Here is a 1121686-nt window from a genome sequence, read left to right as displayed (position 1 = left end):
CTGATGGCCCTGCTGCTAGTCTCGGGGACAAAGCGACAGATTTCCTGTAGAAAAACTTCCCTCTCGCGTCTCCCTGGCCCCGCGGCGACCGAAGAGTTGGGGTTCTGCTTTCTTCTGGGATTTACGTGTTTCTTGAAACAGCTCCCTACGCGACCCTTTTCTCTTAAACTTTGACAGGAACTTTCCTTTGTCCCTACCAATCCTCAGTGAGTTCTTTACAGGGGTCCGAGACAGGTTGTAGATATGATACGGCTTATCGGCTTTACCCCGATCCTAGCAGAGTTAGGACTGTCGCTGATGTGATTGGCCAGCACCTGCCTAACAATGAAGGTTTAGTTATGCTACAAGTAAGACGCCTCTAAAAAAATGTAAAACAGGCTTTACGTTTTACCTGCTATCTCCACAGGTTTACTGGTTTCTTAATACAATATGCTTGTATATCAAGGTGAGCAAATTTCAGCAAATGTCGTAAATAGTCCCAACTTAAATGGAATTGAACTCTAGAAGTCAATGTGCATAGAAGTCCCTGAGACTGACGCCATTCTAGATCTACCACTAGATGGTTTGCGATGTACGGAATTAAAGGCAGTCACTTCTACCTGAATTGTGATGAAAGTAGTTTACCTGAACATGCTGGGAAAGTGTGCTACCCTGTTTTATATTAGAAACCAGTTTCCAAATAAATTGAAAAGTACATTTTCAGATTTGACATTAAAAACACCTCCATGTCATTCTTACAAGAGGTACAAAAGCTTTTTAGAAAACTAAAGCCAGGAGTTTCTTCCCTTTTACCAGAATCGTTTCCCTCCATTTAACAGTACTATTGTGCTAAATGAAATTTACTTAATACATTACTCTTATATTCTCAAAACAATAAGGGCATTACAAACCTTGTATTATCTCTATTGTGTCAAGGAAACAAAACAGTTCGTTTAAGCAGTCATGCAAAAAATTCAAGAAAAACTGATTTTGCTCAATTCAACTAATTGAAGCAAAGTAGTTTTTCTTTTTGTTTTAATCTGCATTTTGTACATCATTTCCACATTGCTAAACCAGCAAAATTCTGACCTCTGCAATACAATAAAATGTGTTACTGATATTGACAGATTATGCCACGAATAGAAAATTAGCGTGGAAATCCTACCTGGACTGAGGTATCAAAGGAAACCAAGAGATACTAGAGACAACAAGGAACCTGGAAAAAGATAGTGTTCCAACCTGTAAATAAGAAAACAGAGAAGGAGGCTCATGAATATTTAAGATACCAGCTAGTGAATTAAAACTGCAATGTAGTTGTCTGGCTTGAGTGTTCAGTTTTATTCATACATCTTTTTACTAGAAGCAAGTCATTTCACTTATTTTAAAGGTAGTAAATTAAGTGTTGACACTTGAGGTTTGAACCAATCATAAAGATGCCTTTAACATTCAGAAGTTTGTCTACAGACTTAAGAGGAAACCAAAAGTATTAGCTCTTCCAATGGCTTCCTAATTTTCTCAGCCAGAGTCTTTTCTGCAACCTAAAAATTCAATGCTAGCTGGCCTCACAAGTCCTACCTCACCTCCACCCCTCTGACCTCATTTCTGCTATGCACTTTGTTCCAGCTACACAGACCTGCTCCCTGCTTCTATAACACCAAAGCATCTCCTTGCCCTGAGGCCCTTGCACTGTGTATAGTTTCTATCTGGAAAGATCTTTCCACCAAATACCTGCATGGCTAGATCTTCCACTTCTGTCCAATCTTTGCTTAAAAGTCATCTTTTTTCAAAGAAGCCTACCCTAATCATCTCATTTAAAGTATTGCCCCTTCCCCAGAATCCTCCCTTCCTTGCTTCTGTTTTTTTCATAGTGCTTACCTTCTAACACCGTCATTTTCTGTTTTTATTTTCTATTGCCTTCCCTCCACTAGAAAGTTAGCTCCACAAGATCGGGGATTTTTTTTTTCATTTTGTTGAATGTTTCCTTAGTACCTAAAATACTCGAATAGTAGATGGCACAGAGTAGATGCTCAATAAATATTTCTTAAGTGAATAAATGAATGGATGAATGATTGCCTAAAAGACACCAAAAGGAAAAGACCTAATTAAAACTGTTTAAAAAACAAAATCCTTGGTGTTGAAAGATTAAATTATTTAAATATTGGCCATTGTGTGTTCTCTTCCAATTAATAGGAACATCACTTCTGCCACTAGAATGTTAAAAGTGTGTGACAGGCTGGGCGCAGTGGCTCACGCCTGTAATCCCAGCACTTTGGGAGGCCAAGGCGGGCGGATCACGAAGGTCAGGAGATCGAGACCATCCTGGCTAAGACGGTGAAACCCCCTCTCTACTACAAATACAAAAAATTAGCTGGGCGTGGTGGCGGGCGCCTGTAGTCCCAGCTACTCGGGAGGCTGAGGCAGGAGAATGGCATAAACCCGGGAGGCGGAGCTTGCAGTGAGCCGAGATCGCGCCACTGCACTCCAGCCTGGGCGAGAGCGAGACTCCGTCTCAAAAAAAACAAAAACAAAAAAGTGTGTGACAATTGTTACTTCCACTAGAATGCTACAGAAAACTTTATGACAAAATTGTGAGCTATGCCTTTTCCTTCACCTTTTTTCTCTTCTATTTTTTTTAATTTTTGTAGAGATGTGTTCTATGTTGCCAGACTAGTCTCTGGACTCCTGGCCTCAAGGATCCTCAGGCTTTGACCTCTGAAAGTGCTGGGATTGCAGGCATGAGCCACCACACCTGACCTCCTTCACTTTCTTAAATACATCTTGGGCATGAGTCAAAGTTAATTTGCTGGTAAGGGAAGCAACAAAGCGATTAAGGTATACTATATAAGAGTTATGGAAATTAAGGAGTTATATAGTTGGAAAAGAGAATGCTTATAGACACAACTGGCTTTAAAAAAAAAAAAAAAAAAGCACCTAATTTGATACAGATTCAATGTCTTAAAACCATCCTATTCCTATCAGTTGTTACAGAGGAAACGTGGGACAGGGTGATCTGAAATGCCTGGTTCTTTGGCTATCAGAAATTAAAACAAAGCAAGCTATCTTAAGAAGCACGTGATGAGGATGCATCTGTGACTATTACTGCAAAAGGTTTGATTCCTCAACAGCCGTGTCCAGTCTGTCTGATTAACACAGGAAAGCATGACAAAAAGAGGTAAGAGGCAAAAATCGAGTGTAAGATGTTTTTAAACAGGCCACTGCCAGTGATTTCTAAACCTACAAGCAAATATTCGGAATATCCAAGTTGCCTGTTTTTTAATTTTGAAACAAAAACAATTTCTTCTACATATTCAGGTTGTCACCAATTGGCTCTAATTGCTTTTTGAGAAACAGGAAAAGTATGCCTTTGACCTCCTAGGCAAATTGCATCTAGCAAGCAGTTATCTCATTTAATCTTTTGATGCCTTAAAGCATTCTATTAACTCCAGTTTCTTCATAATGCAATATTATCAGTGTCATCTACCATCTCTACTGAACATTAAATACTATATACTCATTAACAAGGACTGGTGTCAAAGCCTGCAAATTGGTATTGAAATAATGCATTGACAACAGAGAAGACATCCTAAGAACAGGTAAGAGTTGGATATCCTCATTCTTTTTACAGCTTTAATAGGGCAGTAGTAAGCAGAAATCTCAGAGCATTTAAGAGTACTCTGAAGTCTAGCCCAGCATGTGCTTTTCTCTTGCATGATACTTTTTGAGGCAATTTTGAGCCAACTCAAGACAGAAAGACAGAAGCAGAAATAATATGAGGCTTTACTAACAAATACAGCCATAACAAAATAATAATGTACACAAATGTCTTCAATATTAGCTCTGCAATGCAAAGATCTAAATAGAAAGAACTGCATTATAAATTTGTAAAAGTCTACAAAATAATTAAGAGGTATTACTACATCAGTGACACCTCAGTCAATCATTTTGAAAACAAAAATTTAGAGCACTTTTCAAACATTTAATTCTTAATTATGGATACTGTTTTTCAGTATCTATTATGGGCCAGGCACTGGTGGTAGACATTTTGCATGTATTATATTTAACATTTGAAAAAGATCATTACAGTAGATCTTACTACCCTTAGACGCCACTAGAGGTTTAGTAATTTAGTATTTCCTTTTAACATACTCCCATCAATGTGGTATGGTTTTTCGTTTGGTTAGTTTTGTTTTTAAGCACATGCTTACTTTCTAGTACTATAAGATGCCCTGGGGTCATCATGCCCCAGGTCTAGAATCAGCCATATGTTTCAGAAATCTTGGTGTCTTTTGTTGGAGAATGGTGTCAGAAACCAAAATCTAGGCTCAAGAAGTGCTATTTGCTGCTTGGGTGTCATTTCTTTTAAGACCTGGTAGCTGACAGAGCAAGGAATTAACTACTTGTATACTAACCCTTGTATATATACCTGTGTATAAATATTTCAGCATGTAATCATTTGTATTTATATTAAGCTAAACATGAATTCATACTGGTATCCAACTCTAATCCATTATCAGATGGATCATTCTAGTCTCTTCCCCTTGCTTATCTGTATGTAATTTCTACTTCGACAGTGAGAAACCTGACACCTAACGTCTACCATCCATTTACTTAATTGTTCAGTTTCAAAATACATATATAGCAATTTCAGAATTGTTAACCCATACCCCCATGGGAAACAAATTTATCAACTAGAGTACATTGCCTATGTGCAGTTCCTTCAGTATAGACCAATTCCTTATAGACCAATCATTCCTAAAGTCACTTAGTTCAGCACCTTTTCTCCCAACCCTTTCATTGAGATTGTTTCATACATTTGTGATACATTTAAATTCTCTTGTCAAAGTCAGCATTCTTTCCTGAGATTTGCCTACCTCCTAAATGATTTGATTTTTAATTTGCATACATTTTCACTCTTTGTGCTGCAAAGTTCTACAAGTTCTGACAAATGCATTATGTCATGTCTCCACCATTGTAGTATCATACAGAATAGTTTCATAGCCCTAAAACATAAAGGAAAAGAGAAGTACATAACGAAATTGCTTTTATATGTTTATCTGTAGACCCAAACAACTGATCATTGTATTGAATAAACTTCACTTGAATCAGAGATATTTATATTGATAAATAATATATAATCGATTTCTCTATAATACCTAGTTACCTAATACTTGTTAAAGTCTTACCATATACTAGTAGCTGTTCTAGGTGCTTCACAGCAATCCTATAAGATAGGAACTGTTATTATTTCCATTTTACAAATGAGTAAACTGAGGCTCAGAGAGTTAAAATTTTTTGCTGAAGTTTACACAGCTAGTAGAAGAGCCAATATTTAAAGAAAAAATGATACATTTATACATAACTGTATATATGTGTAAGCTTATCTATATGTACATATATATGTTATGTGAAGTTGTATGATACAAAATTGTATACTGTATCAAGTATATTAATTGAGCTAACTTTAAGAACTAAAAATTTTCAACCATCTTTGTCCTTCATTTTTTATGTGAATCGTAAATGTTGTGGTGGGTCCTTGAACTCCTGTTTTTGCCTTTAGCCAAAGGAGGAAATGAGGAAAGGAATCAGTACTCATAGATGAAGCTTAATACCTGCCTATATTTAAGGCTTACCTCAGCTAGTTTCATTTTTACAGAAGAAGGGTGAAATCAAAGGCTTTCATTATATTGCTTCCTGTTTTACTATTTTAACAACTAAGGTAAAATAATAAAATTATTCTAAGAATTACTGTTGTTTTTAAATGATAATATGTTAATTTGCACAGTTAATTTGGCATACCTTCACCCTTGCATATATGGTGATGTTTTTGTTTTGAATGAAAATTTTAAATTGAAAACTATTTATAATAAATGTACATACAATTAGATGGAAGAGATGTTACACACATGCCCCACAATATTGGCTGTGGAATAAAAAGAATAAAAGTCTGGAAAGATTTGCACTGTGGCCTTGCCTTTGCTATTAAATGAAATTAAACCTTGGAAATGAAAGATCACCATTTGTTGAGCTTCAGTTTCCTTTTCTGTAAAGTAATGACATTGAAACATATAATTAGAGTAACATGAATATACTGTCTACATTAATATGGTGGGTTGTTATTGTAATCATTGGACAATGCCTTGTGGCTCAAGATCAAATGCTTCGTAAGGTTTCTTTTTGTGTTAAAACTGTTATACTTAGTGAAAGTAAGTTGCAGTTCATTTTCTTATCACTTTCCTTCAACAAATATATGCATCATCACCTTTTTACAAAAACCTTGCTACCAAGCAGTGGCACAGACTGCTGTGAACTATTTTGCGTATGGTAATGAACTCCTCAAATTACCACCTTTCTATTTAAAATGAGACACCTCCTACCTTATAATGGCCATATGTGCAAATGAACAGAAAAATCAGCAAAAATATCAAGAAAAGTTCTGGTGTATAAAAACAAATCAAATTATCAAATAAAAGGCATATAAAATCAGGCTATTTATTCTTGAAATCTATGGAATGTTCACCTAATCTGGATGGATAAGATTTGTATTCTGTCTTGTTCACTAAATCAGCAAAATGCTGAGGGCTTCACATTTTATTTTTAAAAATAGATGTCCTTTTCGAGTTTTCCTGTTGCTGGGGAAGTGTTCTTGCTGTTGCTAACAGAGAGCTAAATGTTCTGCTTTGAATGGGATGTGTTTGTTTTTATTGGTAGGAGTGGCAGAAGGATGAATGAAGGAATCCATGTTTTTAGCTGTGTTTCTTTAAGTGAGATGTCTGCCTTCTGGGTAGAGGTACCCTATTGGCTATTTACCAGATAATCCGTCTATAGAATCATAGAATATGCTCATTAGTTTACATATTATTTTATTCATTAAATCTTAAATGGGCTAACTATTGAAATTTAGAGATCATAAGGTTTTGGAATTCATATCAGGAACATCAATTATCGCTCAACATCTAGTGGTTAGAAGGTGCACAGAAGATATTTAAACCCTTTACATTTTTGCCTAATGTAATTTAGCCTCAATAAAAAGGGAAGAAAAATAGATGAGAGCTGGCTTTTTCTTTAAATCTTTTGATCATATAATTAAAATACAAGCCATTTTTTTCTTAATCTTTATATATTACTCTTTGCTCTATTTACCACAGGAAACTGATGGGAGAAATATCACAGACAAAATATTACAAAATATTACTTTGGTATATACTGTGCTTAAAACTGCATGGAAAAACAGTAGTTCTTCTGGCTATCCCAACCTTACATAGGAATTACAGAATTACTTTTTAATGTAATTTATTGCCCTAAAATTAAGTTCTATATTATTATGATTTTAATTGTGTTGTAGTACTATATAAAAGATTGTTGATTTCATAAACAAGAGCTTTTACCTTGTGTCTGTTCTGAGTAATTCATTGAACTTTATGGTTATGCCAAAAAATGTGATAATGCTGAAACTCTACACTGTGAAAATATAATTGAGTTTCTAAATTTCATGTTTGTCTTTAGGGTAAAGTTGTTACCCTAAAGTCATTGGTTTATGGGGAGGAGGCAATATTTTATAATAGCTCTCTAAATCTATCTGTAGCATGACGATGCTATGTGTTCACCTCATCATTTCATTTTCCTCATTGACATTGAAAGAGATTACATGCTCTACCTATCTGGTTAGGGTGGTCTAACTATCTTAAATCAAAGGAGTGTAGCAATCCTCCCCTCTATCCATCTTCCAAGGTGACCTTGGATGCTACAGATTGAGATAATAGAAACTCAAACTGGAAGGAACTACACAGGAGAACCCATCTACTAGATCAGGAAAAAAATACCTTTGGACTTTGCATGAGTGACAAATTCTTTTATTATCATGGGTGGTGGTTACAGCAGCTGGCAATATATGCCCTGAATAAAATACCCTCTAACTCTACTTTCTGAGAATAGAAAGTTTCTAACCTAAGGAATGTTTGCCCTCTTTTTCCCCCCACCCCTCAGGATCAGGGGACTGTTTTAATTAAGGGATATTACTTAAGTAGATCTCCAATTGATATACAATCCTCGAAGGACTATGGCCTTAATAAATCATGTCGTAGGTGTTATAGATTAGACTACATACACACACACACACAGAGATTAAGATTTCTGGGTCAAAAGGGTGACCTCAAAACCCTGCTCTGGCCGGGCGTGGTGGCTCACACCTGTAATCCCAGCACTTTGGGAGGCCGAGGTAGGTAGATCACTTCAGGTCAGGAGTTCAAGACCAGCCTGACCAACATGGTGAAACCCTGTCTCTACTAAAAAAAAATAGAAAATTAGCTGGGCGTGGTGGCACACACTTGTAATCCCAGCTACTTGTGAGGCTGAGGCAGGAGAATTGCTTGAATCCGAGAGGCAGAGGTTACAGTGAGCCAAGGTCACGCCATTGCATTCCAGCCTGGACAACAAGAGCAAAACTCCGTCTAAAAAAGAAAAAAAAAAATACCCTACTCCAACCAGGTTACACAGAAAAGAAAACCAAGGAAGCGATGAATAGCAATAAGGATGAATAAGAGAGTTACGGACCAGAAACAGGGAACATCCTGAGAAACTCTCCAGAGAGTTCCAATAGCTAATATAATCCAAGGATGTGGTAAAACTGGAAACTAAGAGAGTAGTTGGAGAGGATTCCGATTTTGAAAGATGTTCTATTGTGGGCCAAATAGTATCAAACAACATTGCATGCTGCACAGAAATCTTTCATGAAAAGAAGAGTCAATCCGTGCAGCAAACTTCATTGTTATCTTATTTTCAGAAATTGCTACTAGTGCACATCTTTGTGTTCAGTAATGTCCTGTCGGTAGCTTAAAACCAGCTATAGTGGGAGAATGTACACAACAGAAATAGCCAAATGACAAATTAAGGCTTGAATTATTGCTTTGCTGGTTTTTTAGAGTTAAGACCAAGAGAAAATGTTAATAATGAATAGTAGGCCAGACGTGGTGGCTCACGCCTGTAATCACAGCACTTTGGGAGGCTAAGGCAGGAGGATTGCTTGAGGCCAGGAGTTTGAGACCAGCCTGGGCAACATAGTGAGATCCTGTTTCTACAAAAATAAAATAGAAAATAGCCAGGCATGGTGACACATGTGTGGAGGAGGCACCTACTTGGGAGGCTGAGGCAGGCGGATCACCTGAGTCCAGGAGTTCAAGGTTGCAGTGAGCCATGATCATGCCACTGCACCCCAGCCTGGGCTACAAAGTGAAACCCTGTCTCAAAAAAAGAAAACACACACATAAAGGTGTCGTGACTAGCTGTACATGATGTATAGCACAAACAAAGAACTATCTTTCAAGTATAGGCACAGCCTTTTTGTGTATATGTAGTTTGTTTTATTGCAATTTGCAGATATTTTGGTTTTTACAAATTGAATGTTTGTGGCAACCCTGCATCAAGCAAGTTTGTCAGCACCATTTTTCCAACATGTGCTCACTTCATGTTTCATTTTCACATTTTGGTAATTCTCACATTTCAAACTTTTTCATTATTATTATATCTGTTATGATGGTCTGTGATCAGTGATTTTTTATGTCAATATTGTAATTTTGGAGGGGCAATATGTACCATATCCATATAAGACTGCAAATTTAATCAATAATGTTGTGTTCTGACTGTTCCACTGACTGGTCTTTCTCACTCTCTCTTCCTTTCTTCAGACCACTTTATCCGCTGAGACACAAGACTATTGAAATTAGACCAACTAATAACACTATAATGGCCTCTAAATATTCAAGTGAAATGAAGAGTCAGATGTCTCTTTCAATCAAAAGCTAGAAATGATTAAGCTTAGTGAGGAATGCATGTCAAAAGCCAAGATAGGCTGAAAGCTAGGCCTCTAGCACCAACAGTTAGCCCAGTTGTGGATACAAAGAAAAGGTCTTGAAGGAAATTGAAAGTGCTACTGCATTGAACACATAAAAGATATGAAAGTGGAACTGCCATATTACTAATATGGAGAAAGTTTGAGTGGTCTGGATAGATCAACCCAGCTACAACATTCTCTTAAGCCAAAGCCTAATGCATAGTAAGGCCCTAACTCTCTTCAATTCTATCAAGGTTGAGAGAAGTAAAGAAACTGCAGAAGAAAGGCTTGAAGCTAGCAGAGGTTGGTTCAGGGGGTTTAAAGAAAGAAGCTATCTCTATAACATGAAAGTACAAGGTGAAGCAACAAGGGCTGATGTAGAAGCTGCAGCAAGTTATCCAGAAGATCTAGCCAAGATCATTGATGAAAGTGGCTATCTTAAACAATATATTTGCAATGTAGATGAAACAGCTTTCTATTGGCAGAAGATGTCATCCAGGATATTTACAGCTAGATAAGAGAAGACAATGCCTGGCTTCAGAGCTTCAAAGGACAGGCTGACTCTCTCATTAGAGGCTAATGCAACTGGTGAGTTTAAGTTGAAACCCATGCTCATTTGTCATTCTGAAAATCCCAAGGCCCTTAAGAATTATACTAAATCTACTCTGCCTGTGCTCTAGAAATGGAACAACAAATCCTGGGTAACAGCACATCTGTTTACAACATAGTTTACTGAATATTTTAAGCCCACAGTGGAGACCTACTGCTCAGAAAGAGGGATTCCTTTGAAAATATTACTGCTTATTAACAATGGACCTGATCACCCAAGAGCTCTGATGGAGATGTCTGGGAGAGAAATGTTGTTTTCATGCCTGCTAACCCAACATCTGTTCTGCAGCCCATGAATCAAGGAGTTGTTTCAACTTTCAAGTCTTAGTGTTTAAGAAATGCATTTCATAACGCTGTAGCTGCCATAGATTAGTGATTTCTCTCATGGATCTGAGCAAAGTAAATTGAAAATTTTTGGAAAGGTTTCACCCTGCTAGGTGTCATTAAAAATATTTGTGATTCATGGGAGGAGGCCAAACTATCAATATTTATGTAGGAGTTTGGAAGAACTGGATTCCAACGCTCATAAATGACTTACAGAAGTTCAAGACTCCAGCGGAAGAAGTTATTTTAAATGTGGAAGACATAGCAAGAGAACTAGAATTAGAAATATAGTCTGGAGATGCGACTGAATTGCTGCAATCTCATCATCAAACTTGAGTGGATGAGGAATGGCTTCTTATGGATGACCAAAGAAATGCCTTCTTGAGATGGAATGTACTCCTAGTGGAGATGCTGTGAACATTGTTGAAATCACAACAAACGATTTAGAATATTACATAATATTATTATTAATATAATAATATATTATTAGTTGATAAAGCAGCAGCCGAGTTGGAGAGGATTCCAATTTTGAAAGATGTTCTATTGTGGGCCAAATAGTATCAAACAACATTGCATGCTGCACAGAAATCTTTCATGAAAAGAAGAGTCAATCAGTGCAGCAAACTTCATTGTTATCTTATTTTCAGAAATTGCTACAGCTACCCCAACCTTCAGCAACTGCTAGCCTGATCAGTCAGCAGCCATCAACCTTGAGGCAAGACCCTCCACCAGCAAAAAGATTACCACTGGCTGAAGGCTCAGATGATTGTTAGCAATTTTTAGCAGCAAAATACTTTTAAATTAAATTATGTGTATTTTTTAGATATAATGCTATTGCACACTTAATAGATTACAGTTTTATATAAACATAACTTCTATATGCACTAGAAAGCCAAAAAATTTTTGTGACTTGCTTTATTGAGATATTTGCTCTATTGCTGTGGTCTGGAACTGAACCCACAATATCTCCAAGGTATACCTGTATTCAAAAACTTAATTATCCAATTTAGCGAAGAATTTGCTCACATGAAGTTGTTCATTGACAAATGAATGAAGTTCTGACATTTACTTGCTAACAAAAAAGAAAATATCAGCCAACACTCATGTTTATGGAACACTTTTTATTAATTGCAACCATAATTTAGGGAGGATACAGGAATTCAGCAAAAGTCAGAAAAAGCATTAGAAGAGGTTTAATTGGCTATGTGAAAATCATAACATGAATATTATATCATTTTTAATAATTGTGTGCCATTTATTCTTCATGTTAGTAAGGTATATTTCAAAAATATATACATGTGTGTATTTTCTTTCCTAGAGAGCAAATTTATCAGCACAGCACTGACACTCTTTTACCCCTTTCACACTGCCTTAGTTTATCCATTAATTGCCAGCTCATTTCCTTCTTTGACATTCTCACATTTGTTTGGCTGAAACTTGAAATAGTTGTCAGAAAAAAGTTGAGAAAGGTAATTTCTCACCATTATCTCTGTTGTCTTAGATACTTGATACGGGAAGCTGTGGATATTGGTTATAGTATTTAAGGTATTCCATTCTCTTTCTTCTAGTTACAAACTTCGCCTCTCTTGCCTTCCTGCCACAGAAGAGACTATGGAACTCAGACTTGATTAATTTGAGCAACAGTGATTAGTGGATTATCAAGTGTCCTAATGAAACAGAGAATTTGTCTCTGGGTTTGATACATAGATTCTCAGGGGAACTTCTTCGTAGGGTGGTTAAGCTGGATCTTCTGGCAGGTTAAGTTCTCCACCATGTGAAGAAGGTATCTCTGCAGCAGGAGAAAATGAGATTACTGTGCCAAGAGAGGTAATTCCCACAGTAGTGAACAGCAGATAGAGTACATCCTGGTAATGCTGACTCTCCAGACCCAGTTCTTGTGGGCATTACTTCTTGCAGCCATTGAGTTATTCTACTATTTTCCCAGCTATATGGGCAATATATTGATATTTGCCTTAAGATCATTTGAGTTGACTTTCTCTTATTTGCAACAATAGTGTCCTGACTCATAAAAATCCCTGTGTATTTAGTGGGCAGGCTTCATTGAGTTTGCAAACTTCCTGAAATTCTATGCAAGATTTGTGTGTTTCTGTTTAGGTGCATTTTTACCCTCTGGGAATAGGGTTCCTGGCTTTCCTCAGATTTGAAAAAAGAATATATGCCCACAAAAGCTGACTAAAGTTAACGTGAGTCAAAATAAGCTAAATACATAGCTTTGTATGTCAGAATTTGTTCAGTATGTATCACACAAATCAAGTGGTGGTTACATTCACCTGAGCATGAATTTGAGTCTTTCTTTGATGTTTTTGACCTAGATTTCAAAGCTTCCTAGGAGTTTTAAGTCCCAAAGGCACTTAATTTTCATTTGATTTCTTCCTTGTTACTTTCTTCACATAGTAACCTATTTGTATATGTGTGATATTGTTAGCATATTTCTCAGGAGAGACTAAAATGGAAGGCACTTGTTATTCACTTGATTTATGAAATTTCAAGAAGGATGAACAGTGAATATGGAGTCAGTATCTGTATTTTATCAAAACTTCAAAAAATGACTTTTATCTATCTTTAGAAATAACTTTCAAGGAAATGACATCAGGCATTAAACTCAAATTTGGTAACTATTTCTCAGATGTTTTAAGATTACTTTTACAAAGACTTCTGGGTTAAGAGGACAATGAAATTAAGTTATAGGGTGGGAAGAACCTTTGTTGGGGGCAAATTAAAACTAGACTTATTGTGAATGAGAAAACAGTAAAATATAAGAAACCTATCTTTTTCTCTTGTGATATTAGCTATCAAGTGGAAAATAATTGCATTTGGTAAAAGCAAAATAAAGTGTTCCCAATACTATGCATCCAATACCTTTACTTCAGAAACAGCTAAAGCAATTTCAGAGGATGATTTTTGTCTAAGAAAGTAATTTATTGCTTGAATAAGCATGACACAGAAGGCTGTGCAGGTTCTGCTCGCCTAACTGAAGCAATATTTTGTCAGCCTCTGTGAGAGTTTTGATTGATTGTATCTATGGCACTAAAAAGAAATTATTTAAATCTTTAAAATGTAATGCACACAATAAAGTAATATAGTGAGTTCTTTGAAAATAAATCTTAATTGAAAATTAAAATGCAGTATATTTAACTTTATAAAAAATAAAAACACTTTCTCACCGGAGCCAATAGACAACATTATAAATATCCTGTCAAAGTTGAAGTAAATACACAATGTTTAAGGCTTACAGAAGAATACAAACAGACTAAAATATCAGATTAATGGATAAGTCTAGTAATGAGAATTTAAGAGCTAAAGCTATGAAATTAGCTGGCCTTTTTTTTTTTTTTTTTTTTTTTTTAGACGGAGTTTCACTCTTGTTGCCCAGGCTGGAGCACAATGGCATGATCTCGGCTCACCACAGCCTCCACCTGCTGGATTCAAGCGATTCTCCTGCCTCAGCCTTCCGAGTAGCTGGGACCACAGGCATACACCACAATGCCCAGCTAATTTTGTATTTTTAGTAGAGACAGGGTTTCACCATGTTGTTCAGGCTGGTCTCGAACTCCCTACCTCAGGTGATCCACCCACCTTGGCCTCTCAAAGTGCTGGGATTACAGGCGTAAGCCACCACGCCTGGCCAACTGGACCATTTTAAGAAGAATTTTACTACATTTAAATTTGTGCACTTAGTTGAAATTTAGTGTTGCTTCTCTAAATCATACAAACCATTAAGTTGTTAGTTGAGAATGATTAATACACAGAAAGAAATTCTATCCTTAGTTCTAAGTCTGCAGTAGTTTATACCTATTTAATGGGTAGTTGGGCTAGTCTGACCTTTAAGGCTAGCTCATATTCTTGGAATCTACATCTTCATGAATACCTCTTATGCTATTGGCAATAATATTAATTCAAACATATGCACAGATAGGTTGATATATAAGCTTGACACAGAAAGCTATTAAGTCGTGTTCACTGAACTGAAACAATATTTTACCATCCTTTACATGAGTGTGTGTATGTGTGTGGGTGTGTCTAAAAGAAAGGTTTGGGTACAAGATTAATGAATTGACCCCTGGATGTTCCTGATGACAGAACTCAGATTTTCATGAGAATTCATTACAATAGAACTGCAAATTAACATGGTTTTAGGTGTTGTGTTCAGCTCCGAGAAGAAAAAGTTAGATGCAAAGAAATCTGGTTTGAGACAAGAAATATGTGACTTATTATTCTTTATTATCTACTTACTGAAATTCTTTATTACCTCCATAAGATACCTTACCCTGATGTCAAAAGTAGTAACTGATCCCGAACTAAACCATGCTGTGACACAGTTTGGCACTATTTAAGTTGTTATTTTATGTGACATGCAGATAGAGTTTTAAAACACAAAATAAATAACCAACAGACCCATGTGGCAATTCCTCATTCCTCACACCAAAGACTTTATAGATACTAAGGAGTATATAAAACACCACACTCTCACCCATGGATAATACTCATACCGAGTTAGAAGGTTTTCACCCTTATACTGCCAGAAAGGAAATTGCAAACAGATGATATACACAGTTCATTGATATGCTTAATACACTTACTCCATGAAGTGTAGAAAAACTGCCAAAAAAAGAAATTATGAACAGCATTCCAAATGCTTAGGAAGTTAATGTTACATTTTAGAAAAGTAATGACCGAAAACCATTTTCTACTTCATACATGCTACTTAGATATCTGCACAAGCTTTCCCCTCACAGATAAAAAACTGAAAGTAAATGTAAAACACCAATAAACCTGGCCACTAATATTGCCACTTCAAGAACATGGACAATAATGTGACATCTTTCATAGCTGACAGGATTTCTGCCAGAGGCTTGATAGATTGTCCTCTACCGAGTTACTTCTACCTATTTCTCAATTACAAGCTTATGTTCCTGCAAAATACTAACCTAGCCAAATAAATAACCGTTGTTTCTGAAAAGAACATCTGCCCTGTGTCCCTTCTTCTATTCTATTTTAATAAATCAGGGTCAGCACATGACCAAAAAAAAAAAAAAAATCTGAAATCTTCTCTACTAGTCTCTCCGGAAATACAGCATCTAAAATTAATCCTAAGCGTCTACTTTTGTGCTTTCTCTCCTCATACCTTATAATGACACCTCTACCTTTTCTGATTCACAGGTAACTCCTAAACTAAAGGTACATCAGACCCAACAGGCAGAAAAAGAGCCTGCAAGGCAAGAGAATGAGACCCAAATGCTGCACCAGTGTAAGCTGAAGTACAAAGGAGGCCAAAAGTTTACCCTACTATGTTTGATTTTTAAAATTCTATAGCCCATTTTAGGTTAAAAATCCTATCACCTCTTTTTTCAAAATGTCTACCCCCATCCCAAACATGAGGACCACTTTTTCTACCCTCTTCCAAATGTGAAACCTGCTGAGAAATTAAAAAGAACAGAAGTCAATAGGCACTGAGGAAAAAGATGGGTCTCAGAGTAGGTTTGCGTTAGGTACAAAACATTTAAAGTATTAGTATAAGTCCTTTAACAAAAGTAAGATAATTCTTTTACTTTCAGAATTTTTATTTGCATAACTTTGTTTAATAGACAACTGATTGAACTTTGATTATAAAATAATTATGAAAACCCCAAAATGAATGTGACTGCTTGCCGTAATTGATGCAGTTACAGTTTGAAAGTAACACATGTCGCAAAGAGAGGACACAGCAGAAAATTTAGAATCATAATTTTTAGGCAGTAACTGTTGATGAATGCCAATTTTGAATTATTTTAAAAACCAGAGACTAATAAATAGTTTTATAGGACACAGTTTTATAAAACTTAAAAGTAAATTTTTTTGTGAACTCTCTAGAGAATAAGTTTTGGCAAATATGCTAGTGATGAAACACTTTCTATTCTGTAATAATTATATTGTATGCAATCATTATTTTGTATGTCTTTACTACATCGAGCTTCTCAAAGAGCCTATCTTTGTATCTCCAGATCCTATACAAAATGTAACTAAATAAATGTTTGCACAGTTGATTATTTTACTTATTTATACCTTATATTGTTATAGAATACATTCTTGAGAGTTTACATTAGAATCAGTTCTGAAGCTTTTTAGAAAACAAATTCTCGGACCCCACTCTGCAAATAGGGCTAGATATGTTTTAAAAGCTGTACAAATTGATATACATGCTATGACATGATGGATATATAGAGACATGATGGAAACATGCCTGCCAAAGTCAGGAACAAGGTAAGGATACCTATCAGCTCCACTACTACTAAACTTAGACCAAAGCTATTAGCTGGTGAAATCATACAAGGGAAAATAAGCAGCATTGTAAGAATTTGAAAAGAAAGAACCCAGTGCAGTAGTGCATACCTGGCAACTGAAGTCCTAGCTACTTGGGAGGCTGAGGTGGGAGGAGGGCTTGAGCCCAGGAGTTTGAGGCCAGGCTGAAAAACACAGGAAGATCCTATTTCTTAAAAACTAAAACTAAAAATAAAAAAATTAGAAAACAGAGTAAAACTGTATGTAATGACATATGATACATTGGTATACCGAAAACACAGAAGATAATCAATGCTAAGACTAACACAAGTAAGAAAAAACATTTAATAAGGTAGCAGATATTTAAAATATATAATTAAAGAAGCAAATGTTTAAAATAAGGGCAGAAAGAAATATTTAGAAATAAATCAACAAAAACTGTGCAAAACCTATGTAAGAAAAACCTTAAAATACTCAAATTCAGAAAGTAGGCCTGAAGTAATGGAAATACATCCTTTCTCTTTGGGAAAGAAAACTCGATATTATAAAGATGTAAATTCCCTTTAATTTAATATATAAATTAAATGTGATCCCAATAAAGATACTCTGAAGTTGTTGTTGTTATTTGATGAAGATAGATTAATGCTAAGATTCATGTGGAGAAGTAAACATGCAAGAATACATAGGGAAACTCCAAATAAAGAAAAGCTAGGCCAGGCCAGGCGCAGTGGCTCACGACTATAATCCTAGCACTTTGGGAGGCCAAGGTGGGCAGATTGCCTGAGCTCAGGAGTTTGAGACCAGCCTGGGCAACACGGTGAAACCCCATCTCTACTAAAACACAAAAAATTAGCCTGCTGTGGTGGCATGCGCCTGTAGTCCCAGATACTTGGGAGGCTGAGGCAAGAGAATTGCTTGAACCCAGGAGGTAGAGGTTGCAGTGAGCCAAGATCATGCCACTGCGCTCCAGCCTCGGTGACAGAATGAGACTCCATCACCAAAAAAAGAAGAAGAAGAAGAAATAAAAGCTGGCCGGGCACAGTGGCTCACACCTGTAATCCTAACACTCTGGGAGACTGAAGTGGGCAGATCACCTGAGGTCGGGAGTTCAAGACCAGCCTAGCCGACATGGCAAAACCCCATCTCTACTAAAAAAATACAAAAATTAGCTGGGCTTGGTGGCACACTCCTGTAATCCGAGCTACTCAGTAGGCTGAGGCTGGAGAATCACTTGAACCTGGGAGGTGAAGGTTGTAGTGAGCTGAAATCGTGTCATTGCACTCCAGCCTGGGTGACAGAGCAAGACTCAGTCTCAAAAAAAAAAAAAAAACTAATGAGTGAAAAGTAGACTTACATGACATAAAACATACTTTAAAGCCTCTATAATTAAAAAAGTAGAGTGTGGATGCAAGAATAGAGAGACCAATAAAAAAGAATACCAGGTCCAGAAATAGATCCAAGCACATAAGAAAGTTAGTAAATGATAGATGTGGAAGTTTGTATCACGGAGGGGAAATGATAGTCTTTAACAAAAATCGTATTCACATATTAGAATTTTGGAGCCAGGTGCAGTGGCTCATGCCCCAGGACTTTGGGAGGCTGAGACAGGAAGATCACTTGAGGCCATGAGTTCAAGACCAGCCTGGGCAAAATAGTGAGGTCTCATCTATACAAAACATTAAAAAAATTAGCTGGACCTGGTGGCATGTGCCTGTGGTCCCAGCTACTGGGGAGGCTGAAATGAGAGGATTACTTGGGCCTTTGGAAGTTGAGACTATAGTGAATGGTGATCATGCCCCTGCACTCCATCCAGCCTGGGCATCAGAGCAACACTCTGTCTCAGACCAAAAAAAAAAAAAAAGAATTTTGGAAAAAGACAAAATTAGGTCCATACTTCATCTATTCAAAAGAGAATTCTCCAAACACATCAGGTATCCAAATGTAAAATATTAAATCATATAATTACTAGAAGAGAACATGAATGAGTTCATTTAAGACATGAATGTCAGTGCTGCTACGTACATGATCCCATATCAGACACTGTATATAGGTGATCTCAACGAAAAGTTGCTCAAAACTCAGTGAGGAAGATACATTGTCATCATACCCACTCTGTCGATGGAGAAAGCTGATGCGGATAAGCTACAAGATAGAAGGCCACATATTTCCCTGGGTGGTCTCTCTCACCCTGATCATGTAAATTAACAGCTTATATTCATAGATGTATTCAGAGCCTAAAGAAGATTTTAAGAAACAAGGTATCATACCCATTACAGGCAGCCTTGCAGCCTTCTGCAAATTCCTCATGCAGCAGAACCTGCAGTGTAATGACAACAGTTAAGTCCAGGCCATTTTGGGAAAAGCAAGGGAAGATACTGCTGAAAGGTCGCAGGCTCCTTATAGACGCTCTCAAGGCTGGAGCTGTGCCAAAAGTTTTCTTCTCTAGCCATCTATAATACATAAAGAAGCTGCTCATCGATAAGCCGAAGGGTGTCAGCCTCATTAAGATGAAATTCGAGGACATGAGGGATTGGTCCAACCTAGTAATGCCACAAAAATAATGGGGATTTTTGCCAAACCTGACCATGTTAACATGACATATCCAAAGACTCAGCTTTAGCACTCACTGCCTTTGTTATTGATTTGTGACAATCTCTGTGACCCTGGGAATCTGGGGACAATTCTGAGATCTCCAGCTGGGGCGGGCTGCAGCAAAGTGTTAGTCATTTTGAAATGTGTGGATGCCTAGGAGCCCAAAGTGCTACGGGTGGTTATGGGTGTACTTTTCCTGGTGCCCATTATCAGTAGTCTGAAAACAAAAACAGTGGCAAATTACCTGCCCCCTGACACCCAGGTCTGTTTGGCTGACAACCGAAGCCTTTATGCTGAGGCTCAGATGTCTAATAAAGACAGTGACTATGGCTGGGTGTGTGATTGGCGATTCCTGAAGTTTCACAAGTACGAAGAAAAGGAAGGTCTAGAAACTGGAGCCAGTAAAGGTTTGCTACCTGTTATTGAGGTTCAGAGTTATGGCTTTGACTGGACAGAGGCACCAGCAGCTGCAGTGGTTGGCAGCGAGACCTACGGCATGAACCTGGATTCTCTGTAGTTGGCCGAGAGCCCTGGGGGCAACAGGCTGCTGATCCCTGTTGCACCTGGTGTGGACAGCCTCAACTCAGCCATGGCTGCATGCATCCCGCTTTTTGAAGGGAAAAGACAACTGTGGGTGAGGGCGGAACACTTGAGCAGGGACAGGAGTTACCACTGAGAGGGGACACAGAAGTTCTGCTGAGGACATCTCCAGCTCCCCCTATCCCAGCACATCGTTAAGAGGCTGACAGAATCGGAAACTGTGGCTTCTCAGTTGGTGACTGTGGCCTCCATGTTCAGGAAGCAAGAGGTAGGCATGATACCATCATATGGTTGTAGGAAAAATCAGAATTTTCACAAATTTCTGCTATTCCTCAGAAATAACAGGTCAAAATCCTTCCTGAGAACCCCCATCTCTTCACTGATTTTGAGGTTATATCTTATTTTTTTTCCCTTAGTGACAATGCAAATAGGGGATCCACATGGCTCTATATGTGTGTTTTAAAAATTGTCCACTGAGAAGCATTTTGTGCCCAGAAAGCTCCTGAAAGCATCATCTTGGGCAGGGAGGAATTTGCTGACCAGCTGGTGGGTGTTTTACAATCATCAAGCACTGGTTATAGGTCATGGCAAAGTCATTCACATGTGATCATTGGTCAGTGGTAAATAAAATAAACTATAAAGTGTAGAACCAGCAGATTACATTGAAAAGTTCTATCTGTGTGGTTAAAAATAAATAAATAAAATAAAACATGAACGTAGAGAAATCCTTTCTAACTATGACTCAAAATCTAGAAGCATTAAGAGAAAATATTTTACTTTGCAGCTCTTATTGTCAAAGGGATTTTTATCTAATGGAAGCTGAGCGTTTCCTCACCAGAGCAAGAAAAATCAGCCAGAGGCATCTGGGATGAACCTTGCAGCTACAGGACCAGTACCCAGACCATCTGTGAGATTTGGGCAAAACTGTGTCCATCAAGTGCAGCTTACCTCTACCCCTCTCAGTGCTGCCCACCTCATTGAACTAGGATTATGCCTTTTCTTCCCTACTAGTACTCCACCAAAATTAGAGTCTCTAGTCTGTTTCTCCAATACCCAGAGGCCCTGCATAGAATTTACTACCATTTTCCCACCAAAGGCCACATCCTATTCTAGAATTCTCCATACTATTAGTTGTTAACTAAGGACCTGCTTTAAAATAATAACCCAGAACAAGAATGCCATCAAATTGACTTCTTCTGGTACTTTTGCTTCCTTATACATATTTATACTCCGATATGACATGGACCCCTTGCATTACCTGTCATCTCTAATAATTACTGCACAATTGGTTCTTCTGAAATAACGACTCCTGTTAGGAGCAAGAGCAGGACTTCTTTCAACTTTGCATTTTGGACTACTAGCTTGGTTTCCTCAGTGTTTTACTTGCAGTGAAGTCACTCTTCTCAATGATGCTTTTCCCATGCAATCCTGCCTTGCCTTTCCTGTGTCCAGTCCCCATGGCTAGAATTAACTAGCTTTCTTTAATAACCAAATTGCCTTTCATTATGCTGTGGCAGACATCAGAGCGCTCACCTACATCAGTTCTTTCTTTCTGGAAACGTGATGCATTAAACTTCCCTGCCCACCTTTTAGTTAGGTGACATTGTCTTAGGTCAAGTTTCCCAGATCCAATCTGTAAGACAAGAATGTATATGCAAATGATATATTAAGGAAATATTCTCAAGGAAGACTGTAAGGATGTGATAGAAGCAAGACAGAGAATGAAATAAAGCCAAGAAAGGCAGAAGTCCCACACAGGGTAAGCTTTAGGAAGATCCCACAGGAGAATTTTGGAGGGCAAGCAATTTCTCAGGGTTGTCCCAACCTGAAGCAAGGGAGCTGAGCTAATATTCCTGTACAAAACAGCCTGTAATCAATAGCCACAGCCAGGTGCTATGGCTCACACCTATAATCCCAGCACTTTGGGAGGCTGAGGCAGTCAAATCTCTTGAGCCTAAAAGTTCGAGACCAGCTTGGGCAACATAGTGAGAGCCCATCTCTATAAAAAATTAGCTAAGCATAATGGTGCTCACCTGTAGTCCCAACTCCTTGGGAGGCTGAAATGGGAGGCTGAAATCGCTTGAGCCTGGGAGGTCGAAGCTGCAGTGAGCTGTGAACACACCACTGCACTCAGCCTGGGTGACAGAGTGAGACCTAGTCTCAAAAAAAAAAAAAAAAAATTCAGCAGCCACTTGAAAGTATGCACCAGGCATTTCTGACTCTTGGTGCAAAGGGGCTCCAGTAACCCAAATGGAAGCCATTGAAGAAAAGTCACAGGTGCTGGCCATTGAATACATGCCAATCAGGGATTTAAGCCAAGGACAGACATTGTCTGTTTCAGGTTTCAAGTGAGTAGCTCTCTGGCCAATGATTTCTGAATGGAAATTATTGATCACAGTGAATTTCATTTTCAGTGTGCACTCCTCCAGCATTTTTTTCTCCTTCCTTGTCAATCTAGGAGTCCACCTGCTTTAGAAAATGCAGCATCATAAGGTGGTAGAATCTGGTCAGATTGCATCTTTGAGTTAAGCAGGCAGAGCCTTCTTCTGACCTATGTTAGACATTTCTATTAAGTGAGAAATAAACTTAGTATGTGTTTGTTATTATAGCACATCCTCTCCTATCCTGACTAATATATATCTCATATATGCATTTTTCATTCAAAAATATTTGCTGAGCAAATATCATGTGCTAGATATTATGCTAGAGAATATAAAGACAAAAAAGAAATGTTCCTTTTCCTCAGAAAGTCCCTTATCATAATAGAGTCTAGTTAGTGCCATGATGGAGATAAGCGGTGGGACCCAGAATGCCATGTGAGCAATGAGTAGAAGACTCTAAATGAGACAGCAAGGCAGGCAAGGCTCCTTACAGGTTCCATATGAGTCATATTATAAAGCATGAGTTAAAATTAGCTAGAAAAATAAGGGAGCTGGGAAAGGAAGGTCAATAGAAGCAGCCAGAACATGAGATGCAAAGTTCTGATTTGTGAAGGACAAGATACACTGATGACTCACTAATCTATAACAACGTACAAAGTAGTATTTTGATCTTTTTTTTGTTGTAGCTTGGCCTGTCAGATTGAACCACAGACTAGTTAATTGACAGGAAGTAATTTCAAATGATGGGCTACTTCATAACCTAAGGCAAATTATTATTTTACTTCTCTGTGTCCTGTTTACCTATTCTGAAAGATGAAAGTACTGACCTGCTTCATGGAGATGTTGTTTAATTACTATTCAAAGTTGCTTGGAAAATATCAAGCCCTTCTCAAACAAAGTACTAGTACAATTTCCTTGGGAGCTGTGCTAACAGATGACAATGTAGATTTAAATCTTTAGACTGGAATAAATCTCAAGAAAAAAATAATTATTGATTCCATTCCACTAGTATTAGAGAACTTTCTACTTACATGTCTTTAATTATCTCAGGCTAAAAAAAAAAAAAATGGTAAAGGTATGATTATTCCATGACAAGAATAGGAAAATTTTTAAAGTTACCATCACTGGGCCGGAAATGGGCTCATGCCTGCTATGCTAGCACTTTGGGAGGTCAAGGTGGGCAGATTGCTTAAGCTCAGGAATTCGAGACCAACCTGTATCAGGGAAAACCCCACCCCCGATATTGATCATGGGTTCTTTTCTATTTCCCTAAGCATCTCAGTTGGTTTGAGAAATAAAGGGAAAGAGTACAAGAGAGAGAAATTTTAAAGCTGGGTGTCCAGAGGAGACATCACACGTCAGCAGGTTCCGTGATGCTCCCTGAGCCGTAAAACCAGCAAGTTTTTATTAGTGATTTTCAAAAGGGGAGGGAGTGCACGAATAGGGTGTGGGTCACAGAGATCACATGCTTCACAAGGTAATAAAATATCACAAAGCAAATGGAGGCAGGGCGAGATCACAGGACCACAGGATGGGGCGAAATCAAAATTGCTAATGAAGTTTCGGGCACGCATTGTCATTGATAACATCATATCAAGAGACAGAGTTTAAGAGCAGACAACCTGTCTGACCAAAATTTATTAGGTGGGAATTTCCTCATCCCAATAAGCCTGGGAGCGCTACAGGAGACCAGGGCTTATTTCATCCCTTCAGCTTCGACTGTAAGAGGCGGCCATCCCCACAGGGGCCATTCATAGGCCTACCCTCAGGGGCACATTCTCTTTCTCAGGGATGTTCCTTGCTGAGAAAAATAATTCAGTGATATTTCTCCTATTTGCCTTTGAAAGAAGAGAAATATGGCTCTGTTCCATCCGGCTCACTGGCAGTAAGTTTAAGGTTACCTCCCTGGTTCCCTGAACATCACTGTTATCCTGTTCTTTTTTCAAGGTGCCCAGATTTCATATTGTTCAAACACACATGCTCTACAAACAATTTGTGCAGTTAACGCAACCATCACAGGGTCCTGAGGCGACATTCATCCTCCTCAGTTTACAAAGATGACGGGATTAAGAGATTAAAGTAAAGACAGACATAGGAAATCACAAGGGTATTGATTGGGGAAGTGATAAATGTCCATGAAATCTTCACAATTTATGTTCTTCTGCCACGGCTTCAGCTGGTCCCTCCATTTGGGGTCCCTGACTTCCCACAACAAACCTAAACAAGCAAAACCCCATTTCAACAAAAAATTAAAAAAAATTAGCTGAGTATGGTGGCACGTGCCTTTAGTCCAGGCTACTTGGGGGACTGAGGTGGGAGGATCGCTTGAGCCCAGGAGGTCAAGGCTGCAGTGAGCCGAGATCCTGTCACTGAACTCCAGCCCAGGTGACAAAGTGAGACCCTGTCTCAAGAAAGAGAAAAAAATTACCATCACTGGAAGGGGCTTCCAGGGAACAAGTACTCAGATGACCCATTTTACCCTTTTAAATTTAAATGCAGATGATGATGATAACTAACATCTAATTAGCAAATAGTATGTTCTAGAACTGTTCTATGTGTTTTTCCATGTATAATCTTTGGAAATTATCTAGGCAACCTTATCCCTAGATAGTAAAAAACCTAGACAGGTTTATTACTATCTCTGTCTCACAGATAAGGAAATGCAGGCGCAGAGAGTTTAGCAATGTGCCCAGGGCCACTCATTAACCCTGATGGCTCATGGGTCTAGTGGTATTCCTGAGTACTCGTGTGGCTCTGAGAAACTCTGTTTCTCTGTATTTTTTTAAAACATCCACAATTTTCCTTTAGGGCTCATGGGAAGAACAGTACCTTTAAGGTATTTCTATACTCGTGGTAAAATTTCTGCTTATATGACCAGATTAATAAAAACAATTATCTTAGAAGGCAAACTATATAGAAAATTCATCTGAATTCAGCTTTTCCCTGACCACTTTTATTGACAGTGCTCAGTCGACCCATCTGTTTCCCAATTTAGCTTCCCTCAAGATTGTGGGAAATTTCTGATTTTTCTCAGGAACAATTGTGGATATGTCTTTTTTGTGCACCACTATTTCTGAAACTTCTGCCCACATTTAATGCCACTTCCTTATTAGGAATTATAATTATTAATGCCACTGTCTTACTATTGTCTCTAATTTGTCTCTAGAATTGAGACAAAACTAGAAACCCTGCCATAGTTTCGTTTTACTGACCAGACCAGTCCCCCCTTTCTTCTTTGCCCATGCTGAGATATGAAATTGAGCAATAATACACATGAAAGTAATCCCCCATATTTTCTGTTTTCTAAACACCAATAATATGCACCTTCCCTTAGCATATTCTTAGTGTTCTCAAATGTATTGATGTATGGAAATCATCTATGATTTACATACTGATCAAACAATATTAGCATTGCTTAATGTTTCCCTTCAAAGACTTTTTTTCTGAGGCCCCCATTCAGACTACAGCATTAAAGAAAAGCTAATGTCAATCAAAATTCATGTGAATTATAACTAGCAGTGTGTGAGCAGTATAATCGATTAGATCAATCTGAAAATATGCAATTATGAAAGCAGAACTGTGTCTGCTTCTCTAGTGGACATATCTATTTTTATTTGCATGGAATACTAGACATTTAATAATTAAATGTAGATCCACTTATAGAATAGTAATGCAAACAATAGCTAATATTTATTAACCACTTACTATGTGCCCAGCACTGTGCTAAGCATTCAGTTTGCATGATTATCATCTAATACCTCCCAAACTCTATGACCCATATCATACATACATATATATATATATATATATATATATATATATATACACACACACACTTCATATGCTAGTTGATATGCTGATTGATAGATGGCGGAACGTATTCCCATTATATAGACCAAACATGTTTCATTGATATGGTTTTATGAGGGCTATGACGATTTATCTAGTCACCCTACATTATTAACATGCAGTTTTTGCACTTATCGTCTATTTCATATAGAAAATATCTTTTGTTATCTAAGGGTTAAATCATTTATTCCAGTGAGTTCTATCAGGAAAACTAGCCTGACATTTAGCAGTCTTTATCAAGAGTCAAAATTTACCAGAATGAACCATAAGGAGAGATTAGAGGAGGAAAGGATTGGGCCTGGGCCTTAGGATCTTTATCAGTTCAAATAGCAGCCAACCAAAAGACAGTATTAGGTTGGAAGAGGCATAATTGGGAGTACGAAAGAAGGAAAAAGAAAAAAAGAGACACAGCTTTGGATGAGAATCATAATATTGGCTAAAGGCAGATATCATTTCCATTTCACACAAGGGGAAATTAAGAGATCAATAATCACATAAAGTTACACAGGTGGTAAAGCCTGGAATCAAATTCCAGAAGAAGCCTGATTCCAAATTCTTCATTTTTTTTAAAATTATTATTACATAGGAGTGCTGCCTGGATCCACTGTGTTTTTGCATTGCAAAAGTCTAAGGTAAGTTGACTTTCTAAACCCTTCTTTAATCAACCTAAATCTAGGTTTTCTCATGTCTTTTGAGATTCATGGCTAGCGTCGGGTAGAAATAGGAAGAAAAGCTAAAGCAGTATAGCCTAGTGACGAAATCTACGGACTCTGGAGTCTAAACTTTTTGAGTTTCAAATTCCAGCTTTGTCACTTACTGACTGTTCTTTCTGACAAGTTACTTGAACTCCTGCATAGCTTTCCTTATGTGCAAAATGAGCACAATAATAATACTAATCTCATGGAATTTTTTAAAGGAAAAAGTAATAAAAACTGCAAAGCATGTAGAAGAATCCTTTTCACACAGGGAGTGTTCAAGTCACGTTGTAAGATATTTCAACATAAATGGTAAGACACTGTTAGCATTGGGCATGGAGATGAAAACCAAGAAGGCAATGAGGATAGAAATCCTCTAAAATAGACAAGAATGGCTTCATCAAAGTGACAGAAGAAACAGAAGAGATGCAGAGGTATGTGTTGGCAAGCTGACTGAGCAAACAAGATGTAAGTGTTAAATAATGAGAAGGAAAAGAATGTGGTTTAACAATGTAGAAATTTCTAGGGACTAGGGAGGAAGCTTGCTTTGCCTCCATTTTGGCTGTTTACAGAAGCAGTGGAAGGCAAGAGCTTCACAGAGGAAGTTGTAAGAGATGCAAAGATATGGGAAGAGTTTAGAGGAGATGGAACGAAGCTATAGAAACAGACAGGATTAAACACAGGTTTGCCCTCAGGGGACTGGGCCATGGGAGTCACAAAAATATAATGGAAAGGAATGTTGAAAGAGAATTTAATGGGAGGAAATGAGGATAATAAACTGGCCCTGGGAAAGTGGGTGTGGAGGATAAGAATGAGGAAGTATTAGAGGAGAAAGAAGTAGGAAATTATATTTGGCAGAAAAGAGTTAACAACCTATTTTCCATGCTCTGACAGGCTTAAACATAAACCAGGTAAGTAGCCAGGGTTAAGAATTAGAGTAGTTGGCCAGGTGTGGTGGTTCACAATTGTAATCTCAGCACTTTGGGAGGCCGAGGCTGGAGGATCACTTGAAGTCAGGAGTTCGAGATCAGCCTGGCCAGCATGGTGAAACCCTGCCTCTACTAAAAATACAAAAATTAGCCAGGCATGGTGGCAGGCATCTGTAATTCTAGCTACTTAGGAGGCTGAGGCAGGAGAATCACTTGAACTCAGGAGACGAAGGTTGCAGTGAGCCGAGATTGAGCCACTGCACTCCAGCCTGGGTGACAAGAGCGAAACGCTGTCTCAAAACTAACTAAATGAATAAAATAAATTAGAGTAGTCAGGTGGCAGACAAAATAGAATTTTTCAGAGGACACATTAGCGTTGGCTGTCTTCTAAATCTTCATGTCATAGACACCATCTGCTTGACCCAGAAAAGCTCAACTCTACCATGACATACACACACAGACTTGATCCATGTCTATGCATGAGTAGTTAGATGCAGAAATCCTTTTTCTACTTGCAACTAGGTGCGAATTTGGGGTAAGAATGGCTGTTCTCAATTTTTGCAACTGTCTGGGTTCTTTTATAGCTACTCCATTAATTTTAGGGGTTCTGACAAGAGAATGGTTTTAGAGTAATCTAGTTAAGGAGGTGAAATACTAGCTTTCTAGATCTCACGAAAATTAACTGTTTTATTTTATTAATTTTTTTTAATTTTTTTTTTTTTGAGATGGAGTTTTGCTTGTTGCTCAGGCTAGAGTGCAATGGTGCAATCTCGGCTCACTGCAACCTCTGCCTCCTGGGTTCAAGCAATTCTCCTGCCTCAGCCTCCTGAGTAGCTGGGATGACAGGCATGCGCCACCATGCCTGGCTAATTTTGTATTTTTAGTAGAAACGTGGTTTCTCCATCTTGGTCAGACTGGTCTCAAACTCCCAACCTCAGGTGAACCACGAATCTCGGCCTCCCAAAGTGCTGGGATTACAGGCATGAGCCACCACACCTGGCAATTAACTGTTTTTAAATTTGAATAGTTCACATAGTCAACTGTTTTGACAGTGATCCTACTGAGTGGTAGAAGCCTCTGACCCACAGTGTAGATGTAAGTGAAACAGGAAGACAAATAGATTATGATTGAAAGAGTTGGGCCGAATACAATATAATATAATATAAACTTTTTTTTTTTTTTTGAGACGGAGTCTTGCTCTGTTGCCCAGCCCGGAGTGCAGTATCATGATCTCGGTTCACTGGAATTTCTGCCTCCTAGGTTCAAGCAATTCTCCTGCCTCAGCCTTCCAAATAGGCTGGGACTACAGTGGCACACCACCACGCCCAGCTAATTTTTGAATTTTTAGTAGAGACAGGGTTTCACCATGTTGGCCAAGCTGGTCTTAAACTCCTGACCTCAAGTGATCTACCCGCCTCGGCCTCCCAAAGTGCTGGGATTACTGGCATAAGCCACCATGCCCAGGCTGAATATATTTTTGTTCAAGGAATTTAGAACATAAGACATTCTAAATAATTTAGCCTTTTGTCTGTGAATAATTTGCATATGTTAATATATTATATATACTTTTTCAAAGACTATTTTAAAAAATATAGCTAACAGGTAATAACATATATAACATCTTTTACTTCCAGTAGTCTTGCACTTTTCTCATTCAATAAAACCCTTTTTTTTCTTTGTTGCAGAACTTCCAAATTTATAGAGACATGGGTTCTACAAATAAAGGATTAAATGGACTCTATAGTGAAGGTCTTTGGTGTACATGTTTAATATGTGAGACATTTAAAAATCTTGGACTGATAAAGTCATTTTTATATTAGATATTGAACTGAATTTAAATCTCAACTCTAGGTGGCAGTTTACACCATCACTTACTTTAGTTCTTTTAACAAGCAGTAGATTCATTCACAGTTTTTCCATGAATGCATAATTTTGTGTAAAAATTAGTCCCTGGCTCTCAGTATCTGTTAAAAATAGATTTGATTTTAGGAATAAAATCATGGCTTGAGATGCAGGTTTTCCATGTATCTTGTCATTCTTGGTTTCATTAAGCCGACAGAATAAAGCAAAAGAAAATAGATAAAAATGGATGTTTTAACCGAATTTTTTGGAGAAATATAATATTTTAAAATCATAGCAATAGTTTTACATCAAGATTGTGTTTCTATCATACAGAATAGATCTTAGTATGAATAATTTTTCCATGAATACCCTGATTTTCGGAACTATCAAGGATATTTGAGACTCCGGGTTTTCTGAGATTGTTTAAGCATATTGATTTAATTGAAGGAAAAACTGGCCTATAGAAAAGGAAAATGACTCATAGCTGTGTTTCTTTGCATCTTATTGATGAAAATAGCCAAAGTTGGAGTTTAATTGGGTTGTCAAGGACCAAAATACTCAAGCTGCCCAATTAAAAACAATATATCGGCGGGGTGTGGTGGCTCACGCCTGTAATCCCAGCACTTTGGGAGGCCGAGATGTGCGGATCACCTGAGGTCAGGAGTTCGAGACTGGCCTGACCAACATGGAGAAACCTCATCTCTACCGAAAATACAAAATTAGCTGGGCGTGGTGGCACATGCCTGTAATCCCAGCTACGCAGGAGCCTGAAGCAGGAGAGGGTTCGGTGAGCCGAGATCGTGCCATTGCACACCAGCATGGGCAACAAAAGCAGAACTCCGTCTCAAAAAAAAAAAAAAAAAAAAAAAAAGAAGCACGTATCAGGCTAGGCGTGGTGGCTCATGCCTGTAATCCCAGCACTCTGGGAGACCGAGGAGGGTGGATCACTTGAGGTCAGGAGTTCGAGACCAGCCTGGCCAACATGGCGAAACCTGTCTCTACTAAAAATACAAAAAGTAGCCAGGTGTGGTGACGGGCATCTCAAAAACAAACAAACAAACAAAAACTCCCCCACCACATACCCCAATAGTCCTGCATGAGGCACTTTGTCCTGATTTATATTTGCAAAAGCCCCAATGATAGGATACACAGAACAACTCCTGGGCACTTATCACATAAAAAACTTGCTACACTTCACAGTTCTTTCATTGTTTCAGTTCTAGCAGGAGAAAAATGCATAAAGGATTTAAATTTTGTCCTCAAATTAGATTTTCTTTAAAATGGGGGTAATAACAGTGTGTTGTGAGCATGAAATAAGATTATGTTTGTATACAATGACTGGCACCTGGCATTCTGCATATTAGTTATTCTTATTTTACTATTCTTATTTTGATTAACAAGAAATGTTAACTATAATCTCAGAGAGACTGGCCAATGTGGTAAACTCATGAGAAGATTTTATTTAGGGAGTTGCAAGCCTTTGGCTCCCCTGGGCCTATCCCTGTCTCCATACTCGCCTATGTGTAAAAGGAACATAGGAAAAAGCCATATGGCATGGGCGTAGGGGGTGAGGATATTAGTCACTGGAGTGTGAAAATTAACAATTTCCAAAATGTGTCTAATTGTTTATAAAAATGAATACAAAATTATATTTGGCAAAACTTGGAATCGTTTCTGCATTTCTCCTTGATATATATGTGTGCGTTATGTGTATGTATATATATATGTGCATATATAATATAAATGCATATATATTTATAATATGTGTGGATGGAGAGAGAGGTATACATTTTAATGTCATCACCATCTGCACTCTCAATTTATTGAATGATATTCTTCAGGATTTATGTAGAAATCAAAGGTACCAACCCTATTAATAGAATGTAATCTCTCATTTCACTCAAGTTCCATTTCTAAATTATTCACATAAATATGTCTAAATAAAAACATCCTTGGCCTGGCATGGTGGCTCACGCCTATAATCCCAGCACTTTGGGAGGCCGAGGCGGGTGGATCACCTGAGGTTGGGAGTTCAAGACCAGCCTGACCAACATGGAGAAACCCCATCTCTACTAAAAATACAAAAGTAGCCAGGCATGGTGGCACCTGTCTGTAATCCCAGCTACTTGGGAGGCTGAGGCAGGAGAACTGCTTGAATCCAGGAGACGGAGGTTGCGGTCAGCCGAGATCGTGCCATTGCACTCCAGCCTGGGCAACAAGAGTGAAACTCCATCTCAAAAAAAAAAAAAAAAAAAAATCCTCTATCTTACAACAGAATTGATCCCCTATGGCAGAGTTCCCTAACTGGCATGCCACATAGGAATAAGTAATAGCTATATTAACGTGTTCATCCTTGAAGGCCTTGGGGCTCCCAGGTGGGGCCATAGCAATTGTGCATGGGGCCAGTTGCCCTCAACAGTTAAAAGCCTCATCTATTTAACCCAATGGGCTATAAAAATAATATTACTTCTATGCATAGTCTCATGTGAAAAAAGTTGGAGAGAACTATTCTAGCATCACCAGGTATTCTCATTATCAAGGTCTGAATATATTCCCCCATTGCCTGTCGAGCAAAGGCCAAACTTCTTATGGTGCTATTCAAGTCCCTACACCACCTGGCTCCAGGCTGCCCTTCCAGGTCATTTGTCATCAATATCCTTGCACATCCCACATAGGGATGCAGTGTTTCCACCTCATTTCCAAATGCCCAAATCCTACATGGTTCAAAGGCAACTGTCTCTACAGTCTTGATTCCACCAATCAGAATGAATCTCCTCCTTTTCTAGAGCATTTGTCACTCTGTATGGCTATTCTCATGTTCTACAATAATTTAAATCTTGGTGTTAACTAGGATTAAGCTCAGCTACACGTAACTGAAAATTATCAAATTCTGCAAAATAATAATAGCTTAAACACATATATTCTTTACTCTTTCACATACTGAAGTCCAGAAGGAGGCAGCCGAAAGCTGTTTCACTGCTCCATGGTGTCACCAACTTAGGTTCTTCTGTCTTGTTGCCCTGCCCTCCTTGGCACATGGCTTCAACCTCAAGGTCTAAAATGGTTGCTCAGGCTGGGGTCATTGTATCCACAATCTAACCAGGATGAAAGAGGAAGAGAGGAAGAAGAGCATCACCTCTGCACTTTAAGGACACATTCTGAAAGTTGTATATACCACTTCCAAGTATATTACATTAGCCAGGATTGAATCACATGTCCATATCTAGCAACCAAGACAGCTGAAAAATGCAGCCTTTATTCCATGTGGCCATATGCTGAGTTTAACAATATAGGGATTATATTAATAGGGCATAAAGAGAGGATGATATGGTACAACTATTGATCTCTGTTCCATTTACCTACAAGAAGTATAAACTTTTTGATCTATATTTGATTAACTTTATAATATAAATCAATACATTTGATCTATATTTGATTTAACTTTATAATCCTAGAATCAGGAACAGTGTCATATATATTAATATTGAATGAACGAATACATGGATAAGAGTAAGGCATGGGGATACTAGTCCTCTGCACTTTTATTGACCCTGTCAATTCGAGTGACATTGAATATTGAGCTTCAATACATCTGGCATTGATTTTATTTTCTCTTTATTTTTTATTTGATTTTATTTTTGAGGCAGGGTCTTGCTCTGTTGCCCAGGCTGAACTGCATTGTCACAATCATGGCTTACTGCAGTCTCAGCTTCCTGGGCTCAAGCAATCCTCTCACCTCAGCTTCTTGAGTAGCTGGAACAGACATGTGTCACAACACTTCGATTTTTTTTTTTTTTTGTAGAGACAGGGTCTCATTATTTTGCCCAGGCTGGTCTCCATCTCCTGAGCTTGGGCAATCCTCCTGACTCAGCCTCCCAAGGTGCTGGGATTGCAGGTGTGAGCCATTGCACCTGGCTTTGATTTTATTTTATTACGCTCATATGCCTACAGGACATTGAGAACAAAAATGATATTTAAATGTAGGGAAGTAAGGCCGGGCGTGGTGTCTCGTGCCTGTAATCCTAACACTTTGGGAAGCCTAGGTGAGCGTATCACCTGAGGTCAGGAGTTGAAGACCAGCCTGGCCAACATGGCAAAACCCTGTCTCTACTAAAAACACAAAAATTAGCTGGGCATAGTGGTGCATGCCTGTAATTCCAGTTACTCAGGAGGGTGAGACATGAGAATCGCTTGAACCTGGGGTGGAGGTGGAGGAAAGTTGCAGTGAGCTGAAATCGTGCCACTGCACTCCAGACTGGGCAACAGAGTAAGACTCTGTCTCAAAAATAAAAATAAACATAAAAAAATATAGGGAAGTGAGATGAAAGTTATTACTCCAAATATTTTGGAAATCATGTGTGTTATACTTGTGTTAACATCAAATTTAAATGCCATTATTGGCAAGCTTACTGCTATTGCTCCACTCCAAATATCTGTATGATTCAGATTTATCTTTATACTTTCTATTTTTTGTTTTTTTGAGACGGAGTCTTGCTCTGTTGCCCAGGCTGGAGTGCAGTGGCACAATCTCAGCTCTCTGCAACCTCCGCCTTTCAGATTGAAGGAATTCTCCTGCCTCAGCCTCCCAAGTGGCTGGGATTACAGGTGCCCGCCACCATGCCCGGCTAATTTTTTGTATTTTTAGTACAGACGGAGTTTAACCATCTTGGCCATGCTGGTCTTGAACTCCTGACCTCATGATCCACCCGCTTCAGCCTCCCAAAGTGCTAGAATTACAGGCGTGAGCCACTGTGCCTGGCCAGTGGTCCAGATTTAAACTTCACAAATCTGACCCCTGCTGATTATCGGAAGCGTTGGGATTGCCCACTGTAATTTAAAAGAAGAAATGAGGATTACTGTTTTTCTTGTTCCTTTCTCTCTGGGTCAGTGACAGATTGTGTCATCTTGTCACTGCAAGCTACTTGGATTTGAAGAAGCTTTCTAAAATACACTCCTCCACTACCATCCCCAATAATGAAAAATGTTGGCTTTGGAGGAGTTAGGTCATATCCCCTTGGGTACCCCCACACATTGTAATTTACAATTTGAGTTCCCTAGCTCCATCTTAGATTGTGGTATGGGAGGAAGACTTCAATTTCACTTTCTAGTTCTCTTTCTGTTGGTCACTAGAGCTTAGGCCTCTAGGGCTTCCTATCATGTTTCGTGTCTGCATGAAGGTTTAAAGCATTTCCCTAACAACCCACAGATACACTGTTGGGAAGCAAAGGCCTTCCATTTAGGCAAGAACAGGAAGAAGAGAGGAGTGGGAACTAAATACTACGGGAATTTAAAAATAAAATAAATTGCATCTCTCTCTCTTACATTCTCTCTATAACGGCTAAAATCTCCTAATTTTGTTTGACTTCCTTTTATGTGCCTAACACCATAGAGCAGGCTTTATCATTAAAACTCAGATTTGATCAGGTTTTGATGAAGCTCAGAAGCTTAATCTTCTATACACTGACAGGAAGATTTAAAGTTGAATCCACCCACCCATTCAACAATTGCCTATTGAGTGAGGATAATATGACTAACATCAATACTTAAAATGAACACAAAGATGAATCCCATGTCAGGTTGGCTCTCAGGAAGATGACAAGCTAACCACACAAAATAAATATCACACAAGAGGTATAGATTAGCATTATTCAAAATAGCAGTAGATTAAAGAAGATATTTCTTTTCCATTTTAAGAAATGTAGAGGTGGGAAACCATGGTGACAGGGTTACTCTGCCATGTCTAGCCCTGTCTAGTTTTCATTTCCAAGGCTCCTTCATGGTTTCATGCTGTTTTGGGAGTTCCAGCCTTCAGAATGAGCAGGAAAGAAGAACAGCAACAGGGCGCGGTGGCTCACACCTGTAATCCCAACACTTTGGGAGACTGAGGCAGGCAGATTATGAGGTCAGAAAATCGAGACCATCCTGGCTAACACAGTGAAACCCCATCTCTACTAAAAAATACAAAAAAAAAAAAAAAAAAATTAGCCAGGCATGGTGGCCAGCACCTGTAGTCCCAGCTACTTGGGAAGCTGAGGCAGGACAATGGTGTGAACCTGGGAGGCGGAGGTTGCAGTGAGCCGAGATTGCTCCACTGCACTCCAGCCTGGGCAACAGAGCAAAACTCTGTCTCAAAAAAAAAAAAAAAAAAAAAAGAAAAAGAAAGAAGAAGAAGAAGGGCAAGAATGGCATATTAGATTCCTAGGGGTGCTATAAGGAAGTGGCACAAACTTGGTGGCTTAATACAACAAAAACTTATTCTTTTATAGTTTTGGAGGCCACAAATGTGAAACAAGGTGTGAGCAATCAATCAAGGCACGAACAGGGCCGTGTTTCCACCCCAGGCTCTACTGGAGAATCCTTCCTTGCCTCTTCTACCTTCTAATGGCTCCAGGTATTCCTTCACTTGAGGCTGCATAACTCCAGTCTCTGCCCTGTCTTCACGTTGCTGTCTCTGCTGCGTGTCGCCGTGTTTCAAATGTTCCTCTACCTTTCTCTTGTCATTGTATTAAGAGCTGCCCTTCCTATATTGAGGATGATTATCTCGGGATCCTTCACTTCATCACACATGCAAAGACTCTTTTTTCATTTCCACTTGGACGTATCTTTCAAGAAGCCGCAGTTGAACCCACTGTACCCTCTCACTTTTGATAGAAACTATTTAGTTTCCATACCTAACTACATGGGCAGTGGAGAAATGTAGTATTTACTCAGTGGACACGTACTCAATTAAACACCAGACATTCCATTAATAATTATAAGTAAAAGTGACATTGTTTTACTAAAAAGTTACTTAGAAAATGTGACAGATTATTATAACACTCTGCTCATTTGGAATGATGCCCAATTCTAATGTTAGATTTGTATGCTTTGTAAAAATAAAAAGTAGTAACCTCATATAAAACAGAAACTGTAAAAGCCCTACTGGGGGCTGGGCACGGTGGCTCATGCCTGTAATCTCAGCACTTTGGGAGGCCGAGGTGAGCGGATCACGAGGTCAGGAGTTTGAGACTAGCCTGGCCAACATGGTGAAATCCCGTCTCTACTAAAAATACAAAAGTTAGCCAGGCAGGTGGTGCGTGCCTGTAATCCCAGCTACTAGGGGGACTGAGGCAGGAGGATTACTTGAACCCGGGAGGCAGGGGTTGCAGTGAGCCGAGATCTCCCCACTGCACTCCAGTCTGGATGACAGAGCAAGACTTTGTCTAAAAACAAAACAAAACAAACAAACAAACAAAACCCTAACAAACTCCATACTTGCCATATTTTCCTGAGGTGTTCATAGGTTTGGTAAGTTAATTTATAAGTTTCTTCAGCTCCTCTTACTGTTGCTTCTCTATGCCTTAACTTTAGCTCTAAGGAACTCTGAAAATCTCATACTTTTTAAAATTAATTTTTTTGAGATGGGGTCTTGCTTTGTTGCCCAGGCTAGAGTGTAGTGGTGTGGTCATAGCTCACTGCAGCCTCAAACTCCTGGGTTCAAGCAATCCTCCTGCCTCAGCCTCCTGAGTAGCTGGAACTACATGTATGTGACACCACATCTGGCTAATTAAAAAAAAAAAAAAAAAGACACTTTTTTTTTTTCTTTTGTAGAGATAAGATTTCATGATATTTCCCAGATTCCCAGACTGGTCTCAAACTCCTGGCCTCAAGTGATCCTCTTTCCTCAGCTTCCTGAAGTGCTGGAATTGGAGGCATAAACCACTGCATCTGGCCTCAGACTTTTTTTTTTAATCAAGAAAGAAATCAGTGGGGCGCAGTGGCTTATGCCTGTAACCCCAGCACTTTGGGAGGCCGAGACAGGCAGATCACCTGAGGTCGGGAATTCAAGACCTGTCTGACCAACATGGAGAAACCCTGTCTTTACTAAAAATACAAAATTAGCCAGGGGTGGTGGCTGGCACCTGTAATCCCAGCTACTCAGGAGGCTGAGGCAGGAGAATCGCTTGAACCTGGGAGGTGGAGGATGCAGTGAGCCAAGATCGCACCATTGCACTCCAGCCTGGGCAACAGAAGCAAAACTCTGTCTCAGAAAAAAAAAAAAAAAGAAAAAGAAAAAGAAAGAAATCAGTACACATTTGAGAAGAAAAATCTGTTAAGCTCACAGAGATATAATATAGGGGCAGTCAAGTGTTTCTTTTTGAAAAGAGGCAATTGATTAGTCAGTCTAGTCAAATGGAACCATTTCTATAGAGTTGAGAAAACTGAAGAAATAAAGCCTCAGGCTTAAAATAAACTACACTACATGAAGAGACATTTCTAGGACTCAGAAAGTAGAGAGCAGCCTGATACGCAAAGTTTTGGGTGGTGGAATCTTGGTTTATAAAGCTGTGAAGAGTAAAGTCAAGAAACAGGCATACCTCAGCAATATTGTAGGTTCGATTCCAGACCAGCACAATGAAGCAAATGTTAACAATGACACAAGTCCACCAATTTTTTTATTTCCCAGTGTATATAGAAGTTATGGTTAGGCCAGGTGTGGTGGCTTCTACCTGTAATCCCAGCATTTTGGGGGGTCGGAGTGGGAGAACTGCTTGAGGCCAGGAGTTTAAGACCAGCCTGGGCAACATGGCAAGACCCCATCTCTACAAACATTGTTTAAAAATTATCTGGGCATGGTGGCACTCACCTGTGTTCCTAGCTACTCCAGAGGCTGAGGCAGGAGGTTCGCTTGAGCCCAGGAGGTTGAGGCTGCAGTGAGTCTTGTTTGAGCCATCATACTCCAGCCTGAAATGACAGAACAAGACTCAGTCTCAAGGAAAAGAAGAAAAAAGAAGTTATGTTTACACTATACTCACTATACTGTAGTCTATTGTGTGGAATGGCCTTATGTCTTAAAAAATGTACATATGCTAATTTTAAAATACCTTATTGAGGGTAGGCACGGTGGCTCACATCTGTAATCTCAGCACTTTGGGAGGCCGAGGCAGGCAGATCACGAGGTCAGGAGATGGAGACCATCCTGGCTAACACAGTGAAACCCCGTCTCTACTGAAACTACAAAAAATTAGCTGGGCGTGGTGGCGGGCACCTGTAGTCCCAGCTACTCAGGAGGCTGAGGCAGGAGAATGGCATGAACCCGGGAGGCGGAGCTTGCAGTGAGCAGAGATCGTGCCACTGCACTCCAGCCTGGGCGACAGAGAGAGACTCCATCTCAAAAAAAATGGAGACAATCGTCTTCAACCCTGCTACTGCTTTATCAACTAAGTTTAGGTTATATTCTAAATTCTTGGTTGTAATTACAACAATGTTCACAGCATCTTCACCAGGAGTAAGTTTATCTTAAGAATCCACTTACTTTGCTCAGACATAAGAAGCAACTCCTCATCCATTCAACTTTGATCGTGAGATTGCCACATCTTTAGGCTTCACCTGTAATTCTAGTTGTCTTGCTGTTTCCACCACATCTGCAGTTATTTTCTCCACTAAAGTCTTGAACCCCTCATAGTCATCAATATGGGTTGAAATCAGCTTCTTCCAAACTTCTATTAATGTTGATATTTTGATTTCCTCCCATGAATCACAAATATTTTAAGAAACACTAGACAAGTATCTAGAATAGCATCTAGAATAGTCAATCCTTTCCAAAAGGTTTTCAATTTATTTTGCTCAGATCCATCAGAGGAATCACTATCTACGGCAGCTATAAACTTATGAAATATATTACTTAAAGAATAAGACTTGAAAGTAAAAATTGCTTCTTGATTCATGAGCTACAGAATGAATGTTGCATTCACAGCCAAGAAAAACAACATTAATTTTCCCGTACATCTCCATCAGAGCTCTTTGGTGACCCGGTCCATTGTCTATGAGCAGTAAAAGGAATCCTTTTTTCTGAGCAATAGATCTCAACAGAGGACTTAACATTTTCAGTAAACCATGATTCAAACAGATGTGTTGTTATCCAAGATTTGCTGTTCCAATTCCAGTGCATAGACAGAATAGATTTAGCATCTTAAGGGCCCTAGGATTTTGAAAATGGTAAATGAGCATTGGCTTCAACTTAAAGTCACCAGCTGCATTGGCCCCTAACAAGAGTCAGTCTGCCCTTTGAAGCTGGCAGATATAGACTTCTCCTCTCTAGCTATGAATATCCTAGATGCCATATTCTTCTAATAGAAGGCTGTTTCATCTACATTGAAAATCTGTTGTTTAGTGTAGTCAACTTCATCAGTGATCTCAGCTAGATCTTCTGGATAACTTGCTGCGGCTTCTATATCATCACTTGTGGCTTCATCTTGCTTTTTTTTTTTTTTTTTTTTTTTGAGATGGAGGCTCACTCTGTTGTCCAGGCTGGAGTGCAGTGGCACTATCTTGGCTCAGTGCCACCTCTGCTTCCTGGGTTCAAGCAATCCTCCTGCCTCAGCCTCCCAAATAGCTGGGATAACAGGTATGTGCCACCACACCCGGCTCATTTTTGTATTTTCAGTAGAGACAGGATTTCACCATGTTGGCCAGGTTGGTCTAAAACTCCTGACCTCAGGTGATCCACCCGCCTTAGCCTCCCAAAGTGCTGGGATTACAGACGTGAGCCACTATGCCTGACTTATCTTGCACTTATATGTTCTGGAGATAGCTTCTCTCTTTCAACCTCCTAAACCAACTTCTGCTAGCTTCAAACTTTTATTCTGCAGTTTCTTCCCCTCTCTCAGCCTTCATGGCATTGAAGCGTTAGGACCTTGCTCTGGATTAGGCTTTGGTTTAAGGGAATGTTGTATCTGGTTTGATCTTCTATCCAGACCACTCATACTTTCTCCTTATCAGCCAAAGGCTGTTTTGTTCTCTTATGGTTTCATGTGTTCACTGAAGTAGCACTTTTAACTTTCTTCTAGAACTTTTCCTTTGCATTCATAACTTGGCTAGCTATTTGGTGCAAGAAGACTAGCTTTTGGCCTATCTCAGTTTTCAACATGTTCTCCTTACTAAGTTTAATCATTTATAGTTTTTGATTGAAAAGTGAGAGATGTGTGACTCTTCCTTTCACTTGGCCTAATTGCAATGATGTTGTGTCCCAGGGAATAGGAAGATACAAGGAGAGGGAGAGAGCCAGAGGAAAAACCAATCAGTGGAGCAGTCAGTACACATACAACATTATTGATTAAATTGACCATGTTATATAGGCACAGTATGTGTTGCCCCAAAATAACTACAATAATAACACAAATGATTACTGATCACAGACCACCATAATAGATATAATAGTAATGAAAATGTTGAAATATTTTAAGAATTATCAAAACGTGACACAGACATGAAATGAGTACATGCTTTTGGAAAAATGGCACCAATAATCTTGTTCAACTTGGGGTTGACACAACCTTCAATTTGTAAAAAATGCAGCATCTTCAAAGTGCAACAAAGTGGAACACAATAAGATGACGTATGTTTGTGTCAACGAAGATCTAAGCTTTCACAAGAAACTATCCTAAACCTATTGACTAAACACATTGCCCTTGTAATCTCAGGAATTTCTCTATTGTCAAATTTTCAGATAAATTTGAGTCTTCTCACAAAGTTTATTTGAGGGTTTTGTTTTGTTTTGTGAGCCAATAATACATTTAAGGCAGGATATCAATTCAAAATTGTTTTGGCTAATCTAAAATTTTTCTTCACATAGCCCTCTTTACTTGTCTAGTGTTTCTTTTTATCAGTTTCCTGAGGTTCTTCTTCTTCTTCTTCTTGGTATCCAAAAGCAGAATGATGACTCATCTTAAAGAAGAATTTTTCATTTGCTAGATGTTACTCAGATAAAACTAACAATCTCATATGAGGAAGTGATAGGAGAAATAGAAATCTCTTTCTCAAGGTAAACAAAACAAAATTCTAAAAAAGAATTCCTTGGTTGTCAAAGTTGCCAATCAAGTTCAGATTCCTACACCCATTTTACTGTTCTTGACTTTAAACTGCCCATCAGAACAGACTCTGAGATATGAAGGGGTAGTCAATGCTTTCCTTCTTGTCCAAAGGATCCAATCAAAGCTGTTAGCAGTCAAAAAGACAGTAACTCCAAGCTATAAAACTCTAACCCACGAGTATATTATGTGCTTAGTTTTGTCCAGATTTAATACCATTTAGCAAATCCAGGTGCAGTTTATAAGCGAAGTTTTGTAAGGAATTTTCCATTGAGCAGTCAGTGTTGCATACGAGCAAATTCCTGATTTTTAAAAGCCCATTTAACTTTCAGTATTACTAAACTTTAATACTGCAATATTAGTCAGGCTTATGGGAGCTGCAAAAAAGGAAGTCTAGTTTTCTCTTGTTTCCTTGGAAACAGGCAAAATTTTGAAATAAAAAAAATTCTGGATGCCCTTTTAGTAGTATCCTTTTTTGTTTTTTCACTGTCGCTTCCTAGACCACCCAGATAAACAGCTTCAGTATCTTCTTACTGCCCTAAGTATCCTTTGTAGGACTCTTTTGGGCCCATCCTGCTCTCCAAGGTATTCTCTGTTCCCAATAGTCCCATCTCTCCTCCCTGAGTCTAACTCGATTTTCAGCCCCACAGCCTTCCCTTGGGTATTATGAGGAATGCAATCTGATTGAATTAGTTCAAATTCTGTATCAGTGAGAAATAGTTTCTTCAGTTTCAAGTTGTTTACATTATTAAAGGAGAATGCTTCTTACCTAATCAGGATAGTCAACTGGAAGAATTTCATTCAGGACAACAAAATGAAATGAAATAAATAGTTTCTACTATAAAATGAAGGAGTTAAACTGGATGACTTTTCAGATTCCCTTTACCCCTGATGTTCTTTAACTTTATAACATAATAAGGGTTGTAAAAGGGAAGGATATCTCTGGCCACAGAGTGTCAGGTTCTGGTTCTCAATTTCTGCAGCCTTTTACCTCCCACACCTGGACTACCCAGGCTCAGCTCAACTGTCGTCCTTAGGACCAATCTGGACTTTAGGCTGGAATCACGTAAGAAGCTCTAAAACAATACAAGTGTAATGTGAGTCACATATGTAATTTTAAGTTTTCTCATAGACACATTTTAGATAGTAACAAGAAGTAGGTGCTGGGCACAGTGGCTCACACCTGTAACCCCAGCACTTTGGGAGGCCAAGGTGGACCTCCCTCTTTCCAACCCCTCTTATAAAAAAGTAACAAGTAAATTTTATTTTATTTTAAAATTTTATTTTATTTTATTTTATTTTATTTTATTTTATTTTATTTTAAGACAAGGTCTCACTCTGTCTTCCAGGCTGGAATGCAGTGATGCAATCTTGGCTTACTGCCTCTGCCTCTCAGGACCAAGCGATCCTCCCACCTCACCCTCCTGAGTAGCGGGGACTACAGGTGCCCGCCACCATGCCCGGCTAATTTTTGTATTTTTAGTAGAGACGGGGTTTCACCATGGTGGCCAGGCTGGTCTTGAACTCCTGACCTCAAATAATCTGCCAGCCTCAGTCTCCCAAAGTGCTGGGATTACAGGCATGAGCTTTGTAATCCCAGTATTGGGATTACATTGAAGTATCACTGCGCCTGGCCTAGAGTAAATTTTCTTCCACTGTGAATAAACTTCATAAATTTTCCCCTAGCACTGCTTTGTGCCAAACTGTGTTCTTTCTCTTATGAGCTGCATCTCAGGTACTACTCTCACCATCTACACACTAACCCAAGCTAGGAGCATCGGGGATGCCTTTCACTTCTGTGTTCCCTGTCTCCAATTGGTTATCATGTTTTTCAAAAAAATATTATTTTACCAAATTTCTCCATGTTATGACACACACCCTGCACTTATCTCTCTGCACTTAACTTTCCAGAATACATTGAAATAGCACACACTTGCTTAAAACTTCTGCTGGCTCCCATTTGCTTACAAACTTAAGCACAAATTCCTAAGCATGACACATAGCAATAAAATTAGCAATGTATACTGCTGCCAGGACTGAGTTAAGAACCTTCCATGTTTCAGCCTATCCTCAATCTTTCTTTTCAGCCTCACTTTATTATGCTTTTGTCTCAAGCCTTCTGTCTAGTCCTCCTGAACATGTACTGTGCATTCAGGTAATTTTCCCATATTGCTATTGGCCATGTTGCAGTTCCCATGTTTATGTTTTAATGGAGTAGTCATTCTAAAGTTCTGTGATTCTATGTTTTTCCTCTATGGATCCTTAGGACTTTGTGCTGAATTATATTACTAGCACTTACTGGATGATTAATTATTTATGTCCGTCTACCCAGTTAGAATGTGAGTAGAAATTTCTTCTCCTTTCTGTGTTCTCCTCCCTGGTACATGCTAGGTGCTCAATAAATGTTAGATATAGTTATTGTATAAGATGACCATAGCTTAATGTATGTGGAACTGTGGAGATTCTTTTATCTTTACCCATTTCAAGAGTTAATCATTGGTATGTATTCTGAGAGCATTTAATTCTTTAAAAAAAATGAAGATTTCAGTCCCAGGTTTCATTTTTCCTTCTTTTCTTTTTGTCACAGACATCAAACATCTTTACCCAATCAGTCAGTGCTATTTATTGTCTCAGAGAAAAGTAAAGCGAGGTGGAATAAAGAACTAATACTGGCTTCTAAAATTTTATGGTAAAAACCAATAATATGTCAAAGCATACTGATTTACAAGAATCAAACAATTTGAAGGAGAAAATTATTTTAGGTCTCCAAAAGCCAGAACTTAGAGAACCAAACAAAGATTATACCAGAAGCTTTCAAATCTTTTTTGACAGTAACTCCCAGAAATAAATATTTTACACCTTCATTCAGTGTAAAACACACAGACACACACACACCCATACACACAAAGTATTACAAAACAATACATACCTTTATTACATGACAGTCATATTTTCTATTCTGCTTGATTTTATTTAATTTTAACAAAACATTATTTTATAAACTATTAATGAGTCGTGATTCATTGTGTGAAAAAACATCTGGTTTATCCTACAAACCATAAAATAGGAAGAATTTATTGTTAAATGTCAGGGCATCTTTGTCACCACAGTGAAAAGAGATAAAATGTCAACTAGCTGTTGAAGACGACGACGAAAGGGACATGGCTGAGATTTTCATTCTGCCTTAGCTAGAAAACCCAAATAGGTTGAGGAGGAATTAAAGAAAAACATCTAAGAAGAACACAGGCCCCTTAGAGAGGCTTGGCGGAAACCCTGGCGCTGACAGAACTTTCGTGATGACAGCTGATGGGAGTGTCTGGGATACAAGGCCTGAAAGCACACTTGTACAGGCCCATACATTCCAGCACAGAAAGGAACACAGCTGAGTGTCCTTGAGTTCTCAAGCGGTATATAGAAGAACTGACAGGCCTGGGGGACTAGAAACGGCCTGACGCTAGGAGAGAAAACCTCTAAATGCATCGGATCAGGCACCACAGATAGCAGCAGCAGATGCCAGCTCATGAAACCCCAAGGCCAAGCAGGGGCAGCTAAGGCACAGCAAATGCCAAGTTAAGATACCAGGTGGGATAAGACACATCTAAATGGAGCACAGCCCTTGGACCAGATATTCCCTATTCTCAGCCTCAACACATAAATATACCATGGTGATCATAAATCCCCCGGGAACTTACTTCACTTTAGGGGAGAGAAGAGAAGACCAAAGATGGGGAAGAAGAAGAGAAGGAAAGTGGTACTTTAAAAAACGCTACCTGCCCGAAAGACGTGAAATTTTAAAGAAGAGTTAAAGATATTGAAAAGGCAGGAATATGAGATTTCCACCATCATTTCTGCACATTTGAGCAATAACTGTCAATTTTAAACCTACTAAACACAGCTGCCAAAGTAATACATTATCCAATGGCCAGCGTCTTCCATCATAGCAGAGGTTCTCTGAATGATACACATAATGGTGAAAATTTTGACATTCTTTCTGTTTACCTTAACAGAACGTAGCCAGAGGGAGGCGATGCCACAGCAGCCACTGATGGTGATCTCTTGAGGTAGCTGGGGCACTACAGCAGCCAGGCCAAGGCAGGGAAGAGCGGGAAGACCGTAAGTGGGGATGATGTAAATCCAGAACGAGCCTGGGCTACAGAGCGAGATCTGAAATGGAGAGTTTGACCAGCCCCTTGGGGGCAAAACAGTGACTAGAATAATTTTCCAGGAAAAAACACTTGCTGAACCTCTTATGGCATGAGAATTGTGCAATGGGCACACACTAGGATCCAATGCTAGGTGACCAAGGAGGAAGACCCTGAATCACTGTGGAAGCCAGCTAAATAGGAGACAGGCAGTGTACAGGAGTTAGTTAGCTAGTTTGGTCAAGAGTATCTGTGAAGTTGAATTCATGATATGAGTTTTACTGGTACCATTTTTCTTTTTTTTGAGATACAACCTTGTTCTGTCACCTAGGCTGGAATGCAGCGGCACAATCTGGGCTCACTGCAACCTCTGCCTCACGGGTTCAAGCCATCCTCCTGCCTCAGCCTCCAGAGTAGTTGAGACTATAGGCGTGAACCACCATGCCCGATCACTGATAACATTTTGAACTCTGAACTTGTCCTACCTGCTTTCAAAGGCACATTGCCTCCTTACGGACAGAGCCCTCATGGAACTCTGATGAGTCACTACTTTCCATTCTCACAAACCACTTTCTTTTTTTTCTTTTCTTTTCTTTTCTTTTCTTTTTTTTTTTTTTTTTTTTTGAGACAGAGTTTTGATTGTCACCCAGGCTGGAGTGCAGTGGCACAATGTCGGCTCACTGCAAGCTCCGCCTCCCAGGTTCCCGCCATTCTCCTGCCTCAGCCTCCAGAGTAGCTGGGACTACAGGCGCCCGCCACCATGTCCAGCTAATTTTTTATATTTTTAGTAGGGACGGGGTTTCACCGTGTTAGCCAGGATGGTCTCGATCTCCTGACCTCGTGATCCACCCGCCTCGGCCTCCCAATCACAAACCACTTTCTCCCTCCAATTCTTAGATTGCTCCATCTAGCTTCCTCTTTGCCCCACTTCAATTTGAAGGATACTTGCATTTTTCCTAACATCTTCACTTTTATTCAACATCTGCCCACTAAACTTGCCTCTCTATAGACAATGTACCTTACGGTAGCTGACAAATCTGCCCTCATTAGCACTCTTAAAGGTTCTTTGGCCATCCCTGCCTCAACTTGGTATCAGTTGAGGAATTTGTCCTTTTTTTTTTTCTGTTATATCCAGGTTACAAAGCACATCTGTAGACTATCGGGTAACTGTATAGAATAGGACCATTTCATGTACAGGCTACCCAATCTCAACTGGCACTTTAATATTATATGAATTTTTTGAGACAGAGTCTTGCTCTGTTGCTCAGGCTGGAGTACAGTGGCATGATGTCAGCTCACTGCAACCTCCACCTCCCAAGTTCAAGTGATTCTCCCGCTTTAGCCTCTTGAGTAGCTGGGACTACAGGTGCCTGCCACCACACTCGGCTAATTTTTGTATTTTATTTTATTTTATTTTATTTTTTTTGAGACGGAGTCTTGCTTTGTTGCCCAGGCTGGAGTGCAGTGGTGAGATCTTGGCTCACTGCAAGCTCCGCCTCCCACGTTCATGCCATTCTCCTGCCTCAGCCTCCTGAGTAGCTGGGACTACAGGCGCCCGCCACCATGACCGGCTAATTTTTTGTATTTTTAGTAGAGACGGGGTTTCACCGTGTTGGTCAGGATGGTCTCACTCTCCTGACCTCGTGATCCACCTGCCTGGGCCTCCCAAAGTGCTGGGATTACAGGCATGAGCCACCATGCCTGGCCTAATTTTTGTATTTTTATTAGAGATAAGGCTTTTCGCCATGTTGGCCAGGCTGGTCTTGAATTCCTGACCTCAGGTAATCTGCCTGCCTCGGCCTCCCAAAGTGACGGGATTACAGGTGTAAGCCACCATGCTTGGCCTGAAATTCTTTTAAAACATGGCACATGTTGATATACATTCTCCCAAAAGCTCTAGTAACCTGCCAGTCCTCTTATTTGTATTAATATAAATAATAGATCATATTTATTGAACACTCCTTGTGATAGGTGTTTTATAAGCACTATCTCATTTAATCCTCACAACAACTCTATGACAGATACTATTCTTCTCCTTTTTTTCACATTTACCAGTTTATTATGGGGGATATTACAAAGGTTACAGATGAAAAGGTGCATAGGATGAGATACGGGGAAAGAGATCGAGAGCTTCCATTCTCTACCTGGGCTCGCCACCCTCCGGGAACCTCCATGTGTTCAGCTATCCGGAAGCTCGCTGACGCTGGTTTTCTTGGGTTGTTATGGATCCTTCATGATATTAGCATTCCTTCCCCCCAGGTACAGGGCAAGACTCTCTCTGGAATGACAGTTTTATGCCCCATAATCAGAAAAGTGGGGAAGAGTAGAGTCCCACCTTGGGGCAGGTGAAAGGAGGGCAGGAGAAAGAGATTCTGTTTCCTGAGGCTGCCCTGAGACTTAACATACCCAACATTACAGCAAAAGACTGGAATAGGGGCTATGAGAGTTATGAGCCAGAAACCATGGATGAAAGCATAGATAGATAGATAGATAGATAGATAGATAGATAGATAGATAGATAGAAAGACAGACAGATAGATAGATAGACAGATAATCTTTTATATATCTACATATATAAACAGATCATAACACCACAGGCCACCCCCCTGGTTTTCGAACACAGATCCATTACATCAACAGAATATTCACAGTAATGAATAATTAGTCCAGGCCATCATATTGTAAGAATGTCCCCCAGGGTGAGGCCATTTATGTTTGTTGGCTTTCTTTCAATCTTGTCAGGTTCCGAAAGCAGAAGTGGCCCTGGCAAATATATAGCTTCACCTTTTCAGGCATCTGGAATAACTGAACTAAGAGACAATGTTATCTCTTGCTCTGAGACTCTTTCAAGTTATTAAGGTAATATTGGATTTCCCTCCATTTATAACCCATTTTTTCATTTATTTATCCTCAGCCATTATTAGTACTCCTTTTTCCCATTTGTCATTTATTTTTTACCCAAACTTTTCCACCTTAGGAAGGGATATTAGGTTTGGCTGCTATGCTGGTCCACATTGCTGGTGGCAATACTAGTCTAACAAGTGCCTCTCTCTCAGTCCATTCCCGCCCACAGAGGGTAGGGTTACATGGGTTCTGAACTCGTGAGCCACTTTTACTACCAGGCAATATAGCTGTATTCACTTTTAGCCCCAATTTGCCAGATGGGGCGAAGTCACAATCCACTCCCATCAGGCCTATAGGAATTCTGACATAAAGTTTTAAAACATAGTTACAGTTTCTTAGTTACAGAAATCATTCCTGCTTCAGCAGTTATGTTGCAGCCCTGGTCCTAGGGCCCCTGCATCATGCAGGGGAGGAAAAAAATTTTTTTTAGATGACTTGGGGAAGAAATAAAAAAAATTATAGTTGTTAGCCAGCATACTCCTCCCTTGGCAAGAACCACATATTCATGCCAGCAACAGATACTACTATTAACCTCAAACTACAGGAGAAGGAATTTAGGGATAGAGACATTAAGTCATTTGCTGCAGGTCATAGTCCAGAAAAAATGCATTTTAACCACTCGGCAGCTTTGCATTCTTCTCAACAGGCATTTCTACATTTTCCCTGCTCTCTCCTGAAGCTCTCCAGGACTCCTGCCCTCCAATTCTTTCCAGCAAGTGCAGGACTTTCCACAGCAATGCAGGAGGAGAGACTGACTGGAGCAACTGTTTACACCGTCCCCTTCCCCCACATGTATCAGCGTCTTTCCCCCAATATATATGTGAGAATTGTCAAGTCCAGATCCTCCTTTCTTCTTGTAGGTCTTGCATTCATTCTTTCCCTTAAGTTTAACTTCTCCCTACTAATGCTTTTTTTTTTTTTTTTTGTGACAGTCTCCCTCTATTGCTGACTCAGCCTGTAGTGAAGTGGCGCCCTCTCTCGGCTCACTGCAACCTCCGACTCCCGGGTTCAAACCATTCCCCTACCTCAGCCTCCCGAGTAGCTGGGCTTACAGGCGCACCACCACACCCGGCTAATTTTTGTATTTTCAGTAGAGACGGAGCTTCACCATGTTGGCCAGGCTGATCTTGAACTCCTGACCTCAGGTGATCTGCCTGCCTCGGCATCCCAAAATGTTGGGATTATGGGCATGAGCCACCATGCCCAACCTGTACTAGCTCTTCCTTTACAGAAAATGAACATGGTCAAACCTTTCTCATCCTAAAAAAATTAAAAAAAAAAAATCATTAAGTTGTCCAGTCCTTCTAGCTACTTCCATTTTTTCATGTTGATAGTCAAGCTTCATGGGAGTAGTCTGCACCACTGGTGTCAATCCTCGAGATTAAGAGACCTAGGAGGACACAGGCCACAACTGTCTTGTTTACTGTTCCACCCACCTACACTTCATGCTAAGCACAGTTCCTACCCTAATAAGCATCTGTTAAAGTTTTGTCAAATTAGTGAAAAGATGCAGAGATCCTTGGGAAAAATAAATAAGATTTCTATTGCCAGTAAGTTTTTGAAAGCTGTGGTAGCCCTGCTTCTTCTAAACCCAAACTCATTATTCCCCTCTTCATGCTTACCTCTCCTCTGTATTAGCTTCTTCTCCTTCATCATGTATATGCAACAAGTCATCAGGTGAAACTATTACATCAAACAAGCAAGCATATAATATAAAAATAAACACATTTATATTTGTCTCCCACTCTCCTTTGAAATATTTCCTCCGGGACTAGTTTCCATTTTATGTCTCGATGACATCTAGGGCAAGACCCATGATTTTCTAGTCACTTTTAGTGATCAGCTGTATCACAGCCCTGAAGGCTCGGTCTCCCAGGGACTCATCTAAAGTCTTCATTCAGAAAAAGTGTCTTTCTCCTTATGGGAGATGTTTTAAACCAATCGTTTGTGTATTATACATATGTACATACACACATGTACATATATATACACACATATATTCATATATATGCACATATACAAATGCACGTGATACATATATTTAAATTAAACATGAATATAATGTAAATCATACATGTTTAATGTACACATATACAAATATATTTTACTATATGTAATATACAAGATATATAGAGTCCACATGACATTCTGGGTTTCTTGTTATTTGCCTGATTGCCTTATACTGAACCTTGTTTCTCTCTCTTGGTCCAGACCTTTTGGATTCATGCCTTTTAATGTTAATTTCTCCACAAGACTGTTTTTCATTTGTCTCCTTTTGCTCCATGCATCCAAGTCTGTCAACCAGTTCCAATCTGCGGGCCCAGATCATCTTTGAAGGAGAGGGTGTAATTTCTACTCACTTGGGAGTGCTTTAAGGAAAGACATCATATTCATTTATCCTCCAAAATGGAACTTTCTTCCTGGCGTCCTAATGCTGTTCCTATCTTACACATGTGCTTTAGGACCCAGCAGAATACAGAATCCTAAATTGTCAAGCCACATATTTTGAGTCTGAAGTGATAGACATGCGAAATATTAGGTTGAACTCAGATAATCAAAACTCAAGTTATATACCCCATCGTCTCTGCAATGGGAATGCCATGAATTCACTACCGAAATTTGCAATAATCAAATTGAGAGTTTCAATATTAGAATTTTAGGTAGTTTTTCCCACCCGTTCCCATAACACCCACTGATGGGCTTTCTTATTACTCCTTGTGCATGCCCGCCCCCATCTATTCTACCCCCTGTCACTCACTATTTGGCATGAGTAACTCGGCCTCTGTTTGTGCCTAGGTTCATAATGTGGCAGCTGTTTTCATTACCATCTCATTATTTCACTGAGGGGGAGATGTTTCCATGGTGATGCTGAACTGCATAAGTAGAGATTTTACTACACTGAGCTTTTATCTTCTCAGTGTATTAGTTAGAGGGAACTGAGCTAGAACCTTTCCAATAGGAAAAAGGTTTGTAAATCTCCCTTCTGTTTCCTGTATCTGTCTGTGCTTTTTTTCAATGAAGGTATGTTGTAATTATGAATTTTTAACAGATGGGAGTTGATAAAGAAAACCAATAGTTGTTTCTCTGTATTTTAATTAAATTGTCCTTTTAACATATCCATAGAAGCTTCCAGAATAGCATTACATAGGACAATTGACTAGCACAATTAATTTTTTCAAAATAGCCCCACCAGGAAAAGAGAATTTGGAGTCTTGGGAAAAATTCGGGATGGGAACTGGCCCAATTACTAATGTAATTATTGCTTAAGCTTTGATTGCTTCCAAAGTTGTCATTGCCTGGGGGAAACAAAGGTCACAACAGCATTGAAATGATTATATAATACTTTTTCCACATGTGAATGAGTGATACTTGGTTTCATTAATTGCTTTGTGCTTAATACTACATTGCAGGAGAACTTTTAATAAAGTTTAATACCTTCCCCTTTGCAGTAAGCCTTCAATAATTTGATATTCACTGAAAGTAAATCTGCCCATGACAGCAAATTCTTTTCCATCGTTTGCTTTTGGACTTTTAGCCAAATCAAACCATATTTGTTGAACACTGAAGTTCTTAAGCACTTATATTCTTATTTAATAAATGAAGTACAAAGACAATCAAAACGTTTAAAGTAAACAGCATTGATAGTAACAGAATTAGTAAAGGCACCATTAAACAAATGCACCAATAGGATAAATACACTGGATCAAACCAATTATGGCATGGAATTCAGTTAAACGTAGATTTATCTATGACCTGATCCAATGGACTTTGATAATCAAAATAATACTAATTTCACATAGTTATTGATATGTTAATGTTATTGCTATAGAGATTTTGGCAAATTTTCAACAAATGTAAGGCAACATGTGGTATATCAGAATTCAATGTAATGGAATGTTTTTTTGTTTTCTTCTTCTTTTTTTTTTTTTTAAGTAGAAACGAGGGCTCACTATGTTGCCTAGGCTGATCTCAGACTCCTGAGCTCAAATGATCCTCCTGCCTCGGCCTCCCAAAGTGCTGGGATTACAGGTGTGAGCCACCAGGCCCAGCCACAGAACACTTCTTGAGGAACTATTATGTGTGTTAGACATAGTGGTAGTTTTTTTTTCCCAATATTTCTTCGTTTATTTCTTGCAGCAGCATAAAGTGAATATTACTATTTCCACTTAAATAATGATGAAGCCAACATTTAAGATGTACAAGTACTAGTCATACATCAAGCACCCAGTCAGTACTAGAAGTATTAGAAGTGGGATTCAAATTCTGGTGTTTGTTTCCAACATCTCACTGGAAGGAATTATGAAATTATGTCTATTAGTCTCTAAAGTAGGAAAGTTTTTCTTATGGGGAACTTTCTGAACAATTATAGGGTGAATGCCTGATGGAAAAACATACAGTAGATAGCAAAATCAAGTAGAAAAACTTTTTAGAAAAAATTATATATATTAATAAATAATATTCAGCAATATCTTAGACAAGTAAATCATATATTAAAATGAACAATTGGTTTTTAGTACATGAAAATTGGTTTGGTGGTTAAAGTTTGAGTACAGTTTTCCCTCTCCATGAGTCCTCATTTAAAATCAAAGGGCATTAGAATTGTTCATTCCTGTTTATTCTAAATTGTTTCTATTTCAAGTAAAGTCCCACTTCTTGGAGAGTAACATCTATCTCTACATACAATGTAAGTCAAATATTCTCTTACCTCAGTGTTCAGATATAATCCATAGAATACCATAACTTGTACACTTGAAGTAATTGTAGAGTCAAGATATGATGATCTTGCCTAACTCACCCACTTGGCATTCAAAGTTCTATTTCATTACCTGCTGAGCCAGATTCAGTAAAATTTAGTCTTTGCTTATTAGAATGTTTTTATTTACATTTCCTGTAACTCTATGTTTTCTAGCTTTTAAATTAAAGAGAAATTTTGGAATCAATGGTTAAGATGAAGAAAAAGAAATTTATTGACATAGGGTTATCAGGCTATTCTCTGGTCAGTATATTTCCAAAATATGCAAGATGAAGCCAACACAACCGAAGTGTTCAGTCAAGTGTTTGTGGAATTGAGTTCTTAAGAAACTGTAATTATAGACAAAGCAGAGCTCCATTTGACTGCTAGCCAAGTATCACCTGGTACTATTTTTATACAGTCTATTATTATCAAGAAATGTCTTCACAGACAGTGAAAGTATAATGACCTTTCAGGCCGCTAAATGTGACTAAGAGCTCAATGTCAAAACAGATTGCTATGCCTCACCACATAGCTAGAATGAAAATTAATCAAAATGTTATGTGTGCAGATGGAAATGCTTAAACCAGTTTTACATACCAATTACTGTTCAGTTCCAAAAACCTATAACTTGTTCAAGATTTAATACACACTGAACAGCCTCAGAACTCCTTGAAGCATAATAATTCAAACTTAATGTAGAATGTAAGTTGACTACTGTTTCTGTGTTCTTAATTTCTATATTTTTCAGTTAAGATAAGTTATAATTCAGAGCCACACAGGAGATGCCTTTATAAAATATGTTTTCTGCTGACTGGCCTTTTTACAAAGACTTACGCAGCATATTTTTAGTGATGTAGTACCGTTGCTATTACAGGACCTGATTCTGCACTCCTTGTTCAGAATAAAAGACAGTTGAATTTAGGATCAAGAAGCAAGATTTTATTTCAGTATTTGTCATGGCTAAACCTTGAAAATTACAATCAATGAATTAAGTTCTTCAGGGCATTGTTTTTTTCCTTTCAGTGCTGTTGTTTTTGTTTAGTAAAGCTATTGATGTCCAGATCAAAGAATACATGTTACTATTTTTATTTCAAATAATCTTTTCTTACTGTGTAAATAATATGTGCTTGGGATGTGAAAATTAGAAAAAAGATAAACTAAAATGAAAACAAAAAATCACTCATAATTCTACCAGAGATAATCATTGTTAACATTTTAGTATTTATATTATAATCTAATTAATGTATTTTAAATAACTGACATAATAAGCTAATATTAACAATAATTTTAAAATATCAACATCTTCTAGATTTTTTAAGTTGCAATGTATCATACCATAACTGTCATTTAGTAAGTAATATATTTTGAATATTTTTCCATGCCTTCAGTAAGTAATGGCCATGAAACTATTAAATGCCAAATATAAAGTGTTCCATTTAATGAATCTTCAGCTTTTTTTGTTTTATTACTCCCTAAAATGTTTTGAAAAATTTAGGTGCCCCATTGCTAATTTTAAGTCAACTTTTAAATTTTTTATCATGGGCTTAATAGTTTCGAAGTGCACCATTTCCACAATATTAAAATATTAACATCTTAAATTAAAACTGCTAAAATGCTCTTAAATATAGCTAATGGAAACCAGTATCATAGTGATTTGATGCTGATGATCATGTGTTTGAGAAATACATCAAGATCTTTTTGTTAGAAAGAACTGTATGCATTGTTCCTTTTCCTCCTTATATTATATTTCTATACACCTACTCCATTGATTTTTATTCCAATGTAATGTTTTTATGTTTAAAAGTATTCATTTTTTGGAAGTTTTTTTGTTATATCTTTATGCCTCTTTGAAACAAAACTATACACATAAAATGCATTTGAAAATTCATATACTGTGGGTAACCATAGAGCTCTAAGTACTAAATTTTCTTTTGAGCCGGGCATGGAGGTGCACACCTGTAGTCCCAGCTACTCAGAGGGCTGGGGCAGGAGGATCCCTTGAGCCAAGGAGTTTGAGGCTGCAGTGAACTACAATCACACCACTGCACTCCAGGCTGGGTAATAGGATGAGACTCAGTCTTTAAAAAAATTTTTTTATTTTGGATTGAGTTATGATTACATTTAATATTGAATAATTGATGAAATAATTCTAAACATATTATGCTTTTATAAATTATTATTAAACATTTAACAGTAAGATTTTATCAGAAATGCATGTCTTCACATGATGGATGTAAGTCTTTTTTCAATAGAGCATATATCGATGAATAAATCTACCTTATTTCTAAAATGAGACAAGTTTTAGTGGAAATTAACAAAATGGTCACTAGTAAGTGTACAGCTTTTATGAGGTTTCTCCATGATCGTTTCTAAATGCATTATTTTCAGAAGAATCTATAACACATTCCCTTTAAAGTAGTCCAAATTGAATAATAATGCGATAGGAATAACAAAATAAACAGAGAAGTAGTTGACATGTGATGAACAGGAGACTCACCAAAGTGAAATACGAATTTTCAGTACAAGCAATATTTTGGCAAATATTAGTGCAAATGTTTTCTTGTGAGCCTGAGTATATGTTAAAAAGACAACCCACTAACTTACCTCCACTGTTGTTCTTTTCCCTCAAACTTAAAGCCCTTACTGGAAGTAAAATGGAAGTTTTTGTTACAAAGCAAATGAGCTTGCTGCCTGATACACATATGAGCCAATACTATGAGGCACATGCTTTTGAGAAAAAAAAAAAAAGGCTTTATAGCAAAACTGATTAGCAAGCACACAAGAGCAGACTCAAATTTGTTTCCCCAGTTTGGAGTCTGGGGCAAATTTACGGGCTCAGAGGGCAAGGAAAAGGATTTAGGAATGTTGGTTTCACACGGACTGATTGGAGGACTTTATATTTGACCATTTATGGAAACATACATTGAGGTGGATTTTAGCCCTGGATCTTCTAGGCCAATTGACCCCTTGCTTCTGATAAACTTCTGGTGTTCAGGTTCCTGTCATGTCCTGGTCTTGGTTCCAAGGGGAGGATTCACTGTTTCCAGATATTGTTAGAGCTCAAAGCTTTTTCTGTTGCACACGCTGGGACAGCATGACTTGCAGTTTGGGGCTCTGTTCTACCTAAAAGTTAACTCAATATTTCGTTATTAACAGAGTAGACTCAGTTTGGGCTTGTCCCAAAATTACTACCTCATTCCTCCTTTAAGTCATTTTGAAAACAGTAACGGAGACCCAAATGGTGTTTTGATTAAATGAGACCCAAATCATGTCTTGATTAAATGAAGCTTCACAGGCACCAAAATTTTGAATTGCCCTTTGTTTGGCACTCCACTGTCTTTATACATTCTGAGGAAATGTAATGGTTGTAAGGCTCAGGATGGGTAAGTGGCATGCCTTTATTTGGTAAAGTGGACAAGGGTATTAGGGAAAGAGGAGGTGGAAAAAGGAAAAAGACATGATACTTTGACCATAGTACACTGTAAGATGCATCAGTTTTAGGGAAAAAAGGTCATTGAAAAATAAAGATCTGGAAATTGATTTTCTTAAAAGTGTCATTACTTGTTTGTGTTCCATAAGGAGCACCTTCAGGTATCCCCAAAGATACCGAACATCGGGTTGGACATCATTGGTGTATTAATCACAGTGAGATCCCCCCATCGCTACAAAAATACTGTAAAAAAATTAGCCAGTTGTGGTGGTGCATACCTGTAACCCCAGCTACTGGGGAGGCTGAGGTCGGAGGATCACTTGAGCTCAGGAATTCAACGCTATCGTAAGCTATGATTGCACCACTGTACTCTAACCTAGGCAATAGAGTGAGACCCTATATCAAAAAAACAAAAATAGGCCAGACCTGGTGGCTCATGGCTGTAATCCCAGCACTTTGGGAAGCCAAAGTGGTAGGATAGCCTGAGTCCAGGAGTTCAAGACCAGCCTGGGAAACACAGGAAGACCTTGTCTCTACAAAAAAAAAAAAAAAAAAAAAAATTGAAAATAGTAAAACATTTGCCTAAATACATTGACTTAAGTGATTAATAGTAAATCATATTTGTTTTTAAGAAAGCCGCTCAGGGGAAATTCCAACATCCTAGATTTACTTATATATTTATCTAAATTAAAAAAAAAATCCATGATAAGTTTATGGCTGATAGAGACTAGCTCAGTTTCCTGGGCATATATGGAAACCCGTGAGGCCCAGAGAGGGAAATGATTCTTCCCATGGCACCTGAATACTTAGTAGTAACGGAGTACTGAAGATTGGAAGCCAAAGCCTTTTTTTTTTTTTTTTTAATCTTAAACGAATCATAGAAAAATTCTTTTTCATTTATTTTTTAAAGCTTAGCCTAAATATAGTTTCAAACAGGAATTTAAAAATTGCCAACTGCCTCTTGCTAGGAAATTAATCTAAATTCCACAGAACCTGAATTTTAGTGTCATCACCATTTCCATTTATTCTTCATGGCTTTTTTTTTTTTTTTTTTTTTTTTTTTTTTTTTTTTTACCGAGTCTCGCTCTGTCGCCCAGGCTGGAGTGCAGTGGCGCGATCTCGGCTCATTGCAAGCTCCACCTCCCGCGTTCACGCCTTTCTCCTGACCACAGGCACCCGCCACCAGGCCCGGCTAATTTTTGCGTGTGTTTTTAGTAGAGGCGGGGTTTTACCGTGTTAGCCAGGATGGTCTCAATCTCCTGACCTTGTGATCCGCTCGCCTCAGCCTCCCAAAATGCTGGGATTACAGGCGTGAGCCACCGCATCCGGCCTCTTCACGTCTTTTTAGCAATGTCTGTTTCCTTGGTTTCTGCCTTCGTAACTTGCATTCTCTGTATTTGGAGTCTTTAACTTCCGCACTCCTCAAAACTGGACCGAGACTTTCCCTGTCATGCGTAGCGCTTGTCTTGACAATTCTGTTTGGCGTTCTACTTGGCTTCAAGGAGACTGGGCCCAGGTAGGTCTTCTGAATCAGGGAAGCCCTGAAGACCCTCCACAAGTGTTGCGGAGCTTCATTTACACCACATTTTACTAATGCTTTCTGTTTCTTCATTACTTTTATTTTTTCATGACCGTTTCTGTGCCTCATGACCTTTCTTTGTACATCACTTCAGCTTCAGTCTTACTGCCTGATTCCTTCAATATTTACAATTGCAATTTAATTAGTGCAAAATTCTGATTGACCCAGCTTATTTCTGCCTGGTTAGGGATTTTGATGCCAAACTACACTGAGCCTGTAGATCAGAAGCTCACTCTTGATACAATCAGATTTGGTGAAGGTGGGGCATGTTGCTGGAGGCTTGGGGCTGTCCCTTCATAAAGGTTGCAAGTAGAACAAAATTTCTATAGAACACAGCCATATCCTGAATAATATTGTTTTGCATTTTGATTTTTAAAAAGAAAATACAATATATTGTGAACATTCTTTCATGATAATATTTTTCTATATTGTTTTAATGCAATAGTTCCCAAATGATATTGCACATTGTACTTGGGGAGCTTAAAAAAATAACAATGTCTCATCCCCAGAAATTATAATTTATTTGTGTGGGCCGGGCGCGGTGGCTCAAGCCTGTAATCCCAGCACTTTGGGAGGCCGAGGCGGGTGGATCACGAGGTCAGGAGATCGAGACCATCCTGGCTAACATGGTGAAACCCCGTCTCTACTAAAAATACAAAAAACTAGCCGGGCGTGGTGGCGGGCGCCTGTAGTCCCAGCTACTCGGCGGCTGAGGCAGGAGAATGGCGTGAACCCGGGAGGTGGAGCTTGCAGTGAGCCAAGATGGGGCCACTGCACTCCAGCCTGGGCCACACAGCGAGACTCCGTCTCAAAAAAAAAAAAAAAAAAAAGAAAAGAAATTATAATTTATTTGTGTGGAATGTGACCTGGTCTTTAGAATTTTTAAAAGATCCCCAGGTGATTCTAAATTGCAGACAACTTCGGAAACGCCACATTAATGGCAGTGGAGTGTTACTGAATAGGAGCCGTATAACTTATTTAATGAATATTTTCTCAATGGATGTATTTTAAGGTGGTTGTTAAGTTTTCACTATTTTTAACTACACTACCAAGAACATTCCTCTTTTTTTGAGACAGAGTCTCACTCTGTTGTCCAGGCTGGAGTGCAATCGGCTCACTGCAACCTACGCTTCCTAGGTCAAAGCAATTCTCCTGCCTTAGCCTCCTAAGTAGCTGGGACTACAGGCGTGCACCACCACACCTGGCTCATTTTTGTATTTTCAGTAGAGACAGGATTTCACCATGTTGGCCAGGCTGGTCTTGAACTGCTGACCTCAGGCAATCCTCCTGCCTTGGCCTCCCAAAGTGCTGGAATTACAGGCATGAGCCACCACACCCAGTACGAACATTCTTTTAGAAAAAATTTTTAGCACAATTATGGTTACTTAGAACAAATTTCTACTACTGAAATTATTGAATTAAAAAGTATGACTATTCCAAATTGCCCTCAAAAAAGGTTCAATTTACACTTTTGCAAATTATTTAAGGATGTTTTCCCCATTCCAAGCTAATATTGAGTATTTATTAATTTTTTTCTATTTGATAAGTAAAAAATAGTATGTTTTATTTTATTTTTTGCATTACTAGGAAGATTGAATTCCACCCCCTCCTCAGTTTATTTTGCCCTTTTATTTTTTCTTCTGTAAATTATTTATATTTGGGTTTTCTTTGGTTCATTTTTCTCTTAGGTGATCATCTTTTGCAGATTTCTTTATATCTTTTTACATACTAACACTATAGATTCTTTGTCATATATGTCATACATATTTCTAGCTTGTTTTTTGCCTTCATTATTACTTGCCATTTTTTAGACAGTAAAATCATTTAATGTTTCTTATTATTTCAATTTCTTGGTGTCTGTGTCTCCACTTAGGAAAAAAAAAACTTTCATTACTATTTTTACCACCTCTCAAAAGTAGCCTTTGTAAGACTAAAATTGCTTGTTATTTTTTAAAAAGTATAGAAAATTGACTATTGTGGTATGATCTTTATCACAAATAAATGAGACCTAGACCAACATAACTAGTTTGTATTATTGAACTATTAGTTGCATCCAAGTCTTACTAGAAGCATACACTAAAAAACATAAAAGACATGAAAAAGTTTAATCTCACCAAAAGTGTTTCCTTATTACAACACCCCTGAAATTGAGACACTGGAATTTTCCTGGGTATACAGTAAATATACAATAGGGAAACAATGGCAGAATGAAGCCAGACAATGTTCAACTGAAGACCATCTTGCTTTTTTTATTTCATAAGCAAATTCCCCAATATAAAGTTTAAAAAGAAGTTGGTTCCCATAGTGGTACCCTGGCCTTTGTATTTGTCTGTAATGTAATCTGTAGATATAGTTCTCAAGTCCTGTGGAAAGTTAGCATTAAATTACTGGTTAATGTTACTCTCGAAGAATTGTGTTCATTACAGCATGTCTTTGAACCAACTCAAATATCCTTATAGTTGTCCTTCAGTTTATGATGCTGAACGTATGGTGCTTTAGTCGTATAAGAAAATAGCAAAGATTAGATTGCCTTGTAGTCTCATTTAGACAGTTAATTTTATCTTTGTTTTCTCAAGTCACATTTCATTGTGTTTCTCGATGGTGCAAAACTAATTGGCTCTTATCACAGTTACATTACCTTCAAAGGCAGATAAAATTAATGCAAAGTAAAAGATCACTACAATCAGAGATATCTGGTTAAAAGGGAGGCAGGCTTGCATAAAGTGGCTGCAGAATCCACAGAAGACTCTGGCAGAATAATAAATCATGACTTTCTCCAGGTTATCATCTTATGCTCTTGTTCATTATTTTGTATCGTTTGTTTTAACCTTGGATTGTCCCTACTACATCTGCTCTGCTGTGATTAATTCTGCTGATGGAAATAAACTGTGGAAGGGCAATGCTGTACTGCATGACTAATTAGCTACCAAATTATGTCCATAAATTAACATTTTGTTTTTATTCATTTAAATAAGTCAAAGTTGTCAAAGCTTATTTTGTGTAGATCACTTTAATATCAATTTAAATTTGTAACCTGGTTCAGTTTACTTACTTTTTGGTCAACTAATTCTTAAAATGATTTCGTATGTTAACTTTTCTAAAATGATCGTAGTTCGGTTATTGTCTCTGCACAAGAGGAAGAAAGTTTTTCTCAGTTAAGCTGTATATCTCATCAGACTCTCTGCCATAGCCTACCTTTTCCTCAGCTCCCACTTGTCCCCAATCCTGGCCACAGCTCCTCGTCCTTCTTCTATTGGTAATATGGAAAGGATTACTATTGTAAAAAACTAAATCGTTCTCACAAGAATCTTCTAGGGCCTCTACCAAGAGGAAAGACGTTTATAGATACTGAAGAAAGGGACCAAGCTACTTTTTATTTTTAAATATCTCCACCTAAAAAAGTAGTTAGGACTAAGCAGGCTCTCAGTAAACTTTAAAAGTCCACTCAAAAATGCTATATGAAAGAATAATACTAGATATAAAACAGATTATTTCAGATCCAGAAACAATGATGAGAAGTGTTTCTATATATCCTGTGGCATTGCATTGCTTGCTAACACAGACATTTGAAGAATGCGACTCAGTCTTTCTGGAAAACTGTTTCATTGATTTTATTTTAATAAAAGCATTTGGTCCTTTTTCAATAACAAGGCACTGCCTGCCACCGTAGGAAGCTGAATAACATGAGAGATGTCACAAGCCCTCAAGTTAATTTCAGGAAGTTCTCCTAGTGGCTGTCCTTGCCTTTTATGTAGAGTGGTGGGGGAGACGGCTCACACTCGTTCACTAGACCCAGTTGTGCAAAGTTCTTCCCAATTTCTTGTTCAGTGAGGGTACACTGGTAGCTTGAATTTGGCAATGGAAATATTTATTCCGCAGAAATTTTCTAAAGTACAAATTAGGACTTTTATTTTCCGGAGAGTTGGTTGTTAAACATTTACCAGCACCACTCCACTGTTTAGATGTGAGGTAAATGGTGCTAGGTATGGCTGTCTCTCTCTTTTTTTTTTTTTTTTTGAGATGGAGTCTCACTTTGTCACCAGGCTGGAGTGCAGTGGTGCCATCTCAGCTCATTACAACCTCTGCCTCCCAGGTTCAAGTGGTTCTCCTGCCTCAGCCTCCCGAGTAGCTGGGACTACAGATGCATGCCACCGGGCCCAGCTAATTTTTGTGTTTTTAGTAGAGACGGGCTTTCACCATGTTGGCCAGGATGGTCTCTAGTGACCTCGTGATCCACCTGCCTCAGTGTCCCAAAGTGCTAGGATTACAGGCATGAGCCACGGCTCCCGGCCAGGCATGGCTCTCTTATGATGCCTTTCCAATTTAACTCTTAACTAGTTCATAGTAGAAGAATCTTTACATTTATGTTTTCTCTTTCTCCCTCTCTTTACCCCTCTCTCTCTCTCTCTAAGAACATAGTTCATCATCTCTCACCTTTCCTTAGTCCTCAGCCCTGTTTGAAATTAACATCCTAGAAATTCATGTTTGAAATAAATGCCCCTGAAAATCTCTGAGTGAAACAATCTGGAGACAGTTATTCCCAGGCTTTTAACTCAGCTGAGTCAAGTACCATCTCCCAGTTACCACTCTAGACAGGTTTCCACAATGATAACATGTTTCTGCTATATATGGGGAGCACCACCTTATGTCTTCCTTGATACTTGGATAGTTTTGACAGAGGAAAGCACTGCATCATTGAATTATGGTACCATACATAAAGGAATCATTCCTCAGCTTAGTGGTTGTTTTTTTTTTATGTGATCTCACTTTTTCTTTTATTTTTACATTTTTTATTATACTTTAAGTTCTGGGTTACATGTACAGAATGTGCAGTTTTGTTACATAGGTATATGTGTGCCATGGTGGTTTGCTGCACCCATCAACTCATTACCTACATTAGGTATTTCTCCTAATGTTATCCCTCTCCCAACCCCCAACCCCACGACAGGCTCCAGTGTGTGATGTTCCCCTCCCTGTGTCCATGTGTTCTCATTGTTCAACTCCCACTTATGAGTGAGAACATGCCATGTTTGGTTTTCTGATCTTGTGATAGTTTGCTGAGAATGATGGTTTCCAGCTTCGTCCAGGTCCCTGCAAAGGACATGAACTCATCCTTTTTAATGGCTGCATAGTATTCCATGGTGTATATGTGCCACATTTTCTTAATCCTTCATATCATCGATGGACATTTGGGTTGGTTCCAAGTCTTTGCTATTGTGAATAGTGCCACAACAAACATATGTGTGCATGTGTCTTTATCATAGAATGATTTATAATCCTTTGGGTATATACCCAGTAATGGGATTGCTGAGTCAAATGGTATTTCTAGTTCTAGATCCTTGAGGAATCTCCACACTATCTTCCACAATGGTTGAACGAATTTACACTCCCACCAACTATTTTTCCACAACCTCTCCAGCATCTGTTGTTTCCTGACTTTTTAATGATTGCCGTTCTAACTGGCATGAGATGGTAGCTCATTGTGGTTTTGATTTGCATTTCTCTAATGACCAGTGTTGATGATCATTTTTCCTATGTCTATTGGCTGCATAAATATCTTCTTTTGAGAAGGGTCTGTTCATATCCTTTGCCCAGTTTTTGATGTTTTTTTTTTCTTGTAAATTTGTTTAAGTTCTTTGTCGATTCTGGATATTAGCTCTTTGTCAGATGAATAGATTGCAAAAATTTTCTCCCATTCTGTAGGCTGCCTGTTCACTTTGATGATAGTTTCTTTTGCTGTGCAGAAGTTCTTTAGCTTAATTAGATCACATTTGCCAATTCTGGCTTTTGTTGACATTGCTTTTGGTGTTTTAGAAATGAAGTTTTTGCCCATGCCTATGTCCTCAATGGTATTGCCCAGGTTTTCTCCTAGGACTTTTATGGTCCTAGGTCTTATATTTAAGTCTTTGATCCATCTTGAGTTGATTTTTGTATAAGGTGTAAGGAAGGGGTACAGTTTCAGTTTTCTGCAAATGGTTAGCCAGTTTTCTCAACACCATTTATTAAATAGGGAATCTTTTCCCCATTTCTTGTTTTTGTCAGGTTTGTCAAAGATCAGATGGTTTTAGATGTGTGGTGTTATTTCTGAGCCCTCCATTCTGTTCCATTGGTCTATATATGTGTTTTGGTACCAGAACCATATTGTTTTGGTACCAGTACCATGCTGTTTTGGTTACTGTAGCCTTGTAGTATAGTTTGAAAGCATGATGCCTCCAGCTTTGTTCTTCTTGCCTAGGATTGTCTTGGCTATGTGAGCTCTTTTCTGGTTCCATATGAAGTTTAAAGTAGTTTTCTACCAATTCTGTGACAAAAATCAATGGTAGCTTGATGGGGATAGCATTGAATCTATAAATTTCTTTGGGCAGTATGGCCATTTTCACGATACTGATTCTTCCTATCCATAAGCATGGAATGTTTTTCCATTTGTTTGTGTCCTCTCTTATTTCCTTGAGCAGTGGTTTGTAGTTCTCCTTGAAAAGATCCTTCACATCCCTTGTAAGTTGTATTCCTGGGTATTTCATTCTCTTAGTAGCAATTGTGAATGGGAGTTCACTCATGATTTGGCTCTCTGTTTGTCTATTATTGGTGCATAGGAATGTTTGTGATTTTTGCACATTGATTTTGTATCCTGAGACTTTGCTGAAGTTGCTTATCAGCTTAAGGAGATTTTGGGCTGTGATGATGGAGTTTTCTAAATATACAATCATGTCATCTGCAAACAGAGACAATTTGACTTCCTCTCTTCCTATTTGAATACACTTTATTGCTTTCTCTTGCCTGATTGCACTGGGTAGAACTTCTAATACTATGTTGAATAAGAGTGGTAAGAGAGGGAATCTTTATCTTGTGCCGGTTTTCAAAGGGAATGCTTCCAGTTTTTGTCCATTCGGTATGATATTGGCTGTGGGTTTGTCATAAATAGCTCTTATTATTTTGAGATACGTTCCATCGATACCTACCTTGTTGAGCTTTTTTAGCATAAGGGGTGTCGAATTTTATCAAAGGTCTTTTCTGCATCTATTGAGGGGTGTTGAATTTTATCGAAGGTCTTTTCTGCATCTATTGAGATAATCATGTGGTTTTTGTCTTTGGTTCTGTTTATGTGATGGATTACATTTATTAATTTGCATATGTTGAACTAGCCTTGAATCCCAGGTATGAAGCCAACTTGATCATGGTGGATAAGCTTTTTGATGTGCTGCTGGATTCGGTTTGCCAGTATTTTATTGAGGATTTTCGCATCAATGTTCATCAGGGATATTGGCCTGAAATTCCCTTTATTTGTTGTGTCTCTGACAGGTTTTGGTATGAGGATGATGCTGGCCTCATAAAATGAATTAGGGAGGATTCCCTCTTTTTCTATTACTTGGAATAGTTTCAGAAGGAATGGTACCAGTTCCTGTTTGTACCTCTGGTAGAATTCCGCTGTGAATCTGTCTGGTCCTGGACTTTTTTTGGTTGGTAGGCTATTAATTATGGCCTCAATTTCAGAACTTGTTATTAGCTTATTCAGGGATTTGACTTCTTCCTGGCTTAGACCTGGGATGGTGTATGTGTCCAGAAATTTATCCCTTTCTTCTAGATTTTCTAGTTTATTTGTGTAGAGGTGTTTATAGTATTCTGTGATGGTAGTTTGTATTTCTGTGGGATCAGTGGTGATATCCCCTATATCATTTTTTATTTCATCTATTTGATTCTTCTCTCTTTTCTTCTTTATTAGTCTGGTTAATGGTCTATTTATTTTGTTGATTTTTTCAAAAAACCAGCTCCTGGATTCATTGATTTTTTTGAGGGTTTTTTCATGTCTCTATCTCCTACAGTTCTGCTCTGATCTTAGTTATTTCATGTCTTCTGTTAGCTTTTGAATTTGTTTGCTGTTGCTTCTCTAGTTCTTTTAATTTTGATGTTAGGGTGTCAATTTTAGATCTTTCCTCCTTTCTCTTGTGGGCATTTAGTGCTATAAATTTCCCTCTAAACACTGCTTTAAACATGTCCCAGAGATTCTGGTACATTGTGTCTTCATTCTCATTGGTTTCAAAGAACATAGTATTTCTGCCATCATTTCATTATTTACCCAGTAGTCACTGAGGAGCAGGTTGTTCAGTTGCCATGTAGTTGTGTGATTTTGAGTGAGTTTCTTAATTCCGTGTTCTAATCTGATTGCACTGTGGTCTGAGAGACTGTTATGATTTCCGTTCTTTTGCATTTGCTGAGGAGTCTTTTATTTCCAATTATGTGGTCAATTTTAGAATAAGTGCGATGAGGTGCTGAAAAGAATGAATATTCTGTTGATTTGGGCTGGAGAGTTCTGTAGATGTCTATTAGGTCTACTTGGTCCAGAGCTGAGTCCAGGTCCTGAATATTCTTGTTAATTTTCCGTCTTATTTATCTGTCTAATATTGACAGTGGGGTGTTAAAGTCTCCCATTGTTATTGTGTGGGAGTCTAAGTCTCTTTGTAGGTCTCTAAGAACTTGCTTTATGAATCTGGGTGCTCCTATATTGGGTGCATTTACATTTAGGATAGTTAGTGCTTCTTGCTGCATTGATCCCTTTACCATTATGTAATGGCCTTCTTTGTCTCTTTTGATCTTTGTTGGTTTAAAGTCAAGTCTGTTTTACCAGAGATTAGTATTGCAACTCCTGCTTTTTTTTTTTTTTTTTTTTTTGCTTTCCATTTGCTTGGTAAATATTCCTCTATCCCTTTATTTTGAGCCTATGTGTGTCTTTGCATGAGAGATGGGTTTCCTGAATACAGCACACTGAGCCTTGACTCTTTATCCAATTTGCCAGTCTGTGTCTTTTAACTGAGGCATTTAGGCCATTTACATTTAAGGTTAATATTGTTATGTGTGAATTTGATCCTGTCTTTATGATGCTAGCTGGTTGTTTTGCCCATTAGTTAATGCAGTTTCTTCATAGTGTTTATATGCTTCACAATTTGGTATGTTTTTGCAGTGGCTGGTACTGGCTCTTCCTTTCCATGTTTAGTGCTTCCATTAGGAGCTCTTGTAAGGCAGGTCTGGTGGTAACAAAATCCTTCAGCATTTGCCTGTCTGTAAAGGATTTTATTTCTCCTTTGTTTATGAAGCTTAGTTTGGCTGGATATGAAATTCTGGGTTGAAACTTCTTTTCTTTGAGAACGTTGAATATTGGCCACCACTCTCTTCTGGCTTGTAGGGTTTCTGCAGAGAGATCTGCTGTTAGTCTGATGGGCTTCCCTTTGTTGATAATCTAACCTTTCTCTTTGGTTGCCCTTAACATTTTTTTCTTCATTTCAACCTTGGTGAATCTGACGATTACGTGTCTTGGGGTTGCTCTTCTCAAGGAATATCTTTGTGATGTTCTCTGTGTTCCCTGAATTTGAATGTTGGCCTGTCTTGCTAGGTTGGGGCAGTTCTCCTGGATAATATCCTGAAGAGTGTGTTTTCCAACTTGGTTCCATTCTACTCATCACTTTTAGGTACACCAATCAAATGTAGATTTGGTCTTTTGACATAGTCCCATATTTCTTGGAGGCTTTGTTTGTTCCTTTTTATTCTTTTTTCTCTAATCTTGTCTTCTCTCTTTATTTCATTAAGTTGATCTTCAATCACTGATCTTTCTTCCACTTGATTGATTTGGCTATTGATACTTGTATATTCTTCAGGAAGTTCTCACGCTGTGTTTTTCAGCTCCATCAAATCATTTATGTTCTTCTCTACATTGGTTATTCTAGTTAGCAATTCAACTATCCTTTTTTCAAGGTTCTTAGCTTCCTTGCATTGGGTTAGAACACATTCCTTTAGCTCGGAGGAGTTTGTTATTACCCACCTTCTGAAGCCTACTTCTGTCAGTTTGTCAAACTCATTCTCCATCCAGTTTTGTTCCCTTGCTAATGACGAGATGTGATCCTTTGGAGGAGGAGAGACGTTCTGGTTTTTGGAATTTTCAGGCTTTTTGTCTGGTTTTTCCCCATCTGTGTGGATTTCTCTATCTTTGGTCTTTGATGTTGGTGACCTTTGGATGGGGTCTTTGAGTAGATGTGCTAATCCTTTCTGTTTGTTTTTTTCCTTCTAACAGTCAAGCCTCTGTGCTGCCAGTCTGCTAGTTTGCTGGAGGTCCACTCCCAACCCTGTTTGCCTGGATATTGCTAGTGGAGAATGCAGAGCAGCAAAGATTGCTGCCTATTCTTTCCTCTGGAAGCTTTGACCCAGAGGGGCACCGGCCAGATGCCAGCCAGAGCTCTCCTGTATGAGGTGTCTGTCGGCCCCTACTGGGAGTTGTCTTCCAGTCAGTATACATCGGGGTCAGGGACCCACTTGGGAGGCAGTCTGACCCTTAGCAGATCTTGAACTCTGTGCAGGGAGGTCTGGTGCTCTTTTCAGAGCCACCAGGCAGGGATGTTTAAGTCTGCTATAAGCCCCTGACTGGGGCTGCTGCCTTTTTTACAGAGATGCCCTGTCTAGAGAGGAGAAATTTGGCAGTCTGGCCTTGGCAGCTGTGCTGAGCTGCAGTAGGCTCCACCCAGTTCAAACTTCCCGGTGGCTTTGTTTACACTGTAACAAAGTAAAACCACCTACTCAAGCCTCAGCAATGGCAGATGCCCCTACCCCCACCAAGCTCTAATGTCCCAGGTGGATCTCAGACTGGTGCTGTGCTGGCAGTGAGAATTTCAAGCCAGTGGATCTTAGTTTCCTGGGCCCCATAGCGGTGGGACCTGCCCAGCCAGACCACTTGGCTCCCTTGCTTCAGGACCCCTTTTAGGGGGAGTGAATGGTTCTGTCTTGCTGGCGTTCCAGGTGCCACTGGGGTATGGAAAAAAAAGAACTCCTCCAGCTAGTTCAGTGTATGCCCAATTGGCCACCCAGTTTTGTGCTTGAAACCCAGGGCCCTGAGGGGTAGGCACTGGAGTGGATCTCCTAGTTTGTGGGTTGCAAAGATGGTGGGAAAAGTGCAGTATCTGTGCCAGAGTTCCTCGGGCTCAGACCCTCACAGCTTCCCTTGGGTAGGGGAGAAAATTCCCCTACTCCTTGTGCTTCCTGGTTGAGGCAACGCCTGGCCCTGCTTCGGCTACCCCTCCGTGGGCTGCACCTATTGTCCAACCAGTCCCAGTGAGATGAATTGGGTACCTCAGTTGGAAATGCAGAAATCACCCACCTTCTGTGTTGATCTTGCTGGGAGCTGCAGACTGGAGCTGTTCCTATTTGGCCATCTTGAATCCACTTCTCGACCAATGTGCTTTCAATGCAAAGAAAAGATTTGCCTATAGGGCACTTTTAAAACTAACTCTACTTATGATATCAGTCTATTTTATACCTCCTATCACTGTCCTAAGCACTGTAAGAAATAAAAAGGTAGAGCAAATGATCATTTGTTACAGAATCCTTCCAATCCTCCTGTGAATGGCAGGACTAAGAAAACATATGAAGCAATTAGGAAAAAATTAAGTACTAAACTTAAAAATATATATCTATATACTGGGTCAATGTACCAAAGAGCTGGAGGGGCCAGGAAAGACTTTATGTTGGGATTCCTACTGGAGCTTGCCTTTGAGCAATGAGTAGGACTGGAACATGCAGTGAAGAGGAAGGAGGGCAGTTTATGTGGAATCAACAGCACGAGAAAAAGACTTGGCCTGTGAGCTAATCATATCTGACTCTTTGTAATTCTTGGGAAATTTGATTGAATGGACCATGGTTTTACAGGACCAACAGGTTCTTATGCCCACTGTACAGTAATAAACCAATACACTGAGACAGACAGGTTTGCAGCAGAGAAAGAGTTTAATAATCACAGGGTGGCTGAGTGAGAAGATGGGAGGAGACCCTCAAATCCATCTCCCGAAGGAGTTCGGAGCTGGAGTTTTTAAGGGAATCATGGATGGCAAGGGGTTAGAAAATTGGGATTATTGATTGGCCAGGGTAAGGGGGATAAAATCATCAGGATGTGAAAACTGCATTCTTTGGTGAGTCAGCTCCTCGTGGGGTCCTTCAGCTGACGTCAGTAGTTTCACTGGTATGTAGGACTTGAAAGGATGTCTCAAAGGGAAAACTTGACTTTTCATAATGTTCAAGTTGTTATCTACAGAGCAGTTAAGGGAACTATAATCCAGAGTCTATGTGATTCTAGGACAGCAGGCATCACTCAACTATGAGGAAGCAGGTCAGAAGGCAAGCTGACCTAATGATTAATGCTGAATGTGGTGCAAGCTCAGTTTATTTAGTTTCTCCTCTTCCCTTCCTCCCTGATTAATTTTATAAAGTTTATAAGGATCGTTTCACTGCAAAGTTTTTTTTTTTTTTAGATGGAGTTTCACTCTTATTGCCCAGGTTGGCATAAAATGGCACGATCTTGGCTCACTGCAACCTCTGCCTCCCGGATTCACGCAATCTCCTGCCTCAGCCTCCTGAGTAGCATAGCACCTGCCACCATGCCCAGCTAATTTTTTGTATTTTTGGTAGAGATGGGGTTTCACCATGTTGGCCAGGCTGATCGCGAACTCCTGATCTCAGGTGATCCACTCGCCTTGGCCTCCCAAAGTGCTGGGATTACAGGCATAAGCCACCACACCTGGCCTCACTGGGAGATTCTTAACAGCCAAACAGAAGAATTTTTCAAATGCAGTAGACAATAGAAAACTAATATTGGACTTTTGAACATTAGAATGACGAGATTAAAAGGATGCCTTTCAAGGTTACGATCAGCATTTTGTAGGAGAAAGTGTGTAGATAAGTATTAGTGGCAAGGGGATAGGTAGAATTGACTTAGGTCAGCCTTGTTAGCAGGCACGTGGGGACCTCAGCAGGGAGCTGGTCAAGGCCAAAACTGGGTGGAGAGCTACTCACAGTGGCAAAGATTAGGGTGTGGGAAGTGAGAGGGTGGCCCCAGTGAGATCAGATGGCAGCTCCAAAAACAGAGCACCCAAAAGACACAGCAAGCTTGGGCAGGATACCAGCAACAGCCAGCATCAGAAGAATGGATGTGACGGGTAGAACACAATTATAGGAAATCTAGGTAATAATGCAAGAGAGTTGAACAGATGTGATAATGCAGGAGGTGCAAGAGAAACCAGCTTCTCCTCAGGAAAGGACATAGACACTAGGACTAGCAAGCTTCTAGGGTCTTCACATCACCTGCACCTCAGGGTAGGGCCGCAGTCTAAATGGGTACAAGGGCACAGAGCTGATAGAATATAGAGAAGAAGGCAAATCAAAGGAAAAAGCTAGTCTAATGGCTAACATAAGAGAGAGGATCAGAAGGTGACAACCCAAGGAATGCCCAGACACCCAAGGCTGGGTCCTCATATGGCAGACCTTGGGCTTAGCCATGTTAGTGGTAAAGGAGAAACAGAGGGCATATGGAACCACCACTGTTGGTAACTGTTCCATTGCTGTGATTAATTTAAAATCTGCACCAGGTTGCAAATTCAAAGGTTTTGATCCTGCTTTTGTTAGGATTGGTTGAGAAGCTAGCAAGTTTCTTTCAGAATAGCCAAGGAAGGGGAGGTGAGAGACAGAAAATAGGGGTTGACCCTTGAAGCTGATGCAATACTGCAGGTAGCAAGAACCTATAACTTAACTTTTTGATATTTTAGCCTACTGATGCATGTTTTGAAGAAGTACTTATGCTTAAGGAGTACAGGAAAGACAAAACTTGGGAAAACTTGAGATGTGTACACATTCAACTTCTGTATAATTTTGAATAACTGTCATGTTTAGGAATGGATTTTCTTATTCATTTAGATTTCTGATTACTTGACTTATTTAGAAAACATTTTTGAGCATAGGTTTTTCCTACACCTGTTTTTCTTGGGATAGCTTAAATTTCCTGCCTTATCATTAATATAAATCAATATTTCTTCAATAATTGAAGACTGCACATTACTCACAGTCCTTACTCTTTATTGAAGAAATAGAAAGTTTAGTTTTAGACAATACTTTATTAACTCCAGGACAAACGTGTTTGTAAATGAGGCCCCAATTTCAGCTTCTCTCACCTGTTGTAAGAATTCAGTACATCGCACTGATGATGTTGAGGGTCCCATTTAACTCGAAGGGACTTTGATTCCATGGTTTCCTTACAAGTCTAGGGCACACGCCTATATACATTAAAAAGGTTACTCAAAGATTTTGCTTGTTTGAATATATATTAATTATTAAACTTTGCATAAATAGCATTTTAGGGTGTTTATTAAAATTTCCCAAATGTGGTTATCCAAATTCTGTAACCAAACAGAGGAACACACAAAGAGTCTTATAAGTGAGTCAGCTAATGGAGGGAGAGTTCTGTTTCAAGTAAATAAAGGAGAAAATCTAGGCTTTTTTTCATGTCCACGTAATGTGACCAAAACCGTTCTAGCTGTTTCACACATAAACGTTTATATTAAATTACAGCAGTTGCATGAGGTATTTTGTCTCTTTTGTGGAAATGAAGAATCAAAGGTTCAAAGACATGTATTAATTGGTTACTACTATAGCTGATAATACAACTAATATTATAATATTATACAACTAATGCACCATAATACAGTTGTACAGTAATATAGCTGGCACAGCCAGAATTTACCTTAAACTCTAATTCTAAAGCTCATTTTTTGTTCACTGTCCCTTTCAGAAATATGGCTGCATATATAAGCTTTTATAAAAGAAATAGTCAAAATCCATTTTTTCCAGATACTGCAGTTGTGAAGTTTATATCAGTATATATTGCTGAGCCAATAAAATAAGTTTAACCCCATAGATTAACCCAAACTTTTAAAAATATAATAATTTGGTATTTCCCCAGATAAAAATCAGCTGAGAAGTTGCCCTGGTCTACAGATAACCTTATGAGAAGGATGGCATTTAAGTTTTGCCTTCTATGCCAGTTCTTATCAATTGATAGTGGCTGCCTGGATACCTGCATGGAGAAAGAATCTGGGGTCATGTCTCAAGTCAGCAGGAAGGAATTCTAGGATCCATGAGAGATGGAGGCCATGGTTACAGTAGGGGAAAGTAGCAGCTCAAGTACTGGCCAGAGCTGCCACAGGTATTAGTAAAGTAGTATGTGTTTTGGAATGTTAGTGCTCAAAACTGTCCTCTGCACTCAAAATTATCTCGATTAGTCTTGGTTTTGAGGCTTAGTGTTTCCTAAGCTTGCCTGATCATAAGAATCATTGAAGATAATCATTTAAAAATATTGTTTCCCAAACCTCTTATCTGAAGATTCAGGATGTCAAGAGTGGGAAGCCAGGAATTTGATAACTTGGCAAGTTTGGGAATGTATGAGTTGCCAGTATTTTCGGAAAGCCCCTGTGAAGGACAAAATTCTTATTAATGAGTAATATTTTAAGATGTAATTTTCCTAATAGAGACTTGAGTACTAATAAGCAAGGAGCAAACAAAAGATCAATTTGAGGTTGTGTGCAGTGGTGCACTCCCAAAATCCCAGTGCTTTGGGAGGCTGAGGCAGGAGGATTACTGAAGCCCAGGAGTTCAAAACCAGTCTGGGCAACATAGTGATACCCCATCTATCTACAAAAGAAAATAACTTAAAAATTAGCCAGGCATGGTAATAGTCCTGTGGTCCCAGCTATTCGAGAGGTTGAGGTGGGAGGATTGCTTGAGTCCAGGAATTTGGGGCTGCAGTAAGCTCTGACCTACACCAATGCATGCCAACCTGGGCAATAGAGTGAGACCCTGTCTTGAAAAAAATTAAAATAAAAAAGGTCAATTCGATGGTGACTGACTGGAGATAGAGAAGTTCAGAGCGTGTGATAGCTTACCTACCTTATCTGAATCTGCCCCAGCTTGCTGACTTAATCTCATTCTGCTGTGCCTCTTGCTCACTCTACTCCAGCCACACTGGTCTTCTTCCTGTTGCTGTAATTCATGCATGTTCCCACCTCAAAGCCTTTGCTCATGCTGTTCTTCCTGCATCTTCTGCTATGCTTGGAGACCTTCACAGGCCTAGTTTTTCTAATCCTTCCTTAACTGGTAGGTTATTAAGTGGAAAAGCCAAATGGTAAGTATACTAGTCTGTTCTCATGCTGCTAATAAAGACATACCCAAGAGTGGGTAATTTATAAAGGAAAGAGGTTTAATTGACTCACAGTTCTGCATGACTGGGGAGGCCTCACAATCATGGTGGAAAGTGAGTGAGGAGAAAAGTCCCATCTTACATGGCAGCAGGCAAGAAAACTTATGCAGAGGAACTCCCATTTATAAAACCATCAGATCTCATGAGACTTATTCACTACCACAATAACAGTATGGGGGAACCACCCCCGTGATTCAATTATCTCCACCTGGCCCCACCCTTGACACATGGAGATTATTACAATTCAAGGTGAGATTTGGGTGAGGACACAGCCAAAACATATCAGTAAGCAAGGAGGAAGAAGAAAAGCACAATTTTCAGTCTGTGAAACAGGCACTACTCATTGCCTGTTCCACAACCAGAGACTCTTTAATGTTGCAAAAGGGAGGCTCCCTTCCCATGCCGTAAGCAGCGAGTTATGCCAGTCATTACTTAGCATTTGCAATGAAATCAAGAAGAAAAAAATTAACAGTTTTCCTAGAAAAGAAAGAAAGAGAATGATGCATATAAAAACAGAAGAAGAAAGTCACTAGTTGCATAATAATTAATCAGGATAAAATGTGTTATTTAAAACCATTCAATCACTGCCTTATCTTTTCTCATTCTTACAGGGTACCCATAAGTATAATCATCTGACTGTATCTTTGAAATAGAATTAGGATTTGGGGAGCATCTTAATAAACACTAACTGAAGCCACTCTGAAGAAAACATCATTAATCATGTCATAGATAAGAGATTCTGTCAGCATCACATTTAGAAATTTATATCCAGACTAAATTCCCGTAAACAACTCTTGTGTGCATTAGGGATTGGAAAAAATGAAGGCTTCTTGGTTTACTATAACACTAAAAAAATATTGTTTAGGCCTAATTTCTCAAAATGGAACCCACCCAGGTACATGTGGTTTCCCAATTGCAGAATCTTTCCAGTACAGTTCAGTTTGCACCACGCTGCTGAATTCTCTTTAGAAAGTACTGTTTTTGCCCAGTGCTCTGGCTCATGCCTGTAATCCCAGCACTTTGGGGAGGCCAAGGGGGGCACACTGCTTGAGGCCAGGAGTTTGAGACCAGCCTGGGCAACATGGTAAAACACCGTCTCTACTAAAAATACAAAAAATTAGCCAGGTGTGGTGGCACACACCTGTAATTCCAGCTACTCCAGAGGCTGAGGCACGAGAATTGCTTGAACAGGAGAGGCAGAGGTTTCAGTGAGCCAAGATTGGGCCAATGCATTCCAGGCTGGGCAACAGAGCAAAACTCCGTCTCAAAAAATAAAATAAAATAAAATAAAATAATATGAACTAAAAAAAGAGAAAGAAAATACTGTTTTCACTCCATCAGCCATCTACTGAAAATCCACTTAAAAAGTTACAAGGGCTCCTCATTGCTCTTTTAAATAAATGAAAAAAATCCTTAGGCTGGTATTTAAGATGCCTACTTAGTTATTCCTAGGTTTACCTATCATTAAGTAAGGTTTATACCAATTTTTAAAAATCAACCAAAGCACAATAGCTATTTAGTACTCGATTAGTCTGTTTAGATGCTATTCCTGCCTTCTGCTGAGATAGTTGACTAGATCTATGAGTCACACACTTAATTTCTTCAGCAAAAGGTTATCTAGCCACACCGTTGGCCTTCTATTCAGAGCATGATTTTCTAACAATGAATTTCCTAATTTTTATGTTCTTTGCCATCTGGATAGGCTAAGAAACTCGACAAATCATCAAGTTCTGGTTCCTGTTTACTTTATTCCTTCCATATTTATCACTTTCATCTCCCCTTTTACTATAAGTAGCAAGGAGGAACCAGGCTGCATCTTCAACACTTAGCTTGGAAATCTCAGCGAAATATCCAAGTTCATCACTTAGAAGTTCTGCCTTCCATCCAACAGTAGAATACAATTCAGTCATGTTTTCTGCCACTTTATAACAACGACCGTCTTTCCTTCAATTTCAAATAACATACCCCTCATTTTCTTTTGAGGCCTCACTGGAGGCATATTTAATGTTGATATTCCTACCAACAATCTGCTTGCAAGGACACATATATTCTCTAAGATGAGAGAAGCATCGCTTCCTTCTGAGCCCTCACCAGAATCTCTTTTAACAACTCTGTTTCTACCAACAGTCTTTTAGAAGCAATTTAGACTTTTTCTTTCATATACCTCAGCATTCACTCAGCCTCTACCATTACCCAATTCCAAGGCCACTTCCACAGTCCTACATATCTGTTATAACAGGACTCCACTTCCTGCTACCAGAATCTGTATTAGTTTCCTGGGGGGTGGGGGAGCAGTAACAAATTACTTATAAACTAGGGGCTTAAAACAACAGAAATTTATTCTCTGGAGGCCAAAAGTCCGAAGTCAAGGTGTCAGCAGTGTTGGTTCCTTATGGAGACACTGAGGGAGAATCTGTTTCTTGTGTATTTCCTAGCTTCTGGTAGCTGCTAGCAGTCCTTGGCAATTCTTGGCTTGTAGACATGTCACTCTAATCTCTGCCTCCATCATCAATGACTTTCTCTTTTGTGCCTCTGTCTCTCCAGCCTCCTTTTGCCTATTCATTCCTGTAATGGTATTTAAGGCCCAACCGAAATCCAGCATGATCTCACCTGAAAATCCTAAACTTATTTACATCTGTAAAGACCTTTTATCCAAATAAGGTCACATTCACAGGTTCTGGGGGTTGTGATTTGGATATATCCTTTTGGGGGCCACTATTCAGCCTACTATCCCTTTTGCTCCCCAAATTTCATGTCTGTCCACAAATAAAACATGTTCACCCCATCTCAACATCTCCAAAAGTCTCAGCCCCTGATAACATCAACACTAAGTCCAAAATCTCACCTAAACATCATCAGCTCAAAAGCCTCAGATCTTGTCATCTAAATCATATATGGGTGAGACTATGGGTATAAATTATCCTGGGGCAGCAATTCCTCTCTATCTCTGGATCATGAACATGGAAAACAAGTTATCTACTTCCAAAATACAATAGTGGGACAGGCATTGCATATCCTTATGCATGAATTGGGTTTACAATATATATCCTTATACATTCCTATTCAAAAAGAGAGAAATTGGAAAGAATAAAAAGGTTGTCAGTCCCAACACTGAAATCTAGTAGGACAAATTTAAGTAAGTTTCAATACCTAAGACTAATTCTCTGTGGCTTGATGCTTGCTATAGACAAAAGGTTTTCGTCTCCCCAAAATTCATATATTGAAATCCTAACCCCTAATATGATGGTATTAGGAGGTGGAACCTTTGGTGAGTGATTAGGTCGTTAGGGTGGAGACCCCATGAACGGGATTAATGCCCTTATAAAAGAGACCCCCAAGAGTTCCCTAACCCCTCTGTCATGTGAGGATACAGTGAAAAGACAGCTGTCCATGAACCTGTAAGTGGGCCCTCACCAGACACAGAATTTTCTAGCACCTTGCTCTTGTACTTTTCATCCTTCAGAGCTGTCAGAAGTAAATTTCCGCTGTTTGTAAGCCACCCAGTGTATGGTAGTTTATCACAGCAACCTGAGTGGACTAAGATGATGCTTCACTTGCTGGGGCCACAGCTCTAGCCTCTGAGTCTGCAGCAATAGCTCCATTAGCCTCTAGGCCTATGGCGGCAGCTCAGTTTGCTTCTGGGCTGTCCTCAGCAGCCCCAACTGGCCCCTGCGCCACTCTGCCCTTAGAGTCATTCATCCTCTCTCAAAGGGTAGCACACATTTATAGCTGAGTATCTCTATCAGTCTGTTTCTGGCTGTAGAATCCTAGAAGTCATGTTTCAATCATATCTTTTATGAGTTCTGAGTTTTGTATCCTTCTTAAAAAGGGCTCTTGGACAGATGTGGCAGCTCACACCTGTAATCCCAGAACTTTGGGAGGTTGAGTCGGGAGGATTTCTTGAATCCAGCAGTTCCAACTTCCCTGGCCAACATGGTGAAACCCCATCTCTACTAAAAATACAAAAATTAACCAAGTGTGGTGGCATGCACCTGTAATCCCAGCTACTTAGGACGATTGCTTGATCCCAGAGGAGCTGGAGGATGCAGTGAGCTGAGATCGCTAGCCACTGCACTCCAGCCTAGGTGACAGAGGGATACCCTGTTTCAAAACATAAATAAACAAATAAGGCCTTTTTAACTATAACAGTATATGTGATTCCACATTTTCTCTTGCTTTACAATTCTGTTTTTTATAACCTTTCCTCTGGAATTTATTCTTGTGCATCATTTAAGGATGAGATAAAGCTCTGGTTTCCCAATCAGTAGCTAGTTATCTGGCCATATTGATTGATCAATGATTTATTTATCTATAATATGCCAGTTTTATCATATATATGAATATTTGATGTAATGCCTTTTTATTATTTATTTATTTATTTATTTATTTATTTTAAAGAGATGAGGTCTTCCTATGTTGCCCAGGCTGGTCTCTTAACTTCTGGGTTCAAGCGATTCTCTCATCTCAGCATTTTAGCCTCTGGAGTAGCTGGGACTACAGGCATATGCTACCATTCCTGAGTTGATTTAATGACATCTTAACAGAATCCCCCCTCCCTCTCTCTCTCTCTCTAAATATGGTTCTGAGCTCTCAGCCAATGGGAATTGGTGTGTAGTGTGACGAACTGTATAAAACAGTTTTCAGGCAATAAGCATAAGAACACTATAGCTTCAGCTAGGAGGTCCACTGCTTAGCTACCATAGGGTGAATATATTCTGCAGCATGTGTTATTTACTATTCAGTGGCCTGTCTTTTGTTTATTTTGTATTCTGTAGAGAAGTTTGTCCCAAATGACTGTGTGTGTGAAAATAATAATGTTGAATATGCTTCACATAAGCAAGAAAATAGTGTTGCAATGGGTCTTAAAAGTAGAGGCCGCAGAGAGGCTTTTGAAGAGGCACTTCCCAGGATACAGTCAAGGAAGCAGAAGGTTAAGATCGTGCAGAAACTAGATATTGGTAAGTGCTAACTGACATTAAAAAGGCCATCCTAAGCATCACTGTGATCTGGATTGACCAACAATTGTATGAAGATAGCTAGGAAAAAACTATGGCAGGAGTCTAATCCCCACTTCGGAGAATCTGAGTAGACCGCAGAAGTGGTTGCCAAGGCAGGATATCAGGAAAACATCTCTATAGGGACTTTGCGATAGCAATTCTCTGATAGAGTTGATTCAGTTATGTACCTCTTTCCAGTAACACAGTCCCTCCACTAAATAGGGCATGTGTGTACTAAATTCCTGTAAGTATACCTGAGTCTGTTTCAGGAATATACATTCTGCAATATTAATTTATGTGTCCATTCCTGCATCAATACCACATTTTAATCACTGTAGCTTTGAAATGTTTTAATGTATTGTAATGCAAAAAAGATCTTGAATATTTTTGCTTATTTACTTTTCCAGATGAACTTTAAGAAAAGCTTGTGTCAAGTTCTCTTTTCTTAAAAATCCCTTTGGCCAGGTGCCTCACACCTACAATCTCAGCACTTTGGGAGGCTGTGAAGGGCAGATCACTTGAGGTCAGGAGTTCAAGATCAGCCTGGCCAACATGGTGAAATCCCTTTTCTACTTAAAAAAAAAAAAAAAATACAAAAATTAGCAGAGTGTCGTAGCAGACACCTATAATCCTAGCTACTGGGGAGGCTGAGGCAGGCGAACCGCTTGAACCCGGGAGGCAGAGGTACAGTGAGCCAAGATGGGGCCACTACCCTCCAGCCTCGGTGACAGAGGGAGATTCTGACAAAAAGAAAAAAAAAATCCCTTTAAGATTTTGATTGGGTTCACACTGACTTGATAGGAAACTATCATGTTTGCAATATTGTTCTTCCTATCCAAGTTCATAATGTATTTATTCAGGTATTTTCTATATCCTTTAGCAACTTTTTTTCATACAAATCCTACAGTTTTAGGATTTGTTACTGGTCATGTTGTAGATTTTATTGTTTCAGGTTGTGGAAACATTTCTTTCGATTATGTTTTAAAATTATATTTTACTGGTATTTAGGAAAGATGTCATTTTATCTTACATACTTTCACTTTACTGACCTCTCTTATGAATTCTGAGTTTTTCTTTTGATTGTTGGAATTTTTGTTGGCAATCATGACATCTTCAAATAATGAAAGTCTTTCCTTCTGGTAATGATACCACTTTTTTTCCTTGCCTTGTTCCCATTGGTTTAGAAATTTAATGATAATGTTTTCAATGTTTCATCATTAAGTATGCCCTTAATTACGTCTATGCCAGGTTTTCTCTAGCAGGTCAAGCAAGCTTTGTTCTATTCCTATTTTACTGAGAGTTTTATTTTTTAATAATATTGTTAAGATGATAGTAGTAAAGTTGCTGTGCTATATATGGTCTACATACATTTCTTTAAAAAATTTATTAAGACTTTTTATGAACTATTATATATTTTTTCTTTTTAAAAAATCTTTAAAACCTGTGAAACCTATTATATTTGCTTCATGCATGCTTGAATTGTAAATTATGTTTAATTTCTATATTAAGTTGTGATAATGAAGTCATTTAAACTCTATAATACCTTTTCTTGATAATTTATGAGAGTTTTGTCAAAATTTCCTTCTTTGATTATGATTGTACATTATGCATTTCTTCTTATATTCTCACTGTTTTGCTTTTCTTTTTATATTTCCATGTTGAGTTGTTAGGTGGATAAAGATTCATGATGATTATAACTTATTGGTGGGTTTAATCAGCAAAGCACGTTCCACTTTTGTTTTGACTAAAACTATGATTGCTCATTTCTTTTTGTTACCATTTACTTGGTATATTTTTCTCTATCTCTTTATACCAAACTTTTTAGATGTGTGTCCTATAAATAGCATATTATTAGGTATTTTAGCTACCCAATCTAAAAATGTATCTTTTATAAAATTAACCTATTGATTTTTGTGATAATATATATTTGGCACTTTATCCTTGCTATGTTTTCTTTCTTATTTCCTATCTTCAGCTTGATTTGTGGAGTTTTGCTTATTCTCCCCCAAACTCCCACTCCACCTTTTTTTTCTTTCTAGGAGTCTGGAAGCTATTTATCCTATTCCTTTATTCTCTGGCTTGCTCCTTGCCCTTGAATTTTAGAAAATACGTTGTTTAAACTCAGGTTTTTCTATAATGTGAATGATTGTTGTTGATAACCTCCATCCAAAACTAGACAAGATCCTGAATATATTTACACTAAGCCTAACTCCTCCCAGCCTCCCATATTTTGTGGGTATCATCTGGTATTTTACAGATTTTTTAAAAAATTACTTCATAATGTGGCCCAATTTTTATGAGTTTTACCTTAATAACGGCCTTAATCCTTATAGTAACTTCATAAAAATGATTTTTCTATCAGTTTCACTTCTTTTTTTTGCTTACCACCATCTCTTTTACTCTCTGTGTTCTTCTTGGCTGTGTATGTTTTTTATTTTCAGTATCTCCAAGAAGTACTTTCAGGAAACATTAATGGTAGTATTTTCTGAGTTCCTTAATATTGTCTTCATATGTCAATGATAGTTTGGCTAAGCACAGAAATTTAGGTTAAAAATAATATTCCTTTAGAACTGCAAGGAAATTATTCCATTTTGCTTACTGCCCAAGAGTTCAAATGAAAAATTTAAAGCAATCTGAACATTGTTTCTTTAAAACTTTCTTGTTTTTTACTCTTTGGAAATTCTTAGTGATTTTCTTTTTCTTGGAGATCAGAAATTTCACATGATAAATCTAGGTGTGGTGCTCTGCACCACTCCTCTCCACCCTGCACACATATGCAGATATTTTGTTGGTTTTCCCTAAAAAGGACAATAACAACACTTTAAAAATATAAATCTGAGGTCATTTGAGGGGCCAACAAAATACAAGGAAGGGAGATAATAATTAAATGTTTAAATTTAACAAAAGGCACTACAATGTCACCTAACATCTACTACCATGGTGGTAACAGACTAAGGAAGATTAAGTTACAGCAAAAATAACTAATATAAATATTAGCGATTATATAGCAAAAAGTGGGTTTGCTTTCCAGAAGACTATGGTACCCTGACCATTTGGGTCCAGTAGGATATTTAGCAAGGAAAAGGTCAAGATGGGTGGAGGTAAAGCTAAATCAAAAGCAACAGGTATAACTGAGAATCCAAGATAGATACTCTCCAAATAGATGGTGACAGATCTATCTTCCTCCTCTCAAGAAGCATTTGCTGTCCTTTGTTGCTTCCTCTCAAGATCCCAGTGGCTGCTCAAGCTGAAAGTTACCTATTCCTGCCTTTCAGGGGGTTCAGCAACCAGAACTAATTTTGTGGTTGCTCAGGGCTCTTGCTGCAACTGAGCATAGAACTTGGAGAATTTGTGACACAAAGTGGGGGTTGGGGCCAAGGGGTAGATTGGGTGGCTTTATTGCTAGTTGTTCTGAAAAAAGAAAACTCTGAAGCATTCACACGTAAGTTTTCCAATCACTTTCAAATACCTCTACAAAACACCGTCAAAAGCCTGAAATCTTGCAGCAGAAGGGCTATAGTTAAAGCTGCGGGGCTCACAAAATCATCAAAGAAGCCAGATGAGACAACCCAGCCAGGAAATCATAGTGATTATTCTTAACCTGTTTTTCCCTAATTTAAGGTAAACTCTTATATACCTGATGTGGGATGTAGAAAGTTACACTGGAGCAAGCTGACTCTTCTGCTGAACTTTTAATCAAACCTAAGAAAAAATAAAGGCAAGGTTTATTTTTATTAATCTTATTTTATTTTAAAATAGCATAACCTAGAAGTTATTCTGTTATAAAGGAACATGGCTGAACAGGTAGGAAACAGATTCCCCATTATGAGTTCTCCTTATGGCTTCTGCAAGGATCATGGAGATGTCAATTACTTGTATTTTGGAGCAATGCTTCATCTTATCCTCTTGAGGTATGGTATTGGTGACTACCACTGCTTCAAAGCATGCAGTGTTGATGCGAGAAATGGCTGGGCCAGAAAAGATTCCATGAGTCAAGATAGCATAAACTCTGGTGGCTCCAGCTGAGAGAAGTTTGTCAGCCGCGAGGCAGATTGTACCACAAGTGTCTGCCATGTCATCTACAAGGATAGCCACACGATCATTCACATCTCCCACTAGCACCATGCAGTCCACTTCATTGGCCTTCTTCCGTTCTTTATGAATCAAAGCAAAGTCCACTTTCAACTGGTCTGCAATGGAGGTCACTCTCTTAGCTCCACCAGCATCTGGCGAGACAATAGTGCAGTTCTTCCACTCAGAGATATTCTCCCTTATCCACTTCAGGACAGTTGGCTCTGCATACAGGTTGTCTACTGGGATATCAAAAAAGCCCTGAATTTGAGAAGCATGTAGGTCCATGGTGATGATATGATCCGCACCTGCTATAGACAGCATATTTGCAACAAGCTTGGCAGAGATTGGGGCCCGGCTCTTATCCTTCTTATCCTGTCGGGCATAAGGGAAGCATGGGATGACTGCAGTAACTCGGCTAGCTGAAGCAATCTTGCAGGCATTAATCATGATCAAAAGCTCCATTAGACTGTCGTTGATTTCGCCACAACCACTCTGAACGATGTAGACATCCTCTCCACGCACACTCTCATCAATTTCCACGCAGGTCTCCTGGTTGCTGAATTTCTTAGTCACCACCTTGCCTAGCTCCAGGCCCAGGCGGTCGGCTATTTTCTGGGATAAGTCCTGGTGGGAGCTGCCGCTGAAGATTTTGATATTCGGCATCCTGGCCAACTACCAGAGGCACTCTGTCGAGCGATCCAGCTGCCGCTGAGACTGGAACGGAAGTGAAGCACAGACTCTAACGGCTTCCGGTTGTTACTCAACCGTTAGAGTCCCTTCCCCCTTGCGGCGCGTGGTCCCAAATTGACCCTGGGTCTTTTGAAAAAATTCCTGCTCGCCACCTCCCACTTCACACTTTTGCTTGCCATCTCCCACTTCACACTTTTAAACTAAATAATCAAGAATTTACACTGTAAGGAATTTTTTTCTATTAGCACCAGTATTACTTTCCTAGGGCTATTTAAACAAATTTGAATGCATAAAAACATAAAACTTCTACAAAGCAAAACCCAAGTTTAAAAGGAAAATTACCTACTAAAGTATATGCAAAGGATTATTTTAGAAAGAATTTCCCCAATGAAGTGAGAAAAAGACAATAAAATAGAAAGTTGAAAAATGGCATAAATAGGCAATCACAGTAAAAAAATAAATGGTTAAGAAACGTGAAACAATTGAGGTAATCAAGAAAACGCTATTTTCACACATCAAGTAGTCAAAATGTTAAGATGGATAAGGTCTTCTATTTGGATGGAATGTATAAATATGTAGGTTTTGCATGGCTAATTTTGCACATAAGCTTTGACTCATCATGTATACTTCTAGGAATCTATTTCAGAGAAATTTTCACAAGCACCCCAAATATATATGGCTACATAGTAGTGTTGCTGTATTCATTCATTCAATAAATATTTTGTGAACACCTCCTATATATCAGGTATTATACTACTTCTACGGTACAAAAATGGTGCATGACAAACAGTAATTGCCCTAGAATTGTTTATAAAAGGAAAATCTGGAAACCAACAAATGTTCATCAATAGGTAAATTACCAAATAATTAATGGTGTATACATATGCAACCATCAAACAGATTAAGTGTAATCATGTGGAAATATCTCCTAGGTATTTTTCTAAAGGTACAAAGTCAGTCACAAAAATATGCATAGTATTATGTTTATGTATTTAAGATTATGTGATACTGAAAGCATCCAAGTAGCATGGAAGTCCTCTTTATAATAATTACATTTGGAGAGGGGAGTAGGTCGTGAGAGCTGAGAATGAAGGAGGACTGTTATATTTTACTGTTGTCAGTGTGGCATTTGAACATTTATTACTTTTATAATAAAAAAGATGAACAAAATATATTTGGTAATTAAATGTTTGTTAGCAAATTTTAAGCATACAGCTTCCATGGTGTATTGGGGCTGGAGATAGTGAGGAAGGAGGTAGAAAGGACCATAGATGCCAATATTTTCATAAAAATAATGGAGGCATCAGATACAGATCAACCATTTATATCTTGCTAATTGTGTGCCTGACATTTGGATACCAGGACGTTTTCATTTAGCCTAAACCAAATCATCATTTTTTTCATATTGTAAAATAACCAAATAATTTAATAGATTTTTCTCGCCACACTTCTAGGCTTCCTTAATGTATTGGGTTCATGAAAAGGATAAGCTCAGAAATGGGATAAGAAATGAGGTAGGCAACAAAGATGGGTAAGATTCAACAATGTCTGTGAAAAACATTACTTAGCTATAAAAAGGTAGTTTTATATATTGAATGAGGTGTCACTATAAACTCAAATAAACAGCTATGTTTTAAATATTACACCAAAATGATTTGCTGCTGTTCCAATCACCTCTCTCCTGACATCAACATGCTTGTTTCCCTAGTTCAGTCTCTTCCTGGTTGACAGTGTATGCCAGCCCATTTCTGTCTATAACCCTTCATTTGTGTTCTTTTTATCAAAAACATAAAAAAATCAACAGACCTACCTATACCACATAATTCTCACCCTTAGCCAGACTACATAAAGTGATTTCTAAAGAAAATCCCGTGGCTTAATTTAGAAGCACTAAAAAGTATTTGTAGTTTCAATTTATTTTTCTCTTACTATTCTCAGTGTGCCACACATTTTTCAGTTTTTTTAAGAAAACAAAACAGATTCTAAACAGGTTTAATATTACCTAAATAGGATTAAATGCTAATGTAAACATTTAAAACCCATACATGGTTGCATTTTCCTTGAGGTGTTAAGGAGGAGCAATTTTTGTCTTGCTGCTATTTTTGTTTCAAGCTCTAGCTGTTGCTATATGTTATAGTTCCAGAAATTTGTCTACAGTCATAAAATGTTAAGGATAGATATGGCCTTAGAGACTACCTAATCTGATATTACAATTCACAGACAGGGAACTAAGGCTCAGAGAAATGAAGCAACCTGCCTGGGATCTATCAGCTAAATAGAGGCAGAGTGTGGATTAAAATGTGGGATTCCTGAATTTCCAAGTAGGGCGGTATCAACTATAAACTTTTAAGCCTTTTCTTTGAGATTTATCAGAACAAAGGAAAAATTTAAAAGTACTACAAAATATTTGCATAATTTTTTTCTTTTTTACCAAGCAACTGCAATAAAGAACAAAATCCCAGACATGAGACTGGAAAGTTTTTTGCTTAAAAACAAAACAAAACAAAACAAAAAAACAACCTTTTCCCAGAAAGAAATGAACCATTAGTAGTATCAGGGAAGTAGCTTTGTTATTCTGACATTTCTGTTACCTACCTGGTCTCTTGCAAGGGGATTTAGCGTCTGTTTACTTTGGTCTCTGTAGGTTGAGAGAGGCATCTGTTTTATCATTGACTGCTTTTCACAAGTTACAGGTAGGAATGATGCCTATTGAATAGCACCTTCTATTAAGGACATTGTTTCTTAAATTACTCTGGAAACAAAAATTGTGATATAGAGACAATGCCTTATCTTTCTCCTTCCCAAGGCAAGCATATTTAAATATCATCTTTATGGATCTGTGAGAATTATTGTATTTTGAAGGTCTTTTGAGTCAATACCCAGAATATATATGTATATATATATTACCTTGGTAATAGTTTCTTGCTTTACTGATTATTCTTTTACCCTTCACAATTCCAACATAAATAATTCAAAGAGAGCTCTGATGCAGCTTGATCGGCTAGAGAAAAAAGAAACTCAGTCAGTCCTTTCAGAAAGTGAAGAAAAATGGATGTTGTATTTTAAATGAAATAAATGCTTTCACTAAACATATTTGCAGTTGACATAATGCTAGATGTTTAGGTGGCAATTATAGTTTTTTGATAAACTGTCATATCTTGTCACAACACATGTTACAAACAAGGACAGATTTAGATGTCCTTTATGACAGTTTTGTGTAGGTTGAGAATGTTTGGCAGTTAATTTCAAACGAGGAACATATTTTTCTTTCCAGCAGTTATCTGCTTGTTTATTAAGCAGAGTTTCTTTGTGCCTTTAATCTTAACTCATTTGACTCACAGTTCCAGATCATTATTGTAACATTACTTTACCTCATTTATTTTATTCATAATAATCATCCACAATACTTTGAGGAAACAATTTCCTACAAAGCTTCACATTGATATAAATGCTTTAAGGTTTGTTTTGTGATTGTTTATGATTAAAGTTGACTACTCTGAGTGTTTACTGAGCTTTTGGTTGGAAATCTGTCATTTATACAATAAGTGTGTAGATAGCAACTAAATAAAGCTGAGTGAAACAAATAGAATAGGAGAAATTTTTGTGATTCAGAAATGTGGCTTTAATTCTGAGTGTTATGTTAGACTCATGAGGGTATTTTTGAAATGCACTTTGGAATTTAAAAAACTTCTTGGTGAACTTAAAAATCTTAGTGTGAAATAATGATCTTGGAATGACAACAAGGTTACATGAGCTGAATATGTCATAGTAAAAGACAGACAAAGGAATACATAGAGAGGTTCCATAACTAGCAAATTGCAAATAAAAAAAAAATCTTTTCAATATTTCTGTGAGATATTTTAAAGTATTTCAAAGCAATTTTTGATAATGAATATTTGGTTTTTCACATGCAATGTCAGTCTCATGAAATCAATAAAAAGATATGTTAATTTTATTTTGACAGAATCCAAGCTTCATTTATACTATTTAAACCTCTTTAAAAAGACAGTTCTTTCCTCCTCAAAAGTGACCATTTATTTAATTCTAACAATAAACATTGAGACCAGTTGTGCACTCACCTAAGTGAAAATTGTGTACCATTTGTTTTGGAATGGTTCTGCAATTCTCAAACTTCAGAGCATCAGGATCATTGGGAGGATTTGTTAGAACACAGATTTTCAAGCTCCATCCCCAGAGTTTCTCATCAGTAGGCCTGTGGTGAAGGCCCACAGTTTGTGTTTCTAACAAGACACTAGACAAGACTGATGCTGTTGTTCTGGTGAACACACGTTTGAGAATCTATTTCATTTTATCCAAATTTATTGGCTAGATGCTTTCCATAAGATTCTCCTATTATATTTTTCGTATCTGCAACCTCTTTAGTACAATTCCCTTTGTCATTTCTGGTATTAGATTTGTGTAATTATTCTCTTTCTTTTTGATCAATTTCACCAGCAGTCTATTAATTGTATCAGTCCCTTCCAAAAAACCTAATATTTGAAATGGTTGATGTATCATACTTCATCAGCTACTTGTTTTTCACCTTATTGACTTCAAGATTATTTACTATTTACTTTCATTTTATCTTTGAGTTTATTTTGCTGTCCCTTTTCTAATTCGAGATGTGTGCTTAGCTTACTATTTACCACTAGTAAAGTATACATTTTTCCTCTAAGTACTATTTTACCTGAAGTTTTATGTGTAGTATTTTTGTTATTGTTCAGATAAAGCCAGTGTCCAATTTGGGTGGCAATTTTTTCATTTCAGGGGTTGTTTTACGGTTTATTTATTCATTTACAAATATATGGGACATTTCTAGATATTTCATTGTTTTGGGTTTCTTGCTTAATCACACTATAGCCAAAAGACATATTCTCTGTGATTTTAGTCCTTTGAAATTTGCTGCAACTTTTCTTATGGTTCTCCATGGTCACTTTTCATAAATATTTTGTGTGTGCTGAAGAATAAATGTACTCTTGAGTGGTTAGGTGCTATATACATACTCATTCATTAGATCTGAGATCTGATTTGTTTGTAGTAGTATTTACATCTTCTATAGATTTCTTGAACTTTTTATCTGCTTTATCAAATACTGAAAGAAATAGGTTTCCACAGTGACTGTTGGTGTATATCTATTTCTCCTTACATAGCCCTCTCTTTCTTATTTCTCTTTATATTTTGAGGCTTAGTAGTTACCTGAAATTTAATTTGTCATAATTTTTTGATGAACTGTGATATTTTAAAGTAACACTATTTTTTTTCTAGTACGGTTTTTGCCTTAAATTCTATTTCGTCTGGTGGTTATTTTATTATATTAGCTACCTTTTTAGATGCATTTGGTGTATTTTCCTATTTTTTAGTTTCAATTTCACTGCATGTTTATGTATTAAACTATAAATGGGATGAGGTTAGGTTTTATTGTATCTCCTAATCAAAGTTATAAGTTAATGAATACCTTTCCCCTCCTCTCAGAAAATGCAAAGACCTTCATGTCATTTAACTTCACTTACTCCCTCCTGACATAAACAGTAGCAGCCAGCTATCATCATTTTGTCTCTTTTCTTTCTTTTACTTCCACATTCACATTATTATTATTTTATATAATCAGTGTCCCTTTAGATACATGTACCTATGTTTTACTGTCTTTGGTCCTCTTTTATTGTCATATCTCTGGGCTCTTATTTGGTATGACTTTTCTTCTGCTTAAAGTATATCGTTACAAATTTTTGAGGTGCTACTGGCGAAAAACTCCATTTTTTCCTTTTTTTCTGATAACATCATTCCACTCTCATTCCTTTTATTTTATTTTATGTCAGTTTTTGGGGAACAGGTGGTTTTTGGTTACATGGACACATTCTTTAGTGGTGATTTCTGAGATTTTGGTACACTGGTCACCTGAGCAGTGTACACTGAATCCAATGTGTAGTCCTTTTATCCCTCATGCCCCCTTCCACTCTTCCCCCAACTCCCCAAAATCCATGACAGCATTCTTATGCCTTTGTGTCCTCATAGTTTAGCTCCCACTTATAAGTGAGAACATAGGGTATTTGTTTTTTCATTCCTGGTTACTTCACATAGAACAATCATTTCCAACTCCACCCAGGTTGCTGTGAGTGCCATTATTTCATTCCTTTTCATGACTGAGTAGTACTCCATGGTCTACACACACACACACACACACACACACACACGCGCCACATTTTCTTTACCCACCTATTGCTTGATGGCCATTTAGGCTGGTTCCATATTGTTGCAATTGCAAATTATGCTGCCATTAACATGTGTGTGCAAGTGTCTTTTTCATATGACTTCTTTAACTCTGGGTAGATACCCAGTAGTGGGATTGCTGAACCAAATGGTAGTTTTACTTTTGGTTCTTTAAGGAGTCTCCATACTGTTTTCCATGGTAGTTATACTAGTTTACATTCCTATCAGCAGTGTAAAAGCATTCTCTTTTCACCACATCTATGCCAACATCTATTATTTTTGGATTTTGAAATTATGACCATTCTTGCAGGAGGAAGGTTGTATCTCATTGTGGTTTTAATTTGCATTTCCCTGATAATTAGTAATGTTAATAATTTTTTCATATGTTTGTTAGTTATTTGTATATCTTCTTTTGAGAATTGTTTATCCATGTCCTTAGCCCACTATTTGACGGGATTAGTTGTTTTCTTCTTGCAGATTTGTTTGAGTTCCTTGTAGATTCTGGATATTAGTTCTTTGTCGGATGCATAGTTTGCAGATATTTTCTCTATGGAATGTCTGTTTACTCTGCTGATTGTTTGTTTTGCTGTGCAGATGCTTTTTTAGTTTAATTAGGTCCCATTTATTTATTTTGTTTTTGTTTTTGTTGCATTTGCTTTTGTCTTCTTAGTCATGAACTCTTTTGCTGAAGCCAATGTCTAGAAGAGTTTTGCTGATGCTATCTTCTAGAATTTGTACGGCTCCAGGTCTTAGATTTAAGTCTTTGCTCCATCTTGAGTTGATGTTTGCATAAGGTAGGTGACAGACGAGGATCCGGTTTCATTCTTCTATGTATGGCTCACCAATTATCCCAGGACCATTTGTTGAATAGGGTGTCCTTTCTCCACTCTATGTTTTTGTAGGCTTTGTCAAAGATCAGTTGGCTGTTACCAAACTATACCCTGTAATATAGTTTGAAGTTGGGTAATTTAATGCCTCCAAATTTATCCTTTTTGCTTTTGTCATGTGGGCTCTTTTTTGGTTCCATATGAATTTTAGGATTGTTTTTTTCTAGTTCTGTGAAGAATGATGATGGTATTTTGATGGGAATTGCATTGAATCTGTAGATTGCTTTTGAAGTATGGTTATTTTTACAATATTGATTCTGCTCATCCATGAGCATGGGATGTGTTTCCATTTGTTTGTTTGTCTGTGATTTCTTTCAGCAATGTTTCATAGTTTTCCTTGTAGAGATCTTTTACCTCCTTGATTAGGTATATTCCTAAGTATCTTTATTTTTTTATTTTTTTGCAGCTAGTGTAAAAGGGGTTGAGTTCTTGATTTGAATCTCAGCTTGGTTATTGTTGGTATATAGCAGTGCTACTGATTTGTGTACATTAATTTTGTATCCTAAAACTTTACTGAATTCATTTATCAGATCTAGGAGCTTTTTGGATGAGTCTTGGTGATTTTCTAGGTATACAATCAAAGCGGCAAACAGCCACAGTTTGACTTCCTCTTCACTGATTTGGATGCCCTTTATTTCTTTCTCTTGTCTGATTGCTCTGGCTAGGACTTCAAGTACCATGTTAAATAGAAGTGGTGAAAGTGGGCATCCTTGTCTTGTTCCAGTTCTCAGAGAAAATGCTTTCAACTTTTCCCCTTTTAGTATAATAGATGACTTTTATTACCTTGAGGTATGTCCCATCGATGCCAATTTTGCTAAAGGTTTTAATCATAAAGGGATGCTGGATTTTGACAGATGCTTTTTCTGTGTCTATTGAGATGATCATTTGCTTTTTGTTTTTAATTCTGTTTATGTGATGTACCACATTTGTTGACTTGTATATGTTAAACCATCCCTGCATCCCTGATATGAAACCACTTGATCATGGACTACTATCTTGTTGATATACTGTTGGATTCAGACAGCTAGTATTTTGTTGAGGAGTTTTATGTTCATCAGGGATATTGGCCTATAGTTTTCTTTTTTGTTTTGTTATGTAACAAAATATGTTTATTCCGTATCTTTAAATTGGAGCATTTAGGCTCACTGCAACCTCTGCTTCCTGAGTTCAAGTGATTCTCCTGCCTCAGCCTCCCGAGTAGCTGGGACTACAGGGGTGTGCCACCATGCCTGGGTAATTTTTGTAGTTTTAGTAGAGATGGGATTTCACCATGTTGGGTATGCTGGTCTGGAACTCCTGACCTCAGGTGATCCGCCCACCTTGGCCTTCCAAAGTGCTGGGATTACAGGAGTGAGCCACCACGGCCAGCCTGAAACTATTTTTAAAATACTTAATATAAGAGCTGTTCTATAAGATGTGTCTGGTAATTCCAATATCTGAAAATTTTGGAGTCTGTATCTGCTATTTATTTTGTTTGGCTCATGATGACTTTTTTCCTTTTGTGCTTGTTTATGTTTAACTATGTACTTACTATGTACTTTCATGAAAATAGAATTTATTTCTACTAAAATTCTTTGAAGTCTAAAATTAAAGTTTCTTTTTTCTAGAGATAATTTGTTTCTGACTCCTGCCTGGAGAAGCTACTAATCTGGGACTATCTTAAGTCAAGTACAGTGCTATAGTTTCCCCAGATTATCTTGGTGATATAACCCCAGATGGCAGAACTATGCAAGAGTGGCCTAAAGTCACAATTTCTTAGGTATCTTCTCTCTCACACCCCCTCACATCATTTTCATCTGCTGGCTGCTGTGCTCACAAGTCATTCCTCTCTGCTATGGACTGTGGCGACAGGCTTCCTTCTGATTCACCATTACTCTGAAGATAGAGCGCTCTCAGGTCCCAATTTAATGAGTGGAAGGTCTTCTATTAGACTTCTCGTCTTGGGCAGGCCCCGAGCCTTAACTTCTATTTCCCTTGGCTAATGAAGTCTTTAAAAAAGAAGCCTGAGATGATTATATCTAGTCTTAGCTCTTCTATCAATAATTTAGGGCGAGCCTGTGCTCACATCCCCTCTCTGAGGGCGGAATGGTGAGAGCCACAAGCCACAATGGCCACTGGCAGAGAACACCTGTGCCCTGAGGAGAAGCCATCTTAGGAAGATCAGTGGCAGCAAAGGTTGTGCCATGGTGGCGGATGAAGAGGTTGGAGTGGACAAATTTGTGGGATACTGTATTAAATAGAAGAAACTAGTAGTCTGAGAAATTGTCAGAACTAGTAGGACACTTTGAAATGAGGTAAGTTTTAGAATTAGTGTAAGTTTGTGTCATAATTTTATTTACAATTCCAACTTGGTTTTCCCATGTCTGATAGGACCTTGGAAATCAGGTCTACATTTGTGTTTATAATATACTCCAGGTCAGTGCAAATGAGGCAGGAGAATAGGGTCTGGAGTCAGGAAACCTAAGGCCCTTTCATGGTAACTGGATATCAGGGGCTTCTCCCTTTTCAACCCCTCACTTTTCTGTGTGGCTGTTGCAAGATGAAACTACCACTGATTGGTCCCTTCCTGCAATCAATCAGACTGGTTATGGGCCTACTCTTCCTGTCCCACGACCAATCAGACTGGTCTCAGGCCACTACTTCATTTGCATAAAGTGAACCAGTGGAAAACCTCTAAAGGGTATTTAAAGCCCCAAAACTTCTGTAAACAAGGCTTTTGAGACACTTGCTTGAGCTCGCTCTTACACTATGGAGTGTACTTTTGTTTAAAATAAATCTCTGCTTTTGCTGTATTGCTTTGTGTGTTTTGTCCAATTCTTTGTTCAAAACATCAAGAAGCTGGACAACTACCCTTAACTGGTAACACTAACAGACACTAAATATGTATAATAAACATATATTCTACATACTACCTTCTAGTAATTCATCTTTAAAATGTTCCTTGTAATTGTTGTTGACTTTAGCAGTTTACTTCACCAACAGTCAATTTTTGTATAAATACATTCTGTTTCATATCCTTGTATGATAATTTGCTTCTTATCAATTCAATTCATGAGCTCTCATTTCAAACAAACTACAATGAAGAACAAGAAACAGCTTATTAGTGTCAATCTGTTTTATTCCTTTTGTAGACATAGGAAAAAGAAGTTTTGCCAGTGGTTAAGCTAATACTCTATTTCTTAAAAATTACTTATTTTTAAAGCAATATTTCATTGTCACTAACTTTAGTTCTTTTATCTGTTTGGGGTGCAGAAAAATGGTGTTTAATGATCTTTCCAAGTACGAGTAGAGCAAAATAGTTCATTTCTTATGTCCTTTAAGTTTAATCTAACTGGAGAGGGGCAGTTTGGTGTTGTGGATATGCACACAGACTCTGGTGCTAGGTACCTGGGTTTGAATCCTGGCTCATTAACCTAAGATCTGGGTGACTTTGGGCAAATTACTTAACACATCTTTGCCAAATTTTCCTCATCTGCAAAATGAATAGAATAATAGTGCTAGCCTGTTAGGGTTGTTAGAATGAAATAAATAAATCAAATGTAAAGGATTAGAAACTTTATACATTATATGTGTACCACATATACTTTATACATATAAGCTAATTTGTATACAGGATACAGATAGGTGTTGAAATTTTTTGAAAACTGATAGTGGAGTCCTGGTCTACATGGGCACCCACTCCAGGTTCTTTTTTACTTGCCATTTATCTTCCTCCTAAAGGGGCAAGAACAGTGAGGTAAAACAGGTAAATTATCATCATGTCCATTTCTCTCCAGGGAGTGAGAGTGAGCTGTGATGAGAGGGGAACACGCTGAAGGTAGCTCTGTTCCAAAGAGTTCATGGTTCCTTCTGTTTCCTCAAAGCAGGTGAGTCTTCACCCAAAAACTCCCCAGTCAGCTGAGATTTGGGAAGGCACTGCTTAATTTGAAGTACAAAGTGAGGATAGAACATTCAGACTAATCAATAGGGTGGGAATCTGCAAAATCGAAAGCAGGACGGTGTAGCCTAAAGAATGGCAACAAAATGACCACGAGTGGTGTGGTGTGAGACCGAAAGGAGCCTTTTTATGTCGTGCCTGGGGAGAGTTTTCAGGTGAGAGTGAAGCCTGGGTCTATAGGTGGAGCAGGTTTTTATTTCCTTTCTCCATGGATTGAGGTGTGTTTACTTTGACATCTTAATGCATCCTTCTAATAACAGGCTCTCTCCACATGCAGGGATAGAGTGAGTTCCTTTTAAAAAAAGTTTAGTCATAAGGCCATGTGAAAAATTTCTGGTTAACCAAAAGAGGACAGTTTCTTGCTTTCCTCAGTTTATCTTACAGGGATTAAGCATATTTTAAACTACAGATCAAAACATTCTTTTAGTGTTTTAATGTTTACTCTTTTTTTTTTTTTTTTTTTTTTTGAGATGGAATCTCGCTCTATTACCCAGGCTGGAGTGCAGTGGCCTGATCTTGGCTCACTGCAAGCTCCGCCTCCCAGGTTCATGCCATTCTTTTGCCTCAACCTCCCAAGTAGCTGGGACTACAGGTGCCAGCCACCACACCCGGCTAATTTTTTGTATTTTTAGTAGAGACCAGATTTCACCGTAGCCAGGATGGTCTCAATCTCCTGACGTCGTGATCCGCCTGCCTCGGCTTCCCAAAGTGCTGGGAGTACAGGCATGAACCACCACATCCGGCCAATGCTTACTTCTTATAACTCTATCTTAAGTCTCCATTTTTAGTATATTTTATAGCAATAAATGGTGACTGGGAAACATACTCTTCCTCTGCTGAGATTCTATGATAGCAGACTATTCCTCACAGCAAGACATCGCTGGAACATTCTGAATAAGAAAATATATGCCTTATTTATAAATATCTCTGGGGAAGGAAATTCCATAGACCCTTTTGATGATTTTCTATTTTTAAAAATATAACTCATTTGGGAAATTCTCTTATATCTTGCTTAAGTCTCTCTGCTGAAGTTTAATCTCATTCCTGCTCATTCATTCCTCAGTAAAGATGGAGAGCAGCTGATATCATCCTCTTTATATACTTGAGAACCCTCATTTAAAAACCCCTTTGCTGAATAATCTCATTTTGTCAAGGTCTTCATTACTGGTCCCATTGTTAAATCCTTTGATCATTTTAACTGGCCTCCACATCTCTCTTAAATATCTGAATCTAAACAATTGAGCTCCTGTGGGTCTGACCAGTGTAGTATTACACTGGATGTGTCACTCCACATTCCTAATGCTTAATTACTATTTATACATTCCAGTATCACACATGCTTTTTTAGAACAGTAAAAGCATTTCAATGGAGGCGATACATTATCTCCTAGCATTTATTTGTGTCGTAGGTAAACTAAGGCCATTTGAAAACAAACACCCTCCCTTACACACACACACACACACACACACACACACACACACACACACAGTGTATCTTTATGGTAAATTTTTTCTAATTAAACAAGTTCTTAACAGTTGTTAAAAAACAGTATTATGTTCCAGAGTGATTTGGGGTTAATTACTACTATTACACGTTGAAGGAGAAAAAACAAGTTGTAAAAAGGATGAAAATGATGGATTTTTAATAATTTGTTGAATAATGTTCATTTTAAAAAGCCAGTCTGAAATAAATAAATGGCTCTTGAGTTGATTTGTTAGATTTCATCAGTGAGCTACTTTTCATCTTTTCATTTGAAATGTGGCTTGTATGCAGTGTTTGTGTTTGGAGTCTGCATCTATCATTATTATAGTTAAATAAAATTGGGATAATTATGGTATGAAACTGAGACCAAAATTGACAAAGTAATTCAATGAAATCTAAGATTCCCTTGATTATTGTATTAGCCTCTCAGATAATTTCTGGAATTCATGATTCACTCAAAAGTGTACATGGCACAGATTTTCTTATCTTAGTTGAATGTTTTCATGATAGGTTTATGACGTTGCTTCATTGAATGATAGAATTTTACTTGCTTCTTTCACTTGTGGCTTTGTGTCTTTAAAGAGCTTCTTCTGCCACTTTAAAAAAACATTGCAATCAGAGAAGATTGATATTAAATCTTTCTTTCCATCTTTACTCTCTTTTTTTGCTGATGAAATCTTTGTTTTACTTTTCACTGGAGGTTTAGATTGTGGCCAACCACTTATAGCATACTAATAGTTTATTTATGATTCAAAACAAAATAAGACCAGACATTAGCGAAACCTAACACTTGAAAAGTTTCATATGTTTGGATGTGCTCAGATTATTATTTGTTCCTATAACTAAGTTACAAATCCCTGAGATGTAACTTATGTGCAAACACTGTATGGGATTTCATGAATATTTAGTATTTTGTTTCTATTTCTAAGTCTGTGAAGTTTCATAAATCAGCACTGTTTTTGCTTGGTTGCTACATAGCTGTGATTTTTATGCTGTCTCTTCTGTACTATAAGGACTGAGTTTCACCCAATTCTCATACAAAATTAATTCCTAGTAGGTAAAAGATAAACTATGTTGGTCTAGTGTTAAGGGTTATGATTTAAGTAAAACGGGAGGGAAACTACAAATCTAAAGTTCTCTTTTAGGCCAGGCATGGTGACTCCTGCCTATAATCTCAGTACTTTGGGAGGTTCAGATGGGAGAATCGCTTGAGCCCAGGAATTTGAGACCATCCTGGGCAACATAGTGAGACCTTGTCTCAACAAAATTTAAAATAAAACGAAGTTCTCTTTTAACTTCAAATCCTATATGTTGTTTATAGGCTAGTAAATAGTGAGATATTATTTGAAGCGATTTCCAGTTTCATGATCTGTAACACAAAATATTGGCTGGGCACAGTGGCTCACACTTGTAATCCCAATACTTTGGGAGGCCGAGGCGGTCAGATCTCTTGAACCCAGGAGTTCAAGACCAGCCTGGACAACATGGTGAAACTCCATCTCTACTAAAAATACAAAAATTAGCTGGGTGTGGTGGCCTGTACCTGTAGTCCCAACTACTTCGGAGACTGAGGTGGAAGGATTGCTTGAGTCCAGGAGGTCAAGGGTACAGTGAACTATGATCACATCACTGCACTCCAGCCTGGGTGGCAGAACAAGACCTTGTATTAAAAAAAACAAAAATAAAACCAAAATCTTACTACATATCTCCTGTCTGAAAACTCCATTGGCAATGTGTCCTCAGATTTCATAACTGAAAACATAGGCCCTCAGCCATTTTATTGGGGTGTTATCTTTTCTAAACCGGTGATTGCCAGTGTGGCCAATCATCAATGTTTTGAAAATATTTATTTCCATTCCCAACCCTAGGAATTTTTTTTTACTCAGTAGCCCTAGACCAGTGACTCTCAAAATTGGCTGTACATTAAAACCACCTGAGGAGCTTAAAAAAACCCTGATGTCTCAGCCCTGACCCCAGAGATTCTGAGGTATATGGTTCTGGGTCACCCTAACCCTAAGAGCTTTTCAGGTTAATGTCCAGCCATGTTTGAGAACTATTGCTGATGTAGTTTGGCCATGTCCCCACCAAAACCTCATCTTGAATTGTAATTCCCACGCGTTGAGGAAGGGAAGTGAATTGAATATGGGGATGGCTTCCCCCATGCTGTTCTCGTGATAGTGAATGAATTCTCGTGAGATCTCATGGTTTTATAAATGGTAGTTTATCCTGCACACTCTCATACACACACTCTATATCTCTCTGTCTCCCACTTTCCACCATGTAAGATGTGCCTGCTTCCCCTTCTGCCATGATTTTAAGTTTCCTGAGGCCTCCTCAGCCATGCAGAACTGTGAGTTAGACCTCTTTTCTTTACAAATTACCCAATCTCAAGCAGTTCTTTTTAACTGTGTGAATACAGTCTAATATAAATACTCTAAAGTATATAATATTCAGAGTTTCCTGTAGTGAATATTGGTTTGGTTTACAATTTGACAATTTCATTACCATCTTCAAATATTTCTCTGTTTTTTAACTTATAAAATGACACTGATGAACCCTGGGAAAAGCAGAGGCTGACACCTCCAAGCAAGTTCTGGCATAAGGAAATGTCTGAGCCTGTTTACCTCAGCAGGATAAATACATGACTTGTTTGAGAAGTACTACAGAAGCTTCTTCCCACCAGATGGTGAGCCTAAAGGCAGGGAGATTAGCAATGGTTGATTTTGCTGTGCCCAGGACAACCAGGAGGTCTATTTTAGCTTGAGTTGGCTCTTCAACCTCTGGTAAAATAGTTAATTTACTGAGTGCTTACTATAGACCAGACACCTAAAATCCCACTGCCATTTTACAGGAAAGGAACTGGCAAGCACAGAGTGGTTAGGTAATTTTCCCAGGGTCACATAGCTAGTGCGCAGTAAAGGCAGGATTTGAACTCTGTCTGACTCCAGGGGCCTCATGGCTGCCTATGATGCCATTTTGACTGGCTACCTAGACTATAATATGGTATAATATATATAAATGACGGATGTGGAAGCAGATTGAAGTTTGATCTCATATAAGCAATGCAAACATGTAAAACTTGCTTGACTTCTCTCAGCTTCAATGATCCAGTCTGTAAAATGGGGTTAACAATAGTACTTGCCTCATAGGGTTACTAAGAGGCTGTTAAATAAGGGATTATCTTGGTGTCTGGATTATAAAAAGTACTCAGGAAATAACTTTGTTTTTATGTCAGTGAAATTCATGCATCTGAAAACATAGAAGTTTTGATTTTGGAGGTTGTTGTCATTCTTCTGGTGGGAAGGATAGATAGTAAGTAGCTCCAGGCAGTACATATAGATCAGTTAAGGCCTATTTTAGTCCTGAAATTCTCTAATTTTTATAAATTGTACCATTCATTCAAATACTTTATCTTTACATGGCAAAATTCCTCTATTCCCATCCTGATGGTTAATCATTTAATTTGTGAAATAAATCTTTTTTGCTAATTTACATAAGAAAAGCAAAGCTTTATTATAAAATATACTACTACACTGCAGGTACTACGCTGAAGATTTTTAAAGAATTAAGATGGTAACTCACTTAGAAGTTCCCCATGCCATGGCGCCACATAAAATTACTGAAATGGGAGTCAGAATATTTGGTTTCTAATCTCCATGCCTTCCTTCTTTAAGTACTGGGTAATTTCAGGCGTGTCACCCACCCTCTTATGTCTTTGGTTGTCTTATATGTAAAATTTAGAAGCTATATTATGTGATAGCAACGATTTCTTCTCACTCTAATATTGTGTGATTCTGGATATTACAAAATAGCAACAAGGATATATTTATATATGTAAACTGTGCATATACTGGGAACTGCAGTTCTCACCCACCAGTCTATCTTTTTAGTTCCAACAATTTCTTCCTTATTATGGGCTCATCTGTCAAAATGAAGTAGGATTCTGTGATTTCTAACTTTTTATGATTCTATTAATCTTTCAGTTTTTGTTAACAGCCATTTGCCAAAATGCAACAGTGCCCAGGCCTAGAGATCCCTTGGCTACTCCCTAACATCTCCTGGAAATTCATTTATCTTCTATCATCTAGTTTTTTATTACCTGAGTGTAGTGTTTCTCAAATATTGATTTCTGAATATACATTTGATTATACAAATCATGGAAATGTTTTCAAAATTCACCAAAAAAGTTGAATTAATGGATAGAAGATTTCTCCCATAAAATATTTTTAAAACCCCTGACACCAGACACCATTTGTTTGCGTTAGAATAAGATATGATAGTGTGTTCCATGTAGTGCAAAATTGTTTGTATTATAATTTCATACAAAATATATCTGCCTAAGCACCTGTATTCTCTAGAAAACAGAACCAGAGGCAAGGCTTACATGGTAATGTTTTATTGAAATGTTCAATCACACAGGAGCTAAAGTGACAGAAAAGAAAATTGAGGCAGAAAAAGATGGGAAGCAAATGCAAGGTGGTGCTTTACCATTCTGACCACAGCTTTTAACAATCCTAGAAGAGACATGGCTACTCTTTGGCAGGTGCAGCTACCCAGCCTTGTATGAAGTCTTCAGATGAGTTGCATAAAAAATTAACCCTGGAACAGTCCATCGAACAGAAAAAAACCCAAGGGACTTTATCTACTGACTCTCCCACTGGTCAAAATGCACTCTACAGGAGTGATGCAAGTCAGTTTCAGAAGACGGAACTTGCAGAAGGAGAAATCAAGCAGGCTCTCACAGACTCAGTCACAATGATGTTTAAGGTACAGGAAACAGGTGAGGCCAAGGGAATATATGAGACAGTGTATACCATCGTATTTATCTGACACAATGTCTGTGTTCCATGGTGTGTCACAAAGACCCCAGGATTTCCAGGTGGTATACCTTTCTACAAATTCTAGACCCTATAGTGCACGAAGCAGCAGCTGCAGGATGACAAGTTTATCGGTAAGTGCTATTTCTCTAGCCACAACAAACTCTAGAACAGTGATTCTCAAATGTGAACATGGAGGGGAATCATCTGGGAGAATTCTATTAAAAATGCAAATTTTGATTCAGTAATATGGGGGCAATTCAAAGTGTTGTCTACAACCAGCAGCCTCAGCATCACTTGAGAGCTTATTAGAAATGCAGTAGCAGGCTGGCCGCAGTGGCTCACTCCTGAAATCCCAGCACTTTGGGAGGCCAAGGCAGGTGGATCACTTGAGTTCAGGAGTTTGAGACCAGTCTGGCCAACATGGTGAAACCCCATTTCTACTAAAAATTTAAAAATTAGCTGGGCGTGGTGGCGGGCACCAGTAATCCCAGCTACTAGAGAGGCAGAGGTGGGAGAATCGCTTGAACCCGGGGGGTGGAGGTTACAATGAGCCGAGAATGTGCCAAAAAGAAATGTAGCAGCTTATGAGAAATGCCTCTCCCCTGAATTACTGAAATAGAATCTTTGTTTTAAAAAGGTCCCCAGACAATTTGTACACTCTTAAGGTTTGAGAAGCACTTATCTGGTCTAATAGAGAGCTTCTCAAACTAACTGTGGTGCAAAGACAGTTCTTTTTAAAACTACCAATCCATTGAAATTGTATTACCAATACAAAAAAATGAATTACTAGAAAAAGAATGTTTTTAAGAAGGCATAAAAATGCAAATGCAAATTTTTTATCACTTGATGCAAAAGACATAAAATTATTCTGTCAAACTGCTCTAAAATTCTTTGTCTCTAAATTTTTATTCTCAGTGAGCATCTATAATTGTCATAGTGAAGAGTTCATAGAACTGTACTGGTCTGTGAACAAGACTGAGTAGCATTGGTCTTGAAGGGCAAGTTTTGACTTTATCGTTTTTGTAAGTTTGAAATTCTTTAGCAAAAATAAGTATATTACAACACTTACAATGCAGCAATATTCTAGTACATCCTCTTCATTTGCAGAAAATGTTTTTCTTTATAATGTAATATAAGAATGAAATGTAAACTGTTTCTTTTGAACTTTATTCCCTTTGCTTCCCCCTCCCTTCATCTCTTCTCTCAACTTGGAGTATATCTTTAAATTGCAAGGCCTGGGTTGCTTCAGATAACTCCTACTTTCAGTGACTAGATCTTTCAGGTTCTTTCCATGGTTGAAATGTAAGTAGATATTAAGCCTCACCTGCATTTAACCTTAGTGGGAGTGAGTTGTTCGGATCCTTTCCTGAAAACAGCTTTTAATGAAAGGGAGAAGAGGAAAACCTGGGGGGAGGGAGTGATTCAGCTGTGGAGAGGGGCTACCATAAAAGGGGGCCATGTCTGTCTGGGCTACATGCCTGGTAATAGAGCACCAAAGATTTACTTGTGATTTTAATGTTAGAATTATTGTCCAAGTGGAAAACAACCCAAACGTTTGATGATGAAGGAAAGGTAAAGTGACTGCATTGTGAAAATATATGAGGCTTTAAGGTATTTTTCAATTTTATTTACTGTAAGAAAAAATAGAAATTACTATTTATCAAAATAGTAGTTTTACTGGAAACTTCAGATAGCAAATTAGTATATATTGGGTATACATAGTTTTACATATATATACACACACATATATATGTATATAGTTATATATTTATAGATGTATATTTATAGGCATACATATATATAAAACTATCTTTCAAAGATATATCTTTGAAAGATAGTTGCTAGGCAAGTAGATTTTCCAGTCCCCATTGAAGGATTCATTTCATAATCAGTTTAAGTCTATATTTTTGAAACTGAAAACCTTACTCATCTGGCAGAGAAACGGATCATAACTACTGAGATAAAATACAAAGGTCTTTCAGAGCACCCAGCTCTTACTTTCAGACTTTCTCTTTCATGGGCTTTCCCTATACTTTTAAAAAAACCTTGTTTATCTGCCTTGGGATTTTCTGCATTAACTCACAATCAGGTTAGCTATTAGAATGCAATATTTACTTTTATAAGATCAAAGTACAAACTGTATGAGGACCCATGAGAGATCTTCTTCTCTTGACAATGTATTAGGAATACTGTGCTTCCCCTAAGCAGTCACTCACTCATTCACTTTTTAACTTTTTCTTAGCACTGTAACTTTTGAATTTTATACCCTTTGCTTCTCCCTCCCTTTATCTCTTCCCTCAACTTGGAGTATATGTTTAAATTGCTAAGCCCAGCCGGCTTCAGATAACTCCTACATTCAGTGACTATATCCTTCAGAATCTTTCCATGGTTGAAATGTAAGCAGATATTAAGCCTCGCCTGCAAAAATTGGACTATGAAGACTCATTAAAGACGTGGATAATTTATTTCATCCTCTTGGGACTCACTTTCTCATTTCAAAGGTGGAGATAAAAATTTTACCCACTTTATAGGGCCATTCTGTAAAATAAGTGAGTTAATATATCTTAAGTGTTTAGAATAGTACTTGGAACATAATAATTAAAAATGTAAACCTTTATTTTTTTAAATCATGGAATTGGTGATTCTTGTAAGTATTCAAGTTTTCCATTTTGTTTTCTCTCCTAGGAACATTAGGATCATGTTTGCTTCTTCAAGTAGCTGTTCACTATTCTTTTCCTCCTTATTCCCAGTTTTTCATCAGTTTATTTATTTATTTAGAGACAGGGTCTTGCTTCGTTGTCCAAGCTAGAGTGCAATGGTGTGACCATGGCTCACTGTAGCCTTTACCTCCCAAGCTCAAGGGATCTTCCTACCTCAGCCTCCCGAGTAGCTAGGACTATAGTCACATGCCACCACTCCTGGCTGATTTTTACATTTTTGTAGAGACAGAGTCTTGCCATGTTGCCAGGACTGATCTCAGACTCCTAGGCTCAAGCAATCCGCCTGCCTTGGTCTCCTGAAGTACTGGGATTACAGGCGTGAGCCACTGCGCCCAGTCCATCAGTTCATTCTTTATCCTGTTACTTTGCATGCACATCTGCTGGCTGCCTCAAATCTTTTTTTAGAATAAAGTGGTGTATCAATCAATCTATCCATCTCTTAACAATGGGATTATGATCAGTTTTATGGGATCTGGAAAAAAAATTGGACTATGAATTCACCTATGGACACGAATTGTCTCAAGGATATTTCGAAACTGGTGGACTTCAGTCTGGTTTCCTGAACTAATCACTTGAAAGAGAGATTGGATTACTATATATATTATGACTGGGGCCAATCCTCAAAATTACATTGCTGGTACACGAGGGGCATGGCAGGATAGATGATGGAGAGTCAATATCAATTACAGTACAATATTCTAAATAGGAAACTATCTTACTCATCTTTGTATTCCCAGTAGCTAGCACAGTTTCTGGCATATAACAATACTCAGTAAATGGCTAGTGAGTGAACAAATCATTTTTGCCTGGGTGCCACATTTCCATTTGGCAACTTCACCAAACAAAGGAACCTGTTATAACTATAGAATTCCTGTAAATGAAACTTTCATTTTTCCGGAAATAAGACATTCCTATCAAGTCAAACTCCAGAAGCTTTTTATGATTTATTCTCTGAGTAATTCACTTTACTCTGTATGCTAACATTATCAGATCACCTGAAGGTTCCTGAAGCCAACATGCTTCTTCGCTCATATGTGTCTTTGAAAATGCTGATACCTCTATCCAGTAATATTTATTCCTTAAATCTGGACCTAGGTCTCTGCCTCTCCATGGGGAGATTTGTTTGCTTCTGACTCCATTAGGCATAGCCAGGCATACCAACGTTTATGACCCCACCATGCCCAGTATTTATTCTCTCTACATTGTTTTTTTCATAAGTTGATGAGCAGGCAATACGTGAAGGAGAAAGAGCACAGGTTTTGCAATCAGACAAAACTGGGTTAGGTCCTTGCTTGACCACGTTTTAGATGTGTAACCAAGCCCCGTTACTTAACTTTGCCAAGAGTCAGGTTACTTGTTTTGAAATGAGGATAGTAAAGTCTATCTCATGTAGGTGTTATGAAGATTAAATTGGGTAGCATATGCAAAGGTCAAGCACATAATTGGTACCAAATAAATAAATAATAGAGTAGGAGCTCAATAACTAAAATGTAGTTAGCGTTATTTGAAGGGTTTTGAAAAAGTGAAGATCCTGTAACAGATTTATGGTGTAGGTTAAAAAATCAATATGAATTATGACATTAGAGTTTTTAGAATTACATGTATTTATAGATTTATAGGTTATAGATGTGAAAAAAATGAAAACCATGTTTTTAACTTCTTCCTAAATAGCACATAGCATAGAAGTATGTGTTAATAGATAGTTGACGATGATTTTGATGAAGGATCGGCAAGTGATTTGGTCCCTTTCTTTACATTTCCTTAAGTATTTATCTTGGAGTCATATTTAAGAGTGATTAGCATGGTATTAGAGCAATAGTGCTCCAAAACCTCACCATAAGCACTAGTTTCCAGATGAGGCTATTCTTGAAAGACTTAATTTAAGCTTTTCCACTTAGCATTTAATGTGACTTATTTTGTACAATGACAAAGCTGCAGGTGTTAACAAAATCTAAGAGTTTAAAAATGTGCCTGTGGTATATTTAAAGTGACCAAAATAACTTTTTTTTAAGATTCAAAAATAAACTGTTGACATAAATCACAAAAATACCACTGCTTAAGAAATAAAATTTGTAGCATTTCATCGTTTTCACTCAGAATTAAAGGTCCTCCATACTCTAGCCCCAGTTTACCTTCCAGACACCTCTACTGCCCACCCACTCCCAGAACCTCTACACGGCAGTTTTATGATGAATTTTTTCTGCCTCTGCCTTTAATTTCTTCTTCGCCTCTGACATATTTTAGTGTACAGACATGCCTTTTTACACGTTTTTATTCTAGCTAAAGCTGAAGCTCAGGACCTAGCAGGTGGGCAATGGTCAGGGTACATTGGATTAATGGTGGGTGACTCAAAGAGAGGGCCACACGGGGCAGATATGGAGAAACCAGACACAGCCCATCCTTCGTGAAATGGGCTGAAGGCCTCCTGGAAAGGGCAGTTGTAAGAGTTGTTGGAGTCACTGGCTGGTCTCTCCAGATTGGCAATAAAACCTATGTCCAAAGCTCCCTGGCAGTATGCCTGATGGAGAAGGAGCATGTCCTGAGTGGCACAGAGCTGAGCTTCACAAACTTGCCCCAGAAACAGTGGCTGAAGGTCAGAGGGAAGGACAGTTTTGAGTGAATCATGAAGCCTAATACTTAGCAGACCCTTCAGCCCAGCTCTTCTCTCCCCAATTCCTTTCTTCCTCAGTATTTGTGGCTGAGCCCCAGGAAGAGGTCTCCTAAGACAGAAGCTAGTCCGGGCATGGTGGCTCATGCCTGTAATCCCGGTACTTTGGGAGGCCGAAGCGGGCAGATCACTTGAGGCTAGGAGTTCAAGACTAGACTGACCAACACGGCAAAACCCCATCTCTACTAAAGGTACAAAAATTAGCTGGGCGTGGTGGCGCATGCCTGTAGTCCCTGCTACTTGGGAGGCTGAGGCAGGAGAATCACTTGAACTGGGAGGCAGAAATCGTAGTCTCAAAAAAAAAAAAAAAAAAAGACAGAAGCTAAAGCGACACACAACTGAGTGCCACTGAGCAAGTGATGGGCAAGGAGTCCTTTTAGTCAGCAATGCTGAGATGAATCTTGGAACCTTTAAAAGGGGCAACACAGTTGTTGGAAAGCTGATTAGGAAGAATAGGATGCTTTAAAAAGAATTCCTGGCATCCCTGTTTTGCTGATTCCTCACACTTCCAAACTACAGGTTGAATGTCCCTTATCCAAAAGCTTGGGACTGGAAGTGTCCCAGATTTGGAATTGTTTTGGATTTTTGAATATTTGAAATACATAATGAGATATCTGGGGATGAGACCAAAGTCTAAACAGGAAATTTATTTATATTTCATACACACATTCTACACACAGGCTGAAGGTAATTTTATACAATATTTTAAATAGTTTTGTGCATGAAATAAAGTTTTGTCTGCATTTAAACTTTGTTCTATCACATGAGGTCAGGTGCAGGATTTTCCTCTTGTGGTTTCATGTCGGTGTTCAAAACTTTTTGGGTTTTGGAGCATTTCAGATTGTTAGGTTAGTGATGCTAATCTGCATTTTTTTTTTTTTTTTTTTTTTTCAGACAGAGTTTCGCTCTTGTTGCCCAGGCTGGAGTGCAATGGAACAATCTTGGCCCACCGCAACCTCTGCCTCCCGAGTTCAAGCGGTTCTCCTGCCTCCTGAGTAGCTGGGATTACATGTATGTGCCACCACATCTAGCTAATTTTGTATTTTTAGTAGAGATGGGGTTTTTCCATGTTGGTCAGGCTGTTCTCAAACTCCCGACCTCAGGTGATCCGCCTGCCTCGGCCTCCCAAAGTTCTGGGATTACAGGCATGAGCCACTGCACCCGGCCTAATGTGCAATTATCTGTACTAAACATAAATAAATATCTAAAATCTCGGCTTTTTCTTATAGAAACAAGGGAACAGTATTTAGAGTGCTTTGTAACTCCTTAGAAGAAATTATTTCTCTGTAGTCTCCCTCAGATGGAAGTAACTAAATGAGACATACTCTGGGAAGGGGGAGACACCTCACTAATTGAGAAAGCATTTCTGTTCTTCGTATGGATTTAGGGTAGACTATCCCCTAATTAACATCTGTTTTGGGAAAGATAATATGGCTAAATGCAAGTCCATTATTTGAAGGATATGCCAGGCATGGTGGCACACTCCTGTAATCCCAGCATTTTGGTAGGCTAAGGCAGGCAGATCGCTTGAGCCCAGGAGTTAGAGACCAACTTGAGCAACATGGTGAAACCCCATCTCTAGAAAAAATACAAAAACATTAGCCTGGTGTGGTGGCACACGCCTGTGGTCCCAGCTATTCGGGAGGCTGAGGCACAAGAATCACTTGAACCTGGGAGGCAGAGGTTGCAATGAGCTGAGATCACGCCACTGCACTTCAGCCTGGGCTACAGAGTGAGACTGTCTCAAAAAATGAAAGGCTATGGCACCACGTTTCGTTTTACCTTGATGGGTCTGTGGAGAAGGAAATACAGTCAGGAACCTGGTGATTACAACAATTATAACAACTATTCTTTTTACATTGAATCACTCATTCCCCTCTTACTTCCTGAAGGAAATATGAAAGGTTCAGCATTAATTTAAAAAATACTGAGTTGGCCGGGCACAGTGGCTCACGCCTGTAATCCTAGCATTTTGGGAGGCCGAGGCGGGCAGATCACGAGGTCAGGAGATCGAGACCATCCTGGCTAACACGGTGAAACCCCGTCTCTACTAAACAAAATGCAAACAATTAGCTGGGCATGGGGATGGGCGCCTGTAGTCCTAACTGCTCTGGAGGCTGAGGCAGGAGAATGGTGTGAACCCGGGAGGCAGAGCTTGCAGTAAGCTGAGATCATGCCAGTGCACTCCAGCCTGGGCAACAGAGCGAGACTCCGTCTCAAAAAACAAAACAAAACAAAACTGAGTCATCAATGAGAAGGTCAGAGACTGAGAAACCAACTTTTGGTAAGTGTATGTCCTTCACCTACAGCACTCTCCTGGCCAACTCCCTGCAGGACCAGGCTTATGATAGATAGGATGGCCATTACAAAACACAAAGATACTATTATTATTGTTATTATTTTGCATATCTGGGTTGTAAGTTTTTTTTTATATGTAAACCTGAATTTTTTATTTACCTTTATCCTGTGCTGTTTACTTCACTTAAGACTTTTTTAATTTATTTTTTATTATTATTATACTTTAAGTTCTAGGGTACATGTGCATAACGTGCAGGTTTGTTACATATGTATACTTGTGCCATGTTGGTGTGCTGCACCCATCAACTCGTCAGCACCCATCAACTTGTCATTTACATCAGGTATAACTCCCAATGCAATCCCTTCCCCCTCCCCACTCCCCCCTCCCCATGATAGGCCCCGGTGTGTGATATTCCCCTTCCCGAGTCCAGGTGATCTCATTGTTCAGTTCCCACCTATGAGTGAGAACATGCGGTGTTTGGTTTTCTGTTCTTGTGATAGTTTGCTAAGAATGATGGTTTCCAGCTGCATCCATGTCCCTACAAAGGACACAAACTCATCCTTTTTTATGGCTGCATAGTATTCCATGGTGTATATGTGCCACATTTTCTTAATCCAGTCTTTCACTGATGGACATTTGGGTTGATTCCAAGTCTCTGCTATTGTGAATAGTGCTGCAATAAACATACATGTGCATGTGTCTTTATAGCAGCATGATTTAAAATCCTTTGGGTATATACCCAGTAATGGGATGGCTGGGTCATATGGTACTTCTAGTTCTAGATCTTTGAGGAATGGCCATACTGTTTTCCATAATGGTTGAACTAGTTTACAATCCCACCAACAGTGTAAAAGTGTTCCTATTTCTCCACATCCTCTCCAGCACCTGTTGTTTCCTGACTTTTTAATGATTGCCATTCTAACTGGTGTGAGATGGTATCTCATTGGGGTTTTCATTTGCATTTCTCTGATGGCCAGTGATGATGAGCATTTTTTCATGTGTCTGTTGGCTGTATGAATGTCTTCTTTTGAGAAATGTCTGTTCATATCCTTTGCCCACTTTTTGATGGGGTTGTTTGTTTTTTTCTTGTAAATTTGTTTGAGTTCTTTGTAGGTGATGGATATTAGCTCTTTGTCAGATGAGTAGATTGCAAAAATTTTCTCCCATTCTGTAGGTTGCCTGTTCACTCTGATGGTAGTTTCTTTTGCTGTGCAGAAGCTCTTTAGTTTAATGAGATCCCATTTGTCAATTTTGGCTTTTACTGCCATTGCTTTTGGTGTTTTAGACATGAAGTCTTTGCCCATGCCTATGTCCTGAATGGTACTACCTAGGTTTTCCTCTAGGGTTTTTATGGTATTAGGTCTAACATTTAAGTCTCTAATCCATCTTGAATTAATTTTCGTATAAGGAGTAAGGAAAGGATCCAGTTTCAGCTTTCTACTTATGGCTAGCCAATTTTCCCAGCACCATTTATTAAATAGGGAATCCTTTCCCCATTTCTTGTTTCTCTCAGGTTTGTCAAAGATCAGATGGCTGTAGATGTGTGGTATTATTTCTGAGGACTCTGTTCTGTTCCATTGGTCTATATCTCTGTTTTGGTACCAGTACCATGCTGTTTTGGTTACTGTAGCCTTCTAGTATAGTTTGAAGTCAGGTAGCGTGATGCCTCCAGCTTTGTTCTTTTGACTTAGGATTGTCTTGGAGATGCGGGCTCTTTTTTGGTTCCATATGAACTTTAAAGCAGTTTTTTCCAATTCTGTGAAGAAACTCATTGGTAGCTTGATGGGGATGGCATTGAATCTATAAATAACCTTGGGCAGTATGGCCATTTTCACGATATTGATTCTTCCTATCCATGAGCATGGTATGTTCTTCCATTTGTTTGTGTCCTCTTTTATTTCACTGAGCAGTGGTTTGTAGTTCTCCTTGAAGAGGTCCTTTACATCCCTTGTAAGTTGGATTCCTAGGTATTTTATTCTCTTTGAAGCAATTGTGAATGGAAGTTCATTCATGATTTGGCCCTCTGTTTGTCTGTTACTGGTGTATAAGAATGCTTGTGATTTTTGCACATTAATTTTGTATCCTGAGACTTTGCTGAAGTTGCTTATCAGCTTAAGGAGATTTTGGGCTGAGACAATGGGGTTTTCTAAATACACAATCATGTCATCTGCAAACAGGGACAATTTGACTTCTTCTTTTCCTAACTGAATACCCTTGATTTCTTTCTCTTGCCTGATTGCCCTAGCCAGAACTTCCAACACTGTGTTGAATAGGAGTGGTGAGAGAGGGCATCCCTGTCTTGTGCCAGTTTTCACAGGAAATTTTTCCAGTTTTTGCCCATTCAGTATGATATTGGCTGTGGGTTTGTCATAAATAGCTCTTATTATTTTGAGGTACGTTCCATCAATACCGAATTTATTGAGCGTTTTTAGCATGAAGGGCTGTTGAATTTTGTCAAAAGCCTTTTCTGCATCTATTGAGATAATCATGTGGTTCTTGTCTTTGGTTCTGTTTATATGCTGGCTTATGTTTATTGATTTGTGAATGTTGAACCAGCCTTGCATCCCAGGGATGAAGCCCACTTGATCATGGTGGATAAGCTTTTTGATGTGTTGCTGAATCCGGTTTGCCAGTATTTTATTGAGGATTTTTGCATCGATGTTCATCAGGGATATTGGTCTAAAATTCTCTTTTTTTGTTGTGTCTCTGCCAGGCTTTGGTATCAGGATGATGTTGGCCTCATAAAATGAGTTAGGGAGGATTCCCTCTTTTTCTATTGATTGGAATAGTTTCAGAAGGAATGGTACCAGCTCCTCCTTGTAACTCTGGTAGAATTCAGCTGTGAATCCATCTGGTCCTGGACTTTTTTGGTTGGTAGGCTATTAATTATTGCCTCAATTTCAGAGCCTGCTATTGGTCTATTCAGGGATTCAACTTCTTCCTGGTTTAGTCTTGGAAGAGTGTAAGTGTCCAGGAAATTATCCATTTCTTCTAGATTTTCCAGTTTATTTGTGTGGAGGTGTTTATAGTATTCTCTGATGGTAGTTTGTATTTCTGTGGAGTCGGTGGTGATATCCCCTTTATCATTTTTTATTGCGTCTATTTGATTCTTCTCTCTTTTCTTCTGTATTAGTCTTGCTAGCGGTCTGTCAATTTTGTTGATCTTTTCAAAAAACCAACTCCTGGGTTAATTGATTTTTTGGAGGGTTTTTTGTGTCTCTATCTCCTTCAGTTCTGCTCTGATCTTAGTTATTTCTTGCCTTCTGCTAGCTTTCGAATGTGTTTGCTCTTGCTTCTCTAGTTCTTTTAATTGTGATGTTAGAGTGTCAATTTTAGATCTTTCCTGCTTTCTCTTTTGGGCATTTAGTGCTATAAATTTCCCTCTACACACTGCTTTAAATGTGTCCCAGAGATTCTGGTATGTTGTATCTTTGTTCTCATTGGTTTCAAAGAACATCTTTATTTCTACCTTCATTTCGTTATGTACCCAGTAGTCATTCAGGAGCAGGTTGTTCAGTTTCCATGTAGTTGAGCAGTTTTGATTGAGTTTCTTAGTCCTGAGTTCTAGTTTGATTGCACTGTGGTCTGAGAGACCGTTTGTTATAATTTCTGTTCTTGTACATTTGCTGAGGAGTGCTTTACTTCCAATTATGTGGTCAATTTTGGAATAAGTGCGATGTGGTGCTGAAAAGAATGTATATTCTGTTGATTTGGGGTGGAGAGTTCTATAGATGTCTATTAGGTCTGCTTGCTGCAGAGATGAGTTCAATTCCTGGATATCCTTGTTAACTTTCTGTCTCGTTGATCTGTCTAATGTTGACAGTGGAGTGTTGAAGTCTCCCATTATTATTGTATGGGAGTCTAAGTCTCTTTGTAAGTCTCTAAGGACTTGCTTTATGAATCTGGGTGCTCCTGTATTGGGTGCATATATATTTAGGATAGTTAGCTCTTCCTATTGAATTGATCCCTTTACCATTATGTAATGGCCTTCTTTGTCTCTTTTGATCTTTGATGGTTTAAAGTCTATCAGAGACTAGTATTGCAACCCCTGCTTTTTTTGTTCTCCATTTGCTTGGTAGATCTTCCTCCATCCCTTTATTTTGAGCCTATGGATGTCTCTGCATGTGAGATGGGTATCCTGAATACAGCAGACTGATGGGTCTTGACTCTTTATCCAGTCTGCCAGTCTGTGTCTTTTAATTGGAGCATTTAGTCCATTTACATTTAAGGTTAATATTGTTATGTGTGAACTTGATCCTGCCATTATGATATTAACTGGTTATTTTGCTCGTTAGTTGATGCAGTTTCTTCCTAGCCTCGATGGTCTTTACATTTTGGCATGTTTTTGCAATGGCTGGTACCAGTTGTTCCTTTCCATGTTTAGTGCTTCCTTCAGGGTCTCTTGTAAGGCAGGCCTGGTGGTGACAAAATCTCTAAGCATTTGCTTATCTGTAAAGGATTTTATTTCTCCTTCACTTATGAAACTTAGTTTGGCTGAATATGAAATTCTGGGTTTAAAATTCTTTTCTTTAAGAATGTTGAATATTGGCCCCCACTCTCTTCTGGCTTGTAGAGTTTCTGCCAAGAGATCTGCTGTTAGTCTGATGGGCTTCCCTTTGTGGGTAACCCGACCTTTCTCTCTGGCTGCCCTTAAGATTTTTTCCTTCATTTAAACTTTGGTGAATCTGGCAATTATGTGTCTTGGAGTTGCTCTTCTCGAGGAGTATCTTTGTGGTGTTCTCTGTATTTCCTGGATTTGAATGTTGGCCTGCCCTACTAGGTTGGGGAAGTTTTCCTGGATGATATCCTGAAGAGTGTTTTCCAACTTCGTTCCATTTTCCCCCTCACTTTCAGGCACCCCAATCAGACGTAGATTTGGTCTTTTTACATAATCCCATACTTCTTGCAGGCTTTGTTCATTTCTTTTTCTTCTTTTTTCTTTTGGTTTCTCTTCTCGCTTCATTTCATTCATTTGATCCTTAATCGCTGATACTCTTTCTTCCAGTTGATTGAGTCACTTACTGAAGCTTGTGCATTTGTCACGTATTTCTCGTGTCATGGTTTTCATCTCTTTCATTTCGTTTATGACCTTCTCTGCATTAATTACTCTAGCCATCAATTCTTCTACTTTTTTTTCAAGATTTTTAGTTTCTTTGCGCTGGGTACGTAATTCCTCCTTTAGCTCTGAGAAGTTTGACGGACTGAAGCCTTCTTCTCTCATCTTGTCAAAGTCATTCTCCGTCCAGCTTTGATCCATTGCTGGCGATGGGCTGCGCTCCTTTGCCGGGGGAGATGCGCTCTTATTTTTTTGAATTTCCAGCTTTTCTGCCCTGCTTTTCCCCCATCTTTGTGGTTTTATCTGCCTCTGGTCTTTGATGATGGTGACGTACTGATGGGGTTTTGGTGTAGGTGTCCTTCCTGTTTGATAGTTTTCCTTCTAACAGTCAGGACCCTCAGCTGTAGGTCTGTTGGAGATTGTTTGAGGTCCACTCCAGACCCTGTTTGCCTGGGTATCAGCAGCAGAGGCTGCAGAAGATAGAATATTGCTGAACAGCGAGTGTACCTGTCTGATTCTTGCTTTGGAGGCTTCCTCTCAGGGGTGTACTCCACTCTGTGAGGTGTGGGGTGTCAGACTGCCCCTAGTGGGGGATGTCTCCTAGTTAGGCTACTCAGGGGTCAGGGACCCACTTGAGCAGGCAGTCTGTCCCTTCTCACATCTCAACCTCCATGTTGGGAGATCCACTGCTCTCTTCAAAGCTGTCAGACAGAGTCGTTTGCGTCTGCAGAGGTTTCTGCTGCTTTTGTTGTTGTTTAGCTGTGCCCTGTCCCCAGAGGTGGAGTCTACAGAGACAGGCAGGTTTCCTTGAGCTGCTGTGAGCTCCACCCAGTTCGAGCTTCCCAGCGGCTTTGTTTACCTACTTAAGCCTCAGCAATGGCGGGCACCCCTCCCCCAGCCTCACTGCTGCCTTGCGGTTAGATCACAGACTGCTGTGCTAGCAATGAGGGAGGCTCCGTGGGCGTGGGACCCTCCCGGCCAGGTGTGGGATATAATATCCTGGAGTGCCCGTTTGCTTAAAGCGCAGTATTGGGGTGGGAGTTACCCGATTTTCCAGGTGTGTGTGTCTCAGTTCCCCTGGCTAGGAAAAGGGATTCCCTTCCCCCTTGTGCTTCCCAGGTGAGGTGATGCCTCGCCCTGCTTCAGCTCTCGCTGGTCGGGCTGCCAGCAGCTGACCAGCACCGATTGTCCAGCACTCCCTAGTGAGATGAACCCAGTACCTCAGTTGAAAATGCAGAAATCACCGGTCTTCTGTGTCGCTTGTGCTGGGAGTTGGAGACTGGAGCTGTTCCTATTCGGCCATCTTGCTCCGCCCCCAAGATGTTAATTTTTAACTCACTTCAATGTAAATGATGACTACATGAAATACTTTCCTCATCTTAATCAAATATTGCTCAATATAAGTCCTACGCATGTTTACATTCCCTGAACTCTCATCGCCCCAGTTTACTAAACTTTAAGTCATAGCAGCAACCCTTTTTTTAACCTCTGAATTTAAAGCATTGTTATTTATATTTTATGCCTATCATTTGACAGTGGCTCAAGGATATATTATGCAACTGGTTAGATTTTCACCAGAGGCTTAGTCACCTTAGCCTCTGATTAGTTTGTTTTTGATAGGGTCAACCATGCAGCAGCCCAGAACCTAGAAATTTGGGAGCTCTAGTCTATGCTACAGTTTTCAAGATCATTTTCAAAAACAAATAAATGAACACTTGGCAGAAAGTACCTGTCACAAACAACATATGACACACTGAATCACACGGTTGTGTAATATACATACCCGAGCACGTTCTAGTAGAATTTTTCAACAATGACCATTAGTTCCTAGTACTTTCTGTGAAGTTTTATGTTTGTCTATTTCTTATTTTTAAATTAATAAGCATTCGTTGTTAAAATTTTAAAAAGTATAAAAAAGTATAAATAAGTAGGAAAAGTCATTGAAAATCCCACCACTCATTTTGGCATATTTCCTCAATTTTTAAAACACATTTGAAACTTTACTATACACGGAGTCTCAGTTCTAGCTCTTGCATTTAATATTATAACATAAGGACTTTTCCTAGCCATTTAAAACACCTAGCAAGCATAACTTAAAACCAAAATGAATATTTCTTTTTTTCCTAGTCTCATCATATGAATAATTCATGCTAGTTATAGAAATTCCAAATAATACATAAGTGCATATAGCAACAGTAATCCACCACACAGAAATAACAGCAGTTAAATTTAGTGTATATCCTTCCAAATTTTTGACCATGCTTTTAAACACAAACTTGTATGTGTATATACAGATAAATATATATGTAAACATGCAACACTGGGATCACACTTTGTATAGAGTTTGGCAACCTACATTTTATACTTAATACATTTTGGATATGTTACTATCTATCGTCTTCAAATTTATGTATTATTTACCCCTTTTAACAGCTGCATAGTGCAATATCTTAAAAAAAGAATCTTAATAATTACATACAATTGTATTACAAGCTTGTTCAACTTGGCCCAGGATGGCTTTGAATGCGGCCCAACTCAAATTCGTAAACTTTCTTAAACCATTATGAGATTTTTTTCTTTTGCAATTTTTTAGAGCTCATCGGCTATCATTAGTGTTAGTGTATTTTATGTGTGGCTCAAGACAATTCTTCTTCTTCTACTGTGGCCCAGGGAAGACAAAAGATGGGACACTCCTGTTGTATTGAATGGATGTGCGACAGTGTCCTTAACCTCCCTGCCTGTCTGCTCCCACTCCCTGTTAATGGAGATGGAGGCTGAGTTTGTTTCTTAACTTTAAAAACTAAAGAGTGATGCTAAACTGAAAGCAATGTTGCAGTGGACATCTTTACCCCTAAGTAACTGTCCACGTATAAAATTATTTCCTTAAGATAGAGTCCCACTGTTAGAATTATTAATTAAGACATGAAAAAGCTTAAGACTCTTGATCAATCTTATAAATGTTTTTAAAAAGGGTATCTGGATCTAAGTTGTTTTACTGGACAATGAAACAAGAATTTCTGCCCAGAGGGTTAATATTTTGAATGATATTCAAATTTTTGTGAAAAAGAATTTAAAGATTTTCTTCATTTGCCTTCTGTAAGGAAGCTTTTTTATTCTTTATTTTTTTCTTTCTTTCTTTTTTTTTTTTTTTTTTTTGAGACAGAGTCTCACTCTGTCACCCATGCTGGAGTGCGGTAGTATGATCTCAGCTCACTGCAACTTCCGCCTCCCGGGTTCAAGTGATTCTCCTGCCTCAGCCTCCCAAGTAGCTGGGACTATAGGCATGTGCCACCATGCCTGGCTAATTTTTTGTATTTTTAGTAGAGACGGGGTTTCACCGTGTTAGCCAGGATGGTCTTGATCTCCTGATCTCTTGATCAGCCAGCCTCGGCCTCCCAAAGTGCTGGGATTACAGTTGTGAGCCACTGTGCCTGGCCAGAAGCTTTTAATTGGTGATCTTTAATTCTTTAATCTTTTAGAAGGTTCTGTGTACCAATTAAAGAATATACCACATTGCAAAAAATACGGTTTTAATTTTAAAATTACTTTGCTATTTGTTATTTTATGTTAAATGCTTCTATCTACCTCCCTGTTGCTTTCTAATACACTATATCCTAAGTCTTTTAAAATTCAAATTTGCATTCCTGTCATTTTCATTGAATACATTGGATGTGCTTTTATATCATTTAATATAAATTTAAGAAAGACTGGTGAAGATGGCTGGTACATGTGTGAAATTTGCTTGTGGATAGAGTTGAGGGTGGTTTCTATCCCTATCTTTCATCCTTTATCAGGCTTTTTGGGAAAGTTGATGGCACTAAACATATGGGTAGTATACCCAGAAGTATGAAATTAGTCTTCAGGAACTGCATTACCTGCTTTCATTCTGTAACAATTCCTAATGTTAGATGAAGTTTTACTTAGGAACATGCTCAACTCTGAAGTCTCTCACAAATTTCTATGAAATGCGTGTGCTCAGAGTTAAATTTTCACAAGAACTTTGCTCAAGAAATTACTTTTTACCTCAGTTCAATGTTAATTTGCTCTCCTTGTAAGCAAACAGAATGTAGCAATACTATTTCTATCCTAAGAACATATGCACGTTGTTCCATTAGTAGTAATATTTTCATCAGAACATTGTTTAACAGTAGCAAGTGATAACATTTGTAGGCAGTAATCAGAGACTTGACAGCTTTCCTCACCACTAACATTCTTCCATCTAGGAGACAAGAGATGCAAATGAAATAGAATATTTCAGAAAATGATTATTAGCTGATGCTAACTCAAATGCCAAGTCGAAGTTGAATTACTTGTTTAAAAAAAGACAAAGCGATCTTCTGACATTGCTGTTTCCTAGCGGCTTCATTTTATAGGTGATAGTCATAACAGAGCAGGGAATGAAGTAGGATTATGCAAATTTTCTCATCTCGCACAGAGAAAATAAGAGTTATCATGTGTGAATTTCTTCAATTTCCTAATATGCACCTAAAATTTACCAGCATCCATTCCATCTTCTTTTTTCATCTGTGAGAAGAAAAAAGTCCCTCTTCTTCTATCCAAAGCGAAACCCTCCCTTCTCTTCTGGCAGTCAGTGCATTAGTCAGATCTCCTTTGTCTTCTGCTCTTGACAGCCCAACTACTAAAAACCTTTGAAAGATGCAACTTCTGTTCCTTCTCCTTTTCTTTTCTAAATTTAAATAGAATTGAGACAGGGTCTTACTGTGTTGACCAGGCTAGTCTTGAACTCCTGGCCTCAGGTGATCCTCCTGCCTCAGCCTCACAAAGTGTTGGGATTACAAACACGAGCCACCACACCTTGCCTATTTTTTTTAAAGCTAATTTTTACTTTTCTGTCCAACTATACATGCCTTTCTCAACAGAGTTGCAAGAGAGAACTAAGCCCTATAGAGAGTGATGTGAATGACTATTTTTTTTTTCAAATCTCTCATGGATGGTACCCTTCATCATACACAGGAAAAAGGTTAATTCATAACATACAATGTGTGCGTTAAGGCATTAAGGGAAAATAGAAAAGTCAAGGTATTAATTTCCTACCTCCTATCTTCACTGCCTTATTAAAGGTGCAGTTATCTTCTGTTAGCTTCTCCAGACCCACATTCCACCCTCCTCCATCCACTTCTGTGCCTTGCAAGGATGCACTGTACAGACTACATCTATGGGTTTCCTTCACCTATTGCTTTCAGTAGGATTCAGCCCATAGGCATCTCATCAGGAGTTACGGGACAGCAAGTTTGGCTATTTATTAATATTTCTCTGGATCTCTCCTTGGGACATCATCTTGGGTTGCATATGTTCCTCAATTAAAAGCTACAGCTTCTCTCGTGGTGGCCCTTTCCTCTATAGGACTCTCTTGCTGGATTCCAGTGACTGCATCCTTACCTTGAGGTTATTTAGGCCTCAACATGATGACAGCTCCATTATTACTAATCTGGGGGAACTGCACTATTCTACTTTTGTAAGTCATGTAAAATTCGTGCTTTGTAGTATAAAGTTCTATTGGATTTGACAAACGCATAAAGTCATGTATCCATCACCACAATTATGACACAAAACTGTTCTATCATACCCCCAAATTCCCTCATGCTGTCTCTTTGTAGTCAAGCCTTCACCTTCCTCCAGCGTCTGACAATCACTGATAGGTTTTCTGATCCTAGAGTTTTACATTTCAAATCATACAAATGGAAGCATGCACTATGTAGACTTTGGGGTCTGACTTTGTTTACTTAGCAAAAGGTACTTCAGATTCATTTGTGTTGTTATGTGAATCAGCAGTTCTTTCTTCTTTATTGCTGAGTAACATTCCATTATATGGAGATGTCAGAGTATGTTTATTAATTCATTTGTTTAAGGACATTTGGGTTGTATCCAATTTGGGGTGATTATAAGCTGCCAAAAACAGTTAAGAGCTGCTATAAACATTTGTGTACAAATTTTTGTGTGAGTAAAAGTATTCATTTCTCTTGAATGAATACCTAGGATTTTTTAAAATTAATTTTTAACTCAAGATGGATTAAAGATTTAAATATAAAACACAAAACTATAAAAACCCTAGAAGAAAATCTAGGCAATACCATTTAGGACATAGGGATGGGAAAATATTTCATGACAAAAAGGTCAAAAGCAATTGCAATGAAAACAAAAATTGACAAATGGTGTCTACATAAACTAAAGAGCTTCTGCACAGCAGAAGAAACTATCATCAGAATAAACAGACAACCTACAGAATAGGAGAAAATTTTTGCAATCTATCCATCTCACAAAGCTCTAATGGATAGAATCTACAAGGAACTTGAACACATTTACAAGAAAAAAACAAACAACTCCATTAAAAAGTGGGCAAAGGATATGAACAGACACTTCTCAAAAGAAGACATACATGTAGCCAACAATCATATGAAAAAAAAGCTCAACATCACTAATCATTAGAGAAATGCAAATCAAGACAATAATGAGATATATCACACCAGTCAGAATGGTTGTTATTAAAAAGGCAAGAAACAACAGATACTATCAAGGCTGTAGAGAAATAGGAACACTTTTAGACTGTTGGTGGCAATGTAAATTAGTTCTACTATTGTGGAAGACAGTGTGGAGATTCCTCAAAGACCTAGAACCAGAAATACCATTTGATCCAGCAATCCCATTACTGGATATATACCAAAAGAATATAAATCATTCTATTATAAAGATACATGCATGTGTATGTTCATCACAGCACTATTCACAATAGCAAAGACATGGAATCAACCCAAATGCCCATCAATGATAGACCGGATAAAGAAAATGTGGTACATATATATAATGGAATACTATGAAGCCATAAAAAGGAATGAGATCATGTCCTTTTCAGGACATGGATGGAACTGGAAGCTGTTACTCTCAGCAAACTAATACAGGAACAGAAAACCAAACACTACATGTTGTCACTTATTAGTGGGAGCTGAACAATGAGAACACATGGACACAGGGAGGGAAAAAAACACACATTGGGGCCTGTCACAGATGGGGCCAGGGGGAGGGAGAGCATAAGGGAAAAATAGCTAATGCATGCAGGGCTTAATACCTAGGTGATGGGTTGATAGGTGCAGCATGGCACAAGTTTACCTATGTAATAAACCTGCCCACCCTGCACATGTATCAGGAATGTAAAATAAAATGTTTTTAAAAATTAATTTTATAATGTTCACTGATTTTATACAATTTTCTGAGTCCTGTGTAGAAGACAGTTGCAGCCTGGACAAGTGTGTTCCTGATCATTGTCAATGAATTGGCCAAGATGAGGAGGAGATTAGCATAACTGGGAGATTAGCATAGCTAAGGAGTTGAAGGCTAAGACAGACTGGTTCATGCACCAAGAATGAAGTAGGTAGAACAAAATAAGCAGTCAGCAGCTAAGAAGCAGCAAGGGAATGGAGGAAAGGGTGGATAGTGAGGTGTAAAGCAGGCAAAATTGGAGCTTCACGCATCCTACCTGCTGTCTCCTACTTTCAGCTTTGAAAACAGGTCCCAAACCCACATAGCCCCAGAGTGAACACTCAATAACCTGAGGATTAGCTCCTTTCTCAGCCTTGAACTGATTACCCATAACTCACCACACTTTGGCTGGGTCATTTTAAACCCTCCTTGTATCATCAGCTGCTATTTTGCTCTGCTCTTCTAGGGTGGGTCTATCTCTATGTTCGGTTTCCGGGGCAACAACTGACTGTTCCCTTCTTTGTGTTACCACTTGACTGAGTGTGCATACACTTCTTCCAGCTCAGATTGGGTCCATCCTGCTTCCATGAGCCTTGGTGACATTGTTGGCTTGACTGGAGGGCAGGTGTGTAACAGGGCAGTTACCTTTACTAAATACATGAAGAAACTAAACACTGAGATGTTGAGTGAGTTACATATACACATCACATTCATAATAACAATGGCAGTAAACATTGGCACTAACATTTATAGAGCATTTACTTTGTACCAGGCATAGTACCAAGAGCTTTCCAGGCCAACAATCATCTAATCTTTGTAAAAACCTACAAAGTATTTACAACTCTTATGCCCCCATTTTACAGATGAAGAAATTAAGGCAGGGAGATTATGACACGCTTATTGAACTAGTAAGGGGAGGAAGCAGAATATGAACCCAAGGATGGAGGTCTAGAGCTCTCAAACACCTATACTATGCTGTTGACCAAAAATGTTAAGTAGAAGATTTAGGAGTAAAACTTCTGACTCCTGGTCTATTGGTTTTCTCGGATAATAAGTTCTATGTGCCATGTCCAAATCAATATATTCACTGGGGATACAAAATATGCAAATTGCATGGTCTTCATCTTGGGGAAATTTATAATACTACCAATAAGTACACAAAATATTTTTATTTGGAGGATGACTTATATAAGACAGGACCAGTTCACAGATGGCTTTGATTGTACGACTGCATAGTCTACAGTTGTAACATAGTTGGTTTCAGTTACCTCACATATAATGATAAAGCATATATGGTCATTGACTCTAAATTTATGATTTTCTTTTTCTCTTCTTCTCTCCCTCTTTCCTTTTCTTCTTCTTTCCTTTCCTTTTCCTTCCTTCCTCCCTCCCTCCCTCCCTCCTTCCCTCCCTCCCTCCCTCTCTCTTTCTCTTTTTCTTTCTTTTTCTCTTTCTTCCTTCCTTCCCTTCCCTTCCTTCCTTCCTTTCTTTTTCTTTTCTTTTTCTTTCTTTCTTTCTCTCTCTCATTCTTTCTTTCCTTTTTTCTTTCTTTCTTCTGTCTTTCTCTCTTTCTTTCTTCTCTCTCTCCTTCTTTCTTTCTTTCCTCTTTCTTTCTCTTTCTTTTTCTCTTTCTTTCTCTCTCCTTCTTTCTTTTCTCTCTCTTTCTTTCTTCTTTCCTTCTCTTTCCTTCTTCCTTCCTTCTTTCTTTCTTTCTTTTTGCCATTCTCCCCCTACCTACAGAGTACTTGTATGTATTTCTATATAACTTGTTAGTTATAAGAATGTTTTAAAATTTGTTACAAGTATTTTAAAAAGCGTTCTAATTTATATTTAACATTAAAAAGCTCCAACTAAATTTTTAATGTCTGGATATGATATTTGAAAATAATGACAGTTTTTCCTCTTTTAAAGAAGATACCATAGCTGAGTCTGAAGGAAAAGTTGGCTTAGATGTATTTTACTGACTTGCTTTTAGTAAATAGATCAAAATTATTTCCAAATAGCATAACAGTGAGCTATGTTTAAGTGAGTGTTCTTAAATGCTTAAAGGCAGTTGAAAATAGTGGTCTAAAGTAGTTGAAAGAGTTTTCATAAAATTTTGTGAAAATGTTCATCTACTCAACAAAGACTTTCTTGGCCGGGTGCAGTGGCTCACACCTGTAATCCTAGCACTTTGGGAGGCAAAGGCTGGTGGATTACCTGAGGTCAGGAGTTCAAGAACAGCCTAGCTAACATGGCGAAACCATTTCTCTACTTAAAAAAAAAAAAATCAACTGGGTGTGGTGGTGGGCATCTATAATCCCAGCTACTCAGGAGGCTGAGGCAGGAGAATTGCTTGAACCCAGAGGGTGGAGGTTGCAGCGAGCTGAGATTACGCCACTTCACTCCAGCCTGGGTGAAAGAGCGAAACTCTGTCTAAAAAGGAAAAAACAAAACAAAACAAAACAACATGACACTAACAAAAAATAAAAACAAAGACTTTCTTTAGAGAAAGGATAAACATTAGTCTGACCTTCTTAATCACAAATTCAGCTTTAGTGGAGTGTGAATTCATGAGATATTGTTGTCTTTCCAATGTTCCTCATTCCAACTGGAAAAACTAAAAAGATTAAGGAAGGCATTGTCTAGTTCAGAGGAGGGATAGTATTAGGAGAAATACCTAATGTAGATGACGGGTTGATGGGTGCAGCAAATCACCATGCATTACACCAGTATACCTCTGTAATGAACCATAACATTCTGCACATGTATCCCAGAACTTAAAGTATACAAAAATAAATTTTAAAAAATGCATCACAGTATCTTGTATCAGCAGTGGACAGTCACTAAGTGTTCCTGATTGATGGGGATGAAAGGACAGATGGGTCCCAGGAGCATATTTACCAATGCAGACAGTCCCTTCTGGGTGATGAAATCACAGAACATGGAAGCCACTTGCACAAAAGAAGAGATAGAAAAACAAAGATTTGGTTTGTAACATCATATATTTTTTCTAGTCATTTTAGAATTTCCATTTTTAGATGAATTTCTTACTGTGTGAATTTATGAAAGGCAAATTGTAACTTCCAGTGTTTTTCTTTCAAGCCATCCACTTATTTTTCCACTCTACCTTCCCCAGATGATTGCATTTTGTTAGAAATGTTATATGCAACTCTGTGTTTTACACAAGGAATGAACTGAAAGAGAGGGTTTGGGATTTGGGGTTTTGTATCATAAGCATCTCTTGTATTGCCTCCTGCATATACTCACAGTAAAATTATGCTCAGCAGGTAATCTGCCTCGTAACAGCAAACCTGAGCAGACTGGATTTAAAAAAAAAATACTACAAAGTGAAATCGCCAAATGAAACTCTCCAATTTGTAGAGCATCAATGAAAAGATACGTAGATTGAGACATGATAAAATTCTCAAAAGAAAAATCAAGATGAAGGCCCTAACATTCTCAAACATTCATAGTGTAAAATTAATTTGTTAAATTCATTCATTAAGTCAATTTTATTGCATGCCTACTATGTGCCAAGCATACTTCTAGGCACTTAGGGATACAACACTGAACAGGATAAAAGTCTCTGTCCTTGTTGAGTTTGCCTTTAGTGGGAATGGAGTGAAGACATATACTATTCCAATAAACAAGTAAAAAATGCAGTACATTGGTGGAGATTGGTACCATAAAAATAAGCAGGGAAGGGAATAAGGAGTGACAGAATGGGGGGTGTTGGTTTGTAAATTTAAATATGTGACTTGTGAGTTTTAAAAGGGATGTGTTTGCATATATTTGGGAGAAGGGAATTCCTGCAAAAGCAGCAGCAGGTACAAATGGTCTGGGCAGTGCTGTGTCTGGCACGTTCAAGGGACAGTCAGACCCATGGAAAATGAAAGATAGCTATAAGACATGAGTGCAGAGAAGTCAGTGGGGCAATAGATCATCTAGGGATTTTGTAGGCCATTGCTAAGTCTTTGGCTTTTATTTGTGTTGGCTTCTGTGTTGAGAATAAGCTGCGGAGTAAGAGTGGAAGCAGAGAGACCGGTTAAGAGGATGTTGCAACGATCCAGGTGAGAGGTAATGACGGTTAGAGAGTGAATGGTGGAGGTGGAGAGATGTGGTCGGATTCTGGATATTTTGTGAAGGTAAAGCTAATAAGATTTGCTAATGGATTGGATATCACTTGTGAGAGAAAGAGAGCAGTCAAATATGAATCCAAATTTCTGGCATGAGTATATGGAAGTTTAGAGTTATTATTAACTGAGGGAAATAATTGTTAAGTGGAACTTTATTGCAGATGGAAAATTAGATGCCTGGTTTGGGCATCTCAGCAGACTTGTCTGGTAGTAGACACAGAACGTAGAATGGAGGGAGAGATCTAGGCTAGGATATACATTTGGAAGTCATCCACATATATATGGTATTGAAAGTGATAAGATTGGTGTACTCGCCAGATCAAATTCTCAGTTCTAATACAGTTGTATTTTCTCATGGTGATGGTGCAAATAGGTTGATTTTTAGGTGTTTTGACATACTTGAAGTTGGTCTAATGATAATGTAAAACACAGGCATTTTCTCTATTTTCAGCTTCCAGTTTTACCATCACCTTGGCTATAAACACATTTGTTGCCAAGTGCAGCTGGTGACTAGTGAGCAGTCTAAGCCCTCTAACCTCAAGGCCACTAGAAGACAGTACTCACACTTGTTGCAGCTCAAAATAAAACAAAATGAAGCAGAGCAGAAAATATTCAACTCCATAATGTATTGGTGAATAATGAAGAATGTATTGCAGATTTTGTGGTTTGACAGATGAGAAAGTTGACATTGCATACTACATAGATAAAATGTAATAAAAATTTCCTTCTTTGTTCTTCTCCTTCAAAGTTCCTCTCCGGCCACCAGCCGTCACCTTCATTCTCTTCCCCAGATCCCCTACTATCTCAAAGGAACTTCCTTACCACCCAGATGATTCATTTCTAGTTTCAGGTTTGCTTACCCTCCACCCTTCACAAAACAAAACCTTTCCCTATATTTAACCAAATCAACTTTTCTCACAAAGCAGTTTAGCAACTTCTACTCTAATTCATTTGTCTTTTAAGTAGCCAATCATCCATGCCAATACATTTATCATCCAAGTGTCTTCCAAAGAAAACAGGTCTCTTTAAAAGAGTATGTGTGCGTATGTGTGTGTAAGAGAGGGAAAAAGAGAAAGAGAAAGAGAAAGAGGGAGAGAGACAGAGACTGGGTATTGAAGAGGGGACTTTCCAAATCAATACACATTTTTTTTCTCAAGTCTGGATAAAGACTACAACATTGGACAAAAATGTATTATTTTTATTTGGTCATAATTTGCATAGAGAGGAATATAAAATGCCAAGAAAATTTTGGTATTTTCACAATCTTTATACTCATTTTTATCATTCAGTTTCTTATTCATGTTAATATAATTATTTTCAAACTTTCTTCCCCTGCTATATAAATCTGTATCATTTGATAACTGAATATAATACATATTTTTTAAATTTTCACACTTTTCCATACACCAGTATTCTCCACTTTCATGAATGCTGTACTGTGCTGTCCAAATCTTCCATTCAGAACTGAGGGTCTTCTTCTCTCAGCTGGTGGGAAGAAATGTCATCTATGGAAGGGAGCCCTTTTGTCCAAATTCATTCCCCCTTCTATGGCCAGCCTGCATCCAATTGGTTGAACTAAGGATAAAAGTGGCTCAGCTACCTCACCCCAACTCGGGACATCTGGAGGGGCTGTCCCAGCTTCAGAGCTCCCCATGGGGTCAGCTGAGGCCTTGTTGTGACTGCACCAAAACTCATCTTCTCTCTGCCTCAATCCTGCTGCCTTCTGCTTTCCCCAGGTGTTGGCCCCTAGAGCTCTGCTTGATAAGCTTTCTGCACATCAATCTCCATCTCAGAGTGCTTTCTGGGGAAACAAATAGCAGCACATTCTAATTATCATTTTCTCCTAGAATATTCGAAAATATTTGAGATAGAGAAAGTTTTTCTCACGTTTTTGAGCTCCGGAGGACTCAGCTCTTCTCAGTCTCTTTGCTGCTGGTGGTTTCTGGGAACTCTGCAATACTGCCTTTTCCCAGCAGGAGGCTCCCTAGAGCCCTCTATGGTAGGCAGGCATCATTCCCTTTCTGTCATAAGCCTTTATTCCCCTACAATATTACCCACACCAAGCTACAAGGATATATCAGACTTACTGAAGCATTGCAGGCAACAGAACTTATTGCAACCAAATGTGATTGAACACATAGTGTAAAGGGCAGAAGCACAAAATGGTAAACCTCTCAATGGGGGACCCTCACAAACACAGCCTGGGTCTTTATTAGTATGTCATTTGTTTGTGTGTATGTTTTATTTTGTTTGAGACAGAGTCTCACTCTGTCACCTGGCATGATCAGTGTCAGTGGCGTGATCTTGGCTCACTGCAGTCTCGACATCCCCTGGCTCAAGCTATCCTCCCACCCCAGACTCCCGAGTAGCTGGGACTACAGGTACATGCCACCCACCTGGCTAATTTTTGTGTTTTGTATTTTGTGTTTTTTTTTTTTTTTTTTTTTTTGTAAAGATGAGTTTCACCATGTTGTCCTGGCTGGTCTCAAACTCCCGGGCAGTCAGCCTACCTTAGTCTCACAAAGTGCTGAGATTACAGGTGTAAGCCACCATGCCCAGCCTTTATTATGTTCTTTATTTTCAAATTCTGCCTTACCTCTTAAGCATCTCATTTTTCATACATCCAGAATATACCTTTTCCTTCTCTTTTGAGAGAATCCTATCCTCAAACTACAAGATTTCTAGGATTGTACTCATTCCATGCCAGGGCATATTAATCAAATTCCTAAAATCTGGGCATCAGCTGGACAGTGCCAAGTGGGGTCTGACACTTCAAGTCAGTTCACCATGTAGTCTAGTTACCAACATAATGTGCAGAAATGTTTCCTCACTTTCCCTAGCCATTCAGTGATCCACTATTAGGTCATCTCCTAAGGGCAAATGAAAATTCTCAGAGCCAGTATACCTAACTCAGCACTGTCTGATACCATAGCTACTAGCTACATGTGGCTGCTGAGAACTTGAAATGTGAAACATTGTCCAGGGTTTCCTTCCATTATTTCAACTCTTGCCCCTTTGCAATTCCACTTTTACAGGTACCCGTTACTTCTGACTCATGAGTTGTGGGTTGACTAAATTCTGGTTTTAGCTTTCTCTTGGCTTCTAAGTCAGTTACATTCATCGATTTTGTTTTCCAGCCTCTAAAATTGTGGTGTTCTCATCTTCTTTCTCACTCTTTATATTTTCATGGATTTATGCTTTTAAAAACCTTCACTGTCATTTTAATGGGGTTTTAGGGGAAGCTAAGATAAGTACATGTTCAATCCACTATATTTAATTCAAAGTTTTAAATAGAGTACCCTCAAACAGTTAAACTTTTCCATTATAGATACTAAGTTTATAATAAAATCGAAGAAAAATCATAATGATGAAATATAGGAATTAATCTTCAAAAGTATATTCTGTTGTAGCTTAATATTTTGGCTACTATTGAGGTTAAATCAATTTGAAATAGGAGAAAAGAGGATTTGCTATAATTCCATATGAAATATATTAAAATAGCATTTCAATATAAGGATTTGTGAAGATAGCCTATCAGTTGTCCTATAATTTGCTAGTCCTTTCTGGGGAAATAGCTGCTTCATCCCTTTAAAACTTCTAAGTGAGAAAAACAAGCAGAAAAGAATATTTTCCCAGTAAGCTTTCCCAGAAAACATAATTTATGTCTCCTGTGCCCTATATTTTTTACTTCAGTCTTTGTGAGGCTATAAAGTAACATATTTTTAAAATTATGGATGCATTTCATATTTAAAGATGACAAAATATGCCTTTCTTACTAGTCAGCCAAAGAGTTAGGGAAAGTAGCACTTCATTTCTGAGTATTAAATGGACAAGTCTGAACAAACCCCGGGGCAGTGGAGAGAAGAGGATGCATATTTAAGAAACATATTACCAATCTAAAATGATATTTACAGCACTTAAATATCCAATTATTATGAAGTAGGTAATACCCTGTAAAATATAGCTGCTGAAATATGTTTTTCAAGGGTTTTCAACTGACACTAGAACATTCTCGCTCAAGAACAAAAGATCAAAATCTCTTTTAAAAGAGTAGGAAGATGCTATTGATGGTACTGGGGATTTATAATACTTTGGATTTATCTACAGAAAGTCAGTTTCTTTAAAGCATAAAAATAAATGCATCCATAAGAGGTAAAATACAGACATCACCTTAAAAATACAAATCAATGCCAAGGTTGGAGGTATAATATGGAAATACAGTCCCAAACTGGCAGAATTAATTTAAACTTTTCCTTACTGCATTAGGAGATTAGTCCCCATTCATTGAATTATCTGAATTTTGCTGATTACTTTTGAAATCATTAAAGGTCACTGTTGTTTATGATTTTGATCTGTATCTTTTTTCCCAACAAGCTCACTTATTTTTGTTGTTTAGTAGATTTGATATGAACCACCATGTTAATAAAATAACCTTATGTGCACATTTTTTCCCCTTTATATGTAGTGGTTATCCTCAAATCTGAAATTTCCTGTTTTTCTAATTCTTCTAATGCCTAATTATGGTCTCAGATAATCTATTCTAAAATTGCCTGGTTGGAACACTCTCTTTTGAAGACTGATAATTCTTGATTCTTCAACCTAGCCCCTAATAACACACTATAATGGAAAGCATGCTTTTCTGCGACAAGTACTTCAAAAACAAATTCCTTTTTGGTCCACAATTTATCTATTTTAACTGAAGGATTCATCTCCTTGCAATGCTCTACTTGTCATATTGATACTACTATTATTGTATTAGATATATGCATTGAAGATATACATGTTCATAATTACGTTGAAACACACACACACACACACACACACACACAGTGATTCTTCCTTCATCAGTGAGACTAAAGCTTGGATAAATACAAGCATGTCCTAGATACCTTTAATCCAGTTAGGTGGGAAAATCCAGCATTCTTGGGAAACCTTGGAATTTTAAGCTTTAGGGAACTGCCTGATGTGCCTTAAAACAGGTATCCAATCTTATTCTGGTGATGATGATAGAGCAACATGGTAGCCTCAGTCAGAATATTTTGTGGTTGACTGACTTAAAGACTTATTCTTATTGCAGGTGGTTTTAGCCTATATAATTGTCCAGGCAGAAAAACAGATAGCACAATCAAAGGTGTAAAAAGGGCTTCAGTGACAACTTACAGAGGTATAGGCAAGGTTTAAAAAAGTCAACAAGTAATAAAGTACCTAGGAACCAGGTACTTCTGGTATTCTTGCAGCAATAGCAGCAAGTCCTTAGTATCCCTAGGTCTGAAAAGTTGAGAAGTGAGGGCAATTTAACAAATCCTGTAAGAGCCATAGCTCTGGAAACCTCAAGCTGAAGAGGCATGCAGTCACTACCAAGTTATAGCCCAGCAGACAGAGCTGGGAGTGGCGGTGCTAAATAATATGTACCTCTCTTTCTGACCCTCACACTGGCCAAACCCAACCAGGTGCCCAAAGGCAAGGAAGCCAGGTGATGCAGTCTGCAGAGGTCAGCCATCTGGGCTGACTGAGAAGAGAATGAATGAAATAATTCTCTTTAAACTGCAAAATGTGACCCAATTACCATGAAACTGAAACTACATTGAAATTAAACTGAAAATGTGACCCGTTTACTGATTATTGATTACACAAAGCCACGAATGATGAAGAGCTGAGCATAAATGAACAGTTAAGGTTGGAATCCAAAATGAATTGACACATTTAATAATGTGCTCAGTCAATATTGTGTTCATTTCTTTATCCATTCAGATAACTACTTGTCTATTGAAGGTAAGTGGTTTACTATAGAATGTGATTTATATTCAAAGTCTAACTTAATTTTTAATTTTTAAAAATCTTTCTCCTTTGTTAGTATATCAGAGGGCCAGGATTAGAACCAAGGAATAATAGGACTGCAAGAAATATGCAGCATTTTATTTAATAAGTTTATGTGATAACTGAGTTCTAATTGCATACCTGAACAATTTTATGTTGAATAGCTTGAGAAAGAAGCAGCAGCAGCAGCATCTGGGCCTGTTAGGACAAATGAGAAAGAGGACTGGGTTGATTTGGGTGAGCAGGAAAAGAGTGGACTCAACCAGCTGGAAATGCTGGTAGCAGCTCACATATTAGTTTGTCCACACTTGTCCCTAGAAACAATTCTATAGCTACAGCAGTAAGCTCATCCTGCTTAAGGTGACCAAAGTAACGGAAATGTATTTGCACTAGAATATAATCAATATCATACTGTTTTTATTTTGATGGATGTGAGTGAAAATGGGGGAAAAGTAAAGTTTTGGGTTTGGAAAATAAACTAATTGATTAATCCCATGTATCTTTCATGTAATTGTATCAGATTGGGCTTAATTCTATATACTCCTGCCTACTTCTCTTAGCTCATTCTGGAGTGAACAAAGGAAGGAATTGCCTAAGCACCAGTGTGAAAGCCAAACCATAGAGTCTGACAGACCTGGAGTCTAATCTTGGTTCACAACTTACCAGTTCCGTGAACTTATGCAAGTTACTTAATCCCTCTAAGCCTCAGTTACCTCATGGTTGATTATTGTACATTTCTCACAAGGTTATTATTTGGGTTGATTGAGATAATGTAAATAGAGAGAAACATATGATACCTATGAACTCTCATTAAATGTTAGCTGTGGTGATGATGATGATCACAACACCAATGGTCATGTCTGGGATGGTTCTGATTGTTATTTTCACTGGGAGCAATATCTACTAAATTTTAGGTTTGATAAAATGGCATTATTTGAGAATATCACAAGTATGTATTATAAATAAAACTATTACTAAATTAACATTTAAGATAACATGTTAATATAGACACCTATAAGTAAAGAAACATTCAGTATGCGTTTAGTTTTGACCACAAATTCCTCCTAACCAGGGATCCCTGAAAAGCCCGGGACCCACATCTTAGTTAATTTTTTCAGTCCTCTTGGTCTTAGCCTTTGGTCTTTTTCAATAAATATCTGTCAAATGGTATCCTTATTGGCCTTCTTGGCCTCATTTCCTTGGAATGCCTCTTTCTGTGCTATAATGGATGTTGCAAGGTATAATCAAGTTTACTGAATATGTGTATTACCAAGACTTGCTGACTTAGTGCTCAAGTCTTATGAGCTTCCTTTGTTTTGCTCATATTTCTGAATATTGCAGCTTTTGCCTTCTGCATTCAATAAACTGTGCAGTAGAACCTTGTGTTGCTACTTCAGTATAATTTGTTAGGAGCTGGGCCCCAACGTCAGACTGTCTGTGTCTGAATTGGGCTTCATTATTCATTCATTAGCTGTGAGATTTAACTAGTTAACTTTATTCTGACTTAATTTCCTCTTCTTTAATGGTGACAATTATCAGTACCCAAATTGTAGGGTTGTAAAAATTAAATGAGATCATCTATGTGCTAGCATCTAGTCTACTGCCTTGTATATAGGAAATCCTTAATAAATATTACAATATGTTCAATACTACTTGAACTTCCTCTCAATGAGACGATTATACCTCTTTCCACTGAAGTTAGGCATGGCCAAATGATTTGCTTTTGCTAATGAAATATGAGCAGAGCAGATGTATGTAACTCTCATGTGGAAGCCTTTAGAGCCAGTGCACCCATCCACCATAGCTTTGTTTCCTCCATTATGAGAATGCCCTTTCAGGATAGCTATGTTCTATGTGCCTAGGCCCTGGAATAGAGACATTGTAGAAGAGACTGATAGCCGACCTGCCAAGAACCAATTTCATGAGCATAAAATAAACCTTTAAAGTGTGTGTGTGTGGCGGGGGGTGTTTGTAATTTTGCATAACTTTTAAAAAGCAAATACATTCCTCATGCCATCAGAATTCATTGTCAGACTATTACTCGTTCACTGTCTATCTGTAGATCTTTGTTTATGTTTACTTTTTAATGACAGAAATATCTGTAAAGACATGTTTTTACTTTCATAGTAAATTTGCCTACTTGGCCAGTAAAAGACTTCTGAGCAAGGTTGCAGTGAGCCGAGATTGTGCCACTGCACTCCAGCCTGGCGACAGAGTGAGACTCCATCTCAAAACAAAACAAAACAAAACAAAAAAAACCCCAAAAAACCTCTCAGCAATGCCACCATTAAGTCAAGTCCATGGTACCCTCTGCTCTATTCCACCATTGTCTTATTTCTTGATACTCTGTTCAGAGTGACATGGTAATTGTGTGAATTTAGCTCTACAGTCTTAGTATTTTATCTTTTAAAAATTGTCTGCCAACTGAGACCATTTAAAACCTGTTTATTGGAGTTCTTTAGCTTAGAGTAAATAAAGCTTATATATTTTAAACAAATCTACATTACAATGAACTATTTTTTAAAAGACAATGACATGATTTTAATTTACTTAATGCTTTCTTTTTTTTATTTTTTATTTTTTATTTTTTTTGAGATGGAGTTTCGCTCTTGTCGCCCAGGCTGGAGTGCAATGGTGCGATCTCGGCTCATTGCAACCTCTGCCTCCCAGGTTCAAGCAGTTCTCTTGCCTCAGCCACCCAAGTAGCTGGGATTACAGGCATGTGCCACCACGCCCAGCTAATTTTTTTGTATTTTCAGTACAGATGAGGTTTAACCATGTTGGCCAGGCTGGTTTCAAACTCCCAACCTCAGGTGATCTGTCCGACTTGGCCTCCCAAAATGCTGGGATTATAGGCGTGAGCCACCATGCCTGGCCTACTTAATGCCTTCTAAATGTTCTTGAATTACATGAAAATAAAAATTGGGAATATGTAAATAACTAGTAGAGCTTGTTACATAATAAAATCTAGAAATTAAAATTTTAAAAATAAACTCTAAGAAAAAATTCTGTTTTCCGATGATATTTAACAGAACATAAAGATTTTAATGATCAAAATTATAGTAAAACAAACATTTTTAAAATTGCTCTCAAAATTAATCTTTTTTTTCTAAACTTGAATTTTCTTGAAACTATTTTGTGGATGTATCCTATCTTCTCAGACAGCTCCAAGGAGGTACAGATGAGACTGTACTCCTTAATAGGCAGTTACAATTATCCTTAGTAAAGGAAGATTCGTTCCAGTATTCTTAATGTTCAGACATAGTAACTCCAAAGTTAACAGCAGAAGGTTTAGAATGGGGGCAGCAGAAAAAGAGGGTTATAATGTAAAACTGTCTTTTCATATTAATCAAAACCATACCAATATATTGAGACATCTTTGCTATGTATATGGAATTTTGGCTCAGTAGATGGAAATAAGCTAGAGCATCGGAGGCATACTTTTCTTTCTTTCTCTCTCTTTAAAACTGTTTTTAAAAAGTACTTACACAGAAAAGGCATAATGGACAGGGGTTACACTGGGAGGAGGATGCTAACACAGAAGCCATGTGATAAATCAGAGTGGGCTCTTGGTTCTGGAATAACTAATTCTGGACTGTTGTCTTGGGCAAGTCAGTTAGAGTTTGTGGATCTCAGCTTCCTCATTTGTAAAACCTAGATGGGTTAGATATGGTCACTAAAATCAGGCAGATGAATTTCTGAAACTATGAAATTCTGTAACAAAGCACATTCTTCAAAAATCCTTGGATAACAAAATTTTCCTATTACAGTCAATACAATATTTTTTAGGAAACCTAACTTTAAGGACCATGGGAGATATTATAAGTTGATTCACTCATCCATTCTAACTATCTTTCCTTTATCTTTCTTTAGTATGGGGGTTGGAAAAATACATAATAAATTATATATTTATTATGTATAATAATAATAATAATTAAGAAACAGAATTCTCTTTTCCAGTCTTCCTTGCAGACAGCATTGATGATGTGTCATAGTTGTGGCCAGTGAGAACTAGATAGAACTATGTTGAACTTCTGGGAAAGCCCTTGTTTTCCTGATACATGTACTATCCCTTTTATATTTTCCTCTTGTCTTTTCTTACCGTCTAGAAATTAGTTTGATGGCTGAATCTGTAATTGCCATTTAATGAAGAAAAGGCCACAAAATTTACTAACCTTGGCCTTCTATCCTTGAGCCACAAATCAATATCAAGAGCTTCCTGTCTTTAGACTTCTTACGTTAAAATTAAATAAATAAAACTGAATTTGCTTAAGCCACCATTTAAATATTTCATAACTTAGCAAACCCTAACTATTAAAAGGAATAAAAATGGATCCCTTCAAAAACGCATCCTAAATTTTGTATATATATATATTTTTTCATATGAGATATAAGGTTTTCCAGCTGGTTGAACATCCCAACTTCAAAAGGCAACATGAACTTATATTTTACATTATAAGGTAATATTATATTAGAGCTGAAATATAACCTAATGATTAGTTCATATCCACTGAAAATAGCCCATAAGTAGTACTTATTTGCTCACATTCTTCCTCTAATTTAATTGGTATAAAACTTATTTATGTGATTTTCTGATAAGGGCTTTAGTTTACCTACTAATATTACATGTATAAATGTAGGCATATACATATAAATATATATCTAGATTTTAAAATGTTTTCTTGCAATGTAAGCTGATTATAGATTTGAGGTACATGGATCACCTTAACATAAAGATTTTATAATAATAAATATGAAAAGGAATATTTTAAATTCACCCTGAAAGCATACATGTATATGCAAAGGCTCTTGTTTGTTTCATAATTCAAAAACTTTGTTGAGGACCTGCTAACATGCACATGATAATGGTGCTTCATATTTGTACATGACTAATTGCAGTTCACAGTATTTCATAAATGAACATTGGGTTGTGATTAAACTTTACCATGACCCACACATTTTTGCATAGGAAAGGAATTATTAAAAATAGAGGCAGCGTATTCATTCAGTTCCCATTCAAAATTTAGCAGGGGAAAGAAATCCTTAATGGGTCACATTACAACTTCTATGACTGCACAGACCTCTCCTTTCAATGGGGAATTCCTGAACAGATGATGAGCAGTACAATATCCACTGTTGCAGATCTAGAAGTTGACAAAATTAATTGAGAAAAATAGTTACTTATACCTCAAGAAAAAGTATTACCAGCAACCATAAGAAAACTTATTTTCAAGATGAAATGACTTCTAGAAAAAATGATCTCAGTAAAAACTGGAACTTTTATGAAGAAGACTAATAACTTGCTCAAATAGTTTTTGGATAATAAAATGAAAGCCACATGATGGGAAAATGCTAAGATGGGTACACTGACACTGGCCTTGCAGGCTGGGTAGTGATAGGTTTGGCTGTGTCCCCACCCAAATCTCATCTTGAATTGTAATAACCTCCACATGTCAAGGGTGGGACCAGGTGGTGATAATTGAATCATGGAGGCAGCTTCCCCCATACTGTTTTCATAGTAGTAAATAAGTCTCATGAGATCTGATTTTTTTTTTCTGTCACCAAGCTGGAGTGTAGTGGTGATCTTGGCTCACTGCAACCTCCAACTCCCGGGTTCAAGCAATTCTCCTGCCTCAGCCTCCTGAGTAGCTGGGATTACAGGTGTGTGCCACCACGCCCAGCTAATTTCTGTACTTTTAGTAGAGATGGGGTTTCACCATGTTGGCCAGGATAGTCTTGATCTCCTGACCTCATGATCCGCCCACCTTGGCCTTCCAAAGTGCTGGGATTATAGGCGTGAGCCACCGCGCCCAGCCTGATGGTTTTATAAGGGTTTCTCCCTTCACTTGGTTCTCATTCTCTCTTGCCTGCTGCCATGTAAGATGTCCCTTGCTTTTCTGCCATGATTTTGAGGCCTCCCAAGCCATGTGGAACTGTGGGTCAATTAAACCTCTTTCCTTTATAAATTATCCAGTCTTGGGTATGTCTTTATTGGCAGTGTGAGGCAGACTAATACAGGTAGTTTCCAGGTTAAGGGGACTCTGCCTGAGGCTGAATATATCCTCCTGCCTTACAGTTATAGATGCACCCGCTGACTCAGTTTTATTTTATTTTATTTTTTATTATTATACTTTAAGTTCTAGTGTACATGTGCACAGCGTGCAGGTTTGTTACATATATATACATGTGCCATGTTGGTGTGCTGCACTCATTAACTGGTCATTTACATTAGGTATATCTCCTAATGCTATCCCTCCCTACTACCACCTCCCCACAATAGGCCCCGGTGTGTGATGTTCCCCTTCCTGTGTCCAAGTGATCTCATTGTTCAATTTCCATCTATGAGTGAGAACATGTGGTGTTTGGTTTTCTGTTCTTGCGATAGTTTGCTGAGAATGATGGTTTCCAGCTTCATCCATGTCCCTACAAAGGACACGAACTCATCCTTTTTTATGGCTGCATAGTATTCCATGGTGTATATGTGCCACATTTTCTTAATCCAGTCTGTCACTGATGGACATTTGGGTTGACTCCAAGTCTTTGCTATTGTGACTACTGCTGCAATAAACATACGTGTGCCTGTGTCTTTATAGCAGCATGATTTAAAATCCTTTGGGTATATACCCAGTAATGGGATGGCTGGGTCAAATGGTATTTCTAGTTCTAGATCTTTGAGGAATCGCCACACTGTTTTCCACAATGGTTGAACTAGTTTGCAGTCCCACCAACAGTGTAAAAGTGTTCCTATTTCTGCACATCCTCTCCAGCACCTGTTATTTCCTGATTTTTTAAATGATTGCCATTCTAACTGGTGTGAGATGGTATCTCATTGTGGTTTTGATTTGCATTTCTCTGATGGCGCGTGATGATGAGTATTTTTTCATGTGTCTGTTGGCTGTATGAATGTCTTCTTTTGAGAAGTGTCTGTTCATATCCTTTGCCCACTTTTTGATGGGGTTGTTTGTTTTTCTCTTTTAAATTTGTTTGAGTTATTTGTAGGTGATGGATATTAGCTCTCTGTCAGATGAGTAGATTGCAAAAATTTTCTCCCATTCTGTAGGTTGCCTGTTCACTCTCCTGACTCAGTTTTAAATCTCACTACATAACTCAAACTTCAGGTTCACCTTTCCAAAAACCCTATTTCTGGGAGGTGAGATATACAGATTCTGTGTACTTGCTCCAGTGTGGGAGTGCTGCCCTTTATTCTTAGGACTCTTACAGCTCTTTGTTTTCATGCTTTCATATGTGGTAGTATTGACGGAAAGAGCCAGGTTTGGTGGGGCCTGAAGCTTATACACATCTGGGGTCCTTTTAAGTAAAATAATATTAAATTATGAATACAGTCTTAGAAGGTACCTGTGCAAATGAAGTTTCCTGAAGCCTAAGCTTCATTAGCGTCATGGTAAAATCCACCTCTGATTGTATATTATTCTAATTAAATTTATTATTCTAATTAAATTTATTTGTTTATTACTTCTAAGTATTACACCTTTACTTTTTCATGTAAATGAAAAGTAAGTGATGTCATCCTAAAATTAATATTCAGAAAAATGATTACAGTTTCTGCCGCAGTGTTCTGCACACAGTGGGAGTTCAATTAATGTTATTGATAGTATTGTAACAAAAGATGAGGCTTGTTCCTTTATAAAGAACAATGTTTCTTTTTAAATATAATGGGGAAAACATTTTAAAACATACTTGTATCATAACCAAATACAAACAGTCCTAAAAGGCTGCATTCCAAAGGTGATCGCTGATAAGAATTGAATCAAGCACAGCATTTGGTGGTCTCATTTTACTAACTTAGGATTTTGCAATCAGACTAGATAGGCTAAGTAATGCTGTAATAGCAACAAACACCCAAATCTCAGTGGTTTACTTCGGGATCACATTTACATCCTCAGTGATTTGGAAAAGGTTCTGCTCATGTGGGCTTCATTCTTGGAAAAGGGAGCAATTTCCTTCATATGGAAAACTGCTGATTTACTGTCTGAGGACAAAGAGAAATGGAAAAACCAAGGGAAGGCTGTATGGGAAGTATGACCCCTTAGGCAGTGCCACAAATATTTCAAATAATAGTAAAATGTACACAGTTCTTCTCCCTCTAAAGAAAACTGGAAAACATCTACCATCACCATCACCACAAATACCTCATTTATCTTCCCCTCCATGCCTAACATTTTTTAAAAAAGGAAATTGAGCATGAGGCTTTTTTCCTGCTTAAATGCAGAGAATAGCATCACCTTTCTTTTTAAATTATTCTATTTTAATTGACAAATACATATTGTGTACACTTATTGTGTACAAAATGATGTTTTGAAATATGGATACATTCTGGAATAGCTAGATTGAGCTCATTAACATATGCATTACCTTACTTATTTTTTTTTAGGTGAGAGCATTTAAAATCTACTCTCATTAAGTTTCAAGAATATAATACATTGTTATTAACTACAGTTACTATGTTGTACAATAGATGTCTTGAATTTATTCCTCCTGTCTAACAGAAATTTTATATCCTATGAGCAACATCTCCTTAACCTCTACCCCAGCCTTGTTCCTGGTAACCACCATTCTGCTCTCTGCTTCTATGAGTTCAACTTTTTTCAATTCCACATATAAGTGAGATTGTGCTGTATTTGTGTTTCTGTGCCTGGCTTATTTCACTTAACATTATGCCCTTCAGTTTCATCCACATTGTTGAAAAGGACAGGATTTCCTTTTAATTAAAGTTGAAGAGTATTCCATTGGCTATATATACCACATTTATCCATTCATCTGTCAATGGTCACCTAGCTTGATCCCATATTTTGGTTACTGTGAATAATGCTGCATTACACATGGGATCGCAGATATCTCTTCAACATATGGATTTCATTTCCTTTGGATATGTGCTCAGTAGTGGGATTACTGGATGATATGATAATTCTATTTTTAGGTTTTTGAGAAATTTCCATACTATTTTCCAAAACGGCTGTACTAATTTCTATCCCACCAACAGTGTACCAAGGCTCCCTCCACATCCTAACACTTCCTATATTTCATCTTTTTGACAATAGCCATTCCAAGAGGTATGCAGTAATATCTCATTGCGGATTTAATTTGTATTTCCCTAAAGATTAGAGATGTTGAGCATTTTTTCATATAACTATTGGTCATTTGTATGTTTTTCTTTGAGAAATGTCTGTTCAGATCCATTGTCTATTTTAAAAATTGTGTTGTTTTCTTGCTATTAAACTGTTTGCGTTTCTGATATATGTTGGATATTACCCCCTTATCAGATGTATGGTTTGCAATATTATCTCCCAATCTTTGCATTGTCTTTTCACTTTGTTGATTGTCTTCTTGACCGTGCAGAAGGTTTTTAGTTTGATTTAATCCCATTTTGTTTACTTTTGCTTTAGCTGCCTGTGACTTGGGGGTCCTAGGCAATAAATCATTACCCAGACCAATGTTGTGGAGCTTTTCCTCTATTTTTTTTCCTAGTAGTTTTGCAGGTTCAAGTTTTATGTTTAAGTCTTTAATCCACTATTAGTTGATTTTTGCATATAGTGTAAGATAAGCGTCCAGTTTTGTTCTTTTGCATGTGGACATCCAGCTTTCCCAACACCACTGACTGAAGAGACTATCTTTTCTTTATTGTATGTTCTTGGCACCTTTGATGAAAGTCAATTGACTGTAAATACTTGGCTTTATTTCTAGGCTTTCTAACCTATTACACTGGTTGATGTGTCTATTTTTGTGTAGGTATATGCTGTTTTGATTATAATAGCTTAATAATAGATTTTGAAATCAGAGAGTGTGATGCCTTCAACTTTGTTCTTTTCGTTCAAGATTGCTTTGGGTATTTGGGGGATTTTGTGGTTCCATATGAATTTTAGTTATTGCTATTTTATGAAAAATAACATTAGAATTTTGACAGAGATTACATTGAATCTGTAGATTACATTAAGTAGTGTGGACACTTTAACAATATTAATTCTTCAAATCCATGAACATACAGTGTCTTTCCATTTATTTGTATCTTCTTCAGTTTCTTTCATCAATGTTTTATAGCTTTCAGTATACATGTCTTTCATTTCCTTGGTTAAATTTATTCCTATGTATTTTGTTTTTTGTAGCCATTGTAAATGATATTGTTTGCTTGATTTTTTTTCTCTTAGATAGTTCACTGTTAGCATACAGAAATGCTACTGACTTTCGTATGTTGACTGTCTCCAGCAACTTTCCTGAATTCGTTTATTAGTTCAAAGAATTTTTTAGTGGCAATCTTAGGGTTTTCAATATATATGATCATGTCATCTGAAAACAGAGAACATTTAACTCCCTTGTTTCCAATTTAGATGCCTTCTATTTCTTTCTCTTCCTTAATTGCTCTTCTAGTACTATGTTGACTAGAATTGGCAAGAGTGGGCATCCTCCTCTTGTTTCTGATCTTAGGAAAAATGCTTTGAATACTTTTCACCATTGAGTATGACGTTAGTTATGGATTTGTCATGTATGGCCTTTATGGTGTTGGGGTATATTCCTTCTATGCCTAATTTGGTGAGAGGTTTTTTTTTTTTTTTAATCATGAAGATATGTTGAATATTGTAAAATGCTTTTTCTCATCCATTGAGATGTTTATATGGTTTTTGTCCTTCATTCTGTTAATGTGGTGCTTCATATTTATAGATTTGCATATGTTGAACTATCGTTGCATTCCAGGGATAAATCTCACTTGATCATGATGAACAATGCTTTTAACTTGCTTTTGAATTCGATTTGCTAGTATTTTGTTCAGGACTTTTGAGTTTATGCTCATTATGGATATGGCCTATAATTTTCTTCTATTGTAGTGTTCTTTTCTGGTTTTGGTAACAGAGTAATGCTGGCTTCATAAAATGAATTTGGAAGTATTCCTTTTTCTTCAATTTTTTGGAAGCATTTGTAGTTCTTATTTAAATGCATGGTAGAATTTAGCAGTGACATCCTCCAGTCCTGGGCTTTTCTTTAATGGGAGACTTTTTATTATTAATTAAGTCTTCTTACTTGTTATTCACCTATTCAAATTTTCTGTTTCTTCAGGATTCAGTCTTGGTAGGTTGTATGTGTCTTGAAATTTATTCATTTCTTCTAGGTAATCCAATTTGTTGGTGTATAATTACTCACAGTGGTCTCTTACGATCTTTTGTATTTCTATAGTATCAGTCGTAATGTCTTCTGGTTTTATTTGTTTGAGTCTTCTGTCTTTTTTCTTAGTCTAAATGTCAGTTATGATTATCTTTTAAAAAAAATCAACTCTTTTGTTCATTGATCTTCCTTGTTTTTCTAATCTCTATTTCATTTATTTATGCTCTTACTTTTATTATTTCTTTCATTATACTAACTGTGGGCTTAGTTTGTTCTTTTTCCCTCTACCTCCTTGATTTGTTGTTTGAGATCTTTCTTACCTTTTGATGTAGGCATTTATTGCTATAAAATTCCCTTTTAGAAACGCTTTTGCTACAGCCCATAAGTTTGGGCATGTTGTGTATCTATTTTTGTTTGTCTCAAGATATTTTTAAACTTCTCTTTAAATTTTTTATTTGACCCATTGGTTGTTAAGGAGCATGTTGTTGAATTTTCATGTATTTGTGAATTTTCTAAAATTCTTCCTGGTTATTGATTTCTGGTTTAATTCCATTGTGGTTAGAAAAGATACTTGGTATGATTTCAATTTTAAATTTGTTAAGATTTGTTTAGGGGTCTATACTGTATGATCTATTCTTGTCTAGGCCACTAAACAAGTTTCATGTGCACTTAAGAAGAATATGCATTCTCCTGGTGTTAGATGGCATATTCTGTAATGTCTATTAGGCCTATTTGATCTAAAGTGTAGTTTGAATCCAACATATTCTTCTTGCTTTTCTGCCTGGATAATCTGTCCATTGCTGAAAGTGGTATTTTTATATTACAGCTTATCTCTTCCTTCAAAACTATTAAAATTTGCTTTACATATCTAGGTGCTTTGATGTTGTGTGCATATATATTTATAATTGTTATATACTGTTGATGAATTAACCCCTTTATCATTATATAATGACCTTCTTTGTTTATTTTATCTGATATAAGCATAGCTACCTCTGGTATCGTATTAATAAAGACATCCTGAGGCTTGGTAATTTATAAAGGAAAGAGGTTTAATTGATTCACAGTTCAGCAGGACTGGGGAGCCCTCAGGAAACTTACAATCATGGCAGAAGGGGAAGCAAACATGTCCTTCTTCACATGGTGGCAGCAAGAAGTGCCAAGCAAAAGGGGAAAAAGCCCCTTATAAAACTATCAGACCTCGTGAGAACTCACCCACTATCATGAGAACAACAGCATGGGAGTAGCCACCCCCAAGATTCAATTACTTCCCACCAGGCCCCTGCCAGGACACGTGGGGATTATGGTAACTACATTCAAAGTGAGATTTGGGTGGGGACACAGCCAAACCATATCAGCTATCTTTTGGTTTCAAGTTGCATGGAATTTGTTTTTTTCATCCTTTCATTTTAATCTGTGTGTATCCTTAAAGGTGAAAGGGGTCTCTTCTAGCCAGTGTGTAGTTGGGCCTATTTGTTAATACACTTTCTGTCTTTTGATTGGATAATTAATCCATTTACATTCAAGGTAATTATTGATAGGTATGGACTCATTATTGTCATTTTGTTATTTTTTTCTTTGGTTGTTTTGTGGATCCTTTGTTCCTTTGTTCCTCTCTTACTGTCTTCCTTTGTGATTAGGTGATTTTGTTTAGTGGTATGCTTTGTTCTTTACTTTTTATCTTTAATGTATCTACTGTAGGTTTTTGCTTTGTGGTTACCACAAGGCTTATATAAAATATAACAGGCTACTTTAAGATGATAATTATTTAATTTTTATTGCATAGAAAAACTCAATACTTTTATTTTACCCATTTTATGTTAAAAAACTTTTCACTCTGAGTAAAGAATGTTGATATTTTATGTTTTGATGTTTGAATCTACATCTTTTTATATTGTGCATATCTTAGCAAATTATTGTAGCTATTGTTATTTTTAATAGTGTTGTATTTTAACCTTTATACTAAATATAAATGATCTGCACACCACTATTACAGGATTAGAATATTCTGAATTTGACCCTGTGCTTACTTTTACCAGTGAATTTTATACTTTCATACATATTTTTCTTACTAATTAGAGTCCTTTTCTTCAGCTTGAAGAAATCTCTTTAGCATTTCTTGTAAGGCAGTTCTGGTGGTATAAACTCTGGGAAGCCTTTATTTCTCCTTCATTTCTAAAGAATAACTTTGCTGAATATCAGTAGTCTTAATTGGCAGGATTTCTATTTTTTTTTTCTTCAGCATCATGAATACATAATCCCACTTTCTCCTGGCTTATAAGGTTTCTGCTGAGAAATACACTGCTAGCCTTTTTAAAACTCCTCTATGTGTGATATGCTTATTCTCTTGCTGCTTTCAGGATCCTCCCTTTGTCTTTATTTTTTGACAGTTTGATTTTAATGTGTCTTGGTGTAGTCCCATTTGGATCGAATCTGATTGGAGACTTTTGACCTTCCCATACAGTGATATTTATATCTTTCACTAGATTATATCTTTCACCAAAACCTTGCCTTTACTAGAAATACAAAAATTAGCTGGGCATGGTGGCAGGTACCTGTAATCCCAGCTACTTGGGAGGCTGAGGCATATCTAGGTGCTTTGATGTTGTGTGCATATATATTTATAATTGTTATATACTGTTGATGAATTAACCCCTTTATCATTACATAATGACCTTCTTTGTTTATTTTATCTGATATAAGCATAGCTACCTCTGATATCGTATTAATAAAGACATCCTGAGGCTGGGTAATTTATAAAGGAAAGAGGTTTAATTGATTCACAGTTCAGCAGGACTGGGGAGCAGAGGACCAGGAGGCAGAGGTTGCAGTGAGCTGAGATCGCGCCACTGCACTCCAACCTGGATGACAGAGTGAGATTTCCTCTCAAAAGAAAAAAATAATAGTAATTTTTCTGGCCCTTTATCTCTTTTCTCTCCCTCTCGAAATGGTATAATTCAAATATTTTCTCTTTTGATGCTTTCCCATAAATCATGTAAGCTTTCTTTATTCCTTTAATTTTTTTTTCTGTTTTCTCCTCTTATTTACATATTCTCCTCTTATATATTTTCAAATAACCTGTCTTCCAGTTCACAGATTCTTTTTCTTCATCAATTTTACTGTTGATGCTCTCTATTGTATTTTTTATATCATTCACTACATTTTTCAGCTCTAGGATTTGATTTTTAAAGATAATTTTGATCTCTATTAAATTTCTCATTTCATCATTTATCATTGAATTATTTCTCCATATTTCCTTCAAGTTTACTAAGTTTCCGTAAAACAGTTATTTTGAATTCTTTGTAAATCATTTCATAGATCTCAATTTCTTTAGGATTAGTTAGCACTTTATTTTCCTTGTTTGGTGGTGTCATGTTTCCCTGATTTTTCTTGAACCTTATTGGTATGTGTTGGTGTCTGTTAATTTGAATAAACAGGGACTTATTACAATCTTTGCAGACACACTTTATCTGGAAAACCTTTTACCAGTCAGTCTGTCTAGAGATTCTGGGCATGCTATCTGGTGTGGTTCACAGGTAGAGTTACTGCTGGATTTCCCAGGGAGCCTGCCCTGGTGCCCAGGTCTACGGGGTTGTACCTGGGGTCTGCATCCACTGGGGTGGACATGTTGATTGAGTCCATGGGAGTATGCCTACAGCCTGTGTCCATGGGATCCTGCCCAAATCCTGGGTCTATAGGGGCTGACCTAGTTCTGCTGTGTGCTTTGAGCTTCAATCTACAGGGGATGGGCAGGCACTAAGATGGGGCTGGAAACTGGCCTGCACTGGGGTTGCCCTGGAGGCTGAGTCTGCAGGGGCAGGCCTAGGTCCTGGGTCCACCATGGCCAGTCTGGAGCCTGGGTCGGCAGGGTTGGTTCTGCAGTCTCGGTCCATGAGGTCTGGCCTGACATTGGGGTCTACTGGGGTGAGTTTGGACTCTGGGTCTACTGGATCCTGCATCTCTGGGTTATAGCCTGGAAGCAAGGATCATGGGTGTTGGCTTGGTACTTGAAGCCATGAAAGCTAGCCTGGAGCTTGGGGTCTATCAGGATAGGCCTAGACCCAAGGTCTGTTGAAGCAGGCCTGAACTGTGGGTTCACTGGCATATAGGGCCACAGCAGGTGGCCTGGGGGGTGTATTTTTGTGCATGTATAGTTGTTCAGATCGATGTTTCTGCAGGAGTACAAGCATTAGAAAGTCTTATTCACCATTTTGCTGACATCCAGATCCTATAAACTTTCTTAAGGGGAAAAATTATGTTTAATCCTATTCTTACACTTCACATGTATTAAGAACCTACTATGCTGAGGGCTCTGTGCTGATCTTTGGAAATAAAAAGTGAATGACTAAGAATTCCAAATAAATTATGTAGATACTCTGCCCTAAAAGAAGAGGCCATATCTCTACTCCTTAAGTGTGGGCTGCACATAGTGACTTCCTCTCAGAGAATATAGTATGTAAAGGGGAAAAAGAGAGTAAATTTACAGTGGAGAAACCTAACAAACATTACCTCAGCCAGGCGATTAAGATTATCATCAACAGTGACAAATCATGTTGCCTAGTATGTACCCTTGATATAATGTAATGAAAACAAAACTTTATAATCTTCCTTTCCAAAATCCATAACTTTATTTTTACCATGAGAAAAACATTAGACAAATTACTACAGAGGGGTATCCTACAATATATCTGACTGGAATTCCTCAAAACCGTCAAGGTCATAAAAAACAAGGAAAGTCTGAGGAAGTGCCATAGCCAGAAGCCTAAAAAGACATGATCACTAAATATATTGTGGTCTCCTAGATGGGATCCTTAAACACAAAAAGCACATTAGTAAAAGCTAAAAAAAAAAAACTCTGATAAACTATGGACCTCAGTTAATAATTTACCAATACCAGTTCAGTAATTGTAGAAAATGTATCATACTAAAGAAAGATGACAATAGCAGGAGAAATTGTGTGTGTGTGTGTGTGTATTGTTCTCTATACAGTTGACCATTGAATAACACAGGTTGGAACTACATGGATACACTTATATGCACATTTTCTTTCACCTTGACCACCCTTGAGACACAAGATGAACCTTTCCTCTTCCTCTTCCTCCTCAGCCTATTCAGCAGGAAGATGAAGAGGATGAAGACATTTATGATGATTCACTTCCACTTAATGAATAATAAATATGTTTTCCTTATGATTTTCATAATAAACTTTTCTTTTCTCTACTTTATTGTTTGACTACAGTATATAATACATATAGCATACAAAATGTGTGTTAATTGTTAATGTTTTGAGAAGGCTTCTGGTCAGCAGTAGGCTATTAGTAGTTTTTAAAGAGTTAAAAGTTATATGTGGATTTTCAACTTTGCAGGGGGTCTGCTCTCCTAATCACTGTGTTACTCAAGGCTTAGTGTACTATCTTCTGAATTCCTCTGTAAATCTGAAACTGAAGGAAAAATAGTCTATTAAAAAACTACAAAAAAGTGAATGAGTAATCTTTGTCCTCTTACAGCTCAGCTGACAAGAGACTAAAACCAGGAAAAAATTATAATATAGTGTCATATATGCAACAATATAGGTTTGAACAGAGAACTTGCCAACCCAACCAAAACTTTTAAGATAAATTATCTTTTCAAGTCAGTCATAATTTAAAATATTTGAGTCTCTAGTAGCACCCAGCATGTATCTTACTCAAACTCAGCATTCAAATATCTAGCAGAATGATGACGAGGACTGCTCCCATTTGTGAAATGACCTGCACATGGGATACTTAAATAATTAGACTTAAGTGAAGGTTAACTATGCATGGTATCACCACCCTAAAAGGTGAAAGTAAGTTTCAATTCAAATTTTGCCATATACATCTTTATTACACAAAATCTGTTTTAGATGCCCAGTGAAATCCCAGGGACATTTCCTTTTATGTGCTTCAACCACACTTTACATGAAAGGTTTCTTGAGAGACAACAGAGAGAGTTCCTTTAGAGTCAATTGTAGGCAAACAGAATCATTAAAAAAAAAAAAATCAGCCTAGGCACTATACTCTGCCCTAAAAGAAGAGGCCATAGCTCTAATTCTTAAGTGTGGGCTGCACATAATGACTTCCTCTCAGAGAATATAGTATGTAAAGGGGAAAAAAAGAGTAAATTTACAGTGGAGAAACCTGATCAACATTACCTCAGCCAGGTGAGCCAGATGAGTAAGGCCTCATCTCTAAAAAAGTTAGTCCCAGATACTACTTGGGAGGCTAGAGGATCACTTGAGCCCAGGTCAAGGCTGTAGTGAGCCCTGATGGTGCAGCTGCACTCCAGCCTGGGTGACAGAGCAAGACCCTATCTCAAAATACAAAACAAAACAAAACAAAAAATCCCCACAAAAACCAAAAACCAAAAAAACCCCCAAAACCTCCAAAAACTTAAAGGCTGGACACTTCACCATTTCTTCATTTTGAAAGGTAAAGGGTGAAAGGTCATGAAATAGTTATATCTGGCATATATACAAATCAGAAATATCTCTACTTGAGTCAATACCATCAATTTCATCCATGAAATGAGAACCCATTACTAAGATTCATCATGCTAATGAACAGAATCCTCAGTGTGGACAGAAAGTTAAGCAGAAGCTCTAGCACCAACAGTCTTTGGAGTACGACCTTTATTATTTTTTATTTTTAAATTTTTATTTAAAGCTAGCCGACCACTCCTGCAGTGTGAATTCTTGATCAGGGCAAAGGGAGGGATAAATCTAGCAGTCATACACTTTTATCCTCCTAAGAAGGCTTAACTATTTTAAAAGTACAGATACCATACCACTCCTTTTCTCGAGTTATCTTGCTATTATGAAATTGGTAGTCTGGCTTTATTCCTGAGGTTTTTGTTTGTTTGTTTGTTTGAAATGGGGGTTTCACTTTGTTGCCCAGGGTGGTTTCGAACTCCTGGGCTCGAGCAATCCTCCAGCCTCGGCTTCCCAAAGTACTGGGGTTATATTATAGGCTTGAGCTACTGGACCTAGGCCCTAATCCTAAATTTTAATCTGAACTCTGCCACTGTGAGACCTTGGGCAAATCACACTACTCCCATGGATCCCAGTTCTCTCCTCTGAAAATGAGGGCACTGGGTTAGGTCTTTCTTGCTCTTTCCATCCATGTAATTCATCTATGAGCTAGCTGTGTTTTAGCTGACGTAGAGGAAAACCATAAATATAAAAGCAGAGACACCAGCTTTAATTCGTTTGACGGTCAAATTACATACACCATAAATATTAGCCTCATTGAGTGATCAACTGTTAGCTTTAGCCAAGTATGTTTAGGATTACACTTAAAAAATATTTTAGTGTTGTACGCTTCATAAAGGAATCCACAACTACTAGTGATGCTAGTATAGACTTCAGTTATAGCAGAAAAAAAATCCCCAAGGTAAGAATACTAACCACTGAAGGAGATCACCTCGTTAATTCTTGACCCTTCTAACTCTGCTTGCCTTCTTTCAGGGTTGGTTTCAGAGCGAATGGTCCTCTCTGTTCAGCCTTAAAACACGGCAAACCTAAGTCATGTTTCCAACAGCAGTCACCATATTCCCTCACGTTTCCCATTTGAAAAACCCCAAATGTAGCATTTTTTTTTCTCTTAAAATTCCCTTGAATGATTCTTTAAGCTCCAGGCATCTGTGGGGATGTTCCAGGTACCGCCCCACAATGCTACCTCCTCTTCTTAAAAAGAAGTCGCTCAGCTGGGGCGGGATGGCGCTGCGCGGCGCGCACCTGAGCGGCCGGGGCTCCCTGAGTCACGGAGGGCGCGACAGCGGCCGGGCTTCTCCCCAGCACCGTTCTCTGTCACGGCCGCCGCCTGACCAACACCCCGCTCCTCGCGTAGGCATGTCTCGCTTCAGAAACCCCAAGTCGCCTTACGCTCCCTGGTCCTTCCCCTGCGGGGGAAAAAAACGCTAGTGCAGCCCGGAGCTCTCTTCCGCTCCACCCTGCGCTGCCCTTGCTGCCCTCCTGCCTCCCGCGCGTCCTTCCCCGCGCGTCGGCCGCGCGCCCAGGTGTTCCCGCGCCTGTAATCCCCTCCGGCCCGCGCCTCCCGGCCCGCCCTGTGGGTCTCCAGCGCCTGGGCCCGCGCTCTCGCCGCGGGTCCTTCCTCCTTTCCCCACCCAGCCCCGCCCAACCCCCGCCGCGCTGGGGCTCCCGGCCGAGCCTCTCCTCCCACCTCCGTCCCCCACTTCCCTCCCCAAGAAGTGCTATTTTTAGCAAATCCTCCGCGCGCCGCCACCCGCTCAGCTCGCAGCTCGCAGCCGCCCGCTGCCGCCCTCCTGAGCTCCCCCCGCGCGGCGGCGGCGGCGGCGCGTCCCGCACATCGCGCAGCGCGCACCAAGCCGGCCGCGCCGCGCCCGCCGCTCTCTCCGCGGTCTCCTCCTCTAGTGCCCGCCGCGGCCGGTAAATCTCGGCTGGAGGAGCAGCGGCGGTCCCCGAGTCAACTTTCATTCCCCTTTTGCTTCTGCCTCACCATTCTCTTCTCCTCCTCGAAAGATGGCTGTTTGGAGAAGGGGGAGAAGTTAGGAGGTCGCCGGCGCGGAGCGAAGGAGGGCGCGACAGCCTCAGCAGGGGCGGGCGGAGGTGAGTGGCACCACGGCCGAGTCCCCGGCTGGTGCTCGAGGAAAGCCCTGGGAATTGGGGGCCACCGGTCCTCAGGATGCGCCGCGGTATTCCCTGCTCGGGTTCCGCAGGTTAACAGCATCTCAGTCCGGACTCTGATGCCACTTGCCTCGCATCTCGCAGCCCGGAGACCGGTGGGTTTAACGGAACCTTTGTCAGAAGTTGGGTGCTAGGTTATCTTTGTGTACAGACCCTGACATTTGGCAAACCGAGGGGAGCGGCCGGTGGCGTGATTCTCTCCCGCCCCCAAACACACCCAGTTTATGTTGGAGCCGAGCTATGAATGAAAAGTTTGTACTGGCAACGTGTTGCTTGAGGGGAGCAACGCTTATTGGGGGGTACCTTTGATGTTTCCTGGGGGACTTCAGTTTTAAGTCAATACATCAGAATCCTGGGTTTTAAGAAAAGTTCAAGAGGCTGGAGGATGGGAGATAAAGCAGTTCCTTGGCTAGTGGAAGGAGAGTGATGAATCGTAAGCTTATTAAGGTTAACTGGCTAATTAGATGCCATACGAGGGTGTCACAGCGGGGACTAAAAGGAGCAGAGGACGGGGGCGTTCCCTGAGCGCCTAGCAGGCTGCGTTTGTTTGGCTTTGAAGCCGTCACCCACTTGTCCGCAGTGAGAGGTGCTGGTGTCAGGCCTGTGTGTCTGTGATGTGACAGAGCGGGACCCAGCTCTCTCCAGATCCGAGGCGCGGTTGTCAGGAGAGGTGGCCTGCGATAGAGAGCTGAGGATGTAGTTCCCGTGATGTGGACTTGGAGAATTCTCTAGTAAGTCTCCTATGCTCCAATTTCAGGAAGATCTGTCAATTGTTTTTTTCTTCCAGGGAGGTGTGTGTAATCTCCTAAAAGGAACTTTCAGCTTTAAGTAACTGTAGCATTTTGAAATCATGTGAGAAATGAGATATCTACATATATTCATTATTACATGTATGTGGGGAGTGTATGTGTGTGTAAAATATGGGAAAGGGGTAAGAAAGGCTTAAAAAGTTTAACTTCTACCCGAAAGGAAAGCGAAGAGTTAATTCTTTTCTCCCCAAATGGTATAACAATGCATATACAACTAAATACTCTTGCTGTGCTGAGATTTCTCATAAGGAGTAAGATTTAGCAATTACAAGTATTCAGAGCGCTGTCATGTTTTCAAATCTTGCAGGCACTATTGAAATCTGGAAAAGGGGAGTACATACATAGAGAACCCATATTAAAGGAAAAAAAATTTAAAATCTTCCAAAAGAAAACCTTTTGACATTTGAAAAGGCCTGGATGTTATTTTCCGATGCTCCAGAAATCTTTCTAATCCTGTAATTAACAACAGCACAGAATAAGTTGCATTTAATAAATTAGAAATCATGTTTAAAGGATATCTTTTGAACTTCTCTTTGGTACTTTTGATATTTATTATGGAAATTATTGTGATTGAAAATTTGTTGTTTAATATATTTGCCTTTTACCACAGATAATTAGTCCTCCTTATCCTTTTAAACCACTGTTCCAGTTTGGACTAATTTAATTCCCCAAACATCAAATTACTGATGTTCCTTCTGGAAACCATTTATATTTAAAATGGCTAATAAGAATATTGTATTTCCGAAACAACGTAATTTAGTCAGTTGTAAAACTTGCTTCTAATTTGTTCTCATCCATTTCGTTTGAATGGGGCACATTTGAAGAAGAGCAGCGTTTTCTTAGAATATGCCATTTTCTGTGTGGGAAAAAGCTAGTGTTTTCATATACGTTTTAGCTATTAAACAGAGGCATGTAAGGTGGGAATCCTGTCTGGCCTTTCATAAACTGCCAGCCAGAGGGAGAGAGATGCTTTCTTAGCTCTGCTCGTGAATTGATTATCTTTACTACAGAATGGACATGATTAGATGCACATAAGGTTGTGCAGAAGGAAGTTAAGAGTTTTAAATTAAATACCAGTTTATGGGTAGGAGACAGAATTTTTTTTTTTTTTTTAACCTTGATCTTCCTGTTTCTTTCCTTCTGCAGTTCAGCCTGTTGGACTGGTCTTTATTGGAGAGTCAGACCAGCACTCTGAGTAGAGAGTGTTTAGCACACTAAACTGCCATCTTCTGTAAAAATAATGATGGCTCTTTTGCAATTAAAAGATAATTTTATACATGGTTATAGATTTTTGTGATTGGTGACCAAATTAACTATAACCGTTATTATAGTAGAAAGAGTTTTATGAAGTTATTGCCACTATATATAAATAATTATATATTTAAGATATGGATGAACTCTATTTGAGGTTTAGGAGTTTTGAATGTTAAGGCCAGCTGACCAGATAAAAACCTATTTAATTAACTAATTTGAACGACACCAGAATTCAGATTTTTATTAATATCTACATCTAGGTTTATGTAGCTTTCCTTTCTTTTTATTAGAATTACTTCTTTTTTGAATTTGTTTAAATATTACAACATATTACATTATAATTTGTACACGCTCAGTGGGGAAGGTGCAGGTTATTCTTAAATAGAGATGTGGAGAATTAGCTAACAAGGAGAGTCATTTGAGAAACATATGGACATCATAAAATCCTTCTGTATGTAGCATCTGTACCTTCTCATTAGTGAAATATTGTAGTTATGGACATTTTTTGTTATTACATCCAAATGTGGCTTTTTATTTTTGCTTCATTGGTTTTTTTTGTTTTAAAATGTAATTTGTATTACTGTTTAAGTTGGTGGGGGCTTTTACTGCTTGAAGCCTTTTGCTTTCAATAGTTATCATACTTAATTTTTACTGCATGCATCTGCAGATATATACAATTGTTTCCCAGTTTGTTATTATAATTCTTACACTTTTTGGTGATTCCTCAAAACATTTGAGAGATAGGTAGGATGACATATAGTTCTCATTTTAGGAAGGAGGCAGCAGGTACACTGATATACCCAACATTACACAATAGTGAATCAGTGTGAAGCTAAGTGTAACATCTATATTTCCTGTATTTTAATGATGAAAGCAAGCTGCTCCTGTATCTTATGATAACTTCATAAATTTATGTATTTCCAGATTTTTAAAGTGGTCATCTTTATATATGTGCAGATCAGATTTTAAATCAGTCAATATAATCATAAGGGGATGGATCATACTGTTGGCCTGTTGATGGGAGAGAACCATGACTCTAATAGCTACTGCTGAAATAAACAAACAAGCGCACACACCTCTGTAGAATATTTGTTCTTGCAGTCAATCCATAGTCCACATATTTCTCTGCCCCTGCTGGCCTCACCCTATCAACTACCTACTGCCACTCTACTGATCAAAGCAGCCCTTGAAGTTTATCAGCACAGTTGTCAAGCTTGAGGATCATTAGCCTCACTAGCAAGAAAAGTCAGAACCTGATTTTTGGGAAGAGAGAGTATTGATGGGGACAGTAATGGAGTGTCCACTCCAGAGGCAGCCAGTAATGGTCAGAGATCATATTCTGGGTGTCGGGATGTCCATTTCTCTCATCAGCTCTGTGTCTTTGGCCGAACTTACAGATATCAAAGTGAACAGAAGGTTTATGGAATTATCTAGTCATTTCTGTCCATGTAGACCTCATATCCGAGTAAATCAGACTTTTTTAAAAAAGAAAATGGACAGAAACTTGTTGTTTTTCTACATCTCACCAAATCTCCTCTCCTTCAAACCCCACTAGAATTTTTTTTAGGATAATTGCCCACATGATTTGTAACAGCCAAAGTGATAGACTTCTGATATTGCATTATTACAATTAACAGTGGAATATATTATCTAGCTTGCAGAAGGAAGCATTGTAATTCTGTAGAAAATGGTAATATGTAATCTCATGCAAGTATTTTTGAATAAGCAGACAGTACCAAGAGCTCTCTATTAAGCTAATATATTTATTTTTACTCTTCCTTTCCCTAAATGTACGGTTTATAGGAGCTCATCCAAATCATTAAGTATCAACTACTGAAAAAAAGTTCATATGTGGTTTCCTGTTTACTACGATGAATTTTGTTTAGAGCTTCAAAGAGAGGAAAACTACTATCTATTGTTTGCTGCACCAGAGAGAGTATAATGTGTTGCTGGTGAGCATGAGGAGCGCTGAGGTTGCTGGAAATGGTACTTTCTTCACATCTCTGCAGAACCTGTGATAAGAAGGAGATGGGTGTGGACTGGTTTAGTTCTAGTACAACAGTGATGAGTGGAATTTGAAGTGGAACTGAAAGAAGGGTAAGATTTGGATAGTCTGTGTGTCACTCAAGGTATTCAGTAGCAAGTCATGGAAACTAACTTTAGTTAATATAAACATTAAATAAATTTATAAGAGGATATTAACCTTGTTTTCTCTTGCTGTGTAACACATTTCCACAAATTTAGCTGCTTAACACAACACCCCTTTATCATATCAGTTTCATTGCTCAGAAGTCCACACATAGCTTAACTAGGTCCTCTGGCCAGAGATCTCCTGTGTTGGCTAGGGCTGCAATCTCAACAGAAGATCAATGGGAAAAGATCCACTTTCAAGCTTTTTTCTCTTTGGCAGAATTTATCTCATCATGGCTTTAGAACTGAGGCTTCCATTTTCTTGCTGGCTGTCAGCCAGAGGCTACCCTTAACTCTTAGAGGCTGCTGTTATTCTTTGCCATGTGGCCCTCTCATAGGCACTGTTACAACATGGCAGCTTACTTTTTTTAAAGCTGGCAAGGAAATCTCTCTTGCTCCAGTCTGATAAGAAAGAGTCTTATATACTATAATATAATAGTGAGAGAGTGACATAAGACTATACAAGGGCATGACTCCTTGGAGGTCAGCTTAGGATGTGTCCACCACATTGACTAGCTCATAGAATCTCTGGTATGGGGTGGGCACAGTGGCTCATGCCGGTAATCCCAGCACTTTGGCAGGCCAAGGTGGATGAATCGTTTGAGTCCAGGAGTTCAAGATCAGCCTGGACAACATGGCGCAACCCTGTCACTACAAAAAAAAAAAAAAAAAAAAACACAGAAAAAATTACCTGGCCATGATGGTGTGTGCCTGAAGTCCCAGCTAGTTGGAAGGCTGAGGTGGGAGGATCACGAGTCTGGGAATTTGAGGCTGTAGTGAGCCATGATTGTGCCACCATGCTCCAGCCTGGGCAGTACAGAAAAACCCTATTTTTTTTTTTTAAAAGAACCTCTGGTATAGTCCGCAGACTTGACTTTGAAGCCACTCAAGTAGAAACAAGGCTCCAAATCCCTCTGCAGAATTTGTCCTGTGAGGTAGTGCTGCTGTCGCTGTTGGCATATAGCTTCTACAGTGGAATGTGGGCTCCATATCATAAAAGAGAGGATTCTCCACATATAATAATGGGGTCCCATTGTCCCTTGCGAAAAAGAATGACAGGTGTCCACTGCTGAGGGAAAGAAGAAAAAATGATTGCTTAATGAAATGTTTGAGTTTTTGGCCAGGATAGGCATGATAACCTTCTAGAGATGGGATTGAATTGGAAAGTGGCTGAAGTCATGTGACTCCTTGGAAGAGAAAACTCTTCCGGAATTTAGGAGAATAATGGTAATGAGGGTTCATTTATGAGTGGTGGTGATAAGAAAGGAGTAGAAAACCTTTGAAAGATGAATCACTACACATACATTAGTCTGGGTATTGACTTAATTAGTCCCTAAATATATGCCATGCATGAAAGACTTTTAAGAGACTGATTCCACTAATCCTTGCAGGGAACCAGCCCTGTGACTTGGAGGCCTGCAGTGTGGTCTACCCTCATTTTATAGAAAGGAGCAGAGCTAAAGGACCATTGTACTATATTTGTGGCCCAGTGACTATGGGGTGCTATGTAGGGGGTTGGGGGACTATTGAACATACCCTGTGCTCTAAGCACTTTGCCAGACATATTTTAACTATTTTGTATCTCAAACTCTGGCAGTTTAGTTTATATTTCCCTAGTTCTGCCTCCCTTCTCCCCTGGCAGGTGTGTGGAGACTTTGAAAGGCTAAATACTTTGCCAAGGGTTGTTCAGCTAGGGGTGGCATTAGGTTTTGAATCCAGGTCTGATTCCAGAGCCTAAAGTCTTGTAGTACACATCCCATACTCAAAAGCAGTAAGTGAAGTTTCCAGGGAGAAAGCCTGTTACTCACATTGAAGTGGATGTCAGTGCTACAATTGCTGTTGGGTTCCATCATTCACCTTGAGAGAACTGGATACTGCAAGATGAGGGTTAAAGAGAGGAGTGAGAGAGTGCGCTGTACCATGCCTTCTTTTATTTTCTCAGCAGGAAGTACATATTATAGGTCTCTCTCAGATCTAAAAGTAAGAATAGGGAGTAGAGGCTATGCATTTTTATTTCTACTTATCATTTTGGTTAAAATCAAAAGCACTGTGTCTCCTTTCTTTCCTATATGTAGATTTCTACTATTAAATCAAGTAACATTATGAATTCTCATTGCCTCTTTGGCCACAGGGTTCTTTCTATAGCTTTTTCAGTAGATGCCACTGTTTTGATCTTGAAAAGTCTATTGAGACATTCTTCCTTTGTTCTTCTATTACTCAGTCCCTCTTTCTACTCTGTGGTGCCTCTGAAATCTATTCATAGATATTCTACTTTTTTCTTCTGTTTTATGTACTTAAATATCTTCTTTAAATGGATCTGGTTCCATTGATCAGAATCATTGGCCCAGATCCCCTTGCTGCTCCACTGTACCCAGGAAGTCTTATCTATTTTCTGTTACTTTTACTGAGTTTTACTCTACGTCCCAGCACAGTATGAGGAAGCCGTTAAGATTTCTCTGGGTATCTGAACCAAAATGTAAACATTTAAAACTGAATACCTCAAGAAAGTGGTGTGACTGGATTGTGTTAGATCAGGTGCATACCTATGGACTACTCCACTGTGGCCAGGCAAAGGGAGTTTTATTATTGCTCCATCTGGGTTCAGGTGTCCACCCTTCTAGAATATTACTGTTCTCAAAGAGGGAAATTGTGAGCCAGCCCTTGCTTGACTGGGGTCAACAGTACTAATCTATTCTAGAGCACACTGTAGCTCAGGAAATCTCTAAATAAACTTAATTTCTTCATATAGGTTTTAGATTTCCTGAGCTAGATTAGGCCAGATTTGACTTTAAAAGCCCAAACTTCTTAGCATGACACCAGTTCTTTCACAGCCTGGACCCAGCCTATCTTTATTACATTGACTGATTGATTGATTGATTGGTGCAGGGTTTTGCTCTGCTCCCAAGGCTGGTGTGATCATAGCTCAGTATAACCTTGAGCTCCTAGGCTCAAGTGATCCTTCTGGCTTAGCCTCCCAAGTAGCTAGGACTACAGGCTCATGCCAGCATACCTGGCTAATTTTTATTTATTGTTTATTTTATTTTATTTTATTTTTAATTTATTATTATTATACTTTAAGTTGTAGGGTACATGTGCATAACGTGCAGGTTTGTTACATATGTATACTTGTGCATGTTGGTGTGCTGCACCCATCAACTCGTCATTTACATCAGGTATAACTCCCAATGCAATCCCTCCCCCCTCCCCCCTCCCCATGATAGGCCCCGGTGTGTGATGTTCCCCTTCCTGAGTCCAAGTGATCTCATTGTTCAGTTCCCACCTGTGAGTGAGAACATGCGGTGTTTGGTTTTCTGTTCTTGTGATAGTTTGCTAAGAATGATGGTTTCCAGCTGCATCCATGTCCACTATGCAGCCATAAAAAAGGATGAGTTTGTGTCCTTTGTAGGGATATTTATTGTTTATTTTTAAACACTTTTTTTTTTGTAGAAGGGGTCTTGCTGTATTGCCCAGAGTGGTCTTGTACTCCTGGCCTCAAACTATCCTCCTGCTTAGGCCTCCCAAAGCACTAGGATTACAAATGTGAGCCACCGTGCCAGGCCCTTACATTTTTAACTGTTGCCACTCCCTGCCTTTCATCCAGTAAATCATTAAGGATTTAAATCCTAAACTTGGAGCTAGCAAGTGGCTTTGATTTTAGATAAAAAGGAGTAGCCAGCCTGAGAGAGTAAATCAACGTGTAAAGAAAAGTCAAGATGAGAGAGAGGGAAAAGAGAGAGAGAGAGAAATAAGGACATTTCAGTTTTTCATTCCCTGCATCCAGTCATTCTTAGGTCTGGTTCTATAGCTGATTTTTCCAAGGGTATGTTATGTGAGCAATAAATTATCCATAAATTGAATTTCTGTGTCTTGCAATAGAAAGAGAACTATGTAGCACAGGTTTCTATGAGTGATCATCTCATAGCCAAAATCAGACTTTCATTCTGCTGGGGTTCTGTTGGGGATTAGGAAGCTGTGCTTCTCTGCCCTACTTTTTCACTGGGCCCAATGTATGTCCCACCTCTTCTGTGATGCTTCCTCTGATTACTGCAGCATACGGAGATCTCATTCCTCTCTGAATTCCTACAGTAGTTTAGGGTTATGGCTGTGTTTTTGCAGGCTTACAAATGAAATTCTAGTATTAATTGAGAAAATCCATAATAAAAAGGCTACTGTATTAAGAAAGTCTTTTAAAGGAATTTGCATTTTTATTATTCCAAACAGCATCCTTATATTTTTGAATTATAGTAATATAGTTAATACACAGGATGATTTACATGTGTATTTATGGTCTCTGCAATTACCCTGTGGCTTGCTAGAGGTTCATAGTCTCCCACCACTTAGATGGAAAAGAGGGCAGAGAAGGTTTGGCTTCCTAATGGGCACCTTCTCCAAATAAAATACCACAGGAAGAATGGGCTGGTTTTGACTAAGACTACAGGTGTGTACAGTGTGAATGTGTTTATTTTTTATTAAACATTCTACTTAAGTAAATAGGAACATAAAATATAAATGCTTTTGCTTATAGATTTCATAAATTATAGAACCAAACCCAACAAACAAATGTTGAATATAAACAACAGAATTGATGAAATTAAAAGAAACAATAATGAACTCCGTGACAAATGATGCTGTATTGTTGAAACTACATTGCCAGTATCTAGTTTAAGAGTATAAAGATACAGTCTCAGATTCTGTTCTTATTTAATCTATTTCTATGTTTTATATCAATATAGATACAGAAATTGTCCTTTTATAAGTAGATTAAAACCAAACAAACAATATTAACTTTGAGGCTTTGTGTATGGCTCAGGGTAATCAGACTTTACACATGATCAAAATTCCTCAAATAATCCCCAAAGTCAGTTGTAATGAGACATCACCTGAGACCTCTGTAACATCTTTTTGTTCTCTTGAATATGTGATTAGTATTGTGGAGCCATCAAATTCTAAATCAAATGTGTAAACTGTATTCCAAGATTTCTGGAATGGAGAACAGATTGTGTAGAAGCTACACAGAGATAGGATGCATGCATTATCTTCACACTCATGATGATTGTAACCACTATAGTACAGGTACTTTTGTCTGCCTGTGCTACCATGTGTTCCGTAAAGACTCACTTCATCCTTACCTTTTCTCTAAACAGACTTTATTTGTTTAGCAAACTTTCTATTCTTTGATCTCCACTTAGTATATGCATGATTGAAAACACCAAGTGCAAACAACCTGATGAAAATTTGGTGGCAGTAGTTTTTAAACGTTTATTCAGAAACTGATTAGAATACAATATATATATTTAGATGATCATCCAAATGAAATCCCAAAATGGAAAAAAAATATTTCACATCAAGCTCATTGACCTCAGTTTGAAATACACAGTTGCAAATGTTAATTGGCCACTTAAAACATTTTACATCTTGCTGTGTGTTGTGTGTCATTAATGAAATTGTAAGCTCCTTGAGGTGAGACTCTATGCTTACTGTTTTGTTTTCTTCCATAGCACTGTGTGCATTTCTTAGAGTTGATGCCCAACAAGTGGTTGCTGATTGACTGATTATTAATATATTGTTATTACCTATTGCTCTGTGAGGTCCTCAAAGGCAGGGACTATTTTGTTTTAATCTGTGGTCTCTAAATGCCTAGCACAGCAACTCTCACATGAGAAATGCCTAATGAATGTTCTGAATGAAAGAATGGATGACTTGTTGGCTTTGTGTGTGTGTGTGTGTGTGTGTGTGTGTATGTGTATGTGTATTCTTTTAGATCTAATCTCTCATGTACAGGGCACTTCTAACAGTTGTATAGATCAGTGCTGTCCAATAAGATTTTCTGTGATGATGGAAATATTCTGTTTATGCTCTCCAATATCATAGCCACTAGGCACACGTGGTCTTTGAAATTTAGCAAATGTGGCCAATGGCCTGAATTGAGTTTTATTTAATTTTAATGAGTACATAGTCATACATGGCTAGTGGGCAGCACAGGCCCAAATGATAAAATGTACTTTCTCAAACTTACTTGCTCTCATATCTAACATTATTATATTTTTTGGTTATAATTGGATGTTGTTATTTAATTTTGTTGTATTGGATGGATGAAGTGAATTCATCACTATAAAAATAGGGCAGTATAGTCCACCAAATTGATTTCATTCTTTCCTAAATGACCAGCAACATTGGATGTCATCTGTTCACTTGCCTCACTATTTGGTATTTCATCATTTCCTTATTGGGCTAGAAGCCTGACACCACTTTTGCCTTTTTTTAAAATGACCCAGGTTGTCTTGCATTTGCTTGTCTTTCTGTTTTAATCCTTTTTTCCCCTAATAAACCATTTTAACTTGGATTATCTACATCATTATTGTAATTTTTAGAGACAAGGTCTTGCTCTGTCACCCAGGCTAGAATGCAGTGGTGTGATCATAGCTCACTGCGGCCTTGAACTCCTGGGCTCAGCTGAACCTCCTGCCTTAGCCTCCCAAGAACCTGGGACTACAGGCATATACCACCACACCTGGCTAGTTTTTTATTAGAATTTTTTTTTAATTTTTATTTTTAGAGATGGAATCTTGCTTTGTTGACCAGGCTGGTCTTGAACTTCTGGCCTCAAGTGATCCTCTGGAGTAACTGAGATTATAGGAGTACACCACTGCACCCAGCCTGTATTATTATCATTGTTAATACTACCATCATCATTTTCATTTCTGGTGTTTATGCTTTGCTAGCCCATATTTGATGTTATGTACTAATGTCTACTGATAGTCTAAACACACTTCAAATTTATTACAATCTGAAAAATGTCTGAATATTCTTTTTCTCCAATTGTTTTCTTTGCTTATCTTGCCCTTTTACACTTTCTGGTCCAGAAGAATGAAGTAGCATCATAGGCATTACAACATTAGAATTCAATCCTTACATAAGATGTAATCCCATCATGACAAGTTTCACGGCTGTTGCCAAATCCATGAAATTGATAAAACAGGACTGTCATTTAGAAGGACAGGAATTGCTTCCTGCAAGTGGCTGAGATCTTTTATGCAATTTGTAGTTCTGCTAGAGCAAGACTTCGATTAGAACTTATTGTACACATATTGAACCTCAGTATTGGGTATATTCAATTCTCCTTGGATTCTTATAATAGTACTGAATCTAGTAGTATGTCATGGTTATAGAGGCTATCTATGCAAATAAGTTGAAATCCGCTCTGCTGACTAGCAGAAATACTTTAGAATTTTCCACTCATTTTCTGTTTACTGCTAGAGATTTAATAGTTGTCTTATGTGGCAGAATTTGAATGCACAGACTTCAGCATGGAAGCTTGCCTTTTGTTCATTTTTTTAGTCTAGCTTAGTAGTTCCCAAACTTGAGTGCGCATCAGCATTTCTGTTCAGGGTGATACACACAAAAGACTGTCAACTATACTTTATGGATAAGTTAACCTCTTTTCAAGGCACTTTTGTCTACACTAGATTTTCATCTTGGAACCTACCTTTCCCTCACTACCCCAAAGATGCATCTCTTCTTTATTTCTTCTATTTCTACTTTCAGTCCAGCACACAGCTGCTTATTGAGTGAACTTGTAGATGTGTTCTTGAATAGATTTCACACAATAGGAGACAAATTCAGTAGCAATATATAGAATTTTGAACTTGTGAATCCCCAGTTGAGCTTTTATCTTCTTATTGCTTTCCTATGCGTCTTGATGGTGAGAAGCTAGTACTGCTTTGTTATCTTCTTTCCCAAGGTTTCCCCATAAACATTCTCCTAAAAAGCCCTTGGCCGGGCGCGGTGGCTCAAGCCTGTAATCCCAGCACTTTGGGAGGCCGAGACGGGCGGATCACGAGGTTAGGAGATCGAGACCATCCTGGCTAACACGGTGACACCCCGTCTGTACTAAAAAATACAAAAAACTAGCCGGGCGAGGTGGCGGGCGCCTGTAGTCCCAGCTACTTGGGAGGCTGAGGCAGGAGAATGGCGTAAACTCGGGAGGCGGAGCTTGCAGTGAGCTGAGATCCGGCCACTGCACTCCAGCCTGGGCGACAGAGTGAGACTCCGTCTCAAAAAAAAAAAAAAAAAAAAAAGCCCTAATGATGTAAATGATACATTATGTTCATTCTTGACAGGTTGGGGAAATGAGGAAGGGAACTTTCTTTTGTGACTTGTGCTGTAGATATATTTGTAAATCTCCTATTTATCTATTTGACCCAGTTTTTAAAAGTTACCTACATTAAAATAAATATTAAATATATTTAGTATTATAATGAAACAATATTTTGCTTTTATTTATAAAGTTCGTCAGGCTGGGTGTGGTGGCTCTCACCTGTAATTCCAGCACTTTGGGAGGCCAAGGCAGGTGTATCACCTGAGGTTGAGAGTTCGAGACCAACTTGGCCAACATGGTGAAACCCCGTTTCTACTAAAAATTAAAAAAAAAAAAATTAGCTGGGCGTGGTGGTGGGCACCTGTAATCCTAGCTACTTGGGAGGCTGAGGCAGGAGAATCATTTGGACCCTGGAAGTGGAGGTTGCAGTGAAATGAGATCGCATCACTGTACTCCAGCCTGAGTGACAGAGTGAGACTCTGTCTCAAAAAAAATAAAGAAAAAAATAAAGTTCATCAAAGGCCTTTGCCTAAACTTATGAGATAACTTATTTACTAACCAGAACACCCTTTTGGAGTTACTTACTACTTTTCTCTGTGAGAACAAACACCGTATATTCACCTTAACTTACGTTGTCAAAAGTATAATGCTAAGACTACTCAAGCCAAATGGGAAAATGTAGGTCAAATGGAATTTGTATTTTGGAATAATGGCAAAAGTTTTAATTTCTCTAGAATAGCAGATCTGAAATATTCTTGTGTGTTATAATTTTCAAGTAACTACTGGAAACTCATTAAAATATATTTTATACCCTATTCTATTTTTCTTACATATGTTATAAAGCCCTTACTATGTTGATATTTTATTAAAACAGTAATCATTTAATGATATTTATGTAAAACAGATATCTTTTGTATTTACTCGAGTAGTTACCATTTCAGTGCTCTTCATTCCTTTGTCTATATCTAGATTTTCCTCTGATATCCTCTTCCTTCTGCCTGAAGGACTTCCTTTAAACGTTCTTTGTGGCATAGATCTGCTGGTGATGAGTCCTTTCAGCTTGCTTTTGTATTTCTGAAAATGTCTTCATTTCACCTTATTTTTGTTGGGTATAGAATTCTAGGTCAGTTTTTTTTCTTTTAATACTTTAAAGATGTTGCTTCACTGTTTTCTTATTCACATTGTTTTTTATGAGAAACATGCGGTCCCTTTTCTTTTGTTCTCCTTTATAGATAACAAATCCTATAACATATTCTGTTTATCCCTAACTTTGGACAATTTGATTTTGATGTATCTTGGTATAGCTTTCTTCATGTTTCTTGTGCTTTGGGTTCATTGAGCTTCTTGGAGCTGAGGGTTAATAGTTTCCATCAAATTTGAAAAAAAAGTTAGTCATTATTTATTCAGAATTTTTTAGGAGTCCCTCCTCTTTTTTCTCTTATTCAGGAACTCCAGTTGCATGTATATTAGGAACACTGATCCTCTGATTATTTATTTTTATTCTTTCTTCTCCATATGTTACATTTTGAGTAGTTTCTATTGCTGTGTCTTCAAGTTCACTATCAAGTAATCATATTTAGTGTGTTCTCCATCTCGCACGTTGTAGTTTTCATCTCTTGAAGTTCAATTGGGTGTTTCAAAATTTTCCATGTCCCTATTTAACTTTCTAAACATATGGAATAGATTCATAAAAACCATTTTAATGACCTTGTTTGCAAATTCTAATGTCTTTTTTAGTTCTTGGTCAATTTTGTTTGATCGACTTTTTATCCTTACTATGGGTTATATTTTCCTACATCTTTGCATGCCTAGTAATTTTTGATGGATACCAGACATTGTGAATTGTAGGGTGCTGGATATTTTTATATTCCTATAAATCTTCTTGAGAATTTTTTTTCTGGGATGCAATTAGTTACTTGGAAACAGCTTGATCCTTTCAGGTCTTGTTTTTAAGATTAGTTTCTGAGTACTCTACCCAACACCCCATGAATTATGAAGTTTTCCAGTCTGGCTGGTAGGAACAGGCACAATTCCCAGACTTGTGTGAGTGCTGGGTACTGTTCCCATTAACACTTTCAGGTGGTTCTTTTCCTAACTTTGGGTTGTTTTCTCACATCTGTGTCCTGATCATTACACTGCTGAATATTCAAGTGGGGAGCTCATTTGTAGACCTCTGTATTTTAGCTTTCTTCCCTCCAGTACTCTGGCCTGTGACATCTAGCTGCTCTGATCTCCTTAGTTCCTCCAATCCATTTCCTCAATTCAGGGATTATGCTAGGCTTTGCCTGGATTTTCCTTTCCTGGGCAACGATCTGGAAGCTGGAATAGTCATAGAGCTCAGGTCATCAGTTTCCCATTTCTTAGATTTCATCACATATGTTTTCCATTTCTCAAGGATTATTGCCTTGTGTCCGGTGTCTTGAAAACTATTGCTTCATATTTTGTACAGAACTTTCATTTTTTTAGTCAGGAGGATAATTCCAGTCCCTCTTACTCAGTCTTCCTTGGAAGTGGTTCCCCCATTCCTTTTCTCTTCCATGTAAAACCTTGTTTATCAGTATAATTTTGAACACTACTTAAGTATTTAATGCTCAATTTAATGTAGTTTGTTTTGATATTCTATGTCTTTCTTTTCAGCAGTTTCCAAATTTCTTTAATTAACATTTTATATTGTAAGCATATTTTTAAAAGCCCGTTTTGCACAGTTATATTCTATATTATGCTTGATGATTTTATCACTGTCCTAGCCATTCAAAACCATTCTTAAGGCAAGCTAGTCATAAAATAAGGAGTTAAATTTGTTGAACATAATAATTTACATACTTTTAAGTGGATAAAAGATGCTACTATGGGAAAGTACCATGTTTTTAAAGAAGGATAGAAGCCAAGTGGCTTTGAAATAATGCACTCTTGAATCTAGTAAATGTGAATGATCATAAAACAGCTCATAAATTACTATATTTTAAATTGGATCACTTCTTATGGATTGCTCCTCTTTTATATTTATTTAGGAGTTTCTGTAGTTCATGGATAGGCCTTGAGATTGTTCATATGTCAAGCAATAGTGAACTATGTGCTGGTGAATTATTTTATTTTTAATCCTCTCTCATATTTGAATGATAAAATATACTACTGTGAACTAATATGAGAATAAAGTGTCAAAATTCAGGAGCACATCTTGCTATAGTGAATACATCTTGTTACTTCAAGAGTTTTCTGGCAGTAAGGGCACAATTGACTGTGATAATTTAAAAGAATCCTTGAGGTGGTATAGTTCCATATGCTGTAGGAATATGTCAATGATTTTTTAATTTTGCAATTTGAGTTTTTAATGTAGTCTTTTGAAAGCTAGTTGTTAAGCATGGCAAGGAGACTAGAGTTACTTTAGAATTCTTAGGAAAATAATTTTGTAAGAACAAATTAAAATTAACTTTTTCTTCAGCACTGTCATAAATATCAGCACCGTGAAGCCAGAATTGTGGCAGTGTTACATGGCTGTGTTTCCAATATTTAAGAATAAAGGTTAGGCCAGATTTATATTCTCTTACAAAATTGAACCAAAATATAAATAATTTATAGAATTTTAAGAATAGAATCTTGAAAAAGCCAATACTACTCTGTGAGGGAGACTGTTAGTTGTCTCCTAGTCTCCCTTTTCCCCACTGTTCTCAGACGTAAAGCCCCTAAGTTTTAGCTGGGGACAAATCCCTGCAGGACAGAGATAACATTTCTTAGCCTTCCTTGCAGCTAGGAATTATAAACCATGTGACAAAGTTCTGACCACAGGATATAAACAGCATGATTATGTGCAACTTCCAAGTAGGCCATTAAAGGAAAGGGGTGTGCTGTCTCCTTTCCCTTCTCATTTGCTGGAATGTGGGAATGATTGTTGACTATCTTAGACCTTGCTAAGGAGGCCAGCACTCTAAGAACGGCAGAGCAACAAGATTTTTAAAGAAGGCATAGGACAGTGTATTAATCTGTTCTCACACTGCTAATAAAGACATACCTGAGACTGGGTAATTTATAAAGGAAAGAGGTTTAATGGACTCACAGCTCCACATTGCTGGGGAGGCCTCACAATCATGGTGGAAGGCAAAGGAGAAGCAAAAGCACGTCTTACATAGTGGCAGGCAAGAGAGCTTGTGCAGGGGAACTCCCATTTATAAAACCATCAGATCTCGTGAGACTTATTCACTACCACAAGGACAGTATGGGGGAAACCACCCCCATGATTCAGTTGTCTCCACCTGGGTCCACCCTTAACACATGGAGATTATTACAATTCAGGGTGAGATTTGGGTAGGGACATAGCCAAACCATATCAGACCGTGATAGTGACATTTTTACTTTATTTTATTTTATATTCAGGGGGTACGTATGCAGGTTTGTTACAAGGGTATATTGCGTGATGCTGAGGTTTGGGCTTCTATTGATCCCATCACTCAAATAGTGAACATAGTACCCAATAGGAGATTTTTCAGCTCTTTGCGCTCCCTCTCTAGCTCCTCCGTTTTGGAGTCCCCAGTGCCTATTGTTCACAGATGATGACTTTTGTAGTGGAGTTGCCATAACAGCTTGGAGTCTTGTCTAAGCCACTGTTATTTTCAGTCTCTGTCACATACAGCCAAAGCTATATGCAGTAAGTCCTCACTTGTCGTTTTATGGATAGGTTCTTGGAATCTGCGACCTTAAGTGAAATGACGTATAAGGAAACCACTGTTACCACAGGCTAATTGATATAAACAAGAGTTAAGCTCCTATGGCATATTTCTGGTCCCAAAAATATCACCAACTTCTCCATAAAGACCCAAACATTTCTAATATAAAACATTGGAATAAATGTGAGCTGTACATACATTTAAGAAAGATTCCTAAAAACAAATACGAAAATTGTTTACTCACTTACTTCAATTCAGGGTGTTGGGTGGCCAGAGCCCATCCCAGCAGTTCAGGGCACCAGTTGGGAACCAGCCCCGGACAGGATGCCATCTCATCTCAGGGAACACTCACACCCACCCATACTCAGACCAAGACTGTGTACACATGCCAATTCACCTAACGTGCACAGCTTTGGGATGTGGGAGGAAACCGGAGTACCCAGAGAAAACGCATGCAGACCAGGGGAGTGTGTGCAAACTCTATGCACACAGTGGCCTGGGCTAGGAAGTGATTTTTTCTTTTATCAACTTTATAATGAAACAAATGAAATGACATTATTTGAGAACCTGCTGTACGTTGTTCCCATAATTGTATTTTTTGTTGTTGTTGTTTATAAGACACATTAAGAGTTTCTTTTTGTAACCATAAGCTTGAAAGGACCAAGTGATCATACATCATAGAGATCTAAACTTTTTCAAAGGCCTTCATTTTTTTAAAAACTGGACTAGTTCAATATCTATCAGCTGAGGTGAGGAGGACAATATAATTAAACTTATCTGGCTCTTTTCTGAGAAATTTAAAAAAAGATTTGAGGCACCTAAATCCTTATGCTGACTTTTGAAAAAAACAAGGGTTGGAAAAAGAGAGAATGCTAAGTTATTCAGCTTTCTACTTTGCCCCCAGACACCAAATATTTTTTCAATTTTCAATTCCCAGTGTGAAAAGACTCCCTATGCCATTTCACACTGTTCACTACTTCCCCTTTTAGAAATGATCATCCCAGAGCTTCTGGGATATCGCACTCTCCAGTTTCCTCCTCTGCCTCTGCTCTCTCCTTGTCTCCTTCTTGGGACCCTATTTAATTCACTCCCTCAATGTAGGCATAGTCTGATTCTTGGCTCACTTTTCCCTTTACTCTGTGTAAGGGAGATCACAAACTGGCAGCTTATAGACATGTTTTGTTGATTCCACACAGAATTCAAAGAAATATTGAATTAATTGACAGTGTTTAAAAATCAGGACATCCAACGTGAAGGTACAGATTTTGGCTTTTCGTGAATAAGGAGACAATCTCGCTGTACTGCACAGACATTCCCTGTAGCATTAGGTGATTGGAGCTGAGCTACAGCTGCCTCCTTTAGAGAGGTGCGTTTTTTCTTTTTTGTTATAGTCCCCCCCACTCCCCATTGCTTACATCTTGTGTTTTATTTATTTTCATTACTTGCCTGATATTTTAGACGTTTTAGTGGAGACGATACTCACCTTCCTATGTAATTTAAATTTTGAATTAATCTTTTCCAAAGACTATTTCCTTTTCATGCCCCTTTCTGTTCAATTCCATTTCCTCCTTCAGAGCATTTCTACTACTCTCTTAATCAGACAGTCATGTTGTCTTACCTGGCTTCCTTGCAATAGAATTCTAACCAACATTATTTCTGGAATAGCCTTTCTAAAATTAAATTTTAATATTTTTCTATCTAGCCTCAAAACTTTGATTAGCTCATCTGCTTTCTAGATGATTTCAAACTCTGGCATTGGTATGAATGCAAAATGGGCATAGCCACTTCAGATAACAATTTTGGTAGTACCTCAAAAAGCTGATCAGAGAGTTACTATATTACCTAGGTATACACCCAAAAGAATTGAAAACATATTTCCGGACAAAAATGTATATATGATTATTTATGTCCATTTATAATAGCCAGAAAGTGGAGACAACCCAAGTGTTTACCGCCTGATGAATAGATAAACAAAATGTTGTGTAGTCGCACAATGGAATATTACTAGGTCATGAAAAAGGAACGAAGCAGTGATTTATGCTACACCTAGGTGAACCTTGAAAACACTATGCTAAGTGAAATAAACCAGACTTACAAGGTCACATACTATATTATTCCATTTATAGGAAATATCCAGAGACTGAAGGTAGGGCAGTGGTTGCCCAAGGCAAAAGGAAGGGGGAATGAGATGCAACTGCTAAAGGATATAGGGTTTCTTTCTGTGACAATGAAAATTTTCTGGAATTAGATGGGGCTGATGGCTGTATACCTCTGGAATATAATAAAAATCACTGAATTGTATAGATTAAAAGGGTAAATTTTTAGGTATGTGAATGATACCCGAGAAAAAGTCAGGGAACGTGATGAAAAACAAAACAAAAACCAAAAGCTCCTTAGAACTCAAGATCCTTCATGATCTGACCTTTGCTGGTTTTTCCAGTCTCATTTCTGGGTACTTTGTCTTTCCATATCCATTGCCTGTCTGCTTCTCTTTCCGTTGCTCTAGTATACTAATCTACACACTTCCAAGAGTTCCATGCTGTCTGTCAGTCTTATTATCCGTGCATACATTTCTTTTTTTTTTTTTTTTTTTTTTTGAGATAGAGTCTTACTCTGTCTCCCAGGCTGCAGTGCAGTGGTGTGATCTCAGCTCGCTGCAACCTCCGCCTCCCAGGTTCAAGTGATTTTCCTGCCTCAGCCTTCCGAGTAGCTGAGATTACAGGCGCACTCCACCACACCTGGCTGATTTTTTATATTTTTGGTAAAGATGAGGTTTCACCATGTTAGCCAGGCTGGTCTTGAACTCCTAACTTCAAGTGATCCGCCTGCTTCAGCCTCCCAATGTGCTGGGATTACAGGTGTGAGCCACCATAGCTGGCCCTGTGTACACATTTCTACCAGAAAAGTCCTGTCCACTCTCTTCTCCTCACATTCATCTCTTAAATTCCTGATTTTCTTTTGAGTTCATATTTCACCTCTCCTGGAATGCCTTCTTATATACCAGTGCTAGATTACTTAATAGGGGAATTAGGTAGACTCTTCAGGGCAGACAGCAGTACCCTATGAATGAAAATATATTAACTTTGATGAGTTTATCCCACCTTGGCAATCAGAAAAATCTTGAAAGAAGCTCTTTTGAGTGTACATGTAAATGTTATGTTTCATAGTTTTTAAACTTTAAATAAAATATGGTGGACTGGGTATGCAACCATGATACTTTAGAACAAGCATCATGTCACAATATTAATCTGGCATTGCTGCCCCCTCTCTCCTGCCCTGTGTAGATTAGGAGCAAACCTAGGGTGTTTGTGCCTCCCAAATACCCTGGGTATCCCTTGCTACCCTAAATGGTAACTATCTGTTTCTTTTTCTGTCTCTCCATCTAGACTGGGAACTGCTTAGTGATAGCTCCTGTATCTTGCATTAAAAAACATCTTTACAACTAAATTCCAGTAATTCTCCATAGAAAGTGGTAAGTTTTGAACAAATGATTAGACATCCTTTGTGATCAAATGTAGGCATGTGAGAGAGACTATTAGCATTTGCCCTGCAGAAGATCAGAGATCTGAGGACATTTTAAGAAATGCATAATTAGGTGGCTTCATTGAAATACAACTTGATCTCTTTCTTGCTCTCTCTCTCTCTCTCTCTCACACACACACACACACACAGACAGACACCTCCCACCTCCTTTAAAAAGCTATTTCAAAAACAGTAGAAGCAAAAAAGTGAGATTTAAAACTTTTTCTCAACCTATGCACCTGAGGAAGGTGTTAGATTTAAGACCTAAAGTGGGTTTTAAATTGACACTTCCCCTAACATATTTTTAAAGTGTTTTCTGTACTTTTTAAAACAGCTTTTCTTTTTCATGTCAGCAAATTCATGAGTTAACATTCATGTACTAACATTAACTCCTATTTTGGACTTGCTCATTATGCAGTGGTAAATAGTGGATGGTTAATGTTTTCTCTTTCAAAAATGTGATTATACTTAGTTATTTATAAGTAATTCTCCCCTTTTTTACCTTTCATTTTTAAAACTAGAAATTCTTGTTTCGACCCTATAGTGTCTTATTTGGGTTCTACGAATCAGACTCTTGGACAAAGATTTGAGTGCAGGTAGTTTACTAAGGAGGCATTCAGTAAATGGTTTGTATTAAGCAAGTTACTGACTTGAGCAACTGACATTTTAATTCTTCCAGGGGAACTATAAAAAAATATGCCTTAGAATTAGCTACATGAGAAGCAAGGGAGTTGGGTATGATATACTAGAACCCGTTAGTCCTTAGTTGAGGGCTCTTCTAGGGGGTGTTAATCCCCAGCACTTCCAACTGCAGTGCAGGTCCAGAGAAACCTTCAGGTAAAAAAATAAAAGGGTTGACAGTTGGAAGTCTGTGGGCACAGATTCAAGTAGCAATGACCAGGGAGTCTGGGCGAGTACCAACAGCATTCACTGTATATGGAGATGGGCACCATCGTGGGAGGAGTGCTCAAGTGTGAAAAAGCCCAGAATTTAAATTAGCCTTTCTCAAGCATTTACTCAGTCCTCAGGTAAGTACCTACTGTGTGTAAAGGCTGTGCTAGGTAATGGGATGTATGAATTCGATTGTAGAGGCAATTAGCTGTTTTAAAGCTCAGTTTCTTCATTTCAAATGAGAACTTATTTTCTTTCTTTCAAAATGGAGAATCAAATGAGATAGTATTCCTGAACATACTTTAAAATATTGAGAGCATTTTACACTCATCTCCCTCCCCTGCTTTTTTTTTTTTGAGACAGAGTCTCACTTTTGCCCAGGCTGGAGTGCAGTATCGCGATTTTGACTCACTGTAACCTCTGCCTCCTGCCTCCTGGATTCAAGCAATTCTCCTGCCTCAGCCTCCTGAGTGGCTGGGATTACAGGTGTGTGCCACCAAACCCAGCTAATTTTTATATTTTTAGTAGAGACAGAGTTTCACCATGTTGGTCACGCTAGTCTCAAACCCCTGACCTCATGATCCGCCCTCGGCCTCCCAAAGTGTTGGATTCCAGGTGTGAGCCACTGTGCCAGGCCCTTTGTCTCTTATCAGGAATATGTTAGCCAGTCAAAAGCTTGTTTTCTTCTTTGACCATGTGAATTTGGCCTCTCTGTGAAGCATGTGTAAGACAGTAAGTTTAAAAGTTTCATGAAAGGAATAAGGTACCATGGGGATGGTTATTTTTAGCCAGTTGGCATTGAAGACTTCCTGGGGAAAGTGGATAAAATGGACCTTAAAGTAATGGATAAGAATTATTCTTGTGGAAACAGGGAATTTCTGAAGGAACAGTGTATTCCAGGAGAGCTTGAGCAAAGCCTTAGAGGCAGTGCAACTGAGAACCACTCACTGCCCAGGTTAAGCATTTTTTCCCCCTTAACTACAAATTGAGGATACTAGTACTACCTGCACTATAAGATTGTTGTAAGAATATCTTGTAAGGATAAATGAGCTGTGTTATGTAAGGTAGGTAGGATAGGGTAAATTCTAACTTCATCTGTAACTTTTGGTGTCACTGTAGTTTCTGATTATAAGTTATCCAGTCCCAAAGAAAGTAGTGTTTCCTAAAGTATATGGGATGTAAACCTCACAACATCTGCAAGAAAAAAGGATTATGACATTAAAAGAATTTGAGAACTCCTGTGTACCATACATAGATGGATTTCATAGAGAGGCACATTAAGATAGTAACAGTGCTGAGAAGTGCGGCAATAAATGCACTTTTTAAAAAATACTTTGTTTAACGCAGTATATTAAATTTCTTTAATCTCTGGTTTCTTTTCTGCCCTTAATGTAATACTTATTCAAATTGGATATTCTTTGTAAAATGTAAATTTGAAGAGCTTCATGTGGTGGACCAAGCAGGTTACCAGTACTTATATGTCCATATTAATGTTGTCAGTTTATCTTAAGGAGTTGTAAATGGCTTGAAATAATAAGAAACTTTGCTCAAAATACTTTTTGCGATTCTCCCTCTAGGCGTGCTTCTGAGCAGTTTCTTATTCACTGCCCCCACCCACATCAATCATTGTATGGTGCTTTATATATTTCATTCCTCATTTTCTACACAGAATTGTATTGCTCACCCCATGATTCCTCCCAGGCCTCAGATCTGCTTAGAATGATGTTTTTTTGGCCTCACTTGAGATAATTTAAAGAACATTCCCCAGACAATTCTGAACATTGACTTCCAAAAATACTTGGAGTAATGCCATCATCATTAAACTAAGTGGATAACTTTCAAGGTGAGTGGTTTTAAAAGGGACAGCAGCTTCTTGGACGTGCACTTTCTCTGCAGAACAAATGGTTTGTCTTTTTATAGTCATAGAAGGAGCTCTGAATTCCTACTATGTGCTTGTCCTTTTGGTAGATGTAGTCTATTTTGGGCAGAAGTTCATAGTCTACTGGGGAAAAAATAAATGTTCAAAAGTAACCACTGTAGAAAAGGATAGATGTAGTCATAGAAGCTTCAGAGTGTTATCAAAGTACAGAGGAGGGGTCTTTCATAGGGGTCAAGAAAAGCGGCAGGGATACTTATGATGAACCTTGAATACCGCGAGAACAATAGAGATATTCCAGGCAGAAAGAAGTAAATGTGCAGAGGCCCAGAGATGTGACAAAGGACAAGGAACTCCATGTGAGTGCAAATGGAGTGTAGACTCCACATGGGAATGTGGATGGTGAGTAAGGCTGGGAAGCCAGATGGAGTCTTGACCATAAAGGGCTGTGTAAGTGCTGGGGTAAAGAGTTTGGAATTGAGCCTCTAGATGGTAGAGCACGCCTGATAGATTATTAGATAGACATGGCCATAGTCACAATTTTAAACAATTTGGTAAGTGGCAACTATACAGTTGAGTTGGAGTGAGGAAAGACAGGGGCCAGGAGCTCAGGAGGCTATTACAGTGGTCCAGCCAACAGGGAGTCTAAACTAAGGTAGTAATTGTGATGATGGGGAAGACAAAATGGATATGATAGATATTTAAAAGATGAGGAAGGGAGATGATAAGGGGAATCTGGGATTCTTCCACATGGGGAAGAGTTTGGATGTTGGTATCATTCAGTGTGATTAGAATTCAGGAGAGAAACACATTTTAGGGGACACTTGCTGAGTCGTATTCTGTACTTCTTGTGTTTGAATTGCTTATGGGTTGTTCATTTGTATTTTCATCAGTTCCTAGAGTAAGTACTCTGTGCCAAACAATGTGTTTGACTCTGAGGATGTGGCAAGAAAAGAGTCAGAATGTTCCATGTGCCTGTGAAGCTTACAGCTTAGTGGGAGAGACAGACATAAATAATTACCCAACTAATTACTTCATTAGTAAGTATAGAAGAAGGGGACCTAACTCATAAGGCAGTCTGCAGTCCATTCTGGAACTTAGCAAAATAGTTTGGTCTGCAAAGTGACAGATATTTGGGGATGATTGGTGAGTAGTTGCTAACTGAAGTCATTAGTGAGATTGCCCAGACTAGGTTTGCAAAACGGGCAGAAAAGGAGGCTGAGGTTAGAATGTGAACATCTAAGGAGAAAGTTAGATAAAGTCCTAAAATGAAGCTGGAAAAGAGTGGCAGAGTACCACTGCCCCTCGGTATCTGTGGTGGATTGGTTCCAGCGACCCTCTTGGATACCAGTATCAGTGGATGCCCAAGTCCCTTGGGTAAAAGGGCATAGTGTTTGCATATAATCCATGATGTTTACTTTAAATCATCTCTATATTACTAATAATACCTAATTCAGTATAAATGCTATGTAAGTAGTTGGTATACTGTATTGTTTTTGAACTTGTATTTTTGTATTGTTATTATTTTTAAAAAATATTTTGCATCTGCAGTTGAATTTGGGAATGTGGAACCCATAGATACGGAGGGCCAATTGTAATTTAAAGGTGTATGGAAAGGGTTGTCAAGAGGTCACATAAAGTAAATGTAAGAGGTGCCATGAGCTTTGAAACTGCAGTTCCATGCTGGCTGTTACAAGAGCAGGTGCAGTAGAGTGGCGTATGTACAAGCTATATTTCTTCCCAGTGGTGTGCTGGATCTAGCTTATGCTGCCTTGAGCGAGCTGGATTGTTAAATTTTCAGGAATTATGCAAGCTGGTTGTTAAAATAGCCATTAGTGAAAATTAAAGTGTGTACACTTACAATTAAATTATATTAGGATAAATGTAATAAAAATATTAAAACTCATCCTCCCTAACTATTTTACAACATTTTCCTATTATCTATGCTCTTAAGGTTATTTATGTTATTATTTTCCTGAAAGGGTGGATGTACTATACAATGGTGTACTACTGCACATTTCTTTTCAAGTCTATGTTTATTGACTTCCTGTTGGCATATCAAAATTACCAAAAGTGAGGGTATTTACATCGTGGAAGTTGGCAAATAAATGCCACAGAGATTTTGTTTTGTTGATTTTCTAGACCTGAGAAAGTGATAGAGAAGTTGTTGAGAATGCAGAATACACTTAAACTTGTGTTGGTATACAATGATTACATTGTGAATGGCACAAAAAAATTGAGGAAATAGTCTTTCGGTACTTGTGAACTGTTACCCAATTCAATAAAGAAGTTGCTCTCAATATTGATGAGTAAGAGAAGTTCCGATATACACAGTCATTGTTTCACTTTCTTCTTACTTATTAATGCAGAAGAAAATATTATTTGTGTCAGAACATACCAGGTTTGGTAAGTATTAATGAAAGCATTTTGTAAGAAACAGTTGGCTATATGGAATTTTCAGTAAAGGATATTATATGTTTTATTATTACTTGTCAATTGTATGCTATATCTCCTTTGTATTAGTACAATTTATAATGAACATATGTGTATATATACATAGATACACTTTTATTCTGATGAGAACCAGTTGTTAACATTTATCAGCACACAGTGGCTATACATATGGGATGTGAAGAAGCAGGTCACGTGTACTTTTTTGAAAAGTATGGCAGAGAAGGGATGTTCCATAGGTACTAGGTTGGTAGGTAGTCAGAAGATGTTTACAGGTTTGGGAGAGTATTTGTTTGTTTATGTTTTTCCTTGAGTGGAAAGTGAGCAGCCAGTAGAGAGGGAGAGATTGATGGTACAGGCGAAGGTGGAAGTAAATGTTGAAAGAAGGTGATAAAGAAATAGGAAGAAATAAGATATAGACTATTGTGGGAAAATTAACCTTGAACACAGGAAGGACCCCTATTCCTGTAAGGATGAGGAAATGATAAACACAAGATGTGATAAATTAAGTACATGTACATTTAAATCATTTACATCAGTGAATTGTAATTTAAGTAATAAGAAGGATGAGCTCAGGAAAAGAAACTCAGAAAGATATCAGTCAATTTACAAATAAAGTATAGATTAAGAGGTGAATACTATGATTGACCATGGCAAGTTTTCATGCTGATTTGATCTCTGAAGTGTTATGCTGTATTTTTAGTCTGTTTTTCTAGGCTGAAATATTTGAATAAAAAATGAGAGACAATTTAAAGGTGCCTCATTGCATTTAAATGCCAACGATTATTTCTTTTACTTAGCTTTGCAACGTAATGCTACATTTCCATGGACACGGATTGAGTTTCTGCGAGATGATCAGAAATGGGATATAATTTGAGGTTGACTAAACTGCATTCATTGCATGCATGGATAGTTTGAACACAAGGTAAAATGTTACCCAGACTGCTGAAGAAAACAAGTCTTATTTTGGAACATGACTTTCTTCAACATTATAATTTATGACTTTTTTCACTTGGATTCTTGCTTTTAACACACTCTTATTTATATATGTATGCTTCAATTAAAGAAATGCATAACATTTTGCTTACACTGTCTTAGTGCTATTAGTTTTCCTATATTAAAATTTACAGCCCTTAATTCTCTCAGTTGAAATATAATAAGATACAGAGCTTTTTAAAATATTTGCATGGTAGTTTGACATTTCAAATCTTTTCAGATCTGTTTTCTGAAATATTTATTAATTATCCTAAATATCCATAGATATTTGTATTGATGATGCTAAATATGGCTGTTGATATTGAATATACATGTGTAATCTGCCCTTAGTGCGCCATTGTAGCTATCACTTTGAGCCTAACACTGTAGTTACATTCCCCCTCACCTTGCAGTCTAACAGCGCCTCATACATCTGGCTGAGGACCTCAAGACTTTGGAAAAATAACTCTGCATATATGTTTTTAGAGTTAGAACACTGTTGTAGCCAAGTGTTCTACACTACTGACAGCTGTAGTCAGACAGCTGGTCCTTGTATTTGTTGATTAATTCATAGTTGCAAGATGATACGGCTGGTTTAAATACCATGTTCAAGGTAGAAAAAGAGGGAAGAATCAGCACAGCAGTAGCCATGTGTGTGTCTGGTTTAATCAAGAAAGCAAACGCTTTAGACTTCTTTAGCAGAATTCTTCTTAGACTTCATTGACCACCCCTGGCTACAAGAGAGTTTGGAAATGTGAATATTTAACTTTCCCACATCTATATTGGGAGACAGCAAAGGAGAAGTTGGTAGAGAATTAGTAGGGTTTGCCAAAGGGGATGATCTCAAGTCCTTTCTAGCTCCAACCTTTGCATTCTTACTATCAGCTGAATGCCATTTCACCTGGAAGGCTGCCTTTTTATTCCTTACCTGCAGGTCTGGGAGAAACTTTGTTGACCTCCAACTAGACTTTATTTTTAATTAATAAGTGAAGACCTGACACAATTCCTTCTTGAGGAGAGGATCCATTCTTCAATGTCAATCTAGATAGAGCAGTCCAGGAAGTAACCCCAGACTTGAAAGGGAACCAATATTAATGACATCTCATTCTCAAGCATAGCTGCTGGGAAGGCTTCTGTAAAAAAGATAAGCAAAGAGGAAAGTAATCTGAGAATCTTCCTGGTAATACTTTTTATATCTGAATGATTTAAACAAGTATAGCTGCATATATTGCTGAGTTGTTTTCCGTTTTGTGTGGGACTATGTATTCAGACTTCTTGTTTGAAATATGTTAGCCTCTTCACAGCTAAAAAATATTAGAAACGAGTGAAATTTGAGGCAACCATTTGTTCATACACTCGCAGGGAGCATAGAGTATAGATCAGAAGTATATATTTCTAAAAAATCCATGTGGCCGGGCACGGTGGCTCACGCCTGTAATCCCAGCACTTTGGGAGGCCGAGGTGGGAGGATCACAAGGTCAGGAGATCGAGACCATCAAGACCATCCTGGCTAACATGGTGAAACCCCGTCTCTACTAAAAATACAAAAAATTAGCCGGGTGTGGTGGCGGGTGCCTGTAGTCCCAGCTACTCAGGAGGCTGAGGCAGGAGAATGGCGTGAACCCGGGAGGCGGAGCTTGCAGTGAGCCAAGATCGCGCCACTGCACTCCAGCCTGGGTGACAGAGCGAGACTGTGTCTCAAAAAAAAAAAAAAAAAAAAAAAAAAATCCATATATGGATCAATCTTGCACTATTCACATTTGCAAAAATATAAGACTTCTGACCTTCTAGGCAAATAATAGTTGTTTTAGATTTGTGAGAATATTTTTAGATGACAAAAAAAATTGGTTGCACAAGTGCATGAGAAGCCAATTATGTTATTTGCGAATTTACATTCCACCATGAAGATACAATGAGATATATGTTTTTCTGAAAATGTAGTAGATTCCAGTGTTAGGTTAAGTGATTTACATTTTATATTATTTTATATCCTTGAGGGAGTTACTATTATTTTCTCCTTTTGAGAAATTTGATGTTCAAATCGGTTATGTTATTTGACCAATGTTTCAGTGCCAGTAACTCATGGCAGCTGTACTATGAAACCAGGCAGTTTGCCATACCTGCCAGCTGTGGACCTGTGCTCCCAGTAATAATAACAATTAGGCATTATGCCAAAGATTTTATAGTCACTTAATCTATTATTCATTAAAATCCTAGAAGCTGGTACTACTATCATCATCCCTGTTTTAAAGCTGAGAATAGTATTAGAGAGATTCAGTAGCTGTCTCAATTTCTTGCAATTTCCAGGGTTAACCTGTGGCTTCAAACTCAGGTCATCTGACACCATGTGGACCCTAACCACTTCACTACATTGATACTTAGTTACACATTGATTGTATCTCTATAGTTTTCTCTAAAATGTAGTGTTTATTTCTACAGAGAAAAATTCATCCACGTTTTGAAATTCAAGAAAAGCCTTCTCATGTTTCTCAATGGTTTCATACTGAGATAATTTTCCTGTGTTAGATCAAATTTGGTAGCAATTTTCCTGGTGTACATTAATGAAAATTTGATATGCATTGCTTTGTTTCTTGCATATATAACCATCATTTAGATTAGTTCATTTTTTAGGTGATTGAATTTTTGAGAATAAAAATTTAATTTATATTAGAAAAATTCCAGAATGAGAAATTGGATACAAATTCCAGCAATTATGAAAATTATGCCCGATTGGAAAAGTTACATTTTATGTTACTTGCTAAAATTTTTTGAAAAGGATAAAGTGATCAATTTATCTGTCAACTATCACTGTGATTAAAGGATATTAATCAAAAGTACTGTGTATTCCCTTATACTGTGAATTATGATTGAGAAAAATGTGTTTGCTATTCAGTATTTAAAAATAACCTACCTCTTTATAGAAACAGCTATATGAAATTACAGTTCATTCTAGATCAATAGTGCTTTGGTTTGGTTCACATATGTATCAAATAAAATAATAAAAATTTGTTACATGAAAAAAAAATCAACTTTATTATTCTAGGCCCATTTCATAGCCTAACTCCCCTTCACCAAACTCAGTGCTGTATTTTATAGTGATTGACTCAGAGGAGAAAGATCTGTGACTTCTATCTTGCTGCATGACCTTGGGGAAAATTGGCTTAAATGTATGAAAGGATATTTCAGGCACTGACTCAGACTAAATAAATGTGCTAAATTTGATACAGTGAGTGGGAAATTTTTCTCACCACATGGAACCACTAATGAGCTTGGGAAGTAAACATAGTTAAGTAGGCATAGTTGCCTTTTTGTTACAATCATTCTGAATTGGTCCATTAGCATGAGTAACATTTCAATGAACTTCGCATTTGTAGCTTTAGGATTGACCAAACCAAACCACAACATTATAAACTATTTCCAGGTGAGAGGGTTGTAGTGGGTTGAATTCGTTTTTCCCCAAGAGGTCTGTTTAAATCCAAACCCCTGGTACCAGTGAATGGGACCTTATTTGGAAAAAGGGTCTTTGCAGATGTAACAAAGTTAAGATGAGATCATACTGCAGTAGGGTGGCCTATCAAGCCAATGTGACCGGTGTCCTTATAAAAAGAAGAGAAGGTCAGGAGATCGAGACCATCCTGGCTAACATGGTGAAACCCCGTCTCAAAAAAAAAAAAAATTAGCCAGGCGTGGTGGCAGGCGCCTGTAGTCCCAGTTACTCAGGAGGGAGACAGGAGAATGGTGTGAACCTGGGAGCCTGGGAGGCGGAGCTTGCAGTGAGCCGAGATCACGCCACTGCACTCCAGCCTGGGCGACAGAGCAAGACTCTGTTTCAAAAAAAAAAAAAAAAAAAAAGTGATAGAGAGACTGAGACACCCACGGGGAATACCATGTGACATCAGAGATGGAGACTGGGATGATGCAGCATTGAACTGATGCATTGGGATGATGCACTCATTGAAGAATGCTAAGGATTGCCAGCCACCAGCAGAAGCTAGGAACAGGAAAGGAAGGACTCTATTCAGAGTCTGAGAGGGAGTACGGACCTGCTGACACCTTGATTTCAGACTTCTGGCCTTGAGAACTGTGAGAAAATAAATATCTGTGGTTTTAAGCTGCCCAATCTGTGGTACTTTGTTACAGCAGCCCTAGGAAAGGAATTCAGAAGTTGAGAATGAAGAGACAATGGAGAGAATGAAGAGTCAGCAGCAGTGGTAGTGCTCCCTGGATTGACTCTTTCTCCTGTAGTTCCATGTCTTTCCTCTTCTCTTATGTTATTGTCATACACATCAGACAACTGTGCTGTTTTTTTCCCCCTTCATCACTTACAGATCTCTCTGAGTCTCATTTGCCTTGTCAGTGTGATGAGGATCTTAAACTTTCCTGCGTAATAGTGATGACCAACATTTATGGGAGTTTAACCCCATGGTAGAGCCAGGGCTCAGGGTTAACATGTGTTATTTCATTTATTCCTCACCAGAATCCATGAGGATTATGTTGCTATTATCCCTACTTCACAAGTGAGCCAGGTAATCACATTTCTCTATGACCTCTTGCTTTCTCTTGCCTTGTTCCTTCAGAGACTTGAACATGAGAGTCAGAACTGGAATATTGTCAGTCCTTATAGTTCCTTGATGGGAAATATAGCTGATCCCTAACTTTACTTAATCTGGGTAGACTGGGGGTGAAGGCCATTGGAAAGGGATGTTACATCAACATGGTGCATTCTTTTTGGCCATGTTACAGTTTCTTCATGTATAGAACACAGAAATTTTTTATAAAGATTCTTTCTTCATTATATTTCCCCCATTTCATTGGGGAAAATAATTTTAATATAATTCCCTTATTTTCTAGCTTGCTTGACAATTTCACTGTCAGAGCTACTTATGATATAACAGAGGAACTTAATGATATAGCTGCTATTACTGACATTCACTTTGTGCTCAGAACAGCATTATGTACAGCAGACTATCAGATGGATGATATTATTACTCCACACCTGACAGTCCAGGGCTTAAGAAAGTAACATGGTCCAAATTACTAGCCTTCAAATCCTTGTCTATTTTGTATCCAGAGCCTATTTTTGTATATTCCTTTTTAGGGAAAGCCATTACTACAGTGACATGGACTAATTTATCAGATTAATGATCAACTTGGAAGCTGGACATCTGGGCTTTAAGAGGATATTGGCCAAGACAGGGTAGTGTGGGAAATTGGAAAACACTTGAAAAGTGGCATGCTGAATGCAGGTAGCTTAGATTTAAGGATGGGGCACAGCATGAGGACCCCAGGTTTGTCAGTATGGGGATATCAGAGATGAACCTGGCTTCTTTCAGAATATTTTATCTAAAGCTCTTCTAGAGTTAGACTAATTTCCTTAATTACCATAATTAGGGCCAAGCAAAAATTGAATGTTTCCTGCTTCACTTTTTGGTTGCTTATTTTCTCTGAGTCAAGAACATGATAACAAACTTTACACTCTATTTCTAACATGGACCTTTTAGTAAATGGTAGGTTACTATAACAGAAAAGTTGCTGTATCTGAAATCAAAGTGCACAAGTCCATTCCATGCTCCATGCTATTTCCTTGCAAGTCAGAGATACTGTCACATGCCTATAACACCAAACAGTCTTAGAAAATACAGCCAAGCAGTAGTGTTGGAATAGGTCTTAGAGGCAAAACTGATCTGACCAAGCAATGTATGTTGGTTAAGTGAAATATGAAAGACAGTCTGTTCTATCTGAGCCGAGGACATTTGCCATAGAAAATGTTTGTTATGGCACAGAAGAGAGACCGAAGCTACCAGTTTCTTACCACCCAAACTTGAATTTGTCTCCTGTCTTCTAAACTCTAGAGAACTGTCGGTCTTCTGAAGAACTGTTCAGTGTAGTGAAGGAAACAGGAAGAGAGATTGAGGAGCTTAGCCAGTTGATCAGAAGGATTTAATGGGAAAACACACTTGGACAGTGAATAGACACTGGAAAATCTGACTGTCTAATTTGGATTTTCCCAATATACCTGTCATGGTGAAGTGAAATATCTGTTGGACTGAAAGTAAGTGTGTCAGTTATTTTGGTCACAGCTCTGCTACAAATTGACATTATGACTGGGAAGTAGTTCTTTGTGGCCATAACTTTCTCCATGTGTCAAAGTTGTAGGATTTTATATCCCTTTAACTTCTCTCAAAATTTTTTTCTACTTAAAAAGCCATAGGTGTCATACTGAGAATTCATTTCATCAAGTATTGATCAATCGTTGGGGTGTTTGCCATGATCTTGTCATGCTTTTCATCTTTGCCACCAAAGAATATTTTTAGGAGTAATGTATGGGAAGTTTGAAATGTGAATTATATCACAGTTGTATCTGGAAATCAATGTCTAATAGATAATGAAGATAGTGACTACTGTCTAGTAAACATTTGCTATTGGGTAGAAAAGTCATCAGATTCTCCACAGGAGAAGATTTTGCTCCCTTGGGACATTTGGCAATGTCTGGAGACATCACAACAGAAGGGAGGAGTGCTACTGGCATCTAGTGGGCAGAGGCCAGGGATGCCGCTAAATATCTTACATTGCACAGGACAGCCCCCCACAACAAAGAATTATGTGGTCCACAAGGCCAGTAGTAGTAAGGCTGAGAAATCCTGCTTACAGCTTGTTTAATAAATATGCATGCTGATCTCAGAGGATGTTATGCTTATCTTGTAGCTGAGGTTCAAAAGGGTTAAGTAAATTCTTCAATGTCAAACCATTCATTAGAGACGGAGCCAGCATTCCATTCCAGTCTGTAAAGCCAATTGAGGGATGGCCCCCAAACACAAACCTTTTCTATTTTGCTGCTTTGGAAAGTTTCCTTCATCCTCGTTTCTTCATTTTTAAGATAAGAAGATCTGTCCTTTACCAGAAGTTTGTAGTAGTATATTTGAGTGGGGGTAGGCAGGGGGGAGAAAAGACAGGGGGTTTGGAGATTTTCAAAAAGTTGAGGTATTATGCTTAAATGTAATATTTTTGGCAAAAATCTGTAGTCATAAGCAGTGTGGGTGAAATACAAAATGTATATTTAGACTTTAGTGTTTCTCATACATATGCATTGTTTTTAGATTAAGAATGAGAGCTTTTAGTTTTTGCTTCTCTTTGTATCTTTCAAAAGCAATTTGATTTGCTCTTCTCTTGGGCATGATGGTGATTTGTAGAGCTTGCTGGTTGTTGAGAAATCGAAGACTCTTCGTGGGTTCTTAAGGATGAGAGTTTACTTCCATACTGGCAGTAAGGTAGATTTTGGGTTTTGAACTTAAAGCATAACAGAAGACATAGAGATGAGAGAATGGCCAAATTGCATTTTAGAGAAGGAAGTGTGGAGAACCCCATGAGAAAACTGTGTTTTACTTACATCTCTGGTCACTGATAAATTTCAATTTTGGGACAAATCCTGACAGATAAGTGAGGTTATTGGAATGTAAGAGGTAGGAAAAAGTTAATTTAAATTATTTTATTTGAAAACTTACATTTTATGAGTGGGAAGTGTGGTTTAGGGTAATTGGCAAGACTCCCTCCTCTAGAATATTAAATTTTTGCCAAAACTGCCTTTTGAATAGAGTATTTTGGGACTTGCACATTGAAAAATATAGGCAGTTGCCTTGAGTAGGGCTATACTTGCCCGTCGAGTTTTACACTTCCACAGGGAGTCGGGTTTTATTCTGGAGACTTGTGGCAGCAGCTTTAGCTGCTCTGTGTGATAATCAGCACACAGAGCAAAGGCACCTCAGTAATTTACTGGGTGTTCATTCTGTCAGTTGGTAAATTTAATAAAGAGAGAAAGGACAGGACATGTAGCTCATACAGCCAAGGTAAGGTGAGCACCGTAAGAATATGCAAAAAAATAAAAATAAAAATAAAAATCATTGAAACTATCTATAAAGGAGTTGAAAACAGCTTTTAATCAACATTCAATAATTGAACCTTTTAAGGGAGCAGTACACAGAGATGCGCTCAGTGTGGCAGTCAAGTTATAACCAAAAGAATGAATTCCAGCTTTTGAAAGCACCAGGAACACTGAGGCCTAACCCTTACCGTCTTACACTAACTACAGTCTTACTGTTCTATAATAACTGCATTCTTTTTACAGGCATTACTAATGATTGCAATTTGTTTTTAAGTTAAAAAAGGTTATTGTATTATTGAGAGTAGGATTAGACACTCTGAAACTCTTAGCAGTTTGCAAAGAAGAGATGAAGAGATCTTGAGGAAAAGATGAACTTTCTGTGTCAGAGCCAACCTTGATTTGAATCAGAATTGTCATTTTGGGTTTCTTTTCCAACCTTTTATGAAATGAAGGCATTCTTGTATTTCTTTAACTTGCCAGTTCCCCAGAAACCAACTTTAAGATCCATGGTATCAGCAGAAATTAAATACAAGTAACAGTAATTATAGTATTGAAAAGCCCCCATAGCACTCAATCATAATATTTTATTTAAGGTCGGGAGAGCTAAGTTAATTCATTTTCACAAGCAGTTGAAAGATTGTGATGGAATTGATTTTTTTAAGAGACCATATGCATATTTACCAGTTGAATAAACTCTGGTTGTCAGTTATGTGTGTAGGTTGGTGAGAATTTGGATATGTTATATGAGGGCAGTATTCTTGTAAGGGGAAAAGACGATGGAAAGTAATGGAACTGACAGTGAGTGCTTTTACTGGGTTTCAGACACAGCACTGGGAAATACTTTGGCATGTAATTGTCACAATGTCTCTGGGACCTAGATGGTATTATTTTCATTTTATAGCTGAAGAAAAAAGCCAAAATAACTAGAAAGTATTTTTCCTACTATATCCTTATCTGAGTCAAGAAATGGAGATTTTTTTGATGTGTGTGTTTAGTGGGGGCAACTTTTAGCTGTTGGTTGACTTGAACACAGAATTCTAAGGATTTGGATCTATCATTATTTTTAATTTTTGTTGTCGTTGTTGTTGCTGTTTTTGAGATGGAGTCTTGCTCTGTCACCCAGGCTGGAGTGCGACAGTGTGATCTCAGCTCACTGAAACCTCCACCTCCCAGGTTCAAGCGATTCCCCTGCCTCAGCCTCCTGAGTAGCTGGGATTACAGGTGTGTGCCACCACACCCAGCTAATTTTTATATCTTTAGTTGAGATGGGGTTTCACCATGTTGGTCAGTCTGGTCCTGAACTCCTGGCCTCAAGTGATCTTCCTGCCTCAGCCTACCAAAGTTCTGGGATTACAGGCATGAGCCACAGTGCCCAGCCTGGATCTATCATTAAATACAAAGGTTTCTGCTGGTTAGCGTTTTTTTTTTTTTTTTTTTTTTTTTTTTATTTTTATTTGAGGGCAAAGTATTCATATACTTATTCAAATTGCTGCTTTAAATATTTCCCAATGTCCCTAAAGAGACATTGGTTACAGTGACAGGTTTTGGCACAATGGGTGGTTATTTCCTAATAAATAGCCCAATACCTATTTAATTTGTAAAGTAATTCCTTCCTCCAACAGAAAATTACTTTAACATGGAAGCTGGTAGGCTATCTTAGTTCTAATTTTGCATTGCAAGTTGGTGCTGCAAGAGGTCACAACCCCCTTTTATTCAGAGCTATTTTATCTAAAATGGTAAAGGAACATTTATCAGTTTAAAAGCCAGAACTCCAAATGTGATTTTTTCAGCTGATAACTCAGTTTAATGCCTAAGTATTTTAATTATAAATAAATATGTAACCCCCCGATTTAAAACAGGTTGCATTCAAAAGTTCATTTGGAACAGAGTCGTATGAAGTTTGAAACATTTTTCCATAGAAACAATGTTAGGTTTCCAGGCCAACCCACAAAAGCCTATTTAAACCATATCGTACAATTTCTGCTCTAAAATCATCACGGGGCCCACACAACATATATAATAATATTTCTATTGGGAAAATGCATTTGGAGTTTAGCTTGGAATAGACTAGAGTTTCACTGGAGTAGAACTGGGCAAAATTTTAAAGTCCTTCTGCCATTTTGGCAATGAGAATCAGCAGTTTTTCCCTAAGATGTATCTTTGGTTCCCATGACCTGGAGTGAAGCAGGATGAAGGCTAGGGCAGGGAACAGGGTGTCTTCCAAGGGTGAATTCATGATTCAGCATGCTTTTGGCTGCAAGCAAGAGACTATTGAACTTGAATACTAGAGTTAATTCTCTCACATAGTAAGTCTAAAACAGACAGTTTAAACTGTGGTTAATTTAACATCTCATTGAAGTCAGGGTTCTAGAAACCTTTATAACCTTATAGTTGGAAGATGTCCACTAAACATGTAAGAATCTTGTGTATACATAACAGCCTCCTAAAGGAGAAGGAATGGGGGGTGCTTTCTTAATCTTACTAAATAGGAAGCTATTTCCCAGAAGCCCCGCCTCCAGCAGGTTTCCTTTACGTACCATTGGCCAGAACCCTGACTCACAGCCTGGCCACCAAGAATCAGATTGTTAGAAGTGGCTTAGAGTCTAAGTTCTAGTCAAATTATAGTTCACCTTCGGGGGATAAGCAGGTGACCACCTTCTCATCACTTTGCCAAGCTCATTTGGAGATCTGTAGACAAAGAAGGTGGAATATCTGTTGGGTGAATGTTATCTATGTCTTTCATGGTCTGCCTTCATAGAGCAATGGCCTAGGGCAAGGGCAAGGTCAGAAAATCAGAGTTTTTATTTTAGCTTTCCAAGTAGCTGTGTGATCCTGAAAAAGTCATGTGCTTTTCTTCTGCAGACTCCAGTTTCTATAAAATAAGGAGGTAGGATAGATTTGTTTATTCCTCAGTTTATTCATTCAACAAATGTTTATGGAGCACTTACTTTGTTATAAGCAGTATTTTACACACGGAGGTTACAATAGTGAACCTTTCAAAGTTCTTCCCAGATATCTTATGTTTTTATGTGATTCCATGTGAGAAGCTGTGGTCTTGGTAAAGCTATGGGCATTGGGGTAGGGATGGTATGCACCCATGAGGCCTTCTAATACTGTCAACTCTAGGGGGAGTTTTTGGACTTCATGGGTTCATTTCACTTTGTTTATTTATTTAAGAATCCAAGAGTGATCTGGTTCCTTCCATTTGTCTTGCCCCCAGCTGCTGTTACTGACAGGGTTTCTGCTTTCCGTAATGCCCATTCTAGAGCAACACATAACCTCACTGCATTTTTCTTACACTTCTGCCTCTGATCCCAAATGGAACAGATGACTGATATTTTCTCAGTTTTTCTTTTGTTTCTTTTCTTTTTTTTTTTTTTTAAATATTGTTAGCAACAGAGGAAATAGATGGCAGTGGTCGTTGGGGGAAGCTTCTCTGCCCTTCACACTTATTCCTCCTAGCACTGTAGAGAAAGACAAAAGAACATTAAAGCAGAAAGAGTATGTTCTTGAGTCTGTAATACTGAGGTATTATCTTCTTATATTTTTGATAAATAGCCAGATTTGATGAGGAGAGAGAAGGGTATGTTGGAGGAAGTTGACTGGTGGCTGAGAACAACTGCAGGAGTCCTGGGGAATGAGGGTACCCTTCCGTCTTTTACCGTTTGTCTCAGCCATATCAATTGCTGCCACCTGGGACACTGCCTAGGACAGGCTGCAGTGCAGGTGAAGATCAAGGACTGGAGAGGGGAAGGGGCTGTGAAAGCAACATCAAAGGTTTGGGAGCTATGAGGGGAGATGGCAAAGAGATACTCTGTTGAGAGACTGAGTTTCTAGGATTTTCCTGAATATCTGTTTTCCAAGGGAATGTATATATACACAGACACACATATATATGTGTGGGGACTGGCTTATGATAGATATGATTTGCTTCTTAAGTGATGATAAAATAAATTCTGAAGTACTCTGGTGATTTTAATGACAATGCTTTGGAAACCTTTTGGGACACATAGACAGGGATTACAATCTGTGTTATCTACTTATCTATCTCAGGGATCGGCATACCATTCATATTTACTATCAGCAAGATAGTAAATATTTTAGGCTTTGTGGGCCATATGGTCTGTGTTACAAGTACTCTGCCCTTGTAGCAGAAAAGCAGCCATGCACAATAGCTAAGCAAGTTGGCCGTGTTCCATTAACACTTTCGCTATGGACAACTTCCTTGTGTTTCCTTCAGTTTCATATAATTTTCATGTGTCATAAAATATTTTTCTGTTGAGTTTTTAAAAAACTATTTAAAAATGTGAAAACACTCTTACTTTGTGAGTGGTGCCAAAACAGGCCTGCAGACTGTAGTTTGTCAACCCTGAGTCTATCTGGCTATTATTTGTTTATTTGTTGGTTTATCTACCTGTATGTTTTTCTTCTTCCTTCTTTCATCTAGGAGCAGAAATCTGGTTCCATTAAATTTTGTACAAGAAATTCTTTCCTATTTATATAGTCAACTACTCTAAACACTTACAAAGGGGATAGAGAATAACTGATTTATTGAATTTCTAGTATTGATTCACTTGTGTCCTATGGTTGAACTTGTACAAGCTTTATGTATTATTATTATTTTAAAATACTACATTTATCATTCTTACAACCAATTTAGAATAATTACTTTGTAAAAGATCCTTGAGGAAGTACATTACATCTAATAAAAAATTACCTTGGATCTTGTTAAGACTTGAAAACCCCAGGTGAATGATAGCGTTGGGTCAGTTTTTACATTCTGAATAGGGCACTTGTTTTTTCTGAGTCAGACAGGCAAGACTTGGATAGCTGTATATTACTGTTTATGAGCCTTATCCTTTCCTGCAAATCAAGTGTTTATTCCACTCCTGAACTTAATTAGCAGCTAAGAGCTTTGTGCTTTGTATTTTAAGGAGCATGTGATTTGTTCATTAGTTCAAAAGCAGATTAATTATTATATCTTTAGTCACCATCTGTAAACACATCTATATTGGTGAGCTCTCTCCTGCTGAGTTACCTTGAAATGCCCTGTGGTGTTTTATTAGCTTCAATTCTGTGTTTATTACAGTTGGCTGGAGATTTTTCAATTTAGTTTATTGGCCACAGAAAGTCCAATCCTTCTGTGGAAACTACCAGTTTCTGAGAGTGAGGGGTTTACTAGTGCTGGCTATCAATTTGCTCTAAACATTTTCCCCAAATCAAACTGTATTTATGTTTGGATTAAAGATAGTAGTAGTTTGATTATAAGCTAAGGTTTTAAGCACCATATGTATTGTCTGCATTCAAGGAAGAGCAATTGGGATTAAAATTAGTAATCTGCATGACAAACTATCTTTCTAATCCAAGTTAGCTCCAGACAAAACTGTGAAGTACGTGAGCACAAGAGGATAAATGAATAATTACTGATGCATGGGCATTTTAATATTATGTAATTTTGGTTTTGCAGTGATGCTGTTAGGTTCCAAGTGACTCTTAGAGAATTTAAAGAATTTGCATAAGATCACTGAAAGAGCTGTGATATGAATCAATGTTAGTGTGACTTGTGAGTTTGTGCTTCTCTTCACCAGTGTCTAGATTGTCAGAAAAAAATATAGGGCACCTAGTAATATTTGAATTTTTATGTTATCAACAAATACTTTTTTAGCATAAATATGTCCCAAATATTGCTGTCCTAAATATTGTGTGGGCCATACATATATTACCAAATTATTCATTGCTTATCTGAAGTTTATATTTAAGTGGGTGTCACATTTTATTATTACTTGTGAAATTTGGAAACCTTAGTAGGGTCCCTTCCTCCTCTTTCCTTCTCTAGGCATTAAGTCTCTCCAGGAATCCCTTACCTGTTTCCCTACTCCCTCTGTGCTTCTGCCTTTGGCTTATTAAGCCCGTTCTTTGCTTCTTTAGTTTGAGGTTTACCTGCTCACGTAAACTTCAACAGTAACTGAGGACCTTATTCTCTGGTTTTCAAAGTGTCTAGTGACTATTCTAATAAAGTAATAGGATTAGCCTGTTTATCAGAGCCAATGTCTTCAGTGATTATATTTTTCAAGTTATGTATTTACTTAACACAGTCATGCTTTCATACAGGGTAACTCCGGAGGCCAAAATTTTTGGACCCTGTGCAAAGAAAATGAAGAGTTTTAAGACCATTCTTTTAGTTATTCTGATAGGGTATTTTTCCCACAGAACTTGTTGGTGGCTTTATGTTTTTAATTTTATCTAAAATTTGATTATTATGATTATTCAGATTTTTTTTTTGCTTTTGATTCTTGTATACTAAACAACTTTTGAAGACAATTTTGGTGCATTTTAAAACATAAACTTTATAAAATACTTTTAAAAGAATTAGTAGATGATTGAGGGCTCTAACAATTCTTAAAATATATTTTCACTTAGTAAAAGGCAACACTTTTACAATACATTTTTTATTTCTTGAGTAACAAGAATACAGAGGGAAAAGTTATGGTTCTCAGTATCCAACCATTTAGCTATATACCAACATAGTAGCAGACCAGACGCTTCTCAGTGAAGCTAATCCAAGCCAGCACCTTATGTTCTCTGCCCAAACTCTGGGAAACTTGTATCTTTACCAAAAAATCTCAGAGACTGGCCTGGAAACCACTGGGTAAATGAGGAGGATTGTTTTATTATCTAGTTACCTTAAGAACTTTAACTGGAGCCTCAAACTCTTTTTCAGACCACTAAGCAGAAAGCGTGTGGTGTTAGCCATAATGTGGCTGCAATAAGAATGATAGCGTTGGGTCAGCTAACAGCACACTATGGATGACTGTGGCTCCTTTCATCTCTCTGAATCTTGGCTTTGTTGTCTGTAAAATCAAGCAGCGGTGGGATTGAATGATAGCTGAGGTCTTTATTAGTTTGTTACTGGCTTCAACAGAGTTGGGAAGCCTCAAACCACATGAACCTTTCTCAGAACTGCTTCTCAGGACACCTTAGGGTATTTGAGTGTTGACAAGAACCATCTCAACTATGTGCAGATCCCTTGGAATAGAAACAGTGGCTCTGGAAAGGCTGTTCCCCAAGGTCTCTGCAGTCAGCCATGCACTTAGATTTGACTACAGACAAAACAGATGTATTCAAAACATTGAATGGCATGTTTTACCTAAATGGTAGGGGTTAGGAAAGATAGCTTCTTATTGGGTCTTTGTGCCATGTCTCTTTATTCCTTATGACTAGTACAGCTGAATCCTGATTCTCTTTCCTTTTCCTTGTCTTCCTTTCTTCTCTTTCTTTTTTTCTCCCTCCCTCTCTCATTGCTCTTTTTTTTTTTCCTTTTCTTCCTTCCTTGCCACTCTAACAGGCTGAGAACAGGACTTTTAGGAATTATTTTTCCAGAAATGATATAGTTACATTGCCTTATCTGGATTTCCAGAGCTCATTTATCCTCATGTGCTTTTTAGCAAGAAAGAAAACGTAACATAAGCCCCCAATCCTTTCAAATACGTTAAAGAGAACAATGCTGTAATCGAAGCAAGGAGGCTGGGATTTGACTCCCTGTCTTCCTCTTACCTACTATTTGTATGGCTATTGATGAAGTCACTGAATACATTTCATTATATCTAAAATGTGAGTATAATCCTTATTGAACTCTTAGGATTTCATTAACACTGAAATTCTATTGGAAAACTGTTTTTAAACTGGTATACTATGGAAATTATTTTTTCATGTGCCTAGGTAGGTTTGTTTTCTTTCTTCTGTCTGTAATTCCAGAGTGGTTATAATGTGTCTTTCTCTCATGCTACACTAAATTCATTGGGGGACCTTGTTTTATTCACCTTTTGAGTTTTAATAAGCCTATAGAACTTGTAAAATGAGTCAGCATTTAGTAGGGTCTTATGTGTACTAATGTGTCTGAAGGCATGTACACATAAATTTAACTAATTTTTATTTGACTTATGATTCTGTCCAGTTTTTAAACAATATTAAAACCTGAGGAAAGCAGAATATTTAACTTTGTTATTATAGTTGATTAAATACTTTACTATCTTTTTGCATATTCAGTTATCGGTAGCTTGTGCAGTCTTGTAAGACATTGGTTGTGGTACTCATTCATTCTTAATCCATTCATCTATCCAACCAATAGTTACTTTCCCCATTAACTGTCCACTGATTTGTGGTAGGCACAAAACAGATATAAACTCTGACATCATGAAGCTTATAGTCAATGGAGGAGAAGGCAATGAAATAAGTAAACACAAATGAAAATGTAATGGCAAAGTGATACAAGTGTTAAGGAGAGCATCCGGTTTCAAGTGAATGAGAATAACGGTGTCACCCACTCTAGAATGGATATATTTAAATTCTTTGAGGAAGTGGCATTTAAGCTAAGAGAGATCTGCTCTTGAGGATGATTAGTTCTTGGCTAGACAAAACCAAACCAAACCAAAACAACACAATGGATGAAGAGTGGATCAGACATATTACATGGTATATACAGATGGAGTATCCCTTATCCAAAATTCTTGGAACCAAAATCCTTTGAATATTTTCAGAATACATACTAGTTGAGCAGCCCTAATTTGAAATCCAGAATCCACAATCCAGAATGCTCCAATGAGCATTTCCTTTGAGCATCATGTTGATGCTCAAAACGTTTCAGATTTTGGAGCATTTTGGATTTCAGATTTTCATCAGTAGTGCTCAACCTGTATAAAGACCCTGAGGTAGGAAAGAGCCATGTGGACTCAAAGAGTTGGAAGGTAAGCATGAGGAGTAGTGGCGTGAGGGACAGCGATGCTGTTCATAGTGCCCAATTCCCCGAATGTTTTATTCCCTTACTAAATTACTCCGTTGTAGTTGCTTTTTTTGGTGTTTCATTTTTCAACATCCTCATATGCCTCCTTTCTTGGTAACAGCTTTATTGAGATATAATTTACATATCATACAGTTCAACCATTTAAAGCATACAATTCAGTGGTCGTTAGTACATTCACAGAGTTGTGCACCCATCACTGCAATCAATTTTAGAACAACTTCATCACTATTCTCTGTAGCTGTCACCCCTGAATCCCTCCATCCCTGATGCCCTAGGAAACCACTAATGTACTTTTTCCCCATTTATCTATTTTGGATATTTCATATACATGGAATTATATAATTTGTGATCTTTTGTGTCATGCCTCTTTTAACAATTTTCTGTTGTTGCATGTTCATCTGCTTCCCATCTTTGCTCCCAAATTACTGCAATTACAGACTTTTTCTTGCTTTCAGTGTGCTGCCTTGTTCCAGTGATGTTTCCCTACACTATTAACAATGCCCAAACTTGGAAGAGTTTCCATATTGCTAAATGAAGTCATAAAATTTATATTAATGAAAAGTTATCTTTCTAGTTTCTTCTTATCCAGCATTTAGAAATCTTTACAAATCACCAGTTGGTCATTTTTCTGTTACTCAAATTTGTGCTCTTTTACCTAAAAGAATTAGGAATCCAAATGAGATTTTGTACTATAATAGACAAATTGCACAAAGCTTCCATCCACTTCTAAATAAAAGGAAAACTTGGACAGCATACATTTTGACATTTTAGATGGTATGTGTAAAGAATACATACTTACCCAAATCTATTCCAGTGATTTTTTTAAAAGGTGAACTCTCTGCTTTGAAAATAGAACAGTGATATTTCAGTCCCCAATATTTATTAGTATGAACCTAACAAATATTGATTGATTGATAACTAATAGCAAAATTTGGTTGCTGGGTAGATATCTGCAGTCTGCTGAAAATCAAAATGTTATGGTTAAAGAACTAGTTTAGTAGCACTAATCAGAATTCCTTGGTTTCTTGGGAAATTAGGAGGTTGCTTCTTTCCTACCAAAGAAAATGAATTAAGAAGTATTAATAATCTTCATTTGTTTTTGGCTAGACAACTTGTTGGAAGCAGTAGGGGGTAAAGTATATACATACTATTAAACTGTCTTCTGAAATAAATTGTAGAGGGCATTTTTTGAAGGCAGAAAAGGAAGAGTCGGTGTGTTTCCTGAGCCAAAGCTTTGGTCATTGTCACTACTCCCTTCCTTTTAAGCAAAGAACAGAAACTCTGATGTTATGAACAAGAGAGAAGGGTGAAGGTGAGGCGGTGAGAGCCTCAGTGCTGGCAAAGGGCTGTAGACCCACACCCCCTCATGGAGAGCAGGTCTAGTCAGGCAGTCGTGTTCACACATCTTTGGTCTTTGCACTCTGAGCAATATAAAATTTAAGAATTATTGTTGGAATGATAGATAATTGGGAGTCAAAATTTAAGACACCTTCTTCCCCAATATGTTTTAGGCAAAGAAGAGGTTGACGCCAAGTATTTAAGAGCTATTTTAGCTAATGGCAACAGATAGATTATGGAGAATCACTGCTTGTTCTGTGGGCCAGGTGGTAATTACAGACTTACAGATATAAGAGTTGAATGTGTTCCATTCTCTAACACCTTCACACGCCTCTTTTTGAAATTCTCTATTGCATGTTCATTTACTTCCCTCCTTTTGCTCCCAAGTCACAGCAATTAAGGGCTTTTTCTTGCCTTCATTGTGTCAGTGTGTCCCAGTGATGTTAGTTCTCTTTTCTTCAGACAATTAGTAGCTTCCAAAATCCATGATGATCTCCAAATTACTAACTACATAAATCAAATGGAACTACATTCAAGGTGTTTAGAAACTCTCATAAGATTGTAATAATATGAAGAATAATAGGTAAAATATTTTGTCATATCTGAATATATTCAAAAGTTGTGATTGAAGTTTTTTGTTTTATTTTTGCTTTTGTTTGTTTGTTTTTAAGAGACAGGGCCTTTGTCTCACTCTGTTGCCCAGGTTAAAGTGCAGCGGGTGATCATAGCTTATTGCAGCCTCGAACTTCTGGGCGCAAGCGATCTTCCTGCCTCAGCCTTCTGAGTAGCTGAAACCATAGGCATATACTACCACACGTGGCTTTGATTGAAGTTTTTAGCCTCCTTTTTGTGGGACCCCAAAACATTCCTTTCTGCATTAAGTGGAATAAATTAATAATTTTCAAAAAAGACAGCATGTTCCTTCAAGTAAGTTTATTCAGAAAATGACCTAAATCATTAAAAGACCTTAACTGAGTTCTTTGGACCTGTGAGGCCTTAGTTTTATTATCAGTAAAATAAAGAGTTTGGCCTAGATTGGCTTTTAGTAAGGTGATTGGTGCAAGACCTCTTCAAGTGATATTGTTTCTTTATATCAGAATCCCAATGTGCCCTGCTCCCCCTTCCCTAAATAAAGTAACTTTATATTTTATTTGATTTTACTTTTGTATAACACCCTAAGGTTAACAGTCTTTTAAAATAACTCTCGGAATTAAATCAACTGGCTATGAACTTTGGGCCCTGGCCTAACGGAGTCCTCTGGTCTTTAATGTAGCTGAAACTGCTCACCATGGAAACAGCTGATAGCAGTGGTCTGTTTGTCAAGGAAAGCAAATCTTGATTCAGACTTCTCCCCACCCTCAGCTCACCATCCTTAGCTTCTGTCACAAATTGCATTGGAAAATACATTGGAAAAACACAAAAACACAGAAATATGAACTCTGGCTCAAAACAGAACAAATTCCACAAAAATTGCCCATGGCATATCAGTAAAATACAGGATTAATCACAAAAAATAATTATAGTCTTTGGACATATCGGAATCTCATAATATATTTAGAGCTGTTCATTCCTCTTATCACCCTCTTAAGAAAAAAAAATCCACTGAGCATTTAGTTAAGCAGTGGTGATATTCTAGATGACATGTGAGAAGACTTGTCAAATATCCATGACTTGAAACTAAAAACAGCATGACTTCTTGTCATTTTAGGGAGACTTAGGAGCTAAGTCTGGTAGCTTTGGCATCAGCCTATTTTTAGCAGTGTGTGATGTCTGTTTTTCCTGGTTATTATCCCTGGGCTCAATTTTGCAATTATAGGATGCACATGTTATTCAGCAGATATGAACGTTTTCACTTAGTAAACTGTATATGTGAACACCTTTTTAAATGGCTTAATGGGCTCGAGTTTTGTTGGTTGTTTTGCATTTAAAATGACACTTGAGACAGATAACCAAAAGCATAAAATGGAAAAGTGATTATTGTAGAAAAATGGGAAAGCAACATGTTTCTGTAAATGCTTTCGTGTCGCTTGCTCAGAGAAACACCATTTGACTATTGGAAGTTGCTATGGTAAGCACGCAACATTTCCATGGCGTTACATTTTACTTTCTTATTTGCTTGCTTGCAGTTATTCTTTAAAAATATATCTATATCCATATATCTGTGTGTGCATACACACGCACGCTTGCGCGCGCACACACACACCTCTAGCCTTTCATCCATCTTTTTTTTTTTTTTTTTTTTTTTTTTTTTTTTAAATGTGTCTGAGCACCGCTTCTTAGGCAGGGTCAACACAGTAAAACTCAGCTTTGATTATAATGTTCACCTTCCTGGAATTGGTCCATTACAACCATTGTGTGAATAACCTTGTGGAAGTTTCCTGTAAATGTGCTGGCTCCTTGGCACCATAGTGTTCACAGCGTTCATGCTGTGGGACTGCTTTAAAGTTCAACTCTCCTTAGCAAGAGCCTTGGTATTTCAGAGACTAAATTATCTTGGGGCTGAGTAATGCCAAGTAGACCTGCTTTATTCCTAATTCTACTGGATAGCATATTATTTTTTATTAATGTCTGGTATATATTAATTAAATATTATTAAAGGACTGCTAGGGAAAGAAATGAGCTGTTGGGTGACCATATAAATTCCTCTATAAGTCTGATAGATCAAGACCAATGGAGTTAGTGCTTAATTTCCACCATTAGCTGTACTTATACCTGTCATTATCAAAATTCATGGATTGAATATACATAGTTTAGCAGTTCTCATGCATGACTCTATTTGAAGCAGTAGAAACTGCATATGAATTTTTAAAGGCAGAAATTAGTTACAAGGACTGCATAAAAGGAAAAAAGAAGAGGATCAGTTGTAAGTTATGAACATAGTGAACGACATTATTGCTCATTCTTAAGCACTAGGTGTGATTCTGAATCAGCTTTCTGCTTCTAGTTCTCACCCTCATCTCCATGCCCATTCTTACCCTCACCCAAATAATATTTGACTGATACCAGAAATATTCTTCTCTCTCTATTTGCTACTTTAGGAATTTCAGAGGGAATTCTTTTCATCCAGGAAAAAGAAAATCAGGCCAGTTTTGAGGAACTAAAAATAAAGCTATGCAAAATTGTTTTCAAAGTGGAATTCATTGGCATTTGTTTTTATGCATGACAATCCCTTAGAATGTAGCATTGAATCAAACTATGATTCTGACTTCAATGATTTTTGTAGTCAGTTTACGAATATTGGCTATAGATTTTCTTATATGTAGTTTGTATCTAAACAGATCTAATTTAAATCCCTGAAGCATAATAGCAATAGTAGTAATGGTAGTGATACAGTGAGTTCATCAAATGTGACAGACTGTGATAAATTATTTTACATCTGTTTTCTCCTTAAATTCTCACCACTGCCTTTTCAAGTGGATAGTATTCACCCCATTTAAAATGTAATGAGGTAGGAAATGTCTTACCATTTTGACAAAAATACAAAATCCTCTTAGGAAGATAATTGTGTTTGTTTGCAAAAATTTCTTTGTAAGGGTTCTGGGGAGACCATGAGTCCTGATCTATTAATACTTATGTGCCTCCCTCTCTCTCTCTCCTTGCAAGGACATATTCTGCTGGTGCCAAGACATCAGAGTGAGATCTGGATCACAAATGGTGTAAGAAGGGTTTAGAACTCCTGGTTTTAGGAGATGGAGGGAGTGTGGAATAGAGATGAGAGGGAGAGAAAGAAATGGAGCCAAATAGCAAGATGGTGGAAAGCTTTAGTGAGAGAGACAGAGAGGTGTGTGTGTGTGTGTGTGTGTGTGTGCGCGCACGCGCGCATGCACATGCACATTTCGTTATTTGGGTTTTGGCTCAAGCGGATACAGTGCTGGAGAGAGCCCAAGAAGCAGAGCGGGACAGGCTGCAACCTTTCTAGGAACAGCAAAAGAGGTGCAATTACTTTGGACATGCACCAGCCAAAAAATTAGGGGCTCAAGTCTATTTCATTAAGAATCTAGGTTGGCAGGGAAATGCCCAGGGACATCGCTCACATCACAGTTTAAGAAATTGAGAAAAAATGCTCTCCCGAAGTCATTCAATTAATCAGGGGCAAGGATGGAATGCAAAGCCAAGTCTCTCAGTTCAGAATACTGGATTCTCTTTATTATACCTTCCTGGCACTCTAGAATAATAATTCTAGCATGAGACATGGTAGAATCTCTACAAATAAATGTTATGATTATGTTTATGCTTACTAGCAGTTCTAGTAATCTTCCATTTGTTAACTTGGTAATCAGGTAATCAGATGTGTTAAAATTTTCTTTTAAATGATTCACTTTAGACAGTGGAAAGTATGCTTAAGAATATTAAATATTTAAGTTTATTGGGTATCATCATCATATCATTATAATCTGGACTTTTTTTTTTTTTTTTTTTTTAATTGAGACAGGCTCTTGCTCTGTCACCCAGGCTGCAGTGCAGTGGCACAGTCTTGGCTCACTGCAGCCTTGACCTCCCGGGCTCAAGCCATCCTCCTGCCTCAGCCTTTCAAGTAGCTGGTACTACAGGCGTGTGTCACCATGCCTGGCTAATTTTTATTATTTTTTGTAGAGATGGAGTTTTGTCATGTTGCCCAGGTTGGTCTGGAATTCCTGAGCTCGAGCAATCCTCCTGCCTTGGCCTCCCAAAGTGCTGGGATTACAGGTGTGAGCCACTGTGCCTGGCCCTGTACTTCTTACGACACTTTATTTTATCCCGTGGCACCAAGTAATTATGATGCTTTACTTATAATCTATACACACTATGTTTGCTATTCCTTTTTTTCCCTGAGAGTCAGGGAAAAGTAAAGTGGCAAGTTTTGCAAACTGTTTTGTAACATGTTGGACTGTGTGAGACATGTCTAGTAGGCTGAATAATAGCACCCCATAAAATATCCACCTTCTAATCCTTGGAATCTGTGAATGTTACCTCATATGGCAAAAAAGGATTTTGCAAATATGGTTAAGGCAGGGAGATAACTCTGATTATTCTGTGTTGTCCAGGTGGGCCCTAAATGCAGTCACATGTATCTTATAAAGAGGGAGACAGAGTATTTAATACATACAGAAGGGAAGAAGCCAATGTAGTCATGAAAGCAAAGACTGGAGTGATACAGCCTCCGGAAGTTAGAAGCTTCAAGGAATGAATTATCTCCTAGAGCCTCTGGGGGAGAATAGCCCCGCCAATACCTTGATTTTGGCCCAGGAAAACTGCTGTGGGACTTCTGTCCTCCAGAACTGTGAGAGCATACATTCTTTTGTTCTGTGGCACAACGTTTGTGGTCATTTGTTATGGCAGCCACAAGAAACGAATACAACACTATGGAGAAGTGTAAGCCCATAAGCAACCTCAGTCCATGACGAAAGCCATGGCTAGATGTAAGTGTTTTCCCCCAAAGCCAGGGTACTCATTACTCAAGTAAAATTCATATCTTCTCAAAATGAAATCTGCAAACATCCCGGGGCCCTTCTACCTGGGAAAGGAGCCTCTGATGGGAAAACAGTGACAGCATATTAGTCTACTGCTTGGGGAATTTTTGGCAACAGGGATATGGCCTCCATCCCATGGGAGACAGAACTGGCAAAAGAAGAAATTGTGGATATTGTTGTATTTTTTAAAGATGGAAAGTCTGCATAAAAGTTATTTTACAGGGTTTTCTTTTTGAACCCACCAAAATAAGAAAAAAAATACTGTCTTCCACAGAACTTTAAAAAAGTCACTCTTAGACTAGATCCAGATTTTATCCCATCTCTTATTATTTTACTTCAAATAAGCAAAATTAGGAAACTATCAATACTTTATATTATATACAAAAAATTGTTATACATTATGCGTAGGCTATTGATTAGTGAATATTTTCTTTTATTCAGCTGTGCAATTACTATATCCATCTAATTATGATAACAGATTTTTAAAATAAGTTATTGGTTGGTATGCAATATTTGAAAGAATACAATTAACCTTTTCCTTCCATTATCAAGGATTTTAACTTACATGCCTATGTCATTGAACATACATATATATAGAATACATATGTACACTGAATATATGTGTATATATTTTGTGTATTTATATATTGTGTGTATATATTCGCATATATGTGAATATATGTGTATATATTTTGTTTTTTATTTAAAGTTCTTTAGTAATAAATATCACCTTAAAAACAAAACAATTTCTCTGACGCAGCCTTTAATTTGGAGGTCACTCATATTTTTAATGGGAAACTAAACTTTAATTTTTTTTTTTAAAGAGAGTGTCTACAATGGAATTTGACTTCTAATGCCTTCATAAAGCTAAAATGCTCAGTGAGCAGCATTTTTATTTAGGATAAACTAGCCTCTATGAAAACAAGCATCTTCAGCTGGTGCGAAGTTGTGTGCCCTGATTAGCAAGCAAACCACACTAGACTTCAAGCATTTTAAAATTGAACTGAGGGCCCTGCTGAAGCACAGCTTCTATTGTTCTGTAATGAGTATTTTGCAGAGTCCTTTCAAAAGTAAACTGTATTGTTCCCTTGCTAGTTTCAGTACATCTGAGTGAGGTGATTATGTTCCTTAAAAAGCACTTTCAGGACCGCAGAAAAATTATCTACTGTAAAAAACATTTTTTTCCCTTTATCTGGTGATACATTTTAAAACCTTGAACATTTCATGAGCATCCTGGCAAGAGGTTTAAAATTATCTGAAAATCCTGCCTTTGATTCAAGGTGTAGAGGGTCTAAAAACCCATCAGAGCCTATAGGCAGGGCTCTGCTGCCTGAGCTGCTGCTTGAGCAGGAAATTTTGCATAGTAAATACTTTAAAACTTTGGTATTCAGAGAGCAATATTAAATCTAGGTGAGGACTAACATCTCTGAATAGAGCAAAATTTCATGATGCCAGGGTACTTGTATAGATATTGACAGCCTAGTTTTTCAAATAAAATTTTAAACTGCTGGGGCACTTGGAGCCCATTTGTATTTTTCTGATGCAATGTCCATGGGGCTCTCAGAATAGTGGGGGCACGGGTGGAATTGGAGCTCTTTTTTCTTTAACCTCTTTTCCTTTCCACATGTCTGTTATTCTTAGTAACTTGTATCATTTCCATATTACCAAGTTGAAACAGCCACAATCTTGGTCCTGCTGTCAATAAATTTATTGAATTATTTATTCATTTTATTTATTTATTTATTTCAATAAATAATGTCTTAGAGCAGGACTAAGACTGTGGCTTTATAGATTTGAAATATTTTAGGGTAAGCAGAGTTTGGAAAAAGGAGGCAAATATTGGATAGAATCTAGAATACTCTATCAGTTTATTGAATCATAATTTCCCTACATAAATCCTTGGGTTCTTAATTTAACAAATTGACCCTAGTCCTTTATTGTATCAGGACTTTTTTCCTAAATACTAATTGAGTGACAAGTTCTATTTGAAGAATTCCAGCACTTCACCCCTCTCTGTGTAGATCAGTTATTTTTCTGTCTCCTAGAGAGTATGGAGCAAGGCTACAAAGAGCCTGTACCCCTAAGGGTCTCCTGCATTTTCCCATGTCCCTAAGCATATTTTAGGCAATATAGAAAGGAATAGACATGTCTTAATTTGGCCCAAATAAATAACTTGATTTGGCCCAATGAAACTACCCTTAAAATACATTGTGTTTCCAAAACAGTTGATAAGAGGAGAGTGATCCCCTAGGGAGCCCCTCACTTCTCCTGCTCATCCTTCTGTCCCCCCAGTGGCCATTTTCATTCTTATCCCTGAGATTCTTCTCCCTATTGAAAAAATACGAGTTTGAAGTTGAAATATACTGTATTCTTATGCAGTGCCATGACGTCTTCTGGAGACGTCTGTTCTGTTGTTACTGCGATGAAGTGAACGGCACCACATGGAACTTTGTTGTGCCTCCTTCACCATGCGAGGGAATTAGAGTTTTGTTAATTCCCTAGTTGTTTCTCTGCTTTCATCAGAGGGACAACTGGTCAGAGAGTTTTGTCCTTTCTGGGACCAGCTCATCTTAGGCCATTCTAATGACTTTGCAGCTCACCCTTGGGCCCAGGCCTTTCATCTCTAGTGGCCCATAGGCTGTAGACATTTACTTCCCTTGAAGTGAAGCTCCACCAACCATCCTTCTAGAGGATGTGTCAGTTCAAGAGAATTCAGCTTCACGTTCACAACTTCTGACTCCTCCTCTCCCTGCTCCCAAGTGTGTGGAGTAAACCCATAGCAGCCACCATTATATGATGCTGAGGAAGCCTCCTCCCTTATAACCTTCCATTATAACAGCTGCATCCACAGAAACCCTGGACTTAGTTGTGAGATATATTCAGTCCCTCCAGGGCAGGAGATGTCCTTCAGTTCCATCCTTGGATCCCTAGTTTTGAATCACTTTTGATTTATAGTAACCTGGGTGAGATGCTTCCAGAACTCCATCCCCCTGCTGCTTCGTCACCCAAATGTGACCCTAGGGCAAAGATCCCCCCCCAGCTTTTGTAAACGGGTCTATCTGGTGCACCTAGGCCTATTGTCGAATTAATAAATCTCTATAATGGCATACTTGCATTTTGTAGCAATTGCTGATGGTAATTCTTTCCAAAACCTGGAAGAACATTCTTCAAAGAAATCAGGAAATTAAGTTATATTATGTGTTAATTATTACCACACAACTGACGACATTAAGACATTTTTTAAAAAGCTCCATGTGTATGATGCTTTTGGTTAGTCTGATTGTGAAAATGGTTTATAATAACATAATTTAATAAACTGTTTTGTTTATTAATAAACTGTTCTGTTTATTATAATATAATAAACAGAAACAGAAGTTCTGTTTATTGACAAGGTGATGGTAGAAGCTGTTTTTATATTACCATGTCATACTTTTAAGTATGTAAATAAGATGAATTGCTGCTATGATCAAGTAAAAATTAAAAGCAATGTAATAAATTCATAGAGAATGAGTGTCTCTTGGGAGGCCAAGGTGGGCAGAACACAAGGTCAGAAGTTCGAGACCAGCCTGACCAGCATGGTGAAACGCCGTATCTACTAAAAATACAAAAATTAGCCAGGCGTGGTCGCGGACACTTGTAATCCCAGCTACTCAGGAGGTTGAGGCAGGAGAATTGCTTGAACCCAGGAGGCAGGAGACAGAGGCTGCAGTGAGCCAAGATCGCACTGTTGCACTCTAGCCTGGGTGACAGAGTGAGACTCTGTTTCAAAAGAAAAAAAAGAGAAGTGTCTCTTTTCATTTTACCTATTAATTTGGTGCAGAGTATGGCTGTGCATGTTATATTCCTACTGTAGGCATTATACAAAACTCCTGTGCCATGTGGCAGATAATCTCATTAGAAGAAGAAAAAAAGCCTAAATCGATATGGATCACCTGGTAGTGTCACAGTCTTCTCTATTGCTGGATCTATTTATGCAAAAAAAAAAAAATAAAATCTTCATACCCTTATGTCTGTATGTCATACCTGGTTTTGATTTTAATGACTTTCAGACTGAAGAGTCTAAAAGGAAGGAAATAAATGACAAAAGCAGTGTTACTGAAAAATTCTGGAAATAAAAACATTTTCTGATTATGAATAATACATGTTTATTTTAGAAAATTTGGAAATAAAAAATGGATAAAGAAGATAAAGTCACCTTAAGTACCAACTCTTAAGAGGGATCAATTAACACTTTGAGATATTTTCTTCCCACAGTTCATGGAAAGTGAAGGCTTCTGAACTGCTTGTTGTTCCTCATTCTTAGTTCCTGATTTCTGTAACTGGGACCTTCTTCTGGTCCACCGAATCAGAAACCTTCGGGGGCATCTTGGACTTCCCCTTTTACTCACCCTGTCATCTTTTGGCCCTGTGGGTCCTACCTCTGTGGATTTCCCTACCCATTCCCTCTGGTTCAACGCCACTCCTATTCTGATTCAGTCTCCCTTTCTGTCTTATTTGGAATTCTGCTGCAGCTTTCCGCCTGGTCTTCTTGCCCCTAGTCATGCCCTCCTCTAATACGCACCATTCTGAGACCATCATATCTTTTTTTCTCTAAAAATTAACTCAATGATGTTGCACTCTTGTTTAAGCCTCTGAAAGCCTCCCTGCTCTCCTTTTCGTGATCTGCCCTGATAACTTTTCTCTTTCCATCTCTTCCTCAGCCTCACTGTCTGCCTTTTCTCTTTCCATCTCCTCTCCAGCCATCATCTCAGTCACTGCGCTAGCAGTTTCTGGATCGTCCTCTTTTTTGCTTGCACAGTCACACATGCTGTTCCTTGTACCTTTTCTTCTAACCACCTTGAAGTTTCAAACTCTCTGAGGTCTGAGGAATGAAGTAGAAAGACCTTGTGGTACTGTATGTTTATTGTAAAAATGTATTTTGAATGACATCTTTCTGTTCCTCCTGTAGAACTCAGCTTGTCATCACCAACTCTGGGAACACTCCCTAGCCACAAAGACTAAGTTTCACTTGCTTTGTGTTTCCACAATTTATGGACAACATTTAGGCTTTAGGTCAGTAAGCAATCCTGAATATTTATTCAGGTGACATCCCTGAGAAGCAATATTTTAGGTTGATTTTATTTGAACAGTCAACAATTGGTATGGACTATATGTCATATGTCAAGCACTGATCTCTGATTCCTGTGAATTAGACAGACATAATCTTTACTTTCATGGAGCTTGTAGTCTGGTATAGTCTGATGTAGACAGGCACTTAATAAGAAGCAATGAATAAGCAAAATAATCTCACACGGAGATAATTTGAAGTAATACATACAGGGTGATGTAATGGCATTGGGTGCAGTTATATGGTTTCAAGTTGACTGAGCTGATAAGGGCTATGTTGTAGTACCTACCAGTATATTATCCAGACATATGTCAATCATATTACTAAGTTAACAGCATTTAGTAGTGGGAACTGTGCATTTTTGTTGGGCTAATGGTTTTAGGGTTAAAACCTTATTTTAATGAATAGAGGATATTTAAGATTGGAAAGAAACATGATAGCATTCAAATAATTAAATGACTATATATTAATACTATAACAAAGAGATTCTGGAACACTCGAAGACTGATTGGAGCAAACAACAAAAAAATAGAAGTTACAGAGGGGTATATTTTAACTTAATATAGAGAACATCTTTTAAATATTTGTGGTTTTCTCATCAATAGATTTTTTTCTCATATGGTTTTCTCATCAGTCGTTGATAGGAGTTATATTCAGATGCTGGTAATCTGTCAGAGGTGAGTGAGGAAGTTCCTCTAAAGGAGAGCAAAGTAGCCTAGATAGTTTCAGAGATCTCTGTTGTGTTACGTTGAGGAAGCTCAACCTTGGAGAAATAGAAGTATCCCGAGAGGAGATAATTTGAATCGGAACAGAAAGACCCCACAAAAGAGGTCAATAGAACAAGAAATGATATTTCTCTGGAAAAAGGGCACATAGCAAATATGTAAGACTGTTGATTCACCAGAAAAAGAATCTTCATGCTGATTGGTTGGGAAAAAAAGGAAACAGGAAGAATAAAAAGAGATCAAGAAAGGGAAACATCTTATTGAAGAAGAGGGACCTTATCAGGTAATTCCAGAATGCTGAATGCTGTCATGCTATGAATAAATGTGGCATCAATTAAAGGGATAAGAGCTTCGATTATAAGTTAATGTCTGGCTGAGCTATTTCTTACATCACTGTTTCTTAGGTAGTAGTTTTTAGTCCATTTGTACCTTGAATAGTATTCTATAAATGAATCTAGAATAATATGTTTACCTTCCATTTTAGGTATGATATGGCAACTCTTCATTTTCAATACTCATAGTCGTTGATTGAGACATAAATTTATTTGGACTCAGGCGTGGCTTGGTCAGGAAAACAACAAAGGGAAAAGTATTTCTTCAGAGCTGCTATGTTTATGCTTTTATGTTGTGGTTGGCATTTTGGCAGCACAGGTATTAAGTTGTGTACCACCCAGAACTACATATAATTAGTTTACTCAGGCTTAAAAGAAAGAGACCTTGGCTTTTTGAGAGATTGAATAAGCTTTAGTTCAACAACAATGGGCTGCAGAAACAATGCTTTTAACTTTTTATTCATGTTACATATTTAAGTTACACATTATTTTCAGATTCTTCTTGTGTTTATTTTTTCCTTCTAGCAAAAACAATTTGGTTCCAGTAATTAGGTTATTAATGCTTCCTAGAGAACAAGTTTAAGTTTTCCAGTTTAGGAGGAAAAGCATTCAAATCAGAAAACCCCCTCATTTTTAACATTTTTCCCAAGAAGCAGAACAGTCATTTCTTAATCTTCTCATAATGCCCTGGGGGCATTAGACAGACATTGTCTCTTAAAAAAGAGAAAAATAGGAATTGCATCATGTTTGATAGAAGTATAAGTAACAAGGGAAAAATATTAAACCACAAAAAGTGGATTTATGTTTTTTCTGCAATATTTGTGTATTTTAGTAAATAGGTTTATTGATCCTCATTGGTGGAGGGTTGACAAGGATATGTAGAATGTTATTTTTTCTACTTAACAACTTACAGCTTGTTTAAACTCTTTTTTTCTAAATGAATCATCTCCTTTTTTTTTGTCCGAAAGGTGACAGTACATTTATTATGGTCCATTTTGTAAATGCCCGCTTGCAAATAGACATCTTCATACCTGGGTGTGCCTCTTTGGAGACATGCAGAAGAAACCCTCTCAATGTGAATTACTTCTTGACTTTGCAGACTTAAGATGAAATTGCTTAAAATAAAAGGAAAAATAAAAATACACTGCTTGTTTTAGTGTACATCTGGAAGGTTACAAAAATTGGATTAAATATTGATGTTTGCTTTTAGGTATTTTTGTCTTTTAATTGGCAAGTTAATAGGGATACTTCCTTGGGTGAGATCATTTTCTGTGAACTTGGGAAGAATCAGTTTGCCTGTTCGCCAGTGGACACATGGAAAATACATCATTGGAACATATGTTGTTTATTTTTTTATTATGAAATATTTTAGTAATCCAGAAAAATACGAATAATAAATTTAATAAATACTCATCTACTCATTATATCTTTATGTTTTGTCTTATTTACCTGAGGACTTTTTTTTTTTAAGAAATAAAGCATTTAAAATGTAGTTGAAGTGCTCTTTGTAAAATTTCACTCACTCCCCAGAGTGAGCCATTATCCTGAGTTGAATGTGGTGTTTACCATTCCCATTTATTCTTTTAAATATAAAATATTTATCCATAAATATTATGATGCGATTTCATATATTCTTGAACTTTATACATATGGTGTATTATATAAATCATTTTTTATTTTATTATCTCAATGTACTGTAAGTATTGAGGTGTATCCATTTTGATATATATAGCTCTAGGCCCATTATATTAATTGCTGTGTATTATTCTAATATACAAACTGCTACAGTTTTCACATATTCATTGTCCTGTTGATGGACATCTAGACTGTTTCCAGAATTTCTGTTCTACATTGTCTGGCTGTTAATATTTTTGTGGTTTTTCTCAAGAAGATCTGGGGGAATTTCTCTAGGAGTGGAATTGTTGGGTCACTAATTAGTTTCCTATTGCTACTGAAACAAATTACCCTGAATGTGCTGACTTGAAACAGCAGAAATGTATTAACTTCGAGTTCTGTAGATGAGAAATCTGACATGGTTCACACTGGGCTAAACTCACGGTATCCGCAGGGCTGTGTTTCTTCTTGAACTGGTAGGGAAGAATCCATTTGCTTTCCTTTTTTGGCTTCTAGAGAGTGCTCACATTCCTTGGATCATGGTCTCTCTCCTGCATCTTCAGCAGGACTGAAGAACCAGCACTGCTGCATCAACTATCATTCCATAGTCACATTTCCACTTCTGCCTGATTCTATTCTGCCTCTCCCTTCCACTTTATTTATTTATTTATTTATTTGAGATAGAGTCTCGCTTTTGTCACTTAGGCTGCAGTGCAATGGTGCAATCTTGGCTAACTGCAACCTCTGCCTTCCGGGTTTATGCGATTCTCCCACCTCAGCCTCCTGAGCAGCAGCTGGGATTATAGGCACTCGCCACCATGCCCAGCTAATTTTTTTGTATTTTTAGTAGAGACGGGATTTCACCATGATGGCCAGGCTGGTCTCGCACTCCTGACCTCAGGTGATCCTCCCGCCTTGACCTCCTAAAGTGCTGGGATTATAGGCATGAACCACCACATCTTGCCTATCCCTTCTACTTTTAAGAATCCTTGTGAATACATTGGGCCATTCTGAATACACTGGGCCATTCTGAATAATCCAGGATAATCTTATGATTTTAGGTCATTTTATTAGCAACCTAAATTCTGCCTGCAACCTTAATTCCCTTTGGCATATGAGGTAATATAATCAAAGGTTCTTGGGATATGGTCATGGATATCTTTGGAGGGGGATAGTATTGTGCCTACACAGATCATAGGGTATTATGCATTGTCCACTTGACAGGATAGTTTTAAATTACTATTTTAAATGATGTGTGCGTTTATACTGTCTCTGAAAGTGTATGAAAATTTTAACTGTTCCATATCCTTGCCAACATGAAGATTATAAGACTTTAAGATGTTACCCACTTGGATGGTTGTGTTTTGGTATCTCATTGAGCATCTTTCCATATAATTATTAGCTGCTGAAAATGTCTTTTTTGTTTATTGCCTGTTTCTGTCCTTTTCTTATTTCTAAATTGTTCTTTGTTTTTCTTTCTTATTTATAGGTAAGAAAAAAGAAAAGAAAACATAATTAGTAGTTAATTATAATATTTAACAACATATTATTATAATAATTAGTAAGTTTTTCTTTCTTTATTTTTGTTTAGAGTCGGGATCTCACCCTGTCACTCAGGTTGGAGTGCAGTGGTGTGATCATAACGCACTGCAGTCTTGGCCTCCTGGGCTTAAGTGATCTACCCACCTCTGCCTCCTGAGTAACTGGGACTACAGGCACGTACCACCGTGCATGGCTAAGGTTTTACATTTTTTTGAATTTGTAGAAATGAAGTCTTGCTATTTTTGCCCAGGCTGATCTTGAACTCCTGGTCTCAAGTGATCCTCCTGCCCCAGCCTCCCCAAATTCTGGGATTACACATGTAATCTAAAGTGCTCAGCCATAATTCCATTACTAATTCTTGTAGGTTATTTGCATTTCAATATTTTTCCCAGTGTGATTTGTCTTTGCACTTTATTAGGGTTTTTTTTTTTTGGTGCACAAAGATTTTAATTTCAAAGTTGATAAGTTCTGCTATTTCCTACTTGAAGATATCCCTCTTCATTTTTAAATAAAGAGCAACATTATACATTGAAATAATTTTCTTTGCATCTAGATATATATATGTTTCTATCTATTTTGTTTTGAGATGTAGCAACAAAAAGGTCTGATTTATTAGGTTGGCCCAGTTTTATATAGGCTGCCATTGAGAACTGTGTAATTTAAAGATTGATGGGTTTATAAAATGTTATTGCTAGCAAGAACTTCAGAGATGATCTGGTCTGAAACTAATGCCCAGAGAGACAGGGAATGGTGATTCTAGAAGTACTTGTATTGACAAAGTGAATTGCATACACACTGCAATATTATCTTCGTTGGCTAAGGGACTCTGCCTTACCTTGAAAAGCATGATTATAAAAATAATAACTGGACATCAATTTTGCTGAGAATCACCTCTTATCTCTGGGGTGCATATTTTCTTTTGTAAAGCTTTTGTCACAAACATACCTCTACTGTGGGCCAGGTCCCAAAAGGACCTTACTTTAGCAAAGTCCCACAACTTTTCTGTATGGATATTCATCTGTTATCACTACCTGTTCCAACACTGTTCCTCCTCCAACTCACTAAACAGGTTTTATTTTCTCAATATCACTCAATTCTCAGACTCTTGAAGATCAGAGATAAAATTAAGTGCATCTTTGATGCCCAAAATAAGTGTGTCAAGATTTTTTCACTATTTTTTTCTTAAGGAAGTATTGCAGAGGAACTTAAGAGTGAGTGACAGTTGACAAAAAGAAATGGTTGCCTGGCAACTGGCAATTTAAATAACTAGGAGCTGATATGATTTACCAGCCTGATAAACAGCAAGGACTTTAATACAATCTAAAGGGCTGCTACAGATGTTGGATTGAGCTATTTATATATGTTGATCTGTCTCAGTCTGTTTTAATACATGCATATATATATGCTTTTTTTTTTTTTTTTTTTTTTTTTTTTTTTTTTGCAGAACTGGAATATAAAAGCAAAGGCTGTATCTCTTCCCCTATATGACATTAATAGAAATTGCCTTCAATAAAATGAATTGTTTTGGTCCCCTTATTTTTAATACAGATTTTCAGTTTCAAAGGTGGCTTTCTCACTCAGGGGGAATAGATGTCCTGTGGATTGAGTGCCAAGTTTGTTTTGAGTTCTAACACTGTATATATATAGTCAGTAATTGTTACCTTGTTTTTTCAGGTTTTATCATTTGAAACTTTGCTCCATTTGTTGAGATGGAGTTGCAGATACTTTTGATTCTTCACAGGAATAATGAGGTTTAATAGGATTGGCTCTGAGTGAGTTAGCTTAATCAACTAGCCTGTTTTACTAATGGGATCATTAAGAGGCTTTATCCTCTCATGGGCCAGTTAGCTTCCTGGAGCAGGTGAATGTCTTTGCAGCCTCCTTGATCCTCACTAGACATCTTTCACATGGTTCTTCGAAGAGATGATAGAAAAGCTACAGCCTATATTGTACTGTAATCATAGTATAATAATCCAGAGTTCCCTCTTCTGGCAGGAGGTCAGTACTATCATTTTGTATATAAATAACTGATGGCATATTTGTGAAGCTGTCTGTATAAAACTCCACCATTTCCTTGGGAATGGAATGTGCTACATACAACAAACTATCATCATGTTACTAGCATAAAGCTTGAGATAATTTTGAGGATAATTTTGACAGTGGAAATGTTTTATGATATGAGGAATACAAAAATAGATCATTTAATTCACAGAATAGTTGAGGGACACAGCAAGGTAATTTTTAAATTTTTTCTTGCAACTGTATACAATTCATTGAGCATAGCAGCTATGACTTGGACAACTTCTGGGAAAGGAGGACATTTTTACCACCCATGCATGTTTGAATAAATTTCAGTCTCCCAAAGCTGTGCACCAGCTCTTTCATGTACCTTCCCTTCTACCTCTAATCACAGTGAGAACTCTCTTCTCCTAATTCCTGTAGCACTTGTGCTGTCCCATTTTTTTTTTTTTTTAAAGAAAATAGCTTGTATTGTAAGCTATTCGTAGGGCAGTTTGTAACACAGAGGCCCTGAATGTCATAATGTCTCACATATATTGAGCACTATGCTAAGTGTTTTAAATATATTATCACTCATCCCTAGTGACCCTGCAAGTAGCTATTAGAGCCAGCAACTTACCAGTAAGGAAACTGAAGGTCAGAATGGTAAATACTTTGCCTGTGAAAATACAGCAATTGGAATTTGCATTAAGGTTAGCCAGACTACAAAGTCAGGGTACTTTTCCTTGTGCTTCTCTCTCTATATGTCTGTTATTTTGTTTCTTAATTGTTCATATGCATATGTTGTTTCTCTTGTGCTTCTCATACTTTAGCTCAGTTAAGAATCACCATGGAAACTTGTTTAAAATGCTGTTTCTGGGCCCTTGTCCTAAAGATTCTGATTCAGAAGGTCTCAGGTAAGTCCTGAGTGTCTGCATCTGCATTTTCAGAGGGGTTCTTGAACTGTACTCTAAAAAATCACTGGTATGAAATCTGGGAGGCAGGAGCTATCTGAACCACTCTCCCAGCTCTGAACATTCCTAGCAAGCACTCAATAAGTACATGGTACATTCAAGCAGAGCTAAAACTTGCTCCTGTGCACAATATAGTCCACGAGGTTCTATAGCATGAACTTGGGTTGTTCTTAACTTGAATATAAAGTTTGTATAAGTTAGAAAAGTCAATACTAATTGATAGGGTGAAGTTCAAAGAGCACAATATCTGATATGAGTCATTTTTTACAAATTGATGTATTCTGGAAATTTAGGTGTATCCTAAATTAGATGTACTGGTGTGTTTTCACAAGGAAGTTTCTGTAGACAAAGGAACAGCATTTGCTAGAAAAGAACCAGAGAGGGACAGAATTGAAGTAAGTTGTAGGTATAAAGTAGATTTCTTTGGAAGGGGAGGAGGAGATGGAGATAAAGATGGGAGATGAGCTTGGTTCAGCTCATTAGTGAAGGTAAGTTATTTGGAAAGGGCCCAAATAACCAATGGCCTAATCAGTTGCAAGGGATTCTGGAGAAACCTAGTGGAAAGGAGGGTCACAAATGTGTTAGCGGTGAAAAGAATTGGACCAAACGCACAGACAAAGCAAGGAAAGAATAAAGCGACAAAAGCAGAGATTTACTGAAAATGAAAGTACACTCCACGAGGTGGGAGTGGCCTGAGCATAGGGGCTCAAGAGCCTGGTTATGGAATCTTCTGGGGTTCAAATACCCTCTAGAGTTTTCCCATTTGTTACTTGATGTACAACCTATGTAAATGCAGTAGTAGCTCACGACCAGTGTGATTGGTTGCAGAAAGCGACCAATCAGAGGCTGAAGTGAAGTTATAACGTTCTATACAAATGAAGACTTGGCCCTCTATCAGCCTGATTGGTTGCGGGAATAGTCCAATCAGAGGTACTTTCAGTTTCTCATCTGCCATGCAGAAAAAGGTGGAGTTACTTGGGCATGGAAAGTTGGGGTTTTCCTTTTGATTTAGTTCTAGGAAGTCAGCGCAAATCGGCTTTAGGGTCCCTGCCTCTAGAACCTATTCTCCTGCCAAGGATGGAGGGATGAGGAGTAAACAGAATCAGTGTCAATATGGGTCTTGGCTGGGGAGGGTACCATGTACCTCACATCTTTGAGCAATGGCCCTGGTGACTTAAGACTCATACTGGTTTCCTTCTTCATCGTGTGGATATTTTCTGTTATCACTTCTTCACCTGAGGGGCACATCTGCTTGTGCCTCGAGATGTGTCTTGGCTGGCTTAAAATTGTATGGACTGCCAGCAACAGATAGAGGGAGTGAGTAAAATGATCAGTGATATCCTTCCCAAAACAGAGGGACCTTAGGGTCTATTGAAATTCCCAAGCCAATCTGTTAAAACATATTCAAGTTCTTTATAGAAAGATCTATACAATATCAGGGGAATAGACTTCATGCTTCCCTTCAAATTTCTACAGAATGATACTTGTTTCTAAGTTACAGTTTTTTTTTTCTATTCGAATGTTTTTCTTTCTATTAGCACCCAAGTGATTTTTTTGTATAACTAACGTGAGTGAAAGATTAAAGTAAACGTGGTATATTCCCAAGCAAAGGATAGCACAGTGTATTTCCTTAGAGTGCACATTTGCCTTCTAAAAGAAAGAAAAAGAATGAAAAAAAAAGCTTTAGTAATTAGATCCCTGTTGTAACCCTAGTGGAGTGAGAAAGATTAATAGTTGTGCTGCAGGACTCTGTTCCACAGTGAGAGGCACCGTGTGTCACTGTTTTCTCTTGGGATGAAATTTGGCCTGAAGTAAAATAAAATTTCTATAATGATAGTAACAGCCAATGTTTTTGAGCACCTTCACCTTACCAATGATTACTTTACATTTATTTCCTTCAAGCCTCACAATGACCTCGTAAGTTAAATAATTCATGTTTAAGCAACTAGGCTCAGAGAGGTTAATTGACTTCCAGACCACCCAGCTAGTGAAACATTTTACAAGAGCACTTTGCTCGACGTGGGGATTATCAGATCTTCCAGAGTTGAGTTGCAGCGTTAAAGAAATATGATTAAAGAAATCACAGAATTTTAAAAAATGTGCACAATATTGAAGCTTGAAAAGGAGAATCATATCGCTGTAAATTACAATGATGGCTAAAGGTCTTTTGTATTTGGCTAGCTGATCATAACCCATGCCTCCACACAGGTGAGGCAGTAGACCAGGGAGACGGGCTCTTTTCAACATGCTTGGTCGGCAGTTTTCTGCAGGGAAGGTTATAGCGTGTGAGTTACAAAGCCCTCCTGCTGCACAGGTATCAGAGGTTGTCTGTTACAAGTTCCTTCACTTCGACTATTACTTCCTTTTCACAATTCTATTTTAGACTTCTGTCCAGTGTGTATTTACAGGTAGACAAAGCTTTTTTTTTTTTTTTCTCTTTCTTTTTTTTTTTTTAAACAACCCCTTTGCCATGACTGAAAAGAAGCCTGTATATCCTGCAGTTTCTGGGCATTGTGAGTCTCCTTTTAAACTCAAATTGGTGATAATGGTGACTGTGACTTCCTATTGTCCAAGGAGGGGAGTTGCAGATAGGGCCTTCAAAGATGGTCCAATAAAAATCAGTGGAGTAAGACTTTTTGATAAAATGATCTTTATGATGTAGAGGCATTTGGAATATGGGTTGGGTACTGGATACCCTGGGGCTAAGCCCAGTGTTTTAAAAATCAAGGCTTACTACGAAAAGGTCTATTTTTATTAGTGCAGGTACTGTAGTTGGCAAGATTTGTTCTTATGAAATGCAATATCCAGCAGACCATTCCTGATTATGTTATGTATTTTTAGATGTTACCATTGAGTTATATTTATAGTATAGACTACTGAATCTTATCTTAAATATGCAAAATATATGCATAACTAACCTCCCAAGCTGCGTTCCCTGCTCTATATTACACCCAACAATGTAGCCTGTTCTTAAATGGTTCTCCTAAAAGTCTTAGAATGGAGCTTATTATTTGCTTTTAAAATGTAGGCACAGAGACTCTATGTGAGATGTGTGGCCTTCTGGGTGACATGTTCTGCTCCTAGGTATGCTCTGAGGGTGAATTCAGCAAACCTTTGGCAGTGCAGGTGGGGAGTGAAACCAATAGTCTTGCATAGATCACTCCCCAGAGTCCAGAATGAGCCAAAAGTAGTTGATATGCCAGTCTTTGCCAGCACATTTGGTGAATCGGAGCAGCAGGTGTCTGTGATGGTATTAGGGAAGGTTAAATCACCAACTTCATTGCTGGTGTGGCTCTTGCTTGTGCTCATCAGTTTCCCAGTCCCTAGAACCCCTAGAGTCCTAGACACTTATCATTCTCTTCCTCAGGACAACATACATATTGTCGGGAGCACCGTGAGCACAGTCCTGCTACTGTTACTTAAAGTTGAAGGGAAACAAGTATCCTTACATCTCTGCATCCCATGTTCCCTTGTCTTCATGAATAAGTGATTTGATTGTTTTGAGGCCAACTTAAGTTTGTAGAGCATGTCTGATAAAAAGATGGATGTCCTTGGGGAAAAAAAGCTGATGCTAATAAGGTGAGAGAGAAACGGAATCCTTTCAATGAGCTAAGAAATTACTTTAATTGAAAAGCCTAGGAAGTGACCCTATCTTGGTCAACATAATTCATGGGCAAAGTTTGGGGATGTCTGGTGTCTTCCCAACCCATGCAGGCACCCATCCCATCTAGGTTTGCTCTTTCTAGATGGTGGCCTAAACTCAAGAATATTTTTCTTTCTTTCTCTGTTCCAAATCCAAGGACTGTGTACTAGTCTTTCAGGAATCTATACTAACAAAGTGGATAAGTGATTCTGCCTCAAAGTTGCATAACTACAGAATCATTGGTTTAGTTCTTACTGCCTGCTCACTTATTCATCAGGAACTTATTGTGTACTTGCCATGTACCAGGTTCTCTGCTAGGTGTGGGGGTTACAAAGATGAATGTAGTTTAGTCCCTGAACTGAAGAACATAGCCTCATCATGGATGAAAGTACTCCACTAACATAAAGAGGCATTATTATTGTCTAACATATGTGATGTTATTATGGGTATGATACAAGGTACAATGGAAACATAGATAAGAAAGCTGATCTTTTACTTGGAGTGGTTGGCTAAGAATTCTCATTTCGATATGGCCTTAAAGAGTTCAAGGTACAGCTGGGTGCGGTGGCTCACACCTGTAATCCCAGCACTTTGCGAGACTGAGGCAGGATGATGGGGATAAATTGTTTCTACAAAAAAAAGTGAAAATGTTAGGTGGGCATGGTGGCACACGCCTGTAGTCCCAGCTACTCAGGAGGCTAAGGTGGGAGGATCACTTGAGCCCAGAGGTTGAAGCTGCAATGAGCTGTGATCACGTGAGACAAAGTGAGACCCTACCTCAAAAACCAACCAACCAAAAAGACTCCAAGAATTCAAGGTGGGAGGTGCAGGTAATAGTATCCTTTGCAGAGACACAAAAGCATGGAATGCGAATGATACTGTGTAGGAATAGTCAGGACTCATAGTCAGCCGATGTGTTTTAGTAAAGCTCCACCAGTGCTCATACAGGTGTTCATTCTGAGTAGCCTGTCCCTCGGTAGTAGCTAATTATGTTGAACATCACTCTAGGAGTAATCACAGATTGCCTGAAACCGTAGGGGTCATACATGAGGAAAAGAAGGAAGGAGGAAAAGTGGGATGAAAGGAGACCAGTTATGAAGGCACTTGAATACCAACTAAGGAGCTGTGTGTCACCAAATTGTAGTTACTGACTCATTCATTTATTTATACATTCCCTGGAGGCAGGGATACCAGATAGAAGACTAGATTAAGAATCCAATCAAGAACAAACAATTAATTGAGCCAAAGCAGTATTAATTGAAATGGAAAGGAGGATTCAGATAAGAAAGATATTTTTAAGAGGTCAGTGTTCTCATTCTGGTGACTGTCTATGGTAAAAGCAAGAAACAGATAAATGAAATAGAATTTAAGGTTTCCATGTTGGGTAACAGTGTGTCTTGTATGTGTTCAGTAAGGGTTGTTGAATTGAACACAATGTTAAGAGCAGTTTTCTAATGCTTTTCTCTAAAGTTAAAATTACAGTAGAATTTCAGGTTCTAAGGCATGAGAGAGAGAGACTGAGGATCTGATGAATCTCTTGGTGTTCAACGTGTTGGCACAGTAAGCTTTTCCCACCAATAAATGATCTATATAGTGATTGTGATAAACTGAGTTTTTGAAGCATACTCTATAGAGGAACCATGGTTAATGGCTCAATTTGAGAAGAGAAGGACCTGTAGATAAGTGTGAATGGCTGTGTAGACTGAACTGTATATTTTGGATTGCCCTAGCCATAAGGAAGATATATCAGATTTAAATAGACAAGATTTTTGTTACCTACGTAGACTACAAAAGTGGTCTCCTTTTTTAGTAGCACACTATCCAAAATAATACTAGTTACCCAAAAGTGGGGAAAAAAGACAACTGTAATAAGAAGCTCAGAGTATAGTTAAAAACCAAAATGGTTATTGTGATATTCAGGAAACATGAAGTCTAAGTCAAATTTGAAAGCTTGTGTTGTGAGATGATTTGTAGACTTTTATGGCAACTTTTGGATTCGTTGTATCATGTTTTGTGACTGAGTTTGATCTATTCAATGGCTTGATAGGTCCTTTAGTAAAGAAGACCTGCATCTCAATGAGCCATTACTGAAGTTGTAATGACTAGATAGGCAAGGTCTTGATGTTCAAACAGCTCTGCCCAAGTGGCCTGTAATTCCTTGCAAAGCTACGAAGAAAGCACTGGGCTAAGAGTTACAGGATCAGCCCTCCATTTGCCAGCCACATATCTGTAAACAAATTCCTGAACCTCTTTACACCTCAGACGCCTTGTTGGTAAAATGGAAATAACAACAGCTGATTCAGTGTACCCCAAAGGGCTGTTGTGAAGATCAGAAGAGATACTCCATGTGTAATTTCTTTGTGTCATGTAAAGCTCTTCTGACTTGTGATGCTATTACTGTTGAGCAGGTGGAATGGTTAAAGGACCCATGGAAGACTACCACGTATGATGTTAAGGACAGTAATAGGCTGGGATAGTGAAATGTGGTAGTGCCCTCTTTTTTTCTGGCTGCATGGGTAAGCTGAGACTGCAAGATGTCACTGTCTTGAGTTGTTGCCCTGTGCTACAGCCGAGGATATTACAGTAGTAATGTTCTTTCAGGGAGCTGACAAAATTGTAGTCAGAGATGATCTTTTTGAAGCAAAGGATTCTTAGTCTTTTATTGTGGATTGATGTAGTCAAGAACCAAAATAACTATTCCTGGATCTTAAGAGACAAAGGATTCATAGCAGCAGTTGTTTTGGCTGCACTTGTGTTTATTTCCTTCAATGTGCACCTATATGGATATGTTTTTTACAGCATGGAGAAACTCGTGTTAAAATTCATTGAAACTATTAATTGAAAACAGATATATTTCTATTATATGTTTTGATAATCTGTACTTACAAACAATTTGTATTATTTTTCTATTCTTTTTTTGTTATCTACCCACCTGAAGGCCAGTTTCCTATTATTTCTAGTTCAGACTTATCATAAGAATGACTAATATATGACGGGAACTTCTAAACAGTCTATTACTCTGCAGCCCATTTGGATAAAGAAGTGTGGGAAGATTTGAGAATAAATTCCCCATTCTCATTGACAGATGTTGGCCATTGACCCTTCTTTCTTTTCCAGGCAACTTAAAGTGGTCTTAATTTATATAAAATTATATATCAATTTTGTCCCTAAAAGGTGTGGATCAGGCTGCTAATCTGATTTTGTGGCTATGAGGAGAGGGAAGCATATATAGCCTATGATGCATCCATACATGTGATGTGCACATATGTACAGCAGATCCATATCCCTGAAACATTTTAGGAGAACTCCTTAAATCACCATATTCTACTTGTGCAGCTGTGGCAGTAATGATAACTTTGATTTAATGTGGATTATTGGAAATGGAAATGCAGTAAATGGAAACTAGTGAATATCAATATAGAAATGCCTATTAATTTTCATTAAAATAGTATTCAGATAACATTTTCATAAATGTTAGAGCAATGTATCATAAGGAGGCAGTTATTAAAAAAACTGAAGGCAAGGGGAGTTGTTTTACTTTCAAAAACACTTGATATTTGTAAGTCAAATTTGTATTTCCATCCCAGATTTACTTTGCAACTTAGGTTTGGAGCTATGAAATCAAAACCCAACTATTACATACCCAGCCACAAATCAGCATGTCATGGAGAGTTGTTACGTGTTTTTTTTGTGGAAATAAGTGGTAGACATTAACTGCTGTTGAACTGTTAGAAATTATTGGCTAAATTTGAGTTATACTGGCAAATACACAAGTATCAATTGTACAAAGTGACATGAAAGATGAAAAACATTTTTTTAAGAATCACACTAACTATGCCCTTGATGGAAGGTACTTTTCAGAGCTGCTTCACTTACATTCTCTAAAGCTTTCCTGTTGCTTTCTATTTGTTATTCTTAATTTAAAATCAAATTGTGCAACTGAGAATCAATAATGTATCAAGAGCATTTATAAAATGTTTCAGAGCACAATGTAAAAAAATAAGAATGACAAAATCTTGAAGTTCACACTTGTTAATTTAAGATAGTCTGTAAATTCAAATTCAAGTAAATTTAACTTTTATTTTATTTACTTTTAATTATGAAGCAGATAGCATCTCAGTTTCCTCACCTATTAGGTCCAGGGTGAGAGGAGAGAGTTACAAGTTATCTATTAGTGTGGTTCTTATGAAAGTAATATCAAATATGGTGACATGTCTAAAAGTACTTTGTAACTATGAAGAACAATGTGAGTGATGTTTATATTTATGTTTATTATCATTATTATTATTATTCTTTTTGAGACAGAGTTTTGCTTTTGTTGCCCAGGCTGGAGTGGAGTGGCACTATCTTGGCCCACTGCAACGTCCACCTCCCAGGTTCAAGTGGTTCTCCTGCTTCAGCCTCCTGAGTAGCTGGGATTACAGGTGTCCACCCCCAGGCCTGGCTAATTTTTTGTGTTTTTAGTAGAGACGGAGTTTCACCATCTTGGCCAGGCTGGTCTCAAACTCCTGACCTCAACTGATCCACCCGCCTCGGCCTCCCAAAGGGTGATGTTATTATTGTAGTAAACATCACATTGAATAATTTTTATCTAAAACTAATATCAGAATGTCCATTTCTTGATATAAAAATAAAAAAATTTGCCCTTCATTTTTATCTTTCTTTAGAGATGTTGCTTTCTCAATAACATAGAAATCAAGATTCTTCAGATGATGTTAATAAAACAGCACATCAATATAATTTTTGAAGGATATTTATAAAAATGTACATTTTAATTGTTATTAAATCTTAATACTTATTGAGCATCAAGGATGTTATGAGAAGTAGCCTGTTAGATCTAATGACACTACTTAGCTGTTTGAATAACTAAATAGCACATTTCTATTTAGAGACCATATGAAGTATTATAGGTATTCTTGGTGATGTTATAAAGTTCTTCAAAGAAAATATGTATTTATATCTGGCTTTATACATTTGGGCAAAAATAGCAATAACACTTTCAAAATAGTGATGGAAAAACGAGTCACAATAAATATGTTGGATTCTGAAGATAAAGGAGTATATAATTCTCAGAGTTACAGCATCTGTCTATAAAAATAGTGCAATTGGGATATACTATTTTAGTAAGAAACTCATTAAGTGTAATTTTAAAAGCTGCTGCTTTTTTCTTAAGTTTGACATTCCAGTAAACTCTTAGGAAAATGTCCTTCCAGTTGCTTTTCCCTTAAGTGTCTAGAAGTGGAAGTACATTCAAATTAAAAGCAGAAAGTCCCTTAAATTCCTTTTGAAAAGTCCATCCAGTTAGTTTGACTCCTAGAAAGACTATGGTTGCTATTACTTTGGGCTGGAACAAGATTGCAAAAGACTTTAAGAAGAAGTGGAAATTATCATGGGAGTTTTCTGTCACTCTTATAGTTTATGGCCTTTTTGGGTTTTTTTTAGTCCATTAAACATTTCTTTTTGCCAAGAGGTCCTTTCTGTAAGAGGAAGTCTTTGATAACGATAGTTTAAAATGCTATGTAATGAGATACTTATATCCAAGAATCCAAAAAAGGTTTTTAATTTCTCTAATAATAATAGCAAGCAAATTATAGTGAACAGTAAATAGTAAGCTAATTATAATTATGTGAATTGCTTTCTCCCTCACAGATTCCTTCTACACCTATTATTTTATTTCTATGTTCTCAATATTCTTGTTCTATAAGGGAGACTGCTAAATTTGCTCTTTTTTAGATGAAGACTTAGAGACCTGGAAGGTTGATATGACTGCCTCAGAGACACATGGTCGCACTGTGGCTAAGTCGACACTCAAGGCCAGTTCTCTGTGTTTCTTTTTCAGTGTGACTTGACATAGCTTGTATCTTAAACGTTGCATTTTTCTTATGTTCTAGGTTTCTCCTCTGCCAGTCTCTCTTGGACCATCGTCAGCAGTTGAACGACAAAGACTGTGAATCTGTATTCTAGTCTTAGCAGTCCCTCCGATTCTCATGATGAGCTCACCTGCACAGCCTGGTCAGTCTGGTTGCTTCTTACACTGTTAATAGACTTTAATGAAAGATGTTGCTTTATGTTGTTTCAAACTGAGTAATTTAATTTATGAAGGAACTTTTTTTTTGAACAAAGATTGCTTAATGTAACAAATTTTGAATTTTGCATTTGATAGCTAATTCTCTATTGCTTCACCCAGTTTGCTTCCTGGACAACTGATTTGATTTGCATTTTAGTCTGAGCATGGGACTTTAATTCTTCTGCTTCCAAGGTAACATTCAGATTGAACTTTATGAAGTTATGAATATGAAATATTATGTAGGAATCCATTTTGCACCCGTAATCTTTCTGACCTAACATGTGTCTGTATGCTTTTAAATTATACTGTGGGGCTTTGGGAGTCAGCTTGTGGGTTGACTCCACCTCCATCTCTTTGACACACAGGAAGGATATTTTTCCTCCCCACCCTTCTTTGCTGCCACTCCTGTTTCCTATATACATATTTAATTATAATCTCAGCACCTGCTTCCTCCTGTTCCAGAGTGATGTGTGCTGCTCATGTAGTGCTGTGATCAGCACAGCCAACACCCATTCCTCCAGGAACAGGCTGTCATTTTTGGAACAAACACAATCCAAGTTTTAGGAATGATGAAGTAGGGTCAGATACCACATACTAGTAACAGACAAGTTTTACAAGAATTTTCTGCTTGGATACTTATAGGAACATTTCTTTCTTTATAGATTCTTTAGCATATTCATATTCTTGGGTTATTCAACTCTCTAAATTGAAGCTTATGTACTGTCATATTCGGGGCATATAAGGGAGAAAACTTTTGCCAAGATTTTCATTCCCTGGATTGCCACACCCACGTTAGCTGTTTGGGAATTCTACTGTTTCATCAGCCTTTCCCCATATCCCCAACAGGCTGCCAACCTGTATGCTGAATTTGGAACTTGATTCTACATGGTGTACTCAAGAAATCCCTGAGTCTTTAGTCACAACCATGTTTGATAATTGGCTTGTCACTTGGTTAAGCAGATGACAGTTACTTATGCCCGTTATCTCTGAGTCTTTATTGCCTAGTGATTCTCAAACTTTAGCATACATTGACATCACTTGGAGAGTTTGTTAAAGCAAGCCCTATTCTCATAGTTTTTGATTTTGTAAGTCTGGAGTGGGGCCCAGAAATTGTGATTTTTACAGGCTCCGCTGGCAATGCTGTTGCTGCTTGGGGACCACACTTTGGGAATCACTGGTTTAGCTTCTTCTGCCTGTTTCTCATCCCATCCTCCACCATCCTCTACAGACAACCTTGTTGAAGTGTGTTCTGTGAGCTGCGTTGCTTATTACAATTGTAGTCTAGTACTATTATTCTTACTATTGGAATGAACTTAAAATAACATTTACCTTATATAGGTGTATATTGCATTTTAAATATTACGTATATTTATTTGTACAAAAATTCAGTGTTTCCAAATTGGAGTGTTTAAAAGAGGCATTAATTTAGAACCACTATGGTCAATTTTTTTTTCTTGTGATAATATTTGGCAGTGGATGTTGGTATACCCTGCTCCCCAAGAATATTGATTTTATAAAATGAAAATCTTACTTGAAGCTGCTATTTTGATGAGGAAATTCTTGCCAGTCATGATGATTGTTCATTTATGAGGAGAGAAAAGGTAATGGATAAATAAGACATTGAGTGAAACTTACTTGACTTTAGGGTCACTAAAATTTCCTTGTGTACCTTTTTCTTATAAATAATTCTGCTGTGTTGACAATAACGTTATACAGAGGTCTCCATCAACTCTGTTTGGGAAGTTTTTATGAATGAAATCTGAAGTTGAGGAAAGTGATAGTAAATGTGGCAGGTGGGTAGGAGTTTCTCTATTTATTGCAAGTAAATAACTATGATCAGAGACCTGAAATGCACTTTGCATAGATAAAGGAAAATGTTCCTGCCACAAACATAAAAAAAAAATTCTTCTCCTGTTATTAGCCTGCATCTTATGGTGCCATATATATTCCACTGGTGAGAAATAACCTGATTGTTTGATTTAGAAAAAAATATGTTTTTCTTACATCTTTTTTCCCACTATCTAAAAAGAGAATTAAATTGGTCTTATGCAATCACCATCCATTTATTTTGCTTTTGTTCCACAAATGGCTCTAAGGAGTTATTGTGCACCAGAAAGGAAAATAGACTCACTTCAGTAGTTCCAGAAATTCTTTAATAGTCCATGTTTCAGACTGAGTATGTTTGTCTTCAAAATTGGTTCTGGTATAGTTTGAATTCTTATTTTTCCCATGCGTTAACATCATTCTTAGAAAAGTTCTCCATCCATATTCAAATGTGATTGATATGAAGTACAAGATGCCACCGTCTTAATCATGTATTCAGTCAAACAATAAGTGCTGATTTTTGTGTATAAAATTTACTAGTTTTTATTTTAATTTTGCTGCCCAGTTATGTTCAAAGTTAGAGCATTGGGTATTGCTTTTGGGCACTGAGGATCCTGAATGGAGGAAAGACTATCTGGATAAGTGTGGCAGCTAGCTGCTGCAGTTGAGCTCTTCATTCAAAACTTATTAAGCATCTTACTTGTGCCAGCCAGTGTGTTACCCAATAGGGACACAATGAGCACTAAAACATAGTTTCTACTCTTATGGACAGCACCCTTTCGTGGGAGAGACAGAAATATTAATAGCTTTGGTCCATTCAGTGTCGTATTTTAATAAATTTAGGACCAGAAATTTATTTCCTTTGTACAGCAGTATGGATACTATTTCTAGTAATGTAATTTTTTATCAGAATTGCCAAATCTCAGAAAGAAGGACTTTAGGACTCATCTAGCATTTTCCAAACGTGTCAGATAGTAAAAATCTCCTGAGACTTGTTAAAAATACAGATTTCCAGACTCCTCCCTGGAAGAGTATCGTGTGGTAACCTGGGGGAAGGACACTGGATTGTAGAATGTATCTTGCTCTTTACTATGACTTGGCAAAGTGTAGAAATGCTGTTAGTCCATTCAACAGCACTAGTGTTTCATATTTGGAGACCATAAATACAAAAAAAATACATCATTAAGTCCTGTCTCAAGTAAGTGTCTCTCTTGTGAGCAAAACTATGATAATTTAGTTTTTTTGTTCTCTGATGATAGATAAATAAAAAGCTAACACTGGCTAGGTGCAGTAGCTCATTCCTGTAATCCCAGCAGTTTGAGAGGCCTAGGTGGGAAGATTGCTTGAGCCCAGGAGTTTGAGACTAGCCTGGGCAACATGGTGAGACCATATCTCTACAAAAAAGTTTTGAAAAAATTGCTTGGCATGGTGGTGCATGCCTGTAGTCCCAGCTACTTAGGAGACTGAGGTGGGAGGATTGCTTGAGCCCAGGAGGTCAAGGCTGCAGTGAGTGAGCCATGATGATGCCACTGCACTGCAATCTAGCCTGGACCACAGAGCAAGACCCTGTCTCCAAAAAAAAAAAAAAAAAAAAAGGAAAGAAAACTACCACTGTGGAAATCTAGAGAAGGCAATAATTTGAGGGGAACATTCTAGTGGCTTTGCTTCTATATAAGCCATCTCATTTTTATGGGGAGATGGATGGACCAAAGAAATTTTTATGGAGTGCCTTGATTTTCCTCAAAAGAAGTTTAAGCGTATTTTAACCCAGAGCAGATTTTTAGTCTGATCTCAAGATTATAGATAACCTGATTTCAGCCTGAACATTTTAAAATAAATTGGGCTACATCCACCCTAACATGATTCCAGGATGATTTTTAAATTTGATGGAATCTAATTTTTGTAATTAATTTTGATGAAAATGCATCCAAAGGCATTTTCCAAGCATAGAACACAATGTGCCTGTTGCCCTTAGAATTGTGCAGTGTTCTGGCCTTGTGGGCTTCTAGGTAAGTTTGGAAGGCAGAGTGGCCAGAGATGTGTTGCAAAGTCCTATAACATTAGTTTTCAAAGCCCCGTGTATAAAGCTAGCTCATCTCTTTTCACCATTGTGGGACTACTTAAAACAACTACTCTACTCATATGGAGTGAGAGGACCAAGCTGTTTATAGAAGTGAAAGGTTTATAGCAGGATCTCATATTCTGTTCATTTCCTCATATTCTGTTCATTTTCTCATATTCTATTCATTTTCTTATTGGCAAGTCTTGGGCAAAAATTAGGTAAGAGATTTATCTTCATGCCTCTGTTTTGCTAAACAGCTGAATTCCTCTATAGAAATGTAGAGTAGATGTAACTAATGATCAAAAAGTTCTTTGAAATATAAATTGTTATGGAAATGCTAAGTAGTATAAACAATTTGGGGGCACGCATTAATAAAAGCTTCTCTGCAAGCATTTTTAAAGAGGACTAATAAAAGCTTCATGGTTCAATTAATACAGCACAACATCGGGTTTTTTAGAAGCATATGGGACCCAGAAGGCCTGCCCCTGTTTTTAAAATTTACGAACTCTTTAATGATTCACCACTTTTACTGCAGCGCATTACCCACTGTGGTGCTATTTAGTCATTAAGTAGGAAACTAAAACCAGGACAAAGCTACAAACAAATATCATAATGTCCAAGTGGGTATTTTTCTTCAGTTTGTTCATAGTGTGTTACCATAAAAAATGAATGTTAAGTGAAATAGAGTCTTAGGGCAAATCAAATAGGTTATGGCTTCCCTAGATGAGTATGATCACTTAGCTTTTTAATGAAATACAGGTCAAATCCCATGACAAGTAGCTCTATATAACTGAAATATTTTCAGGCCACTGGCCAATTATCTATTTCAAGTAATATTCAAGAAAAATATTCCAGGATAATAAAGCAAATTAGTTTTTTGATGTTTGTTGTAGCAGAAGTTAATCACAGGGTATGGTGTTAACAGGAAACACTGTATGTTAAAGTTATTAACTATTGTTTTGGAATTTTTTTTTTTTTTTACTACTTTAACTTCACAATTAAGTGATTCATTCTTTCGCTATTTGTAAGTCAAAACTTCTCAATCTGATATTCAAGTTTGAAACAAACCAAGTAAAGCATTTTATTCATTCTCTAGTTTTTGAAGGACAGTGCTTTAATAAGTGAGGCATAAGCCTTTTCTGAAAATGTTCAGTATAAATTTGTTTTGCACATTTATTTGTTCTTACATTTGCTTTTCACAATTAATTTTGGTGGATAATTTAACATATAATTTTCATTATTGTAACACTACAAACAACCTCCATAATATAGGCTAAACAGAAAACAAGGTTATTTCTCATTCATATAAAGACTAAAAGGGTTTTCCTGAGTAGCGAGCTGCTCTTTTTCTAATAGCTACCCTTTGCCTCAGACAGCTTCTAACTGGTTTGTGCTTCTTCAGTTCATGTATTCTAAGGTCAGTGTGCGTCTCCACATCAAGCTGATGGGAGGGAAATGGAAGAAGTGCATTGAGTGTGGGAAGTTTCCAAAGGTACATCACTTTTGTTCACACTTCGTTGAGTGGAATTTAGCCACATGGCCATACTTAACCACAAAGGAGGCTGGGAAATGTAGTCTAGCAGTACTCCAGGAAGAGGAGGAGACAGGTTTGGTGAACAGCTGGGCTCTCTCTACATTTGTCTTAAAATTTTATACCTAGGACTGCAAATATGGTATTGCTTACCAAGAGGTGGAGTATTTTATAATGCGCTTTTGATTTAACCAGTCATTAAGAAGTTAAGTAAGTTTCCTTTAAAGAGATTGAAACAAATAAAAATCAGGGCAGATCAGCTTACCTACATTTTCTAAGAGTTGCCTAAGCCTTTCTTTATGAATCATGCGGAATAATGCCCAGTGTAGCTGTTACAAAATTCAAGTTCCTGTTAGTGGGAACTCTGCAGAAAATGGGAGTAAAATGTATGCTGAATATTATATTTCCTTAATTAGCATTTAAAAATAATGTCAATTTATCTGAAATTATAATTGCACATATGCTGAAGAAAAAGTACTTTAAACTTGATACTTACAATTCTTACATTTGTTCTTTATTGCATTTTGGGGTCATGTTTTTCAACACCTCTGTTGTTTTAAGTATTATGATGAAAATCTAGTTCAAATATACAGCGGCTGATAAATACTTGTTTTACACTGATCTTTTCATGAACACAGTTAGGAAACAATGCTAGACTATATATTTTCTTCAGCCCTATAAGCAAAATCTTGCTACCTCTGCAAATACACATGTACAGCCCTTTGTTTATAGCATCATATGAAACCTTTATAGAAGATTTTTTTTCTGTATAGATTGGAGTTTATTCTTAAGAGTACAAAAACTCTGTGTGTGTGTGTGTATACATGTGTGGTGCACGTGTGCTTGTGTTGCAGTACTATATTAACTGTAGGGGAATACAAAGGTATGTGGAGCCATGTAACCTGTACTTTTACACTAAATATCCCCCAAAGGCTTTACTTTCTGTGGTTTTCTGCATATTTCTTAATTTTTGTCATATTTTGAGAATGTCAACGTATAGCAGTTTTCTCCACTTATAATTTATTGCCTCTAACTTGTTGTAGGGTTAGAAAGCTAAGAACTATGTTAAATAAAATTGTTAAAAGATCACAAGTTTGAGAGGTGCAAAAGTCTTGTGTGTGTGTGTGTTGTGTGTGTGTGTGTGTGTTTTAAATGGAGTTTTGTTCTTGTTGCCCAGGCTGCAGTGCAATGGCGTGATCTCGGCTCACTGCAACCTCCGCCTCCTGGGTTCAAGCAATTCTTCTGCCTCAGCCTCCCAAGTAGCTGGGATTACAGGCATGAGGCACCATGCCTGGCTCATTTTTTTTATTTAGTAGGGACGGGGTTTCACCATGTTGCTCAGGCTGGTTTTGAACTCCTGACCTCAGGTGATCCACCTGCCTCTGCCTCCCAAAGTGCTGGAATTACAGGTATGTGCCACTGCACGCAGCCTGCAAAAGTATTTTTTATGAACCAAATAGATATACTTGTTTTTCTTACAAACTGTAATTGCATTTTAATTGTCTCCTTATCCACTGCACCCCCCTTATTTTCTTGGTTCTTCTGTCTTTATTCTGTAGATTTACAGAATTTTGAGTTTCCAGTGGGTGAGGCATGGTTATGAATTTTACCATACGTTTCCTTGCAGTTATGATCCATAAGTTTTTCTTTTTTCTTTTTTTTAAAAATTATACTTTAAGTTCTAGGGTACATGTATACAATGTGCAGGTTTGTTAACACAGGTATACATGTGCCATGTTGGTTTGCTGTACCCATTAACTCATCATTTACATTAAGTATTTCTCCTAATGCTATTCCTCCCTCTGTCCCCAACCCAATGACAGGCCCCAGTGTGTGATGTTCCCCGCCCTGTGTCCAAGTGTTCTCATTGATCAGTTCCCACCTAGGAGTGAGAACATGTGGTGTCTGGTTTTCTGTCCTTGTGATAGTTTGCTCAGAATGATGATTTCCAGCTTCATCCATGTCCCTGCAAAGGAACTCATCTTTTTAAATGGCTCATAGTATTCCATGGTGTGTATGTGACACATTTTCTTTATCCAGTCTATCATTGATGGACATTTAGGTTGGTTCCAAGTCTTTGCTATTGTGAATAGTGTCGCAATAAACATACGTGTGCATGTGTCTTTATAGTAGCATGATTTATAATCCTTTGGGTATATATCCAGTAATGGGATTGCTAGGTCAAATGGTATTTCTAGTTCTAGATCCCTGAGGAATTGCCACACTGTCTTCCACAATGGTTGAACTAGTTTACACTCCCACCAACAGTGTAAAAGCGTTCCTATTTCTCCACATCCTCTCCAGCATCTGTTGTTTCCTGATTTTTTAATATCACCATTCTAAAGGGTGTGAGATGGTATCTCACTGTGGTTTTGATTTGCATTTCTCTGATGACCAGTGATGATGAGCATTTTTTCATGTGTCTCTTGGCTGCATCAGTGTCTTCTTTTGAGAAGTGGCTGTTCATTTACTTTGCCCACTTTTTGATGGGATTGGTTTTCTCTTGTAAATTTGTTTAAGTTCTTTGTAGATTCTGGATATTAGCCCTTTGTCAGATGGGTAGATTGCAAACATTTTCTCCCATTCTGTAGGTTGCCTGTTCACTCTGATGATAGTTTCCTTTGCTGTGCAGAAGCTCTTTAGTTTAATTAGATCCCATTTGTCTATTTTGGCTTTTGTTGCCATTGCTTTTGGTGTTTTGTTTTAGTCATGAAGTCCTTGCTCATGCCTATGTCCTGAATGGTATTGCCTAGGTTTTCATCTATGGTTTTAGGTCTATCATTTAAGTCTTTAATTCATCTGAGTTAATTTTTGTATAAGGTGTAAGGAAGGGATCCAGTTTTCAGCTGTCTACATATGGCAAACCAGTTTTCCCAGCACCATTTATTAAATAGGGAATCCTTTCCCTATTGCTTATTTTTGTCAGATTTGTCAAAGATCAGATGGTTGTAGATGTGTGGTGTTATTTCTGAGGCCTCTATTCTGTTCCATTGGTCTATATATCTGTTTTGGTACCAGTACCATGCTGTTTTGGTTACTGTAGCCTTGTAGTATAGTTTGAAGTCAGGTAGCATGATGCCTCCAGCTTTGTTCTTTTTGCTTAGGATTGTCTTGGCAATGTGGGCTCTTTTTTGTTTCCATATAAACTTTAAAGTAGTTTCTTCCAATTCTGTGAAGAAAGTAATTGGTAGCTTGATGGGGATGGCATTAAATATATAAATTACCTTGGGCAGTATGGCCATTTTCACAGTATTGATTCTTCCTATCCATGAGCATGGAAGATTCTTTAATTTGTTTGTGTCCTCTTTTATTTCATTGAGCAGTGGTTTGTAGTTCTCCTTGAAGAGGTCCTTCACATCCATTGTAAGTTGTATTCCTAGGTGTTTTATTCTCTTAGTAGCAATTGTGAATGGGAGTTCACTGATGATTTGGCTTTCTGTTTGTCTGTTATTGGTGTCTAGGAATGCTTGTGATTTTTGCACATTGATTTTGTATCCTGAGACTTTGCTGAAGTTGCTTGTCAGCTTAAGGAGATTTTGGGCTGAGACAACAGTGTTTTCTAAATATACAATCATGTCATCTGCAAACAGGGACAATTTGACTTCCTCTTTTCCTAATTGAATACCCTTTATTTCTTTGTCTTGCCTGATTGCCCTGGCCAACTTCCAACACTATGTTGAATAGGAGCGGTGAAAGAGGGCATCCCTGTCTTGTGCCAGTCTTCAAAGGGAATGCTTCCAGTTTTTGCCCATTCAGTATGATATTGGCTGTGGCTTTGTCATAAATGGCTCTTACTATTTTGAGATACGTTCCATCAATACCTAGTTTATTGAGAGTTTTTGGCATAAAGTGCTGTTGAATTTTGTCGAAGGCCTTTTCTGCATCTATTGAGATAACCATGTGATTTTTGTCATTGGTTCTGTTCATATGATGGATTATGTTTATTGATTTGTGTATGTTGAACCAGCCTTGCATTCCAGGGATGAAGCCAACTTGTTCATTGTGGATAAGTTTTTTTGACGTGCTGCTGGATTCGGTTTGCCAGTATTTTATTGAGGATTTTTGCATCGATGTTTATCAGGGATATTGGTCTAAAATTCTCTTTTTTTGTTGTGTCTTTGCCAGGTTTTGGTATTAGGATGATGCTTGCTTCATAAAATGAGTTAGGGAGGTTTTCCTCTTTTTCTGTTGATTGAAATAGTTTCAGAGGGAATGGTACCAGTTTCTCTTTGTACCTCTGGTAGAATTTGGCTGTGAGTCCATCTGGTCCTGGACTCTTTTTGGTTGTTAGGCTATTATTCCCTCAATTTTAGAGCCTGTTATTGGTCTATTCAGAGACTCAGCTTCTTCCTGGTTTAGTCTTGGGAGGGTGTATGTGTCTAGGAATTTATCCATTTCTTCTAGATTTTCTAGTTTATTTGCATAGAGGTGTTTATAGTATTCTCTCATGGTAGTTCTGTGGGATTGATGGTGATATCCCTTTAATCACTTTTTTATTGTGTCTATTTGATTCTTCTTTCTTTTCTTCTTTATTCCTTATTAGTCTTGCTGGCGGTCTACCAATTTTGTTGATCTTTTCAAAAAACCAGCTCCTGGATTCACTGGTTTTTTTGAAGAGTTTTTTATGTCTCTATCTCCTTCAGTTCTGCTCTGATCTTAGTTTTTTCTTGCCTTCTGCTAGCTTTTGAATTTATTTGCTCTTGCTTCTCTAGTTCATTTAATTGTGATATTAGGGTCTCAATTTTAGATCTTTCCTCCTTTCTCTTGTGAGCATTTAGTGCTACAAATTTCCCTCTACACACTGCTTTAAGTGTGTCCCAGAGATTCTGGTACGTTGTGTCTTCATTCTCATTGGTTTCAAAGAACATCTTTATTTCTGCCTTCATTTCGTTATTTACCCAGTAGTCATTCAGGAGCAGGTTGTTCAGTGTCCATGTAGTTGAGCGGTTTTGATTGAGTTTCTTAATCCTGAATTCTAGTTCGATTGCACTGTGGTTTGAGAGACAGTTGTCGTGATTTCTGTTCTTTTACATTTGCTGAGGAGTGCTTTACTTCCAAGTATGTGGTCAGTTTTGGAATAAGTGTGATGTGGTGCTGAGAAGAATGTATATTCTTTTGATTTGGGGTGGAGAGTCCTGTAGCTGTCTATTAGATCTGCTTGGTGCAGAGCTGAGTTCAAGTCCTGGATATCCTTGTTAACTTTGTTAATTTGGATGTTTTTTCACGGTTTTTAGCTTCCTTGCAATGGGTTTGAACATCCTCCTTTAGCTCAGAGAAGTTTGTTATTACCGATCTTCTGAAGCCTGCTTCTGTCAGCTCGTTAAAGTCATTCTCCATCCAGCTTTGTTCTATTGCTGGCAAGGAGCTGCAGTCCTCTGGAGGAGAAGAGGCACTCTGGTTTTTAGAATTTTCAGCTTTCCTGCTCTGGTTTCTCCCCATCTTTGTGGTTTTATCTACCTTTGGTCTTTGATGTTGGTGACCTACAGATGGGGTTTTGGTGTGGATGTCCTTTCTGTTGATGTTGATGCTATTCCTTTCTGTTTGTTAGTTTTCCTTCTAACAGTCAGGAACCTCAGCTGCAGGTCTGTTGGAGATTGCTGGAGATCCTCTCCAGACCCTGTTTGCCTGGGTATCACCAGCGGAGGCTGCAGAACAGCAAATATTGCAGAACAGCAAATATTGCTGCCTGATCCTTCCTCTGGGAACTTCATCCCAGAGGGGCACCCACCTGTATGAGGTGTCAATTGGCTCCTGTTGGGAGGTGTCTCCCAGTTAGGCTACATGGGGGTCAGGGGCCCACTTGAGGAGGCAGTCTGTCTGGTCTCCAAGCTCAAACACCATTTTGGGAGAACTACTGTCTTCAGAGGTGTCAGAAAGGTATGTTTAAGTCTGCAGAAGTTTCTGCTGCCTTTTGTTCAGCTATGCCCTGCTCCCAGAGGTGGGGTCTACAGAGGCAGCAGGCCTTTCTGAACTGTGGTGGGCCCCACCCAGTTCAAGCTTCCTGGCCACTTTGTTTACCTACTCAAGCCTCAGCAGTGGCAGACATCCCTCCCTGCTGCCAGGCTGCTGCCTTGCAGGTCAATCTCAGACTGCTGCACTATCAGTGAGCAAGGCTCCGTGGGCATGTGACCCACCAAGCCAGGCATGGGATATAATCATCTGGTGTGCCGTTTGCTAAGACTGTTGCAAAAGCACAGTATTTGGTGGTTGGGGGAGCGGGTGTCCCGTTTTTCCAGGTACCATCTGTCACGGCTTCCCTTGGCTAGGAAAAGGAAATCCCCTGACCCCTTGCACTTTGTGAAGTGATGCCCTGCCTTGCTTCAGCTCACCCTCTGTGGGCTGCACCCACTGTCCAATCAGTCCCTGTGAGATGAACCAGGTACCTCAGTTGGAAATGCAGAAATCACCAGTCTTCTGCGTCGATCACGCTGGGAGCTGCAGCTTGGAGCTGTTCTTATTCAGCCATCTTGGAATGGACAGATCCATAAGTTTTATAATGCATGCCTGTGTGTTGATTTGTGTTGCTTTGGAGTTGCTTTAACATCCAAATGAAAGATTCATGACCATATTATCGGTGAGCTTTTAAAAAATCTTGTATTGATTTATAGGAAATTGATAAGCTTTGAGGTAGTCTGTAAAATTATTTTTAACTCCCCCCCCTTTTTTTTACAATAACTTCCTGGCACTTGATTATGTAAGTCTCTTGCTGCTTATGATAGATGGTTGCTCCTCACATATGATTGCATATTTAACCTTTTCTCCCAGGCTCTTAATGTCCAAGAAAATGTTCTCTTCATACCAGTACTGTAGTTCCACTGGAAAGTGCTGTGGGTGAGCTGGGGATTTTTCCTTTGGTGTTGGAATTTGCCCTACTAATTCTGCCTCCTTTGGAATTCTGTGAGTTCTGTGAGAGGGCAGATAATCATAGTGGTGTATGACCAAGCACTCACCTTTTATCTTTAACTCTCAAAAGAAATTGTTCTTCAGAAAGAAATGTCGAAATGACAAATTATTAATGAGAAAAACTAGTCATGAGTTTTGGACTCTCTAGGAATGTAAACATGTTTAATAAAAGCTGGCAACACCTTCTTGGTCTGCTGTTACTGGAAAGGCTGCTTGATTTTTTTCCCTGTGTTTTTCTGGTCTTGAGATTTCCAGTGCTTTCTGAAGATCCAGGACTGCTGTACAAATGGGAAAAGCCAGACTGTTATCTTGAACCTCTCTTTTTGAAATCTCTATCTGATAAGAAAGGAATATTGCAAGTCATTATAGTTACTTGTTTGGTTTGTCACTGGAATTCCAAATATTTGCCTGGTGGTTCATGGACATGTAAATTTTGGGATACGTTACTATCGTTTCGGGTATACGTTCTGTAAAATAAGTTATTAACCCAGTGATTGTGAACTAGATCTTCCAAAAGTTCTATCTCCTGTCATTGTATGTTGTATTAAAAATTATTATAATTAGAGATATTTTTTAAACTCTTAGAAAATAAAAGTATATAGCTATGAAAATTCTGTTTGGGTAATTTTAAAAAAAATTTATTTTAGGTTCAGTGGTACATGTGCAGGTTTGTTATATAGGTAAACTGTGTGTCATGGGGGTTTGGTGTACTGATTATTTCATCATGTTTGGGTAACTTTTATGTTTTTTTAATGTATTTTTATCCTTGTGTCTACATTACTGTGCTTCCTTTTTTATTAAAGAAGAGTTGGATGTATCTTACTTTGGCTTTATGTTTAAAGTGAAACAGCAAATTGAAAGACAGGTTTTAACAGGTCATGGTGTATCAATGATAGAACCTAGAAATTAGCAGAAAAATGCAGGAAACCAATTATAGAAAGCGGAAAAGTAATACATAACATAACTGGTGTTAGGTAATGTACACTATCGAGTCTTTGATTTTCAATAAAGTATGTCAAAGTAGAGTTCATTTTCCCTTCTGTTGGGAGAACTGATAATCCGCCTACCCATCTGCCTTCCTACATTTCTTAGTTTTCTTTCTTTCTTTTTCTTTTATTCTGCCTAACTCCAGAAAAGATTTGGGGTCAATATAAGTAAGTTTTGGAAAATGAAATACATGAGGAAGAAGGGAAATGAAGGGAAATTGGGTACACCCTGTTAGTACCTACATTTAAATTCTGTGAGGTTGCTTGAAGACGGATGGATCTGTGTGTGAGCTTCCTGAGAGCAAGTCTGTTGTCTATGGTGTGATTAATCTTTTTTCAGCCTAACTCATATAGTCACTGCCCTGCATAGGAAATGTCAGTGGCTCTCTATCACATCTACTTAAGGTATACAAGGACCCGTACCTTTTTCAGGCTTATCTTAATTTTCTCCTCAATGAACCTCACTCCGTTCAACACGTAGAGCTGCTTGCCTTCCCCAGGTCCAATTTTCCTGCTTGGAGGCCTTTGAATGAGCCTTCCTCACCACTGGGAGTGCCCTGTTTACTTACCTTCAACACCCAGCTCCTACTTCATTCTTCTGTGAGGCCTTCCTGGGTGACGCTGACATTTGTTACCTCTCTCAATTCTGGAACTACTGACATTTGTCACCTCTCTCAATTCTGGAACTTATCTCTTAGTACTGGGGTTGTCTTCTCTAATAGGCTGCCCTTTTTGAGGGCAAGGAACATCTAAGTACCTTTTTTGGGGGTATATAGAGTGAAGCAGTTGGCAGCTGTATTTCTGGTTGCTCTCTTAGTTAAATAATATACTGCCTAGCACACAAAAGGAGCCAAATAAATGAAGAATAAAGGGCACTTTGTGAGGAGGCTGATTATAGTGGTGCTGGGGGTGTGGAATTGGGGAGGAGGGAAGTAGTTGAATATACCTGAGCAAAACCAAACTGCTTCATATGTGTCATTAATCATGTCCCTTTTTTTTTGCTTACTCATTTGTTGACTTTTGGTTCTTTACACCTCTAGTGATATCCTCTGAATTTTTTCTTTTCTTTTCTCTTTTCTCCTTTTCCTTTCCTTTCCTTTCTCTTTCCCTTTTCCTTTTTACCTTTTTCCTTTTCCTTTTCCTTTCCTTTCCCATTTCTGATGGAGTCTCACTCTGTCACCCAGGCTGGAGTGCAGTGGCACCATCTTGGCTCACTGCAACCTCCACCTCCCTAATCCAAGCAATTCGCCTGCCTGAGCCTCCTGAGTAGCTGGGATTACAGGCACACGCCACCACGCTGGCTAATTTTTTTTTTGTATTTTTAGTAGAGACAGGGTTTCACTATGTTGGTTAGACTGGTCTGGAACTTCTGACCTCAGGCAATCCGCACGCCTTGGGCTCCCAAAGTGCTGGGATTACAGGCGTGAGCACTGCCCCCGGTCCCTCTCTTTCTAAGGTGGCTTGTCTATTCATTGAACAACAAACATTGCAATAGGGTAGTCGTTGTTTGCAAGACTTGTGGTTTCATATTGAGTTCTCTAAATGTGGGGAAGTCACTAAGTTTGGCTCTCCTTCAGCTAGCACAGTGGTGGAAGCAGACCTAACACTCTTTTTTCTTTTAGTAACTTGAACTTCTCCCTGTTTCAATGCTTATAAACCACCTCTCTCCCCAAAACAAATGTGTACTGTAGTTAAGAATAGTGGAAAGAGTAAAAGGATTTTTAATTGTGGTTAAGCAGGAAATTGTTTTAAGTTAGTTTAGAATTCATTGATCCAACATTCTTTATACTTTTAAAAATTGATACAGTTTTGCATACTGTATAATTAGCAGTAACTTTTTAATATACTACGTTTCTGAGGACGTTCAGTAAAATACATAGAAAGGAAAATGGCCGGCCTAAAATTTGTGACTTTTCATTCTGTATACATTTTCAATTCCTCTTATTTAAAGTGATGGACTAATAAATATTTTAATGTAAATGGTTCAAGTCTTTATAAAGATTAAATTAGGATCTTAAACTTTCTGTGTGTCTCCATTAAAGATGTGTTTTTGGCTTCATTATTTGACAGTGTTGTGGTATGGCATTTGATGGAGAACAGGATCTCTTACTTTGGAATATATCTGGTCAAATGGAGCTCCTTTCATATTTGCCCAGGAAGCTCATTTTTCTAAAGATTATGGAAAGAACAGATGTGGAGCAGACAAGCACTGATGTCTTTCATTCAGAGCTCTCTGAGGAACTGCCTTGGGTAGGCTTTTGTTTGTCACACACATAACAAGTATGTCTTTACCCTGAATGATGCAATAGTCTAGCCTCCTGTGGGGTATCGTCCACTGACAATGACACCATAACGCATTAGTTGATTGCAAACTCTGAATCCATAGGGACTTGCACCAGTCCAAATGAGTGACTAGTTCTTAAACTACAAGGTAAAACTGAGGTCCTAGGGGAGGAGGGACGTGTTAAGGTTTGACTGTTTATTTTGCTTATTATAACTGAAGGATCATTAAGGAAATGTTTATATCCTGTTGGGGTTCTATGTTCTTAACCACTATATGAGGATGAAGACGCTTTGGTCTTTTTGCTTCTGCCTCCCTTATATTTCTTTCCATTCACTACCCTCCCTCTCCTAAGGAAAAATGGTGTTCACATTCATTGGGTCTAAATAAACCCATATGTCTTTGCTTTGAATATTTTATTACCTTATCTGTTTATCTATTAATGAGAAATTACACAAATGCATATTTGAAGTTATTAGTAAAAGCCCAAGGACTTAAACACAGCTCTGGAAACACCTGTCATCTATCTTTTATTTAGTAAATCTCCCTTTGTCCCAGATTCCTCATTTGGAAAATATGTCATGAATTGGTTATGTTGGTATCATAAAAGGTAATTGTAAAAGAGATAGTAAAGTATCACATATTCATTTAGAATGATCACTCATAAATTCGTGCTTTTTTTCTCTCAATCATGACCTGTAACTATCCTTTTTTGAATGTCACAAAAATCTCATGTCTATAAGGCTTTCCACACTCATGAGATTGAGGCCTAAAGCCATTATCTCCCAGCTCTGTCACAATTTCCAGATTTGTCTCTGTCTGTAGGTTTGCTCACTTTTGAACACGTAGAATTATGCCATCCTTTTCAAATTACATGTCAGCTCCCTACTTTATCCCACCCCCAGTAGTGAGCGCATTAGTTGCCTTGCTTCATCTTTTGGTGTGTTTCTACACGGTTTGTCATGCCAGCATTTCTTCTGAGCAGCCCTCCCAACCACACACACACACACACACACACGCACTCTTAACCTATGGACATTTGCTGTTGTAAATTCATTGCATATGGTGCAATGAAAATATTTGCTCTGTGTATCTTTCTGGACCTTGTACTAGCAACCTTGTCTTGTCATTTTTGTCAAGTGATTTTCTTAGTTGTTTTTTTTTTTTTTTTTTCCCAAATCAGCCATGTCACTGATAAGATTGATGAGTATGAGAGATTGATCATTTTACGGTTTCCCTCCTGTGGCCATACAAGAGGTTGTATTTGGTACAATACAAAGAGTGTCAGAACTCAATGGGCTGTATAACATGTGGCAGGTAGCAAAGTAAATTGGAAAGAATAAGAATACCAGAAGGAGCCAAGAAATACCTATTAGAAACCCCCATCTGCCCTAACTAACTTTGGGCCTCTGAGAACAAGTTACTTTATCTCTCTGGGTGTCAGTTTTCTATCTTGTATTAGTTTCCTGTGGCTGCTGTAACAAATTGCCACACACTTCGTGGCCTAAAACAAAGGAAATGTATTTTTTCACAGTTCCAGAAGCCAGAAGTCCAAAATCAGTTTCACTGGGCTTAAATGAAGGTATCAGTAGGACCTTGCTCCCACAAAGACTCCAGGGGACAATCTGTTTCTTTTCTATTCTAGCATCTGGTGGCTGCTGGCATTCTTTGGTTTGTGACTGTATCACTCCAGTCTTTGCCTTTGGGGTCACGTTGCCTTCTTTTGCATGTGTATCATATCTCCTCCTCCTCCACTCTTATATGCATATGTGTGATTGTATTTTGGGACCACCTGGATAATCTGAGATAATCTCCCCATCTAAGAACCTTTAAGCACATCTGCGAAGTCCTTTTTTGCCCTAAGAGGTAACATTCACAAGTTCTAGGGATAAGGATGTGGGTATCTTTTGAGAGGTCATTATTCAGCTACTACACATCTGAAATAATTTCTGAAGTCATGCTGGCTTGGCTTGTAATTGCTATTCATTTCATTCATTTGTTCATTCACCAAACTTTTATTTCATGCCTAGTATGTGCCAGACACTGTTCTAGGCATTAGGAATAACCCACTGATCATGCCTTTAGTAAATGCATTATATTGTGGTGAGATTACTGTACAGAATAAATGCTAAAATAAAGGTAAAAGGGACAATTTAGACTATTGGATTAATTCTTTGTATGTCTCCTTTTGCACAGTTCTAGAGCACAAGCCACCACCATGCCTTAGTACTTGTAAATCATTTCAGTAACTGTAAGGATTATGTGTAGCCTGTGGACCAGAAAGTATTTTACAGAGGGCAAAACACGTATTAGCTTAAATTCAATTCAGATGAATATATTGAGTACAAAAAACAGTTTAGGCCTCTACCACAATTATACAATTTTTATGAACCCTGGCTGCACATCAGCATCAATAGCAGCCCTTTACAAACTACTCATACCTGTCCCCCGACCCCACCTTGTGCTTGGTTCTGGGTGGAGCCCAGGGGTCCTTTAAAAAAAATCTTATTAGTGGATTCTTAGATGCTGAGAGCATTGAACAGAGAGAACCTGTGGTCTAAAGAATAGGAAAACCAAATACAAGGGTACTGGTACAAATGCAAGTCAAAATGCTGTAAGTTTTATTAGGATATATAGAAACAAAATAATTTGGATACTCAGAGGAAAATGAGATCACATCTGGCTCAAGGGAAATTTGAATACAGAAGCATTTGAAATGTCCTTAATTGATGTGTAAAATTTCAACAGGCATTGATTGGGGGAGGGTGGAGGAAAGGGAATCCACAGAGGTCTGGAGTAGGGGAAAAGGTGTGTGTCACGGCCGGCAGCAGGGCCCAGGAGCCAGGATCTAGGCACCAATTCTCTCTCCTTTTGCTGAGACTTTCTGGCCTGGAAACTTGAAGAGCTTGAGAATTCTAAATTTAAATCTGGTCTTCTAGGTCATTGTGAAGGTATATTTTTTCAAGGCACCTGTATTTTATTTGACAGGTGATAGGTTGATTTATACTTTTAAAAAATTTAGAAACATGATTTCTGGGCTTCCGTTTGTACTCGTGCTCTATGTCCTACAAGTATTAGGAGCAGGCTTCTGTGGGGGAAATAAAAAGGGAGAGCAATGTTTTAAAGTGTTTCAAAAGAATAGCCAATATGTGATGACTGACTGGAAAACAGACAAACACAGTGGGAGGTAACAAAGGTAATTTAGAAGTTCAAGAATGACAGTAGAGTTAGTGGGAGTGAGAGATATTGATGGAAAAGATAGCTAGCGTTTGTTCAATATTTCTCACAAGCCAGAGGCTTTCACTGCGTTTTCTTTATGTCAGTGAATTATTTTCATGAGCCTTGGGGTAGGTACTATTCTTACCCCTTTTACGGTCAGGGAAATTGAGACTTTGAGAGGTTAGTTATCTTGCTCTGTCAAGGTCTCACAGTAAATCTAGCACTTGGATCCAGGTGCCTTAATTCTAGAGTTTGTGTTGTTAACCACAGTTCTGCTAGTTGTCAGGAGACTGGCTTGAGACTAAGGTTGATGAAGAGTAGTTGAATTCAAAGATAGGAATTTAAGAATCATAAGAAGAGAGGTCACAGTCAAAAACTCATGTAGTATCAAATCAGCAAGCATCACCTTATCAATTAAAAGATGGAAGAAAGAGAGGAGAGTAGAGGGACAAGACTAAATGTCACTGAAGCTTTCAGGGCAGTATCTTATACCTGTTTATGGCTGCCAGTCACTTAACATGTGGTTCATTTTTTAAAAAAAAAGTCCTTGAATATTTAAGTAAGCAAAGGAACCAATCCCTCAATCCTGAGTTTTTCTACCTGTGCTTCAGATTCTACATACATACTAATTACGATGGCTAGAAGGAGACAAATCTAAAGAATTTCCTCAACTTTTGCTGCCTGTTTTTGTGACCCTGAGTCAGTTTCAAATCGTTGGGGACCTTCCTTCCTTAGATTCCATTTTTTTCACCTTATTCCATCTTTTCCCCCACAGAAGATGGCTGCTTTTGGAAAGTTTTCCTAGCATGAGAAGATTGGCAGAAAAGTTCACTATTTTTATCATTTTAAACAGTTTTTTTTTTAGTTTAATTTTTAAATTTTTCTGTAGAGATGGGGGTCTTGCTATGTTGCCTAGGCTGATCTCAAAATCTTGGCCTCAAGAGATCCTCCTGCTTTGGCCTCCCAAAGTGTTATAATTACAGGCATGGGCCATCACACCTGGCCATTTTAAACAGTGTGTAAACTAAGATATTAAAGTGACAACACATAAATGGTAAAGTGTCCTGGGCTGCTGAGTGTCTTTCTCCTATCCTCCACTTCGAGTGCCCTAAAACTTTTTTCACTCTGCCATTCGCACAATGAGTATGCATAAAAAGTCACTATTAAATAATCCAGGAAAATAAAACTATTGCCTTTAAAATAAATAAATTATAAATTTTTTTTGTTACCTGTCATTGCAGGTTGAGTATTCCTTATCTGATATGCTTGGGACCAGAAGTGTTTTAGAGTTTGTATTTGGATTTTGGAATATTTGCATATAAATAATGAGCTATCGGCCAGGCGCAGTGGCTTATGCCTATAATCCTAGCACTTTGGGAGGCTGAGGCAGGCGCATCACCTGAGGTTGGACATTCGAGACTCGCCTGACAAACATGGAGAAACCCCATCTCTACTAAAAATACAAAATTAGCTGGATGTGGCGGCACATGCCTGTAATCCCAGCTACTCAGGAGACTGAGGCAGGAGAATTGCTTGAATCTGGGAGGCTGAGGTTGCAGTGAGTCAAGATCACTCCATTGCACTTCAGCATGGGCAACAAGAGTGAAACTCCATCTCAAATAAATAAATAAATAAATAGCGAGCTCTCTTGGGGATGAGACCCAAGTCTAAACATGAAATTAATTTTTTTGTTTGTTTGTTTCTCATGATGCCTTTATTCGGTCTTTTGTTTAGACAAATGAATCTCTTCTCTATTGATGAATAAAGATTTTTGCTTTTTATAATATTTTCATTATTTACATTAAATATTTATATGTAACACTTAATTTAACATTGGCTAAATAAATGACTATTATTTAATAGTGACCTGTGATCCTATTTTAGTCAAGTGTTTTAAACCTTTAACATATTTGACTGGCTTCCCTAAATCAAATTTCAAATTCAAAATTAAATATTTTTTCACCTAAAACTAACCTTGGGATTCTACAAAGGACGACTGCAGCATCAAAAAAGTGATTATCGGGCTTTTTAATATACTATCTTACATGGAAATCATTGTCATATAAGAAGTTATGTAAAATTTTCTCTGAGTTACATTTTAATGGATATATTATTAATATATATTCCCAAATTACATGAGATTCCTTAAATTCTGATATGTTGTGGTATATGTTATCAGTCATAATTACGGTTCTTATGTTAAATTATTACAGGCTACAAAAATGACCAGACCTTCTTGTAAATTTCATCTTTAACCATGACCATATTAAGTCTTGTCCACAGTTAATGGCTTAATTATCATACATTTTTCCTGAAAGCTGTTTACAAGGAAATGGACTTATAAGTGTGGTGTCTTCAAGGAAGTTTATAAAAAGGAATAAAATAACCCTGAAAATCACTCTTGCATAAAAGTTTCTGATGATTTTAGGACCATATCATTTGGAAAGGGTAAAAGTTTCCAGAACTCTATTGAAGACACTAACAGTTTACAAAGTGCTAACTCAAGCAGAACAAGAAATAATTGAATGCCAATAAAACACTCTCAGATTTTCATGCTGATAAATCAGCCAGTTTGGAAATTATTTATATTATGTAATTTGAATGAACTTCATTGTCCAAGTCAAATTACCTATGATAAACCATCTAATAAACAGTGGTATGGACTAGAATTGGAGAAACAAAATTGATATTCAGGAGGATATACCAAGCATAGACTCATGAAGAGCCTGGACAGCTGCCTAGTCCTTCCTGAGTCCTTAAAACAGTCATTATTGAAAGCTATATACCACATGAAACCTCATGAAAAAGATAAAATGATTCAAATAGAAAAAAGATATATATATATATACACACACACACATACATACACACACACACACACACACGTACTGGTGTGGTGACTGTTCTAAATTGCTAAAATGGTCTATCACCAATTAAACATGAAATTAATTTATGTTTCATACCTACCATATGCAAATAGCCTGAAGGTAATTTTATTCAATATTTTAAATAATTTTGTAAATGAAACAAAATTTGTATACCTGAGGTCAGGTGAGGAATTTCCACATGCGGCATCATGTTGGTGTTCAAAAAGTTTCAGATTTTGGAACATTTTGGATTTCAGATTTTCAAAATAGGGGTGTTTCACAATCAGAATCCAGCATATTCATTTGAAAGGTGTAGGATATTGAATAACAGCTATATAGTTGTGTCAGATATTTTAACGTTATAGTACTGTATTTTTTTTGTGCTATTGTATCAGTCACGTTTTTATTAAGATTTATAATTTATACCTAATCTCTTAAAAATACTGCAGAGCTTACCTTAGTCTGTATCCTGCATGTGCTGTTTTTTTTTTTTTTCTAGTACTGTAATTGAGTTGCTATGTAAAATGTGGTCTGCCTACGTAATTCTTCCCACCCAACTTTATTAGGAACATTAGAAGAATAGCAATATCACAAAAGTGTTTGATTAGAATCATGGGAAATCAAACTAATTTGCACTAAAGGTCAAGACTGGCTTTCAAAGCAAGTGATTTTTATGGTTAGAAGTAAAACAACTTTATTTACAGACAGCAATCAGGGCAAAAAAAGGCCATTTGTTATTTGAAAGACATCAGGAAAGCCATTGATTCTCGATTTGGACTATACATTAAAATAACCTGGAGAACTAAAAATGAAAACAAAAAATCTGAACCAGGACCACCGCCTCAATGATATTGACTTAATTTGACTTTTATGAGGTTTAGGCATGAGTATTCATTAAACCTCCAAGGTAATTATAATGTGCAACTAAAGTTGAGAACCGCTATTAAAGCAAGCATCAGGAAAGCACAAAGGACAGGATAAAGTAAATATAAAATCCTTATCATTTAGGAGATGACATATCCTTTCTAAAAGAGGAAATATTGTCTAATTAGTTATGAAAACTAAACTTTTAGTTCTATTTTGAAAAGGGACAAATTAATCTCATTTAAATATTGTTACAAGCATAGGTAAGAGTACATAAATCTATACTTTTTAAAAAGCCCTTTTTTTCCCCTTTGTATTTAAACTCACTTATCTTCTTATATTCAAGATTATTAAATCTCAGCTATGGGCCTTGTTTTCCACTACCTCCACATTGTTCCAATTTATGAGTTGAAACTGTACATTAATTCCCAAATGAATGATTTAAAATCAATGGAATAAATGGGGCACTTGCAATCAATGAAAAAATGCAGTGATTATCTCGGGCGTTTTTTTCTCCATAAGGAAAGCATGATTAGTCTTGCAAAATGGTATTTTGTCACTTTGTGCAAGTATCTTGATCATTCTGGGCCTGTGTTGCTTTTTCTGTAAAACTGGGATATCACATATTGCTGAATTGCAGTGACCATTTATTGAGTGTTCATTGTATTTCAGGTTCTAAGTGTATTAAGTTCTTTATATGTGATATCTCATTTCATCAGAGTGAAAACACTATGGAGTAAGGACTCTTTTCTAAAATCCTTTTCTGAAGATGGAAAACCAAGCCTTAGAGACTTGCCTAGCTGGGTTAACATGTCTAAAGTTATGTTTCTTATTATCAGCTGGGCCAGGATCTGAATTTAGGCAGTCCAACACCATAGCCAGTGGTAACAAGGTAGTGCTAACCCTCTGTCAAGACAAATTTTTCTTTTTAGCTGACTGGTTAAGACTAGTTGTACCTTCTTTACAGGGACATTTTCCAGAAAGACAGTCTTGATATTTCCCAACTGAACGACAGATTTTTCTGTTGAAGCTAACAAGGAACAGGTGCACTGCTGGCGTTGGCATCCGCCGCTGGCACCGGCCTTGTGGTAGGATGGTGCTCTCTGGTGCTGGTTGGGTTTTAAGGAGGAGCATTACACTAAAAAGTTCCCAAAGTCCATAAGACTCTGCCCCACTCTTCACTTCCAAATCTTGGAGAAAACTTCGGGTGGGGGGAAAACAGAAGAGAGCTTGTTTGGATTAACGTGAATTGGCTTGAGGAATGTCAGGAGTGGGAAGCCAGGCAAATTTGTGGTCAGAAGACTTTAATTAAATTCCTGGCTCTGCTCTTCATGCCCTGAAAGTCACTCAACTTTTCTGAATCTCAGTTTTCTCATCTTTAAAATAGAAATGGTGATGTGGTAATTGAATTCCATACTTCAAAGGACAGATGATCAAATAAGATAATGTACTGTAAAAACTCTAAATAAAGCATAAGAAGGTTTTGAAAACTGTTAATGTTAACAAAAGCAGATTTTTATTTTCTAATTGGAAGACTTTATCTTTTTAACATGCATCATAAAAGTAAAACAATGTTTACTCTACAAAACTACTTGAACTAGAATGCCCTTCTGGTATACTTGGACTGACTTTTACTTACCCCAAGTGTTCAAAATCCCTATGCATTTAAGCAACTTCCAGGTGTACCAGTTACTGCCTAATGGGCAAATTCCATGATCTTTTCTCAGTCTTCATAGAATGATAGCGGTAGTAACTTATTATTCAGTAAATATACATTGAGTACCTACCATGTCCCTGAAATGGGTTTAGGTCATTGGAAATACAAGTCAGTGAAAATAAAGGCAGGCAAAAACAAAATTGCCTATTAAGTACCTAATGTGGACAAAGTGTTACATATAATCTCATTGAATCTTCACAGCAATCCTGTGACATAGGTTTTACTGGCATTACTTATAAATGAGGATACTGAGGGTCAGAGACTTCAAGAGGCATGTCTGGCACATCCTAGCAAGGAGAAAAGTAGAACTGGGATTAAAATCCTATTCTATCTTCTTTTCTAAAAAGTGGCTTTTCTTGTGACCGTTTATTTGTTACTTCATTAACTCATACTTCACTCAGTCTAGTCCTTTGACTTTCTTCTTTCTATGAACATCACAGATATTTTCTTAGCCACCTGTGGTTAAAACTATGGCACCATCTTTAAAACTCTTACTCTATTCCCCTCCACATCATATCTGTTTCAATGTTAATGAACTTTATCTTCCATTTTTGTTGCCAACCTTTAGCACTTATTACTTCTTGCTACTACTCTTGTACTAGACTTACAACTTGTCTACTTTCCCTCTCCCCTCCATTCAGCCTAATCCATACAGTGTTGCCTAGTGAATCTTACTAAAGTACAAATCTAGTTATGTCACTTCTCGAAAATCTTCCATGGCTTGCCATGGCCTACAGAAATTGTCAGTAATCACAAGGCATTCCTACTGTCAAGGGTATAGGGCAAACCATATTTTCAGCCTTCTTTTCAGTGTGCTTCTTCCTGTGCACAAAATTCATGTTTCCCAGGCTTGTCTGTTAAGAATCACCTGGGGCTTAAGTAATTTGTAGATTCAATGGTATTCCCATCAAAATACCATTAACATTCTTCACAGAGATAGAAAAACCTATTTTAAATTTCATATGGAATTAAAGAAGACCCTGTATAGCCAAGACAATCCTAAGCAAAAATAACAAAGCTGGAAGCATCATGCTACTTGAATTCAAACTATACTACAAGGCTACAGTAACCAAAACAGCATGGTACTGATACCAAAACAGATATATAGACCAATGGAGCAGAACAGAGTCCTCAGAAATAGCACACACATCTACAATCATCTGATCTTTGGTAAACCTGACAAAAACAAGCAATGGAGAAAGGATTTCCCGTTTAATAAATGGTGTTGGGAAAACTGGCTAGCCATATGCAGAAAATTGAAACTGGACCCCTTCCTTACACCTTATACAAAAATTAACTCAAGATGGATTAAGGGCTGAAATGTAAAACCCCAAACTATAAAAACCCTAGAAGAAAACCTAGGCAATACCATTCAGGACATAGGCATGAGCAAAGACTTCATGACAAAAATACCAAAAGCAATTGCAACAGAAGCCAAAATTGACAAAAGTGATCTATTTAAACTAAAGAGCTTCTGCACAGCAAAAGAAACTGTCATCAGAGTGAACAGGCAACCTACAGAATGGGAGAAAATTTTTGCAATCTACCCATCTGATAAAGGTCTAATATTCAGAATTTACAGGAAATTTAAGTATATTTACAAGAAAAAGACAACCCTATCAAAAAGTGGGCAAAGGATATGAACAGACATTCTCAAAAGAAGACATTTATGTGACCAGCGAACATATGAAAAAATCTCAACATCACTGATCATCAGAGAAATGCAAACAAAACCACAATTAGATACAATCTCATGCCAGTTAGAATGGTGATTATTGGCCGGGCGTGGTGGCTCAAGCCTGTAATCCCAGCACTTTGGGAGGCCGAGACAGGCGGATCATGAGGTCAGGAGATCGAGACCAGCCTGGCTAACATGGTGAAACCCCGTCTCCACTAAAAAATACAGAAAAACTAGCCAGGCCTGAAGGTGGGCACCTGTAGTCCCAGCTACTCGGGAGGCTGAGGCAGGAGAATGGCGTAAACCCGGGAGGCAGAGCTTGCAGTGAGCTGAGATCCTGCCACTGCACTCCAGCCTGGGCGACAGAGCGAGACTCCATCTCAAAAGAAAAAAAAAAAAAAAAGGCGATTATTAAAAAGTCAGGAAACAATAGATGCTGGCGAGGCTATGGAGAAATAGGAATGCTTTTACACTACTAGTGGGGATGAAAATTAGTTCAACTATTGTGGAAGACAGTATGGCGATTCTTCAAGGATCTGGAACCAGAAATACCATTTGACCCAGCAATCCCATTAATGGGTATATGCCCAAAGGAATATAAATCATTCTGCTATAAAGACAAATGCACATATATGTTTATTGCAGCACTATTTACAATAGCAAAGACGTGGAACCAACCCAAATGCCCATCAATGGCAGACTGGCTAAAGAAAATGTGGTACATATACACCATGGAATATATACACTATGCATCCATACAAAGGAACGAGATCGTGTCCTTCGCAGGGACAGGGATGAAGCTGGAAGCCATCATCCTCAGCAAACTAACACAGCAACAGAAAACCAAATACTGCATATTCTCACTCGTAAGTAGAAGTTGAACATTGAGAACACATCACACAGAGAGGGGAACAACATACTCCAGGCCCTGTTGAGGGGTGGGGGGTGAGGGGAGGGAACTTAAGAGGATGGGTCAATAGGTGCAGCAAACCACCATGGCATATATATACCTATATAACAATCCTGCACGTTCTGTATATGTATCCTGTTTTGTTTATTTTTTATTAGAAGAAATAAAAAAAGAATCACCTGGAGCTTATTAATATGTGAGTTCCCAGGCCCCACTTGACCATACTGAGCCAGAATCCCCAAGGATTTACAGAGCCTTGTGGGGCATGGTAAGACTGGTGTTCCTCCCAGAGACCCAGAACACAGGTGCATGCCTGTGACCATCCTAGGTCTCTCATGAGCACTGTGTGTTGAGGAAGTCAACCAGCGTCACCTGATATGATGACACTTTGTCATATCTGAGACCTCCAAGTCACCCTTTCTCATACATTACTGAGGTGCAAACCAAGTGCCAAAAAAACCAAGACACATTAATTAAATTGAATCCTCCAAATAATTGGTTTTCTCACATTTTTAAGACCATGAGATATTTTTATGTGAGCACAACATGAAACACATAAAAAGATTTAACTTGTAAAATAACTTTGTGTGTGTGTGTGTGTTTTTTGAGACAGAGTTTTGCTCTTGTTGCCCAGGCTGGAGTGCAGTGGCACGATCTCAGCTCACTGCAACCTCTGCCTCCCGGGTTCAAGTGATTCTTCTGCCTCAGCCTCCCGACTAGCTGGGATTACAGGTGCCTGCTGGGATTACAGCCTGGCAAATTATTTTTTGTATTTTTAGTAGAGATGGGGTTTCACCATGTTGGCTAGGTTGGTCTCAAACTCCTGACCTCAGGTGATCCACCCATCTTACCCTCCCAAAGTGCTGGGATTACAGGCATGAGCCACCATGCCTGGCCATAAATAACTTGTTTAACTCATATATGAATTGTCCAATTTTGGACTTGTATACATAGCTAGATATACATATATAATTGTATATAATTAAATATGTATATATGTGTACATAAATGATTATGGGCATATATATTTGTGTATTTGAATATATATGCATAGGGATAGGGATACACATGTACATGCATAGATGACTTGCCTTCGCCAAAAATTATACAGATGTTTCTCAACTTACAATGGGGCTATATCCTGATAAACCCATTATCAGTCAAAAAATTGTACTTATAACCTGGCTTATAAAAAGACCCCCCAATATTGCAAGATAAAAGACGTTAACTGTAAGATTATGATGCAAGAGGAAAATAATGGCCAGAAAATACGTTGGAGTGGAAAAAGTTTCTATAAAACCTTCTACACTATCGTTGAAATAGCTGTTAAATAGTGTATTGAAATAAAGATTGGTGCTTTTCTCTTTTTCTTTTATTTTCCCAATTTTCACTCTTATTAAATAAAGTTACTCAGTTTTTGAAATCACTTGTATCATCTCACTATGTATTTACAGATTTTTTTCTTCTCAGAAATTTGTTTGTCCCAAATTCCTTTTAAATATTTAAATATTATGCATGTTTTACCTCTGTAAACTCCTACCTTTGTAAAACATGCAGAATATTATTTATCTCATGGATTTCACCCACTGTCAAAAGTCTACTTCCCTATCACCAGTAAATACTTAAATATTATTAAGTGATAATATTTTTAGAATTACAGGCATCAAACTAGTTGACTTTTGAACAACACAGGGGTTAAGGGTACCATCCCCACCCCCAGTGGAAAATTCATGTATAACTTTTTGATTCCCTGAGAACTTAACCATTAATACCCCACTGTTGACTGGAAGCCTTACTGATAACACAAACCAGTGATGAACACATTCTTTAATGTTGTATGTTTTATACACTGTATTTTTTTTTTTTTTTTTTTTTTTTGAGACGGAGCCTCACTCTGTCGCCCAGGCTGGAGTGCAGTGGCCGGATCTCAGCTCACTGCAAGCTCCGCCTCCCGGGTTTCCGCCATTCTCCTGCCTCAGCCTCCCGGGTAGCTGGGACTATAGGCGCTTACAATAAAGTAAGCTATACAAAAGAAAATGTTATTAAGGAAATCAGGCCGGGCGCGGTGGCTCAAGCCTGTAATCCCAGCACTTTGGGAGGCCGAGACGGGCGGATCATGAGGTCAGCAGATCGAGACCATCCTGGCTAACCCGGTGAAACCCCGTCTCTACTAAAAAATACAAAAAACTAGCCGGGCGAGGTGGCGGGCGCCTGTAGTCCCAGCTACTCGGGAGGCTGAGGCAGGAGAATGGCGTAAACCCGGGAGGTGGAGCTTGCAGTGAGCTGAGATCCGGCCACTGCACTCCAGCCTGGGCGACAGAGCCAGACTCTGTCTCAAAAAAAAAAAAAAAAAAAAAAAGAAAAAATCATAAGGAAGGGAAGATATATTGCCATTTATTAGCTGTGTGGGTGAAGAAAAGTTACTTAACTTGACTACACTCAGTTTATTCATTAAATAATCTTTGCATACCTGGTAAGCACTAGATGAAATAATGTAATAAGACAAAAATGTGAAGGTTTTCTCCATAGTCTTATCACTCTGTATCATAATTTAATCATGTTTCTTTACACTGTTTCTCAATTCCTGAGAGAATGATTTTAGACAAACCCAGTGAACTCTCTTTGAATATCATTCTTTGTTTCAAATGTATTTCCTTGTGGCAGGAAGCGATAAACACACAAGGCACAGACAGCTAGTGACTGAAGAGGAAGTTAATGGTGTTTGTTTTTCCTCCAGAATTAGTAGTTCGGAAATTAAAAATAAAAATGTGGCTTGCCAAGTTTGTAAACTACACAGAATTCTTTGATTACAAGATTACAATGAATTTAATTTTTTTGACATTTGTATTTCTTTAATACTTATGAATTGAAATGTTTTTAAAACTTATAAATTTGCAGCTTTACATTTGGTAAACTATAATGATTAAAATATCCAAATCCATTAATTTCTTCCTTGCCCTGTAAACTTGAAAACTGAGAAAAGATTTACAGTAAAGCATTTTGAAATCATTGACAAGCACAAATACTGTTAGACTGTCAAGATTGTATTGCTGCCCTTGAGTAGACGTTATAGGTGCTTTTTAAGCTATGACGAGAAGACGTAAACAAGGCCTTTCCCCAGCTATGTGCTGGAAAAAAAAAACCTCAGTTGTGATTGTACAGTATTGCTTGACTCAAAAGTCAACTCATTTTCCACCAGGGATTCCTGTCCATTCCTGGAAATGAGGTAGGATGAACCGGGGCGGGGGGTTGGGGGGGGGCTGTCACAGTAGAATGTGGCGATTTAGGAAAATCTACAAGTGACAGTAAATGCTATTTTAGAAAGTTAATTTTTTTTTTTTTATTTTATTTCAGGGAGCAAATCCTTTATATTTGGCAGGGATGATGCAACTTCTTAGTAGTGTCTTTCATTTAATTAAAATTAAGATTGATGTGGCTTGCTGCTGCTGCAAAATATCATTCTGACTTTTGCTTAGCTATTCAATGGTTTGTAAATATTCAAGTGCACTTTGTTATGGATAAAAGGGAGTTCCTTGGGTAGATGTTTAACTTTTATTGCAAAACCTCTTGTGTTCACTTATGTTGCTAGATTTGGTAGTAGTCATGCACCCTAGGAAAATCACTGGCCAAACAGTGGAGTGGAAAGGATCATGGGTATTTACTGTGAGGAGAAGGGAAGGTAAAGATGTTGTAGGGATTATATCATTTCACTCAGGAATTTGCTTTGGAAATGTCATTAAGGAAATAGTATGCGGGGGTGGCAGGTAGTTTTAGATTGTTTCTAAGTAAAATCATGAGTTTTCTTTTAATGAACTGCAAAGAAACCATCTAGTCCAGTGCTCATGAAACCAATTTAGTAGGTTGCAATTCAACAATGGAATAGAATAGGCTACAATACAACATGCCAGACTGCACACACATTGTACAATTTAGTGTTAATTTATGAGACTGCATGAGTTTTATATAGATAAGCACATTTCTTTATGTGCGTTGCATTTAATATGAAATGTATTTCTCATATGAGTAGCTGTTGAAAAAGCTTAAAAGCCACTGATTGACTTTTTCTCCCGTTTTACAGATGAGGAAACTGAAAGAGGCTGATTCCCATTCTATTTGAGTGGGTCTCCTTGAGGCAGCTTATCTATCATCAAGTCTCTCTTGTTAGAATCTGTTTAATTACCTATGCATCTTTTACAATTTTTCACCTTTGCTTAAAAATTCCTATATTTTTGTGACCAGAAATTGGATTAAAGATGCTGATTCTGGGGAGATAATCTTTGAGTCTCTAAGCACCATGTTGGGTGGGTAGTTGGTGCTTGTAATACCAAGGGGAAAAGAACAGAATATTTATAGCTCTCTGTAGAGATGAGATCAGTTATCTTAGGTAAAGTCAGGTGAAAAGGTGGAACAATAATACATTTAATCAATAGATTCAACCAAATAATCATTAGCTTCTACCATTTGTTTCTGTTCAGTTCAACAAATCCTTATTGAGCTCCTACTTTGTATCAGGTATTTTGCTAGCCACTTACTTCCTCCTTTATGGGAAATGAATTAGTCATACAATTAAATTGATCTCTCCCTTTGCTTGTGGTGTACAGGGAGATTTACTGAAGTAAAAGGGGGTTTCGTTTGCCAAAGATGTAAGAGATGTAGCGCCATGCTTTATAACACAATATGCTACTTTGGAAATCTGTTATGCCTTATCTAGAAATGTTCCTAACATCTTGAACTCCACCTTTCACTCATTAGGAAGTCCTGCAATATAAAGTTCACCTATAATATTTTTCTCTATATTTGCTTTCATAACACATTGATTTATATTGAACTTTCTCCTTGTTGCTATTTATACAGTGTCAGTTCTGCTCTACGAGCTGATGTGTGTGTGTGTGTTTTTTTCTCTGACTACCTGAGAATCGAGGCAGCAGGGCCAAGGGGGCTGCCTCACCATGTGAGGTTTTGTATTTCCCACCTTGTTATGCTTCTCGTTTGCCTTTCTGCCTGGCAGTTCCTGTAGGTGGTGTTCTGTTTTCTCTCTTTTTTTGTTTTAAAAGTGTGTGCAAAGCATATTATTCTGTTTTTACTTTGCTTCTTAATTGAGTATTGGCCATGTAACTTATTGCTTGAAGCAGTTACAGCATCAGGGAATAGTCCCAAATGGTACCTTGAGCCTGATTTTTCTTGATGGCTGTCACTGCAGAAAGGGACACCCATGATGTAGGTCCAAGCCAAAGAAAGGAGATGTATAAGCACAGCCTAATCTTATTAGTGGGTCTAGAAAAACTGCTTCTTTATTAACTTTATAAACAATCTTTTAAATCTTTGCTAATTATAATAGTTAAACATGCTATTTTGTAGTCATTTTTACTTGCATTCTTGATTATTTAGTAGTTTTGAACATTTTTCCATATCTCTGTAGGATTTTCTTCCCCTGTTTGGAATTTCTGTTTGTGTCCTTCGGTTATTTTTCTTTTAGACTGTTCTATTTTGTTATTGATATATAAGACCTTTTTTCTATCTTATTGAAATTAATCATTTTAATTGTGGTTAAATTTTACCATTTTAACACATTTTGAGTATGCACTTTAGTGGCATTAAGTACATTCACACCATTTGCCACCCTCACCACTGTCCATCTCCAGAAATTTCCCCTTATCCCAAACCGAAAAAAAACATGGTAAGTGCTGTGAAACTACGCCCGATGGCCTCTTCCATCCATTCTTAACAAGGGAGATGCTAAACTTCTCTTTTTTCCCACAACACTAGTAACATTTCTTGAATGGTCGAATCCCTTAATTATTTCTCTGGATCCAGTGCTGCCATGATGATTGCAACTTCATTTTAAAGATGTATTCATACATTAAATAAACAGGCAAACAGCTGTTCTCATATGACCATCTTATTGAGCAAATTCTGTTTTGTTTAGTCTTTATAGTTCTTCCACTTGTTATTTAATCTACTAGTGTTTGATGTTTTCCTTGCTTGCCAATGTGATATTTCCAGCTGTGCATGGAAATTAATTTTCTATTTGAATAGACAATTCCAGGAAATTATCTATTAAGGTTATAGGAGGCAAAGAGAATTTTGCTTTATAGTTTGTGTGTGTGTGTGTGTGTGTGTGTGTGTGTGTGTGTGTGTGTGTGGTGTTCTTGGCATTATAAGGAAGGAAGGTTGATTTAAGAGTTCATGATTGCCAGTTTTTGTTTTTAACTAATATTATTTAAATAAAATAAACTTTGCCACTGGTCATAAAAGCTGTCAATAATAGGAAGTATGGGACACTGAAAACTTATTTTCTATCTGAAACAGCAATTCTAAATGGATCGCTCATAGACTCTGAAACTTTTTCTGGGCAACAGACCTCTTTGGATATCTGACAAATTCTGTGGAACCTCAAACCCTGACGTTCCCATATTTTTATCTAAAACCCCAGTTGAGGTGCATTTTGGAATCAAGAATTTATCAGATTTTAAAAAGCTAGTATGATATTAAAAATGTATTAGGTTTTCAAAACGACCATATACCCCCATATTACCTATCACCTTTAATGGAGTCTGGGATGATTCCCTATAATAAAAAAAATAATATTTCTGCAGTTAAATTCAAAGATCTTAATCTTAAATGAGATAAATAAAAACATTAAATAGCCTCACATCTGTGTAGGTCAGTTTTTGCTGCCAGATGAGTTGAGGTTTGTTGCCAAACAATTTCTGAAAAATCTTTTGTTCTTTAGGATCAGTGATAAGGGACAAACACAATTTCACCTGTACTCTAGGGGGTTCCACTGTCCTTGGTCAGGAGTGGTTTGGCTCAATGTTCCAGCCGGGCCTGCTTCTCCTCAGCCCTACTCAAGTCATTTTCACTGTTACAGACATTTTTGCTTCTGGGGTTCTGCACCTGTCATTTTTTGATGAATTTAATCCTCTTTTTTGCAGCCATATTGTATATGGGCTCTCATTCTTTATACTCAATATGTTTGCCATTGTGTGTAAATGTTTCATCATAGTGTGAACACGTATATTATGTTCATCATCATCCCTGTTCCTTTGCATCGGTTATTCTCAATACTTGAAATGCCTTTTTCTGCTTTCCTCCTGTTAATTTATCCTCTACAACATCATTTTACCTGGATAACCTATTTTCCCCCTCTGTTATATTCTCTATATTCCTTTGAAGCTTTGTGTTTACCACTGTTTTAGCATGCATCACATTCCTCCATAATTATTTGAATATTTATCCATCTCTTACATAAGACTGCATGTTTCTTGAGAGTTATACCTCTTTATATATCCATTGCCTTGCACAGTGCCTGGCACATATAGATTCAAGACTTTTCAGCCCAAGATAAATAGAAGGTGTACATTTGGAGGCAGTGGGGTAAGACTGGAGACACGAGAAAGAGGGATGTACAATCTTAATAAATTAGAGTGCAAGACAGAATAGTGTAGAGGAAGAGTGATTTTGTTTAGTTTATGTGCACATGAAGATTAGGAAATTAAATGATATATATGGTTTGGAGCATGGAGAAAGTTCAAAAAGGAGGTAAAGTTTCAGACGAAGCTGGGCAAATGGATGAGATTGGGATGGGGTAGGCAAAGAAGAGTGTACAATGCTTTCAGAGAAGGGAGTATGTTGAGGAGCAAATTGGCATTGGTAGCTGAACAAGATATTTAAGCTATTGGCAAGTTATAATGGAAGTTCTGAATTATGAGATGATGAAAGAAAAAGGTCAGTAGGCCAAATGGTGCTGGATTATAAAAAGCAATATATAATAATAAGAAGAATTGAATCTATTCAGAGCAAGGTGTCATTATAAGTTAAGGAGTAGAACAGGGATGGTGAGATAAAAACATTTCCGAAAATAAATGTGTCCACAGCATACCCAGTGATGCCTGAACTAAAGGGTGTAGGGATGTGGAGCTGAGTTGTTTTACATCATAAGGACCTGAACTGAGAAGTCAGTAATGAGACTGGAGAAAAGGGTGTGAAACTTTTGAAAAGTAAAACCATAGTGTGATAGTTAATTTCTTGTGTCAACTGGACTGGGCTACAGGTTGCCCAGATATTTGGTCTAACATTACTTAGGATGATCCTGTGAGGGTGATTTTAGATGAGATTAACATTTAAATCAGTAGACTGAGTACAGCAGATTGCCCCCTGTAATGGGGATGGGCCTCATGCAGTTAGTTGAAGGCCTGAATAGAGCAAAAGGCTGACCTCCCTTATGTAAGGGAGAATTCTTTTGCCTGACAGCCTTTAAACTGCGACATTGACCCTTACTGGTTCTGCAGTAGCCTTCTGGCTTCTGGCTCAAAACTGGGAAATCAGCTCTGCAGCTTTTGGACTTGTCAGACCCCTTAATCATGTGAGCCAATTCCTTATAATCAGTCTCCCTTTCTCTCTCTCTCTCTCTGGAGAACCCTGACTAATACACGTAGTATGTGGAGACTGACTAGATATGGGAGCCACAGGAAGTGAGAAAGGAATTAACAATTACTTAGGAATAGGAATGGAGAAATTGAAAAGGGCAGTCGATTTTGAAGGAAAATATATTTGCTTTTGATTCTGTTGACTCTGAAGTGATATTAGAGATTCAAGTGAAATTGCTGTAAGCAGCTGTAGTGAGGTAGCTTGTGTGGGTGAGGCTGCATGTTGCATCTGGGAATCATCTACAAGTAGGGTAAAAGAAGTTACGTGACAGAACAGAGTTCGCAGAGGAATGAGGGAGACAAGCATAGGCAAGGATTTGACTGAGGTTCTTCAGGTGGAAATTGTGGGGCTAGAGGAGAAAGACAAGCCAGTGTGTAAAAATATCATTTGGTGATAGAGCTCTCTTGACATTGATTTGTCAACCTCCTGCACCAGAATGTAAGTTCTATGAGGCCAACAATTTACTCAGTCCTCTTTCCCTAGCTTTAAATGTTGTACTTCAGATATTTGAGATCTCCGTTTTTTCTTCATGTTCTACTTGAGACAAAGCCTTTTTAAAGGAAAACTGAACCAGGAGTTAGGATTTATTTGCTATAATCTTGATTTTGCACTTAGATATAGAGACTGAGGTTTGACATTTTAGTTCCTAGGATTTTGACTTCCTTTTTCAAAAAATGAGGAGATTGGATTAAGAATTTCTAGGATTCCTTACAACTCAAAAGTTACGGAGAAAAATATCTATGGGCTGAAAATTGTTCTGAGCTGCAAAAATTGCCTTGAGTAACTTCAGAAAATAAACATTATAGCAAATCATCTTTTATACCCCTTTTTTGGATGTTTTATTAATTTAATATCAAAGTATTGTAATATATTAAATAAATCAAAACACATAATCTTGTCTAGAAGCAGCTTTGGGCTAAAAATTTTCTTCGCAAAATATTAAAGGTGTGATTTTTAAAAGAAAATCTCTTATAGAGGACCTAACCCTACTTTATATAGCATTAAATTAATATAACTGTAAAAATGAAAAAAATATAAGCAGCATTTTTCTTTAAATATCAACACCATAAAGAAATTTTGGTTCTTATGGAAATTTTATTCTATTACAAATATTCCAACTCTAAAATCTTCTTGTAGAGTTGATTATGTAATTTAGGGAAGAATCAGTGGCTCAAATGGTCCTGTGTTTTCCATACTTTATTTGAAATTGTCTTGCATCTCCTCGTATGTTTCTAGATGCGTTAATATCATACAACCTCACAATATCCATTTTTAATTTATGAAAGAATACTTTCTGTTTTTAATAGCACAATCTTCTGCGTTATATCCAATGTAAGTTTTGGGTATTTGATCAATATGTGATGGTTAAATTATAGATGGTTAACTTTTTTCCTAATTGTACAATTTGAAATATGGTGAATTTCCAAAAGTAGTTTGGAGAAAATATGAACTCTATTTTAAAAACGTGCATGTGTGTTGATATAATGTATTTGACATAGAAACTATCAAACAGGAATAGATGTCATAAACTTTAATTCAAAGGCGTTAAACTACTAGCACTAACAACCAACATTTTTTTTTTTTTAATCAAATAGAACTTATTATGCGCCCAGGGTCATGCATTGTTTTAGATATTAGTTAACATTATAATTGTCTTCTCATTTTCTGGTATGCATGGGTACTCTCCATGACCATTCTTTGTCATTTATCACCTACAGTGTAAAATTTCCATCAGGAAACAATCTTCTGCCTTGAACTACCACAGTGCTGATTTTGCTTTTTACCATTTAAGGTTTTTTTCTTTTTTCTTTTTTTTTTTTTTTTGTTGTTGTTTTTAATTTGCTTTAGAGCTTCTTTATTGAGGACAACTAACAGTTAAGAATTTTCTTGGGGAAGAGTGTCACGGCAAAAATCACACATAGGCTTTTCAGATACAATTCTTCTGTCTACAGAGTAAAGCTAGAAGTATTGTTGATTTACAGTAGATATAATTTAAAATTATTTATTTTTATTTTCCACAGATCCCACTTTCTGGATTTCTTGTGAAGTTTAATAATTTATCCTTGGATTCATTTTATTTTTGTTTATATTTATATAGCAGGCATTTAGCCATTCATGTTGATCAGCTGACTTCTTAGTTCCATTTGTATAATATAACGTCTGGTTATATGAACCCAGGGATCTGCTGTTATTGTTTGCCCTGCAATCTGATAGATAAGAGATTAAAATGGGGTGGGTGTAGTGGCTCATGCGTATAATCCTAGTCCTTTGGTAGGCCATAGTAGAAGGATTGCTTGAGGCCGGGAGTTTGCAAGCAGCCTGGGAAACATAGTGCGACCTCTCTTTACCAGATATAAAAAAATTAGTTGGGTGTGGTGGCATGCTGAAGTCCCAACACTTTGGAAGGCTGAGGCAGGAGGGCTGCTTGAGCCCATGGTTTCAAGACCAGCCTGGACAACATAGTGAGGTCATGTATCTAAAAAAAAATAAAAGATCTTGCTTAGTGTGCACATCTGTAGTCCTACCACTCAGGAGGCTGAGATGGGAGGGAGGATTGCTTAAGCCCAGGAATTTGAGGCTGCAGTGAGCTATGATCACACCACTGCCCTCCAGCTTGGGTGACAGAGTGAGACCCTGTCTCTAAAACAAAAAACAGAGAGAAATAGAAAAAATAATAAGATGTATATATTCAGAAACATAAAAAAGCAAAGAGTAAAACTTTTGTGACAACTTTGTTCCATTTATAAGTCACACTAATGACTACTTTGCTTCTTAGGAATTTTCCATTTGTAACATTTTATACCTGGATACACAAACGTAATGCAATTGAACAAGAAAACAATTATCTGTCTGCTGGAAATAATGTACTTATCTCATTGAAACAATTGACTTGTTTAAAAATACACAGAAATTTTAGTTCTGTTCAGACTGCAGTTACCTGTAATTTGTAATGAATTTCCAGGAAGAATTAAAATCCTCTAATGTAATTGGATCAGTAGTTGAATCCACTGATTGTGAATGATAAATTTCCATGCATAATTCCCCTCTCATATAAACTTCCATTTGGAGCCATTTTAGATTTGAGAGGTTTTTTCAATATTCTATGAGTTTTGGCTGGATCCCTGGAAAACTTCACTCAAAGGCTGTATCTTCTAGTGAAAGCTTCATGTTGACTTGTGGGTTCTGTGTCAGTGGAATGTTTCAGTACTTTTTGGCCTGGCTCTAATGTTTCTTGGCATTTTCTGAGGAGTTTGGCCCAACCAATCTATAGTATCACATTGGATTCCAGATAAACCCTAAAAGCTGTAATTCATCTGCAAGCTAATATGGGACTTTATTGGGGTTTGGTAGTAGACTAACACCATCGAGCAGTTGGGGGTTCAATATTATTAATGATATTTCTAAGGACATATCTATCTGAAAAATAATACAAAGAGAAGCCACTTTTCCTTTAGCCCAGCACTTATTTTTCTCAGAGGTCTCTTTCACAGAGGTCAATGCCCTATTTTAATTCCTTATTATAATTTTTTCCCTCCTCAGCAATTTCTAAACTTATTGCAGATCAACAGCTTTTTCTTCTTTCTTAAAGTGAGATGGCTCTGGCTCTTGGCTGACTTCAGTCTTGTGATGTGGGACTGATGTGCGTTTTCATTTTTCACTTTGAAGGTGCTGCCAAAGCTAGTTAATTTTAGTTATACCATCATAGAATGCTGGAGCCTGTAGGTGCCCTAGAAATGGTTTGGTACAGCCTCCTCATTTTACACATAAGGGGAGCCAGGCCCAGTTCCTTAGTTCTCACAGGAAGCTACGGCACTGTTAGGATGGAACTCACGTCCGCCTTGCAACAGAACGGGTCTCTGCAAGCTATCCGGCTGCTGAAAGATCCATTCCCCATTCCCAGTCTCAGATTTTTTACCTCTGGGTAGTTTTCCTCTTTTCCTTAAAGCTTTTTAAATGTAGCTCCCCATGTGTATATTAATTTGGGAAACCAGCCAACAAATTAGTTTTACTTTTGTTAGGATTCTAGGGTATCTGTGATACCATTCTCTTTGTATTCTGAGTCACTAAGAAATAAATATAGGAATAAGAAAGAGATCAAAACAATAGCTTTATTATAAACAGTGTTATATTTTAGAACACATAGTGGACCCAAGGCAGAAGCCAGCTTCTTATGCCTTTAACAGTCCCCTATTGAGCTTAGCCACTCTCATAGAGAAGTGTGCAACTGCACGTTCCTGGTCCAGCCCTCATCTGTAGGGCCTACCCTAAGAGAGGACTAGCTGAGCAGCACCTCTGAGAGACTTCGGGAGCCAAGGGCGTCCTGCTAAGGGAAGGGCTTCTTTCTCAAGTCTGGCCAAGTAGAGCAGTCCATACCCACTCATGGAAAGCAGCGTCCTTCAATGGCTCACCTTCTGGTGAGTGTCTTTCTCTTTCCTTCTTTTCTCTTGCTTTAGCATTCCTGTTTCACACTGGTATTCTGAAACCAATATTATTATATCTCTTTTCCTTGCAAGATGAGTTATTTTCCCATTATCCTCCTGAATAGAGTTGAAAAAACAAAGGTGGCAAAATCAGCATAGGCAACTGATTATTTACAATAGAAGAAAATAAATGAAGAATTAAGTAGCTGGTAATAAGAGATGGCACCATGGGAATGTGCTCAGAATACTTCCCAGTAATGGAAGATGAATAATTTTTCCTGTTCTCTCCTGACCCGGCCATTGTTCTTCTCACATTTTTAAGAAGAAAAAGTTGGGGAAGACTTTTACCTCTCTGTTTACCATCTTTGTTTAAGCTCTAGACCTCTGCCAGCACCCACCATTGTATTTTGATTAATATATTCTCAGCCATCTATAGGGGAATTCACATGATTATGTTTTGCTTTCATTTTCCTGTGATTTTGAATTAAGTAAAATTTCAGATCACAGAACTCTCTTGGAAATTTTAGTTGACCCATGTAGGTAGGTTTCTACTAGGTTTCACTATTTCATTTTTTTCCAGGTATTTTTCCAATGATTATCTCTTTTTTTAAAATCTTCCACATTAGCTTTCAAGATACTTACTTATGAGAGCCCAGATAATATTTAAGTTTTCTTCATATTAAGGAATTTTTTTCCTTCAGATTTCTTGCCTTGTGGAGCATGTTGCACAGACACTTGTACTTAATTCAGAGGTAAATGAAAAGTAATTTACAATTCTAATATTCTTGATCCTCATAACTTCTCCTTCACTGTTTTTATGCTTACAGGTTTCACTTCCTTTTAGTAGGTTGCAGGTCATTTAGAGAAAAAGATACAGAGTTGCAGACTAGTAGATTTAAGAGTTTATGTATTACGATTTAAGATGCTAAGATTTAAGGTGTTCCAGCAGCATACTTGGAGTTGAAATCATGATTATTAAAATGAATTCTTTGTGCGTGAGCAGCTTAGCAGACTGCTCTTGAATCACCATAATGCTTTTGCTTCGTGGCATATCAAGTATCTGTTATAGTGGAACCTGAGAGAGGGCATACAGGGAATAGCATAGAAGTTGTCACGGTACATATGGAATGATGCTCAAGTGGCTGTCATGGGCTCAGGAGCCATTTGCCTGGGTTGAAACTCAGCTCTTTATTCCTTTGTTTCAGTTTGTTCATCTGCACAATGGGCATACTAATTAAGATATCTACCTCGAAAGTTCTTGTGAGGATTAAATGGATGAATACATGTGAAGCAGTTTAAACGAGTGTCTGAACGTTATATATGCTTTATAAATGTGAGCTGTTAAACAGTCCTCACTTGCCTATTTGGGTGAATAGATCAAGTTTCCTCTGTATTTTCAAGTGTTTCTCTCAGTACACTATTATTTAGGATAAATAGACTAAAAAGATATTTTCTGAGGTGTTCCTGGCTGATATTTTAAAAGGTGAACCGTGCATTAAAATATTGTGAGCCTTAATTTTGTATAATTTAATATTAATAAATAACCTGGCTTCTTTGATAGTCTACCTGAAATATGAGGATTTCAGGCACTTTGTTTTCCAGAGCCAAACTGTGTAATTGTCTTCATTATTGGCACTGATTTTGGCATTTTGATTTTTAAATTATTTTGTGCAGTTTTCACAGTTGCTCCAATTAGAAGGGAAATAATGAGGAAGTAGTCTTCCAGTTATTGACAGATCTTAGGAAGCATAAAATGGTTTGGTATTTTGGAGAAATGTAGGATAATATAAGACCCAGAGGCATACTATTCCAAGTAGAAGATTTCATCATATAATGCATTTATATGTATGTGGTATATGTGGGTAGGCAAATTTCATCATGAAAAGAATAGTGAAGGAAAAGTTTTGGGGGAACCTAAAGTTTTACTTTAGTTTGTATAATAATTAACTGAGCTGCATAAATGCCAGGGAAATAATTAGAAAAACAGATTATGTTGAATGCCCAAAGAAATATGTTTAACAACTTTTAGTTTTCTTTCCTCCCACACACAACTTCCTACTTTGTTTCTGGTACACCAGTTGTGTCTCAACACAGTGGCTGATCTGGTAGAGTTGTGTGAACACCTGTGATTGTGGCAGAACAAATTTTCTCCTTTTGGTTACATTTAATGAAAGTAAAAGTAGAAGGAGCACTGTTTTTTGGAGGTAATGTTATAGAGATATAGGGGATAGCCTGCCTTTTCTCCAAACCTATCCATCAAAGTTTTGAAAGCTCATACATACTAAAGCATGTGTCCACATGGTGAATATAAACAAAAGCCGACTGTAACCATCTTGCTTTCCCTAATTACATATCAATGGGCTACTATTGGTCAGAGAAACAAAGAGGGACCTACATTAGTGGGAAAGGGTAAAAAAAAAAATTAGTGGTAGTGAAAATTTTAAAAATAATGTATATTTTTTCTGTTTATGATATTCCTTTATATTTATGACTTTATGATATTCTTTCAGGAGTGGTTGTTTGATAATCTGTAGTTTACTTAATCATTCATATGGTGTTACAGACAGATTTACAAAGTTTTGCTATTACAAATTATGGCACCACAGACATCTATTTGAAATTATGGCACCACAGACATCTATTTGAATCTGCCTTTTTTTTTTTTTGGAGTTATTTACTCAGTTTAAAATTTCTGGCCTGGTATTATTAGGTTAAAGGCTTTGCATATCTTTATGGGTCAAAGGATGTAGATTTTAACAAATGGCTTTTGAAGTGCTTTGCCAAATTGCTTTCTAATATAAATATATAAATTGTTAACAATAATATATGGGTTTTTAAGTTTCACTTTTTGAGACTCTGAACAGTGATGGATAATGCTTTTTTAAATTTATTTTTGTATTTATTCAATAAATACAAAGTGGAACTTCAGTGTTATTTCAATTTGCCTTGCTTTGGTAAATAAAAAGCGTGTGTGTTCTTTTTTTCTTCATGTGTCCTTAATAATTTAATTTCCTGTTGTGCATGTCCATGTTTTTGAGGTATTTTTCTTCTAGATTTTCTGTTTTTCTGTCAGGTTGTTTATCCGCTGTATGTAACATAAAAATCAACATTTTATCTCTTGTGATTGATAAACATATTTCTGCAATATGTTGTTTTTTTATTTTACCATAACTATTACTTTTCTTAGTGTTAAAGCTCAAACTGTTATAAAAGTTATATTATTTTGTTTCTTTTATTGACTCTAGGTTTAAAAATTTGTCATTTTATAAAAACTCACTTCTATTTTATGCTGATGTTTGATGAACTAATTTATATATGTGTGTGTGTTTATAAACCCGCAGATACATATATGCACAAATACACATAGGGAGTTAGAGACATTAGTATTATAATGATAGTGTATGCCATAAATTTTGATCCATTTTTTTTCCTCAAATTACTAGCCAGTTATGTCAGCCTCACTGATTACATAGCTTTCTGTCTTCTCCTCCCCAGTTGTTTTAAATTTCCCCTTTGTCATATTATTACATCATAACATGTAATTAGATATTTTACTGGGTTTATTTTTTATTCACTGATCTATTTCAAATTATATATAAAAATATTTTTAAAATTTAATTCTTTATATTATTAATGCTTGATAATATACTTTAAATCTAGTAGATTCAGGTCTTCTTTTCCAAAAACATTGAGCTTCTCCTGTGTCACAAAGTGTGAATATGGAAATTAAAATTACACGGTTTCTCCACTCATAGTAATCAGAGTCTTGCTGGAAAAACAGACATGTAAAAATGTAATTATACCATAATGCTACAAACCCAGAATGGAGAGATGAACAAAGCACTGATAGCACCAAGGTGATAGTATATTTTTACCTTTTTCCCCTATATTTTCTAGTTCTAATGAAAGTTTGGTTATCACCTAAATTGCTAATTTATTATATCTACAAAATAACATAGAAAAATGTGATATTTTAAAATCCTGTAATCTTCTCCTTCAGGGTTATTGTTTGTTTCATCTTTTTAATTTTCTAATTAAATTATGTAGTTTTCCTTAATGTTAAATACTGGTTAGAAACATTTCATGTTAAACGTATGCATCTTATGGATATTATTTGTGACAGTCTATAGGTAATTCAGTGTTGATTTATTTCTTTAAAGAAGCCTATATCTTGGGTTTAACATTCACAGGGAAAATCGGAGCCCATACTTTTTTATCTTTCTTTATTGAGTGTGGGGTCTCAAACATTCCTTGGTAATGCCTTTGGGATTTGATAAGAAATACTGCGCACAAATACAATGTAGAAATGTCATTGAGATTATTTTTTGAATAGTAACTTTTAATAGTTAAAATTTTGAATAGTTATTTTTGAAATGAATGATAGGCCAATGAAAAATCTGTGTGCCAAGAAAGCTATATTTTTATGAAAACCTGATTGGAACTACGGAAAACAATCTGTGTTTTATAGTCATGGAAACCTGTGACTGATGATCAGTTTTGGAATGTTAATTGTAATTTCTATCATTGCAGCTGTTAATTGGTAACAAGGAGGGGATTAAAGGCATTAAGGAGTTTTGGAAAATAAAACTTAAATGCACATCAAATAGTAATCATTTCTGGAATTCTGCTCATATCAGTTGTATAAACCTGACTATTAAAATACAGAATAAAGTTTATTTCATTATTCCAGTTTCTAAACTGTATATTATTTAAAAATATGTTTGTATTTATGAATTAGGTCAGGAGTAAGCAGGGCCTCAGTGACGTAAATAAATCCCAGTGGAAGATTGTCTTTGGACTTTCTCTTCTGTGTAATTCTTTGTATATACAAGATCCTTGGCCAGGATTCCATTATACAAAATAAAAGGTGGGGGTGTGGGGGAGGGTGAATATTCCCAGAGAAATTCAGCCTTTCAATTACTTGATTATTCTTGTGGTTGCAGGAAATTAAAGAATAATGAGTTTGTTTCCTATGTGAATCATAAAAAAATAATACGGGTATACACAGGGCCATTGACTTAAATAAATGGATGGCCCTTAAAAAATTCACTTTTTGGAGGGTTGCATAATGCTTTTTGAGGACACACTGAAATTGTGTTGGTAATTCAAGTTCTAAGCCTTTAAAGTTAGTTTAAGTGCAGGACGAGGAGTGGCAGCAACTGAATTATTCTTAGCAAACTATCACAAGAACAGAAAACCACACTCATAGGTGGGAACTGAACAATGAGATCACTTGGACTCAGGAAGGGGAACATCACACACCGGGGCCTATCATGGGGAGGGGGGAGGGGGGAGGGATTGCATAGGGAGTTATACCTGATGTAAATGACGAGTTGATGGGTGCAGCACACCAACATGGCACAAGTATACATATGTAACAAACCTGCACGTTATGCACATGTACCCTACAACTTAAAGTATAATAATAATAATAAATAAATTTTAAAAAAAATTTAGTACAAATGTTTATCTTATTTTTTTTTTTTAATCAGGAGTTAATTCCTTTTTATTGATGAGTAATCTTCCATTGTACATAAGGGAATATATATCAGTTTTCCTTTTGATGAACAGCTGGATGGGTTATAGTCTTTTTTTGAACCATATACTTTTCAATCACCATTGGCTTAAATGAACACAAAGAACATTTAAGTTTTCTACAACCACTCAATAAACACGTATTTATTAAGAGCTTACTCTGAGCCAAGCATTATTTTAAATGCTGAGGATGCAAAAATGAACAAAATAGCATCTCTGTTTTTGTGGAGATTGTTTTCTGGAGAAGAGACTAAAAATAAAATAAGAAAGATATAATGTTATATGTCAATAAGTGTTATGGAGTAAAATAAGGCAGAGAAGGGGAATAGAGAGGGTGAGGTGTCCAGGGATACCATCACTGAGGAGATGGCATTTGGGCAAATACCTGAAGGAGATGAGGGGCAAGTCATCTGGATATCTGGGAAATAAGCATTCTAGGTAAAAGAAGAGCAAGGTGAAACCCTTCAGGCAGACACATACCTGGTGTTTTCAATGTGCATAGGTGACGTGCCCCTCAAAGGGATTGGTAGATGATGGGTTAGGGGAGGGCATAATGTGCTAGGTAGGATGCCATACCAGTTATCAATTTATTTATTTATTTATTTATTTTTGTTTAGGTTTATACTTAAACATTTATTTTAGAAATTTTTAACACTTTCAGAAACTAATTTTGTCACAATTAGGCTATTGTAAGATCCTGTATCCCAGTGAAAACAAAATCAAAGCCCATAATGACTCTAAATCTTGCAAAGAAACTGTTATCTTCAACTAAACTGTCTAGAATAATTGGTGTTCTTATTCCCTTTCCACTGTACTCCATTGCTTAATGCAAAATGGAGAATGTGCTATCGAAAATGGAATACGACATTTGAACAGGTCAGTCTTCAGATCTAGAACACACTCATAGCCTATGAAAAACAACAAGAATGGCAATACAACCATCGTGGCAAACACAAAATTCTGGCCATTAATAGGTTAGATTAATGACTTATGCCCTTAAACTCTTTAGTGTCATGTTATAAAGCATAGTGACAACAAATATTTGGCAAGATCTTTTAAAGTCTAAAAATGTTATTTTTTATACATAGTTCTTTCTGTCTTACAATTCAGTTACTCATACATTTGTTAGATTATTCAGTTTGTTAGATTATTCAGAAGAAACAATCCAATTTAATCTTAATAAGTTTTTCCTCTTATACATTTTTACATAAAAAATTACTAAAATCACAATTCTGAGGAATTTCTTTTTAATCAAACAAACACTGTATGCTTAAACCACAGTAAAGAAATTAGAACCTTTCTTATTCCATTTAATATGATGTTACCAAATTTATAAGAACTCTTTTCCTCAGCTTTTCTTTATACTAACAATCATAATTTGAAAAAGGTATCTCAACCCCACAGTGAACAAACATCCATGCTTATTCCACATAGGTACTGCCAGCAGTGCCTGTGGTATCCTTTCAACGATGACAAACTCCTCAGGGTTGTCAAATGTCCCATAGAAAACCAGTAAATCATGTACTGCATCCTCCTCAGTTTGGATCAGATCCAAGGTTTTTTCCTCAGCTTCAAATAAAGCTGCTTCCTGTTGTAGTTCTTCCATAGTATATGTGAAAGTGACTGGGGCTACCATGGAAAGAGTAGTCACTGAAGAAGATAGCTAAGGATTGGGACTGTCTAGAAATGGTAAATCTGAAATGTGGCTGCTTTCTGCTCCTGGGGTACTGTGGGTAGAGCATCTCACAACTTTTGGAGACTGGGAATTTTAAATTTCTTTAAAACAAACTTTTTTGACATGATCGCCTGAACTGTGGCCAGTAACAGGCTGTTTTGCCCATAGATTTATGTAAATTTCCATACATGTACTGGTTTCGGGGCTTTTGAAGGGGTGGTTAAAACTGTTTCCATGCAAATATGTTTGTCTTATTTCAATTGTGTATTGCCTCATTCAAAAAATGATTTGAGATATCTTTTTTTTTTTTTTTGTCTTTTGAGATAGGTTCTCACTTGGATACCAGGCTGAGTGCAGTGGTGCCATTTTGGCTCACAGCAACCCCTGCCTCCTAGGTTCAAGTGATTCTCCAGCCCCAGTCTCCCAAGTAGCTGGGGAATATTTTTTTTTTTTTTTGAGATGAGTTTTTGCCATGTTGCCCAGGGTGGTCTCAAACTCCTGAACTCAAAGCAATCTGCTTGCCTCGGCCTCCCAGAGTGCTGGGATTACAGGCATGAGCCACTGCAGCTTGCCCTGATTTGAAATATCTTATAAGAACATATTCAACTTAATAATAATAAAATGTATGTAGAAGAAAAGGTGCATTATCTGGAAAAGTATAAATAAGTAGAAAGTCCTAACTGGAAACAAGAAAATAAATATTTTAGGATCCATGCAATTTTGTTTTGATTCATTATTTTTATTTATTTATTTTTAATAAAGATAGGCTCTCACTCTATCATCCAGGATGGAGTGTAGTGGTGCAATCGTAGCTCACAGCAGCCTTGAACGCCTGCGCTCTAGCTATCCTCTCACCTTATCTGCCCAAGGAGTCACTGTTGTTGTTTTTTGTGATTTGAGCTTTCTAGTAGCCAAAACAAAAAGAGTGCTGTGGCATAGAAGGATAGATATAGATGCCATGTCTTTTGCCACACACGTGTGCATGCATACAGAAACACACACTTTCTCGTAATTATTTATTCATTATGTTTATTTATTTATTTATTTTTGAGAGTGAGTTTTGCTCTTGTTGCCCAGACTGGAGTGCAGCGGCGCAATCTTGGCTCACCGCAACCTCCGCCTCCAGGTTCAAGCAATTCTCCTGCCTCAGCCTCCTGAGTAGCTGGGATTACAGGCATGTGCCACCACACCGGGCTAATTTTGTATTTTTGGTAGAGATGGGGGTTTCTCCATGTTGGTCAGGCTGGTCTCGAACTCCCGACCTCAGGTGATCCACCCACCTCGGCCTCCGAAAGTGCTGGGATTACAGGTGTGAGCCACTGTGCTCGGCCTATTTATGTTATTTTTAAAAGCAAATTGCTTTCATGCTCCTTAGGAGCAGCACAGCTATGTGGATCTCCAATTTCTAAAATAAATTTCTCATACGTATGCTTAGTAGTACTTTCCTTTCAAAGAACTAGCTTAACTGTGGGTGATTTCATACTAGCCTGTTCAGTTTTTCTGTTTGAGAGACAAATTCAAATGCTTATAGTTACCCAGATGACCACCTTTCACGTTTTCTTACTCATCTTAGCTACCACTTCTCCCTTAACATCACCTGCAACAAGCAAAACCACTCCCCTAATCTGAAGCTAATTTTAATTTATGGGATGGACCTAGTCATTTGTATCCAAAATGTCTGAGAATACTCTTCTTTTTTGAGACAGGGTCTCGCTCTGTCATCCAGGCTGTAGTATAGTGGCATGAACAAGGCTTAGGCAGCTCCAACTAACTCTGGGGCTCAAGCGATACTACTACCTCAGGCTCCTTAGTAGCTGAGACTACAGGTTTGCACCACCACGCCCAGCTAATTTTTATATTTTTTGTAGAGACTGGGTTTCACCATGTTGGCCAGGCTGGTCTCCAACACTTGGACTGAAGCGATCCACCTGCCTCTACCTCCCAAAGTGTGTGATTATGGGCCTGAGTCACTGCCTGGCATGTACATATTTTAAATTGTAAACAAAGTTATCATTGATAAGATATAGAAAAAAATTTAAAGAAAAATTTGATCTAGCTGTCAGTGAGAAGGAAAGGAAGCTAAATAATGAAAATTAAATTAGCGTGAGGAAAATGAATAATAGGGAGAGACTGGAAGATACCACATAATTTATGTGGCTCATAAGTCTAAGAGTTTTGAAATGTTACTGAGTCAGGAAAAGACTCCTGCCTTACTCATATATGCATTTTTTGCATTTAATATTTTGTTATATACAACTTAATTGTCCCCGAGTTAAGTCCTAATTCATTGAATAAACAAAAGTAATTTGTCAACATACCTTGTTCAGCAGCTTTACCTTTTTCAGATTTTATTTTGTTTATTTATTATGTCATTTCTAAATTCCTGTAGGCCTTTTGGTCTGTATCTCCATAAACCATTGTAGTCATAGACATTTTAATGGAAAGGGCTAGTGACTTTTCTAGTTTTGTGAACTTTTACATTCTGATTCAACAAAACTTTATTGATCACCCGCTTATATAACAGTCACTATGCCAAGAGATTTTTCATATCTTATCACATATTATTTTCCATAATAAACCCATGAGGTAAATACTTTATGGTCACCATTTAATATAGGACACTGCTAATAAGCCCCAGGGAGAGAGAAGCCCAGATCACATTGCTAGTAAGTGCTAAATTTTGGCTCAAACCCATCTTGATGCTTGAAGCCAGTGTTCTTTCTATAGCCATGTCTCTTGCTAAGCACTTCTGACTTTTACTTAAGATACACTCTTCTCTTTGATTATTAATTACTCTGGTGTGAACTGTGATCTTTTATGAAATCTAAGACTGCTACTGTTATCTGGGCAAAATTGTGGAATTAGATAATTGAGATGCAGATTGAATTGTTGTTGATTGTTCAGCAGTTTTGAGATGAGACAGATCAAATTTTCCTTTATTGAAATTAGAGTGGTTGGAGCTTAATAAAAAAGCAGAATGTCTTAAGGTAAAAGAGCAGGTAAATTTTTTTTTTTTTGGAGACAGAGTCTCACTCTGTCGCCCAGGCTGGAGTGCAGTGGTGCTATCTTGGCTCACTGCAAGCTCTGCCTCCCAGGTTCAAGCCATTCTCCTGCCTCAGCCTCCAGAGTAGCTGGGACTACTGGTGCCCGCCACCACGCCCGGCTAATTTTTTGTATTTTTAGTAGAGACGGGGTTTCACCGTGTTAGCCAGGATGGTCTCCATCTCCTGACTTCGTGATCCGCCCTCCTCGGCCTCCCAAAGTGTTGGGATGACAGGCGTGAGCCACTGCGCCCAGCCAAGAGCAGATACTTTATTTTAACACTGACATTAGTTTTCTTTTTGACTGCTCAGGACAACTACAAACAATGCATTCTGTATACCTTTTTTTCTGAAATAGTGAAGAAAGTGAAGCACATAGTAAGAATTCTTTAAAATGTTGTCTTGTTCATTGGGCATTTATTGGGCACCTAGTATAATCCAGATACTCTGTGGTATTCTGTGATATAACCTTAAATAAGGCAAGACATAGATGTGGCTCTCAAAATATTTGTAGTCTAATGGGGAAACTTTGAATTTATAATTAGATTGTTAATTTTCAAAAATTCAAATTCAATAAGTTGCTTATTAGCATCATCGACTTTGGATATTTAACACTTTTCTAATGAAGAACATAAGTTCCAGTTAAGAGGGTTTCCTATTTCAGACAATTTAGAGTAAATCAGCTTGTTCCATAACTTTTTATATTTTTCAAATATAACCCACATTTTACCTTTAGAACTAAAAGTATGTTGAGAAGAGTTCATTATAATGTAATTAAGTCACTTACCAAGCCTATTTTAAAACCAGTTACTTCCTTTTCTCAGTTTGCACTCTGTGGCACATAGACTTCCAGAATCAGAGAAGTATTGTTTTTGTGTTTAGGGACTTGCTATATTATGTGGAATGAAAGCCAAGTTAATATGGCTAAGTAATTTTCAGTTCAAGGTAGGATATTAGATAGAAGTTCTCTTTCTTCTACTTCTAAATTTGGGTAGGAAGTAGTTTCTTATGTTATAAAATGACAAATTTTATTTATTTGTAATGAAATAATCCCTTTTATTTATAGCCAAGTTCATCATTTTAACACTTAATCTTCCATGACAGTCCGGAGGAGAGGAAACTTGGCAACCATTCATTATTATCTGTTTTTATCATCAGAAGGTATTTATTTGTAGGGGGAGTGTAGCAATGACGTCAAGGGTAGGACGTTTTTGTACAGGATGGCCTTTCCTTTGGAGTCATGATGATAAATATGACCGCAGTTACTTAAAATGTATGCACATACTTACCAGCCAAGATGTATAAAGTTCCCTGGAAACTCAGAAGCATGTGATTGTAGTTGTGGAATGAGAATATCTAATAATAAAAAGAGAAAATGTCAGTTTTGGATTAGTGATTCAGGAATCCCATCAATGACTAATCAGCAGCATTTCACCTGTTGTTTTACAAAGTTCTTATCGAGCTGTGCTTCCATACCTTTGTGCTTGTATGAAGATCTGCTCATTGTAGAAGCCCACTTACCTACAGTTTCAACAAATCTGAGCTTAAACACAAATTAGAATATTTAGGCCCTGAGGGTATTTCTTCGATTTAAATATAGCACATAGTAGGTGAACTTCTGGTGTTGTTTATTTTGAGCTTGATAATGCTGTGGTACAGTGAGAGAAGGCCAATGTCAAGGATATCTGAATTGATTTGAGCTTTTGTCCTTGCATGTGAAAAGACTTGCTTCTAAAGAAGTCTATGTACTCATGACTTCCTTCTAAAATGATTGTTGTACAGTATTCCATGGCCATTTGATTTGATTCTTATGACAAAATTATCTAGACATCCACTAGTATCCACTTAATTGATGGCAAACAAGAAGAAAACTGTAATCTGGAGATAACTAGGTAAACCGCATATTCTTTATCTGTGCCTGGATAGAATGACTTTTGTGGTTATGTATGCAGCAAACACTTTTGAGTGCTGGTCATTTCCCTAAGCTCTGAGAATGCAAAAATGTGCTGTGTCCATTGTGATTATTGTGGTGAATATAGAGTGTTGTGAGAGTAAATAATGTGGAGGGAGTGAGAAAAGCCTCCTGTGAGGACATGTAGCTGAGAAGGAAGGGTAAGGAGGAGGCTTAAGAGGATGTCAGAAGTTCTGGAGGGAAGGGGAGAGTGGGAGTTTGAGGGACAAGTGGCCATCATGGTGGAGTGAACAAAGGGGAAAGTCACCCAGGATGAAGGATAAAGAGAATTCTTGAGTTATTAAAAAATTGATTTGTTCACTTTGCTCAGTGATTCACTGATTGTGTTTCTTTGGGGAGAGGCTTATAAAAATTAGAATGTCCATGTCTTTATAGCTATCTGAATGTTTTCTGCATGTTTCTATCCAGCACCCATGTCTGACTTCATTCCAATTTGATGATTAGGATGATGATAAACAGGATGATGAATAAAACAACTATGGGGATTTAAATTAGAAGAAAAAAGCTTCTTTATCATTTTTATTATTGTAAGATTTATTAATACAAATCTGTATTGTTATTCAGTTCTAGAATGTTCTAATATGCTTCTTCCATCAAAATGTATGATTACCTCTTTACCTCATATAATATTATTACATTTTCTTACAATAAAATACATTTTTAAAATTCACTATTAACCCTGTCTGTGATGAGACAGCATAATCTTGTGGTTAATATTAGCTCAGGCTCCGTAGCTAGAAAATACGGGTGTGAATTCTTGTTGCATCATCAAAGATACAGGTGTGAGTCCTGGCTGTATCATTCACTGACTATTTACATTGAATATGTTATTTAGCCTTCAAAACCTTTGTTTATTCATCTGTAAAATGGGATGATAATTGTACCAACCTCCTAGGATAGGTAAGATAATGCAGTGAAGTTTCTTGTGATGATATATTTCCTTGATTATTTCGTAAGACAGGAGGCATCTCTTCTGTGTTCCTCCCTTGAGATACTAAAATGACCAGAGAGGAGGTAAGTTCTAAAGATTGGGTTTCAGACTGTCATATACAACTTGCAGTCCATCTGTGCAGCTGGAGACTAAACCAGAGTGTCACATAAACCTTTTCCTAATCAAAGTGGTTGTTCATTTATTAATGTAAATGTCCTGTGCCTTGGATGTGTGAGTCCTAAAAATACACTTCCAGGGATAAAAATAGATCTCTGAGAGTTCTGAGATGCTGCTTAATCAGAACCAGCTGCAAGCTGTCTAGAAAATGCAAGTTATATGAGCCAGATGGCTTTTGCCCTTTTTGCTTTAGACAGCATGTAATTTGGATAACTACAGCTACAGTAATACATTTTGCCAGTCACAGTGTTTGATAAACATGTTTGTTGAGAACAGCCACTTCCAATTAGAGACCCAGTAAAATGTTAATTTATTTTAATAAATTTTCCCTCTAGGGCAAGACAAAGAATACTTTTAACAGGTTACAGAAATATCTGTTCATAGGACAGAGTACTGTTCAAGAGTTATTGTGTGCCAGTGATTAATTTTTCAATTTGGCATTTAGAGAATGATGAGCAGTATTTGTGACCTCCCCCTCCATTGTTTTCTTTACAACCTCATGTATATATAAGAGACCAGGATTTTTCATATTTGAAATTACATTGCTTTACTTGTAGAAAGATGGTTTAGCTAATTTTTAACAATCTTCTACCCATGTCTAATTACTATAAACTATGATAAGAGTTACTGAATTATTGCTTGCTTACAGATGTTTATTAATGTGGTAGTTCTTGGGATTTTACTTTTATGATCATATTCTTTGAGAAGAAATTTTCTCTATTAGCCTGATGTAGCCATGACTGATTTTCATCAGCTAGGACTGCAAATGTAGTCACTGATATTGGCTGAATTCTAATTTTATTCAGCTCCTATTCAGACAAAATAGCAAAACTAAATATATAAGCTATTCACACTGTAAGACCTAAACTCAGATACAGCCTACTTTTAGGAGATGTGAAACTATCAATTCTTCCATTTTCACTGGTGACACCACTTCTTGGAAAAGCATATTTAAGCCCTGGTTTCCCATTACAGGCATTGAAATACTCTGTGCTTTATTTCTTGAGACATGTCTACCAGGCAGCATGTAACAGATTGCAAAGTACCTTTGAAGGATCTCTTGAGTCATAATTTTTCCATAATTCCAGGCCTTCCAGCTTTGTAAGTTTAGTAATCACCCAGCAGTTGTTTTTTTCCTTATCCATTTTAAGGGAGAGGGTATTTCATTTCCAGGATAAGTGATATTAGAACATAAACATCATTGTAATAGTAGCTACAGGTTTATTTACTGTTATCAGGAACTATGCTAATCACTTTATACATTATTGCATTTACACTTTATACATTATTGCATTTAAGCCTCACTACAACATAATATTATAAGGTACACATTTTTATTCTGTTGTGCAGATAAGGATGTCACTATTAATATAATATTTTTGTATTAATAGAGTATAATTATTCTAGAATTATCACTAGAATGATGATTATTCAACATCATACAGAAAGTATTACAGCCAGAATTTGGAGCTACTCTTGTTTTAATGGTGTGTCTGGCTCAGGATCTTTAATTCTACCCGTTAAGCTATGAAAATTGGCATTTGACCTAACTAGGGCTGCTTTTTCAGAGGTAAATGTATGCCTCTGGCCATCTTTGTATACTTCAAGGAATTTTCAGTATTGGTTCTTCACATTTATTTTAAGCTCAGATTGTATGTGAAAGGGTCTGATCTCTTTCATCCCACCTTGTTAGATGAATTATAACTGATGTGCTTTAAAAGTAATTCATACTGCTGGAGAAAAATCTCACTTTGGTGCTTTTCCAGTATATAGTTAAGAATTACACTGATGGGTAGTAATTGAAGAAATTGGTAAGCACTTGTGTGATATGAAACAGCATAGGAAACTTATATATAATATAGCCATTATATATAAACTTATATATAATGTGTATAACGTTTACAAAAGCAAAATAATACCTTTATGTTTTTATTCAACAAAGTGAGATAAAGAAATTCATTAGTGAATGCAGCAGGGCATACCTGCAAATTCTGCCATAGGCAGCAGGAAATAAAGTAAAGCGTTGTTTATAAAAAGACCTCTTTGTTATGATTCTGTCCTCTCAAAGCAAACAGATGGGGGCATGGAAAAGATCTTATTATTTTTGACTATTTTGGAAGAGTATACTGTTGGTATTATTTTCATTTGCAGCTATAAAATGGTACTTCTTGAAAGATACCGTAAAATAATAGAACAGTTTATACTTAAGTACTATGATATGATAATGGGCTTATGCTGTTTGTTAGCGAAGAGTTGATGCTATTTGTTGTTTCTTGGAAATGAAAGGGAGAAACAGGTAGAGAACATTCCTTTCTAATAAATGGATTATTCTGCCCTATTCTATTAGACAATTTTATATCCAAACAACCCAATTTTTCATATTTCACACAGTTGTACGCAAGATCCAGATTTGCACATGAAATCTGATACCTCTGTGGGCCAGTTGAAAAAAGCATTTTGATATCATTAGATGAGAGACATTATAGAAATTTTAGTTCTAGAGAAAGTCTCAGTCCTTTCTTTATGTCAAGAGGTATGTGTTGGAATGAGCCAACAAGGCCTATGCACTCAATTAATATACATCAGTTTTCTGTTAGTATGTAAGGTCCTGTAGTTGGTGTTCAAGAAAAGAAAATGATACATGAAAAGTGATCTTTGCCAAATGTATCCATGTTTGTGCTAATGTGGGTAAATTTTTCCTCTTTTACCATATGAAGGATTGGTAGCTTAATAGTTTGCTTTGCTTGAATAATTTTATGTGGCAGTGTTGAAGATCTGAAGAAGTGACTGTGTCCTTGCCCTCAAAGAACTTTTGACGTTAGGCACCAAAAGGGGGCACTGCTCTCTTGTGACATAAAATGTAGTCCCTGAATAGTGGGGCTTTTGGAAGTTAGTGACTCCAAAGGAAAGAGTAGATGAAAGGAAAACGTATTTACTTCATCCTATAGGGGGTCTTTCTTGCCTAGTCTTCCTGAAGAAGAGATAAGCACTGGGCTGAAAATATTTGTTATATACCCTTGGGCACCATTGGCATATTCCAAGCTGTTTTTGTCAATCATATAAATACATATTTAGACAATTTCTGAAACATTTCTCATAAAGAGAGAAGTCATTCATCTGGTATATCATATTCATATGCATGATGGCTTTCTAAAGTTGTGTCATTTCTTCACTATGGCTTCTCTCGTCTCGCACCTCTTCAGAAGGCACCCTTCCTTTCTTTTTTCAGTAAATACCATAATTTTATTTTTAGGTGTATGCAGTATGAAATGTATGTGTGTGTGTGCGTGCCTGCATATGTGTGTGTGTGTGTGTGTGTGTGTGAGAGAGAGAGACAGAGACAGAGACAGAGTTTGAGAGATAGAACAGAGACATTGATTAATTGGTTCGATTAGTTGGTTGGTTGGAGCTTTTCCCAGAAAGTTTTCCAATAGTTCTTATTGGCATTTTTGAAAGTTTAACAAAATATCATTAAAATTCATGGATTTCACTGAAATATCTTATTTTTATTAAATAATCGATAATATTATAAGTATACATAATCTGCCGTCACAAATATTTTAAAATTTTAGTTATTTTTCTATTGTATTGCTAAGAATGTCACAATTTCTTCCTAATGTTGGTGATAGGCATCTGTACATCTGGCTTTGTTGGAAACAACTCTGCTAAATGTTTAATAAGGTGCTCATTCTAAGTTAAAGATAGGGAATCTTTATTATATTATGGAACTACCCAGGCCTATGGACATGTATTTGAGATGACTACATGTTATTTAGCAGTCAGGGATAGCTTCTGTTTTAATATATTTTGACCTATTGATGTTATAACTTCGTTATTAGATTACCTAGTATTAAACCATTCTGGGATTTCTGATGTAAACTCAATTGGAAATGTTTTGTTATTATTTAATATGCTGTTGGCTTTGGAATATATTTCATCTAGAATTTTTGCCTCTGTATTTGTAATATGGAATGATAGTTTTCTGTTTTGTCAGCTGGTTTTCAGGTTTTAGTGTCAGGGTTACTAGGCCCATCACTTGTGATTATACAAGTTGCACACTGCCACCTATAATATTGTAATTTGCGTAGTTATTATGACAGTTTTACAAAGGAGGACAGTGAAGTATCTTGAGGAAGGGACTTTTTTTTTTAACCATATTGACTTACCATATCAGCTAGCAGAATGTAACGTTCTAAAACAGATTTAAAAAAAAAAAAAATCCATGTTTTTCCATTCCTTCAATGTTTGAAAGAAACCACACAAAAAGTCAGTAAGGTTTATTTGACAATAGTTGTTTACTTAAATTTCTTCTAGAACTGTTTGTCTCCTTAGGGTTTATATGTTCTATTCAGCTGGGATGATCTTTTAATTTCATTGAACTATTAAAATTCATTCTTTAACAACCAACTCTACATAATATTCTTTATAATTCTTTTACTCTTTTCTGTGTTTTTCATCCCCCTTTTTTTACTTTATTATTTTACCTTTTTCTTGAATATTAAGATTTGCCTTTTGCTTTCCTCTTCTTCTTTCCTTCTCCAAATACCTTTGGCTTTATTTACTGGAATGTAATATTTTACTATTTGAAATTAATAACTGTTTTTATCTTTATTATTTTTTCCTCTTGCTTTTCTTAGATATAGTTTGTTCACTTTTTAAAAAGCTATTTGCATTGAATATTTAGCTTTCTTATTTTCTCTTATTCTTTATTTTCAGAGGAGCTTTTTGGGTACTTTTAAAGTTTGCTAATTTACTGTAACTGGAACATTTAATTTGGAGTTGAACTAACTAGCATATGTATGCTGGACTAGCACAGGTATGCTATCTCTGTGAGAATCCTTTGGAAACATTTAGCTTGACAAATGGAAATACTGGAATTAATCTTAAAAATCTGTATTAGGATTGCATTGACAATGTCTAGTGTTTTAAAATGGCGGTTTGTTCTCTAATTTTAAAAGCAGTACATGCTATCTGTGGATATTTGGAAAATATAGAGAAACATGCTTAGCTATGTAACAATCACCCTAAAATTTAACAACTTAAAATGGCAAACATTAATTTTCTCACACAGTTTCTGAGGGTCAGAAATCTGGGAGAGGTTTAACTGGACCATTTGGCTGTGTCTCTCCTAAACTAGCAGTCAAGCTGTGGGCTGCAGCTGCTGTTTTCTGAAGGCTTGAATGGGGCTGGAGGACCCATTTCAAAAATAGTTCACTCACATGGCTATTGATTGGAGGCCTTAGTTCCTCATTGGCTTTTGGCAAAAGGTGTTGCTTTTTTGGCCACATGGGCCTCTTCTTGCTTCAGAGTGAGTGATCCAAGAGAGAGTAAAGTAGGAGCTACAATGTCTTTTATGAACTACTTTCAGAAATTACACACTGGTTGGGTGCGGTGGCTTGAGCCTATAATTCTAGCAGTTTGGGAGGCTGAGGTGGGCAGATCACTTGAGGCCAGGAGTTTGAGACCAGCCTGGCCAACTTGTTAAAACTCCGTCTCTACTAAAAATACAAAAATTAGCCAGGCATGGTGGTGCACGGCTATAATCCCAGTTACTCAGAAGACTGAGGCACAAGAATCACTTGAACCTAGGAGGCAGAGATTGTAGTGAGCCGAGATCACACCACTGCACTCCAACCTGGGAGACAGGGCGAGAATCTGTCTCAAAAAAAAAAAAAAAAAAAATTAAAAAGAAGTGACATACTGTTCTTTCTTCTGTATTCCATTGACCCTGCTAACCAACCTTGATACAGTATGGGGGATAATGACACAAGGGAGTAAATACCAGAAGGTGGGCATCATTGGGCCATCTTGAAAGCTATCTGCCACACACAGAAGGACACAGAAGTTACTCTTAGGTCCACCATTCAGTCCCTTTGGATCTTCCAGGTTTTTGTCTTCCCTTCCATAGCCGCAGGCCATAAACATTTCTTATATTATGAGATAGTGTTCTAAAAGGAAATTTTTATATGTTTGCTTAGTATCCATTGTGAGGGCATGCCAATTTATTTTACCAATTTCTTAACATTATTATTATTTTTTTTTTTTGAGACAGAGTCTGGCTCTGTCGCCCAGGCTGGAGTGCAGTGGCCGGATCTCAGCTCACTGCAAGCTCCGCCTCCCGGGTTCACGCCATTCTCCTGCCTCAGCCTCCCGAGTAGCTGGGACTACAGATGCCTGCCACCTTGCCAGGCTAGTTTTTTGTATTTTTTTAGTAGAGACGGGGTTTCACCGTGTTAGCCAGGATGGTCTCGATCTCCTGACCTCGTGATCCACCCGTCTCGGCCTCCCAAAGTGCTGGGATTACAGGCTTGAGCCACCGCGCCTGGCAACATTATTTTATAGTTAGGTTGTTTTGAGCATTTGACTATTATAAATAGCAATATTTTCTTGTCTACAAATCCTGAGTACATCTCCTGCCATTTACCTAAAATAGATTCCTAGAAACGTTGTTCCTGGGTCAAGGCATATCAACATTTTAAGGCTTTTTACACATATTGTCAAAATATTCTGCAGAAATTTGTACCAAATTTATACTAGTATTGCCATAACAAAATGATGCCTAACTTCTTATGTGCTTTTCAATACTAGGTACAATATTTTAAAAATATAAGGAGCCTGATAAAGAATATAGTATCTCATGATAGCTTTAATTTTTTATTACTAATAAGGTAGGGAAATTATTTTAAAAGTCTTATTCTTGAGTCTATGTAGTATTTTTCTTCTTGATTTTTAAAGGTATCTTTATCATAATTATTTTTAATGTTGTAATTAGTTCTCTTTAAAAAATATATTTTGCTTTCTTTCAAAATATATTTCACTGGATGTTTTCATTAAGGATATACAATGGGAATGGTTCTGTAATGAATGTGGAAATGTTGAAAAATAGTTGAATAACTTAAGCACTTTCAAAATACCAGTTAGTTTGATGGTTACTAAACTAAGTTTCTCTAACTTATATTTTATTGATTGAACATTTGCTAGAATAATGAGTTAAAAAGTGAGAAGATGCTTTTTTTTTTTTTTACTTTTGTTGTAAGCCATCTGCCAAAATTTGGTGAGTGTTGAGGAACATTTGTCAAGGAATAAAATCATAATTGAGAGTTGTCTAGTCTAAAAAAATAATAAAAACACTCTCAGTGTTTCCATGTGATAGAATGAGAATGACTGTTATTACTTGAAAAGGTTTTCTGCCCAGGGCTTTCATATAACTGATGTTCTCTGTGTTGTACAAAGAAGAAAAAAAAGAAAAATATAATAGCTTACTGAACAGCTTTCTGAATTTCCAAAAAACTTTATTTTGGTTTTTGATATTTTCATAATAATTGGTTTTAAATTTGAAAGTTATTAAGCAGGTTTAACAGTGAGAGTCGGTAGAATTTGAGCATACATGTTGTGTGGCAAGTCAGGAGCAGAGTGTAACAGGGAGACCTTGGAATAAGGCCCTTATTTTGTAGTCAACTCTGTTTCCTGCTTTATGGCTTTGGTCCTTTCAGCCTGTTTTCTCACCTGTACAAAAGAAGTACATTTTGCCAGATTTGCCAGATTATTTTCAAAACTAAGTTATATAATGTACACATAGTGCCTGGCACACACAAGTGCATGATACATGTATAAAGCAACAGGAATAACTATGGAAATGTGTACTATTCTTAACATAAGTAGTTGGAAAGGAGATCTTCACAAGACCGTAACAAAATGAAAAATTCAGTGATTTGTAGGTGAACATTAAATTTATGCTATAATTCTGACCAAGAGTGTATGTGCTGGGAAGGAGGGAAACAAATATTTATTTTTTGCACCAGTGAAGAATTTTGCAATTATTACATTGCTATAAAAGTTTGCTGAAAGATTAAAAATAGAATAATATTAGCCATGACTATTCAGAACTGAAGACCATGCCAAACAAAGCAAGCAGTAGACTAACAGTATGAACATAAAAATGAAACCCATAGATGTAAGGAATTCTATGGAACCAGCTCTAAGTGTATAGATACATAGACGTTCATGATTTCACTGGGGGAGGCTGATGATCGTAGGTCTTGAACTGGATTTGAAGAATGGGTTGGTTTGCACAAGAGTAAGGGAGAAGGACTTTTCTAAGCCCAGGAATAGTATGAACACCTACACAGAGACAGATAACCATGTAGTGTTTTGTTGTGAATAAATTGACCTAACCTAGAGAATCTGTGTTTGGGATGCAGTATGGATAGGAAAGGTCTGATTAGAATACTGAGAACCTTAATTGTCAAGCAAAAGAGATGAAGCAGACTGTAGATCATCCGTTGAAAGGTTTGAGGGACTTTAATGTCGAAGTGATGCAGGGCTTCTGTCATAGTTCAGATATGGGATGCACTCTTAAAGTGAGCTCAGTAACTCAGGAAGAAAGCAGTCAGATTCCAAACACTGACCATAATTTCTCGCTTTTCTCCTACTTAAGAAGCTTTTAGTAATGTTATCTTTTTCTCTTATGAATATGTTGCTTTAAAAAGAAGAAATTAAAATGTGACATAGCTGTTGCTTTCCTTTGGTTGACCTCACTTTTACTTTTCATTTTAACGCTTTATTTTTCAAGAAAACACATACTTTGAAAAATCATATAATTCCACAGTGACCATTTCTATAATATTTTGCATTTGTATTCCTTTTTTTTTTTGAGATGGAGTTTCACTCTTTTTGCCCAGGCTGGAGTATAATGGCATGATCTCAGCTCACTGCAACCTCCTCAGCCTCCCAGGTTCAAGCAATTCTCCTGCCTCAGCCTCCTGTGTAGCTGGGATTACAGGTGTCTGCCACCACACCTGGCTAATTTTGCATTTTTAGTAAAGATGGGGTTTCACCATGTTGGCCAGGCTGGTCTCAAACTCCTGACCTCAGGTGATCTGCCTACCTCAGCCTCCCAAAGTGCTGAGATTACAGGCACGGGCCCAATTGTATTCCTTTCTTGGAGGTGTTTCCTATGACTTTATCCTGGCTACAGACATGCTGGAAAGGGAGTGGCATTTATGAACCCCTACATTGCATTATGCATGTTAGTGTCCGCCTACCATTTAGTCTTTAGAGTATCCTTATAAAGCAGATGAAGTTTTTGCTATTTTACAGATGTGTACACTGAGCTTCCAGAAAATTAGATGACTGGTAAGTGTTGGTGCAGAACGCTCTGCTTTGTAACATGATGCTTCCTGAGAGAATCTGGGGAACGCACAACTTTTGGCAGGAGAAATCAGGACTAAACTAAGAACAGCAATGTTAATTTTTTTTATGCCTTAGAGATAGGGAAGTTAGTCTCCCTCAGAGGAATCCAACTTGATTTTTTCTGAGGGATATAATATCTAGTCACAGGGCTGTTCCTTTGCTTCCTGAGGAAGTGAAATTCACTAAATTGGGTAGTGACCTTCCATATTTAAAGATATAGTTTCAGCTTGCTTTAGTAAAAATGTTAAAAACCTTGGAAAATGCAAAATATCTGATCTCAAGAAGATTCTGATACCCTTCATTAATGAAAAAAGAATATCTTGTTTCCTTTCTACCGTAATGATCATGAATTTTCCATGTCACCCTAGTTCCTGAAAGAAGTGAATTAGTTTGCTAGTAGTGGGTCAAAGGTAACTTTCTCCATTTAAAAACTATGATGAAAGGTGCAAGGTTTAGGTAGTATGGGGAACTTCTGAGTTTCTAAATTATAAAACACATTTTGAAATTTGAATTATGTACTGCTTAATCTGGTTTATAATTGTTGGTTTCAAATACTAATGGAAATGTTACTTTCAAGTTAAACCCTGAACTGAGAAACATGCTTTTCTTTATTCTTTTATAAGTGGCTCTTTTAATTGTAGTTCTTTTAAAAAGGAAGTTAACACTTAAGTATCTGTTAATTCTTGACAAGGACCTTATTAAACCTAAGCAACGTGTTTTCAAAAAGGCAGGTAGCTGTTAGCTTTATGTGAGAATCTAAAATGAGGCAAGTAATTATTATGAGTTTCTTAATCTTTTATTTTTTCTAAAATAGAAATGTCCCTATTTTTTTCTTATTATAAAAGGAATGGTTAAATGTTTAAAAGTGTTGAAACAATACTTAACAGTATACATTAAAAGTTAATGTTTCCTATAATCTTACCCCATCTAGATGACCACTGATTACAGTTTAACACATGTTTTTCCAGAACTTTTTCTTTGGAGATGTAAACCTCTGTTGCTGTCTACATATTTAAAACATTTTAAATGGGATTGATTGTACTACATGTACTCTTCTTTTTTTGCTTTTTCTTATTGAAAATTGTTGTTGATCTATTTCCCTTCAGTAATGACAGTTCTATTTCTTAGATTGTTGGTTTGTTTTGCTATTTTAATAACAGTGTGAAGAAATACCTCTTTTGTATGTTTTTGCACACTTCTCTATTTCCTTAGGCTAAGTTCTTACAAATAGAACTGTTAAGGGAAAGGTAATGCATATTTTAAACTTCAATATACATTCATAAACTGCTCTCTAAAAGGTTTTGCCAATTTACTCTTTCGTCAGTATTGCATGAGAAAGTCATTTTTGACTTACTCTTTTACAATAGTATGAATAACAGTTTTTGCTAGTCAGGTAAGAAAAAAGAAATGTTATTTCTTTGATTAGTAGTCAAGTTGAGAAAAATGTCCTGTGTTTGTGGGCCTTTATATTTCTCTTGGGAACAGATTGTTCATGACGTGTATCTTATTTTTCTTAAGGGTGTTTGTTTTTTTCTAGCAATTTAAAGAGCTTTTAATATAGCCTTTGATATGTATGTTGTAAATATTTACATAAATCTTTTTCTTTTACCTCGTGATGATATTTGTTGCACAAAATACCTAAAAGTTGACATATTTACACACATCATTCTTTTTTGCTTATGGTTTCTGGCTTTTGTTTGCATGCTAAGAGTAAAAACCCCAGTTTTTTTTTTTTTTTGGATGCCAAGGCACTTTATGTGCATGTTCTTATTGAAACCTCCCAGCAACCCAATGAATAGAATACTTTAGGTTCCCTTTTATAGATGATGGGTAAATCACTTATCCAAGGCTACACAGTTTTAAATGATAGTGCATATCACAAATACAGGCAGTCAGATATCTCCCTAGGCTCAAGATTATTAATACAAACAAACAAGAAAATCTCTTGTATTGTTGCCACTGTGTTTTCTTTTTTTAATTGTTAAATATTTAATTCCTGTGGGGTTCACCTACCTGTTTCATTTCATTTTCATTTTATACTAAGTTCATTTATATATGCATGTGTCTATATGTTTACTATATACTCTTATAATAATCATATTATTTCTTTGTCAGTAAAACATTCTTTAAATTATTCTGGTTTTAGAGTAATTTTTATATCTAAGTGAAAGTCTCCATCTTTATTTTTGTCTTTAAAACTTCTCTTGACTATTCACACGTATCTTTTCTTCCAGAATCAACATGTAAAATGTAATGTGCAAATTCTCCTTCTAAAATAGTCTGTAATTGCACGAATTGTAATTGCACAATTATCGTCATTACAATATTGATCTTTCTATTCAGGAAAATAGTATGTCTTTTAATTAACATTTTTAGTAAAGCTGTATAGTTAACTTCATTTAGATTTGGGGCAGGCTATTGTAGGTATATTCCTGGGTTAAATTTTGATTGTGCTCATTATTGTTCAAATGTATGACTACATACCATTTTGACAGTGAGTACATGTTAACTTATTAATGTTTACGAAGTCAATGTCCATTTTCATGAATATTATGCTAGTTTGTGTCCTCTTTTTAGACATTTAGTGTTAGAGAGTGAGGAATAATTTTAGTGTCTTGATGGCCAAGACTCTACTTAACCAGCTGTTGGTGACTGAAAGTCCAGTTTCCTTTAGCTGTGACTCACATTTCTTGGTTGGTTCAAATTCTGGATATCCATTTAAAATTATATTTAAAACCATTTTGGTCCTTAGGGGCCCAAAATTCTTCAAAATTGAACTGAAAGTCACATAGCACCATGGAAATAGGCAGGAAGTCACATTTAAATTCTTAGCACAAATTAACCTCTGCAAACAGGTTTGTTCCCTGCCCTACCACCCAGCATGGGTGCTTTTGCCACAGTAGCTTCTGGGAAGGGTTTCTCTTGAGATTTGGAGGCACAGAAACATCACATGCATTCACATGGAGGCTCTTTACTATTCCCTCCATTACTGCTCCCTGTCTCCCATAACCAAAAGAAAGGAGGCCTTTCTTTACAAAGCATGGCCAAGGATTGTAGAATTAGAAGTTGAGTGGAGAGTGTATAAGAAATTGAATTTCTAAAAGAAATATGAGGATGTAAAGTAATTACAATAGTCAAAGAAGGTCAGAAGAAGGAGAAACGATAATAAAGAGGAGGTAAATAAGAGCATGAACCTTCCCTTTGTCCCCCCAAAAAAAGCTGCAGAGGAAGTTGGAGGATATAGAGGATAGAAGAAAGGGGCAAGACAGTAGAAAAATGCAACAAAGTAAACATGATGGAAATTTAGTAAAATGGACTGACACAGACATAGTTGGCTAAAAAAAAAAAAAAAAAAAAACCCTCACTGATCCTTTCCTTTAAACTGCTCAGTAGCTAAATAAAGAACTTGTTGATTTCTCTCTCTTTAGCAGGCTCTTTCGGTAGTGCATTTTGAAGATTTCTTCATAGAACATTAGGATATTTTACTACCTGACTGAACGTGAATAAACAGAACTGGAAGATTTCTCCTTTGCACATTTCTGAAGCTTTATTATATCCTTATATAGGTAAAGAGAGAAGTTATACACTGAGTATGCCAAAATGACCACATGCTTCACACTTGCACTACCTCTTTTTATGAAGCTAAATTTGGAGTTTTCAAAACCTCCTGTTTAAAAATACATCCCAAAAGACTTCTGCTTATTGCACATTTTGTTCCTGTCCTGTACAACTGAGATTTTCATTTATAATTCTTTTTGGAATGTTTTTCTTTTTGTCATAAATACAAAAGGAAGCTATTGACATATAATCCTTCATTATGTTTTATGCAGTAGCATCATAATTCTCAAATTTTGAGAATATATATTTTTTCTTTCAAGTCTAGAGACAAATCTTACAAGGAAGTTTAATTATGTGTTCATGCATATACATGGAATCTTAAATATAATTGAATGAATAAAAATTAAGTTGCCACAAATTAGTTTATGCAGGCATCTTTCACTTAAAAGATAGTTTGGAGGAGAAAAAATTCACTGACAGGTTTTTCTATTATATGGTTTGTATTTTCCTGTTGGATTTCATTATAAAGTTACAGTTTCATTTTATCAAAGGGAAAACTTGTTCCTTGATTTTTAAATAGGAGCTCATATTCAGAAATACATTAGTCCTTTTAAAATAATATATTTAATCATAAAATAGTAATCTTATAAAAATTTATTAACAGTCATACTTAGAGTATTAACTGTTTTCTGTTGTGCTCAACAAAAATTATAAATTAAAATTGAGAGTACCAGAAACTCTCAAAATATAATAATCTATCTCTCCTAATTTTACTCATAATATAATTCATTAACCCAGTATTCCATCTTCCAAAATGCTAACTTGCCTCTTTCCAGCTATCTTGAAATGTTCTTAACTGTAATATATCTATACTTTAATGTATGTCACTAAATAAGGTAAATTTAGAGTATGTGAAGTTTAAGGCTGAAATGTCTTGTGGAATTGTTCTTTAAACTAACCCAAAGTATCACCTTTAGACTGCTATAGCTGATACTGTAGCATGTTGCTTGTATCAAGGAGCAAATAATCTTTCTAATAAAATAATCTTTCCAGTATTAAACCCAGAATTAGAGAGATGTACCCATCCAGTTTTGGGAGTGGTCTTTTCCCTGCAGGGGAAAGTGAGACATACAGCACCTAGAGGTTGAGCACATTTACCCTGTAGGTAAGCTAAGTCCCAGGAAGAAAAAGGGACAGAAGAGGCAGACTATACATTGCCCTTTTTAAATCTACCAGATCAGTCACTCCTCCTTCTTTGGGGGAAAAATAAGTGTCACACTAGTAGTGCTCCTTCCGTATGAAAAAAACTCAGTGAGTTGGGAAGAATCATTCCCTCCCATAGCAATAATGATGTGTGTAAGACAGAGTTTATGAAAAAGGAAGTATGGAATATGGTAGGAACATAGCCTAGCCTAAGGGTTCATTGAAAATGATATTTCAGCTGAAGGAATAGGGAGTAGGATTGAGGAAGGTGGGTTTGGGCAAGAAGAAAGATGTCTTAACACATCTGTGGAATTTACAGAGATTCGGCATGGCTGGTTACATCCTAGACTAAGAGACAGAATCAGGAGTGATACAGCAGGATATGTGGGCAGTGACCAGATCTCAAAGTGAGTTGTGAGTCAAATTCAGATGAATAAAGGGCAATCAGAAACATTTGAAGGGTTTCAAATAGAGTGACGACAGAATCAGATTTATATTTTGAGGGGATGATCATTCTAACTGTAATTTGGAGGGAAGCAAAGCTAGGGAGAGGAAGATCTATTAGTGGAATGCAAGGAAAGGAGGTTTGTGGGAGGGGACAAGAAGATTAGTATAAGAGCAAGACATTCAAATAAAGTTGTTAAGAAAGTTAGATGGGTGCATACATGGAAGTCTTTCTGTGAATGCCCTTTTATTTGAAATATTGATCAATGAGTTTATGTTAAAGCTAGAGTAGCCATAAATTTAATTAGCCTTCTCACATTTTGATAGAGACTTTATAATCCTTCTGAGTATTTTCTTTAGTTTTCTGATGAATCCGCTTATTTAATAAAATTATTCAGTTAAAAAATTTTTTGGAAGAATATAAAAATTCGCTGTTTCCTGCCACTGTTTACTACAAGATATTGTTGATATCTGGCAAGTGTTCTGGTTTATGGGAGGAGCAAGGGAAGTTTAAGTTCATTTTTGGGAAAACACATTTCCATGAAATTGAACTTGCTAAAATTGCATAATCACGCACAAAGTGATTGCACACCTATTTTTTTTTTTTTTAAGTTGCTGCCAATATACAACTATTTAAAGGCTGGACTATTTCAAAAGATAAAAATTTGTTATCAACATTCTTAGGTGCAGATAAAGAGCCTGGAACCATGTCTGATAAAACCCTTCCCAATTTACACCAGAAAGTCTTTGGCAAAGGTATTCTTGTGCTGTTTAGCTGAAGGCCCTTCAGTATCAACTAACAATGTAACTTACTGCCTGCTGTCATTTTTCTGCTGTTAGAAATATTATCATATTATTATTTTTGCACCTTTGTGTAGTGTTATAATAGCTTCTAAAGATTTTCTCCTAACATTTTGGGAACTTTTGTTTGCATTCTTGATTTGAAACAGTGTGACCTGTTAGTGCCTATCGGATGAATTATATTCTTTGAATGTCTCTTTTTCTAAGCCACTGTGCTAATACACTTTTTATTCATTTTCTCTTGTGTTATAATAACTATGTTTAAGTCTCATGGCAATCTTCTTTAGTCTATATATGCTCAAAAGATATATTTGCATTTCTATCCAGAATAAATCAAAATAAATTTTGCTGGAAATGGCATCATGTGAATTGAGTTTCTTTAGCTTGCAATTTTTAATCACTGTGCTTTATCTAGTGGAAATGTTAATGTTTAGTGGCAAAAGAATTGTAAACACTGTTTAACACACCTTTAGTAACAGACACTTTCATAGAATAAAGGTGGTTGTTTAATACTCCAATAATTACTATTCTTATTTGAGTTTTGTTATTTCTGTTGTTGCCAAGTGATTTTTTTTTTTTTTTTTGAGATGGAGTCTGGCTCTGTCGCCCAGGCTGGAGTGCAGTGGCCGGATCTCAGCTCACTGCAAGCTCCGCCTCCCAGGTTTATGCCATTCTCCTGCCTCAGCCTCCTGAGTAGCTTGGACTACAGGCGCCCGCCACGTCCCCCGGCTAGTTTTTTGTATTTTTTTTAGTAGAGATGGGGTTTCAACGTGTTAGCCAGGATGGTCTCGATCTCCTGACCTCGTGATCTGCCCATCTCGGCCTCCCAAAGTGCTGGGATTACAGGCTTGAGCCAGCCAAGTGATTTTTTAAAAAGAAAAATGATCCCAGAAGTAGATAACCTTTTTTTAAGTAAAACAGATAAACTTACTGAAAATAACACATAAAACTCAATTTTTGTGGTAGGTACATACTCTCTTGATTAAAAGTTATCTTAAACCACACATCCCTGAAAACACAGTTTTACCTATTCAACAATCTTGATGTTCACTATCACTGTGATAAAGAAAATCCGTGATATTAGATAGCAATATTCTAGAGAAAAATAGGCAAATTATATTTCCTTCCCCCTGGTGAAGTTGTCTAGAAAGCTCATCCAGGCTGTGGGGTGAGACCAAGAAGTGAGACGTTCTAGTTCCTGAAAGGAACTACAGTTGAAGGACTTTCTTCTTAGCATATATATATTATATATATAATATATAATATAACATATGTATAATATATATACTATATAATATGCATATTTATTTATTTTACCTCTCTTTGGTTCTCAAATCAACACCAAAATGCATGTGCTCACCTTCTCTTGTCTTTGTGCTTTCAGTAGGAGGAGGGCTGGAATTAGCAATACAACTTTGAACTCAGGAAGAAAGTTTAGCCTGAGAAAATTAGGCTGACTAGGGTAAAGTTTGCAGCCTTCCAAACTAGTCTTATTATCTTTATAAGTTTATGAGGTAGTAAAATGAAACCAACATTTCTAACAGAATGCAGTCATGTGAGCCTGCCATTCTGAAAGGGACTTTATGTGTGCTGAGGTCAAAATCCAGTATGGGAACCCATGCAGGGCAGGATCCAGGTTGTATGGGTTATGAGACTTATGTGGAATTACAAATACAAAATCAGTGAAAAGGTCTCGGAAGGGGCCTATGCAAGGAAAGGGCCCTGTACTTAACCTTCATTAATTCACAATAAATTCACTTCTAACCTCATACATAAACCTGTATCTAATAAGTTAAATTGTGAATTGATAATACAGCTAAATATTTTAAAATGAGATTGAATGTCACATTCTTGAGGAAACATTCCCTGATTGCTCACACAGTAATGCAACTGTGTCACATATACATGGTGTGGTAACGATCCATTTACTTGTCTAATTGCTCATTAGATTCTAAGCTGCAGACTGAGTAGGATGTCTTGCCCAGTGCTGTATCTTTTGTGCCTAGCACAGTGCTTAGAAAATTGTAGTTGTTAAAAGTAGAGTGCAGGGATGCTGGAGTCACGACACCTTCAAACACATTCCAGCAGCAGCCTCGGTGCTGTGCCTGATGTGTCGATAGGTGCCTCTAGTGCTATTACAGTGCAGACACAGTTTCCATCAATCATATGAACAGCAGCTGCCAAGTTCTCTTTTACTTGGTGAGTTATGGATGGCAAAGATGTCTTTCAACTAGGCACAAAAATTGGTAAAGAACAGGCTAGGAGTCCATCCATCAGGTAGAAAGGAGTAATTATAACAGGTCTGAAGGTAGAGTGAGATACAAAATGCCCTTTGAGGATATTTTACTTGTCTTTGAACACCTTTGAAAATTTACTTTTTAAGACAATTAGATCAAGGAAAAAAATCATGGAAAGCGTGATTCAAAGATAAAATTCTTCAATTTGATGAAGTCAAACTTCATCTAACTGGGTCATTGATTTTAAACCAGAAACCTATTTACTAATTTAACAGCAAAGATATTTAACTGTATCTACAAGCCATGATAATAAATGTTATTTCTGGTGAACTTAAATAAGAGAGAGAAAAAGAGTGGCATTTCCTCTACGCCCCAAATAATTCTATTATTGCTTATGTTTAGTGTTGATAAGATTTAAGAATAATGGGTGCAGGGTGGGATGAGGATCTATATAACCATGGTGGATTATTTTTAATACTCAGAGAAACATAGGATAAATTCTGCAAATACTATACTTTTTACTGCCAAAGGAGAAGCATCCTAAAACAAGAAACTTAGGGGCTGACCTAAGAAAAAGCTGGATGAAAGATGTCCAGACCAGCTACATAATTTATAGGGCCAGTGAAAAATGAAAATATGGGAATCCTGATTAAAATTTGTCAATAATTTCAAGTCAGCAACAGCAGAGCATTGAACCAAGTGAGGGGCTCTTCTAAGCTTGGGGCACAGGTTACGTGCCCACGAAGCTAGCCTTTAAAGATGTCTTTGCATGGTTCCTGAGAGCTGCTGTCAAAGACCTTATTCACTATGTAACCTGGTGGATTGCAAAGAAAAATTCACACGATAAATTCCTCTTTATTCTCAGCACCAGAATAGCATTTATCACCCGGAATGACCTATTAGGTTCCTGTGATTGAGCCATAGGAGCTACCAGAATTAAATGTTGTGCTCAAATGAGGTCATTTTGCTCAGTCTGGGTTTTGGGATGCCGTTTCCTTGTTGTTATTTGACTTTGATTTTATATGCAATGTTAATGGGTTTTGGTCTTTGTGTTTTAAGGCATCTCAAATCCTTTTTTGGAAGTAGAGACAGTGTATAAGTAAACAAAACTCTTCAAAGTAGTTTTAAAAGTTGATTTTAAAAGCCTATCATCAACATTATTCACTGGATGCAGTAATAGCTCTATTAAGGAGATTAATGCATTCCAACAACATAATTATTTGTTAGAGACTTCATAACTACAGGCAGAAATAATCCAGGAAGCAGAAAGATATGTTCCACATAAGCAAGAATATACAACAAATTTTAAATAGTGAGAAAAATATCTTTGTCTTAAGCAAAGCTTAGGCAACTAAGGTTAAAGGAGGTGAAGGTTGGGGCTCAGTTTATACTTGGGAATGGAAAATCCACTGGGGACAAGCTTAGAGCGAGGGACCTGCTGGCAGACAACCCTTTGCTGTGGTAGTATAGGCTCACTTCAGAAAATGTAACATATGCTCTTTTATTCCCTGAAGTTTCCAGCAGCCTTAGCTGGGATCCCAGAAGAGTAAGGAACCAGTCTGGCCTTACAGTGTGCATTTGTGCTTTCTTCCCCAATCATCCCACAAGAGTTAAATTGGATTGCCCTTTAAGCAGGGCTGCCATGTTCAGTTGTGGAAGATTTTCCGTTGCATAGACTCATTGGGTGATAGGCAGTGGCATCTACGTTTCTCCCCACTTTATGGTGATCAAGCTGCATCCCCTCTCATGGGGCTATGCTCCCCACTACACCAGTCCCAAGTAGAGGCACCATACGGGCTAGTGTTTAGGACTACCTGAGTCAGCTAGATAGGGTTAGTAGGCAACTTAAGTATTCAAGAATCCCTTAAAGTGAGAAAATGCCTTTCCTTATTAGGAATAAAAAACATTGCTAATTAGAGAGCTCTAGAAAGTGAAAATATTTTGAGTTAATTTTAAGCATGAATGAGTACTAATTAGAGTGGAATTGTAACAGCGGTCATTCTCCAGTTTTTGATAAGATTATGGGATGTGAAGGACCAGAGCTTCTATGTGGGAGTTGGGAGCTAGGAAATGCAGAAAATTGATGCAGAAGGAAATAGCATTTCTCATTACATTGGCTTTGGTTTAGATGCCTCCTTCCTAAAGGATTTCTTAATTTAACTATTGTGTGTATATGTTAATTGAAGTACTACTCGATTTGAGTGTAATATTCTCTGAGTTTTTCTTATCCTTTGGTGCAAAGTAAATCATATTTGTATTCCATTGTTAAAAGTGATGAAAGCATGTGAAATCATACGTGAAGACATGGAAAGATACAAACTGAAAAATTAGTTAACATTTTTGTAATATTAAATAAGAACAGTTTCCACTGAAGGTAAAATAATGAGTGCATTTGTGATTTTTGTTGCTTACTCATCATAATTATGAGACATTATATTTAAGCACATATAAAATAAGCAACACTTTCACATTTAAAACACTAGTGATCTTCTGGATGGAACTTACACTGAAGTAACTGCCCTAGCTGGGGTTGTCTCCCTCCTTGATTCCACTGGGCTTGGCTGCCTTCCCTCAATATATGTCAAGTGACTACCTTGTGCCATGTTTGTTGCTAGAGGATCCAAAACCCAAACCAGAAATTCCCAGGGTTGCAGTGTAATTAATACGGGGTGTAATTATAGCCTTTTGTCATAGTCTGTTTCTTTCCTTGTTCCTGTAGTCCCCAGCACTTCCTGAGATGTGCCTTTTAACCAAGTTTGTCCCAAGCCTCCACATCTTAGGAAAATTATAAACTTTTCTCTGTTGCTTTCTTTTCTGTAAAACCTTCACCTCTCCCCCTAGTTGTACCTAATCAATTCCTCCCTGCCATTTCACGGAGTGCCTCAAAATTTACTTTTCTATCATAGTTATTTCTATTTGTGTCTTTATCCCCCACTAGGTTTCAATGTCCCTAGAGGCATGGATTCTCATTAATTCTTGTATCTCTATTGCTCATGATATTTGCAAAATGCGTTTCTTATAGTTGGTACTTAAAAATAAAATAGCATACTACATCAAATCAGATTGGATTACAATAATGGTTTGCATGCTACTAGTTCAGGAACACAGGTTGTTGACCCCAAATACTGTAAGCCAGGTTGAGTTACTGTTAGCATTCTTAATTCATGTTTACTGCATAACAGAAAATTTAATGCCCTTTGCCCAATTCCTGAATAAATCCACTGCTGGATATAAAGTGCTGGTAATTATCATTTTCTGCTCGCCTTTCCAGTCTGCTATCCAAGCAAACATCATTTTCATGAATTTATAAGCATAGGTTCATAATAAATAGTTTTGTGTTCTGTACTCTTCTCTCAGATATCTGGGAGACTCAATTAAACTAAAGGAATAAGCAATTTTGTCTGTAAGTATAAACTTCTGAAACATTGCTGCCCCCAAACAGCCTTTAAATTCTGAGAGAAGCATATCTAGAGGTTTCTTATCAAGCTTCAGAAAGTACATCCTTCTGAACATTTTTAATGGCAGGTCATAATTAATGCCCATATACATCAGGGGATCACCCAAACTGGGCTTTTCCTGCAGTGAAACAGAGTGTCTAATAATTTGAGATGAAATTCTAATTATTTTAATGAGATTATTCTGCTTCCTGGCATCAAGCAGTTTGTTTTACACCTTTACTCATTATTTTTCATTTTTGAGGGCTTAAATAGAAGAGACATGACAGAATAGGAATCCTGTTTCATCTCTTGGACCATTAATTATGCCAAGGCGGTTTCAGTACTGATGAGACCCCAAGAGGAATGAATCTTTTCGGGTCTTACTTGGTTTAACGGATTTCATTCTTTATACTTCAAACAAGTTTTCTTAGAAAACCATTAATCACTAAACTATGGATTAAATAGTGACAATAATGGAAATATAACCAAGAACAAATTGTTCATGGTTGGTTTCTCCAAGGATTTGACAGCTAATTTATAAAACAAGTTATTTTCGTACAGCAGGACTTTTGTGACTAAAGTAAAATTGCTTTGGCAAAAGGCTCAGCAATATTCTGTAGCCTGTAGGGGAACGGAACATACACAGACCTTCATCCTTCTTTCTTGACCCCCTTTCCTTGCCACTTTTTGCAAGATTTCAATTTGTATACCTGTCCTGACTTGTTGCCAGAATGTGCCCTTGAAACAATTACTAAGTTTGCTATTAAAAAAGGCTCTGAAATCTATTTTGTCTTGTCAATACGAGGTCCACATTGGAGAACTTCCGAGACATACTGTAGGAAACTTGGCAAACAGGTAAACCACGTTTTTTTTTTTTTTTTTTCTTAAGTTTGGTCTTCATTTTGTATTTGCATCAATTACATTCATAGTTTCATAATCCAAACAAACACTGATATAAAATATGTAAGGGTTGCTTTCTTAATCTGGACGTTTTCACCTTTGTTGGTTCTTCAGTTTGCCTAGCTGGATGATGTGTGTTAGATTACGTAGTTATGTGTACAAAGGGAGAGCTTTCTCCCTTCCAGACACATGTTATATCAGGGAGGCGCAGTGTACCAGGTATTACAGAGTGCTGGTAATTAAGCCTATGCTGGGAAAAGTAGAGCCAAAACCAAGGACACATCTTGGATGCTTCCCTCAAGGGTCTTAGGTGTAGTTGGGGAACATAATTGCATTTAACGTTGTGAATAACAGTAAAAAGCTGTGACTGATAAACTGCCAATATGTAGAAGGGAGAATACATGTTACATAAATTTAGAGAAAGGGTAGGTAGGCTAGAGTGGCCAAATTAATATTATTTCTTAGAAATTGAACTGACAGTTTTCCTCATTCATTCTTTTATTCCATCTACTCATTTATTATTAACTACCTTATTAATAAAAAGCAGCTAACCTTTATTTAGGTGTTCAGGCACTGAGCATTATATGTACAACTCATTTAATATGCCATTGTTTTGCAGATTAGGAATCCCAGGCATAGCATTTGACCAACTTGATAATGAGTGGAAGAGACTGGTGAGAAACCAGGTCTGTGTGACTGCAGAGCCTGGCTGTTAACCAGCATGTCCTATTATTTTTTGCCTAACATTTGCTGACAGCTTGTCAAGTAGTAGGTTCACAGAGAGAGCTGGGACGTAGAGACAGTGGAACCAAATCCCGACATTTCAGAAATTGGGGCCATTTGAGAAACCACAGAAGTAAGTTTGAAGGCCAAGGATTCTGTTGCAGGACAGTGACAGTAGCTTCTGAATTTAGGGGAGGCACACCTATGGGAGCATTTGGAGATGGAGAGAAGGAAGTTAATGACCAGGTAGTAGAGGACTTTGAAAGCCAGAATGTGGGGTTTTTGTTTCATCCATAACTTCACATGTTATCTTAGAACCCTCTATTTGGGATCCCCCCAGAGCTTGTGAAAAAAGCCCCTTCGGGATCCTTTGCCCAGAACTCTTGTTTAGATTCTTCTTAGGGCTAGGGCTCTCAAATTTGCATTTTAATCAAGTACCCTACATGTATCCTATTTGATATGGAAAATCACTGCTGCAGATAAAGGAGTACATATGGTAAAACACCATGTTTGTTTATATTTTAATGTTTTGCTTAATGAAAACATTTTTGTGTGGTATAAAAAAGAGAAATAGCTGTTTATCACTTTATCAAAATCTGACTATGACTTTATATTAAAGTTTACCAGAGATATATTGGAAATATACCTCTGAGAGGCCCAGTATGTCTTATAGGCAGTGGTATTCTGGTAAATGTTTTAACAACCAACTCTCTGAAAATAAACAATGCACAAGTTTTGATTTGTAGCATTTGTTGATTTCAAGGTACCAACTTAATGTCACTGAACATGGGATTGGGAAGAGATGTACACAGTTGGGTCCAGTTCCCCCACTGCCTAACTGCCTGTGAGTTTGACCAGTGAGTGACCAGCAGTATTAGAAATATTAGTGAGTATTTACAAGAAAAAATATTTATATGTATCCAGGTTTTATAAACTTTTAACCACTTAGACTGATTGGAAGTTATTTGCATCATAAGTTTAATCCTTAACTATTTTCAAAGCATGATCTCATACATTACCTTTGAATTTTGCAAATATTCTGTGAGATTGCCATGGCAGGGAAGATATTAGCCTTATTTTGTAGGTGAGAAAATTGAGAGCAAGTAAATTTAAAGAACTTATCTAAGGTCACAATGCTATTAAAAGACAAAGACTGATTATTTCTAGTCATTTTTCTTCACTTTATACTGGATCAATACTATGTAACAAGCTACAGGATGCAACCAAGGGGAGCTATGTGTACAATGCTAAGATACTGACAGTAAGGCTATAGTGAAATCATAATTTGGGTATATTAGTTGAGGTGCTTCTACAACTGCACATTTCTTTGCATTTTACTATATGACTCATCCTCAGGTTGAGACAGGTGGGGTACTTATTTCACCCTCACTGGAGTTGTTTTGTTGTCAAATGCAGAGATAATAAACTTGAGAGAAACAGTTCAGAGACTGGAAAAAAAAAAAAACAATGAGGAGCTAATGTCACCTGGAAGAGACCTATCCTTGACCCAGTGGCTCTCATTGCTTGATCTCTGAGACCTCCTGCAGCATCAGCATCAACTAGGAACCTGTTAGAAATGCAGATCCTTGGGTCCCCACCTCAGACCTGCACACACTATGGGCTGTAATCAACAAGTCTTCCAGGTGACTTTGTTGCTTCCTGAAGTTTGAGAAGAGCCCTACATCATCCCCTCCAACCCGGAAACCCTAGAGAGGTTTGTGGGGTCTTAAAGAAGAGAATGCGTGGGTGTTTTATTCCAAGTTGACAGAGTTTAAATCAGAAGTAACTGAGTAATCACTAATTAGATTACATTTAATTGAAGTGACTCAATTAAGTTGTCTGCTATTAGCTGGAATTGGGGGTTTAAGGTAGGAATTAAGTTCAGTTTAAGGAAATTAAGATAGCTACACTTCATACACACCTGGGTATGTAGCTTATAAAATAGAATTTTCTATGTACACTCTGGATGCCCTTGCAATTTTGTCCTGGAATGAACCAAAAAGATGAAGTGAACAGACAGACCTTGGTACCTCATGTAGTGTCAAGCGGTAGTTTATACACTTGGCTGAATTAAGACTCATGATGTACAGCTGTGGGGTTGGGGGCGTCAAAGCTTTTGAAATGGCAAGCTTGGCAAAATATGATCCACATGAGTTTTCCTTGGCCTTTGGCACCATGGACTCTGGCCCCCTACCCCATGGCCTTGACTTCCCTGACCTGATTGTATTTAGTGCTTCTCCTGCAGCTTGGCAATGTGCATCATGGTCTTAACTAGCACTACCGACTCATCCCAGTTGGCTTGAGACTTTGTCAGTTTTAACATAGAAATCCCTATGTCCCAGGAACCTCTTAGTTCTGGGCAAGCCAGTAGACTTAGCCAATCTGTTCGTATCCCACTTGACTTGAGACTTCCATTGAGTGTTTTCTTTGCTTTTTCCACTGGTGTGCGATGGTCCCGCATCTTTGGCAGGCTGGCAACTCCAGCTTACACTGTTGTTGGTTGGGGAGCTGCCAGGGCAACTGGCTAGTGAGAATTGCTGTGAAAGAGTCAGCTATTACTTTTTGTACACATAAGATTTGTAGGAAGCATGATTAGAAGTTATTTTTAGACTGAGTTAAGTATTTCTTGCTGATTTGGAAATATCTATTCACATGTAACTGACATAGTAATTTAATAAATTACCAACTGCAGTTTATTAAAGCTTGGAAACATCTTGCTGTGGAGTGACTTCAATTAAGGAAAATCATTTTGGGTGGAATTTAAAAACTTGGGATGGTACTGGGGTATTGGCTATTTGGAATAAATGGGTGATACCTGAAAGTAGAATCTTAAGAAAATTAATTCTGGCATATGTGGAATAAAATAGAGGGATTATGAGTATGGAGGCTCATGGAAGAATACATGTTAGTCTAGGATTGAGATGATAAAGGCACACTAGGGAGTTAATGGTCAGAATAAAAGGAAAATTATTGAAAGATATTTTGAAGGAAGAATGGATGAAGTACTGAGCTGGGTAACTGAGAGAATGATGACATTATTAATGAAAAATAAGCAAGCCTAAATTTAGAGAATTGCAGTGAACTAAATTTTAGGACTGGTAAGTGTCAGGAACTCAGATGATTTCAAGCAGTTAAGGATTTGAGTTAAGGCCCAGGACTGCATATGTTCATTTGTGAGCACCTTATCAAAGGTGATGGTTGAAGCACTGGAGTTGGTGTAGTATTCTTGCGTCAGTATGTAGGTGATCATCAAAAGCAGACAGCTGAGTTGAATAGTGTCAATGGCCATAAATCTTTTGTTTGGTCTGTAATACGTTTGGTGTTATGAAATTAACATTTATTCAGGATTTTATTGTGGTTCCTTCCATGCTATTTTAGCAGTGAAATTTCAGTGAACCAATTAGAACAGTGAACTTGATTTCACATGCTAATGAAGATCTTCTTAATTAACTTTTAATAATAAAAACTTCTCCAAGTTCTCAAGAGCTAGTTTCCTTCCATGATGATGAGGAAATTAAAGTTTGAGAATACCAATAGTAGTATGATTCCTTGATTTCTATATCTTTTATCATTTGCAAAGCATTTTATTATTTTATCTATGACCAAAACCCTTTGAGGCAGTTGGCTTTATCTCTAACTTATAGATAAGTAAACTGAGTCTCAGAGTGAGTGCATTGCTTGCAAAGGCATGTAGTAACATCAATCATAACACGTCAGATTGTCTTTTAGTTCCTTGACCAATGCACTTTCCACAGTGCCATAATTGCTGGTTGCCACACGTTAACACTAGTGTAGTGCGAGGTTGCTCCAGTATTTCCTCAGCACACTGTAGATTTCAGAAGCTTTATGACATGCCTTCATTAATCAGAGAAAGATAAACCCTCTACATGTAGAAGTTTTGATGGATAAATATATCTGACATTGCTATAAGACGTTAGTACCACAATTTTTAAATTCAGTCATCTTCACTGAGAACCCAGGAATAAAATCAGGCTGATTGAGGACAGAAGAAGGCTGAGCCAATTAAAGAAAACCCTGGGAAGCCAGGATTAAGTAGCACAAAGACAAAGATGAGTGAGCTGATGAAATTGCACCCCTAACGGAAAAGCAGCACACTTGAAGGAAAGCCATAGAATGTTCCACTAACTTTTAGCAGTGGGAGTTACATAATCTAATAATTAATTGTCTGTAGCTTCCAGGCCTATTAGGGAGGTGTGGAACAGACTCCAGAGGCAAATCACTGGCTCCTGTGCAAGTCAGGAACATTGCCTTAGGCACTCAGCTTCAAATTGGTAATGTTTACAAGTTGTTTTCCCCATAATTTTTAAACTCTGGGCATAATCTGTCTCCTCTTAATGGATATTTTAAGTGTACCTTAAAGATTTTTCACTGGCCTTACACTTATGATTGGAAATTGCCTAGTTTATCACAATACTTCTGAGTGTCAGAGTACACATTTTTTTTTTTTTTTTTGCCCTAAAAGACAATGTTCAAAATACAAGGTGATAGAATATCCCTGGCACACTGGAGAAAAACTGAGATCATGTGCAAACAGAAGGATACATCCTTTTAAAATAGTTTAAACTGCCATTAGAAATAGAAGGAAACCCATTTTATCTGGGTTACTTTGACAGATGTAACTCTTACAAAGGATGAAAATCAACCACCAGCACCCTCTTGTCTGACATTCTGACTTGAAAAGGAAGAGCCCCTGCAACCACATAGCATGGAGAGGGGACAGGAGAGAGGCTGTGAGTGGATGAAGGCTTTCAGCCATCGGGGCCATAGGTTTCATTTTGATGTACATAAAAGCTGACCAAGGACTTTGTGAAAACTTTGGGCTGCCTTCCTGACCACCTTGGTTTTTTCCCTTCACCCATAGATCAGCGTCATTGACAACTGTGTTCTTTTCAAGTGGCAAAAAGAAGTTAAAAATAAAATTCTATTTTAGATGTACCTTTGATTTTCTTCAAAAAACATTTCAGATGACATGAAAGAGAAATACGTGATAAATTTTAGCAGAGACCTGGCAGAGTCTTCCTATAGTTTAATCAAAAATGGGCTCAGTTTCAAATATATTAAGTTGCCACAGGAGAATGGGAATGACTTTTGGGAACAGTTAATAGTTCCTGGAATTTTAATCCCCTTTTATCATAATACAGGGTAAAAGTTCCAAGGTAAGCAGGCAAATAATACTTAAAGTAATATTGCATGAAATCTAAGAGATGACGTATTTAAAAGTAGTATCCTTGTACAGCTTGCCTTTCCTGTGATATGTGCTGCATTATTTTTTGTTTTTTGTTTGTTTGTTTGTTTGTTTTTTCTGGATAATTTGGACTTTGTCCAGGACAGAAAACTTTGGTGTTTCTAAAGTTTACTTAGTTGGTCTCATCTACTTAATAATGTCAGAAGAGACCTTTTAACTTGGAACTTGGTAAAAGTAATAGAAAATATTGTTTAAGATCTAAATGTAAGCATTTGGGGTGAATTCTTTAAAAATGTCTGGCTATTTCCTAGATTTATAACTGCAAATACTGTACAATTAAAACCACCATGGTATTCCTCATGATTTTTCCTATTTGGGTATTGATGAAGGCCTTAACCAACCATAGCTGGTTAGAATTTTGAGTGTAGGTTGTAATTTGGGATATTTTCTATTGAGGTCCTGGATTTGCATTGTGTTCTGATTTCTTACCCTATACTGCATTTTCCCCTATGAAAAAAGTACCTTCCTTGTATTGGAATTTATTAAAAGATTGCGGTTATTTGTAATTTGTAATCCCCCAGTGTTTTTAGTTTGTATCTTTAATGTTAAAATATGAAGAATATTTTATTCTATTTTCCAAATAGCTGGTAAGAGAATTCCTCTGAGAAAAACAATATCTCCCTGGACTCTCACAGTCATCTCCTAATTTATCTTTCTGCTTTTGCTTTCCATGACATGATTTTTTTTTTTTTGTACAGTATCCAGAGTGATCCTATTAAAAGTCAGATCATGTTATTCCTCTGCTCACAACCATCCAGTGGCTTCCCATCTTATCAGAACAAAATCTAGAAAAGTCATCCTCTTCCACGGTCCTATAAGTGATATGCACCTGAAATATATCTTTCTGGCCTCATCTACAAAAACCCTCTTCCTTGTTCATTCTACTCCACGCTGACCTTGTTGGTCCTTGCCTACAGCAAACACAGACCTACTTCAGAGCCTTTGCATTTCCCTTTATCTCTTCTCCCAGAAATTTGCATGGTTTGCCTCTTCTCCTTTCTTTCAGGTCTCTGCTCAGATGTCACTTATCATTGAGACCTTCCTTGACCATCTGAAGTTAAATAGGACCACTCCCTCAGGTGTATACAGAGTCCAGACCCTGAGATCTTTGATCTCAGAAATTAGGAGATACCCTTAGGCGATTTCAGGCTTCCTAGGTTCTAGAATTGAGAAGGCAGTTCTTTCTAGGTCTTAAAGGCCAGGGGACCTCAGCTAAAATTTGGGTAACTTCAAAATACAAATACTTTTGCTTAAGTTATACTGCTGTTTATCAACTGTGTGTCTGTAGTTATTTAGTTTGTTAATTGTTACTCCACAAGACAAAGTATATACTGAAAATTCGTAAGCGTATCTTTTCCCAAATGAAAATGTGATCTAATGGTCTCTTTGGGAATTCCTTCTTGGAAATGCTCCATTATTGTCATAGTTGGTTTATAGCCTTCCTTGGTGTTAAAAACAGAAAAGATGTTTCCTCTTTCCATTATTTGGGAGCTCTTTTCTTTCTATTGTTCCTTTTCTTCCTGCCCTGTGACTGCTCAGATGCTGTGTACAGCTGTTTCTGTGAAGTAAGCTGTGAGCTCCTCACGTTGCTGCCTCTTTGTTGTTTTCACTACATGTAGACCGCAGTATCACAATAAGACAAGAGAATAAAATAAAATGTTTTCATTTTATTAATGATTTAAAAGTCCAATGCCATTATTCAATGAAAAGCCCAAGTCAACAACATTTTAGTGTAATTTAGCGAGAAGTGTTCTGGTCGCTTGGCTCAACCATGCCTGCAAGCCAGTGTTTCCTGACCCTGAATCACCTGAGTACCATTGTGGTTATACATATGGCAGGATGACATGGCCAGTTGCAGTATATATATTAACATGCTGAAGAAAAGAGAATAGTGGCACTTGCTTCTTGAGCCAAAAAAATGCAATCACTTTTAAATATATGCCACAAGGCTGTCCTGGGATATGAAGGAAGGTAAGATAGAGCCCAGGTCTGTCTAGGGATTGGGTTGCTTCTGTTATATAACCACAGCAAGTCAGTTCAGGGATTTTAGCAAACCTTTGGGAATAGCATGGACTGAGCTTTAGATGATGGCTCTGAACAGCTGGTTTCCAACCACTAGGGTGCTCTACCTGTGTCAGATTTTCCTGGATCCCATGCATTTCCCCAGTCCATGGTGAGGGAATCACTGGGTATCTGCTCATCATTCCCCAATACACAGCATTCTACCACATTCTGACTTAGAATTTTCTTATCACTATTTTCCTCCACTAGCTGCAATTCTCTGAGGGGCTTTCTGAACATATAGCCCAACTCCTTGTATATGTAAGGCATTTGATACACTTTGATGATGAAATGGAATTGTGTTACTTACAACTATTATATTTTCTTTTCATTAATCCTTGTACTATATTTGCATGAGTAGAATTTTATAAGGTTGTAAGCCCTAGGTTACTGGAAGAAACAGGAGTCCAATTGATTTGTTCTGAGAAAAATGACTGGATAACAAAGCTAGGGATATAGAGTTGAATTTAAATTCTTGAGATAATGTAATCTGATAATGTAACATCATCTATCTGTAATATTTTCTCAGTCAATTTTTCTGGTATTCTTCATTTTCTTTTTGAGAAAATGAAGCATATATTTAATTATAGCCTATATTTATGCCATTCTCTATTCTTAAGGAATAGAGACAGTATTATTTTCTCTTCAATCTGTGTTTCATAGTGACATCAAAGTAAAATTCTACTTAAGTTGTGTGCTAATCGTAGCTTTTTATGTTTTCCTTTTTTCTGCCTTCTACTTTTTTCTACTATATCCCCACTTCAGATGCTTCTCTCACATTTTCCTTAAATGTTTCTGTCAGTTCCCTAGTCTCTACAATTCAAGAGATTTCTATGAATCTCTTGGTCTATTATGCACCTTTAGAATGGAAGGGTCTTACTAGAAAAAATATTTTTATCTGCATCACATTTGTTGACAGAAAGAGACCTTCATGCTCTATTGTTAGGTGCATAAAGTAGCACAAAACAATAGATACTGGGTGACTCCACTTCTGGAAAAACAAATATTTTGTTTTAGCTATTTGCATGTGAAAAGATGTGGAAGGTTAGTTATCAACATATTAACTGATTATTTGAGAATGTTTAGAGTCTTGTTGATTGTAGTTTTCCTTCTTTCTTTTTTTCCCCACTATTTCATGCATTCATTCACACATTCATTCTTTTTCTGTGCATTTTTATTTTCTGATTTTCTTTATCATTAGTGTAAAAGCAAACACTAATTGGGAAAATATACAGGAAAAAAAGTTTTATGTAGGTAAAGAAATAATTGTGAATGTTTATATCACCAATGGTGTTATAAAACTATTCTTGACTTCCTTGTCTTTGGTTCTAAGGACTAAAACATAATCCCTACTTCTTTGGAGCTTTGGAGGGCATGGATTATGTATTCCTCTTAGAGTTAGAATGATCCATGTTTTGTCAAAGTATTCAAGAAAAGGCCCCATGTTGGATGTCCCTTACAGCTTCACCTGGTCATGGAGAAGGGCCAGACTATGGAATGGCTATGCTCCTTCCAAATTCCACTCATGTGGGGACAGCTCTACTGCTTGCTAAGCAGTCTTCATTCAGAAGTGTTTCTCTTAAATAATATAGCAAAAGCCAAAAGGTAAGATTGGGGAAGAAACCATGGACCTGGGCTAAAATCATCTCCTCTCCCCAACTGCCACCTACATGTTTGTTTTGTTTACTCGAATGAAATATGGAGCTATTTTAAATGTCTGTATAATACAATGGTATCAATAAAATGCCTTAAAATTTATTTTTTTTCTATTTGTGATTACGTTAAGCTTCCGTGAAAATGGAACGCACCAGTTTCACAGCAGGAGAGGATAGATACAGCAAGATTAGAGAAGCAGGATGTTCAGGATTAGAAGGATCTGTATGGCTGAAAGTGAGGTAATGATAATGATTATGTGATAATAGTACTGTTGTGCTGTTTTATGAGGCAGTAATCCAGCTCCCAAAGCAGATAAACTATGGGGGAGAAGGCTGAGTTTATCCCATGGAGGGGAATAGATTGTTGCTGAATAACCCAGCATGAGAGTAACGCTTTTTCTTTTTTGAGGCAAGAGCTCAAAAGTAAGTTTTTAAAATAAAATGATTAACTTCCCAAATACGAACAAGTGAACAGCTGAGCAAGGGTAAAAGAAAATCCAGCAGTGCAGGAGGGTGAGGGGCTGGAAGGGTGGGGATGGGATTCTTTTTATGCAACAAAAACAGGAGTACTAGTCATATGAGAAAAAAGTTTCAGGGCCAAATACAAAAACAATAGCCCACTACTGTGCAAATTGGCAGCTGAAATGAAGTGGTATTTTCTAGAAAAGCATTAAACTACTGCAAAATGCAAACAGATTTCCATTCATCTCATTTTAAATCACTATTCGTTCATTTCTTGAAAACTTGCTTCATGGAAGGGACTGTAATTATACAGTAGTTACAGACAAATGGCATATTGTCCTTGACTTCTATGAGCTTGCAGATTGGTATTGCTTAATAAGATGTTGCGGCCAGGCGCAGTGGCTCACGCCTATAATCCCAGCACTTTGGGAGGCCAAGGTGGGTAGATCACGAGGTCAGGAGTTCGAGACCATCCTGGCTAACACGCTGAAACCCCATCTCTACTAAAAATACAAAAAATTAGCTAGGTGTGGTGGTGGGCGCCTGTAGTCCCAGCTACTCGGGAGGCTGAGGCAGGAGAATGGCGTGAACCAGGGAGGCGTAACTTGCAGTGAGCAGAGATTGTGCCACTGCACTCGAGCCTGCGTGACAGAGTGAGACATCTTCTAAAAAAAAAAAAAAAAGATGTTACAAGAGCTAAATCTTCACTTTTTCTTTCGTATTCAGGATTGACTGGAAAGTAAATGTCAGTCTGGGGATTCCGCCTTCCTGATTTGTATCTATATCTATATCTATATCTATATCTAGGCATAACATATATATACATCTCTCTATTCCCCCCCCCACTCTCTCTCTCTCTCTCTCTCTCTCTCTCTCTCTCTCTCTCTCTCTGCATTCCAAGCTTATTCAGTTCTAGAAAATGGAGGAGGGATGGAACTCAGTCCTCAGTTCATACTTATGACTTCTTCTGGGCTCTTTGCTTAGGCATGTGGGGCCAGTTTGATTTGGATGCCTCCACTGGCAGCTGGTTTCACTCTAGGACAGCTGGGAAAATTTTGCTTCATCTCCCAAAGGTTTAGTGCTTAGTACTAATTCTTTCTCCCTTGCAGGCTGCCAGCAAGCATCCCCTTGTGGTATCATCACATCAGAGGCTATGCTATCAAATGGGTTCATATATCTTCCAACCTGTAGAATTGCAACCCCTGACTTTTCTGTGTATCTGGAAGCTATTAGACACCCCAAGGGATGGGGCCACTTCTAACACTTGAGACCTCCTCTTCTCCTCCATCTTCAAACAAAAACTCTAGCTCAGTAGCCTCATGGGCTTTGACCTTCCAGTGCAAAGGCCCATTTAGCCTTTAGGGGAGCCCACCAAGATGGAACTTCTTTTCAGCTTAATCACTCAAAAGGGCTAACTTCAAGGACACTGAAATTACCTTCAATGTTACTCTCTGGGGGATGTGAGAATGAAAAACAATAGCTTTCATTTCTCTTCGTTGAAGCTAAATTTGAGAAGAATAAGATGAAGTTAAATTCTCAGGAGCTTATTCTGCCACACTGAATTCTCCACAAAGTCCCTCCTGTACTTAAGAAGAGGGAGTTTTGTGCCCATTTGTTCACCATTGAATCCCTAACATTCAGCAAACTGCTTGGTTCAGGAGACCTGATATATATTTTTGAAATAATAGTGAATGAATTAGGCTTAATGTTTCTGGAAGTTAGTTACCATGACTGGATCAGTCATTGCTTATCTCTGGGAACACTGAAGAGCATTAATTCACAGATAATCACTGAGTCTGTGTACCAAGTGCTTATCTGAGCACTTGGAGCCTGTCACTGAACACAAGGGCAAAAACCCTTGCCTTCATAGAGCTTTCATTCTTGCAAAGGAAACAATAAACAATGAATTTATTGAATAAGTAAGTTATCTAGTATGCTAGGAAATAGGTATGGGAAAAAGAAAGGTTGAGCAGGGTAAGGGAGATAAAGAGTAAGGAACAGTTTGCATTATGAAGTAGGCGGTTGGCCTCGTTATATATGACAGTAAACAAAGACTCAGAAGTGGAAGGGAGTAGTCAAGTGGAATTTGGGGCAAGAGCACTCTCTGGGCAGAGGAAACAGTTACAGCAAAGGTTGGAAGTCTGCTTGGCATTTTTACTTTAGTAAAATGCACATAACAAAATTTACAATTTTAACCATTTTTAGTGTACAATTCATTGGCATTTAGTAAATTCACAGTGTGCAGACATGACTACTGCCTAGTTCTAGAACATTTTATCACCCCGAAGGAGACCCCAAAGGAGACCCTATATTTACTAAGTAGTCACCCCCACCCCATCCCCACCTCCCTCAGATTCCTGGAAATTCTTAATCTTTCTACTTCTGTGGATGTCTTTGGCATTTTGGGGAGTTGATGAGGCTCATGTGGGCTGGAGTCTAGTAAGTGAAGGGGAGTTTCGTAGGGGAGAAAGTCAGTGAAGTATTGGGAGCTGAGCTGCATCCCTTGAAGCCATTGTAAGAACTATGACTTTTGCTCTGAATGAAATGGAGAACATTCCAGAGTTTTATACCAAGGGGCAAAGTGCTCTATGCTAGAGTAGGTCGTATGTGTGAGACAGGGTGAGAGGCAGATTGACTAGGAGGTTATCAGTGTAATCCAGGTGAGAGGAGATAATGGCTTAGAACAGGGTAGCATGAGTGAGAGTGCTAGAAGGAGCTGAATTTTAGTAAGATTTTGAATCTCGGGCCAAGAGAATTTGCTGTAGGACTGGATTTGGGATGAGATAGAAAGGAGTTAAGGATTCTCCAGTGGTTCTAACCTGAGCAACTGGAAGGATGGAGTTGCCATTAACTGAGACAGGGAAGCTATGGCTGGAGCAGGCTTGCAGGGAAATATAGGGGAAAAAAAATATAGGAAAACTGTTTTAGGTAGGTTGAGTTTGAGATGTCTGGTCATCTGAATAAAGGTGTCAAGCAGTTAGTGGGATATGTCTGTCTGGAGTTCTAGAAGGAGGTCTGTTGTGGAGAAAAAAAACTTGGGAGTCATTAGCATAGAGATGGTATTTAAAGCTATGAGAATGGTGGAAATCGCTGAGGGATTGAGTGTGAACAGGTAATGAGAAGAGGCCACGTGCTGAGCACTGGGGCATACTCTCCTTTAGTGGTGGGGGCAGAGAAAAAAACTAGAAAAGAAAGAACTGAAGTAGGAGAAAAGTCATGGGTGTATAGTGTTTTGGAAACCATGTGAAGAAAGTAAACCAAGGAGGAGAGGTCCACTGAATGAGATGCTGCTGAAGTGATGGCCAGTTGGCTCTAGCAGATTGTGGTTGGATCAAAAGTCATATGGGAATGAGTTTAAGGGAAAATGAGAAAAGGAGAATTGGGAACAGTGAGTGGGGACAAATATTTGGAAGACTTTCTTACAAAAGTCTGAATAAAATAGGGTCAGTACTCCCTTCTTTGGTGCCTCACCTTCACTAGAAATCTCCGTATTTCTTAATTATTATAACAAATAATTATAGTTAATTCTGGTGATACATTTCTTTGCAAAATATTGTTTCAGTTTCTTCCTCACAGTTTCTCAGGATGCTCCTTGTCATCATTTAAAAAGAAAAATAAACTCGTAAGCAAGACAAGGAAAGAAAAGAAACAGATCTGAGAGAAGATTCTCTTTCTAGAACACTACTAATAAGCTTAATATTTTACAGAATAAAACGCTTTTAAAAACTATCCTGTAAAAGTCTTATTTATGTACTTTTTATTGGTTAGCTTATAACTGTTTCTATAAAAACTAAGAAAATGTGGAAAATTTTGAAGTCATGGGGAGAATATCTGAATAGCTTTTCCTCCTAGTTTCTTGGAAAAACAGGAAATTATATGTAATACTTACTTTAAGGCCTTTACTATGTTTAATTTAGTTAAGTACATAAAAATGTATTATGCATAACTTTTTAAATGTATTATGTATAACTAATAAAGTCGTGTCTGAGATAATTAAATTTTAAAAATATGGTAGATTAAGAAAGCAATTGCAGATTTAGTAATTGAATTTGCTATTTGATGTTTTTAATTTTTAAAATCACAAATAGGGTTCTAAAGTTGCTGCAGTGAAATGAATTTAACATTTCTTATGTGCTCAATTAATTGGGAAGCAGGTAAACACCTAAACAACCATCATACTAGTATTGCACGTTAATAGATCCTGTTTTAGCTAGCTAGTTTTATGCTCTTATGACATTAAAAAATGTTAGAGATAAGTTTTCTAGAAAAGTAGGTCTATCATAAAGGGAAGAAAGCCCTTGGATGTATTGAACATGGTGGACATGAAACTTGGTGGAACTTTTGGCAGTTTTTGATCTGTCACTTTCCACAGTCTCTTCAGGCATATTGGTTCATGCCTCATTCCTTCCCGCATGCTACTCTGCTATTTCATTTGATCATTGTTTTACAATTTCCAAATGAAAGTCAGCTTTTTTTCACGCACTACATGAGATGGAGGAGGCTAAAACGCAATAGATGGTATTAGAGGATTGGTCTGTAAAAGTCTTCTCACCAGGCTGTGGGAGGGAACATATCCTCCAAGAACTATTTGGCTCATTTATCTACTATGTGGCAAGTATTATGCTAAATTCTGTGATGCAAAGATGAGAGCTAGATTCATTCATTCAGCAATTTATTCATTCAATCAACAGTTGTCCAAAATCATTTGGATTATTCAAAAAATATCTAAAGGCAGTCATTATCCTGCAACAATTAAAAATAGAGATAAAACTTAGTTTTGTTTTGCAATTTAATCAAATGAACAACTGTGCTGCTTGCTATAACTTACTTTTCTGGCTTTTTAAGTCATGGGTTCAAACTACTTTCAGCTGGAATCTTAGGGATACAGTTGAGAAAAGTGCTATTTGTTTTCCCAAAGCTCATAAAAATCCTAATTAGTCTTTAACTTATATTCTTTACATTTTCATATTTTAGTATATATTTTCTTAAGACAAGAAAAATTTAGTGAATTCTTAAATAAAAGAATATTTTCGTAAAATCTTTCTTCAGTCTGGGCATGGTGACTCATACCTGTAATCCCAGCACTTTGGGAGGACAAGGTGGGCAGATTTCTTGAGGTCAGGAGCTCAAGACCAGCCTGGCCAACATGGTGAAACCCTGTCTCTACTCAAAATACAAAAAATAGACAGGGATGGTGGCTTGTGCCTGTAATCCCAGCTAGTCAGTAAGCTGAGGTGTGAGAATCGCTTGAACCCAGGAAGTGGAGGTTGCAGTGAGCTGAGATCATGCCACTGCACTCCAGCCTGGGCAACAGAGCAAGACTCTGTCTCAAATAAACAATATTTCTGAACAGATCTATTTTTTTAAGTGGGTACTTTTAAAGAGGAGAGGTTATTTCCTAACGTTCCTTCAAGTGGGCAAATCTATCAGTTTGCTGCTACCCACAGGCACCTACTGTTCAACCCCTAAATTAACTGTTTCTTATCAATGAAAGGTATTTCTATTTTTTTTCCGGGAGAAAATACCAATTAAGTAGTCAGGTAATTTGGTACGTAATGTCTTTAACATTTCTTATTAATACCTTATTAATTATAATATTATAATATTCCTTGTAATGAATAGGTTATACTCCCCGTAGGTGGAACACTTAGATGAGAAGTTGTAAATATTTTTAAAATAAGGGTTTACTTAATTATAAATATGCCTGCTAATTTTAGGCAGGATTCTACTCTAGGAACTGGAAAAAAAAAAAAAACAAAGAAAATAAATATATCTTTCCAGCTGTGAAGTAAGTAACCATCTAGTGAGAGCAACAGAGTGGACCCAACATTATTCCAGTGGAATTGGATTAAAAATCCCTGCCAGTGAGATAAAAACAATGGGATCAGTGGTGGACTATTGAAATAGGAAGGAAAACCATGCCTTATTTAGATATGATACTCATATAAGGATTTTGAAATGCTTTTATTTCTCTGCATTGTCATATGATTCAAGTTGGAATAGGCCCATGTAAGATAGATGAAGCAGAAGAGCAAACAGCATTGGGTTTAGAGGCAGCATCTAAAACAATGTGATTATTTTACCCCTCACAGAAATTAGTGTCTCAGTAAAAGCAAATATATTTTCTGGGCAACCAGAAACATATGTTGCATGTTCTTTCCGGTACAGTATGAATCCTCAGCAAAACGAAAAGAGAATGGTTCTTACTAAGCAAACCTTCCAACTTTTATGTCCCTGAGCCTTCAGTTGCTATTGTTGGTTGTTAACATCTGGCTTTCCATCATCCCACTTTTCTTACTCATAGCTGTGGGCTTACTGTGGGTATTCCTTGGTAGTCTGTCACCGACGTGAGGGAAAGATTAGTAGATCACCATCTTGTATGTTTACCGCTTACCTGAGAGCCTTACACATAGTCAATGCTCAATAAATATTTTTTAGCAAATGAGTTACCATGCAAATCTCAAAGCCTTTCTTATATTAATTCTAGAGTGGTCTTTGAGGAATCACTACACTGTCTTCCACAATGGTTGAACTAATTTACACTCCCACCAACAGTGTAAAAACATTCCTTTTTCTCTGCAACCTCAGCAGCATCTGTTGTTTTTTGACTTTTTAGTAATAGCCATTCTGACTAATGTGAGGTGATTTCTCGTTGTGCTTTTGATTTGCATTTCTCTAATGCTCAGTGATGTTCAACTTTTTTTCGTATGTTTTTTGGCCACATGTATGTCTTTTTTATTTTTTTTATTTTTATTTTTATTTTATTTTTATTTTTATTTTTATTTTTTGAGACAGAGTCTCGCTCTGTCACCTAGGCTGGAGTGCAGTGTGGCAATCTTGGCTCACTGCAAGCTCCGCCTCCTGGATTCACGCCATTCTCCTGCCTCAGCCTCCCGAGTAGCTGAGACTACAGGCACCCGCCACCACGCTCGGCTAATTTTTTGTATTTTTAGTAGAGACGGGGTTTCATCATGTTAGCCAGGATGGTCTCGATCTCCTGACCTCATGATCTGCCTACCTCGGCCTCCCAAAGTGCTGGGATTACAGGCATGAGCCACTGCACCCGGCCTGTATGTCTTCTTTTGAAAATTGTCTGTTCATGACCTTTGGCCTCTTTTTAATGGGTTTGTAGACATACCATTTGATTCAGCAATCCTATTACTGGATATATACCCAAAGGAATATAAATCATTCTATTATAAAAATACATGTACATGTATGGTCATTGCAGCACAATTCACAATAGCAAAGGCATGGAATCAACCTAAATGACCATCAGTCATAGATTGGATAAAGAAATTGTGGTACATATATAGTGTGGAATACCATGGAACTGTTGAAAGGAGTGACCTGGATGGAGCTGGAAGCCATTATTCTCAGCAAACTAATGCAGAGAGAGAAAATTAAACACCGCATGTTCTCATTTATAAGTGGGAGCTGAATAATGAGACACATGGACACACTGGGAGGAAACAACACACACTGGGGCCTGTCAGAGAAGAGCGGTGGGGGCAGCGGTGGGGGCATCGGTGGGGGCAGCGGGGGAGAGCATCAGGAAGAATAGCTAATGGATTCTGGGCTTCATACCTAGGTGATGAGATGATTTGTGCAGCAGACCACTGTGGTACACATTTATCTATGTAGCAAACCTGTACATTCTGCACATGTACCCCTGAACTTAATATAAAAGTTGAAGGAAAAAAAAATACCAAAAAGAAAAATTCTAGGGTGGACTTTGGAGAAGATAGAGGGCAGGGAGACTCTAAGAACAAATTTTTGTGACACTGTAAAAACAAATGAAAGTAACATTAGTCATTGAGCTTTTGAATTTTTTCTGGTAGGACTTTACCTGCAACTAAAAAAAAAGATGGACAACCGATAATCTTGTACCACGTCAATACTATCATTACCTTGCATAAAATTTCCATTTAATGCCTGTTCTTTAACTATCTGAGTGACAACAAGTGAATGATAGTTTTGTGTATGCATATGTGGCTTACATATTTAGATACTTCCCAATTCTGCAAACTACCGTGAAGTTAGTATTAGAAGCTTTGTTATGGTTAGATGAGTTAAAGGAAGGAAATTAGATGCACCATACATACGTATGTCCCCAAGAGTGCACATTCCATAAATGATGGCTTGCATCTTGTTATTTACCTAGATTTTTCACTTTCATCACTATCATGCAAATAACTGCAAATAGCAAATAATTTTAAATGTCAGTAAGCTACTCTTGAGAGCATGCAGCATTTACCATCATAGAGCAAAATAAAGTTAAGTAGATGAAGTCTTCTGCCTTCATGAAGTTGGCATTCAATAGAGAAGTTGGAACAAAAAAACTATGAAATATTTGTTGCCATCTACAAGAGAAGTGTGAAACTACAACCAATTGCAGTGATCCTCAAATCCTGAAGGGTGGCTGGAGTTAGTGTGGCCACTGGTTCCAGGAATGGCCTGGAGAACTACAGGCAGATTGTCTGAAAGCAGAGGGCATATCAACCTTCTCCTGTCTTCATGGGTAACAGATGCACCATTAAAATGTGAACATTACACATAGAAATCTTATACTTTAATGTTTTCATAACTGCAAAAGTGTAGCTTAATTACATATCCTATATAATGAACCTATCCTATATGTAGGATATATATCCTATATACCCTAAGGTGCATGAAACATAGGAATGACTTTAGAAATATCAAAATTAGGAATGCTTCACTGTTGCCATGTTTTGAAGGTAAGATTTTTGGAGTTGTATATAATTCATTTTTTAACACTTTGAATGTATTACTTTGTCTCAAGCCTACTTAACACCAAAGCATGTTCATAAAAGCACTTAGCTAATTGTGAAAGCCAGTAATAACTAGGGAATCTGAACCTGAAATCACATACTTTTGTTTGATTATTAAAGGAGAAACTAAGTTATTTGCTCATGTTTATGTTACGGTAGGTAAATTTAACTCCCAAACCACAATGTTACATAGGTAGACTTGTGTCACAGGGCTTTGTTGTACACATTATTTCATCACCCAGGTATTAAGCCTAGTCCCCATTAGCTATTTTTTCCTGACCCTCTCCCTCTTCCCATCCTCCACCCCAGTGTGTGTTGTTCCCCTCTCTCTGTCCATGTGGTTTCCTCATTTAGCTCCCACTTGTGAGAACATACAGTAATTGGTTTTCTGTTCCTGCATTAGTTTGCTAAGGATAATGGCCTCCAGCTCAATGTTCCTGCAAATTACATGATCTTGTTCTTTTTTATGGCTGCATAGTATTCCATGGTGTATATGAACCACATTTTCTTAATCCAGTCTACTGTTGATGGGCATTTAGGTTGATTTTGTGTCTTTGCTATCATGAATACTGCTACAGTGAGCATATGCATGCATGTGTCTTTATAATAGAACAATTTATATTCTTTTGGGTATATATACAGTAATGGGATTATTGTGTTGAATGGTATTTCTGTTTTTAGGTATTTGAGGAATTGCTACACTGTTTTCCAGAGTGTTTAAACTAATTTACACTCCTACCAACAGTGTATAAGCATTCTTTTTTCTCCAGAACATTGCCAACATCTGTTATTTTTTAACTTTTTAATAATAGCCATTCTTAATGGTGTGAGATGGTATCTCATTGTGGTTTTGATTTTCATTTTTCTAATGATCAGTAATACTGAGCTTTTTTATATATGCTTGTTGGCCACATGTATGTCTTCTTTTGAAAAGTGTCTGTTCATGTCCTTTGCCCACGTTTTAATGGAATTGACAAACCACAATCTCGATTGCTTTAATACAATAAAGAATTATTTCTCACCATGTCATCATCCAGTTTGAGTTAGTGTTCGTGGTAAGGGGACAGGTGTTGGGAACCTTTGATCTGCCCAATCTTTTAGGAATTCCGGTTTCTTCCACTGATAGGCTTCACTATCAAGGAAGACTGTGGAGTCCCCAGTGGATCCTCTGCATTTGGCCTGGAAACAAGGGAGGAAAAAGTGTGGAGGATTGTGTTGAAGGGTTTATTTTTCGTCTAGAACTGGAGGTGTTAGCCATCACTTCTGACCACCTTTCCTTAGCCAAAATTTAATCACATCATTCCACTTAACTTAAAGGAGCCTGGGAAATGTAATCTACCTCTTTGCTGGGGAGGAAAAGAAAACAGGGTTTTGAACATGCAGCACTGTTTCTGCCATAGTGTTTAAACGTCTTGCATTGATGTAAAATTTTCTGGACTTTCAATATACATCAAAAGTTTCCAGCTTAACCCAAAGTCAAATGAAAAAGGAATGGCCAAAAACATATCAAACAAGAAGGAAGGCATATCAAATAAATTGGCTAATTTGGAAGCACCTATTTTAAAAGAAATGGCTGTCCAAAACAGTTCTAGTGGAAATGAAAGGCAAGTAACTCTATTTCAAATCTTGGACTAAATGGAATAGTGTAAAGAGTTACTGATCTAGGTATCCCCATTAAGTAGCCATACACCCTTGGACTATTCACTTATCTTCTCTAAGACTTGATTGCCTTGTATGAATAGTGGAGATAATGCTAATATATGTTTTCATGCTTACTGTGAAGCAAGCAATTATATATATGAGGGTGTTTGTGAAATATTAATTGCTAAACAAGTTTTCTTTCAGGCTAGTTGCATTAAGGAAAAATTACTTCCAAGACCGCTTCTGTTATTCACCTATGACTCATGAATTTCCAGTTGGCTAGAGTAGCATAGAAAGGCTTTCAAATTTGTAAAATCAAGGTTTATCTGAGGTAACCTTTGCTGCTTGTTGGAAGTATGTAGCTGAGTAATTGTTCAAAAATAGCAGGTTATTTTGAGGTAGAACATATGTTCTTTAACAAATAAAATAAGTGTTCTGAAGGGAAATTTTATAGCATATTTAATCACACACTTAAAATAATTTAAATCTGGCAGTTTAGAGCACTGTGTACTTTGATACGAATTTTCAAGTGCTTTATTAAGTGCAGTAATACTAAGGTGAGTACTATTGTGTGGATTTGCATTTTATGAGTAGCTCTTTTCAACGTCTGTAAAGAAAAACCATGTCATGAATAATCAAAACTGAAAAATATAGACTAACCATTTTTTATATTTAATGTGTTTTATAAAATTATGAATATATGCTTTTTATATACACACGTATACATACATAAATTATAGGTATGATTGAAAATGATTTGTTTCATAAGTCAAACAAGCAAACAACCCTTTTTAAAAATTTATATTGACCTGTTAATGCATGCCTCTCGATTTGTGGATGTGTTCATTTAAGAGACATTTAAAGACTAAGTTGTTGTTGGTAGTAGGGAGCCCAGTAGGTGTTTTCAGGATATTAACAAAAAGTAGCCATAACTTCCATCACAGAGCTTAACACATAGCTGATATTCATACACAAGAAAAATAAAATGTAGTCAAGCCAGTACAGAGCTAAGAACATAGTCGAAATTTGTACACAAGAAAAATAAAATGTAGTCAAGCCAGTATTTTGGAAAAGGTCAGGAGACAGATAAGTGATATAAATAAGGCAGAGTGAGATTCTTTTTAGGTTGGAGAGCTGGGCAAGACAACATCAAGAGGAAGGAAGTTTTTCATTGATTCTTAGAGAATGAAAAAAATTTTTTCGTGTGACAGCCATAAGTCAGGCAGCAAGCATGGTATGAGCAAGTCAAAGGGAGGAGTCATTTGATTTGCCTGGAGAATTAAATAAGTACAAGAATATTGGAAAATTATTCAGCTCGGAAACATAGGTTATGGCCAGACCGTGGATAACCTTTAAAGCCCACAGCTTTATGGACAGTTTTGATGATGTGACATTGGTGAGTTTTCTTTTCTTTCTCTTCTCTTCTCTCCTCTTCTCTCCTCTCCTCTCCTCTTCCTTTTCTCTTCCTTTTCTCTTTCCTTTCTTTTTTTTTTGGAGATGGAGTCTCGCCCTGTCACCCAGGCTGGTGTTCAGTGGCACCATCTCAGCTCACTGCAACCTCTGCCTCTAGGGTTCAAGCGACTCTCCTGCCTCAGCCTCCCGAGTAGCTGGGATTAGAGGTGCGCATCATCACACCCAACTAATTTTTGTATTTTTAGTGGAGATGGAATTTCACCATCTTGGCCAGGATGGTCTCAATCTCTTGACCTCGTGATCTGCCCGCCTCAGCCTCCCAAAGTGTTGGGATTATAGGTGTGAGCCACTACGCCTGGCCCAACATTGATGAGTTTTCACAGTTCATCATGTGATGTGATTAAGAGAGCTTTGAAAACACATTTTTAAAAAGCCTAATTGCTGAGATGATTTCATGATTATTGTTGTTTCTTTAGAAACCTTGACATCTTAGCATATCTAGGACTTTTCTTCTCTCAATATCTTGAAGAGCTAATTTTGTTTGCCCCAATTTTTAGGTTTTCACTTCCTATTTTTATGTCATGTATGTGAGATTATTATGCAATGCCCTGTATTTTAGGGTTCCTACAAAAGATATTAATGCTATTACTTAAGCAGAAAGTAATATTGATTCTGACTACATGGAAAGTGGCGTTGTAGGTGAAGTGAGGAACACATAAAGATATAAAACCATGATGTTATTATAATAATAATAATACTGTATAACATTTGGGGAATAGCAAATAAATAGGATAGAAAATACAATTCTGTAAGAGTTTGGAGCTGTGATTGGATTTCAGGGGAGGTAGATGGAAGAGTTCAAAGGATCTCTAACCCCTAAACTGAGTAATGAAATTGATGGTGCTTCAGGTAAATCATGCAGCCAATGAAGAGCCTTTTCTACTTCTCCAACTAGTGTTTCTGTGGCATTGCTTTAGCATAATTCAATGTCATCAGTAATGGGAACAATCATAAGGAATTTCTGAAGCTGAATCTTTTAAAAAATAATTTTGTTAATAAAAATTTTAGTTGCTTTGTAGTTTTTGCAACAGATAATGGTTTAGGAACTGTAGTGGGTATATTTTCTGTTTCTTAAAAGTTGAACAATTCTGTTCTTTTATTTTCTAGTTCCATTGCTCTATTTCAACAGGATTTTAAGTTTGTTTAAAATACATAAATGTGACTGGGCACAGGGGCTCATGCATGTAATCCCAGCACTTTGGGAGGGCAAGGTAGGAGGATTGCTTGAGCCCACGAGTTTGAGAGCAGCCTGGGCAACATAGTTAGGCCACATCTCTACAAAAAGTAAAAAAAATTAACCAGGCATGGTGGTGCATATCTGTGGTCCCAGCTACTTGGGAAGCTGAGGTGGGAGGATTGCTTGAGCCTGGGAGGTTGAAGCTAGAGTGAACCGTTATTATACCACTACATGCCAGCCTGGGTGGCAGAGTGAGATCCTGTCTCAAATTCTGTGTGTGTGTGTGTGTGTGTGTGTGTGTGTGTGTGTGTGTAAATATATAAATGTAACAATACAAAAATAAGAGAATAAAAAGTTGGGTCAGATGTGGTGGATCACACCTGTAATTCCAGCACTTTAGGAGACCTAAGCAGGTGGATTGCTTGAGCTCAGGAGTTTGAGACCAGCCTGGGCAACATGTTGAAACCCCATCTCTACAAAAAAGATACAAAAATTAGGCAGATGTGGTGGTGTATACTGGTAGTCTCAGCTACTTGGGAGGCTGAGGTAGAATTGCTTGAGCCCAGGAGGTGGAGGTCACAGTAAGCTGTGATTGTGCCACTGCCCAGAACGAGACCCTCTCTCTCTCTTTCACACACACACACACACACACACACACACACACACAGAGAAAAAAGAAAAAGTTGCATGAATTAAAGATGAAGTTATACATAGAATCCAGGTGCTGAGGTACTATCCATTTTGTATAAATAAATGACCCACATACTTGTCTCTCTGGTTTTCTGTTAGCTACACAAAAGAGTGAACCATAAGAGGGTTATAAGATTGACACTGTCTGTAGTATAAAAACAAACCACCTACTCAGGAAGAGCTGTAATACCAACTCAAGGGAGAAAGAAATCTTTCCTGTAGGTTTTCTGAGAGAAGCCCCATAGAATGTAATGAGTAATGAATATCCTTAAAATCATCCTTACAAGTAAGTAGAGAAAACTTGTTTTAGGACTTTAAAAATACACATTTATAATGCCTTGAGTTAATTGCATAATGCCTAAGCATCATTCAGGAAAAACTTTTACAGAGGTCAAAAAAATGTACACTAGATACAAACTGTAAGGGAGGGACTTAGAGCCGGGCCAGTCAGTGTCACTTGCTGGCCAGCAGCCGCAGCGTCATCTGTGGCCTCGTTAGAAAGGCAGACACTCCAACCCCATCTCAGACCCACTGAATCATAATCTTCAAGGCCCTGTTGAGAAGCACATATTAAAGTATCTAAGGTGACTTAAAAAACAGTTAGATAAACCTTCATGAATCATATTTCCCTTAACTGAGTTTAGATAAACATTATGGAGCAGTAAATTTGGAGATTTTTCTTGTGGAAAGGAAATGAAATAAATATAAATTCTTTTACTGGTTAAGCATAGATCTAATGCTTTTGCCTTTACCCAAGCATTGAGTTGGGTGTTAGATATTCAGTTACTATCTAATATGGATGAAGCACTGGGTTAAATGAGAGATGTAAAGATGAACAAGACAGACATGGTAACTGTTTCTTTTATTTATTTTCTATTTCAGCAGGCTTTTGGGGAACAGTTGGTGTTTGGTTACATGCATACTGTTCTTTAGTGATGATTTCTGAGATTTTGTTGCACCCATTACCCAGGCAGTGTACACTGTACCCAGTGTGTAGTCTTTTGTCCCTTACCCCACTCCCACCCTTTTTTCCAAGTCCCCAGAGTTCATTAGCAGGGGAAATTTAGTTATGAACAAGTTGAGGGAACAAAACTCCAAGGTATAAACAAAGTGCTGTGATGGTTATTTCTATCCTCTAGATTTTATACAGAAGAAGAAGGTAGCTCGGAGAAATAACTTGGTTTAGATTACACAGCTAATAGGTTACAAAGTTAAGAATTGAACTCAAGGTCTATGTGATACTAAATTCAGTTTACACTTCTGAAATATAGCTTATTGAAAGAAAAGAAAGGGAAAACCATTCAGAAAGTGAGAAAAATCATGCCATAAGTCAGTAGCTTCTCTATTCAACTCCAGTATTTTAGACAATGTAATAATTTTGAATTACATCTCCTGGAGCAAGTACTATTTTTAGTTAATACAAACTGAGGTGATTCCTGCAGTTTTCCTCAGGAGGTAATAAAGTAGGGATTCTTCTTCTTCTTCTTTTTTTTTTTTTGAAACAGGGTCTCACTCTGTCATCCAGGCTGGAGTGCAGTGGCATGATCTTGGCTCACTGCAACCTCTGCCTCCTGGGTTCAAGCACTTCTCCTGCCTCAGCCTCCCTGATAGCTGGGATTACAGACATGCACCACCATGCCCAGCTGATTTTTGTGTTTTTAGTAGAGATGGGGTTTCACCATGTTGGCCAGGCTGGCTTGAACTCCTGGCCTCAAGTGATCCACCCTCCGCAGCCTCCCAGAGGGCTGGGATTACAGGTGTGAGTCACAGTGCCCAGCCAAGGAATTAAATTTTGCCAAAATTAACAGTGCCGTGATTGCAGCCCCCTGCCACCCCCCAATAAAAGTAAGATTTTATTGATATATGAAGACAAGCCTGTTTTTTCTTTTTTGAAACAGGATCTTGCTCTTTTGCCCAGGCTAGAGTGCAGTGGTGCAATCTCAGCTCACAGCAACCTCTGTCTCCCGGGTTCAAGAGATCTTCCCACCTCAGCCTCCTGAGTAGCTGGGACTACAGCATGCACCACCACGCCTGGAAAATTTTTAGTATTTTTTTGTAGAGATAGAGTCTCGCCATGTTGCCCAGACTGGTTTCAAATTGCTGGACTCAAGCAATTCACCTACCTCAGCCTCCCAAAGTACTGAGATTACAGGCGTGAGCCACCATGCCCAGTCAACAAGCCAGTTTTATCCTCAAGTGTTGTGTGAGGATTCATGAAATGAAGTGTTTAGCACATAGGAGGTTTTCAATAAATATTGATTGAGTAAAAGAAGTTAATATTTACCCTTTAGATCACCTTTGGAGCACCCTTTTATTGGGTAATAAAAGAGTAGAATCAAAGGAATGTATTTAGAATTTTAAAAATCTTACCTCTTTTAGAAACATTTTATAGTGTACCAACCGTCACGACCATATATGAACTACCCATCACTATGTACATTATACTTCAGTTGGCATTGGCTACAATTTCCCTGATATCATACTGACATGTATGTTTGTCTTATATTCCCACAATAGTATGAGCCTTTTAGAGAAATATTTATATTTTTCTTTCCTATATGGGCTAGTGTTAGGTGTGTGTAGTCAGAAGATGGTCATTAAGTATTTAAATAAAGAACAAATGATGATCACTACAATTATTTTAAGTCAAATCTAATCTAGCAACCTGTGCCTTTATAATGAGTTCCCAATGGCTACCTTTTAAACTGGCCAAAGCCTTGCTAGTCAAAGATGATCTATGACAGTGCTTCTGAGTATTTTTAGTACTGCTGTTGAGAGGGCTAGCATTTACTGGGTGCTAATTCTGTGACAGACACTTTTTTTTTTTTGAGACTGACTGAACTCTGTCACCCAGGCTGGAGTGCAGTGGCACGATCTCGGCTGACTTGAGCAAGCTCCACCACCTGGGTTCATGCCATTCTCCTGCCTCAGTCTTCCGAGTAGCTGGGACTACAGGCATCCGCCACCATGCCCAGCAATTTATTTTGTATTTTTTAGTAGAGATGGGGTTTCACTATACTAGCCAGGATGGTCTTGATCTCTTGACCTCGTGATCCTCCTGCCTTGGCCTCCTAAAGTGCTGGGATTACAAGCGTGAGCCACCGCGCCCAGCCAATAGACACTATTTTAAAAACATTATTTTCTTTAGTCAGTACAACAGTCTTAGGAACTCTTACTGTCTGTAGTGGAGATAGGGAAACTGAGGTTTATAAGGAATTAATAATTTATTGCTCAAAAGTAAGAGTAAATGAATAACTAGGAGATAATGAATAACCTGGCCATTTATTCTCAAAGAGCATGAATATACAAAATAGGCTGATTTGAGACATGCCGTTCTCTTCCTGGAAATTGACTTTGGTGGAATGGTCAAGCTCTTACTTCAGAAGTCATAAAGAGCTGTGTATGGAGAAGGTAACAGTATGTTAAAACAACAGATCCAGCCATAGAATAGGTTCTTAATGGTTCTGAAATATAAACAAACATGCTGGAGAACTTTGTCATTATTTCTGGCCTGGCTGACTCTGTGGCTCATGTTTGTAATCCCAACTCTCTGGGAGGCTGAGGCAGGGAGATTGCTTGAGCCTAGGAGTTTGAAACCAGCCTGGGCAACATAACGAAACCATGTCTTTACAAAAAACTGTTTTAAAAAATTGGGTGGGCATGGCGATGCAGGCCTATAGTCCCAGCAGCTCAGGAGGTTGAGGTGAGAAGATCACTTGAGCCTGGAAGTTCGAAGTTGCAGTGAGCCATGGTCATGGCACTGCATTCCAGCCTGTGTGGCAGAGCAAGACCCTGTCTCCAAAATAAAAAATAAAATAAAATAAAACATAGTCGTTTCTGACTTAGCAGAATGTGTTATAATGGAAACTCTGTGCTTCTATCAATCCAGTACTGCAACTCTCTCCCACTCATTTAAGAATAAATCCTTAAGAATCCCAAGACATAAACATATACCACAGTCCTGTCCATTGGGCCAGTATATTATAGGATAGTCACACAAGTCTGGAAACTATCAGGCTGTTACTCTGTGAGAATAATGGGAAGGGTTCTAATCTTAATTCTCATTCCAAAGTAAGGTTTACTTTCTAGAACTGAGATGCAATATAAAGTACCCACATAAAAGGTTTGTGGCTTATGAAGAAAAACAAGCCTGGATTAGGATTGTTAGGGTTTCATGGAGCGTACTTTTTCCATTAACACCAAGAAGATAAATTTAGTTGTCTTTTTCTGCTAGAGCTTTGTGGAATGGAATTAGTGAAGTAAAAGGCATGTTCCCTTTGTTTGTTTTTGTTGCAGAAATAAACGGGTGAGGACACTTTAATGATTTCATGTGTGCATTGTGGCTACTTGTCCTAAACATAAAATCATACAACTAAATGAAAATCTCTCTTTCAATTCATTTTAACATAGTGATTTGCTGCTTATTAGTGCAATCTGGCAAAAAATATTAGCCAAGCAGCTAATATTTTGTTTATATCTTTGCCCTAGCAAAGATGTAACAAATCCCCTAACATACACCTGTCACTAAGGTATTATTTTAAAAATCACCAAGGACCATTTAAACACTGATAGTACTAAAAACTGTCAGTTCATTTATTCTTTCTTTAAAAATAGAACCAAAACAAAGCAATTAACTGCAAAGGGCTATATTAACCCATTGCAAAGATTACATATTTAAACGTAGGGGAGTAAGGAAGTACAAAAGTTGAACGACAAAAGAGAATCTTGAAAGTGGCTAAAGCGACTTATCTCACTTAAAAGAGTCTCAATAAGGCTGACAGCTGATTTCTCTTCAGAGACCATGGAGGTTAGAAGACAGTGGATGACATATTCAAAGGGCTGAAGGAAAGGCTATCAAGCAAGAGTTTTATCTGTAGAAAAACTCCTTCAATTTTGAAGGAGAAATTAAGGTATTTCCAGATAAACATAACCTGAGAGAATTTTCCACTCGTAGACCTGTTCTACAAGAAATACCAATGGAAGTCCTTCAGGCTGAAATAAAAGGGTATTAGATCACAATTCAAATCCACATGAAGAAGTAACACTAATAAGGTAACTGCATAGGTAAATATAAAAGACAGTATATTTTTGTTTGTAACATTTTTTTCTTCTATCTGATTTAAAATACAATGACATTAAAGAAATAATGATAAAACTATATGTGTTTGGCTAATAGTGTATTCAGAAGTAATTTGTATAACAATAACACAAAGAAGAGGGTAGAGAACAGAGCTATTTAGAAGCAAGATTTTACATGCTATTGAAATTAACTTGGTATTAATTCTAACTACCTTGTTATAAACTGAGATAATATTAATCACCAGGGATTAAGAAAACAACTAAAATGCATATTAATAGAAATAACAAGGGAATTAAAATGATACATTATAAAATATAGATTTTTTAATAAAAGAAGGCAGTAATAGAGAGAGGACAAAGAGACAACATATAGAAAACAAATAACAAAATGGTAGACATAAATCCTACCTTATGAGTAATTTATTTAATTTAAATGTATTAAATAGTCCAATCAAAAAAGCAGATGTTGAAAGAATGGATAAGAAAATATTATCTATCTGTATTCTCTATATATGAGACACACGTTAGATTCACATAAGAGACACAAATTAGTTGAAAGTAAAAGAATGGAGAAAGATATGCCATGCAAACAGTAACTGAAAGAGAGCTGACTACACTCATATCAGTATGTTGTGTATCAGACACAATAGATTTTCTTAAATAATGAAACTGCATTTTTTATGTTACAAGAAGATTTTATATAATATTTGCATGATATACCAATTTTCTCATAATCCCTTCTGCAATATCATTTCATTAACATTCTGGTCCACAGCTTGATTCAACAAGATCTGGAAAGTAGGCAGGAGGATGTTAAAAGAAACGTACTGAGGGGTAAAAGGAACCAAACATTTACTGACTCAGGCACCTAGACTTGATTTCTGTTCACCTGTTGCCTTGAAGAAACTGCCTGAGCTCATATACCTCACCTCCATAAGGGGCATGACCTTTGGGAGTTTACCAGGTCCTCATCCCTATGAACTCAGAATCTTGCTTGGTAGGAGTTTATAATTGACTTTTTTTTTTTTTTTTTTTTTTGAGACAGAGTCTTGCTCTGTCACCTAGGCTGGAGTGCAGTGGTGTGATCTCAGCTCGCTGCAACCTCCACCTCCCAAGCTCAAGCAATTCTCATGTCCCAGCCTCCCAAGTATCTGTAGCTACAGACCTGTGCCATCACACCTGGCTAATTTTTGTAATTTTTCTGTTTTTAAGTAGATATGGGGTTTTGCCATGTTTGCCAGGCTGGTCTTCAACCCCTGGCCTGAAGTGATTCACCTGCCTCAGCCTCTCAAAGTGCTGGGATTACAGGTATAAACCACCATCCCTGGCTGACACAATAGATTTTAAAGGACAATAATTTTACTACAGACAAAAAAGGACATGTTATAATGATAGAAGGCTCAAACTGTGAAGAAGACAAGGAATTGTAAACATTTATGCACCCAAAATGTATGAAGCAAAATTGGCAAAACTAAATGGAGAAATAGAAAATTTAACAATAATAGTTGGAGACTTCACTACTCCACTTTACATAATGGACAGAAGATCCACAAGGAAATAGAAGACATGGACAACACTAAAAACTAACTAGGCCTAATAGACATTTCCATTCAACAACAGTGGAATACATATTCTTCTTAGTACTCAAGGACTATTCCAGGATAAGCCATATATGCTAGGCCATAAAATAAATTTCAGGAAAATTTAAAGGGCCAACATCATGCAAAGTATATTCTCCAACTACAATGGAATGAAATTAGAAATAAAAAACATAAGAAAATTTAGTAAATTCTCAAATACATGGGAATTAAACAATATACTCCCAAATAACCAATAGGTCGAAGAACAAAGCAGGGTAAACATATATGTATATCCATATTAATGAATTAATTTAAAGAATTTTTAGTCACATTATGGTTTAAAAATAATTTTTCACTATTGCTCAAATAAAGTGCCTCATTGCCATGATGAAATTGGATACGGGAGATGTTAGCTTGCTAAAAATGACATATAATTATTATGTAAGAGGGACATTAAAAGACTAACAACTAATTTTGAAGGATTCACATTCTTACTTTAGAAAGGATGATTCCTGTTAAGACATTCTTACCTATACATACCTGCTGTTTGGATTTTGTTTCTAGTGGAATAGACTAATTTATATTACTATCTATCTTACTGACATCTCAAAGCCCTTGGTTTAAATTTATGCTTCAGTTAGACAAAATCTTAAGTTACAAGGAAAAGTTGTTTATGTAAGTGAATTTAGAAATTTAGCTATCTATACTTTAAAAAACATTGGCAGTACATCTCAGTGGTATGAGATAGTCCACATCTTTTTATGGACTTTTTGTTTTATTATATCCTTTAGTGCCATTAAGGGAAAACTATTTAGTTACTCTAGGAATAGCCAAACATTGTTCCCAGAAATGCCTGTGTTATTTCTGTCATGGTACATTGTTAAGTTCAGAGCACATGTGTTTAGGAGTCTTGATGCTGGCTGCGGAATGGCAAGGACTTTTATTACAAATAGTGGATTTTATTTAATTTTGAAATTACATTGAATGATGAAAAGATAGGTCCTGCAATAATTTAGAGAAAACCTGTCTTTTCAGGGCAAACACAAATCAATATTGGGTGTTTCAATTGAATGGATGCACTTTCAATTATAATAATCTTCATGGTAGTTGAAAGACAGACCAAAGCCAAAATCATGATATGTACAAAAATGTTGCTGGAAGCACTATCTGCTACTAGCTATCTGCTCATGCTGTTTACCTTCACGGAATTTCTAGGTTCAAAATCAGCCATTTATTTAGAACGCCAGAGTACCCACCAAGGAAGCATATTGTATAGTTTTGTTCTGACAAAGCGTGTGTCTAGAAAATACCAGAAATTAGAGTTGGGGTCACAAAGAGTCTGTGCACATTTCTTATGTCTGAGAGGTTTTTTTCCTCATGATAATTCAGTAGATTCCTATAAATGACTCTTTAGTCACAAGTTGTTTTCATTTAGAAGAAAATTAAAGGTATTTAAATAAGTAAATAAATAACATGCCCATTACATATTAACATGAGAAACTTTTTTTTTAATGAAAGATAACCATATTTAAAAAAAAATTAGTGAGGAGAGTAGCAGTGTTTGCATTGTTGCAAATAGCTTTGAGATTTAACTTAATATAAGACAGCTGGATTTTCATATCTGCTTCTGCATGCAATCTGTAGCAATATGTGTTTTGGTTTGAGAATATGAGGAAAATTTGGCCTTCCATAGATAATATTGTTGAAAAAGGAAGAAGTATTTTAAGAAACTTTGCAGACAATTATGGAGATTTTTCTTTAATACCACACCCAAACTTGAAAAGTAGTAGTTTCCTAAAGGTTGGTCACAATGTAGAATCTGACACCATATCAATAATTTTTTAATACTCTTGTTACATTAAAATTTGTTGGTCTATCTTGCACTTTGAATGGGCTTTTTACCCTTGCTTGATATTGTGTCACACGTTGGTCATTTGGAAAAAATGTGTTTCACTAAATTATACAGATTTTCCAAATGCTGACACACTTCATTATACATTATCTAACAAATCACTTTCATTAATTACACCATTTATCTCATTAGAAAATTCTAAGTATTGATAAGATACCATGGTGGCCAAGGCACATTTTCAAAAATTTGAAGTTTTCCTTGAAAGCTCTAATTTTTTTTTCTTTTTTTTAATTATGTTTTATTTTTTAATTTTTATTTTTTATTATTATTATACTTTAAGTTCTAGGGTACATGTGCATAACGTACAGGTTTGTTACATATATATACTTGTGCCATGTTGCTGTGCTGCACCCATCAACTCGTCAGCACCCAACAACTCGTCATTTACATCAGGTATAACTCCCAATGCAATCCCTCCCCCCTCCCCACTCCCCGTGATAGGCCCCGGTGTGTGATGTTCCCCTTCCCGAGTCCAAGTGATCTCATTGTTCAGTTCCCACCTATGAGTGAGAACATGCAGTGTTTGGTTTTCTGTTCTTGTGATAGTTTGCTAAGAATGATGGTTTCCAGCTGCATCCATGTCCCTACAAGGGACACAAAGTCATCCTTTTTTATGGCTGCATAGTATTCCATGGTGTATATGTGCCACATTTTCTTAATCCAATCTGTCACTGATGGACATTTGGGTTGATTCCAAGTCTTTGCTATTGTGAATAGCCGCAATAAACATACGTGTGCATGTGTCTTTAAAGTTCATATGGAACCAAAAAAGAGCCCGCATTGCCAAGACAATCCTAAGTCAAAAGAACAAAGCTGGAGGCATCACGCTGCCTGATTTCAAACTATACTACAAGGCTACGGTAACCAAAACAGCATGGTACTGGTACCAAAACAGAGATATAGACCAATGGAACAGAACAGTGTCCTCAGAAATAATACCACACATCTACAGCCATCTGATCTTTGACAAACCTGAGAGAAACAAGAAATGGGGAAAGGATTCCCTATTTAATAAATGGTGCTGGGAAAATTGGCTAGCCATAAGTAGAAAGCTGAAACTGGATCCTTTCCTTACTCCTTATACGAAAATTAATTCAAGATGGATTAGAGACTTAAATGTTAGACCTAATACCATAAAAACCCTAGAAGAAAACCTAGGTAGTACCATTCAGGACATAGGCATGGGCAAAGACTTCATGTCTAAAACACCAAAAGCAACAGCAGCAAAAGCCAAAATTGACAAATGGGATCTCATTAAACTAAAGAGCTTCTGCACAGCAAAAGAAACTACCATCAGAGTGAACAGGCAATCTACAGAATGGGAGAAAATTTTTGCAATCTACTCATCTGACAAAGGGCTAATACCCAGAACCTACAAAGAACTCAAACAAATTTACAAGAAAAAAACAAACAACCCCATCAAAAAGTGGGCAAAGGATATAAACAGACATTTCTCAAAAGAAGACATTCATACAGCCAACAGACACATGAAAAAATGCTCATCATCACTGGCCATCAGAGAAATGCAAATCAAAACCACAATGAGATACCATCTCACACCAGTTAGAATGGCGATCATTAAAAAGTCAGGAAAGAACAGGTGCTGGAGAGGATGTGGAGAAATAGGAACACTTTTACACTGTTGGTGGGATTGTAAACTAGTTCAACCATTATGGAAAACAGTATGGCGATTCCTCAAGGATCTAGAACTAGATGTACCATATGACCCAGTCATCCCGTTACTGGGTATATACCCAAAGGATTATAAATCATGCTGCTAGAAAGCTCTAATTTTATTAGCAACAATTACTCTCAGTTATTTTCCTTACAGTGACAGACACTTCGGGTTCATTTTTGATGAAGTGTATGCCAAATACTCAGGTCCGAATAATCAGTTAATCGAATCTTTCAAGTAAAAATGTTTTTCTGTTTTTAAGAAGACAGCTAGTTTGGCTTGCAACTCAAACAATTCCACAAGTACCTTTCCTCAGCGCACACATTGTACACTTGTATGCAGCAGAAAGACTTTATGTGCATGTCCCATCTCATCACACAGAATATTAAAAAGAGGCATGCCCAACAGTTGAGATTTGATCAAATTAATTTTTTTCCTGCTTCATCAAGAATATTAGTAAATAAAATGCATGTTGTAGTTTTTTTCCTAAAGATGAGGGTACAGTTTTAAGGGATACAATGACTATAAATACAGTGTGATACCACTGCCTTGATTCTTGATAATTGACAGCAGCAGTTTTACCTGCTATCACTTCTGCACCATCGGTGCAAATATCAACACAGTGAGAAAACATATAACATCTTAGTGTTCTTATGAAAGTAATTTTGATGCCCAAGAGTCTATGTGCTATGCTTTTTTTTTTTTTTTTTTTAATACTTTAAGTTCTAGGTTACATGTGCACAACGTGCAGGTTTGTTACGTATGTATACATGTGCCATGTTGGTGTGCTGCACCCATTAACTCATCATTTACATTAGATATATCTCCTAATGCTATCCCTCCTCCCTGCCCCCTCCCCACAATAGGACCTGGTGTGTGATGATCCCCTTCCTGTGTCCAGGTGATCTCATTGTTCAGTTCCCACCTATGAGTGAGAACATGCGGTATTTGGTTTTCTGTTCTTGTGATAGTTTGCTGAGAATGATGGTTTCCAGCTGCATCCGTGTCCCTACAAAGGACACGAACTCATCCTTTATATGGCTGCATAGTATTTGCCAAAATTGACAAATGGGATCTAATTAAACTAAAGCGTTATGCTTTTTGAGAACTAGTGCTTTGTTTATACTTATGATGGAGCCATCCAATTTTAGAGATACAAAAACATAAGGTACATAGGTTTTAATATTCATACTGAGAAAGAAAATTTAAAAAATCTCATATTTAGGTTTTAACCTGACTTCTGTGCTGTTCAACTGTGAAAATAAAACCATGTTATTAATATAAATTGTGAGGGGACCAATCTACAGCTTCTCTACTCCAAAGTACATTTTGCTTACTCAGGGTCATATCTAAAAGACATGACTTTATCATGATAGTGTAGTTTAGAAACATTAAAATTTATTTCTAAATTTATTTTAACTCACTATATATAATGTATAATATGTTGTTTTGAAACACATATACATTGTGGTGCAGCTAAGTTGAGATAATTAATATATACATTATCTTTGATACTTTTTGTGGCGAGAATACTTAGGAATATTTCTCTTGGCGATATTCAATACTACAATATATTGTTGTTAGCTATAGTTATCATGGTTTACAATCGATCTCTTGAACTTATTCCTTCTATCTAACAGAAACTTTATGTCTTTTGACCAAGAGCTCCCCAGTCTCTTCCCCACAACGCTGCTCTTAGTGCCTACCCTCTTACTCTCTAGTTCTATGAGAGTAATTTTTATAGATTCTACATATAAGTGAGATCATGCAGTATTTGTCTTTCTGTGCCTGGCTTATTTCACTGAATGTAATGCCATCTAGTTTTGTCCATATTGTTGAAAATGACAGGATTTCCTTTTATTTGTTAAGACTGAAAGGTATTCCATGTGCATGCATATATATATATGTGTGTGTGTGTGTATATATATATATATATATATATATATATCACATTTTCTTTATTTTTTCATTGATGGACACTTAATTTCATTTCATACCTTGGCTGTTATGAATAATGCTGCAGTGAACATGGCAGTGCAGATACCTCTTTGACATATTTACTTCATTTCCTTTTGATACATACTCAGTAGTGGGATTGCTAGATCTCGACTAGAAATATTTTGTGCTTCTGCTTCTGTCCTTACATAGCTGTTTATGATAGACAATAAATATTAGGCAGATACCTAAACACTCTTAAAATACCAACAAAAAAACCTGTGATACCATTCTCAAGTAGTGTATTTCCAATTTTATTCTTTCTTTGCATAGTACTTGATAGAATGCTGAGCACCCTGAATGAACACAATCTTAACTGATGTTGGTGCTACTCAGTTATTGGAATAATTTAAAATGTACCTTTCTTGATCAATTAGTATTTTCATTACAGCTCACTTATTTAATTGATCTAATAAAACACTAAGCCTATTAGAATGTGAAGAAATCAAAGAGAAGTGTAGAAAATATTTTATAAAATTCATCTAACATATCCACTGTGCTGTGTATTTTGCAGCTATTTTCAAAAAGTTTATGTCCATATCCATGTTTTATTGACACACATACAATAGATACATACATTGCTTGAGATGGTAGTTTCTTTGATGGCTGTATCTTATTTCTCATATACCTGTAATATTTAGCACACAGAATTTGCATGACCAAAGTTTGTTAATAGTTTGAATTTTAAATTTCCCTTCATGGGCATAAGTTTATGAACTCATTTCCAGCTGAGTTTAAGAGTTTTCAAGGGTCAGAAAGGTTGCAAGAATCACATTAAAAAAAAAAAAAAAGTTGTTGCTGAAAATTCTCTCTTAGGCTCAAGCGCCTCAATTTTCAAATGTGGTTGATTTTAATTAAAGTTTAAAGAGAAAAAGAAACTATTGGAAAGATATTGGAACTAAATAATTCACTTCTAGTGAATAGGGAGTTTGTGGTTTGAGTTAATAGTATTCATTACACTGATTAAAGGCAGTGAGCCATTTTGCCCTTGTTTATTTTCCAAGCCAGTGTTTTTAGTAATGGGGGATGGCTGGTATTTGATGTTTTATGTAATGAGGTATTTACTGATGGGCTACTTTGACTTCTCTACTTAAATGGATAACCACTTGAAAGGAACTGATCAGAAGAACAATTTCTTTTCTAGAGCTGGACCATTTATTCCAAACTCAGACAGTAAGAAAACAATTGAATAGTTTTTATTGCCACCAGCTGTGCTATGGTTATTTGAACAAATGGAAGACTAAAGTAATTGTACAATCTCATTTTATACAGCATTACACAAAATCAGGATTCTTTTGCCTAATAAATATTGCATTTATAGTTAACTTAGATTTCCATTGCTATGATGAGTTTGCTGCCCTTTGAGGGTTAATAAGTGGGTCTATCAAAGTTAAGTCTTCTGGAAGTTCAGGGAATGTGCTGCTTCAGGGTTTGTAGCAAATTCATGATTATTGTTTTGCAGATATACACACACACACACATACACGTATATGGAATATGTAACATGGAATATATATAAATAAAACTCTAAACTTTGAAAAATTATAGTTCCTCATCAAGGAATTCCAGTGATTTATATCACTTGGCTACTCTAGGGCTTTGGAAAAGTAGGTGTTTAAATGTTTTAAGAGGTAATTTTCCAAGCAATTGAGCAGGTAGTTAAAAATACCTTGTTTTCATTTCCTTGCCTGAGAAAATCCTAAAGTCTAAAAGTTTAAAAGAGAGTAGAAGGAACTACACTGAGTAGAGCCTGAAGTGTATGTACCAGAGAAGAAAACTTTCACCACTCACCAGTCTCCGGAGTCTACTGATCAGTGTATGAAGTCATTGTGTTTGAAATATGAGCATGAGAAGCTGGGCATGGTGGTGTGTGCCTATAGTCCCAGCTACTCAGAAGGCTGAGGTGGGAGGATTGCTTGAGGCTGGAGTTGGAGGTTGGAGTGAGTCTTGATAGTGCCACTGCACTTTAGCCTGGGCAACAGAGGGAGACCTTGTTTAAATTATATATGTATGTGTGTGTGTGTATATGTGTGTGTGTGTGTATATATATATATATGCGCATACATACACACATACACACACACACACATACACACACGCAGGAACCAGGGTGGCCTCTTCCTAGTTGGGCTGCCTAAATATGTAGTTGCATGGTGATTGTTGGTGTGCCTTTTGATTCTTATAACTTAGTAAGTGTTATCATTGAGGTGAAAAGATCTCTTGAGTTTGATAGAGGTAAGCAGTCCACAGAAAAGGGCTAGACAGTGTTTTCTCAACCTCAGCACTATTGCTATTTTGGGCTGGATAAATCTTTGTTGTAGGGGCCTGTTGTGTTTGTTATAGGAGGTACAGTTGTATCCCTGGCTTCTATCCACTAGCACACTCAGCCCACATTGTGACAACCAAAAATGTCTTTAGGCATTGCCAGATGTCCCCTGGGTTGGGGCACTGTGTAGTGGCAAAATGGTCCTTGTTGAAATCCACTGTAATAGACAGTGAACTCCTAGCAAGTGATACTGGTTCTCAGTCATCTGTGTATCCTCAGTGGGATATCTTCAAAGGGCCTGGCATGGAGTTGCTTCTCAATAAATGTTTGTAGATATTTTTTAAAAAATCTGTGACTTAGAAAAGAAAGGGGATTTCTTTTCCTGTTGCCTTCTTTGTCACTGATTTCCTGTTATTGGTAGAACAGGCATAGAATAAAACAGTTCAATGCTGCATTACTTATAAAAAGCAAAAGCTCAGAAAAACTTCTGGATGTTTCATAATATAGAAAAGGCCAAGTTAATATGGTACATTTCTTTTGTGGGATACTACCTCCATAAAACAGGTTGTCTATCAAAACGTTAAACATTATTGTTTCTGTAAAAAGTTAGGCTATAAACTTACATAATCATCTGTTTTTAATATGTATGTGTATACATACGTAGTATATTATTTCTTGGTGAAAAAAGAGTAGGAGGAAAAATGCTAAATTATTAGTCATGGTTGCTTTTGGCAATATGATTACATTTTATGTGTACCTTCGGAGTAATTATTGAGAAGATGCCTTCTTTTTCTTTGGTCTTTTGACAAGCTAAATAAAACCAACAGAAAACCAGCCAAGTCTGAGTGAATTTTATATCATCATTGGAAATGGATTTTTTCATTTTTTAATGAAAAGAAAAATAACAAGTTAAAATGTTCCCATTAATTTTATTGTTCGATTCTGTTGTAACATTGTTAATTTGCAAAAATAAATTTAGCATTAAAATTGATTCTGTATGCTAAACATAGCCTGGAAAAAATATTCAGGGTATTTGGTAACTACTATATGGAAGTTTCTTAAAATGTAGATGAAATGATTTTTACGAAGTTTGTCTGTGTTGCAAATGTTGCAGTGTAATATTGATTGTTTTTCACTGTTATTCCTTATGATTATCTCATGGTAATGCTTTTTCGTAGAACCTGTAATTAGGGAAGAAAACATAGATGTTGCAAGTGTACAGTGTGTGATTTTAAAAGAATCACCTGTTTTCTATTAGAGAGATAATGTGGCTATATACCTGTACGTATATATACTCTAAGTATCAATTTGTATATTGAAGTGAGATTGTACAGGAGCTTTTTGTGAAATACTCCCAGCTGTCTTGCCTAAGCACACATTAGATACATACATTTTAGAAGGATCTACAACTTAGAACATTAGTGGTTCCCAGTTTTCCCTCCTCACCATCATGTTGGACTGAATAGCCCTTGTGATATATGTATTCAGGCTGCCATATGTTTCAGTAAGAGCAAACATCTGGTACCAGTTTCCCACTTGCTTTCCTTGATCCAGCTGTATAGACTAACTTTGAATCTTAGAAATGCTGCAGTCTTCCATTTCATGCATCCCTCAGCATGAAGCACATTTTTTTTCACCCGAATTCCTACATTTTTATTAAGCCTTAGTTTGAAAGCACTTCTTCTAGATGGGCATTTTGTGGTGCCTTCTTCCTTGGATGCTAAGTTGTGCTCCTGACACCCCACGCTTCCTTTGCCAACAGCATTTTAATACAGGATGGAGAACCCTCCTTTGATACCTGCCTTCTGCAGGAGTGTATAAGCTTCTGTGAGGGCAAAAATTAGACGTGTCCTATTCACTACAGTATCTCGGGCATCTAACAAAGTGCCCACAACGTTGATAGCATTTAGTCAGTGAATGCATGCATAAATGAAGGAAGGAATCATAGTTCCAACATCTTTGGGAGGAAAGAGTTAGAAGCATCAAAAATTAATTCTCAAATAATCAAGATTAGTACAATATTTGTTGAACAATAACAGCCATCGAAAGTGCATTCATCACCAATGTACTGATTTGGAAATGTGAAATTTTGGAAATGTGAATTTTATTAATATCATAGATTATTATGGAATGACAGTATTTCAAATGTTTATGTTTTATAGGATGAATTCTAACTATACTAGCAATTATAGTATTAATGGTTGTATAAAATATTTTCCTGTTAAAAGAAACTTGTTTCTGAATCTTACCAGTTTTGCATAGGTGCTTTTCTATTTGGAAAGCAGCACATCATTCAGCCTCCTGAACATATTTAGACCTTGTAAGTATAATTAACTCTTTCTTGACAGGGACATATTTAAGATTTTTAAAAAAATACATATATAGTGTGTTGTAGCAAAACTTTTTTAAGAAGGAGTCAGTAGGATGTAGGGATAATTTTTTTCTACAGTAAATATTTCCAGACCCTTTAATATGAGCTTGACTTTAAAAAATATGTTTTTAATGTTTTCTTTCTTGGTTTTAGCTTTCTCTTCTTTCTGTTGCCTGAAAGCTGCCTTGTACAAAATTTTCTTCCCATTCTTTAGACAGCTTCTTTTGAAATAGGTCTCTAGAATTGTGGGAAATTCTTTCCTGCATTCTTCTTATATATTAATCTTAGCTCAATTGAATTAAAACAAAACAATACCTAATAGTATGCTTATAGTTTACCATGATTATATAATTTTATTTCTCATTTAAATGTCAGAATGTTTTCTGGAGAAAGGGATGATTAAGTAGTTTGTCATTCATTCATTTATTTATAATCAATATATGAATAAGGAACAGTAAATTTAAAATGTATAATGAGATGTGTATACAAGGATCAAGAAGATATATTTCCATAGTTAAAAAACACAATGGAAGCTCTCTCTAACACTAGCTATCAAAATAAAAGAAACCTAGGAGTGGGCCAATCAAAGATGCAAAATATCTTCATGTACAAAAATGATTTTTAATGAAAATTGTTTAAGAAGATTTAAATAAATGGAGAAGTACTATTTTTATGGATTGGAGAAGTCAGTGTTATAAATTTGCTAATTCTTTTCAAATTGGGCTATGGGTTCAGTAAAATTCTAATCAAGACCTTAACAAATTTTTAAATAGAATTTGACAAGCTAATTCTCAAATTTATCTAGAAGAGTAAAGGTCTAAGAAAAGAAAAGACAAATTTGAGGAGAAAAAATGAAGTGGGAAGAATGGCATTATAAGATACCTAGATGATGACGACGACTACTTCTCCTTCTCCTCCTTTTCCTTCTCCTACTTCTCCTTCTCCTTCTCCTTCTCCTTCACCTCCTCCTCCTCCTCCTCCTCCTCCTCCTCCTCCTTTTTTTTTTTCAAGACATGATGTCTGTTGCCCAGTCTGGAGTGCAGTGGCAACATCATAGCTCACTGCAGCATCAAATTCCTGGACTCAAGCTAGCTATCCTCCCACCTCAGCCTCCTGAGTAGCTAGGACTACAGGCACGCCACACAATGCCTGGCTAATTGTTAAACTTTTTTTTTTGTTGTTGTTGTTGTAGATTTAGGGTGTCGCTTTTTGCCCAGACTGGTCCTGAACTCCTAGCTTCAGGTGATTCTCCCTACTTTGCCTCCCAAAGTGCTGGGAGTACAGGTGTGAGCCACTGCAGCCAGCCTAGACTTCTTATAAAATCATAAGGTATATTGTGTATAGCAAAATAGACCAGACAGGAGAGCCAGAAAGGACCAATTTATACATATATATACATATCTGAAAGAGGTATCATTGTTGATCAGTGGGAAAGGGATGAGTCACTTAGTAAATGGTGCTGGGACAGAAGTTTGAAATTGTATCTTTACCTTATGAAAGCACAAAAGCAATTCCAGATAAATTACAAATTTAAATTGGAAATGGAAATTGGAGGATATTTGTGTGATATAGGGAAAGAGAGTATTTTCTAAACAATATTTTTAAAAGCACTAATCTCAAAGAAAGGGATTACAATTATGAACAAAAATGATGAACATTAAGTATAACAAAGAATTAGCATTCAGAATACCAAAAATAATATGAGTAACACAGTGGAAGACGGGACAAATAAGAATAGTTAATCCTAAAATGAAACCCAAATGGCTACTAACCAGCCAAAATAAGGATTAGCGAAATGCAAATCAAAACTACAGTGTTATACAATTTTGTACATCTATCATATTGACAAAATTGTAAAGTTCAATGTCACCAGGTGTTAGTGAAGATATGGAGCAGTAGGAAACTTCATAATTCCGAGGAGTGTAAATTGGTGACAACTGGGAGAAAATTTCACGTATATATATGTGGTAAAGTTTCCATATTTTATAAGGACCCAGAAATTCTACTGGGAAGTATAATCCCTAGAGATACCTTCTCATATGTCTAAAAGAGACATGTACAGGAATCTTTATTCAGGATTGATTGTAATATTAAAAAATTAGAATCAAACTGAATAGCCATTGTATTAGTTCATTTTCTGTTGCTCTAACAGATTACCTGAGGCTGGGTAATTTATTTTTAAAAATAGTTTTATTTGGCTTGCAATTCAAGTGGCTGGAATACTGTCTGCATCCGGTGAGGGCCTCATGCTGCTTCAGCTCATGGTGGAAAACAGAAGGGGAGCAGGCGTGTGCATAGATCATGTGGTGAGAGAGAATGCAAGAGAGCAAATCAGAGGAAGTCAAGCTCTTTTTAACAACCTGCTCTCAGTGGAATAAATCCATCCTTACAGGGCCAAGAACTCACTCACCCCCAAGAGAAGGCATTAATCTATTCATGAAGGATCCACCCCTATGGCCTAAACACCTTCCGGTAAGCCCTACCTCCCAACACTGCCACATCAGAGACCAAATTTCCATATGAGTTTGGGTGGGGACAAACCACATCCCAACTGTAGCAGCCATCAGTAGGAAAATGGATAAGTAATTTGAGATATTTTTATGCAATGGAATGTTATGTAGGTATGGGAAGGAATGAACTAGGGATTGACATATTGTCATGGATAAATATCAAAAATATGTTTAGGAAAAATAAGTTGCAGAAAATTATACTTTATCATTTGTATAAAGCTTAAACTGTGCATAACACTGCTATATATTCTTTAAGGTTATGTACATAGGAAATAAAACACAAAGACATGCTTCAGAATGATAAATTCTGAATTTTAGAGCAGATTATTTGTGGGGAGGGATGCAGTGAAGCTTCCAGTATATTTGTAATATATTTCTTGGGGTTGGGGACTGTGAATGCCATTTATGTGACAATAGCCCCAAATTTGTATGTCTAGCCCAGGTAGCTTTCCTGAATTTTAGGCATGTATATCCAGATGATCTGATAGCCTTCTGGAATGGCCAGACTGAATTGCTAGCATTTCAGCAAAATTGCTCTACACACAGGCTTTCCCATATCAGGTAAGGACACTTACTTCTAATTGCTCAGGCCAGAAACTTTTGAAAAATCATTGAGTGTTGTCTTTTCCACATGCCCTAAATTCAGTCAGAAACTCCTCTTGTCTGTACCTTCAGTACATAAGCAGAGGCCTGTTACTCCTTCTCGCTTTACAGCTACCCCCACAGATCTATATCATCACAATCTTTTGCTTAGGTTTTCAAAATAGCTTCCTAATTGGCCTCTCAACTTTCACCCCAGAAACTCTTCCCAGCCCAACCATTTATTCCTAACACAGCTCCCAGAATGGTCCCGTTAAGTATGAATCATGTTGTATGACTCTTTTTCTCAAAGCCCAGCAGTGGCTCCCTATTTCTCTTCCAGAAAAAGCCAAAGTCTCACAAGGCCTCAAAGGCACTGTGTGGTATGGTCCTTGCCATCAGTCTCACTTGATTCTTTTCACTCTCGCCTTCATTGAACTGCTGCAGTTGCAAGAGCCTCCTTGATGTTCACTGGACCTGCCTAAAGTGCTCCCACCAGACATATTTTACCCTTGAGCTTTTCTCTCAATCTGCATGGTCAAGTACCTTTATGGGCTTGTTTACATGGCCTTTCCCTTCTTCGGGTGTTTTCTCAGAAGTCACCATACCACTGAGCCCTTCACTAGCCACTCTATTTAAGATTGTAACACTCTCATTCCATGCTTTGTTTTTGTTTATAGCACTTACTATTTTCTAACATACCTGTCATTTCCCTCTGTTTAGTGTACACTCTTTATTATCTGCTTCCCATGATAAAACAAAGTTTGCAAAAGCCAGGATTTTTGTTTGTCTTACCCACGAGCGTATCCCCAGCACCCTGAAGAGTACAGGTATAGTAGACCCTCGATAAACATATGTTTAGTAAATGAATGAATGAATGAATGAATATGCAACTGTTTATTATGTTATTCTGTGTCTATAATGTAACAATTTAAAGAAAGCTGTCCAGTTGAGAAAGATGCCATGGTTCAGTGGTAGATACTAAAAATAATTGCAAACATAGTATACATTTTTATCAGATTTTATATCTATTCTTATACTATAGCTTGACTCCATTTTTAACCTGTATGAAACTAGGAATGGAATTAATGGCAGGCCAGGTGTGCACATTGAATAGGTAGCTCAGAGTAATGGAGGATAAGGCAAGAGGGAGCTTTCCCAAGAGGGAGTGTGGTATTGATACAGTATTTCCTTTATAATTCCCTTTAAACTCTTATATAGAACCTTAGAAAAACACAAAATTCTTATTTTCTACAAATACTTTTGAATGTCTTGCCTAATGCATTCAGTTTGTGTCAGCTTCTTGATATTATTTTAACACATCTTTCTGTAATTGTTTTTTAAGTGTGGCACTCGAGTTTTCAGGAGTGTTCTGAGCTGTGATTGATCATCATACATGCATTTTGAATAGGGACATCTGTCTCTGCAGCGTATTATATCTCTTGACATGCCATTTCTCAGCTTGACAGAGCACCTCTAGAGGGCATAGGTTTTAATAAGAGAGAATATGTGACTTTTTTTTTTCTTCCATAGACAGTGAGTGGTGTTACATTTTATAATGAAATAATGATCAGTTGAAGTGACAGCTTACCCAATTTGCCTTTCTTGGTGAGCCAAATATAAAACTAGAAATAAAGCTTATTCATTTTAGCCTTTCTAATATTTACTTCAAAAACATTTTAATAGGACAATATTTACTAAATAAGTTTTCTTGTATTCATACTTGACAGTGACAAAAAATGGCTTCTTTGTCTTTTTCTCCTAAATTTTTCTTTTTTTATCCTTATCATTTTTTCATACCTAAATTTTCTTGCATCCTTTTATATTAGCAAATTGCCTCTAAGTTTGAAACATATAGTATATTAATCTGATGCGAAATTTACTTTGATATTATTTTTACCAGTCATTCAGTAATCATAGATAGTTACATTGTTTAAGAAGAAAAACACAGGTACAAAGCTAAATGAATGAGCTTTGTGTGGACTCTGCCCTAGAGGAGACCGAAGTTTAGTGTGAGAAGGAGACAGAAATGATAACAAAATGTGTGCACTCCAGAAGAAGTAGGAATAATAGCCTGTGGCACTGAAGAAACAGTGACAAGCTCTGCTTGGATGGTGGACACTGGCCAAGTGGTCAAGTTGGGAGAGAAGGCAACGGATCCATGTCTTAAAAAGTGAATGAGCGTTTACCAGCAAAAAGGAGGTGAGATGGGGCAGACAAGCAGAGCAGCAGGTGCAAATTGGAAGAGTGGAAGGTTTTGACCTGTTGAAAGAAAGATGAAAATTACTTGTACCTGGAGTAGTATGTGAGCAGGGTCAGAGGAGGAGGATGACAGATGAAGCTGGAGAAGTAAAATTTTTATTTACACATAGAACTTATAGTTCTTTTCTTCCATTTTGATATTGTCTGCCTGACCCTAGTATCTTATTTTATACCCATGACTGCAAATATCTCCCAGTCATTTGAAAGAAGACTTACTGGAAGTCATTTTCCTACCTCATTTTCTCATTTCCTGACAACTTCTTTCAATTGTCTTGATTAATTTCCAAATATGGGAATATTTGCAGTTACCATGGTCAAAGATTTTATTAAAAAGTCTTACCTCTGATTCAACTAAATGGTTAGCCAATTTACTAATTAATAGGAAATGCTTTATAGTTATAGTTAATTAACATGTTAATAGTTTAAATAAAATTGATTGATTCTTCTCTTTGCTTGGTTAATTTAACTATCCCAGAGAGCAAGTTTTAAAAAAACTTATTATCATGTAGCTTTATGCAACTAATTACTGTTAGTCCTTTTCCATGTCTATGTCATTGCACTTGCTGCTTCAGCTAGTGACATCTGAACCTTCAGTTCACTAGCAACATCATACAAAGAGGAAGCAGCACCATCTTGAACTTCCATAGAGATCTCTTCCCTTCTGAAGTATTTTAAAATATCATTACTTAACCAGCTATGTTCCACTTCTGGATATTTTGGTAAATTCTCCCAGCATTTAGAAGCCACATATCACCCCTTTCAGTTGCAAGAAATTGACCTTTTCTATCAGAACACTGTGATCTGTGAAATGGGTATTCAGTGACTTTAGAACATGTCAAGAAATTAGCTTCATGTCTAGAGTCTGCCTAAGCAGTTCAAAGGTGAGATTTGTTATTTCACATTTAGCAATGATTTAAAAACAAAAACGTACACTTTGAATGGAGTGCTTTATTAAAATAACGGAAGAACATGGTAGAGGAAGAACTCCCCGGGAAGAGTTTAAATAGTATAAATAGCTTTGCTGAGAGAGCAACAAAGTTCTGTATTGTGCTGTTGCCACAGCAGCACCAATAATTCAAAACAAGGAAATGGAGTCTCATATTTAATATAATACAGACTTTTCCCTAGAACTTCTGTGGTCTAGGGTTTTTCAGGGATTGGCATGTTTATCTACATATGTCTAAATTTAGACATGCCTTTTATGTAACATGGTAAAAGAGAAGTACTTAAAATTCTATATGATGCAGTTATTTCTTAAACATTTTTTGTTTTAAATTGACTAAACTATCAGGAATTTTCTGTGCTGAAGTCAATGCCCCAGGACATTTGAATTTGTGCATATGAAGAGAGACATAATCTCTTATGCATCCCACATTTGATTTTAAAACATCACTTTGAAAGGTATGAAGGGGTGTTCAGTAATTCAAGGAAGAAAAATAATTTTTTTTTCCTATTGAATATTCTATTGAACATTCTATAACAAGAGTATTCTCTGCTGTGGAAGTGGGTACTCTGTTCTGAAAGTCAGGATCTGGAAATTCAGAAACACAGATATGGAAGCTTGGGGAATTTTAAAGTCAACTTTGTATGTCATTTTGGAAATAAATTAGAAAGATATTGGACCAATCTCAGGCATGGACACAATTCAATTCATCATTCAATAAAGCACAACTAAATCTCTACCAAATAACAAAATCCAATCATAATAAAAGCACACTTTCAAAGAAATGTTTGACTGTAGCAAACTGTTTTTTATTAAACGTACTTGACACAACACAAGGACATGGCAGTGTGTTTTCAACTTTCAGATTTTTGTTGTCCTAATATTAGTTACTTCATCTCGCTGCCTGCCTGGCTTTTCCACCACCAATTTTATCCTTGTTCTTACTAAAGAGTAAATTTACAGGCAAGTTTGATTGTTATGGGATAAGAATAAATGAAATGGTTAGGGAAATTTTCATACTTTGATCTTTTCTACCCAGTGACCTCACGATGAAGATAATGCAAAAAATTGGTCAGATATATATCTAGTATGAATGTGTGTTTGCATTTATTTTTATTTTTATTTTTTTTGAGACAGTTTCGCTCTTGTCGCCCAGGCTGGAGTGCAGTGGCACGATCTTGGCTCACTGCAACCTCTGCCTCCCGGGTTCAAGCGATTCTCCTGCCTCAGCCTCCTGAGTAGCTGGGACTACAGGCACCTGCCGCCACACCCGGCTAATTTTTGTATTTTTAGTAGAAACGGGGTTTCACCATGTTGGCTAGGCTGGTTTTAAACTCCTGACCTCGTGATCCAACCACCTCAGCCTCCCAAAGTGCTGGGATTACAGGTGTGAGCCACTGTGCCTGGCGCTTTTACTCATTTAATAAGGACAAATATTGCCTAGAAACTAGTTCCAAAGAGGCCTAATTCATTTTTTTGGTGTAATTTGGCCAAATATTATTTCTTGCATGAAAGCTTTATTAAGGAATTATGATATAATTTTTCATTTATCTCTTCTGGCTAGTGTTGAAAGGGGAATTCTGAGTGTTGAAAGGGGAATTCTTAGAGATGTAAAAAATAACTGAATTACCCTTAAAAAGATTGAAAAGTTAAAAGGCAAATAAAAACAAAATGAAAATATACTTATCCATTCAGCAAATATTTAAGGACCTACGTCAGTTACGTTTCTAGGCACTGGAAATAAAATGAATATTGAAAAAGACAGAATAGGTTCATGAGACTTATGTATAATCAGTATTTAAAGAGGGAATTTGGGCCAGGCACAGTGGCTCACACATGTAATCTGAGCACTTTGGGAGGCCAAGGCGGAAGGATCGCTTGAGCTCAGGAGTTTGAGACCATCCTGGATAACATAGTGTGACCCCATCTCTACAAAAAAATTAAACAGTAGCAGCTGGGTGCAGTGGCTCATGCCTGTAATCCCAGCACTTTGGGAGGCCAAGGTGGGAGGATCACGAGGTCAGGAGTTCGAGACCAGCCTGACCAACATGATGAAACCCCATCTCTACTAAAAAATACAAAAATTAGCTGGGCATGTTGCTGTGCACCTGTAATCCCAGCTACTCAGGAGGCTGAGGCAGGAGAATCACTGGAACCCAGGAGGCGGAGGTCGCAGTGAGCCGAGATCGCTCCATTGCACTCTAGCCTGCGCGACAGAGCGAGACTCTGTCTCAAAAAAAAAAAAAAAATTAGTCGGACATGTTGGCATGCACTTGTAGTCCTAACTACTTAGGAGGCTGAGACAGGAGGCTCACTTGAGCCCAGGAGGTCGAGGTGGCAGTGAACCGTGATCATGCCACTATATTCAGCCTGGGTGACAGAATGAGACCCTGTCTCAAAAAAATAAATAAATAAAAATAAAAATAAAAAAGAGGAGACTTGGATAATAAAATAACCTATCAAGATGGTCTAATATTGTTATGACTTCTTCCATTTAATCATTTATTTAGGCATTACTTATCATGAGCACATCAACATTTTTGTCTGCCCTTTTCTTCTTTGTGCACTTAATGTTATCTTTTCCAGTTTCTCAAAAGGAATTACATTTAAAGAATTAAATGAACCTCACGTGTCATTTGAAAACAGAAACAGGATTATCCATTCCAGGCCTCTGTTTTATTTTCCTCTTCCCCTCTCCTTGACACTTTATTTTTGGGCAGATGTGCCTGAGGAAGACTTAGTGTAAGATGATACAAGGTACAATGTGGAACAGAGCTTAGTTTGTGAGTCTGAGAAGGGATGATACAAGGTGGAATAGAGCTTAGTTTGTGAGTCTGAAGCAGAATCAGGCAGTGATACACAGTATGTTTCCTAGAGGATAATAAACTTTCTATATGATGACCTTGTTTTATCGTGGTATTAGTAAGCATCAAAACTGTTCACTGACTTCTATTCATATATTTTCGCAAGAGGAGGAAAATACTGCATGGGTTTTGCAGCCAGTCTTCCTGTTCAGATTTACTGTGCTTAAGTACTCAATTTGAGAGAGAGAGAGGTTGACAAAGGATTCCATGACTTCTAGTCTTCAAATGATCAAAACTGAGGACCTGGTGAAGGTTTCAGGAAACCACTTCTTTAATTGATTCTCTTTCCATGTAAAATGTATTTCAAAGGATAATAGCCTACGGTTTGACTCCAAAGCTTCAGTGTAGATGAGAAATTCTTCTGGCTGAACTGTATAGCTAATGCTCAATTACCTTAGCTTCTATTGAACCATATTCTAAACACCTTCCTTTGTAACCATCACCTTGTGCAGAAGTCTGTATTTTTAGCCTTTAAGCAGAGCTCAAGCACTGTATTTAGACATCTGACTTGAAGACTAAAATTTGCTCAGTGAGCAGAACAAATGTTCAGAAAATAACATTTCAAGGTTAGAGTTAGTGTCCTGAATAAAATCCCTTTTCTCCTTTTTCTCCGTATTGAATATAACATAAATAATGTACCCTGACTGACTTTTAAGATTAAAAATCAGAGAATAACAGTGAACTTGGAAAGGGAAGAGAGCATAATTAAAAATTGAAGGGGCTTCTGTTGAACAATTGTTTGCCTGAAACTAAGTACACATTTTATTCTTGACTCAATAGGATTATGAATCGTAAAAGGATTTTTTAAACTATATAGTAAAGCTTTTAGAAAAAGGGCCTGAATAAGCCTGTAGCTACTGTAAAAAATATTGAAAGAAACATACACACACAGAATCATCATAATATCCTTCTTAGTATGAGGAGGAAAAAACTAAATATTGTTTATTGCTAGTAGTTACAGTAATTGTATTTATCAATTTTTGACTGTTTACAATGCGTTAGTCACTGTGCAAGGCCCTGTATATAATAAACCTAATTTAATGTTCACAGCAATTCTATGGAATAGGTATTATAAATCCCATTTTGTAAATGAGAAATAAAGTCCAGAAAGTTTAATAACATTCTAAAGATTGTATGATTAGTAAATGGAAGTATATTGTGAATATTTCTCAAGAAAATCTCAAAATGGTGCCCAAGACTCCCTGTCCTTGAGAAATAAAAACATTTTACTTCTTAGGAGAAATAGATGAGAGTGATACATTGTGATTATTATTGTTAAACAGCACAATGCAAGGTCCCAGGACCCTTTTCTGAAAGGGAAACGACATATTTGCACAAAGGGAAAGTGATTATCACTTGCTGAGCATTCCCTTAAGAATTCTGCTCACTTGGATTATGTGTAATTTGGTGAAGAATTTATCCCCATGTGTTCCATGAGGCAAAAGGATGTTGTACTTGCACTTCACAATGCATCCATACCAATCCCCTGGGGGAAAAGTAATAAATGAGTCTGGGTACTGCCTTCTCTTGGCCTCATGGTTGATGTTGTAATCTTCACTCTGTACAGCCAGTCACTGTGTGAACAGAACTAGCTAGAGCTCAGGACTATTTGACTGATTAAAGATTCCCACCGTTAAAATTAGGGCTGAAAGAAATGTTGGAAATTCTGAATATTTTTTAGGTCCTGCATTTGAAAGGTAATAAATGGGGCATATGAAACTTTGACCTTTTTCTGGTTCTCAGTGCCTTGAAATTTCTATCTCAATTTTTTAGATACTCAACACTCTAACCCAGCAAGGGGAGATATTTCATAGTAGGGCATAGTAATAATATAAGAAGAGTGTATTAGTCCGTTTTCACACTGCTATAAAGAACTACTTGAGACTGGGCAATTTAGGAAGAAAAGAGGTTTCACTGACTCACAGTTCTGAAGGCTCAACAGGAAGCCTGACTGGGAGGCCTCAGGAAACTTACAATTATGGTGGAAGGCAACGAGGAAACAAGCAGCTTCTTCACATGGTGGCAGGAGGGAGCAAAGGGGGAAGTGCCACACACTTTCAAACAACCAGATCTCCTGAGAACTCACTCACAATCACGAGAACAGCCAGGGGGAAGTCCACCCCCATAATCCAATCACCTCTTACCAGGCCCCTCCACCGATATGTGAGGATTACAATTCAAGATGAGATTTAGGTGGGGACACAGAGCCAAACCATATCAAAGAGATTGAGTAAAGCAAAGGTGAATTAGAGATTTGTTTTAAATGTAGTGGAATACCAAGTTTATGTAGCAGAAAGTATAACAGTGGTATGGCTATTATTTGGTGAACCGATTATCATTCCTTTTTGCATAATAGGTTGTGAGTACACATGGCCCAATGGTGTCTTAATTCTTCATTTGAAATTCTAAAGGTTTGCGTTTCATTTTTGTTAAGCATGTTGCATTACTCTAAAACAGATTTTAAAAGAAAGATACTGAAATATAATTCCACATAGTTACTGAGTCACTGACTTTTTCAGAACTCTTATAGGTAATCACCCTTATTTATAGATGGGAAACATTCAACTGCAGAATTAAATGATTTGCTCGAAAGGAAACAGGAATAAATGGCAGAATCAACCACCTAATACTTTGGATTTTTGGAAAGTATTAAAAATAAACAAATCAAAACAACAAAGTTCTCCATTTCTTTGTTTGTGGAGTATTCTCCCCTCTGGCCCCAGCGAAATAAAAAGTCAGAAAGGAGATCCTCTGGAAATTAAACCAATGTGTTTAAAGTTAAACCCTGCCTCATGTCACTTGTACAGTTTACACAACATTCGTATCCTTAAGTGCTACCTTAATTTTGTGAATGTGAGCATAAAGAAGTCCAGGAGGCCACCAAATTGTTCTCACTGGCTTTTTGTGTAGTGTAGGATAATGAGGCAATTTTTGCTTTGTCTATATATATTTTGTGTATTACTTGATTTTATGATCATATATTATTTGTATGACTTTACCTTTAAAGTCAATACAAACAATTATAAATGTAATTTGGTATTTACAACACACATACACACACACACACATTTTTTTTTTTCATTAAACATTAGGCAAATGGTGGTTACATGAAACATGAAACTCTGGGACTACTTCTGTTTCACAGGTTCAGATCCTGTGTCCTGACTTTTGGTCTGAAAAATATAGGCTTGGTTAATGTATTCAATTGTGTACTTTTACCCAATTCTCCATTACCTCCTATTTCATCTTCCACCATAGTAACTTTAGACAAGAAAAGTATGTTTGAAGATTACCACGGGTTAACTACCTGTATTCTGTTATGAAATCTTTGTATGTAGTGTTAGTCTTTGGTTTTGTGGTCAGGATCGACTATAATCTATTCTGATTCTTGATTTGTCAAATGTGAGACCTTGGCCAATTTATCTAATCTTTGGGTAAATTAGTCTCTCCATGTGTAAATTAAGTATGAGAAAACTTAACCTTTAGGGTTGTTGTGATAACTAAAAGAGCTCCAATTTGTCCAGTGCTTGGTTTTATAGGGACTAGATACAGGAAGATTTCTTTCTTCTTCATTTGATTTAAATCCAACACTCAATGTTACTGTTGTCCCAGGTAAAATTTTAAATATTCATTTTGCTATAAATCAGACATGATTTTCAGCACTCTGTTTTAAAAAGTAATGTGATTTCTTGTGGAATAACTAAAATAAGGACCCACTGACAGTTGTTTCCACATTAAAGTGAGGTGGATTTCACCCTAAAGCTTCTGAGTTGCCAGGTAAGCTTCACTTTATCAAGGAGAAAAATTAAAATCCACTGAACCAAAGTAAAATGAAATAAAATTCCAGAAGCTAAAGGACAAGTAAAGGACACAGTCTTCACACTCTGGGCTTTTCTTTTGGTCTTTTTTCCATTGACTGTGGGATAAAATTTAGGGGAAATTGTGAGGGTGTTAATGGCAAGTGTATGTTTGAGTTCTAAGACTTGGGTCATAATACCAAGTCATAATGTGTATTTTTCTATCCCCTCTCTTACTCAATGTTGTTCATTTTTTAGTGTTATTCAATATTTTCAGTATCATGATTTGTAGAAGTTTTTATCATAATTTCTTTTATTATTTTCCTTATATTGGGAATATACACCATTTGCAGTTATTCAGTGACACTTTAAAGTAGCAGTGTGATGGACATTCATTTACATAAATTGCCATCCACATCCTTGATTTTTTTTTTGTTTGGAAATGATTCCTAGAAATAGAATCACTCTTAAGGAGTGTGAATGTTTTAAAAGATTCTTGATATAGTGTGACATTTTTTTCCCTGGGAAAGGTGTACCAATTTACACTCCTACCAGCAGTGTTTTTCACATCATGTGCTTGTCGTCATCTATTAGCATCAATGATAGGTAAAAATGTTAATGTGTCATAATTTATATTTATTTGCTTCCCAGTGAAGTTGAGTATTATGTTTTATGTTTACTAGAGAAGATGGGGACACCGGAATGCTCCTTCTTTTCAGCAAGTATATATTGACACATTGTGTTCCAGTGGTAGTTTTTCTCATTTATTTAAATATAGGTCAATAAGCAAAATCTTGGCTGCAAACAATCATCTTAGCACTAAATTTAGTCAAGTGTCAAAGGCATTTTAAAGACACTAAATTTGGGATGCATCTCAGAAAAACATACTACATGATACTATGCTGATGAGATTTTCTTTTTATGGTAGGCAATTGGTAATTTTGTTGTTTACCCTGGGTTCCCCCACAATGTTGAACTAGCAACTTTCAAACCTGCATACATCTGCTTTTGTAGTCAAAATTGAAAGATACAATTGAAAGGAAAGATTTAGTTCACAAACTGTATAATCTTCTGATTCTGCAGAATTGAAATGAACAAACTTGAACACATATTTAAGAACGCAAGCTCTAGTCAGCATATAACTTAAGACCAGAAAAAGGTTGAATTTCCTTTCAAAATAAGCACCATGCATGACTGTGCTTCCTAAGAAAAAAAGAAAAGGTAATATCTCTAAAAATTGTATCATCGTTATTTTCATACCGGTTATCATGGTTCAATTAGTCCCTCTCTATACAGTCTAGTGGTACATTTTTCTAAATTGTGAAAATTCAATAATAATTACAGAATGTATAGTGTATATAAATGTGTGTTTTAAGTGGTCTTATGTATGATATTTCAAGATGTAAGCTTATTTTTCAGGATGTTGTGTTTTGGTACCTAGGAGGGTCAGCTTTGAATCATTTCTAGTTACATATTTCTAATTTGGGGGAAAATCAGTTTTTATAGGAATAAAATGAGGTCCAAGTCTTCAGCAGAGTGAAGGAGAAGACTGAATTATAAAAAGAGACTTTAAAGCTTTAGAGGAAGTTAATAAAATAATTTTATTGAATTCCATCATGACTCAGCTTCTAATATTAATTTCGTAAATAGGAAAAAGGTAATTAAATTACTAAAGCACCTTCATTTTAAAGGTTAACTTTATTATTATTGCTCATAGGAAAGTTTATTTTTTTACCACTTTTAGAACCTAGGTCTTTTTAAATTGACGCACAATTCATTTGAGTGCTTTCTATGACGCGCAGTCAGACCTGCATCCTTCCTGTGTGGGCTCTGACTATCTAATACAAGAGATAATATAATGACTTACATATCTAGAACACAAGGTAATGATTCCATTACCTGGGCATATCCCTTTTCGGATTTGCAGACAGTTTAATTTTTACATCTGATCTTTAACCAGTGCTTGAGATGAAACAGAACTGGGTATTTGAAAGGAATTTAATTTGTTTTACCCATTTTAATGGTAGTTTTTTCTGAGTGTATTTAAAGAGCTTTTTATAACTACCATCTTCCAATTTTAAAAATGGAAATATATTTTCTATTGCTTATTTTTTTATGGCAAAGCCTTATGTATTTATTTTAGAAAAATTAGAAAATACTGCAAAGAAAAAAGAAAAATGAAAAAATAATAGATAATTCTAATTAACATGTTGGCAGATACTCCAGTTTATTCTATATAATTCCTATATACAATAGGGGATCAAAGTACTTGTTACACTGAATACCATACTCTGACATTACATATTTTTGTTGTTATATGTTTTTGAATGAGCAACCAATAATCATGTTAGCCTGAAGACAAACTTTGTGTAGTTCAAAGAGTGTTTGCCAACTCTTTTTCAAAAAGGAGGTTTCACATAAAAATCCAGATGTCCACCTTCTCTTGATAAATGGGGGTTCTGTGCTGCTGGGGCTGACTCCTGGTTGGCCACAGTTGAGAGCAGATGGCCACAGTTGGCCTTAGCCAGCAGGAGCATGCACTCTGCATTCAGCACATTCCTGTCCTGGTCTCCTTCACATCTTGATATGCCTACCTGACTCCCAAAACCAAATTGTTTGAAGGGCAGTAGTTTGTCTAGGATAGTGCTTTCAACAAGGCTCTACTGGCCCCTAAGGGAAGATTTGAAAGTGTTTTCTGGATGCCACAGTGCTTGGAGGGCACTATTGACATTTAGCGGACTGCTGTCCTGTTATGTGAGAGGCCGTCCTGGACCTGGAAGTTGTGTCCTGCATTTTCAACAGTCCCTTTGGGTATTCATATAGGTGAAACACCTGTTTATAATTATTTGAGCCTAGAAACAAAATTGGTTGCACATATAAAAACTGCTTTAATTCAATTTTAGTATACATTGAATTTCCTAAGACTACAACTACTGTAAAATTTCAGGTAAAATTGTTCTTTGCTTTGGAAGGTTTACTGTGCATTGTTCACCATTAGGAAAACCATGTCACTGACAACAAGGTGGCTATGGTATCTGAATAACCAACACAATGCAGCTCCATCAGTGTTCATTTGTAGCACCCTTGTTCAATATAACAAAAAGCAAAATTAACACTTCTTTAACATTTTTTATGAATAAGAAATAAATCTCAGATCTTATGAGAGAATATTAATGCTTCTTTGTGTGTTTTTCACTTTTACCATCTATAATTTGCCTTGGCATGTTATCTAGACTTCAGTTACTCTTATTTTCCTTTTATCACATGCCTGTAAGCCTGATTTATTGTTTCTTATTCTAATACTAAATTTTAGCCTAATGTCCATGCAACCACTCACCCTCCAGTCTTTCACTTTCTTAACCTTCTTGAAAGTACTGGCTTCTTATTACTTCTCTTTAATTCATATTTACTTGTTGGTAGTAGAGTAGGCATCAGATAAGTTCCTTACTATGGAGGTTATGCTCATTCCTGGGGCACTTTATAATTAAAAAGAATATTATTATAGAGGTTGTTTGTATAAACTATGAGCTTTGTGTTAGGTTAGTAAAAGAGGCATTACAAAATACTTGTTTTTAAATGTGAAGCTTTGTGCTTGAGCAGCTTAATGCTCTAGGTGAGCATAGAGAATATACATTGGTCCTAAAGAGGCTTGCAGGCTTCTAGAAAGACATTACATAGAAATAAGTTATGTCTAGACTGAGAGGATGATGAAATATGCTCCAGGATTTCAGAGAGGGGCAAGTAGGTATGTTTGAATGGGTGAGGAAGGCCTGTGGATAAAGCTGAGGAGGTGCCACCCGACCTAGATGCTTGGGGAAGCTGTTAAGAGTTTTGGAAAAGGGGACAATGAAGCAAAGTTCTCTCCCTTCTTTTTCACTTCCCCCCATTCTTTTTCTTCTAGAACTGTATCTTTTCTTCTTTCTTTCCTGAAGATGCAAAAGCTACAGATGTGAATGAGAGGGACTAAAGCCAGAGTCATGGCTGTGAAGTATTGATTTCAGGTATTTGTTCTTAAACTCAGACCAAATATAAAAAGATGACCTTGGGGGCTTAGAATTGTGCAGTTTTTGTTCTTCAAGAGAATTTATTGGAGAGATCTCAGAGTAAGGCATTGCTTGTATTTTCCTTCAGCGTAGTACTTAGATTTTTATTTTCTTAGATCTAATTATAAAAGAGACTTAGGAGGTGGAAAATAAATTCAGTAAGTCTTCAAAGTTTTTCCTTTCTTTATTTTATAAGCTAAGTATCATTGAATCGGGGGAATACTAAGAAGGGTATCAGTGACAGAATCGCTAGTTTCCTTAACCTGCCTCAGCTTACCAAATTTAACTCGTTTTGTGAAACTATCACCACATGTAAATGTATGTAAAAAATAAGAATTTCTTTGAAGAAACGTTTTCTTAGCCAATCGAAAGCAAGAGCTAATGAGGCCTCAGGATGATTTGGTTTTCAGACTTTTTTTTTTTTTTTTTTTTTTTCCAATGCCACAATGCTTAGATGCGGTGGGAAAGGCACTTCGAAGTGAGTACTCCAGATTTAATTCAAATGCACCCATTTAAGTAGCTCAGAAAATTGCATAATCTAGGGTTCTGGAGTGACAGTGTTTTATATGTTGAAATCTTTTGGAGTGAGATTGAAACAGCAAAATCATTGTATTTCATTAAAAGCGGTCTCAGCCTCTTCTTTTTCCTTTCATTCACTGCAGGCTTTTCCATCTAGGAAACAATTCATAGCTGCTTCTTCAGAGGATGTCTAATTTTCCCTCATTCAGAGGGACACATTTGGTAGTTTGCCCTGTGTTTTAATTAGTAAGCTTCAGAGAAAGAGAGTCGTCGGAGCCAGGGCCCCCAGTTGTGGAAGTTTCTATATCCGGTAAATTGGATCCATTCCAGGGCAGAATCATTTATCAACAAATGAAACACCAGCCACTTCCCACACGTCCTCTGATTGCATTAAAAAAATCACTCCCCTTCCTACCCAAATTGAGTATGCTTACAGTATGGAGCTGCCGAACATTCTCTTTCCTTCTTCTCCTCCTCCTCCTCCTCCTCCTCCTCCTCATTCTGTTGAATTGCTGGTTTCTGTAATCTATTAGGCTTCTTATTAATAGTAATAAAATGTTCATTCATTAACTCTCTCATGCCTACATATCAGATATAGTCACTCTCTTTGCCCCTAAGTTATGCAGTCTTTATAAGGTTGTTCAGTAGCAGAGAAATGAGCTGGGAAAACTGATATTGCATCTGTAGCATCAGGTACTATTTAACCAGTGGGAGGGACTGATAAAATTAGCAAGTTGACTAACCACTTCCCTTCCTTGCGGCTCTTTAATATTATAACGGATACAGAAAAGTTCAGAAGGACTGAGCTACTTTGCGAAACCACAGCACACTTTGGCAAAGAGGGAATGCACAATAAAACGGGTAAGTTTCTTTCTTTTAACCTTTTAAGAGAACTGTGAAAAAGATAGTGGGGTAGACGTTTTTAAGTTTGACTCTGCAAATCGTCTTTAATAATTTGTAGGCTGTGGAAAGATAAACCTGTCATGAGGAGGGAAGCAAAACGTTTTTCCAATCAGTAGCAGCAATAACAACAAAAATTACATTGAGCAAAACATTCAACTCTGAGAATGCCTTTATTATTTCAGATAGATAAGACTAAAGTGTTTTTGGGAGAGGGTTCTTGAATTAGTAAAAATATTGATAAATAAGTTCCTGTACTCTGAGTTTTTGAAATTTAGCCTGGAATTGTCAGCAGGGGCATTATCTACTGAAGCTGAATGTCTGTCTGGATCTTGAAACAGCTTAGTCTTCTATTGTCTTCTTTGTGGTTAAAATTTTTTGTTGCTTTTAACTCTTTTATTATCAAAAAGTTCAAACACAAGCAAAAATAGAGTGAATAGTGTAGAGATTTCCCATGCATCTATCACACGCCTTCAGTAGCTATAACTTCAGAGCCCAGGTTGTGTCATCCACACATCTGTGGTACATTCCCTCCTTCAATCTAGTTGAATTGCAGCATTTTGAAATACACTTATTGTGAACATTAAATAAAAGAGGCCTAGGATTTCCTAAAGGCTTATACCAGCTCAGCAATATAAGGTTTAGAGAAATATTATTATATAAAATTGAATTATGAGTCATAGAAAGCACAAATGAGTTTCCAGTGGTTGTTTCACCAGTGGGAGCAGGAGTAGGGGATGGTAGATATTAAGATTATAGTCTCTGGAGCCAAACTGTTTGGGGTCAAATTTTGGTTCCATCACAATCCAGTATCCTTAAGACAATTTCTTAACCTTTCTGTGTCTCAGTTTCCTCACCTGAAAATGAATACAATAGCACTGATCTGAGCATGAGGGATGATGAACCAGTGCGTGCCAAGACTCTGAAAATTGCTGGGAACATAGAATGCTCACTGTTAGCCTACAACTGTTGGTCAGAATTCTTAGAGTGATGGTAGGGTTGTGATTTGTCCAAGCAGAAAGCCAAAGGTTATATCTGAGCATATTGGGCTATCTTCTGACCATTGCTTTTCTCCTGATTATTTTATAATGCCAGGCTAGGAAGAGTCTCCATTGAGATGTCTTGCTTGCTTTTGCACCCTCTGAAAACTCCTTGCTCTTGCTTCAGTCCTCCCCTGCTCTGAATTAATTCTCTCTACAAACAAAAGGTATCTGAGCTTGTCTTGCCCACCCTCTCACTTTGAGGACAAGGGAGTAGAGATTTGTCTAAGCTCACAGAGCAAGGAGTAGATCTGATGGAAAAGACCCTGTCATGGGCTTTATGGACTCCTCTAATGTCTGTTTGAAGGGGCACTGCAGTTGGGTTTAGGAAACACTGTTGGGCCTGAGAGGCTGCCTCATGTCTGAGGCTCTTATGCATCCATCTCTGATGTAGAGGTCTTCCAGGGCTGCAAGTTACTCAGATACTTTTTTCATTGCTAATCAGAATAGTGAAATTCTGAGGATGGCAACAAATGGATGGTGAGGACCTTCCCTAAGCTATTTTTTTCTGTACTATTCATCAAATAGTAATGGGTGTCATTTATTGAGCATTGACAGTGCACGTGGCATGTGCTATGTGGTTTTCTTATTTACTCCTCCCTATATCCCTATGTAATATTTACTATTAATATCTTCATTTTATAGAAAATAAACTAAGGTACAGAGAAGCTAAGCTACTTACCCAGCTGATAAGAGACAGCCAGGATTTTGTTCCAAGTCTGTCTGACTTCTTAGGGCATTTGTCCACAAGAAATAGGTTTGTTCAAACATGTGCACTCGAAATGCATCTGTGGTTTTGCTCTTAGGCTTCCTGAAGATGAAAGTCGTCAGTATTCCTATAAAGCAAGCTGAATGGAAAGCCTTTTCTCTAGTAATAGTTTTCCCACAGTGAATTTTCATAATGCCTAATTACAAGCTGGAAATTTGTCATAAATCTTGACAAATACAGAGGCGGGTGGGGGTGGTGTGGAGTTACCACTGTAAAAAGTAAATATTGAACTGACAGGTAAAAAAAGATATGCTCTTTTGGTAAATTAACCATGCTTCAGTGGTGGATTTTGTTTTTAAGGCCATTTGTCTCTCTTGAGTTTTTGTAGAGGAGGGTGAAATACATCTAAGTCAGTTTTTGAGAACATGCAGTGCTGTTGTAAAACAAATCATAAACACTGATGCGCTGCAGAAATAAAAGTTGGCTGAATCTTCTGGGAGGTGCTGAAGAGAACTGGGACATGCACAGTCAGACATTTTAGAAACCTGGAATTGACTTGAAGTGCTTTATCTTTTACATTACGGGTACAACTGCAAAAATAGAACTGAATGTGTGAATGAAGAGAGAGGTTAATTTCACAACTTTGGAGAATTTTTTTCCCCTCCAATAGAGTAATGGTGTTTTAAAATTTTTTTTTCTTCACTCGAGGGGACATGGTCTAAAATTTAGAGCTAAAAATGCAAACATCAGATATAAATGATTGACTTGTCTTTTATCAGGCAATCTGATACAATTTGCACTCGTTCATTTTTCCTTTATTGGCTACAGTACTTTCTTCATCTTGACAGAATCAGTTAAGCTTTACCTATAAAAATATTGGTAGAGATTTGAAGTCATATGATCTTTTTGCAGAAAAAGAAAAGGATAAAGGGAATTGCAGTTGCCAGTGTTGGGGTGAGTGAAGTGGGAAGGGTCACTGTTATGTTGCATTCTTGGATTCTTAACCTTTGAGAAAGCAGAGCAGCTCTTTAGTACTGGCCACTGCAAACCATTTTCCAGAATTTTTCCATCATCTCTGTTTTTTCTTTTTCTTTTTGTCTCTAATGTCTTTATCTCATAAGAACATATTCACAACCTGTAAAGCAGGGTTTAGGGTTGGAAATTTCTGTTTGTCTATCAATAGAGACAGATTCAGAGTGCTATTTAGCTTGTCAGTATCCACTTCTTTGTGCACTCATGTAATTTCTGGTAGGGTTGGTCACCCATTGGATTACTGTGTGCTAGTGCCTTCATGTTTACAGATTGTTTTCTATCCTAATATTTAACATTTGTCAATGCATTATGTCACTGCTATTATTAAATGTGAAAATTCAGTAAGTTTTAAAAATCAATAAACATTAATTAATGCTTGATTTAAATGCTTGATTTAATTATTAACTTAATTTAAATTTTAATAATAACATGTATTAAAAGTCTTGAATAGATAAAGCATTGTTTTCCCTTGAGATGAATTCTGTCTTCATTTGTTCTTTTGTCCATTTATTCACGATTGCTTAGCATCTTCTGCTTGAGATCTAGAAATCAATAATCACAGTTTGTGCCCTCAGAAAGTTCACAGGTTTGGGGTGAAAAACAGTTGTATGAAATAAATGATGCTATAGTTCACAAAATATATTCTAACTACATTGGACCATCTGCATTGGGAGAGAGGGTGTGTGTGTATGGATAATCCCAGACCCTGGGATTAGAGCATCATGGTTCAAAGCCCATTACCCTCTGGTTTTGGGTATTTAACTAATGTTCTTAGGCCGTGATTTCTTCACCTGTAAAATGATCCTGAGCTCCTAGGAGTGTTGTATTAATTTAACATGTGATACATGTTAAGTATTTATATAGCATATCCTATAGTCTTTGGGGGATCAAGGATAGTCTCTCAAATGAAGTTAACTTTAAACAGCCTGAATGGCATAGATGCTTCTAGTCACAGGGAACTGGATATGACAAAATGGAAAAGAGTTTTGCCTGTTTGAGAAAGAGAGTAAAGGTCAGCATGGCTGAAACATGTCAAAAGTGGGGAAGTTTCTTAGAGGTACTGGAAGAGTCCAGATCGTGCTGAGCCTAGTAGGTCATGTTATGCAGCTGCATGTTGTGCAAGTGCAATCAGAAGTGATTGAAAGGTTTACACAGAGAGTTGCATGACCTGAATAATATTTTTAAACTAGTTGCAGAGTGGAGAATAGATTCGTGAACAGCAAGAGTAGACACATGGAAATAGGTTAGAAAACTGTTTCAATAGCTTAGTCCAAAAATGATGACCATTTGGATTAAACAGTGTCAGGGGTGTAGGGGCAGTGGACAGAGTGAGAAATCCTGTATAATTAATAGGACTTGGTAAACGACTGGATGTTGTTGGGGAGTGCCAATTATGATCCTATGGTGTTTAGCAACTGGGTCTAGTGAGATGTCATGTGTGAAGATGGGCAAATTGGAAGAAGAGCAGGCTTGGACTTCTCAATTTACATGCTTTTGAAACACTCAAGGGGAGATGTCAAGTAGGCATAAGACGTCATGTAGATGTTAAGTGAAGTCATGGAAATAGATGTGATCACTCAGAGAGATGGGATGAAGTGAGAAAATCTGAGGACCCAGTACTCAACCACTGGAAATTCCAAAATTTAGAGGACAGAGGAGAAGCGGCCAGTAAAGGAGGTGGATAAGTCATGGTCAGAGAAAAGGGAAAATAAGGAAGTTGTAGTTTTTAAGGAAGACATAAGAAAATAGCATATTCAGGAGAAAGGAATGATTATCCATGTCAAATGCTAAGGAGCTAATAAATAATCAAAAAACACCATGGAATTGGTATCATGGAGCTCACTGACATAAATATAGAAAATACAATTTCTTTAAAATTGCATTGGATTTTAACATATTGTTTACAACAGTAAACATAATCAAGTTTACTGTTGACCAATTGAATAAATATATGAAGACAATAAAAGAGACATATTATTTTCCCAAGTGGCAGTGTATTTAGAAATTATCTTACTTCTGTCTTTATGTAACTGTATGGTATACAAGGAAGCAGTAATAAACTATGCTGGTCTAAACTTACTTCCCTGGAAGTGCAAAGTACTTGAATTCAGCACTTTCTTCTTGTGTATTCCCAATATCAAGATTACCAGGTACCATTGCTGAGGGAACCATTTGCATAGACCAGTAGTTCTCAACTGGGGGCAGTTTGGTACCCCAGAGCACATTTGGCAATGTCTAGAGATATTTTTGATTATTACAGCTGGCGGCAGGTATGTTACCAGCATCTAGGGAGAAGAGGCCAGGGATGCTGCTGAATATCCTGTAATGCACCAGACAGCCCCCCGCAACAAATAATTATTTGGCCCCAAATGTCAATAGTGCTGAAGTTGAGAAACCTTGACATAGACTAATGCAGACCTGCTCAGTGCCTAACATCACGCCTTGACAATAGTAGATCTTCACTAGCATTGTTCTGCAGGAGAGTGGGAGATCCTTTACTGCCTTTTGTTCATGGTTTACCAATAGGTTTATGTAGTAAGTGATCTTTGAATTTGGTTTTTATCTTGAAACTTCTTTGTAAAAAACAAAGTGAATAAATAAAAGTATTGTGAACTCACGTGAATTACCACTGCAGAATTTTCAGTAGAATTTATCTATGCGGTTAAAAATAGAGGACAGTGCTCCACCCAGTGCATGTTAGACTTCTTACATCAGAACTGGATTCTTTATGTAGAGTTAGTTCCTATGCTGAAGTGCATATTAGAGAAGTTTCAGTATTAAAAACATAATTTAAACATTTAATAGATTTATTTTCTTATAATGTGTAAAGATCTACTTCTTTAAAAATAATAAATTTTATTTTCTCTTGATTATAACATAGTTCATATAGCTCATATTTGTGTGTGTGTGTATGTGTGTATGTGTGTGTGTAACTATAATAAACTCTTAGATACCCATAACCAAGGCAGGATATGGAATTTAACCATTATCAATAAAACCCCCTATGTGAATTCCCCTCTTTGCCAAGGAGAAACACAATTCTGAATATTTTGTTTCTTGTTTCCTTGTGTTAAAATTCCACTACATATATATGTATCCCCAAACGAAGTATGAAATTAGTTTTTAAAATGTCTATGCCTGTAGGGTGGATTAGCAAAGAGAGCCATGGAAAAAATAAAACAAACTCAATGGCTATTTGAGAAATGCAGAAACATGGCTTTGAGGCTTGGCACCAAGCGTGGGGGCAGTGGCACCATTAGAAAGAAGTAGACATTTCTGTGACTGTCTGCCTCTGTGGAGAAAGGGGGAGCCTAAGGTCAAGATGACAGTGGTTTAAACACAGTGTTAGAATGGAGGTTTTATGAACAGAATCACAGAAGGAGGCAGGGGACAAGAAGCACACAGGCTGAGACAGACTTTGTATGCGGTGCCTTCTTTTAGGAAGATTGAAGTGCCATGTTTATTGTCTACACTTGTACTTGCCATGGAAGCAGGACATCTGAGAGCTTGCTCTGTCTGGGCAATTCAAGATAGAGACTTAGAAACGTCATTGTTGAACAGTAGAGCTGGAGGTGAAGATTTGAGAAACTTCAGTGTAGGTGCGAGTTGAAGCCACATGAAAGGAAGAGACCTGGGGACAAGAAGCTTAGGAAATGCTCATCGCTAATGATCGCTAATGGTGGTATTGAAAACACATTATAAGCTTTTGCTATGGCTATTGCTTATTTTTATTTAAAAACTTTCAGTCATTTTATTTCCACGTATAGGCTTCCTCGGGCTGTCTTTACAATATATGTTATGGAAGGGGATTATTAGGCTGACGCAAAAGTAACTGTGGTTTTTGCCATTAAACGGAGTGGACCAAAGAATTTTGCACCAATTCTTTGGTCTATGTGTCTGCATTTCTCAAATAGCCATTGAGTTTGTTTTATTTTTCTGACTGCTCTCCTTGCCAATCCATCCTATAGGCATAGACATTTAAAAACTCTAATTTCATACCTTGTTTGGGGAAACATAAATACATAGTGGAATTTTAACAAAATGTTAAATGTTTGAATGCTACAATAACATTCTAAGCTAGGTTAGATTCTTGTGACAGTAAATAGGATATTATGGTTTGGCTTGGAATTCTTGTAAGACTTGCAACAGTTTTTAATCCTGATCCAAAAGAGTTTAGTCATCAGAAGAACCACAAGTGGCACAGTAAATGTCAGTGCTAGGTATAAATGTGACCTCAACAAAGTTTGTTTCTAGGGCTGCCATTCTCCTTTTTGTTAGTTTCTTTGGTCCTACATTTCTTCATCTTCACAATAAGAAGTTGGTCTGGATAATGTGTCAAATCATTAAAATAATGTTCTCTGCTTTTTAACCTTCATGACCTTCCATCCTGCCTGAGGCCTGTGCCTGGGGGATTTCACTCTGCCCTTTCTTCTCTCATAGGCCATTTAAATGTTACAGCTCTAAATTCATTTTTCTCAGAGTCCTGCTACTTACTAATGCTAAAATACAAGTCTGTATTATTTGCAGTAATTCACAATACACTATGATTGGCCTCATATATTCACTCCCAGATGGCTTCTTCACTGGGGGTTTCACTGCCTGACCCTAAAGTAGGGCTCAATGGTAGACCATTCAGGTAGCATGGCAGAGGTAAGCTAAACAGGGTGATATTGTTATTATTTATTTTCACAAGTACTTTTCTGATCCATATTTATCTAACCTTTATAAACATAACATTAGAAATGTAGGACCTACATTTTTATGTTTTTCTTACTTGAGATAATTTTCAAAAGTTTTTACTTTCCAGTCAATGAACTTTCTTTATTTAGCTTGTATTTGAATTGACTGACTGTTCTTAAGTCAATTTTTATGTGATCATGTTGCTACATAGGACATTCTTAGTCATATAGCTATAGCTGCGAGTTTGTTTAAATATCCCATATAAAAAGTTATAAAAATAAATAGTAAAGCTGTTATTATGAATTTACCTATAGGAAAACTGAAATTTTATTAAAAATTTCTTATCAGCATTTTGTGGTTTTGTAACAACACCATGAATGCAAACCCAGTAAGTAGGAGGGAAAGTATTCTGTATTTGTAGTTAGGATTGTATCTGTTTGATTCAAAATGATGAGTTAGATTTCAAACTTATTTTGGAGCCCAACTTTTCTTGAGTTTCCAAATGAATAAAGATATTTATATAATAAACATTCAGTTTATTACTGAAAAATGAATTAAGATGACAGTAAATAACCTCGGGTATAGGACTCTGCATTGTAAAGTGGTACATTTAATGTTTATGCAAGAGTAAGATTTTTTTAAAAATTAATTTTAAAAAGTGATTAGCACCTTTGCCGTACAACTCTTAATATTTTTCTTTTTTGTAACACTGCATAAAATTTGAAGTATTTTTTGCTTCAAAATTTGACCTACTTAGAAAAGTTCTGATAATTCCAGTGTAATGTATTCCTTGTTTTGTAAGCAAGCGCCTTTGGGTAATGTATTGGAGAGACAAGTCATCTCATCAAGAAGCGTAATAGACCCTATCACATTTCAAGATATATTTTTTTTCCCTAGAACTTCTGCTTCAAATTTAGTCTGTGTTTAATGATACCACACTTTACTGGTGAGGGTACTTTTCCAGCAGTTTAACTCTCTTTGCATACAAATGGTGTTTTGGGTCTGGCTGCCATTACTGATACTTTCCTTGAAATGAGGTGACATAATTTGATTTTTTGCAGTCAGGAAAAAAAGGTTTTGTTTATCTTGAGATGTTACAGAAAGAAAGGTTGTCATTGAATGAAATGCATGGCTTGATGCCATTTGTAAAACAGGTTGGTGCTAGCTCAAGAAGGCAGGAACAAATTCTTACTTGGTTGAAAAGTATGATTGGCCGAGGGGTAAAGGAAAATCTCCAGAATTAGTCATTCCAGGGCTCTACAATGTAGATCTGAAGCAGCACGGAGGAAAGGCTGCCAATCCACTTTCATCTTAGCAAGCACGGAGGACAGGCTACCAATCCATCTTCATCTTAGCAAGCACTTTTCCCCTTCTTGATTCCAGTGAGCTATGTATTTTAGTCAAATATGTTAAATTTTGAAGGCTTCTCAAGAGACTCTCATGACAAGCAAGATATTCTTTATTATCTCCTTTTGTTATTGAAGCAGTTGAGGTCCTAAGAGATATTAAGTGACTTTTCCAGGAACTCAGATATCACCACCCTAAAATTCAGGTCTTCCTCCCCTTACAGCAGCCTCTCTCTAGATCAAGCTTGTCCAACCCATGGCCTGTGGGCCATGTGCAGCCCAGGGTGTCTTTGAATGCAGCCCAACACAAATTTGTAAACTTTCCTAAAACATGAGATTTTTTTGCAATTTTTTTTTTTTTTTTTTTTTTTTTTTTTTTAGCTCATCGGCTATCATTAGTGTTAGTGCATTTTATATGTGGCCCAAGACAGTTCTTCCAATGTGGCCCAGGGAAACCAAAAGATAGGACGCTCCTGCTCTAGATATACTGACTTTTCCAAGGAATGTCAGGGGGTAAGATCTGTTTTTAATTGGTTCCACTCCCGGGGGAAGGCTTTCTTCTATACATGTCAGGTTTTCTTTGACTTATCAATACCTTCATGAAGAAACAATGAACTGAAGGACATTTTAAAAGCAGGTTGTATAAGCCACTAACAAATTTTGAATAATTGCTAGTCTCTGCATATAAGTAAAAAAAAGAAAGCAGTTTAACAATATGTTAATTATATACAGAAATTATTTTTATCACAATAAAATTAAGACATACTACAAGAACAAATCGACTTAGTTTTTCAGTTTGCAATTATCTTCCCAAATTAAATACAAGTAAAGATCTTAGTAAATGTAACATTAAAGTTCTTGAACTATATACCACACACTATTCCACATAAACAGACAGGTTATATTAAAACTAGCAAAGCCGTATTTTGTCTATGCTTGCTAGAAAATAAATTTTGTATACATTCTAGGAGACTAAGATAATTTTGTATATGTAACTGACAGAAAATACTTCTAGGAGAAATATAATTATCGTATTAAAGGTTATGAAACGGCAGTCGAAACCCCTAAAGTCATGGATTCTAGTTAATACAGTATAATAAGGGAGAGCTCACACTATTCCTCATGAATCATGCTGCGAAAACTCCTGTCAAATAAAGAATTATTAAGTTGAGTTAAAGAAATTAATTTGTTTCTTCAAAACTGAAGTTAAGAAATGCAAACATTTTTGTTTTCTGGATGAAAACACTTTTTTTTTTACGCAATGCAATTTTCTAAATAAAAGGTTTATTGCATGTGTATTTTGATGACCTTATTATACTCATTTTGCATGAAATTGTTTAAAAAATAATATTCCCTCAAGTTAAATTGCTCAGTTGAAACTTCCCTGCTTCTCAATATAAGCATCAGAATAATACTTTAAGGTCATAATATCAGAAGCTATTGACTAAGTGATTTAAAGATAGAATGTCTATATTCTCAATGGAGCAAATTAATTTAAATATGGTAGTTGAAGTTGCATTTTATGATAGAGCAGGACATTGTTGTCTTGTTTTTAAACCTCACCCTGAAAATAATTATAGGAAAAAGCAATCTAGATACATTATAGATTTTTTTTTCTTGCATGAAGTGATTTAATCCTCTATTTTATTCCAGAGACTTATTTAGGTTTCATTTACTGTCCCACCGGGATAGTAAATGGTGTAATGCTTTCTTTCATATTACTATCTAAGTATTTAAATGCAGAAATGGAGATGAAAACTTTGACTCCTACTGCATTTGAATGTATGAATTTACATATATAAAAATGTACAATAAGCATGTGTATAGAAAAAAATCACTGCTATATTTTTTGTAGCTCTTGCTACAGAGACCAAGAGATCAAAATAAATCTGCCCTCAAATGAGAAGTGCCAGCTTCTTCACTTCACATTTCTCCCACCAGACACTCATGTTTAATAATGAGAATGAATGAATGATGCAGTGGATAAAGGTCTATCTTGTTAATTAGATGTTCTCACATGATGAAGTCTTAATACGCCTGTGTTTTCCATATTCGCTGTAAATCACCATAGAATTCAAGAAAATGGATCTTGTATGAATCTTCAGATCTATTTATTTTTGTGCATATGCATTTGATCAAGTAATTAATTTAAATGATTTAAATGTTTAATGACTCTACTGCTTTTGAAGTCATATGTGTGGTTCTTAAAAATTTTAAATACTCAGGTGTTAAGAACAGCAGCCTTACCATCAGTTGGTGATTTCCTTAAGTGAAAATTTAAGAGTTTAAGGGTGCAAGTTGTGCAGCAATTAAGTAGAAAATGTACATGTGATTAATCATAATTCCAGTCTGCTTGTTTGTTTGAGCTTTTGGGTCAGTGCTAGTAATCTTACACACTTAATTGACACTTGCAATGTATGCCCATATGCTTAGTTTTCTAATTGTGGTTCTTATAGGGACTCACTTGGCACAGTAGTTTATATGCATCATCTCAATCAGAAAATGAGAAGAAATCCAGATGATATGAAGTATTCAATATCACCTTTGGTGAAGGCATTGTTAATGTGTATGGTGTGGCTGGATATGAGGGTTGAGGTGTCAAAGAAGGGTGTTAGTCTTGGAGCCAGGAAGATCTGGATTTTTACATAAGCATATTATTAGCTACCTCAGTGATATTTGCAAATTAACTTTACCTTTCCAAGTCACAGTTTCTTCATCCATAATGCCTTCTTTGTCAGGTGGTAGCAAACTAAAAGGAAAAAAAATATGTAAAGTTTCAGCCTACTTTCTAGAAGACATGAAAAAAATGACTTTGCCTTCATGTGTTTCAGTTTATTCATCTAAATGTCTGCTCTGTAAAGTAGTAGTAATTGTATGATGAAGTCATTCTGTAAAGCTAGAAACAAACCTTCTAGAAGGCATAGACAAGTGTCTTAGTCTATAGTACAGTGTTTGGGGCCTAGGGAGTGCTCAGTAGTCATTTGAGTGACTTAAGGCACTTAGGATACTGACAAGATATTAAACAAATATTATTTCTATGATCTTCTTTTTCAAGAGTTCTTTAACTGGTTGAATTACTAGCTAACAATAGTTAACTATCTCAGTTAAGTAACTTTTTCCTTCAGGTCTTATTTCCCACATATATAATATGTAATATAAAGTGTTGTTTGTCAATTGCTTTTTTTTCCCATGGCTTTTCCTAAAAATATGATTTTGTTGGATGCACTAGCATAAAGAAGCCATTAAAATATTGAGAGTTTTTCATAGAAAGGGTAGAACACCAGTTAATATAATGATTAAGTGTGTGGTAAATTCACCCCACTTGTATTATGGTCAAGTCACTAGCATAAAGCTATTAAGTTTTCAGAGATGGCAAAAGGGCAGTTTTGGAATGAGACTCTTTTTTTTTTTGAGACGGAGTCTCACTGTGTTGCACAGGCTGGAGTGCGGTGGCACAATCTCGGTTCACTGCAAGCTCCGCCTCCCGGGTTCACGCCATTCTCCTGCCTCAGCCTCCTGAGTAGCTGGGACTACAGGCGCCCGCCACCATGCCTGGCTAATTTTTTTTTTTTTTTTTTTTTTTTTTTGTATTTTTAGTAGAGACAGGTTTTCACCGTGTTAGCCAGGATGCTGTCGATCTCCTGACCTTGTGATCTGCCTGCCTTGGCCTCCTAAAGTGCTGGGATTACAGGCGTGAGGCACCGTGCCTGACCGGAATGAGACTCTTATATTCTTTATGTTGAAAAGCACAGGTGCTGGAGTCCATGGTAAGTCTGTTAGCTGGCTATCAAATTCCATTCCTTCTTGTTCCATGGAAACAGTACCTCAACACGTGCTGGTCAACTAGGCACTAGGACTTCCAGTTCCTATTTGAGATAGGTGTGGCCATGTGGCTGAGTTCTTATGAATAGAACGTGAGTGATTTGACAATTTGTATCACTTCCGGATCTGTGCTTTAAGATATTAGTTATGCTCCATGTTCCTTCCCCCTCCTGCTGGGTGGAACCTCACATGGTTTTGGTCCAGTGTCAACCTTATGCTGTAGCAGAGCTCTAGGAATGTCAGGGCAGCAAGGTAGAAAGAACCTTGGTTGATGAGGTCCTGCCAACCTGAAGTGTTACACAAGAAAGAAATAAATGTCTCTGTTGTTTACAGCACTGTATTAATTGGTTTCTTTGTTACAGCAGCTTAGTATAAACCCTGCCTGATACAGAGTCCCATAGAATTTGGTTGACCTGGGCTCTGCCCAGCATTAGCAAAGTGTTTTGAATCTCCAAGCCCCAGGGTCCTCATGTATTACATGGTACTATTGTGGGATTATACTATATAAGAGTTTAAAAGTTCAGCATTTAAGTATACTGGAGACTGTACTAAGTGCCTTTTATACACTGTAATTTAATGTTTATGACTAAGTTATGAGTTAGGAATTATCTGGTATGGATGGTAGCTTTAAGGAATGATGAGTGTAAATTACTTTCCCAAAGGTCTAGTGCTGGTACTGATAGAGCCAGATTTTTTTTTTTTTTTTTAACTGTACTTTAAGTTCTAGGGTACATGTGCACAACGTGCAGGTTTGTTGCATATGTATACATGTGCCATGTTGGTGTGCTGCACCCATTAACTCGTCATTTACATTAGGTATATCTCCTAATGCTATCCCTCCCCCCTCTCTCCACCCCACAATAGGCCCCGGTGTGTGATGTTCCCCTTCCTGTGTCCAAGTGATCTCATTGTTCAAGTCCCAACTATGAGTGAGAACATGTGGTATTTGGTTTTCTGTTCTTGCGATAGTTTGCTGAGAATGATGGTTTCCAGCTGCATCCATGTCCCTACAAAGGGCACGAACTCATCCTTTTTTATGGCTGCATAGTATTCCATGGTGTATATGTGCCACATTTTCTTAATCCAGTCTATCACTGATGGACATTTGGGTTGATTCCAAGTCTTTGCTATTGTGAATAGTGCTGCAATAAACATACGTGTGCATGTGTCTTTATAGCAGCATGACTTATAATCCTTTGGGTATATCTCCAGTAGTGGGATGACTGGGTCAAATGGTATTTCTAGTTCTAGATCCTTGAGGAATCGCCACACTGTTTTCCACAATACTTGAACTAGAGCCAGATTTTTAAAAAGCTCAGACCACCAGACTTCAGAGCTCATACTCTCAAGCAATACCAGCAGCTCTTAGCAGAGTGTGTGGAAAATATTAAGCATTTCGTAAGTGCTAGTAGTATTATTAATTCTTAGCAAACATCATGGAGCCCCTGTTATAGGTAAAGTAATGTGGCTTGTGCTTTGGGAACCCTCAGGCTGTTTAGCAGGGGACACAGATACGTAAAAAAGTCATTAGAGTACAAGTACTGGATGAAAGTTGAAAAAAAGTAGGTTTTCTTCAACGAAAAGGTAATAGGGATCAATGAATCTTAGAAATTAGATCACCTACCATGCAATCACAAAATATGTCATATTCTACACTGTTTATATTATATTAATATTTAAGGTCCATACATCAGTTTCAATGGGGGCAGAGTGTGTAAGTCACTTTTACATATTCCAAGACTTAAGAATATGTCTTGTGATTTCTCTAAGAGAAATTCTCCAGCAACTCAGAAGCATAGAACCCTCAGTGGAAAATGTATGAAAATGAACCATGCTGCCCTGGACATTCACACGTGCCCCCACCCCCACCTCCACTGTCCCTGACTAGTGAATCCTTCCTAACACATCCAGATGCCATGGTCCCTGATTTTATTGGAATAGGGTAAAAAGTTTAAGAACCGGAAATTCTAAATTGTATTTCTTCATAGGATAAGAAATCAGCTTTTTACTCACACACTTTTCCGTCAGGGCAGGAAGACCTTTTCTGACCCACCAATCTGAGTAGCACCTTTCCCTCCTGGTTATTCTCTTTTCCAGAATTCTGTATCTTTCCTCCATAGCCCACTTTTTATAATGGTAATGTTTGTGTTTGTTTTTACTTGCACATTGTGTATCTTCTTCCATCTTCGCTCTTGATGATAAGTGCCACAATTGCAAAAATCATATACCCTCCACCAACCAGTGCATGCAGATATCCTAGGCCAGTGCCTGACACACAGCAGGTGCTCAATAAATAGTCATCAAATGTGAAAATACATGAATAATATTAGGTTTGAGTAAAAGAAAACTAAATATTTTTAGTTTCCCCGCTTTCTCAACTAATTCTGAAAAAGGAAAATGAAAACATGATCTGGAATAGTTTGCTTCCGCTGAAGCTAGAAATTCACATTCACATTTGCTGGTCCTTTCACCTTCTTCCACTGTGCCAACCCATATGTGCCCAAAGAAACATAACTCAAAGCTGAATAAAGCATAACTCCCCTTTTGTCATCAGATTTTCTGGTCTGTAAGTCAACCAGAGAAGCAGTAATCTAGAACTGTTTGAATGACACATAGTTTTGCTCTACCCTTGTAGAGCATATAAAGAAGCAAAATTTCTGATCTCTAGGCAGGGGTCTAGTAGATGAGAAGACAAGACATATGCATAGCACGCCATGTAATACAGAGTGAGTAAAGAGTGCAGCAATAATTGCTTAAGGGTTCAGGAAAGGGAGTTGGCACAGTGGCCTGGGCTGATCAGGAGAGCTTGGAATGGGTTGGTGAAGGGAAGTACTTGCCAGGTCTTGAGGGACTGACTAGAACAAGGAAGGTAACCTGAGCCCGGGTGAGTGAGCTAGAACACCAAGATGTATTTTAGTTTGAATTTATTCCCAACCCCAGCAATTCATTCCCCAGTCCTAAGACATGGAATGAAGTGTAAGTTGTTTATTTGGGAGGAGATCCCAGGAAACTCCAATAGGGGAAATGAGGCAGGGAATGGAAGGCAGCCAAAAAAACAATATGTTATCAAGTAAGTTGGTGTGCTAGGTAACTAAAGCTTAATTCTGCTGAGGAGCTCTGGAAAACTCTGTGCAACAGGCACGCAGTGTGAGGAGCGGGGGCATTTCAATACCAACTCCTGACCGTTGTTGTTGGTTGGGGGCTGTTGTGGATAGGACTCAGACTGGGGGTGGGGGTGTTAATTCCTCAGCACTTCTGGCCACTGAAAAATACATCCAGTCATTACAGTTAGAAGTCAATGTCTGGCCACTGTGTACTGCAGTTGCAAAAGCAAGGAGATATGGATGGACTATTGATAGCATCTGCTATGATGTGTTTTCAGAAGTAAATCTGAGTTTTACCCATGCTCCAGAAATATGTTTACATGGTTTTGAGGTAGCAGCCTTTGTAGGAAAGAAAAGATGATGGTAATCTAAGTTTAATTAAGACTGAGTAATATAGGAATAGTTTGGAATTGACCAAATAGATTCTGAAGGCTTCTACACATACTTTTGGTGTCTCTCCAAATGGTGCTATTCATGCTACTGGTAATTACTTTTCTTTAACACCTTTTGATCCAGGCATTTTCTTGCTTACGATCTTTGGATGGATATTCATCCTGGCAGGATTAAGTCTTAACTCCTCAGACTTTAAGATTTCTACAGTTATTTCAACTGTTTTTCTAGCTTCATCAATATTGCTGAATATAAATTCTTCACTCTAACCAGACTTGTTTACTCACACTCCTTTTGGCTCCTGCTATTTTGGATTTGCGAGACACCCCCCACTTACTTAAATTCTTCCCATTCTCCATGTCCATTTCCAAACTCCCTCATGCAGCCATCTCCCCTGGTCATCTCAGCCAGCAGACTGAGATCTCACTTCTCTCCTGGACCTCATTGCACAGTTAACATTGTGACATGTCTTCTATCTATTCATGCGAAGTTAAGTTTTTCTTATGTTATTAAATTTGTTGCGTGTTTATGTCTTGGCCCCTCAGCTAGAGGAGGGAAGTTCTTTTGTGTGTGTGTGTGTGTGTGTGTGTGTGTGTGTGTGTGTGTGTGTGTGTGTGTAGGGGGAGGCAAGAGTATCTGTTTTGAAGCTATACCTCTCAAGTTCAAATCCTGACTTCCCCATTTATGAGCTTTGAGTCCGTGGGCAAGTAATTGACACCTCAACAAGCATGGACATTTTATGCCTGTTAATCCAAGAGTACAAAGGGAGGGCACATAAATGAAAGTTCTGATGTGTATTAGAAAGGCTCTTAATATGAGAATCATCTTCAACACCTTGAGTTTTGTAAAAATAATGGTAATTGTTCAAGGCCATTTTAAAAAAATACGTCGTTTCCTCCAAAGGTCTTCTTGTTACCATGTCATTTTCACAAATAAAATGTTTGCTGTTTCTTAGATTCTAAAACTAGTCTCCAACATTATAAAATCATAATTATTGCCGGGTGCCATGGCTCACCCTTGCATTCCCAGCACTTTGGGAGTGTGAGGCAGGCAGATAACTTGAGGTCAGGAGTTGTAGACCAGGCTGACCTGTTAACATGGTGAAACCCTGCCTCTATTAAAAATACAAAAATTAGCCAGGTATGGTGGTGCACACATGTAGCCCCAGCTACTCGGGAGACTGAGACAGGAGAATCACTTGAACCCAGGAGACAGAGGTTGCAGTGAGCCAAAATTGTGCCATTGTGCTCCAGCCTGGGTGACAGAGTGAGACTGTGTCTCAAATTTTTAAAAAATTTGTAAAATTGAAAAAAAATCGTAATTATTAAAGTCATAGTAATATTTTAAAAACAATTATCATGCATTAACAAAACAGCTGATGTCAGTAACACCAAAGATCAGGGTGTGGAATACATGCACCAGTGGTTCTCCATCTGACTAGATGTACTTTCCAGGAAACGAAAATACTTGAAGCTTTTCAAAAAGTTCTGGAAGAAAAACCATTTCTGACACCTACAAGTGTACATGTATGAGAAAACATTACAAATATAAAAACACATGTTTTCAAACTCAAATGTAATTTTAAGAACTTTGCCTTAATTTATGTTTATATTGCCAAGTAGCTTAAACATTTTGATAGTGTCACTGGCTGATGTTGATTGTTAGACACTTCATCCAATTCATGAAGTTGGTTTTAGCAATCTATATGAACTAGGTTAATTAAAATGTGAAATTTGCAAAACCAAACCTACATAGAATACTTTTAAACATCAAAAGAGAATAAAAAGAAAATAAATCACTGTTGTAGCCCTGTTTCTTTCATAGTTATATAGATTTGCTTAACCATATACAAGGAAAGAACTTTTCTTTTGAGGAAAAGGTACACTTGAACTCTGATCTGTAATTATTTAAGCTTTGGACAGTTCATAGCCTAATCATCATTTGCTGTAAATATACCGTACTCCCTTTCAAAGTGATATTTGATCTACATTTAGTACGTGGTATTAGATTTTAAATTTCTTAAAGATATAAAAAAGTTTTGGTATACTCAGTGGGTGATTGAAGACACGCTACTTCATGGAGAAAAATATATTAGGTGTGTCTGACCTGGAAATAATGTTCTATTAATCTTTTTCTTGTGTCAGATATATAACAAAAAGAACTGGAAACTATATTAAGCCAGGATATAAGTTACATATATATGTGTGTATATATATCTATAGAATATGAAAAGATGTTAGCCATTATTTTTTCTCTTATTCATGCTGTTCTCTAATTTAAACTCAAATTCTGGGGATTTGTATGAGTTTTTATGCATAAATACTAAGACAGGAAGATAGGGTTCATTGAATGATCCCTTCTTCAGATCCACTTTAAAAGGCAGACTTTACCTGTGTGCATAGATGTAGAAACAGGTCCAGAAACATCAGGGAACCTGAACAAAGTCACATGGCTGGTGAGGGGAGAATTCGTGTCAACTCCAATTCCCTTGGAGAATGTATGCAAATTGCCTGCTTGTGTTTGTGGAGATCTCTAAGTCAATCCATATTACCCACATTTCATTGCATAATTGTGAGTTTACTGAGACTTTGACCAGAAATATTGTAAAGCTGAGCTTGTTTCATGGTGTTTGGGAGGAGTTGAAATAAATCATTTCAAGGACAATGAAATGTTCAGCCCAAGGTACACTTGTCCTTGGTTTAAACACCCATTTCCTTTAAGGTCTTTCTAATGAGACCTTGCGGATTTTCCAAAAAATATACTGTGTCAGTGTGGCAGCTTATTCACCTTACTTACATAGTTCGAGGAACTGCTTGTTTAAATTTAGATACTGTCTCTGATGAAATGTTTTGACAAAGTAATACCAGCTTGATACTATTTAAAATATTTTGACAGATGGGAAAATTGTTTCAGTCTGAGTTGAGCAATACTTTATTGCAGTATTTTGTGAGTTAGAAAAAAAATGGTAAAGGTAGCCTCACTGTTCCCCAAAATAACATCCTTCCATTCTCCCTGAGGAGAGAAAGACCTCCATTCAGTCATAGATTACAGTATGTGTGCTGAGTATGTTAAGAATTCACACAGTTTAAACAAGAGGGAACATTTGGGGACTATTTCCAAACAGGGAACATTTATCATTCTGTAAGCAAACTGAACCTAAAGAACTTTCAGGAACATTTGTTGTGGTAGCACGTTATCAGAGCCTTCTCATGGCCTGGTGAAATTGTTCTCAATTAATAAAACTAAATCACTAGATTTTAAAACTAGCTTGGATTGAAAAAAAAAAGCTCAAACTTACCTACTTCAGTATCTAGATTTTTTTACAAAATGCTATTATAATTAAAAATATTTAAATATTTCAAATTAGTTGCAAAGGATGAAATCCAGGTGGTCCTTGTTTGTGATATTAAGCAAATGTGTTGAAGCAATGTGATAGGGCAATGGTCCTCAAAGTGTGATTCCTGGACCATTAGAAATGCAAATTCTAGGCTTTCTGAATCAGACACTGGTGCAGCCCAGCCATGTGGATTTTAACTCATGTTCCTGATCATTCAGATGCACCCTTTAGCGTGATAAGTGCCCAGATAGTGTAGAGACTTTCAAGGTATCCCTTCGAGGCCTGCCACATTGGAAAGAGGGAGGACTGGGCGGGGATGATCAGGAATGATTCCCAGGCTTCCCCATGTCCATTTCAGCTATAGGAGCTTTGATTTTCTGTTTTACGTATCACAAAGTTTTGTGTTGAGCTCTGAGACTACATGATTTTGAAAAGCACTGGGATAGATATTTCTTTGGAGGATGATATACCATGGCCCAGAAAATCTTTAGAGAATGACAGCATCTCTGGCTGTGTTCACGTTATTTTAGCAATATGTGTGTCCTGAAACTGAATTTGGTCAGTAAAGTAAGAGTTGGCCTGTGTGTCAGTGACGGCCTCATGTTAACCAGTCTCTTAAGGAACACATGTACAAATCAGAAATGCCAGTTTTCTTTTTCCAATGAGAATCAGAGGCATAACAAAAAAATATGCGTATACTCACGTTTAACTCCTCCTGATATTCTCACTGTGCACAAGTTAACCTTTAGAGTTGGAGATATCCCAACAATCCCTTGTCCAGTGATTGAATTGTCCATGATACCAATTCAGGCCTCCACCTTTGATGTATTCCTGCAGGTGTGACATAGACATCATACAGCATTGTTAACTTACAAGTATAGCATCAGGGGAAAGAGAAGTTGACATTTTCTACAGATTTTTATGAACTTGTACAAATCCACTACACACACACACACACACACACACACACACTTTTACTAAATTGCTGAGGGCCCCTAAATTCAGTGTCTTTCTGAACCATGTTATACAAATCTACTCTATTATCTCTTTCAAATTTGTTTCTAAAAAAATTTATATATTGTTGATGGTTATTTTTATAGATTTTTAATATCATTAATTAAATTGTAATAAGATTTTTATGTTAATGTAACTTTTTGCTCACATAATTTTATATTGATGTTATTTGTTTACCTCTCAGTTCTGGAGAGAGATGATGATGATGATGATGACAAAAATAGGTTACTGTTCTTATAACAAGGATTCTGCAGTTAGCTTAGAGGTCTTACACAGTACCAAACAGTGTTCTAAGTACTTTATATTTATTTATACCTTTTATTCACACAGTCCACCTATGACAAAAGCCTTTAACCTTTTGAACATAACCCCCAATGAAAAAATTGACATTTAGAACATATATACTTCCTCTATGTATATATTGTATATGATTAGGAAAAGAAATAATGAATCAACTTTTATTATGTCTAGTAACTTGTGATTTTTTTATTCCATTCCATTTTATTATGTTTAATTTCATTTTTAAAAGTCCATTTGAGATTCAGAAAATTGATTTCCTTACTCACATTAATTGTCACAGCCTGCAGAATGAAAAATTTTGCTGTCAGACAGATAGTATTATTTATATTTTACAGATGAGGAAATAGGCACAGAGAAATTAGGTTAGTTGCCCAAATTTACATAATGAGTGGCAAATCCACAGTTCAAACTTGGGCAGTCTGTCTCCAAAGCCCTCGCTCATAGTACTATATTCTGTCTTACCTAGTCACCTCCTTCATATTCTACTACTGTCAAGGAGGGATGAACCAAATGGGGAATGTTTTTCTCCCAAATATGGGGACAATATAGTGACAGCCTCAAATTCTCTAAATAGAAGGGTTTAGAGATGAAGGAATGGAAGCTGGCTGTAAACTGGCGTTAGAGCTACTTTTCCACTTGAAGGCATCCTTTTATTTAGGATGCGTGTTTGTTTTAGGAAGTATTTGTAAAGAGGCTGATGGAGATTAATATGGGGGAAATGGCTTTTGCCACTGAACCACCCTCTTGGCACTATCACGGGAAATTTATTTTAAACAATCTAAAGAACAGTGGGTGGAAAAGATGTATAGCCAGATTTAAAACAAAATATTTGTTATGTGGAGATTCCTGGTGAATGAGGAGAGGACAAAGTGACAGTAGGACCTATCGTCCTGACTCCTTCTAGGGCATACAGTTAGAGGTGCAGGACTGCTAACATGGCTGCATATTTTTGAACACAGACATATTCTTTCCCTGGTGCCTTTAAATGTGATTTAAAAATAGGCGTCAGATGAACAGGCACAAAATGCAAAGATAGGAGAGCCATAGAGTGAAAAATCTATATTTCTCTATCTTTTCCTTGATTGTCTCTCCTTTCTCTCTCCTTCCTAGAAACAATCACTGTTGTCTCTTTCTTGTGTAGCCTTCCAGAATGCTATGCTGTGTGTGTCAGTGCGAGTATCTGTAGTAAACATTAACATATTACTACACACTTTCTGTGCCTTGAATAGTATCCTCTTATAGTATGTTTCAAATTTTGTTCCACATGTAGAAGTGCCTTGTGCCTCCTTTTTCACAGCTACATAGTAGTTCACCGTGTGGGTTTTCCAAAATTAATTTAACAGATCCTCTGTTAGCAGACATTAGATAATTTATAATCTTTTGCAAGCCTGATTATTTTAATGTAAATTGTAACTAGGGTTCTGAGCCCTCTGTGTGGTCTTTTATTCTTAGCAGAAGCTTCACAACTCTCTAGGTCTTCAGCAGGGACTGATAAAGATCAAATTGTTGAATTAGGTCAGGTTTGTGTCAGGAAGTTCCTTGATCTCAATTTTCTCAGATGGCTATTTTTAGCTTGTGAACAGTAATCATGGTAAGAAATCTTTGTATCTTGCCCCAGACAATCTTCTCTTGGAAGATTAAAGTGGCCCCCTTTAAAAGGTTTAAGAAATGCAATTTACTAACAGTTTAATGGGTTTATTAGGGACTTTGAGGATATATTTCTAGAAGGAGAAATATTTTTGCTTCTCTGAATGTTCTAGCTACTTTATTCTCCATAGCCATTAAAAACTTTTCAGATTTGTCTTCCTGTAAATCATAGAGATTTGGAAAATTAGATATAAGGCACCTGTTTTCTTAAATGCATGGTTACCTATTCCTTTGTCCTTCCCTTTCAAGACAATTCTGGGAACAGTTTGTTCAGCTTTACAAAGAAAACATTTCTTCACTACCTGAGTTTTCTGTCACCTATGCATTCTAAAAATATTTTAGCTGATTTCAGGGAAAAAGTGTTCAATATTAGTGAGTGATAATTATATGAAAAATAGACCAGTAAAGCAATCAAGTGGAAACTTGGTAGAAATGTATGGGTAAGAGACGTGGTCCATTCTGCATTTCTTGGATTCAATTATATCCACAGTAACTCAGAGATAACAAAATTGGTGCTATGTTGCAAATAATCTGAAGAAAATAATGCTGTAAATTCTTTCAGAAGTGATTTCCGAATTTAATATTTTCCCATCGGGAGATTTATGACCTGACACTGAGAATTATTAAGGCTCAGATCCAAATACTTAGTTTGTTTTCTCTTGCTCAGCATTTAGTAAAGAGGTGGAACACACTAGTCAGAGATTGGTTAGTCAAGCTCGAAATTCAGGATTTCATATCCTTGTCATCATGTGTGAACTTTGGAATATTTGGATTTTAATATATGCAAATGCTTTTATAATGTGTGATGTGTTAGGTGAAAATTATTGCACACACTAACAATTTAATTTAAAATGCTACTCTTGAATATTTGATAAACCACTGGAATATTAACATACCCTTAATGAATATAAGACTGTTTCTTCTTCCTCTGTTAAATCATGTGGACTGCATTCTACTTAATACACTGCCTCAATTTATCCTTTTGTGCTAAGATTTTAAGTTAAAATAGAAAATAAACATTAAATCAAGTTGGGCTGCAACCATGTTCACTTGGGAAATTTCACTTAGAGACGTTTGATATATTTTTGGAGAGATTTCAGGGATCTACATTGGTTAAGTTGAATCTATAATTTGGTTATACATAAAATTAAAGTTAATCTAAGTGGACAGAATCAATACTCTTCTGAGTTTAATTAGATGGCTAGCTTCCAAGCAAGAGATTATTCTTTTTACTCTCCTCCTATCCTCTTTCCTTAGGCAGCAAAATAATTCCTTTGCCAAAGTATGTTGGACAGTTCCCTGGTGACAAGTTCTATAGAAACTCATAGCTATGCTGTTAGCAATGTGAGACAGAAGGGAGGGATATGTGGGTGAGCAGGCCATTGTATTCTAGAGATAGTAATAAGCCTGCCCTATCTCCAGATCACAGCCCAGCCAAAGGTATAGTGTCCCATTTGCAGAGGATCTGTGGTCACTGTTTCTAAACCAAACTTATGAAACAGGATGGTGTTTCTTTCAGGCTGAAAAATCCCAGGACAGAAAAACAGGAAAAGTCGGGGAGATAAATTATAAATTAGACTGAAGTTGCAGTGTGAGAATCCTGCTATTAATAGTTATGTTTGATATGAAATGCCTGGAAATGTGGCAGTAAATTGGAGTGAGGTTTTATTTCAGGTAATAACTTTCCTTTTATCTCTGTTGGTGCATTGGCAAGAAAATCTAGAAGAGTTTTAGGAGGGCTGGATGATACAACCTTCATCGTTCTTTATGTTCAGTGTCATACACAGGCGTTTACTTATTGAAGAGTAAGTTATTTACAGTGTTTTAAGAGTGAGATTTTATTCTAGCTCCATGAAACAACTGGGTTGAGTTGTCATGGTTGATATTACAGAAATTATTTGATGAGTAGATGCATTTTTAGCAATAAATTTAAAATAGGTTTAGTAATATTTAAGCTACATGATTATATTTCTAACTTTGTGGCTGTCTTTTTTTTTAAAATGAAGTTTGAAATTTGTGCTTTATAATTCAGATTTTTATTGTTCATGTTGCACCATCACAGATAAATATCTGTTAAGTAGTTAATATAAGCAAGGACTAGTGAGAAATAAAGACCAGTAAGAAAGGTTCTGTCTTCAATGGTTTGCATCAACCTGGTTGAAAAACCTTGGTACATGAAATAAATAACATTAGCCACACACAGGTTGTGATCTTATTGTAGGTATTAGGCACAGTATCAGAACAGAATGCATTTCTGTAATCCTCATGTTAAAGGAAATGGATTCTTTTTTTTTTTATAAGACTAATGAAGGCAGAATAAACCAACTTTTTTTGTTCTGTTTTCTATACCTTATTGTAAAATTAATATTTATTGAGCACTCTAGGTGTCAGGCATTCACTGTTCTGTGTTTACCATATGTATGAATTCCTTTAGTCCTTAACATCTCATGAGATGGGCATGTTATGATCATCCCTTTAGAATATATAAAGGAACTGAGGCACAGCATGGCTCATTAGCTGCTCAAGGTCACAGAGCTCATGAAACTAGGCTGTAAAAACAAGCCGCAGGACTTGTGAGTCAACACTCTTAACTTCTGTGCTTTATACTTTCTCTCATTTCGCTTCATATTAGTTAACACCTCTCTGCCTTAAGCCTAAATAGATGTCCAATTTGCACTAGAAAAATACAGGCTTTAGGCTAGGATCAGAGACTTGAAATTTATTTCTGTAGAAAAGGATGAGTTATTTTGATGTAAGTATTCACAGCACTACATAATTTAAGTGATTAATCCTCTTTGGTGAGGTGGGGGGAGTGTCTAGGAGGATGACACCCTAACCTTTGGATGCTGAGAGATGCATATTTATGTAAGTGCACATTTCCTCTACCTGCTCAGTCTAAACTGACTTTCTTCCTGGACAGATCCTTATGATGGTGACTTCTGTCACAGATCACAAGAGAGCCAGTCACAGACTAGGGTGTCTGCACTGAAGAGAGTCCCTTAGAGACTGAGTGTCTGATGGAACTGTGTTTGCAATTGTCTTTTTCTATTTATGTGACCTTGGAAAGTTACTACTGAGTTTTATTTCTTCTTCTCCTTAAAATGGTAATGAAAATATCTAGCTCATAGGGTGGTTGTGAGAATGACATCTGAAAGCATCTATGAGCACCCTAGCTGCATAAGAGCTATACCAGTTTTTCTCAAAATGGTAAGTACCTGTGAAGTCATCTGGAGATCTTTTTAAAATGCAGACACTGATTCAGTTGATCTAGGGTGAGGCCCGAGATTTTGCATTTCTAACAAGCTCTCAGATGATACTGTGCTGGTCCAGGGACCACACTTTGAGTCACAAGGTCCTGCACAATATGCGTAGAAAAAATTTTTCTATTAATAGGAGCTCTTAAAGGTTGTATTAACAGAACATTTCTGTTGATAACTTTGCATTCAGTTTGGGGTTGTCTGCTGAAATATGTACATATAATGTATAAGTATTGAGATCTATGGCATTTAGAATCTTTTCATTGGGAAATAATGCATTCCATAATGGTTTTATGCTGCATTGTGACAAAAAATAAATTTGGAGTCCTCTTTGGAATAAGATTCCATTAAAAATTCACTCATGTTGCCAGGTGCAGTGGCTCATGCCTATAATCTCAGTACTTGGGAGGCCAAGGCAGATGGATTGCTTGAGCCCAGGAGTTTGAGACCAGCCTGGGCAACATGGCGAAACCACATCTCTACAAAAAAAAAAAATACAAAAAAATACAAAAAAATAGCTGGGTGTCGTGGTGCACACCCAGCTACTCAGGTGGTGTAATCCCAGCTACTCAGGAGGCTGAGGCAGGAGAATCGCTTGAGCTCAGGAGTTGAGGTTGTGGCGAGCCAAGATCATGCCATTGTATTCCAGCCTGGATGACAGAGCAAGACCCTACCTCAAAAATAAAAAATAAAAAAAAATAAAAATTAAGGCCTGGCGTGGTGACTCACACCTGTAATCCTAGCACTTTGGGAGGCCAAGGAGGGCAGATCACGAGGTCAGGAGATTGAGACCATCCTGGCTAACACAGTGAAACCCTGTCTCTACTAAAAATACAAAAAAATTAGCCGGGCGTGGTGGCAGGTGCCTGTAGTCCCAGCTACTAGGGAGGCTGAGGCAGGAGAATGACGTGGACCCGGGAGGCGGAGCTTGCAGTGAGTGGAAGGTGCACCACTGCAGTCCAGGCTGGGTGACAGAGCGAGACTCTGTCTCAAAAAAATAAAATAAAATAAAATAAAATAAAAAATTAAATAAATAAAATAAAAATTCAGCCATGTTAAAAGACTCATGAGTGTAGTAATGAATGAAAGATGTGATTGAGTAACTTTGTATCATATGTTTATTTCTAGCAGCTAGATTTTCTTGACTAAAACAATAACAAGTCCTGGCTCTCTGATTATTCTAAAAAGTGAATTTATTATCTTTTTTTTTTTTTTTTGAGTTGGAGTCTCGCTCTGTCCCCCAGGCTGGAGTGCAGTGACCGGATCTCAGCTCACTGCAAGCTCCGCCTCCCGGGTTTACGCCATTCTCCTGTCTCAGCCTCCCGATTAGCTGGGACTACAGGCGCCCGCCACCTCGCCCGGCTAGTTTTTGTATTTTTTAGTAGAGACGGAAAAAAGTGAATTTATTATCTTGAGGGCCTTGCTCTTAATATATTTTGAATAATAAAATGCTGAAATTAAGTATACTTGACTTCTGTCTGATAAATTTGAATTTTAAATCAGACTTTTGGAAACAGGAAGAAAAACTGTCTAGGAATATCCAGTCACTTGTAATGTTGTCAAAAATGGTAGAGCTTAGGACTCACATGTGTCTTTCCTAAACGTGAGTTGAGTAACTGGCTCCAGATGTTACTGATGGCATGCCATGCTTGTGCCATATCTGTGTTCTCTGATAACTGCTAAATCAACTGCTGCCTAAAGTAGTGTCAAGACAGTGAAAAGCCTCTGGCCACCTGTGGAATTGTTTAGGGGGATGGGACTTTCTACTTTGGGGAAAATCTATAAATCTATGGTGTAAGGCACTCCTTTGTGTTTCGTTTCTGTTAGACTACTTTTGTGTTGTCGAAAGTAGTTTAACAGAAATATTTAGTAGTCTAACAGAAATCTGTGTTGTCAAAAGTTCTTCATAAATTTCATTGCTCTGTCTTGCATAAATGGCCTAGTATACAGGCTCTTTCAAATGGTTGGTTAAACTAAAAACTTTCCTGTAAGAGTGGAAATGGGAAGAGTCTTGCCCTACTTAAACTCCAGAAAATATGATAATGGTCTCCTGTAGGAGCTCTGACTAATCATATACTTTTTGATGACAGGTGCTTGCCATCAAAACAGCATCAAAGAGAGAAGAAAAGAATTATATCAGAGCCTGGTTCATCCCAGTGTCCTGGCCTCCTAGGGAGGTGTTAGAATGGGATGGTTTTTTACTTGCAGCTGCAAGATATGCCAGCATCTCTTGAATCGGAGTCTTTCATGAAGTAAGGGAGAATTACAATAGTACTGTAGCTCAGGCCAAGAGATTAATAGAAAGATTAAATTTTGTATGTTTTAATTCGATACAAAAATGCTACATAAACATCTACCTTTTAAAAAATATGAAATCTTTTCCATCAAGCCCACATACTTGATCAGCAAGCACACCTCACACTTACTGTTTTCAGTAACAAATGTAATGCAGATGGCATTTGTTTCAGTGATAACTACAGACAGCAATAACTAATGAATAACTTCAGTGATACGCGGAGTCACCTGTGGAGATGGTGAAAATATTTAGAATTGACAATTCCTACTGCATTCATAGAAAAAGAGGTACAGTGGAGTGGGGTCTCAGCATCTGGATTTTTAAACTGTTCTATTGTTGATTTGAATCAATTCATCATGAATTAGCAAGTTGCTAGTAAGTAGCATTAACTACTGATGATGATCAATTCTTTTCTTGAGAGACGAAGGCAGTAAACTATTATAGAGAAGGTCTGGGCTTTGGCTTCAAAGAGACCTGGGTTCATACTTTGGGTCTGTCAAAGAATTATATAAAATTTTCCTTTGTTTCTTTATGTGATAAGGGGGGATAATATACCCTATATCATAGGGTGGTGGAGGTTAAATGTAAAAACATAACGACTAGTATAGTGCTTAGTACATTACAGACTTTTGCTCCTCAAAGTCTTGCCCTGGGATCAGCAGTATTTGTATCACAGCAGAGAGATCCAAGAAATACAGTATCTCAGGCCCATTCCAGACCTCCTCCGTCAGAATCTGCATTTCCGGGGGGATTCCTCTGTAACCTGTAGTGTGACAAGCACTGATACAAATAAACGCTAAGTGTTTGTTAGTGTAGTAGCATTTACCGTAATTGTTGATTGCTTTTACAGTTCTGAACTGATAATCTTTAAAAACACCACGATGGTTGAAACAAAAACACTTTGTGGTATTTATTTTCTGGTATTTTCTTTTTATTAATACTAACTAGAGTACTTTCTGTTGCTAGTGAAGATTTGTTTGGGGTCCAGTAAAACTTTCAAAATCCCCTTTCAGATCTTAAGTATCTTTTAGTTATCTCCTTCTTTTTATGTTTATGCATTTAAACATAAACTATAAAGCCGAAGAAGCAGTTTAAAATTAGGCACAATGTATCTGCAAATAAAAACTCATCTAGCAACCAATAAAATGGAAACTTGCAGATTCCCAGCCAGATTTTAAAAATCAGATCAAATATTTGGAAACTATGCTATTTGTTGGTGCCTATAAATTTAAAAATAAATCAAACAAATCTGCTATTCTTGCAAAGCCTCAATTTTATGAGTTCCCCATCATTATTGGAATGAGAAATCGCCATTGTAAACTCTGCACTAAATTTACTTTCTTTATTTGACTTTTAAAACTCACCAATATATTGCTTGTAATTTAGCTCTGACAAAAATATAAAAAAGGCTAAATTTAAGAGGCACTTCTGTTGTGTTCCTCAAAAAAAATTTTAGCCATCCAACTTTGGGAGGTAAAGATGTATTTGTCATTTACAGCTAGGCTTAAATATTATTGAAATTATTGAAGGCTTTTGAAAAGTTTCTTTGCAGTTATTTAAAATAACAGCATTGCCATTAATGGCAGGCAATCATAACATTCATCCAATATTTTGATTTTTTTTTTCTTGGAGCACAAACTGAGTGAGAAAAGTAATTTTCTCTTTCACATATAGAATCTATTTTAGTTACTGTAGCAGGTTTTTGTTGTTGTTGTTGACCAATTTTCAGTTCCAAATTTTAACCTTAACAATTCACAAGGGGCGGTGGGAACTAAAGATTTTTTCTCACTCTCTAGTCCAACCTACTTCAGCACCTGCTACTCACCATAAGCAGCCTGACATTTTAACAGGCTCATCAGCAAATCTGTGGAAGAAATGTCTTGAGGACATTCAACCACACTGAGGGGCCCAGTGATCATCAAGGATGCTTGCCGTAACAGCCTATTAACTTCCTTTTATCTGCTTATGAGATTAACTTGGGTTGATCATATACTTGACTGTACTGTATTTTTCTCCCCTCGCTGTACTCTGTGGTTGATTTCTCATTAAATCCAGTGGTGACACCTCCACAAGACTTCAAAATCTGTCTTTAACTTCCAGCTAATGGAGGAGCTTGCTGTGAATGGTACAAGCTCTTATTTTTCAGGACAGTAATAATGACTGAGGGAATAAAATCCTTTGCACCGGCTCTCCTGTCCAACCTTGAGAGGTGTGTTGCTGCAGGATCCGTGGCTCTTCAGAGTATCCCTTGTTGTCAATCACGTTAACTAATCACTGGGAGAGGACTCTTGAATTTGGCAAACTTGGGATTTACTCTTAAAAAGTGCTGTTAGCTCATGGAACTTAAAGGACCTGTCATTCTTTCTGCTGACTCATTTTTTATTCCTTCATTGTTCTCTGGTATATAAGGAGGAAGGGATCTCTATTTTGGTATATGTAATTTTGTCCTTTAGTGAATTTCTGAGTGAGCAGATAAGTCTGACATCTCCTCCCACTTTGTTTCTCTCCTTGGACACCCCACACCCCAATTGTCACAATGGTGTTGTGGAAAGAGAGCTGGGCTAAACCCTGGTTGCTTGGCTCCTGTTCTGCCTATGGTCAGCTGTGTGACCTCAAGCAGTCCCATAAAGTTTTTAGGAGAACTTTCCAGTTGTCCATTTTCTAGCACATTTATCTAAGTCATGGTTGAGAGGAAGAGAGAAGAGAGATAATGAAGGAAATAACTAGTATTGAGAATAAAAATATTTGTCTTAGGTTGAACATATGCAATCACCATTTTTGTAGACTACATATTTTCATAGAACTTGACCAAATAGATTCCTCTATCCACACCTCAAGGCCTAAGGACTCTAACATATGTAAGGCAAGTTCTATAGATGTGTCAGAGATTTCCCTACTCAAGTCAGATCTGGCTTGAGTCCAAATAGTGGAGCAGATGGAAATTGTTCTTAGTATTTACAACTACTTGTTTTTCTATCTCTTCCCTTACATATTATTCTCTCTCCTCCCTGGTTTACTCCAGACATTCAAATCCTTCATGCTCTTTCCATCCTATCCATTCATCATTAGTTCTTTCATCTCCCTACTTGTCTCACCTGTGTTTTTAACACTTACCATATTCCATGTACTATACAAGAGAAAGGGAAAAGATGAGCTAGAGAATGGTCATGAACTCAGTAACAGGCCATTCTAAATAGGTGATATGCCTTTCTGTTGCTGAAGATACTCCATTTTAACCACAGAATCATTTTATATGCTTTTTTAAAAGAATGTTTGTGTTGTGGAATTACAGGAATAAGAAAATTACAAGGGAAAGTGGTTGATTTAGGTTAGAAATGGTACATATTGGTAAGTTTTGGAAAGACTGTTCCTTTATATACTGTGCCTTTTCGAAGAAGGTTCAAATTCCTGTCTGATTTTATGTAGCACATGAATAATTGCCTTATTAACTTTTCTCCTCTTTCCTGAACTAAGCCAAGTTCCAATCAAATTGTATAGTGTGCCCCAGATGAGATGCGCCCTGGTGCACAATAGAACCATATAAATGTTGTTATCCACTTCTTTTAAATTGGAGAGCTGTAACTTTTTTGTAGCTTTGAATATTTCATTTAGAATTTATATAAAAAGTAGGGCAGAAATTGAAATATTTCTGCTTTCCATTATGTATTCGCCTCATTTTCAGAGAGATATTTAACATTTCAAACTAGTTAAATTTATTTTACTCTTCTTTGAGGTGAGAATGCCTTTGAGATTTCTAGTGGAATAAATGTAAAACTCCCATGTCACTCAGCCTTCCCAGGTCCTTTCTCTCTTATTTGAACCATCTCCTGACAATAACATTTAGAACAATATCATCTACATGTAAAGCCAATATTAAAATAATCCCTTCTTTACTATCGATTTAGCAGAATTAAACACTGTCCATCTGTAAAGTTGGGGCACAACCAGAAAATTATTTTTTCTAGTCCCACACTTCAGGATTTGAGTGTGAACATCACAAATTGAATTACTTGTCCTGTTTCTTTTTCATAAGCACAAACTTTGAGCATAAGAGAAAGATTTTTGGATGTTGAGAAAGGGATATTGATTGTACCTGTCATGGTTCTGAGCTATCACAGAGTAACTAATTTTTGTGGATTACCGTATCAGATATCACAGAATCCATTTTACCTCCAAAAGTATAGTTAGATACACCTTTGATTTGTCAGTGAGAATAACTTTCAAGGCTTACTTAATGGGAACATATCATTTTGATATACTGCAGCCCTTATCTTCTACTTAGCAAGAGATTATTATTTCTATATTGAAAGGATCTAATTCTATAGACAGAGGCAGAATGTTTTTTGTTTTTTTCCACATCTACAGTATGCTGGTGAGGATCATGCTGATTGCCGATTGGCAGGGGCATCCAAGGTGGTTTTCTTGTTAGGCGCACAGGAGGAGAAAGCAGACAGTCATGGATAATAGTAAGCTGGCGTTCGAGAACAGGATTGAAGGCAAAGTGTGGGGTCACTGTAGGAGAGAGAAAAATAACAGCTAGTTTCAAGATGAAGAAAGAAGCACGAATAATGTCTCCTTGGGAGAAAAATACCTCCAATAAGCATATGGGAAATGAGAAAGGATTCATGAGGGGAAAGGAGGATTCTAGGAAGGGCTGGGAAGTTGGCCTGAGGAAGAAAAGGGGCCTGGTTTAGAGAAGGGTGTCAGGATGGAGAAAGTATGAGAAGGAAAAGAACTCCATTACTAAAGAGTGGATGCAATTTTAAATAGCGCCAGCCTCACGGATGGTTGGCCCACATCTGGAATGAGTAGCGTCAAAAGTTTACATATTATTTATCCTTTCTTAAGGCCTCCTCATATTAGAAAGTAGCAAACCTAATCATCTAGATGCTCAGGCCAAAAACCTTAGAGTTATCTTTGAACCCATTCTGTCTCCCAGACTTCATATCTAGGCATCTCCAATTCTTTCTTACTAGCTCCACTAAGGAAAATATATCTAGACCCATGACTGTTTCTCACCACCTCCATTGCTACCTCCCTGGTCCAAAGCACTATTCTGTCTGTCAGATTATTACAGTGGCCTCTGACTTATTGGCCCAGTTCTTGGCTTGGACCCTTGTTTCCTCATAGACTGTTCTCAACACTTCAGTGCAGAGTCACACCTCTCAAAGGGATACACACCTCACTCACAGTGAAAGCTCCAGCCCTCACTCTCTCTCATGAAGCCCAACATCAGGGCTTTTCACCTGGGGGCACGTTAGAATCTTCGGGGGAGTGTTATAGACATGCTGATGTCTAGGCTTTAACAAATTTGAATCCCTGAAAGTGGAGCCTAGAGGCATTGTATCTTTTAAAAGCTCTCATGTCCTAAGTTTTGGGGATCAAAATGAATAAGACCTAGTTCCAAGTCTTAAGCTTTTGACACCTGGCAAGGAAGACGGGGGACACCCACCCTGGTAACTGTAATAGTCTTTGGTGAGTGCCAAGAAGAACAAATTGCTGGGGAATCTCAGGAAAAGCTGGGTGTCTTAGTCTGTTTGGGCTGCTGTAACAGAAATACCATAGACCACTTGACTTTAACAACATACATGTATTTCTCACAGTTGTGGAGCCTGGGAAGTCAAAGATCAAGGTGCTGACAGATTCAGAGCCTAGGAAGGACCTGCTTCCTGGTTTATGGTTGTTTTGTTTTGTTTCACTTCATCCTCACGTGACTGAAGGGGTGAGGGAGTTCTATGAGATCTTTTTTTATAAGAGCACTAACCTTATTCATAAGCCTCAGCTCTCATTACCTAATGAGCTGCCAAAAGCCCCAAGTCCAAATACAATCACATTGGGGGTGAGGCTTCAACTTATGAATGCTGGGGGCACATAGACATTCAGTCTATATCTCCAAAACTACACAAAGTGGAGAGGAGTCAAAGAAGTGGCATTTTTTTTTTCTGGACTTTGAAGGATGAGGAAGGCTTTCCCTGAGTGAGAAGAGAAAGTGAAGTCAAGATGACCTCATTTATTATGGCTACAAAATGCTAATAGGAACCATGCTGATGTGATTATAGATGAGGCTTTCAAATTAGGCAAACCCGGGTTCAATTTCTTAGGCAAATTACTTCACCTCTTAGTGTCTCAGTTTTCCTGTCTCTGAAGTGGAGATAATCATAGTACCAGTCTCATAGGGATGTAAGAATTATCAACTGTCTTTGGCATATTGTAGGTACTTCATAATGTTAACTTTCTACAATAGCCATTTAGGTGTTTCTCTCAAAGAAAAGTAAAGGAAATACCTTTAAGTGGCTTATGGTTTTTGTTGGGTGCTGTGTACCCTTGCTACTCACAGTGTGGTCCTCACATCAGCATGGGCAGCAGTTGGCAGAATTGCAATGCCTCAGGGCCCATTGTGGAACAACTGAACAGAATCTGCTTTCTAATAAGATTGATCCCCTAGATGATTTGTGTGCACATTAAATTTGAGAAGCATTGCTGTAGAGCATAAAAAGGTGAACAAGAAATAACTCTTGCCTTTGTGGAGCTTAGAGGTCCCTTCAATAACTTTAGCATTTATGGAAATAATTATAATGCAGGCTATAATGTGATAAATGACGTGAAATGTCCTCACTAAATGCTAAAATACAGCAGATTGTTTTAAGCTCCAGTTGAAAATAGTATAAAGTTCCTTTTCTATCTGATAAAGTATGAAAGTTCTTAAAGTTATAGTAAGCCCCCTTTTCCTTTCTGCCATCCTTCAATTGCTGTAAACCATAGAGCTTATTGAATATCTAAGTGGAGAGCTATATTTGTTTATGCACATTAGAAACAATTGACCAACAAGTACGCGTTGAATCCATTGCCTGAAATAAAAGGAACAAGAAGTACCAGAAGTTAATAAAAAAAGACCCAACAATTTTGTCTATGAGATGAAGTAGACTATCCAGAGAAAGATCAAGGTTAAGACAAGCATGTGAATATAAATATTAGTTTCCTTAATTTTTGATGCTCTGTGCTTTAAAAATAAAATCCTATTTTAAAAATAGAACAGCAATGAATAAAACAGAAAGAAGTCTTCAATTTCCCCAGTTGACATTATGATCAAAATATCAGTTTAATAATTATTCTCCTTTTAATAGGACTGATTTCATCTTGTCAAGTTTACCATTACAACTTACCAGAACAGCCAGAGTAAAGCAATTTAAGTTCCATATAGTCGCCACAATGTAATTATTTTTTTTGAAATTAATTTTGCTGTTTTCTTTTTGTTTAAGAAGTGAGGTCTTACTGTGTTGCCCAGGCTGGTATCAATCTCCTGTGATCAAGTGATCCTCCTACCTCAGCCTCCCAAGCAGGTGGGATTACAGACACACAAAATTTTCGAGTTTGGAGCTATTTAACTTCAATTCATGGTAAAAAATCACATGGTCTAGTGTAATCTAAGCAAAAAAAAAAAAAAAAAAATCTGAAATAAGTGTTTGTTTCTGTCACTGGCTATAATTGATGGTACAGTCGTGTGATAGACCACATATAAGTACCTTTTCTGTGTTTAGATGCATAAATACTTACACCTGTGTAACAGTTGCCTACAGTATTCAGAACAGTAACATGCTCTACAGATTTGTAGCCTAGGAACAATAGGCTATACCGTATAGCCAAGTTATACCATCTAGGTTTGTGTAAGTGCACTCTATGATGTCCACATGAAGATATTGCTTGACAATCCATTTCTTAGGATGAATCTCTGTTGTTAAGCCACACATCACTGTATTTAACCAAAGTGAACACATTCTGCTGGGTTTTGTTCTTGATACACGCATGTAAAATTATCACTTTTCAGGTGATAAATTAGACCAATGATATACTGACACAGCAGAAGTGAAATTATTCATGGCAAACTACATTCAATATTTTCTGTTTTTAGTAAATATAAAGATCTGTTATTGTCTTATTTCAAGTTGCTTTTTTGCTGGCAAAAGGTTTTGACCTTTACTTTTCAGAACTTAATTTAAAGTCAAATTCTCTATATTCTTCAAATAAGGTATACTTGAATGAAAACATCTCACTTGAATAAAAGCATCTAAAAGAAAGTGTTTTTCTTATAAATGACAGCATACTTAGGATTTTTTATAAAAAAGAAACTTGAAAGAAGTAAACGGTGGATAACAACACATATTCAGAAATATTTATATTATATTCTTGGTTATTTTATGTTAACTCAGTAGATGCTTCACTTCTCTACAGGAATTACCAATTCTCAGTTCCTCTTCACCACTTATGTATTTTTGATTTTGTCCCAAATAGTCAAAACATGCTGCCATAATTTCTGTGCCTGGAATGAAGGATCTGATTAGGAAAAGGAACGTGTTAACAGTGTACATGCCCCATCTATAACCATGATGAATGTATACTTTGGATTTATCATCATTTTTAAATTGTTGAAATTTTTAAAAACTCTATTAGTAGGGCTAGTTAAGACTTGTGTGCTGCATGGGCTATGTTGTTTTGGTGCATATCTATCTTTGTAAGCAATTTCTTTCTAGAAGCTATTTCTTTCTGCATTTTGTACAGGGTAGAACCCTGGCGGAAATCCGAGGTCTTCATAGTTAGAATTCAGAGGAGAACTGATGATAGGTAGTCTATTGATGGATTAAGTCATGCAGGTTATTGAGGTAAACATGAACCTTTCCCCTGAATACCTTATTTTCTGTAATTTCATCATTGTGATTTTGGATGCCTCATTACATCTGTAAAAGCAATTAAGAGTTGAGGGAATTCTTTTTTTATAGTTCCTGTCTGCTGATGACCCATTAAAGTTTATACAGATGTATTCTAAAATATTTATAAATGAATTCTTACATTGATTTTTATTTGAGCTGGTTTTACATTTGACTTAGTATTTATTGGACTATTTCATTTAGTTAGGAAACACCTCTTTTTCATTTTTAATTAGTGCATGGAGGGCTTATAAGATTAAAAATAGTTGTGTTTAGGGAAATAAGCTTATTTCTTATGATAAGCAGTTACTTACTATAGATTATATTTAATCTGGTAACTAAAATATTATTATTTTTAGTTTACATATCAGAACCTAGATATAATGGCCAGAAGAGTAGTGCTATAATATAGTTAATTTGCATTAATAATCACATTTTCAGTAAATATTTGTTTGAACCATATGAAATTACTGATAATTGATCATTTCTGACCTACAGATATGACAACTGCATAGATTCAACCTACTACAAAAAGCCAAAACATGGAATATTACACTAATTAAAATGATTACACAACAGAACATGGATTGTATGACACTTCATCTTGGGATGCAAATTTTTGTGCTAAAAAATGAGAAAAACAAAAAGAAAAACACATATTTCTGAGGAACTTGTTATTTTTATATCTGGCATAAATGAGAAAAAGCTGATTAAAACTATTAATTACCAGAAAATTGAAGATAAAGTCCAAGAGCCTATACCAACCAAAGTTGAATAAATGGCAAAATATAATATAGATGAGTTACTCTGAAATACTTTTTTATTTCCTAATACCAAACTCACCAAACTTCTGATTTTAATTAGTAAGAGAACAAATTTTTGGTTATTTTAATATTCATTTGGTACTTATTTCCTTTTTTATTGTTATAGGATTAGATGAAATAATAACATCAGTTTGCTCCTTTGTAAAAGAGGAGGTTGAGTTAGAATTGTTCTAAAGTGGCTTTTAGCAATAGGCTGCCATACAAATTGGACAAATCTAGCATGATATAAAGGAATATTTAAGCAGTAATTATGACTGGCAAACATCAGAGTAGAAATGGAGTATGACTTAGAAATCTTTTTACTTTTAGCTGTTTTTGCAGTTCATTAAAATAAAATGAAATTATAGAAACTTAACCCATGAGTATTTTTCTCTTTGAGCTTTAGTTCCTATTGAAATTGGAGAGAAAACCACACAGTAATCTAAGGGTGATCACAGGAGATGTCAGCTGCCTTCCACGGCTTTTTGCAACATGGCATTGCCTTTACTCATTTATTAAAGAGTGCCTGTTACGTGTTGGGGCTGGACTCACAGTTTCCAGGGTGTGGATCTTAGCCATGGAGATCCAGACACTTATTTGGTTAGGATATTGGGAGTAGAGCTCTCATGCAGGGACAGGCTTTCCTTAACCAAAACCACCAGATATTAGTGTACAACCAAAATGCAAATTTATTGGTTTACGATAAGAATTCTTTGCACTAAGTAATTTAGAATACACATGTAAACCTACTCTGTGCTAACTAACTGAAAGTCACTCTATAGGGAAAATCAAATTATAATTAGAAGATCATGTAATTTTTATCCTTCATTTTGTTAATATGCTGTTCACATTTACTGATTGCAGATGTTGAACCATCCTTTCATGTCTTGGATAAATCCCACTTGATCATGGTGAGGGATCTTTTTAATGTGCTGTTAAATTCAGTTTGTTAGTGTTTTGTTGAGGACTTTTTTGCATCTGTGTTCATCAGTAATAATGGCTGGTAGTTTATTTGTTTATTATTCTTGTAGCGTCCATGTATGGCTCTGGTATCATGGTAATGATGGTCTTGTAAAATTAGTTTGGAAGTATTTCCTCCTCTTCAATTTTTTAACATAGTTTGAGAAGGATTGGTATTAGGTCTTCTTTAAATGTTTGGTAGAATTTGTCAGTGAAGTCATTAGGTCCCGGGCTTTTCTTTGATAGGAAATATTTTATTACTGAATCAGTCTCCTTACTCATTATTGATCTGTTCAGATTTTCTGTTTCTTCCTGATTCAGTCTTGGTAGGTTCCATGTTTCTAGTTCATTTGTTTCTTCTAGGTTATCCTATTTGTTGGTATATAATAGTTTGTAATAGTCTCTTCTGATCCTGTGTATTTTTATGGTATCAGTTGTAACGTCTCCTTTTTCATTTCTGATTTTGTTTGGGTCTTCTTTTTTTCTTTGTTAGTGTAGCTAAAGCCTTGTTCATTTTTATCAAAGGATACAAAATTTTAGACTGGAAGAATAGTTTTAATCTATGTATTTTATATTTCAGAATTACTAAAGAATAGATTTTTAACATTCTCACCACAAAATATGTAAGTTGGTAAGGTGATAGGTATGTTAATTAACTTGATGCATCTTTCTACAATGTATAACATAAATCAAAATAACACATTGTACTCCATAAATATGAAGTTATTATTTGTCAGTTAAAATGAATACATAAAAATTATACTTAGAAGGCCACTTTGGTAAGTGTCCGCTTAAGAGTGAATGGAATAATTGTCAATTAGTAAAAAAAAGAAGTGTCATCTCTTCAAAAATAAAAATAAAACAGTGAATGGAATGAATTGTATAATTCAGTGTTTGATGATACTGTTCTCTGATACTCTGTGGTCTCTGATTTACAAAAGTAATGCGCCTGTCAGGGGATCAGATTGCTCAAGAACATGGGCCAGAGTATAATTCCTGTTGATGGCACTTGGATCCAGATTATGTCTTTTGAAGCTTTCCGTTTCTTCCCCCCATTTCACATTACACTGTCCTTGCTGCCTTTTATGCATTTCATGTAGACTTACTAACCCAGCAATCTAGTTTAGTGCCTGGCCCCCAGAAGTGCTCAAGAAATGTTTAACTACCATTTAGCTAGCCACAACCTTCTTACTATTTTTGCTTTGGGAATAGTATATATTTTACTTCTAAGGTACCTTGGGTATATTTTATTGCTACATTCTAAGGCTTATGTGTGTGTGTGTGTTTCATTTGTGTGAGAATAATGGGAAGGTATGATACCCACCTCTCATAACTTGATGCTTTGGGAAAAGAAAAATTTTCTGATTATATTATTTTGCAGATGTTCTGGTTATACTTATCAATCTTTTCTGCTTGCCAAATGAAGATTTAGATTGTGAAGATTCTTTTCAGAGACATAGGTTCAAAACTAAATGAAACCCAGGGCATCTGTAATTCGCACACTTTAGTGAAGTTCTGTGATAATAGTGAGTAGATGTGTGGTGTGGGGACCCTGGGGTGGTATTTCAGACACGTAGGTATTTGCCAGAAATCTGAACTTGTTGGTTCACATTTAATTTTCATTAAATGGATTATATTTTTCTCCTAAAACTGCTATTCCACTATTAAAATTAATGGACATACAAGATACCTTGTCTGTAAATAGAACAGATATTTTTAATATTTTGTCACAATCCCCCAAAGCATTAGTCTGTAATGTTGATGAATGGGTTGAAAAGATATTAACTTTAGAAACACCAAAAAGAATTAATCTCTTAGACTACTTCTGAAACCACCAACTTCTGTTTTTTATTTTATATTTCTATACCTCGGGGGGGGGGGGGGAACAACCAAAAACTATTTCCCCTCTACTCCCTCCCTGTTTTCTAAAAATAAGTCACTTTTGGTTTGTTACCCTATAACACATGCCAAAATTTATCCCAGAGTGAATTTTTGTAGCCAACTTAGAACCCCAAAATAGAAACTGCTGACAGTTCCTTAAATACAGTAACACTGGCAGGTGCCTTGGTAATAAATTCACAAGCTTAGAATCTACAAAACAATAAAGTTATGCAAATTGGAGCATTTAGGAAGAATAATCTGAAACAAATGGCAGAGCAGTAAGTTTAGCATTGTGGTATCCTGGTTTTACGAACATAAGGCAAATAACCCTGAGGAGAATCAGGGAAATTTTAGATCAAGGAGGATTACACAGACATACAGTCATACATGAATACAATTTGAGCTGACCAATTAACAACTGATTTCTCTGTTATCACAATCATAAACAGAGATGGGAAGCTGATCCTAGGTGTTGTGTTTGATAGGTATAACTATCAAGAGGTAAATGGAAAATAACAAGAGACCTCACTTGAAGTGATCACATGTACAGAGCCTCTTAGCCTTTGTTTTCATTGTTCCTTCAGCATCATTCCCATCAGTCATATTCAGATTAGTTGTTTAATTTTAGCCAAACAATCAGGCATGTAATACATTTATGAATTTCATTCATTTTAAATATCTTTGCCTAATTGTCTTTTACTTTTGTTATTAATCTCTGATGTGGCATAATGAAAAGTTGTGCTTTTTAATGAAAAGAAAAGGTGTGCTCAGTTAACATATTTTCAGGAAATACATATTTTCAGTTAAAATTAAAATAGCTCTAATAATATCAGACAAAAATGGAGCTGAGGAATATAGCACTACCTTTTATTAGTTGTGTAGTAAAATGTAACTTTTTTACATTTAAAAAATGTAGTATGGCTTGCAGAATGTAACAGAAATGTTTAACTTTTCTTCTTTTTGTTTTCATCAATCTCAAGTTACTCCCAAAGAAGTTCAAAATGTATCCCAGAACTTAAAGTATAATAAAAAAAAATTTTAAAAAAAGAAGTACAAAATATCTATTGTGTACACAAGAAAAATATACTAGAATAATGATTATCTTAAGTACACTACCTACCTTATTCGAGGTGATGAAGTAGTGGACTATTACAAGTTTGTTGGAGAGAGGGACTATAACTGTCCTTTTAGATGCTATATTCTATGTCATAGCATTTTTGTCTGGCACCTAGTAGATCATCAATGGAGATTGCTTGAAGTAATAAACAATATCACCTCCAAACTCAGGTTCACAAAATTTGCATTCAGTGGCACAGTGGTGATCACATGTGCAGAGCCTCTTAGGAAAAGGAGGCCTAGAGAAGTATTGAGTTAGATGCTCAGGTCCCAGAGCCAGGACTGGAACACACATACTGGACTTCTGTCAAGCTCAATATACTTTTCATGGCTTTTGCCAGTCATTCAGATGTTTAAATTCGTTTAAAACAGTGCCATCTGTTTTCTTTGGAGTTTGAATAAAAATTCTTTCCAGCAGAGTGAGTCATCCACACAGATACTTAATAATTTCCCTGATTATTTTTTCATTTAGAGATTTTCAAACTAACACCCAAAATATTCCGGTAGAAATAAGGTAAGGTTGACAAGTAAATATTATAAAGTGGTCTGTTTAGCCAGAGTTCCCCTAAGAGGCTTCTTCATTCTACCTCAAATACCAGTTTTTAGTTTTTCCAAGTATCTGTGAATTGTGGCTGTGTGTGTGTGTGTGTGTGTGTGTGTGTGTGTGTGTGAGAGAGAGAGAGAGATTTTTACTTTAAAAAAATTCTCCTCATCACTTAAGCTTGACTGTTGCATATAGCTTTTCTAGCCAAATAAACTAAAAATACTTAAAATTAGTTGAGTATATTCCATAATTGGTCCAATAAAAGAGGGGATACATTGGAAGGGAGCTATGGCACGGGGATCAAAAACAAAAGTTTTGCACCTGACTCCTCTATATTAGATGTGGAATGACAGGCAAGCAGTTGAGCTGCTGTGGATTTCAATTAATGCATTTCTAAAATACTTTCCAGAAATTCAAGATGGTGATTGTTTAAATAGTTGAAAAATACTACATCTCAATTTGGCTCAATTTGGTGTTGAAGATAAAGGATGTTATCTTTTTTCATGTTCAGTAGACTGTGAGCTAATAGTTTTGTTAGGGGCTGAGAAATCAAAATACACCTCATGACACTGGAGAAGTAGAAATCTGGCTTAATTTCAGAAGTGCAGGAATCTTTGACACTAATATTCTACTGTGAGGAAATAAATTTACACAAAGATCCCTTCTCAGAGTATTTACTCAAGTCTGAAAAGCCTTAATTTATTTTATGCCAAAATTTATGTTTATGTCATGCCAAATATAGTTGCTGATATTGTTAGGTATTAATTTATGTGCCAAAAGATACTCTGTATACTGTCTTCTCTGGTCGCAATGTAATAAAGCAGAAATTAGTAAGAAAAAACAGTAATACAAAATAAACAACCATTTGGAAGAAACAAGCCATTAAAAACTACTGAGTCAGAGGCAGTTTTTAAAAAGAGCTCAAATAGAGATAGAAATAGAGAATGTTAAAACAGTCTTTACCATTGGATGAGGTGAGGTTGAAGAGAGGAAATGGGGAGATTTAGGCCAAAGAATACAAAATAGCACGTACGTTGGATTACTAATTAAGACATCTCATGTACAACACGAGGATTAAAGTTAATAAAATTGTATAGTATTAGGGATTTTTGTTAAGTAAATTTTAGCTGCTCTTGTCATACACAAATAGTAACTATGTGGCCAGGCGCAGTGGCTCACACCTGTAATCTCAGCAGTTTGGGAGGCCGAGGTGGGCAGATCACAAGATCAGGAGATTGAGACCATCCTGACGAACATCGAGAAACCCCGTCTCTATTAAAAATACAAAAAAAAAAAAAAAAATTAGCCGGGCGTGGTGGCAGGCTCCTGTAGTTCCAGCTATTCCGGAGGCTGAGGCAGGAGAATGGTGTGAACCAGTGGGGCAGAGCTTGCAGTGAGTCGGGATCGCGCCACTGCACTCCAGCCTGGGCGGCAGAGCAAGACGCTATCGAAAAAAAAAAAAAAAAGTGTAACTATATGGGATGATAGCCATGTTCATCTGCTTCACTATATAGCCATTTTCTCTGTATATCTCATATCACCATGATATAAACCTCAAATATACACCATGAAAGGTGTTTTTAAAAAACTTGCAATCATAGTTATTTAGAAAATAGTAACACCATTAAGGGAATAAACAAAACAGTGCACCTTATGAGATGCAGCCAAAGCTGTTCTCATGGCAGATATATTAGTATTAAATAATTTCACTATGAAACAACAACAAAAAACCCCAGCAAATCATTTAGGAATTTTTAAAATGTGAAATTTAAACATAATGTAACAATGTTAAGGGAAATGAGGTACGATAAAATGTAAAGTTTAAGAATCAGTAAAAAGTGGAATTTATATATGCAAGAGCTAGTTCTTAAAAATAATAATTACAAATGTCTGAAAATATAGCTAAAATGTTAAGTACAATTATTTTTTAAAAATGAGTAAAGAAGTTTAAATGAAATATAAATTATAATAAAAATAGAAAATATAAGCTAACACACTGTGAAACTTGGTGGCAGGAAAAAAGTCAATGACTGCTTATAATTTCAGAGTAGAAAAATGCAGCTTTTGAAAAGGGAAAAACTGGAAACATGTCATTTGAGAGTTACTTCTCAAAATGTTTTTACCAGTTAGATTTTCAAATTTTCAAGGGATAATTCTTATTAATGAATAGAAATTTCTGGAAAGAACTCCAATGAATGTTTTTGAAGGTCTCATACTCCTGAATCTAAAACCTGATAGAACATCGTATCACAAAAAATCTACAGACCCATTATTTTTATGACTTTATAGGCAAAAGTGTTAGTATAAAGTAGCAAATTAAATTTAGCAATATCTTAAAATAATAATTCACCTGAATCAGGAATGACTTGGAGTCAGGAATTTATTAATAATCACAGAACTAGATCAAAAGAAAAAAACATCTCACTAGAGATGGATAAAAACTATTCCTGAAGGAAAATATTAATAAACTAGAAGTAATAAATCCTTATTATGTAAGAAAATGTATCTCAATCCATTTCATAATTTAGTGTCAAATGCCAGAGGCATTCTTGTGATAATCAGGGTATGGTTTATAGTAAAGATTATTGGTGATGGCCACTTTTTTAAAAATCAAATAACTTTTCCAGTGCATTAATAAAAACATATGTTTATAATCATTATTTCCAGAAACTCCATTCAAGTAGTAATAATAATTTAAATTATAAATGCACAGGAGAAAGAATAGGAACAAAGATAATTATAAAGAAGGAATGTTAGCAAATTTTCAGAATATATGATGAGGGTAACACATTTTCAACCAACCATTATGTACTCAGCCCTTAACCTCATCCCCACCTGTAATGTCTGGACCCATTAGAGTTTCAGAGAGCAAAATAGCTTGCTTCTCAATGTCACTCTCAATGTCTGTAAAGAGACATGCAGACAGGTAAAAAAAAACCCGATCTTTATGCCACCAACAATCTTAGGTCCTAATCTTGTGGCTTCTTCAGCAGGTAGGACTGTGACCCAGAGATCTCATCTCATGGTTCCTTTTTGATTACTCATTGCCATGTTCCAAGGTTTCATCAGGCCCACAATGGTCTTATACTCATGGATTTTCTTCTTATCTTAGTCTAGTGCTGGGAAGGCTATTAGCCTGTTTTTCATTGCTTTAACTTCCAAGAGTCTATTGGAGCCTGGGAGAGTAAAAGGGCAAGATAACTCTAATTTTAGACATCTCTAATGAGTTTGAAAAGATTAATGGGGAAAGTAGATTTATTCTCACATAAAGGGTGGAGGTAAAGGCTGAGCTATTGTTTATCCTTCTAAGAATGCTTAGAATCTCTTTCTCACTGAAGGAAGTAAAGAAAAAGGCAGGATTATTAGCCCTGCTGTACCTGGGATGATACCAGACCATCACCTTCACTGGCTGTCAGCAGAAATGATGAGTGAAGAAGGGATCATGGCTGATGCAATGGTAGGGAAGTGATTTTGTTTGGAAGGGCAATCCATAAATAAGGGAAAGTGTAAGATATGAACTAGTATATTTCAAGAAGTGCTTCAGTCATACAGACATTTTGTAGTTCGTCTTTTTGTTTTATTGTTCATGACATAACATTGATGATGTAAATGATATAATTATAAAACATTTAGATTAGAGCAATGCTTTTACATTTTCTCTTAAGAAAAGTAAGAATTTACCTTCTCTAGTCAGAATGGTTGAGATCAAATTTTCACTCAAATGCTTGCTAGATATCGGGTCTTAGACAAGTAATTTAACCTTTTGTGCCTCAGTTTTTCCATTTACAAGATGGAAATAGCAGCACATAGCATATCTTGTATCAGGTCAAATAGTTGTTATTGTTAATGTTGTTGTTATTATTATAAGCATTCTGGCTTAGCCTCATTTTTAAATCCTTCTTGAGATTTTGCCTAGATCTGGTTATCCATGTGCTATATCCTAACCTCTCTCTTTATGTCCCATGTTTTCGCATTCAACCACTGACCCAAATGCAGTCCCACATACATAAGTACAGTTAAGCAAACAAGGCTCTGTGGAATGAATTCTGTAATGAGAAGACTGTTGATTTATACTGTCCTCTCTGCTGTAAATAACATCTTCATTTTAACATATGTACTTTTCACTATGAATATATGTAAAATTGTCTCTATATTTTAAAGAATAAATCTGATAGAAATTTGGCTGCAATCCTAGCCATTTGGGTGAGATTTAATTATTATTGCTAGTTTAATCTCATGCTAAATATTTCAAAAAGTCACTTTCCAAGTTCAGGATATTTATTATAATATTTCATTATGCTAATTTCATGTTTTATAAGATGACAAGCTATTGTCATGATTTATTCCTTGTCTATATTCTTTTGAGGAAGCCAATTGAATGTTAAGTTCTTGTGGATGTATTTCTTTAAAACGTAGTGGTGTCATACCATGTACTGTCATTATTTAAAACTGTGACATTCTGACAGTGTGTCAGAAAAAAATGGTGGCTATGTGAAATTTACATGCCTAAGTTTGTAACTAAAACTAATTTCGTCAGGGTATATTTTATAATTACCAATTTAAAGAACTGTATAATTAAAGCAAAATGAGCTCTGCATGTGCCTAGAAACATAATTTTTAATGCTTTTGTTACATTTTCTTCAATTGAATTATTTTATATTTAATGTATTTCAGAAATAGTGATAGAATAAGATTGTTTTTCAAAGATTTGCAGTCATTTGGAGAAATCCATGAACAATTTACTATATTAATTATTTTCACATTAATTTAGTGACTTTTAAAAGAGGAACAGCAAATCGACCAACTTTCAAATGCTCCCCCTTCTTACACTTCTGTATTTTATTTATAGCAGAGGAAAACCTTTCTTCATTTCTTCCTGTCAGCTGTGCAGCAGCAGTTCTACTGAAATTGGATAAAGCATCTCCAAAATATGCTTTAGCACTTTGAGTTAGCCTCCGTTCAATAATTTGAGTAAGATGATTATTTTTCCAGCTAAATCAACTACATGGTTTCATGACATAGGTCTAAAAAGCAGCTTATTTTTTAACATTCCTGTATAACACTTTGAAAACATCCCTCAGTAAGTGGAATTTATTTTTACAGAGTAACTTTGTAGACATGTAATGAAAATTTTTTATATTTGGATTCTAATGTTATAATAATGTGCATTCTTAGTTCCCTGATCTAATCTTCCTTACAAGGGCACTTGCTCACTCTGGCCAGCCTGATCATCTGGTAACAGTGTAAGACTTGCAGTGTGTGTATGTTCTGTAATGGACTTCATTACGAGAGGAGAAATATTAGTAGCCATATTAAAAAGGTTTCATTATTGAATGTATTTGAAGGGGCCCACTTAGGAAATGATTGGCCATGTGCCACTACATTCAATAAAGATGATGCATATTTTTTAAACTGGCTATCTTTCTGAAAATTGAAGAAGGTGGATAAATAACATCTATTTTTGTGTAAAAATTAAATAGCTGTGAATGATGGATAAATTGCTTAACTTCTTTGGACCTCAGTTTTCTCTTCTATAAACTAAACATAACATTATCCTTATTCTCTGGTGAGTTCAAATAGTTTTTAAAATGAGACAATGAGATAATCAGTGTGAAAATACTTTGAAAAGTATAGAGCACTGTGCAACTTTAAGGCATTACTGTTTTTCATTATTGTTTTGTTGTTTAAACCTGCAACAGGGTTAAGTGTCTTTTTCCTGGTAAACAGGAATGGAAAAAGAAAATTATTGTATTTAAAATAATTCACATTTAAGAAGTAGAAATACAATGTGCACAGGTTGTGATGATACAAGATAAGTTATGTATAAATCAATTGAATATGTGGTAACAACTCACCATGTTGGCAATGTTGCAGTGGGTGATAAAGTACCATTGCTGTTCAAAGAAATATCTGAACAGAGGAAGAGAAATGACAACGATGTTGCAGTGATAATGACAACAATACAAAGATACAATCTCTATTGAGGCACAGGTTTTTGTCTCTTTTTCCTTAATGTTTTCTTAGATCCAAGGATTAGGCTCAAGCTACATAGCACGTACTTAATAAATATTTGGCAATATTACTGAATGAATATCACTTAATTTGACATAAACAAAAAGTTTGCACCTATTTTCATGTCATCAAGAATGTATTTAGTATTTCCTACTTCTATTGAAATGTCACATGGTTTTTGTTATTTATTCTATTAATATGGCATCTTTTATTTATTGATTTTCAGATGATAAATCAATCTTGCATTATTGGGATAAATCCTAGTTGGTCAAGGTATATAATACTTTCCATATAGTATTGTATTCTATTTAAATAATATTGATCTATAATTTTATTTTCTTGTAATTACCCTGATACCAAAATCCTCAGATTTTGATCCCATATAATAAATTGAGAAAGAGTCCTTAGTCTTTAATTTTTATGGAAGTTTACAGAGAATTGACATTATTGCTATTTTTTAATCCTTGGTAGAATTCAACAGTTAACTCCATCTGGGCCTAGAGCTATTCTTGTGGAAGGATTTTAAATTATGAAACCAAATTCTTTAATAAATATAGTGCTATTCATGCTGTTTCTTCTTGATTTTGGTAGTTTGTGTTTTCCAAGGAATTTGTTCATTTCATGTAAGTTTTCAAATGTGTAGGCATAAAATTGTTGGTAATATTCTCTCATTATGCTTTGAGTATATGTAGAATCTGTAGTGATGTCATGATTTCCATTCCTAATATTAGTAATTAGTATCTTGTCTTTTTTTTCTCCATGATCAGTCTGGCTACAAGTTTGTCAGTATTCTGGATCTTCTAAAATAATCAGCTTTTGATTTCATTGATTTTCTCTATTGTTTTTCTGCTTTCTATTTTACTGATTTCCACTCTTATCTTCATTATTGCCTTTCTTCAACTTGCTTTGGGTTTCATTTGCTTCTCTTTTTCTAGTTTCGTAAAGTGGAACCTGAAGCAGTTGGCTTAAGATCTTTCTTCTTTTCTACTATAGGCACTTAATGCTATAAAATTTCCCCTAAGTTCTGTTTTAGCAGCAATCCACAGGTTTTGATATGTTATGTTTTCATTTTCATTCAGTTTAAAATGCTTTTTAAAAATTGAAGAATGTACTATGTGAAGTGATAGATATGATAATTTGCATAGTAGCTTCATTGTGTATATGTAGTTCAAAACTTTGTATTGTACAGCTTACATTTATACACTAAAACATAAAAATAAAATATTTTCTATCTTTTAAATCTATTCTTTGATCAGTAGATTATTTATAAATGGCGTATTTATTTACCACATATTTTAAGATTTTCTCATGTATTTTCTGTAAGTGATTTCTGATTTATTCTACTGGGGATTAAAAACATAACTTCTATGACATTAATTCTTTTAAATTTATTGAGATGTAAATTATTGCACACAATGTGGTCTATAAGACCACATTTATAGGTAAATATTCAATATGCATTTGAAAAAAATGTGTATTTTGCTGTTGAGTTTTCTACAAGTGCTAATGAGGTCAAGTATGTTCATAGTGGTATTTAAGTCTTGCATATTCTTACTGATTTTCTGTCTATATTTTCTATCAGTTATTGAGAAAAATAGTATTGAGATTTCCTACTATAATTGTGGCTTTGTCTGTTTTTCCTTGCCATTCTATTAATTTTTGCTTCATGTGTTTGAAACCTCTTTTATTAGGTGCATAAACATTTAGGATTGCTATATCCTCTTGATAAATTGGCCCCTTTATCATCATGAAATGATATTTATCTCCAGTAATATTCTTTGCTTTGCAAACTATTTGTCTTAAACTTTTCTTTTGATTAGTGTTAGCATAGTATTTCTTTTCCACTCCTTTCACTTTTAACCTATTTGAGTCATTATGTTTATAATGAGAACCTCGAAGGCTTCATATAATTGAGTGCTGTTTTTTTAATCCAATCTGATAATCTCCACCTTATCAGGTTTAGACCATGTACTTTTAGTATGATTATTGATATGGTTAGGTTTAAATCTGTTATTTTGCTACTTATTTCCTACTGGTTCTGTCCATTCTTTGTTCCCTTTTTACTTTTGTAACTTTTTTTGGGTTGATTATTTTGAAAATGATTCCATTGTATCTTCTTTTATTGGCTTATTGTCTACAACTCTTTGTTGTTTTCGTTGTTACTTTAGGATTTATAGTATACATCCTTAAATTATAATCTATCTTCAAGGGATATTGTAACACTTCATGTATATCATGGGAATTTTACCAGAAGTGTGTTTCCATTTCTCCCTCCTATTGTGCTGTCATTGTCATAGATTTTACTTTTATTTTAGTTATAAATCTCATGCTGAATTTTTATGAGTTTTGTTTAAACATTCAAGTATCTTTAGATATATAAATAATTAAAAATGTTTATTTTTTTCATATGGTTACCTTCTCCTGTGTCTTTTATTCTTTGTATAAATCAATTTTTCCATTTGGCATCAGTTTCCTTCTGCCTGAAGGACTTCCTTAAACATTTGTTGAAGTACAAGTCTACTGGTGATGAATTCTTTCAGTTTTTGTATGTTTGAAAAAGTCTGTTCCATTTTCTGTAAGATACTTTGGCTGGGTGTAGAATTTCAAGTTGACTTTTTTTTTCTTTTAGTGTTTTGAAAATGTTGGCTCCACTATCTTCTTCGTTACAATGTTTCTGACATAAAATATCTGCCATCCTTATCTTTGTTCTTTTGTACTTAAAGTGTGTGTTTCCCCCCCATCTGACTACTTTTAAGATTTTCCCCTACCTCCATGACTCTTTTGGAGAAATTTGATGATAATGTGTCTTGGAGTAGTTTTCTTCGTGTGTGTGTGTGTGTGTGTGTGTGTGTGTTTGTGTGTGCACGTGCACACGTGCCTGGTGGTTGCTGAGCTTTTTGGTTCTGTGGATTTATATTTTCCATCAAAATTTGAAAAGTTTTTTGCCAGTATTTCTTCAAATTATCTTCTACTCTTTGGGGGTATATGTATTTTAAATCACTTAAAATGCTTCCACATAGTGACAATTCTCTCTTCTTTTTAAAAAAATTTAATTCTCTTTTTTTTCTGAGTGTTTTATATTGGTAGTTTCTGTTGCTGTATCTTCAGGTATGCTAATCTTTTTTTCCTGCAATATCTAATTGGCTGTTAGTCTCATCCAAAGTATTTTTTATCTGACAGGTTATAGTTTCATTTCTAGAACATCTATTTTGTTCTTTCTAATGTCGTTTATCTCACTACTTAGTTTTTTGGGCATAGGGGATACAGTTACACAACTGTTTCAATGTGTTTTTTTCTGTTTTCTCTTCAATTAGTTTTAGATCTCTATCAGTTTTTGGCCTATTTTGATTGATTAACTTTTCCTTATTTCGGGTTTTATTTTCCTGCTAATTCGCATACTGGTGATTTTTTTAAATATGTGAAATAATGCAAAGTTTACTTTCTTGGGTCTTGAAAAATTTTTTGTACTTCTATAAATATTCTTCAGCTTTATCTAAGGACAGTTATTTGAAAACAGTTTTATCCTTTTGGTTCCTGTTAGGCATGACTAGAGTAATGCTGTCTAGGGCTATTATTTCTCACTACTGAGGGAAGCCTCTTCAGTTTACTGTATTCAGTGTCCCATGATCAATGAGGCTTTCCTCTCATTTCTAGCCTTTTGTGACCATCAGGAAGTATTACTTCTAATTCTTTAGGCTTATTCTTTCCCTAGCCTCATTTAGTTTCCTTACACACAGGTACAACTTAGTACCCTGTTGATTTTTCAAGGGAAGAACTTCTGTATCGGACTGGAATTCTCTCTGTTGCTTGGTGCTTCTCTCTCGTCTCTGGTACTTCCTCCTGTGAACACTTAGGTGTTGTCAGACTTTCAGCTCTGTTTCTTCCGCTCTATGAGTTTCCTGACTTCTTGGGTTTCTGCTCACTGCCTCATCACTGGAAAATCTTTCAATGCATTAAACTGGAACAATATTTGGTCTCACCTTGAAAATTTCATATCTCACAGAGATTACTCTCCTTTGTTGCCTCATGTCCAGTGTCTTAAAATGTTTGCTTCAAATAGTTTGTCCATTTTTAATTGTTTTAGGTGGGATAGTAAATCTGTTCCACTATGCCATCTTGACAGGAAATGCAGTTTCTGACTTACAGTAATTTTTATATTACAAGAAAAATGTTTTAAATGCTTACTTTTTCGCTTTTTACTAAGAAGGCTAATTACTTCACCTCTCTGCCTTAATTCCCTCATCTAAAAAATTAGAATTATAGTTGTGCCTACTTTCAGAGTGGTTGAGAAATTTTACTGACATAACAGTATAAAGTACTGAATAGACACATAGCAAGCACCCAATAAATTACTTATTTTATTATCACTATTTTAATATTACAAATCACGTGAAACAGTCTTTCATTTGTAAATGCTGTCTGTCTACCTTATTAAATTCAGTTTCTATTTCTATTAAACAAGCTGAATGTTTACGTTATGCGCAAGCAAAGAGTGAAGTGGATCTACTGAATGAGAGAGAAGAATCATACATCTTGAAAGACAGGTGGTAACTATGAATATAGTTAGTTGGGTCAAACTTCCAGGGAGAAATTTTGTTAAGGACACTTACATGGTGCTCAAAATTTTCCTCTGAGAGTGAAGTTCCCTATCCAGACAAAAGATTCCCAGTAACAATTCGCCAAGACATTTATTTATGACTTGAATCCTCACTGTGCCCTCCTGTATAAAATCTCCTGTCAAGGAAGACACACATTTAATTCCATCTTTCTTAGTAAAAGTTGGGCTGTTAAACCAAACAGACTCAGCAGCATGGGATTTTAATATACCTCTATGGTATCTTACTCATCAGGTTTTTTTAGGCATAGGTCACTAAAGCTACCCACTGGAAAACATTTCACCGTTCCCTAAGGTGAAATATAGAAGTTACTTAACAGTAAATACTTTATATCTTATGAACTTTTGGCAAGGAAGGTAATTAGTAACTTGCTATTTAAAATGTCCAAGGAAATTTATGGTATGTAAATTCTTAACACAGTTGTATTTGACAGAGTTTAATGGAAATAATATTAGGCATATTCTAAATCATCACAGAATTCAGGTTATCTACAGAAAATGTTGTCTAGTGTATAATGTGTTCAGCTCTGCTGTGTCTCTACAGAATATTGAGAAAGGGAAGAAGGAGCGATTTTTTAAACTCGAAATTAAAACAAATTCAAGTGTATTTTTATATTAAAGAATACTGTGCTTAATGTACATTTTAAAAATAGCAAAATATAAAACGTAGAAATAAATTTCTACCTTGGTTCTAACTAGAGAGCTCTTTTGCCTTCTCTACTTTTCTTGGATTCAGTAAAAAGAACAACCATTTTAGCATACATTTTATTGGTTCTGAACTACATTTTCTCAAGAAAAAAATATTTTCTTAGTAAATTCACCTTCATGTATGTATTTACTTCTAACAAAAAGAATCGTTGTATTGTTTTATCAAAAAGTAAGCATAGATGATATTTATTTTAGGATACCCACTAAAGTAATACATATCCTAGTCTAGTCTAGTGTAGTTCATAAATAGTTCAGTAAGCCCTTATTTTTCCAATAACCCATCTGTATTGGGTCAGGACCAAGTCATATCTGCCTTCTCTACAATTTCTTCTGTGTTGAGCAATTCAATAGAAATTCACTTTTTAGGGTCTTAATGAGTAATTGTCTTGGGGGAGTGGAATATTTGACAGAAAATATTTAGTTTCTTAGCACATGTAATGTGCAAGATTAGGGTATTTTAGATTATAAGTAAAAGGCTTTTCAAAAATTATTTTTGCTTTGCAAATGCTATGACTAGTGTCTTGAACCCAGTAGATGAAAATGTCTAAGAAGAGATCATAATAGAGGTATTATTTGTTGATTATGTACTATGTGGTAGGAACTAGATCAAGCACTTTACAGATACTATTTCCATGACTTCTTCCAACAAGCTTATATAGGGTATTATTATCCTCATTTCACAGATAAGGAAACTGAGATTGAATGGTTAAGAATATTGGCCAAGTAGCAAAGAAAGAATTCTAATAATATTGTCTGATTTCAAATATAGATTATGATAGTGACTGTTTCATAGTACTCAGGTTCACAAATGGCTTCCTGAAATTGTTCAGGTAATATTTGTACTAAAATAGTAAATCAAATTAATCTACCATTCTCTTGGTCTTAAAATCATTTTTCTTTGCATCCAAAATTACCATTGTAAAGTTTTCAGGGAAGATAGAATCCACATATTTTCAGCCTTTGTTTTGGCAGAAAAAAATAGGAGTTAAAAATTTGCAATTTGTTCAAAGTGCAAATATGCTGTGGCATTTTGGAGTTATTCCAAGGGCACAGATTTAACTTGGAATTTTGGTGGCTGTTACTGGGAATGTACTGTTTATCAAATTCAGTGTTAACTGCACAGTTGAAGATTTTCTAGCAAAACTTTCTCTTTTAAACACTGAAAAAAATTCTTTCACCAAATTCTAAGGATTGATAAGTAAAATTCGTAAGGAGCTAAGGTCTTTAATGAACAAATCTATTAAAAAGTAATCAGTCAGGTCATTCCACAGAGAGCTCGCATAATCGGGATTTGGATGATCTTGGGCTCTCTAATAAAAGCCACAGCCTCACATCTTAATGGAAATAAGAGAAGATGAAGTTTATAGTCCTTCCCTTATGTAATGAGTGAAATAATCAGCGAGCAAACACCTGTCAGATGGTAGTAAGTGTCCTGAGAGGCATGACAGGTAATAATTTAATCAGATGCATTGGTAATTCTATGATCTGAAAGGGATATTGTGTTTCCAAAGCCCACAATTTTCTTTCTTCTAGATAATGCTGTGTCCTTGTGTACAAAACGACTTAAAACGAAACATTAGAATGTAGAATATATTTTAGCCTAAAATTTTCCTTAGTTCTTCATTGCTTTCAGGAATTTCTCCCTCCTTTGTGCTTCTAAAGTTTTAATCCATACAGATCATACTAAGCATTATTTCCTCTCATATACTAGGACAAATATCTGATTAAGAGGTTATTGACATTAGGAATCATAATTCTCCTAGCCAGCCACACCGTGGGATTCAAAGTTTGTTCATTTAAAGACTTGTTGTTTAGTGAAAGTACATGATTGGGTTCTCATAGGACACTTTGTTCCCTTTATTACTCAACAGAAGACCAAAAAAAAAAAAAAAAAAATTTCAAGGACAATTTTTTTGCCCTTTTAGCTTATGCTCCCTGGAACATACATAGAAAGAGGGGCATTTATTTGTCACAGGTGGATGAGAATTCATTTTATCTTCTTCGGCCAAGGCCCTGAAGAATCTGATTTTCACCTTTTATTTGACTGGGTGACTGATTCTCTTTTCTTTACAGGTTGGTGTTGCTTATACCTTCATTCAGCATTTTTTTTTCCCTTTTACCTGTATTTTTGGGATTTTACTCCCCCTGCTGGCCTCTGGCATGCATTAGAGTTGACACTTTTCCAAGGACTCCTGTTTCTGTCTATTTCTCTTCAAGGAGTCTCATGTATAGTACATTTATGTTCCAAATACAGCAGAACCGACATGAGTTTAAAGGTAGATATTTTAAGTTTTCAGGAACTCATTTTTCTCAATTTTTTCTGGAGAAACTAAAGTAGACCAATGCTAATTTAGAAAATACAGAAACAACATTCTGAATTTTTGAATGCTAAGTGTAATTGGTTTAATTACAAATCATTTTGCTAAAGAAAAGTTATGTTATGGCCCATAATGAAGAAAGTTTCTTTCTCCCTCCTAGGATAGCAGTAATTGTGCTACAAAAAAAACCCCAAAATGTTTCTATTTTTAAAATGTCCTATGAATTATAGAACCTTTGAAATTGATGGCTTGATGTTGCAGATAAATTGAACCTAGATTTCAAAGTACAGTTAACTTGACAATGCTTTGAAACAAGGGCCACTCATTGTCATTACATCTTTATGACTATTTTTATGAGAGAATTTAACTCTCAAAAATTGTCACATGCTATTTAACTTTTGTAGTTTTGCTTTTGTTAGATGCCACAGCCTATATTAACACAACTTGTATTTTTTCCTTTTATTTATGTTGAATTAAAAGATGTATGTGAATATTTTCTAGAAATCATTTGCCTTAGGTTGAAGAGAAGAATTGCAGTTTTTACATTGTTCTTTTGTTGTCATTAAAAGAAAAAAAATTATCTGACCAGGAAATAGTGTTTTTAGTAAATATACTCTCAGAATCTTCTCCTTTCCATCTGAAAATCTTTAAGATGTTTTTGCTTTTTGATAAGATAATGGTCAGTGGGATCAAAAGACACTTTTTCTTCCTACAATTACAATAGGCACTGTATGGTTTATTGATGATTCTCATCAGTCATATTTCACTGAAATCTCATAGCAACAGGAGAAAATTTCCCGTTGTTTGGTTGGGAACCAGAGGCTGAGAGTGCAGGTCAGTTTTCTTCATCTGAGGAAAGTGGAATAGCCAATCCACCACTTTGTTTTCTAGGTCTAAAATGTTCTGTTCAGTCTTTCCTAATTCATGGGTGTGGCATTCATAGGAGAGGCTGGTGGCACAAAGGAAATAAGACATCTATGCATCAGTTTGTTCATATTGTACCATGGGATGGGGATTTTAAAAATTGTTCTTATTTGTTTTCTGCACCATACGGAATATTTCACAGTACCTGTTTTTAGAACACAAAACTTTGTGAAAAATAAAATTCACCATATTAATGTAACATTTTCCAGTCCTAGTTACCAGCACTGCAAAGTACACACCACTCAACAATTGCCAGAATATGCAGCTATGTGTATTTTTAAAGTATATTATAAATTTTCCCACTCTTAGCAGAAAGTAAAGGAAAATGAGCACTTCATTAGCAACACTCTTAGTTGTGCAGCCAAGAAATAAAACATGAAGTAAAGTTTCTAGATACTCTGAGAACTCCATCATGACTCCCTGGGGAGGCTTAGGGGAGGATGTTTTTCATTATGAGTCCACGCAGAAATTTTTAATACTAGAACATCCTTACTTAGACATTTGCTTGGATTTCTACCACTAATGAGTGGGAAAACAAAACTAACAAAAACAACTCCCATGTAAATTGTGTTTATTCCTATTCAGTTAAAATAAACAAAGGAATCTCAGACCAAGTTGATAGACTGCAACATGTTTTTATTTATTTTATTTTATTTTATTTTATTTTATTTTATTTTATTTTATTTTATTTTTTAGACAGAGTCTCACTCTGTTGCCCAAGCTAGAGTGCAATCTTGGCTCACTGTAACCTCTGCCTGCCAGATTCAAGTGATTCTCCTGCGTCAGGCTCTCGAGTAGCTGGACTACAGGCATATGCCACCATGCCCAGCTAATTTTTTGTATTTTTAGTAGAGATGGGGTTCTCAAACTCCTAACCTCAGGTGATCCGCCCTCCTCGGCCTCCCGAAGTGCTGGGATAACAGTTGTGAGCTACTGCGCCTGGACTGCAGTATGTTTTTAATCTGTATTTCAGTGCCCTCTGTTTTTGCAAAGTGGATGGTAAGTATTGGGTTTTGAAATAGGTAAAGGGTTGAGAGTCATAGATTCTTGCTTTTTTTTTAAAAAAAGAGAAAATTGGTAGGTAGCAAATTTTTGAGTTGAAAGACAGATCATGCAGTAACTAGCAACTGTTTCTCAAAATTCCCTCATCATTAGAATCTCTTGAATTGCTGGTTTAAAATATCAGTTTCTAGGCTGCTCCACAGAAGATTCTGGGTCCTGCAGTTGGACATGAAAAGCACAAGCACCGCAGGTAATTCTTATGATCAGGAGAATTTGGGAAACATTTATCTGATTTAATTAATTGTAGAGGCAATGTCAGCGATTAAGAGGTAAGATGTGGAGTACAGATTTGTATGTTCATTTAGGAACACCTATCAACACTTACTGAGCATTTATACTATGGACCAGATTTGAGCACACTTACTACATGTGTGATTTTTGTACTTGTCTTTTACCCTCTCTGAATCTCATTTTGTTATTTAAAAAATGAGCTTAATACTTTACTCATAGATTTTTGGGAAGGTTCCATTAGATATGCCCCAAGAAATGCTTAATTTTTCTGAACAATACCACTGTTTTTAGTCATCTGTTACACTGTAGGCGTCATAATTTAATTATTTCTATTAGTATTTGTACTGTATACCAAGATTTCTTTATGCAGTCACACATCTGTTGTTCTGAGCTATGGTTCTTACTGGCATCTTTTGGAGATGTATTTAGAGGTAAAGAATCTTTTAAAAACTTTTAGGATCCAAAGTCTCCTGACACAAACTTTCTCCCTCTGCCTTCTCTTTAGCCCCTTTAAAATTGGTGTGTTTCCTACTTAAACTCACATATTTCAACTTCTTGCAACACTATTAAAATTACAGCTACTATTTATTAAGCACTTACTGTAATCCAGGCATAGTCCTGGATGCTGCTTTTATTATTTAATCTTCACAGTAGTACTGCAGTTTAGGTATTATGACTATTTAAATTGAGTCTCAGAACACAGGACTCAGTAATTGAGACATCTTCTTATAGGTATGACACTGAAGAACAGAAATTATTTTAATCCCTGTATATCTGTCTTCAAGCCCAAGCTCTGTCCACTATAAGCTATTCCCATACCTTTAATACAGTCATTTTCCCAAGATTAGAACATGCATTTCTCTCATTGGCTTCCTAATGGTTTCCTGTCGCTCAAAGTAAAATTCAGAGTCCTTACTAAGGCCTACAAAGCACTGCACCATATGTCTTTCATGTTCTAGGACCTTTGCATTTGTTGGTCCCTGTGCTTGAAACTGTCTTGCCCTAGGTAAGCTGTGCAGCTCTCCCTGACCTCATTAGAGATGGCTTTCCAGATGACCTCCCAAACTTGAGAGCATCTACAGACACACACACACACACACACACACACACACACACACACACACACACACACAGAGATATTGCCCTTCCTCCTTGCTGGCTTGTTTTTTCTCTATAGCAGTGATCAACAGTTGACATCTTAACATCTTACATAGTTTTCTTTACTTTTTCTTTCTCGCAGTATAATGTTAGTCTCTGAGAACGGTAGCTTTATGTTATCTGCTGTATCCCCTCTGCCTAGCACATAGCAGGGACTCCATAAATATTTGAATATCAAACATTGAATTGGGGGACATATCTGATATTCTTTTTTTTTTTCAGGGCCTGTAAGTAAAGTTTTATTGGAATATAGCCACAGTCATTCATTTATGCATTATTTCTGGTTGTTTTTGTGCTATAATAGCAGAGTTAAATACAGTTGACCTTTGAACAACATAGGTTTGGACTGCATGGGTCTACTGTTACATGGATTTTATATTAGTAATTTTATAATTTTCACAGCATTAGAACTTCATATGTGATGTCTTGGTGGTTACCCTAATACTGTCTTTGTTAAGTATACTTTTCTAAACGAAGTTCCTGACAGAAAAAAAATGTGGTGTTGTGTTTTACTTTTCGTGCCAACAGGAATAGCACTATGCAGAAAAAATATATCTTTCTATATAGAATATTTAGAATAAAGTGTTTTTGGAAAGATCCCTTACTCGAGTACTGAAGTGGCTATTCAGTATTAATACTTAGTATATTTCACTTGTTCTTTGCTTTGGAAATTAGGGCTTTGGACCATATGTGAGAATTAGGTATTACTTCAGTATTAGGAGGTCCTCTACTTGCTGACAGAATACTTCTTTTGTGCCAGTTCTGACCATCATTCAATATTAGTAGTAGTAGTAGTATATAAGCATGGTAATGCTAATTCAATAGGTTTTCCAGGTTTTTTTCTCCCTCCTGTTATTATCTTTTACTTTGAAGTTTGCCTTTATTTCAAGTTGTATTTGTGGATGTTCAGAATTATTGTACATGTATATACCTCCGTGATTCAAAAGTAATTAGCCTTTAATAAATTAGAATTTATTTTAAAAATTCAAGTTCTGAAAACATCGTTTCATTGACTCTCAAGTAATGTTAATGCCAAGTTTTGAAAAGCAACTTTTCTTTTTGGAGGCAGTAATTTTGAGTAATTAGATTCCACAAGAAAATGAATTCAGGAGCTAGTTGTGTACCAGGTTTACTGGCATTTGTGCAAAACAACATTTAGCAACTGTCAGTGGCAATACTCATCTAATTTCTCTTTATCACTAGCTGGTCAATCATGTATCTTCATCAATATAAGTATTTTAATTTCCTCTTTTGGGTATCCTCTTTGTGTGTTTTCTTCCTTCTCACTCTCCCTTCTCACTCTCCCTTCCCTCCTTATTTTAAGCTACTTTAGAAAATAGTAATACTTTACTGATGTGTAAGATGCAAATCACTTTGGAAGTGAGAAGGTGGATATTTATACATATGTTCTATGACGGGGTTTCTAAGTCTGTCCCACTGGGAATGCTTAGTACATTCCATAGCTATAAGGGAAAAATCCACGTTTCCCAGAAATAAAGGTCAAGAGACACGGAACAACTCTTTTATTATTTGCTTTCAAAACAGAGGGAATATGATTTATGTTGAATATAAGCTTATGTCATAGCTGTGCAGGTGCTGCCATGAAGCTGTGACCTCTGTCTAATCCCCATAACGACACTGGGCATTGACCACATTTGCTTTGTAGTTACTGAGCTGCTTTCCCAGGGGCCTTCTAGTTTCTAAACCCAGCCGCTGGGTAACTGGTCGACCTGTGCTTGGTGCATGAACATTGTTTTGTAAGTGCAACCTGAAGTACATTTTATAACCCTGCTTGAGTTAAATGACGGTAGGTCTCTGATGCAGCCTCTGTGATTGAATCAAAGTCTCTTCTTAACTCCTTTTTTCCTTCATGAATTTAGTAGTCAGCTGTAAATAATTTTTTCTGCTTTATTTTTTATTGCAATAAACATAATCACAATGATTTATTTCAAAAACACTAAATAGTTGCTTGATATTTACAAGATCAAATGTAATACTACTTTAATACATCATTGCCTGACTTACTTATATAATTTTTATTTATCATTGTAAGATAGTTAATATTTTTCCATGTTGCTTCAATATTTTTCCCTCTAAAGATTAATGACTTGGTAAATGTTTGCAGTAATCACACAAAAAACTTGTTTTCCAATTTCATTCTGTCTTCTGACATTTTGATCTCCCAGAGTTTTAATATTTTTTGTTTCCTATGTGTTTTGAATTGTAAAATAAAACAAAAATCCCCCAAAACAAAAAAGGACAACTATATTAAAAGTATTAACTTTATTTTAAATCTTATTAATGCTTTTTATAATGGGAGGGAGGATTTGTATAATTAAATTACCATTTCAGGCAAAGTGAGGAATTTAAGAACCAGGACACTGAAGCTAAACTGTTTGAAGTTGAATCTCAGCTCTATCATGTCCCAGCTCTATGATTGTGTTAACCTCTCAAAATCTGTCTCATCTGTAAAAAAGGTGAATGATAGTAAAAGTATCTATTGCATAGCTGTTGTGATTATTAAATGAGTTAGCACTTGCAAGGCCCTACAGAAATATTTGCTGTGTAGACAATGTTTAATTTTGTCAAGAACTTTTAAAAGATGTGTTTTGAGTCATTCATACAGGCACACACACAGGTTATTACAATATTATCAAGAAATTATTAGCCTCATCTTAAATCTCAAAATATTTGAACTGATGATGAATATGTGGAAAGTGACAATATACAAGATTATCTGCTATTTGAAGGGGTGTGTGGAACAGAACAAAACTAGATCACATAGCTATGGAGAACAAAAGCTCAAGAAGAAAAAATTTCAAAATGAGTTTATATTTTTCTCACAATAGCTGTGGGCACCCTTCAAGCTTCAGTTAAGTGATGACAACATAATTAGACAGTAAAATATTCTGTTTCTGAACTGTTCTTTGTGTGACCTTAAGTTATCTCTGAGGATCCTCAACTTTCTTAAGGTTTCCTTAGGCTGTCTGTTTAATCTGATTTTTCTGAAAAATGTACATGAATAAATAGGCCCTCCAACCAAAAATATTAATATTTAACATTTAGCCAAAGAGGTAGCAAATATTACTTTCAAACAAAACAAAACAAAATGAAGATAGAAGAGCTGAGACAATGTAATATTCTGCTTAGAGGGAAGCAGTTGGTTGCCGCTGCTTTTTAGTCCTATATTTTGAAAACTATTTGAGATGGAAGGACTAAAATTGCAATGAGGATTACTGCGACACGGTTCCTTGGTCCTCATATCATTAATTGATTAAAAGTACTTGCCAGGGAGTCACCTCTGGAGGGCAGTGCAGCCTTATATTTGTTGCAGGAGCTTCAGGTACCTTTAAATTTTCCAGAAGTTCATTTCAAAGATTCTTGGCCTTGTGAGATGTGAGTCATTCCTCATTTTAAATACTCAGAGGGAACGTAAAGGTGAAAATAAACTCTTTTTCGTGATGATGGTTAGCATGCTAGATTCAGGGAAAAATGACGGGAAACAAGACTTATCATATAGAGTTAGTGAATCTCAGTGTGCAAATAAGGAGCCAGCTGATATTTGGTTCCCCGCCCCCCTTTTCCCCTCTTTGGTTCAGATACTTGTGAACCTCAACTTCATGATCCTTGTTTTTGTCTCTGTCTTACTCTAAAATACAAATCTGTGTCTTCTAAGAAAATCTTTTAACCGCTTCACCATGTAGGGTGTTGCAGAAGGTCAGCTCGGCAGCTAGCAAAATATCTTCCAGTACCTTAACAAATCAGCAAAATATTTTGAGAAATGCTTTACTTTTATGAACAAATACCCTGATATTTATTGGATTTGTCATAGCATCTAAGGTTTCTCTCATAACCATACTGACCTTCATGTGCTATTATATTACAAAACCAACTCTTTTATGTAATCAAACCTAAGGAAGAATGCTTAATTAGCTATACATGACCCTGTGTTATGATACAGGCATACAAAAGTTATTTTCTTCAGCACTATCTAACTGTTGTACAAAGAAACTTCTTTACAGAGTAAGACATGGGATATTTGATGTCTCAGGAGTAAAGTAATATTGGGATTCTTTTTTTTTTTTTTTTCCTCTGCAAGCTGTTTGAGAGCTTTCAGCAGGGGGATACCATATTTAAAGGTAGCCTAAGATCTCATAACTCCATGTGTCACAAAAAATGTGTAGGTTATGAAAGACTTTTCTCGTGAGCAAAACAACTGTGCTTTTTAGCTCTAAATCATGACATAGTCTTGTTATACCACAAAGAATTAAAGAATGTTAAGTAAATGACTTTCTTCCCTCCCTCTGTGCCTCTGAGGATAGCTATTAATGCGGATTCTTGCTGCTGAGTGATCCTAAAGCTACTGTCGCAACCTTTTTATTCCCCGAGTGCAAATGAATCCTTTATGAGGTAATTGAAGGAAATTGATGACATTATTTGCTGTATCTTGGGTATCAACAGCATATAAATGAAAAACACAGAAGAATGCCTGGCCTGTGTTACCACATTGACCTACACATTTGGATCTGAAAGATCTCGAGCTATTTTCTGCCTAAGCAGACTTTGCACCTTTGTGTTTTATAGTGAAGTAGCAGGTACACAACTTTTTAAAATTATGAACTACTGGTCTTAGATTACCACCACCTGGTGTAAGGGATAGGTTTTATAGAAACACAAAGAGCATGGACTTATTCTTTTCATTTTGTTCTTCTTTGTTTATTTTAATGTTATCTTCACAATCTGAACTGTGTGACCTGTTTCACCTTCTTTTATTTTGAATGTTAGTGTATGCACATTCTAAGCCAAGGGTGGCTTTACCCTTTAAGTTCAATCAAACCATTTGAGACTTAGCAAATTCTGGGTCGTATGTTTTAAGGTGAAAAAAAAAAAGCACTAAAAAGAAAATTTAAAAGAAATTTTATCATCATATAAGGTGTGGATGAATGATTCAAATAGAAAACCCATTTTAAATCAGCCCTACTGAGTGAAGTATACTAAAAGAACATTTGTTTACCTAGCTAGGGAAAAAAGACACCTTAAATATGGTCTCTAGTTACTTTTCTTCCCATTTATTACATTTGCCACTTCATTGTGACCTTACTATGACCTTGTAGTTTATGGGATAAAGGTAACCATTATGCAATAATGAAAATATGCAGGCCGAGCTTTACCACCTTGAAAAAATTGGTTTCTTATATTTTGTTTAAATTAATGCACTTTGCTGTTTATAAAGCTCTGCTCTACGGTGCTTGAAAGAGGAGAGAAGCATTAATCGCAACTAATGTGCAGATTTAGGAGTTTAGAGACTGTGTTTAGTGGAGGTGAGTCAGCAGGCCTTGTTATATTAATTATGGTGGTTTCATTCTCTACTGGTTTTGATTCACAAAGATATGTGCTGTTCCTAAGAATTAAAGCATCAATTGCTTAGGAGAAAAAGGAACTTAAAAATCAAACCATTAATACCTATCTTTGCTTTCTTCTTTGGTTTAATTTGTTTTATTTTAGTTATCCAGGCCCAAATTTACTCCACTTTCCCTTTGCCTTGATCTCAAAACCTGACCTCTTGGAAAAAGGCAATTTATCAGTTGGATGCGGTGAGGGAAATACCCTTCAGAAGGATCTAAAACAGGCAATACAAAAAGCTTAAGACAGTCAACACATCGGAGTATGTAATCTCTGATGTGACTTGTTATCTCTGAAACCAGTGTTTGCATTCTTCCTGGTTTGTTCCTTAGGCTTGGAAATGAACTGAAGCCACAGCTGGTCTTGAAGAGCCATAGAGAATGTGATACAAGGAATGATAAATTAATAATTACAGATCCTCAATCTGCTTATTGTCAGTCATTTTTTTCTACCACCAGTTACAAATCCAGTCTTTATTCTCAAATAGAAGTGATGATAATTATCCTTGGTAAAATAACTTTAAGATAATATTGGTTGCAGACAGTCACCAAGGGCTATGCTCCAAGTACACTTCTCACCATTTTTACACGTGAAATAAAGACTCTTATTATCTCCAACTGTCCATGAGGAAACCAATATACAGAGAAATTAAGTATCCTTCTCAGGGTTACACAGAAAATTCAAGAGCTGGATTTTCACCACAAAGGATGGTTTAGAGCCTCTGGGCTTAACCTTCCAAGAGTCTGAATTCTTGGGAATCTTCATTTTCAACCTAGGCTCTTTATACTACCAGAACTAACATGTTCTTCAGATATTCAAAATGGAGACTTTTAAAAAGTTCATTATTATAAGAAGTGAATAATTTAGGATTAAAAATTCCATCAAAATGGGTTGCTCATAATTAATGAAGGCAGATACTTAAACCATGAATCGTTTGTAAAACTTTGGGATGTGAAAGCTTATTTTGAAATGGACTGTTGGACTGCATGCTAAAAGTATACCCAGAGTGAATTTTCAAAGACATTAGAGACAAATTTAACATCACCTTCAAATCTGTGGAAGGTTAAATATACAGAGTGCGAGACATTGAGAATTAGGCATTTACAGATACTTTTCCCCAGAGTTTTGTTTGGTGAGGGATTTAACCCCCGTTTCATGACACTGATCAAGGCAGGACATTTTGAAGGAAAAGCACTACAACAAGGAGGAATTGCCTTGTCATGTTATGGAGCGTTTAATTCTAAACGTCTCTATTTTAAAAACAAAACAGGCCTATCTATAGAGAAACAAAGTAGACTCTGGGTTTCCAAGGGCTGGGGCAGGAATGGGTGGGTATTAGCCATAAACTGGCCAGAGGAATCTTACTGCAGGCGACTGAAATGTTCCAAAATTGGATTGTAGTGATAATTGTACAGCCTGGTTTAAATGAACTTTAAAATCATTGAATTCTACCCTTTAAATGACCAAATTTATGGTATATAAATATACCTTAGCAAAGTCATTTTTAAAAATGCATGTAAAAAAACTAAAAAAAAGGAAGAAGATCCAGAATTGTGTCTTCAGACACAATCATTATTTGCATCAATTTCAGAATTTCCCATCTATGATATTAATGTACTTCTCTAATTTGAAGTATGACACTAAATGTAATACTTTAGGTCATACATTTGGCAAAGACAGATTCTGCCTGCCTGTACTTTTTCCTTTGTTTTTAATAGATGGCTGCATTATTTTTGTAGCCTCTAGAGGGCAGCACATAGATTTTTTTATTTGAAAGAACAACAAACATATAACTCCCAAGCATCAGGAATGCCCAGTTGTTTCAGATGAACCCTCCAATTTTAGTTCATCCTGATGACCTCACAGTGGAGGACCTTCCTATAGTGACTCCTGCAAATGAATCCTCCCTTCCTTCCTGTTAGCTGCTCCCTTTCACCTCTGGCTATTTAATGTTCTTGAAAGATATTTTGGCTGTCTCTACAGGGGAACATAGGAGTACTTTCAGTTGAAACTCTCACAACCTTTTTCCTTTAGAGAGCTTGATTTTTAGGTAAAGACAATAGTCAGTGTCTTTTGACTATTTTTTATTTTACAAAAAAATAAAACCAGTATTTGCACATGGAGGGTGGGGGGTTTAAGCCCAGGAGATTGTCATAAGAATTCCTGACTCTTACAAGTTCATCAGATCACATCAGACGAATTAGGCTATGCCAAAAGATAAATGCAGAGTCCTCCTCAACGTATGAATAGCTAGGGATGCAGGATTTAAAATCTGTAAGAATTTTAAAATTGTAAGACATAAACATCCTGGTGTGTTTTCTGATTGTTGTTCTTTTCATTTAATTATTTATTATTAGTCTTATGTACAGTAGAAGCCAACAAATAAGGGTCAGAAAGGTAAATTAGCTAGCATTAAAGTATATACCTGAAAGTCATTTTAAGAAATGCCTTGCCTCTTCCCATCTCCACAATTAATGGCATTTTCCCTATGATCATTGAATTTTTAAAATACCTGGAAATTTGTACCATTCTAGGATCTTATAGAATCTTATAGGATTTATCAGAGTTGATTTTAGTGTAGAAACCCAAAACAGTTTTAGGTCCCCCTCACTATGTCTTATTTTTACTTTGTTTCTGACATTCTTCCTATATATCCAATCTAATATATATGTGAAAAAGAAGAGACATCAATCAATCAATATTAAGAAATAATGAGAAATGCCTGAACAGACTTTTAACCAGTGATTTAAAAAAGTGTATTTGGGTGATCCTAGCAGTTAAATTGACTTTTTCCCTCCTTCTCTCGTCTCCTTTCTCCTTTTTTTTCCCCAATAAACTTTGATTGCTTGCCAATTGTGTGCTAGGCATTGTTTGATTGTTTATTGAGAGAAGGAAATAAAGCAGAAGGAAGAGAACACAAACACAATTTCTGCTCTTGTGGAATTATAGCCAGTGTAGGAGACAGACAAAACAGTATTTAAACAAAAAATAACAATACATAATTACAGATTGAAATCAATTCTAAGAAGAAAAAGGTCAGGAAGTATATATAACCCTTGGGGCCAACTTTAGGCTAGAGAAGTAGGAAAGAATGTCTGAAGAGGTGAACTTAGGTGGCCCTTCCACATAAAGTATTGGGCAAAGAGTTCTCCGGGCAAAGGAACAGAGTATGAGAAGGCCCTGAATCAGGAAGGAGCATGGCTTGTTGCAGAAACTGAACTAGTGTCTAAGTGTTTCACTGTGACTGAAGAAATAAACTAAGATGTGGCTTGGGGAGGTAACTGGCCAGGAATGAAAGATCTTTGTGAGGAGTTTGGATTTGTTTCTAGGTTGAGTGATGGCTTCAGAGGGCAAAAGAAAAACAGTGACGTTATCTGATTTTGCTTTTGATAGGATTATTCTCATTTTTCTCTGGAGATTGGATTGGAGAGGGGCTCACATGAATGTGGCAGAAGTTTAGAAGGAGTGGCTGGGTGTGGTGGTGGGCACCTGTAATCCCAGCTACTAGGGAGGCTGAGGCAGGAGCATCACTTGAACCCGGGAGGCAGAGGTTGCAGAGAGCTGAGATGGTGCCACTGCATTTCAGCCTGGGCAACAGAGAGCTACTGCATCTCAAAAACAAAACAAAACAACAACAAAGAAGTTTAGAAGGTGGTTGTGATCTAGACAAAAATGCTCTTGCAACTGAGTTTCACCTGCAGTTTAGGAATGGGAAGTAATGTGTTGAGTCCACTGATGTTGGGAGCACAAACACTTATGTAGGGGATAGAAGAAAAAGGTTTTTTTTCCTATAAAGTTATAAATAGCTTTTAGCTTGTTAAATGTGGCTATGTTGAGACAGTAGTTAATGATTAGTGGGACATTTAAAAGTGATTTTGGAAACATTAATATCTTGTGATTTTTATGCAAACTGGCATTGATTTTAAAAGCAGAGGCAATCTAAGCAACTTTGAATGAATGTTTTTCTCTCTGAGGGCTGGAATTTGGAAAAATTGAAATACGGGAGCAGATGAGAACATGAAGAACTTGATAAGTACACCTATATATCCTTTGATATCATTGTTAGGAACTTATCTTTTAATCAAATACATGGTACCATAGGTTATTCTTTCTCTATATCATTTACTACTTAAGAACACAAAACTAGACATTACTAGAATTTACAGACATACATTTGATTCCTGGCTTTACCACTTATGAGCTGTAACTTTAGATACCGGTTCCCTCGCTGATATTTCTGAAGTGGAAAATTGAGATATAATAACCACTTTACAAGAATGTGGTCACGATTATGTGAAAAAATGTATGCAAAGTACCTGTCACATAGTCAGTAGTAGTCAATTAATACCTGATTAGGTGATTTGCCATAATTTGCCCAAGCACAACAGCTAATAAATCGTAGGACTAATATTTCAACCCAGAAGGCCTTATGCTAAAATCTGTACTGTTCATCACTGCCCAGTACTTCTTTCTTGAATTGGGGCAGTGAGGCCAGGCACAGTGGCTCACGCCTTTAATCCCAGCACTTGGGGAGGCTGAGACAGGCAGATTACATGATATCAGGAGTTCAACATCAGCCTCAACAACAATGGCGAAACCCCTTTACTGGAAATACAAAAAGTAGCAGGGCGTGGTGGTGCACACCCGGCTACTTGGGAGGCTGAGGCAGGAGAATCACTTGAACCTGGGAGGTGGAGGTTACAGTGAGCTGATATCGCACCATTGCACTCCAGCCTGGGCAACGGAGTGAGACTCTGTCTAAAATAAAATAAAATAAATAATAAATTGTGGCAGTGAAGGTACAGGGAAGGAAGGATATTAGCTGTTGTCCCAAACTATGCTCCTACTTCTCTTCTTCCACTAACCTGCATTTCCTCAACTCTCATTCACATTTTCTAAAACTTGAGAATGAAAAATTCAAAATTACATAAAAGTAGAGCAAATAGTACAATGAACTTGCATGTGGCTGTAGTCCCCAGCACATGCTTTGTGTCTCCAGGGACCTAGCAAGGTTGCTCGGGTGATTTTTTTTTTTTTTTGGAGACGGAATCTCATTCTGTCACCCAGGCTGGAGAGCAGTGGCGTACTCTCAGCTCACTGCAACCTCTGCCTCATGAGTTCAAGCAAATCTCCTGCCTCAGCCTCCCGAGTAGCTGGGACTACAGGCATGCGCCACCACTCCCAGCTAATTTTTGTATTTTTAGTAGAGACAGGGTTCCACCATGTTGGCCAGGCTAGTCTTGAACTCCTGACCTCAGGTGATCCGCCCACCTCGGCCTTCCAAAGTGCTGGGATTCCAGGTGTGAGCCACCGTGTCCGGCCACTTTGGTGATTTTCTAACCACACTCAAGAGCATTTTCTTAACCCTCATTTTGCCCTGCAGTTGGGGCTCCTGCTGACACCACCTTCTCCTCTGCCTTAGCATTGCCACAGGACATGGTCACCTTCCACCCTCAGATTCTCCTCCTCTCTCAACTCCTCGCTTCTTTCTCCTCTGCTCTTCTGGTTCTAGATTGTTTTCAGAAAGATTTTATGCTTTCTTGGACTCAACTATAATTGTAATTAAGAGATTAATCTCCAGTCCTAACCTCTTATCCTATGTATATTCCTACATTTTCATTTACTTTTAAACATTTATGACAAAACTCGTATCTGCCAGCAAGTGGAGTTCCTTTGTGCCATCATTTTTCTTGTTTACATAAGTGAAATTTTCAAGTTTTTCCTCAGTCCTTTCATATGCCTTCAGTCATTTAGACCCAATGTCCTTTGGTAATATTTTTTAGTATCTTCTCCTTATTTTATTTTCCTTTTTCTAGAAACACGCATCAACCTTATGACTTGTTATCCTCACTTTAATCTTTTCCCCTATACTTTCTGTACATCCCTTTAGCCAAAAATTTCCGGAGGCTCCCCATTTGCTATGGAAAAAAAGGAGAATTTAAGAATGACCATTTCAGTGCTTTTCCTCTCACTGTCACTTTAATAAATTCTTTTCATCTTTCAAGGTCCACTTCAATCTCATCTTCTTTTTGAAGATTTCCATATTCTTTCCTCAAAGAATAATGTATTCCTTTCATTTAGTTACTACAGCACTCTTGGCACCGCTCATTTCAAAATTATTATGCACTACATTGCTGACAATTTTTATTTATTTGTCTTGTTATACCAGTAAAAATGTTTACTTCCAAGAGTTGGCATTTTTTTATACTTATTTACTTTCAGTGTGTAGAGCGTTTCTTTATGCATAATACTTGAATGATTGACTTTCATACTAGACAAATAATGATCAATGGGTAAATTAATTAGCAGTAAATTATATACCTAAAAATTATTTAAATAAATGGCAGAATAATTATCCTTGTCTGGGATCAGTTTTGTAACATGCCACAGTTAGAGGCAAATTTTCAGTTCATTAAGTTTCTTCCAAAATAGCCTAGTTCCAGAATGGAATGGTGTTTCTCCTGTTCTGAGAATTATAAGAAAGTGCTTTAGTTAGCAAATTTTTTTTCCTCCCAGGTGGTTCTTTGTCTACATACCTTCTAACTATGAACAATAATGTATTTTATAGACTATACTAAGGTATTGAAAGTTGGAGAGACGTATTCCTTTCTCTGATCAAGCCTAGCAAGGAGAAAAACTGGGTTTTCTTCTCCTAAAATATTAAATTCCAAAAATTACAGGTACCCATTAAAAATCTCAAACAATACATAAGTAAGTGAAAGTAAATGGTGATGAAAGCCTCTTATCCACCCACACCTCTCTCCTGAAGTTACCTAGACCACTGCTTTCAATTCATTTCAAACATCTAATCTATTGCATGTCGATTTATTTGGGTAGTATTCACTCCCTTCCCCACCCCTTTTTGACCACTGCCCCCAAGAAGACCGGAAAACCTTTAAATTGAAATTTAATTATTTCAATTTAAACATTCTTATTCTGTATATTTGGTAAATAATTATATTAAGTTATATTGCACCAGGGAAACCAAAAGAAACGTTCATTTCTCTTACTTTAGAAACACTTTAACTGACTCAATAGGCGTAAAATTTTACTGAGGGTTAGATTTCTGTTGACTATATGGTTAATACTACTTCTGTTTAAGGAAAAGACCTTAACTTTAATTCACAGAGCAATGCTGTTGCAAATGTGTAATTTTCCAAATTGTCCATAGTCCACAAAACACTTTAATGTATTATTTCCTTTATTGCAAAGAGAGAGAGAGAAAAACATTTTGGCATAAAGCCAACTTATTACGGATACACTCGGGAGACTCACCGTCAGTACATGATATGCTGTTTTCTTCCAAGTGCTCCTTATTTCTTCCCTTCTCTCCTTGCCAGCTCCCCGCCCTTCTGGAATTTCTTGGTTCAAGGACAAGTGCTGACTCAGCATGGGCCACCTTCTTAGGCTAACTTACTGCTTTCCCTGCTCCTAAGGAGTCACCAGAGGGGGAGCAAATGGAGCACCAGCACATTCTCCAATTCTCCTAGGTGTCGTAGCTCTCCTCACTGATTATGAATTGTTTCTGGGAGAACAGAATGAGCTGTTAGGCTGCAAATGATCTAACCTTTCATACTTGACCATGTGGACTTTCCACATTTATTATATTCCAGTCCTCATTTCCAAATTTCGCTAACAGAATTGCAGAGATCATAGGATTCTGTTGTCACAGAATAGAAATCTGTGATGCTTATGTGTTGCAAACCTAATTTCTTTATATATCTGTGTTAGAGGAAAATTATATTTTTCTATTATCTTTGTAGAAGAACTTTGGTTTTTAACAAAAATACTAATACTTGGTTTTTAACAATCATGGTAACTTAAAAACAAGTTTCTTGGTAACTTAGATGATCCAGTCATTAAAATCATGATATAGATTCTAAATATTGGGGAATTTGGAGATTTATGATTCTGAAAGGCCTTATAAAAAATAAGTAGGTATATAGTATACAGCTCTTAATAGCTTGGAATTATGAGTATAAATGTAAAGTGTAAAAGAAAAAATAAGCAAAATTGGCCCTGGATTCATGAGTTTTTTTTTTAAGCTTTATTCATATTGTAGGTAATTTTATAGACAGACATTGTGAAAGAGTGAATGGATTTCTATTGAAAAATAATCTGATAGCAACTTAACTTGCTGGTGATTTTAAGTTTCATGTACTGGCTTTCATGCTACATTTATATCTTAGCAATAATTATCATGAGTCTCATATTTGAAGGTAGAGAATCTTGAATCGAGTTCTGGTTTATGTCTTTTAAGGTCAGAAAATATGCACTGTTATATCTAGTTTGTATATTTCTTCTAGTAAAAATCTATGCTTGACTGAAAGTTTTGAATTTATGGTAGAACAAAAGAGACTTATCCCAGATTGATTCAAATACCTGGAGATACCAGTTTCAGACTTGTGTTGATACAGCTTATTAAAATAGTAAACTCACTAGTAAGCATTTTTGTATTTTGGATTGATTAAAGAATGTTTATGTCAAGAAAAGCACATTTTGAAAGTAATTACAACCATTGGTTGTAATTAATTCTATTTATCTTTTTTAAGGAAGGCTAGGATTTAATAAGGTGGTTTTTCCTAAAGCCTTTAATCCAAGGCTTTTATTTTCACCATGGTAGATTTTCCATATAATTTCCATCTTTACTTTTTCTTAATGTCAAATGAGGTATATATATATTTTGCAACTTCCTGGTGTCTGATCTTAGATACTTCTAAAGTTGATTGTGAGGATTAATGGACAAGGATTCTATCTAGTAATTGTGGGTTTTAGAAGAAACATACTAATCCTAGAGATAGAACTGGCACACATTTGTCCATTTTTGTAGAATTTGGCCTAGATTTGCAAAGAGAAAAAATAAATTTTGGAGACTTCTGATTGTTCATTTTCTTAAGAAAGAAAAAACTGGTTATTATTATTTGCATTTGGTACTGTGCTATGTAAATAAATCAGTGGCATCTAAGTTAGACTTGATTTTGAAGTTCTGTTATTGATTTACTAAGAACCACTAAGTTTCTGCATCTGCTTCCTATTTGCAAAATGGAGGTATTTTCTGTTTCTGATTTGCCCCTCCAAAGTGCAGTGTTATAAGGATTAATTAGAGAAAGCCAATGGACTGAACAGTGAGGAAGACATAAATAGAGACAAACAGGGACATTACCAGGTGTCTCCTCTTTGTGTTCATGGTTGATCTTCAATCTCAATTTTTTTATACAAAGGGCATCTCATTATTTGGTCCAATGACTTGCATTGAAAGGATACTGACTGCCCCAGAATTCATTTGATTTTCTTACTGAAATGCCTTACCATGAATATTTTTTCAGAATCTAACTTTTCCTAAAGATCTTTAGGTCCCAGAATTTAATTCTGAATGGATGGGCTTTCAGATTATTTTTCAATAGCAAGCCATTCACTATTTTACAATATCTGTCTATAAAATTTCCCACAACAGTTCATAATCGTCTTTTCAGCAGCCTTTTTCCTTCTTTATCACTTCTTTTGTCCACTTATTTTCAGGATGCAAAGTTGGCATCACTGACGTGCTCAAGGCTTCTTGAACGTCTGTGTGAGGCAGGATTGCTGAAGATCCCAGGCTTTTGAATTAAACTGCCTGGGGCCGAATCCCTGTTCCAGTCTGGCTGTGCAGTGTTAGTAATGGTACCTCAATTTAACCATCTTTAAAATGAAAATTTTCTCATGGACTCCTGTGAGGATTAAGATAATCAGTATAAGGTCTGCGGCACTGGCATATGATAAATGCTCAAAATAATACTATTACTTGTATTAACATTAGAAATAAACATTTAGGCACAAGGAAGAAAAAAGAAGCAATAAGGAGGCAGGAAAAGGACAGTCAGAAAATGGTGAGAATTAGCATGGGGTGTGTTTTGAAAGTAAAAAAGAAGAGACAGTCATTCAAAAATAGAGAATTATCTATACCTTTGCTATTCGGCATCACTCCTGGACCAGCAGCATGGGCATCCTGGATACTTTCCAGAAATTCAGAATCTCAGGCCCCCCAAAGCCCCAGGAATCTAAATCTGCATTTTAACAAAATCCCAGGAGATTCACTTTAAAGTTTGAGAAGTCATGGTCTACAACCTAATGTGCAGCAGAGTTGACAAATGAGATTAAGACTAAACAAACCTTCGAGTTTTCCTGCTAGACCTTTAGTGGAGAAAACAGAAGAATGAACAGGTGGCAAATAAAAGAGAGAAATCACGTATTGATAACTCTTTCAAGAAGCTCAAAAATTAATCAGGGTTGAAAAAATGTTAGATAATACATTTAAAATGTAGCAGAATCGAAGGGAAATTTATTTTTATGAACAAGAAAAAGTTGAGTCTGTGTGCAGGTGGAGCTAAAGTGTCACAAAGCGTAAAAGATTTTAAAAGCAATGAATACGTGAAGGCATGGATAGCTAAGAGATGGGGCAAACAGTGTTTGAAAAACACTGACAGCTGGTAAGTTTCAGAAAAACACCTTCATAGACTAGTGCAAAGATGGAAAGAGTGAGGTCAATAAGAGAAAAGATATGTAATTAGGTGTCTTCAGGGCTGTTTGCTGAGAATAAGTAGGGCAGGAATATTATTGGTTACTGGTGTTTTGATAGGTTTAGAATCACTTTGGTGAGTGAGATAGAACTAGAGTTGTAAATAAATTTTAGATCTAGTGTGAACTCTGATAGGTAGAGCTACATGGAATATTGTGTTGAGAAAGCTTCCAAAGCCAACATAATATAAACAGATAAGAGCTATGTATGTAATAAGCAGTTCCTCGCATTGTAAGTAGAGAGACACAGTAGTGTATGCTCTGCACATTCACCATCCCTAGTATAAAGGATCTCCTGACATTGTATGAAAGTATTGAGTAGGAATAAAGAACTGTAACATGAAAGTGTGGTGAATCATTTTTGCAATATTTTTTCTTCTTTCTCCAATAATCCTTAGTATAGGAATAGAAAATGCAGTCAAGGAACTAACAAGGAGTAATAAATTTATTTTTGAAAGACTTGACTTTTATAGTCTTTATGACTTTTTTTTTATAAAAAAGCAAATAAAGCCTACATTTGAATAATTTTATATTTTAAAAAGTGTGGGCTCTTGTAGAGAGCAGACTATGGCATTTGAACACCACATCTACTTTTTAGTTATGCCTTTGGGTAAATTATAGTTAAACTTTTTCTAAAATGAAAAACTCAGTTTTCTGAGTTTAATAACAGTAGTAATAATAACTAATAGTAATTTCCAAAAGGGGTTAAGAGAAGATTAAATGAATGTAACATCGTGCCTGATGCGTTCGTCTGCTGGTTACTTTTATCCTTTATGGTTTTCAATTGTTTGTTTGTTTTTTTCTGTCAATTTCTTCTCCATTAAAAATTGTTTTCTGTTACCACCCAAAGCAACCAGGAATCATAGATTATGGTTGAAACATCAAATGACAGACTATTTGAAAAATATTTATTTCAAAATTTTATTTGAAAAATAAAATTCCCCACTGCTATAATTTAATGCTTATTCATAATCTCCTTAATTTCTGTTGCTTTATGTATTATATAGAGATAAGCTGGAGGGAAACTGATCATGGGTGATGATAATTGCAGAACTACTCTAAGCAAGGCTTATTCAAAAACGGACAAATCTGTTACAAAGTGACTCATGGAAGTGGAGGTTCTGTCACAAACAGGGTCAGTTATTACTTGGCAGTATTCTGTGTGCTTTAGAAGAAAACAATGGGTTGACATAGCATAGAACTTTGGAAATAAAAGGTTCTGGATCATGGCAATTGGCCCAGGACACCAGACCTAGAATTTGTACCACTAGAATTTCTCTGCCCCAAAGTAACTGGCAACAATGCCAGTCAAGGCTTGTGCCTACTCTTCCATGGGTTCTGGTCCTTCAGTCACACTTGGCCAAGAGCCTTCTTGGCTGATGAACTTTTATATGGATACACTACAAAAGAGCACAGCTGAGAGCCAAGAGCCAAGGGGTGGGATGCATTAATTCCATAGCCACTCTTTTTTCTTTATCCTTTAAAAAATGTGAGAATATATGTCACTGACAGATGTCATTTTTTTGGCAGTGCTGTTAGGTCTTTGCTATAAGGCACCTTTCCATCTTTGTAGTCGCAGAGTTATAACTTGGTTTCTAAAAGAAATCCTCATAGCTATTCACCTGACTCATATTTCATTTTCAGCTTGAAATTCAAATGTATTGACTCTTTTATTTTTATGTAAAATGATGCTTTTAGTTAGATTGTCCCATCTTCTACATATTGTGTACTTTATCAGTTTAATAAGAAAAAATCTATAGAAAATGCTTTGGATGAAGTATGCCTATTAAAATCTCTTAAATTTAGCTAGTTTTATTACTATGCAATTCTTAATATGTAGCATTCACTACCTTTCTGTATAAGTAGTTTCTCATTCTCTTCCCATCTGTATGAGATTTTTTCATTTTCTTTCAGAATATACATCAAAATAATGCTTTTGTTTCTTTTTCCACAAGTAATAGATGTTCATTTCAGAATAATAAAAAGGTACAGATAAGTAAATAGAAGACATATAATCATATTTAATTCCATCATTCCAAGAAAGCCATTGTTAATTCCAGTGCATTCTAAGGGTTTGCAAACCTAGATGCATAGAGAAGCCCAGTTGATATCATAAATGTGCAAATCAAGCTGGATGGGGGCCATGAGGCTAGTCCTTGCAAGCATGTGTATCTGGGATCACCTGTTCTTCCTATTTTTCAGGAGAAGAAGTGTATCAGATTTTTGTATAACACATCTGATACTGAAATTTGAATGGCATAAAAATTGGTAAAAATTCTGTAGAAACCGAACAGAATAGGTATGCACGCCTTTTGCTTTGTTTCTTTTGTATGTATAAACTATAGTGTTAGAAATTACAGTGGTGTTTGCATTTATTCATTTTTAAATGCACTTTAATATTTCTTCCTTGAATAAATGACATTTGCTTATCTCATTTCCTCTTGATAGGCATTTACTTTGTTTTAGGTTTTCCTATTATGTCAGTCGTTTTCTGAACATACTTGTGCATGTTTTCTGGTACATGTATGGGTATAAAGTATATTGGAAGTGGAATTACTGAGCTGAGTCATAGGATGGAAGCATGTACAACTGTATAAGATAATTCCAAGTTATTTTTGAAGATGTTTGGAATCAATGTATATGCCCATCAGCAGTGTATGAAAGCTCCTAGTGTTTCCCATCTTTCCCAACACTAGTATATTTAGATTTTTTCATTTTTGTCTTTTGGAGAATGTTCATGTGATCATTTTCACTTTCCTGATTAGCATGAGGTTGACTATCTTTTGAAACTTACTGATTTGCTACTTATTCAACATAGTGTTTCTACTTATAGGAAATGCCTGCCTTGTCTGCTTTCTTCTGGGTTGTTTCTATCTTTTGTTGACTTACGGAAGTCATTGGAATAATTTGATACTATTCCTGTGTCAATATTATGTTGCCAATATCTTTTCCCAGATTGCATATCATCTTTTCACTTCCTTTTAGTGTCATTGATAAATGGAAGCTTTACTTCTGATGGATTTAAACTTATTTTTTTTTAACTAAACAGTTAATACTTTTTAATGTCTTGTTTGAAAATTCTTTCCTATGAAAGGTCATAAAGATATCCTCCCATATTTTATTCTTAGATGAAAGTGATCTATCACTTTACCTTTTAATCCATCTGGGATTTTTTTATGTTTGGTATGAGGTGGGGATCCAGTTTCATTTTTGTTTTCCATATGGCTAACCAAATATCCCTGACTAACCGGTGATCGGCAGTGCCACTCTTGCCATATATCAAATTTCTTATATCTCAAACACACAGTTTCTGTTTCTGAACTCTGTTTGGTTCCATTGCTGGGAGCTTTCCTTCTCACGTACACTCTGTTTATAGAGCAAAACATTTTGTTTTGCCAAACCGTGCTTTATTTTCTGGAAAAATAAAACCCCAAGGTTTATATTAATTTTATGAAAAAATGGCTGTCAGTTTATTTTATACCTTTTCCCATCTGCCCCTTTATGCCGCGTATAAGGATTAACCCTTTCCACTCTCTGAGCTTTATGATGATCCACTTGAGTAATATTGGAGAAAAAGGAAGAACATGTCCAGGTTTCAGACACACACTCAGGGAGGCAAAACAGAATACAGAAATTCCTACCGAAGTAGTAGCCAAGCCAAAGAGAGAAATGCCTCTCTGTGGTTCCCCTGAGGAGGAACAGGGGTTGTAATTGATGAACTCACTATGTAGGCCACAGCCTTATACTTGAATATATTGCTGATAAAAATACTTATAAATATCTAGATAGTGATTATAAGTTAAACTTGTATTCCATCTGCTATTAGTTTAAAAATCTACTAAACCCATTTTTCAGCCCATGAAAAATATTCCAACTGGACAAGTGCTTTCACATTATTTATGTATGGGCATTTAGGGTTTTCTTATATCTCTTTTCCTTTTGCTCTACCTCAGGATCTTTTATATGTTTAAAGTGAAAAGCATTTCCACATATCTCTATTTAAAATAATTTACTAGATCCTTCTGTGTCTCTATTTTTTTTTGAATTAGAAATAAAATTCTGAATTGTCATAAATGAATTATTTGAGTTTGTTTTGTCTCAGTGTAACAGCAGAATAGTGAAATTCTTATGGAAATAATTGTTTTACACTTAAAAAAATCTTTTAGTGACCTCAAATTCAAGAAAAAAGTAATTAACTGTATCATTATTTTCTTTAGCGGTATTTAAAATATTGTAATAATATGCTTACTATGTTCTCTGAAAGTGAACCAGGACAGTTGTATTGCAGATCTATTCTCTGTTTTTTTCTCCTCTTTTTCTTTACCTTTTCTTTTTCCTTTTTTTCTTTCTCCTTCTTTTTTCTTCTTTTAAATATTTGTAGGTTAATGTCCTTACCTTAAAATCCTGAGAATATTTCATCTTGAGCTTGATATCTATACTTTATTTAATGACTCCTTTGTGGAATTTCTAACTATAAATGAAATACATTTTCCCTAAATGCTGTGGAGTTTGCAGTACAGGAGGCCGATTAAGTCAAGATATCTGCTATTGTTATTCTAAATGCCACGAACAGTGTTTCAAGGTTCAGCAAGTCATGAAAAGCATTTCAAGGTCCATCAAGGAGAGACTCAGAGGGATGATTGAGGAAGTGTGCTGCTCACTGTGTCTGTCCCTGCCATCATCCCAAATGGGATTGTTTGCATCAGTGTAACTGCTGCTCTGAGGGGAAATAAAGTTTATAGAGGATCTTTAAATTATTCCAGTGTAGGAAAAAATTATAAGATCAACTTTCCCACCACCTGCCAATGCAATAATTTTTTTTTTGTAGGTTGAAAGCATATTCAAGAAGAATTTTTTAAATAAGATGTTTAAGACTTACTTTTTCAGTTCATATTTTTGTAACTACAAATAAAACTTGTCAATAGAGATAATGATACTGAAAGGGAAAGAAGTATGAATTTTAAATGAATGGAGCACAGACTATTAAGAAAGCAAGTTTATTCCTACAAACCATTGTGCATGTATTCCATAGGTTATTCCAGCCCCAACTGGATTACCTTCTCCCTATACTCACTAGCAATCCAGTCAGTGTGGTTCTAGTTAGAATCCCATAAATCTGTAACATAATTAATTGCATATCCTTCCAAGCTAGCAGTGAAAGGAGTAACATTGGCCAGGATTTTGATGTTTTGCCATATTCTAAAATCAACATGATGGTATACGACATTGCTGAAAACATTAATTTAGAGGGTGGCTGGAAATTGCTGAAAATATTGAACTCTAGCTAGTGAACCCAAACATTCTCCTTTTTTTCTACTTCTAGATCAGAGAAATCCATGTAGTTAAAACTTCACTCTTAATCTAATTCTCTACCTCAAGTATATATGCATAAAACCATATTTCTTTGTTTAGCAAGCTGAACACTGCTTTTTATAATGTTAGTCTGTAAATCATAAGTGTAAGGCAATTGGATCATTGTGCTCTGTAAGAAGCATATTCCACAATAGCCAGTTTATTTTATTTGACTTTTATCTAGCCCTTGCTAGCAATATACTGGATTCTGTTTGATGCATTTTGCATAAGGGTTCTATTTGGTCCATAATGGTTTGTGTAATGAACTATTTGTTCTCTTCTAGATGACAGCCAGTTGCTTAAAACCTATAATGAGATGTCAGGTGAATTGCACTGATTGGCATTGATGGATGGGCTTGTTGAAATATTGCAGAGTTTCCTGTAGGGGCGTAGAGGAAAAAGGCTGTTTAGAGGTTTGGGTCTCCTAAGCATTGAAACTGTAATCACATAAACAGAACCACTTCTGCAGGTCTGAGGTGTCATCGTGCATTTTCTGGCTAATCTATCCATTCATCTCAATAGTCCAGAACTCGCGCATCATGTCACTCTTTGCCTTTGTTCTGCACTTTGATCTTTCAGAATGTCTGTCAGAAGAAAAGTGTTTATATTGAATTATGTGTGGAAAGGGGTAGGCTGCATACTTCAGAATCTTGGCATGAAATTTGCTAAACAAACCTTGCCAGTTGCTCTGCAGCAATAATTGAAGTATGGATTTCAGTTTAACAATATGTAGGTGTACACTTTTCCCCTTCAAAAACAAGTTTAATGTGGATGTTTAGGTGTAGGAGATTTTGTTTTGTTTTTCATGTAGAAAGTATGTAGCACCTTTATTGTTAACTGTTAAAATTAATGTTAAGAAGGAAGATGAATGAATTTTTCAAAATCATTTTTTTCCACTAAAATTTTGGTTAAATGAGTTAACTAAATGTATGCTTGAGCTGAAATATCTTTTTGTGTGTATATTTTATCTCATCGATTCCAACATTCTAGTATAAGATAATCTATTTTGGTATCTATTGTGTCTTTCATAATACATGCATTAGAACACATTAGGAATTCCACAACAAAACCAAAAACAAACAAAAATAGGAACTAATTACATTGAGAAGTACTATACAGACACAATAGCAGAAACAATGGGCGAAATATTAGTTGCTGCATTCTATCACAGCTATCCATTCTCTTTTCTCATACCTTTTTAATATGTATGAAGTAAATAATTATGGAATCAAGATTTTTTTCTGTAAAGTTGTCTAAAATGATTAAGGACATCAGTTTCCACTGATATGATGCTGTGGGTAGAAAATGTGTAATGGTTCAATTTCCCAGGTTAACTTGCCTTGCAATGGGCAAAAACAGACTTCAGAGATCTTTTGACATTGGTCATATGTTTTTCCTCAGTCTGGAGATTGACGTTTTGGTGCTCTTAACTGCTATATCCTGAGCTTCTTGAGGTAACGACAGATCTTATGCTAACTTAGGGACCCTTTGAGTTAAAATTGAATAGTAACCTGCAATGACATGGATGATCTTTTTGAACCATTGAGTTTCTTACTGCATATGAAGCATTCATGGAAGCTGAATGAGCTCAGCTAACCCAGTAAGGTAACTCACATTCAATAAACTCTGATTTGGTCTTTGACAAAGCTCAAGTGTGAATAGTTCTGAAAGTTTCCCAGGTGATTCCAATGTGCGAGCCAAGTTCAAAGCCACCAAGCTAGGGAGATTGAACACAATCATTGCAACTGTATGAATATGAAACTTTCCAGACAGAATGAAATACATGGACGCCCATGAGACATCTAGAGCTAGCTGGTCTACCAAGGGCTTCTCAAACCTGCAACCCAAGCCCTGCTGATCTACCAAGAACTTCTCAAACCTCCAAACCAGGACAGGCATGGCAGGAAGATGGTTGAACCACAGCAAAGAGCTGGTGAGAAAAGGTACTCTATTTTCCAGGTCTGTATTTTCCCTTAAGTGAAGACCATGTCTGATGTTAAATGAAGACTATGACCCTTTAAAGACTTTGGCTCGCTTAGTATAGATACTTCTTCCCACTCCTAGTGTCATTCTTGAATGGTTTAAAACATTTTGATAGAAGAGTAAGAGGGGCAGAGCTGTTATTTTCCGCAAATTTTTAAACATGAGAACATCATGACAGTGTCCCTAAGATTATAAGCTAGGCCCAGACCTAGTCTAGCCTATGATCTACCAGGGTTGACAGAAAAAAAGCTTTTTGGCTAGCTGAACAGCTTCTGGCAGACTTGGTTGTGTTTGATGGCATTTATGGTCATGTCGGTGATGCCATGGTAGTGACTGGCTGTTACAGATTATAAAAAGGACAAGGCATTTGGTACAGGCAAACAGAGGTATTAACCATATAACATATTTCGCTATTCATAACAATGGTTACTTTTAATAAGTTGGAAATTGCATATTTACAGTCATTTGTCTAATACTTGTTCAAAATATAAATGAGTTGGAGTCAAAAGACTTGAGTTTTTTAGCCTCATTTTGTAATTTTAATAATTATTTTTACTATTTACTATATTCTAACTTTTTACTAGGATCAATAAATTAGTATCTCCCCTATTATTTTACAAGTACTTAGGTTAAATATCTCATTATAGAGTACTTTTCATGTTTTTAAAAATATCAACTGTCAACCACAAAAATAACTGGAGTCATAAGTATAAGTCTACTGTAAGTCTACTATGTATTTGTAGTAATTTCTAGCTGAGCACTAATGAGTAAGAAAAGGTGGTGTAGTAGGAAAAGGTGGGTGAGTATGTTTGTTCATTTATTTCAAGTTATAATTTATGTAAAGTTCATATGGTTTTAGAACAGTTTTAATGAGGACCTATGGTATATGTTATCTTAAAAAAAGGATAGCTTAAGTATTCATCATGTATTCATCTGTAAAATAGGGGATAATAATAGTGACTCCATATGGAATTATTACAATACAAAAAGACGTGTATTTGTAGGGTCTTAGCAATGACAGTGAAAACTGTTTTGTTGAGCTTTGTGTCCAAGTAATTCAGACATCCTGATGAACTTTTTTTTTGTTTGAATATTGAAAACATTTTTCTCCTTTAATGGGATTTCATAATAGGTTAGAGATTCCATGCCAGGAAATGAGGTGTAAATGCCACATTTGCAATGCTACTTCCCTTGAAATCCAGGTGAAACTAAAGAAGCTTTGAAGGAAACATGCCCAAAACTTGAACTCTTGAGGTAACCCTTCTTTTCTAATCATGGACATTTTTTAAGTTGCCTTGATATTTTATTTGTTTTGGAAAAAAAATGATAATATATTTTTTTCTGGCATTGAAGTCATGCTTACTTTTAAAGAGAAATAGTAGACTTATACTTGTGACTCCAATTTTTTTTGTGGTTGACATTTGATATTTTTCGAAATATGAAAAGCACTCTATAATTAGATATTTAATCTAAGTACTTCTAAAAATAATGGAGGAGATATTAATTTATTGATACTGTAAAAAAGTTAGAATATGGTGAATATAAAAGTTAATTATTAAAATCACAAAATGGAGTTAAAATGTCACTAGTTCCCTCTCAGATGTGTTTCTTTTACATTGAAAGAAATGCTTATTCACTAAATCATACTATGCATATATATCATAAAAATATAGCTTAACCATATCATGTATACTAGATATATGTAGTACATGTATAAATCTAGTGTGTGTGTGTGTGTGTGTGTATACACACATGTATAGGTATAGTTTAGAAGTTATATATATATGTAGTGTAGGTGTAGGTGTGTAAATATAATTTTGAATATATAGACACACATACACACATGCGTTGTTGACTGGGATAGGTTCTGATAAATACAAGGTTAGGTGATTTTCTCATTGTATGAACATCTTAGAGAATACTTACAACACAAGCCTAGAGAGTGTAGCCTACTACATACCTAGGCTATATGATATAGCCTGTTGCTCCTAGGCTACAAACCTGTATAACATGTTATTGTATGGCATACTTCAGGCAATTGTAAAACAAAGGTATTTGTGTATCTAGACATAGAAAAGGTAATGCATTTGGCAACAATATTAAAATGGTTACAACGTCACTAGGTTATAGGAATTTTTCAGCTCCATAAAAATCTTATGGGACCACTGTTGTGTTGTGTATGCGTTCAGTCATTGACTGAAACATTGTTAGGCTGGATGTCTTCAGACCTCTTAAAGTCTTTATATATATAAAATATATAATGCGTATATATTTAGATGCTCTGCTGTTGGCAGCATAATATACAGTCATGTGCTGCATAACAATGTTTGGGTCAATGACAGATGGTATCTACAACAGTGGTCCCATAAGATTATAATGGAGCTGAAAAGTTCCTATTGCCTGCTGACATCAAGCTGTCCTAATGTCATAGCGCAAAGCATTCCTCATGTGTTTGTGGTGATGGTGGTGTAAACAAGCCTAATCTGCCAGCTGCATAAAAGCCTAGCACATACAGTTATGTACTATACATAGCACTTGATAATGATAATAAACAATTATGTTACTGGTTTATGAATTTACTATACTGTTAATCATTATTTTAAAATGTGGTTATATAAACAAAGTTAATTGTAAACAGCCTCAGGCTGGTCCTTCAGAAGGAGATGAGAGCTCCATGCATGTTACTACATAAAATTGTTTGGGATAATAAATAAGATAATTTATCTGGGTGAGGCGGCTCACACCTGTAATCCCAAGCACTTTGGGAGGCTGAGGCAGGCAGATTACCTTAGTTCAGGAGTTTGAGACCAGCCTAACCAACATAGTGAAACCCCATCTCTACTGAAAATACAAAAATTAGCTGGACATGGTGGCACATGCTTGTAATCCCAGCAACTCGGGAGGCCAAGACAGGAGAATTGCTTGAACCCGGGAGGCAGAGGTTGCAGGGAGCCAAGATCACGCCACTGCACTCCAGCCTGGGCAATGGAGCTAGACTCCATCTCAAAACAACAACAACAATAATGAAAGATAATTTATATAATGCGCTTGATATACAGTAGGCCCTTACTAAGTTGTCCTTTCCTTTTCTCCTTAGTTAGGGCACTGCGCATGTGGTGCAGATGGTACCCTGCACATTGGCACTTGGCTGAGGGGTGAGTGGGTGCTGCAATCCAGTGTGCTCTCATTTTTAATAAGACTCAAGCTCCAGTGTGGAGCAGGATTCGCACTAACCTGGGTTAGTGGTGGCCCTTCCACTAGGGCCCTAAGGTGAGAATCAGAAGTTCATCCAGGACTGAATCCTAGCTGACCGTAACCAGCTGCAAGGTCCTGGATCTGCCACCTCACAGCTTGGTACCCATGCCTCATCTAGAGGAAATGCATTAGTATCTGTCCCTAATGCTAATTCAGATGTCTTTTTTTCAAAGATGAAATGAAATCATGTTTATAAAGAAATAATTATAAGATGAATGTATTGCATACTTTCCAGTGTAATAGTTTTTATATGCAGAATAGGCAAGATCATTAAAACATGATTATCAACATTGAGTGTTATCGTTTAGTTAGGTGGGTGGTTTTAAAGAAGGGGCCAAGAGATCTTTGTGACCCTTCTGAGCCAGAGGACAGTTTGGTAATGAGGAAGAGGTGTAAGAAATGAGGCCCCGGAGGGAGTAAGAGATACATGGAAGGTCACCGTGAAAGGCATGACATTGATGTTGACATTGACATTGACATTGACATTGACGTTGCTTGGGCCATGAGAGAAGAGAAGTAGGTACTCTGCTCAATTAAAAATTTATAAAAATAAATTCAATGTAGAAGTAGAAATAATTTCTCTTCTAAATACGATTTGAAATGTGTACATTTGTAATAGTTCTATTTCTAGGACATAAATATTATTTTAAAATATGACTAAACTTGCCCTGATGCCATAATTTTGATTTCATAGAATGAGTACATACTTCCTCATGCTTCATATGCAGAATGCTTTGATTTATCAGCTTTGGTATATTAGGATTTCTGGCACTCTAAGTTGATGCATATTTCCATTTTAATGTTACATTACTGAATTAATTATTGTATATTTCTATTGCTTCGGGTGCCTGGCAGTCATGAAATAATTCTTACACCATATTGATGCAGACTTCTAGTTAATAACCATAAAACTAACATGAGCCTCTCTTCTTTTTGCCTAAATTGAGAAAGAGCTAACAGAGATGCTGAAGCTAAGGTCCAGTTAATAATAACCTGGAAACTATGGATCAACGCTGTATCTCTAGCCTAGAACTTCTACTTTACCGTCACTTTAATTCATCAATAATCATATGCCTATTTGCTTTAAAAAACCACCAGTGTCGTCATCAGTTTAGGCTGCTGTAATAGGCTGCTGGGTGCTATACCATCCAGTTTATGGTGTTTTATTATAGCAGTGTAACTTAGGTGCTATACCACTCAGTTTGTGGTATTTTATTATAGCAACCTAAGCTGATGAACATTGATGGTTTTTTAAAGGGAACAAGCATATGATTATTGATGAATTAAAGAGACTGTAAAGTAGTTCTTGGCTAAAGATACAGTGTTGACGGTGCTGAGATAGCACCAGTTTCTGTTCTTATAGCAACAGAAATTGATTTCTCACAGTCATGGAGGCTGGAAGTCCAAGATCAGGGTGCCAGCATGGTTGAGTCCTGGTGGGAGCCTGCTTCCGGATTCATAGACAGTTACCTTTTCACATGGTGGATGGGTGATAGGACTCTCGGGGGTCTCTTTTATAGGGGCACCAATCCCATTCATAAGGGCAGAGCCATGGATGATTGGGTAGGACCCAATCACCTACCAAAGGCCCACCTCCTAATATCATCACATTGGAGGTTAGAATTTTAACATATTCAGTATATAGTGTTTGGTTTTCTAGAGGTTTCCTTTAAAAATGAGCATAAGTTTTATGTACAAAATGTTGTTGATATTTTTCCAGTCAATAGCATTTATTAACTATATTAACTACTTATTTAGGAAGATTTCTTCTTTTTTACCCTTTAAGAATGAGAAATAAACTCATTATCCATATATGTGCATGACACTTGATTTGTTGAAGCTAAAATAAAGACAATACTTTCAATGTAAGTTTTAAAATCTTCTAACCAAAGTGATTGTAGCAAATGTGTTTAATATGATTTGAAATTTAAATAGCAGCCTCCAGAGTTCAGGTGTACTTTATTCTTTCAGTAACTTGGGTGGACTATGGATTTATATTGAGCAGCTGTTCTGATTTATCTCACCTGTGTTTTGTCCTCCAAATATAATAATGTAATCATGATTCATTAAGGAGCTCATTACATTTAAGCATTAAAAAAATCTGCAGTTATTCATACAAAGATAAGAATTTCGTTTTTATTATTTTTCCTTTTGTTCTTCAGATTTAAAGTAGACATTTGGTCCTGTAGATAGTGTAGGGAACAAGAAAATCGTTTAATTTTACATCTTGAGAAATACTTAACTTTCATTCTAGAAGACTTAAAGGAGGTCTCAGATTCCCCAGTAGGTGCAACAAAATGAGTAAACCTAGAAACTTGGAAATAGATGGTGTTTTAAATAATTAGTCAACAAAATGAAGTGCTCGAAGGGTTTTGAGGCTGCAAAAACAAGAGGCATAATAACTAAATTAAGTGCCATTTTCCAGTGACCCCATACTGATAGCACTGACTGAATGATTGAGTGCAGACTTAGGAAAATATAAGAGATTCGAGTAATCAGCAGGTGACAAGTCAAAGGAGTTTCAATTGTACAAATGTCAAAGCAATTAGAAATTTTCTTTTAGTACAAACAAATACCACAGTGAAATTTCTGAGACAGTAAGTAATTTAGTATGTATTTGTTTATATATTTGTGTATGTGTTATATTAAAAACTTTATTTTTAACAAATTATATAAAAAAACTTCATTTTTATGTTTATCTGTATATTTAGAAACTATATCTATTTTGTTTTACTACACTGCTAATCATAATACAGTATAGCTTTTTCATAGTAATGCCAGATAAAAATATCTGAGAATGAATTAAATTCACATTAAGAATAGTTAGGAGAGAAAGGAGCCTAACCACAGAAAGTCAAATTTTAGTAATCTAATTTTTATGTGGATGTTTACTAGAGCAATGTGAAATTATATATACATATATATAAATATATGCACACACACCTAACTGTAGATATATATATTTATGCACATATGTTTACATGCATATAAATATGTTTATGTCACTATGTTTATAGTCTCTATTTTGGAGTAAACATATACATTTTATAAATGCATAGCCCATACCAAAACAAAACAAAACAAAATGCCTTCACTTCAATATGTCTGTACGATTGAAGCAATAAAGCATATAGCAAAGGGAGCTTGTTTTTATTTAAATGACATCTGTATTGTTTTTAGTAGAACTAAATATGGAAAGCCTTCCCTTAATTCAATTATATCTAATGTTGTAATTGGTTATTTGATCTATGGGCACATCAGCTTTTCTTAGATACCCACCAAAATAAAACCAAAGCTTGCTTTTTAAAAGATTTGTATCTTAAAAAAATCATTATTCTTACTACACATGAGGATCTATGTTTGTAGCTGAGATTCAGCTATTGAAATTTATAACTTTATAACTCATAAATAACTTCTTTCTTTTACAATACTTTTGAAAATCTTACCACTCAAAAATCTGGTTCTGTGAATAATAGAAAATGCACTTAAGAGAATGAATACAAACTCTACATTATTTTTAGTATATCATCAGGTTATATTGATTCTTAGGTAAGTATAGATAAAAATCGTAACCACATTATCTAATATTAGTGGTCACTGTTTAGTTTCTAGAAGTTCTGTCAGTAGAGAAAACAATTAAGTTTGCTAATGTAGCAAATAGTCCTGAAATCCATGTATACCAGACACACAACAGCTTTGTCTTGCAATGAGAAATCTGTTTGTATTGTGAGCATCTATTCAGGGAAATCAATACTAGTTTTTTCTTGAATCCTTGAACACATTCACTATTCTGTCTCTAAATGGCCTCCTGTCCAATGAAAGAAATTGAACCAAGTTAGGGTAAGGAATTGGTTAGTGTGCCAATTGTGTCTTTTTGAACTCACACACAAAAAATTTAAAAGTCTAGTTTCACAAACAGTTCTTAAATGTTAAGATTAACCGTAAGTATGCAATCCTTTTCTGTGTTAGTTTCCAAACCTGTCACAAGGGCACTGAATTTTCCCCCCAATATTTGTTCTTCTTTTTACGGGGAGGATTGTTGTCTGACTTCATTGTGTAGTTTTTCTGAGGCTCACAGTACTTTATTGGCAAATAATTATAAGGTCTCTATTTCTTGACTCTCACATGTGATTCTTGAACAGATCTAAGGAATCTTATTTCCACATAGATGCTGCAGAATTCCTAAAGGATCAGTTAGAACTTCCTGGAACACCCTTGGCTTTGGGTCTTGCAGCTGGCTCTTATCCAAGAAAACCTCCACTAAATCGGGGCAGAGTCGCTCCTGTTGCTCCCCACCTGGAGTAGAATAAGTAGAGTAACACATTTTAGTCTTTCTCTAAATCCAATAGAGTTCTTAAAGTCTCTGATCCCTAAGTAAAATGAGACATTTAATTATGCTAGTGAATACAAATGTATCAAATTTTACTTTAAAGGGCAGAGGCTTTCTCAAATTAGATTTTATAAAATTTGTTTGTAGAAGGCCTGAAACAAAATGACACAATAAGATTAAAATCAAATAATGGGTTGACATATATCTTTACTGATATATAGTAAATAGGGAAAATTATACAACTTATAGAATATAAGACAAGCATTACATGAGAAAAAAGGACTTATTTAAATAATTTAAAGAAACATCCATAGTGAAAACACAGTCGTCGTAGTGTATATACCAAACACCAAAGAAAAGAGTGTCAAATTAAATTGCATTGATTAAATTGTATATTGCAGTTTGGTTATTAAGATTAGCAGGAAGAGACCAAAGCATTACTTGTTATAAGTTTACCATAAAATTTCCCAAGGGTATTTGGTTAAACAAAAGAGAGTTACCTGTATAGAGAGGAAGGATGCAGCAATTGACTGTATGGCTTCTCCTTTGGCCCTCTCACTGCTGCCCTTGACTCTTCTGGCACAGGTATGGTCTAGCGATGGTCTTCACTGAGTTGAAAGGGAGGCCAAATACTTGCGAAATTGGAATCCAGTTACACATGGGTGTCCGTCACCAAAGTTGCATCAAACATTGATAGGCTTCTCTTAGAGGTTTTTTGTTTGTTTTTAAACAAGTGCAAAATTTTCAAAGCTGCATTCTCATCTAGGGGAAAGAACAGTTCTGGGGCTCCCCAAACATCTTTACTTCCAGCATTCAGGAGTTTAAGAAAGCTGTCTCTTCATATTTATAAAGCAAAACTTTTTTGGGGGGGAAAAAAGAAGATTAGGGCCAGGCGCTGTGGCTCACGCCTGTAATCCCAGCACTTTGGCACTTTGGGAGGGTGAGGCAGACAGATTGCTTGAGGCCAGGAATTCAAGACCAGCCAGGCAAACATGGAGAAACCCCATCTTTACTAAAATTACAAAAATTAGCCCGGTGTGGTGCTGCATGCTTGTAGTCCCGCACTACTGGGGAGACCGAGGCACAAGAATTGCCTAAACCCAGGAGGTGAAGGTTGCAATGAGCTGAGATCATGCCACTGCACTCCAGCCTGGGTGATAGAGCAAGATTCTGTCTCAAAAAAAAAAAAAAAAAGAAAGAAAAGAAAAGAAAAAGATTAATTGTGTTAGAAACACAGTTTTATTCTGGGTCTTTGACCACATGGTTTGGGAAGAATTGAAGGATATAATTAATATGGTTGAATAAATTTCTCTAACTAGAAAGAGCACAGTTTATATTATCTGACCACCAAGCAGTAAAGTATAAATTAATATCAAAGCTTTAGGTAAGAAAATCACTGGAGACTTAAAACTCAGCTTTCTAAATTTTGGTATCAAAAGGAAATAAAAACTAATCACCAACAAGAAAATAGTGGCAATAGGCCTGGCACGGTGGCTCACACCTGTAATCCCAGTACTTTGGGAGGCCGAGATGGGTGGATCACCTGAGGTTAGGAGTTCGAGACCAGCCTGACCAACATGGTGAAACCCTGTCTCTACTAAAAATACAAAAATTAGCTGGGCTTGGAGGTGGGCACCTGTAATCCCAGCTACTCAGAAGGCTGAAGCAGGAGAGTTGCTTGAAACTGAGAGGCAGAGGTTACAGTGAGCCAAGATTTTGCCATTGCACTCCAGCCTGGGTGACAGAGCAAGATTCTGTCTGAAAAAAAAAAAAAAGAAAGAAAGAAAATAGTGGCAATGATGGGATAAAATGTCATAATGTATGGCATAGGACAAAGCTATAATTAATAGACAAATTTTAGTCTATTTTTTAATTAAGTAAGGAAAAGTGAAAATAAACTATGCATTCAATACTCAAATTTAGATAAATAATGCTGCTGAAATAATATGAAGAAAATAAAAATAACTTAAATAATAAAATGTTAATTAGAGACAACTTTACCAGAGTAGACAAATAGATTGAAGAGTATATTTTAGGAAAATACATGCTGACAAGAGAGGTCTTATTTGAAGATTTGGCAGTATATTTAACGTTAGAAAATATTTTAACTTCTTAGTTTCTTTGTTGTTGCTTTTTTCATATTTTTCGCCTCAGGTATATGGATTCTTGGATAGTCCATGCATGAAAGACTTTAATGCCAGTGCATCTCTGAGGTTAAAACATGTGTGAGAGTAACATTTTATAAACGTAGTAATACTGTTTTTCTAATGTGAATATGAGAGTCTCTAACTGGTCTCCCTCATAAAAAAATCCAGTTATTATTTTCACTCAAACTGTAAATCATCTTGGTAGACCAAAGGAGAAAACCTACGTGGTATTTTTTCTTTAGGAAATATCCAAAATATGTTCTATATCTCTTCCATATCTTAAGAAAAAGATAAGACAAAATAAAACAAGGAACAAAAATAGTTATAGAAAGTGCATTCTTAATAGTAACAAGTGATTCCCAAGCCAGCATTTAAATATCAATTATATATGTAATAGAGAACTACTACAGTTTTAGTAAAAAATAAGGAAAAATCGCCACCTCCACCATGGTATTCTGGAAGTTCTAATGAATGTATTATGTCAGGTAAAAAACCTTTGAGATCTAACTCTTAGAAATATGAAGGGAATATTGCCGTTGTTTTTGCAAGATTTTATCTCAAGGAACAGGGTCATTCATTAAGTATTTATTGAGTATCTACCATGTGGCAGTTACTTTTCTAAGCCATGGAGATCAAACTGTGCACAGTACAGGCAAGGCCTGCTCCCATGGAGTGTATTATTTAGAGTGAATATGTAGAGGATGACAATAAGGAGACAAATGAACAAGAAAATTTCAGATAGCAATCTAATAATTTCAGATACAATGTCATTGTCTACCTAAAAGTCAAAGTGTGTTTGCAGAAAAATTATTAGAAATGACATGACGGAATAGTAAGCTAAGAGGATATAAAATACATATAAAAGTAATAATTTTAAAATAATTGTTTGGAAACAGTTATAGACAAATATCTCCATTCATGATAGCAATAAATAACATAAAATATATTGAAACAAACTTAAAGAAGTATAGACCATGAAATATATATGTGTATATGTGTATGAGTGTGTATATGTATATAAATGTACAAATACACACACGTGTGTGTGTGTGTATATATATATATACATATTTTCTTATTAATTTGTAAAATCCATGACTAAATGGAGCAACTTAAATTTCTGGGTAGAAAGATTCATTGTTGTAAAGATGTCATGTCTTGTCATATTTTTAAAATAAATTTACTATTATAAATTAATTCTAACAAGTTTTTAAGGAAAGTTGTAAAGAGAAAATGACATCCATCTGAAATGAACATTAAAGAACCACCATACATAATTTGATTAAGAATAGAAAAAAACAGTCACCCGGCCTACAAGATATTAAAATGTATATCATAAAGCTGCAATAGAAATGAACTAGAAAACCCAGAAATCAATGAGTTAGTGCAGGATGGCACATTTGTGGCATAGTTACCTTGTTTCCCCATATTGTTACCATGGAAGGCATTCACTAGTAATTGATGTTGTCACATTTTCCTGCTGGGCCTGGACGTGATCTCAGAATACTCTAGATGAACACTATTAGGCTATCGAAGTTGGCATGTGGATTAAACCATTTTGGCACCCTGTTCAGGTATATGATAAAACTGGCATTTAAATTAGTAAAGAAATGAAGAGTTATTTCAGAAATGATTCTGGGAAAAACTGGCTAACTCTTTGGAAAAAAAAATAGTCCTTTACTTCACATTATATACTGAAATAAATTCCAGACGGATCAAAGGATTGAAGGTAAAAAAAGAAAGCAGGAAAAAGCTTGAAGATAGTATAGATATGCATCTAACATTAAAGTAAAGAAAGCTTTTTTAGCATGAAAGAAAAGGAAGAAATCAATGCAAGAAAGAACTGATGAAATTACTACAACATTTTAAATTTCTTTAAGTCTTAGATGTACTAGTTACAAAACATACTGGGTTTGTTTTACAATGTTTTGTAAAATATTATTTGGAAATATACATAGGCCAGGCATGGTGGCTCATGCCTGTAATTTCAGCAGTTTGAGAGGCCAAGGTGGGAGGAACACTTGACCTCAGGATTTCAAGACAAATCTAGGCAACATAGGATGATCCCGTCTCTACAAAAAATAAAATAGTTACCCAGGTGTGGTGGTGTGTGCCTGTGGTCCCAGGTACTTGGGAGGCAGAGGTGAGAGGATTGCTTGAACCCAGGAGGAGAATGTGGTAAGCCGTGATTGTGCCACTGCCCTTCAACCTGGGGGACAGAGGGAGATCCTATCTCAAAAAAAAAAAATGTGTACACACAAAACATATACATATATACTAGAAGGATTAAATTGAATGATGCTAAAATATTTATAGTCATTTGTTAAAGACTGAGATATTATAAGTTATTTTATGGTATTTTTTACTTTCTATATTATGTTATTCTGAAAGGGACTCTCTATCAAAATTATGAAGGGAAACATAGGAAACTAATATTTTTCAATATCAAATATTCAATATTTTTTTCCTTAGCTTATTTTTAAATTCCCTTAACAGCTTATTGAAATACATAATGACATTCTGCTTTTAAACATCAGGAAACTGAGATTCAGGGAGAGCAAGTAAATACTCCAAGATCACTGAGGTAGAAAGCAGCAGGGTTGTGATTGGAAACCAGTAGTTGAGTGATCCCATAAGCCATTAGCCAGCATGTTATGGATCTCTGCCCTGCTTGATGTCAGGATTGGGGAGAAAAAAAATGGTTAAGTTCAAGTCGAGACCTGATCTTTCATCAGCAGAAGGGGGCTTATTTTATCCTACTTTCTGTGTCTGCTCCCCATTCCATCCCAGTAGCTCCCATTCAGTCCTTCAAGGAGGTGATAAGATAGACACATTTCTCCTGTGAAGGATGTTAGGCTTTTGAGACAAAACATCACAGCTGGATGTAAAGTGAGCCCTTTCTGTTTCTATTACCTTTTGCAAATGTGAGACTCTGCCTGGAGGTAATCCTTCAATCCTTCTTTTCCTGGCCCACCAAGGTGTAAAGCTTGGATTCAAGTTCTTGTGGTTGCCAAAAGTGTTAACGTTGAAAAATAAAAGGTTTATTTCCTTATTATAGACATTCTAGAGCCCTTAAATCTATGTGTGATAGGCACCTTACTGCAAAAAGAGGCAAAGTGATGGAATCAAATAAACACATTACAGCTCCAGGTAAGAAATAAACACTTCGCAAATGCAGGAATGTTTTAAGACTGTTAATTATACTAGATAGGTGTATGTTCAATAACATTCTTCTCACAGTATGTGTGCTTCTAAAATCATATCATTTTCCTTTGGGATAATAACACCATAAGAAATGAATAAATTTGCCTTAGTATGCTAGTGAATGTAGCCAGTTTTCAATTTTGGTCTGGGATATGTTAACCTACCAAAGTAAATTTGAGTGTACTTTGGAAAGATACATCACTATAGACACATTGCATTGTTTTCTGGTCTGTGTTAGGGTCTTTCCCTTCCTCTTTTGTTAACAAGAGAGTATTATTTGAGAACATCTAATCATATATAACAATGTTCAAATTGACTAAAATAAGGGCCATGTCATCCTTATGATATTGTTCTTCTGGAACTATTCGCTAATAGCCATTTCTCATAAGTTGGCTTTAGAATATACCTCTAAACAGCATGATAGTGACCACTTTATTGCAAAACAAACCCAATGCACTGAATCTTTTTATTTTTAAGTACATTTTATAATACTGCGGTCATTATAAGCATTTTCTAAGAGCTGGAAGAAAGAGTTTCCTAGCATAGGACCTGCTCAGTATGTTATAGAGCAGACAACTTAATTTCACTGAGTTCTTTTCCTTCTTCCCCATTTGATTGTCAAAAAAAAGTCACATTCCATATACCCAAAACTACCTTTCAAGCAGCTTTTAATGTTTAATGCACTCTTTGTTTCAGCAAAAAATTAGCATTTAGTATTTAGATGATTACGCTTATTCATTTTCTATTTCTTCTGGTCATCATGCTTTTGATTTCCTGATATATCTGTCTACCCCATTTCTCTCTGGTGAAAGCCATTCAGACTCAGCTTAACTCATCCATGAAGCTCTCCCTGATCCCCAACTCTGAACTCCCATAGATTGCTTGTTTGCACCTCTGATACCATGTACCCTGTGTAGATCTTTTCAAAAGTTAACTTTCTGGCAGCTCCATAATGTGCACCCTGGGCACCTGCATCATATATGTGCAGTTTTCTTACTTCTTTATGGTTTTCATTTCCTTGAGTAATTCCTTACTCCTCCCCTCACTTGGTTTGTATTTTCTATCAACTCCAGTTTTAGATCTTTAAATGAGGTCTTATTTTCATTGAACTTGCATAGAAAATCTTATTTTGTAATGTTATTTTGCAATGGCCTCTCTAAGACAAGTCTTGTGGCCCACCTATGCATATTACTTCATACCTTTTGAAGCCAAAAGAAACTTGAGGCCACACCCTAACTTGAAACCCAGGTCACACTCACCTTGAACCTTCCCACTTGCCAGTGGAGGGGAATTAAACACTTACAAGAACATGGCATGTAACATTACACTCTATGAGGTGGTCCCCCAGCCCCTTTTGTGCAGCCTAGTTAGAGTAATCAAAGCGACTCATCGTGATTAAACCATAACTGGAAAGGAGACTGTTTGATTGCTACAGTTTCAAGCAATCTATTCCCACTCGTATTCAGTCCCTAGGGAAAAGAAGATTACACACTGCCTTCTTTTGTCTTTTCAGCTCTTTTACTGAATTCCACTAATGGAATTTAGTCTGGTCTCTTGGGATACACTACATGGCCAAATTCATTCTCTGCTTTTGACAGAAATATCTGCCATGGATTCTCTCCCTTCAGCTCTCTCTTACCATTTTCCTCACCTCCCACAATGTGGCAGCTCATCAGTGTTTTTAATGTCTTTGTAACCCTCTTGGATCTGGCCTTTTATGAAGATTGCCAGTCTCAGATCTGCCTAGTTCTGCTGATAGATAAGGAATGTGGAGCTTCCATTTCTGAGGATAAAGGAAGATTCAAAGAGGAAGAGTATCTCCTGCTCAAAGAGGGCCTGTCTCTCTTTGCTTTAAAAAGCTCCCATTTTTATAACTTGAATCTTTTCTGTGTTTCAGCATGGGCTGGATCAAGGGGGGAATCTACCCTGCCACATCGCTCTGTCCATCTATTCTTGTTCTATTTATGTGTAGATTTTCAGCCAATATAATATATTGGTACCCAGTGAGGAGTTTTGCATATAAAAAGGGCTCAATTAAATGCTGGATTCATAATCCTGCCCATTTAAAAAAAGTCCCACATTTTATTCTCTTTTGCTATTATAGAATGTGAGTACAATTAAAGCTTTCTCCAAATTGCCTGTGTTGTATTTCTCAGTTAGAAGCTTGCAAAGAATATTTTAAACAGTTGTCGTGTGGGCTTTTCCCGAAATGCCATGTCACTCCAAAAGTGATACTCTGCTATTTTGACTACTCATAGAAAATGAGGAAGGAGGTAGGCTGAACAGAGAGAAATTCCAACTGAAATAGTACTCCTAGCCAAGCCAGTGGTATAGCACCATTGCTCATCTTTAGAATTTTAGAAATAACTAAGGCAGTATGTACTTTTAAAAATCTTTTATTTCAGTGGCAAATAAATGATTAAATAATAATAGCAGTTGGCATAGGGATACATGAATAAAACATCTCATTTCTTGATATTTTTTATACTAATTCCAATAGTATGATGTGGTTATAGTCTTTGTTGGGGACTGTGTTTGTGAGAGTAAAGCAATACATTTTATTATGTCATTGTTTGAAAAACATCTTAATGTTTTTTATATGTCTTAAAGTAGGTTACAGAGGACAAAATAATCTGGAGATTAAAAAAAAATAAGAAAAAGCTTTCCATTCACATTAGATTGCAGTAACCTAGTGATTTCTTGTATTTTAAATAATTTCTGAAATTGTAGTTTTAAATTCTAGTAAGAATATTTTTAAATTATACATAGGATCTATGTGGGCCCATCTTATCCAGGAGAGAATTTATTTCACATACTCACGTAGGCTTGTTTTACAAAAACGAAATAAATATTATGACTAAAAAACACCCTGCTATATTTGTATGTGTGGCTAAGATAATCAAATAAGACCATTCCCAAATTGTCCCTAGAGTATTTTATTTATGTTCCCTGTACCTACCCCTGCCATGACTCCCTGCGAGGTTCTCCCTTGACACTGATCCTCCTTGAGCACATGTGAAGTAGCTGGTAGGGAAGGTGTCCACTGTGAGGGCTGTGTAGCTTTCAGAGCCCCCATCCCTTCCATGTAAGTTTGAAGCCCCAATATTGTTTTGTGCAGCCTCTGAGGATAGAAGAGGAGGGAAGGAGGAAGTATTTTTGAGAACTAGCTTCACAATGCTTTTTTGAAATTTTAATCAGAGAGTTTGCTTTTTTCAACTGTAGATTTGTAGTTTCTTAGTACTTTAGTTCCCTCAGAAATTTAACAGGTTCTGATATATTGCTTCCAGTCAGCTCTGTGACCAGGAAACACATGAAAAGTTGTTCTAAATGTAGTTCCTAACCCTGCTCTTTTTCTTTCTTTGCATGCCCTGTGCTGCTTTCTCCATTCAATGGTGGCCATCTTGAGTCCATCTGAAACAACAGACTGGGGAAATTTGGTGGGGTGGCTTTATTATTAGCTACAATACTATTTTTGTCACAGAACTAAGTCTTTTGATGAATTGGGAATTTTAATGAAATTTTGTTTTTCAAAGCTTTTATAGTTACATTTATTTTTGCTGTTTGGGAATCAGATGCAGTGTCATTTTTCAGCTCTTTAAAATATCAAATTTCTTGACACTCTTATTCCTTTTCATTTCTGGTTAATTTTTGTCTGAACTAATCTTTTTTTGGTCATACCTTGCAATAAGTGGCAAAAATCAACAATATATAAGAACATCATGGCCTCTTGAAACCTCTTGTTCGGTAAAGCTGCAGTTTCACTAGGCACTTGGATTGCCTTTTGAATAATTGTAGGCTTTAGTTTTACTGAATGTTTTTTCATTGGTATGAGTTGCTAGCTTTCCAGCTTGTTTTGTCTGGTGTTTTGCTACCTGATTTTGACCACTAAGCTAATAGTTAAGTGTTGAGCCTTTTTTACAGCCCCAATGCATTTCAAGTTTTCAATTCAGTTTCTCTGTTAAGCTAGGCTAGGAGTAGTAGCACAGAGACCACAAAATAATTAGTGGATAATCACAATAATATTTTAATTTTCATTCACATAAAAGTCCTAGGGTTATAGGCATTTAGGACAGCACAGCAGCTCTCCTGTATTCTTCAGGGCCCTGTAGTGATGGTAGCTTTAAAATCAACACATGGCTACCAGTTTTGCTCAGGGTGTTGCATCCCAGGCACTGGAAGGGAGACAGCATCTGGACAAATGCTCATGGTCATTCTGTAAAGGCTAGATCTGGAATGACATTTATTACTTCTATTCACATTCTGTTGGAGACAAGGTTGTCACTTTACCTAACTGCAAGGAAGTCTGGGATGTATATGGTAGGAGGAGAAAAACATTAGTCGCTGGCTTGTGGTCTCTGTCACAAGATGATGGGAAGGAATTTATATATGTCAAGTATATGCATAAGCAAAAAGAAAATGTTTACCTTAAAGACAATTGGACTTAATGATTAGATGATAAGTGACCAAAATATGGAAAAGGAACTGTGAACCAATCATTAATATCATGTGATACTCTGAAAGAGATAACTATTTTGATTTTCTAAAAATACAGCAAAGGCAAAGAGGGGTTAATAAAAGTTGGCCTCTGGGATTGTATACTTTAGAGAGTGTGTGACTTCCTGAGGATACAGTTTTATATTTATTTTGGCATTTTGTGAACATGACTAACATGTTCTCCATACATATCAATTAGTGTAGTTGTTCTGAAAATATAAAGTATTTTTAGATCTCAGTTGTGCTTGACCCTAGAGAAAGACAACACACACACACACTCACACACACATGTCTTTGAGAAGGGAAGTAATGGGGCATGAGGCAAGGGGTGAGAACCGAACATTTGTTTGTTCAAAGGTTTGACCATGATTTTCTTGGCTTTTGTTAGGAAGAATATAGCTAGATTTAGAAGTAATTCTCGGATAATGACTAGACACAATTCAGTGGTGTTTGCATGGGTCTTGGCAACTGATCACTCCCTGGAATACACTGAGAGGGCTGGAGAGGAGATTTCAGTGCCTGCTCTTAGGTTTTTCAGAATTATGGCTGAGATCCCAGTAGGTCAGCAAGGTCTGTCTCTCACAGCAGTCATTGGTTCCTAGAAACCCGTAGGGTTTACTTATGTTCTTGAATGTTTGGTTTTATTCTTACTTCCTGTTTTTCCTTCCTGTCACATCCTAGACCAGGTCACTGTGGCGTGTCACTCCTGAGTTCTGTAGTAGTTTGGTACAGGCTGCTTCTCTCTTTCCACTTCAGTATATTCTGTGTCCGGCTTTTTCCTGCTCATAAAAACTAAAATTGCTGTACATTGTTCAAAGGATATATTTCAGACTGTGCCTAGACAAAGCCTAGTCCAGCAGCCAGAAGTCCTCAGTTCTGGCTCCAGTTTTGCCACTAACTAGCTGCATGGCCAAGGAGAAGAGACTTACGAGAATATATCTGTCCGCAGCTTCTCGGTGAAACAATAAGTATTCTAAGGAAGGTTAGAAAACATTGTGTCTGGGCTGGGCATGGTGGCCTACGCCTGAAATCGCAACACTTTGAGAGGGCAAGGCAGGCAGATCAATTGAGGAGAGGAGTTCAAGACCATTCTGGCTAACATGATGAGATCCTGTCTCTACTAAAAATACAAAAATTAGCCAGGCATGGTGGCACACACCTGCAGTCCCAGCTACTGGGGAGGCTGAGGTGGGAGAATTGCTTGAACCTGGGAAGTAGAAGTTGCAGTGAGCCAAGATTGCACCATTGCACTCCAGCCTGGGCAACAGAGTGAGACTCCATCTCAAAGAATAAAGTCCAGCCAGGCGCGGTGGTCCACGCCTGTAATCCTAGCACTTTGGGAGGCTGAGGTGAGCAGATCGCCTGAAGTCAGGAGTTCAAGACCAGCCTGGCCCACATGGTAAAAACCCGTCTCTACTAAAAATACAAAAATCCGGGCACGATGGCTCATGCCTGTAATTCCAGCTACCTGGGAGGCTGAGGCAGGAGAATCACTGGAACCCAGGAGGTGGAGGCTGCAGTGAACTGCTATTGCGCTACTGCATTCCAGCCTGGGTGATGGAGCGAGACACTATCTCAAAAAAAAAAAAAAAAAGGAAAAGAAAAGAAAAAAAAAAGAAGAGAGAACATTGTGTCCTACATCCTTTTCTTGGCCATCTGAAGTTGTGTAGTGGTATATTTTAAATGTTCCGGGAAATTCTGTCACAAAGTGACCTGTTTACTTGCATTAAACCCTGCATAGCCTTCACCAATTGGCCAGCAAAACCTTTTATTCACACAACACATTAACATTCCACCTCCACACAAATAGTGTTACCCAGAAGACACACTTAGAAATAATGAACTAGGTTGAGAACACTAGAGAGCTTCTGAAAATTTCTCCACTTTTTCATCTTTATCATCTATTAAAAATGGCAGCTTTCAAGCGAGATGCCTGGATATAAACCCCTCACTTAGTACACAGACAATTTTGGGCAAGTTACTTAACCTTTTTGCTCTCCAGTTTCCTCTTCTGTCAAATGAGGGCAATAGAAGTTTTTACCATGGGGTTATTTACAGTATTCCATGAGTTCATACAGGTCTAGTGCTCAGAGCAGAGCCTGGTATGTAGTAAGCATTGCCCATTATCAATAGGCATTATCTCCTCCATGGTGCCTTTCACTTTCCCACACTTTACCTTTACTTGTATCTTTCCCTTATGTAAAATGACCTCCTCATCCTCATAATTTAACTAGCAATTTCTTTAATGAGGTGAACAAGACACAGTGAAAAGACAGCAGTTTTTAGAGTCACACAGATTTGTATTCTCATTCTAGAATGACCATTTACAAGTTGTATTACCTGAGAGAGTTACTCAGCCTACCTTGACCTTAGATTCCCTGGTGATCTGGGATTATTATAATGATCCACAAGTGTGCTGTGAACCTTCAGGTACACGATTATACATTCTTTTTCTATCTCTGTCTTTGTCTCTCTGTCTGTCTCTCTCTCTCTCTCACACACACACACATACACAATATATGTCGATATCTAATCTCTCTCTCTAGATAGATAGATAGATATTCTGTATGGGTGATGCTAATGATGTTAAAATCTGTTACTAGTAAATATAGGTATTTGGTAAATGGAAACTTGATATTCTTATAATAATTATAATTATTAGCTTAAATCCTATTCTCACTCTGGCACCTTTTCTGACCCCTGCAATCCAAGTAATGTAATTTTCCAGAGAATGGTAAGAGATTGACCTCTGTGTATTGCACATCCAAATCAATTTATTATTGATATTGTTAGTATTTTACCTTGTCATCAACAAAGCATTTGAGTTATGCTTTTATTTTTCCAGAGGACATGACACTTCATTCTTCACATGGGAGGGGCTCACTCAGATATGATTTAGACTGTAAAGAACCAATGAGGGCTAAAGGAAGCAGCTGAATATACTTTTCCTCTCACCCTGTTTATTTGCTGGACTTGACATTCAGAGTTAACAGTTCACTAGAAAGGTGTGAAGGATGGTAGGTGCTGAATGTAGGTTTGGCCATGACTGGCACAAAAAAAAATTGGAAACACTAATAAAATAGACAAAATTTTACCAAGATTTTTAAAGAAAATAACTAAATGTGGAGGGATGTATGAACATTATTAGAAATGGGAATGGGCAGAACAGTGATTTACTTGTGATATGAAAATCTTAAGTAAATATAAAAAAAATTGCCAATTTAAAAAATTTAGATAAAATGGATTTTTTAAAAAAGAAAACATAAATTGACTCAAGATGAAATAGAAAACCTGAGGAACAATAATCACTAAAGAAATTAATTTAGGCTAAGGAAGAGAGTGAATTTAAACCAGTAAAGTTTATAAGAACTATCCTGGACAAGAAAAGAAACACAAAATTGATCAAAATTAGAATTAGGAAAAATGTATTTTGGAGAAGAGATAATCTTGACCAGATAGGATCAGGGAGGTTTTCTCAAGATGGATTAGACATGGATAGTAAAGGAGTAGAGGGGACAGAGGAGATTTGCAGCAAATACAGCAAAATAGTCACCTGTTTTAAATCAGGCATGCTTCTCATACTATTTTTGTTACTTTTCTAGATATTTGAAATATTTCCAGGTTTAAAATTAAGTTTTTAAAAGGATGGATGAGGTGAGGCAGGGAGGGGGAGGCATGGAGAACTGTGAACAGAAAGACTCATCTGGAGTCGATTTTTGTTTAGAAGTGCAGGAGGAAAGTGAGCTAAAATTAGAGTCACAGAATTTTAGAGTATTATGGGAACCTCCCATTTCCCATTCCTGCTACCCTGACAGAGCTGCTTTTAATGCCCTAGATGCTGAAAGCTTAGGAAGCTTTTTGTTTTTTTGTGTTTTGTGTTTTGTTTTATTTGTTTTGAGTGAAATCATTTTGGCCTTCCTTTTCTTGGTTATGGGAAATTGTTTCAGTGAAAATTTCCTACAGGCCGCCTAAAAGCCACGCACGGAACAATGGGCCTTGTGGGAAGTGAAATGCGTGTGGGGAAGTGCTTAGAGTTTAATGTGAGTTATTTTTATTTCCATTCATAGACATGTCTCAGTGAAGTTCAAATTATCCCTTGGACAGTAGAAGGCAGTCTGTTAATTTAAAGCTAGACTTTTTTGGTTCCATAAAGCCAAATTTAGGATAGATTTCAAAAGCTAAATAAACAACAGTCTACCTCCCCATTAAAAGTGAGTGTGTCAGGTTTCTGTGTACTTTAGTCTTTAAATAATCTCCACTTAGCATTTCTACAAGGGGCCTTAAATATTTAGAAAGAGGCTATCCTTTACAATTATACCTTGTTTGTTAAAGGGACATTCAAAGGTTGGGACTGTCTTAATCTTATTACTAAAATTCTGTAGGTGTCACATTTATTTTAACAAATTAAAACAGAGGCTGGAAAAGTTAGGGTTATTGCAGGTGGTGTGATTGGAAATATTAAGAGGGAGCATAGTCTAGAATCGTTAGAGATACTGCTCAGCATCATTTCCTACAATGCCATAAAATATTATTCTTAAAAATTGTCAGAGGAAACAAATGTTACACTTCCTAGGAGTGCTTCTGAATTTTGACTCTTAAACAGAATCACCTGTGGAGTTCTTAAAAAGTACACATATTGGGACCCTATTTTGGAAATTCCGATTCCGTGGTTCAAGGAGACTGGGCCTGGGTGTGTATGCATGTGTGTTATGTGTGATTGTGTGTGTGTGTGTGTGTGTATCTGTGTGTGGAAAGTTCCACAAGTTATTTTAAAGTAGATCTGAGGATCAAGGGCTAGTACAATAGACTACATTTCTTTTTTGTTGAAATTTATTATTTAAGAACTGTAGTCTGGAGATTTACCACATCAGGCTGTAACAAGGCTATTGCTTACAAGATGGCAAGGTAAAGGCTTAGCTGAACTGTTGTATGGAGGAGTGTGTCATTTCTGATACCAAAGGATGCTTTGCAGACCAATCAGCAACACAGTTACCTATGTATTTATTAAATAGTTACATATTTTAGTTTGAAATTTTTCATTTAACATAATTTAACAAAATAAAACAAACTTCCATTGAGTTAAATACACAAGTATTCAGACATTTAATAGTATTCTGACTCAACATGATGGTTAGTGTGATTTACCAAAAAATTTCAGTCAAAATGATAATATTGTAATTTTACAAGGTGGAGTTAAGTTTATACTTGCACTGTGTTTGACATTCTGCTGAAATAGGAGTACCTGTTAAAATGCTGTGGTGTATGGAGACAGTTATGAGAAACTGGAGGGAGGATGATAGTTGAGGTAAGGTCAGGTTTTGAGTCATGGTTCTTCCACCAGCTGTGTGACCTGGCAAATAGTAATTTAACCTTAAAATAGGGCTAATTTTTATCAACTTCACACATTAGCCCACTTAATACTCAACTTGACTAGGTAATTTTGAGTATTACATGAGATAGTGTGTGAAAATGGAACGTAAATATTAAAGCAGTATCATTAATTGTTTGGACAGAACTCCCTTTGTACTTCTTCTCTATTGGAATTAATGAATGTATGGGAATATCATGTGGTAATTTTGTGCATATAGACTGTGGAATTGCAGAATAAATGAATTATGCCAGACATTTTCACATTTATATTTTTGGTAACCTAAGACTTCAAAAAGAAATAACTAGATACCTCTCCACTCTTATGGGAAGGAGAAAATTCTTTATTAGAGTATTCTCAAGTGTGATTATTTTTTCCTGAGATTGGATTTCTTTGGTATTATTTATGATCACAACAAAGATACATTTTATGTATTGGAAACGTGACATTGCCAGGACATATTAGACTTTTTAAACTCGTTACCTTTTTAAACTCTCCCAAAGCCATTACCTTATTTCAGAGAAAGCCTAAAGCCTTTAATTTTGCCTCAAAAAGTTTTGATCTGTAGAATTTCATGTCGATACCATTAACATTTGATACCATTTTTCTATGTTAGAAAAATTTAGGGGGTAGGTTGCTTCTTTTGAAAGCCTATATATTGGCCTAGTAGTTGATTCTGTTTTAAATTATGTTTTGATAAATTATAATATTTTGAAATTACACTTTTTATTCTCTTAGGAAGGATGTAGGGACAAGCCAGTCTTTTTATATGGTTTCTAGCTGAGTACATTGTCCTGCCAGTGACTCTCAAATTGTCCTTCCCTTCCCTTCCCTTCCCTTCCCTTCCTTTCCCTTCCCTTCCCTTCCCATCCTTCTTTCCTTCTTTCCTTTCTTCTGCAAATGTTTACTGAGGGTCACTGTGTGCCAGGTACTATAGTATGCACTGGCACTGGGAGTAGATGTGAATAAGAAACACAAACTCCCCACTCATACAGAATTTACATTTTAGTGAGGAATATGGACAATAAATAGGCAAAAAAAAATAAGATGATTATAGAAATGATAAGGACTACACAGTTATTGGCAGGATGCTGTAGAAGGATGGAGGGATAGTATAGATGAGCTCATCTCATTACATGCAGCACAGGATATATAGTTAGTTTATTAATATTCCCAATAGCTTGGAAGCAAAGAGGAGTTGATATTCCCCCCTCCCTACCTTCTCCATACATTCTCCTCTCTAACTTGATTTTCCATTTTAGGCTGCTCTTGATTTTTTACTTGAATTAGATTCCATCCTGGAAATTGTTTTAAGGGATAGAGGTCAAGCTGTTAATTTTTACCCTTGATTGTCACTGTTCAGAGACAGTGCCCCTAAGCTTCACACTCCTTTAAGGAGACCAGGCTTAAAAATTCCAGGTTTCTAATCAGCGGTGATAATTGTGTTTAGCCAATATATTAAAGACTACTAAATATCTGGAATTTTACATGGGAAAAATACTTCAGTTAGCATGTTTATCCCACAAGCTCTCCTGATTCCTTGTTGCCGATTTTGATGGGTGAATTTACTTGGGTCAAAGGTTGTCATTATGTTATAAAACACTTTTTTTTTTTTTTGGTTGACTTGTTTGCTCATTCATTTCTTTTTGACTTACAATGTAATACCTTCTTTCCCAATACCCATTGCTCCCCACACTTCCCCCAAGATTCAGTCTTCAGAGTGAGAGAAATCCACTTTATATTGGAAAAAAAAATCATCTTTGACTCCTATCTTTAGGCAAAAACAGAAGGGTATTGAGACAGTAGATTTAGGGTGCATGAGAATAGGTGATTAAGGGATATAATGGATGTGAATGGAAATAGAAGGCACACCACTTTTAAATGGGTGAAGGTGTGTGGACCAGAGAATATGGGGGCAGAAGGGAGTGGTCCTTGTATATTAGCCGTCATAGTTTTTGTCTTTCAAAGGAAGGAAATTGACATTGACATATTAACACTAAGTTACCTAAGAAATGTGTTGGTAAAAATCCAGTGTATTTTCAACTCAGAATGCACCGAGAGGCATCAAATGTTTTTTTATTACAGAAAGAAAGACATGTCACAGAATCTTGAAGGGGCAATCTGAAATCACAGCTCTTCGTTAAGGAAAATCCAGCATAGGGATTATTCCCTAGGCAGATTTTTGGGAGATGGATCATACACTTTATTCACTGTTTTAGGAAAATGTAATCACCCCTACCTCCTGAGAAAACATTTAACTTCCCATCCTCCCAGTGTTAGTGGGTGTCTATGAGAATGCGAAATTCTTTTAATGTTAACTAAACCAGACATCATTCAGAAATGCAATCTGCTTTTTAAAATTTATGTAATATGTGGAAAAATTAAAATATAAGTGATTTTTAAACATTCTGCCATATGGAAATACATTCTCTATGACATCCCTTCTCCATTGCCTGATAAAAAGTCAGTTGTAGTGAAATTTGCATCAGAGTTTGAAAGACAGAAATTCCACATTCATGATTGTTATTGACCCTATTGGTAGTACTCAATCAGTCAGGAGGGCCAGAGAAGGGGCTCTCCTGTGGTGTAATTTTAACAGTGTCACAAAGCAGCAGCCTCCGAAACCAGGTATTGTCTGTGTAGTTCATCCTAAGAAGCTGGAGCTGGCAAGATCCTGATCCTCATTGATTCAGTCACATCATCTTACAGGTGAGGAATCTGAACCCCCCCTGAGGTTCAAAGATTTGTCCAAGGTTTAAATACACAACCTGAAATTCCAAGTTTATTCTAAAGTAAATTTGTATTACGGGGTGTTATAATTTATTTCTAAACCGAATCCTAGAAGTCATCCCTTGTAGCTTCTACTTATGACTATTTTCCACAACTGCTTCAAAGTGCTGTCCTTCTTCAATTAACAGTATTTCAAAATAAGCAAAAACTATTTAAAACACAACTCAAAAAAACATAGAGAAGCTTGATTTAATAATGAGCAATATCAATTTTTCAATTGATTCCATATTTTTCTCAGATTTTAACTGATGTCTTTGTATTTTCCATGTAGAAAAGAAGGTATGCTTAATGTGAACATTGTGAAACAAAATAAGATTTTGTTCTTGGAAAACCCTTTTACTTCAAATTTCAGAAAGTAAAGCACTGCCTTAGAATTGAGTTTGGTTATTTTTGTTTTGTTTTTGTTTCTTTTTGTCTTTTATAGCTTAAAACATTTGCCGTTTTTTTTTAACCTGGAAACATTGTGATGGACTTTATGGTTCCTTAGATTGGGCAAGTAGAAAGATAAGATTCTGAGTATGAGCCTTTGCTCAAACCAGTGCTTGAGCTGTGTTAGCCCATTGAATTCTTTAAGATATATTTCAGTCATAATTTTACATTTAAATATGGCTAAACTAAGTTTAGCCAATTCTGATGCATTTTAAAAAAGAATGTGCTGTTGAGCTAAGACTATATGCCGTATTTTAGCCCCAAGCAGATTTTTATGACAAAGTAATAAACCCCTGGAAACATGTTTATAATGGAAAATGCAACTTGACCTTAACTGGAGGAACCCAAATGCACCTTACAAAAAGCCTCATTTTTTTTTTTTGAAACATACAAAATCCCTTTCTCCCAGAGGTGGTGTCACAGGAGAAAGGTGTATAATAATAGTTGTATTTACCATAAATACCTAACATATTTTATGATGATTTGATTGTATTAAAAAATTTCACCTTATAGATTTTAATAAAGCTGCCTATGGGCAAAGTTATTGCAGTTGGATTTCTTTTCCTTTGCCCACTAGTCTCTGTGGAAAGAAGCAAGCAACCCTTATAAAAGGCTTTAGTTTTTAGTACCTGGTTAATAAAAAATAATTTCCTCTCCTTTGGACTTGTTCATGAAGCTGAAAAATGACTCTGCAGGTCAGTGGTGTGTGGCAAAGCTAATTTCTATAAGCTTTTTATCAGGTGGCACTGAGTAAAACAATATGGGAAACTGAAAAACCCACTCTTCTGTACCAAATTTACAAGGGTAAGGGTTATCCCCGTGTCACAAAAAGAAAAAAAAATGACACTTTTTCTTCCCAATTTCTAGTACAATAACAAAAAATTCTGTATTATAAAAGGTACAAAAGGAAGAACTAAATTGTATGAAAGTGTTCAGCTAAGTTTAGATTTTAAAATTCGGACACAAATGGCACTCATTGTTTAAAGCACAGTAAAATTCAACTTTCATTTGTTGTTTTGTTGACAAGGGAACCTCACAGTAATAGGCTAAATGAGGCAAGCCACATCATAGCAGCCAGGAAAGCGATTGTCATTCAAATAAATAGGCAAGGCTTCTTTTCCCCAAGCATCACATTTTCTCAGAGGAGTACTAGGAAGACATTCTAATCAAGAGAACTGGAGCTGCTTCCCTTGAGGTTCAGCAGAGTGTTTGCTGTGTGCTTTGCAGAGCATGATAGAGAAATATCACATCCCTCCTGTCTCTCCAAGATATTCACAGGCCACCTTCCAGGAAAGAAACTGGAGCAGGGCTGCATAAGGCTCCCAGGCACCTGTGTGGCTGGCAAATCTCCTCCCAGCAAGCTTGAAGTCACATTTGTTTCTTTAGTTTTTCTTGCTGGGGAACAGTAAGGATGCGCAGCAGCAATGTATGCTTAGGAGGTCACAGATCCCTTCTTTACTGTCCTTGTATGAAGGTACCTAGGGCCTTCCTACACTGGCCTATTCCCATCAGAGCCCAAAGGAAAAGTCAGAAACCACAGGAATTTGGAGAAGTGATGGGTGAGTCTTCCTTTCATGATTTCTATTTCAGCAGCTAGCATGGAGACTTGTAGCTGACAACATTAGATGGAAGAAGTACCGTGCTACTTTGGAGTCATGTCTTAGGTGAAGCTAAAGAGAGAAAAACAATTATAAGGCCTTTGGAAGATACAGACTGTTTTCCCTTATTTAGTTTAGTTTAATAAAGGTGAAAGCATGTGATGTGTAGATGTGAGAGAGGTCTTGGATTGTAAGGGTAGAAATACGTAAAATTTCCAACATAATTGCTGTTCAGCAGTTGTACAAATGGTTTGGAGAGTGATTGACAGGGAAGAGGACATGTTTTACTAGAATACTGAAGTGGAAGACAGAGATCAAGATGGGTGTGGCCTCAGACAAGCATGTTTCTGTAGGAACTGAGGGTCGACAGTATTCCCTCCCACCCGATGACTTCTTAGTTTCACTCTGAAGTTGGACATGAGGTCATTCATTGAGAGGGTGGCCAGGAGGTATGAATGGGAACTTGAAAAGAGTGGATAAGGAAAGTGGACAGTTTCTGGAATGGGAGAGGATGCTGAAAAGTGGCACATAGAAAAGTTGAGAACCCTACATCAATTTATACATGCAATTATGTGAGTCAAATAGAAGAGGATGATGATGAATTAGGACTCTGCTGGATAGGAGAGGCAGAGGAACAAGAAAGTAGATGTATGATGAAAGCCATGAATCCTGAGGCCCAGAAAAGGAGGAATAGACTACAGTGACAATCCCCTTCAAAAGCTGGAGATTGCATCCTGCAAACCAAGTCTGCATTTTGTGAAACTTACTTTCCTCTTAGGTTTTCTTTAATGGATTGAGGCATGAGTGTTTAGATTGAGCTATCAGAAGCTAAATAAAACATAGTGTAATTTACATAAGCTAGTCTCAGATGCCTTAGTTGCAGTATAAAAACGCTGGGAAACTCATATCGAAATGTAATCTTTTGTAGGCTGTTTATGGGTCTTCTGGAGAAAATAAGTCTTCCTACTTTTTGTCCAGCTTTCATTACTTTTAATCATTTTGGTCACGGTATGTCAAAGGTTTTCTCTTTGAAAATTACCATGAGTTTGTATTTTTAATGAAGTATTATCCATTTAAAGTGTGATATAATTGTCAAATTACAGCTAGCAGGGAACAAAACAGCTTGATAGTCACTTCCAGGGCTCCTTGAGAAAAAACTTATACTCAAGGAAAGGTCAGCTCCTCCCTAATCTGTATACATCTTTTGAGTGCCCTTTCTCACTTTTGCACAGCTGCTTTGCATGACTCTATGGCTGTTTGCATGATTTGGAGATGTAGTTGGGAAGTAGAGCAAAGAATGGCTATGATGGTGGTTGGGGTGGCCATATTCTGCAAAACACCACATTCTTCTGGGAGTTTTGCACTTTGCATGATAAGACTTAATCTGTCCCTTTCAACCATAAAGTGGCAGAGCTAGGTTATACTGGTGGTGATCATCATGGTGGGGATCATGGTATTCATGATAGAGAATAACCTCAATGCCTCAGCAATGTTGGATAGGCAATTTCCTCTTGTCATAATTGTGCTCAAAAACCTGCATTGATTTTTGCCTTACTTACATCATAAATAGACTAAACTTACATGCATGAGCTTTCAAAAAATACCCATGCTCTAGTCGTATCCTCCTTTTCATTTTTCTTCCATATTCTGCTACATATAGCTCTCTTGGCCAGAGTTACTACTCATAGTTCACAATCTGGTGTTACCTGCCTCTGGCATTTTTTTATACAGGCAATTTCTCTGGCCCTCTTCCCATTTTGTTCTATCAAAATTGTACTCATTCTGAGAAACACAATTTGAATATAACTTTTGTTGATATGCTCAGTCTATTGTTTCCTCTTTCAACTCCCACTGGCCTTTATTTGCACACTACTTTGTGGCACTTCTCATATCCACTTCCTGATTTATGACTGTTTTTATACTTGTTTCATTCTTTTCTCAATAATCTATTGTGTAAATGCCTTCAGTACCTTTTTGAGAAAGGAAACAACTAATATTTATTAGGCACTGATCTTGAGTTAAACACATGGTTGACTTGGGGGGGTGGATACAATGAAAAATAAGATTTATATCCTTGTTCTTCAGTTCTCAAGGATCTTGTAGTCTAACCAGAAGTAGGACAGGTAAACAGGTATATCAATAAATGTAATAGGTATAACAATACAGTAAGCTCAGATTGTTCTGGAAAACAGAGTAAGTCATCTATCCCAGGATGGAGAGCTCGACGAACGCCCGCTAAAGGAACGAACGCCCGCTAAAGGAATGAACTGAAGTAAATCTTAAAGATTGAGTAGGAATCTTTAAGCCAGGAAAGGATATTCTGATCTGAGGAAAGAGCCTGTGCAAAGGCTTGAGACAGCATGGGGAATAGAGAAGCCATTAACTTCTCACTATCAATGTAGTATAAAGTAAAAGACTGAGTGAGATGGGTGGTGAGTTGGGAGTATAAGACAGGGACCACCAGTTCATGGAGGGTTTTGATTGCCAAGCTAAGGAGCTGGACTTTTATTGTGAATGTATTGGAGTGCCCTCAGAAGGTATCAGGCAAGTGAGAAGCATGGTAAAATTTCTGGTTTGGAGAACTCACTCTGGTAGCAATGTGAACAATGAACATAGAGGTGAGAGACTGGTTCATATTTGGTATTGCTGATGGTCGGGATGAATTTTGTACGTAAAACAGTTGAAGGAAAGGTTGCTTTCAGACACTTTTTTACGGGCTAGGCACCTCTTTTAAGAACAGACTCAATAAAAAGACTCAATATAATATACATTATATTACCCTTCAGAGAGAAAATTTTGGGTGGCATAGCAAATCTAAAAAAAATCCACAGGAAATCTGATGTTCTAAACAGAGCGATTATATAAAACGCTGGCTTGTGGCTTAAGCAAACGCAATCACAGAATTGCCTAGCTGTGAGTCAGAGTCGGCTTGATCCTGAAAAGTCCCTTGCTTGATAGTAAATTAGTGGCTTAGGGAAATATGTTTACATTTCATTTCATATTGTACATCTGATTGCATGTTTTGAGAATTGGATATAAAATATCTTTATTTACAGATTTGGAGCTGGGAATTATATTGACTGTGTGTACATACAGACTTAAATTTCCCAGTTAAGTGTATAAATACAGTGAGGTATATACTTACATAGCAAGATAATGCTAATTTGCCATTTTATTTCAAATAGAAACATATCCAAGATATAATAATGGAATTCAATGACTCTTATGGTAAAGTCATCATTACTATAGAATGACATACCAGTCTTATGATTTGATCAATAATAATTTATTGGGAGAAGGCAGAACAGGTTTAACTATTTTTAACTATTTCTTTCCACGTACTTCTGTATTTCTTTCTATCATAAAATCAAAACACGCTGTTGCACTTGTTATTTTCCTGGGTCTTTTTTCTATATTCACTAATTACATGTGTACTTTAAAGTAGGACCTGGTGTATATTTGGTTGTAGCATCAGAGTCTAGCACAGTGCCTAGTCCTAGTAATTTCTCCATGTGTATTTGTGAGAGTCAAATGGCAAAATGAATAATGGGTAAATGAAAATAAATAAATGAATGAATAAATGAATAAACAAATTAGTAAATGAACCCTACATGGGCTTGGCTCACTCATAAACATTTATTAAGTAGCTACTATGTCTAAGGTTCTGATCTGGTACACCATGGTGAGCAAGGCAAAAACAGGTCTTACCTTTTGAGTTCTTGCTTTATAGATCGAGACATATGTTAATCAAATAATTATAGAAGAAAATATGTAATTAAGACATATTGTAAGCATTGGGAAGGAAAAGTAGAGCTTGCTATGAGGCTATTTAATGGAATGACTTTATCTACCCTGGGTAGAGCAGGGTAAATAAGCTTCTGTGAAGCAGTAGTCTTCAAGCTCAGACCTGAAGAATGAGTTCCATGAAGAGGGGAGAGACCTTGCAGGTAGAGGAAGAGTCTTTTAGAGCTCTTGAGGAGGCTAGGAATGCAGCATGTTGGAGAAACTGACAGGCCAATGCAGAAAAGAAAATGGGAGTTGACCTTAATCAGAAATCAATAAGGATGACGCAACACATACGTTCAAATTTCTTCTTTGATCTCATGTACTTGTTATATAACAATACAAATATAATGTTGTGTAATGAAATGATGTTATATTCATATTTAATATCTAGTTAGTCCACCAAAAGTTATCTATTGATTGACAAGTTGAAAGTCAGCAAAAATATAAGAGGAATCCTGTCTTTAAGAGGTATATAACTTACATGGGCAGGACAAATATAATGTTTTTTAAGAGGTAAAAATAATAAATAATGTAAATGATTTATTCAGAATGGAAGAGCAATGTCAAATCAGAAGAAGGAGAATGAGAATAGGGTGTATACTGGAGAATTATGCTAGGATTGTGCTAGACTGTAAGTTCTACAGGGTAAGGGCTGTGTCTAACTTGTTACCAGTGCTTAGTGCCTAGGCAGGTGTATGGCAGGTGTATAATATAATTACTAATGTTGAATTGATTTTACTTTACTTTGTATTCTTGAAATTAGGGTTTCTTATACTATTAATAATTAAGCTTAGTAACACAAAATACAGTAAATCTTCACTTAATTGTTGATAGGTCTTGGAAACTGCAACTTTAAGAGAAATGTTGTATAACAAAATCAATTTTACCATAGGCTGATATAAAAAATAGTTATGTTTCTACAGCATATTTATAGTCACAAAAATAACCAAACTTCTAAATACTTCTAATATTAACTATTGAAATAAATGTAAACTATACATAGAAATGTATAAAAAGAAAGATTAATAAAAACAAGTAAGATTATTGTTTATCTGCTTATTCTACTTCAGGGTTGTGGGTGTCCAGAGATCACCCCAGCAGCTCAGGGAACCAGCCCTGGGCAGGATGCCATCCCATTTCAGGGTGCACTCACACACACCCTAGCACTCACTTAGATGGGGACTATATAGACACATCAATTCACCGAACGTGAGCAGCTTTGGGCTGTGGGAGCAAACACGAGGACCCCGAGAAAACCCGCGTAGACAAAGGGAGCATGTGCAAACTCCATATAGATAGTGCCCCCTGGCAGGGAATTGGTTTTTTTCTTCATCAAAGTTATAACAAAACAACATTATTTGAGGACCTGCTGTACATAGACAGCTTCACTTGGAAATGAAACCCTAGTAAACTTTCTTCAACTCTCCCTTAAAACAGAGCTGCTTCAGACTAGTTTTACATTCCTATTTTTACCTAAACATGCACAAATACTATTCCATTTTCTAAGTATTTTTGCCATATTTAATTCTGCTTATTGATTCCTGTTCTAGATTGCTTTTCAATGTCTCTCCACACATTTTCTCCCCACAATTATCCCCCTATCTTACTCACTTTTCCTTCCCCAAGTAGAAATACAGCACAGCCAGTATAGAAGCATCTGTAACCCATAGTGAAGTGGGAATAGCCATTTGGTTCCTTTCCTCCCAGTACTGAGCAACTTTTGTTCATCAGATCTGAAACACAATATCCAGCTTACCTGGGCATCCTTCTTAGAAAGGTAATGGAGATTGGGGCATGAGAAGAAAGAAAATAACTTTTGAATGTGCAGGAGATTTTCAAGTGAGAAAAAAAATATGCTAGGGAAATAAATAAGGCAGAATTGATAGTGTCAGCAAAGGTACACTTGAATTTTTTGTTTTAAAATAGTTAAAGTTCTGATAATAATTTACCGTCTTCAACTTTAGCACTTGAATTAAAGTACTACTTTAGCACTTTAACTTGTAGCTTAAAAACAATTTAACAAAACAACCTTTGGCAGATTCTACTTAGTTGCCTATGGTTTCTAGCTGAATTTCCTGCGGTTGCCTGGCAGTTCCTCTCTATTCTGACCAGATTTCTTGATAACTGGCCTCACCTGCCCTCTGGGATTCATGAGTCCTATCTACTAGAAGTTATCACACAGACAGTTACTTTTAGACCAATCATTGGTTGTAAATATATGTTTCAAATGTAAAAGCAATATTGTACAATTACGTTACCTAAAGTTTTTAGAATAGTGAAAACATTCTTAAAAATACTGATAATTCAGCTAGTATAACATAAACAAGTATATCATTTTGGTTTATAAATTATTTAATCAATTCAAAATGATATGACTTTTCCATAATTGTAAGTAGAGTTAACACAAAACATTGTCCTACTTTCTCATCCAAACATTTTTATAAGACAAATATTAGATTGGTGTAAAAGTAATTGCAGTTTTTTGCAATTATTTTTAATGGCAAAAACTGAAATTATGTTTGCACCAACCCAATCAATATTTTCCTTTTTTTTCTTTTTTTTTTGTTTTTTTTTTTTGACACATAGTCTCGCTCTGTTGCCCAGGCTGGAGTGCAGTGGTGCGGCTCACTGCAAGCTCTGCTTCCCAGGTTCATGCCATTATCCTGCCTCAGCCTCCGAGTAGCCGGGACTACAGGAGCCCACCACCACGCCCGACTAATTTCTTTTTGTATTTTTAGTAGAGGCGGGGTTTCACCATGTTAGCCAGGATGGTCTCAATCTCCTGACCTTGTGATCTGCTGCCTCAGCCTCTCAAAGTGCTGGGATTATAGGCGTGAGCCACCACACCTGGCCTTTCCCTTTTTTTCTAAAATACTTTTACATGTAACTTTTTTGGATGCCTAATTTTCATCTAGTAACTATGCCATATTGTATGAAACATATCTCTTATGATTAGAGTTTTAGGTTCTTCTTTGTTTTTTTGTCTCTCTTTTTGTAGTTATTAAAAATAATATAGTGATGAAGAGCTCTCTTTATTCACATAAAGATGTATTGCTTAAAATTACTTATGTGAAATAGGTTCCCAGAAATAATCAGATATATCTTCTTAGATGAAATAAACAACTTGGTCACATGCCTGGAAAATAATAATAGAAATATATAAACAATATGTCTATAAACAATTAAAAGCATGTCAATATGTATAGACCCAGGTTAGGTATTCTTTCTTACTGAAATCTCGTGATCTCACTATATGTATTTCTTTCTTTCTAAACTTCCAAAGTCTAAGGTCTAGTCCTTTTTTCTTTCACCCTAGATCTTATGTATCTCTCAGTCTGTTGGAGAAGATTCCACTTTCCTAATCTTTATATTTTGTTCACCTGTTTATTAAGTTCTTTGCTCTATGTCTAGAAAAACTTCTCAATACTATTTGATGATTCCTTTCTTGAACCCAAGAGTCATTTTTTCTCTGCCAAAGGAAAATGTTATTTGAACATCCCCTGCAGTAAGTATAGTTGTTCATCAGGGACAAATAATGTTGCACATTAAAATCTTGTCTCCCTGTGGGTTGTATTCTAATGTCTCAAGCTACTGTAACAAATCTCAAAGTGGGGTGACATGTTTAGGCGAACAAAGAACCTAAAAACGTATGAACAGCCAATAGAAACAGGAAATTCAAAGTCAGTGTGCAGCCTTCTGCGATTCATCAGTTCACAAGGTAAGATCTTGGACCAAAAAAAAAAAAATCATCCCATCATTCACACAGTCTCTAACAGAATGTGTGCAGGCACTTAATACATTAGAATGAAGTTTGAATTCTTGAAACCCTGCAAAGTATTTATGAATTAAATGTTAGAGCACTAGGATGCACCAGTTCCATAGAACAATAGTAAAACTGGTAGAACTGTTTTTCAGATGTCAATTAAGACTGCGCTCTGGAGACCATTAAGGAAAAGGATACTGCTATTCCCCATTGTTAAAGGAAATCTGATTGTGTTTCCTTTGGTCTAGATATATAAGTTCTGTGGAAAATGTCTTTTGGTAGCTTAGGATCTGCTAAGATTTGATCCTACATTATTTTTCAGATAGAGATAATGAAATCATAAGAAGAAACACTTTGGATTCTAATGGAATGAGTTTGAGTTCTGGCCATATTCAGTTGTGTGTCGAAGGACAAATTAACCTCGTACTTACATAGTACTTATATCATGGAATTATTGAGGGGATTAAATGAGATGATGTACTTAGCATTATACTTGGTGCAAAGTTGGTACTCAATAAGTGTTAATACTTATGATGATTTTGTTTTGATGACAAAAGGGGATGAATTGTGTTAAAATCAGCAAATATTGAAGAACCAACCTAAAGGTTTTTCCTCACTAGAATATCAGCTACATGAAGGCAAGTATGTGTTGTCTTTTAAAAAATTATTGTTTCTACAATACATAATTCTTGAGTTATAGAAGGCACTCAGTGAAGGAAGAGTGAATGAATGAATGAACAAATTCCTAACTTGTGTCTGTCTATTGGCTTTTGAGTATATAGGTATTTTCACAGCCATAGGAAAATCAGACATTATAATAATAACTCCACTAGCTTTCTGACATAAATCTTTTAATTTCCTTCCTAGGAGGCTAGTTCACATAAATAAAACACCAGAAAAAGAAAATAGCTCTGCCTGGTTCTGTAAGTTCAAAAAAATAACCAATTTCTTAATATGGCAGTAATTCCTTGTATGACTAGCTAGGCTGGGACTGAGACCAAGGACCTTGACACTAATGGGCTGTTTATGAAACTTACATAGCCTGAAGTCATCCTATCGGAATGTCCTTAGTAACCATCACCATTGTTACAGAAAGGAATTGGGAGGCTTTTTCTTTCTTGCAATGATTTCTTTAGATTTTTTTTATGTTGTGGATCCTATGTTTGAGATCGTGGTTTGGGTATTTACATAAGAGCAAACAGTCCTAAAAGTACGTAATAATTTCTAATGCAGCTCCTTGGTAAAAAGAATGCAACAAATGGCACAGACCTACAGCACATTAGAAAAGGCGCAGATTAAATTTGAAACAAGAGCGACCTAGTCCAAATAAAACCCTTCAGGTAGCAGCTTTTTGGAGATAATCAAATCCATTTTTAGACTCCCACGTTTTCTTAACTTTATGCCCTCCATAAGGATGTGATTTCTGATATGCATTTGTATGCTTTTACTTGTTGGTGACTTTTGTAAGAAGTCAGTCCTGGAATGTAGTTGCCTTGCAAAAAATTCAAGAGAATATTTTTTAGGTTTTGCTGTCTATGCCTTGGAAGCAAACAAATTATGGCACAGGACTGGAACTTTACCTACTTGTTAATTGGCAGGTTAAACTTTTATGAGTTTCTGGTACCCTGGCGATACATGACTATTAAAATTTGCAGGTGGTTCAAGGGGAGAGAGATGTAAGTTCCTGTGCTAGTAATATATCATAAAAGTGTGTATTTCATGTGCCTGTTGTGAAAATGGAGACTTTAATACTCTTTCGCAGTATAAGCTGATTAAGGAATCTTTATGGATCTCATTAACGATGGGCCTTTTTTTCATAGAAAGTGAAAAGTGTAATGCTTATAGACAAGCATAGAAGAAAATAATTAGCTTGGTAGTGCCTCTTTGAGACGGAGTTTAGTGACACCCTCTGCATTCGCTTCCCAACCCACAGAAACTGCCCTTGTCTCAGAAATTACTTCTACCACATGAAATACTGTGTATCTGACATTTTATTTTTACTTTCAAAAGACAGTGTTTGCTTAATTTTACTTACATTTAATTGTTGGTATGTTTCCTTTCTCGAGTACATCTTTTCATTAGGAAATACAAAGACATATACTGTGACTAGTGATGTGATCCCACATAATTAACTAAATTTTGGAAAAAGTGATAAGGGGATTGTGCTTTGGAAGTTCTATTTTCTTATATTTTACATGTAATTTTAGGATGGAAAACTTCTCAAATATTGGCTAAATTAAACATTTGCCTGAAAATCTTAGAAGTAGCTCTTTGTATTCAGGAGCATAACTTGTTTTAACATACGAAAATAGTGATATGAATTAATTAATAGCTTTAATTAAGAAAAGGGTAGAAAAGTGAACAATAGAAAGTATTTGTTTTATTTAAAATTTTTAGTCCATCATTTTTCTTTACCTATTTATTTTTTTTTTTTTTTTGGAGAATTTCTGTTTGTTTCTCCTAGTATCATCATAATCTTAATGTAGCCCTTTTGGAACACTAGATTGTGATTTAGTTTCTTCACTCTCTTGGTAAATATATAATGTTGTAGTTTGTACGTGATAATAAGTATATATACACACACTATTTACATGTTATATAAATATATACACTGATAATGTACTATATTTTAATAAGGACTTGAATGACCTTTGTGGCTTTCTTTAAATTAGCTTTGTTTTTAAAATCTCATTTTAAAATGTGATACAGTAGTACATACAATAGAGTTGACAGGAATGTAGTTCCTTGTTTTTAAAGGATATATTGTGTCAGGAAAGAAGAATGATCAACTCTTTTGACCCAGTGAGATATAAGAAGGTGGGAATAGAGACCTTTATGTAAGTTTCTGCCTAAAGATTTTTTTAAATTGTGTATGTACTCCAAATGATATTCTTATCAAGTCTTATGATTAATATAGCTTTACAAATAATTCAGTGAGGATTGTGAGAAGCAAACTCAACTTTATAGGAAAGATGTAAAAAAAGTGTTCACTTTGTAGAATCATAATCCAGTCAAGGAAGTATTTGGGAATCAAAGCCTAGTTTTGGAAATCATTTCTTGCCAAGTGAAAAGGTGCTAAGCTGCTCAGCAAGAAGTCATTTGTAGCACAGGCTTGTCTGTCAATGTTTGGGAGGTGCTAATAAGCAAATAAGCCCAGAGTTCCAGCCTGAGTATTTGGTACATCCATGGATTGCTGGTGGGTATCTTACCTTAGGGAGAACTGCAAGTCAGTCCATAAGATTTACTGGAGACCTAATTTCTATATATAGATAGTCGCCGACATTTGATGGTTTGACTTAAGATTTTTTTGAGTTTCAATGGTACAAAAGTAACACACCTTCAGCAGAAATCAAACTTCAAGTACTCACACATTCTGTTTTTCATTTTTAGTACAGTATTCAATGAATTACATGAAATATTAGACTTTCTTTTTTTTTTTTTGAGATGGAGTCTTTGTCGCCTGGGCTGGAGTGCAGTGGCGTGATTTTGGCTCACTGCAACCTCTGCCTACCGGGTTCAAGCGATCCTCCTCTCTCAGCCTCCCGAGTAACTGGGACTACAGGTGTGCACCATCACACCTGGCTAATATTTTGTACTTTTAGTAGAGACGGGGTTTCACCATGTTAGCCAAGATGGTCTCGATCTCCTGACCTCCTGATCTGCCCGCCTTGGCCTCCCAAAGTGCTGGGATTACAGGCGTGAGCCACCGTGCCTGGCTGGCTTTTTAAAAAATAGTCAAATGTAGGCTAATGTAAGTTTTCTGAAGAAATTTAAGGTGGGCTAGGTGAACCTATGATGTTCAGTAGGTTAGGTGTACTAAATGTAATTTCAACTTGCTATTTTTTTGTTTGTTTGTTTTGAGACGGGGTCTCACTCTGTTGCCTGGGCTAGAGTGCAGTGGTGTGATCTCAGCTCACTGCATCTTCCACCCCCCCAAATGATTCTCCTGCCTCAGCCTTCTGAGTAGCTGGGACTACAGGTGTGTACCACTATGCCCAGCTAATGTTTGTATTTTTTTTTTTTTTGGTAGAGAAGGGGTTTCACTGTGTTGGCCAGGCTGGTCTTGTACGCCTGGTCTCAAATGATCTGCTTGCCTCAGCCTCACAAAGTGCTGGGATGACAGGTGTGAGCCACCGCGCCCAGCCTCAACTTGCTATATTTTTACTGTATGATGGGTTTATAGGGTTATAACTCCATACTAAGTGGAGGAGTATCTGTATAAGTCTTTTACTAGGTGCCTGTCTGGAAGAAATTGTTATTTAAGAATAGGTTATAAGGATTTGTCTTTCTTGCACATTCTTTATTTTCTAGCCAGAGTACATAAGTAAATAAACAATATGTAGCTCACTGGGAAAACTATAATAACATAAAAGTTGAAACTACAATTGAATATATCAGAGGAGGAGACAGAGGCAAAGGTTTCAGAAAAGGAAGGCTTCCCACAGTACTATAAGGCATGGTGGTAGTGATTGCTTGCAGCTTTATTGGTCAGCTTTGTGCTATATGCCTTATAAATCATTTATTTTTACCATTTAGTGCCATAGGAATCCTATGATGAACACATGATTATCCTCCTGTTAGATGGGGATCCAGCAGTTCAGATGTGTGAAGTAACTTGCTGGCCATTGCATCACTAAGGGACTCACACCCAGTTGTGACTTGCTCCAAAGCCTCATCTCTTTATTACATGGCAGAAAATGAAGTGAATGTTATTCATAATAAAAAGTATATGCCACATGCAACAGGGACTCATATCTCCAGTTTTCTTAGTTCAACTGTGAGGTAAAAATTATGTAAAAATTAGAAGAAAAGGCAGTCTAGCAAAGGAAGACTCTTCATCTAGTGAAAACTTGAAAAAGTTAAAACAATAGTGAAATGAAATGGATAATTTCTTTTGTAAAATTCACAATTAAATGAATATTGATTTTAAAAACTAGAAATGGGTGGAATATGAAACAATTTAAACCACGTTGGAAACAAATGCCAGTCAAGGTTTTAAAATATGTCCATCTTTAGATCAGCTAATTAAAATTAGTTTTAGCTTAAGTAAATTGTAAAATTTCTCTGTCAAGGATGTCTGACTACTAAAATTTCATTTAAAGGCATTCATTAGTTTTAACTACCAACTAAATAGGAAAGTTTTCATTGCAATTTGAAGGATATGCAAAATAATAGTATGTAATTTCCTATAGATATTTTTGTTATGAATTGGTATTTGCTGCAATGATATCAAAAAAGGAAAGTAGAGCAGAAGGAAGCACAGACGTCTCAGTCTTAATTTGAGGAAAGAGTATGTGATAAGTATAATATACCACTGCTTTCCTATGTTCCATTAAAAGACTGTAAAGAGAAAGAAAAGAATTCTCTGGAACTAATGATTCCAACCTGGAGTCTATCTGTGGATCCCTAAGGATTCATCAACTTAAACACCCCTTGTTGATATTTTTGAAGTCCTAATGTTAATATCTTTCGCCTATTTAAAGATACACAAGACTTAAACTATTGAGCATTTTCACTCTTTATTACTACATCAACAATATAACATTGTCTGTCCTATATATCAGAAGCTCAGATTCACCATTATATGTGTCTTTGTTTATAAATCATATGAAACTGTATTAATTCTTACTTTATACAGTTTGCTTGGTAGGCAAAATCTTTGAATTAAGTATATACATGGAGAAATAGACTATAAAAGGGTATATTGGAAAGGCTGGGAATCACTATTCTGTATACTGTACTTAGACATTTAGGTGAGTAAAATGACCTCATACCTCATTGCTGACTGAGGCTGGTGTTTTTTGCTGCCTAAAACAAAAGATATTTAGCATTTGGGCATTAGCTAATAATGATTAACTCTGTGGTAGGTGCTATATCTTTGTGTTAAGGTAAACACACTTTAATATTTGGGACTTTTTCTTGGATATTGAATAAGCCAGTTATGATAAGAGATTTAAGTGAAAGTGCTAATAAACTCACTTCAGACTAAGACCACACATGAGAAACTTCCCCTCAAAAGGAAATTAGAAGGCCAGAGGGAAGAAATTATAAGTAAATGAATGACATTTTAAAACTGAGATGCCCCTATAACTAGAAAGCTGCTAAGATATTAAAGTACTTAGACATTTAAAATATATGATTATTTATATTTAATTTTAAAATATATTTAAGTGAAAATTTGAAAACTATTTCAGATAAGAAGAACTTTCCGATTTTTTTTTATTTTGTTAAATGAAATATCCTTCTTTCATGTATTTTGCAAAGATGTTACAATGATATTGACCATTATATTACCTGATGTCCATTAAAGGACAAAAAAAGAAAAAGTAACTTTTATGTTTTTTCTTATCAAATAATGGGAGACATGTCTGCTCCTTACTCATCCTTCTTTTTTTTTTGGCATTGGCTGACAGAAAATTAAATTTAGTATTCAGTTGAGGTAAATAACTTATCTCAGCCTAACTGCAAGGACATACCTTTCACTATGCATTTTATTTGAATTTTAATTCAGTAATATAAGTATTTAGTTATATATGCTATTTAAAATGCCTTTTAGATATTTGTAACAAATACATTATAACTAAACAAGTAACCTCTGAGATATTACAAATTTTTTACATCTTGCTATTTCCAAGTTACATTGCCTGTTTTTTAGTGAATAAACAGTTTGGTAGAATATTAAGAATATCAATGTTTACTTTTAAATACGGAAAATCATTGTAATGGTAGGCACAAACACTTCTTAGAAGAAATTTAGAATGAATATAACTTAAGAAGAAAGGCTCTGTTATTTTTTAAGACTATCTGATTGACTTTACATTTAATGGAGAAGCGAGGATGTTTGACTTTGATATTTTTACCTCAACTTTTTTTTCCTCCTCTTCCTTGTTGTAGAGAATACTCTTACTTGAAACCCTTCATATTTGGTCCTCATTCTCTGCTTTCCGTGGCTTCCTACCTTGCCTCTTTATTCTATAGCCTGTGTGTCGCTTTCTTTTCTCTTTGTTAGTTCCTTATCCTTCTTCTCATTGTATTCCCAAATATTTTCCCAAATTTTACAGATGAGAAAGCTGATACTCAGCAGCATTAAGTAGCTTGACAGAGTTTACACAGCTGCTAATTGGTCAAAACTGAGGTGAGAACTTTAATCCTCTCCCTCCTGGTACACTGCTCTTTCTAATGGAGTTACTTATAGTAGAATATGATGCTGATAGACTGTGATGTAGTTCTTGATTGCTTAATGTGTATGTGTTTTTCCGTGTAAACGAGAATTCATGGGGCTAATATTAAGCCAGTTCACATTGGTACAATTGTGCTAGTTTTAAAAATACTGAAATATTTCCACACTGGCTAATTGGTAGCTACTGTTAGGAGCCTCTCAGCTGTACCTCTTTCTTTTTTAGAGGCTTTAGTGAATCCATCAGGAACCTCACAACTTGGTCCAGTAGCAATCAAAGCAAGGTATTTAGCTACCAATAGTTGGATAAAATGATTAGTGTAATACTTCATGTTTTTATAAAGAGCAATACTCTAACATAATTATCTTTTTGGTTTGTTTTCTTCTCATAATAATAATGAGAGGGAAAATTTATTCTGCTCAAAGAATGATTTCAGATTTTGCTGCTTTTCGTTTTTTAAAAACTTCATGTGGTGAAAAGTGCCTGAAGGGTATATGAGAATGTTATGATGCAGTATCAAAGTTTTCTAGCCACTGTGTTCACTTAAAGTTTTGCAAGTGTGGTTCCCTTTAGAGATCATTTAAACATTTTAATTCTGAAATAACTGAGTATCTGTATATGTTTTGTAGATTTCAAATACGGGAATACTATTGTTATGTCTTTACTGTATTCTTGCTCTTTTTTTTAGTTATAGGGAATTGCATTGACTGATTTTCAAATGCTAAATGATCTATGCAATTTTTTTGTGATAAACTTCACTTGGTCATGATGTATTATCCTTTTAATATATTATTGGATTGGATTTGCTAAAATTTTATTTAGAATTTTTGCGGCCAGGCTCAGCGGCTCATGCCTGTAATCCCAACACTTTGTGAGACCGAGCCGGGTGGATCACCTGAGGTCAGGAGTTTGACACCACCAGCCTGACCATCATGGTGAAACCATGTCTCTACTAAAACTACAAAATTAGCCGGGCGTGGTGGTGCATGCCTGTAATCCCAGTTACTCAGGAGGCTGAGGCAGGAAAATCGCTTGAACCTGGAAGGCGGAGGTTGCAGTGAGCTGAGATCGTTACATTGCACCCCAGCCTAGGCAACAAGAGCAAAACTCCATCTCAAAAAAAAAAAAAAAAAAAAAAAACACAAAACCAAAAACCAACAACAAAAAAAGAATTTTACATCTATGTTCATGAAGGATATTACTATTTTCTGTAGTTTTCTTGTAACATCTTTGTCAGGTTTTCATTATTAGAGTAATACCTCATACAGGTTGGGTAGTATTACTTCCTCTACATTTTTCTGGAGGAGCTGTGTAGAATTGGTTTTATATTTTCTTTAATCATTTTATAGAATTTGCAAGTGAAGGCATCTAGGCCTGGTGTTTTCTCTGTGGGAAGGTGTTTTGCTAAATATTTAATGTCTATAACAGATATAGGGCTGTTATAGTTATTTATTTCTTCTTGAGTAAGCTTTGATAGGGTTTTTCAAATAATTTGTCCTCTTCAAGTTCTTCAATTCAATTGAAAAAAAAATTGTTTATAATATGACCTTATTATCTTCATAATATCTATAGAATTTGTAGTAATGTCACCTTTGGATCTCTTTTTTTGCCGTATTTTAAACAAGTTGACCCACTATCTCCTTTCCTATACTGTTTCCTAAGAAATATTAGCTCTCATTCATATTTTGTCTCTTTGTATGTGGTTTTTTTTTTTACTGTAAATTTGTAAAATAACTTCTCTTCAGTTTTGGTTTTGAGTATTTGATTATGGTGTATTTTGGTCAAGTTTTCTTTATGCTTCTTGTGCTTGGGGTTTGCTGAGATTTTTGGATGGGTGAGTTTATAGATTTCATTAAATTTAGATAATGACCTTAGAATATTTTTCCATCTCTTGACTTTGGTGACTCCAATTACAAATATATTAGACTGCCTAAAGCTATCCTAAGGCCCACTGACTTTTTATTATTTAATCTTCTATCTGTGCTTTCTTTTGGGTAATTTCCATTGCTATGCCTTCACATTTACTAATCTTTTCTTCTGCATTGTCTCCTCTGCTGTTTAGCCTATCCATTGAATATTTTAATCTCATATATTGTAGTTTTCACTCTAGAAGTTCAACTTCCATCTTTTTTACATCTTCTGTATTTCCAGTTAACGTTTTAAACATGTAATTACACTTTCAATGACTATCTTAATGTCTTTGTCTGCTATTAACATCTGTTTCAGTGCTGGATCATTTCAATCATAGGAGGCTTTTCTCCTCTCTATGGGTCATATTTTTCTGCTTTTTAACAATCCTGATACTTTTTTACTGGAAACCGGTCATCGTGAGTTTTAACTTGTTGGGTGCTGGATATTTTCGTACTCCTATGAATCTGGGTTTGTTCTGGGGTGCAGTTAAGTTACTTATAAACAGTTTTATCCTCTTGAGTGTTGTTTTTAAGATTTATCAGGACTAATGCAGTGTTTAGTTTTGGACTAATTATTTTCCAGTACTGATACAACACACTTCTGGATACTCTACTGAATACACTTCCCATTATAAAGTTTTCTAGCCTGGCTGGTAGGAACAGCATTCTTCCTGGCCTGTGTGAGTGCTGGTCGCTGTTAGCTTTAGGCCTCTCAGATTGTACTTTCTCTTGCCTCAAATAGTTCCCATACATGTGTGTATTAATTCACAGTCTGCTGAATAGTTAATAGAGATCTTTTATACATTTTTAGAGTTTTGTCCCTGTTAAGCCCTCTTGTCTCTGGTACTCTATCCAGAAAACTTTAACTGCTTTATTGTCCCTGAAATCTCAGCTCTGTTTCCTCAAGTCTGATGGACGTCCACCACGCTCCCCCTGGACTCTCCCTCCCTATGCCATCATATAGAAATGGCCTCTTGGCAACAACTTTGGACAGTCATAGAGCTCACCACCTTTGTTTTTCATCTCTCAGGATTGCTATCCTTTGATGCCTCAAGTCTAGAATCTTGAAAACCATTGTTCAGCTTTTGGTTTTGTTCACTTCAGGGTTTTTGTTTTTTCAGGCAGAAGGGTCAATTCAGTTCCTGCTACTACAAGTTGAAGGCAGAAGTTCCTTGACACTTCATGCAGAGTTGAAGTGGGAAGACTTTTAGACTAACTACCGAAATGTCAGCTTCAGAAAGTAAAACTCAAGAGAATAAATCCTAGTATTTTGGCTATTGAATACATCTTTATATTTACTTTTTTCTCTTCAGAAAATAAAAACTTGCCTTTTTTTTAAATTGGAAAAGTATACAACCCCCCCACCAAAAAAACCAAAACTACAGCCACACAAACATTTAAAGTTTTCAAAAAAATAAGACAATGAAATAGTATGATTGTGGGTAATTTAATAGATTGTGGAAGTGTTTTCCAAAGCCACATGCATATGTGGTTACTTACCTTTAAGGATGATTTTACTAGGCCACAGAACAATGAGAAGTAGGAAGTTTTTCACAAAACAAGGACTTTATTTTTTACTCTGTCATTTCTACATTATTAGTGATAAAATTTTATGCTTAATTGAATTTTAATATGATAGCTGATGGATTGTAAGAGTTTTTTTTTTCTTTTTTCTTTTCATTCATTCATTACCTGGCAAAAGTACAAGAGGGGTTCCATGCTATGTTGAGTTCCCATAAAATTTTTGTACTCCAATAGTCTAGAAACAACTGTTTGGCTATGCTCAAATACTTTAACTTTACCCATTTTTATTCAAAGATTGATTACCTAAGACTATTCAGAGAAGTAATTTTGTTTATTTGTTTGTTTGTTTTTTGTTTTTGAGCATCTGCCCTGTCCAGCTCATAGAATCTTTATGGACAATGGCACAAGTCTGAATGGCTAACTTGTATTATCTTTATATGGCCTTTTCTTTACACCATATAGGCGATATGGAAATCAGTTATTTCCTTAATACTTACAAGCACTATTTAGAGATGGATTTTAAATTTTCATTGTTTCCTAATATTATTTCTTTCTATTGTATGACAAGAAAACAGGAATTGATTTGGTTTCTGCCTTCTTTGTCATGAACATATGACCAATGAGAAAAAAATGGCTTTTTAACTGTGATATTAATAATAAATATGTGTCAATTATTGATGCACTAAGAAATATATCATTCAGTACTTATAACAATTATTTGAAGTGGCCACAATTATTATTCTTTTACAAATGAAGAAATTGAGGCTTAAAGAGTTAAGTAACTGCTCAAGATGTCACAGCAAATGTAAAGCCATATATGAGACCCCTGTTTGAGTTGGGCAAAGACTGTGTTCCATCTACTGCCTCCAAGTGAGAAGATATGTTTTAGTATTTTCCACTAAACATTTCCTGGCAATGTTTCTCTCCAGACGCTATTCACAATATCTAAAGAGGAGAAACAACTCTATTCTATGTACAATTTATTGCTCTGGTTATTATACAGAACTTTTTATTTAAAGGGGAGAATGATAAATTACACTCTTGTTGAAATAAGCCTTGTAGACTTTTGAAGAGGGTTGGAAACCAAAGGAAACAGACATTCCAAAAGAAGTGTGACCCATTTTTTTTTTAATAAATCTTTTCTTTTGCTTAAGATCTCCTAAAATATTTCCATTTTTATAAAAGCCTTCTGGTTTCTTTGTGAAAATAGCTGCAAGGATATGTCACTGGGTAGGTTCATTAAAAATTACAAGCATACGCCATTACTATGAAAAGTTCCTATAGCCTGTTTCCTGCACGTTGGGAAGGGTGCAGCTTTCCAATGATGGCTGCCCATGAATCTTGGAGGCCTGCACCTGCAGATTACAGCCTCAGGCACAGGCACTGTGAGAATAGCCCCTGTTTTGTAAAAATGAAAAGCTCTGCTCTTCTATAGAAATTGTTGGGAAAGAGAAGCGGACCTGAGTGAGATAAACAAAACTCATAAACCACTGAGATTAGATAAATTGTTAGAGTTGTTTGGAAGGCCAGGCAGGAACAAACATTCTCCTCCTAAATGTAGTTTTCCTGCATTTGGGATAAGCGTACTATCTGATTACCCCAGATGATTTATTTATCTTTCTAGACTGTTGACATGAAGTCTGCCTTTCAGGCCCAGGAATAGGTGTACTTTCTGCAGTTATTTTGTTTGCAGAAATCACTGACTTCTCTCATGTTACTTTTTGTGATTGCTAGAGGTAATGATATCAAAGTTCAATGTGTTCACCTTGTCTGTAATAGTAAAATCTTAGTAAATCACTCTAGGTTTGAAAGATAGGTCCTGCCATAATAATCTAGCAATAAACAGAGTTCCTGTTCTTTTTATGGTCTTAGTTACAGCGTTATATCAGTGATACTTCAGTTTCCTCTTGATAAAGATTTTTCATATTTAAAACTCATAAAATTCATGCTGCAGGGTAAATAAACTCTTCTGAAAGCATTCATTCATTTACTTGTTTATTCACTGACTCCATAAATTTTTATTAAGTACCCAATTTCTGCCAGACATTCTTGTGGATCATGCAAACTCAGTGGTGAGAAGAAAAATTATATCCCTGATCTTACAGAACTCATTTTTTAATTGGGGGAGGGGCTTAATTAAAAGGTGAATAAACCAAACAAGAAAATATCAGGTAGTGATACTACCTAGAAGAAAGTAAAACAAAGTGAAGCAATTAAGTGTGACTGGACACCTGCTTTAGATTGTGTGGTCAAGGATGGCCCCTCCAAGGACTAGCGTGTAAGCTGATACTTGAATGAGAAACAGACTGCCATGCAAAGATCTGCTGGAAGAACATTCCAGGCAGAAGTAACAGCTAATGCAAAGATATTGCATAATGAGAACATGCCTAGACATGCATCATAATGCCTTACCTTGTACCTTGATTTGCTTTCATTGTTACCATTTAAATTTCTGCTTCTGTGCTATGTCCTACGTCCCCTTACCCTTCATTATCCTTCAAATTGTGTATTCTCAATGAAAACTATATTGTTAGATGACCGTAGAAATATAGTTATTTTAGATAGTTGATTCTGTAGTATTTTCAAGAAATTATTTCATTTTTAGAATAATTTTGCAAAGTGAGTTTAAAAGTAGTTGCTTCAGAAATAGGTAAATTTCAAAACACTTCCTCCCAAAATTTTTTATCTCAAAACTTGCATTAGAATGAGAATGACATCTCTTAAAAACAGAAAAAAGGAAGGAAAGAGGAAGGGAGGGGTGGAAGGAGAAAGGGAGGGAGGAAAGAAACGAAGGAAAGAAAGGAAAGGAAAGGGAAAGAGAAAAGGGAGAAAGAGGAAAAAGAAAGAAAGGAAGGAAAGAGAAAAAAAAAGAAAGAGAAAGAATGATAAGAAAGAGAAAGAATGAAAAGAAAAGGAAAAGGAAGAAAAGAAAGAAAAAGAAGTAAGAAATAGAACAAAACAGAAGGAACACAATTATTTTTATGTCTGGAAAGATACAGGGAACTTTTTCCCAAATGAGGTAACTTTGAAGCTGGGAGACAGATTCACACGTTCATAAAGTGAAACTTCCAGGGCATAATTTCCTAAATTATTTCTTTCACTGCCCTCTTGATAGCTCAGGTCACGGATGAGTGAGTTTACCTCACAAGTAAGCATTTAGCTCCCCCAAAACAGACTCTTAACCTTAGCTCACCACGTGATTGGACTCAGGGTGAATGCACAAGATTAATGAGAGCCCTGAGTGAAAACAGTCTCTTGTAAGGACAGCACTAAATCTTGAAAGGCTGGTTGTTATTGTTTGTGGAGGCTGAGCCCTGGACTAATCCCAGGAGGGATCATGGTGGTGGTGACTCCTAATCCGGGTATATCTTTCATGGTTGATCATGTTTTTCTGTGACTGCCATTGTGTTTTCTTGCTGGGCCTAAATGTAGATCTTTCTATTCCTCTTTTACTCCACTTATTTTCCAGATGATGTAAAGAGGACACTTTCTCACATCTGGAAGTTAATGCCTTGATTCTAGTTTATTCTCCCTCCAAGTACACTAAAGACTTTTTCTTTTCCTAGCATTGGTCTTCTAGTGGCCAATAAAATGGTAAGAAAAGAGTTGGTAAATTCTTCCCTTTCTCCTCAGTTTCCCCCTATTTTGTTGCTTCTTTTAATCCTATTCTATTTCAGTAAAGGAAACATGGTCTAGTTATTGTAAGGGAGAAAGACTAGAAAGGAGAAGCCATTGGCAACTAACAATCAGCCAACCAATAGCAACAAGAGATTCAATATTGTCAGGTGAGGTAGCCTCGTTGGAGAATGCATATGCAAATTACAAATCGGTCATAAACAAATACTTATATGCATGCAGAAAATCCTAATCTATTCCACTTTGCCCAATTTCTGTCTATGGACTAATAGTGGTGGTCTCTAAAGAGCACTCTATTAGGCAAGAATGAGGCATTGATTTTTATAAAACAGAATCTTCAAAGGAGGGGGAAGCCAGGCCTGTGGGGAGAGAAAGCAGAAGTCTGGCAATAGGTCATGGGAAAGGAAGGAATCACTGTGGGGTTTGGACTTGGAGACAAAAAGTAGCAGCAGGCCACAGGCTAACCTGTCATTAGCTTTAAGACACACACACACACACACACACACACACACACACACACACACACAGAGCCACTGCTTACCTCAGAATGGATTGGGTTAAAGGTTATTTTTTTTTCCCCTCTCACGACTTGTTTCCTATCTTAAGTTTATGTTAACAATTTTACTGCTTCTCTACAGTCCTGAGTTTGCATATGGAGGGGTTCGGTCTTAAAACTTTCAATCTCATAGTCCAAGGTATGTCCTTAAAGTATAATGTGAAAAGGGTTCTATTTGGCTACACATACATCAGTTTTCTATCAAAAGTTATTTTATAGCAGACTGTTATTAGGTAACTGAGATGCACTTTACTAAAAATATAACAGGTTTAAACTAGTGGATTTTATTAATACTTGTTTTTGTTTTTACAATCCAATTACCTAGAACACTATGGTTTATTCAGAACAGGTATCTTTTGTTTTTATTTCAAAAAGTACATTGATTATTTTTATGAATGTTTAAAATTTAACAGCTTTCTATGCTTTTGCAGAGTGAAAATCTCAACAATTAATTTTTGATTTTTAAATTTTTGATGTCTATTTGCTGTAATTCATTTGTAACCATAGACATTTTTTATTTAAGCAAGGCTATGTATATAGTTTAAGACTTTTAGAAAATTAGTATACCTAATTTATTTCTTTGACAATATTAAAGAGCTTAGTTTCTGGTATTAGAAATACCATCAAGACAGGACTTTATTCATAAAATATTACAAGATGCTTAAAGCAGTGGCTTAAAAGAAGAGATTTAACTAACCACTATTTTCATTTTCTATAGGTCTGTAAAATATTATACCCACAATATAGTGACATGAAACACAACTAATTATTTGCTTATGGTTCTGCATTTTGGGCAGTATTTACCAGAGTGGTGGTCTCTGCTCTCATGGCATTTAGTGGAGGCTTGGGCTGACAGGCCTAAGGTGGCCTCTCATTCTTCAGAGCCATTCTCCACGTGGCCTCCTAGCATTTGTAGTCCCAAGCTTTTTACATGGAGAATGGATCCCAAGAGAGCAAAAGTAGAAAGTGCCAGGCCTCTTATAGGCTAGATCTGTTTAAAGGCTTGGCTCAGAATGGGCACAGTACAACTTGTACTGCATTATATAGGGCAAAGCAAGTCACAGTGCCAGACCAGATTCACAGCGAGGGAAAGTGGACTTCACAGTTTGTTGGGATGAATTGTGCACATTTATAAGGAAGGAAGGAACTGGTGGCTGCCATATTTGGAGACTCTAGCACAACCCTTTAACAAATATTTTGAATAGAATGAGAAACCTTCTTAATTATGAAGGTACTTTTGATACATATCACCTATAAATATGCATTAACTTTGTATTCACTCCTAATCTTGTAATAATGAGCTTGTTTCCTTGATTTGGAGCTATGACATTCCACATTATTGATCTTTAGTCTGACAAAAAAAGAGCTTGACTTCTCATTCAAGTCAATTTCTAAATGTGTACTGTTACACACTTAGCAATCAATGAGTTATTTTTGAAAACATCTTCTTCACCAGTGTAGTGAAAAGAATCTAGAGGCAGACAGATTTAGGTTCAAATACCAATCCTGCATCTTACTGACTGTAGATATTTGGGCAAGTTATTTAAAATTTTGGGGAGTAATTTTACCCATTTGTATAATGAAAATATACCTACTTCATCAGGTTGCTATGAAGATGAAATAAAACAATTATAGTACAGTCACTGGACACTATACTGGAGGGTTCATTTTTCAGAGTTCTTTATTTTTACTTTATATAATGACAACAGTGCTCAGAAGTGGAAGTCATGTAGTAGTGTTTTTGTTTTGCCTTTATGGCTATTATGTGATTATATGACTTTTACAACAACAAATGTAATGAGATATTTTTCTTCTGTTAGTCTTTAATAATTAAAATAGTCCGGGTGCAGTGGCTCACGCCTGTAATCCCAACACTTTGGGTGGCTGAGGTGGGCAGATCACCTGAGGTCAGGAGTATGAGGCCACCCAGACCAACATGGTGAAACCCTGTCTCTACTAAAATTACAGAAAAATCAGCTGGGCATGATGGCTTGTGCCCAGCTACTCCAGAGGCTGAGGGAGGAGAATCGCTTGATTCCAGACAGCGGCGTTTGCAGTGAGCCAAGATTGCGCCACTGCACTCCAGCCTGGGCAACAGAGTGAGACTCCATCTCAATTAAATAATAATAATAATAATAACAGTAATAAGAATAAATTTTATGGTTTCCTAGTTCAGAATATTCTATTATTACATATTCAGATTGCATATTACTTATGTGTTTTGTGTCAAAGATATTTGTGGGTTACCTAGGAGAGGTATATGAAAATATTTTTATTATAAATTTTAATCTTGAGGTGTAGTACACCAGTTTTTTTTCTTGTCACAAAATAGCATGCAGAACGTTGACCCTTGGCTTTTTCTAAAATTAATTGGACAGAATTTGCAGACAACTTGCAGGATTGCGTCCAAGCAGATTTTAAAATTTCAGAAAAATGCAACAATACTATTAACAAAATTATTATTGCAGACAATTTCTTCCAACTGGATATAGAAGTAGTTGTAAAACACCAGTTTGCATCTGAGATGTATCGCAATGACTCTGTTTTCAGAGTTGAATAAGAAATAAGACTATTCAACAAGTACTCATGTCACCATGAAAGAGAAAAATGCAGAGCTGAAGGTGGCATGACACATTTTTCCCATTCACAGCTGAGTGGGCAGGTGACACGTGTTAGGGAGAGAGCTGCTGTCTGATTTTCCTCTGATGAAGCTTGTCAACTAAATTGTATTTGGAGTTTTCAAAATATCAGAGTGGATGAAGTCTTTGGCGTATTTTAACATTTAACTAAGTCTTACACATGGCTCCAGAGGAGGATCTTCCTTTGCCAGTTAATACTAAATTACCAGTGCTTTGGCAGGAAGCAGAAAATGCCATGTGGGTTGTGGATTCTGAAGAGTTAGCATGAAATACTCGTTGTACATTACATTTATAGAAAAGATTGAGAGGAAATTTCTTCCTGGCAGGCTCCATACAAGCTTTGGGCTCTTTCTAGAATGAACTGCAAATCCCTTTAATAATATCCCTGTGATCTGTGCATATAGGTGAGATAATCATATATCTTAGAACAGGTTCGTTTTGTCCTTCAGAAATTATACCCCTTGTGATAAAGTCCAGCCTGCCTTTTACCAAGCCAGAATATGTTTTTTAACTTTGGGAGGACACAACAGATGAGAGATTTGTTTTCACTTTGGACATGACTAAGTAGTTGCAGGCTCTCAGTGGGGAGTAGACTCTTCATAACGTTAGCACAGCGATATATGGATACACAATTGCAGAAATGCAGATGCAGTGTTTTCATTTGATTTTTGGTATAGTGTTTCTTCTGAATAAATCAAGCATAATTATGAGCCACATGTGACTAAATCAGATAGAGTAATTCCAGGGAATTGGTTGACATACATCAAGAGCTTTAGGAGAGAAATGTTAGTGGTTTATGTTTATTATTTTTGGTTCATAGCAATCTCTGAAAGCAGCTGCTATGTAAGTCATTTGTCATTCTTTTCCACTAAGTGCCAGTTTGCTAAGTGAGCTTTCATTTAAGTGGCGGCATTTACGCAAATGCTAATGCAGTTTTTAATCTTAGTGAGAAGCAAAGAACCTGAATATTTTGCTAACATACAATAACAGTGATACTTAATATTAAACAGCAACGTTTATCCAGGGATAGCTATATAATTTACCATTGAATTGGCACAAATTATTTACATACATTGAGGGCATTGGGTTGCCATATTTAGATCATAATTTATCTGATGTATGAACACACTGAAAGGAAATGTGAAATTTGTATTCAGCATCTTCAAAGAGTAGAAAATGACTACCTCAGGCATATAATAGCCAAAAAGTTTAGTCACACTCATATACACCATCTTGAAATTGCTTTTATTTACCACTCTCATCCTTATTTCAAGTCTAGTTGTATACTTTATGAATCCGCAAATGATTGCCTTTATTGAAAGGTTTGTGTTATTCAAGATGACTTGTAAAGTTTACTCAATCTTCCCTAGCAAGGGAAACAGGAAATTCCAGAGAACACTAGACTCAGCAAACCTATAAAATCTGAGAAAGCAGACCATTATTTCTGGAGACATTTCACATAACACTTTGGGAAGCAATGACTAATTAGTTTTTGGTCTTAACAATAGCACTTTCAGGGGCTGTTTTCTTTTTTTTTCTTTTTCTTTTTATAGCTTTCATATTAGGAAAAGAAGAAAGTAGCTCTGAATGATGAAATATTGGCAGCGTATGCACTTGCTTCTCTGTAGGAGCTCAACTCTTTGATCCTTCTTACAATTAACTTCATTGCCTAGCTGGTATTAACCGGCTGGAGAGTAACAACCAATTGTTGCAGGCACAACAACACCCTAATATGCTTTGCCTCTAATGACTGACTGTTTCAAATTGAAAACTCTGTTCTCTCTATTCCTAAATTCCTGTCGAACTAAGTTAAGTCCTTAAAGAAGTATAAGTACTCATTCACACTTACAGCCTCATCTTTTTCGTGGCCCCTTACCTAGCCACCGATTCCCCAATTGCCAGAGAATACTTGGTCATTAGCAGGGGTAAGATGTATTCTGGGTTCTCTAGACCTAAACATTTGAATGTTAGGTTTCCTTGCTTGCTTTTATTTCTTTCTTTCTTTTTTTTTTTTTAACCTCCTTATTTACTCATTCATTCATTTTAGAATTTGACTTCCATATATCTAAACACAAGCAGCCTCCCTTGACTCCTCTTCCCTCTCCCATTCCACAATCAATCTATCTTTGAATCCTATCTACTCCACCTCTACCATAATCCTGCTGATCCTGGCCTCCACCATGGCTCTTGGATTATTACAGTTGCCTTCTCATTGATCTCCTTGGTTTTGTACTTAATCCCCTTCCCCTCCACCTCTCATCACCCACCCTGGCCACAGTTTCTTTCTTCTTCTTCTCCTTTTTTAAAATTTTTAAAAATATTTTCTTTTATTGTGGCAAGAACACTTAACATGAGACCTACCCTCTTAGCAGATTTTTAAGGGTACAATACTGTATTGTTATCTATAGACATAATGTTGTACAGCAGATCTCTTAGAAATTATTCACCGTGCATAACTGAAATTTTATACCCATTGTTTAGCAATTCCATATCCTCTCCCCTAGATCCTGGAATCACTATTCTGTTCTTTGCTTTTATGAATTTGACTGTTTTAGTTACCTATGTAAGTGGAATCATGCAGTATGTGTCCTTCTGTGACTAGTTTATTTCACTTAGCATAATGTCCTCAAGTTCCATTCATTTTGTCGCATATGGCAGTACTTCCATTTTTTTAAGGCTGAATAATATTCCTTTTATATATATACCACATTTTAAAAATGTACATTCATCTGTCAATGTACATTTATGTTTTCAATTTTTATATAAATACTCTAAGTGGGATTGCTGGATTGTATGATAGTTTTAATTTTAACTTTTTGAGGAACCTCTTTATAGCAGTTGCACCATTTTACATTTCCACTAGCAGTGTGCCACAAACTGAAAAGCTTCTACACAGCAAAGGAAATAATCAGCAGAGTGAAAAGGCAACCTAGAAAAATGGAAGAAAATATTTGTAAACTAAACTAAACATCTAATAAATGATTAATTTCCAAAATTACAGTGTAACACTAAGAAAATTAATAATCTCATTTAAAAATGAGCTAAAGGTTTGCAGGGATATTTCTCCAAAGAAGACATACACATGGCCAACAGGTATATGAAAAGATGCTCTATGTCACTAATCATCAGGGGAATGCAAATTAAAACCACAGTGAAATATCACTTTATACCTGTTAGGATGGCTAACCTCAAAACAAGCAAAAATAAAAGAGAAGTGTTGACAAGGATGTGGAGAAATTGGAGCCCTGGTTTATCCTAAACCCAGTAGCCCCAGTGAGCTTTTAGAAGTCATACCATGTCTCTTCTCTGCTCAGAAGCCTCTAGTAGCTTCCCATCTGCCTCAGAGTGAAAGCAAAAATGCTTTCCAGGGCCCACCAGAATCTGTGACTCCCCTCACTCTGATTCATCTCCCACCACCCTTTCCTACCATGCCGGCCTTGCTGCACCATCCGCATGCTGAGCACACACTAGATTGGTGCCTTTGCATTTGCTGATCCCAGTGCTCAGAGAGTTCGCCTCCAGATAGCTGTGTAGCTCCTCACCTCACGTCTTCAGATCTGTGCTCAATTGTCACCTTCTCAGAGAAGTTTTTCAGATTACCCAGTAGAAAATAGCAACCCTACCTACCTCCAATCCACTGCACCCTCCTTTTCCCCTTACCCTGTTTTCTCCACAGTACTTATCACCAACTAGCAAGGCTTGTTGTTTAGTTGCTTGCAATGGATCTCCTCCAGTAGGACATACAGTTCACAGAGGCAGAGACTTTGTTTTGGAACTGCTGTATTCCTAGTGCCTAGACCAAATGCCTACCATGATATGAATTGGGAGTTTAACGAATCCCTACTTCATACTAGTTGAATGAAAAATATAAATAATAAATGAGTAGGAATTAATGCCTCTACTTTCTTCTCTCGTTCTTTCCTTTATCTTATCCTCCCCACTGCCACCTTTCTACATTCTGCCAAGTTCTCGTGTCTCAAGAATGTGGTATTTTGTTCCTTGTTAGCTGTAAATGTATTACTCCCTTACCCATTCTTATAGATAAGTTCTTTCCCCTGGATGCTTGGACTTCATCATTTAATGTCCTCAATTGCAGATGGCCGTCCATAAGTTTTACTCTGTGTACATGTATCTGTGTGTGTGTGTGTGTGTGTGTGTATGTATTTTAAACTTGTCTTTACCCTTTAGTGTTTGCAATAAAAACAAAAGAGATTATAGATTACGTGTTTTTGGTAAAATGTTCTCATGTTGTTGCAAGTCATTTGAGAATGAATGCAAAGCATAAAGTTTAAACTTGGAGAGGCAGAAATTCAAAATTTCTTTGAACCGAATCATGGAATTCCTATGCTATTTAGATACACTTCCATTGAGTAGAGAGCTGACAAAGAATGCACATTTTTCTCAGTGGACTGAATTCTTCTTTAAATTAATTTGTCAGTATTTGATTAAAATACTAAAGCAATTCATTTCAGTTACATTCAACCAGCATTGCCTAAGGGACTACAACGTAAACAAATGTTAATAATTTATAAATACCACTTGGGTGTCAAGAACTCTTAGAGGCATTTCATACATTAGATATTTAATATTTGAAATTTATAATAGTTCTATAAGATAAAGAATATCATCCTTTTTAAATATTAGGACTTTGAGGCTTCTAGGAGGTTAGTTTGCCAAAATATACAAAGTACACAAAGCCAGGAATGCCAAAGCTTGGAAATTGACCCAGTTTGAATTTATAGCTTGAACTTGTTTTCCGAGACTAGTGTTTCTCAAACTGTAGATCACAACCTACAGTAGTTAAAGAATTTTTCATTTTTATTTTTTTATTTTTTAATTTTTATTTATTTATTTATTTTTTGAGATGATGTCTTGCTCTATCACCCAGGCTGAAGTGCATTAGCAAAATTATAGCTCACTACAGCCTCAAAAGCCAGGAATGCCAAACCTTGGAAATTGACCCATTTTGAATTTATAGCTTGAACTTGTTCTCCTAAACTAGTGTTTCTCAAACTGTGGACCACAACTTACAGTAATTAATTTTTTTTTTTTTTTTGAGATGCTGTCTTGCACTGTTGCCCAGGCTGTAGTGCATTAGCAGAATTATAGCTCACTATAGCTTCAAACTCCTGGGCTGAAGTGATCCTCCCACCTCAGTCTCCTGAGTAGATGGGACCACAAGTACTTGCTACCACACCTGGCTAATTTTTTAATTTTTGGTAGAGATGGAGTCTTGCTATATTGTCCAGGCTGGTCTCAAACTCCTGGCTTCAAGTGATTCCCCATCCTTGGCCTCCCAAAGTGCTAAGATTATAGGTTTGAGTCATTGTGCCTTACCTCAAATTTTAAATTATAACTATTTACACACATACATGTAATTGAAGCTAACGTTTGATTATGTAAAACCCTCACCAGGCTGGGCATGGTGGCTCATACCTGTAATCCCAGCACTTTGTAAGGCTGAGGCAGGTCGATTGCTTGTGGCCAGTAGTTTGAGACCAGCCTGGCCAACGTGGTTAAGCCCTGTCTTTACTAAAATACAAAAAAATAGACATGGCAGCACATGCCTGTAATCCCAGCTATTTGGGAAGTTGAGGCATGAGAATCACTTAAACCTGGGTGACGGAGATTGCAGCGAGCTGAGATTGTGCCACTACCCTCCATCGTGGGCAACAGAGTGAGACTGTCTAAACAAACCAAACCAAACCAATCCAAACCAAACCAAACAAAACAAAACCTTACCATATGTAACACACTCTGATATTTTCTATTCTATTCCAGACTAATCTCATCTAGCCTAGACTTACCATGTCTTGCATTGCTTATCCTATCTTGTCCTGTCCTGTCCTGTCCTGTCCTGTCCTGTCCAGTCCTGTCCCATTCCTTCCCAACCCATCCCATCTCAGAACCTACTAAATTGACCTTATGATGCACCTACTGTTCCATACACTGTTTCTATATGCTTGAAACACTATGGATACAAAATGGGATAAAATTAAATAGTAAGGAACTTACAGATAAAGGAAAATTAATGGTTAGATATGGTAATCATGCAAAATAATATATTAAATGTTAAAGCCCTTTGACTCTTTTACTTCTATTAGGGCACAAAAATAGGAGATACTCCTTGAATCACTCCTTTCAGATATTTTAAAGAGTCCCAGCCTGATGAAGTCATGAGAACTAGAGAAATGACTGCCATAATGTAGTCACACCATGCCTGTGTAACTTTTCCATTTATTTTTTCTTTGTCCATGACATGAATTTTGATACCTACCCAAAACCTGTTATACTTTAATTTTATAGGTGTTTTAATATGTGTGTATTATTTCCCCAGTAACCCTGAGAACGTTAATTCAAGGAATAACCAAATAAGATAGCTGTAAATGAGAGGGCTCCCAGGCAATACATCATTCCTGATGTAAATATCATTGCTGCTAACATTATTATTATCCTATCATACGCCCATGATGCCTTAAAAAGTAAACATTAGATAAATACTGGATTGATGAATGAGAGATTTATATGCTGCTTTCAATAGTGTAAAATACGATTGTGAGTATGACTGTGAATTTTATACCAATTCCTTCAGACTTGAGCATTAATTTTTTTATCTATTGTGAGAAAAGTCATGCAGTTTATCCAACATTTATTGAGAACTTGGTATGTATAGAAAGAACACTGTGCTGAGTACCATTTTCATTGCCTATATGAGAAAGTCAGAATTCCAGAATGTGTCCTTTTTACCTCTTCAAACTCATGTTCTGCGCCTTCCTCCTCACAGCCTTCTGGACAAGTGCTGGTTGAAGTGTCCTGAATAAAACATGTATCCATGCCTTTGTGCCTTAGCCCAGCTGTTTAGCTCTATTTGTCTGACAAATTCAATCATGGCTTTCAAAATCTCTATCAAAATCAAATGTTGTTTTCTTCCTCCAAGTTAAGAGTTGCACCTCCATCCACCTATCCATCTATTCACTCAACAAATGCTTATTAAGTACCTCTGAACTGATTGGGAAGCTCTGAACTATCTGCCATTGGGAAGCATTTCTTTTTGGCTTTGGGTACCCACTGGCAGCTCCCCCATTCCATCCATATACCTGTCTGTTTCTTCTAATAGATTGTGAACTCTTATGAGGATATATATTTTAACATATTTACCTTTGAATTTTTAGAGCCTAGTATGAGGGCCTTGCACATAGTAGGCAGTCAACAAATGTTGAATTAATGAATGGAGAAACATTAAATAAAAATTGACATAGATTTCTCATCACAATCCTCATGATTGTAGCTATTAGTATTCCTTCAGATTCTGGGCCTTTGTTAAAGCATTCTCATGCACTGACATTTGCATCTTGCCCTATAATTGGGAATAATGCTACTGTCTACCTACTGAACACTGTTGAAAATTTGAATGTTCATTTTGCATACTTGAAATACCAGTGGAAGGGTTCTGCACAGGAGGATCATAGTCTATGACTATATACATATCAAAAAGCGAATCCACTGTGACCAAGTAGGCTTTATCCCTGGGATGCAAGGTTGCTTTAATATACACAAATCAATACGAGTGATTCATCACATAAACATAACTAAAAACAAAAGCCACATGATCATCTCAATAGATACAGAAAAGGCTCTCGATAAAATTCAACATTCTTTCATATTAAAATCCCTCAACAAACTAGATATTGAAGAAACATACCTCAACTATAAGAGCATCTGTGACGAAACCACAGCCAACAACATACTAAACAGGCAGAAGCTGGAAGCATTACCCTTAAGAACCAAAATAAGACAGGGATGCCCACTTTCACCACTCCTATTTGACAGATGTCCTAGCCAAAGCAGTCAGGCAAGAGAAAGAAATAAAAGGCATTCAAATAGGAAGAGAGGAAGTCAAAGTATCTTTGTTTGTAGACAATATGATTCTATACCTACAAAATGCTATACTCTCTGCCCAAAAGCTCCTGGATCTGATAAACAACTTCAGCAAAGTTTCAGGACACAAAATCAATGTACAAAAATCAGTAGCACTTCTGTACACCAACAACATCCAAACTGAGAACCAAATCAAGAACTCAGTCAGTCCCATTCACAATAGACACACAGATACCTCCCCGCCCCAGGAATACAACTAACCAGAGAGGTGGAAGATCTCTACGATGATAATTGCCAAACATTGCTGAAAGAAGTCAGAGACAGCACAAACAAATGGAAAAGCATTTCATGCTCATTGACAGGAAGAAACAGTATTGTTAAAATGGCCATATGGCCCAAAGCAATTTACAGATTCAATGCTATTCCTATCAAACTACCGACCTTTTTCACAAAATTAGGAAAAAAAAATACTAAAAATCACATGGAACCAAAAAAGAGCCTGAGTAACCAAGGCAATCCTAAGCAAAAACAACTAAGCTGGAAGCATCACGTTACCTGCTTTAAACTATGTGACAGGCTGCAGTAACCAAAACTGCATGGTACTGGTACAAAAGCAGACACATAGACCAATGGAACAGAATAGAGAACCTAGAAATAAAGCTACACACCTACAACCATCTGATCTTTGTCAAAGTTGACAAAAATAAGCAAAAGGGAAAGGATTCCTATATAATAAATGGTACTGGAGGAACTAGCTATCCATATGAAGAAGATTGAAACTCAACCCCTTCCTTTCATCATATACAAAAATCAAATAAAGATGGATTAAAGACTTAAATGTGGAACCTGAACCCTAGAAGAAAACCTAGGAAATGCCATTCTGGACATAAGCCCTGGCAAAGATTTCATGACAGAGATGTCGAAAGCAATTACAACAAAAACAAACATTGGTAAATGGGACCTAATTAAATTAAAGAGCTTCTGCATAGCAAAAGACAGTATTGACAGAATAAACAGACATGGGAGAAAATATTTGCAAACTATGCATCCAACAAAGGTCTAATATCCAGAATCTATAAGGAATTTAATCAAATTAAGAAGCAAAAAACAACTCTTTTAAGAAGTGGGTAAAGGACATGAACAGACACTCCTCAGACTCCTCAGAAGAACACAAACTCATGACCAACAAGCATATGAAAAAATGCTCAACATCACTAATCATTAGAGAAATGAAAATCAAAACTATAAGAGATACCATCTCACAGCAATCAGAATGCTTATTATTAAAAAGTCAAAAAATAGATGCTGATGAGGCTGTGGAGAAAAAGGAACACTTATACACAGTTGGTGGGAATGTAAATTAGTTCAGCCACTGTCAAAAGCAGTTTGGTGATTACTCAAATAACTTCAAACAGAACTACCATTCAACCCAGCAATCTCATTATTGGGTATATAAGGAATATAAATGATATATATAAGGAATATAAATGGTTCCACCATAAAGACACATGAACTTGTATGTTTGTCACAGCAATATTCAGAATAACAAAGATGTGGAATCAACCTATATGCCCATTGACAGTAGACTGGAAAAAGAAAATATTGTATCTATACCCCATGAAATACTACACAGCCAAAAAAAAGAACAAGATCATGTCTTTTGTTGCAACATGGATGGAGGCAGAGGCCACTATCCTTTATCCTAAGTGAACTAATGCAGGAACAGAAAACCAAGTACTGCATATTCTTACTTTTACATGGGAGCTAAACACTGACCACATATGAACACAAAGAGAAGAACAATAGACAATGGGGCCTACTTGAGGGTGAAGGTAAGGGGGAGAATGAGGATTGAAAATCTCCCTATCAGGTGTTATGCTTATCACCTGGGTGATGAAATAATCTGTACACCAAACCCCCAAGACATGCGAAACCCCCAAGACATGCAATCTACCTATATAACAAACCTGCACATGTACCCCGGAACCAAAAAGTGTAACAAAGAAAAAGTCTATGGCTATATAGACTGTGGTAACTAGGGTAAATTAAGTAATGTCTGTACTATACTAGCAGCAAAACTTTCGAGAGAGAGAGAAAGTATTGGAAAACTTTGCTACTTGTATAGTACAAATATTATTCATTTGACCTTAGTTACCATAGTCTACATAGCCATTGACTTTTTCTTTTTTACAATTTTATGTTCGGGGGTACATGTGCAGGTTTGTTATATAGGTAAATTGCATGTCTTGGGGGTTTGGTGTACAGATTATTTAGAATCAACTTATTGTAGTGAAATATTTATGCATTTGTGCAAGCTCATGCATACAGAGTTTTTATTTTCAATCAGAAAACAATTGGAGAAAGATTAAGCTAGAATATACCGTACTTTAGAATAGGATAGAAACATATGTCTAGACATGGAAAGATGTCCAAGACATGTTGCTAAGTGAAAAGACAGTGATATGCAATAGATATATAGTATATATATATAAAATAAAATATATAATATGTTATATAATGAGAGAAAGTATTGGAAAATTCATATATATATATAAAGTATACATATATGAAATATATATGTATGTTTTTTATTGAAGAGGTGAGGTTTCACTATGTGAACTTCTGAGCTCAGGCAATCCACCTGCCTTGGCCTCCCAAAGTACTGGGATTACAGGCGTGAACATCCGAACTTGGCCAATTTTCCAATACTAATATCGATGACTCTGGTGTATTTTCTTGTAATATTTTTCTTTTAATATGTATGTACACAACATACATGAAGTAATTTTATAATAATTGATTACTGCTAAAATCTTAAGTGGTATTGTTCAAAGTTTGATTAAGATGATATTTTTAAAATTTCTACTTCAAATAAAATTATGCAAATTTTATTATTGCTACCCCACAAAGGTTTAGGCAGTAATCCTAACGGAAAAAGCCTGCAATTTTTGAAAGTTGGTGTAATCATATTAGGAATTCTTGTGAGTAATGGTAAGATAAATGGGAAAAGATTTCCCAATTTCATTCCGTTTTCATTTAAAAAATCCATATGTGATTTTGTTTTCATGCTAATTTCCGATAGACTGATCTTTATGAATCCATCTGTCTTAATGATTTGAAGTTGTGGAATTGTCATGAGGGATTGTTTGGTGCTTCACATATACAATAAACATTTAATTTAACTTCTTTGCACAGGAAAGGGTGTAAAACATTTAGCATCTGCTATGAATGGTTGTACCTTGTAAATTGTAAATTGAATAGATAGTGTTTTCATAAAAATTTGCATGTGCTAAGTGAGGCTTCATTTTAATACACAAATTTATAGTTAAATCATCTCTGTGTTAGCAGTAACCAGATAATGAAATGTAGATGGTGGTTCAGCATTGTTTATTTATTGAGGTAAGAAGTAGATGACTAAGGAATAGATTTGATGTGATGAAAATAATGGGATTGCTGGTCCTGAAATTCAAGCCTGGTTATATATCATTTACTGATGAATAAATCTAACAGATAGCATGAATATACATATTATTAAGTAAAGATTCTGTTTAGGATGAAGGTCATGTAAAGTCAGAGGGATTTTGAAGACTGTCTTCCCATGGGACTGGGAGTTTTATATACTAGTTAAAACTCTGTAAATTTCCTCACAGCACTAGCAGTCCAGTATCAGGTTTTCTGAGCTGATTTTAATTAAAGTTGATTTTAGGCTCAATTTCATTTGAAGCTAAATGGTCTGCAGAAAGTAGCCTTTAAGGTCTGAGGGTAGAAGGAGAATTTTGAAAGAATGTATGTGTATGTGTGCATGTGGTATGTGTGTGTGTTTATATACATATAATATATTCAAGAACACTAAGATAAAGCCTGCCAAAAATATCATATGGCTTTTTGTTACTGTAGTTTGTTTGAGCTCTAGCCAGAGGAACTTCAGCCAACCAGAGTCAGACCCCTAAAATCACCATTGTGTATCTCTGTGACCACGGACAACTCATTTCAAGCCTTTGCATCTTTATGTGCTCATCCGTACTCTGTTTTTAAATAATTGCTCCCATCAAAATATATACTTCACAAGTCATAAGGGAAAAAGATTGCAAATTTAATATGTTGTAAACTTCCAGATTATATATATATAGATTATATATATATAAACTTTATATAAAGTATGATATGAAATATACCACAGTATGCACACACACTGTTTGTTACTATGCAGTGTTCGAAAATAATTTTCACTTCACTGATGCCCTTAACTGTTAGCATCATCACTCTAATGCAGGCAAAGATAATTTATAATTTCTGTTGGTTTCAAAAATATTATTAAAAGTGTAGTCCCATAAAATGAAAATAATTCATACACTTATAGAATAAAAAGGGAAAGTCCCTCTCACAGGATTATAGGATTAACAATTATTAACACTTTTCTGTATATCTCTCCAGATCGATTTTTCTGAACATTTACACACATGCACCACACACACGCACTGACACATTATATAACATAACACACACACACAGCATATCACTGTCTTTTCACTTAGCAACATGTCTTGGACATGTTTATAATACATATATAAACTTTAAGTTTATATATATACAACACATATATTAGATGGTGGCTAAATATTTAAATATATATTAAAAATAATTAAATAGTATATAAGGAGTTCTCACAAATCAAACTGAATATAAACGTGAACAAAGGATATGCAAACACAATTTATACAAGAAGAAATCAGATGGCCAGTTAACGTATGACATATGCTTAGTAAGTTAACAAGAAAAAGTTAATATGAGATACATTTATTCAGTCTGAGGATTGATAAAAAATCTGAAAAGATTGCTATTATCCAGTGTTGGTAATGTTATGGGGTGTACTGGGCACTCTGATATACTATTAGAAAAGTTTGAGGGACTATGTTTTTATTTAACAACTTTAAATATAACACTTTGCCAGTCATTGGACTTTTTAGAATCAATGTATTGTAGTGAAATATTTATACACTTGTGCAAGCTCATGCATACAGAGTTTTTATTTTCAATCATAACACAATTGGAGAAAGATTAAGCTAGAATATATCTATACTTTAGAATAGGATAGAAACATATGTCTAGACGTGGAAAGATGTCCAAGACATGTGGCTAAGTGAAAAGACAGTGATATGTGTGTGTGTGTGAGTGTGTGTGTGTTATGTTATATAATGTGTCAGTGTGTGTGTGTCAGTGTGTGTGTGTGTGGTCCATGTGTGTAAATGTTCAGAAAAAACGATCCGGAGAGATATACAGAAAAGTGTTAATAATTGTTAATCCTATAATCCTGTGAGAGGGAATTTCCCTTTTTATTGTATAAGTGTACGAATTATTTTCATTTTATGGGACTAAACTTTTTTTTTTTTTTAGACGGAGTCTTGCTCTGTCACCCAGGCTGGAGTGCAGTGGCGCGATCTCGGCTCACTGCAAGCTCCGCCTCCCGAGTTCGCGCCATTCTCCTGCCTCAGCCTCCGGAGTAGCTGGGACTACAGGCGCCCGCCACCTCGCCCGGCTAGTTTTTTGTATTTTTTTTTAGTAGAGACGGGATTTCACCGTGTTAGCCAGGATGGTCTCGATAATCCTGACCTCGTGATCCGTCCGCCTCGGCCTACCAAAATGCTGGGATTACAGGCGTGAGCTGCCGCGCCCGGCCGGGAATAAACTTCTAATAATATTTTTGCAACCAACAGAAATTATAAATGATCTTTGCCTGCATTAGAGTTATGATGCTAACAGTTAAGGGCATCAGTGAAGTGAAAATTATTTTTGAACACTGCATAGTAACAAACAATGTGTGTGCATACCGTGGTTATGGCATCATCTTTAGTATTTGTACTTCCATAGACTGTGTATTAGATGTAACTTTGGATGAGTGTGAGTACCCTCCACTTAAGCAGTTAATTTATCATACTTAATCTTTATTTATTGGATCTTGTGGCTTTGAATAATGCTAAATATCGCTTCTGATCATCCCAGAGAATCAAAATGAAAAGGTTGCCATATGCAGGAATTTTCAGTCTGTTTCATTCTCTCTCTCTTTCTCTGTGACTATAGAACGTTTCCCTATTCTGCTTTTTTCTTCATCTCTTTTCTCATTGTCTCAAATTCTAAAAATGGGTTTATATAAATACTGGAAGCACATTGTAATTTGACTTCCCAATAGCAATGATAAACTTTGAAATGCTTAAAATTGGTTAAATCAAGATAACAAATGAAACCCTGTCTGGCTGTCAGTCTTGTTACAGTCTCTCACTTAGGTAAAGACTTAAGAACTTTTGCCCATCTCACATCTGCTCCATCAGGTTCCCAACATCCTGTGCACCGATAATGCTAATATGCCCACCAACACCTTCCCCCATTCATTCCTCGAAGGAACCCTGGGAAATTTTTGGCTCAGAAACTTCAAAGGTCCTAGCTCTCATTGCTACTGTCTTCTCATTGACATGGAGACCTATTTGTAGTTTGAGAAATCAATTTAGTGGATTGAAACTGGCATTTTAAACACAAGATTGAAAGAATCAGAATGTATAATATGTAGAAAGAGTAAGAGAAGTATCATTTCATGAAACTTTAGTCTCTTTCTCTTTCTTCATACATACACACACAAAAGATGCTCTGTCTCTCTGAATGTACACACACACATACACCACAAAATGTAAAATGTATTTTTATTATGGATTATGGTAAAAAATTTCAAATCTTCTATTTTTTGAACTGCTTTGACTTAATGATAGTAGATATTACTTCCCTTAATGATAGCAATATCTTCAGCTTGTGTTGATGCTTGATAAAATAAAATATTTTATGAAATACATCATTGTAACCACTCTTAGTATGTTATCAAGGAAGTTATTCATTACATCACTTCATCGTGGAGACTATAGGAGAATTCCTGTATGGTATAAATATAAGAATAACTAGACATTGTTTTATTTTGTCTTTGGGACACTGTGAAATATTCTCTTACCTAGGTTTACCTCTTTTTTTTTTTTTTGGTGGAGTTTTGCTCTTGTTGCCCAGGCTGGAGTGCAATAGTATGATCTTGGCTCACCACAACCTCTGCCTCCTGGGTTCAAGTGATTCTCCTGCCTCAGCCTCCTGAGTAGCTGGGATTACAGGCATGCGCCACCACACCTGGAAAATTTTTTTATTTTTAGTAGAGACGGAGTTTCTCCATGTTGGTCAGGCTGGTCTCAAACTCCTGACCTCAAGTGATCCGCCCACCTCGGTCTCCCAAAGTGCTGGGATTACAGGCATGAGCCACTGCCCCCGGCTGGTTTACTTCTTTCTATTGTAATTACATAGACTAGAACTAATGCTCTGATTCATCCATAAGTGAATATCTAAGGGTTTTGTATGCATTTTACTTGGTCTTATTTTGGACATTTTTTAATCTCTATTCTTGTTTGCCTTTCCTATTTCTGATGTTATTTTATAAAGCTGTTCTCGTTTTCTCTCTATTTCATTACCCTTATAGATTATATTAACTCTTTCTTCTAAAGTAAACAATATTTTTTGAAAAAAAAATAAAAGAAATATACGGATGCTGATGATTCTAAGATGCCATAATCACTTTGTTTGCCATAATAAACAAACACACCAAGACATGTAAAACTCAGGAATTTCTCTTAGTACAGCGTCATATATGTCTTCAAACCTTGATGATCTTTTATATTTAAATATTATCTTTTCTGAAAGCTGCTTGACTTCCAGTCTTTCATATTAATGTTTTGTAAGCCAAATCCATAAGAGTTAATGATATTAACTGCTTTAATTAAGTGCATTAGGGGAAAGATATTTGGCTTCTAGTTCTAAATTTATCACTGTGTGCTGTTGGAGAATTTGGCAATTCAATGGACTTCTCTGGATCATGTTCCTTCATCTATAAAATGGATATGATAATATCAAATGCTTGTAAAAGCTGAAGAGATACCCCAGATACTCAAAGTTCTTTCTTAGGTCTAACATTTGTATATCAAAGAACATGTCATTCTATTCGTTCATTAATCGCAAGTTCATAATCTCTTTTATATCCAGTGCTGTGTAGACATCTGACCTTTTTTAAAGAAAAAAAAGTATTCAATTGCTTCACCCACATCACGTGTCAGCTTTTATTGTAATATTTTACTGGAACATTCATCTTTCTCTTTATTTTTGGATTACCTTTTTTCTTTTATGAATTTTTAGTATCTTAGCACTTGTGTGGCAATGAAAAATGTTAGATGTTTAAATAAATACATTTAGAAGTATTAGATGCATATAAAATACACACATATAAGCACATTTAAAATCTCCATATTTTTCTATATAGTGGTACAACACTTGCTTGGAAATAACATGAAGTGATTTATCTCAGCTCTTATTTTCACACATGCATAATATAGTTTGCAAATTGTGTTACATTCTGAGGACATTCTTCAGTATTCACTTGTTTTGAGACTTACGTTTTAGAAATATAAAACAAAAGAAAGAAAATTACGTAAGAATCCCTCTCTTCTTCTACCTATCTTCCATCCAGAAAGGGACTTACATATATACTCTTCTTTTTTTTTTTTTGAGACAGAGTCCTGCTCTGTCACCGAGGCTGGAGAGCAGCGGCGCCATCTCGGCTCACTGCAAGCTCCGCCTCCGGGGTTCACGCCATTCTCCTGCCTCAGCCTTCTGAGTAGTAGTTGGGACTACAGGCGCCCGCCACCACGCCTGGCTAATTTTTTTGTTTTTGTTTTTGTTTTTGTTTTTTGTATTTTTAGTAGAGACGGGGTTTCACCGTGTTAGCCAGGATGGTGTTGATCTCCTGACGTTGTGATCTGCCCGCCTCAGCCTTTCAAAGTACTGGGATTACAGGTGTGAGCCACTGCGCCTGGCCGGGACTTAGATATTTAGAAGAGATACAGTGACACAGAGGGGAAATTAATTTTCACGGATTTTCATTTCCCAATGCAGGGACTCTTCAAAGTCAGAGCAACTTACAGAGGAAAGATGACCACCAATGACAATGTTTTGACATCATATTTACAGGATTTCTTTCCTGTCAACATTGAGCATTGTGTGTATACCCGTATGTTTAGGAGTGGATGGGAAGACTTCTAATATTTTTTCCCGTCCTTACAAGATACATTATCTCTCTTACAAGATGCATTATTTTGTTGTAGCCTTAAGATTCACATTAATGTTTGGAAATAAATTTGAGACAATAGAAGTGACCAAATATTTATTTCCCCACCAGTTGCGGGACTCACATTCCTTCAAAGCTGAGACTTCCACTCCATGTTATCATGGTACATCTCCCGCTCCACCCTCCCCCAACCTTTGCCTAATGTATTCATAAGCTCATTTTATCTCCATTAGGGAGGCCCAAAATCAGTTGGATACCTTAGCCTGCATTGGAGCCTCCATTATCTGAAATACTGTACTACAGTTGTCCTCAGAGTTATCTGAACTGACATATGTCTGTATTAAATTTTATCCTTTTGAGTGAAAGGAGTTTATACTGTCTTACTACTTTGCAGTATCTATTTATAATTCTTCAGACTCTAGTGTCATGGAAAAGCTGTATTTTTTCTTCTCTCTGAGGTTTTCAGTAGTTGGATAGTCAAGATAGTGCCTGGTTAATTAGCAGCTGGTTTGTCTACATCCCCAGAGGGATATTCAGTCCCAGTCCAGCCACAAATGCACAGCTTCAAACAGGGAAGGTGACTTTGATGTGGGTCTAATAAGATCACAAGGAGCTATATTTGGGGCTTCAACTACAGTGGATGGCCTAGGCATCCAGGCTGATAGCTGATTGACTCCTAGTAATCTGAATTATTCTCTCAAAACAACACAACTCAGTGGGAGCTACTGATTTGCTACAGTGTCATAAACAGAAAGAGAATTAGTAGTAGTCTCTGCCCTGATACAAACCTACTTCCACTGAATTGAAACAAAAACTCCGTAATCATAAACTAACTAGGAATGGTGAAGACCTACTTTGACCTAAATTGGTTTATTGACTTGAGATTTTTTTTTTCTAAAGAAAATACCTCTTATTGCTTATGATTATAAATTTCCACAGGGATTAGATAAATTATATTTTATCATTAATTTTGTGTACGTGGCCACATGATTGGGGAAAATTATCTGGTGATTAAATGTAACTGTATTTGCTTTGATAGAAAATTACACCAAACAAGACCAATGGGTAACTAGTCTTGCCTGTCTTGTAAATACCAGGTTGGAAACTGGGTGTGTTCTAGGAAGCACACACATGCACCTCATAGAAGTAAATAGAATTAAATCAACAAGAAGTAGCACTGATTATACCATAGGGTGAATAGTTTTTAAAAAGTCTTATCTTTTCAAGTATTAGTTATGGTCCATTCTAAAAAACATGTTATGGTCTTTATAATAACAGTGAGGAGATCCTCAGGGAATGAATATTACTGAACTCCTCAAGACATCTTATATATAAACATTTGGTTTAAAACTAAATGTTTACCTATTTGTGTTAAATAGCAAAGTACCACCCTTCATTTGTAAAATAGAATTCAAGATCTTAAATACGTTTTGGATGACAGTAGAACCAGTTTTAATTTGTACACACACAAACATTATCTCCTTTCTCTCTCTCCCTCTCTCTGTGTATGTGTGTATATATATATAAAATACAAATGTATGTTTGCATGCATGTATGTGTGTATGTATGTATTTGTCTATCTGAAGGAGAAAAGTTTCATGCTGGCCACTACTAATAAAGGTGATTTGCAGCTGGGCACGGTGGCTCATGCCTGTGATCCCAGAACTTCAGGAGGCCAAGGCGGGTGGATCACCTGAGGTCAGGAGTTAAAGACTAGCCTGATAAATATGGTGAAACTCCGTCTCTACTAAAAATACAAAAATTAGCCGGGCATGGTGGCCTGCGTCTGTAGTCCGAGCTACTTGGGAGCCTGAGATAGGAGAATTGCTTGATCCTGGGAGGCAGAGGTTGCAGTGAGCCATGATCACGCCAGTGCTGTACTACAGCCTAGGCGACAGAGTGAGATTCTTGTCTCAAAAAAAAAAAGAAAGGGGTGATTTGTTATCAACATCAATAATATGAAGTAAATATCTGAATAGATATCTCAGTTTGTATTTTCTACAAACTTAGTTACGTATCTTGTAAATAAAAGGGGAAAGGTACATTAGTATTTTTTATCCCCCAACCACTGTATATCCCATACTCATCTTAGTATTTAAATGGCTATTTCCAAATACATTCATTTTCTTAAGCACATGGAATGAGCTGATGGTATCCTAGATACAAAGGAGTCTCATTATTTTATTTCGCCAGAACTTTTTTTTCCCCTCAGGTTTATAGTTTCATAGTTCTTTATAGTATGCTATGCGCAAAGGACGCATGAATACCAGAATTAAAAAGTGCCAATGTTATGATACATGTTTGGCACTAGAATATAAATTTTCACATTGGTTGACCGATAACACTGTTGTATTGTCATTTTTCTCAAAGTAAGTTCTCACTAAGCCTCTTCTTGACCATTACCATCAAGTACCATTACCATCAAGCTATTTATAATCCTTGTGTTTAGTTTCTATATACTAACAATAGAAAATACTGTCTTTCTCATCTCTTTCATTTAATGATGAAATTTCCCTAAAATATGCAAGTGATCTAAGACCCGGGGCTGGAAATGTGAGGTACATGTGAGTTTCTCAAATTATTCAAGAGCTTTATCATACTATGGCCTGAGAAATTCTTGCGTAGTGGCCATTATCTGTCTTATAGAAAGGCAGGAGTTTGCATTCACCAAATCAGCAAAACAAGAATTCACAGCTGCAGAAAAATGAATTACACATTTTCTTAAGACAATAGTCATATCATGGCAACAGATTACCTAATCAACTGTAATCAGCTTTTAGTAATTGTGAAGGTAAAGTTAGTTCTACCAGCTCAACTCACAACTTCCTTTATGTAGTAAAATAAATCTAATTACATTGAGTTAACTTTCTTGATGACTATAGTTTTCTACAACAGGCTATTTTTCAATGAGTTGAATAATTTGCTTATATATTTATGTGATTTTCTATATGGTAGTGTTAATCAACTTGACATATCAAGAGAATGATAATTTTCTCCTCATTAAATAATATCCCTAACTATATTGTCAAAGTACTCATAATTTAATGCTGAAATATGTAGGGGCTGAGTGGCCTCTGTGATTGTTTTCAGATTGCATCTTCCATTGTTGAAAGAATTACCTTTGATATCAATTAATGTTCATAGAATTTTTGGAGCCAATTTTAAGGAAAAGTTAAACCCAATACTGTTTATCAGTGCCAGTAATTGCTCTCCTGTATGTCATAACCAGGCCTATCTATTACCAAATGCCCTGAGGCAGAGCTGTTTATAGATAGCCATGAAAACAATGTTTTGAAACTTCAGCTTGCCTGATTCCAAAACCTCCTTTTATGCATGGTTAGTTAAATCAGCCAAAAAGATAGTTGACAGCAATATTTGGAAATAACCTGAAAATGGTTTGACCTTTTCATTAGGTGCTAGAAATAAAAGCAGAGAATTAAAAGAAGACTTTTATTTAACCTTTTGAACAAAAACTGGTTTACAAGTCAAACATATCTTAGGATTGTGCGTGAGCTGCTGATGACATAGACACTCATTTGCTCCTTAAAGAACGAAATTTGAGCACAAGGAAAGAAAACCTTTCTCTGGAACAAGTAAGCTCTATTTAAAAAGTGTAGGTCTCTATTTAAAGAGAGTAGGGCTGGCAAAGGCCTTTGTCGTCTGGCCAGCCAAGAGGATAATGTGCAGAGACATTTAAATTCAGTGGGACAAACACTACCCTTTGTTGGCTCCCACACTCTCAGACGCACACACAGAACTTCCACCAAAGTGAGAGAACTGTATCTAATTTGGAATTCAGAAGATGGCCAAAAATAAATAGTTTATTGTCATATTCAGATTATATTCACGGTTTTCTAGGTTGGTGTGTATGACATCACTGCTTTAAACCCAGCCATTCATCAGCGTTGGTCACTATTCTTTCTCATGCCTAGTTGGGGGGTGGGTTTAAAAAAAGAAAGTGTTGAGCATAGATTTGACAGGACTTAACAATGGGGAAAGGTTTAGGGATACACTTTTGAGTTGAATCTTTTCCTTTTTGCTAACGTTATTTAAATATTTAAATATTTTAGGTTTTTTAATTACAGAAGTAATACATGCTTATTGTTTTCAAATATACTATGGGTAATCTGTGTTTTAAAATGTGAAGCTGTCTTTCTGCCTCTATGTCCACATCCTCAGCAAAAGCACTGTTGATATGGTTTTCTCAACCTTTTTGCTATGCATTTACAAATACACACATGTTCTTTTGTGTGTGTGTAGATGTAGAACATATATTCCAAGTGCATTGAAAACAACATGTATTTTCCTGCAAGGCGCTTTTTTAAAAAAAAATTGGAACTATCAAGGGCTGCCTTCTATGTTAAACACTGTAAATACTTTCAACAGATTATCCACAGTTGTACATTATCCACAATGTAAGTGTAACATGATTACTTTTTTCCCTAAGGTTGGATATTTAGTCTGTCTAAAATTTTTCACTATCATGACAAAAAGATTCAATGTATATCTAAGTACATACTAATCAATGAATGCTTGTGACCATGTGAGCTTTACATTAAAAACAAAAAGTTTTGAATATTTGGGTAAATGTTGAATTCTCATCTTGATAGATTCTTTCCACCCTAAAAATAACATAGGATTACTGATGTCTTTAACATAATGGAAATATTTATTGGCCCTAGTGTATCTATGGTATCATTGACCTTTTAAAAAATCCAAATCTAGATATGAGTCAGTGGTATGAAAACAAAAAATAGGAGACAGTTTAAAATTATTTATAATGAAATATGCTGACACCTAAAATAACCCCAATGTGAAGAAATATTTCACACTTTATTTTAATATGTTTTTTATACTTTACAGAAACATGTATATATTCCTTACCACAATTGTGGTCACTAATATTAACCTTTTTCATTTACCATTTTTTGATTTCAGAGATAAAAATATAACCAATAAAGTTATGCTGCTTATAAAACAGAAGACATTGAGATGTGTCTAGTTTTATTATTGTTGTGGGACTGTTTGTATTATTAGCCCATGTAGAGGAAAATAGAAATGCAGCTTGTCCATCACTCCTTTTATACATGTGTAGGTTATAATTTGAAATACATAAAGATTGACATCAGATTAATGATCTTAGTCATGTAAATTTAATTTATAAAGTTGAGATTATTTTCATCAATACTTAAAACATCTGTATTCAGAGTTTTTATTAACTATTCTTTATTATCCAGGCTGAATACTGTAGCAAGAACTTTATAGTTAACTGTCATATACACCTCAGAAGACTGGCATAAATTTGTGAAATCCATGAATTAGATTGCTTAACAACTCCGTTGGCTCCTATAGTGTATGTATTCCTGTTAAAATATACATTTGAAAGAGCACAACTGGAGCATATACAAAGGGGAGTGGTTAAATTGTAGAGGACCCTGTCACCCAGGCTGTAGTGGAGTGGCATGATCTCTGCTCACTGCAGTTCTGCCTCCTGGCTTAACTGCCTTAGCTTTCCTGATATCTGGGATTACAGACATGCACCACGATGCCTGGCTAATTTTTGTATTTTTAGTAGAGACAGGGTTTCACCAAGTTGGCCAGGCTGGTCTCCAACTCCAACTCCAATTCCAACTCCAACTCCAGGCCTCAAGTGATCCACCTGCCTCGGCCTCCTAAAGTGCTGAGATTACATGCATGAGCCACTATGACTGGTGATCTGGAGGTATTCTCTTGTGAAAAAGAGACAACTGTAATATGGAATATTAAAAATATTCCATAAACTCTTATGTGGGAAACACGTTAAATTTATTCTGTATAGCTACATAAAGCCAACTAAGATCAATGAGTAGATGTTGAAAGGAGAGCAATGTTCAATTTTAGTTTAATCCTTAAGAAAATGTTCTGCTTATATTAATACAAATAATGCATATTTATTGTACAAAATGCAAGAAAGCATTAAAAGAAAATATATCACCTTTGATCCCATAAGCAAGAAATGGTTTGGTACATTTTCTTTAAAGATTTGATATATGTATGGTTGTATTCAAATTGAGTATTAATTATTAGATTTCTAACAGTTATTAAATTGCATAGGGAAGAGAGGGTAACATAACTATTTTATGGTAGATTGAACATTTATAATAAAATTTTTATTTAAATATTCCACTTTTTAAAAGTAACCCATTCCATCAGTTTCCTTTTTGATCAATTTCCTATTCATTTTTGAAAACAATTTGGAAGAGACTTCTTTCAAAAATATATTGCAAAAATGGTACAAATTAATTTGCAAAGTCAAATTGTGTTTTTCTGGGAAAGATTCAGGATTTTATTGCTAAAAGCAAAGTTGGAAAACAACTGGGAATGCAAGGCTCCTAAAATTCTGGTAGAATTCGATGTGTTGATAGTTCAAGAAGACCAAAGCTACAAGATTTGTGGCATACTAGATGCTTAAAAATATAATAATAAAGTGAGAGAACTGGGGCAGAGAGAATAATTTGCATGTCAGAAGAATAAGAAAAGCTCTTGGGACAATTGATAGACCCTAGAGTATTTTGTCAAAACTGAAGATTGTGATATAAAATCTTACCTTTTTTTGCTGGCAAAATTAAGCCCAAAACAGTTTATAATAAGTAAATCTGAACATATGTATACCTTAAGACCCAGTATGCACCTTTAGATACATATCCAATAGAAATGTTTACACTAAATGTGTTTTCCAAAAGTACATGTGCAAGAATGTCTGTAGCAGCCCTGTTTGTAGTAGCCAAAAAGTGAAAACAATGTGCCTCAAAATTAGAGTGGATAAATTATGAAACATTCATGTAATGCAACACCATACAGCCATGAGAAAGAATGAACCATTGTTACATACAGTAATATTAGTTTACCTTACAAATATAATACTGAAAGAAAGTAACCAAACACAAGGGTGCCTAGTGTATGACTTAATTTTTATAAAGTTAAAAATATGGTCAAAACTAATATGGGATGTTAAAAGTCTGGCTAGTAGTTACTTTGAGGGTATTAATGAGAGAGGGCACAAGGAGTGCTGTTGTGGTGTTCAAAATGTTTCCTTTCTTGATATAGCTGGTTTATTGGAGTGTTTACTTATATTAATTAATACACTAAGATATACACCTATGGTTTGCCCACTTTTCAGTGTGTATATAGCACTGGAATAAAAGTTTACATAAAATAAAAAAGTTTCCCCACCATGGCCCTTCCACCCTCCACAAAAAATACTTTGTCCATTAAAGAAGGAGCTCAGAGTTATATATCCTACTGAAAATTTTATTAAAGATATATTTAAATATACTTTTTAAATATTTTGTTTAATTTTGAGAAAAGTTTCCCTCAAGTTTACTATAAAATTTAACTTTACTAATTATCTGTTTCTAGTATCTCAGACAATGAAAATCTCCAATTTATACCTCCTCTATATACTCATGTCTTTTTTATTTAATAAAATTAGAATCAGACTTTTAAAATATGTTTCACCTATTATTTGGTTTTTGCCATTTTTCATGACATTAAATATTTCCAACTGAAATGCATTCTAACAAAGGTGTTAACAAATAAAACAAGTATCTCAAAAGATCGTGCTACCTCTATTAAATATTTGAGTTGAGGCTGCATGGCCACTTATGGGGAAAGTATGTGAAATCCTACTAACATATCAATGCCTGGAAAATATTGGACTGTTCAATATGTCTGTGGAATGAATTAATGTTTTTGGAAGTCCTTCCAACTCTGATTGCCTAGAATATGCAAGTAAGCAAAGTCAGCAAGAATATTGTGAAATGCTCACTCACTGACTCTAAATGGTACATAACAGTGCCTGGTTCTAATTATTACATCAACATCTGTGATTACTGATTCAACCCCAGCTCTATGATACTTATTTGCCAACTTTGCCATTGTTTTAAAGATAGATGGTAAGCACCATGAATACTGATGGAAGCCTTTGTTTTTGGCAAAGGGTAGACCAGGTGTCTCCAAAAAGGCTTTATTTCACCGACAGAAGAATTTCTAACAGAGCTTGTAAATTTCATTTTTAGTCTCCATCCCCTTCCCAGTTCAGTTTACAGGGCAGGCACTTTTAATAATCTTGCTTGTCTGACAAATGATTCTATCATTATTGATATTGTTCTTCTCTTAGCCACATGTAAACACATTTGATTGAGACTTTAAGAAATAAATTATTTCTTATTTCAAGAGTGCTTCTCTTTTGTTACAGTAGTTGGAGGTCTGACTTGGAATTGTGCTTTCATTGTTTCTTCATATTTATACCATAACTAATATTTCTAATATCAAACTTTTTATTCTATTTTTTTATTTCTTAGGAAGAGGTGAAGCTTCAGAGATTATATTCTGATTGGTCAGCTTCTTAATCAAAAGGAAAGGAGTATTTGTTTAGATATCTCATACATTTACTTTTTGACTGCTATGCAACAAGACATAGAAAATGAGGGAGAAAGTGTCAAAGGGAAAAGAGTGGTAGATGTCAAATGTCATATGTGTTTCTGCATGGATATATGTTCACATATAGGTTATGTATACATCTACATATTGCTGTGTTCTGAAAGTTTGTGCTCCTCCATTTATGTTGGAACCTAATCACCATTGTGGCGGTTTTAAGAGGTGAGGTCTTTGGAAAGTGATTAGGTCAGGATGGCTTTGCCCTCAAGAATGGATTAGTGCCTGAGGGAGCTTGTGGGCCCCTTTGCCCTTTCATCATGTGAGTACACAGAGAAAGCATCATCCCTGAGGAATGGGCCCTCACCAGACACTAAATGTGCTAGCCCTTCGATTCTGGACTTCCCAGCCCACAGAACTGTGAGAAGTAAGTTTCTGTTGTTTGTAAATTACCCAGTCTAAGATATTTTTGTTTTAGTGGCTGAATGGACCAAGACACATGTATATGTACATGTATATATATACACATATATACACATATATATATGCGTACATATAGGTGAATATATTGGATTAGATTAGATATGCATAAGTAATGGAGAATCTCAATTAACCAGTAGTAGAAATTGTGAAGTACACATCTGACATGTAGATTTGCCAGATATAATGCATCCACTGATTTATGTGGATATTATTTGTATCCACTGATTTATGTGGATATAGAGGTGCTTCGGGAGGGGGTTGCGGGGGGAAACATTTGTTATTCAGCCCTATTGGCATAGTTGGTGAACTGTGTGATGTGAGATGGCTTGGAGAACCGGCGGCACATTTTAGGAAGGAGTTTGTGGTCCCTAGGAAAAGGTTCACTTGAAGAAAAGAGTCTGGCTTAGTGACCTGGAATTAAAGGGCACCTAGACACTAGGGGAATTATGGCTTTGGGAACAGCATGGCAATTTCACCTAAATCTGCCCCAGTTCAGCCATCCTTATGGTAGATTCATATCCCAGATGTTAAGGACTGTGTGGAACCTAAAACAGATGCTGCACTAAGGTATTAGGTCTCAAGTAACTGCCGCAGGATCCATCTGAAATCCAGAGTCAGCATTTGAGCTTCAGTCAGCAGCCTTGAGATGCTAGCCAGGGCAGTTTAAGTGACCATTGGGCAGATTATCAAGATAGAGTTTCAAGGTCAACAGCAAAGTGACCTGAGTCCTAGGCTGAACTGTGGTAGCCACACACTCCCTGAGCCTCATGTAGTGATCTTTCCAAGACCAGGAACAACCAAAAGGAGCATTAAGAATGTGGCCCGAGGATAACATAGAAGTGGCAGCAGGAACATTGTCCTGGATAGGTCAGTAAGAACACATACGAGTATGACACTGAGGAAACAAGCAGAAATATCAGAAGTGAACCTTGGAAGTTGAGGCTCATGTCTTCCAATTGAGGGTAACATGCTGGAGTGTGGGCTTGATTTGTCAAAGGACCTTTGTGGGAAACCACAGGTGGGAAGACCTGCCATTTGTATAGAGAAAGAGAAAGAGCATGGGAGCAGTCTTATGAGATGCAGACTTAGATGCATCAATATATAATTGATATGGTTTGGTTGTGTCCCCACCCAAATCTTATCTTTAATTGTAGCTCCCATAATCCCCATGTGTCATGGGAGGGACTCAGTGGGAGGTAATTGAATCATGGGGACAGGTTTTTCCCATGCTGTTCTCATATTATAGTGAAAAAGTCTTACAAGATCCGATGGTTTATAAAGGGCGTTTCCCCTGCACACACTCTCTTGCCTGCTGCCATGTAAGATGTGCCTTTGCTCCTCCTTCACCTTTCACTATGATTGTGAGGCCTCCCCATCCATGTGGAACTGTGATTCCATTAAACCTCCTTTCCTTTATAAATTACCCAGTTTTGGGTGTATCTTTATTAGAAACATTAGAATAGACTAATGGAATAGTATAAACTTGGACATTTGTAATATAAAGTAGGATGCTCTATCAAGGAAACAATAAAATGTTACCTTTGTTTCCCAATGTAAGTTCACCATGATTTTACTTTTTTCTCGTTCCTGTGATACTTTTTATAAAATAAATTGTAAAGTATTCATTGAATGAATTCATATCTTCTAATCAGAATTTTCCTTAGGAACTTCTCTAATTGTGTAGTTAGGGTAAAAATTGCTCTGTATATGCCTGTGGTTTCAAAAGACTGGAATGTCCTATTTATCTTTTTACTTACTGAAGGTATTTACTTACTTCTTATGTATTTCTTATACTGTATTAATTCTAAAATATTAACCTATTTCCAGGTGTAATGGTGATAAATACACAAAGGTCAGCACTGATTAAAAAAAGCGGGGGGAAGGAGGAGGAATTTAATTCTGGAGCCAAAATCCATTTAGTTAAGCAGATCAAGGACATACAAGGGCTGTTACAAGCACATAATAGCCTAAGACATAAACAGGCAAATATTATTTTCCTTGGATGTCAAATTCACAGTATTAATAGTAGCTGCCTAGAGTATTGTGTTAAGAAAGAGGCTGAGGTTTGGTGGAAAAGAATTGGTAGTGCTTACCTGGGAGTGCCTAAACTAGTGACTGGGAGGTTGTGGTGATACAAATGCCACATATTTGCTAATCCTTATCTAAAGCTTCCCTTAACTATTTAGTTTAGCTAGTTCATTAACACTATATAATATCATAACTTATTTTGTTTTATTTTTCATAATTTGTCTACAGAGATTACATTATTTTCCAAAATTTTTCTATAGTTTATTACAAATAAGTGAATGTCAGATATTTTATGCAGGTATCTGGAACTAAATTATCAATATTTATAAGTATGATCTAAATCAAACAATACACTTGCTAAAGCAATCTACAGATGAAAACCAGAGTCTCATTTAGAATTGCCTACAGACAAAAGGGAAGGGACTCATGAGCCTTGAATAAATGGGGAAATTGTTCCTTTTCAATTCATTGCAGAAATATTTATTTAGCAAGTACCAAGATATTCTTGGAATTAGATTATGCACTGAGAGCCTCATAATCTAATGTGAAAACAGACATATTATTCCGAAGTATAATTTCCTAAATTAATAATTATAGAATTGCTAAAATTTTCTGAAGTGTTAATTATGGAATTACTAAAAGCCAGCTTAGATGTAACAAAAAAGATCTAGGAATTGTCTGATACATTTATTAATCTTATAAAAATAGTGGAGATTTACAAAATCAGAGATTTTTTTTGAGCTCAAAAAATTGAAGTTCTTCTTAGGCAGTGTAATTAATCTTATAATTTTAGGTAGGTCGCTCCAATTTTCAGATTAAAACTCTGGAATACTTTATAATAGCAGTGTTTTATATTTGAATAGCATTTTAAAATTTGCAAAGCATTATGTTTTCAAATACTTTACTTGGTAATATAAATAGGTCAAGTACTGTCTCCACTTTTATGTAAGGCTACTGTGGCTCAGAAAATTTAAACAAGTTACTCTAGTTTACAAAGCCAGTGGAGTTGGAAGTCAAACCCAAGTACTTGGGTTTCTAGTCCCAAATCCTCTCTTTATGTTAGAGTAAGCTCAACATAATATATTCTTGAAAGCAACTTAGAAACATACATCATTATAAGGTAAAATAAAATTTATTTATTTACTTTTCTTATTGCTCACCATGTGAAGAACCTGCGAACAGCAAGAAACTTGCTTTAATTCCCTAATTAAACAAAATTATCTTATACCTTGTTAGGCACCTGTTATTTTCAGCATTTACCCTAAAAAATGTGGCATTGGATAATTAACCAATTATATGAGTTTTACTTAACAGTTTTGTCGTTCTCATTATGGGGTTAAATATAATTATTCTTCTATAGCTTTGTAAAGTAAAATATCATAAATTAATTTTCATTGTGTATCTTGGCTCTTGCTGGGGAAAATATTCAAAATAAAAGCTTTATCTTACCTAAAAATGGAGGAGGATGGTGTCAGAATTTACTGTCATCTTAACTGATTTCTAATAATGTGTCCGAACACACGGGTCTCACATAATTTGCAGCTGCCTTTCGTCTTGATTTTTTCTTTTTGAAAACTGAGCGGTTTTTTTTACTTTATTTAAACCCCAATATTTGGATAATAAAAAGGAGTCAGGGACATGGAAATAAGTGTAGTAAAAACGGCAGATATCTTCCTGTTTGCTCTAAGAAACTTAATGTTCTATAGCTTGTATATAGTCATGTAAATAAAATAAAGATAAAATGACTTCTGTTTTTCAGTTTAAGTTCAAGTTGATATTTGAAATAGCTTTTTTAAAAAAGTTAAGCCAAACCCAAATAATCTTGTAAATCTTTTACTGGAAATATTTATGGCTATGATATCCTTGTCCCTTTTTCTCATTTTTTTTTTTTTTTTTTGTGAAATTTTAGCCAGGACATTGATTTCATTACACATTTGAAGAATCCTGTGTAATTACAGCATTTAAATGAAATGAAAAGAAAAAAGAATTTTGTTACTGGTATTTATCTTTTTTTCCAAACTGAGAAGGGATAATTCTTAGTGAGAATCTACCAGCCAGGTCTGAGTGTTGATAATAATCGTATTTTAAAAATATAAATGAATGACTTTTATTTAATCATTTTCCAAAGGATGGATTGAAGCATAAAATCTGTTACACACCCAGAAGACAGTGCAAGAATGGACTGGGTTGGGGATGTAGCCAACCATCTAATTACACAAATAGATTCACAGCACAGTTGGGTCACAAATTATGTTTCTAAATTTAGAAGATGAATCTCCACCATAAATTATTGAAAAGCACTCTGTGGTACTCCTCTCTCCATTTCCCACAAATTAGATTACTGAAAGCTATAAAGCATCTTTAGAATGTGTTTTCCTTGCTGTTTAAAAATGTTCCTTTATCATCAATTAGTGCCAACCTTGATAACATCAGCTATAACCAAAAAACATTGAAACCAAAGGATAAAATAAAGAAGCAAGGAAATTATTTCTAAAAGAAACAGAAGAAGATTTTTTACTTGCTAGGGAGATTTAACTCCTTAAAATATTTGTGAGTTTCCATCTCTAAAATTTTCTTGGGGTAGAAATGTAATGACATATTACATATATAAATAGAGTCAACAGCACATTTTATTTTCTTGTTGATATCATTAGGTGAAATAATTACAGCTGAGCTAGAACAAATTTTGATAAAATAATTTCATTCTGCCATAAATTAAGTCATTTGCATTATTTGTCCACCTTTAGTTTTTATTTGATTTGATTTGATTGATTGATTGAGTGATTGATTTTTTTGAGATGGAGTCTCGCTCTGTTGCCCAGGCTGGAGTGCAGTGGTGTGATCTCCACTCACTGCAAACTCCACCTCCCGGGTTCAAGTGATTCTCCTGCCTCAGCCTCCCAAGTAGCTGGAACTACAGGCACATGCCCCCACGCCTGGCTAATTTTTGTATTTTTAGTTGAGATGGGGTTTCACCATGTTGGCCAGGCTGGTCTCAAACTCTTGACCTCAGGTGATCCACCCACCTCGGCCTCCCAAAGTTCTGGGATTACAGGTGTTAGCAACCAAACCCAGCCCACCTTTAGTTTTTGAGCTTATATATACTCACCACTTTCATTCATATGATTATGAACCTGAAAAACAGTTGACGGAAGATATTAGAAAATAAGATTATGTATAACATTACATTAAATTTAAGGTTTGGCCTCTCCATTTCAGTTATGATTTTCTCTACACCGCCTCTCTTCCTATGTCTATAAAATGGGAATAACAATCCTTACTGTGTACTTACTTAAATGGGATAATCAGCAAGCTCCTTGTTCACAAGAGATTTTTCAAATTGTTTTTTATTTTCTAAATTGAATATGCAGCGATGTGCCATGCAGAACTCTGGTTCCAAGTTGAAAATGTCCAATACAAATAGCTGCAGGGTATTTATTGGCTCGCATAAATGATGGCCCTGGAGGTAGAACCAGCTTTAGATATAGCTATACTTGGGAGTCACACATGGTTTTATCCACCTTCAGTTTTGCTACCAATTGTGTTGTCCTCAAACTCAGGTTTTCTGGTATAGAAAGATGGCAGTAGAGCTCAAGTGCCTACCTTTTCTGAGATCTTAGTCTAGTAGATTTCCATTCCCAGGATTCCTTGTAGATACTTGTTGAATCTCAGAGGTTCTGATTAACTCAGCATGTCCATTTCTTAACCCTTGCTAACGAGAAAGAAGAGAATAAAGCTTTTTTCATTTCATATCCCAGAGGATGTGCATGCAGTTCTGCTCCCATTTTTCCTAGAGTATTTCAAGTGAACTACTCAGTGACAATCCCATCAACTTATACTGCCTTACTCTTTTAATTTAATATGAAATAGAACTGTCATTAACTGAAAGGGAAATTGCTTCAGTGAATATATTTGTGAAGAAATAAAATTTATGAGATGTTATAAATTTGTATTTGCCTTCAAAATTTTAATTTAACTTTTAAAGTTAGTTACAAAATATAATTTTAAAAAATAATCAAATTATTCATAAACTTTTGATTGAGAGTTTCTTTTTGATTAGTTGATGTCTGCCTCTGTGCAGCTGACCCATTATATTTACAAATTGGTTGATCTCTGCATATAGGCCTTAATAGTCTTATAAACTATAGGTTACAAACGTCTGCTCTAATTAATCTTCTTTCATATCAGCTGAATTTGATGTTGTTGAGGCATTAGTGAGTTTTTAAAAAATAGTTTATATAGAGCTTCATTTTGTTGATTAGTCAAAAGTATTGGTAAACTGGCTTCACGGTGTTTGAAATCACCTATTTTCAGGTGATAAGACTTTCTAAATTGATTTTTCCTTGTCCCTGGATGGGTCTTCTTCTGCCAGGTGAGAGCTACATCACTGCCACTGAAAGAGAGGCTGCATGTGCTCCCAGCAGCACACACATGTATGCAAATACACACACTGACACTACGGAGTCTGGTTCGTGTGTTCTTTCTCACTCTCTGAGGTTGTGTATGGCCATACACGCCTCAAATGGGGTTGGTTTTTATAAAAATGTTGAGGCTGAATCACATTTGTTGTGTTATGACATTTGCTGCCTTGCCATCAAAGAGTGGGTACCTTTGTGCTGACAGCTCCTTGGCATTTTGCCCCAGGGAAGTGTTGCATTATCAAAAGAGACACTCACCCTGTCAGTGCCAGTGTGCTGGTAATTAAATTGTGGACAGTTGACCAGAATTCACAGGTGAAAATGATGAAAAGAATGTATTGAAATGAAAACCTGAAACAGGCAGCATTATCTCTAATGAGCAAGAGGAGAGCTCCTTTAGGCTTGGTAACTTAGATGAGCATATGTGAAATATGGTTAATGCTTCTCACAGAAAACGGTTACCAGGAAACCATAAAAAAAACCCTCTAATTATGTGACCTCCAAGCTATATCAATAAATATAGAATTCAGATCAGTTTGTGCTCAAACCAGTAGTAACCCACTAATATTATTAATACTCTTGTAGTTTGTTTCCAAAGGAAGTAAGTTTATTGTCCTTTTAAGTACTGGATAACAATTCACAAAGATTGAATTTATTTAAAAGTTCATAGCCAATGCTACTGTGTTTTAACTAATGAATTTTGGTTTCCTTTTGCAGTGTTCTATATCATGGCTAAAGGTCACAAATAATATCTTGCTATCAAAACTTTTTTTTGTGGTTTAACTAGACAAAACCTTGATTAATAAACGATAAACTGTAGACTTCTACTCAGAGTAGTAACAAAGACAGAGCTGGAGGTGGTGGCTCTTGCTTGTCACTCCAACTCCCATGGAGGATCCTTCCTTCTTCAACCTGACTTTCTTATCCCCACAGACCTCATGTGGAACCATGTACCATGGGTTCTATTCTGTGGCTACTGTAGGATCTTCCCAGGTAGAATCAGACCTTATCCTGTTTCTTTGGTTTCTTAGGAGTTGAGCTGAACATGAGTGGGTGACTTCCTTTTCCAGGCTATTGGTCAAAGCTGTGGTCAGCAACAACTTGGCCGAGATATACTTGACCCAGTTTTGCCACAGTCTACTGACCAAGAGGTTGCTGTTCGGAGCTGGCATGAGTCAGAGAAGCAGGTCACCAGCAGGTTACCAGCTAGGCAAAACTCAGATTGATTAGACGTATCTTGGGGTCATTTCACCCCTCTCTACTCTTGTTATAATTTTTTATCTTAGGCCCCTACATTCCTTCCTCTCCTTAGCCACAAGTGCCTGACATCTTTTACTTCCTACTAAGTTTTAACAGATAAACGAAACTGAGGTTAAAATGCTAAGAATTAACTCCTCTTTCCAGAAAAGTCTAATAGAAAAATACTATAGTGGAGTAGGAATTTGATAGGAAAACATAAAATTATATTAAACTGGTAAGTGAAAACATTTTCTGCAAAAACAGTGAGTAAATAAATAGCATTTTGGTAGTTTACATGCTCAAATGCTTTATTTTTTTATTTTTTTAAAAGCATTTGTCTTCTGGGGGAGCAATTTTATAACAGGTAATGTAAGCTTCCTTTGACTGACTATAATTGACTAACGGCAACCACAGAAAATAGCCCTTTGCCTTCCATTTTTGCTCCCTTGCCAGTCAATCAGCCTGCCTGGGGTGATGATTTAATTTTCATGGTATTCAAATTACAAATTAACATTTGCAAGTGTGGATTTGGGGGATTGTGCTGAAGCCTAGTAGAGTTCTCTAAGGATAGTGTGTCCCCTTGGGCTACATCATATAACTTCCTTATTAAAGTGAAAGGAAATTCCCTTTGGGTTTTCTTACAGCTTATCTTCCTGTCCTCATATTTAAGAAAGGCATCCATCTATCCTACTTTAAATATCAAGCTTTTCTTTTATCAAGTATTTCAGATAGTTTGCGTACTGCTTATGGATGAAGTTAAGGGTTTTGGAAATGTTAACCAAAGATTTGCTTTTTCATTTTATTATATTTTTTTATTTTTTATTTTTTTAGAGACAGAAGTTCTGATCGTCACCCGTGGCTCACTGGAGCCTCTAATTCCTGGGCACAAGCCATCTTCCCACCTCAGCCTCTTGGGTAGCCAGGACTACAGACATGTACTACCACACACCACTAATATTTTTTCACTTTTTGTAGAGACAGGATGTCATCGTGTTGTCCAGGCTTGTCTCCCACTCCTGACCTCAAGTGATCCTCCTGCCTTGGCCTCCCAAAGTTATGTTTGTTTCTAATAATCATAGTTGTTCATGAGTAGAAGGTATAATTCCAGCCCATCACCATACCGATGATAATTTATAGCATTATTTGTACTTGTGTTTGTAGTTTAACCTGCATGGAATTATAGAGAGGAAACAAATCTTTTGACAGGGGTTTGGTTTCAGGGCAGAATAAACAATGGTTTGTTCAATATATAAAATTTTGTGGAATTATAATAAAAAAGCAGCTGCATTTGAGGGACAAAATTCAAAGGTTTCTGTATTTTATGGAATTCAAATTAATTCTATTGTATTAAGAGTGGATTATCCTGGGACCAGGCGCGGTGGCTCACGCCTGTAATCCCAGCACTTTGGGAGGCCGAGGTGGGCAGGTCATCTGAGGTTGGGAGTTCGAGACCAGCCTGACCAACATGGAGAAACCCCATCTCTACTAAAAATACAAAATTAGCCAGGCGTCGTGGCGCATGCCTGTAATCAATCCCAGCTACTCGGGAGGCTGAGGCAGGAGACTCTCTTGAACCCAGGAGGTGGAAGTTGCGGTGAGCTGAGATTGCGCCATTGCACTCCAGCCTGAACAACAAGAGCAAAACTCAGTCTCAAAAAAAAAAAAAGAAAGAAAAAAAAAAAGAAAAGAGTGGATTATCCTGAACCCAAATAGAAAATATTTGAAGGGAAAGACTATGTTTTCCTGTAAGGTAGATTGAGCAGAAAAATTATTAAAACAACCTAATGATCTACTGTGACTAACATTTTGCGACTCAACCTGTTTAATAGGCTCTGGAAAATAAGCAATGGTTTCTAGAGAAGAGTAAAAAAGCCAGAAGAAGAAAATTAAATTAGTGATACTCTTTCTGTGGGGAAGCCTATTAACCATGGAAAAGAATAACAAAGTCAGACAAAAGAAGCCTACAACAAATCTTGTGTATGTGTATGTGTGCATGTGTATGCACACATATACACATATATTTCTCTCAGACATATGCCAACTTTTCAGTCAGAAAAAAAAGGCTAAATGTTGGAAACTGGTACTTAATTGATTTTTAGAACGCAAACCTAACCCTTTTTGACATAGATTGATCCTATTGTAAAATTCATGAAATTTAAAAGTAAAAATCTGTTATGTAATGCTTAAGTAGATATTGGTAATTTTGGATTTAGTTTAAGTTAAAATGGTAATGAAAGTGTTTATTGTAAAACTGAAAGATATTAAAATGTTTTGCTTACAATTTTTTAAAAGTCCAAAATGCTTAAAAAGTTTTAGTCACATCCAGTATTTCCTAAAATGTTTATAATATTGTAACCTGTAGTGTGACATTTGCACCTCATATTATTAGCAGCTGTATTATGCTCTCTAATAATGCAATTTCTTTTTTATTATATGAATATAACACTGAAATTAGTACTAGGAAAAGCAACTGCATGTTAAAAACCATCATATTTTTTACTGGCAAATTTGGACTGAAATTGTCATTTTGTTAGGAATTACATTGCCAACCTTTATCTCTAGGGCAGCATCTGAACAGAGATCTCCCCCAATTATTTTAAGATCACTGTGTTACTGTTAGGTTTTTTAAATAAACATTTAGATGAAATATTTGATTAAAATATTACACTAAAAATGTGTTTAAACTAATATGACTTTAGTCAGTTTCCTATGATGATAATGTAGCTTACATGTAAGCGATGCTTCTTATGTACCAGATATTCAGCTAGACAACTGACATAGATTATCTCATTTCATCCTCCCAGATGTGAGGATGAGAAAACAGAGGCCTGGAGAACCTGAGTAATGTGGTGGTGATCACTAAATTAGTAAATGGTTATGTTTTGACCAAGTATTTCTTGTTATCATGTATTGCTATCTATCTCCTTTAAATAGTTGTAAAACTCAGAGTTTACAACTTCTGATCTTAACCTTTAAAAAATAATCAACTGGAAATTATGACTATCATATAGAAGTATGTTTTAACCTTCAAATAATGATGTTATAAGCAATTCCATCTTCATAGTCACCCCCCAGTATTTGATCTCTGATAAGTGAATTATTATTTGTTACACACAGCCTCTTAGCTTCTTTCCTGTGTCTAGGCCTCTGGTTCTCATCCACTCTTTATAGAACTGTTTTATAAAATTATGCAGACACTAGGTTCACATTATTACTCCGTTATTTTTAAGAATGCTGGTAAAAGTCAGGACCTTTTTTTTTTTTTTTTTTTAATTAAAACCCTCATACAGAAAATGCTCAATGAACATATTCTAGTTCTTAACCCCCAGATGAAGAAGTAAAATAATGCCAACACATTAGAATTATAGCAAGCAAGCCCTCAACCCCAACCCCAATCCAACCTTCTTCCCCAAAGGTAATCTCTATCTTGATTTCTATCAATGTTATTATTTCATTTTGCCTGTTTTTATGCTACATAAAATGTCTTTATATTGTATATATTCTTTTATGACTGGCCTTTTTATTCAGTTAAGTTTGTGAGATTGATTCACAATGTTGTTTATAACTTTAGTTTGTTGATCGTTACTGCTGTATAATAGCTACTCCATGACTGTGAATATATATGACAATTTACTTACCACTTTACTCTTGATGGGTGTTTAGGTGTGTCCAGTTTTGACCATGTTTAATAGTGTTTTTATTCTGGCAGTTTTTCCTGTGCGTAGGGAAACCTTTGTATGCCATTTATATACCATAGCATAGCATACAAATATAGTCAAATTTAATACTCAGTATCGAACAGTTTTCCAGGGTGATTGTGCCAATGTATAGTCCTACTGGTACTGTATGAGAGTGCTGGTCACTCCACTTCCTTGTCCATACTTGGTGTCCGAAGTTTTGTAATTTTAGCTCTGCCACTGGTTATATAGTTTCAGTTTTAATTAAAATTTTCCTTGAAGAGTCTGATAACTGAAATAAATTGAACTCATCCTTAATTTATTTCTGGATTTATTTCTTACATTTGTTTAGGATTTTAGTCTATGTGTTTATGAATGAGATTAGTTTGTAATTTTCCTATCTTGAGATTCTCTTATTACAGTTGACACCAGGGTATACCCACATAATGAGTTATTCAGTGCTTACTCTTTTCCTCTTTCCTGGAAGAATGTGGTGTTATTTCTTCCTTAAAGTTTTGGAACCGTTTGCTGATAAAATTATCTGTGCCTACAGGTGTGTGTGGGGGGCTAGGGGAGGTTTTAAATTATGGGTTAGATTTATTTAAAATTGTCTTATGACTATTCAAATACTCTATTATATGTCAATTGTGTATGTTTGGCTAGTCCCTTGTATCTAAATTTTCCATTTTTATTTTTATAATGGAAAATCCTATTATAATGTATTTGAAGTCTCCTTTAATATTCCCACATTATTCGTTTGAGTTTACTGAACCTCTTTGTTCTGCATATTTTTTCTATTTAAATTATTTCTGCAGTTACCTTTTTAAAAAATTTCCTTCAGTTTAAATTTTATTTCCTTTTCTAATTTTTGAAGTGGTTGGTTGCTTATTGATTTTTATTGTTTTCTTTTATGTATTGAAAACTGTAGTTTTTCCTCTTAGCATTTAATGCTTTAGTTTTTACCAGTTTTGTTATCCAAATAAAATAGTTTTTTGTTTTCCATTTGATTTCCTTTTTGACTTATGAGTGTAATACTTGTCAAACCCACAGATGTTATCTATTTATTATTTATTATGGATTTCTGGATTAATTCCACTGTGGGTATAGGGCATACTCAGATCTTAATACTCGGAAATTTGTTGAGACCTCTCTGGTCAATTATCATCAAGGATTTGTATGTACTTCAAGAACATACATAGTCATGCAATTAAGTTTTTGTTGCTTGTCTGGCATTTACTGAGGGAAGTATGTTAAAATCTCCCAGCCTGTTTAACATATCTCCCAGGAAATATGTTAAAATCGATTTGTCTATTTGAGTTTTATTTTAAACATGTTTCATTTTCCTTTGTATCTAATAGTACTTTTTATGGTGCTAATTTAACTACATTGGTTTTCTTTTGGTTAGTGTTTGCATATCTCTCATTCATTTCAAACTTTCTATATCTTTATATTTAAAATTTCTTTTAAGGAGCATATTTTAGTCCAGATTGAAAATACTTTTCTTCTAAAATTGTGGTATTTAATTCACTTCCATTTAATATGATTACAGCTACATTTGGATTTCAAACTACCATCATATTTTTCTTTAGTTCTAAATGGTAGGTAGTGGTTTAAAAAGTTCTCAAAGTCGTCTTTTCCTTACTTGAATATATTAAGTATGTTTACTTTAATATCTGCGTTGGATAACACATTATTTGTATTGCCTGTAGGTTCATCTGTGTCATCTTGATTTTCGTCAGGTTGTCTTGTCTCTTCACATGCCTAGTCATTTTTTAATTGCGTGTCAGATGTTCTATGTTAAAATTCTTAGAAACAATGTGAGGCCTAGTATGTTGTTTGAAATTAACAAGTCCTTTTTCAAATGACAGGGAGCATCAGCAATACTGGATCAATTTAATTAAAATTCTGGGAATGAAGTGATTCAGGTGTGGACTTTTATGTTATCTAGGAATATTTTATGCTTCCTTTTATTTCTGAGTTGTAACATCTTGGATGTAGGTTATAACACCTACATGTCTCAATCCTACATATAGCGTTTTGATGTAAACCCCTCTTTGGTGAGTTCTGGACTTAAATTTATGTCCTCTAATATTTAGTAGGTTGTCAGACCTCTGTTTAGCCTCTCAACTACCTTTTCTGGAATCACTAAACTTTCCAAGGGTCAGTGTGATCTCAAATTTTAGCTTACTCCTCTGAATTCCTTCTTACCCTGTATCTTATCCCTTTAATACTTTATTGTATGTTTGGGATATTTTGGGCACTTAGGATCTTTAGCTTGATTTCTTTCGTCAGTTTCAGTTGCCTTTAAAAATATTTGTGGAGCTTTTTTAGTACTTTCTACAAGTGTTGATTCTTTTTACCTGATACACCATTATATGAAGTAGAATTTCCTCTTTTAATAAACTCCGATTTTTTTTTTCAGCAATAATATACTTAGTTTCTTGAAGTGTTTTGCTTTATGTTGGTTAATTTTATATTGCTTCTCCTTCTATAGATGCACCATATTCTTGTATATCTCCAACGATTCTCATTATTTTTAAATTGCTTATAAGTTCTTGTATTTCTTGAATTATCTGTATTTCATCTCTTATTGATTTCTCTCCTCTTTATTTTGATGTTGCTTTTTATGTTGCTTACTTTCCCCACAAAGTCCTTCACTGTGATCCTTCTTTATATATTCATTATTAAGAAAGAGGAAATACATCAGAAAGTCTGATTTCTGTGGAGGTAGGTGGAATTTGTGAATTTTGCATGCTTCATTTAAAAATTTTTGAAGAGCAGAATGTAAACAATACAAATACACCCTCTTTTTCCTGGGCTGGTGGTTTCTGCTGAGTGGGAATAGGAGCAGGATCTACTCTTTTGGAAATGGAATCTGAATAATTCTTCATACATTCAGATCTGAGTATTAGCCATTTCTTTCTCATTCCTTGATTTTTTTTTTTTTGAGACTGAAGTCTGTATTCTTCTGTCTATATTTCTTCCCCAAAGTACAATAATTTATGGCTGTGTCTGATCTTCTTAACCAGTTACTAAGCTTCTACCACTTTCCACTTCTATCTTTTGTAAATTTGTTAAAAATCCCTTATCCAGTGATGGACTCTCTTTCTTTTTCTAATGTGGAGATATATCTATTTAGATGTTATATGAATTTTCTATTGCTGCCATCAGAAACTAGCAAAATTTAACAGGTTAAAACAACACAATTTATTATTTTACAGTTTTGTGATTTGGAAATTCAGTAAGGATCTCATCAGTCTAAAATCAAAGTATTAGTGGGACACATTGGCTATGTTCTTTACTGGAGGCTATAAGGGAGAAATCAGCTTGTTGCTCATGCAAGTTGGTGGCAGCATTCAATTCTTTGTTTGTCTGAGAATGAGCTACTGTGTACTTAATGAAGACCACTCCGAGCTTCTTGAGGTTCCTCACCTTCTGTCTCATAACCTCTATTTCTTTTATGTATTTATTTATTTAGAGACAGGGTCTCACTCTGTTGCCCAGGCTAGAGTGCAATGGCGTGATTTCAGCTCAGTGCAACCTCTGCCTCCCAGGCTCAAGCCATCCTTCCCCCTCAGCCACCCAAGTAGCTGGGATTGCAAGCATGCACTAACATACCTGGCTAATTTTTGTATTTTTAGTAGAGAGGAGTTTTGCTGTGTTGCCCAAGCTGGTTTCAAACTCCTGGACTCAAGTGATCTGTCCACCTGGACCTCCCAAAGTGGTAGGATTATAGGCATGAGCCACTGCATCTGCCCACGGCCCTTTTTCTTTATCTTCAAAGCCAGTAATATTGGGTAGATGTCCTCTCGTACTTCAAATTGCTCCTGTCTCTTTATCATTGTACATCTCTGACCAACTCCTCTGACTTCCTCTCCTACTTTTAAGGACAATGTGATTATCCTGGGCTCACCCAGATAATCCAGGATAATCTCCTATTTTAAATTTAGCTAATTACAGCATTAATTCCATCTGCAATCTTAATTCCCTTTTGCCATGTAGTGTAACACATTCAAAGAAGTAAGACTAGGGGAGTGAAAATCATGTGGCCAACAATTCTGCCTGCCATAATCTGTGATCTGCCCACTGCCATGCACTGAATGCTCCTGCTTCTTACTTTTCTCAAGATCGTCTATTTCAGGGAAACCTTATTCTTCTAAATTTCCTTATTTCTATCATTTATAATTTCCCTCCCTCTTTTATAAAATATCCATTCATGCTTATGATTGACAATTTTCTCTTTCTCTAGGCACTCTTATTTTTTCAAGGAGCTTCAATTACTGTCTATACACGAGTGACTTTCAAATCTGTTATCTGCCCACAAGACCCATATGTAAAACTGCCTACTTAGTGTTCCTGTTTGGATATTTCACAGTCAAATAAACTTTAATGAGGCCAAAATATCTCACCATCTTCTTCCCTGCTCACACATTCCAAACTTACTGATCTTTCCTCTTTGTTCTCTGTCAATTAATGGACTCACAATCCCAGTAAGTTATGCAGACTGGAAATGTAGTAATCATGTTTGATATTTCCCTCTCCCTCATACCCTACCTCCATCAGTCGTTGACTTATTAATTCTTCCTATCAACTATCCTTTGAATGTTCCCAGTTTATCTCACTGTCATATATACTGGTCTCCATCTCACTCCAGGCCTCTGCTGCTTTCTCTGCCTGAAACAACTCTTGTTGTTTTTCCTGCTTACTTGCCTAAGTTATACTTCTCTTTTAGACCTCTGATACATGTCACTTTCTTGGAAAAGCTCTCCACAAATCCCAGGGCTGTCATAAAATTTCTATACTTGCCATTTATATTACCACAACTATAAATGATTGCTAAATTATGTAACTTCATAAAATAAACATTTTATTGTTGAAAATTTTAGATTTACAGAAAAGTTGCCAAGATATTACAGTCCCCATATATTACTCATTCTTATTTCCTTATGTGTTGTTAATATCTCGCATCACTATATTACATTTATTACAACCAGGGAACCCACGTTGGTACGTTACCGTTACCCAAACTCCACAGTTTATTTGGATTTTAATAGTTTTCCCCTTTTGTCTTTTTCCTGTTCTGGTATTCCATCTGGTATACCATATTGCATTTGACCATCATGTATCCTTGTCTTCCTCTGGTCCATGCCATTTTCTCAGACTTTATTTGTTTTTGATGACCTTGAAAATCTTGAGTAGTACTACTCAGATATTTTATAAAATTCTATGAGTTGGGTTATATCTGGTTTTTTTCTTCATGGTTAGACTTAGGCTATAGGTTTTCAGAGAAAGATCATGGAAGTGAAGTAACTTTCTCTCAAATGATGCAGAGGGTACATATCAATATGACTTACCCCTGGTGATGTGAACTTTGACTACTTGGCTGAGGTAATGTTTGCTAGACTTCTTTAAAGTTACTTTTTTCTCCCTTTTTATACTCCACTCTTTAGAAGCAAGTCACTAAGCACAACTCATACACAAGGGAGTGAAATTTAAACTCCTTCTTGAGAAGAGGGTACCTACATAAATCATTTAGAATTCTTCTGTATAGGAGATTTATCTCTTCTCCATTTATTTATTTAACCACTTACTTAGATCACTGTGGACACATGGATTTTTTTTTATTCTTTGTGTTACAATTCAATACTACTTTATTTTGTTGCTCAAATTGTTATAGCTTTAACCATTGGAAGGTGTAATTTTTTTTTTTTTTTAAGAGAGGGGTCCTACTGTATTCCCCAAGCTGGAATGCAGTGGCTATTCACAAGTGTTATCATAGTGTAATACAACCTTGAACTCCTGGGCTCAAGTGAATCTCCTTCCTCAGTCTCCCTAGTGGCTAGACTACAGGTGTGTGTCTCTTGGCCCAGCTTGGGAAGTATAATTTTTTAAATGTCTCTTTTCCTAGATAGAATGTAAACTACATGAGGATGGGCTTCAGGTCTTTTAAAATTTTAGTGAGAAGCCTGGCACCTGGTACAAATCAATATGTGTTTTGGGCAAAAATCAATTCATGAATGAATGGGATCTGTAAAGACGAGAAAATATCTTTATGCTTATTTAATGTTGAATAATTCCTGCGTTGTCTTCCATTTCTAAGTGCCAGATATTTCTTTATATTCTATGAGCCTCCAGACTGTGGTATAAGTACAAACCAAGAGACACAAAAATCAATTTAATAGATAAATCTCTGTATTGTCAGCCTTGAGTTTAGATGGGGACATCATTGTTACCTTGGGCATCTGTCTCACTCCAGACTTTTATTCATGCATCTTACTCATCCTGCCATTTCTCTAAGTCTTATAATCACCTACTCTATATTGATTCAGACCCACATCTAATTGTGGTGGCCTCTGGGTTTTCCCGCAGATAGCCACCAGGTTTTTATGGTTTCTAGTTTTACTCCATTGGCCAGTGTGACTAAATCACACCTGTGGGAAGGAGCTAAGATTTTTGTGTTGTGGACCTATGTATGTGTATGTAATTTTTAAAAACTTTTTGGCTGTGTGCTGAAAGAAGAATAGTATTAACTTATTTTTAATATTCTGCTACTTTCCCATTGGGAAAGAGAAGTACATTTTCATGGTCAAATATGGGAACTTTACATTATTATTCACCATCAATTATAGATCTCATAAATCAAAAAGCAGTATTAAATGTCATATTTGTAAATGCTATTTCTGGGAAATACGAGATCTAGTGTTATTTTGGGAAACTGTGGGTTGACCTTGCAAAACTCACATTAACAAGAAAAAAAAGCAGATTTTAAATGGTGACACATCTAACAGGGAGCTTAACAGAGCAAGAGAAAGTGTGTAGGTGTTCAGTAGTAACAACCTAATGGTACCACATTGTATTTCATGAATGGGAGCAATTCACAAAGTTCCCACAAATAGGACCTCATGCAAGAACACAACTGTCTAGTAGTTTTCTCTATCCTTATTCTATCAACATTTTATGAGTCCCTACTAAGTAGCAGGCAGGATCCTGGTTATTGTGAAACTAAAAATGAGTGAGTTATAATTCCTTCCTGCATGTAGCTCAGCTTAGCAGGGGAACTCACATCTTATAGGTAAATCATTCGTATTATATATTATAGAAACAATGAATTATAGGTGAGATCATCCAGGAGAGTAAAATTGTGTCACCCAGCTTGACACCCAGATGTGTTTTCTTGCATTTAATAAACGAATAGCAGAGAGAAATATAAGGAGCTATGTCAGAAACTTAATGGAGGTGATGTCTGTGCATAGCTTATTAATAGCAGTTTTCCAAATATCGCATGGTTTCTAAGACAAGTATATATATTTTAAAATTTAAGAAACAAGGGCAGGCATGGTGGCTCACATTTGTAATTCCAGTGCTTTTGGTGGCCAAGGTGGGAGGATCCCTGGAGGCCAGGAGTTTGAGACCCTGTCTTTACCAAATAAGTAAATAAGCCAGGTGTGCTGGTGCATGCCTGTAGTCCTAGCTACTCAAGAGGCTGAGGCAGGAGAATGGGTTGAGCCCATGAGTTTGATGCTGCAGTGAGCTATGATTGCACCACTGTACTCCAACCTGGCTGACAGAGGGAGACCTCAACTCTTAAAAAAAAAAAAAGAAAGAAACCAAACCAAAAAGCCAGTTGTTTTAAGCTACTGTAATCTCTAATTTGTAACAATAATTTCAGTGTTTCCTTGGGTTTATTTCCATACCCTTAGCCACTTGTGGAGTTTTCTTTTTTATGGTATTAAAATAAAATTATTTCTTTTAAATCATTAAAATGCAGAGGTAAAAGAATCTTTCACTATAGACATTAGACAGCCTATTTGAGAATCTTTTAATGCAAGAGTTGGCAAACTTTTTCTATAAGGGGTCAGATAGCAGTAAATATTTTGGGCTTTGCAGGCCATATGGTCTCTACTACAGGGATTTCTCTGCTTTTTAGCAGATAAAGAACCGTAGATAATATGTAAATAAATGAGTGTGGCCATATTCCAGTAATACATTATTTAGAAAAATAGGCGGAAGGTTGAATTTGCCATAGTTTGCCCAACCCCTGACTTGGAGGATTCGTTAAAAATGCAAAGACCAAGTTCTTACACCTTCCTGAATTAGATTTCAGAGAGATAAGCCCTTGGAATCTGTGTGCTTAACCAGTTGCTTACATTATTATTATTATTATTATTATTATTATTATTATTACTACTACTACTACTTATACTGAAGTTTGTGAACTTTCATTTTATTTATATACTAGGATATCTGAGGCTGGAATTTGTCTCTACAGTATTGCTAGGGGATTTTCATTTAGCTCGAATAGTTACTTTGAACTTTTTTTTTTTTTTTTTACTTTGAACTATATTTATGGAGTATACCTTTATCAGATGGAACCTCTGTTTCAAATAATTGACTGAGAAGATATGAAGGGCAAGTTTCTGTTCAGTTAAAGTTCAAAAATGGAAATGCTGAAAGAACAAGGACCTTTTTCTTCTTCTTTATTGCTATATTTCTAGCACTTGGAACTATACCTGGCACAGGGCAAGTGTTTTGAGAAATATTTGTGTAATGAATGAATACACATTCGTATTACTTCACTCTCAGCATACAGTGATGGCCTGAATCCAAATGGCTGGACTGTCCCTGTATTTGATATCCAGGTAATCAAGTCCTAGCCATAGCCTTTCTGCTTTTACACCATATCTTTTCGTTTTTATCCAATATTCCACCTGTTTGCATTGATTTTGGGGTTATGAATGCTGCCCTTAATTGTGCTGTTTGAACATTCATGGTTCCAAAGCAACATCTGTAAGTATTCATGATTGTATTAGCTAAGGATCTTTTGACTATAATCAATGAAAATCAATATGATCAACTTAAACAAAAAAGGTAGCTATTAGGAAAATGGGTTAGGTGAAAGCTCAGCATCAGGGACCTGCTGACCTTCTCTCTGGAATGCCACCCGACATAACTCAGCTCCTAACCTTATCCTACCTCCAGGCCTGTGCACATGCTGTTCTCTATGCCAGTTTTTAATTCTGAGAGATTGGGATTGGCTCAGCTAAGGGCAAGTGCCTGTTGTTTGGTTTAATTTCTTGGCTAGTGGGTCAGAGGGACCATTATGTAACCATCCTTGTGGAGAGAAAATCAGAGATTACTACCAGAAGGATGTGGGAGAAGAGATGAGAGATGCTAGGAAGATGCAACTGGTTTAGATATGTTGATTTTGGTGCCTTTAAGAAAAAAAAAAAAAACTTTGTAAATAACTATTTGTGCTCTGATTTGCCAAAACCCTGTTTTAAATTCTGCTGTTAATGCGAACCAGGCTGCAGACCTCTGAGATCCATGCTGATTCTTCTCTCCAGGCCTCTGGTCCGCTGTGAACAGGGCTGTTCTCTAATTGTTACAGACTTCCTCTAAACCTGAAGATTTGATTTGGAGCCTTGCTTTAGCTGTCTTTAGCTGGAAGATTTGATTTTGAGTCTTGTTTTTGCTTTTAGATTATATTTATTTATAATATCTATCCCTCTCTACTTCCAAGAAAAGATTGTTAATTCCAGGTTTAAAATCAAATTCCGTGCTAAGAAATGACACAGATCATCTTCAGACTGCTCCCTGTAATCTACTCATCTCTGGTTCTGTCCTTGATTAGCTGCCACCCAAACAGAGTGCCCCAGCGTGGTCCTAGACCCAAGCCATAGGATAAGGATCCTAGAAAGAAAATGGAGTTATTTCTCAGTTTATGTCCCCATCTCCCACATGCCCAGCCCCTGCAAGCTCACTCTTTGTTCTTTTATTGCAGTCTGCAACTACTGACAGGTTCTGACTGCTATCTTCTCCAAAAGCAGCATGTATACTTCTCCCCATTGCTTTTTGTGATACGGTTCCACTGGCCTGCTTTCTGTTACAGACACACAGAGGTCTGTTGACTCTGCCTGAAGTGGGCCTTCCTTACGTATTTACAAGACTGGCTCCTTCATGTTTTTCAGATCTCAGGTCAAGTGGTCACCAACTTAGCAAGAGATACCTTCTCAACCACCCTTTCTGAATACATAGAGCATGTCTCCTGAGTCACTCTGTATCCCCTTACCCTGTTTTATTTTAATATAGCAATGATCCCTATGTAGAATGTCACTTCTTTGTATATTTGTTTATTGCTTTGTTTTCCTGCTAGAGTGTATGCCCCAGGAGAGCAGGGATCTTGTCTCTGGTTTATCCCAGTTGTTTAGAACAGCACCTGGTGTACTGGGTGTTCACTTGTAAAAATGAATGAATTAAGGCCACTTAGCAATTTCTAAATCACCTTTGATGTACAACCATCCATATGCACAGCAATCCAGATGGACTCACCTATCTGGGCTATGTCAAAGCCAGGGAGAAGAAAACTCCGCAATCAGCATTTTTCAGACTGTGGGGAGCTGAGATCACTGGCCTTGCTGAATCTCTGGTTCCAGAAACAAATACAGACAGGGATCACCAGCACTACTTAACACCCATTCAGAGAAAGACTTTGGGGATTTGCAGCAACTTTTATACCCATGTTCTTTTGTCACGCTTCTCAGTATCTGTATCAGCATTTTATAGAGTTCAGCAGAGAATTTTGTCAGGCTGGGAAGAAGTAACATGTGGTAGTTGTGATGAAACCTTAGCACCAGGCATGCCTCTAACATTAACTCAGGATACTTGTTTTTGATTCTTCCTTTTATGAAACCCAGGCTTTCTATTTTCTGCTAAATCAACAGTACCTATATACACATCAGCTTTACAAGTCTCTAGGAAACAACACATAGCATAACTCATTAAGACAACCTCTGACAATATAAGGAGAGGTTATTTTGAAAATTCTTAAGGTAAAGATAAAAGACAAAAGATGCATCGAGTGGTCTTTAGTAACCCTGAGTTTTTTCCTCAGTAGCTCTTCTTGGATAGCACGCTTAAGTTTTCATAACAAATAGTAATACAGCTTACCTCTCACTTACTAGAGCCTTGTTATGTTTTCCTTAAAGCTTCATGCGATGGATCAGTCTGTTGGTGAAATGGTGTTAAATGGTCTTAAAATAGTTCAGAAATCAAACCCTTCGATATCTTTGGGTAGAGTCTAAGAGGAGCATTATATTAGCTGTACAGTAAATAATGCTATAAAAAGGCTCCTTTATGAGTTAATGGTGCTCCACACACATCACTTAAGGTGCAGGAATGAAACAACTTGTTCTTAACTTGCCAAGCCCTTGTACTTTTCAGCTTCTTATCTGTGTTCTTGGAAACCATCAAAGAAGAAATGGAGGAAGGGGATGGCATGGTAACGTTTCTCTGAGGAAGGCTATTTCTTTCCGTCCAGTGCTGATTGTAAGCCTTGGTAATATCTCTCAACTTTTCTGTGTGCATACATATATGCATTTTATGGAAGCTAAATTAAATTAAATTTAAAAACAACAATATAATGTGGCAAAATGTTAATAATGGGTGAATCTATGTAGAGGGTATATGGAGTTCTTAGGACTATTCTTGCACCTTTGCTGTAAGTTTTTAGTTGTCTAGAAAAATGTTTAACAAAATAGCAGCATCCAAGGTGGCCATACTTGTGCTTTTGCATGTCAGGTATCCATCTATAGCTGCGCCTGTGGCATCTGTTTTTCCCTACCAGACTCTAACCACAATAATCTCTAGGGTAGGCTGAGCTAAACTGATGAAATCAGACATCCGGGGAAACAAAACAATCAAATTTTAATATTTTTCTTTATTTGTATATATTTTATTATCTTTGAACTCTAATATTTTCCTTTGGGGGAGTGAGGCAGATTTATTACCAAATTTTAACAAGATTTTTATATTCTCAGAGCATTTGAAGCATGTTTGAAATAGATAATGATTATTTTATGTGTTTATCTTGAGCTGAAATTCATATTCTGTGGTTTCAGAGTATTAGTGAACTACTTCTTAATAAACACAGCATCAACCCTGAAAGTCAGAGACACAAAAACAGTGCAATTTAAAACCATCTCCATAGCAAGAATCTGGAAAATCTAGAGGAGAAAAAGTGAATGAAGTATGGAAGAAAGTATGGTAGTATGGGAGGAAGAAAGAGAGGAGAGGAGAAGGGTGGAAAGGGGAGAAGAGCAAAAAGCAAGAAAGAAAGGAAAGAAGGAATGGACAAAAGGAAAGAGAAATCTATAAAGACACCTTGTATGGATGTTGCTGATGTCACTTATTGGGAAGCATAAAATGTAATTGAAAGATAGTCACAGTAAATGTTAATAGAATTTTAAACTGAAGTTCATTATATGGTGTGGATTTACCCTGTGGGGTTTCTGGCAGCCCAGGCTGCAAGCAAAGCCTGCTGTAGTGTCATGGTCAGGAGGAGTCCTTTGCCTAAAAGAACCTGGAAGGATCTTGCAGTGGTGAATGACCAGACCTTGATCTTTTCACCCAGGGAAGCCACTGCCTTAGTAACAAATCTCTGAAAATGGGACAAGAGCCATGTACTCTTCTGACCCCTGATCCAACACAAAGTGCCATGTCACCAAATATTCTGTTTCTTGAACTAGTAGGGAATTGTTCTGTGTATAAAGTGATTAAGTTAAATTATTTGAGTCACATTTTTACAGAGATTTAAGGGTTAATTTTATAGAGGGTGCCAAGCTTCTTAGAAGCAAGAATATGGATAAATATCTTTGGTTACCATTTCCCATGTCCCTGGAGATACCTTGCTATCATTATCAGAAATTACTTTTATTATTGTAGAAAGAAGTTCATTCTGTAGCCCCAAACAAGGCAAAGGTGGCAATTGGACATAAATCAGTACTTTGTCAACATGGAGATGCATTTTTTTCTAATTTTACTAACACTGTAGCCAGTCACCATGCCGCCCCAGCCCATGCAGCTGCATAATTATACATCAGATCTCCAAAATGAATTAGTTTATTTTTAAAACAGCTAATTGCCTTAGTGGAGTCATGTTTTACCAGAAGCACAAAAGGGCTTTGTTCACTGCAGGGAAATTTTCTTCTGGAATGACTGTGTTAGGCTCTAGCTTCTGTAAATGTCAGTCATAAACAGCAAAATATCAGCAAAATCCACTAAAATCACTAATAATCCAGAACATCTCAATGCAACTTCAGCATTATTTGCTCTGCATGTAGCTCTATGTGATTTTAAGATTAAAATGGCATAGTTAGGAATGTTCTGCGGTACAACCATATGTGACTTTTTATGTGTGTTTTCTGTAGCCTCATTTAGATTATGTCTCTTGAAACCCAACTATGTGTTTATAAGGCAGACCTCTTATTGCATGTTTGGTCTCTATTTTGTTAACAGGCCAATTTTTGGAAATCAAGACTTCTCTCTATTATAGTCTTAAACTTCAATTTTTAAATTTTGTTTTTGGATGCTATTATATTTAAATAGAAATAGCAGGTGTAATGTTTACACTATATTACTCTGCAGGGATAGTGGGCTCAGAAAACACTGATTAAGGATAAGTTCCCACAGTGTGGCATCACATTGACAAATTCACATGAGTAATGCCCACAAAGACTAGTAGATTCAATCCTAATGTCAAATGAATACTCACAAGAAGAAGTATTTCCCCAAGGGACAATATCCTCATGACTTATGACCAACAAGTTCTAAGAAACCAGATTATAATTAGATGTATGATGGCGGAATATTGACTCAAACCCATGCTTATTAGTTATATGGTTTGAGTGTTTAATAGCATGAGGCTAAGATGGCTGACTCTAGGGTGCTTAAATGTGGCAGGACCACCACAGACAGCCTCAGATGTGACTCCAAACCCAATAGGAAGTAAGTTTCTGGACTTTCTCTTTAAACTTTAAGGCCTGAAGCATTAGTATTTCAGACTTCATAATGTATAAGAAAAAAGCCAAATGATTACCATGCAGTTAATTTTAAATGTCCCATTAAATATCTTATTTCTTCCCTTAATATTTCTCCCTAGAAGGCAGTAACCTTATCTGTACATCTGTTTCAATTTTTTCTTCATTCTCTGTCCACACAGGTCCCAAATAGATTTTATTATCTTGAACAACTAAGTTCTGGCTCCAGTTTTGTATTCCCATCTAGAAAAGCAAAGCCTGAAGTTACCTAAACCCTTTCTATTGTTTGCAAAGTTCTGCTTTTTGAGTTTGCTCCCTGGAGTTCTCATGTTCCATGCCAAATAGGTTTTCAAAGTATTTCCCTGATAACTCCTAGGAAAACATTCTGCTGCTAAGAAAAATAATACTTCCTACTTACAAATATAGGAATGCACCTGCCTTTGAAACTGAACACCCTCTCCTCAAAGTAGACTTTAGGTGGACATTGACAGTGTTCACCTTGTCAATGTTCACCTTTGTGCTCTGCATTTTCTCTGATTCCAAAGCTAACACACACCCCTTCTGATGAATCCTTCATTAAACAGATTAATTAATTATATTATAGTCAACTATGACTAATCTGCAATCTATTATATATTTTCTTATTTGAGTTAGCGCCCCAAGAACATGAATATTAGGGCAATAATAATAGCCTTTGAGACCTTACTTGGTCCCCACTAACTCACAGTTTAATCCAGTGTGTCCTAATTTCTAAGCAAAGGCTGACAAACAAGGTAATCAGTCGTGTGTGTGTGTGTGTGTGTCTGTGTCTGTGTGTGAAACAAATACACACAGGTGTATTTATTTCAGGAACCAAAAGACTGCATTTACAAAATATATTTGAGATGGAGAGAGTTATTAAATTAAGGCCAAATTGTTTCCATATGGTGAAAATACTTCTTTACTAGTAAAAGATATTTTTATAATTTAAGAGGTTTAAGATGGTTTCAAAATTCATTTCTCATCACATTTCCAGCATTCATGAGCCTTTGAAACTTAAAGCCACAGAGGAGCTTATCATTTGACAAATTATGTAAGAGTTCCAGAATTTAATGTTATGTCGATTCTTAAAATTGGCCATTATTCACAAATTATATTTATCACATGCATTCATGAAAATCAAGAGAACTTTAGAATAATTATAAATATTCCTTTAATATTAGCCACTCACAGGCTATACCTACCATCTGCCCTTTCTGCCAATGGTGTACTTATTAATATATTTTAATAACAATTCTAATAGTTTTCATTTTAGGTTAAAATGTATTTGCCTACCACAACTATACCTGCATTTTTCAATGCTTGCTTTTCACACTAGAAAACAAAGACCAGTCAATACTTTAATTGCCCAAGGGTTGTAAACAGACATGAGTGATTCCTTAAAGCGAAAATCACCCTTAGGAAAAAACGAACTGTAGTGTTTTTTTGTTGTTGTTGTTGTTTGTTTGAAACGGAATCTCAGAGTCTCGATCTGTCGATCTGTCACTGAGGCTGGAGTGCAGTGGCGCGATCTCAGCTCACTGCAAGCTCCGCCTCCCGGGTTCAGGCCATTCTCCTGCCTCAGCCTCCTGAGTAGCTGGGACTACAGGCACCCGCCACCGCGCCCGGCTAATTTTTTGTATTTTTAGTAGAGGTGGGGTTTCACTGTGTTAGCCAGGATAGTCTCGATCTCCTGACCTTGTTATCCACCCGTCTCGGCCTCCCAAAGTGCTGGGATTACAGGCGTGAGCCACAGCGCCCGGCCAAAAAACTGTACTTTTAAGTACAGTTTATGCATTTGCTAATTCTGTGCTGCACTCTCAGGATGATGGGCAGTATTAGCTTATTCCTTTTATGTTATATTACTTAGTTTGAAAATCAACTTTTATTTCAGGTGCCATAGTAATTTCTCACTGTTGATAACAGAATTACAAAGAGAAAACCTTGAAAAGAGTACATTTCGTTTAAATTAAGCCGAAAAGAAAAGTGGAAGGTAAATTTAGCCAAGATTCAATTTAGAATTGTACCAGAATATTTAGTTGCCTTAAAAAAATACAAAGTATTGCTACTTCAAATGAAAATTTCTTGAGAAACTCTAGCCCTTGTTAAATGCAATGTTGGTAACAAAATAAACTTTCACTGTCAATGTATCAGATTCCTTATTCCTCAGCATTCTTACCAATACTTGGTATTATTAGACTCAATTTTTGTCTGTCTGCTGGGTTTAAAATGGTGTCTCATTTTGGCTTAATTTTCAATTTTCTGTTTACTAATGTGATGTAACATATTTCATATGTGGATTGGACATTAGAGTTTCTTTTCCATCACTTGCCTATTTTCTTTTGCCAACTTTATTATTGGGTTGTCTTTTCTAACTTATTTTTTAACCATTATTAATATATTTTCTGAATACTCATTTTTGATTGATTAAATGCACTGTAAATGTTTTCTCTCAATCTGTCATTAACACATTTCCCTTTTTAAAAGTGTCTGCACAAAATTGTATCATTATGTTATGTTTATCAATCTTTTTCTTTATGATTTGTGTTCTTTTATGTCTCATTTAAATCAATTCCTTTCCTGAGAATTTAAATGTATTCTTTGACGTTTTTTCTTGTAAAACTTTTCAAGTTTGCTCTTTGTATATATGTTTAATCTACTTGGAATTGATTTTCTGAGTGGGAGTGTATATGTATATGTGTATGTATAGTTTAATACAAAAAATAAGAGTTTAACATAGAGTAGCAATTATCTTAGCATCAGTTATTAAAAATTGTTCCTTCTCTATAGTGCTAGTACTGATATATGTAAAGTTTCCACATATGTGGGCCTAATTGTTGTTGGTCTATTCAGTTCTTTTACCTAGTTGTCTATATTTGAACCAATGATGTATTCTATTTTGTATAGCTTAACAAATAACTCCTGAAATCTGATAAGGCAGATATCCTCATTTTAAGTTCCTTCAAAATTATGACTTTTCTTGGAATTTTGCTATTCCATGTAGATATAGAAGTAACTTGTCAAGTTAAGAATTACATTAATACTAAATATTGATTTTTTTCTATCCATGGACAAAATGTACCTCCCTATTAATTTTTTTCTTTATTGTCTTTTATCTATGACTTCTTCAATTCAGGACACTTTACTTGATTTAACTATCGCTCAGGAGTATTTTATTAACATTATTTTAATATTATGTAATATGGTAATGGTTTCTTATATTACATAATATTGAAGTGTGAGAGTAGGCCTGTGTGTGCCAACACTCAGTTATCCTAGATTGCAATGCTAAGAGAGGTCTAAAATGTGCTAATTTTAGCTTTTCTTCTTTCTCCTTTATTTTATAAATTCCACTCTTATTTTTTCTTGAAGATTGCCTGTTTCTAGCAGCACCCTTTCCTCCTTTCTATTTTTTTTTCCTAGTCTGCTGCCAACCAACTTTTTAGAATTTTTTCCTGAGATAAAAGTAAATTTATTTTGAGTATGAGGTTTAAAACATATTAATTAGCTACGAGTTGTTGATTAAATACTGTGCACCAGTGTTTGTATTAGACATCCTAGATTTTCCCAGCAGCACTACTATTAGGGATAGATGGTAGTCACCAATAGATAGATAAAACTGAGGAAAACATGCCCCAGATTATGAAATTAGAGTGCCGTGTAGTCAGGATTGAGTCCAAATCTATGTTTTTTCTCCTAGCACCACTCTGCCTCTAACACATAACAAGATTTTAACATTGAATTCTAATCAGAGACAATGTGCTGTGCAATTCTAAAGCCAGACAACCTGATTCTGAGGCAGGATGAGCACACTTACCTAACTTTGGGGCCATAGAGCAACTGCTGTGCCAGAAAGTTTATAGGGAGGGAGAGTGGTTGGGTAAGTAGGAGAGACAGAGCTGCAGGAGCTTTCAAAGGTGGTTGTAGTGAACTGAATAAAGCATCTCCAATATGTCAGAGCTGCAGATTGAGGAAAGGAAATAAAGAGAGTTTTAAGATATTTAGCCTGTTCTGCTGCAACACGTGTTTCTATAACAAAAATTAAATGTGGTTGATACATAGATGATAATGCGTTGGCTCTTATGTGATTTTTTTCTAGTCATGGGGAACCAGAAGAGTAGAAATACAATAATAGCTTTTAGTAATAAATGGGAAAGAAAAACCCATCAACTGGGCTGCTACATTGCCAACAGGAGTCATTTGGAATATGTTTAAGAAACTAAAAACTAGGACCTGCATCCAGTGAGTTGCTTATCTCAGTTCCTCGTGCCCAATCTTGTTATGCTGTAGGCTCATGGCAGGGGACATTTCCTCCAAGCCCAGCTAGGCTGCAGCCCCGCTGCAGAGATCCAGTTTTCCAGCAGTGCCTTAGCCCCCATCACCCCTCTTCACTGTCCTCTCTATTGTTTTGTGCATTTGTCCATCCACTGGGGCAGCCTCTGGCCAAGCTGAGCTGCTGGTTTCTTGGAGAGGGCAATCCAACTTTTATCCCCACTTAACAATTGTAAATACCAATAATAATTATAATAGTATTGTATGATAATGATAGTGATGATGGACATGGTGGTATAGTTACCAAATAACATCGGCTTTGAACAGTTTGCTTATAATCCCATCATCTCATAAAGTTGTTATTTAGGGAACATATTTAACAGAATATGAATTTTCTGTGAAATGCAATTATTGTGTTATTGCTGCATACCTGTACTGTTACAGATCTATTGTTTCCTTCGTGGTGCTCAAAAATTGTAAATAATGGACCTCACTTACTTAGATATTACTTTCACGTTACTCAAATGGATATTAACTATAGCACCAGTATAAACTGCTGAGCACTATGTGTTATAGTTATAAGGGTTTTACTGGATTCTGTTTACTTTGAGTACCAGGGTATTTTTGTCTTCAGTAGTCAGATTGTGTCACCCCAGTATCCATTACAATACCTAGGAAATTTATTTTCATTCTAGGCTTTGGGAAGATGATAGACTGATGTAATGTGAGTTAATCCACTGCACAGCGGCTTACTTTCTTATATAGTTAAAGTAAAGCAAAATTATACATGACAAAGGATGAGTTGTGATATGAATCTTTAGTTCCTCCCTCACTGTGGATCTGGTGTATGTATACCTTTAGCCTATGGAGCTAAGTCTAGTCTAGATTGCTTGCCTTGTGTAGTCTGAATGCTTGAGTTTCAGTTTTGGATGGGCCACAGTATTGTATGATGACTTTTGTCTGGTTGTTACTTCATCATGTCCAGATCCTTGTGATTATTTGCAGAACAATGATTATTAACTGTGTCTGTAATTGCCTGTGGGTGACTTTATGTGCCAAGTCTTCACTACCAGCATTTCCAAAGAGCTTGGTTTCCTTCCAAGCCATTCATCAATTGCCTATCGCCAAGCTGTGTATGCCTTGAGGCATGATCGTTCAGTCAGGAGCCTCTGTAACTCTGACTGTGCTCTGCATTTTCTCTGCAAAATTAAGGCAATGGAAAAGATCATATTCTGCTTGTTCTGGCAAGAAGGGAAGAGGTCTGAACTGAAAACAGGGACACAGCCATGGACCCTGATGTGCCCTGTCATACTGTTAAAGAGTATCCCTGACTGCTGAGCATAGTGGTGTGTACCTGCAATTTCAGCTACTTGAGAGGTTGAGACAGGAGAATCACTTCAGCCTAGGAGCTTGAGACCAGCCTGGGCAACATAGCAAGACCTGGACTCACCAAAAAAAAAAAAAAAAAAAAATTCTCCTTAGCTACCACATCTCAGGGATTTTTTAAAAAACTATTTTCCCTTTTTGTGGATATTGTTTGCATTTTTGTCTTGATATCAGTTATCTTCCAGCAATAAATACTTGAGATGTTATTATGGTTATCAAATCTTACAAATGATTATTACAGAAGGATAGAAATGGTATTGAACGATTAAAACATAAATTATGAAGAAAAGTAACTGAGCGATGCCCTTATTTATTTATTTTCTTAGAGAAGCATCACACATTTTTCGGAAGACTTTTTTTTGGAATCACAGAGCGTGACTTTTCTTCCTGGGCCATGAAATCAAAGCATTACCGAGGGAGCATTAACAGCTCAGTGTGCCTGGCTCTACAGCACATGAGTGTCCCGTCCAGTGGCTTGCTGCCCACTATGAACATGCACACTTTGCCTGAGCACTGAAGGCCCTTCTTCCCAGGAGCCATTGGAAGAACCAACAGTTGTCAAAGCAAATCATATTTGTTATCTAAATATGAGGAAACTCTTAAAAACAGAACAAAGTCTAATGTATTACTCTACAAGACAGATTTTTTTTAAGTACTGCTCAGAAGTGTGACTTTTTCCACTGCTACATTAAGAATTAGCCAAAGAAAAAGATGGTGAATTATGCATTATATACTATGTGCATTATATACAGTAAATTATGCTTTATATACTACTAAGGAAGAAGAAAGATGCACAAAATAATATGAAGCTAATGGGTAAGAAATATGTGCTTAAGTTGGGGCAGGAAAGTCAACTTTTGATTTCTATGAAAGAAAACAAAGGCTTCAATTAGTAGTATGTGAATGGGTATCCCAAGAACAGATAATGATTGCTGAAATGAGGGAGATACCTTCTTAAGCAACTAGAAAGGACATGTGTGAAAGCATTGATATACAGACAGGATACAGTGATTTTGAAGAACCTAAGTAAAAATGAGAGCAAGGTTTTCAGAAAAAGCAGAATAAAGGAAAATAAACCCACAAAAGTGAATTGGAAGAACTTTGACCAGTAATATATTGATAGTGGATGTGTTTTGAGGATTATTTATGACCCGTATCAGTAGGCATTATTGTTATGATCATAGGAAAATCCTGGGGAAGAGGGTTTTTGGAATGAAGAATGGCCATATTGTCTAATGTGTCTTCTTACCAAGCTCACCCTATGTTAAGAAGCTTAATTCTGGAAAATTTTAAATTGTTTCTGGATACACATAAGAACTCCTGGCAGAATTTTTCTCCTCTGGAAATAAAGTCATTTAAAACTTTTACAAATCAAGTTCTTTCTGTTTTTTCATTTATCTTAAATTTTCTAAAACTGATGCCACATTGGCAATTCTGTTAAAGTTCAAAATTAACACATTGTATTACCAGAAAGGCTTATATCATGGCTGTCTAAACATTGTATTATTGGCACAGATTCAAAATTCAAAATTTTGAGTATTATTTTAATCCTTCTCTTTTCTATCAACTGATTTGAATCACATATATTTAAATGTTTGAAGGCCAATATATTCTACTATGTAATGATCTACACATTTTTGAGATGTTACAATAATTCATGATTCATTTGAAAGTGGAAAAAAGAGTACTTTAGTTTTACTCTAATGTCTAGATATTTAAAATATTGTTGTGGGACTGGGCATGGTGGCCACTGTAAGCCCAGCACTTTGGGAAGCTGAGGTGGGAGGATTGTTTGAGCCAAGGAATTCAAGCCTGGGCAACAAAGCAAGACCTTATCTCTCAAAAAAAAAAAAAAATTAGCCAGCCATGGTTGTGTGTGCCTGTAGTCCCAGCCATTGAGGTGAGAGGATCCCTTGAGCCTAGGAGGTTGAGTTTGCAGTGAGCTATGATTACGCTACTGCACTCCACCTGGGAGACAGAGCAAGATCCTATTAAAAAAAAAAAAAGTAAATGGCTATAGGTATTGAAATACAAAGGTAGCCCCATTATCATAGAACCTGATAATCATGGGTTCTCATTTCTCAACCCCCATATTGGTTTAAGTGTTTTTGTTCATGTAATGCTATATGCATGTTTTGAGTGAAGTGCATATTTTAAATGAAATCAAATGCCTGAAGTTTTTGAATATTACATCTGCTGAGTGTTTTCTTCCTAGCTTTTGAAGGGGATGGCATTAACTTATGTTTGTGGATTCCCTATTATTTGGCCCTTAGAACCATTTAGCTCCTAGATTTTAGTTTCGTTTAACTAGGCCTTGATTTTTGAAGTCAATACGTAATTATTCATAATAGAAATAAGTAAAAAGTATTAACCAGGCATGGTGATTCATGCTATGTCTCAGCTACTCTGAAATCACATGAGAAGACTGCTTGAGCCCAGGAGTTTGAGGCTTTAGTAAACTATGATTGTGCTATTGCATGGCAGTCTGGATGACAGTGCAAGACCCCACCTGTTAAAAAAAAAAAAAAAAAAAAAAAAAGGAAAACGTAAAAAATTTTAGTTCAACTCGGGTTTTGAATTTAAAATAACTAAATTTGGGTTCCAAAGGGTCCCTTCTGCTTATAAGCAAGTACCATTGAGAATTTCCTTCAGACATAGCCAAAATAAGAAGACAGCAGTCCCTGCTTCATTACGAAAAACAGATTGTTACAGCTTCAGGTGAAATAACTAATGTTAGCTTATTGATTTTTAAATAGACTGTCCCTGCCATCTGGAGAGAAAACATTAGTTGGGGGGAACGCATAGTTTACTGAAGATATTCCTAGGTTCGAATTATGACGAACACAGACGTAATTCAGTATACCTAATGAAGGCTCTGTATTTTGTGTGAGTGTTGTTATTAAGCTTTGTTTCTCATATTAAAATGTCAGATTTAGCTTTACAAAAAGGATATAGCAAATAGTCCAGCATAGTCCACCACCTTCTTGTTCATTATTTCCATATCTTATTTGGCAGTTAGGAATCATTGAATTGTTGAATATAAATGGTTTGTTTAGCACCTGGAGAGTAATATTCATATGATGAAAATTTCCATTCTAAGTTTTCATATTTAATTTATATATATTTATTATATGTATTTATTTTTTCTTTAAGAAACAAAGCAGACTAATGATTTTTATATTCTGTTTTATAATGTTTATAACTGATCTTAGTTCAGCAATACAGAACTCAATTATCTTAGTTCAGAATATGGAATTCTAAGTAGTCCCTCAATCATTTAGTCCTTAATTTATGTATTAATACTATATTATAATCATAATGACTACTGTATGTTGAGTACTATTATGTTATTATCATAATGCCAGGAACTTCATATTTACTATTTCTAAATATTAAAGCTATACTGAAAGGCAGATGTTAATATCCCCATTTATAACATGAGAGAATTGTGAGTCAGAAAGGTTAAGTAACATATCCAAGTTGTACAGCTCTGCATAGTAAGTGGCAGACACAAAATTCAAATCAAATTCTGTCTCAGTCCAGGCCTCGTATCCATACAATAAGCCACATTATTTGAAATGTTATTGTCTTCGTCTCTTTTGTGTTGCTGTAACAGAATACCACAGACTGGGCAATTTATAAAGAAAAGAAATTTATTTACAGTTCTGGAGGCTGGGAAATCCAAGAGCATGGCCTTCTTATTTCATCATCCCATGGTGGAAGGCAGAAGGGCAAGAGAGCATGAGAAAGCAAGAGATGGCTAGATTTGCTTTTAGAACAAACCCATTCATGATAATGGCATTAATCCATCTTAAAGGTCCCACCTCTCAATGCCATTGCATTGGGAATTAAGTTTCCAACATATGAACTTGAGGGCAAACTATACCAGTTATATAGTTCTGTTTCATAAAAAAGAGATGCCATGATTCTCATGAATCAAATTTAAATTAATATCTGAAGCCAAAGTTTCCACATTTTCCAGAATATATCTGTCTGATCTAGAAAGTATATGATCATAAGGCCCTTCCTTCAAAAGGCTTAGACCATGTAGGATCTCTTTAAAACTGAAAAGATGACCTTCAACTCGATGAGAATGTAAGGTGGAACTTCTTTTTATTAGAGCTTTGATGTTCTCAGAGTGTCTCATCAATGTGTTTTTCAGAAAAACTGTAATAGAAGCCAGTATGGCCATTAGACAGAACCAGGGAGACCATTAGGAGCATAGAAACAGTTGTTAAAATTGTTTTCAGTAAAAATAGTTTCAGTATAGAAATGGAAATGTTTTAAGGAAATTATCTGGACTCTTGAATGTCTAATTCCTTGTGTTTAATTCTAGGAAAATAAAGCATAATATAATGTATAATCTCCATGTTTTATATTGATAATATGAAACTTATGTATGGCTATAATTTTGACCAGAAAAAATATTGGATTTGGGGAAGGGTGGTAGGTGGAATAGGGAGTGATAATGCAGAAGATGGTCAAAATTGTGTGCCTGACATTTATTTGTGAAAGTAAGTATGAATGGAAGTGTATAGTTATGAAATGTTTTATCTACATTTCTGTAGATTTATATGTATCTATTCAACCAACATGTGGCTTTGCCAAGGAGATTGTCTTTGGGGAGTGTTTTGGAGGTTGAAAAGGATTTGCTGCTTTTAGCTCCAGAGAACATGGCGCACCAGCAAGCGCGTCTATCTCCCTTCTGTGAGCTTACCAAATGCAGAGGCTTTTATATTGGATACAAGGAAAAAAATACAGAAGTAGGCTGCTTATAAAAGAGAGTGATGCCTAAAATAAAGGCATAGAAAGGTTGAAAATAAAGGGAAAGAAAAATATCTACCAGGCAAATGTGAATAAAAAGAAAGTCTGTTGTAGTAATCTTGAGGCAAAAGACATCATAAGGGACAAAGAAGGACATTATATATTGGTAAAATGAAAAAGAATTTCCCAAATGAAAAAGAGTGAATACAAGAACATCATGTTCAGAGACATGGAAGAATGAAAAATATGTGTGGGTAATATCCAGGAATTGTGTCTGTTGCATGATATTTGCAAAAGAAAGTTAGGGGTTAAACTCCTAGGTCAGGTGGTTGTCAAAACTTGAAAGGCCTTAGAGTGTGTTTGCCTCTGTTCTTGGCACTGAAATAAGAGAACTCCTGAAATAGAGAATATTCCATAACCATAGGATGTATGATACAAACTTAGTGATACGGCCAGTTGTAAATGTTTGTATTTAGATATATGCCGTTGCTATAAATACTTTTAATCTGTCGAAACATAAGTAAAATATGTTTTAGGTGCTTGCTATTCCTTAAATTCAATAGTTCACACCCAACTAGATTGAATTATGAAGTCAGAATTGAATTGCAACATTAACCAAAAGTTGTTGCTATTTTCAGTGGCAAGCTTTCTAAAATCCTCTTGATTTAACTTGGTTATAGGTCATGGTGTGGTATGGCACATATCAACTTGACCTTTGTAATAAGAAATGATGTAAAAAGCTCTGAGTTGACTTTTGGTATCTGCTACAATTATGTTAGCAATAGAAACTTAGTCTTATCACAGCTCTCAAATGTAGTATATATTCAGATGCCACATATGACAGAATTTTTGGTGTTCAGAATTTCCAAGTTGATAAATATAAAATATGCAGCTACATAAGAAGGAGACTTATTTTGTGGAATAAAATAAACTTTTGATTCATACCAAGTAGTAAAGATCAGAATGCTAATCCTTCTTAACTGGACTTCTAGAATTTTTTACTTTCATAGCCCTCTAGCTAAAAATATTGTTTTCTTGAAACAGAGTTTTCCATTAAGTTTCTGATCCTGTGAACACCTTGTATGTACATAGCTTAGTCAACATAGGATGGGTTAGTCAGTGTTAACTTGCATTTCAAAGTAGACACTGTTAAATAAAGAAAATGGTGCTCCATTATCAGCAAGAACCATTACATGCCACTTAAAGGAAAAGCAAGGATTCCTAGTTGATGTGTACTGATACATTCAGGCATATGTAGTACATATACTGATGCAAAATGGTGTTAAGTTGCCTAGTTTTCTTATGTGAAACATTAGTTTTAGGGTCGCAGAAATACTGTTTATACAAAGTATAAAAATTGTGTTATAAGTTTCTCAAGTGACCTTTGAAGGGAGGCAAAGTTGGGTCTGAAGCTGTAATATATTTCTTCTAGAATTTTGAGTGGAAATGGTGTATTCAGTGAAATTCATGAGTTAAAAATAGAGCATGAAGACATTAGCCAATGCAGCTGATAACCGGAGTTTTCTGGAAGCTCTGTCATGACTGCAGGGTAAACTAAATTCATTACTGTAAAGCAGAGTTACAAATCCATTTTTATATTAATTTCTTAGTGCTGATATCTGCTATAAATGCCTCACAAGAAAGATATTTTAATACTTTGTTCATTCAAATTGTACTAGATAATGATGGTCACATTGAGATCATTTCTGCTACAGTCTGATGCCTAGTGTTTTTCACTGGTTAGTCTATGTTGTGGGCCAACAACAAGGCAAAGGAAATGCAAAAAGTGAAAGTGCAGTTAAACTGCACTTGCTTTCAATGAGATTCTTTATTCAGTTATAAACTTAGCTTTTAATTATGGTTTCTTTTTTGTTATTAAATTAATATTCTAATAAGAAACTACAATGAAATATTAGAGGTTGAATCGTATATTAGTGATTTACTCAAGATCAATAGTCACTTAATACATTCATCTAAAGAAGGAATCATTTATTCGTTGTATAAATATTTATTAAGTGACATAGTATGTGTCAGACTAAGCTCTGGTGATACAGCAGAAAGCAAAATGGACTATTTTTTCAAGTTGATGCATGAAACTTTTTATAGCTCTGAGTAATATATATTTAATATATAATGTTGATATATTAAATAATTCAACATTTAATCGATTATATAACTTTCTTTAGAATTTTTACAGTTTCTTTGAAAAATAGATGAGTAACAGCTCTTTAACATTTTAATAATCATGAATTAAAGGTCCATAGAAGGATATTTTTTGTAACCAGTTATAGTAATAATAGCTAGTATTTATTGAATACCTGTTTGCCAGGTATTATGTAATTCTCTGTCATCCTCATAACAATCCTGAAAAATGTATTATTTTGAATCCATGGTTATAAATTGAAATTCAGGGAAGATTTGAATAAAATTTAGTTACAGACTTTCTTATCAAACTGTATAGTAATCACCTTGATTGTATTGCTTCTAAAACTGAAAATTCCATGAAAGTAGAGCCTGTGTCATTCTTGTATACATTTGTATCTTCAGGGCTTGCACTGTGGCTGTGAAATAGTTGATATTCAATATATGAAATAACTCACTTCCATAGAAAAAATAAACTTCCCTTGATTCTATCAAAAGACCATTAAGTTTTACTTATCTCTAATTACACGACTGCACAGGGCCATATTGATTTCTCCTCCTGTGCTGGCTGCCTTGACCGCTGCAGGGAGGGGCTGATGTGCAACTGGAAAACACTCAGAAAAAATAGAACCTGGAACAAAGTCGCTGAGCAGGGAAAAGCTGTGCACATATGCCCATCACCTTAAGAGTACAATGCTGCTCTCATTCGCAAGCGAGGGAATCCGTTTCTGAACAATCGACCTTAGTCTTTCATACTCTGAATATTAATAGCCTTGTTCTTACCTAGCCTTACCTAGTCTAATTATTTTCATTTAAAAAATTGTTTTCTAAAAATATTGGCTAATTTGAAATCACACCAAAAGACACTTTATTCTTTTATATTTTTGCTATGTAATTCCTGCTTTTGAAAGGATGATCTCATCTTACGGTTCTCAAACTTTATTGTGTATCAGAATTACTTGGAGGGCTGGTTAAAATACAGATTCCTTCCAGAGATTCTGACTTGGTTCTGGGGTAGGGACCAATAAATTGCACTTCTAGCAAGTTTCCAGGTGATTTTGATCCTCTGTAATCCTCTAAAAATAGAATAAATCTTGGCTCAACACATCCCATTTGAAGGGAAGAGTTATTGTCAATCACTGCAAGGCCAATGATTCTAAAGTTTTTGTTGTCGTTGATTTGTTTTGCTTTCACATATAACAGTCTCCCTGAAATTTCAATGCCAGCATGATTTCTCAGACCCTTTGCCTGCTGTAAAATCTTTCCTCAGATGAGGAAGATTTTCTCAGAAGATCATTTGTTATCTAATTAGGCTTTCTAAGTGGGGAGAAATCACTTGTTAATTGACTATCCCTTATTCACATAGAATTGATGCTGTTCCTCTAAGAAACAGAAAATTCCGGTAAATAAGGTCTTCAGTTGGAACAAAAGTTAGTACACTGTACTTTCCCCTCCATCCCATTCCTTGGAAGTCTAACAGAGTCAAGCTCCCTGACTGTAGGCAAATGCACATAGTTTTATTGCTGTAACGATAGTTTGAGGAATGTGAGGTTGGGAGAAGAGGTCACATCAGTGAGTGAGTGAGTGAGTGAGTGAGTGAGTGAGTGGAGGAGCACCAGTTATTGGTGAGTAATTTGCAGCACATGACAACTGTAGAGCACAAATTCAGTATTTGAGGTAATTAAGTTTTAAATCTTACTTCATTTAGATTCCAGAATCATAGGGTTTGTTAATACATGAAGAGTCTCTGCTTGATTACAGATGAACTGAGGATATATCATTGTGGTAGAATAAATTGGGTTACACTACCTCCCTTGCTTGTTTCCAGTTATCTACTGAGATTGATTTTAGAAGAAAGCGTATTATAATCCAGAAAAACACAACTTGAACTCCATAATGTCTTGTGTTGAAATCCCAAAGGATGAAAATATAATTCTGGAAAAAATAATAAAACATTCTTTATATTTATTTACATTTTAAAAGGGGGTTTATTTGAGAAAAATAAAAACAAAACAATACACTGTACACAATAAAATAGGAAAAATAGCACATATTTTTACAAGCAAAACCACTCAGGTACACTAGCAACAGTCACTCCAGTATAACAGTTATGCAGACAAACCGTATCTATAAAGAAATAGGTCAAAAATGGAAATGTATAAATGCATATCACTGTGGTTGATAATTGTGTGCACCCAGCTTTATATAACTGTAGTCATCTGAAATCCTGATGACCAAGCTAAGCTTTTTGGCAAGATGGATCAAAAAATGCAGTGGGTCACCAACACATATATAGTTACCCAAAGAACCGAGATCCTGATAAATTTTCTTTCACAAACACAGACATAAAAAATCTTTCTTTATTGAAGAAATTTCAACATGTTTGGGCACAGAGACAATGCTTATATGCAAAGTCAACGTTGTTATAATGCACTTCTGGTGGAGTCAAATTTCTGATGTCCAAGGCATTGGAAGGGAAGTCTGCCCTAGTTCTCACAGAGAAACCAGTTCCCCTCCTGTGTGTTCTATATGGGCCCCCGGCGGATCGCATGGTGCCTGCTAACATTGAGGGCAGGTCTTCTTCACCTCATCCACTCAAACTCACACACTAATGTCATCTGGAAGCACCCTTACAGACACACCCAAAAAATGCTTTAATAGGTTTCTAAGTATTTAATCAAGTGATATCTAAAATTGAATCCACAGGTCAACCCCTTGTCAACTTAGCTCCCGTAAGTATCTCCCTAATCATACTTAATTTCCAAATAAAGACTGCAACAACCGCCTAACATGATGCAACTAACATGATGTAATGATCCTGCGTATGACCAAAAACTAATCCCTTTCTCAGAATTCAGCTTTCAAGATTTCATATTCGAGATTTTAATATTTCGAGATTGTCATTTTCAGGATTGTAGACGTGAGAGATTTTAGACCTAAGGGATTTAGACTTTAGGGATTTTGTATCTTTTCAGATTTCAACATTCGGGATTATTGCATGTGGGATTGTGTCTTTCAGAATTATGATCCAAATCCATTTTAGAAAAGGTCATTGTGAGCTAGAGGTCTGAGGATATTTCTGGAAATATTTTGGTGACATACAGGTTTTTTAATACTTCTTTTGGCCTATATGTCTGCATAAAAAGAAATGGGATTATGATAACTTTGAAATAACATTTTACATTAGGATTTAATTCCCACTCTCATTTACTATTAAATTGAGAACCTGGGGTTTTTGGCCCTTGTTATTTTTTATTCCTTTATCTTTGACCTATATGTATATAAAATATAATATTTGGATTAGTTTCCAATAAATGCTTATTTAATTGAATTTGAATTTATTATATTGAAACTTTTTAAACTACCCATCTGTCCTAGCCTGACATTTGTGTTAGTTTGTTATAGTTCTTGTAATAGAACATGTATCTTTTCCCCCAAAATTAGTAAAATGTAGTTTTATAAATACCCCAAAAGAAACTGAGTCACATTTCTTTACTAACATTACTGAGATGATGTGAGAAGAATTAACTCAACATTCTTAATAATGGAAATGTAGTAATCAATATAGTTGATGGTTGTTTTGATGATACTTATTTTTCTTCTCAGAAACAAGTGGGTTTTCTGTAAGTATCCAATGTCTTCTCACTCTAAAATATTTTTTCATTATCAAGAGTTAAATAAAAGAGAAGATTGCTGATGGAAAAACATGCTGCAAGAATGCAGGGATGAAATGTAAATAAACCATGTTAAATAATGGTCAAAATGAAGAAGACACATTATTTGCAGTATTTTGTGTGGAATGCCCTATCCTGGAACCTTTAATAACTAGGATAATTACGAACTCAGTTTTCTGGAGTTGTATTCTGTTTCTTATTCATTGTTATGAAAGCTGAGAGATCTTTTTTTTTTTTTTAAGCAATTGTGGTTTGAAGGTGTAATTTAAACTTAAAAAGACAAAAGATGCATAGGCATATTATATCACTATTGTGATTTTGTTATCCTTTTTATATGTTCATCATAAATTTTTGTATTCTGTTAAAAATCACTCTGAAACAGACAGTGGGTCCATTTTTCATGAGTAGATCATATTAAATTTTATTTGGAATATCTCAGATAATGATTTGTATCATGTTGGTAAGGGACAAGATGGTGAGACTGGATAATACAAATGCTAGACTTATATGGTTAGTTATTAATTACCTGTATTTCCTTAAGCAACTCTCTTTAAAGCCAGACTCCAATAGTGAGTTCTTTTGTAATCAAGTCTCCTTAGTTTCCTCATGAGTAAATTTCAGTTATTGTTTTTCTTAATATAATAAGTTCTTGTTCTGATCTCACCACAAAAAAAAAAGTGGTAACTAGCTGAGTTGATGGAGTTATAGCTTGATTATGGTAATTATTTCACAAGGTATAGGTATATCAAATCATCAAATCGTACACCTGAAATATAAGGAGTCTTGATTTGTCAAATACACCTCAATTTAAAAAGTGTTCTTTAAATAAATGTTTTGTAGAAAAAAAAAAAAAAGTTCTTCAAAAGAAATCTTAAATCTCCAAATGTAAACAGGGAAAAGCGGAACTCCCCTGGTTCCACGGAGCACCTTTTTTTGAGGAAACTTAGGCAACTCCAGGTATTCTATGTCATGAGGCAGAGTTTGAAAACTACAATTGACTCTCTAAACTTCCTCCCGGGTCTAAAATGTGATGATAGTCACTATTTCAATACATCATCCTGAAAGAAAATTGTTAGGTCCACACTGTTTCTATCCTTTGAATTTTACACGTAAATTTAGAAACCAAAAGTTTATTTGTAATATCAGATGGAATCAGATCATTGTTTTTGGTTGGTTGTTTATTTTCCACTGACAGGAACATAAGATTTTGTTGTGTAGCTTAAATCAACTGCAGTTTGGAATATATTTTTTTAAAAAATTGTAACTTATATATCCAAATACAATTTTTCAAGAAGTATTCAGTAGAAATTAATCTGTGAAAGAAAAGGAAATCAGCAGTGCCTTATTTGATGAATGATTTAACATGCTTATTTCTTTCCTTTCATCAAAACTCTGTGTCCCCTTGTTTGCCCCCTCTGACTTCATACTCTGGAATTGACTAAGATCCCTCTTCCATCGGATTATTCTGAGAATCTTGAAATAATCTGCTTTTTCCTCTCTTTCCCTGTTGCTTCTGATGCCTTAGAATTACATTTTCCTTGCTGATTTAGTTTAGAAAAGAGAAAAGAGCTTCCATGACTAGTAGATTATCACTTTTGGGTTTGCTCTTGGAAGTGACAAGATGCTAGGATCCCTCTTTGGAATGTAAAATTTATCTCTTATATAGAAATGATATAAATGTGCACCAGAGACTATAAAACTCTGATACTATCTACTGTACTGTATAGCTGAATGCCACAATGTGTCTAGTAATCTACTGACTATCATAAATGCTATTTCTACAGAAAAGTTAGGAGGCCCATATTTCAGGCAACCAATGTATAGTTGAACGCAGAACAGTCATAGTTGGGTACTAACCATATTGGTTTATCCATCAACAGGTGCGTATGCTCAGAAATTCTGTATCCAAAAGAAATCAGAGTACTTTCTTTTCCTTTTGCAAGCAAATTGAATTTAGCCTGAGAAGCTGAGGGGAAATTTTCACATATAAGCCTGGTTTTGTGTTTTGTGTTTTGTTTTGTTTGTAGATATAGTACTAACTGGATGGATGCAATAAAATTCATAGGTGGTACTAAGATACAATAGGATTTGTGAAATGGACAATTGTCTTGCATCAATAGCAAGTAAAAAATCAAGCCTGTCCTTCATACAAATTTTATTCTGGGGTGTGCTTGTTTTCCAAAACTACCTCTACTAAATCTCCTGTTAGTCCTGAAACTAGAAGGCAGAAAAGCTTCTAGTGCTACAGCCAACTGCAGTGTAGCCTGAGAAACAGGCAACAAAAATAGAACACCAGGATTGCTGTGCGTGGGTGAGGCAGAAACCACATTATGAGCAAAAGCTTCCAGTATTATTTTAGAACCAATACAGAGCTCTGCACTTCTCTCCTCTCTCTTCCAAAAACACATACTACAAAAATAAAATGAAATGAAATGTATGTGCATTTGCCCTCTTAGAATTATGATTCTTAATTTTTTTTCTTGCCTTCCTTTCTTTGGAAGCGAATCGCCAGTATGGAAACACAGTGTGTAAAGCAAGCTTCGAGGGAGGAAAGAGTTAATTGCTTTTAAGGCCCTGCAATAGAGAATTATGGTTTGAAAGATAGAGGCTGGACAGCTGGGTTTGCTGGGGTATTTTTAAATGCATTAATGCAGGCTCCAATCACTCGGCCATGCTTGACCTATTTTTGGCTCAGGCCGACCATTGTTCTATTTCTGTGCCTGTGGGCCATGCTGTTGTTGATTCATATGCAAATGGATTATCACTAGCTTTAGCCAACTTGAGCTGAGAGAGACTGAGAAAGGGGGAAGAGAGGCACAGACACAGATAGGAGAAGGGCACCGGCTGGAGCCACTTGCAGGACTGAGGGTTTTTGCAACAAAACCCTAGCAGCCTGAAGAACTCTAAGCCAGGTTTAATTGGTTTCTTTTTCTCGTGGGTAGACTTAATAATTTTCTACTTATTCTGACAAAGAAATAACCCCGAAGCACGTTCCTGTTTCCCACCTGCTTGTAGTTTCCGGGATAACCTAAACTCCAGAGAGCTGTAGCATCCACTCTGTCCTTTCTGCTTTGCACACAGGTTGGTAACATGGGAAAAGTGTCCAGGTCTTTTTAAAAGTGGATGCCCATTTGAGCAGAAAGGAAATCATTGTTGAAGTTGATCCTCTGCTGCTTCTCCTCAGGGAGGAGGGAGAGCCAGCGAGGGTAGCTCCTGGGGCCGGTGCACTGAGCAGTGATGAATGTTTCATGTAGCTGAAGTAAGAGTGACTGGAATATGCTGCAGACAATTTATGAGAGTGACTCCTGTTTTTCCTCAGATGGGGTGGCTGGACGAGAGCAGCTCTTGGCTCAGCAAAGAATGCACAGTATGATCAGCTCAGGTAAGATCCTCTTTCATAACTGAGACGATTTAGGTTTGAAAAGGGGCTGGCTTGGGAAATGCAGCTAAGAAAAGCACCTCTCTTAAGGAAATTGCTGCTTTTTCATGTTGATGTTGCTATTTTCTTGGTGCGTCTGTAGGGTTTAACTTAGATCCCTTCCATTATTGTTTCTGTGCATATTCAGTCTGCTTAGGGACAGCAGCTTCTGAATGAAATTGCAAACTATTGCTTCTGATGAAAGATGAGACTGAGATAAGTAAAATGTAGTTGGGGGTGTTTTGCCTTTACTATGCAACTAGAAAAAGGAGATCTGTACTGATTGTAAGCCTATTCTAATAGGACTTTAAAAATCAGGTAAGTTCATTTTGGGGCTTCAGTTTAAATTGCAGCCCCGCTAGCCTGACGATTTTATATTTACTGTGTGCCTACAGAAGCATATCTATTTATAGACCTACCTTCTAAAATGTGTTTGCTACAGAGTTATAAAGGTAGTTTTCTTCTTTCCATTATGTGGCTTTTTCTCATCAGCCCCAAATGAAACTGTTCAGGATGAAATAAAATTGTTATTAGCAGATGCTTATTTTAATTTTCTTCAAAAACATGTGGGAAGTCTAGCATTGTCAGGCAGATGTGATGGCATAACACACATGTAAATGTGTTAAAAGCAGGTGCAGCATTTTAAAGGATAATAGGAACAGATTCTAATTTCTAGTTTCTCAGGGAGATGAGCTGGTGGGAGATGGAGCTTGTCAGCCTTGTCAATTTATACTTACTAAATGAACATACTCTCCAGGCAATATCACTTACTTGTAATTATTGCCTTTCTTATTTATTTCCTATGGCTATTTCCTAAAGCTTTGGGAACTCTTTGTTTCTGTCCTCTTCTGAATGATTCAACCTAAAATTGGCTTAAAGTTCCCACTCAGATCCCACCTCCCATGTGGGCTTAATCGTAATTATAGATCACCGCCTAGATTTCCATGATAAGAATGCCACATAAAGCAGTGTTTACTTTGTAGAGCTAGGTGTGAAAGAAATATTCCACAGGTTGGCATGATGTCTGTTTTGGTGTTAATATACCTTCCCCATATGCGGATCTATGTTTAAAGCTAGTTTTCTTTAAACCTTGGTTAGTTATGATGATTTTAAGATCCTTCTGTTGACCCCATCTTTTCATGGAATCAGAATAAAATATCACTTTTGCACAATTCGGTATTTATACACTTAAGTGACAGGAATTATGTTAATGAATAGTGCCTGCTTAACAAAAGCAAACCTACCAGAATTTCGGTACAGTTTATTCTTATAGCTGCAAAACTGACAAGGGCTCTAGGAGGGTTTAACAGGTGTGTCTCTAATGGGACTGGTCATTTAACTTAGCATTTTATTTTTAAAAATATGGATGAACTCTTTGAAAATAACTAGTTTAGAAATCTTGTCAGCACTATGCTTTATCCTTTTAGTCTTCACTTCTGTGTTACAAGTTCGATATTTTTTTCATGTGGTAGAAACATACATGCCTTCCAAGTAGCAAGTGTCTGCTGACGCTAAGGCTGGCTACAGGTGTTTGCAAGCTTTGCTTTTTTCTCCACATCTTTGATAATCACATACAACTTTGCACCCATTTCAGTAGAGATTGTTATTTTCCTAGCATTTAATGGTTTGTGTACAAAGCAACAAGATTTTCAGACAGGGAAGTGCTTCAGGCTGTCCATGCTTTTGCCAGTTCTACGAGAAGCAACGTTTAAGCACCAGCTAGCTATTAAATGAAAGGTAATGTAGGTTAACCTCGACTCCCAAAACCTGTCTGGTATAAATACATAATCACTAAGTTCTATTTATTTTTAAAATTTGAACCATAAAAACAATTGTACCCTTCCTACCGTGCCATATTCCTACCATGCCATATATTTCATATGTGTTCTTAAATTTAATTTACCTAGTCTTTATTGTATACTTCCTGTGAGACACTGGCTCTCCAAGTTGTACTCACCAGAAGCACTTTACAAAATATGATACCTAGATTCCACTCCCAGAATGTCTGATTTAATTGGTGTGGGGAACAGCGTGGGGATTGAGGTTTTAAAAATCTCCCCACCTATTTTAACCTTCAGCAAACTGCGATCCACTGCTGTAGGGCTAGGGAACGGATGGTGATGCTGGTGAACTACTATCAGTAGGTTTTGTCCTTTAACTGCTAAATTAGGGGTGTGTTTGTCTTAATTTAACTACAAATCTTGTTCAGCTCCCTTTTGGACCAGTGGTCTGGATGTGATTCATAGGCTTAGAAGCAGAGTCTTTAGACTTGAAAGAGAGACAGGATACCTGGTAGCAGTGCAGAGGAGTGGAGAGAGCACTGTTCAAGGAGTCAAACACTCTGTATTCTAGCATGAGCTCCACTGCTAGCCAATTGTGTACTGATTTTTTACTCATCTTCAAACGGATGAATAATGATGTCCTCCTGCTTGCCTCTTAGCATTCTTGTGAGGTTCAAATATATCAATATATATTTAAAACATATACTCACTATTATAATTGTTGTTTTTAGTGAATGAACCTAGGATCCTGATTTTCAATGCCATGTTCTAGATTATCCAGCTGAACAAGCCAGATGAGTTACATTGTAGGTCACATGGGGGAAGTGATCGTTTGTTTTGATAATCAGTTTGCCTTGGTTATCTTGTAAATCAACTATTTCTTTTGTTATCTTGGTTTGATAAGAGTTGAGATCTTTCCTATGCAGATTATGACTATAGGTAAGAGTGGGGTGTGTGTGTGTGTGTGTGTGTGTGCTCTGTGAAATGTCTCATTATGTAATAAAGGCAAAGAAGTTGCACAGTATGTGATTGAACAGTGAACCCCAATGGCAGATTTCTTGAGATTATTTTTAAAACGTTGGTTCTGTCATGTAATCTCTTTAGCAATTGCTTTAGAGTTCGCATTTGTTGTTCTAGTTATATTGGATATTATGCACTAATATAGATGGTTTTTGTTCAGAGCTCTTTATATACTATTGGAAGACAAGTGTTTTTTTATTGTTGTATGTTTTTCTGACATTGGCTCAGCCAGGCTGAACATGTTTGGTAGAACCAGGTTCTATAATATTGTACTAATATATTTTAGTTTAAAATTCTATAATATTAAATCTTAGAATTCAGTATGAGTGACACAGTTTGTCAAGTGCATCCCTACTTTTGTGGCTTGTGTGGGCCAGTGTAAGTGATAACTGTGGCAGAAACTGAAGCATGTACAAATATTGACTCAGGTCACTCCGCAGGAGCTGGCAAGATTAGGGGTGTTCTCCCATTGCCAGGCATGTGGCTTAACACATTGGGCAGCAGAGCTATCCAGACAATATTGGAACAATTATTATGAAGGAATTTCCTAGAGCTTACAGAAGTAATGTAAGTTATATTTACAATAAGGAAAGCTCATATTTTGGCCATCTATTCTTATTTTAGGGTATAAAAGAAAAACATTTAAATCAAAATCCTGAAATTCTTTTATATGTCTTTACCCATTTTTGAATCCTTTTGTTCCTTAGTGTGTGGTGTTGAGGGGAAGGGAACATTTTAGATTCAGTAGTCACGTCACTTATGTCTACTTGAAAAGCAGAATCTAATTATGAAAATGTAAGTCTGTGAAATGTTCCTGTCATGTCAAGAATCACTTCTGGTATTCCCCATAATTACTGTTTTGCCATTCTCTAACTCAGGTTATCTTCACTTGCAAGTCTGTTATCAATTGAGATAGATGATAGGTATCAATCAGAAATATAATTATAAATAGGCTCATTGAGAATGGAGGCAAGAATGAGTATTTTATATTTCTAAGGATGACACAGAAGGCATAATTATGGTTATGTCCATTAAGTAAGAAAGTCCAATAAAACCCCTTAGAAGACTGAAATAAATCCAAATTCTGAATTCAAAAAATATTCTAAATGATGATTTTAATTTTGGAGATGAGCGATTTTTAAATGTGCCTCATAATTTCTCACTACTGATAAATAATGAAGTGAGCCCAAAATAGCATGTCGGCCAACAAACACTCCTTCCATCCCTGTCACCCAATATATTCAACAGTAACTGAGCAAAGAAAATGATATAACCTAACACAACATACCTCAGAGGCTAACAGCCAAGGAAAAAATGGATGCGGAGGTTCTTTGATCATAACGGAGAGACCTGCCTCCTGGGCTGTGTTAGAATTTTACTGGAAAGTTGACCAATTCCTGAGAATTCTCACTAAGATTCCCAAATCTGAAGAGAAGAAAACTGAGTGGGTATCCTCACCGTTTTGGGTGGTTCATGTTTTCTCTTGTGACTGAGAAATAGTAGAAATGAAGGCTTCAGCACAGCATACTAAATTGGGAGAATGATCGATCCTTAGCTCTTTGGAATGACGTTCCTTTCACCAACTAACCTTAGAGATTCTACCAAGAAAAAAAATCAACTCATTGAACCCATGGAATTAGATGTCTTAGTATTGCTTCCCACAAAGAGCACCTTAATAAAAACATGAATTTTAAAAAAGAAAAGCTTAAAGGTGAGATGATAAAACAAGAGAATGAGATAAGAAGGGAGATATAGATCTCAGGAAATGATTTAAGAATGGAAAATCGTAATGATTATAGAAAAAATATTCATTAGAAACGGGAGAAAACAGAATAGGCCCTGGTAAAAATCTTTACACATAAAGATGAAAGGTTTGAAAAAAATCAGAGTGAATGAAAAAGGAAACTGGGTTAATGCAATTAGAGAAAAGTCTGTAAATTTGGAAGACAAAGATAATCTAACAAGAAGATTGTGTCCCAGAAGTTGATATTCCAAAACAATGAAACAGAAGATAATTTTGCACAAATGAAGAAAAGTGATTTCACTACAAAAGAAGAAAGCAAATCTGCACATTAAAAGACCTCTCCATCTTTTAAAAAACTGGATTCAAGTGCTCAACAGACTCCTATCCTAATTGGGCTAGCAAATGGTAAATTGTAAATAATTCCTCAGGACCTCTGCTGGGTATAGTGGAGCCTGTGCAGTGGGAGGGTGGGGGAGAAGAGGCTCAGAAGGCTTATCATATGTACGCCACGAACAACATCGGAAGACAATGAAGAAAAAAGTCTCAAAAGTTCTACAAGAAGTTCAACCCAATGTGCCACTTGGATGTTTTTAAAATATAAAGAAAATAATTAGACAAGGTAGAAGTTCTCAAACATGAAAGAGACTGCTTGACAGTGAAAGCCACACAGGGAAGAGATGAACTTAAAACAAACAAAAAACTAAAATCAGAAGTAGAGAAAACATTATCAAAGTAATGAGGGAGCACTGAATGCATTTAAACAACTACTGGATTGTGTTTATAGGGCAGAAAGCAGATATTATAAAGTAGGGGAATGTAAAAATATTAATAAAGCTGACCAGTGTGAGGTGTTGGAGAGAGGTGAGATGGAAGGATGTGAGAAATGCTAATATCCTTCCTTTCTGAGTAGGGGCAGACTCCCTGCTGCTTTAAATAGAAACACACACAAAAAAGATTCAAAGCACTGATTTTTAAAAATAGTTTATTTAACCTTAAAGAGGTCTTTTTGGAAATAGTATCTCTTATGTTAAGGAAGTATTTAGTACATTTATAGTTCCTTCAACTGCAGTTTTAAATCTGCTTAATTCAGTTAAATTTAAATGTAAATTCAGTTAAGTTTAATTTCAATTTTTAAAAATAAATGTAACATCAGTGATATGTTCTTATTCTTATAATTTTTTAAATCTATCCCTCCATCTCCTGAAGAATTCTTATAAAGATAGAAAGAAATTAGGAAAGATGCTGTGCCGTGTTTGGTGAAGAGGAGGGGCTTTTTCTTTTAGCATCATTCCTCTTTACAGTGCATGAAATTTTATAATAGGCATGTATTCTATGAGAAGTGTTTCTTACACAGCCCCACACAAAGCTACTATGTCAAAATACTAAGTGATTAATCGTAAGTAGTAGGTATATTAGTTAAGTTGTTTTCTCCTGCAAATAAAAGAAGACTCTAGTCAAAATGACAGACAAGTAGGACATTTATCATGTAATAAAGTAGTTGGGTGGTTAGGCAGCACCAGGTAGTCAAAAATGGCAGCAGCATTCAGGTCCTTCATATAGTTCCACTCTGCTGGTCTTAGCCTTGGTTGGTGTGATCCTAAGATTGGATCCTCCAGTGGTCACAAACTGACTTGTAGCAGTTCCAAGCATCATATATATTTATGCATGACAAATTGCAGAGACAAAGGTTGGATCCTCCAGTGGTCACAAGTTGACTCATAGCAGTTTTAAGCATCATGTTATTTATGCACGACAAATTCCAGAGACCAAGACGGGAAACTGCTGTCTTGGCGTCTCTTTTAAAGGAAAGAAATCTTACCCAGACTTCTCCAGCAAATCATCCTTTATACTATATTGACCAGAAGAGCATCACCTGCCTATTCTTTCAGTTGTTTTTGAGAGAAGTAGGACCCATGACTGAGCTGGAAAGGCGGGATATCTAAACCTGCTCAAGTTTCTATTGGGAAGAACAAAAAAGCAGAAGGAATAGATGTTAGCTAGGCGCTAGCAGTATTTGCTACAACGTGTATATTGATGATTAGAAGTTTATTCTTTGCAATTTTATTTACTTCTTAGTTTCCACAAATATAATAAAGTAAATGGACTATGTTTATAATTTCCCTTTCAATTGAACTATAGGTGTTGACTTTCTTTTCATGAAGATAATATATCTGTTTAAATACTAATGTAAGTATTTTTTACTAGTATTGAATATAAGTTTTTTTATTAATATTGAATACATTGCCTTTCTTAGTATTGTCTATCGTTAGAAGAAGCCCCCTAATAAAGAGACTGAAGTAATTGTGGAAGAAACTGGATCTCTCTAAGCGAGCAATCATATTTTCTGAAGAAAGGAGAGTCAACATTGTGGCCTCATGCCTTACAAGCATTTGTTATAAACTTGAATAGAGTATTCCTTGTTGGCTTTGAAGCACACAAAACATTTTTTGAGAAATATAATAATACATGAATTGTTTTCAATATATGAAAGGAGGATTATCTTAAAAATACTCAGAATGTCTTTGCCAGTAGGTTGTCATAGATATTACATTTTAAGAATCAGGAACAATTTTTACAATATGGAATGATAACTACATTTTAACATTTTTTTCTGAATTTGAATGCTTTGAAAATAATTTAATTGAAATAAAAGCTCATGCAAATGACTTTAGAAAACAAGCTTTCAAGAAGAAATTCAAAAATATGTTGGCCTCTGCCTCAAATCAGTATGCCATGGTCCCCCCTGTTTCTGACAGGAAGCCGAAGTGAGTGGTTAGCTTGGGATATGCGGTGCTCTTCCTGTTGGCAGTTTTCCCCTTTTCTGTTCCCAGTAATTTGGCAATAAGGAAGCAAAGAAAGAGGAAATGCCTGGTGTTCCTAGCTCCATTCTTCTTCAATTAAGTCAGTTGCACAAAACAAATTTAATTTAAACATTTTTCACAATACTAAACGACCTACACTTTCAAGTGTTATCAGAGAACATTATGTTTAGGTTTACTCTAAGTTGCTATGATTCATGAATATAAGAATAAGTACTTCTTGTATTTTATAAGAATATATTTTCCATTCATTATCATAATGTTAACTTTTCCATAGTAAAATAAGTGATGGGCTTTTTGTGTATAGTGTTTCTTAAATACCCATTAATTAAATCCAGTGAAAACCACTTTTAAGGAAGAAAGAAATTTACCGAACCACAGACTGTAACTAGTCATTTGCTTATGATTAAACTTTTTGCATGCTGATAAGGTTGGAAATACCCACAACTTTATTTTCCTGCTTCTCCTTATGGTTCACCACTTGTATCAGAAACTTTTAAATTCATAATGTATGTTCATTATTGACCCAGTTGCAGCCATGTGGATGTTATTTTCAATTGGCTTGAGGTATAGTTTGGTGAATGTCTGAGGCACGACATTTCCAAACTGGGTTCAAATGAGAATGTTATGAAGTTGTTTCAAAAACTGAAACTTGATGTTAAAAACAAAATATAAAAAAATAAAATAAAAATAAATTTAAAAAAATACCCCCCCCCTCCCCCGGCCGGCCAAAATCCAGAAAACAAAAAATAAGTAAATTTCACTGAGTTTTCATTAAATGACATCATAGCTTGGGAGTTCTTGCTTTAGTAAAAACGTGTTTACCCAGAAAGTTTTCAGGGAACCCCATGTAGGGTGAATGAGAAAAAGCTCTTGTTGAGTTAAGCACTGAATTAATTTTATTCTTGATGATGCTTTTGAAATCTGCTCATAATCAAAATTCAAGGGTGTATTTTAAGTACATGATTTTTACATTAGAAACTATTCATTTTAAGTTAGAAAGAAAGTTATCACCACCTTTTTTTTTTTAATCTGTCATACTCTTCTTCTAGTTGCTTAGTTCCAATTTTATTTTATTTTGTTTTGTTTTTTGAGACAGAGTCTCACTCTGTCATCCAGGCGGGAGTGCAGTGGTATGATCTTGGCTCACTGCCACCTCCACCTTCTGGTTCAAGTGATTCTCCTGCCTCAGCCTCCCAAGTAGCTGGGATTACAGGCATGTGCCACCATGCCTGGTTAATTTTTGTATTTTTAGTAAAGATGGGGTTTCGCCATATTGGCCAGGCTGGCCTCGAACTCCTGACCTCAAGTGATCTGCCTGCCTTGGCCTCCCAAACTGCTGTGTTTACAGGCATGAGCCACTGCGCCCGGCCTAGTTCCAATTTTAGAGGTCTGTGATTGTAAGCATATTTTTTCAAAAATTTTTATGTCATTCTTATTATTGACACAATGGCTAATGTTTCAAAAGTTTCTCTGTGTATCACTTTATCATTTAATCCTTACCACAGTTTAATAATGCAGTAGTTGTTGCAGCAGTATTAGTATTTTACCGTTGAGGAAGTATATTCAGAGAGAACAAATTTACTGATGGTCACTATAGGTAGGAAATGGCAGGGTCGTGTTTAAAAGCCTGCCACTTTTTCTCAAAAAATATTTAGCACAGGATAATTCTGCTTGGTACTAAAAATGTGGACACATTTGTGTATGTATAAACAAATATCTAGGCAGACTTCTTAATCCTGGGAGATTTAAGGCACAAATAGGCAACTATGTTGAAAGTTTTGCTGGAAGATCCTTACTTCATGTTCTCAGTGCTAGATAATTAAATTCGAGGAAGTTAGCACTATCCAGTGCTGAGAGGAGCTTAAGGAAACCAGGCTTCTATGAGAGTGCTCCTTTCCTTGGAGCAGATGCTCTGGACAGAAGCAGCATTCCTGATGCATTTGGCAACTGTTTACCAGCGTTCATGATACACAGATCATGAGGGTAAAGTTAGCCCGGCTTCAAAATAGCAAATTATTATTAATGTATTTTGGCAGGAGAAAGTAATTTTTTGAAATGTTAGCACTATGGGGTTCATTTATTTTGACCAAAAGGTTTGAATTATGCTCACCTTGGTATTTACCTTCAAATGTAACGGTAATAAAGCCTGTATCACCACTCAAATCCTAATTTAACTTGCAATGTGAAATTCTCTAGCCAAAATAAAGATCTAGCTAACAAAATTCAGTTTCTGCTTATTTTGAGTACATATCTGTCCAATTTGGGTCCAGTTTGGACATTTTAGGTGAAAACTAGATGGCTGTGTTTATATGTATTATCATGATACTACATTTTATTTTATTTTGAGTTATATTTTACTTTATTGGATGCATATTATATGTTCTGTAGGTGGGTTAAGCATAAAATCCAGTAATTACCTATTAATCCAGTTATGCAAAAGCCCACTCTTTGCTTTCCAACATGTAATTTTTATAATATTATTTGCTATGAGAATCTTGAGCCATCTTCAGGAATCAATACATTGTAAAAGCATTATTGATTATCACGTTAATGATTGACATAATTTATTGCCTTCCTAGGGGAAAGAAGCTTTTAGAAGATCATTAAATGCATTAAAACCTGCAGATGTCCACATGTCTGTGCCTCTCTTTAGCAGCCTGACTCCTTTGGGTCAGTTATTCTTAGCCTCGGTATTTCTATCTTATGGCATTGCAGGTCTAAGATTAGCTTGTTAGGCGTTATCATGCCATATGAGTTACCTCCTAATATAACTCTACACTGGAATGATTATTTATAGAAAGAGCATTCTGTCATTTTTGGGTTATTTCTAGTAGTTTAAATAAAGAAGAATAACATTCAAGTGAAACCACAGATTCCTTCCTGATGCCAAAATAACATGATAACTGTCTGCTTAAGGGGCAATAATGTTGTTTAAATGTGTGCTTAGGGTGATTGCAGAATTCTTTTTATCTCTGCCACCTTGAGAGAAAAGGGAGCGCTCTGGGTAATGATGTATAATGCTTATGGAAAGGCAAAGAGGCGGCCTTGATGCTGTCTCAGAGCACACAGGACTCTGGTTGATGATGACAACAAGAGACACACAGGGTTTATTTTTAGAAACAGACATTGCTAAGCTCTCTGTTTGGTGTTAATATTGCTCATAAACAGAGCTCCTTGGGGCTGTTGACCCTTCTAGTAAATATGGCATTACACACACATACTGTTTTCTTTTTTCACTTCATAAGAATGATACTATTATTAAATGTGTGTGTGTGTGTATATATATATATATATATGTTTCTAAAAACTAAGAAATCTAAATTCTATTCAGTTTCTCCAATATATTTAGTTTTTTTTTAATCCCATGAAGCTTGGGTTTAAGAATTGGTTTATGAAAAACAATTGACTATTATAAGCACAATAAATATACAGGTTAACCATAAGGTATGGGAAAAAGGCAAATAGACATCATGAATGACTTTTAATAATAACACCAATGCTCCTAGCTTTATTACCACAATATATAAAATACAGCTATAAAAGATACTGTCATTATAATGCACTAATGTAAGTTACTGATTTAAATACATGAGATAAAATTCTCAGCATATGAGAAAAGTAAGTGTAAGCCTCTGCTTGTTGTTTGGGTATTACTACCTTTTGATGTTCCCAGCAAGTCTCATATACAGTAAAATATGCAGTTTTACATTTGAGAAATGTTCTCTCAATTTACTTTAATTGTGTGCTTAATTCAAACCTTAGCAATTGTTACTTTGCTCTAAAATTAGAATTCTGTTTTAATGTTCAATTTGCATTTTATATTTTTTGACTATTAACTCTGTTCCTAAATGATAAAAATGTTTAAATGGATGTTAGTGCATTTTATGTTACACATTTGCCAAATGCTATAGAATGGATAACTTATAGAGGTCTTCCAAATATTCATAACATATTATTATTTTATTTTCTTTTTGAGATGGGATTTCCCTCTTGTTGCCCAGGCTGGAGTGCAATGGCATGATCTCGGCTCATTGCCACCTCCGCCTCCCGGGTGAAGCTGCTCTCCTGCCTCAGCCTCCTGAGTAGCTGGGATTACATGCATGTGTCACCAAGCCTGGCTAAATTTGTATTTTTAGTAAAGATGGGGCTTCTTCATGTTGGTCAGGCTGGTCTTGAACTCTTGAACTCAGGTGATCCGTCTGCCTCAGCCTCCCATGTTTTTAAAAGATAAATATGTTTTGTGTTTTTGCTTTCTCTAAGGAATCTGCTGACCATTAGGAATTTCCAAAATGAAAGACAAAAATAGGAAACACACAGTAATTGAAGTGTATCTTAAAAGAAGTCAAGATGGATATAAATTCAGAGAGTGGAAGTGGAAGCAACTGAAGTAACAACATAACATGTTGCATCCTGACCACTCTTTTAATGAGCAGGTTGAAGATTCTGGAAGATGAAATTGTTTGAAGATTTGGGAACTGAGGTGAAAGAGTCATTTATCTGTTCATTTTTTCACCCAAAACTATTTAAGAACCAACCATATGACACAGAAGATACAGCTATTAAACAAAGCAAGGAGATATATGGTTGGTTGTTCAGTGGAATGATGGATGGATAGATAAAGCTACTTGAGATAGGAATTAGTATTAAGGTGAAATAAAATAAGACAGTGAGATAGAAAGTGACTGATGGGGCAGTATTAGCTAGCATAGCTAGGGTAGTTAAGTGAAGGCTTTTGAGTATGCTAAGCTGTAAAGGATATCTTTCTAAAAAAAGAAAGTAGATTTTCCTTCAACATTTAATTTGGTCTAAGTCAAGGAGAACAGAAGCACGGTTAGAATAGAGTAGGAATGGTCTGGATCTATTTCAGTATTGTTACCTCTGCTTTGTGGAAAGGATGAGGAAGCATTTAGCAGTAGGTAGGTAAGGGAACCAGAGAAAGGCTGTTAGCCATGATTTTCTATGTTTTTCATAGAAATCATGAACCAAGTGCCTCTCTTTTGTATTCATATTATTGACTTGATATGAAGGCTCTTTTAGAACTTGTTGCCTTTGCTTGTTCCTAAGGTTCACCTTTGTCTCTCATCTCACCTGTACTGTCAATTATGCTAAAATTTCTTACCCAAGCAGTATGAGTCATTGCTAGTAGTTTAGTGAAGCGAACAGTTTCTCTTTCTCAGAAACCCAAAAGAAGGGGAGCAGAATATCTTCGCCAGCTGAAGTTAGAAGTCTTAGAACATTTTCTCATAAACACAATATTGCACACTTTTTAAAGGGGTATAAAATACAGTATTCATTACACAGGCATTTACTGTGTACCTACAACGTGCCAGGTATTTAATTCAGGTAAACCATGGGTCAAATCACACCTTTGTTAGGCGGCTGGAGAATCATAACTTCCAAACAAAATATTTAGCATACATAGTCTTCGCTGGGTTAGCAACTGGCTAGATTCCTGACACATTGTTACAAAAAAATAGCTGTATAAGGAAGTATTTCATGAAGGTGACAGATCTATTTTTTAAAAAGGGAGAAACAGCTAAGAGCTATTTTTCCCCACACATTATGCTTTGGAATAGGGAACAACGGTGGATACACAGAGTAGGTTGGACAAACATTTTTGAGGGACTGACACATTATCTCACATGCTTGATGCCTCATGGGGTTTTCCCTGAACATTCCAGTTGGTCTAAGTCAAAGCACAATTAGAATAGAGCAGGAAGTCTTCTGGAGCTATTTTAATCTCCACTGACTTCTGCCTTGTGGAGGGGTGGGGAAGCCTTTATCAGTGGGTAGGTGGGAGAACCAGGGGAAGACTGTCAGCTACGATTTTCTTTAGCCTCAAGAAGACTGAGACCGAGCCAAACTTCTGGCCAACATGCTTTGTGGATTCACAATGTAGCTTGAGAAAAATAGTTAGTAGTGACTTGTTTCCCCCCTGAGTGATTATCTCATCCAATCAATATTTATTGAGTACTTGAAAGCTGTATTTTTTAAACGAGGCTGCTTGTTTATCTGTTATTGTTGTTGATTTCTTATTATAAGAATTACCAGGTATTTCCTTCTTCTGAGATATCTTAATGCTCTAGTCCAACTGGTCATCACTGGGGAAAATTCTCTTATAAGCCCAATGCAAATATTACCTAAGGTCTGACACCGTCACTGATTCCCCTTCACCTCTGTAATATTAATACTTCCCTAATTACGTGTATTTTTTCTCTTTCTCTCTTCTCTCTCGATCCTCATAGTCCTTTTATTACTCTCTTTAGAACATTTCCATTTTCTGTCTTACCATGTGACTATTTATGTATGTGTGTCCCCATCCCCCCAATTAGTTATATTATAAGCTCCAAGAGGAAAAGGATCATGTTTTACTTCTATTTTTATTCCCTACAGTACCTAGCATATAATTGATCCCTGAGACTATTTTTGGATGAATGAATGAGTGATTAAAGAGTACAGTGTTATTGCACAATGTGTTTTTATACATTTGGTATTTTTAAAAAATGATTTCTTCTTTTATGAAGAAAATTACTCCTCTGTTTCTTTGTAGATTTGAAAAATGTAGACATTTTTGAGGAGTTAGAGTCTTTTGCCCCCAAAGTAAAATTATTCATTATAGAATGTAAGCAGCAATGACCTCCAATGCTTTAACAATGTGTATATGACCCTTTAAATGCTGCAGTTATTCTTAACAAAGGGAATTTGGGAATATTCTTATTTGATTTGATTTTTCAATGAATAATGAATGCCAATAGAAATTTCCTGGGATATGTGTCTGCATTCAAAATGTGAAATGTGAAATAGCTAATTTAAGACTGCCTGAATATAAATGCATACTTTTTTTAATCCAAGAGAAGAATAAATTTGGTTGTGAAAATGATTACAGGTGTACTTTTATGTTATTCAAATACCATTTTGCATTTAATACTATTTTTCCCTTCTCCTATATTTTTATGTAGAGACAATTTTCTTAAAGGACAAAATAGGTGGATTTTTCTGTTAATAATAATATCAATTGGAAATAATTTAGCCCCACGATTGCTGTGTAGCTCATCTACATTTATTCTGGCATTATTTAATTAGCTATATTATTTGACAAGGGGGCAAGGAAAGATGATTTTTGATGAACAATTTAATCAAAATCTCAATGCCAAGGGTCTCAGTAATTTGAAAAATTATCTAAAAATGTCAGAGCAAGGAGTTAACATAGTGAAATATTAGGGAAATATAGATGGAATGGGTGAATCAATCTCTATATACAACTCTTCTAAGAGAAGAATGAGAAAATTATCTTTATGTGTATGTGGGAAAGGAATGGTATAGGGAATAGGATGTAAATCTTTCAAAGTAGTCCTTTTGCTCTATTTTATCCTTAAAACAGCATAAGTTAGGATAAGGGCATTAAGACTTAGAAAATTAATTGAGTTCGTTGATAATATACGTGTGGGCCGAGAAAGGAGTTAGATAATAAAACCAAATTTTACAGCATAGGTGTTGAACACAGTGTAGTATATCATGGTGAGCAAATGTATGCCAGTGTCCTTTTAGTGAATTTGCAAAGGCTGCCAATTAGGCTTTCTTATCATTGTTCATTTGTTTGCTGAAAAATCAACATAAAAATGTTAGAAAAAATTATCTGAATATCAACTTAACCTAACTTTTATATTGTAAGAAGGAAAACAACCCTCAAAAAACTGATACCCCTAGTACCCCTAGTCTCTCACTATTTATTGTCCCAATAATTAAATGGACATTCTTCCACATCCTTGATCTGGAAAAATCAATATCTCTTTTTCTTTCTTTACTTTTACTTTCTAGCACATAGTTTCAAATCTGAATATAGATATAACTCTGTTAGAAACCTCTATCTCAGTTCAGTCTCAGATGACAAGAAACCAAACTAAATTGCCAGGTACAGACTCATGCCTTTAATTCCAGCACTTTGGGAGGCTGTGGTGGGAGGATCGCCTGAACCAGGAAATCAAGGCTTCAGTGAGCCAACATCACTCCATTGCACTCCAGCCTGGGCAGCCGAGTAAGACTCTGTCTCAAAAAAATAAATGAAAGAAAAGACAATATATTAATATGTTTAGTAGACATGGGAGACAGCATCTTTCTATTTGATTATCTACTGCCCAGTCAACTTCCTTGGGCACTCAAACAACATGTAACAGAGATTATCTTTATGCTTCACCAGTCATGTATATGAGACCCATTTTCTCCACACCCTTGCCAATATTGAATATTGTCAGACTGTAGATTTTTTTGCCAATCTTAAAGATGAAAATGGTAGAGAATTACTTTTTTCTATGAATTTTTCTGACTACTGTTGGATTTGAGTGGTTTTCATACGCTATTGGCCGTATGCGTTTTCTTTCATGGAGAGATAGTTCCAGGAATGCAAGATTGGTTAAAGGGAAAAAGTCTATCAGTGAATGTTGCCCTGTTAATAATGAATTAAGAAAAAAACATATTCTCATTAGATGTGGAAAAGCATGCAATAAAATTCAGCATACTTCCAGTGTAGAAACTCTTATTAAACTAAAAAATAGAAGAGGGAAATAAGTGTTATCGACCAAAACCCATTCACTCTATCTGAAACTTTATGTTTAATGGTAAAATTAAAATACATTTTCTTTAGTATCAGGAATTGTCTTTGGATTTCCTAGTCAATGTTTCAAGACATGAACATTCAATAAGATGTATTAGAAATTAAAAGGAAAAGAAAGTAATTGAAATAATAAAGAGTTCACTTATATTGCTCAGTACAAAGTCAGTAAAAAATAAAACATTGAAAGGATTATTTTATATAAAAAACAACCAAACACAAAATGTAATAGTGATAGCATTTTCATGGCAAATGAAACTTTTATGGAAAAATTAATAAAATTGTTGAAGGACATATCAGAAAACTTGATCAAATTTGAGTGATGCTATGTTCATGAATAGGAAGAGTACATCTTTAAAAAGTTATTTATTCCCAAATTAATATATGTATCTCTTTATTTTTAAAAATTTTTTAAGAAAAGATACTTGATGAATAGTATTAAATCAGATACACTAAGTGATGTATAACAAGAAGTAAATCATATTTCCACCTCAGCTCTACTAACCATTCAATTTCCTGCCTCATACATAGTCTGCTATACATTTCTTCTATACATTATAGGTTTATTATATTTCAGCACAATGTTGAATAAAATCCTGACAGGATCTATGGGGGAACATGGCATACTGATTCTAAAATTCAAATGTACAAGTAAGTGTGCACAAATGGCAGTTTTGTAAAGCAACAAATGGAGAGAAGAAGGGTAGATGTCAATTCATACAAAGCTGTATTAAATAATGATTATTTGGTTTGGGCAGGGACATGCTCACATAGATATCAAGGAATAGAATACAGCGTTATTTTTTGTAGCTTTGTATATGACAGAGTTTGCATCACAAATCAATGGAAAGAGGACAAACTATTAGTTAAATAGCTTGGGAACAATTAATATATTCAGTTTTTAAACTCATGGCCCAATGATTTTGTACTCAAATATCTATTTTTGTAATACTGTTGTTATCCAATTATGCAGGTTACAATTTAAATTTCTGCAATGCCGAAGTATTGTATAATGCATGTAGGATCTTGCATTGTATAGAGGGACAGGAAGGAATTTTATGAAGATATGGCAGGGACTTTAGTAAAGTGGTTCTAAACTAGGTGAGAGAAGTACACAACGTTTATCTAGCTCAATTCTCAAAAAATAACTTGAGACCCAATAAAGGATTTAGATCTAAGAGTCTGATAGAGTGAAATAGAGAGGTGATAATTCAATCAAGGAGGAAAGGTAAATAACTGTATCTTAAAGCTTCACCAAGTTGGTCACTGAATAGTACCTTAAAAGACCAGTGAAGAAGTGACTTTTAAGCTGATGCTTGAGTGACTAGAAGAGCCCAGCCATGCAAAGATCAAAGGACAGCAATTCTAGGCAGGGGGAACAGCCAGTGCAAAGGCCCTTGAGACCATTATGTATTTGACTGTTCTCAGAATGAAGGCCACTGTGGCTACATCACTTTCAACACAACAGAGAGGATTTTTCAGGAGGTTTAGCCAAATCTGCCACTGTCTATGTGAAGACAGGTAATCTAGCTATCTTCTCTGGCATCTGTAAGCCAGGATGGGTTGCCTAGATTACCGTTAGGTCCCTGCCATCCTTAAATATTTTAGGGATTTGACTTTTTAATTCCCTAAAACAGATTGTATCACAAGACTATGTCTTTCTTGAACCTCCAAAGTAATTTTGATTTAGTGGGCAAATAACCCAAGTAATTTGTTTGATACTCCTAGTTTATAATCCTACAGATTTTAGGTTTAGAAACCCATTCACTTCTAGCTTATTTAAACGTTATTGCTTATTTTGAAGCTTATGCTGTGTCTGACTTTGGCTTAGAATGTATTGCCTTTTCACAAAAGTGTTGTAGTCTGTTATAGACCGGTTTACAAAGAACTATTCACTAATTGTTATGACTTATATAGCTTAGTTTGATACCTCAAAACAATCCAAATCAGTCTCTCTTTTTCTCTGGTATATGTGTTGTATGTGTATATGCATATATAATGCATGTATTACAACTATAATTGAACTATTATATGTTTCTCTGTAGCAAGAGTTATGTCATTCTTCAAATAGAAGTAGAAAGAAATAGAAGGATAATTTGACTATATACTAAATTTCTTATAGCTTAGAACTATTTATTACCATTTTAGTAATGAAGATTATTTGATTGTTTATCAGAAATATAAAGTTTTATCATTAGTATTCATGTTTTTCTTTCAATCTCTTTGCCCAGTGACTGCATTTGAATTTCCTAGGTCGATTTAAAATTGTATTTCACTTTTAAAAATTCGGACTTATATTGGGCTAAAATATAACAGAAATTTCAGTTTATCTCAATAACAGAAATTATTGTAAAGCAGAAAGTTCAGTTAAATATTAACACTTAATATAATTAATTGCTGCAGATCATCTGCTTAATAAGTAAATAATTATTTCCAGCTATCTTTTTTTCCCAGTTTATTTTAATCAAAATAATTTTCTTGGCTGTCCTCTGTGGCTCATGCCTATAAATCTCAGTGAGGTGGAAGGCTAAGGTGGGAGGATAGCTTGAGGCCAGGAGTTTGAGACCATCCAGGGCAACATAGTGAGACCCTGTCTCTACAAAAATAAAAACAAAAAAAATTAGCTGGGTGTTGTGGTTTGTGCCTATAGCCCTAGCTACTCCAGAGGCTGAGGTGGGAGGATTGCTTGAGGCCAGGAGTTTGAGTTTGAAGTGAGCTATGATCATGCCACTGCACTCTAGCCTGGATGACACAGCAAGACCCTGTCTCTAAAAATAGTAAGAATAATAATAATAAAAATAATTTTCTTCATTAAACTAGTGTTTTAAAATAAGTACTACATAGTCCTTAGGAATTTTTATTCATAACTTTTTCTAAATTCCAGTTTATAGTCATATGGTTAAAATTTTAAAAACAGAAAGAGAGATTATATTGGTTATTGGTTCTAAAGTCATATTTTATTGGGTTTTACACCTACTATGGGTGATATTTAAATGATGCCAAAGCTACATGTTGCAATCAAGATAACAAGAGTATTTTTTCCTTCTTTCTCATTCCAATCTTTTGAAATGTAATGCATGGAAATTTTTCTTTCATATGTTAAGTGTATCTCATTGCTGAATATAGTGTGCCTCACTGAAGTATTCACTTCGTTGCCAAAAACACATCAGTCATTCACAAATATTCAGTATTCTGAGAATGAAATTTTTTTTTAGCTACTTGGGTAGTTGGTGAAAGCCAGTTTGCAAAGATTTCTAACTCCTACAGCGTAAGACATATTATGTGGAATCCAGGGCTAAGTAGCAGCTCCCAAAACATGAGGTAGAGTTCTAGATACATTGGACCCCCAGGCTACAGTATCCTGGACCAAGATTTTTAGCCAGTTAACAGAATGGCAGTAAGCAGTCTTCTATTTTGTCGATGAGATCAAAGAGCATTATAATTTTGGAGAACAAAGTGGGTTGCATCCCTGAACACATTCATTAACATTTAAAGAAAATAGATACGAAATAAAAATACAATCCCTGAGTTAATTAAAACATGGAGTTTCAAATAAGCAAACCTAAGGCTTAGAAGATTGGTTGACATATAATAATTGCTTAATGAATATTCATGGAATAAGTGAATGAATGAATGGATTGAATATCATCCATTTACAGCAGCTGATATTTCAAGTGCACATGTGCGTTTGCACTTTAAATGTTCTAGGCTTTTTATCCTGGGTTTTCTAGGCATAAGATATATAAAGAATATATTTTAAAAGCCAAATTTTAATTTTAAAACTTAAAGGGAAGAAGAGCTTCTTTTCCTTCTTCATGATGCTTTTACTAAGGACACATTATTATTTTTATGAATATTAACTATGTCATACTTCAGATATGGAGGTTCTTCTGTCGTACTTAAAATTTTTTTGGGTTGTTTTCTTCAGGCAAAAATGGCTTTGCAGTTGTGATTTTATACGCTTCATCCTGCCTGCAGGCCTCTTTCTAGGAGTGTCATCCAAAATTATTATGTGCAGTATAGTTAGAGAATACAACCTCAGGATGGTTGGGTTTATTGCATTGGTTTCTAAAGTGAAATTTAAAAGCCCTTTGAGAAGGATTTCCTCTGGGTAAAATATATTCAGTTATGCTTATTTCCATAGAAAATGTGATTTGGACAATAAAAGGCCAAACTCGCTTGAGTCTTTGGTATGTTCTGGATAGCTGATGTTATTAGAGTTGTGGTTTCCAGAAAGGAGGATGTCACCTTACCGCCCTAGTCAATATCCTGTTTACCTAAGAACAGAAACAGGGAAAGCACAACTCAACCTTCCTTTCACCTCCTTCACATGAGAACCCTAAAAGATGTTCTGATGTGTGTCAAATTCAAATTCTAGAGAGTAATATATTAGGCTGGGTGCGCTGATTCACGCCTGTAATCCCAGCACTTTGGGAAGCAGAGGTGGATGGATCACCTGAGGTCAGGAGTTTGAGACCAGCCTGGCCAACATGGCGAAACCCTGTCTTTACTAAAACTACAAAAAGTAGCTGGATGTGGTAATACACACCTGTAATCCCAGTTATTTGGGAGGCTGAGGCAGAAGAATCACTTGAACCCCAGCGGCAGAGGTTGCAGTGAGCTGAGATTGTGCCATTGCACTCCAGTCTAGATAACAGAGTGAGACTCTGTTTCAGGAAAAAAAAAAAAAAAAAAAGTAATACATTAAACATCTGATCTGCCTTAGCTGAAAAATCAAACATCTGGCATAGTGGTAAAAAATTATATAGAAAGATTACTTAAAAAGACGTCTGATTTTAAGTTTCTTTTTCTGGCAACAACAACAACAATCACCATCACCCCAATTCAGCCAGCATTCTCTATATTTCTAATTTATGTTTAAACAAACATGAATACTTAGTCCAAGAGAAATTTTTTGGCTCAAAACTGATGACCTCACACATTGACAGATTTACTTTCTGGTGTTTAAAGACAAACATATTCAGAAAGGTTATGCAGTACAGGGCATCACGTGCTTACAGGAATTGATGTCTTTTAAGAGTCCATCTTTGTGATTGCCTCATTTCACTGCTTGCCTCCTGACTCTGTTATTACAAATGATAAAAGTTCAAAGAATACATTATGAAAATGTGTTCTGAGGTTGTTTTATTTACTTACTACTTTCCACTTGTACTTTCATGTAAAGCATGGTCCCTTATACCTGGAAAGAACTGAATACGATGATTGGGAATGAATGAACTAAAGGGTCAGCTTGCGTGATGCGAGAACTGCTTGCCTTATTTCCTCCCCCTCATTCCTCCTCTTTTACAGTCTAGAGTCTAGTATGGCTGCTATCATAGTTCTTCTATACATTCATTCTAAAGAATTAGCTGTAATCTATTACATATCGAATACCAACTTTGTTATTCTCTTGTCAATCAAATTTCTTTTCTCAACGCTGATTTGAACATTTGTCCATCTTTCAGAACACGATGTTGCAGGTAGAAGAGTACAAGTTAAGCCAGGATGCCTTAATTAAAGAAGAGGCCTTTACTCCTATTTTCTTCCACTCTCACCCGTTTCTGCCAGAATTGTGACAGCAGGGCAGAAAATGGGCTTTTTGTGCAGAGTTGACAAGATACAGGGTAGTGAAGACAAGAATCTTCTTTCACATGCTAAGGAACTCCTGACTATACTTCTGAAGTAGTAATTGGAATGACAGCTTTTCTGGCTGAAGTACAATTTTTTTGTTTTAAAAATACAAATGGTCCCTCTCATTTTCTATTCCCAGTTCTTTCACATGCTCACACTTACAGTTATACAGTGTTCACACATACATTTTTCATTGTTGTCTCATTTGAAATACAATTTATGAGAAATTTTCACCATAAGCAAATAATCACTTATTTGTTTTAATTGAGCTTTTAAAAGGACATTATTTATTATTATTTCACATACTCTTGCATTTATTGATTTACTGTCTCCCACAGTGGTTGATTTACTGGTATTTATCTTCTCCAACTAGACTGACTTCTAATGACTCATTTATTTGGGAACAACTTCTATATGAATCAAAATCAAGAGTTTGACGTAACCTGGAAAGAGACTTGAAGAGCCCAAGAGATCTGTGAATAAGCTTTAGGCAGTTTCTGAATCTAAGAAAATGGTCCCCAAACAAATATATTTGTGTACATGTGCATTTTTGGGGAGAGACTGTCAATTCTGTGTCTTAATACTCAAAGAAGTTTGTGTCCCTAGCAAACATAAGTGACCAATTTTAGAATGAGTGATAATAAATTTGATTATTTGGGTTTTCAGCCCAAGATTAAAAGGCACAGATTATGAGCAGGGGAAGTTACTAGATTTAGACTTACCTAAAGACTTACCTAGAGCCACAGCACACAATAAAAAGCAAGAAGAAAACCAACCCATCTTCCAAATATAGAAAAGATTGAGAAATAACTAATGCAAAAGCTGTCCCACCCCCATTAAAGCCAACTGTTGTATTTAACTGGCCCTGCAGTATCACAATGCAGTCACTGATAGGCCAGTAATAGCCCTGGCTCCTCCATGTTATAGATATCTTTAAAAGCAGAGATGTGTCTAACCCATTTTGGAAAGCATACCTTAAAACATTAAGTGGAATTTAATTTAAAACTTTGTGGAATTGTTTTTGATACTTCAAGGAAGAAGCTTCTGACACCTGAAATGTTTATTTTCTAGATCCTCTTATTCCAAAATGAAATCAAGCATGTGTATGAAGCTGTGGGATGTGTCATTTGACCCTTGAAGCCATATTGTGGTAGAAATTGAATCTTTATGTCCAGAAGCGCAGTGTCTGTATTATTAGTTTTGCAAACATCTGTGGGCTCTAAGTGATTGATAAAAACTATGTATCAAATGAACCTAAAGTTTAGTTTGAAGACCCTACTTCATAGATCAATATGAAAATGATGCTAGCAAAAAACATAGTTTAGATATTATGCCTTGGAAAAATATTTCTATTTATATTAATGAGTTTATGAGTGATGTCATCGCAACTCATTCTAGGAAAGATCTAGGTCAGTGTAGTCCTATCTAGAGAAAGTTAAAAAAGAATAATGGTTGACTTGGTATTCTTAGTCAGAAACAAGTTAAATGACAAATTATGACTATTTTTTATTACATGACAGACAAATAAAAAGTCACCATATATTAAATGCTCAAGAGGTTAATATCTATAAAGCAGAAATATAAACTGTAAATCAATAAGAAATACCAGTAACTCAGTGGATAAATAATCAAAGGCTATGAATAACACATCTACAAAGGAATAACCAAAAATAGGCAATAAGTGAGAAGATGATCAGTCTTTGTCATGATTAACACATCAGTGAGATGCCATTTTTGTCAACATTATGGGAGTAAAAATAAATGACTAGATAATGCTTAGTGTTGATTGGGGTTTGGAGGAAAGGGGTGTTGTCATATATTAGTGGAAGAGCACACTGTTCAAATTTTGGAGCGGCATAAATTGGCAGTACTATAAAAATTAAAAATCTACACCCCCGACAGTCTAGTAATTCTACTTAATTGCTACACAGAAATACTTGCACAAATTCACAATAATTTATGTACCAGCATATTTATTAGCAGTTTTATTTATAATAATGGAAAATTGAGAGCAATCTAACTATAAGTCAATACATAATCCATACTCTGCAATACAAGTCATTAAAGTTATTAACTAATGTCTGAATATATTAACATAGAAAGATGAGCTCAATATATTAGCGAATGCAAAAAAATGTAGAATTGTATACCATACATATAGCATAGTAAGCTCAACTAATGGATTCATGATACTTGTTTCCATTATTTTCTTGTTGTAGTAGGAGTAGAAAAGTAGTAAAAGTATTTTAACCCAAAGAAAAAAATGCTAGCATGAAAATCACAGTCCAATACAGTGCGTGTATATCAGTATGTTAATTTAATTAATTAACAATTAAAAGTATTAATAAGTTTACTTCAGGAATAAGGTTAATTTACATATCTGTGAGAACCTTCTTGATATACATCAAAATATTAAAGTAATAATGCTATATTTTTCTTTTCATTCTGAAGACCACCTCTTGCAGGTAACTTTTTCCATTTTCTTATACTGTCCTATTCTCTTTCTTTACTTAATTGTATATCACAACTATAGAAGAAATAGCTTACCTGTTACTTGCAGAAATGTCACTCACTATTAATATCACTTTGCAACACAGAAAATTTTTCTGAATAATTAGAGGCAACTAAGCAGGCTTAAATGGAGTTGGTTAATTAAGTTATAAAATTCTAAGGGAGTATGATGAACCATGTAGACATATGAGCTTTCTGTTCTGGTTTTTTGTCAAATGTTTCTGGCACCTGGGTTTTCTCAACTGCCCTTATGTTGAATATGATTTTCAAATTGATGTAATGAAGAGTGGTGGTCTCTGGACAAGTAAGCTCTTCATTTGTAGAATAATTATATGTCAACACATATTTTCTAAAATAACAGTCCTACTACTCTAAATGTCTTGGAAACAGTTACCTGACACCCAGAGAGTAAGTACAACTAGCCTAGAGCCTTGGTCTGACACCAGGCAAGAGGGTTTATGAAAGAAGATAGCCCAGAAAGCTGGAGCCCTGCTCTGCTGTGTCGACATGTCTAGAGCTCAGAATAAAATTGAGTTTCCTGCTTTAGCCATAGCTGGGTCTTAAAATAACCTGAAGAAATTATAGTTCTGATTACATAGAAAGTGAAGGACTTAGAACATTCTCCTAATAAAGCCATGAGAATGACACAAAGCTTAGTCATCGGCAGTCCTCCTCTAACAGGCATTTTAGAGAGAAAAATAGAGGTTTGAAATTGGATAATTTGATTTGAAATCTTGCCTAATTATTTTAAGAATGCAGAAAACCTTTCTTTTTTGGCCAAAAAAATAATGATCTGGAATCCAATTAGGAAAGAACAGGCTTTTAAAATGTTTGATATCTCCAGTAATGGAGAAAAATCATGTCTTTAAAATTACATTCTGCTACAAACCTCATTCTTGGATGTCTTGCTTTTTGCATTTTGAATGGACAAATTTAATGTAATTTCCTTTTGGAAACATGGCGTTGGAAAAGTTAGACGAGATGTTTAATTTTATGTTGGATCCTATCTACCAGGGTACAGATTTTTAAGAACAAAAACACTTCTTGTTTCGTTTTATTTCCCAAGGGAGATATCTCACTTAACAAGATGCCTTGCGATTTGTCACAATATAGATCATTTACACAGAATTTGTGTCCAGTCGTCCATCTATTTGATTAGCACACCATGAATAAAATAAGCAAAATGGATAAAGCTTCTAATATTCCCAATTTAAAAAATTGCTGTCTATTACTTTTCACCATTAATATGCTATCCCAAATGACATTTATCATCATACTGTCTCACCATGTTTATTTGTATGCTGTTGTTTTTTTCAAGATGCGTTCAATTCAGATTATGTTTGACTTGCAGCCATATCAATAATATGACTAATCATAAACAACAGTCTAGGATTTCCAGTTTTTAGAAAAATGATAATAAATTTGAAATGAACCTATATTCAGATTTACATTTTACTCAGTACTTTTTTAAAAAAAAAATTAATATTCTGAAATGATTCCATTTATTTTTACTACAAAGTTAGCTGGACCTTTACAGCATTTTAGAGTTTTACACTAGGTTTAGATTTCACTAAGCCTTAGTACGATGTCTGGAAACAGGAGGTTGAATGAACATTTGTTGAAAGGAAAAATCAGTTATTGAAATATTGTGTCTTCTGTTATCATTCTTGAGAAATGGTGGTGAGACAACTTAGTAGAAGTGACTAACAACTACATATATACAGAAGACAGGATGTAAGTCTCCAAGGTAATCAAGACCAACAGGAGGATGTTAGACCAAAATTAACACCGCGAGAAATGTGTTATGCATATATTACAGCCCACGTGTGGAAATCTGTTCATTTATAGAGAGATTGCTTCTCTGTGAATGGCTAAGTTGGCTCTGCTAAGTACAAAAAAACACTTAGGGCCATTCAGAACTAACAGCCACACACTCTGAAAGACTAAACCAAAAGATACCTGATTAGTAAGTGCTCTTTAGATGTGGGGATAGACATTTTAACAAAGAAAAGATAGGGATGGAGAGGACTGCAGGGATAAAGCTCCTGGCTGGGAAACTCTTAGGAGCCAGGGCCTCCCAACAATATGCTAAGAGTGCAACCCTAGCTGTCTGGCCACATTTTCATTTCTTCTCTCAATCCTGAGGATTACTTATGAATTCTGGTCCAATTTCTTTCCAAGCATATGACTGGACATGACAGAGTATCTTAGCTTCTACATCATAAAGCTCATTTGTTAATACTGAAAAAAAAAATGCAGTTTTTTTTTTTAAAGAACAAGCAAACATCCAACCAACAAACAAACCAAATATGCCTCTCTTATTTCTTGTCATGTCTATTTTTTATTTAAGCACTGTAGGTGAGATAATTGAAATGGAGCCCATGATATGTCTTAAGAAGGAATGATAACATTCAGTGAACATTAAGTGCTATGAATTTTCAATGTATAATGTTTTATTTGTTTCTCCCAGGAATCCTCTTTGTAGGTGGTAAAATCATTTAACAAGTGAGGAAACTGATCTCAAAGAGGCTGAGTAACTTTAACAAGCATTTATGGATGTCCACTGTATTTAGGCCAAAGTAAATGATGTAGTATCTTGCTTCCAAGAGCACATTGTCTAGAGTGGAGGAAAAGGGCAAAGTAAACATGAGAGAATAGGTGCTAAAACTAGACTTTGCAAGAATGAGAAGACCTGGGAAGCCTTTCAAAGGAAATAAATGAAGGGAAGTTCAGTGTTTTTGAAGATGGTTGGAGGACATGATCTATAATGTTGCCATGGCCGGAGATGAAACTGTAAACCAGGCAGGAGACAGATGATTAAGGACCTTTAATTCCATGCAAAGCTAGTGACTTTGAACCTCTAAAGGATTTTAAGAAGAAGAGCTGCATGATCAGAAATACTTCTTGGAAAAGTAACTTTAGCTGCTGTGTAAAGGATGGGACACTCCTTAAAATGGGTTATGTAATTATCACATAACTTTAACTAGAAGTGCCCAGCAAGGAATAGGGAAAGACTAGTAAGAGCGAACTGGAAGGATCAGAAAGAGATAAATTGGGAATTCTTGCAAAAGGTAAAGGGACAAATCCAGAAAGAGCCCGAGATTTCCACATTCATCACTGAGTAGACGTGTTGCCATCATTCATTCATTCATTATTTTTTGAGTGTCTCTTTTGTGCCAGACATAATCTTCATGCCAAAATAGATGACAGAACAAAACAACCTTGTATATTTGCCCTTGTGGAATGTGAAATCTACACTATTTGCACACGTGTATGTGTGTGTGTTGGGAGACTGATGATAAATTGTAAATGTGCATAATTAAATTATGTAGTTGGTTAGAAATGGTGCTGTTAGATGAACAAAAGGTAGGGCAGAGAAAGGTGTTCATGAGTTGAGGGAGAAAGGTGCACTATTACATAGAGTAGTTAGAGTAGGTAATTTTTATGAAGGTAAGATTTTCAGCAAAGGATTGGAGAAGGATTGTTAAGGTGAGGAATTACACAAGAGACAGATGAGGAGATTCAAATGTAGACCCCCGCCCTCCCCTTCACCTCCCCACTTCCCCCTCCTCCACATACCCCCCTCCCCCCTCCCTGGCCTGTTTCCCATTGCTTGCCTTGCTATTCACCTAGACTGGCAGAATAAGTGTGGAGCTTGGTAGGTATGCGTAAAGCAAGACTGAGAGTAGGAAAACCTTACACTATGAAAACATAGAGGGGAAAGAAGCACTTCTTCATCTGGCTGGGTTAGCGATTCTCAGGATAGATACTCAAGTGTAGAAGGTATATAGAGATTGGGTCTTATCTATACATATCTACTCATATCTACACAGATACATATATTTACATATGTAGTGAATGTGAGCATGATAATTCATGTAATTAACTGCCATATTTCTTGTAGGGACTGAAAGTTAGCAACTTTGTATATTAGTACTCTAAAAGAACTCTAACTATAGTCTCCAACAAGAATTGCAGGGATTTTACACTCAGAATTACTACTCAGTTGTAAACTTCAGATGTGAATTTTTGCTTTTTCTCATTTAGGGGAGTGAAATTGCTTCAGCCATCTACTTTGTGATGAGGCCTGCAGTCAGCTGTAGTTGAGAGGGGCGCTCACTCTCTGCCTTATTAGTAGTTTGTCCATGTAAAAACAATCATACAACATGTACAAAAGTTGGATTAAGGATAGCAATATATTATGTGTTGTGGCTGCAAGATATTTAAATCTAATACCAATAGCATAATGTTTAAAAATATTAATTTATTTGAAAATAAAGTTTATGTTTAGGGGCAAAGGAAGATTAAGAGGATAGGAATATATATTTTCTCATTCTTAACTCTGTCTCTCTTCTAGGGATTGAGAGATACAGAGAGATTGAGAAACCGAATTGGAGTGAATGGATATGAGTTATATAGCACTGCCTAATTGATTATTACCTCCCCAACACCTGAGTTGAAGAATAGAAGGAGAGCCCGTGTAAAAGATTTTGGGTAGAATATTTTGAAATAAAACTTAGTGATATATATATGTATGTGTATATATATACACACATTACAGATATGTGTGTATATATATTACAGATATGTATATATATGGGAAAATATGTATACACAAGGAAAACACTGCTGTTCTAAATGTAGTATGATTTTAACATACTACCCAAGAAATCTTATGAGACTCTAAACTCATTTAAGATTTAATAATAGTAATGGATTTAATTTTTTTAGTATGCTATTCATTACAAACTAGAAAAAGCCTAATAAATCAGTCTCAATCAGTAAAACCTCATAGATTTCCATGCAATAATGTGTTTCCTCAGTTGCTTTTACAGGAAAATAATTACTAATTGTTTGATAAATTTAATTTTTGAGCAAATGTGTTGACAGCTGAAAAAACATGTAATGACTTGGATAGAGACCAGATATAACACTAGAACAAATAATATTGGAGACTTAAAAAAATAGTAACTGGTGAAAAAAATCTAATTGGGTTAAATATTTTCAAGTACCTAAAAATACCAAGGGTTTTGTATCTTTTGTCCTTTTCTACTTGAAATTTCTTAATCATTTTGGTGATCATACAAGATAAATCTTTAAAATTACTGTTTGAGTATTCTGAAAATAAATATAATTCTTTTGTTAAACTATACTTCTCTAATTTACATGCAGTCTTTTTTTTTTTTTTTTTTTTTTTTGAGACGGAGTCTCACGCTGTTGCCCAGGCTGGAGTGCAGTGGCGCGATCTCGGCTCACTGCAAGCTCCGCCTCCCGGGTTCCCGCCATTCTCCTGCCTCAGCCTCCTGAGTAGCTGGGACTACAGGCGCCCGCCACCGCGCCCGGCTAATTTTTTGTATTTTTAGTAGAGACGGGGTTTCACTGTGGTCTCGATCTCCTGACCTTGTGATCCGCCCGCCTCGGCCTCCCAAAGTGCTGGGATTACAGGCTTGAGCCACCGCGCCCGGCCTGCATGCAGTCTTAATAAAATAATTCCTATGGATATTAATGTTCATGCTAAACAATTTTGCTCAATCCATATTTTGGTAAACTGCATTGCTTTGCTTTTTATAAAAGCTACTGTTTTTATATACTCCCATTCTCCAGTTTTTCATATATATTGTATTGTGTCTTTAAAATTAGAAATGCTACTGAAACATAGAATATATTAATGCTTGATGAAATGGGACCTCTCTTTGAGTGTAGAACTGTTAACTGCAAACTAAGTCTAGTCTTTCAGAACAGAGTAGGATGCTGTATATCTGTTTCCTGGAACTTAGATCCTTTGGCCTTGGTTTTACCTGACTTTGAGAAATTATAATCCCTAGTTTTTATACATGTTTCACTTAGTTTCTGCATATGATTTCTGGCTTACTTGACTCTAAGTTCTTGCTGCCAGTCTTGCCACTACAGCGGTCCACATTCTCTCACCACCAAAGACATAATGTCTTGTGGCTTCCCCATTTTATCTCTGTGCCTGCTACTCAACAGTTGTTCTGCACCAGATGAAAGTCATTATTTTAGGTACCTAAATAATTATTATTTAGGGGGTACATAAATAATTATTTCCTCAAGAAGCTAGCAATCTGCATAGGAAAGGTTCACAAAGCAATTTTGAAATAATTTAGAAGTTTATATAATGGATTATCACATGAGCGTTGTAATTTATACTATTTTGTTGGAATTGTATAGCAATATTTATAAGTTGTTACTATTTGAGAATTCTTGTGTCTTAAATCATCTTCCTATTAGACTGATATACAAGTCTCCCCATTGACCATCCCCAATGCCAAAAAGAAGTATACTGTGAACACTGCAAAGTAAACCATTAGAAATTAATGGTCACTACCTATAAAGATAGGAAAATATTAAAGGGGTGGTATTTTATGAGTAATGGAAACTTTTGTTGTAGATATTTCAACTGACACTGTGCCTTTATTACTACTTTGTACCTACATCTGAAGATCCAGACTCTAGTAGTTGTAATACAATAGATGCAAATGGTGGGAACATCTAGTTCTTGTCAATGTGTCACCAAAACATATTATCAAAGCTAATCTCATAAGGGTGTCAGAGGAAATTAAAGTTGCCTCTGGCTGCATGTTATAAGAACTGACTGAAATTTTAAACTACCTCAGTAGCTGACTATATACAGCAGCAGGAAGCCTTCAATTAACTGCACCAGTTCTATTTGTAGTACAAAGGATCTATGGCTTAGGATAGCCTACATAACTTAAAAAGAAAAAACTCAACTAGATCTTAACAGTATCCTGAAGTACAGCCTGAGAGAAAAGGATAGATAGGGTCAGATAGGAGCATGGAGCATAGTAACTAATTCAAAGGCAAGGGGGTCTTAGGTTGAGCTTTAAAAAATGTTCTGTCTAGTCAATAAGAAATTCAGAGACAATGTCTTTGAAAGAAAGGTAAGCCAGAATGAAGAGTAGCAGTCTACATTCTAGAGATTATAACAATAAAAGTCAGCAATATGAAATGATTTAGTATAGAAAAAGGCGAGCTTTTACAAAAATAATGGGTAGAAAAGAGTTCTTGAGGTTATTAAGTAGAAATTCACATGGATTTAATAATGAAAGATCATTTCCACATGATCCTTAGTTAGGCCCTGTTTCTCGGACTATAATTAAGAGAAAAAAATGGAAGAACACTAAGAGAAAGGACTAGGGAGTGGTAGTGGCTCTAATGTTATTCTTTTACCTTTTGAAATGCTACCTGATACTAATTTTTGAGAAAAATTTGTTGGAGAGTGAAACTTGCATGTCTTTTGGCAAGTTTTATTTAAAAGTGAATGATCTCAATTTTACCTTGTTTGTTTTTCACAGTTGCCTCCCTCTCCTTTTGCTATATGGACTATATGTATTTAAGTAAGTTAATGTTGGGAAAAAAAATTTAAACATTGAGAAAATTACCGAGAGTCTCTGGATAATATCTCAGAATTAGATTTGAAAGTCACTGAAAGATATGCTGTGGCTCAATGAGGAAGTTGTTAGATTTGTGATAATACTGAAAAAATCCCTCTTTTGGTTTTATCTAAATTAGCATTCACAATACAAAAGTCATTCTAAGAATTATAATTAGGAGTCTGACATTTTACACAGAATTCGGTAGTTATTTTTGGTAAATAATTTTTACAGAAGATGTTTGATCAAATTAAAATTTAAAAATTTGAGGGATCAACCTATGATTTTCTTGTATTAATATATTCACGTGGGATCTAAATGATGAAAAATTTTATTTTATTTTTTCTAGTTTTAAAGCTACTGGGATGTTTATCTGTAACAACTTCTATAAAGAAGTTGTTTAAAGTCCATGGAAACTGCCTTCTGTAGGAGACAGGTTAGATTTTACAGTTCTATAAAATGAATCATAAAATTCAGAATTTTGCTCCACTTGTCCCATTACTGATCCATAAAAACTGGATTTAATTTCTACTATAGTTATTTTTTTAAAATACACATTTAGTGCTTTAAGAATGGAATAATTACAGGTCAGGCATGGTGGTTCACTTCTGTAATCCCAGCAATTTGAGGGGGCAAGGCAGTAGGATCACTTGAACCCAAGTTCAAGTGGAGTTTGAGACCAGGCTGGGCAATAAAGCAAGACTCAGTCTCTACAAAAATAGAAATAAAAGTAAAAAAATAAGCCAGGTGTGGTGGCACATGGGAAGCTGAGGTGGGAGGATTGGGGAGGTCGAGAGTGCTTCTGTAGAAGACAGTTTCCCGTGAAGTATTTTTTTTTAAATTAGGTCAAATTAATTTGCTTATTTTTCAGAAAATAGATTTTGGAGCTAGTCAGAAGAAATGAGAAATACTAATGTAGCATATTAGAACAAATCATATTTTATATAAGATGAAAACAAAAAAAATTAGGTAAAATGGTATATTTATAAGCCCAATGAAGGCAATGGAATGAATTATGATCTGGGTTTTCAGACCAAATGGACTGTCAGATCCTTTAGTTAAACATTTGAAATATCACCTTTAAAATTAATGTTTATTCTTTTCTTCTTTGCCACTTACTTTTCATGAGTGTTTAATAGAGCATTAAAAATTACTTAGCAAACTCATAATTGTGTACTAGAATAATTCCCTTTAGTAGGAATTTTATTGTAGGAAATCATTTCTAAAAGTGATAAAATTTTACCAATTTACAAATACTTTTGTACTAACAGTATTTAATAACAATGAATCTTTTAGTAGTGATAGATACACAAGGAAATAGGAATCAATGAGCATGGGACTTATTATGGAATATAGTTGATCGTGATTCAGCATATGAAGTATTATTAGAAGGTGATACCTCTCTATTTCCACTCTTCTTTCTAACTTTAACAATTTCCTGCCCAGTCTAGGGTGTGCATATTTGGAATTATAACTATTTACAAAGGAACCACATGAGTAAAAAACATGACATAAAGTAGCTATTTTAGCCATCAGGGTTTTTTCTGGGGTATTTGTATTAGATTTCTGTTTTCTGGCTTGATGTCTTTATCCTTCCATCATGTGAATCTCTTTACTCCCAAACATTTGTCTAGGTATTAAACCTTTTTTCTTATATGACGCAATGTAAGAGAGCCTCAAACATCTACACAAAATAACAATGAGTGGAAAATTTCTGTAGCCAAGAAGAAAATTAAAAATAGGAGATAGAAAATAACCATAGAAGAAAAAACATCTTTCGAAAAATGGTCAAATGTCATCCAGATAACCTTCCAAGGAAAGCTGCCTCTCACCTCCTTCCCCCTTCCTTTCCTTCCTCATCTTCCTAAGGTTGTCAGTTGGCATAGGACATAAAAGTAAATTAAAAGATGGGCATAAAAGCAAATCAAAAGTGGTAGGAAACCAGCCAATAAAAATGGGGAGGTATTGTCCAGACCAGAATGAGGACAGAGATTTTACTTTCGTCAATTCCAAGTTAAATTTTCATCCAACACTTAGTTTGGTATTTACATGAATGCTTGCATAGATTTCCAAAGTAGATGCCAAAGTAGATTGAGGAAGTTAGTGGATTAGTCCCTAGAGTTTGTTTGTTAAAATAATTTGAGAAGCTTCCCATAATAACTTTAACATAACAGAAAAGAAAACTGATAATTGTGTGTATTTTGTGTATTTATGGTTATATACATTATGTAGTTTAATTCATCCATAGACTTGTTTTTTCTCAATCATTTCTTTAGTTGTTTTAGAATTAAGAAAGTGCATTTGTACATGGTTGAGGAAAGGGTTTTGAACTCACTGGATTCACCAATTTTTAAAATCTTTATTGATTTTCATTGATTTTATGTGGTTCATGATTTTTCATGACATTCATTCTTTTAAAATGAATCATAAAATCCAGCATTTTGCTCCACTTGTCCCATTACTTATCCATAAAAACTGGATTTAATTTCTACTGTAATTATATTTTTAAAATACACATTTAGTGCTTTAAGAATGGAATAGTTACAGGTCAGGCATGGTGGTTCACTTCTGTAAATACCAGCAATTTGAGAGGGTGAGGCAGGAGGATCACTTGAACCCAAGTTCAAGTGGAGTTTGAGACCAGGCTGGGCAACAAAGCAAGACCCAGTCACCACGAAAATAGAAATAAAAATAAAGAAGTAAGCCAGGCGTGATGGCACATGGGAGGTTGAGGTGGAAGGATTGGGGAGGTTGAGGCTGCAGTGAACCATAATCATGCCACTCCACTTCTGCCTGGCCAACAGAGGGTGATCCTGTCTTAAAAAAGAATGGAACAATTATAAAATAATGTATGTTCTATCTGAAAACAATGTCGTTAACACTTTATGGAAGCTGTCCCCAGAGTTGAGGGACACTTGCTGATGTGAAGTTAGCCAACCCATGACTGCTTCAGAATAGAAACAATGTTCAATGGTGTTGAACAACAAAAAAAAAAAGTGCCTTGCTAAAGCTACTTCTAGTGCTGTGTAGCTCTACCAAATGATTTATACTGGTTTTCCATTTAATGAGCTGGCAGGGAGGATTTTTAGCTACTGCAAAATCTTCTAGAAAAAAAAGAAACTCTTGTTGAGAAGTCTCTGAAAGGGTGTGAAGTTTCTTATTTTACATTCATTAACTTTTTATTTTATTCAAAGTTCAGAAATAGGCTATTGGTCATGCATTGTGAACTCACCATCTGGCTCCATCCAGCTTCCTGAGGGATTTCCCCCTGTGTCACAATCTTCTGATGTACTTCATGTTTGTAAAAGTTTTGAATGCTTAATTATATATATAAAAAATATATTTATATATGTATGTGTATATATGTATATAAATACATATATGTAACACTTATAAAAGTGTGAGAATTTAAATATAGATCCATAGTTTAAAAAAATCAATCGGTATATAAAGTCTTACAGTGAAAAGAAATTATCCTCTATTTCACTTCAACTTCAGCCTGACTCGATTCAATACTCCAGTCCTGCCTTCCATATTAGCCATTTTAACAGTTTTTTACTCTTATGCTTCTAGTGACAACCTCTCTGTTTTTAAATAATATTCTGCTTTATTCACTTTCAACATTGTCTGTTGACTTAATGCATGGTAATAATAACAACTCACCAATTTTTCTCTTTTCTCTCCTGCTTCAAAATATGTTTACATTATTCTTAGTTCATTCATTTATTATAATAATTATTATTAATTATTGTTCAGAAACCCTAGGAAGAATAATTCTCTTAACTGATTTCTAAGTTGTTGATATATGTGGATCTGAATGATTTGGAAAGTAAGTGAGTAGACTAGCAAACTGTAAACATCATATAAATGTGCTTTATTAAGGAATGTGGTTACACTCAAATTACTCTTTTACTTAAGAAAATAAGAGTTTAAACCACTTGACATAAACTGCAGGAAATTGTTGAATGGTTTATCTTAATTTAATTTCTTTACGTTCTTTCCTATGATGTGCTAATATGTGTGTAATTAAGAACTAAATGAGAAATGTACTCTTGAAAAAACCTTTAAGTTTTGAAAACCTTAAAACAACATAAAAAGTCAGTTTTCCCCTATGATTAAAGAAAATCAAGTTAATGCATGACCTATATGTTGCTCCTTGACAGTCTTTAATAGACAAAGTACTGGATTTCCTATAAATAAGAAAATGGAAAGGAAAAAAAATCCTCTGTTCCTTTCATACTTTTACCCCCTAACTCCTTAACTATACAATGTAATTCTGCCTCTAATGTGCTTGTGTAAGCAAAACTCAATACCTTTAGCCTCCCAGAATCACACTTCTGCCGTCTGAGTGCTATTGAACTCAATTTCAATACAAACAAGTAAAGGAAATGTTTAAAAAGTTGATGTGTGATGAAAAATGAACTCTTTTATGTTTTGTCAAAATTTGGTGCTTCTGAAAAAAAAATTGTCAAATACCTTTTTTGGTGCAAAGTTTTTGTTTTATATTTAAAGAATTAAAAAGCTGGGCACGGTGGCTGATGCCTGTCATCCCAGCACTTTGGGAGGCCAAGGCAGGTGGATCACCTGAGGTCAGGAGTCTGAAACCAGTCTGGCCAACATGGTGAAACCCTGTCTCTACTAAAAATACAAAATTAGCCGGCGTGGTGGTGCACGCCTGTAGTCCCAGCTACTTGGGAGGCTGAGGCAGGAGAATCGCTTGAACCTGGGAGGCGAAGGTTGCAGTGAGCCCAGATCATGCCACTGCACTCTAGCCTGTGAGATGCCATCTCAAAACAACAATAAAACAAAAACAAAACCAACAAACAAAAAACCACAAAGAATTAAAATACTTCCATACTAAGGCATCACATTTTGGCTATCCAGGAACACTGTTGCCTACAGTAAGATTATGAGCTCTCCTAGAGGTATGATTCTAAAGCAAGATTAATGTATTTGATTATTTCTGGATACAGGGATGGGAAGAGAAGTGGTCTAATTATTCATTTAAAATATACCGATTCCAAAAATTAATTTGTACTTTCTTGTTTAATTATATAATTTTCTTAGAACATCATAAACATCTTGTTTATTCCTCTTCTCTCTACTCTCAATGTTGACTATCGTGAGAGCTGTTCAGGCATTCAACACCGATTTGAATTTTGGGTTCTCTATGAGTGAACAAGTAAAATTATCAAAATGTTATATATCGATCCTATACCATTTTTGTTTTAAATCAAAGTAAGTCATGCATTTCGCTTAAAAAGGAAAAGGTCTTTTAATGAAAATAGCAGTTCTCTGCCCTGCCTCTCCCCAGTCCTCCTTTTCACTCTGCAGCAGCAACTACCTTCAACCATTCTTGCTTTCTTCTGTTTTTTTTAACTTCAATATTTCTAAATAATGTATCCATATAGAAAATTATTTGTTTATGCATTTTAAGTACTATACACTGTTTTCTCAGCCTGCGAGATGAGGAGGTTCCCCTGTACCCATATGTGTTCACACACAGATATGTGCACTTTTCTTCTCTACTCTTCCCAGTAGTTGAATCAAATCAATAGTATTTATATGACTAGTCAAATGTTTACTGCCGAACCAAGTCATGTATTATAACCATGTCACTTTTCAAGTTCAACTTAGGCTTTTTTCTGAAGTTCATTGCAAAATCTTACCCTCCGTTTATCTGGTTTTGTATACTTGGATGTCTCTACCATGTACTTATAAATAAATATTTTCCACACCTGCAACACTTCAACTCTATTTTCTCCTGGCGTTTCCGGCCCTGTGTCTCTATTGGGAACTGATTGCTCTAGACTCCCCACTCATCCTGGGTCTGTCTGTTCCTTTGCTATTCTCTTGTGTAATCCTTTCTTTCTTGGATTCTTGTGGCTTCTTTGTTGGTTTTATTTTTATTTTAATTTTTGGAAGAATATTTTACAATAGCTTTTATTTGTTGAATTTTTACATGCCCGAAAATGTCATTTTTCTATCTTTTTCAATGATAGATTTGTATGACTGGGCATAGAACCCTTGCGGAAAATTATTGTGAGTTCTAGTCCCAGTCTGATTCTCTTTCCTTTGCATTTGGCTTCTCCAACACATTTGGAAGCTTTTTAGAGAATCTTCTCTTTATCTCTGTGGTTCTAAAATTGTATAACAGTGTATCTTACCTTATTCATTTTCTTGGTAATTCTATGGCCTCTTTCACCTTGGAGGCTTATGTTTTCAGTATTTAGATATTTACTCGAATTATTTTCCTTTCTTTAATATAACTTCTTCCCCTTTGTGTTCTCTACTCTTATTTTTCTGCAGTTCCTACTAGTTCAGTGTTAGACTTTCTGATTAGAGTCTAATTGTATTTTCTTTCAGGTAGATTTAGTTCATTTTGTCTTCGAGAACATTTAGTGACATTTTAATTTAAGTTACTGAGTTTTTAATTTCAAAGAGTTTAAAATTTTTTTTTAAGTTTTTCATCAAAGTGCATGGTTCTTTATTTTAACGTACTAGGTAACTTCCTCTATTCGACAGAGGCTATTAATTATAGTTAACCACACTTTAATCTTTCTGCGTGCACTTTATACTTTTTCTCTGCTCTCCTCCCTTCATGTTTGTTTTGATCTCTCCTGCGTGTTGGGAGCTTTCATATTTAAAAGCGAGCATTTGATCTTTGGAAGCTCATCATTTGTATGGCAATTGTAGCATAGAGGGGTTCTGGTATAGATGGCTTGGGCATTTAGCAGCCCTTTCAGTAGGCACATGTGTGTTTGTGTGTATGTGGTTAGAAAGAATCCTTGCATATGCAGGCGTAGTGGTTCACAGCTGTAATGCTACCACTTTGGGAGACTGAGGCAGGAGGGCTGCTTGAGGCCAGCCTGGACACAGGGTGACCCTATTTCCACAAAACAACAACAACAACATCAACAACACAACAACAACAAATTAGCCAGGCGTGGCAGTGTATGCCTGTAGTTCCTGCTACTTTGGAGGCTGGAGCAGGAGGATTAATTGAGCCTTAGAGGTCAAGGCTGCAGTGAGCTGTGATTGTACCACTGCACTTCAGCTTGGGTAACGGAATAAGACGTTAAAAAAAAAAAATAAAAAGAGAGAAAGAGAGAATCCTTGCATATAGTATCTGTATTTCTCATCTCCTGAATTGTTGGATGTCTCAAGAAAAGAATTTTCCTAGCTTCTACTTGAAGGCAATGTGCTTGTTTGCCAGAGCTGGGGAAGTAGATGGGTGAGTGTGCTTTGCGGAATTGCAGTCAAACCACCACTGTACAGCTCTTGTGTCCCATGTTTCTGCTAGGGCTGTGGCCTCACCTCAGTTTTGTTTGTCCAGGGAATAACTCTATTCGTCTAGTGAAAAGAAGGGTAGTGAATACAGAGAGTAGCAGAGACCTGGAGAGGAGGAGAAATGTCGTGGCTGTAGGGGAATGGACATGGTGATTTAAGTACGCTACAATAAGACCTTAAACCAGTCCCTGCACTTTTGACCTTGCGCTTGACCACTCATCTTCCTCTGTGCCTTTCTGCAAGTTCTGAACCTCTTAGGGATTCTCTGGCATGAGGCTGCTTGTTGCTCACTCACTGCAGTTACTTCGGATTGTGCTTTCTCCTTTCAATGGGGCTGTAAATCACTATCCAGCTCACTTTCTGTCTTCAGAAATTCACTGAACTCTGTCTTGCTCATTCTTGTCATCTCTTCCCTCTTCCTTTTTTGTTGTAGGTTTATAGCATTTTAATTCTTTTACTGTCATTTTATGGCATTTCCGAAGGGAGTAGAAATAAATACATTTGGTCAATCCATCATTTTTATTCAGAAGTCATACAATTTTTAAATCACCCCCAAATTGATGCGATAAATATTATTGTTGATATTCTTATTATTATTTATAACATGAAATATTTTAAGTTAATAATACTGGAGCCATTCTGAGAAATTTCCTAAAAGAAACTACTGAGGAAGCCCATTATTGCCATGGACCTGATATATTTACATCTATAATTTTAATGAGGATATCATAAGTTTAAAATTTGTGATGGATATTTCTGATCGACATTTGTGATCTCTCTCAATGATGATCTCTACTATATCTACATATATTCATTTCTTTATTAATAGCTAATCCATCCAGAACTCAGTTATCCAACAATCTCATTTTATTGATAACAAATGCTAGAACAAAGAAAGTATCAGAAATGGCTTTGAAACAACGTTTGCATTGAATCTACAAACGTTTCTCTGGGGATAGCCCATAAAGGCATTAAGCAAAAACAAAGCATTTACTTCTATTTCATAACCAAGTACAACAGCTTTTGAAATTTACGTTTCAAATACACAGAACTTAGCAAACAAAACAGAAGAAAATAAGAGGGAAACCTATGAACAGGCAAGGAATAATCAATGAAACTCTTAACAATAAAGAAGAAGAGAGGGGAACCAGATGGTAGCCAAAGAAACTCATATTCCTATGAGGAGCTTTTAGCAGAACCTGTAGGTGCCCCATTCAAACCTCCCAGGGCTCTGTCATTTTTATGTTCCCTGGCCTGGCTCTTGTCAGCATAAATCTTTCTTTGCCTCAGAGCTTTCTTTTGTAGTTCAAGCCTATACCACAATCCAGGTGCATGACAGGTTAAAAGTGCCAGAGAATTAATGCCACCAGGAAGTAGCCTGCAATGAATGACTGACAGAGTTGATGTGTAAATATCCCAGCTTCCTTGCCCCTTGGTTAAGTCTAAAGTATGTGTTGTGCACTGGTGACCAGAGGTCCCTGGAAGGATGAAGCTCCAGTTGTCACTGTGGTAATCTGCCTGCTTTCTTGGCTGCCTTCCTTTACTGTCTCATTTCCCTACTCTACTATAAGCCTGATGTTTTCCCGAATCAGCTCCTAACTAAACCACAAATTTGAACTAAAATTTGTGACTTAATTTGGGAGAACCCAAAATAAGAAAGAACTATTTAGATTTGGAGAACAATTACATATTCCTCAACAGGACATTATTATATTTACAAAAAGTAAAATATTTAATTTTCAGGATGGACCCACATTCAGTGAGGAAACATTCAGTTATATTCAATATATTCTATTTAAGAACATGAGGATTATGTGTATATTTAAGAAGACTTCTACTTAATCTAGCTAATACATTATAGTTCCAATGTTTGACCTTTACTTATATGGAACTTTAAACCACCCCGAATGATTCATCTGATTAAAATTCTGGATATATAAGAACTCTTGGGTTAAGGAAAACACATGTGTGAATGTTAAGGTACTTTAAGGACATAGGAGATTATTAACTAAATAGTATACAACAAAAGTCCTCCATAAGCCTCTGTAAATTCATGAGAATATACTAGGGAGGGTATTAAATAAGTTAGTCATAGTTACTACTCTCATGAACATAGAATATTCTAAAATTTTTAAAAACACATTTATGAAATAAATGCTTTCACAAAATGCTATGTGTGTATCTGTGTGTGCTTTCTCCCAGCTTCCCCTGGAAATTAATTTACTAGAATATTCTTATTGCTAACACATTTCCACATTCTCCTAACTCTCTTGGGATCATCTGAACTATAGGGCTAACTTACTCTCACTCTACTACAAAAATTTAACTAACAGGAATAATCGTAAAACAAACATTTAAGTGTATCCGGAATAAAAAATTGTCTCCATGCTTCTCCATTCTGCTTTCTCATCTTCTAACAGAAACTACCAGAAGAGACTAAGAACTAAATTTTGGGACAGGTGAAGGAGAGAGTTGAATCTCTCTGCCAGGAGAATGGAAGAAACGTATCTGTTATCATTGTTGTTTCTAGAGGAATGGAACCAAATTAAGGGGTTTGGGACACAGGAGAAAAGGTTTGGAAAAGGAATAAGAGAGAGGAGCCAATAGACTTAAAAAATTACTTGTATCTAATTACATTTTACAGTGATTGTGCTGCACTCATCTCCAATGCTACAATAAAATCCCCACAAATTAATGAGTGATTTATTTTTAAATAAATAAAATAAATAGGGATCAAAAGCAGAAACTTTTTTTTTTTTTTTTCTAATTTCTGTCAACAACAGAATCAGTGCCAGGACATGGGTAAAGGTGGAAAATGCAAAGCCAAAAACAATAATGTAGTGGAGACAGGAAGTTAAAGCCAAAAGTAACCTTAAGGTTCTAAGTCCTTGGAAATTCCCTTACATACAGAGAAAGCCATTGGATTTTGTATATGGTTCATCCCAGTCTGACCTAAAAGTTATGTGGGAGAATAGTTAAGTTCCAGAGAGATGTAGTTAATGTCTGAGTACCTATTTAGTGCCCACAAACATTGCAACTCTTGAAAATGCCCAAATCTTGAACTTGAGCACTTCGGTTTTAGCCACAGAGTGAAGAGGTAGACCAGCAGCTTTCCTAAGGCCTCAGTTGGTGGGCTTGCCTTCAGTCTTTCATAACCTCAGGCAGCATCATCCTGTGTGCCCAACATGACCTCTGCTCTATTCTGTGCTTCACAAGCTTAATGGACTTTGTAGTAGACCACTCATTCTTCTACAGCCTTAACTGTGTGGAAAGAGGGGAGCTACAGTAGTTTTGTTCTGTAACAATTGTCTGCTATTATTTTCTGTACATTTCTCTGGCATTCACCCTGAATTTCTTTTCTGGTCATGCACTCACTTACATTCTCCTGTGGGATCTCACTTTCTATTGAGTCCTCCTCTTCCCAGACTTGATGATGTTTATCTGTGTTGTCTGGTATCCCACTAATGGCAGGTCCTGTCTATCAGTTTGCTAATTATCACACAGCTCAGCCACAGCCTTGTGAAATAAACACACTAGTTAAGTACGTTGGTATGTTAAGGAGTAAAAGTAAAGTCTGTGAGTTGCATACTTAGAAACAGTGACAGGAATTTATCGCTTCATTTTCATTGACATTTATGTTGTGGTAGATGCAAGGACAGTCTGATGAGAAGAGAGCATGTGTTTGGGAATCAGATATTCATACACTTGAATTTTACTTTTACCCCTTACTAACTAATAGCTATTTAACGTCCATGAGCCTTAATTCCCTTGTGAAGTCAGAATGGTAATACTTGACTCATGTGTGCAGTTATAAGTAAAAGGAAAGTACCCTTTACATGATGACTTTCACATGATAGGGGTATGGATAAATTATGCTTGCAATAGCATAGTCATAATAATACTTTTAAATTAGTGACTCACTTCCAAGAATGGAGTATAGGAAAGGGAAAATTGTAAAGTTATAGTGAAGAAACCTGGCAGAAACCTCTTTAACCAAGTTTCATTCCGTTTTCTGCTTCTGTGTTAGAATGCTGGAGACTGTGTAATTTATAGAAAAAAAAAAAGAAATATATTTCTTACAGTTTAGGAGGATAGGGAGTTCAAGGTGGAGGGGCCGCCTCTAAGGAGGGCTTTTTACTGTGCGATGTGGAAGCCATCACATGATGAGAGGGCAAGAGCATGCCAGCTCAGGTCTCTCTTTATCTTCTTGTAAAGCCACCAGTTTCACCTGATGACCTTATCTAATCTTAATTACCTCCCAAAAGCTCCACCTCCAAATGCCATCAACATATGAATTTGGAGATTAAATTTCAAACAAATGAAATTTAGGGAACACAGGAACACATTCAAACAATGGCACCAAGTCATCAAGGTGAATATCAGCAGTGATAAGCCATGTGGCTGTACTCTACTTATGTGGGTGTGATGGGAAGGGCACTTCACTCATTGTTTTTCCCCCCAAATTTATATCCTCAGTCCAATCATAAAAAAACATGAGACAAATTCAAATTCCGGAATATTCTATAAAATACTTGATCGGGAATCTTCAGAAAGCATGTAGGTCATGAAAAACAAGGAAAGATGGGAAACTGTCACAGGTCAGAGGAGACAGCAAGTAAATGCAACCTGGGACCCTGGGTTAGATCTTAGAACAGCAAAAAGGATACTAGTGAAAACTGAAGAAATTCATATAAAATCTGTAGTTTAGTAAACGGTACTCACATTAATTTCTTTGTTTTAACAAATGTCTTTTGGTTATATAAGATGGTAACATTATGGAAAACTGGATGAAAAGTATATGGGAACTTATACTATCTTGAAAACTTTTCTGAAAATCTGAAATTATTCCAAAACAAAAAGTTTGGGGTTTTTTTTTTTTTGTTGTTGTTGTTGTTTAAACTGAAGAAGAAAAACATTTGGTAGGTAACAGATCAGTGCTTGCCAGGGGTGAGGGTACAGGGAGCATAAGGGAGATTTCAGGGGTGTGAGGCTCTTCTACATCTTGCTTGTGATTATGATTATCTGAATCTATAAATGTGTTAAAATGAGTACACCAAAAATGTCAATTTTACTGTATGTCAATTTGTTTAAAATAAAATAAAGAAGCAAATGTCAATGGGAAGCATAAGTATCTTTGATAGCAAATAAGGCAAAAGGGAAAAAAGTTGGTCGGGCATGGTGGCTCACGCCTGTAATCCCAGCACTTTGGGAGGCTCAGGCAGGGGGGTCACCTGAGATCAGCAGTTCAAGACCAGCCTGGCCAACATGTTGAAACCCCGTCTCTACTAAAAATACAATAAAAAAAAAATTAGCCGGAAATTGTGGTGGGCACCTGTAATCTCAGCTACTCGGGAGGCTGAGGCAGGAGAATCAATTGAAACTGGGAGGCGGAGGTTGCAGTGAGTTGAGATCTCACCACTGCACCCCAGCCTGGGCAACAAGAGTGAAACTCTGTCTCAAAAAAAAAAAAAAAAAAAAAAAAATGGTGGTGGGGGGGGAGTTTATAGACAGTATAAAATTGCTGCCTTCTTTCTTACATATAACACTGTCATCATCAAATTGAAGAAACCTTATTAAATATATTTATTCTTTCATTTAACAAATATTCACTGAATCCCAATGATGTGTCAAACACTGTGCTAAGGCTTGCCAGTAGACAAGAACTTGATGTGTTCTAGATGTTAAAAGAAGCCCTTATTATAGGCCAGCATATACTATTAAAAAGTTATTGCATGAAGTCGGGGCGTAGACATGTGGAGTTAAACAGACATGAAATATTTACATGATATTTCAAGATAATGTTGGTACTCTATTAAACAAAGTGAATTATGATGACATAAGTTAAGAGGAGACTTAAGACAGCCTTGGATGTATAAAGAATTTTTGTGAAGGAGGTACAAAGAACTTGCGAAGAGTTTTCTTGTCTGTAATGTAAGACTATTTTATTTAGAAAAGGAACATTGAAATTTAAACGTTGTAATGTTTTTATTTCAAAAGTGTATTAAAATACCCAATACTAATGAGCATTTAGCATAAGTAAAACACGATTTACATATGTTAACCTACAAGATTCTTGCAAGAATTTTAGAAGATAGATACTATTATTTTCCCCATTTTATAGATAAAGAAACTGACACCAAGCATGTAATGTGCCTAAGATCATACAGCCAGTGAGTGAGAAAGCCAGAATTTGAGTCCAGGTATTTCACTCCAAAGCACACACTCCACCCCACTAAATACATGGCATCTATAGTGATGGTTATTTAACTTTCCCAGCTGGAAATAGCATAAAGTGTTTCAAATATCCAAGGAACCATGATTTTTTTTTTTTTCCGGTTGAAAATACAACTGGTTATAACATTCGTTTTTTTCTGGAAGCAGATAGCCTTTGCCATGCCTTCCAGTTGGCACCTTGCCCCTTGCTAATGTGCATGGATGGGTGCCTTTTGCTTTGCAGCCTGCCAGTAGAACGTGACCTTGGCAGCCCGGTGTGCCAGCCAAGATTCCAGAAGAGCGAAAGTAGCTCTTAACTTCCTGAAGAAACTCTTTGAATCACCAACTATGCCTTGCCATATCCACATGGCACTATTTCACAAGGGGCACATAAGCTAATGACTCTAATTGGGGCTCAATTGTCTCTCTAATAAATTCTTTCCTTAATTTTGTGTTTTTCTATGGTTGGAATTTCCTAATGTCTAAAATATTCTGTTCTGTATTACTCAGCAATGACCTTATTTGCTTGCAAGCATTGTGGTGACAAACATAATAATTAATTATGTGGAATTTTGTTTAGAAATAGTTTTGTTGGAACAGAAACAGGAATTCTATATCTGTACAATGACTGAAATACAAAGGCCCTCTCTAAATGAATTATATGTGTTTAAATGTTCATATTTTATAGTCTATTTAATTCTGTAAATCTTAATAATAAATTTGATGGCAAGCAGACTGTGAGTGGAATTTTAGATAACAACATATGTTCATAGTGATTCATGAAAATGTAATCCTTTATGGTAAATTTGTATTATTTATACCAAATCTTTCTCTCTGGCCCAGACCGCTTTTTTAAATTCCAGACTTCCTACAGATATATCCATTTAGATCAGGGTTTTTGAGTCTTGATGCTGTTAACATTTTGGACTGGCCAGTTCTTTGTTGTGAGGCACTATCTTTTCCATTGTAGGATGTTTAGCAGCTTCCCTGGCCTCTACACCCTAGATGCCAGTAGCACAACACTCCACTCTGTTGTGACAATTAAAAATGTCTTCAGAAGTTCCCAAAAGACCCCTGGGCAATAAAATCATCTCCATTCAAGAACCACTGATTTCGATGTTCTATAGACTTGTGAAAAATGACACATACAAAATTAAACTCATTTTCCCCTTAGAGCTTCTCCTACAGAGGGGTTAGGAGCATATCTGAAGCAAACTCTGCCTCCCTCCTTTGATAACTGTGGAACTGGATCAAATTACCAACTTCTCTGTACCTCAATTTCCTCATCTCTAATATAAATGCATTCATAAAACATCCTTCATATGACTGTTATGAGGATTGAATGAACTAATATATATAAAACATTTAAAGCAGTTCCTGGCACATAGGATGCCTAACTTAATGTTTTAATAATCAATTAATACTGTTAAATGTTAGCAATAGTCCTGCAATACAGGAAAATTCTAAGATTTTTCTTCATATAGAATATATGCAGATACTTTTTTAAAAAGGAGATTAATAAGTGACAGTAAATACATGAAACAAAGCTCAACATCATTAATAATCAAGAAAAGACAAAATAGCATCATGATATATAAATCTATTAAATTTGGAAATATTTTTAAAAATACTTCATATTAATAAGATTGTGGCAAAGGGCCCTATACTCTACTGATGGGAGAATATGTGCCTGTTTTCTTTCTGGAGGATCCGTTACCACTATGTATCAGAGCTTTAAAATATTTATAGCCTTTCAACAGAGTAAATCTAGCTCTAGAAATTTATCCTAAGTGTGCAATATGTTCAAAAATTAATGAAGTATATTAATTACTGTTATTTATAATGGCAAAATTAGAAGCAACCTAAAATCTCAATAACAGGAATGATGAAATAGCTGATGGTATATTTATGTCATGCAATATGTAGATATCACATTTTACAAATAATAATAAATTAGGAGAATGCTCTGACCATGGTAATTCTTGGTTCAAAATGCCTCCATCACTTTCAAGATAATAAAAATATTTAAGTGTGCATGATCATGCACGCATAAACATACACCTTTTAAAGTTATTTTTTGACAGACCCTGCGTATTTATTGAGTCATTTTTTCTCTCTAGGTTTCCTTCCAAACTCTCTACCCCCACACCTTAAGAGATTCTGATACATCATAAATAGAGGGACATACATCTTTACATGAAAACGACATGGAAGATTTTCTGAGGGACATGTGAATGGTGAATTTGCATGATGTGGAGACCCAAAATGGCTGAGGACTGCTGCTCAGTGCCCCAGCTCTGTTCACCCGCCTAGAGTTTCCTGAACAAGCCCTGCTGCTTCTATCTTCTGAGCTCTGACCCACCAAGCCATTTCCTCTACTTGGAGTGCTTTCCTTCCCTTTCTGCTTTTCCCTTCTCAAAACCAAGCTAAAACATTGCCTGCTCTATGAAACTTACCCTATCACCCAGTTCAGATTCACATGCCTTTCTTCTCTGTACTTTTGTGACACCACATGCAGACCTGTTCATCATATTTTCTGGTATTCATTTGTTTAAAAATATGAATTGAGGTACTGCTAAATGCCAGATGCTATGTTAAGTGTCTACAGTCTTGGTGAACAAAAAGGTAAAATTTTCCTGCTCTTGTGGGGCTTACATTCTTATGGAGGAGATGGAATATATTTTTTAAAACATAAAATTTAAGTTTATTTTGAGGTGATTTTGATCAGCACCTCAAAGAAGGAAGAGAGTGAACAGCAGTAATATCTGAGGGACAAGCATTCTAAGTATAGGAAACAGCATATTTAAAAGTCCTGGACTTGCTCAGTGTATTTTAGGAATAGAAAAGTGGCTCACAAGTTTGAGACCAACAGAAGTGCAGCAAGAAATGCAACCAGGAAGACACCAAGATGCCATATGATAAAGTCCTGAGGCCACTGTAAGATCTTTGGATTTTAATCTAAGTGTGTAGAATAACCTGATCTTATTTGTGTTGTAAAATACGTAGAGGCAACCTTCTGGCTGCTCTGTAAGAAGGGATTGTAGGACCCAAAGTGAAAGCAGAATGGTCAGCTAGAGGCTGTCATGGTGATTTGGTTAAGTGACGTTGGTGGCTTGGATCTAGGTGACAACACTGGAGGTGGGGAGAAGTTATCAGATTTGAAGGATATTTTGAAGGTAGAGTTGATAAGATCTGATAGATTTTGGTATAGGTTAAAGAAAGCTAAGCCTCAAGGACAACTCTTTAGGTTTTGGGCTTCAATAATTGGATGGATTTTGGTGGCACCTTGGTGAATGCTGGGTGAAGGATGAGTTTAAGAATGAAAACGTGTTAATAGGTTCTGGCTGTATTAAGTGTGAGATGCCAACCAGGCATCAATGTGGAGATGTTGAAGGGACAGTTTTAGGAAAAGGGTCAGTACAGAGATATGTATTTGGGCATCATCCTCCTATAGATAGTACTTAAAGTTATGGTGCTGACATGCCTACCAGGGCTGTGAGCATAGTCTGTGAAGACACAAGTTCTGAGGTCTGAACTCTGGGACGCTCCACCATTTAGCGAGCAGAAAGAGAGTCTAACAACAACAAAAATAAAATGAGTAGGAGTGGTTAATAAATTAAGAGAAAAGGAGGATGTGAACTATTAGAAACTAAGGAAAGACAGTATTTCAGGAAGGGGAAGCTGATCATCTAGGTCAAATACATAAAGAATTTACCACTGGATTTGCATTGTGGAGGTCATTGCCAAATGGCTAACTTTATCACAGCCATGATGCTATTCCTTGGCAAATGTTGATTTACTTATCTGTTTCTTCCAGGAAACCTGTGAACCTCACGTAGGAGTGATTTTGACCTCCAGGAAACCTTTGGCAATATCTGGAGACATTTTTGGTTGTCAAAACTGAGTGGGGGTGGAGTGATGCTACTGGCATCTAATGGATGGAGGCACAGGATGCTGCTGAACATCCTGCAATGCACAGAGCAGCTCCCCCCACAACAAAAAATGACCTGGCTCCAAATGTCAATGGTTCCAAAGTTGAGAAATCCTGCACTAAACTTATAGTTCCCAAAGTGTGTGCTTAGACACCCCAGGGTGGACCCATAGGAGTGCTGTAGGATATTTTAAAGTTTGAATGAACACACAATGACATCTGTCCAGCACTAAATGAACTACTAACTCAAGATAGTTCACAGTTTCAACATTAGCTTTGTTTGTTTGTTTGTTTTAAAATAATATATCTTTGTAAAACTTGGTTTTGTAAGTTGCTGTGATAAGAATCAAATACTTGATAAATATCATTGTGGAATAAGAAGTGAGAATGGGAGTTTTCAATCTGACTTCAAGGTTTGTGAAGTTGGATAGTGACCAGAAGGTGTTGCGTTTTTAGGATGTAAATAGTTATTAAATTGTTTGGACTTGACAACTCAAGAAACTCAATTATTAGGTATATCTTTTAGCTTAGGGAGTGTAGTAAAAAATTACAGATATGCCATGAGCACCGTAAAGCAGAAGTCTTGGAACTGCTGGGCTTGACTTTGAGTTCCTTGGAAAGAGGCATTGTGTATTGGTACTTTATACCTGCAGCACCAGTACAGTGCCTGCTCTAAGTGTGAGGTGTGAAAATGCCAAACAGATATCCATAAGGAGATTCAGGGAAATTTAATACATTTAAGAAATAAAATGGCAGATATGAAATGAATGAAAGGGCACATGTGCACTGTAGTGTCAAGAGAATTATATGTTAAGTAGCAAAATTCTACCTACTGGTTCACTATGCACTACAACATCCCTAAATACCTCCCTACTTATATAGGATAAAATAAGAGAGCAGAAAAGAATAAAGCTTGACTTTCTTATTTGCCTGTGAATCTCTAGACTAAAATTTCTTGAGTTTAGTGCAAGTTTACTTCCTCAGATTACATTATTTTTTTCCCAATACAAATTTCTATTCTCACTTATATTATGCATATTGACAAAACTGTGATCTTATTCTGTAGGAATATGTGAACAGGAGTAATTTGAATATATCCTAAATTTTTGGCTGCTTTTCTTCCTGCCCCTTTTGCCAAGCACTACATGCCCTAGCCTAATGATTGCATAGATGTTGGAAAGAGATGTTCTTTTCGGAGTTAGTGATTCTATTTTGTTTTTGAAAAAAAAATCTTTTAGTGTAAGAATATGATTTCAGAATATAAACTTGTGGAAATATTCTTGGTATAGTGGCAAGAAGTCAGCTTTTATAATGGGATGTATAGTCCCATGCATCTCACTCTTACTGGGTAACATCTGGAACAAGGTGTAAAGTTTCTTTGACTCTTAGATTTGTCACCTGTAAACTCGGAATACAAATTCTCGAAGTTCTTATGAGGATTAGACTAGTTAGCTGATGACAAGTACCTATCACAGTGCCTGACACAAGGAGATACTCAATAAATGATAACTTCTCCTTCTATTTCAACTTGACCTATCCTGGCACCTTCCTCTCCTTTTTCTCATTCTCTTCGTCTTTTGTTTGACTTTAACACCTAGGATGAAACTTATAGAACTTATTACCATTTTAAAATAGGCAAGTCAAGTTTCTTGCTTTGTTGGTATTTTGTGTTGTATAGTGATGAGGTGGTATTTTCCCTATTAATAATGTAATGCATCAACAAATATAAATATATCCATAGAAAGTTCTCCAGCAGGGACAGAGTTGGAGAATCGCTGAGTCACCAGTCTCCCCTCACCTGAGCATGTTCACAGTGAAACTTCCCTCCCTTGTGTGTTTTGAGGCCTTGCTTATTTGCAATGGTCTGTCCTGAAGAATTTGAGATTAGAGACCCCATGGATAATCATATTCCAAGGTAACCAGTAAAACTAAATTTCTGTAATAGTTAATAACTTATACTAAATCTTTTTACTAGAGCAGCTAAAATACAGTCTGCCTGTGAAATCTGGCTGACTTACTTTATTCAGCATATAAAAGTTATGTTTACTTTATAATTTAGCTATTTAAGTGTGTAACAGCCTTAGCCTAAAAACTGTACATACTTCAATTAAAAATTACTTCATTGCTTAAAAATGCTAATGATCATCTTCACTGCATCATAGCCTTTTTGCTGGCGGAGGGTCTTGCCTCAATGTTGATGGCCGCTGACCGATAGGGTGGTGGTTGCTGAAGGTTAGGGTGACTGTGGCACTTTCTTAAAATAAGACAACAATGAAGTTGGCTGCATTGAGTGACTCTTCCTTTCATGAAAGATTTATCTATAGCAAGTGATGCTGATGTGGTTTGATAGCATTTGACCTACACTAGAACTTCTTTCAAAATTGAAGTCAGTGCTTCTCAAACTCTGCTGCTGCTTTATCTGCTAAGCTTATGTAATATTCTGAATCCTTTGTCATCATTTCAACAATGTTCACAGAATCTTCACCAGCAGTAGATTCCATTTCAGGAAACCCCTTCCTTCTTTCCTTTCCTTTCCTTCTTTCCTTCCTTCCTTCCTTCCTTCCTTCCTTCCTTCCTTCCTTCCTTCCTTCCTTCCTTCCTTCCTCCCTCCCTCCCTCCCTCCCTCCCTCCCTCCCTCCCTCCCTCCCTCTCTCCCTCCCTCCCTGCCTCCCTCCATTTGCATTCACAACTTGGTGGTTTGGTGCAAGAGTCTTTGCTCTCCACTTGTCTTGCTTTCAACATGCCTTCCTCACTGAGCTTAATCATTTCTAGCTCTTGATTGAAAGTGAGAGATGTACAACTCTTTCTCTTTCAGTTGAACACTTAGAGGCCATTGTAGGGTTATTAATTGCCCTGATTTCAATATTCTTGTGTCTCTCTGAATAGGGAGACCCAAGGAGAGGGAGAGAGTCAGAGACTGACTGCTGGTCAGTGGAGTCAGAACACCACAACATTTACAGATTAAGTTTGCCATCTTATACGGGTGTGGTTTGTGGTACTCTAAAACAATTACACTAGTAACATCAAAGATCACTGATTACATATTGTCCTAACAGATATAATAATAATGAAAAATTTTAAAATCTTGCGAGAATTACCAAAATTTGATAGAGACATGAAGTGAGCACATGCTGCTGGAAAATGGCACTGACACACTTGCTCAAAGCTGAGTTGCCACAAAACTTCACTTTGTAAGAGGAAAAATATCTACAAAGCACAATAAAGCAAAGCAAAATAAAATGAGGTATGTCTGTAGTTGTATCTGGTATGTAATTAGCTCTTGGATTTATTGCTTTAGTAAGTGTATATGAGTCTATTGGTGTAACCTTCACTATATAAAAAAAGCAACACTTTTGTAACTGCGTTTATGACAAAGGACTCATATCTAAAATGTACAAATAACTCTCAAAACTCAACAGTAAAATAACCAACCAGAGCAATAAGGAAATGGGCAAAAATATTAAAAGACTGTTCACTGAGGAGGATATACAAATATCAAGTTAGCATACAAAAACATATTAAATATCACTGGGTAAATGTATTTATCTATGATAATAGCTAGAATTCAAAAATAGTTACAATGTGAAATGCTAGTGAGGATGTGGATAAATTGGAGCACTCATACATTGGTGTTGGGAATGTAAAATGATATTGCTATTCTGGAAAGTAGTTTGGCTGGTTCTTTAAAAATATAAAAAATAGGCCAGGTGCAGTGGCTCATGCCTGTAATCCCAGCACTTTGGGAGGCCAAGGTGGGAGGATCACGAGGTCAAGAGATTGAGACCATCCTGGCCAACATGGTGAAACCCCATCTCTACTAAAAATACAAAAATTAACTGGGTGTGGTGTTACGTGTGTAGTCCCAGCTACTCAGGAGGCTGAGGCAGGAGAATCACTTGGACCTGGGAGGCAGAGGTTGCAGTGAGCTGAGATCGCACCACTGCACTCCAGCCTGGTGACAGAGCGAGACTCCGTCTCAAACAAACAAACAAACAAACAAACAAACTTACCACATGAGCCAGAAATTGCACTTCTGGGAATTTGTCCTACAAAAATTAAAACTTACGTTCACACATAATATTGTACACAGTTGTTCATTGCAGCTGTTTTCATTTGAAATAACTCAAAACAATAAACGTTCACAGTGTCCCTCAATAGCTGAATGGTTAAACAAACTGTGTGGTACATCCATACCATGGAATACTGCATTGCAATAAAAATGAATGTGCTGTTGATACAGACTACAGCTTGGATGGACCTCTAGGGCATTATACTGAAGGAAAAAAGCCAATTTCAAAAGTTTACACATGGTATGATTCAATTTATTAACATTTTAAGAATGTTAACTTCCTGATTTTGATATTGTACTATTATTATGTAAGAAGTAACCATTGGGGAAAACTAGGTGAAGCTTTCACAAGATTCCTCTTTGTACTACTTTTGCAACTCTCTATGAGTCTATAATTATTTCAAAATAAAAAAGGTGTTTGTTTTTTTTTTTTTTTTTTTGGTGAAGTCATATTTTACGCACATGCAAACACACACATACATACATACAGGTTCTTATGGGAAAATGTTATTTTGAAGTAAATTGGAATGTAGGCATTTCATTTATTCTTTCCAAAATCGTTTGTTTCTACCTTTGCAGGATTTTTTTTTTTCTTCTTCCTCCTCTTTCTCTCCCTTCTCCCAGTTCTTTTTTTTTTTTTTTTTTTTTTTGGTAGGATATTGAGATAGCTTACTTTTCTTGCTTAGGAATGCCTTCATTTTTTGGAAAGGCATTCTTTTTTTTTTAACCATTTTCAACTCAATTTTAGGTATTTAATTTTTCTGTCATTATAATTTGGATATATGACTTCTTTGAGAAGTGCAGATCATTTCATAGTTATCTCATTCTTTTAGAACTCAACCTTTTTGTTTTTTAACAGATTAGAAACTGAGAACAGCCAATTGCCCTACCAACCTGTTCTGCTCTGTTCTTTTATTTTTTTTACTGTACTATATTCGATCCTATTTTATTCATTCCATTCTATTTTATGATTTCCCAACCTAATTATTCCATTCATCCTATTCTGTTCCATTCTATTCAATAAATATTTAATGAGTGTTTAGTATGTGGCATGTGTTAGTCTATGTGGCTTGGCACGTACCAGTCAACACAATGACAAAAAATTGCTGCTCTTCTAAAGCTTACATTACAAGAGGAGAAGACAAAAACAAAACAGATTTAATTCATAAGTAAATTTTAGAAGTTAGTGAGTGCTATGGAATAAAGAAAGAGTTAAGCAGATGGGGGATATCAGGTGGGAATGGAGGGAAAGTTACAATTTTCAAACAGGATAAGGTGTGAGAAACTGTAAGGAATTTTGCCATAAATTGATCTGAGCGATACGTTTTCTGATCACTAAGAATAGCAAGGCCAAAGGCACTAGGATGTGAGATGCCTGGAATGTTTAAGAAATAGTAGGGAGATCAGAGTGGCTGGAGTAGAGTGGTGAGAGGAGAGTAAGTGCAGGCGAGGTCAGATAAGAAAGAAAGGTCTGACTACACAGGGCTTTTGAAGGTATTGGTTTTTACTCTGAGCAAAATAGCCAGCCATAGCAGGGCTTTCAGCAGAAGACCACATGATCTCAATTATAGTTTAGGACCCTAGCAATCCTGTTGAGAAAGACATTGGCTTATTCTGTACTCTTCGCTGTGAAGGTAGAGAGAATTATTAGTCATATTATTAACAACAACCACATATGCCAAAAAACCCTCAGGATATTTTGAAGATAGAGTCAAAGGGATTTCTTGATGAATTTAATACAGATTGTGAGAGAATGGAAGGGGTAAAAGATGATTCCAAGGATTTGGGCATGAGCATCTGGAAGGTTAGTGTTGCCAACAACCAATATGGAGAAGATGGCATATGGAGCAGGTTTGAGGGGGAATGTCAGGAGATCTTTTTTTAGATATGGTAACTTTGATATATCTTTTAGACATACAAGTAGACATTGCTTGTAGGCAGGTGGGTATATGAGTCTGGAGTTCATGAAAGAGATCTAGGCCAGAGATACATATCTGAGAGTTGCCAGCACATAGTGATATTTATCATGAGATTAGATGAAGTTACCGAGGAAGTGACTATAGGTAGAGAAGAAGACCAAGAACTAAACCCCAGGGATCCAGAGTTAAGTCAGGGAAAAGACAAGGAACCAGAAAATGAGACCAAGAAGCAGCTAGTGAGATAGAAAACCTGACAGTCTGTGTCCTCTCAGCCAAGAGAAGAACAAGTGTCAACAGGGATCCAATTACTAAACTATATCTATTACCATCAATGCAAATGTGTATGATGTGATTCAGTATCTTCCTGTATCCCTAATTTTATTTTTATTCTATTTTTATCCTGGAAAACAGGATCATTTTTTGTTTGGAATTTAGCCTGCTAAGAAAAAGTAGACTTTTTGTTGTTGCTTCTGTTTCAAACAGAATCAACATTGTTTAAAATTGTTTTAAGAACTAGATTTAGTGTTAACAGTTTTTCTGTGGTGAGTCTGAATTTCCTTGACCCGTTATTTACGGCAGAAGGTAACCACTGCACTTATTCTAGGAGGCTGGATTGAAATGTATTTTATGTTTGATTATTTTAGGAAAAAGATGTTAAGCATCTTATCTTTATTATGATCACATTTGTTATTACCAGCATCTTCTATAAATAGTACTTTTTGAGGCTACATTTTATTGTAGACTTGTGTATTTTTAAATGATTAAGTATTTGGCTTGGAATTATCAAGTAATCCTGTGTAATAACTGTGATTAAAATTATGCAGGAATTCTTTTCAAACTGTGACAAATATGTTGTAGCTTACACTCTTCTTATTGAATTTATCCATATATTTTATCAAGAATGTCAAGTATTTTTACATTAAGTTTAGGTTTATAGGTAAAAATATAAATTATTAGTAATGCAAATTATGATCTTGGAAAAGTAGCTAGATTTTCAGGTTTTCCTTTTTTTTTGAGCTTGCAGAATATTTGGAAATTGGTTTGCATTTTTTAATGTGTATTTATATTGTCTTTTGCTTATATTCTGCATTACAGGATTCTGAGTTTCCACTTAATGAGTAGGCTTTACAGTACCCACAAATTACTGCAACAAAGTAAGAAAAAAAAAAAAGCACTAGAAGCCTAATGAAGTGGACTGCTGAGAACAGAGCTGAATAAACACAAGCTTCCCTTTTTGCAGTGACTGTTCCAAACTAAGCAGAAGCTGCTTCTTTATTTCAGGGAAGGAAAAATAATGACCTGGTTTTCTTTATTTTTCTGGTGAGCAATTTAACTGCTACCTCCATTTGGCATATTCTCCCACTTCTTTTACTGGAATGGGCTATAACTGTAGGTATGGTGTTCTTTGCCACATTGTATATTTTCCTTACTGCAGTGTATATTTTGAGCCATATTTACCAACACAGATATTTACTTTTTCTCTGAGATGTGGTCTAAAGCAATTGTTCAGAGAGAAATTCAACACTGACACTAGAGGTAAACCTGTTCCAGGCATTTCAATGTGTATGTGTGTTTGTAGAATTATCATCAAAGAGAGAAGATTATTCTTCCAGATGGCATTTACCTTAATAGAAACTGCTAATATGCACATGCTTGAAAACCATTTCTAATCCAAGTGTACTAGTGGCGTGTTATTTTCAGGAAGAGTTGCATTAACTCTTTGAACCTTTTAAAAAATTATCTTTTACTTGTGAACGAGACCTTTTGAAAGATAATAGCTATCCTAAGTAAGTTATCCTTTGAGTACTGTGCGTGTGCACCTTTGTGTGTACTTGTGCTGTGTGTAAACCATTGTGTATTTTGGCATGGCCCAAGTCAGCAGGAAGGCTCCAGGGCTGAGGCTGCTTTCATCCTCTGTTACACCCTCACAACCTTCCTGTTTTACGATAATTCTGAAACCTAATGCTCCTGCTACTTTTAACTCAGAACTGTGTTTATTTGCCTGTGGCCTGTTTTATTGTAAAATAAAAACCTTAAGAACCCTATGTTTTTAGGGTGCCTTTCCCCCCTCAAGAACACTGTGGTTGTCTTAAAGCCTAAATGACTGTGTTTTAATGATGTGTAAAGATTCAGTAAAAAATAAATCATGGCAATTTTGTTTTAAGAAGAAACTTTTAAAGGTAATACATGCTGCAGACTTCAAAAAGTCCAATCAAACAATTAAGAACAAATTGTACTTGTGTGAACTTATCATTTTATTCTGCACTTTTCGTAACATGTTAGGTGTGAAGCTTCGAAAGATTATGCTTTAATTCCAGGTAACTATTGGTAAGGGATTTAAGTCACAATTATTTAAACATAAGTTTTTCACAGATCTTGAATGTCTCTGGGAATTTTCTCCCCCTGAGGCAAATAATAGAGGGAATTAAAGCTGATTTGTTTTCTTTGCCAATTGAAATGATGAGATAGGTGGCTGCCACTGATTTTATTTTACCTATAAGCATCCTACAGCCTCGTTGTTTTCTGGTAATGCCCGTAATGGTGATGCATGGTAAATAGTGGAGTAAATTAGAAGAGAGTTGGTGAAGCGCTCTGAATATTTTTCTTATTTTTGAAATTCTACTAATTTTTATTTTAATCCACCAAGAGGCATTCATTGTATGTTTATTTATATCCAGCATCTATGTGTTACAGGTGTGATGAGAGTAATGGATAAGTAAAATGCCATCTTTATCCTCAAGGGACTTACAGTCTGGCTCAGTATGTCTTATGAAGCGAGGGTAGGACACTATTGGCATTTTAGGTAGGGCAGTTCTTTTCTTGTGTGGAAATGTTCCACACATTGTAGGAAGTTAAGTTTCTCTGGCTTCTGCCTAGTAATTATTAGTGGCACCATTAGTTACTGTGACAGTAAAAATATGTCCATTTTATTTATCAGATGTCCTCTAGAGAAGGTATTAATTCTAATCCTTCTTCCTTAGAACAGTTGGAAGATCTGAAATATATGCTATATGCATAAGAAGTGATTATAGAACTGTATTGTCTATATTGTCAAAACTATGTTAAAGGAATGATGCATACCATAAAAGCTAAGAAAAGACAGTAAAAAAGGCTGGTTAGTTGCCCCTGTGTACACCAACTTGTATTACAGATCACTCTTTTTTGTTGTTGTTGTTTGTTTGTTTGTTTTTTGAGACGGAGTCTCGCTCTGTTGCCCAGGCTGAAGTGCAGTGGCGCTATCTCTGCTCACTGCAAGCTCCGCCACCCAGGTTTATGCCATTCTCCTGCCTCAGCCTCCCGAGTAGCTGGGACTACAGGCGCCCGCCACCACACCGGGCTAATTTTTTGTATTTTTAGTAGAGACGAGGTTTCACCATGTTAGCCAGAATGGTCTCTGTCTCCTAACCTCATGATCCGCCCGCCTCGGCCTCCCAAAGTGCTGGGATTACAGGTGTGAGCGACCGCACCTGGCCGCTCTTGAAGATCATGCTGATTCTTCTGCTGTGACTATCCTCTTCTGTCTCCCTCCTTTTTTTTCTGCCCTGGATAACTCCTACTTAACCATCAAGATAAACTAAATTGTTATACCTTCTAAGAAGCCCTCATGAACTTTCTCTCTTCTTACACTGGGTTGGATGACTTTGAACCTGGTTCTTACAAATCATTGGGCGCATCTCTGTCACTGTCTTCTAGCATTCTATTGACATCATCTTGTTATGGTCCTTTCTATCTTCTCAATAGCTTCTATGTGTATATTGCAGGCAGGAACTATATACTACATGTTTCTTACCTAGTTAAATTCTATGTGTGAAGTGCATATTCAATTAACTGACCTGAACTTGGCAGAAACATATAAAATTGTGTAGTTGTATAGTTGATGAAAACATATAAAATGTAGTTTCGTTATTTTTGACATCAAATTAAAATTCTGTTCAAAAGTCTCCTTTAATATAACTTTGCTCATTTAAAAAAGATTCTTGTGCCCCACTGTTGGAAATATGATTTGGTACAATGCTTTTGGAAAGTCATTTGGCAGTAGGAATCAAGAGATTTACAAGTTCATGGTATTTGATTCATTAATTCCATTTCTGGGAACCTCTCCTAAGGAAACAATTCTAATGATAGAAAAAGCCTGATACACAAAAGTCTCCATTTCAAAACTGTTACTAACAGCAAAAATTCTGAAGTCTTCAACAAGTCTGGGGAATGGCAGCTTGGTTAATTATTGACAATCCAATTCTAATGGATAATTTTGGGACAATTGTGGGGAATTGTGTGTGAATATGATCTGGCTTTTAGGTGTGATGAAATTATTCTGAAATAGATGGAGATTGTTGACCCTCCAAAATAATATAGCTACAATACAATATGAATGTAATTCCTTATTTTAGTATACACTTGAAGATAGGCACAAACATACAGATCTGTATATACATAAAAGATCCAAGAGGATATACTAGATCTTAACAATGCTAACATCTGGGTATTAGGAATTAATGTTGATATTTTCTGTATTTTATTCTTATTTCCTATTTTCTACAATACCCATTACACAGGTGTAATAATAAAGGATATTTTTAAAAAACAAGGAATTGAAAATAATTTAAATGTTCATCAGTAACATGTGGCTGAATTAATTATCGTAGGTCTATATTCTAAGTTATTTCATTATATTCAAAGACAATATGAGAAATTTTTATAACATGCAAAATAGTTGTATTGTAGTATTCAGTGAGAAGAGCAAGATGAAAACCTTTTTATATAGGTTGGTCTACACTCCAAAAGTAGATCTCACAGTGATTGTTTCTGCATGGTAAAATCTTGGGATTTTCTTTTTATTTTCTTGAATTATTTTTCTATAGTAAATATATCTTTTTCATTGGAAAAATAAATATATCATCAAAAATTCTGTTAGAAAAGTACATGCTTCAAAAGTTTTAGGTTATTGTTGGAGGCAGTTCAAAAATGTTATAGCTGCAAATCATTGCTGTATTTAAATACAGGTAGCACTTCGTGTTAGAAATATGTGTTGGGAGGGGTTTATATTGTGTGTTTTGTAAAGATAGGGTAAGATTTCACAAACTTCTTATAGACAAAAACAGTTACAAAGATTTGTGTAAATTCAGCATAAAGGTGAGTTCCTTAAAATTATTTTTTATTAAATCATTTATTCATTCCTTCATTCAATAATTATCCATTGAGCAAGGGCTTCAGTGCCCAAGATTCAGAAATAAGAAATATAGTAGGAAACAACACCTAAAATTGACTTTTCTCTCACCTTTTGGGCAAAAATTGCAAGAAAGTTAAATTCTCTTACCATAGTAATATCATATGTGATCAAAAATTCAAAGCGTCTTTACTGTCTAAATAATGTCTATTGAATTTTCAGATGTTCTCTTAGCTCTTTAATTAAGTTCCCTAATTTCTGTCTCAATCCAGTGTTGAAGTCAGCAGCCAAATGCCACATATGGAAAAATGTTCCTCTGGAAGTAAATTGAATATTTAAAAAATTACTGTCACTTATCTTAATATTTAACTCAATAAAACTTCTGTTTCTCAGTGTTTCCCCACACATTTTCATGTGTCTGTTAAATTGTTGGTAATGCTGCATACATAATTCTAAACTAAATGGATTCTCTATCGTTTAGAATAGTTTTGGGGGTAATGTGTGGTAAATCATTTTTTTAAGTTGGGTAAATAATTCTTTTGAGTAATTAAGTAAATCTAATGAGTGCTGTTTAATTTCTTATTGGTTTATTCAGTCTTTTTATTTGCTTCCTGTATGGCAAGTTCAGAAACCTATTATTACTATTTATTGAGAGGGCTTCTGAATATCTTTTAATGAGAAAAGTACCTGGTGATAGTTTATTAGGGAATTCAATAAATTCAAGAGGAATTTTTTAAATGATCTCATTTGTATTTTAGCTATAAGTTAGGAGACAAGGTTCTGTGCTCAAGGTTCCCAGCTACTGTAGGAATTGTATGATTGTGATTATTTTTAAAGCCTGAAGAAGCTATTTTGGAGTTCTGTTATTTCAACATTCTAGATCTATTCTCCATGTGATATTGACTTAAAATTTAAAAAGCAGATGTAGGTCAAAGGAGATTCTGCAAACACTTTTGCTGTTTTATCCTGGGGCTTTGACAACTTTAAAGCAATGATGAGTTTTTTTTTTTATATCTAACCTTAATCCTTTTAAAGTCACCTCTCCCTAAATTTTCTTTATTACAAATGTAAATAAAAATGGGATTGTTATGTGTGTTCTTTATTTTAGTTATGTTATCTGTTTCATTTATTATATACAGAGATATAAACATAACATTTCATGAAAGAGAGACTTTATGGAGAATACACAGAATCTTTTACTAGGGATTTCTACTAGGAATAGTAGTAGAAGATAAGGGGTGAGAAAAGGGGATTTTTGACCTATTACTTTATCTCTTGTATGGCTAAAATGTTTTGCCATGAACATTGCAAATTATATATTATAAATTACTTTTATAGTTTAAAACTATTTTTTATATTGTAAAATATTACAATTATATTATAAAGATATTAAGTATTATAAATTATTTTTATAATTTAAAACAAAAAAGATAAATATTATTTATATACAAATTGTTGGTTTGTATAAGGCTTTTGGCATATTAAGGGCTTAATAAATATTTAATTGAATTTCAGCATGTGCTAACATATATTTTTCTTTTTACAAGTGAGCCTACTACCTGCTGAACTTGAAAGAATCTAGCATTTAAAAGTTCTTTAACAATATATGAAACCTAGAATAAACAAGCATAAAGACTTTAAACATTTTTAAAAGCTGTTTAAAGAATGTTCTTATATTGGTTAGCCTTTGGCCCCCAAATACAGAAAGCATTTATTTTCATTTTAAAAAGGGCCCCCAAACAAGACAGAGCTAATAAACCAGTTATAGGATACAGTTTTTTTCCATTTAGAACTTTATGCAATCTGTCATCTTCTCCAATCCATCATTATTAATGGTTAGTCTTCTCATGTTTTACATACTTTATTCTTAGAATCCTCAGAAAACACACTCATTTTTCCTGCTACTAAAATAAATAAACATAGCAATTTATTCCTAAATATAGTGTATTTCCGGTTATTGGTGTTTCTTTCACAGGCCATTGGTAAGTGAAGGAACTACAGAGAAATAAGGGATAAGAGGAAATAAAAATGATATCTCAAGGCCTTTGTTCTGCCAAGGTCATCTAAAAGCTATACAGCAGGGTTCATTTCAAGACTGCATTTCAGGGTTAGCTCACTAAATGTGTCCACCATACTCTACAGGTGGGGAAACTCAGGTTGTGCTTAGCTTAACATACTAATGCTTGGTTCTGATAATGCCAAGATGATACATAGATTTAGTCCCTCTATTGTAATGTTTATATTGAATATATGGGTTTTAGAGGATACCAACAGAAAACCAACTTTAATTGCTTTCTCTTCTACCCATTCGAACTAGCACTGAAAGAGAAGTCTGACTCACCACCACTTGAGCACAAACTTTTCTGGTCACATTCAGATAATTAAAAGTCATCAAAGCACTTTAGCCTCAAATGGTCTGGATTCAGTAATTATCAATGTAATGATGACATTTTCTTCACAGTAAAAGTTTCTCAGATTCACTAGCTCAACCAGCTGCATGGATACACCTGAAATAGAAAAGAACGGCATGGTCAGCTTTGCTGTTTGCCCCAGCTTTTGTGTTCTACAGCTGCTTCGCCAGCTTGTTAAGAGTGGTGACATTGGGAAGTGAGGAGAACAGGTAAGGTAGGGAAATGCCTTCCATGTTGGGCGAGGTGACATCCCTGCCTTGGACCAATGATTAAAGCTGCCTCTTTTTCTAGTGGATGCTTACTGAGGGTTCACTCATCTACAGTTCCCTGAACTAAGAGAAGCATCCGCCGCCTGACCAGTTACAACTTACTCTTCACACTTCGGACATTAGTCTGTACACCTCCAGAATCTCCCTTCTGAATTCCAACTAGGTGTCCTTCATGGGCAGATCCTAAGACAGCAAAGGCCAATAGTCTTATTCTCCCTCTCTCCTGGCCCAGATCTGACCCACACAATACATACACACACACCTTCATCCTGCTGATTAGGTGGGTCAGCTTTGCCCAAGTGGGTTCAATCACCTTCTTACCCTTGATGTTTGTACTTTGGATTTCTCAGGCTTGAGTGAGAAACGAATCGATCATATCTCCAAAACTTCAGGAAACATCAATCTCTCTAAATGAATTATCTGAAGTCCTTCTCACTAATGTTAAGGTGAGGGACAAGCAAGCCTGAACCATCCTTGAGGAGGAGGGGGTAGGGACATGGAGCATACTGACAACTCTCTCTGAAGACATTCCCCATCTCTTTTTTCCGTCTCTTTGACCAGTTTTACTGCAGCCCTTTTATACCTTTGAGTATTAAGGAGCTAAGACCCCCACACTGGTGTTCAGTTATTCCTTTTTCAACCTGCATAGGTGGTCTGGAATGTGGGAGTAGTTGACACCTACTTTCCTGGGGTCTCAGCCAAATGAAAACAATTATTTAGTAACCAGCTTTGGGAATATAACTTTTTCAACCTTTTCTGTGGTCTCTGAGATACTTTTTATACTCAAATATTACATTCTAAGGTCTTTTAAAAATGTTTGTGTGTTAGAAGCAGTAATGCTGGCTATACCACTTAAAAATAAGTCTTATACCAGATAGGAGTCAAATTGACCCAAATCCTAAAGTCCTCCTGTATTTGTTTTGATTGCTCACTCATTCACTTGAATAGATAATACATGACATGATATGAAAGCTAAGATAAGCAAAAGACTATGTAATGACAAGTCTTTCTTCTGTTGTAAATCTTAGTCACGTTTCTCTTTCCAAGGGGCAAATTTTTTATTATTTTTAAGATTCTTATTTCAAACATTTCTGGAGATCTCAAGATTCATGTGGAGAATATAAAAAATAATTGGGCTCGGACTGATCTGACATAATGTTAGGTATATGTTACCTGTCAGCAGAGAGATATTGAGCATGGGCCATAACCGGCTCACTCTTGCTATTCTACCTGTGAGTTAGAAATCATAATACTAAAGACCTCTAGGAGTTGTGAGAATTAACTGAGAAAAATCGATTTAAAGGAAATAGTAGTTTCTGTTGTAGAATATTCACTCTATACATATTAATTTCTTAAAGTCCCAACCTCTTTGTGATGTCATATTAGCTTCTACCTCCTTCCCACCCTCAACACTAACCATTGTGCCACCAACATCCTCTGTATGCCTCCGTGGCAACTGCTTGGTTTCCTGCATATACTCGGTTCCAAAACCTTGTTGTGTGAAGTGTGCCTGTTGTGCCCTGTGCACATCTCTTACATAGCACTTCTTCACTACAGTGTGGTGGAATATGCGTTTTTCTCTTCAACTTAATGCCTTGTTTTGTGACTCAACACGGTGATTGGCACCCAGTAAACAGTATGTATTTGTTGAATGAGTGAGTGCACAAATTAAGCCCCCTCATTAAAGGCCTGTTCTGTTTTGATAGAGGGGACATGGACAGAGGTGAAGCATTTTGATGCCATGGCAATTGTGGGGACCATAGAACTAGCTCCCCTGGAATCAGAGAGGGAGCATTAGCTTGGTAAAGAGAAAGAAGATGTTAAGGAAAAGGCAAGGGGCCAAGCCAGAAGGCCATGAAGGTCAGATAACACATTTGGAAGTTTGCTTGAACCTCACCTCATCCCGTGCTCTCCTCCCGGCATTAGGAAATGATTATTTTATTAAGACACTGGCGCCTTTGAAGGATACCACTGATGTTCTTACATACTGTCTCAGTCAGCCCCAGAAAACCAGAAAACCTTCAGTGTCAGGGGATAAAAAGAAACAAACAAACAAAATAAATCATTTTTCTGTCACTTTCAAGTGATTAGAATAGAAGAAATAGAAAGATCCATTGTCTTGATTAAAAGGTGTCAGTTATTTTTGGTGGCATTTTAAGTTGATGCTTTCACATATGCTTCTCCAAAAGAAGCTGGTAATAGTATGTATTGAATTAAAATGTAACCTGAACAGCTAGAGTGAGCACACTAATATGGCATTGGCCACTTCACTGAGCATACTTTAAAATTTCTAAAGGAAATAGGCCAATTCCCCAGAGATTGTCTTTGTTTCTGAATGAAGAAATATTTTGTTCTGTATATTAACCTTTTATTATTCCTAGATCTCAGTATATCTAAACAATTTAATTAGATTATTTTAATTGCTTTATTGAGATAACATGAAATTCACCTATTTAAAATATACAATTGAGTATATTTTAGTATATTCACATGGTTGTGCAACCATCACCACAATCTAACATAGAATACTTTTTACCCTTTTAAAAGAAACCCCAGACCCATTAGCATCAATTCCCATTCTCCTTTCCATACTACCAGCTGTAATTAATGTATTTTTTTATCTCTATAAATTTGCCCATTTTGGACATTCGATATAAGTGAAATGATACAATATGTGGTCACTTGTGACTGCCTTCCTTTACTCAGCATGTTTTTAAGATTTACCCATATTGTAGCATGTAACTCAGTACTTCACTTGTTGTTATTATTGCTGAATAATACTCCATTGTTTGAATATACCACATTTTATTTATCAATGAATCAGCAGATGTATATTTGGATTGTTTCACCTTTTGGCTGCCATGAAGAATACTGCTGTGAGCATTCATATACAAGTTTTTGTGTGGATATCTTTTTGTTTGCATTTATCTAGGAGTGGAGTTTTGCTGACTCGTAAGTACTTGCCAACACTTGTTAGAATACATCTTTTTGAGTATAGCCATTCTAGTGCATGCAAAGTGGTATCTTATTTTAGTTTTGATTTGCATTGCCCTAAACACTAAAAATGTTTAGTGATTTTCAAGTGCTTATTGGCTATTTGTATATCTTCTCTGGAGAAATGTCTTTTCAAGTTCCTTGTTTATTTTTTAATTGGGTCATTTGTATTTTTATTATTGAGTTGTAAGATTTCATTTTATACACTCTGAATATTAAAGATATATGGTTTGCAATTATTTTCTTCCATTCTGTGGATTGATGGTATTATTTTCAGCAACAATTTTAATTTTGATGTAGTCCAGTTTATCTGTTTTTCTCTTACTGCTTCTGCTTCTGATTTGTTACCTAATAAACCATTGCTTAATCCAAAGTCACAAAGTTTTACTCACGTATTTTCTTGTAGTTTTCGCTCTTAACATTTTAATACATGATCCATTTTGAAGTTTTCTGTGTGTATGTGATTAGTTGTCCCAGCACCATTTGTTGAAAAACTATTATTTTCCCCCATTGCATTAACATTTTTGTCTAAAATTGATTAACCATAAATATAATGTTTTATTTCTGGATTCTAAATTCTACATCATTCATCTGTACATCTGTCTTTATGCCAGTACTTCTTTGTTCATTATTATACCTTTGTAATAAGTTTTGAGATTGGAAAGTATGAGTCCTCTATATTGTTCTTCCATTCTAAGGTTGTTTTAGCTATACTGGGTCTCTTCCATTTCCATATTAACTTTAAGATTCATATGTCAATTGCTGGGGAAAAAAGATGAAATTTTGGTAGGGATTTCATGGAATTTGTGGATCAATTTGGGTAGTATTGCTATCTCAGTAATATTAAATATTTTTAACCTATGAAAATGAAATGTTTTTCGTTCATTTAGATCTCCTTTAATTTCTTTCCATACAGTTTTGCAATTTCAATGTACAAGGTTTGCACTTTTGTTAAATTTATGCTCAACAATTTTGTTCTTTTTGATGTAGGTCATGTTTTATTGATTTGTTATTTGTTTTGGTTGTACTTACTGATCAAATTTTCTAAGATTTTGTAAATATGATATATTTTGACAGAAAACTTTTGTGATGACTGAGAAAATTTATTCCATTTATGTGCTCCCATTTTTGCTCTCAAGTGATGTTGCCCACTGACTTTAAAATTAATTTCAAAAAGTTCAACATGGCCATAATAGTACTATTATAATCTCGATATATCAGTGATTTTTAAAAAAGGATTTCTACTTGTTTTATACAATTGATCTTCAAATCCTGCTATTATACCTTGAAATGTCTCTCAAAGTCATCTTTTTTTTCCATCCTATCTGTGTTAAGCGTTTGAAATATAAAATATATAAGCCCCCCCCCAAAAAAAACTTCAGTTATTCAATGGTTATGTTTTTGTTATCTTCTTTTGTTGCTGTTGTTAGTTTATTTTAGTTATTTCCCCACTCTCCATCCCCTAATATCTTTTACTCAGAAAATTTTCATGTAATCCCTACAGGCAGAATTAATTTTTCCTGTTTCTATGATTACACAATGTATTTAAGGTGCTTAGCAAAAAATTCTTTATAGAGAAAAGTCTCAAAACGTGGCACCTGTCACCATCTCTAGTTATCTGTTCAAATCATCAGTATTGCCCATATCATACTCTGTATCTTTGGTATGTTTTCTTGCCATCAATTCCCTCAGAACCACCCAACCCCCCCTACGAACTTAGATTATAATTTTTTTTATATACTTTAAGTTCTAGGGTACATGTGCACAACGTGCAAGTTTGTTACATAAGTATACATGTGCCATGTTGGTTTGCTGCTTTTTTTTTTTTTTTTTTTTTTGAGACGGAGTCTTGCCGTGTCGCCAGGCTGGAGTGCAATGCCACAATCGTGGCTCACTGCATCCCCTCCGTCCTAGGTTCAAGCGATTCTCCTGCCTTAGCCACCCAAGTAGCTGGGACTATGGGTGCATGCCACCACACCCAGCTAATTGTATTTTTAGTAGAGATAGGGTTTCACCATGTTGGCCAGGATGGTCTCGAACTCCTGACCTCATGATCCGCCCGCCTGGGCCTCCCAAAGTGGTGGAATTACAGGCGTGAGCCACTGCACCTGGCCAGATTATAAATTTTTTGAGAACAATGACTATTCTCATCTTCCTATGTTCAAGGCCTGCATAGTTTAGAAACAAGAAAACTGAGTACAGTTGCAACCATACAATTGAAAAAAAAATTGTCCATGGTTATAAATTAATTAATCTGTCCTGATTTTATGTCTGTCAAATTACAGGTAGTACCAACCCAGTAAGAGCTTTATTGATAAAATAAATGAGAAATTACAGTTTTCTCAAGTGTGAGGTAATCCCTTTTTGGGGGGGCTTGCTTATTTCTATTAAGCTTCCAAGTATTTTTTAAAAGACAGTTTGTATTCCTGGCTTTATTTTCCAATTTGGTTTTGTCTATTCTATTTGCATACTGAGAGGAAGCTGGCATATAGCAGTCTAAGTTAAATGAAAAATAAGTGCCCAATTCTAATATTCAAAAACAGGATAGAAGATGTCCATTTTTAATGTTTTTATTCTAAATAGGAATTATATGCACTACAATGTTTATATTTTTTCCAATTGTCTTATACCACATGCTTATGATTGTCACTGGGCCTCTATACCTATTCCTTTTCATCAAGAGACTACTTTTGTATTAATATTTTACCATTAGATTTTATTGAAACACTATTCAAAGTCCTCAAAATTTCAATTTTATACCTTTTTTTTTTTTTTTTTTCCTGCAAGACGAAGCAACGTCTTTACAATGTTATTTTAAGCTCATCATTGGGCTTCCACTGTTTCCTCTACTTGCCCTTATTTTAAACTATAAAATCCATGAATATAATGACCACATCTTAGGCTCTTTCTTTCATATTTCAAATGCCTAAGCCAGCATTGAATAAATGTATTTTATTTATTTATTTACTTATTATTAATTTTTTGAGGCAGAGTTTTGCTCTCGTTGCCCAGGCTCGAGTGCAGTGGCACGATTTGGCTCATTGCAACCTCTGCCTCCGGAGTTCAAGTGATTCTCCTGCCTCAGCCTTCCAAGTAGCTGGGATTACAGGCATGCACCACCATGCCCAGCTAATTTTGTACTTTTAGTAGAGACGGGGTTTCTCCATGTCATTCAGGCTGATCTCAAACTCCCAACCTCAGGTGATCTGCCCGCCTCAGCCTCCCAAAGTGTTGGGATTACAGGTGTGAGCCATCGCGCCCAGCCAAATAAATGTATTTTTTTTAAAGTATCCTATGGTTTGTTTATCATATAATGTAAAATCAAGAATCCAAATATTTTTCAAAGTGCAGAGAATTTCTGAGAGGAATTTTTTCCTTAGCATCTTAATATCCAAACTCTTCTTGCTCACAAGATTACTTAATCAGCATCATATCAGAGACAGCTTGCTGTGTTTACCATTGTTAGTTGGGCCAGCATATGTCCAAAACAGTTGGAATGAGAAAAACAGCCTTGACTTGAAGCCAAATTAGAGAGGGAGGAGGAGAAGAGTTCTTTAGCTGTTGAACAGGACTACATGCTTTGGACAGTGTAGGGTACTTCTGTAGAAAAAAAAAAAAGGTGGGAAATTCTTTCAGCCAAAAAAAAAAATAATAATAATAAAACAGGGTGCATTTTGAAATATCTAAATGCACTGAAATAATAAAAGCAAATTGGTGATGTTGCTTTAATTTTATTTATATAAGCCTTTGCAAGTAATGAAATCTTTTTATGTTAACCAAAAAAAGAAAGAAAGAAAGAATTCTAAGATATTTATAATCTAGGTAATTTTTTTTTCAGTTTTACCCTAGCAACTTTAATTGGCTTAGTGGTTTCTAATTCTGGGCAGTTTTCTGTTTCTTTATTAAGCAATGTGGGAGCTGTTGAATAACCATCATATTTCATAGGATCAGAATAATATTTCTAATTTTTCTCAAACTGGGTATTGTATTGCTGTATAGTAAAAACCTTTTAGGTGAGGAAAATGTCTATTCTTATTTTCCTAAGTAACATTACAAAAAGTAGATATTTTTGTGCATTCCACCCCCTTAAGAAGCAACTATTGTAGAAAGTGATGTTTTCATTGAGACAGAAAATGGAAAGTAATATTTTGCTATTTATTATGGAAAGTTTGAGGAGAGATTTCCAAATATCACAATCAAGGAATAAAACAATTTTGACCACAATTGAATTTTATATATCAGGCAAAGCCTGTTCTAGGGTAGTTTTTAATTAGATAAAGCTTTCTTCAAAGTTCCTGCTTTCAATTCTCTGTCATTTTTTATCTGGTAGGGATCCTGCTTGCTTCCTAGTACCTCTCCCTTTCTTTACATCAGAACCTGTTCTGGTGGTTATTGATTTACCCAAAGAAGTCAATGAAGGCCAACAGCAGTTGCCTTTTGCATGAGATATACTTTCTGATAAATACTAAAAAAGGAAATCACACACACATACACACAATTTTTACTGCTTTGGCAGTAGAGAAAGCCTTGGGAATCATTATTTTAGCTCCCTGGTTTTATCTGTTTTATACATGAGAAACCCAGGATCCATAGACGTGGACTAATCAAGAGTAGAACTGGTGACACTGTTCTTTCTGCCAAATTCTGTTTCTTTACATTGACAAGATATTGGGCATTAGCCAGCAATTGAGAGTAGACTGATAGAGATGTTAATTTATTCATTACTTGTTCTTTAAAATAACTGTATCCCATGCTTGTGAGAATCAAGCAAGAAGACAAAGATTCCTTACCAACAAGTTTGGTGAAAGCATTTTGAGAGCAGTGTAGTGGGTATGGTAGGTTTGTACTCTAGGACCTGGAGGTGAGAGAGGACAGAGGAAGGATGTACCGTATGTTCAGAATCAAACCTTCCCTCAGGTCCTGAGGTTATCAGGTCAAGTGTGTCGCAAGGCCTAGCTTCCTCTTTGCTAAAGATGAGTTTTTCTTAGGTGGTGCCTTAGTCATTTATGCAAATAGACATCTGCAGTGCCAGCCCCACCTGCTCTCCAGACATGCCCAGTAGTTTGTGAACCTTGGCTTTGAGTATGTCCTGCAGCATGCCAAATTTATCTTGGGGGGAATAAGCCCAAGTGAACCGCCTACATAAATCTAACCAAGACAGGCCTAACGTGGTGGGTTGAATTTCTGTGTTGAACTAAGGAATCGCATGGGGTTCTATCGCTATACTTCTCCCTGCTAACTGGGCAAGGAGTGGAAACCTGAATAACCCCTATACAAGAACATTTACCTTAGGATAGAGAAAAATTGCACTGTTTATTGTTCTCTTGTTTCTTTTGTTTAACCATGATAATACTTACCTTTTTAGCTTCAAGATTTATAAATTCCAAGCAATTCATTTAAAGCATTTTTTTAAAAGCTTGAACTTAAAATTTTGTATAATGTGTTCTCGAGCTACTGCATGTTCTACTGGTCTGATCTAAGTTATATTATAAATTTTGTGGAAAATAAGCAGAAGCCATTTGATTCAGAACGGCTTTGCTAAACTCTATGATTAGCAATATATTTCCTATGATCTTGGGTTATATAAATTTAAATTTGCATTAATATCTGGAACAGCATTTGGGTAAATATTTTTCCCATAGTTTTTAAACAATACTTAACTACCAGAACTATTTCATATGAAGCACAAAATTTCTGTAGTGGTTTGACTACAGATCTATTACTAGGGCGATAGCCAAACTCATAGTATTATTATTACAGCTTTGAAGTGTATAACATGTTTCTTTAAAACCTCAAGGTTTTAAAACATTCAGAATAAACTATATCAACCCACACATTAACAAACATTTAAATGTCAAATGAACAGAATATCCTTTAATTTCTAACCATCCCTTTGCAAAACCCATTCCAATGTTGGTTTCTATAAAATATACTGGTGCCTTGTTAGTTTATACATATAAGATATATATATTTGTAAGCTTGGAATTATGTAGCAACTGCTGCACAGATTGGAACAGTTTGTGCCTTTCGCTATAATTTATTAAATGAAATTTCAGTTGAACAAGTATTTGTTCTATTTGTAGCTTATTGAAGGGTATATTATCTCTGTCTCATGGAAAAAGAGATAACTTAGGAGAACCCTCCTGAATCTTTTAGTATGGAATGTTATACAGGGTATTTCATTAATACCATTCTAAATTAGTATTTACCATATTATTAAATATGCAAGATAAAAAAACACTGAAAGCTAATATTGTATATGTGACAATGGCAAAGTTAACTGTAAGCTGTCTAGTGCTCATTATTCTCATCTGTGAAATGGGGATAATAATAAAACTGTATTCAAAGAGAAAGTCCATCCAAAAGTCATAGCTAGCGCTCATCATATGTTGCTCATTTTAAAGTACCATCATTCTTATTTGTATTTTTGTTTTCCAGTTGACTGCATATTGTGAAGAGCAATCAACAAAGTCTAAAATTAATATATCAGTCTAGTGAAAATACTTAGAACTTCTTTTACTTGGTGTTCTCCTGTCATTATATTCTATTTCCTAACTATGTTTTATTTTAGATGAAATACACTATGATAACTTTTAACCTAATTCATTCAACCATTACAGCAGAGAGGTAGCTTGGAAATTTGATTGTCACAGGGACATCCCACCATGTGAGAATAAAAATTGGGCCAGGCACAGTGGCTCACACCTGTAATCCCAGAAGCTTGGGAGGCCAAGGCGGGTGGATCACCTGAGGTTGGGAGTTCGAGACCAGCCTGACCAACATGGAGAAACCTCGTCTCTACTAAAAATACAAAATTAGCTGGGCATGGTGGTACATAGCTGTAATCCCAGCTACTCGGGAGGCTGAGGCAGGAGAATCACTTGAACCTGGGAGGCGAAGGTTGCAGTAAGCCTAGATCATGCCATTGCACTCTAGCCTGGGCAACAAGAGCAAAACTCTGTCTCAAAAAATAATAATAATAAAATAAGATAAGATAAAATAAAATAAATAAAATAAAATTTGGACATAGATTGATTCTCAGGAGCAGAAGTTCGCAAACTTTGTGTCAGGGGAGATAATAAATATTTGAGATTTTGCAGGCTGTACTACCTCTGTGGCATTCAATTCTGACTTTGTAGTGCAAAAGCAGCTATACACAGTAAGTCAGTGAATGATAGTGGCTGTGTTCCAATAAATTTTATTTGTAAACACTGAAATTTGAATTTCATGTATTTTTATGTCACAAAATATTTTTCCTTAAAAAAAATTTTTCCCAACCATTAAAAATGTAACAATCATTCTTAGGTTGCAGGCCCTAAAAAATTAGGCAAGCTGGATTTGACCCATGAGCCACAGTTTCCTAACTCCTCTTCTGCATGGTTACCTTCATTGTAAATATTTTCTTTTTTTTCTTTTTTTTTTTTTTTTTGAGATGGAGTCTCGCTCTGTCGCCCAGGCTGGAGTGCCGTGGCGCTATCTCGGCTCACTGCAAGCTCCGCCTCCCGGGTTTACGCCATTCTCCTGCCTCAGCCTCCCGAGTAGCTGGGACTACAGGCGCCCGCCACCTCGCCCGGCTAGTTTTTTCTATTTTTTAGTAGAGACGGGGTTTCATTGTGTTAGCCAGGATGGTCTCGATCTCCTGACCTCGTGATCCGCCCGTCTCGGCCTCCCAAAGTGCTGGGATTACAGGCTTGAGCCACCGCGCCCGGCCCATTGTAAATATTTTCAATAATTTCTTATACTTTTGATTGTACAAAGAGGTATGGCTCAAATTACAGACTGATATCTCAGAGCTGTGCTTAGAGTATTGAGAAGCATTCTGTAATGCTGATGGTTTTCTCAATATTGGCTAATTCTATAAACAGATACTATGAGTTCTGCCAGAAATAGAAATTCTAATGACAGTCTAATTAAATAGAAGCCACAGAGAAGAATTATTACATTTTCTTATGCCAAATTATGAATGTCTTCAATTAATGCACAGATATTTATTTATTTAGGTATATGTAAAAAGTGGATTTTTCTGACAGCTTTAGGCTCTTCTTTGTGGTAGAACCTTCTGTTTCTCTAATTAGTTGTGCCTTAATGGCCAGTAATTGTCTTTTATGATGCACAAGGAACCAAAAAAAAAAAAAAAAAAAACTGAAATTAAAAAAAATAGACCATCACAGTCTGTCTTTTCAAATCTTTTCTCATACTGTCAAAAAACAGCTGCCTCTTCCTTTTTGTTACTACTTTCTTCAATTAAAAAATAATCTCAAAATTTATGAACAATACACCCAAACCTCATTAACACTGTTTACAGTTAATTATGATTTAGTCTCTCTTTCTGTCTGATATAACCCAATGGGATTTAGTTAATCAAGTACCAAAGGTGGTTTCATTACCAGGCAGTCTTTACCTGTGAATCACTAGATTCACAGATTGGAGAGTAAAGCCATAATGAATTTAAGGAAAATAAAAACAGAACCAAAAAAAAAAAAATGCTAATTGCCTAGACTCAATAAAATTTTGCATAGCTAAAAGAAAAGGGTGAAATATCAAATTTGGAATTCTTAAGTACAGAATTGTTCCTTAAAAAGAGTGCTGAAATACACGTGTAAGAAAGATGCTTTAGACTCACCTGAAAATACAGAAATGTGTCAAAATATGAAGAAATATATTCAGTTACACATGTCTCTGTGGAATATATTGACAATTATGAACAAATGTTTTTCTTCACCTTTAAAAACAAAAATATGTAATATTATTTTAACAAAAATTTTTCAGTTTCATCTGTATCAAGGTATACTCCAGAGTGAAATGTGTAGAAATAAAATGAAAAGCCTATTTTCTAGAAGTCAAATAGAATCGGAATGGAGTGGTTAAGATCATGGATGCTGGAGCTGGACAGTGTGTGTTCTGATTCCTGTTGTACCTCTTAGTGGGTGTGTGACCTTGGCCAAGTTCCTCTGTGGCCTCCATTTTCCTCATTTGTAAATAAGAATCCTAATCACGTCTGTTCCATAGGTTACTAGATATTGCAACCTCATAAAGAAGAATTGAATAAATATTTACTTTATAAAGCATTCAGAACAATATTTGTTACACAGTAAGTGCTGTAATTAGTGTTGGTTCCATAATTCAAATTAGAATAAGAGAAACTTGGGAGACTGGCCAAAATTATGCTGTTACTCTTTGTGCTTACCCATGTTTGGAAAACCAAACTTGGAATCAGTACATATAGGGACATCACATTTTACTATAATGCTTAGGACCTGAAAACTCACCTATTTTAAAACTCACATATCCAAAGTGCTTCCTGACAAAGGTTACTGGGTATTTCTCTTTAAGAGCAAAAGTGGTGCCACCATGTGGCAATAACATAAATATAACTGCCAATCCATTTAGCTTGGCAAGGCTTGAAATATGAGCACATTACATGAATTTTTAAAATGTTTTAACATTCCATTTTTTTCTAAATCGTATGTACAGAGTATAACTTTATTATTTTTAATTCAAAATTTTAAAATTCCCATAATTTCAATTCTCATAAACAAGAGTGGCATTTTCTTTGAAAAAACAGTAATGTAATTTGCCTGTGATTTGAATTTGGCAAAATAAACAAATAATGCCCTTATAACACGGATTTTCAAACTGAGTTCCATGGAGTCTGGATTCCCTGGGGGAAAGGAATAGGGGAGGAAGTGAGAGGATAGAATGTTGGTTCTTCCTCTCCCTCTTTTCTAAAATATTTGCACTCGTGTTGGTTTTATATGTTGGAACTATTCGTAAGATTTTAAGATGATAAGAAAATATCCAGCCATTTAAAGAAATGTTTTTCTTTTCTAAAAGCCATTGCAGTCCTATATTAGGAGTTTCAGTGGGGCTTTAAGCTTTTTTTTTTTTTTTTTTTTTTTGGTAATAAAGATTTACTCAGAACTAGAAAACATCTGAATTCTGGAGAAAAGATAAGAGCATTGGTTGAAACCCGATTCCTGTTCTGCAGGACTGAAAAGATTAGAGCAGAGAAAAGGCAAAGACATGGTCTGAATCGCAGAGGAGAAGGGAGGTATCACACATGGCATTTCAGCTTTGTTTTTCCTACTTTTCATGCATATTTTCATGTATGTTGTTGTCTTAAACATATTAAGCATTGAGGCTTTCAGAAAATATTCAACTATTTTGTGCTGGCTAAAGGTAATTCTTTCTTGGTGGCAGGAAGCACGCACTGATAAAACTTTTTTTTTTCTGTCAAAATAGCACATAGTGTTGTGCTTTTGTAAGCAAGAGTTCCTGATAGAAGAGTGGGAACATTTTGAAAAAGTTTATTTGCTGAGTAATTTGTTCAGAAAGAATGTTGTTAGAGAAGGGTATTTGCTAAGAACAATCATTTATTCAACTAACATTTATTAAATTTATAGTATAAGCTACATAATATACTAGGTTCTGAAGTTATAAGGGAATCCCTTGCCTCAAATATTAGGGTTGCATAATGAGAGGAAAGTTTTGTTAGTCATTTGAAATAGCTATTTGAAATAGTCAAATTAGTCAAATTGGAAATTTGACTATTTTGTCATATTCACAAACATGTCATTTTCACAAATGACTATTTGTCATATTCAAATATGACAAATAGCTATTTCAAATGACTAGAAAACTTCCCTCTCATTTTGAAACCCTATATTTGAGGCAGAGGATTTCCTTATAACTCCAAGTATTTGTCTGTGACCTAGAAGAAAATATAAGTTGTAAAAAAAAATATGGGAAAGGGGACGGTTTGCACCATCTTCCTCATAGTTCCTTTAAAAGTCAATTTATTTTAGATCCCAGAGGAAGAGTGTTGGATCTGGCTAAATAAGTAAGTCTTTTAAATTATTACCTGTATTTTCTATTTTAAAACATTAAAATTTCAAATGTTATCAAGATTTCATTTTCAGGTACCTTTATATCAAATTGAATTCTAATCTCAAATTACAAAATAATATGGATTACAAACTAATGTAAGTTCTTAGCTTCTATTACCTTGGAGTCCCATAAATTGGGTTGATTTTGTTTCCATAGTGCAAGGAGCTGAATAAAGCTTTTACCCAGTTCTTAAATAGTAAAGAACTAGCAAACATTGCGATACTTTAGAACTAAGTGGCCATTAGAAATTAGTTAGCAGTTCATGTTTGTGTTATGGTTTGTTATGACTGCTTAATTCAAAAGCATATTTGCAGACAGGGAGTTTGAATTAAGTAAATCAGAATAGTAAAGGCTTTGAGTAAGAAGTTAGCTTGCTGTAACTTAAATGTTGATATTTCAAGGCCTACTGATATTTTAGTCATTTGTGGTTATTTTTGTTTCCTGTTCAGACCCCTGGGAAATAAGAGAATAGTAAATCAAAGCACAGGTTGCTTTTTGCATTTTTTTTTCTTTTCATTTATGCCATGTAGTAGTTCACTTTAAGAAACTAAAGACATGGATAACTTGAACAGAATCACTGAGGGAGAATTGTATTTCTGGATTAGTCAGTTTAAATAATTCTTGTTATAAAATGATTCTTTCATGTTTGATAATTTAGTAATTCTTTTTATTCCATGATAATGTTATCATATTAATAGTGGAAAAGCAGCTAAAACTATCTGCATTACTAAAGTGCAATTTGGGCAGTATTGTTATCAAACTGAGGCTGTGTTGCTTATGTCACGGGATCCCTAGGGTGTTGCTTCACCAGCCAGAAACCTCTGTGGCAGGTGGTGCCTTCTGCCCGAGTATCGCTCATGCCCGTTTCTTTCCACCCGCTTGACTCAACAGACTGCACTCGGCTTTTGCTACCAGCCCAGATCCCACACCTGCCAAGTACTAGCAAGGCGTGAAACAGTGAGGGGCGTGTGGGTGAGTGAGTGCAGGGTCTAGCCACTGTACACAGCCAGGCACACCGGCTGCTGTGGTGGGCAGGCAGCTCCAGGCAACAGCGCAGGTGCCAGCTCCATGCGAGGAGGCTGAGGCTGGAGCACATATACTGCACGTGGCTTCTGCTGTGGGCATCCGTGTCTGGATGAAGGGAACATAGTGGCACCCAGAAACTTGGAGATGCCTGGAACCACTGAACCCCAAAGAGAGTGTCACAGCCCTGGCTCAGGGAGCCGGGGGGCTCCCCAAAGGGCCACAGCCCCTCTCTCCTCATGGCCCACAACATGACAAGCGGGAGGGCGTGTTTCAGCCCTGTTTGTATAAAGCTCTTTTAGTCCCGTCATTTGATGTGTCCCGAGTTCTTGTTTCATACCCAGGAAGAATGAGGTATGCGGACAGCTGGAGGCTGAGCAAAGCGAAGAGGAGCTTCACTGATCGGCAGAACAGTTCTCAAGAGACCCCAAATGGGCAGCTCCTTTCTGCAAGCAGGTCATCCTGACGAGTGTCCAGCTCTCAGTGGAGAGGAGACCCACAGTGGTTAGCTCCTTTCTCCAGGCAGGTCATCCCAACACGTGTCCAGCTCTCAGTGGAGAGGAGACCTGCAGTGGGTATCTCCTTCCCACAGTTAGTAGTCCAGACGTCTGTGCAGCCCTCCGCGGAGAGGTGACCTAGAACGGGTAGCTTCTATCGGCAAGCAGGTTGTCCCATCCTCTGCCTGAGTCCGCTGAGTCCAGGGTTATGCACTTCAGAGGAGAGGGAGTGCGTGTTAATTGGTCCAGGGACGGCCATGGGTGGGCCCGGATAAAGCACCGGAAGTTCTCACTCTGGTCCACGGAACTGACGGTCTGGCCCCTAGGCTTTTGACTGTCCCTAGCTTGAAGGTGGGCTTCACCAGGGACCCTCCCCTTTCTACCCAGGAACTTGTCTGCCTCCTGCTGCCATCAATCATGTCGTTCACGGTTCCCAGGTTGTTGCTGCCGAGGGGCACCTGCAGGCCCCTGTTGAGCTGCTCTCATTCTTCTCATGCTTATTGGTGTCCAAGTCCAGAGAAGGCCAAGACAGCAGGGGACTGGTGGGTCAGTGCTGCCCTGAGCATGCACATACCCAGCCGGGTTGCGACAGTGCCTGGTCTTGACCTGAACTTCGCTTCGAAATCAGAGCGAGTGCTGGGAGCATGGAGAGGCCAGGCAGCGGGAGCAAGCACTTCCAAGCCTGTGGGGAGCAGAGAACCTACCAGGTCCCCGACTGTGCACAGGGATACCTGGGTCCACAGCTGCAGCTGCACCCAGGAGGGTGGGGCTTCTGCCCCTCAACTCGGAATCAGGCGGGGCTCCCGCCTGTTCCCAGCTCCTGCGGGCTACATGGAGTGGGCAGCCCCCGCCCCCACTGCAGCTGGTGTCATGGCAGCAGCCCTTCTGGGCAGACCAGCCACTGCCGTCACATGTTTTCCCAATTTCTATTTTTGGTGATAGCAAATTCAAACTTCTTAATTTACTTTTCCTGAAAAAAATTGCCTTTCAAGACTACACATTTTAATGAAGAGCCTTCAGTAATAAGCATTTCATCATGTCTCAAAAAAAAAAATTCAAAATTCAACTGTTGGTTATTTTAGCTAAAATGTCAAAGAATTTTGATTAAATAACTTTAAAAGGATTTACCTTTTAGATTTACATTTATTAATTTAATTATTTATCTTTAAAATGGAAGATTTGAAAAAAAAACTCTTAGCTTGCAGCTTACCAGTTCTGGTGTAATTTTCAATAATATAACATGGAGTATTCAATCATGAATTAGGCATTATTATTTAAATAATTCACGATGTGGCCTATACTTGGTTATCCCTACTAAGGCAAACAGCATGAATGGGTAAGTTTTCTTTTCCTCACTGTTCACTTACTCCATTGTGATGGTTGTCACGTGTCAGCACATTGAATTTTAAGAGATATGGTGGAGTCTAGGAAATGCAAAATGACACCTTGGGTGGAAAAACTTTTCAGATTGTTTTCAAATACTTATGCAGTGTTGCCAGAAATGCATTAACTTAAAAATTTAAGTAGTAAAATAGCATATTTTTAAATTCAAACAGTCAAAAAGCCCAGTAAGTAGTTGCTTTAGGATTTTAATTGGGTATGTGTGTATGTGAACATATACATGCAGATGTATACATGTGTTACTAATTTTATTCCCATAATATTCTTGAGACTATTATTCATTCATTTATTCATTCATTCATTCCACACATGCACTGAGGCCTTACTATGTTTTCATGTTGTGCTAAGCACTGAAAACATAGTCCCTGCCCTCATGAAATTCGGAATAGTGGCAAAGATAGACAAATGAATGTTATGAAAAGAACTGAGAAATGTATTGGAAAAATTAAACTAAGAAAAACATCTATATTAAATCATGATTTAGCTAAGATATGAAGGATAGGACTAATCTGGAGAAATGTGTTGGTATTGGGGAAAAGGTTTTAGGAAGAGAGAACACATATGGAAAATCTCTGAGACCCTGGAGTGCACAGCATGTTTAAGGAACTGAAAAATCTGTGTGGCTTGAGTGAGTGGAGGACAGGTAGTATTGAGGCTGGCAACATAGCAAGATACTACCCCAGCTCCCACTACCCTGACCCCAGCTATACAGAGAAAGCACACTATGGAGAAACAGGCCAGCCATGTTAGAGACAAAGGGTCCACTGATGAGTGTTAGCCAGAAACCTAAAAGAAGTACTTCAATAAAACAGGCAGCGGTGGTGGAGAGACCTTGATGGCTTCAAAAACTATTTAGGAGTAGGGGCCAGTCGGGGTGACTCACCTCTGTAATCCCAGCACTTTGGGAGGCAGAGGTGGGAGGATCACTTGAGGTCAGGAGTTCAAAACCAGCCTGGCCAATGTAGTAAAACCCCATCTCCACTAAAAATACAAAAATTAGCCAGGCATGGTGGCACACTCCTGTAGTCCCAGGTACTCGGGCGGCTGATGCAGGAGAATCACTTGAACCCGGATCGGGCCACTGTACTCCAGCTGTCAGAGTGAGACTTTGTCTCAAAAAAAATAATTAGGAGTAGGAAAGTTAATTTCTGTCAATTAGATATAGATAATAGAAGAGAGAGGAGTCACTATCACTTCTGTTTCTCCTGTGTCTTCAATGATTAAAAAAAAAAAAATGGGGATACTGGAGAAAAGAACAGTAAGAGAGAGCTAAAGAGAGTCCCAGTAGTACCTGTACATATGAGTTGCACATTTGGTGGAATAGATGTTTAAGCTGGAGATAGAATTGTCAACATAGAGGAAGCAAAGCCCTAGGAATGGAAGGGATCTGCAGAGAGAGAGAAAATGAGAGAGAGAGAGAGAGAAAGAGAGAGAGAGAGAGATTCTTTTCCATTTGTTTCCCATTCCATGACATACTTCCACCAGACATAAACTGTTCCTTCATGCCTTTATTCTACTTTAAATCATCTGATGTCAATATGTCAGTTAGTGTTCACAAAATAAGGGAAAGTTTTTAAAGTCTCATTTACATCTCACAACTAAATAGGCCAGATTTTGTAAGGGAATAAACTCAGAGGCTGCTGAGGGGTTGAATAACTTGTCTCTCTGACACTGGTGGCCATGGCTTCTGCCACACTGCTTGTTTTGTGAAATAACCAGGTCTCCTGTCTACCTTTCTGACCTTTCATTCCACCTGTGCCTAGTAGAGTCCAATCACAAGTCATTGCAGTTTCCTTTTTCTTTTCCTGTTCCTGTGTGTATGCTCTTCGGCCCTGAGTTTACATCTCTGTGTTTTTGGTGGCGTAGGGAGGGTTAGGCAAACATGCTTTCTTTGTGAAGCCTTTTCTGACTTTACCTGAAATAGTCAGTGGTTTCTCTTTTTCAAAATTTCTCCGTAACAAATGACATAGGACATTATTTTTCAGTTGTATGCCTCTCTCATGCCTTTCTCCTATTCACAGAACCTGATTACCTTGCCCCACCCTGCCCAACCCCATTTTATATGCACTTTATTGTGAGCTTTGGCAAGCGGGGACCACATTATACTTTTTATTTTTATTTTCATTGTGTTTAGCAGAGTAATAGCATATGCTCAAAAAATGTTTGTTGAATTAAGTTGATAAAGAAGGAAGACACGGGCAAGAAACATAGTGTGAAAGGCAGGAAGGAAACTATATGTTAGAGACTGTGGTTTACCCTCCAAAAAAGGTAGCAAGAGATAAGCCTAGAGAGGTGTTGGTGAAACTTGTCTGTGGTAAGATTTGTTGGGGCAAACAGTATTTACGAAACCCAATCCGTAATACATAGCGTGGATAGAAAGAATGAGACGGAAAAAGAAGAAGTTGTTAAAAAAAATAAAAAATAAAAAATCCTTGACAGCTGTCCCCTCTCCCCTCAACACACACATCCTCCCTGCTCATGCCCCCACTTCTGCCTCCACCTCCATCTCTACCTCCATCCCCACCAGCTTAGCTTGACCTTCAGGAGCTAGAATCCCAAAGATCCCTTTCCCAGAGTGCTCTGCTCCGGACCTAGCAGCTTCAGGGAACTGTGAGTATTTTGTGATGTTGAAGCCAGAGAAACAAGGTGGTGAGTGACCTCCACAAACTGAGGGAAAATGTTTGAGCTTTGACTGGGCTTCTTCTGAGCTGTAGTGCAGCCCTAATTCATTCTCCTCTTTTCCACCCAATGATATCGAAGGTCTTTTGGCCTGCTGTTCGTGATGACTCCTTCACACATGTTAGCCTGCGGAAAGAAGCACTACTGAGCAGAGGTGATCAGCTTTCTCCAGGTGGATTTTGGGCCATGTTACCCGAAGAAAACCTGTTTTCTGTTTTCTGTCACTCTTCTCAGTAGCTTTGCTCTGTAGGCCAGCCCTGGAGGCCCCTTCTCCACAGAGAATGAGAGGCCTGGCCCCAGTCCCTCATCGTCGTATTTCAGGATGGTTAGAAGCAGTGATTCCAAGGCCACATTCATCATCCGAGAGAAATATAAACTGGTATGGAAGATCACATCTGACTTTTTGGGGGACATTTATCAGGCAAAGAACATAACCAATAGTAAAGAAGTGGTGCTAGCATCCTTGAATTCTGGAAAGCTAGGTATTTCTCATTGCCGTCCCAGAGAAAACTCTTTAGATTCTTCAAGGCGGTTAATATTTCAACATGAGATGGTATGATTAGAACAAACACTTCAGTGTGCTACTCATGGAAATTCAGTCCTCAAGGCCTCTTCATTTTCTTTTGAAGAAGGCTCCCAATGAAAACTGTGTTAGGTTAGCAGACCAGATAACTGGTAGAATTGCATATGTACATGCACAGAGTTTGAGTCACAGTTTAAACCAGATAACTTCCTAATTGGTATTGAGTATTTCTATAGGAAGTTATTCCTTATTGATTTTGATTTGCTGAAAAAGTACAGAAACAGTAGGGTAAGGCCGCACATATCATAGAGGAGAAAGTAATCTCTAACACCACCTGCTAAGTTAGCATCAGTGCACATCTTGGTATTGATCAGAGTTTTAGAGATGACATGTTATCATCATGATACATGTAAATGTAATTTAATAGAACCAGCCTGCCATGGCAAATATTAAAGTCTGCAACAAAGAACAGAAAAATGAAAATGTTAATGATAGAACGATAAAATGAAAAGGAGTTGATGGAAGATATCTACTCCTGTTGAAATTTTGTATAAGGGTTTTTCTGCAGAATTTGCAGTAAACTGTTGTTATGGATCACACATTAAGGAAACCTTGAGACATCTGTTCCACAATCTTTTCTGGACCCTGAACTACTGATATTAAATACATATTTGGTTGAACATTGTTAAAGCAGAAAACAGTATAGAAGGCAGCCTCTTCCCATGGAGTTAGCATGCCCAAACTCTCACAGGTTTCCATGCATGAAGGGAGGAACAGAAGAAGCAGAATAGATAATCACAGTAGCATTTGTATATCCCCAAATCCAGAAATTTTAGTTCATGTGTCCCATTGCCAGTGTTGTGAACAACCATTTCCCAGGTAAAAAGAACTTAAGAATAAAATGGCTCTGGGCAGCATTGTTGATATAACCAAGTTGTGGCCTCTGTAATTATAAATATTAACTGAAGCTGTTAAACATGGTTTCAATTTTTATAGCACCTTTTTCAGTGGAAAACCTAACTAAATAATTGGTATATATGAGTTTGTGGTGAGATTTTGTCCATGCCCGTGTGTGTGTGTGTGTGTGTGTGTGTGTGTGTGTGTGTGTGTGTGAAAATCTATTATTTTGAACTCTACTGCTTTGAGAAGGGCCATATGGTTGTACATGCACAAAATTGTGTATTCTTAAAATGTTTTCTTGCGTGAAGTTTGCAAGTTGTTTACTTAAAACATTAAAATGGATGGCATCTTGCTTAGGACAACTGATAAAGTAGCAACCAGAGTCCAGTTTTTGAACATATGAAAATTCTGTTTTATTATACTATGAATAATAGCATCTAAAGTGAAGAAGTAACCAATACTCCATGGTAACTAGATTATCTTTAGTACTCTGAATGAACTCTTTAATGACCCTTGAATTAAAAAAAAATTGTTACAGAAATTTAAAGCTAAACGTGAATGTTCGTGTTCATGGTCAAATAAATGTGATTATTATAAACACCTATATGATTTGGGATTTTGGTTTTATTTTGAAATGAGAGCTCTTTCATTTACAAGTTCACTAAAAACCAAAATGTTTCTTAAAAATCACTTGAGCTTGTAAACATTAAAAAGAAGGAATAACTATTGAACAAATAAGACAGACATTGTCAAGAATGGACAGGACTTTGTAAGGTAATAATTAAGACTAGTTAATATATATGTGGAAATGTTCTGACTGGGCATTTGGTATATAATAATGTGAATCATATAATAGAAATATAATAAATATAGCATACATTTGCATTTATTTGCAACCTCAGACAGACAAGGTGAGTCCAAATAAAGCTAGCTAAATCATAGTCCCTTCTTACATGTGTCAAGAGGTCTTGAGATCAGTTTAAAAAACATGTTTTATTTACAACTAATGTGAATACTAATATTTGCTGTCATCGGCTTCCTTCTAATATAACATATGCATCACTGGCCACCTGCTCTAAGTAATTTTTGAGGAATTTGCATGTTCCCAGACAAGGAATGTTGTGAACAGAGATGATTCCATTTATCCATTGTTAAAAATGATGGTTAATTTTTCCCTGTAAGTTGATTTCTAATTATGATAATATGGAAGCTATGGACAATGCCCTTTCTTAGACATACTGGGATGTAAAAGTGACTGTAACTTGTTGAAACTCAGCCCTGGTATTGTGTTACTATTATTTCTCCTGGGGAGACTTATCAGCCTGTCACAAAAGATGTAAGAAAAATCCAACATTCCTTTTGGAATATGATGAGCCTTTGTCACCCACAATGCAATTAATGTTAAAAATAGAAAGAATGGCTATGATATGATTATGATTAGGCAGAGATGAGCTATTGTCCAAGTAACAGGAACTAATCTAGCGGGCCAAAGATGACCTGCACAGAACCATCAGTGTGCTGATTGCCATTTCTCTCTGAGTTTGATGAAATATTCATGCCTATGCTCTCCTCTCTGCAAGCACTATTGATTTCTTGTATAAACGCTGCTATATTTAGTCTAGACAAATGGAATGTGGATTGCTGCTGAATAAATTGGATGAAAGACTGGGATCTTGCCTGCCACTTTCTCTCAGTCTTGGGCAATTATTTATAATCAAGAGCAGTTTTTGTAAGTTGAGGGTGATTTTTCACAATTTAGTGATTAGTCTCTGAACAAAGGCAAGCAGTTAGACACAATCATTTCTGTTGGGATAGCAGGTTAAGAAGTCAAATTACCCTTTGAGGTTTACAATAACTGTTTCAGAGACTTGTAGGACTTTTTTTCTTATCTTAAAAAAATTTTTTTAGAGGTTTGATGTTTGAAGTTCATGGATAACAAGAATGCCAGCAAGAAGAGGCCCCAGGGTCTCTTGAATTTTTACATTTTGTCTTTATAGGGTTAAGTTCTGACCTTTGTTTTTTGGGATTTCCATGTAAAAGCTGAAGGCTGTAGTTGGCCTGTTTAATGTAAAAATGAAATATATCTTTAACTGCCATTGCTTTTGGTTGGAATTATGCCAACTCTTTAAATTAATGTTCAATATTTCATGTTACTCTAGAGCCTTACTAAAAGTTCTACATTGGGTGCTGCAATTAAGAGATCTTACAGGCCATCATTCTAATTTGCATCTGAACTTGTCATGATTAATTTCTTTCCTTTCACAGATATCATGTTTGAGAAGTCAATGTCCATCAACCTATAGTTCATTTATAAATTATTTTCCCATTTTCGTTAAAGTGACACATAAAGTACCATCAGTGCAAACTTCTGGTCAATCCATGGCAAAATAACCAATGTTAGCAACCCAAGATTGCTATCAGTCTATAAGCACAGGCACATGCACATGGACATTCAACTCAGATGACCAGCAAGGACATTTAAGTATATGAAGCCTTAACATCTGTAGACAGGATTTCTGTTAGCCTTTCTTTCCTCACTGAAAATAACTCTTAAATTCGCATGGAAAATTAACTTTGTAGTTTCCAAACTGGAATCTGCAAATCTAAGTTAGTTACTTATAGTAATAGAGCATTAGATGCAATTTGGAAAAATATAGAAAAGTAAAGGGAGAATCATTCATATTTCCACCTAAAATACAGCCATCTTCTGTTATCTACATCACCAGTCATTGCTATTAGAATTTAAAAACTAATACGACTTAAAAACCGTGGTAGAATATATACTCAATAAGGGCTCGAATTTTTGTCTTTTTTTAAAATACCAAACTCCAACATCTAGAATGAAGCCTCGGACTTTAAGGGGTTTGATAAATCTATTTTGACTACATTACTTATATGTATATATTTTAAATGGTTGTCATAGTGTAAATATCACTTATATCACTTTTTTCATTTAATGTTACAACTTTTTTAATGTTCCCATAAACATTATTTTTAATGAATGCATAGTTTTTCTACCAAATGGATGTGACATATTTTGCTGAGACATTTCCTTGTAGTTGGTGATTTCAATAACAATAATATAACTCTAGTAAATAATATAGCGTTGGACTATTTTTTTTTCCCTATTTAGTATTATCTCCTGGAGATATAATCCTAGAGTTGATGAACCTGAATCGAATGGTAGAAATATGTAACATCTCTTGATACGTATTACCAAGTTGGTTTTGCATAAGTTTTTTACCAGTTGACAGCTCCACTTGCAATAAATAATTGTCTCTTTGGTCATACGCTTAGCCTATACAATGGGGCATTGTACACACTTATGTATATACGTGGGTCATATATATGATAATAATGATGCTCTATTTCGGTTCTTAATTTGCAATTCTTTACTAGTGAAGGTGATTTTCAGTTGTTGTATTCTTTTATTTGTTTTGATCTAGATGTTTTAGTGTTTATTTTCTAATATTTAGTAGAAATTATGTACCATTTTATTTTCATATTTGTTTCGAATATTTTTGTTTTGTTAGCTACTTACTATTGATGGTTTATTTTAATATATAAGAAATTTCCATTTTTATATCATAAAAAAGCAAAAACAAACATCTGTTAAGGGATGTGCTACATGCTATTAGTACTTACTGTTATTATCTCCAGGTTACAGATGAGGGAACAGAGGCCTAGGGAAATTAATAACATCTTCAAAGTTACACACATCAAAGAATCAAATAAGCATTTAGATTATACAGCAGAATTTGAAAACCGGTACATGTAAAGATTGAAGCATTTTGTTTGGTTCCTGGAGTATTTAAAACTTTTGAAGAGCCTGGTGCTGTTACTCGTGCCTATAATCTCAGAACTTGGGAGCCTGTCAGGCAGGAGGATCACTTGAGGTCAGGAATTCAAGACCGGCTTTGGCAACATAGCAAGATAGCACCCCAGCTCCCCACTACCCTGACCCCAGCTATAAAAAAAATAAGAAAAATTTAGCTGGTCATGGTAATATGCACCTAAAGTCCCAGATGCTTGGGAGGCTGAGGCAGAAGGATCCCTTGAGCCAGGAAGTTCTAGGCTGCATTAAACTATAATTGCACCACTGCACTACAGCCTGGGTGAAAAAGTGAGCTCTCCACCCCCCAAAAAATATTTCAATTTAATTTTCAGTTAACAATTATTTCTGTCTACACTGGATCTATATTTTCTTTTCCCCCATCAACTCCCACCAATAATTGTTTATATCTGAGTAGTGACTGGCCTCTTTTGATAAGCCATGGAATCCAGTTTGCCAATTTCCACTCCAAAATTCCTGTTGTCTTTAGCTTAACCTTTTACAGTGAACTACACAATTTTCCTGATTCTTGTGGGTAAGGGTCATACTCAAAATATTTAACAACCAGATTGGCATGGATGCTGGTCATTCAGAATATCAGAATGGACACCAACAATAAATAAATGGTATATTTGGATAGCTACCCTGTCTGTGAGTTTTTCTGCTTAAACTAAGCCTTTAGAAAGCAGCATTCTTATCTACTAAGAGTTTTTGCTAAGAATTTTATATCTATTTTCTAATTTAATTTGTATAAATTTAAATATTATCATCTATAGTTATTCTCAGATCATCAAATCTTTTTTTACTCCAGTGGTTTGATTAAATACTTGTTTTAAGTTTCCTCATACTTTTTCCACCTTATTTATTTTAGGAGTGAGGTAGCTGAGATACAGATTGTTACCATTTAAACATCAGGACTCAGAAACTTGGCTACTTTCACTCCTTGATGTTTGGATCTGGCACCATTGCTGTGGTTAATCACCGTTTTCCACATTTTAGCATGCAGTTTTGTATTCTGTCTTTGGTACATCCAACAGTGCTGCAAATACATTATATTACAACCTTTACTTTGTAAAGTTTAAGATATCTTCTGACTCTGATTACAAAGGAAGATGTTCTTAAGTGTACAAATTTAGTCATGGTGGAAGTTCTCTCTTAGGGCATCTTTTCCTCAACATAATTCCATTTTTTTTTTTTTTTTTTTTGTCCTCGCTGACTTGATTGTTGTTAGGGGTTCAGTAGAATAAGTTTTATGAATGGCCGATACCAGAGAGCAATTGAAATCATCTGTTTGTAAAAGGGAATTGTGGAAGATTCATGGAAGAGTGCAAATTGCTGAAATTAGCCTATGGCCCATTTATCAAAACTAATGTACAAATGCCTTTATATCATCATTATAAAGAAATGGCTAGAGTCATTGGCATAAAATTTGTTGTACAGGGTATAATGTCATATACTTTTTATTTGTTTCCAAATCAATGTGCTAATTTCCAATCCTCTATTACCCTCCTCCACTCCATTTCCCTTTTTTTCTGGTTCTTTAGTGGATGTGAAGTCAGAAGTTCCTGTGGGCCTGGAGCCCATCTCACCTTTAGACCTAAGGACAGACCTCAGGATGATGATGCCCGTGGTGGACCCTGTTGTCCGTGAGAAGCAATTGCAGCAGGAATTACTTCTTATCCAGCAGCAGCAACAAATCCAGAAGCAGCTCCTGATAGCAGAGTTTCAGAAGCAGCATGAGAACTTGACACGGCAGCACCAGGCTCAGCTTCAGGAGCATATCAAGGTAGCAAATGCTTCTTTGTCTGTGACCTTACTCAGGAATCTGCACCGTGGTGGGCATGAGCAGTGCCCATGGGAACACTTTGCGGGTAGATTCACTGTGATTAAGACATGGATATATGGCTTGAAGGGAATTGTGATTTTACTAGTGAAAACTTTGGGTAAGTACCTGTTAAAACCTGTTTTGCTTCTCAGAGGGACCTTCTTTATCCTTTAGCATATGGAATCAATAGTAGGGAATAGTAACTTCCTATCCTAATTTTAGGTTCTCTCCTACGTGATTTTGTTCATTTGCCCCATCTGTTCTCCACCAGGAAGAAGCATGAGCCTAGAAGACCCATTTTATATTTCATTTCTGAAGAGTCTACGTATACTATTTGTGAGAAAGGATAAATTAGTCACCTTATGTGAAGACAGCTGTTTTTGAAAAACAAACATGGTGTATAAGTAGATGTTCTGAGTATGTCCTAATCTTCCTTATAGAAAAAAACTCATAATGTATACATTCATAATAATAGTATAATAAAAAGCTTAAGGGAGTTATAAATGGAGAAACTGGTACAAATGTTTTTATAGACTGTAGATAAGATTTATTGAAAGTATTTGGGAGTAGTTGACAATTTGAGACTAAAGTTGTTTAAATTATTCTAGCACAAATATATCCATATTCCAGAATTTAAAATAATAGCTTATTATCAAATAATATTAGAAGTGTCTGTTTTTTTATTTTGTATCTCCAGAGATAAATATTACTTTAGCTTTATTTGTAAAACATCTCACAACTTCTTGACAAAGACAGTTGAAACAAGGCTATTTAATTTGAATTTATTATGACAGAGAAAAGCAGCAAAGATTCACAATAAAAATTTTATTTTTATATACAACTCAAGATGACAAACACTTGCTAATTTATGAATGTAATAAATTATGTTATCTCATACTTTATTATTTTGTATTATAGGAACTTAATTTATTGTTTGCATATCAAGTACAAGCACATCAGTAGAGGGTTGATATAGATAACTAATGTTAATAGTATATAATTTTACCACATTAATATGACAGTTTCTAAGGAAGTAAAAATTCTATCTTCTCTATATTACTTGGTTTACAAGATGTTTCTTAATCCTGGAAGAACTTTATTATCTTATATTTCTAAAAAGGCTCTTTGACAAGTGATATAAAATACATTTTTTTCTTTTACTAGTGAACTTTCCAAAAGGAACTCTTGTATATTATTGATCTATAAAATACCTTAAAGTGAGAGTAGTTTCTTTTATCCCAAATGGAATCAGTAGCTCATGGCTACATTTTGAAGTATGGGTAGCCTTTCTTTAGTTTTTAGACTTATTTTTAAATGAATACTGAAGCATTATTTAAATTTAACCTTTGAAACAATAATAGAAACATTGATACCTAGATCTGTTTCTTTCCTTCCAGCATGTTAGGATGGCAAAGAGAAATGAGTAAAATGTACATTTTTCACCATACTTTTAAGATGTAAGGATCAGTGTAGTTCAATTGCTGCTTTATGTGAGTCATGTTTCCCTAAATACAGGGCAATACTGATAAGTTACTGCTTTAGATACTTCTTTTCATTTCTATTGCTGCCTTTTATAGCTATAAAATTGATATAAATTGTTTAGAAAGAAATTTATTGCTTAATTTTACTCAAAAGGTAATAGTAGCAAGTAGATAATTAATTGTTCATTTGGCACAAACAAAACAATAGTGTAGGTTTATTGACATCTGGAAAATATTGAAAAAGTGACTCCTGTGAGAAAAAAAGGATTATGAGATAGCTACAAGGAAAATTTAGCTTTTAAAATGATTTTCTAAAATAATAATTTGTTTTCTTAGAAACCAAAGACATAATTAATATTATCTTTTCAGATTAGGAAGTTTATTGATTTTTAGAATTTTTATTTTGTCTTGTATTTTTTATGGATAAAGCTAAAAGTTGATGTTTTTCATTAAGATTTTATTTTTATGGGAAAGATACAGTACATGATGCTTTATTTATATTAGCTTTTTGAGTCTTTAGCTTCTGTAATAATCACCATTTGTTGAGTTAGATGCTGTTATCCAATTTTTCCACCTAGTAAACTGAGGTAGAGAGAAATAATGTTACCTTTCCAAGGCTACACAGCCAATAAATTGTTGCTCCAAGATTTACAGTCTTGCCTGTCTGCCTCCAAAGCTCTTAAGTTGCCCTGCCTTTCTCATGGGCCAGAACATCTAGAAATAGAGGGCTAAAGTTTTATTTCTTTCTATTGTTTTAAAACTCATTCATGCAATCTTTGACAATGAATAGTAGCTATGGTAATTAAATTGTGTGCTTGTCTAGATTCCTAAGAAAGATTAAAGTTCAGATGCATTGGGGCTTTGGGTGAGGCACCAAATTAATTTGACCAACCCAAGTATCTGTATAGATTTTAACTGTAAGGCAGAATTTAAGCATTCCTCCTGCTATAATGGAATATTATTTCATTACAATGGAATAATAACCCCCATTAAGGCACTGCTGTATTGAAGCCAAAACGCTGAAGATTTTAATATGAAGAGTAACCAGAAATGCTTCTGTGTCCTTCTGTGAGTAATAAGGCTATTATGGTTGATATACACAGTTAGCTTCCTGTTGCTCCAGAGTGACTCTGATGCCATTCCATATAATAGCTTTTTATTTTTTTTCTATTACTTTTTGGTATAAAATCAAGAGTTTTAGGCACCTAATACAAAAAACAAAATTTACTAACTTCATTAGTATTGAAAGCTACAAACACATGTTGAGTATCCCTTATCTGAAATTCCCAGGACTAGAAATAGATCAGATTTTGGATTTTTTTTTCTGGATTTTAGAATATTTACATATCTGTACATAATGAGAGTCTTGGAGATGGGACTCAAGTCAAAATATAAAATTCATTTATATTTCATATACATCTTATAGCCTGAAGGCAATTTTATACAATATTGCCAATAGTTTTGTGCTTCAAACAAAGTTTGGGTACATCGAACCTTCGGAAAGGAAAGGTGTCATTGTCTCAACCACCAATGTGGACAATCTGTGGTTGTTTGGCATCACTATCGTTGCTGAGTCTGAATGTGAGGAACATGCCATTGGCATGTCTTGCCCACACACATGCCATTTTGTTACCTTTTGTGAGTGTGCTTATGTGGGTGAATCTGGGTGTATGTGGAAAAAATGTATTGCAGCTGAACGGGGGCTGGAAGGGTCTTTTTTCCCTGGGTGAAGCTGACTAAACTTTGTGTTGTGTGCCTGCATTTTGACTGGAACTCATCATGTGAGGTCAGGTATGGAATTTTCCACTTGTGGCATCATGTCAGTGCTCAAACTATTTCAGATGTTGGAGTATTTAGGATTTTGGATTTTCAGATTAGGGATGCTCAACCTATAATAATAATAATTAAAATCAATAGGGTTCAAACTTAAAAACTAAATTTTATGTACATTATAAATATGTGGCTAAAGAGAGATTGTTCTCTCTCTTACATATGAGGAACTATGACTCCGAGTAGTTTAGTAACTTGTCCAGATTTCGTATCTACTAATGTCAGAACCTAAGTAGAACTCAAGATCCTTAGTTATTCCTCAGTGAGCACATTTACTATAGTTCGTAGATATATATTTCTCAGTCTGAATGGAAGTGGACATCTCAAGATGTCTATTAAAAAGAATGTTTCAGGCTGGGCAAGATGGCTCACACCCGTAATCCTGGCAGCTAGGGAGGCCAAGGTTGGAGGATCACTTGAGACCAGGAGTTTGAGACTAGCCTGGGGAACATGGCAAGACTTTGTCTCCACTAAAAATGATAATTAAAAAAAAATTAGCCAGGAATGGTGGTATATGCCTGTAATCCTAGCCACTTAGGAGGCTAAGGTGGGAGGATCGCTTGAGCCCAGGAGATTGAGGCAGCAGTGAGCTATAATGGTGCCACTGCAATCCAGCCTGGGCAACACAGTGAGACCCTATCTCAAAAATAAAAATAAAATAGAGAACAAGAATGCATCATATTCATTTCATCCATTGTTTGAAAGTGAATTCAAGGGATTCAGAAAGCTAAACAGTACTACATTAAAATGAAGTTTTGTGGAAGTGGTTTCTTCTTGACCAGTGTCTTTAATCTAAAAGCTTTTGTGTAATGAATGAAGGAATAAAGCTTTTGCTATTTTGATATTTTGAGAGCATATATATTCTACATATTATGAATATATACATTGCATTAGTCTATTGAGAACTTGCTCTGTAAGGTTTTGAAATTTTTAGCATTTGTTAACTTCAGGTAAACTTTTCCCAAATTAACTTAATATCTCACCATTCTGTATTTGCCTTGATTATTTTTACACCATTTCTCAGGCTAAGAATGGAAGATTTCAGTTGTTCATTTATAATGTGAGGGACTTCGTAAAATAGACTTCGGAGCAGTCCCTACCTTTCCCTATTTGTGTGTTCAAAGAAAATTCATTAAAGGAAATAAAGATTTAATTAAAGGAAATGAGAAGACCTGAGTGAATTTATAGTAGTTAGTTTTGAGAGGGATGCACAGATAATGGAGCTACCTAAAACTTGCCTGTTGGTGATGTTAAGACCTTCACTGCATTAGTTGCTTGTCCTTAGATTTCAATGATTTACAGAAAAAGTGGGTACAAATATGAACTAAATACAAACTAGTTCCAAAAGCTCATAACATTTCAGTTTTGGTCAGTGATGACTATGAAGCCTAAAGAAATTGCACACTCTCATGTCTTTCTCTTCTCGCAAGTTGCAACAGGAACTTCTAGCCATAAAACAGCAACAAGAACTCCTAGAAAAGGAGCAGAAACTGGAGCAGCAGAGGCAAGAACAGGAAGTAGAGAGGCATCGCAGAGAACAGCAGCTTCCTCCTCTCAGAGGCAAAGATAGAGGACGAGAAAGTAAGAGGCACCAGGGTAAACGATGGACTCTCTTTCCTCATCGTTAGCTGATCATTATTCAGAACAAAACCTGATAAAGAGTGCAGTTAGACTCATCAAAATTGTCTGTGTTTAATTAAAAGCGTAGATTACAGACCCAACTGTGAAGTTTTGACATTTACATACCAGCTCACATCATTGAGTCTGCAGAGCATCTCAAGAAGCAAACATAGCATTATCTAGCAAAGGTGCTAATTTCTGTTGTTTTGAACCTTAAAAATAATGTAATGCTAAAGCAGTCTAATATATGCCATCTTGTTTAATAATCAGCTTGTATCTATATCTCCTGACTATGCCTTCCTTACTCCTGGCCAAGTAATAATTGCTGTCTAAGTAAAGCCTTGCCTCCATTTAGTTTTGGCATACTCAAACGTTGAGAAGATTTAAGGCATAACACATGCAAAAGAACTATCCACAAGAGGGAGACAGATCCAAATAATTCCCTGGTATTAGGCCAGTTCAAAATCAGGTCGTAGCAAGGTTTAAAATTTGATGACTTGAAGTGGAATTGTCAGCAATATTTATTTGTTTAATGCTCAAAGGGTTTTTTTTTAAACTAAGGTTTTCAAACTAGCAACTCAGAAAAGATCATTTTAATGTGTTTAAGGGATTTAATATGGATCTAATCCCTTAAGATAACTTGATTATTAAAATACAGTGTTTTGTTCCTCTGCAGTATTTTTTAAATGTAAAAAAATTGATTTTGGGAATTCCCTTTCTGCAAAAGTAATTAAAGAAATAGCTGAAGTCTTTTGAAAATTTGCAGTTTAAGTAGTATTTATAAAGCATTACTGTACTATTTTCTAAAGCATATTTGGACTGTGGTTTCTTCTTTTAATAGGAAAACTTTATATGCTGTGACCAGCGATTTTACTTCTTAATCTTTGTTAAATATTCTAGAGGCATGAGAGAACAAAACTCACCATCAACATCTGTTTCTGTGTGTGTGTGTGTGTGTGTGTGTGTGTGTGTGTGTGTTTGTGTTTCAGGGGCAGTGGCAAGTACAGAAGTAAAGCAGAAGCTTCAAGAATTCCTATTGAGTAAATCAGCAACGAAAGACACTCCAACTAATGGAAAAAATCATTCCGTGAGCCGCCATCCCAAGCTCTGGTACACGTATGTTCAGTGTTTGGCTGTTTTCATTCCCGGGGTAAAGAACACAGGTTCTGTATTTAGCTGACCTGGGCACAAATCCTTAGCCTGCCATTTCTCAACTGTCTGGCTGTGGGCAAGTTCCTTGAATTCTCAAAGGATCAGTTTCCTTCTCCATAAAAAGAGAAAAATAATAGTGCATGCCCTATAGGGTTGCTGGGACGGTCCTATGAAATAATGTGGTAAAGTACATAACAGAGAGAAGTGCTAAATAAATGGTGGCATTTATCAACTTGAAGGCAAGGAAGTACATACGTTCTTTGATGAATGAATAACTGACAAATATGAGGTGGGCATAGACATTTGTACTTTGCATTTTTCCATTCTCAGCTGGTGCATCTGATATCTATATAGTAATTTCAAAAGATTTGGCAGATTGTGATTTTATTACACTTGACTTGGTGTAAGATGGAGGTCAGCTATTTTTAAAAGTTTAGTAGAATTTTGTCTCAAATGAAAAAAAAGGAAGGAAGAAAGGAAGATAAGGGAGGATAGGGAAGGGAAGAAGGAAGGTTGCTAAATAAATAACTCTAAGTCTTCAGTGAATAGTTTACACCTGCGTACCTCACCTCATTTCTTCCCAGACAGCAAAATAATAGCTTGGCTTCTGACACACAACCCGACAACATAATACATTGTGGTATTATGGTTTTTATGGAACCATATTTCCGTAAGTCCAATACACAAATATTTCAATAAAATATGGAGGATGTGGTGATTTTAAAACTCAGGGCAAAGAACTGATAGGCAAATTATATATGGATAATAGACTAATAGATAATAGTTTCATTTCTTTCTTAAAATTGTTTACCAAATGACATAGAATTTTACACTTACATATTTTTCAATCCCTCACACCATTAAAGATAGAAATAGTACTTGATTACTCTGTTATATTAATACTGTAAGCATCCTGGGAGTTCTATTTAAAGAGTTAATGTACTTATAAGCCTATTTTATAGGTATCTGCCGTTCTCTACATCTCCAAACAGGTAACAGACAGATACCATAATGTTTTATAAATACTTTTGAATGATTTTCATAATTTCTATCATGTATATCAGTTGACATGAAAAACAAATCTCTGAAGAACAATTTCAGATATTCAATCAATATCACAAATTATTTAAAAAGAAACATGATTTTGTTACCTAAAACTACACACATAATTTATAGCTAAATCATAATTCAAAATTAAAGTCAGTTCTAAGAAAAGATAGTAGCATTTTTAAATGAGGAACAGCTACATGCAAAGAATTTGTTGGTTAAGTTCATTAGCTGTTCTCTTAGGTAATATTAAGCATAGCTCTCACACGTTACTTGGCAATATTTACCTCGTTTTTATGGAATTGAGCTTCAGTAGAGTCCAACTTCAGATAACCACAAATGATTAATTTATAGAATCTGAGTTTGCCAGTTATAGCTAGACGAAATATCCTTAAACCAATAAAGTCTCTAAAATGTATGCTTTAAACAAATAATAATGGTAGAACAATCATTGTGATGGTGGCACTATGTTCTGTTCATTGTTTTTGTTACTTATATAATTATAGATATTTATATCTACTATATAGTCAATGTTCAGTCCTATAAACTATTCTCCAGCAGCACAATTGCATTTCTTAGATTGTATTCACCCAGGAAAAAGAAAACATTTTTAAAAATCGGTTTCATATTAAAGAATATGATTCCCATTCTTTACTACTGAAACTGACACGAAAGTCAGGAGATGGGAGTCCACTGGCAAAATCCTGTCTTTTCAATAAAAAAGGCTACTCTCATGTACTCACATGTACTATCTAGCAATTTTTTAAAATGAAGTCCTTGCATATGTTTACTTTTACCTTGATTGTTTTATACTATTGACTAAAAAGGATTGAGATGATTACTTTTCCCCTAAGATGGCTCTTAAGAGAGCATAAGCAACAATCTCAAATTGTCAAAAGCTCAGACTCTTGATAAATTACTGTAGCGAAGCAAACTTTTCTATGTGATTGTATGACCAAGCACATGGTGGACATCCTTAGGAACCCTGCATCATTCAATAGCATACTGCTACAGTGAACTTGCTTACATGAGGCTGTGGTTTGTATACACTAAGGAGAAAGAGCATAAACATAGCTCATGAGGCACGTGTATAGCATGCACAGCTGATTATTGCTGACCGACATGCAGTAAAAACTACTGAGTAAATAGTGAAACTTCCTTCTCTTTTCTAGGGCTGCCCACCACACATCATTGGATCAAAGCTCTCCACCTCTTAGTGGAACGTCTCCATCCTACAAGTATACATTACCAGGAGCACAAGATGCAAAGGATGATTTCCCCCTTCGAAAAACTGGTAAGTTGGTTTAACAAGAACTTTGTTTGCTCTTCTGTAACACACCTGTAAGTTACATTTTGCCACACCTCTAGAAGAAAGTCAAAGGATTTGAATCATAGATAATATACCTCCCCACTCCTGCCCCCAGCATCAGCAAACATGCTCATAAGCACGTGCACATGCACACACATACCCTACTTATTTCTATATCAGTTGATTCACAACATAATCAAAATACCTCTTTTTCAATTTAAAAGTTCATCGTATTTTAATTTTAGCCAAATTATTTTCTTATTAGGAATAAATAAAAATAAAAATTTGATATCTCAGAAAACCTAACACTTCTCTATTAGATAGGGCCTCTGTAATATCTTTCATTGACCTGTTTTTCTGCCGTACCTCAACCATTTACCACAAAAATTAGAACAATAAAGTTTAATTTTTCTGACAAATATTTTACAAACCTTAAATTTTCATTGTTTTCATGGTGAAAGCAGTGAAGGCCAAAGCTACCTTCTGAGTAAGTGACGTGCCTTATATCTCGTGGATTATAATAGAACTCAGAGTGAAATTATAATTGATAATCTCATGTAGTTATGTTAACATTTATATAGGGGAAATAGCACAATGAAGCTTTTATGTAGAATTTAGTAAACAGTTCTGTGGCTCTAAGGATTGTGTTTGTTGTTCCGTCTTCGTCTCCTTTCTGAGCATTCTGATATATATATATTTAATGTCTTATATGCGCTTACTGCTATAATAAATGTTTAAACTTTAACTAGATACATGTATAAATAGCATTTGTGTACATTCTATTCTAAATCTCATGTTGTTTGCCAAATATAGTTATTTAGAGACAGTAGTAAATTTAAAAATGTTTGTCTCCACAACTGATCTTAAAAGATATTCATATAAGATAGCTTGGTCTATTGTATTTGACTCAGATCTACTTGAAGAAGTATAGATTTATTTATTTTATATAAGTGCAGAGTGAAAATGATTTCAAATAATTACATTCATTTTCCCAAGCAATTTTGAGTAATTAAAATGAATATAGATTGTAAAAACACATGCCGAAGCTATTTTCTGTCATATCATTTACCTGTAGCATAATGAAGATTTAAAAATAAAATCAATTATGAATTAGAATTTATTATTGGCCATCTAGCATATATTGTAGGCACTAGGAAATGATCTTTAACTATTGCAGAACAACCTGTGGCTTTTTAATTTAAATAACCCAAAGATTTTTGCATTTCTACTAAAAGATGGTAAGTATTATAAAATACTTCAGTGGAAGGCTATTCAAAGACAAAGATAATTGAGTTTTATGTATTGCATCAGAATTTCACACTATTATCTATAAATCAGAGTGTCTTATAAATAAACTTTTCTAGGATAAAAGCAAGAAAGCAAAAAGTGAACCTCTATGTTATTTCTAAAACATGAGTATAGTTTATGAAAAGTGATCCATAAAGGACATGAGTTTTAGAATGTGGGGACTTTGATCTGCAGGCTTGACATTTATTTGTGAGTAGCATGAGTAGGAGCTATTTACTAAGATTATGTAGATACTACCCCAGGTCTTAGGGAAGTGACTGACATTCAAGAGTCCAAGGAGTTACTAAAAGGAAAGAAAAATATGGATTCCCCTTATGGCAGGAGGTTACTGATGAGTGATACAGTTACATTCACAGAGAAAGACTTCTATCCTGCTGAGCGCAGAGCCTTTGAATATATCCTTACCACTGGGAGATTGAAAACTGACTGCAGAACTGATACTGACTTTGAAAAGAAGTGGCATTTGGGAACATTAAGCACCCAGAGAGAAAATCTGATATTTTTAATACTTAAGGAGAAGTACTAAAAACTCATACTTTGTGTCCCACTGTTGCCATGCAAACAGCTTAAGGTTTTTCCTCTGTGAAGAATAACAAGCTGTTAATTTATTCTCGTAGATTTTCCCAATCCACAACACAATTTAAAAAGAAATCCTTCTCATGATATATATGTTACAAACCCTATTTAAATTTGCACAAATATGCAAGACATTTTCTGTGCCTTATTATGTGCTATATAATAATAGTGAAAAATCCCTGGTCTTTTCTAGAGGTATTTTTTCTGTATTTGATCAGTATTTCATGTTTCTTCCTTTTATGTTGAAAATCTGATATTTATGAAGTATCTGGCTGTTGATCTATAAAACTAAACATTTTCAAGCATTGTAGCAATGAAGTTCTTGAACAGCCATTAATACTTTAATATCTCTATAGGGGTTTCAAAATATTCCTTAATTCAATTCCAATTGCCTGTTTAAGAAAAGTAAGATATAATTAAATACAGATGTTTTCTACACTCTATCTAAAATACTTAGAGATGCCCTTCATTAATTACAAAATAGGTGGAACACTTTCAGCTTTTATAAATATAATCCATTTTGTGTATTTCCAATTCCATTGTGAGAAAATTTAGACATATAGTTGCACTAAAAGAAGAACACTGAAATGTTGTCAAATAATAATTTTGACTTCAATGTTTATTGTATTTCAGTGACTCAAAAGTCTTTACAATCTAAGTGAACAATAAAATTTTACCATAATAAAACATATGTGATGACTGGGGAAACTGTTTAAGATAGTTTGTGTAAAGCTACATCATACTAAATGAAATCTAGAATAGTGTCATTGATCATAGAGTGTAAACACCAGCACAGCTACTGTAGAGTGATGCTTTGTTATTAGAGCCAGATTCTAAACCTCTCTTGTCTGCTTGGATTTCACTGAACTCAATCTTAGAGTTAAAAGAAGTTGTTAAATGAGTGTATTCTATCGTTTGATCTATGTATGATACTATTTTAGTTTCTTTTTAAATCTACATCAGCAATATGTATTAGCAAGCAAGATTTACAAGAGTAAAACTGGAATCAGAGTTAGAAAAGTCCTAATGGTCTTACATTGATTGAGGTAGCCCTAGGATGTCCCTTAAGCAGGGAACACAATTTGACACCTCTCTTGACCTTTTAGGACCTTCCCCAGACAGTGATAAGCCAGGAACAGTTAACTACAGAAACCTCATTTGCCTGCAGAAATCTGACCTTTGTCACGCAAAGTAGACCTTTACTTCCTTCCCCTTAGGAGAATCATAGTTGCTCCTAGAATTTGGGCATTTTAGAAACATGGAATTATATTAAGAGTTGGCTCTAACCATGCCCATTCCAATTCACTTTTCTTTAAAATGTAAGAATGGAGTGTCTTCTCCTTCAGCCCCTGGTTTTGAAGTGGAAAATAACATAATTGTTTTTAATTTTTATATGCATTGCCCACACTTAAAATAGTACTTCCTTCTAGAATTATACATTGTAATTCATTTTGTTCTATAACACAAGGATATGTTGATATGAAAATGTGGAATATTTTACTAAACTTATACTTCGGCTGAAAATGGTATCATTGCTGTAGTAGATGACTTTATTGTTTTTATATAGTAAACTGCTGAACTGATGATAAACTATCAAGTAGGGAAAGGAAGTTTTGGAAATAGTACATATTTCCTGGCAGTTTGGAAATGGTATATATTTCTCACAGAGATTCTACATATGTGGTGATTTTGAACTGACCTTCAAAACCATTTGATTGGATTCTGTTCCAGTGAGTGTGTGCATATGTTTCATAAAATATCGTGATAAAAATTTCTAGAAGTTTTATGCTCCATTATATTATTGAGGTTTTACCCAATGAACTTTGCCTTTCTTTGAATATTACAGTCTTTCCATTTAATACTTCTGAACAAAGTGAGTTGGCTGGCTAGATTAACCTCTTAAAGTGCACAAGCCATATAAAGCTTGGCTTGGGCTAATAAGAGACTTTTCCAGCCCCACTGAAATATTTATTTTAATGGTCAGCAACACTAGAATAAGACTCAAAGATGGAAAGAGTCCAAACATAAGTGAAGGTTTTGGAAGGCCAGTATCATTTTCCACACTGAGGAAATTGGAAAGAAGGCAGAGATGAGATATGTAGCTTTGTAAATTACCTTTTGGTATAGCAGTCAGCAGTTATGTTCTAGTACCTTGATGACCTCTTCAAATCATTATAATAAAAATTAACACAATAATTATTTTTAATGGTTTAGAATATCTCTTCCTCTCTCTCCCCCTCATTCTGTGTCTTTCAGAATACACTTGTGCATGTGTGCATTGTATACATGAACATTATACACATTTCTGCAAAGATATCATTAAGATGGCTTAGGCTTATAATGATATTTGCTCAAAATCTTATTCAAGATTGACAAACACTGGAGCATTTTTATATATCTTAGTACTCTATCTTGGTTACGTTGTTTTGACTAAACTTGTTTAAAATTATTGAAATAAACTTCTTTTAATGAATCTTATACTCATTTTCTCAGAATTGAGAAGTAATATGGCCATTGTAATTCAGGCTTTGAAGCTACACATACCAGTTGAAAATTTGGGTCCTCAATCTTGAGAAGTTAATTTAACCTCTCTAGGCCACGATTCCCTCATCTGTCAATTGAGGATAATAATCGCACTTGATTTGCACAGTTATTTTTAGAATTCAATTAAATAATGCATGTAAAGCACTTAGGATCATACCTAGGATTTAAGGAGTGCTTACTCTTGACTGTATGTTTGTAGTTGATAAGGAAATTTTATTTATTTCTATTATACCAAAACTAAATCTCTTTTTTGTAGAAGGTCTTTTTAATGTCTTACATTCTTCCACCTTTATTAATAAAACAACTAAGCTAAGAAAAAAGTGAGCAATATTTTCTTTTTAAGCTATGGGCAACTCGCAAGGCTATTGTCAAAATGAGGGTAAAGTTATTTGCTAATTTTGCATATTCTCTGGCATTTCAGAGCTCACTATGGTATCCAAAGAAGCAGCAGGCTGCATGCCTATAGTCCTAGTGACTCAGGAGTCTGAGGAGGGAGGATTGCTTGGCCCAGGAATTTGAGCCCAACCTGGGCAACATAGGGAGACCCTGTCTCTTAAAAAATAAAATAAAAAAGGGAACAGCAGGCTTGTTTTTGTTGTTCATTGTAGGAGGAAGTCTGATTGATGTTCTGTACTCACTAGGGCCAGAGTTTTAATTTCTGCTATTAATTTCATTTTAAAATTAGCAGACTTTAGTTTTCAGAAAAGTTTTATATTTACAGAAAAATCAAACAGATATTGTTGAGTTCCCCTATTGTTGCCTCCTCCTAACCCCTAGGTTTCTGCTTTTTAAATATCTTGCGTCAGTGTGGTACATTTGTTGCAATTAAAGAACAACTATTGATAGATTATTGTTAATGCAGTCCGTAGTTTATATTAAGGTTTACTCCGTGTTGTAAGATTCTATGAGATTTAACAAATGCATCATATCATGTCATATATTCACCATTACAGAACAATATAGAATAGTTTTACCACCCTAAAAATCTCCTGTGTCCCACCTATTCATCCTTCCCCCACCCAACCTTTGGTAACCGCTAATTTTTTTATTGTCTCTGTAGTTTAGCCTTCTGCAGAATGTCATAAAGCTACAATATGTGGCCTTTTCAAACTGGCTTCTTTTATTTGGCAATATGCATTTAAGATTCTTCCATGTATTTTGGTAGCTTGAAGCTTTTTTTGTTACTGAATAATATTCCATTGTATGGCTGAACCACTGTTTATCCATTTACCTCTTGAAGGACATTTTTGTTGCTTCCACATTTTGGGGATTATGAATAAGATGCTATAAACGTTCATATGCAGTCTTTGTATGGACATGTTTTCAACTCAATGGGATAAATACCTAGGACTGCATTAACTGGATTATATGGTAAGACTTGATGTTAAAAAAAGAACAACAAACAACAAAAAACTGTCAAACTGTCTTCCAAAGTGGCTGTACCATTTTGCATGCCCACCAGCAATACAACAGAGTTCCTGTTGCTCTACGTACTTGTTAGCACTTTGTATTTTCAGTTTTTTTTCCAGTTTTAGTCATTCTAATAGGTATGTAGTAGTTTCTCATCGCAGTTTTAATTTGTAATTCCGTAATGAGAAGTGGTGCTGAGCATCTTTTCATATGTCATTTGCTATCTCTATATCATCTTTGGTGATGTCTTTTTAGATATTTTACATTTTTTAAATTGTGTTGTTTTATTATTGAGATTTAATAATTATTTGTGTATTTTGGGCACAAATTCTTTATTTGCTATTTGTCTTACAAATATTTTTCCTCAATCGGTAGTTTATCTTTTAATTCTTGTATCATTGTCTTTCACAGAACAGAAGATTCTAATTTTATTAAACATCAGTATTTCCTTTCACGGACCATGCTTTTAGTTTTATATCCAAACATTTGTTGCCAAACCCAGGGTTAACTAGATTTTTTCCTATGTTTTCTTCTAGAAGTTTTACAATATTTCATTTAGATCTATAATTTATTTTGAGTTACTTTCAATGAAAAGGATAAGGTCCTTGTCTAGATTCATTGTTTTGCATATCGATATCCAATTTTGCTGACAACATTTGTTGAAGAGACTATCATCCTTTCTCCAAAGAATTGTCTTAGCTCCTTTGTCAAAGATCAGTTGACTATATTTGTATAGGTTTATTTCTGTACTCTCTATTCTATTTCACTTGTCTACTTGTCTATTCTTTTGCCAATACCACACTGTCCTGATTACTGTAACTTCATAGTAATTCTACAAGTATGGTACTTTAAGTCCTCTTAACTCTTCTTCCATATTGTGTGGGCTATCCTGAGTCTTTTCCCTCTGAGTATAAGCTTTAGAATCTGTTTGTTGATAACCATGAAATAACTTACTGGAATTTTGTTTTGTTTTGTTTGGAGAAAGGGTCTCATTCTGTCTCCCAGGCTGCAGTGCAGTTGTGCAGTCTCCTGGGCTCAAGTGATCTCCCCGCCTCAGCCTCCTGAGTAGCTTGGGAGCATAGGCACATACCAACATGCCTGGCTAATTTTTGTATTTTTTGTAGAGATAGGGTTTTGCTATGTTGACCAAGTTACTTACTGGGATTTTAACTGGGATTATGCTGCATCTAAAGATCAAGTTGAGAATAGTCATCTGAACAATACTGAGTTTCTCTATCCATGCATATGAATAATTCTTTTATTTAGATTTTCTTTGATTTCTTTCATCAAAGTTTTCTAGTTTTTCTCATTTACATCCTCTACATAATTTATTAGATTTATACTTTCCTAATTTTTTTGGTATTAATGTAAATGTTACTGTGTTTTAAATTTCAAATTCAAATGGTTTGTTGCTGGCATGTAGGAAAGCAGTTGACTTTTGTATATTAACTTTCTATCTTGCAAATTTGTGTAACAGCTTATTCATTGCCGGAGCTTTTTGTTGTTATTGATTCTTCGGGATTTTCTACATAGACGATGTGATTTGTGGACAAAAACTTTACTTTATTTCTTCATTCCCAATCTGTATGCCTTTTTTATTTTTCTTTTTTATGTCTTATTGCACTAGCTAGGACATTCAAAATGATGTTGAGATGTCGAGTAGGAGAAGTAAAAGGGGACATCCTTACCTTGTTCCCAATGTCAGGGGAAAACATTTTGTTTCTCACCATCAAGTGGGATATTAGCTGTAGATTTTGTGTTTGTGTTGCCAAATTCAAGAGTTCCCTCTATTCCTAATTTTCTGAGAGTCCTTACAAATTATGTTGGGTTTTGTCAAGTCCCTTTTCTGTATCAACTGATATAATCATGATTTTTTAAAAAGCCATTTGATGTAATGGTTTACATTAGCCAATTTTCAAATAGTGAACCAGCCTCATATACCAGAAAATCCTACTAGCTTGTGTTGTACAATACTTTTTGTACATCATTGGATTTGATTTGCTAGTATTTTGTGGAAGATTTTTAAATATATATTCAGGAGAGATAATTGATCGATGCCTATCTATTCCTATATAATGTCTATATCTGATTTTGGCAGTATGGTAATGCTGTCCTCATAGAATGAGTTAGGAAGTAGTCCTATTTTCTGGAAGAGATTAGAGTATTGATACCATTTACACTTTAAGTATTTGGTAACATTTACTAGTGAAACCATTTGGACCTGGCGCTTTATTTTTTGGAAGGTTATTAATTATTGATTCATTCTCTTCCATTAGATATAGGCCTATTTAGATTATCTCTTTCTCCACATGTCAGTTTTAGTAATTTGTGTTTTTCAAATAATTCATTCATTTGAGTTTTCAAACTTGTTAGTAGAGAGTTATTCATAATATTGCTTTATTATCCTTTTAACATCCACAGCATCAATAGCTATGATATGACCCCTCTTTTATTTCTGATATTAGTTACTGGTTTCTTCTCTCTTACGTCTTTTTTCCTGACAGTCTCACTGTAGTTTCATCAGTTGATCTTTGAAAGGACCAGTTCTTTGTTTTGTTGAGTTTTCTCTATTGATTTCGTGGTTATAATCATTTTGATTTTCCTGTTAATTTTTACTTTTTTTTCTGCCTACTTTAAGCTTAGATTGTTATTTTTCCTCTATTTTTTTTAAAGTGGAAGCTCAGATTATTCAATTTTTGTCTTTTCTTCTAATATATACACAATGCTATAAATTTGCCTGTAGGCACGGCCTTTACAGCATCCCATAAATTTTGATATGTTGTATTTTCATTTTCATTTAGTTGAAAATATTTTGAAATTTATCCTGAGAGTTCTTCTTTAAGTCATGTTTTATTTAGAGTTATATTATTTAATCTCTAATTACTTGAGTATTTGCTAGCTGTCTTTCTGTTATTTATTTTAAGCTTTCTGTTATTGATTTGTATTGTGGCCTGAGTATGTACTGCATACACATTCTGTTCCTTTAGATTTGTTGAAGTACATCTTATGCCTCAGAATATATTCTGTTTTGGTTAGATGTACTAAAGTCTCCAACCATAATAGGTTTGTCTGTTTGTCCTTCCAGTTCTGACAGGTTTTGCTTATGTATTTTGATGTGACATTATTAGGAGCATACATATTAAGGATTGTTATATCTTCTTGGAGAACTGACTGTTTTAACAATATGTAACAAACACCTCTTTTATCTTCAGTAATCTTCTTTGCTTTGAAATCTGCTCTGTCTGAAATTAATATAGCTTTTCCAACATCCCTCTGTTTAGTGTGAACATGTTATATCTTTCTCCATTGCTTACTTTTGATGTGTGACTTATATTTAAAGAGGGCTTCTTTTAAGCAATATGTAGTTAGGTCCTGTTTTTTAAATTTACCGACAGCCTCTCTTCGTGTATTGAGGCAATTCACATTTTAAATGATTATTAATATAGTTAGATTAATACCTACAATGTTTGTAACTGTTTTTTTTTTCATTATATTTACTTGTTTTTTTAAAAATGTTCACTTCTTTCTATGACTCCTCTGGTGCTGAGAACTTTATGTAATTCAATGCTCTCTACTCTCTAAACATATCAATTGTACCTCTTTTAAAAATATGTTTCAGTGGTTTCTCTGGAGTTTGATAAATACATTTATAGTGAATCCATGTCCACTTTCAAATAACAGTATACCACTTTACAGGTGATGCAGGTACCTTATAAAAGTGTATTTCTAATCTCTCCCTTTTATTCTTTATATTGCTGTTATTTATTTCTGTTTTCCAAAAGCTACAATTATCCAGTATTTTGTTCCTATTATTATTGTGCACAGTTAACTATTAGAACAATTGATAATGAAGATAAAAGATTTTCTTTTACTTTCATATGTTCCTTCCTTTATATAGATCTGACTTTCTGACCTATATCCTTTTCCTCTTCACTGAAAAACTTTTAACATTTCTTGTATGGCAGGCCTACAGGCAATAAATGTCCTTAGTTTTTATTTGTCCAAGAAAGTGCTTTATTTCTCCTTCTTGTCTGGGATAATTTGTGTTCTTTTTTAAAATTTTTTTGGCAACATTTTGTACTTCCCTATACTTTCTTTTGTATTCTACAGCTTATGACAGGACATCTGATCTAATTCTTATCCTTGCTCTATAGATAAAGTTTTTTCTTTTTTTCTATGGTTTCTTTGAAGATCTCTTTATCTTTTATCTTCTGCAATTTGAATATGATATGCCAAGATGTTGAGTTTTTGGTATTTATATTGCTTCATATTCTCTGAGATTCCTGTATGTATGGATTGGTGTCTGGATTAATTTTGGATAATTCCCAGCCATTATTATGTCAAATATTTATTCTTTCTTTCTTGTTATTTTGCTATTCCCATTAGGAATATGTTATAGCTTTTGCAATTTTCTTAGAGTTTGGGGGAATTCTGTTCCATTTAAAAATTTTTTTTTTCCTTTCTTTCTAGGAAGTTTCTATTGACATATCTTCAAAGTTATTGATTCCTTCCTTAGCTGTGTCCAGTCTACTGATGAGCTCATTAAGACTTTTTAAAAAATTATTTCTACTACTGTGCTTTTGATCTCCAGCATTCTCTTTTCAATCTTTCCTAGTTTCCATCTCTCTGTTTACATTATCCATCTGTTGTTGCCAGTTGCCAACTTTCCATTAGAACCCTTAACATATTACTCTTAGTTCTTTTAAGTTCCCTTTCTGTTAATTCCAAAATCTGTGTCATAACTGAGTGTGGTCTGATGTTTGCTTTGTCTCTTCAGATTGTTTTTCTTGCCTTTTAGGATGCTTTATAATTTTTTGTTAAAAGCTTGACGTGATATATTGGACAATATAAATTGAGTAATTTTGGTGTGAGGTTTTATGTTAATCTGGCTGGAGCTGGGCTTTGTTTAATATCTGTTGTAGTGATAAATGTGAGAGTCTTCAGTTTCCTCTAGTTTCCTTTGATTTTTTTCATTCTCCTATTGCTTTGGGGTTTCCCTAAGAGCTCCTTCTTAAATAGAATTTGTGTCCTGCAGCTCCCTCAGTTTTAATTCACTATTATAATAGCAGAACCTGGTTGATGTGGTGGTAAGGTATTGGACAGGAGAAATGTTCTATAACCTTATGACTAAATTTCATTTTTTTAAGTAGGCCTGAGTTTGTGTGCTGTGATCCCTTGAACTACTTCTTAGGCTGTTTCCTCCCCTTAAGTAAGATAGGAAAGCTAGAGGAGGCTGAGATTTACTAGTTGCCTTTTCCCTTGGGTCAGATAAGGCTCTGTGAAATATTTTCCCTTGGAGAGCAGGCTTTCGTTTGTGAAGAATCCTTTGTGTGTATTTCAAAATTGTTACTTTTTCATTAGACAAGTATTACAAAATGGTTACTTTTCTTCCCTCTCCCACTCCTACTCCCTACCTTCACTTAAACAGAAAGGGAGTTTTTCTCATATATTCACTGAGAGAAACTGGTTGGGTTCCTGGAAGTAAAACCCATGAAAATGTAGTATTCTTCTGAGATGGGGCCCCTGGATTTTTTTTTTTTTTAACAGAATTTTGCTCTGTCACCCAGGCTGGAGTGCATTGGCATGATCTCAGCTCACTGCAAGCTCCACCTCCCGGGTTCATGCTATTCTCCTGCCTCAGCCTCCCGAGTAGCTGGGACTACAGGCACCCGCCACCACTCCTGGCTAATTTTTTTGTATTTTTAGTAGAGATGAGATTTCACCACGTTAGCCAGGATGGTCTCCATCTCCTGACCTCGTGATCCACCCATCTCGGCCTCCCAAAGTGCTAGGATTACAGGAGTGAGCCACTGCACCCAGCTGCCCCTGGAGTTTTTAACTCTCAAGCTGGTTCACATTCAGCCTCCAGCAATTCATGCCTTCAACAACTCATTAAAGTTACCATTTAAATATTTATTTGTTACTGACTCCAGTGGCTTTTGCTCCCTGTAAGCTGAGCTCAGCTGTGATTTTCTGTATTTTCCTGTTTCTCCAGATTTTAGCATGCAAGTTGCCCTGAAACCTTAATTCTCTGATAGATCTAAGAAAATAATCTTAAATTTTATTTTGTTCAGCTTTTTACTTGTGAGGTTGGGAGTGAAGATTCCCCAGTTCTTCACATGTTGAAAATGAAACCAGAAGACTACCACTTACTTTTAAATCTGTAAAGGATTAAAAATACTTTTAAAAACTCAACTTTTTCATTTTTTGAGGTGACAGATTCATATTTGAGCAATATTATTCTTACAAATTAATGATTATATATTTTTTGAAGATTAACATCAGTGCCCAGCTTGCTCATGATTAACAAGTCCATGTGCTAAATACTGAGAGAGAGAAAATTAGGTTGAAATTATTTTATTTTAAGTCACATTTTGTAAGCAAGACTTGGGAATTATGAGGACTTTTTGTCGATTTTTGTGTTACTGTTTTCATAACATTAAACCATTTAGTAAGGTATGAAAATCAAACCAATTTTTAACCCTTATCAAATGAGAAAAATTTAGCTTCTTTTCAAATAAGATTCACTTTTAAAATAATATTATTTTACTAAATAATAATTTACTTTTTAATAGTCTTTTTGATGCAATCATTTAGATTATGAAAAGTTAGCAATTTTAAAAGAACATATTTAGTTGATTTTAAGATGCTCACTTTTTAGACAAACATCTGAAATCTGAATTGCTCTAATGGATATTTATAGTTTAGCAGTGCTTTCTGGTGGCAGGGAGTTAGTGGTATACAAGGCAATTGTAAATGTTGTAATTGATTAATTACTGTAGTATTTATCCAACAATTAAATGGTCCAGAATACTAAGATTCCTCATGACAAAGAAATAATATAAATTTATAATTTATACTTTTTTATTTTAAAATAACAAACATAGTATAAATCAATAATCCTAAAAATTTTTGATGAAAAAGTTAAGTATGTTAGTTTTGAATCAATGAACAAAATGATTTAAATTTCACAGTTCAGTAAGTGAGAAGCTGGTTTCATCGATTGCATATGCAATTTATATAAAAGTAGTTGGGGCTAAGAGCAAGTATCAAATGACAATTGTGTGATAATGAATCAGCCTTGAAAGAACTTCGAAAATGTAACTCAAATATTTTGCTTGCGGAAAAGCTAATGTAGCCTGGAAAGACAAAGCATGGAAAATAATTTCATGGCTTGGCATTAGATGAACAAGGCTGAGAATTCTAGCTTGGCACTGTTGATAGCTGTGTGACCTGCACATAGTGCAGATTTCTCTGAGCTTCAGTTTCTTCAAATGGCAAATATGGAAAAATTTGCCTTCCAGTGTTATTGTAAGCAAAAATATACTGCCCAGCACAGTGCCTGACATAAGTCTCAGCACATATTGCCAGTATGAATTATTAAGAATAATAGTATAGAATTAATGGTAGGAAATATTAGTAGTAGCCATATAAGGTAATTATTGAAGAATTAGAATGACAAAAGGAGACTTAATTTTTAGTCTTAACCCTGTCACTAATACATGACTATGAGCATAGTGCTTCATGATGTTAAATTTCAGTTTTTTCAATTAAGTGCAAATGGACCAAATGATTCCTAGGATTGTATATGAAACTAAGAAGGAGATATATAATTGTGTTTCATAAGGAGGTGTGATAAAAATATATTAATTATTTGAAGAATGTATAAGAAATAAATGACCGTGCTTTTGCACAGTTGTATCTCAAATTAGTCATAATTGGTAACTATAGAAAAGTCTAATGACATATTTTTCACTCCTCATAAAATGCTCATTTAGAACAGGCAGGACATTTTAGATAAGATTGGAATGAGAAATTGGCAAAAAATAATAATTAAGACTTTAAAAGCATTTAGCCATCTGTTGTATAATCATGAGACTGATTGAAAAATGATTCCTAATTTATAATATTCACAACTATTGAACTGAGAACACTGAGGAACTATTTCATGCAAATATACACATGTGTATGTCTTTAGACTTACCTAATGAAGTAAATTAAGAGATATAAAATAAATGATGAAACATTTAAGATCGTATTTTCCTTAAATTTTCAGCCTCTAACTCAGTTACTTTAAAATGGAAGTGTTCTTTATGGCAAAGAAATTGGAGAGAGGAGTGGGAGGGGAGGGGGACTTGGTTAAGGACTATCTTATTATTCAAAGCAGCACATAATAACAGTTTGTCGTGACGTATCAGATTTTTTATCAAGTGACTTTGTTTTAGTTTATGTCTACCAGCCTCCTCTTTTGTAGAATTATTTGCTTTTTATCCTCTTATTTTCATTTTAATATTCATATTGATTCCTCCATTATTTTCCACATATTCACATACAAGATAAATTCAAAAGGTATTTTTCATAGAACTTTATTCTGACACTTCCCTTATCTGTATTCTCATATCATTGTAATTTTTGCTATAAAAGCTGGTAATTTTGTTAATTATGAGATATTAAATTTTATGATGTTGTTTTTATCCTGTTCATCCCAATTAGATGATAAAAAATGTCTATAAAGATAATGCTTGTAACATCTTCCTTCTTTATTTGACAAACCACACTTTGTGCTGGGCCTAGACATAAATATTAAATAAACCAGAATAAGTAAAAAAAGATTTCTGACATTAAGGAGCTCACAGTCTTCACAGTGAGGCACATATAATAGGTTCTTAATAGGTTGACTGATACTTTATTTAATTCAGCAGTTGAACAGTTGAACCACCTTACTTCTTGAGGAACTACTATTTCATATTTTCAGATTATAGGCATTCTTGAATGAAAGCAAAATCCAAGCCACCCAAGGAATATAGCTGGGAAAAGGCATTAAGATGTTACTTTTATTTTAAGTTGTAAGCCTTCAGTATCTTTATTTCAAAATGGGTATTTTAATGTCATTATATATATTTTAAAGTAGGTAACACAGAAGTAATGAAGAGAAATTCTTGGAGAGAATGTATTAGCCTATTGTAGCTGTACATATGTGGTTCTTTGAAAATAGCATAGACCAGCACTGCCAAATATAATTTGATGGAAGAGTTCTATACTGGCATTGTTCAATTCAGTAGCCACTAGCTGCATGTTGCCACTTGAAATTGAACACTTGAAATGTGGCTAGTATGACTTAGGAGCTAAATTTTTGTTAACTAATTTGTTAGCTCATAACTAATCTTGTAAACTAATTCATCTGAATTTAAGTTTAAAATGCCACCTGTGTCTAGTGACTATCATGTAGTACAGCACAAGTATACACCAAGACAAGCACATGTGTGGCATAAGCATCATGATGAAACCCTTCCAGTGTCCAAGACAGAGTTCACTAACCAGTCACAGCAAACTCTTCCCTCCGAGTTTGAACACAAGCCTTAGTAAAAGCATTCTAAGTCACATCACCTAAAGAAGATCTAATGTCTAAACAGACTTATATTTTCAGAACTCATTAATTTTTAAGAAGCAAGAACCAAATACAAATTAGTTTGCTTTAAAAAGTGGGAGGTGTTTGGAGGGAGTCATTTAAATGAATTTTCCTATTGTCCAGGTGCTTAGATAATGTTATTAATTCAGTGTGTTTAAACTTTGTTATTAGAAGTATGAGTTCCAGTCTTGCCTTTTCTGGGCTTTATGTGCAGTAATGCTCCCTCCAAATTCTGACGACGATAACCCAGAGCAAGCCTAGGCTCGCCTCTTCACAGTTTAACAACAATGGCAAAAACAAGCACTCTTTCCCTGGCCATTCTGATAAATTCCCAGGATCATCTCATTTGAACAGCTTATCTCACTTGCCCCTTACAGAAGTTTAGATGGAGTTTGCAGTTTACCTCTCAGTTTACCTGGACTGAGAGCAAAACCCTAACCAGCATTCATCCATCTAATGGGCAGCTTTGATGTGTAAAATTTTCTGTTTATAGAGTTTTGTGTGGATTTTCACAAATGCACTTGGCCTTTCCTCAGTGGACTTTTCAAATCTAAATTGTCTACCCTTTCTTCAAAAGCCATTTTAAGCACTTCAACTCAAAGGAAACTTTTCCCAGTCCTCTATGTTTTCTGCCCCAAAACAGTGATGTTGAAATCTTACAATTCGGTTCCTTAATTTGCCTTTGCTGCTATTCTATTCCCATGTAAACATTGCACCTTCATAATAATCAAGTTTACTCAGAAACAGGATTTGTGTTTTATTTTGGGGGCCTCAACAGTGCAGATAATATATATTCTTTCCTGTTACATTCTTTCCTGTTTATTTTAAAACTGCTGCTAACAGCACAATAGAGTCATGTCAAATCCTTCATTTTTGAAACATTATAATAGGTGATCATGTAAGATTTATGAGATGAATGCTGTATTTTCCAGAGAAATGCATTGAGACCTTTGTAATGTAAATCATGTTTGGAGAATAAAGAATGTAATAGCAAGAAGAGCATAATAATTTATTACATGATAATGATGTTTTACCTGCTTTAGACACCACACTGTGTTTTTCCATAGTAAAACACTGATACGGGAGCAGCAAATTACTTTGGGGTATTATTTGGTCAGGAATAAATAAGTAATCAATGGATTTTAGATCAAAACTAGCAAGAATAATATACATTTGTTCAATAATAATTTTGAAGAAAATTAATGTTAACAGACTTATATAGTAGAATAGATAACTTTGGTCACTATGTGCTAGATCCATTTTAGGCATCTTACCTATATCTTATTAATGCCATACAATAATCCTAGAAGTAGATATTGTTATTTCTCACCAGTTTCATAGATGAGAGAACACAGAGAGGTTTACTAACTTTCCTCAGTTCTCATTTTCTTTATTATGGCAGTATGTACAATGCCAGGTTTGAGGACAGCGAGTTTTATTTCAGAATCTAGTCTCTTAACCCTTACCACCTATTCTTTGAACAAGAATAAGTTATATCTATTATCATTGAAAATGGCAATTTTGCTAAAATTAAAATACCATGTTGCATCTATTCTAATAAAAGTAGTGACTTATAACAATTTAGGTTGTGTCATTTCTAAGTTAACTTCAGTCCAATGATGAATAAAGTTCAAAATCCTTTTAGAAATAGCATATGTTTGGTATATTCTTTTAAAAACAATGATGAGAGATATTTTCAATGGAAAACAAATTATTTAAAACCAAAGATTGACGTTTTCTTCCTGCATCTAAATATTTAACAAGTTTTTCAAATAATAAACTATTTCAAAAGTAAAATCTATTTCAAGTTGGGCTTTCCAAATATGTTTGTCATAAACAAACTTTCAGAACGAATTTGCTGATTATTGACAGAATTCTGAGAAATTGTAAATGTGATAGTAGTGCCAAAATGTGTTAATTTGCTAATTCTATAAAGGAAAATACTATTTTTCAAATCTCCTAGATTTTTTAAGGAAGATAGATAAACATAGGCCCATAAATAATAGACATACTTTAGTTATATGTGTTTAAATATTCCATATATAGGCTATTACAAATTATCATTCATTTGTAGTACAGTTATAAGAAAAAAAGAATATGTCTCCAGTTTTTATGAAATGTTTTTTAAAGACACATCGATTGTGTTTGCCATTACCACTACATATACATATGTAGAAAATCATTTCCCTTTGAATTTATTACTAGGATAATATTTACCTTTTTTAAGAATTAATATACTTATTGTTATTACAGTGATGTTATGAGTCCTCTAGAAGTGAAAGATGACTGTCAGATAGAGAGGGAATGGGGAAGGGCAGAGGATATGCATGTTAATATTAGAGAATTAGAGAACTGAGAAGTCTCACTGAGGACTCCAGGGTAGGAAAAGAAGATGAGTAGACACAGAATTCAGTGATGAAGAACTCTGTGATACAGAAGGCAGGAAGTGGAATAAAATGTTGGCTGTTTCATAGATAAGCATTGGAAAATCTTAATTCCTTTCTCTTGTTTAAAATAAATAAATTAGATAATCCAGAGGTGGTATTGAGTAAATCCTAGAGATAAATGACATGAGACCACAGGAAAAGATTTAATCAGAAAGAGAATGGAGAAGCTGCCACATGAAGAAAGACCATGACTGTTAAGGTCTCATCTCTTTTTTAAGGGGCAGATACTAAGAGGAGAATGTGAAAGACAAAAATCAGGAAGTTTATGTTTATAGAAAGTTTTTGAGTTTTAAAACTAGATATGTTAAAGTTTGAAACTTTAGGCTGACTAGCAGGAGATAATTTTTATATTTTGTTGGAAGAAATTATATTAAAGTGTATAGTCTAAGGAGTTGTACATGTTTATAATTAGATATATAAATATACCTAATAATTAGATATATTTAAATATTATTTTATATATATTAAATATATAAAGTAATTATAATTATTTTTATAATAGACTTAATAATATATATATCTTTATATATAAATATAATAGATATATTTATAATAGACTGAATACAGTCAGTCTGTTACTTCATAGAATAAAGATTAGAAGGGACTGAATATATCGGGAAGAACAGTCTATTAGTTTTGTCTTTTTTTTTTAGAGTTTCATTAGCAATCTTCTAATTCAAGCTGTTCCAAAGAAGGAGGTCGTTTTCAAAGTTGTCCCTTTTAATTTTGAGAAATGAGACAGGAGAGAAGAAAAAGGAGGAGAGCAAATTTTTACTCAGCACTTAACACTGGGCTGGAAGTTGTGGTCACTCTGAGCACATAGAGTAGATTAAGGGACATTTTTGCTTTCAAGGAGCTCAGCGTCTGATTTTAAGAGATTTTTCTCAACCACCCCTAATGTAAGCATCTTCTGAATTTTATAATGCTTACACTCAAAATCTATCCCTCTCCTAAACAATGAATTAGAAAGAAACGAAAATTCATTGAAATTTACTGCTATGTGTTGTGGCTATAATTTTTTTCTTTTTCCTTTTGTTGTCAAACTGTGAGCCTATTTTATCATTACCTATATGATTGAGTTTAGAATAACTTTTATTGAGCATTTATTCTAAAGTAGTTATTTTGCTAGGTTATGATGTTAAAGAAATGTGTATCATCTGATTCAGCTTTTGGTCTCTTCTAAATCAGTGTTCTGAAACAATACCAGGGACTCCCAAATCCTGAAATCAGTACATTTTTCTCAGGCTTCCTTTTTCTCTGTGACTTTTGACCCCATTGTCCAACTCATGCTCCTTAAAATTTTAACCTCATGGGCTGCCCTTTCATTCATCTGCTTTACCTCTCTATTTTCACCACCACATCCTTTAAATATGAAGCTCGTGAAACCTGAGGTTCCTAAAGCTGCATTGTCTCTTCTGTTGTTTTAACTTTTCTATTTGAATTGTCACCATCTTAAAGACTTTGATCCTACTTGTTATTCATGCTAACCAGTAGTCGTTTCTGATGGTGGGGTTTAACCCAGCTTTCTCATCTATAAAATGAAAAGGTTGATCAGGACTGCCTTCATTCTTTTCCTCTAAGTTCTTATATTTGGGATCTAACTCCACATCTCTAAACTTCAACCCTTCCATAGACTTCAGGCTAACATTTCCAAGTTATCTTGCAACTATTTAAATGTAACAGATTTGGAAGTTGACCTTTCAATCCTACACAACTCAAGACTTCCTACTCCTGAGTTTCTCAATTCTGCCAGTGCCTCTCTCCCAAACATGCAAACTTGACTTTTGGGTTCAGTTCTGTCTCTGTCGTCTTCTCTGTTCTTTTGTCCACTCTGTCACCAAATTATGTCTTTTCCCCCACCTACTTTTTATCCTTTTTAAAGTAGGAAACGTCTTTTCAGATGTATTTTTTTTTCTTCCATAATGCCTAGTGTAAACCTTGCACAGAGTAAGTGCTTGGTAATTATTTGTTGAATGGAGTCTCTCTTCTTCTCTTCTTGTCTGATGCTTAGTACTTGTTAAGAAATGGTGAATCATAATTAACGCCAACAAAATGTGAATCAGAGCAACATTGTCTTTTTCTTCAACCCATCTTAAGTACAACATTTTTTCTACCCATCATAAGTACAACATTTAAACCATCTGAAATAGAATAAACTGGTTAGAAAAATAGTGTTGTTCTTTGAGTCCCTCCAGAATCTGAATTCAGTGAAAATCTGTTCAAACCATAATTCTAATTAAAGGTTTTAGCTGCCAAATAATATGTTCTGGTTAAAGCCAAGTTAGGATTATGGAGTGTTTCATGAATAACAGCACAAGCTTTAAACTTGCTGTTGATTTTCTCATGGGAAACTCAAGTAAAGGAGAATGATACCTCCCTGTTGACTTTAACTTTTAGAAATGCAAAGCATGCTGAAATTGTACATAATTCTCTTCTAAAGAAAAGGAAATAGCATTTCAATGGTTTTCCTCAGTGTCTTACTGAGTTATGGTGGGGCACAATTATGTCTGTTAAATTGATTTACCAGATGGAAGGTTACATTTTATATTCAGCTGATTAAGTTGTAACAGACTGGAATTGTATCTCATACTATAAAGGTCATATATAAAATTTAAAAATATTTTCATTAACTATTTTGAAGCAGTTAAAAGGTTTAAACTTGTTCCCTCTCCTCTTTTACTTACATTAAACTAAAAATGAAGTTGTTCTTAGAAATAGGCCTATCACAGAGTTAGTATTTGGCTTAATAATATCTCAAATGGAATCTATAAAACAACAGCAACAAAAAAAGGGAAATATTTCCACTCAAGTTTTGGAAATTGCTTATCTTGGCCATTTAATGTATTCTTAGTATTTTATGGTTAAATTAAATAATCCTTTATATATTTATACCCTATAGAACTTTTACAGAAAGATTTAAAAGAAATAAGTTATACCTTTTGTCTTTTTTTCTCTTTTGGATCTTTTGCAAATAAACAAATACATTAATAAAACCTTTACCATAGAAAATTAAATGTGGCAAAGTGCTAAGTATTAAGTAAATTGTTGTCCTGGCATTTTTGCTATGTGATCATATAGCATTAATACCACTCTTTAATATCCTACTACATTACCTAAAAATAATGCATTAAAAATACAGCCCAGTAAAATCTGATCTAGTCAGAACCAGTATTTCAGAATATTCAGACTTCCAAAATAGCACCAGTCTTGGAATTCATTCAACTACTGTATTATTTTCCTGTGGATGCTATAACAAATTATCACAAACTTAGTTGGCCTAAACCTATCTATATTTATTATTTTACAATGCTGGAGGTCAGATGTCCAAAATGGCTTTGACTGGGCTTAAATCAAGGCATCACCCTGGCATGTTCCCTTCTGGGGACTCTGGGAGCGAATGCCTTTCCTTATTTCTTCTGGCTTCCAGAGGCTGCCTGCAAGCTGTAGCTGTGGGCCCTCCCATCCTCATGGCCGCTAGGACCAACCAAGCCCTTCCGAAATGGCATTGCACTGACACTCCTCTGCCTCTCTATTCCTTATTTTTTAAGGACCCCTTCGATAATCCAAGTTAATCTTCTTTAAATCAGTTGATTGGCAACCTTAAATCCATCTGTAATTTTAATTTCCCTTTACCACCTAATGTGATATATTCACAAATTCTGGGGAATAGAACATGGACATCTTTGGAGTGGGGCATTATTGTGCTTACCCCAACTGCTTAGAGTTTTTGTTAAAATGACGTTTTCTACAGTGTACTTTGACTTACTACCTCTTTACCATTTTATGTGAAATTTGTTTGAGATGCCTTTATCCAGACAGTCATCCAGAGAAAGTTGACTACATAGAAGGTGTGTAACTCATAATCTGTCTAGAAAAGGATTTCGGGGAGGCCTGAATGAATCTAGAGGTGAAAATTTGCCTTTTATATCCATTCAAAATAGGTAATAGTGTTTCCTTATAAATATATATTATAAGGAAAATTTATGATATAGTCCAGTAAAGTTATAAATGCTATTGAAGTAGAATTGAATTACCAAGAACTTTCCAAAACCATAAAGTTTGTCTAAAGGTTATAAAATCAAAACTTGCAAAGTGAAATTAATAATAACAGATGCCCAGGTAACTTGGAAGGTTCTGAAACAGGAAAAGAGCAAGAAGCAAGGTGGTATTTGAACTGGGAAGAGGACATTCTCCTGTTGGCCAGAAGTTAGTGCTGACCCCTTGTCAGTGATGCTACCGATCCATGGTACCTGAATGTATCTGAGGGGCTGTGAAGAGTTGAATAGACTTAGAAGTTACACCTAAAGACTTGAAATTATATTGCGAGAGATAACAATTATTAGTAACAGTAATTAGACACTTAAAAATGTGCATGCATCTCTTTATTAAGCTGGACAATGTGATTCCCTAAAGAAATAAATAGAACCATGTTCTGTCCAGAAATCTCAGACCCACACCAGGCTCCTAGTTCCCCTTCATTTCTTCCGATACTAACTCCTGTTATTGCTTGCTGGTAAGTCTTCCCTTTCTTATCATGCCTACTGTTATAGTTCATTCCCTACTTTGTTCAGTCTCCATTCCAGTTATTAACCACTGATTCCATCATACTCCTGTCCAGTCAATCCTTTGAATTTCTAAAGATTAAATCTAGTCTTCCTGCCCTCTAAAAGAGCCATTTACTGCCTCTTCTGTTATGTACAAGGCTAAAGCTCCTCCATTGCAAGCAGGATCTCTCTCTCCTCATTCCCTCTCTGACCTCTCAACTTTCCCCACTCCATGACCTCATACCCCTTTGCCCTAGCAGTACTGAAAAAATTGAAATCCCATGAACAAATCTTTCCATTTCCCATTCACACAAGCCATTCGCATCTGGTTTTCCAAATGCTCCTTACTCTTCTTAAAGTGCACTATTCACAATAGCAAAGACTTGGAATCAACCCAAATGTCTATCAGTGACAGACTGGATTAAGAAAATGTGGCATATATACACCATGGAATACTATGCAGCCATAAAAAAGGATGAGTTTGTGTCCTTTTTAGGGACGTGGATGCAGCTGGAAACCATCATTCTTAGCAAACTATCACAAGAACAGAAAACCAAACACCACATGTTCTCACTCATAGGTGGGAACTGAACAATGAGATCACTTGGACTTGGGAAGGGGAACATCACACACCGGGGCCTATCATGGGGAGGGGGGAGGAGGGAGGGATTGCATTGGGAGTTATACCTTATGTAAATGATGAGTTGATGGGTGCTGACGAGTTGATGGGTGCAGCACAGCAACATGGCACAAGTATACATATGTAACAAACCTGCACGTTATGCACATGTACCCTAGAACTTAAAGTATAATAATAATAAAAAATAAATTTAAAAAAAAAGTGCCTTCTTGAATAGCTTATACTCATCTTTGAATGCTCAGATGATATATATTTTCTCTCTGTTAAGCTATACCTGGTACCTTCCTAACCACCAGGCCACCCCAAATAGTCACTTCATATTTTATGCCAAATGTATATGCCCAAATATGCCCAGGCATATCTCTGTGCATATATCTCTGTATCAAAATTACATTGTACTCAGTTGAGGAATCTTTGAGGACAATATCTATAGCCTATTTATTATTGTATTCCCAGCATCTTCAGAGAGCTCGTAATTGTCACAGAATAAATGTCTCTTATGTGAGTAAATGAATATATGCACTAAAATAGGAACTAATATGCATTTATTTAGGTATTTAAAATTCTAGAAGTTATTTTGCTAAATAATTTTTAAGAATTTACTTTGCAATAACATTTTGGAGGTAAGAGACTAACTGCTTCTGGATGACTGTAACTGGGTAAATCAGAAGAAAACAAGGAAACAAAATTTTTCATGTTAGCAAATCTTATAGTTGTTATAGTCTTTTAAATATTATTTTATTTTAATTCTTGTGGAATGAAATGACCTGCTAGAGGATGATTTTGCAATTTTATGGGAATCAGCTAAAAATTTTCAGATAAACATCAGAGAAAAAAATCTAAAGTAATATATTTGAAGAAGACAATTGTATGGCATTTCAAATTATTGTAGTCAATGTATTCCATTCAGTACTTCTGAACTCTTTAAGGTCACGAACGGCTATGATTGTCCACATTTGCCGGCAAGAAATCGAGGTGCAGAGACATTAAATAATACTTTACTCAGATGTTACAGTGGTAGAGTCAAGACTGGAAAACAACTCCAGACTCTTAGGAGGGTAACAAGATGAGGTTCATGCTGAGAGAAAGAATAAGTACAATAAAGTTTAGGTTTATGATGACACCCAGAATATTATCAGGGGATAGATATTACTTTTCTGGACCATGAAATCCTGACCTATAACGTTTTCTGTGAATAATTCCATGCTGTTTCCCTGTGTGTCCCTATCAAGCACTGGGCTGCACCCTAAATAGATCTCACCTACTAAAATGGCCCCACTGTCTCGTGCAGTTAGTTCACATCTATGTGTACATGTGTAGCTGTCTTATGAACTGTCTGGGTAGGAGGGACGTTAAAATGTTTTATATCCACAATAGAATTACTTTTCACGCCATTTCTATTTGAAATGGTATATAAAAGATATATCTAGTACAGTATTTTGTGTTTCTATATATATATGTGTGTGTGTATATGTATGTAAACTTTGGAATTAGTTTATTACAGAAAGATTCATAGCAGAATAATTATACAGAATTTTAGAGTGAAAAGGACTTGTTTTTAAGAAAAAATATATACTCTATGAATTGAGATTTTCCTCAAAGTAGCATATTACTTGTGAAATACTAATTCAGAAGTATACTTTATAATAAAGCTTTGAGATTCAGGTAGAAAAGAAAATTTGTTTAGAAACTGGATTGAAGACTGAAACAGGTTTATAATCTAGTTCGATTTATTGAAATGATAATTCAAAATGATGCTAGATAGATTTTTAAATTTATTTCAGGTAAATAAAATATATTTGAAAAATTAAAGCATATAAAGGAATTAGCATATGAAGGCATTCTGGCCTGTATGAGATATGGATTTCCTTGACTCCAAAATGTAGTATTTGTGATGCTTGCCAGAAAAGAGAAATTCCTTCTGCATTCCACATATGATCTATAAGACCTCTTGCCATAACATTCAGCATCAAGAAATTCTTAGAAATTAGGGTAGTTGAGGTTCATCTAGTTCTCTTCTCAATAATATTTGAAACTCAGCCTTTTAATGTAAGTTTCCTTCATGCTTGGATGTATGCAGGCATGTATTATTCATTCAGTAACTGTTTATGGAGACCCATTGGGCCTATGTTCTTGCTAAGTACTGGAAATAGACACAAAATCAATGATTACATTATATTTCTGCTAAGCATCGAGGGCTGGAGCCATACTGCAGTGTTTTGAGGTTAGGAAGTGGTAGTGGCAAGTATAGGCTAGTTCTTTAACTTGACTATGAAAGTGCAATCACAGGAAGTAGCTAATAAGATCTATGTCTTTGGGGGCTTATTTTTATTTGAATGGGAAATATTTGAGCATGTCTACATTCTGAGAAGGAGCCGGAAGGGAGAGGGAATTTGAAGATACGTGTTGAATAACCTCTATGAGTGTCTCACAGATTAGCTAAAATGTGCTTGCTATTTATCTTTGAAGTTTTATTTTTTATGTAGTATTCCTTCCCTCACCAGCATATTTAATCTCCATTCTTTGAATTTGTGGGCACTGTGCCATTGGACGTGGTTATTTCCTCTGCATAGAACTGCACTTCTCCCACCTTTACCTGTCAACATCTCACTGAGCCCGGGAGGATCCTCTTTCAAAGCAAATCAATCTCTGCCTTTCAGCCACAACACTCTGCTTATATCTATCACATGGTACTGATCCCAGTTAGTATATTATTCATTCTTGAGACCATGAGTACCTAGGAGAAAAAGGCTCTGTCTTTTCTCTTGGGGAGTTGCCTCAGCACTTAACCTGCCCCTTTTCCTTTCCTTGATTCCTTGTTTGAATAAATAGCTAAAGGGTTTATTCCATGTAGTAGGCACTGTATAGGTACCTGAACAATGGAAATATGGCTACACAGCTTTCCAGTCTGCATGAAACTTGCAACCTTGGTTCTCAATATTATTATTCAATAGCTGTTAATCGAATGTAATTAAACAATAGAACTAATTAAATAGTAGGTTTTAATTTTAACTAGAACGTAATTAGAATTTTATAACCTACTATTAAAATTTATTTTTATACTGAATCACATTGATTAAAGTATTTTTGTGTTAAAAATGATAATTTGTTAAAATGTCATACAAATTTTAGAAAGTTATTTTTTCCTGTTTGTCCTAGTATTAAAAAAACAGTAATGAGTAGTACTAAAGGTAGTTCTAAAATCCGGTGTTACTACTAAGTGGTACTGTTTTTTTTTTGTTTTTTTTTTTTAAATACTGGAACAAACAGGAAAAAAATAAGAAATTTGTGCATTCATTCATTCACTCTGTAAACTTATACTGAGTTTCACCTGAGCCTGCTGAGTGCCAGGCACTCTTGAGGAGGAAACAGGTCTCAGCATATAGTGCTATCTTAGAGGGAACTGAGTGCACTGTCATGAGCTTTAGATGCTAAAGGAAAAATGCCCACCTTTCCCCCTCTAGACCATGCTCCTGTTACTTACGGCCCTGATACTGTCTTCCCATACTACTCTGCGATGCCTCCAAGGACTTGGTAGTTCTCTTTCCTATGTATGACCATTTTTTTTCTATATGTAGAGAGGTTATCATTGTTGTTTCCATCTGTGATAAACCTAAGAATTGAATTTCTATTTACATTGATAGAAGGAACTACAACTTCCCACAAAATGCACACAATGATGTACATAACAGTGCTGTCTTTCAAAGCACAACAATGTAGTACACTCAAGTGTCCAACATTGTCTTATTAAATGAAATATTGTGTATTCACATGTATATGTGGATATATAATATATAATGTATCCTTATAATGTATTTTTAAAAGAATATATAATTGCTTGGGGAAAAACATAATAAATGCAATAATTTTAAGGAATATATAATTACCTGGGAAAAGACTCATAATATATTATTAAATGAACAAATAGGATATAATCATAAGTATAATGATTCTCATTTTCAAATAATTTTTCCCGTAAAACACAAAGGGAACATTTTAGAGTATATACAGATTTTCCCATTCTTAAAAATCTCAGATATATATGACTTACATAATCAGAAGCAAGCAACAAATTTTATTATAAAATTAGTACTTTTCAAAAGATAATATTGTAAATTGAGTAACATTTACCAATATGGATTTTGAAAAAGAATAGTTATCTTAACAAATAGACAAAAGTGTGCAATAAGAGAATGGATAGATGCAGTAGTATTTCTCAAAGATAAATAGTATTATAATGCCTTTAGGAAATTGCATTCATGTATTACCATGCGTGTAGCTAGAAATTCCCCCAAAATTATTTTTTGAAAACTTTATGTATGAATTACATACCATTAATTGGTTATAATTAGAAATAGTTACATTAGAAATTTTGCTCCTTGGTGTCAAAATATATAAAATCTAGTTCATAACATTAAAGGTTAATTTTATCCCAGCCAAAAGAGGCATACGTTGTATTATTTATTGTACTATGCTGAATAGTACTTTTGAAAATATGTACCTTTTGTATAATTATGAAACTTTTAATTAGGGTAACCTGTGTATTCTGATTAACTAGACTGGAGGATCTACTGTATCCACAAAGTGTCTTTCATAATTGTAGTGATTACGTATTTGAACAGTTTCTAGATTTCTACAGTGCCAGCCTGGGTTAGAGGAGAGACTTGGGCAGGAACTGTGCCAGGAAATCTAATCTTCATAAAGGACACAGAGTGAATGAATAGGTGATAGATTATAAGTATTTGGTTCCAAGTAACAAAACATTTAAATATGGCAGCTCCTAAGGGATCCTTGAGATGGGGAGATAGCAGGAGATACCTAGGGGAGGGAGAAACTGTGTGAAGTTGACATATCCAGTGCTGCAGGGAAGAATAGACAATGCCAGAAAGGGATCTGAAGCTGGTGGTGAAGATTTGACCTTCACCTATGATTACAGAGCTAAATGTTTACTATAGATGGAATTGTTGAATATCCCAAATATTCCTTATTTAAAACAACATTGATTTTTTTATTTAAAGACAGAGTCTCGCCCTTTCACCCAGACTGGAGTACAGTGGAATGATCTCAGCTCACTGCAACCTCTGCCTCCCATGTTCAAGCGATTCTCCTGCCTCAGCCTCCTAAGTAGCTGGTATTACAGGGGCGTGCCACCACACCTGGCTAATTTTTGGTATCTTTAGTAGAGATGGGTTTTCACCATGTTGGCCAGGCTGGTCTCAAACTCCTGACCTCATGATCTGCCCACCTTAGCCTCCCAAAGTGCTGGGATTACAGGTGTAAGCCACCACGCCCGGCCTAAAGAAACATTTATTAATCTAGTATTCAATCTTGGTTAATGATAATCATCTTAATATATGAAATATTATGTTAAAATATTAATATAAATAATATTAACACAATGAAAACTTTTCCCTTTTTTCCTTATGATAATTTTCAATAAGAATGAAGAACTTCTATATACCATGCTATGTGGTATTTAAATTTTTTAATCTAAATTATTGACATAAAGAATATTCATAACCTAGGATTAAGAGTGAACAGAGGCCGGGTACAGTGACTCACATCTGTAATCCCAGCACTTTGGGAGGCCAAGTCAAGCAGAGCTCTTGAGCCCAGGAATTGGAGACCAGCTCGGACAATGTGGCTGGTTAAAACCTCTATAAAAAAATACAAAAATTAGCCGGGTTTGGTGTCACATGCCTGTGATCCCAGCTACCCAGGAAGCTGAGGTAGGAGGATCTCTTGAGCTCAGGAATTTGAGGCTGCAGTGAGCTGGAATCATGCCACTGCACTCCAGCCTGGGTGACAGAGTGAGGCCTGGGTGACAGAGTGAGACCTGGTCTCTGAAGAAAAAAAAAAAAAAGTGAACAGAGGCAAAATGCACAGAGTAGGTAGTCCTTCTTAAGTGATGATAGAGTTAAGACTTAGAACTAAGTAGAATACAATTTATAAGCAGGCAAATTAAAAAGTGAGAAAAATATGTGAAGTCAATTATTAACCAAAAGTTATTTTAAGTATACTGAGTGAAAGTTCAGAAAAGGGTTATTGTTATTGTTATGGTGTTTTCAAACATTACGCTAGGCAAAGGAGTGTACCAATTGCAGCCATCTCTCTCCCTAGTTATTTTTTATTTTGTTGAATTTTAACATAACTTCCTTCATCTTATATGTGCACTTCATGAAACATTCTTTCAACATCTATGTATTGAACAACTTTTTTTTATAACAGACAACCAGGTGAGCCAAGAAACAGTATTTATGGTAGGCATTGTTACCATTCTTTTATAGATGATAAAATGATTCACAGAGATGAAACCACTCATCTGGGGTTACAGTTAGTACATCAAATAGTTAGCATTGGCGGCTGGACACAGTGGCTCACACCTGTAATCCCAGCACTTTGGGAGGCCAAAGTGGGAGTATTACAAGGTCAGGACCTCCAGACCAGCCTGTCCAACATGGTGAAACCCCGTCTCCACTAAAAACACAAAAAATTAGCCGGGCGTGGTGGCGGACGCCTGTAATTCCAGCCACTCGGGAGGCTGAGGCAGGAGAATGGCGTGAACCGGAGGTGGAGCTTGCAGTGAACCGAGATTGGGCCACTGAGCTCCAGCCTGGGCGGCAGAGCGAGACTCTGTCTCAAAAAAAAAAAAAAAAAAAATTAGCCGGGTATGGTGGCACGCCTCCTGTAATCCCAGCTACTTGGGAGGCTGAGGCAGGAGAATTGCCTGAACCTAGGAGGAGGCGTAGGTTACAGTGAGCCAAGATCACGCCATTGTACTCCAGCATGGGCGACAGAGCAAGACTCCATCTCAGGGAAATTTAAAAAAAAAAAAAAAAAAAAGCATTGGAATGAGAGGTCTGGTCTATTTGTGTCAGAGTCCTTTGTGCTTCTACACAAGATAGTTTGTGTATCTGTCTGCATGCATGTGTGTACAAAAATCACACCCCACCCTTATGTACACAGTCACACATATCAATCTCTTACTAAAATGGCAAGTCTGGGCAGTGTCACTCACTGTATCTTGGAATCCTAATTTTTTAAACTTCGCTTCCGCCACCTAGGTTTACTATTCCTCTCCCATGTTTTATTCTCATACCTGCCACCCTGTTTATTGAATACCATGGAGACTAGTATGAGAATAAAGATTTGAAATACCTTTAGTTCATGAGGCATTCTTTAGATATTTTCTGTTTCCTTTTATTGAGGATTTTTTCTTTTAGGTGAGAAGAGAAAAAGGTGTTTTGTCTGTTCTGTTTATTTTACTATTGATTCTTTTCACTTAAGTAATGATAGTCAATTTTTATACAAAGTTTTCATCTCAGCAGACAAATGTATTCAGACGAGCACACACACTAAAAAGCTTGCCTTCTGTTTCTATGATTAATTGAGATGTAGAGAATGATGGGTGTAGGGTAAAAATGGAAAGGCAATTAGTGCAACTAGGCATGAAATACATTCATATACAAGCAGAACCTCTCCCCAGCTAGTGATCTTTTTCTGGGCTCTGAGGATTTGCATCCCATTAGTAAGTCACTGGCATGGAAATCTTCAGCCTTTGGGGAGACCAGAGTATTAAAAATAGAATTAACTCTAACTGCAAACCAAGTCAGCACACTAGGCCATTAATTCTTCTGCTTGGGTATATATCATGCTGAGCTTTGGTGTGTGGGCTTCTGAAATGTTAGGAGTGAGTTTTATAGAGCATTGCCAGTACTAAATGATAGTTATCTATCATCTCATCTCTCACCCTCACTACTGAGATTTCAATATCTCTCATGATCCAAAACCTGAAATATAGGCAGAAGGTTTTGCTAGAAACATTAAATAGGGGCGTTCTTTAGAGAAGTTGTATATTATATATTTTGTGAACATAAATCGATGTTGTGCTTTATAGTATGTCAGAGATTCCTTATTTTCAAAACCTTATGTCCTCAGATAATCACAATGCCTAAAATGTTATCCTTTCTAAAACTGAGAATTATGCCTTTTTGCATAACTCCATCAACTAATGATAAAAGTTGCCTCATATTATTATTTTTAGAAATATTAGTGCTATTGGAAACATTTTAAAATCAACTTCCAAGTATAAAATTTATTGAAATATTTAATATATTCAAGCTACATACAGTACTCTCAGTTTCTAATAATCTCTCTTTTCTTTTCTTCCCTTGCCCTTCTCCAGCTTCTTTGGGAATCTCTGACAGATATTATTTCTTTAATCATCCCAGAGCAGTACAATTATTAACAGCTGCCATTGATTGATTGCCTGTCTCAGGGTTTCTCATACTTGGTACTATTAACATTTGGGTAAAGCTAATACTTTGTCATGGGATGCTGTCCTGTGCTTTGTAGGATGTTTGGCAGTACCCCTGGCCTGTACCCATACCAGATGCCTGTAGCTCTCCATACTGACAGCCAAAAATGTCTCCAGATATTGCCAAATGTCCCCTGGAGGAGAAATCTTCCCTGGTTGTGAACCACTGGCCTGTTCTCTACTAGACATTATTTCATTTGATCCAATGGTAGCTGCAAGATATGTAGGACTGGCTGGGTGCGGTGGCTCACACCTATAATCCCAGCACTTTGGGAGACCGAGGCGAGCGGATCACCTGAGGTCAGGAATTCAAGACCATCCTGGCCAACATGGTGAAACCCTGTCCCTACTAAAAATACAAAATTAGCCAGGCATGGTGGCACATGCCCATAATCCCAGCTACCTGGGAGACTGAAGCAGGTGAATCACTGGAACCCAGGAGGCGGAGGTTGCAGTGAGCTAAGATTGCATCACTACACTCCAGCCTGGGCGACAGAGCAAGACTCCATCTCAAAGAAAAACAAAAATGATATGTAGGACTATATTAATCAGGATCCTGGCAGGGAACAGATCTTTGCAGTATGGGTCATAGACTTTTATGAAGGGAGTACTTAACAAGGAAGTGAATAAGGTTAAATGAACTGCCTAGGGAAGTGGGGGTACCCAGAAAATAGCAACAGTGGGAGGTCATTCCCACAAAGAAGAGAGGGAAGGAAATTTTTCCTGGAGTGCTGGAGAGCTGGAGCCATGGAATAGGGACTTCCAGAGGGAGATGAAGTCAGGAAGAGACATAGCCATGGCCAGTGATGCAGCATTGTGACAGGGAGAGTGTAGGACAGCCTGGCCTCTCCCTCCTCCTTAATTCTTTGGCCACCAGCCTGTCCTGCCAGTAGATTAAGCCAAAGTGAAATCCAACCAGTGGAGAACTAGAGTGTTGCAGCCCCAGTATTCAGCCGCCATGGGCTCAGAGAAGGAAGGAAAATTGAATCTGTTGGGGGGAAAAATGAAGAAAATCCCTTCAACACCCCATTTTAACATGAGAAATTGAGGTTTAATGATATAAAGTTATCATCCAGGCATCTGTTTGACTCCAGGCACAATGAAGGTATTATCTTAGTTGGTCTGTGTGAATGAACTGATGTTCAGCAAGACTATGAATTATTCAAGGTTACTGATTTTATTAAGTGGTAGATACAAGACTAAAACCCAGTTCTCATTCCTCTTCTGGTGTTTACTTTTGTATGTTGACCATTGAAAGAAATCTGAGAGCTGAATATCTGGCCAATTCTCAAGTATACAAACAGGAGAGAAAGCTATCTGCTGACCTTAAAAATCATTTCTTTCTGAAAATCTTGGAAAATTCTAGGTTTCGTTTAGAATGTTTAAATGGCATATGCTATTTTTCCAATCTGTCAGCACATTTTTATCTTGATTGCAGATATACTCAGCCGCTGCTGATGCAATATATTAGGAGAGAGAGGAGTACAAGACTGAGACTCAGGAGATTTGGGGCCCAGTTCTGGATCAGCCCCTCTTAGCTGTATAACTAGCCTTCAGAAATAGTACCAATAATATGTTTCATAAACCCTTCCCTTCTACATTCACCCAGATCTTCACAGTTATTCTTAGGTATCTAATTGGAAAGGCATTAAGCTATGTTTCACAAGTGACGAATCAGGCTTAGAAAGCACTAGAATCTCACTGCAAATTTCATAGCGGGAAAGTGGTCCCATGCAGACTGAATTCCCATCCCTCACTGAAAATGCATGGTCTTTTCTAGTCCACCCACTGCCTTTTGAAGTGATCAATTGATTTACTCCCTATAGACTGCCAATTTGCAGCATTGAATCCATCAGGTTTCATTATAAAATCATATCTCCATCTAAGTTTTGAGAATCTGTGATTTCCTATGGTTATTAGCAAGGCTACAGAGGATACCAATGTAGTTAGCACCTAGGGATTCATGGTTCTTTATTTTTCCTTTCTAGGTTTTAGATAAATATATTTATTATCTATAACTTTTCAGAGGCAAGATAAATATTTTTAAAGGAATTTAAAAATAAATGTGTACATGGAAACATATCTAAGTACATTAATACAGTCCCAGTATCTCACTTTATTCCTGGGTAAGTTGGGAGTTAGAAACTGAGATAGATTCCTACACTAAGGTAAAGTATGTTGCCACTACTGGAAGGTCTGGCAAGAATCCTAATCCTTTCCCAAATTAGTTGGTTGATTTGCCTCCGTGTGGGAGTCCCAGCAAGTGATATATTTCAGATCTCTATCACTTTGAGCTTGTGTTCACCCCTGATCTCTGCCCCACCTTTTGACACCCTGCTTTTGCAGCATTTTCAGGCTTTTGATTTTGTTATGTTTTCAGTATTTTCAGGCATAAAATCAGGTTTACAACACAAAAAAGTAGCTAGCTTTATTTTTTTGTATCTGAACTTCATTGTTAAGTTCCTATTTCACCAAGCCAATTCCAAGAAAACGTATAATGCAAGAGTTCTCCGTCCAAGCTTAAAGCAAAAACTATAGATATTTGAAGACTAAAACAAAAAAAAAAAGTGGAGAAGAATTGTAAGTTCTACTTTTGATATCCCTTGCAGTCTGGCAAAAATATAAATTCCTTCAAAAATATTTTCACTGATAAAATCTAGCTACATTATAACATTGTATCTCCTCTAGATGATTAGTGGTGGTTTGGGAAAAACTGTTTTGTAATTTTTATGATAGTAATACTTAAGGAAAGCTGCAGCAGCAACATTTTCAGTATTTAGAATAGACTTATGCCAGACTTCCTGGGTACAGAGCCTGGCTTCATCCCTTTTTACCTCTGTAACCTTGGGCAAGATACCCTCTCTCTGTGTTTTGGTTTCCTCATTGATCTAATCAAATTATAAATAGGCATAGGCTTTCTAGATGTTTTTATGGTTAAACAAGTTGATATTGATAAAACATTTAGAATAGTACTGGAGCATAGAAAAGACTATATAAATGTTAATTGTTATCAGAAATATCCTTTTCATGATGATCATCACCACCACCATCACCGCCATCACTACTACCACCACCATCATCATCATCCACTTCTGCCGCACAGAGATGCAATCCAATGTTTCCATTCTTCTAAAGTATAATTATTTTAAAATAAGTGGTATTTTTTAAATAGTGAAGCTCTATAATAAGCTTCACTGTTTAGAATACAAAATAAATGGTAACATACATGTGAATAATGTGCATTTGTATTATGGAATATATAACCTAACTCAGAACCTTCAATTCGAAGACTTAGCCACCTTTTCTTTCCAGCTGATAGTATACTGAATGTATAGAATGTCTTATTTGCATTGATTCTAGTTGGTTTGGTGTCATTACACAGAGCATGTTTTCCCCAGGTTTTAGGTTAGAAACTACTGATAAAGAAATGTTCCAGGAGTCAGAATTAGACACAAATTATATGCTGCAGAGGTGTCTTCTTCTTACCGCGAGCCAGGTCAGAGTCTCTAAAATCATATTAAGTTACTGTTTTAGTGGTTATTAAGTTTCACCCTTGAGAGAATTAAAAGGCCTGAAAATGAAGTATAATAAATCTTACTGTGACCCAAACACAATTCGTAATTAAACGTCCCATTAACAATCCCAAATCTGCTAGATAAAATAAGTAGAAAATTTATATTTTTGTTTACTTTTTACTTTCATATTTAGAGAAGTTGAAAAAACTTTCACACATTTCATAAAAATAATTGCAACATTTGCCTGTTTCATTAATATAGAGTCAATGCCTCATTTATGTGCTTGAGTTTTTCATTTGAGAATGAGAATGGACCAAGAAAAGGGTGAGACTTTTTTTTTTTTTTTTTTTTTTTTAACACAGGAGCAATTGGCTCTCTATTTTTTTAATTTTTATCTATTTTTTTTGTCTCAATCCCCAGCCTCTGAGCCCAACTTGAAGGTGCGGTCCAGGTTAAAACAGAAAGTGGCAGAGAGGAGAAGCAGCCCCTTACTCAGGCGGAAGGATGGAAATGTTGTCACTTCATTCAAGAAGCGAATGTTTGAGGTGACAGGTAATTGAGGATTGGGCAGATATATGAATGCTGGGAGTAGGAATGAAAAAAATAGTTTAGAATAAATATACCTGCTGTATATTAAAAGTTATTTTGAGGAGAAATATTTCTTGAAAGGAAATTATATTGAAAACTCACAAGTAGTTCAATAAACCTTGCTATGCATTCACCAACTGTGTTAAACAGGAAATGAATGAAAAAACAGAACTATGTGTCAATCAAGGCATAACTAGGGAACACCAAACCTCACCTTATTCTTTTCAGAAACAGGCAGGCCATTTTGGGAATGCCAACCAGAAGAATATAATTTTTAATGAAATTTGATCAGAAATGAGCAGAGGGAGGTCCAAGAAGAACACTCCCCTGTACTCAGACATGAATGTACAAAATACATCTGGGAAAATTAAACTACATGGAACAGCAAAACCTTGACTTTTCAACAAATTTACAGAACTCATAAATGACTTTATGTGTTTACTAGTGAAGTGGGACTTATGGCAGGAGGGGGATATATTGCTTTTTATGAAGGGGAAGAAACTGTCATTTTCACGGGTCTCAAATGGAAGTTATTTTTTTAGCTGCCTGTTTTAGTAGAGGGGTTAGGAAATTCAACCTGAGGTCTTACAACACCCCTAGTTCCACTTGTACCTGGTTTGAAATGAAAGACCTAAGGCTGTAAGAACCAAAAATTACTAGCCAAAGTACTACTACTTACTACTGTTTTTGAGTACCTACTTAGCGCCATGCACTGTATCTAGTTGTTTCCTTTGGTTGCATGAAGAAAGAAGTGGTAATTTGCAACCACTTTTTTTTTTTTTCCCCATTCTCAAGGAAAACTGTGCTTATACCAATATGGGCAGTTAGTATTAGTTCTCCAAGATCAGATCTTATTTTTAGTAAGTTTTTAAAAATTCTTCATTTTCTATATATCTCTTTTGGCCATGACAGTGTCTGCAGGAAGGCAATATAGAGAAAGACTGTGGAAGTGGAGGTAGAAACATGTATTTAAGTTCTAATGCAACTTAAAAGTTTGGTCGACAATTTTGGGAAAAAATATTTAGTCTCCTATACACTCTGGACACCTTTATATGCTTATCTGAAGAAAAGTGTTAGTGATTTCAATGGAAAATATTTCCTTGGGATAAGAAATATTAAATCAGTGAATAATAAATACAATTATTTTACTAGAGTTTATATGTATTTTCCAACATTAAATATAATCACTGATTTAGATGAATTGAATTCTAAGTTTGGAGTTACAGACTTTTTTCCCAGGAAATACTATTGTATGTAAGTAAATAAAAATCTTAGGTTTTTCTAATAGAGATCTTTGTTGGGGGTGGGCAGTTGGGGAGTGAATTTGTTTTAATGAATGTGAAGAATTATAAACCTATCAGGTGTCTAATATAAATGTAGATAGGTGGTTTTTCTAACTACAGAAAGTAGGCCCCCTCTAAGAAAAAAACTTCTAGAAAAGAAAAAACTGAATATAATGCTATTTTATTTTGCTTCATAGTCTTAATGTCTGAAGTGATATTTATTTATCCCAATGTGCTTTTCTGTTTTCCTGTAGTCTGTTTTCTTGATCACAGCTTTTTCAACACAGTCACTTTTTCTTCCATACCAAATTGCAGTGGCATTTAGCTCAATACCTATCTCAGCAATGATTGGTTTTTATTTATAAGGATTATGGTTTACCAGAGTTTTACTCAGATTTCCTTAAATTTAAAATATATTTCTCTTCTTAATTTTGTGAGATCAAGCACTCGCCCTTTTATCTCAGGAAACAATATGTATTCGAAGAGAGACTTGTACATTTATTAGACAGGCATTTCTGGTGAGTGGACTTGTGGATGCTTTGGTAGATATTTTTAACTGGTATACCACACTTACTCGAAATGTCTTTAGAGGCTCCAGACTGCTGACACACAGCTGTCTTCACCTGTACTCCTTCCCATTGCTCTGCCAACTTTCATCTAATTTGGATGAGATCTGTTTGGATCTGAATACTTAAGGTATTTTTAGTATCTTGTCAGAGACTATCATAACATCATAGCAGTTCAGTTGCTGTTGCTGTTACCCTCTTACCTCTATATCTTTTCTCTCTTCCCCATTTCATAGATTCAGGTGTAAGCTATTTTCAAACTCATTCCACCTCATTGACATGGGAACCCACTTGCCATGTTTTTTTTTTTGTTTGTTTGTTTGTTTTTTCAAATTCAAGTATTTTCTGCCCTCTACAAAAAGTTCTGTTCTTTTCAAATGTTAAAACTGACTCTCCCTGTGCCTGCAATGCCTTCTCTTCCATTCTCCCCACTCCAGCATCCTTATTTCATTGGTTACCCTTCTTCAAGCTCCAGTTCCAATATCATGCACTAAGATCAGAGATATCAGAAAATCAGTTGCTGCCATCTCCCAGATCCCATCCAGTGTCATGTCATAGAATCCTCTGGTACAGCAGTTGCTGCCTTGAACTCTAATACTTATCACAGTGATTTCTACATAAGGAAATACTTCAGTCTTAATATCATAAAATAGTATAAATATTATAATTTAAAATTGGTAAGACAGAATGTTTAAGAAAGTAGTTTGTAAAAATATGGAAATGGAAATGATATGGAAATGAGACATTAACAAAAAATCAGTTAGTCATATTGTAAAGACAAGAGTTAAGAGTTGAGAAAAATAAGTTCCTATAAGAATTTTTAATTTCTGCATTTTCTTTGTTAAAGGAAAACAAGAGGTGATGATAAAAAAGATTAATCAAAATGCAAACAAGATATGTAGACAGAAAGGCAGTGAGCAAAATGTGTTTAAGTCTTTTATGATACTAATAATTTGCTCAAATCTCACAGTAAATAAATGGCAGGATTAGAATTATTATACTAACCTCACATTCTTTCCAGTGGCACTGCATTTCTGAGTAGAGTTATAATTATAATACAAGTTGAAAGTTATAGGTGTTCTGAGAGAGGGTAAGAAAATACTGCCTGGAAACTGGGAGTTCCCTTTCTCTGAGGGACATATGTTATATGAGCCAGGCTTTGACCTTATAGGTGGGATTAGGCCTGCAATGAAATGGAAAGAAAGGATACAAAAGCATGAACTGGAAAAGTATTTGGCATTAAAGGAGAAGAGGTGATTTAATTTGACTGAGTGTAGAGTACAGAAAGGGCAATGGTGAGAAATAATATTAGACTCCATTTTGGAGCAGAGGGACATGGTGTGAGTTATCTCTGTATGATCCTTTTGCAAGAGTCTGAAAGAAAGGTTTGAGAGACTACTATAGTGACTCAGAAATATTAGCAGACTTTTGCTATAGTTCATGACAGAATAACAAAGCCTTAAACTGAAATGATTGTAGTCATACATAGATGGAGAGATAGTGTAAAGATATCATTAAAAGGGCCTAGTAACTATATTTGCAGTAAAGAGAGAGTAAGGATGACTCTAGGGTGATGAAACAATAGAGATATGCAGGAAACAGTTAATATTAAAATGTATACATTGAGTTTTACACATATGTAGGGGAGCTTGAAATGTTCAGCTTTCAGAGGAATTTGGGCTGGAATTTATGAGTTAAAGGCAAGAAATATGACTTTCCTGAGATAATTCTGCCCCAAAATGACATATGAAATCATGATATTGAGTGATTTTGACAGGGAAATAGAAAAGAGATAAAGCCACAAACTTAGGTGAATGTCTGAATTTAGGAATTGGTAGGAGGAAGAAAAGTCAAAGAGATAGAAAGACAAACATGGATGTAGAGAATGCCACTGTAGAAAGGATATGGAAAGGAATGTTTTCTCAGAGGCCTTCAAGTGTGGTGGCATTTGAGAGAACAGTTGCAGTTATAGTGGGTAAGCTATATTGCCAGGGCTTGAAGAAGTAAGTGGACTTTGTGAGAACACACCACTTCTCAAGAATTACTAGCACGCCGTCAGACTAGAGGGGCAATTCCAGTGTAGGAGGAGGGCGTGAAGATTCCACCTAACTAATCCTTTTAGGACTTTTTTAAGGGGATGGGATCATGGGTAAGACTAAATGTGTGAACATTAGAGAGGAAGCCTTATATTTGAAATGGGAAAACAGAATGTAGGTAACATAATCATGAATAGAAAGAAAAGATGCTGGTGGAAATCATATCAAAAGTCCTGTCTCTGAAAAGCAAGATCATTTGTGCAGCGTTGGGTTGACAAGGTGTAATGATGAGGCAAGTAGGAAAATTTTGAAATGAGTGAACTATAGAAGGTGGTAGGGAATTAATTAGAGCTGAATAAATAATTTGCCAAAACTTGATAAGATGACTTCCCTAGCTATGTTTCTAGGAAATGGAAATTTATATTTTCAATTAAATGTTTTAACAAATGCATTAGTTTCTGCCTAAGTTGAGGTACATGTGAATTTTGTATCTGAAGGAAAGGGTGAGTTAAATAAAGAATCTGTCTTCTTGTTGCCTGACTTTTGCTAAAAGGAATTTCTTGTTATATTGGTATTTAAAAATCTACATGTTAAATTTAGACAACTTCTCATCTCCTGGAAAATAAGTTGAGTAGAGTTAAAGTCAGATGGTGTTGTACAAGGTCATCAGTCCAATGTTGAGATTTTACATTCTATTGTATTTTCTTCATATAACTTTAACTAGTATACAGTATAATAAGGTATAGCCTTAATATATTAAATAAAAATCAAGTTACAGCACAGCATTTGAACAATTTTTTTCAGACCTATTGGAATGGGTCTGGACCTCATGTGTTAATGACCTGTCTTTTGATGTTCACAAGTTTATTGTCTTCATTACTGTTATTTTCTACAATAGCGTAAGAGCAAGTAAGAAAAGATTACCTTCTTTTTTTTTTTCTCATTCAAAGCTCCTGTGACCCCCTCTAACTGGATATCTTTACTTATTTAGAAACTGTTGAATACTATGTTGTATGTTTTGCCATGAAAACAAAGGGAGAATAAGTGGTATGAAAATTCAGAGATACTTCAGAAATTTTTAGTTCTTTCTATTTCATGAAATAGTGCTTGCATTTACATTGGGGGAAAATTACATGCCCAGTGTTACATGTTGCACTAACTAAAGTTCATCAATGTATGTTCCTCATGAATACATTTGTACTTCACAATATTTTTCAGAATCCTCAGTCAGTAGCAGTTCTCCAGGCTCTGGTCCCAGTTCACCAAACAACGGGCCAACTGGAAGTGTTACTGAAAATGAGACTTCAGTTTTGCCCCCTACCCCTCATGCTGAGGTAAGACCCTTTTTATTTTGTTTCTTTTAAAAATTGAATTTCTGATTAGCTACCTAATACAAAGTGATATTTCTGAGTTGTCCTTTAATATCCAAATGATATTTATGAATTCAAGTTTACTCAGTTCCACATATTGTAAACCAATTGAAAAAAATTGGTATTTACTAACTAATGTAAATATTATAAACCTATAAGAAATGAATTGATGTTTATTAGCTGACATAAATATCAATTTTTTCTTACAGATTTTTTTTAATGTGTAGAATTCAGTAAACTTGATCTTATTTATAAATCAGACAACCAGAGATGTTTGGAAGGCAATCCAGGCTTGAAGAATATTGAAATGTAATCCTCAGTCAAACAGTTTTAGTGATCCTCAGTGCTTGGTTATTGGTTATGCCGATGTGAGTAGACACATCAGTAAGTAAAACCAACTCCTACAGGCCTCTCAGAAGAAGAACCTAGCGAGGTGGATTTTATCCATTTGAACTGAAAAGTGATGAAAAATCATTGCAGTATGATAGTTGAAGGGTGTAAAGCTTCACTGAGCAAACATGTTTTGGGCACCTGCTATATTCAAGTCATTTTGCCTCACAGTAGGGATATAAACATGGGCAAGATATGAACTCTATGTTTGAAGAATGACATATTAAAGGATACTAGTTTAATGTAACACATGATTTAGTGTAACCAATGATACAAGACTAAAAGGAAAGCTCATATAAAAGTCATCAAGAATTTGTCTATGTAGTTTCTGTATTTGGGTATCAAAGGCAAGAGTCTGAAAATAGCCACTCATGAAATCACCTGTTTTGAAGTCATCAACAATTGACTGAAAGCCTTATTTTTGTTTCTGTTATTATGCCTTCTTCACTGTGCATTGCTCTGTACAAGGAGAGCTGGTGTGTTAACTTCTGATATATAACATGCTTCTTTCTTTATATTTTATAGAGTCATGGTACCTTGAGACAGAAAGGGACTGGTCAAGTCTCTTATTCTTGGATCATCTCCATAGCTTTTCTGCCATGTGATTATCCAGCCTCTGTTAGAATGCTTCTGCTTATAGGGAGCTCACTTCACTGTCTCCTGAGGCAGCCCAGTTGATTTTAAATAGTTATTTTGACTGATAGAAATGTCTCTGTACAGCTGTTGCTGTGTAATTTCATATGTTTTATACACACAAACACAAACATACATATGTATAATAAATTATTTATAAGTTATGAAATTATCAGGTCAGAATATATGAAGGCAGAAATCCAGAAGTTGTCTCTGATGAGCAAAGGACTGAAGCCAGCAAAGTCAGTTTTGCTCTAGGCACATTTGCACACTTGAGTTTTGAGCTTTGGTTTTCAGGGCTTCAGAAACTCAAGAGATAGAAGATAAAGCCTAGTACCAACCAAGGAGGATAATCTAATAGGAGACCCTGCAAACACTAAGCTGACACCCCAGAGGCCCATATCTATGTTACATTGGTGAGTTGACTGCCCCTCTGACTGCTCTGTCCGCACCCCCGCCCGCCCCGACCCCCCTGCCCTGGGCTGTCTGATGTGGAGCAGAGCAGAGGGCAGATCCTCTCTCTCAGAAGTCTTAACAACAAGCTAGTCCTTGTGTAGATTTGTAGCCCAGATCACATAACCTCAAGCTGTTAACTTATCATGGCCCCACATTTGTAGTTCGCACATTGGGAGTCTGCACAAAGCAAAGCAACCGCCTCCTCCCCAAGGGAATATACCTTCCTTCTAGATTTCAAAAATTTCCCTCAAATAAGTTTCCAAGGAACATGAGCAAAATATCTAGATGCTGTCATTTATGACCATTTTCAGCTATTTAAAGAATAGTAATTCTGGCCTCTACATGGTCTGCAGTCCCACATCTATTTCTTACTTACTATCCTGTTACCCCTCTTTCTCTTTTTCATTATCCTTTCAAAAACATGATAGCAGATGGAATAAATACTTTGTTTATATTTGTAACCAGAGACATAAGTAGAGTTATTGGATTATTAGTTGTAGATAGCATCTTTTTGTTAGTGCAGTTATACTTGGATATTGATCCATTCTCTGCAACTATTTAGTAAATTTCCAGGAAAAGAACAACTTGTTTACAATTTTTTTTTTCAAAAAACTTTAGATTGTCATTATCTCTCAGTATGAAGAATGTAATTCTTAGTAATTACAAAAACACCAAAGGATCTGGGTTCTAATCAGTCCCTGAATGGATTTTGTGCCATTGAAAAATGAAAACAACACACTAGACTACATTCAGCAGCATGTTTGGTTCCGAGAAATGCATTGTCATTGCAGTGTTTCAGAAGACCACTTACAACAAGGGAGCATTTTACTAGGTTCAGAAACGGTAATACAGTACTTTGTTTGATAATACGTCATAATAGTATATTTTTAAGAGGCAAGAGAGTGATGAACACAAAATTTAGCATGATGATTACCTTTCAGAAAGGAAGAAGGGGGAAAACATGATTTGATAGTTACCAAACAAGATACATATATTCCTTCATTGTAAATACATATATATGTCCATATAGTATTTAGTACAACATATTGGAACAACCAAGAAGTATACATTGTTAAAGAATTTAAATACAAGATTTTGCTTATACTGTTTTAATTTGTTTTATATTTCTAAAGCCATAACTTGCCACAAATCATCTGTTTAGGTACCCTAGGTTTTCAACTAATTGTTGAACGTATTCTCTCACTGCAAACCTTTCCTTTCAGCCCCACCATTAAAAAAAGAAAAACAAAACAAAACAGAAGGAAATGTGATTTAATGGAGTTTAAAAGGGTAGAGGTATTTCTTCAGGTCAGTGACAGGACATTCACCTCCAAATCTGGAAAGACGAGTTCAAAAGCAAGCAGTGACTTACCTCATAATGAATTAATTGTGTGCCTGAACTATGATCCAAAAGGCCAGGTGGGCAGACCTTTATGCACTGATGAGTAGCCTCTCTGTGGCCCAGAACAAAAAATGCAACCCTGATGGCTAACATGTGGTTTTCTGCTGTATTGCATTTACAGAGATCTGTAGTGTAATTCATTCTCGATAGGTGAGGAGACAGCGGAATTTAGACTGAGACTGTCAGCAAGTTAATATCGTAGCTTTTTAGCACTAAATGTTTCCACCCAAACTGGAGAAAAGAGAAAAAAAATTTCTCAGCCATACTTGAGTAACCATCATTTAGAATTTAGGATGATTTTTACAGATGTCTCCTAAGATTAATAGTAGTACGGGACTTCATAGCAACAAATATTTTGGGGGCATGAATTATTTGCATAATATATTGCACTCTAAAAAAATGGTTGCATACTTTACCGTTTACAAAATAGGTTTATTCTACTATTTTGGCTTAAGGAACACTGGTGAGTTTTCCTATTAAAATAGTGTATATTTGACTGAAGTCTTTATTTCATGGCCTGTAAGTAGAAAAGCATGTCACCTAATTGTTTCAGAGCCCGTGTAAATGAATGGGATTCTATCCCATTGTGCTGCTTCAGAAGTAGGAAAGTCCGGCTGTATCTAAAGATCTTGAGCCCTAGATGAAAACAAAATTTTCTATCTTGTAATTCACATGTCCTGCCTAATTTAGATAAAGGGTAGACAGAAGTAGGAGGAGAATTTACTCATAAATTGAGGTTCAGAGAATAGCACATTGTAGTGGAATGTATAGGTGTTCCATTCAGAAGACTCGGCCTGAACCTGGCTCCAAAACCAGCTACCTTATCGTCAATGGTCAAGCGACTTCCCCTGACCCTCAGATTCCTGATCTAGGAGAAGGGAGTACCGTAATACCTACACTAGCAGCTTTGTTCTAAGGAATCAGTGTTTGGAAGGCAGGTGGTAAATTATGAAGTTCGGAACAAGTTCACTTTTTGTTGTTATTATCAACGCTGACTCCTGGTAGGGAAAACTCATTAGCATGTTTGTCTTCAAGCCAGCAGCTCTCATGTGAGAGTGAGTCTCCATCTGCTCTGACCACTTCTGTTCCATTTCTTCTATTTCCTACATATGCTCAGTCCCAGAACTCAGATTGTTGGAGCTACTTGCTTTACTCATTTGTAAACTTGGTTGGGGAGCTGAAACCTCAAGGGTTTCTATTTCCAACTCCAGTCAAAGATGTCTTTACCTATCTAGTTACTTTATTGTTAATACTGTGGGCCTGTGGGTTCAAATATGTTTCCATGGATATCAACACTATTACTTTAGATTCAGTAGATTTATTTGATAGCTATTTTAACGGTAGCCAAGCTGCTGGTTTATTTCTAGTTGAACATTAGTGGCTGTCTCTGCTATGCTATTTTTTAAAATAAACTTTCCAGCAGATACAAATGCTTTTAAAAAAGGATTCTAATAATAAGGTTAAGTGTTCTAAAATCATCTGTAATGTCACTTGTTTTGCCCCAATCTCACATGACTCATCTGCCTGTTGTTTCATAATAGTTGTTGTGACATTTGCTGTAAATGTTATGCTCCCTTCTGAGTGGGTGTAGAGCTGTGGTTTTAGATAGCAGCAAATAAAACACGTTCCCCCCACCCCCGACTCAGGGAAAGGAGGTTGCTATGACAAAATAATCATTTACTAGGAATAACATGAGTCAATATTTTAAAGCAAGATCTTTAACAAAACATCAGTGCCTTTCAAATGCTAAGCAAACTCTGTCAAATGATTTTTCTTTTTTTTTGTTTTTTTGTTTTTTGGTCTCACAATATGTCTCACCATTTTATAGTAACACCTTCTTGGGTGTCCAGTAAAATGGAAACTTGAGAGATTCTACTGCTTGAACAATTTTTTTTAACTACATGGAGATTTTAATTTTCTATGAGCTATCTGAAAGAATAGTAGAAAATAAACACAATCTCTAAAAATCCCATGAAAACCATAGGCAAATGTTAAATGATTAAGAGGCTTTTCTTTTTTAAAACGTGGCTATATTCTTTTTAGATAACCTGGATTCAGGGACTTGGGACCTTGTAAGCCAAAGCTGGTTGACACTCATAGGCATGTCTTCCTGTATGCCATTCCAATAGACTCACATGTTACCTGATAGAGCTGGGCAGAGGTGCTTCAGTCTCAGGCTGAAGGTTCTGAAGTCTGGGGAAGCTGGGTGCTGCCCAGGGTTACAAGCCATGAGTGGGAGAGCTCAAGTATAAGAGACTTAGACCAGACTTCGTTTCACAAGTCCAGGCTGCTCCTCACCAAAATTCTGTGTGTATATATATATTTTTTCTTTTTCTGATTCTCATGCATATTGTACATAATTTGGAACATACAGTAAACTGAAAATTCTATATACACATTTTCTGAGCTTTTTAAAATGTGAGTGATTATTGGCCGGGCATGGGGGCTCACACCTATAATCTCAGCACTTTGGGAGGCTGAGGTAGGAGGATAACTTGAGGCCTGAAGTTTAAAGACCAGCCTGGGTAACATAGAAAGACCCTGTCTCTACAGGGAAAAAAAAAAAAAGAAAGAAAAAAACCCCACAAACCTAACAAACATTAGCTGGGAGTTTGAGCCTAAGAGTTTGAAGTTACAGTGGGCCTTGATCACACCACTGCACTCCAGCCTGAGCAACAGAGCAAGATCCTGTCAAAAAAAAAAAAAAGGAGAAGTAAGTAATTATTTACATAACTAGTATTACTAGCATTCTGTCAAGGGCTATCATTGACTTTTTTGTCTTCTTAAGATTAAGAAAAGTATTTGTTTATCTTCCTCTCTTTCCCTTCCTCCTTTTTTCCCTGCTTCCCTCCCTCCTTCCTTGGTTCTTTCTCTCCATCTCCTTTCCCCACTTTCATTTTCCTTGCTCCCGTAGGCATCATTCTCTCCTGTGTTCTTGTTTATACAAATTTTTACACTATATATATTTTTTACTTTGCATCCATGGGTTTTCATGGGATATAAATGGCACAATGGTATCCGTATCATTCCATTTTCTTGCTTTTATCACTAAGCATGTGTTTTTAGATCCAGACACTGTGTCTTTATGGATGCAGAAATCTAATGGTATGCTTTCAATCACCATAAAAATCCATGGTGGGTGCTGCCACATACTGATTCCTGAGGTAGATGTCCTGGTGCCCTTCAATATATACCATGTCCTATCATCCTACAACTTAATGAGAGAATTTCTCGAAGTTAGAATTCCCAGCAGAGCCATCACTGGGTCATATGGTATACAGTATAATTATTTTGGTTTATAGTTCAACAGAATTGCTATACCAGACTACTGTCCCACCAAGAATACATGAGAGTTTTTACCTTTCTAAATCCCTGTAACATTTGACATTGTCTATTTTTCTAATTTTAGCCAGTGTCCCTTTTGGAAGAGATTCTTGAGTCTTTTAATTTAAGTCAGTGGCTTAATTTCAATTCCACATAAATAGTTCTATTGAGAGACATAATGTTTCAGTCTATGTGTTTTGTATTCATTTGAACTACAAATATTATCTATGAGATGCCCCTCCTATTGACATAACAGGAGAGAAATTAAATAAGATTTTGAAAAGCCTTAGTAAAATGTGAGTAGGCCACCCCTACCCCAGCATTTGGCCCATTTCACATCTCATGTCCTAACATAATGCTCCTTCCTCTAATTACAGTAATTATCACAAGTCAAAGAGTTAGTTCTTTACTTTTCTGTGCAGCTAACTACCACAAGAATTGGTGTTTTATAGGACATCTTGTACGCCTAGCACCCAGCACCATTAATCTAACACAAAGAAGTTATTCATTAATTGTTTTGTGAAGGTTAAACAATAGCCATTCATACATTTACTATTTTCATTTTATCTAACCACAATAAAAAATTTTGGTTCTGAAAAATTTTCAGATTAAAACCGTCATTCCCATGTTCTAAATGGCGAAGTACTGGCATCATAGCAAAGCACTGATTTAAGGGCTGGGCCAGATTCAAAACTGCTTCTTGGAAAAATCCTGGCTTTGCCTGAAAACACTTGTGAGCTCACCGCAATGCTAAGGTGGGATGGTCTTCCTGCCTTGCAAGAATGCTGGTCAGGATCTTTCATTGTGTCAGGTGAATGGCACTCCTCCCAATCTGTTAGTCTGACTTTCAAGTGTGTCTGTACTCAGTTAGCAGTGTAGACTATGGCTCCAGGTCTTATTAAGAGATAAACGTGGAACAGATAGACTGCTCCGATCAAAAAGCATAGTTGAGGAAAGCTATATTTAAAGAAAATAATTCGAGGGAAATTGTTTTTCAATTCTCTGAAGTAATTCTAGACCTTGAAAGTCTACATAGATGCTGTGCCTGTTTCCTTATCTGTAATCCAAGGAGATAAGCTAAGCAATGTCCGGGTCCCTAAAGTTTCTATGAGACGACATACTGGTTAAGAGTCTTTGGGAAGAACCAACTATGCCTAACAGATGTGGGGGACACAGAATCGTCCTTACTTCATCAAGAATTGTCTCCATGACTTGAACATCCTGACATTTATAAAGTTGCTGGAGCTTTCTTCTTGTGCCCAACCCCGGACTCCCAGTTGCACTCTTTTATTCCTGCCATGAGCCTCAGAGCCTGAGTTTGCTCCTCTTCTCCTCCAAAGCTACCAGCATTCTCCCTACTTTTCTCTGGTTCCCCTGTCTTCCGGCAGTGGCTGCAGAGTCGTACTCCCTGTAGCAGCAGCTGTCAACAAATCTCATAGTCTTGGTCAGTTTAAAGGTTTTGTTGCTGGTCCCACATGGAAGCAAAATTGGGGAAATGACTCAGTTTCCTCATTGACAGCATGAGCATAATGGTAGCTTGAGAGTGCCTGTGAAGAACAGGTTAACCTACAAAATTTCTGGCCCAGGGCACCATGGTAGGTGCGGAATATCAGTACACTGCCAGAGGAAATGGAGCCACTCAAGTTTTATAGGAAACTACAAAGATCTGCAATCCCAGAGTAAGACTGTCCCCACATCTCTTCACTTTAGTCAAAGCCAGTGTGAGGAGCCAGTGTGTTGCTGCCATTATTACGTCTGAGAAGATATCTATTTCTCATTTTAGTTTAATTCTGGTTCCTGTGATGAGGTGGGAGGATATCACAGAAATTCTCTCTGGGAAACAAAGAAAAAACTCTTTTGTGAGGTCCATGGTATTTTTTGTGCCATTCTCCCAGTCCATGTCAAATCCCTTAGTCCGTATCTCAGTGCTGTGAGAAGCAGATACAACCTTGAATGAATATTATGCACTATTTAAAATGCATATTTTTCCACACTTATTTTCTCTCCAATGAATACAGATAAGTGAATAACATATCCTTTTATTTTAAATCACTATTTACTGCCAATAAGCTAGTTAAAATATTTTTGCTTCCTTATATGTTCCTTTTGTTCTTGTTCAGGTATGTATTCTATACTTAAAATTTTCATGAAAAGCTTATTATTTATATGAGTAAAAGAGTAGCTTGCCTTTTTGTTTATAGCAAGTATGCAACTCTGTCTGATAGCTCATAAAATAAAATTGCAGTCTCACACATTGTAATTTTAAAATCTTTCCCAATAATCTTTATGCTATGTCACTTAGACATCTAATTTTTTAAAGGGCTACATATAAAGTCAATGTAATGTTATTGCTATCAACATACCTCTTGATTTTCATGCACAAATATCTGACATGTTCCTTTGAGAAGTAACAAAATCTGAACTAGCTTTGAGTTCCAAGTTGCAATGAGAAAACTCCACATTTAACCCTGTGCTCTTATTATGTTAAGACTAGGACTCATCTCCAAACAAACGTATGATTGAGATGATGTTTTGGAATAACATCCTGTGTTTTGGTGGTGCATCACTCTTCAGTGACATTCTGAGGTTGCATTGTATTAGCACATGATATTTTCCCCAGTTAATTGATATCCCAGGTTTGTCCAGGGGAAAATCTACAGCTCCCCCAAACATGCTTGACAAGTTATTATATTTACTTTAGTCAAAGCCCGTGTGTGCAATATCCCTCTTGGAGGTGGTCTATTATTGGAGTCCCATATGCTTTTTGTTTGGGAAGAAAGCAGTCACTGTGTCATACTGTTACATGGAGTATTCTTTTTCAGGGATGTTGTTCCCTTGGGGACCATATCAGGCCAGAGTTCCTTGGTCTAATAAGACCTTTGTAACTCTTATTGTATAAAACTTCTGGGAGGGAAGCAAGAGTTAAACAGAAAATGTAATTCAAGCAACCATATTAGGCCACATGTGGGAAAACATGACTCTTAGTAATGGATTAAAAAAGGTATTTGTTGTAAAAAGCACAGTGATGCCAAAACATTCAGGGTATTTCAGTGTAAATGAAGGCTATTGTGGCATAGGGCTCGTAACATTTTAACATTTACTTTAGTTTCTGAATATGAATGATCTAAAAATACACCACACAGAATTGTCTATTCATAAATGTTTATAGTAAAAAAGATGTGATTACTATGGAAGACCTATATGGTGATATTTCATCTAAGATTTTTCTTGGGTCAGTTTTCCCATCAATAAAATGACATTAAATGAAGAATCAGATGAAGATAATGACTGTTGGCATTATATACATATTTTTTTTCACTGAGTAATACAAAAGAAGTAGACATACTAATCAGAATTATGCAATTTTATCATTGTACTTTATCAGCAGATGACAAACATGCTGACCGTATTTTGTATAGCCAGAATTTTATAAATGAATTTGCAAAAAATGAACATAGATGCCTTTTATTCAGATTTGATAACGATGTCTTAGGAAGAAATTTTTTATTTAAATTTTACATTATAACTTTTGGATACAGAAGTCATGAAATAAATACTTAAAATCTTTTCTTAATTATGGTAAGGCCCATTTTCTGAAATGAGAACATTTTACAGTAAAATTTGTGATACTGTGGTATTTTGAGACTCTCCTCTTTTTTTTAACAGCAAATGGTTTCACAGCAACGCATTCTAATTCACGAAGATTCCATGAACCTGCTAAGTCTTTATACCTCTCCTTCTTTGCCCAACATTACCTTGGGGCTTCCCGCAGTGCCATCCCAGCTCAATGTAAGTCATTGCACAGCATCAGCCTAAATCAACCCAAGCAGTATCTCTTCATAGGGGAACTCTCTTTCATGTTTTATATATTTAGACTTTAGAAAAACTTGACAGAGCCAGCATCTCCTTCACTGTTTGCTATTTGCTGTGTTGTTCAAAGACATTCAGTCTAATTTCAAATCAGAATTATCCTGGTTTCACATAATCATATGTAAAAATAATAACTAACATTTGTATAATGGTTTATAGCTTTTAAAAAAGCACTTTCCAGATATATTATTTTAATAGCTCCATACAGCCATCCTGTGAAACAGAGATTACAGCCCACGTTTTTACAGAAGGAGAAGCTGAGACTTGGAGAGTTTCAAAGCACAAGAGCACAGAGCCAGTAAGTGGCAGACCTGGAACACAAGCCAGGGCAGTGCTGAGAGGTACAGCTTCGAAAGCACAGTAGCATATGTTTATAGAATTTATTTTGTGAATGACTTTATTTTGGGAATTTAAGTTACTGACTCTCTGGTACTGACGAATATGTATCTGGAAAACCTCTAAGAAAAATATTAAACTATTCCCAGAAGATTCAAAGTGAATCAATTAGTTTAAAAGTCCTGACAACTGAAATAGGTTCTTTCGGGAAGAAAGCAGTCACTGTATCATAGTGTTACATGGAGGCCTAGAAGTCATTCCTTGTCCTGGCCTCTGCCTTAAAATTTCCTAGTACTCAGCAGAGAAGATGGAATACTAGAGATCTCTTTGCCAAAGCAGTGCTAAACTTGAAATGTTATTGTCATACTAGCAGAAGATGGCAATAATTATTCTATGCATATTCCCTAAAACCGTATCAGTTTTAGTTGTAAAAAATGTGTGGGCCTTATCCAGAATAATTCATCTCTGAAATGTTAATTAAATTGTATGCATACAGGGGTCATATGATACATTAGGTTTAGAGAAAAATTTATTCCAACTCTCATCACCAATTTGGCCAATCCTTACCTTCAAGTCTTCCACTGAGTAGAATGTGTCAAGTTCATGTGTATGTTCAATACATAGTTTCAATACGTATTTTAAAATCAATCTAAGAGATATCTTATTATCTCTGGTATTGTCAATAGACTATAGTGTCATTTTATATGGTACTGTGTTCTTCTTATACCAATGAGGAAAAAACAAAATTTGGATGTCGTCCTATATCTGGGGATTATAAAAGAAAGCATTGAAAATACTGAATTCAGCTATGCTCTTAAAATTCCACATGAAACATTTGTAAATGAAATGAAAAACAAAAAAGGAATTAGGAATGAAACTAAAAATAAATATTCACAGATAATATTTTACAGTTATCACTAATTAAAAATTATTTTTCCTTCTGTTTCTATTTCCTATCTTTTCTAACGATAAGTAAATATAAACCCAAAAACTTCTTATGACACATGAATAGGCATTTTATTTTTACTTATTTTTGTATGTTCTAAGCCACTCCTCTCAATAACTCACACATGTACCACTTTTAATGTGGTCAAGGAAAATTTTTTCCCAAAGGACCAAGTACTAAAGCCAGACCATTTAATCTTTCAAAGGTAATACGATTTGGTACCATTGGATGAATAAACCAATGTGGTTTGGATTAAAGTTTCATTTTTCTTTGCTTCCATTTTGGTGTGGATGAGGCCATCACAATTAATTTTTCAAGTTTAGCATTGCTTTGCCAACGGGATCTCTAGTATTCCATTTCTCCACTGAATACTGGGAAATTTTAAGGAAAAGAGGCCAGGACAAGGAATCACTTCTAGATTAAACATTGCATTGACTTGCTGTGTGACTCAGACAAACCACTTACCTCTTTGTCCTTCAATTTCTCCATCGCTGAAAATTGCTTCGCCTCCCTGGTGCACAGCAATTTTGAAAGATGAAACTTGAGTTTTGAAAAGAAACATGCCACATAATTTTGAGGTATTAGAGTCCTGCTTTTGTAATAGCAAAATGACCACCATTCATTAAATCATTTGAATAGGATAATTCATTATTGCTATTGATGATATAATTATTATTGCCTTATTACTGTGTTATCATACATTTCAAGTTCTTAATCGCATTTTTATTTGATATCTTATTTCACTTGTAGTTTATTATACAAAATATCTGGAATGTCATTTTCAATATTTAGAGATTTGGGGATCTGTTATGAATTAATATAAACTGTTTAAATCAAATTTCTGCATATTTTTACCTCCTTTCATTGGGTTATTTTAAGAATTTAATTTTAAAAATTAAACATTGGACACTTACAGCTCTGTGAAATTATTAGAAGCCATGTAGAGAAAGGGTAAATTGTTCCTTTTGCTTGCAACTCCAAAATTACAGTCCATCTTATCTCCAGCTTCTTAATCCCCATGATATAGTCTTTGAATAAATTTTACCTTTCCAGTATGCCTTTAACTTAAACAGTGTATAAAATATTTTAGAAATGTACTTTCCACTTATTAAGCCTGAAATAAGCATTTTTTTGTTTTTTTTTATTGACACATAAAAGGTACATAATTTGTGGTTTACAACATAATGATTTGATATATGTATACATTGTAGAGTGACTTAAGCTAATTAACATATGCATTGTCTCACATACTTATTTTTTATGGTGAGAACACTGGAAATCTATTCTCTCAGAAATGTTCACGTGTACAATATATTGTTATTAACTGTAGTCATCATGTACAATAGATCTCTTGAATTTATTCTTTCCACCTAAAATTGTGTACGTAGCATCACTTCTGATTTTAATTTAAAAAACTTTTTATGTTCAATACAATGACAATATTAAATCGTCTTCAGTGCTCCAACCCTATTTTTATTTCTTCTTTATTGAGTTGAGTTAGTTGAAAAGGTCCATTTTCCCGGCTCAGCCATTGGGTAAGATGGGGCTTTTGTTTTGGGAAGCTACGGCATAGGAAACTTGTCTAATGATGTAGAGACCCAGTGACCCACATGGATGAAAGAGGATTAACATCTTTGTTATTTCTCAACACAGGCTTCGAATTCACTCAAAGAAAAGCAGAAGTGTGAGACGCAGACGCTTAGGCAAGGTGTTCCTCTGCCTGGGCAGTACGGGGGCAGCATCCCTGCGTCTTCCAGCCACCCTCATGTTACTTTAGAGGGAAAGCCGCCCAACAGCAGCCACCAGGCTCTCCTGCAGCATCTATTATTGAAAGAACAAATGCGACAGCAAAAGCTTCTTGTAGCTGGTAATTCATTATGGCACCTTTTGCGGATCATTTTAGGATTTTATTTTATTAGTGATCCAGGATAATGTCTCTTTTACTTAAGACCCTGATAGAGATCCACAGTGCTATACAAAAGTCTCCCTGATACCTGGTACTGTGGGAAAGGCTATCACCTCTATTTATTCCTTCAGATCCAACTGGGGTAGGAGGACTCACCTCATTTAACCTTTATTCATACCAGACTAGACTGGTGAGTTGTATGGTCAGATGCGTACCTGTCCAATGCCCTGACATTTCTCTCTTCCCACACCTGACCTTTTGACCACACCTTCTGTTGTTTGCCTGGTAGCATGACTAATTCACTAATTTTCTTATAGTTTATACCATATATCTGTTTTCTTTGGCTTCTTATCTTTTCTTAAAATTGTGCGTGTGTGTGTGTATGTGTGTGTGTGTATACACACATATACATGTATTTTTTTTTTTTCAGGTGGCGTTCCCTTACATCCTCAGTCTCCCTTGGCAACAAAAGAGAGAATTTCACCTGGCATTAGAGGTACCCACAAATTGCCCCGTCACAGACCCCTGAACCGAACCCAGTCTGCACCTTTGCCTCAGAGCACTTTGGCTCAGCTGGTCATTCAACAGCAACACCAGCAATTCTTGGAGAAGCAGAAACAATACCAGCAGCAAATCCACATGAACAAAGTAAGCCTCCAAGCCAAGTCAAAATGTTCTAACCGCTGGTTTGGAAATTGGGGATCTCTTCACTGATATGGGTATATAAGAGGAATGTTGATGGGAGTCACAGCAAAAAGGATGTGATCATCCTAAGCCTGCTTTCTTGGCTCAAGGACAGCATCACAATATCAGTGTTTTAACCACCATTATGTTCATGAGACATTTGTACAAAATTGAGATGATACATTTGCAAGATCTTTTATGATCAGGTATCTATTTTGGTACACAACCCCATATAGGCCTATATATGTGGAGCCTCATTTTTTAGTGTTGCAGAAAAGATTTGAGGCAGACTTGAATGTGGTGCATTGACATGTCAAAAAGTTTGTACAGGTGATGGCAGATAGGCCAAGGTTAGCCAGTAAGGCACTTCTCAGCAACTTGTATGCATCTATGTTACATTTATTTTGCATATGCCCCACTTCATTCCAATAAGCGTTTGGAGTAGTTTCTCAGAAACTTGTGATCATTTCTTCCTGGAAGTCTTAACGTTGCTAAAATGGACAGCGGATGTCTGTACCATACCACATCCTTAGGAGCTCTCCTGCTGAGGCAACTACAAAGAAACAGTGATTGCAGCATAATATCAGACAGGCCAGTAAAGGATTTTCTATGAATTTGTAAGCAAAATGATATTAAAGAACCTGGTCTGGACAGTTTTTCCACTACTCTTTGCTGTGGTAGGCTTAAAAAAGCACCATCTTCTCATTCCTGGAAAATTCCTGGAAAATATTAAGGTCCTGAGTATTAAGATTCTATTCCCTTGCCTTTGTGCTGTATCATCTACAAGTATGTTACAGAGGCATGAGAGGCATTATATTGCAAACTGATAGTTTGTTTACTGATAAATGGATAACCTGGCTTAGTAATAACTTTGTTGTACCATGATATAAGAAACAAACAAAACAAAACAAAATCAACTCTCATGGGCAGACGCCTAATCATCTTTATAATGGCAGTAGGGAAGAGGGATCTTCATCACGTGCTGGTTTTATGGCAAGTGTTGCTGGAGTTTTTCTCTTCTTTTGGCCTCCCTGGTAACAAGGGCAGAGCCATGAAGGAAGCATGGATTGGATACCATGCTTCTGAACAGAAATTTTTCCAGCCTAGCCCTTTGCTACTCTCAAAGTAGCAAAAGTATGTGTGGGATTGGGGTGCTAGAGATGGGGTGGCTGGCAGGGGCAACTCTCTCTCTAACCTTTTACGATACATTGCAGATCCTTTATGTGTCATTAGATAATGCCTACTTTATTGCTGTAGCACTTCTCTAAATTTAGCAAATTATTTCATATCAAATTATTTTATATCAAATCAGTATCATCAGGAGAGAGTCAGTTTCCTTCTCTGACTAATGGCATAATACTCATTGACTTGTATGTGACTCTGCTTATGTTTTCTATATTATGGTAGAGTTAGGTTTGTTTATTTGTTTTGTGGCCTTTCGGCACAACTTAAAATCATTAGGTATTCTTGAAAAATTGTCCACTGTTTAGGGCAAGAAATGTATGTGGGAGGGAAGATTAGGGATCTTATTTTTTGCCTTATAGTGTTTCGATCTGGAATTAGGTTTGTTTATAAAACCAGTATTAGATAGTAGATGGGCTTTTCTGCCATGCTTAGTTCTATTTCCTAGAAACACATGGATGTACATGTTCTACTATGGTAAAGTAGGTAGATTACTCCATTTGAAATTGTGATCTACAAATGGTTTCTATGAATACCTTTAAGAATATTTTGGAATATAGTTTTTTATTAACTAATTGCCACCGTTTCAGATTCAGATGGTATGCTAATATCAGAATCTTTCCTTTTCAGTATCAAACTCGAGATTTTGACAGGCGGATGCCAACCTCAGTCACACTGGATAAAACTCAGATGAAAAGCAGGCATTTGCATTTTAGCAATGAGAAAAGCAAATCTTATCAGAGACCTTTTCCCATGTGGAGCTGATTCCTTTGAGTCTGTTAAGAATTCTTCCCCAAATTAGAAACAAACCTATACTTTTAGGTACATGTTTGTACAGTGGTTTGATTATTAAATCTTGTCTTAATTAGGCAAAATGAAGAACAGAAAACTTCAAAGTCCAAAGCTGATCTTTATATGTTAACCTCTCTCAGCTTGGGTGTTTAGATGACTCAAGCAGGTCGCCAGTTGGCTTTTCTCCAAGTATGTATTCCATATGTTTAATCAAGTTGGCATATGCACATTGGGTATTCTCCAGATTTTGAAAATATTTTACCTGCCCTCAGTTGTCTAAGAAGACAGAGAGGAAGCTTATTAAAGAAAATATCAAACCCGTGCCTTACTCTGAAATATTCACAATAGAACCCTTAAGAAGTGAATGGCTAGTATTCACCTGCTTCCGTGAGGTGACAAGGATATTTATTTCACATTGGGTCAGATTCATAACTTAGATGCCCAAAGCTAACATGTTTCTGTATAATATATTGCTACATACTTGATTTAACCATTTAGAATGCCCATTAGTAAGAAATCACTACAGAAATTTTGTCACTTTCCCCCATTTCCGTGGATGAACCTTCATGAAACCCATTCAAATTGGAGCGATGGTCCTTACTCTTGAGATACTTATAGCAGGAAATACAGGCACACATGAAGATGTCGACATACAAATGACATATTTAAATATGTCTTCTTTTATTTCCTTTTTATGGTTCTTTTTTGAGGAATTTAGAGAAAAAATGAAGTGGGAACAAGAAAATATAAGTAGGATTATTTCTAAACCTGTATCAGATTAAATATGATGGGCTTCCTGGTATAAAATTTGTAGTAATGTGTTTGAGTTACTAATAATCTTCTGAAGAATTAGAAGCAAAGCTATAATTTTAGGGGCATAGGTGATGCAGTGATTGACTTATTAAATTTGAAAGAGTTTTTCATATCTTGCTATTATTTTAATATGTTTATAAAATATTCATGTTCAGTGTAAATATATATTGTAACTGTTATTAATCATACAAAATAATTTACCTACATCTTGCCTTATACTTTACTGTCATATTTTGGATATTTGTGGGATATTTGTGTGTCGTAAGATTATTTGCCTCTTATAGTTATGGTGTATGTGTTCAAGGGCTTAGCAGAAATATCCCTGGAATGGGCTTTTATAGTATTTATACTGTTATATCTGCCAGTAACTAATGGGGAGAGTCAGAAAGAAGAGTGCTAGGCTGGAGAGGAAACCCTGTCAGAATGATTTATCTCTGCTCGTAGCTTGAATATTCTATTTTTCACTGAAAGTATTTTAGAAGTTTAATCATAAAAAAATCAGGGCTTACAACATTTGATCTTTTGTTTTCTGAGACATTTACAAATCAGAAATGCATTAAACAATTTCTATTGCTAATATATGGTATTAATATTTTGTGCAATGATGTCATTACACATTCATTTATATCATTTTTCCCAAGTACCGTGGAAGAACCTTTTCAAAAAATTAAGAGTTTCTTTATACCAGCATCAAGAGAAGACTGATGCTTTTGCCAGTACACCTTGTTTTTCTCAGTGGAGGGAAAAAGAGTTTCTAAAGTAGAACTTCCCTCAAATACAAAATAGCAAACAAAAAGTAATAAGGTATTAGTAATTTTCTCCTGAGCCCATTTCAAGTTTAAATATTACCACAGGATTTTTTTCTGGTGAAATAAAACTGTGATTGATTAAAACAGACTATATAACAGTTGTTTAGGAATATTGATGATTTTAAAGAAGTATTCTAAGCATTGCCTAAAAAAATAAAAGGGCAAATCTCTAGTCACTTCACTATTTGAATGATATATAGAAATTTTTCAAAATCTCTTCAGGCATTTTTGTTGTGAGGTAATTTGACATAGATCTCTGCCATGGCCCATCCCCTTGACAACATTATTCTTTATTTCTCTGTTATAGTATTAATAGAATTGCAGTAATTCATGCCTGTTTCTATTTTAACTAGAATATTAATACTTTTTAATGTCTGTTTTTCATATTCATTCCATTACATCCATAAGAGCAGAAATTTTAAGAAAATTTATACTTTGTTTAGTACTTACCTTAATGAATTATTAAACTATGTATGTATGCATTAAACAAATCATTAAATACTGTGTGCAGACACAGTTTTAAGCACTAAGAAAACAGCCTTCGGTGTCCTCATGGAGCTTACAGGTTGTGGAGCAGGGATTGAATTATTCAAATAAACAGTAATACAGGCCGGGCACAGTGGCTCACACCTATAATCCCAGCACTCTGGGAGGCCGAGGCCGGCAGATAAGCCGAAGTGGGGAGTTCGAGACTAGCCTGACCAACATGGAGAAACCTCATCTCTACTAAAAATACAGAAACTTAGCCAGGTGTGGTGGTGCATGCCTGTAATCCCAGCTACTCGGGAGGCTGAGGCAGGAGAATGGCTTGAATCTGGGAGGCAGAGGTTGCAGTGAGCCGAGATCCTACCATGGCGCTCCAGCCTGGGCCACAAGAGCGAAACTCCATCTCAAAACAAACAAACAAAAACAGTAATACAGTGTGCTAAGTATTAAGAAAGGAGACATGAGAAAGAAAACTGATAACTTTAAGGAAATAAAACGTGAGTTAATTACTTCTCTGGATTATCTTGTTCTTATTATATCTCACTCCCTTTCTTTTTCTTTCTTGCTGGCTCGCTTGTTCTCTTGCTTTCTTCCTTTCTTTCTCTTTCTTTCATATATGCTCTGTGATAAATATCTTGTGCATTCCTATGACTGGCTATCAGCCAACACTTTTTTAAAAACTTACATAAATCGTGAGATGATATCTTATATATGCCAAGGTTCAGTCTAGATATAAGTATTTATTATATATTTATTACTGTGATACTTAGGCATTTTGACATGAGTCCTATTTTATCATAATAAAAATATATCTAAGACAAGACCAGTGAATGTGAGGTCAAGCAGATGTCCTGTGTTGCCCTTATTAAAACAGGTAGATGTTATGTTCTGACAGGCAAGGCATGAATATAATTATGCTCAAATGCTGGATCTGAGCAAATGGAGAGCTTTCATTAGTTTTGGAAGAGAATTTGACTGTTTATTTGAGTAGTATCTGTTTTATTCCTTTTTGACATAATTTTCTAACATGAATGTTATATATTCTCTGAAATCCTCTTGATTTATACCCATTCCCTGTCCCCAGCCATTCATCCACAGTGACCTAAGAGAGTATATCCTTTCATGCTTGTGGTCACATACAAACATAGCATGCATGCCTGTGTGTGTGTTAATGTGTTGCCTTGTAAAGTGTCCCAGAAGGCAGTTATAATGTAGAACTATTTTGTGCACTATTGAAAAAAGTATATATTTTGAGAAGGAGATTAATTAGAAGAACAATTCTTTACATGTGTGTATATTCCAAAAGTTTACATTTTTAAAAGTTATACTTCATATTCTCAAACAGACACTTTATATTAGCTGTATTCTAATGCAATTCTATCCATGGCTCACTTGTAAGCAAATTAAATGTTAAGTATAATTACACAAGGGCCATTTACCCACTTTTGACTTTTTGCTGCACTGTTTCTTCTAGTGTACCTCTTCCTCCCTTTGTTTTAGGCACTGTGCATCTTCTCAGCACCTTCTCCATAGATACCTTAGGGTAGGGTCATTTAAAAACTATCAGCTCACTTTTATATGGAGGATTTACTATGAGCTGGACTCCATACCAGAATTTTTACGTCTATCGTCCCATCAGCCTTAACAACTCACTCTTTTCATTCAAGAAAATTAATTTTACAGTGTTGAAGTAGATTGAGCAAGGTGGCAGGGCTAGTGCAGAGCTGAAATCCTGACATAGGTTGTATGACACACAAGCCTGTCTTTAACTATTTGTACCTATGATTTCAGTCTTATTTTATCACCAAGCAGGAAACCCGCTTTTCCTAATTTTATTTTTGTCTAAAAGTAGGAAATTCACAATTAAAAACAAGGCAAACAAACATTGGAAAAAATAGGATGATCTTATTTTTCTTTTGCACTGGTTTAGATTTGCCATGATGAAGAAATCCCCTTTCTCAACCCTGCCTCCCAACTTTCCACACATTGCCCTCCTTCCAGTTACTCACTTGGCAGTCTCTGCGGGTGGACCTGACAGTGAGACTTTCCGATATCCTGTTGGATTATCAGGCTTTCCAAACGGTGCAGAGGGAATGCAGGACAGAGCCAACTACGGCCAGGCCACATTTCATTCCTTTGTCGCATGTTGTCACATTGCTATTGTTTTAGATTGGACAAACATCTTCTCACAGCAGTTCTGGGCAAGCCTGAAGCTGGAAGTTACTGACTTCATCAGGTTCAAGTGAAATGCAAATGTTGGCATCTCATCTATGGGTGGTTGGAAAATGCCTTGTTTTATGTTTTGAAAAATGGATGAGTAGAAACTTGAACTGGGCTTTCATTTAGGAAAGTAGGCATTACTGTTGTCAGGTTTAATTTCTCTCCATCCGTTTGACAGCTTGTTTCCATGCAGGGTCTTTTAATCACCAATTTAGGATTACATTTTGCCCATTACATGGATAATATGTCCAAAAACTTTAGCAAGCATTGAAAAGCCGTCTTAATTTTATAATTGTAAAAAGCCTCCTGGATTATTTATGTATCTATAGAGGTTTATAAAAGAAACTTTCACTTTACCCTTAAATCGATGTTATTCTGAGATAATTGGCCCAATATAAATAGATTCTTTTAAATACGTAGTGGGCTCCAAAAAAATTCACTTATACAATACCAGCTTATATCATCACAAGGAATTCATATAGATGTATTTCACTATATAATTACAAGTTGATGGTTTCTAATATACAGAAAGTGGCTTGTTGCTTTATTATTAGATGTGATGAAATCCTGTGTTTGGAAAAGAAACAAAATGACCATTTCAGTGGATTAATGTGCAGCATTCATAAACATTCCCAGTGCTGCTTTCATAACTTGGAGACCAAGGGAAGGGACCTAGACCTTTCCTTTTCACTCTACACTGTTAATCTAGTCAGAGACGCTTTTATTGAATGAGGAAAACAATAGTTGGACATGACTATGAGGTAAGAAAACGGGGAAGAAAAGTATCTGGGGAATTAAACCACGTGAGTTGTTTGACTGATGTTGATTCCAGGCAGTTCAAAGAGAAAGGGAAGCTAAATAATTTGGTTGTTTCCCAACCTTGACAAGTAGTTTCATGTGACAGAATGAAAAAATTAGGTCTTGCTAAGGAATTTTTAATATAGTTAAGTGATTTGTGGACATGAAAACTGCCAGTAGGCCAGTAGGTAGCAGTCTCTCTTTTTTTTTTTTTTTTTTTTTTAACATATTTTGGTAGCTTGCAAGTTCCTGGTTTAGTTCTTTTTTTCCTGTGTCTTTCAGCTCTTCCTCTAACTACTTACGAAATCTGAGGAACTACAGTGACCCTGAAATGTCATCTGGTCTAGAGTATTCCTCTTCCTGCAGGCAGAAGTGCATCCAGAGCTATGCTCTCATATCCTAAATGTACTTCTACTCTCTTGCTATTAACCTAGTTGTATCAGCTAGCAATATAAATTCCTACAACAGTCTCCGGTCATGGAATAATTGATGATGTTCCCCAAAGACTTATCTATTAACAACCATTACATTTCATTCTGGAAATGAAAATAAAGAAGACATGTTCTTTCCCTTGAGTGGCTCAAAGACCTGTAAACAGATCATTATAATCAAGTATGATTCTATCAAATGCATAGCTCACGTGAAGTACAAAATATATCATCCTGATAGATTTTTCAAGAGAAATTTCTGAGGTCTTGCACAATTATTGGTTTTGCAAGATTGGTCAAGATATTCAGCCTTTTTGTTTAATAATTCCATAAACAGCAAATTTTTGAGGTTTACAGTGAGGATTACATGAGAGAACATATCTGAAAGTGCTTTATAAACATGGTAAGCACCTCTAAAATCTTACACAGTATTTACATTCTTCCAAATCTTGGCTATTGTGACAGTGCTGTGACAAACATAGGAGTACAGATATCTCTTTGATACACCGATTTCCTTTCTTTTAGGTATATACCTAGCAGTAGGATTGCTGAATCATATGGTAGCTCTATTTTTAGTTGCTTGAGGAGCCTCCAGATTGTTCTCCATAATGGTTGTACTAATTTACATTCCCACCACCAGTGTCCGAGGGTTCCCCTTTCTCCACGTGCTCACCTGCATTCATTACTGTCCATCTTTTGGGTAAAAGCATTTTAACTGGGATGAGATGATGTTTCATTGTAATTTTGATTTTCATTTCTCTGATGATTAGTGATGTTCAACATTTTTTTCATATAGTGTTGGCCATTTGTATGTCTTTTGGGAAGTGTCCATTCAGATCTTTTGCCTATTTTAAAATCAGAATATTAGATATTTTTCCTGTTACGTTGTTTGAGTTCCATATATATCCTGGTTATTAATCCCTTGTCAGAGGGGTAATTTGCAAATGTTTCCTCCCATCCTGTGGGTTTTAGCTTCATTTTGCTGATTGTTTCCTTTGTTGGTCACTGTGTTTAATTGGGTTTGCACTGCTTTCCAGTTTACCAAAATAAGGAATTGATCAATGGAGGAAAGGGAGATGATTATGAGTTGGAAGAGAGGGATTCATTGGTTTGAGATTTTGTCTATTTTGAGACCCATTCCAAAACTGTCAATGATTAGCAAAGAGAATAAGGATGCCTTTCCGCACTGTGCCTCTATTTTCTACTCTTAAAGAGAAAAGGAGGAAAACTTGGTCAGAAAGTATACTGTCAACTGAAGGATTCTAAAGATTATCAGGGAAAAAAATCCTATTATGTAATTTTTAAAAGGACATAAAATTATGCAGTGCTATAAAAGAAGGGAAAACTGCTTATTTGTGTCCTAGTTAAAAACATTGCCCCAACCCCCGCCAAGAAGTCTTGGTTAAGAATTCTACCCTCTTGCTGAGGATTGTATGTTCTGAAAATTCAGTCTTCCTCTTTCTACTTTTGCCTCCCTAAATCCAGTCTTCCATAGCAGCCAGAATGATCATTTCTAAATGCAAACCAAATCATGTTATGGTTAAAACACCCTACTTGCTCCTTCTTCTTTGCAGGATAAAATCCAAACACTTTTATGTGGCCTACAAGGCTGTCATGATCTGATTCTTGCCTCCTCCCCTTGCCTTCATCATCTCCTCCCTTCCCTCTCTCTCTAGGCTCCAGCCACACTGGCCCCCTCTCTTACCTTTGGGGAATCTCATTCCATCTCCATGAGTTGTGCCAGCCACTGTTTTGTGTGGAAGGCTCAACCTCCACCTCTTCTCATGGTTCAGTTGTGTTTTGGGGTCTGTCTCAGCTCAGACCTCACCTATTGAGAGGGCTCTTTATTGCCCATCCAAACGAGAGTAAACAGAAACACCCACCTGCTCACCCCTTCCTTCATCGTTCCCTGTCACTTCAAGTTTCATTTTTCAGTTGCTAATTTTCTGCCTCCCCTACTGTGTGCCAGGATCTTGCTTGATTGACCACTCTTTTCCTAAGGCCTGGCATATAGTAAATGCTCAATAAAAAAAATTGTTGGAAGAATGAAAAGATGGGTGGGCAATGTTCTCAAACTAGTTGGAACAAACCTTTAGTTTCCTTCCCAGAAGGGAACATTTATTGAAGTTACTGCAATATTATGAAGTTTTGAGAACCAGAGGAAAACAATTTAATTGCAGGCATTGTTTTGGACAATCATTTAGAGTTAAAAAGATGAAGCAGCATTTATTAAAAATTCACTTGGTGCTTAGATTAATTTAGAACATCTTTAATATTGCTTAGAAATGGTATTTTTCAGTTTAGACTTCAATTTGTATGAATAATGAAACAATATTTAGAAAATATTTCTTCTCTTGTTATTTAATTTTGGTTCTATTTCCCTAAAATGCACAGAAGCAAAATGACATGGAGTATCATTTTGGCTTGAGGTTGGAGTTCTACTCCAAGTAGACCTCTCAATTTGAAAGCCCTCCAAGCTCTGCATGTTGTTTTTGAGAACAGTTGGTCCATACCTAATCTATTTGTGAATTGAGACAGAATTTTATCATTATTTTTAAATCTAGTTTCCTTGGAGCTTAAGGGAAAGGTTTTATTTTCCAAAGGAAGAATATTACATTTATTTAAAAGAAAAAAAAAAAGCAAAACAACAAAACAAAACAAAAAAACAACTTGTGCTGTTGCCATTCCCCAAGTACAATCTGTCTTAAAATCTGAGGCAAAATAAGAAAGTGGTGAGTTGCATTGAAGGTCATTTTGCATAGTTTAATAATCATATTCAAACACTTGTATTTAATGATGTGTTGACAATGTCAGAAAATCAGATGTCTATCAGGAACAGATTTACTCTTTATATGATCCTGTTCCTAGTTGATATTTTGTATCTGAAGATATTTGTTGGGATGCAAAGGATTTCTGTGGGAAACATTAAAATTATAGAAATTAAGTATATTTTATTTAAAAGTATGTATGCTTACAGTGACTTATAGACTTGTATCAAGTTATGTAATTTACACAGAGGTGAACTTAAAGTGCTAACGTGTAAAGATTAGTGACAGTCTTTAAATATTATTTAATGAGTTTTTCATCATGTGCCAACAGAATATATGATGTTAAACATGGAATGTAAGATTCTGAAATTAAGGATTTGGTATAATTATGACCTGGGCAGGGACTGATAAAAATTGAAGTTTAGTTGTAATCCTTGAAGACATTCAGAATTTGGATAAATTACCGTGGTATCTGGCACACAGAACATCTGTTTGAGTATATATAAGTGTGTGTGTTACAAACTCAGAATGGTCATAGGCTGCCCGTGGCATGCTTAGTGTTTGGCCCAATTGCTGTACAGTAGCACGGAGAATAGGGAGACAGCCTGACAGATGAATACGAGTACAGACAAAAGGCAAAGGAGAAGCTGTGCAGCTGCACTCTTCTTCATCTCTGCTGGGTTCTCCTGCAAAGTAACTCACCTGGTGTCAGACGAGTGGCACACGGTGTGTTTTACAGATGAGGCCTCAGCAGAGATTCACACAGGCTTGCACAGTTATCTGTCCCACAGATGTTTCGTCTTCTGTTTTCTAGCCAGCAAGGCAACAGCTCGACTTTGCTAGGGGATCACCTCCAGATGTTCAACCAAAGAGATACCCTGCCACCCCACTGAGAGTAAGCAGACATCTCCTAACTACATCTGGGGCCACTCAGTGGCAGTACAAATTAGAAAAGGGTTAGCCCATACCAGCTTTGCAGTGGTCATATTTGTAGTTGAGAAACACATAGAAAACAAGAAATTCCAAATACTCACTTTCCTAGTAAATAGTCGGAAATTTACAAATAGCACCAAGTAACTTTTATAGGAAATTACTCAAATCTGGCAGGCAAGAATTTCTCTGTGACTTTTGTTTGTAAATTTTCCTTGCTGAAGTTAATTGAAATTTTTTCCACTGTGACAAATTTGACTGTTTAAACAAAAACAGCCTTAGTCAGATACCTAAAATAAAATAAGAAGTGCAGATTAACTCCCTTTCTGCTTTTATATTTTGCAACACTGGCACCGGATGTCCCATTTGTCTTTTTTGTATTTTGTGAATCTTCACAAAGAGCATATTTTATTCCAGAGAAGATGAAAAGGGGTAGTTATTGCTCCTGTAGACATTGACTTTGTTTTATAGCGTAGGAGAAAAAGTGTCAAAGCACTGTTACTAAGCATTAGTAATTTTTTCAGAAACGTATGAAGCTCCAACTAGGTGTTATGCAGTGTATTAGGTACTGGGATATAAAATGATGAAAAACAGGAAGCTCATGCCCTATGAGATTTATATTATAGTCTGGGAAATAACTGTATTGTAAACAGAGATAGCGATATGATGCCAGATAACAATGAGGACTCTAACGAAAATATATTAATGAGATAATAACAGAGGCAAAATATGATAAGAAGGAGCCAGTCAGGCATGTAAAGATTTGAGGGAGCAGAGAGAGCACAGCATAGACTCAGGCCTTGTGGGCGAACAAACTCTGCATGTTTCTATTCACGGGGCAGCCAGAGGCCCGGGTAGCTGGAGCATGTGAAAAAGAGAGAACAATATGCCAACCAAGGTCAGAGGAGTCAGTGGTGCCAGGTTGTTGAAAGTCTGTGGACCATGGTAAGAGGTTTGAATTTTATTATAAGCATAATAGGATGTCAGTGGGGGATTCTAAGCACAGAATTAATGTTACCTAAATTACATTTTTAAAATAATTATTAGAGCTACTGTAAGAGATTGTATTGTTGAGGGCCGAGAGGGCAATCAGGGAGCCCAGAGTGGGGCCTTTGGTTAGCTTAGGGTGAAAATGATGGTATTTAGGAGCGCAGTGGTAGCAGCAGAAATGGAGAAACATGTCAAGATAAAGCCTTTATGTTTGGAGGTTGAATTGCCAGGGCTTGCTCATAAATTAAATGAAAAAGATGAGTGATAGAGAAACAAGGATAAATCCCAAATATTTGGCTCATGCAGTTGGGTAAAGCTGTTTACTCAAATGAGTAAGATTGGGTGATCAATACAGTTGGGTTAGATGGGAATAAAGGTTATCTTTGAGGTATTTAATGTTTATGATGTCTATTAGATATTCTAGATCTAAGAAAAGAAGTTAAGTAAGCAGCTAACTATGCAAGTTTGGAGCTCAGGGGAGAGATTGGAATTGCTTCTATTAATCCAGTTGTCATCAGAATATATAGCTATTTCAGAGCAAAATGTGGAGTAGAATGGTGTAAAAAGTTCTAGGTTTCTACTCTTCTCTTTTTAAATCACAAATTCTTATTTTACAATCTTAGAGATGACTTGTCTTTTTTGGGCATAAGATTCCTTCTTTAAAAAATCAGGGTTTTTAAGAATGTTATTAGAAGATTTTCAAGTGCAGCATTTCATATCTACATGTTTTCTACTCAGAAGTTACTGTTTTATGTCAAGAAACATTTCTTTTACGAACCATGAAGGAATTCTGCTCTTGGAAAAATATCATTTCACTGTTTGGTCTTCTTGCCAAGTGATCACAACGTTATTCATTCTGGCTTTTTTCTTCCCCATGTTTCCTTTGGTACATCAGAAGTGTAGATGAAGCCAAAGAAACTGACCGGAACAAACAGAGGCGGAGTTTGCAGTGAGCCGAGATCCGGCCACTGCACTCCACCCTGGGCGACACAACGAGACTCCGTCTCAAAAAAAAAAAAAAAAGAATTGTTTCTGTATTGCGTGCCGAAAATTGTTATATAAACTGTCATATGCATATCTGTGTCAGTGAGGTTGTAAATACTGACCAGATTTGATTAATAGACTGAACAATGTGATTTCTGGATACTTCAGTGACTTCACAGGTCAGATTTCAGAAGGTCTTCTGTTAAAATGTACATATGCTATGTTCCGTGAAAACTCAGGGATTTGTTAATATTAGAGATTTTCTTTAACTTGCTAACTATGGGAAATTGTATTCTAGTAAATTAACACTCAGTTTGTCTGGTCTTTGGCTGCAATGGTAATAACAGTCTCTTATTTTCAAAAATGCTATGATTTTTGTCTTATTTCCCTTTCTAAAATGCTTCACTTTTGCTGCCACCTATTAATATCATATTTAAATGGCCATTGGGTTTGGCATCATTGCAGTCATTATTGACCTTAACAAGAGATTTTGGTTAAATAATGTGGAGGAAAGCCTAGTTGGCTGGATTCTAAAGAGGATGGGAAAAGAGAAATGAAGACAGTGAAGAGCGATAACTCATGGCATTTTATTGTGAAGGGAGGTATGTAATGGTGTGGATTGGGGAGGAGGTCAAGGAAAGTTTTATTTAAGATGGATGGTACTGCTGAAAGAGTACTAGTGAGAGCATTCCGGCAGAGAGGGGATATGTGTGATGGAGGACACAGTAGATAATTGCAGGAGTGGAAGGGATCCAGGGTGTAAGCCAAGGGTTGACTGAGATAGAAGAGCAGACATTTCATTCATTGCAACAGCAGGAGGGGTGGATGGGATTGCTTAATAAATGTGCTAGTAGCAGCAGGCTGAGTTTCTCTTCTGATGCTTCCATTTTCTCAATGAAATGAGAAGCAAAGGTATCAGCAGGGAGTGAGGAAAAGGGGGAAATGTTAGAGATTTGAAGGGAGAGGAGGTAGTATAAGACAGTGAGAGTAAATTAACTGGAAAAGTGGAATAGGCTTGCCAGGCAGCACTGAGACTCCATTGGAGGGTGTAGTCATGAATTTGGAGAACACTCAACATGATCGTAATTTGTTTATTTGTTTCCTAGCTCATTCAGCTGCTTGGGTTTGGCAGAGATTTAGTATTGACTAAGGTTAGAAGTCTTATTTGTCCAGTGAAAACCCATATTGAAAGGGGCAGGAGCACTGATGGTAATATAAAGGAATGGTTTTCAATGAAGTATGGAACCTTGTCCAGAAAGGAGGGAAGTGAGCAAATGAAGGGGACAATATGTAGTGAGAGTGTGGCTTGGAAAACCCACTGGAATGAGGGATGGTTGGTGTCAGAATATTCTAAGAAAGAGCCAGAAGAAAGGAATGATGTTTGATATTGAGATTTAGAGGAATGCACGGTTACTGATAAAGATTAGGTCTCAGGTAAGGTCGTAATGTTGGGGAATGAGGTAGAGTGGAGGACTGGACCATTGGAGGTTGAGAGGTTGAGACACTGAGAGGCCATGTTGTGGCCAGGGATTAGGAAGGAGAAGAATTGTAACAGAAGAGTCTTTTTACTTGGTGGGTGATATTTTTGGCTTCCTCTTAGTTATTGAATATTTCCCTGTAATGTCAGACATCCAGAAACTAGCTAGGGTTCAAAGTCATGGTCCCCCCTACCCCCCAGAAAGCAGGGACTTCTGACATGGTATTTCCTGGATACTGGCTCTCTAGCTAACCTTTCATCCAGCACACTCAGTTCCTATTCCACAGCCACACATCCCATAAAGTTCTTCTGGTATCCTCAAGAGGCCCTTATTGGCAGGATCTTTTGAACACCTCTCCGGGTATCTACTTGACTCCTTAGTGTCATTGGTCTACTAGCTCTACTGAGCAGGTTCCAAATAACTTTTCAGCTATGCTGTATTAGTGAGAGGGAGAGTTTCTACAGCTCAGTGAGCATTTGTCCAGTCTTCTTACAGTTGGTTTCTCTGATGGGCTCCTGCAGCCTCCTTCACCTGGCTAATATCTTTTCTCGGATAAATCCCTTCTTCCCACAAGCTCCCCTCACCTGCTCTTATTTGTAGTCTGAGGTATGAGTAAGGGTTGCAACACTGACTGATAGTCTCTCTCCCCCTCTCTCTCTGAATAATTAGTGGATGTTTGTTACTCAGTGTCCTTATTCCAGCCAAAACTAGGAATTTTTCTTTAATATCTTGTTTGTTTCTATGCTGTTGCATATTCTTTCTTTAACAGCCAATTAAATGGGATCCTACAACTTTGTAGTCAAAATTTAGGACTATTATATTATCTCTTTTATCCAGAATCTCAGTAGTATCCAAAGTATTATATATTAAAGAAGAGCCGATTAGTATTCAGAATTGGGACAAAAGTCCTGCCAATAGTTTCCTAAAATATACTTAAAGTCATCTAAACCATGATTAAATGAATGTGTCCTCCTTCTCCTGACTGGCCAGTAACAATGGATGTTAGATGATAGGCACAAAGGAAATTCATATTCAAATTTCTTCATTGTGATATGCGTTTTGATTGGTATATGTTTTCTTAGCTTGATCATGTCTGACTTACTTTGGTGATATTTAGGCCTTATATGTGTTTTTCCTAAGTTATATTTTATTTCTCTAGATTCTTACTCTTCACCCAAATGTATTATAACTTGTATTATCTACTTTAACATTATCTTTCAGCATTTTCCTCCGATCTGTTCTCAAACTCCACTAGACTTTTGGTGGCTTAGATGCACTGGTCTCCTTTTCCAATCCAAGGTCCCCACAAACTCTGCCTTCTACCAGAAATGCTCCCCACCCTTATTTCCACCCCTGCTTCCCACCCCTCATACATGTAACTAACTCCTTTCCATCCTTCATCCTTCGTGTCTAAACCTAAACATAACACTTCCACAGCTTAACTCTCTTGACAATCCCCATTTCCACTGCTATGCCAAGCGGTATGTGCTCTTATAACACCTTGTGTTTCTTTCTTCAAAGCATTTTATCATACTTGAAAATAGGAATAAGTATTTGAAGCCTTTCTAAGACATTCACTATAAGCTCCATGAGGGCAGAGCAGTGGCTATTTTTCTAGTGCTTAGCATGGTGTCTTGAACATAGTGGCACTCAGTAAATATTTGTTGAACAAATGAATGAAAATTCCTAATAAATCTACATGCAGTGAAACTAAAGGGCTTTGTTAGTGTTATCAGGGCCATTTGAGGTTGTCTGGACTGCAGGAACGTCTATAAGCCTAAAGAGGATGAGGTGTCCATCTAAGTCTGAGTACTTAAGTATTCACATTTTAAAACATGTATTTTTTAATTATGTGTGAGTAGGAGGTAAGCATGAATTTGACAAAGAAAAATCTGCATTCATGTTTATGGTGGTAGTATTATAAGTGTGCTGCTAGTTACAATAATTGCCATGTTGCTTACATAGGCACTGACTTAGCAGAAAACTAACAACTCTTGAAAACACAGTTCAAGGTCTACAGATGATTTAGTCCACAGGGCCATTGTGAAATAAAACAAATGGCCATTGTGAGATGAAATAATCTTGAGACTTTTTCCTCATTTATTGAGCTTTCATGTTATGGTATTTTGCTATTGTTTAAGTTAGGCATATTGTCAATTATCTTTTAAAATCATTAAGCAGTTAATTCATTGACTTCTGAAAACTAAGTTCAATCTGATTTATAAAATAAAATGTCTAAATAATGATTTTCAAATTAAAAAATAATTTCCTGATTCTTTTCTAATACTTAATTTCCATTTGAGTCTGTTCGTAAAGCATTTTATTATTTTTTTTAAATCTTACACCTTTCTAAAGTTCAGAATATCAAAATGAATATTTCTGTGTCTTCCAAATATATATAAGAAGGCACTTTTTCATTTGACTATAGTTTCTCTGTATAGGTACGAGAAAATTAGACAAAGACTATTAGCATTTGTGTTCTGGCTTTTACAGCGTTTAACATTCGTTGAAAAATGATATTGACAACATTTTTTATCACCCCCTTTATCTTTTGAGAAAAGTATTATTCCCAGGTTCAACTTTCAAAACTTGTCCTTTTGAAAGTTTCAGAGTTTCCATGGATAATTTATTTACCTTTTTGTACACCATGTTCTAACTGCATTAAAGAGTGGTCCATTAAAAAGAAAAAACAACCCAACACTTAAAGACCTCATTCCCTGCCTACTAGACCCACACAATATGGAATAATGGGACTACTTCAGATTTCGTATTACTGAGGAAACTTGTTGCCTACAAGTTCATTCTGAAATATGTGTTCAATGATTAGAAATCACAGTGTATAAGTTATTAGAAATCAAAGTGTAATTTGCTTCTCTGTTACCATCAAGAACTACTGAATTTTGAACCCCTGAACACTCTCTTCTAGCTGCTTTCGAAATCTATTGAACAACTGAAGCAACCAGGCAGTCACCTTGAGGAGGCAGAGGAAGAGCTTCAGGGGGACCAGGCGATGCAGGAAGACAGAGCGCCCTCTAGTGGCAACAGCACTAGGAGCGACAGCAGTGCTTGTGTGGATGACACACTGGGACAAGTTGGGGCTGTGAAGGTCAAGGAGGAACCAGTGGACAGTGATGAAGATGCTCAGATCCAGGAAATGGAATCTGGGGAGCAGGCTGCTTTTATGCAACAGGTAATAGGCAAAGATTTAGCTCCAGGATTTGTAATTAAAGTCATTATCTGAACATGAAATGCATTGCAGTTTTGGTAAATGGATATGATTTCCTATCAGTTTATATTTCTTGATGATTTGAGTTCAGTGTTTAAGGATTCTAACTAATGCAGATATATGTATATATCTATACAGAGGTCTCTCTATATACTGATCTCTATATAGATATCAAGGTTTCATTGAAAATCCACTGGTAAGAAAATATCTGTTACACTAAAATTATGATATATAATATCTGAGCAATTGATAGGCTTTAAATTTATCCCAAAGCCTGCTACACCAATTACTTCTAAGGAAAACAAATTCACTGTTATTTTTAGTTTATGTGTTGAGATCAGTGACTGCTGGATAGTCTCCCAGTCTGATCAATGAAGCATTCAATTAGTTTTTGATTTTTTTGCAACATGTAGAATTCAATTTTCACATCACTGTAGATAATGTATCATACTATAGTCTTGAACACTGTTAAAGGTAGTCTGCCCCTTCCTTCCTCTCTCTTTTTTTAGTTAAGTAGAAATGTTCTGGTCACCATGCCAGTAGTCCTAGGTTATTGTGTAGGTTGCAATTGAACATATTAGGAATACAGGTGGTTTTAAATATATAGATGCAAATTGCAGCACTACTTTCAATATTAGATTATGTCTCACATAGCACTGCTCATTTTACTTTTATTTTGTGTAATTTGATGACACTGTCTATCAAAAAAGAGCAAATGAAGCAGATGCGAATGTTGGTGAGAAGTAATGTGCAGCATAATGGTCCAATCAGATACGATATTGTATCTACAATTGCAAAAAACACAGTAACAGGATGAATATTATCTGATATCAAGTCAAAATCAGTTTGAAAAGAAGAAGGTGTATCATATTTTATATTGTCACTAGAATCTCTTAAGTATAATTCCATAATGTCATGGGCATATACCATAACATTCTGACAAATAACAATTGGAAAAGATAGGTTTAACAAAAGAATTTACTTGTACATAATGCACCTTCAGGAGGACTATGTCCTTTGATGCTATAAAATACAAACAACTTTGAAGGCAACAGAAGACACTGTTTATTCAAGTCAGTTCTTTGTCAGGTTCCTGCTGTTCTCCTACAGAAAAGTGATTCTGTGAGGCTGAACAGGAAATGCCTTGTGGAAACAGGAAGTCCAAGTGATTCATGTACTGAGGAATGTAGGAAAAAAAATCTGAGGATAGTGTTTTACTCTTTCTGTTTTTAAAGGGCACTCTATGAATTGATTTATTGTCTAAGAAAATAACACCACAAGTAGGGAAATTGTTACGGAAGCTTTTCACTGGAACATTTCCTTCATATTCCCTTTTGATATGTTTACCTTGTTTTATAGGTTTACTTTTGTTAAGCTAGTTAAAGGTTCGTTGTATTAAGACCCCTTTAATATGGATAATCCAAATTGACCTAGAATCTTTGTGAGGTTTTTTCTATTAAAATATTTATATTTCTAAATCTGAGGTATTTCAAGGTGTAGTATCCTATTTCAAAGGAGATATAGCAGTTTTGCCAAATGTAGACATTGTTCAACTGTATGTTATTGGCACGTGTTGTTTACATTTTGCTGTGACATTTAAAAATATTTCTTTAAAAATGTTACTGCTAAAGATACATTATCCTTTTTAAAAAAGTCTCCATTCAAATTAAATTAACATAACTAAAAGTTAGAAAGTTTAAAACTTTTCCATATAATGAAAGTCCTTCTGATAATTTGACAAATAGCTATAATAGGAACACTCCCTATCACCAACATATTTTGGTTAGTATATTCCTTCATATTAAAATGACTTTTTGTCAGTTGTTTTGCATTAAAAATATGGCATGCCTAAGATAAAATTGTATATTTTTTCCATCTCATAAATATTCATTTTCTTCAAAGTCTTTTTTCAATCTCATAAAAAAGGGATAGTGCATCTTTTAAAATACATTTTATTTGGGGAGGAACATGTGGCTGAGCAGACTTTTGTATAATATTACTTCAAAGATATGTAATCACAAACAAAAAAAAAACTATTTTTTATAATGTCATTTGAGAGAGTTTCATCAGTACAGTTGGTGGACGTTAATTGTTTGAATTTGATAGTCTTTGAATTTAATCAAGAAACTACCTGGAACCAGTGAAAAGGAAAGCTGGACTTAAATAATCTTAGAATTAATTGATAAATGTCTCTTTTAAAATCTACTGTATTTATTATAATTTACACCCTCGAAGGTGATCTCTTGTTTTGTGTTGTAAATATATTGTTTGTATGTTTCCCTTCTTGCCTTCTGTTATAAGTCTCTTCCTTTCTCAAATAAAGTTTTTTTTAAAAGATCCCCTTTCATACACTTGGCTTTGTGTAAACTTGCCGTATTTAATCGAAGTTGAAGCTTGCACACTAGATCTCATATATCAAAATATATTGCCAGTCTTTGTTGAAACAAGAAAATAAAGACATTTTGAGCAGTTACATCTAATACCATTAAAAACAATAAATTCAGCAATAATGACTTTCAACTATTTACATCCAAAATTATCAAATAGCTAACACATGTAAAATTTGCTTCATTTTCCTTTTGCCAGTGTAACCTTTTTCATGATATGTTATCATGTTTGGTATTTAAATTAAAATGTCAACTTCTAAATATAAAACTTTATCTAAATAGTTGTCAGTTCCTAACTTTGCTCACCTTAAAAATTATTTTTAAAAAGCTTAACACAATCCCTTGAATATAACAAGCACTCAGTAAATATTAAAATGAATAATATTCAAAGTGTTGTAATAATTATGTCTATTACAGTGAGATCTTGAAATACAAGTAGAAAGTGACAGCACATAAATTTAAAGAGAAAATAGTAATTAAATGATCTCCCCTTCTATGGTAACAATTATTATAATACCAGCATGAGGAACAGGAGCCTGATTGAAGTAAAGGCAACTCTGCCATACTCTAAGTCACATCAGTATTGCATTAGAGTATCGAGAAATCTGGAGCTATAACTATTGACTGTTACAGATGGATTATCATTTTATAGTGCCATAAATTTGAGAATACAGTCAGAATTCTGGAAATACCATTATTGCTAATTATAATTTCCTGAAATTTGCCTTTGAACTATAAAATTACAGGACTAACTTGGTACCAGAGATCCTAAAATATGAGTTAGAGAAATCAATTAAAAATGGTTTTATAGTGTATATCTGATTTCTGAAGTGTTATATAGGGTGACTGTTTTAATACAAAGCATCAATCTAGCATTAGAAACCTTTTCTTTAGAAAAAATAGTTATTGCCAAGTCTTGAAATAAATAATCATTAGATTTTTTTTCTTCTGGCAGTAAAGTTCACCTTCTCATTGCTGAAGGTGGTCGATGAAGTGTGGACTGCTACTTTTCATAGATCTGAGAAAGAGAGTCTTTTAGAAATTGCTATATATTGTTGTATGCTCCTTTTTTTCAAAGGATGTTGAAAAGGAATTCAGACACTAAACCTTTTGTTGAAACCTAGTACTTAATAGATATATTGTTTTTAATTTGGCATTTCTTCGTGTTTTTTTCAATAATTGAAGCGTACAATTTTGAATCGCTGTAATATGTATAAATTGTGGGTGTACGATTGAAGGTTTACAATGATAAATAATTTGAGGTCTACAATTGTAACTGATTATATCAGGAACTTGGAGATACAAAAGAATGAGTTTCAGACTATTATTCCCTTTATTATTGATCACTCCTTCATCTCCATTTCAAGAGGAAAATATAGAAGGCAATCAAAGAATTTGGGCAAATACAAAGGATATTGGGAATGTGACTTTTCAGTCATGCCAACATGTCTATGTAGGCTTAAAAATGTTTATATTCTTGTTGTTACATGTCATTTTATAATAACATCTTTGAGGCTGTAAACTGTGTTTAGGCAGTGCAACTTTTGGGGATCATTTTGATTGACAAAAAGATGTTTACTTTTATCTATTATACACACACAGTGTGCAAGCACTTCATATCTATTAGCTCATTTGGTCCTCATAATAACCTGATGAAGGAGGTATTATTATCATCCCACTGTAAGATGAGAGCACCACAACACAGATAAATTAAAGTCAAGGTCACTGATTTAGGAGGTCTAGCTTTAATTTGAACCCACGTACTTTGGCACCAGAGTCCCTGTTCTCAACCTTACCATTGTGCTGTGTTGGTGCAACGATTCTTTATATCTGCCCGATATGCTTACTTCTGTCCAATTTATTCAATTGTTTCTCTATCTCTCCTCATTAGCATTTACCAAACTGTCTTGAATCAATAATCTTTTTTTTTTTTTTAATTTTTTTAGTTTTTTTGAGATGGAGTCTTGCTCAGTCGCCCAGGCTGGAGTGCAGTGGCGCGATCGCAGCTCACTGCAAGCTCCGCCTCCCGGGTTAACGCCATTCTCCTGCCTCAGCCTCCCTAGTAGCTGGGACTACAGGCGCCCGCCACCGCGCCCAGCTAATTTTGTGTGTGCATTTTTAGTAGAGACGGGGTTTCACCCTGTTAGCCAGGATGGTCTGGATCTCCTGACCTCGTGATCCGCCCGCCTCAGCCTCCCAAAGTCCTGGGATTACAGGCTTGAGCCACCACACCCAACCGAATCAATAATGTTTTTTTAATAGCTTCTATATGAGCTTAGTGATTAGAGCTTTTTTTTTTTTTTTTTTTTTTTTTCTAATTCTAGTGAGGGTTAGGGTTAGATGAGGGTTCTAATCCTGCACACATTTTGTTCAACCATTTTTAATCGTGAAAATGTGTAGACTTCTTTTTTCTGACCATAGCCAGTCCTAGGAGGGAGTGAAACAGAGAGGCCACACTTGGTTAACTTTTAGGGGAAAGGAGAAAGGATTTCAGCAGATTCAGAGCTCTCCTTTACTTCTTACCTTCATTCCCCAGCCAGTGCAAAGAAAGTCCAATTTCTAAACCATCAGGACGCTGCCTTTTACAGACTTTTTATACCTACCAAGGACGCACCTGATAATAATTTTGACTTCAGTAGTCTGTATAAAACGTTGTGGAAGGGAAAAATAGAGACAGTTGTCACGTTCTAGACCTCCTAAGTGGTATTCTAGTGGAAAGATGCATGACAATCCTCTTGAGGGAAACAGGTTCTGACCACACCCGTAGAGGTTCTGATTCTGTTGTTCTGACTAGGAGCCCAGTCATCTACCTTTTTCAAGCCCTTTGAAGAATCTGATTCAGAAATAATGTTTTAGAGATGGCCAGGTGCCCTAACCACCTTCTGAAATCTGGCCTGATTTTTAATAGCTTTTACCTAAGATCCTCGAGTTCTCTGATTCATAGTTTTCAAAATATCCTGTCTCCTATTTTTGTATATTGTTCTAGGCTTCTTCTGCATTTTAACTAAAGTATAGGCGATTCTCACTATATTTACTGGAATTACTTCAATAAGTTTTTGAATATTCATGGTGCTGTGCAGCCGTCACTAGTATCTAATTCCAAAACACTTCCATTAACCCCAACTCAAAAAAAAATCTTGTACCAACTAAGCAGTCGCTCCCACCCCACGCTCCTTCTTGCCCCTGACAACCACTAAGCTGCTTTATATCTCTGTGGATTTGCCTACTGTGGATATTTCATATAAATAAAATCATGCATTATGTGGCCTGTTGTGCCTGGCTTCTTTCCTTATGCAGAAGATTTTCAGGGTTCATCCATGGGATCAGTACTTCATTCCTTCTTATGGCTGAGTAATATTCCCTTGTATAGCTATACAACATTTTGCTTATTCATTCATCAGTTGAACACACAGTTTTCACTTTTTTTGTCTATTATGAGTAATGCTGCTGTCATCATTCATGTACAAGGCTTTTGTGAGAAGATGTATTTTCATTTCTTCTGGGTATATATCTAGGAGTGAAATTTCTGGGTCATATGGTAACTGTTTAACTTTTTGAGGAACTGTCAAACTGTTTTCCACATAGCTGAACTATTTTAATTTCCTGCTACAATGTATGAGGGTTCCAGTTCCTCCCGATCTTCTGATCTTCTCCGTTTGTTATTTTCCCTGCTTTATTGATGGTAGCCATCCTAGTGGGTATGCAGTGCTATCATTGTTGCTTTGATTTCTGTTTCATTAATGACTAATGATGTTGAGCATCTTTTTATTTGCCTATTGGCCATTTCTATAACTTCTTAGGAGCAGCATCTATTCAAGTCCTTTGCCCATTTTCTAGTTGACTTGCTTGTCTTTTTGTTGTTGAGTTGTAAGTGCTTTTAGATATATTTTCGGTAGTAGACCTTTATCAGGTATGTAAGTTGCAAATATTTTCTCCTATTCTGTCAGTTTTCTTTTCATTTTTTTAAGTGTTCTTTTATGAACAAAAGTTTTGAATTTTGCTGAAGTCCAGTTTATCTATTTTTCCTTTTGCTACTTGTGCTCTTGGTATCATATTTTAAAAACTAACCTAATCCAAGGTTATAAAGATTTACACTTATGTTGCCTTCTTAGAGTTTCATTAATATAAATTTAGCCCTTAATATTAGGTCTTTGATCCATTTTGTATCATACACATTGTTTTTCAAATAATATTTTTCCATGCATTTAAGTTTTTTTAAAGAGATATGAATTTCATGATTATTGGACTTTATTTTCTCATACATTATCTTCATTTTCCTTATTTCTACTAGTTGATGCAAAAGTAATTGCAGTTTTTGCAATTAAGATCCTACCCTGGTCACTCACTTTTACTAATTACAGTTGGATTTTATGTTGAAGCCAGGTGTGGAAGCGTGTCTGTAGACCTAGATACCTGAGAGGTTAGGGCAGAAGGATTGTTGAGCCCAGGAGTTTGAGGCTGCACTGAGCTATGATCGTGCCACTGTGCTCTAGCCTGAGTGACAAAACAAGAGCATATCTTTAAAAAAAATTATGTGGAACTAATGTTCATGTCTTCGCTTTGATCTTCATGCCTCTGTTGACAGAATTTCTGGAGAAAGAACCCTAGTTTTGCTCTGTCCAAACTAGTAGCCACATGTACCTATTGAACGTTTAAAATGCGGCTGGCAAGAATTGTGGTACAACCTATGTAGAAAATGCACACCAGATTTCAAAGATATAGTACAAAATGTGTACTACTATTTCATTAAGAATGATGTCTATTGATTACATATTGAAATAATATTTAAAGTATATATTAAGTCATATAAAATCATTAAAATTAATCTTACTTGTTTTACTTTTTAAATGTGACTATTCAAAAAGAGTATATATGGCTTGCATTTGTGACTCACATATTTTTATTTGTATTTATGTTTCTGCTTTAGATCATCTTCACCTCATTTTGTATTTTGTTAATTGATAGATCTCATCACATCAATTTGAAAATCGATGGGTTCTAAAACTTGAACAAATGAATATTTACTCCTGCCAGTATCATTCTGTTGCTCTTAATTAATATAGAGGCATAAAATGTTAGTGTTAGCAGAGATCTGAGCCATCTTAATGGTTTAAGTTTTAAAGATCCTTCTCCTTTACCTTAAAGACAACTCAGAGTCTACCAAGTGTTTTATTACCAATATTAGTTGTAAGGAGAATTCACTTATTGCTCCATTCTCATCTCAAAGTTAGTAAATTCATCCATAATATGTGCTGGTTTTTCCTGCTTTTCTTTGTTGTTGTGGTTGTTGTTGTTGTTGATGATGATGATGAGACCACCATTTAGACAGTGGGATAGATGATCATGTAGTCATCTTTGATTATCTTCATTCCTTTATCTCCTATAGGCAGTTGGTCCTCCTGTTTCTGATTTCAGATCATCATATTTCTTCACTTCCCCTTTGGCTTTGCTTTCTCCAGCTACTAGTGAACAGTAAAACAAATCCATGCTTCTCTCCTTGCAATAACCTCCTTTTATATCAGTGTGATATTTTTACTAATTCAGTTAACTTACTGTAAAATACCAATACCATTTTCCCATTTTCTGTGGTACAACCTACAGTAATTTCTTTCTACTATTTCACTTACATGGTATCAGAGAGCTATAGTCCTCATAACTCAACCTTTATACTCTGACCAGGCACTCACTTCTCCCATACACCATCTGTGATTTCTCCAGCCCTTCTGAACGCTCCAACTTGAAATCAGTTCCGTAGTTTCCCGTGTAATCCTTCTTTAATCATTATCTGTGTGGCATTATATCTTTTTGCTTTTTGAGGTCAGGGAAAATGTACTCTATTGTGTTCACCATTGTTCCTAGAGCCACTCAGGGAACCTATGAAATGCTCAGCTGAACTTTATTTTAATGGTTTTTGTTTTACATTGTTCTTATTCAGATGTAAATGGCTAAAGGCCATTTTATTCATACTGTGATTTTATTTTCACTTTTGTTTTCTATGAGAAATGTGGAGTCATTTTTTATTTGATGGACTATTTCTTGTCCTCAGTGTCCTCCTTAGTAATATATTTTTTAAACTGGCTTTAGTAAAAATAGCTACCATGTTTTAATTTTCAGCTAATGGTAAATGATGGAAACTTTTTTCTTTATGAATTTATTATTTAACAGTACTCACACCTTATTAATTTTTATAATTTATATTTATATATGAATTGACTATGACTTATAATATCTAGCATACACTTTTAGATAAAAATATAATATCTAGATTAATTTGAATGACCTCTTTATAGTATTAATTTTTCTATTTCCATGTATTCTATAGATAGTTTTTTAAAGTGAGGGCTTGGAAAGAAGACAAAATGATTCATATTAATCTTTCTTAGAGTCAATCAGCCTCCTCGTTATGCATATTTAAAGAAAACTTACTGAATGTGGAAATTGATGTGTTGTTTTGACTAGGTATGCATCAAACCCTATATATGCATCAAAAACAGTGGCATTTTGCATTGTCTTTGAGATCTATGCATGGAACTGCCTCATAAGTATAACCACCTAGTGGTTGTACAGTAATATTGATTTCATAGTTAGGCTGCAGGAGTTGCAACTCCAACTTCCTCACCTACTAGCAACTCCATGTGAAGTAAATTACCGAATTCTGCCAAATCTCTGTTTACTTGTTTGTTAAATGTGGTCAGGAATTCTAAATTTTTCTGCTGAGGGGTTGTGAGCTTTAAATGTGTGAACATGTTTAAATAGTGTAATGAGTACTAGCATAATGGGTACACAGTAAAAATTAGCTATTGTTATGAATAGTAACATTAATATATCTTGGAACTTTAGTAACTTTATTCTCCTTGGTAGGAGCTGACTTTACACTCAATTTCAGTCTTTAATAATGAATAATTTTCTCTTCTGTTAAAAAAAAAAAAAAAAAAAAACTCTAGAACAGCGCTTCCCAACTTTTTCATGTCCTACCACACATAAAAAATGGCAATATGTATACGGCCCAGGTCACTGCAGGAGGCTGCTCAGCCTCTCCTCCCTGCCCCAAGAGTTGAGAACCATCTAGGGTTGATTCAGCTGCAGCCCTTTCATGACTTACAGGAAGTCCTCAGGTTGAAATATTCTTTGGGAGACCCTGTGAGTACATTACTCCTCTTCTTCCACTCCACTGCCTTTTTGTCTGTCTCTTCTTACCTCCCATAAAAAGAATCCTGGATTTTTTTCACCAAATTTCAACTAATGATTCACCAATTTTAAAACAACTCTAGGTAGGAATGATTAACATGATCATTGTTCCGAAGGATGTATTAAGAATATGTATTGATCACAGAGGATCTTTGGATAAGCTGTCTGTTCACAGGTCTCCTCTAACTTTAGTTCCCACCCTATTATCAGCACCAAAGCCATCAATCAGAAAGCAAAACTCAGAAAACTGGCATTGCCTAGTAGCCCACAGGGGGTTCTCTTGTCATATTTGCATTGGACTGTGCCTTTCTTTCTTTTTTATATTTTTATTTTTAAAGCCAGTCAAATTTAGCAGTGCGGGGTTGTATATGGACTCTGTCTTTCTTTGGAATCAGCATGAAATAAAGAATGCTAAGATTTTTCTGTCTCTGCTTTTTAACAAATGTTCTGGGAAACTTCCCCTCTCCCCCACCTACTATCTCTAGTTAGGTAAATGCTCAAAGAACTTAGAATGGGAAATCTTGCAATGATTTCTTGATCTTAAGTAATTCGACTGCATAATTTTGCATAGCCACTTGTCCTCTCTCTATTACCTTCATTTAATGTGGTGAAGAATAAGTCTACTTTACACTATATTTTTAGCATCTTAGATATATTTTGGTCATGAAGATGGTGCTATCAAATCCTTTTTTAAAAAAACTTATACTTTAGGAATTATAGCACATTTAATGTTTATTTTTCTACAGCAAATTATAAATTATTTGACTTTTGCTTAATTATTTGAATTATCTGACAAACTCATAAAAATATACAACTTGGTTCCTTTATATTTTCTTTATTGCATACAGATCTTAAAATCTATATATTTTGTGTCTTTATATGTTTACAGTGGTCAGTTGTATTTCATTATAACCTTTTTCTGGATATGGAAGCAGATAATATTTTTTTCCTTACAAAGGGGCTCTCTCAGGGATTAAAAACAATTCTAATTTTTAATGTCCTGAGGTTTTTGGCATGCTGTTTAAATTAAAATTTTAAAATGTTATTTTTACTTTTGTTTATATACAACTTCCCAAATCTTAGTGATTTTTAATCTATTTTTTGAACTATAATATCCATACAAACTCCATTTGATATATATAGAGAGAGACAGAGAGTCTAATAAACTTTGAGAATTGTATGTGCCACTATCACTATCTAAATAGAGAATATTTATGTCATTACAGAGAATTCCCTCCTGCCCTCTTCATACTCAGGCTCACATCCTCACTCTCCTCCCAGCCCCAGTCAACCAATGATCTGTTATTCCGACATTATACATTAGTTTTTATTTTTCTAGAAGTGCATTTAGGTGAATCATATAAAAAAGAGTCTGTGATATTTTCAGTCTGAATTTTTTTTCAATCAGAAAATGCTTCTGAGATCTATCCATGTATGTACCAGTGATATGGTCCTATTTATTGCTGAATAATTAGCCACTGTACAGATATGCCACAATTTGTTTATGTATTTGCCTATTGATGGAAATGTAGGTTATTTTCAGGTGTGAGTAATTATGAATGAAACTACCATGAATATCTTATATAAGTTTCTGTAGAAATTTATTTTATTTTGTTTGAGTAATTACTTAGAAGTGAAAATGAGTTGTGCATTAAGTATAGGTTTAACTTTATAGGAAGCTGCCAAATCATTTGTAATTAATTATTGTTTGACATTCTCATCAACAATGTATGAGTTTCTATTACTCTGTGTTCTTGTCTACACTTGATATTGTCGGGTTTTTCTAACTGTATGCAGCAAATGACTGCATTACGTTGCTCAGTTTTTAAATTGAGGCATGTCTTTTTATTGTGGGTTATCAAATTATATATTTTGGATACAATCTATTTCTACATATGTATGTTACAAATAATTTCACCTACTTTGTAGTTGGCCTTCCATTTTGAAGAGCAGAATATTTAAGCACTAACACTAACACTTGATGTGTCCCAGTCTATCAATTTGTTCTTCTGTGGTTAATGCTTTAGGGTCCTTTCAAGAACGATTTGTTTTCCTGCTTTCTTCTTCCAGTTTAAACATTTAAATGAAAGAGAAATTTGAATTAATTTGATATGATGTGAAGATAGGTTGAGGTTCATTATCTTACAGGATTATATTTTTCAGCACCTCTTTTTTTGAAAAGATTATTCTTACTCCTTTGAATTATTCTGGTCTATTTGTTAGAAATCAGTTGAACATATAAGTGTTAGTAGATTTCTGAACTCATTATTTTATTCCATTGATCTCTCTCTTTACACTAATACCACAGAATCTTGATTACTGTTGCTATTTAGTAACTCTTAACATTAGGTAGCTTATTTTTCTCTACTTGTTTATAAGATTTTTTTGGTTCATACTAGTTTTTAGCAAATTGATTATGATGTCCCTTAATGTAGTTTTCTCTATGTATATCCTTGTTTGGTTCACTGGGCTTCTTATATCTGTGGGTTTGCACTTTTTAAAAGTTTAGAAAATGTCAAGTGTTATTTCATCTGATAGTTCTCCTGCTAATTATTTTCTCTCTCTTTCTTTTGGGACTCCAGTTATATATAGAGTAGACTGCTTAATACTGTCTCACAGATCTTTTCTTTTTTGTTTTTGTTTTGTTGTTGTTGTTGTTGTTGTTGTTGTTGTTGTTGTTGTTGTTTTTGAGATGGAGTCTCGCTCTGTCTCCCAGACTGGAATGCAGTGGCGCGATCTCGGCTCACTGCAAGCTCCGCCTCCCGGGGTCACGCCATTCTTCTGCCTCAGCCTCCCGAGTACCTGGGACTACAGGCACCTGCCATGTCTTACAGATCTTTAAGTTTCCGTATTTTTTTCTTCGTGTTTTCTTCGGTACATTTTCTATTGCTGTACACATCTTTTCTTCCTAGTAGATGAACTTCTGTTAATCACATCCAGTAAATTTTTAATTTAAGATCTTGAGGTTTTCACATCTAGAAATATAGATATATTTTCCATTTATCTCTGCAACATATTCACATTTTTCTTTAAATCCTTGAGTGTATTTATGTTTACTTTAAAGTCCTTTTCTGTTAATTCTGTTTCTGTCATTTTGGAGTCTGCTACTACTGCTTAATTTTTCTCTTGAATATGGTTCATATTTTCTTGTTCTGTTTAAGGTCTAGTAAATTTCCATTCAATGTTAGACAATTTAAATTTGTTGTGTTTCTTTAAAGAATGTTCACTTGAAACATTCGAGGCTTATTTTAAAGTTCTGTTTGTGCAAGTCTATCATAACCTTTACATTCGGTTTCTCTCTTGCTCACTAATTTGTGAGTTCTCTGGAGCATTTAACAGGGGTGGATGACCCCAGGGATTAATCAGTCTTAGTCTAGGACCCTGGTTTAAAAATGAAGATGGAGAGAAAGGATTGGATTTAGTAAAGGTCTGGAAAGATAAATCCAGCTATTTTGGGAGGAATGAACTGCTTCAATTCATTTTGTCCTGTCTTCACTTTAGAAGCTAGTCACTTACTGGGTCCTACCAAGTCAGTTCTCCAGTGTGGCTTGGTCATTTTCAAGCAGGCTTTGAATTTCTTGGATTTTGGTACTCTTTACATTCAAATATTAACTTTAAAGGCAGATATGAGGGAACAACCATTAGCAATTGCTTATACATATACAAACATAGCTGAATGGACATTTTTACCGAAGTTTTTTGCTGGACTTATGCATCCTACAATTACATTGGTTAAACCATATGAAAACAAAGATAGAATCTAGTTTAAATTTTTTTTCTAATTTCCGCTTAAAGAGTTAGACTTTCTCTTCCTTCCCTTCCTTCCCTTCCCTTCCATTCCCTTCCCTTCCCTTTTCCTTCCTTCCTTCCTTCCTTCCTCCTTTCTTTCTTTCTTCCTTTTTCTTTTCATCTTTCTTTCCCCCTTCCTCTTTCTTCTCTCTGTCTCTTTCTTTCTCTCTCTCTCTCTCCTTTTCTTCTTGGAGTAACATTGATCCCACTAAATTTATTAGATCATGTTCTGTTAATTCAGTAACTCTTTAATATAGTAAGAAATAATATATCTTATGAAAACTTTTAATTTCAATATGAAGCATAGAAAATGGACTATTTATAACCTGTGAATACTAGGTAATGTAAGTGTAATTTTTATTTTAAAAATTAAGTATTATTTACATTTTGTATATTATATTTTAATGCTTCTATTTAAAGAGATAAGCCATGGATGTTCTGCAATGATGCTACATTTTCTATGTCTCTAATTTAAAAGTGCCTTGCAGTCTTCTAATGTGGGATCCCTATTAAGCAGTTTTCTTGCGTTTACTTTTCCACCACAATGCTTAGTTCCTGGTTTCTTTATCCAGGAAGACAATTACTATTGCATAGTTCTTGCTCTTTGCATTAGAAATCAATGCCAATATAAACCATGACTGATAAAAATGAATGGGACCTACCAACCCAGGGGAACTTTTCTAGAAACATGAAAGTATAGATATGTTTAAAATGATGTTTTCTTGACCAAAAGCCTAGAACTGCAGTGGCAAACTTAGAGAAAATTGTGTCATTGACCTAAAAATTGTGGGGAGCTTACTAGGAGTGTTTTCTCAAAAGATTCCAAAGGCTTTTATGCCTTTTACAACATTTATCTCTTCATCTTCAGTTGAGTAATGAGGAGGAAGAAATTAAAAGTGATGGAAAATGAGCAATAGATTTTATTTTAACTTTGATTCAAAACTATTCAGGTTTTAATTTTAGTTGGTATAGAAATGTGTTCTTAAAGCAATCAGAATATTAGCTGAACTTAGTGTTAGTGAACCTTTATGGGCGGAGGTGTTTCTTTTTTATCCTCTTTAATTACCATGGACTTTTAGATGGCCCCTAAAGTGAATTTGGAAGTTTTCAACATTTGGCATTAAAGTTCAGGCCTAGGGAGGTTATGTGGATATGTAACTTCTGATTCTTGGATGGTGTGTTGATACTGTATATTTTTTAATGGTTACACTTTTCCTTGACTAGTATAAAAGATTTACTGTTACAGTTTGTGTGTGGCCAGGCAGTGGCATATGGAAAAGCTGTTTCCTGCTATTTAATTTAATTAGCCCAATCACGTGCCAGCCTTCGGGCATGTCACTCTGGACCTCTGAGGCTCTTTGTCTATCAAGGAGATGAACAATATCTTGGCTTTGTTTGGTTGCTTGGGATGCTGAAGATAAAAACCACTGAAATTCTGACTGTTTGTTTAACCAAATCTTTGCATTTTTACCATTTGGCTTTGATTTTGTTTTACAAAAAATGATGACATTTGGCCTTGGGGAAGTGAAAAAGAAATATTGAGTACACGAAGAAGAGCTGTTGCTTTCTGTGGCTTAATGCAGGATTGAGATGATTATCGTTTTATAATCAGAAAGTTTTAGTTTGCTACTATTTTGTTAGTAAAAACTTAGGACAATTTCATTGCATCACGTTAGCCCTAAACTTAGCTGACAAACTGTCATTCTAATTCAAGCCTCCTTCTTTGGTTCATGTGTATTTTTGTGTGAATTCTTCATCTTGTCAAATCTCTACATCTTTTAGTGAATTCATCGTTGAAAAAGAAAATATTTTGTTTGGTTTTTGAATTAGAATATTCCAATTTTGTCTTGTTTTCATAAAAAAGATGGTGATTAATACATTTAGGCACCTACAGAATTGTTCTCAATATTTTAGCCTTTCTTTTAAGGTTATAGTACTTTTAAAACTTTTTTCTTTTATAGTCAATATCTTCAGTTTTTAAAAATTCTCTTTAACAATGTTTGTTATTATTATATTTCTAATAGTTTCAAAGCTTTAAAATTAATAAAGAACATTTGAAGAAAAAGATTTAAAAATATATGCTGCAGCATAGGAACTTGATTTGCAGTAAGAACTTCTGCCTAAATTTCCAGCAGAATTGACAGCAACTTCCATGAGTCAAAGTTACTTGTCCAAGGTGATCAATTTCTTTGAACATCCAGAATTTAAAGTTAGTTGTCCCAGATTTGAGGTTCTTAACCAATTATAGATACATGCACAGTTTAGAACTTCAAGAAGATGTGCCCGTGGACTTAATCCTGCACTAAGAGAGTTAGATTCAGTCACACAGAGCATCTTATTCCATATGAGCTACTATCCCAGGTGCCAAGATACAGCCCCTCCCTCTGACATCTCTTGGCCTTTGGAGTAACCCATAGGACCCATACTGAATAAATGACAATCTGTTCCAAAGGAAATATCCTTTCTCTAAAGCTAATAGAACCATTGCTTCTCAATAGATTGGGATTTTTTGAGCAAATTATTATCTATTTCATTTTGATAAACTTTATAAGAAAAGCCCTTACTTCTGATTGCATTTTTAAATTTAGAATAAAAGGTTAAATTATTAAGAAAAGGAAATGAAAACCTAAAAGTTTAAATTCTCTTTACCAACACAATTCTCAGAACATAATTTACCTTCACAATACAGAGATTTATAATGACCTTAGAATATAGTTGCCACATGCAAAGTATAAATCTTACTACAAATCTATGATCTGCATAGATTTTGCATTTTGTTTAAGGGCAAGTAAACAATCAGTGACAGAGAGAGAACATTGTGCTTTTTCTCTTCTAACACTTTCTATCATCATTTCTTCTGTGTAATTGTACTTAAAACTTCAATCATTGTATCCATTGTGGGATTCATTATTGTAATTTATAGTTCTTTGTGTATGGTTAATTTTTCATTTTTATTTTCCTTATATGTATAGAGTGATTTTTCTGAGGGTACACACACAACTACACACATTCACACTCACTCTACGTATTGATTTTAGAATAAAGTTGTATCCATCCAAGAAAATTTGTTTTGTTGGTAACTTTTTAAGAATGAATATGTTTTTAATATTGGGAAACACCCATATTCTCTAAATAAAATATAGCCATGGCAGAAATGCAGTCCTTTTTTTATATAAAGGTCTTTTTTTCACTACTGATGTTTTGTTGAAAATGTTATAAAGTATAACCAGACTAAAGTTTGAAATCAAATTAATCATGAGGTGCCAGTTAATTCAGAAATAGAGATCTCCTTAAACATTTTTTGAGAGGTGGAGATGGGTGGATCATTTGAGGTTAGGAGTTTGAGACCAGCCTGGCCAGGGTGGTGAAACCCTGTCTCTAATAAAAATACAAAAACTAGCTGGGCGTGGTGGTGGGTCCCTGTGATCCCAGCTACCTGGGAGGCTGAGGCAGGAGAATCGCGTGAACCCAGGAGGTGGAGGCTTCAGTGAACCAACATTGCACCATTGCACTCCAGCCTGGGCAAGAGAGGGAGACTCCATCTCAAAAAAAAAAAAAAAAAAAAGAAAGAAAAGAAAAGAAAATGTGTTTGTTAACCGAACATAAGGCCCTAGAATATAGGTATTAAAATGGTACAACCTTGTTTCTGCTAGAAAATGTAATTCTTGTGAAATTCTGACCTTTTCTTTTTTTTAAAAAAAAATAATAATAACAATAGTGAAAGTAATTGTGCCATTTCAAATAGAGATTTAGAAACAGCAAGCTGTATAGAAAAAGTCCTTATAATTAAACTTACAAATTAATTTGGCTTGTAGCAAACATTACTCCAAATTTTATTTGCACATTATCCTAAAATTCTAAATGAAAAATATAAAAAAATAAAGTGTCATTTGTGCCACTATGGTAAAAATATATATAAAGCACAAGACCTGTACCAGTCTTGATCAACATCTTCCAGCTCCTAAGTTGCGGAACTATGATCAAAACCTACATCCAGTTCCATGTTCTTTCCATTAAACTTTGGTACTTCCGAGCAGAACCCAGAGTTCAGCAAAAGGTTTGACATCTTGTCCCTGGTTCTCCTAAAGACTGAAAGTAAGAAGGATCTTTACTTCTCTATACTACAGTTTCATGACCTCTGTTATCCACTGGGTTACTTTGAGGAACAACTTCCACTGATAATTGTAATAGTTTATTTTTGTTTGTTTTATGATAATGGGAAAAATTTATCGAAGAGCTTGCTTACTTCTTACAGGTATATTGAGTGAGCTGTTGTATTTTTTCACTCAAAATGGAAAGATAGTGCTGGCAGAAACCAATCTTTACATTGTTTTATTTCAACTTTGCTTGTTAACAAGCTGGAGGCATCAAAGTTTGAGGTATTGAGAGTTGAGTTTTCTATGTGTAATTTCTGTGATATGCTTCCATTTTTCAAACTCTTTTAATTTTCAAGTTTTATTTACTCTAAAATAAAAGTAAGAATACTTCACGCATGAGGACCAGAAAACAATATTTGATACATCTTACTGACAACAATAACTTTTTTAAATCAAAACTATCACGTTAGGCCAGGCACGGTGGCTCACATCTGTAATCCCAGCACTTTGGGGGGACAAAGTGGGCTGATCGCTTGAGCCCAGGAGTTCAAGACCAACCTGAGGAGCAACAACTCACAAACAAACAAACAATAAAACTATACTGAAAGGGCTTTAATACACCAACTGATAACTTTTAAGTGGTTTAAAGGCATCTTCTGATGAACTGTGTCCTCATGAGTGTGATTGGATACCTTTGAGCAAGGTACCCAGATTTAAAATGGCATATCTCTTAATTTTAAATATAAGATCTAGGTCCTAAAATTTGATATAGACTGATGATTCTTCAACAGGTTGGGAACTTTATTTCCTACCCCAAGAGACAGTTGGTTTATGAAGTAACCCCCTATACACAATATATATACACATATATTTATATGTATATGTATATTTATGAGTGAACTTTTTTCTTTGCACACTTTTCCTAATGGTGTCATGGGAAACTCCCCTCCACCTAAGTTATGTTCTAAAGCCAATCTTCTAGTGTTTATCACATCATTTCTCTGGATTTTAAACATTTGAAATTTGAAGGAAAAATGGTTTCTTCTGTAACATGATCCTCTCTATTCAGTTTTATGTGGTTTTCTTTTCCTTGTTACTTTTTCTCCTCAAGGTCCTCCCACTTTTTTGTTGTTAAATAAAATACATCTGAATCTCTCTTTGAAGATAATTAATGGAGAGAAACTGTCCTCCACCCTCACTGTGGCTTACCACAACCTCTAGAAAGGTTAGTTGGAGTACACTAAAATAAAAAAAAAAAAAGACTGTCAAACAACAATTCTCTAGCTATGGAATCTACTGGTGTTTTGCTGGAAAGCTCATAAAATGAAGCGTCATTATGCACTGTGCTATGCCATTCATTGTGTGTTCTAACTATATCACTCCCTTTTCCACTTACCCATGGGAAGCACTTACCCAACCAGTCTGGCCTATGTGATGGAGAAGCAAAGATCAGAAGAGCCAGATTTTTCTTGTTCTTGGCCAGCTATGAGATTTCTAGGTGTTCTATGCCTCAGTTTCCTCATTTGTCAATTGAAAGTGTTAATCCTGATCTTCGTTGAAAGACTGTGTTTTGCTCACCCATGCTGACATGTAAAGATGACGTATAGCCACAGCTTTCTTGACAGTTATTAGGAAGACAGACCAATGTTGAATGACCGTCTTAGTTTTAAAAATTCTTTTTCTTTTATGTTCGTATAATTTCCTTCAAAATTCTAACTAGTGAAAAAAAAGATTTGTTGAGTGTTTAAGAAAATGTCAAGTGAATGCTGATTTACTATTTCTGAACTAGAATTGGCAAATAGATTTCCTCCTAAGGGGGGGTGGGGTGAGATGGGAGAAACATTCTATGCTGACAGAGTTTTTGATGTTCTTCAGGAATGAAAATAACCTAACTAAATTAGTCACAAAATATATGCAGAAATAGTCAGCGTGTGCCAGTATTTAAAGTTTAAGCACTATTAAAAATAGTATAGAATGGCAAAATTTTATTGTTGGTAAGAATGTTAGATAATGACAACAATAACAACAATGAAAGGTAGTAGGGATTGAAAGCTAATTAATTGCCAAACACCATACCCAGTAATTTATGTTTATCATTTAATCACTATCTCATATTTACCAAAGAAAAAATGAAGACTTCACAGTGGTAAAGCAGAAGTCATACATTTGAACTATGGTAGAGCTCATCCCCAATCCATATCCAGAAAGGTTGAGAGACTGGCTTGGAGTCTCAGTCAATTCATGGTGATACAGTAACAGACACTCAGGTCTGACTCATAAACTATTGAATATAACTTCAAAATACAGTACTTTCAACATCAAATCAGAAAAGCCATTTGCTACTATGCTAACTTTTCAACCAAGTCTTCTTTACTCCCTCCAATTATTTTGATGGTAATATTCCAGCACTTGTGGAAAGCAAAGGCAAAGGTGGGATGTGAAAAACTCCTATCAGTCAGGAAGTCACTGTATGAATGGCTTCACAGTTGCGGCCCTGCCTTTTTCCTTCATATTAAACACATTTCTTAGCATTTTTAATTCTTCTATTCATCTCTAGTTCATAAATCTTACATCTTGTGGTCGTGGCTTGGAAGACTGCAAATGTCATTTATGAAATCCCCAACTCTTCAATTCTTACATTACATAGTTCATGTGGAATTTACCTTATGTATTAATGTTTTAAATCTAAATATATATTCATTCCCTTCACCTCTTAGACCTGGCATAATTCTTCACAAATGGCTGAAGTCTCGCTGTCTATCAACAATTATACAAAAGTTTTTCCTCTTCTCTGTTCATAGTTATAGTAAAACACTATGTTTAAAAGAATGGTTGGAATCCTCTCGCCTTCATATGTAAAAATCCTTATAAAATAATTCTACTAAACTAATATAAACCTTCATTTTTTTAATTGCTTATCACACATCAGAAAGTGCCAGGCATTGTTTTAAATGTTGGACGTGGTCCTGCCTGGCTCCAGTAAGCTTATAACCTGATAAGAAGAGGGTAGATTATACATATATAAAATTATTAGATAAAAGATGTTAGGTACTACATGGTAGGCACAGATACAGTATGCTTTGAGAATTCATATTTTTATAATTGTTTAAATAAAGTCTGAATTTTCCAAGTACCCTGTGCTTTACATAAATATAAATAGTTAATAAACATTTATGCTTTCTAATCATATCAAAATTCTTAATGTAGCTTGTTAATGTTATTTCTGTATATATACATTTCCTAGGGCAACACTTTTTCCAGCATAGGCAATAAGCTGTTCAATATGTAACATAAGCTAGTAAATAGTAAAACTGATTTAAGTAGATACCATTTAAATAAATCTTCTACTCAATTCACTGGTCATGCCAGATCCCTTTATGTTATTTGCTTGCAAAACCACAGACTAGTTTACTATTCTTGAAATAACAGATATTCAAAGCTGTATGGCATAATTTATAACAACATTTTTATATTATAATTGATACTATCATAGAACCCTCATTGATGGGAAATAAATGTCTATATTGGGATAAATAACATCTATGCTATTCAAAAGTACTTCAGTAAATTTTGAATTCTTTCATTTTTCCCAACTCCAGGTATAGTAGTAGATGCAGGACAACATTATTTTGGCACTATTCAGGTATCTTTGATATTCACTGTGGGATAAATTATTTCAACATATCGAGAACAGATCCAAGGAGGTGATCTCAAAGACCTGAAGGTTAATTAATGGATTAGGCTTTCCTGACTCAAAATGAATAGGAATTCAGAAAGGGAAGAAGAGAGAAAGCTGTGTATTTCTGCAGGGTTTCATTGACTGGTTAGATGGACATATTTTATTATGTTTTTTCACAAGAGAAACATTTTTCTTCATTGTATATTGAGGTGTGGCCTCTTGTAATAAAGATTGTTTTAGTCTTTACCCAATAAATTTTCCACATTATCTAGTATAAACTCTGGCTAGATAACTTTTTACTTTATAGAATTTTTCCCTAATGTAATGTGTGAAGGAGTGACGTAGCTATCAGATTTCCATTTATAAGCAAGTTGAAAACATGGAAACTCCACAAAAGCCCATATAACCTGAAAATTGAGCAAAATGACTATACATACACACACACACACACACACACACACGAGCTATGTCTATATATGTGTGTATTATTTAGAATACTATTTTTCTATACATCAATTTGTTCTACTCCATTACTCTTTTAGTTTTCAACAAGTGAAATAAAAAATAGGATTTCAAAAGCAATATCATAAAGAATAATATTCTCAGAGAGCAAGAAATGGTGGAGGAAAAGTGCTGTTGTATAAAGCTGAGTCTGTTTAGTCTAGTCTTAGTTTGACTACTGACACCGGGAATGCATTTTTAAACTTCTAAATAATGAAGGTTCCATTTCTAGTGTATTTATATACAAATTTTATGAATAATGTGCAAATGTACAAAAGATGATTTGCTTTACTCCAATTCCAGTGACATTTTCAAATCAATTGTTTTAGCAATATTTTTACATGTGCCCTCTATATTGCTGATAAAAGCTGACGCCTGAAGATTTCATGTTTATTCTCTAATAATAGTTTTCATTTTCCAATTTTGATACCGACTTATGGGTTCACTTATAGTTGGCACATCCTTTTTTTCCTGTTTACTTCTTTGTAAACCTTCTTCCAATACACAGTTACCCACCCCACATGTCCCTTCAAATAGGAGATAATTGGTTAGACAAGTAGATTCTACTGTTTCCACCGAAAAACTAGAAGAAGCACACATTCAGGGGAAATGTCTTTTAGTTTATCTTTAAATTGGAGCAGGGCAGAGGTCACTAGCTGAAAGGAAGTCAAAATGACAAGGACTCTAATGGTTACAGAGAAAGGTTAAGACAAGTAAATATCTTTCCATGAGACACTTGAGCTGTTGTTAGCTACCTGGTAAAAACCATTTTCCATTGAAATAAATTAAAATATCACTAACTTAGAAAAAGTAAAGGAAAGACAGTTTAACATAATGGAAGTTTTAATTATAGTCTACTTTAAAAGTGATTTAACTTTATTGCTTCTGAACCTGTATTCTGTCACATAAATTAAAACTACCAAGTGGGAGCAGCTAAATTAAAAATACAGTTTACAAAGACTTGCACTGAGAAATAACTTACAAACATACACATCATTAAAACATAAAAATGGGTTGCTAGAGACTGGCCTAACCTTGGAGAAGAAATCCCGAATTTGGATTTTGGTGAGCTTTCTTTTCTAAACATTATTGCAAGTTCCAAACGAATACATTATTTCCCTCCCACTGTAGGATAAATAATGAGTTTAAACTTAGACATGGGAGACAGAGAGAGATTTTAGGTACTACAGCCTTCCTTACAATTTTCAAAATTCAGTAACGCCCATTGGCTTTTCTAGGAGGATATGGCTAAGAAACAATGTCACAAGGGTCAATGGTAATTGCTGCAGAGGATCTAGTCTGAGAGGAATGATTTAAAGGCATAGAGGAAGAAAAATAATTATAACCAAAGAGTCCCTTTAGCAATGTTTTAGAAATATATTAAAAGTTCTCTTAATCAAGAAAGTTCTTTTAACCAGATAGTGCCTGATATTCTACTAAAGGTAAAGCTTCTGTTGGCTTATGGTTTTTCAGCAGTGTTGTTTCTAACTGGTTTTATGCAACCATGGTAACAACAAGGCCTAGTACTTAGCATGATGGATTTATGGTCCATTTTGGGCTTACGGCCATTAGGATCACTAGCAGCCTCGTTTCTCTTTGATTTAAACAGGATATCATTGGTTTGGTTGGTAGCATATTTCTTCTGTGGCTACGGTTGGCTTAAAATAAGCATTTTTGGTGTACTTGTCAACTTATCTAGGGAGAGGGAGTAATCCAAATTGTCCAAATTTTGTTAAGAAAAGGAATCACATTCTTGCATATATCTATAAGGCAGGACACAAATTCCATCATGAAGTGTAGAATATATTCTTCCATGGGTAATTTTATGCCTTAAAACAAGATTTATTGACATCAAGGAGTGATGTTTCATCAAATGGCCTAAGCATCCTTGAGAAAGGAACAGAGGCAGTGACTGTAGAATGAGGCACAAAGTTTGTTGAGCAGTCCCACTGGTTCATTTCCAGATAGCATATTGCTGCTTGTCTCTCAACCCTTTTTGCAAGAGCCTCCTTATCTGATGGTAACTAAAGAGGTTTTTATCCACATTTTATATTCCTGAATGTTAGATGTGAACTTTGAGTAAATAAATTGAAGAGATATTACTGGTTATAATGTGCCAAGATGCAAACACTGCAATTTGCATTTATGAAACTAAAATATTTGTAAATTATATCCCTTAACTGTTCATAGGTTATATATGATAGGTGTATAAGGGTATTTTGGTTTTGTTTTGGCAGAAACTGGTATTTTTAAACTTTGACTCTCCTTTGCAGATTGATGCTGAAAAGGTGTCTGTGAGCATAACTTTTTTAGCCAATCCATCTTTTGTGGGACAACAGTCCCCTCCAGACATTTCTTTAATGTTTGGCACAATCTATGTCCATGTTTCTTTTCCAGAATTAGAGCTCTTTTTGTATTATTTCTGCTGTTCTGAAAATGAGAGGCAGCCCCCTTTCTATTTTCACCAGGGTCAAATTGCTAAAGTATCATTTTTTTTAATGTGTCTATAGTATATATTGTCCATGAATTTATTCCTAGAAAAGAGAAGGCTAATTATTTTGAGAGAAAATACTCTCTAAATTTGAATAAAGACAGGACAAAGTAACCAATTTTGCAAACAAGACATATGGCATGCAACTAGTATATTCTGGCATTATGCCTTTTTTCCGTACAATATTAAAAGATATATTAGATTTGATCATAGAGTTGCTTAATGTTCTTTATGGAATTTGCCTCTCCTCACTCAGAAACAAAAGCATATTTCTGTTTGATCATATACCTTGTGATTATAGTTTTCCACTAGGGAAAACAAAAAAAATACTAATATTATCAGATATTTGTTTAATGCATATTTATTTATAAATGACTCTTGTGGAATTCTTCTGTCTTGGAAAACTCTGAGCAAAATGCTAATTTTATTTGCTTTGCAGTATTTACACATGCTTAGAAGGTCTTTTCTTAACTGTGAATGAAACCCATCTAGTTAAAGATGAAGAAAAAGTATCTGAGATGGTGCATTCAGGAGATAGGAGACGTGGCAAACCATTGAGATCAATTTGTGCACTCAAGTTTATGTTCTGCATAAGAGGGTCACCTATTACTTCCTAACAAAAAAAAATTATTTGCAATTTACGTATTCAATATGTTCCCATTAATGCTAACAGATGATGATCCAGAAGTTTAAATATATGTTTTACCAAAATTTTTCTGAGGGGTTTGTGGGTCACTCTGTATTGCTCTTTCTGATCTTATATTCATTTAAGTACCAAAGAGTAGAGGGACTTTAGTAAGCAGTATAAAACTAAATTATATGTTGATTTTTCCATGGGCTATTAGTGTCTCGTTACTGTGAGATGGAAAGGGCTGCTTCGTGGCTTCTGGTTTGGTAATATTTGGCTTGTAGGTAAAGGGGAAGAAAACATAGACCACCTGTAACATGAATGTTGACCTCCAATTGCTCTTTAACCAAAATTCCTTTCAGTTATTTCCAAACTTATCTTTGATTAATTTTAACATTTATGCATTCGTTCTCCACCCTACTCTGTGTGTCATAAATGGCAGTCCTTTCGAATGGATAATGTTCTAAATGAAATTAACCAATGTATAATTTTTTTCCACAATAGATAGAATTCAAATTAACATAGACTGCAGTGGTCAAAGAGGAAACCATCAAGATTGCCAGTGTGGGGTAGTCCATATTGATCCCAGTCGGGTCACATGACCTTGGCGTACCAGAGAAGCCCCTAAAGAGTGTCAACAAAAGAGAACAGTCTGTGTAACACAGCATAAAGAAAAGAGGGCAGACCCTGCAGTGAGCACATCTTGTGTTTGAGACTTGCCTTGGCCACTTACAAGTCCTCATCTATGAGATGGAGTTAGTAATACTTGTCTCCTGGGGTAAATGGTGAATGAGTCTCAGAAAAGACAGCATATTTCTGGCCTATTCACAGAGTTAAGTAAGACTCAAAGTGATAGCTACAGATTGGAAAGGAACGGACCATTACTTTTCTTAAGAATACTCAGAAGGAAAAAGCCTGGATGACTTAAGAGAAAACTTTCCAAATTGTGTTTTAAAACATCAGTCCAGAGAGATGTTCTCTTCTCTGATGAGTTTTGTAAGCTTCACATTCTATATAAGCTCTGTGGAGACACCCAAAGTACTTTAGCAAATTAGTGGTTCTGAGAAGTCCTGCAGCACAGCAACTTATTTACATTATTTAACTCAACTTTAAAAAAATGACCATGACATTTTTAAAATGTTACTTTTCTACGGAACTAACTTTTTGAAGCACTGACCTAGTACATTGGTAATAAGCTTTTAACTCCTCACATCTCAGACTTTAGGTAACAAAACTGAAGTGAAGTGTAACTTAAACCATCTTTCGTTTTCTGTGCATTTGAGAAAAAGAAGATTTGGGTCTAAATCTATTTATCTCAGACTAAATTTGGCATTTCTTGTTAATTTCACTTTAAAGAGACTTTGTGAGCTACACAAACTAATGGAGATCTAGTTAGTATATAATACTTTCTCAGCATCATGTGGCTAAATTTAGTTGTTTGCTAGTCTTGTGTATAAAGAGGGCTCTGACAATCTAATGTCTTTCGCCAGCCATTTATAAAAGTGACTATGTGTATTTTATGGTAAAAAGCAAGTGCATTTTTTGGACACTGGTAAATAATGATTTGTTTTGTCCTGTTATTTTTTTGTGGAAAGAAAAATCTTACATTTCAGTCAGATGTTTGTAGTAAAAGAAAATTGTTATATTCAGTAGCTGATGATAAATACATTTTTTGTGTTGTTATGTATAGTATACTTGTTTTAAAGACCAAGCCATTTTCTGACTTTTTAATTTTTTATTGTGATAAATTTAAATAACATAAAAACTAATTGTGCCCCATAAATATGGAAAATTATTTTGTATTAATCAAAAATAAAATAAAACTTTAAAAAGAAAAAAATTAAATAGTAGCTGAGAATAAAAACTAGATCAACTTAGATACTATTAAAGTCCTAGGACTCACAGAAAACAATACACTGAGATAAGGTTATATCTGACACTTAATTGTTAAAAGGAGAGATAACCAAACCAAACAAAAATAGCATTATTTCTATTTAGTCTATTGCAATGTTTTTATAATCGTTATTGAAATTCGGAGCTACATTTATAAAGCTAAAGGCATTCTTTAATTATTAGATACAGAAAATGTCCTTGAATGGGAGAATAGATTGAGAAAACATAGTACTCTTCCTATTTTAAGAAGGTCAAAACATTTGTATAGGATGTATTTGGTGTGTTTGTTTAACTAAATATTCAATATGAGAAAAGAAGTTACACAATTTACTTTTAACGAAAAAAATGTTCACAATAGGGAAGAGAGAGAAGAGGAGAGAACAGATGCTTCTGGTGGTGCAGCGGCACAAATTGAGCAATTGTCCAGTAGGGGTTGCTCATAGAGCAGGGAGGCTGATTGTTCCAGCTGCAAGTTTCACAACTTCAAGGAGACTGGGATTTCAAGGCCACTCAAGTGTCTTAGTCGAAATAACCTCTTTATGTACTCCGGAAGTGACCTAGCCTCTGATATCTATTAGGATAAAATAGTATGTGTGAAATTAAAGAATTGCTAAATAAATCATTTGGAGCTTGTCATCTGCCTTAAAATGACATTTTACAAACCACATTTAATATGTTGTTGTGCATTAGTGAGGGGAGCTCATAACTGCTTTTCCAAACAGAATCAAAGTGTAGTTAAATTGTTTTTAAACAGATTTAGAGAATGAAATTGAGGGTAGTAAACTAGTAGCCAACTAAAGCAAAACAGGCTGGAATGTTGGTAACCGATTGTACACACAGGATCCAAGCAAAACATCTTGAATTGCTAGTACTGTAATAAATTATAGTTTTCACATTTGTATTTTGCAAGTGAAAACAGCACTAAGTCAAGCTTGTGAAATAAAGACCAAATGATGACATTTTTAATTCACTCACACCTATGATGACCCAGTAGACCTGCCTCATCATGCAATAAATTGAATAACTGAGGCTAAAAAAAGAAAAGGCCAGTAGACAGAAACTCCATAGCTAAAATGCAATTGTAGATGAGAGAAAATGGCTGAGAGAGGCAAAGGGTTAATCGTCACAAAGGATCTAATGAATATGTTCATTTCTTCTCCTTCCTTTGTCCTTCTCTCCTCACAAGATGACCCCTACCACATTCAGCCAACAGTCAAGGGGCTATCTCATTTTCTTTAGGGTTAATTTTCTCTTCTTAACATAATGAGATAAATGGCTAAATGGGGTTGGTGTCCCGGGAGTGTTCAGAGGGCAAGAAATGGTCAAGAACTGGTTTATCTCCAAAGTTCATTAGCCTATTAGATAACTGATGCAGGGCACCCCAATTATCTTAAAGAATGAGAGACTTCTAAGAGATGGGAGTCAGTCCTTATAATAATGGAACTTGGCTGCCTACTTCAGAAAAGAGACTCACAAATCCCCTTCGTGGAGCAGGACTCTTCTGGGTGGAGAGGATGGGCTGATTTATTTCTCCGTGGTGTCCTGGAGTGTATCTGCCCTGATTGACTCCCTTGATCTTGACATCAGTCACTTTGGAGTCAAGATAATGAAAACTACATTAAAGAGGCCCCTCCAGTTTATGCAAATGGAACTTTATCTTCAAAGGGGCAATATCCTTGGGAGAGTTTCTTTACTATTTAAAAGTATTAATAAAAGAAAATGTGTTGGATATTTCCTCCCTCCTACTCCTCATTTTCTCTAATTTACATAGGAATAGGAGTGACATTTTTTATTTTGTTTCATTAAAACCCTAAATTTTCCTGATACTTTATCTAAGGAAGTCAAATTGTATTTAGTCTGAAGGTTGCTGCATGGAATTAGTAAGGACATAAGTGACACTTAACATTATTCTAAACAAAGAAAGTTACACATTTTAGGACATCTTGGGACTGGATCAAGATGAGTGGAGGAAAGTCAGTCTTGCATCTGAACAGGTGTCCCTTAGGCTAACAGGGCAAAAATGATAACACTATTAGCAATGACATCTGCAGCTGTACCTTGGGTTGCCACTCAAGTTAGAAGAGAATGATGTTATGTCTATTCAGGGACTCTTTCGGGGAGGGAACATGAGATAATGCTCACGGAGGGAATATTGGAATCATGGAGGAATGTTGTGTTTCCCTATCTTTTCTACTATGCTAATTGTTTAACAAATAATATCAACATAAACGTGACAATAAATAAAGATTGTGTTTGTAGAACACAGTCCATGTTGACTCAACATTTTAGAAGACTGATTTGAAAGAGTAGAAGGATTTTCCTAACACAGCATAGTGACACTTCCAATCAGTGACCAGAATGGGACTTAACAAGAAATCATTAAAGAATGAATAGTTTACTTGGTAATCTCTCTGATGTTTTCAAAATGTTGCCAAGGTTAGAGATACAGGATTTAGTTTGACCTTGATGTCAGGTTTGTGTTCCTTGGTATTCTAAATTGAGAATGAACGGGTGGTTTATGAGTGTCCAACAGGAGCTTATCCTCACCTGAACTTTAACAACCAAAAAAAGAGCACAGCTTTATGGATTCTTCCTTTCTCTTAAGAAAAATCTATACCTGGAGAATAATGTCTCCGTTTGTCAGTTTTCTCACACATTTTTTTTTTATTTTCTGGCTAGTATTTTGAGTATAATGGACCTAGATGGTAAAAAGTTTTCTGTAACTCTTTCACATATGACTATTTTCCAAAGTGAACTCAAATTGTTACTTTATTTTTCAAAGTTGAAATCTGTAATATCTTTTGTTCTAACACTATGCTGAATTTATGAAACTGGTTAAAATGTGATAGAATGCTCTTGCTTTTAATATCATTTTTGTCTTTTCCTTTGTATTGTCAATCAGATAGTAACCACTAACAGGATACATTTATATAGTATTCCAAAATGGTGACTTATTTAAACCAAACAGACTTTTAATTCAAACTAATCTCTGAAATAGATTGGCTGTGAAATTATAATATTAAATTATCTTAAATGTTGTCACAAGATGCAAAACTACATTATAGCTGCATAATTACATAACTATATTATAATTATAAACTTGTATATATTATATAGTTATGTATGTTGTAATTATTAGATAGTATAATAGGACATATTATACTATATAATGTATAAAATGTGTATGTTATACATTATGTAGTTATGGTTATGTAATGATCTGCAGTTATTCTTTTTTTTTTTTTTTTTTTTGAGACAGAGTCTTGCTCTGTCACCAGGCTGGAGTGCAGTGGCACGATCTCCGCTCACTGCAACCTCCGCCTCCTGGGTTCAAGCGATTCTCTTGCCTCAGCCTCCCGAGTAGCTGGGACTACAGCTGCGCATCACCATGCCCTGCTAATTGTTTTGTATTTTTAGTAGAGGTGGGGTTTCACAATGTTGGCCAGGATGGTCTCCATCTCTTGACCTTGTGATCTGCCCACCTTGGCCTCCCCAAGTTCTGGGATTACAGGCATGAGCCACCATGCCCAGTCAGTTGTTCTTAGTATTACTTGACTTAGAATCTATGGCTGTACAATTACAGGTGAAATTCACAATATTGAACAACCATTTGGCATGGAACTTATCAAACAGAACAGAACAGATAGTGGCAATGACAATCATCACATTCTCATTGAGCATCATTGGCGCTGAGGAAGAGATATGATTACAAAGATATCTGTCAGAGGTGTTATTCTTCCCACACATAAGCACAAACAACTTATTACAGAGAAATAAATAAAAGTAAACCAGAGACTTCCTTTGCTAGTGAAAACACAAATGCAAATTCTTAGAGTTAAGCTAAGAGTAAATGATGCCTGAGGAACGCATTCGAAATCCCAAATACTTACCTTGGAAGACTCTCCTTGTAAGGATGGCCTAGCAGTTTCCCTTCAGCGGTAGTAAATCTGGATTAGCTTCTCTAGGAACACGTCCTGGCAGATGAGATGTTCATCATGACGAGGCCCAGCCTATGGGAGATGGGATCATTAGCCTGTTCTTACATTTTTAAATGGCCTATGTGTTTTCTTCCTTTTATTTTTTTTAAATCAGGAATGCATGATCTTTGCAGAAAATTTGGCAAAAGCTGACAAGTATAAAAATCAGGTGAAACATTGCCCATAAACCCATCACCCAGAGCAAGCACTAGTCACATCATTATATATTTTTTCCCTAGTCTCAATCTCTCTTTCTGTCTCTCTCTCTCTCTCTCTCTCTCTCTCTGTCTCTCTCTTTTTGCTGAAAATTACCTTGCTGTTTGGAGAGATAGTAAATATTTCTTCCTTTGGGTAGCATCGGAAGTGTAAAAATATTGTCCCTCTCCCTTTTCAACTGTAATACCACCTATGTTAAGACTGTTTAAAATGGCTAATCTTTGACACTGATATTCCTAATGTGTTCAAATGGCTCTTGTCCCTTGAGTCACCATGGTTTGCTCAGTCTTCATGAGACCTATGAGGAAATTCCTTTCAGGGGTCTTGGCATGAGCTGAGAGTTTAGAGTTCAAACATTCCTTACTTTGGATTGAAATGGAAGTAAACAGTAGATTTTTTTTTTTTTGTTATGCTCATGACTAACAACATTTTCATTTTAGGGTTGGATGTTATTTTAGGGTTGAATTTTAGGGAGGCATGATGAGGGTGATCAATACTAAAGCCTTGTCTTAAAAAAAAGAATTTTGATGGTAGTCATGGAAGTGTTCAGTGAACTCTAACTACTCATGAATCAATGATATCATGAGTAATACTAAAATTAGACTCAGCAGGAGAAGATGCATGAGCAAAACTTATGTGATTATTAAGGCATGGGAAAAAGAAGGAAACTTATCTGTTGTCATAAACGCCAATTATAACTCTGAAAATGCTTCACTAAATACATCAAAAATACTTTTTGATCGGAATTTAATATAAGCTCAATGAGTTGATTCTGTAAGCCCTCTGCTACTTTTTCCCCCTACATCAAATGCCTAAATAAACTTCTTTATTTTTCAAGTTGAAAGGACCGTTCTAAAATTCCTCGTTCTTAATGCTCTAAAACGCCCGGGTTCAGAAAATTAAATTACACCATTTTTATCTGTTTGAGATCAGTTCTGTTTCCTCCTTTGCTTTGTGTTTACTTTCCTGCAGTAGCTGACATCAAAATGTTTTCTGGAATGCTGGGACTAAATAAGTTACGCTTAACTCAATATCTAATACAAATAGCCCTGGGGAGCTTCAGCAACACAATCATAAAAGCTATAGTTTCTTTTAATAGCTTGCCACACTTTGCTGATATAGTATTTCTCTAATCACCAATCTTTATGTGCCTTCCTGACCTTGGAGCTCTCAGTCCAAATGGCTTTATGGTATCAAAGGCCTGTGTCATTGAAAGAGTGAATGGCTTTCATTTTTCCCCTTGAAACTTCCAGTTCCTGGCATCTGTAAAGAATTATTCCAAGTGGTGTTTTGCTGCCTTGCGGCCACTGCCCTGTCCAATGGAAGTGACTTTTCCCAGAAAGGTCACAGTGGTCTGTAATAGGTGGATATTGCATTCAGGGAGGAGGCAACTCTGATTTCTCTATTTTTGTCTTTCACAACATTAATTATTCTTGTATCACATTAGTTATTAAAGATCTAAATCACATTTTGTTTGCAAAATATTTTGGAAAAAATGGCACACTTTGTCATGTACTAAGCATGAAAGGTTAGCAACAAGCTTCATAAAGTCCTCCTATTTGTTGGGAAAAAGTAAGCTTTTCATTTACACTTTATGGGGGAGATTATAGCAATGAGCAATAATTCGTCTTCAGACTCTGTTCCTCTCCAGCACCTCAAAGCACACAAAAAATGTGTGACACAGCAGTGATTCTGGGGTCTCAAATCCACAGTATCTATCCATAACTGTGTCAACTAGCTGGGGCAACCATTGAGACCCAGGACTTCTGATTCATGCCTTATTTTAAATTTGCATTTCCTAACATAATTATGTTTTAAGCCTTGTGCATAGTCAATAGAGGGTGATCGCATGGATATCTTTCCATGGCTTAGGCAGGAAGTTTGGGTAAAAGGTAACATTTACAAACCTTCTCTGTGCCTTAGAATCTTAAAAGCACAGAGAGTAGTGTGGACAGGGGAGTGTGTGTGTGTGTGTGTGTGTGTGTGTGTGTGTGTGTGTGTCAAAATAATGTAGAATACTAGCAAAACCTGTGAAGCAATTTAGTATGTTTCCAATCAGAATTCCTTAATGCAAATAAGAAGTGTAAGAAGAGCAAAATCAGTACAGAAGAATATGATGATGAACTTCAGAAGTTCTTGTATGTCATACAATTCCATCTATTTATTTATTTATATAAAATCTGAACATGTTTTTCCTGCTATAGAGAACACCCACCCAATTACTCCTAGAAATGTTCACTGTCTGTTATTTGGTCTAAATTTCTTGATTTTTTCCTAAATGGTTCTTAGAAATCTTTATATATTAAAATATTCTTCATTGATTCCAGTTTATGCTAATTTATTTTGTATTTTATATGCATTTTAATACTACTGAAGATTAAGACTAGAAAATAATAATCTCCTCTAATTCCATAAAATCTTTTACTATTTGCTACATTTTCTTGGAAGTCTTTTTTTGTATTTCATATAGAAAATATGTATATTTTTAAAAATTTTGATTCATATTAGATGTATAGTCTTGTAAAGTGATATTTTTCTATTGACATTTTAACATTGTTCTGTGTTCCTCAATATTCCTCAAAGTCATGTTTTGTGCAATAACCAAAATACCTTAAAGGAATACCTGTTTGAGAAAATTAGTATCATAGATGATGGTTATAGAGTAACAGGCACACTTGTCCTGGCATTGGAAGCTACAAGAAGAAAAAAAAAATGTCTCCCTTTTGGAGAGGTAACGATTCTAAACGTTTTGAGATCTTAGAGCAATTACGAGATTTGGATGTTTCCTCTACTTCAACAATTGTGTGTATGTGTATGGTGATGGGGAAAGGGAGAGTAGTTTTGAAGGCCTGGGATTTCTGTGAAATGCAGTTGCGTCTTATGAATGAGCTGTCTTGTCTTTATTGTCTTAACTTGACCAACCCTGTAACCCCTCACTGCCCCCTGTGGCCTTTTGCATGAAGATTGGTGACAATGCAACCCTCATTCTAGAATTTAGTTTCCCAGAAGTAACTGATAGTTGGTCTGTTTATCAAGATATGCTTGGGAGTGAGGCTGTCTTTCACCTCTGTGTGTTGGTAACAGTTTTCAATCACTCTGAGCCTTTGCTAGATTTATATTTACATTTTTAGAGGAACAGTATTGAGTTGGCAACCTTTTGCTTCGTAACAAATCAGCCCAAAACATAATGGCTGAAAACAATAAACATGCATTATTCCCAGGAATCTACTGATCAGCTGGTGGTTCTTCTGTTCTGAGTCTGCTCTGCTAGAGCTAGGCTGGCCTTGCTCACATGTCTGGGAAAGCTTGCCTGGCTGGGAATGCTGGGGCCTCTCTCCACATGGTTGTCATCTCCAGGATACTAGCCCTGGTGTGCTCACAGGGCATGGCACAAGTGCTCCCAGTAGCCAGAAGGGGCTGGCGCCAGTTGGCAAGCCTTTTCAAGTGTCTTCTGCTGTTACTCCTGCTATTATCTCACTGGTCAAATCACATCCCACAGCCAATCTCAGAGTCACCGTGGGAGGGAGCTACTTAAAAGCTTGTGTATAGAGAGGAATGCTTAGTTGGGTACCTGTGCTGCTACCTTTACTGCCTCTTTCTTCCTAATTTCTGAAATCCCTTTCAGTTAAACAGATGCAGGACCAAATTAAAAAGTTTTCAAGATTGTTACTGCAAAATTTATGTTTCTGCAAAATTAATATTAGAATCAATAAACCTGAATATATAGAAACTTGTTCATAAAAAAAACCTTGCCACTGTGAGGTTTTTTTCCTCTTAAGCAAAACAGAACAAACAAACAAGAAAACAACTCCCTGAGATAAGTAGACCTTCTCCCAGTTTTGGTGTATCATTCTAGTCATGGGAGATATCTAGGAGAACAATGAAAAAAAAAAAAACACACACACACACACACAACTGTAGAATAGTACCACAGTACACCAGTACTGTGAAACTCAACTGGTTAGTCTTAACATGTATTTTCAGATGAAGGCAATTTCCTAAAGATGAGTTATTTTTTGTTAACATCTCTTAGATACATACTACACGCCCATATGTTGCATATTTTTAATAGAAAATACAATGCTGTTTCAAAATTCTGTCTTTAAAATCAGAACCCATTATAAATAATCTCATCATGGGAATACAGAACTCTGAAGAATTATGGATAAAGTCATCTGTCAATATCACACCTCATTCACACATGAAATGAATAGGGAACATCCATTAGATGTCCAAAGACACCCTAGATTCCCTCGTATCTGTGATGTCTTCTACATATGATTTCCCATAAATTCACTTGGAGAGAGCATAGAAAAAGGATCTTCCACATTGGAGACACATTTAGATTAAAATTCTTGCTCTATTAATTACTGTTTAATCTTTAGCAAAATCCTCCAGTTTTCTGTGTTTCCATAGGGATGACATAGAGTCAACTAAGGCACAGAGACAGTCTCCTGAGTGTTAGTTTCCTGCCTTCTCTCTTTCACTCTTTTTCTTACTGTTTAACTTCAGCTACTAACAGCAGTTGAACACTTTCTGATAAGTTGCAAGCTAGGCACCATTTGGAAGTAAGGAAGCAGACTGGGAGCGTGGCTCTGGGTTAGTCGGATCTCACTAACCCATGAAAAGGGACAGGCTGTCGCTTGTGCCAGACCCATCTTTCTGTGGTTGTTTGCTCCTCTCCAATTTTCCTGCATCTGCTTTTTGGAGACCTGCTAAATTTCCATGCATACTGACAACCAAATTGTTCTGCTTCTAGTGCTTATTATTATACTTCAAGGAAAAGGCACTTGGGGGCCATAAGGAGAACTTAAGGCACAAAAGCTAAAACCTTGAGTGGATTTATGGATGCACTGGTGTCTGCAGCACCTCCAGAGAGTGGATGGAGTGAGGAGGATAAAAGTCGGCGACTGTCCAGTCTGCATAGTTTTGGGATGCTGCCTGTAAGGCTTTACCATTTCTGTGACTTAAATTTGTGTTTTTGCTAAACATTAGATGGCTTAATTTGTCAGTGGATCAGAATCAAAAACACTTTGGGACAACCATAATGCTATCCTGAGAGAACCCAGGGACAAGCTAATTAGGAATAAAGAGGAGAGATGGAGATGAGGGTGTATCTGGGTAACTTCATGGGGTGAAATCCCCTCATGGGAGGTGGCAGCTCGGAAATCTGCATAGTAACAAACCTGTCACGATTCAAGGACAACTCGGTGGAACAATTAGAATTACCATTTCCCTCTGGCCTTTACCAAACATCTCTGCCCATACTTTACTCTTTGCAACCAAAACTCTGGTTTTGTCTTAACATTTAGTAAGCTGTTGTTGAACTTTTAAACATCCTTTGTAAGGTATGCATTTTCTGCCTCAAGAGTAAAAAAGAGTTACATCTTTTGAATTCTCATATCTCATATGGATCCTGCACTGTTTCTATTTGAATGACAATTGCATATTTTGAAATCCACACATATTATACGAATTCTAAACATTTTATTTGAATAGCAAATGCTATAAGGAATCGAGAATATTAAATATTTTGTGATAAATAACATCTGTTTCAATGATTTCTTCAAAACCTGTTTCATTTCATTCTTTCCTGAAACTTTAAAGTCAATCAAAGAAAACAGATACACTGAGTATATATATTTTTGCCTTATAAAAGAAACACAATTCTTATTTTTAGTGTTTCTTCTATATAAAACAATATTTTGAATGTTTCATTTCTGAACAGGCGCTCAAAGGAAACAGTTAATGATATGGTATTTTATAAGTTTTAATGTAATTACATCCCTGACTTCCTATTTCCATCAAATTATTATAGATATTAATATATCAAAAACATGGTTTCCCCAAATAATTAATTTTTTAAATTAAATAAAATACATCAAAAGTAGCAATAAGGGTAAAAGCTCATTGGTGAGTTTCTGATTACACAAATTAATATTAGTAACTGACCTTTAAGAAGACAAAGATATGTGAGAGCAGATCTAGTTTGCATTTCTCTCTGACTTTCTTATCTATCTTCTGCATAGCAGCACATCTGGTATGTTTCCTATTCTATCATTTTAACATTTTTCCATTTTATTTATACGTAGTGAACTAATGCATGCATGTTTATGAAGAATTTCAAATTGGAAGAGTTAGAAAACAATGGAGAGAGATCAACACACAGGTCTGAAAACAAAAGGAAGAAAAATTATGATATTTCCCCCTCTCCTTCCAGAAATAACCCCCAGTCCCCATCCCTGTCCCCCAGGGCCCTGGACAGTGTCACATTCCTACCTCTTCCTCCAGACAGAACAATGCAAGTGTGATCTGGGTTGGCTCCTCTGTTTTCTCCTTTTTCACCACAACACAGGCACACATTCAGTCCATTACTAATTTTAGCTGCTTCCTTTTGCATACCCCCACAAGGAGATCTTAGGCCAAGCCCTGACCTTGTCCTGCCTTGACTAATGTGGCATCCCCGCCATTCCTGGACTAGAGGAGGAGGGTGGCTTGGAGAAAAACAGCATCAAGAACACTCTTAAAAACAAGAAATACACTCTGCTACTACCATGTTAACTGGCATCTGCTAGATTCTCTTGAGGGCCCACAAATGTTCTTGCTATAATCAGGACCCAGTGGCACCCTGGCACTCTGGCTTGCCTGCAAAACATAGCCTTAGCCAGATTTAATTTGTGACACCCAAAAGAAGAAAGTATCAGATTCACCAATGTACAGTGTGTATACTGTCTCTACTTTTGCTTACACAATTCTTCCTCCACGACTTGTTGACTTTGGAGGATTTGGGACTTTTCCTTGTTTAGGAATATTACAAGTATTGTGGCCTCTTCCTTACCTTTTGTGACTTTAAGTTTCAGCATTCTTCTGTGTACTACAGAAAACACAATTTTCCTCCCATATTTTAAGAAGCCATTGTAGGTACTTAACTGAATTTGTATGTTTGGAATCTCCTCAAGTGACTGACATCTTCCCTTTGAGAGTCATACCCTTAAGTCACAAATGGACGTTCTCAAATGACATTCTCATCTACTTTGACCTTGATGTTCTTTTACTTTTAGTATTTCAAAATTGGGACAAACATAAGATTTGGAGCAAAGATAAAATGAAGAATTTGAAGTTTAAACATACCACTGATTTCAATAGCTGCTGAAAAAGTAAATTTGACTTTAAACATCTGAGGAGCAAGAAAGGTATTCTCTTGTGTATACACAGACTTGATGATAATTTTAAAAAATAGATCACATAGCCTACATATCACAAGCAGTTAAATACTAAATTATACTATAAGAAACAAAAAGAGAAGAGGAAATAGAAGTAAAACATCAATTGCCATTCGTTAAAAATGGTTTTCAGCATTTTACAACAAATGGAATATTTTGTTTTATTGATATGAGGAAATGATATACATCAGTACTGTCCAATGGAAATATGTGAGCCACATATATGATTTTTAACTTTCTAGTAGTCAATTAAAAATAAAGAGACAAGTAAAATTATTTTTAATAATATATGATTTTTTAAATTAAATATGTGTTCCTGTGTTTAAACACATTAAATGGGGATTGGTTGATTTATCTGCAGGACTTCTGGATCCTTAACTTGCTGATTTGTGTTGTGCATCTATAAACAGGTTAGAGTAGGGTTTCTCAACCTAAGCACTAATGACACTACTGACGAGCCAAAATGTCAGCCCATTAATTCCTCATTGTGGGAGCTCTTCTGTTTATTGTACTATTTTAGCAGCATCCCTGACCCCTCCTTACTAAATGCTAGTAGTACCCTCCTTCCCTACTCCACACCCATTGAGATAATGAGAAATGTCTCTAGACATTGTCAAATGTACTCTGTGGTGCAAAATTCTCCTCCACTCCCCACCCGAGCCACACACTGGGATACAGTGTGGAGCAGGATCTCACCCATTTGCTCGCAGCTGGTGATCTAAATGGGTGTGCATCTTCTATTCCAATGATTAACTGAACCCATATACCTATGCTTATTAACTGAACTGAATTAATTTGAAATGTTTTAGGCTGGGCACAGTGGCTCATGCCTGTAATCCCAGCACTTTGGGAGGCCGAGATGGGCAGATCGCTTGAGGTCAGGAGTTCAAGAGAAGCCTGGCCAACATGCTGAAACCCCATCTCTATTAAAAAATACAAAAATTAGCCACGCGCGGTGACACATACCTGTAGTCCCAGCTACTTGGGGGGTTGAGGCAGGAGAATCGTTTGAACCTGGGAGGTGGAGGCTGCAGTGAGCAGAGATGGCACCATTGCACACCAGTCTGGGCGACAGAGAGAGACTCCGTCACCAAACAAAAAAAAAAAAAAAAAAGAAATGTTTCAGACCCCTAGGCATTATGATATGTTTCACTGGAACAAAACAGGAACATATATTCAGGACCTAAATGAATCCTGTAGTAGAAAGGAACCCTTTCATTGATGTCTGGGCAGATTTGTGTCCTAGGAGACCTAGATACTGACCCACAGATGTGAATCCTTTCCCCAGTCTTTCCCACATGAATAGAAAATGTCCCATCTTTCTTGCCTTCATGCTAACCAGGTCGTTTGTTTACATGTGATAAAATTTTGATCCTCTCTGAAAGATTTCCTTTTTTAATTTTTTTTTTTTTGCCTTATTCTCCCTGTGCAGCAATAAATTTCCACAGCAAACCTAGCATTTCATTTGCGTAATGAAGTTTCCATATGCATGCTGATGGCTTGTTTGCCTCATTTCTTTCCAGCAAAATTGTAAGCACCCTGAGGTTAAAGACTTCGTTGATTTTTTTCAATATCTACCATGGATCAAGGAAATTTGTTAGTAATAAAATATTTGCTTAATGATTGACAATAAAATTGAATGCCTTCATAAAACAACAAGCTGTTCCCACTAATTTTAACTTTTTCCCAGTTTTACATTGTATTTCACCCAAATAAAGAAATGATTCTTTATTTGACATCGTTTATGTGCTGGACACTGGACAGGATTTGGGGCAAAATGTGATAAACAAAGAACTCCTGCCCTTGCAAAGCTCACAGTTGAGCAGAGTAGTTCTCAACCAGGGAGGACTTTGTCCTGAGAGACATTTAGTTACGTCTAGAGACATGCTTAATTATCACAATTGGGGTGGGTTGCTACTGGAATCTAGTGGGTAGAGGTGAAGGGTGCTGCTAAACATCTTATAATATATAGGACAGAGCCCAACAACAAATGATTATTTGGACTAGAATGTCAAGAGTGCTAAGTTTGAGAAAGCTTGGGAAGAGAAGGACAAATCAACTGATGACAGCTTAATGGAAAGTGATGTGTGCCTTGACAGAGTTAGGTCGAGGGTGCTTTGAGAGCTCACAAAAGGAAAAATAAATCCAAGTGTATGGCTGAGAGACAGAGAAGGCTCCCCAGATGAGGTTATGGAGGCTGGGTATACAGCTTGGGAACCAGCAGCACAGGAGTGAAGGATGTGGCACTGGTTACTCCCAAGAAGAAAGTGTGGAAATAGAGCCAAGAGCTAGGGGTGGAGCCCCAGAGAAGCCAACGGTCAAAAGGAAGCCCAGGAAGAAAAGCCACAAAGAGAGGGAGGAACTGGAAGGGTGGAAAGCAGCGAGATGGCATGGAAGCCAGCGAAGGAGACTGTTTCAAGAAGGAGAGAATCACTAACAATGTCATATACCTCAGAGAAGCTGAGTGAGATAAACACAGAAAAGTATCTTTAACACAGATAAAGAGGTCTCTAGTCACTTTAAAGAAAGAAATTACAAGTGAAGGAAGTCTTAGAAGTGATGGAAGATAGATTGTACTAAGCAGAGAAATGAATGCGGGGAGAGAAAAGGTACGAATTTATCTTCAGGAGGAATGCTTATGACTATTTATAGAACAGAAAAATTGAAAACAGTCCAACAGTCTAATAAAAAAGATATTAAAATATTTATAAATATATGCAGGAATATACAGCCACTAATAGGCATGCTTTTCAGGAGTATTTAAGGTGATGGGAATATAGTCGGAGTATATGAAAAAACCAAGATGCCAATCATTATTTCAGTATGACACCTGCTCTTTTTTTAGGTAGGGAAGAACAAAACTACAAAAAATTCAAAATATTAAATATTAACAGTTCATTCATGCATGGTGGATATGGGCAATTATTATTTTCCTCTTTGGAAATTAATCTCCAAATGTTCTAAAATGAGCATGTCATACTTTTAAAATGAGAAGAAAACTTTCTTAAAAAAAGAAACTTGGCTGAGAAAGAACAGAGAAAGTTTTGGCAGTAACTTGAAGGGAACACAGGGAAGGAAAAGGAGTGTGTGTGTGTGTGTGTGTGTGTGTGTGTGCGCACGTACATGCACACTTGTGTGTCTGTATTTGAGTTGGAAGCGATGAGAGCATTTTTGTATGTTGAGGGGAGACAGACAGTACACCCTGAGAGGCTGAAGATACAGGAACATGGATGATTGATGGAGCATATCCCTAAGGGAGCGGGAAGGGATGAAATCCAGATCACAGGTGGTGGGATTAGCCTTGGCTAAGAGGAGAGACATCGCTTCAACTGAAAAATGAGGAAAAGAGGTAAGGATGGATGTGGGTGCTGATAAGAGTGTAGAGGAGAGGGCAGGAAGTTGAGGGAGTTACTGTTTGTTGGCGTCTATTTCCTTTGTGAAGTAGAAGGTGAGGTCATTTGCTGAGTGGGGTCAAGGGTTTATGGAAAATGGAGAATGATGGAGATTTGGAAGGGTGGTTATGGGGAAAAAGAGGGAGGAAAGGGACTTGGGACACAGAGATTGCCCGGCTGCCTTGAAAGGCGAGCTGAGGCTGAAGACTGGATTTTTAACAAACAGCACCGATTTGTGTGCCCACATGGCTTTCTCTGACAGCACACTGTCACATGTTTAAAAATAGACAAAGCAAATAGTGAGACTGATCATAACTTGCAGTTTTTGCAGAAATAATGATCATAACGGCTTTCTGCATAACGCCCAGTGGAAACATGATTATTTTGAGTCCCTGAAGTGATAAACGATAGAGTTAATGCTGGAAAGGGACAGAAATAAGCCAGAAGAAGGCTGAAGAGAATAGAAGCCAGAAGACGTCTACAAGTCCCAGTACTGGGAGAGAGGGAGTTAGACAACTTGAATGGCGAGCGGTTTGGGCTATGAATGGAATATTGGAGGACAAGATTCTAGTTATGAAAGTGCTGGGTGGAGGGGAGAGGTCTCATTAACTGATGTCTCTTTGGACTCTCCTAGCAAGTGTGGCTACTGGACAGTGAAAACACAGTTTCCTACTATATGCGGTACACAGAAACACTCAGAAAAAGAAACTAAATCCCCTGTGTAGATTAAATCACACTCATTCTTTCTCCTCTTTCTCCACACACACACACCACACACACACATTGATACACACATGTGTATATATATACATACATATGACTTAAAATATTCAGAAAATCACATAAATGTTAACAACAAACTCCCAACCAAGAAAAAAGAGCATTGGACTTTGTTTCTTTTTATTTTTCTTTTTTTCTTTATATTATTGCAGAATGTACAGGTTTGTTACATAGGTATATGTGTGCCATGGTGATCTGCTTCACCTATTGACACATTCTCTAGGTTCCCTCCCCTCACTCCCTTACCCCCCAGCAGGCCCTGGTGTGTGTGTTGTTCCCCTCTCTGCGTCCATGTGTTCTCACTGTTCGACTCCCACTTATGAGTGAGAACATGCAGTGTGGTTTGGTTTTCTGTTCCTGTGTTAGTTTGCTGAGGATCATGGCTTCCAGCTTCATCCTTGTGCCTGCAAAGGACATGATCTCATTCCTTTTTATGGATGCGTAGTATGGAGTTTGTTTCAATTCCAGATATTTAATTGCTCTATAATTTGACATGACACTTTCACGTCAGAAAACTTAATTTTTTCTCATTGACAGAATGGGTTAAATTATATCTTTTTAACAAGTATTTTTTAAGAACTAGATTAAAATTTGGAAACACATCTCGGAGTTTTTGAAACCCCAAATTAACCCCAAATTAAAGTGGAATAGCTTAATTCACTTATTCAACAAAAATTAATTGGACACTATAATATGTTTGTATTTGTGCTTGGGGAATTGACTGTGAATAAACCAGACACATTGTTCTCTCTTACACGTTTAGAATCAAATGGGGGAATTTTAGAGATTATCATATAATAAAGTACCTTTCTTGCCCTCTATTGTCCTGGCCTCAAGCAATCCTTCCACCTTGGCCTCCCAAAGCATTGAGATCACAGACATGAGCCACAGCACCCAGCCTTGCCCTCTGATTCTATGCTTCACCCTCTCCCAAGACTTAAGCCAGAGTTCTGCCAGGGTCCTCCTACACTCAGGGGTGTCTACTGAGAAATGTCAGCGTATCAGTTTGTTCTCATGCTGCTGATAAGGACATACCCAAGACTGGGTAATTTATAAAGAAAAAGAGGTTTAATGGACTTAAAGTTCCACATGGCTGAAGAGGCCTCACAATCATGGTGGAAGGCAAAGAGGAGCAAGACACGTCTTACCTAGCAGCAGGCAAAAGAGCATGTGCTCATAGGGAACTGCCCTATGTAAAACCATCAGATCTCAGGAGACTTATTCACTATCATGAGAACAGCATAGAAAAAACCCATCCCCATGATTCAGTTACCTCTCCCCAGGTCCCTCCCATGGCACGTGGGAATTATGAGAGCTACACTTCAAGGTGAGATTTGGGTAGGGACACAGCTAAACCATATCAGTCAGGGAAGAAGGATTTTGGTTACCTGTGATCACAATTTGTTAATGTTTCATCTTATGTTACTTTTATGTTGGTTTAATTATTCAAAGTCTTAAATGCAAGCTCGTAATTTTACTTCAAAATGATTATTTTCACATGCTTACATCATTCATACACACATGCAAACATATACAGATATGTACACAAACACATATATATGCATACATACATACATATATATATACATACACACACACACACATACATATACTGGTAAAAAAAAATATTCACGCATAATCAAAGCCCAAAGGAGGTTAAATATTCAGAATATTAGCTCATTAACATTCAGCATAGTGGGGATAATGTCTATGTTAATAGTATCTGTTCATCTAACAGAGGGTTGGCATTCATACCTAGGAGCTGGAAGTACATCAAATGCTCTTTGATGAGCTAAGCAAAGTGAAAATGTACATGCTATGCCCCTAACAAGGAAAGCCACTGGAGTTTAAATAACAAAAAAGAGCACATGAATAGAGAAAAAGTTAATGCAGAACATTTTGTTGCTTTACTATTCAGTGATAAAGATTAGCCAATTGGGAATATATATATATATATATACACGTGTATATTTACCCATATAAATAAATATAGATTTTAAACTAACAGTCACAAAAGATATCATGCATTTCAAATTTGCATACAAATAGTACTTCCTAAAATTGGCAATTTGATTTACTCATCTTCTGAATATCTTCTGCAGGTGTAGTAATAATTCTCAGTATGTCTGGATGCCTAGAATATGCTTAACACTGTCCTAAATATTTTAAGTGGATCATCTCATTTAATTTTGACAACAGTCTCTATGCAGTAGATACTCTTGTTATTGAAAATTTACAAATTCAAAAGATGGGGCAACTGAGGCTTTAAGGAATTAAGTAACTTAACTGTCATCATCATGGCTCCTCATTGCCCCAAAGTGGAGAGAACATCTTCTCAATTCAACAAATCATGTTGATTCCACCTTCTAAATGTCTCCGGGGTCCACCTTCCTCTCTCCCACCCACTGCTGCAATTCTGGTTCTGGCTACTGTCAACTAAGTTAATGCAAAGTCTCTAGTAGTCTGACTACTGGATTTGAATAACCCAGGTGGTTGATTAGTGTTTACAAATAAGTTAATATTAGTTTTGATTACTAACCTCCTGGTATCACAATAGTCCTAACATAATAATCAGTGCCTCTTAGGTACTTCTGGGTCTTCCTTGAGGGAGTCTTGCACGTGTTGAGGAATGAGTCTGTGCTCAGTTGACAGCCACCCATACCAGCAGTGATCTGCCACACCCACCTCCCCTGCCCACACTTGGGGTTGCTGCTTCGCAGTTCTCAAACTTTACAATCCTCAGAGTGCAAAGTGACTCTTCATTCCTTTTAGCCCTCAATGACATTTTTTGTCACAAATGAGAGGAACACTGTCTTCCAAACTGTTTCACCTGTGCTGTAAATCTCATACGACATAGTTCTTTCTACTTCTTCCTGCAGGCCTTTTCTCTTGGAGCTCAAATAGCCATTCACCAGGCTCAAGAGAGAATACACTTTGTTCGCTGCTGTCCATTCCCTGTTTTTCCCATCTCTTCTCTCATTTCTCACCAGAATTCTTTTTTATTTTCTTCAGGAAAACAATCAACCAAACAAGGATAAATCAAACTCATATCAACCAATGCAAATGCCCAGTGGATGTAGTGGGCCAGTGGGCAGGATGAAGGATGTGTAGTAAACCCCTGGGCCCACTGGTCATGGCTCATCAGGTTTGCCCATAGTCAGTCTTTGAATCCCAATTTAATGAAGTGGTGGTACTTTAAGTCCTCCTTAAATTTAAATATAATCACATTTTTTCATTCCTTAATATATGTCAGGGACTTCTCATTGTTTTCTGATTAAGTTAAAGTCCCTAAAGATGTTGACCAATTTTTTCACTAACTGCTTTCAGTTTTTTCTCTTTCATCAGTGGCAACAACCTTCTCTACCAACCGGACTTCAAACTCCATGTTCTAGAGAAGGGATGGGCTCTAGCAAGTGGGACTATTGCATGACAAGCAAATAGCAGTGCATAGAGCTATTGTGGAATGTCATAGTCACTTATTCTGCAGGTTTACAATAATTCCTGTTTCAGTGTCAATTTATAAATAGCTACTAATTACTAAAAGCATGATTTAAAATCTGCAGGTATAAGCAACAACAAGCTTAGTTAACATCTAAGAATGATGAGAACTGTTTTAGCCTTTACTCAAGTTGTGAACAAATATGATGATGACGACTCTGCTGAAGAACCAAGCAGATGATAAGCAATGCCAGTAAATACTAGGTATTGCAAGTTCATTGACATGTTATAAATCAAATAAAGTTAAACTTTCCAATAATTGAATATAACCACTTTAACATATTATTTATGTTGCTTATTTGGCTCGTGAGTATAATTTTGAATAGCAATTTTTGATACTTTACAAATTAAAATAGCATGTGCATAAATGTGCATAATAATATTATTTTATGTTTTTTAAGGAGATGAAACAACTTTTATATGCAAGAGTTTATTCATGTAAGCCAGGAACTATTTTAGTGAGATTTACTTTGTTTCTATTGATTCTATTTAGAGTTGAATCTGTTGCACTAAAACCAAATAATACCGGACAAGGTCTTAAACCAAATTGTTAAGCCTTGTCTAATCATATTATATTATCCATTTGTTCTTTGTTCCATTTGATGAGCATAGTTAAAATCAGGTAACTGAAGTTAACATAACTTGACGCAAAAGCAATGCAAGTTGTATAGCAGAACGGAAGAGTCTATTTTGTGGGCAGCGACCACTAAAAATAATTGTGAGAAATGAGTGTCATAAGGAAAAATTTGACTGTTGACAGATGTGAAAATTTATGACAACTAATGAGACCACTTAGCAGAATCTGCCTACCTTTGGTTGCTGTAGGCCAAATTATTAAACAGTGTTGTTAGGATAATAGTTTGGTGATGAGCATTGCAGATGAGTTCATAAAAATTATTGACCCATGAGACTAAATACAGAGACTATTTCAGAAACCGATTGTTAGAAGATACATAAGAATAGAGACACAAAACAATTAAGCATGTGAGGCAATATATATGTTAATTAGCTTGATTTAGCCATTCCACAATGTATACATAGATCAAACATCATGTTTAACACCATAAATATATACGACTCTTATTTATCAATTACAATGAATTTTTCAAAAGGATAGAGCCATCACAACAGATTTAGAAAGTTTTGTCTTGTCATCCTCATAAGGATGTAGGGCATTTATGCAAGAAGATTTACTATTATAGAAATCTTAGTAAATTATAATAAAAATATATGTAAGAAAAATCAACATGTGCATGATTCTGGATAAGGAGCTAAATGAGCATGGAGGCTGAGAAGCACCATAGTAGGTGGTTAATGAAGTAGGTAAAGACTACTAAACAATATCTAGTTGTGACTAGTCATAACTGATGACTGTGGCATCAGTCATGGAGATCAGAAAGAAGGCAGAAGATTGGCTCAATAACAGCTGTTATAATGTATTTTGGTAATAGAGTCGATTTGAGTTTTAAAAAAATAAATCATCGGTAACAATGATACTTTACAAATTAAAATAGCATGTGCATAAATGTGCATATTAATGATTAATTTCCTTATCCTATGTGGAGAAATATATGATACTATGAATGTTTAAATAACAATGCTAATTAGGTTAGTCTTTTTGCAGATAAACCACTTATTCTGGAAGAAAAAATGCTTATGAGATACATTGTCATTTCTTTATTTTATAGAGGTGCTCTGAGAGTTCAAGTAAAGTTTTCCTTATTTACTTCTTTGTAAAACGGTAGAGCTGGAGTACAAACCCAGGAGTTTGTTTGTTTTCTGAATCCTGTGCACTTTTTAAATAACATCATTTAATTTGCGTAGGAAGGTGTGTGAAGATTAAGTTGCCTATTCTACACAAAATATATGTCATTTTTCTGCTGGAATAATCATTTCTAATGTAAATTTGTTCTTATCAACCCTGTTAAACATTCAATCCTCAGGCCCAAACTCCTGGAATCTGAAACTATTTGTTGACTTGCTATTGCTCTTAGGTTTGAGAGTCAGCCTCTTTAGATAAGGTGCAAGTGCTGCGTGGTCTCCACCCTTCTATTCATTCCCCAGAATCTCCATAACCAGCAGTCTTGGGGAATCTTATGAATAAGGGCTATTCACCCTTACGAATAGCCATGCTGACTTGCACCTGGTCTGTGGCATTTACCAGGTGCCCTATCACCAGAGTGACTTTCCACATGCTATACTATCTACATGGAACATTCTTCTTTCTCTCTTTGCCAAGCTAAATCCTTCTCATTCTTCATCTCTTGGCTCAGAGGAGCTTTTCTTGGTTGCTCATAATTTAGGACCCTGTACCACTCTTCGTAACTCTTACTTCCATTGCTCTTTTATAATGATTTGTGTGGAACTGGATGAATATTTATCTCCCTTACCAGATTGTAAACTCAGAAGAAGAGTGACTTGATCTGTTGAGTTTACCATTGTATCTTCTAATTTCTACTACAGTTCCTAACACCCAGTAAGCTCTTAATATAATGGATATATGAATGAAAGAATGAGTTCCATGAAAGCCAAGAAATAATTGCAAAAGTGTTTTAAGTTATCAATGCCTTTTGTGATATTTATTTTTAAGTTCAAGGAAATACTTAAAAGAGACATTCTTTTCAAAAACCAAAGTATTTTTAGATATTATGTTACATTCATCTTAGCAAATACACCAGCGTATTACTGTTTAAAGGTTTGGTTGTGGAGAAAACCACAGTTTTCAATTCTGACCCACAGTGACTAGGCTTCATTCTATTTAAGACATGTTCTTCCATGCTATGGGTTGAGCTGTGTGCTTCCTCAAACGCTTATCTATTCTAAGGGGAAAGTGGTTTTTTTTAAAAAAGCGGTTACTTCTGTTTAAATGCCAAAATAAATATATGTTAAACAATATTCTCTCTCTGTCTTATTTTTATTTTTAAAATTTTTTGTTAGCCAAGCATTTTAACATAAACTATCAGTAATTGGCTCATAGTTCAATGACAAAAGATATTTGGAATATCTTTCCTTTGACCCAGGCATGCTTTGGGAGAAAGGGTAAAATAGAGATAAAGTCAAACTTTGCTTGAGTTTGACGTGCGTGGTAATTTGCATACAAGCAATTGGGTCTAGACACCAGTGATGAAAAATGTGATTCTCCTAATATTATGTTTAGTAAGATGTTTTCTTGGAATGAGAGGGTATAAAGATTAATGTCGGATCCTGAAAGAATTGGGATCCTACTTACTTGACCCAACATGTGATATGTCTGAACCCATAGGTTTTAAAAAATCCATTCATGACATATAATTGATGTTAAATCTAGTGTATTAACAGAGAAACCTAAAAGTTGTAATTAGTGAGATTTTATTATGGTCACTTACTCCATTTTTTCCTTAAAGCTGTGCTTCATAATATTATTTTTTAAATTAATGGCCTCTGATGAAAACTATGGACTACATCTTCAGCAAAATTCACAGATCCACATTCTCGTATAATTTTGCACACAATTTCAGGAGTCTTATATGCACTAGAATTCTTCCACAGATCCTAGACTGAGAATATCTATTCGAGATAAATCTATCCAATTCATGTGTCTTAAATAGAAATGATTTATATTACTTGTCATCTCTCTCGTTATGATATTTTATATCTAGGCTTTAATTATCAAGACAGAGGAATAAAGGAAATGCTCAAGAGATCCATCATATTCAAATGAAACCTCTTTTTCCCCTCCTTCTCTTCAGGCTATTATTTCTAGACCAGAGCTCTATTGTTCATCCTGTACTGTCCATTGGCTGCCAACCACACAAGGATGCTAATCTAGGCCATTGTATAATTTCATCTTTCTCTGGGCTGTTATGTAATTAAAATAATTTCAGTCTGCTCTCTTGAACATTTTTTTCTACAGGCAATTGTAAAAATATAGAAGTTAAAAAACAAATGAAGGAACAAAAGTATAATTTGTTTTCTTTACTTTTCCATTGCAAAAGAAATTACTCATTGTGGACTTGTTATTTATTTAATTTCAAAATTGAAATATAGTTTCTTTTGTATTTGGTACTGCAGAAAAATTCCTGTTGATTGAAAGTGGTTATTTTCCAAGAATGCTTCAAGGCAGCTGAATTTTAAACATTTCTAAAGCAACTAGTTTTCATATATATAAATGCATAGTGCAACCAAATTAGTGATTTATTTTCTTCTGGAACCTTTATGTCTGAGGATAGCAGAAGCAATTTAAATATTCTGTATATAGGTAATAACTTTTACCAACATTCTACCCAGTTGAGAAACTGTTGTTAAATAGGTGCAGCTTCACATAGGTCAATGCCAACACTAAACCAAGTCCTGAAACCTCAATCCAGAATCATGGGTTAACTAAACACACACTCTCTCTCCCATTGTGTGTGCATACAAACACTGGTTACTCTTGAATCCAATTCCCTCTGCTTCTGTTGGTGATACTTTAGCTGAAAGCTTTGTAGCATTCAGCTACCAATAGCCCTGTCTTGTAAGTCACATTATGGTTTATGGATTCTTCATGATTTGAAAACAACAATATTTGATTTGCAAAATTTTACCTCTCATTAGTACATTTATTTTGGTATTTTGTTCTCTGGCATGAAAAATGTGCTAGGTAAAGACTCCTGTTTAAAATGAGAAGAACCTGAGAAGAGAGTAACCTACCCTCACTGGAAGTGACCAGTGAGTACCTGGGGGTAATACTTCGTCTCCTTAGAGGCTCACCACTGTTACAAGGGCCACCACTTGGCCCTAGAGGGAAGATTGGTAGAAAATAGTGAGCACATTCTGTTGCTGGTGAGCATACACCTGTTAATCCAACTTCCCTGAACTGTGAACCGCACTTGCATACTGGAATTCAGAAATGCTATCCACAGCTAGGGAGGAGGCAGGGGGATAGTAAAGATCCCCACATGTTTGTTGAAGATACCCTCTATCTTAACCAAATTTTTACTGAGCACTTCACCTTCCACCTCCTATGAGTTGATTTACAATTTTATTATTTTTTTTTTCTGAGATGGAATTTTGCTCTTGTTGCCCAGGCTGGAATACAACGGCGCAATCTCAACTCACTGCAACCTCTGCCTCCAAGGTTCAAGTGATTCTCCTGCCTCAGCCTCCCAAATAGCTGGGATTACAGGCATGCGCCATCATGCCTGGCTAATTTTGTATTTTTAGTAGAGAAGGGATTTCACCATGTTGGTCAGGCTGGTCTCGAACTCCTGACTTCAAGTGATCCACTCGCCTCAGCCTCCCAAAGTGCTGGGGCAATTTCTTAAAATTACAAGCGATAAAACTATTTTAGCATAAACACACACACATATGCAATTGTACAGATGTACAAATATAAAAAATATATTTACAAACTATATAATGTATCACTACATCAATATCTGATGTGCTACAAAACATGCACACCAATAGAAATTAAGAAAGGGGATAAAAATGAAATAAATGTTATTTTAAAATTAATTTTGAGTTAGTGGATAGAAACTTTTTTACTATGATTTTTAAAAGTGTTGTTTTTAACAACTTTATTAGTATATTCACATACACTATATGGTTTACTCATTTCTATGTACAAGTCAGTGGGTTTTCATATAGTCACTGAGTTGTGCAGCCATCACCACAGTCAATATTAGAACATTTTCATCACCCCCCAAAAGAAACTACCCATTAGTGGTAACTTCATCCTCCTACAACTCTAGGCAACCACTAATCTACTTTTTGCCTCCATAAATTTGTGTGTTCTGCATATTTTATGTAAATCAAATTGTATAGTGTGTATTTTTTGTTTGTTTGTTTTTTGTTTTTGAGATGGAGTCTCGCTCTGTTGCGCAGGCTGGAGTACAATGGCGTGATGTTGGTTCATTGCAATCTCCGCCTCCCAGGTTCAAGCAATTCTCCTGCCTCAGTCTCCCAACTAACTGGATTACAGGTGCACGGCGCCACGCTCAACTAAGTTTTTTGCATTTTAGTAGAGACGGGGTTTCACCGTGTTGCCCAGGCTGGTCTCGAACTCCTGAGGTTAGGCAATCCACCTGCCTCGGCCTCCCAAAGTGTTAGGATTACAGTTGTGAGCCACCGCACCTGGCCTGTATACGGTCTTTTGTGACTATTCTCTTATGTTTTCAAGGTTCATTCATGTTGTAGTGTTTCATTCCTTCTTATGTCTAGATAATATTCTATTTTATGGATATAGCATACTTTTTTATCCATTTATCAGTTGGTGGACATTTGGACTGTATTTGGGCTTTCACGAATAGTGCTGCTATGAACACTCAAGTACAAGTTTTTATGTGGAAGTATTTTTTCATTTTTCTTAGGTGTATACATATTACTGAAATTGCTGGGTCATATGGTAACTTTATATTTAACCCTTTGAGGAAGCACAAACTGTTTCCAAAGTGGCTGCATCATTTTACACCCCTACCAGCATATGAAAGTTCCAATTTCTCTGCATCTTCCACAGCATTTGCTGTTTAGCTTTTATTTATAATAAACATTCTAATTGGTGTGAAGTTGTAAATTGTTGGGGTTTTGATTTACAAATCCCTGATAGCTAATGAAGTGAGCATCTTTTCACATGCCTCTCTTTTTAAGACAAATGTCTGTTCAGAACTTTTACCCAGTTTTAAATCGGGTTGCCTGTTATCTTTATCTGTTCACCTCATTTTAAATTGGATTGCCTCTTAGTGTTGATTATTGTGTTATAAGGATTCTTTACATATTCTGGATATAAGTCTCTTATCAGCTATGTGATTTGCAGATATTTTCTCTAACTTGTGGGTTATCTTTCCACTTACTTTACGGTGTCCTTTGAAGCACAACATTTTTTAACCTCGAAGAAGCCTAATTAACCTATTTTTTTCTTTTCTTTTCTTTTCTTTTCTTTTCTTTTTTTTTTTTTTTGAGACAGAGTTTTGTCTTATCACCCAGACTGGAGTGCAATGCCGCGATCTCGGCTCATTGCAACCTCTGCTTCCTGGGTTCAAGCGATTCTCCTGCCTCAGCCTCCCTAGTAGCTGGGATTACAGGCTCACACCACCATGCCCAGCTAATGTTTGTATTTTTAGTAGAGATGGGGTTTCACTATGTTGGCCAGGCTGGTCTCGAACTCCTAACCTCAGGTGATCCACCCACCTTGGCATCCCAAAGTGTTGGGATTACAGGTGTGAGCCACCTCGCCTGGCTTAAGTAACCTATTTTTTTGGTCACTTTTGCCTTTGGTCTTATATGCAAGAAAATGTACTCCTCTATTTCATCTGAGAATATTCTTGTTTTAGATCTTACATTTAGTTCTGTGATCCATTTGGAGTTAACTTTTGTGTATGGCATGAGGAATGGAGCTTTACTGTATTCCTTTTCAAAAATGTCATGGTGGTTACGCAGTTGTCCCTGTTGTATTTGTTACAAAGTCCTTCGTGGAGGAAGAATTTTAAAAATATTTTGCCCTATTGAATTGTCTTGGCACCTTTGTTGAAAATCAATTCATCATAAGTGTAAGAGTTTATTTCTGGATTCTCAATTCAATTCCATTGATCTACCTATCTATCCTTAAGCAAGGAACACATTGTTTTAATTACTGTACCTGTGTAGTATAGTAAATTTTGAAATTAGACTCTTCTTCCTATATTAGGATATCTTCATAGAGTTTATATATGTGACCTTCGATGCAGGAATTGGGTAGAAATGCTAGTATCTATCCATATATCAAATACTAGTATAATTAATTGGCTTTCTTGTATTTTAATTTAAAAATTAAATATGAGAAGCTCTGGTATTTTCTTCTGCACCTGAAGAGATTGGCTCATACTATTGAATTGAATTATTTTCTTAAAGTTTGCATTTTAATTAATTAATTTAATTTTAATTATAATTACATTTAATTTTAATGTTTTAATTTATTTATTCTTTTATTTCAAATCATCATATTAAGTTCCCAATTTATAATCTTCTTAATTTTTCATTCCCTGTAGTATCATTAATGGTTTTCTTACTGAGTGAATTTAAAAAGATAATATGTTGAAATTTTAAAGACAAAATATACTTAATTATACATATTACTGTGTTCATTTATCTATTAGTGAAATTATTTCATAGTTGGTACAGATTAATGTATATCTTATGAATATATGATGTAAAAGTAAATTCACATACTTTACCTTAGTAAAAAAAAATGTGTTACCAAACATATTTTTATGCTCTTTTTTTTCTTCTTTTTCTGAGACAGAGTTTCACTCTGTCACTCAGGCTGGAGTCCAGTGGCCTGATCATGGCTCACTTCAGCCTCAACCTGCTGTACTCAAGTGATCCTCCCTCCTCAGCCTCCTGGGACTACAGGCATGTGACACCATGCCAACTAATTTTTGTGTTAATTTTTTATAGAGATAGGATCTCCCTATGTTGCCCAGTCTGGTCTTGAACTCCTAGGCTCAAGAGTTTCTCTGCCTTGGCCTCCCAAAGTGCTGCGATTTTAGTGTGAGCCGCTGTGTCCAGCCTATTTTTGTTTTCTTTTTTCATTTATATTTACTTTTTCTCTCTTAATTTCTTCTTCTTCTACAAAAATGTAATGTTTACAATAAAGGTATCTGTATGTGGAACATTAGTTATTATAATAATATTGGTGTTTTATATATGACAAACATGCCATAAGCATTATTTCTATTTTTGAAAAATTATTAAACAATTAACAGGTATAGATATTACAACAATGAACACTCATAACATCCAGCTTAAGAAATAGGACACTACAGGTACAATTCAAGTTTCCTATGTATCTCTCTCCCATTGTCGCTCCCATTCCTTCTTTTCTGAATTTGCTGTTTATTTTTTCATGTATGTCTTTACTTTTTATTAATTCATTAACATACTTAATATGTGATATTAATTTGCAAATTTTGGAAATAAAATTTTTTCATATATTCTTTTGCTTGTTTTTTCACTCACCATATTTGCTAGAGTTTACAGTCAATACAAACTATTTGTACAAAATGTTGTGAATTGTTCTTTAAAATGTTAAAACAATTTACTCTCCTCAAAGTAGTCTATGAGTGTCTCTTGCTCTGTATTTTCAGAGTATGCATTATGATTTATGATTTCTGTTATCTGCTCTTGCTAAAGTTGCATGATGATATTGATTATAGACCATGAGTAACCACCCACAGGTCAGGAAGCAAATGTGATCATCCAGAGCAAAGTGAAAACCCAGAAGCTATGCATTTGGTCCCTGTGCGATAGCAATAAGAAAGCAAAACAAAACAGAACAAAGAAATTACTGTTATTACAAAACATGGAACCATGTGGTTTCCTTAACCCAGGGACTTTAGCACCTCATAGTCTCCATTAGCAGGCCACCCCCAAGAAAATACTTCATTCTAAGCCAGAACATTGTGCTTGTCATACAAAGACCTTCTAGAACTATCCCTACCCACTTTCAAATGATAGCAATGCCTATGCGCTACCACTTAGAATGGTGGGGCCACAAAGGTATTGATGTTTTACGAGGTAATATGGAGGAATTTACAAAATAGGTGCATAACAACTCTTCTGTCAAAGTAATTACATGAATTTTATCAGTGGGAGTGGACAGATGTTTGGGCACAGTGGCCTTAGACCACATCATATAATGAAAAGTTGTCTTACACATCTCAGTTAGCTGAGAGTATTTTCCGGAATGACAATCTGGCAAAATAAGCCATCAAAACCAAGTCTCCAGTTGAATCAGCTGGAAAAGAAAGACTTTTACTGCATAAAAAATAGACTCAATAAAGAATATGTAAAATAAATGTTAATAAAAAATGCTTTTGTAGGGAGCATGTTAACTATTCATTTAAGGGGGGGATAACACATTTTCTAATGGTGCTCAATAAGTAAAGTGTTACCTTGGATATTCCTCTAATTTTTATTAACAGTAGATTCTGATCTGTTCGACGTTTTAATTTTTCGGCACTGTAAGAGAGACACATGCTCTTTCATACTTACTTAGAAGTATAAACATGAATAAAATTATCTCTCATTATAACTACTAATGGTAAAAAAAAACTGGTTTAGTGAAACATTTCAATCCATTCCAGAGACAACAGAAAAATGTAATTTCAGCTTTCAAGCTCAAGAAGGATGCTTTTGTTAACGAGGCTGGATATCTATCCTAAAATAAAAGTGACCTGGCATTTAATGATAACTCAGTGATTAACATGCGGTATAATAATATGTGGTTTACTGGATTGTTATAACTCTTCTTAGACAGTGAAAGCCACATTTCATTTGTAAAAGTGTATAATTGCAATCAACTCTTTGAAAGTGAATAAACTTCTTTCTTCTCTAGTACAATTTTTGAAAGAAAGTTCAAAAATGTTTGGCCCATCTCTGTTCATAGTTCCAATAATTATGAATCTGTCCTAATAAAGTGTTTGGAAGATTTGACTGTTTAAAAAACATTTACCATTTTTTCTTAATTACAGTTTTAATATAGGTAATATGCAGAAAACTTGGAAATGACATAAAAGTACAAAGGAAAAATAATCCTCTAATCACTGGAATTTTCCTCACATTATCTCTTGGCTCCAACACAAAAGAATTTTAGGATTTTGTCCTTTGGTGATCATTTTGTCTGGACTCTATTTGTCATATTTTTTTCTCAGCCATTTCTTGATTATTTTGTGTTGTGATTGCTTATAATATGTTTTCTTGTTTTATCCTCTCCTTATAATAAGATCTTAAAAATGATTATATATATCTCCTTATTATGCATTCATTTTAAATTGAATAATACATATTATTAAAGCCCACTATGTGTGAAACACTGCATGGAAAAGATATGCATGGGAATATATAGCAGCCAAAGGTCATCTCTTCATGGAACTTACTAACTGCAGTTAAGGTGCAAGTGCCTAAATTTTGGGTGTCAACCCACAACATCCTAAATCTACTTTGCTGTCTGTACAATGCAGGACAAGGACTGTTGCCTTTTGATTGAGCAATAGCTATTGGATGAACATTTACAAGTAACGAACAAATTAATATTGAACAAGTAGTTATTTCTTACTTATATTGCCATATTCCTTCTGGTAGACACTGGACAGGTAGGATGCTGCTTACTGAATTGCGAAATGTTATACTATCATGTAACATTTACATAATGCTTTTGAATTAGCAAACTGTTTTATATTACAGGGTTTCAGTGGAGGTCAAGTAAAGCAATAAATATTTACTTTAAAAAAAAAAAAAGAAAGGTAGTAGGTGGTGTTATTTAAATGGAGTCCTTACAGTATCAAACTACTCATTAAGAGAAAAAATATTTAGTAACCCCAGTCATCTAAAACATGGCCATGTGATAAAAAAAAAAACAAACATGGCCTTTAATTTCCAAATATCTATTGCATTTTCTTAATGCACAAATAAAATAGTATATCTTCTAGAAAGTGTGAGAAAATACATAAAATGCAGCAGAAAATAAGTTAAAAGATGAGTTATATCCAGTTTCTGGTTCAACGAGCTTTGAACATTATACAAGGACAGATCATTTTACACACACACAAATGTGCATGCACACACACATGCAAAATGTATTTAGAGCTTCTCCTTGCATTTGTCACCTGGTTAATTCCAATTTGTCCTTCATATTTAAAATTAAATATCGCTTTCTTAAACAAAATTTCCCTGAACCTCTTCATCAGGTTTTTTTTTTAAGTTTTTCATATCATCCTGAATTAATTACCTTGTTGTACGAACATCATAGAGTATACCTACACAAACCTAGATGGTATAGCCTACTATGCACCTAGGCCATATGTAATAGCTTACTTTTCCTAGCCTACAAACCTGTACAGCATGTTACTATACTGAATATTGTAGGCAATTTGTGTATATAAACGTAGAAAAGGTACAATAAAAATACAGTTGATTATAAAAGGTAAAACATAATATACATGGATAAGGCACTTGCCCTGAGTAGAGCTTGCATGACTGGAAGTTGCTCTGGGTGAGTCAGTGAGTGGCTGATGAGTGAACATGAAGGCGTAGGACATTATTGCATGGTACTGTAGACTTCATAAACACTGTACACTTAGGCTACACTAAATTATTAAAACGAAAGTAATTGTGCTTTCGACATTAGGAAGGCTAATACGTCAGTAGGTGAAAGGGATTTTTGCGCTCCATTATAATCTTCTGGGCCCAGTGTCATATATGCGGTCTATCCTTGACCAAAATATTGTTATGGGATGCATGTCTGTATTTAGTATCTGTATCCTCACTAGAGAATAAGCATAAAAAAGGTTCTGCACACTAGCAACGTGTCCAGCATGGAGTGTGAGCTCAAGAAATAGTTACTGCATGCAATAACTCTAATATATAAAAGACTATGGCAGGAAAAGGAGAGGGAAAAACAAAATGTGATGGGAATGTAACAGAAGGGGAAAGCACAATTAATGTGAGTGTTCAAAAGAGACTGTGAAATTTTAAGTGGACCTTAAAAGGTGTGTGTAGAGCTGAATGTGGAGCTTCATAGCCACACATAGAGGGGTGATCTAGAAAGGATGGCTTGGAAGAAGCATGAATGATCATGGTCGATATATCCGTGAGACACAGCAAACACAGTGCCCAGAGCCTATGATATACTGTTAGGACCCACGACACATTTTACATTTTAATTTCTTAGTCAGAAAAAAAATGAATCTAATAATATGAATATATGATAATGAATCCAATGTATGCCAATGCAGGCTTAAAGTGTAGTTTTCAATACTGTTTTTTGGAGTCCACAATGATAAAATTGCACAGGGCCCATGAAAGTCATACTGCAGCCCTCGGAATGATATTCCTCGGAATGATGTTCAGTGGACAGTATTTGGCTAGAACTTAGAAAAGGAATAAATGATCTAAGGCTTAAAATGTAGGTTAGCCTCAGGTAAAGGAGAGTACAAATGACAGACTGTAGAGGTTCTTCAAATTTGGATTGACCTTCAGAGTGTTTTTGTGTTAATGTCTTGCTTACTGCAGGGCTTCAGGAAGAGAATTCTTGCAGGAAGGAATAGGACTGTTTGGTATTAGAAGTTGGGTAATCAGTTAGGAATCTTTTGCCATGTCTTACACCGGAGTTGAAGAAATTACAGTAGAAAGAAAGGGAGGAGATGGATATTACAAAAAATCAGATAAACATGCACCCAGAAATTATAGATCATATATGGAAAAGCTTCCTTTTCCCAACAGAACCCTCCAAATCATAATTATATATTTGTATTCCCTGTAACAGTAAGTTCCATATGAGGAAGGACTATATTAACCTTACTGCTGTGTCCTCAGGACATTGAACACAAGGCACTCAAGAAAACAGGAGAGTTAGACTCTTGTAAAACTGTATAAACCATTGTAGCTAGAATAGGTCCCTGACCAATCCATCCCAATCATCGAAGCAAATGCCCAAAGCCTCGGTATGTGACATATACCTTCCAATTGATTGATGGTTTGATTATTCTGTAGAGCAAAACAGAAGTAACAACATATACATTAACTATTGCCTATTTTAAAGTTAATTTTAAATCATCCTTACTTTTTTCTAAATTCAGAAATCTCTGCTTATGGTCTGTAATTAAATCTATATTTATAATCCCAATTTATAGGTTTATATGCAGCATTAACTCATATCATGTACAGAGAAAGCTACAATTACATAAAACCATGTGATATGCAATGAGTACAGTTGTATTGTATACAGATTTGTTAGCTTTCTCAGTAAGTTTCTCAGCAAGTGTAATTTGTACACCTAGCATGTAGCAAGCCTTGGGTGGAAATACAGGATGAGTATGACCTGTGATGGCACATGCTGGGTAGAAGGGGAGCACCTAGTCTAGCAGGAAGGTTAAGGCAAGGCCTTAACTAAGGAGAAGTAATGTCTGCCTCAAGTCTTAAAAGAACAAATACTAGTCAGGTAGGAAGCAGAAGCAGAAGAGCACACACATTTATAAAATTACAAGAATTAGACTTGTTTAAAAATACTCTGGCAACCTTTGGAGCAACAGTTTATACATTGCAAGAGATTATCATGTTTTTTTTACCACTGTTCAGCTATTCTTCATATTCGTTAGGAAAGACAAATAAAAACAGCATAAAGCTTATGAATTCTCTTAGGTTGAAGAGAAAATATTCACAGTGTAGTATATATATTTTGATAAATATTTTTATTAATAAATAAATCTTTATTAAATAAAATTATGAAACAATATATATTTAAAATATATATTTTAAAATATATACTTTTTTTTGCACAAAGCTAGCTGTGTAGCATTGATGATTAAATAAGCTGCCTATCTGTGTTTGAGAGTATCTTTTCTTGGAGACAGAGGAAGAGACTAAGTGAATCTTCCATAAACTTCCAAACTGTGATTCACTGATTCAGTAAGTTGGGAAGGATGAAGAATATAATAACAGCGTTAAATCACTGAGGATATACTTAATACTATATTTTAAAACCAAATAATTTTACAGTGTTGAAATTATACCATACAAACTATGAAATACTCATTTTTTTCTATACCAGTATATGAAGACTGAAAGGTGTCAAAATACAATCGTGTAATTGGTCATTTTTAGAGACATCCATAGAATTCATAAACAATATTCACTGAAACAAATTCAGGAGAGAATTTTCAGAATTAGCCCTCACTGGCAGTTTGAAAGCGTTGAATTGTTCTCCCACGTTGTGTGGCAGTTCTGGGGCTGTATTCAAAACGTTGGTATCTAAGTAGGAAATGAGTCGAAGTCGACGTTACTCTTGAGGTTAAAGGTTTGTTTCTTTCAATCAGTTCAAACTGACAGGCCTCCTGCCATCACCTCCTCCTTAGCCAGGCAGACAGGCCCTGGCCGTCAGTGTGAAAACATCTGTTGAATGGATTTATTGACTGGATCTTGTTTTTTCTCTCCCTTTCTCTATTTTTTTTTTTCTTTTTCCTTCACACCGTTTATTATGTCTCTGACCTGATGAACTTAATTTGTTGACATGTCGCTCAGTGTCTCCCTCAAATCTTGTCTCACATTTCTTTCTACTGTGCTCTTTTCTTGGCAACAGCCCTTCCTGGAACCCCCGCACACACGTGCGCTCTCTGTGCGCCAAGCGCCGCTGGCTGCGGTTGGCATGGATGGATTAGAGAAACACCGTCTTGTCTCCAGGACTCACTCTTCCCCTGCTGCCTCTGTTTTACCTCACCCAGCAATGGACCGCCCCCTCCAGCCTGGCTCTGCAACTGGTAGGAATCCCTAAAGACTCCCTCTAATAGGCAGGCTAAATGCACCGTTCTTGTAGGATTAACCGATTTAAATGCTCTGAATAACTCCAATAGCAGAACGCTCCATTTTAACCCAGTGCAACCCAAATTTTGTGAGGTTATATTGGCTATAAGACAAACAGCATATCTGATAAATCTTGGACTCAGTACTAATAGCCTCATAAATTGCTATCATCCAAGGGCCTGGAAAATACATCAACAGGTGCATGAGTTTTTTGGAAATGAAAATCCCTGCAACATTCTTTAGCAGTGTTCCTCAATCTCTTACCTTCTGCCCAGCCACTGGGAAATTTATGATGCTTGGCTTCCTCACTTGACTCCAAAGAGTGCCCTTTAACCAGTTTGTTTTTTTGTTTTATTTCATTGTTTTCTTCTGGTTCCCCATGCAAATGACTCATGGAATTCTATAGTACCAAAGCAAACTTTACTTGATTCTATGTATGTTACTTTCATTTCTATTTATTATAGAATCTCTGGGTGGGCTTTTTGACCAACCTCTTCCTTTGTCTACAGCTGTGTTTGATATTTCAGAACCTGACTACAGAGGAAAACAAGCCAGATAATTCCAAGGCCAAAAGAAGGTTAAGTGTGGAACACACACACACACTCACACACACACAAAGGGTGCTATTCTCTCCGCAAAGGAACAGTGCTGTAAATACATGCATGGATAATTATTTCTTTTTGTCTACTCCATTCTAGTTCCGTGCTCTCAAACTGTGGCTGATCAAATGAAAGATATTGTGGCCCTAACAGACTCATAACTTGGATGCTGCAGAAGGCGAAATTATATGTACTTTCCCCAAAGGCTCTTTTGAGTTATCTGATTTATTTTTAAATCCATTTTCAGGATTCAGAGTTTGTTTTTGTGGCTTCTGTGACCTCATGCAAGCCTTTGTGCTTGGAAAAGTTAAATCTCTTTTCTAAAACCATATTCCCAAGCCTTGATACTATCTTTTATTTAAAAATCAATGAATGAAATGGCCAAGTTAATTCACTTTGGTAGGCATCTTTAATAAGTATGCATAGGAGCTACTTTTTATAATGCCTTATGCCATAAGAAAACATTCCGTACTAGGAGCTATGAGCTGGGTCTATTTCTTTCTCCGTACTAGCCATTGCCTCTGACTCTCCCACTTCCAGGAGCATAGCAAAACTATGCCCAGATATTCCGGAAAACCCAGGAACACTGCCCAGTGTTAGTGGCAGCCTTTGAATCAATCATGCCTGGTGCTATCCCTGTGGATTCACAGAGTTTTTGCTCAAAATCGGATACATGATACAGAGGAATAATTTTTTGCATATAGAAAGAGCAATAGCCTTTAAGAATTACCTACTCTCTATTCTTTCTCCTGAACGTGTCTTTTATTCAACCCTAATATTTCAGAAAATACAGAGTAACAACAATTCTATCATGATAACTGTTTCCATTGACTGAAATAATTTCCTTAATATTATAATATCAAAAATTAAAAATAATATTAAAAATAAATTCTTTAAGTAAGCTTAACTACAAAGTTTCATGTTGATGTCCCCAAGTTTGCTGCTATATATCGCTGTATTCCTATGGATAAAGTCTCTTTCCTTGGTTAAGAGGGGTGGCCCTTTTCTGACATACTTCAGTGTCTTCCAGTTTTCATATGTTCCTTTGAATGAATGGAGCAAGATATCTGACTATTAGAGAGAACCTGGAGTTTAAGGAAACTGTGTTGCCAAATGGATAGGATTTGTAGACCTTAGAAGAATCCAGATGGAAGGGTGGACTGTAAATCCAGTAACATAAACAGGACATAATCCTACTCTGATCATTCAAACAAAGACTAGGTGATTTCAGAGAGTTAGGTTTTCTCCCCCTCTCAATGTCAGCATTTTAGTATTTATCAAAGCATGTATTCCAAAAACAAATAGGAAAGTGAACTTAAGATTCTTTTCATATATAATGGATTTGATGAGGCAATTCCTTGCCCACATGAGAGATTATATAAAATTATTTTAGAAAACACAGGATTTTGTACTTAATAGACATTCAATAAACATTTTAGTTGAATCAATGAATATTAATTTCATAATAAACACTTACAAATTTACTAGTTCAAATTTGAATACACTGAAAGTAAAAGTTACATTGTAACTTGTTCTGCTAAAGGATAACTAAGTTATTTAAAAGTTACAATAACTCAGAGGAATATTTGTTAGCTTATTTTAACTTACAAGAATGTTGCATCTTTACACAGAAAATCTTACAAGAAAAAGGCACAATATTTTAAAATCATGCAACATATGCAATTTATAATAATAGCTTCTCCACTGGCATTGGGATTAAAATATATATATACTTGATATGTAACATTCATTTAGTACTATTCCAAATCCTAAGGAAATGAAACGCACCATCTTCACTCTGCTATTCCACATATTGCTCTGGCTTTAATCCAAACTTAAATTTCCCCTGTAGCCTGAATACTACTGTAATCCACATGATCTCAAAAATCACTTTAGTAATTCTAATGATCTTGATTTCAGATGAGAACTATAGGTTTTCATTCTAGTATGATTGAAAATATATATTTTAAGCACTAATCTCCTTTCTTTTGACTTTTTAATATCTACTTGTGGCAGACATGTTAAACAATCTAAAGGAATATTCACATATGTTCCTTAGGAATACAGTAGACCCTCTTATCTACATGGGAGCTATTCTAAGACTCCCAGGGAATGCCTACAACAGCCCATACTATTGAACCAATTGAGGTCAATAGGAACCCATTTCTGTTCATGTCTTCCACCCATAAATTTATAGCCTTTTCCATCGTAACTAAGCACTTCTCACATGCTATGGTCATAACTTTTGTAGTGTGAGGTGAGGTGGGGCAGCAAAACAATTACAAATTTCTTTTTTCTTCTTCACAACTTCACAGATAGAAGATTCCGTCTTACTGTAGACCTTAGCAACCTTAGCATATGATTTTTTTTTTAAATTTCCTTAAGTCGAGAACTTAGACCTTTCATTTAAAGGAAGCCCTTTAAGGCTTATCTTTGGCATATCCAAACTGTCAACCTCACTACTCTTGCACTTTGGAGCCATTATGAAATAAAAAATAATTAAAAGTGAATACACTGAAAGTAGTTACATTGTAACTGTTGTTCTGCTAAAGGATAACTAAGTTATTTAAAAGTTACAATAACTCAGAGGAATATTTGTTAGCTTATTTGAACTTACAAGAATGTTGCATCTTTACACTGAAAATCTTACAAGAAAAATGGGTTTCTATTGACACTGCCACAGTCAACCTGATCATCAAGACAGCTACTAAATGACTAGTGGGCAGGTGGTATAGAGAGCATGGAGCTGCTGGACAGAGGGATAATTCACATCCTGGGCAAGCTGGTCTTACACTGGGGCAGTGTAAGACTTCATCATGCTGCTCAGAATGATACACAATTTAAAACTTAGAGTTTTGTTGTTATATAATTGTGCATTTCTGGAATTGTCCAGTTAATATTCTCAAACCATAGTTGAAACTGTAGAAAGACAAACTGCAGATGGGGGAGGGGAGAGGCTATTGTATTTGTATTTTTTTTTTTTTTTTTTTTAAAGAAAGTCATAAGATCTCACACTCTCAATAGCTGTTCCACTAAATAGCAAGGTAGTGGACAGAGATACATTTTAGAGGTAGGAGGCTGGCTTAAATCTATCCTCTAAGAGCTATGCTTTTTGGTGCTACTAAAAAGTTATTTAACGCAAAAGTCACATAATTTTCAATGCACATCATTTAAACCTTCACCATCCATGTGCATCCTCCGCAACCCACTGGATTAGCCACATAACTCCCTTTCTGACAAGAACAAAAAATGTTCCAAGGGAGAAATATTATCTGAGTTTAGTCAGTTTTGGAAAGATGCCGTCTTCAGTCTATTTCCTGAGAGTAGAAAGTAGGCATAAATTGCATAAAAGTATTTTTACAAGATAATTTTTTTTTTTAGATGGAGTTTTGGTCTTGTTGCCCAGGCTGGAGTGCATTGGTGCAATCTCAGCTCACAACAACCTCTGCCTCCCGGGTTCAAGTGATTCTCCTGCCTCAGCCTCATTAGTAGCTGGGATTACAGGCATGTGCCACCATGCCTGGCTAATTTTGTATTTTTAGTAGAGATGGGGTTTCTCCATGTTGGTCAGGCTGGTCTTGAATGCCCAACCTCAGGTGATCCACCCACCTTGGCCTCCAAAGTACTGGGAATACAGGTGTGAGCCACTGAGTAGGGCCTGAGATAATTGTTATATATTAATTGAACTTTCGTGGTAACATTTATACTTTTGAGAATTATAAAAATTGATACAAGTTCATTGAAGGCAATTTGGTAAATCTAGAATATTATAATAGAAAGTCACTCATTATTCTACCACTCAGAGGTAACTTCTATAAAAATATGTTTATACTTATTTTCCAATCAATACTTTTTACTCTATAAGCTTATCTTTAACAGGATAAAGAAAAGTAATTTGTATTTGTATACATATCTATGTGCATGTGTGTATATCTGAAAGTATGTGTGTATATTTGTATATATGTGTATATATACAGTGTATGTGTGTGTGTGTGTGTGTGTGTGTGTATGTGTGCATGTCCTAAGGCCTTCTAGAGTAGCTTCTGTTATTACCCATATTAGAATGGAGAGACTAATTTTTCCTTTTGTCAGGAAATCTATTTTTTAAATTGCTGTCCTCAAATATATGTACGTGAAATTTCTTTCAAAAAACTCTTCCAAAATTTACCCATGTAATAATCACTGAAGAAGATAAAAAGAGCTATCTTTTTTATTTAGGAGATTAATTCAACTTGATCACATATATCATGTGTCATAATATAAACATTAATGTAGAAAATATTTTTATAAATATGTAGTTATATATTACTTTTGTGTATCATACACACACACACACACACACACATATATTTTTTGGGGGGTATGCTTTTTATACCTAAGAATTTAATCCTATTACCTTCGCACATGTTTTGAAGACAGACTTATTGGGACACAAGTTTTTTATCTGAAAAGTCTGGAAATGTGATCAAATATTCAAGGGGTTTAGCACGAAAGAGTAGAAGTCTGAGGCCAACCTGATATGTGTTTCTTTGTGGGAAGTATGATTTGCAATTACTTATCCACGAACATATTTTTTCTACTTATGGAAACATCCTCAATTAGTCCTATTTCAAATATAACTTGTTTTATTACATTTTACTTTAAAAATTGAAGGTGTGTGGCAATCCTGCACTGAGTAAGTCTATTGGTGACACTTTTCCAATAACATGTGTTCACTTCCTGTCTCTGAGTCACATTTGGGTAATTCTCATAATATATCAAAACTTTTCATCATTATTATATATTTTATAGTGATCTGTGATCAGTGATCTTTTTGTTTATTATTATACTTTAAATTCTAGGGTACATGTGCACAACGTGCAGGTTTGATACATAGGTATACATGTGCCATGTTGGTTTGCTGCACCCATCAACTCGTCATTTACATTAGGTATTTCTCCTAATGCTATCCCTCCTCCAGCCCCCTACCCGCCGACAGACCCTGGTGTGTGATGTTCCTTGCCATGTGTCCAAGTGATCTCATTGTTCAGCTCCCACCTATGAGTGAGAACATGTGGTGTTTGGTTTTCTGTCCTTGTGATAGTTTGCTGAGAATGATGGTTTCCAGCTTCATCCATGTCCCTGCAAAGGACAAGAACTCATCCTTTTTTATGGCTGCATAGTATTTCGTGGTGCATATGTGCCAGATTTTCTTAATCCAGTCTATCATTGATGGACATTTAAGTTGGTTCCAAGTTTTGTTATTGTGAATAGTGCTGCAATAAACATACGTGTGCATGTGTCTTTATAGTAGCATGATTTATAATCCTTTCGGTATATACCCAGTAATGGGATTGCTAGGTCAAATAGTATTTCTAGTTCCAGATCCTTGAGGAATCGCCACACTGTTTTACACAATGGTTGAACTAGTTTACAGTCCCAACAACAGTGTAAAAGCATTCCTATTTCCCCATATCCTCTCCAACATCTGTTGTTTCCTGACTTTTTAATGATCGCCATTCTAACTGGTGTGAAATGGTATCTCATTGTGGTTTTTTCACGTGTCTGTTGGCTGCATAACTGTCTTCTTTTGAGAAATGTCTGTTCGTATCCTTTGCCCAATTTTTGATGGGGTTGTTTGTTTTTTTCTTGTAAATTTGTTTGAGTTGTTTGTAGATTCTGGATATTAGCCCTTTGTCAGATGGGTACATTGTAAAAATTTTCTCCCATTCTGTAGGTTACCTGTTCACTCTGATGGTAGTTTCTTTTGCTGTGCAGAAGCTCATTAGTTTAATTAGATCCCATTTGTCTATTTTGGCTTTTGTTGGCATTGCTTTTGGTGTTTTAGACATGAAGTCCTTGCCCATGCCTATGTCCTGAATGGTATTGCCTAGATTTTCTTCTAGGGTTTTTATGGTTTTAGGTTTAACATTTACGTCTTTATCCATCTTGAGTTAATTTTTGTGTAAGGTGTAAGGAAGGGATCCAGTTCAGCTTTCTACATGTGGCTAGCCAGTTTTCCCAGCATCATTTATTAAATAGGGAATCCTTTCCCCATTTCTTGTTTTTATCAGGTTTGTCAAAGATCAGATGGTTGTGGATGTGTGGTGTATTTCTGAGGCCTCTGTTCTGTTCCATTGGTCTCTATCTCTGTTTTGGTGCCAGTATCATGCTGTTTTGGTTATTGTACCCTTGTAGTATAGTTTGAAGTCAGGTAGTGTGATGCGTCCTGCTTTGTTCTTTTTGCTTCACATTGTCTTGGCAATGCAGGCTCTTTTTTTGGTTCCATATGAACTGTAAAGTAGTTTTTTCAAATTCTGTGAAGAAAGTTATTGGTAGCTTGATGGTGATGGCACTTAATCTATAAATTACCTTGGGCAGTATGGCCATTCTTCCTATCCATGAGCATGGAATGATTTTCCCATTTGTTTGGTCCTCTTTTATTTCATTGAGCAGTGGTTTGTAGTTCTCCTTTAAGAGCTTCTTCACATCCCTTGTAAGTTGGATTGCTAGGTATTTTATTCTCTTTGTAGCAATTGTGAATGGGAGTTCACTCATGATTTGGCTCTCTGTCTGTTATTGGTGTATAGGAATGCTTGTGATTTTTGCACATTGATTTTGTATCCTGAGACATATCTGATGTTGCTTATCAGCTTAACGAGATTTTGGGCTGAGATGATGGGGTTTTCTAAATATACAATCATGTCATCTGCAAACAGGGACAATTTGACTTCTTCTTTTCCTAATTGAATACCATTTTTTCTATATCTTGCCTGATTGCCTTGGCCAGAAGTTCCAACACTATCTTGAATAGGAGTGGTGAGAGATGGCATGCTTGTCTTGTGCTGGTTTCAAAGGGAATGCTTCCAGTTTTTGCCCATTCAGTATGATACTGGCTATGGGTATATCATAAATAGCTCTTAATATTTTGAGATACATTCCATAAATACCTAATTTATTTAGAGTTTTTAGAATGAAGGACTGTTGAATTTTCTCGAAGGCCTTTTCAGCATCTATTGAGATAATTATGTGGTTTTGTCGTTGGTTCTGTTTGTGTGATGGATTATGTTTATTGATTTGCATATGTTGAACCAGCCTTGCATCCCAGGGATGAAGCCAACTTGATCATGGAGGATAAACTTTTCGATGTGCTGCTGGATTCGGTTTGCCAGTATTTTATTGAGGATTTTCACATCGATGTTCATCAGGGATATTGGTCTAAAATTCTCTTTTTTTGTTGTGTCTCTGCCAGGCTTTGATATCAGGAGGATGCTGGCCTCATAAAATGAGATAGGGAGGATTTCCTCTTTTTCAATTTATTGGAATAGTTTTAGAAGGAATGGTACCAGCTCCTCTTTGTATCTCTGGTAGAATTTGGCTGAGAATCCATGTGGTCCTGGACTTTTTTTGGTTGGTAGGCTATTAATTATTGCCTCAATTTCAGAGCCTGTTATTGGTCTATTTAGAGATTCAACTTCTTCCTGGTTTAGCCTTGGGAGGGTGTATGTGTCCAGGAATTTATCCGTTTCTTCTAGATTTTCTAGTTTGTTTGCATAGAGGTGTTTATAGTATTCTCTGATGGTAGTTTGTGTTTCTGTAGGATTGGTGGTGATATCCCCTATATAATTTTTTATTGTGTCTATTTGATTCTTCTCTATTTTCTTCTTTGTTAGTCTTGCTAGTGGTCTATCAATTCTGTTGGTCTTTTCAAAAAACCAGCTCCTGGATTCATTGATTTTTTGAAGGGCTTTTTGTGTCTCTATCTCCTTCAGTTTTGCTGTTATTTTAGTTATTTCTTGCCTTCTGCTAGCTTTTGAATTTGTTTGCTCTTGCTTCTCTAGTTCATTTAACTGTAATGTTATGGTGTCAATTTTAGTTCTTTCCTGCTTTCTCCTGTGTGCATTTAGTGCTATAAATTTCCCTCTACTCACTACTTTAAATGTGTCCCAGAGATTCTGATAAGTTGTGTCTTTGTTCTCATTGGTTTCAAAGAACATCTTTATTTCTGCCTTCATTTCATTATGTACCCAGTAGTCATTCAGGAGCAGGTTGTTCAGTTTCCATGTAGTTGTGCAGTTTTTATTAGAATTTAGTTTTCATTAGAATTAATTAGTACTTAATCCTGAGTTATAATTTGATTGCACTGTAGTCTGAGAGACAGTTTGTTGTGATTTCTGTTCTTTTACATTTGCTGAGGAGTGCTTTATTCCCTATTATGTGGTCAATTTTAGAATAAGTGTGATATGGTGCTGAGAAGAATGTATATTCTGTTGATTTGGTGTGGAGAGTTCTGTAGATGTCTGTTAGGTGCAGAGCTGAGTTCAAGTCCTGGATATCATTGTTAACCTTCTGTCTCCTTCATCTGTCTAATATTAACAGTGGGGTGTTAAAATCTCCCATTATTATTGTGTGGGAGTCTAAGTCTCTTTGTAGGTCTCTAAGGACTTGCTTTATGAATCTAGGTGCTCCTGTATTGGGTGCATATACATTTAGGATAGTTAGCTCTTCTTGTTGAACTGATCCCTTTACCATTATGTAATGGTCTTCTTTGTCTCTTTTGATCTTTGTTGGTTTAATGTCTGTTTTACCAGAGACTAGGATTGCAACCTCTGTTTTTTTTTTTTTTTTTTTTTTTTTTTGCTTTCCATTTGCTTGGTAGATCTCCCTCCATCCCTTTATTTTGAGCCTATGTGATCTCTGCACGTGAGATGGGTCTGCTGAACACAGCACACTGATGGGTCTTGACTCATTATCTAATTTGTAGTCTGCATCTTTTAATTGGGACATTTAGCCCATTTAAATTTAACGTTAATATTGTTATGTGTGAATTTGATCCTGTCCTTATGATGTTAGCTGATTATTTTGCCCATTAATTGATGTAGTTTCTTCATAGCATTGATGGTCTTTACAATTTGGCATGTTTTTGCAGTGGCTGGGACCAGTTGTTTCTTTCCATGTTTAGTGCTTCTTTTAGGAGCTCTTGTAAGGCAGGTCTGGTGTTGACAAAATCTCTCAGCATTTGCTTGTCTGTAATGGATTTTACTTCTCCTTCACTTATTAAGCTTAGTTTGACTGGATATGAAATTCTAGATTGAAATTTCTTTTCTTTGACCACGTTGAATATTAGCCCCCACTCTCTTCTGGTTTGTAGGGTTTCTGCCAAGAGATCCACTGTTAGTCTGATGGACTTCCCTTTGTGGATAACTCGACCTTTTTCTCTGGCTGCCCTTAACATTTTTTCCTTCATTTCAACCTTGGTGAATCTGAAAATTATGTGTCTTGGGGTTGCTCTTCTTGAGGAATATTTGTGGTGTTCTTTGTAATTCCTGAATTTGAATGTTGGCCTACCTTTTGAAGTTGGGGAAGTTCTCCTGGATAATATCCTGAAGAGTGTTTCCCAAGTTGGTTCTCTTTTCCCCATCACTTTCAGGTGCACCAATGAAGCATATATTTGTTCTTTTCACATGGTCTCATATTTCTTGGAGGCTTTGTTCATTTCTTTTTACTCTTTTTTCTCTAACCTTGTCTTCTCACTTTATTTCATTAATTTGATCTTCAATCACTGATACCCTTTCTTCCACTTGATTGAATCGGCTTTTGAAGTTTGTGCATGTGTCATGAAATTCTCGTGCCATGGTCTTCAGCTCCATCAGGTAATTTAAGCTCTTCTCTACACTGTTTATTCTAGTTAGCCATTCATCTAATCTTTTTTCAAGGTTTTTAGCTTCCTTGAGATGGGTTCGAACATGCTCCTTTAGCTCGGAGATGTTTGTTATTACCAACCTTCTGAAGCCTACTTCTGTCAACTCGTCAAATCATTCTCCATCCATCCTTGTTCCATTGCTGGTGAGGGGCTGCAATCCTTTGGAGGAGAAGAGGCACTCTGGTTTTTAAAATTTGCAGCTTTTCTGCTCTGGTTTCTCTCCATCTTTGTGGTTTTATCTACCTTTGGTCTTTGATGTTGGTGACCTACAGATGGGGTTTTGTTGTAGATGTCCTTTTTGTTGATGTTGATGCTATTCCTTTCTGTGTGTTTTCCTTCTAACTGTCAGGTTCCTCAGCTGCCAGTCTGCTGGAATTTGTTGGAGGTCCACTCCAGATGCTATTTGCCTGGGTATCACCAGTGGAGGCTGCAGAACAGCAAATATTGCAGCCTGATCCTTCCTCTGGAAGCTTTGTCCCAGAGGGACACCCACTTCTATGAGGTGTTTTTTGGTCCCTACTGGGAGGTTTCTCCCAGTTTGGCTACATGGGTGTCAGTGACCCACTTGATAGGGTAGTCTGTCCATTCTCAGAGCTCAAACACTGTGCTGGAAGAACCACTGCTCTCTTCAGATCTGTCAGACAGGGACGTTTAAGTCTGCAGAAGTTGTCTGCTGCCTTTTGTTCAGCTATACCCTGCCTACAGAGGTGGAGTCTATAGAGGCAGTAGGCCTTGCAGAGCTGCGATGGGCTCCTCCCAGTTTGAGCTTCCTGGCTGCTTTGTTTTACCTACTCAAGCCTCAGCAATGGCGGATGCCCCTTCCCCAGCCAGGCTGCTGCCTCGCAGTTGCATTTCACACTGCGCTAGCAGTGAGCAAGTCTCTGTGAGCATGGGACCCACTGAGCCAGGCACAGAAGAGAATTTCCTTGTCTGCCAGTTGCTAAGACCTTGGGAAAAGCACAGTGTTTGGGCAGAAATGTCCTGTTCTTTTTCCAGGTACAGTCTGTCATGGCTTCCCTTGGCTAGGAAAGGGAAATCCCCCAACTCCTTGTGCTTCCCGGGTGAGATGATGCCCTGCCCTGTTTCGGCTCACCCTCCATGGGCTGCACCCACTGTCCAACCAGTCCCACTGAGATGAACCAGGTACCTCAGTTGGAAATGCAGAAATCACCCATCTTCTGTGTTGACCACACTGGGACTTGCAGACCAGAGCTGTTCCTATTTGGCCATCTTGGAATGCACCCAATCAGTGATCTTTTTATAGTACTTTTGTAATTGTTTTGGGGAACCATGAACCACACCCAATCAAGACAGTGAACTTAGTAGATAAATGTTGTGTGTGTTCTGACTGCTCCACTAAGTGGGCATGGCCCCATCTTCCTTTCTCTTTTTGGCCCTCTCTATTCCAGTGACACTATAATATTGAAATTAGGCAAATTTATAACCCTAAAGTGCCTCTGTGTTCAAGTGAAAGGAAGAGTCACATGTCTCCCAATTTCTATCAAAAGCTAGAAATGAGTGAGCTTAGTGAGGAAGTCGCTTCAAAAGCTGAGATAGGCAAAAGCTAGGTCTCTTGTGCTGGTTACCCAAGCTGTGAATACAAAGGAATGGCTCTTGAAGGAAATTAAAAGTGCTACTGTAATGAACAGAAAAATGATAAGAAAGCAAAACAGCCCTATTGCTTATATGGAGAGAGTTTTAGTGGTCTGGGTAGATCAAACCAGTCACAGTATTTCCTTCAGCCAAACCCTCATCCAGAGCAAGTCCCTAACTCTTCATTTCTGTGAGGGCTGAGAGAGGTGAGGAAGTTGCTGAAGAAAAGTTGAAAGCCAGCAGAGGCTGGCTCTTGAGGTTTAAGAAAATAAGCCATCTCCATAGCATAAAAGTGCAAGGTAAAGCAGCAAGTGTTGATGTAGAAGCTACAACAGGTTTTCCAGAAAGTCTAGCTAAGATCACTGATGATGATGGCTACACCAAACAACATAATTTTATTGTAGATGAAACAGCCTTTCATTGGAAGAAGAGATAGGGAGAAAACTTTAAGAGATAGAGGGAAATAGTCAATGACTGACTTCAAAAGATAAGGTGATTCTCTTGTTAGAGACTAATGCAGCTAGTGGCTTTAAGTTGAAGCCAATGCTCATTTCCCTTTCTCAAAATACTATGCCCTTCAGAATTATGCTAAATCTACTCTACCTGTGCTCTATAAATGGAACCACAAAGCCTGGGTGACAGCATGTCTGTTTAGAGTATGGTTTATTGAGCATTTTAAGCTCAATTTTTAGACTTACTACTCAGGGGGATAAAATGTTCCCTTTCAAAATATTACTGCCTAATTGACTGTATACCTGGTCACCCAAGAAGTCTGATGGATATGTGCAAGGAGATTAAGTTTTCATACCTGCTAACACAGCATCCATTCTGCAGCCCATAGATCAAGGGGTCTTTTAAATTTTTACATCTTATTATTTAAGAAATACCTTCTATAAGGCTATACCTGCCATAGACAGTGATTCCCCTGTTAGATCGAACAAAGTACATTGAAACCTTCTGGAAAGGATTCACCATTCTAGATGCCATTAAGAACATTCATGATTCATGGGAGGAATATCAACATTGGCAAGTGATTGAAAGAAGTTGATTCCAGTTCTCATGGATGACTCGAGGGATTCAATACTTCAATGGAGGAACTAACTGCAGAAGTAGCAAGGGAACTAGAATTAGAAGTGGAACCTCAATATATGACTGAATTGCTCCAATCTTGTTATAAAACTTGAATTAATAAGGAGTTATTTCTTAGGGGTTGAGCGAGAAAAATGTTTTCTTGGGATGGAGTCTACTCCTGGTGAAGATGCAGTGGGCATTGCTGAAATGACAACAAAGGATTTAGAATATTACATAAACTTAGTTGATAAAGCAGCAGCAAAGTTGAACAGGATTGACTCCAGTTTTGAAAGAGGGCCTTCTATAGGTTAAATGTCATAATACCAAGCAACATTTCATGCCGGGAGAAATGTTTTGTGAAAGGAAGAGTTTATGGATGTTGCAAACTTCATTGTTGCTTATTTTAAGAAATTGACACAGCCACTCCAGCCTTCAATAACTACTACCCTGATCAGTTAGCAGCCATCAATATCAAGGCAAGACCCTCCACAAGCAAAAAGATTATGACTCACTGAAAGCTCAGATGATTATTAGCACTTTAGCAGTAAATTAATTTTTAATTAAGGTATACACATTGGTTTCTTTGACACAATGATTCCACCCTTCATAGGTTATGGTATAATGTAAACATAACTTTTACATGCATAAGCAAACCAGAAAACTCACGTGACTTGCTTTATCGTGATATTTGCTTTATTCGGATGATTTGGAATCAAACCTGCACTATGTCCCAGGTATTCCTGTATTTGGTTAGTCAGATTTCCTCCTCAGAAGCAATTACAACTTTTTGTTTGGTTATTTTTTTTCTGACCATTCTATTTTCATCTTATGATGTCCATCTAGTAGTCCTTTCCTTTATATTCTGGAGACGTCTCAAGTTTGTGTTCAATAGCACTGATCTGACTTTCTGAAATGTAAATTCCTTTCTTTATTGCCTCCAGTATAGATTTTAATTTTGCTACTCTTTAATTTCCTTGCAATCCCTGTTTATCATATCCAGTTTTATTTTTATTCATTCCATTGTCTTTTTAATTTAGTTTTATCTCTGCCTTTATTTAGTTTTGGTTTCTGATGTTATAGGGCCAGCGCCTTTTGACATTTGAAGAGAACAAAACATTTTCTAAAATCTTATTTTGCTTCCTATAGTAAATCATGTTCACTGAACTAAGCAGTATGAATGATATTTCCTTCATAATATCTGTAGTATATTCTCAAAGGCCCTGTTTTTTTTTTCTCACTCATTCTTGAATGTAGAAAAATATTTCCAGATATTTTGCCAGCACATGTGTAGTGAATTGTGTTTGGCTTCACTTTTTGCCAACTTACATGCTGGTTGAATCTCCTTCCTGGCTTTACAGTTAAATGGCAACACTTAATCTAATTCCTAGGCCTTAACAGACATTCATATAGTGTTAGTTGGAAGGCTTATGTTGAGAATTTCTTCTACCCACTTCCTTTCTAGCTGTCTGATACTCTGTTAAGATGACTTACATGAAAAAACAAACACAAAGCTGTAAGATTTAGGAAATGCTTCTTATCTAGTGAGAGGTACAATTTATTAATTTTTTTAAACAGAACTTTTAGACATTATATCATTTGCTTGCTGGAAACATCAAGTTTCACAAATAATTTAAAAATTACACTGTTTGGTACTTTGAGTTATGTGTTCTGAGTTATATGTTCTTGTTAAAAAATGTTACAGACAGTAATTGTGCCACTGCACTCCAGCCTGGGTGACAGAGTGAGACTCCATCTCAAAAAAAAAAAAAAAAAAAAATTACAAATAGTAAAATATAAACTGCACTCCAACCTAGGTGACAGAGTGAGAATCTGTCCCCAAAAAACATAAAATTAAAAAATTAAAATTAAAATATTAAAAAAGAAATTTTAAAAATAAGACAACATAAGTCTTATGGATAGATTAGTGTTATGGATAGAAATAGTAACAGCTGCTATGTGTGTGATTTGAAGGTCATTAGAAATCAACCTTGTTTCAGAAGTTTCTTTTATCTTTTTTAGTAATTCTACCATTTGCAGATCATTCCATCTTTTTAAAAAAAGTTTTGTTTTTAGGAGATCTTCTTTGATTCTCTAGCCTCACAAGTTTTTTCTTTAGCAGAGCTTTCAAAAGTGTCATAATTTTCTCACTTCTACTACTAGATTTATTATTATTTTTTTTGAGACGGAGTTTTGCTCTTGTTACCCAGGCTGCAGTGCAATGGCGCAATCTCGGCTCACTGCAACCTCTACCTCCCAGGCTCAAGCGATTCTCCTGCCTCAGCCGCCTGAGTAGCTGGGATTACAGGCATACACCACCACACCCGGCTAATTTTTTGTATTTTTAGTAGAGACGGTGTTTCTCCATGTTGGTCAGGCTGGTCTCGAACTCCTGACCTCTGGTGATCCGCCCGCCTTGGCCTCCCAAAGTGCTGGCATTACAGGCGTGAGCCACCGCACCCGGACTTTACTACTAGATTTTAAGTTAAATGTAGTAAAATGAAGCTGCTAGAATCTGGAACATGGTGAGCATTCAATAACTGTCTACTGATTCTGCATCTTCTAGGGGGATGCCATGTCATGTATATATATATATGTACTGTGCTAGTCCTTTGTCCTGTCCCTTGCCCTAGAAGATGTTTAATGAGTGTTGTTTAGCTTGGGAAGGTGTGAAACCTCAGGTAGTTCCCAGAAATGCAATATGAAGTTGAATGTTAGGAACTAGAAATCAGGATCAATAATTTTAGTCTAAATATTCTAAACTCAGCTATTTTTATAGACAAGATAAGTTGTCTAAAGACTCTATAGACTCAGGCTAACAGGTCTTACTAGACTGAGTGTAAATTTGAAGACATAAATAGAGTATATGGCTAAAAAATGACAACTACATGCAATAAAGAAGGAAAGACACTATACTCGATGCTACAAATACATTATCTCATTTAATAAGACTGAGAGACAGAGAAAGTACAATTCCAAGTTTATCTAAAAAATTTATCAAGAAATTTTAAGGATTTCTTGTAAAAAATATGTGTATATATACATATTTTCAACATATATATATGTGGAAAACAAACAACTATTGTTTAAAATGCAGGTAAATATTTTGAGACTCTTTTGTTTATTTTTCAAATCCTAATTTTAACTCTTGTCACACTGATCAAGAGAAAAATTAATTAATCTATTGGCTTATGTTATATTGCAAATGGTAATCAGTGAGCCAGAAAGGGCCAAACAGAAGTAGAATTCCATATGAATTGCAAAGAGAAGAGCAGGCTTATTTCTCACCCTGTAAGTGCATGTTTCTGAGAAGCCAAAGAGAGAGAATGAAAGAGAGAGGAAAGGAATGGAGATGAAGGATGAGGTTAAAGTTTCATTTTGCAGCCTACCTGTTAACACCTCAGTGATACATCGTTAGAATGACTCAGTGGAAGTTTGGAGTTCCAGATTGTATGTATTTCCCTTTAAATTCAAATGGCTTTCCAAGAGCCCCTGGACTTTGAATTATAATCTCCAGGTACCTGGCAATAATTCCCAGCTACCATAACCTGTTTCACAATTTTTTTTTTCTTGGCAGTGGATTATGGGGAAAATGTCATTAAAAGGGGGAAACATTACTATGGAGGTAAGCTTAGATATGTCAAGAGATGAAATAGTGAAAAAGTTAAGCAATGTAACGATTAGAATCTCTACTCTTGAAGAATATAGTTCTTCTTCTTCTTCTTTTTTTTTTTTCCGGATACAAGTTCTCACCCTGTGGCCCAGGCGGGAATGCAGTGGCTCAATAACTGCTCACTGCCGCATTGACGTCCTGGGCTCAAGCAATTCTCCCACCAGCAGCAGGCACACCACCACTCCTGGCTAGTTTTTAAAAATTTTGGTTGAGACAGTGTCTCCCTATGTTGTTCAGGCTGGTTTCAAATTCCTGGGCTCAAGCAATCCTCCTGCCTCAGCCTTCCAAAGTACTAGGCTTACAGGTGTGGGACACCATACCTGGCCAAAAATATATTTTCAAAATGAGGCAGATGTTATACTTTTTGTTTCCATATTCTTATTCAACTATCACTTTTTATTTATGAAACTATAGTTGAAAAAATGTTAAACAGTTCTTCTTATATGGTAGTAACTCATAAATACTTGATATATTTAAATTGTGAAGACATGTCTTACACATCTTTGTATTTTAAATGTTATTCTTCCTTCCTGCTTGCCTGCTTCCTTGTCTGCCTTCCTTGATATCTTCCTTCTGACTTTATTTAAAAATATTTATCCATATTGGACTTTATGCAAAACGTAAAAAGAGGACTTTATGAAATTCCATGTAGAAATATAAAGCTGAGTAAAATAAATGCCTATATTAGAAGCACTTAGGGTAGGAGGATAAGGGACATAAAATAAAAGGTAGAAGATTAAACAAGACTACTCTTCAGGAATCCAAGGAAATCCACCAATTAGATTCATTGAGGAAAGCTTTACAGTGGAAATACCTGAACTATTTTTGGGATATATTCATTCATTTATGGTTTTCATTCACTCATTAAAAAATATTTTTGAAGACCTGCTTTATTTAAGCATGTTGATGGCCACTGAAATTTCAGAGGTGAAAATACAACTATAATCTGTGCTCTCAAAGATCTCACCATCTAGTGAGGAAAATATACAATTAACAAAATTATACAACAATTATATAATTGTGACAAATGCTTGAAGGAGACCTAGAGGATGCTAAGAGAGCGTATAGTAGGAGACCTAATCTAGAGATCTCAGGGTATGCTTGGTAGAGGAGGTGACATTAAAAACAGCCTTGAAGAGTGAAAAAAAATTAGCCAAATGAGGACTGGAGTTATGGAGGCCAAGAAGGAAGAATTTCTGGCATAGAGGGAATAGCATGTATGAATATCACAAGGCTGCTAGGATTTTGATCTTTTTGAGGAAAGGAAGGAAGGCCTTTGTAGGCGAAATAGAGAACAAAAGAGGGAGGGATATGAAATGAAGCTGGAAAGATGGGGAGGGGCATATTTATGCTGGCCCGGAGGAATTTCAGTCTCTTCAGTGAAGGCCCTGAAGGATTTAAGCAGAAGTGGCCACTGCTGTATGGCAAATGGAAAAGAGTGAAAGTCAGGTTGTGTGTTACAAGGCAATCTCAGGAGTCCAGATTAAAGATAATAAAACCTTGAATTGTGTATGGTTTTGGCAGTGGAGATAAGGAGAGTGAGTGATTCAAGATCTGTTTTGGAGGGAAAACAGACACTGCTTTGGTTCATTGGAGGTGGGGGCCTCAAGGGGACATTAAGGTTTCTCGTATGAACAATGGCAGTTCTTGATGTCCTTTGTAAACATGAGTAGTGTCATGTGTGGTTTAAGATCATGAATTAAAAATCAGAGACATTTTCACTTTATGAAAACTATGAAACAACTAAGTGGAGATTTCGGATGGGTCATTCAATGGGTAAGTGTGCAAGTAAGCTGCTCGTAAGGGAGGTCAGTCCTGAGGAAGAAAATGTGAGAATCAGGGGAAGATGGATGGAGTTTGAAGCCATTTGAGTCCTAAGAATACATATGATTTGGAATAGTAAGATTATATTTTTTTCTTAGACATAATTTTTACCACATGGTTTCAAAATGCATGTGCCATTCTTCTGCATTATTTTAGTACACTCAAGGAAAAATATTTTCTTCTCTTGAGTAACATTTCTTTAACACAATAATGTAAGCCAAAAGGAGAATAAAATGTATTTAATTAAACTTCCTTTACAGCATAAATTACTTGTGCTCATCTATTCCTGAAGATGTTTTTTGGTTGTTGTAAAACTTCTTATAATGGGTGTTCTTGCCATCTACAAATAAACTTCAATGGTCACTTATTGGAAAACATTTGATTTGTTAAATAATTTCTTATGTCAGGCAATTTTGCAAGTAACATGTTTCCACCTCAAGGAATAGGTTTATGGGTAGAAATCTTCTTTAAATGAGCCAGAGTTATAATTATCATCTAACTTGTTACTTTAAAAAGTTCTATTTTAAGTTCTGCTAATAATTAGTTTTATCATGTCATTATAAAATCTTTCTCATCATAAGGCCTACCTGAAAATGAAATATGCTAATACCTGATAATTTAAAAGATTGTATTCATTAGTATCTATATAATCTCTAGTAGTGGCATTGTAATTTACATTTTTTTTAAAGAAACACTTTAAATGCCCCACAATATTATAAGATCTACAACATCCATATTGGTTACATAATGACATAAATGGTGGTAAGAAACACAAATAAACAAAGAAACTGTTTTTGAACAGCCTTGAAGAAATTACTAAACAGGATAGGCAAACAGTGGGAAAATCCTCCATTTTATTACAAAAATGAAACCGCGAACTAAAGTCAGGCTAGAATTACTCATGAAAGATGTAAAGAGCCAGCTCATTTTGTGGCTCCAATGGTGTGGTGAAATTAAAACCTCTGCTGAATTAAATTATCTGCCTAAAAACAATTCATAATGATTTAAAATACTCGTAAGATTACTATATATATATATATATATATATATATATATATATTTAATCTGACGTGTCTTAAAATGTCATCATCTTCATCACTTTACAGATTTACTAAACTAGGTTCTCTGTACTGGTTAATGCATGAGTTCATGTTTTTGCATAAGTATCCAGATAGACAGGACTAAATAGTTCTTATGTGCTCATGAGAATTTGTTACGTATTATTTCCCCCTTTGTTAAATTTATTTTAAGAATAATGACTTTTTTGGAGTTATCGTATTATGTCCTAACATGTGTCATTATCTTGTATCATTACTCAATCTTGTGCTGTATTTCCCTTGTCTTGAAGGAATTGCCTATGACCCCTTGATGCTGAAACACCAGTGCGTTTGTGGCAATTCCACCACCCACCCTGAACATGCTGGACGAATACAGAGTATCTGGTCACGACTGCAAGAAACTGGGCTGCTAAATAAATGTGAGGTAATCCAGAATTGGACACACTCTTTTACTTACTTAAATAAATCATGTAAAGAGGCCAGTATTCATTTGGGGAGTAATAGAAAAATATTAACTATATAGTGCAAACACCATGATTGATGAACCATCATAGATTCAAGTAGCACAGAGCTTACCACCTGACTCTGGGCGGGGCACAATGTAAGTACTCAGTCAGTGTTGATGAGCTGAGCAGCTGCCTGATGTGTGTGTTCCAATGTTGCAGAATTATTACATACACATGGTAGCACTGTTTGCAAATAGACATTATTTATTGAGTTGATCTTCTGAGAAACTCTTTGCTAAGTAATTATTATTTTTGGTTATAAACTAAACTTTGAATTTAGAGTTTTGCCACATGGAAATGAATATATTTAAAATATTAACTGTCCTCTTACCACTAAAAGTGATTTCTTTTTATCGAAATGATTGATGTGTTTATAACTTGATGAAGGGATTTGAATACTCTCATTTTATCATTATTTCTTTAAACTTGTTTCAGTAGATGCCTGGTGAATACCATTTTTATTTGGAAAAATATATCTTTTTATGCTTTCAAAGGTTAAAAATAACAGTCATATCAATTCAGAAAGGCTCCCATTGTCAAATGTGCAAAATATGTAACAACCAGCTGCTATTTGATTTAGTTGCTATAAATGTCCATTGTTGTCTGAAATCCAGTAACCTTCTGCATTGAATCTAAGGTATTTTTAAAAGAAAAATGCCCTCCATGAGTTTTCTTACATTATTTTAACATTTACTAATTATTTCTTTTACTGGTTCTCTGTTAGGTTCTAAACATAATTCAAGTACTGGAATTCTATACTTTCACAAGACAATTATGGTCCCAAAATGTAGTCAACAAAATTCCTATTCAAATTCAACTTAGGTTTAAACTGAGTCTGTAAAATATTTTACTTGAATTAGAAATGCCAAAGCAGACAGAATTTTTCCCCAGGTCAAGTGCACTTGCCTACATATGACTGCGTGAGTTACATCAGTCTGATCCTTTTCCTCTGCAAGCTACTAAAAATAATTGACTTTTGATGATGTAAAGCCATTCATTCAGTTTGTTCATTTCTATGGATAAAAAATGTTCTTTATGGATTTTTTTCTTTAAACGGTGGATAATATATTCTATGTTACAAGGGAAATTAATTGGTTTTTAAAAACATGAAATCATTGGTAGTGTCTTATGGATCGTTCAGTAGTTGAGATTGTGAATGAATATATCATAACACTATGTACAGATTTAGTCTCATGTTTTATTACATATTTATGATAGAATTATCAAATAGTTTTCATATTTAAAGCTCTGCTTTTGATTAAATGTATCCTTTACCTAGAAACCCCAAAGTTAAGGAAAATGAGCTAGATTTATCTATCTGGTCCTTTCCTGAGTGCGAATCTATTATTCATTTTTTTGCCAGTGGCATTCACATTGTATGGCAGAAGGCTTTCATACTCTGGTCAATTTTAGAGTTATCTTTAAGGATTTCATGTTTCTGATAATGCAGTTTGGAGACCAAACCATTCTCTTTTCTACACAATCCCAGATGGAGTCCATAAAGTAGACCAGCAAGGAGAATTCTTTGTGGTAGGCTAGTCTTAATGGACAAAATGCATTTATTCATGTGAACATTCCCGTCTCACCTTTTCATCTGCTCTGCAATTTTTCTGTGCTTTTGCCAGCTGAGACATTGCTGCTTACATTTTTTTCACATTCACGTTTGTGTTATATCCTGCAGCAGCTGGCCCGGTCCCAACTACTTCAAATTGTCAGTGGCTGATCCCAGCTTTCGAATGCATTGTCAGATAGTGGTATTCCTAAAACCTATTACCTGAAGGAGAACTGTTTACGAAAAGAACAGAGTATAGAAATAAATGGAATTTGGTATGATTCACACTGGTCTAAAAATTCAAAAGTCTATTATCCTTTTCTGGTTAGTCTTCTTTTTCAATTGCTTATATACATTACATTATTTTAGTTCTTTATTATTCAAAATGGTACAATTCAGTCTGCATAGCACTGACCAATGTAATATCAAACACAAGGTGAGATGTCAGAAACACTATCACACAACTATGGGCTTGAGAAGAATAGTCTCCTTAGTAATACTCAATCACAAAATTAACAAACAATACACTCACAAGGCCAGATCAGCAGATTTGCACTTAATTAAGATCAAGTACAAACATCATATCCAAAACGTTGCAACAATGCAAGTAGAATCTACTTTTCCTGACATAGTTTGATGGCAGTTCACCAGGTGTTTGCTTTCTTAAGTGAAGATTTTGTTGCCTGTATTACTTATCATTATATATAATAATGCTCCTACATTATCAAAATTCCCATATGAGCAAAGAAATTATTGCCTATATAAATTTATTTACTTTATGAAATTATGAGATGCTAACCTAAACCAAAACATGAAATGGAATTTCTAAAACCACTAACAATTAATTCACTTTTAAGATACCTAGGAATTTTATGTCCCTCTGCCCACGTATGAATGATATTAGAAAAATTCAAAATTAAATTTTAGACATTATTAACAAGTGTTATCCTTTTGTAGAGACATTTTGTTCAATATAAGATAAAACATAGAACTAAAAGGAAAACACGATTTTCATAACTTATTTTCTCTTCCTGATTGTTTTTACCAGAAGAGTAGGGGAGTAAATAAAAATGGAACACACAGAGATTATTCCAAACCAGGTAACCCACCTCAGGAATAGTAGACTCTTACCTAGTGCTCTCCCAAGTCCATTTTTTTTTTTTTAATAAACACAATGGAAGCAATTGATATATGTTCCTTGTAGATTTCTTCTAATATTTTTGATTTGACTAAGTATATATGCAAATATTTTACTGTGTTATTAAGCCATCTTACAAAGATGCTAAACTTTCTATTTCATGCCAAATTGTTTTCAAAATATGAATGCTGTGAAAAATACAACACAAATTTATCAACGAATATTTTAGCAATTTGCCACATGTCTTAAGAATCAGAGTTGTTGAAGAATCAGGAGAAAAGCACACCATGGAGGCATGTGATCTGTGTGCGTGGTGGGTGTTTAGGCTAGTAGAAAGGGCAAGAAGGGTCCTACCCAAAAGGCTACCTGGTTAGTGTTTCTGAGCCTTCTAAAGGAATCAAAGATAATGATAGTATCTGCCCACTGGAGTTCACTTATTCACTCCAGAGAGAAAGTTGGGTCCCAGCTCAGGTGTGAGTAACTTATTTACCAAGATACCCCCAGGACCCAAATAAAGAGAATCAAGGCTCAAGGGCATTACTTCTAAATAGGCTAGAAGAGGCTATCAGGAAGTTAAACTTTAGTTCCTTTGCCTAGTTTTTACTAAAACACGCTAACATGAGGAGGTATAATCTCTGCTAACTGGGACTCCAGGGATTTGAGTACCAGGCCGGATGTCTTAGGTTATCATTTTCTCCTAAGCAGTACGAACAATTTCCTCCCTTTGTTGTGGGAAATAAGAACTCAAAAAAGAGGATTTATTAGATTCCACAGGAAAGGGTATAATCAATTAGGAATATAATGCATACAACCTGGGTCAGTGCATTGTTTTTCAGTATCCAGATAGTCGTCTGCCATCTTTGGGAACTATTTTCCCACCAGATCTGTATGGCCACTCTTGGTGAGAAGGATATCTTGAATGTTGGCATATTTCAGAATCATCTGAGGGGATGGTAAAACACAGATTGCTGAGCTCTAAACTCAGAATTTCTAATTCAGTAAGTCTGGAGTGGGGTCCAAGAATCTGTATTACTAACATGTGTCTGGGTGATTCTGATACTGTTGACCTGGACGTCACACATTGAGAACAGTGATGTATCCATTCAATGATATTTATCAAGAATTTGAGTTTTCCAGGCATCTTTCTTAGGAGTAGAAGATATAATACTGAGTAGAAAATATATATCCCCTGTCTTCAAGAAGGTTACTATCTGGTGTGATCCGCAGGCATTAATTAAACAATCATACGAGTAAATACACAAATACAAATTTCAAAGGGGTTTTGAGTCATTCATTTTGTGTGACTGTGATTTTGAAGACTCCCAGTGATTGTGCTTGAGAAAGAAAAAAATGAGGAAGATTGTGGTCAGTTTCCTCTATAGTCTTGACAGCATCAGTGGGACCCTGTGACCAAGAGACAGGGGAGGTAATGTTACATGTGAGAGTGTGAAGAGTAAAACATCCCAGATCTTGCGAGGAAAAACTTGCCCTCTTTGTGTTGTCATTTGTGTTCTTTGTTTATTGGGGTTACTATTTGACCAGGACAAAAAATGAGAAATCTCAATTCTGCTGACATACAGAGAAGAGTCAGCTTTCCTCAACCAACAGAGCAGTCAATTTTACAATTAATGAAATAAAAAATGACGTAATAGAAAAGATAGCAATTTGAAAACACTAAAAGGATTCATTCATTTCCAAACAGGAGACTGATCCACAGATCAAACTTTTGGTTTATGTCAATTCATTTAGCAATGTCGCAAATTAATCAAAATGTATTCTCTCAAAGATGATCATTCAATATTAGATTTGACCTTAGTTTTGCCATTAGTTGTCTGTGTGCTTTTGTCAAACCATTTAACTTTGCTGTTTGGTTTTCCTATGTTTAGATGAGGGTGTTAGGCAAGATATTTGCTAGGATCTCTTACAGCTGTAATACTGTCTGACACTGGAATTGGTAAGCAGTTCTTTTGGAACATAACACTCTCTTTGGTTAAGAGTAGACTAAATTTTTAGAATGTTTCAATAAACATATTGCTCTTAGTTTGTAAGCTATAGTGTAAATTGGCTCTGCTTACTAATCCTGATTAGTAGCCAGAGAAAACATTAGTCCTCATTATATTAGATTGCAGTGGTTACATGGGTTAACTTTTTTTGGCATGACGTGGCACTGTTTTTAATAAGTTGAGGCAGTTAGTAGTCCTTCATGCCAATACCATTTAATTTTTTCCCCTACTGAATCATTCATACTTAGTTTAGTGATTTTGTTGGGAGCGAACAGCAAAACCAGCAGCTTTCTTATCACCATGAGAAATGGATCTGGAGGGGTTATTTGATGTCGCCTTCAGAAACAAGCTATTTGATTAGGTAGCTGGGTTTCTAAGATGTGCGTGCTCCTGAAGAAAAGAAATGTGCTCTTCTGTGGTCAAAAAAAAAATTGTGGAGGTTGATCCATCATCTGTTAGAAATGCACTTGCAGTTGTTTCTTCCAGAAATGCTCATGACTCCCAGCCCCACCAAACCACCCACAGACATTTGCTTGCTCTCACATTTGTTTTGAGAATAATAACATTTTATAATGCTTTTGTTGGATTACACACTACGTGGAATTTGCACTGCCTTTTTGTGACTAATATTGAATAACTTTGCTTCGCTTAATTCATAAGTAAAAACCATAAGCAACATACTGTGCTGAAATGTTTAACTCGTTTATTCAAGTGCCAACACAAAGTAATTACAAAACAATTCTGGGACACAAATCCAAGCTACTGTTGTCCCTTCAGGGACTTCTCAGCAGTTCCAATGAGAAAAGTGGAGAGCAAGTTTAGTGCAGAATCTTATGATGCTAAGAAGCGGGGATTCTAGCATATCTTCTTGCACACATAGGTGACTTTAAAATACCTCTTTGTTTTAAATCAAATCTAAGTAAGGAAATACATTCATCTGTGGTGAAACACTTTGGAATGTGCAGGTTTTCTGACATCAAGACTGCAAAGCACTGAAAACTGAGAGTTAATGGAAATTCAATTAAACATTTGTTTTATAGAGTAGTCTAACTAGATGGCAGCACGTAACAGTGTACTGTTTTGCTTAGTTTGCAAAAAAAAAAAAAAAAATTATGTGTTTGTGTCTTAGAATCTAACCACAAAACAGAGAGAAACTCAAACACGGAGCCCTGTGAATTGTCTCTAAAGGATATGGCAGTCTTGGGAAGAAGAACAAGTGATCTAGATTTGATGAGTAAACCAGGCTACATTGTCATTGTTCTAAAAGATATTTGTATATCACAGAGGGGACCCAGGCAGATAAATATACCAAAACTAATTGTGCAGATTTTAGTAAAATGATTTAGAATTTCTTTTAAAAATGTCTGCTAAACAGAAAGAATTAATGTGGAAAACACCCAACAAAAGGAAATAAGAGAGGCTGTTCTTCTGAGTCCATTTGGAAAGTAATACAGAGCTTCTGAAACAGCAGCATTAACGCTTATTAATAAAAAGAGTTACATAATTTTCAGTCATATGAAAACTGCAGTTTTTGAGCAACAAAAAATACATGTTGAAAGTTTGTTTCATACATGATGACCAGTTTAAAAAAGCAAAGCTTGGGCCGGGCGCGGTGGCTCACGCCTGTAATCCCAGCACTTTGGGAGGCCGAGGCGGGCGGATCACAAGGTCAGGAGATCGAGACCACGGTGAAACCCCGTCTCTACTAAAAATACAAAAAATTAGCCGGGCGCGGTTGTGGGCGCCTGTAGTCCCAGCTACTCGGGAGGCTGAGGCAGGAGAATGGCGTGAATCCGGGAGGCGGAGCTTGCAGTGAGCCGAGATCGCGCCACTGCACTCCAGCCTGGGCAACAGAGCGAGACTCCGTCTCAAAAAAAAAAAAAAAAAAAAAAAAAAAAAAAAAAGCAAAGCTTTAAATTCAACCATTAAAATATTTATTTATAATTTTTAAAAAGAATAACTGCAATGTAGGGGGTTCAGTTGCATAAAGAATTGTGAAAATTGAGCAGTTAGATTAAGGGATAACATTTTTTCTTGCTTTCTGGTGAGGACAGTGATTTGAAATAGGTGGAAGTAAAACTTAAAAAAAATAGAGAGTATATATGCTTGTCACCATTTCAGAGCTTTATTACTGAAATGGGATTTGCTGTTTTCTGAAGTGCTTTAGAAATGGCTCTATGTCCTAAAATAGTTTAAAATAAGTCATAGTGACTGAATCAAGCAGTATTAAGACATATGAAAGGCACTTAACATTTTGAAGATAGATAATTTTTTACTCACCAACCTTCTGTCCACCAACCAAATATTTTAACCATTCTGTAGACCCGTGTTGGTCAGCGCAGTATCAGTATCTTGCGCTCACTTATGAGCAGTAAGTATGGACAGCTCCCTCTAACATGTGGTTCTTGACCTATGCTATCCATTAGAATCCCCTGGGTGGTTGGAAACACCTGGGTGCCCGAACGGCACCCAGACAAAGGTAATAAGGTAGGACCCAGGCATCAGTACCTTCTAAACTTCCCAGTTGATTCCAAGGTGCAGCCAATGTTAAGAACTACTGAAACAGAAACACAACTTCTTAATGTAACCTTAACAAGATAGAGACAAATAGGCAAGTGAATCAAATATTTGGAGATGGGAAAGTAACAGAAGTAAGCATTAACCTGAGAAACAAAGATGACACTAACTCACAAGTGTCGTACATAATTTTCAAAAATTGTTAAAAGTGTTTATTATTTTGAAATTGTTACAGGATAGGAATATAAGCTGTGAAAAATTCTCTTATTTTTCAAATATGATTAAACTTATAAGAAGTGAGCATCACGGAATAGCTGGACTCCTTTTGAAAATCCTTATTCAGGTTTCTCTTTGGCCTCAACCTCAGTAATTTATCATTGCAATTATTTTATTTGCTTCCCTAAGGCAAATGCATAAATCAAAGCGAAGCATATTTTATTACATTTCTATGGTGTATAAGGTTATTTCACATAGAATCCTATCATCTTAAGGCTAAAAATGAGCTTTGACATAATTTAGTCAAACATCTTTATGTTCATAGATGAAGAAACAAAGGCCCACAGAGATATCTCATATCTGACTATAGGCACGTTAAGGACATGTGAGAGTCAGGACTAGAAATCAAGGCTCCCAAGTTGCAATTCTCTTTTTTACCATGTGACCCACAGAAAGGACCAATAGCCTGTTAGGCCACCTGCCTGCTTAATTGCCTCCTTCCTTCTTTCACTCCCCCACCTTTTTTATGAGAGAAACTCTGAGAAGTACATGTTATTACACGAGGAGGGTTGTATGGAAGATCATGCAGTTGCAGGGGCAGTTAGAAACCATTTTTATTTCACATTTTAAGAAACAGTTGCTTGGAGCATTTTAAAACTCCAGTAGTTGTGCTTAGACATAAGCAATGAGATCAGATTTTTATGGTTTTTTTTTTTTAAGAAAGAAAATACATCCAAAAAAATCAATAAGACTATGAATTGGCTCATTAAATATTAAGTATGGTATTTGTGGCAGAGTGTAACTTTGACAGTAAGAGGTCATTTACGATTCTTTATTTTCTTTATTTTTTTAACCTATGAATTTCTTTAGCCCTGGATTTTTGGAGAAAATAAATAAAAACACATCCCTTTATTTAGGGACAATGGATGAAATATTTTCAGAAAATGAGATATTTCAGTGGAAATTCTTGCCTAGTATGTCACCACTTTGAAAATGATTAAAGAAAATGGAGTTTTCCCCAGTGCAGGCAGGTACTTTGACTTGTCAAATTTAAGTTGGACATTTTCTCTTAGTTTGGAACTGCCACAAAATGAGCCCTTTCATGTCCTCAATAATACCAAACCAATGCAATCCATCTGTTCTGCTAAATTATTTCTCGTTCCCTAACCAAAGGCACTGCTTTTTCATGCATTTTATCATGATTTTATGCCCTTTATTATATTTTACAAAAGGTTCTGATTCCTCCAGGGCCAATGAGAACTGATTAGGACACTGGCCTCAATCCAGGCTTTGAACACAGGAGGGAAAGGAATAGAACTGTTTCCTTTTTTCCCTGCTCCTTGGCAGAAAAAAATATGAATCTATACCGTGTGTGTGCTCTGTGTGTGGGTGGGTGTGGGTAGGCTGCATTTTATCCTGTCACAGTATGACTTTGTAGATCATGTTCAGAACATTTCTTCTATAATCAGGTTGCATTAACGGGCTCTGTTTCAGAAAGACTTTCTTTAAGAAAGAACCATGGTGTGTTGTGAGACTCAATGATATGGTCATTTTAAATGACTTTGACCAAACTTCCAACCTGAATATGACAGTTTAGGGCTCTGAACTAAACATGATCATATTCCCAAGCACAGAGTAAGCGCTCAGTGAATATAGCTCCTTTTCAGACTCTCAGGGAAGAATCTAAGTGTGCATCACAGGGAATAATAATGTAACAATGAACAGAGTCCTACATCACAAAATTTTTTAATTAAGAAGGTAACAAGAGCTACGAGGTTCCATTCCTAGGCCTGTGTTGGTAATGCATTTAAGACCTGTATTGACTCCAAGTGAGACATCTCCAGATTAAATCCATCCCTTATTTGCATTGAGTACCCCAATACGCTCAGAATTCTTAAAAAACCTTTTTGGGCAGACTATTATAGATAACTTTACATAGATATCCTGCAGACCAAGTATCTCTGAGAACAGAAATCAGTACTCCCTAAATTAAGATTATTAGAGCACTTTAGCCTATTTTTTGACTCATTATGCTATTGACCTTTGATTCAAGAGAGCATTGAGAGAGAGAAATGAAATAATAAAGGGTACGCAGGAAGTAGAAAATATAAGAAAGGATTAAGTGGGAATATGTATATTTAAGCCTACACAAATAAAAGACTAAATTACTGATGATAATACCAGAAAATGGGAACTGGTGAAGATCTCAATATGAAAGGAAAAGTTGAATGTGACAAATTTAAGGCATTTTTACAAGTGAGGCAAAGAGGAATTACTCCAGGAGATCCTACATGTTAAGGAATAAAGAAAGCTGTTGCTCTTTCAGAATTTTCAGCTTAGTCATCCACCAAGTTCTCCTAGCAGTGTCTCTGTGAGATACAAATTTCAAAACATGCTTTTTCCAGATCCTATCTACAGGTAGAAACATTTTTTTGGGGGGGAGGGGTACTGAATTAGTTTTCACTGCTCTCTTTCTGTAGAAACATGTGCACTATGTTTGTGGGCTGTTCTCCAGCAACCAAAGAAGCAGAAGGTAATTGCCAAGAATAAGTACTTCCTTATATTTAGTGAAATTATTTTAAAAAAAATATTTATAATAATAATAATAAGAGCCAGTGTAAAATAGTTGCTTAGAGTCAAAAGAAAGGATAACAAGAAGGAGAAAAAGATAAATCAAAGTGAAAACACAGTAATAGTGGTACATTTTAATGGCAAGGATGGGGCCTAGAGTATAACTAGCAGAGAAAACTGTTAGAATAAGTTAGTGCTAGATAGCTGGGTCAAATGCTCTGTCTTTACTGTTAGTTGACTGATCTTACACAAGGGGATGACCGATTCAGCAGGTTTCCTCTTATCAGGGGTCCCCAAACCCTGGGCCACGGACCATTAGTGGTCCATGGCCTGTAAGGAACCAGGCTGCACAGCAGGAGGTGAGTGGCAGGTGAGAGAGTGAAGCTTCATCTGTATTTTCAGCTGCTCCGTGTTGCTTGCATCACCGTCTGAGCCTTGCCTCCTGTCAGATCAGCAGCGGCATTAGATTCTCATAGGAGCGCTAACCCTATTGTGAACTGTGCATGTGAGGGATCCAGGTTGAGCACTCCTTATGAGAATCGAGTGTCTGATGATCTGTCAGTCTCCTATCACCTCCAGATGGGACCATCTAGTTGCAGGAAAGCAAGCTTAGGGCTCCCACTGATTCTACATTATGGTGAGTTGTATAATTATTTCATTTCATATTAAAATGTAGTAATAATAGAAATAAAGTGCACAATAAACGTAATGTGCTTGAATCACCCCGAAGCCATCTCCCCCATTTTTTTGTCTTCCACAAAGGTGGTCGCTGGTGCCAAAAAGATTGGAAACTGCTGTTCTTATGACTTACTAGCACTTCAGCTACTGTCAATTAAAGTGAATCTTGTTAGCAGATTAGTGTTTAAATCTGTGATTGGGCTGGAATTCAGCTAGAATCAGTGGGATTGTGGGAGAATAAGAAAAGGTGTTGGACAAGCATAGAGTGCATGGTATGCAAATTTACATGACTAGTGTATGAACACATCAAGATATACTTATCGTTAATGGTATTTAATGTTATACCAGAGGTAAAAATTTAATTTATAGATGAAAAGAATCTTTATAGAAATGAAGAAAGGGGAAAAAAATCAAAGAAAGTTTATGATAGTCATCAAAACATGGGTCTGATCGTTAACTGCAGAACTGACATTGTTTAAGACACTGATGTTTCACTGTATCAGCGTATATGATGTTAGTGGCTATGGATTTCAAAGACCCATAGAAAGAAGAGCTCGAAGCCCTCTTATTTCATGGTGGTCGTTATTCTGCCAGACTAGGATTGGTTGCCACATTTTGTTTTCCAATACCCTGCTCAGTCCAATTTTAGATGACTCAAACCATGGACTTACCATTATTTGTCTTGAGGGATTCTCCACCCCCTGAAATCTCAGTTAAAACGTTTCCCTTTAATGTTGCCTTCGAATTTGCTTATGCATATTTTGTCTCTTTACATGTCATCCTACTTCTTTGGTTGTTCTGGTCTTCCGTAAACTTTCCCATATTGAATGTTTCCCAGCAACCCACTTGGTTCAAGATGTTTTCTTATCAATCAGAAAGATGGCTGACCAGAAGGCCATCATTAAATTTTTCTTAGTCTTCAGCATCAGAATTCTGATCTTACCTACCTGGAATAATTTCTCTAAATCATATTTTTATTTTTCTAGTAATTTGAATTGGATTAGACAGTGCTGGATGATAGCATCAAAAACAGAACTTCAATGATATACAAAGAAAGTTCCATAAGTATTTGTGAGTTTATTTAGCACGTAAAGGCAAGTGTTAATGAGATTTTACTTTAATCACTCCCTTCCTGTTACCCCTGCAGACCCCCACCATTCCTCCCTCACTGTGACCTGATCATTTATTTTCAATGACAAGCACAGCCCTGCCTCCTGCCCAGTAAATGCTGAGGGATTGTCAGATACTGAAGTTTTCCTGGCCTGCCCCTTCAGTGAACCACACATCAACATTGAAGAGTCTGGCAGCAGCTGCATCACCTTAAACTAGGGAGGCTGAATGTGGAATTGTCCTCATCCTGAGGTGTTGTCACCTGATGTTTCCAGGTTACCTGGTGGTTCCTTGGTCAGGAGCATGAACGGACAGCATTCCCTGAACAGATTCTCCTTGAATTTCAGTGTTGTTCTGTACTTAAATGTTAACTTACAGCTGCCTTGTGGTGATATATATTTTTAAGTGGAATATTAACACCATCTCTGTAATACTAGAAAGCACAACGATTTCCAAAAGTTAAGGCTAATTAACTTCATGTACCAGCACAATATTTATCAGGCTCACAGATGTGCCAGCTGAGGAGTGTAGCCAGAAAGAACACTTTGCATATTGGATAATTGAGGTTTGACCTAATGAACAGTTTTGCCTACGTTGAAGGGCTATAATTGGTTAGATGGAGTGAAAGTCTCTGCCTAGCCTGTTTGTAAAAAATGGATGGAGTCTAGAGTGTCTCAAACAGTGTCTGATTGAATAGCAGGTTTTGTTTTTGTTTAATTTCCAATCTGTCAGAGACTAATACTCTTATTAAAAATGTTAAAAATGAAATATGGCAAAAGTGGAATAAATATTGAAGAGGTACAAGATTATAGTAGATTCAAAAGACATAAAAATATTGTCAAATTGCCGTAACAGTTTATAAATATTGATCTGAATTTCTGTACTGACCTCACTACAGACCATTAATAAACAGATATTGACCTGTTATTGATCCCATGGGACACAGTTTGAGGAACATTGGTTTAAACTGATACTATTGTGAGGTGCACACATGGGAAGTGATTAGTGTATCTGTGATCATCAAGTTCATTAAAATAAAATGGTACGTATTTATGTCCTTTAAGAAGGAATAAGGAATGTGTTCTAACAACTTATTTGGGTAAGTGTAAAATAAGATTGTAATAAATTTAATTATCAGCTAAATAGTAGCCCCTATTAGTTTTTAAGCTGATACTTTACAAAAGAGTTAACTATTAATTTCTGTGTTATAGCTTTCTCTTCCATGCCAAATAAGAATATACTTTATGTCAGTTGCCCATTTAGGCATAAGCAATCTGTTGGATCTGAACCTTCCATACACTCATTTTTCAAATATTATTATGGTATTTTACTAAGCAAATCAGTGTCACATTCCTACATGATGAAATTCAGCCCATTATTAATCATCTTAAATGTGACTTGGGGTCTCATTTTCTTCTAAATGTTGTCAGTGGAGTACTGTTGGCTTCTGCTGTTTTCTTTCAGCGAATTCAAGGTCGAAAAGCCAGCCTGGAGGAAATACAGCTTGTTCATTCTGAACATCACTCACTGTTGTATGGCACCAACCCCCTGGACGGACAGAAGCTGGACCCCAGGATACTCCTAGGTCTGTACGGGCCTCCACTGTACTGGGAACAGCACATTCCAGCACTATCATTAGTCAATGCTGGTGTCAGTTCAAAATACTTGGCAAGTAGTGCAACAAAAAATCAGTTTTTCCAACAGCTTTGCTCTGTGGAATGAGTCATTTGCAATAGAAGCCATTGTAGATTAAGAAAACCGTGAATTAGAAAATGACAATGTAGGTTCCATGATGTTTACTTTAAAATTAACCTTCATTTGAATAACATTTGTACAATGTGTTTTTGCATATAGAAAAAACTGCATTGCTGAATTTGTATGTCATGTTTTCAAACTAAAAGAAGAAATGATTTTTACATGCTTTATGCAAATTTCTCTTCACCGTTCCCATTTTTTTTTATCTTTTAGTTCTTTGTTCTATGACCTTAAGAAACAAAGGAAATAATACAACTTATATTAAGTGAAAACTCAATACTACTATGCCTATCACAATACATTTTACAGCAAGATTTCAAATCTATTTATTGCCTTAGCTTTGGAATTAAATAATACATTAAATGCAAAACTAGAAAACTAATAAACAGTTTTTTGTTAATGTATGATTTTTTGAAAGTTTATCATCAGATTTTAAAATAAAATTTATGTTGCAGAACTTCATATAAGCTTTATATAAGTGATAGAAACAACGAGTTTCTGGAAGAAAAACGAGTGACAAACCTTATTTTAGCTGAAAGGATAATATTGTTTTGTTAACTTTTTATAAGTGAATAACAATATCTGACATTGGCAATAGATGCTGATGGGATCATGTTTTAAATGTTTTAACTAAAAAAGACATTTTAGGAGTTTTTCCTTCAAATAAATATATTGTGTCAGCACTAAGTTATTGAACTCTTTCACCTAATTCAATGTTATTTCAAAATTGTTTTATGTTAACTGGTCCTAAACAATTTGAAAGTAAGTAGATAACATATAGTAGGTAGGTATCTTGGAAAGCAATTGTAAGGAAGAATTAACAGTTACTCATTATAACACTTACAATATACCTTTTTAAACAAGTGGCAAACATCTCTAAGTTTATGACATGCAGGCATATGAGTGAGCATAAATATGCCCACACATGTGTGTAACAGTATAGGTAGCAGTAGCTTGGGGAGAAGTAAGATCAAAGGGGAATACATAAAGATTATCCAATTTTTAGAAAGTACATTGCTAATATTTGATGATAACAATAATATATACTATTGAATTAACATATATTATTATGAATACAAATAAATCAATCTAAACATATATGCTCATTTTTTTCCTTCTATTTTAGAAACCAGTCTCTGTACATGCAGATGCTTTACATAAAATACTTCTTTTGCTGCAAATATTGTATAATAAATGTTCTTATTTTAACATGAATCAATAATCCTACCCAACTAACCAAAAAGATGAAGTAAACCAGACATTTTAATTGTCATGATTTTATGAGGTCATAATACTCAAGCATTCAAAAATAGGGGACTGTGTCCATGTCATTATTTTTTAATTGAGTTAAGAAAAAACAAGTACAAAACCTCCCCCACTTTTTAAAAATCTCTGGTCCTAAAGTATAAATCACCCTTCCAACTTTATTGGAACAGGCTGGGATTGATCAAATTGTGAATATAAACACACATTTGATAGTTGAGAGGTGCTCTAAACAACCATTGTTCCACATTTTAAGAGAAAAGACATATTTATAAGATAAATGAAGTTTAAACTTTTGCAACATCAAACTTTTATTTATAAAACATGGCTTTTTTTTTTTTTCCAAGAAATTTGGCACTTTTGAGCAAACCTAATTTTTGTAAAACATTTGATGGGTGTATCATTTTAAAATTTGATGATTTAAAAATGAATTTCCATATATAATTTTAACTTGGACAAAGGTTCCTTTCATGTATGTATGTGATGAAAGCAGCAAGTACCTATGATTCAATTTTTAAAATTTTAATCTAAATAAATTAGCCATTTATCTCATTAATTTTGAACATTTGATGTGAAATAATATTCCTACAGTTGATAATCTTAAAGTTAGCATTCTATACATGTGTGGAGTTTCATATACAGTTCTCAGCGATCATTGCAACAATTTCACTATTGTGTGTGGGCTACATGAGTACACAGAAACAGGGATGTTGCATTCTATCAGTTCTTAGGGTTGAGCACTAAATTCAACTGCGTCAACACTTCAAAACTACTTCTCTTTCCCTAGTGTATCCAAAAGTTTATCTAATTTTTCTCAATTTCAGTTCAAAGTGAATAATTCTATTCTTTTAAAAGGTTAACTTTTAATACTTTTTTTGCTTTTTCTGAAATTCGGATTCTTGTGGGTTTTTGTTTGTTTGTTTGTATCTGGAAGACCAGGTTGAAGCGGCCATATGTGAATGTATAGAAATTCATAATCATCAAGATGTTTTCTCTCTTTTTATCCATTCCTTTCACTTCCATATATCCTACTACTTCCCCCAGTTCCTCCCAACACAGACGGGGGATGTCTTTTCTGAGTTAAATTAATGCTATTTCCCTTGATAGTTGTGTTCTAGAGTTAGGAGGAAAGGTTTAAATAAAAGTTCAGTATGACCAGACCTATCAGTCTTTGTATCTTGAAAGACATCTATAGACGATAAAATAATTGGATGTGAAAATGAACATCATTTATCTCTTTAAATACTCTAGACCCTGTAAGGTGACATTGAAAAGACATTCTCTCCAATTATTTCTGGTGCAAGGTTTTCCTTAGCATTAATATTCCTGTCGCTCTTATAACCAGTTTCCAGTTGTCTTGCAGCTAGCCAAATTTCAGTGCATTGATAAGACAATATAATTAAAAGTAAATCCAGTCAGTTTGGTGAAATAAAAATTTCTCACCCATTTCTAAATTTAAAGTATCAATTATATGGCTGTTTTGTATTATGTAAACATTCTCCTAAGTAGTTATTAAATAATAGTATTAAATAAATCTCTCCTAAGTAGGATACTTATTTTGCTAATTCTCTTGGGGGTTAATAACTTTTTAAAATTACTCTTAAAAACTAATTTATTGACTGGGCACAGTGGCTCATGCCTGTAATCCCAGCACTTCAGGAGGCCGAGACAGGCGGATCACAAGGTCAGGAGATGGAGACCAGCCTGGCAAACATGGTGAAACCCCTTCTCTCCTGAAAATACAAAAATTAGCCAGGCATGGTGACGCGTACCTATAGTCCCAGCTAGCGGGAGGCTGAGGCAGAAAAATCGCTTGAACCTGAGAGGTGGAGGTTGCAGTAAGCCGAGATCTCATCACTGCACTCTAGCCTGGGCAACAGAGCGAGACTCCGTCTCAAAAAAAAAAAAAATTAACTTACTGTGTTATGATATTATCTTCATTCCTGTTTGTTGACTATGAAGAATTCAGAGACTAAAATGTACATATATATTTTAATCTCACAGGTGACATATGAATATACTCTTGCAAAATATTCAAGGATACAGATATATTTTTGTTAGAAACAACAACATAAGAAAACTTTACTCCTCCCCAGAAATTTTCATGTGCCTTTTACTGGTGCCAATATTGCAGTTTTAATATTATTTTATGATTTTTATTATTATTTTTAATTCTGTTGATGTCTCATCTTTTTGTAAAAATAAAGATCTCTCTTTATAACTAGATGGCTTCATTTGCACATACATTTTTCTTTATCGTTTTTCATATTGTAGTAATTGCATTTAAAAAACCAACTCATATAATGTATTGTTTTCAAAACAAACTCTCTTCTGTGACAGTAAAAGCTATTTAGACTTTTACTGACGTGGCATATGAATTCTACTACAAACCTGTTTTCAATTTTAATTTCTCATTTCATTGACCATCGATAGAACAAATGAATGGGATAGGTGAATTGGAAATTTGTACCTGTTCTACCACTGAACTGCTGAGTGACATGCTGAAGTCCATTCAGAACCATTTGACTATGAAATAGAAATGTTCACTGCCTTTCCCTGTGATTACTCCACAGGCAGATTTTAATGAAGATTTAGTAGCAGTTACTACTGTTTTTCTCTATTCATGTAGTAGATAATGTAGAAAATAAAAGTACAGGTAAACAAAATAATTACTAAAAATCCCGTGAAACACCAGTTCTAAGAGATACTCACAGTTCAGTTTTGGGCATCTATTTTTGAAGAAGATATTTTATATGGATATTGATGTTGTATAGATCCCCAAATGGGATTATCTGTCATAGTGTACTGTTTAAAAAATTGTGGATGTTAGAAGTGGCTTATGGTGTACTTGGCCTCAGCTCTACCTTAAGGTAGATATAGCTCATATAAGCAGCCATACTTAGCTGTGTCTTAAGTAGAAATTAGGAATAAGTCTGTACATTTGAGAAGATATTTTAATATTTGAAATATTTTAAAAATGACAGTATGTGGTGGCATAAACCTTGTAGCTCAAAACATCCCATTAAATGAATATACTCAGTGAATAGCTGAATTAGTTACCGTAAATTTAAAAAATGGTAGTGTGTAATACAGACATGCAGGCCAACTTAAAAAAAAAATCTTGTGACCCAAATCTTATGAGCATGTGTTTATTCTTGTGGGGCAACAGACTCTACATGCAATAATATTTATATTGATTTGCTTTCAGTTCTTATTTTTGTATACAGATAGACAGAACAATGATATTCTGAAAATTAACGTATTGAATAATTGGTCTGAAGTTCTATTAATTTAATTTTGCATCAAGTGATAAATGCCATTTGACATATGGTTATGTGTTAATAAACACTAACATTTTAAGAACTATATAACCCCAATTTATATATGTTTTTTATATCCTCTTACTCTATAGGTGATGACTCTCAAAAGTTTTTTTCCTCATTACCTTGTGGTGGACTTGGGGTAAGTACGAATTGGTTTACTGCCTTTAAATAACATAAAATCACAAAAAAATCTTTTTTGATTTATCTATTCAGTTATGTATGAGGTTATTTCTCAGTAAAGGTTATGCTAGACTTCAGGACTGCCTACATAATTTGCAGAGCTAAGTGCCAAACTAAAACATGGCAGCCCTTGTTAAAAAAAAAAAATTCTTAAGAATTTCAAGATGGTGGCAATACAGAATTAAACCAAGAGCAAGGCCCTTCTAACTGTAAGTTCCCATGTGACTGCACAGGTCACCCACTCATGAAGCCAGCTTTGCTAGGCCTTTATATAGCTGGAGAAAAGGTGCTACAAGAGGGTTTAACAGTTTTGCAGCCGAATTCCATTTTCACTAGAATCACATTGAGTATGCACATGCATTATATTCCTGGTGAAAATGGCATAGACATCACAAAGTGCTTTACATTATGGGACATTTTTTGGTGAACCCCTTGGGGACATTTTTATCTTCAATAATTAAGGTAAACGTTTTGACTCAACATATTTAGACCACATTTCAAGGACAAATTTGTTAGAACCCAGCAACACATGAAGAAAAATGTCTACATTTTTGTAGATGACTAGAACATACCCTATAACCTGAAATCTATTTAAAGTTAACCCTTACCAGTGACAAACCATCATCCTGTAGAACTAAGTGTTATGTTAGAACAACATAATTCTAGGCGAAGTTTTCAAAGACTATGGTATTTAAGTCAATTAAATTGACTCGATGTTGAAGGCAAAGAACAAAACTAGTCACATGTATATCATGTTTTAAACAATTGTTTTGCTAGAACTAAATTTGATGCAAAGAAATCTCGAATATTTTCAGCTTATTCTATCATTTTGGTGATGCCAGATTTAGTGAGTTGTAGCCTTTTGTTCCTTTGTCTATGATTCTGCCAGTTCTGGAAAACAGTATGGTAGCTATATCCGTTTGCCTCTGTGTGGACTTTACAGTTTGCCAACAAACTGAGTCCCAAAACAACCTTGTGAAATAGTCATTGTTATTAACACCATTTTGCAGATGAGAAAGTGAAGGCTGGGAGAAGCTAAGTTATTTTCCTGAAGTCACACAGTAAAGGGTAAAAAGCTGAAAGTATGGGGGTGATGTACACGTCCTTGTCGAGGAGTTCCAAAAGAGCTTTCTAGACACTTGCATGGCTTTCATCTTTAACAAACTAGCCTCAGCTTCCCCCTCCTCCCTCTGGGTCAGCAGTGCAGCAGTGTGGCTGATGTGGTATAACCCCTTTGTGACAGCTCACCAGTGACTTTTGCTTTTTGACCACCAGCATAGGACAGTCATCATCCCACATTCATCCTTGCTCATTTTTAGCCAGCCTCCTGTGGAGCTGGGAGCTTGCAAAATCATTCTGGAAAGCAGAGGATAAGCTGACTTTTAAAATGGGTTTCATTGGCTTTGTGCTTCTTTTCAACATCTCAAATGGCTGTTTTATGAGAATGGCTGCCTACCTGTAAAAGAGGCAAAAAATGAAACAAACCTAATGACTACTTAATGGGAACAGCTATGTGGAGGAAATCAAAGCTATTAAAAGGGTGGTGGCCATCAAACCCCACTCATTTAGAAGTATAGATGATCCCCAAGTTATGATGGTTCAATTTATGATTTTTTGATTTTATGATGGTGCAAAAATGATATGTATTCAGTAGAAACCATACTTTGAATATACAGTCATTCTATTTTTCACTTTCAGTACAGTACTCAATAAACTACATGAGATGTTTAACACTTTATTATAAAATAGGCTTTGTGTTAGATGCTTTTGCCAAACTGTAGGCTAACATAAGTGTTTGGCATGAATAAGTTAGGCTAGGCTAAGCCATGATGTTTGCTAGGTTAGGTGTATTAAATTCTTTTTTTGACTTAGGACATTTTCAAATTTCAATGGGTTTATCAGGACTCCATCATAAGTCAAAGATCATCTGTATATTTAATGTATGACCCAGGACTGAATTAAGGCCATTCCCCAGGACTCACCTCCCAAATCTGACCTGGGACGTGCTTTTAATTCACTATCCCTTCAATGCAAAGTTCCTCTACACAACCACTCTAAACCCAAATTGACTTGTTATTTCTCACATAGGACTGCTTTAGTAAACTCTTCAAAATGACCAAGGAATGAATATTGGCTGCTTCCTCTGGACCAGTATATTAAACATAATGCACAGTGCACAGTGTGGGTCATAGAGTAAGTCCTTAGTAATGTCCCCAGAGCTGACCTCACCTGGATGGTGGCAGCAGTGGTGGTGGATAAATCTGGGGGTAGGCCGGCAAAGGCAGAAGAAGGAGCCCTGCATTGTTAGTTTGACTCTATCAGTGCTGGAGAAGGTTGGAGAAGAGGTGATGCTTATGTAGGTCAGGGTGGGTGTGAATGTGTGTATGTGTGTGTGTGTGTGTGCAAGTTTGCACTTGCTGATGCTCTTGTGAACTAGTTTGACTCAGCATTTTTGTTTACAGGAATGAAATAGTTTTCTTAGCCTTTCAAAAGCCATCTTGCCCTCTCAGATTTTTGGTTTTGGTACAAGTCTTAGGAGAAACCCTGGGTCCTCTGGATTTAAGCCAGTCTAAATTTTCGCCTCCAGGACAATCCCAAACAGATTAGCTATATGAAAGATCCCCAGTATGATCTCAGAGGGCCCCAACTTGGCAACATGGGAGCACCCTAGAGATTTTGGAAATTACTGAAATGACTTTTGTCTTAAGACACGGTTCTGTCTCAAATTACCTAAATTTGACCTGATGATTTCCATTCTGCAATACTCAGTTATCCCCAATTGTTAAAGTAAACTCCAGTTCCTTAGAATATATAACTTCATTCTAAGCGGGTTTAATATACGCCTACAGAATACTGATGGGTTAATTGGCTTTTGAGGACACTACCTGGGACATTATGAAATCAGAACATCTCTACTTCTCATTAAAATTCCCCCTAAACTTGCACATGGTAATTTAGTGTTGGTCAAGCAGCTCAGTGGATGAACGATATTTAAGGTGCTGTGAAATGTGCTCTCCAGAATTGCATTTCGAGCAACAATGTCAAGGTTTCTGAATTCCTTTGTGTTTGCTTTTCATTTTGTTCAGTTATTATGGCATGACTCATTTCTTATTACTGTGTGATTGCACTGCAAGAAAATGCAGCAGTTGAAAAGAACATTTGACCAAATCCCAGGCCTTGGTCATTGTGTAGTAAAATAGATAATTAAGGGATTCTGAAAACAAGAGCCAGTGCAGGATCACTTCAGTTCTCACTCCTCAGGGTACATCACTAAAAATAGTGATCATTTGCCTGGCCATCTGACCTGCTGCTGTGTGAAGAAATCTTGAAGTCATTTCTCAGCCTCATTTTCCCCTCTTCACTTGATAGGCCACAGAAAAACCCACAAAAGCAAGGACGAGCAGGCTTTTATGATAATGTCGTCATCAGCTCCCAGCTTCAAACGCTTCTGCGGCTTTTGAGTTGTCATTTATAACTTGGAACTGAATCGACCCATAATTCCCCTGATACACTTAGAGAAATTGATAACAGACTCTGCGCTTCTTTTATGGCTCAGAGGAGGCAACTCCAATCACATCACTATTGGCAGGCAATATTATTTTTTGACATGGTTGTAAAAGTATAAAGGGGCTTATGGCATTTGTTTAGATGAGGAATGGGCTCTCAAGCTGTGCTGGGGTTTACAGGACCAGATCAGTGAGAAGCAAAGGGAATATGATGTTTGCAAACAGGATATGATTTTATATAAGTTTGAGTTTCATGCTCTGTTCCCAGGGGAAAGCCCTGCAGACAGCAGAGAATTCCACTTTTATCCTACAGCAGACAAGCTCCCAGGGCCAAAAGGCAGAAAAATAAACGTGGTCAATGGGCAGTGTCAGACCCTTGATTGGAAGAGGAGGAGCTGTGGACGAGGGAGCACAATCCCCTAAGAGGAATGAGGATTTGCAGGGCATGGGCAGAACTGGGGCCTGCCTAAGTGGTTGAAGATATGCAAAAAGAGGCTCTAAAAGGTTTAGCGAAGGCACCTTCTCCAGCAGCGACTCAGTCAATCTGTGAACACAAAGTTAGCTTTTTATTCCAACTTTTCCTCTGTTCATATTCTGTTTGATTACACCTAGATCTGACACACTTAGGAACGTCATTTTTGTGATTGGGGAAGAGGAGACGGGGAGAAGGATTAGGTGATTGTGAGAGGGTGGTAATTTAAGGCCCATTTGAATTGCCCTGAGGTTTTCTGCAAACATTTCAGTTGTATACCAACTATACTCACTATGCGAGAGGCAGATTTGGATGAAATGTCTTCAATTTTCTTTTATCTTGTCAGAATTAAAATGTAAGCTCTCCCCTCTTATTTATAAATTTATAGATATATGTGTGTATATACATATATATACACACATACAAGAAATATTGCATTATATATACACATAATCAGGAGAAAATTGTATTTTATACCACGTGTATATCTTCATATTATTTTTCTAATTATTACACCACATTGGTCTTTCACATTTATTCTTCCCAGTACCAGTAAACAATATTCTAGTGGCCAGCCCTACGAAGAGCTGCTCTGGTGTTTCCCTCTCTATTATAATACTAGGGAATGGCTTTTGTTTTATGACCAAATCTATGGACATATAGTTAAACTCCATGTGACAAAACTTGGTTAATAATGCATTTTACTGCTGTGATTTAGGATGGTCATCTTTGAAATAAAACTAATATTTTCAAAGCCATAATGTGTGCCATCAGATGAGGCATGAAGGGCAGGAAGAGTAAGATAAGGCTTGTTGTCGATGACTAGACAAGGTGCAGCATGCAAAAACCAATGAGATAAGACCACTGCTCTCAATCTCAATTGCTCACAGCCTGGCCATTGGGCTAGTTTAGAAAAAGGCTAAGCTATGAGAGCACAGAGAAGGAAGCTTTTAAAACAGCAAAGAAAGAAGAGGGGTATGGAAATTACTCAAGCAGTTATAAGCTAAATCTTCAAGAAGAGTTAGTAATAAATGTGTGTGAGTTGTGTGTTGGGGGTGGTATGAGTACAGGGTCGTGGGAGGCAGCCAGGCATTGACTGTTCAGGCAATAGAACACACCATATTTTTGACAATTGCACCAAGCTGTTGCCAATTAGTAGAGAATTTTTTTTCTTCCAAAAAAGGAGGGAAAACCCCACCTTCTGTTTATGCCAAAACTTTGCATGTTCCTGAGGTTTTGATATTGACTCAGAAACCTCTTTCTTCATATGTTATTTCCACCCAATTATCCTGAGCAAGCACAATGCCTTTTGTTACATCAGCAGAAAGAGGAGGGGATAGCATCTGTTTCTCACATGCAGTAATCAGGGTAATGTTGACTTCCCTCCTATTAATGTTCAACTCAAACCTGGCTTGCAATCAGTAAATTCATTTCCTCCACTATTGCTATCAAAGAAGTATCACAAACTTTTTCCCTCCAGCACAATAAAAGGATCCACCCTGATTTGGAATCTCTCTTTTTTATATCTCCTCTTCCTAATTGTATTTGGATTTTCATCAGTTTCAGACTTGATGCAATTGATACTAGCAAGAACACCCCATGGCACCTGGCAAAATTAAAACTGCTAAGCCACCTGAGTGAAACTGAGAATTTAGTTTCATGCTGAAAATTCTATAAAAAGATTATGTGGCCTCAGACTTGGAAAAAATTGTATGAAATATTATTAAAATCAGGGAATTCCTTCTAAATTGCAAAGGAAGTTTCCGGTATTGCATAGATTATGCTAATTGTGTATACCCAATAACAGTTGTTGGGATGTAGACAACACTCCCTACAGAGACATGCATGTATACATTACTCTGCGTATGGGACAAAATTTGAAAATGTATAGAATCATTAAGCATCCAATGCCCATTGCAGAAAAGAAGAAAATGAGAGAAGAAAACCTTAATTTTCTCCTTAAGTCACTTAGTTGCAGCATCTCATCTGTGATTAAATTCTTTCAGTTGCTTTGACATTACGGCTAAGTACAACAAGATGCATTTTGAAATAAGAATACTTCATTTTTTTGTTTAAAGTAAACATGAATATCACAAAGCTGTTAAAATTCTTCTGTTGACAAAATAAGAGGCTAAAAAAATGCCATCATCAAAGATTTATGTGTGTTTTTTACATTACTGGGGCCACAAGACCTATTTTTATTTAAAAAAAAAAGTATATATATACACACACACACACACACACACACACACACGTATAAAAGCAACTGTGTCTACCAAAGTAATGTCAATAACAGAGAGGAAGAAAATGATTGTGAACATTGAGACAAGAAGAAATTGAGCCTTAGGCTTTGTAGTTGCTGAAGGTAAATGGATTTGACGAACTTTAAATTTCTATCTAACTTAGAAGATCTATGGCTCGATTAAATAAAAACTGAGAAAGTAAAACATACTTGAATACATTTGAAAATATGATCATCTACTGATTGCTACTTCTGACTGCCAAGGAGACGTAAGGCTTAGATCAAATGAACATTTAGAGTAGACAAAGGAAAGGGGACTACCTAAAAAAAAAAAAGAATACTTGTAACAGCCTGAAATGCAACTACATTCAGGCCCACCTAAGCTTTTCATTTTAATGTGAAGTAACAGCATTTGTATTTTTCATCTGTCATATTTCCACTCTGAATAGTTAGTTCAGATCTAGATATTAACCTCCGTAACAAACTAATATCCAATACGTAAAACTGATGTGTCATTATTGGATTTGTCTTTGTGAAGTATTTTAACCACAAATTTAGTAAAGCATCACTTTTAAACTTTCATTAGTGGACAACAATAGTTTTTTTTCAAAATTCAAAACCAAAATAAATCAGCTCTCTGAATGCTTGAGCCATAAGCAGATAGTTTACAGTGGAATCCCTAGGATTTAATCATTCCCCAACTTAAGAAAAACCCATAGCTTCTGAGTTTTAGACTAGCAGTATCATTATTGCAAGAGTGTCTTAACTTTAAATATAAAATAATAAGTAAAATAAAGGAATTAAATGACTAAGCAATGATTCTCTTAGCAATAGAGCATGCATTGAGTCATTGTTTCTATGAAAACTGATAAGACTATTAAAGGACTAATATATTTGATATTTATATGCACCTGAAATCATTTGGTAAACTTATTCTGTTATATTCCAAATAATATGATTTATATCATCTCTAATTGATATTTACTGTAGATACAAACAGACATTCCTTGGAAACATTGCAGATTCAGTTCCAGAGCAACACAGTAAAACAAAAAGCACAATAAAGTGAGTCACACAAATGTTTTGTTTCTCAGTGCATACTAAACTTATCTTTACACTATCCTATAGTCTGTTAAGTGTACGATAGCATTATATCTTTAAAAATGTACATAATTTTAAAACTATGTTAAAAAATCCTAATGATCATGTGAGTCTTCAGTGAGTAGTAATCTTTTTGCTCGTGCAGGGTTTTGCTTCAATGTTGAGGGCCTTACTCTGGATAAAGCTTTGGCTTAAGGGAATGTGGTTGGGTTGATCTTCTGTCTAGACCACTCAAACTTTCTCCATATCAGCAGTAAGCCTGTTTCACTTTCTTAGTATTTGTGTGTTCACTGCAGTAGCGCTTTTAGTTTCCTTTAAAAACTTTTCCTTTGCATTCACAACTTGGCTACCTGTTCGGCACAACAGGCCTGGTTTTGGCCTTCTCAGCTGTCAACATGCCTTCCTCACTAAGCTTAATCATTTCTAGCTTTTGATTGAGAGTGAGAGACGTGCAACTCTTCCTTTTACTTGAAGACTTAGAGACCATCATAGGGTTATTAACTTGTCTAATTTCAATATTCTTGAATATTAGGGACTAGGGAGGCCTGAGAAAGAAGAGATGGAGGAAAGACTAATTGGTGGGGCAGAAATCACACACAACCTTTATCAATTAAGTTCACTGTCTTATATGGGCATGATTCATGATGCCCCCAAACAATTACAATAGTAATATCAAAGATGACTGATCATAGATGGGCATAAAAATAAAATAATGATGAAAAACTTTTTAAATATTGCATGAAATACCAAAATGTGACACAGAGACAGGAAGTGAGTACGTGCTGCTGGAAAAATGACGCCCATAGACTTGCTCAATTTGGGGTTGCCACAAACCTTCAATTTGTAAAAAATCAAAGTATCTGAAAAGTGTAACAAAGTGAGGCACAGTAAAACGAGCTGTGCCTGTATAGATCCTCCTGACGATCTGTAAGCACTTCTCAAAATGACTTGTTTCATTTTGAAATGTGACCATTTAAGAAATAAAAACTAAGGCCTACAAGTAGTGAAATTCTTTGCAACTAAATTGATTGCTTTTCTCTCCTTAATCTATTGCCTCTTTTGAAAGACAATATACCATCCTTTCATTCATTGTTAAATAAGCATGTAGTGTCCCATGTGCCAACTATGTACTGTCCTATGTGCTAAGTATGAAGCAACATGTAGACTCACATTTTTTCTTATGTTGTGTGTTTTTTTTTATCCTTTTCAATTCCCACTCATATATCTTATCGTACTTATCACTTAGACTTTGCGTTGATTTTCTTCTATTCGTGTTTGTCAACTCTGATGGGAATGGCCTGGGAGTTCATAGGAATAAGGAGAGAAGATAATCAGAATATCCAGACTCAGTTGAACAAGATTAAAATTCAGTTATCTAATGAAATATTTCTACAAGATGACCTTCTTGTCTCAGCTTTCTTTGTTGGAGGCATCCAATTTATTTTGTTTGAGACAGGGTCTCGCTCTGTTGCTTGGGTGGGAGTACAGTGGTGCAATCACAGCTCATTGCAGCCTCAACCTCCTAGGCTCCAGAGATCCTCCTGCTTCAGCTTCATTACAAGCTAGGACTACAGGCACACACCACCACATTCAGCTATCTTTTTTTTTTTTTTTTGTAGAGATATGGTCTCACTGTGTTGCTCTGGCTAGTCTCAAACTCCTTGCCTCAAGCAATCCTGCCACCTTGGCCTCTCAAACTGCTAGGATTACAGGCCTAAGCCACTGTGCCTGGCAAATTCTCATTCCAAGAGCTAGGAAGTGCAGTATCCAGCATCAGTCCACAACTCCATTAATAGCAAATGCGGAAGAAATTCAAAGACCAGTGCTCACTGGTGCAGACTATTCTCTGTGCTTCTGAACTTACTATACTCACAATTTCCAATGGTTTTCATGACTTGGGGCAGAATTCATTTGCTCACTTATTTAGTAATTTATGTACACACAAATGGTTATTGAATGCTTATTGTGTGCCAGGACCTGCAGACACAGTATTGACCAAAACAGAAGATGTTTTATCCTACTGGAACTTATATTCCAGTTGGGGAGACAAATAAGCAAGAATGAATGACTTTAAATATATGTGCATGTATGTGATGCTGATGAATGCTATAGAAAAAAGGAAGCAAGGAAGGGGTGTGGAGTCTTGCAGGGTTGGGGAAGAAAACTAGTGGTTAATGGGAAGTGTTGCCTTTTGGATATTGGAATAGACAGGTGAGGGGTGACCTGGGAGTCCTGGTTTCTTGTGGTGACTGACCTAAAGAGGGGTACAGAGAATAATGAGATCCATACTGAGGGTGCAAAGCTGAGTGGTAGGGAAGCAAGGAAAGTTCAGGAGGTGGGGAAGCGGCATACCCAAACTGCTCAGAGTTTGGGGACCCCATCTCACTCTCATTGGTGAAGATGTGGACATCTAGAGGTAGGGTTGTTCTATTCAGAACACACAGAGCTTCTGATCTTCCTTCTAACAACTGGATTGAGGTGTGGCAATAGGTGATGAGGGGGCAAGTTGAATTTCTAGGCACACCCTGAGATCCTGACATTTCTCTTCAGTGCTGGCTATGGAGGTATGCAGAAGTTTGGGGGTGGGGACACACTTATCCAGGCACTCAAAGATTTGGGACTCAGTAGCAGGCCCCGGACTGTACGATATCTCTCTAGGTAGTTACAGATATTAGCAGCACTGTGTGCTTTGGGGTTCCAAGTCCCTGGAAGGTTACGTGGACATACTTTTCTTTTTAAATTGGGCAGCTGCAAATTATATACAGCACTCCAACACCTGCCCGTTTTCAAGTCTAATAAAAATGTCCTGATGTTTGCATGACCTTTGCAAGTGGTTTTTTTTTTTTTTCCTTGTGCATTTTAGTGTCTTCTTAAATGACATTGTCACATTGGGGCCTCAGTTGCTCTGGCTGGTCCATCCTGATTTATGTCTGAACTGTGAGATTTGGGGTAACTGATTTGTTGGTCCCATTGTGTTGGTGCATAGAATGAGCCAAATAATGATGACGTCTCAATTTCCATATGCCCAATTTCCTGTTGTATATGTATAGTGCAAGAGAGATAAAAGTCTGAATTCCAGGGTATTCTTACTATTGACAATCAGTTTCTGATCCCCAGCATTTTCAATATTAAATGAATAGAATCAATTAAAAAAAAAACTTGGCTAAATTTTTTAGGACTGTGCTTTAACCGTTTAAGCAAAATAATATAATTCTTGGCTTTGACCCCAGTGGTATTCAGAGGATTGACCTTAATGATGGGATTATTCATCAAGTAAAGGGACAGGTAAGGTACCATAGATTAGGTCAGGCAATAGAGAATCCTATAAAACATACCCTCCTGATTCTCACAGAACCAAGAGGGCTAATTCACAGCCTCACAGCAGAGACTAGCCATTCTTTACACAAACGTTCCAATGATAACCTGCCTCAATCTCTTTTAAACCTCAAATAATCCCAGAGGTCTTATTGCTAAAGATGCAATGAGGTTTCCTATACTACAGAAAAGGAAACAAAGGCTCAGAGAGGTGAGTAACTTGTTCAGGTCACAGAATTAGTAGGCCGTGGAGTAGAGAGGGCCTGATTCCCAAGCTTTTAACCACAATACTATGCACACACGGCACAACTCACCATAATTTCAACCTCATATGATTGTCAACACTCCTTTCCCAAGTGAGAATAGCCCTAGCCATAAGAAAAAAACAAACGCTATTTTTGCCAAGAGCATTCTCTTTTTTATTGAAATTCCTATGAAGTATTAAATCCATGCACTCAAACATCATCAATTTTGGGTAAAAAAAAATTACACAGCTGTACACAGTATTTCAACCCTAACTAGAACACTGAAAAGTCTCTGTCCTTGGACCAAACCACTGTGGGATGAGATAGAGAGAATCTCATTTCGCACACCTACTGAGTCAGAGTTAATTTTATTAAGCTGCACTCTGGAGAAATGAGGCTCTAATGTGCACTGTCCAGTGAATAAAAGGAGTGGCATATTACGAAGTACCCTTTACACAATGTGGACATCAGATTAAATGAAGAAACAGGAGGAAAGTACTAGCATGGTATTTCTTGGCTCTGTCTCTAACTCAGTCTTGGTAGAACTGACCGGTAGTTCACTGAAATTTGGTAACAACAACAGGGACTCTCAAATTCCTTTACTGGCCACATAACCCGCAGGAATCCATATATTACTTGGTAAATCTATGAGTCCCCTGGATCTTAAGTAAGGATTCTTAGAGTCTGAAGATGTAGCCTTTTCACCAGAGCAAACATATTCCTCTCCTTATTCTTGTTACTGGCAAGTAAACAGTGAAAGGGAGATTTTTCTGAAGATAAAGAGTGACTAGAAATTGCACAGGCAAGGTCAATGAAGCTGCCAGAAAGCAGTTGATCATACCAGGAGATGGTTTGTGGTAGAGCATTAATGATCATGGCATGCCCCTTTTCTCCTCCAGCTGCCACATTAATAGTTCACGCCTTCTTTCCATATGGAATATCAGTCACAGTATTCATTCATCATATCCATGGCTTTACTTGGAATCTGAACGTCTTCCCTGTAGCTGCTCTGTTTCTTTTTCATCTCACCATGACTAAAGAAGCTAAGGTGTGGGCATTATAACCTACAAGTGATCCCAAAGGAATGGGCTGTCATTCATGTCTTCCTTCCAGTGTTGAACAAAAGAGAGAAAGCATGTGGGTTCACCCACCCATTGTCATCATAAATCCATCCCAGCTCCATTTCAAGACTCTCAGGGTTTCAGCAGAACATCTAACATGAAATAAATATATACATTCAAGGAGTTGGTATGTTGTATCACAAGGGAGAAGGGAGAACACCCATTATTACAGCCTCAGAGCTGATTGAAAAAGAATGCAATAAAGAATATCAGAGGTTCTCAGACCAGAATGATGATTCTCATTGTTATCCCACAGGAGGAGAAAAGGGACAGTCACTCAGAGTTAGAAAGGGCTCTAGAAGTTTCGAAGTGTTGACACCTAAGTGTCCACAAAAGTGCTCAGAATAGCTTTATGATTTTAGGAGAAGTATCCTTCTGCCCAGCTGGAATCTGAGAAACCAGCAATGCAAAGGCTATGTTAATTATTATTTCACTTATCTGAGACTCGGTTTCTTTATCTATGAAATAGGGCTAAGCAAGGCTCCCACATGGCATTATTGTGAGGATCAAATGTGAGAATGTAGGTTATCACTGGCAGCTATACATGGAAATGAGCACTTCACCACCCTATGGGATCACTTTGAGTAGAGTCAGGTCTGCAGAGGGTAAACAGACTCCCTGATTTAAAGATTCTCGAAAGCCCTGCAACCCTGAGGTCTCACCTGGCCTATCTATCCAACTAATGGTCTACCATTAGAATCAAGGCACTGCAGGAAGACTAATAAAGGGAGAGAGGACATTGTTTTCAGAAGTCCCAGTGATTAAGCATCTAGGCAGAGAACCTTCATTTAGGAACTCCAGAATCTGGATTCAAATCTTTACATTGTCACTGTTCCAAAAGTGCTTTTTCAACTCTAAAGTGCAGATTCCAATTCAGCAGGACTGAATGGGAGCTGAGATTCTGCATTTCTCATAGCACTCAGGGATGGCATTGCTGCTCATCCGTGTACCACATTTTGAGTGGTAAGATCCTGTAAGACCATGAATTCACAAATCATTGAAATTGCTGGGCCTCAGTTCCTTCATCTATGAAGTAAGGTGATAAATGAAATGTGATTTATTGTCTTCTCTGGGGATCAAATATGTCATTACTGTGTGATAGTACTTTATCCAAATTTAAAACAGCTTTTTACAAAATTCATTTTTCTTCAGAGATCAGATAGCAGGCTCCCATTAGCTTGTCACTGGGGATCTTGTTGACTTAAGTCTTACGCAGTCTGTCTCCCTTGGGAAAATAGTGAGTGGAGAAGCTTCTGTGAGAGACAGGGGTGATGCATGACAACAGAGATCCAGGGCACTGGGGACACCACAGATGTTGCTGGATGATTCAGTGAAGAAGCAACATTGTATGATGATGCACCAAAGGAAGCACCAAATGCTGGCAAGCAAGAGCTGGGAGGCTAAACATGGTGCTATCTGAAGACCAGAGAAGCAGTCATCACTACATTATGGATGTATTGCAGGACCCAAGCAGCGGTGGTGTTTGTAGTTTAGAAGTTTAGCTACAGTAAAGCCCTGCAAAGAACAGTATCACTATACGATTCTTTTGTTCTCATCTGTTAATTCATTCCCTCGACAAAACTTGTTAAGCATCTATTATGTGTCAGACCTTGAAGACAGAGCAGTAAAGACAGACACTCATAAACCTATGCCTATGACACTTGCAGTAGACACTTCATTGCCCATCATGTTCTAAAGAACATACAGGCCGGGCGCGGTGGCTCACGCCTGTAATCCTAGCACTTTGGGAGGCTGAGGTGGGCGGATCACGAGGTCAGGAGATCCAGACCATCCTGGCTAACACGGTGAAACTCCATCTCTACTAAAAATGCAAAAAATTAGCCAGGCGTGGTGGCCGGCGCCTGTAGTCCCAGACACTCGGGAGGCTGAGGCAGGAGAATGGCTTGAACCCGGGAGGCGGAGCTTGCAGTGAGCCGAGATCGCACCACTGCACTCCAGCCTGGGCGACTGAGCGAGACTCCGTCTCAAAAAAAAAAAAAAAAAAAATGAATGTACAACACAGAATATCTTTTTACAGTTCATATCTGTATTTGGCTAGCTAGGGCTATCATAATACAATACCACAGATTGGGTGGCTTAAGCAACAGGAATTAGTTTTCTCAGTCTGGAGCCTAGAAGTTCAAATGTTGGCAGATTTGATTTCTCCTAAGGCCTCTCTCCTGGGTCTTCGGATGACCTTCTTCTCATTGTGTCCTCACATAGCTTTACTCTGTTCACGCGCATCCCTGCTGTCTCTTTCTCTTCTTATAAGGACATCAGTCATTTTGTGTTAGGGCCCCACCCTTATGATCTCATTTAACCTTAATTATCTTTTCAAATGATTTATTGCTGAATACGGTCACATTGGGGTTAAGTCTTCAATATATGAATTTTGAGGAAACACAAATTCAGTCCATAACGATATTAATGTACAGGGTTGGCTTTGGTTGAAACCACAGCTCTTCATCTCATCAACTATGTAACTTTGGTCAAGTTACTTAACCTCTTTACAGCTCGGTTTACTCTTTTGTAAAGGTGACTAGTAATACATTTATAAAGCTCTCATGAGGAATAAAATAGGTAGTGTTTGTAAAGTGCTTACTGGGGTCCAGCACCTAGTAGGTGCCCCAATCTTACCCACTATGCTGTTCTTTAAATACTGACCGAAGATATTTACTTTTTGCTTTCTTTGGGCAATAGATTTGACTTTATTACTTCTTCCTGTGAATCTACTAATAAATTAGGCTTTTCTTTTTCTTGGAACCTCGCAACTCCCACCTCTTTTCTTACCATTTCCAAAAACAAAATATCTACTGGAATCATCAGCTTTAACCCTAGTTGTAAAGGATCAAGGATAGGAAAATGTTGAGCTTATTAAATACCTCTTAGGTGGGAAAAGGTAATTATTTTGTTTCCCAAAGCAAATACAAAAAGAAATTTGGCATTAGAAGATGAAATTAGGTAATTTTTAAGTTACCAAATCAAGATGCTGTTTGCAGAAATATTTGGTCCACAGTAGATGATTCATTTAAAAAAATACGCTTTATCTGACACAATGCAAAAGTTAAAATGATTTTTATTTTATTTTACGGTTAAGCTTTTATACAACATGGCTAAAATGGCACAGAATCAATGTTGCAATGAAAAACCTCTGTTTGTTGAGTCTGCTGTCTGCCAATAGGTTTCTAGGGGCATCTGATCATTATTTAAGCTTAAACTCAATTATTCAGAAAATGCCCTGTAGCCCTAGCATCAGTATAACATAGCAGCAAGAACTTACTAAACTGCTTAGAATTGGGTGAAGAGTTTCATTTCCCAACTTTCAGGGTGAAATGTTCAAGGCATCTGAGGAGGGATAGTGTACCACATTAAACATGCACAGTGCCTATGAAACCTGTTCTGTTAATGGGCACAATAGTATTACATTTAACTCTGGGAATATTTCCACAAGGAAGCAATGGGCTGCATTTAGATTATACAAAGGAGACTGTGCCTAAATTCCTTTTCTTCTAAGTCATTCCCTTCCCATTTGAAATACCTTCACATCCACTTTCAGGACAGGTAGCTTAATTTCTATCATGTGCGGCTTTTCAGAGCATTAGCTTTGTTTCAGGTTCCAATGATTGAGCTATGCTTGATGTGCTTGGAAAAGCCTGCAAAGACCCACATTCATTCAGGAAACTACAGTTGAACTAGATCCATATGTGGCTAGAAAACATGTAGCTTTCTGATTGGAGGTAGTTCCTGGCTTCCAGCATTATCACAGATGATTTTTGTCCTTTGATGTGCTGCTAAATAGAAAGTAATGTTAGAAACAAAATGCGGGGATTTTTTTTTTTTTTAAGTTACCATTGTCTGAGAGCTTACTGTTTCCAGCATTGTCTTGTGCTGTGTTAAGCACTTTATATGTATTGACTAATTGAATGCTAACAATAATCCTATGAGGAAGGAGTATTATCTCCATTTTTTTTAGGTCTTGGATCAGTGAATGAACTTGCCCATGTTTGAATAGTTTGCAAGTGGAACTGCTGGTTTACAAGGTCTCCAACGCTAAGGCAACAAAATAGATAAGGTGTTAATGCACTAAATGTCGATGATGTCCTTGCTTATGCTACCACCTAAAAGAATGGGATAAAGTAGAGGAGGATTTGTCCAAAATAATCTCCGTTTAAAAGTATATTTAATCTCCGTTTAAAAGTATATTTAAAGCCTAACAATTTCTCCAAATCCTGAGGTTATACCAGTCTATAGGTACCAAATTTTGGTGTACAACTCAGGCAAATTATTGGCAGTCATTCTTTCTTGGTATAATTTATCTTGATAGGTGTAACTTATTAAAAAAATTCCTAAAACATTTATAATTTCACTTCTGGCTTCACCTTTTCTTTCTATCCTTTTATCCAAATAGAACTCTTTCTTTAAACAGTTTGCAAAGAAAATCATTTCTCTATGAAGTTAATGCTTCTCAAATTATTATTTGGTAAGGGGCAAGGTTTTGTTTACTTACATTTCATTTCCTATCTGTTGTGAAGAAATACTTTTACAAGATGCAATAAACGCAAATTACTAAAAGTGAGATACAAAAGACATAGAACATAAAAACCCCAGTTATTTTTTATTAGATTCAACAGATCATGTCTGGCCTTGTCCTCAGGCGCAGGCTGGAATCCTTCAGTAACACACCTCTGTAAGAGTTAGAGGACTTCTACTCTCCCAGGGCACTGCCCTGAGAAACCTCCTTGAATTAAGCTTTGATGGTTACCACACAAGGAATCAACTGAACTAGTTCTGCTGAGACTGGTTTTTTTTTTGTTTTTTTTTTTTGCCTTTCCCGCTTTAGGATTTTCAAACTCTGTGTAAAAATAAATCACCCTGGGTAGCAGAAGTTATGCACTGCCAGGTTAGAAGCCATATTCAATACATACATAGATTTCTCTTAGCCTGACTGGGAGTTTTTAAATGAATTATTGTCAATATTTAAGATAGAAAAATTGCATCTAAGTATACAATATTTAGGGCTACTAATAAATATCATGCTATCATTTCCTTAAGAAAAAAATTGTTTGGAACTGCGTAGCCACCTTTTAGCTGGGACACAAACACTCCAGTCAACCGTAGCTCCAACCAGAGAGCCGGTCCCTCATCCCCAGTTACCTGACATTATGTCTATGCCGCCATTGTGGCTTCTGGAGTCATTTGAACACATGGCTACTTCTTTAGCCCTAATCTGTACCCCTTGTGTATTTGAGTCTTTCCAAGTATTTTTTTTTTTTTTTTTTTTTTTGGTTCTTTGTCCCTGTCTGTGGACTCATGGATACTACTTGATCCCAATATGTATAAGACAATTAATCCCTTTAACACCAAGGAAATCCTGTAATCCTGTCCTCTCCTCTCCTTTCCCTTTTCTTTTCCCTTTTTTTTTTTTTCCTTTTCTTTTTTCTTTCTTTGCTTTCATGTCTCACTGTGTTACCCAGACTGGCCTCAAACTTCTGGGCTCAAGTGATCCTCCCACCTCAGCTTTCTGAGTAGCTGGGCCTGTAGGCACACACCACCAAAAGCCAGCTCAAGAATTTTTTTTGTTTTTTACAACCTAGTAAACATTTAAATTATTCCTGATTCAAATCCAAGAAGGCATTTTAAAAGAGAATGTTGCTGTTATTGCTCTCCGTGTGAACAATAAAAGGACAAAGGAAAACTGAAGGCCACTAGGTGCTTGCCCCAGAGGTTGGCAGAAGCACAGAGCCTTCTGGATAAGAGGACACTCAGGAAGCATCTTGATATTCTTGCAAAATCCTGAGTTGGTCATGGATTTTTATCATTTTAATTTATGTTCTTAACTCACAGTGGAATAAAGAAATGGTGTAAACAATGGTTTTGAAATGTTATACCCATCTCTCAGCTGCTCAGAATCTGTTTCAAAGACAGTGAACAATTAAAAGGGTGGCTTACTCAGAATCAGTGCCCACATATTTTTCACTTAACAGAATGAATCATGGCCACTCAAAGGCAGCAGGCTTTCCATGTACCCCAGCCTGCCACGTGTGTAGGATGAACCCAACATTCTCATGAACAACGGTTTCTCAAAAACTTGGCTTTTAATAGGTAGCAATTTCTTGTGTGTGTGTGTGTGTGTGTGTATGTGTGTGTTTTGTATAGACTCATAAATTATATGATGTTCCTTGACTCTTTATTTTGCCAATGATATTATATAATTATCTTTTTTTGGAATCATTAAATAAAATTGCAGTCCTTTCCTTTGGTGTATTAAGGAGTGGTAAGGTGAGAATGAAGCAAAGGAATGGGAAAAACTATGAAGAGTTTTTCCTGGTTCTGTTACTAACATTTGTGACACTTAAGAAACCAAGGGCAGAATAATGTTTAAAACTAAATATATAACAGCATTGATTCTGTTCAGTAGACAGAATTATTTGGACAGATTCAGGGAAAAGACATTGATTAAAGTTATTTTTGGTTATATACCAAATAAAAAACATGCATCGTAGGATGCGTAGTGGCATTCCTGGCTTCTGTGCACTAGAAGCCAGTAGCGCATCTCTCTTACTCAGTCATGACAACAAAAAATGTCTCCAGAAAGCGCCAAACGACCTCTTAGATGCAAAATCACTTTCACTGAGAATTACTGCTCTAGCATAATAGCAAACAAATCACAACACTCAAGAAAAGCTCAACTATTCCAGGTACCACTTGAAACATTTGATTTTAAAAAATATTTTAGCACTTTTAACAGGGTAGGGTTTCAATACCTTGAAAGAAAAAATGTTCTTGCAGGTCTTAGATAATTTATTTAATTAAAAACTCTTTATACATATACAATTAGAATCTGTTTTTCAAAATATCATTTTATTATTTATTTTACTTTTTGGATTTTGATTTTACTAGCATAAAAATTACTGTGGGTAAACAGCTCACACTTTTCTCAGTTCTTTTTCTACCTTCTCTAATTTCTAGCTGAATTGCCTCTGAAATTCATATATAAAACTGCTTAATAATAGCATCTACATCAATGGTCACTGTAAGAATTGTATTAGTTACTATGGGCAAAAGCTTTGCATGGTGCCTGGATCTTAGTAAATACTCAATAATTGCTAGATGATAATATTATTGTTATTGTCATTATTATTTCTAAATAAAAAGAAAATAACCTTATAGAGTAGGGAAATATACAATAAAACTGAAAACGTGGACTGTTAAATTTTAGTTTTCAATTACTTTCTCTGTATATTTTCTGAATTGCATTCTGCTATGACTGAGTAAATAAGATCATGTTTCTGCTGTTCATGCTTCCTAAGTTATGTTTAACTCAGCACGCATCCTTTTTATCCCTTATTCTGGATCACCACTAGTAAGAGAGATTGCAACATGTTATTCTTCTTTTAAATGTGAACAGCATTATGTAGTAGCTAAGTTTTCATAAATAGATGTATAACTAGGGCTTTACCGGCCCAACTCTTTAACCTCTTGCAATTCCTCCATGCCTCCACAGAGAGCGCATCTTCCTAATTATTTTAGGAGCCTAGGTAATGCCTAATGTGAATAGTACCATGTGCTTCTGAATGCAAGATGTTTTTCCCATCGCCCCTTCCTTCCTTCCTTCCTTCCTTCCTTCCTTCCTTCCTTCCTTCCTTCCTTCCTTCCTTCCTCCCTCCCTCCCTCCCTCCCTCCCTTCCTTCCTTCCTTCCTTCCTTCCTTCCTCCCTCCCTCCCTCCCTTCCTTCCTCCCTTCCTTCCTTCCTTCCTTCCTTCCTCTCTCTCATGTACTTTTTGCTCACATACACTTTCTGTGTCCCCTGTTTCTGTCACCCCTCTTGGGTATGGTTTTCTTTCTTGGTTGCTTTCTTGCTTCCTTCCTTCCTTTTCTTCCTTCCCTTCTTCTTTCCTCCCTTCCTCCCTCCTTCGTTTTCTTTTTACTCACATATCACTTTCTGTGTCCTCTGTTTCTGTCGCACCTCTTGAGTCTGGCTTTCTTTCTTTCCTTCCTTTTTTTAATTTCTTACTTTTATTCCCTCCCTCCCTCCCTTCCTTCCTTCCCTCCCTCCTTCCTTCTCTTTTCTTTCTTTGTTACCAGTGAGTTCTGCTGGCCCCTGCTGATGCACATTACCGATATTCTGGGGTCTTCACATTGCCAAGTGCTCAGGATTCTCTGAGGTTTATAGAGAAACAGAAAATGTGCTTCCTTCCCTCTTTTAAGATCATAATCTTTAAAATTGATACAAAAATGTTCTACTTAATTCTCATATTTTTAGAGGGTTTAAAATGTTTTGCCTATTTTATTACTAACAATCTTCTGTGTCTCTCAACCCCTTTCTACCCTATTAAACATACAGGACTCTGGGAGTGTGGGTTGGGAGAGAATCTCAGTAACAGACTCTGTGCTACTTCAGATTGTGCCTCCTCCTCTGATAACTAAATCTTTCTTACGGGCCAAGCTCCTGTGACTCTCACCCCAAAGCGGGATTCTGCCCTATCTCACCGAGTGTGTTTATTTCTTCACACAGAAAGACATTTTGTGGAAGAGCTTCACTTACACTTCTCAACCCCAGTTTTGGATGTATGTTAGGTCCAGACCCTCCTACATATTTATAAAGTGAGTCGAACTTTGGGACGCCTATTTCAAGACTGATAGATTTTAATTCTGGCAATAAAACAAGGCCTCTGTGGACCTATTTCTCAGCAGACTACTAAAGCTCCCTTCATGCTTTGTACATTAGTTACATCATTGAAACATTTGAAAGTTAAAAGCATACCGTTTTTTAGAATGGCACATAAAGCAAGGCTTCGTACAGATTCCAGAGGAATCTGAAGGTAGGAATCTTTAGGTATTGCCATACTGTAAAATACAATTTAAACCTCACTAGCCCATGTGTACAGCATATCCTTAGAGACTTCTGCCCAGAATCCTGGCTAGATTTTGCCCCCTGCCATGTGGCAAAATAAATTCCTGACCTTGGAAATAAATGGGACACAATATTTCCCATGCTCCCTCAATTGTGTGATAAATATGTTATTTTTTTCCCCAATTATAGTGATTCTCTCCACAATTGATAATATATCAGCCTCTTCCAGTTTGATAACTTCCTTTCAGTTTAGAAATAGTGTCTGTTCAAGATCACCTTATTATTGGACTTAATATCTTTAGGTAATTGCTTAGCCTCTCAGATTCCTCTTTGAAGATGGTATTTGGGCACCTGAGGGAGGGACGGAGACCTGAAGGGGTACCTGGATCCTCATGCTGTCCTCTGAACACTCAGGGTTCCATGGCAACCTCTCTGCACCGACTATTCCTGATCTCCCAGAATTTGAAGCTGAGGTCGGCAGCAGATTAACTCTGATTACTGATTTCTCTGCCAGCTGGAGCTTGGCAGGGCTCCCGGGCTCCAGTAGCCCCCTTTTGGCTCACATTGGTACTGGGGTTCCCCTGAACCCCTCTGTGGATTCCATTTGGCCCTACCCATAGTTAAACCATTTCACGGGCTGTCCCACGTCGTACCCCTTGGAGGATGGTGAGAACTTGAGGCTTCCAGCTGCACTACACAGGAAGCGAGAGCATCTCAGGAATGCTGTAGTCTAATATTCCGTTAGTTTTTCACACCACTCTGCAGACTTTATTGTATGGTGCCCACAGTTTAGTGTAGAAATAACTTCAAAAAGTCCCAAATATTGACTGAACATGGCGGTTCACACCTGTAATCCCAGCACTTTGGGAGGCTGAGGCGGACGGATCACCTGAGGTCAGGAGTTCAAGACTAGCCTGGCCAACATGGTGAAACCCCATATCTACTAAAAATACAAAAATTAGTTTGGTGTGGTGGCGGGTGCCTGAAATCCCGTCTACTTGGGAGGCTGAAGTGGAAGAATGGCTTGAACTCAGGAAGCAGAGGTTGCAGTGAGCCAAGATCGAGCTACTGCACTCCAGCCTGGATGACAGAGCGAGACTCTGTCTGGAAAAAAAAAAAAAAAAAAGACCCAAATATCAACCAAAGTGAAGGCTCACTGACTATTTTGTCGACTTACCTGAAACATTTTTCTCTCGTTTGCTCACATGTTGCTTTCTGTGTTCCTTGTTTCTGCCGCACCTCTTGAGTCCAGCTTTCTCCATTCTCTCAGGACCAGAAGAGGTGGATTTGGGATTTTCCTTCCACTCAATGCATTCTATATCTTCCCTAATCAACAAGCATGCCTGGTTGTCACAGGTAGAAGGGGTCTCTACTCGGAATCATTCAGAGAAGAAATAATCATATTCTTTTGATACTGTCACTAACACAGAACCATGATCCAAGACAGCCAGGTTCAGTTCTTGATGTGAAAAGGAATTTGGGAAAATATCATCCTCACCACAAAATCTGTATTTTTATGTATATTGAAGCAAAATTCTATTTTGATCATCATTTTCTTTACCTTTCTTCTATATCCATCGTAATCTCCCTTTCAGCTCATGTACTATTACTCCTTAATGCGTGCACACACACACACACACACACACGCACACACACACACAGAAAGTCTCTCTCTCTCTCTTTCTCCCTATCTCTCTCTCACTGGGAAAAAGTATAAGTTGTTGGAGAGACAAAGGGGAATTTATGTGCATGGAAAGAAAAATGGCAAAGCATATTTTTTCAGAATATAGTAGTTCTATTTTTTTTATTATAATTTAAGTTCTAGGGTACATGTGCACAACGTGCAAGTTTGTTACATATGTATACATGTGCCATGTTGGTGTGCTGCACCCATTAACTCATCATTTACATTAGGTATATCTCCTAATGCTATCCCTCCCCCCTCCCTCCCCAAAATAGGACCCAGTGTGTGATGCTCCCCTTCCTGTGTCCAAGTGCCTTGCATGTCTTCTCAACTTTAGCAAGCCCTTAGTAGTGGGCCACTGTGCTCAGGGTGGCTCCCTGCTCCACTGTCATTCCTTTCTTTTCCAGCCTCATCTATTATGTCTTGCATTATTTTTCCATTTCCAGAGCCAACTCTATGCCACTGTCCTTCAACTTCCAAATGTGAGGGTACCTGTCTTCTTATAGTTCCAAACCCTTCTGGTCTCTACTTTCATCATTATTGCATTGCCATTCCAGCCCCTTAATCCTGCATATCTGTATCCATTCCAAGCAAATCCTTCTTTCCCTTTTTTCTTCCCCCCCAGCTCCAAAATATCTTATTCTATGCCAGGAACCACTATCAGTCTATGAATTCAACTGTCTTCTCTTACCCAGAGTTTTTTCCTACTGTCAAGATGTTCTTCAGCAGTTAAAATCAGAGCTCTCTTAAGGAAGTGGCCCTCCTGATGCTATCACTAATATAGGGAAATTGGTTGGAGAGATTGCCAACCAATGAGAGGGATGTAGAGGGAGGAAAAATACTTTTTGCCATTGGGAATGTTGGAAAGTGGATATGGACGTTCTTCTAGTGACACAGATTATAGCAGAATTCGTAAGTTATGCATCCTGTTTTATCACTGAAGTTTTAATGAAACTGTAACATGGAAAATACTGTGGTTAGCTTTTGGCAGCTAATTTGGCCCTGAACCCCATTTGGAACATCATGCCTTAAGAAAGTATGCTTGTAATTTGACTTATGAACAAGCTTTTGTGATTTAATCTTACTATGAGCTGAAGAGTGTGCCCTCAACATTTATGTACTGAAGCTCAAATCACTAATCTAATTATATTTGACTAACTTTAGAAAGTAATTAAGATTAAATTGATTAAATTAGGTCATAAGGGTGGTGTGTGCTAATCCAATAGGATTGATATCCTTAAATGGAGGGAACTTTAGTACAAGGAAAGGCCATGTGAGGATGTAGCAGAAACGTGGCCATCTGCAAGCCAAGAGAGAGTCCTCACCAGTCACCAAATGGGTTGGCACCTTGATCTTGAACTTCAAAGCCTCCTGAATTGTGAGAAACAAAATTTCTTTTGTTTAAGCTACCCAGCCCATGGTATTTTGTTATGGCAGCCTGAACCGACAAAAACAAACCTGTTTGTAAATTCAGAATTAAGTACAATTACCCATTTATGAACATATTATAACCACAAAACTTGACCATTACCATTTAGTTATAAACTAAATGTAAGCAAAACATCAGTTGAAGTGGTATTGAGATAAATATTGTTTTTGTTTCAATATAAGTAAATTAATGGATGGTAAATCCCATAGATTCCTAAAGAGAGCTTCTTTAGGGATAAGCCTAAACATTGGTTATGAGTCAAAATATCCATCATCCACCTATGTGCTCAACATACTTTATGATCAGTAAACGTAGCTTTATTATAAAAGTAACCCCCGCCTGCAACTCACAGTAGGTACTCAACGAATGTTAACTGAATTAAAACGAAATGACCATTATTAGTAGAAGTTTGGACACCAAAATTAAAGTCACAAACATCTTAGGCAGATAGAAAGGTATGGACAGGCATATGGATATCAAAGGTATTTGTGGCTACCTAATGCCCTTTAGTATGGTCAAAGAGACAGTGGTCTCTGCTGCTGGAAGGTTTTTCTAATCAAGTTCAGTATTTATAATTTTTTGGAAGGAAATTTTGCTACTGCTTTAAGAAATGAAGAAAGAAACAAAGCTTATGATGTACTCCAAAGTTGAGTAAAAAGGGGTTAGGAATTTTACATGGTTCTTGAGTCACTGAATAAGTCTTTTGGAATGTATTTATTTTATTTTTTTGCTTGCTTCCCCAGTAATTTAAATTCTGATTAATGCAGGCTTTTCTTTGGTACTAGTAGTTCTGTAATGGCGGGAAAGCTGACTAAAACCTATATAATACATGGTAAATAATGATTTTTATTTTTCAATTTGTGCAGTCATCTTCCTTAAGAATATATCTACACAAAGCTTAAACAACTACTTATTTATATTGGTTCAGTAAAATAATAAAACTTTCAATTTAGAGGGCAAATGATTAGGTCTCAGTGTCCATTTGAATGATTCCTTCACTCTTTAGCTGATAGTGTAGACCATGATGGTATTGACTATGATAGGGGATGCTGCCTCCTAGAAAGCATGGGTTTCTTCAGGAGGGTGATGGAAAGGCATGTGCTGACAGGGTCAGAGTTCTGTGTGAGGGTCCTGTGGTCTTCAGAGTAGCCTCTCTAAGCCACAGTGTACCCATTCAGTCAACACGTAGGCCTCTACTATGTGCCAGGCTTTACGAAACAGGTATAACAGTAGCTGAAATGGTGGTAGCTAGCTTTTGCTTACCACTTACTCATTTAATCCTCACTACAATTGTATGCAGATGGTACTTTAAAAAGTTGGTATTTTCACAGATAAAGGAACCAAGGCAAAGATCCATTAATTAATTAATTCCCCAACATCACTCAGGTTTTAATGATGAAGCCATGATTTTACCCCACCAGTTTGATTCCAGAAACTTCACTACTATACTGCTATTTATAGGATCTTAATTTTCTTTTTTATGTATGCACTTATTTACTGTTCTCATTTTTTTTATGTATTCATTGTTCTTGATAGTATTTAAGTCTGTAAGAACCTCATGAGAAAAAGGCATGTGAAAATTCTTAGAAAACTGCTTAGTACACTGTGAATATGTGTTGTTATTATTCATCGTATTTGTTCCATGTGATTAGGCCTCTTGCATTTAATTCTCTATTATTAAAAAAAAAAGCTTTGTTTTATGCAGAATTTCTCCCTTTTGATCCATTTGGGAAGTCTTGCTATTTACATCACAAACTTTGTATTCTATTTCCTGGTGTTTCAAGTAATTTATGGTCCTAAAATTAGAGACTTCTCCCATCAGATACTATTTTTTTTTTATGTTATGAAGTATTTTATACATTAAAAAATATCACATATATGATCATTATAAACCACTATTGTTGTTCTTTTCATGTATACATTATTACATGTTTTCATTGCATGCATGAAAAAGGGTAAACAGCATTTTATAAAGGGAAATCCAGAATATTGGTACATGCTTTGTTTTGATAATAATGTTCTCTAGTAGATAAGCAGCCATGTATTTTACTAGCCTATCCAATTTTAACAATACCAGTTTGAACTGAAACAAGCTGACGAATTGTACTGAAAGTTAGAAATCTTAAGCTTATACTTTGAACATCAAATCTTTCCTTGCAATTTTCTATTAATGTTTTAAGTGTGAGGACCACACACTCCTTCCATTTAGTTGGAGAACCTGACTTGTGGTTGCTACTTTCTACTCCCTGACTGCTGCTGCTACCTGCCTAATAATTGTCTTTGGCTCCCTGTAAACCTGCAGTCAGAAGGGCATTTGAATTTTCCCCCTCTAGCACTTGCAAATTCGATTTTTATGTATAACTAAGTGCTCTTCGTTTTTACTCTATCTACTGCTGGGGCCTGGTTTCTAGCAGGCCTGTAACTAAGCCAGATCCGGCCTATGTAATGCTGTTTGTAATGAGAAATCTAAACAGGGAATGGCAGTGAGGCATGGCAGGAATGTGTTTCCATTGGAGAAGTCAGTGTAGAGAAAAAGTATAAGCAAAGCCATGTCCAGAAGGCCTTTTCAGCTGGCCAAGACGGAAGACAAATGTTATTGTACATACGCTGTTACCCTGCCAGCCCTTCCTCACAGATTTGCTTTCTCTCTCTGTCCCTCTTCCCCCACGACCTCTTCCCCTCTTTCCCCCTTTCATCTCTTCCTTCTCTTTCGCTTTCTTCTTCTGTCTTCGGACTCTGCTGACTGTTTGCTCAGGTGGACAGTGACACCATTTGGAATGAGCTGCACTCGTCCGGTGCTGCACGCATGGCTGTTGGCTGTGTCATCGAGCTGGCTTCCAAAGTGGCCTCAGGAGAGCTGAAGGTGAGGTCTGGGTTGCATTAAGTGTGGGAAATCCAGAGGAGAAGCTGAAACAGAGATGTTGTTGTATGGGAATTGTGGGGAGTGTGGTGTGGTAATAAAAGGAAGGGCAGAAGGAAGAGGGCAGAGATGGCCAGCAAGGTGTGATAATAACTCGTCTGCAGGCAGGGAGTAGCTCATCCTGCTCACAGGGCCTCCTTCTTTCTGAGAACGCTGCAGTCAGGGCCCACCGGTGTGCATTTAAGAGCATAGAGATCATAAGTAAAGCTATGGTTCAGGTTAAAAATACCCTTCGTATATACATATCTGTCATGCCATCCTGGGATTCTCTTTTGAAGTGATTTAAAAAATATGATTACTGAGTAGTGTGTATAAGCTCAGAATACCACCCAGAGAGAGGGAGGCAGAGAAAGGTAAATACCAGACGAGAAGGATTGGGAGGAAGAAGGAAATTGTTGATTAGAAGGGTAATGATCCAGAGTGTGTTTTTCCATGAAAGAACTTAAAAAATGAGCTATGCTTTATTGTTCTTTTCTTTTTATGGTCTCTTCTTTTCTACATCATATGAAAAGAACAATGTCAAAACCCCAGCGTTTCCCAGTCTAAACAATTTATAAAAGCCAGAGACCTGACAGACGTTGACATTTTATTTGGTATTTTAACAGTACTATTTAAAGGTATGCCATGTGCGTCTTGAATACAGTTACCCCAATAAACTTTGTTGGTGCTAACATGGTCTTTTAATGCACTAGTTCACACACTTCATGACGCAATCTGGGTGGTGATTGATTCAGTATTTTTAGCAATTGTGGGGCTTAGGGAAATATATTACGACCAAAAACATATGCACTGTGAGTTTTGTTAATCCAAGATAAAATGTAATTAGGATTACTTTTCTTTATGTCTAATGAAGTTTTATTCAATTACATGGGACTCTTCTAGTTGCGATTAAAAATGTAGAGTAGGAATGTGCACTTCACAAGGTAGCGTTTGTCCAAGAAGTCTTTGCTCTAACTCTTTAAAGAGTCAGAGCCTTTGGAAATATAATTTTGATAGGGTGGGCTCTATTTAAAAAGTAGATGTGCCTGTATATATTTGACATAAGTAGTATCAGGACATTGCTCATCTCAGGGGATATATGGGGTCATTAATGTGGTGCTTACTCTTCAGTCTTTACCTTTGAAAATGAGCAAATAAAAAGAGGAAAGGAATCAGCCTGTGGAGAGGTTTTGGCTGTCTCCCAGTAGAACTAGAAGAAAAATTCTTCCTATCTGAGTGCTTGTGTTGTATTTGCACTACTGCAATAAATTGACACTTTAAAAGAAAATTTAAACATCTTATTTTAAAAAGAATCCAAATAGCAGAAATCAGCCAGGCCACAATATTATAACTTTAAAGATTATGCTGGCACAGCTCTTTGATAACAAAGATAATTATGTTAGCATTCACAATTTCTAATTGTTTTAAGTTTGTGTAAGTTTAAGCAATAATTCAGAAACCTTCTCAAGTAGAATACCCGCATGTTTCAGTCGTCAGAAGCATCATTATTAGCTTCACTGTGTGCAGAATGGCCAAATATATGCATGAAGATAGTTGAATAAAAACATTATTCCATGTTTAGAAGTTATCCATTTAAAATAGCCAGTTACAAACAATGTGTCAACAACACATAGTATGGGCATGCTGACCACCAGCTGTAGTAACATCAGGTGTTTATATTAAGAACAAGGATTTGTACAAATGTCTTCTCTTCCTCTGGTTAAGGAATCAACAAGCATGGTTTAAAAAGAAAAGAAAACAATTAAAAAAAAAAAAAAAAAAGAGGAGCCAGCCTAAGAATCAAGAAATCTTAGTCCAGGTTCCGCCACTTAAATAGTGTGTCATTTGTGGCAAATCTGTAACTTTTCTGGGGCTCAATTTCTCGTTCTGCACAGTCATCTAGGTGGAATTGATAACACTGAAGGTCATCCATAGCACTGGCATTTTGAGCTATTTGCAAATGAAAAGTGGATATGAATCTCAATTATACATACTATGGCATCCCAAACAGTAGATATTCTGAAATTTCAATTTGCTTTGATGAACATTCCAGATTGTGCAGCTGGGTTAATTCTTTCTGATTGCCAAGTCCAAAGTAAAAGTCCAAGATAGGCGGAATCATAACAGAGGCACTGGTACTATGCTGACAGGTCAAGAGACTGAAGCCCTGGGTTGCTAATAATTCGGATAGGCCTACAGAGATGCCATGGAGGAAAAGTAGAACTCACAAATGATTTGGAGCCATAGTAAAGAACATGTGTAACTGAGGTAGAGAGCCATGTTTATGGATCCCTATTCAACAACCACAAAAACTACCCAGTGCCTACTTGTCCCAGACCCCAATATGATGGGGCTGATATACCTGCAGGCTAGGAGTATTATTACTCATGGTGTGTGGATTCAATTCATTCAGAACCTGGAAGAAAATAGGGACGCTTATTCAAGGACACTGGTAAGTAATAAGAAATGTGAAAAGAAAAGACTTGAGCATTTTGTTATTCATTTTTCTGCATCTACATTCACTTCTCACATATTTTATCCCATTCTCCCAGTAAATCAACATTTAATTAAATAACATTGGCATGTTACAATACCACATTGTATGAGATTGCACTATTTTTTCTTGGAAAGTAGAATAAAATTAAGAGCTTTATTTCAAATACGATGGGCCTGGATATAGTGTGGAAATGAGAGATGAGAGCTAGTTAGAGGAGGTCTCTGATTTCAAAGAAGATGAGGACCTAAAAGATAAGAAATGTGCACAAAAAAAGAAAATGCCTAAGAAAAAATTGTATGACTTGGAAATTTTGTTTGATGCTGAACTTGACCATGGCTAACCTCCAAACTTTTGATAGGTACTTTCCTTTCTTCCCCTGGGGGATATTGATGAGCTGAAGGAATTAGAAGAATGAACCAGGCACAGGGGGTGGGTTTCATGTTAATGCTTAAATAGAACATGGGCAGCAAACTGTATCAGCAAATTGGTATATTTTTTGGCACAGCATAGACATACTCAGTGGAGTTCCGTGAAAATCATGGGGACTTTCAGGCTTTCCAAGTTTTTAAACAATACATTTTTTAAAATACATAAGAAGGAATTCCTCAAATTTACAGATACTCAAATTGGCTATTTCTCAGATTCTATTACAAAGGAACAAAAATATTCTGAAATTGTTGTAATGTTTGGTATATTGGAAATCATAATTAGAAGAATAATTATCTCAAAATGGTTTTATTGTTTTACAGGACATTTTAGAAAGTATGTCAAAGACATAGAAATAACTCTAAAAGGTGAACATTTTTTAATCATAAATAGAAAAGGATTGATACTTACCAAAATTTAATATAAAGATTCACTTTGATGTTCTTTTGACAATGTTACCATGTCTTCATAAAAATAGTCAAAATTGCTTTTAGCTTCTGGACATATTTATCAAAACAAACAAAAACAAAAATATCCTAAACACCTGATTATCTGAGTGATGCTGGAATTTGAGTGTATACTGTATGAATATGAGTTTGAGTGTATATTATGATGTCATGTTGCTAATAATAACTGCTACTCACTGAGTGCCTTCTATAGGCAGCCAGTTTACATGTAATTTACTATTATTCTCACAATGTACCCTTGAAGTAAGTATAGGATACTGGCTCAAAGACATTAAGTAACCTTTCAAGATCCTGTAGATAGATTAATAAATAATAAAATATGTAAATCTAATAATCCTCTGTTTTCTTTCAGCCACTGTATCAGGACATTCTTTTACAGACAGCACAAATACACATTTTAAAAAGGGGCTAAAACTATTTTAAGTAGGCAACATTTTATCTTTTTTGTTATTATAAAACATTTGAGACATACAAAAAGACAAAAAGTTGCATTCTTACCTAACAAAAGATTAGAATAAAATAAATACCCACGAACTCCTCATCTAATTTAAGAATTGAACTTTGTTCACAATATTAAAATTCTCTCAGTGCTTATCTCATTCCTATATTTTAAAACCAGATAGTCATTAATCTATTATATTTTTTAAAATTATGGCCCAGCACAGTGGTTCATGCCTGTAATCCCAGCACTTTGGGAGGCCGAAGCAGGTAGATCACTTGAGGTCTGGAGTTCAAGAGCAGCCTGGCCAACATGGCAAAAACCCGTGCCCACTAAAAATACAAATATTTAGACAGGTGTGGTGGCAGGTGCCTGTAATCCCAGCTATGTGGGAGGCTGAGACGTGAGAATTGCTCGAATCCAGGAGGCAGAGGTTACAGTGAGCCGAGATTGCACCGCTGCACTCCAGCCTAGGCGACAGAGTAAGACCCTGTAAAAAAAAAAAAAAAAAAATTTCCTTTTGTCTTGGTAATAGCTTTAAACATGTTTTTTACTTCATAAAAATGGAACCTTATTGAATATAATCTTCTTCAGCATGTTTCCCCAAAAAAGTATATTATGAGGATTTATCCATATGGAGATATATATATGATTAATTCATTTTCATTGCTATAAAATATTCCCTTTGCATCATAATTTATTTATTTATTCTTCTGCAGGACATTGTAGTTGTTCCCAGGTTTTTGCTCTTTTGAATAATGCTATATGAACACCCTTGAACATGGCTGCTCTTTCACTACAGTATTACAAAGAGTAAAACAGTCAGCTCCTAGGCTACTCTCGCATAAATTTCAGTAGGTAATGCCAAGTGGAATTACAAAGTCATTTTACCACAATGACATCAGAAAAATGTCAGTCTAAGCGTTCAAAAATTCTTTTCTCCGTAAAACAAAGATAAAACAGGTAAAATGTGTCAGGATGAAATGTTTAGAAACTCTGAAAATTAACCAGTCTTCCAACAACTCAGGAAGCATGTTTAAAAAAAAAAAAAAACCAGCCGAATCTTGGTGAGAACAGAGAGATTTGTGGTGTTTTAACTCATCATATTTCCATCTTCCCCTTTCTAGGTCCATGGTAGCCTTACCAAATAATAGCCTGCATTCTTAGCATAAACTAGTAACTTGGCAACCTCTGATGGGGAGATAGGGGAGTGGATAATGGAGCTGGAGCTCCTTCAAAGCCTCAATCCTAGAGAATTATTATTATTTAACCTGTCCAGTGCTTCCCTGCATAACTTACTTGCAAGGCTGTATTTGCCCTCATGAGGTTTTCATACAGTGTGAAAAGCCTTTTTCTTAGAAGTATTTGTTATGAAAAATTAATGGTGATCACTTAACTTTATGGCTGCTTGAGGTGGTGGATAACAATGGGGCAAACAATAGATTAGCCAAAAGCATCAAAGAAAAAACTGAGAAATAAAATGTGCATAAGGACTATGAAAAGCCACATCAGATTCCTAAGAATCTAGAAAACCACATGTATGATAGGGCTATGTGCATACTCAGGTTTGCGTTCCGACTCAGGACAGACCTGAAAAGGCCCTAAGCTCTTATCTAAAGCTGACTTTGAGGCTCTGTTCAAACAAGAAGTGAAGGTCCAGGTAGAGTTGTCAGCTGCCTGGCTAAATATTTAAAATGTGTGCTAACACACACACACACACACACACACGCCCACACACACAGCCCCTTGGCAAAGGCTGGGGGACTACCGGTTTTAAGTATTAAAAAATATATATTTATCCAATCATTTACTGACCAGTAAGCTAACAATGCAAATAATTCAGTAGCATATAAAACGTAGAACACGGATCTTACACAACTATTTCAGAAAATTCACTAAGAAAATGACAATAACAAAAAGGAACGAAAACAAATCCTGGAAAGAGGTGAGAATATGATTTCTAGTTTTGCCATACCGTTTTGTTTAAAATGTCCAGTTTTCCATAAAAATGTTTGAGACAAGCAAAGAAACAAGAAAGTATGCCCCAAGCAGAGGAAAAACAAATCAGTCAATAATAACTGTCCCTGAGTAAGGTCAGTTGTCAGACTTACTAGACCAAAACTTTAAGCTAGATATTTTTAATAATTTAAAGAAGTAAGTTAAACCATGTCTAAAGATTGTATGAGGATGTATGACTCTATAAACAGAATACTAATAAAGACACAGACATTGTTAAAATAAAAGAACCAAAGAAAATTCTGGATTTGAAAAATACAATAACTTAAATGAAAAATTTACTAGAGGGGCTTAGTAGATAGAAATGTGAGCAGGCCGATGAATATGTCAGCAAACCTGAAGATATCTAGTCTGAAGACTAGGAAGAAAAGAGAATGAAGAAAATGAACAGAGTTTCAAAGGCCTGTAGGACATGATCAAATGTACCAACATATGCATACAAGTTTCAGAGAAGAAAAGAGAAAGGGGAAGAAAGAATTTTTAAAGAAATTACAGCTGAAATTTTCCAAAATTCAATAAAAACATTAATCTACATATTCATGAAGCTCAGTGTGCTCCAACTAGGATAAACTCAGAGATCCATACCTAGACACACCATAATGAAACCATCGAAATCCAATGATGAATAGAAAATCTTCAAAACAGCAAAAGAGAAGCAACTTATCACCTCCAAAAATCCTCAATAAGATCAACAACTTATGTCTCATCATAAACCACGTAGGCCAGAAGGCAATGGGATGACATCATCAAAGTGCTGAAAGAAAAAGACTGTCAATCAAGTATTCTATGTCCAGCAAATCTGTCCTTCAAAAATTATGGTGAATTTAATACATTTCCAAACATGCAAAAACCAAGACAATTGATTACTGGCAAGCGTAGCAATGAATTCCAGAAAATTCATTTCCTTATAAGAAACGCCAAAAGGAGTCCCTAGGTTGAAATTAAAAGATATAAGACAGTAACTTGAATTCACATAAAGAGATAAAATACAACAGTGAAAGTAAGTACATAGGTAAATTCAAATCATGATATAAATGTGTTTTTTATTTGTAACTCCTCTGCTTTAAAAGGCAAACTCACAAGCCATACTTATTTATAAATCTGTATTAATATGCCCACAGAGTATAAAGATGTAATTTGTATGGCAATAACAGCACAAAGGAGGGCATTGGAAATGGAGCTATATAACAAAAATACAGAGTTTTTGGATACTTTTGAAATTAGAATGGCATCTAACCTAGCTTGTTGAAAGTTAAGGCGTTAATTGCAATCCACAGAGAAACTAGTTAAAAAGCCCTCAAAAATATATGAAAATAAATGACAAATAAATTTAAATAGTACACTATAGAATATCCAACTCTAAAGAAGACAGTGATAGATAAATAGAGGAACAAAAAAGACAACATATAGAGAACAAATACTGAAGTTATTGTATCAATTTCAACCCCCACCAGCAGCATATGAGTTTGAAACACTCAATTCTTGTCTATATTTGGCATTTTCAAATTTTTCAATGTTTTCCAATTTTCTGGGTGTAAAATGCCATTTATAAATGGTGTTCATTTGTATTTTCCAGGATGTTGATGAAATTTAGCATTCTTTTTCATTCAGGTGTCCTCTAATATAAAATGCATTTATATCATTGCCTAATTTTATATTGAATTGTTCATTTCTTAATTATTTTTTGAAATTTTAAAATATGTTCTGGATACTCTGTCATGTTTAGGTGTAGAAAATATTTACTTTCAGGTTGTGGCTTATGTTTTCATTTTTTAAAATTATTTATTCCAAGAGAACAATTCCTTAATTTTCTTTCATGACTATTCTGTTTTGAGACTTCATGTCCACTTTCTAACCATGAAGTTAAAAAATATTCTCAAGTCTTCTTCTTTTCCAAGGTATAATTTTTACAATTAAGTCTTTGAATCATTACACTTTTATATATTCTATGAGGTATGGATACAAGTTATCTTCTGCATCCTGCACCTTTTTTATTCTTCTTAATATGGATAATCAATTTTCTCAGCACCATTTTATTAAAGCACCATCATTTGTCCACTGATCTGTAATGGTATGTTGTCACATACCCAGTGTCCCTATGAAGTTGGGCCTGTTTCTGCAATCTCTGTTTTACCTCATTAGTCCATTCATCTATCTCAGAATCAGTACCACATACTACTCATTACTTCAACTTTATAAGAGGTCTTGACTATCTGATAGGATAAATTTTTCCACTTTCTTATTCTTCCTCACTAGATCTTGACATTTTCTTTGTTCTTAAATGTATAGTTTAAACTTACCTTGTCATTTTGCATGAAACATTCCGTGACAGTTTTTTTGCATTGAGTCTACAGATGAGTTTGACGAGAATTAACATTTTTAGATGATTGAGTCTATTTGTTTCTGAGCATATGTTTACATTTATTTATACTTTCTTTGAAGTTTCTTAATCAAGTTTTATAATTTCTTCTTGGGCAAGGCATGGTGGTGTGTGCCTATAATCCCAGCACTTAAGGAGGCTGAAGTGGGTGGATTACTTGAGCTCAGGAGTTTGAGACCTGCCTGGGCAATATGGCAAAACGCTGTCTCTACAAAAGATACAAAAATTAGCCAGGTGGGGTGGCATGTACCTGTTGTCCCAGCTACTCAGGATGCTGAGATAGAAGGACTGCTTGAGCCCGGGAAGTCAAAGCTGCAGTGAGCCAAGATTGTGCCATCTCATTCCAGCCTGGAAGACACAGTGAGGCCTTGTTTCAAAATAATAATAATTATTATTATTATTATTTCTCCAAAGAGAAAAAATATATATGTAGGTAATTCATGCTTTTGAAAAGAATTTTAGTGGCATCTTATTAGAATTACTTTCTCTGAACTGATGTACAAAGAGGCTGTTTATTTTTTGCTAAGTGTACATCAGTATTATTGCAAAACTAGTAGTAATTTATCTATAAGTCATTTGGGATTTCTTTCTAATATAATCTGCAAATAATGATAGCTTTATTTCTTTTTTTCCAATAATTATACCATTTTAAATTTTGTATTTCCTTATTACATGTGCTAAAATCTCTGGTATAATACTGAAGATAATTGATCATGGTGAGTATTCTTGTGTCTTTCTAGATTATCTGTTTCACGTTAAATATTATTTTTACTACAGGCTATTGTAAATATTTTACATTTTGTGGAAGAAATTACCTTTCATTGCTACTTTTCTAAGAATTTTCTTTCTCCTGTGAAAGGATTTTGCATTGTATGAAATGTTTTATATGTGGCTATTGGTATTATCAAATGAATTGTATTTAATTTATTAATGTGATGAGTTAATTAAATATTAAAAATTTTGTATTCTTGAGATAAATCTACCTTGGTTATGATTTATTATCATTGTTATACATTTCCACATTTAGTTTGCTAGTAATATTTTGTTTGGAATTTTTGCATATATGTTCATTACTGAAATTGGTCTTTAATTCTTATAAAGACCCATTAATCTAGAGCATCAGGGCTTCATAAAGTGAGTTTGAGACTGTCTCTATATTTCTCTACTTTAGAGTAAGAGTTTGGTAAAATTGGGAAATTTGTTTCTTCAATGTTTGGTAAAACTTTCCTCTAAAGTCATAGAGCCTTGTTATTTAGAAAGATTTGTAACTACTGATTCAAATTATTTCATTATTATGAAACTATTTGGAATTTGTATTTCTTTTTGAGTCAATTTAGGGGCAATGTGTTTTTTCTTGACATTTACATATTAGAGCTAAATTTTCAAAATCACTCATATGAATCTGTTCATTATATCCTCTTTTAACACTTTAATGTTTGCAGGAGCTTTAGCAATATATCCTTTTCATTATCATACTGTTTATTTTTCCTCTTTTTCTTGATCAATTCTGACAGAAGTTTGACAATTTTCTAATTCCTGTAGAGCAAACTTTGGCCTTTGTAGATGTCATATATTTTATGAATTTCTTCTATTTTTATTATTTGTTTTATTTGGGAGGGGGTCATATATTTATTTTACTAATTTATTAAATTATTTAGCTCATTATTTTCCAACCTGTAGTCTTTTCTATTTATTAGAACTATAAATTTTTCTTTAAGTATTATTTGAATTACATACTGTTTTCTATAAAGAGTTCTCAAGAGTGTGGTTTTTAAAATGTCTTATTTTCATTATCTCCTTTTTTGAGCCATTAGTGTATTAAAAGTGTATTTTTAAATTTCCAAAAGTGTGATTGGTTTTAGTCACAATTTTCGTTATTGACTCAGTTTGAATGTAAGATATTCATAAAATTTGGTCTGTATCATGTTCTTGGAAGTTTATGAGATCCGCTTTATTGACTAGTGTTCTTACTATTTTTTAAATGTTCTTTGTGTGCTTAAATAGAATGTGTATCCACATATTATTGAGTGTAATGTCTTATATGTCAATTAGCACAAGCTTATCAATTATTTTGTTAAAATAGTCCATATTTGGCTGAAGGATGTTTGCAGGATTCTATAATGGCTATTTAAAAATGTGGTGTTAAAGTTTCCAAATATCATGATAGATTTTTTATTTATCTTTATGAAACTGTTAATTTTTGCTTTAGATATTTAAAAACTATGCTATTAGGTACAGTAAAATTAAGACTATTATATGCTTATAAATCCTTTATTCATATTTAATAATTATCTTAAGTAAATGTTTTTATCCTCAATTATATTTATGATATTAATATAGCAAAAACAGCTTGTTTTTCTTTTCTAGTATTTTCCTGGTTTATCATTTACGATTCATTTACTTTCAAACTTTCTCTTTATTACATACTAGGTCTATCTCTTATAAATAGCATGTCTGGATTTGTTTTCTAATATGACTGTGTATTTTAATTGGGGAGTTTAATTCACTTATATGTATTATGATTTATAATATACTGAAACGTATCTCTATCATCTTATTTTGTTTTTTCTTTTTGTTCCATTATGGGTTTGTCTCCTTACTTTCACCCACCCCTTGCTTTATTTTTAATTGAATTAGTTTATTTTTTCTCTATATGTATAGAGATATTAGTATATATTTTCTCTTTTTTCAGAAAATGCACCCTTTTTTCTATTATTTCAGTAATTACCTTTAAAAATTTAACCTGTTTATAACACATCCTAAACTTCACTATCTGTTTTTTCCCACCAACAATACAAGAACTTTATGTTTTCTTTATATTTTAAAGCAATACTCATGTCCTAACTTACATGCTTAGGACTTTAGTTGTATTTGTAAAAGAATAATATCACTGATGAGGCATTATTGTACTGTTTTAACCATCAATGTTTCTCTACACTTACTCACTATTTACCATTTTTCTTATCACCATTTATCATTGTATCTGAAACCTCTGTTCTGGGATTGTTTTCTTTCTTCCAGGACATTTTTAAGGATTTTCCTTACTGACGGTTTCTCAGTTTGTATTTATCTATGATGTCTTTTACCCTCATTCTTGAAAGACAGTTTTGCTAAGTACACAGTTCAAAGTTGACAGTTTCTCTCATCACTTTAAATATCCTCTATGCTTTTCTGGCTTCCAATTTTGATGAGGAAAAATCAGCTGATAGTCTGATGATCATTTCTTGTAGATTTTCTATTTTTTTTAATCTTGGATTTCTTTTAATGTCTTCTTTTTGGCTTTGTTATACTTTATCTTGTTTACCATGTATTTTTAGTGGATTTTACTGGGTCAAGTTGTTGAAAATATCTACATATTAGGAAAATCAAAATTTAATGCAGCCAGTCAATGATATTTTGTGATACGTCCCTTGCAATAGACTGCAAGCAACCTTGCTGATTTCAACAATAATGATTAATTTATTTTTAAAAAATGATTCAAGTACCTATCATATGCCAGAAACTACTATAAATACTGAAAATACTATGGTGATCCGGATAGGGAAATTAGGGTTCCTAATGAAGAACAATGATAAAGAGATAAACAAATAGAATATGATACAAGTTCATGTGAAAATGTGTTATGGATAAAAGTAAAGGATGAAAGAGAGCTAGAGGAAGACTGAGCAAGAAGGCTAGCTCTGTTAGCTTATCAGAAAGGCTTTACTGATAAGGAGAGATTTGTGCTGAGTGAAGTAAAGGAAGAATTATGTAGATATGTGGGGAAAGAATATTCCACACAGGAAGAAAAGCAAATACAGGAGCTCTCTCATAGGGTGGGGCAAATAAGCAGGTCTTGACATGTTTAAGAAACTTCAAGACCTGAGTGTCTGAAAGTGAGTGATCTGCAGGAGATGAGGTAAGAGAGATAGTCAAGAGCTACATGATGGGATGCATGTGCACGTCCACACTCACACATACACACAAACACGCTGTGGTGCATACACACATGTATGCATATGTAAATAATATTAAAAATGAAGGGTCTATTTCTAATAGGGCATAAGGATAGCGATGGTGGTAAGTGCTGATTGTGAAGAAGGAAAACCGTATTGCATTTCATATACATTTTGCCACACATTTGGCCTTTCTTAAAATGTTATATTGCTGTCTACCCTAAAATGACTCAACAAATAAGGTATGCATTGAAATACTTGTGTTGACTCCAATAATGACCAAGTCCTAAACTGCAGACAATGAATATTTACCATGTATACTATATAGTGCTTCAGTGAATTCCTTAAAACAGCCAAATAAGACTGCAATTATCTTACCTAATCCAATTCATATTACAAAAGACTAGAGAACATAGATGTGATTGATGGAAGATTCTTTTCTTTTCTTTTTTATTGAGACGTGGTCTCACTCTGTCACCCAGGCTGGGGTGCAGTGGCATAATCTCTGCTCACTGCAACCTCTGCTTCCCAGGCTCGAGTGATTCTCCAGCCTCAGCCTCCTGAGTAGCTGGGAGTACAGGCGCCCACCACCACGCCTGGCTAATTTTTTGTATTTTTTGAAGAGATGGTGTTTTGCCATGTTGCCCAGGCTGGTCTTGAACTCCTGAGCTCAAAAAGATCTGCCAACCTCAGCCTCCCAAAGTGCTAGGATTACAGGCATGAGCCGCTGCGCCTGACCCAATGGAGGATTCTTAAAAGGAATTTAAGTATTCTGACCATCCTGCTCAGTTCCCTTCCTAAGCTTTGATCCCACTTAAACTAAATGTGCGAGAGAAGGGGAAGGAGAGTAAGGAAATCACACATGTCCACAAACAGGAGGAGTAATTTTCAGTCTTTAACTTGATGCATGTTGAGCTTAGGAATTTGTAAGTTCACTTTAGACTGTTACCAGAGTGGAATGGGACATTCACTAGAAGGCCTGACATATGTGTCCGGAGTTTGAGAGCTTGTATAAAGATGGAGGAATACTCAGGCTTGTCACCTGGAGAAGAGATAAGTGGAGAGCTGGCTGAACGTGCCCATGTGAGTAGGTCCAAGAGAGAGAAGTGAGCAGCTGCACAGATGCAAAAACTCTTGGTGGAGCAAGGATTTTCCCCCCTGCAGGCCAGTGGACAGAAGCCAATTTTAATCATTATGAAAGGATTTCACCAATAATGGTCACCTGCGAGGGAAAAGCCACCAGTAGAACAAGACTGGAGGCATGTGAAAGAGCTGATGAAGGCCTGCAAGGTCAGCCAGCGAGTGCATGACCCACCTCAGTGAACTTAGCAGATACAGGTCACTGACAGTGGACCTGAGGGTGTTCCCATTCATAAGGAGCAGCAGTTGGATGTCTGCTGTGACTGAAGGCCTTTGAAAAACCCAGAGAGATCACCAACTTGCGCTGCTAATCCAAAGTCTTTATGATTTTTCCTTCTTCCCAGTCTCCGGAGCTGTAGGATCTGGAAAGTAGGCAGGAAGGAAGTGGAGTAAGAAGGAAAAAATATATACTATAAATTATATAGCCTCCACTCCCCAACACACACAGATGTACACATCACATTTGCCCACTGCTGGTCCCTGATCCTGTGGGTCAGCTGAGGAGTGGGGGAAGCCTCAAATAAAATGTGACATTAAAGTTTTCAACGAGGCTGAACTGGACTTTTTAGTATCTAAAGATGAGATTATTTCTGTAGTAAAAGTGACCTGAAAAGCTGCGGAATACATCAGATAAAAACTAAAGAAAGACGAGGGCTTGGAGAAAAATAATCCAGCTTCCATTTCATCCCATTCAATATATCAGTGTATTATTAACTTTCTATTGCTGCTGTAACAAATTACCCCAAATTTAGTGGCTTAAAACAATGCAAATTTATGCTTTTCAGTCCTGGAAGTCTTTTGACAGGACTCAATGGGCCAAATCAAGATGTCAACAGGACTACATTCCTTCCTTATTCAGGGGTTGGCAGAATTCCTTTCCTTGTGGTTTTAAGAGTTAGGTCTCCATTTTCTTGCTAGCTGTCAGCTGCAGGCTGCTCTTAGCTCCTAGAGGACTCTCCCCATTCTTTGTACCTCTACATCTCAGAACCAACAAAATGGTATGGAATCCTTCTCATGTCGTCATTTTTCTAACCCTTTCTGTCATTATGTCTCTCTGTGACCACGGTTGGAAAAGGTTCTATGCTTCTAAGGATGCATGTTATGATATTAGCTGTGCTTTTAGATGGTCTTCATTATATGGAGATACATTTCTTGTATACCTAATTTGTTGGGAAATTTTATCACGAAAGGATGCTGAATTTTGTCAAATGCTTTTTCTGCATCTATTGAGAGGATCATATGATTTTATCCTTCATCCTATTACTGTAGGATTTGCATATGTTTATTGATTTGCATATGTTGAAACAACCTTGCAACTTAGGGATAAATCCCACTTTATCATGATGTGCTTTGAATTTGGTTTGCCAGTATTTTGATTTTTATATCCATGTTCATCAGGGATATTGGCCTGTAGTTTTCTTTTTTTGCAGTGTCCGGTCTGGTTTTGGTGTCAGAGTAATGTTTGCCTTATAAAATTAGTTAGAAATGCTCCCTTCTTTTTAATTTTTGAAAGGGTTTTAGAAGTATTAGCATTGATTCTTTAAATGTTTGTTAGAATTTACCAATGAAACTTTTTGGTCCTGGGTTTTACTTTGTTGGGAATTTTTAAATTTTTGATTCAATCTCCTTGCTATTGGTTTGTTCAGATTTTCTGTTTCTTCATGATTCAGCCTCAGCAGGCTATTTGGGGCTAGGAATTTATCTGTGTCTGTAGGTTATCCAATTTGTTAGCATATAATTTTTCATAGTCTCTTATGATTCTTTTTATTTCTGTGGTATAAGTTGTTAAGTCTCCTTGTTCAATTCTGATTTTATTTGAGTCTGGTATCCTTTTTTATTAGTTCATCTAGTCAAAGGATTGTCCATTTCATTCATCTTGTCAGAAACCAACTGTTTTGTTGACCTTTTCTAATTATTAATGTTTTTATTTCATTTCTTTCTGCTGTAATCTTTATTATTTCCTTCTTTCTGCTAACTTTGGACTGAGTTCACTCTTCTCTTTTTAGTTCTTTGTAAAGGTTTGTTATTTATTTGAGACCTTTCTTTTTTGGTACTATAGGCATTTATTACCGTAAACTTCTCTCCTAGAACTGTTTTTGCTGCATCCTTTGTTTTGGCATATTGTGTGTTCATTTTCATTTAGATTAATTTTTTATTTCTGATTGTTTTCTTATTTGACCCATTGGTTTCCCAGAAATATGTTGCTTAATTTTCACATATTTGTGAATTTTCCAGTTTTCCTCTGGTTATTGATTCCTAGTTTCATACTATTGTGGTCAGAAAAGATACTTAGTGTGATTTCAGTCTTCATAAATCTGTTAAGACTTGTTTTGTGACCTTGTGAATGCGTAATCTGCCCTGGAGAATGTTCTGTGTGCACTTGAGGAGAATGTGTATTCTGCTGCTGCTAGATGGAATGTTCTGCATCTGTCTTTTATGTCCGTTTGATCTGTAGTGTTTTTCAAGTCCACTGTTTTATTACTGATTCTTTTTTTTGCGTGTGTGTGTGTGTGTGGATGATCTATTCTGTAAGATCAGCAACAAGATAATCTTACTACTTCTTGAGATCATGTTTGGAGATTCTAGCAGGGAAGTACAGCTACTTGTATATCCTTGATCGAAGAATGGTACTCCTCTATTGAGGAACGTCATCCTCTTCAACTAAGTGTTCAGCTTCAGGAGAAAAGCACGTGAAGCAGTGAAAGAGGAAGGGTATCTCTGCATAGCCAGTGATCTGCCAAATCAACCCTGGTGATCAATGAGTTGACAGATGTTGTAGTCAGATTGCTTTCACATGCCAGTCTTTCTATTTCTATCCAACATTGTACTGGAAGCCTAGTTAGAGAAATTAGACAAGAAAAAGAAGTGAAGGCATCCAAATTAGAAAGAAAGTAGTAAAATTGTCTCTGTTGGAAGATGACATGGTTCTATGTATAGAATATCCTAAAGGCTCAACCAAAATACTGTTACAACTATAAATTCAGGAAAGTTATAGGATATAAATCACCATACAAAAATCAGTAGTGTTTCAATATTCTAACGATGAACTGTCCAAAAAAAATCAAAAATTAAATCAAGGAGATAAAAAATTTGCATGCTGAAAACTATAAAACATTGATGAAAGAAATTTTGAAAGACTTTAATAAATGGAACAATATCCTATGTTCATGGACTGGAAGAATTAACATTGTTAAAATATACAAGGTAATCTATGGATTCAATTCAATCACTATCAAAATTTCAGTGACATTTTTCACAGAAAGAGAAAATATATCCTAAAATTCATATGGTACCAAAAAAGATCCTGAATAGCCAAAGCAATATTAACCAAAAACAAAACAAAACAAAACACAAAACAACAACAACAACAACAAAAACAAAGATGGAGACATCACACTTCTTGATTTCAAATTCTATGTCAGAGCTATAGTAATCAAAACAGTATGATACTGGCATAAAAATGAACATATAGACCAATGGAATAGAATAGAGAGCCCAGCAATAAATCCACCTAAATATGGTCAGCTAATCTTCGATAAGGGCATCAAGAATACAAAATGGGGAAAGGATAATCTCTTCAACAAATGAATCGGGAAAACTGGATATCCACATGGAATAATATAATATTGGACCCTCACTTTATACTATAGACCAAATTTAACTCAAAATCTATTAAAATCCTAAACATAAGACATTAAACTATAAAACTACTTGAGGAAAACTTAGGGAAACTCTCCATAACAGCGTCTTGGCAATGAATTTTTGGTTATAACACAAAAAGCACAGGCAACAAAATCAAAAGTTGACAAATGGGAATATGTTAAACTAAAAAGCTTCTGCATAGCAAAGAAAACAATCGACAAAATTAAAAGGCAACCTATGTAATGGGAGAAAATACTTACAAACCATATATATGATAAGAGGTTAATATCCACAATATATAAGAAATTCATTCAACTCAATGGCAAAAACAAAAACAAAATAACCTGATGAAAAGGCATGCAAAGAACTTGAATAAACATTTCTTAAAGAAGACATACAAACATATATCTGGCCAGATAAAAGAAGGCATATATCTGGTCAACAGATACATGAAAAGATACTCGACATCACTAATTATCAGGGAAATGTAAATGAAAATGAAAATGATGTACCTCACACCTGTTAAGATGGCTGTAATTAAAAACAAAACACAAGTGTTAGCAAAAATGTGGAGAAAAGGGAACCATGGTACACTGTTAATGGGGGAATGTAAACTGGAAATTTATCATTATGGAAAACAGTATGGAATTTCCACAAAAAAAATAAAAATAGAACTGCTGTTATGATCCAGAATCCATCTTCTGAATATTCATACAGAGGAATTGAAATCAGGATCTTCAAATGTCACCTGCCCTCTCATGCTCATTGAAGCATTACTCACAATAGCCAAGATATGGAAAAAACCTAAATGTGCATTAGCAGGTGAACTTACAAATGAAATATAGCATACACACACAATGGAATATTATTCGGCCTTTAAAAGGAAGGAAATTTTGCCATTTTCAACAACATGGATGGTCCTGGAAGACAATATACCAAGTGAAATAATCCAGACACTTACATGTGGGTTCTAAAGTAGTTGAGCCCATAGAAACAGGGAGTTGCCAGGAACTTCAAGGAGAAGAAAATGGAGAGGTTATGGAATTTGAAAAACAACAATAACAAAAAACAAACAAAGAAAGGGAAACACAAGATTTTATTGAGCTCATGTGCATAATTCAGAGTATTCTTCCCATCTCAATGTCTTTAATCTCTATCACATCTGCAAAGTCTTTTTTGCTATTTAAGGTAACATTCACAGATTCTGAGAATTAGTATGTGGACAGCTTTGGGGAACTATTCTACCTACCACAACTAGTTACCTAAGATTCAAGGTAGAGTTCTTCTTTGATATTCTCACTGTATATACCTATAAGCAGTTTAGCAATCCATTGGTATTTTTCAGAAATTGATGATATCATTTATTTTTAAATTAAGGTTTAATGTATATTGAATAGAACACACAGATTTTCAAAGGCATAATGTCTTTTGACAAATGTCTATAGCTGGCTATCACCACAAATTATAAAATATTTAAATCACCCCAGAAAGTTCCTTCATGTCCCTGGTAGTAGACCTAGATCATTCGTAAACACTGATCTGGTTTTTTCCATCATAATCTATTTGTTCCTATTATAGAACTTTATATAAATGGCAGTAGAGAGTAAGTGGTCTTTTCTATGTGGCTTCTTTCACTTAACAAAATGTTTATGTGATACAGCCATGTTCTTGCATGTATTGGGAGTTGGTTAACTTTTATTGCTGAGTAGAATTGTATGAACACAAACTAATTTGTTGATTCATTCTCGTTTTGGGCTATGATGAAAAAAACCACTATAAAGAAACTTTTCTAAATCTGTTTTTGGACATATCTTTTTATTTCCTATGGGTAAATGCCTAGCAGAGAAATCAATGTTACAGCTTAACTGTATGTGTATTTTATAAGAAAATGAGAAACTATTTTCCAAAGTAATTACCACTTTATTTGTGGAATCTGTAATGTCAGCTCTCTTATTCCTGAGAGTGGTAATTTGTGTCTACATTTTTTTTTTTTTTTTTTTTTTTGCCTTATCAGTCTGGCTAGAGGTTTATCAATTTTATCGATCTTCTACCAGCCTTTACTTTTGTTAATATTCATGACTTTTTTTCTGTTTCCTATTTCACTGACTTCATCATTATTATTTCTCTTTTTTTCTACAGGCAGTATGTTTTATTTGCTCTTATTTTTGTAGTTTTCAAAGTGGAAGCTGAGGTCATAGATTTCAGATTTTTCTTCTTTTCCAGTACAGCATTTATTGATATAAATTTCCCTCTAAATACAGCTTTATCTACATTCTGTAAATTTTGCTATGTTGTATTTTCATTTTCACTTGTCTGGTTTTCTCTTTGAGTTCTTTTATGACATGTGAGTATTTAAAAGTGTATTATTTAGTGTCTGATTACTTGGGTATTTTTTCAGATATCTGTCTTTAATTGATATGTAATTTAATTCCACTACGGGCAGAAAACATTCTTTGTACGGTTTTAATTCTTTTACATTTATTGGTATCTATAATATGGTATAATTTTTTATCTCTTCCTACAATTTGTATTACTTTATTGTATATTTACTTTTATGCATATGTAGATTCTCACATTTAATTATTATTAATTTTCTTAAAAAGTTGAAAAATTTTAAACAAGTTTAAATGTTGGTATATGTTTATATGTGTTTGTGTTGTGTGTTTGTGGGTGTGTGTGAGAGACAGAGAGAGAGAAGGAGAGAGTAAAGGAAAGAAAGGGAGAGGGACAGGGAGAGCGAGAAAGAGAGACAGAATATGTGCATAGTCATCCCTTGATATTCACCGGGGACTGGTTTTAGAACCCCCCTTAAATAGCTCAAATCCCTTACATAAAATGTTGTAATATATACATGTAACTTATGCAATCCTCCATATACTTTGTCATCTCTAGATTATTTATAATACTTAATGTAATGTAAATGTCAGGTAAATAGTTGTTATGCTGTGTTTTTTATTTGTACTTTTAAACGTTATATTGCTGCTTTTTTATTTTTCCCAAATCTATTTTACCTGCGTTTATAAAATCCACAGATACAGAACCCATGGATACAAGGGTCAACAGTATATGTATAAAATAAAGATAATTTATGGAATATCTTTTACATTTGCTCACATATTTAACCTTTCTAGTGTTCTGTATTCATTTGAGTCGATCCAGGTTTCCATCTGGCATCATTTCCTTTCAATCTGAACTATTTCCTTCAACATTCCTTGCACCACTGTTCTACCAGCAACAAATTCTCTCATCTTTTGTTTATAAGAAAATATTTTTATTTTCCTTTAATCTTTGGTTAATATTATCATTTGATATATAAAACTATACTGACTGTTGTTTCACACTCTAAAGATATATTTTCAATGTCTTTTTTTTTTATTTTTGTCTTCCCTTTTTTTTGAAACATTTTCTCTGGTTCATTTTAAGATTCTTTATATAGCTTAATGATTAGGTAGATTTTCTTTTTTTTTTCTGGTTGAGGTAAGGATTGAGCTTAATGTATGGCTTCCTGTTTTTAATAACAATTGGAGAACTTTTTGCTAATATTTCTTCAAATACACTTTTCTGCCCCATTTTTTATGTCCTCTGTTTCTGAGGGTCCTGTTACATGTTTATTTCATCACTTCGGTATGTCCCACTGGACATTGAGGGCTCTGTTCATTTCCTTGAGTCTCATTTTCTTCTTTGTACTTTTTTCTTGCCCTATCTTTAAATTCTTTGTCCTTGACCTCTGTTATGTTCAACCTGCTGCTAATATCATCAAAAAAATTTTCATTTCACACATTGTACTATTTACTTCTAAGATTCCCATTGAGTTCTTTTTTACACCTTCCAGTTCTCTTTTGAAATTATTTGTCACTTCACCATTATATTCATCTTTTCCTATAGATTATTTGACATGCTTATAATTATTTTCAGATTTTTATCTGATACTTCTGAGTCATTTGTGAGTCTGTTTCTATTATCTTATTTTTCACTTGATTATGAGTCTTTTTTTTCTGCTTCTTTGCCTGTCTTGTAATATTTGATCATATTCTAGGAATTGTGTTAAAGAAAAAGAAACAGTGGAGGCTTAAATGAGCTTGTTTCTTTGTAGTTCAATTCTTTTAAAAGTTTCTTTGTGAAGATATTCAATTATTTAAAGGAAAACATGGTTCTCTGGGGCTTCTTTGATTATTTATTATTACTTTGGCAGACTGAAGGTTTTGCACATCCTTCTTCTTCCTGGTCGGGTGTGGATCTCCAAAACAGATTCATATTTGAGAAGGTGTTGAAGTTCTTTCTTGTTTCCAATTTTGTGGTCATACTCATAAAGGACAAAGTCAAGTGATGACAACAGGGGCACATTGATTTATTTATCTATTTATTTCTTCAACTTAAATGGAGGAAAGGACAAATACATTACTAAATACTTTCTGCACATCCACTGCTGAATAGCTACCTAAATATCTGAGAAAGGGATAAATCTTGGCAGTTATACATTTACTTTGTGGGAAACTGACTTGTTTTCAACCTCCTTGCCTCCTGTTGTACCAGTGCTCCAACTCATTCTGAAAACTTAAGTTAGCCAAATTATGGACTGACTTACAACTCTGAAAAGTTTCAAATAAATAAACACTTAAAAACCTTTGGGTGAAGTAAAAGGTGAGTCTACCTATTACTAAGATTTTTTGCTCAGGTACCAAGACCTGTCAGTTAGTTGTCTGGCCTATGGTGTTCCCACACCACAGTCCATTTCTTTCTAGGATTTTAGTCCTACTGTCTGCATTTCTGAAGACTAAAATTTCAGTTTCTCTTTTGTAGTTTTAACTGCCTGCTTTATGGTAATTGGATCTGCCTATTTCCAGCCTCTTCATCTGGCTCTTGGCTTCAGACTGTCGGGATTTCATTACTTATTTATGCTTTAGCTTATACTGACTAAAAATTACTGCATCTTTCTTCAGACTCTACATCACTCCCCACTCTAAACCTTGCTGAGCTTTTCCCAGTACCTGACACCTACTTTGCACTTTTAAACAAAGTCCTGATGATATTTTAAAAATCACATAGATGGGAAAGAATGCTTCCTGAAATAAATTATACTCTTTAGCATTTACTTCCAAGGTTTTCTGCTGCTATATTTTTACCTGAATATTTAAAACATAGAACAAATAAATAATGTAAAATGAAAAATATCTTCCAAGTAATTTATGTTTGTTTTTATCTTTGATGATATTAAATGTGATATCTGCTAGTTTATGTATATTGCAGATGGTTCCTTGCTTTTTTGTTTCAATCTCTGCAAAAGACATTTTTTGGCTTTTTCTATACTAGTGTTCAAATTGTACATATCATACATACTTGGAGAACATTAGTATTTTTCACCTCTGTAATTTTATATGGCAGTAAATTTCATTCACATGTGCATGCTCACCCCCACCAACCCCAACTTGCTATAAAATGAAAAGGCTGGTCAATTGCTTTGATATTCTTTATATATAATGCTATTATGTACCTAATGCCACATAATTTAATTTCTTTGGTCAAAATTTGTATTCAATTGCCTAATTTTTACTAAATTGATCAAATTTACTTGTTGGTAGCTATTCTTCTAGTGTATAGCCATGGAAAATTAGAGTTTAATGCAGGAAGAACATTTACAATTAGAATAATATAGTCAAAACTAAAATCATCTATCCAAAGAACCTAGACATTTTGGTAATAGTTATACAATATACATTGCAATTAATCTTCAAATTTTTGAAATTTTCTAAATCTAATTGAAGATGTTTATATGTTACAAATGATAGTGAAAATATTAGTACTACTGTTGATTGAAGGAACGTCTATTGTAGTAAAATATGAGTATAAGACAAAGAGATATTACTATGGGGCACTCATTGGTACAGTCTTTATAGCCCATTATAATCTTTTTTCAAGCCATGATTATTACTATTATTGTGTGCTATGATCTCCAAAAAGGCTACGAACATCTGTCTTAAAAAATAGTTAGTGTCTTAAAAACAAAAACAAATATTCTTCTTCCCTAATTTCTGGGTTTTTTTTTGAAGTTGTGCATACTGGGGCCATATTTATATGATGAAAAATATCTGATTTTGTTTTTTAATCAATGTGATCCAAAAATCAGTCATGTTTCAAAAAATTTGGCCAATTGAATTGTTGGGCCTTGTGTCAAATAAAACCACTGCTTGATAAACTAAACAAATTGCTTTCAATGGGTTATTATTGCCTTACCAAGACCACATGCTGATGATTTCCCCCTTTACAACAAGACCTTCTTCATAGTGGATCCATTGTTTTTATTTTCATAAAAGGCTCAACTTAAATTACATTTAATAGAAGCGTTATCATCAGATGCCCTGTCTCCTTCCTACCAGAAGCCTGGCTTTTCACAAATGCATTTAGTCCTATCTGTAGCTCCAGTTTTGCCAGGCTGAACGCCGTAGGTATAATGGGCCGGAGATGCCAGGCCCTTAAGAACTATTTTCCAGTGCTGTCAATAAACTCCCTCCTTCCAGATTCTTTACAGAGCAGGGCTGGCAGCTGTGCATAGGCTTTGGGATCCACCATCCAGTTACATTTCTAATGCTGAGCTCTTGTTTTCCTGGCTCCCTTGAGCTGGCTCAAAGAAACAAAATGGTATTCCCATATGTCCCTTATTGTTTTCTTGGCAAATATCCCTACTCCCCTTAATCTCCCAGATTCCAGCATGAGATACAAATTTTCCTTGTGAAAATTCCCTCCCTCAGAGGCTGCAGATTAACAGCATTGATTCTAAAGCAAACTGTCTTTTTATAAGGTCTTTTTAAGGCTGAAGTTAGCTGGGTTTAGGGGCTATATTAGCATATTCCAAAATATCATGCACATGGTAAACCATAGCAATACAATACAAAGCAATACAAATAACTGAGCTTGATTTACTAATTTGAATGTTAATACCAATGGTTCAGATATGAAGAGATGCCTAGTGACTGAGTGATCCTCTTTCCCTTTCTCATAAAGATTTATGTGTTAAGGCAAACCAACTATCTACAATCTTTAGTAGACATATTCATTTATTTTTACTTCTAAATAAAGCTTAATTCCAATAAATTGAAGTTAGGAAGGAAGCATTCTACTTTCACATTATTGTTGCCATAATATAAATCATGTGAAACTATTTTTCATCACAGAGATTAGTGTAGCTAAAAAGGAAGACTTTAGAACTTTAGACTTTAGAACACGTCAAGGATCCACAGTTACTATTGAACAGGAACTTTGAAAGTGAGCTAGTATAGGCATATTGAATAAATGATGAACTGTATCATACTCATACTGGTTAATTTGAGATTGCCGGTTATTTAACAGGATATTAACATTATAGCTATACCTGAGCCATTTCTGAAAAGAGGAATCTGAGCCAATTGTTGCATACTCTCTTACAAGGTCAACAAAACCAGGGGAGGTGATACAGGAGGAAAGACTTCATTTTCTCTCTCTGCTCCTAAATTGGTTTCTGGTCATCTAAATCCCCCAGTCCATTACCAGAGAGTGAGAGCAAGGGAAGGCAGTATTCATTCATTCCATTTTCATGCATGATCTTACTCAACAATTTTTAACATCTCAGTGACATCAACAAAGACACTGTTTAATTTCCACTGAACAATGTTCAGTTTCTTTAGATTAAAAAAATGGAATGTCGTATCACTATGTTAAGTGTAACCAACGCCATTTTGGATAGGGAAGCAGTCACATATAAATGACCTATCAGAGGTATTCCACAAGGACCTAAGGAATGTTGATTGTATTTTTTTGGACCCTATTCAACTTTACCTGAATAAAAGGGGGAAAATCCTTATAAATAAACTACTTAATATACCTAGGTGAGCGGTATTATTTATATTGTAAAGCCTGTCACAACAAATATCCTTACACACTCACTCCCCCAAAACAAAAACAACCAAAAAAACCCAAAGAGGGTTCACCCAATAACACAAATGCTTGAAGCAGTGATTTTCCAAAACAAAATTTGAGTGTAATAGGAGAACATTTGGATCTTTTTTCCAGTTAAACCTTTCAAAAGCATTATGTCCTGACCATGTTTCTGATTTCTTGACCTCTGTACAACTTAATATAAAAAATCAGAAGTTTATTGCTGTAAATATTTTAAAATATGTTAAACTAGCTAATGTATGCTTTATTTCATTACTCTTTTGTTCTGTCATCAGGTAAGAGACTTGTACACATGGCAAGTAAGATTATTGGGAGGTTAGAAGGGGCACTTGCTAGCAAACCTATTTTTGAGAGAGAAAAACTACTATCCCAGCATAGTCATAGAAACTGCAGATTCTGGCTGCTTTCAACAATTCTTTTGTAAAAGACCCAAATTGCCTATGCACAAGTATATTTAATAATTAGAGTTACCATTAAATAGCAAAGTGAATTAAATATCCTCATTCTTCTTAAAAAAAAAAACTTCAACCTACATTTATGCAAAGAATGCTTCTTAAAGTCATTTTCAAAATTGATAATGCATCAATAGGAATTTGGGTAGCTGAAATTTTGGCTTCCAGTGAAATAGTTCACACACATAAAACATTGCATATAAATTTTCAATTCAGCAAATGTATTGGAAGTAGTAATTCAACCATCACATCTTCACTTGGAAATATATGCTGTAGAATTTTTCCACACTGTGCTTGCTTTTGATCCATATTATTTTACTGAGCATTGATACTTTCAAACATTTAGAAGTACTTTAGTGCTGATACTTAGGCATTGGGAGGTAATTATTGAGCTCTAAATTACCAGTACACTCAAAGAGGAATTTTAAAAACAGAATCCCAATCAGCTGGTCTGATATGCTCAATTAGTTTTTGGATAGTAGGCAGTTACATTATACATAAAACATTTTTCTCTGTATGATTTTTCATTTTGTTATAGTCTCCTAAAATAGTTATATTTATAAAACTTAAGTTAAAATCTAATATTTGATCAACTACTTCCAACAAAGAAACAATCATCTCATCTCTTGTCAGTTTATAAATGTTATACAGACTTACTATTCTCTGCACTGCAGCTATACCTTTACCAAGAATAAATATATAAAAATTAGTAAGTAGCTAGCAGGACTACTGGGTGTTAAAGGTAGTATTAATTTAAGCTCTGCGCTCATTGCTTAGTGTTTGTTAAAGTCTGAATCATCTTGACTTTTTTGTTCTGCATTCTGTATTTATTGGCTGATTCTGGTACACGATGTGTTCCTACCCTCATCAGTGGAGATTTGACCTTTGTTTTTCATGATTTTGAAGCCTAAAGTACTCCATCTAGGTTGGAATTAGTAGCGGTTCTTACCATCCAAATACTATTTGGCTATGGGGGTGTTAGAGAAATGGAAATATACATTTCTGTTGCCCATGGGACAATCTTAATGAATGCAACAAGTAAAATTGTCATATAAATTTGCACTTCTTATTTTCTGTACCCATCACTGCCATAGCAATAGACTTAGTTTATGTGAAATTAAAAAAAGAAAGAAAGAAAGAGAAAGAATGTTTAGCCAGGCGCAGTGGCTCACGCCTGTAATCCCAGCACTTTAGGAGACTGAGATGGGTGGATCACTTGAAGTCAGGAGTTTAAGACCAGCCTGCCCAACATGGCAAAACTCTGTCTCTACTAAAAATACAAAAATTAGCCAGACTTTGTGGCATGCACCTGCAATCCCAGCTCCTCAGGTGGCTGAGGCAGGACAATCGCTTGAACCCAGGAGGCGGAGGTTGTAGTGAGCCGAGATCGTGCCACTGTACTCCAGCCTGGGTGACAGAGCGAGACTCCATCTAAAAATAATAATAATAATAATAAATAAATTTTTAAAACCAACAAAAAATAAATGTTTAAATTGGTTCCAGTGATTTGCTTACTGCCTGCGCTTTATTTGCCTAGGGAGGGTTTCACTACGTATATAAAGAATACAAAAATAAATCTGACATTTTGATAAATTTGCCCAGAAAATGTGAATTTCATCAGTTGTGAAAATAGACTAGTCTAAAATGATCAGATTCTTTTTCTTCAAATCCAGTTTTGCATATAAATGAATCCATAGATTTTCTTTCCTGGATACCACATGGCTGTATTTGGCAATTAAATATTCTCTTGTACTTCCACATGTGGTCACAATGGAAAACATCATTTCTTCCCTTTAAACTAAGGAGAAACATCTATAACACTAATCTAAACAACAACAAGAAAGTAGGAATGTGAGTATTCAGTCCTTGAAACATCAATCGTCACTTTTGGTGACATTAAAATACTGCCAAAGTTCTATTATTAGTCATGTTCATGCCTGAAGGGAAAGTAAAACTTGAGAAAAAATGTTACAAATCAGTTCATTAAAATACAATCTATATCACCATTAAGTTGAGTGAAATCCACAGAAAAGTACTATAGGATATATTTGCTTAGATTCACTGTTTGGTCTTTGTAACTTAAAATATAAAGCAAAGAGTTTTTCCATGTTATTAAGTAGAAAAAAATCTAAATTGTATCGCATAATACGGCATTTGTGGGTTTTCCTACAACAATCTAAGATGCTCATACGTTTAAAAAGGTTAAATATGAATATCATATTCACTTCAAAGTTTGAGAAACAGATTTGTTTTCATAAAATAAGAAACATTTTCTATTTTTACTGCCATTAAATGAGAAAATAAGAAATTAAACCACTAAATTCTTTCTTGCATATGTTTTCTGATAGTTATATTTTGTCAGACTAGTAGACTTTCAAGTTCTTTGAAAAACAGTAAATTAATTATTTTTAAAAACTTGTTGAGAAATACTTACTGAAGAGACACATGTTCTTGAGCCAAGGAGAAACTTGGTTCAAGTATAATACACAACACATCTTTATGTCCGAAAACTACTACACAAATTGCCTGTCAGGAGACTCAGAATTCAGTGTGAAAAGCAGATACTGTAAGAATAGTCATCTTATTTTAAAACGTTTTCACAGTTTCATCAAATCAATGATTCTATTCATTATAAAGCACAAAATATCTTATGTGTTTTAAGAAAGAAGGTGCTCCCAAGTCTCAACAGCAACCTTCTTCCAAAACCTGGGCTGCAAAATCTGGGGCCCTTGTGAGAAGGAAACTTTTCCAGCAAAGGCCAGAGTACAGGAATGGCCAGAGGGAGAGGAAAAGAGCCAGGGTAGTAGCTATTCATAGATCTGTTTTATCATTCTTTACTGGCCACTGTATGTCAGGTACTATGTAAATCTAGCAGATAAAATGGTGAGCAAAAAGTAGATGCTTTGGGGAATGGGGAGGAGGACATTCATCTTATAATAAACATAATAACAACAAATGTATTAAATAATCACACCAAGAGGTGTATCATTACAAGTAGAGATGAGTTCTCAGAAATCGGGGTTGGCAGATCTCTAAGAGCATATCATAGAGTGTCTTAGTCCATTTGTACTGCTGTAACAAAATACCACAGATGCAGTAATGTGTAACAAGCAGAATGTATTTACTCACAGTTCTGGAGGCTGGGGTCAAGTCCAGGATCAAGGTGCCAGCAGATTTGATTGTCTCGTGAGGTCTTTCTCTGCTTCCAAAATGGCACCTTGTTGCTGTGGCCACCTTAGGGGAGGGACAGTGTGTCCTTACGGGGTGGAAGGTGAAAGGGCAAGCCCACCAAAGGCTTCATGAAGCCTATTTTATAATGGCCTTATCTGATTTATGATAGGAAATGCTTGCATGACCTCATCACTGCTTAAAGGCCCTACCATTTAATAGTATCATATTGATCCTTAAGTTTCAACATCTGAATTTTGGAGGAAACACATTGAAACCAGAACACAGAGGAACTTGATGGTGACTGATAGAGGCTCAGGAATGGTTTCTCTGGTGAAATGATGTTGGAGCTGAAATGTGTGGATAAGGAGGCATTATCCAGGCAAAGGGAGGGAGTGGGTAAGTGGAAGACATCCCACATAGAACTAAGAGCATAGGCAGAGCACTGTGGCAGAAGGAATGAAAAGGCCAGTGTGGCTGGGGCGGAGAAAGTAAGATGGATGGTGCTACAAAATAAAATTGATGTAGTGGTAAAAGGAAAATCAGCTGTTTTTCTGTATATTCACAATTAACATAGAACACTTCAGACACCATATGTATGTGTTTTTTTCCTACAGCCAGCAATTCTCCAATTATCTGCAGACACTGACTGGGTGTCCTTCAGTTTAACTCAATTCTGACACTCTCTTCCTGTAGATAGAATCAGATCTCACAAGTTAAGGGCTCAGCCCCACCAGACTGTCCCCACTTCAGATGCCAGTTGCACGTCCAGGTTGTCATCTGTGCCTCTGCCCAGTTGGCTATACATCAGATGTTGTTACAACCCCCTCTTTGGGTCTGATTATGCTAAGATAACTTCCAGAACTCAGGAAATCAGTTTACCTACTAGATTACTGTTTTACTATGAAAGACACAACTCAGAAACAGCCAGATGGAAGAGATGCATGGGACAAGGTATGGAGGAGGGGCACAAAGCTTTCATTGCCTCTCCAAGTGTGCCACTCTTGCAGTTTCTCCACATGTTCACCAGCCTGGAAACTCTCTGAAACTTATCTTTTCATTGTTTATGAAGGTTCCATCACATGGACAAGATTGATCAAATTATTGGTCCTTGATAATCAACTCTACCTCCAGCCTCTCTCTCCTCCCCAGAGGTTAGGGTGTGGGGATCAATATTTCAATCTTCTAATCATGCTGTTGGTTCCTGTGGAAACCAGCCACCATCCTGATGCTATCCAGGACCCCCCAGCCCCTAGTCATCTCATTAACATACAAAAAGACACCTTTCACTTCAAAGAGTCCAAGGGTTGTTTGTTTGTTTGTTTGTTTGTTTGTTTGAGACAGAGTCTCACTCTCGTTGCCCAGGCTGGGGTGCAATGGGGCGATCACAGCTCACTGCAACCTCCGCCTCCCAGGTTCAAGCGATTCTCCTGCCTTAGACTCTTGAGTAGCTGGGATTACAGGCACCTGCCACCACGCCTGGCTCATTTGTGTATTTTTAGTAGAGATGAGGTTTCACCATGTTGGCCAGGCTGGCCTTGAACTCTTGACCTCAGGAGATCTGCCCACCTCAGCCTCCCAAATTGCTGGGATTACAGGTGTGAGCCACAGCGCCCCACCACATATTTCCTTTTTATATCATAGGTGAACAGAGACCAGATCAGGCAGTTGACTAGTCTTAAATGACTGTTCTTATGTGCCAGATTGTCTGGAATAGAATCGCAGCACTGTCACTTGCTAGATATGAACCTTAGGCAAGTTATTTCATCTTTCTGTGCCTCAGTATCTTCATTTGTGAAATGGGGATAATAATATTATCTGCCTAACACAAGTTGTTAGGATTAAATGGGCAATAAAATATTAGATTTTATTATTTATCATATTATTTGTATTTTGTTATTTATTATATATTCTGCTATAATATTATAATACTTTTATTTGTCATTTTGTTTTGTTTTTTTTAAGACTTAATATGTTTTTTATTCTGATGGAAATAACCCAATAGAAGAAAACACAGGTTATCAGAGAGAGAGAGAGGAAAGCGGTGAGTGAAATGTCCTTGAATAGGTGAGAGGGACTAAGATTAAGTGCACACGTCAAAATTGTTCTCACATAGGATCAAGGATGGTGGGGTAGGTGAGTAGAATTTCTGGTGGAAGAATGTAGACATTGTATTCAAACTGCTGCTACTATCTGGTGAAATAAGAAGAAAAGCCATCAGCAAACAGTAAGGAATGAGCAGGGTAGGAGATTGGAAGAAAGAAAGGAAAGGAAGGTAGAAATGCTCATCTGAAAGGATAGGAGTTCATTGTTAAGGAATATAGTATGATTGCTGGGCATCACGTAATGTTTATTTAAGGTTTGTAATCATGAATTTAGGTGACAAGTCATTTGTCTTTTGGGTACGCTTAAGTGCAGGAACAGAGCAGGTGTGACTTGTGTTTAATCAGGATGATAATTTTACCACAGGAGTATGTTGGAGGGAGAAAGGGACAAAGTGATTGAAAGTATGTCTGTGCCTCCCCAAAATTCATATGTTGAAGCCCTAATGTCCAGTGTGGCTGTATTTCAATACAGGCCTAAGAGGAGATGATAAGGATCACATGCAGTCTTAAGGTCCCCAGTCAAATAGGCTGGTACCCTTGTAAGAAGTGGAAGAGGCCAGGCACAGTGGCTCACACCTGTAATCTCAGCAATTTGGAGGCTAAGGCAGGTGATCACTTGAGCTCAGGAGTTTGAGACCAGCCTGGGCAACAGGGCAAAATCCCATCTTCACTAAAAATAGTAATTAGCCAGGTGTGGTGGTGTGTGCCTGTAGCCCCAGCTGCTCTGGAGGCTGAGGTGGGAGGATGACTTTAGCCCAGGGGTTGAGACTGCAGTGAACTGATATGGCACCACTGCACTCCGGCCCAGTGACAGGGCAAGACCCTGTAAAGAAAAAAGAAAAAAAGAAGAAGAAGAAGAAGAAGAAAGAAGAAAGAAGAAAGAAGAAGAAGAAGACAGGGAAGAAAAGGATGGAGAAGAAGAAGATGAAGAAGACGAGGAAGAAGACGAGGAAGAAGAGGAAGAGGAAGAGGATGAAGAAGAAGAAGAAGAAGAAGAAGAAGAAGAAGAAGAAGAAGAAGAAGAAGAAGAAGAAGAAACACCAGAGCCCACTTTGTGAGTGTTCACACGTAAGGCACCTGAGGATGGCAGAGGGAAGACGGCTGTCTGTAAGCCACAAAGAGAGCTCTCACCAGAGAACAAACCCTGCTGGAGCTGATCTGGGACTTCCAGCATCCAGAACTGTGAGAGATGCATGTCTGTGTGTAAGCCACCTAACCTATGGTCATGAGTTATGGCAACCTGAGCAGAATACACAAAGGGAGTATGCTGGCGGGAGAAAGAGACAAGATGACTAAGTGTGTATGTGAGAAAGTAAATTTAATGATGGGTCTGAAGTTTAACCCAGATAAGAAGGAAAGCAAACATGGTGGTGGGGGTGATTGATGGATAAGCAAACATGAATAAGATGAATGGATTGGAAGTCCTGGTTCAGATGAAGCTATAACTGGAGTGATAGGATAGTAGGAGAGTAGGATGCTTGACATTGAAATCATGAAAGTGGTGTTGCTATTGGTAATGATAGGGTCTAGGAATATGACTGTAAACAAAAAACTAATGTATTGAAAGCAAAGAGTCAGAGAACTCAGAAATCAGGATATTGAATGGATTGTCTGTGTGGATGTTGAATCACACAGTGAGAGCTCTCTTTGTGGCTTGCAGACAGCCATCTTCCATCTGCCACCCTCATGTGCCTTTCGTCTGAGCACTCACAAAGTGAGCTCTGGTGTCTTATCCACTGTGTGGATGTTAGAATAATTACTGGAGGAGTAATTCAAAAGGCAGGAATTCAAAAGGCAACATATTCAAGGAATGCATTCAGATATAACTGCATACATTTGAGTGATATTTAAAAACAAAATCAACAGGAATTTGTCATGAAATAAAAGGGGATGGAGAAAGGATAGGGAGAAGGTGCCATTAAAGACAACTCATTGGTCTCTGACTTGAGCCACTGGATCAATCATGGTTCCATTTCTAAGTTAGAGAAGTCTGGCAGAAGGTCAGAAGTTTGATCTTGGTATAGAGTTTTAAATGACTTTGATGCATCCAAGTGATATTGAGTAGATGGACTAATATATATTGGGCTGGTTCCCAGAGAAGAGTCCATCTTTGGAAATAGAAGTCTGTGAAATATATGAGATGAGTGATGGCTGAATTCATAAGACTGGTGGCCTTGCCTAGGAGGTGTGGAAAAGCAGAGGAAAAGACAAAGACTTGGACCTGAGTAATTTCAGTATTTAAAAATGAGAAGACTTAGTATGAGCCTCCAAGGGAGATTGATTAGGAAGGGAAAAGATAGAGGAAAACCAGGAGAGCATGAAGTTACAGAAGCCAAGAATAGTCTTGTGAAAAGGAAGATGCAGCCAATAGTTTTGAAAGTTTAGGGCCAGAAGGCTGAGATGAAAAAAGATGACCTTGGATTTAGTAGCATGAAGGCCACTGGTAACTTTTGTAAGAACTTCTTTAGTGGACTAATGAGGTTGGAGGAGAAATTAGAGGTTGGTAACTGAAGGAGACATGAGGAAAAGGAGAAAGTAGGACAGATCACCTTTTGAAGAATGTTGACTATTAAATGGAGAAGAAGAAAAGCGTGGGAACCAGAGGGATTGATAGGATTAAGGACAAAGATTTTATATATACATATAAATTATAAAAAATATATATTTGTATATAATTATAAAAATATATAATTATTAAAATTATATAGATATATATAAAATCTTCACATACACATATATATACATATAAACAAATACACACATATATACACATACACACATAAATATACACACATATATCATATATTATATAGTTTATATTTATATAATGTTTATAATATTATATTTATATAACATACATTTTTAATAGCAGAAGCTTGAACCTATTTGAATCTCAATACAATGTCTATAATTTGGAGGGGAATTATACAAATGTAACATGTTAGTGGGAAAAGTTTTATAAGGGATGGTAGAAAAGCAGGAAGGTTGGGGTCCAAATTGCAGGCAGAGAGACAGATTTTAGAAGGACTAACACCTTCTCTAGTGTAACAGAGAATAAAGGAACCCGGACTGCATTAGGACTCAGAGTCGGGCATCTAACTGCGTTCTGTCTTCTCTTTTTCTGAGTGATACAGTTCTTTTTTACAAGAAAGTATTGTGGGGATAGGTGCAGTGGACTTTGTGTTCTCAAAGCAGCAGTGAAGAAACAAGGACACCAACTCTGCCTGCTGCTGCAGGCAGGTTTGTGAGGTGTGAGAGAGGAAACAGCTACCACTTGAGCAGATTGTGGGAGAAGCAACTTTTTGAGGTTTCAGCTAAGGAAAGGGGGGGCACTCAGAAAATATATGGAAAATGTAGAGGAGTTTGATATTCCTGAGAGCACAATGGAAGGTTTGGGTGGATCATGATGACTGAGAAAAAGTTTGTTGATTTTGGCGAGAAGATCATTTTCAACCTAAGATTAAGCAGTTTCAGAAAGAGTTTAGCAGAATGATGGAGGTTCCCGCAAAGGATTATAAAGTGAAAAGCAGATACTTCGTTCAAGGAATTTAGCTGTAAATGAAAGAAGTGAAAGGAGGAAGACAGAATTCAAGTCTGGGTTTTTTGTTTTGTTTTGTTTTGTTTTTTATAATCCAGCTAATTACCTATGAGATTTCATTTCCATTTTGTTTCTTAACATAAACTCTAGGGTCAGATTGACTTTCTTCCATAATACTAAAATCGTTTCTTCTTTGTTTTCATGCTTTAACCCCTGCCTAGGATGCCTTAAATTTTTTTTTCTTCCTTTGTAAACACAACTTTTCTGGTAAGACCCATTAACACCTACCTCTCAATATTCCCTGTTATATATATTTTTTCACTATTAGATAATTCATTTTTTATTGTAAAACTATTTGAAAACTACATGAAATTTAGCCAGGTGCAGCAGTGCACACCTGTAATCCCAGCACTTTGGGAGTACAAGGTGGGTGGAATGCTTGAGCCCACGAATTTGAGACAAGCCTGGGCAGCATAGTGAGACCTCGTCTCAAAACAAAAACTATATATATATATGAAATTATAAATTAAAAATAAAATAACCCATATTAACCCTTCCTTCATATGTATTATACTATGTATATTATTAATACTAACACTTCAAAAATGAACATTATAACGTATTTTCGGTTCCACTAAGTATTTATAACAAAATGTTAATGACTATCTAATAGCCCATGGTATAAATGTACCATAAGTCATTAACCAATCACCTAACGTTAGCTCACTAAAGTAATTTGGTTTTCCCTATTATAAATTAGATACTATCTTTTACATAATTGCTTGTGTACATAGTTAATGGCACCCTTAAGGCAGAACTTTTTTAACTAGATGACTAAATCAGAAGACACGTATTTTTTTTTAAGGCTCTGGATACATAGAGGTGAATTATTTTCTACAAAGGCTCTAATGAATTATCCTTCTACAAGCAGCATATGAGCATTTAGCGTACCTACTCCATTGTCAGCATAGAACATTTTCTAAAAATTTAATTTCCAGGGTAGAAAATGGCTTCTCTCTGGAATTTTAAGCTATGTTCATTTAATTACTAATTAAGTTGAATTTTTAAATAACTACTGGTTACTGGGTGTTTTCTTCTGTATGTTGTTATGTCATACCTTTAACCCATTAAACATATTTTTAATTGAATCACAAAATTTTAGTGTGGTTGATCTAATCATAATAGTTCTTTACATGCTAATTATATTGCCTTGTATTATATAATTGTTATTTTCATCCTAACTATTGGTTTCCCAGTGAACTATGTGCATCTGTCATAATCTTTACCAAATTCTCCATTCTCAGAAGTCCTGTAGCACTCTATAGTGTCAATCTACCATCTTAATATTTCAGTCTCTATTATCTTGTGTTTTTCATTGATAGTTTCTTCCATATTAATATATTACCATCAGAGAGATAGTAAGTGTCTTAAGAATAAGAACAGGGAATATGTTTATCACCATTACTAGATTTCTAATTGATATTATATGATTCTAATTTGCTTCTGAGTTTATTATTATATATATTCAACAAAATATATAGCAAATTAACTCATTGTGTGTTAATGACCGTAACATTCTGGAAAAATGTGTGTGCATTTAAAGACCTAGAGAATAGATTAGTTTTCTCAATATTTTTATATTTGCAGTGAAAGGTTTGAAAATAAAAGTCCTTGGGGTATGTTGAAATTATTTCAAAAGTTTTAGGATTGTGTATAAAACAGCATTCACGTGCTCTTTTGAGCATGTTACTTGAACCATAGTTAAGTGAAAGGTGGTGTGAACCATGTGATAAATGATTATTTCACGTCAAACAACCCAACTTTTCTGAGCATGCTGGTTTTGCAAGGATTTATAGTTCCCTGCCTTCATGCCGGAGTTACTTCAGCTTTCCGTGATGCATTCCAACTAATCTGGAGGTTAAGGCATTTCTTGATCATGGATAGATCTGCTTGCTTCTCAGCCCTGGAATTCTTTATAAAATTCCAGAACGCGGGCTAGAAATTGACTTAGGGAATCCAATAAAGTTGCAAGTCTTGGCGGTCATCCAAGCTAAATTTATAGACTGGAAGAAATGTGGGCTTTCCATTGTTCTCTTTTTCACCTTTCTGGGATTTCTTTTGTGTCTATGTGAGTGTGTGAGTGTAAATTTATCATTTTACTGACATTGCAGTGTAAATAACCATCGAGGAGATCCAGTTAAAGAATTTTCACTTTGGATCTTCTCTGGTCCTTCCAAACTTTGACTCAGACCTGCACCAAGAGTGAATTTCTTCTCCCTCTGTAGGATGTTGATGTCATAAAATAAGAAGTTGTTCTTGAAAATGAATCATGCTAGTTTAACAGCTGACGTGCATGTTTGCCAGCTAGGTGCAACTCCCTGAATCCTGTCCTTCCCCTGACTCAGAGACTTCTTTTTGGACATGATCTGAGAAAATGTGATCATATGTGTTGTTTCTCTTCATTCTGTGACTGGCAATGGGGGAACAAAAACAATCTCGGAAGCGTATGAGACTTCAGTTTTGTGTGTGTGTGCCTGAGGCACTGTCGTGCCTGGAGATCCAAGCAATCCCTCTCCTCCCCTCTCCATTATATCTGACCATTGAAAACCTGTCTTGTTTTTACAGAATGGGTTTGCTGTTGTGAGGCCCCCTGGCCATCACGCTGAAGAATCCACAGCCATGTAAGTACCAGGGACTGTTGCCCATCTCCAAGCACCACGGTTCCTGGCGGTCACCTGCCCCGTGCATGTTTCTGAAGCCTTTAATTGTTAACAGATGGACTGAAAAATCTTGCGAGGTACTCCCAGAAGCAGATTTATGGCTTCAGAGATCATATAGCATTTAAAAAAAAATGCTCTGAACATTATTTATAATGGTTTTCCTGGATGATTTGCTTTCTTATTTCTCTGTTCTTCTCTATTCCGCAGGGGGTTCTGCTTTTTTAATTCAGTTGCAATTACCGCCAAATACTTGAGAGACCAACTAAATATAAGCAAGATATTGATTGTAGATCTGGTATGTATTCCTGGCCAGAGCTGCATTTTCAGTGATTCTAGATAAAAGGGAGTGGATTTGTATTTCTCTGTTAGGGTTGTCTTGCTTTTAGCACTTGCAAACAACTGAAGGGTGTGTTTCCTTTGAATGTGGAAACTCATTAAACTCAGGATTGCAGTTCTGAAACCATAAACATTCACGTTTCACTTTCATGGTGTTAACTGCAATTTAATGAGAAGAAGGCGCAGATCAGGGCAACTTTTATGATCCTTAAATGAATTGATACTTCCACAGTTAAAATAACCCAACAGAACCTGAATTTACTTTTCCCTACAGAATATAGACTCAATAGTCAGATGTGCTGGAAAGAATGCTGTTGCTTTGGTAACCAATTGGCCACTTCCCCTGGTTAGCAATCATGTTGCTTGTTGTGCAACAGTGGTATTATTAAAACAAGTCCGCATGTCACTGTTACTGAAAAGATCTCCAATCTCAGATGCCAGTTTGGGATGATTCTCTGAAGGAACCCTGAGTGATTAAAAGTCAGAGGCATTAGATTAGTCTTGCATTTTAACGTGATGCATTCTTACACAATAAAGTTATAATTTGTTTAACAAATGGTTTGTTTAAAAGCAGATGACACTTGGCATATTGTCCACAGTATATTCATGAATAATGAGCTGGAGATCTGCCCCGTACAAAAAGGACCAACCCAGGAAAGGGCGAAAGAGAAGTGAATAGTGATTTATGAGCCCCGTTTTCGGTTTGCCTCCAGTTCACGAGGAGGTGTAATAGGTTGTCTGACAAAGCATAGACAGGAAATGAACCCTGGCATCCAAACTGAACCTGGGACATCTGAACTTAATTAATTTTTGCAGGTGATAAAAGATTTAAAGGCAAAATATGCTAAAGGTTTTTTTTTGAAGTGCAAGCCTTAATAGTCTAAATCTTGTTCATATCTGCACTCATAATTAAATCTTATTGGAAGTCATGGCCTCGCCCTCCAGCCTTCGAATTCAGTTAAGCAGGCACACCAAAGGGTTGAGAGAGCACAAACAAAGCCATGTGAAGAAATGCTTAGTTAAGTTAAAACGAAGATAAAAGAAATGGAAGAACGACACCCATTTGTTGTGCTTCGTTGGAATGGGTGTTTTTCACACACTATATTGAAGCATTCCTGCAAGCACTTTGGAGAGAAGAATATTGAAACCCGACTATCCATGTATTTTCCAAACATGCCTAAGTCTCAATGTTGGTCATAGTTCACCATTAAAGAAATGTGTTGAAGGCCTAGATATACTTACAACAGCAAGATGTTACAATTTTACAAAAATCAAGACATCAGTACCCATTTTCTCATTTATATGCAAAATGACAGCTAAATTAATTAATAACTGCCATTCTGCATAATTTGTAAGATATTAAATTTTAGAAAATAGTATGCTCCTTGTTCTGTAAGTTCTATGCCAGGAAGATAAGCCAGAAACTTAAGAAAAGCAGATAAAGAGCAAAGATTGTGGGGAAAGAATTTTTCTAAGCTTTCTAAATTTGTGAAAATTATGTAAGAAGGTGATTGATTGGTCAACTGTTTGTCCTATCCTTAAGGATCTTTTAGTGTTTACTTTCTAAAGAATCTCCTCTGCTACCATTTTAAGGTTGTAGGAGGATAGTCAAAAACTGTTAGGAGTCCCCTTTGAAAACACATTTGTGATATCTAGACTTAAAAGTAGTGAATTGTACAAGAGACTTGAAAGCTAAAATGCCTCCCTTGTGGTAAATGGCTACTTTGTACTTCAGAGGATTTATATGTAAAGTTTTGTTTTTGTACAGTAATACAGTATAGGAATAAAAGACTGCTGGAAAAATCTGATACGATTTATAAAATAAGTTACCTGGTAGCTCCAAGGAGTTTCCTGTAAGCTTCCTGGCCTTTGATTATGTATTTGCTCCATTATCCAATCAGAAAGGATACTGATTTCCCAACAGGCTGTAGTAGACGAGAAGTTTTTGTTTCAGATTCTCTAAATATATGGAGTTCTGTCCAAAGGGTTGCCTCTGAGATCACCACCAGCCCACATATTCTTACTTTCAAGTCTTCCAAATTCTGCAGCTGCAGGGCTACTTTGAGGAAATTCCTGTTTCTTCCAGCTGCTGAGAAGGAAGTTTTAAAGTGCCACGTGGCCTTGAGACATCCGTTCTCCCTGGCTGACAGGTCTATTCTGCAAGTTAGCAATGAAAAAGCCAATAGATGGCTTTTCAATAGCCAAAATAAAGAACAACAAAAAAGTTATTCCTGCAAATCCAAAGTCATTAATGTTAACTGGGGGGTGTGAACTAACTCCACAAATTATAGCGCCAATAGATGGCAAAGGTACTCCTTTGTCCAGCAGTTTCAGCGTTTTTATATGCTTAGTAAATACAGAGCTAGAGTTCTAATTCGCCTGCTACTTTGGGTCACAGCATAATTCAGCAGTGTTGAGTATTTTAGGCAAGAATGATTCTAGCTGATCTGTGGAGCTCATTTATTCCATTTTCCTTTCTGAGGCAGATCCCAAACATATTCAGATGGGTGTGGAGAGGGAGCAGGTGTACTTGCTTTTCAACTTGCAAGAGACTGGCCATTGTGTTTAGGGGACTAACTTGTCCTGCAAGTAAGAGTGTATGACTCAGGTAGCTTTTAGGTAACGTGACTTTTAGTTTGACAAGAGCACTTTTTAAGCTGTCTTTGTAAAAGGAAAGTTAATTCAAATGTCCTTAGATTTGGGGAAATTGCGTTGTTGATCAAGTTCATTTAGATCTTTATTACAAGTCCCTAAACTAAATAACTAGGAGTGATAACATTAGCTGGTAGAATATATGATTTATTCAAAGTTACTCAAAGTTATTTTAACATAATAGTGAAAATATACAGGTTCTAAATCCTTATACAACATCAATGTTTGCAGTATGCTTTTTAACCAGTAACATATTTAAATGATTTTTCAGCATTTCCCCACATATCTTAGATACAAGGTCTATTTTGGGGCTTTTAATGTTTCATTTTGTTTCATTTCTATAGTAATTTCTCACAATCACCAATAATTTTCTTATCTTAGTTTATTATATATGTGCTGCCATGCAGAAGCAAGCTTTAGATCATACCTGACCAATGAGTATTTTGTATGAATATTTTACAGCAAGGAAAATGAACAAAAAAAATGATATTCTTTTTTTTCCTTTTTTTCTTGAGACAGAGTTTCACTCTTGTTGCCCAGGTTAGAGTGCAATGGCATGATCTCAGCTCACCGCAACCTCCACCTCCTGGGTTCAAGTGATTCTCCTGCCTCAGCCTCCCGAGTAGCTGGGATTACAGGCATGTGCCACCACAGCCAGCTAATTTTTGTATTTTTAGTAGAGACGGGGCTTCTCCACGTTGGTCAGGCTGGTCTTGAACTCCCAACCTCAGGTGATCTGCCCATCTCGGCCTCCCAAAATGCTGGGATTACAGGCGTGAGCCACCATGCCCAGCCTTAAAAAAAATGATATTCTTAAGACTATACTGTAAGTTGTTCCCCCAAACAAAAGGCATAATTGAATTTAACCTTTATCACTAAATATTTGGTGGATATGAATACAGAATCAAGAATTGCCATATTAGAATGGATTTATGTATTTTGATAATAATGTCTGTTGAAAATCTTATTATGCTGTGAACAGGATTTTGTTTCTCAGAAATTGAGTAACACGTTTTTCAAGAACAATTTTATACCTGAGAGAACATATCATTTTATATGTGATTGTTTTAAGTAAACATTTACAGTGTCCCCAGAGAAACAAAAGTAATCAAAGCAATGTTTTTCTGCTGTTCAAATTGTGGATGCATTTATGCTCAGACCAAATGTGTCTTAGAACTGACTAAAATTACTATTGTTTAGGGGAAATACAAATATTCCCTTAATGTTGTTTTTCAAAATATTTTATTTGTCCATTTTCTAGATATCCAGTAATAAACACAAAAGACATTGTGGCTTTAATTTTTTCACCCTTGTTTACATAAAGGAAAATAGTTTTATCTCCTCCTTCCTTTCCTTGGGATATTCAGAAATCCAGGAATTAATACAATTTGACTAAGTTATTTTTTTTCCTGATGATATATGTCTTTAGCTGAAACAACTTTCTGGGATAATGTGTATCTGTCCCAACATTATGATTTCTTAATTTTGGATATGTGTACCATTCAAAAAGGGGAAAGGATTATTGTATGTCTATGCCATGGATGGTAAGATCAATGCAGGTTTTCAGAATTCACCAAAAGGAGGCTATGATAGTGTCTAGTGAAGGAGTACTGGGCTGGAGATTGGCATGAAGACAGGTCATATAAACCTCCTAAGGAGCAATAATGACTGACAACCCACCTCACAGTTTTGCCAAGAGGATCAAAGAGATTATGAATGTAAGTTTCAGTTAACTGTATAATCATTAAGAGTTTGGCCCTTGGAATAGGAAGTAGATTCAAGACCCAGTCATGCAACTTATTACCTGTATAATCTTAGTAACTGAAACTCTCTGAGCCTCTGTTTACTTATTAAATAATCCATACCAGATATTTATATAGTGCCTGACTAAAAATTGTAGGAATCATTGTTGAAAATAGTGTGATTCTGTATCTTACTAATATAAAGTAAGTATATAGTTACAAGTTTTTACAACTTTCAAATAACAGAACCAGAAGCTATGTATGTTTAAAGTATAGCAGTCATATTCTATTGAATGCAAATACATAAATTACCCACTGTTGGAGTGGCTCATTATTTTTGTTCAGAAGATATTATGAAGCATATTAATTAAGGATTTTTTTTTTTTTTTTGCACTTGAGGTCTTTCAGTGAAGACATTTAAAATAATGCTATTAGTTCTATTGACTTACCTTTCTTATATCAATTCTGGCATGTATCTGTATCATAAAACAGTGAGAAAAAAGAACTGTCAAGTTTTATATCAAGCTATTTTTTTCTTTTGAATGGGAAAGAGGACTGGTGTAGGGAAAGGAAAAAAGAGCAGGAAGGAGGCTGTAAAGAAAGTCATTATATAATATTTAAATTAGGTAGATTGCACAAGATTGCATAAAACCCCATGCCATCCTTCTGCTTTGGCCCAAATGATTTAAGAGCTAATGAGCTCATGCTCCTGTGTCTTCGACTCTTGCGTTACCATTTTATCAAAATGAAATATGAAGTTTTTTGCATCTGGCTTCTCTTTTGAAGTGATTCTAACTGCGGAGGGATTGCTAACTGAACTGAACGCTTCAAGAAAGCCAATTTATTCAGCTGGTTGCAAAGCCTTTGACCTTAATGGTGGGACTTGGCAAATCAATGCATACACGTATGTTTAGTGTTCTGTCAAGAATTGCGAAAATGCCCTGTAAGCCATAGATCCTTCTGCAAAATACTAGTTTGTAGTTTAGTTTAAACATTAGTCTTTTTTCAGAGGCCAATGAGGCTAGTTAATTAAGCCTGAGGGGTTATGAACTGTTGGCAGTTAATAAGTCATAAAATTCCTCCATAAAACAGGATGCAAGATTCCATCACTGAAGCAAAGAGTACAAAGAGCCGGTGTATAAATATCTAATTGTACCAAAGGACTGGGCTTTCTCAATGACTGCTCATCTGGAGTCTCCAGGGCATGCTCGCTGTGGTTTCCTGATTTTTAGAAGCCAGTTTAAAAAATGAGTGCATTAAAGGGTAATTTGCCTGAAAGTTCAGGAAGTAAAGGGGGTGGTGTGGAAGCAGGCTGAATGGGAGAAAGAAAAGAGGAACGTAGTGAGAAGACAGAAAATGAAAAAGAAAGTGGAGTAGAAAGACAGGGAACTAGAAATCAGAAAGGTTGTCTCCACACAAAGTTAGACATGACTGTATTTGTCGTCTGTTTTCATTTCCCCGTAGGATGTTCACCATGGAAACGGTACCCAGCAGGCCTTTTATGCTGACCCCAGCATCCTGTACATTTCACTCCATCGCTATGATGAAGGGAACTTTTTCCCTGGCAGTGGAGCCCCAAATGAGGTTCGGTTTATTTCTTTAGAGCCCCACTTTTATTTGTATCTTTCAGGTAATTGCATTGCATGATTACCCCTAATTTTCTTGTCCTTTGCTGGTGTTTTAAATTACACGAGATTACTGAATTGTCCCATGGGACCAAAAACCAGTGCAGAACAAGTGCATAACCCAGAGCACTGTTCATCAGGGAAGGTTGGGCTGATTTGATGTGTTGTTTGATGTTTATTTCAAGAGCTCCCCATCCTTGTTTTCCTCTCTTCTTGCTTTCTTCCATTTGCCCTCTTCTCTGCCTACCATGGTGTGTCTTTCTCTTCCCAGGTTGGAACAGGCCTTGGAGAAGGGTACAATATAAATATTGCCTGGACAGGTGGCCTTGATCCTCCCATGGGAGATGTTGAGTACCTTGAAGCATTCAGGTTGGTACTTCTTTCTCTCTGAAAGTGGCAAATTGGAAAATAAATGTCCATTGAAATAACACCAAATATGAAAGAGAAATGTAAATGTAATTAAGGTAAATTATCGCTCAAAGCCACATAGGAATATGTGTAAGAAGAAAAGATATATCAAGACCTGGTTTTAATTATACAGGTATATTGGCCAATGGCCCATTTTCTCCCTTCCCTCCCAAATAAGGAGAAAAAAAGATTTATTTTTAAATAGTTCTGTCTGGAAAATTCTGCCTATTATAACATATGATGTGATTTTTACAGTAGACATTAGCATATTCATTGCCCTGAGAAGTTCTTCATTACCTATTTGATTTTGTTGACCAAGCATTTCTCAAACTTCATTGGACTACAGAATTCCTTTTTTACATAGCACCATTTAGCATTCCTAGTTCTGGGGAGCTCACTCATTTTGATGACATTGGCCAAGGCAATCTCATTTGATGGTAGGGTAAATGACTTTTGTATAGTTTTCCTTTCACATGAAAACATTAACTAATTAATTAGTTGTTTCCAGTTTCTCTGGAACAAAATCTACAAAATGTAACATTAATTACAATGTATTCACATAGCGTTGTGCTTTTGTCTAAGCAAATAACTAAATATTAATATAAATAAGAAAAAACAAATTAAAAGCTTTTCTTTGAGAGAATTTTAAAAATGAGCATTTCTTCTCTGGAATTTAGAAAACACTAGTTTGTAGTTTAAACATTAGTCTTTTTTTCAGATGTCAATGAGTCTAGTTAATTAAACCTGAGGAGCCTCCCTTGCAAGATTTTTGGAAGAGGTTTTAGCCTATTGGTAATGCATAATTTCTTGAATTTTCTATTTAGTTGAAAGCAAAACAACCACATTAAAAAACCTTACAGGTGTTCATAGTTTTGAAATTTGCCATTTACAAGTTCCCATGAAGAAAATCCTATTGATACCCTACATTTGAAACTTACGGAAATAATGGGGAATTTTTTAATTAATGAAATTTTGGTGGGTTTCTGTTGTCCTGTGTGTCACGCATACTTCATTGTCTCATTTGAAGTTCATTTCTCATGAGAAAGCAGGTCCAGGAAAAACGATAGAAAAATAGCTGTTTAAAAAATACATTTAAAATAAATATATTTGGCTTGGCATTCAAGATACAAAGGAAAATTCTACCCACGTTCTGGAATGTGTATTTTGGGAAAAAATATACACAAAGATATCCACAATGTAGAAAAAATGACTGAAATAAAGTTTTCTACTGTAAACTTGGGTTGATTGTGAAGACATTTTGCTTTAATTATGAGCAAAATAAAAAATTATGCGAAAAAAATAGAGGTTTTAATGTTATGAATTCTCTTTTTCAACATCACACATACTATTACATTTGCAAATTTCACAAACATTATTAATATCTTGTAGGAACTTTAACAGGATAATAGATTTCATTTTGATATCACATATGAATTTATTTGTCTGCCTCCCAAGTTAACCTGGTAACTTGCATGATATACATTAAATTCACATTAAATACACATTAAATTCTCAACCTTACTATTTCATACAATCATATCCATTATCTTTGATTCAGAATTCATAGATTTTTAAAATCATTATAGTTCTATTTGGGGTACTATAGCTTTACATAAAAATAAATCATGTATACACAGAAATGAAAGGCAACTTCTATTTTGTGCCTTTGTTTTCCCATCACAAAGTGAGTGGTGGATGAGATTTTTTTCTAAAGAATCTCTTTGAACACAACCATTTCATCAAATAATGTAAAAGCAGATATTAAGTGCACATATTGTTTTGTGGTTTAAATGGTAAATGAATGACATACTCCTGAATGGGGTTGACTATTCTCAAGAATGGCACCTTTTCTTTGCCTGGAAGGTCGACACTTTATATTAGCAAAACTTTTCAAAGCTTCCCAGTGTATCTCCATTACTTGAGTTTAATTAGAGAAGTGGCATTATTTAGCTAGGCTGCAAAAATGTAAATTTCTGGCTTTCAATGTCGATATTTATTTAAGAACCAGATTAATTTATAAGAATCCTGCCACTTTTGAACTATGGCATGTCTGCTATTCATCATTTATGACTGGAAGTACTTGTGAATTTGTTATGGCTAAGTAAGCCATTCATTTCAAAAACTGGCATTGAACGCATATTATATGCCAGGCACTGTGGTAAGCACTTGGAATTCAGAGCTGTTGTTACTTTCAGGGATCATAATGTAAGTCATACTTATTGTTCTAGAGAACAGAAGTGCTCAGAGCACATAAAATGATTAACTTGTCCTGAATGATTTCAGGAAAGGTTTCATCAAGCATTGTTCAACCTTTGCTTCTAAAGATAAGTGGGAACGTTCAAGGGGAAAAAAGGAATTCGAGTCACGGGGTATTCATACTGACTGGGCAGAGAGAATGAACTGTGAAATGCATGGAGCCGTGAAATGATCTTTCTCTATTGGCTCAAGGACATCAGGGAGGGATTGGTAGAAAGAAAATGAATCATACTTTGTAAACTCTTATGCAAGCAAAGGATAGCCCAATAATACCTGTATATACTCCTTTGTCAATTTGGGCTTAGTCAGATGACTGCCAAATAATTTTTAGTGTAGTATTATTTTCTAAGCTTATCCTTAATACACTTCTTGTTTCCTAGTATTGAACCAGAAGATCTTTCTGGCATCTGTGTGTGGGTGCAGGAAATGGAGGTGGGGGAAAGAGTAAATGGTGCTTTTTCTTTTCTCTTAGCTTTTAATTGTTTCTGGACTCTTATAAGTATCTTTTGGAAAGCCTCTCTCCCTGTGAAGCTACATTTATAGTGGGATATAAGATGGCTGCTTATTTTACTATCTAGAATTTGTCACATATATTGCCTTCGTGGTTTCTATTATGTACTTTTTCTATGGCAAAAAAAATCATAGACAAACCAAAGATTTCGTGTTTAAAGCTTTAAATATAATTTAAAAATATAATAGAATAACTAAATTATTTCAAATGACTAGTTATTTCTTCCAAGCAGTTATCATTCATCTCTGAAATAATTGAAGGGTATATTTAAGATTCTTCACGAGAATTCTTAAAATATTCAGTATCAAATATGTTTTATGTTCAGCTAAGATATATTTCAAAGGTTACTATTGTATAAAATAATTATGGCTATTTTTATTGAGATCTTACATGCTAGGTCCTAGATTAGAAACTTTATAGACGTTATGGCTAATTCTTAAGTGCTTTATATAAGTCACAGAACTACTAATTGGAAGGACAATAATTTGAAGTTGGTTTGTGACTCTACAATCTATGCTCCTTTTGTCACACCACGTTGCTACTCTCTTCTGTTTATGACTTAAAATACTCAGGAGTAATAAAGCACAGTGACTTTTTACCAAAGTGTAAGACCTTCATACTCACATAGCCTCCCAACCTAAGGCACAAATGCCCAGTGAACAACATGGCAGAGAAGAGCTATTCAATAATATTTGATTGAATGAGTCAATGAATAAATGAATGAATCAGAGAAGAAAGAGGGAATAATGTTGGCGATAGGAGCATTGTCAAGCTCAGGTATTAAGTGAACCTAGCAAAAGTCTGAGGGAACTACCTTGGCTTCTCAAAAACTATGCTTTACAAAGAACTCTGAACATCTATTCATTTTGTTGTAAGAATGTCAGACTTCTCTTTATTGAACAAATCTTTTGCTGAATGCCTGCTAAGCAATCTCTGTTTTAATCATTTTAAAAGGATATTCCAGTGGTTTTATACTCTCTACAGTCCATTGATGAGGATTGGGCACATTATTTTTTCTAAAGACTAATTCTTTTTTTTTTTTTTTTTTTTTTTTTTGAGACGGAGTCTCGCTCTGTCACCCGGGCTGGAGTGCAGTGGCCAGATCTCAGCTCACTGCAAGCTCCGCCTCCCGGGTTCACGCCATTCTCCTGCCTCAGCCTCCCGAGTAGCTGGGACTACAGGCGCCCGCCACCTCGCCCGGCTAGCTTTTTGTATTTTTTAGTAGAGACGGGGTTTCACCGTGTTAGCCAGGATGGTCTCGATCTCCTGACCTTGTGATCCGCCCGTCTCAGCCTCCCAAAGTGCTGGGATTACAGGCTTGAGCCACCGCGCCCGGCTAAGACTAATTCTTTTAAGAGTCCTGCAAATGTTAAAGTGACTATCTCAGACCATTTAAGTGGTTTGTTTATAGTGGGCAAGAGACAGTTGTGAATCTCATGCTTCTGTTTAAATCTGAGAAAAATATCTTCAAATGTTTAAAAAATAAGTAGCAATTTCCAATGAGTAAGATTTTAGTAGTCCTTGAAATGATGCCTATTTTATTAAATAAATAAACAAATGCGTGAATGGAGGACAATTCCTGTGTAGCCCCTTTTAATTTCAAGAAAAGAAATATAAGCTCCTTAAATTTAGCAGGTTTTAATGAAATAATTAAAGTGACCCATTTGGCATATACTGAGGAGTAGCTAAAGAAAGGTCATAGAGCTGTTGATCTGGGTTCTTTAGATGCAAACAAGTTCTGCTTTTAAATATCATCTTTTCATGTCACTATGTTGTAGTATGTATTAATTAATTGATTAACCTTAGTTAATATTTGTTATTGATGCATATTTTCAATAGACCATGGATCTGTACATATTAGCTCTTCAGGGAAGTTCATTTCAGGGGAAAACTCTGACCTAGAAGGACTCTCTTGCACTGAGGTTGTCAGTGTGCCAACTGAAAAGTGGATTTTAAGAGAGTTGTCTAGTAGAGGTAATACATATGTAGTCAAGATTTTTGATGTTATTATTGAAAACTACCTATTTTTAAGTAATTGACTTATGTAGGTAGTATCTGTATTTAATCAAAATGCTATGTGCTTCCAAATTTAGGCTTTGCTAAAATATTTTGGACATATAATTAACTGGAATTTTTAGAAGCTTAATGTTCTTGCTACATAGTTAAAGCCATTGAACCATTTGAGCATATACAAGCAGCCCAGTTTCTATCTTTCTCCTGTCTTGAGTTCATATCTGTTTGCTTTAATGACATAAGCAAAATTAAAATCCATTAACACAAAGTTGTGATTGGAAATCTTTCCAGATATCCTGTCTATTCTTGGTTCACCAGTCAAAGTGGCAATTCTGTTCCTGATGCTGAGTCTTCAATATAGGAATGATGGCTTCCTGGGATTCCTCCCCTGCTTGTGACAAAAATGTAAAAAGGGCATTTAACTCAAGTGCAGAACCAGATAAAACCTTTTATTGTCATATCCACAGAGCAAGTGCTCTTTGGATGAGTCAAAAATAGTCAGCCTAGAGATTTCTTACAATGGTTGGGTTTACCATGGAACTAGAGTAGATAATTTGGGGCAGGAGCACATAAATAAGTAAAATACTTTCTTTTCTCTCATTCTTATTTTATAAAATATGTCATCATTATTCTGGCTAATTCTTAGAAGATTAACTTCTAAATATTCTTGTTATATGTATAAACTGAAAAAGAGGTTTCTAAATTCTATTTGAGAGATAAAATGGGACCATCAGTAACTATTTAGATTCACTCTTTTGGTAATGACGACTAAGTAAATACTGTGGGGTTTCTTTTTTTGGTTATTGTTCTTATATTTAATATTTTAATGTAATTTCATGATAAGTGAATAATACCATTGTAGAAACAACAATATAATAATAATAGTAACATAGTGATATAGAGTATTCATCGAGGCTTTAATTTTTGCTAGTTGTTTATTTTTTTAAAAAGCTTTACTAGTCCTCGAGTTAGGTGTTCCTGTTTTCTACAGGCAGTTACCATGCTTCTTGAGCTTCAGTATGTTTCCTGATGTCACACAGCTGGTATATGGTGATCGGAGATTCCATGGCAGCAAGTGTGATTGTGGGGACAGTACTTTGTTGGTCCTAAACTATACAGGAACTGTAGTTCCTGTGTCAAGAGCATGGGATAACAAAACAATCATATACTGAAAAATTCTTTGTAATGCATTTTAGTCTATTTAACTTTGGCTTGGACATCCAAACTGGTAAGTGCCCCAAAATTGAAAATTTAGACTTTCACTACCTTTGATATCTCCAAGCCACTTCTCCTTGTGCCTTCTCCTCATCTGACATAGTAAGACAGCCTATCAAATTAAACTCCTGGTTCTTTTTTTCCTTTTAATAACCAATCTGATTACAATGGGGATATAAATTTTTTCATCTTTGTTAAAAGAAATATTCTTCTTATGTATGCATTTAGATTTCATGGAAGGGATATGTAATAGAACTTGAAAATATCAATTAAATTTTAATAGAATGCATAGTGATAAACGAACATTTAGGTTTAATTTTGAAATAAAGCATGATTTCATTGTCATCCAAAAGTCATACTTAATAATGTCAAATTATTTGGGATCTTAATTTGTTAATGAGAGCTGTGGTTGATGCTTCCCAGTCTTGCAATGGATTCTCAATTGTTAGTGACAAGTAAATATATTAAGCTCATGATATTATGTATTTTCCCAAGGATGTTGAAGACAGTTTGAGAAATAGGGTGGAGTTTCTTGAAACAATTTGCCAATATGAAATACTGTACATATCAAATTGGCCCTACTACCATCTTTCCCAGACCGTTTATCATGCCTCACAAATCAAGCCCACATTTTCTCTTTCTAAAAGACTTGACTAATAAAGAAGATGTGGGCTTCAATCTGAACTTGTCAATCAATCTTAGTAACAAAGCAGTAATGATTTTCACCTATTAAAGTTTTATTTCAATAAAAAGCAATACATATAAATTTATTGCTAGTGTGAACCACAGTTATTCACTGTCCAAATTTTGTTCTCTATTTTCAGTATGTTGAGATGTTTCAAAAAGTTTTATCAAAGCAGGTCACAAGAAAAAAAAATTCCGTAGGAATAAATTTGAGAAAGCTGTCAGCTCTATCTGCTTTTCAGCTTCAAAAATAAATATAGTTTAGGGACATTTTTTCTCTCATCTGTTCAACATATTGTACCAATTTTCATCAAAAAATTACAATTTCTAGGTGTGTGTCTCTAGATACCCTTAGAATTTCTGCTCTTTGACCCTGAGAGTAAATTGATCTTATGCACACCTGTCTTCCTAGGGAAACTTGCAAACTTGATTTTTGAGCCAAGCATCAAAGAGATATGATATTATTAGACAGTACAGAGCTCAGGTAAAAAGTCCAGGAAGTATCTTGAAGTGCTTGAAGTTTTGAAGGGGAAGTGATATCTGCAGTGAAGAGCTATTTAAAGTAGATCAAATGCTACAACTTACTTTTTATTATTATTTTTAAAAGGTCAGATCAGCTATAAAAATTTTAAGACAATATTTTTTCTCTGCCTTAAAATGGTTCCAAAGCCAAAAGTTTTCTGGAATCTGTATAGCAATTAAACAATTTTCCAAATAATGGGGACTAATTAAAAGGATATCTATGTTTAATTAATTCTTTTCTCTAGAAGTTCTCTCTAAGAAAAAGGTAATTTGTATGCCTAGAAGTGATTTGTTTTGATTTTCCAGATGAAACACTGAATTATATAATCCTTGCCTTGTACAAAATCCTCTCAATGTATGTGTAATACTTTGAAATATGAAGAAATGCAATCTTTTTATGAAATATTATTGTGGAGCATTTTAAGGCCAGAAATAGCAGATCTTTTGAACTGTCGAGGAGCTTACATCAATTCATTGACTTAAATAATCTAATCTAGTAATAATGGAATTGTTGTGTAGTTAATGATATGAGATGGCCAGAATGGAAGGTAAACATAATTAATAAATTATAGAGTCACACTTTTTTTCAGAGTTCTAGTGAATATTTTAGAATTTGCTTCATTCACTGGTAAGATAAAGCTCTCGCTCAATTAAAAGTTACTTATCCTTTACTTCATTGAACAGCTGTTTTCTAACCAAATTTCAATGTCTTTGGGTCATAGAGTGAATTTTTTTTGAAACTGAGTAATTACCCTCTTTTTCTATGATTTTACATCTAAAGTTTACTACTACTAGATTTATTGAGATGACAAATAATGTGGAAAAAAGGGATTGAATGTTTATTTTAATATACCATAAATATAAATTTATAGTCCCTTTTTTGAGAGTTAGATAAATATAATGGCTTACTAGTATTAAAATTTACATATTGACTTTCCCGTGTGGAGGAATCATTCTCATGGAAACTTTGCTCGACCGAAGGTCTGTTCAGATATTGCATCTGAGATGCAGAGCTGAAGTTCACACTGTTTTCTGGTGGACAGGACTTTCAGAGAGTAGTTCAAGTCTTTGCATGACATCAAACATGTGGATGATAGACTCAGTTTTCCATATTTCATCCCAATGATTTGATGTCATATAAATGAAACTTATAAATCAACATCTGTTTTCATTTAGGCAGAAATTTAAACTTTTCAGGCACTATTCTAGAAGGGTAATGGCTTGTTCTTGTATCCATTAGGAATCTGCACATCTTTCTTGTGGGCACTGCAGTACTGGGTATTGGTTGTCTAAACATCTATTCCAAAGAGCAGCACTACTGTCGTAAAGCCATATGGAGGGTGGTGAGCTTATGAACGACAAAACTTCTAGTGGGAAAGACTTGGCAAAATGGCATTTGTCCCATTATCACTCATATCTCAACTTCAAAGTGGAGAGGAGAAGAGAAGAAATAGATTATTCAGTCCACATTTAAGCACAGCAGAATTTTAAATCTGCATCTCAATTTGAAGATATTTTATATCCCAAAACACTTGTAGAAAAGGCCATCAAGAAAATAACACGTACACATTATCTTTCCCATTAAAGAAACATATTGTTGCACCTGAAAATAAAATGTTGGCTCACCTAGGACGTGTATTTTTAGTTGGTTCATAACTCTTTTAGAATGAAAGCAATGCTGGAGTTACAGAAATGGACTGAAGTTCAGAAACAAAAGAGCATTTTTACTGGAACAGAAGTCAAAAGCAAATAAATGAAGAAGAGTTCATTCAAAACCAAGAGCAAGAATAGAACAGGCACAGATTTAGAATTTGAAAGTTTTATTACCCAGAGAGATCTGGGTTTCTTATCCTTCTGTACTTTTAGTTTCCGAAAGTCTCTTAGAGTTGCCTCATTAGACCTCTGATTTTGTTTTATATACCCATGTCGTCTTCCTTGTAGAAGTTTCTGACACTGTAAATTATTTTATGTTTCAGTACTTCTAAAATGAAAACAGCATTGTAAAAATTATGCAGTGATGCCTTCCTTTCTGATAAATATGACACCGTCATAGTAGGTGAAAAAGACAGGAACAGAAATAATAAAATCTGGAGTGTGTCATATTTTACTGACTCAGTTTCCATGAACTGATTAAATTCTAAATTATTAGGAGAACTGAAGTCTGCCAAAAGTTTGTTAATATATACCATTTAGTTTGGTTTTTTGAGGATGTGACAATTAATAAAAATCAAATGATATGTATAATAAAAAAATTAGTATGAAGGAAGGCTCACTCACCTGTTAATTTACTAGACTGAATTTTTTAATTAACAAATTAATATTATTTTGCCCTCTTCTAAGATACACACAGAAGGAGAGAGAGAGGGTGAGTTTGGCACAGGTCTCTAAACATACTTTAGAAGAAATGAGAATATAGAGAAATCCTCCCATTGTCAGAGCTGAGCATAAAATCTGCACCAAGTTAGAAAGGCTTATGTGGCCCAATTTAAAATTTTGTTGTTTTATAATAACTTTGGAGAATTGTATTGTTCCTTATAAAATACCCACATGTTCTCCTTTGGAATAGCTCCAGAGTGTAACTGAACCACGAGGTTGCCTCCTGGTGCTTTATGTATTGTTTAATTGTTTGCTTTGGTGGATGTTTTTATTAAAAGCTTATTGTTTAGGATAAGACCAAAGTGTCATTTTAAGAACAACAGAAGGAGAGCTGTTTGGTCTCATAGTTCTTTTTCACAGGTGTGTTAGTGAATACCAGATACAGCTAATGAACCGGCTGAAAATTTTTCTTGTAATACCTCACAAAGAGAAACAACAACAAGCAAACCCTTGATTTTTATTCTCCTCCAATAAAACATGACTAGATTGGCTAGAAGAGCTAAGAGTCTCCATGGCTGTGCCCAGGCCTGGAAGGAAGAGAGGTATCTGTGGATGCGCATCTGCTCTGTCTGTGTTTTGTTCCAGGAGGAGTTTGCCTGGAGTCACACGCACACATGGCCGTATCAAGCCTCAGGAGCTGGGAGGCAGTGAAGCCCCTGTGTCACAAGGGCCATAGGGGGCTTCCTGGGGTGTGTACCAAGCTTACAAAGGCTTTAGTGGATCTCAGAGCGACAAAGTTCTTCATATCCTCCCTGTGCCCACAATTTGATTGCAAGATAATTATCTTAGCTCAGATCATTCTGAATATGAATTAGGTCTGGGAAAAGTTTTTAATTCAATGATTTTAATTCTAAATGTTCTTCTCCTCCCTGAATATTTTCTTTTCTGAAGTGGTATCACCACATCACTCACCGATTCCTCAGAAGTTGGCTCTGGAAAGAATTCATAATGTTCCCTCGCAGTTCCTTGCCACAAAGAGCAAGCAAGAGTTTGATTAGTCCTTGACTTCCCAAGCTAGTCTTTTGTGACTGGGACCCACCTTCAGACAAAAAACTTAAAGGCAATATACCTTGAGATAATTTCTAGGACTTACATGACCTCATTAAATTCCGACTCTAGATCTCATGTAGACATTTGAGGAAATATGATTATTGACAAAATGTAAGCCCATTACAGACTATATCACTTCAAAAGGAGAAAGGCCATTAGGACATAATTACATCAGAAACAGTATACATATTTGGCTGGTTTATAAACTGTCACTTTCAGAAGTACAAAGACTTATAAAAGTTTCCAAAGGTTCCATTATAACCCTATTTCCAACAGTATTCTCTGACAAACCAAATAAATTACTGCATGTATTGGACCTTTGAGGCTTGGGGCAAAGAATGGAAAAATTATTTACAAAAGCTTGAAAATATTTAATCACTAGAGGCAGGGGGGCAACGGTGTTTTAATTAGCAGGTCCTCGGGCCATTGGCTGACTAGAGGCTTTCTCAAACAACCACACAAATGCACTGAATAGCTGTTTGCCAGCCTTAGGGTCAGGCCTGAGATGAAACAGATAAGATAATTGGCTCTAATGAAATCCAGAAGGCCTTGGCTTTCTTGTTTGAGCTTGGATTTGAAAAGTGCGTGTGGAAGTGAGGCTTAATTCAAACCAGAACTGAGCTAGGCCCGTTTCTCAGTGACTTTGATATTGTTTGAAGTTCTAAAAGTGTTCGCCACACCACTAGCCTGCTGGGCTGGGCCTCCCTGGTACCCTTAATTACTAAGCTTTATTGCTGACTTTACTACACAGGAAAGGGGCCATTATATGTTCCATCAACATCAGCTCTTCTCAGATTGGAGGAAAGGGCAGGGTTAAAGGCCACTGTAGGAAGGCAAAAACTTCACTTTGAGGTAGTCAGATCATTTACCAGTGTTGAATTTCACCGTTATGCACATACATTCCTTACAACACAGAAGCCCAATTTCCATTTTTTAAACAAGTGATTACTTTTCAAAACATTTTTGTTTGTGCCTTTTTTTCTTTCTTTCTTTCTCTTTTTTTTTTTTTTTTTTTTTTTTTTTTTAGAGAGAGAACGTTTATTTTTAAGGGCCGAAATGATTGTACATGATACACTGGAAAAAAAAGAGTACAACACTTCCCAATTAATCATCACACCAGAAGGTCTGGTTGGATTCTGTAATAAGAAGGATTATTATTAATGCCCCTTTGAAGTGGAAATAAGTGAGGAACCCTCCTGTGGTGTGAGAGTTGTCCTGACACCCCGAGGAATAAAGACGCCTCAGGAGACTCTACAAAATTAAATCCCAGCTTCTAGAGTCTCTCACAAAGTGGTTGCACAAAAGTGCTCCCAATCCAGTTTGAAGCCAAGAAGCAAAAACCAGGAAGTCTCCCCCTGAGGGGTCAGTTGTGGTGTTACTGAGGTTCCATCCTCCCCAGTCTCACCGTTGCTCTGCCTTTGGTCCAACTGGTAAAATGGATTATGCATACAAATGAATTAGTAACTATTCAACCCTTATCCCTCTCAGATGAGGAGATCTGGTTATACTATGAAAGCCAAGGGACATGGAGTCCAGTCCTATTTCCTGCCCCATTTATCACCTTTGGTTAGGAAAGTCATGAGCAATACTGTCAGACTTAACTCGTTATGAAAGAACAAGTTGAGTATTTTTTGCATTATTTAAGTAAACTTGACATTAATGTGATACAATTGCATCCATGATCCTGCTAACCATTTATCCAATACTCCTTTCTGGGTATTGTTATGCACGGATGGACTGGGTCCTAGGTCTTCACTAGGATGATGTGTGTCTGGGCCTAAGGAACCATGTTAGGAACCCAGGGAGACCAGTATTAGGAAGACAAACTGAGTTTCTGCTTCCTAACCTCTCCTAAGCAGAATGAAGGAGGCCCTATACATATTTTTGCCAGTGATGAACATGGTATCAGCTCTGATCAGAAGAAGAATCTGATCATACTCAGCTCATTTTAAGTATGTATGTTTTTCATTAGGCACTGTTATGGATTAAATGTTTGTGTTCCCCCAAAACATATATGTTGAACCCCTAACCCTCAGTGTGATGGTGTTTGGAGTTGGGGCCTGTGGGTGGTAATTAGGGTTAGATGGAAACTTGAGGGTAGGTGCCCTTATGAGCAGTGACACCAGAGAGCTTGTTTCCTTGCTCTCTCTCCATGCACACACACCGAGGCAAGGCTGTGGGTGCACGCAGCGAGATAGGGCTGTTTGCAATCCGGCGAGAGTGCTCTCATCAGGGCCCAACCATCCTGGCACACTGACCTCGAACTTCTAGCCACCGGTACTGTGAGAAAATAAGTTTCTGTTGTTTAAACCACTCACTTGGCAGTATTTCTTTTTTAATGGCAACCTGAGCAGAATAAGACAGACACTACGAAAATCTTTAATATGAGAGACCAAACAACCCACTAATGAACTTAAATTACCAAAAAAGTATCTTCTAAACCATATTTTGCTGAACACTGGGTGTAAGAAGTATTAAGTGTTTCTCAACAATTAAGAATATCTTATAGTGAAAAATCTCTTATTGAAGATACATAATATTAAAATACATATTAACAACTACAGGAATTCCAGTAGCAATTTTACATTATTTAATGCATTCTTCCTCAAATTATCTGAACATGAATCTCCCAGCTCCTCACATCTCCTCACCCAATACCTGTAAATATCATGAAAACTAACATTCTGTAGAACACAGCTTGAAAAATTCTGATAGATATAGGTAGCAAACTTAGTGGGCATTTTAAACAGTCCATCACTAATTCGGTAAAAATGATAAGATAAAAGTAAGTAAAAAACATCTGCCCCTAAGATTCTCACAGTCACTTTAATAAAATAAGTACATTATATTACATGTCATTATAATATTGTGTTATCACATAAACTGAGCATACCACAATCCATATTCTACAGATTATCTTCTCCATTTTCCACTGGTTACATCTGAGTGGTTCTTAGACAACACACCCTAAAGACAAAGAAAGAAAGGAAGAGAAACAGAATTAACAAGAGAGGGAAAAGAGTGTCAGTTTCCTTTGCTATCACTATTAAATGACTCAGTGAATTTTCTTAGGGTAAAGTTACTGCCATTCAAAATTATAGTAAATTGGTAATATTTTACAGTCATATATTTTTTGTTTCAGCTGAGCATATTTTGTTTCAGCTTAAGTATGGACACATATCTCCCATACTTTTTTAGATCAGATATGACATATTAAAAAAGATGGCTTTGTTTTTTAAAAAAAGTCTTACAATTAGCAACTAATGGCAGTGTGAACATATAATTGGTTTTATGGATAAAACCATTTGTTGACTTACAAGCTTTTAAGACTGCATTGGTTATTCATAACTACATTTTGCTGAGGAAAAAAATGCTCGTTTATGTCAAAAATGGGAGAGTTTCCATTAAGTTCATACTCTCCAAGATGAGAAAGCACACACTGAAATAAGACATTAAATGTTAGAATGTATTACTTTTCCTGGTTAGAAAAGAACTTGGCTTTGGGAGTGGACCCTATGCGTATCATGGTGTGGCAATGCTATTTTGTTTCCAAAGATAACATTTGTAGATGTACAGATGCTCTGAACTTTATTAAATCACAGCTGTGGTTATCACATATTTATTCAAAAGATATTACAGCTATCAAAGCAGTGTGTCAGCAAAGTCCTTAGTAGTTTGCTTAAATTGCTCTTTCATTTTACTGCATATATAAGTATTCAACCACTGTCTTTAGGATATTCATATAGGTTGAATTATATAAATGGGGAGAAAAGCCTAAGTAAAAAAACACAAATATGCAAACAAAAAGCATTATTTATATAGAAGCATTCAGAAATCATGAATAGCATTATGACAAATTAGCCTTTATGACATTTCATAGGTTCACAAAAGAGAGACAGAGAAAAAAATACTTTCCTTGAATAATACAAAAGCATGCAGCTTTCTTTAGCACGTTGATTCTTATTCCAACAATCTGAATACGGGGTGTTCTTGGGCAATCATGGTGTGGCTGAAATATGCAATATTCAGGGGGCACAGACCCTTGTACTTCTTGTTCTGGGAGAGGCAGAGGTGTGACAATGTCCTTCCAAAAATGACAGTGTAGGGGAGGATTCTTCCCTGGAATAAACCTACAGAATGCTTTCTTCTGTGGAGCATTAGTAGATTTTTCCTGAGCCAAACATAATGAAGACGTACCTTTTATCTCAAAGCTCAAAACCTCTGCATCTATTGTCATATTTTATTTGTCCTCAAATATCCTTATGAATTGGACATGGTACTTTTGAAAATCACACAGGAAATTAGTCACATGTATAGAATAGAGGCTGCCATCGCCATTAATTCAAAATGGGAAACTGACTGCATTCCTGTCTTACTTCATTAAGGCTGCTATAACAAAATAGCATGGACTGGATGGCCTATAGACAACAGAAATGTATTTCGTACAGTTCTGGAGGCTGAGAAGCCCAAGATTCAGGCGTGAGCAGAATCAGTGTCTGTTGAGGGCTGCTTTCTGGTTCATAGATGGCACCTTCTAGCTGAATCCTCACATGGTGGATGGGTGAGGCAACTCTGTAGGTTTTCTTTCACAAAGGCACTAATCCCATTCTTGAGTGCTCTGCTCCCATGGTCTAATCACCTTTCAAAGTGCCCACCTCCTAATATCCTTCTAGGTTAGGATTTTGACACGTGAATTTATGGGGGACACATTTAGGCCATAGCAATTTCCAAGAAAAACGTGCGTGGATTCTGAAGAGTAGTGAGAAGTAACCAGTTCTCATGGTTATAGTGCTTCCCTTCACCTCGCAGCAGCAGGTCTCCTCTGCTCTCACCAGATTTTCATGAGGAGCAGCTGAGCTGCAGTGTCTATTTGCTCTGCTTTCTTGGATGCTGATATGGTTTGGCTCTGTGTCCTCACCCAAATCTCATCTTGAATTGTAATCCCCATGTGTCGAGGGAGAGACCTGGTGGGAGGTGATTGGAACATGGAGGCAATTTCCCCATGCTGTTCTCATGATAGTGCATGAGCTCTCACGAGATCTGATGGTTTCAAAGTGTTTAGCAGCTCTTCTTTCGCTCACTCTCTCTCCTGCTGCCATGTATGATGTGCCTTGCTTCTCCTTCACCTTCCAACATGATTGTAAGTTTCCTGAGACCTCCCCAGCAATGTGGAACTGTGAGTCAATTAAACCTCTTTTCTTTATAAATTACCCAGTCTCGGATAGTTCTGTATAGCAGTGAGAAAACGGATTAATACAGGTAATCTACATTAGTATTACCTCTTAGTAATTATCATCTTTTATTTGCCTTCCCATGAAACTGCATTTAATTTTCAAAGAGTACACTTGAAAGGTTAAGACCCACATTTGTATGATGTGCTTTTCCTGAAATGTTAGTTGGTATAGTGATTTATATTACATTATCCAATCTACTTTTTAAAATTCCATTAATACCAAATGTCTAATTATTCCTGTCTTGTAAAATGCATTTATGAAAGCAAACCATTTTCCATTTTCTTTCTTTTATGGAAACATCCAATTGAAGTTGGTTTCCTGAATGTTTAGATTCATTAGGCTTTCTTCATTTGTAAAAATATAGGAGCAGCTACTCAGCAATGCCTTCTTCTCTCCTGCAGGTAGGTAGGTACCTGTGTGGGAAATACCTTAGGAACCAAGGATTGCTGGAAACTTGTCTTCAAAGACAGCCCTTCTGACAAGGCTGCAGAGGGGTGCAGAAATGGTACACCTCTGTTCTGGCTGCTTGATCAGTGTCTTAATTTAGCCTTTGGTGCTTTGAGGTATCTTTCATGAGTATGAATGTGCATAAAGCTGCCTGACTTTCTACCATGTGCTTAACTGTGAGTTAGTTGCTGTGGAGAAAAATACAGAAGCATACAACAGTCGGGGTTGGGAGTGAGAATTACTACAAGACAACTACAGAATGAGCAAAGCCTGAAATATTGACCATGCACTAGGAGAACAAAGATAAGGGAAACGACTGTTAATCCAAGTCTTGTGAGTAGCCCAGTGTCCTCCTGGCATGTCCAGGAACTTGAGGACAATTAAAGTCAGGAGAGGAGGAGGATGTTTACAGACATACTATCATTCTTATTCTGAGGCCAGGCCTGATTTGTGGGTGTTAATCTTGTACGATTACAGGAACTCTCTTTCAAAGAAATAATACAAAGGCAAAAATTCAAAAATAGGTACAAGGACTTGGAAAAGGTACATGTGAGTGAGGGACTTTGAAAATTAAGATTCATTAGCTTTATGGGAAATATGCCTTGGTATGTATAGTCCTAATGCCTTGTATTGCCTTTAATTGGAGTGAAACAATGGACACTGCACCATGGAATGAGCCTTAGGTAAAACTAATGGCTGTGCTGGATAGTGAAGAGAAACAGAGAAATTCTACAAAGGTGGGGGATTTCTTAGAGAAACTGCACTGACAGCGGATGATCTTGACATAAAAATTCAACTGGGATACATTTTTCATCTGAGGGCACATGCTGAGGAGATCAAAGTAAAAAAGTTTTTTTTGGTTGTTTTTTTTTTTCCTCTTTTTCTTTCCAGTGTATGTAAAGGTAGATTTTTAAAAATGTGTGTGTGTGTGTGTGTGTGTGTGTGTGTGTGTGTGTGTACATATATATATATATATATGAAGAAAGGATCCATCGAGGAAAAATAATGAAGTTAATCCAAACCAAACAAATCATACTAGGGGTGCAGGGAGCAACCAGTATTTACATGGGGAGTGCACACTCTTCTTTTGGGTTTGGTGTGAAGGGTCTGCACCTGTTTGTGAATGTGTTCAGAATGTGGACTGAGGCTAGTCCCTGAGTTGGCCTGGCTCCGACTTTCCACCGAAGGGGTAGAGTTGCTTTAATGTGGTTCACGTGTATGGTGTTTCATCTTAAGCAGAGTGATTTATGTTAATGAAATGAAACAGAAAAAATACCCTTGACATCCTAGTCTCCTTAAAAAATATTAAATAAATATGTCCAGGACTTTTTCATGATTATATTTATTAAAACAAATGGAAGACTTCAATCCATACCAGAATAAATTTGTAGGTGACCCTGGGGAGGGTTAAATCCATTAGGGAAAAAAAATGAGTTTGGGGCTTTCTTACCAATTCTGAAAGGAAAGTTTTATAAAGCCGTTAAGATCAGTAATATAATAGAAGGTTACCAAATGAGCATCAAGTGTAAGATAATTTGTTCTGTAATTTAGAATATTGTTTTGTTTGGCTTCTGAAAATTTAATCCCCAAATCACGATTCACAAAATATATTCAGAACATCTTTGTAAGTCGAATACTAGACTTCTTACTGTCTTAATGAGAATTAAGCATGTGCCATCTTTTTTTTTTTTTTTAAATTTATTTATTATTATTATACTTTAAGTTGTAGGGTACATGTGCATAATGTGCAGGTTTGTTACATATGTATACTTGTGCCATGTTGGTGTGCTGCACCCATCAACTCGTCATTTACATCAGGTATAACTCCCAATGCAATCCCTCCCCCCTCCCCCCTCCCCATCATAGGCCCCGGTGTGTGATGTTCCCCTTCCTGAGTCCAAGTGATCTCATTGTTCAGTTCCCACCTATGAGTGAGAACATGTGGTGTTTGGTTTTCTGTTCTTGTGATAGTTTGCTAAGAATGATGGTTTCCAGCTGCATCCATGTCCCTACAAAGGACACAAACTCATCCTTTTTGATGGCTGCATAGTATTCCATGATGTATATGTGCCACATTTTCTTAATCCAATCTGTCACTGATGGACATTTGGGTTGATTCCAAGTCTTTGCTATTGTGAATAGTGCTGCAATAAACATACGTGTGCATGTGTCTTTATAGCAGCATAATTTATAATCCTTTGGGTATATACCCAGTAATGGGATGGCTGGGTCATATGGTACATCTAGTTCTAGATCCTTGAGGAATCGCCATACTGTTTTCCATAATGGTTGAACTAGTTTACAATCCCACCAACAGTGTAAAAGTGTTCCTATTTCTCCACATCCTCTCCAGCACCTGTTGTTTCCTGACTTTTTAATGATCGCCATTCTAACTGGTGTGAGATGGTATCTCATTGTGGTTTTGATTTGCATTTCTCTGATGGCCAGTGATGATGAGCATTTTTTCATGTGTTTGTTGGCTGTATGAATGTCTTCTTTTGAGAAATGTCTGTTCATATCCTTTGCCCACTTTTTGATGGGGTTGTTTGTTTTTTTCTTGTAAATTTGTTTGAGTTCTTTGTAGGTTCTGGATATTAGCCCTTTGTCAGATGAGTAGATTGCAAAAATTTTCTCCCATTCTGTAGGTTGCCTGTTCACTCTGATGGTAGTTTCTTTTGCTGTGCAGAAGCTCTTTAGTTTAATGAGATCCCATTTGTCAATTTTGGCTTTTGCTGCCGTTGCTTTTGGTGTTTTAGACATGAAGTCTTTGCCCATGCCTATGTCCTGAATGGTACTACCTAGGTTTTCCTCTAGGATTTTTATGGTATTAGGTCTAACATTTAAGTCTCTAATCCATCTTGAATTAATTTTCGTATAAGGAGTAAGGAAAGGATCCAGTTTCAGCTTTCTACTTATGGCTAGCCAATTTTCCCAGCACCATTTATTAAATAGGGAATCCTTTCCCCATTTCTTGTTTCTCTCAGGTTTGTCAAAGATCAGATGGCTGTAGATGTGTGGCATTATTTCTGAGGACACTGTTCTGTTCCATTGGTCTATATCTCTGTTTTGGTACCAGTACCATGCTGTTTTGGTTACTGTAGCCTTGTAGTATAGTTTGAAGTCAGGTAGCGTGATGCCTCCAGCTTTGTTCTTTTGACTTAGGATTGTCTTGGAGATGCGGGCTCTTTTTTGGTTCCATATGAACTTTAAAGCAGTTTTTTCCAATTCTGTGAAGAAACTCATTGGTAGCTTGATGGGGATGGCATTGAATCTATAAATAACCTTGGGCAGTATGGCCATTTTCACGATATTGATTCTTCCTATCCATGAGCATGGTATGTTCTTCCATTTGTTTGTGTCCTCTTTTATTTCACTGAGCAGTGGTTTGTAGTTCTCCTTGAAGAGGTCCTTTACATCCCTTGTAAGTTGGATTCCTAGGTATTTGATTCTCTTTGAAGCAATTGTGAATGGAAGTTCATTCCTGATTTGGCTCTCTGTTTGTCTGTTACTGGTGTATAAGAATGCTTGTGATTTTTGCACATTAATTTTGTATCCTGAGACTTTGCTGAAGTTGCTTATCAGCTTAAGGAGATTTTGGGCTGAGACAATGGGGTTTTCTAAATATACAATCATGTCATCTGCAAACAGGGACAATTTGACTTCTTCTTTTCCTAACTGAATACCCTTGATTTCTTTCTCTTGCCTAATTGCCCTAGCCAGAACTTCCAACACTATGTTGAATAGGAGTGGTGAGAGAGGGCATCCCTGTCTTGTGCCAGTTTTCAAAGGGAATTTTTCCAGTTTTTGCCCATTCAGTATGATATTGGCTATGGGTTTGTCATAAATAGCTCTTATTATTTTGAGGTACGTTCCATCGATACCAAATTTATTGAGCGGTTTTAGCATGAAGGGCTGTTGAATTTTGTCAAAAGCCTTTTCTGCATCTATTGAGATAATCATGTGGTTCTTGTCTTTGGTTCTGTTTATATGCTGGATTATGTTTATTGATTTGCGAATGTTGAACCAGCCTTGCATCCCAGGGACGAAGCCCACTTGATCATGGTGGATAAGCTTTTTGATGTGTTGCTGAATCCGGTTTGCCAGTATTTTATTGAGGATTTTTGCATCGATGTTCATCAGGGAAATTGGTCTAAAGTTCTCTTTTTTTGTTGTGTCTCTGCCAGGCTTTGGTATCAGTATGATGTTGGCCTCATAAAATGAGTTAGGGAGGATTCCCTCTTTTTCTATTGATTGGAATAGTTTCAGAAGGAATGGTACCAACTCCTCCTTGTACCTCTGGTAGAATTCAGCTGTGAATCCATCTGGTCCTGGACTGATTTTGGTTGGTAGGCTATTAATTATTGCCTCAATTTCAGAGCCTGCTATTGGTCTATTCAGGGATTCAACTTCTTCCTGGTTTAGTCTTGGAAGAGTGTAAGTGTCCAGGAAATTATCCATTTCTTCTAGATTTTCCAGTTTATTTGCGTAGAGGTGTTTATAGTATTCTCTGATGGTAGTTTGTATTTCTGTGGGGTCGGTGGTGATATCCCCTTTATCATTTTTAATTGCGTCGATTTGATTCCTCTCTCTTTTCTTCTTTATTAGTCTTGCTAGCGGTCTGTCAATTTTGTTGATCTTTTCAAAAAACCAACTCCTGGATTCATTGATTTTTTGGAGAGTTTTTTGTGTCTCTATCTCCTTCAGTTCTGCTCTGATCTTAGTTATTTCTTGCCTTCTGCTAGCTTTCGAATGTGTTTGCTCTTGCTTCTCTAGTTCTTTTAATAGCGATGTTAGAGTGTCAATTTTAGATCTTTCCTGCTTTCTCTTGTGGGCATTTAGTGCTATAAATTTCCCTCTACACACTGCTTTAAATGTGTCCCAGAGATTCTGGTATGTTGTATCTTTGTTCTCATTGGTTTCAAAGAACATCTTTATTTCTGCCTTCATTTCGTTATGTACCCAGTAGTCATTCAGGAGCAGGTTGTTCAGTTTCCATGTAGTTGAGCGGTTTTGATTGAGTTTCTTAGTCCTGAGTTCTAGTTTGATTGCACTGTGGTCTGAGAGACAGTTTGTTATAATTTCTGTTCTTGTACATTTGCTGAGGAGTGCTTTACTTCCAATTACGTGGTCGATTTTGGAGTAAGTACGATGTGGTGCTGAGAAGAATGTATATTCTGTTGATTTGGGGTGGAGAGTTCTATAGATGTCTATTAGGTCTGCTTGCTGCAGAGATGAGTTCAATTCCTGGATATCCTTGTTAACTTTCTGTCTCGTTGATCTGTCTAATGTTGACAGTGGAGTGTTGAAGTCTCCCATCATTATTGTATGGGAGTCTAAGTCTCTTTGTAAGTCTCTAAGGACTTGCTTTATGAATCTGGGTGTTCCTGTATTGGGTGCATATATATTTAGGATAGTTAGCTCTTCCTGTTGAATTGATCCCTTTACCATTATGTAATGGCCTTCTTTGTCTCTTTTGATCTTTGATGGTTTAAAGTCTGTTTTATCAGAGACTAGTATTGCAACCCCCGCTTTTTTTTGTTCTCCATTTGCCTGGTAAATCTTCCTCCATCCCTTTATTTTGAGCCTATGTATGTCTCTGCGTGTGAGATAGGTCTCCTGAATACAGCAGACTGATGGGTCTTGACTCTTTATACAGTTTGCCAGTCTGTGTCTTTTAATTGGAGCATTTAGCCCATTTACATTTAAGGTTAAGATTGTTATGTGTGAACTTGATCCTGCCATTATGATATTAACTGGTTATTTTGCTCGTTAGTTGATGCAGTTTCTTCCTAGCCTCGATGGTCTTTACATTTTGGCATGTTTTTGCAATGGCTGGTACCGGTTGTTCCTTTCCATGTTTAGTGCTTCCTTCAGGGTCTCTTGTAAGGCAGGCCTAGTGGTGACAGAATCTCTAAGCATTTGCTTATCTGTAAAGGATTTTATTTCTCCTTCACTTATGAAACTTAGTTTGGCTGGATATGAAATTCTGGGTTTAAAATTCTTTTCTTTAAGAATGTTGAATATTGGCCCCCACTCTCTTCTGGCTTGTAGAGTTTCTGCCGAAAGATCTGCTGTTAGTCTGATGGGCTTCCCTTTGTGGGTAACCCGACCTTTCCCTCTGGCTGCCCTTAAGATTTTTTCCTTCATTTCAACTTTGGTGAATCTGGCAATTATGTGTCTTGGAGTTGCTCTTCTCGAGGAGTATCTTTGTGGCATTCTCTGTATTTCCTGGATTTGAATGTTGGCCTGCCCTACTAGGTTGGGGAAGTTCTCCTGGATGATATCCTGAAGCGTGTTTTCCAACTTGGTTCCATTTTCCCCCTCACTTTCAGGCACCCCAATCAGACGTAGATTTGGTCTTTTTACATAATCCCATATCTTTTTACATAATCCCATAGCATGTGCCATCTTTAAAGTGTCTACTTGAAAGTGTTATAATTTAAGAGTTCAGCTTTAAATTGTTTGTCATAACCATTCTACTAATACAGAACTAGTCATTTTAATAGAACTTAAGGGCAGCAGAAAGAATCTTTTCAACTCTTAGATTTCATTAGTGTGCATTTATCTATACCTTTACAACATGATTATATAATTAAATTTCAAGGAAATTAAATTGGTCAAATGAATACATTTTTAAAAATGAGTTGATTGACATTTTTCTCAGAAGTTACCTATCTGATGAAAAACATTAGACATAAGAATAATTCACGTGTCTGGTTATCTTAACTGCTGATTGAATTGTAATTTTCCAGCTGACTATAATATTTAGTAAAAGTGGAATTAGCCAAAGAAAATGTAGTTTACTTGCTTGGGACATAGTGACATACTCTTAATTCCTCTAGTTTAAATAAATAGTCTATTTTTGAAATACTTTTTACAAACAAGGTTAAGAAAGTAATACAACAAAACTTCTATTTTAAAAATCTTTCTGTTCATTGCTATGTGGGAAGATTTCACCAGAAATGTATCAGAAATTTGCCTTAATGTGATGTACCTATGGGTATTTGGCAAGCATGTCACGTTGCAGATACTTGCTAATATGCAGCACAAGAAAATGAAATGTAAGGGTACTTTTAAAACACATTCCTGAGAAATGCTTAGCTCTATCTGCCAGGTGATATATCATTTATTGTCATATATTGGCAGCTGAAAAATTGAATTTTAGTTTCGCCATCTTGGCTACAGATACTATGTAGATTATATTATTACGGGGTTCAAGGTAGTGATCTTGATTGTAATGATGTTGATAATGGTCATTTAATCAATAGAGAGGCTGTCGGTGTATCTTACTGCAAATAAAAATAAGTTTATGATAATCAAGGTGCATTTCCAATTAAACAGAAAGGGGAATCAGAAGAGGAGTCAATAGGAGGGTAGAGAAAATATAGAAATGGTTGTAAGAGAAAGAAAGAAAGAAAGAGAAATAAAGATAGGGTACAAAGACACTATTCTAGTCTAGTATGGGATGCTAAAAGAAAAAAATACTGGGCCAGGCCCCGTGGCTCTCGCCTGTAATCCCAGCACTTTGGGAGGCCGAGGCGGGTGGATCACAAGGTCAGGAGATAGAGACCATCCTGGCTAACACGGTGAAACCCCATCTCTACTAAAAATACAAAAAATTAGCTGGGTGTGGTGGTGGGCGCCTGTAGTCCCAGCTACTCGGGAGGCTGAGGCAGGAGAATGGCATGAACCTGGGAGGTGGAGCTTGCAGTGAGCCGAGATCACGCCACTGCACTCCAGCCTGGGTGACAGAGCGAGACTCCATCTCAAAAAAAATAAAAAGAAAGAAAAAATATTGAATAGAGAAAAGTATAAAAAGTCTAACAAAAGAGTAAATAATCAAATTGGGGTAATTTTTTAAATGAGTGGGAGTAAGGAGCCACTATAGCAAGAAAAAAAAACAAAACAAAAATAGTAAATGCCATTATTTTCAATAAATGCTATAATTTATGAAAATGGGATTTTATCACGGTCATTGATGTTATAGCATTTATGGTCTATATATTTTGACAGTGTACTTAAACCCCCAAGGCAGGCAACATGGTTAGTGCCTGCATAAATTAGTCAGGGCTTGGATTGTTATTGTTAAATATTTTGATTATCACCAAGGTTTAAAATAATGCTTTTATAATATAATAGGAAAATGGATGCAATTGGCTGCTAAGTGATTGGCGTCAGATTTCAGAGGTAGTAAGAATTAGCTAGAAGGCATCCCTTAATCCCACTGCACTCTACTCTCCAGAAGCTGTCTCTGAAACCAGAGCAGTAATAGGACATGTCTCTATAACACAACTAATGAATGTCACAGGCTGGTTTCAAGACTTCCAGCTCAGGACTTGCTTTAAACTAAATTACGTGCAGGAGACTGTGTCCAAATATACACCCCCTAAAGATCTATCTCGACCTAGCGTAGTCTATTACAGAGAAGGGAGTTGGAAAGATTCACTGATTGATGAGTGGCCATTCTCTGTAAACCTGACATAAATGCACATTTCTTCTATTTCAGAAAATAGTTGCAATTGTTATTTGATTATTTTTTATCCTGGCCCATGGTCAGTAGCTCTATCCACCTCATTTCTATCATTGCTAGAGTCTTTTGCTTTAAGTCTTCATCATGAGCATGCCTTTCCTGCTTGTCCTTTGAGAACACTGTTCACAGTTCATGGCACTGACTGTGTTTAGGAATGGTGGCCGTGCTGAACTTGAGCACTCCTTTTCAGCTGCCTGTGGTTTCACCACTTCTTAATACGTTAAATTTAATTAGGCTGTGGTTGTTAGCCCCTTATTTTTCTGCTCACCATTCTGTCAGTTAATGTTTCCCTTGCATAGGTCAGAAAGTGGAGAGGGGAAGAAAAGAGGGAGAAAAGATTCTCAGCCAAATCCAGGTCAAGCTGTCTAACCAAACAGTAGCTGATTCTACTACCGACTTGGTCTCTGTTTCCCAGCCTTTATGGTACCAAGAGACCTTTGCAGTAAGGGAAACATTCCTTCTTTCACTTCTGTGCACCGTCATCTTCCTTGACTTCATGCAGAGAAACACAAGGAGCAAAATAATTGTAAGCATTACAGCCTTTTACTCTAATGACCTTGACTCTGCACTGGGATAGATGTCTAATTACAAAGAATTCAGCACAGACCACATTAGCGGGGCTGGTGTTTGCTTTGCACACAGACCCAACATCTGTTGGATCTTTGGAGCAGGGATTTAGTTATGGGAGATGAATCCTGCTGTTCTCTTAAAATGCATGCTTTGAAAAGAATGCTCTTATAATATTTTGGTCCTGAGAGATACTGCATCATAGGTTCATGCTAAAGGCTCACAGCCCCTAAGAGACTATGAGTAACTGATCAGAGATCAAATCCCTAAAATAAGAATCTATTCTTATCTTAGAAACGATGAGTATTATTTAGAAGCCATGAGTAACTGATTAGATTTTTAAACTGCAGATCAAACCCCTAAAGTAACAATGTATCCCTAAAAATCAAAATCTATTTTGCTGTTTTGGTCACCATAATGTACAGAGGGACTTGAGCACATGGTTGTCTCTCCACCACTCATGGCTGCTGCATAGAAATTGCCCCTAAATGGTGTTAATATGATTGATTTTATAAACTATGTAGATAGAACCTCTATTTTTCTTACATTGAACTTGGAGTGGGCAAAAAGAAGCCTACACATGCATTACAACCATTGCAAATACATTACAAATGTACATTATGAATGTATATTACAAATACATTACAAATGTGCAAATGCATTAGCAGTTTCCCTTAATTTCAGTTTATGAGTTTGTGATGTAAACAGCAGGAAAGAAAAACATTTGTGTGTATTTATCTTTGGAAATAGCACCACTTATTTAATCAGTTGCTTTCTATTAACATTTATTTGGTGAATGCAAACGATACAATCAAATGTAACATCGATTTGGGTCTCTGTGATTTTCCCTGTTACCTCAATGCATTCCCATCTTTTCTCCACATTACTGTTTTTCCATGAAGCATAGGTCGAATGATCACTGCTGGATCACTGTTGTCAAACCATAAAGTGCCTTTGAAGGAAATCACAGTCTGTTCATATATTCTTCTCCTACCTCTCAGCTTTATCTTTTTCTTTCTCTGATTTCTTCAGTCCAGCTTTCAACTCTTCACTCCCATGTATGTCATGATTCAACTCCATTTAAATTCTGATGATTTTCTCTATTTGTCATGGTTTTGGTAATTTTGTAACTAAAACATGCTCTTCCTTTTGTCTGGAAGTATTTTCTTTCATTGAATAATTGCTTCTCTTTTTTTAGTTTTTTTTTTTTAACTGTGCGTTGCAGCACATTAAAAGTTTATGAAATCAATTTAGAGGGTCAAGATTGGCATTTTTAATAGAATGTAATAGAAGACAAAAGAGTGTTACATATTGTTTTAGTCGTGTGTGTGTGTGTGCTTGTGTGAGTGTGTGTGTTTGTGTGAGTGTGTGTGTGTGTATGTACTGGTTCCTGGAGTGAAATGTATTTTTTTGCTGTTGATTGTGGTTTGAGAATTTCAAAAGCCACTGTTTAAACAGCCAATTAAAATATCATTTTATCTATAAAGCCTTGTCTCTGTTCTCTAGAATAATTAATAAGTTCATTTTCTATGTCCACATTTATAGCAATATTTTTAGAGTAATTATTGTTTTGAACTGGGAGAAAAAAATCAGTATCTGTATTAATGAACATGTCCCTTTGAACCGGAAGAAATTTGTTTACAGAGCTGCTTCATTCATGCCACCTGAACTTGTTAAGTATATGAATCATAGGAATCTATCCTAATAGTATGAAACCTAGCACTTGGCACCTTGGCATTGAGATTCACTGTATATGCTCAATGAATGTTCCAAGAATAAATTAATAAATGAAAAAATCTATGAAAAGACAAACTTGACAAAGTTAGGTTCAACTATTTTGTTTTGAAATGGGAATGTGACATATACAAACCAATTTGAAAATATTTCTATAATATCTGCTACTTGAAAAGATTTTTAAAAACAAGCTAATTTTTTTTAAATACTGTACTAATAACTGTGGAGCATTATTTGGTCTAAAACAAATACACATGCAAAAAAGAAAATTGGTTTTCAAACGTTTTATCCATTGAAATCTCAGATTCTGCCAGCTGTTTAGTGGTTCATTTAGCATGTCACAGTACCATGACAGCAGTGTTGACATGCCACCATAACACTCCCTTTTCAAAAAATGAAACTAATCAGTGAGAAAGCTAGCTATCTCATATGGATCCAGATGGCTGCAAATTTGGAAAAATGGATAATCAGTGTATTACTACAGTCTTAGGTTGCTGTGAAGAAATACCCAAGACTGGGTAGTTTATAAAGGAAAGAGGTTTAATTGACTCACCTGGCTGCATGTTTTGCATGGCTAGGCAAGCCTCAGGAAACTTGCAATCATGGTGGGAGGTACCTCTTCACAAGGTGGCAGAAGAGAAAATGAGTGCCCAGCAAAGGGGAAAGCCCTTTATAAAACCATCAGATCTCATGAGAATTCACTATCACAGGAACAGGATAGGGGAAATCGCCCCCATGTTTCAATTATCTCCACCTAGTCCCTACCATGACACGTGGGGATTATGGGAACTACAATTCAATAAGAGATTTGGATGGGGACACCAAAATAACCGAATCAGCTTATTTTAACATTTCCTATCCAGAATACTTGAATGTACTTTACTCAGAAATTGTTTTCATGCTAATCCAAGTGACATTCCATAGTCTAACTAATCAGAGTATATTTTTATCTTAAGTAATAAAACTACTCTATCATGTCACCACGGAAAGTTCATACTTGGTGGAGTGAACATTGCAGTTGAAACTGTACCTAGAAATAAGTTGCTGCTGAATAAACATTGAAAGCAGTATCTCATTTTTACCATGTCCTGATCTCCTGTGAAGTTTGAGTGGCATACCTACTTCCTTTCTAACTCACAGGAACACTGAAGTGATTACTTCGATACAAGCGATATGCCTTAATTGCCTCATAGAATCAGAGAACTTAGAAGCACTAATTTTTCATCCAAAAATACAGTTAAAAGGCAGTGAAATTGTCGAGTTTCCAAGAATATGATCTTTGGATTCAGACAGATCTGAGTTTGAATCCCAATTCAGTCAGTTATTTGCTGAAACAACTTGACTGAATCTCTTACCTTCATTGAGTCTTAGCCTTACTATTTATAACTGGGATCAAAATACATAATTTCAGGTATATTGTGGTCATTGCAATATTAGAAGGAATGTATAAACTTCTTAACTTCATGTCTGGAGCCTAGTACGTTGTCAAAATGGTTGATAATTTATTGTTGTTTCTAGAAGCAAAGAGTTTGCTTGCCTCCAACATAAATAAGCTATTTTTTAGTGTTGGAATTAATCCTACTCTCCTGTTATTTTAGATATGAATACAAGTAACACTCCTCGATCTTGGGCTGGTCTCCTGATTGAGAAGACAGCCTAACTCTGCACTCAGAACTCTATTCAGGCCCCTAGTTCTTTCTTTCTTCTCAGTCTCTTTCTGGCTATGCCTCAGGGAACAAGAAAAATGTGTTACTAAATGAGCTTGCCTTTTGTCTTGTTCATCTCACATTGTTACGCAATTAAAAAAAAAGAAACTTGATGATGCTGCCTTCCTCAGAAAGGCCACATCAAAAGGTAGAGTTCACCAAAAATAATACACACTTTTTCCAAAGACACAAACAGTTCCTTGAAAAGGATGTCATGCTGTAATTTGTTTTGTGAATTCTATAAACCACAGAACATTTACTTACAGTAATGTTTGACCTTTCTTTTTCCTTCTTTTTATGCCTACAAAGCTTCTTTTTCTCTCCTCTTGAGAAGAAATATAAAGGCTAACACTCTTTTATATATGTGTATGAGAAAGAGAGAGAGAGAGAGAGAGAAACATACATGATTTTATTGGAATACTGAGTTTAATTTTTAGCCAAGGTCCTTTGGCTTTATGCAATAATATTTTATGGAATGCAATCACTTGTGCAAAGACTAAAGAGAGGCTCATTTGAAACTTTGCAAAAAGAATATGCTGCTCATAGGGTAATGGGAAATGCAATATGTGTACTAAGCTACACACTGCACCCCACCGAAAGGAGAGAAATCCTTATGATTGATTTGATGGTAGTATAATCTCTTTAGGGATTTTTTGGATAAAGAAAGTAATAACAAAAAATAGGCACATAATTAAGTTTCCAAAGTGCACGTGTCACCAGCATCTTATTGTCCCTCTGGGGGGGAAATTTACTAATGACTTGAGTAGACATTTGTCCTGCTATGAGCCCTTTAAAAAAAAAATCAGCCTTCCTGAATTTTCTAAATAATTCTCTGCTATGTGAGTTTTAAGAACATTTTACTGTCATTTGTGTTCTATTTTCTATTCATTACGGCAATGTTTTACAACCACCAGGTTGCTATAGAAATGAAAATAAACAAAGATTTGGAAAGATACATGTTGCAGGGGCTTGTTCTGCCTCTCTTGCCCAAACCATGAGGATTATGTTCTTCTTTAAATATACTTTCTTCCTTGGTTATCCTGTTGGTCTTAATATAAGGAAACAAAGTAAATACTTTGCTCTGAATCGTGTAAAGTTTTTCTCAATGTCTTAAACTCTTTTCATGTCCTTTAAGAATAAATTGGGCTAAAAGAGGATAAAATTAGAAGGAAGTAAAGGAAAGAAAAAAAAGGAAGATGAAAGAAAGGAAGGAAGGAAAGAGGAAGGAGTAATAAGGTAGGCATAAGATAAAACTAAAAGTCTGCTATGGAGCTGGCATTGTCGGCACCCACCGGAACTGTAAGGAAGGTGTATTTTATTGAGCAGTCATGGGCAATTTTGAAGAGATTCAGAAAGAATCAATAGTTCTAACGCATAATGCTGGCAAAGACCCTTTCCCGCTCCCCACACCCCTGTAGCTCAGCCTCGGTTCTCTAGGATGTGGTCTTTAGTTAACTGGATAGTAGCAGAGCAAAGTCTGGACTATTGTTCCTTTCCAGCTGTAGTCCTTACAAATAGGGAAAGACTGATTTAGTAATGTTTATGAAACCAAATACATAACAGCCCCTTTATGTTACTGGACTCACATTTGAAATCATAATAAAATATTTCTTGAGAACCACTGTTGCAAACTTAAAGACACATTTTTGGCATATTAAAATTTGTGATATTTCTATGCTTTAATACAGTAATGACTGAGAAGGGACATATATACATTACATTCTACATTTCTCAGCAAAAGAGTGTTTACTTCAATACAATTTTAGTATTAACTCTTAATGACTTCTAGCAACTCCACACTAAGCATGTTTCAACATTTTGTTGTTGGTTTTTCCAGACTAGATTTCAGTACAGAGTTTAACAAAGCAAAATCTGTTAATTCTATTGTCATTGTTTTATATATGGTAATTAGATAAGAATTGGTGTCTGTTTTGATAGACTAGCAATCTTACCATTTTGCCCAGCTTGCTGTGCTTGAGTATAGGATTTTGCTTAGGGAGGCGGCTTCCTTCTATATTCAGAGGTGTTCCAAATATAATAATATAGATATACTAATACTATTCTCACAGACAAAGTCCCAAAGTCAGGAAGAGGATACTGTTGAGAAAAATTTCTCTCTCAACTCTTAGCTCAGAGACACATTGGGCAATATCTCAGAATTAGTCAGAAATGTTACTGGCTACATGACACATCTTGGGCAAGGAAAGTCCCTCATTGCCTTCAAGTATTCATTATTTTTAAAAAACATAGCATTTAAAATTAGCATTGGCTTCTTAAGAACGAAAGCAATATAAACTTACTAAATGTCATATTTGAAACTCTAATTAAAAGAATATACTTTCTGGACTAAGAATATATATGAGTGCACACACACATACATATTCCTAGTTATAATATATTGTGTTATATTATGATATATATGTGCTATTTGTATGTAGGTTCCTTATTCTCGTTAATGATTCATTTAAAAACACACAGTACTATAATTAGGATTGCTATTTTGATGTAGTGAAATGATACAGACTCACATGTCACATTTAGAGCTCCAATCTCTTTAGAAGTGATAATTCTGCCCCCAAAATATAGCTCAGACAAACTTTGTTCTTGCAGGGAAATAGTTTGCTCTCCACTCTAGGGTCTAGCGTCATCAAAGGAAAGACACACTTCAGAATCGATCTGAAAGGGCAGGGGCAAATAAGTAGGTATCTAGGCAAAGATTTTGATCCGCAAGGATGCTGAGCTTCAGGCAACAACTTTTCCTATCAAATGCAAGAGAAAGAGAATATGAAGGGGGGAAAAAGTGTCCCTTTGGTGTATTAGATCTGGAACATAAAAAGATCATAGAATAATAGAGCTCCATATGACTTTAGAGTTAATCTCAATGAATCCCCCCAGTCCCATTTAATAGTTGAAACTAAGACAATTTACTAAGGTTACCCAAGTGGAGGAAGTGCCAAGAACAGAAATTGAATATCTTGAGTTGGAATCAAGTGATTTTTTCTTACCCCTTACAGTTGTACACCAAAACCAGATAATTCAATTTTGAGATGGCACACCAGTAGAAATCATTGCAGAATTTAACCCCCTTTTTGAAGACTTTTGGAGAAACCTCACCTTTCCCCCATCTCCATCTGGTTCATACAGTGTTCCAATGCTCATCAAAGCAAGATGGTTAGAGAACAATGTTTTCCTTTATACTGACAGAGTTCCCATTTGGATAATTAATTTATAAAAATACGAAAAAAAACTAACTAGCTTAGAAGCATATCTAAATCAATGAATAAAAATAGGATAAGATGAGAGGAAATTCATTTTGAGAAGAATTATGGAGCCAGAAAGAGAAAAGCTATGTAGATCCAGGAGAATGCAATAAACAAAATATGTAAAAAAATAGAAGGCATATCATATATATGTCACATTTTCTGAAGGTGTGAAAGTTTTTTAGCCCAATCTTTTCCTTTTCTCCTCATTACAGTAGTATAATTTCTAGATTAAAAATGAATTAAATGAGCATTTACATATTCTTGTAATTATCATCCCCATTCTGCTTTCATGTCTGGAGAGATTTGGAACCAGCTGGACAAGAGAGGAAAGGACGATTTTCTGATGTTTGCATTTAAAGCAAAAGCTCATAGACAATGAAGCCACAGTAGAAATGTGAATGGCCTTTCACTGAAAGAGGGATTTTACATGCATTTGTGAAATGTGCAGAGGCTGGGGAAGAGTGAGGCACCAAGAAAATCTGACCTGCAAACACGAAAAACCAGAAAGGGCATCACTGCGTATAACATTCAACAACTATTTATTGATTATCCACCATGTGCTAGACTTTAATTTGTCCAGCCCACAGCCCATGGGCCTCATGGGGCCCAGGACAGCTTTGAACGTGGCCTAGGATGGCTTTGAATGTGACCCAACACAAATTTGTAAACTTTCTTAAAACATTATGATTTTGGGGGGGATTTTATTTTTTAGTTCATCAGCTATTGTTAGTGTTAGTATATTTTATGTGTGGCCCAAGGCAATTCTTCATCTTCTAATGTGGCCCAGGGAAGCCAAAAGATTCAGCACCCCTGTTTGGACATTCTTTTAGGTCCCCAAAATACATCTGTGAACAAAAAGAGAAACATTTCTTCCCTAGAGAACTTGCATTTAGTGGGAAGAAGCAATGAAAAAATAAACGTTGGACAAAATATATAAGTAAATCATGTGTGACTTTGGAAGATAAGTGTTATGGTGGAAAAAAAAAAAAACAGAAGAGAAGAGTTAGGAATGACAGAGGAGGGGTAGGCGTGGGAAGGGTTGTCAGGAGAAGGTCTTACTGAGAAGATAATAGACGAGTAAAGGTTTGAATGAGGCAAGGGAGTTAGTCCTCTGGGGAAGATCATTCAGGTGAGGGGAACAGCCAGTGTGAAATCTCCATGGCCACTGTGAGTACTGCCACAATGAGCATGGGAACACAAATATCTCATTGAGATTCTGGATTTCAATTCTTTTGGATACACATCCAGAAGTGGGATTGCTGGATCATATAGCATTTATATTACATATTTTTTAAGGAAGCTTGCACTGTTTTACATAGTAACTGCAACATTTTACATTCTCACCAACAGTGTACAAGTGTTCCAATTTCTTCATATTAAACAACATAAGTGTCTCTGGATGGATGAATGGATAAAGAAAATGTGGTATATAGATACCATAGAATATTATTCAGCTTTACAAATGAGGGGACCCTGCCATATGTAACAACACAGATGAACCCGGAGGACAGTATGCTGAGTGAAATAAGGCAGAATCAGGACAAATACTGCATGATTTCACTTATATGAGGTATCTAAAATGGTCAAACTCATAGAAGCAGAGGGTGCATTGGTTGCCAGGGGCTGGGACCAGGGGAAAATGGGGACTTGCTCAAAGGATATAAAGTTTCAGTTATGTAGGATGATTAAGTTCTAGAGATCTGTTGTTTAACATTGTACCTACAGGTAATATTGTATTATACTCTTGAAAGTTGTTTGAGAGGGTGGATCTCATGCTGAGGATTCTTACTACAATTTTTTTAAAAAAGGAAAGAAAAAAAACTAAGAGGATTGAGAGTAAACAAATACTTTATCACCCTTGAGCCCCCCAAAATGCTCTACTTATAGAGACAGAAATTGGAATGGTGGTTGCCAGGGCCTTCGAGGAAGTGGAAATGGGAAGTTATTGAGTCACTGTTTGATGGTTACAGAGTTTCTCAGTTTGGAAAGATGAAAAAGTTCTGGAGTTGGATGGTGGTGACAGTTGCACAACAGTGAGAATATACTTAATGCCGCCGAACTTAAATGGTTAAATATTTAAAATGGTTGAAGTAGTACATTTTATTTAATGTACATTTTACCACAATAAACATTTTAGTTGTTAAAAAAAATTCCTTTGACCAGAGTGTATCAGGCATATTTGTGAATAGAGTTCTGGCCAAGCTTCACTGACCAGAGACTCATGGGTCATTAAAACAAACAAAACAACAACAACAAAATTTGCTTTCACTAGAAGAGAAATGATGAGGATCTGATTAAACATGTTAAGCTTGCCGGTATCCATTTTGAGAACAGAGTACAGGGGTAAAGAGGTAGGATGGGCCCCTCCGAGGAGGCCACGGCTGTGATCCAGGTGAGCAGTAAAGCTGGCACAGGCCAGGATGAGTGGAGGTGTAGGAACATGGTAAATTTCTGGATATATTTTGAAAGTGTAGACAATAGGATTCCTTGGAAGACTGGCTATGGGTTTGAGAAAGAGACAGGGAGCTGCCAAAGATGAAAAATTGAGGCAATAAAAATAGGGGGTGGTAAAAGAGAGAAGGGGGCAATGTGTGTGTGTTCGGGTGTAAAGAGTTGGAGGGTGAAGGTTAAGGAAGAAGAGCAGGACTTATTCAGGTCTGGGCTGGTGGAGCTAGAGGAGAACATCGGTTATACCTGGTGTGCTTAGAGCTCCTAGCACTGACGATTTTCCACAAATGTCCATAGTAAACCTTCATTTAGTGCCCCCCACAAGGATCCTACTGGGCCTGTGGTGTGTGAGGCGCTGGGGGCTGATCTGCAGCACCAGCAGCCACAACTGCTGCCTGGAATCTGTGTAGAAACAGTTCTTTGATATGCTGCCTTCACCACTTTGCTTGGGAGCATCTTTTCCTTGTACTTCATGCACAAACATAGGTGAATGCATGAAAAACTGTGCAGTCTATAATGTGCATTTTTGTTTTTGCCCGAAAAACCTAAAAGATAAAAAAGTTATTGTACCATTTGAAAAGGTATAATTTTATAATCTGATGCTTTCATGCAATGACATACAATTAGACTATAAAGAAAAAAGGTAGGTTAGGATGTTCACCTATAATTTACATTTGCATGATTATAATATGTTGTTATAAATTATACAGGGGATCAGAATCTGCTGTCTCAGAGGTGACATATAAGATCATATAACTGCCTACTCAAAACTTTTGAGTTTCCACTCTTGTTCAGAATGAAATCCAATGTCCTCACAGTGGCCTACGAGATGCTACATGAACTGGCTTTATGCCACCTTTCTGATCCCATTTCCAACCATCTTTCCTTTCATTCACTTTGTGTGAGCCACAGTGACATTCTTTTGATGCCCTGAATACATGGAAGACCCTCGTACTTCAGGGCTATGTCCACCTCAGAATGGCCTTCTCTGGGTACCCCTGTCTCAATGTGCACCACCCCTGTGACTTTCTGTACAATTTGTTTTTCACCTTAGTTCTTATTACATGCTTACTTGTTTATTTATATAGTGTCTTTCTCCCCTGTTAGAATGTAAACTCCATAAAGGCAAGAGATCAGGGACTTTGCTGTGAACCCTGGCCTGTAACTGATGTCCTAACTCACTTTACACATCCTCTCGGGTGGACTTCCTTCACATTGTTTCTTCCTTGTTGGTTGTCCGCTCTTCTCTGTCCCTCAGCACATTGTGTGTGCCTGGGTTTGTTTTCCACCTGCCTTTCCTTCTAACCTACGATCTTTTTGAAGGCAGAGTTACAACATATTTGCATCTTTGAATCCCAGCACCATCCCAGTGCTTCCCATATGGCAGGGACTCAATAAATTACTTCTAAATGAATATAAAAATATTGTTGAGTAACTTTGTAGGTTAAGATGTTGTGAAATTTGCTTTATAATTTTGAGTTGCAGGCTGTGGAACCAAGCCAGAATTCTGCTCCTATGGGAGCTCCCTTCTTGCAACTGAGCACGTCAAATGAGTGGGTAGCGTCTTAAACCGTTCACTCAGCACATGCTGGGGTGAGTCATGGGAAATTACTAGTGTGGTTCAACTTAAGGACAACACTTGACTCAATGTCAGTGCAACCAATTGTTTGGCCATTGACTAGAGATGAAACAGTTCCAGAAATCTGATTCTGAGGAAGTTCAGAACCAGAATCAATTGTTCCAAATCTCATGGAAAGAAATTTAAAGTGGAATTCTTTTCTGCTTACTGTGTTTAGCTTCTAGTCACATGATCGATATCTCTATTAGTGGTAGTACTCTTTCTGTCTCCTTTTATTTTTATAAGGTCGGTTTATTCTCACTAGCATGGGTTTCACCAGGGGTGGAGACAAGCAGGGAAGAAGGAAGAGGGTTGTTCTTCAAGAAGAGCATGAAAGAATAACCATTGGTAAGTGAGGACAAAAAAGCATATATGCCATTATTATTGCTTCAAGCATGTGTTTTCTAGCAAAGCAATGTAGGTGCAAATCACCAGTGAATCTTCTTCATTCTCCTATGATGGCATATCCACTACTTGGTCCCACGCCTCATTCTTTCTTTCATACACTTCCTTGCTTTTCAAAAGTACATTGTCAAGTAAGTTATTTGGAAAGGGTGCATTGAAAAATAAATTTCTGAGCCCTAATATATTTTAAAGTATTTTTATTTAAGTCACATACTTAAAAACTAGTATGTGATGGCTGCAAGCAGCATTAAAGTTTAAAAATAATTTTCCCTCAGAATGTAAAAACATTCAGTGCTACTGATTAGGACTTTGCTGTCAGTATCATTTTCTGATTCTTTGAGGACACATTTTTTTCTTTTTAAGGATCTCTTAGGATCTGACAAGTGTCTATTTAAAAGAAATACATAGAGCTTCACACTGGTTAGACTAATCAAATTCATAGACTTAAGTGTTTTTAGTTCCGAAAAATTATCTCCTGTTGTAAGTTGATCATTTCCTCCCCTCTCTTTTCTTGGCTCTCTCAGCGACTCCTATTATTTAAATATAGGACTTCTGCAAGACCCTCTGTGTCTTATATTTTCCCATCTATTTTATACTTTACCTATTTTCTTCCTCTTCTGGAAGATTTTTTCAATTTTATTTCTTCAGATCTTCTACTAATTTTTTAAGTTATGCAATTTTAGTTTTTATCTTTAAGTACTTCCCTTGTTCTTTGATTGTTCTTTTTCATAACAGCATGTCTTTGTTTTAAGGCTAAAATATTTTCCAGCATTTCTTTGAAATTATTATTTTTGTTGTTTGAACTTTCTCTGTTTCATTTAGAGTCTTCTATATACATGTTTGTTTTAATCTTTTTTTTTTTTTTCTTTCATACATGGTCTTCTTATATGCCAGGTAATCCCTGATTTTCCACTCATATTTAAGAAAGTAGTAGCTGGTGCCAGTTTTCCCTGTGGTTGTATAAATGGGTCAATTGAGTGTGTGTGGACTGTCAAACCCCACTTTAGTGTTAGCATTCTAGAAGACAGCAGCTCTTGGTCTCTGGATCCCCATAAATGACAAAATAAGGAGGGCTACACGTTAGAGTCCCAGTATCTACATTAGAAGTCTTAGCTTTGTTCACACACATTCATACTTTTCTTTAAGAAAGAGGCAATCTGATTGTGTTGCTTGGTTGCTGGCATCGAGGAAAGGTAATTAAGGTGTTGGATGTAGTCTGATGTTCTTAACTGACTGATAATTTTTTAATTTCTTGTTTTAAGTCCTGCCTCTTTTCCATCACCATACCCGTTTCCTCAGTGGGGCATATGGTATTAGGACATACATTAGTTTTTGTCCATGGTTCCTGGCTCATAACTCACATAGTTCTTGCTACAGTTTTTTTTCTTAGTAGGCTGGTGCAAAAGTAATTGTGGTTTTTGCTATTAAAAGTAATATAATGTTGGGTGTATTAGGCCTCAGAGGACTTCTTCTCCCGCTCTCCTTTCACCTGTCCCAAGGCAGGACTCTACTCTTCCCACCCTTCTTATTGTAGGTCTTAAGACTCTCTCTGGAATGATGGAATGCTGAATGTCCTGAAGCTTTCATAAAAACTCAAGAGGACTGGTTTGGGGAGCTTCCAGATAGCTGGAAATGTAGAGGTTCCTGAAGGGTGGCATTCCCAGGGAGGGCATGGAGACTCCACATGCCTTCCCCCATACCTTCTCTTATGCATCTCTTCATCTGCAGCCTTTGAATGTCCTTTATAATAAAGTTAATGCCAGTAAGTGCTTCCCTGAGTTCTGTGAAACAGCTCTAGCAAATTAATCCAACCCAAAGAGGGGGTTATGGGAACCCCAGATTGAAGGGAAGTTCCTGGACTCACAATTGGTATGTGTGTGTGTGTTGCAGGCCAGGGGTGGGGAGGCGGCTTGGGAGGGTAGTCTTGGTCTGGATCTGTGTCCCACCAAATCTCATGTCAAAATGTAATCCTAAATGCTGGAGGTGGGGCTTGGTGGGAGGTGATTGGATCATAGGAGTGGTTTCTTATGGTTTAGCACCACTCACCTAGTGCTGTTCTCATGATAGAGTTCTCATGAGATTTTGTTGTTTAAAAGTAGCACCTCCTTCCTCTCTCTCTTCCTCCTACTCTGCCATGTTTGTAGGTTTCCTGAGGCCTCCCAGAAGCCAAACAGATGCCAGCGTCATGCTTCCTGTACAGTCTGCAGAACTGTGAGCCAATTAAACCTGTTTTCTTTATAAATTACCCAGTCTCAGGTATTTCTTCATAGCAGTGCAAGAACAGACTATTAAAGAGACTGAGTCCTTAACTTGTGGGATCTGCACTATCTATCTCCAGGTAGATAGTGCTGAAATTGAATTGGAGAACACCCAGCAGATGTCCACTACTTGGCATGTGGAGAAAAGCACCCACCTTTGATCACAGAAGTCTTCTGTATTGATGATTATTGTGGTAGTGTGACAGCAGAAAAAAAACACGGGTTTAGAGAGTTTTCCTGACACGGGCTCAATTGGATGGAGTTTCTCTCATCTCTTCTGTGGTCCCATGGGCGCATATGCAGGGCGGTAGGTGACAATTGTCCTACCGTCTTTAATTGCTATAATTTTATTTATTTTGATATTCTGATACTTGTTAGCATTTTATTTTGAAATAATATTGAAATTACAGCAAAAGCTGTCAAAATAGGGCAGAGTTCCTGTACACCAACACCTAGTGTACCCTAATATTAAAAACTTACATAATCATAATATAGTTATCAAAATTAAGAAAGCAATATGTGTACAATGCTCGTATCTAAACTACAGATTTTATATGGGACAGCAAATTTTCCACTGATATCCTGTTTCTGTCCCAGAATCCAATCCAGGGTACTGCATTGCCCTTAGACACCATGCTTCCTCAATCTCCTCCAATCTGTAACAAGTCCTTAATCTTCTCTTGTTTTTTATGGCCATGACTTTTGAGGAATACTGGTCACTTATTTTGTCAAATATTTCTCAATTTAAATTTGTTTAATATTTCCTCATTATGAGATTTGAAGTTATATGTTTTTAGCAAAAATGCCATAGGACTGCTTTGCCTTTAATGCATCATATCAGGGAGTATTGATGCCGGTATGTCCAATTATAGGAGATGTTAACTTTATTCAGGTAGTGTCTGTGTTTTCTTCATTTCAAAGTTTCTATTATTTTCCTTTTTAGTACCTCACAGAAGATACTTTAGGATTCTGCAAATATAATGATTGTCCACGAACTTTTGTCCACTAATCTTATTTATTATCATTATTATTGTTATTACTATTTTTTGAGACAGGGTCTTGCTCTGTCACCTAGGCTGGAGTGCAGTGACACAATCATAATGCATTGCAGCCTCAAACTTCTGGGCTCAAACGATCCTCCTGTCTCAGTCTGCCGAGTCATTGGAACCACAGGCACACACTACCATGCGTGGCTAGTCTTTTTTGGAGAAATGGGGTCTCTGTGTGTTACCCAGGGTGGAACCCCTAAGCTCAAGCAATTCTCCTCCCTTGGCTTCTGAAAGTGCTGGGATTACAGCCATGAGCCACAATGCCTGGCTCCACTAATTTTGGTATCCATCCTTGAATCTTGCCTGCATGAATTATTTCTGTCTTGTTCCAATGGTAATTATATATTTTCCTCAATTCTTCTACATTTATTAGATGATATTTTTCTGTAAGAGAGCTATTTTCTCTCCTTTCTATTCAATTATTATGTATTCACTATGGACTTGGTGTTTAATTGTTTGGATTATAATCCAATACTATCATTATTTATTTTGCTCCTCAAATTGTTTCAGCTTTGGCCATTGGAAGTGCTTTCATATTGGTTCACATGTCCTACTGACATGTCCATGTCTTTTTTTAAGCATTTTGTTGATTTCTGTCACCACAAGATATTCCAGAGTCATGTAGTATTTTCCCTGATGCAGTGCTGGAATCAACCACTTCTCCAAGGATCTCTGGGTCCTTTTACTGGAGATTGATATGAGAAAGGAAGATCTGGGTATTAACTCTGCTCCTTGCCACTGGGGTGCCATTGCTTTTAGGAAATATATACTAACCCATGGATACAGTCATTTAAATTATTCATCTGTTAAGAACCATGAGTTCATATGTATCTTCCTATACTTTCTTTTCAGTGGGATATTGGAAAAGATGAGAGGAAAACATGTATGCTTTGTTTGCTAACTTTAATCAGAAATCCCAATTCTTCAGAAAAAATTTTAAATTAGTGCCTTCGAAGATTTGTTTTAATAAAAATTACATTGTTTTTCCTACTTTTTACCCTCAAATACATTATTCAGTCTTTCAGACATGATAGATCTTTTTGAGTACAAATTAATCTAGACTGGCATAAATAGAACAGTGAACACTTCCATGGACATTTGTAAAGTCATTGCCAAAATAAAGAGATCTATGGAGTCTCAGTTTCATTCATTTATCAGAGAAGAGAGTAAGAATTCAATGCTGACAATAGGAAAATAAATAATATTCAGTTCAAAATTGAGCACATCTTTAGACCAAGACGGTGTTTGCAACATAGTAGACACTCAACATATACTTGTTGAAATGAATGAATGAACCTTACCAATATCACCATCCATAACCATCTATTGCTATGTAGTTCTTCAATTTAATCGAAAACACACAGCATGCATTGCAGCATAATGCCTCTGTTCTTATCATGCTTCACTAATTGATTCAAAAAACAGCTTCCACCCAGACATAATTCTAGGCGAGTATATTTTTAAGTGAAAGGATTCTATCAGGTGATGTATCCTTTTTCTAAATTTTCTATCTTTTTCTTACTTTTTGGAATGAGTTCAGATATATAGGATTAGGCCTATAAGATGAAGGAATTTGAAAACCCACAGGAAATTAGAAAACACATTGTGTTTGTGAATTTAGAAGTGACCTACATAGCAAATGTGCAATTTGCTTCAGATAGAAACCAGTAGATTCCGTATATTCAGAGATATGTGGCATAGAGAGCTATAGTTTCCCTGTAAGTCTGTATTAACAAAATATTTGCATCCATCGTATTTAAGAAAAGAGTACTGTAAATGTGAATGGGGCTTCTTGACCACTGATTAACTATAGGAAGATTGGAAAAATAAGCTGACTGTTGGCATTTTCTGCTTTTTGAGTTAGTTTTTCCAAGAAGAGAGAGAAAAATTAGCTTGCTTTTTGTGTCTTCTCTGTAGGCGCTTATACTCTGTAGATCATCTCTATGTTTTCAATGTTCTAAAATTATATGGGCAATCTTGTCTCCTCTGCTGTCTTCTTGTACTTTGAAAATATGCACCTATATTTAATATCCATGGGTAGAGAGAAGACTTTATTGAGAAGATAGTATGTGAGTTGTGCCTTAAAAGATGGGTAAATACTGGGGGGAAAATGAGGGAAGAATGACCTTCCAATAGGGAAAAGAGATGGAAAATTAATTACTATGATGCTTATGATTGCATGGACAATCTGGTTCAATCATCTACTTACTGAATTTTGTAGCAGCATCCATTCTCTAAGGGAGTATGTAGGATTAATAAAATTAAATACAGTATCTTGATAGAGCACTCTTAATTCTTTGAAAAAACTTATTCCAATCTCTAATATCCCAACATATACCACAGGACTATTTCACTCATGAAAAATAGTGAATTTATTATATGTGACACCTTTAATGAAAACCATAATATAAGATTTGCAATTACTGGGATGGGGAAGAACCTAGTATATCTCTTAATAATGTAGCTGTATTAGAAATTTTTAATTTTATTGAAGAAAAAACTTAATACAATTGTGTATAGTAAATAAAATTAGGTTTTCACTTAGTTTTACTGATGAGCCAATTCAGATTTATGTGGTTTACCAGTTGTTGGAAGGACTACTGGGGAAGTCACTTACATGTATATTTATGAACTTGAAGGATAGAATTTTTATGACAGTAGTGGATTATTAGGAAAAATATTTCAATCATTTACATTTCTAGGTAAGTTTCAACTAAATATTTTTACTGCATAACTGCAACTTCTTGATTATGATATGCAATAACTTTTAAATATAAAATTAATATGTAATCATTATAGAAAATCTGGAAAACTTACAAACATAAAAATTAAAGTAATTATGTCATTATTGAAGGATAACTATTTTAATATTTGTTTTAGTTTATCTCTCACAAACACACAAGAGTGACTGTACTACTTTTTAAATTTATTATAGCCTGCAGTTTCCCCATTTCAGTAAATAGTTTTTGAAATTTGAATTTTTATGATGGCATACTGGTCTTCAAGCCTGTGTAAAAATTTTATAAAGCCCAGTTGCATCCATTAGTCATTCTTTCTCAAACCTAGCAATGATGAGAAAGAGGTTTGGGAGCCCTGAAGTTGAGAAGGGAAGTGTTGAAGTGTCTGACTGGGGCCAGCAGGGGTTGCTGTCATGGATGAGGCTGCCACATTCCTGGTGTGTCTGACTTTGGACTCACTTAACATTGTAGTCTGGATTCTATTAAGGGAATTTCGTGTTTCTCCTTTGCAAGAGTCACCCCCTACCATGATAAATATTTAAATTTTTTTTTTTTTAAGTTGGGAAAGCAAACTTTTCCCAAAAGAAATTTATAGTTCAAATTTACACCAAGTTCTCACTAACTGGAGCAAGCCGGGTTTTCACTAAAGCTTTGACTTTCCTCTGTAAAACATTAGTCACTCCCTTGGAAGAAGCAGTTTTTTATAGGCAGTGCGATAAAACAGCCACAGACGTATGTGTAATATGATGGGTTTTATAATGTACCTGCAAAGCAGTTTTTTTTTTGTTGTTGTTTATTTGTTTTTTTCCATTTGGAGGAAAAAAGATGAAAGAAAAAAGACTGAATTGGGATGCTAAAATAATAGCGATTCATTATTAAGGAAATGATACATTTTTGTTCCATTCAAATAATGTTTGTATTCCACTTTTCTTTATTCTTGGGAAGTTCCTATTGTTGTGCCAGGTCGTTTCCACTGAACGATTTTTAAAGGTATTCACCAGTCCCACATGTGACCGGTTGCATTTTTACTGTGCAGGACCATCGTGAAGCCTGTGGCCAAAGAGTTTGATCCAGATATGGTCTTAGTATCCGCTGGATTCGATGCATTGGAAGGCCACACCCCTCCTCTAGGAGGGTACAAAGTGACAGCAAAATGTAAGTATCTCTTTCAGGACTTTATGAAAGGCTCTGATATCATACCATCTTTTAGGTCTTTATGATAGGCACCACCTTTTACATGTGTCCAGTAAACTTGGGTGAGACATTTGAAAATGATTCAGATGGTGTTTATTGCTCTGTCAGATTCATGTTTCTGTAGAAATTTGCCTTTAAGAAAAACAAAGTTGAAGTGTTTCCTTTGGTGGACATGACAACACATTTCAGAAATTGTATGCTTTTCAGGAGACCTGTTTTGCATTTAAAGGCAGAAGTGATAGGGCTTCTGTTTAAAATGTGCTGCATGACTTGAGAGGTCATGAGTCTAGAAAAGCTACTGTGCTTTTCCAAGGAGAATGGAAGTTCCATTGTCCATGGGATAAAAATAGCTATTTCTTAATAATATTATGCACTTCCAGGTTTGAAAACAAAAGTGTAATTCCCCTTGCTCAGAGCCTCTGTATGTGTCTATGGGCAACTCTCATAATCTCTACTCGTCTTCTGTTGTGTTGCAAAGTTGAACTTTTTGGCTGTGTTCCTTAGCAACTGGACACCACGTGAAGAAATAAATTTTATGTTACAGTGCATTTGAATAACACAACCTAATGGAATCTGGCTAGAAAGAGGATTTCTTTAAGAATAATTCCCTTGCTCTCTGAGTGGGAAAAAAAGGATATGTGTATATATATATAGCTCACATATGAATGTACATTGGCACTAGGGGTGTCTATTTAAAAATAGAAGAAAAAAGTAAAATTACACAAAGAATAGGCCCACAATGGTATATTTTAGGGAGAGTTGCAAAGCAGACAACAACAAAAAAACCCAAATACTTTTAAGTGGGAGAAATGAGTTTGGACCAAATGTGCTGTATTAATTTAAAAAGAATCAAAGAAATAGCATCATGCCAACCTTTGTTTTTAGTTGGCTTCTCATGTGAAAGAGTTTTTTGCACTCTAATTGTTCCAGTAACATTGTTAGGTAGTAACTATTTTTAACATGTATTATTTACCCAGGATTCTTTGTGTCTTGTTGTCTATTAAAAACATATTAAAACAGGAAACTCCACAAAGACAAACAAAGCAAAATAATTCATGATTTTGGTAAAATTGAATAGAGAGGTGTTTGCTCTGATTCAATGTCTGTATGGCCTTTTAAAAATTATTATTGTTATCCATGGAACTCCACTCAATGGAAGTCAGTCTTTCCATCACAGATAAACCTCACTTGTGAGTCAAAACTAGTAAATAGTTGTCTAAATGAACAAAGAAAAAGAGAGTGTGTACATCAAGTTGAGATAAACCCAAAAAGTACAAAATACCTCGCGAAGAAAGAAGGAACCCTAGAAAAGATGTTATTTGCCATTAAATCTAAGAATCTCACTCAGAAGAGAGGAGTGTCTATGTTTAAGTCTTTCTCCTTGCCACAGGGAAAGGTTGTAACAAGACTATTTGTCAGAACTAGTTAAAGGGATTGATCATTTTGTTCCCTTGTGTCTTCATTTTTGGCCAAGTCAAGTTCAAATCTCAAATGCGACCTTGAGAATAGTCTCATGGTTTCTTTTGGTCATTAGACATAGGAGACATGGGTTCTACCACTTCTAGGTTTAGTATGGTACAATAACGTCTGCAATATATTTTTTACCCATTTACATATATCTTTATCCATTTGAGAGGAAGCTCTTCATTGTGTTCCATCTCCGAATCAGTTTGTCTAGAATGCCTCCAACTCCCCTCCTGTCGTTGCCGGTCCCTCCATACCCATTTCTTCCCTTGTGTATGTTTCCTGCTCAAGAACCATATGCTCTCTGCTAGGTGCCTATTTCCTAAGAAAAGCAAGCAGACATAAGTTTTAAGTGATATAATACTTGACCTTTTGCATATTTGCAGTTTAATAAGGAAAAAAATATACAATGAGAAGAGAGGTCCTTAGAATCTAAACAGTCTGTAGTTGAAACTCTTCACGTATCTTATGGACGAGGCAACTAATTTATTTAAAAATCTGGAAGAACTGGGGTTAAAATCAAAGTTCTTATCCTGAATTGTAGTTAGGTGAAATTGCATGAGGCATTTTCTGTATTTTTTCCATTAAAAAGAAAATGTTTCATAAAATGCATGAGAACAGAATGTTTTTTTTTTTTTTTTTTTTTGAGATGGAGTTTCACTCTTGTTGCCCAGGCTGGAGCACAATGGGATGATCTCAGCTCACTGCAACCTCTGCCTCCCGGGTTCAAGCAGTTCCCCTGCTTCAGCCTCCCTAGAAGCTGGGATTACAGGCATGTAACACCATGCCTGGCTAATTTTGTATTTTTTGGAGAAACAGGGTTTCGTCGTGTTGCTCAGGCTGGTCTCGAACTCCTGACCCCAGGTGATCCACCTGCCTTGGCCTCCCAAAGTGTTGGGATTACAGGCATGAGCCATCATGCCCAGATGAGAATAGAGAATTTGGATGCACACTACAGAGACCATATTAGTGCCCATGACCCTTAATCCCCCAAACATAGTCTATGACAGACATTGACTAGTTTTGTGATACTTAAATGAAAAACAGCAAAGCCTCACATCTGGGCAACTGTATATATTATCTCATGGAAGCCTAAGTTTGCCAGCTATATTTTCCAGAGATGCTCACACAACAAATGGGTAGAAGCTGGGATTACTAGATAGCTGAATAGTTGTTCCCTAAAGGAATCCCCACCTGGTATCTTTGTTTGCTTTCTAACCATCTGGCAGACGCATTCGTATTGTTTTGGTCCAAAAGTTCTGGACAGGCAATTAACACTGGACTTTCACCGTCTTGTTCAGGAAGTCATCCTTCATTGTGGGAGTAGGGTGATCCCAAAATGAAGTTAGAAATGGGCTAAATTCTAAAGTAAAAAGTAGGAAGAAGAAACACAACCAAGTTCCTCTCCCAGTGTTTTCCAATTCTAGCAAAACTCATTCCTGCTCCAAGTAGAATATTTGATAATTATAGAGAGTGGTTTTGAGGATGCTATCCATGTCAGAGATTCTAAAATTATATTTTCTTAGCACATTGAATCGGTCTTTCAAAATAGTTTTGTTTGCTATCTCTGAAAGGAAAAGAGAAATGAAGTAGAAGTATCTAGGGTTTTTGTTTGTTTTTAAACATTAGTTACCTGATTGAAAAATAATAATAAAAGGTTGGAGTAATCACCAATATCTCAGTCCAAATATAGAGGTGATTTAAAATTAAAGGTAATTCCTTTCACTAGTGATGTTTTACTTTCCTCCTCTTTTCTCCTCTCCTTTCTTGACATATTAAGTGTTTTCTGTTATGAAACTGTAAAACTTTTGGCATTGGTTTCTGCTGAAGTTTTAATAAACAATCTGAATTACTTATTTAGTATCAGTGCTGCTCCTTAAGGACCAAGGCTAAATCCCAACCTGAAATGACTGGATAGCTTTTTAACCTGCCCTAAACCCAGCATCAAACTTTACCTTGATGTTATCAGTTTATCTTTCTAAATATGCTGAATCAGATATAATTGTCTTCAGGTTACAACTTAATCAGGTTGTCATGACAACAAAGTGCAATATTCAAACAATGAAATTAATTCACCATATACTAGCACCCCCTGGCTTTATAGTGTTGTTAACATTTTAAAAAAGGGTTCTTTGGTTTAAATTCATTTTGCCACAACATATATTTTTTCCTGTCTTTCAACACATATAAGCATTCGGTACTTTTGTTGGTGTCAGGCCATGAATTCGTATGTTCAAATTGCTTTTGTCATGTGAACAAGAATATGTTTTTCCTTTGGAATTATGCAAAAGTCATTGTGAGATGATAGCCATATCTGATAAAAAGTATGTTCCTTTTATAAACATGTGAAATACATTCCTTTAATAAATACTTTATAGTCCTTGAGACAGAAACCATTTCTGTCCGCAAATATACAGGGTTATTTTGACAAGTAAATCAATAAATGTGATTCATCACATAAACAGAACTAAAGACAAAAACCACATGAGTATCTCAATAGACACAGAAAAGGCTTTCAATAAAATTCAACACCCCTTCTTGATAAAAACTCTCAATAAACTAGGTATTGAAGGAACATACCTCAAAATAATAAGACCCATCTATGCCAAACCCACAGCCAACATTATATTGAATGGGCAAAAGTTGGAAGCATTCGCCTTGAAAACCGGCATAAGACAAAGATGCCTTCTCTCTACTACTCCTATTCAGCATAGTTTAGAAGTCCTAGCCAGAGCAATCAGGCAAGAGAAGGAAATAAAGGTCATTCAAATAGGAAGAGAGGAAGTCAAACTCCCTGTTTGCAGACAACATGATTCTATATTTAGAATACCCCACAGTCTTGGCCCAAAACCTCCTTCGGCTGATAAACAACTTCATCAAAGTTTCAAGATGAAAAATTAATGCACAAAAGTCGGTAGCAGTCCTACACACCAACAACAGTTAAGCCTAGAGCCAAATTAGAAAGGCAATCCCATTCACAACTGTCACGGAAAGACTAAAACACCTAGGAATACAACTAATCAGGGAAGTGAAACATCTCTACAATGAGAATTACAAAACACTGCTCAAAGAAATCAGAGGAAACATAAACAAATAGAAAATCATCCCATGGTCATAGACAGGAAAAATCAATATAATTAAAATGGCCATACTGCCCAAAGCAATTTACAGATTCAATGCTATTTTTATCAAACTACCAATGACATTCTTCACAGAACTAGAAGAAAACTATTTTAAAATCCATGTGGAACCAAAAAAAAGAGCCCAAATAGCCAAGGCAATCCTAAGCATAAAGAGCATAACTGGAGGCATCATGTTACCCAACTTCAAACTATACTTCAGGGCTACAGTAGCCAAAACAGCATAGTACTGGTACAAAAACAGGCACATAGACTAATGGAACAGAATAGAGAACCCAGAAATAAGGCCACACACCTATGACTAACTGATCTTTGACAAAACTGCCAGAAACAAGCAGTGGGGAGAAGGCTTCCTATTCAATAAATGGTACTGAGATAACTCGCTAGCCATATGCAGAAGACTGAAGCTGGACGCCTTCCCTATACCATACACAAAAATCAACTCAAGATGGATTAAGGACTTAAATGTAAAACCCCAAACTATAAAAACCCTAGAAGATATCCTAGGCAATACCATCCTGGACATAGGAATTGGTAAAGATTTTATGACAAAGACACAAAAGCAACCCCAACAAAAGCAAAAATTGACAAGTGAGATCTTATTAAGCTAAAGAGCCTTTGCACAGCAGAAGAAACTATCAACAGAGTTAACAGACAGCCTACAGAACGGGAGAAAATTTTTGCAAACTATGCATCTGACAAAGGTCTAATATCCAGCATCTATAAGGAACTCAAATTTACAAGTGAAAAACAACCCCATTAAAAAGTGGGGAAACGATATGAACAGACATTTTTCAAAGGAAAACATACATGCAGCCAACAAGCATATGAAAAAACACTCAATATCACTGATCATTAGAGAAATGCAATCAAAACCACAATGAGATACCATCTCACACAGGTCAGAATGGCTATTATGAAAAAGTAAAAAAATAACAGGTACTGGCAAGGTTGTGGAGAAAAAGGAACACTTAGACACTGTTGGTGGGAGTGTAAATTAGTTCAGCCATTGTGGAAAGCAATGTGGCAATTCCTCAAGGAGCTAAAAGTAAAACTACCATTTGACCCAGCAATCCCATTACTGGATATATACCTAGAGGAATATAAATCATTTGACCACAAAGACACATGCTCGCAAGTGTTCACCGCAGCACTATTCACAATAGCAATGACATGGAATCAACCTAAGTGCCCATCAATGATTGACTGGACAAAGAAAATGTGGTATATATACACCATACTATGCAGCCATAAAAAAGAACAAGCTCATGTCTTTTGTGGAATCATGGATGGAGCTGGAGGCTGTTATCCTCAGCAAACTAATGCCAGAATGTAAAACCAAATACTGTATGTTCTCACTTTCAAGTGGGAGCTAAATGATGAACTATTGAACGCAAAGAAGGAAATAACAGATACTGGGGTCTACTTGAGGGAGGAGGGTGGAAGGAGGAAAAGGAGCTGAAAAGATAACTATTGCGCTTAATTCCTGAGTAATGAAATAAGCTGTACAATAAAACCCTGTGACATGAATTTACCTATGTAACAAACCTTCACATGTACCCCCAAATGTAAAAGTTAAAAAAATTTTTAAGTGATTTAAAAAAGAATAGTTAATAGCTGCCAGGGGGAAAATCAGGTAACAAACCTTAGAGTCTTGAATTATCATCTTTTTTTTTTAATAGAAAATTGTACTTCTTTTTAGTATATTCTGATTCTCTTTCCCCCACTGAGTGCCTGTTTGACAGTGAGAAAGCACAATTTGGGAGAAGATACCTGTATAAATGAATTTAGACTTAACAGTGAGTTATTCTTAGGGAAGTACAAAGATGCCTTGATTAGTCAGTCAATGATCCAAAAATAAGACTCTAAAATCTTGAGTGCTAATCCAGTGAACAAATGCTGAGAAACAAACTTGTGATAAATACACAAGGCCATGTTGTCTATGTTGTCTGCTAACAATGCATGTACATGCTTCATCCCAGGTGCCTCATGAAGTTTTATCTAACTACAAATTCTGAATAAGCACTTTGATTTTTAACTCCAGTTATTACAGATGATAAGATAAATTAGTTTCCTCATCTATGAGACATATGAACTTTTTTAGATAGCCTTGATTACAATCTGTTTGGATTCTAAGATCCTCTCTTCTCAATGGATATTTTTTCTTTATCAAGGTGCAGATACTCAACAAAAAGTTATATGTGGGTATGTAGCTCAAATAACCTCAATTTTTCCATTTCTTTTGTCCACAGAGTTGCATATAGATTGAGCCAGAACTAAGTGTGTTTTGGTGAAGCTGACTGCTTTTTTTCCTTGTTCTTTTTTACTAATGACTCTATACCTATCTTAAAATGTTCGTGGCTCTCCTGTCTAATTTTTTCTACATTATCAAAATCTATAAAGAACCTGATCATACTTACTTAAATGCTTCACTAATTACCTGATTATGGACTTTAAATGTAAGTGTATTTCAGCTAACGTTATGGTTGTAATACTTCTGTAACTATTCAGAATGTAGTAGTTCTGTTTAGCAGTTGTATCTTATTACTTATCTGTAATCAGGGACTCAATGCCTTGTCTTCTCATAATGGCATTTCAGGCCACAACAAACAGATATGGAGAAAAGGAGTGTCTAGAAGTAACCTGCCCACCAGGTACCACTTCATGAAGGGTCAACCTTAAACTTGAAGTGCTTCATTTCTTTTAGGTTAGGGTGAACACAGGGGAATACTATGCAGCATTTATTCTTCAAAGCTTCATCTCATCCAGCTACCAACAGATTAACCTCTTTCATCCGCTTCTGTGCTGTGTTTCAAAAACTGGCCAGGTGCCTGGAACAATAGTCTAAATAGCATTTTTTAAAATGAGTAAAGCTAAAAAGAATCCATGATTTTTTTAAGTAAGTCAGATGATTTCTTCCACTATATTCGAAGTTTCTTGAAACAGGAGTTCGTAAGTTTTTTTTTCTTTTTTGTCATTACTATCCTCCCCATCGCTGCCATTTCTTTCTGAGTTTTGAATCACATATTTATGTGTCCTATAATATTTCATTAACAAAACATTGTTTTTTCTGAAAACTGCTTCTGACAATGGACACTTGTTTAATGTTTCCCTTTAACAGGAATTGTATTCAGGGAAGTCATAATTTCCTTATATCAGTAGGCCTTGGGCAAAAGTGCTGAGACCCAGCTGTTAACACCTGCTTGAATATAATTGGTGAGAAACTCATTTAATCTCTCTGCTCAGAAAAGCAGGACAGTGGGAGTTGATAGAATCCTTTAATTATTAAACTTGAAATAAACAGTAAGAATTAAAGGAGAGTAAAAAATAGCTAATTTTGGTACCAGAAAATATATGTTCAGATCTCAACTACGTTTCTCACAAATTTTGTAATCAAGTTGCTTTCCTAATCAGTTAAAAAAAAAAGTGAGTGGGGAAGGGAGATAATAATTTGACCTACAACCTATGTAATAAATGATCAGGTATTGTGAATTAATAGTTTTGAATTTTATTGTTCATATCATTTCAACAATTCTAAATATTCAGTGAAAGTCTGGATGTTTAAATGATACATTTGAGCACAAAATATACAACACAAATTCTATAGCTTTTTTGAAGGAGTTTTAGACTCCTATTTGAAGAAAATGGAAGGAGGATGGGCAGACATCTTTGGAAGCAATGCAGGATTTTAGGTAAATAGTAAGTGTATTGTCCATTTAATTAACAGTCAGGTTAGCAAAATAAGTGCCTGCATTTCACATTTCTATATCTGTTTGTATTCCTACTTTATAATAAATCCAGAGACAATTTGAAAAGTGATAATGTTTTTAAAAGAAAATAAAGCATTATTATTTTGTGATGAGGATACCTCAGTCACTGCTTGCCTAAAAACTGTGCATTTTGTTATGATATATTGACGTATGTTCTGCTCTTGACATATGAATATGCCAATGCAGAATAAATAGTCCAGTGATTTTTTTTTAACAATCGACTACAATTTTAGTTAACTGACAGTTAACTATCTGAAACACATTTAAGAGTCAGAAAAAAACTTCTCAACAAAATATTATCAAACCAAATTCAAAAACACATTACAAGGGTCATTCACCATGATCAAGTGAGATTTATCTATGGGATGCAAAGATGATTCAACGTAGGCAAATCCACGAATGTGTTATACCCAATTAACAGTATGATGGACAAAAACTATATGATCACTTCAATAGATGCAGAAAAGGCATTCAACAAATTCAATGTCCTTTTATAATAAAAGCTCTCAACAAATTAGGTATGGAAGGAATGTACCTCAACACAATAAAAGCCATATATGATGAGGCTATAAATACATCATACTCAATGGTCAAAAAATAAAAGTTTTTTTCCTAAGATCAGGAACAAGATAAGAATGCTCACTCTCACTTCTATTCAACACACTAATGAAAGTTCTACTGAGAGAAATTAGACAAGAAAAATAAATGAAGGACATCCAAATAGGAAAGGAAAAAGTTAAACTGTCTCTGTTTCCAAATGACATGATTTTACATATTGAAAATCCAGAAGACACCAGCAAAACAAAAAACAAACAAACAAAAAACTGGTAAAACCAATAACTGAATCCAGTAAACTTGCAGAATATAATATTAACATACAAAAATCAATATCATTTCTGTATACTAACAGTGACCTATCTGAAAATGATTAAGGAAATAATCCCATGTACAATAGCTACAAAAGGGAAGAAATGCAAAAACCTTAGGAATACATTTAACCAAGGAGGTGAAAGATCTCCACACTGAAAGCTATAAAATGTTGATGAAAAACATCAAAGAAGATGTAAGTAAATGGAGAGATAACCCCTCTTCATCAATTGGAAGCATTAATGTTGTTAAAGTCTGCATACTACCCAAAACGATCTTCAGATTCAATTCTATCTCTATCAAATTACCAATGACATTTTTTCACAGAAATAGCAAAATCAACCCAAAAATTTGTGCAGAACCACAAAAGACCCTGAACACCCTAAGAGATCTTAATCAAAAAACACAAAGCTGGAGGTGCCATACTTTCCAACGTTAACAGCTACTACAAAACTATAGTAATAAAAGCATGACATTGGCATAAAAACAGACACATAGACCAATGGAACAGAATAGAGGACCCAGAAATAAATCCACACTTCACGGTCAATTGATTTTTGACAAAGATGGCAAGAACACTCCACGAAGAAAAGACAGTCTTTGATAATTGGTGCTGGGAAAACTAGATACCCAAATGCAGAGGAATGAAATTAGACCCTCATCTTATACCATGTAAAAAAAAATCCACTCAAAATGGAGTAAAGATTTATGTGTAAGACCTGAAATTGTAACATTAATAGAAGAAAACATAGGGGGAAAGATCTGTGGCTATAGTTACTTCTATAAACAATGCTGAAGTGAACATCCTTTTACAAGTCTCCCTCTGCATGTGTGTTAAAGTTACCTTAGGCTAATGTTTTTAGTCAGTTAGGGCTTCTGTTTCTTTTTTAGTATGCAGCATTTGAAAATATGAAGGGAGGCAGCAAAAGAAGGAAAGAATGTCTTCGACCTTCCTTACCTGTTCCTCAAACCTGAGTCTATATCCCTGTTTCTCCATATCCACACAACAAACCTCTCCTCCTCTCTTTACTCTTTTATACTCTGTTTATGTCACCTCTTCCGTTCCTTTTAAAATTGGCAAAAAGGGTGATTCTGTATACCCATATTCTTCAACTTTAATCCAAACTTTAGGGGAAAAGCAGGCCAGAAGTCATGTAGTAGATATGTAAAATATCATTTTGAGGTGTTTTCAAGCAATTCTTTGGGAATTACAATTTAAATAAAAAAGATGACTTTCTACTCAAAACAAATGGCTTGGTTAAGTTATCAAGGACTGTGGAGGGCAATGTGGTCGTAAGTGTGAAAGCACAACCTGGTTGTCCAGCAGAAGGAGTCATAATTCTGGCCTGGGCCATCAGAATTATCATAGGAATGTCACCTAACCTCTTGAAGATAATATTCTTGACTGAAAAGGGAACATTAATTTCATCCTGGCTGTGTCGTTATTATTGATGATAGAATTATAATACCTGCCAGTGATGTTGAATGTTTCCTATGTGCTAGGCACTGTGCTCTGTGGCACTATGCCTTGATGCTTCTCTGCACTTTCTTATTTTGCTTTTATGATTAAAGGAGATAATATATACATAGTACCTTTTTGTATTTTTGTATTAATATCTTTTTTAAGATTTTCTTATCCCTCTGAAATCATTACAAAACTTTACAACCATTTAAGTTTCTAATTTCAGAAGTAACAGAAAAATTAAGTAATTATGCTTAAGTCACAGAGATGAAGACTAACAAAACCGCAACCTGATCTTGTGTCTCTAGACTTCCACCTTCATGTATTTTCATTAGGTTTAATGGGTAATTTAAAAATCTCAAGTAAATATGTATGCACTTTTTAATTACTATGGAAGCTTCTCTGAATTGTGAAAATATTTTTCAAAAAGAAAATTTTTCCAACAATGACTTTTTTATTTGAATAAAAATTTTCAGATCAGAAAAGTAAGCTTTATAATATATTAGCAGTTTACAGACCATGTGTCCTATTTTTCATGGAGCATTTTTCACAAGAATGAGTCAAGGACTTACTCTTTAACTCAAAATTCCTGCAAACCAGTAGTATGTCTCTTTGTTATATTCTCAAGCAAGTACATGGCTTCCTGCAATGACAGGGGAAGTGAATTTGCAAGACATTTATGATTGCATGTAATAGAGTTCGCTCCTATATATTTAACAGCTAACATAAAAAAAAGCAACATGGCTAATTAAGAAGGCAAACTTGTCAGGATATAAAAACACAAATTTGAGAATGATTTTATTTTTAAATTACAACCAAAAGATTTATTCGAGTGAATGAGTGCCCCATGTTCACTATTACTCTGCATTCACTTTCTTGCTCACTTGCCTATTTCCTCATACCACATCATAACTCAGATACCAAATTGTAGAAGATTATTTTCCACCTGGAGTGTTTAGTTACTGATGCTGTGAAACAATCCTTAGGCTGGGATGACTACAACTTAACTTTGAAGAACAAAGTTACTATAGCTGTACCATAACTGGGGCCAGATCAACATTGCTTATGAAAAGAAAATATGTAAGCAGAGTTTGCCCCAGAGGAAGATGCCAGCTGCAACTAATGTGTACTGTATTCCATTAATACTAAGGTACACTTTTTCATATTTTGACATGTCTGAAATTGGAATGTCTCTCACACTTGATGCTATTTTATCATGAGATTGGGGCTGTTTTTTTAAATTTTCATAGTGGTATATAAAATAACGGTTACATTTATTTTGTGCCACAATTGATGGCATCTTAGATTCAATGGAAGATATTTTATTCTTTGAGATATTTGTAAAATCCCAGCCAATGGCCATCCTAATCTAATACCTTAGATTTCTATTTTATATTTTCTTTAGACTTCCAGTGATTGAATAGAATCCCAAAGAAGCAAAAATTAAAATAACAAAATGAACAAAAAATATTGCCAGGGACAAATTTTAAACAATAGTTGATCCTCTTACTGTGAGTTTGCTTTGAGCTCAGACAAAAAATGGTTCTTCCTTGGCCTGACATATCCATAACCATAGATTTTGACCCTTTATTATGATGATTGCTATAAGTAAAATAATTGGTTTATGATTCATCTTACAAATCAAGTCAATACAGAAAAGAATCAGTTGGTCAAATCCTTTTTGAAGTAATGTCGTGGCCTGTTGCCAGCAGTGTTAAGTGTATGGAATAGCATGTGACCAAGAATCAGCTATTAACATGTGTGTGGTTGATGAAGTAATCAAGGAAATCATGGGGAATGGATATGCAGCTTCCCTCTAAAGGAAGTTCTTCTCACACTACTGCCATGGGCCGGAGAATCACTATGGACTACCACAATTGTTTCCAAATTAGCAGGCATCAGTATCACCTGGAGGGCCTGTTAGGCATGCTGAATTCCATTTCCAGAATTTCTGACTTAGTAGGTCCGGAGAGGGGACTGCATTGGCATTTCCAACAAGCTCTCAGGTGATGCTGATACTCCTGATATAGGGACCACACTTTGAGAACCACTGGGCTAGTGATTGAAAGAAATGAAACAGGATTTGGGCTTGATTGATCTGCAGTTTGGGTCTAATTGGCTACCAACTAACTTCTTTTTTTGTGTCTTGATGTTCTTATTTTTCTAGCAGAAATAGTACAAATCATGTCTGCTTTGGCTAAATATAGGGCCATTATGAGAATCAAATGAGGTAATGGACCTAAATAAAATGCTTTGCAAAATGTGACACTCTGCGTATAATAAGGTACAAATGATATCATCCCCACTAAATCTACTATTGTTTTCATACATATAAGCTGGGGTCAGAATTCATATGCCAAAATACATTTGCAATCTTATGTGAAAATTAATACTAAGTTATTTAGTTATTTTTAAATGTTTAACATAATTATTTTATATTTCTAAAAACATTTGAAATATTTAGTTATTTTTGTTGATTTTTATAGGAAGTGGCTGGGGTTCCACATATATTTTCTTCCTCTACCTAATCCCTTTCCAACTGAACCTCTAGACTTGTCCCATGTGACACCAAGATGCATGACCACAGATAAGTCATCAGGAGTTGCAGTGGTTCTCATACCAACAGCTCTTACAATTCCTCAGAATGAGAGCTATTTAGCCTCCTTTACCCAGCATTTCTCCCACATAGTTTCAGACCAAGAGTAACTTTTATGAACTCCCTCTTTTCTCTTATCCCAGGTAACCTTCCTGAAAAAGGGTTGAACATTACAAAAGCGTGCAGCGATCAAAGCCAGTATTTACAAATTTCATATTTATAACCTTAGGCATTTCTGTTTCACTTCTATCATTAAAATAAGTACATATTTTACAAAGGTGACTCATTTAGATTAAAAAGTTACACGCATTAAAAACGTAAAGAGATGACAGGAGGAGAGAAATAATAGTTTTAATCTGGCTAGATCCACACAATTTCTTATGGAACAAGCTGATACTAAGATCTTGGGATAGTGTTAAGGTGGGAGGTAAAGTGCCATAAATTCTCCCTGATCTTTCAGTATTAATAGAAAGAACTCTATAGAAATGAACTTTCACTGGGCTGGGCACGGTGGCTCACGCCTGTAATCCCAGCACTTTGGGAGGCCGTGGCGGGCGGATCATGAGGTCGGGAGACCATCCTGGCTAACACGGTGAAACCCCATCTCTACCAAAAATAAAAAAAATAAAATAAAAATTAGCCAGGCGTGGTGGTGGGCACCTGTAGTCCCAGCTACTCGGGAGGCTGAGGCAGGAGAATGGCGTGAACCCAGGAGGCAGAGCTTGCAGTGAGCCGAGATAGCACCACTGCACTCCAGCCTGGGCGATAGAGTGAGACTCCGTCTCAAAAAATAAAATAATAAAAATAAGAAATGAGCTTTCACTGGATCCCAGGATATGATACATTTTCAATAAACATATGAAAAATGACATAACAGAGATGTATAATTTTCTTCCAAGTTGTTTTTCAAATGCAAAACTTCTCTTAAAGAAGTGTCCTTATCCTATCGACCTCCCACCTTAACACTATCCCAAGATCTTAGTATCAGCTTGTTCCATAAGAAATTGTGTGGATCTAGCCAGATTAAAACTATTATTTCTCTCCTCCTATCATCTCTTTACATTTTTAATACATGTAACTTTTTAATCTAAATGAGTCACCTTTGTAAAATATGTACTTATTTTAATGATAGAAGTGAAACAGAAATGCCTAAGGTTATAAATATGAAATTTGTAAATACTGGCTTTGATCGCTGCACGCTTTTGTAATGTTCAACCCTTTTTCAGGAATGACTTTGTCTAGTCATATGTAACAATAGAGTCTATAGATAAGGTCTTTATTCCATGCTGTTTTCCTCTTCTCTCTGCCTTGGTGAAATTTGTCTATAAGCTGAAGAAATTACATATTTCAGAAACTATTTTACCAAACAATTGACTATCTGTGGCATATCATTCCTCTGCTTTATATTCTTTTCCTGCAACTACAATAATGTACACTTCTTACCACACGTGATGTCTATATACTCTCTACCCTACCCTATGCTCCTCTGCCATCCCTTTTTTCACTATTCTGCAGCCTGGAAAATCTTTCTGTCTCTCTAACAGACCAGGGTCACTCACATCAGGGTGTTTGCATGAAAAGATCCTACTCAAAGGATCTCTTCTTCAGTGATAACCTGGTTATCTTCTCAGCTCAGATATCACCTTCCCAGGTCAATTTTCCTGAGCAGTGTACCCACCCTCCATCATGCTCCATCACTTTCCCTGATCCCACTTTGCTAAAACTACACTCTTTGAGGTTCCTGTGTATTGTTAACTACCATGTGTCCCCAGGGGCTAAAATATCACCTCAGCCATTGTCTAGGCTCCAAAGATATTTATTGACATTCATGTATGGAGTGACTATTTTTTTAAAAACACAAATGACCTATTTAAAAATATATTTAAAGTTGATCTCTTTATTTTTTCTTTTACTTGAAAAGTTTGCTGCATGGGTGTTTATTCAAGATATTTTCATAATAAGCATCCATGTTGTGTTGGGCTTGTTGCTATAAAAAAAAGAAAAGGAAACAGTGATCAGCCTGCCAGACCAGTACTTGGCAGTGGTTCAAAAAGCAGGCTCTGCAGTATATACACCTTTATAGGACCAACACATGGCTCTGCCACTTTTCTTCTTTGTTTTGTTGTTGTTGTTGAGATAGGGTCTTGCTCTGTCACACAGGCTGAAGTGTAGTGGTGCAATTATGGCTCATTGCAGCCTTTACTCCTGGGCTCAAGTGATCCTCCCACCTCATCCTTCTGAATAGCTGGCACTACAGGCCTGCAACACCACACCCAACTCATTTTTCTTTAAAAGTGTTTTTTGTAGAGATAGGATCTTGCTATGTTGCCCAGGCTGGTCTTGAATTCCTATGCTGAAGTGAACCTCTTAGCCTTCCAAAGTGTTGGAATTACAGGCATTAGCCACTGCCCCTGACCACTGCCATTTTTCTAATTGAGTGACCTTGGGCGATTTACTTTCCGTTTTAGTTGGCCTTAATTTCCTCATATGCAAATAGGACTATCTATCTCATAGATTATGAAGATTAAGTACAGCAACGCATTTAAACATCTCAACCTAAAGCCTGACATTTAGCAAGCCCTCAACAAATGTTAGCCAGTATTAGATAGTCTTATCATTTTCATGTGCCTGAAAAGAGCTCTGGATGATCACACCTTTAACGCCTACAGAGCATATTGTTCTTACGCATGAGAGTTGAACAGTTCTAGATCTGTGTTTTGATAACAGCGTATAACTGTCTGACTTTTAAATGCTTCAAACCACCTAACGGATGAAAACTGCTATAATGAGCAACCACTAGAAGTCTACAATACATGAGTCATAGAGTTTTGGAGATTTGTTTTGGAGAGTCTTGGAGATCTGCCCATAGGATGACTCTCCCATACATCTATGTAACAAGGAATCAGTCTTGATAGCCAGGCACATGTCGATAGTACAGGTTTAATAGTATTTGGGGCATTTAGCAAACTTCTTCATTTAGTAAGCATTTCCATAAACATTTCAAAGATTTTCATATGTGGGGAAGAAGACTTTATGCTGCTCAAGATAAATACAAAGAATGAAGTAGAGGGAACATTTCTGATGATGATTGAAATTATACCGCATCCATTGTGGTTGATTACCTTTTGAAAAGCAGATTTTTCAAACTAAAAAGTAAGGAAATTCGCTACAATGTAATCTAGAAGTATGAATCTTTACTTTGGGGCTGTAACATAGAAACTTATCTTTGATGGTACCGTAATATAAACTTTAAGTGAAAGTAGAAAATAGATGAAAGGATAGGTGGAGCTAGTGATGAAAAGACAAAGGTAAGCCCAGAGAGACCAGGCAATTAGACCAAGGTAGTGTACTCAAGATTTAATTTATTTGGCTGACCTGTACTGACCTCCAACAGTCTAGGATATTTTGGCGAGTCTGTCTGATCTGGGTTTCATAGCACGTATTTGTGCGCTATATAAAATCCAGCTGTCTCATTTAGAATTGCTTATCTCAGATTCAGAATGAGTTGCCAGCTCTGTTCATTTGTTTGCAGTTTTCTGGATCTACTATAAACAGTTTTCTCAGATGTTGTTACTCTTTAGTCAAAGATTTCTCCCCACAGCACTGTCCTTATGCACAATATTTCCTTCCTGCCTTAGGGTAATCATCTAAATAAAGTGAGTCCCTAAAACCACTTTGTCGCCCAAGTAGCCAGCAGAGGGAATCATTTATGAAATGTAGTTAATTTCAGTAACTGACAGGCACATGAAGTGCCTAAAGAAAACAGGAGTGTCAGGCTACTTGGGATAGATCCAGGAAGGTCCTCTACTTTAAGAGCTGCATTTTACTAAGGATTCGGATGGTTATTGGAACTTTTCCTGTTGTTTTACTCTGTAGTCTCCAGGGGACTATTTGACACTTGGATGCAAAATGAGATCAGCAATTAGGAAGACAACACTGTAGGCACTTGAAGAGTAAATCATTGAGTACCAGACTTAAGAGCTAGTAAGTACCAGGCCAAAGAAATAGCCTAAGGATGTTGGTAAGTCTGGCTTGTTAGTGTTTCCAGGGTGCTTGGGGCCCTAGCTCCTTGTGCGACTGACTTGAGGTAGTGTTCAGATATTTAGCAAGAGGAAAGCTGCAATCAACTTTCAATCCCGGTAGATCACCAAAGGTTTGGAAGTTTCGTCAACTTGGAACCTGAAAAGTCCTACACTATTCACGTCTATTTAAGGGCAGCCCTAGACCCACCTTCCACATAGGACACATAGCACAGAAACACTAGTGTCAAACAGCCCGGCAGGTCTTTGTATGAATGGATTCATTCCCTCTGGGGGTGATTTATTTGATTAGATCCAGCTTATCTATTTGATGACACCCATATAGGTAAAAAAAAAAAAAAAAAAAAAAACTAAAAAATAAATCTTGGAGAGTAAAATAAATAATTTTTTACTTGCAACCAAAGGCACAATTACCACTTATTTCCAAGCTCTGATTAATTCATTTACTCCCATGTAACAATCAAGAAAAGAATGAAAAAGAATGAGGGGAAATAGTGAGCTTTCAAGGAGTTTATTAGAAGAAACACAGACTAGGAAATAGGAGACCTGTGTTCTGCAGACACGGAGTATCTATTTAAAGAATTAATGTCTTCAGTCCTCATCTGGAAAATGAAGTATTTGGACCAACTCATACAATGGTTTAAAATTATCTATCTAGAATATCAAGAGCTGCGAACATTTAAAACGTGTTTATAATCAATAGTAAGCCCATCGCATTTACTATTTAATCTTTATAACAATGCTGTAAGATAAATAATATCACTATGATCCCTATTTTATAGTTGAAGAAACTAAAGCATAAAAAAGGTAAGAAAGAGTCAAATTTTATGAAAGAGCTAGAGATGGAATCCACAGGTGGTCTGGCATCAGAGCCTGTGGAATATACTTTCTGTCTACATTTATATCAGAAATTGACCTTGAAAACAAAGAGAGGGAGTCTCTCTCCCTCTCTGTCCTTCCCGTTATTCTTTCTTCTCTCCTGGGAGGTCATATTGTTTATGGAGAGCCTAACTCTTCCACTATGAGATCTTGAGCCCTTCCCTGCAAAGACGGAAAGAAGTAAATTTGGTTCCTCATGTATCTATTCTCTTATAATGCTTTATTAAAGGATAATTTTTTAAAAGCAATACAAAGTCGGAAAAGGAGAATTATTGTCCAGAAATAAATTCTGAAGGCTCAGGAAGGTGTATTTGTTTTTGTCCCAGACACACAATGCAATTAAATCTACCCCATGTAAGATGGATGAAACTTCTTTCTTGATAGAGAGATGTGAGTTATATTCTAGCGATAATTAATATTGAGTTTAAGGAGCTTAAGTTTATGTCAGATCGCTTTTTTTTTCCTCCCAGGTTGTTACTTGTTGCTTCTCATTTGGCCTTTCTTCTGCAGCTGTGTTGAGAGCTCACACAGGGTTTCAAGTAGGTAATAGGCCAAAAAAAAAAGAACCCTAAGTACTTTTGTCATTGCAGCAGTGATAACAGCAGACATGCAAACACCTTCATATCTAGAGCTCTCTTACTGTACTCTTAACGTTCTTTTCATATTGATAGTGATAGTAGTGTTAAAAAGCAGAGAGAAAGCTGTGAACTGTAAGCTACCGGGAGATCTGCAAAACCAAGTTACTCAGGGTCACAACCTGTAGTTGTGTAGTTTGTGCTTTACACAAGGGGCAGCAGCATGAAGGAACATAACATAACCTTTGCTGTCCTTATCAACCAAATACCATGGCCTGGTGCAATATTCAACCAGACAAATAAAACCTGGAAGAAAAGAAAGTGACTAATTCAATTCACAGGTATACATCAGGCACCTAGTGCTGGAGCTACATCAGTCTGAAGAAGTCAAAACTCCCTGTTCGCAGGTGGCTTATATTTAAACTGTGCTGTCTAAAAGGGCACTGCCTGGCCATATGTGGTTATTTAATGTAACTTAATGAAACTATATATTTCAACTGCCCAATAGCCATTCACAGCTAGCAGTTTCCACATTGGACATTGCAGATATAGAACATTTGCATCATCACCGAAAGCTCTTTTGGGGAGCATTGTCTAGTGGTTAAAGCCTAAGCAAAATAAATAAGCAAACATAGAGTACATTAGGAGTTCATGAATAAAATTAAAGCAGGGAAAGAGTCAGGTTATACTGGGACAGGGGAGGTTTGTGATTTTTAAAAGGGTGATCAGAGATGGCCTCACTCATAAATGATGTTTGCCTAAAGAGCTGAAGGCGGTGAAGGAGCAAGCTGTGAAACTTGGTCCTGAGGCAGGACCAAGCCCGCAGTGCTCAAGGAAGAAGAAGGCAAGTATGAGATGGAATGATCAAGAGAATAGGGTGATAGAAGAGGGGAAAAGTAGTCACAGTTGGATTTATTTCAAAGGTAAGTGAACTGGATTTGCTGGCAGGCTGGATTGGGTATGAGAGAAGATCTGAGGGTGGAAATGGAGTAAAGGATGACTTCAGGGTTTTGGGTCTGGGTACCAGAGAGGAATGAGTTGCTCTTAACTGAAATGGGGAAAGATGTGGAAGCAGGTTTAAGCTGAGAGTTAAATTTAGTTGTTATCGGCATATAGATGGTATTTAAAGCCATAAGCCCAGATGAGATCATCTAGGGAACAAGTGTAGGTAGAAAAGAGATGTAAAGACTGCGGCTTGGGACACTCTAACATTATGACATTAGAGCCATGAGGGGGAGCCAGATGAAGCCTGACTGATTTTCACTGGCAGAGTATGCTGTCCCGTGGCCCAGTGGAGGCAAGCAGTTCAAAGAGGAGCACACCATTAGCTCTATCAAATGTTGTTAAGGGGTCAAGTAAGATAAAAACTGACCACTAGATTCAGTAACATGCAGGTCACTTCTGACCTAGATAAGATAAGGAGTTTGATGAGTTAAAAGCCTGATTAGAGGAGAGAATTGGAGAAGAAATTGCAGACTGCACATATAGACCGCTCCTCTTGAGGAATTGTACTCTAAAGGGGAAGAGATAAATGGAGCAGTACGTAGAGGGAGGAAAGGGTCTGATGAGTACTTTAAAAAATAATATTAATAAAATCACAGCATGTTTATGTGATGCTGGAAGTCTTCTAGTACAGAAGGAAAATTCATGCTGCTGTAAAGAGAAGAGAGAATTGCTATAGAAATGTCCTTGAATTTGTGAAAGGACTGAGCTCTAGGACACAGATAGAAGGTTTGGTCTGAGACACAGGAGAATTTATCCACAGGAGCAGTGTAAAAAGCAGAGTATGTGGGTCCAGATGCTGGCAGGTGATGGGCGTAATGGTGGGAGATTTATGAAGTGTGCTTCTGACTTTTTTCTCAGTGAAACAGGAACCAAGGTAATCACTGAGAATTAGAATGGGCAAGAACATTTTGGAGGCTTGAAAACATGAGAGAAGATATGGCATAATTATCTAGAGGAGTCAAAAAGGGAATCTACCAGGGGAAAATGGCTTAGAACAACTTACGAACCCATGTAAATTTCAGATATCACTTTAAAGTGAGACCAGTCAGAATAACTATGTCAAATAACAATATCATTTCACCAGCCATATTCAATAGGGCTCAGGCCCTGCTAGGCAGAGAGCTGGATGTAACCAGCATTGAGTTAGAGTGAAAGAGCCAAGTGATTATGTGACATACTAAGGATTTTAAACGGGTTTAAAAGGAAAGTGAGACAATGAAGATGATAAGAGAAATAAAAAATTGGTGGGATCAGTGGATTGTAGATCCTAGAAATACTGCAGTGTGGCAGTAAAGAGAGTAAATTGAAAAGATAGAAGGTGATAATCAGAGAGGAGGATGCTTGGAATTGACAGTATGAAAGAGTTCTGATTTTTGTTAATCAAAAGGACGAGAGCATGATTACAAAAGTGAGTCACTAAATCCTATTCTAAAGATCAACTCATGAAGTGAGTCACTTTAAATTCTTATTAGGTCAGTGTACTCCTCCTGTGAATATGAGTGTTATCTCTTTATGAAAGAAGACAGTTTTTGACTTGATACTTTCAATTAATGCTGAGATTTAAAAATAAAAAACAACAGGGTAGCATGTTTCCCTCAGCATCGAATAGCTCACTTTGGCCTTCTATTCTCTTGTAAGGTTAGACAGTTGGAGTTTGCATTTGATCTGAGGCCTTAACCTTCTTGTTCTACTCAATTTCCAAGAGTTTCTTGGTTAGAGACTTGAAATGCAGCTTAGTAACACTAAGGCATTATTTAATCATGATTAGTCACTTTTTAAATGGACATATTTCCAAAAGGGAGAGGTAGCAGTTTCTTAGTTGTGGATTCTGTATTCCTTGACTATACAAGCATAAAGAAAATATTCATTTATTTGGATAATCAAGAAAATCTCAAAAAGGAGCAGGTACAGTTTTCATTAATGCCACAGGGAAATATCAAGAAGATACTTTTCCTAATGAACATTAAATTCCAAGTGTTATTTATGAAAGAAGAAACTATTTTATGAAATATGATCTGTTGATGTTTAAATGTAAATTTTATTTTCCATTAGAGTCTTTTTTATGTTTCAAAAATGGACAAATATTTATATTTATGCTTAAGATAAAAATATAGAAATATTTCCACTTACTAATTTGAAGATTTTTTAGCATTCGACCATAAAAACATAGAAAAGACACAAATTGCTTTAAGAGCCAATAAAAATATGTATATTTTTTCCAACTTTACAGTAACTTTTAAGAAACACTCAATTTGGTCAGGCAGGATTCATTCACCATTACCTTTAAAAGCACAAGGTAGAAACTTATCTTCATTAAGTGCCACTGAATGTCTGGCACCACATAACTAACCAGAGAATTCAGTAGCTTAGGGTCCATGGAATGCCTCAAGTTCAAAGGGAAGAGAGACATCCTGTTTGGTGTTGTATTTCACTTATGCTGTTAAAACTGCCCAGACCCCATTAAGTGTTTTTTTTTTTCATTCTTGGGCATGATCTTCTTTGTCCCTCATGAATAACCCAAAGCATAATAAAACTCCATGCCAGACTAAATAATTTTCACAATGTGTTATAAGATTTTATTTTTAGGTATAAAGGTCTTTCTTTTTGTGCAAAAGTCATTTTGTTAATGATAGTGACATTGGGTCACACACCACTCCTGTGGACCTGGCTTGTTAGAGAACTAGCAAGAACACTGTCTCGGACCCAATTCCTTCACACTGCAAATTCTACTATTGAGACTTTTGCTACAATAGGTATCTGTGGAGAAATAGTGAAGGTAAATAAACTCTAAATTTTCCTTTGAGGAAAATTCATTCTCAATTTCTGAGACCATAAACATGAACACAGAAAAATAAGGGGTGTTTTGAACTACTTCTGCATACAATAACATTGTAAAAGATTTAGCAATATGCATTCATTAAGTCTACAGTATGCATATGCTCATTTTTTCTAGTTTAAAACCACAACCTATATCTTCCTTGAATTTCCCAAACATAATAAATAAAAAAATAGAAAAAAAATTTTAATTAAATTTGGGAAAAATAATGGCTAAAAAAATGTGGTCTGGCTGAATTTTTCAGAAATGGCTTTAATGACGTTTTTCTACATAATTATTTATAACAGACTGTGGTTAAGAAATGTGTACATCTGACTTAAGGATGACTTTTGAGGAAAAAGTAATAAAACCTTTCAAATGATCGCTTATTAAATAATTCCTGAAAATCTAAACAAAGACTTGGGAGAATTTATGATTTGTCAAAACTCTAGGACTGTACAACTTTTTCCTTTGTTTTCTTAGAATATAACTATAAGATAATAAAAATCATGTGACTCCTAAAATGCAGTGTTACAGTTTACTAAAAATTGTTTGAAGAATGCTATGTGGAGGTTTCTGATCCTTCCTGTTTGCTCTGCTAACTTTATCTGCAGAAGATCGAATAATCAGATTTATAGGTCACATCAATTTAACCATGTTTTACTGGAGAAGGTCTGGCTAAACTGCTTGATTTGGCAACCTAAAAGGGTGAATAATGGGCTATAATTATCTACATAATATTTTAAGAAATGGACTCTACTTAAAAATTTTCTTATTAGATGTGTTGAATGAGTATAATGAAATTTTAAAAGTAGTTATAAAACAAATGTTATGTTTTATCTATCTAAATGCTCTTTTAAAATATGGTTACTTAAAAGAAAAAAAAAAGATCCCTCCATTTCAGTTAAGGGTCTTTGTCACCAGGGAACCATGCACAGATCCAATGCTTTTAAATATCGTGCCCATGTGTGATCTTTCTAGATACAGTTTTTTTTTACAGTCACTTTTAAAATGTTCCCTATGAGTCAGTCTCTTCAGGAACAAAGAAGAATAATAACAAATACGTTTTTGTATATGTATGAATAGTAAAATATATTTCACACTTTCTTTTAATCTTCTCCTCTGGACCATAAAGTCGTACATGGCTACTGACCTTGTAAAGCACCATTTTAGACATTTCTTGGTGGAAGTATTTCTTAATTATTGAATCATTCATTGATTTATTTGTTTTGTTTTAAAACATTTTTTGAGTTTTTAACATATGGGAAGCATTCATGGTCTATTAAGACAGGCACATACACAACTGTGACAATATATTTGTAAAATACTTGTAATATTCTATGGGAACACAGATGAAGAAGTACATCAGTTTACCTGGTTGAGGAAAGACCTCACTGACAAGGTAACTTGAATATGGCATAAAAAGATAAGTGGTACATAGCCAAATGGAACAAACAGCTAAAACTTTTTTTACACAAATTTTTTAAAAATTCTAAAAGCATGTTATATTTTCAGAAAAATGAGTGGCCTCATGTTGATAGTGTTTGAGGTATGTGAAGGAGAGTAATTAAGAGAACACATTATTTCTGAAGGCATTTCCTTTGACCACAAAATACTATGAGTTTTATTAAGAAATATTGAGAGAGGCAGTATCTCATTTTATCTAAGTTACAAACTCAGAGAAAAGGTGTGTACTGAGAGAAAGGGTGTTTACTGTGTGTGTGTGTGTGTATATATATGCAGTAAGTATATATCTACTTACTTATCTACCATCAATCATCAGTCTGCTTATGTTGGAATTCACATTTACAACATTTGAATGGAAAAAAAGGATAAAACTTTTTTTTATAAGTGAGTCTGATTTAGTTGATTGGTGTGACTAAGAAGACTGGTATTGTCAATCTGATTGTGTAGTGAACATTTTCCATAAATTGAATCAGCTAAATCCAGAGGTCCAATATTTTGAGGAAATGTTTTAAAATCATGTACACAATATGCTTAAAAGTATATCCTTTAAGAAATACTAACTCATAAAACTATTACACATGCCCTTAAAAGATGAAAGAAGGTATATAGTTTTTCAAATTCTGTTAAGATTAGGCTACCAAAAAGTATGAAGATTGCTGAGTTAGGAAGTTATTGCATAGGGAAAGTTTCCAAAGTATGGTTTAGGTTTTGGAATCTCCACTAAGCAAACTGTTATTAATGAAAAAACATGTTTTAATCTTAGGATATATTTGCTATGGTTTGGCTGATTGAAAACATAATTTTTGGATGAAAAAGAGACTGTCGTCCCTATTAATAAAAATGCTGTTTGGGTGTCTTATCAATGGAGGGCACTTTTCTTGTAGTGCTTAGATTTGAAGTGAGCTCCTGTGTGGTAACTAGTAATTAGTAGGACTAAGTTTACTCACCTGATGTATTGGTATAATTTTTTTTTTTTTTCCTGAAAGTTACTCCCTCTCCCTATACCTAAACATGAACTTGATGTCTTCCTTTTTATTATCTTTCCTGAGATTGATGAAGAATCTGACAACCTAGGCCAGATTATGTTAAAAATATTGACATGACGGAAGACTGTCGATTGCCAATAGTAAGTTTCAACTATGTAACAATTAAATAAATCATACTTCAAAAATTTTATAGATTCAAAATCTATGGAATTTAATCATTTGATTTAGTTCAATGAAAATTAATAGTATGTTAATTATTTCTTTGGATGACATGGTGGTTAACTTACTTTATAAATAATGTGAATACAGTGAGTTAATGATACAGTATTTAAAAATCAATGTATACGCCTTGAACTATTCAATGTAATTTGTTATTTAACAAATTATCAGTGTAATTTGTTATTTAACAAATTATCAGTGTAATTTGTTATTTAACAAATTATCAGTGTAATTTGTTATTTAACAAATTATCAGTGTAATTTGTTATATAATTAGGGTTATATAACCCTAGTAGTATGGATAAAGACAGATATTCACACTAATCACACCTAACTTTTAACAAGCTTCATACTATCTGTGACTTGTAATATAAAAAAATTATCTTGAGCATGGAAATATTAACAGAAAAATTCAAGTTTCTATTCTCACAAATTGAGCATGTGCATTTTCTGAAATAAAGTGTTCCTTGAAAGACTTGATAATACACACACAGAAAGATGATAGAAAGGGATTTCTCTGTATATGGATTTCAAACAAGGAGTTTCTCTAATTTAAAAAGAAAAAAAAACTGGTCACACAATATATTCAAAACAAAACAAAGACTTCTATCAGCATAGCATTCCAGAGGTTTTTTCCCTGTTCAAAAGATGTATGAATATATAGCAGAATTTTGCTTTAATTGTGATACTCTTAATTTCAAGTCTACAAAAACAACTCAAATCTATACATGCACACACAGGTGCACACACACTAATGCACCTATGCATACTATCATTATTTAGAAATCAAAGATAAATAAATGTAAACTATGTCTCATTAGGACTGGTAAAGCTCTAGGGTGCTGACACCAGTAAGCATGAAATGTACTTGATCCTGGGATGGTGTGAAAACGATGAGTTAGCCGACTGAAGAACAGATGGCCCTTAATCACCCCATGTGGCTAAATACACAAATGCCAACCTCAGAGACGCCTTACCTTTGCCCTGTCTGTCCCCTCTAGGCTAGTCCTGCTATATTAAGGGTTATTGCCTTTCTGGCCCTCCCTGCAATCAGCTTTTGAAGTCCATGGCCAAGAAGGCAGTGTGAGAATACCATTATGAGAGAGGTGTTTGCTTAAAGTCATAGTCCAGACAAGATCCCATGGACCCCTTGATAGTCTAGGAGGGAGCCACAAACTTTAGCCAATATCTTCTAATTCCCTGAGGATTCAGAACTGCCCACCATAAAAACATAATAGGCTGTTTATCTGAGCAGCCAGGAGATAACATCTTAAAGTTACAATCTGGGTTACAGACTGGTGACATAAAGCAATAAGAAATACGAATACCACTCCTGCCCTGGGAAAAACAACATGTGAACAGTCTGGTGTGTAGATACCACTGGATGCTCCTTTCTCATGCTAATGAGAGCTGCAACTTTCCCAACATTTTTCTGTTAAATAGATTAAATATACTTGGGAAGAAATGGATGGACCCCACCCCTTACTCCATTTGCATGCTTTACACTGTTTTTGAAGTTTGGGACTATGTTAGGAAATATTCCCACTGGCACAATCAAGTGAATTTTTGTGGCACATTTTGACTTCTTTTCAAAGATTGCTTAAATCCTGTGACATTAATCATGATCTTCTAATAATACACTACAGAGATTCCCAAAAAGATACTTTATTCCCAAGGCTACAATATAGCAACAGATCAGACTCTCTCTCTCTCTCTCTGTATACACACACACACACACACACATATATATTTGTATGAATAATATATTTTGTTCCTGTGATTCTTTGACTCTCTGCTGGGACAGAATTAAAATATCTCAAAGTTTAAAAAAATCCTTTTTTTCCAAAGGCCTGTTATTTGTCTGCATTGCTGACATTAGGGAAAAGAAAAGCTAGGTTTGATATTTCAACTGCATCAATTGAACACGTAATATAGTGGAGACTTTACAACTGTTTGTTTCTGGTAAGCCTGTTTGTTATTATTACCAGTCAACTGGGAGAATCCAATGCCTATTGGGGATCCCACCCCCAACAAATGAGTCTCTATGATTATGGAGAGTGACCAAATTAACCACATAATTGCTAGACTTATCCTCATTGTATAGTATGGGTATTTTACCACGTATAAATATGGCCATGAACCAACTATATTTCAACCAATGTGGCTCGTTTTAACCATTTCCTGAACGTCCAGTAGGATTGTTTTCATAACCTATCTTATTTAATCATAAAAGTTGTTTCCATATATCAGTCCAGTATTTTTTTTTTTTTTTTTTTTGAGACGGAGTCTCACTCTGTCGCCCAGGCTGGAGTGCAGTGGCCGGATCTCAGCTCACTGCAAGCTCCGCTTCCCGGGTTCACGCCATTCTCCTGCCTCAGCCTCCCGAGTAGCTGGGACTACAGGCGCCCGCCGCCTCGCCCGGCTAGTTTTTTGTATTTTTTAGTAGAGACGGGGTTTCACCGGGTTAGCCAGGATGGTCTCGATCTCCTGACCTCGTGATCCACCCGTCTCGGCCTCCCAAAGTGCTGGGATTACAGGCTTAAGCCACCGCGCCCGGCCCAGTCCAGTATTTTTAATTTAATCTTTTAAATGTTCACATCTGCATATATACATTTCTAATCAACTGCATTTAACAAGCAGCTTTCTTTTTTATTTCTCCCAAGAGTATGTCATATTACTATTTTATGCCAGATTCAATTTAGTCACAAACTTTGTCTGGCCTTACCTACTGTATTTTCTTCTACCCTTTCAGTAACCCTGTAAAGTGGCAGAGGAAAAGTTACACATAAAATTGCCCTGAAGTGTTTGGAAACAGCTTCAGTCACAACTGCATGTGCTATGCAATAAAGCTACCCTCGCAGGCAGTTGTTGCTGGAGGCTGAAGCCTCTGGAACGAATCTCAGGGAGAATATGCTCCATCCCAAACTCTCTTCCTTAAGGATGACTGAACAGTGAAATGTCTGCTCTGCTTGGGAATATGCACTAATGCTGCTTTCTCTTACAACTTGAAAACGTTTTATTGGCTTTAAGAATTTGTTTAATCAAATCCTAGTGAAGGTTCTTCTCACTCCTGGGGCTGTTTAGTAAAATATGGATTAGGACAAAGCCCTCTAATGTGTCCTTAGGAGAGTCATCATGGTGAGATCTGCGGAGGGGTAGGGGGAAACGGGCTCCAGAAGATTGCTTTTAGCCAAAAAAGAAAAATGAGGCTTTGGCAGGAATAACTCTCTGTCTTTGAAACAAAACTATGAAAGAAAAGTATGTGAGTAAAAAAGATTTCCCCAAAGATTTGTTTGGAATAGAATTTTCAATATAATGAAGATAAAGCAGTTTCGAGAACCCCCTCTAACAATATTTTATTTCTAATAGAAGTGCCTGTGAGCAACTGAAACAATTGACAAGGGCAGGGGGAAATGATTGAATGAACTGCATCACTGAAATAAATAAAAATATGCTTACCTCAGGAGACATCTTGTTGGATTTCCTAAAATATAATTATTTAGCTACGTATTTGAATTTGCACATAAACAAATAAGGAACACTTTTGATTTTAATATCTGAGGAAGGGAAAAGTTTGGAAAAAGAAATTTCACACTATTTATAAGTGAAATGTGTCTCTAGCTTACACGTACAAGTGTTCTGATTCCAGGAATCTCAGCAGTCTCGTTCCTTTGAGTGTTTTCCAATGAGTATAATCATCTATAGTAATAGCATTTATTTACATATGGTATTCTGCTAAGGGGTAAGCAAAACAAATTGTGCAGAGCTACTCCCTGCTTAGTAGGAAAGGTCAGTCTGATATAATAAAGCATGATACACAGTTATGTAGGGGAATATGAACAAATATATTCAGCAATTTTCTTGCATGAGCAGTTTGAAAACAATTTTACATGTTCAGGCCAGAGAATATGTGTTTTGATCAGAGTAGGAGAAAGGAGGTGCTTTGAGAATTGATGGAATTTCAGCCTGCTGGTTAATTATAGCAAGGGCTGTGGGACTAAACAAACCTGCATTTGGGTCCTGACTTGGCCCTTCTTAGCAGTAACATGACTTTAGGCAAGTTGTTAATTTTTTTAAACCCCAGTTTTTTCTTTATAAAACATAGACGACGACTGCATTTTATTCATAGTTTATGTAAAATACTTGTGTGGTACCTAAGCAATGGTGTTAGACCAAAATCAGGCAATCGGTAATAATCTGTTCAAGTTTTAATCCAATTTCATCTTTTTTGACTTCTTTATTACATATTCTTCCCTTGTCAATCTTTCAAATGGACATCCAGTGGAATTGCCTCTCTTCCACGTTCTGAGGCCATCCCTAGAGTTTCTGTTTTTAGCTTCCTTAATTTTCTTTTTTACCATTGTTTCACTGGCAGCCAGCATGTGACCCTGAAAAGGTGAGTTTTCATCCCCTTGCAGAAAATGTTGACAGCTTTCTTATCTCTGTGTCAGCTATTTACTCCCATTTACTCCACACTATCTTTCTGAAAAACACTCTCATTTATTCTACCTACATCCTAAAGTAAGCCCTGATAAAATGGAGCTTCAATTCCACTCCTAAGATCTTTTCTGTCTTTCATTGTCAGTCACCGTTAGTCGAGAATGTACCATTTGGCTGACTCTGGTTCAGGATCTTTGTAGTCTGTTCTCTCTCCCTATTTTATCAATCTGGAGTCACTTTAATGTTCCAAATGGAATTGGAGCCAGATACCTCATATTCCGTTCACCTCCACATGACCCTTACACAACTGGCAACAAATCTAGTATCAGAATAATGCTGGCTACGATTGGGAACAGAGATGCTGATGGAAGTCTGTAGTTTCCATAGTCATAATTACAATACACACAATTCCTGTCCTTCCCAAAACACCCAACAATTGGAACAAGTACAACTTTAGCATGCCTTGGATTAAAAATATATATTTTCCCGATTTCTTTTAAGTAGATAAAGTTTACTTTCTACTTTAGTGACAAGTATGAATTTACTGAAATAGTAAGGTTTTCTGCTTTACATATTCATACAGTAAAAAGTAGAAGATAATTATGAGAGACAATTTTTCTTCCCAGTCCTACCATGTTATAAAAGGAGGATTGAAAAAAAAATGCAGCTAACAGGTGAAAGAATTCACAGCGTATCTATGATGATCAGGGTGCTATGTTGCCATTGTCATGATAAAGTGTATGTAACATAAGATGTGCTCTTAAATCGCATGGAAGTTAAAATCTATATGGAAATATGTAGCAGGAATGAATTTGTTATAAAACATTTAGATCCGTAAAATATTGCACTAGCTTATTTATTATCTGAGTTTCCTACTTGCTAGATCCTCAACATAAGTTAATGGGAAACTCTCTACCCTCCCCATTTCTTTTCTTTTTTTTAATAAGGTTTTTTTGGTTTTTTTTTTTTTTTTTTTTTTTTTTTTTTTTTTTTTCCTTCTCAGAGTCTTGGTCTATTGCCCAGGCTGGAGTTCAGTGGTGGGATCTCCACTCACGGCAACATCCACCTCCAGGGTTCAAGGGATTCTACTGCCTTAGCCTCCTGTGTAGCTGGGACAACAGTCACGAGCCACCATGCCAGGCTAATTTTTGGTTTTTTAGCAGAGACGGGGTTTCACCATGTTGGCCAGGTTTGTCTCAAACTCTTGGCCTCAAGTGATCCACCTACCTTGGCCTCCCAAAGTGCTGGGATTACAGGTGTGAGCCACTGCGCCTGGCCTAGGCTCCCCATTTCTTGTTAACCACTCATGACACTGTCAGAATCTCTCTTCTTGCTCACTTCTCTTTTTGCTTTTGTAAGCTGTGGTCTTGCCATATATCTCTTACCAGCCTGCAGGCACTTGAAGGTTTAATAAGGCATTTTATACAGAGTAGATGTTCATTAAGACAATGCTGTCCCTTAGAAGTTAGATAAGCTAAATTCAAAGCTTCTTCACGTAGATTTTTGAAAGTCCATTTTTCTACCTAAGATTTTACACGTGAGATGGTGAGAATAGTGTGATATCTATAGTTTATTGAATGTTGTAGCTCTGTGTGCCTGCTTCCTCTTAATAACTTTGTGTTAAAGATTATTGCCACAGCTCAACAGTGCCATTTTTACATTGCATAATATCAATGCTAATGTAAAATTAAACAGTTTTAAAATGTTTTCATGAAGAAACAAACCAAGTTTTTGTGTGTGAAAGCATTTATTGTGCGCAGGGAAGTTGAAGGGATTTCCACTGCAGATGAGTTAGAAATGTAACATTCCAATTTCTAGAAGTATTTCAGCCATCTGTGCATTTTAAACTACAATCTTTCTTTCTTTCTTTCTTTCTCTTTCTTTCTTTCTTTCCTTCCTTCCTTCTCTTTTTCTTTCTTCCTTCTGCTTTTCTTCCCCTCCCTCCCTCCCTCCCTCCTTTCCTTCCTTCCTTTCTTCTTTCTTTCTTTTCTTTCTTTCTCTTTCTTTCTTTCTTTCTTTCTTTCTTTCTTTCCTTCCTTCCTTCCTTCCTTCCTTCTCTTTTTCTTTCTTCCTTCTGCTTCTTTTCTTCCCCTCCCTCTCTCCCTCCCTCCTGTCCTTCCTTCCTTTCTTTCTTCTTTCTTTCTTTTCTCTTTCTTTCTTTCTTTCTCTCTCTCTTTCTTGCTTGCTTTCTTTCCTTCCTTCTCTTTTTCTTTCTTCCTTCTGCTTCTTTTCTTCCCCTCCCTCTCTCCATCCCTCCCTCCTTTCCTTCCTTCTTTCCTTCCTTCCTTCCTTCCTTTCTTTCTTTCTTTCTCTTTCTTTCTTTCTTTCTTTCTTTCTTTCTTTCTTTCTTTCTTTCTCTTTCTTTCTTTCTTTCTTTCTTTCTTTCTTTCTTTCTTTTCTTTCTTTCTTTCTTCTTTCTCTTTCATTCTTTCTTCTTTTTTAAATTATACTTTAAGTTCTAGGGTACATGTGCATAACATGCAGGTTTGTTACATATGTATACATGTGCCATGTTGGTGTGCTGCACCCATTAACTTGTCATTTACATTAGGTATATCTCCTAACGCTATCCCTCCCCACTCCCCAACCCCATGACAGGCCCCGGTGTGTGATGTTCCCCTTCCTGTGTCAAAGTGATCTCATTGTTCAATTCCCACCTATGAGTGAGAACATGCGGTGTTTGGTTTTTTGTCCTTGAGATAGTTTGCTGAGAATGATGGTTTCCAGCTTCATTCATGTCCCTACAAAGGACATGAACTCATCCTTTTTAATACTATGGCTGGATAGTATTCCTCTGTGTATATGTGCCACATTTTCTTAATCCAGTCTATCATTGATGGACATTTGGGCTGGTTCCAAGTCTTTGCTATTGTGAATAGTGCCGCAATAAACATATGCGTGCATGTGTCTTTATAGCAGCATGATTTATAATCCTTTGGGTATATACCCAGTAATGCGATGGCTGGGTCAAATAGTATTTCTAGTTCTAGATCCTTGAGGAATTGCCACACTGTCTTCCACAATGGTTGAACTAGTTTACAGTTTCACCAACAGTGTAAAAGTGATCCTATTTCTCCACATCCTCTCCAGCACCTATTGTTTCCTGACTTTTTAATGATCGCCATTCTAACTGGTGTGAGATGGTATCTCATTGTGGTTTTGATTTGCATTTCTCTGATGGCCAGTGTGATGAACATTTTTTCATGTGTATGTTGGCTACATAAATGTCTTCTTTTGAGAAGTGTCTGTTCATATCCTTCGCCCACTTTTTGATGGGGTTGTTTGTTTTTTTCTTGTAAATTTGTTTGAGTTCTTTGTAGATTCTGGATATTAACCCTTTGTCAGATGAGTAGATTACAAAAATTTTCTCCCATTCTGTAGGTTGCCTGTTCACTCTGATGGATGGGATATATCTCAAAATAATAAGAGCTATTTATGACAAACCCACAGCCAATATCATACTGAATGGGAAAAACGGGGAGCATTCCCTTTGAAAACTTGCACAAGACAGGGATGCCCTCTCTCACCACTCCTATTCAACATAGGGTTGGAAGGTCTGACCAGGGCAATCAGGCAGGAGAAAGAAATAAAGGGTATTCAATTAGGAAAAGAGGAAGTCAAATTGTCCCTGTTTGCAGATGACATGATTGTATATTTAGAAAAACCCATCGTCTGAGCCCAAAATCTCTTCAAGCTGATAAGCAACTTCAGCAAAGTCTCAGGATACAAAATCAATGTGCAAAAATCACAAGCATTCTTTTTTTTTTTTTTTTTTTTTATTTATTTATTTATTTTATTTTTTTTTTAAATTTATTTATTATTATTATACTTTAAGTTGTAGGGTACATGTGCATAACGTGCAGGTTTGTTACATATGTATACTTGTGCCATGTTGCTGTGCTGCACCCATCAACTCGTCATTTACATCAGGTATAACTCCCAATGCAATCCCTCCCCCCTCCCCCCTCACCATGATAGGCCCCGGTGTGTGATGTTCCCCTTCCTGAGTCCGAGTGATCTCATTGTTCAGTTCCCACCTATGAGTGAGAACATGCGGTGTTTGGTTTTCTGTTCTTGTGATAGTTTGCTAAGAATGATGGATTCCAGCTGCATCCAAGTCCCTACAAAGGACTCAAACTCATCCTTTTTCAGACAGAGAGCCAAATCATGAGTGAACTCCCATTCACAATTGCTTCAAAGAGAATAAAACACCTAGGAATCTAACTTACAAGGGATGTGAGGACGTTTTCAAGGAGAACTACAAACCACTGCTCAATGAAATAAAAGAGGACACCAACAAATGGAAGAACATTCCATGCTCATGGACAGGAAGAATCAATATCGTGAAGATGGCCATACTGCCCAAGGTAATTTATATATTTAATGCCATCCCCATCAAGCTACCAATGACTTTCTTCACAGAATTGGAAAAAACTACTTTAAAGTTCATATGGAACCAAAAAAAAGCCCACATTGCCAAGACAATCCTAAGCAAAAAGAACAAAGCTGGAGGCATCATGCTACCTGACTTCAAACTATACTACAAGTCTACAGTAACGAAAACAGTATGATACTGGTACCAAGACAGAGATATAGACCAATGGAACAGAACAGAGTCCTCAGAAATAATACCACACATCTACAACCATCTGATCTTTGACAAACCTGACAAAAACAAAAAATGGAGAAAGGATTCCCTATTTAATAAATGGTGCTGGGAAAACTGGCTAGCCATATGTATACAGCCGAAACTGGATCCCTTCCTTACACCTTATACAAAAATTAATTCAAGATGGATTAAAGACTTAAATGTTAAACCTAAAACCATAAAAACCCCAGAAGAAAACCTAGGCAATACCATTCAGGACATAGGCATGGGCAAGGACTTCATGTCTAAAACACCAAAAGCAATGACAACAAAAGCCACAATTGACAAATGGGATCTAATTAAACTAAAGAGCTTCTGCACAGCCAAAGAAACTACCATCAGAGTGAACTTTCTTTCATCTCTTCTCTTTTTATTTTCTTTCTTGTCTCTTTCTTTCTTTCTTTCTTTCTCTTTCTTTCTTTCTTTCTTTCTTTCCTTCCTTCCTTCCTTCTTTCTCTCTCTCTCTTATCCTCCCTCCTTCCTTCCCTCCCTCTCTCCCTCCCTCCCTTCCTTCCTTCCTTCCAACTTTCTTTCTTTCTTTCTTTCTTTCTTTCTTTCTTTCTTTCTTTCTTTCTTTCTTTCTTTCTTTCTTTCTTTCTTTTTCTTTCTTTCTTTTTCTTTCTCTCTCTCTCTCTTTCTTCTTTCTTTCTTTCCTTCCTTCCTTCCTACCTTCCTTCTTTCCTTCTCTCTCTGTCTTTCTTTGTCCTTTCTTTCTCTCTTTCTTTTCTGTCCTTTCTTTTCTCTCCTTTTGCTTCATTTCATTGACCTATAACCTCTGCTTCTAATTCTTCACTTCCAAATGTCTCTTTCCTTTTTTTTTTATTTTTCTTGAGTCAGAGTCTCACTCTATCACCCAGGCAGGCTGGAGTGTAGTGGCACAATCTCAACTCACTGCAACCTACACCTCCCAGGTTCAAGTGAGTCTCCTACCTCAGTCTCCCAAGTAGCTGGGATTACAGGCACCCACCACCATGCCCGGCTAATTTTTGTATTTTTAGTAGAGACGGTGTTTCACTATGTTGGGCAAGCTGGTCTTAAACTCCTGACCTCAGTTGATCCACCTGCCTTGGCCTCCCAAAGTGCTGGGATTACAGACATGAGCCATGGTGCCAAATGTCTTTTTCTAAATACAGATATAAATGTCTAAGTACAGATATTTCCTCTGCCAAGAAACATTTGAGTTGTTAAAATAATAGTTTTCTGCCCTGCTACAAATGCATGAAATGGTGAAATAGAGTTTGTAAAGGATCTTAAAGGGTACATATGATTTACCTATGGCAGGGAAAATGACGGTAAAGAGATTAGAGAATGCAACAATGGCAAAGGAAGCCCAGTTTGTTTGCTCCTTCACAGCTCCAGAAAAGATACAGCAGTAATTCTGAAGACCTTGTGTGAGGGCCTACTACAAATAGATTCAACTAACCTGAGCAGTCTTGTTTAAAATGCAGATTCCTTGTCTTAACAGCTAGAAATTACAATCCACCTGTTCTTTATTCAATATACACACAATTTTGAGGACCACTGACAAAGGAATGTGATAACATCTGATATGGCCATGAGTACACTGCACTTTTCATAAGGTGTTTAAGCCCTGGAAAGCCCTCCTTTAAACCCGCGATTCTCCAGAAACTCCTGTGCTGGAGATACAAGAGTTTGGGAGTATACTTGGGGAAAGAGAAAACACAGGATGGAAGGAACATCTCTCTTTTCACATCAGGAGCACCCTCACAAGAAAAGAAGAAACCAGCTCCATGTGCATCCAAAAGCATAGAAACCACAAAGAGGCACTATGGAAACCAGCTGCAGTTAAACCCAAATGATCTCGAGGGTAAGGATCTATCCTGAAGGATGTTGTCCCATGCAGAGCATGGAAAGGTGTATTTTTTCTTTATAATTCTGTTCGAATGGAAAACAATTTAGTTAGATATAGAAGAGAAGGGAGATTCTCACATAAATCACTGGAATTCTGTGATTTGAAAAATGTTTCCCAAGTGAAATAGAACAATGCCCAGAACAACTGTTAAACACATTTGTCACTAGATGAGCTAGAATGGGAATGCTAAATTACTTAATTCATGAGTGATAAAGTTTTGTTTACAATGACTTTCTAAAGAGGGGAACATTATAAGATGCTACAATGTATGTCAAGATTATATCACCTAGCTTTATTCCTAGTTGAGTCTTATTGCCAGTGTAAGAATTCCCTACATATTTTGTGATGTCATATTATTGGACAAGCAAAATTTGACAAAAGGTCAAAGGAAGGGCCACAGGCTTTATGGGAAGGGCCACAGGCTTTTGGAGCTATAGCTAGATAATTCCTTGGGCAAAGGTGGACCTATAATCCTCTGTATCATACCACCAATAGTGCACAATGAGATAATTCTGGAAAGAAAACAAAACTTACCAAAGGGCAAACTTGAGAGAGCATGAGCCACTCTTACAGTTTACTTCACTTTTGTAGTCATTAAAAACATTAATATTCTAGAAATAGCATAATATAGAAGCTCCCAGCCACATCAATTATAGTGCCTTTATATATTCAGAGCTTAACTTTTTTATTCTTTGTACTCTTTAAAAAAATTTAATTGACACATAATTGTACATGGTAATATGGTACAGAGTAATATTTCGATACAGCTCTACAGTGTATGATGATTAAATCAGTGTGTGATGATTAAATTAACATATCCATCACCTGAAGCACTTATCATTTCTTTGTGATGGGAACATTCAAAATCCTCTCTTCTAGCTATTTGAAAACAGAATAAATTGTTGTTAACTGTAATCACTCTACAGTGTTGTAAAACACTAGAAGGTACTTCTCTTATCTACCTGTAATTTTGTATCTATTAACCAACCTTTTCCTGTCTCCCCCTCTCTTCACTCACTTCCCAACTTCCGGTAAACACTATTCTACTCTCTACTTCCATGACATCAACTCTTTTGGCTTCCACATGTAAGTGAGATTGTTTGGTATTTATTTTTTTGTGCCTGGATTACTTTACTTAACATAATGTTCTCTAGGCTCATGTAGAGTCACAAATGACAACAAAAAGTATTTCATTCTTTCATTCTTTTTTAATGGCTGTATAAGATTCCATTTTATGTTTATACCACATTTTCTCTATCCATTCATCCGTTAATGGACACATAGGTTGATTCTGTATCTTGGCTATTGTGAATAGTACCGCAATAAATTCAAAAGTACAGATATTCCCTCAACACACTGATTTCCTTCCTTTGGATATACACTCAGTAGTGAGATGACTGGATAATACAGTTGCCCTATTTTTGGCTTTTTGAGGACCCTCCATACTGTTTACCATAATGGCTGTACTAATTTACATTTGCATGAACAGTGTATATTCATTTTTCTCTACATCCTCACCAGCACTGGTTATTGTTTGTCTTTCTGATAATAGCCATTCTAACTGGGATGAAGTCATATCTCATTATGGTTTTGACTTGCATTTTCCTGATGATTAGGGAGGTTGAGAATATTTTCATATGCCTGTTGGTCATTTGTATGTTTTCTTTTGAGAAATGATTATTCTGACCAATTGTCCATTTTTAAATCAGATTATTTGGTTTTATTTTGCTGTTGTTTGGGTTCCTTGTATATATATTCTGGATATTAATTAATTAATTAATTAATTAATAGTTTGCAAGCATCATCTTCCATTCTACAAGTTGTCTTTTCACTTTGTTGATTGCTTTTTTTTGCTCTGCAGCTTTCTAGTATGATATAATTTCATTGTTTTATTTGTGCTTTTGTTGCCTGTGTGTTTGAAGCCTTATCCATAAAGTTCTTGCCCAGCTCAATGTCCCAAAGTATTTCCCCTATGTTTTCTTTTAGTAGTTTCATAGTTTTGAGTGTTCCATTTAAGTAATTAATTCATTTTGAGTTGAATTTTGTATATGGTGAAAGACAGGAGTCTAGTTTCATTGTTCTTCATCTGAATATTCAGTTTTCTAAGCACTATTTATTTATTTATTTTTAAAATTTTAGATTCATGACATACATGTGCAGGTTCCTTGCATGGATATATTGCATGATATGGAGATTTTCCCTTCCCCAATGTATGTTCTTGCTATTTCTGTCAAAAATCAGTTGGCTGTATATGTGTGGGTTTATTCTGGGTCCTCTATTCTGTTCCATTGATCTATGTGTCTGTTTTTATACCAGTGACAGGATGTGTTGGTTATTATAGACTTGTAGTATATTTGGAGGTCAGGTAGTTTGATGCTTTTAGCTTTCACTTTTTTGTGGGTTGTTTTGCTCAGGACTTTTTGGCTATTTGGGGTCTTTTGTGGTTTCATACAAATTTAGGATTTTATTATTTGTGCAGAGAATGATATTTATATCTAGATGATCTGTCCAATGCTGGGAGTAGGGTGTTGAAGTCCCCAGCTATTGTTGTTTTGGGATCAATCTCTCTCTTTACATCTTTACATTAACTTGATCAGGATTGCATTTAATCTGTAGACTGCTTTGGGTAACGAGGCTATTTTAACAATATTAATTCATCCAATTCATAAACATGGGACGTCTTTCTACTTTCTGTGTCCTCTTCAAATTATTTCATCAGTGTTTTATAGTTTTCATCATAGAAATCTTTGACTTCTTTGGTTAAATATTTCTCATATATTTTTGCAGCTATTGTCCATTGGATTGCTTTCTTGATTTCTTTTTCAGGTAGCTCACTATTGGTGAGCTATCAGAAAGATTACTGATTTTTTTGTATGTTGATTTTGTATCTTGTAACTCTACTGAATTTGTCAGTTCGAGGGGTTCTTTGATGGATTCTTTAGGTCTTTATATCTGATTATATTATCTGCAAGCAGGGAGTTTGACTTTCTCCTTTCCCATGTGAATGCCTTTTATGTGTTTCTCTACATCCTAATTGCTCTGGCTAGGACTTCTAGTACTAGGTTGAATAAGAATGGTGAAAGTCGTCATCCTTGTATCATTCCGGTTCTTACAGAAAAAGCTTTCAGCATTCAGTATGATGTTGGCTGTGGATTCAAATGCTTTTTCTGTGTCTATTGTGATGACCATATGGCTTTCATCTTTTATTCTGTTGATGTGATGTATCATGATTATTGTTTTGCCTAAGTTGAACCATCCTTTCATCCATAATCACTTGATCATGGTGTATAATTTTTTTAATATTCTTTTGTATTCATTTTACTAGCACTTTGTTGAGGATTTTTTTGCATCTATATTCATTGGGGGTATGAGCCTATAGTTTTCTTATTTTGTTTTGTTCTTATTTGGTTTTATTATCAGGGTAATATTGGCCTCATAGAACAAGTTTGGAAGAATTTTCTCCCCTTTAATATCTTGGAATAGTTTGAGAAGACTTGGTGATATTTATTCTTCCAATATTTGTTAGAATTCAGCATTGAAGACCTCCAGTTCTTGGTTTCTCTTTGTTGGGAGACTTTTTATTACTGATTCTATCTTGCTATTTGTTATTGGTCTGTTCAGGCTTTTTTTTTTTTCTGGTTTATTCATGGTAGGTTGTATGTATCCAGACATGTATCTATTTCCTCTAGGTTTTCTAATTTGTTGGTTTATACTTGCTTCCATTTTATAGTTGTTGCATAGTTGTATAGTTGGTGTTAGTTGTAATGTCTTGTTGTCGTATAGTTGGTGTCAGTTGTAATGTCTTGTTGTATAGTTGTATAGTTGGTATCAGTTGTAGTATCTTGTTGTATGGTTGTATAATTGTTGTCAGTTGTAATGTCTTGTTGTCGTATAGTTGTATAGTTGGTGTCAGTTGTAATGTCTTCTTCATTTCTGATTTTGTTTATTTGGATCTTGTCTCTTTTTCTTAGTCTAGCTATTTGTTTGTCAATTGTGTTTACCTTTTATTTTAAAAAACTCTTCATTGTGTCCATCTTTTGTATTTTTTGGTCTCTATTTTCTTCGTTTCTTCTCTCAAACATTATTTCTTTCCTTTTACTAATTTGGGATTTGGTTTGTTCTTGCTATTCTAGTTTTTTTGAGATGCATTGTTAGGTTGTTTATTTGAAATCTATTGTTTATTGCTATAAACTGCCCTCTTAGTACTGTTTTTGCTGTATTCTATGGGTTTTGCTGTGTTGTTTTTCTATTTTCGTTTGTTCCAATAATTTTTTAAATTTCCTTTTTAAATTCTTCATTGACCCATTGGTTATTCAGGAGTATGTTGTGTAATATACATATATTTGTACAGTTTCCAAAATTCCTCTTGTTATTGGTTTCTAATTTTATTCCATTGTGGTCAGAAAAGGTATCTGATATGATTTCAATTTTTAAAAATCTTTTGAGGCTTGTTTTGTAGCCTACTATATGATCTATTTCAGAGAATGTTCCATGTACTGATGAGAAGAATGTGTATTCTGCAGTTGTCAGATAAAATATTCTTTAAATGTCTGCTAGGTCTAGTGTAGATTAAAACCAATTTTCTGTGTGGATTTTCTATCTAGATAATCCATTCAATACTGAGAATGGGGTATTGAAGTCCTTAACTATTTTCATATTGGGATATCTCTCTCTCTTTACATGTAATAATATTTGCTTTACATATCTGGGCGCTCCAGTGTTGGCTATTCACAATTGTTAAATATTCTTGCTCAATTAATCTTATTATCAATATATAATGACCAGCACTATAGATGAGTGAGCTTTAGGAAGTTATTTCCTCTCTTATGTTCACTTTTCTCAGCTGTGAAAATGAACATAAAAACCTATACCCTTAAGTTTTTATAAGAATAAAATGAGATAATATTTTAAAACTGTAGAAAACTATATAAGTATCCAATAAGTGGGCGTTAAGTATTAATATTAAATTTGTCTTCTTTATCCATAAATAAGAAACATTTGAAAATATGTTATGCATTGAATTAACACTTTCTTTGAAAATTAGCCTAATTTAGTTGTTCTCAAATGGAGGTGATTTTACTTTCCTGGGGATTTTTTGGCAATATCTAGAGACATTGTTGTTGCCACAACCTGAAGGTCCTACCAGCATCTAGTGGGTAGTGCCTGAAGATATTGCTGAACATTCTATAGTGCACTGAATGGTTCTTCATATCAAAGCATCATCTGCTCTGAAATCTCAATACTGTGGACATTAAGAAATATTGGTCAGATTTTAATTTTAAAAAACAAAAATGAGACAACAGTAAATTGCATAAATTGCAAGGATTCTAACAAAAAATTAGAGTAATCCCCTATTACTTAGAAGTTGGGATAAGGCAGATTTGTGTTAAACTTACGGAAGGTTTGAGAGGTAGGTATTATAATTTCACCAAGAACATGATCATGCACCTTGAAATTTATGTTCTACTACAGCTTAAATAATGTGTTTAGTAATTCACTGCACTATAAATAATACTGATCTTAACTATTAGAAAACTAAAGAGTTTTCCGTGAAAACGTTGCTATTTAGTTGTAGCACATACAAATGGATATTTTCTCTGCTTAAAAACTTTCTATTTCTCTTTTTTGTCAGAGAGGAAGCTAGCATTTTTGAGTACTAGAACAAAGGCTGTATAAGTGTATATAAATAATGCAGTCTTTTCAACACATGGCTAATTTCCATGGTCAAAGTTTCTCCAGTTCTTATCCAAATCTCTTCCACATCCCTTCTGGATAAAAATATCTTAATTCGCCATGTCTAAAATCTGTTTGTATTCAAGGCAGTCACTCATGTCAGAATAATAGAATTTAAACTACTTGATGCAGAAATGTTTTTCATTTATAGATGTAGGCTGTTATCAAAATAGAATGGGAGGATGTTTGGCAATCCATCTGATGATTATTTAATACTTAAGGAATCAGGCTACTTGACATACGTGGTACCTCCCTTCTAGACATTTACAGTCCAAAATTCTAAGGTAATGACATAGCAATACACAATTTGTTCCACCCACCTTTAAACAAATAATATGCGTAATTTTCTTTCTGTTTCCTTTGGACTCCATGTGCCTGACCCCGTGCCAGAAAATAAGAGGTATCTTATACCAACCTTCATAATTAATATTAACATCACAGCATATGTAAGTTTTCCTTAATGCTTTGAGAGGTGGTTCAGTAGATGTGAAAATGCAGTTTCATTCTAGGCAGAAGAGAAGTTAAATCCCTAGAAAATACGAATTTATAAAGATAACATATTGACTGGCAGTGAATGGATTAAAAAACAGTATGAAGTTAAGGATGAAACATCCAAGATTCAGTATAAGTACTCCTTGTAAATTATAAATTAGCTCTTTGAACAATTCTGGTACAGAAGACAATTAGTAATTAGCATGTAAATGTTTAAAAAGTAGCTGTTAAAAAACAAAGACACAAACACAAAACCAATAAAAATATCCATACTACTGTGGTCTGAATGTTTGTGTCCTCGCAAAATTGATATGTTAAAACCTTATCACCAATATTATAATGTTAGGAGGTGGGGCTTTTGAGAGCTAATTAGGTCATGACGGTGGCAGAGCCCTAAATAAATGGGATTAGCGCCCTCGATAAAGAGGCCATCGAGAGCTGTCTTGCCTCTCCCACCATGTGAGGACATGGTGACAAGGTGCTGTCTATGCACCAGAAAGTGGGCCTTCACCAGATACTGAATCTGCTATCAACCTGATTTTCTTCTGCTTGATCTTGAACTTCCCACTCTCCAGAAATGTGAGAAATATGTCTGTGTTGTTTGTAAGCTACCCAGTCTGTGGTATTTTGTTACAGCAGCCCAGACAGACTAAGGCGTTCCACCCAGCTATTCATTTGTTTCAGACTTCCAGTGTGGAAGTCACTAACACAGTTGAGATAAGACATGCAACAGCAATCCATAGTCCAGTATTTCAACTGTATCTATACAAGAGACATAAGTAACCTCAATAGCATAAATAAGAGCAAATATAGTAAAATAATTCAGAAATAATGAATTTTGGGTACATAATGCCTTTGTTTCTAATATAATTTTTAAATTGTAAGTTTATATAATTTAACATTTATAATGGCTGTGTTTAAACCAGGCTTACAAATTTCTGAAGATTTAGCTGTCAGTTCTCGCAAGTCAGTATGAGCTGACTTTAGCACACCATTGATGGGATAGTTATTTCAATTTCCCACTTAACTTTGATGATGGTTGGAACTTTATGTAAAAGGTGATTAGTAGTCCTTGTAAGTGTATTGAAGGTCAATACACTGGATGAGAAACACAATTTTTGAAATTTTGATTGTTAAAGATATAGCAGAAAAGAAACTCTGGAATAGAAGTTATACTATAGAATTGGTATATCAGTATTTGGAAAGAGTATAAATATTGGAATACTTTACATAATAAAGCCAAGAAAAGATTATAGGACAAAAACAGAATGAGAAACATGATTTTGGGGACTAAGAAACTTGTAGCTTGTTTGTGGGTATTAAGATTTGAAAGGGATGGTTGGATTACAGAATTCTTGTGTATCTTGTTCAAATAAAGATATATGACCACTGATTGACAACAATAAATCAATTTGTATGCGTTTGTGCATGTGTCTGTATGTGTGGCAGATGTGTGTTTTCAAATGTGGCATCTGTCAGGCCATATTTGAAATGCACAGTTTTTATTAAGGATCCTAAAATCTTCTGTAAGTATCTTTTATAAGTAAAGCATGAAAACCAAGTAGACATTTTCTTTAGATTGCCTGAAAATTTAAGGTATATTTTTGTCTTTATGCCAAGAGAACTGGTTACTTTAAGAGCTAAACTGGTTACTTTAAGAGCTATGGCTTTTATCAAAAAGATTCCATTTACTATATGGCTCTGGATTTTCCTGTTCCTTTCTTGTTTTCAGAAAACCGCAACAAACTAATTTTCTTTTTAGTTTAATAAAATAAAAGCAGAATGCCTCACTTTGGAGAGGAAAGGAATAGCTAAGGTTGAGCCTAAAGGAAAAAATTACAAAAAAGTATGTGCCACAGTGAAGCTTTGAAAATGAAGCCGTGAACAAATGAAAGAATGACAATTTGTAAATCAGGAGTCCAGAAGTTTTGTTTTATGATTATGTTGCAGCTTAATTCCTTTATATCTTTCTGCCATTGTTAAAAAAAAAAAAAAAAAAAAAAAAAAAAAAAAGCAGTCAGAACTTCAAAGAGACCCCGCATGTGTTCTGAATCAGGGCTTCAGAGCTGATGTCTGACAGCCCAGAAATTAAAACGAAATAAATATGCCGTTTCAACTTCTATTTTTTTTTTCCCTAATAACAACAACAACAACAAAATCACTTTTTCTCTATTTATGGTTTTTTTCTTTGTTAACTTTAAAATTGTGTTCCTTTGGGTATTTTCTCATTTACCAATTATGGGAATGGGCCCTTGGAGTGCAGAGTTCCCGTAGACTTCAGAGGGAATTTCAGGAAACTAGAGTAGATGTTAAGGCTTCGCATCAGCCTTTGTGACTTTTTCTGTACATTAAAACAGACCCTCCTCCCACCCCCTGCTGGAAAAAAAAAAAAAAAAAAAAAAACGGAAAAAGACAAAGAACCTTAGTCGTTAGGCCATTCCCAAACACCTGCATTTGACTGTTCTTGCATTTTCTTGGGATGACGGAAGCAGACATCTCCAAAGAACAAAGAAAGGCTCAGGGATGGTTTGTGTTTGAAAGTGCACTAGCGTGAATATGAAATGTCAGTCACTAGCCAGAAATTTGGCAGCCATTTCTTGGAGCATTGAAGAGAGTAATTAGAGTTTGACCCACAGAGCTCTGCGATGTGGGGGTAGAGATGAATCTTTGACTAATACAGAATCATAAATGCAAAGAGACTTTGATATAATCTGCAATCATTTATTAGTTTTGCAAATGAGAAAGTGAGGACACTGTGTCTCAGGGTGGCAAAGTGTTTTGCTCAAAACAATACAGTTAGTAAAGTGGTGTCAAATTTTGATGAATTCTGCGATGTGGCTATGAGATAGAGACAGAAGCTATTGGGCTTCAGAGAGAAACTACTGAAACTTCAGATAGAAGCTACTGGGCTTCAGAGAGAAACACGCACGTAAAGTGGTGTAAAATTTTGACGAATTCTATTATGTGGTTAATGAGATAGATATAGAAGCTATTGGGCTTCAGAGAGAAACAGGCACGTAAATGCTTCGGATTTAAGTGCAGCATTCTACCTGCCTATCGGAGCCATTACGCCCAAACAACTCTGCCTTCCTCATTTAATCAATATTAACCAACAACCAAAAAGTGTAGATACATAGAAACCAGGAGTAAAGGACTCCTGGTCATGTCTTCACAAAGAAAAGCAGAGAAAAGTAAAGCCACTCTGGGAATATCCTAAGTTTAATGGGCTTGGGTTCTTTCTTTTCTCTCCCACAATGCCATCTCGACAGTATGCACATCTGGCCTGCAGAGCATCCCAGAATGTTTATTTCCGGAACCTAAGAGGCTTTCCTGAGTATTGCTGGGGAAGAGTCCACGTTTTATTGATGTTAGAATACATTCTGAGAGTATATTGTGCCCAATCAGAGATGATACACTTCAGTTTGAATATGCTCTTAGTTCTGTGAATATTTGCGGTAGAGGGAAAATAATAAAGGTGAGCTGAAATGCTTTCAAAGCTCGCAAATATGAAATCTTCTTATGTTTCTTAGGAAAGAGCAAGGAGAAGGTCCAGGCACTGATCTCTCTGCTCAGACACTGTCACGGTGTTTGCAGTCAGTCATGAGGAAGAACTCAGGATCAAGCATGGGCACTGCACAATTGAAGTGTCCCTCTGGACCTCTGGACACAAATTTGAAAAAAAAAACTGGGATTTTTTTTTTTTCAGTAAATACTACTGTATTTATTTATTGGTCAATGTGCCAACAATTAGGATGTTGAACTACTCTTTCAAAATCTCACAAATAAATTGAAAATAGAAAAGACATGTATATGAAAAAAGACAGTATCTGATTGAGCAAATTGTCTAGTGATCAGAGATACTTGTCTGAATGTTGTGGTAGGAGCAGCAGAGTTGCTCTTGAGTAGTGAGTTAGACATGGATGAGAGGAGGAGGAAAAGCAGAAGGACACGAGTGAAGAGATCACATTTGTTCTCCAGCAACCATTTGCTGCTTTTACTGTGTCCTTGCATTGGGCAAAGTAAATAAGTGCATTTTTTTCATGTATTCACCTTAACTTTGTGTATTATTATCCCGATTTATTGAAGAAGAAAGGGAGACTCAGGGAAATTAAAAATGTGTTTGAGATGACACTGATGACAGTGAGAGAGATGAAATTCAGGCCCCCACATCTATGCTCTTATCTAATACATGCGAAGGAAAGCCTATTCAGTGCAGTCATTTAGACAATAATGGCATATTGGTGCCCTGATTACCAAACTGAGCAGTTTAAGCTCATTTGTCATTGGGTAGTTTGAGATAGTGTGTCATTAGCGTTGAAAGACATGAAAGTTTCACAATCTTGATTACCTATTGGCCAAAGTAGTGACATCAGGAGGAGAAACTGAGGATGATGGATAATGGATAATATTTAAACACAGTCAATTAAAATCAAGTAGATGTACAAAGAAATGCTTTCTGATTGGAGATAAGGTCTAGAAAAGGTGAGTAGGAAGAAAAGGAGATTTCAGTCTTTGGTTCAGTGATAATGGATATAACTGTGACAGTGAAAACATTCACTGATGAACCGTGTTTGCAGAGGAGAATGGAGTGCTGAGGCCAGAGTCTCTGAGGAGTATACACGTTTCTCAGGTGGAAGGAGGTAGAGGAGCTGGCGGTTGGACATGGAGGGGAAGGAGGGGAAAGGGGGAAATCCGAGAATGTGATGGCACTAGGCCAGGTGAGAAGAGTGTTTCATAAAGCAAGAGAGATAAAACTGTTAATAACAGAGTATTATTCTAGAACTATTTTATATAGTGCACTTAATATATAATTTTTATAGCTTTTCCTACTCAGGTTAAGAATAGGCATAAGAATTTTAGACTTTTTTCAGGTGATCATTAAAAGTTGCCCCTAAGTCAAGCCACCAAAATAACCACCGTCTTACTACCTTTTCACGTTTATTGTCTCTCTCCTCCACTAAAAGATTAATATACTCTTGGGTAATGCATTCACATACCGTTTGACTGCATAGCCCTACAAATGGTGCCACCTCCATTGTTTTCACCAGAAACAAAACTTAAAGTTATTCTATTGAATCAACTAGCTGAAATTATGAAGTATCCAATGAACCTGCTTTTCCTTGTAGTTAAATGATGACAGTGGAATTAATGAGAGTTCTTCTGTTTAAAAACTTAGTTTTAATCCTAGGGGCCTGAACACTTGTTTTCTGTTGAGAATTGCAGCCTGTCATATTTAGTTCTCTGGTTGGTTCAATATAGCCCGAGTTGCTTTTGTTTAGTAATATTACATGTTTCAGATCCTCTGTGCAACTCAAACATTTGCCCTTTTAAGTTGTTAGTAATAAAGAGGTAATTACAACATAGAAAACTTTTTTCAGTAAATACTTGAGTTAATTAATAATAAGCCACAATTAATGTAAAGGCCTAATGATAAAGAATAGCTAATGTACTTCAAGAAAAATTTCTAATTATTAGAAACACAAGGTCAGAAGGGCACTTATGTATCATTTTGCAAATTATCATTTCCAAGGAGTTGCCCCTTATCATGATACCTAAACTATTTATTTACTATTTTTGGAAGGTTTTCTTCATGTTGGCATTTAACTGTTTATAATTCATCATAAAGCAACCAATATGATGGTAACCAGTTTGGGGTTAAATGTGTGCAAATAGTTTCCTTTAGGACTATATTTTGTGAGAGCCAGGACACAATTCCACTTGAGCAATCTTCCTAGAGAAGAAAAAAATGTCATATCTTTCTAGAATTAATGAGCAGTTACATAAGTCTTACAATGTTAGGCACTTTTCTATGAGTTTTGCAAATATTAGCATTTAAATGTTGAGATGTGTCTCCCAAATCTAAAACTACCTGATAAAAACAACCCGTTGACGTAAATTCATTGTGTCAAAGCAGATTTCACAGGGATTAGAGGGAAGAAGAAAAGACCACTTGAAAGGGAGGTTGGGATGCAGGGGAGAAGTAAAAGACCAGGATGAAATGCCACCTCCCATACAATTTCATGGAAGTCCTAACCTGGAGTAACAATGTATTCTATTATTTATCTTTTTGATAAACAATTCAAAACCTGTTTTTTGTTTTTGTTTTGGTAGGCTTAAGTTGTTGACTACTAAAAAGTTGTAAAAGTTGTCAAAGGATCAACTCAAATGACACAACTAGAAGGAAGTCTTTAAGATTTTGTAGTCAGACGACCTTCAAACCTCAATGCAGGTAGAAGGACCTCAGTGGAGAAACTCAAACCTCAATAGAGGAACTGACTTTAAATGCAGAGATTTGGATTCAGATTTAGATTCAAACTTGATCTGGGATGAGGCTCACGAATCTGCATTTTAACAAACACCCAGGTGATTCTGATTAACCAGAGGTTAACTCCACTTTAAGAAATGTAAGTTAGTCTAACACTTATATTTGACCCTTAGAGAAACAAAGCAAAGCCCAGAGATGGGAATTGGCACATCCAATTGTCTGGTAGGTTATAGAACCTGAGTTAGATTTAGTTACTAATATCATTTGTAAGTATTGACTAATTTTATCCAAATTCAGAATCAGTGGTGACACCCTGGCTCTATTGCTGATGCTTCCCAAGGTAGACAAGATAATTTTCCTAAGCAGTTAACATTTTTATGATAATTAAAACTGACAAATGTCTACAGAGGGTTTAAGCAGCTGGCAGAGAATATCTGGGTGTCTCCTAAGAGAAGTAATGTCTCTTCAATGAATTTGTCTGAAGTTGGAAATTATTAGGATGAGTTACACAACTCTTTTGGCACATAGTGATAGTGACAAAAGCTTTATTCCTTTAATAGTCACTTTGAATTTCCTTTGTCACCTCTTATTAATTAGGTAATTTTGAACGCCCAGTTGCCATTTTTTTTTTCTGAAGCTATAACACTTGTGACTGGGATAAGTGAAATGCTGATGTTCCCAATTTAATAAAGTGCTACCTTTTAATCTTATGCATCTATCCATTAATATCCAGATTCTGAAATTTTAACTATTTTTGAAAAGTCTGAACTCACACTCTAAGGGTAGAGTAATAGACCCAACAGCTGCATATCCCTAGTGTTTTCCAGCTTGCCTCCCAGTCTAATGCATCTGTAAGCTTCTTTGGTTTGAAAAGTAGTTGCCTAATCTCATTACAGACCCTCGTTGAAAGATGTCCATGACCTCTCAGTTTGAATGGTTCTAGAATGGCCAGCATCATGCTTTTTTATTTATTCTGGTACATACCCAGCTATTCCCCAAAGTCCTGGCAACTTCTCTTCATCTTTGATCTCCCCATCCTGAATCTGGCCTCTGCTTACCTCACTCTCTCATCATTCAATTCCACAATCTTGTCATCTTCTCTCAGATCCCCTAAGTGTCTTGAAGTGTTTGACCTAAAATGTCACCACCTTACCCGAAATACTCTATTTTTACCATTATGAAGGTTTTATAGCATTTAATATAAGTTGGATATTGGGCTTCATTCACAAATAGACTATGGCTTAAGATTAAAGACCTCTGGCATAATCAAGGGAAGACTTCCTTTTCATATCCCACACCTCCAACTTGGAAAAGTAGGAAAATCATGCAAGTTAAAAACCATGATCCAACATGCTATGGAATATGTAATGTTATTCCCCAAAACATGACAGTTGTATGGAAATATTTCATGGAAATTGGAGGCAGTCTTTATTTTCTTTTAATGATTTTTTTTAATTATTATTATTATACTTTAAGTTCTAGGGTACATGTGCATAACGTGCAGGTTTGTTACATATGTATACTTGTGCCATGTTGGTGTGCTGCACCCATCAACTCGTCAGCACCCATCAACTCGTCATTTACATCAGGTATAACTCCCAATGCTATCCCTCCCCCCTTCCCCCTCCCCATGATAGGCCCCGGTGTGTGATGTCCCCTTTCCCGAGTCCAAGTGATCTCATTGTTCAGTTCCCACCTATGAGTGAGAACATGCGGTGTTTGGTTTTCTGTTCTTGTGATAGTTTGCTAAGAATGATGGTTTCCAGCTGCATCCATGTCCCTACAAAGGACATGAACTCATCCTTTTTTATGGCTGCATAGTATTCCATGGTGTATATGTGCTACATTTTCTTAATCCAGTCTGTCACTGCTGGACATTTGGGTTGATTCCAAGTCTTTGCTTTTGTAAATAGTGCTGCAATAAACATACGTGTGCATGTGTCTTTATAGCAGCATGATTTATAATCCTTTGGGTATATACCCAGTAATGGGATGGCTGGGTCATATGGTACTTCTAGTTCTAGATCCTTGAGGAATCGCCATACTGTTTTCCATAATGGTTGAACTAGTTTACAATCCCACCAACAGTGTAAAAGTGTTCCTATTTCTCCACATCCTCTCCAGCACCTGTTGTTTCCTGACTTTTTAATGATCGCCATTCTAACTGGTATGAGATGGTATCTCATTGTGGTTTTGATTTGCATTTATCTGATGGCCAGTGATGATGAGCATTTTTTCATGTGTCTGTTGGCTGTATGAAGATGGATTAGAGACTTAAATGTTAGACCTAATACCATAAAAACCCTAGAGGAAAACCTAGGTAGTACCATTCAGGACATAGGCATGGGCAAAGACTTCATGTCTAAAACACCAAAAGCAATGGCAGCAAAAGCCAAAATTGACAAATGGGATCTAATTAAACTAAAAAGCTTCTGCACAGCAAAAGAAACTACCATCAGAGTGAACAGGCAACCTACAGAATGGGAGAAAATTTTTGCAATCTACTCATCTGACAAAGGGCTAATATCCAGAACCTACAAAGAACTCAAACAAATTTACAAGAAAAAAACAAACAACCCCATCAAAAAGTGGGCAAAGGATATGAACAGACATTTCTCAAAAGAAGACATTAATGATTTTTTTAATGGCAGGTGGGAATAGACTTAAAACAGAACAAAACCACTGTGATAATATTTGAAAAGAAGTCTTTATTTTATCCATATTGACAGGTTGAATCATGGCATTTGTAAAGATGGTGTAGGATCTTGGTTATGTTTGTACCGCAGATTTTCTGCACTGATGTTGGAGAATTGCCTGTTTAAAAAAAAAAAAAACTATCCTAATTATCCTATTGGGCTTACTAGATTCTTATGAAGTTTGCTAAATGTTATACTTTCTTTTGCAAATATTCTTTAAGCATTTCAATTAACTGGTGATTTATTTTTAAAATCATTAATAACAAATGTATAATAAAAGCTTATGTATTCTGGAATTCTTAAACAAATACATTTAGAGCCATTTCATATTTATTTAACATACAATTGCTGTCTAATTTAATCTAAATTAAATGATTGCTTGAAACCTATAATTTGAATGGTTTCTGAACCTCGACTTATGGCAGGAAAAATAAGAAGTCATCAGTTTTGCCCAGAGGGTAGATACTTATCTTTTAAAATCAGGTATTTTGGTCTTGAAATGAAAAACGCAGGTCATTCGGGAAATGCAATTCCACGGAATGCTTTTGGCAATGAGACCTGTCCCCATTTTCCTTAGAAGGCAATAGTTTGTTTTTCTACCATTTAACAAATCTGTGTAATTTAGCTGATACTTATCTAGCACTTTAAAGATGAATGATCATCTGTTTATGAAGAATATACACATTGAGATTCAATAGTAATATTTTTGTTGTTGTTTGTTTGTTTAAAGACCAGATAACTTATTGTGTGTCAGGTACTATGCCAGTTGACAATATCAGTTTATAAAAAGCAATTAGGTATGAAGAAACCATGAGGATGAATATGGCAAATCAGTGCATAAGCTTTTTGGCAATGGTCAATTATAAGTGTTGCCATGGCCATCGTAACCTGAGTTGAATTTTGGGAGTACTGCCATGAATTAATGCAATGCTCAAGTTAAAATGCAAGCTTAGATGCGAGGATTAGTTTGAAAAGGAATTAGTTTTTTGAGGGGTTGATATATTTCCTTTTCAAACTGAAAAAATAGCAAAAGAAAATCGAAGTGGATGTTTCAGTTTTAACTACTGTAAGTTACAACTTAAGTAAGAATGGGTTACAGTCATTAACATTTGAGGATTATTTTTCAGGCATAACCGGCACAGTGATTATAGTACTAATACATTAAATTTGCACTTCAATATTACTTGGATTTAGCCACAGAAGAGTGGTTTGGATGACAGGCACTAAAGTCAACTGACCCAACCTCTTATCCCAACTTTGTCATTGATTGACCTTAGTTGCTTGGGCAAGTTAATTTTCTTATTACTTGGGAAGTTGTGTGATGAATAAATGAGATAATGCATTTCAAATACTTAGCATGGTGCCTGGTTATATTAACTCTCACTAACATTAATTTATAAACCATATAAGGGTAATGAACACTTTTGCTTGGCTCCTAATTGTGTCTTCATTGCCAGCACAGTTCCTTGATCACATAGTAGCTTCTCAGTAGGTTTCTCTTAAGTGAATGGATCTACCACAATTATTTTTTGAGTCCTCTTAAAGACATGGTGTTTTAGTTTTACCCTGTGTAAAACTAAATCAATGAAATTTTGTATAAGTTAAGTTTTTCTAGCTAAGTATGTCTTTTTTCCCCATAGACCTATGTAAGCAAGAGTTCGTGGCCAGAAAGACTTCAGACTTTTTCATTTGGTGTATTATATTTATTTGGTCTTGAACTTCTTCCCCACACATCTCTCACTCCTCACCCTCACCCCCATCTTTGAACATGATTTTCTACTTCTATTGGCCATAATGTCTTTTCTAAAAACATTCTTCCAAAAGGAAAACAGATATTCTATAGCAGATATATCATAAGAGCACAACATTTTTCATGTTTTACTTGCTCTTCTTTACTTTTCCTTGAAAAATTGCTCTCTGGTATCACTATGCGCCTCAGTTTCCTCATCCACTTCTTTTTTTTTTTCTTTTTTTTTTTGTGAGACGGAGTCTCGCTCTGTCACCCAGGCTAGAGTGCAGTGCCCGGATCTCAGCTCACTGCAAGCTCCGCCTCCCGGGTTTACGCCATTCTCCTGCCTCAGCCTCCCGAGTAGCTGGGACTACAGGTGCCCGCCACCTCACCCGGCTAGATTTTTGTATTTTTTAGGAGAGACGGGGTTTCACCAGGTTAGCCAGGATGGTCTGGATCTCCTGACCTCGTGATCCGCTCGTCTTGGCCTCCTGAAGTGCTGGGATTACAGGCTTGAGCCACCGCGCCCGGCCCCTCACCCACTTCTTAAAATGGTAGAATTAGAATATATAAACTTGAAATTAATATCTAGATCTATAATTGTTAAATTAAAAGCTTTCATTAAAAGTATAAATACTGGCCAGGCATGGTGGCTCACACCTCTAATTCCAGAACTCTGGGAGGCCGAGGCAGGAGGATTGCTTCAGGCCAGGAGTTCTAGACCAGTCTGGGCAACATAGTAAGACCGTGTCCTTATGAAAAAAATTGAAAAATTAGTAGGGTGTGATGGTGCGATGTAATCCAAGCTAGTCGGTAGACTGAGGTGGGAGGATTGTTTGGGCCCTGTGGTTTTAGGTTAGGTGAGCTATGATGGTGCCACTGCACTCCAGCCTGGGTGACAGAATGAGACTTCATCTCTTAAAAAAAAAAAAAGTATAAATACTGAGCACCTGCCATACACCAGACTCTGTTTGATGAACTGTGTGTCCATTTTGCAGTTGGCCTTTAATAATTAAATATTCATTTCAAACCTGTAAGGTAAATAAATAGTATTTAATTTTATATGTAGGTAATAAAACTGAGGTTCAAATAGAGTTTGTAATAACTCATATCCAATAGAAGTATCAGATTTATGTATAAACTGTGGCACATCATAGGTATTTAGTAAATAATAGTTGATTTGTAGTTGGATCATAGATGGATGAAGGGATGGGTGAGTGGATGGATGGATGGATGGATGGATGGATGGATGGATGGATGGATGGATAACTAAAGTTCCAGTCAATCATCTTGCCATTTATTTTCTCAGGAATTTCTGAGGATCAATTTTGTCTTACAAAAGTAATGGCATTGAAGTATTCCATTGTTTCAGACTTTGTTTAGGATACAAACGAAATATACATTTACTTTCAAAAGGTGCTGAGAATATAAACTTACCTCCTGGAGCATCACTGACTAGAAGAGTAAAAGCATTTTTACTGTGGTTGGAAATGCTTTCTTTAAAACATATGTAGTATTTATAGGGCTGCTTGGAATAAGCCAACTGAAAGATTTAATGGTAATAATCTCCATATTTCTTCTAAAATTGATTTCCGGATTCAATGAACTTGGAAAGAGTCCTGGGACATCAAATAAGTAAAGATCTTAACATGAAATGACTCTTCAGAATATGTTCATAAATTTACATTTTAAACATAACCAGAAAATATATATCTTTGCCCATTATTAAGGTGATACTTTAATGAAAATTTTTCATTTGCATGAAATAAACCTTTTTGGCTACAGATGAAAGGACTTTATGGTAGCGACAATGGTTCTGTGAGTTAAATGATCCCAACATCATCAGGAATGAATCACAAGTGCCTACCATATGAATTACAGTACCATGAGTCTTAAAAAGGTATTTCTGTGGAAAGCATTCTTCCCATCTGCAACAATCAGATTCTGCTTTGAAGTCCTGCTGGAGAGCCTCACAATACATGAGACTGCCACATGCTACCCAAATTTCTCTCTCTACTTGAGCCTGACTGCATTTTCCTAAAGAATAACATGGTAACTTAATGACCACAGGGTTTAGAGAGGGAGGAAAATGGCTACAGTTTTTATAATTAGACTTCCCTGGATGTGCATTCTTCAGTAATCCTTTCTGGGTATAACTACAGAAGATAGTCCAATGGATGAGAAAAATTTAATTTCAAATGAAAATAGGGCAACAATGTGTGACTCCTTTGATCCCTACTATATTAAATGTGTGGTGAAGTCCACACAAACATTTCAGGCCCAAACGTAATTGACATGTTAATAAATGAGTAAATTGGTAGTGAGACTTTTTAGCCATAGAAGAGTTACAAAAATAATACAAATCAGGTGTCATTGAGTATTTCAAAAGCTGTCACTTCTGCTTATCTGGATGCCAGTGCCTCTGCTGAATGGCAGATTGAGGATGGAGGTTGCCAGAATAATTTTTGTTGTTTCTTTTTTTTAAACTGGAGGCTTTCCTCAATAGAAAGAAAATAATAGTTGGGGGAAGACTTGTCATGAATGGGAGACCGGCATCAGCAAAGTCAACAAATGTTTAAGTAGAAGTAAAATGACTTATCCAATAGATCACAGTGTGTCACCATTTCTTTATTAACCAAATGAATCATGATCGAGGTATCTTTCTCTGAGAATTGGCTGCTGATTCTAGGGTCTGATCTGTTTTACTACAGGGAGGCAGGATAGCAATAGTAACTAAATGGTAGGTTAGAGACAATTCCCTGTTCAACCCACTACAGCATTAACTCAGTTTTGGCCTCCATAGAGACTTCCAACACCATTTGCAATTTTGTAATAGAAACAGACTTTGTGGGAGAGTTATACAGTCCTGACTGCATAAACTTTGTTCTCATTTTGGCTTTACGTGCTTTACTACTTAGGTTCTAGCCCATGCTCTGGTGACACAGAGAAGTTAGCAATAAAAAGAGCAAGGCTTCTTCCAACCCTAATAATACATAACACTAGAATAAGATAAATACTGACATACATTGGTCACTTTGATTATACATTAGGCTATTATTTGCTACCTTGTATATTAAACTAAAAACCTAATAACACACTTAAATATCTAAAAACAGAATTGGTTGGTGCATGGATACATTTTAAATGATATTGTAGAGAAATGAAAAATTTATCCACTATTTGATATTTGTAAATGCAGTTTAAAAAAAACCGGAATGATTCTGTTTTATTTAGAAAATACAACAAGAAGCATGAAACACACAAAGGTAGAATTGGCTATTTCTGGTTGATGGAACTATGTATTTATTATTATTTGTAATTATTTTATGATTATCATTTATTTTATATATTTATCAGATAAAAGATAACACTTTATATGATATATCACAACAGTCTGTTTATTATATAATATTATACTATTTAATTTATTTATTATTTTCTATCATTTTCCAAATTTCTTACAATGAAAATGCATTAATTTTTTTAATACTGTTTTTTTAAATGAAAATTAAAATAAAGCTAGATAAGGTTGTTTCCTTTCACTACCACCATTCTCTGGGAACTATTTGGAAATGTTAGAGAGAAGCATTTGAGACATGCCACCTTGAAGAATGAATCCTTTTGTGTCATCTGACATGGTTATTAAATACATATGTAAGGTTTAATCTTTGAGCCTTCTTAGAGCAACTTTTCATTTCAAACAACTTCTAAACTAGAGAAAATACTGACACAATATGATTTCTTAGCAGAAACCAACCCCTATAAAGTATCAGGAAATCAAATTGAAAATGATAATTTTTATAATCAAAAATATTAAATTTGCTTCTACTAAATTAATGGAACCAAACAGAGGATTTCATGCTGAAAAGGCCCTTCTAATTCTCTTTCTCAATGGTGTCAAGGTCTTGGTAGTTACCAGTTCAGCTCCGCTTGGTCATCAAAAGAAATGATTTATTACAGTGTAGAATCCTTCTCATGCTTATAATTTAATGCTGATGGACAATTTTTAAAACAACCAGGCTACATGTAGGATTCTTTAGTAGTAGTTATGGTGTTTGATGGATGCCTCATTCTAAAATGTTTTCTAAAGTAAAAGTTTAAGGTACCAAATATCTTTTTAAAAGTGTCTGACATGGCCTAGCACGGTGGCTCACGCCTGTAATCCCAGCACTTTGGGAGGCCGAGGTGGGTGGATCACGAGGTCAAGAGATCGAGACCATCCTGGCCAACCAACATGGTGAAACCCTGTCTCTACTAAAAATACAAAAATTAGCTGGGCATAGTGGCGTATGCCTGTAGTCCCAGCTACTCGGGAGGCTGAGGCAGGAGAATCACTTGAACCCGGGAGGTGGAGGTTGCAGTGAGCCAAGATCACACCACTGCACTCTAGCCTGGGTGACAGAGAGAGACACCATCTCAAAAAAAAAAAAAGTATCTGACACAATATGATTTCTTAGCAGAAACCAACACCTATAAAATATACAGATTCTTTTGTAGTCAATGCAGGTAATAGGGATGACTGTTAAGGCTGATTTTTAGTCAATGCATCCCAATACCAGTCACTAACCTGAGCCTGCACATGTGGCTTCCCCAAGGCATCCAGGTTCCTCCCTCAGCTCTGCACTCAGTTCTGAAACTGATGGCCTACATGAATGTTGAGAACCCCATTCCATCTCTATGTCCAGTGATTGCTTGAGCCTACAAGGTACCATGGTATAGGAACATGTTTTCCACTTAATCACTTAGCCGATCAGCCCTCACACTCAAAACACTCAACCCCACTTGAGGAAGGTCTCTGCTGTAATTTTTCAACTCTAAAGGTTTTATTAAACTTACTGTGAGATGTAGGATGAGCTTTTGTGTCTTTAATGAAGCTAGAAGTAAATACGATTACATGAAACTTGCAATCATGCTTACTAAAAATGTTATACATCCTCTGCTCCAACACACACACACACACACACACACACACACACACACACACACACACGTAACATGCCACTGAAACTTTTATCTAATATGTCCTGAAAAATAATACCTTCACCTTGGTAACCACACTTGGCTGGCATATTTAATGTTTCTAATATGTACAGTAACAATGAACACAGCAGAATTCAGGATAATAAAAAAAATCTCGAATTGCTTACTTTGATTTGAAGAAGGAGCATGGGTCTTGTAGAAATTTCTATACATCACTTGAATGTTTTGTGCATGCGTAACTCAGAGTTCAGCTGCCTCAATCTCTGACTGCAGAGATCACATGGGTAACATGTGAATGGAAATAAACCCTGTAGGTAAAAGAAAGAGGAATTTGGATAGAGATCAAAGATTAACTTCATTCCACTCTTTCCTTCCACTTTTTACTATCCCATCTAAATTTGGCATTTTATGGTACTTTTTTCATTCCCAGAGGAAAGAGTGAACTTAAACCAGATTTGGATCTCTCTCTCTCTTTCTTTTTTAATCCAGTGATTTGATTTGTTCAGTAGTGACTTTAGATAATTGAATTCTAAATTACTAGAAATTATTAGTAAGATTTCTGGCTTGATTTATCATACCTTTTAAAATTATCACTGTAGCCCTGGTTTAGGTTACAGAAAAAGCTGTCTAGAATATTTAACAATATGATTAACAGAAATGTATCCTTACATATTAGGTTTTTTACATAAATTTTCTAGAATGATACTAATTACTATGTGCTATTAATCTTGGCTTAGGGAAAGAACATTTTTGAGTGTTAGGGATCAAAATTTTGCATTACTTCTTTTCTGAATGTTTATCATTCTTTTTATTGTCATCAGGTAATAAGGTAGTTTAGTGTGGACAGCCTCATTCCTAAGTGGCCTGGGTAAAAGATTCTTATTGGCATCATAATGAGGTCCATAGGAATTGAGAAATACTAAAATGCTTGATAACAGTTTTTAACTAATTTTAAGTCCTTTTTAGAATGAATTTTTGTGAAGAATTTTAAAACATGGGATAATTGTAAAGTGACTAATTTGACTTCCATCCAAATAGTAGTTAAGTGGTTAAAATCAACATTAAAGTGCTTCAAGATATTGGGGAGATTAACTCATCCTGTTCATGGTGAACCTCAAGTGCTAGACTAGAAGGGAAAATCTTCTAGGCAGTTGTTTACCAAACAGATTATCTTAAGGCATTACTAGGATTAATGTTTTATTTTATTGTTCAAAATAGAAGTAACCTAATTTAGTTTCAGGTTCTCATTATCTGATGATTTTATAGGCTTTCATTAAATTCTACCAAACACACCTTGAGAATTTATTTTCTTTTCAAACAAAAGACTATGATAATTAAACGATCATTGGTTGCCAGGGGTTGAGGGGCAGAGAGGGAGGATGAATAGGTAGATCACAGGAAATTTTCAGGGCAGTCAGCGATTCTGTCTGATAGTGTAATGGTGGATACATGCCATTATGCATTTGTCAAAACCCATAGAATGTACAACACAAAGTGTGAACCTCAACTGTACTTTAGTTAATAATAATGCATCAGTACTGGCTTATCAGTCATAACAAATGTACCAAAATAATACAAAATGTGAATAATATAGAAAGAAAGGGACTGGATATGGGAACTTGTTGTACTTCCTGCTCAGTTTTTCTGTAAATACAAAACTGCTCTAAAAAATAAAATCTATGAATTATAAAAAAATTCAATTGATTTAAAAATTAAATGTTTTTTCACTGTAAGTTCACAAAGCATATAAAAAATGAAATGTTCTATTGAAACACATGTTTTTATTTATTTTTATTTACCCTACCTTTTGGCAATTGCCCCTGAAATTGGACAGGTTGGATGCCATGTAAATTTTTTCTAAATGTTGAATGAAAAGCATTCAAATTTGGCAATATGAGACATTGCATATTCTTAAACACTGTCATGTGAAAATATCTCAAAATGCTGAATTAAATATTAAAATCATCCTTTTAAATTTATGGTTGACTTCCAAAAGATAGAAAAAGGAGAGTAAATCCTGAAGTTGTTGACCACCCTGGGGGCATCTATACCAAATTCTCCAATTGATCAGAGTTGGAATATTAATAATCTACTGCATATTGTAAAAAAAGGTCAGAGGCTTGGGCCTAAGAATGGAAGGGAATTTAATTGGAGACCAGAATAAAGAAAGAATGACAAAGGGCCAACACTTTGGAAAAGAAAATGTTCCTAAATAAAACAACACATCCATCTTAGCTTTTGCCATCAATAAAGGGAATTTCCAAAAGAAAGTTTCAGAGAAAAGAGAGAAAGAATGTAAGAGAGAAAGAGAAAGAAAGAAAGAAAGAAAGAAAGAAAGAAAGAAAGAAAGAAAGAAAGAAAGAAAGAAAGAAAGAAAGAAGAAAGAAAGAAAGGAAGGAAGGAAGGAAGGAAGGAAGGAAGGAAGGAAGGAAGGAAGGAAGGAAGGAAGGAAGAGGGAAGGGAAAAAAAGAAAAGAAAAGAAAAGATGCCCTGCCTTTCTTCTCTATGAGAATTTATAATAAAGTTTTAAGGTCCATATTTATGATATACATGTGCAAACAACAACAGCAAACTCCACAACCAGTCTTGCAATATGAGAATTTAAAATAGATCCTAGATGGTAGTGTCCCAGATATCCAGCAAAAGCAAACAATATCACACTTGAGCCAGATTTGAAAGACAGATATCACATTCAACCCTGGTGTCTTAGTTCAGGCTGCTGTATCAAAGTATAATAGACTGATAGCTTATCAACAACAGAAATTTATTTCTCACTGTTCTGGTTACTGTAAGTCTGAGATCAGCTTGCCCGCATGGTCAGGTTCTGGTGAGGGCCTTCTGGAGTAAAGACTGCCAACTTCTCCTTGGACCCTTAGAAAGCGACAAGAGAACTAGAGGACTCTCTGGGTCCCTTTTGTAAAGGTACTAATCTCATCCATGAGGACTCTACTTAATCTGAATTAAAGAGTGCCAGCCTCTCCTTGGATCCTTAGAAGACAACAAGAGAACTAGAGGACTCTCTGGGGTCCCTTTTGTGACGGTACTGATCTCATTCATGAGGACTGTACCTAATTACCAAAGGCTGCCTCTCAAAAACATCACATTGGAGTTTAGAATTTCCACATATAAATTTTGGGGGGTTGTGACATTCAGTCCATTGCACCAAGCTTCATATATTTTTCACATATAAAGTTACAATGAATACAAGCTCAAAGGACTCCACAAATTAAATAAGTTAGTAAAAATTTTAAAAACGGGAGAATAAAGGCAGCGTGAACATGAAGCAGCAAAAACAACAGAGAGCAAACTAAGCCAAAAGATTTCAAAAGTCAGTTGCAGAATACAAAATAATTATGCTGAAATAAATAAAGGAAGAAATAAAAACATAAACAAGGAGTTAAGAAAGTATAATAATGACCAATAAGTCATGAAATAGAACAAAATCAGAATTCTAGAGTTAAATAATATAATCACAGAAATGAAAATATCACTAAAGGTGTGATGTAGCAGATTAGAGGTCTCTGAAGAGGGAAAGTCTGGAAGACATCTCTGAATCAAAAATATACATAATGCAGGAAAGAGAGAGATGGAAAATATGAAAGAGAATGTAAAAGAGATCAAGGAAACATTTACAGACAATATCCACCTACATCTATGTGGAATTTCAAAATAATATAATAAACAAATATTTTATTTCAGCAAATTCAAACACTGAAATAAAAGAAGGAAACTCTTGTAAAAATATAACTTAGGACGATATAGAAAGCAGGTGTAGTCATATAATCCCTTAAAAATTCAATCAATACTTAAAAATCTTCTTCAAAGTGAACACAAGACCCTAATGGTTTCATAGGAGATTTCTCCCTGACATTCTGGCATCAGATAATAAAAACAGAGAGTCCCAACCACATCAAAATTCATTATGGTCAATATAAGAATGGAAAATTACAGATTAACCCCGTTCATGAATATACTCAAAAAATATCTTAAAACAAAGTATTAGCAAAACAAATCCAGGTGTGTATTAAAAAGATTATACATTATGACCAAGCTTATTTTACTTCCTAAATGCAGTGATGGCTTCATATTTGAAACATTAATTAATGTAACTAACAACACTGTCAAATTATGGGTAAAAGTCTAGCTGTGTAAAGAAATAATTAGATTAAATTACATTTGTAATGAAATCTCTAAGTTAAATTAGAAATAGAAAGCTCCCCTCTTATACTGAATGAAACTACAATAAGATGCCATTTTTTTTTTACCACCCACTTAGCAAATCATACCAAATGTTGGTAAGGATGTGACTTAACTGGAACTCTTACATATACTGTTTCTAAGAGTGGGGCTTGGTAATAGCCCTTTGGAAATAATCTGGCATTATTTAGCAGATTTTAAGACTCAACAATTCCATTTCACACGTGCATATGTGCACCAGAAGACCCGTGTAAGAATGTTCATGGTGACATTATTTGTAATGGTAAAAAACCTGGAATTTGGTGATAACAGGAAAACCAACTCTCTGTCAATAGAAGATCGGGTAGATAACCTATGTTGACATATAATGGCCTACTAGACAGCAAAAAAACTATAGCTACAGGCATCAACAGAGATGAGCTAACAAAACACATGAAATTAGTAAGTTGCAAAACTTTAAAACCATTTTTATAAAGTTCAAAAACAAGGAAATTAAACAAAGGAAAGCAATGGAATTATAAACTCAGGATCCTGATCTCCCACAAGGAGGAGGATAGCTACTATCAGGGAGAGGCACATGGGGGTTTAAAAAGTGTTGCTAACTTAATTTTCTTTAAGTTGGAAAGTAAAAAAGCAGATATTTGTCATATTATTGTATTTTATAACATGTATAGATGTTATTCATATTTTGCATTTATCAAGGTTTCACAATAAAATAATGCTTATAAAAATCTAATGTAATAGATTTTATATTACATTAGATAATGTAAATAATTATGTTAGATAATATAAATTTGTAATAGATAGCAATTGGGGGCATAGAAAACTTTCTATAATAAAGGCCAATGATGGAGACAGGAAACATATGGCAAGCAAATGGAACAGTTTACCTTGTTAACACCGGCTGAATCATATTCAGTTTTTTTGTCCAGGTACGTACAGACTGCGTTATGAAAAGCAGCGCTGTGCACTGGTGAAGAGCCAGTTTGGTGCCAGTCTTGGTTGTGATACTTCTTAGCTGTGGGATCTTGGGCTTTGGGTCCCTTATCTGTAAAATAGAGATAATAATAGGACCTAATCCATAAAGTTATTTTGAGTATTGAATGAATTAGCACACAGAAAATGCTTAGTAATGACTTACTCGAAATATGTGTTCAATCAACGTTAGATTCTAGTGATCATTTTCTCTTGATTTAATACTTTGAAATATTCTGTTTGTATTATGGTAGGTTTTGGTCATTTGACGAAGCAATTGATGACGTTGGCTGATGGACGTGTGGTGTTGGCTCTAGAAGGAGGACATGATCTCACAGCCATCTGTGACGCATCAGAAGCCTGTGTAAATGCGCTTCTAGGAAATGAGGTAAAAAAGTAAAAGTACAAAAGGGCAGGGGTAAAGATTCAGGGATGTATGCATGTATATTTTTAAACTAAAAAAAAAAAATTCTGCATACTCAGAAAGCTTAACATTGCTCTTACTATTAAGAAAGAAGGTAAGCCTTAGATAAGTTTACATGTTCTCATATACTACAGTGTTATTCCTGGTATAGAATCCACATAGCACTCACTCCCTTCACTCAGGTTAGCCACAGAGCTCAAAAATAAGAAGAACGTTTTGTCTACTGACCCAACCAATGAGTATGGAAACATTGAATAAGAAATAAAACTTTAAAAAATGTCTGGAGGTTTCTTGTAGGATTATGTTATTTCTGGAAAAAAAAAACTATTTTAAAAATTGGTAAACTATTTTTGTCAACATTCTTTATGCTAAGAGATAGGTATTTCCATCTTACAGATGGTGAGAATGAGTCTCAAAAATGTTGAGAAATCCATCCAAAGTCATGTAGTCAGAATGTATTATAAGATCCAAGATATGAACATGAATCTAAATGGCCAAAGACCATTATTTTTTCTTTTACATGAGATGGCTACATTGCAACATATTTTCTGACTACTCTGCAGAATTCAGATCCAATTGCTATGAGGTTCACTTCCAGCTCATGGCAACATTTTCAACCAATTAGTTGCAATTCAGCAAATATTTCAGTTTCTATGTATTCATTAATATTATCCATTAACTCATTTTCTGTAGTGATTATACAGTAGTGTTAGGACTATCATACGCATTTTGCCTTTTATGAATTTGCAATATGATTTTGCTTATTAGATAAACATACACAAAATCTTTTTAAAAATCTATCATTCATATCATTTTTAACTGTAATGCATGCCTTTGCCTATAGTATTTATGAAACAAAATGTACCTTTTCTTCTGCACATAGAACATATAGTTCTTATTGTCATTATTTTATAAACCTGCAGTGTTTCCACATGAATATTTTTCATATTTATTGAAGTAAAAATGTACGTTGTTAATTTGAAGAATATGAGAGAGAAAACTTAAGCATTGCTCAAATACTTTACTCTTGTTAATTTTTTTTTTTTTTTTCCTGAGACAGAGTCTCACTCTGTTGCCCATGCTGGAGTGCAGTGGTGCGATCTTGGCTCACTGCAACCTCCGCCTCCTTGATTCAAGTAATTCTCCTGCCTCAGTCACCCAAGTAACTGGGATTACAGGTGTGCACCATCATGCCCAGCTAATTTTTGTATTTTTAGTAGAGACGGGGTTTCACCATGTTGGCTAGGCTGGTCTCGAACTCCTGACCTCGTGATCTACCCGCCTCGGCCTCCCAAAGTGCTGGAATTACAGGCATGAGCCACCGCGCCCGGCTGTCTTATTAATTTTAGACAGCACAATAACCCAAAGGATGTAATTATCTAATGATTAGTGTCAACAAAGTACTGCTGTTTCAGATCACACACAATTCAAGGTGTGTAAAATTTTCTAAAATGTTAGTGTCTTTCTGAGATTCCTGTAAGTCAATAATGTCAAACAGAATGTTGAGTATTTTTTTTACTTTTTGTGGTAGTAATGGAGTGCAAGAAATAAATGCTATTTTTATTTTATAAGTTGATGTTGGGTTGCTTTTTTGCCCCCTAGATAAGATTTTTTGCATAGTCCCCTGTATTCTGAAATCACTTATTTGATTTTAAATATAGAAACATGTTACAGAAGCATATTGATATTAATATTTGCATTATAAAGGTTTACACAGATGTGCAGACAATCAGAATGAACTGTGGATTTGTGGCTCCATGGATAATTGACCTAGCCAGAAAGAAATGTTACCTGAGTGCAAAAGCCAACCACTTTTCTGCCTACGTGGAAGGAAATCAGGGATTTTACTGCCTTTCTTTGAACACATGCATTCAAATGAGATTCTGTCTCTATACTCTTATAAAATCTTTTGCTCTTAACCCAACATTTCCAATGAGGATGGAGTGATCTCTCCTATGATCTCCTTCTTTAAGAAATGATTATGTTTCAGAACAGATTCAATTGTGTGAAGTTACATGTTTTTCTTAATTTATCTGTGTTTACTGTAAAGCAAAGTGTGTTTTGTACCTTGCTGCCATTCTATGCCCTTTTGACTGGGAGAACTCTGGTCATTTTAGTACATGTGCTTTTCATGGAGATGAAATAGACTGCTTTTATAGAGCAATTAGTGACATTAAAATTGATGGCAATATGAGAGAGTACATATTCTTAAATACTCCTGTATGAAAATATCTTGCTGGCTGGGCGCGGTGGCTCATGCCTGTAATCCCAGCACTTTGGGAGGCCGAGGCGGGTGGATCACGAGGTCAGGAGATGGAGACCGTCCTGGCTAACATGGTGAAACCCCGTCTCTACTAAATATACAAAAAATTAGCCGGCGCGGTGGCGGGCGCCTGTAGTCCTGGTTACTCGGGAGGCTGAGGCAGGAGAATGGCGTGAACCTGGGAGGCGGAGTTTGCCGTGAGCCGAGATGGCGCCACTGCACTCCAGCCTGGGTGACAGAGCGAGACTCGGAAGGAAGGAAGGAAGGGAGGAAGGGAGGGAGGGAGGGCGGGAGGGAGGGATTCAAAATTCTGAATTAAATATTAAAACCACCCTTTTAAATTTATGAATGACTTCCAAAAAGACAGAAAAACGAGAGTGAATACTGCAGTTGTTGGCTACCCTGGTGGCATCTGTTTGAAAATCACCAATTGGTCAGAGTTTGAACATTTATAATCTACTGCATATTGCAAAAGATAGTCAGAGCCTTAGGCCTAAGAAGGAAAGGGAAATTAATTGGAGACCAGAACACAGAAAGAATGACAATGATGTCACCTGATTTAAAGTTTGAGACCTGTGCCTTTTCTGTACATGTTTAGAAAGACCATGCCTGAGAAAGAGAAAGGAATAAAGGTATCACTGGACAATATTAAACCTGACCGTGTGAGTGTTTAGATTGCTAAAATTTCCAGTAAGTGCTAACTGAAATGATTATTTTTGGCTATATTGACTATTGAACTTACTAATTAATATGTATGTCTTATGGTAAATTTGAGTTCGTTATTATGATGCCCTAAATACCAGCTTGTCCCTTTTTTTTGGTAATCTTTAGTTGCATAAGCGCAACCTAAAAATTTTCAGTATAAACTAAAGGAAGGGAGGTTTAAATAATGTATACCTTTCTATATTTTTTGTATTCAACTTTCTTGAGAACATAAATAAGAATATAGATTTCCCAGTAGATACTTTAAGGGTAACAATGAATATGGGATTATTGAATTTTTGAAAGGTAAATTTTGTTGTCAGGTCTATCAGAATATGGAAGAACAAAGTTAAGAAAAAGAAAGATTATTAAAAGTGAAAAATTAAAGAAAAATACAAGTGTGTTTTACATTATAATTCATTTGGAAAAAGGAAATGAAAATATAATACATAAACGCATTAAAGAATGGAGAGTTCTTCTCACTTTCATTGACAATATAATTTATAATCCAAGGCCTGGTTTTCTGCATTTTTTTCAAGGTCAAAGATCATTATGACTACACTGAAGTTTTAAATTTCATACTTTTAGAGAAATAATATATAAGGCATATTGCATGTACCTCATCATTTTTTTTAAAAAGTGCATATATGCAGTTTTCACAGTAGTTTTGTATGGTAAGCTATAGGTGAGAAAATACAAAAGAATGTCTTTCAGATACCACCTATTGCGATTTCAAATCCCAGTTTCCCTCCAAACCCTTTATTCAGTGATTAATAGAGCAATTATAACTCATTATCTGGGATTTCACTTTTACAAATAACAAAATGTAGTAAAGCTTGAACTTAAAACATTGGCAGAACCCACTTGAGTTTCTCAACACTGAACATGCAATTGAACTCACATTAGAAAGGTCAAGAGGGGCCTTTCTGAGGGCCTCTGCTCTTTGTCAGATGTATTTATTCATGTGCGGAGGATTAGAATTCATAAACATTTTGCCAGTTTTTTGAATGCTATTTCTTTCCCTTGTTGTTTTTGGCCAGGCCATATCAATACAGCAAAATTTTGCTTCTTAGGACTTATTATCAGCAGAATAATATGTATTACATAACCCAAAGTAATTATAAAATCAGCAGGAACCGTTAGCTCTGCATCTGTGTGGACACATAGATGCGTACCAAAATCTTGATTTTTAAAAATTTTAGTTATCTGAGTGTTGTACCCAAAACAGGCATTTTCTTCTTTTTAAATATCTTTATCATGAAAATGATCTACTTAGCAAAACATCTCTTAATTATTCTTTTAAGAAATATGTACAAGGTTAGTCAAAATAGTATACTATTGGATTAAAACTAATTTGAGCATGGTACAGGAAATTCCTAGAGGCAACTAATTTTGAAGACATACCAGAAGTCCATTTTTTTTCTTTTTCTTGGCAAAGTTTAGAACTTAGATTTATCGGTCCAATCAGTGCATGATGAATATTTTTGATCTTTTTAAATGAAGCACTTAGAAGCACCAGCTTGGCGTTTGCAAGAAATTGAAGTGAATATTTAAATGAGAAGAATCATTAAGTTGCTTGGAAAGGCATTAGGGATACTTGTGTCAACAGCCACATAGTTTTTAGAATTCATAATAGAAACATCTGTGAGGTTCCCAGAAAATCTGATTTTGGTAATCTGTATTTGAGCTGATTGGCAAACAGTGTCACAGTTGCTTTAAGGCCAAATTTGCCTACTGTTATGCAAAGCCAATTAGTGGCACCCCGGGTTACTTCCTCTGAAAGAAATTTTCCCAAGAGGTGAGAAAACCTTTAAGCAGTTTCCATTCCTACGGAATCTAAAACAAAAACATTGAAAAACTTCAAGCAAGTCGAAGAAAGGAGAGGACATGTAGTAGTAGAAGCCTTGGGTAGTAAGTTGAGAACATGGCCATTAGAAGATCACCTGTCAATACCAAATAAATGATGATTTCTAAGCTTGTTAGAGGAAAAAGCAAAACAAATTGTGATCGATCTGGAAGCTGTTGAAATTATGCTAAAGCCTCTAGTACTGTTCAGCATTTACACTTGGAGCATATAGCATGTTTTGATTTCCCTCACTCTTTTAAAATTTTGGCTTCTGATTTCTTTTTTTTGTCTCTTTTTTTTTTTCTTTTCTCTTTCCCTCCCTGCCTCCCTCCCGTTATTCTTCACTTCCTCACTCCCTTCAACCCTCTCTCCCTTTCTCCCTCCCTCTCTCCACTTTCTTTTTAATAACTGCTATCGCCTGTTGAGTATGCTCAGCTGCTTTCATTTGACTTGAATTTCACAAACAGTGGCTAAACTTAGTGATCGTGTTTGTTGATAATCTTTTAAAGATGACGTTTTGCTCTAAAGCTGCTGAAATAGTCTCTTGAATTGACTCTAGTAAGTGTTGACAACCACCCCTGAGGTGAACTCTTGAGATGTTGTTGTCCAAGTTGCTCATCAGGGGTTTGTTTGCATTGGATTCCGAATGGGGAAGTTGTTTTGCCATCTTTTTCATCCTTTAGATTATGTATGGCTGAGGCTTAGTCCATTGGGGAATTGGTGTGAATCTGGGAAAGCTTACAAGCTCCTAAATAGTTGCCATTCATGAGTAAAGGAAGGAGGAACTGAATACAAGGACAATGTATGATATGTCAGAATAATGTTTTTCTATGGTTTTCTTTTAAACTTTGAAAGCTCACCATACTCTGAAAGAGAATGTATGGATAACCTAAAGAGAATAAAACTGTTTGGGAAAAATATTATTTGAAGATACTTTTCAGTGTGGATGTGGTCTATGATGTTGCATTTCTTGTATTCAACAAGGCAGAGCCAAATCGATTGTGGATTTCTTTTGTTTATATGTTTTATCAAATGCCAAGTTAAGTGGAGGTTGTTTGGATAATTCAAAACTCCATTTTCTGTATAGTCTTTAGGTTTTTCAGAGAGTGTTAAGGAGAATATGGGCCAGGAACCTGGACATTTCATAGGTTATGGTAACCAATGAAAGAAAGAAAGCAGTTCTTTGCCATGGTGAAACAAACATGTAATGATTCTTTTATCTGTCCATTCATTCCTCTTTTATTGGGCATGTATTTTGTGCCCAAAAGTTTTAATATAAGTAAAAGTAAAACAAAGTGCATTGGGAATATAACATAAAACCATTGTTTTTAACTATAGAGATGGAGGAATATTTTAATATTTAATTGGTCTTGAATAAAAAAACAGACTAATATGAGCTAATATCTAAGGAAAAGATTATCATGTAATGGGAAGGCATAGATAAAGACATTAAGACTTCTTAGAACTGTGGATGGCTCTGTTTGGATTTGTTCATTTTGTTTTTGGTAGAGGAGAGGTATGTCGAGTAGAATAAAAGTACCTACTGAGTCTGAATCTGGGTAATGGAATATCATAAGGAATTAGAATTTCTGTGAAAAAAATATGGAAACTTTAAACAAATGAATCCCAAGCTTTGGAGTGAAACAACAGCAACAAAACAGTGTATTTTTTTGTGTGTATGGAGATGGCAGAAGCTCGTAGAAGAAAACAAAGCTTATTATGAAAATAACTGTTAGCAATTTTCCCAGATAATCAATAAACAAAATTATACTCTAACCACAATATGCTGGAACCGACTGTAAATGACTTGTGAAAGCCAATTGTGTGTGTCTCTGCTTAAATCTAAGTTCAATAACATCACATTAGTAGCCTGAAACAGGCCATGGTGGGAATATTTACACCACAGAAATCAGCAAATGCTACAAATTAGGACTACTTCTTGGACAGTTAGCAGTTAAACATTTACCGGCACACCACAGCTACATAATGTGAAACAGGTCTTGTTAGCAGAAAAGTCAACATTTGGAAAAGAGTATCATACAAAATCTCTTTAATAAAACAAAAAAATTAAGAAAATATTGAAAAATATAAAATTAGCAGATTAAAGGAAGAAGAGATTAAAAAAGCAAACAAAGAGAAGAATACTAAGACACACAAAGTGAAACAGGGCTTACCAAATTTGACTGTCAAATTTAAACTTACTTGCAGAAATGGGGGCAAGTAAACAACAAGATTTTTGGCATTTAATGTGAGCCAAGCCTTCTTCATAACAATTGATATCCAAACTACGGACATTATGTTGAAACACTACAAATACAGCCCTGAACAAACTTCCTTTCAATGTTGTTAGAACTTTCGTTTGACATGCACTTTTCAATATATATAGTATTTTCCTAACTCTACTATGTGGTTCTGTTTTCTCATTATGTTGTATATCTACAAACTTACCTTAATGATTAAACAAGAATATCAATAATCTGAATTATCCAACAAATTGCATTCATTATCCTCTTTCCAATAGACCACTATGCCTTCTTCCATTTATTTTTAGGTTCATTTTTAATTACTTAGTTGGTGATTGCCATAGATGTTTAAATGTATCATGTGCAAACTGTCCATGGTTTAGCACCATGGAAATTATAGGATACTATTTGGGCTTGATATGAAACAGAGGCTTCTTCTCTTTGATATGGAACAGAGGCCTCTTCCTCCTTTCATTCATTGGCTGATGTATTGTTTAACCTACATTTCTCCAAAAGGATAAAAACTCAGTTAATAGAATAATAGCTACAGTAATGATCTCAGAGTCTGGCTCACTGGTCCCTCTTACCTTATTCAAGGAATTCCTGCAATATCTCATGCGAGCTGATGACCATGACTGTTCCCTTTACCTCTTGGTCTTCCTGTTACTCTCATAAGATTTATTAGACTTATGTCACTGCTATTGACCAGACATATTTCTTTATTGCTGTGTTGATATCACCCTACATCAACCACATGTAGGTAGGATGCAGGCAGACCCAATCTGAATAATTTCAATAGTTTGTCAGTGTAGTAACTTGATTGTCAGTACAATCACCCTGATTCTGATTTTTCCCCCAATCTATTTGGGCAAGAATTTTAATGACTTCAAACAAATAAAAGAGGTTATTTTGAGAATGACTCATGAATCACAATATGGATAAAATTATAACCAGATTTACTTACACAATCAAATTAAGCATACACATCTAATTGCAGACTTCTCTAAGATAATTATTCAAATGAGAGCTGAGTTTTCACCACCAATCCCTCTTCACTAGGGAATTGATAATAGTTCATCAGCATGTAGAGTCAGGTCTTTATCACAATCTGCTTCCCTTGTCCTCTTGGTCTTGATTATCATATTCTTCCAAAGTTCCACAATATCTTTGACCCTGACAACTGAACCCTTTCTGCATTTTGTCTGAGTCGCTTTGCATGTTGCAGGGGGACTTTCAGCTTTCTTTGTAAGTGAATTTGTGGCCTTATATCTAAGAATATAACATGTTGCTCTCATGCAAAATATATAATCTCACTTTGTTTCCTGGAAGCACAATAATACAGTGGAAAGAACATGGACTCAAGATCCAGACTTTGTTTCCCTATTCTCTTATGTCACAATGCTTTTTTAAAAAAATTTTTAACTTTTGCTAAACTGTTTTTAATTGTAAAATATAACACTTATACAGAAAACTGCAAAACAGGAATGTACACCTCAATGAAATATGACAGAGATCACATATGTAATGATCAACCAAGAGATAGAGTAATGTCAGCATGTCAAAAGATCCCACATTCCCTAGTATCCCTTCTCTTTTCTGAAAGTAACCAATTTTCTGTTTTCTAACACTACATTTTAATTTGTAACTTTATATCCATGAAATCATACAATATATAATTCCTTTCTTACTCGTTTTGCTCAACGTTATATTTGTGAGATTTATCCATGGTGTTGCAACCAGCCATAGTTGATTCGTTTTTATTAACATATAGTATTCCATTCCGTAAAAATAATTTTTGGGAAAATGTCACAGTTTATTTACATGTTCTACTTTTAACAGATAAAGGGAATTTTTCCAGTTTGGGGGCTATTGTATCTAATGTTGTGATGGACATTTTATATGTGTTTCTCGGTGCACTTGTACCGACATTTTTGTTGAATATATTTCTACAAATGGTATTGCTGAATCCTGAAATATACATGTGTTTAAGTTTTGTGGATAGCACCAAACTGTTTTCCATAGTTACATAGTGACAATTTGTACTCCTACCAGTGGCATACAAGTGTTTACACAGTTCTGTATCCTTCTAATACTCCATATTGTCAGTCTTTTAAAATCTTAGCCATTCTGTTGGATGTGTAGTAGTATATCACCATGGTTTTGATTTGCCCAGATGCTAATGAGGTAAAGCAGTTCTTCATCTATTTATTGATCATTTGGATGTACTGTTTTTGAAGTATCTATTCAAAACTTTTGTCCACCTTCATATTGTCTTTTTCCTTACGATTTAGCAGTTCTTTATAGGTTCTAGTGTTGGTTTCATGTGTTGAAAGGTGACCTTTGATAAATGAAAGTAACTTTTTAATGTGGTATAATTTATCAATCTTTTCCTGTAGAATTATTTCTTTTTGTATTCTGTTTAAATATTCTTTCTGGATTCCCAAAGTCATGAAAGATTATTTTTATTTTTTCCTTACTCTTCTCTGAAAGGTTTATTTTTTGACTTCAACATTTAGATGCATACTTCATCCGGCATTGAATATGTATATGTATATATGAATATAGAGGTCAGGTTTGTTTGTTTGTTTCAATGTGAATATACAGTTGATTAAGTACCACTTATAGAAAAGACTATCCATTTGATGGGGCACAGTGGTTCACACCTGTAATCCCAGCACTTTGGGAGGCTAAGGTGGGCGAATCACAAGGTCAGAAGTTCGAGACCAGCCTAGCCAACATGGTGAAACCCATCTCTACTAAAAATACAAAAATTATCCGGGCATGGTGGCATGCACCTGTAATCCCAGCTGCTCAGGAGACTGAGGCTGGAGAATCACTTGAACCCGGGAGGCGGAGGTTGCAGTGAGCTGAGATAGTACCACTGCACTCCAGCCTGGGTGACAGTACAAGACTCCATCTCAAAAAAAAAAAAAAAAAAAAAAAAAGGCCATCCATTTATTATGGCTCAGTAGTGTTAACTTCATCCATGTATACATGGAAAGTCTATTCTATTTCACAGGTTTCTCTCTTTTTCTGTGATATTATCAGACTGTCTTAACTATTGTAGTTTTATAAAACGTTTTGATATCTGGTAGAACAAATCTTTCAGTTTGTTTTTCTTCTTCAAGACAGTTTTGGCTACATTTGGCGCCTCTGTACTTTTATATAAAATTTTAGAATCAGCTTGGGTGGTTGTACAAATCACATATAAGTGGATATAAATGGGTTTAGTTCACCAATTAAGACAAAGGTGATTACAGTGTAATAACAGATGCTGTTTAAACAGAAGCTTTCTGTAATATAAGAAAAGTTTGAATGAAGGAAATGAAAAAAAAATTATCCACCAGAACTAACTGAAGGAAAACTCATGTGACCCTATTAATATCAGATAAAAATGGACTTTAAGGCAAGAGAAAATGGAGATCAAAAGAGATGTTTCATACTAATACAATATTCTATGAACCAAGAAGATAAAACAATTCAAACTTTTTGTGTCTAAGACAGCATGAAAACATATTAAGCATAAATGGAAAGAACCAAATGATAAAATAGGCAAAACCACAATCATAATAACAAATTTTAGTATGCTTCTCTCAGTAACTGGTAAATCATGAAGAAAATAAAAGTGAAGGGTGATGTAGAAGATTTAAACACTTGATAAACTTGCTATAATTTAAATATATAATGGAGTATATATCCCCTAACATGACAGAATATGATTCTTTTCAAGGACATTCTTAACATTTTAAAAAATAGACCATATATGGAGCATAAAGCAAGTTTCAATAAATTTCAACTAATTCAACTAATTGAATTCATACATAGTATAATTTCTTACCACAGTGAGGTAATTAGAAAATCGTACATATTTTGAGCTTTCAAATACACTCTCTAATTCATGTGTCCAAAGAAATCACAGTGAAATATTAGAAAGTATTCTGAAATAAAGCATTATGAAAATATAACATGTGAAAACTTGTGTGATATATAAAGCTGAACTTAGAGAAACATATAGTTTTAAATATATATATTAGAAAAGAAGAAAGTTTAAAATTAATGTTGAAAGCGTACATCTCATTAGAGAATCAAAGCAGCAAATTAAATGCAAAGAAACCAAAGAAGATATAAATAAAATGATAAAATAGAAAACAAGCATATTATATGTAAGATTTTTAAAGTCAAAGGTTGATTCTTTGAGATAAGTAGTAAAATTGATTTTATTCTAGTAAGACTGACCAACAAAGAAGCAGCATGCGTGTCCTGCACTGGGAAAGAAAAGGGGACTTCACTACAGATTTTAATGTTATTAAAAGGATGACAAGAAAATATTAAAATAAACTTTATGTAAACATTTCGAAAATTTATGAAATGGAATATATGAAATGGAAAAATTATAATAAAAATGCAACTTCACAAGACTGCATAAAAATACAGAAAATTTGAATGGTTCTTTAGTTACTAACAAAATTCAGTTTTTAAAACTAAATTTACCAGGAGAAAACACAAAACCCATATAGCTTCACCAGGCAATTCTATCAGGAGTTTAAGGAAAAAATAACACCAATCACAAATTGTTTTAGAATAGAGGAGTGGAGAGTAGGAAGAATACATCGCAAATAAATTTTTGAGGCCTATATAATACTGATACCAAAAACTTAAGAGAATATCACAAGAAAGGAATATTATAGGAGAATCTTTCTCATAGTCATAGTAGTTAAAACCCTAAATAAAATATTAGCAGTTCATCACATCTTAAATGTTCATAAAATTTGGGTTTACTCTAGAAATATAACATATTAACTTTCCAAACTAATTTATTATAATTCATCACGTTAAGACAATGAAGAAGAAATATAACTATTTCAGTAAATATTTTAAAAGCAGCTGATAAACTACCCAATCATAAAGAACAATTTTTACAAACAGAAATAAAAAATATTTATCAATTTGATGAAGGATAGCTACAAAATAAATACATCAGGTTTAAAGGTGAAATATAGAAATTATTCTTTTAAATCAAAAACAAGACAAAAATACTCTTACTGCTTCATTTCAACATTGTTCAGGGAATCCTAGACAGTGCAATATAGTAAGAAGAAGAAAAAAGGTATCAGTATTGGAGAAAAATAAATAAATCTTTCACTATTTACAGATGATTTGTAATTGAGTATGAAGAAAATATATTAAAATATGTTCATTTAAATTATGAATTAATATGTAAATTTAACAAGGTGAATAGTTAATTAAAAATCAATGAAAATTGAAAACTCAATTAAAAGGTTTAGTAAAAATTAATTATATATCTATATAACTGTCATAACTATAGAAAATAAGTTTAAGAATACACTGGTTTTATGTAACCAGTTATCATTAAGGGAAACTGGGTGAGGAGTACATGGGAATTCTGTACAATATTTAGAACTTTCTGTAAATATAAAATTACTTCAAAAACCTTTTTTAATAATGAGTTTATTTCACACATACATTTTTGTATCCCCACCATTTCCATGTCTGACCACTACTATACTATGTCCTATCATAACATTCCATACATATTTAAAACCAAGCAAAGGGTGGCGTTTCATCTTTAAAAACTGAACAGACATTTTGGACAACACATTCTTGGCAATGGAACCTGGACAATATTTATCAGACATGGTAGGTAAAGTTCTCACTCTGCATTACAAAAAGGACAGGTAGATATCAAATGATACAGAAATGAAAGAAGACAGAAATTTTCTAACAAGCTGTTTAAACTATTAAGGAGACTTCTTGCTCCACTGCCAGAGATCTTGAGTAGCCATCTGGTCAGTCATTAGGAAGCAGTTCTTCACATAATTGATGAACTTGGTTTCCAATTTGGGAAGAGAACCACCTTTTCTCGTACTTGCTTGCATTTTTGCTTTAATGTTTTCCACAGAACTGGGTCCTTTTAGTGTTTTGGGAGGTTTGTTGTTGTTGTTGTTGTTGTTCCTAGTTTTTGAAGGATTCTGGACCTTTTCATCTTGATGTTGATGGTTTGAATCTTTTTCAGTCTGGTTTGATTTGTGTGCATTTTTGGCTGGAGTATCTTGTATAGATTTCTTCACTGGGCTTTTTCTTCAGCTTCCTTACCCTCATCATCATCATGTTCGTCGTCATCATCATCATCTTCATCAGCAGCAAGTTTTTACTTTTTTTCTATGGAACGTCACTACCACCTCTAGAGACAGATTGCTTTCCAGATATACTTAAGAGCTTCACATCCTCCTCCACTTCATCTTCTGACTGTGCATCTTCCTCCACAGCTACTATGTGCTGCCCACTGATATGCACTGGCCCTGAACCACACTTCAACCATAAGACCACAGGTGGTGATATTTCAAAGCCCATGAGGGAAGCTGTTGGCTGTACAGACATTTTCAAAGTTGCCAGTGTTACTTTTATTTGGACTGCCTTTAAATTTCATTGCTTCTGCTTCAACAATGTTGAACTGACCATTCTTAAAGAAAACTGGTATTCATTTTCATCGTGATCCTCATTAAATGATAATCTTTGTCAGCTTTAGTTCACAGTTGAAAAGATAATTCTGAGGCCTCAGGGGGCTCATGTCCATGTCCATTGAATCTTCCATGGTTTTGTGTCACCCACTTAGGTGGGAGAGAAGACGAATGGAGATATATGACTCCTACTCCGGTGAACAAACACACAGGACAGAATCACACCAGGATTGAAAAAGTTTAATTAAATTATAAATATACATATTTCATATATAGTGTAAATATATACACGTACATAATTTACAAAAGCATTAAACAAACCACATACCTAGAATAAATCTATCTGAAAATATGACCCTATTCACAAAATTGTAAAATATTTTTAGAGAAATTAACAAACATCTAAATAAATTATAGAATATACTACGTACATGGATTTGAGGTCTAGGTATTGGGATGATCCCAGTTCTCCTCAAATTGGGTTGAAGATTAATTTCAATGCCTTTCAAAATTTCATTCCATTTTACTGTCATTCTATTGCTTTTTCTTCCTGCTCAGTTGGAAGAGACCTTTTCTGCTGTAATTATTGGCACGGCCATTCTGCCTTTGCTTGCCTCGGGTCTTTGTTTCTTTTGCATTTTCCTGCTTTTCTGATCTGTAGAAATATCTGCCTACATGTCAGGAAACCTTGCCAATGCATAGGAGAAAATAATTGTCTGGAAATTATGCAAGGGCAGTTCACCTTAGAAAACAAAATGAATTATCACTGCTGTTCTGATTCTTCATCTTAAAACCATATCCCGATTACAGCAGGTGACCAAGAGGAAGAACCCATTTTATTTTGTCTTATTAGCTATGGCGAGCAGAATAAAGGCCACCTCTTCATGTTTTTTTTTTTTTCAATTAATTATTTCTCCATTTATTCAACATTTTAAAAATGTCTGTCATATACAGTCTCCATATTTGACTTTAAATGACTCACAACAAAGTAGAGAATGGGAAAAAAATGACTTTCTACCACATAAGGTATTTAGTAAATTAAAGTATTTGTGGGGAAAAGGGCCATAGGAGGGGAAGAAATTTGCTCTAGTAGAGAATTTGAGGACCAGGCAATATTTGTGGTGGTCCTTGAATGCTCGTTAAAGTTTTACCAATTGAAAGAAGAATGAAGAAAATAGAATTCAGAGGGAGCAGAATAGATAAAGGTACAGAAATATTAAAATACTTGGCATATTTGGGAAACATCAACACATAACAAAAACACTAACAAGACTCTTTAATAGATCCCTTGCTTGATTGATGTATACATCCATCCTCACCCACCTGTTATGTTTGCAAAGGCTCTGTTTAGCTGCCTTTATGTTCTGTTCTGAGTCAAGCAAATAAAAAAAATCAGTGAGCTGTTTTTCATATCTCATCAGTACAGCGTAAATCTTAAAACTCTTACTCAACAGCTTCTCCAAGAATATCCCTCGCCTCTTTCTATAGATGAATCTTAGGCAACTAAAATGATTTTTGACGATTTAAATGATCTGATTCTAAAGAACCAGGAAATTACTTATAAGATGATAATGGCCACAATTTTATGGTGTTTTAAAATAGCTACAGTACTTAGAATGTATATGGTATATGCAACTTAACAAACATCTGAATCTTGTCAATACGTTATCATAACTTTCTGAAAATGATGTAGAAAAATAAACTTTCCTGTCACTGAGCCTGAAAATCTGTGTAAAGAATTGGTATGAGTAATGCTTGTGATTAAGCTTTATATACGATTAAGCTGGATGAGAGTTTTAAGCATCAAGAGGTTGTGTTAAAATTATCTAGTGTATCTTATAACTCCATGATGATTACTATTACTTAACAGAATTGCTCAACAGAGATGGCATGATGGTTGTGTACTATTTCCTACATTTGCATCTGCTTTATCTTTCTGTAACTTTTGCATGCAAAAGTTGTCTTGTTTGTATAAATTACTTCTTTAATTATCTTTTAATAACTTCTAGTAATGCTGATTAACCTCAATCGCCACTCTTTTTGCTGTATCTAATCACCTAAATTAAACACATAACAAAACTTTACCACATATTCTTATTTTCTGCTCCAAACGTATAAAAAATGAACATTTATTTAATATTATTTTATTAGTTATTAAATTATGAATAATGACCAGCACTCATTAATATTTATTAAGTGGATGCGTCAATCAAATGTTGTTAGTGCTTACAATTGTGAGTGATTAAATAAATAACTCTCTAGAAAAGACAACCCAATTCTGTGGTCCCACCATAAAAGATTTTAATTTTATAAAAACAGACTCTAAATGCCACTTGCCTTCTTGCCAACGGAGAGAATATTATCCATTGCATAGCTACTAGAGAAAAAATAAAGAACCTACATTGAGAACTTTCTGAATTCAGCTCTGTCTATATGTGTACACTCAAAATGAAACAAATTGGGGCAATTTACTGAAGGTTAAATCCTCTAAATGACATTCAACTAAAACATGCAGGGAAATGGTTTGGGAGGTTTAAATGATCAATTTAATTGCCTTAATTCTCCCAATTGCTTTTCAAAGTAGACACAACCCTTTTGCATCTAACTGAAGATTCTAAATTGGGGGTTTAGGGGTGTTTGTATTTTACTCTCAACACCCTGAATCACATATGCCTTCTATATAACCTGAGTCTTTAAAATAGCCCAGACCTCAGTGTTCAAGAGACCAGAAGTTAGATGTTTTACATTATGATCTGCCTATAGCTTTCTTTCCAGGATCCAGCACCTTTCAATTTGTCAGCATTTTTACCCCAAAGTCACAGGGAAGCTTTCTGAAGAGCTAAATATGCTGACATCGCCTTGTGCTTTTGTTCTTAAATATTGGAACATAGAGTGTCATTTCACGATATTTTATTAGTAAAATCTACCTAGTTTCTATTAAAAATTATTTTCTCTAAGCTCCAAGAAAGGAGCAAAAATTATTTATAAGCAAAGTAGCTCTCTGAACCTTGTCTAATACATAAGAGTTTTCCAAGTAAGCTACAGTTGATGACTCAGTAGTTCCTCTGAGTTAAGAGAGTGTTACTGGACTAACATATCCTTGAAGATACAATTTGAAATACCAGATTTTAAAAAATGATTTTAACGAGTTTTAAGAGTTTATTTCAGAACCTTGTACTGCCACTGAGCGGTGGTGGTGATTTTTTTTTTTTTTTCCTCTCACCAAACTGTATTGCAAATAAACCTTTTGATGTTTAAAAGTTTTTCTTTGGCAGCTAAGAAAAACACTCTGGAAAGTTATAGTTAGTGAATTTACCCATGTATAAATATCCCTGAGCTAGTCTGTTATCCTATGGCATCTGGAATAAAGGTGCTATTGTTTGAGATTTCATGATTGAAGAATAGAATAATCAATTCAGAGAGACCCTGAGGGGAAGATTCACTCACATATGCGGTGGAAACTTGTAATCCTTGTGTTTTTTTAGATTTTCCTACAGATGAAGAGACATAGATGAGTTCATGCTTTGATGCATCTAGTGACATCGCTTCCCATTCATGCCATATTATAGTTTGATCACCAGTTCTTATTTGAGATGATTAACCTTAACATTTCTAGGAAAACTACTTTTTTGTTAATCCTTTTGTTACTATTACTTTATTTGCTTTTTGGGTCACAATAGCTGGACAACTATTTTGTTTGCAAGGGCCCTAGCCATGCGCTTTCTGCTGCAACATGCCAAGCTAATCAGCACGGCATTCTGAGGGATGCATTAGCAGACTTAGGTCTGACAAATAGGCTCTATAAATTATTTAAAGCTTCTCTTCATTTCTTGCAAAGCAATGTTTGCTGAGCTTCTCCATGAAAAATTAGTGTAATTCCAGAAGATCGTGATAGATTTGCAAGGTAGGAATTTGGCCTGTGCTACGCACAGACATCTGCATAGTTATGAATAAAGTAGAAGTTAAATGAAACTGTACAGTTATTTTACATTTGGTTATTTGAACCCTTTCTCTACTACTTTATTCAATGGCCTTTGAATAAAAGCAGTCGGTCTCATGGCTTTCTATCATGAAGTGTTCAAATGTATACAAGGTGGTTAGATGTAAAAACACTGTGAAAGTATGGATAATAGACTGCCCACTTTCTGTCTATTGCAACTTCCCTGAGGTTTTGTTTGCAGGGCCCAGCTGCGTATACAGACATGATGGAATTTGGTTTTTCAGGAACCTACAAAAATTACACAAATAACTCAGATTTTTAATGAATAATACACAGACATGCACCTGCTTCAGGGACTTCATAGATTAGTCTTGTGACCAATGGAAAAGCCCCTTGGAATTCAATTACATGGATGCAAAACAGAAAATAAAACTGGCTACACTTTCAGAACTAATATCAGCAAAATGTTAACTAGTTCTCGGAGCAAGCTTTTCCTGAGGATTAGGTTGTTTCAATTTGCTTTGCTTCTGTGAGACTTACTATAAAGTCGTAATATTCTGCTCATATTATTATCTACTATTCTTGCAGCTGGAGCCGCTTGCAGAAGATATTCTCCACCAAAGCCCGAATATGAATGCTGTTATTTCTTTACAGAAGATCATTGAAATTCAAAGTATGTCTTTAAAGTTTTTTAAAAAATTCTAATCAGGTAAAACTAACTAAAATTATATTAAGAATTATAGTACAAAGCAACATTTATTTAGAGTTATAATTTGCACATATGTTCTTACGTATATATCTTACTGTGTTGCTCTTAATGCAGCAATCTTATCTTACACTGATGACAAAACGTGGAGACTCTAGATTTAGAATCCTGTTTTTCTCATGCATTTCAGGCATTTGGATTTTTTACCTTTATGATCACTAAGCATTTACCCAGAATCATGAAATAAATGCAGAAATTGTGATTTTGTAATCCAATCTTAATGAAGGGTAGTTACCTCCTAATGATGTTGGAATTCAGCAATCATTTACTGATTTATGTGTGTTAAGAGAGGAAAAAAATTAATGAGAAAGCCTCTGTGTGGGAAAATCCAACTTAACAAAGCAGGGTTAAGTCATAGGCTTTTTTTATTATCCAATTCCCTTCACACCCATACATACACATAAGTGCCCATGAGTGCACACACATGCTGAAATCAAGCACAAACTAACATGAAGATTAGCATGAAGAGATAAACCAAAGGGCAATATTAGATGTCAAGGAGAATTAGGAAAATCCTTAGGTTTGCTACTATCCTGTAGAAGCATTTATTAAGTACCACTTAAGAAGCCACTTGCTAGCTATGTTTTTGGGTCATTGCCTTTGCTTGTTCAGTAGCAATTTGGAGATATGTGTTGACTGGAGTTAAATTACCCATTTATCTGATATTGTGAATATTTACACATCAGGCCATACAGGAACTAAAAATAATTCTCCACTTAATCTCACTTATGCTGGGACTGAGGACCATATGTACCCCATAAACATTTATTGACTACATGTCATAACTGAAATAAACTATAAATTTCAAAGACTTTTAGGGATAGAAAAATAAACATTCAAATGCTGGGGTGCACTATTCACGTCTCTGATATAAGCCTAAAGTACAGGAACTGACAGAGACAAAGAAGGAAAGGCTGGAGGTGATTTCATAAGCTTGAGAAGAAAATCCTGTGATTGTCCTGTCTCTGTCTTGTGTCCGCTGGGGCTAGATAAAGAGGGTCTATTGTATGTCATTCTAGATTTCAAAGCAAAGAATCTTGAAGTGATCTTTGACAGCATTCTCCTATTCATCCACGTGCAATCCAATGTATGCTTTCAGGTCATTAATAGAATGAAAATATCTCAGTCTTTATGCATATTATTCATCTTTTTCTGAGCATTGTTTAGCCATTACATACACAGAGTGTTAAAATTGATTGTTCCTATGTATATTCTGAGTATATCACTTCAATAGGCATTTTTGAACTCTTATTACATGTTGATCAATTACCAAGGCACAGAGGTTATGAAGAGGAAGAAGACATAGTTTCCGCATCAGGGAGCTAACAGTCCAATGAGTGAAAGACAACCAAGTAAATAATTCCAATACAGTATTCACAGAGTACACAAGTCATGGAGAAGGGGTGGTCTGTTTCTTCAGTCCCTTTCAACTGGGGGTGAGAAGGACTGGAAAGTAAGGAAGGTTGCTTGACAGTGATATAGCATGAGTTTGGTTCTTCAGAGCTGAACAGCATGTTGGATGACTGAAGAAAGAGTGAAAATGCTTTGAAAAGAACAACAGAAGTGAAGGACTCTATTTCCATTTAGGTATAAAAAGTCATAGTTGCTATACATCTTTAGAAACTCTACTGTTGCCTTTTATATTGGATCTCATTTCCTAGTAATGACTTTCCACTGCATAGTTTTTTCCTTTCACCACTGATGTTTTCAAGTGACCTCTGCAGTCTGCTCTAGCCAAGCAAACCTGTTTGACTCTTGAAAAAGACTCAAGCTATTATCAAAACTTGCTGTAGGAGTATCCTGCCGCTAAGAATTGTCAATTCCACTTTTCTGTCTCAAACTGCATTTGACACCACCCAACACTGACCACTTGTCTGTGAAATCCACTTCCTTCTAAACTCTTAATGAGTACCCCACCCAGCTTGGAGCATTATTGCTGATCCAATAATGCCATAATTTCTTGAGACCAATACATGGTGGTTCAGTAGTATGTTTATTTTCAATGTTTTCTCTTAAAAATATCAAATATTTAAATGTCTCTTAGCTCTGGTTCCTAAATTAGAGGATAATCATCAGGAGGACAGCAATCATATCTTTTTGTCTCTGGATGTCCCTCCAGGAAGGGTTGACAGCAGGTGTGAAGTGCATGGGAGCCTGGCCATTAAAAGTAGGCAGATTTGAGTAGGTAGGACTTGAATAACTCTTCGAGACCACAAACAACAAAGGCCATAAGCAACCAGAGCTCCTCCTTCTGAGTCAAGGATATATGGTGTGGTGGACACTGATTTTGGTATACCCAGAAACAATGCACTCTTCACATCTACTCAAAAGGAGTCTGGTTTTATTAATGAATCTGCCACCAGATATCAGGCATCTCAGGGGAAGTTCAACTTAGCTCCAACTCCAGGGGAGCTGTTTTCAGTCTAAGTCAGTCTACCCACTTAACAGTGATTGGTTAAGTATGTGACTCAATTCAGGCCAATGAAAATCAGGACCAGCTTTATGGGCATTTAGCCTGCATGGTCACATAGGTCCCACACATAGAAGGGCCCCATGCTTACTTAGTGTAAGGCTCTTGCGGTTGCTGCCTAAAATTCTTACTGTGTTTTAAAGAAGCAGCCCATATTTTCATTTTGTACCAGGCCCTATAAATTCTGTAGCCAGTCCTGATGTGGTATATTTATTTTCAATATTTCTCTTAAAAATATCAAATATTTAAATGTCTGTTAGCTCTGGTTCCTAAATTAGAGGATAATCATCAGGAGGACAGGAATTATATCTTTTTGTCTCTGGATGTCCCTCCAGGAAAGGTTGACAGCAGGTGTGATGTGCATGGGAGCCTGGACATTAAAAGGCAGATTTGAGTAGGTAGGACTTGAGTAGGTAGAAAGTCAAGGTGATGGTGATGTCAAAAAATGTTTACCAAGAAGGAATGATAGTAGCATCACCACAAGGACAACATAAATGTCAGTTGAGAGGGCTCTGAATAGTGGGTTGGGGTTTGTAAAACGAAAGAAAACAGAAGATTGGAAAACGATCTCTCACCATTTGAGAAGTGGAGCGAAAATCGTTAGTGAGAAAGTGGTTCAGCACTGTGGCTTTGACCACTGTGTGGTGCATTTTTATGTGGTTATAATTGCGTGTCTTTGGGGCCACTCTTCTATACTAAACGAACAGAAAAGAGCCCTCTAATGTCCACAGAGCAATAAAATAGAGTGGGTATTTCAGAGTCTCAAACTTCACAATGGCTTGGGAAATTAAAATTGTGGGCTCCCTGATTAGTAAACAGTGCTGAATTTCCTTACAAGATATGAAATTGCACTCTTGCTTCTCCCTGTTTTATAACCCATGCTTCCATTTCACCTGCTCCTTTGGGACTCCAGGACCCTAATTGTGTTCCTCATTTCCCCTTTGGCAGAGAAAGTGGTAGGGACAGGTTACTTAATCTGTGAGACCCAGTTCAAAATGAAACTGTGTGAACTCTTCCTTGTTAAAAAATTAATAATTCCTAGAGGGTAGCAGCAAAGCACTGAACCAAGCATGGGGTCTTTCTGAGAGTGGGGCGCTCCGCAACTGCACAGGTTACCCATTATGAAGCTGCCCCTGAAGGTAGTCTTTGTTCAACAGGAGCACTTCCTCTTCACATACGTCTCTGAGTGTCACACAAGTGCCTCCTTTCAACTTTGGGGGGTGTTCAGATTTCAGCCCACCTCCTAGCCCAGGTTCTGAAGGGTTCTTTTGTGCTGCAGTTTAGAACGACAGTATCAGAGAACTATGTTACTGTTGAGAAGCAGGCCTGTAGCATGTGGGAAACATTCAGGCAAGTTTCTAGATAGCCTTATCCCAAGGCACATGGCAAGGTGCTGACAGGTCTCCTGTGAATTTCTTTTTGAGAACTGAGCCCCCCAGCTGAGAGTATGCAGGTGCTGGAGACTGTGATTAGCACTGGCTTCTTGCCTGGCCACATGTATGTGAATATTTTCCAACAGGATCATTTATGTTGTTCTGTCCTTGTTTATGTTGCTCATCTAGCTGAAGAGAAAAGGCCTTACAAGGCCACAGCAGGGCAATGATTTCTCCTGACAGGTGAAGACCCTTCCTGACAGGAGAGGGTCTGGTTCCATCTTAACATGATAGATGGCATACAAGGGTCAATTATCTTTGAGATGACAAAATGGAAAAGAAGTTTCATGTTATTCCTTAAGAAATTAAAAATAGAACTACCATATGATTCAGCCATCTCACTTTCTGAAGACTTATCAGAAAGAATTTAAATTAGAATCTCAAAGGGATGTCAGCAGTCTCAGTACACTGCAGCACTATTCACCATAGCCAAGAGATGGGAGCAACCTAGGTGTCCATCAGTGGATGAGTGGGTAAAGAAAATGTTGTATAGACATAAAATAGAATATTATTCAGACCTACAGCAGGAAATTCTGCAATACGTGGCAACTTAGCACAGTATCTTTTGATGGCAGATATTATTTCTGCTGTGTTCCTGTTAGTTTTTCATTGCCATATCTTTTGCACAGTCTCTGGTATGTATTAGGTGCCCTGCAAATGTGTGTTGAATGAATGAATGAGCTAGTCTGTCAATGTTTGCCACATTCTTCTTCTAAGCCTGGATTGATTTTTGTAACTAACCTCACATATTTATACTCCTTGGCACACTCATGCAGAAGAATGAGGGATTAAGAAGACCAAGAAAAATACATGAGAGCTCATTTCTTCTCCTACCCTCATGACCCTCAAGGATGAGTCATTTCTAAGTTAGGAAGAACATGAATTATTTTTGTATTTCCATGGGTAAGCTTGGGGTGACAATTGTCAGTGCTGGATCTAGCACTTGGCTAACTGGCTGTAATAATCAACAAGTGATGCCAGTAACGAGTCAGCCTGGAGTGAGATAAAGAACTCTCATATGGGTGTTTCCTTTCCTGAAACCCACCCTAGTGATTTACAGCATCCACGCACCATTGAATTCTTTCACTTTTCTGCATGGCATGCTGGGCGCCAGGGTTCTGAAACACCACTCTTTATACCAGTGCTGGCCCATTATAACTTTTTCACAGATTTGGGAGGGGAGGAACCGTGAAGTGAGTTTTCCATAAAAGTAAATTTATTTAGCTCCAAAGACTGTCACTTTAAGTTCTAAAAACATGTAATGAACGATGGTGATATTAATCTGTGAAACCCCAAAATATGAAGACCACAAGTATAAAGCCATAGTTTCCTTTTACTTATTTATATTTCTTAGTGAGAAGAGTATTCCTTTTAAGTGTCAACCAATTTTACGGAGTTCTTGAATGATAATAATGATAATCATAGCATCTTTTTTTTTGTGGATCAAGGAAACATATACGTGCACAAGGATTTGAGGATTCTTTCACAATTTTGCTACAACCCTGCAGTGGTTTGCTTCTGACAAGTTGAAAAACACCAATGTAGGAGATTTTAAAATGATATGAATTTCATTGTAATCCTCTCCTCCACTCAATAACCATGTGACAATGAGCAAGCCATTTGTTTGAGGAATTTCACCAGGAATGACATGACACATCACTAAAATTGCTTTTCTAAGTTGGTGCCACTGTGGCAACAAAGTGGCAAATAGGTAGAAGAATCCTAAAAGAACAGTAGGAATTTTCTGCCTGTAGCCCCACTTTCAGTTTTCCCCACTCTAGGGATTATCCCTTATTTAGTGAATTGAAGTCTTTTTAGAATTTCTTGTTATGCCAACCAAGGCAAAATGGTGGCACAGGCAAGAATGAGGAATGGACAGTACCTGCAATTTCACCATATGCTTTGTCAAATGTGTTTTACATAAATAGAGGAGTAATTTCCATGTTTCTTGTATATAAAATTTGTGAGTATAACTAATCCTCTATTGTTTTAAATACACACACACACACACACACACACACACACACACACAGAGTATTATTTAAGGCAATGAGAAGTGACTTTATAGCCCTCAGAACTTATCCAACTTTTGAGGACAATTTGAAAAGGGACATGATTTCCTTTGTTGCAGGGGAATGTTACAAGTAACTATGTAATTGACTAAAGCATAATCAGTTATCTGTATGGTTCCATAGCAGCAATGCACAGAGCACACTCTCACATTCTAGAGCAATAAGAATGAAATCAGATTTTCCCTGGGAGATGAGAGACAAGTATACTTGACACCTACTCCTTATCAGAACTGTGCTTGACTTATGTTTTGTATGTGTGTTTTTGAGTGAATGACGTCTTCCTTCTCCTCCTCTTCCCCTATGTTATTGTTATTCTTTACTCTTACTCTTCCTCCTCTTCCTATTATTATTACTAATATTATTATTATATCTGTAGTTCTGGGAACTAGTCTTAGAAGTAACAACTGATACTAGAAAAGAACAAAGGAATGCTAATTTTGTTGATTTTACTTTTTACTATATTTCCAATGGGAGAGAACTCATTGGTAAAATAAAATACTAAATAAACACTGTCGATGTATTGGAATGGATAATCAAAATATGAGGTACCTAGTTTTCTTGACGATTAAGAGAACTGGACATGAATTGAAGGAAAAGGCTATAAAAGTAAAATAAGACTGTATTTTGTGTAATGTTACCGTAAAGATAACGACCATTGTCTTTTTTATCTGGAATACCATCCTCTCCCATCATTATAATATCCTCCAGCTGCCCCACTCCAAGGAGAAGGGGCATTTACATCAGATAATCCAGGAGAAAATCCAAATTGTTTCTAAACTGAAAGGAATTTGTATACATCTCTTGTTGGGGGAGAAGTTATCCAATGTTTTGACCTCATGGGGCTATGTACACAACTAAAAGGGTTGTTTCTCCAGATTGCAACATGTGCTGCATAAATTATCTCACAGACTTTACTAGCTTCTTGACTCCACATCAAAAGTCAAACTCAAACTCAGTTTTTCTTCTTTCTTTTTGTCCTCATCTATTTCATTTTTATTTTCTGCCTTGTGTGTGTGTCTCTTCTCCTGTCTCTTCCATTTTTCATCCTATTGAGATACAGGGGAGAAGGACAAGAAGATATTCCCAATATGAAAGGAGCTTTTAGCTCATAGCCATTTGAGGTTTTATTTCAAGCAGGGAAGAAGCATGATAAAGGCTGCAAATCAGAAGATCACTGTGCTTGCTCTGAAGACAGGAGATTACCAGGGCTTATTGTCAGATGTGAGCAGTTTAATTCAGAAGTATAATTGGTATAATATGGTAATTAACTGACAGGGAGAGGATTAATAATTCCTGGGTTTTCTGGCTTGGAAAACTAAGAAGATGGTGGTGTTCAGCTCCCAGATAGGAAATTGTGAAGAAAGAAAAGGTTTGAAAGGAAATGAAAAATATTAAACTTAAGAAAAAGGCACTTTGCTGATCGAAAGTCTTAATGGTTTGGGGAGAAGGCAGTATCCTCGGAATATACATTGTCTCTGCATTGAAGTTACAGAGAACCATTGGATGAAATTATTTACACAATACAAACCCTGTAAGATGTTAGCAAATAATAAAATAATGTAATAATATTGAGTGCTTACAGTGTGTGAGGTACTACTAAAAATTAATTCATTTAATCTTCTCTAGAACCCTGTAGTTACTATTTTCATTCCCATTTTATAGCGAAGTAAACTGAGGCACATCGAGATTCATTGTATTCCCCAAGGTTACACAGCTAATGAGTGGGCAAAAGCAAGATCATAAACCAAGCAGTCTAGATCCAGTCTTCCCTCTTAGCCTCTAAGTTACACTATGTCACAAATAAGTTGATTCCTTTTGCAATTTTTGTGTAGAGTTTTTCCCATTTCTTCCCAAAGTGACATATTTAAACAAAATTTAATTTGAGTTAAAATTTGGAATGTAGGACGTTCTGGCTAATTGAGATTTACCCACAGTCAGTTCTGGAAGCTCGGTGCCAAATTACAAGGAGTCATGGTGCTGTGCGTCCACTTTGGAGCCCCTTATAAACTTGTAAAATACATCTAATCAGAAAAAAATGCAAGGATTGGCAGAATTTCAAATCCCTGCCCTGTTGAGTTTAAAGCCCTGACTGTTGTCAGGTGTGAGCTGCTATTTGTCATATATTCTTTGGCTTTAGACAGAGGCCTTGACGTTAGAGTCCTGGGCCAGGCAGACCTTCATTGAAGAAAAGCAGCGTTCGGCATTTTCCCGCTATTAACCCTGCCAACCCTCGCTTGTATCACAGCCAGGTCAGACTTGTACACATGGCTTTGTGAAAGTTGATTTTGAACTTCTAATTAACCATTCTCTTCAAATGTTGAAAGTCTGGTTGTTGTGTTGATGGTGCCCTAATACTAGAATGTATCAGAATAAAAAAGAAAATCTGCCATCTGCTATGGGACACAATTTTGGGGGGTATTTTTTATTCCAACTGTATCTGCAATTTTTTTTCACTCACACATCTACCAAGGGAAAACTAATTAAACCAAGAAAATAAAATAAAACTATGCATGCTTCTAGGACTGAAAACTCTTTGTGGATTATGAAAGAGTAGGAATACTTTGTAATCATATACTCAGGTGTTAGCACCCACATCAATCTCACACACACACATCATACCATGATACCATTCTCTGAGAACAGGACATACTAGAAGAAAGTCAGGTTTAAGGGAAGATTATTTCCTAAGTATTTACATATATTATTTCTAGTCCTCACATGATTCTGCAGTGCACAGTTCTTCCCTCATTTTGTTCATGAATAACTTGAGACTTACTAAGTTTAGGTAGCTTGTTTAAGTTCTTTCTACTGGTAAGCAGTATAACTAAGATTTTAATCCGGGTCTCACTGTGATGTCAAAGCCCACTTTCTTTCTACTAAAGCATCTATATGACCTTCCTGTTCCCACTCCGTTTCAAAAATGAGAACAGTGTTCTACCAGATTTCCTCTTCCCAAGTATAACAGGATAGACACTATAACAGGCCTTTCCTAAGGTGTAATAGAGTCTGCATACATTAAAACAATCTATTGTAGTACATTAGTGGGCTTGCTAGAATGTCAGCAAATAGGAAAGGGAAAAAAACATAAGATGAAATTTAATAAGAAGCAGTAAGTAACACAAAAAAGGGGAATATCTCTGAAGCAAATAATGGCATCAGTGCTATAATGCACAAGAAAGCTTGAGATCTGCATCAAAGGGATATGAGTTTGATAGATACTAAAGAGTTTTGATCTTTGTCCACTCCTGGGTTCTGGAGGAAGTCAATAAAATTCCTTCCTGGAGGAATGTATTTCTAATTTAGACCCTCAGTATGTGCAGAGATCAAGCCCAACAAAATATGAATTCAAATACATAAATATATACATATTTTAAAAAATGAATAAAATCCAATGCACAATAGCACAAGGCACTAGGGAGAGTCAGCAGAAATGAGATATATCAGAATAATAAGCCTTATTTGTGGAGTTAAAATGGAGGAGGATTACTTTCAAATACTGATAATAGATAAAGAATATTCATTTATTTTCACTTCTTCATGGAAACCCACTAAAACAATAATAAAGTTTTCTTTTTTTCTAAAGACATAAACTCCTATGGATAAAGAATGAGAAAGGATACCATCTGTTACTGTCTTAGCAGACCTAAAAAGGTGAATCCTAAAGCAACACTGGCAAGCCTATCTCTGATGGGATGGATACATCAGGCTATTATACCCATATGTCATAGAATTGTTGACTTGCACACCTAAGGTACTGTTTTATTGTCTAGTTTTTAATTCCTCATTTCTCCTCATTCATTGCCCTTTCCTGTCTTCACTTTTTTTTCCATTCAGCATTAAAATTATAACATTCATTTGCCCTTCTACCTTTCAATCTACCTTACCAACAGTCTTGTCCTTCAACTTTACCGATATAAGAAAATCTCAATGCTGGATATACACGACAAACAACTTTCCCTGATGCTGGTCTTCCAGAGATTTCTCCAGTGCAGGTCTTCAAGAGACTGTCATGATGTATAGCGGTTTGACCTCTTATAAACTTATAATTACCAAACGTAAATGGGCCCATTACCATTCTACTGCTTTCTTCTCTTGACCCAACTTACCTTCTTTCAGTTCTTTTAGTGTGCTGTTTTTCCACCTTCCTCAAGACCTTCATATATTTTCCTGATATTCCTCTCTTTGACTACTTAACTCTTATACATACTTCATATCTCAGCTTAATTGTCCCTTGATCAGATATACACCTTCTGATTATCAGTTAAGATCAGATTTTTTTTTAATTTCATAGAACGCAGTACCTTCATTTCAGTAGCTTATTTCAGTGTGAGACGTGTACTCATATAGCATGATCATTTGATTAATAGCAACCTGTAAGATCTATGAAAGTATCCATATCCTATATTTCCAAAATCAGAATGCATGGTAAGTAATAAAAGCAAAAAGTAAGAGTGTATTACTCCATTCTCACACTGCTTTAAACAACTGCCCAACACTGGGCAAAAGAAAAGCGATTTAATTGACTGAGAGTTCCACAGGGCTGGGAAGGCCTCAGGAAACTTATAATTATGATGGAAGGGAAAGAGACATATCTTACATGGTGGCAGGTAAGAGACAGCAAATGTGTGAAGGAGGAACTGTCAGATACATAAAACCATCAGATCTCCTGAGAACTCACTGACTCATGAGAACAGCATGGGGGACACCATCCCCATGATCCATTCACCTCCTACCAGTTCTCTCCTTCAACACGTGGGGATTATGAGGATTACAATTCAAGATGAGATTTGGGTGGGGACACAAAGCCTAACCATATCACTGAGTGATAGAAACAATCTTTTGAATGCAATTTGGTTTCCCATGTAGGGAAATTGGGATAAAATTGACTGGTCATCCTGACAGTAATAGTATATAGCCCTCATAAAAGTTATACTTCTTTGGTGGGTTAACAAATTAGCTTTGCAGGTTATTCATAAATAGCTTCTGATTAATTCACTCACATCTCTGTATCCAAGAGACTGACTCTTCCCCAGAATATGAGTATTCATTTCATCTAATACCCCTTAATCTGCCTTCAGGCTTGCTAAGAAAACTGGAATAGCCATGTTTGTCTATGTACAGGGAGATAATTCACTATTCACGTTGGCACTATTACTTCCAGGACATGGCATAGTTTATTACTCAATAAAAGTTAATTTTCAAAAAAAGATTGGTTTCTAACGCAACATTCAATGCATTTTAGTAATATGTGTATCAGGGTTTGAATATATCAAACCATTGACAGAGAGGACGCTTGGGATGTATGAAAGGAACAATTCCTACCAGGTTTTTCTTACATCTGTTACATGTTGGGAGACTATCTTGGTTTGGCTTCTACCAGAAACAGATCCTGATACACAAGGAGTCATGTACAAGTAATTTATTTGCAGGTGCAGGCATAGGGAGAAAAGGAAGAGGAATAGTGAAGAGTGACAAGAAAAGAAATGAAGTGTCATTTGTTCAACTATCCTTGTAGGTATCTAGAGTTTAATTCCTCTGGGGAAATGCTGAGAGCTGATGTAAAACACGTAGCTCAGAGTTACTTCATGTGAGCTGCGAGGGAGCAGAGAAATTTATGCTCCAACTCCAAACAGTTATTGCCTGAATACTGCTCCTGGGGGACAATATTACCTGATATTTCTGGCCAATCATAGAGCAAAAATGCTCCAGGGGCACTGAAAGCTGTCCTGAAAAGACATGTTGGTTCTGGCGAATGGAAATGAGGTAGTGTGCACTGAACTAGTAAGGGGTGGGACATGTGGATGAGGCCCTGACAGTGGCTGCTACAGTGACAGTTCTTTCTTGTCTGCCACGGACAGTCTTGGTTTATGCCTGTTGTCTCAACATCTCATGCAGATACCGTTTGTTTCAGATTTTTCATTTTGAATGAAGTATTATTATCTATAGTTTTATTAAGTGAGTAAGGATGAATGGGTTACACGTGTACTTTGCTTTAGCTTCTATCATGGTTTCATCTGGTTGTGTAAGAAATGCGTGGAAAGTAAATATGATTTTTACTTTGAACACATGTTTAAATCTATATGAAATACAATTGATAACCCATCTCTCTTTTCCAGGTCCTTCTCTGATTTAACTAGCGCTTCCCTTTTAAGAAAAGTGTGCAGGGTCCTCATGGATACCAGTTGTAAATGATATCTAAATTTCTGGTCTGAGAGGTAAAGGAAGAAATACTCAACATTGCTACCACCTGGCACACCAGTCATGGGTGCTGTAGTCAGTGCTGTAGCTTGTGACATGCATGAAGCTACCAAGCTGTTAGAAGATAGAGTTAGGGGCCTGGTGCCGGTGGCTCACGCCTGTAATCCTAGCACTTTGTGAGGCCGTGGCAGGCAGATCATGAGGTCAGGAGTTTGAGACCAGCCTGCCAACATGGTGAAACCCTGTTTCTACTTTAAAAAGTACAAAAATTAGCTGGGCGTGGTGGTGCGCACCTGTAATCCCACTACTCATGAGGCTGAGGCAGGAGAATCGCTTGAACCCAGGAGGCAGAGGTTGCAGTGAGGGGAGATTGTACCACCACGCTCCAGCCTGGGCAACAGAGCTAGACTCTGACTCAACAAACAAACAAACAAACAAAAAAGAAGATAGAGTTAGGGGAAAATTCAAGAAATCAGCAGTTAGATGTGAATAAGATATGTTCAGGAAATAGGACCAGCCTTCCATACAGCATTTACACTCTCAATACTTTTGCTACAGAGATTTTGTCAATTATTATACATTACAACTTCACTGTGTATTTATTTGTTTTATGTTTTGTTACATATTTTAATTTTGCTATCAACATTATTGGCTGAAATGAGCTCACAAACAAGTGTGAATGTGAATTTTAAAAATGAGTGCTCTACTTCTATTTCCCAAGCGAGTTGATAATGAATATGTAACTTGAACAAAACGTTTGTCAATATTCATTATTCATCAAGGGGACAGAGTAAAATCACAGACGAACACCAAAGACACAATGCTGTTAAAGAAGCAGCAGTTTCTACCTTAAAATTTAGTTATTATTAACCAAAGCAAAACAAAAATAAAAACTAAAACCAAAAGGAACAATTTAAGAAGTGCAGTTGCAGAAGGTGCATTTATGTAATGCTCTGTGAAACATTACTTTTTATTTAGGTAAAATGATTATGATTTAAAATTTTGTAAATCAATTTTCAGTTTCTAGTATTACTTTTAAAAGTTCAGGAGTGAGGTAATAATTGTTCTTTCTTGACTCCATTAGCATAATTTCTTGCAAATGATACAGTGTCCTTAATTGCTTCAAACAGAAAAATCACTAATTAATAATAATTCTTCTATATATTACATTCAATTTATAGAATCAAAGTAAAGCTTTTGTAAATAAAGTTGCCCAAAAAAGAAAGCAGGGAATTATTGTGAAAGTTATTTATTATAAATTTTGGTAAAAGTGTAATACTGATAATAAAATCATTTGGTTTTGCATTGATATACAAATTTAAATTTTGGTGGAATATAACATCTTATAGAGCAAGAATGTACTTAGCATTACTTATGGAGTACACAATTTTTATAAATAATTTGATAAGATTTAATTATAAAGTTAATAACATTTAATAACATTTAATAGGAAAGGGATCACAAGGCAAATCAATAAACAGAAACTGACTCAGAACGTTAAAAATGTACTTCCAATGTGAAGAGGAAAGTGTAAGCATAATGAAGAGATAAATTAAAAATATAAAAACCATGCAAATTGAAATTTTAGAGACAAAACATGCAACATTTGATATTTTTAAAAGCCCACAATTTGGATGGATTAATGGCAGATTATGCAGTACAGAAGAAGAAAATGAGTGAAGTTGAAGACATAGCAGCATCTAAATTTCGTAAAATTTTGAAGAGTCAAAAACAAAGAAAACTTTCTGACGTTTAACTTGTTTGTGTTACATAAAATGTTTGCCAAAGTGGAGTATGCTGAAAGGAGATAAAAGACAGCAACCATGAAACATTTGGAATAAAATAGTTACTCATTTCAGTATTTTAAAAATTAAATGTGAAAATATTCTGCTTTTAGCAGAAATTGTTCTGAGCTTACCAGATAGCACCATAGTTGTAGAGACTATTTCTCAATGAAAATTATTGCAGTCTCTTGAGAAGGATAAATTAAAGATGCCAAAAATTTCAAACTTATTAACCATACAATTAAGGTTTCAAGATTATAGGAAATTCAATCAAAAAGCCTAAAATATTTAGACCCCATTGAAACAAAAAATATATTTTTCATAAAAATGTCAGTATATTGTATCAGTGTGCGATATAGCTACAAAGCTGATTAACATATGTGATATTCAGCAGGAATAATAATTCTGCTTATGTCATTTTCTAAGGTTCAGATAATCAATATAAAGAAGAAGCTGGTAGCCATGCTTTGACAAACATGAATTATGCAATTTTTTTTTTAATGAATTTTAGTTGTAAAAATAAATTTGGAATAGGACTATCTTATAGGCCAACTAATAAAAATAATTTCTTGGCCAACAAATATTTCCAAAACATATAATTTTTATTTTTAGCCCCATTTAGCCTCAGAATAGCCCCAATTTAGATGAAAAATTACCTGGTCACTCAATTTATGCACCAATTTTCAATGTGTCTTAATTTTTGCATTTAAACAATGTTTTGGATCATGCCAAAGTTCTCTGTTTATCTAAAAAGTGTATCTTAAAAACGTATTAACAAGTTTTAGAAAATTCATAGACTTAGGCTCTTTGTAAGCCCCAGGTGTTAATAATCTCTGCGGTTGAAGGAGATAGCAAGAGGTTAAGGTTAGCAGCAGCTTCTTTCCCTATGAGAACCTGGTGTATAAAGATGAAAGGCAACATCATTCAAATGGAAAGAAGGTTAAAAAAAGCAAATTTGAGAAGGAGTGGCAGCTCTAAGACTCCAAAATGATGATGGAAAGGGGGATTTCTGGGGTCAGGATGTTTTCAAAGTAGCAAGGGGCTTTGAATTTAGAAAACTTTTGGTAGATAGGTGACTTGTGTAACACAGATTTTCATGAGTCAGCAACTGCCTATTGTTCCAAATTGTCCATTTCCAAGAACAATCTGGTTTATACTGAAGTCCGTTTACAGAGTACCTGCAGGATGCCCTCTCCTGGGCCTTGTGTGACCCAGTGAAACCCCATCTATGGCCTTCACCTCAAAGTCTTGACTGTCTACATTCCATTCTCTACTTTTTATCTTTATTGTAGATTCATTATTTGTGCTACTTTTGCCAGATAAAACAAAAATACATGATGGTGAAGGCTGGATAGTCCTTAAAAAGTGCTGAAAAGTGGTAAGATTTATATAGTGGGAGAAATGAGTAAGGATAGAGGATATGACTGAAGAGGGAGTGTGCATGCCCAATTTTAATGGAAAACTCTTCTCTTTTGCCAGTTGCGTAGCCATAGGAGAGCAACCCAGTTGTGGCTGGTTACTAATATTTGACTGCACGAATAACAGCTCCTGAAAAACCTAGCAGTCAGCCTTGGTTCATTTCTCGTATGTGGTAATGGGGATATTATTCCTATGCCAATAGATACGACTTTCTTGCACATCTGTTTCTGTAACGGAAGAAAAGACCCTACACATCACATGAAAATATAACCCATAAATTATAGGGTTTGAATTGACTGCATATTGCACAGACAGTGCTATACCCACTTCCATTTCAATTATTCTCCTCTATGAATAGAGATAGTGGTCTATAAATGCATTATTAATGTAGAATATTTCCCTTGTTTTTATAGACTTTGCCAGAGGCCAAATAGAATTTAAATTTTTGGGTTATTTCTGAGTCAGGAAACTCATACATGTGGATAAAAGCCAAACTTATAATATTTAATCTTAACTTAGCAGGATATTTTATACACATTAAATTTTATCCAAAAGGGTCTCAACTATTTTAAATCCTTCCTAGAACTGACATACATATGGGCCAAAATTTAAAGGATCATGGTCAGTCATTCGGCTTAAAGATTGCTATTAACAATGCATACCTTCTGTCCTGATTGTGTTATGGAAGTAAAGATGTTTGTTTGTGGCCTAGACCTCTCTTATTGAGAAATAAAACCCAATGCTTGAAAATTAAAGCCCTTGCTTATTCTAGATGTGCATATTATGTGCAAAGAGTCTTTGCTGACCTCTTCAGGAGTCCATAGGCTCATAGATCAAAAAAAAGGTTTTCTGCCATAGCAAAATTTATTGTAACATCCAAGAATGATATGTAACATTAGATCAGAAGGATAATAAGTGAGAATGAGAGCAGGAATAAAACTTTCATATCATTAAGCCTACCACTATTATTTTATAAATGTGGAAATTGTGCTCCATTGTGATCCAGTGACTTCTCCCGGATTAGTGTGGAGTGTGGGATCTCCAATCTGGAAATACTTTTAGTTAGCTCAATTTTCGATGAGCTTCTTTTTTTTTTTTTTTTTTTTATTAGTCTATTTTTATTTTTTATTTTTTATTTATTTTTTTAAAATTTATTATTATTATACTTTAAGTTGTAGGGTACATGTGCATAACGTGCAGGTTTGTTACATATGTATACTTGTGCCATGTTGGTGTGCTGCACCCATCAACTCGTCATTTACATCAGGTATAACTCCCAATGCAATCCCTCCCCCCCTCCCCTCCCCATCATAGGCCCCGGTGTGTGATGTTCCCCTTCCTGAGTCCAAGTGATCTCATTGTTCAGTTCCCACCTATGAGTGAGAACATGTGGTGTTTGGTTTTCTGTTCTTGTGATAGTTTGCTAAGAATGATGGTTTCCAGCTGCATCCATGTCCCTACAAAGGACACAAACTCATCCTTTTTGATGGCTGCATAGTATTCCATGGTGTATATGTGCCACATTTTCTTAATCCAGTCTGTCACTGATGGACATTTGGGTTGATTCCAAGTCTTTGCTATTGTGAATAGTGCTGCAATAAACATACGTGTGCATGTGTCTTTATAGCAGCATGATTTATAATCCTTTGGGTATATACCCAGTAATGGGACGGCTGGGTCATATGGTACATCTAGTTCTAGATCCTTGAGGAATCGCCATACTGTTTTCCATAACGGTTGAACTAGTTTACAATCCCACCAACAGTGTAAAAGTGATCCTATTTCTCCACATCCTCTCCAGCACCTGTTGTTTCCTGACTTTTTAATGATCGCCATTCTAACTGGTGTGAGATGGTATCTCATTGTGGTTTTGATTTGCATTTCTCTGATGGCCAGTGATGATGAGCATTTTTTCATGTGTCTGTTGGCTGTATGAATGTCTTCTTTTGAGAAATGTCTGTTCATATCCTTTGCCCACTTTTTGATGGGGTTGTTTGTTTTTTTCTTGTAAATTTGTTTGAGTTCTTTGTAGGTTCTGGATATTAGCCCTTTGTCAGATGAGTAGATTGCAAACATTTTCTCCCATTCTGTAGGTTGCCTGTTCACTCTGATGGTAGTTTCTTTTGCTGTGCAGAAGCTCTTTAGTTTAATGAGATCCCATTTGTCAATTTTGGCTTTTGCTGCCGTTGCTTTTGGTGTTTTAGACATGAAGTCTTTGCCCATGCCTATGTCCTGAATGGTACTACCTAGGTTTTCCTCTAGGATTTTTATGGTATTAGGTCTAACATTTAAGTCTCTAATCCATCTTGAATTAATTTTCGTATAAGGAGTAAGGAAAGGATTCAGTTTCAGCTTTCTACTTATGGCTAGCCAATTTTCCCAGCACCATTTATTAAATAGGGAATCCTTTCCCCATTTCTTGTTTCTCTCAGGTTTGTCAAAGATCAGATGACTGTAGATGTGTGGTATTATTTCTGAGGACTCTGTTCTGTTCCATTGGTCTATATCTCTGTTTTGGTACCAGTACCATGCTGTTTTGGTTACTGTAGCCTTGTAGTATAGTTTGAAGTCAGGTAGCGTGATGCCTCCAGCTTTGTTCTTTTGACTTAGGATTGTCTTGGAGATGCGGGCTCTTTTTTGGTTCCATATGAACTTTAAAGCAGTTTTTTCCAATTCTGTGAAGAAAGTCATTGGTAGCTTGATGGGGATGGCATTGAATCTATAAATTACCTTGGGCAGTATGGCCATTTTCACGATATTGATTCTTCCTATCCATGAGCATGGTATGTTCTTCCATTTGTTTGTGTCCTCTTTGATTTCACTGAGCAGTGGTTTGTAGTTCTCCTTGAAGAGGTCCTTTACATCCCTTGTAAGTTGGATTCCTAGGTATTTGATTCTCTTTGAAGCAATTGTGAATGGAAGTTCATTCCTGATTTGGCTCTCTGTTTGTCTGTTACTGGTGTATAAGAATGCTTGTGATTTTTGCACATTAATTTTGTATCCTGAGACTTTGCTGAAGTTGCTTATCAGCTTAAGGAGATTTTGGGCTGAGACAATGGGGTTTTCTAAATATACAATCATGTCATCTGCAAACAGGGACAATTTGACTTCTTCTTTTCCTAACTGAATACCCTTTTTTTTTTTTTTTTTTTAAAGATAGAGTCTTGCCCTGTCACTCAGGGTGGAGTGCAGTGGCACAATCTTAGCTCACTGCAAACTTGGTCTGCCGGGTTCAAAGGATTCTCCTGCCTCAGCCTCCCAAGTAGCTAGGATTATAGGCATGCACCACCATGCCTGGATAATTTTTGTATTTTTGGTAGAGACAGGGTTTCACCATGTTGGCCAGGCTGGTCTCGAATTCCTGACCTCAAGTGATCCACCCCCCTCAGCCTCCCAAAGTGCTGGGATTACAGGTGTGAGCCACCACACCCAGCCTTTGATGAGGTTCTTATTCATACTCTTCAATGAGCCTTGTCTCCAGTTTTATGATAGCCTCAATAATTTACCTGGTAAAAGGTACTTGCAATAGTGCAATTTTATGAGAAATGAAGAATAGAATGAACTAGTTTCGACATGATTGTCTCACATTGTCCAAATAAACCATAAAGTCAATAAAATGTGGGTCAACTGCATCACATATCTAAAGTACAAGGGTAACGTATCATTTCCAAAGATTATTTTTTAGTAAAGAATTTGCAATATGCATAATCCTTTTAAGCTGAGAATTTTATAATTGGGCTTTTTGGTATTTTTATGTCTACTGGAAGGTGGGTGGAGGACAGCCGAGTGCAGAGGAAGAGGCAATTTAAAATTAGTGCTGAGTAAGGATTATTAGCTCCTCTGCCTATTAGCCATGTGATCTTCAAAAACACTACCTGACATTGCCTAAATAGTTGTCACTAGGGTTAAATAAAATTACAAATTATAAATGTAGAAACACCTAGCACAGTCTTGGCACATATTTAGTTCTCAATAATGCTAGTTTGTCTTTCCTACAGTCTTTTACAATTTGACCCATAAGCTACTAGCCACATGTAGTGTGTTTGTCAGAGTCCCCACATTAGCCGCCATAGAAAACAAGAAAAGGATGTCATAAGGCACCACTAACTTTGTAAATGTCATCCGCTAAAATAATGTTTAATAATAATATCTTGTGTAACTCATTACAATATATGTAATTATAGCTGGCATATGGAATTTTCAACTTGGGTAATACTACAATAACATTAGCTTGAAAGTAAGTTTAATAGTAGTGGACTCCTATGTCAGAAGGCCTTATTGGCATAGAATATGGGTGGTGAGACTGAATTTGCTCCCCAAATGTGACATCTGTTCCTTCATGAAACAGTAAGATAAAGAAAGGCCAATCATGAAATATTAGAGCTGGATAATATTTGACATTGTGATCTAGGGAAACTAGGCCCTGGGAATGCAACTGCCAATTCAGAGATAACTTTCAAAGTTGAGAGATGTAGGGTAGGCCAAAGATACATTTGCAATCTCCTAAATCTCTCTTAGCATCTTCTCGTTTCGATTCTGTTACTTCCTTTTGGATTAGACATCATCATTTCCCACTTGGACTTTTGCCAAGATGTGAAATTAGTCTTCCTGCCCCCACTGTTATCACCTTCCAATCCATCACCCATAATCTCTTCAAAGGGATCTTTTAAAAACATAAGACTGATTGTATACCTTGTCTGCTTAAAATGCCCCCTCATCATCCTCAGGCTGAAGTCCAGGATCATCGGTCTGTCATTCAAGAGTGTGTATTAATTAGCCCTTGCCTACCACAGCAGTCTCATCCATCCCACTCCAGACTCTTCCTATGTTCCAGTCATTCCCAGCAGTTGATGGTCACCCAGTAAAACACAGAGACTCCAGTCTATGTATATTTGTATGTGCTGTTTCCCCTTCCAGGGATATCCCTTGACCACCAACTTGCTCTGCTGAAGATCAAGAAAAGATTTGAAAAGGCAATCAACACTTCAGGATGATCAACTATTAGGTTTTTAGGAGCACATTTGCACTCTAATTTCTAATGGTCTTTCAAATACTCAGTCAAGTGTTATTTTTCCTGGCAAGTCTTTCCATACTTTCCCATCACCTTAAACACATGTTCTACTTATTCCCGTTCAAGATCACCATGGGCATTTTACACACAGAATTGTAATTCTTAACTAACAGGGCTGTCTCACCTGGACCATGCATTTCTTGGTGTTAGGGAAGCATCTTTGTGTCCTCAACATGTGGAAAAGCCTTAGCTTTCAAAAAATGTTAGTTTTTGGATTCACTGACAGAATTGTTATTGTTTGGTGCAAATTAAAAGCTTTAGATTCTCAGACTATGGTCAGAATAAGGGATCACAGCAAGTTAAATAGTAACTGACACCTATGTCAGATGGTCTTGTTGGCATGGGGAACAGATGGGGAGACTGAGTATCCTCCCATAATGTAACATCTGTTCCTCTATGAAACAGTAAGATAAGGAAAGGCCAATCATAAAATGTTAGAGCTGCAAGAGATTTGAGGCATCTCCCTATTTCAAGAGTCAGAAATAAAGTCCTGCAAAGCCTCACTAACGTCATTGGGATGGCAGCGCTGGGTCCAGAACCCTGTTATTTTACTGCCCAATCCAGCATTCATCCATATGCCTTTTCCATTCAAACAAGATTTTTTTTTTTTTCTAAGAAGTAAGCAAACACTGCATACCAAAGTTCTTGCCATCCAGTCAGGCTGCAGAGATAGTACTAACCTGGTGAGTCATGTCAGCACCTAGGGAGATTCTCTTGCTTTGATTTGGGGCTACTCAGCATTTCACAAAAAAATAGCCTAAGGGCTGCAAGAAAGCCATTAACTCTGCTCTTTCATATTTATCCCATTGGCATGTTCTCATGAAATGACCTTCTATTTTCCTCTCTTTCTCCTTTCCTGCCTCAAAAAAAGAAACATCAGTATGACATATGGATGGGCTCCAACATCAGCCAGTACATATATTAAAGTTTTAAATCAATTATTGTTCTAGTACACACCCTGAGGTTGAGAAAGAAAGAACATCCAGGACTAACAAACCTGATTGTTCTGGCAAAGTTGCCATTCAATTCATGCTGGCATTTCTGGGCTTTTCTTTTTCTTTAATATTCCAACTTCATTTTCTAAAAGTTAATGATTCAAGTAGCAATGTTTAACAGTACGATTCCATTCATTTTCTCTGTAAGAGTGCTGCCTCCTGGTCTCTTGCGGGTTTCCCAGGGAACGTGAAGCCCAGAGTTTGCTTACTTAGTTGCAGAGACAGCTGTCAGTCTGAGGGTGAGTTCAGTAGGCCATGGATTATTCCTCACTTTATTGCTGTGTGAGCAAGGGGGAGATTCAGCTTGGGAATATGGGCACTTCACAACTTGGCATTCTTAGATTGAGAAACAGACCTAATCATAACAGTCAAGAAACCAAATTACAACTGTGTATAACATGGGGAATTTTAACTTAACAACTGCTCTGAGTTGGACTTATGTAAGTATTCTGATTATTACTGCTGTAATTACAATTCTTATAAAGTATGATGGATGTTTTTCCTAGGCAAGTATTGGAAGTCAGTAAGGATGGTGGCTGTGCCAAGGGGCTGTGCTCTGGCTGGTGCTCAGTTGCAAGAGGAGACAGAGACCGTTTCTGCCCTGGCCTCCCTAACAGTGGATGTGGAACAGCCCTTTGCTCAGGAAGACACCAGGTATGAATCCAGCATGGGAGAATAATCCGGGTCAGTCATATCCACGTTCATCGTTGATGTTTGTGAATCTTCCTCCTGGCTTTCCTTCCCCTGTCTCCTCCACTTCCACCACTTGTCCTCTCCAAAGCCACAGATGCCACAGCACATGCTTTAGGCTATCGAGAATTCATTGCTTCATTCTTCGTGCAAAATGCAGAGCTGGAGCATGTGGTTGCAGTTCACAGAGAAATAGAGGGGATGAGATAGATGGTGAGAAAAATCACGCCTTATCAGATAATTGAGTGCAGATCGTTATAGAAAGAGCTGCTTGTGGGATTAACTCCTTTTCCTAGTTATCTCTGTTTTTCCAGATGTTCTTTTCCTTTCTCTAATCATTTTGAAATTGCTGACATAACAAAGAGAAAGAGGAGAGTAGAAGATGGAAAAAATGCTAGACCGTTGGATAGTCAAAATATATACACACTCCTTACATGGTTGTTCTTGAGGTCCAACAACTGGATAAAGGTGGAAGTTGCCTGCAAGGGAGACAAGAGACTGTGTGTAAAGGACTGTGTGAACTCGGGGCTGATTTTATTTTATTTTATAAGACAGAATTGGTTTTAATGTATCTTCTATGAATATAGATTTCTGGAGAAAAAAACACAGTTAACCTAAGATTTGGTTTGCTTGTTCTCTTTTTAAGGAATGTTTGTCAGTTTGTGCATTTGGTGTTCATCATTCAGTTCTACAGTAAATGGTACATTCAGAATTTCTTTAAAGTCTACCAAAGCCACCACAAATGTACATTAATATTGGTGATTTCTATGGCTGACTTCAAGGTCACATTTCCTCAATTTAAAAACAAATCAGGTGAGGCTTTGCTAAAGCTCTGCCAGCTTGCACTCTTAAATTGCTCTGGAGAAGGAAATCAGACTCCCTCCGTCAATAACATCACCATTAATTACGCAGATCCTGCTACTAGTGCACAGGTTGGCAATTTTCCCAAGAATGCACAAATACGAACAGTCCTACTTTCTTGCTTTTACTGGATACTCAGAGTTTAATGGATTTAACATCTTGTTTTGGCCAAGAGCAGGAGATAAAATGAATAAGAGATTTTCTTTTTATGCAATTATTTTCTCTTACCATAACCACTTAAACAGCAGATTAGCAATAAGAGGGAAAAGCTGTATATTAGTCTATTGAAAGATATCTTTATATGAATATCTAGAGCATAAGGGAAAACTTACTTTACATCTTTGATAATATGAACTAACCCCCTGCCGTTCCCAGCTAAGAACTGAACCAAGTTCATAATCCAAAGGTGTTGCAATTATTCCCAAGGCCAAAAACAGTTAGTTGTCTGTCATCTGAGGGCCATAAAACTGAGGAAACTAACATCTGTTAGTGTTGGATATAAAAGGAGCATAGCTATTCTTTAGAATTAATTTAATATAGAAAAACGAAGCTAAATTTCAACCTGAGTGAAATGAATTGTAAATATTTTTGCCCATTAAATTGCAGAGCTTAGAATAATTAACAATAATAAGTGATGTTATGAACCTCAAGTAATATAAAAATCTCAGCAGTTTGGCAGGAATTGGCCCTGTAGGCAAACTTGTTTATCCTCAGGTAAATAGTGTGCTTGACTCATGATAATCTATAGGGATTGAACCTTGGCTTCAGTCCACAGTGATTTTTATTTCCAGCTTCGTCTGATGGCAGAGAGAGAATGTGAATGTTCTGATGTGCAGGAAAGCAGAGTCAGAGCTTGTAGCCTGGTTTCATGTTCGTTTATCACTTTTAGACAGATTACATCTATTGTGATTGATTTTTCTTGTGGGAAGAAAAATGATTTTGCTTGAAATATTTTTGATGACTTTGAACTGAACTCCCTTTTTCAGCGGAGGAAAAGAAAAATTCTTCTAGAACTGGCTCTTGCATTTCAGTTGAACCATGCATGAATTTCATCAGAGACAGACAAACAGACACACACACACACACACAGAGAGAGAGAGAGAGAGAGAAAGAAAGAGAGAGAATGCTCTGAAAAGCCACAGAGCATTTACTCTTTTCAGGGGAATACTATCAGTATTGTCCCCCTACTCAACACAGGAAAGATGACTTTCAAAATGAGATAAAGCGGCGGAAACGTTTCTGGGCTTTTCTTATGAAGGCAATATTATAAGCACGCAGGAAATTGAAAAATTAGAAAAATCAGAGAGCTAAATGGATGGAAAAGAGTGAAGGCAAGATTCTTTTTATAGGAAATTCTTGCCAGTTATTTTGGAGAACATATTGGTGTTTGGAGTGAGATGACTCATTTCATACTAAGATTTTGGGTAAAGCAGCTCTTTTCCTGGCCAACTCATATCTGACTCATTTACCACTAGTGAATAAGGGATAAAATGCTCCTGGCTAAGAACCATTGTAAGTATTTTTTGTTCATTTTTCTTGGATGGGGAGGGGATGAAAACACAGTGCAGATAGTAATTTCGTTTCTATAACTACATTGATGGGCCTTGAAGCATAAGTTACTAGGAAAAGGCTGATATGTGGGAATTCATTTGGGGATAGTTAATTTTCAATTATAACACATATTTGTCCAGGGGCAAAAGACTTGATCAAAAATAAGATTGATGGGTCAGCAAAAAAAAACAAACAAAATACAAAAAATCCTGAAGGGATCCAAGTTATATAGTCAAAGAAAATTAAATATATAGGCCTGGTCACATATAGCGTACTACTTAGAAGCAAGATGTTTTATTCTTGTTTGCTAGGAATGTGTACCATTGAACAATTGTAGTTTGCATTTGTTGAATATCTGTTTCAAAATGCTTCTAATTTGGAAAGGTCAGTGCAGTACTCAGGTTTACTCTTGGATACCAGTTCAGGCTCTGCTGAAGATCAAGAAAAGATTTGGAAAGGCAATCAAGACTTCAGGATGATCAACGATTAGGTTTTTAGGAGCACATTTGCACTCTACAATGCATGACTTCGTGACTTTGTGATTTTTTTTTTAACTAACACAAAAACCAAATTAACTTGAAAGTTAGATTTGCAGTTGTCATTTTGACCTGTAAATCGTGTTACTTTTTTTTTTTTTTTTAACAAAATCCAGTATAGTTGTCTCTTTAATCATTTAACTTTCAACTTTTGGCAACCTTTCTGAACATGATGGTTTCAAGTCATCAATACTACAGAAACATGAGAAAACATATTATTTGAAGTCTGACCACTTTGGTTTTTGAGTAACTATCTAGTTTATGAATATAAAAGTGTAATAATCAGCTAAATCCAAGTATCATCTACCTGAGCTTTGAATGGCTTATCAGTAGTTCCAAGGACATCACAAACCCCATTTTCCTGAATCTTAAGATTTATATAGAAATATAGACCATTATTAAATATACATTCATATCTAATGTACTTAGAGACATGATTTTCCTCAAATAGCCCATCCAATAGGATAGTGTCTCCAAAGGCTTCTAGAAGCTAAATGTTGCACAAATTATTCAACCCCCTTATATTATTCTATGATACCATTATGTTGAGCACTTGTTTAGGTAACTAAGAACTTATTCAGACAATTTAGATAACTAAGCATGTGTGTTAGGCGATTCTTGCATTGCTATTATATAAATAGCTGAGAATGGGTAATTTCTAAAGGAAAGAGGTTTAATTAGCTCACAGTTCCACAGGCCTTTCAGGAAGCAAGTTCCTGGCATCTGCTTGGCTTCTCAAGAGGCCTCAGGAAGCTTAAAATCATGGAGGAAGGTGATTGGGGAGTGGGTACATCACATGGCAAAAGCAGAAGCCAACAAGAGAGAGAGTGGAGGGGAAAATGCCACACACTTTTAAGCAGCAAGATCCCATGTGAGCTCAGAGCAAGAGCTGACTTATCACCATGGACATGGTGCAAGCCATTCATGAGGGATCTGCCACCATGATTCAAACACCTCTCATGAGGTCCCACCTCCAACACTGGGGATTATATTTCAACATGAGATTTGGGCAGGAACATTTATCCAAACTATATTAGCAGGCAAACATTTCAATGTAAATTTTGTTTTTAATTTTCATCCAGTGTCAACAAAGCCTTAGCCAAAAATTGAGGTGAGATTTGGAAGCTCCTATAAAAGGAACAATCTGCCCCCTCTTCACATATCTTTCCTCCTCTTCCCAGAGCCATCATTTTATCTCTATTTTCCCAACATGTCTAACATGTGGTCTTGAGGTGCGTGTGAAGTCTGACTTAGAACATTAGGGATGTTGTAATCCTCCAATGCCCAATTATGTATTTTCGGGTTCAGTTCTGTATTATTTGTAAAACAGTGTTTACTTTGAAAAAAAGAAACAAAATTGAATAGAAATATATATAAACTAAGATGCATAGTTTAGCTTCCCATCTCATCTTTGTCTTCACTCCTTCAGTCCTGTCCTCTTACCACTACAGAGGAAGAATAGAGCTTGCCTCTAGAGTCTCCACACTTCACAGTTGTTTGCTCAAGGGCAAGTTACTTAATCTCTCTGGGTTTAATTTTCCTCATCTTTAAAATGAGAGAAAAATTTCATAGAGTTGTGAGAATCAAATGAAACAACACATCACAAGAACTTAAAACAATACCTGGAATGTAGTAAATACTTGATAAAGGTTGACTTTCAATATTTTTCTATCATTTTTATTCTTCCTCAATTTGTTACAGTTTTCTTCTTCTTCTTCTTCTTTCTTTTTTTTTTTTTTTGTGATGGAGTCTCACTCTGTCACCCAGGCTAGAGTGCAGTGGCATGATCTCGGCTCACTGCAATCTCCACCTCCCAGGTTCAAGCGATTCTCTTGCCTCAGCCTCCTGAGTAACTGGGACTACAGGCACGTGCCACCATGCCCAGCTAATTTTTTGTATTTTTAGTAGAGACGGAGTTTCACCAAGTTAGCCAGGATGGTCTAAATCTCCTGACCTCATGATCCGCCCGCTTCTGCCTCCCAAAGTGCTGGGATTACAGGCATAAGCCACCATGCCTGGCCTGTTTCTTCTTTTAATATATTGGCCATGATTCAGTAATCTATAATATAAGAATATAGAGCCTATACTTGGGCATCTATACCTTTAGCTGTTCATAGGTTAAATCAATCAGGACTATCCTCCAACCAGCAGAATGACGAAGAAGAACATGTGAAAATATCAAGTTTATTCACTCTTTCAACACTTTCTGATTATTTCTAGGTGCCAGATAAAGTGTTAGGTGCCAGGACCACAAAGCTGCCTTGTACTCCTCAAAACGTTCACATACTTTTTTACAGCAGCAGTAGAATACTGCAAATTTAATGGCTTAAAACAATACAAACTTTCTGTGGGTCGGAAGTCTAACCCTGGTCTCACTGAGCTAAAAGCAAGGCTGCCTTCATTTCTGGAGGCTGTGGGGGGAAATTTCCTTGCCTTTTCCATCTTCTGGAGGTTGCCTTAATTCCTTGGCTCATGACCCCTTCCTCCATCTTTAAAGCCAGCAACTTCACATCTATCCGACCTTTCTTCAGTCATCACATCTCTCTCTGACTTCAGGTGAGAAAGGGTTTCTGCTATTAAGGGCTCATATGATTAGATTAGACACATCAGGATAATTTAGGTTTAATTTCTCCACCTTGTCACCCTTGACTTTAATCACAACTGCAAAATCACTTTTGCCATGTAAGGTAACATATTCACACGTTCCAAGGATTAGGACATGGACACCTTTGGGGACTATTAGTCTTCCTACCACAGAAACAAACATGAACAATCAACTATAATAAATGACAAGTCTTCGATAAGATTGAAATAGGGTCCTGCAAAATGAAAAAACAAAGCAAAACAAGACAAAACACCTTATAGGTCAAGGACTAGGGAGCACATCACAGAACCAGGGAGAAGTGAATCAGGGTGGAAGAACATGTACATTTCACATAGTAAAGAGGGCAAAAGGCATTCGAGATGTCTTTACTTTGACAAGACAATTTAAGAAGCCCTTACTTTACAAGACAATAACTTGAGCACAATATATATATTTTTAATTTTTACTGCTGACACTCAGTCCAAAGTATCTTCATCTCTCATGCAAACTTTTACAGTACTTTCCTTACTGGTTTTCATATCCAGTTTTACCTTCTTTCTAATCCATTTTATACACCTCAATGAAAAACAAAACAACTGGAAAGCATATCTGGTCGTGCCTCTGCTTGAGACCCTTCAATACTTTTCCATTTCCATTAACATAAAGATCATCATCTTCAATAGGCACCATAAGGTCTGTATGAGTAGACCCATATCTATAATTCCTGCCTTATTTCTAACATTCTTCCTCTTTCTTTTCTGATGTGGTTTCCAACAACGACCTTAATTAATTTTTAATGGAAGTATATCTTACATATAATAATATCCACACATTCTAAGATTTTTACCAATGCCACACTCATATAAACACCAACCAGAACAAGTTCAAGAACATTTTTATTACCTCCAAAAGTTTGCTTCTGCCACTTCCAGTCGGTGCCACTCCCTCCAGAGGTAACTACCATTTTACTTTTAACACCGTCAATTATGTTTGCCTGCTCTTGAATTTCATTTAAATGGAATCATGCATGTGTACTGTATTTTTTAATCCGACTTATTTCACCTCAGTAAGCATGTTTTTGAGATCTATTCACGCCATTTACAATCAGAAGTTCATCCATTTTTATTATTGTACATTACTCCAGTGTATTAATATACCCTAATTTGTTTATCCATATACCTGTTGGATGGATGTTTGGCTTGCTTACACTTTGAGGGTTATTATGAATAAAGCTGATCAATTAGTTATTATTGTGGTTTAAAAACACATGTAAAACTTACCATCTTAACCATGTTAAGTGTTCGGTACAGCAGTGTTTATATGTGTATTGTTGTGCAACAGGTTTCTGGAACTTGCAAAATGGAAACCTTGTAACCATTGACCAACTCCCTTCTCTTCCCCCCTCAGCCTTTCAGGCCCTATCAACCATCATTCTGCTTTCTGTTTCAGAGTTTGACTACTTTAGATACTTCATATAATTGGAACCATGCAATTTTTGTCTTTTTCTACTGACTTACTTCACTTAGTGTAATGTCTTTAAGGTTTCTCCATGTGGTAGCATATGAAAACATTTCCTTCTTTTTTAAGGCTGAATAATATTCCATTGCATGTATATGCCACATTTTCTTTATCCACTCATCCATTGATGGACTCTTGGATTGCTTCCACCTCTTGGCTATTGTGAATGAATGCTGCTGTGAACATGGATGTGCAAATAACTCTTTAAGATCCTATTTTGAGTTTTTTTGGATGATATATACCCAGAAGCGATATATCTGGATCATATGGAAATTTTATCTTGAGGAATCGAAATCTCTATGACATTTTCATACAAGTTTTCTTTTTGTGGTCACAGCACACAGTTTTTTCGGATAGATAGCTAAGATAGCTAAAAGTAGAATTTCTGGGTTGCAGGGAAGTCATATGTTTTACTGCAAAAGAAACTTCCAAACTGTTTTCCAAAGTGGCTGTACCATTTTTCATTCCCACTAGCAATGAATGACAGTTCCAATTTCATCATAGCCTCACCTACACTTGATAAAATCAGTCTGTATAATTTTAGCCTTTTATTGTGGGTGTGGAATGATTTTCATTGTGGCTTCAGTTTTCCTCCAAAAAGCCATTCTCATGTCCACATCAGGGCTTCCTTGGCACATCCCTTCTCTTGTGTTTGGAATGTTTATCCTGTCCTCTACCTTCTTCCACCAACCCTTTATTGGCTTTCCCATTCTTTTCATCATATCCTGTAGATTTCCAATCAAATATTACTTCTTCTTCTTGAAAAATGTTCACTGACCACTAACCCCCAAATTAGATCAGGTCCTCCACACATTCTCATGTCTCCCTTACACTTCTGCATTATTCCATGTGACATAATTGAAAATTGGATACATTTGTGTGCTTATTTGATTATTTTATGTTTTCTCCTGTCAGCTGCTTATGAATAGAATCTGTGTCCCTTTGGCTTACCATTATTTTTTTAATAGCAGTATATTACCTGACACAAATTAGATACTCAGGATCCATTTCGTTAGTAACAGATGAGCAAAACTTCAGAGAGTATATGAGTACAAACTTTGGGAAAGGGCTCTCAGGGCAGTTGGGGTGCCACAGAGTTGAATAAGCTAGGTGAGTAGGAAGAGATCGTGGCGCAAAATTTAATGGAAGGGAATTAAAATATTACCATTGGAATTTGAGTTATATCCTGTTTTCAGTATTAAGCTTTCACAGAGAGAGAGCGACAACTTAGGTCTATACATTGAACAGAGAGTGTCATGGAGGAGGGGCCAGCATACTACTGAAGGGACAGCCAAGAAATCCTTATGGTAATTGTGGTAAAGAAGCCAATTAATCATGGTAGAGGAAATGGAGAGGAAGAAAACCTAGTGTAGATAAATTGCTGAGAAATAGTGAGTAGTTGGCAATTCATGAAATATCAATGAAAGGGGAGAGAAAGAAGTTCAAATTAATAGTCTGGATGATAATGCCATTAGCTGAGAGAGAAAAAAGGAAGAAGTTGGTTGAAGGTGACTATATATTGTAGAATTAAGAGGCGAACATGGAGAAAAGGAAGTAATAAGGCAAACTAGGGTTGAGTAATGGTACTAATAGAAAATCTATGTTAATTCACCGCAAAAACTTGCTGCCAGTTGTATTGTTATGGAAAGTGTGAGTGTGTGTGTGTGTGTGTATAAATATGTTTGCTTTTGTTTGGCTTTTATTTCTGCACAGCCTTGTGATATGAGGGAATATATTTCCAATCACACATTTAGGTGTGGAATTGTTACATAGGAAGTTTGTACTGAGAATAGTTCTGGATATTTATTCTTTTGTTGAAAATTCTTATTTCGCTTTTGATTGAAATTATTATACTTCTAAAGAGCATTGAAATCATCCCAACATATGTATATAAACATTTCAAAAACTATCTATGGAATGTGTAGTATGTATACAAAATGGTGTAACATTGGAGAGGAAAGATCAAAAATAAAAGTGAATGGGGAAATGAAAGAACATAAAATATAATTCATACAACGCGAACTAATATATGAATTAGTTATGTATAACATTAGTTTGTGAATGCTGGAAAGATAAGTCATCAGGCCAGGCACGGTGGCTCACGCCTGTAATCCCAGCACTTTGGGAGGCTGAGGCGAGCAGATCAGGAGGTCAGGAGGTAGACGCCATCCTGGCTAACACGGTGAAACCCCGTCTCTACTAAAAATATAAAAAATTAGCCGGGCGCGGTGGCGGGCGCCTGTAGTCCCAGCTACTCGGGAGGCTGGGGCAGGAGAATGGCCTGAACCTGGGAGGCGGAGCTTGCAGTGAGCCGAGATCCGGCCACTGCACTCCAGCCTGGGTGACAGTGCGAGACTCCGTCTCAAAAAAAAAAAAAAAGTCATCAGTGAGATAAACAGTTACTTATGACACATACTTATGAAAGTCATTTGATTCTCTCTCTTTTACTTTGGCTTTTGTGACTTACTGAAAGTCAAATCTTTGTCCAAACTGATTAGTTATCAAATAAATGCAAATTTGAATAACAACAAGGTATTGTTTTACATACATTAGATGGTAAACATTCAATTAGAATATAAGGTCAATGTAGAATGTGAGTTCTATGTGAGCAGGGATGTTTGTCTATTTCGTTCATTGCTATGTTCCTAGTGCCTAGAAGAGAACCAGGGCACACAGTACACACTCACTAACTTTTTCTAGAATCAATGAAAAATATTAGTAAACTAAGTATTGCTAGCATGGGTGGAGATGTGGGGATTTAGAGCCTCACTGCTTTGGGAAGATAAACTATGGTAGCCATGCTGTATACTAATTTAGTACCATTTTATATGCATACAATATGTGACCTGCTAATTTTGCTCTTGGGATTGTATACCAAAGACATTCTCAGCGGAAGTCTTTAGAGTACGTGTACTAGGAAGTTCACTACAGCTTTATTTATGGTGAATAGAGAGTTGGAGTCAAGCCCAGTGTCCATTATTGGAAGAATGAATAGTTAAAATGTGGTGGATGCACCATATGGGGATGCCACGTAGAAGTTACCAGCTTCAAACTAGATAAACATTAAGTGCATGACAGATCTAATAAATACAGTACTGAGTGAGAAAACTATGCACAAGTGTATAAAGATAAAATTTACATAAAGTAAAAATATATACCTCCAAAACAATAATACACAGCTGTAAAGAACACCAGTAAACAAAATAATGTCACAGGCATTGTATTGCTTGCCTTTCAGGAGGAAGAGGAGTAGAAGTAAGAAATAAGAATTAAATTAAATCAGCAAAATGTGAAAATGTCTTATTAAATAACTGCATTAACATAAATTAACAAATGCTATTTTTAAAACCACAAGAAATAAGATTTAAGAGAGAATACAAGAATTTAATTTAACACTACATCTTATCTCAAGTGAAATTACTTCCTTTTTGTTTTTTACTTTTGTAAATTATCTTATGACTGTTGGACTGAATTGATCCTTCTTTAGGATACGAAATCTTTGATTTTCATTGATAGAAAACTATCAATGTTCACTGTGACGTTGTCTTACTGGAGGGAAGCTTACATCTTTCAATTAGTTAAACCATTATACTAAAATTTATCTTTGCTAGGTTGATCTTATAGTTATCTCTGAACTTACTGTCTTCACCTCCCTGCATGTCTTTCCTTCCCCCAGTTGGTGTCTTTGTCAATCAAGGTGAACTTGGCACGTATCTAGGGATAGCTGAAGTGGGAGGCCTCCAGATTTTCAGAGCACTGCTTCTCATTCCTCCAAACACAGGCATTAAAGGGTCATCACTCACCAGGTTCCTTTCTAAATGTTCCATAAAGAAATCATCTTTTTAAAAAATGCAGACATATAAAATAGTGACCTAGGGACAGGGATTATATGAAGACAATGCCACCTCTACTGAGAGCCAGGGATATGAGAAGGGAGATACTATAAATTGTCCCAATGGCAGATATAAATAATCCAGTTATTTTACAATTGTTTCACACTTCACAATTTATAAATCATGTTTTCTTACTTTAACTCATTCAATTCTCATAACCCTGAGTGCAGGTAAGGGATTATTATTTCTATTTTAAATATAAAATTGACAATCTAGAGACATTGACTCACTCAAAGTCAAATTTCTAAAGTAAAACATCTGGGACTTGAACCCAGAATATCTACCTTGAAATCCAGGATATTTTCCAACTTGCTATGCTACTAACACTTCTATGCTGCAAGACACGGGGGAGAATTGAGGCTTACCCCTGTAATCCCAGAATTTTGGAAGGCTAAAGCAGGAGGATCTCTTGAAGCCAGGAGTTCAAAACCAGCCTGGGCAACATAGCAAGACCCCATCTATAATTTTTTTTTTTTTTTAATTAGCCAGGCATGGTGGCACATGCCTGTAGTCTCAGCTATTCAGGATACTGAGGCAGGAGAACGGCTTGAGCCCGGAAGATTGAGGCTGCAGTTAGCTGCGATTGTGCCACTGCACTCCAGCCTGGGCAACAGAATAAGGCCCTGTCTCAAAAATAAATAAATAAATAAAATGAAAGAGAGAGAATTGGTTAGTTATGTATATGTGTAGATGGTTCAATAGAAGATGGGCAGCTATAAGTGGTTAATTCCAAAAAATGAGGTCAATATAAAATGATTTCAAAGAGAGGAAAAGGCAGAGAAGCATCTGATGGAAAGCTTACTATTGTATCTGCAAGTTGCCCTGTTTCAACCAAAGAGGCTTAATTTTTGGCAGTGAGTGGGTTGCAGTGTAGACAGCCTACTCACATCCTTTAAGCCTAGGTTGGACATGTGGAGAATTCACAGATCCTCCACCACAGGGACATGTGTATTCCTTACATCTGTGACCTCTGAGACATTTCCCACACTTGACTGTCTCTGGAATTCCAGCCACACTGAATCCTGGATTTGGGGGAAAAGCTTATCCTGCTGCAGCTTGGGTTAGAAATTGGAAAAATCGGTCTCCATTAGAATATCCAGTTTCAGTTCTATAATTGTATTATTCACATATTCTCAGATGTAAATAAGGCTATATATTTATGTATGAATTAGTTTCAAAACTTAAATGTTTTCCTTAATTTAAAAGCTTTGTCCTTCGAATGCTGATCATTTTTGATAGAAAATACTTTTCTGAAGTATGACTCATTTATCTTATGTACCACCTCTAAACACTCTCTCATAACCTCCTTATCCCAGACACTCTAGGACAGGCTGTAACTTCTTAAGAAGCAACTTTTTAAATATTCCACACAGACCCTTTTAGAATTTTCTTTTTTGGTAACAATAAATAATGAAGACTTAATGATTATCATTATTTTTAAAAGGATGCTTTAAAAATTTTTGATTGCCATCCTATGGATAAAATCTTTCTTTTAATGTTTTGGATTTGTTATAAAAATGCTAAGCTACTACTTTATTTGTCAACACTTTTATTTAGAGATGCATTGAAATCTTGGCTTTTTTTCTTATAAATCTGTAAGATAACATGGCCAAATATTTCATTTGTTTGCATAAACAGCTATGGTTTAAACATAGCATTTTTTCCTAATGTGAAAATAACTCATTATAGAATCCTGGCAAGTAGGTAAACATTGTGAAGAAGAAAATGAAAACCACCGCCTATTATTCCGCTACCTAGAGAGAAGCATCATCCAAATATTGTTTCCTTCTGGCAGCAAAGGCATAACTGTGCATTTGTGTGGCAACACGATTTTATGCATGTTAGACAACAAAGGGACAAATCTAAATTATTAAGTAATGTCTCAAAGTGTTTATTATTTACAGGTCAATTTTACCTCCTTTATTTTTTAACCTTTGCTAATTCTGTAAGGAACGCCATTTTTTTTTTCATGGTTTACACCTGAAACCACAGCTTCACAAAAGTGTATTTAAATCAGCAGTTGCAAAATTAACAAATCACAGAGCTCAGACGCAAACTCAATTCACCCGGCATCTCATATCCCAGTAATCTTCCCACGACAATCCAACTACCTCATGTATTTGGATTCCTGCTACAATTTATTGACTAAATTAAAAGTCATTCTAAAAGTTTGCCTTAAAACACCCTCAAAGTGTTACTAAATTAAGGTTAAATCTCAAGTATAAATTTTCAAGCAATTAGTTTTGGTTTTGCTTGCGCAGAACACCCCGCAGATGATGCCGAATAAAAACTATTTACACACTACCATAGTGCATTTCTTGTAAAAATATTGGGTCTGTAGCAACGATTTGTTAATCAAATTCAGAATTTGATTTGAAATGCCTCCGGCAGGCAGCCAATCCAGTTATGAAAGAACAGAAGCAAAAACCAGAGCCCTAGTGAGTCTCCTCCAGAAGCTAGCTGGGTCCTTTGCTCTCATTAGCAAACTGGTTCCATAGGAAATCACAGCAATTGCTCCTAAAATAAAATATCATAGTTAATTTTTCAATAAATTATTGAACTGTATTAGACACAAAACATATACATTTTGGAATCTAGAGTTATAAAATATTCTGACATGTTTTAATATAAACAGGAACATTTCCAATGATTGCTTGGATAGAAAATGTTTTTCCCCTTGACATTTGTTTATACTTCCTAGGAAAGAAATTCTATTTATGGATAACTGAATAACAAAAATAAACATTAGAGAGAGCTGAAAAATCAGCTTTGATTATGCATGAAAATCTACAATGTCATTGTGTACTCTTATGCCGTATTCTGATTGCCTGTTTATTTTTACAGAACTGCTGGTGAGCCTATGGAAGAGGAGCCAGCCTTGTGAAGTGCCAAGTCCCCCTCTGATATTTCCTGTGTGTGACATCATTGTGTATCCCCCCACCCCAGCACCCTCAGACATGTCTTGTCTGCTGCCTGGGTGGCACAGATTCAATGGAACATAAACACTGGGCACAAAATTCTGAACAGCAGCTTCACTTGTTCTTTGGATGGACTTGAAAGGGCATTAAAGATTCCTTAAACGTAACCGCTGTGATTCTAGAGTTACAGTAAACCACGATTGGAAGAAACTGCTTCCAGCATGCTTTTAATATGCTGGATGACCCACTCCTAGACACCAAGTTTGAACTAGAAACATTCAGTACAGCACTAGATATTGTTAATTTCAGAAGCTATGACAGCCAGTGAAATTTTGGGCAAAACCTGAGGGGTATTCATTCCTGACATTCTGATCAGCTTTTTTTGGGTAATTTTTTTTTTTTCAAACAGTCTTAACTTGTTTACAGGATTTGCTTTTACTATGAACGGATAGTAATTCCACCCAGAATGTAATGTTTCTTGTTTGTTTGTTTTGTTTTGTTAGGGTTTTTTTTTTTTTTTTCCTAAACTTTAACACACAGTTCAACTCTTCCTAGTAAAAGTTCAAGATGGAGGCACTAGCATGAGGCTTTTTTCAGTGGAATAAACCACACTGTATCTCAAAGTCCAAATGCCAAAGGAACCTCACACACTGTTTGTAATGGTGCAATATTTTATATCACTTTTTTTTTTAATGTCCATAATATCTTTGTGTTCTCACACACAGGCGATTTGCAATTTTGCAACTGTGTTGGAGAATGAAGTCGCCCCACCTCCCAGCCCCGCATACATCCCTTGTTCTTATGACAGTAGGTCTGAGCAAATGTTCCACCAAGCATTTTCAGTGTCTTTGAAAAGCATGTAACCTTTCAAAGGTGGTCTTAATTTGTTGCAAATCTATCAAGGACTTATTCACTCACCTTTATTTTTCTGCCCTCTGTCAATTTCTTTCTTCTTACCTTTCATCATTCGTTCCTACCTTTAGAAAAACTGAAGATTACCCATAATCTCCCCTATTACTTGAGGGCCTTGACTATTTAGATTATTTTGTTTATTTTCCAGGTTAACACAGTTGTTTTGTCTGATTGCATTTTATTAACTGTGAAGCTGTTCACACGAATATCACTTAAGCAACATTGCTCAATTTTCTATGTGTTTGAAATGTGTTAACAAAGGCACTGCTTATTTGTAGTCACCTTGAATTGACTTAACCTAGAAGTTGTGCCTTCATGTGAAAACAAAAACAAAAACAAAAAACAGCCTTTAAACAAGTTGCCTTAGTGTCAAAGGTTAAAAATAAAGGACATTTATTTCTGAGATTAAAAGTAACTTACTAAATATAAGTAGGTTATCCTCCTACCTCCTAAAATTCTATTTCAACATATAACTGAAACACCTAAAGATATTGAGGTAGAATATCTCACAGTATTTAATATCTGACAATGCTTTTGAAAAAGTTGATGTTTCTTTTTATATATTTTTCTAACTCAAAGGATATATTAAAGCCATAAGTGAAGATTGTCATGCTTTTATTCAGAAATCTGAAAGAAACCTTAATTAAAACAAGGTTTTAGGGAAGGCCATGATATGAAAGATATGGAACAATGTGGTTTTAGTTAGAGAGGACTCTAACCTGTAAATCAAAGATGAAAGATTTCACTCAAGTAGAATTATATAACTCCCTTTGTTATACAGTCAGACCATATTTTTCATGCATTTGGTTTTTTTAGGATTACCATTTTAATTTTAAAGACTTTTATTACATATACAAAAATGGCTCAATACTTGGTTTAACATCTTAGAAATTTGAGACACCCTTTGAAATAGGAAATCTGAAATGGAATGTAACTTAGTATTAGGTAAAAATTGCTTTCATTGCATACGGGCAAATTCAATCTAGATTCATAGTAGTAATCAATTTTTTATAAATTTTATTTTCATATTTTCAGAGAAATTCATACCAATCATATTTGCTAGCTTATGTTATTTTGCAGTGATTGCTTGAGGATATTTACTTAAAAAAATAGGAGAGCCAAAGGCTTAACAAAAGACTCTCCCCCATTTTAAAAAGGAAACTCATGTTTTAATTAGAAAAATAATCGTGTAGTTTTAAAATCAACTTCATAATTATAAATTTCTGTCATTACTTTTTAGTCCTCCTAGATATTTTTTAGATGTTGAATAGGAAAATAAAACAGTGTAATGCAAATATACTAATTTACTGAAGTTTCCTACAACAGTTTAGCCACATGTTTATGCCAAGCCATTAATCTGATATAGCCAAATCACTAGGACATCTCCATGGTTATTTAGATTTAAAACTTGACACATTAATGAGTTAATCACACATTCTCCCATGTGACACCATACCCAATAGGTTGCACTTAGAATCTTTCAGATACCTGGAGAAGCAAATGAACTATGGAGAGGATTATTCACAGCTGAATGTAGCTGTAAGAACAGAATGCCAGTGCTTTTTGATTATACCGTTACAAGATGGAGCATAGCCCTGAGGGACAGAATAGAGGCTTTCAGAAAATATCAACACTTCTTTTGAAATAGACCAGCACTTTTTGAAAGGGTAGTTTCACTTGATATAGTTTTTCTTCACTTACAAGTTTAAATTTTATTGCTCACAATTGTTCTGAATGAGAGGCTAGAAGAGTATTATCAATTTTGCATCTCTTTGTGATCCTTACTTTGAAGAAAATCACATAGGCTCTCTCACAGTCTCATGATATCTCATATAGGTGAATAAAAATGATTTTTCATAAATCTAGTAAATAATACTAGGAGTTTAATAAACTGTCAAACATAGGTATAAAAAGAAGTCTTAAATATTAATTTTTCCCAGTTGTATAATTTGGGGCTGGATATTAAACTAAAAAACACAGTTCATTTTACTAAACAGTAACCAAAATGGACTCAAAACCAGAGGCTATGTTACCATTGCTTCGTAAATGGAAAGAACATTTTGAGATGAACTATCTTTAAATATTTTAACAAGTTCATAATATCAATAGTGGGGCTGGAAGTCAGCTTTGGAGAAAATAGAGATATTGGTGAAAAAATGACTACAAATCACATTTTCGTTATCAATCCTGGGGATGGAAATCTTGCCTTCAGTTTTTACTCCAGCTCTACACGACACTCTCACTAACCTCTCACTGACAACATGATGGCCTTGAAAGCAGGGCATCTCCTCCCACAAAGGCTTCAGAAATTACAGGACTGGTCTCTCTTAATAGTTCAGTCCTGCTTTATTTCCAAAGGTCATTTATAAAGCCTTGTGGATTTACTGGGTTTCTTTACAGACTCCATATGGAAGTAAAATAGAATGATCATTTGGAAAGTCTCCTGGGAAAAAATTCCTCTTCAACCAGCATTTTAAAACTTTTGAGACAGAGTTTTGTTCTTGGTGCCCAGGCTGCAGTGTAATGGTGCAATCTCGGCTCACTGCCACCTCCGCCTCCCGGGTTCAAGCAATTCTCCTGCCTCAGCCTCCCGAGTAGCTGGGATTACAGGCATGCGCACCATACCTGGCTAATTTTTGTATTTTTAGTAGAGACGGGGTTTCTCCATGTTGGTCAGGTTGGTCTCAAACTCCCGACCTCAGGTGATCCACCCGCCTCAGGCTCCCAAAGTGCTGAAATTACAGGCGTGAGCCACTGCACCTGGCCAAACTTATTGTCTTAATGCCAGCATTTATGTTTAGAATAATTAATTTGAATATTTCTTAGTATTTCTCTGTTGAATGTTTATTCTCAACTTATCTCAATGAAAGAAATATTAAAAGTCTTATAGCCCCAAAAGAAACAAGCCAAACTTTTACCGTCTTAAAAGTGATTCACTCTGAACTTGAAATGACTCTGTCAGTGTCTGACATTGTCATTTCTAGTGGCATGTATCTTAACATTCTTTTCCTGCTTCAGGAATGAATTCACTTGTCCTGCTGAGAAAATAAGGGGAAAACAAGATAGAAGTAGAAAACCACACACCTGTTCAACTATTTTCATAAAGATGGCGTTTTTCACTTTCAAAGAAATGAAAACCAGATGGCCTATGCTAAGAAGTGAAGGCATTTAGTTGTCTTCAAAACTGATCAGCATGGTCGTGATCATCATCAAATTTCTTGTGTTCCCAAAGGCCACTATTATAGTACAGTCTCCAGCAGTATTTTGTACAATGTGCTGCCTTTGGAATGAAATATTATAATGTATCTTGTCACCTTCATCAACACCACCATTAAATATGTAAGTTCCTATGTGTGGCTTCTTTTTCTGGGCATATTTGCATCAAAAATCATAGCCCTTGCCTCCTTGCTTGCTTTTACTCCATTAAATGCTTTTTGAAGCAGAGCATGATTGTCAAGTGGCCAGAGGATGATATTTGTAAGTGAACAAGGTATACTCACACATGCTATACTCATACTACATAACTTAATTTCTCCAAATCAACTGCAGTCCATTTTATCTATGATATTCCTAGCTTCGTATAATGCTTTTGTAAATTACATTAAATACAATTGAGTCAGTTATTACTATGCTGGAAATAACTAGGTCAGACAATTAAACCTAAGACTTCTGATCTGGGGCTGTTTGGACTTGATCCAATGATAAGGTAATGAGGTTGTTGCAATTTCTCAAACCATCTTAATTCTCAAACTGAAACATTTAGCAAATACATGGTGAATCTGGTGTAAACTTATAATATTTCTAACAAATAATGTTCTTTCAACTCTTCTCTACTTTTTCTGCCTAACAGTCTATACCAAATTGCCCATATCTAAGCAATCAAAAGTTTCTGAAATCTCTACATTATGTTTCCTTAGTAGAAATGACCTTGACAACTTATTTTCTGAGATACCACTAGGCCTACTGTCTTTCATGCCATTTTGTATAAACACTCTGATAGACACTCTGTCTGTCTTTTGTTTTTCATCTCTTTTCAAGAGCCACTTGACTTTTTCGAATATTCTTAAAAGATAGATTTAGTTATTGTATTTTGGTCTACAATTTTGGACTTGGCAGTTTGTTTTACTAAGCAGAATTATTCTTTTTGTTTCAAACATAGTTTGCCATCATTCTTGCTACTCCCTAATCATGTTGTGCTAGTTACTGTGTAGAGAAAATTGTACATATATTACCTTGTCCTTTGGAAGATGTCTTTGAGTCAAACCCACAAGCATGAACTCTCACCTGAAGGAAAACTGGCAAAGGAGAAACTGTAAATCAATATGTTTTGAAAGGAAGAGATTTCCAGACTTAAAAAAAAAATTGGAATCCTTTCATTTTTTTGTTTAGGCCTTAGGCACAATAGAAGCAAATGTTGCAATGTCAAATATAATAGGGAGAGTTCAATGTTTCCTGGGACATTGTGGCCATGTCTTGAATCCCCTTCTTGGAGCTGGCATTTTATGACAATTCATAGAGATCTTGCAGCAATATTGGGCTATTGGTTTTATTAACTTAAAATTCAACAGAAATGGAGTCATTTTTAAAAAACAAAGAATTAAGAATTGCAAAATCTGAAGTGGAATGGCACTTCCTTGGGTATGTAAGGGTTGATTTTGGATAAAACTCCCCATTTGTTCTTCCTACACTTTAATAGTCTCAAATTCTTTCTGGGGAAGCAACGTCAGTGTCTACCTCCACAATAACTATGATATAGGAAATTGCCCTTTCAGTGGTTTCTAGGTATAACAAACAAGCCGTTAAAAATGAGTGACCATTTTGTAGGTTACAGCCTTAGCAGTCTGTGTCATTTGAAAGCAAATGTCCTGATATTTTTAAATAAGGTAGGCAGGGCAGGCAGGAAACCAATATTTATTACTTTTGTGATTAAACACTCTAGACCAGGCTTGTTGATGTGTATGCCAATAATCTAGAATTTTTGGCTTAGTGTAAAATAAAAATGTCTTTTCTATTGTGGTCTGATATCTGTTTCTGTAATAAGATCAGTTTGTTGTCCTCTGTGCACCAGTGGTTTTGCCCTTAATTTTTTTTGGCTAGCATCACCAAGATCTGTCATCCAGAGCTGCTGAGAAAAATACATGTTGCCAAACTTTTCTTGAAATTGTGCTGCCAGTGGTATTTTCCCAGATGTGAAAAATAATAATCTAATAAAGGATTAATACCTAATAACAATATCATTGTTGAACATGCTCATGGAATGTCCACCTTCTTCTGATTCCTTTTTTGTATTTGAAAATGCAATGGTGTGTTCCAAATTATCGTTGATGTTGTTAATGTCATGACTCTCCTTTGAAGAGAATAAAAGATTCCCCTTTGTTTCGTGTTTTCTACTGAATTAGATTTTCCTCTAGTCCTATGTGAATAAAAGCTATTTGAAATAAAAGTGTTCTTATTTTTCTATGTCCTTGGTGCCTGCCATTAGACTCTGGATAGCAAATATTTGACGAATATTTGTTGGATAAACAAAATATTATGAATCATGAATTACCATAAAATGTACAATTCCATTTTCAAAAAAAAAAAAAAGATTTACTTGTGACTAAATCTCCCTTACAGTAACGTGAAAATTCACAAAAGAAGAAGTAAATTAAAACAGAGTTGCTATTTGATTGTAGTTTGATGGTTAGAATAAAGAACAATAATAACTACCACTGATAAAGTACCTGCCATGTGCCTGTCACTCTACCAAACACTGTACCTGAATGATATTTAACCATCACATGAACCCTGCATCATCGGTGTTATTAGTCTAATTTAGAGATGAGAACATCAAGCATTGAAAAGGTTAATGCATTGTTACAGTGAGAGCAGGATTTGACCCTTATCTACATGTATCTATCTCTAAAGTCTATCCTCTCCAGATGTATGTATGACACATCAAAGATGACATACTAAAGATATTCTTTGACTAAAAAACTATGATTAACCTTCAGAACAGACTGTATGCTCAGTCTTTGCTAAGTTTTTTTAAGTCATTTAAATGGATCTGGTAATTGTGGCTAGATTTGTACAGTAAGTGCAAGTTAAAAAGTTGTTGTTTCTATTCCTATATCAACAACTTTCTCTAATCTGGCCAAGAACTCTAAGATATCTTTAGAGCACATACTCCAAAAACTGTTTAAATATTCCAAGACCAATACTTATTTTTGTATTTTATAACCCCCTGCAATGTTTAACATTTTAAAATGTAACTGTTTCCAATGGACAATGGTTTGGGTTCCTTCTGGGAAAAGATAGTAATATTTTGTCTAACAAAAGGCAAACTTGAGATGGAGTAGGTGGGTAGACTGGGTTTCAATGGCAAACACCTTTGGTTTAATCAGATTTGTCAAATGGCAAATGTTACTTTGTGGTTCTGTTTCATTTAAGTTTCCATGGTAAAAAGCGAACAATTGAAGAAGTGGAGCCTATGTTTAAAAAGTAAGAATGAATGTCATATTGTTATTTTAAAAGAGTAGTTTGTAGTTGAAAAAGGAAGCCTAAAGAATATCTTTCACTACTTAACACTTCTGTGGTGCTTTAGGGTTATCGAACCCAAAATATTTCCAAATATAGTAATTACCCCTCAACTTTGTAATACCAATAGGCTATGCAAATTCCTAGGTCCTCCAGGTTGACCATAAATAGATAATTCCCTTCATGTCCTAATAATTACTTTGGAAAAGACTGACAGCTGTTCTTTCAAATGTCCTAAGAAAAGGAAAGTAAGATTCAGGAAAAGAGATGAAAAGATTAATGAATTCCTTCTGTAATCTTTTAAAAAAAACTGGAGAAATAAGAGGATTTTTAAAAAGATTACATGCATCTTAGACCAAATCAAATTTAAAGGTCTTAGTGTATCTAGAAAAGGTATTATTAACTCCATAATGAAAGCTTATACATTTAAAATATAATGCCATATATATTTTGTTCTAAAAAATATTTTTTCCAAAAGAAATAAGGTTTAAAAACTTAAGATGTGATAAAGTGAATCAATTTAATGGTATAATAAAAAGTACATCTTTTAATAAGTTAATTATATATTGATGAAGATTTATTCATAACCAAATGTGAAGACTTTACATCCATGTAAAATGAGGTTGTTTCTTTTAAGAATGTGTATTTTTAGTGCACAATTTTTATTATTTCTCCTTTGTTAAACAGGTTTTGTTTTGGTTGTTTTATTTATTCTAAAAATAAAAATATTAATAGTTATTTACCACTTACCCTGTGCTCTTGTTTAAATCTCACAACGAACCCATGAGAGGGGTAATTTAATGGATGAGTAAATTACAATTTAAATGCCAGAACAAAGCTCATCTTCTTTACTGCTATCCAACTAGTGCATACAATGTAATCAACATTCACTGACAGCCTGCAATATGTCCTAAGTATTCAGTACTTGTTCTGAGAATAGCATGGAAAATAGCAAGAAAATTGGCGATATAACTATATAAAGGAAATGAAAATTTCATTAAATCTCCATCTGATATAACTACAAAAGAAATATTACCACAAAATAGGTTTGGCTTTAGAATCATGTGATACTAAGACTGTCTAAAAAATATGACCTCTCTTTTTTCTTCATAAAATTATAATAGGGAGGCAGAGATACAATAGATTTAAGAAACGTGTGGTCTAAATTACATATAATTATATTCATGGAAAGATTTGGGCACAGCCCTATCAAGAAAGTCGATATGATTAGAATATTTGTTCAAGTCCCTTTCATCCCTGAGGTCTACCAGATCAACATTCAATTAAGAAGATGTAATGTTAAGATGTATAAAGACAGGAGATTAATTTTTTAAAAATGTTTTTGTATTATACTTTTAAGTTCTAGGGTACATGTGCACAATGTGCAGGTTTGTTACATGTATATACATGTGCCCTGTTGGTGTGTTGCCCCCTTTAACTTGTCATTTACATTAGGTATATCTCCCAATGCTATCCCTCCCCACCTCCCCGCACCCCACGACATGCCCTGGTGTGTGATGTTCCCCATGACAGGAGATTAATTTTGTAGAAATCCTTTAAAAAAAAAAAAAACTTAGAAATTGCTTTCTAAATTCCAGTCATTTGCTTTTCTCCCATTATTTTGTTTTAAAAAATTAGTTGCTTATAATTTCTGGAAAGACATGTCCCCAACAGTCAAATTCTTTAATAAACAATTTGGCTTTACTTCATTGCTCCTTAATAAAGCATAATTTCCAAATTCTTCTACTTTTCAAAGCACTGATCTTGATAAGCAGTATTTTTAATTCTTTCATCAGACCCCAAATCCTGATAGGCTGTAACACCCTCAATCAGGCAGATTGTACTTAGAGGTGGTCTCTGGGCCATTAATGCTGTGCTACCATTTTAAAGTTTTAATTTTCCTATTTTAAAATCCAGCCTGTGTTTAACCAGATACATTTGAACTTCTTTTTCATGGTTACATACAGTGCCCTTTCTCCCACTAGACTATTAAATTTAGCTCAGAAGTCCCAAACAGCCAAAAACACTGCTTTGCAATTAGTACATATTTATAAAGGATGGCTAGATGCTATAAAGTAGTCATTTCTTGTCACTAATTCTTTTAAGCTCAATGGAAAGTGGATGGAAAAGTATATGGCGCCCCATATAATAATCTGTGTTAAAAACTCAGTGTCATTGGTGTTGAGATCAAACCAAGTCAGATGTTTACAGCTTTAAGAAACAATTTTGGCCAGGCACGGTGGCTCACGCCTGTAATCCCAGCACTTTGGGAGGCCAAGGTGGGTGGATCACCAGGTCAGGAGTGCGAGAACAGCCTGACCAACATGGAGAAACCCCGTCTCTACTAAAAATACATGGTGTTGCATGCCTGTAATCTCAGCTACTTGAGAGGCTGAGGCAGGAGAATTGCTTGAAACCAGGAGGTGGAGGTTGCAGTGAGCTGAGATCATTCCATTGCACTCTAGCCTGGGCAACAAAAGTGGAACTCCATCTCAAAAAAAAGAAAAGAAACAATTTTAAAAGCAGATAAGTGTACAAATCTTGTTTATACTCTAACAATATTCAAGTTTAGTAGATGTATTCCCAGAGTATTTCCAGAGAAGAGAATGAAGGCCTGGGAATCCAGACTTTTAGTTTCCAGCCCTATTTCTACAACAGCCTCGCTTGTGACATTTGGCAAGTTCATTATCTTCTCATAGCCTTAATTTCTTTGTTATTTCCTATTTAATGATTTGAAAGTTATACACCCAACTTTTGTTATTAAAAAATATACATTATATGTCTATTATTTTACTCACACTAGTCAAATGCAGCATTGACTTAAAAGTCAGTTTTCTTAACTACACATGTCTACTCTCCACTTGCAGAAAATAAGGACCACAAATTGTATTGAGTCCTACATATTCTATTTTATCCTACATCTCATTATTGCCTTGCATTTAGTTTCACTTTATTTTTAAACCTTGATTTTATTTAGAGCAATTATTGATATATATGTGTGACCATTTACATAAAACCAGTTATAATAATACAAAGGTTGTCAATAAGTATTGCCAATATCTTTGCTCAATAATTTTGGTTACACCTCATTTCTTTCTTCTTTCAGGATGGGAGTGATTTACTTTCTTCTAGCTTGCCTGTCTGAGATGAATTTATTTTTTATTTTTTGGCCTCACTCTTGAATGATCATGACTGGGTATAGAATTCTAGATTGCCAATTATCTTTTTCTCAGCACTGTGATAACATCATTTTATTGTACACTTGCCTCTACTTTCACTGCCAAGATGCCTGTAATTGCTTAATAATTGTTTCTTTGAAAATAATCTTTTTTCTCTTGGCATTTTAAGATCCTCTCTGTGAGCAAGTGTGACTCCGTGTGTGTGCGTATGTGTGCGTGTGTGTGTGTGCGTGTGTGTGTGTAAGCTGCAAGGGACTGACTGTGTTTCCCAAATGTAAAAATTTCATTATTTCCTGTATTCTGGAAAATTCTAAGTTATCTATGTTTGATAATAGCTCCCCTAGTCTTCTATTCCATTTTTTCCTAATTCTTGTTAGATAGAACTCTTGTTAGATACATACTGATAAGCCTTACTCTATACTTTATGTCACTAAACTTGTCTTTTACATTTTCCACTGCATTGTCTCTTTATGGTGTCTTTGAATAATTTCCTCTAAAACTGCAGGTCTAATTTTATGCATTTTTATACTATAAATTTTAATTTTCAAAAACACTATTCATTTTTAAAGATGTACTTAAATTTTAAATATTCCACTATTCTAGTGTCTTATTTCTTTATTGCTTAGATTTCTTACTCTATATTTTAATAATTTTCTACACATTTAGTTTACAGTCTCTATCAGAGTTCTCTGTGATCTCATACTCAAGCACTTGCTTATATTAATTTGGTTACTCCTCTAAAACTATTTTATCATGAGCTAAGTTTTAGTAGGGCTTTTATCTGTGAGAATAACATGTTATCTGGATTGAAGACATATCCCTCTCAGGTAGTTTTTTATTTCCTTCTGACAGGCATTTCAGTAGTTTTACTACCTAGGATCACTTTAATGCTTGTTATTACTATTTTGCTTATGGATTATTTGGCCATATGACTAATATAAATTTAAATTTAAAAATCTACATCCAGGCTTAACAATCTCAGAAGAAACTTTTTATACCCATCCAGTCTCCACAAAGAAACAACCAACTTCCTCGTCATTCTGTCGTCAGTGGGAAGACATTTTTTCATTCTACTCTCCCACCTGGAAGCAGCCTTTCAAGGTTCCTGGTCAATTGTGAATGCCTGTGATAGGATGAGCTTCTCAGTTTCAATTATCTATCTCAAGAAGTCCAAGAGTTCATCTTCTGTCTTTATGTAAGTATTAAAACATAAACCCTTGGGTTACTTACACTGGCAACTTATTCTCCACAACCCCATCCCAAGCCAATGACAGCATCAACTCTCCCACATGCCACTTTCTTTTTCAGTGTCTTCTTCCTTCCTGGTATTTCTAGCACTGAATTTAGCTATGCATTTAAAAGAATATTCCACTCAGCATCTCTTGAACATTATGGCAGGGGTGTTGCAGTTTATCCGGTCTTTCACATTGATGAGAATTGCAAGTGACCTCAGTCTCCAGCCATGAAAGGACATCTCTATGGTTCTCTTTAGCTCTGTTATTCTGCAAATTCTTCATATGTATAAAATTGACACTTTAGCTTCTGAAACTGCTAGTCATTCCATTACTTGAAAGAGCTCTTCACTGTGGATAACGGGCAGCCAGTGCCTTAACAGTTTTTGACAAACTGAAAATGATTAAAAAGTTTGCAGGCTGCTTCCGTAGAGAAATTACAAATTAGAAACACTTAGATCATCTGCAGAGATTTAATGTTTAATGCAACCACTGAAAACCGTCTCTGACAATGGGTGCTGGTAGTCCTTTCTTTGGTGTTATGTGTTGTATCTTACCGCTGGCATCAAATAAAAAGAGGAGGGAACAGTAGTGAGTGCCACTTGTCTGACCCTTGGAAATGAGGTTCATTTTCTTCACTGTCAAAACATGACAGGAAAACAGATACTCGTTACATGTTGAAGAGTGAAAGATTTGAGCTAATGCTTGGCAGGAACATACATAGCTGAGGTTTCGTTTCTTTGTACATACTGTGGCCATGTTAAAGTTCAGGCTGCACATTCCTTTCTGGTGAAAAAAGAGATTTAATGAACATACTACATGTTCTTTTAGCTGCTAAATGACATGCATCTTCTCCTTGTGACTACTTTTTTTGAGTATCTTGGAAATATTGTGTGTGGCTATCTTTCTGACTAAAAAGTACTCATTGAGAAGGACGAGGAGCCATTACTGTGGGACAAAAACATTTTCCCTCAAAAAAGAATGTACAAGCACACAAAAAAGATGTGGGATTTTTATGAATCATATCCTGTAATTTTTCACTTTTTTTCCAGCTACCTCCTTCTCAGAACAGAATCCAAGAAAACCAAAGAAAACTATTTGTGCTGTGTGCAAAAATTTTGCCAAATTGAATTACATAATTCATCTAGCAGATTTGATGAGTTCCTGGATGCAATTTGCAAATTTGCATTTTGGGCAGAAGAAAATAATGCATTTGTTATATATGAAAAAACACAGTGTTTGTTACAAAACCATATTTTGTAATTGCTCAGGAATGTCTCTGTATATATGTATAGTGTGTGTACTTAGGCATGAAACTTGGCTATTTATCATGTATACTTCAGAATATTTTACAGTGCACATAGTGAACTATGGAATCATATTAATGAATTTCTAGAAACTAAGCATTTTTATACAAATTATGATATTGAAATATTAAATATGTTAATTAAATATTTGGCCAACTTTTTTTTTTTTTGAAATGGAGTCTAGGTCTGTCGCCAGGCTGGAGTACAGTGGTGCAATCTCAGCTCACTGCAACCTCTGCCTCCCGGGTTCCAGTAATTTTCTGCCTCAACCTCCCAAGTAGCTGGGATTACAGGCACGTGCTACCATACCTGGCTAATTTTTTTCTACTTTTAGTAGAGATGGGATTTCACCATCTTGGCCAGGCTGCTCTTGAACTCCTGACCTCTTGAACTCCACCTCGGCCTCCCAAAGTGCTGGGATTACAGGCATAAGCCACCACATCCAGCCTTGGCCAACTTTCAAAACTCCTAGGTAAAAGAAGTATTCTAACATTGATGTAGCATACCTGGATTCATGGTATATTACCCACCATTTATTAAACATTCTAAATTACAGGGGAAAGTACCATCAGCTAGATGGTAGAATAGGGTGCTCCAGGATCTTGCTCCCTTACAGAAATATCAAGTTAACAACCAAATGCTGATAAAAATAACTTTATGGATCCTCTGGAAACTAGTCAAAGATCTACATTAACCAAGTAAATACCCAATAAAGAAAAAACCACATTCAAATGGTAGGAAATTTCAAGTTTTATTCATCTATCTTTGCCTCATTCTTTGCACTGAGATCAGGAGGAAGTGGCCTATCTTAATCTACTTGGCTGCTGTAACAAAAGTTCATAGACTGGGTGACATAAACAACAGACATTTATTTATCACAGTGCTGGAGGCTGGGAAATCAGAGAATAAGTTTCCAGCATGGGCAGGTTAGGGTGAGGGTCATCTCCCTGGATTGCAAATATCTGCCTTCTTGCTGTATCCTCACATGGTGGAGACAGGAAGTTACAGCATTTCTTTCTCTTCCCATAGGGGCACTAATCACATCCTGGGAGCTCCACTCTGATGACCAGACCTAAACCGAATTATCTACCAAATGCCCTACCTCCTAATACTATGATATTGAGGGTTAAGGCTTCAATGTCTGAACTGAAGAGGGACAAACATTCAGTCTACAGTATGGCACAATTTCTGGTTCTCTACCTCAGGCCAGAAATAGCAGAGTAAATTGTTGGCAAAGTAGTTCTGTCCTGTCTGTGGGTTGCTCAGGGACTGTGTGTCTGTCTCACAGCACAGACAGGAAATGGTAGCATAGTTTAGATCTGAGGGTAGAAGCCATGGATGATAGTGATGGACAATGACATGTGAAAACTGCAGGAAGACTATACACTTGCACCCACCTGGGGCAAATGATTGATTATGGGCAAAGGAAAATAATAGAGCATCTAAGGCCCCAAGAAGAAGCTGGAGTGAGGCTCTTTGGGAAATTAAGACACTTAAAAGCAGCCAGGGGAATTCAGGGAGGAAAAAAAAGCACACATATAGGACCAAACAAATGCATGCTGCCAAAGACCTGACAAGACTACCTTGGGCTAACCTCAAGATTCAAGGTCCTGTTAATCAGTAAAAGACTTCCATGCCAATTTTAAAGACTGGGGAAAGTGACTATTTGATGAAATGTCCAATAGTCAACAAAAAAATCACAAGTCATACAAAGAAACAGGGAAATATAGCCAGTGTAAAGGAACAAAATCAATCTCCAGAAACAGTCTCTGAAGAAACATGCATCAGGGTTCCTAGACAAAGACTTTAAGACATCTGTCTTAAATATGCTTAAAAGGCTAAAAGAAATAGAGACAAACAAATAAATGAAACAGGGATAAGGACTGAAGAAAATCAGTAAAACAAATTTGGTGGATTTTTTGGCTATTTAAGTGTTTTGTTTGATATTTTACATGCAATTTAAGATTTAGACAATGTTGTAATCATACAGTATGATTTTCATTTAAAGGCCAGTTAGTTTAGGGTCTCTCTTTTAAAACAGTCATTTCTATTATTTGGGTGACCCAGCTAAAAGTTTTGCTACATTAAAGACTTCATATAAAGTCATATGATCTAAAGCATTTTCAGCAATAAATCTGCATGCTAGATAAGAAACGAAAGGGATCAAAGAGGAAATAAGTAATGCAATGCTGCTAGGTAGAAATAAAATAATCATTTTCTTTTTTAAAAATTTTACATCATTATCAGATGATTTTATTTATTTTTAAATTTTCATTTTAAAATCAGGGGTACCTATGCAGGTTTATTACATGGGTATATTGTATAATTCTGAGGTTTGGAGTATGAATGATTCCATCACCCACGTATTAAGCATAGTGCCCAATAATTAGTTTTCCAACCTTCTCTCCTTTCCCTCTCTCTCTTACCGCAGTCCACAGTTTCTATTGTTGCCATCCTTATGTCCATAAATACCCAATGCTTAGCTCCTACTTAAAAGTGAAAACATGGCTGGGCACGGTGGCTCATGCCTGTAATCCCAGTACGTTGGGGGGCCGAGGAGGACGGATCACCTGAGGTCAGGAGTTCGAGACCAGCCTGGCCAACATCATGGTGAAACCCCATCTCTATGAAAAATACAAAAATTAGCTAGGCGTGGTGGCAGGCACCTGTAATCCCAGCTACTCGGGAGGCTAAGGTAGGAGAATCACTTGAACCGTGGAGACGGAGGTTGCAGTGAGCTGAGATTGCTCCATTGCACTCCAGCCTGGGGGATGAGAGTGGGACTTCATCTCAAAAAAGAAAAAAAAAGAAAAAAAAAAGTGAAAACATATGGTATTTGATTTTCTGTTCCCAACCAAACTGACTTAAGATAATGAGCTCCAGCTGCATCCATATTGATGCAAATGATGTATTTTTATTTTTTGTATGTCTGCATAGTATTCCCTGGTGTATCTGTACCACATTTTCTTCATCCAACCCACCATTGATGGGCACCCAGATTGGTTCCATGTCTTTTCTATTGTATAATAAATAGTGCTGCAATGAGTATGCGAGTCCATTCTATAAGTAGAATGACTTGTTTTCTTTTAGATATATACCTAATAATAGGATGGCTGGGTTGAATGGTAACTTTGTTTATTATCTAGAACCTAAAGTTCTTTTATTAATAGAAATCTCTGAGCTGCTTTCCACAATGGCTGAAATAATTTACATTCCCACCTACAGTACATAAGTATTCTCATCTCTGCAGCCTCACTAAGCAGCTCTTGTTTTTTGACTTTTTAATAATAGCCATTGTGACTGGTGGCAGATGGTATCTCATCGTAGTTATGGTTTGCATTTATCTGATGATTAGTGATGTGGAACTTTTTTTTTCATGTTTGTTCACCACATGTATGTCTTCTTTTGAGAAGTGTTTGTTCATATCTTTTGCTTATTTTTAAAAATGGGGTTGTTTTTTGCTTGTTCAACCGCTTTAGTTTCTGAAGATTCTAGATGTTAGACCTTTGTTGGATTTATAGATTGTGAGTATCTTCTCCCATTCTGTATATTGTCAGTTTACTCTGTTGATAGTTTCTTGTGCTGTGCAAAAGCTCTTCAGTTTAATTAGGTCCCACTCGTCAATTTTTGTTTTTGTTGCAATTGCTTTTTATGGATAAATTTTTTCCCACGTCTATGTTTAGAATGATGTTTCTGAGGCTTTCTTCTAGGATTCTTATAGTTTGAGGTCTTACATTTAAATCTTTAATCCATCTTGAATTAGTTATTGTGTGTGGTGACAAATGTAGAGGTCTAGTTTCATTCTTCTGCATATGGTTAGTCAGCTATCCCAGCACCATTTATTGAATAGGAAGTTCTTTCCCCATTGCTTATTTTTGTTGACTTTGTGGAAGATCAGATGGCTCTAGGAGTAAAGCTTTATTTCTGGGTTCTCTGTTATGTTTCACTGGTCTATGTGTCTGTTTTGTACCAGTACCATGCTGTTTTGGCTACTGTAGACTTATGGTATAGTTTGAAGTCAGGTAATGTGATGCCTCTGACTTGGTTCTTTTTGCTTAGGATTGCTTTGACAATTCTAGTTCTTTTATAGTTCCATTTGAATTTTAGAATATTTTTTCTAGTTCTATGAAAAACGTTCTTGGTATTTTGATAGGAATACTGCACTGAATTTGCAGAGTGCATTGCGCAGTATGGCCATTTTAATTATATTGATTCTTCTAACCTATGGGCATGCAATGATTTTCTATTTGGTAGTGTCATCTGTGATTTCTTTTGGCAGTGTTTTGTGGTTCTCCTCACAGAGATCTTTCATCTTCTTGGTTAGATGTATTCCTGGGTATTTTTTTTTTTTTTTTTTTTGTGGCTGTTGTAAATGAGATTGCATTCTTGATTTGGTTCCCATCATGAATGCTACTAATATTGATACATTTAATTTGTATCCTAAAACACTACTGAAGTTGTTGATCAGTTCTAGAAGCTTTTTGACAGAGTCCTTAGTGTTTTCTAGGTATAAAAACTTACCATCAGTGAAGAGAGATAGTTCGACTTATTCTCTTCTTATTTGGATCTTTTTAATTTCTTTAATTTAATTCATTATTTGGATAAATTTAACTTCTTTCTCTTGATCCTTTTATTTTTCTTTTATCCAACTTGCCAATTTGTACATTTTAAGTGGGGGTGTTTAAATCCTTTAGATTCAAGGTTAACATTGATAGGTGAGGTTTTGATTCTATACTGAAGTTGTTAGGTGGTTGCTTTGTAGTTTCCATTGTGTGGTTGCTTTACGGGGTCTTTGGTCTATGTACGTCAGTGTATTTTTGTAGTAGCAGATAGATATAGCAGATATTGTTCTTTCGTTTCATTAACACTCTTAAGGGTCTCTTATAAGGCTGGTTTATTGGTAGCCAATTCCCTTAATGCTTGCTAATTTGGAAAATATTTTATTTCTCTTTCACTTTTGAAGCTTAGTTTGGCAGAATATGAAGTTCTTGGTTGAAATTTTTAAAATAATGCTGAAAATAGGCCCCAGTCTCTCCTGGCTTGTAAGGGTTTTTTTCCTGGGAAGTCTGCTGTTAACTTGATGAGGTCCCCTTTATTTGTGATTAGAGCTTTTTCTCTAGCTGCCTTTGATTTTTTTCTTCAGTGTTGACCTTGGACAGCCTGGTGATATGCTTGCTGATGTTCGTTTTGTGTAGGTTCTTGTAGATATTCTCTGGATTTCTTGTATCTGGAAATATACCTCTCTAGCAAGATTAGAAAAAGAATTTAAATTATTCCCTCAAATATGGTTTCTAAGCTGTTAACTTTTTCTGCTTTTCTCTCAGGAGTGCCAATAATTTATAAGTTTGGTCACTTTACACAGTCTCATATTTCTCAAAGACAGTTAATTTTTTAAATTCTTTTTTCTTTATTTTTGTCTGACTGCATTATTTTGAAAGACAGTCTTCAAGCTCTGAAATTCTCTTTCTGCATTGCCCAGTCTATTGATAAAGCTTTTGATTATATTTTAAAATTTCTTAAGTGAGTTTTTCAATTCCAGAAGCTCTGATTATTTTTAAGATGCTTATCTCTTCCTTCATTTCCTGGATTGCTTTAGATGCTTCTTTATGTTGATTTTCAATCTCGTCTTGAATTTCATTGAGCCTCCTTGCAATCTGTACTTTTTCTGTTATGTCTCAGTTTCCATTTTGGTTAGGGACCATTGCTGGAGAGATAGTGTGATCCTTTGGTTATGTCACTAAATTCAGATTTTTTAATGGTGCCAGAAATCCTGCATTGGTTTTTTCTCATCTGGAGATGCTGGCACTTCTGATGTTTGCATTATTTTCATGTGGGTAGGAGTTTTTCTTCTTTCTTTTCCTATAATAATATTTTTTGCTTTCTCCTTCTCCCCCACCCTAAGAGGTGAATGACTGATTTTGTACACACCCAGTTTAAAAGTGGCATCCTGCTGTCAGTCCGTAGTCTGGGAAAATGTCTGCAGTTTTTCCCATTGTATTTCTCTCATAGCATCTCCAAGTCTCCTCCCAAGTTAGCTCTAGGGAGAAACATAGTGGTCTCCCTTGGCCTAGATTTCTCAGGTATTTAGGGGAAAGATGAGTCACAAAGGGAGGTTCTCTGCTACTCTTATATCCCAGGGCTTCTCTCACCTTTATCAGCTAGATGCCATCACAGGGGGTTTTGCTAGTGTGCTATTCACCAGGATCTGGGTGTCTCTCACACTTCCAGCTCAGTCATGTTTTCCTTCTTGAATTGAAGCTCACAGAGTTGATCTTTATGTGCTATCTTGCTATTTTTAAGTGGCAGTGGTAGGCCAAAAGCCTCTAATCCATCACCGTGGCAGGGAAAAGAAAAAAAATTTGAACAAAATGAGGATGCCAACAAAATATAGAATTTATTTTAATGAATCAAACAAAAGTTCTGGAGCTGAAAAATACCACATCAAAATGAAAAGTTTACTAGATAATTTCAACAAAAAAAAACTTGAATGGGCAAAGAAAATGACCAACAAACTTGAAGGTAAGACATTTCAAATTATTCAGTCTAAAGTGCAAAAAGAAAAAAGAACGAAAAGTGAACAGAGCTGAAAGGACTTATGGGATACCACCAAGTGGATCAATATGTACATTAAGGGAGTCATAGAAGTGAAAGAGGTAGAGAAAGGGCAGAATAAATTAATTCAAGAAATGTTAGCTGAAAATCTTCCAAATTTGAGGAAAGGCCTGGATATACAAACTCACGAAGCTCCATACACTCCAAGCAGAATGAAGGCAAAGAGACTGATGCTGAGACACATTATAATCAAGCTGCAGAAAAAGACAAAGAGGAAATCTTGAAAGCATTGAGAGAAAAGCAGTACCCCATCATGTACAAGAGATTCTCAATAAGACTCAGCAGACTTTTGGCAGAAACGTTGCAGGCCAGAAGAGAGTGGAATGATATATTTTAAATGCTGAAGAAAAAAAAACCCCACAACTTTTTAAAGAGAATTCTATGTCTGGCAAAACTGTCCTTCAAAAATGTGGAAAATATTTAGACATTCACAGATAAACAAGCTAAGGGAGTTTATTATCATTAAGCCTGTTCTATGAGTAATGTTAAAGAGAGTCATTCAAGAATAAACAAAATGGAACTAGACCGTAAATCAAAGCCATAGAGAAATATAAAGTTCTCCAGTACAGGTAAACATATGGACCAATATACAAAACAGTGTTATTGCAATTTTGGTTTGAAACCACTTTTATTTTCAACAGGATTTAAAAGACAAATGAATAGAAAATAAATTTAATTCTATGCTAATGAGAATAAAATATGAAAATGTAACTTGTAGTATCATTTACATAAAGAGCTTCTTAAGTTGTAAAAGAGCAGAGCTTTGTATGCACTTGAAGTTAAATTGGTATCAACATAACACTGATTATCATAATCTTAAGATATTAGGTGTAATCCCTATAGTAACCACAAGGAAACTATCTATAGAATATACTGAAAAGTAAATGAGAAAAGATCAGATATTTTCACTAAAAGAAAAAAAAAAAAGAGAGAGAGAACTAAACAGAAAAAGAGTATCGGAAGAATCGATAAAATGGCAAAAGTAAAAGCTTTTCTATCAGTAATCACTTTGTAAATAATTAAACTTCTCAATAAAAAGACACAGATTGTCAGAATCGATGTTTTTACAAAAAGGATTAAACTATATGCTGTTTACAAGAAACATGCTTTAGCTCTAAGGACACACTTAGGTAGAAAGTGAAAGGATAAAAAAGGTATTTCATAGAAATGGTAATAAAAAGGGAACAGGGTGGCTATACAGGGTGGCTACATCAGAAAAAATTAAGTCAAAAACTGTCACAAGAAACAAAGAAGGATATTATATAATGATAAAAGGGTCAGTTCAATAGAAAGATATAACAATTGCCAATATACAGACACTCAACACCAGAGCCCCTAAAATATATAAAGCAAACATTAAGAGTACTAAAGGGAGAAATAGGCAGCAATATGATAATAATTAAAGACTTTAATATGACTTTCAATAATGGGTAGAGCAATCAGATGGAAAATCAACATAGAAATTGTAGATTTGAATAACACTATAGATTAACTGAAGATAAAAGAAAAATACTGAACATTGCATACAATGCCAGCAGAGTATATATTTGTTTCAAGCACACCTAGAACATTCTCCAGGATAGATCACATGTTAGGTCACAAAACAAGTCTCGTACCAAGTACCTTTTCTGGCCACAACAGAATAAAACTAGAAATCAATAGCAGAAGAAAAACTAGAAAATTTACAAATATATGGAAACTTATACAACCAATCGCTTAAAAAAGAAATCACAAGGAAAATTGGAAAAAGTCTTTGAGAGAAAAAAAATAAAAACACAACATAAGAGGGAAGTTGATAGCTGTAAACACATTCAAAAGAAAGAATGGTCTTAAATCAGTAACTTAAGTTTACACATTTAGTTAAGAAATTAGAAAATTAAGAACAAACTAAACCCAAGCTAGTAGAAGGAAGGAACTTGTAAAGATTAGAACAGTGATGTATTAAATAGAGAATAGAAAAGCAGAGAATGTCAGTGAAACCAAGCGTTGGGTATTCAAATACATCGACAGAATTCACAAAACTTTACCTAGATTGACTAAGAAAAAAAGAGGAAAAGACCCAAATAACTAAAATCAGAAATGAAAGAAGGGACATTACTACTGATTTTATTGAAGCAGAAAGGATTATGGAGGCAGAGGAGCCCTAAGATCTGTAGTTGGTAAGCTGGAGACTGGGGAGAGTCGATGGTACAGTGCCAGTCTGTGTCCGAAAGCCTGAGAACCTGGAAAGTTGAAGATGTAGTTCCAGTCCAAGGGCCAGTGGGCTTGAGACCCAGGAAAAACTGATGCTCCAGTTTGAATCTGAAGGCAGGAAACAGACAAAGAAACAAACAAACAAAAAACCTGATGTCCCAGCCCAAATGTAGACAGGAATCCCCTGACTTTAGGACAGTCAGCTGTTTTGTTCTATTCAGGCTTTCAACTGGTTGGATGACAGTCATCCACATTGGGGAAAACAATCTATTTTACTCCGTCTATAGTTTGAAATGTTACTCCTAACCCAAAAACACCCTCACAGACATATCCAGAATAATGTTTCTCCAAATGTCTAGGAGCCCTCTGGTCCAGTCAAATTGACACATAAAGTTAACCCTCACAGGTACACCCCTTGTCAATTTAGAGTCTATACCCATTTCCTTAAACCAAATCTAATCTCCCATATCCACCTAACATGATACAACTATTCTGCATATCATGAAAAATGCACTACCTCTTCCCCTAAAGAGGAGGCAAAATTCTTCAGTAACGTCTACTCTTCTCCTTCATATCCCATATGTTAAATACTGTAATTTAGAGTTAACACATAGTAAGTCCTCATTAAGTATTGTCCATAGGATCTTGGAGACTGTGAGTAAGCAAACAATGTATAATAAAACCAGTTTTACATAGGTGAAATATATTGATATTAATATAAACATGAGTTAAGTTCCTATGGCAAATTTCTGATTACAAAAACATCATCAAATTTCTAAGACCCCAAATACTTTTAATATTAAATGCTAAAATAAATGTGAGCTATCATATACTTAAGAAAGATTAATATTATAAAACAAGTAAGATAATTATTTTTTCCAATTTTCGGTGAATCCGTGAGTGATGGTGGCCATAGTGATGGTGGGTTAAATGAAGGAATAAGTGTTTACAAAGTGAAAATTGTAAGGAGCATCTCCTCCCATCATGAAGTTTAAAAACCAACAAGAGTAAATATGGCAAAGTCACTGCCTGCCTAAGTGCCACATCATTTATCGTCATGCATTAGTATGATTATCATATACATTATAAATGTTTCTTTTACAATAATTTGTATTTGTGTTTTCATTCATTTTCTTATTTGCTTATTCCAGTTCAGGGTTGTGGGTGGCTGGAGCCTAATCTGGCAGCTCAAAGAGCAAAGCAGTAACCAACCCTGAACAGGATGTCATTTCATCACAAGGTACACTCACACACACACCCACACTCACTCATACTGGAACAATTTGAACACACCTATTAACCTAATATGCACATATTAGGGATGTGGCAGGAAACCAGAGTCTCCAGAGAAAACTCAATGCAGACATGATGAGAACTTGAGAACTCCACACAGACAGTGGCCTCTGCTGGGATTTGATTTCTTTTCTCATTAACATTATAACAAAACAATGTTTAACAAAATGACTTCATTTTACAACCTGTCGTACTATGATATAAAGTCAATATATCTTATGTTACATGGCAAATAAGAGAGGTAAGAAAAATATATTTGAGGTATTGAGAGATGATAGATAGATAGATACACATGCATGCCCTAAGCATATTTATAACAAAATAAGGAGGAAATATTTATGACAATTACAGTCCTCATTTCTGTAACTGGTTCTGTAGTCATAGCTGGTGTTTATAACTACCTTCCACTATCCAGTCTACATTCCCTTTGCCTTTAGCAAGAGTCTCAGCTGGTCATAATTCTTTACCTGATGAAGTGATCCAAATCTTCTGCCTGGATTGCTATAGTTTCCCATTGATCTTAATCACTGGGCTTGGTAATACTAAAAGACTCCCTGTGAATTCTTTTGTATTCCTGACATACTAGTTCTTACCTCCATTGTGGAGTAGTACTCCAACTTTCCCTTGATATTTAGGATCAGTCACCCTAGCCAGCACAGTGACTCTCTTCATTCCTGGTGATACAGAAACATGAGAATCCCAAATTGGTCAGGTAACCATCTTAATTTCCAGTTCAATGGAATCATTATTGTGTCTTCTGATGGAAGCATTCTTTCTTTTGGGAATAAAACCTCTAGGCCAGCAGAGCATAAGACCATGGGAAACAGAAACAAAAAGTTTGCTAGTCAGTCACTAAGGATAATTTTGAGTGGTGCCATTCCCATTTCCACCCTTGATTCCTAGACCTGTAAGTCCTGGTTATGGGAGAAGTAACACCTATATTGGACATTGATGCAGAACGTATAATCCTATGTAGAAACTTGTTCCAGCCCTGCAAGGTATTGCCACTTAACTGGTGCTATAAGAGAGTCTCCTAAAGGCCATTCCACTTTTCTATCAAGCATTTGCTTCAGGATTAGGAGAAACCTGGTAAGACCAGTGAATTTCACGAGCTTGGGTCCTTTGCTGCACAAAGCATTCTGTAAATGCACAGAAGAGAGTTTTGCCAAAAGCACTGCATGACAGGAAGGCAAATCTATATCCAGAGTGTCTATTCCAGTAAGAATAAAATGCTGCCCCTTCTGTGATGGAAGTAGCCCAATGTAATCAACCTTCCCCCGGAAAATGGTTGCATAGAGAATTTAGCATTGGCCTCCGCTGATGACAGATTGGGCATTCAACAGTGGATGTGGCCAGGCACCCCTGAAGAGTGGAAGCCCATTTTGCTGAGCTCATGCGTAACCTCCATTCTTACCACCATCGTCACTTTGCTCAGAAGCCCACTGGGTGATAAGAAGAGTAGCTGGGGAAAGAGGCTGACTGGTATCTATGGAACAAGTCATTCTGTACACTCAATTATTCAGATCTTCCTTGGCTCAAGTTACCCTTTGGTAGGCATTCACATGGAATAAAATACCTTGACAGTTTTTGCCCATTTGGAGAGGTTTATCTATATCTCTTCCCCAAATTTCCTTGTCACAAATTTTCTAACCATGTTTTTTCCAATTGCCTGATCATCATGGCTATTGGCCACAGCCTACGAATTGTTATATAATCATATGTCTGGTCATTTATCCTTCCACGCAAAGTAAACAACAGGCTCCCTGCTTGAAGTTTTGCCCACTAGAAGATTTCACTTCCCCATTATCTTTCAAGTATGTCCCCAAAAGAGGCTGTGATGCAACTGCCTTTCGTTGGTGCCTGCGTATCATGCAGAACCATCTGTTAAATAGACCCAAACTCTCTCTTCCTCTGTCAATTGATTGTAGACGACCCTCCCTGAGGCCATGGGTGCAAGCTGAGGGAGAAGACAGTCTAGTAGGAGTGGGGAACGTGGGCACTGGGACCACTTCTTCCTGTAAATTACTGGGCCCTCAGGGCCTACTCAAGCCTAATCATATAAATATCACTTCCGTTTGCTAATGAGGTGCTGCTGTGCATACTCAACTTGATGGCTTGGTAAGCCAGATAACATCCAGTTCAAAATGGGCTGTTCAGGTAGGTCACATGGTAACTTGGTGATCCATGGTTAAACAGTCAGTCTCTATGAAGGCCCAGTAGCAGTCCAAGAGCTATTTCTCAAAAGGAGTGTAGTTATCTGCAGGGGATAGCAGAGCATGGCTTCAAAATCCTAAGGGCCTGCATGAAAATTAACCTGTAGGGGTCTTCCGAATACTCCAAACAGTATCTCTGTCTGCTACTGGTACTGTGAGTACCACTGGATCTGTTGGATCTTATAGCCCAAGTGGCAGAGCAGTTTGCATAGCAACCTGGACCTGCTGTAGAGCCTTCTCTTGTTCTGCCCACAACTCAAAAGCAGCAGCTATTGGGGTTATTGGGTAAATAGGTCAGAGTTTCACACCCAAATGAGAAATACATTCCTGTAAAATCAAAAAAGGCCCACTAGGCATTGTACCTCCTTTTTGGTTGCAGGAGAGGCCAGGATAAGAGAAGGCCAGGATATGATAAGGATAAGAACAACTTATCCTTGACCTTAGAGGGGATATCTCCACATGCCCCACACCACTGGACCCTCAGAAATTTCCCTGGCTCTTGAATTTTTCTCAAATTTATTTCCCACTCGCTGACACACAAATTTCTTACCAATAAGTGTGGAGTAGTTGTTATATATTTCTCACTAGTTCCAATCAGCATAATGTTATTATAGAAATATAATGGACCAGTGTGATATAGAAGGAGAAAGCAGTCAAAACCCTACAATCTAAATTATAACATAGGGCTAGAGAGTTAATATATCCCTGAGCTATGACAGTGAAGGTGTATTGCTGGTCAGCTAGAAGAAAACTCCTAATTATTCTTATATAGCATTTGCCACATCAATAGCTGCATACTAGGTACAAATTGATGTATCAGTTTCCACAAGCAATGAAACGATATGTTTCAGCAGTTGCAATTGGAGTTGCCACCTGGTTGAGCTGATGGTACTATCAGTCTCCAACATCCATCTGTGCTTTGCACAGGCCAAAAAGGTGAATTGAAAGGGGATGCAGGGGGAATCACCACCTCTGCATCTTTCAGTTCCTTCGTGGTGGTACCAATCTCTATAATGCCTCAGGAATGTGGCGTTGCTCTCAGATTACTATCTTCCTAGGTAGACATAGTTCTAGTGGTTTCCACTTGCCTTTCCCCACCATAAGAGCCCTCACTCCACAGGTCAGGGAACAAATGTGGGACTTTGACTAGCTCACCCAATTTCCCCCCTGGAGGTTACTGTGAAAATGAGCTAGGCACGGCCGGGTGTGATGGTTCACGCCTGTAATCCCAGCACTTTGGGAGGCTGAGGCGGGCGGATCACAAGGTCAGGAGATCAAGACCATCCTAGCTAACACAGGGAAACCCCATCTCTAATAAAAATATGAAAAATTAGCCGGGCATGGTGGCAGGCACCTGTAGTCCTAGCTACTTGGGAGGGTGAGGCAGGAGAACGGCATGAACCTGGGAGGCGGAGGTTGCAGTGAGCCGAGATCACACCACTGTACTCCAGCCTAGGCAACAGAGCAAGACTCTGTCTCAAAAAAAAAAGAAAAGAAAAAAGAAAAGAAAATTAGTTAGGCACATCTGATAAACCCTTACATAGGACTGTGTGTGCCAAAGCAATTCCTACACAAGATCATCAGAGCCATTCAGCCCTCTGCCCTAATGGATCTCCCTCTTTATCATACAGCAAACATGTATTTACCATTAGGAAAGTCATTAACTTTACAAGGAGAACTACAAATACTGTTAGGACAGGCCATGCATTAGATTAAAACTCATTTATCCACAGAACAGTAAGTAAAAGCAGAACATAGATGGTAGAAATAACTGAACATTTAAAAGAAAAGCACCTCACCAGGACAGCAGAAAAATGCTTCAGAAAAGAAACTCAAAAGAGGTAAGAACGAACTACTTTATACTGATACTATAGGAAAATCTTCAAAAGGAAGAGTTACATATTGCTCTTTGCTTAACAATTTTGCTTCAAGTGGAAACTGGAATCTCTGTCTTTCCTGTTCATCTATACTGACAAGAATTTTTTATAGAAAAAAAAACTTTCTTTATATCCATCTATTCACATAGGAAAAAAAAAAAAGGCTGTGGATTATTGACTGGTTTCATTAAAATCTGACCAGACTGAAAAGAAATAGTCTCATTTTTCAAGCCTCTAAGAAGTCGTGAAGCCTCTGCTGATCAGTATATGACAGATATAATACCATAGCCTATTAGCTTGGGGATCATTAACAAATAGCTTCTGCACTCGGCAGTTGCCACAGTGGAGTTTTCTTGCCTTTAGAAGGAAGTACTGCTCGGAATGTTAACTTGGTAATTATGATTGTTGTGAGCTGAATCATCCTATGGCTATGGGGTAAGTCTAACTGTGTTGCTGCCTTGGAAGCCAACTGTAAAAGGTACTAAAATATCATTGGAAAATGGGGCCAGCTAACTCAGGTTTCCACATGGGACTTTTTATACAACTGGCAAAAGGTCAATTGGCCCTGATTTCCCTGAAACAGATAGCACCCCAGAGTAGAAATAAAACGCAGTCATCATCTGCACTAGCCTGACTTTATTGAAAAGTTTTGTCGCAGACATGTGTAGGTTATGTGGTGCAACTGCAGGACTCGATCCCCGGGACCTACAAAGCCGCAGTTGACTGAAGTTGGCAGCCACAGGGCAGATTACGAGAACAGGTGATATAAATTTCTATCTATAAATAGAAACCATTTACTTGGTATCTAAAGAAGTTACTTAGTTCTGAAAATCACACACACACACACACACACCAAAAATACAAGAACACAAAAAAACAAAAAAACAAAAAAAAAACTGAAGACAAAAAATTGAATAATATGTTGAAATTTGGGGTGGAGAGGCTGGGCGCGGTGGCTCACACCTATCATCTCAGCACTTTGGGAGACTGAGGTGGATGGATCACGAAGTCAGGAGATTGAGACCATCCTGGCTAACACGGTGAAACCCCATCTCTACTAAGAATACAAAAAAAATAGCTGGGTGTGGTGGCGGGCGCCTGTAGTCCCAGCTACTCAGGAGGCTGAGGCAGGAGAATGGCATGATCCTGGGAGGCGGAGCTTGCAGTGAGCTGAGATCAGGCCACTGCACTCCAGACGGGGTGACAGAGCGAGACTCCATCTCAAAAAAAAAAAAAAAAAAAGAAAGAAATTTGGGGTGGAGAAGGGGCAAGATGGTGGGAAAGAACATTAAAACATGGTCTCTATCTTCAGTTAGTATGAGTGACTGATGCTATAGGATAATGAGTAATGGAAAATTGTTGCAATAAATACAATCTCAAATAATTTAAAACGTTGCATTCTGTCCAAGTATATTTCCAGTTATGAGAACAAAATGTATTAATAGAAAGTTGGCTTACCTTAAACTCTCCTAAGGAAATATTCAAAATATTTGAATCAAAATATTAAATAAAACCAAAAGTACTAAATTAAATAAATCAAATTAAATATTTTAATACTTTAAATCAGCCTGAAGTGGCCCTCAATAATCAATTTAGGATACCTACAATGTCTGTCTAGCCCTGGTTGTGAGAATTGATGTTATTTATTGACTTCTGACTCTCAGTGTTCCCAACAGGTGAGTTAGCTTTCAAATGACTTCAGCATGTAAACGTGATAAAAATATTTGAAATGTAAAGAGATGGCAAAATTCGCTCGTGCTAAAAAACGTGGACCAAAACCCTCCATATTTATACAACTATTTCTTGATCAGATGTTATTGAGGCATCTTATATACTAGTGGAAGTGTCTTCTCTTTGCAGTGTGCTTTTAAATACTGCCTTATTGGTCTCTCATGTACTCACCAGCAGAAGTGTAAAGTCATTTTCAAACTGTAATTTGAGAAGCATCAAAACATTAAATTAGAGCCACTTAAATAACTACATTTCTCTAGCTACAAATGATAAAATAAACATCTGAAGTTTGGTGCATGTGCTTTGCTTGTGTTGACACACTAGTATCTTCTCCAAGGTGTGGAAACCAATAACAGTTTAGAAATTTTAAGCATAATATTAATATTTTTTCATTATAGGAAACAGTTTATATAAACCAAAAGTTTTATACAAAAGTGTATCAAATCAAATGGGAAGAAGTTCCTTTAAAAAGACAAATCTCTACAAATGAACCTTATACTTATTTCCAGTCACTTTAAATTCAATGAAATACTAGAGGCCTTTTAGGAATCTTAAATATGTTTCCCAGAAAGGTTTCACTTTCTGAACTTTTCTAAATATAGAGAAGCTCCCCCAAATTGTTATTTCCTTGGCTTATTACAGTTACTATAGGGAAATATTACAGATTAATAAAGTAAATCCTGGAGTGTAGAAGGATTTATACAAATTAGATTGCACATGAGAAATAAATTTGAAAATGTTTTTGTGATAAAGATACTGAAGCTGTGAACTCTCCTATAAATCTAACATTTACATTTTATAATGAGTATGGGACCTCACTTCAATAAGTCTCATGGTTACAGAATTCTAACACTCCAAGTTCTTTTTCACATTACTCACAGTCATTTCTGCCAACATTACCATGGACTCATTTCAAAATTCTAGGTATTTATTGCTCTAAAGTGTGTCATAAAATGTTAAATCAACCTGCTAGGCTGAGGTCTACAAGATATTTTATGACTTAAACAGATACCACAGGGTTGCTTGAAGTCACAGCCCTCGCCTTTCTTTTCCCTGAATCCAAAGGCATTGAGTCTAGCACGAGGCAGTCTAGATGACAAAGAGCTTGCTGGTACCCAGTGGTTGGGTCAGCAAAGGTAGTTTGGGAGTTTGTGATTTTTAGTGTGATAAATATATCAACAAAAATTGTCTAGCAACTGCACATATTATAGGTCATGTTTTAAAGCTTTTATCATTTAAAATCACACTCTGCTGCATATCAATGAAAACCTATCCTGGATGAAAAATTAAGGGCTAGTTTTCCTTTTTTTCCCCACCTCATACCATGAATGTTGATGATAAGTTGCCCAGGGCTGATGCAGGCACTCAACCATAGTGTCAGAGACCCAGGATCTTTTTGCATCCTTTGTGCACTGGCATGCTTAGTATATTGTCTTTGACTCTCATCCTTGTCATTTCTTAGTCACAACATGGGTGATGTAGCAACAAACATTATATCTGCATTCCAGGCAAGAAGAAAGAAAAAGAGGCAAAGATCTACACGAGCCATATCTGTTTTTTTGGTTGTTGTTGTTTGTTTGTTTGTTTGTTTTCTATTGAGAATGTAAAGCCTTTCTAGAAGCTCAGTCCAGAAGACTTCCTTTTGTATCTTTTGGGTTAAAAGTAACTCACATGACCACTTCCAGACCAATAACTGACCAAAGACAATCAGATAACTACAATGGTTTATACCAATGGAGCTTTGCACCCTAGCTTATGGTGAGAACCAAAAGTCTCTGAAATCAAGGTAATGTAGGCACCACCTGAATAATGTCTAGCAGCAGGGAAAAGTTACTGAATGTTGTGTAGGCAATGAAGAGATATTTTCATATACGCCATTCTACCTCATTCCTCTTCAAATTTCATTCTTAGCTTTAGCAAATAGCACACAAAGCCAAAGTATAAAGTACAGCAGCAGTTGTCTGGCAACATGCTTTGACTTTCACCTTCATTTGCTACCTAGTTTTTAGCTATAAAGGGTTATACATGATATCCAGACTTCTTAATATGTTGATTTGTAAGTAAGCCTTAGTCCCATGATATCCGTGAAGGATAATATTCAAGATTGGGCTTCGATTCTTAGTTTTGGCACTTATAAGCTATGGGACTATTTGAAGGATGTTAACTAAACCTCAATATTCTCATTTGTAAAACAGGGTACTTATCAGTTATTGTGGGGACATATGCCACAGTGTGGTTGTATAGATTACAAACTTTAATTGCTTAGCACAGAGCGTGATATTTTCTAAGTGTTCAATAAATGTCGGCAGTTAGGATCGTTCATTGTCATTATTCCTATGCCCAGGGCTTACTGAATCACTAAAATGACCTCCACTTAATATTCACTGTGCAGTATACAAGGTGGGAGGTGGGGGAGAATCCATAGTGTGTCCAGTGCAGAAATTCTAGCCTCAGGATAACTAAACTTCCTGACTGAATACCCTTTATTTCTTTCTCTTGCCTGATTGCCCTGGCCAGAAGTTCCAACACTATGTTGAATAGGAGTGGGGAGACAGGTCATCCTTGTCTTGTGCCTGTTTACAAGGGGAATGCTTCCAGTTTTTGCCCATTCAGTATGATATTGGCTGTGGGTTTGTCATAAATAGCTCTTACTATTTTGAGATATGTTCCATCAATACTACTTTATTGAGAGTTTTTAGCATGAAGGGCTGTTGAATTTTGTTGAAGGCCTGTTGAATTTTGTCGAAGGCCTTTTCTGCATCTATTGAGATAATCATGTGGGTTTTGTCATGGTTCTGTTTATGTGATGGGTTACATTTATTGATTTGCATATGTTGAACCAGCCTTGCATCCCAGGGATGAAGCCGACTTGATCGTGGTAGAAAACTTTTTTGATGTGCTGCTGAATTCAGTTTGGCAGTATTTTATTGAGGATTTTCACATCAATGTTCATCAGGGATATTGGTCTAAAATTTTTTGTTGTGTCTCTACCAGTCTTTGGTATTAGGATGAGGCTGTCCTCATAAAATGAGTTAGGGAGGATTGTCCCTTTTTCTGTTGATTGGAATAGTTTCAGAAAGAATGGTAGCAGCTCCTCTTTGTACCTCTGGTAGAAATCTGTTGTGAATCCATCTGGTCCTGGACTGATTTTGGTTGGTGGGTTATTTATTATTGCCTCAATTTCAGAGCCTGTTATTGGTCTATTCAGAGCTTCAACTTCTTCTGGGTTTACTCTTCGGAGGGTGTTTTGTGTCCAGGAATTTATCCACTTCTTCTAGGCTTTCTAGTTTATTTGCATAGAGATGCTTATAGTGTTCTCTGATGGTAGTTTGTGTTTCTGTGGGATCGGTGGTGATATCCCCTTTATCACTTTTTATTGTGTCTATTTGATTCTTCTTTTATTCTTTATTAGTCTTGCTAGCAGTCTATCAATTTTGTTGATCTTTTCAAAAAATCTGTTCCTGGATTCATTGATTTTTTTGAAGGTTTTTTTTTTTTTGTGTGTGTCTCTATCTCCTTCAGTTCTGCTCTTATCTTAGTTATTTCTTGCCTTCTGCTACCTTTTGAATTTGTTTGCTCTTGCTTCTCCAGTTATTTTAATTGTGATGTTAGGGTGTCAGTTTTAGATCTTTCCTGCTTTTTCTTGTGGGCATTTAGTGCTATAAATTTCCCTCTACACACTGCTTTAAATGTGTCCCAGAGATTCTGGTATGTTGTATCTTTGTTCACATTGGTTTCAAAGAACATCTTTATTTCTGCCTTCATTGTGTTATGTACCCAGTATTCATTCAGGAGCAAGTTGTTCAGTTTCCATGTAGTTGCATGGCTTCCAGTGAGTTTCTTAATCCTAAATTCGAATTTGATTGCACTGTGGTCTGAGAGACAGTTTGTTATAATTTCTGTTCTTTTACATTTGCTGAGGAGTGCTTTACTTCCAACTATGTGGTCAATTTTGGAATAAGTGTGATGTGGTGCTGAGAAGAATGTATATTCTGTTGATCTGGGGTGGAGAGTTCTGTAGATGTCAATTAGGTCCGCTTGGTGCAGAGCTGAGTTCAAATCCTGGGTATCCTTGTTAACCTTCTGTCTCGTTGATTTGTGTAATATTGACAGTGGGGTGTTAAAGTCTCCCATTATTATTGTGTGGGAGTGTAAGTCTCTTTGTAGGTCTCTAAGGACTTGCTTTATGAATTTGGGTGATCCTGTATTGGGTGCATATATGTTTAGGATAGTTAGTTCTTCTTATTGTATTGATCTCTTTACCATTACGTAATGGTCTTCTTTGTCGCTTTCAATCTTTGTTGGTTTAAAGTCTGTTTTATCAGAGACTAGGATTGCAACCCCTGCTTTTCTTTGCTTTCCATTTGCTTTGTAGATCTTCCTCCATCCCTTTATTTTGATCCCATGTGTGTCTCTGCACGTGAGATGGGTCTCCTCAATACAGCACACTAATGGGTCTTGACTCTTTATCCAATTTGTCAGTCTGTGACTTTTAATTGGGGCATTTAGCCCATTTACATTTATGGTTAATATTTTCATTTGTGAATTTGATCCTTCATTATGACATTAGCTGGTTATTTTGCCCATCAATTGATTGAGTTTCTTCATAGCATTGACAGTGTTTACAATTTGGCATGTTTTTGCAGTGGCTGGTACTGGTTGTTACTTTCCATATTTAGTGCTTCCTTCAGGAGCTCTTGTAAAGCAGGTGGTGTCAAAATTTCTCAGCACTTGCTTGTCTGTAAAGGATTTTATTGGTCCTTCACTTATGAAGATTAGCTTGACTGGATATGAAATTTTGAGTTGAAAATTCTTTTCTTTAAGAATGTTGAATATTAGCCCGCACTCTCCTCTGGCTTGAAGGGTTTCTGCTGAGAGATCCACTGTTAGTCTGATGGGCTTTCCTTTGTGAGTAACCTGACCTTTCTCTCTAGCTGCCCTCAGCATTTTTTCCTTCATTTCAAATTTGGTGAATCTGACAATTATGTGTCTTGAGGTTGCTCTTCTTGAGGAGTATCTTTGCAGTGTTCTCTATATTTCCTGAATTTGAATGTTGGCCTGTCTTGCTAGATTGGGGAAGTTCTCCTGGATAATACCCTGAAGAGTGTTTTCTAACTTGGTTCCATTCTCCCCGTCAGTTTCAGGTACACCAATCAAACGTGGATTTGGTCTTTTCACATAGTCCCATCTTTTTTCTCTAATCTTGTCTTCTCATTTTATTTCATTAATTTGATCTTCAATCACTGATATCCTTTCTTCCACTTGATTGAGTCAGCTATTGAAGCTTGTTCATGTGTCACGAAGTTCTCAGGCCATGGTTTTCAGCTCCATCAGGTCATTTAAGGTCTTCTCTACACTGTTTATTTTAGATAGTCATTTGTCTAATCTGTTTTCAAGGTTTGAACTTCCTTGTGATGGGTTAGAACATTCTTCTTTAGCTCAGAGAAGTTTGTTATTATGGAACTTCTGAAGCCTACTTCTGTCAACTCGTCAAAGTCATTCTCCATCCAGCTTTGTTCGGTTGCTGGAGAGGAACTGTGATCCTTTGAAGGAGAAGGGACACTCTGGTGTTTAGAATTTTCAGCTTTTCTGCTCTGGTTTCTCCCCATCTTTGTGTTGTTATCTACCTTTGGTCTTTGATGTTGGTGACCTACAGATGGGGTTTTGGTGTGGTTGTCTTTTTTGTTGATGTTGATGCTATTCCTTTCTGTTTGTTAGTTTTCCTTCTAATAGTCAGGTCCCTCAGCTGCAGGTCTGTTGGAGTTTGCTAGAGGTCCACTCCAGACCCTGTTTGCCTGGGTATCACCAGTGGAGGCTGTGGAACAGCAAATATTGCAGAACAGCAAATATTGCTTCCTGATCCTTCCTCTGGAAGCTTCGTCTCAGAGGGGCACCCACCTGTACGAGGTGTCTGTCGGCCCCTACTAGGAGGTGTCTCCCAGTTAGGCTATACAGGGGTCAGGGACCCACTTGAGGAGGCAGTCTGTCCATTCTCACAGCTCAAATGCCATGCTGGGAGATCCTCTGCTCTATTCAGAGCTGCCAGGCAGGGACATTTAAGTCTGCAGAAGTTTCTGCTGCCTTTTGTTCAGCGATTCCCTACCCACACAGGTGGAGTCTATATAGGCAGTAGGCCTTGTTGAGCTGTGGTGGACTCCGCCTGGTTGGAGCTTCCTGGCCACTTTGTTTACCTACTCAAGCCTCAGCAATGGCAGACAACCCTCCCCCTGCCAGGCTGCAGCCTCGGAGGTCAAACTCAGACTGCTGCTCTAGCAGTTAGCAAGGCTCTGTGGGCGTGGGACCCGCTGAGCCAGGTACTGGAGAGAATCTCCTGGTCTGCTGGTTGCTGAGACCATGGGAAAAGCACAGTATTTGGGCGGGAGTGTCCCATTTTTCCAGGTACAGTCTGCTACGGCTTCCGTTGGCTAGGAAAGGGAAATCCCCTGACCCCTTGCACTTACTGGGTGAGGCAACACCCCACCCTGCTTCAGGTAGCCCTTTAGGGGCTGGACCCACTGTCCAGCTAGTCTCAATGAGATGAACCAGGTACCTCAGTTGGAAATGCAGAAATCACCTGTCTTCTGTGTTGATCACACTGGGAGCTGCAGACCAGAGCTATTCCTATTTGGCCATCTTGGAAGGGACTGATCGATTTATATTTTCAAAGGATCAGTTTGTCTGTTTTGTCAGGAATAGATTTCGGAAGAACAAATTTAGAATGCGTCAATTTGACAGTTAAGCTACTGATCCAGAGGGTGATGTTAGCCCAGATTAGGATGGCAGTAGAGAAGGAGCAAGCTGTGTATAGATTTTGAAGACTGAACCAAGCAACTTTACTAATAGATTAGATGTTTGATGAGAGGGAAAGGGAAGAGTCAGGAATGACTCCAAAGTTTGGCAGCTGAGAGGTAGGGTAATGCAATTGCCTTTGAACTGGATAGAGAAGGCTGTAGTGGAGCAGGTTTTGGGGGAAGACCAGGAGTTCAGTTTCTAACAGCTTGCATTTGAGATGTCTATTAGACATATAAGGAGAGATATCAGGTAAACCTATTGAAATATGAATTTAGACTTTGGGAATGAGGTCTGGGTTAGGGATATACAATTTGGAGTCACAAAATATGAATGCTATAAAAACCATACAATTGGAGGAAAATACCAATGAGGTAAGTATAGATGGGTGAGAACCAATAACTGAGTTGTGGAGCATTTCAACACTTACAGGTTGGAAAGAAGAGACAGAATCAAAAGGGAAACTGAAAAAGAGTAAGAAAGTGGGATAAAAGCTAAAAGAAAAGATATGAAGAAAGTATATCAAATATGGATTTACTACCTCTTCTTATGGAAGTGCTTTTTTTCATAATAAGTTTTTGCTCATCCTAAATAGGTAGTGTCTAGGATTGAAAACTATAGAATTAACATTCTAATAAAATTATGTTTAGTTGGCAGTAATACCCTTTACCATAATAATGATCAAAAAGTCATCTATTTTAATTATTTTAATTTGATTTGCATTCAGCTCAAAAAGGAATCTGAGATCTTTTATTAGAGATTCCACTATCAAATCAGAACTTGAATTTTGATTTCTTGATGCTTTGGACACGCAAAATTGAATCATAATCCCTAATTCATAATACACTTTTAGCAATGTATGATGTGCTTTTACTTAATAGCTATTTAGATATTTATATTTAACACCCCAAGCCCCCACCTAAAACCCAGTATCAAAAACAAAAGATAGGATATTGAAAATTACCTAATCTAACCACAGTTTGCCTTCTATCACCTTTCCCTGGATCCCTCTCCCCACAATAACTGTCCCCCTGAGTCTTATGTTTATTATTCTTCCCTAGCTTCTTTTTTTTCTAGATTTAGTGCATGCCTATGTATTTCTTTAAAAGTATATTTCACTTTATTTTAGGTTTTTAATTTAAAAAAAGGGTAAAACATTTAATATTCTCAGATTTTTATATATTATTTGCTGAGAGTCATAGTATGTATTATATTTCAGTAGTTCATTTATCTTCACTGCTATATAATATGCCATTGTGTAAATGGATTCCATTAAATCAATCTCATATTGATGCACCTTTGAGTTGTTTGCAGAATTTTACTATTGTGAACAATACTGCTGGGAACATTCTTACTGGTCTCCTCTTATATATGTATCTGGTCCATCAATCTCTTTCTAGTCCTGCACAAACATCACACCATCTTAATTACTATAGCTTTATAATAACTTTTAATATCTTTAAAATCAAGTTGTACCAATTTTTCCTTCTTCAGTTGTATCTCAGCATTACATGGTCATTTGCATTTTCATATATGGATTTAAATATCAATTTGTCGAGTTCTACAAAAAGTTCATTGAAACTGATTTGTAATTAAATTGAAACTATAATCCAAGTAAACTGAAATTTTTACAACATTGAAACTTCCAGTTCATAAACTTAGCATACACAATTTTTAAAGTCATATTTAGTGGCTTTAGATAAAGTTTTCTAATTTATTTCCTCTGTAGACATCACACACTTCTTTTAGTAAATCTGTTCTTAGATTTCATATTTTGTAGTGTTGAAATAGTATTTTAAAACTACATTTTGTTTTGCTGGTCTGTGTATAGTTGATTTCTGCATATTTTATACTTAGTAACTTTTGTTATATTTTTTATCCTAATAGTTTCTTGAAATTTGCCAAATAGAATTAGTTCTTATAATCTTATTCCTTTGCTTTCTAACTTTTTATAAGTAGACTTTTAAAAATAATTTCAACTTTTATTTTAGGTACGGGGGATGCATGTGCAGGTTTGTTACATGGGCATATATTACATGCTGCTGAGGTTTGGGGTACACATCCTGACACTCAGGTAGTGAGCTTCATGGTAGTGAATAGGTAGTTTTTCAATCCCCATCCCTCTTCCTACTCCTCCAGTAGTCTGCAATGTTTAGACAGTATCTATTTCTAAAGATGTTTCTATCTTTATGTCTGTGAGTACCGACTGTCTTACAAGTAAGAACATGCAGTATTTGGTTTTCTATTCCTGCATTAATTTGCATAGGATTATGGCCTCTGGATGCATCCATGCTGCTGCAAAAAATATGATTTCATTTTTTATGGCTGCATAGTATTCCATGGGATATATGTGCCACATTTTCTTAATCCAACCCACCACTGATAGGCACCTGGTTTGACTCCATGTCTTTGCTCTTGTGAATAGCATGCTGATGAGCATATAAGTACATGTGTCTTTTTGGTAGAACAATTTATTTTCCGTTGGGTATATATCCAAAAATAAGATTGTTGGGTTGGATGGTAGTTCTGTTTTAAGTCCTTTGAGAAATCTCCAAAATGCTTTCCACAGTAGCTGAACTAATTTACATTCCCACCAACAGTGTAGAAGTGTACCCTTTCCCACAACCTCACCAATATGCTATTTGTGACATTTAAAAATAATAGCCATTTTGACTTTTTAATAATAGCCATTCTGACTAGTGTGAGATGATATCTCACTGTGATTTTGATTTGCATTTCTCTGGTGATTAATGATGCTAAGCATTGTTTTAATGTTTGTTGGCTGCATGTATGTCTTCTTTTGAGAAGTGTCTGTTCATGTCTTTTGCCCATTTTTAATGGGGTTATTTGGTTTTTGCTTGCTGAATTGTTTAAGTTCCTTGTAGATTCTGGATATTAGACATTTGTTGGATGCATAGTTTGCAAATGTTTTTTTCCCATTCTGTAGGTTGTCTGTTTACTCAGTTGATAGTTTCTTTTGCTGTGCAGAAGTTCTTTAGTCTAATTAGGTCCCACTTACCAATTTTTGGTTTTGATGCAATTGCTTTTGTGGGCTTACACATAAATTATTTCCCAAGGCCTACATCCAGAATGGTGTTTCTGAGGCTTTCATACAGGATTTTTGTATTTTTAGGTTTTACACTTAAATATTTAATCCTTCCTGAGTTAATTTTTGTATGTGGTGACACAGAGGTCCATTTCATTCCTCTGTACATAGCTAGCCAGCTATCCCAGCACCATTTACTGAATAGGGAGTCCTTTCCCCATTACTTGTTTCTATCAGCTTTGTTGAAGATCAGATGGTGTGTGGCTTTATTTCTAGGTTATCTCTTGTGTTCCATTGGTCTGTGTGTCTATTTTTGTACCGATACCATGCTGTTTTGTTTATGGTAGCCTTATAGTTTGAAGCAGTGTAGTATGATGCCTCCAACTTTGTCTCTTTGCTTAGGATTATTTTGGCTATTCAAGTTCTTTTTCAGTGAAATCCAAGCCAGAGCAATCTAGGCAACAGAAATAAGTAAGAGAGTAGGGGCCAATATTCAACATTCATAAAGAAAAGAATTTTCAACTCAAAATTTCATATCCAGCCAAACTAAGCTTCATAAGTGAAGGAACAATAAAATCCTTCACAGACAAGCAAATGCTGAGAAGTTTTGTCACCACCAGCCCTGCTTTACAAGAGCTCCTGAAGGAAGCAGTAAATACAGAAAGTAACAACCAGTACCAGCCACTGCAAAAATATGCCATACTGTAAAGACCGTCGATATTAGGAGAAACTGCATCAACTAACCAGAAAAATAGCCAGCTAACATCATAATGATAGGATCAAATTTACACATGACGATATAAACTTTAAATGTAAATAAGCTAAATGTCCCAATTAAAAGACACACACTGGCAAATTGGATAGTCAAGACCCATCAGTGTGCTGTATTCAGGAGACCCAACTCATGTGCAGAGACACACATAGGCTCAAAATAAAGGGATGGAGGAAGATCTACAAAGCAAACGAAAAGCAAAAAAACGCAGGGGTTGTAACTTAGACTGATAAAACAGACTTTATACCAACAAACATCAAAAGAGACAAAAAAAAAAAAAAAAGGCCATCACATAATGCTAAAGGGATCAATTAAACAAGAAGAGCTAACTATCCTAAATATATATGCACCCCATAAAGGAGCAGCCAGATTCATAAAGCAAGTCCTTAGAGACCTACAAAGAGACTTATACTCCCATACAATAATAATGGGAGACTTTAACACCCCACTGTCAATATTACACAGATCAACGAGACAGAAGGTTAACAAGGATACCCAGGATTTGAACTCAGCTCTGCACCAAGTGGACCTAATTGACATCTACAGAACTCTCCACCCCAGATCAACAGAATATACATTTGTCTCAGCACCACATCACACTTATTCTAAAGTTGACCACATAATTGGAAGTAAAGCACTCTTCAGCAAATGTAAAAGAACAGAAATTATAACAAACTGTCTCTCAGACCACAGTGCAACACAATGTACCAGATCTCTAGGACACATTTAAAGCAGTGTGTAGAAGGAAATTAATAGCACTAAATGCCCACAAGAGAAAGCAGGAAAGATCTAAAATCAACACCCTAACATCACAATTAAAAGAACTAGAGAAGCAAGAGCAAACAAATTCAAAAGCTAGCAAAAGGCAAGAAGTAACTAAGATAAGAGCAGAACTGAAGGAGATAGAGACACAAAAAAATCCTTCAACAAATCAATGAATCCAGGAGCTAGTTTTTTTGAAATGAATAACAAAATTGATAGACCACTAGCAAGACTAATAAAGAAGAAAAGAGAGAAGAATCAAGTAGACACAATAAAAAAATGATAAAGGGGATATCACCACCGATCCCACAGAAATACAAACCACCATGAGAGAATACTATAAACACCTCTATGCAAATAAACTACAAAATCTAGAGGAAATGGAGAAATGGATAAATTCCTGGACACATACACCTGCCCAAGACTAAACCAGGAAGAAGCTGAATCCCTGAATAGACCAATAACAGGCTCTGAAATTGAGGCAACAATAAATAACCTACCAACCAAAAAAGTCCAGGACCAGACGGATTCACAGCAGATTTCTACTAGAGGTACAAAGAGGAGCTGGTACCATTCCTTCTGAAAGTATTCCAATCAATAGAAAAAGGGACAATCCTCCCTAACTCGTTTTATAAGGCTAGCATCATCCTGATACCAAAACCTGGCAGAGACACAACAAAAAAAGAATTTTAGACCAATATCCCTGATAAACATTGATGTCAAAATCCTCAATAAAATACTGGCAAAACTTATCCACCAGATCAAGTTGGCTTCATCCCTGGGATGCAAAGCTGGTTCAACACATGCAAATCAATAAATGTAACCCATCACATAAACAGAACCATGACAAAACCCACATGATTATCTCAATAGATGCAGAAAAGGCCTTTGAGAAAATTCAGCAGCTCCTTCATGCTGAAAACTCTCAATAAACTAGGTATTGATGGAATGTATCTCAAAATAATAAGAGGTATTTATGGCAAACCCACAGCCAATATCATACTGAATGGGCAAAAAGTGGAAACATTCCCTTTGAACACAGGCACAAGACAGGGATGCCCCCTCTCACCACTCCTATTCAACTAATGTTGGAACTTCTGGCAAGGGCAATCAGGCAGGAGAAAGAAATAAAGGGTATTCAATTAGGAAAAGAGGAAGTCAAATTGTCCCTGTTTGCAGATGACATGATTGTACATTTAGAAAACCCCATCGTCTCAACCCAAAACCTCCTTAAGCTGATAAGCAACTTCAGCAAAGTCTCAGGATACAAAATCAATCTGCAAAAATCACAGGCATTCCTATACACCAATAACAGACAAACAGAGAGCCAAATCATGAGTGAACTCCCATTCACAATTACTACAAGGAGAATAAAATACCTAGCAATCCAACTTACAGGGGATGTGAAGGACATCTTCAAGGAGAACTACAAACCACTGCTCAACAAAATAAAAGAGGACACAAACAAATGGAAGAACATTCCAGGCTCATGGATAGGAAGAATTAGTCTCATGAAAATGCCCATACTGTCCAAGGTAATTTATAGATTCAATGCCATCTCCATCAAGCTACCAATGACTTTCTTCACAGATTTGGAAAAAACTACTTTAAAGTTCACATGGAACCAAAACAGAGCCTGCAGAGCGAAGACAATCCTAAGCAAAAAGAACAAAGCTGGAGGCGTCTGCTACCTGACTTCAAACTATACTACAAGGCTACAGTAACCAAAACAGCATGATACTGGAACCAAAGCAGATATATAGACCAATGGAACAGAACAGAGGCCTCAGAAATAACACCACACATCTACAACCATCTGATCTTTGACAAATCTGACAAAAACAAGAAATGGGGAAAGGATTCCCTATTTAATAAATGATGCTGGGAAAACTGGCTAGCCATATGTAGAAAGCTGAAACTGGATCCCTTCCTTTACCTGATACAAAAATTAACTCAAGATTGATGAAAGACATAAATGTTAGACCGATCACCATAAAATCCCCAGAAGAAAACCTAGACAATACCATTCAGGCCATGGGCATGGGCAAGGACTTCATGACTAAAATACCAAAAGCAATGGCAACAAAAGCCAACATAGACAAATTGGATCTAATTAAACTAAAGAGCTTCTGCACAGCAAAAGAAACCACCATCAGAGTGAACAGGCAGCCTACAGAATGGGAGAAAATTTTTGCCATCTACCCATCTGACAAAGGGCTAATATGAAGAATCTACAAAGAACTTAAACAAATTTACAAGAAAAAAACAAACAACCCCATCAAAAAGTAGGCAAAGGATATGAACACTTTTCAAAAGAAGACATTTATGCAGCCAACAGACACAGGAATAAATGCTTGTCATCACTGGTCATCAGAGAAATGCAAATCAAAACCACAATGAAATACCATCTCTCACCAGTTAGAATGGCAATCATTAAAAAGTCAGGAAACAACAGGTGCTGGAGAGGATGTAAAGAATTAGGAACACTTTTACACTGTTGGTGGGAAGGTAAACTAGTTCAACCATTGTGGAAGACAGTGTGGCGATTCCTCAAGGATCTAGAACTAGAAATACCATTTGACCCAGCAATCCCATTACTGGGTATATACCAGTAAATATAAGGATTATAAATCATGCTACTATAAAGACACATGCACGCATATGTTTATTGTGGCACTATTCACAATAGCAAAAACTTGGAACCAACCCAAATGTCCATCAATGATAGACAGGATTAAGAAATGTGGCACATATAAACCACGGAATACTATGCAGCCATAAAAATTGAGTTTGTGCCCTTTGTAGGGACATGGATGAAGCTGGAAACTATCATTGCGAGCAAACTATCGCAAGTACAGAAAACCAAACACGGCATGTTCTCACTCATAGGTGTAAATTGAATAATTAGAACATTTGGACACAGGTCGGGGAACATCACACACCGGGGCCTGTCGTGGGGTGTGGGGGTGGGGGAAGTATAGCATTAGGAGAAATACCTAATGTAAATGACAAGTTAATGGGTGCAGCAAACCAACACAGCACATGTATACTTATGTAACAAACCTGCACTTTGTGCACATGTACCCTAGAACTTAAAGTATAACAAAAAAGTAAAAATAAATAAATAAATAAATAAATAAATAAATAAGCATATACCCAACCACATTGGCTGGAGCCGGCTTTTACCCATTAGCGCCATCTACTGGCGGTTCCCTTGAACTGCACATCCCAGCATATAACCTGTGGAGAGAAGGGCATAGGTCTATAGAAGCAAAGCCCAAAGACCCTATCCAACATCCTCTACAGTCACAACCCCTGGGGTAACGGGAGGAAGGGAAGGAGAAAAAAAATACAATAATATAGGGAAAAAAGAAAGAAGAGAAATCCTACCTACATGAAAATAATTACAAAAATTAAAAGTTCTATCTTCTTCAGATGAGAAGAAACCATCATAAAAATTCTGGCATCATGAGAAATCTAAGTGTACTGATACTACCAGAGGATCACAGCAGCTCTCCAACAATGGTTCCTAACCAAAATGGAAACTGATAAATGAAAGATAAAGAATTCAAAGCATGGATTGCAAAGAAGCTGAATGAGATCCTAGACAAGATTGAAAATCATCATCAATGACAACAACAAATGATCTAAAGCAATCCAGGAAATGAAGAAAGAGATAAACATCTTAAAAAGAAATCAATCAGAGCTTCTGGAATTGAAAAACTCACTTAAGGAATTTCAAAATAGAATGGAATGCTATAGCAATAGACTGGACAAAGCAGAGAAGTAATTGCAGAACTTGAAGAACAAGTCTTTCAAATTAACCCTGTCAGATAAAAGTAAGAAAAAAGAATTTTAAAGAAGGAATAAAGTTTTCAACAAATATGGACTTATGTAAACTACCAAACCTATAATTTATTGACACTCCTAGGAGAGAAGCAAAAAAAGCAAATGACCTGGAAAACACATTTGTCAGAATAATTCAAGAAAATTTCCCTAATCTTGCTTGAGAGAGATACATACAGATACAAGAAATCCAGGGAACACCTGCAAGACCCTATACAAAATAAACATCACCAAGGCATATCATTACCAGACTCTCCATGGGCAACACAAAAGAAAAAATCAAAGGCATTTAAATAAAAAGGTCATATCACTTACAAAGGGAACCCCATCAAGTTAACAGTGGACTTCCAAGTAGAACTCTTACAAGTAAGGAGAGATTGGGGACCTATTTTCAGCATTTTAAAGAAAAAAAAAATCCAATCAAGATCTTCATATCCCACCAACTAAGCTGATAAACAGTGGAGAAATAATTAATTTTTTTCCCAGAAAGGCAAGCACTAAGGGAATTGGTTACTACTAGACCACCCTTAGCAGAGATCCTTAAGGTAGTTCTAAGCTTGGAAACAAAAGAATGATACATACTACCACAAAAACACACTGAGATATATAGCACACAGACCTTATAAAGCAACCACAAAATAGAAACTACAAAGCAACCAGCTAACAACTTCAAGATAGGATCAAAACCTCACATATCAATATTAACCTTGAATGCAAATTATCTAAATGCCCCAGTTAAAAGGCACAAAATTGCAAGTTGAATAAAAAAACAAGACTCATCCATCTGCTGTCTTCAAGAGACTCATCTCACATGTAATGACACCCACAGGCTCAAAGTAAAGTGTTGTAGAAAAATCTATCACACTGACAGAAAACAAAAAAGAGCAGAGGTCACTATTATATCAGATAAAACAGACTTTGAACCAACAACAGTAAAAAAAAAAAAAAAAAAAAAAAAAAAAAAAGGACAAGGAAGGGCATTACTTAATGATAAAGGGTTTAATTCAACAAGAAAGCTTAACTATCCTAAATATATATGCACCTAACATTGGAGCACTCAGATTCATAAAACAAGTACTTCCAGGCCTGAGAAAAGACTTAGACAACTACACAGTAATAGTCAGAATAGCATTGTAGAACCAAAAAATATCTAGCCATAGAACACAGGATTTGTTACATGATTTAAAGTAGAGGTATCCAATATTTTTACTTTCCTGGGCCACATTGGAAGAAGAATTGTCTTGGGCCACACAAAAAATATACTAACACTAACAACAGCTCATGAACTAAAAAAAATGCTAAAATCTCATAATTTTTAAGAAATATGTTGGGCCACATTCAAAGCCATTCTGAGCTATATGCAGCCCATGGGCCATGGGTTGAACAAGCTTGAATTAAAGAGGACAAATATTGTCAGGCACTTAAGGTAGTATCTAATGAAAGCCATTATACACAATACAACCAAGAGAAGGAGCAAACAGAGATATGGAAGCCCAGAAATTCAACAAATTTATATTGTGCTTGCTGCCAATTAGCTTTTCTGAAAGCAGAGGCTGTGGTGAAGTTTTTAGAGATTAACAGCTATGGAAGGGAAAGGGAAGAAGTAGAAAGGGTCAAAGGGGAAGTCTGGATTCAAGCCCTATAAAACCTCTGTCATCCTTACAGCAAGATCTGGAATTAGAATTATGCTAGAGTTATGCAGCACGCAGCTGAAATGACCAAGCTTTTCTAATCCCATCTTGACTAGTCACTGGAGGTGGGCTGCCCTGGGAAATAGTGATCCTTGGCCAGACAGTACACTGTAGCTGAGGCAAACCCTGAAGGAGCTGACAGATGGAGGCTGCCTGCTGATAGACAGGGGAACATGTCCTTCTATGAAGTGAGGTCTAAGTGGCACATCTTGTCCACGACAGCGCTCCAATTTGATTCCTGCCATCATGTTAGGCTCTATGGATGGTGCCATTGGGCACAATTTTTAGAATGCCATTCTAAGTTTGATGATGAGGACTTAGGTTTTGTATCAATTTTTACATATCTGAAGCTCCTAATGTAGCCACCCACTATAATGCTTCACACTGAGCGCCAACTTTCAGCCTTATTTAGTTGTTGGAATCTCCAATTCACCAATAAACTGGTTCAGTTTGATTGACAAGTCTTGAAATATTATTATTTATTTAGGGTCTCCTAATCAACTATGTGTATATGTGTATCCTGAACTCACCAAAAAAAACCACATGCCAGTAAAAGATCATCATCATCTAGTGAATTAGAAAAGGTTAGGTTTGCCCAATGAAGAAACAAAGATTTTCTCACATTTCTTAACTCTGAAAAATGACATCCACTTTTGGAGAAAAGAAAATTATAGATTATATAAAGTATTATCACAAGCATATAAGGATGCATATTAAGGATTGCATATCACAAGTCAAGGAATAAGACTGAGCTCCAGAGAGGTAAATAAGGAGGAGATTAAAAATACTGTTGCCACATGTAATGTTAGTGCATTCCTTTTAGGCCCAGCACGGTGGCTCATGCCTGTAATCCTAACACTTTGGGAGGCTAAAGTGGGCAGATTACTTTGAGCCCACGAGTTTGAGACTAGCTTGGCCAATGTGGTGAAACCCTGTCTCTACAAAAAGTACAAAAATTAGCAGGACGCGGTGGCACACACCTGTGGGCCCAGTTACTTGCAGGGCTGAGGCAGAAGGATTGCTTGAACACAGGAGGCAGAGGTTGCAGTGGGCCGAGATCGTGCCACTGCACTCCAGCCTGGGTGACAAAGTGAGACCTTGTCTCGAAAAAAAAAAAAAAAAAGTAAAACATAATGTTATGAGTCCATAATAAATGAATGGCTATCTAAAAAAAATTGTTGGTAATATTTTTCATTCCTGGCTATGTACTGATATTTAAAATATAAAAATATCCTGTGATTTTCTAGAATATTTGACAAGATTACATTAATAATGTTCTTGGGAAAAGTTCTTCCTTTATATTTTCTTGTGTGTTTGCCCTGAAAAAACTCAGTCATTTCCAGGAAAAAAAAGGAAATACAAAGATTCACCTTCTAAAATCTTTCTCATCAATCTTTGTCTTTGAAAATTTTCAATTCTTTTAGCCAAAGAAATGGGAGGCTGTGTGTAGTTTGTCAGAAAGAGCAAGATGCATTTGCCTTCTGTGACTCCTTCCCAGACTATAAGTAGAATAAGGCAACATGCTCCAGGTAGTCCAAGTCAGGTGAAACACTGGCCTTACCCAAAATTTTTAGCCTAGACATTAGTATTGTATACATTTTACACCCAGTTCCAGGTTTCCAGTAACTTAACTATCTGCAGACATTTGTCACAGTAGTAGCAGTTAAGAAATGTTCACAATCTTGTACTTCGTGGACAAGAAAAGATTTTCCAGTGTCTTGATGTTTATTGTCATAGTGCAAAATGCTTCGTACAGCAGATAATGTTACTCTTTTAAACTTATCACTCTTCTGTGAAGTGTTTTTTCTTGCCTCTGGAAGTCATCTCAACATTTGTTCTTGTTCTCCATCTTGTCTGAGTTTTCTTAATTACAAATTATTTTATGAATTGTATCACACCTGCATAATAATAAAATTGTGAATTATTCTGACAAGTGCCAGAGTTTGGTTCCTTTGAAGAGTTTTATTGATCTCACTGTGCATTATTCTGCCTCAAAGTGTACATCATACTGTAATTCAGAATGTAATGTCTTGATTGATTTGCAGCCAGACTGACAAAAAACACAGCAGTCATGGCAAAGTTTCCCAGTTTGACTTAATGGAGTGTTAACTGAGAAGCATAATTTTGACCTTTTAATGAGTAGGCCTTTGGTATTTTTTCCAAACAGCACTATCCAAGGGAAAGGAAGTGATTTATATTAACCTACAGGACACACTTAATTGGGAGGACTGTCTAATTGAGACATCTTCCAGATACTCCATTTAAACATAATGATGTATAATAACAGTAACTGTGACTTAATTAGGAGACTAATTCTACTACATCAGAAAGTAACCAAAGTGCTGAATGGTGTTGCTTTCCTATTAAAGAGGTAAATTTCTTATAGACTCAGATATACTGTTACTTTTCAAATGTCTAAATTCCTAGATATTGGGAATACTTCCTAGTATTTTAGCCCCATTGCTATCCTGAATTTCCAATTAAAAATGGTCAATCAATTTAATTAGGACTATTTTTACTAGGATTATTATCCTGGAAAATATAAGGGAAAATAATGAGCATTTATCAAGTGTTTATGCTATGTCATGGGTCATTTTACTTATGTAAACATATGATATCTCCTTTGATCTTCACAAGATATTACTGCTCCTATTTTACAAATGGAGAACCTGCAGCTCCAAAGATTCAAGCAACTGGACTGAGGTTATATAACAAATAAAAGTCCAGGTGAGATGATGGATATGTTAATTAGCTTGATATAATTCTATATTGTATTCATAAATCTTGACATCATTTTGTAACCCATAAATACATATAGCTATAATTTGTCAATTTACAATTTTAAAAATAAAATAAATATGATAAAATATCCAAGTAAGCTCCAAGCCTTAATCTATTTTCTGCCTCTTTGTAGCTATGGGTTCCTTGTTTCATAACAAGGGTTAATACGATGTTAGCATTGAGCCTTTTTTAAAAAAATACCTGTGATGAATAAATGGAAATAAGTTTGAATGCTTCTTCCAAACTCACTTATCAGTACCGAGTCCAGTTGATGATTCATTTATTTGCATAAACAGTTTGTATTTTCCCATATTCAACTCAGTTCCAGTAGGTGAAAGTAAAATCAGAAAAACATGACAAGTAGGTTAAGAGCTGCCACCACTAAAACTACATTTTCTAAGAAAGATAAGACAGATAGAGTCAAAAGTATCATTTACCTAAGACCTAAAAGGCACATTCTTAACCTAGAAAATGTTTTTTAAGTTTTACTGAGGCTGGCAATCTTTATCCCAGCCCCCCTTTCTGGATGCATGTAATGTTACTCTAGGATGTATCTACAAACCTTCCAGGCAAATGCTGCTTTATGTTGGCTTTGAGACAAATTTCACAAACACATATACACATCCTCTCCACCACCACTACCACCACCATCACTCTATACTCTTTTATCCCAAAGCAATAACTGCTATTAGACGTGTGTGCTTTGTACATACACCAGAATGAAGTAAAGAGAGTGGAGACAATTTTCCAAATTGGGCATCCAAATCTTCTGTTTAGGAAAAAACAAAACAAAACAAAATAAATGATTTGCTTGTCTGCATGGATCAAATTCTCCAGCTGAGTGCTTGCTCTGTGTTTTGCTCTACCTGTATAGGTGTATCTAGAATAATGCCAAGAAAAAATAATAGTATAATATTTGCATATTTTTGAAACTAAGTCAAAATAGTTTTCTGTAAATTTAAAAAGAAGAACTAATACAAATTGGCTCAAATTATTTTATTTATCAATTATCTCAACTTGGAAGCAATAGACTACTTCAGGTTGCTTCTCATTATTCAAGTGATCATTTCTTTTTACTATTTTTTTCCTGATTTAAAAAAATGACACAGACCCTAAGAGTTTATAGGAATTGTGTGACTTAAATTATAGGAGGCACACTTTTCTGTAATGCTGAACATAAATATTTATATCAGGGTCATGCTTGAGGTATCTTTAGAACTTTAGCAAACAGAGATTCTTGTTAAAAAAAATTTTTTTTAAGCAATTTTCCCCTTTTAAATAAATGTTGTATAAAGCACAATATATGTATGCCTGAAAGAGCCAAAGTTTAATATACCTAAATGGATATAGGTGCTTGCAATATATGTAAATGTGTGTATATGAATATGTATACTTCAGAAACTCTTTTATCCATTTAGGTATTAACATAGAAGGGTAATTGACTTGATGAAATCGATACTTTAGCACCTAGCAAAAGGATAACTGACTGGCTCACACTGAAGAAATGAGTGTTTATTCAAAAACATATTGAGCCCGTGTGTTGTGCCAATCTTTAAGATAACAAGTGTAGAAAACACTCTTTCTTGCTGACGAGTATGTGGGGTTCAAGAAGAGACAGGGAAGGCAAGCGAGTGTTATTTTTTACATGAAAGAATGACTGCCAAACTATGATTATTCAGACATGGGTATTTGGCAGACATTTTCTTGAAAATGACCAAAATAAGCTTGTTACTCCAAAGCAATAACTGAAAATGTTGATTGCTAATGATAAAATTTAATCTTTTAACAAAAATTTCAATTTTTGGAAAACTTACATCGACTGCCCTGAGCTCGAAAGTTTCCCAATACTTAAGACTTTTTGGAAGATATTGGTGATATTAATGATTTTGCAATTATGATACTATATAAAATGTGTCAAGATTTGGAAGTTCTACGTAACTGAATAAACCAATAATTTTCAAATATAAATGTACAATGTTACAAAGTTATACATGGTGAAAAGTTCTATTCAACATGTGATATAGATTAATAGATTTTCATGTAACAGAGCAGGAAAAAATGCACTGATGTGGTTTCAAATTCCACATCAAAACTCATCTTTAAGTAACTACTATTGCTGAGTTTTGGTGTAATATCAAAGAAGAATATTTACTATTACCTAAAAAACGCTAGCAAAATACTCCTTTGTCCCACAACGTTTTTTAGTGAGGCCGAAATTTTGCTACATATGACAATCAAAACAGCTGTTGCAAAAGATTAAATGCTGAAGCAGAATCAGAAATCAAGAGATTTGCAAAACTGTAACACAATGTCACTTTTCTCATATTTCTTAGTCAGAAAATATATTCTTTTAGAAAAATATTTTTCAAGTTTTTATTTATAATAAAGTAAATATCAATACATACAATCCAGATAAGCAAAATATCTTTGGTGTGCTCAGTCATTCTAAGAGTGTAAGGGGTACTGAAACCACAGAGTTTGAGAACCCCTAGTTTTCAAGAGAGAGTCTAGCTATCCACGTGAGGCCATGAAGGGAGCTGGATCCCCACTGGGGCATTTTAGAAAAGAAGAAAGGCTGAAAATCAATGAACTATGTCATTCATGAAATAGCTGCCTTTTGAGTCCTTAAAATTCTGTCATAGTTACTTTAAAATCCCAATGTTCGGGGAGCAGGAATGGGTAAGGATGAATCTTAGTTTTGCATTGTTTCAGGGAGAGAAGGAAGGCAGACACATATTACGAAGAACTGAGATAAAAATGAATAAGAAAGAACTGATTGTGGAGGGTGGAAAAGTGCAGGGGAGCCCTGAAGGAAAGGAAATAAGTGATCTTCTTTTGTTTCATGCCAGATTTCATTAAACCCCAGCAATAGAGTTGAAGCATGGTATGGAGTGAACTCAACAGATGTTAAGAAGAAAATGAATTTCATTTGAGGAAAGAATACACAGGATGACTCTGGGATTTCTGGAACAATGGCTAGGTGTTTTGTAGAAGATTATTGACACACAGGTCTAGCTTTCTGCCTTCATGTGGTTCTCAAGATTCCTACCTGTAAATAACAAGCCAGGGAACCCTTGGTGTTCTGTGATTAAAACACAAGATATCTTGAGTATCAGAGAGCATCTGTTTGAACCAGCTTATTTTACAGAAGAAGAAACCAAAATCTTGAGTAGGAAAATGATTTTCCCACATAATGGCAGAGCTAGCACTAGAATCCTACCTTTCTGACTTTTGAATCAGCAGCATTTATAAATACAAAGAAAAATGATACCTTAAATTATTCCAGATAGATCAAGAGATCCATTTCATTCTAAATGTTCAGAATATCTTTGACCAATGTAAATGCTTTGTAATCTAGATTAGAATTCACTGCATATGTCAAAGCTAGATTAATCAAAATAGACTGGTTTTTCCATATGAGATGTTTTAAAGAGGAATGCCAAACATCTGCAAACACAGCTTAAATCCTATTTCATTAATTCCATCTGCAACTACATTTGCTTTATCCTGTATAGTAGGGGTCACATTTCCCTCTTTAAATGTATTGCATCACCCTTGTTAATGATGTGTACAGTACTATATCTCAGTATTACCATGTGAGTCTATTTCTTTGTGAATAGGTCACAATAATGATACAATGTGCCATCCAGAAAACTCTTGATTCCCCACATTAAAAAAAGAAACAGGGTGTGGATAATACAAAATGGTGAGCAATCCAAAAGACATTTACATTTGTAATGTGCTTTGTGCTAACAATAAACATGGACATAATTATGTTTTGAAAGTTCTCTTCAAACAAATAAAGTCACTTTCTAAACATCTCACTTTTCTTGTTTTTGCTGTTTAATTATCCATACCCTATTGCACACCCTTCCTTTCGTATACTTTATGATAGTTATGTCTACAACTTCTAAAGGAACACTTATTTCTGAGACATAAAGAACCTGGTAAATAAGACAGTTGAAATAGAGCAAATGTTTACTTCTTATGTGGCTATTTTCTTATCTTTCACCCTTAGTAGAAATTTGTTTTTGTTGATGGTATTCTTGACCAAAGGGCCTAAATTCTGCTTCAGAATCCTTCTCCCAATAGTTGTGTTGGACTGAGGCAAGAAGACTAATTTGACACCCTTAATCTAGTCACTTTCCTAATAATGCTCACTCCTTATCCAATGACACATAGTTGGTTAGCTATACAGCCAAGTCTAGAATGCAGAACTCCTCATTTCAAGTCTGTTATGATTTTGTAGCCCCTTTTACTGTCAAAAATCTCATTTCTTTAGATATAATGAGTTAACTGAATAAACTCATTTGGGTTACATGAGTATGTACAATATAATTTTTACATCTTAAAAAGACAGTAAAATTTGATTCTCAAAACTTACCATGTAGATGATTACAGTTAACCTATATTATCATTTATTCATTCCCGATGTATTAATACATTCATACAAGTATTTTCAAAGAACATTATAGAACCTCATTTCTTGCAATTTTTTTAAGTAACTTACTTTTTTTGTTTTTGTTTTTTGTTTTTTTGAGACAGAGTCTTGCTCTGTTGCCCAGGCTAGAGTGCAGTGGCTTGATCTCAGCTCACTGCAACTTCTGCCTCCCAATCCAAGCAATTCTCGTGTCTCAGCCTCCTGAGTAGCTGGGACTACGGGAACATGCCTCCATACCTGGCTAATTTTTGTGTTTTTAGTAGAAACAGGGCTTCGTCATGTTGGCCAGACTGGTCTCAAACTCCTTACTTCAAGCAATCTGCCCGCCTTGGCCTCCCAAAGTGCTGGAATTACACGTGTGAGCCACCGCACCCGGCCTAAGTAACTCACATTTTAATCTTGATAACTCCTTAAAGATGTTTAAAATCCAAACAATCATCACTCACACACATATGCAGGACAGTTTTCTGGGTGGCCTTGGATTGATTCAATTCCCCATCCCCTGCACTTTTCTTTTAAAGTTCTGTAGAATGTGCTGGGAATGCAACACTCTGTGACAGGGAGGGACTGGCTGGAATAGCCCAGGCTCTGTTGCAGTCTCCCCTGCCCTGCCCAGCAGAAACATGGCTTTCTACCAAGCACATGACTTCCACTGATCCCTAATGTGACTGCCACATATGTTATTTGTAACCATCCCACTTAATTCCACTATTAAACAGTGAAACAGGCTACTTTCAAATGTCTTCTACATGATGAATACTTGTCCCTCAAATGCTTTAGCCCAGGAAATCATGTGACCCCCTGAGATATAAAACTAAGGGCAGGCTGCTTTTTGAGGTCCCTTAGCTGTAGGGCAAGTGCAGCACATGCAGTAGAGATTCCATGTATCCCAGGCAGCTTTCCTGAGCCTTGGGCAACTGCAGCACAATGAATCCTGGGAGTTTGTCATCCCTTGCTGCCTATCTATAAGTAATAAATCTGCTTCATGTAACTTGTGTGTGAGAGTGTTCATTCTCACTGAACTGAGACAAGTTGATAACCAGTGCACAATACACCCGCTTAACAATATAGATCTATCTGAATTATACATTTGGTGTAGTAGAAACTGGCTAATTGGTATCCCAATCTAAGTGCTGATCCATTACTAGAAGCTTGCACCAGAGTGTAAATCAACAAACAGCTTCCTTCATCAAGAAAGTTGTTACTGAATTCAACTGTGCCCTTAGTAACATATTTGGTTTACATCTAGAGCAAGTTCCTTCTAATCAAAGATCAGTAATTTAGTTGGGCAGTCCATTCATGGATCATACTTTTTTTTTTTTTTTAATTTTTGTAGGTACACAATAGGGGTATATATTTACGGGGTACATGAGCTATTTTGCTACAGGTATGCAATGAGTAATAATCACATCATGGATAATGGGGTATTCATCCCCTCAAACATTTATACTTTGTGTTACAAACCACTCGGTTATACCCTTTTAGTTATTTTAAAATATACAAATAAATTATTATTGACTACAGTCCTCCTGTTATGCTATCAAATAACAGGTATTATTCATTCTTTCTATTGTTTTGTGTACTCGTTAACCATCCCCACCTCCCTCTAACTCCTCCACTACCCTTTCCAACTGCTGGTAACCATCCTTCTATTCTCTATCTCCATGAGTTCAACTGTTTGAATCTTAGATTCCACAAATAAGTGAGAGCATATGATGTTTGTCTTTCTGTGCCTGGCTTATTTCACTAAACATAATGACCTCCAGTTCCATCCATGTTATTGCAAATTCTTTTTTATGGTTGAATAGTACTCCATTGTATATAAGTACCACATTTTCTGTATCCATTCATCTACTGATGGACATTTAGGTGGCTTCCAAGTCTTGGCTATTGTGAACAGTGCTGCAACAAACACAGGAGTGAAGATACCTCTTCGCTACACTGATTTCCTTTCTTTTAGATATGTACCCAGCAGTGGGTTTGCTGGATCATATGGCAGCTCTATTTTTAGTTTTTTGAGGGACCACCAAACTGTTCTCCATAGTGGTTGTACTAATTTGCATTCTCACCAATGAATAGATTGAGTCTGTCTTTACCACCTAGAATAGAATAGGCTCTGGATAACCGCATACGGAATGAATGATAAAATGAATGCTGTCATTTTTTACGTACACAATTTCAACACACCCTTCCATACTGAGAAAATGCGTTTAAGATATGTATCTTCACTGTTTACAAGTAGACCAGCATTTGCATTTGTATCTCCTTATCTTATCTTATATAATGCATGCCTTCTCTTGATGTTAGAAGTCCCATACAGAGCAGAAGAAAGCCCTCTTTAGTCTGTAAGTTGTACCTATTACTCACAGTATACACAGTAATAATAGCCAAAATTTATTGCATGTTAGAGGCTGGATTGGATACTTTCAAACTAGTGTCACTAATCCTCATGAAAACTCTCCCAAATAAACCTTATGAGAGCATGTTGCACATGGGAAAACTAAAGGTTATTGGGAGGACCTTGCACAAGCTTGCAATGTAAGTGAAGAAGAGCTGTGATTTGTATACCACAGGCCATAATTTTTCTACCACCTCATTCTACCAAGCACGTTGGCTTTCTACCAACCACATGACTTCTACCGGTCCCTAATGTGACTGCCACATATGTATTTGTAACCATCCCACTTAATTCCACTATTATATAGATAGTGAAACAGGCTACTTTCAAATGTCTTCTACATGATGAATACTTGCTCTTCAGCATGGGAACTGTGTGTGTTCTGAAATTTTAATACAGGGATCCTATTTACCAACCAGAATATAAAGCTAATATACTTACTGAATGAAAAAATAATTGTGTTTGTGATAGGTCCAACTTCCCTGATAAAATAATCAAGGCACTGGGTAGTTTCTAGATGCAGCTGACTTCAGACTCTGTTAATCATATAGAATAGTGATTAACAGTGTGGGCTCTGAAGCCAGAGTTGGGTTCCAGGCTAAGATGTTTCATTTATTGGCCACATAACCTTAAGCCAGTTTCATAACCTCTGTGGGCATCCATTTTCTCAATTTTCTATCTCACAGAATTGATTTTAAGATTAAACAAATAAATGTATATAAACCAGTTAACACAGTGACAGGCAAATGATGAATGCTATGTGAATACAGTTATTATTGGTCTAGATTTCTTGTTTCTAATTTCTAGTTTCGTATCTTTGACTGGAAACTTCTCTGCTTTCTAGGAAGAAGATTATGGCAATATTTTTCCTCAGGGAGCATTTCTTGTTTGGGTAAATATGTGAAACATATAACTAAAATCTAATTAATCCTAAAATAGAGAAGAGATCTATGTAGATAAAATATTAAGGAATATGATAGGGATCCTTTAGCGTGATTTAAGTAGCACGTGAATTGACATGCCTGTAGAAAACATCTACTATCCCTAATAAATATGAGAAAAGT

General features: G+C 36.3%; 2 protein-coding genes, 1 long non-coding RNA gene and 2 pseudogenes across 32 annotated transcripts; 2 read left to right on the top strand and 3 right to left on the bottom strand.

The window, feature by feature from the left end:
• The first annotated feature begins 19610 nt into the window (after positions 1-19610).
• On the top strand, positions 19611-20285 carry LOC100427389 (rRNA methyltransferase 3, mitochondrial pseudogene; annotated as a pseudogene).
• A 12505-nt stretch (positions 20286-32790) lies between these two features.
• Positions 32791-42529, bottom strand: LOC144340084 (uncharacterized). The gene is made up of 3 exons (XR_013415807.1): positions 42464-42529; positions 38472-38569; positions 32791-32940 (listed from the first exon to the last, which is right to left on the bottom strand). It is a non-coding gene; the product is annotated as an uncharacterized LOC144340084 (long non-coding RNA).
• A 40737-nt stretch (positions 42530-83266) lies between these two features.
• PRPS1L1 (phosphoribosyl pyrophosphate synthetase 1 like 1) lies at positions 83267-84339 on the bottom strand. Its single transcript, NM_001436053.1, is given in 1 exon segment — positions 83267-84339. A coding segment is annotated over 1 exon segment (957 nt). The 5' UTR covers positions 84276-84339; the 3' UTR covers positions 83267-83318.
• A 66640-nt stretch (positions 84340-150979) lies between these two features.
• Positions 150980-1065198, top strand: HDAC9 (histone deacetylase 9). 30 transcript variants are annotated; one of them, XM_077998033.1, is made up of 28 exons: positions 150980-151242; positions 223341-223461; positions 563121-563183; positions 652298-652539; positions 657320-657470; positions 658499-658625; positions 660881-661002; positions 696148-696279; positions 701419-701534; positions 711442-711564; positions 714581-714794; positions 715264-715481; positions 733122-733385; positions 738230-738232; positions 794231-794408; positions 814239-814372; positions 827704-827824; positions 832670-832719; positions 859485-859592; positions 896388-896443; positions 896690-896777; positions 902677-902796; positions 903109-903206; positions 946906-947024; positions 1010630-1010763; positions 1028861-1028945; positions 1050987-1051134; positions 1064958-1065198. In XM_077998033.1, the coding sequence occupies exons 2-28, from the start codon at positions 223437-223439 to the stop codon at positions 1064995-1064997; spliced, it is 3279 nt and encodes a 1092-aa protein (XP_077854159.1). In that variant the 5' UTR covers positions 150980-151242; positions 223341-223436; the 3' UTR covers positions 1064998-1065198. The 30 variants fall into 30 exon arrangements, with proteins under 30 accessions (XP_077854159.1, XP_028701796.1, XP_028701795.1 ...); XM_028845963.2 differs by lacking the exons at positions 738230-738232; positions 794231-794408; positions 814239-814372; ... (10 more) ...; positions 1050987-1051134; positions 1064958-1065198 and having other exon boundaries at positions 657329-657470; positions 658499-658619; positions 733122-735758; XM_028845962.2 differs by lacking the exons at positions 738230-738232; positions 794231-794408; positions 814239-814372; ... (10 more) ...; positions 1050987-1051134; positions 1064958-1065198 and having other exon boundaries at positions 658499-658619; positions 733122-735758.
• Positions 256025-256121, bottom strand: LOC114677257 (U6atac minor spliceosomal RNA; annotated as a pseudogene).
• Positions 1065199-1121686: the final 56488 nt, after the last annotated feature.

The sequence above is a fragment of the Macaca mulatta genome, chromosome 3 (assembly GCF_049350105.2).
Source record: "Macaca mulatta isolate MMU2019108-1 chromosome 3, T2T-MMU8v2.0, whole genome shotgun sequence".
Classification (NCBI taxonomy): domain Eukaryota; kingdom Metazoa; phylum Chordata; class Mammalia; order Primates; family Cercopithecidae; genus Macaca; species Macaca mulatta.
Note: the sequence above shows the minus strand (reverse complement) of the source record. Positions and strands in the feature narration are given on the sequence as shown.

Coding starts and splice junctions, on each gene's coding strand:
- HDAC9 (XM_077998033.1), top strand. CDS start 223,437: ATGATGAGCTCACCTGCACAGCCTG. Junction 896,778..902,676: donor AGATATTGATTGTAGATCTG/GTATGTATTCCT, acceptor ATTTCCCCGTAG/GATGTTCACCATGGAAACGG. Junction 902,797..903,108: donor GCAGTGGAGCCCCAAATGAG/GTTCGGTTTATT, acceptor TTCTCTTCCCAG/GTTGGAACAGGCCTTGGAGA.